At 46.6% G+C, this 1153433-nt stretch overlaps 5 protein-coding genes, 2 long non-coding RNA genes, 12 pseudogenes and 30 gene segments (V, D, J or C); 2 read left to right on the forward strand and 47 right to left on the reverse strand.

Moving 5' to 3' along the window:
* Positions 1-1337, reverse strand: part of LOC129526706 (Ig alpha-1 chain C region-like) — a 1535-nt gene extending 198 nt beyond the window's left edge. Inside the window, 3 exon segments of the C gene segment in view lie at positions 1-246; positions 469-789; positions 1001-1337. The exon segment at positions 1-246 is cut by the window's left edge and continues 198 nt beyond it. Of these exon segments, the coding sequence occupies positions 1-246; positions 469-789; positions 1001-1252 (819 nt within the window).
* A 10207-nt stretch (positions 1338-11544) lies between these two features.
* Positions 11545-18190, reverse strand: LOC129526578 (immunoglobulin heavy constant epsilon-like). The segment is given in 5 exon segments: positions 11545-12001; positions 12085-12408; positions 12495-12815; positions 13023-13331; positions 18113-18190. Coding segments are annotated over 4 exon segments (1170 nt in total).
* Positions 18191-37768: 19578 nt separating this feature from the next.
* LOC115933240 (uncharacterized) lies at positions 37769-54070 on the reverse strand. Its single transcript, XM_063698164.1, has 11 exons — positions 54043-54070; positions 53636-53701; positions 51127-51334; positions 50776-50979; positions 47325-47448; positions 43728-43816; positions 42914-43121; positions 39194-39668; positions 38766-38801; positions 38318-38647; positions 37769-38220 (listed from the first exon to the last, which is right to left on the reverse strand). The coding sequence occupies exons 1-11, from the start codon at positions 54068-54070 to the stop codon at positions 37898-37900; spliced, it is 2091 nt and encodes a 696-aa protein (XP_063554234.1). The 3' UTR covers positions 37769-37897.
* Positions 54071-56436: 2366 nt separating this feature from the next.
* LOC115933128 (immunoglobulin heavy constant gamma 2-like) lies at positions 56437-58790 on the reverse strand. The segment is given in 4 exon segments: positions 56437-56894; positions 56992-57318; positions 57437-57472; positions 57865-58790. Coding segments are annotated over 4 exon segments (1101 nt in total).
* A 19562-nt stretch (positions 58791-78352) lies between these two features.
* On the reverse strand, positions 78353-86423 carry LOC134757160 (immunoglobulin heavy constant gamma 2-like; the record flags this gene model as incomplete). The annotated part of the segment is given in 5 exon segments: positions 78353-79808; positions 83217-83347; positions 84649-84963; positions 85061-85559; positions 85949-86423. Coding segments are annotated over 5 exon segments (1504 nt in total), but the record flags the coding sequence as incomplete, so codon positions are not given.
* A 43493-nt stretch (positions 86424-129916) lies between these two features.
* Positions 129917-341618, reverse strand: LOC134757171 (Ig alpha-1 chain C region-like). The segment is given in 4 exon segments: positions 129917-130360; positions 130583-130942; positions 131154-131459; positions 341570-341618. Coding segments are annotated over 3 exon segments (1007 nt in total).
* LOC115933127 (uncharacterized) lies at positions 143366-171346 on the reverse strand. Its single transcript, XM_063698165.1, has 17 exons — positions 170902-171346; positions 170472-170554; positions 169959-170085; positions 165251-165544; positions 164815-164859; positions 164367-164696; positions 163949-164269; positions 163473-163511; positions 162525-162655; positions 160317-160387; positions 159483-159625; positions 157047-157182; positions 154553-154682; positions 148768-148896; positions 144191-144446; positions 143781-144104; positions 143366-143697 (listed from the first exon to the last, which is right to left on the reverse strand). The coding sequence occupies exons 1-17, from the start codon at positions 171344-171346 to the stop codon at positions 143366-143368; spliced, it is 3336 nt and encodes a 1111-aa protein (XP_063554235.1).
* LOC115930550 (immunoglobulin heavy constant gamma 3-like) lies at positions 219283-341100 on the reverse strand. The segment is given in 6 exon segments: positions 219283-219740; positions 219838-220167; positions 220286-220330; positions 220474-220524; positions 220917-221210; positions 340552-341100. Coding segments are annotated over 6 exon segments (1086 nt in total).
* Positions 247102-658994, reverse strand: LOC101124180 (immunoglobulin gamma-1 heavy chain-like). The segment is given in 10 exon segments: positions 247102-247558; positions 247656-247985; positions 248292-248336; positions 248480-248524; positions 248668-248712; positions 248856-248906; positions 249297-249590; positions 341168-341255; positions 658465-658775; positions 658879-658994. Coding segments are annotated over 10 exon segments (1578 nt in total).
* LOC101138555 (V-type proton ATPase subunit G 1-like) lies at positions 263175-263498 on the reverse strand (annotated as a pseudogene).
* LOC101143562 (immunoglobulin heavy constant mu-like) lies at positions 331520-683900 on the reverse strand. The segment is given in 6 exon segments: positions 331520-332051; positions 332231-332548; positions 332794-333129; positions 333220-333572; positions 683353-683677; positions 683783-683900. Coding segments are annotated over 6 exon segments (1803 nt in total).
* LOC101133506 (uncharacterized) lies at positions 386981-410369 on the forward strand. Of its 2 annotated transcripts, none has more exons than XR_010130867.1 (4): positions 386981-387116; positions 408943-409051; positions 409947-410088; positions 410285-410369. It is a non-coding gene; the product is annotated as an uncharacterized lncRNA (long non-coding RNA). The 2 variants fall into 2 exon arrangements; XR_010130866.1 differs by having other exon boundaries at positions 408943-409041.
* On the reverse strand, positions 457611-460149 carry LOC109023224 (disintegrin and metalloproteinase domain-containing protein 21-like). Its single transcript, XM_055361766.2, has 2 exons — positions 459572-460149; positions 457611-458874 (listed from the first exon to the last, which is right to left on the reverse strand). The coding sequence occupies exons 1-2, from the start codon at positions 460027-460029 to the stop codon at positions 458838-458840; spliced, it is 495 nt and encodes a 164-aa protein (XP_055217741.1). The 5' UTR covers positions 460030-460149; the 3' UTR covers positions 457611-458837.
* On the reverse strand, positions 465788-466495 carry LOC101143927 (small ribosomal subunit protein eS8-like; annotated as a pseudogene).
* Positions 473905-474470, reverse strand: LOC101145290 (immunoglobulin heavy variable 1-2-like). The segment is given in 2 exon segments: positions 473905-474288; positions 474374-474470. Coding segments are annotated over 2 exon segments (363 nt in total).
* LOC101144307 (immunoglobulin heavy variable 1-3-like) lies at positions 491608-492154 on the reverse strand. The segment is given in 2 exon segments: positions 491608-491981; positions 492067-492154. Coding segments are annotated over 2 exon segments (363 nt in total).
* On the reverse strand, positions 579059-579574 carry LOC101146834 (immunoglobulin heavy variable 3-9-like). The segment is given in 2 exon segments: positions 579059-579375; positions 579467-579574. Coding segments are annotated over 2 exon segments (363 nt in total).
* Positions 608793-612329, reverse strand: LOC134757172 (immunoglobulin heavy variable 3-13-like). The segment is given in 3 exon segments: positions 608793-608804; positions 611873-612180; positions 612284-612329. Coding segments are annotated over 3 exon segments (366 nt in total).
* Positions 683901-706042: 22142 nt separating the features above from the next.
* On the reverse strand, positions 706043-706669 carry LOC134757146 (immunoglobulin heavy variable 3-49-like). The segment is given in 2 exon segments: positions 706043-706443; positions 706555-706669. Coding segments are annotated over 2 exon segments (447 nt in total).
* Positions 706670-717142: 10473 nt separating this feature from the next.
* LOC101129516 (immunoglobulin heavy variable 3-23-like) lies at positions 717143-717755 on the reverse strand. The segment is given in 2 exon segments: positions 717143-717543; positions 717647-717755. Coding segments are annotated over 2 exon segments (447 nt in total).
* A 7835-nt stretch (positions 717756-725590) lies between these two features.
* On the reverse strand, positions 725591-735991 carry LOC129523550 (immunoglobulin heavy variable 1-24-like). The segment is given in 3 exon segments: positions 725591-726368; positions 726454-726653; positions 735481-735991. Coding segments are annotated over 2 exon segments (363 nt in total).
* A 140-nt stretch (positions 735992-736131) lies between these two features.
* LOC101125655 (homer protein homolog 2-like) lies at positions 736132-736862 on the reverse strand (annotated as a pseudogene).
* A 1375-nt stretch (positions 736863-738237) lies between these two features.
* On the reverse strand, positions 738238-738680 carry LOC134757206 (immunoglobulin heavy variable 3-23-like). The segment is given in 2 exon segments: positions 738238-738533; positions 738635-738680. Coding segments are annotated over 2 exon segments (342 nt in total).
* Positions 738681-750170: 11490 nt separating this feature from the next.
* Positions 750171-750712, reverse strand: LOC134757147 (immunoglobulin heavy variable 2-26-like). The segment is given in 2 exon segments: positions 750171-750580; positions 750667-750712. Coding segments are annotated over 2 exon segments (456 nt in total).
* Positions 750713-758276: 7564 nt separating this feature from the next.
* On the reverse strand, positions 758277-800988 carry LOC109023154 (Ig heavy chain Mem5-like). Of its 2 annotated transcripts, XM_063698329.1 has the most exons (4): positions 800483-800766; positions 775797-775898; positions 775396-775713; positions 758277-761524 (listed from the first exon to the last, which is right to left on the reverse strand). In XM_063698329.1, the coding sequence occupies exons 1-4, from the start codon at positions 800493-800495 to the stop codon at positions 761121-761123; spliced, it is 837 nt and encodes a 278-aa protein (XP_063554399.1). In that variant the 5' UTR covers positions 800496-800766; the 3' UTR covers positions 758277-761120. The 2 variants fall into 2 exon arrangements, with proteins under 2 accessions (XP_063554399.1, XP_063554400.1); XM_063698330.1 differs by lacking the exon at positions 775797-775898 and having other exon boundaries at positions 758399-761524; positions 800483-800988.
* Positions 778999-779475, reverse strand: LOC134757203 (immunoglobulin heavy variable 7-4-1-like; annotated as a pseudogene).
* An 11036-nt stretch (positions 800989-812024) lies between the features above and the next one.
* Positions 812025-812687, reverse strand: LOC134757148 (immunoglobulin heavy variable 3-66-like; annotated as a pseudogene).
* A 39393-nt stretch (positions 812688-852080) lies between these two features.
* Positions 852081-852558, reverse strand: LOC115930569 (immunoglobulin heavy variable 3-7-like). The segment is given in 2 exon segments: positions 852081-852409; positions 852513-852558. Coding segments are annotated over 2 exon segments (375 nt in total).
* Positions 852559-868953: 16395 nt separating this feature from the next.
* On the reverse strand, positions 868954-870150 carry LOC101125289 (homer protein homolog 2-like; annotated as a pseudogene).
* Positions 870151-876790: 6640 nt separating this feature from the next.
* On the reverse strand, positions 876791-879548 carry LOC101126025 (immunoglobulin heavy variable 3-43D-like). The segment is given in 2 exon segments: positions 876791-879393; positions 879497-879548. Coding segments are annotated over 2 exon segments (363 nt in total).
* Positions 879549-891812: 12264 nt separating this feature from the next.
* On the forward strand, positions 891813-904861 carry LOC101124557 (uncharacterized). Of its 3 annotated transcripts, none has more exons than XR_008671434.2 (3): positions 891813-892015; positions 898124-898313; positions 899729-904700. It is a non-coding gene; the product is annotated as an uncharacterized lncRNA (long non-coding RNA). The 3 variants fall into 3 exon arrangements; XR_002002599.4 differs by having other exon boundaries at positions 891817-892015; positions 903493-904861; XR_010130865.1 differs by having other exon boundaries at positions 891867-892015; positions 902931-903056.
* Positions 904862-908843: 3982 nt separating this feature from the next.
* Positions 908844-916351, reverse strand: LOC101126384 (immunoglobulin heavy variable 1-45-like; the record flags this gene model as incomplete). The annotated part of the segment is given in 3 exon segments: positions 908844-908871; positions 915908-916220; positions 916306-916351. Coding segments are annotated over 3 exon segments (387 nt in total), but the record flags the coding sequence as incomplete, so codon positions are not given.
* Positions 916352-920016: 3665 nt separating this feature from the next.
* Positions 920017-920506, reverse strand: LOC109023225 (immunoglobulin heavy variable 1-46-like). The segment is given in 2 exon segments: positions 920017-920333; positions 920420-920506. Coding segments are annotated over 2 exon segments (363 nt in total).
* A 45746-nt stretch (positions 920507-966252) lies between these two features.
* On the reverse strand, positions 966253-968033 carry LOC101129135 (immunoglobulin heavy variable 3-49-like). The segment is given in 4 exon segments: positions 966253-966347; positions 967501-967636; positions 967721-967827; positions 967931-968033. Coding segments are annotated over 4 exon segments (384 nt in total).
* Positions 968034-984596: 16563 nt separating this feature from the next.
* On the reverse strand, positions 984597-989664 carry LOC101127105 (immunoglobulin heavy variable 5-51-like). The segment is given in 2 exon segments: positions 984597-989486; positions 989570-989664. Coding segments are annotated over 2 exon segments (390 nt in total).
* Positions 989665-1002457: 12793 nt separating this feature from the next.
* LOC115930558 (Ig heavy chain V region 5A-like) lies at positions 1002458-1003626 on the reverse strand. The segment is given in 2 exon segments: positions 1002458-1003412; positions 1003514-1003626. Coding segments are annotated over 2 exon segments (447 nt in total).
* An 11126-nt stretch (positions 1003627-1014752) lies between these two features.
* Positions 1014753-1018337, reverse strand: LOC101129864 (immunoglobulin heavy variable 4-4-like). The segment is given in 4 exon segments: positions 1014753-1014911; positions 1016363-1016417; positions 1017884-1018187; positions 1018271-1018337. Coding segments are annotated over 4 exon segments (585 nt in total).
* Positions 1018338-1033949: 15612 nt separating this feature from the next.
* Positions 1033950-1034397, reverse strand: LOC134757149 (immunoglobulin heavy variable 1-58-like). The segment is given in 2 exon segments: positions 1033950-1034266; positions 1034352-1034397. Coding segments are annotated over 2 exon segments (363 nt in total).
* Positions 1034398-1038061: 3664 nt separating this feature from the next.
* LOC101128566 (immunoglobulin heavy variable 4-59-like) lies at positions 1038062-1039211 on the reverse strand. The segment is given in 3 exon segments: positions 1038062-1038145; positions 1038730-1039047; positions 1039130-1039211. Coding segments are annotated over 3 exon segments (396 nt in total).
* Positions 1039212-1049180: 9969 nt separating this feature from the next.
* LOC115930559 (uncharacterized) lies at positions 1049181-1051045 on the reverse strand. Its single transcript, XM_031001595.3, has 3 exons — positions 1050970-1051045; positions 1050454-1050887; positions 1049181-1049450 (listed from the first exon to the last, which is right to left on the reverse strand). The coding sequence occupies exons 1-3, from the start codon at positions 1051013-1051015 to the stop codon at positions 1049181-1049183; spliced, it is 750 nt and encodes a 249-aa protein (XP_030857455.3). The 5' UTR covers positions 1051016-1051045.
* Positions 1051046-1060544: 9499 nt separating this feature from the next.
* LOC134757150 (immunoglobulin heavy variable 4-61-like) lies at positions 1060545-1062302 on the reverse strand. The segment is given in 3 exon segments: positions 1060545-1060693; positions 1061808-1062131; positions 1062214-1062302. Coding segments are annotated over 3 exon segments (519 nt in total).
* Positions 1062303-1065780: 3478 nt separating this feature from the next.
* On the reverse strand, positions 1065781-1066290 carry LOC109023158 (immunoglobulin heavy variable 3-23-like; annotated as a pseudogene).
* A 14138-nt stretch (positions 1066291-1080428) lies between these two features.
* Positions 1080429-1081043, reverse strand: LOC134757151 (immunoglobulin heavy variable 3-64-like). The segment is given in 2 exon segments: positions 1080429-1080826; positions 1080930-1081043. Coding segments are annotated over 2 exon segments (447 nt in total).
* A 5622-nt stretch (positions 1081044-1086665) lies between these two features.
* On the reverse strand, positions 1086666-1088981 carry LOC134757152 (immunoglobulin heavy variable 3-49-like; annotated as a pseudogene).
* Positions 1088982-1097523: 8542 nt separating this feature from the next.
* On the reverse strand, positions 1097524-1098153 carry LOC134757161 (immunoglobulin heavy variable 3-23-like). The segment is given in 2 exon segments: positions 1097524-1097944; positions 1098046-1098153. Coding segments are annotated over 2 exon segments (447 nt in total).
* Positions 1098154-1105579: 7426 nt separating this feature from the next.
* On the reverse strand, positions 1105580-1112758 carry LOC109023157 (uncharacterized; annotated as a pseudogene).
* A 7416-nt stretch (positions 1112759-1120174) lies between these two features.
* On the reverse strand, positions 1120175-1120717 carry LOC134757153 (immunoglobulin heavy variable 3-49-like; annotated as a pseudogene).
* Positions 1120718-1129321: 8604 nt separating this feature from the next.
* LOC134757154 (immunoglobulin heavy variable 3-23-like) lies at positions 1129322-1129935 on the reverse strand (annotated as a pseudogene).
* A 5196-nt stretch (positions 1129936-1135131) lies between these two features.
* On the reverse strand, positions 1135132-1135577 carry LOC101130954 (putative V-set and immunoglobulin domain-containing-like protein IGHV1OR21-1; annotated as a pseudogene).
* Between the last annotated feature and the right edge of the window lie 17856 nt (positions 1135578-1153433).

Here is a 1153433-nt window from a genome sequence, read left to right on the forward strand (position 1 = left end):
AGTCCTCGGCTGCCACGCGCAGTATGCTGGTCACAGCGAAGGTGGTGGTGCCCTGGCTGGGCTCCTGCCGGGATGCCCAAGTCAGGTACTTCTCACGGGGCAGCTCCTGTGACCCCTGCAGCCAGCGAACCAGCACGTCCTTGGGGCTGAAGCCACGTGCCAGGCACGTCAGCGTCACCAGCTCGTTCAGGGCCAGCTCCTCCGACGGCGGCGGTAGCAGGTGGACCTCGGGCCGGAACATGTTTCCTGGAGGGTAGAGAGCCAGGTCAGGGGGCTGGGCAGGGGATGAGAGAGCCCCTCTGCTCTGGTGGGCACCCCGGGCTGTGTCCTGGCCCCTCAGCCTGCCTCAGTTTCCCTCTGTACTTGGCATGAGCACTGGAGCCCAGGATTGGGAGGGAGGAGGCAGGCTGGGAATATGCTTTGCAAACCAGAGCACTGAGCAGGGCCCCGAGCAGGGTCTGGACCCACCGGATTTTGTGATGTTAGCGGTTAGTGGGGTCTTGGATTCGGGGTGGGCAGCAGTGCAGGTGAAGGTCTTCCCATTCTTCCATGGCTCAGCACAGCCAGGCAGGACACTGGACACGCTGTAGCAGCCACAGAGGTCACGCTCAGGTGGTCCTTGAATAGCGCTCTTCCCACTTGAGGGCGTCCAGGTGAAGGTGGCACCAGAGGCATCTCTTAGGCCAGTCAGTGTGCACGTGAGGTTCGCTTCTGAACCTAGGAGCAGGTCCTCGAGGGCCGGTCGGTGCAGCGACAGTCGGGGGTGGCAGCATGGGGGAGATGGGGGAACTGGAGTGGAGAGATGGCCTGAGCTGGTCAGAACACCCTTCCCCATGCCCCCGCCTCGCCCCTCCTGGCCTGTCCACCACCTCCTGGGGCTCGGCCCGTGGTCCACTCTGGTGTGAGTGACGGGGCGGCTCCCTGTGGGGAACACGGGTGCAGGCGCAGTGTCAGGGCAGGACGGGGTGGCCCCGCCCCACTCCCCAGCCTGCCCTCTGACCTCGGCAGGGCACAGTCACATCCTGGCTGGAATTCGTGTAGTGATTCACGTGGCATGTCACGGACTTGCAGTCTGGGCACTGTGTGGCCGGCAGGGTCAGCTGGCTGCTCATGGTGTACAGGTCCCCGGAGGCATCCTGGCTGGGTGGGAAGTTTCTGACGGTCACGTTCTGTCCGCTTTCGCTCCAGGTCACACTGAGTGGCTCCTGGGGGAAGAAGCCCTGGACCAGGCAGGCGACGACCACGTCCCCATCTGGCTGGGTGCTGTCGAGGCTCAGCGGGAAGACCTTGGGGCTGGTCGGGGATGCTGGAACACAGAATGCGCTGTGAGGACGCGGCCCTCATGCCATGTCCCCAGGAGGACAGTCTGTGCCTGCCTCTCCTCTATACTGGAGGAACCCAGCACAGACAGCCTGGTGACAGCCCCAAGGTCACACAGCTCCTGCACCACGGGCCTGCGGTTGGACCCTGCTGTCTGATCCCAGCGACACGGTTTCTGAACATGCTCCTTAGATAGGGCCTCTGACCCAGGCCATCCCAGACACAAGTTATATTAAACAGGGCTCTGCCATGGAGTGGCTGAGTCCCCTGAGCTCCCTGACCCCAGCTCCTGCTCTGGGTGGGGGACATATCTTGCTCTTTCCCCTGCCCCTAGAGAGGATTCTGGTGGGGGCTCTGAGGAGGGGCCTGGGCTCTGAGTGCTGTGTGCACGGGGTAGGGGTGGAGCGGCTTGGCTGTGACCCCATCCCCCTGTCCCTGGTCAGAGTCTCAGTCCAACACCCACCACTCCATGAGCCCCACCCCAGGCCCAAACAAGCCACAGTGGACCCCTGTGGCCTATGAGGTCTCGGGACCAGAGACCAACAGGCTAAGCCATGTCCCTGCCAGGCCCTCCAGGACAGGGCCTGCTACACAGGGGAGCTCTGGGCCCAGCCCACTCCAAATTTCCTTCAGGCAGTGGGCAAGAGAGAAGACAGAATCATGGTGCAACAGAGCTGCGTGGCCCTCAGAACCCCTAAGAACACAGCTGGGCTCAGGGCCCTGCAGGTGGAGTCACACTCAACCCACGGCCTCCTTCCCACATTAGCAGCCACCTCAGCTCATCCAGCCCAGCCCAGGCCAGTCCAGCTCAGTCCAGCTCAGTCCAGCCCAGCTCAGCCCAGCTCAGCCCAGCCCACCCCAGGCCAACTCAGTACAGCTCATCCCAGCAGCCCAGCCCAGCCCAGGTCAGCCCAGCCCAGCCCAGCCCAGGTCAGCCCAGCTTAGTCCAGCTCAGCCCAGGTCAACCCAGCCCAGGCCAGCTCAGTACAGCTCAGCCCAGCCCAGCCCAGCTCAGCCCAGCTCAGCTAAGCCCGGCCCCAGTCCAGCTCAGCTCTGCCCAGCCCAGCTCAGCCCAGCCCAGCCCAACACAGCCCAGTTCAGCTCAGCACAACCAAGCTCAGCTCAGCCTAGCCTAGCTTAGCCTAGCCCAGCTCAACACAGCTCACTCCATGTCAACCCAACCCAGCTCAGCCCAGCCCAGCCCACCCCAGCCCAGGCCCAGCTCAGCCCAGTCTAGCTCAGCTCAGCCCAGCTAAGCTCAGCCCAGCCCAGCCCAGCCCAGCTCAGCTCAGCCCAGTCTATCTCAGCTCAGCCCAGCTAAGCTCAGCCCAGCCCAGCCCAGCCCAGCTCAGCTCAGCCCAGCCCAGCCCAGCCCAGCTCAGCTCAGCCCAGCCCAGCCCAGCCCAGCTCAGCTCAGCCCAGCCCAGCCCAGCCCAGCCCAGCTCAGCTCAGCCCAGCCCAGCCCAGCCCAGCTCAGCTCAGCCCAGCCCAGCCCAGCTCAGTCCACCTAAGCTCACCCAGCTCAGCTCAGTCCAGCTCAGCCCAGTCTAGCCCAGCCCAGCCCAGCACAGGTTAGCTTAGCTCAGCCTAGCCCAGCCCAGCCCAGCCCAGCCCAGTACAGGTCAGCCCAGCTCAGCTTAGCCCAGGTCAGTCCAGCTCAGTACAGCTCAGCTCAGCCCAGCCCAGTCCAACCCAGCCCAGCCCAGTCCAGCTCAGTACAGCTCAGCTCAGCCCAGCCCAGTCCAACCCAGCCCAGCCCAGTCCAACCCAGCCCAGCTCAGCTCAGCCCAGCCCAGCTCAGCTCAGCCTAGCCCAGCCCAGTTCAACCCAGCCCAGCCAAGCTCAGCTCAGCCCAGCCCAGCTTAGCCTAGCCCAGCCGAACCCAGCTCAGCCCAGGTCAACGCAACCCAGCTCAGCTCAGCATAGCTCAGTCCAGCTCAGCCCAGCTCAGCCCAGACCAGCTCAGTCCACCTAAACTCACCCAGTTCAGCCCAGTCCAGCTCAGATCAGGTCAGCCCAGCCCAGCCCAGCCTAACCCAGCTCAGCTCAGCCCAGCCTGGCCCAGTCCAGCTCAGCTCAGCTCAGCTCAGCTCAGCTCAGCTCAGCTCAGCTCAGCCTAGCCCAGCTCAGCCCAGCCCAGCTCAGCTCAGCCCAGCCCAGCCCAGCCTAGCTCATTCCAGCTCATCTCAGCCCAGCTCAGCCCAGCCCAGCCTAGCCCAGCCTAGTTCACCCCAGCCTAGTCCAGCTCAGCCCAGCTCAGCTCAGCCCAGCTCAGCCCAGCCCAGCTCAGCCCAGTCTAGCTCAGCCCAGCTCAGCCCAGCTCAGCCCGGCCCAGCCGAGCTCAGCCCAGCCCAGCCCAGTCCAGCCCAGCTCAATCTAGCCCAGCCCAGCTCAGCCCAGCCCAGCCCAGCCCAGCCCATTCCAGCCCAGCCCAGTCCAGCCCAGCCCAGCTCAGCCCAGGCCAGCCCAGGCCAGCCCAGCCCAGCCCAGCCCAGCCCAGCCCAGCCCAGCCCAGCTCAGTCCAGCTCAGCTCAGCCCAGCTCAGCCCAGCCCAGCCCAGCCCAGCCCAGCCCAGTCCAGCCCAGTCCACCTCAGCCCCAGCCCCAGCTCAGCTCAGCCCAGCCCAGCCCAGCCCAGTCCAGTCCACCTCAGCCCCAGCCCCAGCTCAGCTCAGCCCTGCCTAGCTCAGCCTGGCTCAGCCCAGCTCAGCTCAGCCCAGCTCAGCTCAGCCCAGCCTAGCCCAGCCCAGCTCAGCCCAGCTCAGCCCAGTTCAGCTCAGCCCAGTTCAGCTCAGCCCAGTCCAGCGTAGCCTAGCTCAGCCCAGCGTAGCCTAGCTCAGCCCAGCCCAGGACAGGGCAGCTCAGGGCAGCCTACCCATGTAGGCGTGTATCAGTTGGCTCCAGGTCATCTTCTCCTCTGCCCTCTGGCTCGGCTCAGCCTAGGCCTCGGCTCAGCTTAGGCCTCAGCTCAGCCATGAAAGCTGTTCACCTTGTATCCCAGGAAGGGCCGGGTCATCCCAGCTTAGGCCTGGCCAGCCTGGCTCAGCCCCCAGTGCCCAGATCCTGCCTGCCTGGTTAGGAAGCCCTGCCCTGTGGTTCCGGAGTCCCTGTGGTGACCTCGTTTGTCCTTCCCTCTTGTCTTGGTGCCTGTTCTCCATCTTTTGCTTCCAGAAGGGGCCAGGACCAGCCTGGCTGGACTCCTCAATGTGCAGAGGAGGAGACGGAGGCCTGGAGACCTCCAAGACCCACCTGGTCAGGCTGCTGGAGGGCCCGCAGTGCTGAGTGGGCGGCCTCTGGCGTGCAGGCCCTCATGGCAGGTCCACCCTCACGGGCGTCTGGCTGCCTGCCAAGAGGGCTGCTGTGGGGACGGAGCCCTGGCCCGGCCCAGGCCCTGCCTTGATGGCCGTCTGTCCTTAGCAGAGCCCTGCTCCGCCACGCTGGCTGTGTCCACAGATGTGGCTGGATGCTGAGGGGCTGGAGGGGAGGGCCTGCGTGCCCGTACGTCTGGCCTACAGATGGGGTCACTCGCCCACTTCCTGCCCCAGCAGACACGGCCGCGCAGCTCCACGTCATGTCTGGCCTGTGGTCTGGCTGTGGTGGGGCCAGGTGTGTGTGGCCAGGGCTCTGTGACCCCACCGGCCGTGGAGCTTCATGGCTCCACGTGGCTCCACAGGGCGGGGTGGGGGCCACGATGCAGGGAAACAGGAACAGACACAGTTAGAGGCTCAGAGACCCTGAGACAGAGATGGCAAAGGGGAGACACAGGGCCAGAGAGGGTCCCCGACCACCCGCAGGGGAAGGGCGCCTGTGAGTGGACTCCCGTTGAGGGGGCCTTGGGGCCACAGGGCGGGCATCAGGCTGGGGAGAGTGAGTCTTGTGCTGCTGGGTTGGAGCCACTCCGGCCTGGCCTCCCTCGGCCTGCCCCACGGGCCGCTGGGGGCCCCAGACTGCAGCCCAGGGTGGGGGCATGGGGGCACCCCGTCTCCTAGCCTGCAGCCCTGTGGGTCAGGGCGGCCAAGGTGCCTGCTCTACCCTGTCCAGCGCTGCCCAGGTGGCACTCGTACTGTGGGTCACCAGAGAGCTGGCCGTCACATTGGAGAGATCCCGCCAGCGATGCTGGCCCTGGAGTCGGGGGAGGCCAGCTCTGTCTGGGGGCTCGGGTGGCACCGGCAATGGGAGGCCAGGGGTGCTTCACAGAGGAGCTGCTGCAGCGGAGTCCTGGAAAGCGTGGGCGTGAATGGAAGATGCCCTGGCCATGCGGCCGGGCCGCCCTGGCAGAGGCTGTCGGGTGAAATCCAGGGAGTGACAGTGAGGCCGGATCAGGGCAGGTGGGGTCAGAGGAGGAGGGAGGTAGCCTGGGGCTGCCCCAGGGTCCTGGGAAGACACACCTGGCGGTTCAGGGAAGCTCTGGAGCTTTTGTTATGAACCTTGGGATGCCCCCGGCCCTCGCCAGGGGGACGTGGCTGCTGCGTCTTAGTCATTTCTGGCTGCAATAACAAAAATACCATAGACTGGTGGGTTCAGCAGCAACATTCATTTCTCATGGTTCTCGAAGCTGGAAGTTCAAGGTCAGGATGGCAGCAGGGTCAAGTTCCAGGAAGGGCCGATTCCTGGTTCACAGACCCCCATCTTTTCGCTGCGTCCTCACGTGGTGGAAAGAGGGCAGGGCTGCTCTCTGGGGTCCCTTTTCTTTAGGGTCTCTAGTGAGATTAGGGACCGAATCACATTTTTGAGGGTTCCCCCTCAGGCCCTAACCACCTCCCCGAGGCCCCAGCTCTGCATGCTCTCACTCTGGGATGATGGCTGTCACACAGGAGTTTCGGGCAGACACAGACGCTCAGTCCATAGCACCACCCCTGTCTGCCTCTGCCTCTCCCCATCCCTGTGTCTCCTCGTCTGTCTCCAGCTAGGACACTTGTTCTCGGACCTAGCCCCCTCGATAATCCAGGGTGTCCTTCACCTTGAAATCCTTGACAATCCAGGGTGCCCTCACCTCAAAATCCTTGACAATCCAGGGTGTCCTCACCTTGAAATCCTTACCTTGATGGGATCTGCAAAGGCCCTTTTGACAAATAACGCCGCACTCAATGGCCCCAGGGGCTAGGATGTGGCTCTGTCTTTTGGGGGCCATGGTTGTACCCACGGGTGGGTTAATAGGGGAATGAAAAGGGGGATGGAGGGGCCCTGAGACGGCATCCTCTTGCACCCGGGAGGCCAGGCCATGTGGAAGGCAGGGGCGCTGTTCCGAGCCTGGGTGTGAATCCGGGCCTCTGCCCCTCCCCACGGGCCCCGTCTGTCTCCTGTACGTGGGTGCTCATCTCGTCTTCCTCTCGGGCCTTTGAGGCGGTGGAATTTTCTGTGCGTGAGGACGCCTGCCACACAGTGGGGCAGTGAGCTGACTCCTTGCCCTTGCTCTGGGGCCATGGGGGTCTCATGATCTAGGGTGCGGGGCAGAGAAAGAAGTCACTGAGCTCTGTCCCCTGGGGGGCTCCTGGTCCGGGGCACCTTGGCTGCGGAGGGCCGGTCTGTTGTAGGAGATGTGGGTTTGCGACACCCTGGGCTGGTGATGGGGTGGATGGAGGGCCTGGCTTCCTGAGACTGTGTGTGTGTTGGTATGAGCATGCCCGAGCGTGTCAGCGTGTGTTTGTGAGTGCATGATTGGTGTGTGTGAGTGCAAATGTGTATGAGAAGTTGAGTCTGTGTGTGTGAACCTGTGTGTTTTTGCATGTGCGAGTGTGTGCCTGCGTGTGTATGTCTGTGAATGAGGGAGTGTGTGAGGAGAGCTGGGCAGCGGCTGTGTCCTTGGCCCTGTCCTGCGACGCCCCCTCCTCTGGTGTTGTTTGGACCCAGTCGGCCTCAGCGCTGCCCGCTTTGGGGTTTTCTACCCCGTAGGGAGCCGTCACTCCTCACCTTCTCCCCCGTGCCCGGCTGCTCTGAGGTCGCAGCAGAGGACAGGGCGAAGGACCCAGGTGCCGCTGTGAGACTGTGGCAGGCTTGCTTCATTCCGCTGTGTGCCAGACTCCGTGTGACGTGGCTCTCCTGGCACAGAGTGAGGCTCTCCCTGTGGGGCCATCATTGTGAGAGGACTCTCCTGCATTGGGGCATTTTGCCAACTGGCCCTAAAAAGTGGTCTTAGCGATTTACGTGCCCTCAGTCAGGGCCAAGAAGCACCTCCACCGCCTTCATCCCCTCCTCCTTCCTTTCACTTTTCTCATTGTTAAAATGGTTTCTTTATATTATCGGCCACTGGGTTTTTCCTTTCCATGAAGAACCTATTGCTCACCTTTCTTCTTATTGATCCCTGAGTGCTCTTTGTATATGAGGGAACCCTGCCCTTTGTCATGCCTATCATGCATTCTCTCCCATTTTTAGGATGTTGTGGAGACCCTTGTAAGCAGGCCTCTCCAGCCAGGGAGGCTGCACGTTTGCCCTGAGGACCGGTGGGGGTCAAGCCCACCTGTGGCCCCGATGGCTCTGGGGCCCTAGCCTGCTCCCGGGTCACCTCTCAGCTCTTCAGGAGGTCCAGGCTGGTGGGCGGCTGTGGGCTGGGGAGTCAGCTTTGTCTGTGCTCAGTGGGTGGTGGATCAGGGTGTGTGGCCAGTGGTCCTGGGGGCCCCCAGCAGCCTCCACCTTGGTGACTGTGCAGCTGCATTCTTGGGGCCTCCTGTGCTGACCACAGCATGGGCCTCTTCTGGTTTTGCCCACAAAGGGGTCGATGTTGATTGTTGCTTTGACTTTACCTGAGAAGGAGGCATGAGTCTGGGCTGGAGACCAGCAGACCAGGTATGACAGGGCCGAGCTGGGGAGTCTCTGGGGTGCTGAGGGGTGACAGATGGGAACCACTGCTTGGGCACTTTGGCTCTCAGGACCCCAGAATGGCCCCTGCCCTTCCTTCCCCTCTGGCTCCTCCTGCACGTCCTCAGGGGTCCTGCCTCCCGCCAGCCACTCCAGGGCCACACACACCTCCCACAGAGCCCTCCGGAGACGTGGGGTTTGTGAAAAGGATCTTTACTAAGAAACGCAGAGAGAAAGAAGTAGGACTGCTGAAGCCAGAGGCTGGACGAGGTCATAGGGACGAGGTCATAGGGACGAGGTCGGCAGCTGCTGTCCCTGCAGGAAACCCCTTCTCTGGCTGTGGGAGCCCCTCTACCCACTCCAGGGGCCCGAAGCCCTCAACCGTCCTGTGGCCTGGCCTCAGAGGGCTTCCCTGTGCCTTCAGGCTGCAGGGATGGGGGCTGCGGGTGGATGGCAGGAGGGGTGGGTGAAGGGATGGGGGCTGCGGATGGATGGCAGGAGGGGTGGGTGAAGGGAAAGAAGGTCTGGGTGAGGCTTGGGGGACGGGGATGCCAGGCACTTGGACCTCAGGGCTAGAAGGGTCAGACCGAGGCTGCGGAGTGAGGCCGTGGGCTGGTGTTGGGCTGGACGCAGACTCAGCTGTGTCCTGGGCTGGGTGCCGGGCCCTCCTTGGCTTTTGGTGATTGTACAGTCAGAATGGGAGTGACCCGGAGACCCAGGGGCCTGGGATGAGCTCAGAACGGCTAGCAGCCACCCCTCCTCGATGACTCTGTTGAAGGGACAGAGACGGTTTTCGGGCAGGGGCCTGGGATGAGCTCAGAACGGCTAGCAGCCACCCCTCCTCGATGACTCTGTTGAAGGGATAGACACGGTTTTCGGGTGGGGGCCTGGGATGAGCTCAGAACGGCTAGCAGCCACCCCTCCTCGATGACTCTGTTGAAGGGACAGACACGGTTTTCGGGTGGGGGCTGCGACTGTTGGTTCTCTTGGCGCCTTTAACCTTGCGGCTGAGCCGGCCCCTCTGGGCTCAGATTCACCGGCCATCAGCCCACAGTAGTGACCTTGTGCCCCCTTTTCTTGTCTGCTTCCCTTTTCCCACCCAGGGCAGGGCGCAGCCCGAGGGAGGCTCAGGCGCTGGCAGAGAAAAAGCTGGGCCTGGTGGAGCGTGAGTGGCCCGCGGCCTAGGCGTGGGGCTGGAGGATGTTGGTGTAGTCGAGGGAGGTCTGGGGCCTCCCCTGCCGCGTGGCTGAGAGGAACCGCTGCACCTGAGGGGAGGGCGTGGGTCAGGGCGCTCTGCTGGCTGTGCCCAGCCCCCTGCCCTGGCCGGGCCCCTGGAGGTGGGTGCCCACCATGAGGAGCGTGATGGCAGCGCTGTAGCTCACGCTGAGCAGGAAGAGTGCGGCGAAGATGCAGAGGCCGGTCCACGTCCACGGCGCCTCGCCCTCGGCCTCCTCCACGCACACGTCCAGCTCTGGGGGACCTGGCCAGTCAGCCCTCCCGGCTCCACAGTGGCAGCGGGGGTGGGGGACAGAGCCCCTTGCTGCTCTTGGCAGTCCCTGCTGCTGTCCGGAGTGGCAGAGCACCCTATCCGGGGCCCTCTGGGACTGCGCAGAGCCGCCAGCCAGCCCTGAGGGTGGGGACCCAGGTCCCGAGTCAGTCAACGGCCCAGGGCCAGGCCGACCACTCCTGACCTCTGGTCCCTGGGCCCCCACTCTGGCCCCATTTTCCCTCTGTTCCTTACGGCTTCTCTCCTGACCTCTGGTTACCTCCACTCCGCCTCTCTAGACCCCACCCCCTCCCCAGAGAAGGACCCAACCCCTCGGCACAGGAGTGGCCGCCTCACTCAGGGCCCTCGGGAGGATGCGTGAGCTCTGCGGCCTGGCTCCCAAGACCTGGGACTCACTGCATGGGTGCTGTGAGGGGCTGTCCTGGTGTGGACTATGAGCCCAGGCCTGTGGGTGTCCAGAGCTGCCTCCTGGCCCTACCCCGGCCCGGCCCCGCCCACCAGCCTGGTCCCTCTGGCTCCTGCCCTGTGTCCCCTGCACTCCCTTCCCCAACACCGTGAGCTGCCTGCTGGTCCCGGGTCATCCGCAGGCGCAGGTCCGGCCTCGGGCCCTCACACCTTTTTCTGCTGCTCCAGGCAGGCCCGGAGCTGGGTGCAGGTGGGCTGGGACGTGAGAGTGAAGCTGAATGTATGGCTGTGACGGTGTGCAGGGACTGTCTTCAGACATGGAGGGGCTTTGTGCTCATGGGGTGCCCGGTGCCCGTGTTTCCGTGTGGATTTGGTGGGTGCTGTGCCCTTGGTGTGCATGACCCGGGGGAGCATTTGGATCTGGGGTGTCAGATGCACATGTGGGTTTGAGGTCTGTGAGGGGCATGTAGCCTGCTCTGGGGTTTCGGTGTGGGTGAGTGGGGGACGGAGCCCACGCATCCATCCTGTGTTTGGCTGTGGGGTGCTGCTGACAGGGTGACAGGGAGGGTTGGACTGGAGGACACCACGTGAGGGCCTCTCCATTTCTCTCTGGGATCCAGCGGCCCAGGTATGGCTCAGAGGAAGGGCTTGGCAGTAGCCTGGCTGGAGGCAGCGTGGGAGGCGGAGTGTGGGCCACGCGTGACCACGTGTGGGGTGTCTGTGGCGCCCTGGTGGTGGTACAGGGTGCAGTGGAGTTGCTATGGGGCCTGGTGTGTGCACAGCTGTGCCTTGAGTGAGGCGTGAGTGGGCGAGACTGGGTGTGTGAGGCTGGCGATCCCCTGGGGGCCAATTCAGGATGGACCGAGGGGCAGTGGGGGGCAGTAGGAGAGGGGGCCTGGCTGCTGACCTGGGCCTGGTGTGCCCACAGGGCAGGGTGGCGGAGGCTGTGGGGTGTGAGTGGGCTCGGCTCCACTGGCCCCAGTGCTGGGGCCAGGACTTGGCAAGGCGGGACAGGACAGAGACGTGAACGCCAGTGGCACAGACTTGGGGGAGGGCTGTCGGGTCGTGTGTGTCTGTGTGGGGGTTTCATTTAGGGCTGTTTTTCCACCTGGAGGGGCCTGTGTGCCCATCTACACCTGGGGGTGCAGGGGCTCCTGTCCAGGGGGGTAGAAGCCAAGCCCCCGAGAGAGGGGTGTGGGGGCTCCCTTGCCCCTTCCCTGAGGACCTCCCCTGGGTCTTTGTACTCCTTGGAGGGGGTGGGCCCAGAGTGGGGGCAGAGAGGTCCTGGGGTAGCTGTGATAAGTCCCTGCAGATACGCTGTTTGACAAATAACCCTGACACGAAGGCAGATGGATGAGTGGCACCTCAGCCCTGCCCACCTCCTCCCACTGCCTCTCCTGGGGGGACTCAGCCCTGCCCACCTCCTCCCACTGCCCCTCCTGGGGGGCCCATTCCTCTGTGCCAAGATGCACCTGCCCACATCCCTGCCCGCTCCCAAGAACGGGTGTACCCGGGGCTCTGAGCAGGCACTGTTTATTGGGGGTAGCTTCCTGGGGTCGTTGCAACAGTGGACAGAAGGTCTGGCCAGCCCTCCCCACTGCACAGCTGGATGGAGCCCTGGGAGGGAGGGAGGCAGGAGTACGTCATTTACCGGGATTTACAGACACCGCTCGCTGGACGGTCTGTGAGGGGCTCGCTGCCTCATGGACTGCACGGCAGATGAACTCATCTTTCTGCTCCCATTCGGCCCTGGTCACCTCCAGGCGGCTGAAGACGAAGAAGCCAGAGCCCTTGGTCTTGCGGGGCTGCGTCGTGCTGTGCCGGGCGTCCGGGAGCTGCACCTTGTTGTGCAGCCACTGCACCGAGATGTCCTCAGGCATGAAGTTCTGGATCAGGCAGGCGAGGGTGCGCTTGTCCCGGCTCCCCGGCCCCTCTGGCGTCGCAAAGGCATAGACTTCCGGGGCAGCACGCGGGCCTGTGGCCAGATGTGGGGTCAGCCCAGGCCCCGCTCACTCGCTCCCTCCCTCCCCCCACGACCCCGGCCTGCCCGTGGCTCACCGCTGGTCTTGGTCGTGGACCGCACGAGGGCCCTGGGCAGGTGGGGGTGGGTCACCCTGCACTGGTAGGTCTCCCCCTCGATCCAGTCTCGGGTGCCCACTGGCAGGGTGGACGTGACGGTTAGCGTGCCATTGCGCTGCTTCTCCTGCTTTCTGGTGGAGTGGTTCACAGGCTTCCCACTGGCCCGGGACCAGGTCAGGTTCACGGTCCCCTTGCTGGGTGCCAGGTCCACCACCAGACAGGTGATCGTGGGCGACTTGCGGATGAACAGGTCGAACGGGCTGGGCCGGCTTAGGTAGGCGCTCACCCCTCTCGGGTTGGAATCTGTGGTACACCGGAGGGCTGTGTGAGGCCCACCCGCCCTTCTTCTCTGGCCTCCGTGGCGGCCACCAGGGCAGGTGGGAACGTACCTGCACACTTCTTGGTGCTGTCCTCAAAGGTGTCACCTTGATAGGTGACCTGGCAGGTGTAGGTGCGGTCCGACAGCCAGTGCTTCTGGCTGAGGGTGAGCTCGCTTTGTGTGGAGGCCAGCTCACCCTCCTGCGTGGTAGAGGCGGTGGACAAGTCCACGTCCATGACCTGCCCGTCCTCCAGCCAGGTGATGTTGATAGTCCCTGGGGTGTACCCAGAGACGAGGCACAGGAGCTGGATGGTCGGGGGGAGGTGCCCGCTGCCGTCGCAGGACGACTGTAAGATCTTCACGGTGGGCGGGGTGAAGTCCCTGGAGCAGACTGGGGGAGAGCTGGTGGTCATGAGGGTTGTTGGCCTCTCTGAGCTCTGTGTGCCCTCCTCTTGCCCCCACGTCCTGGCCCGGGTCCCCAAGCATGCTGGGTGTTCCCACGTTTGAGCCCACCCACCCCCTCAACCCCTGCCCACTCTGCCAGCCCTCAGCCTGGCACTCCTGGGAACTGTGGTCTCTGAGCTTGGCCCTCTCTTACCGCCGAAGGTTTTGTTGTCGACCCAGTCTGCGGACGATGGAGTGTGTGCCACATGGCAGGTGAACATCTGCTTGGCCCACGCACCCGAGACGGTCAGCAAGCTGATGGTGGCATAGTGACCAGAGGGCGTGAGGGTGGTGGCTGGTAAGGTCATAGTTGTCCCATTGAGGGAGCCTGCGTCCCAGGTCACCATCACCGGCTCCGGGAAGTAGCCCGTGGCCAGGCAGCCCAGAGTCACGGAGGTGGCATTGGAGGGAATGTTTTTGCAGCAGCGGGTCAAGGGGAAGACGGATGGGCTCTGTGTGGAGGCTGTGAGGACAGAACCTAGTCAGTGCCAGCCTCAGGCCAGCGCCCATCAGGCCTGGGGGGCCTGGATGGGGGAGCTGGGGACCCCGTGGCAGGGATCCAGATGGCCAGGCTCATTCTGGGCCTTTTTCCCCACAATCCCCAGGCCCAGGGCGCCTCCCAGGGCCCCCATTCCCCCACCAGAAGCTGTTGCTCAGCCACCATCATCAGGCTGGGCTCAGGAAGGGGGTGCGTCCAGGATGACCCCAGCCTCCCCCCGCAAGTGCTGCAGGGTGGGCACTCAGGAGCAGAGGCACTGGGCCATGCCCCTAGGCTGAAACCCGGGGACCCCATGGGGCCTGGGACCCCAGAGCTCTCCCCCTTCAAACTCTCTCTGGGCTCATGGTGGATGGTCTGCCTGCCCTCCAACCCTGACCCCAACCCCCCGAGGCTGTGGTCTCAGCTCCTCAGGCTCTTGAGTGCCAAGCCTGGATCTCCCCATCACAGCAGCCCTCACCTGACCTGCCAGACCCCTATGGTGCTCTGCCCACCCCTGACCTCTAGGGGAGGGCGGGAAGACTTGCCCTGATGCCCCAGGCAGTCAGTCCCTCCCACCACAGAACCCTGGCCCAGATAGTGTGGTGTGCACAGCGTGGCCCTTAGCCCCTGGCCTGGAGCCCCAAGTCCCCAGCCCATCCTGCCCCTGGAGCCCAGTTTAGCTTGAAGTCTGCTCTAGGTACCCCCAAAATCACAGTATCCAGCCCTGCTCTGCCCACCGGGACAGCCAAGTTCAGCTGAGACTAGCCTACCGGGGGAGTCGCCCTCTGAAGTGTACTCTAAGCCAGCCTGGTTCAGCCTGGCCCAGGTCAGCCCAGGACCTCCCCTTGCAGGCAGCAAACTCTTATTTCAGTGCAGCCAGCTCAACCAGCTTGCTTCTGACTCAGCTCCTCTTAGCCAGGTGAGAATGGTCAGTCCAGATCAATTTAGCCCAGTCCAGTTTAGCTCAGCAAAGCTGGACCTAAAGTAGCCACCTCACCCCAGCTTCACCCAGATGAATACAGTCCAGATCAGCTTAGTCAGTTAAGCCTAGCCTAGCTAGTTAAATCCAGTTATGACCAGCTCAACTAATCCTCCTCAGCCCTGCTCAGCCCAGCCCAGCTGAACCCAGTTTAGCCGAGGCCAGGCCAGCCCAGCTGAATACAGTTTAGTCTAGCTCAGCCCAGTCCAGCACAGCCCAGTCCAGCACTGCCCAGTTTAGCTGAGCTCAGCCTGGCCCAGTCCAGCTCATATCAGCCCATCTCAGCTGAACCTAGTTTGACGCAGTCTAACCCAACCCAGCTCAGCTGAACCCAGCCCAGCCCAGCCCAGCCCAGCCAAACCCAGTTTAGCCTAGCTCAGCTCAGCCCATTTCCACCCAACCCACCTCAGCCCAGCTTACCCAGTCCAGCCCAGCAGCCCAGTTCAGCCCACTCAGGCTAGCCCAGTTTAGCCCAGCCCAGCTAGGTTCAGCTCTGCTCAGTTCAGCCCAGCGTAGATCAGCTTATCCCAGCAGAACCCAGTTTAAATCACCCCAACCCAATTCGGTTCAATAATCCAAGCCCAGCTCACTCCAGCTTCTTATAACCCTGTCCATCTCAGGTCACTCACCCAGCCTAGTCCTCCCCAGCTCAACCCTGTTTAGCCTAACCCAGCTTAGTCAGCCCAACCAGCTAAGCTTGGCTCAGGTCTGTCCAGCTCAGCCCAGGTCTTCCAATCACAGCTCAGGCCCAGCCAGGCCAGCTCAGCCCAGCTCCATCCACCTCAGTCCAGTTGGCCCAGCCCAGCCAAACCCAGTTTAGGCCAGGCCAGCCCAGCCCATGTGAACTCAGTTGAGCTCAGCCCAGGTCAGCCAAGTTCAGTTAACCTCAACGTGACCCAGCCCAGCCCATATTAGCATATCTCAGCTGAACCCAGTTTAGCCCAACCCAGCCCAACCTAGGCCAGCTGAACCCAGGTTAGGTTAGGTTAGGTTAGCTTAGCTTAGCCCAGCCTAGCCCAGCCCAGCCCAACCCAGCCCAATGCAGCCCAGCCTGCCCCAGTCCAACCTAGCTCAGCCCAGCCCAGCCAGGTTCAGTTCTGGTCAGTTCAGCCCAGCCCAGCCAGGTTCAGTTCTGGTCAGTTCAGCCCAGCCCAGCCCAGCTGAACCCAGTTTGGCACAGCTCAGCTCAGTTCAGTTCACCTTAGCCTGGCCCAGCCCATATGACCGCAGCTGAACCTAGGTTAGCCCAGCCCAGCCCACTCAGGGCTAGCCTAGTTCAGTCCAGTTCACTTTGGGACAGTTCAGTTCGGCCCAGCCCAGATCAGCTCACCCCAGCTCAACTCAGTTCAGCAATTAAGCCCAGCTCAGTCCAGCTTCTAACCCTGTCCATCTCAGATCCCTCACCCAGCCTAGCCCTCCCCAGGTCAACCCAGTTTAGCTCAACTCAACTTAGCCCAACCAGCTAAGCTTGGCTTAGGTCGGTCCAGCTCAGCCCAGGTCTTCCAATCACAGCTCAGGCCACCCAGCTCAGCTTAGCTCCATCCACCTCAGCCCAGTTGGCCCGGCCCATCCAAACCCAATTTAGGCCAGGCCAGCCCAGCCCATGTGAACTCAGCTGAGCCCAGCTCAGCTCATCCCAGTTCAGTTAACCTCAACCTGACCCAGCCCAGCCCATATTAGCATATCTCAGCTGAACCCAGTTTAGCCCAGCCCAGTCCAACCTAGGCCAGCTGAACCCAGGTTAGGTTAGGTTAGGTTAGCTTAGCCTAGCTCAGCCCAGCCCAGCCCAGCCAGGTTCAGTTCTGGTCAGTTCAGCCCAGCCCAGCCCAGCTGAACCCAGTTTGGCACAGCTCAGCTCAGTTCAGTTCACCTTAGCCTGGCCCAGCCCATATGACCGCAGCTGAACCTAGGTTGGCCCAGCCCAGCCCACTCAGGGCTAGCCTAGTTCAGACCAGTTCACTTTGGCACAGTTCAGTTAGGCCCAGCCCAGATCAGCTCATCCCAGCTAAGCCCAGTCTAGCTCAGCCCAGCTCAACTCAGTTCAGCAATTAAGCCCAGCTCAGTCCAGCTTCTAACCCTGTCCATCTCAGCTCCTTCACCCAGCCTAGCCCTCTCCAGGTCAACCCAATTTAGCTCAGCCCAGCTTAGCTCAACCAGCTAAGCTTGGCTCAGGTCTGTCCAGCTCAGCCCAACTCAGCTCAGCTCAGTCCTGCTTCCAATCACAGCTCAGGCCAGGCCAGGCCACCTTAGTCCAGTTCAGCTTGGCTCAGTCAAGTTGAACCCAGTTTAGTCTAGCCCAGCCCAGCCCAGCCCAGCTGAACCCAGTTTAGTCTAGCCCAGCCCAGCCCAGCTGAACCCAGTTTAGTCTAGCCCAGCCCAGCCCAGCCGAACCCAGTTTAGTCTAGCCCAGCCCAGTTCAGCTGAACCCAGTTTAGTCTAGCCCAGCCCAGCCCAGCTGAACACAGTTTAGTCTAGCCCAGCCCAGTTCAGCTGAACCCAGTTTAGTCTAGCCCAGTCCAGTTCAGCTGAACCCAATTTAGTCTAGCCCAGCCCAGCTCAGCTGAACCCAGTTGAAACCAACCCAGCTGAGTCCACTCAGGCGAGCCTAGTTTAGCCCAGTTCACTTTGGCACAGTTCAGCCCAGACCAGCTCATCCCAGCTAAATTCAGATCACCCCAGCCCAATTTAGTTCAATAATTTAAGCCCTGCTCACTCCAGCTTTTAACCCTGTCCGTCATCAGGTCTCTCACCCAGCCTAGCCCTCCTCAGCTCAATCCCATTTAGCTCAGCCCAACCAGCTAAGCTTGGCTCAGGTCTGTCCAGCTCAGCGCAGCCCTGCTGAACTCAGGCCGGGTCAGGTAAGCTCAGCAGGTAATACCCCAGCTTGGTCTCGTTCAGCCCAGATAGTCCACGAGCACCCATTTTATCCTAAGTAGAGAACTGTAGCTTCTCCCTACTCCTGTGTCGGCCCAGCTTATTTCAACCAAGTCCAGTCAAGTCCAGGTCAGCCTAATTCAGCTTAACTCAATCCTGGACCACCCAGGGCAGGCCACCTCATCTCAGCCTGACTTAGCCCTGCCCCCCAGATAAGTCCAGCTCAGCCCAGCTCAGTCCACCTTAGGGCTTAGGATAACCCAGCTCAAGCCTAGCTCAGCTGAGCCTAGCTCATTTCCCTCTACCCAGTCCACTCACTCAACTCAGCTAAACCTGCCTGGCCCAGGCCAGCCCCGATCGCCCTGGCTCAGGACAGCCCAGCTTGGCCACCTGTCCTCCAAGGGACAGGGTAGCCATCTCAGCCCACCCAGCTCGCCTCAGCTCAGTCTGTTAGGCCCGTCTCAGTCTAGTCCACTCAGCCAAGCCCCCCTCAGTGCACCCAGCTCGGACTTGCCCAGATCAGCCAGTTGCGCAGCAGAGCTCAGGACAGCTCCCTGCTGCCGCCTCCCCACCCTCCCTCCTGGCTCTGGGTTGGCTGTCCCTGTCCTAGGGATGGCAGGCAGTCTGCACCCAGCCTAGCCCTACCCAGCGTGGGGCCTCTGACCTTCTTAGTCTTGGGCCCAGCCAAGATTCCCAGCCCCCTGCCTTCTCCAGGTCGGCGTTAGGCTGTTTCTAGCTTTCCTGTGTCCCCATGCAGGGAAGGGACGTCTGGAGTCCATGCAGTGACCAAGAAGCTTGGTTGATGCTGTGAGGGTGGCCCAGGAGTCCCCTCGCTGTGAGGGACCCAGGCAGCCTCTCCCTCACTGCTGCCTGGGCCGGCCCCTCGACTGGGGCTCCCAGTGGGCTGGGATACCTGAAGCGCCGGGTCGTCCATTTGGTGCCTGTGACTGGTGTGGCCCATCCGGTTCCCTGTCGGGTTCCTGGACAGCTCCCAGATGATCAGTAACCGTGGTTGTTATTTCTGTGCCGGGCAGTGGAGCCTGGGTGGGGGGAGCTCTGCCTCAGTGCTTTCAGCTAAAAATGGGGTGGGAACCCCCGGAGGCCCGGGCCGCCCTGGAAGTTCCCTTTTCTCTCTGTTCTTGGGAAGTTGATTGAGCAACAGCGGGGGCTCAGGTGAGGCTCCTTCACTATGGACGCACACCAAGTGCTGGGGGAGGTTCTCTTCTCTCTCAGGCCCAACCCCAGGGCCCCTGCCTAGGTCCCGGACTCTCACTCTTGATGCATGCGTGGCTTGGTGGTCCCAGTCAGCAAACTTGGGGTCCCGTTGCCTGGGAAAGGGAGAGGGTACTGGGCATCGCCGCCTCTGCTTCCACGAAAGCCTTGTGAAGAAAGGGTGGGGGAGCTTTTGTGCAGGAGAATGAGGCGCACTGAGGTGAACTGGCCCTCGGGGGCCGCGTGTCCCAGACGTGTGTGCAGGGCCTCCTGATGGCCACAGCCCTCGTCCTTGTGACCCGCTTGGAGCTGGCACCCTGAGTGGTGGCCTCACCTTGTACTCACTCCCAGGTCACTGTCCTGCAGCCGGGGGTCCCAAGCTGGGCTGCTCCTCAAGGTGAGCACATGAAGGCTGGGGCCTGGCTGGGGGCTGGCAGGGAGCTGTGCGGAGGTGGCTGGTGGCTCTGCAAGGTCCTTGAAGCTGCTGGAGGCTGGGGATGCTGTGCCCTGTCTATGCCATGGGTGGGCGTGGGCACATGGAGAAGGCCGGGCTCGGGCTCGGTGGCCTTCCTGGAGGCGCCCATGGCATTCGTCCCTGGTTGCACCCAGCGCTCTGCTCTGAGCGAGATAATTTCCTTCACACCGTTGGCCTGCCTATCCCCTGGAGGCCAGCATGCATGGAGTGGCCACTGGGGAGGGGTGGGTTGTATAGAATCTTTGGGGAGGGAGACACTGGGACCTGCCCCTGGGACCCTGGGTGCCCAGGGCTGGTTGTCCTGTGGAGGGAGAGGGGCTGTCGGGCCTGGTGCCCTCAGAGAGATGCTCACCACATGTGGAAGACACCAGAAGGGCTGCGGGCTGCCAGGGCCCTGGAGGGCTATGATGTGAGGCTCAGGGAATGCAGGCTGGGGGTGAGTGTTCCCAGGCTGTACAAGGCCCCCATGCCCTGCTTGTGGCCCTGGAGAAAGGTGCCGTGTGGGAGGCTGAGGGGAAAATGCTGAGTTCCCTGGAAGGACCCATGATTCTGAGAGAAACCACAGCAGGGGTGGTGAGCCTCCTGTTCCCCCACTTCCCGGGCCCCGGTGAGGCTGTGTGCACTGTGTGGGTGTGCCTGGGGCTCCACCTGCCCCTCCCATGTACCTGCTCATTTTCCCCAGGCTGTGGGCATTTGGGGCAGGGGCCTCAGTGCCTGGTCGGCTCTCTCCCTGTTCTATCCAATGCCCCAAGCTGTGCTGGGCTGGAGGGGCCGGGCAGGGTGGGTGCCCAGGAAGGAGGATGGCATCCCAGCTGGGGCTCCATCTCTGGCCTCTGCCAGCCTTGAGATCCCCGGTCGTCTGTGTCTCCCTCCTGGGGCCCAGCAGGCCTGCTCAGCTCTGAGCCCCATGTCCGTTCTCACCCTGCTCTGCTTTTCCTTGGGGTGCTGGCCCTGCCCTGGCCTCCAGAAATGGCCCCTGCCCCCACCCCTTCCTGTCTGAGGGGCCGGGCTGTTCCTCTCCTGCCCGGCGTGTGCCCACCTAGGCCCAATAGGCACAGTGCGCCCAGCCCCTCCTGCCCTCTTCTGGCCTTCACACCCAGCCATGCCGGCAGCCCGCCTCAGTGGCCTGGGCCTTCGCCAGTGCCTGGCTCTGTGTCCAGCTGCCACTCCTGTGGCCCCACGGTGCTGCCCCTTTCCCTCAGTGACGGGAGCTGGACTGCCTGGGAACGGACTGTGTCTCAGCTGTACACACCTGTGTGTGTCAGTGTGCGCATGGGAGTGTGTGTGTGTGCTGGGGGTGTGTGCAGGAATGCTTGAGTCTGGGGGCAGGGGGAGCGTCTGCCTTCCTACCTCAGCCCTGGAATGGCCGTGCCAGGGTGGGTGGGAGCAGCGCGTGCGAGGACAGTGCTGCTTTGACGTCTGCGTGTGGCTGGTGGGGGCGGGAGGACGTGGTGTGGCACGAGTCTCGGGCTCCCCATCTCCATCCAGCTGATCCCGGATGGCTGCGCTCCTGAGGGTTTAGAGCAGCCCAGGGGGTCAGGAGGCTGTTGGGATGCTGGAGGCAAGCACTGGCAGGGATGGGGGTGGGCTGGCCAGGCAGCGTGGCCAGGGGGCTTCGAGCCGGGGCAGTGAACCATCCCCCAACTTTTTAAAATTTTAAAAGTCATATTTACTCAAGTGTAGTTTACATTCAGTATAATCCATCCTGTGACGTGAGTTTCAACAAATGCACACTCATGCGACCACCACCGTAATCCAGATGAACAGTTGCAAGAAGATGTAGAATCTCTCCAAAAATTCCACCAGGTCCCTTTGCAATCAACGCCTCCCTGATGGCTAGGAATCCATTGATCTGCATTCTGTCAGAAGACTCAGAGTTCATCATTAAAATGATCTATTATGGAAAATATTATAAGCATACAAAACACAAAACCAAGTTTTAAAAAGTGAGGTATTTCTTAAAAGTTTAGTATACAAACAAAATGAAGGTACCTTCACATTTTACTACAGATGTGTAGATAGTTTTCTTGGTGCACAGAGATAAGGCAGAATTAAGTCAGAATAAACATGTTCTAAAACTGACCTCCGGAAGAACTTGCCTTAGTCATTTCTTTGCAGAGTATGTGAACCAAGACTCGGGTTTGGTCTTTGGTGTTAGCACTGTGTCAAGGATCAGATAGAAAGTACAAATGGAGGGGCCCCTTTCTGAGGCCAGGCCCCACTGTCGGGGCATGTGGGGTGACCAGGGGCCAATACCAGCTGAGGCTAAGAGGCTGCTCTCAGAAGGGTAGGTTTGCAGGTGTCTCTTGAACCCTTTGTTCAGAACCAGGACATGTGTGGCTGGGCAGCAGCCTTCAGACCCCCCACAGGCTGATGCCCGGTGCCCACAGCCCTCTGTTGGGTTGTCAGGCCCCTGCACCCGTGGTGGGGTGCTGGGCTCCAGAGTTCCCTGGGACCAGCTGATCTCTTGTCCTTGGTTTTGGCCCAAATGCAAGCCCCTGGTCTCCTCCAAGTAACTTCCTTTCCCCAGGGCTGTCCAGGCCCCACCGCTGCCTGTTCCTTCCCAGGGCCTCCCGCAAGTCCCGATGCTGACGCCTCTCTGCCCACCTAGTTTGTGGCCGCCGCCTCCAGCTCTGTGTCTGCCTCCCAGCGAGGGAGCCGTGGTTGATGATCTCGTGAGTGTCTGCCCTTCTGAAGGGTCCAGTGTGAAGTCTCGTCAGTCTCACTTCAATGCGTAAGCACCTCTTCAGAAACCAGGGAGTCATCCGGGTTTCTCCATCCTTAACCATGTTTTCTAAAGGTTTTCTTGGCAATTTCCTGGCAATTTGCAAGACAGGATTTTTTGGTTGCCAACTTCCAATTAGCTTTAAACTTGCCACGATCTCCCAGGTCATCCCGTCCATCGATGATGCTTATTACATTCTTCCTGATTTCCATGTGGCCAAATTCAATAGTTATTTACCCCAGGCTTGTGTTTTGGAGGCTAAAGAACTCTGTTACCAGCTATATCCGTGCTGTGGCTGCCGTAACAAAATAGCACAAATGTGGCTTAAAACAACAAAAATTTTTTCAGAGTTCTGGAAGTCAGGAATCTGAGATTAAGGTGTTGGTGGCTGTCTCTGAGTGCTCCAGGGGAGGACCGTCCACCTCTTCCAGCTTCCTGTGGTGCAGTAGTTTGGATGTGTGTCTCTCCAAATTTCCTGTTGAGATGTGAATCCCAGTGTTGGAGGTGGGGCCTGGTGGGAGGTGATTAGATCATAGGGCTGGACCCCTCATGAATGGCTTAGCACCATCCCCCAGGTGATGAGTGAGTTCTCCTCAGTTAGTCCCTGTGACAGCTGGTTGTTTAAAAGTCTGGGACGTGCCACTTCTCTTGCTCCCTCTTGCCATGTGACATGCCTGCTCCCCCTTCGCCTTCTGCCGTGATTGCAATCTCCCTGAGGCCTCGCCAGAAGCAGATGCCAGGGCCATGTTTCCGGAATGGCTGCAGAACTGTGAGCTAGTCAATCCTCCCTTCCTTCTTTCTCTTCTGCCTTCCCTGCCCTTCCCTTCTGCCCTGCCCTGCCCTTCTGCCCTGCCCTTCTGCTCTCCCCTACCCTTCCCTTCTTCTTGTCTTTTCAAGACAAGTTCTCACTATGTTGCCCAGGCTGGTCTCCAACTTCTGAGCTTAAGTGAACCTCCTGCTTTGGCCTCCCAAATTGCTAGGATTACAGGTATGAGCCACAGTGCCTGCTGCAAACCTCTTTTCTTTATAAATTACCAGATTCATGTTTTTTTTTTCTAGTAACACAAATAGACTAACTCAGAACATTGGTATTGAGGAGTGGAACATTGCTATAAAGATACCTGAAAATGTGGAAGCAGCTTTGGAATTAGGTAACAGGCAGAGAGGTTAGAAGAATTTGGAGGACTCAGAAGAAGACAGGAAGATGAGGGAAAGTTTGGAATTTCTTAGAGACTATTAAATGGTTGTCACCAAAATGCTGATAGACATATGGACTGTGAAAGCCAGGCTGATGAAATCTCAGATGGAAATGAGGAACTTATTGGGAACTGGAGTAAAGGTCACACTTGTTAAATCCTAAGAAACACCTTGGCAGCATTGTGTTCATGCCCTAGGGATCTGTGGAAGTTTGACCTTAAGAGTGATGACTTAGGGCATCTGTGGAAGACATTTCTAAGCAGACGTTTCTAAGGTGTGACCTGGTTGCTTCTAACAGTCTAGGGTAAGATATGGGAGCAAAGAAATGACTTAAAATTGGAAGTGATATTTAAAAGGTATAAACGAGAAAATAAAATGCTAATCCAAGGGGATTCCAAAGAAACCTGGAAAACCAGTTCAGGTCATGACAGGAAGGGGAGGGTGGTTTGGACTCCCTCACTATACCCTCTCCCTGTTGGAGCTTAGGCTCAGCTGACCAGTGTTGAGATTAAAACAGGGAGCTTAAGACAGACAAAGCAGACTCTTTGTAGCAATAAGGTATCAAATCCCAACCTGACTCTGGTATAGCATCACATGACAGGTGGCAAGCATGGAAGGAAATTAAAGTATCTTATCCCAGAATATGTTTCTCTGACACATTTTGGAAGGGCCCTGCAAAGCCATCTCTTGTGGAGGAAATGTATATTCTGTTGAGAATCTTTTTCCCTTTCCAGGTCTCTTCCTGATTCAGGAGAGATTTATCCAAGAGTCTGGCACCTTTTAGGTTCTGATAAGAGACATTGACCATCTCTTCTCTCTGGAACGTGGAGGCTTCGTCTACATAACAAGAACCTTGGCTTCCACAACCCCCTTATCTTAAGCATTGCTTTTTGCTGACTTCAACTTTTTAGATAATTTAACTTTTTCAGCCAATCGCCAATCAGAAAATCTTCAAATCCACCTATGATTTGGAATTGCCCACTTTGAATTGTCCTGCCATTCCAAACCAAACCAATGTATACTTTACATGTATTGATTGATGTCTCATGTCTCCCTAAAACATAAAACCAGGCCGCAACCCAACCACCTTGCACAGGTGTTCTCAGGACCTTTTGAGGCTGTGCCACAGTTCATGGCTCTCATATTTGGCTCAGAATCAATCTCGTCAAGTGTTTTATAGAGTTTGGCTTTTTTCATCAACAAAGGGAAGCAGAGCATAAAAAATTGGGAAAATTCACGGCCTGGCCATGTGGTAGAAAAGAAAAGGGATTTTCAGGAGACAAATATAAGTAGGCTATGGAGCAGCCACTTGCTAGAGAGATTAGCATAACTAAAAGAGAGCTAAGTGCTCATATCCAGAACAAAGGGAAGAAGGCCTTGAAGGCATTTTGGAACTCTCTGAGGTGGCCTTTCCCATCACAGGCCCAGAGGCCAAGAGGGAAAGGATGGTTTTGTGGGCCATGCCCATGGCCACTGCTGCCTGTGCAGCCCTGGGACACTGCTCTCCACATCCTGGTTCCTCTGGCTCCAGCCTTGGCTCAAAGGGCCCCAAGTACAGCTTAGGCTGCTTCTTTGGAGAGTGCAAGCCACTGTAAGCCTTGGGGACTTCCATCTGGTGTTAAGCCTGTAGGCCCCCAGAATGCAAGAGTGAAGGAGGCTTGGCATCTTCCCTCTAGATTTCAGAAATGTATGAGAAAGCCTAGGTGCCCAGACAGAAGCCCCCTGCCAGCATGGAGCCCTCACATAGAACCTCTACTACAGCAGTGCCAAAGAGAATGTGGGGTTGAACCCCCATATAATGTCCCCACTAGGGCACTGCCTAGCGGAGCTGTGGGAAGGGGGCCACTGTCCTCCAGACCCCAGAATGGTGGATCCAGTGGCAGTTTGCACCCTGAATCTGGAAAAGCCACAGGCACTCAACTCTATCATGTGAGAGAAGCCACAGGGGCAACATCCTCCAAAGCCACAGGGGTAGAGTTGTCCAAGGCTTTGGGAGCCCACCCCCTGCACCAGTGTGCCCTGGATATGGGACACACAGTCAAAGGAGATTACCTTGGAGCTTTAAGATTTAATAACTGCCCTGCTGGATTTCTGACGTGTATGGGGCATGTAGATCCTTTCTTTTTTGCCAACTTCTCCCTGGTGGAATGGGAATGTTTACCCAATGTCTGCACTCTCATTGTATTTTGGGAGTCAATAATTTGTCTTTGATTTCCTAGGCTGATAGGTGGAAGGGACTCATCTTCAGATGAGACTTGGGACTTGGGAATTTTGTGTTGATTCTGGAATGAGGTAAGACTTTGGGGGACTGTTGAGAAGGCATGATTGTATTTTGCAACATGAGAAGGACATGAGATTTGGAGGGCCAGGGGTGGAAGGATATGGTTTATATATTTGTCCCCTCCAAATCTCATGTGGCAATATGATTCCCAGTGTTGGAAATGGGGCCTCTAGGAGGTGATTAGATCAAGGGGGCAGATCCCTCATGAATGATTTAGCATCTTCCCCTTGGTGATGAGTGAATTCTCCCCCAGTCAGCTCACACACAGTCTAGTTATTTAAGTCTGGGGCCCCCCTCAGCCTCTTGCTCCCATTCTTGCCATGTGGCATACCTGCTCTCCCTTCACCTTCTGCTATGACTGTAAGTTTCTTGAAGTCACCGCCAGAAGCAGGTGCTGATGCCATGCTTCCTATACAGCCTGCAGAACTGTGAGCCAATTCAACCTCTTTCCTTTATAAGTTACTCAGCCTCAGGTATTTCTTTACAGTAATGCAAATGGACAAACACAGGTGGCTCGTGACACACCCCTCATCTTCTCCTTTGTCATCATATGGCTTATCCCCATGTGTGTCTGTGTCCTCTCCTCTTATGAGGACACCAGTGTTTGGACTTGGGATCCATCCAAAATTTTGTATGATATCATCTCAAGTCCTTAACCTGATTTGTAAAGACCCTATTTCCAAATAAGGTCACATTCTGAGGTTCCAGGTGGGCATACATTTGGCCAGGGAGATGCCATCAGCCCACCACACCAGCCTACGCAGGTACATTTGCATGTAGCTTAGGGTTGACCTTTCCCATGGAAGTATTACATCCCCCTGTGGACTCCAGTTTCACATGTTTTAGAATGCTTTGCCTTGTCCAGCAGGATGAGTCTCTTTTCATTTTTTAGTATTTTTCTCTCTTTCCTTTGGATTGGATTAAAAAGAATTGACATATTCTATTGATGCATCTTTAAGTTTTCAGTTCCTTCTTATGTCTTCTCCAATCTGTTATTAAACTTGGGTAATGTTTTTCTCTTTCTTTTCTTTTTTAATAAAATAGAGATGGGGTTTCACCATGTTGGCCAGGCTGGTCTCAAACTCCTGAGATCAAGTGATCCTTCCTTGTTGGCCTCCCAGAGTGCTAGGATTACAGGTATGAGCCACTGGGCCTCGCCAAATGTTTTTCATTTCAGACTCATACTTTTAGTTCTAGAATTTTCATTCGGTTCTTGTAACTATTTTCAGTTTTTTATAGAGATACCTCATCTAGTCACTCATGATAACCATATTTTCCTTTAAGTCTTTGAACATATTTAAGATAACTTCTTTAAAGTCCTTGTCTGATAACTGTATCTGCATCTAGGTTATCTTGGAGTTGATCTCCATTGATCCCTTTTTATTTTGACTTTGGATCACATTTTCATGTTTCTTTGCATACATGGTAATTTTGGATGTGCACCTGATGTTGTTAACATGTGGTACAGGCTATGGGTTTCGCATTCTTCCTTAGCAGAGCATTAATTGTTGTTTTCAATGTTAGCAAGCAGTTAGCTTGAGTTGACTCAAACTCCCAAGTCTGTCTGCCTGGCAGTTGGCAGTAGCTGGAATCTCAGTTCTCTTGACCTTACAGGTGTTGCTTTCTGCTGGGCCCTTTGGAGTTTTCCCTACCCATGCACACCTAAGGGATCGGCCAGAGGTTTCAGTGGAGTTTACTTGCAGATTGTGGGGTTTCCCTTCGGTGACCTTCTCCTTTATGGACATCTTCTCTTCATTTCCAGCTGCTCTGAAAATGCAGCCCTGCATCCCACTCCTCACCAGGAGGGCTGCAGTTTCCTGCTTGAACTCTAGCTGCACCCATTACATGCCCTGGGGTGTGACTTCAGACGAATATTTAACGGAATAATCCTTACTAGTGTTTGCCTACTTCTGGTCACATTCCAGTGCCTGCAATTGGTGTGTGTGGGTGTTGTGTGTGCTTACAGCATTTCCAGTGTTTATAATTGCCATCTGCCAAAGGGCTAGTCTGATATTAGCTGCTCCAGCATTATTGGAATCAGAACTACTTTCTCTCATGTGGTTTTTCATTTTCATTTCCCTGTTGACTAGTGTGGTTCAACACCTTTTCATATGTTTAGTGGCTATTTGGATATCTTCTGTAAAACATCTGTTCAATTCTCTTGCCTACTCCTCGTTGAATTATTTGATTTTTTTTCTCATTGGTTTACAGGGGTCTTCTTTATATTATGGATCTGTTTCTGTCAGTCAGTTATATATGTTTATAGGAAACATTGAGAAAAACTGAAATGGACCAAAAGATTACTAGGTGCCTTCCATGGAAAGCAAGGCATCGTCTTGTACACTCTTCCAGGTTATTTCATTCTATGGAGCTCTGCATCTTTTATTTCCTTTGAACTATTTTACACCTGTACAAGCCAGGGGTCCCCAACCCCTGGGTCATGCACTGGAACCAGTTCATGGCCTGTTAGGAACTGGGTCACAGAGCAGGAGGTGAGGGGTGTGTGAGCATTCCTGCCCGAGCTCCACCTCCCGTCAGATCAGTGGCAGCATTAGATTCTCATAGGAGCGAACCCTATTGCGAGCCGCAGATTCCCGGGATCTAAGTTGCACACTCCTCGTGACATCCTAATGCCTAATGATCTGAGGTGGAACAGCTTTGTCCCCAAGCCATCCCCCGATCCTGGTCTGTGGAAAAATTGTCTTCCATGGAACTGGTTCCTGGTGCCAAAAATGTTGGGGACCACTGCTCTAAGTTGTACATAATTGATAGCAATGCAAAAACTCTTTAAGTTGGTAGAAATTCAAGTTCTCATCTTTGGAAGGACGATGAATTGCTTCTCATCTCCCAGGGAAAAGGCCAGTTTTGCATCTATCTATGAACTCCTTTTAGCATTCCTGAATCAATTATGTAAGTGTAGTACTTAGAATTCCACTTTGAACTGGTTGCAACACCTTAGTTAATGAGATAAAGAGCATCTCTGAAATGTGTCGTCATATGTTTATGTGAGTCCTGATCATAATAGTTTTAAAAAATGATCTTTTAACTCGTGATTTCTTCTCCCTCATGGCCCCACCCCACCTCAGTATCCAGGGAGCTTAGTTTTCTGTGGCCCGGGAGGGCAGGAGACCCGGTGTTGATGGGGAGATCTGAGGTTGGCCCCAACTTTTCCCCACAGCTCTGCTTCAAGGAGTGCCCTGGGAAGGCCTCCCAACCCCACACCTGTCCTGTTGGCCAAGGCGAGCTCCACGCCATGTGGCATCTCTGCCGCTGGCCACCTGGTGAGTATCTGTTGAATAGAGAAATGTGCAGCATGTCCACAGAGCTTCCAGGGCTTCTGTGCTCTCCAAACATCTCTGGGCTCCTGGCACCCTCTCAGGGTATGATGTGTTGGTGTCTGGGTTGGGCCCCTGTCCCTGAGGGTAGGACTCAGGCAAGGACAAAGCTCTGGACTCAAAGAGCTGGTGTGGGGGTGAGTGAAAGGAACAGGAGCTTTGGGGTCAGAAATGCGGGTTTCAGGCTGCATTGCCCCCATGAGCAGGGGCTGCAGGCTCACCAAGGCCTCAGTTTCTACGATGGTGAGAGAGTGTCAGAGACTGCAGCATGTATTTGAAAAGCGTCCAGGGACGGCAGGGGTCTGGGTTGGACCAGCTCTCCTGAATACTGAGGGTGCGATCTTGACCATTGTGAAAGGAAAATAAAATCTCAGGACCCTAAACTCACTATGCCAAAAAGAACAGTTGAGGTGGGAAGCTGAGTCATGAAAAAAAAAAAAGTCATGCGTTTCCTTTTGTTTCTAAACTGATAGCAGCAGCAGATAGGCCAGGTCTACCCAGGTGGCCCCCCTCACCCTGACAAGATAAATTAACAGCCCGGTCTTCATGACATGAGACAAAATGAGACAAGAAATTGTCCCTCCTACCCCTGAGACGAATGCATATTTGACTTCTTCCTCTACTCTATTTTCTTATAAAGTGCAGATTTACTGAGCACAAGGCGAATGCGTAATTGCTCCCTCCACCCCTCCTTTTCATGCAGAAACGTGGGGGCTCAGTGAGCTCTAATCAAAGCCTCAGAAGAACGTGACCCTCCCCTCTTGCTTTTTTCTCTTTCATCTTTCCCCTCCTCCAGCTTTTCCCCGCTTCAATATTGAAGCAGGACGTAGTGTGACTGCATCTGGGGTCAGGTGTGGGGTGGTCCATGTGGACAGTGAGGAAGGTGGTCCCTGCCCGTGGTGGTCTGGGTTTCCTGGGAGATGGCCAGACGTGGGTGCTGAGGGGAAGAGGCCGGTGCAGTCACTGGACGGGAGAGAGCATGTCCATTGTGCTGAGTGGGCTGGGAGGGATCCACAGAGAAGACGGTGTAGCTCAACAGCTGGCACTGGGGACAGGAACGTGGGTGACGGGCCTGGCACATGGAGTAGCTCAAGGCGTGAGGCTGTGACCCACCTGGAGAGCCTGTGCCTGAGTGCACAGGGTGGGTGCTGGGGTTGCAAGCGCGTGTATCCCTGTGTGAGGACCGTGTGAGTACACATGTGTGTCGCCTGGCCTCCATGTGTGTCAGGCATTGTCGTGTGTCCCCCATGCGTGGCAGGCATTGTCGCGTGTCCCCCGTGCGTGGCAGGCATTTTCGCGTGGCCCCCGTGCGTGGCAGGCATTGTCGCGTGGCCCCCGTGCGTGGTAGGCATTGTCGCGTGGCCCCCGTGTGTGGCAGGCATGTGCAGCCTGAGTACCATGCCAGACGGGGCGTTCTGTCTCCTCCAGGCCCGGCCCTGCCGTGTGAGCAGGGAGCTTCCCCATGGGACTGATGTTCTATCTCCTCCAGGCCTGGCCCTGTCCTGCCATGTTAGCAGGGAGCTTGGCCATGGGAGTGGTGGGCACTGGCGTGGCTGTGCCGGGCCTCACTGGCTGGACTCGGTGGGGACACCATACCCCTTGCTGAGTGTGGGTGTCAGAGGGTTCGAGATGCCCTCTGGGAGGTGTTCAGGCAGAGGCAGGGTTGGGAGCGTGTGGGGAGATGGGTGTTCAGCTAGGCTCCTTCCTTGTGCAGGGGCTCAGCTGAAACCTGGGCTCTCACTCCCCTCACCCCTGCCTCCCCAGCATCCTCCCTCTGCCCCTCTCTTCAGCCTCCCTCGGGCCTTGCTCTGGGACCCCTGCTGAGATGACAGGAGGGGCTTCAGCAGCACCCTGTGCTGGGCGGACGCTGCGGTCACAGCCTCGCTCTGTCTCCTCACAAGGCCACGTGGTGGCAGGTCCTTCCTCCTGTCTAACCAGAGTCCTGCTTGCTGCTCTGCAAGCCCACTTGGATCACGTGGGGCAGGGGCACCTGGCAGGGTGGGCTTCGTGGACTCAAGGGCCACCAGTTCCTCCGGGTCAACATGCTCAGATGGTTCCATTCTCCCTCTTCCCTTGGCCACAGAGACCTCTGTATGCTGGGGTGACCACAGATGTCACAACAGAAGAGTCACACCAGGAATGTCACACCATGTCACACCACATCACACTATGTCACGCCAGGGATGTCACGCCACATCACACCACGAAACTCATCATCACACTAGGGATGTCGTACCCTGCCACACCCCATCCTGCCACATCACACCATGTCACACTGCATCACATCACACCAAGGATGTGGCACCCTGTCACAGCACATCACACGTCACATCATGTCACACCACACCTCATCACACCACAGATGTCACACCCCATCACACCACATCACATTGTTACACACTCCCAACCCTGCCTCTGCCTGAACACCTCCCAGAGGGCACCTCGAACCCTCTGACACCCACACTCAGCAAGGGGTATGGTGTCCCCACTGAGTCCAGCCAGTGAGGCCTGGCACATCACACCCCATCACACCAGGGATGTCACACCCTGTCCCATCATATCACATCATGTCACACCATTCCACATCATTTCATATTATACCTCATCATACCAGGGATGTCATACCCATCACACTCTGTCACACCACCTCACACCAGGGATGTCACACTGTGTCACACCACATCCCACCATGTCCAACACCACATCACACCAGGGACATTACACCATGTCACACCAAATCACACCAGAGATGTCAAACTCTGTCACACCACATCCCACCATGTCCAACACCACATCACACCAGGGACATTACACCATGTCACACCAAATCACACCAGAGATGTCACACTGTCACACCACATCACACCATGTCACACCATATCATACCCCATCATACCCCATCATACCCCATCATACCAGGGATGTCATACTGCATCCCATTATGTCACACTGCATCACACCGTGTCCAACCATGTCACATCACACCAGGGACGTTACACCATGTCACACCACATCACATCACCCCTCGGATATCACACTGTCATACCACGCCATACAACATCACACCATGTCCTGTCACATCATGCCACATGACATCCACGTTACACCATGTCATGTTACATCACAGCACGGACTGCTGGGGTACGTGCCGGGGCTGCCCACAGTGCAGCCTTGCTGGAGAGTTGAGGGAGGGTCCTGGGGCTGGGCATGGTGTTCTTGCAGGAGGGCTGACCCTCTGGAGGATGCTTGGTCCCAGGTGGAAAGGGGGCGGTGGGCCCTGGGTGGCTCAGGGAGGGGCCCAATTTCCCCAGGGGAACCTGGTCCAGGCGCCAGGCCCTGCAGTGGGCAGGAGCTGCAGGAAGCATCTGCTTCTTCCCAACTCAGCCTGCTCAGTGCATGGAATGACCTGGAGCCCAGCACCATCTTGGGTTTCCTTTCCTTATCCTGGCCAGGCCGTCCATTCTCAGACAGTGGACTGGAGCCCACCCCACCAGAGCACCCGGAGGCCCATAGGGCCCCTTGAAGGGCAGAGGGTGGAGACCTCTCCAGCAGGGTCCCTGAGGGCTGGGACCTTCTCTGGACAAAGCTCTCCTGCATCTCTGGGATGCCGTCCGTGGGCTTGGGATAGAGCCGGTGATGCAGCAGCTGCCCGCCCTGCACCCCAGGTACTCTCTCCCTCACTCCCCGCGGGGCTGCAGCAGTGTGTCCTGAGAGTTAAAGGGCTGGGCTTCAGCACCCAGTTCAGGCCAGGCCCCCTGGAGCCCACCCTCCAGTGGCGAGCCCTCCCAAGGCACGGCAGGGCCTGGAGTCTGGGGATTTCATCCCCAACTCTGTGTTTGGTGAAGCTCCAGCTGCTCGATGCCACACAAACGAATCCAACCACTCCTCTTTTCCTGGGTGAGATGGTCTCTCTCCTGCCACAGGCAACTCTGACAGCATTTCCCAGCCCAGCCACTGCAGCCACCACAGCCACTGCAGTAAAAAGACCCTGTCATTGACTGAGTTCCAGCCAGGCTCCTTGGAGCCTCTCCACTCGGCCTCAACCTTGGCTTATAAAGACTTGAGCAGACACTAACAGTTTCTAACAGCTTCTGGCCGTACCCCTAGGCCGACCCCTGACCCGTCAACACCTGCCTGAGAAAGCTCCGTGCACCAGAACTCACCATTTGGACCCACCCCGACCTCCCTTTCTCAGGGTGTCTGCTGAGAGGGCTGCAACCACACGTCCTTCTGTCCGTTCCCGATGTCTGTGCATTTCCTGTGACCCGGGAGGGTCTTTCTCGGGACGTGAGAGCCACTCCCTGAAGTGTCCCCATTGGGAAGGATGGGGCCTGTGTTTCCAGGCTCTGGGAGGACAGAATCCTGACCTCAACAGTGGCCGGCACGGACACAGCGGGCCCCATCCCAGGGACACTGACCAGCGCTGGGCAACTTTTCCCTTCCCCGACGACTGAGCCCCGAGCACCCTCCCTGCTCCCCCTACCACCTCCCTTTACAAGGCTGTGGCCTCTGCACAGATGAAGGTGACATGAGGTCATGCCGGACTCTTTCTTCTGTTGCAATAGTTATTTCTGTTGAAAATCCGTCCTTGCTACATGACCTAGTGCCCAGCTTTATCTTTGAAAATGTCTCTCTCCTCCTTTGCCTCTCCTGCCTGCTCCTCGTTCCTGGCACCCAGCTTGTGTCTTAGGGGCTGAATTTTACCATAGAATGAATCACACACCAGGTTTCACTTGTGCCTGATGAAGGTGACAGTTTGAGATTTTAGGCTTAGAATTGATGCTGAAAGGACTAAGACTTGGGGGATGCTGAGACAGATGAATGTATTTTGCATGTGAGAAGAACATGAATTTTGGGGGGCCATAGCATGGACTGTTATGAGTTAAATTGTGGCCCCTACAAATTCATATATTCAAGTCTTAATCCCTGGCCTCACAATGTGACTGTATTTGGAGATGGGGTCTTTACAGAGGTCATTAAGTTCATATGGGGTCACTAATCTAATCCGATGTGTGTTCTAAGAAGAGAAGCTTAGGACACAGGCACACAGAGGGATGGCCATGTGAGGACCAGGGAGGAGACGGTGTCTGCAAGCCAAGGAGAGAGGGCTTGAGAGAAACCAGCAGTGCCTGCATCCTGATCTCAGATTCCTGGTCTCTAGGCCTGGGAGGATCCATGTCTGCCGTGGGAGCCGCCCCGCTGTGGTCCTGAGCTGACGCACACAGATCTGACACCCACCTCTCGCTTCACACCATGGTTGGTTCTGGAAGGCCCTCTGTGTGGCTCTGCCTGGCCAGCCTGAGCCAGCTCCCAGCCTCGACCCAGCTTTCGCTGGAGGCCCTGTCCCCCGCAGAGTGACCAGGGCAGGCAGCACCGTGCCCAGCAGGAGGAGAAACTGCATCCATGTAGGTAAGAGGAGAAGCCCCGGGTTTCCATGTAGCGACAGGGGCCAGGGAGGGCCGCTCGGGCAATGCATGTGGCTTCAGGAGGCGGGGGGCGTGTGCAGGGAGCCCCCGAGGTGCAGCTTGACCAGCCTCCTCCTGACTGCGCTTCCCACTGGGGGCAGGAGGCGCGTGGACACAGGAAGGCGGCTGCCATCACGAAGTACAAGACTTAAAAAGGATATTTTATTGTCATCACAAAAGAAACATCAAAGACAATTAATGAGCTTTAGAAAATTTAAAAGAAGAAGAAAAGCTACCAAAGCTGAAATGGTGGCACCTCCTTCGAGTGAGCCCGGGAGTCCTCCCTGACGGCCGAGGCAGGTGCTGGCCGCACTCCCGCTCGAGCCTCCCTTGCTGTCTGCGGATTCTGCGTGACAGTCACGGAACGGCGTGATGGGGGCAGCAGAGCGTGGGGGCCTCTGTCCAGCACTCCTGGCCAGCAGCCCCGCTTTCACAAGAACACGGGCACCCTCTTTGTCGTCTTGCTTCTCCACCTGGTGCCCCCAGAGTGGCTGCTTGTTCCTGCTGCACGTGACCTGGGGCTGGACGCCAGCCTGTGTGATGAGTTCTGTCTGTGTCCACGCTCCTGGCTCTCCCGGTGTCCCTCCACCTCTCTCCCCGATGCTCCTGGGCCTCCTCTGTCCTCAGACCCCACCAAGGCTGAGTCTTGCCCACCTGGGACCTGGTCACCAGCCTTCTGTGGGAGGCCTGTCTGGGCAGATGCCCAGCCCTTCCTTGGGCTATCCTCACCCTTGCACTGTGGGGCTCCTGCAGCGGCCACATGGCCCAGGCTCTTCTCCGAGTGATCTCGGTGGACTGGAGTGGGTGGGAGGTGGCAGTGTCCTGGGCCTGGCCCCTTCTCTCCCCAGTGCGGACTCTGGGGGCTGGCTGTCCCTGTGGGTCGAGTTCCACCCGAGAATCCAGCAGTGTGGGCAGGCAGCCAAGGGGTGGTGCTGGCACCGAGACTGTTCCCAGGAGCCAGAGAGCAGCGTTCTTTGCTTGAAATCAGAACAACCTCATTCCTCATGTCAGGAGTTCACGGGAGTGCCCGGAATGGAGGCTGGCTGGCTGCGGGCTGGGAGGAAGGCCATCTGAGTGAGCCTTCGCAGCTCTCGGAAGCCTCCCCAACAGGGCCTGATGGTGCTGTGGCTTCCCTACCTTGGCGGCTGATGCTCCCACTCACCATCTGGAAACCACGCCTGTGTTCAGGAGGCCGGCGTGGACGGGGTTGGCTCCAGGGCCAGCTCCTGCCTGGGTGGGGGCCTGGGATGCCGGTCGCTGCCTCATTTTGTGTGAGCACCTGGTGGTCCGGAGGGCAGGGACGTCCTGCTGAGGGGACACCTGGCCCCCAGTGCCCTGCATGCACCAAGCAGCGGAGGTCTGGGGTAGACCTGCTATGCACAGGGTCTGGAAGGGGGGCGTGTCAGGGTCAGAGGGCGACTGCGAAGCCAGAGAGCCATGGGGTTGAGGGCGGTGAGGTCAGGGGGCAGGTGTGGCCTGGGTGGTGGCTGAGCATGGCCCACGGCTCGTGTGTGGGGTCTGGGTGGCCCTGGACACCCCGCAGAGGGTGGCCCTAGGCCCCCTGCCTAATCATGTTCCTATAGTCGGGGACGATGGTCTGCTTCAGGTCCACCACCGAGGAGAAGATCCACTTCACCTGTAGGCAAGGCACAGCACAGGGGTGAGCGAGGCCACAGCCCTGCCCCCAAGGTCCACCCACCCCTCAGTCGACCCAGGCCACAGCCCTGCTCCCAAGGCCCATCTGCCTTTCAGGCCACCCAGGTACCGGGGCTCTACACTGCCTGCCCCCAGACCTGGACATGGAGAGCAGAGCCAGGGCAGCAACAACATGTGGATAACACAGAAGACAATGTCAGGGACAGGTGGGGACAGCATGGGGGACAGTGTCAGGGACAGGTAGGGACAGCGTGGGGGACAGGGAAAGGTGGGGAGAGTGGGGGACAGCATGGGGGACAGTGTCAGGGACAGGTAGGGACAGCGTGGGGGACAGGGAGAGGTGGGGAGAGTGGGGGACAGGTGCGGACAGCATGGGGGACAGTGTCAGGGACAGGGAGGGACAGCATGGACGGGGACAGGTGCGGACAGCATGGGGGAGTGTCGGGGACAGGTGGGGACGGTGTTGGGGAAGGTGGGGACAGTGTGGGGTACAGTGTTGCAGAAGGTGGGGACAGCATGGGGGACAGTATCAGGGACAGGCGGAGACTGGGGGACAGTGTGGGGGAAGGTGGGACAGCATGGCGGACAGTGTTGCGGACAGGCTGGGGGACAGCATTGGGGACAGGTACAGCGTGGGGGACAGAATCAGGGAGAGGTGGGGAGAGCGTGGGGCACAGCATGAAGGACAGGTGGGGACAGGGTGGGGGACAGTGTCAGGATGGGGGACAGCATGGGGGACAGTGTCGGACATGTGGAGACAGCCTGGGGGACACTATTGGACAGGTGGGTACAGCATGGGGGACAGTGTCAGGGACAGTTTGTGAGAGCGTGGGGGACAGCATCAGGGACAGGTGGGGACAGCCTGGGGACAGTGTCAGGGACAGTGTGTGACAGCATGGGGGACAATGTCAAGGACAGCTGGGGACGTGCGGCCGACCTTGAAGAAGGTGACGGTGGCACTGTAGCACACGCTTAGCAGGAAGAGTGTGATGAAGATGGTGATGGTCGTCCACAGCCCGTCCAGCTCCCCGTCCTGCGCCTCCGCACAGCTCTCCTCCAGTTGCAGCTCTGGACAGGAAGGGGGTGGTCAGTGCTGTGTCCCGCTGGGCTTGGGCCTCTGGGGGTGATTCCCTCTGTGGCAGGGCCCAGGATGTAGGGTCCGGCTGGGATGGCCCAACAGTGTCCTGAGGTCAGCTCCCGGAAGCTGTCCACCCTGGACACCAGTTTTGGCCCCGGGACTCAGCCAGACACCCGGCCCTAAATAGTGACCTGGCCCTCAGGGGGACCCACTCCCCATCTCCCGTGTCCCTCCCTGAGCCCCAGAGGGCAGGAGGATGTGAAGCCCACCCCCATGTGACCCCAGCTGCAGGGAAGGGCGGTATTGGGAAGTGGGCCAGTGCCAGGGACGCGACGTGGCGTGTGATCCCCTGTGTGTGGGGGCCAGTGTGTGTGTGGCGGCTGCAGGGGCACCTTGTGAGAGGAGGGCTGGGTTTGTCTGAGCTGGTCAGCAAGTGGAGAAGCTGCCGAGCGGCTCGTGGGCCGTGAGGTGCCGCGTGGGGCTCGTGGGGGCCTGTGTCCGAGGAGTGTTCACGTGTGGGAAGACCTTGCTCTGGTCTGGGTGCTGTGCAGGTCGCCTGGGTGAGGCTCCGTGTGTGAGGCGTGGACGTGCGTGTGTGGTGGCTGTGTGGCCAGCCAACCTCAGTGCGGGGTTTGTTTAACGGGTCTGGGCTGAGTGTGTGTGTGGGCATCTGCACCAGTCCCTTCATAGGGCCCGAGAGTGCATGTCCCCAGGAGTTGGTTGTGTCCCCATGTGGGTTCGAGGCTGGGCAGGGCTGCCAGGGGTTAGTGCCGTGGGGGCCCTCGAGGGCCTGTCCCTACGCACATGGACTAGGCATGCCCCCGAGTGGGCATGGGGGTCGGAGGACAGGGAGCTCACAGAACAGGACAGTCTCCTACAGAGGCAGGGGCTGTGTGTCTGTCCCCAGGGGCTCCTAGGGCTTCTCGTGGCTCAGCCCAGGGCAGCTGCTGCTGGAGGGAAGGCCACGCTGGCAAAGCCCCCACCCTGCCAAGGGCAGCCCCTGGCTGAGCCCCACCCTAGGCGGCCCAGGCACACCTGCACAGCCTGGGCCAGTGTGGGGACAGTGGGACGCACTCTGCCTCCCTCATGCCACTCAGGCCTCAGACTCGGCCTGACCCGCGGAATGAACCATCACAGTCTTGCAGGGGCCCAGGGCAGCGCTGGGTGCTTTATTTCCATGCTGGGCGCCCGGGAAGTATGTACACGGGGTGCGTGCCAAGCATCCTCGCGTGACCCCGAGAGCCCGGGGAGCGGGGGCTTGCCGGCCGTGGCACTCATTTACCCAGAGACAGGGAGAGGCTCTTCTGCGTGAAGTGGTTGTGCAGAGCCTCATGCATCACGGAGCATGAGAAGACGTTCCCCTGCTGCCACCTGCTCTTGTCCACGGTTAGCCTGCTGTAGAGGAAGAAGGAGCCGTCGGAGTCCAGCACGGGAGGCGTGGTCTTGTAGTTGTTCTCCGGCTGCCCGCTGCTCTCCCACTCCACGGCGATGTCGCTGGGGTAGAAGCCTTTGACCAGGCAGGTCAGGCTGACCTGGTCCTTGGTCATCTCCTCCTGGGATGGGGGCAGGGTGTACACCTGTGGTTCTCGGGGCTGCCCTGTAGGGACAGAGGTTGGCACAGCGGTCACTCTCAGGGCAGAGGGTGGGCCCAGCCGACCTCTGTCCATGTGGCCCTCGCACCCCGTGGGTCCCACCTTTGGCTTTGGAGATGGTTTTCTCGATGGAGGACGGGAGGCCTTTGCTGGAGACCTTGCACTTGTACTCCTTGCCATTCAGCCAGTCCTGGTGCACGACGGTGAGGACGCTGACCACACGGAACGTGCTGTTGAACTGCTCCTCCCGTGGCTTTGTCTTGGCATTATGCACCTCCACGCCGTCCACGTACCAGTTGAACTGGACCTCGGGGTCTTCCTGGCTCACATCCACCACCACACACGTGACCTCAGGGGTCCGGGAGATCATGAGGGTGTCCTTGGGTTTTGGGGGGAAGAGGAAGACTGACGGTCCCCCCAGGAATTCAGGTGCTGAGGAAGAGATGGAGGTGGACGTGTCAGCACCCTGCTGGGGCCTGTCCCTGGATGCAGGCTACTCTAGGGCACCTGTCCCACCTTGAGCTGGAGGGCAAGGCCTGGGCTGGCTTACCTGGGCACCGTGGGCACGGGGGACCATATTTGGACTCTGCAGAGAGAAGATTGTGAATTACTCGGATCTGGGAGGAGAGAAGGTGTCTGAGTTGAGGGAGTGGAGAGTTTGGCCTTTGGGGTGGGCTTAGGTCAGGGGCAGGGTCCTCCCGGATATGGCTGTTGGCAGGTCTGAGTGCAGCACCTGCCCCTGTGTACGCAGGGCCTGGGGTAGGGGCATCCAGCCTGTGGCTGCCCGGAGCCTGGTGGAAAAATCCAGAAGACCCTCTCCCTGAGCATGAGTGGGGTGGTCAGAGGCCTCTGGGTGAGGAGACAGATGGGGACTGCCTTGCTGCCCTGGGCTGGGGCTGCACAGCCGGGGTGCGTCCAGGCAGGAGGGCTGAGCCTGGCTTCCAGCAGACACCCTCCCTCCCTGTGCTGGCCTCTCACCAACTCTCTTGTCCACCTTGGTGTTGCTGGGCTTGTGATCTACGTTGCAGGTGTAGGTCTGGGTGCCCAAGCTGCTGGAGGGCACGGTCACCACGCTGCTGAGGGAGTAGAGTCCTGAGGACTGTAGGACAGCCGGGAAGGTGTGCACGCCGCTGGTCAGGGCGCCTGAGTTCCACGACACGGTCACCGGTTCGGGGAAGTAGTCCTTGACCAGGCAGCCCAGGGCCGCTGTGCTCTCGGAGGTGCTCCTGGAGCAGGGCGCCAGGGGGAAGACCGATGGGCCCTTGGTGGAAGCTGCAAGAGAGGTGGTGCCACGTGACCGCGGTGTGGGACAGAGCTGGGCCCAGGGTGCAGAGGCCCCTCGGTTCTTGTCTGTCCGCGATGGTCCAGGCAGGGTCCAGTGTCTGGGCTCACGGGCATTGGGTGTGCACCTGGCTGGCGCCACCTGCCTCACCTTAGCCCCCTCCCTGCCCCAAAGCCAAGGTCAGGCCCGGCCTGCCCCAGAAAGCTTGCAGGACCGGTGGCCCTGTGGTGCCCTTCTGCAGGCACCCCTGCAGCCTAGGAGGCGGGGCTCGGCAGCCAGGTCAGCGCTCTGTGCCTGCCGGGAGTCAGCACAGTCCAGGGCCTCTAGCTTGGCCTCAGCTCTGGCCATCGGTGCCACCTCAGGGACGGCTCATGCCCATTGGCCCCACTCCAGCCTTTTATGGGTGCCTGGCTTGACCAGTGGGCACTGTTCTCAGATGGCTTCTGGTGGGTCCCCCGAACCTCCTGAAGACCCTTACCCTGCCACCCCAGCGTGGTCCTCCCCTAGTGAGTGGGCCTGACTTGCCCAGGGCCCTGGTCACAGCCTGCCCTCTGCCCTCCAAGGCCCTTTTCTTCTGTGCAGCAGAGGGGCCAGACACTGCATAGGGTCGGCGCCCTTCAGCCCCAGGGCCCTGGAACCCTCTGCCTTGGAATAGCCGCCTGGAGCCTCCTACTCAGCCTCTGCCCTCCTTTTCCGTTAGCCCCAGTGTGCAGCAGCCCAGGTCAGGGCCCTGAGTGCCTGGATGCCCCCTGCCTCCCAGTGTCCTGCATTACTTCTGGAGGCTCAGTCACCACACCCTCACCCTCCCAGCCCTGGCCTGTCCTTCTCGGCCACCAGCCCACCTCCTCCCTCTCTCCAGAGTTTTCCCCGGCAAGGTCCCTGCTGGGTTCAGCCCAGGTCCCCCAGCACAGGTAGGAGCCTTGCACCTGCCCTTGGCCCTCCCCACCCTGCATGGTGCCAGGACCCCCAGGCCACAGGGAGGCCCCATTTCTCTCTGCCGCTGGCCCAGTGGCCCTGGAGTCCCACTGCAGGTGGGGTGTGCCCCTGACGTCTGAGGAGGCTAAGTGCCCTGCCCTCAGCCAGGCCATCCCCACTGCTCAGCCCCAGGGCCCCGCTCACCACCCCTTCCCCTCACCTGCACCACAGGCTCTGGCTGACTCTGCCCAGGGCCTGAATGGGCCCCTCTGGCTGCCCTCTGCTGCTACACTGCCCTGCACCACCTCCACTCAGCTTCATTGTGCTGGTGGCCCTGGCTCCTGGCAGCCCATCTTGCTCCTTCTGGGGCGCCAGCCTCAGAGGCCTTCCTGCCCAGGGTCCGCTGGGGCCAGCCCTGGGACCCTCCTGGTCTCAAGCACACGTTCCCCCTGCAGCCACACCTGCCCCTGCCTGAGAGCTCAGCCCTGAGCCCTGGAACGCCTTCCCTTCTCCATCCCAGCTCACCCTTGCCAACTGCTCAGTGGGATGGACTCACACTCCCTTCCCGGCACCAGGAGGCTGCACTGCACTTTCACCAGCCCTCAGCTGTCTGCTGCCAGCAACTACCCAGCTCCTGCCAAAATCTAGGAGCTGAGTTCTGCCTCCCACCGGCCCTGCTCACCTGTGGCTGCCTTGCCCTGAGCTCTAGTGCCTGTCCCCTGCTCGTCCTGCCTCCCACCGGCCCTGCTGACCTGCGGCAGCTCTGCCCTGGTTCCCTGAGCTCCAGGAGCTGCTGCCCCCCGCTCCTGCCTCCCACCTGCCCCTGCTCACCTGCGGCTGCTCTGTCCTGGTCCCCTGAGCTCCAGGAGCTGTCCCCTGCTCCTCCTGCCTCCCAACTGCCCCTGCTCACCTGCGGCGGCTCTGTCCTGGTCCCCTGAGCTCCAGGAGCTGTCCCCTGCTCCTCCTGCCTCCCAACTGCCCCTGCTCACCTTCTGATGCTCTCCCCGGTTCCCTGAGTTCCAGGAGCCGCTCCCTGCTCATTCTGCCTCCCACCTGCCCCTCCTCACCTGTGGCTGCTCTGCCCTGGTCCTCTGAGCTCCAAGAGCTGCCCCCTGCTCCTCCTGCCCCCTGACCTGCCCCTGCTCACCTGCGGCGTCTCTGCCCTGGTCCCCTGAGCTCCAAGAGCTGCCCCCTGCTCCTCCTGCCCCCCCTCCCCTCTCCCCTCTCCCCTCTCCCCTCTCCTGTTTGCCTGTGGCTGCTCTGCCCTGGTCCCCTGAGTTCCAGGAGCTGCCCCCTGCTCCTTCTATCCCCACCTGCCCTGCTCACCTGTGGCTGCTCGGTCCTGGTCCCCTGAACTCCAATGCCTGCCCCCTGCTCACTCTGTCCTCCCTCAATCCGGGGCAGCAATGTCACTCAGGCCACTGTTGCCCCCCTGCCTGTCCTGGCACCCTCTGTCCAGGTTTGGGCTGTTTTTCTGGCCTCATTTTTGTTTTTGCAGCACTTGGCTTGTTCCCTATGCTGTGGAGCAGCCCCAGGGTCCAGTCAGGTCTCCCCAACAGAGCTCCTTGCCCTTGCCCATGTGCCCCTCCTGGATGAGCTCCCGGATACTCCCGTCCCTGCACTGCTCCTGCTCTGGAAGCTTCTCCAGAACCTCAGCTCCTCAGTGGCCTCTGTTCTGCTGCGTCAGTTCCCTGAATGCACAGAGCCTCAGCCCCTCCCCTCGCCCCAGGCCTGCTGTGCTCTGGGCCTTTCTGGGCCTCCCTGGACTCTTCCCTCCTCCCGCCCATGCACTCAGCACAGCTCTCCCCTCCTCTCTGCTGCTGACCACAGCCCTGCTCCCCGCCAGCAGGTGCCCCAACCCCATCAGCTGGCTCTGAGCCCAGCCCCTGTGCCTCCCTTGTCCCTGCCTCTGCCTCTGGGCTCCTTGGCTTCCACCCTCCTGTCCTGCTGCCACACTCACCCTCCCTGCTCTGCTCCCGGCTCACCTGCTGTCATTGGTCCTGGCTGAGAGAGGGCCCCACGGCCAGCACTGCTGACCCTGCCCTGGGCTCCGGTGATGCTGCCGGCCTGGACAAGCCGCTCCGTTCACCTGGGGCCTCTCCTCCTCCCTCGCTCTACTGTCTCCTCAGCTCAGGTGGGTCCTGCCCATCCTGGCATCACCCCATGGCCGGCTCTGCCGCATCCCGTCATGTTCCTCATGCTCCCAGCCGGGTCGTCCTGGAGGCCTCAGTCAGCCTCTGGTGTATCCTGCCCTGTTGGCTTGGAAGCCTCTGCCCATGGTCCCCGTCATCTCGCACTGAGTGGGCATCGGTGCCTGAAGGCTGCCCACCTCCCCCGTGCTGGCTCTGCTTGGGCCTCCATGTGGGGCCGGCCTCGCCCCCGCGTCTCCCCAGCCTCTTGCAGGCTGTTCAGCAGCTCAGGTCCGGGAGCGCCCACGGCTGCGCCCAGGCTGTCCTTCTCCTCCCGAGCCTGTGCCCCTGCCCTGTGCTGACCCCACTCACCAAGGTGGGGGTCTCAGCCCTTCCTGTTCTGGCGCGGTACATGTAGGCAGCCCCGCCCCCGCCGTCAGCTGCCATTTGTCTTCCTAGGAAATCACAGCTCAGGTCCCAGGTCCCCAGGGGTGTGAACTCCACGCTGCAAAGACTAAGAACAGGATTGAAACCAGTGGCACCACTTACTTCCTGCAGTTCCCTTTTCTTCTGGTGGTTTCTGTGTCAGAGGGCGAGGGGGAGTCCAGACAGAGCCAAGGCTGCCTCATGGGTATGTGGGGATGGGGGTGGTGGCTGCCCCCATACTCCCCCATACTCACGGGAGAAGGTGGGGAGCCCAGACCTTGTGTGCTGCTCTTTTCTCTGTCTCTGAGTCCCTGGGGCTGGACTGAGACTGGCAGCGATTATGACCATTCTGCCCGTGGTCTCAGCCTCTCAATACCTGGGCCTCTCATCTGAAGCTTCTGGCCCCCACTGGGCCCTGGTGGCTGCTCTGGCCTGGGCGTCTCTCCAGCTGACTCTCACTCATGGTGCAGGGAGGGGAGTGTGAGTTCATCCCGCTGAGCAGCTGGCAAAGGCGAGCTGGGATGGAGAAGGGAAGGCGTTCCAAGGCTCAGGGCTGAGCTCACAGGCAGGGGCAGGTCTGGCTGCAGGGAGAACGTGTGTGCTTGAGACCAGGAGGGTCCCAGGGCTGGCCGAGTGGACCCTGCACAGGAAGGCCTCTGAGGCTGGTGCTCCAGAAGGAACAAGATGGGCTGCCAGGAGCCAGGGCCACCAGCTGTGCTCCTGGGGGCCGAGGGGACGTGGGACAGGTGGATGAACACACTGAAGCTGTGTGGAGGTGGTGCAGGGCAGTGTAGCAGCAGAGGGCAGCCAGAGGGGCCCATTCAGGGCCTGGGCAGAGTTGGCCAGAGCCTGTGGTGCAGGTGAGGGGAAGGGGTAGGGGGCAGGGCCCTGGGGCTGAGTAGAGGGGATGGCCTGGCTAGGGACAGGACACTTAACTTCCTCAGAGGTCAGGGGCACACCCGAGTTGCAGTGGGACTCCAGGGCCACTGGGCCAGCAGTAGAGAGAGAAATGGGGCCTCCCTGGGGCCTGGGGATGCTGGCATCATGCAGGGTGGGGAGGTCCAAGGGCAGGTGCAAGGCTCCTACCTGTGCTGGGAGAGCCTGGACTGAGCTCATCAGGGACCTTGCCAGGTGGAAACTCTGGAGAGAGGGAGGAGCTGGGCAAGGACAGATGTGGAGGTGGGAGGTAGCGGGGGACGAGATGCAGCCAGAGGGACTGGGCAGACCAAAAGCCCGAGGAGGTTTCGCACAGGAAGCATCCAGAGTGGAACAGGAAGCATGCAGAGTGGAACAGGAAATGTCCAGCATGGAACAGGAAGCATCCAGAATGGAACAGGGAGCATCCAGAGTGGAACAGGAAATGTCCAGCATGGAACAGGAAGCATCCAGCATGGAACAGGAAGCATCCAGAGTGGAACAGGAAGCATCCAGAGTGGAACAAGAAATGTCCAGCATGGAACAGGAAGCGTCCAGTGTGGAACAGGAAGCGTCCAGCGTGGAACAGGAAGCTTCCAGCGTGGAACAGGAAGCGTCCAGCGTGGAACAGGAAGCGTCCAGCGTGGAACAGGAAGCATCCAGAATGGACACTTTGAAGGGAAATCATGTCACTCCCACTAAATGTGCTCTTCACAAGGACCCGGCCTGCCCTTGTGACCCTGCTGGATCCCTGAGCTGGCACCAGCCCTGCCCTCAGAGACAATGTCCAGGAGACAGGTGGAGGTGCATGTGTGGGTCCCTGGGGAAATCCATCCTCCAGCTGCGGGCTCCCAGTTGGCTCCCAGCCTCTTGCTCCAGCTTCACCCCATGGAGCTCATAATGGGCTCAACCTCCCAGCCTGGGGGAGGATGGAGTGAGGGGCCCCACACTGCCCATGGCACACCCGGGGGGCTGGGGAGTCTGCACTGGGCTGGGCCAGGGAGGCCTCATGCAGCCTGTAGGGCTGGCAGCTCAGGACAACACTCGTATCTGTTAGCTGCAGCCCTGGCAACACAGCACCCTAGACTGCGTGGCTTAAACAACAGACGTTTACTCCGTCCTGGTTCTGGAGGCCGGGCATCTGGGATGGAGGCCTCGGCGGGGCTGGCACCTCTGTGTCATGGGAGACTCTGTCCCAGGCTCTCTCCTTGCTGCTGGGCTTTGCCGGCCGTCTCTGCTGCTCTTGGCTTGTGGAAGCAGCACCATCTTCACAGGGTGTTCTACCCACGTGCTGTCTGTGCCCAGATTCCCCTTTTCATGAGGACAGCAGTCATATTGGATCAGAGGCTTGCCCTACTCCAGGGTGACCTCATCTGAACTTGATTGCAGCTGCAAAGACTGTTTCCAGACAGGGTCACATTCTGCGGTCCTGGGGGTTAGGACTTCAACACATGAATTTACAGGGGACACATTTTAACCCATGACAGTTTGCCCTCCGTTCCCCCATAATCATGTCCTTCTCACAGGCAAAATCCCTACATCCCATAGCAACATCTCCAAGATGGCTAACCCCTTCCAGCACCAACTCTTAGTCCACAATCTCAGAGAAACATCACCTGCATCAAGTGTGGGAGAAACCCAGGGTGAGATTAGGAGAGAAACCACAGCAGGGGTGGCGAGCCTCCTGCCCCCTCTGGCCCAGGTGAGGCTGTGTGCACTGTGTGGGTGTGCCTGGGGCTCCACTTGCCCCTCCCATGTACCTGCTCATTTTCCCCAGGCTGTGGGCATTTGGGGCAGAGGCCTCAGTGCCTGGCTCCTCTCTCCTGGTTCTATCCAATGCCCCAAGCTGTGCTGGGCTGGAGGGGCTGGGCAGGGTGGGCCCCCAGGAAGGAGGATGGGTCACCTGCTGCTCCCATAAGCCCAGGTCCAGTCCCAGCTGGGGATCCATCTCTGGCCTCTGCCAGCCTTGAGATCCCCCAGTCCTCTGTGTCTCCCTCCTGGGGCCCACCAGGCCTGCTCAGCTCTGAGTCCCATGTCCGTTCTCACCCTGCTCTGAAAAATGGTGTTTTTCATTTCAGAATCATACTTTCAGTTCTAGAATTTTCATTTGGTTCTTGTAAATATTTTCCATCTCTTATAGAGATTCCCCATCTAGTCGCTCATTATAATCGTATTTTCCTTTAAGTCTTTGAACATATTTAACATAACTTCTTTAAAGTCCTTGTGTGAAAACTGGGTCTGCATCTAGGTCATCTTGGAGTTGATCTCCATTGATCCCTTTTTCTTCTGACTTTGGATCACATTTTCATATTTCTTTGCATACATGGTAATTTTGGATGTGCACCTGATGTTGTTGATAACATGTGGTACAGACTATGGGTTTTTTGTTCTTCCTTAGCAGGGCATTGATTGTTTTTTTTAATGTTAGGAAACAGCTTGAGTCGACTCAAACTCCCAAGTCTGTCTGCCTGGCAGTGGGCAGTAGCTGGAATCTCAGTTCTCTCGACCTTACAGGTGCTGCTTTCTGCTGGGCCCTTTGGAGTTTTCCCTACCCATGCACACCTAAGGGATCAGCCAGAGGTTTCAGTGGAGTTTACTTGCAGATTGTGGGGTTTCCCTTCGGTGACCTCCTTTATGGACATCTTCCCTTCATTTCCAGCTGCCCTGAAAATGTAGTCCTGCATCCCACTCCTCACCAGGAGGGCTGCAGTTTCCTGCTTGAACTCTAGCTGCACCCATTACATGCCCTGGGGTGTGACTTCAGACGAATATTTAACGGAATAATCCTTACTAGTGTTTGCCTACTTCTGGTCATGTTCCAGTGCCTGCAATTGGTGTGTGTGGGTGTTGTATGTGCTTACAGCTTTTCCAGTGTTTATAATTGCCATCTGCCAAAGGGCTAGTCTGATATTAGCTGCTCCAGCATTACTGGAATCAGAACTACTTTCTCTCATGTGGTTTTTCATTTTCATTTCCCTGTTGACTAGTGTGGTTCAACATGTTTTCATATGTTTAGTGGCTATTTGGATATCTTCTGTAAAACATCTGTTCAGTTCTCTTGCCTATTCCTCGTTGAATTATTTGATTTTTTTCCTCATTGGTTTGTAGGGGTCTGCTTTATATTATGGATCTGTTTGTGTCAGTCAATTATATATGTTTATAGGAAACATTGAGAAAAATTAGTAGGTGCCTTCCATGGAAAGCAAGGCATCGTCTTGTACACTCTTCCAGGTTATTTCATTCTATGGAGCTCTGCATCTTTTATTTCCTTTGAACTATTTTACACCTCTACAAGCCAGGGGTCCCCAACCCCTGGGTCATGCACTGGAACCGGTTCATGGCCTGTTAGGAACTGGGTCACAGAGCAGGAGGTGAGGGGTGTGTGAGCATTCCTGCCCGAGCTCCACCTCCCGTCAGATCAGTGGCAGCATTAGATTCTCACAGGAGCGAACCCTATTGCGAGCCGCAGATTCCCGGGATCTAAGTTGCACACTCCTCGTGACACCCTAATGCCTAATGATCTGAGGTAGAACAGCTTTGTCCCCAAGCCATCCCCCGATCCTGGTCTGTGGAGAAATTGTCTTCCATGGAACTGGTTCCTGGTGCCAAAAATGTTGGAGACCACTGCTCTAAGTTGTACATAATTGATAGCAATGCAAAAACTCTTTGAGTTGGTAGAAAATCAGGTTCTCATCTTTGGAAGGACAATGAATTGCTCCTCCTCTGCCAGGGAAAAGGCCAGTTTTGCATCTGTCTATGAACTCCTTTTAGCATTCCTGAATCAATTATGTAAGTGTAGTACTTAGAATTCCACTTTGAACTGGTTGCAACACCTTAGTTAATGAGATAAAGAGCATCTCTGAAATGTGTCGTCATATGTTTATGTGAGTCATGATCATAATAGTTTTAAAAAATGATCTTTTAACTCATGATTTCTTTTCCCTCATGGCCCCACCCCACCTCAGTATCCAGGGAGCTTAGTTTTCTGTGGCCCGGGAGGGCAGGAGACCCGGTGTTGATGGGGAGATCTGAGGTTGGCCCCAACTTTTCCCCACAGCTCTGCTTCAAGGAGTGCCCTGGGAAGGCCTCCCAACCCCACACCTGTCCTGTTGGCCAAGGCGAGCTCCACGCCATGTGACATCTCTGCCGCTGGCCACCTGGTGAGTATCTGTTGAATAGAGAAATGTGCAGCATGTCCACAGAGCTTCCAGGGCTTCTGTGCTCTCCAAACATCTCTGGGCTCCTGGCACCCTCTCAGGGTATGATGTGTTGGTGTCTGGGTTGGGCCTCTGTCCCTGAGGGTAGGACTCAGGCAAGGACAAAGCTCTGGACTCAAAGAGCTGGTGTGGGGGTGAGTGAAAGGAACAGGAGCTTTGGGGTCAGAAATGCGGGTTTCAGCCTGCATTGTCCCCATGAGCAGGGGCTGCAGGCTCAGCAAGGCCTCAGTTTCTACGATGGTGAGAGAGTGTCAGAGACTGCAGCACGTATTTGAAAAGCGTCCGGGGACGGCAGGGGTCTGGGTTGGACCAGCTCTCCTGAATACTGAGGGTGCGATCTTGACCATTGTGAAAGGAAAATAAAATCTCAGGACCCTAAACTCACTATGCCAAAAAGAACAGTTGAGGTGGGAAGCTGAGTCATGAAAAAAAAAAAAGTCATGCGTTTCCTTTTGTTTCCAAACTGATAGCAGCAGCAGATAGGCCAGGTCTACCCAGGTGGCCTCCCTCACCCTGACAATATAAATTAACAGCCCGGTCTTCATGACATGGGACAAAATGAGACAAGAAATCGTCCCTCCTACCCCTGAGACGAATGCATATTTGACTTCTTCCTCTACTCTATTTTCTTATAAAGTGCAGATTTACTGAGCACAAGGCGAATGCGTAATTGCTCCCTCCACCCCTCCTTTTCGTGCAACGTGGGGGCTCAGTGAGCTCTAATCAAAGCCTCAGAAGAACGTGACCCTCCCCTCTTGCTTTTTTCTCTTTCATCTTTCCCCTCCTCCAGCTTTTCCCCTTTTCGATATTGAAGCAGGACGTAGTGTGACTGCATCTGGGGTCAGGTGTGGGGTGGTCCATGTGGACAGTGAGGAAGGTGGTCCCTGCCCGTGGTGGTCTGGGTTTCCTGGGAGATGGCCAGACGTGGGTGCTGAGGGGAAGAGGCCGGTGCAGTCACTGGACTGGAGAGAGCATGTCCATTGTGCTGTGCAGGCTGGGAGGGATCCACAGAGAAGACGGTGTAGCTCAACAGCTGGCACTGGGGACGGGAATGTGGGTGAAGGGCCTGGCACATGGAGTAGCTCAAGGCGTGACGCTGTGACCCACCTGGAGAGCCTGTGCCTGAGTGTGCTGGGTGGGTGCTGGGGTCGCAAGCATTCGTGTGCCTGTGAGGCCCGTGTGTGTATGTGTGTGTCACGTGTCCCCCATGCGTGGCAGGCATCATCGCGTGGCCCCCATGCGTGGCAGGCATCGTCGCGTGTTCCCCGTGTGTGGCAGGCATTGTCGTGTGGCCCCCATGCGTGGCAGGCATTGTCGCGTGGCCCCCGTGTGTGGCAGGCATGTGCAGCCTGAGTACCATGCCAGATGGGGTGTTCTGTCTCCTCCAGGCCCGGCCCTGCCGTGTGAGCAGGGAGCTTCCCCATGGGACTGATGTTCTGTCTCCTCCAGGCCTGGCCCTGTCCTGCCATGTTAGCAGCGAGCTTGGCCATGGGAGTGGTGGGCACAGGCGTGGCTGTGCCGGGCTTCGCTCGCTGGGCTTGGTGGGGACACCATACCCCTTGCTGAGTGTGGGTGTCAGAGGGTTCGAGATGCCTTCTGGGAGGTGTTCAGGCAGAGGCAGGGTTGGGAGCGTGTGGGGAGATGGGTGTTCAGCTAGGCTCCTTCCCTGTGCAGGGGCTCAGCTGAAACCTGGGCTCTCACTCCCCTCACCCCTGCCTCCCCAGCATCCTCCCTCTGCCCCTCTCTTCAGCCTGCCTCGGGCCTTGCTCTGGGACCCCTGCTGAGATGACAGGAGGGGCTTCAGCAGCACCCTGTGCTGGGCGGACGCTGCGGTCACAGCCTCGCTCTGTCTCCTCACAAGGCCACGTGGTGGCAGGTCCTTCCTCCTGTCTAACCAGAGTCCTGCTTGCTGCTCTGCAAGCCCACTTGGGTCACATGGGGCAGGGGCACCTGACAGGGTGGGCTTCGTGGACTCAAGGGCCACCAGTTCCTCCGGGTCAACATGCTCAGATGGTTCCATTCTCCCCCTTCCCTTGGCCACAGAGACCTCTGTATCCTGGGGTGACCACAAATGTCACAACAGAAGAGTCACACCAGGAATGTCACACCATGTCACAATGTGGGGAAAAGAAAGAAAGATCAGACTTACTGTGTCTATGTAGAAAAGGAAGACATAAGAAACTCCATTTTGATCTGTACAAAGAAAAATTGTTCTGCTTTGAGATGCTGTTAACCTGTAACTTTAGCCCCAACCCTGTGCTCAGAGAAACATGTGCTGTATTAAATCAAGGTTTAATCACACCCCATCACACCCCATCACACCAGGGATGTCGCACACCATCACACCACATCACATCATGTCACACCACCCACATCACACTATGTCACAGCCTGTTACACTTCATCACATCACATTACACCAGGGATGTCACACCCTGTCCCATCACATCACATCATGTCACAGCATTCCACATCATTTCATATTATACCTCATCAAGCCAGGGATGTCATACCCATCACACTACGTCACACCAAATCACACCAGGGATGTTACATCTGTCGCATCACATCACACTATGTCCAACACCACCTCACACCAGGAACATCACACCACGTCACACCAGGGATGTCACACTGTCATAGGACATCACACCATGTCACACGATGTCATGTTACATCACAGCATGGGCTGCTGCGGGATGTGCAGGGGCAGCCTTGCTGGAGAGTTGAGGGAGGGTCCTGGGGCTGGGCATGGTGTTCCTGCAGGAGGGCTGGCCCTCTGGAGGATGCTCGGTCCCAGGTGGAAAGGGGGCGGTGGGCCGCCGGTGGCTCAGGGAGGGGCCCAATTTCCCCAGGGGGACCTGGTCCAGGCGCCAGGCCCTGCAGGGGGCAGCAGCTGCAGGAAGCATCTGCTTCTTCCCAACTCAGCCTGCTCAGTGCACGGAAAGTGCCCTGGGTTTCCTTTCCTTATCCTGGCCAGGCCGTCCATCCTCAGACAGTGGACTGGAGCCCACCCCACCAGGGCACCCGGAGGCCCATAGGGCCCCTTGAAGGGCAGAGGGTGGAGACCTGTCCAGCAGGATCCCTGAGGGCTGGGACCTTCTCTGGACAAAGCTCTCCTGCATCTCTGGGATGCCGTCCTTGGGCTTGGGATAGAGCCGGTGTTGCAGCAGCTGCCCGCCCTGCACCCCAGGTGCTGCCTCCCTCACCCCCCGCGGGGCTGCAGCAGTGTGTCCTGAGAGTTAAAGGGCTGGGCTTCAGCACCCAGTTCAGGCCAGGCCCCCTGGAGCCCACCCTCCAGTGGCGAGCCCTCCCACGGCACGGCAGGGTCCGGGGTCTGGGGATTTCATCCCCAACTCTGTGTTTGGTGAAGCTCCAGCTGCTCGATGCCACACAAACGAATCCAACCACTCCTCTTTTCCTGGGTGAGATTGTCTCTCTCCTGCCACAGGCAACTCCGACGGCATTTCCCAGCCACCGCAGCCACCATGGCAACCGCAGCCACCGCAGTAACAAGACCCTGTCATTGACTGAGTTCCAGCCAGGCTCCTTGGAGCCTCTCCACTCGGCCTCAACCTTGGCTTGTAAAGACTTGAGCAGACACTAACAGTTTCTAACAGCTTCTGGCCGTACCCCTAGGCCGACCCCTGACCCGTCAACACCTGCCTGAGAAAGCGCCGTGCACCAGAACTCACCGTTTGGACCCACCCCGACCTCCCTTTCTCAGGGTGTCTGCTGAGAGGGCTGCAACCACACGTCCTTCTGTCCGTTCCCGATGTCTGTGCATTTCCTGTGACCCGGGAGGGTCTTTCTCGGGACGTGAGAGCCACTCCCTGAAGTGTCCCCATTGGGAAGGATGGGGCCTGTGTTTCCAGGCTCTGGGAGGACAGAATCCTGACCTCAACAGTGGCCGGCACAGACACAGCGGGCCCCATCCCAGGGACGCTGACCAGCGCTGGGCAACTTTTCCCTTCCCCGACGACTGAGCCCCGAGCACCCTCCCTACTCCCCCTACCACCTCCCTTTACAAGGCTGTGGCCTCTGCACAGATGAAGGTGAGTCCAGGTCATGCCGGACTCTTTCTTCTGTTGCAATAGTTATTTCTGTTGAAAATCCGTCCTTGCTACATGACCTAGTGCCCAGGGGGAGGCTGAGACAGGATGAATGTATTTTGCATGTGAGAAGAACATGAATTTTGGGGGCCAGAGTCTGGACTGTGATAGGTTAAATTGTGGCCCCTACAAATTCATATATTCAAGTCTTAATCCCTGGCCTCACAATGTGACTGTATTTGGAGATGGGGTCTTTACAGAGGTCATTAAGTTCATATGGGGTCACTAATCTATTCCGATGTGTGTTCTAAGAAGAGAACCTTAGGACACAGGCACACAGAGGGATGGCCATGTGAGGACCAGGGAGGAGACGGTGTCTACAAGGCAAGGAGAGAGGGCTTGAGAGAAACCAGCCCTGCCTGCATCCTGATCTCAGATTCCTGGTCTCTAGGCCTGGGAGGATCCATGTCTGCCGTGGGAGCCGCCCCGCTGTGGTCCTGAGCTGACACACACAGATCTGACACCCACCTCTCGCTTCACACCATGGTTGGTTCTGGAAGCCCCTCCGTGTGGCTCTGCCTGGCCAGCCTGAGCCAGCTCCCAGCCTCGACCCAGCTTTCCCTGGCGGCCCTGTCCCCCGCAGAGTGACCAGGGCAGGCAGCACCATGCCCAGCAGGAGGAGAAACTGCATCCATGTAGAAAAGAGGAGAAGCCCCGGGGGTCCACGTAGCGACAGGGGCCAGGGAGGGCTGCTCGGGCAATGCGTGTGGCTGCAGGAGGCGGGGGGCGTGTGCAGGGAGCCCCCGAGGTGCAGCTGGACCAGCCTCCTCCTGACTGCGCTTCCCACCGGGGGCAGGAGGCGCGTGGACACAGGAAGGCAGCTCTCATCACGAAGTACAAGACTTAAAAAGGATATTTTATTGTCATCACAAAAGAAACATCAAAGACAATTAATGAGCTTTAGAAAATTTAAAAGAAGAAGAAAAGCTACCAAAGCTGAAATGGTGGCACCTCCTTCGAGTGAGCCCGGGAGTCCTCCCTGACGGCCGAGGCAGGGGCTGGCCGCACTCCCGCTCGAGCCTCCCTTGCTGTCTGCGGATTCTGCGTGACAGTCACGGAACGGCGTGATGGGGGCAGCAGAGCGTGGGGGCCTCTGTCCAGCACTCGTGGCCAGCAGCCCCGCTTTCGCAAGAACACGGGCACCCTCTTTGTCATCTTGCCTCTCCACCTGGTGCCCCCAGAGTGGCTGCTTGTTCCTGCTGCACGTGACCTGGGGCTGGACGCCAGCCTGTGTGATGAGTTCTGTCTGTGTCCACGCTCCTGGCTCTCCCGGTGTCCCTCCACCTCTCTCCCCGATGCTCCTGGGCCTCCTCTGTCCTCAGGCCCCACCAAGGCTGAGTCTTGCCCGCCTGGGACCTGGTCACCAGCCTTCTGTGGGAGGCCTGTCTGGGCAGATGCCCAGCCCTTCCTTGGGCTATCCTCACCCTTGCACTGTGGGGCTCCTGCAGCGGCCACATGGCCCAGGCTCTTCTCCGAGTGATCTCGGTGGACTGGAGTGGGTGGGAGGTGGCAGTGTCCTGGGCCTGGCCCCTTCTCTCCCCAGTGCGGACTCTGGGGCTGGCTGTCCCTGCCAGTTGAGTTCCACCCGAGAATCCAGCAGTGTGGGCAGGCAGCCAAGGGGTGGTGCTGGCACCGAGACTGTTCCCAGGAGCCAGAGAGCAGCGTTCTTTGCTTGAAATCAGAACAACGTCATTCCTCATGTCAGGAGTTCACGGGAGTGCCCAGAATGGAGGCTGGCTGGCTGCGGGCTGGGAGGAAGGCCGTCTGAGTGAGCCTTCGCAGCTCTCGGAAGCCTCCCCAACAGGGCCTGATGGTGCTGTGGCTTCCCTACCTTGGCGGCTGATGCTCCCACTCACCATCTGGAAACCATGCCTGTGTTCAGGAGGCTGGCGTGGATGGGGTTGGCTCCAGGGCCAGCTCCTGCCTGGGTGGGGGCCTGGGATGCCCGTCACTGCCTCCTCTTGTGTGAGCACCTGGCGGGCCGGAGGGCAGGGACGTCCTGCTAAGGGGACACCTGGCCCCCAGCGCCCTGCATGCACCAAGCAGCGGAGGTCTGGGGTAGACCTGCTATGCACAGGGTCTGGAAGTGGGGCGTGTCAGGGTCAGAAGGTGACTGCAAAGCCAGAGAGCCATGGGGTTGAGGGCGGTGAGGTCGGGGGCAGGTGTGGCCTGGGTGGTGGCTGAGCATGGCCCACGGCTCGTGTGTGGGGTCTGGGCGGCCCTGGACACCCCGCAGAGGGTGGCCCTAGGCCCCCTGCCTAATCATGTTCCTGTAGTCGGGGACGATGGTCTGCTTCAGGTCCACCACCGAGGAGAAGATCCACTTCACCTGTAGGCAAGGCACAGCACAGGGGTGAGCGAGGCCACAGCCCTGCCCCCGAGGCCCGCCCACCCCTCAGGCCACCCAGGTGCCACGGCCTCACCACTGCCTGCTCTGAGGCTTGAACATGGAGAGCAGAGCCAGGTCACCAACAGTATGTGGACAGCACAGAAGACAGCGTCAGGGACAGGTGGGGACAGTGTGGCGGACAGCGTCAGGGACAGGTGGAGACAGTGTGGGGCACAGTGTCCATGGGGGACAGTGTCAGGGACAGGTGGAGGCTGTGGGGGAGAGTGTTGGGGACAGGTGAGGACAGCATGGAGGAAAGTGTGAGGGACAGGGGACAGCATGGGGACAGTGACAGAGGTGGGGACAGTGTGGAGGACAGTGTCGGGGATAGGAGGGGACAGGAGGAAACAGTGTGGGGGACATTGTTGGGGACGGAGGGATAGCGTGGGGGACAGTGTTGGGCACAGGTCGAGAGGGTGGAGGAGAATGTCGGGGACAGGTGGGGACAGCATGGGGGACAGTGTCAGGGACATGGGACAGCATGGGGACAGTGTGTGACAGCATGGGGGACAATGTCAAGGACAGCTGGGGACAACGTGCGGCTGACCTTGAAGAAGGTGATGGTGGCACTGTAGCACACGCTTAGCAGGAAGAGTGTGATGAAGATGGTGATGGTCGTCCACAGCCCGTCCAGCTCCCCGTCCTGCGCCTCCGCACAGCTCTCCTCCAGTTGCAGCTCTGGACAGGAAGGGGGTGGTCAGTGCTGTGTCCCGCTGGGCTCGGGCATCTGGGGGTGATTCCCTCTGTGGCGGGACCCAGGATGTAGGGCCCGGCCGGGATGGCCCAACAGTGTCCTGAGGTCAGCTCCCCACAGCTGCCTGCCCTGGGCACCAGCTTTGGCCCCGGGACTCAGCCAGACACCCGGCCCTAGATAGCGACCTGGCCCTCAGCAGGACCCGCTCCCCATCTCCCGTGTCCCTCCCTGAGGCCCAGAAGGCAGGAGGATGGTGAAGCCCACCCCTCATGTGACCCCAGCTGCAGGGAAGGGCGGTATTGGGAAGTGGGCCAGAGCCAGGGACGCGACGTGGCGTGTGATCCCCTGTGTGTGGGGGCCTGTGTGTGTGTGGCGGCTGCAGGGGCACCTTGTGAGAGGAGGGCTGGGTTTGTCTGAGCTGGTCAGCAAGTGGAGAAGCTGCCGAGCGGCTCGTGGGCCTTGAGGTGCCGCGTGCGGCTCGTGGGGACCTATGTCCGAGGAGTGTTCACGTGTGGGAGGACCTTGCTCTGGTCTGGGTGCTGTGCAGGTCGCCCGGGTGAGACTCCGTGTATGAGGTGTGCACGTGTGTGTGTGGTGGCCGTGTGGCCGGCCAACCTCAGTGTGGGGTTTGTTTAACGGGTCTGGGCTGAGTGTGTGTGTGGGCATCTGGACCAGTCCCTCCATAGGGCCTGAGAGTGCATGTCCCCGGAGTCGGTTGTGTCCCCATGCGGGTTCGAGGCTGGGCAGGGCTGCCAGGGTTTAGTGCCGTGGGGGTAGATGGGTGAGGGAGGGCCTGTCCCTACGCACATGGACTAGGCATGCCCCCGAGTGGGCACGGGGGTCTGAGGACAGGGCGCTCACAGAACAGGACAGTCTCCTACAGAGGCAGGGGCTGTGTGTCTGTCCCCAGGGGCTCCTAGGGCTTCTCGTGGCTCAGCCCAGGGCAGCTGCTGCTGGAGGGAGGGCGACGCTGGCAAAGCCCCCACCCTGCCGAGGGCAGCCCCTGGCTGAGCCTCATCCTAGGTGGCCCAGGTACATCTGCACAGCCTGAGCCAGTGTGGGGACAGTGCGACCCGCTCTGCATCCCTCATGCCACTCAGGCCTCAGACTCGGCCTGACCCGTGGAAAGAACCATCACAGTCTCGCAGGGGCCCAGGGCAGCGCTGGGTGCTTTATTTCCATGCTGGGTGCCCGGGAAGTATGTACACGGGGTACGTGCCAAGCATCCTCGCGCCACCCCGAGAGCCCGGGGAGCGGGGGCTTGCCGGCCGTGGCACTCATTTACCCAGAGACAGGGAGAGGCTCTTCTGCGTGTAGTGGTTGTGCAGAGCCTCATGCATCACGGAGCATGAGAAGACGTTCCCCTGCTGCCACCTGCTCTTGTCCACGGTGAGCTTGCTGTAGAGGAAGAAGGAGCCGTCGGAGTCCAGCATGGGAGGCGTGGTCTTGTAGTTGTTCTCCGGCTGCCCGCCGCTCTCCCACTCCACGGCGATGTCGCTGGGGTAGAAGCCTTTGACCAGGCAGGTCAGGCTGACCTGGTTCTTGGTCATCTCCTCCCGGGATGGGGGCAGGGTGTACACCTGTGGTTCTCGGGGCTGCCCTGTAGGGACAGAGGTTGGCACAGTGGTCACTCCCAGGGCAGAGGGTGGGCCGAGCTGACCTCTGTCCATGTGGCCCTCATACCCCGTGGGTCCCACCTTTGGTTTTGGAGATGGTTTTCTCGATGGGGGCCGGGAGGCCTTTGTTGGAGACCTTGCACTTGTACTCCTTGCCGTTCAGCCAGTCCTGGTGCACGACGGTGAGGACGCTGACCACACGGTACGTGCTGTTGAACTGCTCCTCCCGTGGCTTTGTCTTGGCATTATGCACCTCCACGCCGTCCACGTACCAGTTGAACTGGACCTCAGGGTCTTCGTGGCTCACGTCCACTACCACACATGTGACCTCAGGGGTCCGGGAGATCATGAGGGTGTCCTTGGGTTTTGGGGGGAAGAGGAAGACTGACGGTCCTGCCACAGGTGGTGCTGAGGAAGAGATGGAGGTGGACGTGTCAGCACCCAGCTGGGGCCTGTCCCTGGGTGCAGGCTACTCTAGGGCACTTGTCCCACCTTGAGCTGGAGGGCGGGGCCTGGGCTGGCTTACCTGGGCATGGTGGGCACTCGACACAACATTTGGGCTCTGCAGAGAGAAGATTGGGAGTTACTCAGATCTGAGAGGAGAGAAGGTGTCTGAGCTGAGGGAGTGGAGAGTTTGGCCTTTAGGGTGGGCTTAGGTCAGTGGCAGGGTCCTCCCGGATATGGCTGTTGGCAGGTCTGAGTGCAGCACCTGCCCCTGTGTGCGCAGGGCCTGGGGTAGGGGCATCCAGCCTGTGCCTGCCTGGAGCCTGGTGGAAAAAGCCAAAAGACCCTCTCCCTGAGCATGAGTGGGGCGGGCAGAGGCCTTCCGGTGAGGAGACAGACGGGGCCTGCCTTGCTGCCCTGGGCTGGGGCTGCACAGCCGGGGTGCGTCCAGGCAGGAGGGCTGAGCCTGGCTTCCAGCAGACACCCTCCCTCCCTGTGCTGGCCTCTCACCAACTCTCTTGTCCACCTTGGTGTTGCTGGGCTTGTGATCTACGTTGCAGGTGTAGGTCTGGGTGCCCAAGCTGCTGGAGGGCACGGTCACCACGCTGCTGAGGGAGTAGAGTCCTGAGGACTGTAGGACAGCCGGGAAGGTGTGCACGCCGCTGGTCAGGGCGCCTGAGTTCCACGACACGGTCACCGGTTCGGGGAAGTAGTCCTTGACCAGGCAGCCCAGGGCTGCTGTGCCCCCAGAGGTGCTCTTGGAGGAGGGCGCCAGGGGGAAGACCGATGGGCCCTTGGTGGAGGCTGCAAGAGAGGTGGTGCCATGTGACCGTGGTGTGGGACAGAGCTGGGCCCAGGGCGCAGAGGCCCCTGGGTTCTTAACTGTCCGTGAGGTTAAGCGTCCAGTGTCTGGGCTCATGGGCATTGGGTGTGCACCTGGCTGGCGCCACCTGCGTCACCTTAGCCCGCTCCCTGCCCCAAAGCCAAGGTCAGGCCCAGCCTGCCCCAGAAAGCTTGCAGGACTGGTGGCCCTGTGGTACCCTTCTGCAGGCACCCCTGTAGCCTAGGAGGCGGGGCTAGGCAGCCAGGTCAGCGCTCTCTGCCTGCCGGGAGTCAGCACAGTCCAGGGCCTCTAGCTTGGCCTCAGCTCTGGACATCGGTGCCACCTCAGGGACGACTCATGCCCATTGGCCCCACTCCAGCCTTTCATGGGTGCCTGGCTTGACCAGTGGACACTGTTCTCAGATGGCTTCTCGTGGGTCCACTGAGTCCCCTGAAGCCCCTGACCCTGCCGCCCCAGCGTGGCCCTCCCCTAGTGAGTGGGCCTGACTTGCCCAGGGCCCTGGTCACAGCCTGCCCTCTGCCCTCTGCCCTCCAAGGCCCTTTTCTTCTGTGCAGCAGAGGGGCCAGACACTGCATAGGGTCGGTGCTCTTCAGCCCCAGGGCCCCGGAACCCCCTGCCTTGGAATAGCCTCCTGGAGCCGCCTCCTCAGCCTCTCCCCTCCTTTCCCCTTAGCCCCAGTGTGCAGCAGCCCAGGTCAGGGCCCTGAGTGCCTGGATGCCCCCTGCCTCCCAGTGTCCTGCATTACTTCTGGAGGCTCAGTCACCACACCCTTACCCTCCCAGCCCTGGCCTGTCCTTCTCGGCCACCAGCCCACCTCCTCCCTCTCTCCAGAGCTTCCCCCGGCAAGGTCCCTGCTGGGCTCAGCCCAGGCCCCCCAGCACAGGTAGGAGCCTTGCACCTGCCCTTGGCCCTCCCCACCCTGCATGGTGCCAGGACCCCCAGGCCACAGGGAGGCCCCATTTCTCTCTGCCACTGGCCCAGTGGCCCTGGAGTCCCACTGCAGGTGGGGTGTGCCCCTGACCTCTGAGGAAGCTAAGTGCCCTGCCCTCAGCCAGGCCATCCCCTCTGCTCAGCCCCAGGGCCCCGCTCACCACCCCTTCCCCTCACCTGCACCACAGGCTCTGGCTGACTCTGCCCAGGCCCTGAATGGGCCCCTCTGGCTGCCCTCTGCTGCTACACTGCCCTGCACCACCTCCACTCAGCTTCATTGTGCTGGTGGCCCTGGCTCCTGGCAGCCCATCTTGCTCCTTCTGGGGCACCAGCCTCAGAGGCCTTCCTGCCCAGGGTCCACTGGGGCCAGCCCTGGGACCCTCCTGGTCTCAAGCACACGTTCCCCCTGCAGCCACACCTGCCCCTGCCTGAGAGCTCAGCCCTGAGCCCTGGAACGCCTTCCCTTCTCCATCCCAGCTCACCCTTGCCAACTGCTCAGTGGGATGGACTCACACTCCCTTCCCGGCACCAGGAGGCTGCACTGCACTTTCACCAGCCCTCAGCTGTCTGTTGCGAGCAACTACCCAGCTCCTGCCAAAGTCTAGGAGCTGAGTGATGCCTCCCACCATCCCTGCTCACCTGTGGCTGCCTTGCCCTGAGCTCTAGTGCCTGTCCCCTGCTCGTCCTGCCTCCCACCAGCTCTGCTGACCTGCGGCGGCTCTGCCCTGTTTGCCTGAGTTCCAGGAGCTGCCCCCTGCTCGTCCTGCCTCCCACCGGCCCTGCTCACCTGTGGCTGCTCTGCCCAGGTCGCCTGAGCTCCAGGAGCTGCCCCTGCTCGTCCTGCCCCCCACCGGCCCTGCTCACCTGCGGCTGCTCTGCCCAGGTCACCTGAGCTCCAGGAGCTGCCCCCTGCTCCTCCTGCCCCCCACCGGCCCTGCTCACCTGCGGCTGCTCTGCCCAGGTCCCCTGAGCTCCAGGAGCTGCCCCCTGCTCCTCCTGCCCCCCACCGGCCCTGCTCACCTGTGGCTGCTCTGCCCAGGTCCCCTGAGCTCCAGGAGCTGCCCCCTGCTCCTCCTGCCCCCCACCAGCCCTGCTCACCTGTGGCTGCCTTGCCCTGAGCTCTAGTGCCTGTCCCCTGCTCGTCCTGCCTCCCACCGGCCCTGCTCACCTGTGGCTGCCTTGCCCTGAGCTCTAGTGCCTGTCCCCTGCTCGTCCTGCCTCCCACCGGCCCTGCTCACCTGTGGCTGCCTTACCCTGAGCTCTAGTGCCTGTCCCCTGCTCGTCCTGCCTCCCACCGGCCCTGCTCACCTGTGGCTGCCTTACCCTGAGCTCTAGTGCCTGTCCCCTGCTCGTCCTGCCTCCCACTGGCCCTGCTCACCTGTGGCTGCTCTGCTCTGATTCCCTGAGGCAAAGCCTCAGTCCTGCTCACCTTCTGATGCTCTCCTCTGTCCCCTGAGCTCCAGGGGCTGTCCCCTGCTCCTCCTGCTTCCTACCAGCCCCTGCTCACCTGTGGCTGCTCTGCCCTGGTCCCCTGAGCTCCAGGGGCTTCCCCCTGCTCTTCCTGCCCCCACCAGCCCCTGTTCACCTTCAGATGCCCTCCCCTGGTCCCCTGAAGTCCCGGAGCTGCCCCCTGTTCCTCCTGCCTCCCACCAGCCCATGCTCACCTGCGGCTGCTCTGCCCTGGTCCCGAATTCCAGGGGCTGCACCCTGCTCGCCCACCTCCCACTAGCCGTGCTCAGCTCTTGATGCTCTGTCCTGGTCCCCTGAGCTCCAGGAGCTGTCCCCTACTCGTCCTGCTACCCACCAGCCCCTGCTCACCTGCGGCTGCTCTGCCCTGGTCCCCTGAGCTCCAGGGTCTTCCCCCTGCTCATCCTGCCTCCCACCTGCCCTTGTTCACCTTCAGTTGCTATGCCCTGGTCTGCTGAGCTCCAGGAGGTGCCACCTGCTCCTTCTGCCCCCACCTGCCCTGCTCACCTGTGGCTGCTCGGTCCTGGTACCCTGAACTCCAATGCCTGCCCCCTGCTCACTCTGCCCTCCCTCAACCCAGGGCAGCAACGTCACTCAGGCCACTGTTGCTCCCCTGCCTGTCCTGGCACCCTCTGTCCAGGTTTGGGCTGTTTTTCTGGCCTCATTTTTGTTTTTGCAGCACTTGGCTTGTTCCCTATGCTGTGGAGCAGCCCCAGGGTCCAGTCAGGTCTCCCCAACAGAGCCACTTGCTCTTGCCCATGTGCCCCTCCTGGGTGAGCTCCCAGATCCTCCCGTCCCTGCACTGCTCCTGCTCTGGAAGCCTATCCAGAACCTCAGCTCCTCAGTGGCCTCTGCTCTGCTGAGTCAGCTCCCTGAACGCAAGGAGCCTCAGCCCCTCCCCTCGCCCCAGGCCTGCTGTGCTCTGGGCCTTTCTGGGCCTGCCTGGACTCTTCCCTTCTCCCGTCTGTGCACTCAGCACAGCTCTCCCCTCCACTCCGCTGCTGACCACAGCCCTGCTCCCCGCCAGCAGGTGCCCCAGCGCCATCAGCTGGCTCTGAGCCCAGCCCCTGTCCCTCCCCTGTCCCTGCCTCTGCCTCTGGGCTCCTTGGCTTCCACCCTCCTATCCTGCTGCCACACTCACCCTCGCTGCTCTGCTCCCGGCTCACCTGCTGTCATTGGTCCTGGCTGAGAGAGGGCCCCATGGCCAGCACTGCTGACCCTGCCCTGGGCTCCGGTGATGCTGCCAGCCTGGACAAGCCCCTCCGTTCACCTCGGGCCTCTCCTCCTGCCTCGCTCTACTGCCTCCTCAGCTCAGGTGGGTCCTGCCCATCCTGGCATCACCCCACGGCCGGCTCTGCCGCATCCCATCATGTTCCTCGTGCTCCCAGCCTGGTCGTCCTGGAGGCCTCAGTCAGCCTCTGGTGTGTCCTGCCCTGTTGGCTTGGAAGCCCCTGCCCATGGTCCCCATCATCTCGCACTGGGTGGGCATCGGTGCCTGAAGGCTGCCCACCTCCCCCGTGCTGGCTCCGCTTGGGCCTCCATGTGGGGCTGGCCTCGGCCCCGCGTCTCCCCAGCCTCTTGCAGCCTGTTCAGCAGCTGAGGTCCGGGAGCGCCCACGGCTGCACCCAGGCTCTGTCCTTCTTCTCCCGAGCCTGTGCCCCTGCCCTGTGCTGACCCCACTCACCAAGGTGGGGGTCTCAGCCCGTCCTGTTCTGGCGCGGTACATGTGGGCAGCCCTGCCCACGCCGTCAGCTGCTATTTGTCTTCCTAGGAAATCACAGCTTGGCCCTCAGGTCCCCAGGGGTGTGAACTCCACACTGCAAAGACTAAGAACAGGATTGAAACCGGCGGCACCGCTTACTTCCTGAAGTTCCCTTTTCTTCTGGTGGTTTCTGTGTCAGAGGGCGAGGGGGAGTCCAGACACAGCCGAGGCTGCCTCATGGGTGTGTGGGGATGGGGGTGGTGGCTGCCCCATACTCCCCCATACTCACGGGACAAGGTGGGGAGCCCGGACCTTGTGTGCTGCTCTTTTCTCTGTCTCTGAGTCCCTGGGGCTGGACTGAGACTGGCAGCGATTATGACCATTCTGCCCGTGATCTCAGCCTCTCAATACCTGGGCCTCTCATCTGAAGCTTCTGGCCCCCACTGGGCCCTGGTGGCTGCTTTGGCCTGGGCGTCTCTCCAGCTGAGTCTCACTCATGGTGCAGGGAGGGGAGTGTGAGTTCATCCCGCTGAGCAGCTGGCAAAGGCCAGCTGGGATGGAGAAGGGAAGGCGTTCCAAGGCTCAGGGCTGAGCTCACAGGCAGGGGCAGGTCTGGCTGCAGGGAGAATGTGTGTGCTTGAGACCAGGAGGGTCCCAGGGCTGCCGAGTGGACCCTGCACAGGAAGGCCTCTGAGGCTGGTGCTCCAGAAGGAACAAGATGGGCTGCCAGGAGCCAGGGCCACCAGCTGTGCTCCTGGGGGCCGAGGGGACGTGGGACAGGTGGATGAACACACTGAAGCTGAGTGGAGGTGGTGCAGGGCAGTGTAGCAGCAGAGGGCAGCCAGAGGGGCCCATTCAGGGCCTGGGCAGAGTTGGCCAGTGCCTGTGGTGCAGGTGAGGGGAAGGGGTAGGGGGCAGGGCCCTGGGGCTGAGCAGAGGGGATGGCCTCTGCTTAGCTTAGGGCACTTAGCTTCTTCAGAGGCGAGGGGCACACCCGAGTTGCAGTGGGACTCCAGGGCCACTGGACTACAAGCAGAGAGAGAAATGGGGCCTCCCTTGGGCCTGGGGGATGCTGGCATCATGCAGGGTGGGGAGGGCCAAGGGCAGGTGCAAGGCTCCTACCTGTGCCGGGGGAGCCTGGACTGAGATCAGGAGGGACCTTGCCAGGCCGAAGCTCTAGAGAGAGGGAGGAGCTGGGGAAGGACGAACGTGGAAGTGGGAGGTAAGGGGGGATGGGATGAGGCCAGAGGGACTGGGCAGACCAAAAGCCCGAGAAGGTGTCGCACAGGAAGTGTCCAGAATGGAATAGGAAGTGTCCGGAATGGAAAACAAAGCATCCAGCATGGAACAGGAAGCATCCAGAATAGAACAGGTAGCATCCAGAGTGGAAGAAGAAACGTCCAGCATGGAACAGGAAGCATCCAGAATGTAATAGGAAGCATCCAGAGTGGAACAAGAAACGTCCAGCATGGAACAGGAAGCATCCAGAGTGGAACAGGAAACGTCCAGCGTGGAACAGGAAGCATCCAGAGTGGAACAAGGAACGTCCAGCATGGAACAGGCAGCATCCAGAGTGAAACGGGAAGCGTCCAGCGTGGAATGGGAAGCATCCAGAGTGGAACAGGAAGCATCCAGAATGTAACAGGAAGCATCCAGCATGGAACAGGAAGCATCCAGAGTGGAACAAGAAACGTCCAGCATGGAACAGGAAGCATCCAGAGTGGAACAGGAAACGTCTAGCGTGGAACAGGAAGCATCCAGAGTGGAACAAGAAACGTCCAGCATGGAACAGGAAGCATCCAGAGTGAAACGGGAAGCGTCCAGCGTGGAACAGGAAGCATCCAGAGTGGAACAGGAAACATCCAGAATGTAACAAACAGGAAGCATCCAGAGTGGAACAGGAAATGTCCAGCATGGAACAGGAAGCATCCAGAATGTAACAGGAAACATCCAGCATGGAACAGGAAGCATCCATAGTGGAACAGGAAACGTCTAGCGTGGAACAGGAAGCATCCAGAGTGGAACAAGAAACGTCCAGCATGGAACAGGAAGCATCCAGAGTGAAACGGGAAGCGTCCAGCGTGGAACAGGAAGCATCCAGAGTGGAACAGGAAACATCCAGAATGTAACAAACAGGAAGCATCCAGAGTGGAACAGGAAATGTCCAGCATGGAACAGGAAGCATCCAGAATGTAACAGGAAACATCCAGCATGGAACAGGAAGCATCCATAGTGGAACAGGAAACGTCTAGCGTGGAACAGGAAGCATCCAGAGTGGAACAAGAAACGTCCAGCATGGAACAGGAAGCATCCAGAGTGAAACGGGAAGCGTCCAGCGTGGAACAGGAAGCATCCAGAGTGGAACAGGAAACATCCAGAATGTAACAAACAGGAAGCATCCAGAGTGGAACAGGAAATGTCCAGCATGGAACAGGAAGCATCCAGAATGTAACAGGAAACATCCAGCATGGAACAGGAAGCATCCATAGTGGAACAGGAAACGTCTAGCGTGGAACAGGAAGCATCCAGAGTGGAACAAGAAACGTCCAGCATGGAACAGGAAGCATCCAGAGTGAAACGGGAAGCGTCCAGCGTGGAACAGGAAGCATCCAGAGTGGAACAGGAAACATCCAGAATGTAACAAACAGGAAGCATCCAGAGTGGAACAAGAAACGTCCAGCATGGAACAGGAAGCATCCAGAGTGGAACAAGAAACGTCCAGTGTGGAACAGGAAGCATCCAGAGTGGAACAGGAAACGTCCAGCATGGAACAGGAAGCATCCAGAGTGGAACAAGAAACATCCAGCATGGAACAGGAAGCATCCATAGTGGAACAAGAAACGTCCAGCGTGGAACAGGAAGCGTCCAGCGTGGAATGGGAAGCATCCAGAATGTAACAGGAAGCATCCAGCATGGAACAGGAAGCATCCAGCTTGGAACAGGAAACGTCCAGCGTGGAACAGGAAGCATCCAGAGTGGAACAGGAAACATCCAGCATGGAACAGGAAGCATCCAGAGTGGAACAAGAAACGTCCAGCATGGAACAGGAAGCATCCAGAGTGGAACAAGAAACGTCCAGTGTGGAACAGGAAGCATCCAGAGTGGAACAGGAAACGTCCAGCATGGAACAGGAAGCATCCAGAATGTAACAGGAAGCATCCAGAGTGGAACAAGAAACATCCAGCATGGAACAGGAAGCATCCATAGTGGAATAAGAAACGTCCAGCGTGGAACAGGAAGCGTCCAGCGTGGAACGGGAAGCATCCAGAATGTAACAGGAAGCATCCAGCATGGAACAGGAAGCATCCAGCGTGGAACAGGAAACGTCCAGCATGGAACAGGAAGCATCCAGAGTGGAACAGGAAACATCCAGCGTGGAACAGGAAGCATCCAGAGTGGAACAAGAAACATCCAACATGGAACAGGAAGCATCCAGAATGGAAAAGGAAGCATCCAGAGTGGAACAGGAAGCATCCAGAGTGGAACAGGAAATGTCCAGCATGGAACAGGAAGCATCCAGCATGGAACAGGAAGCATCCAGCATGGAACAGGGAGCATCCAGCATGGAACAGGGAGCATCCAGAGTGGAACAGGAAATGTGCAGCATGGAACAGGAAGCATCCAGCATGGAACAGGAAGCATCCAGCAAGGAAAAGGAAGCGTCCAGAACGGACACTTGCGAGGGGAAATCATGTCCCTCCCAGTAAATGTGCTCTCCACAAGGACCTGGCCTGCCCTTGTGACCCTGCTGGATCCCTGAGCTGGCACCAGTGCGGCCCACAGAGAGAATGTCCAGGAGACAGGTGGAGGTGCACGTGTGGGTCCCTGGGGAAATCCATCCTCCAGCCCCGGGCTCCCAATTGGCTCCCAGCCTCTCGTTCCAGCTTCACCCCATGGAGCTCATAATGGGCTCAACCTCCCAGGCTGGGGGAGGACGGAGTGAGGGGTCCCCGCACTGCCCAGGGCACACCCAGGAGGCTGGGGAGTCTGCACTGGGCTGGGGCAGGGAGGCCTCATGCAGCCTGTAGGGCTGGCAGCTCAGGACAACACTCGTATCTGTTAGCTGCAGCCCTGGCAACACAGCACCCCAGACTGCGTGGCTTAAACAACAGACGTTTACTCCGTCCTGGTTCTGGAGGCCGGGCATCTGGGATGGAGGCCTCGGCGGGGCTGGCACCTCTGTGTCATGGGAGACTCTGTCCCAGGCTCTCTCCTTGCTGCTGGGCTTTGCCGGCCGTCTCTGCTGCTCTTGGCTTGTGGAAGCAGCACCATCTTCACAGGGTGTTCTACCCACGTGCTGTCTGTGCCCAGATTCCCCTTTTCATGAGGACAGCAGTCATATTGGATCAGAGGCTTGCCCTACTCCAGGGTGACCTCATCTGAACTTGATTGCAGCTGCAAAGACTGTTTCCAGACAAGGTCACATTCTGTGGTCCTGGGGGTTAGGACTTCAACACATGAATTTATAGGGGACACATTTTAACCCACGACAGTTTGCCCTCCGTTCCCCCATAATCATGTCCTTCTCACAGGCAAAATCCCTACATCCCATAGCAACATCTCCACGATGGATAACCCCTTCCAGCACCAACTCTTAGTCCACAATCTCAGAGAAATATCACCTGCATCAAGTGTGGGAGAAACCCAGGGTGAGATTAGGAGAGAAACCACAGCAGGGGTGGCGAGCCTCCTGCCCCCTCCGGCCCAGGTGAGGCTGTGTGCACTGTGTGGGTGTGCCTGGGGCTCCACTTGCCCCTCCCATGTACCTGCTCATTTTCCCCAGGCTGTGGGCATTTGGGGCAGGGGCCTCAGTGCCTGGTCGGCTCTCTCCCGGTTCTATCCAATGCCCCAAGCTGTGCTGGGCTGCAGAGGCCGGGCAGGGTGGGCGCCCAGGAAGGAGGATGGCATCCCAGCTGGGGCTCCATCTCTGGCCTCTGCCAGCCTTGAGATCCCCGGTCGTCTGTGTCTCCCTCCGGGGGCCCAGCAGGCCTGCTCAGCTCTGAGCCCCATGTCCGTTCTCACCCTGCTCTGCTTTTCCTTGGGGTGCTGGCCCTGCCCTGGCCTCCAGAAATGGCCCCTGCCCCCACCCCTTCCTGTCTGAGGGGCCGGGCTGTTCCTCTCCTGCCTGGCGTTTGCCCACCTAGGCCCAATAGGCACAGTGCCCCCAGCCCCTCCTGCCCTCTTCTGGCCTTCACGCCCAGCCATGCCGGCAGCCTGCCTCAGTGGCCTGGGCCTTCGCCAGCGCCTGGCTCTGTGTCCAGCTGCCACTCCTGTGGCCCCACAGTGCTGCCCCTTTCCCTCAGTGACGGGGGCTGGACTGCCTGGGAACGGGCAGTGTCTCAGCTGTACACACCTGTGTGTGTCAGTGTGCGCATGGGAGTGTGTGTGTGTGCTGGGGGTGTGTGCAGGAATGCTTGTGTCTGGGGGGCAGGGGGAGCGTCTGCCTTCCTGCCCCAGGCCTGGAATGGCGGTGCCAGGGTGGGTGGGAGCAGCGCGTGCGAGGACAGTGCTGCTTTGACGTCTGCGTGTGGCTGGTGGGGGCGGGAGGACGTGGTGTGGCACGAGTCTCGGGCTCCCCATCTCCATCCAGCTGATCCCGGATGGCTGCGCTCCTGAGGGTTTAGAGCAGCCCAGGGGGTCAGGAGGCTGTTGGGACGCTGGAGGCAAGCGCTGGCAGGGATGGGGGTGGGCTGGCCAGGCAGCGTGGCCAGGGGGCTTCGAGCCGGGGCAGTGAACCATCTCCCAACTTTTTAAAGTTTTAAAGTTTAAAAGTCATATTTACTCAAGTGTAGTTTACATTCAGTATAATCCATCCTGTGACATGTGAGTTTCAACAAATGCACACTCATGCGACCACCACCGTAATCCAGATGAACAGTTGCAAGAAGATGTAGAATCTCTCCAAAAATTCCACCAGGCCCCTTTGCAATCAACGCCTCCCTGATGGCTAGGAATCCATTGATCTGCATTCTGTCAGAAGACTCAGAGTTCATCATTAAAATGATCTATTATGGAAAATATTATAAGCATACAAAACACAAAACCAAGTTTTAAAAAGTGAGGTATTTCTTAAAAGGTTTGTATACAAACAAAATGAAGGTACCTTCACATTTTACTACAGATATGTAGATAGTTTTCTTGGTGCACAGAGATAAGGCAGAATTAAGTCAGAATAAACATGTTCTAAAACTGACCTCCAGAAGAACTTGCCTTAGTCATTTCTTTGCAGAGTATGTGAACCAAGATTCGGGTTTGGTCTTTGGTGTTAGCACTGTGTCAAGGATCAGATAGAAAGTACAAATGGAGGGGCCCCTTTCTGAGGCCAGGCCCCACTGTCGGGGCATGTGGGGTGACCAGGGGCCAATACCAGCTGAGGCTAAGAGGCTGCTCTCAGAAGGGTAGGTTTGCAGGTGTCTCTTGAACCCTTTGTTCAGAACCAGGACATGTGTGGCTGGGCAGCAGCCTTCAGACCCCCCACAGGCTGATGCCCGGTGCCCACAGCCCTCTGTTGGGTTGTCAGGCCCCTGCACCCGTGGTGGGGTGCTGGGCTCCAGAGTTCCCTGGGACCAGCTGATCTCTTGTCCTTGGTTTTGGCCCAAATGCAAGCCCCTGGTCTCCTCCAAGTAACTTCCTTTCCCCAGGGCTGTCCAGGCCCCACCGCTGCCTGTTCCTTCCCAGGGCCTCCCGCAAGTCCCGATGCTGACGCCTCTCTGCCCACCTAGTTTGTGGCCGCCTCCTCTAGCTCTGTGTCTGCCTCCCAGCGAGGGAGCCGTGGTTGATGATCTCGTGAGTGTCTGCCCTTCTGAAGGGTCCAGTGTGAAGTCTCGTCAGTCTCACTTCAATGCGTAAGCACCTCTTCAGAAACCAGGGAGTCATCCGGGTTTCTCCATCCTTAACCATGTTTTCTAAAGGTTTTCTTGGCAATTTCCTGGCAATTTGCAAGACAGGATTTTTTGGTTGCCAACTTCCAATTAGCTTTAAACTTGCCACGATCTCCCAGGTCATCCCGTCCATCGATGATGCTTATTACATTCTTCCTGATTTCCATGTGGCCAAATTCAATAGTTATTTACCCCAGGCTTGTATTTTGGAGGCTAAAGAACTCTGTTACCAGCTATATCCGTGCTGTGGCTGCCATAACAAAATATCACAAATGTGGCTTAAAACAACAAAAATTTTTTCAGAGTTCTGGAGTCAGGAATCTGAGATCAAGGTGTTGGTGGCTGTCTCTGAGTGCTCCAGGGGAGGACCGTCCACCTCTTCCAGCTTCCTGTGGTGCAATAGTTTGGATGTGTGTCTCTCCAAATTTCATGTTGAGATGTGATTCCCAGTGTTGGAGGTGGGGCCTGGTGGGAGGTGATTAGATCATAGGGCTGGACCCCTCATGAATGGCTTAGCACCATCCCACAGCTGATGAGTGAGTTCTCCTCAGTTAGTCCCTGTGACAGCTGGTTGTTTAAAAGTCTGGGAAGTGCCACTTCTCTTATCTTGCTCCCTCTTGCCATGTGACATGCCTGCTCCCCCTTCACCTTCTGCCATGATTGCAATCTCCCTGAGGCCTCGCCAGAAGCAGATGCCAGGGCCATGTTTCCAGAATGGCCTGCAGAAATATGAGCTAATTAAACCTCCATTCCTTATTTCTCTTCTGCCTTCCCTGCACTTCCCTTCTGCCCTGCCCTGCCCTTCTGCCCTGCCGTTCTGCCCTCCCCTTCCCTGCCCTTCCCTTCTTGTCTTTTCAAGACAAGTTCTGACTATGTTGCCCAGGCTGGTCTCCAACTTCTGAGCTCAAGCGATCCTCCTGCCTCTGCCTCCCAAAATGCTAGGATGACAGGTATGAGCCACTGTGCCTGGTGCAAACCTCTTTTCTTTATAAATTACCAGATTCATGTATTTTTTTTTTTTCTAGTAACACAAATAGACTAACTCAGAACATTGGTATTGAGGAGTGGAACATTGCTAGAAAGATACCTGAAAATGTGGAAGCAGCTTTGGAATTAGGTAACAGGCAGAGAGGTTAGAAGAATTTGGAGGACTCAGAAGAAGACAGGAAGATGAGGGAAAGTTTGGAATTTCTTAGAGACTGATTAAATGGTTGTCACCAAAATGCTGATAGACATATGGACTGTGAAAGCCAGGCTGATGAAATCTCAGATGGAAATGAGGAACTTATTGGGAACTGGAGTAAAGGTCACGCTTGTTAAATCCTAAGAAACACCTTGGCAGCATTGTGTTCATGCCCTAGGGATCTGTGGAAGTTTGACCTTAAGAGTGATGACTTAGGGCATCTGGGGAAGACATTTCTAAGCAGACGTTTCTAAGGTGTGACCTGGTTGCTTCTAACAGTCTATGGTAAGATATGAGAGCAAAGAAATGACTTAAAGTTGGAAGTGATATTTAAAAGGTGTAAACGAGAAAATAAAATGCTAATCCAAGGGGATTCCAAAGAAACCTGGAAAACCAGTTCAGGTCATGACAGGAAGGGGAGGGTGGTTTGGACTCCCTCACTATACCCTCTCCCTGTTGGAGCTTAGGCTCAGCTGACCAGTGTTAACATTAAAACAGGGAGCTTAAGACTGACAAAGCAGACTCTTTGTAGCAATAAGGTATCAAATCCCAACCTGACTCTGGTATAGCATCACATGACAGGTGGCAGGCATGGAAGGAAATTAAAGTATTTTATGCCAGAATATATTTCTCTGGCACATTTTGGAAGGGCCCTGCAAAGCCATCTCTTGTGGAGGAAATGTATATTCTGTTGAGAATCTGTTTCCCTTTCCAGGTCTCTTCCTGATTCAGGAGAGATTTATCCAAGAGTCTGGCACCTTTTAGGTTCTGATAAGAGACATTGACCATCTCTTCTCTCTGGAACGTGGAGGCTTCATCTACATAACAAGAACCTTGGCTTCCACAACCTGCTTTATCTTAAGCGTCGCTTTTTGCTGACTTCAACTTTTTGGATAATTTAACTTTTCCAGCCAATTGCCAATCAGAAAATCTTCAAATCCACCTAGGATTTGGAATTCCCCACTTTGAATTGTCCTGCTTTTCCAAACCAAACCAAAACCAATGTATACTTTACATGTATTGATTGATGTCTCATGTCTCCCTAAAACATAAAACCAGGCCGCAACCCAACCACCTTGCACACATGTTCTCAGGACCTTTTGAGGCTGTGCCACAGTTCATGGCTCTCACATTTGGCTCAGAGTCAATCTTGTCAAGTGTTTTATAGAGTTTGGCTTTTTTCATCAACAAAGGGAAGCAGAGCATAAAAAATTTGGAAAATTCACAGCCTGGCCATATGGTAGAAAAGAAAAGGGATTTTCAGGAGACAAATATAAGTAGGCTATGGAGCAGCCACTTGCTAGAGAGATTAGCATAACTAAAAGGGAGCTAAGTGCTCATATCCAGAACAAAGGGAAGAAGGCCTTGAAGGCATTTCGGAAATCTCTGAGGTGGTCTTTCCCATCACAGGCCCAGAGGCCAAGAGGGAAAGGATGGTTTTGTGGGCCATGCCCATGGCCACTGCTGCCTGTGCAGCCCTGGGACACTGCTCTCCACATCCTGGTTCCTCTGGCTCCAGCCTTGGCTCAAAGGGCCCCAAGTACAGCTTAGGCTGCTTCTTTGGAGAGTGCAAGCCACTGTAAGCCTTGGGGACTTCCATCTGGTGTTAAGCCTGTAGGCCCCCAGAATGTAAGAGTGAAGGAAGCTTGGCATCTTCCCTCTAGATTTCAGAAATGTATGAGAAAGCCTAGGTGCCCAGACAGAAGCCTCCTGCCAGCATGGAGCCCTCACAGAGAACCTCTACTAGAGCAGTGCCAAAGAGAATGTGGGGTTGAACCCCCATATAATGTCCCCACCAGGGCACTGCCTAGCGGAGCTGTGGGAAGGGGGCCACTGTCCTCCAGGCCCCAGAATGGTGGATCCACTGGCAGCTTGCACCCTGAATCTGGAAAAGCCACAGGCACTCAACTCTATCATGTGAGAGAAGCCACAGGGGCAACATCCTCCAAAGCCACAGGGGTAGAGTTGTCCAAGGCTTTGGGAGCCCACCCCCTGCACCAGTGTGCCCTGGATATGGGACACACAGTCAAAGGAGATTACCTTGGAGCTTTAAGATTTAATGACTGCCCTGCTGGATTTCTGACGTGTATGGGGCATGTAGATCCTTTCTTTTTGCCAACTTCTCCCTGGTGGAATGGGAATGTTTACCCAATGTCTGCACTCTCATTGTATTTTGGGAGTCAATAATTTGTCTTTGATTTCATAGGCTGATAGGTGGAAGGGACTCATCTTCAGATGAGACTTGGGACTTGGGAATTTTGTGTTGATTCTGGAATGAGGTAAGACTTTGGGGGACTGTTGAGAAGGCATGATTGTATTTTGCAGTGTGAGAACGACATGAGATTTGGGGGGCCAGTGATGGAATGATATGGTTTATATATTTGTCCCCTCCAAATCTCATGTTGTAATATGACTCCCAGTGTTGGAAGTCGGGCCTGGTAGGAGGTGATTAGATCAAGGGGGCAGATCCCTCATGAATGATTTAGAATCATCCCCTTGGTGATGAGTGAGTTCTCTCCCAGTCAGCTCACACACAGTCTAGTTGTTTTAGTCTGGGCCCCCCCCTCAGCCTCTTGCTCCCATTCTTGCCATGTGGCATACCTGCTCTCCCTTCACCTTCTGCTATGATTGTAAGTTTCCTGAGGTCCTTGCCAGAAGCAGACGCTGATGCCATGCTTCCTATACAGCCTGCAGAACTGTGAGCTAATTCAATCTCTTTCCTTTATAAGTTACCCAGCCTCATGTATTTCTTTACAGTAATGCAAAGGGACAAACAGAGGTGGCTCCTGACACCCCTCATCTTCTCCTTTGTCATCATCTGGCTACTTCCATGAGTGTCTGTGTCCTCTCCTCTCATGAGGACACCAGTCTTTGGATTTGGGACCCATCGAAAATTTAGTGTGATATCATCTCAAGTCCTTAACCTAATTTGTAAAGACCCTATTTCCAAATAAGGTCACATTCTGAGGTTCCAGGTGGGCATACATTTGGCCAGGGAGTTGCCATCAACCCAGCACACCAGCCTACGCAGGTACATTTGCATATAGCTTAGGGTTGACCTTTCCCATGGAAGTATTACATCCCCCTCTGGACTCCAGTTTCGCATGTTTTAGAATCCTTCGCCTTGTCCAGCAGGATGAGTCTCTTTTCATTTTTAGTATTTTTCTCTCTCTTCTTTGGATTGGATTAAAAATAATTGACATAGTCTATTGATGCATCTTTAAGTTTTCAGTTCCTTCTCATGTCTGCTCCATTCTGTTATTAAACTTGGGTAATGTTTTTCTATTTCTTTTCTTTTTTAATAAAATAGAGATGGGATTTCACCATGTTGCCCAGGCTGGTCTCAAACTCCTGGGATCAAGTGATCCTTCCTTCTTGGCCTCCCAAAGTCCTAGGATAACAGGCATGGGCCACTGTGCCTGGCCAAATGATGTTTTTCATTTCAGAATCATACTTTTAGTTCTAGAATTTTCATTTGGTTCTTGTAAATATTTTCCCTTTCTTACAGATTCCCCATCTAGTCACTCATTATAACCATATTGTCCTTTAAGTCTTTGAACATATTTAAGATAACTTCTTTAAAGTCCTTGTGTGAAAACTGGGTCTGCATCTAGGTCATCTTGGAGTTGATCTCCATTGATCCGTTTTTCTTCTGACTATGGATCACATTTTCATGTTTCTTTGCATACATGGTAATTTTGGATGTGCACCTGATGCTGTTGATAACATGTGGTACAGGCTATGGGTTTTGCGTTCTTCCTTAGCAGGGCATTGATTGTTTTTTTCAATGTTAGGAAACAGCTTGAGTTGACTCAAACTCCCAAGTCTGTCTGCCTGGCAGTTGGCAGTAGCTGGAATCTCAGTTCTCTCGACCTTACAGGTGCTGCTTTCTGCTGGGCCCTTTGGAGTTTTCCCTACCCATGCACACCTAAGGGATCGGCCAGAGGTTTCAGTGGAGTTTACTTGCAGATTGTGGGGTTTCCCTTCGGTGACCTTCTCCTTTATGGACATCTTCTCTTCATTTCCAGCTGCTCTGAAAATGCAGCCCTGCATCCCACTCCTCACCAGGAGGGCTGCAGTTTCCTGCTTGAACTCTAGCTGCACCCATTACATGCCCTGGGGTGTGACTTCAGATGAATATTTCACAGAATAATCCTTACTAGTGTTTGCCTACTTGTGGTCACGTTCCAGTGCCTGCAATTGGTGTGTGTGGGTGTTGTGTGTGCTTACAGTGTTTCCAGTGTTTATAATTGCCATCTGCCAAAGGGCTAGTCTGATGTTAGCTGCTCCAGCATTACTGGAATCAGAACTACTTTCTCTCACGTGGTTTTTCATTTTCATTTCCCTGTTGACTAGTGTGGTTCAACACCTTTTCATATGTTTAGTGGCTATTTGGATATCTTCTGTAAAACATCTGTTCAATTCTCTTGCCTATTCCTCGTTGAATTATTTGATTTTTTTCTCGTTGGTTTACAGGGGTCTTCTTTATATTATGGATCTGTTTGTGTCAGTCAGTTATATATGTTTATAGGAAACATTGAGAAAAACAAAAGATTAGTAGGTGCCTTCCATGGAAAGCAAGGCATCATCTTGTACACTCTTCCAGGTTATTTCATTCTATGGAGCTCTGCATCTTTTATTTCCTTTGACCTATTTTACACCTCTATAAGCCAGGGGTTCCCTTCATCACACCATATCACGCTATGTCACACCAGGGATGTCACACCACATCACACTATGTAACTCCTCATCACACTGGGGATGTCGTACCAGGTCACACCCCATCATGTCACATCACACTGTGTCACACCGCATCACATCACACCAAGGATGTGACACCCTGACACAGCACATCAGACATCACATCATGTCACACCACACTTCATCACACCCCACCCCACCAGAGTTGTCACACCCCATCACACCACATCACATTACGTCACGCCATGTCAAACTACATCATACCCCATTACCCCAGGGATGTTATGCCACATCACCTTATGTCATGCTACATCACACCACATCACACCCCATCACACCGTGGATGTCACCCGTCATCACACCACTTCACATAATGCCACACAACATCACACCCCATCACACCAGGGGTGTCACGCCCCATCAGAACACATCACATTATGCCAAACCACATCACATCATGTCACACCACACCACATCACACTATGTCACAGCCTGTTACACTTCATCACACCACATCACACTAGGGATGTCACACCTTGTCCCATTACATCACATCATGTCACACCATTCCACATCAAACCATATTATGCCCCATCATACCAGGGATGTCATACCATATAATACTATGTCACACTGCATCACACCAGGGATGTAACACCACATCACACCATGTCCAACCTTGTAGTCCAACACCACATCACAGAAGGGACATTACACCATGTCATACCACATCACACCATGCAACTCCTCATCACATGAGGGAGGTCGAACCCTGTCACACCCCATCATGCCCCATCACACCACGTCACACTGCATGACATCACACCAACGATGTGACACTCTGTCACACCACATCACACGTGTCACACCAGAGATGTCACACTCCATCCCATCACATCACATCACACCCATTAAATGACATCATACCCCATCACACCAGGGATGTCACACCACATCACATCAGGTCATACCACATCACACCACGTCACACCACATCACACCAGGGGTGTCACACTCTGTCACAGGCTGTCCCACCATGTCACACCATACCACATCACACCACATCATATCCTATCATACTAGGGATGTCATGCCCCATCCCACTATGTAACACCACATCACACCATGTCCAACCATGTCACATCACATCACACCACATCACACCATGTCATACCAGGGATGTCAGACTCTGTCATACCACATCACACCATGTCCTGTCACATCACACATTACACCCTGGCACACCATGGATATCACACCACATCACAACATGTCATGTTACATCACAGCATGGACTGCTAGGGGGTGCACGGAGTCAGCCTTGCTGGAGAGTTGAGGGAGGGTCCTGGGGCTGGGCGTGGTGTTCCTGCAGGAGGACTGGCCCTCTGGAGGATGCTCGGTCCCAGGTGGAAAGGGGGAGGTGGGGCCTGGGTGCTTCAGGGAGGGGCCATCCTTGGGCTTGGGATAGAGCCGGTGATGTAGCAGCTGCCCGCCCTGCACCCCAGGTACTCTCTCCCTCACCCCCCGCGGGGCTGCAGCAGCGTGTCCTGAGAGTTAAAGGGCTGGGCTTCAGCACCCAGTTCAGGCCAGGCCCCCTGAAGCCCACCCTCCAGCAGCGAGCCCTCCCGGCACAGCAGGGTCTGGGGTCTGGGGATTTCACCCCCAACTCTGGTGCAGCTCCAGCTGCTCGATGCCACAAAAACGAATCCAACCACTCCTCTTTCCTGGGTGAGATTGTCTCTCTCCTGCCACAGGCAACTCCGATGGCATTTCCCAGCCACCGCAGCCACCACAGCCACCACAGCCACTGCAGTAAAAAGACCCTGTCATTGACTGAGTTCCAGCCAGGCTCCTTGGAGCCTCTCCACTCGGCCTCAACCTTGGCTTGTAAAGACTTGAGCAGACACTAACAGTTTCTAACAGCTTCTGGCCGTACCCCTAGGCCGACCCCTGACCCGTCAACACCTGCCTGAGAAAGTTCCGTGCACCAGAACTCACCGTTTGGACCCACCCCGACCTCCCTTTCTCAGGGTGTCTGCTGAGAGGGCCGCAACCACACGTCCTTCTGTCCGTTCCCGATGTCTGTGCATTTCCTGTGACCCAGGAGGGTCTTTCTCAAGACTTGAGAGCTGCTCCCTGAAGTGTCCCCATTGGGAAGGATGGGGCCTGTGTTTCCAGGCTCTGGGAGGACAGAATCCTGACCTCAACAGTGGCCGGCACAGACACAGCGGGCCCCATCCCAGGGACACTGACCAGCGCTGGGCAACTTTTCCCTTCCCCGACGACTGAGCCCCGAGCACCCTCCCTGCTCCCCCTACCACCTCCCTTTACAAGGCTGTGCCCTCTGCACAGATGAAGGTGAGTCCAGGTCATGCCGGACTCTTTCTTCTGTTGCAATAGTTATTTCTGTTGAAAATCCGTCCTTGCTACATGACCTAGTGCCCAGGGGGATGCTGAGACAGGATGAATGTATTCTGCATGTGAGAAGAACATGAATTTTGGGGGCCCAGAGTCTGGACTGTGATAGGTTAAATTGTGGCCCCTACAAATTCATATATTCAAGTCTTAATCCCTGGCCTCACAATGTGACTGTATTTGGAGATGGGGTGTTTACAGAGGTCATTAAGTTCACATGAGGTCACTAATCTAATCCGATGTGTGTTCTAAGAAGAGAAGCTTAGGACACGGGCACACAGAGGGATGGCCATGTGAGGACCAGGGAGGAGACGGTGTCTGCAAGCCAAGGAGAGAGGGCTTGAGAGAAACCAGCAGTGCCTGCATCCTGATCTCAGATTCCTGGTCTCTAGGCCTGGGAGGATCCATGTCTGCCGTGGGAGCCGCCCCGCTGTGGTCCTGAGCTGACGCACACAGATCTGACACCCACCTCTCGCTTCGGACCATGGTTGGTTCTGGAAGGCCCTCCGTGTGGCTCTGCCTGGCCAGCCTGAGCCAGCTCCCAGCCTCGACCCAGCTTTCCCTGGAGGCCCTGTCCCCCGCAGAGAGACCAGGGCAGGCAGCACTGTGCCCAGCAGGAGGAGAAACTGCATCCATGTAGAAAAGAGGAGAAGCCCCGGGTTTCCATGTAGCGACAGGGGCCAGGGAGGGCCGCTCGGGCAATGCGTGTGGCTGCAGGAGGCGGGGGGCGTGTGCAGGGAGCCCCCGAGGTGCAGCTGGACCAGCCTCCTCCTGACTGAGCTTCCCACCGGGGGCAGGAGGCGCGTGGACACAGGAAGGCAGCTCCCATCACGAAGTACAAGACTTAAAAAGGATATTTTATTGTCATCACAAAAGAAACATCAAAGACAATTAATGAGCTTTAGAAAATTTAAAAGAAGAAGAAAAGCTACCAAAGCTGAAATGGTGGCACCTCCTTCGAGTGAGCCCGGGAGTCCTCCCTGACGGCCGAGGCAGGCGCTGGCCGCACTCCCGCTCGAGCCTCCCTTCCTGTCTGCGGATTCTGCGTGACAGTCACGGAACGGCGTGATGGGGGCAGCAGAGCGTGGGGGCCTCTGTCCAGCACTCGTGGCCAGCAGCCCCGCTTTCGCAAGAACACGGGCACCCTCTTTGTCGTCTTGCCTCTCCACCTGGTGCCCCCAGAGTGGCTGCTTGTTCCTGCTGCACGTGACCTGGGGCTGGACGCCAGCCTGTGTGATGAGTTCTGTCTGTGTCCACGCTCCTGGCTCTCCCGGTGTCCCTCCACCTCTCTCCCCGATGCTCCTGGGCCTCCTCTGTCCTCAGGCCCCACCAAGGCTGAGTCTTGCCCGCCTGGGACCTGGTCACCAGCCTTCTGTGGGAGGCCTGTCTGGGCAGATGCCCAGCCCTTCCTTGGGCTATCCTCACCCTTGCACTGTGGGGCTCCTGCAGCGGCCACATGGGTCAGGCTCTTCTCCGAGTGATCTCGGTGGACTGGAGTGGGTGGGAGGTGGCAGTGTCCTGGGCCTGGCCCCTTCTCTCCCCAGTGCGGACTCTGGGGCTGGCTGTCCCTGCCGGTTGAGTTCCACCCGAGAATCCAGCAGTGTGGGCAGGCAGCCAAGGGGTGGTGCTGGCACCGAGACTGTTCCCAGGAACCAGAGAGCAGCGTTCTTTGCTTGAAATCAGAACAACCTCATTCCACATGTCAGGAGTTCACGGGAGTGCCCGGAATGGAGGCTGGCTGGCTGCGGGCTGGGAGGAAGGCCGTCTGAGTGAGCCTTCGCAGCTCTCGGAAGCCTCCCCAACAGGGCCTGATGGTGCTGTGGCTTCCCTACCTTGGCGGCTGATGCTCCCACTCACCATCTGGAAACCACGCCTGTGTTCAGGAGGCTGGCGTGGACGGGGTTGGCTCCCGGGCGAGGTCCTGCCTGGGTGGGGGCCTGGGATGCCGGTCACTGCCTCCTTTTGTGTGAGCACCTGGCAGTCTGGAGGGCAGGGACGTCCTGCTAAGGGGACACCTGGCCCCCAGTGCCCTGCATGCATCAAGCAGCGGAGGTCTGGGGTAGACCTGCTATGCACAGGGTCTGGAAGGGGGGCGTGTCAGGGGTCAGAAGGTGACTGCGAAGCCAGAGAGCCATGGGGTTGAGGGCGGTGAGGTCGGGGGCAGGTGTGGCCTGGGTGGTGGCTGAGCATGGCCCACGGCTCGTGTGTGGGGTCTGGGTGGCCCTGGACACCCTACAAAGGGTGGCCCTAGGCCCCCTGCCCGATCATGTTCCTGTAGTCGGGGACGATGATCTGCTTCAGGTCCACCACCGAGGAGAAGATCCACTTCACCTGTAGGCAAGGCACAGCACAGGGGTGAGCGAGGCCACAGCCCTGCCCCCGAGCCCCACCCACCCCTCAGGGCACTGAGGGCCACATCTCTTCCCCCAAGGTCCACCCACCCCTCATGCCACCCAGGCCACAGCCCTGCCCCTGAGGCCCATCTGCCCTTCAGTCCACCCAGGTGCCAGGGCGTCACCACTGCCTGCTCTGAGGCCTGGACATGGAGAGCAGAGCCAGGGCACCAACAGCATGTGGGCAGTACAGAAGACAGCATCAGGGACAGGTGGGGACAGCATGGGGGACAGTGTCAGACAGGTGAGGACAGCATGGGGGACAGTATCAGGGACAGGTGCGCACAGCGTGGGTGACAGTGTTATGGACAGGTGGAGACAGTGTGGGGGAGAGTGTCAGGGACAGGTGAGGACAGCATGGAGGAGAGTATTGGGGACAGGTGGGGACAGCGTGGGTGACAGTGTCAGGGAGAGTTGGGGACAGCATGGGGTACAGCGTCAGGGACAGTTGGGGACGGTGTGGGGTACAGTGTCAGAGATGGTTGAGGACAGCATGGGGGAGAGTGTCAGGGACAGGTGGAGACCATGTGGGGGATGATTGTGGGATCTGGCCAGCAGCCTGCAATGCAGTGGGGCTCTCTCTTCGTTCCCAGGTGGATCAGCAGGTTGAGAAATAATAGACACACACAAGATAGTGAAAGCTGGGTCCGGGAGTTTCACTGCCTTCTGGTCCCGCGGTGCCAACAATGCACTGGATGTACCAGCATTTATTATTAAGTTTAGTGAGGGTGGGGGTAGGTTATGAGGGATTTAGGGTCATTTGATTATGAGGTGAGATGGTCACATGGGGATGAAGTAATTCTTTAACATAACATCTGTATGCAGAAGTACAGTACATTTGTATGTAGAGGTTACAGAGATAAGAATTTACAATATAGTGTGTGCATCCATAATTTCTAACAGAGCCTTAAAACAGAAACACAGTCTTTCCATAACCTGTGATTAGCAAGATATTAATCAGCAGTAACAATTGCAGCAAAAGCTGGTTACAAACAATCCATGAAACAGGACGTGAAGCTAGACAACCGGTTAGACCGGAATTTCTCAGAAGGGAGTATGCCTTAACCCTAAAGAGGCCTAGAAGAGCCGTGGCAAGATGAGGGCGTTTATAGCCCTATCTTATCCATATGGACAGGCGCCCCCCATGCGTCCGTTTATAGGCTCTCCACAAGGGTCGCATTCCATTCCCAGAGCTATGAACATCTGCTTTTCTGGGATAGGAATTTTGGTGATGTGAAACCTCCCTGACTGCACATCCGTTCATAGGCTCTCTGCAGGGGGAGGTACATCACACGCTGTTGGCTCGTTCTGGCAGTCCAACCTGGCATTGTCTTTACACAATCCTGCATGCAATTTTGTATTTACAATAATCAGGAGCATTTCATCTTTTATTCTGCAGCAGTAGTTTCAGGCGGTCTCCCTACAGGGGACAGTATTGGGGACAGGTGGGAACAGCCTGGGGGACAGTGTTGGGGACAGGTGGGAACAGCCTGGGGGACAGTGTTGGGGACAGGTGGGGACAGCATGGGGACACTGTCAGGGATGGGGACAGTGTGGGGGACAGCATCAGGGACAGGTGGAGACAGTGTGGGGGATAGTGTTGGGGACAGGTGGGGACAGAGTGGGGGACAGTGTCAGGGACAGGAGGAGACAGAGTGGTGGGCAGTGTTGGGGACAGGAGGAAACAGTGTGGGGGACATTTTTGGGGACAGGAGGGGACAGTGTGGGGGACAGTGTTGGGGACAGGTGGGGAAAGCATGGTGTACAGTGTTGGGGACTGGTGGGGACAGCGTGGGGGAAAGTGTTGGGGACAGGAGGGGACAGCGTGGGGGACAGTGTTAGGGAGAGGTGGGAACAGTGTGGGGGACAGTGTCAGGGGGAGGTGGGGACAGCGTGGGGGACAGTGTCAGGGAAAGGTGGGGACAGTGTGTGGGACAGTGTCAGGGAGAGGGGACAGTGTGGGGGACAGCGTCAGGGAGAGGTGGGGACAGTGTCAGGGAGAGGTGCGGACAGCATGGACAGTGTCGGGACAGGTGGGGACAGTGTGGGGGACAGTGTCAGGGACAGGTGGGAACAGCGTGGGGGACAGTGTCAGGGACAGGTGGGGACAGCATGGGGGAGAGTGTCAGGGACAGATGGGGACAGCGTGGGGGACAGCATCAGGGACAGGGGACAGCATGGGGGACAGTGTCAAGGACAGGTGGGGACAGCATGGGGTACAGTGTCAGAGATGGGTGGGGACAGCATGAGAGACAGTGTCGGGGACAGTGTCAGGGACAGGTGGGGACAGCATGTGGGACAGTGGGACAGGTGGGGACAGCATGGGGGACAGTGTCAGGGACAGGAGGAGACAGCATGGGGGACAGTGTTGCATACAGGAGGGGAAAGCATGGGGACAGTGTCAGGGACTGTAGGGGACAGAGTGGGGGACAGTGTCAGAGACAGGAGGAGACAGCGTGGGGACAGTGTTGGGGACAGGAGGGGACAGCGTGGGGGACAGTGTCGGGGACAGGTGGGGACAGTATGGGGGACAGTGTCGGGGACAGGTGGTGACAGCGTGGGGGACAGTGTCAGGGACAGGAGGAGACAGGAGAAGACAGCATGGGGGACAGTGTCAGGTACAGGAGGAAACTGTGGGAGACATTGTTGGGGACAGGAGGGGACAGCATGGGGGACAGTGTCAGGGATAGGAGGAGACAAGAGAAGACAGTGTAGGGGACAGTGTCGGGACAGGAGGGGACAGGAGGAAACAGCATGGGGGACATTCAGGGACAGGAGGGGACAGTGTGGGGGACAGTGTTGGGGACAGATGGGGATAGCATGGGGTACAGTGTTGGGGACTGGTGGGGACAGTGTGGGGAATAGTGGCTGGGACAGGTGGGGATAGTGTGGGGGACTGCGTCAGGGACAGATGGGGATAGCACGGGGGACACTGTCAGTGACAGTTTGTGACAGCATAGGGGACAGTGTCAGGGACAGGGAACATGTGGGGGACAGTGTCAGGGACAGTTTGTGACAGTGTGGGGGACAGTGTCAGGGACAGGTGGGGGCAGCATTGGGGATAGTGTCAGGCACATATGGAGACAGTCTGGGGGACACTGTTGGACAGGTGGGTACAGCGTTGGGGAGTGTCAGGGACAGGTGGCGACAGCGTTGGGGATAGTGTCAGGGACATGTGGGGACAGTCGGGGACACTGTTGGACAGGTGGGTACAGAGGGACAGTTTGTGAGAGCGTGGAGGACAGCGTCAGGGACAGGTGGGGACAGCCTGGGGATAGTGTCAGGGACAGTGTGTGACAGCACGGGGGACAATGTCAAGGACAGCTGGGGACAACGTGCGGCCGACCTTGAAGAAGGTGACGGTGGCACTGTAGCACATGCTTAGCAGGAAGAGTGTGATGAAGATGGTGATGGTCGTCCACAGCCCGTCCAGCTCCCCGTCCTGCGCCTCCGCACAGCTGTCCTCCAGTTGCAGCTCTGGACAGGAAGAGGGTGGTCAGTGCTGTGTCCCGCTGGGCATGGGCCTCTCGGGGTGATTCCCTCTGTGGCGGGGCCCAGGATGTAGGGCCCGGCCGGGATGGCCCAACAGTGTCCTGAGGTCAGCTCCCGGAAGCTGTCCATCCTGGGCACCGGCTTTGGCCCTGGGGCTCAGCCAGATACCCAGCCCTAGATAGCGACCTGGCCCTCAGCAGGACCGGCTCCCCGTCTCCCGTGTCCCTCCCTGAGCCCCAGAAGGCAGGAGGATATGAAGCCCACCCCTCATGTGACCCCAGCTGCAGGGAAGGGTGGTATTGGGAAGTAGGCCAGAGCCAGGGACGCGACGTGGCGTGTGATCCCCTGTGTGTGGGGGCCTGTGTGTGTGTGGCGGCTGCAGGGGCACCTTGTGAGAGGAGGGCTGGGTTTGTCTGAGCTGGTCAGCAAGTGGAGAAGCTGCCGAGCGGCTCGTGGGCCTTGAGGTGCCGCGTGGGGCTCGTGGGGGCCTGTGTCCGAGGAGTGTTCACGTGTGGGAGGACCTTGCTCTGGTCTGGGTGCTGTGCAGGTCGCCCGGGTGAGGCTCCGTGTGTGAGACGTGCACGTGTGTGTGTGGTGGCCGTGTGGCCGGCCAACCTCAGTGCGGGGTTTGTTTAACGGGTCTGGGCTGAGTGTGTGTGTGGGCATCTGGACCAGTCCCTCCATAGGGCTCGAGAGTGCATGTCCCCAGGAGCCGGTTGTGTCCCCATGCGGGTTCGAGGCTGGGCAGGGCTGCCAGGGGTTAGTGCCGTGGGGGTAGATGGGTGAGGGAGGGCCTGTCCCTACGCACATGGACTAGGCATGCCCCCGAGTGGGCACGGGGGTCTGAGGACAGGGCGTTCACAGAACAGGACAGTCTCCTACAGAGGCAGGGGCTGTGTGTCTGTCCCCAGGGGCTCCTAGGGCTTCTCGTGGCTCAGCCCAGGGCAGCTGCTGCTGGAGGGAGGGCGACGCTGGCAAAGCCCCCACCCTGCCGAGGGCAGCCCCTGGCTGAGCCCCACCCTAGGCGGCCCAGGCACACCTGCACAGCCTGAGCCAGTGTGGGGACAGTGGGACCCGCTCTGCATCCCTCATGCCACTCAGGCCTCAGACTCGGCCTGACCCGTGGAAAGAACCATCACAGTCTCGCAGGGGCCCAGGGCAGCGCTGGGTGTTTTATTTCCATGCTGGGCGCCCGGGAAGTATGTACACGGGGTACGTGCCAAGCATCATCGCGCCACCCCAAGAGCCCGGGGAGCGGGGGCTTGCCGGCCGTCGCACTCATTTACCCGGAGACAGGGAGAGGCTCTTCTGCGTGTAGTGGTTGTGCAGAGCCTCATGCATCACGGAGCATGAGAAGACGTTCCCCTGCTGCCACCTGCTCTTGTCCACGGTGAGCTTGCTGTAGAGGAAGAAGGAGTCGTCGGAGTCCAGCATGGGAGTCGTGGTGTTGTAGTTGTTCTCCGGCTGCCCGCTGCTCTCCCACTCCACGGCGATGTCGCTGGGGTAGAAGCCTTTGACCAGGCAGGTCAGGCTGACCTGGTTCTTGGTCATCTTCTCCCGGGATGGGGGCAGGGCGTACACCTGTGGTTCTCGGGGCTGTCCTGTAGGGACAGAGGTTGGCACAGTGGTCACTCTCAGGGCAGAGGGTGGGCCGAGCCAGCCTCTGTCCATGTGGCCCTCATACCCCGTGGGTCCCACCTTTGGTTTTGGAGATGATTTTCTCGATGGGGGCTGGGAGGGCTCCGTTGGAGACCTTGCACTTGTACTCCTTGCCATTCAGCCAGTCCTGGTGCACGACGGTGAGGACGCTGACCACACGGTACGTGCTGTTGTACTGCTCCTCCCGCGGCTTTGTCTTGGCATTATGCACCTCCACGCCGTCCACGTACCAGTTGAACTTGACTTCAGGGTCTTCGTGGCTCATGTCCACCACCACGCACGTGACCTCAGGGGTCCGGGAGATCATGAGGGTATCCTTGGGTTTTGGGGGGAAGACGAAGACTGACGGTCCTCCCAGGGGTTCAGTTGCTGAGGAAGAGATGGAGGCAGACGTGTCAGCACCCGGTTGGGGCCTGTCCCTGGACGCAGGCTACTCTAGGGCACCTGTCCCACCTTGAGCTGGAGGGCGAGGCCTGGGCTGGCTTACCTGGGCACGGTGGCCATGTGTGAGTTGTGTCACAACATGGGGTTTTGGGCTCTGCAGAGAGAAGATTGGGAGTTACTCGGATCTGGGAGTAGAGGTGTCTGAGCTGAGGGAGTGGAGAGTTTGACCTTTGGGGTGGGCTTAGGTCAGGGGCAGGGTCTTCCCGGATATGGCTCTTGGCAGGTCTGAGTGCAGCACCTGCCCCTTTGTGCGCAGGGCCTGGGGTAGGGGCTTCCAGCCTGTGCCTGCCTGGAGCCTGGTGGAAAAAGCCAGAAGACCCTCTCCCTGAGCATGAGTGGGGCGGGCAGAGGCCTTCCGGTGAGGAGACAGACGGGGCCTGCCTTGCTGCCCTGGGCTGGGGCTGCACAGCCGGGGTGCGTCCAGGCAGGAGGGCTGAGCCTGGCTTCCAGCAGACACCCTCCCTCCCTGTGCTGGCCTCTCACCAACTCTCTTGTCCACCTTGGTGTTGCTGGGCTTGTGATCTACGTTGCAGGTGTAGGTCTGGGTGCCCAAGCTGCTGGAGGGCACGGTCACCACGCTGCTGAGGGAGTAGAGTCCTGAGGACTGTAGGACAGCCGGGAAGGTGGGCGCGCTTCTGGTCAGGGCACCTGAGTTCCACGACACGCTCACCGGTTCGGGGAAGTAGTCCTTGACCAGGCAGCCCAGGGCCGCTGTGCCCTCAGAGGTGCTCCTGGAGCAGGGCGCCAGGGGGAAGACCGATGGGCCCTTGGTGGAGGCTGCAAGAGAGGTGGTGCTATGTGACCGCGGTGTGGGACAGAGCTGGGCCCAGGGTGCAGAGGCCCCTCGGTTCTTGTCTCTCAGCGTGGGTCCAGGCAGGGTCCAGTGTCTGGGCTCACGGGCATTGGGTGTGCACCTGGCTGGCGCCACCTGCGTCACCTTAGCCCCCTCCCTGCCCCAAAGCCAAGGTCAGGCCCGGCCTGCCCCAGAAAGCTTGCAGGACCGGCGGCCCTGTGGTGCCCTTCTGCAGGCACCCCTGCAGCCTAGGAGGTGGGGCTCGGCAGCTAGGTCAGCGCTTTGTCTCAAAAAAGAAAAACAAAAACAAAAAACAAAACAAAACAAAAAACAAACAAATAAAAAGTTGTAAAAGGATTGTGGAAAAGGGATCTTATGTGGTCAAAGGCGGCTGTGATTGGATTTATTTATTTTTTTTTTTGAGACAGAGTTTCACTCTTGTTGCCTAAGCTGGAGTGCAATGGTGTGATCTCGGTTCACTGCAACCTCTGCCTCTTGGGTTCAAGCAATTCTCCTGCCTCAGCCTCCAGAGTAGCTGGGATTACAGGTGCCCACCACCACGCCCAGCTAATTTTTATAGTTTTATTTTATTTTATTTTATTTATTTTTTTATTTTTTATTTTTTATTTTTTGTTGATCATTCTTGGGTGTTTCTCGCAGAGGGGGATTTGGCAGGGTCACAGGACAATAGTGGAGGGAAGGTCAGCAGATAAACAAGTGAACAAAGTTCTCTGGTTTTCCTAGGCAGAGGACCCTGCGGCCTTCTGCAGTGTTTGTGTCCCTGGGTACTTGAGATTAGGGAGCGGTGATGACTCTTTTTTTTTTTTTTTTTTTTTTTGAGACGGAGTCTGGCTCTGTCGCCCAGGCTGGAGTGCAGTGGCGCAATCTCAGCTCACTGCAAGCTCCGCCTCCCGGATTCACGCCATTCTCCTGCCTCAGCCTCCCGAGTAGCTGGGACTACAGGCGCCCGCCACCACGCCCGGCTAATTTTTTGTATTTTTAGTAGAGACGGGGTTTCACCATGTTAGCCAGGATGGTCTCGATCTCCTGACCTCGTGATCCGCCCGCCTCGGCCTCCCAAAGTGCTGGGATTACAGGCGTGAGCCACCGCGCCCGCGGTGATGACTCTTAACGAGCATGCTGCCTTCAAGCATCTGTTTAACAAAGCACATCTTGCACCGCCCTTAATCCATTCAACCCTGAGTGGATACAGCACATGTTTCAGAGAGCACAGGGTTGGGGGTAAGGTCACAGATCAACAGGATCCCAAGGCAGAAGAATTTTTCTTAGTACAGAACAAAATGAAAAGTCTCCCATGTCTACCTCTTTCTACACAGACACGGCAACCATCCGATTTCTCAATCTTTTCCCCACCTTTCCCCCCTTTCCATTCCACAAAACCGCCATTGTCATCATGGCCCGTTCTCAATGAGCTGTTGGGTACACCTCCCAGACGGGGTGGTGGCCGGGCAGAGGGGCTCCTCACTTCCCAGTAGGGGCGGCCGGGCAGAGGTGCCCCTCACCTCCTGGACGGGGCGGCTGGCCGGGCGGGGGGCTGACCCCCCCCACCTCCCTCCTGGACGGGGTGGCTGGCCGGGCAGAGGGGCTCCTCACTTCCCAGTAGGGGCGGCCGGGCAGAGGCGCCCCTCACCTCCTGGACGGGGCGGCTGTCCGGGTGGGGGGCTGACGCCCCCACTTCCCTCCCGGACGGGGCGGCTGGCCGGGTGGGGGGGCTGACCCCCCCACCTCCCTCCCAGACGGGGTGGCTGGCCGGGCGGGGGGCTGACCCCCCCGACTCCCTCCCGGACGGGGCGGCTGGCCGGGCAGAGGGGCTCCTCACTTCCCAGTAGGGGCGGCCAGGCAGAGGCGCCCCTCACTTCCCCGACAGGGTGGCTGGCCGGGCGGGGGCTGACCCCCCCACCTCCCTCCCGGACGGGGTGGTGGCCGGGCAAAGGGGTTCCTCACTACCCAGTAGGGGCGGCCGGGCAGAGGCGCCCCTCACCTCCCGGACGGGGCGGCTGGCCGGGCGGGGGGCTGACCCCCCCACCTCCCTCCCGGACAGGGCGGCTGGCCGGGCAGAGGGGCTCCTCACTTCCCAGTAGGGGCGGCCGGGCAGAGGCGCCCCTCACCTCCCGGACGGGGCGGCTGGCCAGGTGGGGGCCTAACCCCCCCACCTCCCTCCTGGACGGGGTGGCTGGCCGGGCGGGGGGCTGACCCCCCCACCTCCCTCCCGGACGGGGCGGCTGGCCGGGCGGGGGGCTGACCCCCCCACCTCCCTCACGGACGAGGTGGCTGCCGGGCGGAGACGCTCCTCACTTCCCAGACGGGGTGGCTGCTGGGCAGAGGGGCTCCTCACTTCTCAGAAGGGGTGGCTGCCGGGCGGAGGGGCTCCTCACTTCTCAGACGGGGCGGTTGCCAGGCAGAGGGTCTCCTCACTTCTCAGACGGGGAGGCCGGGCAGAGACGCTCCTCACATCCCGGACGGGGCGGCAGGGCAGAGGTGCGCCCCACATCTCAGACGATGGGCGGCCGGGCAGAGACGCTCCTCACTTCCCAGATGTGATGGCAGCCGGGCAGAGATGCTCCTCACTTTCCAGACTGGGCGGCCAGGCAGAGGGGCTCCTCACATCCCAGACGATGGGCGGCCAGGCGGAGACGCTCCTCACTTCCCAGACGGGGTGGCAGCCAGGCAGAGGCTGCAATCTCGGCACTTTGGGAGGCCAAGGCAGGCGGCTGGGAGGTGGTTGTAGCGAGCCGAGATCACGCCACTGCACTCCAGCCTGGGCGCCATTGAGCACTGAGTTAACGAGACTCCGTCTGCATTCCCGGCACCTCGGGAGGCCGAGGCTGGCAGATCACTCGCAGTTAGGAGCTGGAGACCAACCCGGCCGACACAGCGAAACCCCGTCTCCACCAAAAAAATACGAAAACCAGTCAGGCGTGGCGGCGCGTGCCTGCAATCGCAGGCACTCGGCAGGCTGAGGCAGGAGAATCAGGCAGGGAGGTTGCAGTGAGCTGAGATGGCAGCAGTACCGTCCAGCTTCGGCTCGGCATCAGAGGGAGACTGTGGAAAGAGAGGGAGAGGGAGACCGTGGGGAGAGGGAGAGGGAGAGGGAGAGGGAGAGGGAGAGGGCCTCTGTTTTCTTATCTGTCTTATAGTTTTAGTAGAGACAGGGGTTTCACCACGTTGGCCAGGCTGGTCTCGAACTCCTGACCTCATGATCCACCCGCCTAGGCCTCCCAAAGTGTTGGGATTACAGGCATGAGCCACTGCACCTGGCCAGATTTATTTATTTATTTATTTATTTATTTATTTATTTATTTTTGAGACAGGGTCCCACTGTGTTGCCTAGGCAGCAGTCCAGTGGCACTCAGCACTGAGGCTGAGGGAGGTTGAGGTGGGAGGGCTCAAGCAATCCTCCCACCTCAGCCTCCCAAGTAGCTGGGACTACGGGCACGTGCCACCATGCCTGGCCAATTTTTTTTTTGTATTTTTTGTAGAGACAGGGCTTCCCCATGTTGCCCAGGCTGATCTCAAACTCCTGGGCTTAAGTGATCCACCCTCCTGGAATGCTGGGACTATAGGTGTAAGCCACCTTGCCCAGCCTGGATGGAATTATTTATAAGGTTTAATTGAAATTAGCTTTAATATTAACAGTTCATGTGAAACTAGAATTTGGTCTTCTCTGTTAAAAAGTGACAGTTTTCTGGAATATTGGTCTGCTCTTCATTATGGCAGGTTTTTCTTTTTTTTTTTTTCACCTTGAAAAATATATATTTACAGGAACAATTCCCCATTCTCTGGGACTCTTTAGAAAAAAAAAAGGTCAATTTTGGGGAAGGAAAACAGTGGAGACGAGTGTAGCACCGTCCCCCAAATCACCAAACCCCAGGTCCCAAGGCCTGGGCTGGGCCAGGGCTGACAGGGGAGCCCAGGAGTCTTTTGAACCCACTCTTCCTGCCTAGAATAGAGACAGGACAAGCTTTATGTCCCCCATTCCTCCCTCCCAACTCCAGGGACATTGAAAGGGTCCTTTGTACCTACCTGCAGGAAATTGGGGGGCTGGGAGGGAGGGAACTGAAAATACACATTTGTTATCAAAAATAAGCACCTGGTGGGGGAGGCGGCAGGAAGATTCCCTCCCAAATCCCTTTCTTCACACCCACCCCACCAAATATAGGAAGAGATGACTCCCTCTGCCCTATTGAAAAGCCCCATTTAAAAATAGATTATACTATCAAAATGGCAGCAGGGGAGAGACAGGGAGACCTGGAGTACTGGCTGGAGGGGCCCCCCAGACAGGAACCACCCCCAAAAAACCCCTCCATGGGAGGAAACAGGCAGGACCCCAGGGAGTTTGGCAGACAAAGGAATGGCTTCTCAGGGGGAAGAAGAACAAAGGGACATTCCTCCCTGGCCAAAAAGTTGGTTAAAAAAGGATAAGCTGTCTGAGAGAAAGGTTGGGGAGGTGGAAATTTCTATTCCAAGGGTGTGATTCTGCCTTGGCCAAGACTCCCAACCCATTAAATGGTACAAATTCTTCCTGGACCCCGAGTATGGCCAGGAATAATAAAACGAAACAAACTAACTTCTACTCACATCCGAAAATGGACACAGGGCTCCCTCATCTCCCCAAGGGCAGGCCGAGGAATGAAGAAAGAAAGGTCGTTCTCAAGCCAGACCCCGAATGTCTTGTCTTGGGGGAAAAAGCGGGGAGGTGGGGGAGACGTCCTGACCACCCTAATAGGTTAGGTCAGGCGCTTCCCAGTGGCCTTCAAAAAATAAATAAATAAACCGCCCCTACCATTGAAGTAGGAGACGTGTAAGGGCAGCCACTGGGGGACTGACAGAAAGGAGAGAAGCTGTGGAAGCTGAGTGTTTTCTGTGGAGGAGTTAATGAGAGTCACTCCTGGGAGAAATTCTTCCCAAGGATCCCCACCCCACCACAATCACAGCATGAGTCTTTCAGCTGAACTGTGTTTCTCCTTGAGAGAGCACGGATGGAGGGACCCCAGAAGGGGTGGTGGTGGTGGTGGTGGTGGTGGTCATGGCTTCTGGGGCCCTGGCGAGAGCACCGCGGGGGTCGAGAGGCCATCCACGCCGATGGAAGGGATGTGCACCTGCGCGCCGCCACTGGACGGAAGCTGGCAGGAGAGCTTGGCCGGGCTGCGGGGCGCAGTGGGACTCGGTGCTCCGGAAGTGAATGCTGGGAGGCAGCGAGCTGGGTGTCAGCAGCGCCGGGGTCAACGTATGCGTAGGAAGCAGGGACAGGGTCAGCGCCGGCCTCGGCGCCTGGAGGCCGGAGCCAGTTCCCGATCCTGGGGTCCGTTCGGGTCCCGGCGCACCTAGCAGGCTCGGGCTGAGTGGAAGCTCTAGGTCCCGGGGCTTCCGGCCCTTCTGCGGCTGGGAGATCTGAGGGCTGGAAGCCGCGTGGCCGCCCGCCTGCCCTGCGGTGTCCGTAAGGACCTCGGCAGCGGGGCTGGCACGCCCTCCTGTGGAGGGACTTCAGGCTCGGCCTTGGCGGTTTCTGGCACGAACCCTCTCCCCCGCGAATTCCAGCTCTTCCTTGGGCCCTTCCACTTCCACTTCCGGGGGCAAAGGGCGGCGCAAGCCCGGCTCCACATTCGGCTCTTCCAGTTTCAGGTTTGGGGCCTCGGGCGGGGTCAGGATGACCTGCAGAGGGAAGCCGGCTTCCTCAGCCTCCGGGCAGGCCTCCCAGGGGCTTGGACTGCAGGAGCTGCGTTGGGGAGCACCGCAGCAGGCCGAGGCTGAGGGGGTGGCTGCGGCTGCAGAGACTGGATGGTGAAGGTGGAACAGAGGCCCGAGCGCATGTACTTGTTCCGGCTGTTGCGCGCCAAACCGCCAGGGCCTGCCATTCCTGCACCCTTGGGTGTGCCTGGCTTTCCTGAGGCAGTGCCCCCTGGGGCGGCATGTACAGCAGCAGGGGCCACAACTGCCACGGCGGAGTAACCGACACCTCTGGTTGGGGCGGGCAGTCCTCACTCAGTGGAGCACCCTGCGACCTCAGGATAGGACACAAACTTGTAGACTTTATGCCATGTCAAATTTGTTCTCTATCTTGAGCGGGGATCCAGAATCGAATAGTAAAAGAACATTAACTCCAGAGGCCACAAAAGAAATTGAAATTAGTTGAAGAAAAAATTCAGCCAGCACAAGTAAATAGAATAGACCACTTAGCCCCACTCCAACTTTTGATTTTTGCTACTGCACATTCTCCAACAGGCATCATTGTTCAAAACACAGATCTTGTGGAGTGGTCCTTCGTTCCTCACAGTACAATTAAGACTTTTACATTGCACTTGGATCAAATGGCTACATTAATTAGTCAGGCAAAATTACGAATAATAAAATTGTGTGGAACTGACCCAGATAAAATCATTGTTCCTTTAAACAAGGAACAGGTTAGACAAACCTTTATAAATTCTGGTGCATGGCAGATGGGTCTTGCTGATTTTGTGGGAATTATTGATAATCATTACCCCAAAACGAAAATCTTCCAGTTTTTAAAATTGACTACTTGCATTTTACCTAAAATTACCAGAAAGAAACCTTTAAAAAAATGCTCTGATGGTGTTTACTGATGGTTCTAGCAATGGAAAAGTGGCTTACACTGGGCCAAAAGAACAAGTCACTGAAACTCAATATCACTCAGCTCAAAGAGCAGAGTTGATTGCTGTCATTTCAGTGTTATAAGATTTTAATCAGCCTATTAACATTGTATCAGATTCTGCATATGTAGTACAGGGTACAAAGGATGTTGAGACAGCCCTAATTAAATATAGCATGGATGATCAGTTAAACCAGCTGTTTAATTTGTTACAACAAACTGTGAGAAAAAGAAATTTCCCATTTTATATTACTCAATTCGAGCGCATACTAATTTACCAGGGCCTTTAACTAAGGAAAATGAACAAGCTGACTTGCTAGTGTCATCTGCATTCATAGAAGCACAAGAACTTCGTGCCTTGACTCATGTAAATGCAGCAGGACTAAAAAATAAATTTGATATCACATGGAAACAGGCAAAAAATATTGTACAGCATTGCACCTAGTGTCAAGTCCTACACCTGCCCACTCAGGAGGCAGAAGTTAATCCCAGAGGTCTATGTCCTAATGCATTATGGCAAATGGATGTCACACCTGTACCTTCATTTGGAAAATTATCATTTGTCCATGTGACAGTTGATACTTATTCACATTTTGTATGGGCAACCTGCCAGACAGGAGAAAGTAATTCCCATGTTAAAAGACATTTATTATCTTGTGTTGCTGTCATGGGAGTTCCAGAAAAAATTAAAATAATGGTCCAGGATACTGTAGCAAAACATTTCAAAAATTCTTAAATCAGTGGAAAATTACACATAAAACAGGAATCCTGTATAATTCCCAAGGACAGACCATAATTGAAAGAACTAATAGAACACTCAAAAGCTCAACTGGTGAAACAAAAAGAAGAAAAAGACAGTAAGGAGTATAACGCTCCCCAGATGCAACTTAACCTAGCAATCTATACTTTAAATTCTTTAAACATTTATAGAAATGAGACCACTACTTCTGCAGAACAACATTTTACTGGTAAAAAGAGCAGCCCACATGAAGGAAAACTGATTTGGTGGAAAGACAACAAAAACAAGACATGGGAAATAGGGAAGGTGATAACATGGGGGAGAAGTTTTGCTTGTACTTCCCCAGGAAAAAACCAGCTTCCAATTTAGTATCTACAACTTACAGAAGAAGTTGCCATCCACCAAGGAAGCAAAGCTGCTGACCTGGGACCAAATACAGGAGCTGACACAGTTAGCTAAGAAAAGCCTGAAAAAAGCAAGGTCTACAGGTATATCCCGCAACTCTGAAGAGACAGCGACCAGTGAGAATGGGCCATAACGACGATGGCGGTTTTGTCAAAAGGAAAGGGGGATATGTAGGAAAAAGAAAGAGAGATCAAACTGTTACTGTGTCTATGTAGAAAAGGAACACATAAGAGATTCCATTTTGACCTGTACCCTGAACAATTGCTTTGCCCTGAGTTGCTGTTAATCTGTAACTTTAGCCCCAACCTTGTGCTCACAGAAACCTGTGCTGTATGGAATCAAGTTTTAAGGGATCTAGGGCTGTGCAGGATGTGCCTTGTTAACAAAGTGTTCACAGGCAGTATGCTTGGTAAAAGTCATCACCATTCTCCAGTCTCGATAAACCAGGGGCACAATACACTGCGGAAAGCCACAGGGACCTCTGCCCTGGAAAGCCGGGTATTGTCCACGGTTTCTCCCCATGTGACAGTCTGAAATATGGCCTCGTGGGATGAGAAAGACCTGACTGTCCCCCAGCCCGACACCCGTAAAGGGTCTGTGCTGAGGTGGATTGGTAAAAGAGGAAGGCCTCTGTCTCCTGCCTGCCCCTGGGAACGGAATGTCTCGGTATAAAACCCGATTGTACATTTATTCTATCCTGAGATAGGAGAAAAACCACCCTGTGGTGGGAGATGAGACATGTTGGTAGCAATGCTGCCTTGTTATTCTTTACTCCACTGAAATGTTTGGGTGGAGAGAAACATAAATCTGTCCTACGTGCATATCCAGGCATAGTACCTTCCCTTGAACTTATTTGTGACACAGATTCCTTTGCTCACGTTTTCTTGCTGACTTCCTCTCCACTGTCATCCTGTTCTCCTACCACATTCCTCTTGCTGAGATAGTGAAAATAGTAATCAATAAATACTGAGGGAACTCAGAGGCCGGTGCCGGTGCGGGTCCTCTGTATGCTGAGCACTGGTTTCCTGGGCCCACTGTGCTTTCTCTATACTTTGTCTCTGTATCTTATTTCTTTTCTCAGTCTCTCGTCCTACCTGATGAGAAATACCCACAGGTGTGGAGGGGCTGGCCCCTTCAGAATTCTTCTAGTTTTCTCTAATATCAGGCAACAACTCTGCAAAGTAATTTTTCCCTCACCGTCTGACTTGGAATCAGTCAAATTTAAAACTGCTCTTTTCCTGAAGCCCTGTGAGCTGAAATGGGACAAGTTGATGTAAACTTTAGAGAAATCATCACCACAGATCCTGTGGGGGCAGCTTCTGCAACACCTGACCTGCAAATCAGGAAGGCCCTTCAGCTGCCTACCTGGCTGCAGCTGAAGATGCTTCAGGCCCAGCATCTAGAAATCTTCCAGCCTGGTGCCCACTGGGCTCGGAAACTGCATTTCTAAGTGTTAACCTTTGTGTTTCATTTATTTTCAGAGTCTCTCCTCTTCGAATGTCCAACTGCTAGCACCATGCGGCAAAATGTCCTCTTCTACCCAGTCCCAACAGAAAATCCAGCTGGTTCTTAATGAACAAAAGGCCACCCAACAGGAAAATGGACTTATATTGTTGGAGGGAAACCAGAATGTCTCCTCTTTCCTTAAACAGGGTGGACTGACAAAGATTCTCTGCTTGGGTAAACTGCAGTCGGGCTCTGGAACCTTCTCCTAGGCCAGCCTGCACTTCCTTGTAAGAAAAAGGCTTTAAAAAGTACCCGGTGGGGCCTGGAGCAGTGGCTCATGCCTGTAATCCCAGCACTCTGGGAGGCTGAGGTGGGTGGATCATCTGAGGTCAGGAGTTCAAGACCAGCCTGGCCAACATGGTGAAACCCTGTCTACTAAAAATACAAAAATTAGCTGGGTGTGGTGGAGGGCGCCTGTAATCCCAGCTACTCAGGAGGCTGAGGCAGGAGAATCGCTTGAACCCGGGAGGCAGAGGTTGCAGTGAGCCAAGATCATGCCACTGCACTCCAGCCTGGTGACAGAGGGAGATTCCATCTCAAAATAAAAAAGAACCCCCCTAAGTCAGGTTAAAGACCCACTCTTGACATCTGATCACCCTTGATCCTGAGTTCCTCATCTTCCACCATCTCCCAGGTCTGATCACCCTGGTCTGTCTGCAGCAAAAATCTTCCCGGGCTAATTTAGCCAGAACCCTCCTTCCCCCCAATATTTCCTCTTGGGAATGTCCGTCCTCCGAGTTTACCCAGCTCCCTGGCTGTCAATCCCTGCCAGCCCATGCTGTGTTAAGAACTGAGCCCCATCTCTCTCCCCCATGGCCGTGGTCCCTGCTCCTGCCGCGGTGGTCCTGAATCACGCCTGCCTCTCTGCATTGAACAACTATCATGGAATAATTTTTTCTTTAACATTTCTAAACACACTCTTAGGAGGCGCCAGCAGCCAGCGTGCGGAGTTAAGTGCCTGTGCCCTTGGTATGAAAGTGTCACCGTTGTCCTGGTCTTGAGGGGTGGCTTTCGGGTGTAAACGGCCGGCAGAGGTGAGTAGATGCTGGGAGGCTGCTCCAGGCGTCTTGTTTGCTCCAGGGTTCTTGAGACTCTCCTGTCTATGAGAACGTGCAGTGGCACGGGATGGCCGTCGGGGGGCTCCCGAGTCCGGCTCTGGCCGGACTGGCCAGAGTGGCCGCGCGAGTGCACCTGCCTGGGCCGGCCCTGATGGATTTTTTTTTTGGTTTTTTTTTTGATAGAGTCTCACTCTGTCTCCCAGGCTGGAGGGTAGTGGCGTGATGGCAGCTCACTGCAACCTCCACCTCCCGGGCTCAAGTGATTCTCCTGCCTCAGCCTCCCGAGTAGCTGGGACTACAGACACCCGCCACCACGTCCAGCTAATTTTCGTGTTTTTAATAGAGACCGGGTTTCACCATGTTGGCCTGGCTGGTCTCTCGAACTCCTGACCTCAGGTGACCCACCCACCTCTGCCTCGAAAAGTGCTGGGATTACAGATGTGAGCCACCACGCCCGGCCTCCTTCTGGATGCTTCTAAAGTCTCTTTGCCTCTGGTGTTGGCGGCTCCATCGGCAAGCGTCAAGGTGTGGATGTGGTTTGCTTTTATTTATCCTGCTTGGGACTTGGCCTTGATCCTGACACGTCCTGTTATTCAGCGATTTTGGAAAATTCCGAGCCACTGCCTCCCCGACTCTGTTTCTCCTTTGGGCAGAAGAAGCCCTTGAGGGAGCCTCCGTCCAGCCTCCGCGGGGCTGCGCTTGGGCTGGGTGGCGTCTCCTGCTCTTTCTTCGAAGTTACCAGCTCCCGCTCCTGCGTGTCCTCTGCGCTGCCTGTCCCATCCATTCTTATTTTAGCCTCATCTATTACGGTTTTCAATTCTAGTAGTTCTTCGTAAAACTCTCAGGTCATTTCAAAATGCAATGTGCAGTAATTTCCCATTTTGCAGTAATATTTGAATAGCTTCCGTAAGTTTAAAAAACCTCTTGGCCGAGCGTGGTGGCCACGCTGTAATCCCAGCACTTTGGGAGGCCGAGGCAGGAGGATCATGAGGTCAGGAGATCGAGACCATCCTGGCTAACACGGTGAAACCCTGTGTCTACTAAAAATCCAAAAAAATTAGCCGGGCGTGGTGGCGGGCACCTGTAGTCCCAGCTATTCGGGAGGCTGAGGCAGGAGAATCGCTTGAACTCGGGAGGCGGAGGTTGCAGTGAGCCGAGATCGCACCACTGTACTCCAGCCTAGGTGACAGAGCGAGACTCCATCTCAAAACAAAACAAACAGAAAAACCCTCTTAAGCACACATTGCATATTCTATGTCTGATAACGCCGACATTTTGCTTTTGTTTGGGTTCTTATTCTATAGTTTCTTGTTTCACTGATTGTTTCTGCTTCTTTAGGGCTTTTCTGATTTGTATGTGAGCTGGGTTCCTGGGATCCTGATCTGGGCGCGTCTTTGAGGCTTGCCTCTGAGGTCCGCTGGCCCCGCATGAGCGGAAGGCAGAGTGCACCTGCCTGGGAGCCCAGGAGGCTGCCGGGCCAGGGACCCCGGGAACCCCGGGAACCTCTCAGCAGCAGAACTGCAGTGGCACAAGACGGCCACCAGGGGGTCCCGAGCCGGTCTCTGGGGTCCCTGCTGGGGTTGAGGGGCTGTGGCTGCAGACGCGGACCTGGCAGGGGGACCCGAACCCCAACAGGGCCCTGACCGGCCCCAAGGCTGAGCCTGCCCTGTCCCACCAGCGCCCAGACCCCGATGTTGGGCCGGGGCCTTCCTTTCCTTGTCCCGGCCCTCTGAGGTTCCTGCCCGGGGTGTGAGCTGATTCTGAGCACTCGGAGACCTTCCTCCTCTCTGGGGCTCTGGAGCCCCTGGGGGCCTGCAGTGCCTGGGCCTGGGCCTGGCTGCTGTCCTCTGTGCTCAGGAAGCTTCTCCCACCCACCCACTTCCGGGCACAGCCCCCAGCCCCACACCCAGCCGCCGGGAGGGCATCCCCAGGGGAGGACCCTCTGCTCCGGAGTCGCGTCCCTTGTCCTCCAGGGACAGTGGCCAGAGGCTGGTGCCTCAAGCTCGTGCGCCTCATGCAGCATCCCGTGGGTCCATTCGTGACCACAGTGAAGACGCGCAGGCCCCAGGCCCCAGCCGGCTCCCGGGCAGGCCGCGTTCTGGGGCTTCCGCGGGGACACTGGGCCACTCCAGGAGGAAGGGTCCTGACCAGGGTCAGGGAGCATTGGATGCTGCCTGCAGAAGTGGGGGGCACGGGGCCCCACCGAGGAGCCCAGGCCAGCTTCCCCAGCCGCCCCAGCTGCAGCCCTGCGAGGTCCCCAGGCCACAGCGTCCCCACACCCAGGGAATGCAGGACTTCGGCAGAGGCTGGGATCCCAGACCTCAGAGTCCCACAAGCTGACACCTGTTCGCGGATGCCACAGCCACCTCCGCGGCAGGGGCTGGGGAGGGGAGGGGATCACAGTGCTGGACACGGACCGGGCCCCAGCCCTGAGCCCAAGGCAGAGCCGGGATCCGGCCCAAGAGCACGCCTGGCCCTGCCCCCTGCTCCCTGCCCCCTGCCCCCTGCCCCACCCCCTACCAGGAGCCGGGTCCGGGAAGCGCCCCGTGGTCGGCGGCGTGCGATGCTGCTGTCGGCCACACGGGGGCAGCAGAGCCTCAGCGGCTGCCGCAGCGGGTCGTTTCCGGCCGCCGGGGTTGGGCTGGCGGTGCCTGGGGGTCCTCCCCAGAGGCCCGCGTGTGAAACGTCCGAGTGTTCTGGGCCCTGGACACTGAGATGGGTGCTTGGGACACGGGCCTGGGGGACCCCATACGGCCGGCTAGGCAGGCCCAGACAGCCCAGGGTGGGGGTTCCATGGGGGCAGGAGGGGAGAAGCCTGGGCTGTGGAGCAGCTGGGACGTCCAGGGAAGGGCCTGGGGGGCAGAGGGGCGGCTTCCGGGACAGGGACGCACGTGGAGGGGCGGGGTTTGTGGCAGCCCCGGAGCTGCCTCTGAAGCTTCCATCTGCAGCCTCCTGTGGGGCCGCGTCTGCTTCTCTTGCTGGGCACCCACATCCACCCCCGAGGGGTGTGCGACAACCCCCATTCCAGCCCACTCAGATTGTTCCTAGCCCCTCCCGTCACAGTTAACCCCGGTGTTGGTGCGAGACGCCTCCGTGTATTCCCGGACGTCCCTCTGCAGGCCCATCCCCACCTCACAGACAGTCACACCCTTCCAGGCCTTGCCCCATCCCCAGCCCCTGGCCTCACCATCGCATTGCAGGGCGTCAATCATATGCAACCTCCATGAAATAAAACTCTAACGGAAGAGGCCAGAGTGGGAAAACCAGTAAAAATACTGGATTTAAATCCCTTCGAATTCTCCTTTCTACAGGCAAGCTGTTTAGTGAGAAAGAAAGGGCCCTGCAAAGATCCTCCCCAGGTGGACGGGCAGCCCCCAAGCCTGTCTTGAGCTCCCGGACGCTGCTCCTGGGGAAGGGCCTGCCCGGGACGGGGGCCAGTGGGAGCCCCTGCCTGACCACAGGCTGTTCTGCAGCCCAGGTCAGGAGTGCTGGTGCCTGCCGTGTGGAGTGGCCCTGGTCCTGACCGCCTGGGGTCCCAGGTGGTGCCAGGTTTAAGAGTCTGTGGTGCTTGTGAAAAGCTTGCACATCCTTCCAGGGTAGACTCCCACGTGGGGCAAGGGCAGGAGCAGGAGCTCATAATTACACAGGAAAACAGGAAGCCCTGAACCCCGGGCTCGGGAAGCGGCGGGGGGTCAGGTTTGGAGGGGCTTCGTCTCCCACCACCTCCCCATTTGCACCCCCAGTCCCTGACCCGCATCTTTCCTCACCTGGTCACTGTCCCCCACCCTGTCCCCTCTCTGCCATCTCCCTCCCAGGAGGGGGCTGCTCCTGCCTGGCACGCGGTGCCCTTCCTCCCACGTCGCTTAATTATATTTGAAAATACAACATTTGAAACGTGCAAAGAATGGAGGGGCTTTTCTGTGAGTGCAGGGTGCCCCTCCCGTGTCCCCCCACCAGGGGGCTTCCCTGTCCAGCCCTGGCTTGTCCCTTTCATTTTAACAAAACGTCCTCACCACAGTGCATGTGTGTTTTATAAAAGCAGTATTGGAAGTTAATGCTTTTAATACAGAAAAAAAAAAAAAAACCGAAACAATATAACTGTCCTAAGTGATGTTGAGTGGGGAGTGCCGGGTGGGAGTTGAATTGCGGGACCACTATCCCTCCACTTCCAGCCGGTCCTGGGGGTGTCATGTGGCCTCTTCTGACCAGCCCTGGGCAACCTCTGGATGGACGGGTGGGGAGGGGCCATGGAGGGGATCTGGGACCAGGAGAGAGAGACCGTGGCCAGGCAGCCCCAGGAGGGCCCTCCAGAGCCTGAGTGGGCCTGTGTCTGTGGTCCCCAGGTGCGGTCCCTCGAGGTGGCGTGTGGGCCCCCCAGGCCCGCGCCCTGCGGTTCCAGCGCCTCCCCAAGCCTCTGCCTGCAGCCCCCCCTTCCCCCCGCCCTTTCCTCTCCTTTGTCTGTGCTGGTGGTCCCTCTCTCACTGTCCCACACAACACCGCACCGCCCTCCCCCTCCCAGGAAAGCCTCCACCTTTTCTCTTAGTGAAATAAAAGCCCTTTCAAGGTGACATGTCACCTACTCACAGAACAGTGCCCCAACCCAGGACGCAGCCTGAGGCCCCTCAGGAGCACCGTGTGCCCCCAGGCCTGTCCCCGGTGGTCCCCACCGTGGGCCCACCACAGCTGCTGCTGTCAAGGGCAGCCTGGGTCTGAGCCCCGTCCGCCCGTGCAGGGCATGGGTCTGGGGGCTGGCTTGTCCCCTGCTGGGCGGTGGGCAGCCTGGGGTGTCTCCCAGACACGCTGCCTGCGGCCGGCTGGTGTGGACTGGGCCTGGTGGGCCAGGAGCTGCCATCACTATGGCGATGGGATTAGGCTGCCAGGCTCCTGTGGGGGCTCAGCAGGAGGGGATGGGAGACGGCAATGCTCAAGCCTGACCTGCTGCCCTTGAGTGGGGAGCCGTGGTGCCACCTGGCCGGCCTGCCTGAGAGACCCCCACGGCTGGTGTGGGAGCCTGGGGGAGCCCTGGGCTGGTGGTGGGGCAGTGGGCAGAGGTGGCTGCAGAGGGCCAGGGCCTGGCCAGGACGTCACCCTGAGGCCACTGGAGAGGTCAGCAGGGGCCCAAGGAGATGCAGGGATTGGCAGCTGGGGAGCACAGGGGTACCACTGAGCCGTGGTACCCAAAGGTCATGAGCTGAGAGGGGAAAGGCCCAGAGCCGCTGGATGGTGGATTCTGGGCACCTGATCCGCAGGGCGTGGTGGCCCTCTGAGGGACCCCTCTGACGGACTGCAGGCAAGCTGTCAAGGGTGTGTGTGTGTGAGGGTGTGTGAGAGTGTGTGGGTGCATGAGGGTGTGTGTGTGCGAGTGTGTGTGTGGGTGTGGGTGTGGAGTGTGTGACAGTGTATGAGGGTGTGTGGGTGTGAGGGTATGTGAGGGTGTGTGAGGGTGTGTGGGTGTGTGTGAGTGTGAGGGTGAGTGGGTGTGTCAGGGTGTGAGGGTGTGTGAGGGTGTGTGGGTGTGTGAGAGTGAGGGTGTAAGGGTGTGTGTGAGAGAGTGTGTGAGGGTATGTGTGTGGAGTGTGTGACGGTGTGTGAGGGTGTGTGTGAGGGTGTGTGAGAGGGTGTATGGGTGTGTGTGAGTGTGAGAGTGAGTGGGTGTGTGTGAGAGTGTGAGAGTGAGGTGTAAGGGTGTGTGCGTGAGTGTGTGAGGGTATGTGAGGGTGTGAGGGTGTGAGAGAGGGTGTGTGGGTGTGTGTGGGGTGTGTGAGGATGTGTGTGGATGTGTGAAGTTGTCAGACTGTGAGGGTGTGAGGGTGTGTGTATGAGGGTGTGAGGGTGTGTGAGAGTGTGTGAGTGAGGGTGTGAGAGTGTGGGGGGTGTGAGTGTGGGGGTGTGAGGGAGTGTGAGGGTGAGGGTGTGTGTGGATGTGTGGGATGTGAGGGTGTGTGTGGATGTGTGGGGTGTGTGGGGTGTGTGTGGATGTGTGGGGTGTGTGGGGTGTGTGTGGATGTGTGGGAGTGTGAGGGTGTGTGGGGATGTGAGGGTGTGTGTGGATGTGTGTGGATGTGTGGGAGTGTGTGGATGTGTGGGGTGTGTGTGGATGTGTGGGAGTGTGTGGATGTGTGGGGTGTGTGTGGATGTGTGAGGGTGTGTGGGAGTGTGAGGATGTGTGTGGATGTGTGGGAGTGTGTGGATGTGGGGTGTGTGTGGATGTGTGAGGGTGTGTGTGGATGTGTGGGAGTGTGAGGGTGTGTGTGGATGTGTGGGAGTGTGAGGATGTGTGAGGGTGTGTGTGGATGTGTGAGGGTATGTGTGGATGTGTGGGGTGTGGGGTGTGTGGATGTGTGGGGATGTGTGGGAGTGTGAGGATGTGTGAGGGTGTGTGTCGATGTGTGGGGTGTGGGGTGTGTGTGGATGTGTGAGGGTGTGTGTGGATGTGTGAGGGTGTGTGTGGATGTGTGAGGGTGTGTGTGGATGTGTGAGGGTGTGTGTGGATGTGTGGGGTGTGGGGTGTGTGTGGATGTGTGAGGGTGTGTGGGGATGTGTGGGGTGTGTGTGGGAGTGTGAGGATGTGTGAGGGTGTGTGTGGATGTGTGGGGTGTGGGGTGGGTGTGGATGTGTGGGAGTGTGAGGATGTGTGAGGGTGTGTGTGGATGTGTGGGGTGTGTGTGGATGTGTGAGGGTGTGTGTGGATGTGTGGGGTGTGTGTGGATGTGTGAGGGTGTGTGTGGATGTGTGGGGTGTGTGTGGATGTGTGAGGGTGTGTGTGGATGTGTGGGAGTGTGAGGGTGTGTGGGGATGTGTGGGAGTGTGAGGATGTGTGAGGGTGTGTGTGGATGTGTGGGGTGTGTGTGGATGTGTGAGGGTGTATGTGGATGTGTGGGAGTGTGAGGGTGTGTGGGGATGTGAGGGTGTGTGTGGATGTGTGTGGATGTGTGTGGATGTGTGGGAGTGTGAGGATGTGTGTGGATGTGTGGGAGTGTGTGGATGTGTGAGGGTGTGTGTGGATGTGTCGGGTGTGTGTGGATGTGTGAGGGTGTGTGTGGATGTGTGGGGTGTGGGGTGTGTGTGGATGTGTGGGAGTGTGTGGATGTGTGGGGTGTGTGTGGATGTGTGAAGGTGTGTGTGGATGTGTGGGAGTGTGAGGGTGTGTGGGGATGTGAGGGTGTGTGTGGATGTGTGGGAGTGTGAGGGTGTGTGGGGATGTGAGGGTGTGTGTGGATGTGTGTGGATGTGTGGGAGTGTGTGGATGTGTGAGGGTGTGTGTGGATGTGTGGGGTGTGTGGGGTGTGTGTGGATGTGTGGGAGTGTGAGGATGTGTGGGGTGTGTGTGGATGTGTGGGAGTGTGTGGATGTGTGGGGTGTGTGTGGATGTGTGAGGGTGTGTGGGAGTGTGAGGATGTGTGTGGATGTGTGGGAGTGTGTGGATGTGGGGTGTGTGTGGATGTGTGAGGGTGTGTGTGGATGTGTGGGAGTGTGAGGGTGTGTGGGGATGTGTGGGAGTGTGTGGATGTGTGGGGTGTGTGTGGATGTGTGAGGGTGTGTGGGGATGTGTGGGAGTGTGAGGATGTGTGAGGGTGTGTGTGGATGTGTGGGGTGTGTGTGGATGTGTGGGGTGTGGGGTGTGTGTGGATGTGTGGGAGTGTGTGGATGTGTGGGGTGTGTGTGGATGTGTGAGGGTGTGTGGGAGTGTGAGGATGTGTGTGGATGTGTGGGAGTGTGTGGATGTGTGGGTGTGTGTGGATGTGTGGGAGTGTGAGGGTGTGTGGGGATGTGTGGGAGTGTGTGGATGTGTGAGGGTGTGTGTGGATGTGTGGGGTGTGTGAGGGTGTGTGTGGATGTGTGGGAGTGTGAGGATGTGTGAGGGTGTGTGTGGATGTGTGGGAGTGTGAGGATGTGTGAGGGAGTGTGTGGATGTGTGGGGTGTGGGGTGTGTGTGGATGTGTGGGAGTGTGTTGATGTGTGGGGTGTGTGTGGATGTGTGGGAGTGTGTGGATGTGTGGGGTGTGTGTGGATGTGTGAGGGTGTGTGGGGATGTGTGGGAGTGTGAGGATGTGTGAGGGTGTGTGTGGATGTGTGGGGTGTGTGTGGATGTGTGGGGTGTGGGGTGTGTGTGGATGTGTGGGAGTGTGTGGGAGTGTGTGGATGTGTGTGGATGTGTGTGGATGTGTGGGGTGTGTGTGGATGTGTGGGAGTGTGAGGGTGTGTGTGGATGTGTGTGGATGTGTGGGGTGTGTGTGGATGTGTGGGAGTGTGAGGGTGTGTGTGGATGTGTGTGGATGTGTGGGGTGTGTGTGGATGTGTGGGAGTGTGAGGGTGTGTGTGGATGTGTGAGGGTGTGTGGATGTGTGGGGTGTGTGTGGATGTGTGGGAGTGTGAGGGTGTGTGTGGATGTGTGGGGTGTGGGGTGTGTGGGGTGTGTGTGGATGTGTGGGAGTGTGTGGGAGTGTGAGGATGTGTGAGGGTGTGTGGGGATGTGAGGGTGTGAGGGCTTGTGGGGATGTGTGGTGTGTGTGAGTGGCTGTGTGCACTGGCCGAGTTGCCTGCTGCTGTCCTGGCCTGGGGCCAGGCGTGTGCCAGCTCTTGTGTTTGTTGTGTGCCCGGCGTGTGCTGGGTGCCCGAGTCGGGCTGGATGTGTCTGGGTGTGGCCCTGGGGTGTCCCTTTCTGGACGTGTGTCTCCGTGCAGAACGGAGGTCCTCGTGTTCCCAGAAGGAAGCCCCCAGCCCCAGGCGGGTGCCTGAGAATAGACCTGGGGCCTGTGGGCGTGGCAGGGCTGCCCCTCGGCTCCTCATGGACCCCCCGGACACCAGTCCCACCCCGTGTCTGTGATGCTCACTCTCTGAGCCTTCCCTGACCCCATGTGCCAAAGCCTGGCCCAGCAATGCCACGTGTGCATGTGTGAGCGTGAGCTTGGCAGCGGGTGGGAGAATGCATCAGTGTGTGAGCGTGAGCACGGCCTGTGCTTGTCTGGCTGTGGGACTGGGGGCCTCTGTGACGCTGTGAGCCCTTGTGGACCTGAGTGTGGGCCGTGTGAGCTGTGTGCACGTGGCTGTGGCTGACTGCGAGCCTCTGAGTGTGTGTGTCTGTGCCGTGTATCTCTGTGTGTCTATATGTGTCCGTGTGTGCCTCTGACTTTATGTGTGTCTGTATCTATCTGTGTGTGTGTCTCTGCGTGTGGTAGCGTGTCTGTGCTTGTGTATCTGTGTCTGCGTGTGTCTCTGTCTCTGTGTGTGCCTATGCGTGTCTGTGTGTGGTAGTGTGTCTGTGCTTGTGTTTCTGTGTCGGTGTGTCTCTGACTCTGTGTGTGCCTATGTGTGTCTGTGTGTCTCTCTGTGTGTGGTAGTGTGTGTGTGTCTCTGACTCTGTGTGTGCCTATGTGTGTCTGTGTGTCTCTGTGTGTGTGGTAGTGTGTCTGTGCTTGTGTTTCTGTGTCTGTGTGTGTCTCTGTCTCTGTATATGTGTCTATGTGTCTGTGTGTCTGTATGTGTGTGGTAGTGTGTCTGTGCTTGTGTGTCTGTGTGTTTGTGTGTGTCTCTGTCTTTGTATGTGTGTCCGTGTGTGTGTGTGTGAGGTATATCTGTGTTTGTGTGTCTCTGTGTCTGTGTGTGTCTCTGTCTCTGTGTGTGTCTATGTGTATCTGTGTGTCTTGTGTGTGTGTGTGGTATGTGTGCTTGTGTTTCTGTGTGTTTGTGTGTGTCTGTCTGTGTATGTGTGTCTAGGTGTCTGTGTGTGTGTTAGTATGTCTGTGTGTATTGTGTGTCTTTATGTCTCTGTATGTCTGTCTATGTGTCTGTGTGTCTCTGTGTGTTTGTGTGTTCTGTGTGTCTCTGTGGGGTGTGCATGACTATATTTGTGGGAGGCTGTATGTGCAGGAAGGGCCCCCTGAGCTCTGTCACCCGGGCTGCACCCTGGGGGGCTTCCTAGGGATCCTTTCTTCAAACTTGAGTCCTCCCTGGAGGGCTTAGGTTCCACTGAGGGGGTGAGCGCGGGCACAGACCCCTCCTCTAGGAGGCTGGCATGGGGCTGTCCCGCTTGGCTGGGACACGGGTCAGAATGTCCCCCCATGTGGTCCACCCTGTTCTAGGCACAGGGTGTCGTCTCCCAGGGTCTCAGGTGCTGGGGTGATGGACCCTGGACAGCCCCTGGGTGTGGGGTGGGGTCCTATGGAGGCCTCTGTGGCCCACTGAAGATGCAGGGCTGGGGTTGGGCAGGTCTGTTCTGGGGTGGTCTCGTGGGGCAACCCCAGAGGGTCCCGAGGCCGGGGTAGGGTTGGGCGACCCCACCCAGGGTCTACAGGCTGAAGGCGCCTGGGTTGGCCAGGCCTGGGCACAGGGGAGGACAGAGGTTTGGTGACAGGTGGGCTGTGAGGGGCCCCGCAGGTGCACGGAGGAGGCTCTGTCCCCAGGTGACCCACAAAATCCTCTTCCGAGGGTGCTGGGGGTCCTGTTCCTGGGGGCCATGCCTGGGACCTCCATGCAGGGGCCTCCTCCCTGGCCCAGCTCCCCTGGGGCAAGGCCCGACTTGTTACCCCCTCCACCAGGCAGTCCTCTGGGAAGTGCCCTGGGGCCTGGTCACTCTGGGCCTGGCCACAGCGTTGGCCTGGACATGGGGTGTGGCCGGGGAGTGTGAATAGTCAGGAATCCTGCAAAGCAGCCGCCTGGGTGCCAGCCTTCCCCCCACCTCCCCCAATGCAAATCGCCATCTCGGAGGTGGGTGGGGGTTTCCACACCACTGTCCCACCTGCCCTGTGGTTCCCATTTTCAGCATTTTTAGAAATATTTGCAAGAATGTGTTTGTGCCTGTGTGGTGGGGTGGAGGTGGGAGCTGCGGCCCGGTGCCCATGAGGTCTTGTTTTTCAGACTGGATGGGGGTGGGGGAGGGGGAGCTGCGGCCCCCCCACCTGCTAGTGTGTCCAGCCTCCTGCGTGGGGCAGCGAGGGTCCTGGCTGGGCCCCAGGGCATGACCCCCGATGAGTGTGAGGCGCTGAGGCCGAGTCTGGTTCTTGGCGAGGAGGCCCAGAAGGCCCAGGTGCCCGTCCTGAGCGTTATCCAGGGCCCTGCCTCAGGCCTCATGCCAGGGCCAAGCCCAGGGCTGGCTGGTGACCACGCAGAGCTGAGAGGGGCGGGGAAGTGAGGCTGGGTTGGAGGAAAGCTGAGGGGCCCAGGCCTCCCACTCCAGCCCTCGAGGCAGACCCTGGCCCACCCAGGGACCCCCTCCCATGCACACAAGCACCACACAACACATATATGGGCATGCGTGTGCACACACACTCGCTGCAGCCCCCAGCACTGGCTGGCCCAGGTGTCCTCGGGACGTGGTCCACGCGGTGCTGACACGAGCTGGCCCTGAGCGCGGGCTCTGCGGGGTGCCATTCCCAGGCCCTGCAGGGGCACATGCGGTGTCGTGGGGCAGCAACTGTGACCTCTGCCCCGCAGACCCGGACATGCCGCCAGAGAGGCCAAGGCGTGCGCTCTCCGAGCCTTCCCTGACCCCATGTGCCAAAGCCTGGCCCAGCAACGCCATGAGTGCACGTGTGAGTGTGAGCTTGGCAACAGGTGGGAGAATGTGTGTGTTACTGCATGAGTGTGAGCATGAGCGTGTGAGATGCAAGCGTGTGTGCAGTGAGTGGTGGATGAGCTGGAGGTGTGCGGTTGTGCGTGATACGGACAGGTTTGTAGTGTGGACAGGTGTGTGGGGTGGACAGGGGTGTAGTGTGGACAGGTGTGTGGGGTGTACAGGGGTGTAGTGTGGACAGGTGTGTGGGGTGGACAGGTGTGTGGTGTGGACAAGTGTGCAGTGGGCCTGGCTCATTGTCACCGCCAGGACAAGGCCTTTGTCTGCACTGACAGGGCTGAGCAGGTGGTCCAGGCTGTGGTCAGGCAGCAATGGCCTGGCGTGGAGCAACAGGGGAGGCAGGTTCATGATATGGGGCAGGACAGTGGCCAGGGGCTGCAAGCGTGACTTGCGGGAAGGGGTGCCTGTGTGCGGGCATGTCTGTGTGTGTCTTTATGTGTCTGTGTGTGTGTATGTGTTTGCCTGTGTGTGTCTCTGTGTGTCTGTGCATCCATGTGGATGTGTTTCTATATGTGTGTCTCTGTGCACATGTGTGTGTGTCTGTGCGTGTCTGTGCCCTTCTGTGTGTGTCTCTGTGCATGTCTGTGTCTGTGCACTTCTGTGTGTGTGTCTCTGTGCATGTCCATGTGTGTCTGTGCATTTCTGTGTGTGTGTGTCTCTGTGCATGTCCGTGTGTGTCTGTGCGTTTCTGTGTGTCTCTGTGCATGTCTGTGCATGTCTGTGTGTGTGTCTCTGTGCATGTCTGTGTGTGTCTCTGTGTGTGTGTGTCTCTGTGCATGTCTGTGTGTGTGTCTCTGTGCATGTCTGTGTGTGTCTGTGTGTGTGTGTCTCTGTGCATGTCTGTGCATGTCTGTGTGTGTGTGTCTCTGTGCATGTCTGTGTCTGTGCGTTTCTGTGTGTGCATGTCTGTGTGTGTCTGTGTGTATGTGTGTGTGTCTGTGCATGTCTCTGCGTGTCTGAGTGTCAGGGGATGGCCTGTGCGGGGCTCGCAGTGCAGGCGGGTTTGCTCACACCTCCCCCGCAGGGCTGAGCCTCCAGACTCCCAGCCCCATAGAGGCCCCAGCCCAGCGGGGAGCCGGGCGGCGCTTGGGGCCTGGAGCCCTGACCCGGGGAGTCTGGGCAGGACTAGCGTGGAGGCTCTGGTGACTCAGCCTCCTCGTATGTGTGCACTGCAGTTTGTCCTCCGTGCATCCCTTGGTGGACACTTGTGGGGCTTCCTGGGAGGCGGCCCCAGACTTGGACAGATTCTAGGACCCAGAGGGATGGAGCAGAGGCAGGGATGACAGAGACAGACACAAAGCAGAGAGACGGAGGCAGAGGGAGACATGCAGAGTCGCGGAGACATCCGGGCTCAGGCCCCGACTCTCAGGGGCCACCCCCAGGGAGGACACGCAGTGCGCCCCCACACCCACAACCACACCTCACACACACACTCACACCCACGTACCTCCTATCCACACACACCCAGAGACACACAGACACCCACAGCCACACACTCACACTCACGAACTTATCCAGTCACGTCCCACACACTCCCACCCAACCCATACACCACACACTCACACAACCCATACACCACACACTCACACTCACAAACTATATACCACACACTCACACATAACCCATACACCTATACACACACCCATATACCACACACACAAACCCGTGCACCTATACATTCACACACCCATATACCACATACAACCCATACACCACACACAACCCATACACCTATACACACACACCCATACACCACACACAGCCCATAGATTATACACACCACAAACTATATAGCACACACTCACACATAACCCATACACCTATACACACACACCCATATACCACACACACAACCCGTGTACCTACATACACACCCATACACCACACACTCACACACAACCCCTACACCTATACACATACACACCCACCACCCATACACACACAGCCCATACACTTACACACACTCATATAGCACACACACACAACCCATATACCACACACTCACACAACCCATATACCTATACACACTCACACGCCCATACACCACACACTCACACAACTCCTACACCACATACACCCACAAAATATATGCTACACACTCACACACAGACCATACACCTATATACACTCTCACAGCCATATACCACACACAACCCATATATCACACTCTCACAAACTATATGCCACACACTCACACTCACAAACTATATACCACACACTCACACACAAACCATACACCTATACACAATCACACAACCCATACACCACACACACAACCCATACACCACAGACACACTCACAATCTATATACCACACACACAACCCATACATTTATACACACTCACACACCCATATACCACACACTCACACACAACCCATATACCACACACTCACACACAAACGATACACCTATACACACACCCATATGCCACACACACAACCCATACACCACACACACAAACTCATACACCACACACACACAACCCATAGACCACAAACACACACAAGCCATAACCACACACACACAGCCCATATACCTATACACATTCACACACACAACCCATACACGACACACACAACACATACACCTATACACACTCACACTCACAATTCATACACCACACACTCACACACAACCCATACATCTATACACAAACTCACACACAATCCATATACCACAAACTCACACACAACCAAACACCTATACACACACACACAACTCATACAGCACACACAACCCACAGACCATAAACACACACAAGCCATAACCACACACACACAACCCATACACCTATACACACACTCATAAACAAGCCATACACCCCCCCACACAACCCATACACCACACACTCACACACAACCCATACACGTATATACACATACAACCCATATAGCACAAACTCACACTCAACCCATATACCTATATACACACACAACTTATACACCACACACTCATACACAACCCACAGACCACATACACAAGCCATACCCACACACTCACAACCCATACACCTGTATACACACTCATAAACAAGCCACACACCTACACACACTCATACACAACCCATACACCACATTCACACACAACCCATACGCCTGTACACACACTCACACACACAACCCATATACCACAAACTCATACACAACCTATACACCTATACACACATACAACCCATACACCATACACTCACACATACACCACACCACACACACAACACATACACGAAACACTCATACACACACGCATACACCACCCACACACACAACCCATACACCACACACACAACCCATACACCTATACACACACTTACACACACAACTCATGTACCACAAACACACACAACACATATACCTATACACACACACAACCCATACACCACACATTCACACAGAACCCATACACCACCCACTCATACACAACCCATACACCACACACACAACCGGTAGACCTATACACACACAACACATGCAACTATCACACACTCACAACACATACACCTCCTATACACACACACAACACGCACACTTCGTATACAAACAACCCACACGCCTATACACACACCCTCACTCACACTCACCCTCACATTCATATACTCACTAACACACTTCCACACTCACACCCTCACCCACACTCACACCCCCACCCACACTCAAACCCCGACGCTAAGTCACTGTCACACTTATACCCATGCTCACACGCTCACACCCTCACACACTCACCCCCCACCAGCTCCAGGGCTCACTGGTGTGTGCCCACCAAACCCCGCCTCGGGGGTCCCCTCTGTAAGCCGACAGCGCTCTGCTCATGGGTGGCCTGGGGAAACAGGGCCCACCCAAAGCCTGGCTCAGGAGAGGCTCCAAACACACATGGCCCAGGAGCAAATGGGCAGAGCTCAGCCTGCAGCTGGGAGCGGCCGAGCGGGTGCTGGGCCAGAGTCGGGGCCTGTCTGTGGGTGAGGGGCACGGCAGCACAGGCCCACCTGCAACCCCCAGGCCTGGCCCCTGAGGTCACTGGGCCACCACCCAGCCCTCGCCCTGTTCCCCGTCTGTGCTGGACGGGGCAGGACTCTGAGCCTCGGGGAAACCCACAGATACACATGGGACCCCGAACATCGGGCTGGGGAGGCTGAGGTGGGTAACAGCATGCCAGAGGCAGGAGCAGGGGGTCCCAGGACGCTGCGCACTGTGACCCCAGCCCTGGGGACTGAGGCCTGGGATGGCCTTGGGTCTCCCAGGAGGGACTGGATAGTGGGGGATGGTCAGAGAACAGGACAGCCAGCAGGGTGCAGCCCGAGGACAGGGATGGACGCTGGGGGGTCAACAGGACAGGGGCAGGGGCCGTGGAGTGGGCAGAGGGCCTGGAGAACCTGCGGGTCAGTGTCTGTGGGAAGGAGGCCAGGAGCAGCCCAGAGTGGCCAGGCTGGCAGGGGTGAGGAGGTGGGGGCAGTGAGGTGAGGGCGACCGAGCCAGTGAGGCCTCTGGCCAGGGAGGGGACCTTAGCTGGGCTCTGACTGAACCCAGGGCTCCTGGAGAAGGGGCCCCAGGCGGGGATGAGCATGTGGGCATCTGACTCCATCAACAATGGGGCTTCCAACACGCACAGCCTGGGCCTCGGAGACCTGGGCCCTGACCCGCCTCCCCCTGGCACTGGGCCGGGTGCCGTGTGTGGTCCCCAGTCCCCGCAGCACCTCTCCCACACTGGTCACGTTCCAGGGCCCCTCTGAAGCACCTGCTGTGAGGGGATGTGGGGAGGGGACAGGGACTTGGGCCTGAGCTGCCGGGTGCGGGGGGAGTCGGGGACCCAGGCTCAGCGTGTGGCTGGGGACCAGACAGATGGGGATGGAGGAGGACACACCGTGTACCCACTGCCTGCCAAGGGGCTGGACCCGCGCCCAGCCTAGGCCATGTCCCCCGAGGCCTGTGAACCTTCACTCTGAGCCACTAAAACATTCAGGAGCTTTGAAAGCAGCCCCCGTCCTTGTCACTATGCGATGACTCTGAGCATCACGCTGTCGCTGGTGGATCCACCCTCCAGCCCCAGCGAGGGAGGCTGGGCCCCGGGCAGCAGGTAGTGAGGGCAGGGGGCACAGCCACCCTACAGCACACACAGGGTCACAGGGACACGTCCACTACAGCCCGTGCACAGGCTCCTCACGGCACTGAGTTCACCCAGGGCGCTGGCCGTTTGTCCTCAGGAGTCCCACTGTGCCCCCCGCCCCCAGTCCTGTCCTGCTGAGGCTGCAGCTGGGTCCTGGGGCACAGGGCGGCCCTGAGCACCTTGTCATCTTGGTCCCTGTCGGGTGAGCTGCTGGCTGTCTGTGGAGCTGGCAGAGCCGCGGTTCAGCCTTGGAGGCCGGTCCTGTGGCCCAGCAGCCATGGGGAGCACTGCCCAGTCCCATGCCCACAGGGAATCACCTGGGCTGAGGAAGGGCCCACATGCTGACGGGATCGGGGTCAGGCAGCGCACACCTGGCACTGAGATCCCACGTCCCGAAGTGGGGACACGGCCCAGGGGCACTGTTCCGGGAGGGTCTCAAGATGGGGTCTCCTATTTCAGTCTTCACTCCTTCTGCACCTGTTAGCTGGGAAACTTCTAGAAGGAGGGGTGTCCTCAATCATGGGGTGGTTGTGAGCTGAGCACAGATCATGCAGGAAGGTACATGGCTTCTCCTTCACCAGGAAAACAGTGCAGAGAGACAGAGACACAGAGACAGTGACAGAGTAACAGAGAAAGACAGAGAGACAGAGAGAGAGACACAGAGACAGAGACAGAGTAACAGAGAAAGACAGAGAGACAGAGAGACAGAGACACAGAGACAGAGACAGAGTAACAGAGATAGAGAGACACAGAGACAGAGACAGAGTAACAGAGCTAGACAGAGAGACACAGAGACAGAGACAGAGACAGAGACAGAGTAACAGAGCTAGACAGAGAGACACAGAGACAGAGACAGAGACAGAGTAACAGAGCTAGACAGAGAGACACAGAGACAGAGACAGAGTAACAGAGATACAGAGACAGAGAGAGACACAGAGACAGAGACAGAGTAACAGAGAAAGACAGAGAGACCGAGAGAGTAACAGAGATAGAGACAGAGTCACAGAGAGACAGAAAGAGACAGAGACAGAGTAACAGAGATAGACAGAGAGAGAGATAGAAACAGAGACAGGCACAGAGATAAGAAAGATACACAGAAACAGAGAGAGACAGAGACAGAGATAGATAGTCACTGTCACATTCATACCCACGCTCACCTGCTCACACACACACACACACAGTCACACACAGTCACACACACTCACACACACACTCACATACACACACTCACACACACACACACTGAGGTTCCCTCCGGCCCTGTCACTTCCGACGGGGCCTACAGCCTGTCTAAGCCTCTGGGCCACCGGCCCCTGGCTCACCGGTGTGTGCCCACCATACCCCGCCTTGGGGGTCCCCTCTATGAGCTGGGCACATGCCCTCCGCTCTGTTCATGGCTGGCCTGGGGGAAACAGGGCCCACCCAAGGCCTGGCTCAGGAAAGGCATCAAACACACATGGCCCAGGAGCAAACGGGCAGAGCTCAGCCTGCAGCTGGGAGCAGGCAGGGGTAGTGGAGTGGGCGGAGGGCCTGGAGGGCCTGGAGAACCTGCAGGGCTCCGATGTCTCTGGGAAGGGGTCCCAGGAGCAGCTCAGCGTGGCTGGGCTGGCAGGGGCGAGGAGGTGGGGGCAGTGAGGGAGGGGTGACTAGGCCGTGTGGGGTGCCGGGGGACACTGGGTTTGCTCCGGCTGAGCCCAGGCAGTGGCCGAATCCCTGAGCTGCCAGGAGGAGAGCAGGGCCGGGGTCAGGCAGAGGTGGGCCGCGGGGCCGAGGGCTGGGGCCGGTAGGGAGCAGTTGATTGGTTGAGGGCACCATTACATGGAGGGCTGTGAGACGGGAGACCCCATTCCCTTCATTCCTTGTTCACGTGTTAGTGAGGAAACTTCTAGAAGGAGGGCATTGCTCGTAGTGGGTGAGTGTGAGCACAGATCATGTAGGCTGGCGTGCTGCCGTGAAGTGCCTCTCTTTACTTTCCAGATCTCAGCATGGCAAGCCCGTCCTGTGCCCCAGGGTCTTTCTGGAGTACAAGCTGCGCGGCCCTGGTGGGCACCATACCTGGCACCCACGCTTTGGCCGGGCCCGAACCTTGCGCCCTCCCAGCCCCCATGTGGCTCTCCCTTGGCCATACTGGCCTTTTGCCAGGCCTCCTACCTCACCCTAGGGTCTGCCTGGCCCTGCCCTCCCTTCCTAGCCCCCCAAGGAAGCTGGAGGGCACCCCTGCGTCCACCAGCAGCAGCTCCTCATGGGCGAGTCTCCTTTGGGCCAGTGACACATAGTGTGCCCCGATGGTGCCACGGCAGCCTGGGTCCTCCGCCTTCCTGCTTGGCAGGCACCCCCGCTCCCTGCACCCTCACGGGGGCACCTGTGAGCCCTGAGGGCCAGTGGGGGTCTCACTGCTGCTCCCTCCCACAGCCTAGCCTCGGGCCCCAGGGGTCTGCATCCAAGCGGCCAAGGGCGCTCTGCGGTCTCAGCCTGAGTGGGCCTTTGAGCCTTCGCGTTCTCTGCAGGGTGGGACCTGCCCAAGGGCTGCTGAGGGCTTCCCAGGGGTCCCGTGGGTCCCACCTAGGGGCAAGCTGGTGAGGAAAGTGGGTCCTGCCATGGCGGCCGGGTGGGCTGAGTTTTCGGCATCTCTGGGCCCAACAGCAGGTCCCTGGAGCGGTGCCCACCCCTCCCCCAGGCAGGTGTGAGGGCTCTGATGTGTTTCTCCTTGAGTGACTCATTCTGGGCAAACTTGGCCCTCAGGGCACATGCAAATGGTTGTTTGTTCCACACCGAAAACATGTTTCTTGCCCTCTGAGGCTGTTTCCAGAAATAGCTTGCACGATTCTCCCGCCCCCTCCCCCAGCATGGCCAGGCTGGCCCGGGCCTCCAGATTCGGGGACACCCCCCCTCCCCCAGGACAGGCCCACTTGGGTTGCTGACACTGGGACCACCCTGCAAACGTCAACTTTATTGAATTCAGTGGTTCTGAACTTGTCGCCATCTTTGGGACCAGGACCCGGGGGCAGCCCCCAGGTTGGCAGGAAGGGCAGGGGAGCCAACGCTGGCTGGGCTGGAGAAGGGAGTATGCTTGGGCCCCCAGGGCCCCCAGCCAACCCCCACCCCAGAAGCCCCAAGGAGACTGAGCGGAGATGGCCCTGGTGGCCTGGGCACAGGCAGCCCGTTGGTACAGGGCCTGTCTGGTGCAGGCCCGCACCTCCCCCACCCTCACGGCCTGGTGGTCCCCACTGTACAGAGAGAACACTGAGGCTCAGCAGGGCCAGAGACATGGCCTGAGGTTACATGGTGATGGGGGCTGGGTCTCCGGGCCTGGGGGCCGTGCTGGGCGCAGCACCCGGAGTGTGTGGGCTGTGGCCTCCCTGCTCCCAGCTCTGTCACACCCGTCTCCATCTGAGCCTCCAGCTCCATCTTTCCCGCTGTCCCTGTCTCTGGCCACCCTTCTGTCTCCCTGTCTCTCTGCCTCTCTGAAGGTATCTCCCTGCCCGAATCTCTGTCTCTGTCCCATTGTCGGTGTCTCTGACTCATCTCTGTCAAGCCCGTCTGCTGGGCTTTGTCCCGCTGTCTTGACTGTCTTGGCCTCTCTCTCTTTCTGTGTGTCTCCGTCTGTGCCTCCTTTCTCCATCCATCTCTCCCCCGTGTCTGTCTCTATCCCTCTGTCTCTCTTCCCGTCTATCCCTCCCTCTGTGCCTGTCCCTTTGCTGTGTCTCTTTCTTTGCCTCTGTCTCTCTGTCTGTCTCTTCGTGTCCCTGTGTGTGTCTCCCTCTGTCTCTCTGCTTCTGTCTCTTTCTGTATCTCTGTCTATATCTCAGCCTCTTTGTGTCCCTGTGTGTGTGTCTCTCTCTTCTCTGTCTTTCCATGCCTCTGTCTATATCTCTGTCTCTCTGCCTCTGTATCTTTGTCTGTATCTCTGTCTGTCTGTTCGTGTCCCTGTGTATGTCTCTCTCTGTCTCTTTCTGTATCTCTGTCTATATCTCTGTCTCTCTCATCTGTCTCTTCCTGTGTGTGTCTCTCTGTCTCTCTGCCTCTGTCTCTGTCTCTCTGTCTCTTCATCTCTGTCTGTCTCTGCCTCTGTGTCATTTTGTGTGTCTGTTTCTCTATGTCTCTCTGTCTGTGTCTCTTCCTCTCTGTAGCTCTCCCTCTCTCTGTCTCTCCTTATACCTCTCTTTCTCTCTCTCTGTTTCTCTGTCTCTTTTTGTCTTTCTCTGTCTCTCTGTCTCTGTCTCTTCCCCTCTGTATATCTCTCTCTGTCTTTCTGTTGCTGTCTGTCTCTGTTTCTCTTCACCCCTCTCTGTCTCTCTTTGTCTCTGTCTTTCTCTGCCTTTCTAACTCTCTTTCTGTCTCTCTGTCTCTATCTCAGTCTCTCTTCTTATCTCTCTGTCTCTATCTCTCTCTGTCTCTCTCACTCTCTGTATCTGTCTTTCTCTTATCTCTATCACTCTGTCTCTCTCATCTCTATCTCTGTCTTTATCTCTCTTTCTGTCTCTCTGTATCTCTCTTGTATCTCTGTCTCTGTAACTCTATCTCTTACTGCCTCTGTTTCTCTCTGTCTCTGTCTTTCTTTATCTCTGTCTTGGTCTCTCTGTCTCTCTGTAACTTTGTCTCTCTGTTTCTATCTTTGTTTTTCTCTGTCTGTCTCTGCCTATATCTCTGTCTCTATCTGTCTCTCTGTCTCTGTGTATCTCTGTCTCTCTGTAACTTTATCTCTGTCTTTTTCTGTCTCTGTGTCTGTGTGTCTGTCTCTGTGTCTGTGTGTCTGTCTCTGTGTCTCTGTTTTTCTCTCTCTGTCTCTCTCTGTCTCTGCCTGTTTTTCTCTCTCTGTCTCTGTCAATGTCTCTTTCTGTATCTGTTTCTTTCTCTCTGTCTCTGTCTATCTCTGTCTCCCTGTAACTCCTCATCTCTGTCTCTATTTGCGTCTGCATGTCTCTTTCTGTGTCTCTGTTTCTCTCTCTGTTTCTGTCTCTGTTTCTCTGTCTCTGTGTCTTTCTCTCTGTCTCTGTCTGTATCTCTGTGTCTCTATTTCTCTGTCTCTCTCTCTGTCTCTGTCTCTCTGTCTTTCTCTGTTACTCTGTTTCTGTCTCTGTGTCTCTCTGTCTCTCTGTAACTCCTCATCTCTGTCTCTATTTGTGTCTGCATGTCTCTTTCTGTGTCTCTGTTTCTCTCTCTGTCTCTGTCTGTTTCTCTGTCTCTGTCTCTGTGTCTTTCTCTCTGTCTCTGTCTGTATCTCTGTGTCTCTATTTCTCTGTCTCTCTTTCTCTCTCTGTCTCTGTCTCTCTGTCTTTCTCTGTTACTCTGTTTCTGTCTCTGTGTCTCTCTCTCTCTTTCTCTGTCACTCTGTCTCTCTCTGTCTCTCTGTGACTCTCTCTCTCTGTTATTCTGTCTCTGTCTCTCTCTCTCTGTCTCTCTTTCTCTGTTACTCTGTCTCTGTCTCTCTCTGTCTCTCTCTGTTACTCTGTCTCTGTGTCTCTCTCTGTCTATCTCTGTTACTCTGTCTCTGTCTCTGTGTGTTTCTCTCTGCCTCTCTGTCTTTCTCTGTTACTCTGTCTCTGTCTCTCTTTCTCTCTCTCTGCCTCTCTGTCTTTCTCTGTTACTCTGTCTCTGTCTCTGTGTCTCTCTCTGTCTCTCTGTCTTTCTCTGTTACTCTGTCTCTGTCTCTGTGTCTCTGTCTCTCTGCACTGTTTTCCTGGTGAAGGAGAAGCCATGTACCTTCCTGCATGATCTGTGCTCAGCTCACAACCACCCCATGATTGAGGACACACCTCCTTCTAGAAGTTTCCCAGCTAACAGGTGCAGAAGGAGTGAAGATTGAAATAGGAGACCCCATCTTGAGACCCTCCCAGAACAGTGCCCCTGTGCAGTGTCACCACTTCGGGACGTGGGATCTCGGTGTCAGGTGTGCGCTGCCTGACCCCAATCCCGTCGGCGTGTGGGCCCTTCCTCAGCCCAGGTGATTCCCTGTGGGCACGGGACTGGGCAGTGCTCCCCATGGCTGCTGGGCCCCAGGACCGGCCTCCAAGGCTGAACCGCGGCTCTGCCAGCTCCACAGACAGCCAACAGCCCACCCGACAGGGACCAAGATGACAAGGTGCTCAGGGCCGCCCTGTGCCCCAGGACCCAGCTGCAGCCTCAGCAGGACAGGGCTGGGGGCGGGGGGCACAGTGGGACTCCTGAGGACAAACGGCCAGCGTCCTGGGTGAACTCAGTGCCGTGAGGAGCCTGTGCACGGGCTGTGGTGGACGTGTCCCTGTGACCCTGTGTGTGCTGTAGGGTGGCTGTGCCCGCTGCCCTCACCACCTGCTGCCCGGGGCCCAGCCTCCCTCGCTGGGGCTGGAGGGTGGATCCACCAGGGACGGCGTGATGCTCAGAGTCATCGCATAGTAACAAGGACGGGGGCTGCTTTCAAAGCTCCTGAATGTTTTAGTGGCTCAGAGTGAAGGTTCACAGGCCTCGGGGGACATGGCCTAGGCTGGGCGCGGGTCCAGCCCCTTGGCAGGCAGTGGGTACACGGTGTGTCCTCCTCCATCCCCATCTGTCTGGTCCCCAGCCACACGCTGAGCCTGGGTCCCCGACTCCCCCCCCACCCGGCAGCTCAGGCCCAAGTCCCTGTCCCCTCCCCACATCCCCTCACAGCAGGTGCTTCAGAGGGGCCCTGGAACGTGACCAGTGTGGGGGAGGTGCTGCGGGGACTGGGGACCACACACGGCACCCGGCCCAGTGCCAGGGGGAGGCGGGTCAGGGCCCAGGTCTCCGAGGCCCAGGCTGTGCATGTTGGAAGCCCCATTGTTGATGGAGTCAGATGCCCACATGCTCATCCCCGCCTGGGGCCCCTTCTCCAGGAGCCCTGGGTTCAGTCAGAGCCCAGCCAAGGTCCCCTCCCTGGCCAGAGGCCTCACTGGCTCGGTCGCCCTCACCTCACTGCCCCCACCTCCTCACCCCTGCCAGCCTGGCCACTCTGGGCTGCTCCTGGCCTCCTTCCCACAGACACTGACCTGCAGGTTCCCCAGGCCCTCCAGGACCTTCTCACACTCCACGGCCCCTGCCCCTGTCCTGTTGACCCCCCAGCGTCCATCCCTGTCCTCGGGCTGCACCCTGCTGGCTGTCCTGTTCTCTGACCATCCCCCGCTGTCTAGTCCCTCCTGGGAGACCTGAGGCTGTCCTGGGCTTCAGCCCCCAGGGCTGGGGTCGCAGTGCGCAGGGTCCTGGGACCTCCTGCTCTGGGCTCTCCCATGTTGTTACCCACCCCAGCCCGATGTTCGGGGTCCTGTGTGGATCTGTAGGTTTCCCCAAGGCTCAGAGTCCTGCCCCGGCCAGCACAGATGGGGAACAGGGCGGGGGCTGGGTGGTGGCCCAGTGACCTCGGGGGCCAGGCCTTGGAGGTGCAGGTGGGCCCGTGCTGCCATGCCCCCCACCCACAGACAGGCCCCGACTCTGGCCCAGCACCCTCTCGGCCGCTCCCAGCTGCAGGCTGAGCTCTGCCCATTTGCTCCTGGGCCATGTGTGTTTGGGTGTGAGTGTGGGTATGGGTGTGACAGTGACTTAGTGTGTGGCTGTGAGCGTGGGTATGTTTCTGTGTGTTTGTGTGTGAATGTTGTATAATAGTCGTGGTGTGTGTTTGTGAGTGTGACTGTGTGAGAGGGGCTTGCACCTGAGTTCCTGGGCCCATCTTGCTGCCTCTTTCTCTCCCTGTGTGTTCTCTGCCTCTGTTGTGTTCTCTCTGTATTTCTGTGTCCATGTCTCTTTTTCCCTGTTCCCATCTCCTCTCTTTTTCTTCCATCTCTGTCTCTGTTTCTTCTTATCTCTCTCATCTCATCTCTCTCTCTTTCTGTCTCTTGTGTCTCTGTCTCTGTCACTGTCCTCGCCTCTGTCCCTCCCCGTCCCTGTCTCTTATCTCTCTCCATCCCCATCTCTCTCTCTGTGTCTGTCTTTGTCTTTTCTTTCCTGTCTCTCTTTTCTCTCCCCATCCCTGTCTCTCTCTCTCTATGTCTCTGTGTCTCTTGTCTCTCCCCTCAGATAGACCATGGTTGACCCTGGCTGACCTCTGCCTAACCTGGACCTGGAAAGCCCTAGCTGACCCTGGGCTGGTTGGGGCTGGGCCTCCCTGTGGCTGCAGCCCCTCGCTCAGGCCCCAGGCACACCTGGTCAGGTCTCGGTTTTGGGGCATGTTTCTCAGAACAGCAGTTCTCTGGCTGGAACACCTGACTTGGGCTGTGTTCACAATGACTCAGCCACCCCACAGGGCTATTTTGGGTATTTCTGCAGGTCTATTCAAGAGGCTTCAGGAGAGAGAGAAAAGCAAGAGAATACAAACGGCATGGCCTCCTCTCACCTTCCTGTCCCCACTCCTGTACTATACCCCCTCCCCAGTGCTAAGCCCAGACCTGGCAACCCCTTAGGGGTTGGGGCTGGGTGTAGCTCACAGGGCCTGGGCTGGTCTTCTCCCCACCAAGTCCTCCTGGGGCCTACACACCCCTCTGAGCCTGGAAAAGTGGAGCAAGTCATTGGGGTCATTTCTTCATCTACCAGTGAGTGCATGCATTGAGAGGGTCTCGGCTTCCCTGGAGGCCTCCCTCCACCACTGCAGGTCACTTACTAATGAGGGCCAAGGCTCAGAAATCAGACAGGACTCAGTGTCTAGACAGACTGATACATGCTCAGAAAAGGAATCAGACTTCAAAATGAATATGTGTAAGAAAAGAACCGGGGATCAGTGATCAGGAACAGGGATCCGTGCTCTGGTCCAGGGCTCAGTGGTCAGGAACAGGGCCCAGCGATCAGGACCAGGGCTCAGTAATCAGGACCAGGGCCCAGTGATCAAGACCAGGGCCCAGTGATCTGGTCCAGGGCTCAGTGATCAGGTCCGGGGCTCAGTGATCAGGACCAGGGGTCATTGACTGGGTCCAGGGCTCATTAATCAGGACCAGGGCTCAGTGATCAGGAACAGGGCTCAGTGATCAGGTCCAGGGCTCAGTGATCAGGAACAGGGGCCAGTGATCAGGACCAGGGCTCAGTAATCAGGACCAGGGGTCAGTAATCAGGACCAGCACTCAGTGATCAGGTCCAGGGCTCAGTGATCAGGAACAGGGGCCAGTGATCAGGAACAGGGGCCAGTGATCAGGAACAGGGGTCAGTGACTGGGTCCAGGGCTCAGTAATCAGGACCAGGGCTCAGTGATCAGATCCAGGGCTCAGTGATCAGGAACAGGGGCCAGTGATCAGGAACAGGGCTCAGTGATCAGGTCCAGCGCTCAGTGATCAGGACCAGGGCTCAGTGATCAGGAACAGGGGCCAGTGATCAGGAACAGGGGTCAGTGACTGGGTCCAGGGCTCAGTAATCAGGACCAGGGCTCAGTGATCAGGTCCAGGGCTCAGTGATCAGGAACAGGGGCCAGTGATCAGGAACAGGGGTTAGTGATCAGGAACAGGGCTCAGTGATCAGGTCCAGGGCTCAGTGATCAGGAACAGGGGTTAGTGATCAGGAACAGGGGTCAGTGACTGGGTCCAGGGCTCAGTAATCAGGACCAGGGCTCAGTGATCAGGTCCAGGGCTCAGTGATCAGGAACAGGGGCCAGTGATCAGGAACAGGGGTTAGTGATCAGGAACAGGGCTCAGTGATCAGGACCAGGGCTCAGTGATCAGGACCAGGGCTCAGTGATCAGGTCCAGGGCTCAGTGATCAGGAACAGGGGTCATTGACTGGGTCCAGGGCTCAGTAATCAGGAACAGGGGCCAGTGATCAGGACCAGGGCTCAGTGATCAGGTCCAGGGCTCAGTGATCAGGTCCAGGGCTCAGTGATCAGGTCCAGGGCCCAGTGATCAGGAACAGGGGTTAGTCATCAGGAACAGGGCTCAGTGATCAGGAACAGGGCTCAGTGATCAGGACCAGGGCTCAGTGATCAGGTCCAGGGCTCAGTGATCAGGAACAGGGGTCATTGACTGGGTCCAGGGCTCAGTAATCAGGACCAGGGCCCAGTGATCAGGACCAGGGCCCAGTGATCAGGAACAGGGGTCAGTGATCAGGAACAGGGGTCATTGACTGGGTCCAGGGCTCAGTAATCAGGACCAGGGCCCAGTGATCAGGAACAGGGGTCAGTGATCAGGAACAGGGGTCAGTGATCAGGTCCAGCACTCAGTGATCAGGACCAGGGCTCAGTGATCAGGAACAGGGGTCATTGACTGGATCCAGGGCTCAGTGATCAGGACCAGGGCCCAGCGATTGGGACCAGGGCTCAGTGATCAGGAACAGGGGTCAGTGACTGGGTCCAGCACTCAGTGATCAGGACCAGGGCTCAGTGATCAGGAACAGGGGTCAGTGACTGGGTCCAGGGCTCAGTAATCAGGACCAGGGCTCAGTGATCAGGAACAGGGCTCAGTGATCAGGACCAGCACTCAGTGATCAGGACCAGGGCTCAGTGATCAGGAACAGGGCTCAGTGATCAGGTCCGGGGCTCAGTGATCAGGACCAGGTCTCAGTGATCAGGAACAGGGCTCAGTGATCAGGTCCGGGGCTCAGCAATCGGGAACAAGGGTCAGTGATCAGGTCCAGGGGCCAGTGATCAGGACCAGGGGCCAGTGATCTGGTCCAGGGCTCAGTGATTAGGAACAGAGGTCAGTGGTCAGGATCAGAGCTCAGTTACTAGAAATAGGGCCCAATGATCAGGATCAGGGCTCAGTGATAAATACTAGGGTTCAGTGATCAAAAGGAGGTCTGAGTGATTAGAATCAGGGCCCAGTGATCAGGACCAGGACTGGATGATCAGCACCAGGACTCAGAAGTCAAGAGCAGAGCCCATTGATCAGGACCAGGATTCAGGGACCAGAACCAGGGGCCATTGGTCAGAACCAGAGCCCAGTGATTAGGAACAAGACCCAGTGATGAGGGCCAGGGCTCAGTGATCAGGACCAAGATTCAGGGATAAGAACAGGACCCAGTGATCAGGGCCAGAGCTCAATGATCAGGACCAGGACCCAGTGATAAGGACTAGGGCTCAGTGATCATAACTAGGGCTCAGTGATCAAGACTGGGACTGAGTGACCAGGACCAGGGCCCAGTGATCATAACTAGGGCTCAGTGATCAAGACTGGGACTGAGTGACCAGGACCAGGGCCCAGTGATCAGGACCAGGGCTCAGTGATGAGGGCCAGAGCTCAATGATCACAACCAGGACCCAGTGATCAGGACCAGGGCTTAGTGATTGACTGTTGACTAGGATCAGAGCTCAGTTATTGACTGTTGACTGGGACAAGGGCTCAGTGGTCAGGACCAGAGCATAGTTAGCAGGACCAGGGCCCAGTGATCAGGGCCAGGGCTCATTGATCCAGAACATGGCCCAGTGATCAGGATCAAGACTCAGCGATCCAGACCGGGACTGATTTATTAGGACCAGAGCCTAGTGATCCAGATCAGGGCTCAGTGATCACGACCAGGGCCCACTGATCAGGACCGGAATTGAGTGATCAAGTCTAGGACTCAGGGATCAGGACCAAGACTGAGTGATCAGGACCAGAGCTCAGGGGTAAGGACCAGAACACAGTTAGCATGACCAGGGCCCAGTGATCAGGAGCAAAGCCCTTTGATCAGGGCCAGGGTTCATTGATCAGGAGCAGGGTTCAGTGATTAGGATCAGGACACAGTGCCCAGTGCCCAGTGACCAGCATCAGGATCTAATAATCAGGACCAGAACTGAGTGATCAGGACCAGGGCTGAGTGATCAGGTCCAGGGCTGAGTGATGAGGACTAGGATGGAGTGATCAGGACCAGGGCTGTGTGATCTGGATCAGGACTGAGTGATCAGGACCAGGGCTGGGTGATCAGGACCAGGGCTAGGTGATCAGGACCAGGGCTGGGTGATCAGGACCAGGGCTGGGTGATCAGGACCAGGACTGAGTGATCAGGACCAGGGCTGGGTGATCAGGACCAGGGCTGGGTGATCAGGACCAGGGCTGGGTGACCAGGACCAGGGCTGGGTGACGAGGACCGGGGCTGGGTGACGAGGACCGGGGCTGAGTGACGAGGACCGGGGCTGAGTGACCAGGTCCAGGGCTGAGTGACCAGGACCGGGGCTGAGTGACCAGGACCGGGGCTGAGTGACCAGGACCGGGGCTGAGTGACGAGGACCGGGACTGAGTGACGAGGACCGGGGCTGAGTGACCAGGACCGGGGCTGAGTGACGAGGACCGGGGCTGAGTGACGAGGACCGGGGCTGAGTGACGAGGACCGGGACTGAGTGACGAGGACCGGGGCTGAGTGACGAGGACCGGGGCTGAGTGACGAGGACCGGGGCTGAGTGACGAGGACCGGGGCTGAGTGACCAGGACCGGGGCTGAGTGACCAGGTCCGGGGCTGAGTGACGAGGACCGGGACTGAGTGACGAGGATTGGGGCTGAGTGACCAGGACCGGGGCTGAGTGACGAGGACCGGGGCTGAGTGACGAGGACCGGGACTGAGTGACCAGGACCGGGGCTGAGTGACCAGGTCCGGGGCTGAGTGACGAGGACCGGGGCTGAGTGACGAGGACCGGGGCTGAGTGACGAGGACCGGGGCTGAGTGACCAGGACCGGGGCTGAGTGACCAGGTCCGGGGCTGAGTGACGAGGTCCAGGGCTGAGTGACCAGGACCGGGGCTGAGTGACGAGGACCGGGGCTGAGTGACGAGGACCGGGGCTGAGTGATGAGGACCGGGGCTGAGTGATGAGGACCGGGGCTGAGTGATGAGGTCCAGGGCTGAGTGATGAGGACCAGGGCTGAGTGATGAGGACCAGGGCTGAGTGATGAGGACCAGGGCTGAGTGACGAGGTCCAGGGCTGAGTGATGAGGACCAGGGCTGAGTGATGAGGTCCAGGGCCAAAAACAGGAGTAGGACTCAGTGATCAGGACTAAGGCTCAGTGATCAAGGCTAGAATTAAGTGATCAGGAACAGGGACCAAGTAGTAGGACCAGAGCTCAGTGATTGGTAAACGGGCCCACTGGTCAGGACCAGGGCCCTGTGATCAGGATGAGGACCCAGTGAGGAGGACTAGGGCTGTCTAGGTTATGAGGAACAGGGATCCCATATAGTTCTTGGGAGCAGGCTTCTTTGCCATGGTCTCTGGTGAATCCAGCATTCATCCTTGGGCCTCAGCCTCATGCAAGATCAGGTCATTTCTTGATTTTGGGACCAGGGGTACCCTCTGTCCATGCCCACCATGACCACCATGACACCCAGGGGGACTTTGAAGCAGGCGTTCTCCAGTCTAAAGCCACCACCCTTTCCCTGACCCCCGTCTCCTCATTCAGAGTCTGTGAACATTTTCCTTGGGGCCACTTTATTGCACCTGGAAGGCATGTGAGTAAGGGCGGGTCGGTGATGTCTGAAAGGGCTGAGTTCTGGCAAGCATAGCTGGCTTCTCCAAGAGGTTCCTCCACACTTCCTCCCTGCAAAGACAGAGGGGTCACAGCCTGAAGGAGCAGCATCCTTGCCGACGCCCTCTGTCCCAGCCCTGGCCTGGCTCATGGGAGCCTGGACGGAATCCTCGTTACTGCACTGGAGGGAAGCTCAGCCCTGACCCTGGGCCTGCCCGTGTCCTCAGTGTCTGTGAAGGCCCCCCAGGAGAGCACGTCCCCCCACAGTGGGAGCAGGTGGTGCTCTCCTCTTAGCCAAGCACTGCAGCCCACCTCATCCACTGTGGGCTCATCACCCTCCTGGGCTCCCACCTGTGCCTTGCCGGCTCCCGCTCAGTACTGGGGGCCCTCCCTGTTGCCAGATGGGCCCCGGACGCTGGTCACGGTCAGTGCAGTGCTATAGAACAGGCTCAGCAGGAAGAGGGTGAGGAAGGTGATGGTGGTGGGCCACAGGTTGGCGCCGGGGGTCTCCTCCTCCAGGGTCTCCTGCGGCAAGTCCAGCACCACATAGGGAGGCAGCATCTGCCAATCTGCAACATAGCAAGAGCCTGCCAGGCCCAGACTCATCTGAACAGCGGCTATGCTTCCTTGGGGTCTGGGGACAGTGGGGTCTGGGTCCCCATCTAAGGCCTGAGACTCCCCCAGGGAGGATGAGGAGGCAGGGTCCCAGGTGAGGGGCTGGGACCTTCTGTCTTTGAGATTCTTAGGGCACTTCAGGGAGAGACTTGGCTGGGCAGAAATGTGGACACCATCTGCTTCTCCAAGGGAAGCTTGAGCCCAAGGTACCCTCCCGCCCCTCCCACCCCACCCCGTCTCAGTCCCAGCCACATATTCAGTGACTGGGTCCCGGGGCCAAAGAGGACCAGACACACCCACCCTCAAGGAGATCTGGGTCCAAGACAGAGACCTGGGTCTGACACTCAGTGTGCCAAAGGTTGAATGGGCAAGACCAGAGGCCTCTGTTGCCTTCCCAGGGAATGTGACTGAGGGGTTACAAGGGAGGGCCAGGTGAGGGCCACCAGCACAGGCATCCTCATTTTCCTCAGGGTCTCAGGGCATAGACCTCCCATGTACAGCTGTACCTGCTTGTCATATGCTGATACATCCAGTCATTCACCTGTCTTTCTATCCTTCCGTCCTTCTATCCATCCTTCCATCTATAAAGCTATTATCCGTATATCCACCCCTCCATCAGTAACGCTCCTACCCACTCACCCATCCATTCATTCTCCATTCATCTATTAATGTAAGGCTATCACTTAAATATCCACCCATATATCTATAAAGCTATTTTCCATCCATTCATCCTTCTTCCATCTATCCATCCATCCATCCATTCACCCATCCATCTATAAAGCTATTTTCCATCCATTCATCCTTCTTCCATCTATCCATCCATCCATCCATTCACCCATCCATCTATAAAGCTATTTTCCATCTCTTCATTCATCCATTCATAAAGCAATTCTCCATCCAATTATCTTCCATACACCTATCCTCCATAGATCTACCCACCCACCCACCCCAGTATCCTCAATCCTCCGTCAGTCCACCCATCCTCCATTCACCCCTCCATCTATCTTCCATCCTCCATCCACCCTTCCATCCGCCTACCCATCCATCCATCATCCGTCCATCCATCCATCATCCATCAGTCCATCCACCCATCCATCCATCCATCTTCCATCCTTCATTCATCCACTCATCCATCCTCCATCCACCCATCCTTCATCCATCCATCTTCCATCCTTCATTCCTCCACTCATCCATCCTCCATCCACCCATCCTTCATCCATCCATCATATATCCATCTGTCCATCCATCCATTCATCCATCTTCCATCCTTCATTCATCCACTCATCCATCCTCCATCCACCCATCCATCCTCCATCCACCCATCCTTCATCCATCCATCCATCACATATCCATCCGTCCATCCTCCATCCAGCCAGTTACCCACCCAGCCATTTACCCACCCATCCATCCTCCGTCTACCAATCCTCCATCCACCCATCCATTCATTATATGTCCTAGGATCTACCCATGTGTCTGCCTGATCTCTGTCTGCTGGTTCAGCCCCTCATCTGTTGATTCTCCCTCTTTCCCCCTCTCTTTAAAAGCCCCTCCCCTGGGCCAGGTCCTGGGTCCCATGGGCTGGAGGGCTTCTCTGTGGCAGGGCTTCCCTGAGTGACCTGTTGCTCTCAATTACCCTCTGGTGACTGGACCCTCAGGGGTGACAGTGGCCTCCACCTCACCTTGGCCCTGAGAGCAGAGGGAGGCAGCCAGAAGGCGGGGGCCCCTGGGGAGGCCCGGAAGATGTCTAAGGCACGAGCAGGGGCCCCACTGCCCCCTTGTGGGAGTCTGGGTGCCAGGTGTCCCCACAGTGGTTGTGGGACTGTTCTTTCACTCCTGGGAGCCCCAGGCAGAAGCCAGAGGCATGCAGAGGGCCCTGGGCAGGCCCTCTCTCACTGGCCTGCTTCTGATGCCACCCCACGTGGCCCCTCCCTGTCTATGCTTTGGGTCCTAGTTGGGCTTAGGAAGGGATGGGAGACTTGGCCAGGCAGGGAGCAGGGGCTGCCTGGGAGGGGTCTGTGGAGTTGGTCCCTGAGCTGTGCACAGTGGAAACACAGGGAAGCCAGAGGGGCCTGGGGGAGCAGGCTGAGCTTGGGGTCTTGGGAGGGGACTCCCCTGGCTTTTCTGGAACTGGGTCTGGGCTGTGAACATTCTGCTCCTGCAGGGCTCAGGCGTATACGTGAGTGTGAGTGTGGGAGGTGCCCCTTCCTGCATGCGTCAGTGGGACGTCCTGAGGCCCACCCACTAGGGTGGTGGGGCCCTCCTGGAGCTTGTCCTCCCAGTGGGGCCCTGGAATCCAGCCCCTCACTCCCTCGCCGCTCCTCCCACTACCTGCGCCTTTCTTGGCTAGCCTGCTCCTTTTACCCTCCCTATTCCCTCCCAGCTGCAGCCAGAGGCGGCTCTCTCAGGGACAAACGGCCGTGCCACTGCTCACTCAGAACTCTCCGGGGCATGTGCGTCTCTCAGAACCCACCCTGGGCTGTGCCTGCCTCGGCAGACCTAAGATCTCACACCAGCGAGGCCTCCTGCACCACACACTCTCACACTCACAACTCACACTCACATCAGGGTGGAAAGGCTCATGGGGGTGCCAGGGGCCCCCCGAGGCTCAGGGCAGGGGGTATTCTTCCCTGTCCATGCTCTGGCCCTTTCCCAAGTGCTGAGACCCTGAGGATGGACAGACAGGCGCCGGATGGAAGCGTGGGGCTGCTTGGGGGAGCATGGAGTTTATTCAGGGGTGGGGACAGGCGGGCGGCTCAGTAGCAGGTGCCGTCCACCTCCGCCATGACAACAGACACATTGACGTGGGTGGGTTTACCCGCCAGGCGGTCGATGGTCTTCTGTGTGAAGGCCAGCGGCAGGGCCTCATGGCCCACCATGCAGGAGAAGGTGTCCCCCTTCTTCCAGTCCTCGGCTGCCACGCGCAGTATGCTGGTCACAGCGAAGGTGGTGGTGCCCTGGCTGGGCTCCTGCCGGGATGCCCAAGTCAGGTACTTCTCACGGGGCAGCTCCTGTGACCCCTGCAGCCAGCGAACCAGCACGTCCTTGGGGCTGAAGCCACGTGCCAGGCACGTCAGCGTCACCAGCTCGTTCAGGGCCAGCTCCTCCGACGGCGGCGGTAGCAGGTGGACCTCGGGCCGGAACATGTTTCCTGGAGGGTAGAGAGCCAGGTCAGGGGGCTGGGCAGGGGATGAGAGAGCCCCTCTGCTCTGGTGGGCACCCCGGGCTGTGTCCTGGCCCCTCAGCCTGCCTCAGTTTCCCTCTGTACTTGGCATGAGCACTGGAGCCCAGGATTGGGAGGGAGGAGGCAGGCTGGGAATATGCTTTGCAAACCAGAGCACTGAGCAGGGCCCCGAGCAGGGTCTGGACCCACCGGATTTTGAGAGGGTGGCGGTTAGTGGGGTCTTGGACTCGGGGTAGGCAGCAGTGCAGGTGAAGGTCTTCCCATGGTTCCATGGCTCAGCACAGCCAGGCAGGACACTGGACACGCTGTAGCAGCCACAGAGGTCACGCTCAGGTGGTCCTTCAACAGCGCTCTTCCCACTTGAGGGCGTCCAGGTGAAGGTGACACCTGAGGCATCTCTCAGGCCGGTCAGTGTGCACGTGAGGTTCGCTTCTGAACCTAAGAGCAGGTCCTCGAGGGCCGGTCGGTGCAGCGACAGTCGGGGGTGGCAGCATGGGGGAGATGGGGTAGGTGGAGTTGAGGGAGATGGGGTAGGTGGAGTTGAGGGAACTGGAGTAGAGAGATGGCCTGAGCTGGTCAGAACACCCTTCCCCATGCCCCCGCCTCGCCCCTCCTGGCCTGTCCACCACCTCCTGGGGCTCGGCCCATGGTCCACTCTGGTGTGAGTGACGGGGCGGCTCCCTGTGGGGAACACGGGTGCAGGCGCAGTGTCAGGGCAGGACGGGGTGGCCCCGCCCCACTCCCCAGCCTGCCCTCTGACCTCGGCAGGGCACAGTCACATCCTGGCTGGGATTCGTGTAGTGATTCACGTGGCATGTCACGGACTTGCCGTCTGGGCACTGTGTGGCCGGCAGGGTCAGCTGGCTGCTCGTGGTGTACAGGTCCCCGGAGGCATCCTGGCTGGGTGGGAAGTTTCTGGCAGTCACACCCTGTCCGCTTTCGCTCCAGGTCACACTGAGTGGCTCCTGGGGGAAGAAGCCCTGGACCAGGCAGGCGACGACCACGTCCCCATCTGGCTGGGTGCTGCAGAGGCTCAGCGGGAAGACCTTGGGGCTGGTCGGGGATGCTGGAACACAGAATGCGCTGTGAGGACGCGGCCCTCATGCCATGTCCCCAGGAGGGCAGTCTGTGCCTGCCTCTCCTCTATACTGGAGGAACCCAGCACAGACAGCCTGGTGACAGCCCCAAGGTCACACAGCTCCTGCACCACGGGCCTGCGGTTGGACCCAGCTGTCTCATCCCAGCGACACGGTTTCTGAACATGCTCCCTAGATAGGGCCTCTGACCCAGGCCATCCCAGACACAAGTTATATTAAACAGGGCTCTGCCATGGAGTGGCTGAGTCCCCTGAGCTCCCTGACCCCAGCTCCTGCTCTGGGTGGGGGACATATCTTGCTCTTTCCCCTGCCCCTAGAGAGGATTCTGGTGGGGGCTCTGAGGAGGGGCCTGGGCTCTGAGTGCTGTGTGCACGGGGTAGGGGTGGAGCGGCTTGGCTGTGACCCCATCCCCCTGTCCCTGGTCAGAGTCTCAGTCCAACACCCACCACTCCATGAGCCCCACCCCAGGCCCAAACAAGCCACAGTGGACCCCTGTGGCCCATGAGGTCTCGGGACCAGAGGCCAACAGGCTAAGCCATGTCCCTGTCAGGCCCTCCAGGACAGGGCCTGCTACACAAGGGAGCTCCAGGCCCAGCCCACTCCAAATTTCCTTCAGGCAGTGGGCAAGAGAGAAGACAGAATCATGGTGCAACAGAGCTGTGTGGCCCTCAGAACCCCTAAGAACACAGCTGGGCTCAGGGCCCTGCAGGTGGAATCACATTCAACCCACGGCCTCCTTCCCACATTAGCAGCCACCTCAGCCCATCCCGCCCAGCCCAGCCCAGCCCAGGCCAGTCCAGCTCAGTCCAGCTCAGTCCAGCCCAGCCCAGCTCAGCCCAGGCCAGTCCAGCTCAGTCCAGCCCAGTCCAGCCCAGTCCAGCCCAAGTCAGCCTAGCCCAGCCCAGCCCAGGTCAGCCCAGCTTAGTCCAGCTCAGCCCAGGTCAACCCAGCCCAGGCCAGCTCAGTACAGCTCAGCCCAGCCCAGACCAGCCCAGCTTAGTCCAATTCAGTCCAGGTCAACCCAGCCCAGGCCAGCTCAGTACGGCTCAGCCCAGCCCAGCCCAGCCCAGCTTAGTCCAGCTCAGCCCAGGTCAACCCAGCCCAGGCCAGCTCAGTACGGCTCAGCCCAGCCCAGCCCAGCCCAGCTTAGTCCAGCTCAGCCCAGGTCAACCCAGCCCAGGCCAGCTCAGTACGGCTCAGCCCAGCCCAGGCCAGCTCAGTACGGCTCAGCCCAGCCCAGGCCAGCTCAGTACAGCTCAGCCCAGCCCAGCTCAGCCCAGCCCAGGCCAGCTCAGTACAGGTCAGCTCAGCCCAGCCCAGCTCAGCCCAGCTCAGCCTAGCCCAGGACAGCCTAGCTCAGAACAGCTCAGCTCAGCCCAGCCCAGCCCAGTCCAGCCCAGTCCAGCCCAGTCCAGCCCAACACAGCCCAGCTCAGCTCAGCCCAACCTGGCCCAGTTCAGCTCAGCCCAACCCAGCTCAGCTCCGTCCAGCCTAGCTTAGCCTAGCCCAGCTCAACACAGCTCAGTCCATGTCAGCCAAACCCAGCTCATCTCAGCCTAGCTCAGCCCAGCCCAGCCCACCCCAGCTCAGCCCAGCTCAGCCCACCCCAGCTCAGCCCAGCTCAGCTTAGCCTAGCCCAGCTCAACACAGCTCAGTCCATGTCAGCCAAACCCAGCTCATCTCAGCCTAGCTCAGCCCAGCCCAGCCCACCCCAGCTCAGCCCAGCCCAGCCCACCCCAGCTCAGCCCAGCCCAGCCCACCCCAGCTCAGCCCAGCTCAGCCCACCCCAGCTCAGCCCAGCTCAGCCCAGTCTAGCTCAGTTCGGCCCAGCCCAGTCCAGCTCAGCTCAGCCCAGCCCAGCTCAGTCCACCTAAGCTCATCCAGCTAAGCTCAGTCTAGCTCAGCTCAGCCCAGCTAAGCGCAGCCCAGCCCAGTCCAGCTCAGCTCAGCTCAGCGCAGCCCAGCTCAGCCCACTCTAGCTCAGCCCAGCTCAGCCCAGTCTAGCTCAGTTTGGCCCAGCCCAGTCCAGCTCAGCTCAGGCCAGCCCAGCTCAGTCCACCTAAGCTCACCCAGCTCAGCTCAGTCCAGCTCAGCCCAGCCCAGCACAGGTCAGCCCAGCTCAGCCCACCCCAGCCCAGCCCAGCTCAGCCCAGCCCAGCCCAGCTCAGCTCAGCTCAGCTCAATCCAGGCCAGTCCAGCTCATCCAAGCCAAGCCCAGCCCAGTCTAGCTCAGCCCAATCCAACCCAGCCCAGCCCAGCCCAGCCCAGCCCAGCCCAGCCCAGCTCAGCTCAGCTCAACCCAGGCCAGCCCAGCTCATCCCAGCCCAGCCCAGCTCAGCCCAGCCCAACTCAGCTCAGCCCAGCTCAGCCCAGTTCAGCCCAACCCAGCCCAGCTCAGCCCAGCCCAGCTCAGCCCAGCCCAGCTCAGCCCAGCCCAGCTCAGCTCAGCTCAGCCCAGCTCGGCTCAGCCCAGCTCAGCCCAGCCCAGTCCAGCTTAGCCCAGCTCAGCCCAGCCCAGCTCAGCCCAGCTCAGCCCAGCCCAGCTCAGCTCAGCTCAGCCCAGCCCAGCTCAGCTCAGCCCAGCCCAGCTCAGCCCAGCTCAGCCCAGCCCAGCTCAGCTCAGCTCAGCCCAGCCCAGCTCAGCTCAGCTCAGCCCAGCTCAGCTCAATCTAGGCCAGCCCAGCTCAGCCCAGCCCAGCCCAGCTCAGCCCAGCCCAGCTCGTCCAAGCCCAGCCCAGCCCAGCTCGTCCAAGCCCAGCCCAGCCCAGCTCGTCCAAGCCCAGCCCAGCCCAGCTCGTCCAAGCCCAGCCCAGCCCAGCCCAGACCGGCCTAGCTCACCCCAGCCTGGTCTAGTTCAGCCCAGCTCAGCTCAGCCCAGCCTAGCTCAGCACAGCCCAGTCCAGCCCAGCTCGTCCCAGCCCAGCTCAGCCCAGTCCGGCCTAGCTCACCCCAGCCTGGTCTAGCTCAGCCCAGCTCAGCTCAGTCCAGCCCAGCTCAGCCCAGTCCAGCTCAGCACAGCTCAGCTCAGCCCGGCTCGGCTCAGCCCAGCCCGGCCCGGCTCAGCCCAGCCCGGCCCGGCTCAGCCCAGCCCGGCCCGGCTCAGCCCAGCCCGGCTCAGCCCAGCCCAGCTCAGCACAGTCCAGCTCAGCACAGCTCAGCACAGCTCAGCACAGCTCAGCCCAGCCCAGCCCAGCCCAGCCCAGCTCAGCCCAGCTCAGCTCAGCCCAGCCCAGCTCAGCCCAGCTCAGCTCAGCCCAGCCCAGCTCAGCACAGCTCAGCTCAGCCTGGCTAAGCTCAGCCCGGCTAAGCTCAGCTCAGCCCAGTCCGGCTCAGCCCAGTCCAACTTAGCCCAGCTCAGCCCAGTCCAGCTTAGCCCAGCTCAGCCCAGCCCAGCCCAGCCCAGCCCAGCTCAGCCAAGTCTAGCTCAGCCCAGCCCAGTCTAGCTCAGCCCAGCCCAGTCCAGCTCAGCCCACCTCAGCCCAGCACAGCCCAGCCCAGCCCAGCCCAGCTCAGCGCAGCCAAGTCTAGCTCAGCCCAGCCCAGTCTAGCTCAGCCCAGCCCAGTCCAGCTCAGCCCAGCTCAGCCCAGCCCAGCCCAGCTCAGCCCAGCCCAGCCCAGCCCAGCCCAGCCCAGCTCAGCGCAGCCCAGCCCAGCCCAGCCCAGCTCAGCCCAGCCCAGTCCAGCTCAGCCCAGCTCAGCCCAGCTCAGCCCAGCCCAGCCCAGCCCAGCCCAGCCCAGCTCAGCGCAGCCCAGCCAAGCCCAGCCCAGCCCAGCTCAGCCCAGCCCAGTCCAGCTCAGCCCAGCCCAGCCCAGCTCAGCCCAGCCCAGCCCAGCCCAGTCCAGCCCAGCCCAATCTAGCCCAGTCCAGCCCAGCCCAATCTAGCCTAGCCCAGCCCAGCTCAGCCCAGCCCAGCCCAGTCCAGTCCAGTCCAGCCCAGCCCAGTCTAGCCCAGCCCAGCTCAGCCCAGCCCAATCTAGCCTAGCCCAGCCCAGCTCAGCCCAGCCCAGCCCAGTCCAGTCCAGTCCAGCCCAGCCCAGTCTAGCCCAGCCCAGCCCAATCTAGCCTAGCCCAGCCCAGCTCAGCCCAGCCCAGCCCAGTCCAGTCCAGTCCAGCCCAGCCCAGTCTAGCCCAGCCCAGCTCAGCCCAGCCCAGCCCAATCTAGCCTAGCCCAGCCCAGCCCAGCCCAGCCCAGCCCAGTCCAGCCCAGTCTAGCCCAGCCCAGCCCAGCCCAGCCCAGCTCAGCCCAGCCCAGCCCAGCCCAGCTCAGCCCAGCTAAGCTCAGCCCAGCTCAGCTCAGCCCAGCCCAGCCCATTCCACCTCAGCCCCAGCCCCAGCCCCAGCTCAGCTCAGCCCAGCCCAGCCCAGCCCAGTCCACCTCAGCCCCAGCCCCAGTTCAGCTCAGCCCAGTCCAGCGTAGCCTAGCTCAGCCCAGCCCAGGCCAGGGCAGCTCAGGGCAGCCCACCCATGTAGGCGTGTATCAGTTGGCTCCAGGTCATCTTCTCCTCTGCCCTCTGGCTCGGCTCAGCCTAGGCCTCGGCTCAGCTTAGGCCTCGGCTCAGCCATGAAAGCTGTTCACCTTGTATCTCAGGAAGGGCCAGGTCATCCCAGCTTAGGCCTGGCCAGCCTGGCTCAGCCCCCAGTGCCCAGATCCTGCCTGCCTGGTTAGGAAGCCCTGCCCTGTGGTTCCGGAGTCCCTGTGGTGACCTCATTTGTCCTTCCCTCTTGTCTTGGTGCCTGTTCTCCATCTTTTGCTTCCAGAAGGGGCCAGGACCAGCCTGGCTGGACTCCTCAATGTGCAGAGGAGGAGACAGAGGCCTGGAGACCTCCAAGACCCACCTGGTCAGGCTGCTGGAGGGCCCGCAGTGCTGAGTGGGCGGCCTCTGGCGTGCAGGCCCTCATGGCAGGTCCACCCTCACGGGCGTCTGGCTGCCTGCCAAGAGGGCTGCTGTGGGGACGGAGCCCTGGCCCGGCCCAGGCCCTGCCTTGATGGCCGTCTGTCCTTAGCAGAGCCCTGCTCCGCCACGCTGGCTGTGTCCACAGATGTGGCTGGATGCTGAGGGGCTGGAGGGGAGGGCCTGCATGCCCGTACGTCTGGCCTACAGACGGGGTCACTCACCCACTTCCTGCCCCAGCAGACACGGCCGCGCAGCTCCACGTCATGTCTGGCCTGTGGTCTGGCTGTGGTGGGGCCAGGTGTGTGTGGCCAGGGCTCTGTGACCCCACCGGCCGTGGAGCTTCACAGCTCCACATGGCTCCACAGGGCGGGGTGGGGGCCATGATGCAGGGAAACAGGAACAGACACAGTTAGAGGCTCAGAGACCCTGAGACAGAGATGGCAAAGGGGAGACACACGGCCAGAGACGGTCCCCGACCACCCACAGGGGAAGGGCGCCTGTGAGTGGACTCCCGTTGAGGGGGCCTTGGGGCCACAGGGCGGGCATCAGGCTGGGGAGAGTGAGTCTTGTGCTGCTGGGTTGGAGCCACTCCGGCCTGGCCTCCCTCGGCCTGCCCCACGGGCCGCTGGGGGCCCCAGACTGCAGCCCAGGGTGGGGGCATGGGGGCACCCTGTCTCCTAGCCTGCAGCCCTGCGGGTCAGGGCGGCCAAGGTGCCTGCTCTATCCTGTCCAGCGCTGCCCAGGTGGCACTCCTACTATGGGTCACCAGAGAGCTGGCCGTTGCGTTGGAGAGATCCCGCCAGCGATGCTGGCCCTGGAGTCGGGGGAGGCCAGCTCTGTCTGGGGGCACGGGTGGCACCGGCAATGGGAGGCCAGGGGCGCTTCACAGAGGAGCTGCTGCAGCGGAGTCCTGGAAAGCGTGGGCGTGAATGGAAGATGCCCTGGCCATGCGGCCGGGCCGCCCTGGCAGAGGCTGTCGGGTGAAATCCAGGGAGTGACAGTGAGGCCGGATCAGGGCAGGTGGGGTCAGAGGAGGAGGGAGGTAGCCTGGGGCTGCCCCAGGGTCCTGGGAAGACACACCTGGCGGTTCAGGGAAGCTCTGGAGCTTTTGTTATGAACCTTGGGATGCCCCCGGCCCTCGCCAGGGGGATGTGGCTGCTGCGTCTTAGTCATTTCTGGCTGCAATAACAAAAATACCATAGACTGGTGGGTTCAGCAGCAGCATTCATTTCTCACGGTTCTCGAAGCTGGAAGTTCAAGGTCAGGATGGCAGCAGGGTCAAGTTCCAGGAAGGGCCGATTCCTGGTTCACAGACCCCCATCTTTTCGCTGCGTCCTCATGTGGTGGAAAGAGGGCAGGGCTGCTCTCTGGGGTCCCTTTTCTTTAGGGTCTCTAGTGAGATTAGGGACCGAATCACATTTTTGAGGGTTCCCCCTCAGGCCCTAACCACCTCCCCGAGGCCCCAGCTCTGCATGCTCTCACTCTGGGATGACGGCTGTCACACAGGAGTTTCGGGCAGACACAGACGCTCAGTCCATAGCACCACCCCTGTCTGCCTCTGCCTCTCCCCATCTCTGTGTCTCCTCGTCTGTCTCCAGCTAGGACACTTGTTCTCGGACCTAGCCCCCTCGATAATCCAGGGTTCCTTCACCTCAAAATCCTTGACAATCCAGGGTGCCCTCACCTCAAAATCCTTGACAATCCAGGGTGTCCTTCACCTCAAAATCCTTGACAATCCAGGGCGCCCTCACCTTGAAATCCTTACCTTGATGGGATCTGCAAAGGCCCTTTTGACAAATAACGCCGCACTCAATGGCCCCAGGGGCTAGGATGTGACTCTATCTTTTGGGGACCATGGTTGTACCCATGGGTGGGTTAATAGGGGAATGAAGAGGGGGATGGAGGGGCCCTGAGATGGCATCCTCTTGCTCCCGGGAGGCCAGGCCATGTGGAAGGCAGGGGTGCTGTTCCGAGCCTGGGTGTGAATCTGGGCCTCTGCCCCTCCCCACGGGCCCCGTCTGTCTCCTCTACGTGGGTGCTCATCTCATCTTCCTCTTGGGCCTTTGAGGCGGTGGAATTTTCTGTGCGTGAGGATGCCTGCCACACAGTGGGGCAGTGAGCTGACTCCTTGCCCTTGCTCTGGGGCCATGGGGGTCTCATGATCTAGGGTGCGGGGCAGAGAAAGAAGTCACTGAGCTCTGTCCCCTGGGGGGCTCCCGGTCCGGGGCACCTTGGCTGCGGAGGGCCGGTCTGTTGTAGGAGATGTGGGTTTGCGAGACCCTGGGCTGGTGATGGGGTGGATGGAGGGCCTGGCTTCCTGAGACTGTGTGTGTGTTGGTATGAGCATGCCCGAGCGTGTCAGCGTGTGTTTGTGAGTGCATGATTGGTGTGTGTGAGTGCAAATGTGTATGAGAAGTTGAGTCTGTGTGTGTGAACCTGTGTGTTTTTGCATGTGCGAGTGTGTGCCTGCGTGTGTGTGTCTGTGAATGAGGGAGTGTGTGAGGAGAGCTGGGCAGCGCCTGTGGCCTTGGCCCTGTCCTGCGACGCCCCCTCCTCTGGTGTTGTTTGGACCCAGTCGGCCTCAGCGCTGCCCGCTTTGGGGTTTTCTACCCCGTAGGGAGCCGTCACTCCTCACCTTCTCCCCCGTGCCCGGCTGCTCTGAGGTCGCAGCAGAGGACAGGGCGAAGGACCCAGGTGCCGCTGTGAGACTGTGGCAGGCTTGCTTCATTCCGCTGTGTGCCAGACTCCGTGTGACGTGGCTCTCCTGGCACTGAGCGAGGCTCTCCCTGTGGGGCCATCACTGTAAGAGGACTCTCCTGCATTGGGGCATTTTGCCAACTGGCCCTAAAAAGTGGTCTTAGCGATTTACGTGCCCTCAGTCAGGGCCAAGAAGCACCTCCACCGCCTTCATCCCCTCCTCCTTCCTTTCACTTTTCTCATTGTTAAAATGGTTTCTTTATATTATCGGCCACTGGGTTTTTCCTTTCCATGAAGAACCTATTGCTCACCTTTCTTCTTATTGATCCCTGAGTGCTCTTTGTATATGAGGGAACCCTGCCCTTTGTCATGCCTATCATGCATTCTCTCCCATTTTTAGGATGTTGTGGAGACCCTTGTAAGCAGGCCTCTCCAGCCAGGGAGGCTGCACGTTTGCCCTGAGGACCGGTGGGGGTCAAGCCCACCTGTGGCCCCGATGGCTCTGGGGCCCCAGCCTGCTCCCGGGTCACCTCTCAGCTCTTCAGGAGGTCCAGGCTGGTGGGCGGCTGTGGGCTGGGGAGTCAGCTTTGTCTGTGCTCAGTGGGTGGTGGATCAGGGTGTGTGGCCAGTGGTCCTGGGGGCCCCCACCAGCCTCCACCTTGGTGACTGTGCAGCTGCATTCTTGGGGCCTCCTGTGCTGACCACAGCATGGGCCTCTTCTGGTTTTGCCCACAAAGGGGTCGATGTTGATTGTTGCTTTGACTTTACCTGAGAAGGAGGCATGAGTCTGGGCTGGAGACCAGCAGACCAGGTATGACAGGGCCGAGCTGGGGAGTCTCTGGGGTGCTGAGGGGTGATTGATGGGAACCACTGCTTGGGCACTTTGGCTCTCAGGACCCCAGAATGGCCCCTGCCCTTCCTTCCCCTCTGGCTCCTCCTGCACGTCCTCAGGGGTCCTGCCTCCCGCCAGCCACTCCAGGGCCACACACACCTCCCACAGAGCCCTCCGGAGACGTGGGGTTTGTGAAAAGGATCTTTACTAAGAAACGCAGAGAGAAAGAAGTAGGACTGCTGAAGCCAGAGGCTGGACGAGGTCATAGGGACGAGGTCGGCAGCTGCTGTCCCTGCAGGAAACCCCTTCTCTGGCTGTGGGAGCCCCTCTACCCACTCCAGGGGCCCGAAGCCCTCAACCGTCCTGTGGCCTGGCCTCAGAGGGCTTCCCTGTGCCTTCAGGCTGCAGGGATGGGGGCTGCGGATGGATGGCAGGAGGGGTGGGTGAAGGGATGGGGGCTGCGGATGGATGGCAGGAGGGGTGGGTGAAGGGAAAGAAGGTCTGGGTGAGGTTTGGGGGACGGGGATGCCAGGCACTTGGACCTCAGGGCTAGAAGGGTCAGACCGAGGCTGCGGAGTGAGGCCGTGGGCTGGTGTTGGGCTGGACGCAGACTCAGCTGTGTCCTGGGCTGGGTGCCGGGCCCTCCTTGGCTTTTGGTGATTGTACAGTCAGAATGGGAGTGACCCTGAGACCCAGGGGCCTGGGATGAGCTCAGAACGGCTAGCAGCCACCCCTCCTCGATGACTCTGTTGAAGGGACAGAGATGGTTTTCGGGCGGGGGCCTGGGATGAGCTCAGAACGGCTAGCAGCCACCCCTCCTCGATGACTCTGTTGAAGGGACAGACACGGTTTTCGGGTGGGGGCTGCGACTGTTGGTTCTCTTGGCGCCTTTAACCTTGCGGCTGAGCCGGCCCCTCTGGGCTCAGATTCACCGGCCATCAGCCCACAGTAGTGACCTTGTGCCCCCTTTTCTTGTCTGCTTCCCTTTTCCCACCCAGGGCAGGGCGCAGCCCGAGGGAGGCTCAGGCGCTGGCAGAGAAAAAGCTGGGCCTGGTGGAGCGTGAGTGGCCCGCGGCCTAGGCGTGGGGCTGGAGGATGTTGGTGTAGTCGAGGGAGGTCTGGGGCCTCCCCTGCCGCGTGGCTGAGAGGGACCGCTGCACCTGAGGGGAGGGCGTGGGTCAGGGCGCTCTGCTGGCTGTGCCCAGCCCCCTGCCCTGGCCGGGCCCCTGGAGGTGGGTGCCCACCATGAGGAGCGTGATGGCAGCGCTGTAGCTCACGCTGAGCAGGAAGAGTGCGGCGAAGATGCAGAGGCCGGTCCACGTCCACGGCGCCTCGCCCTCGGCCTCCTCCACGCACACGTCCAGCTCTGGGGGACCTGGCCAGTCAGTCCTCCCGGCTCCACAGTGGCAGCGGGGGTGGGGGACAGAGCCCCTTGCTGCTCTCGGCAGTCACTGCTGCTGTCCGGAGTGGCAGAGCACCCTATCCGGGGCCCTCTGGGACTGCGCAGAGCCGCCAGCCAGCCCTGAGGGTGGGGACCCAGGTCCCGAGTCAGTCAACGGCCCAGGGCCAGGCCGACCACTCCTGACCTCTGGTCCCTGGGCCCCCACTCTGGCCCCATTTTCCCTCTGTTCCTTACGGCTTCTCTCCTGACCTCTGGTTACCTCCACTCCGCCTCTCTAGACCCCACCCCCTCCCCAGAGAAGGACCCAACCCCTCGGCACAGGAGTGGCCGCCTCACTCAGGGCCCTCGGAAGGATGCGTGAGCTCTGCGGCCTGGCTCCCAAGACCTGGGACTCACTGCATGGGTGCTGTGAGGGGCTGTCCTGGTGTGGACTATGAGCCCAGGCCTGTGGGTGTCCAGAGCTGCCTCCTGGCCCTACCCCGGCCCGGCCCCGCCCACCAGCCTGGTCCCTCTGGCTCCTGCCCTGTGTCCCCTGCACTCCCTTCCCCAACACCGTGAGCTGCCTGCTGGTCCCGGGTCATCCGCAGGCGCAGGTCCGGCCTCGGGCCCTCACACCTTTTTCTGCTGCTCCAGGCAGGCCCGGAGCTGGGTGCAGGTGGGCTGGGACGTGAGAGTGAAGCTGAATGTATGGCTGTGACGGTGTGCAGGGACTGTCTTCAGACATGGAGGGGCTTTGTGCTCATGGGGTGCCCGGTGCCCGTGTTTCCGTGTGGATTTGGTGGGTGCTGTGCCCTTGGTGTGCATGACCCGGGGAAGCATTTGGATCTGGGGTGTCAGATGCACATGTGGGTTTGAGGTCTGTGAGGGGCATGTAGCCTGCTCTGGGGTTTCGGTGTGGGTGAGTGGGGGACGGAGCCCACGCATCCATCCTGTGTTTGGCTGTGGGGTGCTGCTGACAGGGTGACAGGGAGGGTTGGACTGGAGGACACCACGTGAGGGCCTCTCCATTTCTCTCTGGGATCCAGCGGCCCAGGTATGGCTCAGAGGAAGGGCTTGGCAGTAGCCTGGCTGGAGGCAGCGTGGGAGGCGGAGTGTGGGCCACACGTGACCACGTGTGGGGTGTCTGTGGCGCCCTGGTGGTGGTACAGGGTGCAGTGGAGTTGCTATGGGGCCTGGTGTGTGCACAGCTGTGCCTTGAGTGAGGCGTGAGTGGGCGAGACTGGGTGTGTGAGGCTGGCGATCCCCTGGGGGCCAATTCAGGATGGACCGAGGGGCAGTGGGGGGCAGTAGGAGAGGGGGCCTGGCTGCTGACCTGGGCCTGGTGTGCCCACAGGGCAGGGTGGCGGAGGCTGTGGGGTGTGAGTGGGCTCGGCTCCACTGGCCCCAGTGCTGGGGCCAGGACTTGGCAAGGCGGGACAGGGCAGAGACGTGAACGCCAGTGGCACAGACTTGGGGGAGGGCTGTCGGGTCGTGTGTGTCTGTGTGGGGGTTTCATTTAGGGCTGTTTTTCCACCTGGAGGGGCCTGTGTGCCCATCTACACCTGGGGGTGCAGGGGCTCCTGTCCAGGGGGGTAGAAGCCAAGCCCCCGAGAGAGGGGTGTGGGGGCTCCCTTGCCCCTTCCCTGAGGACCTCCCCTGGGTCTTTGTACTCCTTGGAGGGGGTGGGCCCAGAGTGGGGGCAGAGAGGTCCTGGGGTAGCTGTGATAAGTCCCTGCAGATACGCTGTTTGACAAATAACCCTGACACGAAGGCAGATGGATGAGTGGCACCTCAGCCCTGCCCACCTCCTCCCACTGCCTCTCCTGGGGGGACTCAGCCCTGCCCACCTCCTCCCACTGCCCCTCCTGGGGGGCCCATTCCTCTGTGCCAAGATGCACCTGCCCACATCCCTGCCCGCTCCCAAGAACGGGTGTACCCGGGGCTCTGAGCAGGCACTGTTTATTGGGGGTAGCTTCCTGGGGTCGTTGCAACAGTGGACAGAAGGTCTGGCCAGCCCTCCCCACTGCACAGCTGGATGGAGCCCTGGGAGGGAGGGAGGCAGGAGTACGTCATTTACCGGGATTTACAGACACCGCTCGCTGGATGGTCTGTGAGGGGCTCGCTGCCTCATGGACTGCACGGCAGATGAACTCATCTTTCTGCTCCCATTCGGCCCTGGTCACCTCCAGGCGGCTGAAGACGAAGAAGCCAGAGCCCTTGGTCTTGCGGGGCTGCGTCGTGCTGTGCCGGGCGTCCGGGAGCTGCACCTCGTTGTGCAGCCACTGCACTGAGATGTCCTCAGGCATGAAGTTCTGGATCAGGCAGGCGAGGGTGCGCTTGTCCCGGCTCCCCGGCCCCTCCGGCGTCGCAAAGGCATAGACTTCCGGGGCAGCACGCGGGCCTGTGGCCAGACGTGGGGTCAGCCCAGGCCCCGCTCACTCGCTCCCTCCTTCCCCCCACGACCCCGGCCTGCCCGTGGCTCACCGCTGGTCTTGGTCGTGGACCGCACGAGGGCCCTGGGCAGGTGGGGGTGGGTCACCCTGCACTGGTAGGTCTCCCCCTCGATCCAGTCTCGGGTGCCCACTGGCAGGGTGGACGTGACGGTTAGCGTGCCATTGCGCTGCTTCTCCTGCTTTCTGGTGGAGTGGTTCACAGGCTTCCCACTGGCCCGGGACCAGGTCAGGTTCACGGTCCCCTTGCTGGGTGCCAGGTCCACCACCAGACAGGTGATCGTGGGCGACTTGCGGATGAACAGGTCGAACGGGCTGGGCCGGCTTAGGTAGGCGCTCACCCCTCTCGGGTTGGAATCTGTGGTACACCAGAGGGCTGTGTGAGGCCCACCCGCCCTTCTTCTCTGGCCTCCGTGGCGGCCACCAGGGCAGGTGGGAACGTACCTGCACACTTCTTGGTGCTGTCCTCAAAGGTGTCACCTTGATAGGTGACCTGGCAGGTGTAGGTGCGGTCCGACAGCCAGTGCTTCTGGCTGAGGGTGAGCTCGCTTTGTGTGGAGGCCAGCTCACCCTCCTGCGTGGTAGAGGCGGTGGACAAGTCCACGTCCATGACCTGCCCGTCCTCCAGCCAGGTGATGTTGATAGTCCCTGGGGTGTACCCAGAGACGAGGCACAGGAGCTGGATGGTCGGGGGGAGGTGCTGAATCCAGTTTATTCCAGCCCAGCCCAGCCCAGCTGAACCCAGTTTAGTCCAGCCCAGCCCAGCCCAGCTGAACCCAGTTTAGTCCAGCCCAGCCCAGCTGAACCCAGTTTAGTCTAGCCCAGCCCAGCCCAGTTCAGCTGAACCCAATTTAGTCTAGCCCAGCCCAGTTCAGCTGAACCCAGTTGAGACCAACCCAGCTGAGTCCACTCAGGCGAGCCTAGTTTAGCCCAGTTCACTTTGGCACAGTTCAGCCCAGACCAGCTCATCCCAGCTAAATTCAGATCACCCCAGCCCAATTTAGCTCAATAATTTAAGCCCTGCTCACTCCAGCTTTTAACCCTGTCCGTCATCAGGTCTCTCACCCAGCCTAGCCCTCCTCAGCTCAATCCCATTTAGCTCAGCCCAACCAGCTAAGCTTGGCTCAGGTCTGTCCAGCTCAGCGCAGCCCTGCTGAACTCAGGCCGGGTCAGGTAAGCTCAGCAGGTAATACCCCAGCTTGGTCTCGTTCAGCCCAGATAGTCCACGAGCACCCATTTTATCCTAAGTAGAGAACTGTAGCTTCTCCCTACTCCTGTGTCGGCCCAGCTTATTTCAACCAAGTCCAGTCAAGTCCAGGTCAGCCTAATTCAGCTTAACTCAATCCTGGACCACCCAGGGCAGGCCACCTCAGCTCAGCCTGACTTAGCCCTGCCCCCCAGATAAGTCCAGCTCAGCCCAGCTCAGTCCACCTTAGGGCTTAGGATAACCCAGCTCAAGCCTAGCTCAGCTGAGCCTAGCTCATTTCCCTCTACCCAGTCCACTCACTCAACTCAGTTAAACCCGCCTGGCCCAGGCCAGCCCCGATCGCCCTGGCTCAGGACAGCCCAGCTTGGCCACCTGTCCTCCAAGGGACAGGGTAGCCATCTCAGCCCACCCAGCTCACCTCAGCTCAGTCTGTTAGGCCCGTCTCAGTCTAGTCCACTCAGCCAAGCCCCCCTCAGTGCACCCAGCTCGGACTTGCCCAGATCAGCCAGTTGCGCAGCAGAGCTCAGGACAGCTCCCTGCTGCCGCCTCCCCACCCTCCCTCCCGGCTCTGGGTTGGCTGTCCCTGTCCTAGGGGTGGCAGGCAGTCTGCACCCAGCCTAGCCGTGCCCAGCGTGGGGCCTCTGACCTTCTTAGTCTTGGGCCCAGCCAAGATTCCCAGCCCCCTGCCTTCTCCAGGTCGGCGTTAGGCTGTTTCTAGCTTTCCTGTGTCCCCATGCAGGGAAGGGACGTCTGGAGTCCATGCAGTGACCAAGAAGCTTGGTTGATGCTGTGAGGGTGGCCCAGCAGTCCCCTCCCTGTCAGGGGCCCAGGCAGCCTCTCCCTCACTGCTGCCTGGGCCGGCCCCTCGACTGGGGCTCCCAGTGGGCTGGGATACCTGAAGCGCCGGGTCGTCCATTTGGTGCCTGTGGCTGGTGTGGCCCATTCGGCTCCCTGTCGGGTTCCTGGACAGCTCCCAGATGATCAGTAACCGTAGTTGTTATTTCTGTGCCGGGCAGTGGAGCCTGGATGGGGGGAGCTCTGCCTCAGTGCTTTCAGCTAAAAATGGCGTGGGAACCCCTGGAGGCCCGGGCTGCCCTGGAAGTTCCCTTTTCTCTCTGTTCTTGGGAAGTCGATTGAGCAACAGTGGGGGCTCAGGTGAGGCTCCTTCACTATGGATGCACACCGAGTGCTGGGGGAGGTTCTCTTCTCTCTCAGGCCCCAGTGTTGGAGGTGGGGCCTGGTGGGAGGTGATTAGATCATAGGGCTGGACTCCTCATGAATGGCTTAGCACCATCCCCCAGGTGATGAGTGAGTTCTCCTCAGTTAGTCCCTGTGACAGCTGGTTGTTTACAATTCTGGGACGTGCCACTTCTCTTCTCTTGCTCCCTCTTGCCATGTGACATGCCTGCTCCCCCTTCGCCTTCTGCCGTGATTGCAATCTCCCTGAGGCCTCGCCAGAAGCAGATGTCAGGGCCATGTTTCCAGAATGGCCTGCAGAAATATGAGCTAATTAAACCTCCATTCCTTCCTTCTCTTCTGCCTCCCCTGCCCTTCCCTTCTGCCCTGCCCTGCCCTGTCCTTCTGGTCTCCCCCACCCTTCCCTTCTTGTCTTTTCAAGACAAGTTCTCACTATGTTGCCCAGGCTGGTCTCAAACTTCTGAGCTCAAGTGATCCTCCTGTCTCTGCCTCCCAAAATGCTAGGATGACAGGTATGAGCCACAGTGCCCGGCCTAAACCTCTTTTCTTTATAAATTACTAGCCTCATGTATTTTTTTTTTCTAGTAACACAAACTAACACAGAACATTGGTATTGAGGAGTGGAACATTGCTATAAAGATACCTGAAAATGTGGAAGCAGCTTTGGAATTAGGTAACAGGCAGAGAGGTTAGAAGAATTTGGAGGACTCAGAAGAAGACAGGAAGATGAGGGAAAGTTTGGAATTTCTTAAAGACTGATTAAATGGTTGTCACCAAAATGCTGATAGACATATGGACTGTGAAAGCCAGGCTGATGAAATCTCAGATGGAAATGAGGAACTTATTGGGAACTGGAGTAAAGGTCACCCTTGTTAAATCCTAAGAAACACCTTGGCAGCATTGTGTTCATGCCCTAGGGATCTGTGGAAGTTTGACCTTAAGAGTGATGACTTAGGGCATCTGGGGAAGACATTTCTAAGCAGACGTTTGTAAGGGGTGACCTGGTTGCTTCTAACAGTCTATGGTAAGATATGAGAGCAAAGAAATGACTTAAAGTTGGAAGTGATATTTAAAAGGTGTAAACGAGAAAATAAAATGCTAATCCAAGGGGATTCCAAAGAAACCTGGAAAACCAGTTCAGGCCATGACAGGAAGGGGAGGGTGGTTTGGACTCCCTCACTATACCCTCTCCCTGTTGGAGCTTAGGCTCAGCTGACCAGTGTTAACATTAAAACAGGGAGCTTAAGACTGACAAAGCAGACTCTTTGTAGCAATAAGGTATCAAATCCCAACCTGACTCTGGTATAGCATCACATGACAGGTGGCAGGCATGGAAGGAAATTAAAGTATCTTATCCCAGAATATGTTTCTCTGACAAATTTTGGAAGGGCCCTGCAAAACCGTCTCTTGTGGAGGAAATGTATATTCTGTCGAGAATCTTTTTCCCTTTCCAGGTCTCTTCCTGATTCAGGAGAGATTTATCCAAGAGTCTGGCACCTTTTAGGTTCTGATAAGAGACATTGACTATCTCTTCTCTCTGGAACGTGGAGGCTTCATCTACATAACAAGAACCTTGCCTTCCACTACCTGCTTTATCTTAAGCATTGCTTTTTGCTGACTTCAACTTTTTAGATAATTTAACTTTTTCAGCCAATTGCCAATCAGAAAATCTTCAAATCCACCTAGGATTTGGAATTCACCACTTTGAATTGTCCTGCTTTTCCAAACCAAACCAAAACTAATGTATAGTTTACATGTATTGATTGATGTCTGATGTCTCCCTAAAACATAAAACCAGGCCGCAACCCAACCACCTTGCACAGGTGTTCTCAGGACCTTTTGAGGCTGTGCCACAGTTCATGGCTCTCATATTTGGCTCAGAATCAATCTTATCAAGTGTTTTATAGAGTTTGGCTTTTTTCATCAACAAAGGGAAGCAGAGCATAAAAAACTTGGAAAATTCACGGCCTGGCCATATGGTAGAAAAGAAAAGGGATTTTCAGGAGACAAATATAAGTAGGCTATGGAGCAGCCACTTGCTAGAGAGATTAGCATAACTAAAAGGGAGCTAAGTGCTCATATCCAGAACAAAGGGAAGAAGGCCTTGAAGGCATTTTGGAACTCTCTGAGGTGGCCTTTCCCATCACAGGCCCAGAGGCCAAGAGGGAAAGGATGGTGCTGTGGGCCATGCCCATGGCCACTGCTGCCTGTGCAGCCCTGGGACACTGCTCTCCACATCCTGGTTCCTCTGGCTCCAGCCTTGGCTCAAAGGGCCCCAAGTACAGCTTAGGCTGCTTCTTTGGAGAGTGCAAGCCACTGTAAGCCTTGGTGACTTCCATCTGGTGTTAAGCCTGTAGGCCCCCAGAATGCAAGAGTGAAGGAAGCTTGGCATCTTCCCTCTAGATTTCAGAAATATATGAGAAAGCCTAGGTGCCCAGACAGAAGCCCCCTGCCAGCATGGAGCCCTCACAGAGAACCTCTACTAGAGCAGTGCCAAAGAGAATGTGGGGTTGAACCCCCATATAATGTCCCCACCAGGGCACTGCCTAGTGGAGCTGTGTGAAGGGGGCCACTGTCCTCCAGACCCCAGAATGGTGGATCCACTGGCAGTTTGCACCCTGAATCTGGAAAAGCCACAGGCACTCAACTCTATCATGTGAGAGAAGCCACTGGGGCTACGTTCTCCAAAGCCACAGGGGTAGAGTTGTCCAAGGCCTTGGGAGCCCACCCCCTGCACCAGCGTGCCCTGGATATGGGACACGCAGTCAAAGGAGATTACCTTGGAGCTTTAAGATTTAATAACTGCCCTGCTGGATTTCTGACGTGTATGGGGCATGTAGATCCTTTCTTTTTGCCAACTTCTCCCTTGTGGAATGGGAATGTTTACCCCAATGTCTGCACTCTCATTGTATTTTGGGAGTCAATTTGTCTTTGATTTCCTAGGCTGATAGGTGGAAGGGACTCATCTTCAGATGAGACTTGGGACTTCGGAAATTTGTGTTGATTCTGGAATGAGGTAAGACTTTGGGGGACTGTTGAGAAGGCATGATTGTATTTTGCAACATGAGAAGGACATGAGATTTGGGGGGCCAGGGGTGGAAGGATATGGTTTATATATTTGTCCCCTCCAAATCTCATGTTGTAATATGATTCCCAGTGTTGTAGGTGGGGCCTTTAGGAGGTGATTAGATCAAGGGGGCAGATCCCTCATGAATGATTTAGCATCATCCCCTTGGTGATGAGTGAATTCTCCCCCAGTCAACTCACACACAGTCTAGTTGTTTCAGTCTGGGCCCCCCCTCAGCGTCTTGCTCCTGTTCTTGCCATGTGGCATACCTGCTCTCCCTTCACCTTCTGCTATGACTGTAAGTTTCCTGAGGTCCTCGCCAGAAGCAGATGCTGGCACCATGCTTCCTATACAGCCTGCAGAACTGTGAGCCAATTCAACCTCTTTCCTTTATAAGTTACTCAGCCTCAGGTATTTCTTTACAGTAATGCAAATGGACAAACACAGGTGGCTCCTGACACACCCCTCATCTTCTCCTTTGTCATCATATGGCTTATCTCCATGTGTGTCTGTGTCCTCTCCTCTTATGAGGACACCAGTGTTTGGACTTGGGATCCATCTAAAATTTAGTATGATATCATCTCAAGTCCTTAACCTAATTTGTAAAGACCCTATTTCCAAATAAGGTCACATTCTGAGGTTCCAGGTGGGCATACATTTGGCCAGGGAGATGCCATCAGCCCACCACACCAGCCTATGCAGGTACATTTGCATATAGCTTAGGGTTGACCTTTCTCATGGAAGTATTACATCCCCCTCTGGACTCCAGTTTCACATGTTTTAGAATGCTTTGCCTTGTCCAGCAGGATGAGTCTCTTTTCATTTTTTAGTATTTTTCTCTTTCTTCTTTGGATTGGATTAAAAAGAATTGATATACTCTATTGATGCATCTTTAAGTTTTCTGTTCCTTCTTATGTCTTCTCCAATCTGTTATTAAACTTGGGTAATGTTTTTCTCTTTCTTTTCTTTTTTAATAAAATAGAGATCGGGTTTCACCATGTTGCCCAGGCTGGTCTCCAACTCCTGAGATCAAGTGATCCTTCCTTCTTGGCCTTCCAAAGTGCTAGGATTACAGGTATGAGCCACTGGGCCTGGTCAAATGATGTTTTTCATTTCCGAATCATACTTTTAGTTCTAGAATTTTCATTCACTTCTTGTAACTATTTTCAGCTTTTATAGAGATACCTCATCTAGTCACTCATGATAACCATATTTTCCTTTAAGTCTTTGAACATATTTAACATAACTTCTTTAAAGTCCTTGTCTGATAACTGTATCTGCATCTAGGTCATCTTGGAGTTGATCTCCATTGATCCCTTTTTCTTTTGACTTTGGATCACATTTTCATGTTTCTTTGCATCCATGGTAATTTTGGATGTGCACCTGATGTTGCTGATAACATGCGGTATAGGCTATGGGTTTTGCGTTCTTCCTTAGCAGAGCATTAATTGTTGTTTTCAATGTTAGCAAGCAGTTAGCTTGAGTTGACTCAAACTCCCAAGTCTGTCTGCCTGGCAGTTGGCAGTAGCTGGAATCTCAGTTCTCTTTACCTTACAGGTGTTGCTTTCTGCTGGGCCCTTTGGAGTTTTCCCTACCCATGCACACCTAAGGGATGGGCCAGAGGTTTCACTGGAGTTTACTTGCAGATTGTGGGGTTTCCCTTTGGTGACCTTCTCCTTTATGGACATCTTCTCTTCATTTCCAGCTGCTCTGAAAATGCAGCCCTGCATCCCACTCCTCACCAGGAGGGCTGCAGTTTCCTGCTTGAACTCTAGCTGCACCCATTACATGCCCTGGGGTGTGACTTCAGACCAATATTTCAGGGAACAATCCTTACTAGTGTTTGCCTACTTGTGGTCATGTTCCAGTGCCTGCAATTGGTGTGTGTGGGTGTTGTGTGTGCTTACAGCTTTTCCAGTGTTTATAATTGCCTTCTGCCAAAGGGCTAGTCTGATATTAGCTGCTCCAGCATTATTGGAATCAGAACTACTTTCTCTCATGTGGTTTTTCATTTTCATTTCCCTGTTGACTAGTGTGGTTCAACATGTTTTCATATGTTTAGTGGCTATTTGGATATCTTCTGTAAAACATCTGTTCAATTCTCTTGCCTATTCCTCGTTGGATTATTTGATTTTTTTTTCTCATTGGTTTATAGGGGTCTTCTTTATATTATGGATCTGTTTCTGTCAGTCAGTTATATATGTTTATAGGAAGCATTGAGAAAAACTGAAATGGAGCAAATGATTACTAGGTGCCTTCCATGGAAAGCAAGGCATCGTGTTGTACACTCTTCCAAGTTATTTCATTCTATGGAGCTCTGCATCTTTTATTTCCTTTGAACTATTTTACACCTCTACAAGCCAGGGGTCCCCAACCCCTGGGTCATGCACTGGAACCGGTTCATGGCCTGTTAGGAACTGGGCCACAGAGCAGGAGGTGAGGGGTGTGTGAGCATTCCTGCCCGAGCTCCACCTCCCATCAGGTCAGTGGCAGCATTAGATTCTCATAGGAGCGAACCGTATTGCGAGCTGCACATTCCCGGGATCTAAGTTGCATGCTCCTTATGACACCCTAATGCCTAATGATCTGAGGTGGAACAGCTTTGTCCCCAAGCCATCCCCCGATCCTGGTCTGTGGAAAAATTGTCTTCCATGGAACTGGTTCCTGGTGCCAAAAATGTTGGGGACCACTGCTCTAAGTTGTACATAATTGATAGCAATGCAAAAACTCTTTAAGTTGGTAGAAATTCAAGTTCTCATCTTTGGAAGGACGATGAATTGCTTCTCATCTCCCAGGGAAAAGGCCAGTTTTGCATCTATCTATGAACTCCTTTTAGCATTCCTGAATCAATTATGTAAGTGTAGTACTTAGAATTCCACTTTGAACTGCTTACAACACCTTAATTAATGAGATAAAGAGCATCTCTGAAATGTGTCATCATATGTTTATGTGAGTCATGATCATAATCTTTTTAAAAAATGATCTTTTAACTCGTTGTGATTTCTTCTCCCCCACAGCCCCACCCAGCCTCAGTATCCAGGGAGCTTAGTTTTCTGTGGCCCGGGGGGGCAGGGGACCCGGTGTTGATGGGGAGATCTGAGGTTGGCCCCAACTTTTCCCCACAGCTCTGCTTCAAGGAGTGCCCTGAGAAGGCCTCCCAACCCCACACCTGTCCTGTTGGCCAAGGCGAGCTCCACGCCATGTGGCATCTCTGCCGCTGGCCACCTGGTGAGTATCTGTTGAATAGAGAAATGTGCAGCATGTCCACAGAGCTTCCAGGGCTTCTGTGCTCTCCAAACATCTCTGGGCTCCTGGCACCCTCTCAGGGTATGATGTGTTGGTGTCTGGGTTGGGCCCCTGTCCCTGAGGGTAGGACTCAGGCAAGGACAAAGCTCTGGACTCAAAGAGCTGGTGTGGGGGTGAGTGAAAGGAACAGGAGCTTTGGGGTCAGAAATGCGGGTTTCAGCCTGCATTGTCCCCATGAGCAGGGGCTGCAGTCTCAGCAAGGCCTCAGTTTCTACGATGGTGAGAGAGTGTCAGAGACTGCAGCACGTATTTGAAAAGCGTCCAGGCACGGCAGGGGTCTGGGTTGGACCAGCTCTCCTGAATACTGAGGGTACGATCTTGACCATTGTGAAAGGAAAATAAAATCTCAGGACCCTAAACTCACTATGCCAAAAAGAACAGTTGAGGTGGGAAGCTGAGTCATGAAAAAAAAAAAAAGTCATGCATTTCCTTTTGTTTCTAAACTGAGAGCAGCAGCAGATAGGCCAGGTCTACCCAGGTGGCCCCCCTCACCCTGAGAATATAAATTAACAGCCCGGTCTTCATGACATGAGACAAAATGAGACAAGAAATCGTCCCTCCTACCCCTGAGACGAATACATATTTGACTTCTTCCTCTACTCTGTTTATTTTCTTATAAAGTGCAGATTTACTGAGCACAAGGCGAATGCGTAATTGCTCCCTCCACCCCTCCTTTTCATGCAGAAACGTGGGGGCTCAGTGAGCTCTAATCAAAGCCTCAGAAGAACGTGACCCTCCCCTCTTGCTTTTTTCTCTTTCATCTTTCCCCTCCTCCAGCTTTTCCCCGCTTCAATATTGAAGCAGGACGTAGTGTGACTGCATCTGGGGTCAGGTGTGGGGTGGTCCATGTGGACAGTGAGGAAGGTGGTCCCTGCCCGTGGTGGTCCGGGTTTCCTGGGAGATGGCCAGACGTGGGTGCTGAGGGGAAGAGGCCGGTGCAGTCACTGGACGGGAGAGAGCATGTCCATTGTGCTGAGTGGGCTGGGAGGGATCCACAGAGAAGGTGGTGTGGCTCAATAGCTAGCACCGGGGACGGGAACGTGGGTGACGGGCCTGGCACATGGAGTAGCTCAAGGCGTGAGGTTGTGACCCACCCGGGGAGCCTGTGCCTGAGTGTGCTGGGTGGGTGCTGGGGTTGCAAACATTCGTGTGCCTGTGAGGCCCGTGTGTGTATGTGTGTGTCATATGTCCCCCATGCGTGGCAGGCATTGTCTCGTGGCCCCCATGCGTGGCAGGCATTGTCCTGTGGCCCCCATGCGTGGCAGGCATTGTCGTGTGGCCACTATTCGTGGCAGGCATTGTCGTGTGTCCCCCATTCATGGCAGGCATTGTCGTGTGTCCCTCGTGCATGGCAGGCATTGTCGCATGGCCCCCGTGCATGGCAGGCATTGTCGCGTGGCCCCCGTACGTGGCAGGCATTGTCACGTGGCCCCCGTGCGTGGCAGGCATTGTCACGTGGCCCCCGTGCGTGGCAGGCATTGTCGCGTGGCCCCCGTGTGTGGCAGGCATGTGCAGCCTGAGTACTATGCCAGACAGGGTGTTCTGTCTCCTCCAGGCCCGGCCCTGCCGTGTGAGCAGGGAGCTTCCCCATGGGACTGATGTTCTGTGCCCTCCAGGCCTGGCCCTGTCCTGCCATGTTAGCAGCGAGCTTGGCCATGGGAGTGGTGGGCACAGGCGTGGCTGTGCCGAGCCTCACTGGCTGGACTCGGTGGGGACACCATACCCCTTGCTGAGTGTGGGTGTCAGAGGGTTCGACGTGCCCTGTGGGAGGTGGTCGGGCAGAGGCAGGGTTGGGAGCGTGTGGGGAGATGGGTGTTCAGCTAGGCTCCTTCCCTGTGCAGGGGCTCAGCTGAAACCTGGGCTCTCACTCCCCTCACCCCTGCCTCCCCAGCATCCTCCCTATGCCCGTCTCTTCAGCCTGCCTCGGATGCCGAGGTCACAGCCTCGCTCTGTCTCCTCACAAGGCCACGTGGTGTCAGGTCCTTCCTCCTGTCTAACCAGAGTCCTGCTTGCTGCTCTGCAAGCCCACTTGGGTCACGTGGGGCAGGGGCACCTGGCAGGGTGGGCTTCGTGGACTCAAGGGCCACCAGTTCCTCCGGGTCAACATGCTCAGATGGTTCCATTCTCCCCCTTCCCTTGGCCACAGGGGCCTGTGTATCCTGGGGTGACCACAAATGTCACAACACAAGAATCACACCAGGAATGTCACACCATGTCACACTGTGGGGAAAAGAAAGATCAGACTGTTACTGTGTCTATGTAGAAAAGGAAGACATAAGAAACTCCATTTTGATCTGTACAAAGAAAAATTGTTCTGCTTTGAGACGCTGTTAACCTGTAACTTTAGCCCCAACCCTGTGCTCACAGAAACACGGGCTGCATGGAATGAAGGTTTAAGGGGATTTAGGGCTGCGCAGGACGTGCCTGGTTCACAATACGTTTGCAGGCAGTGTGCTTGGTGGAAGTCATCACCATTCTCCATTCTCTGTTAACTAGGCACCCAATATGCTGCGGAAAGCCGCAGGGACCTCTGCCGGAGAAAGCCTGGGTATTGTCCAAGTTTCTCCTCACTGAGACAGCCTGAGATATGGCCTCATGGGAAGGGAAAGACCTGACTGTCCCCCAGCCTGACACCTGTAAAGGGTCTGTGCTGAGAAGGATTGGTAAAAGAGGAAGGCCTCTTTACGGTTGAGATAAGAAGAAGGCCTCTGTTTCCCGCATGCCCCTGGGAATGGAATGTCTCGGCTTTACACCGACCATTCATTCTATTCTGACATAGGAGAAAACCGCCCTAAGGCTGGAGACAAGATATGCTAGCGGTGATACGGCTCTGTTACTCTTCACTACACTGAGATGTTTGGGTAAAGAGAAACATAAATCTAGTCTATGTGTACATCCCAGCACAGTACCTTCCCTGGAAGTTATTTATGACGCAGATTCCTTTACTCACATGTTTTCCTGCTGACCTTCTCCCCATCATCACCCTGTTCACGCTGTTCTCCTGCCGCACTCCCCGTATGGAGATAGTGAAAATAGTCATCAATAAATACTGAGGGAACCCGGAGACTGGTGCCGGTGCAGGTCCTCGCGTGCTGAGTGTGCCGGTCCCCTGGGCCCACTGTTCTTTCTCTGCACTTTGTCTCTGTGTCTTATTTCTTTTCTCAGTCTCGTGTTTCCACCTGATGAGAAATGCCCACAGCTGTGGAGGGCGAGGCCCCTTCATCACACCACATCACACTATGTCACACTAGGGATGTCACACGTCACACCATTAACTCCTCATCACACTGGGGATGTCGTACCGGGTCACACCCCATCATGCTACATCACACCGTGTCACACCGCATCACATCACATCAAGGATGTGGCACCCTGACACAGCACATCACAGGTCACATCATGTCACACCACACCTCATCACACCCCACCACCTCATCACATTACACCACACCTGTCAAACGACATCATACCCCATTACCCCAGGGATGTTACGCCACATCACATCATGTCACACCATGCCACATAATCTCATACCCCATCATACCAGGGATGTCATACCCATCACACTCTGTCACAACACCTCACATCATGTCCAACACCACCTCACACCAGGGACATTACACCATGTCACAACACCTCACACCAGGGACATTACACCATGTCACAACACCTCACACCATGTCACACCACCTCACACCAGGGACATTACACCATGTCACAACACACCACCTCACACCAGGGACATTATACCATGTCACACCACCTCACACCAGGGACATTACACCATGTCACAACACCTCACACCAGGGACATTACACCATGTCACACCACCTCACACCAGGGACATTACACCATGTCACACCACCTCACACCAGGGACATTACACCATGTCACAACACCTCACACCATGTCACACCACATCTCACCAGGGATGTCACACTCTGTCACACCACATCACACTATGTCCAACCATGTAGTCCAACACCACATCACACAAAGGACATCATGCCACATCACACCACATCACGCCAGGGATGTCACACTGTCATAGGACATCACACCACATCACATGACGTCATGCTACATCACAGCATGGGCTGCTGGGGGGTGTGCAGGGGCAGCCTTGCTGGAGAGTTGAGGGAGGGTCCTGGGGCTGGGCATGGTGTTCCTGCAGGAGGGCTGGCCCTCTGGAAGATGCTCGGTCCCAGGTGGAAAGGGGGCGGTGGAACCCGGGTGGCTCAGGGAAGGGCCCAATTTCCCCAGGGGAACCTGGTCCAGGCGCCAGGCCCTGCAGGGGGCAGCAGCTGCAGGAAGCATCTGCTTCTTCCCAACTCAGCCTGCTCAGTGCACAGAATGACCCGGAGCCCAGCACTGCCCTGGGTTTCCTTTCCTTATCCTGGCCAGGCCGTCCATCCTCAGACAGTGGACTGGAGCCCACCCCACCAGAGCACCTGGAGGCCCATAGGGCCCCTTGAAGGGCAGAGGGTGGAGACCTGTCCAGCAGGGTCCCTGAAGGCTGGCACCTTCTCTGGACAAAGCTCTCCTGCATCTCTGGGATGCCATCCTTGGGCTTGGGATAGAGCTGGTGTTGCAGCAGCTGCCCGCCCTGCACCCCAGGTGCTGTCTCCCTCACTCCCCACGGGGCTGCAGCAGTGTGTCCTGAGAGTTAAAGGGCTGGGCTTCAGCACCCAGTTCAGGCCAGGCCCCCTGGAGCCCACCCTCCAGTGGCGAGCCCTCCCACGGCACGGCAGGGTCTGGGGTCTGGGGATTTCATCCCCAACTCTGTTTGGTGAAGCTCCAGCTGCTCGATGCCACAAAAACGAATCCAACCACTCCTCTTTCCTGGGTGAGATTGTCTCTCTCCTGCCACAGGCAACTCCGACGGCATTTCCCAGCCACCGCAGCCACCATGGCAACCGCAGCCACCGCAGTAACAAGACCCTGTCATTGACTGAGTTCCAGCCAGGCTCCTTGGAGCCTCTCCACTCGGCCTCAACCTTGGCTTGTAAAGACTTGAGCAGACACTAACAGTTTCTAACAGCTTCTGGCCGTACCCCTAGGCCGACCCCTGACCCGTCAACACCTGCCTGAGAAAGCTCCGTGCACCAGAACTCACCGTTTCGACCCACCCCGACCTCCCTTTCTCAGGGTGTCTGCTGAGAGGGCTGCAACCATATGTCCTTCTGTCCGTTCCCGATGTCTGTGCATTTCCTGTGACCCAGGAGGGTCTTTCTCAAGACTTGAGAGCTGCTCCCTGAAGTGTCCCCATTGGGAAGGATGGGGCCTGTGTTTCCAGGCTCTGGGAGGACAGAATCCTGACCTCAACAGTGGCCGGCACAGACACAGCGGGCCCCATCCCAGGGACACTGACCAGCGCTGGGCAACTTTTCCCTTCTCCGACGACTGAGCCCCGAGCACCCTCCCTGCTCCCCCTACCACCTCCCTTTACAAGGCTGTGCCCTCTGCACAGATGAAGGTGAGTCCAGGTCATGCCGGACTCTTTCTTCTGTTGCAATAGTTATTTCTGTTGAAAATCCGTCCTTGCTACATGACCTAGTGCCCAGGGGGATGCTGAGATGGGATGAATGTATTCTGCATGTGAGAAGAACATGAATTTTGGGGGCCCAGAGTCTGGACGGTGATGGGTTAAATTGTGGCCCCTACAAATTCATATATTCAAGTCTTAATCCCTGGCCTCACAATGTGACTATTTGGAGATGGAGTGTTTACAGAGGTCATTAAGTTCATATGAGGTCACTAATCTAATCCGATGTGTGTTCTTGTAAGAAGAGAAGCTTAGGACACGGGCATACAGAGGGATGGCCATGTGAGGACCAGGGAGGAGACGGTGTCTGCAAGCCAAGGAGAGAGGGCTTGAGAGAAACCAGCAGTGCCAGCATCCTGATATCAGATTCCTGGTCTCTAGGCCTGGGAGGATCCATGTCTGCCGTGGGAGCCGCCCCGCTGTGGTCCTGAGCTGACGCACACAGATCTGACACCCACCTCTCGCTTCATACCATGGTTGGTTCTGGAAGGCCCTCCGTGTGGCTCTGCCTGGCCAGCCTGAGTCAGCTCCCAGCCTCGACCCAGCTTTCCCTGGCGGCCCTGTCCCCCGCAGAGAGACCAGGGCAGGCAGCACCGTGCCCAGCAGGAGGAGAAACTGCAACCATGTAGAAAAGAGGAGAAGCCCCGGGGGTCCATGTAGCGACAGGGGCCAGGGAGGGCCGCTCGGGCAATGCGTGTGGCTGCAGGAGGCGGGGGGCGTGTGCAGGGAGCCCCCGAGGTGCAGCTCGACCAGCCTCCTCTTGACTGTGCTTCCCACCGGGGGCAGGAGGCGCGTGGACACAGGAAGGCAGCTCTCATCACGAAGTACAAGACTTAAAAAGGATATTTTATTGTCATCACAAAAGAAACATCAAAGACAATTAATGAGCTTTAGAAAATTTAAAAGAAGAAGAAAAGCTACCAAAGCTGAAATGGTGGCACCTCCTTCGAGTGAGCCCGGGAGTCCTCCCTGACGGCTGAGGCAGGGGCTGGCCGCACTCCCGCTCGAGCCTCCCTTGCTGTCTGCGGATTCTGCGTGACAGTCACGGAACGGCGTGATGGGGGCAGCAGAGCGTGGGGGCCTCTGTCCAGCACTCATGGCCAGCAGCCCCGCTTTCGCAAGAACACGGGCACCCTCTTTGTCGTCTTGCCTCTCCACCTGGTGCCCCCAGAGTGGCTGCTTGTTCCTGCTGCACGTGACCTGGGGCTGGACGCCAGCCTGTGTGATGAGTTCTGTCTGTGTCCACGCTCCTGGCTCTCCCGGTGTCCCTCCACCTCTCTCCCCGATGCTCCTGGGCCTCCTCTGTCCTCAGGCCCCACCAAGGCTGAGTCTTGCCCGCCTGGGACCTGGTCACCAGCCTTCTGTGGGAGGCCTGTCTGGGCAGATGCCCAGCCCTTCCTTGGGCTATCCTCACCCTTGCACTGTGGGGCTCCTGCAGCGGCCACATGGCCCAGGCTCTTCTCCGAGTGATCTCGGTGGACTGGAGTGGGTGGGAGGTGGCAGTGTCCTGGGCCTGGCCCCTTCTCTCCCCAGTGCGGACTCTGGGGCTGGCTGTCCCTGCGGGTCGAGTTCCACCCGAGAATCCAGCAGTGTGGGCAGGCAGCCAAGGGGTGGTGCTGGCACCGAGACTGTTCCCAGGAGCCAGAGAGCAGCGTTCTTTGCTTGAAATCAGAACAACCTCATTCCTCATGTCAGGAGTTCACGGGAGTGCCTGGAATGGAGGCTGCCTGGCTGCGGGCTGGGAGGAAGGCCATCTGAGTGAGCCTTCGCAGCTCTCGGAAGCCTCCCCAACAGGGCCTGATGGTGCTGTGGCTTCCCTACCTTGGCGGCTGATGCTCCCACTCACCATCTGGAAACCATGCCTGTGTTCAGGAGGCCGGCGTGGACGGGGTTGGCTCCAGGGCCAGCTCCTGCCTGGGTGGGGGCCTGGGATGCCGGTCACTGTCTCCTTTTGTGTGAGCACCTGGTGGTCCGGAGGGCAGGGACGTCCTGCTGAGGGGACACCTGGCCCCCAGTGCCCTGCATGCACCAAGCAGTGGAGGTCTGGGGTACACCTGCTATGCACAGGGTCTGGAAGGGGGGCGTGTCAGGGTCAGAGGGCAACTGCGAGGCCAGAGAGCCATGGGGTTGAGGGCGGTGAGGTCGGGGGCAGGTGTGGCCTGGGTGGTGGCTGAGCATGACCCACGGCTCATGTGTGGGGTCTGGGCGGCCCTGGACACCCCGCAGAGGGTGGCCCTAGGCCCCCTGCCCAATCATGTTCCTGTAGTCGGGGATAATGGTCTGCTTCAGGTCCACCACCGAGGAGAAGATCCACTTCACCTGTAGGCAAGGCACAGCACAGGGGTGAGTGAGGCCACAGCCCTGCCCCCAAGGCCCACCCACCCCTCAGTCCACCCAGGCCACAGCCCTGCCCCTGAGGCCCATCCAGCCCCTCATGCCACCCAGGTGCCACAGCCTCACCACTGCCTGCTCTGAGGCTTGGTCATAGAGAGCAGAGCCAGGGCACCAACAGCATGTGGACAGCACAGAAGACAGTGTCAGGGACAGGTGGGGACAGCGTGGGGGACAGTGTCAGACACAGGTGAGGACAGTGTGGGGGACAGTGTCAGGGACAGGTGGAGACAGAGTGTGGAAGAGTGTTGGGGACAGTTGAGGACAGCATGGAGGAGAGTGTTGGGGAGAGATGGGGACAGTGTCAGGGAGAGGTGGGGACAGTGTGGAGGACAGCATCAGGGACAGGTGGGGACAGCATGGGGGACAGTGGTGCATAGAGGAGGGGACGGTGTGGGGGACAGTGTCAGGGATTATAGGGGACAGAGTGGGAGACAGTGTCAGGGACCGGTGGAGACCATGTGGGGGACAGGTGCGGACAGCATGGGGGACAGTGTCAGGGATAGGAGGGGACAGGAGGAAACAGTGGGGACATTGTCAGGGACAGGGAAGATAGCATGGGGGACAGTGTTGGGGACATGGACAGCATGGAGGACAGTGTTGGGGACTGGTGGGGACAGCATGGGGGACAGTGTAGGGGACAGGAGGGGACAGGATGGAGGATAGTGTTGGGGACAGTGTGGGGGATAGTGTCGGGGACAGGAGGGGAGAGCGTGGAGAAAAGTGTCAGGGACAGGTGGGGACAGTGTGGGGGACAGTGTCGGGGACAGTAGGGGAGAGCGTGGAGAACAGTGTTAGGGACAGGTGGGGACAGCATCAGGGACAGGTGGGGACAGTGTGGGGGACAGTGTTGGACTGGTAGGTACAGCCCGGGGGACAGCATCGGGGACAGGTGGGGACTGCATGGGGGACAATATCAGGGACAGGTGGGGACATGGAGGAGAGTGTTGGGGACAGGTGGGGACAGCATGGGGGACTGTGTTGAGGACAGGTGGGGACAGCTTGGGGGACAGTGGTGCATACAGGAGGGGACGGCGTGGGGGACAGTGTCAGGGATTATAGGGGACAGAGTGGGAGACAGTGTCAGGGACAGGTGGGGACAGCATGGGGGACAGTGTCAGGGATAGGAGGGAACAGGAGGAAACAGTGGGGACATTGTCGGGGACGGGGGATAGCGTGGGGGACAGTGTTGGGGACAGGTGGGGACAGCATGGAGGAAAGTTTTGGGGACTGGTGGGGACAGCATGGGGGACAGTGTAGGGGACAGGTGGGGACAGGAGAGGACAGCATGGAGGATAGTGTTGGGGACAGTGTGGGGGATAGTGTCGGGGACAGGAGGGGACAGCGTGGGGGACAGTGTCAGGGACAGGTGGGGACAGCATGGGGGAGAGTGTTGTACTGGTAGGTACAGCCTGGGGGACAGCATTGGGGACAGGTGGAGACTGCATGGGAGACAATATCAGGGACAGGTGGGGACAGCATGGAGGAGAGTGTTGGGGACAGGTGGGGACAGCATGGGGGACAGTGTTGAGGACAGGTGGGGACAACGTGGGGTACAGTGTCGGAGATGGGTGGGGACAGCATGGAGGAAAGTGTCAGGTTCAGGTAAGAACAACATGGAGGAGAGTGTCGGGGACAGGTGGGGACAGTGTGGGGGATATTGTCACGGACAGGTGGGGACAGCATGTGGGACAGGGTTTCATACAGGAGGGGACAGCATGGGGGACAGTGCCAGGGACTGTAGGGGACAGAGTGGGGGACGGTGTCAGGGACAGGTGGGGAAAGCATGGGGGACAGTGTCAGGGACAGGTAGAAACTGTGGAGGACAGTGTTGGGGACAGATGGGGACAGCATGGGGGACAGTGTCGGGGACATGTGGAGACAGCCTGGGGGACACTGTTGGACAGGTGGGGGCAGCATTGGGGACAATGTCAGGGACAGTTTGTGACAGCATGGGGGACAGCGTCAGGGACAGGTGGGGACAGCCTGTGGGACAGTGTCAGAGACAGTCTGTGACAGCATGGGGGAGAATGTCAAGGACAGCTGGGGACAACGTGCGGCCGACCTTGAAGAAGGTGACGGTGGCACTGTAGCACACGCTTAGCAGGAAGAGTGTGATGAAGATGGTGATGGTCGTCCACAGCCCGTCCAGCTCCCCGTCCTGCGCCTCCGCACAGCTGTCCTCCAGTTGCAGCTCTGGACAGGAAGAGGGTGGTCAGTGCTGTGTCCCGCTGGGCTCGGGCCTCTGGGGGTGATTCCCTCTGTGGCAGGACCCAGGATGTAGGGCCCGGCCGGGATGGCCCAACAGTGTCCTGAGGTCAGCTCCCCACAGCTGCCTGCCCTGGGCACCAGCTTTGGCCCCGGGACTCAGCCAGACACCCGGCCCTAGATAGCGACCTGGCCCTCAGCAGGACCCACTCCCCATCTCCCATGTCCCTCCCTGAGCCCCAGAAGGCAGGAGGATATGAAGCCCACCCCTCATGTGACCCCAGGAGCAGGGAAGGGCGGTATTGGGAAGTGGGCCAGAGCCAGGGACGCGACGTGGCGTGTGATCCCCTGTGTGTGGGGGCCAGTGTGTGTGTGGCGGCTGCAGGGGCACCTTGTGAGTGGAGGGCTGGGTTTGTCTGAGCTGGTCAGCATGTGGAGAAGCTGCCGAGCGCCTCGTGGGCCTTGAGGTGCCGCGTGGGGCTCGTGGGGGCCTGTGTCCGAGGAGTGTTCACGTGTGGGAGGACCTTGCTCTGGTCTGGGTGCTGTGCAGGTCGCCCGGGTGAGACTCCGTGTGTGAGGCGTGCACGTGTGTGTGGTGGCCGTGTGGCCGGCCAACCTCAGTGTGGGGTTTGTTTAACGGGTCTGGGCTGAGTGTGTGTGTGGGCATCTGGACCAGTCCCTCCATAGGGCCCGAGAGTGCATGTCCCCAGGAGTTGGTTGTGTCCCCATGCGGGTACGAGGCTGGGCAGGGCTGCCAGGGGTTAGTGCCGTGGGGGTAGATGGGTGAGGGAGGGCCTGTCCCTACGCACATGGACTAGGCATGCCCCCGAGTGGACACGGGGGTCTGAGGACAGGGAGCTCACAGAACAGGACAGTCTCCTACAGAGGCAGGGGCTGTGTGTCTGTCCCCAGGGGCTCCTAGGGCTTCTCGTGGCCCAGCCCAGGGCAGCTGCTGCTAGAGGGAGGGCCACGCTGGCAAAGCCCCCACCCTGCCGAGGGCAGCCCCTGGCTGAGCCTCACCCTAGGCGGCCCAGGCACATCTGCACAGCCTGGGCCAGTGTGGGGACAGTGGGACCCGCTCTGCGTCCCTTATGCCACTCAGGCCTCAGACTCGGCCTGACCCGTGGAAAGAACCATCACAGTCTCGCAGGGGCCCAGGGCAGCGCTGGGTGCTTTATTTCCATGCTGGGTGCCCGGGAAGTATGTACACGGGGTACGTGCCAAGCATCCTCGCGCGACCCCGAGAGCCCGGGGAGCGGGGGCTTGCCGGCCGTCGCACTCATTTACCCGGAGACAGGGAGAGGCTCTTCTGCGTGTAGTGGTTGTGCAGAGCCTCATGCATCACGGAGCATGAGAAGACGTTCCCCTGCTGCCACCTGCTCTTGTCCACGGTGAGCTTGCTGTAGAGGAAGAAGGAGCCGTCGGAGTCCAGCACGGGAGGCGTGGTCTTGTAGTTGTTCTCCGGCTGCCCATTGCTCTCCCACTCCACGGCGATGTCGCTGGGGTAGAACCCTTTGACCAGGCAGGTCAGGCTGACCTGGTTCTTGGTCAGCTCATCCCGGGATGGGGGCAGGGTGTACACCTGTGGTTCTCGGGGCTGCCCTGTAGGGACAGAGGTTGGCACAGCGGTCACTCTCAGGGCAGAGGGTGGGCCGAGCCGGCCTCTGTCCATGTGGCCCTCGCACCCCACGGGTCCCACCTTTGGCTTTGGAGATGGTTTTCTCGATGGGGGCTGGGAGGGCTTTGTTGGAGACCTTGCACTTGTACTCCTTGCCATTCAGCCAGTCCTGGTGCAGGACGGTGAGGACGCTGACCACACGGTACGTGCTGTTGTACTGCTCCTCCCGAGGCTTTGTCTTGGCATTATGCACCTCCACGCCGTCCACGTACCAGTTGAACTGGACCTCGGGGTCTTCGTGGCTCACGTCCACCACCACGCACGTGACCTCGGGGGTCCGGGAGATCATGAGGGTGTCCTTGGGTTTTGGGGGGAAGAGGAAGACTGACGGTCCCCCCAGGAGTTCAGGTGCTGAGGAAGAGATGGAGGTGGACGTGTCAGCACCCGGCTGGGGCCTGTCCCTGGATGCAGGCTACTCTAGGGCACCTGTCCCGCCTTGAGCTGGAGGGCGAGGCCTGGGCTGGCTTACCTGCGCACGGTGGGCATGTGTGAGTTGTGTCACAAGATTTGGGCTCTGCAGAGAGAAGATTGGGAGTTACTGGAATCTGGGAGGAGAGAAGGTGTCTGAGCTGAGTGAGTGGAGAGTTTGGCCTTTGGGGTGGGCTTAGGTCAGGGGCAGGGTCCTCCCAGATATGGCTCTTGGCAGGTCTGAGCCCAGCACCTGCCCCTGTGTGCGCAGGGCCTGGGTTAGGGGCACCTAGCCTGTGCCTGCCCAGAGCCTGGGGAAAAGGCCAGAAGACCCTCTCCCTGAGCATGAGTGGGGCGGGCAGAGGCCTCCGGGTGAAGAGGCAGACGGGGCCTGCCTTGCTGCCCTGGACTGGGGCTGCATAGCCGGGATGCGTCCAGGCAGGAGCGCTGAGCCTGGCTTCCAGCAGACACCCTCCCTCCCTGTGCTGGCCTCTCACCAACTTTCTTGTCCACCTTCGTGTTGCTGGGCTTGTGATTTACGTTGCAGATGTAGGTCTGGGTGCCCAAGCTGCTGGAGGGCACGGTCACCACGCTGCTGAGGGAGTAGAGTCCTGAGGACTGTAGGACAGCCGGGAAGGTGTGCACGCCGCTGGTCAGGGCGCCTGAGTTCCACGACACGGTCACCGGTTCGGGGAAGTAGTCCTTGACCAGGCAGCCCAGGGCTGCTGTGCCCCCAGAGGTGCTCCTGGAGGAGGGCGCCAGGGGGAAGACCGATGGGCCCTTGGTGGAGGCTGCAAGAGAGGTGGTGCCATGTGACCGTGGTGTGGGACAGAGCTGGGCCCAGGGCGCAGAGGCCCCTGGGTTCTTAACTTTCCGTGAGGTTAAGCATCCAGTGTCTGGGCTCATGGGCATTGGGTGTGCACCTGGCTGGCGCCACCTGCCTCACCTTAGCCCCCTCCCTGCCCCCAGCCAAAGTCAGGCCCAGCCTGCCCCAGAAAGCTTGCAGGACCGGTGGCCCTGTGGTGCCCTTCTGCAGGCACCCCTGCAGCCTAGGAGGCGGGGCTAGGCAGCCAGGTCAGCCCTCTTTGTCTGCCAGGAGTCAGCACAGTCCAGGGCCTCTAGCTTGGCCTCAGCTCTGGCCATCGGTGCCACCTCAGGGACGGCTCATGCCCATTGGCCCCACTCCAGCCTTTTATGGGTGCCTGGCTTGACCAGTGGACACTGTTCTCAGATGGCTTCTGGTTGGTTCCCCGAATCCCCTGAAGCCCCTGACCCTGCCGCCCCAGCATGGCCCTCCCCTAGTGAGTGGGCCTGACTTGCCCAGGGCCCTGGTCATAGCCTGCCCTCTGCCCTCCAAGGCCCTTTTCTTCTGTGCAGCAGAGGGGCCAGACACTGCATAGGGTCGGTGCCCTTCAGCCCCAGGGCCCCGGAACCCCCTGCCTTGGAATAGCCTCCTGGAGCCTCCTCCTCAGCCTCTCCCCTCCTTTCCCCTTAGCCCCAGTGTGCAGCAGCCCAGGTCAGGGCCCTGAGTGCCTGGATGCCCCCTGCCTCCCCAGTGTCCTGCATTACTTCTGGAGGCTCAGTCACCACACCCTCACCCTCCCAGCCCTGGCCTGGCCTTCTCGGCCACCAGCCCACCTCCTCCCTCTCTCCAGAGTTTTCCCCGGCAAGGTCCCTGCTGGGCTCAGCCCAGGCCCCCCAGCACAGGTAGGAGCCTTGCACCTGCCCTTGGCCCTCCCCACCCTGCATGGTGCCAGGACCCCCAGGCCACAGGGAGGCCCCATTTCTCTCTGCCACTGGCCCAGTGGCCCTGGAGTCCCACTGCAGGTGGGGTGTGCCCCTGACCTCTGAGGAAGCTAAGTGCCCTACCCTCAGCCAGGCCATCCCCTCTGCTCAGCCCCAGGGCCCCACTCACCACCCCTTCCCCTCACCTGCACCACAGGCTCTGGCTGACTCTGCCCAGGGCGTGAATGGGCCCCTCTGGCTGCCCTCTGCTGCTACACTGCCCTGCACCACCTCCACTCAGCTTCATTGTGCTGGTGGCCCTGGCTCCTGGCAGCCCATCTTGCTCCTTCTGGGGCGCCAGCCTCAGAGGCCTTCCTGCCCAGGGTCCACTGGGGCCAGCCCTGGGACCCTCCTGGTCTCAAGCACACGTTCCCCCTGCAGCCACACCTGCCCCTGCCTGAGAGCTCAGCCCTGAGCCCTGGAACGCCTTCCCTTCTCCATCCCAGCTCACCCTTGCCAACTGCTCAGTGGGATGGACTCACACTCCCTTCCCGGCACCAGGAGGCTGCACTGCACTTTCACCAGCCCCCAGCTGTCTGTTGCCAGCAACTACCCAGCTCCTGCCAAAGTCTAGGAGCTGAGTGATGCCTCCCACCGGCCCTGCTCGCCTGTGGCTGCCTTGCCCTGAGCTCTAGTGCCTGTCCCCTGCTCATCCTGCCTCCCACCGGCCCTGCTTACCTGCGGCTGCTCTGCCCTGGTCCCCTGAGCTCCAGGAGCTGCCCCCTGCTCCTCCTGCCCCCCACCTGCCCCTGCTCACCTGCGGCTACTCTGCCCTGGTCCCCTGAGCTCCAGTGCCTGCCCCCTGCTCCTCCTGCCCCCCACCTGCCCCTGCTCACCTGCGGCTGCTCTGCCCTGGTCCCCTGAGCTCCAGTGCCTGCCCCCTGCTCCTCCTGCCCCCCACCTGCCCCTCCTCACCTGCGGCTGCTCTGCCCTGGTCCCCTGAGCTCCAGTGCCTGCCCCCTGCTCCTCCTGCCCCCCACCTGCCCCTGCTCACCTGCGGCTGCTCTGCCCTGGTCCCCTGAGCTCCAGTGCCTGCCCCCTGCTCCTCTTGCCCCCCACCTGCCCCTGCTCACCTGCGGCTGCTCTGCCCTGGTCCCCTGAGCTCCAGGAGCTGCCCCCTGCTCCTCCTGCCCCCCACCTGCCCCTGTTCACCTGCGACTGCTCTGCCCTGGTCCCCTGAGCTCCAGGAGCTGCCCCTTGCTCCTCCTGCCCCCCACCTGCCCCTGTTCACCTGCGACTGCTCTGCCCTGGTCCCCTGAGCTCCAGGAGCTGCCCCTTGCTCCTCCTGCCCCCCACCTGCCCCTGTTCACCTGTGACTGCTCTGCCCTGGTCCCCTGAGCTCCAGGAGCTGCCCCTTGCTCCTCCTGCCCCCCACCTGCCCCTGTTCACCTGGGACTGCTCTGCCCTGGTCCCCTGAGCTCCAGGAGCTGCCCCTTGCTCCTCCTGCCCCCCACCTGCCCCTGTTCACCTGCGACTGCTCTGCCCTGGTCCCCTGAGCTCCAGGGGCTGCCCCTTGCTCCTCCTCCTTCCCACCAGCCCCTGCTCACCTGCGGATGTTCTTCCCTGGGTCTCTGAGCTCCAGGGGCTGCCCACCTGCTCCTCCTGCTTCCCACTGGCCCTGCTCACCTGCAGCTGCTCTGCCCTGGCTCCCTGAGGCTGAGCCTCAGTCCTGCTCACCTTCTGATGCTCTCCCCTTGTCCCCTGAGCTCCAGGGGCTGACCCCTGATCTTTCTGCTTCCTACCTGCCCCTGCTCACCTGTGGCTGCTCTGCCCTGATCCCCTGAGCTCCAGGAGCTGCCTCCTGCTCTTCCTGCCTCCCACCTGCCCCTACTCGCCTGCAGATCTGCCCTGGCTCTCTGAGGTCCAGGGGCTGCCCCCTGCTCGCCCACCTCCCACCAGCCATGCTGACGTTGTGATGCTCTGCCCTGGTCTCCTGAGGTCCAGGGGCTGTCCCCTGCTTATTCTGCCTCCCACCTGCCCCTTCTCACCTGAGGCTCTTCTGCCCTGGTGCTCTGAGCTCCAAAAGCTGCCCACCTGCTCCTCCTGCTTCCTACCAGCCCCTGCTCTCCTGTGGATGATCTGCCCTGGCTCTCTGAGCTCCAGGGGCTGCCCACCTGCTCCCCATGCTTCCCACCTGCCCCTGCTGACCTGCGGCTGCTCTGCCTTGGCTCCCTGAGCTCCAGGAGCTTCCCCCTGCTATCCTGCCCCCCACCGGCCCCTGTTCACCTTCAGATGCCCTCCCCTGGTCCCCTGAAGTCCAGGAGCTGCCCCCTGTTCCTCCTGCCTCCCACCAGCCCATGCTTACCTGCGGCTGCTCTGCCCTGGCTCCAGGAGCTGCCCCCTGCTCTTGCTGCTTATCACCAGCCCCTGCTCACCTGTGGTTGCTCTGCCCTGGTCCCCTGAGCTCCAGGGGCTTCCCCCTGCTCATCCTGCCCCCACCGGCCCCTATTCACCTTCAGATGCCCTCCCTGGTCCCCTGAAGTCCAAGAGCTGCCCCCTGTTCCTCCCGCCTCCCACCAGCCCGTGCTCACCTGCGGCTGCTCTGCCCTGGTCCCCTGAGTTCCAGGGGCTGCCCCCTGCTTGCCCACCTCCCACTAGCCATGCTCACCTTCTGATGCTCTGCCCTGGTCCCCTGAGCTCCAGAGGCTTCCCCCTACTCGTCCTGCTGCCCACCAGCCCCTGCTCACCTGAGGCTGCTCTGCCCTGGTCCCCTGAGCTCCAGGAGGTGCCCCCTGCTCCTTCTGCCCCACCTGCCCTGCTCACCTGTGGCTGCTCGGTCCTGGTCCCTGAGCTCCAATGCCTGCCCCCTGCTCACTCTGCCCTCCCTCAACCCGGGCAGCAATGTCACTCAGGTCACTGTTGCCCCCCTGCCTGTCCTGGCACCCTCTGTCCAGGATTGGGCTGTTTTTCTGGCCTCATTTTTGATTTTGCAGCACTTGGCTTGTTCCCTATGCTGTGGAGCAGCCCCAGTGTCCAGTCAGGTCTCCCCAACAGAGCCCCTTGCCCTTGCCCATGTGCCCCTCCTGGGTGAGCTCCCAGATCCTCCCGTCCCTGCACTGCTCCTGCTCTGGAAGCCTCTCCGGAACCTCAGCTCCTCAGTGGCCTCTGCTCTGCTGGGTCAGTTCCCTGAATGCATGGAGCCTCAGCCCCTCCCCTCGCTCCAGGCCTGCTGTGCTCTGGGCCTTTCTGGGCCTCCCTGGACTCTTCCCTTCTCCCGCCCGTGCACTCAGCACAGCTCTCCCCTCCTCTCCGCTGCTGACCACAGCCCTGCTCCCCGCCAGCAGGTGCCCCAGCCCCATCAGCTGGCTCTGAGCCCAGCCCCTGTGCCTCCCCTGTCCCTGCCTCTGCCTATGGGCTCCTTGGCTTCCACCCTCCTGTCCTGCTGCCACACTCACCCTCCCTGCTCTGCTCCCGGCTCACCTGCTGTCGGTCCTGGCTGAGAGGAGGGCCCCACGGCCAGCTCTGCTGACCCTGCCCTGGGCTCCGGTGATGCTGCCAGCCTGGACAAGCCCCTCCGTTCACCTGGGGCCTCTCCTCCTCCCTTGCTCTACTGTCTCCTCAGCTCAGGTCGGTCGTGCCCATCCTGGCATCACCCCATGGCCGGCTCTGCCGCATCCCATCATGTTCCTCATGCTCCCAGCCGGGTCGTCCTGGAGGCCTCAGTCAGCCTCTGGTGTGTCCTGCCCTGTTGGCTTGGAAGCCCCTGCCCATGGTCCCCGTCATCTCGCACTGGGTGGGCATCGGTGCCTGAAGGCTGCCCACCTCCCCCGTGCTGGCTCCGCTTGGGCCTCCATGTGGGGCCGGCCTCGCCCCCGCGTCTCCCCAGCCTCTTGGAACCTGTTCAGCATCTCAGGTCCAGGAGCGCCCACGGCTGCCCCCAGGCTCTGTCCTTCTCCCGAGCCTGTACCCCTGCCCTGTGCTGACCCCACTCACCAAGGTGGGGGTCTCAGCCCTTCCTGTTCTGGCGCGGTACTTGTGGGCAGCCCCGCCCCCGCCGTCAGCCGCTATTTGTCTTCCTAGGAAATCACAGCTCGGCCCCCAGGTCCCCAGGTGTGTGAACTCCACACTGCAAAGACTAAGAACAGGATTGAAACCGGCGGCACCGCTTACTTCCTGAAGTTCCCTTTTCTTCTGGTGGTTTCTGTGTCAGAGGGTGAGGGGGAGTCCAGACACAGCCGAGGCTGCCTCATGGGTGTGTGGGGATGGGGGTGGTGGCTGCCCCCATACTCCCCCATACTCACGGGAGAAGGTGGGGAGCCCAGACCTTGTGTGCTGCTCTTTTCTCTGTCTCTGAGTCCCTGGGGCTGGACTGATACTGGCAGCGATTATGACCATTCTGCCCGTGGTCTCAGCCTCTCAATACCTGGGCCTCTCATCTGAAGCTTCTGGCCCCCACTGGGCCCTGGTGGCTGCTTTGGCCTGGGCGTCTCTCCAGCTGGCTCTGACTTATGGTGCAGGGAGGGGAGTGTGAGTTCATCCCGCTGAGCAGCTGGCAAAGGCGAGCTGGGATGGAGAAGGGAAGGTGTTCCAGGGCTCAGGTCTGAGCTCACAGGCAGGGGCAGGTCTGGCTGCAGGGAGAACGTGTGTGCTTGAGACCAGGAGGGTCCCAGGGCTGGCCGAGTGGACCCTGCACAGGAAGGCCTCTGAGGCTGGTGCTCCAGAAGGAACAAGATGGGCTGCCAGGAGCCAGGGCCACCAGCTGTGCTCCTGGGGGCCGAGGGGACGTGGGACAGGTGGATGAACACACTGAAGCTGAGTGGAGGTGGTGCAGGGCAGTGTAGCAGCAGAGGGGAGCCAGAGGGGCCCATTCAGGGCCTGGGCAGAGTTGGCCAGAGCCTGTGGTGCAGGTGAGGGGAAGGGGTAGGGGGCAGGGCCCTGGGGCTGAGCAGACGGGATGGCCTGGCTAGGGACAGGATGCTTAACTTCCTCAGAGGTCAGGGGCACACCCGAGTTGCAGTGGGACTCCAGGGCCACTGGACTACAAGCAGAGAGAGAAATGGGGCCTCCCTGGGGACCGGGGGATGCTGGCACCATGCAGGGTGGGGAGGTCCAAGGGCAGGTGCAAGGCTCCTACCTGTGCTGGGGGAGCCTGGATTGAGATCAGGAGGGACCTTTGCAGGCGGAAGCTCTAGAGAGAGGGAGGAGCTGGGCAAGGACGATTGTGGAGGTGGGAGGTAGCAGGGAACGGGATGAGGATAGAGGGACTGGGCAGACAGAAAACCCGAGGAGGTGTCGCACAGAAAGTGTCCAGAATGGAATAGGAATTGTGCGGAATGGAAAAAGAAGCATCCAGCATGGAACAGGAAGCATCCAGCATGGAACAGGAAGCATCCAGAATGGAACTGGAAGCATCCAGAGTCAAACAGAAAACATCCAGCATGGAACAGGAAGCATCCAGGATGGAACAGGAAGCATCCAGCATGGAACAGGAAATGTCCAGCATGGAACAGGAAGCATCCAGAATGGAATAGGAAGCATCCAGAGTGGAACAAGAAACATCCAACATGGAACAGGAAGCATCCGGAATGGAAAAGGAAGCATCCAGAGTGGAACAGGAAGCATGCAGAGTGGAACAGGAAATGTCCAGCATGGAACAGGAAGCATCCAGCATGGAACAGGGAGCATCCAGAGTGGAACAGGAAATGTCCAGCATGGAACAGGAAGCATCCAGCATGGAACAGGGAGCACCCAGAGTGGAACAGGAAATGTCCAGCATGGAACAGGAAGCATCCAGCATGGAACAGGAAACGTCCAGCGTGGAACAGGAAGCATCCAGCATGGAACAGGAAACATCCAGCGTGGAACAGGAAGCATCTAGCATGGAACAGGAAGCATCTAGCATGGAACAGGAAGCATCCAGCGTGGAAGAGGAAGCGTCCAGCATGGAACGGGAAGCGTCCAGAATGGACACTTTGAAGGGAAATCATGTCCCTCCCACTAAATGTGCTCTCCACAAGGACCCGGCCTGCCCTTGTGACCCTGCTGGATCCCTGAGCTGGCACCAGCCCTGCCCTCAGAGACAATGTCCAGGAGACAGGTGGAGGTGCATGTGTGGGTCCCTGGGGAAATCCATCCTCCAGCCGCGGGCTCCCAGTCGGCTCCCAGCCTCTCGTTCCAACTTCACCCCATGGAGCTCATAATGGGCTCAACCTCCCAGGCTGGGGGAGGACGGAGTGAGGGGTCCCCGCACTGCCCAGGGCACACCCAGGAGGCTGGGGAGACTGTGCTGGGCTGGGGCAGGGAGGCCTCGTGCAGCCTGTGGGGCTGGCAGCTCAGGACAACACTCGTATCCGTTAAGTGCGGCCCTGGCAACACACCCCAGAGTGCGTGGCTTAAACAACAGACGTTTATTCCTTCCTGGTTCTGGAGGCCGGGCATCTGGGATGGAGGCCTCGGTGGGGCTGGCACCTCTGTGTCATGGGAGACTCTGTCCCAGGCTCTCTCCTTGCTGCTGGGCTTTGCCGGCCGTCTCTGCTGCTCTTGGCTTGTGGAAGCAGCACCATCTTCACAGGGCGTTCTACCCACGTGCTGTCTGTGCCCAGATTCCCCTTTTCATGAGGACAGCAGTCATATTGGATCAGAGGCTTGCCCTACTCCAGGGTGACCTCATCTGAACTTGATTGCAGCTGCAAAGACTGTTTCCAGACAAGGTCACATTCTGCGGTCCTGGGGGTTAGGACTTCAACACATGAATTTACAGGGGACACATTTTAACCCATGACAGTTTGCCCTCTGTTCCCCCCATAATCATGTCCTTCTCACAGGCAAAATCCCTACATCCCATAGCAACATCTCCACGATGGATAACCCCTTCCAGCACCAACTCTTAGTCCACAATCTCAGAGAAATATCACCTGCATCAAGTGTGGGAGAAACCCAGGGGGAGATTAGGAGAGAAACCACAGCAGGGGTGGCGAGCCTCCTGCCCCCTCCGGCCCAGGTGAGGCTGTGTGCACTGTGTGGGTGTGCCTGGGGCTCCACTTGCCCCTCCCATGTACCTGCTCATTTTCCCCAGGCTGTGGGCATTTGGGGCAGGGGCCTCAGTGCCTGGTCGGCTCTCTCCCAGTTCTATCCAATGCCTCAAGCTGTGCTGGGCTGGAGGGGCTGGGCAGGGTGGGCCCCCAGGAAGGAGGATGGCATCCCAGCTGGGGCTCCATCTCTGGCCTCTGCCAGCTTTGAGATCCCCGGTCTTCTGTGTCTCCCTCCTGGGGCCCACCAGGCCTGCTCAGCTCTGAGCCCCATGTCCGTTCTCACCCTGCTCTGCTTTTCCTTGGGGTGCTGGCCCTGCCCTGGCCTCCAGAAATGGCCCCTGCCCCCACCCCTTCCTCAGGGGCTGGGCTGTTCCTCTCCTGCCCGGCGTGTGCCCACCTAGGCCCAATAGGCACAGTGCCTACGGCCCCTCCTGCCCTCTTCTGGCCTTCACGCCCAGCCATGCCGGCAGCCCGCCTCAGTGGCCTGGGCCTTCGCCAGTGCCTGGCTCTGTGTCCAGCTGCCACTCCTGTGGCCCCACGGTGCTGCCCCTTTCCCGCAGTGACGGGGGCTGGACTGCCTGGGAACGGGCAGTGTCTCAGCTGTACACACCTGTGTGTGTCAGTGTGCGCATGGGAGTGTGTGTGTGTGCTGGGGGTGTGTGCAGGAATGCTTGAGTCTGGGGGCAGGGGGAGCGTCTGCCTTCCTGCCCCAGGCCTGGAATGGCTGTGCCAGGGTGGGTGGGAGCAGCGCGTGCGAGGACAGTGCTGCTTTGACGTCTGCGTGTGGCTGGTGGGGGTGGGAGGACGTGGTGTGGCACGAGTCTCGGGCTCCCCATCTCCATCCAGCTGATCCCGGATGGCTGCGCTCCTGAGGGTTTAGAGCAGCTCAGGGGGTCAGGAGGCTGTTGGGATGCTGGAGGCAAGCACTGGCAGGGATGGGGGTGGGCTGGCCAGGCAGGGTGGCCAGGGGGCTTCGAGCCGGGGCAGTGAACCATCCCCCAACTTTTTAAAGTTTTAAAAGTCATATTTACTCAAGTGTAGTTTACATTCAGTATAATCCATCCTGTGACATGTGAGTTTCAACAAATGCACACTCATGCAACCACCACCGTAATCCAGATGAACAGTTGCAAGAAGATGTAGAATCTCTCCAAATATTCCACCAGGCCCCTTTGCAATCAACGCCTCCCTGATGGCTAGGAATCCATTGATCTGCATTCTGTCAGAAGATTCAGAGTTTATCATTAAAATGATCTTTATGGAAAATATTATAAGCATACAAAACACAAAACCAAGTTTTAAAAAGTGAGGTATTTCTTAAAAGTTTAGTATACAAACAAAATGAAAGTACCTTCACATTTTATTACAGATGTGCAAATAGTTTTCTTGGTGCACAGAGATAAGACAGAATTAAGTCAGAATAAACATGTTCTAAAACTGACCTCCGGAAGAACTAGTCTTAGTCATTTCTTTGCAGAGTATGTGAACCAAGATTCGGGTTTGGTCTTTGGTGTTAGCACTGTGTCAAGGATCAGATAGAAAGTACAAATGGAGGGGCCCTTTCTGAGGCCAGGCCCTACTGTCGGGGCATGTGGGGTGACCAGGGGCCAATACCAGCTGAGGCTAAGAGGCTGCTCTCAGAAGGGTAGGTTTGCAGGTGTCTCTTGAACCCTTTGTTCAGAACCAGGACATGTGTGGCTGGGCAGCAGCCTTCAGACCCCCCACAGGCTGGTGCCCGGTGCCCACAGCCCTCTGTTGGGTTGTCAGGCCCCTGCACCCGTGGTGGGGTGCTGGGCTCCAGAGTTCCCTGGGACCAGCTGATCTCTTGTCCTTGGTTTTGGCCCAAATGCAAGCCCCTGGTCTCCTCCAAGTAACTTCCTTTCCCCAGGGCTGTCCAGGCCCTAGTGCCGCCTGTTCCTTCCCAGGGCCTCCCGCAAGTCCCGATGCTGATGCCTCTCTGCCCACCTAGTTTGTGGCCGCCGCCTCCAGCTCTGTGTCTGCCTCCCAGCGAGGGAGCCGTGGTTGATGATCTCGTGAGTGTCTGCCCTTCTGAAGGGTCCAGTGTGAAGTCTCGTCAGTCTCACTTCAATGCGTAAGCACCTCTTCAGAAACCAGGGAGTCATCCGGGTTTCTCCATCCTTAACCATGTTTTCTAAAGGTTTTCTTGGCAATTTCCTGGCAATTTGCAAGACAGGATTTTTTGGTTGCCAACTTCCAATTAGCTTTAAACTTGCCACGATCTCCCAGGTCATCCCGTCCATCGATGATGCTTATTACATTCTTCCTGATTTCCATGTGGCCAAATTCAATAGTTATTTACCCCAGGCTTGTGTTTTGGAGGCTAAAGAACTCTGTTACCAGCTATATCCGTGCTGTGGCTGCCATAACAAAATATCACAAATGTGGCTTAAAACAACAAAAATTTTTTCAGAGTTCTGGAGTCAGGAATCTGAGATCAAGGTGTTGGTGGCTGTCTCTGAGTGCTCCAGGGGAGGACCGTCCACCTCTTCCAGCTTCCTGTGGTGCAATAGTTTGGATGTGTGTCTCTCCAAATTTCCTGTTGAGATGTGAATCCCAGTGTTGGAGGTGGGGCCTGGTGGGAGGTGATTAGATCATAGGGCTGGACCCCTCATGAATGGCTTAGCACCATCCCGCAGGTGATGAGTGAGTTCTCCTCAGTTAGTCCCTGTGACAGCTGGTTGTTTAAAAGTCTGGGACGTGCCACTTCTCTTCTCTTGCTCCCTCTTGCCATGTGACATGCCTGCTCCCCCTTCGCCTTCTGCCGTGATTGCAATCTCCCTGAGGCCTCGCCAGAAGCAGATGCCAGGGCCATGTTTCCAGAATGGCCTGCAGAAATATGAGCTAATTAAACCTCCATTCCTTATTTCTCTTCTGCCTTCCCTGCACTTCCCTTCTGCCCTGCCCTGCCCTTCTGCCCTTCTGGTCTCCCCCACCCTTCCCTTCTTCTTGTCTTTTCAAGACAAGTTCTCACTATGTTGCCCAGGTTGGTCTCAAACTTCTGAGCTCAAGTGATCCTCCTGCCTCTGCCTCCCAAAATGCTAGGATGACAGGTATGAGCCACAGTGCCCGACCTAAACCTCTTTTCTTTATAAATTACTAGCCTCATGTATTTTTTTTTCTAGTAACACAAACTAACACAGAACATTGGTATTGAGGAGTGGAACATTGGTATAAAGATACCTGAAAATGTGGAAGCAGCTTTGGAATTAGGTAACAGTCAGAGAGGTTAGAAGAATTTGGAGGACTCAGAAGAAGATAGGAAGATGAGGGAAAGTTTGGAATTTCTTAGAGACTGATTAAATGGTTGTCACCAAAATGCCGATAGACATATGGACTGTGAAAGCCAGGCTGATGAAATCTCAGATGGAAATGAGGAACTTATTGGGAACTGGAGTAAAGGTCACCCTTGTTAAATCCTAAGAAACAACTTGGCTGCATTGTATTCATGCCCTAGGGATCTGTGGAAGTTTGACCTTAAGAGTGATGACTTAGGGCATCTGGGGAAGACATTTCTAAGCAGACGTTTGTAAGGGGTGACCTGGTTGCTTCTAACAGTCTATGGTAAGATATGGGAGCAAAGAAATGACTTGAAGTTGGAACTTATATTTAAAAGGTGTAAACGAAAAAATAAAATGCTAATCCAAGGGGATTCCAAAGAAACCTGGAAAACCAGTTCAGGCCATGACAGGAAGGGGAGGGTGGTTTGGACTCCCTCACTATACCCTCTCCCTGTTGGAGCTTAGGCTCAGCTGACCAGTGTTAACGTTAAAACAGGGAGCTTAAGACAGACAAAGCAGACTCTTTGTAGCAATAAGGTATCAAATCCCAACCTGACTCTGTTATAGCATCACATGACAGGTGGCAGGCATGGAAGGAAATTAAAGTATCTTATCCCAGAATATGTTTCTCTGACAAATTTTGGAAGGGCCCTGCAAAACCGTCTCTTGTGGAGGAAATGTATATTCTGTCAAGAATCTTTTTCCCTTTCCAGGTCTCTTCCTGATTCAGGAGAGATTTATCCAAGAGTCTGGCACCTTTTAGGTTCTGATAAGAGACATTGACTATCTCTTCTCTCTGGAACGTGGAGGCTTCATCTACATAACAAGAACCTTGGCTTCCACAACCTGCTTTATCTTAAGCATTGCTTTTCGCTGACTTCAACTTTTTAGATAATTTAACTTTTTCAGCCAATTGCCAATCAGAAAATCTTCAAATCCACCTAGGATTTGGAATTCACCACTTTGAATTGTCCTGCTTTTCCAAACCAAACCAAAACTAATGTATAGTTTACATGTATGGATTGATGTCTGATGTCTCCCTAAAACATAAAACCAGGCCGCAACCCAACCACCTTGCACACATGTTCTCAGGACCTTTTGAGCCTGTGCCACAGTTCATGGCTCTCATATTTGGCTCAGAATCAATCTTATCAAGTGTTTTATAGAGTTTGGCTTTTTTCATCAACAAAGGGAAGCAGAGCATAAAAAATTTGGAAAATTCACGGCCTGGCCATATGGTAGAAAAGAAAAGGGATTTTCAGGAGACAAATATAAGTAGGCTATGGAGCAGCCACTTGCTAGAGAGATTAGCATAACTAAAAGGGAGCTAAGTGCTCATATCCAGAACAAAGGGAAGAAGGCCTTGAAGGCATTTCGGAACTCTCTGAGGTGGCCTTTCCCATCACAGGCCCAGAGGTCAAGAGGGAAAGGATGGTGCTGTGGGCCATGCCCATGGCCACTGCTGCCTGTGCAGCCCTGGGACACTGCTCTCCACATCCTGGTTCCTCTGGCTCCAGCCTTGGCTCAAAGGGCCCCAAGTACAGCTTAGGCTGCTTCTTTGGAGAGTGCAAGCCACTGTAAGCCTTGGTGACTTCCATCTGGTGTTAAGCCTGTAGGCCCCCAGAATGCAAGAGTGAAGGAAGCTTGGCATCTTCCCTCTAGATTTCAGAAATGTATGAGAAAGCCTAGGTGCCCAGACAGAAGCCCCCTGCCAGCATGGAGCCCTCACAGAGAACCTCTACTAGAGCAGTGCCAAAGAGAATGTGGGGTTGAACCCCCATATAATGTCCCCACCAGGGCACTGCCTAGTGGAGCTGTGGGAAGGGGGCCACTGTCCTCCAGACCCCAGAATGGTGGATCCACTGGCAGCTTGCACCCTGAATCTGGAAAAGCCACAGGCACTCAACTCTATCATGTGAGAGAAGCCACAGGGGCTACATCCTCCAAAGCCACAAGGGTAGAGTTGTCCGAGGCCTTGGGAGCCCACCCCCTGCACCAGTGTGCCCTGGATATGGGACATGCAGTCAAAGGAGATTACCTTGGAGCTTTAAGATGTAATGACTGCCCTGCTGGATTTCTGACGTGTATGGGGCATGTAGATCCTTTCTTTTTGCCAACTTCTCCCTTGTGGAATGGGAATGTTTACCCAATGTCTGCACTCTCATTGTATTTTGGGAGTCAATTTGTCTTTGATTTCATAGGCTGATAGGTGGAAGGGACTCATCTTCAGATGAGACTTGGGACTTGCGAAATTTGGGTTGATGCTGGAATCAGGTAAGACTTTGGGGGACTGTTGAGAAGGCATGATTGTATTTTGCAACATGAGAAGGACATGAGATTTGGGGCACCAGGGGTGGAAGGATATGGTTTATATATTTGTCCACTCCAAATCTCATGTTGTAATATGATTCCCAGTGTTGGAAGTGGGGCCTCTAGGAGGTGATTAGATCAAGGGGGCAAATCCCTCATGAATGATTTAGCATCTTCCCCTTGGTGATGAGTGAATTCTCCCCCAGTCAGCTCACACACAGTCTAGTTGTTTCAGTCTGGGCCCCCCCTCAGCGTCTTGCTCCTGTTCTTGCCATGTGGCATACCTGCTCTCCCTTCACCTTCTGCTATGATTGTAAGTTTCCTGAGGTCCTCGCCAGAAGCGGATGTTGGTGCCATGCTTCCTATACAGCCTGCAGAACTGTGAGCCAATTCAACCTCTTTCTTTTATAAGTTGCTCAGCCTCAGGTATTTCTTTACAGTAATGCAAATGGACAAACACAGGTGGCTCGTGACACACCCCTCATCTTCTCCTTTGTCATCATATGGCTTATCTGCATGTGTGTCTGTGTCCTCTCCTTTTATGAGGACACCAGTCTTTGGACTTGGGATCCATCCAAAATTTAGTATGACATCATCTCAAGTCCTTAACCTAATTTGTAAAGACCCTATTTCCAAATAAGGTCACATTCTGAGGTTCCAGGTGGGCATACATTTGGCCAGGGAGATGCCATCACCACATCACCACACCAGCCTACGCAGGTACATTTGCATATAGCTTAGGGTTGACCTTTCCCATGGAAGTATTACATCCCCCTCTGGACTCCAGTTTCACATGTTTTAGAATGCTTTGCCTTGTCCAGCAGGATGAGTCTCTTTTCATTTTTTAGTATTTTTCTCTCTTTCCTTTGGATTGGATTAAAAAGAATTGACATATTCTATTGATGCATCTTTAAGTTTTCAGTTCCTTCTTATGTCTTCTCCAATCTGTTATTAAACTTGGGTAATGTTTTTCTCTTTCTTTTCTTTTTTAATAAAATAGAGATGGGGTTTCACCATGTTGGCCAGGCTGGTCTCAAACTCCTGAGATCAAGTGATCCTTCCTTGTTGGCCTCCCAGAGTGCTAGGATTACAGGTATGAGCCACTGGGCCTGGCCAAATGTTTTTCATTTCAGACTCATACTTTTAGTTCTAGAATTTTCATTCGGTTCTTGTAACTATTTTCAGTTTTTTATAGAGACACCTCATCTAGTCATTCATGATAACCACATTTTCCATTAAGTCTTTGAACATATTTAACATAACTTCTTTAAAGTCCTTGTCTAATAACTGTATCTGCATCTAGGTCATGTTGGAGTTGATCTCCATTGATCCCTTTTTCTTCTGACTTTGGATCACATTTTTATATTTCTTTGCATCCATGGTAATTTTGGATGTGCACCTGATGTTGTTGATAACATGCGGTACAGGCTATGGGTTTTGCGTTCTTCCTTAGCAGAGCATTAATTGTTGTTTTCAATGTTAGCAAGCAGTTAGCTTGAGTTGATTCAAACTCCCAAGTCTGTCTGCCTGGCAGTGGGCAGTAGCTGGAATCTCAGTTCTCTCGACCTTACAGGTGTTGCTTTCTGCTGGGCCCTTTGGAGTTTTCCCTACCCATGCACGCCTAAGGGATCGGCCAGAGGTTTCAGTGGAGTTTACTTGCAGATTGTGGGGTTTCCCTTCGGTGACCTTCTCCTTTATGGACATCTTCTCTTCATTTCCAGCTGCTCTGAAAATGCAGCCCTGCATCCCACTCCTCACCAGGAGGGCTGCAGTTTCCTGCTTGAACTCTAGCTGCACCCATTACATGCCCTGGGGTGTGACTTCAGACCAATATTTAACGGAATAATCCTTACTAGTGTTTGCCTACTTGTGGTCATGTTCTAGTGCCTGCAATTGGTGTGTGTGGGTATTGTGTGTGCTTACAGCATTTCCAGTGTTTATAATTGCCATCTGCCAAAGGGCTAGTCTGATATTAGCTGCTCCAGCATTACTGGAATCAGAACTACTTTCTCTCATGTGGTTTTTCATTTTCATTTCCCTGTTGACTAGTGTGGTTCAACATCTTTTCATATGTTTAGTGGCTATTTGGATATCTTCTGTAAAACATCTGTTCAATTCTCTTGCCTATTCCTCGTTGAATTATTTGATATTTTTTCTCATTGGTTTACAGGGGTCTTCTTTATATTACGGATCTGTTTCTGTCAGTCAGTGATATATGTTTATAGGAAACATTGAGAAAAACTGAAATGGAGCAAATGATTACTAGGTGCCTTCCATGGAAAGCAAGGCATCGTCTTGTACACTCTTCCAAGTTATTTCATTCTATGGAGCTCTGCATCTTTTATTTCCTTTGAACTATTTTACACCTCTATAAGCCAGGGGTCCCCATCCCCTGGGTCATGCACTGGAATCTGCTCATGGCCTGTTAGGAACTGGGCCACAGAGCAGGAGGTGAGGGGTGTGTGAGCATTCCTGCCCGAGCTCCACCTCCCGTCAGATCAGTGGCAGCATTAGATTCTCATAGGAGCGAACCGTATTGCGAGCTGCACATTCCCGGGATCTAAGTTGCATGCTCCTTATGACACCCTAATACCTAATGATCTGAGGTGGAACAGCTTTGTCTCCAAGCCATCCCCCGATCCTGGTTTGTGGAAAAATTGTCTTCCATGGAACTGGTTCCTGGTGCCAAAAATGTTGGGGACCACTGCTCTAAGTTGTACATAGTTGATAGCAATGCAAAAACTCTTTGAGTTGGTAGAAATTCAAGTTCTCATCTTTGGAAGGACAATGAATTGCTCCTCCTCTGCCAGGGAAAAGGCCAGTTTTGCATCTATCTATGAACTCCTTTTAGCATTCCTGAATCAATTATGTAAGTGTAGTACTTAGAATTCCACTTTGAACTGGTTGCAACACCTTAGTTAATGAGATAAAGAGCATCTCTGAAATGTGTCATCATATGTTTATGTGAGTCATGATCATAATAATTTAAAAAAATGATCTTTTAACTCGTTGAGATTTCTTCTACCCCATGGCCCCACCCAGCCGCAGTATCCAGGGAGCTTAGTTTTCTGTGGCCCGGGAGGGCAGGAGACCCGGTGTTGACGAGGAAATCTGAGGTTGGCCCCAACTTTTCCCCATAGCTCTGCTTCAAGGAGTGCCCTGGGAAGGCCTCCCAACCCCACATCTGTCCTGTTGGCCAAGGCGAGCTCCATGCCATGTGGCATCTCTGCCGCTGGCCACCTCGTGAGTATCTGTTGAATAGAGAAATGTGCAGCATCTCCACAGAGCTTCCAGGGCTTCTGTGCTCTCCAAACATCTCTGGGCTCCTGGCACCCTCTCAGGGTATGATGTGTTGGTGTCTGGGTTGGGCCTCTGTCCCTGAGGGTAGGACTCAGGCAAGGACAAAGCTCTGGACTCAAAGAGCTGGTGTGGGGGTGAGTGAAAGGAACAGGAGCTTTGGGGTCAGAAATGCGGGTTTCAGCCTGCATTGTCCCCATGAGCAGGGGCTGCAGACTCACCAAGGCCTCAGTTTCTACCATGGTGAGAGAGTGTCAGAGACTGCTGCACGTATTTGAAAAGTGTCCAGGGATGGCAGGGGTCTGGGTTGGACCAGCTCTCCTGAATCCTGAGGGTGCGATCTTGACCATTGTGAAAGGAAAATAAAATCTCAGGACCCTAAAGTCACTATGCCAAAAAGAACAGTTGAGGTGGGAAGCTGAGTCATGAAAAAAAAAAAAAGTCATGCGTTTCCTTTTGTTTCTAAACTGAGAGCAGCAGCAGATAGGCCAGGTCTACCCAGGTGGCCCCCCTCACCCTGAGAATATAAATTAACAGCCCGGTCTTCATGACATGGGACAAAATGAGACAAGAAATCGTCCCTCCTACCCCTGAGACGAATGCATATTTGACTTCTTCCTCTACTCTGTTTATTTTCTTATAAAGTGCAGATTTACTGAGCACAAGGCGAATGCGTAATTGCTCCCTCCACCCCTCCTTTTCATGCAGAAACGTGGGGGCTCAGTGAGCTCTAATCAAAGCCTCAGAAGAACGTGACCCTCCCCTCTTGCTTTTTTCTCTTTCATCTTTCCCCTCCTCCAGCTTTTCCCCGCTTCAATATTGAAGCAGGACGTAGTGTGACTGCATCTGGGGTCAGGTGTGGGGTGGTCCATGTGGACAGTGAGGAAGGTGGTCCCTGCCCGTGGTGGTCTGGGTTTCCTGGGAGATGGCCAGATGTGGGTGCTGAGGGGAAGAGGCCAGTGCAGTTTCTGGACAGGACAGAGCATGTCCATTGTGCTGAGTGGGCTGGGAGGGATCCACAGAGAAAACGGTGTGGCTCAACAGCTGGCACCGGGGACGGCAACGTGGGTGAAGGGCCTGGCACATGGAGTAGCTCAAGGTGTGACGCTGTGACCCACCTGGGGAGCCCATGCATGAGTGCACTGGGTGGGTGCTGGGGTGGCAAGTGCGTGTGTCCCTGTGTGGGGACCGTGTGAGTACACGTGTGTGCCCTGTGGCCCCCACGCGTGGCAGGCATTGTCACGTGGCCCCCATGCATGGCAGGCATTGTCGCGTGGCCCCCGTGTGTGGCAGGCATGTGCAGCCTGAGTACCATGCCAGATGGGGTGTTCTGTCTCCTCCAGGCCCGGCCCTGCCGTGTGAGCAGGGAGCTTCCCCATGGGACTGATGTTCTGTCTCCTCCAGGCCTGGCCCTGTCCTGCCATGTTAGCAGCGAGCTTGGCCATGGGAGTGGTGGGCACAGGCGTGGCTGTGCCGGGCTTCGCTCGCTGGGCTTGGTGGGGACACCATACCCCTTGCTGAGTGTGGGTGTCAGAGGGTTCGAGATGCCTTCTGGGAGGTGTTCAGGCAGAGGCAGGGTTGGGAGCGTGTGGGGAGATGGGTGTTCAGCTAGGCTCCTTCCCTGTGCAGGGGCTCAGCTGAAACCTGGGCTCTCACTCCCCTCACCCCTGCCTCCCAGCATCCTCCCTCTGCCCCTCTCTTCAGCCTGCCTCGGGCCTTGCTCTGGGACCCCTGCTGAGAGGACAGGAGGAGCTTCAGCGGCACTCTGTGCTGGGCGGACGCTGCGGTCACAGCCTTGCTCTGTCTCCTCACAAGGCCACGTGGTGGCAGGTCCTTCCTGCAGTCTAACCAGAGTCCTGCTTGCTGCTCTGCAAGCCCACTTGGGTCACGTGGGGCAGGGGCACCTGGCAGGGTGGGCTTCGTGGACTCAAGGGCCACCAGTTCCTCCAGGTCAACATGCTCAGATGGTTCCATTCTCCCCCTTCCCTTGGCCACAGGGACCTTTGTATGCTGGGCTGACCACAAATGTCAGAACATAGGAGTCACACCAGGAATGTCACACCATGTCACACCACATCACACTATGTCATGCCAGGGATGTCACACCACATCTCACTATGTCACGCCAGGGATGTCACGCCACATCACACCATGAAACTCATCATCACAGTAGGGATGTCGTACCCTGCCACACCCCATCCTGCCACATCACGCCATGTCACACTGCATCACATCACACCAAAGATGTGGCACCCTGTCACAGCACGTCACATGTCACATCATGTCACACCACAGATGTCACACCCCATCACACCACATCACATGCCACACCATATCACACTATGTCACAGCCTGTTACACTTCATCACACCACATCACACCACGGATGTCACACCTTGTCCCATCATATCACATCATGTCACACCATTCCACATCATTTCATATTATACCTCATCACACCAGGGATGTCATACCCATCACACTCTGTCACACCACCTCACACCAGGGACATTACACCATGTCACACCACATCACACCAGAGATGTCACACTCTGTCACACCACATCACACCATGTCACACCATATCATACCACACCATACTCCATCATACCCCATCATACCAGGGATGTCATACCGCATCCCACTACGTCACACTGCATCACACCGTGTCCAGCCACGTCACATCACACCAGCAATGTTGCACCATGTCACACCACATCACATCACCCCTCGGATATCACACTGTCATACCACGTCATACAACATCACACCATGTCCTGTCACATCACGCCACATGACATCCACGTCACATCATGTCATGTTACATCACAGCACGGACTGCTGGGGTATGTGCAGGGGCCGCCCACAGTGCAGCCTTGCTGGAGAGTTGAGGGAGGGTCCTGGGGCTGAGCATGGTGTTCCCGCAGGAGGGCTGACCCTCTGGAGGATGCTTGGTCCCAGGTGGAAAGGGGGCGGTGGGCCCCGGGTGGCTCAGGGAGGGGCCCAATTTCCCCAGGGGAACCTGGTCCAGGTGCCAGGCCCTGCAGGGGGCAGCAGCTGCAGGAAGCATCTGCTTCTTCCCAACTCAGCCTGCTCAGTGCACGGAATGACCCGGAGCCCGGCACTGTCCTGGGTTTCCTTTCCTTATCCCGGCCAGGCCGTCCATCCTCAGTCGACTGGAGCCCACCCCACCAGAGCACCCGGAGGCCCATAGGGCCCCTTGAAGGGCAGAGGGTGGAGACCTGTCCAGCAGGGTCCCTGAAGGCTGGCACCTTCTCTGGACAAAGCTCTCCTGCATCTCTGGGATGCCATCCTTGGGCTTGGGATAGAGCTGGTGTTGCAGCAGCTGCCCGCCCTGCACCCCAGGTGCTGTCTCCCTCACTCCCCACGGGGCTGCAGCAGCGTGTCCTGAGAGTTAAAGGGCTGGGCTTCAGCACCCAGTTCAGGCCAGGCCCCCTGGAGCCCACCCTCCAGTGGCGAGCCCTACCACGGCACGGCAGGGTCTGGGGTCTGGGGATTTCATCCCCAATTCTGTTTGGTGAAGCTCCAGCTGCTCGATGCCACACAAACGAATCCAACCACTCCTCTTTCCTGGGTGAGATTGTCTCTCTCCTGCCACAGGCAACTCCAATGGCATTTCCCAGCCACCGCAGCCACCATGGCAACCGCAGTAACAAGACTCTGTCCTTGACTGAGTTCCAGCCAGGCTCCTTGGAGCCTCTCCACTCGGCCTCAACCTTGGCTTGTAAAGACTTGAGCAGACACTAACAGTTTCTAACAGCTTCTGGCCGTACCCCTGGGCCGACCCCTGACCCGTCAACACCTGCCTGAGAAAGCTCCGTGCACCAGAACTGACCGTTTGGACCCACCCCGACCTCCTTTTCTCAGGGTGTCTGCTGAGAGGGCCGCAACCACACGTCCTTCTGTCCGTTCTCGATGTCTGTGCATTTCCTGTGACCCAGGAGGGTCTTTCTCGGGACGTGAGAGCCGCTCCCTGAAGTGTCCCCATTGGGAAGGATGGGGCCTGTGTTTCCAGGCTCTGGGAGGACAGAATCCTGACCTCAACAGTGGCCAGCACGGACACAGCAGGCCCCATCCCAGGGACGCTGACCAGCGCTGGGCAACTTTTCCCTTCCCCGACGACTGAGCCCCGAGCACCCTCCCTGCTCCCCCTACCACCTCCCTTTACAAGGCTGTGCCCTCTGCACAGATGAAGGTGAGTCCAGGTCATGCCGGACTCTTTCTTCTGTTGCAATAGTTATTTCTGTTGAAAATCCGTCCTTGCTACATGACCTAGTGCCCAGGGGGATGCTGAGACAGGATGAATGTATTCTGCATGTGAGAAGAACATGAATTTTGGGGGCCAGAGTCTGGACTGTGATAGGTTAAATTGTGGCCCCTACAAATTCATATATTCAAGTCTTAATCCCTGGCCTCACAATGTGACTGTATTTGGAGATGGGGTCTTTACAGAGGTCATTAAGTTCATATGAGGTCACTAATCTAATCCGATGTGTGTTCTTGTAAGAAGAGAAGCTTAGGACACGGGCACACAGAGGGATGGCCATGTGAGGACCAGGGAGGAGACGGTGTCTACAAGCCAAGGAGAGAGGGCTTGAGAGAAACCAGCAGTGCCTGCATCCTGATATCAGATTCCTGGTCTCTAGGCCTGGGAGGATCCATGTCTGCCGTGGGAGCCGCCCCGCTGTGGTCCTGAGCTGACGCACACAGATCTGACACCCACCTCTCGCTTCACACCATGGTTGGTTCTGGAAGGCCCTCCGTGTGGCTCTGCCTGGCCAGCCTGAGTCAGCTCCCAGCCTTGACCCAGCTTTCCCTGGAGGCCCTGTCCCCCGCAGAGAGACCAGGGCAGGCAGCACCGTGCCCAGCAGGAGGAGAAACTGCATCCATGTAGAAAAGAGGAGAAGCCCCGGGGGTCCATGTAGTGACAGGGGCCAGGGAGGGCCACTCGGGCAATGCGTGTGGCTGCAGGAGGCGGGGGGCGTGTGCAGGGAGCCCCTGAGGTGCAGCTCGACCAGCCTCCTCTTGACTGCGCTTCCCACCGGGGGCAGGAGGCACGTGGACACAGGAAGGCGGCTCCCATCACGAAGTACAAGACTTGAGAAGGATATTTTATTGTCATCACAAAAGAAACATCAAAGACAATTAATGAGCTTTAGAAAATTTAAAAGAAGAAGAAAAGCTACCAAAGCTGAAATGGTGGCACCTCCTTCGAGTGAGCCCGGGAGTCCTCCCTGACGGCTGAGGCAGGCGCTGGCCGCACTCCCACTCGAGCCTCCCTTGCTGTCTGCGGATTCTGCATGACAGTCACGGAACGGCGTGATGGGGGCAGCAGAGCGTGGGGGCCTCTGTCCAGCACTCATGGCCAGCAGCCCCGCTTTCGCAAGAACACGGGCACCCTCTTTGTCGTCTTGCCTCTCCACCTGGTGCCCCCAGAGTGGCTGCTTGTTCCTGCTGCACGTGACCTGGGGCTGGACGCCAGCCTGTGTGATGAGTTCTGTCTGTGTCCACGCTCCTGGCTCTCCCGGTGTCCCTCCACCTCTCTCCCCGATGCTCCTGGGCCTCCTCTGTCCTCAGGCCCCACTAAGGCTGAGTCTTGTCCACCTGGGACCTGGTCACCAGCCTTCTGTGGGAGGCCTGTCTGGGCAGATGCCCAGCCCTTCCTTGGGCTATCCTCACCCTTGCACTGTGGGGCTCCTGCAGCGGCCACATGGCCCAGGCTCTTCTCTGAGTGATCTCGGTGGACTGGAGTGGGTGGGAGGTGGCAGTGTCCTGGGCCTGGCCCCTTCTCTCCCCAGTGCGGACTCTGGGGCTGGCTGTCCCTGCGGGTCGAGTTCCACCCGAGAATCCAGCAGTGTGGGCAGGCAGCCAAGGGGTGGTGCTGGCACCGAGACTGTTCCCAGGAACCAGAGAGCAGCGTTCTTTGCTCGAAATCAGAACAACCTCATTCCTCATGTCAGGAGTTCACGGGAGTGCCCGGAATGGAGGCTGGCTGGCTGCGGGCTGGGAGGAAGGCCGTCTGAGTGAGCCTTCGCAGCTCTCGGAAGCCTCCCCAACAGGGCCTGATGGTGCTGTGGCTTCCCTACCTTGGCGGCTGATGCTCCCACTCACCATCTGGAAACCATGCCTGTGTTCAGGAGGCCGGCGTGGACGGGGTTGGCTCCAGGGCCAGCTCCTGCCTGAGTGGGGGCCTGGGATGCCGGTCACTGCCTCCTTTTGTGTGAGCACCTGGCGGTCCGGAGGGCAGGGACGTCCTGCTGAGGGGACACCTGGCCCCCAGTGCCCTGCATGCACCAAGGAGCGGAGGTCTGGGGTAGACCTGCTATGCACAGGGTCTGGAAGTGGGGCGTGTCAGGGTCAGAGGGCGACTGCGAAGCCAGAGAGCCATGGGGTTGAGGGCGGTGAGGTCAGGGGGCAGATGTGGCCTGGGTGGTGGCTGAGCATGGCCCACGGCTCGTGTGTGGGGTCTGGGCGGCCCTGGACACCCCGCAGAGGGTGGCCCTAGGCCCCCTGCCCAATCATGTTCCTGTAGTCGGGGATAATGGTCTGCTTCAGGTCCACCACCGAGGAGAAGATCCACTTCACCTGTAGGCAAGGCACAGCACAGGGGTGAGCGAGGCCACAGCCCTGCCCCCAAGGTCCACCCACCCCTCAGGCCACCCAGGCCACAGCCCTGCTCCTGAGGCCCATCCACCCATCATGTCCCCCATGTGCCAGGGCCTCACCACTGCGTGCTCTGAGGCCTGGACATGGAGAGCAGAGCCAGGGCAGCAACAGCATGTGGACAGCACAGAAGACAGTGTCAGGTGGGGACAGCACGGGGGACAGTGTCAGAGACAGGTGAGGACAGCACGGGGGACAGTGTCAGGGACAGGTGGAGACAGTGTGGGGGAGAGTGTTGGGGACAGGTGAGGACAGCATGGAGGAGAGTGTTGGGTACAGGTGAGGACAGCATGGGGACAGTGTCAGGGACAGGTGGGGACAGTGTGGGGGAGAGTGTTGGGGACAGATGGGGACAGTGTGGGGGACAGCATCAGGGACAGGTGGGGACAGCGTGGGGGACATTGTTGAGGACAGGTGGGGACAGCATGGGGTACAGTGTCGGAGATGGGTGGGGACAGCATGAGAGACGGTGTCAGAGACAGTGTCAGGGACAGGTGGAGAGAGCATGCGGGACAGTGTCAGGGACAGGAGGAGACAGTGTGGGGGACAGTGTTGCATACAGGAGGGGTGAGCGTGGGGAACAGTATCAGGGAATGTAGGGGACAGAGTCGGGGACAGTGTCAGAAACAGAAGGAGAGAGCATGGGGGACAGTGTCAGGGACAGGAGGTGACAGCATGGGGGACAGTGTTGTGTCAGGGACAGGTGGTGACAGCATGGGGGACAGTGCCGGGAACAGGTGGGGACAGTGCTGGGAACAGCTGGTGACAGCATAGGGGACAGTGTCAGGGATGGGGGACAGCATCAGGGGCATGTGGAGACAGCATGGGGGACACTGCTGAACGGGTGGGTACTGTGTGGGAGACAGTGTCACAGACAGTTTATGACCGTGTGGGGGACAGTGTCAAGGACAGCTGGGGACAGCATGGGGGAAAGCTTCAGGGACAGGTGGGGACAGCGTAGGGGACAGTGGCAGGGACAGTTTGTGACAGTGTGGGGGACAGCGTGAGGGACAGCTGGGGACAGCATGGGGGACAGTGTCAGTGACAGTTTGTGACAGCATGGGGGACAGTTTCAGGGAGAGTTTGTGAGAGCGTGGGGGACAGCGTGAGGGACAGGTGGGGACAGCGTGGGGGACAGCATCAGGGACAGGTGGGGGACAGTGTCGGGGACATGTGGAGACAGCCTGGGGGACACTGTTGGACAGGTGGGGGCAGCATTGGGGACAGTGTCAGGGACAGTTTGTGAGATCGTGGGGGACAGCATCAGGGACAGGTGGGGACAGCCTGGGGACAGTGTCAGGGACAGTGTGTGACAGCATGGGGGACAATGTCAAGGACAGCTGGGGACAACGTGCGGCCGACCTTGAAGAAGGTGACGGTGGCACTGTAGCACACGCTTAGCAGGAAGAGTGTGATGAAGATGGTGATGGTCGTCCACAGCCCATCCAGCTCCCCGTCCTGCGCCTCCGCACAGCTGTCCTCCAGTTGCAGCTCTGGACAGGAAGAGGGTGGTCAGTGCTGTGTCCCGCTGGGCTCGGGCCTCTCGGGGTGATTCCCTCTGTGGCGGGGCCCAGGATGTAGGGCCCGGCCGGGATGGCCCAACAGTGTCCTGAGGTCAGCTCCCCACAGCCGCCTGCCCTGGGCACCAGCTTTGGCCCCGGGGCTCAGCCAGACACCCGGCCCTAGATAGCGACCTGGCCCTCAGCAGGACCCACTCCCCATCTCCCGTGTCCCTCCCTGAGCCCCAGAGGGCAGGAGGATGTGAAGCCCACCCCCCATGTGACCCCAGCTGCAGGGAAAGGCAGTATTGGGAAGTGGGCCAGTGCCAGGGACGCGACGTGGCGTGTGATCCCCTGTGTGTGGGGGCCAGTGTGTGTGGCGACTGCAGGGGCACCTTGTGAGAGGAGGGCTGGGTTTGTCTGAGCCGGTCAGCATGTGGAGAAGCTGCTGAGCGGCTCATGGGCCTTGAGGTGCCGCGTGCGGCTCGTGGGGGCCTGTGTCCGAGGAGTGTTCACGTGTGGGAGGACCTTGCTCTGGTCTGGGTGCTGTGCAGGTCGCCCGGGTGAGGCTCCGTGTGTGAGGCGTGCACTTGTGTGTGTGGTGGCCGTGTGGCCGGCCAACCTCAGTGTGGGGTTTGTTTAACGGGTCTGGGCTGAGTGTGTGTGTGGGCATCTGCACCAGTCCCTCCATAGGGCCCGAGAGTGCATGTCCCCAGGAGTTGGTTGTGTCCCCATGCGGGTTCGAGGCTGGGCAGGGCTGCCAGAGGTTAGTGCCATGGGGGTAGATGGGTGAGGGAGGGCCTGTCCCTACGCACATGGACTAGGCATGCCCCTGAGTGGGCACGGGGGTCTGAGGACAGGGCGCTCACAGAACAGGACGGTCTCCTACAGAGGCAGGGGCTGTGTGTCTGTCCCCAGGGGCTCCTAGGGCTTCTCGTGGCTCAGCCCAGGGCAGCTGCTGCTGGAGGGAGGGCCACGCTGGCAAAGCCCCCACCCTGCTGAGGGCAGCCCCTGGCTGAGCCTCACCCTAGGCAGCCCAGGCACACCTGCACAGCCTGGGCCAGTGTGGGGACAGTGGGACCCGCTCTGCGTCCCTTATGCCACTCAGGCCTCAGACTCGGCCTGACCCGTGGAAAGAACCATCACAGTCTCGCAGGGGCCCAGGGCAGCGCTGGGTGCTTTATTTCCATGCTGGGTGCCCGGGAAGTATGTACACGGGGTACGTGCCAAGCATCCTCGCGCGACCCCGAGAGCCCGGGGAGCGGGGGCTTGCCGGCCGTCGCACTCATTTACCCGGAGACAGGGAGAGGCTCTTCTGCATGAAGTGGTTGTGCAGAGCCTCATGCATCACGGAGCATGAGAAGATGTTCCCCTGCTGCCACCTGCTCTTGTCCACGGTGAGCTTGCTGTAGAGGAAGAAGGAGTCGTCGGAGTCCAGCATGGGAGTCGTGGTGTTGTAGCTGTTCTCCGGCTGCCCGCTGCTCTCCCACTCCACGGCGATGTCGCTGGGGTAGAAGCCTTTGACCAGGCAGGTCAGGCTGACCTGGTTCTTGGTCATCTCCTCCCGGGATGGGGGCAGGGTGTACACCTGTGGTTCTCGGGGCTGCCCTGTAGGGACAGAGGTTGGCACAGTGGTCACTCCCAGGGCAGAGGGTGGGCCGAGCCGGCCTCTATCCATGTGGCCCTCATACCCCGCGGGTCCCACCTTTGGTTTTGGAGATGGTTTTCTCGATGGGGGCTGGGAGGGCTCCGTTGGAGACCTTGCACTTGTACTCCTTGCCATTCAGCCAGTCCTGGTGCACGACGGTGAGGACGCTGACCACACGGTACGTGCTGTTGTACTGCTCCTCCCGCGGCTTTGTCTTGGCATTATGCACCTCCACGCCGTCCACGTACCACTTGAACTGGACCTCGGGGTCTTCGTGGCTCACGTCCACCACCACGCACGTGACCTCAGGGGTCCGGGAAATCATGAGGGTATCCTTGGGTTTTGGGGGGAAGAGGAAGACTGACGGTCCTCCCAGGAGTTCAGGTGCTGAGGAAGAGATGGAGGCGGATTTGTCAGCACCCAGCTGGGGCCTGTCCCTGGATGCAGGCCACTCTAGGGCACCTGTCCTGCCTTGAGCTGGAGGGCGAGGCCTGGGCTGGCTTACCTGGGCACCGTGGGCACGGGGGAGGTGTGTCACAAGATTTGGGCTCTGCAGAGAGAAGATTGGGAGTTACGGGGATCTGGGATGGAGGTGGACGCGTCAGCACCCTGCTGGGGCCTGTCCCTGGACTCAGGCCACTGTAGGGCTCTTGTCCCGCCTTGGACTGGAGGGCGAGGCCTGGGCTGGCTTACCTGGGCACCGTGGGCACGGGGGAGGTGTGTCACAAGATTTGGGCTCTGCAGAGAGAAGATTGGGAGTTACGGGGATCTGGGATGGAGGTGGACGTGTCAGCACCCTGCTGGGGCCTGTCCCTGGATGCAGGCCACTGTAGGGCTCTTGTCCCACCTTGGACTGGAGGGCAAGGCCTGGGCTGGCTTACCTGGGCACCGTGGGCACGGGGGAGGTGTGTCACAAGATTTGGGCTCTGCAGAGAGAAGATTGGGAGTTACGGGGATCTGGGATGGAGGTGGATGTGTCAGCACCCTGCTGGGGCCTGTCCCTGTACTCAGGCCACTCTGGGGCTCTTGTCCCACCTTGAGCTGGAGGGCGAGGCCTGGGCTGGCTTACCTGGGCACTGTGGGCATGTGTGAGTTGTGTCACCACGTGGGGTTTTGAGCTCTGCAGAGAGAAGATTGGGAGTTACTCAGATCTGGGAGGAGAGAAGGTGTCTGAGCTGAGTGAGTGGAGAGTTTGGCCTTTGGGGTGGGCTTAGGTCAGGGGCAGGGTCCTCCTGGATATGGCTCTTGGCAGCTCTGAGCGCAGCACCTGCCCCTGTGTGTGAAGGGCCTGGGGTAGGGGCATCCAGCCTGTACCTGCCCGGAGCCTGGTGGAAAAAGCCAGAAGACCCTCTCCCTGAGCATGAGTGGGGCGGGCAGAGGCCTCCGGGTGAGGAGTCAGACGGGGACTGCCTTGCTGCCCTGGGCTGGGACTGCACAGCCAGGATGCGTCCAGGCAGGAGGGCTGAGCCTGGCTTCCAGCAGACACCCTCCCTCCCTGTGCTGGCCTCTCACCAACTCTCTTGTCCACCTTGGTGTTGCTGGGCTTGTGATTTACGTTGCAGGTGTAGGTCTGGGTGCCCAAGCTGCTGGAGGGCACGGTCACCACGCTGCTGAGGGAGTAGAGTCCTGAGGACTGTAGGACAGCCGGGAAGGTGTGCACGCCGCTGGTCAGGGCGCCTGAGTTCCACGACACGGTCACCGGTTCGGGGAAGTAGTCCTTGACCAGGCAGCCCAGGGCCGCTGTGCCCCCAGAGGTGCTCCTGGAGCAGGGCGCCAGGGGGAAGACCGATGGGCCCTTGGTGGAGGCTGCAAGAGAGGTGGTGCCATGTGACCGTGGTGTGGGACAGAGCTGGGCCCAGGGTGCAGAGGCCCCTCGGTTCTTGTCTATCCGCGAGGGTCCAGGCAGGGTCCAGTGTCTGGGCTCATGGGCATTGGGTGTGCACCTGGCTGGCGCCACCTGCCTCACCTTAGCCCCCTCCCTGCCCGCAGCCAAAGTCAGGCCCGGCCTGCCCTAGAAAGCTTGCAGGACCGGTGGCCCTGTGTTGCCCTTCTGCAGGCACCCCTGCGGCCTAGGAGGCGGGGCTCGGCAGCCAGGTCAGTGCTCTGTGCCTGCCGGGAGTCAGCACAGTCCAGGGCCTCTAGCTTGGCCTCAGCTCTGGCCATCGGTGCCACCTCAGGGACAGCTCATGCCCATTGGCCCCACTCCAGCCTTTTATGGGTGCCTGGCTTGACCAGTGGACACTGTTCTCAGATGGCTTCTCATGGGTCCCCTGAGTCCCCTGAAGCCCCTGACCCTGCCACCCCAGCGTGGCCCTCTGCTAGTGAGTGGGCCTGACTTGCCCAGGGCTCTGGTCATAGCCTGCCCTCTGCCCTCCAAGGCCCTTTTCTTCTGTGCAGCAGAGGGGCCAGACACTGCATAGGGTCGGTGCCCTTCAGCCCCAGGGCCCCAGAACCCCCTGCCTTGGAATAGCCCCCTGGAGCCTCCTCCTCAGCCTCTCCCCTCCTTTCCCCTTAGCCCCAGTGTGCAGCAGCCCAGGTCAGGGCCCTGAGTGCCTGGATGCCCCCTGCCTCCCAGTGTCCTGCATTACTTCTGGAGGCTCAGTCACCACACCCTAACCCTCCCAGCCCTGGCCTGGCCTTCTCGGCCACCAGCCCACCTCCTCCCTCTCTCCAGAGTTTTCCCCGCCAAGGTCCCTCCTGGGCTCAGCCCAGGCCCCCCAGCACAGGTAGGAGCCTTGCATCTGCCCTTGGCCCTCCCCACCCTGCATGGTGCCAGGACCCCCAGGCCACAGGGAGGCCCCATTTCTCTCTGCCGCTGGCCCAGTGGCCCTGGAGTCCCACTGCAGGTGGGGTGTGCCCCTGACCTCTGAGGAAGCTAAGTGCCCTGCCCTCAGCCAGGCCATCCCCTCTGCTCAGCCCCAGGGCCCCGCTCACCACCCCTTCCCCTCACCTGCACCACAGGCTCTGGCTGACTCTGCCCAGGGCCTGAATGGGCCCCTCTGGCTGCCCTCTGCTGCTACACTGCCCTGCACCACCTCCACTCAGCTTCATTGTGCTGGTGGCCCTGGCTCCTGGCAGCCCATCTTGCTCCTTCTGGGGCACCAGCCTCAGAGGCCTTCCTGCCCAGGGTCCACTGGGGCCAGCCCTGGGACCCTCCTGGTCTCAAGCACATGTTCCCCCTGCAGCCACACCTGCCCCTGCCTGAGAGCTCAGCCCTGAGCCCTGGAACGCCTTCCCTTCTCCATCCCAGCTCGCCCTTGCCAACTGCTCAGTGGGATGGACTCACACTCCCTTCCCGGCACCAGGAGGCTGCACTGCACTTTCACCAGCCCTCAGGTGTCTGCTGCCAGCAACTACCCAGCTCCTGCCAAAGTCTAGGAGCTGCGTGCTGCCTCCCACCGTCCCTGCTCACCTGCGGCTGCTCTGCCCTGGTGCTCTGAGCTCCAGGAGATACCCTCTGCTCCTCCTGCCCCCCACCTGCCCCTGCTCACCTGTGGCGGCTCTGCCCTGGTCCCCTGAGCTCCAAGAGCTGCCCCCTGCTCCTCCTGTCCCCTGACCCCACTCCTGTTTGCCTGTGGCTGCTCTGCCCTTGTCCCCTGAGCTCCAGGAGCTGCCCCTGCTCATTCTGCCACCCACCTGCCCCTGTTCACCTGTGGCTGCTCTTCCCTGGCCCTCTGAGCTCCAGGAGCTGCCCCTTGCTCCTCCTGCTTTTCACCAGCCCCTGCTCACCTACCGATGATCTTCCCCGGCTCTCTGAGCTCCAGGGGCTGCCCACCTGCTCCCCCTGCTTCCCACCGGCCCTGCTCACCTGCAGCTGCTCTGCCCTGGCTGGCAGAGCTGCAGAAGCTGCCCCCTGCTCCGCAACCTCCCACCGGCCCTGCTCACCTTCTGATGCTCTCCCCTGTTCCCTGAGCTCCAAGAGCTGCCCCTACTCGTTCTACCTCCCACCAACCCCTGCTCACCTGCGACTGCTCTGCCCTGGTCCCCTGAGCTCCAGGGGCTGCCCCCTGCTCGCCCACCTCCCACCAGCTATGCTCACCTTCTGATGCTCTGCCCTGATCCCCTGAGCTCCAGGAGCTGCCCCTGCTCGTCCTGCCCCTCACCTGCCCCTGCTCACCTGAGGCTGCTCTGTCCTGGTCCCCTGAGCTAAAGGGGCTGCCCCTTACTCATCCTGCCTCCCACCAGCCCCTGCTCACCTTCTGATGCCCTCCCCTGGTCCCCTGAGCTCCAGGGGCTGCCCCCTGCTCGTCCTGCCTCCCACCTGCCCTGCGCACCTGTGGCTGCCTCCTCACCTGTGGCTGCTCTGCCCTGGTCCCCTGAGCTCCAGGTCTTCCCTCTGCTCATCCCGCCCCTCCACTGGCTCCTGTTCACCTTCAGATGCTCTCCCGTGGTCCCCTGAGCTCCAGGAGCTGCCCCCTGTTCCTTCTGCCTCCCACCTGCCCTGCACACCTGTGGCTGCTCGGTCCTGGTCCCCTGAACTCCAATGCCTGCCCCCTGCTCACTCTGCCCTCCCTCAACCCGGGGCAGCAACGTCATTCTGTCCACTGTTGCCCCCCCTGCCTGTCCTGGCACCCTCTGTCCAGGTTTAGGCTGTTTTTTTTGCCTCATTTTTGTTTTTGCAGCACTTGGCTTGTTCCCTATGCTGTGGAGCTGCCCCAGTGTCCATTCAGGTCTCCCCAACAGAGCCCCTTGCCCTTGCCCATGTGCCCCTCCTGGATGAGCTCCCGGATCCTCCCGTCCCTGCACTGCTCCTGCTCTGGAAGCTTCTCCAGAACCTCAGCTCCTCAGTGGCCTCTGCTCTGCTGGGTCAGCTCCCTGAACGCAAGGAGCCTCAGCCCCTCCCCTCGCCCCAGGCCTGCTGTGCTCTAGGCCTTTCTGGGCCTCCCTGGACTCTTCCCTCCTCCCGCCCGTGCACTCAGCACAGCTCTCCCCTCCTCTCCGCTGCTGACCACAGCCCTGCTCCCCGCCAGCAGGTGCCCCAACCCCATCAGCTGGCTCTGAGCCCAGCCCCTGTGCCTCCCCTGTCCCTACCTCTGCCTCTGGGCTCCTTGGCTTCCACCCTCCTGTCCTGCTGCCACATTCACCCTCCCTGCTCTGCTCCCGGCTCACCTGCTGTCGGTCCTGGCTGAGAGGAGGGCCCCACAGCCAGCACTGCTGACCCTGTCCTGGGCTCCGGTGATGCTGCCGGCCTGGACAAGCCCCTCCGTTCACCTGGGGCCTCTCCTCCTCCCTTGCTCTACTGTCTCCTCAGCTCAGGTCGGTCGTGCCCATCCTGGCATCACCCCACGGCCGGCTCTGCCACATCCCGTCATGTTCCTCATGCTCCCAGCCCGGTCGTCCTGGAGGCCTCAGTCAGCCTCTGGTGTGTCCTGCCCTGTTGGCTTGGAAGCCCCTGCCCACGGGCCCCGTCATCTCGCACCGGGTGGGCATCGGTGCCTGAAGGCTGCCCACCTCCCCCGTGCTGGCTCCGCTTGGGCCTCCATGTGGGGCCGGCCTCGCCCCCGCGTCTCCCCAGCCTCTTGCAGCCTGTTCAGCAGCTGAGGTCCGGGAGCGCCCACGGCTGCGCCCAGGCTGTCCTTCTTCTCCCGAGCCTGTGCCCCTGCCCTGTGCTGACCCCACTCACCTAGGTGGGGGTCTCAGCCCTTCCTGTTCTGGTGCAGTACATGTGGGCAGCCCTGCCCACGCCGTCAGCTGCTATTTGTCTTCCTAGGAAATCACAGCTCGGCCCCCAGGTCCCTGGGGGTGTGAACTCCACGCTGCAAACACTAAGAACAGGATTGAAACTGGCGGCACCGCTTACTTCCTGAAGTTCCCTTTTCTTCTGGTGGTTTCTGTGTCAGAGGGCGAGGGGGAGTCCAGACACAGCTGAGGCTGCCTCATGGGTGTGTGGGGATGGGGTGGTGGCTGCCCCCATACTCCCCCATACTCACGGGAGAAGGTGGGGAGCCCGGACCTTGTGTGCTGCTCTTTTCTCTGTCTCTGAGTCCCTGGGGCTGGACTGAGACTGGCAGCGATTGTGACCATTCTGCCCGTGGTCTCAGCCTCTCAATACCTGGGCCTCTCATCTGAAGCTTCTGGCCCCCACTGGGCCCTGGTGGCTGCTTTGGCCTGGGCGTCTCTCCAGCTGACTCTCATTCATGGTGCAGGGAGGGGAGTGTGAGTTCATCCCGCTGAGCAGCTGGCAAAGGCGAGCTGGGATGGAGAAGGGAAGGCGTTCCAAGGCTCAGGTCTGAGCTCACAGGCAGGGGCAGGTCTGGCTGCAGGGAGAACGTGTGTGCTTGAGACCAGGAGGGTCCCAGGGCTGGCCGAGTGGACCCTGCAGAGGAAGGCCTCTGAGGCTGGTGCTCCAGAAGGAACAAGATGGGCTGCCAGGAGCCAGGGCCACCAGCTGTGCTCCTGGGGGCCGAGGGGACGTGGGACAGGTGGGTGAACACACTGAAGCTGAGTGGAGGTGGTGCAGGGCAGTGTAGCAGCAGAGGGCAGCCAGAGGGGCCCATTCAGGGCCTGGGCAGAGTTGGCCAGAGCCTGTGGTGCAGGTGAGGGGAAGGGGCAGGGGGCAGGGCCCTGGGGCTGAGCAGGGGGGATAGCCTGTCTGAGGGCAGGGTACTTAGCTTCCTCAGAGTTCAGGGGCACACCCCACCTGCAGTGAGACTCCAGGGCCACTGGACTACCAGCAGAGAGAGAAATGGGGCCTCCCTGGGGCCTGGGGATGCTGGCATCATGCAGGGTGGGGAGGTCCAAGGGCAGGTGCAAGGCTCCTACCTGTGCTGGGGGAGCCTGGACTGATCTCAGCAGGGACCTTGCCAGGCAGAAGCTCTGGATAGAGGGAAGAGCTGGGCAAGGACGATTGTGGAGGTGGGAGGTAGCAGGGAACGGAATGAGGCCAGAGGGACTGGGAAGACTGAAAGCCCGAGGAGGTGTCGCACAGGAAGTGTCCAGAATGGAAGAGGAAGCATCCAGCAAGGAACAGGAAGAATGGACACTTGCAAGGGGAAATCACATCCATCCCACTAAATGTGCTCTCCACACGGACCCGGCCCGCCCTTCTGTCCCTGCTGGATCCCTGAGCTGGCACCAGCCCTGCCCTCAGAGAGAACGTCCAGGAGACAGGTGGAGGTGCATGTGTGGGTCCCTGGGGAAATCCATCCTCCAGCCGCGGGCTCCCAGTCGGCTCCCAGCCTCTCGCTCCAGCTTCACCTCATGGAGCTCATAATGGGCTCAACCTCCCAGCCTGGGGGAGGATGGAGTGAGGGGCCCCACACTGCCCATGGCACACCCGGGGGGCTGGGGAGTCTGCACTGGGCTGGGGCAGGGAGGCCTCATGCAGCCTGTACGGCTGGCAGCTCAGGACAACACTCGTATCTGTTAGCTGCAGCCCTGGCAACACAGCACCCCAGACTGCGTGGCTTAAACAACAGACGTTTACTCCGTCCTGGTTCTGGAGGCCGGGCATCTGGGATGGAGGCCTCGGTGGGGCTGGCACCTCTGTGTCATGGGAGACTCTGTCCCAGGCTCTCTCCTTGCTGCTGGGCTTTGCCGGCCGTCTCTGCTGCTCTTGGCTTGTGGAAGCAGCACCATCTTCACAGGGTGTTCTACCCACGTGCTGTCTGTGCCCAGATTCCCCTTTTCATGAGGACAGCAGTCATATTGGATCAGAGGCTTGCCCTACTCCAGGGTGACCTCATCTGAACTTGATTGCAGCTGCAAAGACTGTTTCCAGACAAGGTCACATTCTGCGGTCCTGGGGGTTAGGACTTCAACACATGAATTTACAGGGGACACATTTTAACCCATGACAGTTTGCCCTCTGTTCCCCCCATAATCATGTCCTTCTCACAGGCAAAATCCCTACATCCCATAGCAACATCTCCACGATGGATAACCCCTTCCAGCACCAACTCTTAGTCCACAATCTCAGAGAAATATCACCTGCATCAAGTGTGGGAGAAACCACAGCAGGGGTGGCGAGCCTCCTGCCCCCTCCGGCCCAGGTGAGGCTGTGTGCACTGTGTGGGTGTGCCTGGGGCTCCACTTGCCCCTCCCATGTACCTGCTCATTTTCCCCAGGCTGTGGGCATTTGGGGCAGGGGCCTCAGTGCCTGGTCGGCTCTCTCCCAGTTCTATCCAATGCCCCAAGCTGTGCTGGGCTGTAGGGGCCGGGCAGGGTGGGCCCCGAGGAAAGAAGATGGCTTCCCAGCTGGGGCTCCATCTCTGGCCTCTGCCAGCCTTGAGATCCCCGGTCTTCTGTGTCTCCCTCCTGGGGCCCAGCAGGCCTGCTCAGCTCTGAGCCCCATGTCCGTTCTCACCCTGCTCTGCTTTTCCTTGGGGTGCTCGCCCTGCCCTGGACTCCAGAAATGGCCCCTGCCCTCCAGAAATGGCCCCTGCCCCCACCCCTTCCTGTCTGAGGGGCCGGGCTGTTCCTCTCCTGCCCAGCGTGTGCCCACCTAGGCCCAATAGGTACAGTGCCTACGGCCCCTCCTGCCCTCTTCTGGCCTTCACGCCCAGCCATGCCGGCAGCCCGCCTCAGTGGCCTGGGCCTTCGCCAGTGCCTGGCTCTGTGTCCAGCTGCCACTCCTGTGGCCCCACGGTGCTGCCCCTTTCCCGCAGTGACGGGGGCTGGACTGCCTGGGAACGGGCAGTGTCTCAGCTGTACACACCTGTGTGTGTCAGTGTGCGCATGGGAGTGTGTGTGTGTGCTGGGGATGTGTGCAGGAATGCTTGAGTCTGGGGGCAGGGGGAGCGTCTGCCTTCCTGCCCCAGGCCTGGAATGGCCGTGCCAGGGTGGGTGGGAGCAGCGTGTGCGAGGACAGTGCTGCTTTGACGTCTGCGTGTGGCTGGTGGGGGCGGGAGGACGTGGTGTGGCACGAGTCTCGGGCTCCCCATCTCCATCCAGCTGATCCCGGATGGCTGCGCTCCTGAGGGTTTAGAGCAGCCCAGGGGGTCAGGAGGCTGTTGGGACGCTGGAGGCAAGCGCTGGCAGGGATGGGGGTGGGCTGGCCAGGCAGGGTGGCCAGGGGTCTTCGAGCCGGGGCAGTGAACCATCCCCCAACTTTTTAAAGTTTTAAAAGTCATATTTACTCAAGTGTAGTTTACATTCAGTATAATCCATCCTGTGACATGTGAGTTTCAACAAATGCACTGTCATGCAACCACCACCGTAATCCAGACGAACAGTTGCAAGAAGATGTAGAATCTCTCCAAAAATTCCACCAGGCCCCTTTGCAATCAACGCCTCCCTGATGGCTAGGAATCCATTGATCTGCATTCTGTCAGAAGTCTCAGAGTTCATCATTAAAATGATCTATTATGGAAAATATTATAAGCATACAAAACACAAACCCAAGTTTTAAAAAGTGAGGTATTTCTTAAAAGTTTAGTATACAAACAAAATGAAGGTACCTTCACATTTTACTATGGATGTGCAGATAGTTTTCTTGGTGCATGGAGTTAAGGCAGAATTAAGTCAGAATAAACATGTTCTAAAACTGACCTCCGGAAGAACTTGCCTTAGTCATTTCTTTGCAGAGTATGTGAACCAAGATTCGGGTTTGGTCTTTGGTGTTAGCACTGTGTCAAGGATCAGATAGAAAGTACAAATGGAGGGGCCCCTTTCTGAGGCCAGGCCCTACTGTCGGGGCATGTGGGGTGACCAGGGGCCAATACCAGCTGAGGCTAAGAGGCTGCTCTCAGAAGGGTAGGTTTGCAGGTGTCTCTTGAACCCTTTGTTCAGAACCAGGACATGTGTGGCTGGGCAGCAGCCTTCAGACCCCCCACAGGCTGGTGCCCGGTGCCCACAGCCCTCTGTTGGGTTGTCAGGCCCCTGCACCCGTGGTGGGGTGCTGGGCTCCAGAGTTCCCTGGGACCAGCTGATCTCTTGTCCTTGGTTTTGGCCCAAATGCAAGCCCCTGGTCTCCTCCAAGTAACTTCCTTTCCCCAGGGCTGTCCAGGCCCCACCGCTGCCTGTTCCTTCCCAGGGCCTCCCGCAAGTCCCGATGCTGACGCCTCTCTGCCCACCTAGTTTGTGGCCGCCGCCTCCAGCTCTGTGTCTGCCTCCCAGCGAGGGAGCCGTGGTTGATGATCTCGTGAGTGTCTGCCCTTCTGAAGGGTCCAGTGTGAAGTCTCGTCAGTCTCACTTCAATGCGTAAGCACCTCTTCAGAAACCAGGGAGTCATCCGGGTTTCTCCATCCTTAACCATGTTTTCTAAAGGTTTTCTTGGCAATTTCCTGGCAATTTGCAAGACAGGATTTTTTGGTTGCCAACTTCCAATTAGCTTTAAACTTGCCACGATCTCCCAGGTCATCCCGTCCATCGATGATGCTTATTACATTCTTCCTGATTTCCATGTGGCCAAATTCAATAGTTATTTACCCCAGGCTTGTGTTTTGGAGGCTAAAGAACTCTGTTACCAGCTATATCCGTGCTGTGGCTGCCGTAACAAAATAGCACAAATGTGGCTTAAAACAACAAAAATTTTTTCAGAGTTCTGGAGTCAGGAATCTGAGATCAAGGTGTTGGTGGCTGTCTCTGAGTGCTCCAGGGGAGGACCGTCCACCTCTTCCAGCTTCCTGTGGTGCAATAGTTTGGATGTGTGTCTCTCCAAATTTCCTGTTGAGATGTGAATCCCAGTGTTGGAGGTGGGGCCTGGTGGGAGGTGATTAGATCATAGGGCTGGACCCCTCATGAATGGCTTAGCACCATCCCCCAGGTGATGAGTGAGTTCTCCTCAGTTAGTCCCTGTGACAGCTGGTTGTTTAAAATTCTGGGAAGTGCCACTTCTCTTCTCTTGCTCCCTCTTGCCATGTGACATGCCTGCTCGCCTGCTCCCCCTTCACCTTCTGCCGTGATTGCAATCTCCCTGAGGCCTCGCCAGAAGCAGATGCCAGGGCCATGTTTCCAGAATGGCTGCAGAACTGTGAGCTAGTCAATCCTCCCTTCCTTCTTTCTCTTCTGCCCTGCCCTGCCCTGCCCTGCCCTTCTGCCCTTCTGGTCTCCCCCACCTTTCCCTTCTTCTTGTCTTTTCAAGACAAGTTCTGACTATGTTGCCCAGGCTGGTCTCAGACTTCTGAGCTCAAGTGATCCTCCTGTCTCTGCCTCCCAAATTGCTAGGATGACAGGTATGAGCCACAGTGCCCGGCCTAAACCTCTTTTCTTTATAAATTACTAGCCTCATGTATTTTTTTTTCTAGTAACACAAACTAACACAGAACATTGGTATTGAGGAGTGTAACGTTGCTATAAAGATACCTGAAAATGTGGAAGCAGCTTTGGAATTAGGTAACAGTCAGAGAGGTTAGAAGAATTTGGAGGACTCAGAAGATAGGAAGATGAGGGAAAGTTTGGAATTTCTTAGAGACTGATTAAATGGTTGTCACCAAAATGCCGATAGACATATGGACTGTGAAAGCCAGGCTGATGAAATCTCAGATGGAAATGAGGAACTTATTGGGAACTGGAGTAAAGGTCACCCTTGTTAAATCCTAAGAAACACCTTGGCTGCATTGTGTTCATGCCCTAGGGATCTGTGGAAGTTTGACCTTAAGAGTGATGACTTAGGGCATCTGGGGAAGACATTTCTAAGCAGACGTTTGTAAGGGGTGACCTGGTTGCTTCTAATAGTCTATGGTAAGATATGAGAGCAAAGAAATGACTTAAAGTTGGAAGTGATATTTAAAAGGTGTAAACGAGAAAATAAAATGCGAATCCAAGGGGATTCCAAAGAAACCTGGAAAACCAGTTCAGGCCATGACAGGAAGGGGAGGGTGGTTTGGACTCCCTCACTATACCCTCTCCCTGTTGGAGCTTAGGCTCAGCTGACCAGTGTTAACATTAAAACAGGGAGCTTAAGACTGACAAAGCAGACTCTTTGTAGCAATAAGGTATCAAATCCCAACCTGACTCTGGTATAGCATCACATGACAGGTGGCAGGCATGGAAGGAAATTAAAGTATCTTATCCCAGAATATGTTTCTCTGACACATTTTGGAAGGGCCCTGCAAAGCCGTTTCTTGTGGAGGAAATGTATATTCTGTTGAGAATCTTTTTCCCTTTCCAGGTCTCTTCCTGATTCAGGAGAGATTTATCCAAGAGTCTGGCACCTTTTGGGTTCTGATAAGAGACATTGACCATCTCTTCTCTCTGGAACGTGGAGGCTTCATCTACATAACAAGAACCTTGGCTTCCACAACCTGCTTTATCTTAAGCATTGCTTTTCGCTGACTTCAACTTTTTAGATAATTTAACTTTTTCAGCCAATTGCCAATCAGAAAATCTTCAAATCCACCTAGGATTTGGAATTCACCACTTTGAATTGTCCTGCTTTTCCAAACCAAACCAAACTAATGTATAGTTTACATGTATTGATTGATGTCTGATGTCTCCCTAAAACATAAAACCAGGCCGCAACCCAACCACCTTGCACAGGTGTTCTCAGGACCTTTTGAGGCTGTGCCACAGTTCATGGCTCTCATATTTGGCTCAGAATCAATCTTATCAAGTGTTTTATAGAGTTTGGCTTTTTTCATCAACAAAGGGAAGCAGAGCATAAAAAATTTGGAAAATTCACGGCCTGGCCATATGGTAGAAAAGAAAAGGGATTTTTCAGGAGACAAACATAAGTAGGCTATGGAGCAGCCACTTGCTAGAGAGATTAGCATAACTAAAAGGGAGCTAAGTGCTCATATCCAGAACAAAGGGAAGAAGGCCTTGAAGGCATTTTGGAACTCTCTGAGGTGGCCTTTCCCATCACAGGCCCAGAGGCCAAGAGGGAAAGGATGGTGCTGTGGGCCATGCCCATGGCCACTGCTGCCTGTGCAGCCCTGGGACACTGCTCTCCACATCCTGGTTCCTCTGGCTCCAGCCTTGGCTCAAAGGGCCCCAAGTACAGCTTAGGCTGCTTCTTTGGAGAGTGCAAGCCACTGTAAGCCTTGGGGACTTCCATCTGGTGTTAAGCCTGTAGGTCCCCAGAATGCAAGAGTGAAGGAAGCTTGGCATCTTCCCTCTAGATTTCAGAAATGTATGAGAAAGCCTAGGTGCCCAGACAGAAGCCCCCTGCCAGCATGGAGCCCTCACAGAGAACCTCTACTAGAGCAGTGCCAAAGAGAATGTGGGGTTGAACCCCCATATAATGTCCCCACCAGGGCACTGCCTAGTGGAGCTGTGTGAAGGGGGCCACTGTCCTCCAGACCCCAGAATGGTGGATCCACTGGCAGCTTGCACCCTGAATCTGGAAAAGCCACAGGCACTCAACTCTATCATGTGAGAGAAGCCACAGGGGCTACATTCTCCAAAGCCACAGGGGTAGAGTTGTCCAAGGCCTTGGGAGCCCACCCCCTGCACCAGTGTGCCCTGGAGATGGGACACGCAGTCAAAGGAGATTACCTTGGAGCTTTAAGATTTAATGACTGCCCTGCTGGATTTCTGATGTGTATGGGGCATGTAGATCCTTTCTTTTTGCCAGCTTCTCCCTTGTGGAATGGGAATGTTTACCCAATGTCTGCACTCTCATTGTATTTTGGGAGTCAATTTGTCTTTGATTTCATAGGCTGATAGGTGGAAGGGACTCATCTTCAGATGAGACTTGGGACTTCGGAAATTTGGGTTGATGCTGGAATCAGGTAAGACTTTAGGGGACTGTTGAGGATGCATGATTGTATTTTGCAACATGAGAAGGACATGAGATTTGGGGCACCAGGGGTGGAAGGATATGGTTTATATATTTGTTCCCTCCAAATCTCATGTTGTAATATGATTCCCAGTGTTGGAAGTGGGGCCTCTAGGAGGTGATTAGATCAAGGGGGCAGATCCCTCATGAATGATTTAGCGTCATCCCCTTGGTGATGAGTGAATTCTCCCCCAGTCAGCTCACACACAGTCTAGTTGTTTCAGTCTGGGCCCCCCCTCAGCCTCTTGCTCCCATTCTTGCCATGTGGCATACCTGCTCTCCCTTCACCTTCTGCTATGATTGTAAGTTTCCTGAGGTCCTCGCCAGAAGCAGATGTTGGTGCCATGCTTCCTATACAGCCTGCAGAACTGTGAGCCAATTCAACCTCTTTCTTTTATAAGTTACTCAGCCTCAAGTATTTCTTTACAGTAATGCAAATGGACAAACACAGGTGGCTCCTGACACACCCCTCATCTTCTCCTTTGTCATCATATGGCTTATCTCCATGTGTGTCTGTGTCCTCTCCTCTTGTGAAGACACCAGTGTTTGGACTTGGGATCCATCCAAAATTTAGTATGATATCATCTCAAGTCCTTAACCTAATTTGTAAAGACCCTATTTCCAAATAAGGTCACATTCTGAGGTTCCAGGTGGGCATACATTTGGCCAGGGAGTTGCCATCAGCCCACCACACCAGCCTACGCAGGTACATTTGCATATAGCTTAGGGTTGACCTTTCCCATGGAAGTATTACATCCCCCTCTGGACTCCAGTTTCACATGTTTTAGAATGCTTTGCCTTGTCCAGCAGGATGAGTCTCTTTTAATTTTTTAGTATTTTTCTCTCTCTTCTTTGGATTGGATTAAAAAGAAATGACATATTCTATTGATGCATCTTTAAGTTTTCAGTTCCTTCTTAGGTCTTCTCCAATCTGTTATTAAACTTGGGTAATGTTTTTCTCTTTCTTTTCTTTTTTAATAAAATAGAGATGGGGTTTCACCACGTTGCCCATGCTGGTCTCAAACTCCTGAGATCAAGTGATCCTTCCTTGTTGGCCTCCCAGAGTGCTAGGATTACAGGTATGAGCCACTGGGCCTCGCCAAATGTTTTTCATTTCAGACTCATACTTTTAGTTCTAGAATTTTCATTCGGTTCTTGTAACTATTTTCAGTTTTTTATAGAGACACCTCATCTAGTCATTCATGATAACCACATTTTCCATTAAGTCTTTGAACATATTTAACATAACTTCTTTAAAGTCCTTGTCTAATAACTGTATCTGCATCTAGGTCATGTTGGAGTTGATCTCCATTGATCCCTTTTTCTTCTGACTTTGGATCACATTTTTATATTTCTTTGCATCCATGGTAATTTTGGATGTGCACCTGATGTTGTTGATAACATGCGGTACAGGCTATGGGTTTTGCGTTCTTCCTTAGCAGAGCATTAATTGTTGTTTTCAATGTTAGCAAGCAGTTAGCTTGAGTTGATTCAAACTCCCAAGTCTGTCTGCCTGGCAGTGGGCAGTAGCTGGAATCTCAGTTCTCTCGACCTTACAGGTGTTGCTTTCTGCTGGGCCCTTTGGAGTTTTCCCTACCCATGCACGCCTAAGGGATCGGCCAGAGGTTTCAGTGGAGTTTACTTGCAGATTGTGGGGTTTCCCTTCGGTGACCTTCTCCTTTATGGACATCTTCTCTTCATTTCCAGCTGCTCTGAAAATGCAGCCCTGCATCCCACTCCTCACCAGGAGGGCTGCAGTTTCCTGCTTGAACTCTAGCTGCACCCATTACATGCCCTGGGGTGTGACTTCAGACCAATATTTAACGGAATAATCCTTACTAGTGTTTGCCTACTTGTGGTCATGTTCTAGTGCCTGCAATTGGTGTGTGTGGGTATTGTGTGTGCTTACAGCATTTCCAGTGTTTATAATTGCCATCTGCCAAAGGGCTAGTCTGATATTAGCTGCTCCAGCATTACTGGAATCAGAACTACTTTCTCTCATGTGGTTTTTCATTTTCATTTCCCTGTTGACTAGTGTGGTTCAACATCTTTTCATATGTTTAGTGGCTATTTGGATATCTTCTGTAAAACATCTGTTCAATTCTCTTGCCTATTCCTCGTTGAATTATTTGATATTTTTTCTCATTGGTTTACAGGGGTCTTCTTTATATTACGGATCTGTTTCTGTCAGTCAGTGATATATGTTTATAGGAAACATTGAGAAAAACTGAAATGGAGCAAATGATTACTAGGTGCCTTCCATGGAAAGCAAGGCATCGTCTTGTACACTCTTCCAAGTTATTTCATTCTATGGAGCTCTGCATCTTTTATTTCCTTTGAACTATTTTACACCTCTATAAGCCAGGGGTCCCCATCCCCTGGGTCATGCACTGGAATCTGCTCATGGCCTGTTAGGAACTGGGCCACAGAGCAGGAGGTGAGGGGTGTGTGAGCATTCCTGCCCGAGCTCCACCTCCCGTCAGATCAGTGGCAGCATTAGATTCTCATAGGAGCGAACCCTATTGTGAGCTGCACATTCCCGGGATCTAAGTTGCACACTCCTCGTGATGCCCTAATACCTAATGATCTGAGGTGGAACAGCTTTGTCTCCAAGCCATCCCCCGATCCTGGTTTGTGGAAAAATTGTCTTCCATGGAACTGGTTCCTGGTGCCAAAAATGTTGGGGACCACTGCTCTAAGTTGTACATAGTTGATAGCAATGCAAAAACTCTTTGAGTTGGTAGAAATTCAAGTTCTCATCTTTGGAAGGACAATGAATTGCTCCTCCTCTGCCAGGGAAAAGGCCAGTTTTGCATCTATCTATGAACTCCTTTTAGCATTCCTGAATCAATTATGTAAGTGTAGTACTTAGAATTCCACTTTGAACTGGTTGCAACACCTTAGTTAATGAGATAAAGAGCATCTCTGAAATGTGTCATCATATGTTTATGTGAGTCATGATCATAATAATTTAAAAAAATGATCTTTTAACTCGTTGAGATTTCTTCTACCCCATGGCCCCACCCAGCCGCAGTATCCAGGGAGCTTAGTTTTCTGTGGCCCGGGAGGGCAGGAGACCCGGTGTTGACGAGGAAATCTGAGGTTGGCCCCAACTTTTCCCCATAGCTCTGCTTCAAGGAGTGCCCTGGGAAGGCCTCCCAACCCCACATCTGTCCTGTTGGCCAAGGCGAGCTCCATGCCATGTGGCATCTCTGCCGCTGGCCACCTCGTGAGTATCTGTTGAATAGAGAAATGTGCAGCATCTCCACAGAGCTTCCAGGGCTTCTGTGCTCTCCAAACATCTCTGGGCTCCTGGCACCCTCTCAGGGTATGATGTGTTGGTGTCTGGGTTGGGCCTCTGTCCCTGAGGGTAGGACTCAGGCAAGGACAAAGCTCTGGACTCAAAGAGCTGGTGTGGGGGTGAGTGAAAGGAACAGGAGCTTTGGGGTCAGAAATGCGGGTTTCAGCCTGCATTGTCCCCATGAGCAGGGGCTGCAGACTCACCAAGGCCTCAGTTTCTACCATGGTGAGAGAGTGTCAGAGACTGCTGCACGTATTTGAAAAGTGTCCAGGGATGGCAGGGGTCTGGGTTGGACCAGCTCTCCTGAATCCTGAGGGTGCGATCTTGACCATTGTGAAAGGAAAATAAAATCTCAGGACCCTAAAGTCACTATGCCAAAAAGAACAGTTGAGGTGGGAAGCTGAGTCATGAAAAAAAAAAAAAGTCATGCGTTTCCTTTTGTTTCTAAACTGAGAGCAGCAGCAGATAGGCCAGGTCTACCCAGGTGGCCCCCCTCACCCTGAGAATATAAATTAACAGCCCGGTCTTCATGACATGGGACAAAATGAGACAAGAAATCGTCCCTCCTACCCCTGAGACGAATACATATTTGACTTCTTCCTCTACTCTGTTTATTTTCTTATAAAGTGCAGATTTACTGAGCACAAGGCGAATGCGTAATTGCTCCCTCCACCCCTCCTTTTCATGCAGAAACGTGGGGGCTCAGTGAGCTCTAATCAAAGCCTCAGAAGAACGTGACCCTCCCCTCTTGCTTTTTTCTCTTTCATCTTTCCCCTCCTCCAGCTTTTCCCCGCTTCAATATTGAAGCAGGACGTAGTGTGACTGCATCTGGGGTCAGGTGTGGGGTGGTCCATGTGGACAGTGAGGAAGGTGGTCCCTGCCCGTGGTGGTCTGGGTTTCCTGGGAGATGGCCAGATGTGGGTGCTGAGGGGAAGAGGCCAGTGCAGTTTCTGGACAGGACAGAGCATGTCCATTGTGCTGAGTGGGCTGGGAGGGATCCACAGAGAAAACGGTGTGGCTCAACAGCTGGCACCGGGGACGGCAACGTGGGTGAAGGGCCTGGCACATGGAGTAGCTCAAGGTGTGACGCTGTGACCCACCTGGGGAGCCCATGCATGAGTGCACTGGGTGGGTGCTGGGGTGGCAAGTGCGTGTGTCCCTGTGTGGGGACCGTGTGAGTACACGTGTGTGCCCTGTGGCCCCCACGCGTGGCAGGCATTGTCACGTGGCCCCCATGCATGGCAGGCATTGTCGCGTGGCCCCCGTGTGTGGCAGGCATGTGCAGCCTGAGTACCATGCCAGATGGGGTGTTCTGTCTCCTCCAGGCCCGGCCCTGCCGTGTGAGCAGGGAGCTTCCCCATGGGACTGATGTTCTGTCTCCTCCAGGCCTGGCCCTGTCCTGCCATGTTAGCAGCGAGCTTGGCCATGGGAGTGGTGGGCACAGGCGTGGCTGTGCCGGGCTTCGCTCGCTGGGCTTGGTGGGGACACCATACCCCTTGCTGAGTGTGGGTGTCAGAGGGTTCGAGATGCCTTCTGGGAGGTGTTCAGGCAGAGGCAGGGTTGGGAGCGTGTGGGGAGATGGGTGTTCAGCTAGGCTCCTTCCCTGTGCAGGGGCTCAGCTGAAACCTGGGCTCTCACTCCCCTCACCCCTGCCTCCCAGCATCCTCCCTCTGCCCCTCTCTTCAGCCTGCCTCGGGCCTTGCTCTGGGACCCCTGCTGAGAGGACAGGAGGAGCTTCAGCGGCACTCTGTGCTGGGCGGACGCTGCGGTCACAGCCTTGCTCTGTCTCCTCACAAGGCCACGTGGTGGCAGGTCCTTCCTGCAGTCTAACCAGAGTCCTGCTTGCTGCTCTGCAAGCCCACTTGGGTCACGTGGGGCAGGGGCACCTGGCAGGGTGGGCTTCGTGGACTCAAGGGCCACCAGTTCCTCCAGGTCAACATGCTCAGATGGTTCCATTCTCCCCCTTCCCTTGGCCACAGGGACCTTTGTATGCTGGGCTGACCACAAATGTCAGAACATAGGAGTCACACCAGGAATGTCACACCATGTCACACCACATCACACTATGTCATGCCAGGGATGTCACACCACATCTCACTATGTCACGCCAGGGATGTCACGCCACATCACACCATGAAACTCATCATCACAGTAGGGATGTCGTACCCTGCCACACCCCATCCTGCCACATCACGCCATGTCACACTGCATCACATCACACCAAAGATGTGGCACCCTGTCACAGCACGTCACATGTCACATCATGTCACACCACAGATGTCACACCCCATCACACCACATCACATGCCACACCATATCACACTATGTCACAGCCTGTTACACTTCATCACACCACATCACACCACGGATGTCACACCTTGTCCCATCATATCACATCATGTCACACCATTCCACATCATTTCATATTATACCTCATCACACCAGGGATGTCATACCCATCACACTCTGTCACACCACCTCACACCAGGGACATTACACCATGTCACACCACATCACACCAGAGATGTCACACTCTGTCACACCACATCACACCATGTCACACCATATCATACCACACCATACTCCATCATACCCCATCATACCAGGGATGTCATACCGCATCCCACTACGTCACACTGCATCACACCGTGTCCAGCCACGTCACATCACACCAGCAATGTTGCACCATGTCACACCACATCACATCACCCCTCGGATATCACACTGTCATACCACGTCATACAACATCACACCATGTCCTGTCACATCACGCCACATGACATCCACGTCACATCATGTCATGTTACATCACAGCACGGACTGCTGGGGTATGTGCAGGGGCCGCCCACAGTGCAGCCTTGCTGGAGAGTTGAGGGAGGGTCCTGGGGCTGAGCATGGTGTTCCCGCAGGAGGGCTGACCCTCTGGAGGATGCTTGGTCCCAGGTGGAAAGGGGGCGGTGGGCCCCGGGTGGCTCAGGGAGGGGCCCAATTTCCCCAGGGGAACCTGGTCCAGGTGCCAGGCCCTGCAGGGGGCAGCAGCTGCAGGAAGCATCTGCTTCTTCCCAACTCAGCCTGCTCAGTGCACGGAATGACCCGGAGCCCGGCACTGTCCTGGGTTTCCTTTCCTTATCCTGGCCAGGCCGTCCATCCTCAGTCGACTGGAGCCCACCCCACCAGAGCACCCGGAGGCCCATAGGGCCCCTTGAAGGGCAGAGGGTGGAGACCTGTCCAGCAGGGTCCCTGAAGGCTGGCACCTTCTCTGGACAAAGCTCTCCTGCATCTCTGGGATGCCATCCTTGGGCTTGGGATAGAGCTGGTGTTGCAGCAGCTGCCCGCCCTGCACCCCAGGTGCTGTCTCCCTCACTCCCCACGGGGCTGCAGCAGCGTGTCCTGAGAGTTAAAGGGCTGGGCTTCAGCACCCAGTTCAGGCCAGGCCCCCTGGAGCCCACCCTCCAGTGGCGAGCCCTACCACGGCACGGCAGGGTCTGGGGTCTGGGGATTTCATCCCCAATTCTGTTTGGTGAAGCTCCAGCTGCTCGATGCCACACAAACGAATCCAACCACTCCTCTTTCCTGGGTGAGATTGTCTCTCTCCTGCCACAGGCAACTCCAATGGCATTTCCCAGCCACCGCAGCCACCATGGCAACCGCAGTAACAAGACTCTGTCCTTGACTGAGTTCCAGCCAGGCTCCTTGGAGCCTCTCCACTCGGCCTCAACCTTGGCTTGTAAAGACTTGAGCAGACACTAACAGTTTCTAACAGCTTCTGGCCGTACCCCTGGGCCGACCCCTGACCCGTCAACACCTGCCTGAGAAAGCTCCGTGCACCAGAACTGACCGTTTGGACCCACCCCGACCTCCTTTTCTCAGGGTGTCTGCTGAGAGGGCCGCAACCACACGTCCTTCTGTCCGTTCTCGATGTCTGTGCATTTCCTGTGACCCAGGAGGGTCTTTCTCGGGACGTGAGAGCCGCTCCCTGAAGTGTCCCCATTGGGAAGGATGGGGCCTGTGTTTCCAGGCTCTGGGAGGACAGAATCCTGACCTCAACAGTGGCCAGCACGGACACAGCAGGCCCCATCCCAGGGACGCTGACCAGCGCTGGGCAACTTTTCCCTTCCCCGACGACTGAGCCCCGAGCACCCTCCCTGCTCCCCCTACCACCTCCCTTTACAAGGCTGTGCCCTCTGCACAGATGAAGGTGAGTCCAGGTCATGCCGGACTCTTTCTTCTGTTGCAATAGTTATTTCTGTTGAAAATCCGTCCTTGCTACATGACCTAGTGCCCAGGGGGATGCTGAGACAGGATGAATGTATTCTGCATGTGAGAAGAACATGAATTTTGGGGGCCCAGAGTCTGGACTGTGATGGGTTAAATTGTGGCCCCTACAAATTCATATATTCAAGTCTTAATCCCTGGCCTCACAATGTGACTATTTGGAGATGGGGTGTTTACAGAGGTCATTAAGTTCATATGAGGTCACTAATCTAATCCGATGTGTGTTCTAAGAAGAGAAGCTTAGGACACGGGCGCACAGAGGGATGGCCATGTGAGGACCAGGGAGGAGACGGTGTCTACAAGCCAAGGAGAGAGGGCTTGAGAGAAACCAGCCCTGTCTGCATCCTGATCTCAGATTCCTGGTCTCTAGGCCTGGGAGGATCCATGTCTGCTGTGGGAGCTGCCCCGCTGTGGTCCTGAGCTGACGCACACAGATCTGACACCCACCTCTCGCTTCACACCATGGTTGGTTCTGGAAGGCCCTCCGTGTGGCTCTGCCTGGCCAGCCTGAGCCAGCTCCCAGCCTCGACCCAGCTTTCCCTGGAGGCCCTGTCCCCCGCAGAGAGACCAGGGCAGGCAGCACCGTGCCCAGCAGGAGGAGAAACTGCATCCATGTAGAAAAGAGGAGAAGCCCCGGGGGTCCATGTAGCGACAGGGGCCAGGGAGGGCCTCTCGGGCAATGCGTGTGGCTGCAGGAGGCGGGGGGCGTGTGCAGGGAGCCCCCGAGGTGCAGCTCGACCAGCCTCCTCTTGACTGCGCTTCCCACCGGGGGCAGGAGGCGCGTGGACATAGGAAGGCGGCTCCCATCACGAAGTACAAGAATTGAAAAGGATATTTTATTGTCATCACAAAAGAAACATCAAAGAGAATTAATGAGCTTTAGAAAATTTAAAAGAAGAAGAAAAGCTACCAAAGCTGAAATGGTGGCACCTCCTTCGAGTGAGCCCGGGAGTCCTCCCTGACGGGCGAGGCAGGGGCTGGCCGCACTCCCGCTCGAGCCTCCCTTGCTGTCTGCGGATTCTGCGTGACAGTCACGGAACGGCGTGATGGGGGCAGCAGAGCGTGGGGGCCTCTGTCCAGCACTGGTGGCCAGCAGCCCCGCTTTCGCAAGAACACGGGCACCCTCTTTGTCGTCTTGCCTCTCCACCTGGTGCCCCCAGAGTGGCTGCTTGTTCCTGCTGCACGTGACCTGGGGCTGGACGCCAGCCTGTGTGATGAGTTCTGTCTGTGTCCACGCTCCTGGCTCTCCCGGTGTCCCTCCACCTCTCTCCCCGATGCTCCTGGGCCTCCTCTGTCCTCAGGCCCCACCAAGGCTGAGTCTTGCCCGCCTGGGACCTGGTCACCAGCCTTCTGTGGGAGGCCTGTCTGGGCAGATGCCCAGCCCTTCCTTGGGCTATCCTCACCCTTACACCGTGGGGCTCCTGCAGCGGCCACATGGCCCAGGCTCTTCTCTGAGTGATCTCGGTGGACTGGAGTGGGTGGGAGGTGGCAGTGTCCTGGGCCTGGCCCCTTCTCTCCCCAGTATGGACTCTGGGGCTGGCTGTCCCTGCGGGTCGAGTTCCACCCGAGAATCCAGCAGTGTGAGCAGGCAGCCAAGGGGTGGTGCTGGCACCGAGACTGTTCCCAGGAACCAGAGAGCAGCGTTCTTTGCTGGAAATCAGAACAACCTCATTCCTCATGTCAGGAGTTCACGGGAGTGCCCGGAATGGAGGCTGCCTGGCTGCGGGCTGGGAGGAAGGCCGTCTGAGTGAGCCTTCGCAGCTCTCAGAAGCCTCCCCAACAGGGCCTGATGGTGCTGTGGCTTCCCTACCTTGGCGGCTGATGCTCCCACTCACCATCTGGAAACCATGCCTGTGTTCAGGAGGCTGGCGTGGACGGGGTTGGCTCCAGGGCCAGCTCCTGCCTGAGTGGGGGCCTGGGATGCCGGTCACTGCCTCCTTTTGTGTGAGCACCTGGCGGGCCGGAGGGCAGGGATGTCCTGCTGAGGGGACACCTGGCCCCCAGTGCCCTGCATGCATCAAGCAGCGGAGGTCTGGGGTAGACCTGCTATGCACAGGGTCTGGAAGGGGGGCGTGTCAGGGGTCAGAAGGTGACCGCGAGGCCAGAGAGCCATGGGGTTGAGGGCGGTGAGGTCGGGGGCAGGTGTGGCCTGGGTGGTGGCTGAGCATGGCCCACGGCTCGTGTGTGGGGTCTGGGCGGCCCTGGACACCCCGCAGAGGGTGGCCCTAGGCCCCCTGCCCGATCATGTTCCTGTAGTCGGGGATAATGGTCTGCTTCAGGTCCACTACCGAGGAGAAGATCCACTTCACCTGTAGGCAAGGCACAGCACAGGGGTGAGCGAGGCCACAGCCCTGCCCCCGAGGCCTGCTCACCCCTCAGGCCACCCAAGCCACAGCCCTGCCCCTGGATCCGGCCCCTCATGCCACTCATGTGCCAGGGCCTCACCACTGCCTGCTCTGAGGCCTGGACATGGAGAGCAGAGCCAGGGCAGCAACAGCATGTGGACAGCACAGAAGATAGTGTCAGGTGGGGACAGCATGGGGGACAGTGTCAGAGACAGGTGAGGACAGCATGGGGGACAGTGTCAGGGACAGGTGGAGACAGTGTGGGAGACAGTGTCAGGGACAGGTTGAGACAGTGTGGGGGGAGAGTGTTGGGGACAGGTGAGAACAGCGTGGAGGAGAGTGTCGGACAGGTGGGGACAGCATGGGTGACAGTGTCAGGGAGTGGTGGGGACATCGTGGAGGATAGCATCAGGGACAGGTGGGGACAGTATGTGTCCAGTGTCAGAGATGGGTGAGGACAGCATGGTGGACAGTGTCAGGAACAGGTGGAGACTGTGTGGGGGACAGTGTTGGGGACACGTGGGAACAGCGTGGGGGAAAGTGTCGGGGGCAGGTAGGGACAGTGTGGGGGACAGTGTTAGGAACAGGTGGGGACAGCATAGGGGACAGTGTCAGGGAGGGGTGGGGACAGTGTGGGGGACAGCATCAGGGACAGGTGGAGACAGGATGGGGGATAGTGTTGGGTACAGGTGGGGACAGAGTGGGGGACAATGTCAGGGAAAGGAGGAGACAGCGTGGCGGCCAGTGTTGGGGACAGGAGGAAACAGCATGGGGGACATTGTTGGGGGCAGGAGGGGACAGCATGGGGGACAGTGTTGGGGAAAGGTGGGAAAAGCATGGCATACAGTGTTGGGGACTGGTGGGGACAGCGTGGGGGAAATTGTTGGGGACTAGAGGGGACAGTGTGGGGGACAGTGTCAGGGGGAGGTGGGGACAGCATAGGGGACAGTGTTAGGGAGAGGTGGGGACAGTGTGGGGGACAGCATCAGGGGGAGGTGAGGACAGCATAGGGGACAGTGTTAGGGAGAGGTGGGGACAGTGTGGGAGACAGTGTCAGGGACAGCTGGGGACACCATGGGGACATTGTCAGGACAGATGGAGATGGCGTGGGGGACAGTGTCAGGGACAGGTGGGGACAGTTTGGGGGACAGCATCAGGGACAGGTGGGGACAGCGTGGGGGACAGCGTCAGGGAGAGGTGGGGACAGTGTGGGGGACAGCATCAGGGACAGCTGGGGACACCCTGGGGACATTGGGACAGATGGGGATGGCATGGGGGACAGTGTGAGGGACAGGTGGGGACAGCGTGGGGGAGAGTGTTGGGGACAGATGGGGACAGTGTGGGGGACAGCATCAGGGACAGGTGAGGACAGCATGGGGGACATTGTTGAGGACAGGTGGGGACAGCGTGGGGTACAGTGTCAGAGACGGGTGGGGATAGCATGAGAGACAGTGTCAGGGACAGTGTCAGGAACAGGAGGAGACAGTGGGGGACAGTGTTGCATACAGGAGGGGAGAGCATGGGGGACAGTGTCAGGGACTGTCGGGGACAGAGTGGGGGACAGTGTCAGAGACAGGAGGAGACAGCATGGGGGACAGAGTCGGGGACAGGAGGGAACAGCATGGGGGACAGTGCTGGGAACAGGTGGTGACAGCATGGGGGACAGTGCCAGGAACAGGTGGTGACAGCATAGGGGACAGTGTCAGGAATGGGGGACAGCATCAGGGGCATGTGGAGACAGCATGGGGGACACTGCTGAACAGGTGGGTACTGTGTGGGAGACAGTGTCACAGACAGTTTATGACAGTGTGGGGGACAGTGTCAAGGACAGCTGGGGACAGCTTCAGGGACAGGTGGGGACAGCATAGGGGATAGTGTCAGGGACAGTTTGTGACAGTGTGGGGGACAGCATCAGGGACAGGTGGGGACAGCATAGGGGACAGTGTCAGGGACAGTTTGTGAGAGCGTGGGGGACAGTGTGAGGGACAGGTGGGGACAGCGTGAGGGACAGCATCAGGGACAGGTGGGGGACAGTGTCAGGGACATGTGGAGACAGCCTGGGGGACACTGTTGGACAGGTGGGGGCAGCCTGTGGGACAGTGTCAGAGACAGTTTGTGACAGCATGGGGGACAATGTCAAGGACAGCTGGGGACAACGTGCGGCCGACCTTGAAGAAGGTGACGGTGGCACTGTAGCACACGCTTAGCAGGAAGAGTGTGATGAAGATGGTGATGGTCGTCCACAGCCCGTCCAGCTCCCCGTCCTGCGCCTCCGCACAGCTCTCCTCCAGTTGCAGCTCTGGACAGGAAGAGGGTGGTCAGTGCTGTGTCCCGCTGGGCTCGGGCCTCTGGGGGTGATTCCCTCTGTGGCAGGACCCAGGATGTAGGGCCCAGCCGGGATGGGCCAACAGTGTCCTGAGGTCAGCTCCCCACAGCTGCCTGCCCTGGGCACCAGCTTTGGCCCCGGGGCTCAGCCAGACACCCGGCCCTAGATAGCGACCTGGCCCTCAGCAGGACCCACTCCCCGTCTCCCGTGTCCCTCCCTGAGCCCCAGAAGGCAGGAGGATGTGAAGCCCACACCTCATGTGACCCCAGCTGCAGGGAAGGGCGGTATTGGGAAGTGGGCCAGTGCCAGGGACGCGACGTGGCACGTGATCCTCTGTGTGTGGGGGCCAGTGTGTGTGTGGCGGCTGCAGGGGCACCTTGTGAGAGGAGGGCTGGGTTTGTCTGAGCTGGTCAGCATGTGGAGAAGCTGCCGAGCGGCTCGTGGGCCTTGAGGTGCCGCGTGCGGCTCGTGGGGGCCTGTGTCCGAGGAATGTTCACGTGTGGGAGGACCTTGCTCTGGTCTGGGTGCTGTGCAGGTCGCCCGGGTGAGGCTCCGTGTGTGAGGCGTGCACGTGTGTGTGGTGGCCGTGTGGCCGGCCAACCTCAGTGTGGGGTTTGTTTCATGGGTCTGGGCTGAGTGTGTGTGTGGGCATCTGGACCAGTCCCTCCATAGGGCCTGAGAGTGCATGTCCCCAGGAGTTGGTAGTGTCCCCATGTGGGTGCGAGGCTGGGCAGGGCTGCCAGGGGTTAGTGCCGTGGGGGTAGATGGGTGAGGGAGGGCCTGTCCCTACGCACATGGACTAGGCATGCCCCTGAGTGGGCACGGGGGTCTGAGGACAGGGCGTTCACAGAACAGGACGGTCTCCTACAGAGGCAGGGGCTGTGTGTCTGTCCCCAGGAGCTCCTAGGGCTTCTCGTGGCCCGGCCCAGGGCAGCTGCTGCTGGAGAAAGGGCCATGCTGGCAAATCTCCCACCCTGCCGAGGGCAGCCCCTGGCTGAGCCCCACCCTAGGCGGCCCAGGCACACCTGCACAGCCTGGGCCAGTGTGGGGACAGTGGGACCCACTCTGCGTCCCTTATGCCACTCAGGCCTCAGACTCGGCCTGACCCGTGGAAAGAACCATCACAGTCTCGCAGGGGCCCAGGGCAGCGCTGGGTGCTTTATTTCCATGCTGGGTGCCCGGGAAGTATGTACACGGGGTACGTGCCAAGCATCCTCGCGCCACCCCAAGAGCCCGGGGAGCGGGGGCTTGCCGGCCGTTGCACTCATTTACCCGGAGACAGGGAGAGGCTCTTCTGCGTGTAGTGGTTGTGCAGAGCCTCATGCATCACGGAGCATGAGAAGATGTTCCCCTGCTGCCACCTGCTCTTGTCCACGGTGAGCTTGCTGTAGAGGAAGAAGGAGTCGTCGGAGTCCAGCATGGGAGTCGTGGTGTTGTAGCTGTTCTCCGGCTGCCCATTGCTCTCCCACTCCACGGCGATGTCGCTGGGGTAGAAGCCTTTGACCAGGCAGGTCAGGCTGACCTGGTTCTTGGTCATCTCCTCCCGGGATGGGGGCAGGGTGTACACCTGTGGTTCTCGGGGCTGCCCTGTAGGGACAGAGGTTGGCACAGCGGTCACTCCCAGGGCAGAGGGTGGGCCGAGCTGGCCTCTGTCCATGTGGCCCTCATACCCCGCGGGTCCCACCTTTGGTTTTGGAGATGGTTTTCTCGATGGGGGCTGGAAGGGCTTTGTTGGAGACCTTGCACTTGTACTCCTTGCCATTCAGCCAGTCCTGGTGCACGACGGTGAGGACGCTGACCACACGGTACGTGCTGTTGTACTGCTCCACCCGCGGCTTTGTCTTGGCATTGTGCACCTGCGTGCCGTTCACGTACCACTTGAACTGGACCTCGGGGTCTTCGTGGCTCACGTCCACCACCACGCACGTGACCTCAGGGGTCCGGGAAATCATGAGGGTATCCTTGGGTTTTGGGGGGAAGAGGAAGACTGACGGTCCTCCCAGGAGTTCAGGTGCTGAGGAAGAGATGGAGGTGGACGTGTCAGCACCCAGCTGGGGCCTGTCCCTGGATGCAGGCTACTCTAGGGCACCTGTCCCATCTTGAGCTGGAGAGCGAGGCCTGGGCTGGCTTACCTGGGCACCGTGGGCACGGGGGAGATGTGTCACAAGATTTGGGCTCTGCAGAGAGAAGATTGGGAGTTACGGGGATCTGGGATGGAGGTGGACGCGTCAGCACCCTGCCGGGGCCTGTCCCTGGACTCAGGCCACTCTGGGGCTCTTGTCCCACCTTGAGCTGGAAGGCGAGGCCTGGGCTGGCTTACCTGGGCACTGTGGGCATGTGTGAGTTGTGTCACCAAGTGGGGTTTTGAGCTCTGCAGAGAGAAGATTGGGAGTTACTTGGATCTGGGAGGAGAGAAGGTGTCTGAGGTGAGTGAGTGGAGAGTTTGGCCTTTGGGGTGGGCTTAGGTCAGGGGCAGGGTCCTCCTGGATATGGCTCTTGGCAGCTCTGAGCGCAGCACCTGCCCCTGTGTGTGAAGGGCCTGGGGTAAGGGCATCCAGCCTGTGCCTGCCCGGAGCCTGGTGGAAAAAGGCAGAAGACCCTCTCCCTGAGCATGAGTGGGGCGGGCAGAGGCCTCCGGGTGAGGAGATAGACGGGGCCTGCCTTGCTGCCCTGGACTGGGGCTGCATAGCCGGGATGCGTCCAGGCAGGAGGGCTGAGCCTGGCTTCCAGCAGACACCCTCCCTCCCTGCGCTGGCCTCTCACCAACTCTCTTGTCCACCTTGGTGTTGCTGGGCTTGTGATTTACGTTGCAGGTGTAGGTCTGGGTGCCCAAGCTGCTGGAGGGCACGGTCACCACGCTGCTGAGGGAGTAGAGTCCTGAGGACTGTAGGACAGCCGGGAAGGTGTGCACGCCGCTGGTCAGGGCGCCTGAGTTCCACGACACGGTCACCGGTTCGGGGAAGTAGTCCTTGACCAGGCAGCCCAGGGCCGCTGTGCCCTCAGAGGTGCTCCTGGAGCAGGGCGCCAGGGGGAAGACCGATGGGCCCTTGGTGGAAGCTGCAAGAGAGGTGGTGCCATGCGACCGCGGTGTGGGACAGAGCTGGGCCCAGGGTGCAGAGGCCCCTCGGTTCTTGTCTATCCGTGAGGGTCCAGGCAGGGTCCAGTGTCTGGGCTCACGGGCATTGGGTGTGCACCTGGCTGGCGCCACCTGCGTCACCTTAGCCCCCTCCCTGCCCCAAAGCCAAGGTCAGGCCCGGCCTGCCCCAGAAAGCTTGCAGGACCGGCGGCCCTGTGGTGCCCTTCTGCAGGCACCCCTGCAGCCTAGGAGGCAGGGCTCAGCAGCCAGGTCAGCGCTCTCTGCCTGCCGGGAGTCAGCACAGTCCAGGGCCTCTAGCTTGGCCTCAGCTCTGGTCATCGGTGCCACCTCAGGGACGGCTCATGCCCATTGGCCCCACTCCAGCCTTTCATGGGTGCCTGGCTTGACCAGTGGACACTGTTCTCAGATGGCTTCTCGTGGGTCCCCTGAGTCCCCTGAAGCCCCTGACCCTGCCGCCCCAGCGTGGCCCTCCCCTAGTGAGTGGGCCTGACTTGCCCAGGGCTCTGGTCATAGCCTGCCCTCTGCCCTCCAAGGCCCTTTTCTTCTGTGCAGCAGAGGGGCCAGACACTGCATAGGGTCGACGCCCTTCAGCCCCAGGGCCCCGGAACCCCCTGCCTTGGAATAGCCTCCTGGAGCCTCCTCCTCAGCCTCTCCCCTCCTTTCCCCTTAGCCCCAGTGTGCAGCAGCCCAGGTCAGGGCCCTGAGTGCCTGGATGCCCCCTGCCTCCCAGTGTCCTGCATTACTTCTGGAGGCTCAGTCACCACACCCTCACCCTCCCAGCCCTGGCCTGGCCTCCTCGGCCACCAGCCCACCTCCTCCCTCTCTCCAGAGTTTTCCCCGGCAAGGTCCCTGCTGGGCTCAGCCTAGGCCCCCCAGCACAGGTAGGAGCCTTGCACCTGCCCTTGGCTCTCCCCACCCTGCATGGTGCCAGGACCCCCAGGCCACAGGGAGGCCCCATTTCTCTCTGCCACTGACCAGTGGCCCTGGAGTCCCACTGCAGGTGGGGTGTGCCCCTGACCTCTGAGGAAGCTGAGTGCCCTGCCCTCAGCCAGGCCATCCCCTCTGCTCAGCCCCAGGGCCCCACTCACCACCCCTTCCCCTCACCTGCACCACAAGCTCTGGCCAACTCTGCCCAGGCCCTGAATGGGCCCCTCTGGCTGCCCTCTGCTGCTACACTGCCCTGCACCACCTCCACTCAGCTTCATTGTGCTGGTGGCCCTGGCTCCTGGCAGCCCATCTTGCTCCTTCTGGGGCGCCAGCCTCAGAGGCCTTCCTGCCCAGGGTCCGCTGGGACCTGCCCTGGGACCCTCCTGGTCTCAAGCACACGTTCCCCCTGCAGCCAGACCTGCCCCTGCCTGTGAGCTCAGCCCTGAGCCCTGGAACGCCTTCCCTTCTCCGTCCCAGCTCGCCCTTGCCAACTGCTCAGTGGGATGGGCTCACATTCCCTTCCCGGCACCAGGAGGCTGCACTGCACTTTCACCAGCCATCAGCTGTCTGCTGCCAGCAACTACCCAGCTCCTGCCAAAGTCTAGGAGCTGAGTGCTGCCTCCCACCATCCCTGCTCACCTGTGGCTGCCTTGCCCTGAGCTCTAGTGCCTGTCCCCTGCTCATCCTGCCTCCCACCAGCCCTGCTCACCTGGCGGCTCTGCCCTGGTCCCCTGAGCTCTAGTGCCTGTCCCCTGCTCATCCTGCCTCCCACCTGCCCCTGCTCACCTGCGGCTGCTCTGCCCTGGTCCCCTGAGCTCCAGGAGCTGCCCCCTGCTCCTCCTGCCCCCCACCTGCCCCTGCTCACCTGCGACTGCTCTGCCCTGGTCCCCTGAGCTCCAGGAGCTGCCCCTTGCTCCTCCTGCCCCCCACCTGCCCCTGTTCACCTGCGACTGCTCTGCCCTGGTCCCCTGAGCTCCAGGAGCTGCCCCCTGCTCCTCCTGCCCCCCACCTGCGGCTGCTCTGCCCTGGTCCCCTGAGCTCCAGTGCCTGCCCCCTGCTCCTCCTGTCCCCCACCTGTGCCTGCTCATCTGCGGCTGCTCTGCCCTGGTCCCCTGAACTCCAGGAGCTGCCCCCTGCTCCTCCTGCCCCCCCCACCTGCCCCTGCTCACCTGTGGCAGCTCTGCCCTGGTCCCCTGAGCTCCAAGAGCTGCCCCCTGCTCCTCCTGTCCCCCCACCCCGCTCCTGTTTGCCTGTGGCTGCTCTTCCCTGGCCCTCTGAGCTCCAGGAGCTGCCCCTTGCTCCTCCTGCTTTCCACCAGCCCCTGCTCACCTACCGATGATCTTCCCCGGCTCTCTGAGCTCCAGGGGCTGCCCACCTGCTCCCCCTGCTTCCCACCGGCCCTGCTCACCTGCAGCCTCTCCTCCCTGGCTGGCAGAGCTGCAGAAGCTGCCCCCTGCTCTGCAACCTCCCACCGGCCCTGCTCATCTTCTGATGCTCTCCCCTGTTCCCTGAGCTCCAGGAGCTGCCCCCTACTCGTTCTACCTCCCACCAACCCCTGCTTACCTTCTGATGCCCTCCCCTGGTCCCCTGAGCTCCAGGAGCTGCTGCCTGCTCATCCTGCCTCCCACCAGCCCCTGCTTACCTGCGGCTACACTGCCCTGGTCCCCTGAGCTCCAGGGGCTGCTGCCTGCTTGCCCACCTCCCACCAGCCATGCTCACCTTCTGATGCTCTGCCCTGATCCCCTGAGCTCCAGGAGCTGCCCCCTGCTCGTCCTGCCCCTCACCTGCCCCTGCTCACCTGAGGCTGCTCTGCCCTGGTCCCCTGAGCTCCAGGGGTGCCCCCTACTCGTCCTGCCTCCCGCCAGCCCCTGCTCACCTTCTGATGCCCTCCCCTGGTCCCCTGAGCTCCAGGAGCTGCCGCCTGCTCATCCTGCCTCCCACCAGCCCCTGCTCACCTGTGGCTACACTGCCCTGGTCCCCTGAGCTCCAGGAGCTGCCCCCTGCTTGCCCATCTTCCACTGAGCCCTGCTCACCTGCGGCTGCTCTGCCCTGGTCCCCTGAGCTCCAGGAGCTGCCCCCTGCTCGTCCTGTCTCCCACCAGCCCCTGCTCACCTGCAGCTACACTGCCCTGGTCCCCTGAACTCCAGGAGCTGCCGCCTGCTTGTCCTGCCTCCCACCAGCCCCTGCTCACCTGTGGCTACACTGCCCTGGTCCCCTGAGCTCCAGGAGCTGCCCCCTGTTTGCCCATCTTCCACTGAGCCCTGCTCACCTGCGACTGCTCTGCCCTGGCTCTATGAGCTCCAGGGGCTGCCCCCTGCTGGTCCTGCCTCCCACCTGCCCTGCGCACCTGTGGCTGCCTCCTGACCTGTGGCTGCTCTGCCCTGGTCCCCTGAGCTCCAGGAGCTGCCCCCTGCTTGCCCATCTTCCACTGAGCCCTGCTCACCTGCGACTGCTCTGCCCTGGCTCTATGAGCTCCAGGGGCTGCCCCCTGCTGGTCCTGCCTCCCACCTGCCCTGCGCACCTGTGGCTGCCTCCTCACCTGTGGCTGCTCTGCCCTGGTCCCCTGAGCTCCAGGGTCTTCCCCCTGCTCATCCTGCCCCCCAACCGGCTCCTTTTGACCTTCAGATGCTCTCCCGTGGTCCCCTGAGCTCCAGGAGCTGCCCCCTGTTCCTCCTGCCTCCCACCTGCCCTGCACACCTGTGGCTGCTCGGTCCTGGTCCCCTGAACTGCAATGCCTACCCCCTGCTCACTCTGCCCTCCCTCAACCCGGGGCAGCAACGTCACTCAGGCCACTGTTGCCCCCCTGCCTGTCCTGGCACCCTCTGTCCAGGTTTAGGCTGTTTTTCTGGCCTCATTTTTGTTTTTGCAGCACTTGGCTTGTTCCCTATGCTGTGGAGCAGCCCCAGGGTCCAGTCAGGTCTCCCCAACAGAGCCCCTTGCCCTTGCCCATGTGCCCCTCCTGGATGAGCTCCCGGATCCTCCCGTCCCTGCACTGCTCCTGCTCTGGAAGCCTCTCCGGAACCTCAGCTCCTCAGTGGCCTCTGCTCTGCTGGGTCAGTTCCCTGAATGCATGGAGCCTCAGCCCCTCCCCTCGCCCCAGGCCTGCTGCACTCTGGGCCTTTCTGGGCCTCCCTGGACTCTTCCCTGCTCTCGCCCGTGCACTCAGCACAGCTCTCCCCTCCTCTCCGCTGCTGACCACAGCCCTGCTCCCCGCCAGCAGGTGCCCCAGCCCCATCAGCTGGCTCTGAGCCCAGCCCCTGTGCCTCCCCTGTCCCTGCCTCTGCCTCTGGGCTCCTTGGCTTCCACCCTCCTGTCCTGCTGCCACACTCACCCTCCCTGCTCTGCTCCCGGCTCACCTGCTGTGGGTCCTGGCTGAGAGGAGGGCCCCACGGCCAGCTCTGCTGACCCTGCCCTGGGCTCCGGTGATGCTGCCGGCCTGGACAAGCCCCTCCGTTCACGTGGGGCCTCTCCTCCTCCCTGGCTCTACTGTCTCCTCAGCTCAGGTCGGTCGTGCCCATCCTGGCATCACCCCATGGCCGGCTCTGCCGCATCCCGTCATGTTCCTCATGCTCCCAGCCCGGTCGTCCTGGAGGCCTCAGTCAGCCTCTGGTGTGTCCTGCCCTGTTGGCTTGGAAGCCCCTGCCCACGGTCCCCGTCATGTCGCACTGGGTGGGCATCGGTGCCTGAAGGCTGCCCACCTCCCCCATGCTGGCTCCGCTTGGGCCTCCATGTGGGGCCGGCCTCGCCCCCGCGTCTCCCCAGCCTCTTGCAGCCTGTTCAGCAGCTGAGGTCCGGGAGCGCCCACGGCTGCGCCCAGGCTGTCCTTCTCCTCCCGAGCCTGTGCCCCTGCCCTGTGCTGACCCCACTCACCAAGGTGGGGGTCTCAGCCCTTCCTGTTCTGGCGCGGTACATGTGGGCAGCCCCGCCCCCGCCATCAGCTGCCATTTGTCTTCCTAGGAAATCACAGCTCGGCCCCCAGGTCCCTGGGGGTGTGAACTCCATGCTGCAAAGACTAAGAACAAGATTGAAACCGGCAGCACCGCTTACTTCCTGCAGTTCCCTTTTCTTCTGGTGGTTTCTGTGTCAGAGGGCGAGGGGGAGTCCAGACACAGCTGAGGCTGCCTCATGGGTGTGTGGGGATGGGGGTGGTGGCTGCCCCCATACTCCCCCATACTCACGGGAGAAGGTGGGGAGCCCAGACCTTGTGTGCTGCTCTTTTCTCTGTCTCTGAGTCCCTGGGGCTGGACTGATACTGGCAGCGATTATGACCATTCTGCCCGGGGTCTCAGCCTCTCAATACCTGGGCCTCTCATCTGAAGCTTCTGGCCCCCACTGGGCCCTGGTGGCTGCTTTGGCCTGGGCGTCTCTCCAGCTGACTCTCACTCATGGTGCAGGGAGGGGAGTGTGAGTTCATCCCGCTGAGCAGCTGGCAAAGGCGAGCTGGGATGGAGAAGGGAAGGCATTCCAAGGCTCAGGTCTGAGCTCACAGGCAGGGGCAGGTCTGGCTGCAGGGAGAACGTGTGTGCTTGAGACCAGGAGGGTCCCAGGGCTGGCCCGAGTGGACCCTGCACAGGAAGGCCTCTGAGGCTGGTGCTCCAGAAGGAACAAGATGGGCTGCCAGGAGCCAGGGCCACCAGCTGTGCTCCTGGGGGCCGAGGGGACGTGGGACAGGTGGATGAACACACTGAAGCTGAGTGGAGGTGGTGCAGGGCAGTGTAGCAGCAGAGGGCAGCCAGAGGGGCCCATTCAGGGCCTGGGCAGAGTTGGCCAGAGCCTGTGGTGCAGGTGAGGGGAAGGGGTAGGGGGCAGGGCCCTGGGGCTGAGCAGGGGGGATAGCCTGTCTGAGGGCAGGGTACTTAGCTTCCTCAGAGCTCAGGGGCACACCCCACCTGCAGTGGGACTCCAGGGCCACTGGACTTCCAGCAGAGAGAGAAATGGGGCCTCCCTGGGGCCTGGGGATGCTGGCATCATGCAGGGTGGGGAGGTCCAAGGGCAGGTGCAAGGCTCCTACCTGCGCTGGGGGAGCCTGGACTGATCTCAGCAGGGACCTTGCCAGGCAGAAGCTCTGGATAGAGGGAAGAGCTGGGCAAGGACGTACCTGGAGGTGGGAGGTAGCAGGGAATGGAATGAGGCCAGAGGGACTGGGAAGACTGAAAGCCCGAGGAGGTGTCGCACAGGAAGTGTCCAGAATGGAAGAGGAAGCATCCAGCAAGGAACAGGAAGAATGGACACTTGCGAGGGGAAATCACGTCCATCCCACTAAATGTGCTCTCCACATGGACCCGGCCCGCCCTTCTGTCCCTGCTGGATCCCTGAGCTGGCACCAGCCCTGCCCTCAGAGAGAACATCCAGGAGACAGGTGGAGGTGCATGTGTGGGTCCCTGGGGAAATCCATCCTCCAGCCGCGGGCTCCCAATTGGCTCCCAGCCTCTCGCTCCAGCTTCACCCCGTGGAGCTCATAATGGGCTCAACCTCCCAGCCTGGGGGAGGATGGAGTGAGGGGCCCCACACTGCCCATGGCACACCCAGGGGGCTGGGGAGTCTGCACTGGGCTGGGGCAGGGAGGCCTCGTGCAGCCTGTAGGGCTGGCAGCTCAGGACAACACTCATATCTGTTAGCTGCAGCCCTGGCAACACAGCACCCCAGACTGCGTGGCTTAAACAACAGACGTTTATTCCTTCCTGGTTCTGGAGGCCGGGCATCTGGGAGGGAGGCCTCGGCAGGGCTGTCACCTCTGTGTCATGGGAGACTCTGTCCCAGGCTCTCTCCTTGCTGCTGGGCTTTGCCGGCCGTCTCTGCTGCTCTTGGCTTGTGGAAGCAGCACCATCTTCACAGGGCGTTCTACCCACGTGCTGTCTGTGCCCAGATTCCCCTTTTCATGAGGACAGCAGTCATATTGGATCAGAGGCTTGCCCTACTCCAGGGTGACCTCATCTGAACTTGATTGCAGCTGCAAAGACTGTTTCCAGACAGGGTCACATTCTGCGGTCCTGGGGGTTAGGACTTCAACACATGAATTTATAGGGGACACATTTTAACCCACGACAGTTTGCCCTCCGTTCCCCCATAATCATGTCCTTCTCACAGGCAAAATCCCTACATCCCATAGCAACATCTCCAAGATGGCTAACCCCTTCCAGCACCAACTCTTAGTCCACAATCTCAGAGAAACATCACCTGCATCAAGTGTGGGAGAAACCCAGGGTGAGATTAGGAGAGAAACCACAGCAGGGGTGGCGAGCCTCCTGCCCCCTCCGGCCCAGGTGAGGCTGTGTGCACTGTGTGGGTGTGCCTGGGGCTCCACTTGCCCCTCCCATGTACCTGCTCATTTTCCCCAGGCTGTGGGCATTTGGGGCAGGGGCCTCAGTGCCTGGTCGGCTCTCTCCCGGTTCTATCCAATGCCCGAAGCTGTGCTGGGCTGGAGGGGCCGGGCAGGGTGGGCCCCCAGGAAGGAGGATGGCATCCCAGCTGGGGCTCCATCTCTGGCCTCTGCCAGCCTTGAGATCCCCGGTCATCTGTGTCTCCCTCCTGGGGCCCAGCAGGCCTGCTCAGCTCTGAGCCCCATGTCCGTTCTCACCCTGCTCTGCTTTTCCTTGGGGCGCTGGCCCTGCCCTGGCCTCCAGAAATGGCCCCTGCCCCCACCCCTTCCTGTCTGAGGGGCCGGGCTGCTCCTCTCTTGCCCGGCGTGTGCCCACCTAGGCCCAATAGGCATAGTGCCCCCAGCCCCTCCTGCCCTCTTCTGGCCTTCACGCCCAGCCATGCCGGCAGCCCGCCTCAGTGGCCTGGGCCTTCGCCAGCGCCTGGCTCTGTGTCCAGCTGCCACTCCTGTGGCCCCACGGTGCTGCCCCTTTCCCTCAGTGACGGGGGCTGGGCTGCCTGGGAATGGGCTGTGTCTCAGTTGCACACACCTGTGTGTGTCAGTGTGCGCATGGGAGTGTGTGTGTGTGCTGGGGGTGTGTGCAGGAATGCTTGTGTCTGGGGGGCAGGGGGAGCGTCTGCCTTCCTACCTCAGCCCTGGAATGGCCGTGCCAGGGTGGGTGGGAGCAGCGCGTGCGAGGACAGTGCTGCTTTGACGTCTGCGTGTGGCTGGTGGGGGCGGGAGGACGTGGTGTGGCACGAGTCTCGGGCTCCCCATCTCCATCCAGCTGATCCCGGATGGCTGCGCTCCTGAGGGTTTAGAGCAGCCCAGGGGGTCAGAAGGCTGTTGGGACGCTGGAGGCAAGCGCTGGCAGGGATGGGGGTGGGCTGGCCAGGCAGGGTGGCCAGGGGGCTTCGAGCCGGGGCAGTGAACCATCCCCCAACTTTTTAAAGTTTTAAAAGTCATATTTACTCAAGTGTAGTTTACATTCAGTATAATCCATCCTGTGACATGTGAGTTTCAACAAATGCACTGTCATGCAACCACCACCGTAATCCAGACGAACAGTTGCAAGAAGATGTAGAATCTCTCCAAAAATTCCACCAGGCCCCTTTGCAATCAACGCCTCCCTGATGGCTAGGAATCCATTGATCTGCATTCTGTCAGAAGACTCAGAGTTCATCATTAAAATGATCTATTATGGAAAATATTATAAGCATACAAAACACAAACCCAAGTTTTAAAAAGTGAGGTATTTCTTAAAAGTTTAGTATACAAACAAAATGAAGGTACCTTCACATTTTACTACAGATGTGCAGATAGTTTTCTTGGTGCACAGAGTTAAGGCAGAATTAAGTCAGAATAAACATGTTCTAAAACTGACCTCCGGAAGAACTTGCCTTAGTCATTTCTTTGCAGAGTATGTGAACCAAGATTCGGGTTTGGTCTTTGGTGTTAGCACTGTGTCAAGGATCAGATAGAAAGTACAAATGGAGGGGCCCCTTTCTGAGGCCAGGCCCTACTGTCGGAGCATGTGGGGTGACCAGGGGCCAATACCAGCTGAGGCTAAGAGGCTGCTCTCAGAAGGGTAGGTTTGCAGGTGTCTCTTGAACCCTTTGTTCAGAACTAGGACATGTGTGGCTGGGCAGCAGCTTTCAGACCCCCCACAGGCTGGTGCCCGGTGCCCACAGCCCTCTGTTGGGTTGTCAGGCCCCTGCACCCGTGGTGGGGTGCTGGGCTCCAGAGTTCCCTGGGACCAGCTGATCTCTTGTCCTTGGTTTTGGCCCAAATGCAAGCCCCTGGTCTCCTCCAAGTAACTTCCTTTCCCCAGGGCTGTCCAGGCCCCACCGCTGCCTGTTCCTTCCCAGGGCCTCCCACAAGTCCCGATGCTGACGCCTCTCTGCCCACCTAGTTTGTGGCCGCCGCCTCCAGCTCTGTGTCTGCCTCCCAGCGAGGGAGCCGTGGTTGATGATCTCGTGAGTGTCTGCCCTTCTGAAGGGTCCAGTGTGAAGTCTCGTCAGTCTCACTTCAATGCGTAAGCACCTCTTCAGAAACCAGGGAGTCATCCGGGTTTCTCCATCCTTAACCATGTTTTCTAAAGGTTTTCTTGGCAATTTCCTGGCAATTTGCAAGACAGGATTTTTTGGTTGCCAACTTCCAATTAGCTTTAAACTTGCCACGATCTCCCAGGTCATCCCGTCCATCGATGATGCTTATTACATTCTTCCTGATTTCCATGTGGCCAAATTCAATAGTTATTTACCCCAGGCTTGTGTTTTGGAGGCTAAAGAACTCTGTTACCAGCTATATCCGTGCTGTGGCTGCCGTAACAAAATAGCACAAATGTGGCTTAAAACAACAAAAATTTTTTCAGAGTTCTGGAGTCAGGAATCTGAGATCAAGGTGTTGGTGGCTGTCTCTGAGTGCTCCAGGGGAGGACCGTCCACCTCTTCCAGCTTCCTGTGGTGCAATAGTTTGGATGTGTGTCTCTCCAAATTTCCTGTTGAGATGTGAATCCCAGTGTTGGAGGTGGGGCCTGGTGGGAGGTGATTAGATCATAGGGCTGGACCCCTCATGAATGGCTTAGCACCATCCCGCAGCTGATGAGTGAGTTCTCCTCAGTTAGTCCCTGTGACAGCTGGTTGTTTAAAATTCTGGGAAGTGCCACTTCTCTTCTCTTGCTCCCTCTTGCCATGTGACATGCCTGCTCCCCCTTCGCCTTCTGCCGTGATTGCAATCTCCCTGAGGCCTCGCCAGAAGCAGATGCCAGGGCCATGTTTCCAGAATGGCTGCAGAACTGTGAGCTAGTCAATCCTCCCTTCCTTCTTTCTCTTCTGCCTTCCCTGCCCTTCCCTTCTGCCCTGCCCTGCCCTTCTGCCCTTCTGGTCTCCCCCACCCTTCCCTTCTTCTTGTCTTTTCAAGACAAGTTCTCACTATGTTGCCCAGGCTGGTCTCAAACTTCTGAGCTCAAGTGATCCTCCTGCCTCTGCCTCCCAAAATGCTAGGATGACAGGTATGAGCCACAGTGCCCGGCCTAAACCTCTTTTCTTTATAAATTACTAGCCTCATGTATTTTTTTTTCTAGTAACACAAACTAACACAGAACATTGGTATTGAGGAGTGGAACATTGCTATAAAGATACCTGAAAATGTGGAAGCAGCTTTGGAATTAGGTAACAGGCAGAGAGGTTAGAAGAATTTGGAGGACTCAGAAGATAGGAAGATGAGGGAAAGTTTGGAATTTCTTAGAGACTGATTAAATGGTTGTCACCAAAATGCCGATAGACATATGGACTGTGAAAGCCAGGCTGATGAAATCTCAGATGGAAATGAGGAACTTATTGGGAACTGGAGTAAAGGTCACGCTTGTTAAATCCTAAGAAACAACTTGGCTGCATTGTATTCATGCCCTAGGGATCTGTGGAAGTTTGACCTTAAGAGTGATGACTTAGGGCATCTGGGGAAGACATTTCTAAGCAGACGTTTGTAAGGGGTGACCTGGTTGCTTCTAACAGTCTATGGTAAGATATGAGAGCAAGGAAATGACTTAAAGTTGGAAGTGATATTTAAAAGGTGTAAACGAGAAAATAAAATGCTAATCCAAGGGGATTCCAAAGAAACCTGGAAAACCAGTTCAGGCCATGACAGGAAGGGGAGGGTGGTTTGGACTCCCTCACTATACCCTCTCCCTGTTGGAGCTTAGGCTCAGCTGACCAGTGTTAACATTAAAACAGGGAGCTTAAGACTGACAAAGCAGACTCTTTGTAGCAATAAGATATCAAATCCCAACCTGACTCTGGTATAGCATCACATGACAGGTGGCAGGCATGGAAGGAAATTAAAGTATTTTATGCCAGAATATGTTTCTCTGACAAATTTTGGAAGGGCCCTGCAAAACCGTCTCTTGTGGAGGAAATGTATATTCTGTCGAGAATCTTTTCCCCTTTCCAGGTCTCTTCCTGATTCAGGAGAGATTTATCCAAGAGTCTGGCACCTTTTAGGTTCTGATAAGAGACATTGACCATCTCTTCTCTCTGGAACGTGGAGGCTTCATCTACATAACAAGAACCTTGGCTTCCACAACCTGCTTTATCTTAAGTGTTGCTTTTTGCTGACTTCAACTTTTTAGATAATTTAACTTTTTCAGCCAATTGCCAATCAGAAAATCTTCAAATCCACCTAGGATTTGGAATTCACCACTTTGAATTGTCCTGCTTTTCCAAACCAAACCAAAACTAATGTATAGTTTACATGTATTGATTGATGTCTGATGTCTCCCTAAAACATAAAACCAGGCCGCAACCCAACCACCTTGCACAGGTGTTCTCAGGACCTTTTGAGGCTGTGCCACAGTTCATGGCTCTCACATTTGGCTCAGAATCAATCTCATCAAGTGTTTTATAGAGTTTGGCTTTTTTCATCAACAAAGGGAAGCAGAGCATAAAAAATTTGGAAAATTCACGGCCTGGCCATATGGTAGAAAAGAAAAGGGATTTTCAGGAGACAAATATAAGTAGGCTATAGAGCAGCCACTTGCTAGAGAGATTAGCATAACTAAAAGGGAGCTAAGTGCTCATATCCAGAACAAAGGGAAGAAGGCCTTGAAGGCATTTTGGAACTCTCTGAGGTGGCCTTTCCCATCACAGGCCCAGAGGCCAAGAGGGAAAGGATGGTGCTGTGGGCCATGCCCATGGCCACTGCTGCCTGTGCAGCCCTGGGACACTGCTCTCCACATCCTGGTTCCTCTGGCTCCAGCCTTGGCTCAAAGGGCCCCAAGTACAGCTTAGGCTGCTTCTTTGGAGAGTGCAAGCCACTGTAAGCCTTGGTGACTTCCATCTGGTGTTAAGCCTGTAGGCCCCCAGAATGCAAGAGTGAAGGAAGCTTGGCATCTTCCCTCTAGATTTCAAAAATGTATGAGAAAGCCTAGGTGCCCAGACAGAAGCCTCCTGCCAGCATGGAGCCCTCACAGAGAACCTCTACTAGAGCAGTGCCAAAGAGAATGTGGGGTTGAACCCCCATATAATGTCCCCACGAGGGCACTGCCTAGCAGAGCTGTGTGAAGGGGGCCACTGTCCTCCAGACCCCAGAATGGTAGATCCACTGGCAGTTTGCACCCTGAATCTGGAAAAGCCACAGGCACTCAACTCTATCATGTGAGAGAAGCCACAGGGGCAACATCCTCCAAAGCCACAGGGGTAGAGTTGTCCAAGGCCTTGGGAGCCCACCCCCTGCACCAGTGTGCCCTGGATATGGGACATGCAGTCAAAGGAGATTACCTTGGAGCTTTAAGATTTAATAACTGCCCTGCTGGATTTCTGACGTGTATGGGGCATGTAGATCCTTTCTTTTTGCCAACTTCTCCCTTGTGGAATGAGAATGTTTACCCAATGTCTGCACTCTCATTGTATTTTGGGAGTCAATAATTTGTCTTTGATTTCCTAGGCTGATAGGTGGAAGGGACTCATCTTCAGATGAGACTTGGGACTTCGGAAATTTGTGTTGATTCTGGAATGAAGTAAGACTTTGGGGGACTGTTGAGAAGGCATGATTGTATTTTGCAACATGAGAAGGACATGAGATTTGGGGGGCCAGGGGTGGAAGGATATGGTTTATAGATTTGTCCCCTCCAAATCTCATGTTGTAATATGATTCGCAGTGTTGTAGGTGGGGCCTTTAGGAGGTGATTAGATCAAGGGGGCAGATCCCTCATGAATGATTTAGCGTCATCCCCTTGGTGATGAGTGAATTCTCCCCCAGTCAGCTCACACACAGTCTAGTTGTTTAAGTCTGGGGCCCCCCTCAGCGTCTTGCTCCTGTTCTTGCCATGTGGCATACCTGCTCTCCCTTCACCTTCTGCTATGACTGTAAGTTTCCTGAGGTCCTCGCCAGAAGCAGATGCTGGTGCCATGCTTCCTATACAGCCTGCAGAACTGTGAGCCAATTGAACCTCTTTCCTTCATAAGTTATTCAGCCTCAGGTATTTCTTTACAGTAATGCAAATGGACAAACACAAGTGGCTCCTGACACACCCCTCATCTTCTCCTTTGTCATCATATGGCTTATCTCCATGTGTGTCTGTGTCCTCTCCTCTTATAAGGACACCAGTGTTTGGACTTGGGATCCATCCAAAATTTAGTATGATATCATCTCAAGTCCTTAACCTAATTTGTAAAGACCCTATTTCCAAATAAGGTCACATTCTGAGGTTCCAGGTGGGCATACATTTGGCCAGGGAGTTGCCATCAGCCCACCACACCAGCCTACGCAGGTACATTTGCATATAGCTTAGGGTTGAACTTTCCCATGGAAGTATTACATCCCCCTCTGGACTCCAGTTTCACATGTTTTAGAATCCTTCGCCTTGTCCAGCAGCATGAGTCTCTTTTCATTTTTAGTATTTTTCTCTCTCTTCTTTGGATTGGATTAAAAAGAATTGACATATTCTATTGATGCATCTTTAAGTTTTCAGTTCCTTCTTATGTCTTCTCCAATCTGTTATTAAACTTGGGTAATGTTTTTCTCTTTCTTTTCTTTTTTAATAAAATAGAGATGGGGTTTCACCATGTTGGCCAGGCTGGTCTCAAACTCCTGAGATCAAGTGATCCTTCCTTGTTGGCCTCCCAGAGTGCTAGGATTACAGGTATGAGCCACTGGGCCTGGCCAAATGTTTTTCATTTCAGACTCATACTTTTAGTTCTAGAATTTTCATTCGGTTCTTGTAACTATTTTCAGTTTTTTATAGAGATACCTCATCTAGTCACTCATGATAAGCACATTTTCCATTAAGTCTTTGAACATATTTAACATAACTTCTTTAAAGTCCTTGTCTGATAACTGTATCTGCATCTAGGTCATGTTGGAGTTGATCTCCATTGATCCCTTTTTCTTTTGACTTTGGATCACATTTTTATATTTCTTTGCATACCTGGTAATTTTGGATGTGCACCTGATGTTGTTGATAACATGTGTACAGGCTATGGGTTTCGCATTCTTCCTTAGCAGAGCATTAATTGTTGTTTTCAATGTTAGCAAGCAGTTAGCTTGAGTTGACTCAAACTCCCAAGTCTGTCTGCCTGGCAGTGGGCAGTAGCTGGAATCTCAGTTCTCTCGATCTTACAGGTGTTGCTTTCTGCTGGGCCCTTTGGAGTTTTCCCTACCCATGCACACCTAAGGGATGGGCCAGAGGTTTCAGTGGAGTTTACTTGCAGATTGTGGGGTTTCCCTTTGGTGACCTTCTCCTTTATGGACATCTTCTCTTCATTTCCAGCTGCTCTGAAAATGCAGCCCTGCATCCCACTCCTCACCAGGAGGGCTGCAGTTTCCTGCTTGAACTCTAGCTGCACCCATTACATGCCCTGGGGTGTGACTTCAGACCAATATTTCAGGGAATAATCCTTACTAGTGTTTGCCTACTTGTGGTCATGTTCCAGTGCCTGCAATTGGTGTGTGTGGGTGTTGTGTGTGCTTACAGCATTTCCAGTGTTTATAATTGCCATCTGCCAAAGGGCTAGTCTGGTATTAGCTGCTCCAGCATTACTGGAATCAGAACTACTTTCTCTCATGTGGTTTTTCATTTTCATTTCCCTGTTGACTAGTGTGGTTCAACATCTTTTCATATGTTTAGTGGCTATTTGGATATCTTCTGTAAAACATCTGTTCAATTCTCTTGCCTATTCCTCGTTGAATTATTTGATTGTTTTTCTCATTGGTTTACAGGGGTCTTCTTTATATTATGGATCTGTTTCTGTCAGTCAGTTATATATGTTTATAGGAAACATTGAGAAAAACTGAAATGGACCAAATGATTACTAGGTGCCTTCCATGGAAAGCAAGGCATCGTCTTGTACACTCTTCCAAGTTATTTCATGCTATGGAGCTCTGCATCTTTTATTTCCTTTGAACTGTTTTACACCTCTATAAGCCAGGGGTCCCCAACCCCTGGGTCATGCACTGGAATCTGCTCATGGCCTGTTAGGAACTGGGCCACAGAGCAGGAGGTGAGGGGTGTGTGAGCATTCCTGCCCGAGCTCCACCTCCCATCAGGTCAGTGGCAGCATTAGATTCTCATAGGAGCGAACCCTATTGCGAGCTGCACATTCCCGGGATCTAAGTTGCACACTCCTCATGACACCCTAATGCCTAATGATCTGAGGTGGAACAGCTTTGTCCCCAAGCCATCCCCCGATCCTGGTCTGTGGAAAAATTGTCTTCCATGGAAGTGGTTCCTGGTGCCAAAAATGTTGGGGACCACTGCTCTAAGTTGTACATAATTGATAGCAATGCAAAAACTCTTTGAATTGGTAGAAATTCAAGTTCTCATCTTTGGAAGGACAATGAATTGCTCCTCATCTCCCAAGGAAAAGGCCAGTTTTGCATCTATCTATGAACTCCTTTTAGCATTCCTGAATCAATTATGTAAGTGTAGTACTTAGAATTCCACTTTGAACTGGTTGCAACACCTTAGTTAATGAGATAAAGAGCATCTCTGAAATGTGTCGTCATATGTTTATGTGAGTCCTGATCATAATAGTTTTAAAAAATGATCTTTTAACTCGTTGAGATTTCTTCTACCCCATGGCCCCACCCAGCCTCAGTGTCCAGGGAGCTTAGTTTTCTGTGGCCCGGGAGGGCAGGAGACCCGGTGTTGACGAGGAGATCTGAGGTTGGCCCCAACTTTTCCCCACAGCTCTGCTTCAAGGAGTGCCCTGGGAAGGCTTCCCAACCCCACACCTGTCCTGTTGGCCAAGGCGACCTCCACGCCATGTGGCATCTCTGCCGCTGGCCACCTGGTGAGTATCTGTTGAATAGAGAAATGTGCAGCATCTCCACAGAGCTTCCAGGCCTTCTGTGCTCTCCAAACATCTCTGGGCTCCTGGCACCCTCTCAGGGTATGATGTGTTGGTGTCTGGGTTGGGCCCCTGTCCCTGAGGGTAGGACTCAGGCAAGGACAAAGCTCTGGACTCAAAGAGCTGGTGTGGGGGTGAGTGAAAGGAACAGGAGCTTTGGGGTCTGAAATGCGGGTTTCAGCCTGCATTGCCCCTATGAGCAGGGGCTGCAGACTCACCAAGGCCTCAGTTTCTACCATGGTGAGAGAGTGTCAGAGACTGCTGCACGTATTTGAAAAGTGTCCAGGGATGGCAGGGGTCTGGGTTGGACCAGCTCTCCTGAATCCTGAGGGTGCGATCTTGACCATTGTGAAAGGAAAATAAAATCTCAGGACCCTAAAGTCACTATGCCAAAAAGAACAGTTGAGGTGGGAAGCTGAGTCATGAAAAAAAAAAAAGTCATGCGTTTCCTTTTGTTTCTAAACTGAGAGCAGCAGCAGATAGGCCAGGTCTACCCAGGTGGCCCCCCTCACCCTGAGAATATAAATTAACAGCCCGGTCTTCATGACATGGGACAAAATGAGACAAGAAATCGTCCCTCCTACCCCTGAGACGAATGCATATTTGACTTCTTCCTCTACTCTGTTTATTTTCTTATAAAGTGCAGATTTACTGAGCACAAGGCGAATGCGTAATTGCTCCCTCCACCCCTCCTTTTCATGCAGAAACGTGGGGGCTCAGTGAGCTCTAATCAAAGCCTCAGAAGAACGTGACCCTCCCCTCTTGCTTTTTTCTCTTTCATCTTTCCCCTCCTCCAGCTTTTCCCCGCTTCAATATTGAAGCAGGACGTAGTGTGACTGCATCTGGGGTCAGGTGTGGGGTGGTCCATGTGGACAGTGAGGAAGGTGGTCCCTGCCCGTGGTGGTCCGGGTTTCCTGGGAGATGGCCAGACGTGGGTGCTGAGGGGAAGAGGCCGGTGCAGTCACTGGACTGGAGAGAGCATGTCCATTGTGCTGTGCAGGCTGGGAGGGATCCACAGAGAAGACGGTGTGGCTCAACAGCTGGCACTGGGGATGGGAACGTGGGTGAAGGGCCTGGCACGTGGAGTAGCTCAAGGCGTGAGGCTGTGACCCACCTGGGGAGCCCATGCATGAGTGCGCTGGGTGGGTGCTGGGGTCGCAAGTGCGTGTGTCCCTGTGTGAGGACCGTGTGAGTACATGTGTGTGCCACGTGGCCCCCATGTGTGTCAGGCATTGTCGTGTGGCCCCCATGTGTGGCAGGCATTGTCACGTGGCCCCCGTGCGTGGCGGCACTGTCGCGTGGCCCCCATGCGTGGCAGGCATTGTCGCGTGGCCCCCGTGCCTGACAGGCATTGTCGTGTGGCCCCCGTGTGGGGCGGCATTGTCGCATGGCCCCCGTGTGTGGCGGCATTGTCGCGTGGCCCCCGTGCATGGCAGGCATTGTTGCATGGCCCCCGTGCATGGCAGGCATTGTCACGTGGCCCCCATGCGTGGCAGGCATGTGCAGCCTGAGTACCATGCCAGACAGGGTGTTCTGTCTCCCCCAGGCCCGGCCCTGCCATGTGAGCAGGGAGCTTCCCCATGGGACTGATGTTCTGTCTCCTCCAGGCCTGGCCCTGTCCTGCCATGTTAGCCGGGAGCTTGGCCATGGGAGTGGTGGGCAAAGGCATGGCTGTGACGGGCCTCACTGGCTGGACTCTGTGGGGACACCATACCCCTTGCTGAGTGTGGGTGTCAGAGGGTTTGAGGTGCCTTCTGGGAGGTGTTCAGGCAGAGGCAGGGTTGGGAGCGTGTGGGGAGATGGGTGTTCAGCTAGGCTCCTTCCCTGTGCAGGGGCTCAGCTGAAACCTGGGCTCTCACTCCCCTCACCCCTGCCTTCCCAGCATCCTCCCTCTGCCCCTCTCTTCAGCATGCCTCGGGCCTTGCTCTGGGACCCCTGCCGAGAGGACAGGAGGAGCTTCAGCGGCACCCTGTGCTGGGCGGACGCTGCGGTCACAGCCTCGCTCTGTGTCTCCTCACAAGGCCACGTGGTGGCAGGTCCTTCCTCCTGTCTAACCAGAGTCCTGCTTGCTGCTCTGCAAGCCCACTTGGGTCACGTGGGTCAGGGGCACCTGGCAGGGTGGGCTTCGTGGACTCAAGGGCCACCAATTCCTCCAGGTCAACATGCTCAGATGGTTCCATTCTCTCTCTTCCCTTGGCCACAGGGACCTGTGTATCCTGGGGTGACCACAAATGTCAGAACACAAGAGTCACACCAGGAATGTCACACCATGTCACACGACATCTCACTATGTGACGCCAGGGATGTCACGCCACATCACACCATGAAACTCATCATCACAGTAGGGATGTCGTACCCTGCCACACCCCATCCTGCCACATCACGCCATGTCATACCACATCACACCACCTCACACCAGGGACATTATACCATGTCACACCACGTTGCACCATGTCACACCACCTCACAGCATATCAGATTATGTCACACCACGTCACATGCCATACCACACCACGTCACACTATGTCACAGCCTGTTACGCTTCATCACTCCGCATCACACCAGGGATGTCACACTGTGTCACACCACATCCCACCATGTCCAACACCACCTCACACCAGGGACATTACACCATGTCACACCACATCACATCACCCCTCGGATATCACACTGTCATACCACCTCATACAGCATCACACCATGTCCTGTCACATCATGCCACATTACATCCACGTCACACCAGAGACATCACACCACGTCACACCATGTCATGTTACATCACAGCACAGACTGCTGGGGTATGTGCAGGGGCCGCCCACAGTGCAGCCTTGCTGGAGAGTTGAGGGAGGGTCCTGGGGCTGGGCATGGTGTTCCCGCAGGAGGGCTGGCCCTCTGGAAGATGCTCGGTCCCAGGTGGAAAGGGGGCAGTGGGCCCCGAGTGGCTCAGGGAGGGGCCCAATTTCCCCAGGGGAACCTGGTCCAGGCGCCAGGCCCTGTAGGGGGCAGGAGCTGCAGGAAGCATCTGCTTCTTCCCAACTCAGCCTGCTCAGTGCACGGAATGACCCGGAGCCCAGCACTGCCCTGGGTTTCCTTTCCTTATCCTGGCCAGGCCGTCCATCCTCAGACAGTGGACTGGAGCCCACCCCACCAGAGCACCCGGAGGCCCATAGGGCCCCTTGAAGGGCAGAGGGTGGAGACCTGTCCAGCAGGGTCCCTGAAGGCTGGCACCTTCTCTGGACAAAGCTCTCCTGCATCTCTGGGATGCCATCCTTGGGCTTGGGATAGAGCTGGTGTTGCAGCAGCTGCCCGCCCTGCACCCCAGGTGCTGTCTCCCTCACTCCCCACGGGGCTGCAGCAGTGTGTCCTGAGAGTTAAAGGGCTGGGCTTCAGCACCCAGTTCAGGCCAGGCCCCCTGGAGCCCACCCTCCAGTGGCGAGCCCTACCACGGCACGGCAGGGTCTGGGGTCTGGGGATTTCATCCCCAACTCTGTTTGGTGAAGCTCCAGCTGCTCGATGCCACACAGACGAATCCAACCACTCCTCTTTCCTGGGTGAGATTGTCTCTCTCCTGCCACAGGCAACTCCGACGGCATTTCCCAGCCACCGCAGCCACCATGGCAACCGCAGCCACCGCAGTAACAAGACCCTGTCATTGACTGAGTTCCAGCCAGGCTCCTTGGAGCCTCTCCACTCGGCCTCAACCTTGGCTTGTAAAGACTTGAGCAGACACTAACAGTTTCTAACAGTTTCTGGCCGTACCCCTGGGCCGACCCCTGACCCGTCAACACCTGCCTGAGAAAGCTCCGTGCACCAGAACTGACCGTTTGGACCCACCCCGACCTCCCTTTCTCAGGGTATCTGCTGAGAGGGCCGCAACCACACGTCCTTCTGTCCGTTCCCGATGTCTGTGCATTTCCTGTGACCCAGGAGGGTCTTTCTCGGGACGTGAGAGCCACTCCCTGAAGTGTCCCCATTGGGAAGGATGGGGCCTGTGTTTCCAGGCTCTGGGAGGACAGAATCCTGACCTCAACAGTGGCCGGCACAGACACAGCAGGCCCCATCCCAGGGACACTGACCAGCGCTGGGCAACTTTTCCCTTCCCCGACGACTGAGCCCCGAGCACCCTCCCTGCTCCCCCTACCACCTCCCTTTACAAGGCTGTGGCCTCTGCACAGATGAAGGTGAGTCCAGGTCATGCCGGACTCTTTCTTCTGTTGCAATAGTTATTTCTGTTGAAAATCCGTCCTTGCTACATGACCTAGTGCCCAGGGGGTTGCTGAGACAGGATGAATGTATTTTGCATGTGAGAAGAACATGAATTTTGGGGGCCAGAGTCTGGACGGTGATGGGTTAAATTGTGGCCCCTACAAATTCATATATTCAAGTCTTAATCCCTGGCCTCACAATGTGACTGTATTTGGAGATGGGGTCTTTACAGAGGTCATTAAGTTCATATGGGGTCACTAATCTAATCGGATGTGTGTTCTAAGAAGAGAAACTTAGGACACGGGCACACAGAGGGATGGCCATGTGAGGACCAGGGAGGAGACGCTGTCTACAAGCCAAGGAGAGAGGGCTTGAGAGAAACCAGCAGTGCCTGCATCCTGATCTCAGATTCCTGGTCTCTAGGCCTGGGAGGATCCATGTCTGCCGTGGGAGCCGCCCCGCTGTGGTCCTGAGCTGACGCACACAGATCTGACACCCACCTCTCGCTTCACACCATGGTTGGTTCTGGAAGGCCCTCCGTGTGGCTCTGCCTGGCCAGCCTGAGCCAGCTCCCAGCCTCGACCCAGCTTTCCCTGGAGGCCCTGTCCCCCGCAGAGTGACCAGGGCAGGCAGCACTGTGCCCAGCAGGAGGAGAAACTGCATCCATGTAGGCAAGAGAAGAAGCCCCGGGTTTCCATGTAGCGACAGGGGCCAGGGAGGGCCGCTCGGGCAATGCGTGTGGCTGCAGGAGGCAGGGGGCGTGTGCAGGGAGCCCCCGAGGTGCAGCTTGACCAGCCTCCTCCTGACTGCGCTTCCCACTGGGGGCAGGAGGCGCGTGGACACAGGAAGGCGGCTGCCATCACGAAGTACAAGACTTAAAAAGGATATTTTATTGTCATCACAAAAGAAACATCAAAGACAATTAATGAGCTTTAGAAAATTTAAAAGAAGAAGAAAAGCTACCAAAGCTGAAATGGTGGCACCTCCTTCGAGTGAGCCCGGGAGTCCTCCCTGACGGCCGAGGCAGGCGCTGGCCGCACTCCCGCTCGAGCCTCCCTTCCTGTCTGCGGATTCTGCGTGACAGTCACGGAACGGCGTGATGGGGGCAGCAGAGCGTGGGGGCCTCTGTCCAGCACTCGTGGCCAGCAGCCCCGCTTTCGCAAGAACACGAGCACCCTCTTTGTCGTCTTGCCTCTCCACCTGGTGCCCCCAGAGTGGCTGCTTGTTCCTGCTGCACGTGACCTGGGGCTGGACGCCAGCCTGTGTGATGAGTTCTGTCTGTGTCCACGCTCCTGGCTCTCCCGGTGTCCCTCCACCTCTCTCCCCGATGCTCCTGGGCCTCCTCTGTCCTCAGGCCCCACCAAGGCTGAGTCTTGCCCGCCTGGGACCTGGTCACCAGCCTTCTGTGGGAGGCCTGTCTGGGCAGATGCCCAGCCCTTCCTTGGGCTATCCTCACCCTTGCACTGTGGGGCTCCTGCAGCGGCCACATGGCCCAGGCTCTTCTCCGAGTGATCTCGGTGGACTGGAGTGGGTGGGAGGTGGCAGTGTCCTGGGCCTGGCCCCTTCTCTCCCCAGTGCGGACTCTGGGGCTGACTGTCCCTGCGGGTCGAGTTCCACCCGAGAATCCAGCAGTGTGGGCAGGCAGCCAAGGGGTGGTGCTGGCACCGAGACTGTTCCCAGGAACCAGAGAGCAGCGTTCTTTGCTTGAAATCAGAACAACCTCATTCCTCATGTCAGGAGTTCACGGGAGTGCCCGGAATGGAGGCTGGGTGGCTGCGGGCTGGGAGGAAGGCCATCTGAGTGAGCCTTCGCAGCTCTTGGAAGCCTCCCTAACAGGGCCTGATGGTGCTGTGGCTTCCCTACCTTGGCGGCTGATGCTCCCACTCACCATCTGGAAACCATGCCTGTGTTCAGGAGGCCGGCGTGGACGGGGTTGGCTCCAGGGCCAGCTCCTGCCTGAGTGGGGGCCGGGGATGCTGGTCACTGCCTGCTTTTGTGTGAGCACCTGGCGGTCTGGAGGGCAGGGACGTCCTGCTGAGGGAACGCCTGGTTCCCAGTGCCCTGCATACACCAAGCAGTGGAGGTCTGGGGTAGACCTGCTATGCACAGGGTCTGGAAGTGGGGCATGTCAGGGTCAGAGGGCGACTGTGAGGCCAGAGAGCCATGAGGTTGAGGGCGGTGAGGTCAGGGGGCAGGTGTGGCCTGGGTGGTGGCTGAGCATGGCCCACGGCTCGTGTGTGGGTTCTGGGCGGCCCTGGACACCCCGCAGAGGGTGGCCCTAGGCCCCCTGCCCGATCATGTTCCTGTCGTCGGGGACGATTGTCTGCTTCAGGTCCCACTGAGGAGAAGATCCCCTTCACCTGTAGGCAAGGCACAGCACAGGGGTGAGCGAGGCCACAGCCCTGCCCCCAAGGTCCACCCACCCCTCAGGCCACCCAGGCCACAGCCCTGCCCCTGAGGCCCGTTCACCCCTCAGGCCACCCAGGCCACAGCCCTGCTCCTGAGGCCCATCCACCCATCATGTCCCCCATGTGCCAGGGCCTCACCACTGCCTGCTCTGAGGCCTGGACATGGAGAGCAGAGCCAGGGCAGCAATAGCATGTGGACAGCACAGAAGACAGTGTCAGGTGGGGACAGCACAGGGGACAGTGTCAGAGACAGGTGAGGACAGCATGGGGGACAGTGTCAGGGACAGGTGGAGACAGTGTGGGGGAGAGTGTTGGGGACAGGTGAGGACAGCATGGAGGAGAGTGTTGGGTACAGGTGAGGACAGCATGGGGACAGTGTCAGGGGGAGGTGGGGACAGTGTGGGGGACAGTGTCAGGGAGAGGTGGGGACAGTGTGGGGGACAGGTGGGGACAGTGTGGGGAACAGCGTCATGGACAGCTGGGGACACCGTGGGGACATTGTCGGGACAGATGGGGATGGCATGGGGGACAGTGTCAGGGACAGGTGGGGACAGTGTGGGGGACAGTGTCAGGGAGAGGTGGGGGCAGCATGGGGGACAGTGTCAGGGACAGTTTGTGAGAGCATGGGGGACAGTGTCAGGGACAGGTGGGGACAGCGTGGGGGACAGTGTCAGGGAGAGGTGGGGACAGTGTGGGGGACAGCATCAGGGACAGCTGGGGACACCCTGGGGACATTGTCAGGACAGATGGGGATGGCGTGGGGGACAGTGTGAGGGACAGGTGGGGACAGCGTGGGGGAGAGTGTTGGGGACAGATGGGGACAGTGTGGGGGACAGCATCAGGGACAGGTGGGGACAGCATGGGGGACATTGTTGAGGACAGGTGGGGACAGCATGGGGTACAGTGTCGGAGATGGGTGGGGACAGCATGAGAGACGGTGTCAGAGACAGTGTCAGGGACAGGTGGAGAGAGCATGCGGGACAGTGTCAGGGACAGGAGGAGACAGTGTGGGGGACAGTGTTGCATACAGGAGGGGAAAGCGTGGGGGACAGTGTCAGGGACTGTAGGGGACAGAGTGGGGGACAGTGTCAGAGACAAGAGGAGACAGCATGGGGGACAGTGGCGGGGACAGGAGGGGACAGCATGGGGGACACTGCTGAACGGGTGGGTACTGTGTGGGAGACAGTGTCACAGACAGTTTATGACAGTGTGGGGGACAGTATCAAGGACAGCTGGGGACAGCATGGGGGACAGCTTCAGGGACAGGTGGGGACAGCATAGGGGACAGTGTCAGGGACAGTTTGTGACAGCATGGGGGACAGCGTCAGGGACAGTTTGTGAGAGCGTGGGGGACATTGTGAGGGACAGGTGGGGACAGCGTGGGGGACAGCGTCAGGGACGGGGGGACAGTGTCAGGGACATGTGGAGACAGCCTGGGGGACACTGTTGGACAGGTGGGGGCAGCATGGGGGACAGTGTCAGGGACAGTTTGTGAGAGCGTGGGGGACAGCATCAGGGACAGGTGGGGACAGCGTGGGGGACAGCATCAGGGAGAGTTGGGGACAGTGTGGGGGACAGCATCAGGGACAGCTGGGGACACCCTGGGGACATTGTCGGGACAGATGGGGATGGCGTGGGGGACAGTGTGAGGGACAGGTGGGGACAGCGTGGGGGAGAGTGTTGGGGACAGATGGGGACAGTGTGGGGGAAAGCATCAGGGACAGGTGGGGACAGCACAGGGGACAGTGTCAGGGACAGTTTGTGACAGCATGGGGGACAATGTCAAGGACAGCTGGGGACAACGTGCGGCCGACCTTGAAGAAGGTGACGGTGGCACTGTAGCACACGCTTAGCAGGAAGAGTGTGATGAAGATGGTGATGGTCGTCCACAGCCCGTCCAGCTCCCCGTCCTGCGCCTCCGCACAGCTCTCCTCCAGTTGCAGCTCTGGACAGGAAGGGGGTGGTCAGTGCTGTGTCCCGCTGGGCTCGGGCGTCTGGGGGTGATTCCCTCTGTGGCGGGACCCAGGATGTAGGGCCCGGCCGGGATGGCCCAACAGTGTCCTGAGGTCAGCTCCCAGAAGCTGTCCACCCTGGACACCAGTTTTGGCCCCGGGACACAGCCAGACACCCGGCCCTAGATAGCGACCTGGCCCTCAGGGGGACCCGCTCCCCGTCTCCCGTGTCCCTCCCTGAGCCCCAGAAGGCAGGAGGATATGAAGCCCACCCTCCATGTGACCCCAGGAGCAGGGAAGCGCGGTATTGGGAAGTGGGCCAGAGCCAGGGACGTGACGTGGCCTGTGATCCCCTGTGTGTGGGGGCCAGTGTGTGTGTGGCGGCTGCAGGGGCACCTTGTGAGAGGAGGGCTGGGTTTGTCTGAGCTGGTCAGCATGTGGAGAAGCTGCCGAGCAGCTCGTGGGCCTTGAGGTGCTGCGTGGGGCTCGTGGGGGCCTGTGTCCGAGGAGTGTTCACGTGTGGGAGGACCTTGCTCTGGTCTGGGTGCTGTGCAGGTCGCCCGGGTGAGGCTCCGTGTGTGAGGCGTGCACGTGTGTGTGTGGTGGCCGTGTGGCCGGCCAACCTCAGTGTGGGGTTTGTTTCACGGGTCTGGGCTGAGTGTGTGTGGGCATCTGCACCAGTCCCTCAGGACATAGGGCATGAGAGTGCATGTCCCCAGGAGTCGGTTGTGTCGCCACGTGGGTGCGAGGCTCTGCAGGGCTGCCAGGGGTTAGTGCCATGGGGGTAGATGGGTGAGGGAGGGCCTGTCCCTACGCACATGGACTAGGCATGCCCCCGAGTGGGCACGGGGGTCTGAGGACAGGGCGCTCACAGAACAGGACGGTCTCCTACAGAGGCAGGGGCTGTGTGTCTGTCCCCAGGGGCTCCTAGGGCTTCTCGTGGCCCGGCCCAGGGCAGCTGCTGCTAGAGGGAGGGCCACGCTGGCAAAGCCCCCACCCTGCTGAGGGCAGCCCCTGGCTGAGCCTCACCCTAGGCGGCCCAGGCACACCTGCACAGCCTGGGCCAGTGTGGGGACAGTGCGACCCGCTCTGCATCCCTCATGCCACTCAGGCCTCAGACTCGGCCTGACCCGTGGAAAGAACCATCACAGTCTCGCAGGGGCCCAGGGCAGCGCTGGGTGCTTTATTTCCATGCTGGGCGCCCGGGAAGTATGTACACGGGGTACGTGCCAAGCATCCTCGCGCGACCCTGAGAGCCCGGGGAGCGGGGGCTTGCCGGCCGTCGCACTCATTTACCCGGAGACAGGGAGAGGCTCTTCTGCGTGAAGTGGTTGTGCAGAGCCTCATGCATCACGGAGCATGAGAAGACGTTCCCCTGCTGCCACCTGCTCTTGTCCACGGTGAGCTTGCTGTAGAGGAAGAAGGAGCCGTCGGAGTCCAGCATGGGAGGCGTGGTCTTGTAGTTGTTCTCCGGCTGCCCGCTGCTCTCCCACTCCACGGCGATGTCGCTGGGGTAGAAGCCTTTGACCAGGCAGGTCAGGCTGACCTGGTTCTTGGTGATCTCCTCCCGGTATGGGGGCAGGGTGTACACCTGTGGTTCTCGGGGCTGCCCTGTAGGGACAGAGGTTGGCACAGCGGTCACTCCCAGGGCAGAGGGTGGGCCCAGCTGACCTCTGTCCATGTGGCCCTCCCACCCCACGGGTCTCACCTTTGGTTTTGGAGATGGTTTTCTCGATGGGGGCTGGAAGGGCTTTGTTGGAGACCTTGCACTTGTACTCCTTGCCATTCAGCCAGTCCTGGTGCACGACAGTGAGGACGCTGACCACACGGTACGTGCTGTTGTACTGCTCCACCCGCGGCTTTGTCTTGGCATTATGCACCTCCACGCCATCCACATACCAGTTGAACTGGACCTCGGGGTCTTCGTGGCTCACGTCCACCACCACGCACGTGACCTCAGGGGTCCGGGAAATCATGAGGGTGTCCTTGGGTTTTGGGGGGAAGAGGAAGACTGACGGTCCTCCCAGGAGTTCAGGTGCTGAGGAAGAGATGGAGGTGGACGTGTCAGCACCCAGTTGGGGCCTGTCCCTGGACGCAGGCTACTCTAGGGCACCTGTCCCATCTTGAGCTGGAGGGCAAGGCCTGGGCTGGCTTACCTGGGCACCGTGGGCACGGGGGAGGTGTGTCACAAGGTTTGGGCTCTGCAGAGAGAAGATTGGGAGTTACGGGGATCTGGGATGGAGGTGGACGCGTCAGCACCCTGCTGGGGCCTGTCCCTGGACTCAGGCCACTCTAGGGCTCTTGTCCCACCTTGAGCTGGAGGGCGAGGCCTGGGCTGGCTTACCTGGGCACCGTGGGCACGGGGGAGGTGTGTCACAAGGTTTGGGCTCTGCAGAGAGAAGATTGGGAGTTACGGGGATCTGGGATGGAGGTGGACGCGTCAGCACCCTGCTGGGGCCTGTCCTTGGATGCAGGCCACTCTGGGGCTCTTGTCCCACCTTGAGCTGGAGGGCAAGGCCTGGGCTGGCTTACCTGGGCACCGTGGGCACGGGGGAGGTGTGTCACAAGATTTGGGCTCTGCAGAGAGAAGATTGGGAGTTACGGGGATCTGGGATGGAGGTGGACGTGTCAGCACCCTGCTGGGGCCTGTCCCTGGATGCAGGCCACTCTGGGGCTCTTGTCCCACCTTGAGCTGGAGGGCAAGGCCTGGGCTGGCTTACCTGGGCACCGTGGGCACGGGGGAGGTGTGTCACAAGATTTGGGCTCTGCAGAGAGAAGATTGGGAGTTACGGGGATCTGGGATGGAGGTGGATGTGTCAGCACCCTGCTGGGGCCTGTCCCTGTACTGAGGCCACTCTAGGGCTCTTGTCCCACCTTGAGCTGGAGGGGGAGGCCTGGGCTGGCTTACCTGGGCACCGTGGGCATGTGTGAGTTGTGTCACCAAGTGGGGTTTTGAGCTCTGCAGAGAGAAGATTGGGAGTTACTTGGATCTGGGAGGAGAGAAGGTGTCTGAGCTGAGTGAGTGGAGAGTTTGGCCTCTGGGGTGGGCTTAGGTCAGGGGCAGGGTCCTCCTGGATATGGCTCTTGGCAGCTCTGAGCGCAGCACCTGCCCCTGTGTGAAGGGCCTGGGGTAGGGGCATCCAGCCTGTGCCTGCCCGGAGCCTGGTGGAAAAAGGCAGAAGACCCTCTCCCTGAGCATGAGTGGGGCGGGCAGAGGCCTCCGGGTGAGGAGACAGACGGGGCCTGCCTTGCTGCCCTGGGCTGGGACTGCACAGCCGGGATGCGTCCAGGCAGGAGGGCTGAGCCTGGCTTCCAGCAGACACCCTCCCTCCCTGTGCTGGCCTCTCACCAACTCTCTTGTCCACCTTGGTGGTGCTGGGCTTGTGATTCACATTGCAGGTGTAAGTCTGGGTGCCCAACCTGCTGGAGGGCACGGTCACCACGCTGCTGAGGGAGTAGAGTCCTGAGGACTGTAGGACAGCCGGGAAGGTGTGCACGCCACTGGTCAGGGCGCTTGAGTTCCACGACACCGTCACCGGTTTGGGGAAGTAGTCCTTGACCAGGCAGCCCAGGGCCTCTGTGCCCCCGGAGGTGCTCCTGGAGCAGGGCGCCAGGGGGAAGACCGATGGGCCCTTGGTGGAGGCTGCAAGAGAGGTGGTGCCATGTGACCGTGGTGTGGGACAGAGCTGGGCCCAGGGTGCAGAGGCCCCTCGGTTCTTGTCTATCCGTGAGGGTCCAGGCAGGGTCCAGTGTCTGGGCTCACGGGCACTGGGTTTGCACCTGGCTGGTGCCACCTGCCTCACCTTAGCCCCCTCCCTGCCCCAAAGCCAAGGTCAGGCCCGGCCTGCCCCAGAAAGCTTGCAGGACCGGCGGCCCTGTGTTGCCCTTCTGCAGGCACCCCTGCAGCCTAGGAGGCGGGGCTCGGCAGCCAGGTCAGCGCTCTGTGTCTGCCGGGAGTCAGCACAGTCCAGGGCCTCTAGCTTGGCCTCAGCTCTGGTCATTGGTGCCAACTCAGGGACGGCTCATGCCCATCGATCCCACTCCAGCCTTTTATGGGTGCCTGGCTTGACCAGTGGACACTGTTCTCAGATGGCTTCTCGTGGGTCCCCTGAGTCCCCTGAAGCCCCTGACCCTGCCGCCCCAGCGTGGCCCTCCGCTAGTGAGTGGGCCTGACTTGCCCAGGGCCCTGGTCATAGCCTGCCCTCTGCCCTCCAAGGCCCTTTTCTTCTGTGCAGCAGAGGGGCCAGACACTGCATAGGGTCGGTGCCCTTCAGCCCCAGGGCCCCGGAAACCCCTGCCTTGGAATAGCCCCCTGGAGCCTCCTACTCAGCCTCTCCCCTCCTTTCCCCTTAGCCCCAGTGTGCAGCAGCCCAGGTCAGGGCCCTGAGTGCCTGGATGCCCCCTGCCTCCCAGTGTCCTGCATTACTTCTGGAGGCTCAGTCACCACACCCTCACCCTCCCAGCCCTGGCCTGGCCTTCTCGGCCACCAGCCCACCTCCTCCCTCTCTCCAGAGCTTCCCCCGGCAAGGTCCCTGCTGGGCTCAGCCCAGGCCCCCCAGCACAGGTAGGAGCCTTGCACCTGCCCTTGGCCCTCCCCACCCTGCATGGTGCCAGGACCCCCAGGCCACAGGGAGGCCCCATTTCTCTCTGCCGCTGGCCCAGTGGCCCTGGAGTCCCACTGCAGGTGCGGTGTGCCCCTGACCTCTGAGGAAGCTAAGTGCCCTGCCCTCAGCCAGGCCATCCCCTCTGCTCAGCCCCAGGGCCCCGCTCACCACCCCTTCCCCTCACCTGCACCACAGGCTCTGGCCAACTCTGCCCAGGCCCTGAATGGGCCCCTCTGGCTGCCCTCTGCTGCTACACTGCCCTGCATCACCTCCACTCAGCTTCATTGTGCTGGTGGCCCTGGCTCCTGGCAGCCCATCTTGCTCCTTCTGGGGCGCCAGCCTCAGAGGCCTTCCTGCCCAGGATCCGCTGGGGCCAGCCCTGGGACCCTCCTGGTTTCAAGCACAGGTTTCCCCTGCAGCCACACCTGCCCCTGCCTGAGAGCTGAGCCCTGAGCCCTGGAACGCCTTCCCTTCTCCATCCCAGCTCGCCCTTGCCAACTGCTCAGTGGGATGGACTCACACTCCCTTCCCGGCACCAGGAGGCTGCACTGCACTTTCACCAGCCCTCAGCTGTCTGTTACCCAGCTCCTGCCAAAGTCTAGGAGCTGAGTGATGCCTGCCACCGGCCCTGCTCACCTGTGGCTCACTTGCCCTGAGCTCTAGTGCCCGTCCCCTGCTCCCCCTGCGCCCCACCGGCCCTGCTCACCTGTGGCTGCTCTGCCCAGGTCACCTGAGCTCCAGGAGCTGCCCCCTGCTCCTCCTGCCCCTGCTCACCTGCGGCGGCTCTGCCCTGGTCCCCTGAGCTCCAGGAGCTGCCCCTGCTCCTCCTGTCCCCCCACCCCACTCCTGTTTGCCTGTGGCTGCTCTGCCCTTGTCCCCTGAGCTCCAAGAGCTGCCCCTGCTCATTCTACCTCCTACCAACCCGTGCTCACCTGCGACTGCTCTGCCCTGGTCCCCTGAGCTCCAGGGGCTGCCGCCTGCTCGCCCACCTCCCACCAGCCATGCTCACCTTCTGATGCTCTGCCCTGATCCCCTGAGCTCCAGGAGCTGCCCCTGCTCGTCCTGCCCCTCACCTGCCCCTGCTCACCTGAGGCTGCTCTGCCCTGGTCCCCTGAGCTCCAGGGGTGTCCCCTACTTGTCCTGCCTCCCACCAGCCCCTGCTTACCTGCGGCTACACTGCCCTGGTCCCCTGAGCTCCAGGAGCTGCCCCCTGCTTGCCCATCTTCCACTGAGCCCTGCTCACCTGCGACTGCTCTGCCCTGGCTCTATGAGCTCCAGGGGCTGCCCCCTGCTACTCCTGCCTCCCACCTGCGTGCACACCTGTGGCTGCCTCCTCACCTGTGGCTGCTCTGCCCTGGTCTCCTGAGCTCCAGGGTCTTCCCCCTGCTCATCCTGCCCCCCCACCAGCTCCTGTTCACCTTCAGATGCTCTCCCGTGGTCCCCTGAGCTCCAGGAGCTGCCCCCTGTTCCTTCTGCCTCCCATCTGCCCTGCGCACCTGTGGCTGCTTGGTCCTGGTCCCCTGAACTCCAATGCCTGCCCCCTGCTCACTCTGCCCTCCCTCAACCCGGGGCAGCAACGTCACTCGGTCCACTGTTGCCCCCCTGCCTGTCCTGGCACCCTCTGTCCAGGTTTAGGCTGTTTTTCTGGCCTCATTTTTGTTTTTGCAGCACTTGGCGTGTTTCCTATGCTGTGGAGCTGCCCCAGTGTCCAGTCAGGTCTCCCCAACAAAGCCCCTTCCCCTTGCCCATGTGCCCCTCCTGGATGAGCTCCCGGATCCTCCTGTCCCTGCACTGCTCCTGCTCTGGAAGCCTCTCTGGAACCTCAGCTCCTCAGTGGCCTCTGCTCTGCTGGGTCAGTTCCCTGAACGCACAGAGCCTCAGCCCCTCCCCTTGCCCCAGGCCTGCTGTGCTCTGGGCCTTTCTGGGCCTCCCTGGACTCTTCCCTCCTCCCGCCCGTGCACTCAGCACAGCTCTCCCCTCCTCTCCGCTGCTGACCACAGCCCTGCTCCCCGCCAGCAGGCGCCCCAACCCCATCAGCTGGCTCTGAGCCCAGCCCCCGTGCCTCCCCTGTCCCTGCCTCTGCCTCTGGGCTCCTTGGCTTCCACCCTCCTGTCCTGCTGCCACACTCACCCTCCCTGCTCTGCTCCTGGCTCACCTGCTGTGGGTCCTGGCTGAGAGGAGGGCCCCACGGCCAGCACTGCTGACCCTGCCCTGGGCTCTGGTGATGCTGCCGGCCTGGACAAGCCCCTCCGTTCACCTGGGGCCTCTCCTCCTCCCTCGCTCTGCTGCCTCCTCAGCTCAGGTCGGTCGTGCCCATCCTGGCATCACCCCACGGCCGGTTCTGCCGCATCCCGTCATGTTCCTCGTGCTCCCAGCCCGGTTGTCCTGGAGGCCTCAGTCAGCCTATGGTGTGTCCTGCCCTGTTGGCTTGGAAGCCCCGGCCCACGGGCCCCATCGTCTTGCACTGGGTGGGCATCGGTGCCTGAAGGCTGCCCACCTCCCCCGTGCTGGCTCCGCTTTGGCCTCCATGTGGGGCCGGCGTCGCCCCCGCGTCTCCCCAGCCTCTTGCAGCCTGTTCAGCAGCTCAGGTCCAGGAGCGCCCACGGCTGCACCCAGGCTCTGTCCTTCTCCCGAGCCTGTACCCTTGCCCTGTGCTGACCCCACTCACCGAGGTGGGGGTCTCAGCCCTTCCTGTTCTGGTGCAGTACATGTGGGCAGCCCCGCCCCCGCCGTCAGCTGCCATTTGTCTTCCTAGGAAATCACAGCTCGGCCCCCAGGTCCCGAGGGGTGTGAACTCCACACTGCAAACACTAAGAACAGGATTGAAACCGGCGGCACCGCTTACTTCCTGCAGTTCCCTTTTCTTCTGGTGGTTTCTGTGTCAGAGGGCGAGGAGGAGTCCAGACACAGCCGAGGCTGCCTCATGGGTGTGTGGGGATGGGGGTGGTGGCTGCCCCTATACTCCCCACGGGAGAAGGTGGGGAGCCCGGACCTTGTGTGCTGCTCTTTTCTCTGTCTCTGAGTCCCTGGGGCTGGACTGATACTGGCAGCGATTATGACCATTCTGCCCGGGGTCTCAGCCTCTCAATACCTGGGCCTCTCATCTGAAGCTTCTGGCCCCCACTGGGCCCTGGTGGCTGCTTTGGCCTGGGCGTCTCTCCAGCTAACTCTCACTCATGGTGCAGGGAGGGGAGTGTGAGTTCATCCCGCTGAGCAGCTGGCAAAGGCGAGCTGGGATGGAGAAGGGAAGGCGTTCCAAGGCTCAGGGCTGAGCTCACAGGCAGGGGCAGGTCTGGCTGCAGGGAGAACGTGTGTGCTTGAGACCAGGAGGGTCCCAGGGCTGGCCGAGTGGACCCTGCACAGGAAGACCTCTGAGGCTGGTGCTCCAGAAGGAACAAGATGGGCTGCCAGGAGCCAGGGCCACCAGCTGTGCTCCTGGGGGCCGAAGGGACGTGGGACAGGTGGATGAACACACTGAAGCTGAGTGGAGGTGGTGCAGGGCAGTGTAGCAGCAGAGGGCAGCCAGAGGGGCCCATTCAGGGCCTGGGCAGAGTTGGCCAGAGCCTGTGGTGCAGGTGAGGGGAAGGGGTAGGGGGCAGGGCCCTGGGGCTGAGCAGAGGGGATGGCCTCTGCTTAGCTTAGGGCACTTAGCTTCCTCAGAGGCGAGGGGTACACCCCACTTGCAGTGAGACTCCAGGGCCACTGGACTTCCAGCAGAGAGAGAAATGGTGTCTCCCTGGGGCCTGGGGATGCTGGCATCATGCAGGGTGGGGAGGGCCAAGGGCAGGTGCAAGGCTCCTACCTGTGCTGGGGGAGCCTGGACTGATCTCAGCAGGGACCTTGCCAGGCAGAAGCTCTGGATAGAGGGAAGAGCTGGGCAAGGACGTACCTGGAGGTGGGAGGTAGCAGGGAATGGAATGAGGCCAGAGGGCCTGGGAAGACTGAAAGCCCGAGGAGGTGTCGCACAGGAAGTGTCCAGAATGGAAGAGGAAGCATCCAGCAAGGAACAGGAAGAATGGACACTTGCGAGGGGAAATCATGTCCATCCCACTAAATGTGCTCTCCACAAGGACCTAGCCTGCCCTTGTGACCCTGCTGGATCCCTGAGCTGGCACCAGCCCTGCCCTCAGAGAGAACATCCAGGAGACAGGTGGAGGTGTACGTGTGGGTCCCCGGGGAAATCCATCCTCCAGCCACGGGCTCCCAGTCGGCTCCCAGCCTCTCACTCCGGCTTCACCTTGGTTACATGGAGCTCATAATGGGCTCAACCTCCCAGGCTGGGGGTGGATGGAGTGAGGGGCCCCACACTGCCCATGGCACACCCAGGGGGCTGGGGAGACTGTACTGGGCTGGGGCAGGGAGGCCTCGTGCAGTTTGTGGGGCTGGCAGCTCAGGACAACACTCGTATCCGTTAAGTGCGGCCCTGGCAACACTGCACCCCAGACTGCGTGGCTTAAACAACAGACGTTTATTCCGTCCTGGTTCTGGAGGCCGGGCATCTGGGATGGAGGCCTCGGTGGGGCTGGCACCTCTGTGTCATGGGAGACTCTGTCCCAGGCTCTCTCCTTGCTGCTAGGCTTTGCCGGCCGTCTCTGCTGCTCTTGGCTTGTGGAAGCAGCACCATCTTCACAGGGCATTCTCCGCACGTGCTGTCTGTGCCCAGATTCCCCTTTTCATGAGGACAGCAGTCATATTGGATCAGAGGCTTGCCCTACTCCAGGGTGACCTCATCTGAACTTGATTGCAGCTGCAAAGACTGTTTCCAGACAAGGTCACATTCTGCGGTCCTGGGGGTTAGGACTTCAACACATGAATTTATAGGGGACACATTTTAATCCATGACAGTTTGCCCTCCGTTCCCCCCATAATCATGTCCTTCTCACAGGCAAAATCCCTACATCCCATAGCAACATCTCCACGATGGCTAACCCCTTCCAGCACCAACTCTTAGTCCACAATCTCAGCGACATATCACCTGCATCATGTGTGGGAGAAACGCAGGGTGATTCATTCTGGGGTGAAATTCCTCTCCATCTGTGGACCTTTGTAACTTGACAAGAAGTTATCTGCTTCCAAAGTACAATGATGGGGCAGGCATAGGATGGACATTCCTATTCCAAAACGGATACATTGGAATGGAGAGAGGAGCCATGGGTCCTAAGCAAGCCGAAAACCTAGTAGGGAAAAGTGCATTAGATTTTTTTTGAAGAAAACAATATACTTTTATTTTAGCTGTTTAAAAATTTTTATGATTGTTTTTAATTGACACATAATAATTGTATATATTTTGAGGTACATTGTGATATTTGGATACATATATACAGTGGGTGATGATCAAATCAGGATAATTAGTATTGGGGGAACCTGCCCCCAATATTTCAATGTAGGTTCTTTCTGTTTTCCATAAGTGTTGGCCAGCTGAGAAATAAAGAGAGACAGTATAAAGAGAGGATTTTACAGCTGGGCAGCCGGGGGTGACATCACATATCAGTAGGACTGTGATGTCCGCCTGAGCCTCAAACCAGCAGGTTTTTTGTTAAGGGTTTCAAAAAGGGAGGGGGTGTAAGCACAGGGAGTGGGTACAAAGATCACATGCTTCAAAGGCAAAAAGCAGAACTACTAATAAGGGTCTAACAAAGATCACATGCTTCTGAGGGAACAGGACAAAGGGCAAAAGCAGAACCACTGATAAGGGTCCAACAAAGATCACAAGGCAAAGGGCAAAAACAGAACTACTGATAAGGGTCTATGTTCAGCGGTGCATATATTGTCTTGATAAACATCTTAAACAACAGAAAACAGATTTTGAGAGTAGAGAACCAGTGTGACCACAAATTTACCAGGGTGGAGTTTTTCACCCCCCTAATAAGCTGAGGGTACTGCAGGAGACCAGGGCATATCTCAGTCCTTATCTCAACCACATAAGACAGACATTCCCAGAGCGGCCGTTTATGGACCTCCCCCAGGGATGCATTCCTTTCCCAGGGTATTAATATTAATATTCCTTGCTAGGAAAATAATTTAGCGATATCTTCCCTACTTGCACGTTCATTTATAGGCTTTCTGCAAGAAGAAAAATATGGCTCTTTTTGCCCAACCCCTCAGGCAGTCAGACCTTATGGTTGTCTTCCCTTATTCCCTAAAAATCGCTGTTATTCTGTCTTTTTCAAGGTGCACTGATTTCATATTGTTCAAACACATATGTTTTACAGTCAATTTGTACAGTTAACACAATTATCCCAGTGGTCCTGAGGTGACGTACATCCTCAGCTTATGAAGATAACAGGATTATGAGATTAAAGTAAAGACAGGCATAAGAAATTATAAAAGTATTATTTGGGAACTGATAAATGTCCATGAAATCTTCACAATTTATGTTCCTCTGCCATGGCTCCAGCTGGTCCCTCCATTCGGGGTTCCTGACTTCCTGCAACAATTAACATATCCATCACCTCAAACATTTATCACTTCTTTGTGCTGGGAACAATCAAAATTTGCTCTTCTAGCCGTATGAAAATATACAATAAATTGTTGTTAGTTATAGTCACCCTATGGTGTTAGAGAACACCGGGGCCTATTCCTCCTACCTGACTGTAATTTTGTATTTATTAATTGACTTCTAGCTATCCCATCCCCTCCCATTCCCAGCCTCTGGTTACCACTATTCTACTCCCTATTTCTATGAGATCAACTTATTTGGCTTCCACATATGAGTGAGAACATGTGATATTTGGCTGTCTGTGTCTAGCTTTATTTCACTTAACATGTCCTCCAAGCTCATCCATGTTACCTCAGATGACAAGATTTCATTCTTTTTCATGGCAGAATACAATTCCTCTCTCTCTCTCTCTCTCTCTGTGTTTGTGTATAAACACTACATTTTCTTTATGCATTCATCTGTTGATGGACACGTAGGTTGATTCCAACACTGGCATTGTGAATAGTGCTGCAATGAACATGGAGTGTAGATATCTCTTTGACATAGATTTCCTTTGGATAAATACCCAGTAGAGGATGGCGGGATCATGGGGCAGTACTCATTTCCATATTTTGAGGAAGCTCTTTATTGTTTTTCAATGGCTGTGCTAATTCCAAAGACAAGATTTCAACCAATAATGCATTAAAGCTCCCCTTTCTCTGAATCTTTGACAGCAATTGTTTTTTGCCTTTTTTAATAATAGCCATTTTAACTGGGGTGAGATTATATCTTATTGTGGTTTCAATTTGCATTTTCCTTATGATTAGTAATGTTGAGCATTTTCTCATATGTCTGTTGGCCATTCGTATATCTTCCTTTTAGAGACGTCTATTCAGTTCCTTTTTTGGTTTTAAAAACTTTTAAATATTTTTTCATTTGCCTATTTTTAATAAAAAAATTTTTTTTCTTTTCTGTTTAGTTGTTTGAGTTTCCAATGTATTCTAAATATTAGTCCCTTGTTGGATGGAGAGTTTGCAAATATTTTCTAACATTCTGTAGATTGTCTTTTCACTCTGTTGATTGTTTCCTTTGTTGGGCTCAAGTGATCCTCCTGCCCTGGCCTCCCAAAGTGCTAGAATTAGAGGCATGAGCCACTACATCTGGCCTGATATCATTGGCTTGTTCCAGATTTTAGAGAAAAGTTTTCGACTCTTGCATATTCAGTATGATGTTGGCTGTGGGTTTGTCACATATAGCTCTTATTGTGTTGAGGTATATTCCTTTCATACCTAATTTGCTGAGAATTTTTATGAAGGGATGTTGGATTTTATCAAATACTTTTTCTGTGTCTGTTATGATGATAATACGGTTTTTGTCCTTCATTCTGTTGATGTGATTTGCATATGTTGAACCATCCTTGCATTCCTGGGATAAATCTCACTTGATCATGATAATGTTTTTAATATGCTGCTGGATTCAATTTGCTAGTATTTGGTTGAAGGTTTTCATCTATTATCTTCATCAGAGTATTTAGCCTATAGTTTGCTTTTTTTGTTGTGTCCTTGTCTGGTTTTGGAATCATAATAATAATCACATAATCATAATCATAATCATAATTACCATAATAGTGGCCTCATACAAGGAATTTAGAAGAATTCCCTCCTCTTCAATTTTCTGGAAGATTTTCAGAAGAATAGGTATTAGTTTTTTTAGCGTTTGGTAGAATTCTCCAGTGAAGCCATTGGGTTACTGTAGAATTGGCATTTTGATAGGAATGTCATTGGTATCTCAATAGGAATTTCTTTGGGCTTTCCTTTGATGGGAGACTTTTTGTTACAGATTCAATCTCAATGCTCATGACTGGCTTGTGCAGGCTTTCTATTTCTTCTTGGTTCAGTCTTGGTAGGTTGTATTGTCCAGAAATATACCTGTTTCTGCTAGGTTTTCTAATCTGTTGGTGTATGGTCTCTAATTATCCTTTGTGTTTCTGTGATATGAGTTGTAATGTTTCTGTTTTCATTTCTGATTTCATTCATTTGGGTCTTTTTTGTTTAGTCTAGCTAATTATTTGTCATTTTTGTTTATCTTTTGAAAAATTCAATTTTTCATTTTGTTGATCTTTTTTTTTTTAGTCTGAATTTCATTTATTTCTGCTCTGATCTTTATTATTTCTTTCTTTGTACTAATTTTGGGTTTGGTTTATTCTTGATTTTCTAGTTCCTTGACATGCATTTTCAAGGATGAGATTTATTTGAAATCTCTCTGCTTTTTTGATGTAGGTATTTATTGCCATAAACTTCCATCTTAATGCTGCTTTTTGCTATATCTTATAAATTCTAGTACGTTGCATTTCTATTTTCATTTTCTTTGTTGACATTCTAAAATTCCCTTCTTAATTCCTATTGGTCACTCAGGAGTACATTATTTAATTTCCCATGTCTTTGTACAGTCTTAAAAGTTCCTCTTATTGATTTCAAGTTTTATTGTGGTCATAAATGATATTTGATATAATTTTAATTCTTTCAAATTTGTTGAGACTTGTTTTGTGACTTACTGTATGGTTTATCCTGGAGAATATTCCATGTGCTGATGAAAAGAATGTGTATTTCACAGCTGTTGGATGAAATGTTGTGTAAATATCTGTTAGATGCATTTGGTCTAAAGTGCTTTTTAAATTGAATGCTTCTTTGTTGACTTTCTGTCTGGATTGTCTGTCCAGTGCTGAGAGTGGTGTTGAAGTTATCAACTATTATTGTATTGGGATCTATCTCTTCCTTTCTTCTGCTTCATGATATCTGCTGTTGAAGCTCATTACTGTATTTTTTAATTTTATTCATTGAATTCTTCACCTGCAGAATTTTAGTTTGCTTCTTTTTTATTTCTATCTCTGTTGAAATTTTCATTCATACTGTAAATTACTTTCCTGAATTCATTGAATTGTTTATCTGTTTTCTTGTATCTTATTGAGTTATCTTAAGATCATTATTTTGAATTCCTTTTCCAGCAATACATTGATTTCTTTTTCCATTGAGGTCTATTAATGAGAGTTATGTTCCTTTGGTGGTGTCATATTTCCTTGCTTTCTCATGTTTATTGTGTTCCTGCATTGATGTCTGTGCATCTGGCGAAATCGTCACCTCTTCCAAACTTTCAAGAGTGGGTTTTTTAGAGAAACAATTTCATCTGCAGTTGGGTTTAGTGTTTTGGTTGGGAAAGTGTGATGACTCTGTTTCTGAATAGGTGCGGTGGCATAGCCTCCATGCATCTTCTTCAACTGCATTCAACCTCAGCAATAACTGTGGGCACCTCAGTGGACTAGGCTGTAGAAGTTTGTGGATGTAGTGGTGGCACAGGTTAATGTACTCAGTGTCAAGGGCTTTTGTAGTCCTCCTCTTCTTGTTTCCCCACAATGAGGAGATTTAGTCAAGGGGCTCTCTCTTGGTAGCAGGTCTAATGTGGCCAACGTGCAGCTGCAATGGTGCTGAATTCCAGGTGCAGAAAATTAGAGTAGCTGTGCAACTGGAGTCCTAGTCTCCTGGTTTCAAGAATCTACTGTGGCACCTGGGTCTTGGGGTGTAGGTTCAGTTTCTGTGGCAGGTTTGGATTAGGTGGCTCACAGTGCTAGGATCTGTGACTCTGAGGCACCCTTTAACAGTTTTTGCTCAAGGGGCCAGGTTGTAGCTGTGAGTCTTTTCCTGGGGGGTGCAGCATTTGTCCAACTCTGGGGAAGAAGGGTTGTTCTGGAGGTGTGGACCTGGGGAGTATGGTATGGCTGCAATTTGGGAAGCTGAGCCAATAGGGCACAATGGAAACTTTGGTCCCAGGGGATGAGGCACTGTGTGGTATTGACTCTAGACCCTAGGATGGTAGGGCTTAGCAGGATCCCAGACTCTGTGAGACCAGGTACAGTGTTAGCAAGTATCCCAAGATGACAGAGCATAGCTGTAATTTGGGCCTTGGTGGGGAGCAAGCAGGGAACAGCACAGTGCTGATTCTACTTCCCAGGGAGAGGGTGCCTCAGCAGCTCAGACTCTAGGGGCCTAGGCAAGCTCCAGGGAAGCAGGGCACTACAGTTGTTTGGCCTGTAGGCTGAGATGTCTCAGCTTAGCCACTGCTCTGTTTTCCTGGGGCATAGGGTACTATATCAGCTCAGCCTTGGGATGTGCTGCTGCTCAGCTTAAGCCAGGGCACTGATTCCCTAGAAGGTGATGTGTTGCTTCAGCTCAGGCCTTCTCCGCTGTAAGGAAAGGCCTGCATTTATGTATCAGAGGGTGTGATTGTTCTGAGTGGCCCAGGCACCATTTCTGTAGGACACAGGTTGCTGCTTCAGCCTAAGCACTGCAGTGTGTGACCTTCTGGGTGGCCAAGGCATTAGTTCCTGGGATGCAGGGTGCTGCTTCAACGTAGACACTAGAAAGGCATGGCCAAAGTCCTGTTTTGCTAGGAGGCAAGAAACTGCTTTAGCTTGGACTCAAAGGGTCAGGGGGAGGAGTGGGTGGAGCTGATCCACTTGGCTCTGTGGGGAAGGGTTTAATAGATGCCCATAGCTTGACTTGGGGATGTGGGACCACTAGTCTGGGTTGTTCGGTGGCAGCTTAGCCTCAGGGATGAAGGGGAGCTGTGACTACTCACTCCTTGGGTAAGACACACTCCAGCCATAGTTCCTATTGCAGTGTGGTGAAGCACTAGCCATGTGGGAGTGGGGTACAGTGTCAGCACCTTTTTTGGGGAGCACAGCTATGTGGGCTCCAGGCAACTCCCTCCAGTGCAAACTGCAGGGGACCCCAGTGGCGAGGTCTGCAGGTGTCCGAGGTGTTAGTGGGTGCCACTAGGATCCTCTTGCTTACCTCCTCATGTCAGAAATTCCTCCTGATTCCCAGATAATCCTGGTTGGGGGATGGAGTGGTGGAGGCTGTGTGTTTCCTTCTGTTGTCTATGTGGCCAGCCCACATTTCTGTGCTTATCAGGGTTTCTGTTACTCCTCTGATGCACTCAGTGCTCTCCCTCAGTTATTTTCGTTAAAATATAGTTGTCTATTGACTTTTCTGGCTGTCTTTATGAGGATGATGAGCACTAGGGACTTCTAGTTGGCCCTTTATTAGATTTAAGGCTCAAGATTCATCCTCCTCGGTTAATGCTCCATCTTCCAGGCCCACTGGGGTGGCCCCACACTCTGGGCCCACGGTGGCAACAGCAGCCCCAACAGCCTCCTCACCTGTGGCTCTGATCTCAAAGTCACTCTTCCTTCATTTTATCTGGTCTCATGTATTTATTTATTTATTTATTTTTTTGCATGATAGGCTTTACTTTTAAATGATTAGTAGTACACTGAGTAATAACATGTAACAAGTTCTTGAATTCTATCATCTAGTTATTTTGATTAAGAAGCTGAAACAATTATACTAGTAATATTCACTGTTCTAATTATTAGCAGCAGTGGACTACTTTAAGGCTGGCTGATGCTTCACACAGGTTACAGAAACTACTACTTTTTCATAGATAAAGCCCCTGACCTTCAAAAAAGCATTAAGGAAAAAATGATTTAATTCCTTCCTTTCTTCAAAGGATTGTTTTGCTTTTTCTTTTAAACTTGATATAAGAAAGAAAACATCAACAGTGATATATATATATATGTATATATATTGCTTGAGCCAAAAGGCATAATAAAATAGACAATATTTACCCATTATATTCCTAACAAACATGAGGTAAAAAGATGAAATCTTTAAGTTTTTTTTTTTTTGAGACAGGGTCTCACTCTAGCACCCAGGCTGGAGTGCAGTGGCACGATCTTGGCTCACTATAACCTCTGCCTTCTGGGCCCAAGTGATCCTCCTGCCTCACTCTTCCAAGTAGCTAGGACTATAAGCATGTACCACAATATCTGGCTAATTTTTATATTTCCTTGTAGAGACATAGTCTCACTGTATTGTTCAGGCTGGTCTCAAACTCCTGAGCTCAAGCCATCTGCCTGCCTTGGCCCCCAAAAATGCTGGGATTACAGGCATGAACCACCATGCCCAGCCTAGATAAATTCTAAGTCTGTACAAAGAAACTGGATTTGCTTCTCTCCGAAAAGTGAATGGGCCTACTCTATAATATACAGAGATAAGTTAATGTCTTCTTATAAGAATATAACTAGAGCTTCTTATTCCATGAGGGCATCTAAAGTGCCAGTCCATTTAACAGGTGCTTCTCTCTTTTCCTATCCACTTATGCGATAGTTTTCAGGGATTTCTGGCTGGATGCTGCAGACAAAGGCCCAAAGGTTATCTAAGACTTCTTCCCTGTTCTGCTGGAAGTAGGTCTGGAGGATGGTTATCCTGGGTCTGCGAGATCCTAGTGCTGCAGCTTCCTTGGCCTTGAACTCTTTCTCCTTCTGCAGGCAGTGCTGTTCAATTTCAGCCTAAGCTGCTCCTTTGGGCTGCTTCAGCCTCTGGTTCTTTTGCTTGTGGGCCCTGGACACCTTCTTGGCATCCTGCTTCTCGGCCTGCAGCAGCTGCTGGATCACCTGTGACTGACTGGCCATGGCCGTGGTGATTCTGAGACCAAGGTGAGCAGCCTAAATCAGCTCGAAGGGCCCTTGGGTCAGCTGACCCAGCCACCTCAGCACTTCCCTCTTCAGCTGATCTCTCTTTTCTCATATTTTACTGTAAGCAGCAAGGAGAAATCAAGAATGCCTTCAACAATTTTCTTAGGAACTTCGTCAGCTAAATATCCAAGTTCATCATGTATAATTTCTACTTTCCACAAAACGGAACACAGTTCAGCCAAGTGCTTTGCCACTTTATGACAAGTGTCACCTTCGTTTTCAATAACATCTTCCTCATTTCTGTCTGGAGCCTCAGCAGAGGCATCTTTAACATTCACATTTCTAGCAACATTCTGTTTGTGACAATTTATGTATTCTCCAAGATGACAGGAGTTTTCTCTATAGCTCTCCTCTTTCTTTCTGAGCCCCCACCACGATCACCTTTAATGTCCAAATTTCTAACATAGTCTTCAAGGAAACCTAGGCTTTTTCTAACACACACCTCAAAACTCTTCCAGCCTCTACCCCTTACTGAATTCCACATTTTTGCTACTTATGACCCCTGGGTTCACTGAAAACTTACTGCCCACTTCTGATCCTTCAGTTTCTCTTTTGGCAACATGCACAAAGTGGCCTGATCTTGTTCAACCCAGTTCTAGGTCTGCTGTCTTCTAACACCAGGGCAGACTCAGCCAAGTCCTGGGCTGAGCTGGTGTGATTGGGCCTCCCAGTCCTGTACCCTGAGGGTGCTTGGGCTTCATTGGGAGAACCTGACCAAGTATCTTTCAGTACCATGCATGTCACTCAGTGTGACTCATGTCACCCCTAGAGATTTGGGGGTTAGCAGTAACATGGAGTTCCTGATATGATTTAGATGTTTGTCCCCTCCAAATTTCACATTGAAATATGATCCCCAGTGTTGGAGGTGAGGCCTGGTGGGAGGTATTGGGGTCATAGGGGCAGATCTCTCATGAATGGTTTGGTGCCATCCCCTTGGTGATGGGTGATTTCTCACTCTATTAGTTCACACAAGAGCTGGTTGTTTAAAAAACCTGACACTTCCTTCTTATCTCTCTTTCTTCCTCTCACCATTCTCACCATGTGACATGCTGGCTCCTTTTTTTTTTTTTTTTTTTTTTTGAGATGGAGTTTCACTCTTGTTGCCCAGGCTGGAGTGCAATGGTGTGATCTTGGCTCACTCACTGCAACCTCTGTCTCCTGGGTTCAAGCAATTCTCCTGCCTCAGCCTCCCTAGTAGCTGGGACTACAGGTGTGCACCGCCATACCCGGATAATTTTGTATTTTTAGTAGCGATGGGGTTTCACCATGTTGGTCAGGCTGGTCTCGAACTCCTGACCTCAAGTGATCCACCTGCCTTGGCCTCCCAAAGTGCTGGGATTACAGGCATGAGCCACCATGCCTGGCCTATGCTGGCTCCTTTTTTGCCTTCTGCCTTGATTGTAAACTTCCAGAGGCCTCACCAGAAGCAGATACTGGCATTATGCTTCTTGTACAGCTTGTAGTGAGCCAAATAAACTTCTTTTTCTTTATAAATTATCCAGCCTCAGGTATTCTTTTATAGCAATGCAAAATGGATGAAAACAGAAAATTGGTAGCAAGGAGTGTGGTGTTGCTATAAAGATACCTGAAAATGTGGAAGTGGCTTTGGAACTGGGTAATGGGCAGAGGTTGGAAGAGTTTGGAGGGCCCAGGAAGAAGACAGGAAGATGAGGGGAAATTTGGAACTTTTTAGAGACTGGTTAAATAGTTGTGACCAAAGTGCTGATAGAAATATGGACAGTAAAGGCCAGGCCGATGAGGTCTCAGGTAGAAATGAGGAATTTATTAGGAACTGGAGTAAAGGTGATGCTTGTTATGCCCCCAGCAAGGAGCTTGGCTGTATTGTGTCCATGTTCCAGGGCTTTGTGAAAGGCTGAGATTGACAGTGATGACCTAAGGTATCTGGTGGAAGAAATTTCGAAGCAGCAGAGCATCCAGGAAGTAACCTGGCTGCTTTGAATGGCCTAAATCAAATATGGGAGCAAAAAAATGACTTAAAGTTAGAATTTATAATTAAAAGGTAAGCAGAACATAAACATTTGGAAAATTTGCAGGCTGGCCATGAGGTTGAGAAGAAAAGAGCCTTTTCAGGCAAGGAACCCAAATGCCTTATGGAGCAACCACTTGCTAGAGAGATTAGCATAACTAAAAGGCAACTAAATGCTAATAGCAAAGACAATGAGAAAAAGGTCTTAAAGGCATTTCAGAAGTCTTTGGGACAGTCTCTCCCATCACAGGCCCAGAGGCCTAGGAGGATGAAATGGTTATGGGGGCCAGGGCTGGGGCCTTGCTTCCATGTGGTATCTTGGGAGGTTGCTGCTCCAGGTTCAGCCAAGGCTCAAAGAGTCCCAGGTGCAGCTCAGGCTGCCACTCCAGAAGGTGCAAGCTGGAAGTCTTGGTAGCTTCCACATGGTGCTAAGCCCACAGGTGGGCAGAATACAAGAGTGAAGGAGGCATGGCAGCTCCTACCTGCATTTCAGAGGATGTATAGGAAAGTCTGGGTGCCCATCCAAATCAGTAAAAAGGAAGTCAGACTGTTGCTGTTCACTGATGATATGATCACATGCCTAGAAAACGCTAAACCTCATCCAAAAAGTTCTAGATCTGTTAAATTAATTCAGTAAAATTTCAGGATACAAAATCAATGTACATAAATTAGCAGCACTGCTATACACCAACAATGACCAAGCTGAGAAACAAATCAAGAACTCAATCCCTTTTACAACACCTGCAAAAAATAAAATACTTAGGAACATACCTAACCAAGGAGGTAAAAGATCTGTACAAGAAAAACTACAAAACACTGCTGAAAGCAATCATCAATGACACAAACAAATGGAGACACATCCCATGCTCTTGGATGGGTAGAATCAATATTGTGAAAATGACCATACTGCCAAAAACAATCTACAGATTTAATGCAATTCTCATCAAAGTGCCACCATCATTCTTCACAGAAATATAAAAAACAATTCTAAAATTCATTTGGAACCAAAAAAGACCCCACATAGCCAAAGCAAGACTAAGCAAGGTGAACAAATCTGGAGGCATTACATTACCCAAATTCATACTATACTACAAGGCTATAGTTACCAAAATAGCATGGTACTTGTATAAAAATAGGCATTAGACCAATGGAACAGAACAGAGAATCCAGAAATGAAGTCAAATACTTATATCCAACTGATCTTTGACAAAGCAAACAAAAATGTAAAGTGGGGAAAAGATGCCCTATTCAACAAATGGTGCTGGGATAATTGGCAAGCCACATGTAGAAGAATGAAGCTGGATCCTCATCTCTCACTTTATACAAAAATCAACTCAAGATGGATGAAAGGCTTAAATCTAAGACCTGAAACCATGAAAATTCTAGAAGATAACATTGGTAAAACTCTTCTAGACATTGGCTTAGGCAAAGAGTTCATGATCAAGAACCCAAAAGCAAGTGCAACAAAACCAAAAATAAATAAACAAATAAATAAGTGTGACCTAATTAGACAAAAAAGCTTCTGCACAGCAAAAGAAATAATCAGAGAGTAAACAGACAGCCCACAGAATAAGAGAAAATATTTGCAAACTATGCATCTGATAAAGGACTAATATCCAGAATCTACAAGGAATTCAAACAAATCAACAATAAAAAAAATAATACCATCAAAAAGTGGGCAAACGACATGAATAGACAATTCTCAAAAGAAGATATACAAATGGCCAACAAACATATAAAGAAATGCTCAATGTCACTAATTTTCAGGGAAATGCAAATTAAAACTGCAATGAGATACCACCTCACTTCTGTAAGAATGACCATAATTAAAAATTAAAAACTAATAGATGTTGTCATGCATATGGTGAAAAGGGAACACTTTTACACTCCTGGTTGGGAATGTAAACTAGTACAACCACTTTGGAAAACAGTATGGAGATTCCTTAAATAACTAAAAGTAGAATCGCCATTTGATCCAGCAGTCCCACTATTCGGTATCCAGAAAAAAATAAGTCATATGAAGAAGACACTTGCACACACATATTTAGAGCAGTGCAATTGCAACTCCTTGTAATTGCAAAAATATGGAGCCAGCCTAAATGCCCATTGACCAATGAGTGGATAAAAAATGTGGTATATATACACCATGGGATACTACTCAGCCATAAAAAGGAATAAAATAGCAGCATTTGCAGCAACCTGGATGGAGTTGGAGGCCATTATTCTAAGTGAAATAACTCAGGAATGGAAAAACAAACGTCATATGTTCTCACTTATAAGTGGGAGCTAAACTATAAGGATGCAAAGGCATTAGAATGATATAATGGACTTTGGATACTTGAGGGCAAGTGGGGGATGGAGGTGAGGGATAAAAGATTACATATTGGGTACAGCGTACACTGCTTGGGTGATGAGTGTGCCAAGATCTCAGAAATTACCATGAAAGAACTTATCTATGTAACCAAAAACCTAAAACTATTGAAATAAAAATAAAAAAAGAGAGAGACAAAAAAGAAAGCCTGGGAGCCCAGACAGAAACCTGCCGCAGGGGCGGAGTTCTCCCACAGAGCCTCCAGTAGGGCAGTGTGGAGGGAAAATGTAGGGTTGGAGCCCCTTCACAGAGTCCCCAGTGGGGCACTGCCTAGTGGAGCTCTGGGAATGGGGCTGCTGCCCTCCATACCCAAGAATGTTAGAGCCACCAGCAGCTTGCACCCAGAGCCTGGAAAAGATTCAGGCACTCAACTCCAACCCATGAGAGCAGCCATGTGGGCTGCACTCTGCAAAGCCATGGGGGCAGACCTGCCCAAGGCCTTGGGAACCCGCTCCTCACACCAGTGTGCCCTGGATGCAAGACATGGAGTCAAGGATTATTTTGGAGCTTTAAAGTTTAATGTCTTTCTCTCAGAATTGTGTGGGGCCTGTTGCTTCTTCCCCTCCTTCTTTTGGCCAATTTATTCCTTTTGGAAGGGAAACGTTTACCCAATGCCTGTACCATCACTGTATCTTGGAAGTAGCAACTTGTTTTGGATCTTACAGCCTCATAGGTGGAAGGGGCATGCCTTGAGTCTCAGATGAAACTTCGGAGTTTTGATTGAGTAGATGCTAGAACAAGTTGAGATTTTTTGGGCACTATTGGGAAGGGATGATTATATTTTGCAATGTGAGAGGGGCATGAGATTTGGGGGGACAGTGTGGAGTGACATGGTTTGGATATTTGTCCCCTCCAAATCTCCTGTTGAAATGTGATCCCCAATGTTGGAGGTGGGGCCTAGTGGAAATGTTTGGGTCATGCCATGGATCCCTCATGAATGGCTTGCTGCCATCCCCTTGGTGATGAGTGAGTTTTGCTCTACTGGTTCACACAAGAGCTGGTTGTTTAAAAGAGCTTGGCACCTCCTCCTTCCCTCTCTTGCTCTCTCTCTCACCATGTTACATGCTCTCTCCCCCTTCAACTTCTGCCATGGTTGTAAGCTCCTTGATGCCCTCACCAGAAGCAGATGCTGGCACCAGGGTTCTTTTATGGCCTGCAAAACCCTGAGCCAAATAAACCTCTTTTCTTTATAAGTTACTGAGCCTCAGGTATTCCTCTACAGCAATGCAAAATGAACTAACAAAGCCAGTTGTACTTTACCATCCAACCATCATGGAAGCTACAAGAGGAATTGTTTCTATCTGATTCTACACTCCTCTTCAGCATCAGAATGTTCTGGGAGCACCAAAAGAGTTCAGGTGGAGATGAGAATGGCCTCTCCTCTGGGTGCCCATGCCTGATAGCTGGGGTGAGCTGTCTTGTGGATGGGAAGACTTGGTAGTCTGCTCAGGTTGACAGCCTGACAGCCTACAGTGTCTGACAATGAGCCCTGTCATCACAACTCATCTGTTATCAGCTCTGACAAGCCTGGCCCTCAGGGTCTCTCTCAAGCTGAAGCCCCCAGGCTGCGGGTGCCATGACCCACCTGGCTCTGCTAACATCCTCCAGGCTGGCTCCCCACCTGCCCCACAGCCTCTGCCCTTGGAGTGGACTCTGGCCTGCGTCACTCCTTGGGTGCTGGATGGGTCAGCTCTTTGGGTGGGCTGGCTGCCTGCAGGAGATCAGAGGGAGGGCATGCTGATGCTAAGTGGTGACCCTGGCTCTCTCCTTGCAGGGTTGCCTGGACCTTATTGCCTTCCTCAACAGACAGCCCAAGGAGCCTCCGTTCCTGCAGATCTCGGAGCAGCTCTCTCTCCTCCTCCAGTGTGTGTGGGGGAGGTGCTTGCTCTTGTAGGGGAAGAAACATTTTTCCCCCTTCTACCCATCTTAGGTTCATTAGCTGGGGTCTTGTCAATTAGATTAACAAGATATTAACATGAGAAAAACAAACAGAAGTTTACTAACATGTGCATTATGCCTCCATGCGGGAGCCGTCAGAGATGAGGAATTCAAAGGGGCGGTTGGAACGTGAGCTTACGGAGCATCTTAGCAAATGGGCAATCATTTTTACAGAATTGGCAAGACAAAGGAAAGGGGCTTTCAACCTGTAGGGCAGCAAATTCTGGGAAGTAAATATATAGGGGAAGCTAACAGAAGATATCTTGCTAGTTTGTTGTGTAGATTCCTCTAGTGCCTTCTCTGGGCTGATAAGCATCTAGAGTTGTCTCCAAGGACTAAGAATCCTCTGCTTTTCCTGGTAGAAAGGGAGTGGGCAGGGATTTTTTTCTTGGGTATGCTTCTTTTTAATTGTCTTGGGCTCAAAATTATTCTTGTTTGAAAGTGGCATATTCTGCTACTCTTCACTCTGCCGGAGCCAGCTCTGGAGTCCTCAGTGTCCCAGGGGCTCTTGCACTGAGCCCAGATCTGTGTCAGCAAGGTGTCCTTCCATTAAATCCTTCCTAAATGACTTAGTTGGAGGTGCAAACCCACAGAGCATTGCTGGAGGCATGTGGGAGAGTGGCTGTCAGGTGTTGTCTTTGTCCATTAAGTTGCTATAAGGGAATTCCTGAAGCTGGGTAATTTATAAAGAAAAGAGGTTTATTTGGCTTATGGTTCTGCAGGCTGTACAAGAACCATGGTATGTGCAGAGATCACATGGGGAGAGAGGAAGCAAGAGAGAGGGGAGATGCCAGGATCCTTTCACCAGCCAGCTCTAGCAGGAATAAAAGTGAGAACTCACCCTCAAAGGAGAGCATTTTGGGATCTGCACCCAAAATCCAAACACCTTCTACCAGGCTCCACCTCCAACACTGGGGGTCGAATTTCAACATGAAGTCTTGGGGGACAAACATCCAACTATAGCAAGGGTCCTGCAGGGACTCTCTCCCTCCCACTTAACTTCAAGCTTGAGTGGGTGATAGAATTTGGTGTTTGGTCCTGACAGGATTTGCACTGCCCAAGTCTGCAGCTACAGCTTTAGAATTGGAAGGCCCCCTTCACCTCTAGGGTGTCTTGTGACCAGGGCACCACCGGTGCCCACTAAGGCCTGCCCCTGCAGCCTGGTCGCATGGGGTGGAGGTAGAGTCAGGATCTTGATTGGCAGGCAGCTCCACCCAGAGGAGCAACCTCCTGACTCCCACTGCCTCCCTCCTCCCACGATGGCATACCAGCACCCATGGCAGAGGCCACGAAGACACCTAGGGACACTTCTGGGTCAGAAGGGGTGCCACTGACGGGGTGAGCTCCGTGTCTGTAGCAGGCAGAGGTGCTGAGATTTATAACAGAATGAACTGAGTTTTTGGCAAGTGCGGGAAGACTGTCCACATAAGTCCTTGAGAACTTGGGAAGCAGAATGAGCAGATAAAAAGAGGAAGCTCAGGTGTTTATGCTCTTGGTCCGCTGAATTAAATAAGCTATGATGAAGCTGCTGCTGCTTCCAGGGCTGAAGTACATGCCACGGGCAGTGACCCCATAGCAGGGCCGCTGTGCACTTCACATGCCCTCAGGACAGGCTCTCCCATCACACTGCTACTGTTACTGGGTGGGGCAAAGGATCATCCCATCCTGCCCACCACAGCCAGCACCTATGTGAGCCACTGGAGCCTGGGGAAATTCATCACCACTATATTGGCCTTACAAGAAATGCTTAAGGGAGTTCTATACTTGGAAGCAAAAGGATGATCTCTACCATCTTGAAAACACATAAATGTATAAAACTTACAGCCGCACGGCAAATACAAAAAAAGAGGAAGAGAAAAGACACAAATGTTACCACTACAGGAACCACCAAGCCACAATGATAAACAATAAGAGAGAAAGAAAGGAACACAGGATAGACAAAACAACAAGAAAACAACCAACAAAATGGCAGAAATAAGTCCCCATGTATCAATAATAACCTTGAATGTAAACAGATAGAATTTTCCACTTAAAAGATATATACTGGCCGAAAGGAAAAAACCCAAAGACTCCACCAAAAACTCTTTGATCTGATAAATAAATTTAGTAAAGTTGCAAGATACAAATCAATATATGAAAGTCAGTAGTATTTCTATACCCTGATAATGAACTAGCTGAAAAACGAACCAAGAAGGCAATCCCATGTATAATAGCTACAAAAATCCATATAAATAAATTTCACCAAGGAGGTGAAAGACTTCTGCAAGGAAAACTACAAGGCACTGATGAAAGAAATTGAAGAGGACACAAACAAATGGAAAGACCTTCCATGCTCATGAATTGGGAGAATTAATATTGTTAAAATGACCATACTATCCAAAGCAATCTACAGATTCAATGTAATCGCTATTAAAATATCAATGTCATTTTTTCAAAGAAATGGAAAAACAATCCTAAAATTATTATGAAACCAAAAAAGAGCTTGAATAGCCAAAGCAGCCCTTAGGAAAAAGAATAAAGCTGGAAGCATCATACTACCTGACTTCAAAATATATCATGAGGATATAGGAAACAAAACAGCATGATATTGGTATAAAAACAGACACAGACCAATGGAACAGAATTGAGAACCTAGAAACAAAACAACCACATATTTATAGCCTACTGATTTTCAATGTAAGTGCTGGGAAAGGACAGCCTCTTCAATAAATGAAGCTAGGAAAACTGGATATTCATATGCAGAAGAATAAAACTAGGTCCCAATCTCTCACTGAATTAAAAAAACAACTAAAATGTATTAAAGACTTAAACATAAGACTAAAAATTATAAAACTACTAGAAGAAAACATAGGGAAAACACTACAGGACATTGTCATAAGCAAATATTTTATGGCTAACACCTCAAAAGGACTGGCAACAGAAACAAAAATAGACAAATGGGACTATATTAAACTAAAAAGCTTCTGCACAGCAAGGAAACAGTCAACAGAGTGAAGAGTCAACTTTTTGATGGGATAAAATTCATCCAACAAGGGACTAATATTCAGAATATACAAGGAACTCAACTCAACAACAACAAAAATCCCATTAAAATGGACAAAAGACATGAATATGCATATCTCAAAAGAAGACATGCAAGTGTGACCAACATGTACATGAAAAAATGCTCAACATTACTAATGATCTAGGAAATGCAAATCAAAATCACAATGAGATATTATCTTACCCCATTTAGAATAGTTATTACCAAAGACAAAAAGGAACAGATGCTGGTGAGGATGTGGAGAAAGGAGAATGCTCATTCACTGCTAGTTGGAATGTAAATTAGTACAGCCATTATTGAAAACAGTGTAGAAGTCCTTCAAAAAATTAAAAATAGAACTACCATATAATTCAGCAATTTCACTGATGCATATATATCCAAAAGAAAGGAAATCAATATTTTGGAGATATATCTACACTCCCATATTTATTGCAGCACTGTTCACAATAGCTAAGATAGGGTATCAACCTAAGTGTCCATCAGTGGATAAATGGATAAAGAAAATGTGGTATATATACATAATGGAATACTATTCAGCCATAAAAAAGAATGAAATCCTATCATTTCCAGCAACATGGATGGAAAGGGAGGTCATTATGTTAAAGAGAAATAAGCCAGGCACAGAAAGTCAAATATCATGTGTCCTCTTTCATATGTGGGAGCTAAAAATGTGGATCTCATAGAGGTAGGGAGGAGAATGGTGGTTACCAGAGGCTGGGAAGGATCACTGCTGTGGGGAGGAGATAAGAGAGGTTGGTATAATGGATACAAAAAATACAATTGGGTAGGTTGGGTGTTGTGGCTCACGCCTGTAATCCCAGCACTTTGAGGCTGAAGTGGGTGGATCACCTGAGGTCAGGAGTTCGAGACCAATCTGGACAACATGGTGAAAGCCTGTTTCTAGTAAAAGTACAAAAAATAGCAGGGCATAGTGGCATGTGCCTGTAATCCCACCTACTTGGGAGGCTGAGGCCGGAGAATCGCTTGAACCCGGGAGACGGAGGCTGCAGTGAGTCGAGATTGCACCATTGCACTTCAGCCTGGATGATAGAGCAAGACTCCGTCTCAAAAAAAAAAAAAAAAAAACACAAAAAACAGTTGGTTAGAAGGAATAAGTTCTAGTGTTTAATAGCACAGTGTGGTGACTATAGTTAACAATAATTTATTGTATATTTCAAAATAGCTAGAAGAGAAGATTTGAAATGTTTCCAACACAAAGAAATGATACATTTTGAGGTGATAGATATTTTAACTACCCCGATTTGATCATTACACATTCTAGGCATGTATCAAAATATCATATGTACCCCATAAATACATTAATATGTAATTATTATGTATCCACAAAAATAATAAATTAAAAATTAGATTATCTGTGAAAGAGGCCATGGATGGGAAGGCCACACTGCAAATCACACCTTGGCCATCCTCGTCATCTAAAACCTTTCTTGGTGTCCTGTCTTGTTTGGGTTCTAGAAGAAGCCAGCTTTTCCACTCCCTCCTTGTAAGTTTTGGATTTTCTCTATTCTTTTAAAATTTTTGCTTGCAAAGCCACCAATTCTCTGACCTAACCTCTTTTCTCTAGTTAATTAATGAAGGGAGCTAATAGTAGTCAACAAACTCTTAATACTTGATTTTGCAATCTCTTACCCTAGAGCTGCAGGCTGAATAGGCAGGGACTCTGCCTTCCAAATGTTAACAACTGATTTATTAAGGCATGACAAGGATCTGCAGTCCTCCAGCCTGACACCAGGTTCCTTGCTAACTGCTTCTCATATTCTAAAGCAAGTTTTTTATTTTATTTTTTTGAGATAGTCTCACTTTGTCACCTATGCTGGGGTGCAGTGGTATGATCTCAGCTCACTGCAGCCTCTGCTTCTGCAGGCTCAGGTGATCCTTCCACCTCAGCCTCCCCGGTGGCTGGGACTACAGGCATGTGCCTCCATGCTTGGCTAATTTTTAATTTTTTTTCTAAAGATGGAGTTTTGCTATGTAGCCCAGGCTGATCTTGAATTACTCAGTTCAAATCATCCTCTTGCCTCAGCTTCCCGAAGTGCTGGGATTACAGGCATGAGCCACATAATATTATTTTTTGTTACAGCATCACAACTCTTCAAAGTACTGTCTGACTTATTCACATTACTCATTGAACAGAACTGGTAACAGGTCTCCATCCACATGTGATGGCACTGGGAAACACAGTCTAGCAGGAGTCAAAGGAAGGAGAAAAACAGGTATGGGTGAGTTCTAGTAGTCTTTTTCAAAGATTGCTTACCTTCAATATCGACAGTGTAAAATTTAATGCTAATGAAATACTAGCAAATGAAATCCAACCATGTATAAAAAATAATATACCCATTGAGATTTATCCCAGGTATGCAAATGTGATGGCTGATTTTACTTGTCAACTTGGCTAGGTCTTGGAACCCAATATTTGGTCAAACATCAGTCTGGATGTTGTGAAGGTATTTTTTTAGACAGGATTAACATTTAAGTTGTTAGACTTTAAGTAAAGCAGATCATTCTCCAAAATGTGGGTGGGCCTCATCCAATCAGTTGAAGACTATTAAAAAAGACAGATTGAGGTCCCCTGAGGACGATGGAATTTTGCCTCCAGATTATCTTTGGACTCAAGCTGGAACATCATCTCTTCCCTAGGTCAGGTTCCACACTACAGATTTGATTTTGGACTTGCAGGCCTCCACACCCATGTGAGCCAATTCCTTAAAATTCTCTCTCTCTCTCTCTCTCTCTCTCTCTCTCTCTCTCTCTCTCTCTCTCTCTCTCACACACACACACACACCCTATTCTATTGGTTCTGTTAATCTGGAGAACTCTCAGTAATAGAAACAAGGCTGATTGGACATTCAAAATCAATTAATATAAGCTTTCCACTTAAAAGTCAATTAATATAATCCATCTCTTCAAAAGATTAAGAAAACTCATGTGGTCATATCAATAGATAACAAAAAAGTGTTTGACAAAATACAACTCAATTTATCCTAAAAACTCTCAGCAAACTTTGAATAAAGGGGAATACCCTCAAATTTATAAAGGACATCTACAAAAAACCTACTGCTAACATTGTACTTCATGGTGAGAAGCAACAGGTGAGTAGGTCCCTTACCAGTCCCAATTAACACCATGCTGGAAGTCCTAGCTAATGCGTTAAAACATGAAAAGCAAGTATAAGATATACAGATTGGAGGAGAAGAAATGAAGCTGCGTTTGTCATCAGATGACATGATATCTCTGCAGAAAATCCCAAATAATCGACAAAAAGCCTCCTGGAACTAATAAGTGATTATAGCAATGATATAGTTTGGGTATTTGTTCCTACCCAAATCTCATGTTGAAATGTAATCCCCAATGCTGGAGGTGGGGCCTGCTGGGAGGTGTTTAAATCCTGGGGGCGGATCCTCATGAATGGTTTGTGCCAGCCCTTTGGTGATGAGTGAGCTCTCGCTCAGAGTTCAGATGAGATCTAGTCGTTAGAAGTGTGTGGCACCTCCCCCTCCACAGAGTCTCTTTCTTGCTTCTGCTTCGGCCATGTGATACGGCTTCTCTCCCTTTGCTGTTTGCCTTGATTGGAAGCTTCCTGAGGCCTCCCCATAAGCAGAGGCTGCCATGCTTTCTGTACAGCCTGTAGAACCGTGAGCCAATTAAACCTCTTTTTTTTTAAAAAAATTACCCAACCTCAAGTATTTCTTTATAGCAATGCAAGAATGGCCTAAAAGCAAATTTGAAGGATGTTAAGTTTAATGGGCAAAAGCCATTTTTTCCCTGTATACCAGCAATGAACAATTGGGATTTAAAGTGGAAAACCGAATACCATTTAAATTAGCACCAGAAACTGAAATACTTGGGTATAAATCTAATAAAACATATACAAGATATATACTAGGAAAACTATAAAACTGTGATAAAAGAAATGAAAGAAGATCTAAATCAGTTGAGAGATATTCCACGTTCATGAAAAAAAAACCAATATTCTTAAGATGTCAGTTCTTCCCAACTTTATATATAGATTTAACACAATCCTAATCAGATTCCCACCACATTATTTTGTGGATGTTGGCAAACTGATTCTACAGTTTATATGGAAAGGGAAAGTACTCAGAAGAGACAACACAATATTGAAGAAGAACAAAGTTAGAGGACTGACTCTTCCCAACTTTTATGCAAGACTTACTGTGAAGCCACAATAATCAGGAGTGTGGAATTGGTGAAAGGATAGACAAATAAATCCATAGAACAAAACTGTCTGAAAATAGATGCCCATAAACATAGTCAACTGATCTTCAACAAAGGAGCAAAGGCAGTTCAATGGAGAAAGCGTCATCTTTTCACTACATGGCACCAAAGCAAAAAAAAAAAAAAAAAAAAAAAAAAAGAATCTAGAAACAGGCCTTATGCTTTTCACAAAAATCAACTCAAAGTGGATCATAGGCCCAAATGTAAAGCCTAAAACTATGAAACTTTTAGAAGATAACAGGAGAAAATCCAGATGATCTTGGGCTTGGCAATGAGTTTTTAGATATAACACAAAAATCACAATTTGTATAAAAAGAAAAATTAGTTAACTGAGCTTTATTAAAATGAAAAAATGTCTACATGTGAAAGACATTGTCAAGAGAATGAAAAAGGCAGGCCACAGAGTGGGAGGAGAAAATATATATCTGATAAAAGACTTGTATCTAAAACACTTAAAGAACCATTATTAAATTTAAACAATAAGAAAACAAGCAACCCAATTAAAACATGGGCAAAAGATCTGAACAGACACCTCACCAAAGAAGGCTTGCAGATGGCAAATAAGCACATGAAAATATGCTCCACGTGGTGTGCCATTGGGATGGCAAATGAAAACATCAATGAGCTACCACAACCAGCTACTAGAATGGAGAAAATCCCAAAGAAAACAAATGAAACAAAAAGCTCTCAACGCCAAATGCTGTGGAGGATGCGAGGCATAAAGAACTCTCTTTCATTGCTGGTGGGAATACAAATGGTGCAGCCACTTTGGAAGACAGTTTGACAGTTTTTAAAAGCTAAATCTTATCTTACCATACAATCACACTCCTAGGTATTTATTCAAATGAGTTGAAAACTTACGTCTACACAAAAATCTGCATGTGAGCTTTTATAGCAGCTTTGCTCGCAATTGCCAAACTTGGAAGTAACTAAGATACCATTCACAGGTGAATGGATCAGTTAACCGTGGTACATCTGGACAGTGGAATATTATTCAGCAATAAAAATTGAGCTATCAAGGGCAGGCATGGTGGCTCACACCTGTGATCCCAGCACTTTGGGAGGTTGAGACAGGAGGATCACTTGAGCCCAAGAGTTCTAGATCAGCCTGGGCAATATAGCCAGATACCATCTCTATGAAAAATTAAAAAATGGGCATGATGGTGGTGCCTGTAATCCCAGCTGTGTTGGAGGCTAAGGCAAGAGGATCGCTTGAGCCTGGGAGGCTGAAGCTATAGTGAAATATGATTGCACCACTGCACTCCAGCCTGGGTGACAGAGGAAGACCCTATCAAAAACAAAAAACAAAAACAAAAACAAAAAACTATTAAACCACAGAACGCATGGAGGAATCTTAAATACATATTGCTAAGTGAAAGCAGCCAGTTGGAGAAGGCTAAATAATGTACATTTCCAAACTATATATTTGGAAAGGCAAAACTACAGAGAGAGTAGAAAGATCAGCAGTTGCCAGGGTTTGGGGTGAAGGGTGAGGAATGAATAGTGAAATATGGGGGATACTATTCTGCATAACACTGCCATGGTGGATACGTGACATTGCGCATTTGTCAAAACTCATGAACTATACAACACAAGTAGTGAACCCTAAGGTAAACTACGGATTTCAGTTAATGATAATGTATCAATATCGACTCATCATTTGTAACAAATGTGCCATACAGATGCACAACGACAATAGGTGACACTGTGTATGTATAGAGAGGCGCTGGGTATGTAAAAAGTCTATGGACTTTTTGTTCAATTTGTTTGCAAACCTAGCGCTGTTCTAAAAAGAGAAAATCAATTAATTAAACAAAGAAATAAACAAAAAAATCATTATGCTACACAGAAAAATGAAAGCAGAACCATGGACAGCAGCTTGGACACCACGTGTCTGACCAAGGCAGCACCATGGACAGCAGCCAACATTCCTGCGGCGTTCCTAAAAGACAAATGTGGAACAGTGGTTGACTTATGTTGTCAAGGTGGCATCAGGGACAGGAAAATAGCCCTACTTAGGGGAGTTTGGTTTTTGTTTTTGTTTTGAGACGGAGTCTCGCTCTGTCACCCAGGCTGGAGTGCAGTGGTGTGATCTCGGCTCACTGCAACCTCTGCCTCCTGGGTTCAAGCAGTTCTCCTGCCTCAGCCTCCTGAGTAGCTGGGAATACAGGCACGTGCCACCATGCCCAGCTAATTTTTGTATTTTTAGTAGAGACGGGGTTTCACCATGTTTGCCAGGTTGGTCTCCATCTCTTGACCTCGTAATCCACCCGCCTTGGCCTCCCAAAGTGCTGGGATTACAGGCGTGAGCCACTGCGCCTGGCCACTTAGGGGAGTTTTTAGATTAAGAAAGCATTCTGGGCCCGGTGGGGTGGCTTACGCCTGTAATCCCAGCACTTTGGGAGGCCAAGATGGGCGGATTGCTTGAGCCCAGGAATTCGAGACCAGCCTGGGCAACATGGCGAAACCCAGTCTCTACAAAGAAATGAAAAAAACAAAAAAGAAAAAAAATTAGCTGGGCATGTTGGCATGCACCTGTAGTCCCAGTTACTTGGGGGGCTGAGGTCAGAGGATCGTTCGTACTTGGAGGCTGTGAATCTGTGTCTTAATGATTATGGTTCAACTTCTTAATTTTTGCCAACATCATTTTGCTAACATGATTTCTTGAATATTCTTCTCTTGATTTGGCTTTTTTTCTGATTGCTAGTGAAGCTGACACCTTCTAAACTGTTTATTGGCCTTATGTATTTTTTTTTATTCTCTGAAATACCTGTTCGTGTCTTTTGGTCTTTATTTTACTTGATTGATTGGTTGATTGATTGAGACAGGGTCTGACTCTGTCACCCAGGCTGGAGTGCAGTGGCGCAATCATGGCTGACTGCAGCCTCGACCTCCTGGGGTCAAGTGATCCTCCCACCTCAGCCTCCCAAGTAGCTAGGACTATAGGTGTGTGCCACCATGCCCAGCTAATTTTTGTATTTTTTGTAGAGATGGGGTTTTGCCATGTTGCCTAAGCTGTTGGCCTTTATTTTCTATTGGGGTATTCATCCTTTTCTTCTTGATTTGTAGGAGTTTACACATTTTTGATAATATTCCTTTGTTAAGTTTAGGTGTTGCATATGTATTTTCCCGGGTTGTGACTTGTCTTTCACTTTCTTTATCTTTTGATGGACATGACTTTTTAATTTTTATATAGTTAAATTTACCAATAAGTCTTTTACAGTTTGTGTCTTGTCTAAAACATCTTGAGATTTGGTTTTATGGGCAGCAACAGCCCTCCTGTTACCTAACCTAGCTTACTGCACTATCCCTAGTGGTTCTCTTACATCTCACTTGCACTTTTATAAATAACCCTTTGTAAATAACTTCTCCTGGCATTAAGATAATGGGACATAGATAGAAAGTGTTACAGTGTTGGGGGATGTGCTCCTTATGTAATTTGTCTGGCCTTTGAGAAAGACAGGATCATAAGAATGGTGGAATAGTTTGGTTGTTGTTTAGTGAAATTGAATCACTGAAGAAATATAACAACAGGCTCAGTTGAACCCCTTTCAACTCAGGAAATGGTGCAAATTTCAGAAAACATTCATCACAGCATTAGAAAAAACTCCATCTCCTGCAGCTGGAGAACAAACTACTGAAAATTGGGCCCAGAACCTGATTGTAAGAGTAGTGGGATTACAAAGAAGGCTGAATCCAGGAGCTCAAAGTTCTCTTCCACTAAGGAAAGTGCCCTAATAATGAAGGAGTGGGACCTCAAGACCTGGAATAAGGACATTTTTGTTGGGGTCTGTAATTCTGCAGAAAATGGAGGTTTGGGTCATCCCACCAGGCATAGAGCATAGCCCAGCAGAAGTTCTTGCCACGGTCAAGGGAAACCCTTAGAAACCTATCTCCAAAAGGGAGATGACAAAGGCCAATGAAGGCCTCGGGATCAGTTGCAACAGCAGAATCTGTAGTTGTTCCATGAACCCAGATAATGAATCGAGGGACCAGAATACCATAGAAGCCTCCCTATTCTCTTCACTCCTCACCTGTTAGAGTGAGTGTTTACAGGGATCAGTGGGTAAGGGTAATTCTGGCCCAAGCCCATCTCAAAATGGGTTCATTTTCAGAGGAAATAATAGGAAGTGGTGACATCACTGTGGGGTGCAAGTGCACCTTAGACATGCGAGGGGTGACTGTAGTGGATGCTGTTGGTGCCTTCTGTGTTCCTTTTTTTTTCTTTTTTTCTTTTTTCTTTTTTTTTCTTTTACAGAGTCTCACTCCGTTGCCCAGGCTGGAGTGTGGTGGCATGATCTTGGCTCACTGCAACCTCCACCTTCTGGGTTCAATGATTCCCCTATGCCAGCCTCCCGAATAGCTGGGACTACAGGCATGCGCCACCATGCCTGGCTGATTTTTGTATTTTTAGTAGAAGTGGGGTTTCACCACGTTGGCCAAGCTGGTCTTGAACTCCTGACCTCAGGGGATCTGCCCGCCTTGGCCTCCCAAAGTGCTGGGATTATTAGGCATGAGCCACTGCAGCCAGCCTTTTATATATATATATATATATATATATATATATATATATATATATATATATATATATATATATAGAGAGAGAGAGAGAGAGAGAGAGAGAGAGAGAGAGAGAGAGAGTCTTGCTCTGTCACCTAGGCTGGAATGCACACAGTGGTGAGACCACGGCTCACTGTAACCTCAACTTCCTGGGCTCAGGCGATCCTTCTGCCTCAGCCTACTGAATAACAGGGACTATAGGCATGCATCACCACACTCAGCTAATTTTTAAATTTTTTGTAGAAATGTGGTCTCACTATATTGCCCAGGCTGGTTCTGAACTCCTGGGCTGAAGTGATCCTCCTGCCTCAGCCTCCCAAAGTGCTGGTATTACAAGCATAAGCCACTATGCCCAGCCACGACACCTGAAACTTTTTGTCTGATTGCTTCCTGTGGCTTCCAGAGCCTAAATGAATACAGACCAGAAGTGCCAGGAATTGGTACCCATTGGAGCAGCTCTTAACCCATGGCTGATGGGAGCTTGTGTGTGTAAATGCCTGAGGTCACTTGTCCCTGGGGAAAATTCTAAGGCATATATTCTACAACAATAATCAACATTCCCCAGAGGTGTTAGACTCTAGTTAATTGTCATGGTAACATGCTTGATAAAACACTTTCCAGAAAACTAAATAGGGATAACATTCTATACCTCAGTACTTCCACTCCTGTGCATATTTCATAGAGAAACTCTCCCGCTTGTATCCATCTTAGTGTGGGCTGTCCTGACAAAAATACCATAGACTGGCTGGCTTAAACAACAAAAATTTAGTTTTCATTGCTCTGGAGGTTGGAAGTCCAGAATCTGGGTGCCAGCGTAGCTGGGTTCTGATGAGGGCTGTCTTCCTGGCTTGCAGATGGCCACCTTCTCATGGTGCATTCACATGACAGAGAGAGTGAGGCTCTTCCGTTTCTTCCTCTTCCTATGAGGACCACCCTCATGACCACCACCACCGTGGGGGCCCACCCTCCTGACTTCATCAAACACTAATCACTTCCCAAAGGCCCCATCTCCAAATCCATCACATTGAGGATTAGGGCTTCCATATATGAATTTGGGGAGAGGTGAGGACATATTCAGCCTATAACAGGATCTCAACAGACAGGAACAAGAATGCAATAGTAAGGCAGCTAATCATAGAAAAATGTTGAAACAATTATCCAAGGAAAATAAATTCTGGAAACCTATACAGCAGTAAAAGTGAATAAATTACAACACCCCACAACAACATAGATGAATCTTGGAAACAAGATGTATAAAAATTGGTAAAAAATGCCAATGCAGACAACTGCATATAGTATGATATAATTTTACATAGCTCAAGGGCAAACAGAATCAGACAAGTTCAGATATACATACATATTTGATAATTTTTTTTTGAGACAGTCTGCCTCTGTCATCCAGGCTGGAGTGCAGTGGTGCCATCTTGGCTTACTGCAACCTCCACATCCAAGGTTCAAGAGATTGTCCTGCATCAGCCTCCTGAGTAGCTGGGACTACAGGTGTGTGCCATGACACCCAGCTAATTTTTGTATTTTTAGTAGAGACGGGGTTTCTCCATGTTGGCCAGGCTGGTCTTGAAGTCCTGACCTCTGGTGATCTGCCTGCCTCGGCCTCCCAACGTGCTGGGATTACAGATGGGAGCCACTGCACCCGGCCATATTTGATAAATTTTTTGTATGGAAAGGGAGGGAATGATGCATACAAAATAAAGAGCATGGCTAACTCTGATCAAGAGACAAAAGGATACATAAAAGAAGGAAACACAGATGCAAATAATTGATGTTCTAGTTTCAGGTCAGGATACTGGTATTGGATAAGGTCTCAGATTTGCTGATGGGAATGTGAATTGGTGCCATGACTTTGGAGGATGACATGGCATTTTCTTGTTAATTTGAACATTTGTACACCTGTGGCAGTAGTTTTTGGTGCGCTCCAGGTGCCCTGGGCCTTTACACTTTAGTGTATACTGGTGTAACCTCAAACTGCTAGCATCTGCATCTTCTTGCCTGAGGGTTTTCTCTGGTAGTCAGGGTTTCTGTGCACGACAGGCCTGAAGTTGCACAGGATTTTGCTCTGCACAAACTGCCATCAACCAATGACTAATAAGTTAGCATATAAATACCCCAAACTCCCTTGCTGCTGGGTGTGTTGGGGGGACGTACTGAGAAGGTGTTTGTTTGACACTGGCTTCCTGAGGGCCCTGGTGAGTTTCAGTTACAGTTATTTCCATGGTAACATGCTTATTAGTGCACTTTTTATTGGCTTCCTTTCATCCCCAACTCTTCCACCAGTGTTTCCTGGCATCACCTCTCAAACAAACTGTCCACTTAAAATATTCTCTCAAGATCAGCTTCTGGGGATCCCGGACACCAACAAAAGTAGTCCCAGGAGACAGATTCTTGGAACACTATTCTGAAATTGGATACATGTCCAACAAGATTGCAGTTAGAGCCTCCTGTTTAGTGTCATGTGGGATGATGATAAACCTTTGCATGTTGTAGCCCCACAATTTCTAAGACTTTCATCTGTAGTGAATTGGTTGGGTCTCAGCTCTATCTGACCCATGACCAGGAGGTAAGGGACTCCTTCAAGCGTCCATGGCTCTCTGTATATGTTCTTTTTGCTATGTTCATAGCTTTCACTGTTTCTTTTCCCCTGTGTACACTCTCTATGGTCATGAGAAAAAGTTGGTGACTCCATAATCTTTAGCAGCCCTCTTGTTGCCATGACAACGAAGTGCTACTGCATCTTGACCTGCCCATGCCTTTTTCTCTCCTTGTACTTTGGATGCACTCCTGTCAGTGACAGTCTGAGACATCATGGTGCCACCACATGTCATGTATGGCTGCCCCATTTCCTGCGGGCAATGAATTATGCCTGTGGTCCTCAAATATGTGAGACAACTTCCCAGAAGCCCGTTCTGAAGGCCAGTTTCCTGAGGTCATTTCTGTGATGAATTACTTTATCGGTTGCAGTCCCAACGGAACTCAGATTACACTGGCTTCATACAGTAGCTTACAGGGCATGGACTCTTCTTCATATCCCTGGAAGAGTTTGTCTAAGAGTGTTGATATTTCCCTAAATATTGATCAGAAATCCCCTATGAAATCATGTCTGGTTCACAGTTTTCTCTGGGGTAAGGTTATAAATTGTAGATTAAACTTTTTTAATACTTACATTTACCCAGTTAGGTTTCATCCAGTTGTTCACACTTGGTAGCTTAAAGCTTTCGCAAATATTCTTTTTTACATTTTAAACATCTGCAGGATGTGTGTGATGTCCCTTTTTATTTCTGACATTAGTTATTTGCATTTTCTCTTTTCTTCCCCAACAAGTGTTATCAGGGATTTATCAATTTTGTTAATTCACTTGGTTGATCATTTCTTTGCTTTATTATCCTCAGTTCAATCATTTTCTTATATTATTTTAATGATCTCTTTCCTTCTATTTTCAGTTGGTTTTACATTCTTTTTTAACTTCTTCAGGTGAATTTTTAGTTCATCAACTTTCAGGCTTTTATCTTTCATAATACATGCTTCTAAGGCTATAAGTTTTCCTCTAAGCACTGTTTAGGCTGCATCTCACCATGTTTTGATATGTAGTATTTCCCTTATTATTCAGTTAAAAATATTTTAAACTTTTTAAAATTTTAATGTTTCCATTATGATTTCTCCTTTAGCTTCAGGGTTATTTAGTAGTTTTTATCTTATTTTCCAAGCATATGTGTATTTTAACTTACCTCTTTGTTATTTATTTCTGACTTAGCACTGTGATCACATCATAACTAAATACTTTTAGCCTTTCAAAATGTGTTAAATCTTCCTTTGTGGTCATAAATGGTATAATATGTGAATATTCCACCTGGCTCGAAATGAAGGTGCATTCTGTAGCTGCTCTTTCTAAGGTCTGCATATGCCTAGTAGATCAAATTTATTGATCATATTGTTCAAATTAAGCTCATTTTCCTTATATTTTTTCTGCTGTTTAGTTGGGAGAATTTTAATTGGCCTACCTCCAAGTTCACTGATTCTTCTACCTGCTCAAGTTTCCTCATGAACCTGTAGTGAATTTTTCACTTTAGTTACAGTACTTTGCATTTCAATAATTCTATTTGGCTCTATTTTATAATTTCTATCTCTTTACTGATAATCACTAGTTCTGAGGCATTGTTCTCCTGGTTTCCTTTAGCTCTTTGAGAATATTTAAGACAGTTGATTTAAGGTCTTTGTCTAGTAAGTTCACACCCTAGGCTTCCTCAGGGAAAGTTTCCGTTAATTTACCTTTTCCTGTGAAAGGGTCATATTTCTTGTTTTTCTGCATGTCTCGTACTTCTTTGTTAAAAACTGGAAAATTTGAATAAATATTATAACATGGGAAACTAGATTCTTTCTTTGCCCTAGGGTTTGTTGTTGCTGTTTGTTTTGTGTTATAGTTGTTTAGTGACTTGTCTAAACTACTTTTGTGAAGACTTTTGTCATATGTGGCCACTGAAATCTTTGTTATGTTAGTTTAGTGGTCAGCTAGTGTTTTCACAGATTTTCTTAAATTTCTTAAGCCAAAAGAAGAAAGAAAGAAAGAAAGAGGAAGAAGACCCTCCTGTTCTTTGCAGGCTGGCTCTGGGTTAGAGCACTGCTGCAACACTTAACCAGGTCATTTACAACTCTGCCTTAGCCTTTACTTCCTGCTCATGTGAAGCCTAATGACCACCCAGAGGTAAAAGCTTAGGGTCTTCTCAGGTCTTATCTGAGCATACATCTAGAAATACATGTGGCTGTTTGAATTCCTTAGTATAGGTGGGAGTTTTTTAAAGTTCTCATTTCCCCATGTTTCCTTCCTTAGCCTTCTTCTTCCTAGGCATTTTAGCCTGTCTACTGTTTTCCCTTTCTATTATCTGTTGATCTAGATGGCTGTGACAAGTATATACCTTTAAATACTTTCCATGTATGCTGCCCAGGAGGCTGTTCCATCCTGTAGAGAATTCTGTGTGTGTTTGTTGGGGGTAGGACACAGGGGAGGAAGGGCAGGGGCAGGGTGAGCAAAACAAAGGCAAGATCCTGAGCTGATCCCTCAGAGAGCTGTCAGATAGGTTGAGATTCGCAAGCACAATTCTTTGATGACAACGGCTTTTTTACTCCCTCTGGCACCAGCAAACCACACTGGGAAGAGGGGCTGCTGTTGCCCTGGCTACTTCTGAGCTGGGAAATGAGGGGTTTATAGGCAGGTAAGAAAATTCCACAATTTTCTCTTACCCAAATTTAGCAGTTTCTTTCTTCATTAAGCACCCTTTGTTTTAAGTTTTTGGTTATATTCTAGAGTTATGAAAAAATGAATTCTGTCAGTTTTTTGCCAGCTTAATTGTTGCTTTCGTGAAGGGACACATTTTTGGAGCTGCCATTTTCAGTGACATTACTCCCAGCCCATTTACATTTAATGTAAATACTGATATATTTGAGCCTAAATCTCCTATCTAGCAATGTGGTTTTAAAATTAATATAACTTCTAATTGACAAATCATAATTAGATACATTTATGGAGTTCAATGCAATGTTTTTTGTTTGTTTGTTTGTTTCTTCGAGACAGAGTCTGGCTCTGTCACCCAAGTGGAGTGCAGTGGCATGATCTCAGCTCACTACAACCTCTGTCTCCTGGGTTCAAGTGATTCTCATGCCTCAGCCTCCCAAGTAGCTAGGATTACAGGCATGTGCCACCACACCCAGCTGATTTTTGTATTTTTAGTGGAGACTAGGTTTCACCATGTTGGCCAGGCTAGTCTCAAATTCCTGACCTCAAGTGATCCACCCGCCTTGGCCTCCCAAAGTGCTGGGATTACAGGCGTGAGCCACCGTGCCCCACCACAATATTTTGATACATGTAAACAATGTGGAATGATTGAATCAAGCTAATTAATATATCTGTTACCTCATTTACTTATTTTTTTGTGGAGAGACCCTTTCAATTTACTCTCTTAGTTATCTCAAAATATACATTATTATTGAATATAGTCACTCTGTCATGCAATAGATCTCAGAACTTATTCCTCCTGTCTACCTGAGACTTTGTACCCTTTGACCAACCACGCTCCATTCTCTCCCTCTCTGCCTCTAGCCTCTGGTAACCACCATTCTAATCTCTACTTTTATGAGCTCAACTCTTTTAAGATTCCACAAATAAATGAGATAATGCTGTCCTTGTTGGTCTTCTTTTATCCCTTTTTCCTTGCTTCCCTTTGGATGGACTTTCTTACAGTTGCACTTTTTTTCTATTAGTTAAATTTATCAAGAAATTTGTCACTAATTCTTCGATCTTCTTTTCAGATACGATGATGCAGTGTTATTAGCCCTTCATTACTTATATGTTATTGCTATGCATCTGAGTTGTTTTAATTTTCTATCCTCACTAGCCATCACATCATCATTGTTATTAGTTAATAACTCTTAAAATGTACTCACCTGTGTACCTTACACTCTTAAATTCTTTTTTTCATCTCTGAGGCTTCCTCTGGGATCATTTTCCTTCTTTCTTAAACCTATCTTTAAGTAGTTCCTTTAGTGTGTGTCTTCTGGCAACAAGTATTCTGTTTTGTCTGAAAATATTTCTTTAGCTTCAGCCAAAAATTGGAAGTTGCAAGAAAAGTACAAACAATTTTTATCTGAATCATTCAAGAGAGTATTTTTTTGACCTGACACCTCCTCCTTCATGAATATTTTAGTGTGTTTTCTACAAATCAGGACAGCTCCTATATAATGGCTATTTATGTTAGAAACCATGAATTCAAACTTATGGATCAAATTCCAATCCAGTACCATAGGATTCATTCCAGTTTCTCCCTGTAGTCTGTTCTTGAACCACTGTAAAGAAATACCTGAGGCTGTGTAATTTATAAGGAAAAGAGGTTTAATTGACTCACGGTTCTGCAGGCTGTCCAGGAAGCATAGTGGCTTCTGCTTGGCTTCTGGGGAGGCCTCAGGAACTTAAAATCATGGTGGAAGGTGAAGGTGAAGGGAAGCAGGCACGTCTTACATGCCTGGAGCAGGAGAAAAGGAGACCAGGGAGGTGCCATGTGCTTTTAAACAGCCAGATCTTGGGAGGACTCTATAAGGAAAACAGCACTAGGGTGATGGTGCTAAACCATTCATGAGAACCCACCCCCATGATCCAACCACCTCCCACCAGGCCCCGCCTCCAACACCGGGGATTAAAATTCGACATGAGATTTGGGTGGGGACACAGATCCAAACCCAATTCGACATGAGATTTGGGTGGGGACACAGATCCAAACCATATCACTCCCTTTTGGTATTTGGAACTGTCTTCTCTCTTTTCTATTCTTTTCAGTGTATTTACTTACTTGACCAATCCCCTTGTGTGACCAACCTGCCCTTTCTGCCAGTACTCCCTTCCCCTCTGCCATTCTGGCTCCCCCTCCATTCTAGTGTGCACTCCTCCCCATCTGGAACCCTTCTCACCCCACTTAAGATCTGACTTTCTACATCAGGCTGCCCACCTCTGCTCCTGTAGGTGCTCTGAGCCTGGACTCCACACTGGCTTCCCGCTCTGGGCCCCTGCATCTCTCCTTCTACCCCCACCATGCAGACACCCCCCCACCCTTGATCTGCCCACCGAACAGCTTTGAGTCCAAACTGCTCTTCTCAGGAAGAGAAAGTATACTGGGTTGAATAGAGTCACCACCAAATTTATGTCCACCAAGAACTTGAGAATGTGGCCTTATTTGGAAATTTGGAAAGAGGGACTTGGCAGATGTAATCACGATAACATGAGGCCACTCTACAGTACAGTGGGCCCTAGATCCACTATGGCCAGTGCCATTATAAGAAGAGAAACATTTAGACACAGATACAGGGAGAACACTGCATGAAGACAGAGGCAGAGGCTGGAGCGATGCGTCTGCAGGCCCGGGAGCGCCCAGGGCAGTCGGCAACCACAGGAGCTGGAAGAGTCACATCTGGTGCTGCACTAAGTCCTTTGCATATGTTATCTCATATAATTTCCAGAAAAACATGGTGAGCTAGTTATTATCAAGATTCTAATGATAAAAACATTGATGATCACGGGACACAAAAGGGAGCAATTAGTAGAATTGGGATTAGAATCCAGATATGCTTGACCACAAAATAAATACTATTTTTCTGTAATACGCTGATATCTATGAGTGTATATTGGGTACTGGCTTTAAAGTTGATGGAGCCTTTTATACACACCATTTAAAGCGATCTTCCTAATGGTGTTGGCATAAACACAGTATTATTATTATTGTTTACTGATGAAAAAACTGATGCTGGAGAAAAACAAGTTTGTCTAAGCTCAAAACTCAAATCATGTGTTTCAGAGACGAGACTGTCCACCACGTATCTCAGCGTCCAGTCATCCAGTGGTCTTTCCGCCACATCAGGTATGAAGAAGCCTCTGTCTCTTTGAATATTACCTGTAACGCTGCTCTTGTGTTTATTTATTGAGTATGAGCACCTTAAGTTTCCCTTGAGAATATGCACATATCTTACCTGAACTGTGTAATGTTCCCAAAGACAACGGATTTTCCTCTCTTAGGTCACATGGAGCCAAACTACTCCACAGTGCCTTGTTTGGCACGTTCCAGAGCTTCTCGAAGCCGGTCGTTTGTGAATCACAGATGACCTAAAACTTTGTACAGGGCGCGGTGGCTCACGCCTGTCATCCCAGCACTTTGGGAGGCCGAGGCGGGTGGATCACCTGAGATTGGGAGTTGGAGACCAGCCTGACCATCACGGTGAAACCCCATCTCTACTGAAAATACAAAATTAGCTGGGCGTGGTGGTGCATGCCTGTAATCCCAGCTACTCAGGAGGCTGAGGCAGGAGAATCGCTTGAATCCAGGAGACGGAGGTTGCAGTGAACCGAGATCGAACCATTGCACTCCAGCCTAGGCAACAAGAGCAAAATTCCATCTCAAAAAAAAAAAAAAAAGATCCTCTATGTCTCTCCACCTGCACGCATTGCCGGTTGTATGTCCAGACCCCACTGTCAGAAGGAGGAATTAACTGCTGAGTGTATCAGCATGCCTATGTCCTATTTGTAAATTATTAGATCCACCAAGGTGGATACAAAACAAGCAACATTGTGCTTTTAAATCTGTAAGCTACGCATAAGAGGCAAATAAGAAAAATGCATATAGGATTATTTAGCCATTTTTAGAAGCACAAAGAACATTTCTTTAAAAACCTTTTATTTTGAGTTCAGGGGTACACGTGCAGGTTTGTTACGCAGGTAAACGTGTGCCACGGAGATCTGTCGTACAGATGATTTCATCACCCAGGTATTAAGCCTAGTGCCCCTTAGTTATTTTTCCCGACCCTCTCCCTCCTCCTGGCCTCCACCCTCCAATAGGCCCCAGTGTGTGTCATTCCCCTCTATGTGTCCATGTGTTCTCAAAAGGAACATATTTTATATCAGTAACTGAAAAATCTATTTTAAGTAATAATCATGGTTCTTAGCAATAAAGTTGTTTTAGAAATAAAAAAAAAAAGAAGCTGGAAGGGGCAAGAAGCATCCTACCCTACAGGCTTTAGAGAGAGCCCAGCCCTTCTGACACCTTGAGTTTAGACTTCCAGCTTCCAGAGCTGTGCAAGAATACACTTCTGTTCTTTACGGTCCTTGTTAGGATAGCCCTAGGGAATGAAAATTGAAAAGAAGAGAAAAAGAAAAGTCATCTTTATTTTCCAAAGATAGTTTCCCTGGCTTAGCAGGTATTTCTTTTAGCACTGTAAAGACAGCATCTCATTCGGTTCTTGTTTCTGTTACGACATTAGCTGCCAGCCTCACTGGTCCTCCTTTAAATGTAGGGTGAGCTTCCCCGACCTTGGCTACTTTTAAGATAGCCCCCCTTTTTTTTTAGTCTTCAGGAGTTTTATAATGTTATGGATAGATGTGGTTTTATTTTATTTTATTTTCTTCAGAGTCTTGCTCTGTCACCCAGGCTGGAGTGCAGTGGTGCGATCTTGGCTCACTGCAACCTCCACCTCCCGGGTTCAAGAGATTCTCCTGCCTCAGCTTCCCAAGCAGCTGGAATTACAGATGAGTACTACCACACCTGGCTAATTTTTGTATTTTTACTAGAGACAGGGTTTCACCATGTTGGCCAGGTTGGTCTGAAGCTCCTGGCCTCAAGTGATCTGCCTGCCTCAGCCTCCCAAAGTTGCTGAGATTGCAGGCATGAGCCACCATGCCTGGCCTAGATGAGATTTTCTACGTATTTTACTCCATATGAATGATGGCGTAGGATATTTCCTTAAGTTTGGGAAGATTTCTGCAATTGCCTCTTTAAAAATGTTTCTTCTCTTCCTTCTCACTTCTCCTTCTGGGACTCTAACTACCTATATGTTAGACCTTATCGGTGGATACTCTCTTCTTTTAACCCTCCAGTTCCATGCCATGTTTTTGTCTATCCTTCATTCTAGATATTTTCTTCTGATCCAACTTCTGATTCACTAATTCTTTCTTCAGCTGTGTTAAGTCTGCTCTTAAACCCATCATTTGAGCTCTTCATTGTATACTTCTGTTCTAAAATTCTGAATTAAAAAAGATCTGCTATGTGTGTTTTATAGTTTTCAATTTATGATGAAATTTTCAGATTGTGTTTTAAACTCTTCAAACCTAGTAGCACTGTTATTTTATTAGTTTTAAAATTTTACTTTTTTAAATTTTTTTTCAGAGATGGGGCCTCACTCTGTCACTCAGGCTGGAGTGCAGTGATTTAATCACAGCTCCCTGTAGCCCCAAACTTCTGGCTCAAGCGATTATCCCACTTAACCTCTCAGATAGTGGGGGCTACAGACAAGTACCACTATGCCCAGGTAATTATTAAACATTTTTTGTAGAGATAGGGTCTTGCCATGTTGCCCAGGCTGGTCCCAAACCTCCTGGCCTCCCAAAGCACTGGGATTACAAGTGGGTGGGGGAGGTGAGGGATAAAAAACTACATATTGGGTACAGTGTACACTACTTGGATGATGGGTGCCCTAAAATCTCAGAATTAACCACTATAGAATTCATCCATGTAACCAAAAACTACTTGTATCCCAAAAGCTATTGAAATAAAAAATATTAAGAAAGTCTTCATATGCTAATTCCTGTAGCTGAGGTATGGAGTCCCTGTTGATCTTCCATTTTTGCTGTTCTTACTCATGTTGCTTCGTCTCCTTCTATGTGTGGTTCTTTGTGATTGTGTGCTGGATACTGTATTCAGAAGTATTGGGTTGAGCAACTGAACCTAAAATGACATTATAATTTTGCACAGACGGTTTTCATATGCTTCTGGCTGGTTCCTGGTGGAATTCAAAATCTGAAGCCAACTTAACCCAGTGGTAGAGGTTGAGCTTTTCTAAGGACCTGAATAAAGTGCATCTGGTTGCAGTTCCTGTGAGGGATGATTTCCTTCACCTTTGCTCCTATAAGGAAAGTCCATGGGTTTCTAATCCAAAGTGCATGTACTTCCCAAGCGCCTTTCTCCTTGTGAGTCCTGGCCTCTGAGTTTTTCTCTCTAGCTCTAAGATTGTCAGGATTTCTGCTCAGCTTCTCACTGACTATCCCAGAATCAGCAAATGCTTTTGGGGAGGGGCTCAGGGGGAAGTGGCTGCAAATGGCAGCTACTTTGGTGGCTATTATTCACCACTCTGGTATCTCTCCATTACCTTCAAACAGATTTTTAAAATACTTCTTTCAGATTTGCTAACTGGTCTGAGTTCCCCGTATGCCCTTAATAGAAGCAGACATCTGGCATCTTTATAAGAATCACATTTTCCGTTTGTTGCTGGTCTATAGAAATAAAACGGATTTCTGTACATTGGTATTAAAGCCAGTGATCTATTATTTTTGATAATATATTTTTATTATTTATAATACTATTTTAAGTAATAACATTTAAATTATTGAATATTTTGGATTTTCGCTATTTTGAATTACTTTTGAATACTTTTGTATCTTCTTCTGGATTTTTTCTGCTCTTCCACTGGGACTCCTGTGCAGACACTGGTGGGTCCTGTGACTTCCTTCCTCAGCCCAGTGTCACTCACTTTTCTGTGGCTCCCAGGAAAACACACAACCCCTCCCCAAGTCCCTCTGAGGGTCTCCTATCACCACAGAGTGAAGTCCAAGGCTGGAATCAGGGCCGGTCTGGCCCCGTGCAGTCTGGCCTCTGGCCTGTCCTTTCAGCCCACTCCTTCCCAAGCCCACTGGCCTTCCCACTGCTCTTGAACTTGGCAAGCATGTTTCTGGCCCGGACCCTTCCCCTCCTGCTCCTTCTGCCTGGGATGCACCTCCCAGTGGTCCATGTCCCCAAGGACATATTCTGGATGCCTGGCATCGATGGCCACACCCTCAGCTGGCGCTGTTGTCCTTTATGGAGCATTTATTTGTTTTTAATTGCTTTTTTTCCTCTTCTGGTTTCTTTGTGATTTGTTTTTAACTGTATTATCCATTCCCCGCCAGGACCTTAGTGCTGCAGTGCAGACACACTGCATGTGTCCACCTTAGCACTTGGCCTGGCACACAGTAGGTGTTCAATGAACATCACATTGTAAGTTGCTTTCCATTGACGATTTGTGACTCTTAACACTCTGCATGTGTTCTATTGGCTATTTGTGTCTGCAGCTGGCTAAAGAGAACTCCTCTTCCCCACGTTCCACTGAAAACTTCTTCAAGGTCGAGTTTGTCTCATTCATCATGTTTTTTTTTAACATTCACTTACTTGGACTCTGATAGTTAATTTTAGGTGTTAACTTGGGCAGGCCATACTACCCAGATATTTGGCCAAACACCAGTCTAGATAGTGCAGGTGATTTTTAGATGTTATTAACATTTCAACCTGTGGACTTTGGGTAAGGAAGATCATCATCCATAATGTGGGTGGGCCTCATCCAGGCAGCTGGAGGCCTTAAGAGAAAACAGACGGCAGTCCCCAAGGAGGACAGAATTCTGCCAGCAGGCTGAACTTTGGACGGGAGCAGCAGCCTCAGCTCTTCTCTGGGTCTCCAGCCTGCTGGTTTGCCCTGCAGATTTTGGACATTCGTCTCCACAACTGTGTGAGCCAATTCCTTAAAATCTCTCTCTCGCATCTCCCTCTATCCATACCCGTGGCCACAGCCTGTGTCTATGTCAACACTTATTTCTGTCGATATCCACATCCACATCTATGGGTTCTGTCTCTCGGGAGCCCGTGCGAATACACGCTCTCTTTCATGTTAGATACTTTGGTCACTTTCTTTCCTGGGGTGCTTACTTTGTTTATGGCGGCTTTGTCCTTATAGACACTTAATTTTTTTCCTTGTGGGCAAATTTATCAGTCTTACTTTTCAGTGTTCCTGGCCTTAGCCTCATTCTGAGAAAACACTTATTCACCTTAAGAGAGTATAGATATTTTGCCATATTTTTTTCTGGTCTGATTATTGATCTGTATCAGTGCTGGTCCTCAATTTGCTTTTTGTCTTTACAATGAGAGCAGAAATACTTTCTCTTTTCTCTTTCATTTCCCCAATTCTGTTTTGAGGTCTTGTCCAAACCAATGTTTTCTAGAATAAACTTGGCAGGTATAGGGCCGGCTGTGGCCACAGCCGCAGACATCAGGGCCTCGGCTGGAGAGGAGAGGTGCAGGCCTCTGGATGGCTCTTTGGAGCTGGAGACTATGGCCTGATTTCTGTCCAGGTCTTGGGGGGCCTCTGTCCACAAGTCTAGGGGGGTATAAAGGGCTCAGACCCTTCCCTCAAAATACCAAGGGAGAGGAGGTCGGCTGGGCCCAGGCAGGTGGCTGGTGGTGAGCGCCCCGAGATCAGGCCAGGCTTGTCAAGCATTGATTTAGGTGTGGGAGGCAGACATGTCCTGTTTGTTACCAGCTGGAAACAGATGTTTCTGCCCCGAGTGCCACCTCAGAGGGTGGCGTCCAGGCCCAGCAGGCTGTGGCGACACGGGTGAGCTGCAGAGCATGCGGGGGCGAGGGCCCTGGCCCATGTCACAAGGCTGAGTTACGACTGTGGCTTCAGTGCTGGGAAAGCTGTAAACACATTCCTGTGCGGGGCCCTGGGCCACCTGGGGCATCACATGCCCCCAGAAGACAGATTTCTGTAGTCAGTCAGGACTCAACGGACATTTATGTAACATGAAAAGGGGAAGTGGTGCTGGAGGGCAGCCCCCTGAATCACTCTGTTGGAGCAATTCTGTTGGGTGAAGGTGCATGAAAACAACACAGTGAGGCTGAGGGCCAGGGCTGTAGACATTCGGGCAAGTGCACAGGCTGTGCTGGACCAGCCCCGGCACTAGAAACAGGCGCAGGGTGGGGAGTTTGCTGGCGTCAATGTGCATTGCGTCGTGCATTTTAGGGTATTTCCTGGGTATAATTGCTAGAGAGAAACAAAGCTCAAATACAGATCATCTGCCGCACACCAGGTTCCCACCGTCCTCAGGGGAATCACAGGTTACTGGCTTTGGAGACCGAGATGTCTTCCCGCCTCCCAGGGGCCTGTGGATGGGGCTCCCTGCAAATTCGAGGCCCAGGGGAAAAGCCAAGAGCTGCCTCCTTGGGACAGCTGGGCGGCAGCTGTGATCGCACATGGCTCAGGCAGAGGCCTGAGCGGCTGCCTCCGTTGGCCAGCAGGCTCTGAGAGCACTCGCCCGGCCTGACTGTTCATCCATCCTTTCACCCGGAGGCCAGCTGTGGCTGTCTGTGTTCTCAGAGGGGAGGCGATGGCAAGGCGCCTGCCATGCAGATGGGTGGTGGGAGCGAGCCTGTTACACTCTGAGGCCAGGACCAGGTCTGGGGGCACTGGGGCTCCAGGGTGGCCGAGGGCAGTGGGTCAGGCCTGAGAGTTCTGACTTTGTTCTTGGTGCAGCGGGAACCTCTCTGCGGGTTTGAATGGGCCGCCCTGATAGATTCATGTTTTAAAAAGACCACATGGTCTGTGGGGTGGGGGTGGGGCCGGAGGATCAGCAGGAGCCTCTGGCTTCGGAGTCATGGCACTTTCTCCTTCTCACGTCTCCCTCTGCCTCCCTCCTGTGACACCTGTGCTCACATTCGGAGCCACCCAAGTAGTCCAGGCCCCTCTCCTCATCTCAGGATCGTTGGCTTAATCTCATCTGCAAAGTCCCTTTTGCCATGTAAGATCTCAGAGTCACAGTTCTGGGAATCTGGATGAAGACACTTTTGGGGCCCAACTTAGCCGACTACCCACCTGCAGTTTCAGATGTCTTGAGCAGGACGCACATAGCTGACTGCCAGTGCCAACGCATGGAATAAAAGTCCACACTTAGGGACAGATAGGAGTTGAAACTATGAACAGATGCTATTGGAAACCACAATATTGATAAGCTCGCCAAGAGCATGAACAGGGGTTGAGGGGAGACTGAGCGGGACAGCTGCAAGAAGATGACCTACAGGACGCATCCTAGGAGCAAATGAGGCACCGGGGTTGGGGGCACATGGCTGACACTGGGGATTACCCTCGTCCTGTCTCTGGTCTGTGGGTGGGGAGGGCAAATGGCCGGAGAAGCTGTTTGGGGACCAAGCTCCCGCCACACCTCACTATTTGTTCCTCATCTGGTGGAGTGAGAGAAGCCCGTGTCCAACTGACCAGGGTCAAATCCAGGCCCCCAGTCTACTGCTGGAAGATTCCAGGCAATGTCTTGGCCTGTTTTGCTGCTGTACCAAATACCTGTCGAGCTAAATAATGAACAGAGAGAGGCTCTAACAGAAAATATTTATTTGGGAACAGTGAGGTGTGGAGAGAGCTTGGTCCCCAAGCACTGCAGTGGGAGCACACGTACCATCATAAACTATGTGCATATTCAGGGAGGTAAAAGACGACAAAGGTTTTTAAAGGAAAAATGAGGACGATTACATGATCGTTTTGAAATAATCTTTGGCTACAAGGATCAATAACAAGGGTGATGCCAGTATGAGGCGCACAGGCAGTTGCTGGGCAGATGTCCTCGCAGAAGTATTTTTTTGTGTAAGGTTGCAATGGCCTTTGTGTGAGGCTGTGTTTTTTATAGTCTTTTGTGATAGTTTTTGCTAGTAGGTGTTTATGCATGAGAACGCTTCTCAGCCTTCTCTGGCTTTATATGTCAGAGTTTCGTTTGTTTGTTTTTTAACACAAGGGACTCCATTTTGATTCTGACGACTTTCATCATATTTTCTCCCTTTGGTCAAGGTCTTTCTCTGGAAGCCTCACTGATGGACCATGCTGTGGTAGGTTCTGATGTCCCTCAGTACTTGGATGGGCCTGTCCCAGGTTTCTGGTCTGGTCACATGTTTGAAGGAGTGATTGATGTCTAGGAGTCAGTGTCAAAATCCTTTTAGCCACATTTGAGTAACAAAGGAGGTTTGAAGAGAGTGGCTTTCAGGCTAAGTCTACCTGGAGTAAATGATTAAGTTCAATTTTGTCTGTGCTGTGGTCTTTTGCTATCATCTCAAAGTGCTGGGCTAGCATTATTCTGTTAGAAGTTGTACTTCTGAAAAAATTCAGCAAGTAACAGATACAAAGTTTAAAAAGGGAAAATAAAAAGTAAAATTAGTAATAACATGACAATCCTAGTTTGCATAATAGGATTATGCAGTGTCTAGGATTAAAGGCAATTAATTGAATAAATAATGAATCCAGGATTAAAGGCAATTAATTGAATAAATAAAATAGGAAGCCAAGTAAAAACTGTAGGCCCTAGAACAGGTAAGAGTCCCATTATGATACGGAGTCTTGTTCCCATGACTTGGGAGAAGCTGTCTACAGAGTGAAAATGTGAAATTCCTCATCTTGCTTTGCAGTTTGAATGTCTCTAGTCGTGGCATTGGGCAGTCTGGTGAACTTTCTGTCTGGCTCGGACATCAAGCATGAGACTTGTTTCTTAGCATTTATCTAGCTTCAGCTTATAGGGCTTCAGGAACAGAGCAGTTCTCATTTTTCTCCATGGAAGAAAGTTGGATTGGAAGAATCTAGAAGAATTCAGGATCTAGTCTGTAGGTAGAAAACAAGAACTTGAAAATAATGCACAGAGCTACAATCTGAAAGCAGGTGTGTTACAGCTTTTCTTTAGAAGCAGAAGTTTTCCTCTGTACATTGATCACATAGGAATCTCGTACTTCAATACCTCTTTATGCTGGTGAGCCAAACCAAGACAGGCTTTAGCTTTTACTTACAGTTTTAAGGTTTCTGGGCTTGCCAGGAAGTAATGACTTTTACTCATTATAAGGAACCCTGGAAACCAGGCATTCTTTTTTCTTTTTTTCAGATGGAGTCTCACTTTGTTGCCGAGGCTGGAGTGCAGTGGCGTGATCTTGGCACACTGCAACCTCTGCCTTCCATGTTCAAAAGAGTCTCCTGCCTGAGTCTCCTGAGCAGCTGGGATTATAGGTGCCCGCCACCACACCTGGCTAATTTTTGTATTTTTAGTAGAGACGGGATTGAGGTGGAGTTTTGCCATGTTGGCCAGGCTGGTCTCGAACTCCTGACCTCGGGTGATCTGCCTGGCTTGGCCTTCCAAAGTGCTGCGATTACAGGGGTGAGCCACCCCGCCCGGCCAAAACTAGGCATTCTATGTATATTTTTCAAATATGGTATTTCAGCCAAAGCCTTAGTAATATACCTGATGTTTCCAATTATACACTGCAGTGAGGAGACAACTAGTTTTTATTTGGACTTACACAAATAGCCACATCGTCAGAAGAACACTCATGAATACTTTCTAAATTTTGGTCACATAGGGGAAAATAATTGCTTTCATCTTTGTTCACAAAAAGTATACTGTATTAAATTACTGTAAACTATAGATAACTTACAAGAGAAAATTTCCCTAAATCTGGCAAACAAAACATTTAAGTAAAGAACGAACGATGCTTCAAATAAAATTCATAAAAATATTCCCCTCATCACTTCTTCAATATCATGAAGTCAGCTTTTCTGATTGAGCTCGATTGGAGGTTTTTGAATTTCTCAGTTTCTTTATTAGAGTTCTGAAAATTTTTTATTGATTCCATTGATCTTTTATCAGGAAACCGTATTTAAGAGTTCCTGTTTGAGTCTCTTCCATGAAAAGCAATTTTGGACAATAGCTGATTACAAATGCTTTTGGAGAAAAATCAAAACAATAACTCTGGGTCACAAAAACAAAATGGCCATGGTTAAACATCTGATAAAAATTCATTATAATCAGCAATTGATAAGGAAATTGACTTTTTAAAAATTATTATAGCGTTTTAAGGTAACAAACAGAATCATGACTGTGACTGATAGCATCACATCAGAACCATCAGGGTTTTATAAATTTCACATAATCTTTAGAATATACTCACATCGTAACATCTCCATACAAATATAGCTTTAAAGAAGATGTAGCATAACCAAAATTATGGCTGATAACGTTATAGACTGATACGAATTTATATAATCTTTGAAACATCATATCAATAGCATACCCACAAATGTAACTGAAAGAAGATCTAATATCACTTATTATTTGACAATGTTTCCCATATAATTTACCAAATAAGCCTAATCATTTATTTTCTCTATAGGATGAGAGATAAATCCTTTGAGGCTTTCCAGGGGTCTAACTGTAAAATCCCTAAGTCAATTCTAGATAAAAAAGACTGATTTTAGAATTTTGATCCTGAGGAAGCCTGCCAAAGATGTCAAAGGTTCAACATGGCTAATCAAAGCAGAATCTCAGGTCACTATTAAATATAGCCATGTATTTAACCAGTGAACATCAAAAGACTTTAAGAGTAATACGGAAAGTTACATGGATTAAAAGGACCTAACTTCTTCAAAGCTCAAGTTATCTAAGTAACCAAAAACCTCATAAAGACAACACAAAAAATTATCCTAATAAAATACAAAATCTTTTTTTTTTTTAGGCTACTTACCCAAAAGTTAAAGAAATGCCTCCTGCAGTGTGATTGTGTCTCCTCATGGGAAGCCCATGTAGATAAACTGGAAGTCAAATCTGATGAAAAAGACACTGAGTTTAATTAGGCAGAGAAAGAGTATGTCCAAGGCTGTAAGTGTAAACCATTACTAGAGAAATGTAAACAAGATAACTAGTACCTGAGCGGGGGAACACATAGAAAAAACAACAGCATGAGATATTTCCTGGTTACAAGGGAAAATTCAATTATACTGGAATTATACTGGAGAGAACATTTGTTTTCTAGACTTTCGGGATAAACATTTCAGCATCGAGCCGTAACAACAGAGTTATAATGGGAGAAAAAATGTTATAGGAGTTGATAAAAAAAAGTTGAAAGGGAGAGCTATCACCCCAGGCCGTCTCATGGGGAGGAAGAGCTGAAGGCGCTGATGGGTAAGTCTGTATTTATATACATGATCTATAAATCCATATTTATACACATGATCTAGAAATCATGTGCTGTGAAATACAACAGAAGTTGAAGTTCTGAAATCTAAAACTGAGAAGCTTTAGGGGGAAAAGACTATGTCAAGAACTGAAATTCTCGTTGTACATGAAGAGGACTTCCAACCTGAAACTAGGGAAAGTAAATGGATCCCAGGAAGCAATAGAAATGGTCTGTTGAAGAAACAGATTTTAGAATTAAAAATAAAAACTTCTTGTAGTTTTAAGAACAGATCAATACTTCAAGGTAACTTTGTTGTTCTAACACAGGAAACTAAATCTTTAGTTTTATATTAGCGTATTTTTAATAGCAAAGCTCAGTCTTCAGAAAGACTTATAAATAATTCCCTTCTAAGTATAGCCATCTTGATCACACACAAAATTCCTTTCGTAAATTCATCATTTGCAAACCTTATTATGACTTAGATGTTTTGTGACATGTTGAGGCGTTCTGCTTTGTTTGATACCTCTTTTTTTATTTTATCCTCATCTTGTCTCTGTTTATCTCTCTCATATAGTTTTATAGTTTTCTCATATAGTTTTATAATGAATTTAGACAATGATTTGATTATTTTTCTAGTGTTTATCATTCTCTTATTTGCTGATGACTTACTATGCTTAAGACTGATGAATTATCTTGTTCAGGGATCTGAAATCCTTTCCAGTTAAAAAGGGACTTGGCCACATTTGTTCCCATGACCCCTAGGGATGCAACCCTCTTGGGATGTTATGTCATCCTCTTCAACCCAAACCTTTTAATTCTACCCCTGGTCAAATATGGATGGGTACATTCTTGTACCTCATGTTTGGTATATTTTGAAAGCAAAGAACCAAGCATTATTTGTAGTCTTTGAAAAAGAGACCCAGCATACATAGCAGTGTTTAGTGTTGTAATGAAATAATTCCCAAACAAAAGGAATCTGATACATGTTATTCATATGCACAGTTGTAATCATGCCATATTAACCTAGCAAAAAGCAATCTGCCTGAGTGTTTTCTAGTTAGTGTAGTTGGTAGAGCTTGACTGAAAATTAAAAAAAATTTTTTTTTGAATCTTCAACGTCATAATTGACCCATACTCCCTCTCATTGCAGGCTAACGATCCCCTGTCTGAAATGCTTGGGACCAGAAGTGTTTCAGATTTTATATTTTTTGGATTTTGGGATATTTGCATATATATAATGAGATATCTTGGATAGAGACCCAAGTCTAAACACAAAATTCATTTGTATTTCATATACATCTTATACAGACAGCCTGAAGGTAATTTTGTACAATATTTTAAATAACTTTGTGCATGAAACAAAGTTTTAACTGTGTTTTGTCTGTAGCCTGTCACATGGCTTCAGGTGTGGAATTTTATTTATATATATATATTTATTATACTCTAAGTTCTAGGGTACATGTGCACAACGTGCAGGTTTGTTACATATGTATACATCTGCCATGTTGGTGTGCTGCACCCATTAACTCGTCATTTACATTAGGTATATCTCCTAATGCTATCCCTCCCGCCTCTCCCCACCCCACAACAGGCCCTGGTGTGTGTGATACCTCCTTTTTTAAAGTAAGCAGTCATTTTACTTTATGACAAAAATTTATCACACAAGATTCTTCCTTTTTTAAAAAAATTCTCTTTTCTTTTTAACCTTCCGTACCAAAAATACATCTTCATACCCATAACTTCCTTCACATACCTCTCTTCTACTTACTGTTTTTTAAATTTTTTAATCCTTTTAGTCTTCTTAATTTTTTTAATGTTTATTTTTCCATAGGTTATTGGAATACAGGTGGTGTTTGGTTACATGAATAAGTTCTTTAGTGGTGATTTGTGAGATTTTGGTGCACCCATCACCCGAGCAGCATATGCTGCACCATATTTGTGGTCTTTTATCCCTCTTTCCTCTCTCACCCTTACCCCCAAGTTCCCAAAGTCTATTGTATCATTCTTATGCCTTTGCATCCTCATATCTTAGCTCTCACATGTCAGTAAGAACATACGATGTTTGGTTTTCCATTCCTGAGTTACTTCACTTAGAATAATATTCTCCAGCCTCATCCAGGTCGCTGTGAATGCCATGAATTCATTCCTTTTTGTGGCTGAGTAGTATTCCATCACATATACATACTACAGTTCCTTTATCCACTTGTTGATTGATGGGCATTTGGGTTGGTTCCACAAGTTTGCAGTTGAAAATTGTACTGCTACAAACATGAGTGTGCAAGTATCTTTTTCGTATAATGACTTCTTTTCCTCTGGGTAGATACCCAGTAGTGGGATCGCAGGATCAAATAGTAGTTCTACTTTTAGTTCTTTAAGGAATCTCTGCACTGTTTTCCATAGCGGCTGTACTAGTTTACATCCCCACCAGCAGTGTAGAAGTGTCCCCTGATCACTGCATCCACACCAACATCTAATGTTTTTTGATTTTTTGATTATGGCCATTCTTGCAGGGGTAAGGTGGTATCGCATTGTGGTTTTGATTTGCATTTCCCTAATCATTAGTGATGTTGAGCATTTTTTCATATATTTGTTGGCCATTTGCATATCTTCTTTTGAGAATTGTCTATTCATGTCCTTACCCCACTTTTTGATGGGATTGTCTGTTTTTTTCTTGCTGATTTGTTTGAGTTTGTTGTAGATTCTGGATATTAGTCCTTTGTCAGATGTACAGATTGTGAAGATTTTCTCTCCCTCTGTGGGTTGTCTGTTTACTCTGCTGACTGTTCCTTTTGCCGTGCAGAAGCTCTTTAGCTTAATTATGTCCCAGCTATTTATCTTTGTTTTTATTGCATTTGCTTTTGGGTTCTGGTCATGAAGTCCTTGCCGAAGCCAATGCCTGGAAGGGTTTTTCCAATGTTATTGGAAATTTTTATAGTTTCTAGAATTTTTACAGTTTCAGATCTTAGATTTAAGTCTTTGATCCATCTTGAGTTGATTTTTGTGTAAGATGAGAGATGAAGATCCAGTTTCATTCTTCTACACGTGGCTTGCCAGTTATCCCAGCACCATTTGTTGAATAGGGTGTCCTTTCCCCACTTTACGTTTTTGTTTGCTTTGTCAAAGATCAGTTGGCTGTAAGTACTTGGGTTTATTTCTGGGTTCTCTATTCTGTTCCATTGGTCTATGTGCCTATTTTTATACCAGTACCATGCTGTTTTGGTGACTATGGCCTTATAGTAGAGTTTGGAATCAGGCCGTGTGATGCCTCCAGATTTGTTCTTTTCGCTTAGTCTTGCCTTGGCTATGTAAGCTCTTTTTTGGTTTCATTTGAATTTTTTTTGTGACAGATTCTCATTCTTTTGCCCAGGCTGGGGTACAATGGCACAATCTGGGCTCACTGCAAACCTTCCAGGTTCAAGTGATTCTCCTGCCTCAGCCTCCTGAGTAGCTGGAATTACACGCACATGCCACCACACCCGGCTAGTTTTTGTATTTTTAGTAGAGATGGGGTTTCACCATGTTGGCCAGGCTGGTCTTGAACTCCTGACCTCAAGTGATCCTACTGCCTTGGCCTCCCAAAGTGCTAGGATTACAGGAATGAGCCACAGTGCCTGGCCTCCATATGAATTTTAGAATTGTTTTTTCTAATTCTGTGAAGAATGATGGTGGTATTTTGATGGGGATTGCATTGAATTTGTAGATTGCTTTTGGCAGTGTGGTAATTTTCACAATATTGATTCTACCCATCCATGAGCGTGGTATGTGTTTCCATTTGTTTGTGTCATCTATGATTTCTTTCAGCAGCGTTTTGTAGTTTTCCTTGTAGAGGTCTTTCCCTTCCTTGGTAAGGTATATTTCTAAGTATTTTATTTTATTTTTTGCAGCTATTGTAAAAGGGGTTGAGTTCTTGATTTGATTCTCTGCTTAATTACTGTTGATGTATAGAGTAGCTACTGATTTGTGTACATTAATCTTCTATCTGGAAACTTTGCTGAATTTTTTTTTTTTCAGTCCTAGGAGCTTTCTGGAGGAGTCTTTAGGGTTTTCCAGGTAAACAATCATATCATCAGTAGTGACAGTTTGACTTTCTCTTTATCGATATGGATGCCCTTTATTTCTTTCCCTTGTCTGATTGCTCTGGCTAGGACTTCCAATACTGTGTTGAAGAGGAGTGGTGACAGTGGGCATCCTTGTCTTGTTTCAGTTCTCAGAGGGAATGCTTTCAACTTTTCCCCATTCAGAATTATGTTGTCATGGATGGCTTTTTTTACACTGAGGTATGTCCCTTGGTATGCTGATTTGCTGAGAGTTTTAATCATAAAGCGATGCTGGATTTTGTCAAATGCTGTTTCTGCATCTATTGAGATGATCATGTGATTTTTGTTTTTAATTCTGTTTATGTGGTGTATCACATTAACTGACTTGCGTATGTTAAACCATCCCTGCATCTCTGGTATGAAACCCACTTGATCGGGGTGGATTATCTTTTTGATATGTTGTTGGACTTGGTTAGCTAGCATTTTGTTAAGGATTTTTAGCATCTATCTTCATCAGGGATATCGGTCTGTAGTTTTCTTTTTTGGTTATGTCCTTTCCTGGTTTTGGTATTAGGGTGATGCTGGCTTCACAGAATGAATTAGGGAGGCTTCCCACTTTCTCTGTCTTGTGGAATAGTACCAATAGGACTAATTGTTCTTTGAATGTCTGGTAGAATTCTACTGTGAATCTGGTCCTGGACTTTTTTTTTGTTGTTGGTAATTTTAAAATTACCATTTCAATCTCGCTGCTTGTTATTGGTCTCTTCAGGGTATATAATTCTTCCTGATTCAAGCTAGGAGGGTTGTATTTTCCTGAGAATTTATCCATCTCTTCTAGATTTTCTAGTTAATGTGTGTAAAGGCGTTCATAGTAGCCTTGAATGATCTTTGGTATTTCTGTGGTGTCAGTTGTAATATTTCCCATTTCGTTTCCTATTGAGGTTATTGGGACTTTCTTCTTTTCTTGGTTAATCTTGCTAATGGTCTATCAATTTTATTTATCTTTTCAAAGAACCAGCTTTTTGTTTCATTTATCTTTTGTATTTTTTTGTCTCAATTTCCTTTAGTTTTGCTCTGATCTTGATTAATTCCTTTCTTCTGCTGGGTTTGGATTTGGTTTGTTCTTGTTTCTCTGGTTCCCTGAGGGGTGACCTTAGAATGTCAGTTTGTGCTTCTTCAGTCTTTTTGATGTAGGCGCTTAGGGGTGTGAACTTTCCTCTTAGCACCGCCTTTGCTGTATCCCAGAGGTTTCGACAGGTTGTGTCACTGTTGTCGTTCGGCTTCTTTTGGAGTTTATTTCCTATCATATGGTCACATTCTATTTAACAGCGTATGGAACATTCTCCAAGACAGACTGTATGATAGGCCACAAAACAAGCCTCAATAAATTTAAGAAAATTGAAATTATATCAAGCACTCTCTCAGACCACAGTGGAATAAAACTCGAAATCAACTCCAAAAGGAACCTTCAAAACCATGCAAATACATGGAAATTAAATAAACTGCTCTTGAATGATTATTGGGTCAAAAACGAAATCAAGATGGAAATTTAAAAAATTTTCAAACTGAAAGCACCAGGTAACCTATAAACGAAAACCTATCAGATTAACAGCAGATTTCTCAGCAGAAACACTACAAGCTAGAAGAGATTGGGGCCCTATCTTCATCCTCCTCCAACAGAACAATTATCAGCCGAGAATTTTGTATCCAGTGAAACTAAGCATGTGGTGCTTTGGTCTCACAGCTCTTAAGATTCTTTCCTTCGTCTTAACTTTAGATAACCAGATGACAATGTGCCTAGGTTTTGTAGATTGCTTGTTTTAGTTTTAGTTTTAAAGATCTTTTTGTGATGAATTTCCCAGGTGTTCTTTGTGCCTCTTGTATTTAGATGTCTAGGTCTCTGGCAAGGCTGGGGAAGCTTTCCTCAATTATTCCCCCTAACATGTTTTCCAAACTTTTAGATTTCTCTCCTTCCTCAGGGACACCAATTATCTTAGGTTTGTTCATTTAACATAATCCTAGACTTCTTGGAGGCTTTGCTCATATTTTCTTATTCTTTTTTCTTTGTCTTTGTTGGATTGGGTTAATTCAAAGACCTTGTCTTCGAGCTCTGAATTTCTTTCTTCTACTTATTCAGTTCTATTGCTGAGACTTTCCAGAGCATTTTGCATTTCTATAAGTGTGTCCAATGTTTCCTGAAGTTTTTATTGTTTTTTCTTTATGCTATCTATTTCCTTGAACATTTCTCCCTTCACTTCTTGTATCTTTTTTTGGATTTCCTTGCATCGGGCTTTGCCTTTCTCTGGTGCCTCCATGATTAGCTTAATAACCAACCTCCTGAATTCTTTTTCAGGTAAATCAGGGATTTCTTCTTGGTTTGGATCCATTGCTGGTGAGCTAGTGCGATTTTTTGGGGGCATTAAAGAGCTTTGTTTTGTCATATTACCAGAGCTGGTTTTCTGGTTCCTTCTCATTTGAGTAGGCTCTGTCTGAGGGAAGGTCTGGGGCTGAAGGCTGTTGCTCAGATTCCTTTGTCCCACGGGGTGTTCCCTTGATGTAGCACTCTCCCCCTTTTCCTTTGGATGTGGCTTCCTGAGAGCCGAGCTGTGAGATTGTTATTTCTCTTCTGGATCTAGCCACCCAGCAAGTCTACCAGGCTCCAGGCTTGTACTGGGGGTTGTCTGCACAGAGTCCTGTGATGTGAACTGTCTGTGGGTTTCTCCACCGTGCATACCAGCAACTGTCCCAGTGGAGGTGGCGGGGCGGTGAAATGGACTCCATGAGGGTTCTTAGCTTTGGTGGTTTAATGCTCTGTTTTTGTGCTGGTTGGCCTTCTGCCGGGAGATGGTGTTTTCCAGAGAGCATCAGTGGTGGTAGTATGGAGAGGAACCAGCAGTGGGTGGGGCCCTAGAACTCCCAAGAGTATATGCCCTCTGTCTTCAACTACAAGGGTGGGTAGGGAAGGACCATCAGATGCGGGCAGGGCTAGGTGTGTCTGAGCTCACAGAGTCTCCTTGGACAGTTCTTGCTGCAGCTGCTATGGGGGATGGCTGTGAGGTTCCCAGGTCAATGGAGTTGTGAACCTAGGAGGATTATGACTGCCTCTGCTGAGTCATGCAGGTTGTCAGGGAAGTGGGGAAAGCCGGCAGTCACAGGCGTTACCCAGCTCCCATGCAATCTGAAGGTGGGTCTCACTCACACCATGCCCCTCGCCAACAGCACTGAGTCTGTTTCCAGGCATTGGGCAAGCAGAGAACTTGCCCCAGGCTACCTACTTCCCAGCTATGAAGAAGGGCTTTGGTTGTTCCTCTACCAGTGGGGTCTGCAGGATTCGTGCCCTCCCCTGCGTTCAGCTGGAGACTTCCTTCTCCCTGTGACGTTTTCCCTGTGCCTCTGGCCACGCTCCCAAAGTATTCATATGGTGCCATGCAGGAATGGCCTGCTTGGGGACCCAGGAAGCTCCCAGGGCCTTTCCCGCTGCTCCCTGTACCCCTGTATTTTGCTCAGCTTTCTAAATTGACTCAGCTGCAGGTAAGGTTGGAACCTTTTCCCACAAACTAGACCTTCGGTTTCTCTAGTGAGGGTGTGTGTGCAGGACGGACGATCTCCCATTCCCACTTCCACAGTTTGGGCACTCACAGTACTTGGGGTGTCTCTGGGTCCTGCAGGAGCAGCCTGCTTCCTTCACACGGTCTGTGGGTCCTCTTGGGATTCCTGATTTATTCCTGCAGTTGTTCTGGAGCTAAAATTCACGGTGCCAGCCTCCACATGTGCTCTGTCCATCGCAGTGGGAGCTGCAATCTAGTCCTGCCTCCTGTCCACCATGACGATCTCCCCCCCTTCATTCTTTTGAATGGCTGTGGAGTTTTCCACGGAATGTTCTGTGGTTTATTGAAACAATTTCCCACTGATGGGCATTTAGTTTGTTTTCAGGTCTTTATGCTGCAAAGCATATTATTGTCCATATACCTTAAAGTTACTTGATCAACTCTATTTGTAGATTAAATTCAGTTCCACATGGCTGGAGAGGCCTTGGGAAACACAGTCGTGGTGGAAGGGGAGCAGGTACGTCTTACGTGGCGGCAGATGAGAGTGGTTCTTTTCCATCTTGTTTTTACTTTTTTCCTAAATCTGTGCTTTGAAACAACCTTTAAACAAACTCCAAATTAGATAAAATTTTTTTTGCAATAAAATATATTATAAATGCCTGTCTTATAGTTTTTAAAAATGAAAAACACATCTTATTTTTTGTGGTATACTTTGTAGACAGAATTATATATATTAATTAGAATTTCAACTCTTAGTAAACTTAATTTCTAGCAACAAATTTTAACCATTTGTCACATATCACTATTTTATAGATGAGAAAAATTTTATAATTTTTGAAAACATATTTCTACGACATAATTTTTACATATATTAATAGACCCAAATAAATTTAGTCTTTCTACAAAATTTCTATAAAATTTAAGAAGCCAAGAACAAACATTTATGTTCAGTAATTTGTGTTAGTTTTAAAAATCTTATTTGGAAATGACCCATTTAATGAGTATCTATTATTTAACTGAAGATAACATAATTTTAAGATCTTAAATTACATAAGAAGCTTATTTATAAACATTTATTTTCTTGACATTTATCTTATTTATTTATTTATTTTAGTGATGGGGGTCTTGTTGCATTGCTTAGGGTGGTCTGAACTTCCGGGCTCAAGCAATCCTCCCACCCCAGCCTCCTGAGCAGCTAGGACTATAGGCGTGTGCCATGACACCAGGCTTAATTTATTTTTAATAATTTACCTAGATTGCTTATGAAAATTGAGATATTAGACAAAGCTAGCCATTACTTAAAGTTATTTCTCTTTTAACCATTTTTATAGCCTGTGATTATTAGATGTTCACTTAAGTAAGAAACTTAGTTAAGTGTATGGGTATTTTGTTGATAACTCATAAGATACAGCTGTTTTTATTAAGCCAGCAATATTAAATTAGCCTTTTTTTTTTTTTTTTTTGAGATGGAGTCTCGCTGTTGCCTAGGCTGGAGTGCAGTGGCGCTCTCTTGGCTCACTGCAACCTCTGCCTCCCGGGTTCAAGTGATTTTCCTTCCTCAGGCTCCCAAGTAGCTGGGATTATGCACACCACCACACCTGGCTAATTTTGTATTTTTAGTAGGGATGGGGTTTTGCTGTGTTGGCCAGGCTGGTCTCAAAGTCCTGACCTCTAGTGATCTGCCCACCTTGGCCTCCCAAAGTGCTGGAATTACAGGCATGAGCCACCGCACCCAGCCAAATTAGTCTTATTTATCAAAGATCATACAAAGATTATTCTGTTTTAGGATGGGTTTATAGTTTTATCATCTTTGTGTCAAACCCTGACATCTTAAACCATCTATCAGAGACAAATATAAAACTGCCTGACCAGTAAACTCAGGGAAAAATATATGCTGACAATTCTGAGAACATTTGTATTTTTATTTTACCAACAATTTTAAAACTGATTTGTTTATTAAAGATATACTTAAGTCACATGAACTAAAAGGCATTTGGGTTAATTAGTACATATTTTTTATGAATGCTTATTTATCTAAGCCAATCTAAATAGGGAAATCCCTTAATAGATTTTTTGTTGATGATGCCAGATTTTACCATGTAGATACAACATACAACATAATACACATACATATGCATAAACACACTTAACCACATAACGCACACAAATAAAGACACTGTAGCTTTCATTTTAGAATTTTGGTCATGAGATAATAACACAAATGCATCAGTTTCTAAAAGACACTTCAATCCAAATTATATTTTTGACAAAACTGGGACTTGTTCACAAGCTAAACTTTATTTGTCCTGATAGGTCGTCTAATGAGGGCCATGGATCAGAATTTTGGGTAAAGCAGTTTCTGCATTAGTTTGATTTCAAAAGACCTTTTTCAGTTTTAAATGAACTTAAGGTTAAATTTCCAGTGATTGCGTTTTAGCTAGGACTGGCTGAATTGTATACGAAAAACAAAATCTTCAACTCGTCTATACTAGTAACAAATCTATTTTTTGGTTGCTGGTCTGATTTTCTGGACTAGACAATGCATGCAGGGAAGCATTTAGCAGTGTTTTTCCGTTTTCTGGCACCTGTGGCAAAGCAAAATTTTTATGGCAGACAGAGATACCTTATATTACTGCTCTAAGCTCAAGATTTTGGCCTGTTCGATCTGACAGCCCAATTTCTGTAAATATTTACCTAGTTCTGTTCTTTGAGACCATCAGTCCTTCAGTTAGCTATTCCATCAGCCTAAGCAGTTGTTAGCCAGGCAAAGCTAATCTACATTTTCAAAAGAAATGACTCTTACATCTAGGTCATTGGTTACCATAGAGCTGTTGTAATTTGTAAAGCCACTAATTTAAAACCTTTAGGAAACTTTAAAAAATCTTGGGCCAGGCACGGTGGCACACGCCTATAGTTTTAGCACTTTGGGAGGCCAAGGCAGGTGGATCACTTGAGGTCAGGAGTTCAAGACGAGCTTGGCCAACACAGTGAAAGCCTGTCTCTACTAAAATACAAAAATTAGCTGGGCATGGTGGCGGGCACCTGTAATCAGCTACTCAGGAGACTGAGGCAGGAGAATCACTTGAACCCGAGAGGCAGAGGTTGCAGTGACCCAAGATAGCGCCACTGCATTCCAGCCTGGGTGACAGAGCAAGACTCCATCTAAAAAAACAAAAAACAAAAAACAAACAAACAAACAAACAAAAAACCAAAAAAATCTTGGCTGGAATGCTGTAAAAAAGTCAGCAGATTTAAAGTAGGCAGAAAAACAAAATAGAGAGATAGAGGACTTAGGAGGCACTGCATGATGCCTACGGTTGCAGGGTTTTTGTTAGAGTTCGAAAAATAACCATTGGAACTCTAAATTTTCCTTGACATAATTTGCCCATTAGTTTAAAAATGTGCACAAGGACGTAGCCAGCGGGAGTTCCAGAAAACTTAGTGTGCCTTAATATTTAAAAACCATTCCCCTTCTTATTAATCTTTTTATAGTAAAGAACATTCTACAGATACTATGAGGCCACGCCGGCAGTTTGGACTGGTGCTTTAGACGGTGGTGACTGCTGTAGCAGCTTCTAATGAGACAGCCTGTGCCCACCATTTAGAATGTTTATTTTGCTCTCCAAAGATTTTTAGAAACAAGCAGAGGAAAATAGCCAGGTCATTTACAGATACACATAACCACAGCAAAAGAAGGCAAGATAAGGGTGCTCACAAATATGTTAACCCAGGCATGCATATCCAACAAAGTATTAAAGGAGGCACCTCACCAGAGAAGACATCCCTCAGAGACAGAATGCAAACTCTGTGGAAACCAGAGTACTCAGACTGGAATGTCTTTACGCTAAACAGGACTTGCCAGAAAGCACAAAAAGTCTTTTATCATCCCAGGAGGGACATAAGGTCCTTTACTAAGGCAGTCTAATAAACAAACCCCACATAATATTAAAAAAGCATCTTCCAAAAAGAGGGACGGTTGGCCTGAGAGAAGACGGAGTAGCTCAGAAAAAGCTGAGAGCTCAAAGGGCTCAAGTGAATACTGCACACCGGCCCAAGAATTGCTGACTCCTTCCAGCAGTGATCCTTCTCCACATCCCACTTCTGACTCCATTTATCTCAATCTAAATAACAGAGAAATGCCGTCTAAAAGAAAAAGATATCTATTTGGAGGCAGAGCATTGCAATGGGATACACCTGCCATGATCAGCTATGTGCGTATTCAGGGAGGCAAAGGGAGACCAAGGCTTTCAAAGGAAAAATGAGGAGGATTAAACGATCGTTTTGAGATAATTATCCTCGCTACAAGGACCAATAACAAAGGCAATGCCAGTCTGAGGTTGGACAGCCCGTTGCAGGGAAGATGTCCTCACAGAAGTACTTTCTGTGTAAGGTTGTGATGGCCTTTGTGCCAGCTGCAGTTTTTATAGAGTCCTTTGTGATAGTTTTTGTTATCAAGTGTTTATGGATGAGAACCCTCTTCTCTTCTTGGCCTTCCTAGGCTCTATTTGTCAGGGATTTAGAAAAAAAAAAAACCACAGGTGACTCAATTTTGATTCTGCTGACTTCCACATACTACAGACGTGGTGGCTCAGAAACAACAGAAACTTATTTCCCACCATTCTGGAGGCTGAATGTCCCAGACCAAGGCTCCAGCAGACGGGTGTCTGGTGAGGCCTGCATCCTAGCTCATAGACGGCATCTCCTCACAGGGGAGAAAGGGTGAGGGAGCTCTCTGGGGCCTCTCTCATAAGGGCGCTAATCCTCTTCATGAGGGCCCCCCTTTTATGACCTCAGCACCCCCCAAAAGCCCCATCTTCTAATACCACTACATTGGAGGTTAGGATTTCAGGGGGAAAGGTATGAATATACGAATGTATGAATTTCAGGAGGACACAAATGTTCAGCACACAGCAGATGATAACAGGAGGTCCGACCAATACCTGGGTCCTTGCTGAGCCCCTTTCAGATAGGATTTTACTCACTTCTCACCCCACTCTACTTGACAGGTGTATTTTCACCCCTATTCTGATGAGGAAATGGAGGTACGGAGTTCAGGCTCTTGCCCACAGTCATGCAGACAGTAAGAGGTGCAGGCTCTCGATACACACAGAACAGGCTCCGTATGCAAGGTTGTTCCCGTGCCATCTTGTCATGGTGTGTGCATGCGTAAGTGTGCATGTCTGCGTGTATGCACGTGCACGAGCATGTGTGTCTTTGATGCCTATGTGCACTTGTGTGTGCAGGTGCACATCCGTGTATGCGCATGCAGATGTGTGTGTCTGCAGACCTGCACATGCATGCCTTGTGCATGTGTGCCCATGCCTGTGCATCTGCCTGTTTGCATGCATGTGAGTGTACTGCATGTGTGTGCATATATGTTTATTCGTGAGCTGTGCACATGTGCATGTGTGCATAGATGCTTGTGTGCATGTGTGTGCATGTACGAGTGAGCGTGAAATGTTTGTGTTTGGTGTGGGGAGGGGCGTTTCTTAACCCATTAACTTCAGAGCAGGGTCTCCGCTCAGTTCTTGCTGTGACAGCTTTGGCTATTGCGTTCCCTGTTGCTGCTGACACCCCAAACTCCCTTCCCATTGCCGTTAGCTCCCTATGTCCTTTAACTTGAGGTGAATCCAGACCACTGGGACAAAGAACAGGAGGCAGGTGAAATGAACCGAAGCGTGTTTATGGGGAGGCCAGGGGGCTGCAGGTGGGACTAGCTGGCTCTGGGGGAAGCACGGGAAGGAGGCACAGGGGTTAGGGCCGGGGCAGGGGGGCTCTGATTCGCCTGCGGAGTGATGGGTGCCCGTCCCCCTGCTCTAGAAGACTGGGTTCTGTGGCGGACAGAGGGGAGCCGGGGGCAGGGGCTGGCGCATCTTCCTGCACACAGCAGAGTCCAGGGTGGGTCCTTTCTGCTCTCTGGCAGCCACGGATGAGGCACAGAGGCTGCTTGCCTTCTCTGCAGGTACAGGGCGTCCTGCTCTTCTGGGGCTACTTCACCTGAAAGACAGCCCCTGGGGTCAGACAGGGGGCTAGAAGCCTGAGGGGTGGAGGGGCAGGGGAGACAGAGGAGCAGGGGAGGGGGTGTTGTCCTTTATCCACAGGGTCAAGAGGGCCTTCGACAGAGTCCACAGGCCACAGAGGGCCTGCATGTCCTCCAGGCTCCCTCAGCCCTGCCTCTGCCTGGTCCAGGATCCCTGGACCAGCTCTGGCATGTCCCCTGGAAGGGCACCTTGCCCCATACCCACCCCGAGGGTCACTGAGAGCCTGGCCGCTCCCCTGACCTTGATGAAAGTGACAATGCCGCTGTAGAGGAGGGTGAGGATGAAGAGGGCCACGAACGTGGACAGGGTGGTCCACAGGCTGCCCACGTCATCAAAGGTCGTGTAGTCATCGCTGTTCTCATCCTTGCTCTGAGGGATCAAGGGGGTCATGGCCAGGTCTGGGGAGGAACGGGGGCTAAGTGAGAAGCTCCCTGGTCATGAGGGCCAGGCTACCCCTCCACCCACCCCCGCACAGCGTGGAGCTGAAATGACGGCGAGTCTTCCCAGGAGGCGTGGTTATCTCCAGGGAGCTCCCAGCCTCACCCTCTTGCTCATATGTCCCCTCGACAAGCCTCTGCCTACTGTGTCCTCCCCGCCTGGACCTGTCGCTACCCTGAGTGGGGCAAACAGACAGAACCATAGACTCTCATGGATTGGGCTCCTGTGACAAGGGTGACGGGAGGCTGGGGCACTTCTGCACACCTGCACACAGGGAGGCCTTCCTTAGGAAGTGGCCACTGTGACAAGGTGTGGAAGGCAAGACACAGCCGGACAGCAAGGAGAGTGGCTTCTCCGCAGTGGGGAAAGCAGGTGCCCTGAACTGGGGGTGCTGACTAAGGAGGGTGGAAAGGGGCCCAGGAGGGGATATCCAGGCAAGGTGATTTTATCCCAGCAGCAGGAGGGAGCCATGGAAGGGGGCTAAGCAAGGGTCTGTCATGAACAAATGTGTGTATAGAAGGTCATCTCCAGCTGGAGATGGCAGTGAGGCCCAAGGCAAGCCTAGGCCGGGAAAAATGCTTCCGTGGCAAGCACAGCCCCATCCACGAGGAAGAGCCTGTGGGCAGGCAGGAAGCATTGACAAGAACCAGCCACGTCCCAGACTTCCTAGAGTTCATTCAACAAGCGTTTATTGTGGTTGTACTGTGAGCTTGGCCAGAGCTGCTGAGTGGCGGGTGTGGACGGATCTGGTCCGGGATCATTTCACAGGGCCACGGTCTGTTAAATCTAATAACAAAAAATCGGCGTGTCTTTCTGTTCATATCATTTTTCTAGTATTTCTTATTGCATTTTACAAAGGCATTGCTTTGTGAAGAACTGGAAATTTAGAAAGAAGCCGGATCCTCTGCCACAGATAATGTGAGACACGTGGAGCACAGCGTGTGTAGTCTGGGTGGGTCAGGGAGCTCCTGCCCTGCTCTCTCAAGTGGAGACCGGGGTGCTCAGATACCTGCACCCCTCCCGCCCATGCACACACAGGAGCCCCTCCTAGCACCAACTCGCTTCCTCCTCACAGCAGCCCAGGACGTGGCCCCTGCTGGCTCAGCAGACAAGAGGGGAAATCGAGGCAAGAAAGGCATAGGGGCTTCCTTGACCAAGGCGCCAGGGTTCTCTGTGGGATAAGCCTCAGCTCTAACCACTGCACCATCTGGGCCTCACTGCCTGGGAGGGAGACTTGTGCTTGGGGGCACAAGGGTACACTCGGATATCCTAGGTACACACGGGTGCACACACACACCCTCACCCCATAGTACCGCAACCTGGGGCCCTGGGGCATGGTGGCAGGGCAGCTTCCAGCCTCTCCCAGGTCTGGCCAGGTGGATGGTCCAGGCTAACCTGTGAGATCCCAGACTGTCTGTGCCTGGGGATGGCCGGCCAGCTGGGCGTGGGAGCCTGGGGGAGGGTCAGCATGGAGCCGGTGGTGGGGGGTGGATAGGCAAGGTCAGGAGGCCATGGCAATGATGGGAATCTGTAGGCTGAACCTGGGCCCCAGCACGGATGGGGCCCCGAAGGGGAGGGGGCAGTGGACAGGGAGTCCCGGCTCCAGGTGGGCAGCCATGGGTTGGGGCTGCAGCTTCAGGGAAGACCCTCTGGCGGGGACAGGGAGGTTGGGGGACTGAGAAGCAGCTGCTGCTGCAGGGGGCAGTCCCTGCAGGGTCAGGTTGGGCTGCTGCCCCCCAGGTTGCCCACTGCTGTGGGGCCCATCTGTGTGAGGCAGGCAGGGTCAGACACTGTCCTCGGAGGGGGTTCTCTGTGAGGCCACCTCACAGGGTCGCTTTTGGGGAAGGCCCATGCCAGGTCAGGGCTGCTGGCAGCCCCTGGGGCCAAAAGAGCCTGGGACATCCCTCAGCCCTGCCCCTTGTTGACTTGGGTGTCTTCCTTTCCTTGGCTCTGCAGGGTGGCCGGGGGCCTGTGCGCCTGGCTCCAGCTCACACCAGGGGCCCTTCCACGCCTCCCTTGGCTGGACAGCTGGGGCATGGGCAGCAGGCCCGGAGCAGGGCGGATAGCCTCCTGCTGTGTGTACAGCCCCTCGTGGCCACCACATCCCACTGGGGCCATGCTTGGGCAGTGGGGGCACTGGCACTGGTCTGTGTGCCATGCCTCAAGGGGGCGGAAAAGGGTGGGCCTGGCAGGAGGCTGGGGGCTGTCACTCTGGGTGGGCGCCCATTGTGGGCATGAGTGGGGCTGACCTTTCGCTGGGCACTGAGCCCAAGCCTGACATCTGGGGATCTCTGGAGACCCCTCTGGCTCCCAGAGGTGCTGACTGTGGTCTTGGACAGTCAGATGTCCCCAGGGAGGGCAGCTGTTCAGGGTGACCACATTCACGGTCACACCAGGGAAGGCCTGTGCCCAGCACCCAGCCGTGGGGAATGTCTTGGGAGGAAACCGCCATTCCTCAGGGCACGGCGAGGGGTTGTATCCACCTCTTACACTGTGCCAGCCAGCCTGGGCCAGCACGTGGTGTGGACAGCAAGGATGGACGCTGGGACATCCATGGCCCAGGAGTACTGGGAAGCCTGTGCTCCTGCAGGACACTGAGAAGGGGCCTGTGTGCCCAGGACAGCCTAGCCCCGCCCCTGCCCAGTGCCCACCCCTGCCTAGTATGGATTCCAGCTCCTTATGGCCCCCCTCAGAGTCCCCGTCCCAACCCTGGGCCTGGGGGTGACTCACAGCTGACGTCTAGGCTCCGGCTGGCGTTGAGCAGAGTCCGGGAGTCCTCGTGGCTGACCACACACGTGTAGGTGGCTGGCTGAGGGCTGGGCGGGGCTGGGACACGCAGCACACTCCAGGCCCAGAACGTGGTGCTCCCGGGCTGTGGAGGGGGGCGTGCGGGGGCAAACCCAGAAGTGTTCACCTCGCGCTGGTCCTCCAGCCACATCAGGAGGATGTTGGGGGGCGAGAAGCCAAACACCTCACACAGGAGCCACGAGGCCGCCTCGGGAGGGTCAGACGAGGCCAGCAGGTTCAGGGAAAGCTTGACGGGTGCCTGCGCAGCTGCGGGGAGGTGGGGGAGGCTGTCAGGCTCTGGCCACGGGGGCACTGGGAGAGAAGTGGGGCCGGCCAGGGTGCTGGTGCCTCCCTTCTCCTTTCCTGTGGAGGATGACCGGTGCTGCTGGGGCCCAGCTGGGGTCGTGGCCCTGGGGCAGGCGTGGGGGTCAGCAGGCTGTGGGCACCCTCGTCTCCCCACCTGGGAGCCAGGCTCACCGGGTTCTCTCAGCGCCATCAACCTCTGGGGTGGGAGGCTGGGATGGTTCAGTGTGCAGGTGACGGAGGTCCCCGCGTTCCACAAGGACCTGGGCAGGGTCAGACGGCTGTGCTGGCTCTGGGAGCCGTTGCTGTGCCGCTCCAGCAGCCCTTCCTCCACGCCCCCTGTGGGGACCTTCCCGGCCACCTCCCAGGACAGGTGAGCATCCTTCAGGTCACTGCCCACCACGAAGCAGGTGAAGGTGGCTTTGTCCCGGAGCCACAGGTCCTGCACTGCAGGGGGCAGCAGGTAGACGCCAAGAGGCTGGGTGTGGCTTGGACACTCTGCAGGGGAGAGCAGACGAGAGCAGCTGTGGCCGGACCTTCGGAAGCAGCAGGCTCCCGTCCGGGGCGCTGCACAGAGCTCCACATTGGCCTCCCCCCCGCTGAGTGTGGGGCCTGCCTGCATGGCCAGGCGCACAGACCCTGTCTCCAGGGGCTGAGGGATCTGTGGGCAAAGACCTGTTGAGCCATGGGCGGTGCCACTCTTGGTCACTGTCCGGCCCTGGGGCTGCTGCCCGCTCTTCCCTGAGCAGACTCAGGCCTTCGTTGCTTCCAGAGCTCTCTGCTCTGTGGCTGCCAGGCCGGGACTCATCCACAGGCCAGGTTTTTCTGGTGCCGTCTCCCTGCAGGGACTGACTTAACCACTGTGCTCTCCTCTCCCCAGCTTCTGGCCAGGTGTGGCCAGTGGAGGGCACTGGGGAGGAGGCAGTGTGGGGGACACCCTGGTCAGAGGCACAGAGGCTGCGCATGGAGCCCGGGACCCCCTCAGCCTGCCCCTGACCCATGTGGCAGAGCCCTCTGAGGGGCCTGAGAGGCCCCATGCCTCTAAGAGCTCCTTCCTCAGTGCTCCCTGAGTTCGGGGGGACCCTGACTGTCCTCGTGGGGGTCCTCAGGGGTCAGGAGTTTCTAAGTGTCCAGGGCCCATCCACATAACAGCAATCGCTTCAACAGTTTAGGGTGCCAATGGTCAACTAGTTATTGGGCAATAGGTGTTTTGACAGCCCAGGGGTCAGAAAAAACCTGGTGTCTTTGTCTCTCTCTCTTCTTGTTCCTCTTTCTCCTTCTCCTTCTTCTTCTCTTCTCCTCCTCTTCCTAAAAATTTTTAATTGACAAAAATTATACATGTTTATCATATACAACACAATGTTTGAAATATGTGTACATTGTGGAATGGCTAAATCCAGCTAATGACCATGCATTATCTCACACACGTGTCACTTTTTGTGTCAAGAACACTTAAAAACTATTTTCTTAGCGGTTTTCAAGGATACAATCCATTGTTACTAACCACTGTCCCCATGTACAAGGGATGTCCTGAACTAATTCCTCCCAACTGCAGTTTTGTGCCCTTTGACCAGCATCTCCCCAGCCACCAGTGCCCGCTCCCTGGCACCACCTCTCTACTGTCTGCCTCTAAGAGTTTGCCTTTTTAACCTTCCGGATGTAAGTGCAATCATGCAGTATTGCTCCTTCTGTGCCTGGCTTATTTCACTTAGCATAAGTGTCCTTCAGGTTCATCTACATTGTTGCCAATGACAGAATTTCGCTGTTTTTAAAGGCTGAATCGTATTCCATTGTGCCCCATACGTACCACATTTTCTTTACCCATGCATTTGCTGAGGGGTGCTTAGGTTGGTTCTGTATCTTGGCTTTTGTGACTAGTGCTGCCTGAGCTTTTGGGATCATATCCCAAAATCATTGCTCAGACTAATGTCATGGAGTTTTCCGCCTATGTTTTCTTCTAGCAGCTTTATCTGTTCAGTTAAACCTTTAGGCTGTTTTCTTTTCTTTTCTTTCTTTTTTTTTTTTTTTTTTGAGACAGTCTCGCTCCATTGCCCAGGCTGGAATGCAGTGGCGCAATCTCGGCTCCCTGCAACCTTCACCTCCTGGATTCAAGCGATTCTCCTGCCTCAGCCTCCTGAAAAGCTGGGATAACAGGCGTGGGCCACCATGTGCTAATTTTTGTATTTTTAGTGGAGACCGGGTTTTGCCATGTTGGCCAAGCTGGTCTCGAACTCCTGACCTCAGGTGATCCGCCTGTCGCTCGGCCTCCCAAAGTGCTGGGATTACAGGCGTGAGCCACCGTGCCTGGCCTAGACTGTTTTCAATTGATTTTTGTGTAGTTTCATTAGTCTGCACATGGATATCCAGTTTCCCCAGCACTATTTATTGAGGAAACTGTCCTCTCCCCATTGTGTTTTCCTGGTGCCTTTGTTGAAAATCAATGGACTGCAAGCATGTAGATTTATTTCTGGGCTCGCGTTTCTGTTCCATGGGTCTGTGTGTCTGTTTTTATGATCCTGTTTTGATTACAACTGCTCTATAGTATGTTTTGAAGTCAGGTACTGGGATGTCTCCAGCCTTGTTCTTTCTGCTCAAAACTGTTCTGGCTTTTGGGGTTGCATTGAACTCCTCTTTTTCCTCTTCCCTGCTTTTCTCTCCCCCTCCCCTCTTCCTCTTCCTCCTCCATCCCACTACAACTGTAAAGACATTTCTAGGCCACACAAAACAGCCCCTGGCTGCATCTGGCCTGTGGGTCACTGTCCACGGGGTCATGCCATAACCCTGGCCTGTGGGTCACCGTCCACGGGGTCATGCCATAACCCTGGCCTGTGGGTCACCGTACACGTGGTCATGCCATAACCCTGGCCTGTGGGTCACCGTCCACGGGGTCATGCCATAACCCTGGCCTGTGGGTCACCGTCCACGGGGTCATGCCATAACCCTGGCTGTGTCTGGGTCAGTTGGGGTCCTCCAGGTGGGGCAGTGCAGACCAGACCTGAGGGCTCAGCTGCTGAGGTCAGCACACCTCAGGCACCGCCCGTGAAGGGTCATCTTTAACTGGATGCCATCCAGGCCCCAGGGCAGGAGGCCCTAGCCTGTCTGCACCCCATGTTGTTGTGGGAAATCGAGGTGCCAGGAAGCAGCGCCGTGGTCTGAGTAAGAGCACTTGGCTGTCTTCTTGGAGGCTGCCCAGGGGAAGGCCCTTCCACCAGCAGCCAAGGCCATGGGGTGAGTGACTTGGCTCAATGCACTCAGCTTGTTTTGTTGCTGAGTCTCCACTGCCCATGAGGAGGGTGGAGAGGGACAAGTGCAGATGCCTGGATCAGGGAGCAGCTGCCCTCACCTTTCTCATGGGAAGCTCTGGCCCCTGTGCTGTGTCCATCTCCCTGCATCTGATAGGCCCACCCCAAGCCTGGGAGCTAGGTGTGTTTAGAGACGGGAATGTCGTGTTTCTGCACCCGCAGAGTGGAAGCAGATTCTGGCCCAGGGTGAGGGCACCGTGGCCACTCATCCAAGCAGGGGCCACCATGGCTGTGCCATGCCTTTGTCAGAGCTTGACCCACATCCCAGAGGGTGGCTGAGGGACAGTCATTCTGCCTGTTGGTCCAGCCCACCTCACTGCTGCTTCTCCTAACAGCTTCCTGCCCTACTCAGAGAAGGTCAGGCACGTACCTGAGTTCTCCCAAACACTGAACCCGTCCCCCCGGCCACATGGACATCTCAGGCAGGTCAGAGTCACAAGCCTCAGACTTCTCAGATAAAGTTCCTGGTGAGGACCCTCTTTCCCCTGCCATTCTGAGGTGGCAGGCAGGGTGAGGGTGAGAAGCAGGCTGGCCACCAAGATCCAACACTTGGAGAGAGCCAGGCTGGGGCGGGCGGGAGGTGAGGGTCACAGGGAGGGGCTGCTGCAGCCCAAGTGACCTGTGAGTCTGCAAGCCGGACTGCCTCGGCAGGGTGGCTCTATGTGAGGCTGCGCTGAGAGCCCATGCCTCAGCTCAGCGAGGCAGAGCTGGGTCTATGGGCCAGGGAGCTGGCCCAGGTCTGCTCTGGGAGTCTGCTGGCTGTTTGGCATCTGCTGGCCCCCAGACTGGGGCTGGCTGGCAGTAGGTGTTTGTTAGAGGTCAGTTCAATGTCCCTCTCCTTACCAAAGTTTGACTTGGAGACTCAGACAAGGAGTTATGAAGGGCTGCCTGGAGGAGGCGGCTGAGGAATGAGCAGGTGGGTGGGGATGGAGTGTGCAGGGAAGGGGCTTCTCACCTGTGTTACTGGTGGTGGCTGGGGCTCTGGTTGCCTTGGCGAGGCTGCCCTCTGCTTGGGGTTGTGCAGTGGGCGCTGAGGAGGCCTGTGCCTTTGGAGACTCTGAAATCCAAGGAAAAGTGCAGGTGAGGCTGAGGGCAGAGGGCATGGATGTACCACAGGCTGGGTTGTGGACAGGCAGGTGGGGGGCACAGGCAGCCAAGCAGGCAGAAGGGAGGGGCCACAGCACGGGGTGAGAGCTTGGCTGTGGGAAGCCCACTAGACAGCCACCTTTGCTGAGCAAGCTGCCTCCGTGCACACTAGGGGAAGGGTCTGGAAGAAAAGTGATCTGAGTATTGGGAGATGGGCCTCAGAGAGAGGGAGCGGAGGGGCTGAGGGAGAGGGACTGAGATGGGGAGGGTCCGGAGGGGTGGATACAAGGTGAAGGGGGAGGAACGTGCTCTGAGGGGAGAGGTGGGGGTTGCCTCACAGCCCAGCCCTTGCTTCTGTCTTTGTGGTCAGGCCCTGAGTGGAAGGTGCTGGGGGTCCTGGGGGGCCCTTCTGGGTGATCTCCGGTGCTACCTACCTGGCCAGCGGGCGATCTCCTTCCTACTGTTGCTGGCGGTGTGCTGGACCACGCATTTGTACTCGCCTTGGCGCCACTGCTGGAGGGGGGTGGAGAGCTGGCTGCTTGTCATGTAGTAGCTGTCCCGTCTTTGTATCTCAGGGAAGGTTCTCTGGGGCTGGCTCTGTGTCCCCATGTACCAGGTGACAGTCACGGACATTGGGTGGTACCCAGTTATCAAGCATGCCAGGACCACAGGGCTGTTATCCTTTGGGTGTCTGCACCCTGATATGATGGGGAACACATCCGGAGGCTTGGTGGGTGCTGGAAGACAGACACAGTGGGAGTCTGAGGCTGGAGGCTCTGAGGACAAGGGGCAGGGCAGGGCAGAGGACCCTGGCAGCAGGGTGACAGGGAAGGCAGGGAGAAGGGGCCCAGGAGGAGTGCCCAGGGTGAGCGGGGCTGACCAAGTGGCCCGTGAACACGAATGCCCCTGCTGCCGCTCCTGTGCCGTGAGTCAGAATAACTGAGTGGGACCTGTGGCTTTGTGGACCCTGGGCTCTTGTTGCCGAGAGCTCCTGGAAGGGAGGGGTCTTCCCTCCAGAGGCTTTGGTGCCCCTCTGGGCATTCCTGGGACCTCCACCTTCCCTGCTGTGCCCAACCTCTCTGGGAACCACTTCCCTTGGGCCCCTGAGGGGAGGAGGGGCACTCAAGCCTGGGAGCAACGGGCCTAGGGCTGTATGACCCCCCTGCCCAGGCTCCCAGCCACGGGTCCTCAGCTGCCCTGCAGGGGCCATGGGGTCCCTGTGGAGGGCCATGCGTCTGGCCCCCTGAGTGGCTCCGGAGGAGCTGGTAGGATTGGATGCTCCTCTCCCTGATTCCTGGCCCCAGGGGCTCTGCTGCCTGGGATAAACCCATGAGCTGGCCTGGCCCCTTGTAAGGGGTGTTACTCATGGATAGCAGGCTGTAGGGTGGCAGGTCCCAGAATGTGTGGCTGCCTGCTGGGCTTGGCTCTCAGCCTCAGTTTCCTGGAGACCTGGGTACCCAGGGCAGCTGAGCAAGTGCAGGGTTCTTGCCTGGGTCCCTGGAGGCCCCAGGTGCTCCGTCTTAGTCTAACCTTCTACTCACCCCCTGCCTCCACCCATGTCTTCCCACCACCACACTGACTGTTGCTGCTCAGGTGGGGCCAGGTGTTCCCGTTCTTTGGCCTGGTACGCAAGGTCATCTGGTGTGGCGGTGGCCCCATCCTCCTTCCCTTCTCCCTTGGGGCAGAAACTGTCGCCCTGCTTTCCCAAACTCTGGATGACCCTCCTCTTCTCCCCATTTACATCCTTTATCCTGGGATTTTCTGAGCAGGATTGTCAACCCATTGTCAACCCTCCACATCCTAGGCAGTATTCATGGCCCATCTCAGAATCTTCCACCTGAACAGTGTGTTCCTAATTCCCTTCCTCGAGCCACCTCTTGGACCCCTCTGGGCTGTTTTCATTTTTCCCTGAGGTTCTGGGATGTCAGCCCTGCCAGGCCTCCCTCTATAGCACCACTGGTGAGACACTAGGGATGGGTCTTGTTATGGGTTGAGTTGTGTCTCCAAATAAATGGACATGTTGAAGCTCTGACCCATAGGGCCTCAGAATGTGCCCTTCTTTGGAAGCAGAGTCTTGCAGATGCAATCAAGTTAAGATGAGGTCACGCTGGAGGCGGGTGAGCCTCTGACCCAATATGGCTGGTGTCCTTATGCAAAACGGAAATTTAGACACAGACATGCACGCAGGCAGAATGCCATGTGAAGGTAAAGATGGAGATGGAGGAGCTGTTTCCAAAAGCCAAGGAACACCAAAGCTTTCCAGCAAACCAACAAAAGCCAGGACAGATGCCTGGAACAGATTCTCCTTGCCAACCCAGGGGAGCCAACCCTGCCCACAGCTTGATCTCAGACACCTGGCCTCCAGAAATGAGAGAGAATACACTTCTGTTGTTTCAGCCATGCAGTTGTGGTACTTTGTTACAATAGCTCATAAGAAACTAAAACAGATTTTGGCTTTAGAAGTGATGGCTTAAGAGAAGCAATTAAGACCAATTCCCCTTCCAGTGGAAATAAGACGTCAAATACAAAGCTCTAAGAGAAGCGAATGCAGCAGCGGCGGCTGCCTGTCTCTTACCATGTCGGGTGCCTGGTCACTGCGAGCCTTGCAAAGCTTTGGCATGGAATCGTTCCTCCAAGTCCATTAACAAGGGCTGGGGCCTGAGCAGCCAGTCGGCCCGGCGGCAGAAGCCACGCATCCCAGCTCTGGGTAGTCCGGGGAGACCCAAAGCCCAGGCCGGGCCTGGCAGCTACCCTCCCAGAGCCTCCGCTAGGCCAGTCCTGCTGACGCCGAATCGGTGATTCCGAACAGAATCTGTCCTTCTAAGGTGTCTCCACAGTCCTGTCTTCAGCACTATCTGACTGAGTTTTCTCTTATGCCACCAACTATGCTTAACTGAAATAATTCAAGATAATGATTTATTTATCTGATTTAATTGATACCTAAAACTGTGGAAATGAATTTGGGATAGGGTAATGTGTAGAGGTGAGAAGAGTTTTCAGGAGCATGTTAGAAAAAGCCTAGGTTTCCTTGAAGACTGTGGTGGAAATTTGGACATTGAAGGTGATCGTGGTGGGGGCTCAGAAAGAAAGAGGAGAGCTATAGAGAAAACTCCTGTCATCTTAGAGAATACATAAATTGTCACGAACAGAATGTTGCTAGAAATGTGAATGTTAAAGATGCCTCTGCTGAGGCTCCAGACAGAAATGAGGAACATATTATTGAAAATTGGAGGAAAGGTGACCTTTGTTAGAAAGTGGCAAAGCACTTGGCTGAATTGCATTCTATTTATGGTAAGTAGGACTTACAAGTGATGAACCTGGATTTTAGCTGAGGATATTTCTAAGAAAAGTGTTGAAGGCACAACCTGATTTCTCCTGACTGCTTATAGTAAAAAGTGAGAGGAAGTGTTCGGTAAACAGGACCCACAACTTGAACAGCTGGAAAATTCTCAGCCTGTCCAATAGCATGCTCTGGAAACAAGGCCAAGGATGTGTCTGGGCAACCATTTGTTAAAGAGATTGGAATCATGACTTATGGATCCAATCAACCATCTCAGCAGAAACCAGGAGTAGAGATAAGGTTATTGAGGATATAACTGTGCAGGGCTCTCTTGTCTGATGACTCAAACCCCCATGAATTTCATGGGAAGCTGACAAGGATTTCGTGAATTGTAAAACAGAAGAAACAATGCCAATTGGATGGAAGGGAAAGAAGACCAGAAAAAATGAAGGAAAGGTGACCTTGAGATCAGAGCCAAAGATGAGGAGGCTGTGGGGGCTCTGGCCACCATGGGCGAAGAGCATGGGGTCACCCCAGTGGGCCTGGAAGATGGAGCATTGACCCAGGAGGATGAACCTTGAGCCTTAAATCTAATGCAGCTTTCCCTGCTGGGTTTGGGCTTGCTTGGGACCCATGGCTCCTCTCTTCCTTTCTATGTATCCCTTTTAGAATAGGAATGTCCATCCTATGCCTGCCCCATCATTGTACTTTGGAAGCAGATAACTTCTTGTCAAGTTACAAAGGTCCACAGATGGAGAGGAATTTCACCCCAGAATGAATCGCCCTGCGTTTCTCCCACACATGATGCAGGTGATATGTCGCTGAGATTGTGGACTAAGAGTTGGTGCTGGAAGGGGTTAGCCATCGTGGAGATGTTGCTATGGGATGTAGGGATTTTGCCTGTGAGAAGGACATGATTATGGGGGGAACGGAGGGCAAACTGTCATGGGTTAAAATGTGTCCCCTGTAAATTCATGTGTTGAAGTCCTAACCCCCAGGACCACAGAATGTGACCTTGTCTGGAAACAGTCTTTGCAGCTGCAATCAAGTTCAGATGAGGTCACCCTGGAGTAGGGCAAGCCTCTGATCCAATATGACTGCTGTCCTCATGAAAAGGGGGAATCTGGGCACAGACAGCACGTGCGGAGAACGCCCTGTGAAGATGGTGCTGCTTCCGCAAGCCAAGAGCAGCAGAGACGGCCGCAAAGCCCAGCAGCAAGGAGAGAGCCTGGGACAGAGTCTCCCATGACACAGAGGTGCCAGTCCCGCCGAGGCCTCCATCCCAGATGCCCGGCCTCCAGAACCAGGACGGAATAAATGTCTGTTGTTTAAGCCACGCAGTCTGGGGTGCTGTTTTGCCAGGGCCGCAGCTAACAGATACGAGTGTTGTCCTGAGCTGCCAGCCCCACAGGCTGCACGAGGCCTCCCTGCCCCAGCCCAGCACAGTCTCCCCAGCCTCCTGGGTGTGCCCTGGGCAGTGTGGGGCTCCTCACTCCATCCTCCCCCAGCCTGGGAGGTTGAGCCTGTGATGAGCTCCATGGGGTGAAGCTGGAGCGAGAGGCTGGGAGGCGACTCGGAGCCTGCGGTTGGAGGATAGATTTCCCCTGGGACTCACACGTGCACCTCCACCTGTCTCCTGGACATTGTCTCTGAGAGCAGGGCTGGTGCCAGCTCAGGGATCCAGCAGGGACAGAAGGGCAGGCCGGGTCCATGTGGAGAGCACATTTACTGGGAGGGACACAACTTGTACCCAGCAGCCCCCAGATACCCATGACAGCTGGCTCAGAGCAAGTGCCAGGCTGCTCCTCAGAACCTGAAATGGCCTCCTGCTGGGCCCCCAGCTTATGAGCCTTCCCAAGACGCCATCCTGGATGCTTCCTCTAGGGCACTTCTATAGCCTTGGGGTCTGCCCAGTCCTTCCAGCCTAGTCCTCTCCCCCCAGCCACCTGCCTCCACCCTGGTCTCACAGCCACTGCTGTCCTTGACTTTGCCATGGACTGTGGGTCACCCCTGGCTGACTGCACCATGGCCAAGTGAGCCTCCTGGCATGAGCCCCCAACTTTGGCTTGGCTGCCATCTCTGAAAAAATCCCCTGCTCTTTGATCCTGCTCCCACCTACCTGGGGAGTCATTTTACGGCACTGCCCCAAGCCTGGCCACCACCTGCCCATCTTCAGGGTGATGGCGGAGACTTGTCCTCCCCACTATGCATTCCCTAATGGCTTCTAAGGACGACACGGTCACGCCCCCCAGTCCTCATCCACAAGGGGATGGCACTGGGAGCCCAAGCATCTGGGAGATGATGAGGCCATCGTGACGGGCTTCGTGCCTGTATGAGAGAGGCCATCGTGACGGGCTTAGTGCCTGTATGACAGAGACCCTGAGAGCTCCTTCACCATCTTCGGCTGCGCGAGGATGCAGTGAGGAGGCGCGTCTCAGAGCTGGGAATTGGCCCTCGCCAGACGTTGAAGTTGCCGGCGCCTTGATCTTAGACTTTCAGCCTCCAGAGCTCTGGGAGGCAAATGTCTGTTGCTCAAGCTTTGCAGCCGATAGTGTTTTGTGATAGCTGCCCAATTAGACTAAGACACTCGTTCACCTGAAACTTTTGCTCCAACTTCCACTCCCCTGCCACGGCGCGACTGCGACCCCACCCCTGTGCTCCTGTGGAGTGCAAGGCCCCCACACTGTGCAGACAGGCCCACATGCTCTCGAGGGCTCAGCCTGCACCTCCTGGATCCCGGTGGCGTGCACCACACATCACGAAGGTTTGGGGCAAGGCCAAGAACTGTCTGGGCTTGCTGGGCAGGGTGGCAAGGTGACCCGGGCAGTTGTAGGCATGTGGAGCACACACAGAGGCCCCCGAGGCCTGAGCCCCAGTCTCCCAATTCAGGTTGTGCTTGGAGGACCGGGCCTGGAACCCTCTCCTGCTCAGTCCCCTTCCTTCCATCAGGCTGGGCATGCCCCGAGTCTGAGTCTGGCCCACCTGCTTCTGTGGCCCCTTTCCTGGGCACGTGGCTTCCTCGAAACCCCCTGCGCTGATCCAGCGCTCTTTTCCACAGCTCCCTTTGGAACTGGGGTCCCCCTTGAGATGCCCATGTAGCATGAAAGTTTTGAAAAAGAAACGAAAACCCTCACCAGAAAGCAGTTTCATGGATCAAATGTGCATATTTATTTCAGGGCAACAAGCGTATACACAGCAAAGCGGTGTGGGGTAGAGCCCACCTCGTGGCCTGCAAGCCAGCCAGCCCCTGCCGGTCGAGAAGGAAGCCTGTGTGAGAGCACACAACTGGAGGCCGGGCGGGGAAGAGAAACACGTGCCAACAGGCCGCGCAGGCCAGGACCCCAGACCCGGAGGCAGCGCCCCTTTGAGTTCCTCTCTCTGGTCTCTGATGTTCTTCTGTTGGGATCATTTCACCTGCGGGCAACAGAGACAGTGTGAAATGCTTTCCCCGTGGTCGGGAAGGGAGCCGGGGCAGAGGTGACCCAGTGGGGTGGTGTGGGGGCCTCCGGGCTAGACGTCCAGCCCAGGCTGCTCCCTGGGCCCCACACTCGCCCTGCGCCCTCCTCCCTGTGCCACAGCCGTGCTACCTTGAACAAGGTGACGGTGGTACTGTAGAAGAGGCTCAGGAGGAAGAGGACGATGAAGGTGGAGGCGGTGGCCCACAGGTTCTCAAAGCCCTCCTCGTCGGCGCTCACCTCCCCCTCTGCAGGAGACACAGCATGGGGGACTAGGGTCAGGCTGGGGTGACACCCAGCAAAGCCCCCCCGGGGCCCATCCTCTAAGCCCACCCTTGGCCCCTAGGCTGTGCTGCACCCAGGGGTGGGGAGAGCAAGTGCAGGGGGTCTCGGGCACTGTCCAGGGCATGGGCTGGGTCCCTGAAAGCCTGATGCAGCGGGGGCACAGGCCGAGGCTGGGCAGGGCTGGGACTCTGAGGTCTTTTCCTCAGAGTCCTGGGGTGGCAGAGAGAGCGTGGGGGATGCAGCACACAGACCAAGGTGGGGGCTGGAGGTCGGGGCCCCAGCGGAGCAGCGGCCAGCATGTCCTGACTCTCCTGGAGGGGGAAGCAGGGGGTGTGGCCCTGCCCTGTGCTGTGGGGGCTGGCAGGTGGGAGGACTGAGCTGGGGGGAACCCGATCCTCACTCCCTCACCAAGGCCCTGACTCTCCAGCTCCCTCTTGGAGCAGAGTCTGCATGGGGACATCCTGGCGGACTTGTCCTACCCTGCCAAGACCCAGGGAGCAGACGGAGACCTGAGCTCCACAGTGGGATGAGGACATTCGGGGGGTTGCATCCCCTGCACAGATGGGCCCTTGGGAGACACCTGGAGCCCAGGACTCCAAAGGGCCAAGAGTGTGGTGGGGACTCGGAGGTGGCCCCAGTTAGAGACAGCACTGTGCATTGGGTGTGGAGACCTCACTTGGGCCCTGCCTTCCCTGCTGGGGCTCAGTCCTTCCCGGGCTGCTGCTGTCTGACCTCGCCTGCTCCCTGCTGTGGGTTGGGGAGCAGGTGGTATTTGCAGGGGCAGACTTGCTCTAGCTCATCTCCTGAGGCCTCCTGCTAAGAGGAGCAGCTGCCCAGGGCAGCCACTCTGCCCTCTGGGCCCATATGCTTAGTCACTGCCTACTCTCAGCACATGGCACAGGCTCTGGTTCTGCTCACCGGTGGGTGTGGGGGCTATCTGCTGCCTTCATCAAGAGCCTGGCCTCAGCAGGGGTCACATGCTATCCCTGGGGCCTCCGCTCCCCAGGCAGAGCCCAAGCTGGGTGCCATGGCAGCACCTCCAAGCAGAGACAGAAGGACAAGCAGAGCCTGGGCCCAAAGCCCCGGGGCCAGCACAGCGCAGGGAGCAAACTGCTGCAGGGACAGAGTATCCGGCAGGGCACTGGGAGAACGTGGGCGGGGGCCGGTCGGCATGCGCATGTGTTGTGCCTGTGGGTGTGTGCATGTCTGTGTATGAGTGTCCATCTGTTGTGTGCCTGTGGGTAGACGTGTGTGTCCACGTGTTAGTGTATGCACATGCTCCTGTGTGTCTGTGTCAGTGTGTCTCTGGGTGTGCATGTGTCCATGTACTTGTGTCTGTACATGTGTGCGTGTTTGCATGCACATGTGTGTTTGTGAATGTGTGTGTCTGTGTGTGTATGCCTCTGTGCTAGTGTGTCTGTGTGTGTGCCTGTCCTGCACATGTGTGTATGTGTCCATGTGTGCACACATCCATGTGTGTGCCTGTGTGTGTGTGTGTGCCCGTAGTCAGTGTTCTCTTTGTGTGCCTGTGCATGTTTGTACATGTGTGTCCACGTATGTTTGTGTGTGTGTCCATGTCTGTGTATGTGTGTGCCCATGGGTTAGCAGGTCTCTGTGTGTCCATGTGTTTGCGTGTGTCCGTGTCTGTCCATGTGTATCCACACATGCCTGTGTGCTGCCTGTATACGTGTGGCCTTGCTTTCAGCTTTCTTTCTGGAAGCAGTAGGAGGAATGGCAAGTCTGAGGTCAGCCTGCTGTGAGCAGCCGCAGGGAATTCGGGGGTTTCTAGAAGCCACTGAGGCACGCAGGTGGGTGAGGCAGGGGTGGGGGCTGTGGAGGAAGGTGTTCTACAGGGGAGGCGCAGGGTGGGTGCAGCACAGCCGCCGCCCCAGTAGGCCAGAGCATCGTGCACTCAGGACCAGTATCTTTTGAATGGATCTTTTTATTTCTAATTTTATAAGATGCAACATCTCACCCCATTGACACGGTTAGTTTGCATGCACACACAGAGCGGCCAGCCGCCCCGAGCCTGTGGGCAGGCCAGCAGGGTCAGTAGCAGGTGCCAGCTGTGTCGGACATGACCAGGGACACGTTGTACAGGGTGGGTTTACCGGTGGACTTGTCCACGGTCCTCTCGGTGACCCTGTTGGGCAGGGCCTCATGGGCCACCACGCAGGTGTAGGTCTCCCCCGTGTTCCATTCCTCTTCGGACACGGTCAGGATGCTGTGGGCGAAGTACCGGCCTGGGGCCCGGGGCTCAGGCATTGGGGCGCTGGTCACATACTTCTCCGGGGACAAGGGCTGCCCCCTCTGCATCCACTGCACGAAGACGTCCGCGGGAGAGAAGCCTGTCACCAGGCACGTGATGGTGGCCAACTCCCGCAGGTTCAGCTGCTCCCGGGCTGGTGGCAGCAAGTAGACATCGGGCCTGTGCAGGGCCACCCCTGTGAACAGAGATGGTGGTGAGGGTGGGGCAGTGGGGGGACCAGCCTGTGGGCTGGGGTTGAGTCCCCTTTTCCCCAGTTGCCCAGACAACGGGGGAGTGAGGGGTGCTCTCCACCATGCCCCAGAGGCCAAGGGAGGTCCCAGGGAGTGCAGGAAGAGGGGCAAGAGTGGGGCCTACCCTTGGGCCGGGAGATGGTCTGCTTCAGTGGCGAGGGCAGGTCTGTGTGGGTCACGGTGCACGTGAACCTCTCCCCGGAATTCCAGTCATCCTCGCAGATGCTGGCCTCACCCACGGCGCTGAAGGTGGTATTGGGGTGGCTCTCGGAGATGTTGGTGTGGGTTTTCACAGCTTCGCCATTCTGGCGGGTCCAGGAGATGGTCACGCTGTCATAGGTGGTCAGGTCTGTGACCAGGCAGGTCAACTTGGTGGACTTGGTGAGGAAGATGCTGGCAAAGGATGGGGGGATGGCGAAGACCCGGATGGCTGTGTCTTGATCTGGAGTCAAGAGAAGGGAGTCAGAGGTGGGGCAGGTGTGGATGTGGGCGGAGGCATGGTTCCCACCCAAAGAGTAGCAACTGCCTCTGCCGAGCCCAGGGGTCCTGCCGCCCGAGCCCCTGCCCTTGGCCGCTCTGGGAAGCCAAGGCTCAGGGAGTAGATGGCTGCATCCGGGGTGGCGAATGCCAGACCCGAGTGGGCCCCTGTGTGTCGGTGGGTGCTGCCCTTGGGGACAGGTCACTCACCGGGGCTACACATGGAGGACGCATTCTGCTGGAAGGTCAGGCCCCTGTGATCCACGCGGCAGGTGAACATGCTCTGGCTGAGCCAGTCGCTCTCTTTGATGGTCAGTGTGCTAGTCACCTTGTAGGTCGTGGGCCCAGACTCTTTGGCCTCAGCCTGCACCTGGTCCGTGGTGACACCAGACCCCACCTGCTTCCCCTCGCGCAGCCAGGACACCTGAATCTGCCGGGGACTGAAACCCGTGGCCTGGCAGATGAGCTTGGACTTGCGGGGGTTGCCGAAGAAGCCGTCGCGGGGTGGGACGAAGACGCTCACTTTGGGAGGCAGCTCAGCAATCACTGCAGTGAGGGACACGTGTCAGCCCGGTGCCCGCCACTCCCGCCCCCTTCGGCTCCCTCTCTGTCCCAGTGGCTGGGCCCGGCCCTCACCTGGAAGAGGCACGTTCTTTTCTTTGTTGCCGTTGGGGTGCTGGACTTTGCACACCACGTGTTCGTCTGTGCCCTGCATGACCTCCTTGGAAGGCAGCAGCACCTGTGAGGTGGCTGCGTACTTGCCCCCTCTCAGGACTGATGGGAAGCCCTGGGTGCTGCTGATGTCAGAGTTGTTCTTGTATTTCCAGGAGAAAGTGATGGAGTCAGGAAGGAAGTCCTGTGCGAGGCAGCCAACGGCCACGCTGCTCGTATCCGACGGGGAATTCTCACAGGAGACGAGGGGAAAAAGGGTTGGGGCGGATGCACTCCCTGAGGACCCGCAGGACAAAAGAGAAAGGGAGGGTGAGGAGCTGCCTCCTCGTGCCCTGCCTGTCGGGGCTGAGTGGTGTTCTGAGTGCCCTCACTACTTGCGTCCCGCTGTGGCTGCCCCACCAAGGCCGAGCCCACCTGCAGGCTTCCAAAGCCCAGACTGTCATGGCTATCAGGGGTGGCGGGGCCGTGGTGAGGCCTCAGGTCTTTGTCCAAGGCTGCCGGGGCTGCAGGCCTCAGCCCGTCCTGCTGCAGGGCCCAGCACTGAATGCCTGGACAGACCTGGGGTCTCCTGGAGCAGGCTGAGCCATCCCTGCCACCATTCAGCTGGCTGCCCTGCTGCACTCTGAGGCCTGACTGCCCCTGGCTCCCTGCTCAGAATGGCTGAGGGCTCAGGTTTGGGTGGACCAGGCCTGCTTTCCCCTGAGGCATCAGCACGTAGGTGCTGCACACGCTCAGCTCCCAGCGGAGGGCCCAGGTTGCATACCTGAATGTGAAGCCTGGAGCCACACACCCTGCAGGCAGCCAATAGAGTCCCTCCAGCCCAGCTTCTGCTGCCCCCAGCTCAGTCACACTCCAGCTACCCTGAAGTCTCCCCAGGCAGACAACCCAGGCCTGGGAGTGAGTATAGGGAGGGTGGGTGTGATGGGGAACACAGTGTAGACTCAGCTGAGGCTATCCATCTATGTCCAACAAGATCATGAAGACTGGCCCAGTGCCATGTCCTCCAGTTCATCCCAGCCCAGGCCAGCTCAATCCAGCCCAGCCCAGCCCAGGCCAGCTCAATCCAGCCCAGCCCAGCCCAGGCCAGCTCAATCCAGCCCAGCCCACCCCACTCCAGCTCAGCAAAGCCAAGCCCAGCCCAGGCCAGCTCAATCCAGCCCAGCCCAGCCCAGTCCAGGCCAGCTCAATCCAGCCCAGCCCAGCCTAGGCCAGCTCAATCCAGCCCAGCCCACCCCACTCCAGCTCAGCAAAGCCAAGCCCAGCCCAGGCCAGCTCAATCCAGCCCAGCCCACCCCACTCCAGCTCAGCAAAGCCAAGCCCAGCCCAGGCCAGCTCAATCCAGCCCAGCCCACCCCACCCCAGCTCAGCAAAGCCAAGCTCAGCTCAGCCCAACTCAGATGAGCTCAGACCAGCTCAGCCCAGCCTAGCTGAGCTCAGACCACCTAAGACCATCTCAGCCCAGCCCAACTAAGCCCAGTATAGCCCAGCCCAGCTAAGCCCAGTTTAGCCCAGCCCAGCTAAGCCCAGTATAGCCCAGCCCAGCTAAGCATAGTTCAGCACAGCCCAGCTCAGCTCAGCACAGTTCAACCCAGCTCAGCCCAGCTCAGTGCAGCACAGCCCAACTCAGCTCAGCCCAACCCAGCCCAGCTCACTCAACCTTGCTCGGCTCAGCTTAGCCCAGCCCAGCCCAGCTCAATCCAGCCTGGCTCAGCCCAGCCCAGCCCAGCTTGGCTCAACCCAGCTTGGCTCAGCCCAGGTCAGCCTGGCTCAACCCAGCTTGGCTCAGCCCAGGTCAGCCTGGCTCAACTCAGCCCAGGTCAGCCTGGCTCAACTCAGCCCAGCCCAGCCCAGCTCTGCTCAACCCAGCTCTGCTCAACTCAGCCCGGCTCAGCCCAGCTCAGCCCAGTTCAGCCCAGCTCATCCCAGCTCAGCCCAGCCCAGCCTAGCTTAGCTCAACCCAGCTCAGCTCAGCCCAACTCAGCTCAGTTCAGCTCAGCCCTGCTCAGCACAGCACAGCAGAGCCCAGCCCAGCCCAGCCCAGCTCAACCTAGCCTGGCTCAGCCCAGCCCAGCCCAGCCCAGATCGGCTCAACCCAGCTTAGCTCAGCCCAGGTCAGCCCAGCCCAGATCGGCTCAACCCAGCTTAGCTCAGCCCAGGTCAGCCCAGCTTAACTCAGCCCAGCCCAGCCCAGCTCAGCCCCCAGCTCTGCTCAACCCAGCCCACCTCAGCTCAGCTCCACTCAGCCCAGTTCAGCCCAGCTCAGCCCAGCCCATCCTAGCTTGGCTCAACACAACTCAGCTCAGCCAGCCCGGACCAGCTCAGCTCAGCCCAGCTCAGTTCAGCTCAGCCCAGCCCAACCCAGCCTGGCTCAGCCCAGCCTAACCCAGCCCAGCCCAGCTCGGCTTAACCCAGCTCGGCTCAGCCCAGGTCAGCCTGGCTCAACTCAGCCCAGCCCAGCTCAACCCAGCCCAGTTCAGCCCAGCTCATCCCAGCTCAGCTCAGCCCAGCCCAGTTCAGCCCAGCCCAGTTCAGCTCAGCTCAGCTGAGCCCAGCCCAGTCTGGCTCAGCTCAGCCCCGCCCCACTCAGCCCAGCTCAGCTCAGCTCAGCTCAGCCCAGCTCAGCTTAGCCCAGCTCAGTTCAGCCAGGCACAACCTGGCTCAGCCCAGCCCAGCCCGGCTCAGCCCAGCCCAGCCCGGCTCAGCCCAGCCCAGCCCAGCTCAGCACAGCCCAGTTCAGCTCAGCTCAGCTCAGCCCAGCCCAGCCCAGGTCAGCTCAGCCCAGCCTAGCCCAGCCCAGATCATCCCAGCTCAGCTCAGCTCAGCTCAGCTTGGCTTAGCCCAGCTCAACCTGGCCCAGCCTGGTCCAGGTCAGCCCAGCCTGGACCACCCAGCCCAGCTCAGCTCAGCCCAGCTCATCCTGGTTCAGCTCAGCTCAACCCGGCTCAGCCCAGGTCTGCTCAACCCAGCCCAAATCAGCTCAGCCCAGCCCAGCTCATCCCAGCTCAGCCCAGCACAGCCTACTTCAGCTCAGCTCAGCTCAGCCTAGGTCAGCTCAGTTGAGGTCAGCTCAACTCAGCCCAATCCAGCTTGGCTCAGCCCAGCTCACCCTAGCTCAGCTTAGCTCAGCCCAACTCAACCCAGCCCAGCCTTGCCCAACCCAGCTCAGCTCAGCCCAGCCCAGGTTAGCCCAGCCCAGCCTTGGCTTAGCTCTGCTCAGCTTGGCCCTGCTCGCCTCAGCCCGTTCAGCCCAGTTCAGCTCAGCTCAGCTCAGCCCAGCTCAGCCCAGCCCAGCCCAGCTCAGCCCAGCCCTGGTTAGCTCAGCCCAGCTAAGCTCAGCTCGGCTCGGCTCTGCTGATCTTGGCCCAGCTTGGCTTAGCCTGATACAACCTGCTCAGCCCAGTTCAGCTCGGCTCAGCCCAGCCCAGCCCAGCCCAGCGTAGCTCAGCTCAGCTGAGCCCAGCCCAGGTTAGCTCAGCCCCAGTCCAGGTCAGCTCAACTCAGCCCAAACCAGCCTGGCTCAGCCCAGCTCACCCTAGTTCAGCTTAGCTCAGCCCAGCCCAGCCCTGCCCAACCCAGCTCAGCTCAGCCCAGCCCAGCTCAGCCCAGCCCTGGTTAGCTCAGCCCAGCTAAGCTCAGCTCGGCTCAGCTCTGCTGAGCTCGGCCCAGCTTGGCTCAGCCCGACACAGCCTGCTCAGCCCAGTTCAGCTCGGCTCAGCCCAGCCCAGCCCAGCGTAGCTCAGCTCAGCTGAGCCCAGCCCAGGTTAGCTCAGCCCCAGCCCAGGTTAGCTCAGCCCAGCTCAGCTCTGCCCAGGTTAGCTCAGCCCCAGTCCAGGTTAGCTCAGCCCAGCTCAGCCCTGCCCAGGTTAGCTCAGCCCAGCTAAGCTCAACTTGGCTCAGCTCAGCCTAGCTTGGCTCAGCCCAGCACAGCACGCTCAACCCGGTTCAGCTTGGCTCAGCCCAGCCCAGCCCAGCCTAGCTCAGCTCAGCCCCACTCAGCCCAGCCTAGCTCAGCTCAGCCCCGCTCAGCCCCGCTCAGCCCAGCCCAACTCAGCCCAGCCTAGCCCAGCTCAGCCCAGCCCAGCTCAGCGCAGCCCAGCTCAGCTCAGCCTAGCCTTGCTCAGCCCAGCTCAGCTCAGCTCAGCCCAGCCCAGCCCAGCCCAGCCCAGCCCCGCTCAGACCCGCTCAGCCCAGCCCAGCCCAGCCCAGCCCAGCCCAGCCCAGCCCAACCCAGCCTAGCTCAGCTCAGCCCCGCTCAGACCCGCTCAGCCCAGCCCAGCCCAGCCCAGCCCAGCCCAGCTCAGCCCAGCCCAGCTCAGCCCAGCTCAGCATAGCCCAGCCCTGCCCAGCTCAGCCCAGCTTAGTGCAGCCAAGCCCAGCTCAGCTCAGCTCACCTGGTGCAACTTAGCCCAGCTCAGCTCAGCTCAACCCAGTTCAACTCAGCCCAGTTCAGTTCAGCTCAGCCCAGTTCAGCTCAGCTCAGCCCAGTTCAGCCTTGTTTAGTCTAGGTCAGCTTAGGTCAGTTTTGCCCATCTGAGTCCATTTCTGAAAGCTGGATGGAGTTGTCATGGCCAGAAATGGTCAGCCCACCAGACCTGCTTGTCTCAGCTAAAGCCATTTCATTGCCAGGTTCCTGCACAGCCAGGCTGGCTTCCATCTTTTGTCTCCCTCTACTTGATACCCCAGTTTCCTGCAGTCCTGCCCCAGTGCCACCTGGGTTTTGGTTCCAAAGCATTACCAATCATTACCACCCTCCACTACCTGGGTGGAATATTTCTTTGCTGCTTTAAAGTCATTAAAACATCTTGAGAATGAGACCAAGAATTTAGGAGCCTGTGCTGTGATAAAAATGAGCAGGTCCCCTTGCTCTAGAAGTGGCAGCATAGCTTCTGCACCCAGAGGAGGGTATTGAGATCCTCAGAGCCCCCACCTTCCCGGAGCATCCCCTCCCTTCTGAGTCTGCAGTAAACCCCTGCCTTTAAATTCCCTCTAGATAACAGTCATCATTGGAAACAACCAAGAAATGCATTTTATCTGAATTTGCCACTTAAAATTCTGCCATTTACCATAAATCGCTTTGGAAGGCATGGGCTACTTTCAAGGGTGCGATGATGACCTACAGTCAATGACTTAGACAAGGGCGATGCCAGTGGGGCTTGGTATGTTCTCAAGCATCATTACCCATGCCATCCCCATTCAGAGGCTGTGGAGCAGCTCGTGCAACCTCTCCTTCAAATGGGCTTTAGGGAAAGTTAAATGGGAGTCACCCAGACAATGGTCACTCAAAAGACTCACATAAATGAGTCTCCTGCTCTTCATCAAGCAATTAAGACCAATTCCCCTTCTAGTGGAAATAAGACGTCAAATACAAAGTTTTAAGAGAAGCGAATGCAGCAGCGGCGGCTGCCTGTCTCTTACCATGTCGGGTGCCTGGTCACTGTGAGCCTTGCAAAGCTTTGGCATGGAATCATTCCTCCAAGTCCATTAACAAGGGCTGGGGCCTGAGCAGCCAGTCGGCCCGGCGGCAGAAGCCACGCATCCCAGCTCTGGGTAGTCCGGGGAGACCCAAAGCCCAGGCCGGGCCTGGCAGCCACCCTCCCAGAGCCTCCGCTAGGCCAGTCCTGCTGACGCCGCATCGGTGATTCTGAACAGAATTTGTCCTTCTAAGGTGTCTCCACAGTCCTGTCTTCAGCACTATCTGACTGAGTTTTCTCTTATGCCACCAACTAACATGCTTAACTGAAATAATTCAGGATAATGATGCACATTTTACCTAAAACTTATCCTAAAGTGAGTAGTTGAAAAGTGTTCTTGAAAAATACTAAAATGAAGGCCACTCTATCAGAATATCAAAGTGTTTCTCCTTAATCACAAAGAGAAAACGAGTTAACCTAAAAAGATTGTGAACACAGTCATGAAAATAATGCTCTGAGGTATTGAAAAAATATTTGAGATTAATTATCACATGAAGGGATAACAAGCTAATTTAAAAAACTTTTTGAATACAGTCATAAACTCTCCCTAAGACTGTTTAATTTCTTAAACATCTTACTTTAAAAATGAATGCAGTTTAGAAGTTGATATGCTGTTTGCACAAACTAGCAGTTGATAAGCTAAGATTGGAAATGAAATTCAGATAGTTAAAAAAAGCCTTTTCAGTTTCGGTCAGCCTCGCCTTATTTTAGAAACGCAAATCGTCCAGGTGTTGTTTTGCTCAGTAGAGCACTTTCAGATCTGGGCCTGGGCAAAACCACCTCTTCACAACCAGAAGTGATAAATTTACCAATTGTGTTTTTTTGCTTCCTAAAATAGACTCTTGCGGTGACCTGCTTCCTGCCACCTGCTGTGGGTGCTGGAGACCCCCATGCAGCCATCTTGACTCTAATTCATCATCTGCTTCCAGCTTCGCTCAATTAATTAAAAAAATAAACTTGATTTATGATGGTCAAAACGCAGTCCCGCATCGGGGCCGACAGCACTGTGCTAGTATTTCTTAGCTGAGCTTGCTTTGGCCTCAATTCCAGACGCATATCACTTATGGGTGTTAATCAAATGATAAGAATTTCAAATACTTGGACAGTTAAAAAAATTAATATACTTGAAAATCTCTCACATTTTTAAGTCATAATTTTCTTAACCATTTTTCTCAGAAGCCACTTCAAACATATCCTGTCTTTTAACAGTAAGCATGCCTCCTAAGATAAACAATCCTTTTCTCTTGGAAACCAGCTTCAAGGCACTGAGGTCCTGGAGTCTCCCTAAGCCCCTGTCAGGACGGCAGCCACCGTTTCTGGGCTACCCCTGCCCCCAACCCTGCTCTCATCAAGACCGGGGCTGCGTGTCCCTCCTGGCTGGATTCACCCACTCTGACAGTTCTGTTTTCAGCCAATAAAGAATTTAAGATGCAGGTTGACACACAGCGCACCTCATAATTCTAAAGAAAATATTTCACGATTCGCTGCTGTGCAGCGATCTTGCAGTCCTACACACACCGCTCCTGAGACACATTCCTCAGCCATCACTAAGACCCCTGGTTTGTTCTGGCATCTCGTCCAAATGTGGCTCCCCAAGCCCCCAGGCTCAGTTACTCCATCAGACGCACCCAACCTGAGTCCCATTTTCCAAAGGCATCGGAAAATCCACAGAGGCTCCCAGATCCTCAAGGCACCCCAGTGCCCGTCCCCTCCTGGCCAGTCCGCCCAGGTCCCCTCGGAACATGCCCCGAGGACCAACCTGCAATGCCCAGAAAACCCCACAGTCAATAGCAGAAAACAAAGGCCCTAGAGTGGCCGTTCTTACCTGAGGAGACGGTGACCGTGGTCCCTTTGCCCCAGACGTCCATACCGTAGTAGTAGTAGTAATCACAATGGCAGAATGTCCATCCTCACCCCACAAAAACCCAGCCACCCAGAGACCTTCTGTCTCCGGGCGTCACATGGAAGCTGACTGTCTGTGGCCCTGTCCTGCCCTTCTCATGGAACCCTCTGCTGGCCTCCCACGTACCCCACATTCTGGCCTGACCCCTCAGAAGCCAGACCACTGTTGGCCTGGGAAGTCCAACTGCAAGCAGACGGCTGCTAAGTCACCCCCAGGAGTCCAAAAACCCCGGGGGGCACCCGTCCCAGAGAGCGGGTGCCTTGGAGCGGGACAGAGTCCCACCACGCAATCATCACGACAGCCCCTGAGAATGCTCCAGGTGAAGCGGAGAGAGGTCACCCCAGACCAGCCAAAGGAGCCCCCCAGCTGCCGACATCTGTGGCCGGACTTGGGGAGGACAGGCCGGGTTCCCATTTGAAGGGTCCCTCTCCCCGGCTTTCTTTCCTGACCTCCAAAATGCCACCAAGACTCTGACCCTGAGGCCCCGGCAAGCCGAGTCTCCCTAAATGGACTCAGAGAGGGGGTGGTGAGGACTCACCTGAGGAGACGGTGACCAGGGTTCCCTGGCCCCAGGGGTCGAACCAGTTGTCACATTGTGACAACAATGCCAGGACCCCAGGCAAGAACTGGCACCCCGCTAAGTCCCTGGGACCCTCTCAGACTGAGCCCGGGGAGGGCCCGGGGGTTGTTGGGCATTGGACCCCAGAGGCCCAGGGTGGCCCTGACCACAGAGAGACCCGGGCTGCCGGGCTCAGGAGGAGGGAGCATCTGGAGCCCTTGCCCCTCGTCTGTGTGGCCGCTGTTGCCTCAGGGCGTCCTCCTGAGCCCCCCAGGCTGCTCCGGGGCTCTCTTGGCAGGAGACCCAGGCACCCTTATTTCCCCCCAAAAATGCAGCAAAACCCTTCAGAGTTAAAGCAGGAGAGAGGTTGTGAGGACTCACCTGAGGAGACGGTGACCAGGGTTCCCTGGCCCCAGTACTCAAAGTAGTCACATTGTGGGAGGCCCCGTTAAGGGGTGCACAAAAACCTGACTCTCCGACTGCCCTGGGCCGCCCCGTGTCCCAAGGTCTTTCTGTCCCCAGCACAAGCATGACTCTGCCCACCCTTTGCCCCAGCAGCAGAGTCCCAGTTCCCAAAGAAAGGCCTTCTGCTGAATGTGGTCCCAAACAGCCGGAGAAGGAGCCCCGGAGGGCCCCACATGGCCCAGCGCAGACCAAGGAGCCCCCGGACATTATCTCCCAGCTCCAGGACAGAGGACGCTGGGCCCAGAGAAAGGAGGCAGAAGGAAAGCCATCTTACCTGAAGAGACGGTGACCGTTGTCCCTTGGCCCCAGATATCAAAAGCATCACACAGGGACACAGTCCCTGTTCCTGCCCAGACACAAACCCGTGCCCGTGCAGGACACTCGAATGGGGCACATGGCCCAAGCACAGAGCAGAGGCAGCCGGCGTCCCTGTCCCCAGCCACACAGACCCCCGGGCTGAGACCCAAACAGGGTGGGGTGAAGTTCCCAGGGAGACGGTAGCCGGGCTGCCCTGGCCCCAGTGCTCCAAGTATTTGTAGCCACACTAAAGCCCAGGCCTGGTCCCTGGCACATGAACAGCCAGCGCCCAGCCCCGGCCCCGGCTCTGCCCACAACTTCTCCTTCCCGTCCCTGCCCTTGGCCTGCTTGCTACCTGTGGAAGGTCCCTGACGGGGCTGAAGCCCAGCGGGGTCCCTGCCTGTCCTTGGGGGCTCCAGCTGGCCCCAGGGCTAAGTGACAGCAGGGCTCTGGCGTGCAGCCCATGGCGGAGACCCCAGGGATGGCAGCTGGTGTGGCCTCAGGCCAGACCCAGGGCGGCTGCAGACCCCAGATACCTGGCCTGGTGCCTGGACAGAGAAGACTGGGAGAGGGCTGCAGTGGGACTCACCTGAGGAGACGGTGACCAGGGTGCCACGGCCCCAGAGATCGAAGTACCAGTAGCACAGCCTCTGCCCTCCTGCTTCTCCCATACAAAAACACACCCTCCGCCCTCCTGCCGACCTCCTTTGCTGAGCACCTGTCCCCAAGTCTGAGGCCAAAGCCCTTGCCTGGCCCAGTACACCTGGCTCCCCACTATCCCCAGACAGCAGACTCACCTGAGGAGACGGTGACCAGGGTGCCCTGGCCCCAGTGCTGGAAGTATTCAGCCACGGTGAGTCAGCCCTGAGCCAGGGGCTACAGAAACCCACAGCCGGGGTCCCGGGGGAGCATGGTTTTTGCAGAGCTGCCAATCACTGTGTCCCCAGTTAGCACAGTGGTTCTCAGCTCAGCCAAAACCCTGCGGCTGGTAGGGGGCCTGTGGGGCTGGGGGCTGATGTGGCTGCGGTCTCCAGGGCGGGTCGGGTCCAGGGGCCCCCAGCACCTTTGCCAGTGCTCTCCCTTCCGCCGTTAGCCCCAAAACACGCGGGAGACCCCAGCCCTCAACCCTGCCAGTCACTCTGGAGTCTCGTGCCAATAATTTGCTGCTGTTAAGAATCATTAGAGTGCTGAAGGCTGCCAAGTGTGTTTTTCCTTTTCTTTTGTAAATTAGAGCAGATCTGAAGCTGGGTCTGTCACGCCACCTCTCATCCACTTGCTTTCTGACTTGTTTTCCCAGCAGCAGAGAGGCCCGGTTGGCGGTGGCCGGGGGACCCTCCTCGCCTGGAGGCCCACGGCCCCCGCCAGGGCTCCTCGCTGGCCTGCAGGGGCAGGAAGCCTTTCCTGCTCTGATCCCGTCTGTGGGGCCCGGCGGGGGTTGCCTGGTTGGTTCCACCTGTTCACCGTCATCCCACTGAATGGGAGGCCCCAGTGGGTGGCACTGGGCTTCACTCACCACGGCGCCCTGGCGTGGGCTCCCTGCGTGTCCACCAGTGCTGGGTCCCTTCTCTGAGCCTCAGCTGGTCCTCAGTGAGTCTCAGCTCTTCCCATGGCGGGTGCCAGGGAAGGTGCAAGGTGGTCTAAGGAGAGCCCCTCCCCAGGCCTGCACTGGCTGCCTTCCGCCGAGTCTGGGTGAGGGGCTTTGCACGCACCACTGGCCAGACGCGGGCTGGGTGGGGCCCTCAGGGAGGCTGAGGCCTGCGGCCAGGTGTGAGCATGGGGGTGTGCCTGGTGAGGGCCTCTGCTGGGGGTGAACTGACGGGCACAGGGTGTCTGGGGGCAGGGGAGGTGCCCCTGCAGGCTTGCTGGGGAGGGTCTGTGTCGGGGCAGAGTTCCGGGAGAGGAACAGGCAAGGCAAAGGCTGGGAGGCTGGGACCTGTCGTTGGAGGACACAGGTGGTTTCCTGAGGCTGGGTGGAAAGGGGGCCTGTGTGCCTTGAAGGGGCTGAAGGGTGCTGGGGGCTTGCTTAGGTGCTGCCCAAGAAGGCCCCCTCAGGCACCGTGCGGGCAGAGATGAGGGGTCTGGGAGGGAAGCCTGGATGTGGGGAGAGGGTTGGGGCTCCTGTAGGGGTGTGGACAGAATGGCGGCAGTTTGTGGAGTTTCCTACAGGGTTCCAGGCAGGACGGGGGACCCTGAGGTGCTGTCTGGGACAGTGGATCTCTCTAGACATGGTTGAACAGTTGCCAGCGTGGGGATGGAGTCTTAGGCTGGGAATGGTGAGAGAACCCACCTCCAGGCTTGAGGGGCCGAGAACCCATTTGTTTAGGGGTGGTTGGGCCCTGAAGGCCTGGGAGGCACCTGTGAGGGGGTGAGGTGGGGGAGTGAGGAAGAGGGTGGTCTGGTGCTGGGGGAGTGGCTCTCTGGCCTGAGGACCCTCTGCCCCCACCTGCCACAAGCACACACCAAGGAAAGCACACGAGTGTCACAGGCGTGGCGGCTGGATCCTGCAATGGGTGGCCAGGGGAGGGCCCACAGGCCAGGTCGAGTTGGTCCCCCAGCCTCTCCCCACAGCTGGCATCTCTTGGGGAACCTGTCCCCCCTCAGGGTCACTTAGCCTGGATGGTACCTCCTGTCCTGGCTGCCCTGAGCAGGGCTGGGAGCTGAGCTGGGAGCTGCAGCCCGGAGGGCAGTGGAGAGGGCACTCCGCTCATATGGCCCACGCACTGTTTAGGACGCGGCCTTTAGAGCCTGCTCAGCTCACGTGGCCCACGCACTGTTTAGGACACAGCCTTTAGAGCCTGCTCAGCTCACGTGGCCCACGCACTGTTTAGGACGCGGCCTTTAGAGCCTGCTCAGCTCACGTGGCCCACGCACTGTTTAGGACGCGGCCTTTAGAGCCTGCTCAGCTCACGTGGCCCACGCACTGTTTAGGACGCGGCCTTTAGAGCCTGCTCAGCTCACGTGGCCCACGCACTGTTTAGGACACGGCCTTTAGAGCCTGCTCAGCTCACGTGGCCCACGCACTGTTTAGGACACGGCCTTTAGAGCCTGCTCTGCTCACGTGGCCCACGCACTGTTTAGGACGCGGCCTTTAGATCCTGCTCAGCTCACGTGGCCCACGCACTGTTTAGGACATGGCCTTTAGAGCCTGCTCAGCTCACGTGGCCCATGCATTGTTCAGGACACGGCCTTTCGATACAGCTGAAGACAGTCCTTGAGCAGGAGCAGCTCCCCAGCTGAGACAGGGCCCTGGATGTCCAAGCCAGAGGGAAAGGCCTGGGGTCAGCAACAAGGGAGGGTCTGGGCCTGGAAGCAGGGCGGCAACATCTACTCCAGGCACTGAGCCTCTGGACTGTGCCGTCCTGGAGAAGGAGAAGCCAGAGGCGACCCTTGGCAGGGATGGCAGGCCTCACTGGAGGACAGGGCACTGCAGCAGGTCTCCACGCCTTCCAGGCCTATGGTGCAGCTTGGCGAGCTGGCCAGGCTCCAGGTTGGTGAGGGGCTGTCTCTGGGCTGGCTCTGGGCTGGCTTTGTCATGGGCCAGATGGCTAGAACACAGGGGTATCACTGTGAGGAATGACGCTGTCTGTCACTCCCAGGTTAGGGAGAATGCGTTGTTTCCCTTATACCCGAGGCTCTGCTTCTGATGGTCTCTGCTGTAGGAGACGTGGTTTCCACGCTTCCACTGCTGCTCCTGCCAGCCTGGGTATTCTGCTCTGGGGGGATGGCCCTTCTGGGCAAAGACACAGCAGAAAGAGTCTTGCTGCTTCATTTCCCAGGTCAGAAGCAACGCAGGAGCACACCACTGCTTCAGCTGATAATCGACAGAGTCTCCCTCCTCTAACACCCAATTCCTTCCCTAAGAGGACTGGGAGAGTGAGGAGAAGGTCTGAGGAGAATCATCTTCCCTGGCATGGAGCTTGGCATTTTGTCCCAAAGGAAACAGTGGAATTTGCTTGGGCTGAATTTTGCCCAAGTTTTTTCAGCTTTTCTCATTTTATGTGTAATACTCATATGCTATATAGAGTTGGGTTTTATCTTGGGGTCCAATTTGAAAGTCTCTTCCTTTTAATAGGCAAGTTAAGGCCATTGATTTTTGTTGTTTTCATAGATCTGTTTGGCTTCAATCTTATGTTAGTAGTTTATATTTTCTATTTTTATGCTTCCAAAAAGTTTTCCATCTTAAGTTTTCTTGTTCTTTGCTATCTTCTATGTGTAGTGGCTACCTTTATAACTTTCCAAAATATTCTTTGTTCTTCTTTGGACAATGTACTTTAGTTCTTTACTATATACGAGTATGAAATTACCTGGTTTCCTCTTCCCTTTTCCCTCCATCTCTAGCATCATGTGATTGTAATCAGTAATATTATTTTCTTAGAATTTGTTTGTACTGTCTAATATGCCCAATTTGGTTTTACTGAAGTCCTTTGGCTGAGAGTTATTTGGAGTGAGGCAGTAATTCAGAAGTGCTCTCTATCTCATATTATGTGTTTTGATCATTGTAAAATGTCCACTTTGTCAGGCAGACACCATTTCACCTCTGTTGAGGCCACATGGTCCCCCACAGTCATTTCTGTCTTAGTCTCGCAGTTAAGGACACTTAATATTTACTTTTGGTTCTTGGCCCTGGGTTCTCCAAGCACCTTCTGGTGGCTGGTGGTCTTCCTCTAGTAGTTTCATCATGAGATTATGGATTATAGAATATTTGGAACTCCTTTTCAGCAGCCTTTGTTCTTCAAGAACAGTTGGCTGTATATAGACTCTGGACTATCCACCACTTCTTTCCCCCTTAAGGACCCTACAGGTGTTGTCCTACCATTTACTGATCTTGAATGTGGCTGGTGAGAAATCTAGGACTGGTCATCATCCCCCTTATAGATGATTGTGTGTGTGTTTTTTTCTTTTTTTTTTTGGATTTAGAATTTTTTTGAATTTGTGCCCAAATTAGTTCTTTCTAAAATTAATTACCAAAAGTAATAGAACAGAAAGCATACTTAAATCTATAATTTCAAAAACTCTATCCTGAAATAAAACAAGATTGCCCACGTATTGGTAGGGTGACTGAGAACCAGAGAAAATTGGCTTAGAATGGTGGCTCCTGAGATGTCTACTAGCAAATGCACTGGACTCCATTCCTTCTTAGGGACTCGGATTATGTGGATGTCATCTCTTCTTTGCCTGTCTTCCATATCTGTCACCTCTTTTTATATATTTTATTTTACAGAATTTTTATGGGTACATAGAAGATGTATATATTTATGGGGTACATTGGATGTTTTTTTTTTTTTTTTGAGGCGGAGTCTCGCTCTGTCGCCCAGGCTGGAGTGCAGTGGCGCGATCTCGGCTCACTGCAAGCTCCGCCTCCTGGGTTCACGCCATTCACATTGGATGTTTTGATCTAGGCGTGCAATGTGAAATAATCACATCATGGAAAATGGGGTATCCATCCTCTTAAGCATTATCCTTTGTGTTACAAACAATCCAATTATACACCTTTCATTATTAAAAATATACAACTAAATTATTGACTATAGCCACCTTGGTGTGCTATCAAGTAGTAAGTCTTATTCATTCTTTCTATTTTTTTTGTACCCATTAACCATTCCCACCTTTCCCTATCCCCCCACTACCATTCTCAGCATCTGGTAACCATCCTTTTACTCTTTATGAACATGGGTGCAATTGTTTTGATTTTTAGATCTCATTAATAAGTAAGAAGATTGTAATGTTTGTCTTTCTGTGCCTGGCTTATTTCACTTCACATAATGATCTCCAGTTCCATCCATGTTGTTGCAAATGACTCAATCTCATTCCTTTTTATTATTGAATAATACTCCATTGTGTATATGCACCACATTTTCTTTATACATTCAACTGCTGATGGACGCTTAGGTTGCTTCCAAATCTTGGCTGTTGTGAACAGGGCTGCAACAAACATGGGAGTGCAGATACCTCTTCATATACTGACTTCCTTTCTTTTGTGGTATATACACAGCAGTGGGATTGCTGGATCCTATGGTAGCTTTCTTTCAGTTTTTTGAGGAACTTTCATGCTTCTCTCCACAGTGGTTGTACTAATTTACAATCCCACCAACAGTGTATTGGAAAAGTGTGGGGAAAAGTGGGCTCCCTTTTCCCCGCATCCTTGCCAGCATTTGTTATTGCCTGTCTTCTGGATATCAGCCATTTTAACTGAGGTGAGATGATAGCACATTTTAGTTTTAGTTTCGATTGTTTAGTTTTGATTGTGTTTCTCTGATAATCCATGATGTTGAGCACCTTTCCATGTCGGTTTCCCATCTGTATGTCTTATTTTAAGAAATGTCTATTCTAACATTTTTCCCATTTTTAAATCAGATTATTAGATTTTTTTTCTATAGCACTGTTTGAGCTCCTTATATATTCTGGTTTTTAATCCCTTGCCAGATGGGTATTTTTCAAATATTTTCTCCCATTCTGTGGGTAGTCTCTTCATTTTGTTGGTTGTTTCCTTTACTGTGCAGAAGCTTTTTAACTTGATGTGATCCCATTTGTCCATTTTTGCTTTGGTTGTCTGTGCTTGTGGGATATTACTCAAGAAATCTTTGCCTGGACTGATGTCTTGGAGAGTTTCCGCCAAGGTTGTCTTGCAGTGGTTTCATAGTATGAGGTCTTAGATTTAAGTCCTTAAACCATTTTGATTTGATTTTTGTATATAGTGAGAGAGAGAGAGGGGTCTAGTTTCACTGTTATGTGTATGGATATCCAGTTTTCCCCACACTATTTATTGAAGAGATATCATTATCTATTCCCCAGAGTATGTTCTTGGCAACTTTGTCAAAAATGAATTTGCTGTAGGTCTGTGGATTTATTTCTGGGTTTTAAAATTTTGTTCTGTTTGTCTCTGTGTCTGTTTTTATGCCAGTACCACGCTGTTTTGGTTACTATCTATAGCTCTGTAGTACAATTTGAAGACAGGCAATGTCGTTCCTACAGTTTTGTTCTTTTTGCTTAGGAGAGCTTTGGCTCTTCTGGGTCTTTGTGGTTCCATGTAAATTTTAGGATTTTTTTAATCTATTTCTGTGAATGATGTCATTTGTATTTTGATAAGGATTGCATTGAATCTGTAGATTGCTTTGGATAGTATGGACATTATAACAACACTGATTCTTCTAATCCATGAACGTGCAATAGTTTTCCATTTTTTGGTGTACTCTTCAATTTCTTTCATCAGTGTTTTATAGTTTTCATTATAGAAATCTTTTACCTCTTTGGTTAATTCCTAGGTGTTTATTTGTGGTTATTGTAAATAGGGTTACTTTTTAATTTCTTTTTCACATTGGTCATTGTTGGCATATAGAAATGCTACTGATTTTTGTACGTTGATTTTGTATCCTGCAGCTTTACTGAATTTGTTCATCAGTTCTAATAACTTTTTTTGGTGGAGTCTTTAGTTAGCTCTAAATAGAAGATCATACCATATGCAAATGAGGATAATTTGACTTATTCCTTTCCAATTTGGATGCCTTTTATATCTTTCTCTTGTCTGATCACTCCAGCTAGGACTTCCAGTACTATGTTGAATAACAGTGATGAAAGTGGGCATCTTTGTCATGTTCCAGATCGTAGAGGAAAGGCTCTCAGTTTTTCCTCATTTAGTATCATACTGTGGGACTGTCATATATGGCTTTATTATGTTGAGGTAAGTTTCTTTTGTACCTAGTATAGAAGAGAATTTTTATTATGAAGGAATGTTGAATTTTATCAAATGCTTTTTCAGTATCAATTAAATGATCAAATGGTTTTTGTTGTTCATTCTGTTGATATGATGTATCACATTGATTAATTTGCATATGTTGAACCATCTTTGCATCCCAAGTTAGATAAATTCCACTTGGTCATGATGAGTGAACTTTCTAATGTGTAGTTGAATTTGGTTTGCTAGTATTTTGTTGAGGATTTTTGTGTCAATATTCATCAGACATATTGGCCTGTAGTTTTCTTTTTTTGATGTGTCTTTGTCTAGTTTTGGTGTCAGGTTAATACTGGCCTCGTATAATGGGTTGTGAAGTATTCCTTCCACCTCTATTTTTTGGAATAGTTTGAGTAGGATTGGTATTAGTTCTACTTTAAATGTTTGGTAGAATTCAGCAGTGAAGCCATCGGGTCCTGGGCTTCTCTTTACTGGGAGACTTTTTATTACAGCTTTGATCTCATTACTTGTTATCAGTCTGTTCAGGTTTTGAATTTCTTCTTGGTTCAATCTTGGGAGGTTGTATGTGTCTAGGAATTTCTGCATTTCTTCTAGATTTTCCAATTTATTGGCATATAGTTGCTTATAGTAGCCACTAATGATCCTTTGAATTTCTGTGGCGTAAGTTATAATGTCACCTTTTTCGTTTCTGATTTTATTTATTTGGATCTTCTGTCTTTTTTTCTTAGTCTGGCTAAAGGTTTGTCAATTTTGTTTAACTTTTCAAGAAAACAACCTGTTGTTTTATTGATCTTTTGTATTGTTTTCTTCATTTCAATTTTACTTATTTCTGCTCTGACCTTTACTGTTTTCTTCTACTAATTTTGGGTTTGATTTCCTCTTGCTTTTCTAGTTCTTTAAGATGCATTGTTAGGTTTTTTTATTGAAGTTTTTCTTCTTTTTTAATGTAAGCATTTGTAGCTGTAAACTTCCCTCTTAGGACTGCTTTTGCTGTATCCCATAGGTTTTGGTATTTTCTGTTTCCATGATCATTCGTTCCAAGAAAAATTTCAGTTTCCTTCTTAATTGCTTCATTGACCCACTCAGCATTCATTGTTTAATTTCCATATATTTATATACTTTCCAAAATTCCTCTTGTTATTGATTTCTAGTTTTAGTCCATTGTGGTCAGAGAAGATGCTTGATATTATTTCAATGTATTTGAATATTTTAAAACTTGTTTTGTGACCCAACATATGGTCTATCCTTGAGAATGATCTATGTGCTGAGGAAAAGAATGTGTGTTCTGCAGCTGTTGGATGAAATGTTCTGTAAATATCTGTTAGATCCATTTGGTCGATAGTGCAGATTAAGTCCAATGTTTCTTTGTTGTTTTTCTGTCTGGAGGATCTGTTCAATGTTGAAAGTGGGATGTTGAAATCTCCAGCTATTAATCCATTGGAATCTATTTCTCTCTTTAGCTCTAGTAAATACTTGCTTTATATATCTGGGTGCTCCAGCATTGGGTGCATATATATTTACAATTGTTATATCCTCTTGCTGAATTGACCTGTTTATCATTAGTGACCTTGTCTCTTCTTGTAGTTTTTTTCTTGAAATCTATTTTGTCTGATATAAGTGTAGCTACTCCTGCTCTTTCTTTGGTTTCCATTGGCATGCAGTATCTTTTTCCATCCCTTTGTTTTCAGTCTATGTGTGTCTTTATAGATAAAGTGTGTTTCTTGTAGACAACAGATCAATGGGTCTTGTTTTTTCTTTAATTGATTCAGCCACTCTATGTCTTTTGATTGGAGAGTTTAGTCCATTTACATTCAATGGTATTATTGATAAGTAAGGACTTACTCCTGCCATTTTGCTATTTGCTTTTGGTCTTCTCTCTCTTCTTTCTTTTCTCCGTCTTCTTTTTAGTGAAGGTGATTTTCTCTGATGACATAATTTAGCTTCTTGCTTTTTGTTTTTTGTGTATCTGTTGTATTGCTTTTGGTTTGATGTTACCATGAGGCTTGCAAATAGTATCTTATGACTCATTATTTTAAACTGATGACAACTTAACACTGTTTGCATAAACAAACAAGTAAAAAGAAAACTAATAAAGACTCTATGCCTTAACTTCATCCCTCCACCTTTTAACTTTTTGTTATGATTTATATCTTATTGTACTATGTCTTGAAAAGTTGTAGTTATTATTTTTCATTGCTTCATCATTTAGTTTTTCTACTCAAGATAAGGCTAGCCTGACCAACATGGTGAAACACCATCTCTATTAAAATACAAAATTAGCTGGACATGGTAGCACATGCCTGTAATCCCAGCTACTTGGGAGGCTGAGGCAGGAGAATTGCTTGAACCCGGGAGGCGGAAGTTGCAGTGAGCTGAGATTGTGCCATTGCACTCCAGCCTGGGCTGGAGCAAAACTCCATCTAAAAACAAAAACAAACAAACAAACAAGCAAACAAAAGGAGTTTACACACCACAGTTACAGTGTTATAATATTCTGTGTTTTTCTGTGTACTTACTGTTACCAGTGAGTTTTGTGCCTTCAGATGATTTCTTATTGTTCACTAACATGTGTTTCTTTCTGATTGAAGTACTCCCTTTAGCATTTCTTAAAAGACAGGTCTGGTGTTCATGAAATCCCTCAACATTTGTCTGGAAACAAATTATTTCTCCTTCATGTTTGAAGGATAATTTCACCAGCTATACTGTTCGAGGATAAAAGTTTTTTCCTTCAGCACTTTAAATCCATTATGCCACTCTCTCCTGGCATATAAAGTCTTCACTGAAAAGTCTGCTGCCAGACATATTGGAGCTCCATAGTATTTTATTCATTTCTTTTCTTTTGCTGCTTTTAGGATCTTTTTAAAGTCCTTGTCATATGGGAGTCTGAGTATTGAATGCCTTGAGGTAGTCTTCTTTACATTAAATCTCCTTGGTGTACTACATCCTTCTTGCATTTGGATATTGATATCTTTTTCTAGGTTTGGGAAGTTTTCTGTTATTATCCCTTTGAATAAACTCTCCATCCCTCTTTCTCTACCTCCTCTTTAAGGCTAATAATTCTTAGATTTGGCCTTTTGAGGCTATTTTCTAGATCCTGTAGATATGCTTCATTGTTATTTATTCTTTTCTCTTTTGTCTCCTTTTATCGTGCTTTTCGAAATAGCCTGTTTTCAAGCTCACTAATTCTTTCTTCTACTTGACATATGAGACTATGAAAATACTCTGATGCATTTTTCAGTATGCCAATTGCATTTTTCAGCTCCATAATTTCTGCTTAATTCTTTTTAATTGCTTCAATCTCTGTTAAATTTATCGGATAGGATTCTGAATTCCTTCACTGTGTTATCTTGAATTTCTTTGAGTTTCCTCAACAAAGCTACTTTGAATTCTCTGAAAGGTAACATAACTCTATTTCTCCGAGACTGGTCCCTGGTGCCTTATTTAGTTCACTGGTTGAAGCCATGTTTTCCTGGATGGTGTTGCTGCTAGGAGATGTTCTTCAGTGCCTGGGCATTGAAGAGTGAGGTGTTTATTGCAGTCTGGGCTTGTTTTTTTGCAGTCTGGGCTTGTTTGTTTGCTCCTGTCCTTTGGAAGTCTTCCCACATATTCAAAAGGACTTGGGTGTTGTGATCTTAGCTATATCTGCTTTAGGGGGACTCCAAGCCCAAAAGACTCATAGAGGTACTGCTTTGATAATCTTGGCCAAGATCTAGAATAATTCTCTGCATTACCAGGCAGAGACTCTTGTTCTCGTCCCTTACTTTCTCCCAAACAAATGGAGTCTCTCTCTCTGTCTGTTCTGAGCCTCCTGGAGATGGGGGTGGAGTGACACAAGCACCCCCACTACCACTATGGACACCACCACTATGACAGTGCTGGGTCAGACCTGAAGTTAGCACAACACTGGGTCTTGCTCAAGGCCTGCTGTAACCACTCCCTGGCTACCGCCTATGTTTGTTCCAAGCTGTGGGGCTCTGCAATGAGCAGGTGGCAAAGCCAGGCAGGCATGTTCTTTCCCTTCAGGGTGGCGAGGTCCCCCAGGCCCCAGGCAGGTTCAGATCACTTGTCTTTAGTTCTGTAAAATTTTATTTCTGCTCTGTTTCGTCTCATTTATTTTTCTCCCCATGTCCTATTTGTGTCTTCCACGGGATCTGTTTTTCCTCTTGCTCTTTCTACTTGCCATGATGAAGGGTTTTAAAAAAATTTATTTTGTAACTTTGGCCAAACCATATTTTATCTCCTCCTGTTCATTTTTGATTCTCTTCTCTTGTATTTGAGCTCCATGATTTTCCTTCATAAATCCAATCCCTTCATTATTTTCTATCCATGGAGGATTACTTGGCTGAAATTCTCATCTCATCGTTTGGAAATATTGTTCTGGTGAATATTTTTTATACACTTTGCTGCCGTTTCTAAAAAGTCGATACTGTTCCAGTTCAAGTTTATTACTCATTTTCATGAATTAAGCTCTACTGGGCCTGCTCTTTGTAGCTGTTTCCATGGAGTCGGGAGAAGAGGAGCCTGTGAAGCTTTGCAGCCCAAAGGCTTTCTCGTTTTCTGCTGTGGCACAAATGCATGCAGCAGATCGACTTAGGGTGTGACTGGCTGGCCAGCGCCGTCCGCATCTCGAACTCACCTGGACACATGGACACCGGGCGTCCGCTGGCAACTCTCTTTATTCTGGCTCCTGTGCTGGTCATTGCATGTGCAGGATAAAGCTTCTGCCCTCTCAGAAGAGGTCCTCATGTTTAGAAAGTGTATTTTAGCTGTGCTGGTCATTGCATGTGCAGGATAAAACTTCTGCACTCTCAGAAGAGGTCCTCGTGTTTAGAAAGTGTATTTTAGCTGTGCTGGTCATTGCATGTGCAGGATAAAGCTTCTGCACTCTCAGAAGAGGTCCTCGTGTTTAGAAAGTGTATTTTAGCTGTGCTGGTGATTGCATGTGCAGGATAAAGCTTCTGCCCTCTCAGAAGAGGTCCTCGTGTTTAGAAAGTGTATTTTAGCTGTGCTGGTCATTGCATGTGCAGGATAAAGCTTCTGCCCTCTCAGAAGAGGTCCTTGTGTTTAGAAAGTGTATTTTAGCTGTGCTGGTCATTGCATGTGCAGGATAAAGCTTCTGCCCTCTCAGAAGAGGTCCTTGTGTTTAGAAAGCGTATTTCAGCTGCCTCTGGGCCCTCACACCCCGTCATGTATTCACTTCCTTCCATGTGACCTCTGCCCAATGTCAACTGTTTTTGGCATCTTCACATATATTTTGGATTCTGTGGGTTTTATCTGCTTTCCTAGTTTCACCAAAAAATGAAAGTTTCCATTAAAATAAAAACTGTACATTGTGATGCAGCGATCCCACTACTGGGTATTTATCCAAAGGCCGTGATGTCAGTATGTTGAAGAGACATCTGCAGCCCCATGTTTACTGCAGCACCATCCACAACAGCTAAGAAATGGAATCAACCTAAATGTCCATAGTTGATGCATGGATAAAGCAAATGAGGTCCATTGACACAATGGAATACTCTTTAGACTTTAAAAAGAATGAAACCCTGTCATTTGCAACAACATGGATGGATCTGGAGGACAGTGTGTTAACTAGAATAAGCCAGGCATAGAAAGCAAATACTGTATGATCTCATTCATCTGTGGAATCTTAAAAAGCTGAACTCATACGTAGAGGATAGAGTGGTGGTTACCAGGGCCAGGGGCCGGGGTGGGGGATGTGGTGAAAGGATGCACAGCCTGAGCTGGCAGGAGGGTGAGCTCGGGAGCTTGGCTATGCATGACGGTGACCACGGTTGACAACAATGTATTGCATTCTTAAAAAATACTACGAGAGTGGATTTTAAGCATTCTCGCCACAAAAGATGACAAGCATGTGAAGTAATGCGTGTTAAATTAGCTCGACGTTGCTGTTCCATGATGTATACATATTTTAAAGCATCATGTTGTACACAATAAATATATACGGCTTCATTTGTCAATTAAAACATGAATTAAAAAAGAAAAAATGTCTACATTTTGCTTTTTCGCAACCATGGGGAAGGCAGGGGGACCTGTTTTGTGAGGGAGGAAGGGTCAGATGTGCATGAATGCGCGTGTCTCCCGTGCCCGGGGTTGTTGTGGCTCCATCCGCTGCCTCACCCTCTCCGACCTGGTTTGTCCCCTGGAGGCAACCTGCTCGGCGCCTCTCTCTGGGCCAGCTGCATCAGTGGCTGCTGATGTAAGGACCCCAAGTCCTGGGCAGCCTTGCAGCCGACCTGGGCCTTGGCCCACTCTGCTACCTCGCTCCCTTGAGGGGTGGCTCCAGGGACCGCGCCTCAGCCACCCCCAGAGCTGCCTGCAGCAAACCTTGGTCAGCAGGCTGGGGTGACTGCCCTGCGCAGGGCCCTAGCCTCCCGGACCCCCTGAGCTCTGTGCACGCCATTGTAAAGAGTCCCTCAGCAAGCTCCCTTTGCCGTGTGCTCTCTCTCTATCTTTTCTTGCCATGTTGGGAGGCAGCAAACACTTTCTCCAGCTTTCTTTTCATCAGCTCCACGGGCCTCTGGGCTCTGCTCCTCAGCCTCACTTCCAGTGGTTGACCTAGAGCTTGGAACACGCTCCTAGCATTGCACAGCCATCCTCGTGAGAACACAGGCTGGAGTGGCCACGGTAGGCACCGAGAGACGCTGGCACCCCCGCCATGCCCCTGGTCCCCCAGCGCCCGCTCCGGGCTTCACTGTGCTGGCCGTGCCTTCCTGTCTGGCGCTTTACATCTTTATCTTCGTGTGATGAAATTTGTCTTTATTCAAAAAAACAAATTTCTTTGTCTTTTTTTTTTTTTTTTTTGAGATGGAATCTTGCTCTGTCGCCAGGCTGGAGTGCAGTGGTGTGATCTCGGCTCACTGCAACCTCCGCCTTCCGGGTTCACGCGTTTCTCCTGTCTCAGCCTCCTGAGTGGCTGGGATTACAGGCATGCACCACCATGCCTGGCTAATCTTTGTATTTTTAGTAGAGATGGGTTTTCATCATGTTGGCCAGGCTGGTCTCGAACTCCAGACCTCAGGTGATCTGCCCGCCTCGGCCTCCCAAAGGGCTGGGATTACAGGTGGGAGCCACCATGTCCGGCCTATTTGTCAATATTCTTTATTGTACATATTGAATAAATAAAATAAAAATGAACCATCTTACACATAAAAATAGACATACACATTTATGAATATGCTCAAACACCACGTAGGATTTACGCAGTGAGAGAAGCACTCAAGGGACCACATTCCCTGAGTGTGTCCGGGTGGAAAATATGCCAGCTTTGTTGGGCATAACATTCTTGAATCATATTTTCTTTCCAACAGACTTTTACAGGCATTGATAAGTTTTTGTGTTTTTCGAGAAATCCGAGGCGACACTGACTTCCCCTTCATGAGGGATTGTTGTGCATGGGGCTCATGTTACTTACACTGAGGTCTGGTAACTTTAATGAAATCCATTTGCTATGGAATGGTCTGGATTTCTGGCTGCCTCTCACTTCCTTAGTCTCGGCTAGTGGAGCGGTTGGAGCTGGAAGCCTCACCCCCACCCTGCCTGCCCCCGGGCACCCTGAGGCTGCCTTCAGTGAGGAGGTGACCCCAAGCTCAGGGCTGACCTGCACCCGGCACTCTGCGGCATGAACCCAATGCAGGAAGAAAGGAAGGAGGGAGGAGGGAGGGAACACAGGGGCGCTGGGAGCGAATGCAGACGGAAATGGCAGCGACCCGAGTGCTAGGCCGCCCTCCCTGGTTTGGGGTTGAACTGTGTGGAAACAGCTCCCTGGCTGGTGTGTAAGTGGATGGGGGAGGGCATGGAGGTCTGGGGCAGGAAGGGGTGGCAGGAAGGCAGCTCCCGGCCCTGAGGGTCTGGAGCTTATCTTCTTCCTGTGAGCTGGCAGTGGGCGGCTCCCTGGGGCTGTGCCCTGGACTGGTGGTCTGGTGGTACCCAGGCCTCCCAGGGAGAGCAGGGCAGCTGGGGCTGGAGGAGCCCTGGGGCCCAGTACCCACACCTGTGCCCAGCGCCGTCAGGGGGGACCGGGGCACGAGGCTCCTTTGCCCAGGAAGGGAAGCGAGTGAGTGAGACCTGGAGCCCCCACCCTATGGGCGGCTCCAACCCTCCTGGAGGGGGACTGGGCAGGGGGTGGGTGTGTGTGTGCAGGTGTGGGGGGATGAGGAGGGGTGGGCTCCAGCCTCTGGGAATCCTGCCAAGGGCTTGGGCACTGCAGGGTTGCTGGACCCGGGCTGCCTGGTGTGGCCAAGGTGGCTGCATCCCCAGAGCCGGGATGGAGGCGCAGTGGGGAGTGGCGCCAGGGAGATGCCCAGTGGTGGCTGCATGGAGGACCTGCCCTGCATGATGCCCCTATCTTGGGGGGCATGGGGTCCACATGAGAGGAAGGGGCACAAGCCCCCTCCTGGGGGTCTTCCTGAGACCACCTCAGTCAGGGCTCTGTGCTTGGTGACTTTCCAGAAGGTCCTCCCTGCCCAGACCCCAAAGTCTGTGTTGCCCCAGGGCAGGAAAGAAAAATCTGTGTCCTGGTCGAGGTTGGGCCCCACAGTGGTGCCCCCTAAACCTGAGTCCACTCCAAAGCACCCGCCCCTCAGCAGGCCCTGAGTGAGGGACAGAGACAGCGGTGGGGTCTTTGATCCAGGTGGACACGGGGGTGGATCCCAGTGGGAAGTCACCAGGGCCAGGGTCCTCCAGGGTATTGGGGTGTCTGTGTTCCTGGTGTCGGCTCTGGATTTGGGGTTTGTGCCTGTGCTGCCTGGGGGTGATGTTGGGAGGTGCAGATGGCCCCAGCCCCCATCCTCACCATCCAATGGGGACACCGTGGAGCTCCAGGTGCTGGGGGTCACGAGGGCGGGGAAGGTTGTATGCTCGGGCGGCTGGTACCCCCTCTGGCTGGGCCTCCAGCAGCGGCCGGGAGACAGTTTTGGACACACTTTTCTCACAGTGGTAGTAGCTCCCACTATACCCACCATGACTCGGGGCTGTTCAGAATCCACCCAGGCACCCACCATGACTCGGGGCTGCTCAGAATCCACCCAGGCGCCCTGAGCTCTGGGGCCTCCTGGGTGGGGGCTGGGCTGCTGCGCGGGGTCTCCTGTGGAGGCTCTGGCGGCTGTGGCTCACCTTAGGTGTGGGGTGAGGACTGGCAGCCCCAGCTAGCGGCACCCACAGAGCCTGAGGCCTGCACACATTCTGCCTGGGTGTGTGGGGTGGGTCCGGGCCCCTCTGGGCAGGACGGCCTCAATGGGGAGGGGGCTGGGGTTCCCGCCTGGCTCCTCCTCGGGGTAGAGGGGACCCATCTCCTGGCCCTGGCCGCTCAGGCTGCCCCTGTTTTCTCAGGAACACTGAACAGGGCAGGGCGCCCTGGAGGGGGGACATCTGTTGGCTTGAGTGTCAGGTGTGGCCTCAGATCCTAAACGTGTCCTGCCTGCTCTCTCTGCCTTCGGCTGACTTGGGATGGGGTTTCTGTCCTGGCCAGTGTCATTGTGGTAGCCGCTGCTATACCCCACTGTGACACAGACAGCTTCAGAAACCTCCTGGTTTGTTTGGGGGCCTTCCCTTGCTGGGCTCAGCGCGCCTCTTGGACTTGGCTGCCCTGGACGGGGGCGTCCCTCAACACTGGCTCTGGGGGGCCTGTCCCTCTGTCTGGTGTCTGGAATGGGGGTCCGAGACAGAGGCCAGCTGCCGCCTAGCCAGCAGGGGCCGGAGACAGGTGTTCCTCCCACGGTGGGTCCTGGTGGGCCTGGATGGAGCTGAGGTCTGTGCCTGTATTGGGGGCCCCATATCTTGCTCCTTCATGGCTCTGAGCTCCCCCTGGCAGGACTTCTTCGGGGTGCTGGGTCTGTCCTGTGTGGGAGGGGCTGCCCCCAGGCCCAGAACTGCAGTGGAGGGCTCACTGAGGGGCTTTTGGGTCTGGCCTGAGCCGCTGTGGGGATATTCCACTGTGAGAGGGTCCCCCACAGATTCTCCCACCCTGCTTCTCCTCCCAGAGCCTGGAGGGGATGGGATCCGGGGGTCCCAAAGGTGGATCCTAGACCCAGGGGAGGGGGGCCTCTTCACTGACCTCCCCTTCCTCCATTCCTCCCTCCCCGAAGCTGCCCAGTCGGCCCTCCTGCACCCCAGCCTCTGTCTGCACTGGCTCTGCCGGCTCTGGTGTAGGTGGGACTCAGGATGGTGTGGACGATGTGTGGCCAGGGTGGAGAGGAGGTGGGCGGGTCGGTGGGTGAGAGGGATGGGCTCATCCAAGATGGAGCACCCGCGGGGCCCTGAGCCCTCCCCCACACCGTCCCTGGTCCTTCCCTGCAGCCTGCCACGGTGGGAGCCCCAGGCAGGGTGGACCATACCCTCTAGGAGGCTGGCACTTCCCTGGGTTCACGAAGACGGAGCCTCCTGCCCGGTGGTGCAGCGGCCCCGCTTCCTCCCTCAGCCCTTCCTGATGGCTTCCTGGGGATTCTGGATTCCCATGGGGTGATGAGAGGAGAGCAGAGGGGAGGAGGGACAGGGCTGGGTCCTGGGTAAGGGGGTGCTGGGGTTGGGGTCCCTGGAGAGAAATTCTGGGTTCCTGGGGGCCAATCAGGCAGGCGTCCTTTCTGTCCACACCCCGAGGGTCCTGGCAGGAGCCAGGTGGGGGAACCATAAGGAGAAGGCCTGTGTCCTGTCCCCCCAAGTCCTCTAGACAGGGTGGGGGCTGAGGGGTCCTCCCCAGGGCAGGGCCAGGCAGTGACTCTGGTGTTGGGTTGTTGGTCGTCATGGGCTGACCTGGGGAGTGGGGGGTGCAGAGTAGAAAGAGGCGGACTTAGGTAGGGCATGGCACGGTCATCCCTGTGATCAGGCCATTTCCTGTCCTGGGTGCCTGCACTGAACCTCGGCAAGGACAGGGGTGGCCTCCCAGCCTACAGCCTGCCTGGGATCTGCTCTGGCACTCGAACTGGGGACAGAAGCCATCCTGGAGGTCAGCAGCCTCCTAGGACAGCAGGAGGAAACCAGGCCAGCCCCTAGCAGGGGAGGCAGTGGGGATTTTGGTAGGGTCTGCGTTGAGAGCCAGTACCCAGTAGTCACAGAGCCAGATGCCCCAGCAATATGTCCTGTCTGCAGCCGTCTGCCCACCCTGTCTTAGCCAGGGCAAGGGAGGGTACTGTGCCCCTGGCAGGCCCAGCCTTTGGCCTTCCTTGGAGGGATGAGGGCCTGGGAAGCTGAGCTGTTGGTGGCGCTGGGGAGAGGTCCCCAGGACAGGGGGATGGAGCTTAATCAAGCGGCCTGGTTGAGGTTGGGTCCTCCTGCAGGCTGGCCACTCAGTGATGGGGATCTCCGGGTGGTCCCTGCACCTAGTGCCAGGATACACACAGTGCTCTGGTCCCACTGTCTGTGCTCCCCGCCTTGTTTCCAGGGGGCTGGGTGGTTCTCCAAGCCTCAGTTTCCCCACTGTGGAGGGGATGCTGCTGGAGGGATGAGGATCATAGAGCACAGCCTGGCAGCTTCTGTGCCCGCTGCCCCTGGGGACCCGGGCTGTGGGATGGGGCAGGCTTCCCCATCAGGGCTGGGCCTGCCGGGGGCACAGCACCCTCACACACCCACACTGGGGGCTCCGTGGCTCTGTGACTCCGTGGCTCCGTGGTGCTGCCTGCACCTCTCAGGGCGGGAAGCTGCCTTTCCCTGCCAGCCTTTGATTTCTATCTCAGTCATCCCTGCCCTGGAGCACAGACCTCCCACTGAGGGAACCCTCCCCACAGAGGGCCAGAGGACAGACAGCAGCCTTGAGAGCCCCAGGAGAAGCAGGTGAGCTGGAGGCCTGGGGCTGCATGGCAGGGGCCTGTCTAGTTGGCCTGGTTGCTGCTATGGGCGGCACCACTGTGGTAATTGTAGCCATCTCCACCACGGCCTGGCACCCCCTGACAATAACCACACCTGGAACTGGAGGCAGGGCTGTCAGGAGGAGCTTCCCAGGGAACAGGGAGGGTCCAGACAGCTGTGCCAGGGGCCCCCAGGGCTAGAGAGCCTGGGGGCTGCTCAGGGACCAGACATGCACAGTGTCCCCCTGGAGAGGCCTCTGCAGACTCCTTGGCTCTGGGACAGGCCTCTGGTCAGCAGGAGGCTGGGTGCTCCCCTGGCATGTGCTCTCCTGTCCTCACTGGTGAGGTCCTGTGTGGCCCAGTGTGGGCCCAGCTCCAGCGTCCACTCCTGTCAGCCTGGCCGAGGGTCCAGGCAGAACTGGGCATGGGCTCCTTCTTAGGGGCCTCGAGGACTCTCTCTACAGCTGTACCTGGGGCTGGGGGCTCCATGAGTGATCTTTGCCAGGTGGGGACGTCAAAGACAGGCGTTTCTACATGGACAGGTGAAGGGGACTGTCTGGGCCTGGCCCTACGGAACACAGTGGCCTCTCAGAGGAGGGTGTGTGGGAGTCCTGCCTGTTGGGAGCCTGGCGGATGCTGCCCTCTTGATTCCAGCCAGGATGGGAATCCAGGCAATTGGCAGGAGGTGCTGGAATGAGGCTGGTGTCTACAGTAATTCCCGGCCCCAGGAATTGGCTTTTGGAACTGGGGCATCTGTCGGGACAGGGTCTGGTGCAGCTGGCAGTGAAGGGACCAGGGCACCTGTGGTCATGAGTGAGGTCACCTCAGAGCCCTCTGAAGCCCCTGTTTGGTGGCACACAGTGTGCAGGGCACCAGCCCATGGGCTAAGATGGCCTGGGTGTCCCTAGAGGCCGAGGGTCTGGGCACAAACCCTTGGGCCTGGCTCTTGTGCTCCTGGAGAGCTCCGAGCCGAGAAGTGTGCATAAACCCTGGGAGTCCGGTCAGTTTTTGCCACTGGTTTCATCACTGTGGGAGTTACCACCGTAGTCACACAGCAGGAGGGCCCTTCACAAAAAGCCCCTGAGTGTGGCCAGAGGCCTTTCCCACGCAGGCCCTGGTCCAGGCGTCTGGGGCCCCCATTGACAGTGGTGCTGCGTCCTGGAGATCTCAGGCCTTTCTGAATCTTCCCCGCCTGCCATCGAGGGCAGGTGGGTCTGACTCACCCTCCTGGGCTCCTGTCCCCTCCAGGAGGGGGCTGAGGTGATGTCTGGCAGGAGGGTGTGCAGGAGTCAGGCCTCCTGGAGTTTGAGCCCTGGGGCAGGTGCAAGGTTGGGATGCCTTTTAGGGGTCTGGGAAGGGCTGGGCTGTCCCCATGGGCCATTTCGTGTTCTGGGGGCCGTCCTGATCCAGACCTGGGTTCCCGCTGTGATGCTACTGAGGACTGTCCTGGAAGAGGGTGGGAGAGAAGAGAAACCCTGGAAGAGGGTTTCTCTCACTGGGGAGAGAAACAGGGATTTCTGGAAGGTTCTTTGTCTCTGACTGTGGGAGGTGAGTCCTCTGTTGGCTTCCCTGGTGAGGTCTGGAAATGAGCAGGACTCAGGACAGCCGGGCAGGATGAGCGACGCCCAGCTCCGGCTGTCCCTGGGAATGTCTTCTATCTTGGAAATGACCCAGGAGAGGCTCAGATGTCAGGGCCAGGCAGGCCAGGGACCACAGGGGCAGGGACAGTGCACAGGGCCAGCCCCGCCCTCCTGCTGCCCGTACTCTGACATGGGGGGCTCGTAGGGTTCACACATGTGGCCCAGCGTTCAGGGAGGGGCTTCCGGGACTGCTGGGTGGACAGCAGCAGATGGTGCTATGGGGCCGGCCCTGTCTCCATCTGGTTTGGCGTTGGGAGGGCAGCAGCGATGCAGACCCCTCAGAGCCAGATCTGGATGACCTGTAGGGTGACCTTGGCCATCTGTTTCATGGTCTCTGGGGCTGGTGGGCTGGAGCCCATCATGGTCACTTGTGGGCCTGTCCATTGTTCCTGCTGCCCCGTGTGTTTGGGTCATGGGCTGCACTGCTGTGGTAGCCACCATAACCATGGCGCCGTGTCCTCGATCAAAATCCTAACACAGCATGCAGCGGTCCCCCGCGGGGAGGGCTGTGGTGGGAGGCTCCCAGGCATGAGTTTTTGTTGGACTCTGTGACACTGTGGTAGTAATAACTACTATCAGCATAGTAATACCACAGTGACACAGACCTCACTTCAAACCTACTGCCAGGCCTGGGGAAACCTGGGATGTCCAGGGCTGACCTGAGGAGGCAGCAGGGCCCCTAGGGGAGGCTGTGGGCCCAGCGCTCTCAGGACTGTTGGGGAGACACTCAGGTCTGTCCCTCGCTTATGTGGACAGTGTCCGTGCCCACCTGTGTCCTGAGGCTCCACCTCAGGCTGACATCTGTCCCTACTGTCCCTACCCACCCCATGGCCATGTTCTTTCGGGTTCATAAATTGCCCCCAAATCATACAGGCATCATTCTGGGGCTTTTTATATTCCCTGGGCCACCAGGTGCCTCCACCTAGAAAGGTCAGATGTGGGAGAGTTTCCAGAGTGATTCCCCAACCCTGGATGAGCTTCTGCAGCCTCAGTGCTACTCAGGTTCCAGCAAGACGTGGAGCAGGTGCAGGTGAGGCCCGAGGCCAGGTGAGGCCCAGGTCAGGTGAAGCCCAGGCCAGGTGAGGCCTGAGGCCAGGTGAAGCCCAGGCCAGATGAGGTCCAGGTCAGGTGAGGTCCAAGTCAGGTGAGGTCCAGGCCAGATGAGGTCCAGGTCAGGTGAGGCCCAGGCCAGGTGAGGTCGAGGTCAGGGGAGGCTGAGGTGGATGTGTGAGGCTTCTGCAGTTTTCTCTGGGTGCTCACCCTGCCTGGTGTCCCTGCCCCTCCTCTCAGCACCCACTCTGTGCCTGCAAGGTGGTGGCCCGTGTGCAGGTGGTGGTGGCTGCGGAGGAGCTGGGCTCTGCCTCCCTGTGCATGGGTGTGCATCTTGGGTTCTGGCCAGGGAGTGTGGCTGAGTTGCTTCTCTCTGGAATGCACTGACTGTACCTTCCTTGGGGATATACAGCCCTGCGCTTGCTCCAAATCAGGCCCCAGGAGCTGCCAGCAGGTACCAGCCTGCCCTGCCACACAGTGTGCCTGCAACCTGTCCGGGGATGCCCAGGGAGGTGAGTGCTACCACACATCAGGCTTTTCTCTTTAAAGTCGTTTCTCTGGGGATACATCATCGATGTCTCATGTACTAAATGTATGTCTGTATCATTATGCAATTGCCTGTGTCATCGCTTATTTATCCAACCTGGGTTAATGTCTTTGCTATTATGAACAGTGCCATACTGAGAATTTTCTAAACACAGCTGTGTGCATTTTCCTCTTCTTGCGATTTAGAAGTTTAACTGCTGTTTTCAAGGTACTGTAGTGTATTCGTTCTGTGCTTGTTAGGAGACTTGCTGACCCTGTGTGTCTCAGTTCATACCCTCTTCCTTCCCCAGTAGAAGTAACCACCACTGTGTTTATGTGATCATCGTTTTCTTAATTTTCCTTGCAGTTTTTCCGGGGGAAAGTTTACCACTACTGTGTTTATGTGATCATCGTTTTCTTAATTTTCCTTGCAGTTTTTCCAGGGGAAAGTTTATCCCTTAAGAAGATAGTTCATTTTGCCTGGTGTAAATTTTATTTAGAAGAAATCACATTGAAAGTATTTTTTGGACTTTCCTCTGTTACTCCAATTACTCAGCATTGTCATGAATTCAACCGCAGAGTCGCCTGTAACCCTGAACTCTTGTCCTCGTGGCTGTCCTAGTTTGCATTGCATGAACCTGCCATCATTTATTTGCCTGTTCTCCTTCAGATGGACGTTTGCTTTGTCCAGCCCCATAGTTTGGGGCTATGACAAACAGCTGTTCTGCATATCTTTGCCCATGAGGCTCTCAGGGAGGGCTCTAGGGCTGGCATTGCCTGAGGGTTCTGCTTTGTCACAGGCAGTTCCTGCCAGTGCTTTTCAGAGTGTCTGTGCCCAGCAGCAGTGCCTGAAGGTGCCCACTGAACTTTGCCCTTGCATCAGGCACTTTCTGTGTGCTTGCTTCTGTGCTGCTCCACACTCAGGAGAATTTATTCAGATCTGTGCTGCAAATCCATCTCACTGATTCTCTCTTTAGCTGTGTCTACATCAGCTGTTAAACATCCCATGATGCAGCAGTGTGGGCACAGGGCAAAGTTTCAAATGATGACAGTGTAGGATGGGGGCTGCTCCTCCTTCCCTGTGCTCTTCCCACACTGTCCTCCTGGGCTCGCTCCCAGGCATTGATCTCGAACACCAGTTTATGGAACTCTCTGCACAGGAAAGCAGAAACAGCAAAAGGGCCTGCTCAGGCTCTGCCTGCATCCCCTCTTGCACACCTGCCAAAGCTCTTTCCTTGGGGCCTGTGCAAGCTTCCCAGCTGCTTCTCATTTTCTGTTTATTCTGCCCACTGTCTGGTGGGGTGATGTCTTGGGGAGAGTCTGGTGCATTTTGGGCATTGATGGCCACTCCTAGGCCCTACTTCCCTGACACTCCCCCAGCCCCTCAGCCCCAGGAGTGGGTGCGTTTGCAGTAGGGCTTTGGGAATGGGGCTATGTCACTGTGGGCGTAGCAGTCACCACTACAATATGCTCACAGTGACACGAGCCCCCACAAAATCCTCCTGTCCCTACTGGTGTCACCGAGTGCCTTCTTGCTGGCTCTGGCCTGGCTCTCCTGCTGAGACTGTGCATTCCAGCGGGTTGTTGTCTGAAACTGAGCCTGTCTCGGAGAGGACTCTGAGCCCAGTGCTGTACAGGGGGCTCCTCCTTTGTCTTGGGGGAGTTGCGTGGACCCTGTTTTTGGTCAAGGGAAGCACTTGCTGGTGAAGAGGAGCTCCCCTCCTCTCTTTCTCAGGAGCCCCCTCTGATGCTGTTGCCTGGTGTTTCTTGGGGCTGGTGCTGGGGGCTCAGCAGTCTCTGCCCTGTTCCAGGTGGGGCTGCGGGGCTGTACTATTTCCACAGGGTGTTGTGGGGCCGCCAGTGAGGGGCTCGGGATGTCAGCGGCTGGTCCCTGTCCCTATGGTATGGGCTCCGGCTCACTGCTCCCCTGCCCTCCAGGTCGGTCACTGACTCGGTTACTATCCAGCGACCTCCGTGGCTGTTCAGTGGTGGCTGCAGGTCTCTTCCCAGGAGAGGCCTGTGAGAGGGCTGGGATGTCTGGGAGCCCTGCATTCTCCCGTGATGCTGCCGCCTGGATCCCTCGTCTTTAGAGGGAGTGCGGAGCCTCCCCGCAGGTGCGGGCAGTGAGAGACACAGGCAGACGTGCATCAAGGCGCTGGAGGCCGATTTCTTTCAGTGCCTTCTGCCTGTGGAAGGGCTGAGCTCCCTGCTTCTGTGCACAGGAGGCTGCCGTGTAACCGGGCAGTGAGGGCAAGGGCCTGCATGGGAAAGACTTGGGTGAGCCTTTGTCCTGGAAATACGAGGGCCGGGTCTGAGAGGGAGGGGAGCGGGGTCAGAGTGTCCAGGAGGAAGGTGAGGGCATGGGCAGTGTGTGGGTGGGAGTGTAGGGTCAGTGCCATGGCTCAGGGGCTCCAGGAGAGGAAGAACTCAAGTTGTGGGCAGGAGAGGTTACGGGGTGGGCACAGGTAGGAAAACCTGAGGCTCTTGTGGCAGAAGAGCGGAGGGCCTGCAGGTGCAGAGTTGGCCTGGGAGGGGTGTTTAGAGGGAGGGACAGGGGTCTGGTTTCAGATCAGGGTGAGGACTGCAGGGTCACGTACCCAGGGTTGTCTGGGTGGGCGACAAGTGCAGCAGGTAGAAAAGGCCTGAGGAATGGTCGGGTCTCCCCAGTGTGTGGACTGCGGTTACGAGACCCCAGGGTTGTCTGGGTGGGTGGCAAGTGCAGCAGGTAGAAAAGGCCTGAGGCAGGGTCAGGTCTCCCCAGGGTGTGGGCTGCAGGGAGGGGCTGCACAGGGTGTTCCCCAGAAGGACGGAGCACAGAGGCACTGGGAGGGAATGGAGAGGGAAATGGCAGTGACCCTAGTGCCAGGCAGTCCCGGTTTGGGGTTGATCTGTGTGGGAACAGCTTCCTGGCTTGTGTGTAAGTGGTGGCAGGAAGGCAGGTCCCGCCCTGGGGTCTGGAGCTTATCTTCTTCCTGTGAGCTGTGTGTGGGTGGCTCCTGTGGGCTGTGCCCTGGACCTGTGGTCTGGTGGAGCCCAGGCTTCCCAGGAATGGCAGTGCTGTCTGGGCTGGAGCAGCCTTAGGTACCAGGTCAGGGTGGCCCTGGGGCCACTGCCTCCAGCTGTGTCTAGTGCTGCAGGGATCTGGGCATGAGGCCCCTTCTCCCAGGAGGGGAGGCGCGTGAGTGAGACACTAAGTCCATACCCCATGGGGGCTTGGCCCTCCTGCAGAGGGGCTGGGCAGTGGTAGGTGGCTGTGTGCAGATGGGGGGTGGGGGATGGGGAGGTTAGCCCCTCCCAGACACACCCTGCTCTGCTCCAGAGTGTGGGCTTGCCCACTGCAGGGTGGCTGGGCCTGGGCTGCCTGGTGTGCTTGCAGTGGCTGCATTCCCAGAGCCAGGACTGAGGCCCAGTGGGGTCCCGGGAGGAGTCTGAAGGGGGCTCCATGGAGGACCTGCCTTGGATGGCACCCCTATCTTGGGGAGGACCTGGGGTCCAGCTGGGAGGAGGTGGAGTGGCCACCTCCTGGGGGCCTTCTTGGGGCCACCTCGGCCTGGGGGCTCTGTGATTGGCCATCAGCCAGTAGTTCTTCCCTGCCCAGACCCCAAAGTCTGTGCTGCCCCAGGAAAGGAAGGAAGGGTCAGTGGCCTCATCAAAGTTGGGGCCCACAGTGGTGTCCCCTAAGATCGAGTCTGCTCCCAAGAGCTCGCCCTGCAGGAGGCCCTGAGTGAGGGACAGAGACGGGGCAGGGCCTTTGGTCCTGGTGGACTCTGGGGCAGATTCCAGTGGGGAGTTATCACGGTCGGGGTCCCCCAGAGTGTTGGGGTGTCTCTGCTCCTGGAGTTGGCTCTGGATGTGGTGTTTGTGCCTGTGCTGCCTGGAGTTGATATTGGGAGGCGCCGGTGATCCCTGTCTTTCAGAGGACACTTGTCAGAAGGGTCAACTCCAGCCAGAGGCAATGGGGCCACAGCAGAAGGATGTGATCAAGTCCCTGCCGCAAACCACCGGAGCCCTCAGCCCTTGTCCTCATTATCCAATGGGGACACCGTGGGGCTCTGGGTGCTGGGGGTCATGGGAACCGGCAGGACATGGGTTCAGGGCGGCTGCTCCCCTCTCTGGCGGGGCCTCCGTCTGCTGCCAGGAGTCAGTTTTGGACACAGTTTTTCTCACAGTGGTAGTTCCAGTTATACCCACTGTGACTCGGGGCTGTTCAGAATCTGCCCAGGCGCCCTGAGCTCTGGGGCCTCCTGGGTGGGGGCGGGGGCTGGGCTGCTGGGCGGGGAATGCTTCGGGGGCTCTGGAGGCTGTGGCTCATTTTAGGTGTGGGGTGAGCACTGGGGGCCCCAGCTAGCGGAACACCCACAGAGACTGGGGCCTGCACACATTCCGCCCTGGTGTGTGGGGTGGCCCAGGCCCCTCTGGGCAGGTCAGCCTCAATGGGGACGGTGCTCGGGTCCTGCCTGGCTCCTCCTTGGGGTAGAGGGGACCTATCGCCTAGCCCTGGACCCCCTCAGGCCGCCCCTATTCTTGCAGAAACGCAGGACGGTGGAGGGTGCCCTGGAGGGGAGACGTCTGCTGCCCTGGGTGTCAGGTGCGGCCTCAGATCCTAAACGTGTCCTCCCAGCTCTCTCTGCTTCCGCTGACTTGGGACGGGGTTTCTGGCCTGGCAAGTGTCACTGTGGGACCAGCCACTGCTATACCCCACTGTGATACAGACAGCTTCAGAAACCTCCTCATCTGTTTGGGAGCCTTCCCTTGCTGGGGTCAGCGCCCCTTGGTCTTGTCTGCCTTGACGGAGCATCCCTCAACCCTGGTTTTGGGGGGCCTGCCCCTCTGTCTGCTGTCTGGAGTGGGGTCCCAGACAGAGGCCAGCTGCTGCCCAGCCAGCAGGGGCCAGAGACAGGTGTTCCTCCCATGGTGGGTCCCGGTGGGCCTGGATGGAGCTGAGGTCTGTGCCTGTACTGGGGACCCCATATCCTGCTCTTTCATGGCTCTGAGCTCCCCCTGGCAGGACTTCTTCGGGGTGCTGGGTCTGTCCTGTGTGGGAGGGGCGGCTACCCAGGCCCAGGACTGCAGTGGAGGGCTCACTGAGGGGCTTTTGGGTCTGGCCTGAGCCGCTGTGGGGGTATTCCACTGTGAGAGGGTCCCCCACAGAATTTCCCATCCTGCTTCTCCTCCCAGAGCCTGGAGGGGATGGGATCCGGGGGTCCCAGAGGAGGATCCTGGACCCAGGGGAGGGGGGCTTCTTCACTGATCTCCCTTCCCTCCATCCTTCCCTCCCCGAAGCTGCCCTGGCGGCCCCCCTGCACCCCAGCCTTTGTCTGCACTGGCTCTGCCGGCTCTGGTGTAGGTAGGACTCAGGATGGTGTGGACGACGTGCGGCCAGGGTGGAGAGGAGGTGGGCAGGTCAGTGGGTGAAGGGGGAGGATCACCGAGGATGGAGGAGCGCCCGCGGGGCCCTGAGCCCTCCCCCACACCGTCCCTGGTCCTTCCCTGCAGCCTGCCACGGTGGGAGCCCCAGGCAGGGTGGACCATACCGTCTAGGAGGCTGGCACTTCCCTGGGTTCACGAAGACAGAGTCTCCTGCCTGGTGGTGCAGCGGCCCCGCTTCCTCCCTCAGCCCTTCCTGATGGCTTCCTGGGGATACCGGATTCCCATGGGGTGATGAGAGGAGAGCAGAGGGGAGGAGGGGCAGGGCTGGGTCCTGGGTAAGGGGGTGCTCGGGCTGGGGTCCCTGGAGAGAAATTCTGGGTTCCTGGGGGCCAATTAGGCAGGTGTCCTTTCTGTCCACACCCCAAGGGTCCCGGCCAGAGGCAGGTGGGGGAACCATAAGGAGAGGGCGTGTGTCCTGTCCCCCCAAGTCCTCTAGACAGGGTGGGGGCTGAGGGGTCCGCCCCAGGGCCGGGCCAGGCAGTGACTCTGATGTGGGGCCCTGGTTTTCGTGGACTGGCCTGGGGGGTGCGGGGTGCAGAGCAGGAGGGGGCGGACTCTGTTGGGGGATGGCACAGTCATCCCTGTGTTCAGGCCATTTCCTAGCCTGGTCACCTGCAGTGAACCCTGGCAAGGAGGAGGGGGTGGCCTCCCAGTCTGCAGCCGGCCTGGGATCTGCTCTCGCCCTGGAACTGGGGACGGAGCCATTCTGGAGGTCAGCGGCCTCCTAGGACTGCAGGAGATCAGGCCAGCCCCTAGCAGGGGAGGAAGTGGGGATTTTGGCAAGGACTGAATTGTTTGGGAGCCAGTGCCCCACTAGGCACAGTGACAGACACACCAGCAGTATGTACTGTCCCCCGCCAGGCTGCCCACCCTATCTTAGCCACTGCATGTGAGGGTACTGTGCCCCTGGCAGGCCCAGTCCTTGACCTTCCGTGCAGGCATGAGGCCCTGGGAAGCTGAGAACAGACCTCCCACTGAGGGAACCCTCCCCACAGAGGGCAGAGTGCAGACAACAGTGACCTTGAGAGCCCCAGGAGAAGCAGGTGAGCTGGAGGCCTGGGGCTGCGCAGCAGGGGCCCGTCTACCTGGCCTGGTTGCTGCTATGGGCAGCACCACTGTGGTAATCGTAGCCACTATATCCACCACAGTCTGACATCCCCTGACAATAACCACACCTGGAACTGGAGGCGGGGCTGTCAGGAGGAGCTTCCCAGGGAGGAGGGAGGGTCCAGACAGCTGTGCCAGGGGCCCCAGGACTGGGAACGTGGGTGGCTGCTGAGGCACCAGACATGCACAGTTTCCCCCTGGAGAGGCCTCTGCAGCCTCCTGGGCTCTGGGACAGGCCTCTGGTCAGCAGGAGGCTGGGTGCTCCCCAGCATGTGCTCTCCTGCCCTCACTGGTGAGCTCCTATGTGGCCTAGTGTGGGCCCAGCTCCAGCGTCCACTCCTGTCGGCCTGGCCAAGGGTCCAGGCAGAACTGGGCATGGCTCCTTCTTAGATCCCTCAGGGACTCTCTCTACAGCTGTACCCAGGTACAGCTGGGGGCTCCATGAGTGGTCTTTGCCAGGTAGGAACGACAATGGCAGGTGTTTCTCTAGTGGCAGGTGAGGGGGACTGTCTGGGGCCTGGCCCTACGGAACACAACGGCCTCTCAGAGGAGGGTGTGCGGGAGTCCTGCCTGTTGGGAGCCTGGCGGATGCTGCCTTCTTGATTCCAGCCAGGATGGGAATCCAGGCAATTGGCAGGAGGTGCTGGAACGAGGCTGGTGTCTACAGCAATTCTCGGCCCCAGGAATTGGCTGTTGGAACTGGGGCAGCTGTTGGGACAGGGTTTGGTGCAGCTGGCGGGGAAGGGGCCAGGGCACCTGTGGTCATGAGTGAGGTCACCTCAGAGCCCTCTGAAGCCCCTGTTTGGAGGAAGACGGCATGTGGGGCAACAGCCCATCGGCTGTGATGGCCAGGGTGTCCCTAGAGGCCGAGGGTCTGGCTACAAACCCTCAGACCTGACTCTTCTGGTCCTGGAGAGCTCCAAGCTGAGAAGTGTGCATGGTCCCTGGGTGTCCGGCCAGTTTTTGCTGCTAGTTTCATCACTGTGGTAGTTACCGTAGTCACACAGTAGGAGGGGCCTTCACAAAAAGCCCCTGAGTGTGCCCAGCGGCCTTTCCCATGCAGGCCCTGGCCCAGGCGTCTGGGGCCCCCATTGACAGTGGTGCTGCGTCCTGGGGATCTCAGGCCTTTCTGAATCTTCCCCACCTGCCATCGAGGGCAGGTGGGTCTGACTCACCCTCCCGGGCCCCTGTCCCCTCCAGGAGGGGGCTGAGGTGATGTCAGGCAGGAGGGTATGCGGGAGTCAAGCCTCCTGGATTTTTAGCCCTGGGGCAGGTGCAGGGGGTGGGATGCCTTTTAGGGGTCTGGGAAGGGCTGGGCTGTGGGGCTGTCCTTATGGGCCATCTTGTGTTCTGGGGGCCGTCCTGATCCAGATGTGGGTTCCTGCTGTGATGCGACTGAGGAATGTCCTGGAAGAAGGTGCCCACTGGGGAGTGAGACAGGGATTTCTGGAAGGTTCTTTGTCTCTGACTGTAGGAGGTGAGTCCTCTGTTGGCTTCCCGGGTGAGGTCTGAAAACGAGCAGGACTCAGGACGGCTGGGCAGGATGAGTGACACCCAGCTTCGGCTGTCCCCGGGAATGTCTTCTATCTTAGAAATGACCCAGAAGAGTCTCAGGTGTCAGGGCCAGGCAGGCCAGGGACCACGGGTGCAGGGACAGTGCACAGGGCCAGCCCCGCCCTTCTGCTGCCCCTACTCTGACATGGGGTGCTCTCAGGGTTCACACATGTGGCTCAGCCTTGAGGGAGGGGCTTCTGAGACCACTGGGTGGACAGCAGGAGATGGTAATGTGGGGCTGGCCTTGTCCCCATCTGGGCTGGTGTTAGAGGGCAGCAGCGATGCAGACCCCACGGAGCCATGTCTGGCTGAACTGTGGGGTGACCTTGGCCATCTGTTTCATGGTCTCCGGGGCTGGCGGGCTGGAGCCCAGCATGGTCACTCACAGGCCTGTCCATTGTGCCTGCTGCCCTGTGTGTTTGGGTCATGGGCTGCACTGCTGCGGTAGCCACCATACCCATGGCGCTGTGTCCTCGATCAAAATCCTAACATGGCACGCGGCGGTCCCATGCGGGGAGGGCTGTGGCATGGGTTTTTGATGGACTGTGTGATGCTGTGGGTATAATGATAACTCCCCCAAACGTAATCATAATACCACAGTGACACAGACCTCACTTCAAACCTACCGCCAGGCCTGGGGAAACCCGGGATGTCCAGGGCTGACCTGAGGAGGCAGCAGGGCCCCGAGGGGAGGCTGTGGGCCCAGCGCTCTCAGGACTGTTGGGGGGACACTCGAGTCTGTCCCTCGCTTAGGTAGATAGTGTCCATGCCCACCTGTGTCCTGAGGCTACACCTCAGGCTGGCATCTGTCCCTATGTCCCTACCCACCCCATGGCCATGTCCTTTCGGGTTCATAAATTGCCCCCAAATCATGCAGGCATCATTCTGGGGCTTTTTATGTTCCCAGGTGTCTAGGTGCCTCCACCCAGAAAGGTCGGATCTGGGAGAGTTCTAGAGTCATTTCCCAACCCTGGATGAGCCCCTACAGCCTCAGTGCTACTCAGGCTCCAGCAAGACCTGGAGCAGGTGCAGGTGAGGCCCGAGGCCAGGTGAGGTCCAGGTCAGGTGAGGCCCAGGCCAGGTGAGGTCCAGGTCAGGTGAGGTCCAGGCCAGGTGAGGTCCAGACCAGGTGAGGTCCAGGTCAGGTGAGGCCCAGGCCAGGTGAGGTCCAGGTCAGGTGAGGTCCAGGCCAGGTGAGGTCCAGACCAGGTGAGGTCCAGGTCAGGGGAGGCTGAGGTGGATGTGTGAGGTTTCTGCAGTTTTCTCTGGGTGCTCACCCTGCCTGGTGTCCCTGCCCTTCCTCTCAGCACCCACTCTGTGCCTGCAAGGTGGTGGCCCGTGCGCAGGTGGTGGTGGCTGTGGAGGGGCTGGGCTCTGCCTCCCTGTGTGTGGGCATCCCTCTCGGGCTCTGCCTGGGCAGTGTGGCTGAGCTGCTTCTCTCTGGAATTCACTGACTGTGCCGTCCTTGGGGGTATACAGCCCTGCGCTTGCTCCACATCAGGCCCCAGGAGCTGCCAGCAGGTACCAGCCTGCCCTGCCACACAGTGTGCCTGCAACCTGTCCGGGGATCCCAGGGAGGTGAGTGCTACCACACATCAGGCCTTTTCTCTTTAAAGTCATTTCTTTGGGGATACATCATCGATGTCTCATGTACTAAATGTATGTCTGTATCATTGTGCAATTGCCTGTGTCATCATTTATTTATCCAACTTGGGTTAATGTCTTTGCTATTATGAACAGTGCTGGACTGAGAATTTTCTAAACACAGCTGTGTGCATTTTCCTCTTCTTGCGATTTAGAAGTTTAACTGCTGTTTTCAAGGTACTGTAGTGTATTCGTTCTGTGCTTGCTTGGAGACTTGCCAACCCTGTGTGTCTCAGTTCATACCGTCTTCCTTCCCCAGGAGAAGTAACCACCACTGTGTTTATGTGATCATCGTTTTCTTAATTTTCCTTGTAGTTTTTCCAGGGGAAAGTTTATCCCTTAAGAAGACAGTTCATTTTGCCTGGTGTAAATTTTATTTAGAAGAAATCACATTGAAAGTATTTTTTGGACTTTCCTCTGTTACTCCAGTTACTCAGCATTGTCATGAACTCAACCACAGAGCCGCCTGTAGCCCTCTACTGTTGTCCCCTGGCTGTCTGGGTTTGCATTGCATGAACCTACCATTGTTTATTTGCCTGTTCTTCAGATGGACGTTTGCTCTGTTCTCAGTTTGAGTCTATGATAATCAGCTGTTCTGCACATCTTTGCCCATGAGGCTCTCAGGGAGGGCTCTGGGGCTGGCATTGCCTGCAGGGTTCTGCTTTGTCACAGGGATATCCCGCCAGGGCTTTTCAGAGTGTCTGTGCCCAGCAGCAATGCCTGAAGGTGCCCACTGAACTTTGTCCTTGCCTCAGGCACTTTCTGTGTGTTTGCTTCTGTACTGCTCCACATTCTGGAGAATTTATTCAGATCTATGCTGCAAATCCATCTCACTGATTCTCTCTTTAGCTGTGTCTACGTCAGCTGTTAAGCATCCCATGGTGCAATAGTGTGGTCACAAGGCAAACTTTTGAAAGATGACAGTGTAGGATAGCGGCTGCTCCTCCTTCCCTGCGCTCTTCCCACAGACTGCCCTCCTGGGCTCACTCCCAGCCACTGATCTTGAACACCAGTTTATGGAACTCTCTGCACAGGAAAGCAGAAACAGCAAAAGGCCCTGCTCAGGTTCTGCCTGCATCCCCTCTTGCACACCCACCAAAGCTCTTTCCTTGGGGCCTGTGCAAGCTTCCCAGAGCCTCTCATTTTCTGTTTACCCTGCTCGCTGGCTGGTGGGGTGGTGTTTGGCGGGGAGTCTGGTGCATTTTGGACATTGATAGACACCCCTGGACCCTACTTCCTAGACGCTCCCCGAGCCCCTCAGCCCCAGGAGTGGGTGCGTTTGCAGTAGGGCTTTGGGAATGGGGCTGTGTCACTGTGGGAGTAGCAGCTACCACCACTACAATATCCTCACAGTGACACGAGCCCCCACAAAATCCTCCTGTCCCTACTGGTGTCACCGAGGTCCCTTTTGCTGGCTTTGGCCTGTTCTCCTGCTGAGACTGTGCATTCCAGGGGGTTGTTGTCTGAAACCCAGGGTGTCTCAGAGAGGACTCTGAGCCCAGTGCTGTACAGGGGGCTCCTCCTTTGTCCTGGGGGAGTTGCATGGACCCTGTTTTTGGTCAAGGGAAGCATTTGATGGTGAAGGAGACCTCCCCTCCTCTCTTTCTCGGGAGCCCCCTCTGATACTGTTGCCTGGTGTTTCTTGGGGCTGGTGCTGGGGGCTCAGCAGTCTCTGCCCTGTTCCAGGTGGGGCTGTGGGTGTGTTATGTTTCCCAGGTGTGTTATGGGGCCACCATTGAGGAGCTCGGGATGTCAGCATCTGGTCTCTGTCCCTGTGGTATGAGCTCCGGCTCACTGCTCCCCTCCCCTCCAGGTCGGTCATTGACTCGGTTACTATCCAGCAGCCTCTGTGGCTGTTTGGTGGTGGCTGCAGGTCTCTTCCCAGGAGAGGCCTGTGAGAGGGTTGGGATGTCTGGGAGCCCTGCATTCTCCCGTGATGCTGCTGCCTGGATCCCTTGTCTTTAGAGGGAGTGCGGAGCCTCCCCGCAGGCGCGGGCAGTGACAGACACAGGCAGACGTGCATCAAGGCGCTGGAGGCCGATTTCTTTCAGTGCCTTCTGCCGGTGGAAGGGCTGAGCTCCCTGCTTCTGTGCACAGGAGGCTGCTGTGTAACCAGGCAGTGAGGGCAAGAGCCCAGGACTGCGTGGGAAAGACTTGGGTGAGCCTTTGTCCTGGAAATACCAGGGCTTGGCCTGAGAGGGGAGCGGGGTCGGAGTGGCCAGGAGGAAGGTGAGGGCATGGGCTGTGGGTGGTGGGAGGGCAGGGTCAGTGCCATGGCTCAGGGGCTCCAGGAGGAAGGTGAGGGCATGGGCTGTGGGTGGTGGGAGGGCAGGGTCAATGCCATGGCTCAGGGGCTCCAGGAGAAGAAGAGTTAGAGTTGTGGGCAGGAGGAGGCAGGGTGTGGGCACAGGGGGGAGAAACTGAGGCTCTAGCGATAGAAGAGGACAGGGCCTGCAGGTGCAGGGTTGGCCTGGGAGGGATGTCTGGAGTGATACACAGGGGTCTGGGTGGAGACCAGGGTAGGGACTGCAGGGACAGGACCCCAGGGTTTTCTGGGTGGGCAGTAAGAGCAGCAGGGTTGGAAGGGCCCCAGGCAGGGTTGGGTCTCCCCAGGGTGTGGGCTGCAGGGACTGGCTGCACAGGCTGTTCCCCCGAAGGAGGAACGAGGGAGGGCAGAGGCGCTGGGAGCAAATGGAGAAGGAAACGGCAGCCACCTGAGTGCCAGGCGGTCCTGGTTTGGGGTTGATCTGTGTGGAAACAGCTTCCTGGCCTGTGTATAAGTGGATGGGGGAGGGCGCCGAGGTCTGGGGCAGGAAGCAGTAGCAGGAAGGCAGGTTCTGGCCCTGGGGGTCTGGAGCTTATCTTCTTCCTGTGAGCTGTGTGTGGGTGGCTCCTGCACCCGGTGCCCTGGACCTGTGGTCTGGTGGAGCCCAGGCCTCCCAGGGACAGCAGGGCAGCCTGGGCTGCAGGAACCTCAGGGACCAGGTCAGGGTGGCCCTCGGGCCTCTGCCTCCACTTGCGACAGGTGATGCTGTGGGAACCTGGGCTTGAGGCCCCTTCACTCAGGATGGGAGCCACGTGAGTGAGACCCTAAGTCCATACCCCATGGGGGGCTCTGACCCTCCTGCAGAGCCGCTGGGCAGGGGTGGGTGGGGTGTGCAGGTGGGGGTGGGGTGGGGAGCTCAGCACCTCCCAGACGCACCCTGCTCTGCTCCAGAGTGTGTGCTTGGGCACTGCAGGGTGGCTGGGCCTGGGCTGCCTGGTGTGCTTGTGGTGGCTGCATCCCCAGAGCTGGGACTGAGGCCCAGTGGGGTCCAGGGAGGAGTCTGAATGGGGCTCCAAGGAGCACCTGCCTTGGATGGCACCCTTATCTTGGGGAGGACATGGGGTCCAGCTGGGAGGAAGGAGAGTGGCCACCTCCTGGAGATCTTTCCAGGGCCACCTCAGCCTGTGGCCTCTGTGCTTGGCGACCTGCCAGAAGTTCCTCCTGGCCCAGACCCCAAAGTCTGTGCTGCCCCAGGAAAGGAAGGAAAGGACTGCGTCCTGGTCAAGGTCGGGGCCACACTGGTGTCCCCTAAGCCCGAGTCTGCTCCCAAGGCCTCGCCTGGCAGCAGGTCCTGAGTGAGGGACAGAGGCAGAGGCAGGGTCTTTGGTCCTGGTGGACTCTACGGCGAATTCCAGTGGGAAGTCATCAGGGTTGGGGTCCCCCATGGTATTGGGGTGTCTCTGCTCCTGGAGCTGGCTCTGGCTGTGGGGTTTGTGCCTGTGCTGCCTGGGGTTGATGTTGGGAGGCGCCGGTGATCCCTGTCTCTCTGAGGACACTTGTCAGAAGGGTCAACTCCAGCCAGGGGCACTGGGGCCACGGCAGAAGGATGCGATCAAGTCCCTGCCCTGACCCGCCGGAATCCCCAGCTCTTGTCCTCCCATCCAGTGGGGACACTGTGGGGCTCCGCGTGCTGGGGGTCATGGGAGCCGGCAGGACATGGGATCAGAGTGGCTGCTGCCCTCTCTGGCTGGGCCTCCGGCAGTGGCCACTGGACAGTTTTTGACGTAGCTATTCTGACAGTGGTGGTTCCAGTTATACCCGCTGTGACTCGGGGCTGTTCAGAATCCGACCAGGAGCCCTGAACTCTGGGGCCTCCTGGGTGGGGGCTGGGCTTGTGGGCGGGGTCTCCTGTGGGGGCTCCGGAGGCTGTGGCTCATTTTAGGTGTGGGGTGAGCACTGGGAGCCCCAGCTAGCAGAACATCCGCAGAGACTGGGGCCTGCACACATTCCGCCCCGGTGTGTGGGGTGGGCCCAGTCCCCTCTGGGCAGGTCAGCCTCAATGGGGAGAGTGCTCGGGACCTGCCTAACTCCTCCTTGGTGTACGGGGGACCCATCTCCTCACCCTAGACCCCCCTCAGGCCGCCCCGATCTTGCAGAAATGCAGGACAGGGTGGGGTGCCCTGGAGGGGAGACGTCTGCTGGCCTGGGTGTCAGGTGCAGTCTCAGATCCTAAACGCGTCCTCCCTGCTCTCTCTGCTTCCGCTGACTTGGAATGGGGTTTCTGGCTGGGTGAGTGTCACTGTGGTACCAGCTGCTGCTATACCCCACTGTGACACAGACACCTTCAGAAACCTCCTGGTCTGTTTGGGGGCCTTCCCTTGCTGGGCTCAACATCCCTTGGTTTTGTCTGGTCTTGACAGGTCGTCCCTCAACCCTGGTTCTGGGGGGCCTGCGCCTCTGTCTGGTGTCTGGAATAGGGGTCCAAGTCAGGGGTCAGCTGCCTCCCGACCTGCAGAGGCTGGAGACAGACGTTCCTCTCAGGGCATGGGCTGGGTGGTCCTAGATGGAGCTGACATCTGTGCCTGTATCGGGGGCCCCATATCTTGCTCCTTCATGGCTCTTAGCTCCCCCTGGCAGGACCTCCTCAGGGTGCTGGGTCTGTCCTGTCTGGGAGGGGCTGCCACCCAGGCCCAGTTGTTGGACGTCGTGGGCTGGCCTGGGGGGTGCAGGGTGCAGAGCAGGAAGGGGCGCGCTCTGGTGGGGCATGGCCCGGTCATCCCTGTGCTCATGCCATTTCCTGCCTTGGGCACCTGCACTCAACCCCGGCAAGGGCAGGGGTGGCCTCCCAGCCTACAGCCTGCCTGGGATCTGCTCTCGCCCTGGAACTGGGGATGGAGCCATCCTGGAGGTCAGCAGCCTCCTAGGACAGCAGGATTCCAGGCCAGCCCCTAGCGGGAGGCAGTGGGGATTTTGGCAGGGTCTGCGTTTTTGTCAGAGCTACCACCCAGAAGTGACAGTGAGAGATGCCCCAGCAATATGTCCCATCCACAGCCGTCTGCCCACCCTGTCTTAGCCAGGGCTAGGGAGGGTGCTGTGTTTCCGGCAGGCCCAGCCCTTTACCTTCCTTGCAGGGATGAGGCCCTGAGAAGCTGAGCTGCTGGTGGTACTGGAAGAGGTCTCCTGGGCAGGGGGATGAGCGTTAATCAAGTGGCCTGGGTGGGGCCGGGTCCTCCTGCAGGCTGGCCACTCAGGGTTTGGCATCTCTGGCTGATCCCTGCAACCAGGTACTGCCGGGGTACTCACAGTGCTCTGGTCCCACTGTCTGGGCTCACAGCCTCGTTTCCAGGGGGCCGGGTGGTGCTCCAAGCCTCAGTTTCCCCACTGTGGAGGGGATGCTGCTGGAGGGATGAGGATCGTAGAGCACAGCCTGGCAGCTTCTGTGCCCGCTGCCCCTGGGGACCCAGGCTGTGGGATGGGGCAGGCTTCCCCATCAGGGCTGGGCCTGCTGGGGGCACAGCACTCTCAAATGCCCACACTGGGGGCTCCGTGGCTTTGTGACTCCGTGTCTCCATGGTGCTGCCTGCACCTCTCAGGGCGGGAAGCTGCCTTTCCCTGCCAGCCTTTGATTTCTATCTCAGTCATCCCTGCCCTGGAGCACAGACCTCCCACTGAGGGAACCCTCCCCACAGAGGGCCAGAGGACAGACAGCAGCCTTGAGAGCCCCAGGAGAAGCAGGTGAGCTGGAGGCCTGGGGCTGCGCAGCAGGGGCCTGTCTACTTGACCTGGTTGCTGCTATGGGCGGCACCACTGTGGTAATCGTAGCCACTATATCCACCACAGTCTGACACACCCTGACAATAACCCACACCTGGAACTGGAGGCGGGGCTGTCAGGAGGAGCTTCCCAGGGAGCAGGGAGGGTCCAGACAGCGTTGCCAGGGGCCCCAGGACTGGGAACGTGGGTGGCTGCTCAGGGACCAGACATGCACAGTGTCCCCCTGGAGAGGCCTCTCCAGGCTCCTGGGCTCTGGGACGGGTCTCCGGTCAGCAGGAGGCTGGGTGCTCCCCTAACATGTGCTCTCCTGCCCTCACTGGTGAGCTCCTATGTGGCCTAGTGTGGGCCCAGCTCCAGCGTCCACTCCTGTCAGCCTGGCCGAGGGTCCAGGCAGAACTGGGCATGGCTCCTTCTTAGATCCTTCAGGGACTCTCTCTACAACTGTATCAGGGGCTGGGGGCTCCATAAGTGGTCTTTGCCAGGTGGGGACGTCAACAGCAGGCATTTCTCTACTGGCAGGTGAGGGGGACTGTCCGGGGCCTGGCCCTACAGAACACAGTGGCCTCCCAGAGGAGGGTGTGTGGGAGTCCTGCCTGTTGGGAGCCTGGGGGATGCTGCCCTCTTGATTCCAGCCAGGATGGGAATCCAGGCAATTGGCAGGAGGTGCTGGAACAAGGCTGGTGTCTACAGCAATTTGAGGCCCCAGGAATTGGCTGTTGGAACCGGGCGGGATGTCAGGACAGGGTCTGGTGCAGCTAGCGGGGAAGGGACCAGGGCACCTGTGGTCATCAGTGAGGTCACCTCAGAGCCCTCTGAAGCCCCTGTTTGGAGGCACAAGGGGTGTGGGACACCAGCCCATGGGCTGAGATGGCCAGGGTGTCCCTAGAGGCCAAGGGTCTGGCCACAGCCCTCAGACCTGGCTCTTCTGGAGAGCTCAGAGCCAAGAGGTGTGCATAAACCGTGGGAGTCCGGTCAGTTTTTGCTGCTGGGTTCATCACTGTGGTAGTTACTGTAGTCACACTGCAGGAGGACCCTTCACAAAAAGCCCCTCAGTGTGCCCAGAGGCCTTTCCCACGCAGGCCCTGGTCCAGGCGTCTGGGGCCCCATTGACAGTGATGCTGTGTTCTGGGGATCTCAGGCCTTTCTGATTCTTCCCCGCCTGCCATCGAGGGCAGGTGGGTCTGACTCACCCTCCCGCGCTCCTGTCCCCTCCAGGAGGGGCGAAGGTGACGTCCGGCCAGAGCATGTGCAGGAGTCAGGCCTCCTGGATATTTAGTTCTGGGGCAGGTGCAGGGGGTGGGACGCCTTTTAGGGGTCTGGGAAGGGCTGGGCTGTGGGGCTGTCCCCATGGGCCATCGCATGTTCTGGGGGCTGTCCCGATCCAGATGTGGGTTCCTGCTGTGATATCACTGAGGACTATCCTGGAAGAGGGTGCCCACTGGGGAGAGAGACAGGGATTTCTGGAAGGTCTTGGTCTCTGACTGTAGGAGGTGAGTCCTCTGTTGGCTTCCCGGGTGAGGTCTGGAAAGGAGCAGGACTCAGGACGGCCGGGCAGGATGAGCGACGCCCAGCTCCGGCTGTCCCGGGAATGTCTTCTATCTTGGAAATGACCCAGGAGAGGCTCAGGCATCAGGGCCAGGCAGGCCAGGGACCACGGGGGCAGGGACAGTGCACAGGGCCAGCCCCGCCCTCCTGGTGCCCCTACACAGACATGGGGGGCTTGCAGGGTCCACACGTGTGGCCCAGCCTTGAGGGAGGGGCTTCCGGGACTGCTGGGTGGACAGCAGCAGATGGTGCTGTGGGGCCGGCCCTGTCCCATCTGGACTAGTGTTGTGAGGGCAGCAGTGATGCAGACCCCTTGAAGCCAGATCTGGATGACCTGTAGGGTGACCTTGACCATCTGTTTCATGGTCTCCGGGGCTGGCAGGCTGGAGCCCAGCATGGTCACTCACAGGCCTGTCGAACATGCCTGCTGCCCTGTGTGTTTGGGTCACGGGCTGCACTGCTGCGGTAGCCACCATAACCATGGTGCTGTGTCCTCAGTCAAAATCCTAACATGGCATGTGGCGGTCCCCCGCAGGGAGGGCTGTGGTGGGAGGCTCCCAGGGATGGGTTTTTGATGGACTCTTTGACACTGTGGTTATAATAATCATCCCAAGTATAGTAATACCACAGTGACACAGACCTCACTTCAAACCTACCGCCAGGCCTGGGGAAACCTGGGATGTCCAGGGCTGACCTGAGGAGGCAGCAGGGCCCCGAGGGAAGACTGTGGGCCCAGCGCTCTCAGGACTGTTGGGGGGACACTCGGGTCTGTCCCTCGCTTATGTGGACAGTGTCCGTGCCCACCTGTGTCCTGAGGCTCTACCTCAGGCTGGCATCTGTCCCTACTGTCCCTACCCACCCCATGGCAATGTCCTTTCGGGTTCATAAATTGCCCCCAAATCACACAGGCATCATTCTGGGGCTTTTTGTATTCCCAGGGAACTAGGTGCCTCCACCCAGAAAGATCAGATGTGGGAGAGTTCCAGAGTCATTCCCCAACCCTGGATGAGCTTCTGCAGCCTCACTGCTACTCAGGTTCCAGCAAGACCTGGAGCAGGTGCAGGTGAGGCCCGAGGCCAGGTGACACCCAGGCCAGGTGAGGTCCAGGTCAGGCGAGGCCCGAGGCCAGGTGAAGCCCAGGCCAGGTGAGGTCCAGGTCAGGCGAGGCCCAAGGCCAGGTGAAGCCCAGGCCAGGTGAGGTCCAGGTCAGGCGAGGCCCGAGGCCAGGTGAAGCCCAGGCCAGGTGAGGTCCCGGTCAGGCGAGGCCCGAGGCCAGGTGAAGCCCAGGCCAGGTGAGGTCCAGGTCAGGTGAGGCCCGAGGTCAGGTGAAGCCCAGGCCAGGTGAGGTCCAGGTCAGGTGAGGCCCGAGGCCAGGTGAAGCCCAGGCCAGGTGAGGTCCAGGTCAGGCGAGGCCTGAGGCCAGGTGAGTTCCAGTTCAGTGAGGCCCATGCCAGGTGCTTTCCAGGACAGGTTAAACCCAGGTCAGGAGAGGTCCAGGTGAGTTGAGGCCCAGGTCAGGTGAAGCTTGGGACAGGCCAGGTCCAGGCCAGGTGAGGCCAAGGTCAGGTGAAGCCCAGGTGAAGTGAGATCCAGGTCGGGGAGGCCCAGGTGGACGTGTGAGGTTTCCGTAGTTTTCTCTAGCTGCCTATCCTGCCTGGTGTCCCTGCTCCTCTTTCCAGCCCCTGCTCTGTGCCTGCCAGATAGTGGCCCCCGCACAGGTGCTGCTGGCTGTGGAGGAGCTGGGCTCTGCCTCCTTGTGCATGGGCGTCCCTCTCGGGCTCTGCCTGGGGAGTGTGGCTGAGCTGCTTCTCTCTGGAATTCACTGACTGTGCCGTCCTCAGGGATATATGGCCCTGTGCTTGCTCCACATCAGGCCCCAGGAGCTGCCGGCAGGTACCGGCCTGCCCTGCTGCACAGTGAGCCTGCAGCCTGTCCAGGGATGCCCAGGGAGGTGGGTGCCACTACATATTAGGGCTTTTCTCTTTAAAGTCGTTTCTCTGGGGATACATCATTGATGTCTCATATACTAAATGTATGTCTGTATCATTGTGCAATTGCCTGTGTCATCATTTATTTATCCAACCTGGGTTAATGTCTTTGCTATTATGGACAGTGCCATACTGAGAATTTTCTAAACACAGCTGTGTGCATTTTCCTCTTCTCGCGATTTAGAAGTTTAACTGCTGTTTTCACGGTACTGTAATGTATTTGTTCTGTTCTTGTTAGGAGACTTGCCCACCCTGTGTGTCTCAGTTCATATCCTCTTCCTTCCCCAGTAGAAGTAACCACTACTTTGATTATGTGATTATTATTTTATTGGTTTTCTTTATGGTTTTCTAACTGGGAAATGTATCCCTTAAGAAGATGGTTCATTTTGCCGGGTGTAAATTGCATTTAGAGGAAATCACATTGGAAGTATTTTTTGGAGTTTCCGTTGACTCCAATTACTCAGCATTGTCATGAACTCAACTGCAGAGTCACTTATAACCCTCTACTGTTGTCCTTGTGGCTGTCTGGGTTTGCATTGCATGAACCTGCCATCGTTTATTTGCCTGTTCTCCTTCAGATGGATATTTGCTTTGCTCTCGGTTTGGGGCTATGACAAACAGATGTTGTGCACATCTTTGCCCATGAGGCTCTCAGGGAGGGCTCTTGGGCTGGCATTGCCTGCAGGGTTCTGCTTTGTCGCAGGGAGATCCTGCCAAGGCTTTTCAGAGTGTCTGTGCCCAGCAGCAGTGCCTGAAGGTGCCCACTGAACTTTGCCCTTGCATCAGGCACTTTCTGTGTGCTTGCTTCTGTGCTGCTCCACACTCAGGAGAATTTATTCAGATCTGTGCTGCAAATCCATCTCACTGATTCTCTCTTTAGCTGTGTCTACATCAGCTGTTAAGCATCCCATGATGCAGCAGTGTGGGCACAGGGCAAAGTTTCGAAAGATGACAGTGTAGGATAGCGGCTGCTCCTCCTTCCCTGTGCTCTTCCCACACTGTCCTCCTGGGCTCACTCCCAGCCACTGATCCCAAACACCAGTTTATGGAACTCTCTGCACAGGAAAGCAGAAACAGCAAAAGACCCTGCTCAGGCTCTGCCTGCATCCCCTCTTGCACACCCGCCAAAGCTCTTTCCTTGGGGCCTGTGCAAGCTTCCCAGCTGCTTCTCATTTTCTGTTTATTCTGCTCGCTGGCTGGTGGGTGTGACGTATGGAGGGGAGTCTGGTGCATTTTGGGCATTGATGGACACCCCTGAGCCCTATTTCCCAGACGCTCCCCCAGCCCCTCAGCCCCAGAAGTGGAATGCGTTTGCAGTAGGGCTTTGGGAATGGGGCTGTGTCACTGTGGGTATAGCATACACCACCAGTACAATATCCTCACAGTGACACGAACCCCCACAAAATCCTCCTGTCCCTGCAGGTGTCACTGAGTCCCATCTTGCTGGCTCTGGCTGGCTCTCCTGCTGAGACTGTGCATTCCAGGGGGTTTTTGTCTGAAATTCAGGGTGTCTTGGAGAGGACTCTGAGCCCAATGCTGAACAGGGGGCTCCTCCTTTGTCCTGGGGGAGTTGCATGGACCCTGTCTTCGGTCAAGGGAAGTGCTTGCTGGTGAAGGAGACCTCCCCTCCTCTGTTCTGCAAGAGCCCCCTCTGATGCTGTTGCCTGGTGTTTCTTGGTTGGTTCTGGTGCTGGGGTCTCAGCAGTCTCTGCCCTGGTCCAGGTGGGACTGTGGGTCTGTCCTCTTTCCACGGGGTGTTGTGGGACCACCAGTGAGTGGCTTGGGATGTCAGTGGCTGTCCTCTGGCCCTACAGTGTGGGCTTGGGCTCACTGCTCCCCTGCCTCCAGGTCTGGCAATGACTCCGTTACTACCCATCGGCCTCCAGGGATGTTTGGTGTTAGACTCCGTTGACTGGGCGGCTTCAGGTCTCTTCCCAGGAGAGGCCTGTGAGAGGACTGGGATGTCTGGGAGCGCTGCATTCTCCCGTGATGCTGCTGCCTGGATCCCTCGTCTTTAGAGGGAGTGCTGAGCCTCCCTGTAGGTGCGGGCAGTGAGAGACACAGGCGGACGTGTGTCAAGGCGCTGGAGGCTGATTTCTTTCAGTGCCTTCTGCCTGTGGAAGAGCTGAGCTCCCTGCTTCTGTGCACAGGAGGCTGCCCTGTAACCGGGCAGTGAGGGCAAGGGCCCAGGCCTGCATGGGAAAGACTTGGGTAAGGCTTTGTCCCAGAAATACCAGAGCCGGGCCTGAGAGGGGAGTGGGGCTGGAGTGGCCAGGAGGAATGTGAGGGCATGGGGAGTGTGTGGGTGTGAGTGCACGTTCAGTGCCATCCCTCAGGGGCCCCAGGAGAGGAATAGCTCGAGCTGTGGGCAGGAGGAGCACAGGGGTGGGCACAGGCAGGAGAAACTGAGGGTCTTTGGCAGAGGAGGGGAGGGCCTGCAGGTGCAGGGTTGGCCTGGGAGAGGTGTTTAGAGGGAGGAAGACGGGTCTAGGTAGAGACCTGGGTGGGGGCTGTAGGGACAGGACCCCAGGGCTGTCTTGGTGGGTGGCAAGAGCAGCGGGGGAGAAAGGGCTGGAGGAGGGTCGGGTCTCCCCAGGGTGTGGGCTGCAGGGTCGGGTCTCCCCAGGGTGTGGGCTGCAGGGTCGGGTCTCCCCAGGGTGTGGGCTGCAGGGTCTGGTCTCCCCAGGGTGTGGACTGCAGGGAGGAGCTGCACAGGGTGCTCCCCGAGGAGGGAGGAGGGAGGAAGCACAGAGTCATTGGAAGTGAATGGAGAAGGAAATGGCAGTGACCTGAGTGCCAAGTGGTCCCCGTTTGGGGTTGGTCTGTGTGGGAACAGCTTCCTGGCCTGTGTGTAAGTGGACGGGGGAGGGCAACGAGGTCTGGAGCAGGAAGTCGTAGCAGCAAGGCAGGTCCCCGGCCTGGGGGTCTGGAGCTTGTCTTCTTCCTGTGAGCTGTGTGTGGGTGGCCCCAGTGTGGGCGGTGCCCTGGACCTGTGGTCTGGTGGATCCCAGGCCTCCCTGGGACAGCAGGGCAGCCAGGGCTAGAGGAGCCTGAGGGGCCAGGTCAGGGTGGCCCTGGGGACACTGCCTCTACCTGTGACCAGCGCTGCTGCGGGGATCTGGGCATGAGACCCCTTCTCCCAGGAGGGGAGGCGCGTGAGTGAGACCCTAAGTCCATACCCCATGGGGGCTCTGACCCTCCTGCAGGGGGCCCGGGCAGGGGTGGGTGGGGTGTGCAGGTGGGGGTGGGGGTGGGGAGCCCAGCCCCTCCCAGACGCACCCTGCTGTCCTCCAGGGTGTGGGCTTGGGCACTGCAGGGTGGCTGGGCCTGGGCTGCCTGGTGTGCCTGTGGTGGCTACATTCCTAGAGTGGGGACTGAGGCCCAGTGGGGTCTGGAGAGGAGCCTGAAGGGGGCTTCATGGAGGACCTGCCTTGGATGGCACCCCTATCTTGGGGAAGACATGGGGTCCAGCTGGGAGGAAGGGGAGTGGGCCACCTCCTGGGGTTCCCCCTGGGGCCACCTCAGCCTGGGGGCTCTGTGCTTGGTGACCTGCCAGAAGTTCCTCCCTGCCCAGACCCCAAAGTCTGTGCTGCACCAGGGCAGGAGGGAAGGGTCTGTGGCCTGCTCGAGGTCAGGCCCACAGTGGTGTCCCCTAAGCCTGAGTCTGCTCCCAAGTGCTCGCCCTGCAGCAGGCCCCAAGTGAGGGACAGAGATGGGATGGGAGTCATCAGGGTCGAGGTCCCCCAGGATATCGGGGTGTCTCTGTTCCTGGAGTTGGCCCTGGATGTGGGGTTTGTGCCTGGGCTGCCTGGGGTTGATGTTGGGAGGTGCCGCTGATCCCTGACTCTTTGAGGACACTTGTCAGAAGGGTCAACTCCAGCCAGGGGCACTGGGGCCACGGCAGAAGGATGCGGTCAAGCCCTGCCCCGACGCGCCGGAGCCCCCGGCCCTTGTCCTCCGATCCAATGGGGACACCGTGGGGCTCCGGGTACTGGGGGTCATGGGAGCCGGCAGAACATGGGTTCGGGGCGGCTGCTCCCCTCTCTGGCGGGGCCTCCGACTGCGGCCAGGAGACAGTTTTGGACGAAGCTTTTCTCACAGTGGTAGTTCCAGTTATACCCACTGTGACTCGGGGCTGTTCAGAATCCGACCAGGCACCCTGTGCTCTGGGGCCTCCTGGGTGGTGGCTGGGCTTGTGGGCGGGGTCTCCTTCAGGGGCTCTGAGGCTGTGGCTCGTTTTAGGTGTGGGGTGAGCACTGGGAGCCCCAGCTAGCGGAACACCCACAGAGACCGAGGCCTGCACACATTCTGCCCTGGTGTGTGGGGTGGGCCCAGGCCCCTCTGGGCAGGTCAGCCTCAATGGGGAGGGGGCTTGTGTCCTGTCTGGCTCCTTCTCTGGGTAGAGGGGACCCATCTCCTGGTCCTGGACCCCCTTCAGCCTGCCCTTGTTCTTCCAGAAATGCAGGACATGGCAGGGTGCCGTGGACAGGAGGCGTCTGCTGGCCTGGGTGTCAGCTGCAGCCTCAGATCCTAAACGTGTCCTCCCTGCTCTCTCTGCTTCCGCTGACTTGGGATGGGGTTTCTGGCCTGGCAAGTGTCTCTGTGGGACCAGCTGCTATACTCCACTGTGACACAGACACCTTCAGAAACTTCCTGGTTTGTTTGGGGACCTTCCCTTGCTGGGCTCAGCGCACCTTGGTCTTTTCTGGCCTTGACGGGGCGTCCTCAACCCTGGTTCTGGGGGGCCTGCCCCTCTGTCTGGTGTCTGGAATAGGGGTCCAAGTCAGGGGTCAGCTGCCTCCTGGCCTGCAGGGACTAGAGAAAGGGGTTCCTCCCAGGGCAGGACGTGGCAGGCCTGGATGGAGCTGAGGTCTGTGCCTGTATCGGGGGTCCCATATCCTGCTCCTTCATGGCTCTGAGCTCCCCGCGGCAGGACCTCCTCAGGGTGTTGGGTTCATCCTGTTTGGGAGGGGCTGCCCCCAGGCCCAGCACTGTAGTGGAGGGCTCACTGAGGGGCTTTTGGGTCTGGCCTGAGCCGCTGTGGGGATATTCCACTGTGAGAGGGTCCCCCACAGATTCTCCCATCCTGCTTCTCCTCCCAGAGCCTGGAGGGGATGGAATCCGGGGGTCCCAGAGGAGGATCCTGGACCCAGGGGAGGGGGCCTCTTCACTGACCTCCCCTTCCTCCATTCCTCCCTCCCCAAAGCTGCCCAGTCGGCCCCCCTGCACCACAGCCTCTGTCTGCACTGGCTCTGCCGGCTCTGGTGTAGGTGGGACTCAGGATGGTGTGGACGACGTGTGGCCAGGGTGGAGAGGAGGTGGGCGGGTCGGTGGGTGAGAGGGATGGGCTCATCCAAGATGGAGCACCCGCGGGGCTCTGAGCCCTCCCCCACACCGTCCCTGGTCCTTCCCTGCAGCCTGCCACGGTGGGAGCCCCAGGCAGGGTGGACCATACCCTCTAGGAGGCTGGCACTTCCCTGGGTTCACGAAGACAGAGCCTCCTGCCCGGTGGTGCAGCGGCCCCGCTTCCTCCCTCAGCCCTTCCTGATGGCTTCCTGGGGATTCTGGATTCCCATGGGGTGATGAGAGGAGAGCAGAGGGGAGGAGGGGCAGGGTTGGGTCCTGGATAAGGGGGTGCTGGGGTTGGGGTCCCTGGAGAGAAGTTCTGGGTTCCTGGGGGCCAATCAGGCAGGCGTCCTTTCTGTCCACACCCCAAGGGTCCTGCCAGAGCCAGGTGGGGGAACCATAAGGAGAGGGCGTGTGTCCTGTCCTCCCCAGTCCTCTAGACAGGGTGGGGGCTGAGGGGTCCTCCCTAGGGCAGCACCGAGTAGTGACTCTGGTGTGGGGTTGTCGGATGTCATGGGCTGGCCTGGGGGGTGCGGGGTGCAGAGCAGGAGGGGGCAGACTCAGGTGGGGGATGGCCCGGTTATCCCTGTGTTCATGCCATTTCCTGTTCTGGTCACCTGCAGTGAACCCTGGCAAGGAGGGGGTGGCCTCCCAGTCTGCAGCCTGCCTGGGATCTGCTCTTGCCCTGGAACTGGGGACAGAGCCATTCTGGAGGTCAGCAGCCTCCTAGGACAGCAGGAGATCAGGCCAGCCCCTAGCAGGGGAGGCAGTGGGGATTTTGGCAAGGACTGCGTTGTTTGGGAGCCAGTGCCCCACTAGGCACAGTGACAGACACCCCAGCAGGATGTCCTGTCCCCGCCAGGCTGCCCACCCTATCTTAGCCGCGGCACATGAGGTTGCCCATCCATTGGCCTTCCTTGCAGGAATGAGGCCCTGGGAAGCTGAGAACAGACCTCCCACTGAGGGAACCCTCCCCACAGAGGGGAGAGTGCAGAAAACAGCAGCCTTGAGAGCCCCAGGAGAGGCAGGTGAGCTGGAGGCCTGGGGCTGCACAGCAGGGGCCCATCTACTTGGCCTGGTTGCTGCTATGGGCGGCACCACTGTGGTAACCGTAGCTGTATTCACCACAGTCTGACACCCCCTGACAATAACCACATCTGGAACTGGAGGCGGGGCTGTCAGGAGGAGCTTCCCAGGGAACAGAGAGGGTCCAGACAGCTGTGCCAGGGGCCCCCAGGACTGGGGACGTGGGGGGCTGCTCAGGCACCAGACATGCACAGTGTCCCCCTGGAGAGGCCTCTCCAGGCTCCTGGGCTCTGGGACAGGCCTCTGGTCAGCAGGAGGCTGGGTGCTCCCCGGCATGTGCTCTCCTGCCCTCACTGGTGAGCTCCTATGTGGCCTAGTGTGGGCCCAGCTCCAGCGTCCACTCCTGTCAGCCTGGCCGTGGGTCCAGGCAGAACTGGGCATGGCTCCTTCTTAGATCCCTCGGGGACTCTCTCTACAGCTGTACCTGGGGCTGGGGGCTCCATGAGTGGTCTTTGCCAGGTGGGGACATCAAAGACAGGCGTTTCTACATGGGTAGGTGAAGGGGACTGTCCGGGGCCTGGCCCTACGGAACACAGTGGCCTCTCAGAGGAGGGTGTGTGGGAGTCCTGCCTGTTGGGAGCCTGGTGGATGCTGCCCTCTTCATTCCAGCCAGGATGGGAATCCAGGCAATTGGCAGGAGGTACTGGAACGAGGCTGGTGTCTACAGCAATTCTGGGCCCCAGGAATTGGCTGTTGGAACTGGGGCAGCTGTTGGGACAGGGTTCGGTGTAGCTGGCAGAGAAGGGACCAGAGCACCTGTGGTCATGAGTGAGGTCACCTCAGAGCCCTCTGAAGCCCCTGTTTGGGGGTACATGGTGTGCAGGGCACCAACCCATGGGCTAAGATGGCCCGGGTGTCCCTAGAGGCTGAGAGTCTGGGCAGAAACCCTCGGGCCTGGTTCTTCTGGTCCTGGAGAGCTCCGAGCCGAGGAGTGTGTATAAACCCTGCATTTCTGGCTAGTTTCTGCCACTGGGTTCATCACTGTGGTAGTTACTGTAGTCACACAGCAGGAGGGCCCTTCACAAAAAGCCCCTGAGTGTGGCCAGAGGCCTTTCCCATGCAGGCCTTTTTCCAGGCATCTGGGGCCCCCATTGACAGTGGTGCTGCGTCCTGGGGATCTCAGGCCTTTCCGAATCTTCCCCGCCTGCCATCGAGGGCAGGTGGGTCTGACTCACCCTCCCGGGCTCCTGTCCCATCTAGGAGGGGCTGAGGTGACATCCGGCCAGAGGGTGTGCAGGAGTCAGGCCTCCTGGAGTTTGAGCCCTGGGGCAGGTGCAGGGGGTGGGATGCCTTTTAGGGGTCTGGGAAGGGCTGGGCTGTGGGGGTGTCCCCATGGGTCATCTTGTGTTCTGGGGGCGGTCCTGATCCAGATGTGGGTTCCCACTATGATGCCACTGAGGACTGTTCTAGAAGAGGGTGCCCACTGGGGAGTGAGACAGGGATTTCTGGAAGGTTCTTTGTCTCTGACTGTGGGAGGTGAGTCCTCTGTTGGCTTCCCCGGTGAGGTCTGGAAATGAGCAGGACTCAGGACGGCCAGGCAGGATGAGCGACGCCCAGCTCTGGCTGTCTTGGGAATGTCTTCTGTCTTGGAAACGACCCAGGAGAGGCTCAGGTGTCAGGGCCAGGCAGGCCAGGGACCACAGGGGCAGGGACAGTGCACAGTGCACTGCCCTCCTGGTGCCCCTACTCAGACATGGGGGGTCTCAGGGTCCACACATGTGGCTCAGCCTTGAGGGAGGGGCTTCCGGGACTGCTGGGTGGATGGCAGCAGATGGTGCTCTGGGGCTGTGGGGCCGGCCCTGTCCCATCTGGGCTGGTGTTGGGAGGGCAGCAGCGATGCAGACCCCTTGAAGCCAGATCTGGATGACCTGTAGGGTGACCTTGGCCATCTGTTTCATGGTCTCTGGGGCGGGCAGGCTGGAGCCCAGCATGGTCACTCACAGGCCTGTCGAACATGCCTGCTGCCCTGTGTGTTTGGGTCACGGGCTGCACTGCTGCGGTAGCCACCATACCCATGGTGCTGTGTCCTCAATCAAAATCCTAACATGGCATGTGGTGGTCCCCCGTGGGGAGGGCTGGGGCGGGAGGCTCCCAGGGATGGGTTTTTGATGGACTCTGTGACACTGTGGTTATAATAAGTACTCCAACCATAGTAATACCACAGTGACACAGACCTCACCCCAAACCTACCATCAGGCCTGGGGAAACCCGGGATGTCCAGGGCTGACCTGAGGAGGCAGCAGGGCCCCGAGGGAAGGCTGTGGGCCCAGCGCTCTCAGGTCTGCTGCAAGAACACTCGGGTCTGTCCCTCGCTTATGTGGATAGTGTCCGTGTCCACCTGTGTCCTGAGGATCCATCTCAGGCTGGCATCTGTCCCTATGTCCCTACCCACCCCATGGCAATGTCCTTTCGGGTTCATAAATTGCCCCCAAATCACACAGGCATCATTCTGGGGCTTTTTGTATTCCCAGGGCCACCAGGTGCATCCACCCAGAAAGGTCAGATGTGGGAGAGTTTCCAGAGTGATTCCCCAACCCTGGATGAGCTTCTGCAGCCTCACTGCTACTCAGGTTCCAGCAAGACCTGGAGCAGGTGCAGGTGAGGCCCAAGGCCAGGTGAGGCCCAGGCCAGGTGAGGCCCAGGTCAGGGGAGGCCCAGGTCAGGAAAAGCTAAGGTTGATGCGTGAGACTTCTATAGTTTTCTCTTGGTGCGGATCCTCCCTGGTACCCCTGCTCCTCCTCCCAGCCCCCGCTCTGTGCCTGCCAGATGGCGGCCCCTGCACAGGTGGTGGTGGCTGTGGAGGAGCTGGGCTCTGCCTCTCTATGCACGGGCATCCCTCTCAGGCTCTGGCCGGGGAGTTTGGCTGAGCTGCTTCTCTCTGGAATTCACTGACTGTGCCGTCCTCCGGGATATATGGCTCTGTGCCTGCTCCACATCAGGCCCCAGGAGCTGCCAGCAGGTACCAGCCTGCCCTGCCACACAGTGAGCCTGCAGCCTGTCCGGGGATCCCAGGGAGGTGAGTGCCACCACACATCAGGCCTTTACTCTTTAAGTCTTTTCTTTGGGGATACATCATCGATGTCTCATATACTAAATGTATGTCTGTATCATTGTACAATTGCCTGTGTCATCGCTTATTTATCCAACCTGGGTTAATGTCTTTGCTATTATGAACAGTGCTGGAGTGAGAAATTTCTAAACACAGCTGTGTGCATTTTCCTCTTCTCGCGATTTAGAACTTTAACTGCTGTTTTCAAGGTACTGTAACGTATTCGTTCTGTTCTTGTTAGGAGACTTGCCAACTCTGTGTGTCTCTGTTCATACCCTCTTCCTTCCCCAGTAGAAGTAACCACTACTTTGATTATGTGATTATCATTTTCTTGGTTTTCTTTATGGTTTTCTAACTGGGAAATGTATCCCTTAAGAAGACAGTCCATTTTGCCTGGTGTAAATTTTATTTAGAAGAAATCACATTGAAAGTATTTTTTGGACTTTCCGTTGTTACTCCAATTACTCAGCATTGTCATGAACTCAACCGCAGAGTCACTCATAACCCTCTACCGTTGTCCTTGTGGCTGTCTGGGTTTGCATTGCATGAACCTGCCATCATTTATTTGCCTGTTTTATTTCAGATGGACATTTGCTTTGCTCTCAGTTTGAGGCTATGACAAACAGATGCTCTGCACATCTTTGCCCATGAGGCTCTCAGGGAGGGCTCTGGGGCTGGCATTGCCTGCAGGGTTCTGCTTTGTCGCAGGGAGTTCCCGCCAGGGCTTTTCAGAGTGTCTGTGCCCAGCAGCAATGCCTGAAGGTGCCCACTGAACTTTGCCCTTGCATCAGGCACTTTCTGTGTGCTTGCTTCTGTACTGCTCCACATTCAGGAGAATTTATTCAGATCTGTGCTGCAAATCCATCTCACTGATTCTCTCTTTACCTGTGTCTACATCAGCTGTTAAACATCCCATGATGCAATAGTGTGGGCACAGGGCAAAGTTTTGAAAGATGACAGTGTAGGATAGCGGCTGCTCCTCCTTCCCTGTGCTCTTCCCACACTGTCCTCCTGGGCTCACTCCCAGCCACTGATCCCAAACACCAGTTTATGGAACTCTGCACAGGAAAGCAGAAACAGCAAAAGGCCCTGCTCAGGCTCTGCCTGCATCCCCTCTTGCACACCCACCAAAGCTCTTTCCTTGGGGCCTGTGCAAGCTTCCCAGCTGCTTCTCATTTTCTGTTTACCCTGCTCGCTGGCTGGTGGGTGTGATGTATGTATGGGGAGAGTCTTGTGGGTTTTGGACATTGATGGACACCCCTAAGCCCTACTTCCCAGACCCTGCCCCAGCCCCCCAGCCCCAGGAGTGGGTGCGTTTGCAGTAGGGCTTTGGGAATGGGGCTGTGTCACTGTGGGCGTAGCAGCTAGTACTACTACAATATCCTCACAGTGACACGAGCCCCCACAAAATCCTCCTATCCCTGCAGGTGTCACCGAGCCCCCTCTTGCTGGCTCTTGCATGGCTCTCCTGCTGAGACTGTGCATTCCAGCGGGTTGTTGTCTGAAACTCAGGGTGTCTTGGAGAGGACTCTGAGCCCAGTGCTGTACAGGGGGCTCCTCCTTTGTCCTGGGGGAGTTGCGTCGACCCTGTTTTTGGTCAAGGGAAGCACTTGCTGGTGAAGGAGACCTCCCCTCCTCTCTTTCTCGGGAGCCCCCTCTGATGCTGTTGCCTGGTGTTTCTCAGGGCTGGTGCTGGGGTCTCAGCAGTCTCTGCCCTGTTCCAGGTGGGGCTGTGGGGCTGTACTATTTCCACAGGGTGTTGTGGGGCCGCCAGTGAGGGGCTCAGGGTGTCAGCGGCTGGTCTCTGTCCCTATGGTGTGGGCTTCGGCTCACTGCTCCCCTGCCCTCCACGTTGGTCATTGACTCAGTTACTATCCAGCGGCCTCTGTGGCTGTTTGGTGGTGGCTGCAGGTCTCTTCCCAGGACAGGCCTGCGAGAGGGCTGGGCTGTCTGGGAGCCCTGCATTCTCCCGTGATGTTGCTGCCTGGATCCCTCATCTTTAGAGGGAGTGCCGAGCCTCCCTGCAGGTGCCGGCAGTGAGAGACACAGGCGGACGTGTATCAGGGCGCTGGAGGCAGATTTCTTTCAGTGCCTTCTGCCGGTGGAAGGGCTGAGCTCCCTGCTTCTGTGCACAGGAGGCTGCCGTGTAACCGGGCAGTGAGGGCAAGGGCCCAGGCCTGTGTGGGAAAGACTTGGGTGAGCCTTCGCCCTTGAAATAAAACAACGGTGCCTGAGAGGGGAGCGGGGTTGGAGTGTCCGGGAGGAAGGTGAGGTCATGGGCAGTGTGTGGGTGGGAGTGCACAGTCAATACCATGGCTCAGGGGCCCCAGGAGAGGAAGAGCTTGAGTTGTGCGCAGGTTGGGGCAGGGTGTGGGCACAGGCGGGAGAAACTGAGTCTCTGGCAGCAGAAGAGCCGAGGGCCTGCAGGTGCAGGGTTGGCCTGGGAGGGGTGTCTGGAGGGAGGGACAGGGGTCTTTCTAGAGACCAGGGTAGAGACTGTAGGGACAGGACCTCAGGGTTTTCTGGGTGGGCAGTAAGAGCAGCAGGGTTGGAAGGGCCCCAGGGAGGGTCTCCCCAGGGTGTGGGCCGCAGGGTCTCCCCAGGTTGTGGGCTGCAGGGAGGAGCTGCACAGGGTGCTCCCCTGAAGGAGGGAGGAGGGAGGGAGCACAGATGTCCTGGGAGCAAATGGAGAAGGAAATGGCAGCCACCTGAGTGCCAGGCAGTCCTGGTTTGGGGTTGATCTGTGTGGAAACAGCTTCCTGGCCTGTGTGTAAGTGGACAGGGGAGGGCGCTGAGGTCTGGGGCAGGAAGCAGTAGCAGGAAGGCAGGTCCCGGCCCTGGGGGTCTGGAGCTTATCTTCTTCCTGTGAGCTGTGTGTGGGTGGCTCCTGCACCCGGTGCCCTGGACCTGTGGTCTGGTGGAGCCCAGGCCTCCCAGGGACAGCAGGGCAGCCTGGGCTGCAGGAACCTCAGGGACCAGGTCAGGGTGACCCCTGGGCCTCTGCCTCCACTTGTGACAGGCGATGCTGTGGGAACCTGGGCTTGAGGCCCCTTCACCCAGGAAGGGAGCCACGTGAGTGAGACCCTAAGTCCATACCCCATGGGGGGCTCTGACCCTCCTGCAGAGCCGCTGGGCAGGGGTGGGTGGGGTGTGCAGGTGGGGGTGGGAGTGGGAAGCCCAGCCCCTCCCAGACGCACGCTGCTCTGCTCCAGGATGTGGGCTTGGGCACTGCAGGGTGGCTGGGCCTGGCTGCCTGGTGTGCTCGTGGTGGCTGCATCCCCAGAGCCGGGACTGAGGCCCAGTGGGGTCCGGGGAGGAGTCTGAATGGGGCTCCATGGAGGACCTGCCTTGGATGACACCCCTACCTTGGGGAGGACATGGGGTCCAGCTGGGAGGAAGGGGAGTGGCCACCTCCCAGGGGTCTTCCTGGGGCCACCTTAGCCTTTGGGGTCTGTGCTTGGCAACTTCTGTGCCAGAAGTTCCTCCCTGCCCAGACCCCAGTCTGTGCTGCCCCAGGAAAGGAAGGAAAGGTCTGTGTCCTGCTCGAGGTCGGGGCCACACTGGTGTCCCCTAAGCCCGAGTCTCCTCCCAAGAGCTCGCTCGGCAGCAGGTCCTGAGTGAGGGACAGAGACAGGTGCGGGGTCTTTGGTCCTGGTGGACTCTGGGGTGGATTCCAGTGGGAAGTCGTCAGGGTCGGGGTCCCCCAGGGCATTGGGGTGTCTCTGTTCCTGGAGTTGGCCCTGGATGTGGGATTTGTGCCTGGGCTGCCTGGGGTTGACGTTGGGAGGTGCTGGTGATCCCTGTCTCTCTGAGGACACTTGTCAGAAGGGTCAACTCCAGCCAGGGGCACTGGGGCCACAGCAGAAGGATGAGATCAAGTCCCTGCCCCGACCCGCTGGAGCCCCTGGCCCTTGTTCTCCCATCCAGTGGGGACACCGTGGGGCTCCGGGTGCTGGGGGTCATGGGAGCCGGCAGGACATGGGATTGGGGTGGCTGCTCCCCTCTCTGGCTGGGCCTCTGACTGTGGCCAGGAGACAGTTTCGGACCCAGCTATTCTCATGGAGATCGATCCAGTTATACCCACCGTGACTTGGGGCTGTTCGGAATCCGACGGGGCTCCCTGAGCTCTGGGGCCTCCTGGGTGGGGCCTGGGCTGCTGGGCGGGGTCTCCTGTGGGGGCTCTGGAGGCTGTGGCTCATTTTAGTTGTGGGGTGAGCACTGGGGGCCCCAGTGGTACCAGTTGCTGCTATATCCCACTGTGACACAGACACTTTCAGAAACCTCCTGGTCTGTTTGGGGGCCTTCCCTTGCTGGGCTCAGCACCCCTTGGTCTTGTCTGGCCTTGACAGGGGCGTCCCTCAACCCTGGCTCTGGGAGGCCTGCTCCTCTGTCTGATGTCTGCGGGGGTCGGAGGCAGAGGCCAGCTGCCTCCCGCCCTACAGAGGCTGGAGACAGGCGTTCATCTCAGGGCGTGGGCTGGGTGGTCCTGGATGGAGCTGATGTCTGTGCCTGTATCAGAGGCCCCACATCCTTCTCCTCCATGGCTCTGAGCTCCCCCTGGCAGGACCTCCTCGGCGTGCTGGGTCTGTCCTTTGTGGGAGGGGCTGCTACCCAGGCCCAGGACTGCAGTGGAGGGCTCACTGAGGGGCTTTTGTTTCTGGCCTGAGCCGCTGTGGGGGTATTCCACTGTGAGAGGGTCCCCCACAGAATCTCCCATCCTGCTTGTCCTCCCAGAGCCTGGAAGGAGTGGAATCTGGGGGTCCCAGGGGAAAATCCTGGACCCAGGGGAGGAGGCCGTGTTCACTGACCTCCCCTCCCTCCATCCTTTCCTCCCTGAAGCTGCCCTGTGGCCCCCCTGCACCCCAGGCTCTGTCTGCACTGGCTCTGCCGGCTCTGGTGAAGGTGGGACTTGAGAAGGTGTAGACGACCTGTGGTCAGGGTGGAGAGGAGGTGGGTGGGTCAGTGGGTCACCAGCCTGGGGGGCCTCACTGAGGACGGAAGAGCACCCGTGGGGCCCTGAGCCCTCCCCCACACTGTCCCTGGTCCTTCCTCGCAGCCTGCCATGGTGGGAGCCCCAGGTAGGGTGGACCATACTCTCTAGGAGGCTTGCACTTCCATTGGTTCACAAAGACAGAGCCTCCTGCCCGGTGGTGCAGCGGCCCCGCTTCCTCCCTCAGCCCTTCCTGATGGCTTCCTGAGGATTCCAGATTCCCATGGGGTGATGAGAGGAGAGCAGAGGGGAGGAGGGACAGGGCTGGGTCCTGGAGAAGGGGGTGCTCAGGCTGGGGTCCCTGGAGAGAAGTTCCTGGCTCCTGGGGGCCAATCAGGCAGGTGTCCTTTCTGTTGACACCCCGAGGGTCCCGGCAGGAGCCAGGTGGGGAACCATAAGGAGAGGGCCTGTGTCCTGTCCCCCAAGTCCTCTAGACAGGGTGGGGGCTGAGGGGTCCGCCCCAGGGCAGGGCCAGGCAGTGACTCTGGTGTTGGGTTGTCGGACATCGTGGACTGGCCTGGGGGGTGCGGGGTGCGGAGCAGGAGGGGGCGGACTCAGGTGGGGGATGGCCCGGTCATCCCTGTGCTCATGCCATTTCCTGCCCTGGGTACCTGCATTGAACCCTGGCAAGGACAGGGGTGGCCTCCCAGCCTACAGCCTGCCTGGGATCTGCTCTGGCACTAGAACTGGGGACAGAAGCCATCCTGGAGGTCAACAGCCTCCTAGGACAGCAGGAGGAGACCAGGCCAGCCCCTAGCAGGGGAGGCAGTGGGGATTTTGGTAGGGTCTGCGTTGAGAGCCAGTACCCAGTAGTCACAGAGCCAGATGCCCCAGCAATATGTCCTGTCCGCAGCCGTCTGCCCACCCTGTCTTAGCCGGGGCAAGGGAGGGTACTGTGCCCCTGGCAGGCCCAGCCTTTGGCTTTCCTTGGAGGGATGAGGGCCTGGGAAGCCGAGCTGTTGGTGGCGCCAGGGAGAGGTCACCAGGACAGGGGGATGGGGCTTAATCGAGTGGCATGGGTGGGGCCGGATCCTCCTGTAGGCTGGTCACTCAGGGTTTGGCATCTCTGGCTGATCCCTGTACCCAGGTACTGCCGGGGTACTCACAGTGCTCTAGGCCCACTGCCTGGGCTCACAGCCTCATTTCCAGGGGGCCGGGTGGTGCTCCAAGCCTCAGTTTCCCCACTGTGGAGGGGATGCTGCTGGAGGGATGAGGATCATAGAGCACAGCCTGGCAGCTTCTATGCCCGCTGCCCCTGGGGACCCGGGCTGTGGGATGGAGCAGGCTTCCCCATCAGGGCTCGGCCTGCTGGGGCACAGCACCCTCACATGCCGACACTGGGGGCTCCGTGGCTGCGTGACTCCGTGGCTTCGTGGTGCTGCCTGCACCTCTCAGGGCGGGAAGCTGCCTTTCCCTGCCAGCCTTTGATTTCTATCTCAGTCATCCCTGCCCTGGAGCACAGACCTCCCACTGAGGGAACCCTCCCCACAGAGGGCCAGAGGACAGACAGCAGCCTTGAGAGCCCCAGGAGAAGCAGGTGAGCTGGAGGCCTGGGGCTGCGTGGCAGGGGCCTGTCTAGTTGGCCTGGTTGCTGCTATGGGCGGCACCACTGTGGTAATTGTAGCCACTATATTCACCACAGTCTGACACCCCCTGATGATAACCACACCTGGAACTGGAGGCGGGGCTGTCAGGAGGAGCTTCCCAGGGAACAGAGAGGGTCCAGACAGCTGTGCCAGGGGCCCCCATGGCTGGGGACGTGGGGGGCTGCTTAGGTACCAGACATGCACAGTGTCCCCCTGGAGAGGCCTCTCCAGGCTCCTGGGCTCTGGGACAGGCCTCTGGTCAGCAGGAGGCTGGGTGCTCCCCTGACATGTGCTCTCCTCTCCTCACTGGTGAGCTCCTATGTGGCCTAGTGTGGGCCCAGCTCCAGCGTCCACTCCTGTCAGCCTGGCTGAGGGTCCAGGCAGAACTGGGCATGGCTCCTCCTTAGATCCCTCAGGGACTCTCTCTACAGCTGTACTTGGGGCTGGGGGCTCCATAGGTGGTCTTTTCCAGGTGGGGACGTCAACAGCAGGCATTTCTCTAGTGGCAGGTGAGGGGGACTGTCCGGGGCCTGGCCCTGAGGAACACAGCGGCCTCTCAGAGGAGGGTGTGTGGGAGTCCTGCCTGTTGGGAGCCTGGCGGATGCTGTCCTCTTGATTCCAACCGGGATGGGAATCCAGGCAATTGGCAGGAGGTGTTGGAAGGAGGCTGGTGTCTATAGCGATTCCGAGCCCCAGGAATTGGCTGTTGGAATCGGGGCATCTATCAGGACAGGGTCTGCTGCAGCTGGTGGGGAAGGGGCCAGGGCACCTGTGGTCATCAGTGAGGTCACCTCAGAGCCCTCTGAAGCCCTTGTTTGAAGGCAGACGATGTGTGGGGCACCAGCCCATGGGCTGTCATGGCCAAGATGTCCCTAGAGGCCGAGGGTCTGCGCAGAAACCCTTGGGCCTGGCTCTTCTGAGCCTGGAGAGCTCTGAGCCAAGAAGTGTGCATAAACCCTGGGTGTCCGGTCAGTTTCTGCTGCTGGGTTCATCACTGTGGTAGTTACCGTAGTCACACAGTAGGTGGGCCTTTCACAAAAAGCCCTTGAGTGTGCCCAGAGGCCTTTCCCACACAGGCCCTGGTCCAGGCGTCTGGGGCCCCATTGACAGTGGTGCTGCGTCCTGGGGATCTCAGGCCTTTCTGAATCTTCCCCGCCTGCCATCGAAGGCAGGTGGATCTGACTCACCCTCCTGCGCTCCTGTCCCCTCCAGGAGGTGCTGAGGTGACGTCTGGCCAGAGCATGTGCAGCAGTCAGGCCTCCTGGAGTTTGAGCCCTGGGGCAGGTGCAGGGGGTGGGATGCCTTTTAGGGGTCTGGGAAGGGCTGGACTGTGGGGCTGTCCCCATGGGCCATCTTGTGTTCTGGGGGCCGTCCTGATCCAGACGTGGCTTCCCGCTGTGATATCACTGAGGACTGTCCTGGAAGAGGGTGCCCACTGGGGAGTGAGACAGGGATTTCTGGAAGGTTCTTTGTCTCTGACTGTGGGAGCCAATCTCTGTTGGCTTCCCCGGTGAGGTCTGGAAATGAGCAGGACTCAGGACAGCCGGGCAGGATGAGCGATGCCCAGCTCCGGCTGTCCCGGGAATGTCTTCTATCTTGGAAATGACCCAGGAGAGGCTCAGGTGTCAGGGCCAGGCAGGCCAGGGACCACAGGGGCAGGGACAGTGCACAGGGCCAGCCCTGCCCTCCTGGTGCCGCTACTCTGACTTGGGGGCTCTCAGGGTCCACACATGTGGCTCAGCCTTGAGGGAGGGGCTTCCGGGACCGCTGGTCAGATAGCAGCAGATGGTGCTGTGGGGTGTCACTGTCCCATCTGGACTGGTATTGGAGGACAGCAGCGATGCAGACCCGTTGGACGGAGGTCTGGCTGACCTATGGGATAATCCTGGCCATCTGTTTCATGGTCTCCGGGGTTGGCGGGCAGGAGCTCAGGGTGGTCACTCGTGGGCTTGTCCATTGTGCCAGCTGCCCTGTGTGTTTGGGACATGGGCTGCACTGCTGTGGTAGCCACTACACCCATGGTGCTGTGGCCTCAATCAAAATCCTAACGCAGCATGTGGCGGTCCACCGTGGGGAGGGCTGTGGCAGAAGGCTCCCAGGGATGGGTTTTTGATGGACTCTGTGACACTGTGGGTATAATAACCAGTCCAATAATTATAATACCACAGTGACACAGACCTCACCCCAAACCTACCGCCCGGCCTGAGGAAACCCGGGATGTCCAGGGCTGACCTGAGGAGGCAGCAGGGCACCAAGGGGAGGCTGTGGGCCCAGCGCTCTCAGGTCTACTGCGGGGACACTCAGGTCTGCCCCTCGCTTAGGTGGATAGTGTCCGTGCCCACCTGTGTCCTGAGGCTCCATTTCAGGCTGATATCTGTCTGTATTGTCCCTACCCGCTCCACGGCCATGTCCTTTTGGGTTTATAAATTGCCCCCAAATCACGCAGGCATCACTCAGGCTTTTTATATTCCCTGGGCCACCAGGTGCCTCCACCCAGAAAGGTGAGATGTGGGAGAGTTCTAGAGTCATTCTGCAACCCTGGATGAGCCCCTGCAGCCTCAGTGCTACTCAGCCTCCAGCAAGACCTGGAGCAGGTGCAGGTGAGGTCTGAGGCCAGGTTAAGCCCAGGCCAGGTGAGGTCCAGGCCAGTGAGGCCCAGATCAGATGAGGCCCAGGTCAGGTGAAGCCCAGGTCAGGTGAAACCCAGGTCAGGTGAGGCCCAGTTCATGTGAGCTCAGGGCAGGCAAGGTCCAAGTCAGGTGAGGCCAAGGTCAGGTGAAGCCCAGAGGTGAGGTCCAGGCCAAGTGAGGTCTAGGTCAGGTGAGGCCAAGGTCAGGCAAGGCTGAGGTAGAGGTGTGAGACTTCCGTAATTTTCAGTCGGTGCCAACCCTGCCTGGTGTCCCTGCCCCTCCTCCCAGCCCATGCTCTGTGCCTGCCGGATGGCGGCCCCTGCGCAGGTGCTGCTGGCTGTGGAGGAGCTGGGCTCTGCCTCCCTGTGCATGGGCGTCCCTCTTGGGCTCTGGCCTGGGAGTGTGGCTGAGTTGCTTGTCTCCGGAATGCACTGACTGTGCCGTCCTTGGGGGTATACGTCCTCAGGAGGATACGGCTCTGTGATTTCTCCACATCAGGCCCCAGGAGCTGCCAGCAGGTACCAGCATGCCCTGCCGCACAGTGAGCCTGAAGCCTGTCCGGGGATCCCAGGGAGGCGAGTGCTACCACACATCAGGCCTTTTCTCTTTAAAGTCATTTCTTTGGGGATACATCATCGATGTCTCATATACTAAATGTATGTCTGTATCATTGTACAATTGCCTGTGTCCTCGCTTATTTATCCAACCTGGGTTAATGTCTTTGCTATTATGAACAGTGCTGGACTGAGAATTTTCTAAACACAACTATGTGCATTTTCCTCTTCTTGCGATTTAGAATTTTAACTGCTGTTTTCAAGGTACTGTAATGTATTTGTTCTGTTGTTGTTAGGAGACTTGCCAACCCTGTGTGTCTCAGTTCATACCCTCTTCCTTCCCCAGTAGAAGTAACCACAACTGTGTTTATGTGATCATCGTTTTCTTGATTTTCCTTATAGTTTTTCTAGTGGAAAGTTTATCCCTTAAGAAGATGGTACATTTTGCCAGGTGTAAATTTTATTTAGAAGAAATCATATTGAAAGTATTTTTTGGAGTTTCCTTTGTTACTCCAATAACTCAGCATTGTCATGAACTCAACCACAGAGTCGCTTATAACCCTGTACTTTTGTCCTCGTGGCTGTCTGGGTTTGCATTGCATGAACCTGCCATCGTTTATTTGCCGGTTTTCCTTCAGATGGATGTTTGCTTCATTCTCAGTTTGGGGCTATGACAAACAGATGCTCTGCACATCTTTGCCCATGAGGCTCTCAGGGAGGGCTCTGGGGCTGGCATTGCCTGAGGGTTCTGCTTTTTCACAGGGAGTTCCTGCCAGGGCTTTTCAGAGTGTCTGTGCCCAGCAGCAATGCCTGAAGGTACACACTGAACTTTACCCTTGCATCAGGCACTTTCTGTGTGCTTGCTTCTGTGCTGCTCTACATTCTGGAGAATTTATTCAGATCTGTGCTGCAAATCCATCTCACTGATTCTCTCTTCAGCTGTGTCTACATCAGCTGTTAAACATCCCATGATGCAATAGTGTGGGCACAGGGCAAAGTTTTGAAAGATGACAGTGTAGGATAGTGGCTGCTCCTCCTTCCCTGTGCTCTTCCCACACTGTCCTCCTGGGCTCACTCCCAGCCACTGATCCCAAACACCAGTTTATGGAACTCTCTGCACAGGAAAGCAGAAACAGCAAAAGGCCCTGCTCAGGCTCTGCCTGCATCCCCTCTTGCACACCCGCCAAAGCTCTTTCCTTGGGGCCTGTGCAAGCTTCCCAGCGCCTCTCATTTTCTGTTTACCCTGCTCGCTGGCTGGTGGGGTGGTGTTTGGCGGGGAGTCTGGTGCATTTTGGGCATTGATGGACACCCCTGGGCCCTACTTCCCATATGCTCCCCCGAGCCCCTCAGCCCCAGGAGTGGGTGCGTTTGCAGTAGGGCTTTGGGAATGGGGCTGTGTCACTGTGGGCGTAGCAGCTAGTACTACTACAATATCCTCACAGTGACATGAGCCCCCACAAAATCCTCCTGTCCTCGCAGGAGTCACTGAGTCCCCCCTTGCTGTCTCTGGCCAGTTCTACTGCTGATACTGTGATTTCCAGGGGGTTTTTGTCTGAAATTCAGGGTGTCTTGGAGAGGACTCTGAGCCCAGTGCTGTACAGGGGGCTCCTCCTTTGTCCTGGGGGAGTTGCGTGGACCCTGTTTTTGGTTAAGGGAAGCATTTGATGGTGAAGGAGACCTCCCCTCCTTTCTTTCTCAGGAGCCTCCTCTGATGATTTTGCCTGGTGTTTCTTGGGGCTGGTGCTCGGGGCTCAGCAGTCTCCGCCCTGGTCCAGCTGGGAATGTGGGACTGTTCTGTTTCAATGGGGTGTTCTGGGGCCACCAGTGAGGGGCTCGGGATGTCAGCGACTGGTCTCTGTCCCTATGGTCTGGGCTCCAGCTCACTGCTCCTCTGCCCTCCAGGTCAGTCACTGACTCAGTTACTATCCAGCGGGCTCCATGGCTGTTTGGTGGTGGCTGCAGGTCTCTTCCCAGGAGAGGCCTGTGAGAGGGCTGGGATGTCTGGGAGCCCTGCATTCTCCTGTGATGTTGCTGCCTGGATCCCTCGTCTTTAAAGGGAGTGCCGAGCCTCCCTGCCGGTGTGGGCAGTGAGAGACACAGGCGGACATGTGTCAAGGCGCTGGAAGCCGATTTCTTTCAGTGCCTTCTGCCTGTGGAAGAGCTGAGCTCCCTGCTTCTGTGCATAGGAGGCTGCCGTGTAACCGGGCAGTGAGGGCAAGGGCCTGCATGGGAAAGACTTGGGTGAGCCTTTGTCCTGGAAATACCAGGGCTGGGTCCAAGAGGGGAGCGGGCCAAAGTGTCCAGGAGGAAGGTGAGGGCATGGGCAGTGTGGGGGTGGGAGTGCACGGTCAGTGCCATGGCTCAGGGGCCCCAGGAGAGGAAGAGCTTGAGTTGTGCGCAGGTTGGGGCAGGGTGTGGGCACAGGCGGGAGAAACTGAGGCTCTGGCAGCAGAAGAGGGGAGGGCCTGCATGTGCAGGGTTGGCCTGGGAGGGGTGTCTGGAGGGAGGGACAGGGGTCTGGGTGGAGACCAGGGTGTGGGCTGCAGGGATGGGACCCCAGGGTTGTCTGGATGGGCAGGAAAAGCAGCGGGGTAGAAAGGGCTGGAGGCGGGGTTGGGCCTCCCCAGGGTGTGGGGTGCAGGGAGGGGCTGCACAGGCTGTTCCCCTGAAGGAGGGAGGAGGGAAGGAGCACAGAGGTGCTGGGAGCAAATGGAGACGGAAGTGGCAGCGGCCCGAGTGCCAGGTGGTCCCGGTTTGGGGTTGATCTATGTGGAACAGCTCCCTGGCCCGTGTGTAAGTGGTCGGGGGAGGCATGGAGGTCTGGAGCTACAAGCGGTGGCAGGAAGGCAGGTCCCAGTCTTGGGGGTCTGGAGCTTATCTTCTTCCTGTGAACTGAGTGTGGTCAGCACCTATGGGTGGTGCCCTGGACGTGTGATCTGGTGGAGCCCAGGCCTCCCAGGGACAGCAGGGCAGCCAGGGCTAGAGGAGCCTGAGGGGCCAGGTCAGGGCAGCCCTGGGGACACTGCCTCCACCTTTGACCAGCTCTGCTGTGGGGATCTGGGCATGAGACCCCTTCACCCAGGAGGGGAAGCGCGTGAGTGAGACCCTAAGTCCATACCCCATGGGGGGCTCTGACCCTCCTGCATAGGGGCCTGGACAGGGGTGGGTGGGGTGTGCAGGTGGGGGGTGGGGAGCCCAGACTCTCCCAGACACAGCCTGCTCTGCTCCAGAACGTGGGCTTGGGGACTGCAGGCTGGCTGGGTCTGGGCTGCCTGGTGTGCCTGTGGTGGCTGCATTCCCACAGCCGGGACTGAGGCTTAGTGAGGACCGGGGAGGAGCCTGAAGGGGGCTCCATGGAGGACCTGCCTTGGATGACACTCCTATCTTAGGAAGGACATGGTGGGGTCCAGCTGGGAGGAAGGGAAGTGGGCCACCTCCTGGGGGTCTTCCACCCCCACCACCTCAGCCTGGGGCCTCTGTGCTTGGCGACCTGCCAGAAGTTCCTCCCTGCCCAGACCCCAAAGTCTGTGCTGCCGCAGGACAGGAAGGAAGGGCCTGTGGCCTGGTCGAGGTTGGGGCCACAGTGGTGTTCCCTAAGCCAGAGTCTGGTCTCAGGGCCCACCCCGCAGCAGGCCCTGAGTGAGGGACAGAGACAGGCGCGGGGTCTTTGGTCCTGGTGGACTCTGGGGTGGATTCCAGTGGGGAATCATCAGGGTCGGTGTCCCCCAGGGTATTGGGGTGTCTCTGCTCCTGGAGTTGGCTCTGAATGTGGGGTTTATGCCTGTGCTGCCTGGGGTTGATGTTGGGAGGTGCCAGTGACCCCTGTTTCCCTGAGGGACTCTTGTCGGTGGTAGGGTCAGTTCTGGCGAGGGGCACTGGGGCCATAGCAGTAGGATGGGATCCAGCCCCTTCCATGACCCCCTGGAGCCCTGGTCCCTGTCCTCCCCATTCAATGGGGACTCCGTTGTGCTCTGGGTGCTGGGGGTCATGTGAGCTGAGTAGGACCTAGGTGCGGGGCGGCTGCTCCCCTCTCTGGCGTGGCCTCCGGCAGTGGCCAGGAGAGAGTTTTGGATACAGTTTTTCTCACAGTGGTCGTTCCAGTTATACCCACTGTGACTCAGGGCTGTTCAGAATCTGCCCAGGCACCCTGAGCTCTGGGGCCTCCTGGGTGGGGGCTGGGCTTGTGGGCAAGATCTCCTTCGGGGGCTCTGGAGGCTGGGGCTCGCTTTAGTTGTGGGGTGAGCACTGGGGGCCCCAGCTAGCGGAACACCCACAGAGACTGGGGCCTGTACACATTCCGCCCCAGTGTGTGGGGTGGGCCTAGGCCCCTCTGGGCAGGTCAGCTTCAATGGGGAGGGTGCTTGGGTCCTGCTTGTTTTCCTCTGGGTTAATGGGATTCTTCTCCTGGCCCCAGATCCTCACAGGCTGCCCCTGTCCCTCCAGCAATGCAGGACATGGTAGGTCACCCTGGAGGGAGGCACGTTCTGGCCTGGGTGTCAGGAGTGGCACCTCAGATCCTCCATGCGTGCTGTGGGCTGAGCAGGACAGCAGACGACCCCAGGCCCCCACCCTGTCTATGGACATTTTTTGCTGCGGCAGCTGTGGGAGCTGACAATGTTCACAGCCACGCCACGGTCATCATTGTAGTCAAGGCTTTCTAAAAGTTTCATTGTGATGAAGCCTCCTATTAAACGGCGCCTCGGCCCTGCTTCCTGAGGGTTACTGCTGAGTCCCGGATTTCCCGCAGAGGCAATGAGAGGAGAGCAGAGGGAGGAGGAGGGGGATGAGCTGGGCCCTGCAGAAGCGGGTGCTTGTGTTGGGGTCTGTGGAGTGAAGATCTGGGCTCCTAGGGGCCACCCAGACAACCGTCCTCCCTATTCACACCTTGAGGGTCCCAGCAGGAGCCAGGTGGGGAGACTGTGAGGAGAGGGCCTGTGTCTTGTCTTCCTTGGGCCGTGGGACAGGGTGGAGGTTGAGGGTGTCTTTCCCAGGGGATCACAGAACAGCACCTCTGCTGTGGGGGGGCATCCAGCATGGGGGGCTGGGCTGTGGGGTGCAGGGCAGGAGGGGGCGTGCACGGGAGGGGTGTGGCCCAGTCATTCCTGCATTCACAATCTTTCTTGTCCTGGGCACCTGCACTAGACCCTGGCCTGGAGGGGGCGGCTTCCTAGCCTGCAGCGTCCCTGGAGTCTGCTCTGACTCTGGACCTGGAGACAGGAGCCAGGCAGGAGGTCAGCAGCCTCCTAGGACAGCAGGAGGGCCCAGGCCAGTGCCTAGCAGACTTCTGCTGGAGTGGGGTCCCCGGGGCAGGGAGATAATGATTTCTAGAAGTGTCTGTGTCTCTGAGTGTGCAAGTTTGTCCAAACTGTCCACCAGGTGTGATCAGGTAAACACAGGCAGACTTGAGTTCAGGTGGAGGAAACTGAGTTTTGTCCTTAACTCCCTACCAACTCTAGGGGAATGAGCCAGGCTCCATTATCATCTGTGCAGAGGCCACAGCCTTGTAAAGGGAGGTGGTAGGGGGAGCAGGGAGGGTGCTCAGGGCTCAGTCGTCGGGGAAGGGAAAAGTTGTCCAGTGCTGGTCAATGTCCCTGGGATGGGGCCCGCTGTGTCCGTGCTGGCCACTGTTGAGGTCAGGATTCTGTCTTCCCAGAGCCTGGAGACACAGGCCCCATCCTTCCCAATGGAGACACTTCAGGGAGCGGCTCTCAGGTCCCAAGAAAGACCTTCCTGGCCACAGGAGACACACGGACATCGGGAACGGACAGAGCAAGGACATGCAGTTGCAGCCTTTTCAGCAGATGCCCTAAGAATGGAAGGTCAAGAGTTGGAGCAAACGGTCAGTTCTGGTGCGTGGAGCTTTCTCAGGCAGGTGTTAATGGGGCTGGGGTCAGCCTAGGGGGTGTGACCTGAAGCCACTGGAAGCCTTGCTGGGGTCTGGCTCTCTCTTGGTGCAGGGGGGTGGAGGGAGCCCTGACAATAGAGCACTGGGGGGCCTCCAGGAGACCATCCCTGCAGCAGCCGGGCCATGCTCTGAGGACCAGGAGACCATCCCTGCAGCAGCCGGGCCATACTCTGAGGATGTGGGACGAGGACCCCCACTGTCTCTGAGTGTAGAGTGGTGACTTCTTTGCACAGACTGGCCAGGGGTCCCCCAGGGGCACAGTACAGGTATCCCTGGGCTGCAGGGCTGGGGGACATCAGAGCGGCTCTCTGGGCTTGGCAGCCACCTCAGGTGGGATCAGAAGGGGAGGCAGTGCCTGGTGCTTCCCCTCCAGGCCTCTCTCCATGGTGTCCAGGGTAGTTTCTGGGGCTTTGGTGCCAATTCCTCAGGCCAGGGTCCTACCCTTCCTGGTGCCGTGATGCTTGGGGGCTCTGGAGGAAGCCCCAGCTTTGGCCACTCCTGCACTGCCTGGGGCTCCAGTCCTGCTGCGCCTTGAGGGGAACCCAGGGCCCCAGCCTTGGCCCTGTAAGATGGGGGCTGGGCTCCAGCATCCTGCCACTTGGTTTAGTTCCTAAATGACAGGGAGGCAGACTCTGGCTGAGCTCAAGACCTGTCCCCAGGCTCTGCACCAGAGCAGGGTCCCCCAGCAGAGGCTGTGTGGAGCTGAGCAGGGTTCCCACTTTGTGGGGAGTTCCCTGGACCTGGAGACTCAACCCTCAGCCTCCTTGATGATAAATGATGCGTCCTGTGACTGTCTTGGCCCAGACCATCAGGTGGCCTCCTCACCTACCCCTCTTCAGACAGGGCCTCAGACCTAAGGCAGGAGCACCCCCTATGCCAGACCTCCTGGGTCACAGGATATGCACAGACATCGGGAAGGGATGGAGGATGGATGAAGGACGTGCAGTTGCAGCTCTTTCTGCAGATGCCCTGAGAGAGGAGGTAGGAGCACCCTTGCTGTGGTTTGAATGCTTCTCTCCTCCAAAACTCATGTTGAAATTTCATTGCCATTGTAACAGTATGAAGAGTGATTAGGTCATAAGGTCCCCACCTCATGGGTGGGATTGGTGCTGTTATAAAAGGGTGAGTTCGGCCCCCTCTTGCTCTCTTTCTTGCCTTCTGCCATGTGATGACACAGCAAGAAGGTCCTCGCCAGATGCTCCTGGACTTGTTTTGGACTTTCCCTTGCTCTTGGACTTGCTCTGGCACCTGTGCTCTTGGACTTCACAGCCTCTAGAACTGTGAGAAATAAATTTCCATTCGGTATAAATTTCCCAGTCTTGGGTATTCTATTATAACAGCACAAAACAGTCTAAGACAACCCCATATTCAGACCTAAGGTGAGATAACCCCTACCCATATCTAAGGATCCCCTGCTCCAGACCTTGGTGGTGAGGTCAATACAGGACTCCCTCTGAGGGAAGCCCTGACAGCGATGCCTGGGAAGGCATCTCTAGGGACCAGTGGGCCAGGGGAGGCCCAGGACACACCTGCATCATCTCTCATAATCCCTCTGTTCTCTTATAACAGGAGCATATGCTTATAGCATACTTTAAAAATTAGCCCAAAACTGAAGGTAAGCATCAATTAATTGATGGACTCCTTTTCACGGTTTGGTCTTTGTATTTACACCAGTCATCTCACAATGTGTGTTGAGCTTTGCACCCTTTTACCAAATGAGGTCACCCCATGAATGCTGGCTGTCATGTTATCACAGATATGTGACAAGTATAATTGGGAATGTTTGCAGAATAGTCCCACTAATGTATGCACCATAATTTCTTCAGGCACTATCTTGCTTTCAACTATTTTATAATTATAAATAATGTTCTGAAGAATGTCTGTTCACAAAGTGTTTTCCTCATGTGTGCTAGCCATTTGTTTTCTTTTGGAAATTGTGTTATATCCTTTGCCGATTTCTTAAGGGATTTGTTCTTTTTCTTATTAGCTTATGTATGTTGTTTGCATAATAATGGTACAAGACCTTTACATATTAGGTTAATATTATTTGAGTTTATTATTTACTCTTAAGTTTTGATGATTTTTAAATGTAAAGAATCTGTAAAGGTGTTACCTAGCTTCATGATTTGGGTTTGCAGTGAAGCCTGCCCAACTTTGGGCAGCTGTCTGGGCCTGTGTTTCCAGAGCTTGAAGGAGTCTCTGCTTCCCTCTGGAGGGCTGGTGTGATATCAGTGTTCTCTGTCCAGGCCTGGGTGCCCTCCTGAGTCTGGGCTTGGGCTGGGCTCTTAGATGTCTCAGAGAAATTGAGACTCTATTAATCATCTGAGACTTTCCATTTCTGGTGAGATGATCATGGGTCATCATTGGCCTGAGTGGTGGGATGAGCTATAAATAGTTCTAAATTCCTGGTGTAAGTCCTTGTTCAACGAGGTGGACAGAATTTGGCCTTCTAGGATGTCATTTATAACATTTGGCTCTTTGCCAAAATGCAAGTTAGCCCATGTTTTACTCTGGGGACTGTGGATTGTGATCCCTTTAATAGACTTTCCCATGTTCCTCCAAATCCTGGAGCAGTTCTTATGGGAACTGATTAGTTTTGTGAAAGTCTAAACTTCACCCATAAAGCCATCTTGGCCTGACGTCATCTGTGAGGGCAATTATTTAATAATCTTAATGCTTTCTTGAGGATTATTGTTCCAATTATGATTTCCATTTCTCCTTGAGTCAGCTTTAAGTTTTATTGCTAGAAAAGAAAAATGCCAACTTGCCATCATCTCTGCTGTCACTATTTTGTGTTCAACAATTGCCTTCTCTGTCTGCTGTATCTTTCTCAGCACAGAAGCTGTAATGTTATTAAACAAAGCAATGTATCCAGATCACTCAGAATCTATGCCTGTCATGGGGAGCAGGAGAAGAGGGTGAATGAAGAGCCACAGCATGGCAGGGGAGCCACTGCAAGGATGCTGAAACTCATGTGAACAGAGTTGCTGTAGGCAGTCCGCCATGGAACCTTTTGGGGAAGCACTGCCTCTTAGGGATGGCAGTGAAAATGGGAGAAGAGGGTGGCATTGCCTCCAGATAGAAGATGTAGTGCTTTGCCTTGCTCCTTGGTGCATGGAGAGGGAAAGGGATGCTGCTGTAAAGTTCCTGGCTGGACTTTGGCTTGATAAAGCATGGGCACCTTTGGGAGTATGAGGGTGGGTGGGTGTGCACATCTTCCATGAGGAGCTGTTAGTATTGGGGCAGACGTTTCAAGTATGGCAGACAAAGGATGTTCTGCGTGGGGAAATGTGGTGACACCCATTTCACAAGGACAGCTCACATAGATTGAGTGCTCAGGAAGGACCAGCACCATACCCAGTGTCTGATGTGTATCATCTCAATTAGTCCTTGCCTCAGATGCAAAAGGAAACCATCGCCATCATCATCACCACCATCATCATCTTCCTCCTGTGCAGATGGAAAGGCTGAGGCATAGAGAGGTGATGGAGTCTGCCCAGGACTGCAAGCCTGCTGGTGGCAGAGCCAGGTTCCAATGGAATGAAGGTTGTCATCCTCGGATGGCAGGGTAGGCAGGTGGCTAGAGCTCACTTGGGAGAAGGGGAAAGGACATTGACTTTGGCTAGGGATGGAGCAGGGCTTGGGCTGGCTTTCCATGCACGGGCAGCGGGCGTGGCTCATGGCTATGCTCCAGCCCCGGGTGTGGACATTGAATCTTCCAGGTCTACCCTAGGCTATGGGTCTGGACAGCACTGTGATGGAAAGAAGACACTCTATGTCCTGCATTCTGTGACCAATGATGTGACTGTGGGAATGGCGCTGGCATCTGGCTGCCACTCTGGGATGGGTGGCCAGCTGCCATCAGGCCCCAGGATGGGACCACCATGCGACTTCTTCCCTTGCTCCTCCTGGTCATGTCCAGAGCCCCAGGAGGACCAGCAAAGCCTCTCGAGCCGATGGCAGCTCACGTTCTGCCTTGTCAGCTACTCCTCTCCTGGGCAACACTGGCTGCTTGCTGTGGCTCTCCCTGGGGTATGTGACTGCATCTGTGCTGGACACCTGGCCTGGGCTTTCCTTCTGGGCCTGGGCAGTTGGGCTCAGCTTGGACCCAGGCAGCAGCCACAAGGGGCCCATGGAGGCGACAGAGTTGCTTCTATGATGGTTAACGGGCAGCTGTGACACGGGGGAGGCGACCACTCCTTAGTTTCCAAGTGCTGCGGTCAGGGCCGGGGCCAGCAAAGTCCCTCCCATATTTAAAGAGCGGGTTTGGGTTTGTCCCAGGAGGACATAGTCAGGAGCCCATACTGGGACATGCTTCCTCCAAAGTTCAGCCTGGACCCCAGCCTCTGCCAACGACCCCGCTCCTTAGCTAACCCAGCTTGCTCCTGGGTTCCACGGTGGAGTCAGATGTTTCTGGGCACTTTCACCTTTGTGCCTTAAATGCATATTGAGGACTTTAAAGAATTGTGGAGAAATAGGGCTGTGGCAAAGGCAAGTGACAACCAGGAACAATGATCCCGCAGAGGCTGCTGAGGCCTGGGCCCCAGGGGCGTGGGTTCATCCTTCTGCCTAGGCTTTGGTGGGAGGGGCAGACTCTGTGGTCTCAGACACAAAAAAACCCAAAACATACGTGTGTACAGACACACAGCAGAGCCACACACACACTTGTGCCCATGCACACATTCACAGGAGGTCCGTGGACTCCGCACAGGGAAGAAACTCCTCCGGTCGACAGTGGACGGCGCTGCAGCAGGGACCCACCCCCAAGCCCTGCCTGCCTCCCGTTGCCCACCTGGCCCTGGCTTGATGGGCTCACCTCATGCTGTGGCCGGGGCCTCTTGCTTCCTGCAACCCCTTGCTGGACTGGGGCCTGGGCCTCTCCTGGGCTGTGCCTAGGGTTTGTAACCCAGGGCCTGTGCCGGCGTGCACAGAACATCTCTCCCTGGGAGGCTCAGGGCTGCCTCCTCGAGCTCTGTGGGCCTGCACTGGCCAGTGAGCCTGTGGTGTGGGTTTTCAGGCTGTATCCTTCTACTTCCTGAGCCCAGGGGTCCCAGGCGCCCTGCAGCTGTCTCCTCGGCCATCCTGTGGGGCCCCAAGGCCTTGCCCTCACTTCAGTGCCTGGGTGCTCAGGCTCTGCCCAGGTGCCAGGCGAAGGTGTGAGCATGAGCCTATCGGACACACCTGGTGACGTATACCAGGTGTCCCACCCCTGCCACCACGGGGCCTCCCGATATGGCAACCACCACGGACCTGTGGGGACCAATGAGGAAAGAGAGAGGCAGGTCTGGGCCAGGGTCATAGGGACTCCGGCATAGCAGACCCTGCCCCAGCAGGCCCCCTTGTCCTTCCTGGGTCCTGGTCCTTCATGAGGAACTAGCCCATCCCTGGTGGGGCTCCCACCCCGCTTCTCGGTGGGCTCCATGCTTGCCTCGTCGGAGTCACCCCTCAGGCAGTGCCGGGATCCTCTCCTTTACACCCGCTGTGCCTTCCTGGCCTCCCGGGCTTCTGCTGGGGGCAGAAGAAATGCCTCCCCAGGTCTGTCTCTGGAGGCTCTGAGGGAGATGGGCTTGGGGGCTCTAGGAGGAGGCAGGGATTCCAGGGTGTCAGGAAGGCAGGGGTGCCGGGTCCCACCTAGTGAAGTAATAAACCATGGGTGGTGACAGTGACCCAGTGCCCTCACTGCCCAGCTCCGCCTGTCCTCAGCCAGCACTGCAGGGATCCCAGGCCCAGACTCTGCAGGCCTTCACTGATCCCAGCCACCCCAGAAAAGCTGCAGCCTGCAGGCGCCAGCCGGGCCATATGCCCAGTGCCAGCTAGGGCCCACCGCCCATCCTGCACACGGGGCCGCTGGGCAGGTGCCCCTCACACCCCCAGGATGTCAGTGCTCACCTCGAGCAAAGCACCCCAGCTCGGCCTTGGGAGGTGGTCATGTCCAGGGGGATGATGGAGAGCTGTCCAACCAAGAGAGAGGGAGTGAGGGAAGGAGGGACGGAGAGAGAGAGAGAGAGAGAGAGAGAGGAGGTGTGGGCCCTAAGGCTGCCTTAGTGGAGGTGCGCGTGGCCTGCACCTCACCAAGCCTAGCCACTCTCACGGCTCCGAGTGGCTCACAGGCTTGTGAGGGCCCCATCTCTGCCTGCTGGGTCCCCACCAGGGCTCCCTCTAGGAATGCGCCATGGCAGCTATGACAATTTGCACAGCCCAGTGGCTTAAACACCACACATTTATACCACAGGTCCAGATGAATCCTACAGGGCCAAGGTCTGGGTGTGCTGGAGGCCATGCTCCCTCCAGGCTTGCGGGGAGAACTTCCCTGCCTCCTCCAGTCTCTCCATCCCTGAGCTCTCGGCTCCTCCTCCGTCTTCAGGGCCAGGGCGTAGCGTCTGCTCTCTCGGCCTCTGCCTCTGCTTCCCACCTCACCTGGCTTCTGTCTATGTCAGTATCCCTCTGCCATCCTCCTAGAAGGACACTTGTGATTACATTAGGGCTCACCCCTTTAATCCAGGGGAGCCTCTCCACTTCATGATTTTCAGCTAACTTGCTTCTGCAAAGATCCCCTTTCCCTATAAGGGCACACATTCACTGGTCCCGGGGCTAAGGACCTTGCTCCAAGTCCCTCCACCCATGATGCTGTGCCTTCCAGAAACCTGTCCTCTGCAGCTCGGTCTTGACCCCAAGCCTGCTGGTGACCTGAAATTCACAGGGTTATCCCCTCGGACTGTGTGCAGCATGATGCAATTTCTGGGCCTGAATGTCATGCTCCCTGGGGCAGGACCTTGAGCCTGCAGCACACAGTAGGCCACCTGCAGCCTCGCAGGCCATGCCCTGGGTAGACAGAGAGGTGCTCAACCCCAGTTCGGGTCCTCTAGTCTGCCTGGCTACCATGCTTCTCATTCTCCTGCATCTGCAGACCCTGGGTTGCCATGTGAGGCAGGGGTGGGGTGGGGCTGAGGGCGTGGCTTTGGTCCCTGGCTGTCCGGATGAAGTACCGGAGTGACGCCACAGCCCATCCCGGTGACATGCTCACCCCCAACCCCCGTGTCCGAGACCCCGGTCTTGTGTGGTCCCTGATGTGGAGTCCTCAGTCCTTAAGATACATCTAGAAAGTCCTGGCCATGAATTGGAGGTGCAGAGTCCTGCAGAGCCTCTGGGCTGGGCTGGTGCCCCCAGGAGATGGAGGGCCTGGTGGATGCCCTCCTCCCTCAGAGCTGGGGCAGCTGCCTCCCAGGCGTGGGACCCTGGGCTCAGAGAGAGGCCCTTAAGCTGTAGCTCAGGGGGATGCGAGGCTTCATGGACTGTGTCCTGGTCCATGTGGTGCACGTGTCTCCACCTCCAAGGAGAGGCTCCTCAGTGTGCACCTCCCCCACATCCGTCCTCTCTGCCGGCCCCGGGCGTCTGAGCAGTCATTCCATGCCAGCACCTCTGCAGCCTGCTGGGCCTCAGGTTCTCTGTGAGGGACCTCCCTGGCCTTCCGCGGAGGTGGAGTAAGCTCCGTCAAGGCAGGTGGCTTCGTTCCTTCCTGTGAGTGACACCAGTGATGAAGCGGACCCCTCCACACAGGCATCCTCAGGGCACAGGGCCCTGGGGGCACCTTCCTCCTTTCGTATTTGTTGAGAAAAAAAGTGGCATTGCGCTCACACCAGGATGCTGGAGCAGAGCTGACATGCTTGGGAAAGGGCAGAGGTCACTGGGGGTGGGAAGGTCATCCAGTCCAGACTCAGCACCTCGTGGGCTGGTAAACTGAGGCTCAAAGTGCTGGTGCCAGGCCTGAGGCCTCGCGGTGACCCCTCTCTCTGGTTCCCAGCACCTGCCTGAGACCTGCCCCAGGCCCCCATAACCTGGAATTCCCTGTTTCCTTGTCCAGGGCCTGAGGAAATGGCTCCCCAGGTCTGTCTCTGGAGGCTCTGAGGCAGATGGGCTTGGGGGCTCTAGGAGGAGGCAGGGATTCCAGGGTGTCAGGAAGGCAGGAGTGCCGGGTCCCACCCAGTGAAGTAACAAACCATGGGTGGTGTTTGGGCCTCCCCGCCTTCCCCACTGGGTGTGCTGGTGCTGGCACTGCTGGGTCAGGGCTGCCCGTGACCCCAGACACCACTGTCCGTCCTGTGAGGCTCCCGTCTGGGCATGTCCTGGGTGGATTCCTCCTTTCTGTTAAGTAGCTACATGAGGCAGGGGCTCCTGGATCCAAAGCAAATGACAGGAATTCCAGAGCCAGGTGCATCCACTCAGGGCAGCCAGTGTTGGTGGAGCTGCCTCTAGCACATGGGAGAGAGTGAAAGTCAGCCCGCCCCTCTCATGAGAAAAGAACCTGCGGATACCTCTCAGCCTCCAGCGTTGCAAGTGCAAGGCCAGTGGAGTTCATCTGCAACATGCACGAGGGTGTGTGTCAGTGGCTGTGTGCAGGAGTGTGAGTGAGCAAGAGCGAGAGCGCATGGTTCCTGCTGTACCTCAAGGTGTGGGCTCCTGGTGGCTGCTCAGCATTCCCAGGAGTGAGAGGCCTCATGTATCCTAGGCTACCTGAGATTTCTGTGTGCTGATCGCATCCTCAGTTTCTTGTCCACTGCTTCACTGGCAAGAGTCCCAGGCTCCAAGGACACCCTCCCTGCACATGATTGGGTGTTCATGGTGGCCTGGGTTGTGTCTTCCCCTGGGGATGAGGGTTGGGTGTCCATGGTGCCCTGGGCTGTGTCCTCCCCTAGGGATGAGGGTCGGGCCTCCACGATGCCCTGGGCTGTGTGCTCTTATGGGAATGAGGGTTGGGTGTCCAAGATGCCCTGGGCTGTGTGCTCTTATGGGAATGAGGGTTGGGTGTCCAAGATGCCCTGGGCTGTGTGCTCTTATGGGAATGAGGGTTGGGTGTCCAAGATGCCCTGGGCTGTGTGCTCTTATGGGGATGAGGGTCGGGTGTCCAAGATGCCCTGGGCTGTGTCCTTCCCTGGGGATGAGAGTCAGGTGTCCAAGATGCCCTGGGCTGTGTCCTTCCCTGGGGATGAGGGTTGGATGTCCAAGATGCCCTGGGCTATGTCCTCCCCTAGGAATGAGGGCTGGGTGTCCAAGATACCCTGGGCTGTGTCCTCCCCTGGAGATGACGGTTGGGTGTCCATGGTGCCCTGGGCTGTGTCCTCCCCTAGGGATGAGGGTCGGGCCTCCACGATGCCCTGGGCTGTGTGCTCTTATGGGAATGAGGGTTGGGTGTCCAAGATGCCCTGGGCTGTGTGCTCTTATGGGAATGAGGGTTGGGTGTCCGAGATGCCCTGGGCTGTGTGCTCTTATGGGGATGAGGGTCGGGTGTCCAAGATGCCCTGGGCTGTGTCCTTCCCTGGGGATGAGGGTTGGATGTCCAAGATGCCCTGGGCTGTGTCCTCCCCTAGGAATGAGGGCTGGGTGTCCATGGTGCCCTGGGCTGTGTCCTCCCCTGGGGATGAGGGTTGGGTGCTATGCCATCCTGGGCAGGTGCTTCCTTTCTGCACAAGGGTTGGGTGGCCATGATGTCCTGGCAATGGCTTCCCTGGGCTGCCTCTTTTCTGCCATGTGGGAAGAGCAGGGGAAGTTTAGTTGGTCTCGGCACATCATTCTCTCAGGATAAGTACAAGAGTGTCTGAGCTGTGAGGCCAGTGCTCCAGCTTTGGAATTGTCTTCCCCACCCTCTCCTCCATCCCATCAAAGCCCGACACGTCATGTGGCAGCAGTGAGGTGGGTGTTGGCTGTTCTCTTGGGCTGGGGGTTAGTGGTGGACGGGGAAAGGAGAGATGTTGGTCAAAGGGCAAGAAGTTTCTGCTGATGGGAGGAGTCAGTTCTTTTGATCTGTTGCACAGCATGGTGACTATAGTTAACAATAATGACTTTCAAAATTGCTAAAAGATGAGATTTTAAATGTTCTCACCACAAAATGATAAGTGTGTGAGGTGATGGATATGCCACTTACCTTGTTTTAATCATCCCACAATATAGACAGGCATTGTCACTTTGCATTGTACCCCAGGAATCTTCACATTTTCTTTTTTGTCAATTAAAAATAGAGACACAAAAGGAGAGAGGGGAGAGCAATAGACACTTCACGGAACCGTGGGCTTCTGCCTCCGGGTAAAATAAACCGCAAAAAGGATTCCCAGGAAACCGTTCCCTCTTTCAAAGCCCTGGGTTACAGGAAGCCGGATTTGGGAAATCTGCCTGGATCACATTCACATGAACGGGCGCATACAGGAAAACACGGTAATGTAATTAGAATAGTCAGAGAAAAGCAGCCAGAAATGACATTCACATGAACGGGCACATACAGGAGAAAACACAGTAACGTAATTAGAATAGTCAGAGAAAAGCAGCCAGAAATGACATTCACATGAACAGGCACATACAGGAAAACACGGTAACGTAATTAGAATAGTCAGAGAAAAGTAGCCAGAAATGACATTCACATGAACGGGCACATGTAGGGACTAGCCCCACAGGGTCGGTGAGTCTCTCCCCATGTGCGGCGATGAGAGAGTGTAGAAATAAAGACACAAGACAAAGAGATAAAAGAAAAGGCACCTGGGCCCAGGGGACCACTACCACCAATGCATGGAGACCGGTAGTGGCCCCGAATGTCTGGCTGCACTGATATTTATTGGATACAAGGCAAAAGGGGCAGGGTAAAGAGTGTGAGCCATCTCCAATGATAGGTAAGGTCATGTGGGTCATGTGTCCACTGGACAGGGGGCCCTTCCCTGCCTGGCAGCCGAGGTAGAGAGGGAGAGGAGACAGAAAGACAGCTTACGCCATTATTTTGGCATATCAGAGACTTTTAGTACTTTCACTAATTTGCTACTGCTATCTAAAAGGCAGAGCCAGGTGTACAGGATGGAACATGAAGGCGGACTAGGAGTGTGGCCACTGAAGCACAGCATCACAGGGAGACGGTTAGGCCTCCGGATAACTGCGGGCGGGTCTGACTGATGTCAGGCCCTCCACAGGAGGTGGAGGAGCAGAGTCTTCTCTAAACTCCCCGGGGGAAAGGGAGACTCCCTTTCCCGGTCTGCGGAGTAGCGGGTGTTTTTCCTTGACACTTTTTGCTACCAGTAGACCACGGTCCTCCTGGCAATGGGCGTCTTCCCAGATGCTGGTGTCACCACTAGACCAATGAGCCCTCTAGTGGCCCTGTCTGGGCATAAGAGAAGGCTCACACTCTTGTCTTCTGGTCACACCTCACTATGTCCCCTCAGCTCCTATCTCTGTATGGCCTGGCTTTTCCTAGGTTATGATTATAGAGCGAGGATTATTATAATATTGGAATAAAAAGTAATTGCTACAAACTAATGATTAATGATATTCATATATAATCATATCTAAGATCTATATCTGGTATAACAATTCTTGTTTTATATTTTATTATACTTGAACAGCTCGTGTCCTCTGTCTCTTGCCTCGGCGCCTGGGTGGCTTGCCACCCACAGGCACATACAGGAAAACCACGGTAATGTAATTAGAATAGTCAGAGAAAAGTAGCCAGAAGAATTTGCAACGTGCCCTTGTAACACCAAATTTGATCAGTTTTTAAAAAATGATCGTTATGTAGGCGATTGAGAAGTAAATGTATTCTTTTTTAAGGTAAAAATTTGGAACTTTATCATGCATACCCCCCTCTGTGCTCTTCAAATCAACATCATTATTAATATCTATACATTTTTGCTCACCGGAGCCAGCACAGGCTGAGGCTGTCAGAATGGACACCTTCTGGTTGTTGGGTTTCTGTGAGTTTCTGGGGTGAAGCTGCGTGATTGAGAACGTAGCTCCTGGCTGCCATCTCGGGGATTATTAAGGACTGTGAACTCTATCCACAAGCCATGACAATATCTGTCCCACCGAATGCTCCCTCCAACACACTCTTAATCCCGTGATGTGTGTTAAGGGCTCCGACGATGCTGAAAACAGCACAGGATGTGAAAAGGCAGGAACAGTTCTGAAGTCAAAGGCTGATGTCCTGTTTCTCTTTCCCTCTGTGACCGACTCCCTTCCCAGTGGTAACAAGTACCCACAGCTTGGTCTGAATTTCTGCACGCTGTTGTCTGTGCACTCGCTCACACTCACACACGCAGCATGCATGTGGGCGATGCTGCACACATCTACATCCATATCATGCCCACGCATCTGTAACTTGCTTTTCCCATGTAAGAACACTTCTTAGAGTTTGTTCAATGCATGTGTCTGTGCGAATGACTGAAGGCATTTCTAACCCATTTTAAAGATGGCTATGTAGGACCATATGGATATTGTACTGATGTCATTTGACCACGTCCATTGTTTCCATCTTTTGGGCTGTTCTTGTGTATTTTACTTTCTGTATAACACTGTGACATTGAGAATTGGTACCTACAACAGTCTATTTGCTTTACATTAAATTTGTAGGCTAATTTGTGTACTTTCAGAATGTGAAAGTTTTCTACTGAGGAAAATGGGGTAGTTCATTTTTATTCAGGTTTTCTTCTTGTCTTTGCATGTGCTTTCTAGTTTACTTTATAAATAATAATAATGTACTCTTATGATCTCTCAGTATATGTAAAGCACAACTCAAAGAATATGGTGTGGGTTCTTTATTTAAATCTTCACAACACTAATCAGTGGCAGAGTGTGGATCCTTGTCCCCAGCATGGGACTAACCAGTGGCAGAGTGTGGATCCTCACCCCCCAGCACGGGACTAGCCAGTGGCAGAGTGTGAATCAGACTTCTGGGACCAGTGCCCATTTTCCCAATCACTGCACAATATAGCCTTGGATGGCATGAGCTACCTTGGTGTCTAGGTCGTTTGTTGTTCCCATGAATGGGTTTTCTCTTTAAATTACAGTGCTATGAATAAAGCCGTTTCACACAAATAACATAAGCGCAGTCTCACTATTAAAATGCAAATACAAAATAGGAAAATTGGAACTTACTTCCAACAGCTCACCTGCAGCCGATTGTACCTTCCTATATCCTGCTGGCCACGTAGTCACATATTCTGCTAAGTAACCAGCCCAACTGCAGGGTCTTTCGGGGATCTCACCGAGGCCAGGTGCAAATCATGTCTTGCAGTCATCAACAATGCTGATGACAAAACCACACAGAAAATATCTTGAAATCCACAGCTACACAGCAACATTGCTCATTAGTACATCCGATTCGTTGACCAGGGGTGAGGGCCAGGCAGGTACATCATTTATCACTTACATGATAGGTACAGCTGTTTAAGTAGAATTTCTCAGGCCAACTCCAAGCCCACTGTAACTAAAACTCACAGCATGGTGTTGGAGGGAAATGTTTAGCAGCAAATATCTGCATCCAGACAGAGGAAAGGCCTCAAGTCAATAAACTTAGCTTCCACCTTAGGAAACTAAGAAAATAGCAAATTAAACTTACTATAGGCAGTAGAAAGGAAATAATAAATATCGGAGCAGAAGTCAATGAAATGTAACACAAAAAAGCTAGGAAAAAAATCAATAAAACCAAAACCAGTTTTTTAAGAAAATCAACTAAATTAAACTTTAGGCATACTGATTAGAAAAAGAGAGAAGACACAGATGAGCAAGATCAGGGATTTAAGAGGTGCCATCACTACAGATTCTACAGATGTTCAAACTCTAAGAGAGGAATATTGTTTAAAAAATTTTTGACAAAAATTTTGACAATAAATTCAACAACTTAGATAAAATAGATACATTAATTGAAAGACACTGGAAAGCTCACTGGAAAAGGAAGAGAAAATTGAATTTTTAGTTAAAAACTTTCCCACAGTCTGTGTGCAGTGGCTCATGCCTGTAATTCCAGCACTGTGGGAGGCTGAGGCATGAGGATTACTTGAGGCCAGGAGTTCAAGACCAGCCTGGGCAACATAATAAGACCTCAAAAACAAGACAAAGCAATTAAAAAAAAAAAACCCAGCTGGGTATGGTGGTACATGCCCGTAGTCCCAGCTACTCTGAAGGCTGAGGTAGGAGGATTGCTTGAGCCCAGGAGGTTGAGGCTGCTGTGAGCTATGATCACACCACTGCATTCCAGCCTGGGCAACAGAGTGAGACTGTGTCTCTTAAAAAAAAACCCAAACCACAAAACAAACAAACAAAAACTTTCCCACAAAGAAAACTCTAGGCCAATGACTTCATTATGAAATCTTGCAAACCTTTAAGGAAGATATAATTCCAATTTTATACAAATTGTTTCAGAAAAATGAAGAGGAGGAAATAGCTTCCCAACTCACTCTGTGAGTCCAGCATTACCCTAATTGCAAAACTAGGCAAAGTTATTATAAGAAAAAATACCCTACAGACTAATCTTCCTTGTAAACGTAGATGTAACAATTCTTAACAAATTTTGAGGAAATTGAATCCAACAATATGTAACAATAACAACACATGATGACTAAATGGGGTTTGTCTCAGGAATGCAAAATTGCCTTGATATTAAAGAATAAATAAATGTAATTATTCATGTTAATATAAGAACTGCGTAATCATCTTAGTAGACAGAAAGCATTTAATAAATTCTGGCATGAGTGTCACATTTAAAAACTCTCAGAAAATTAGGCATAGGAGCAAACTTCCTCAATGTGATAAAGGGCATTTATAAAAACCCTACAGCTAACATCTGACACCATAGTAAAAGACCAAACTCCAATGTTAGGAAAAAGGCAAGAATGTCTGTTTTCACCACTTCTGTTTAACATTGTACTGGAGGTCCTACCCGGTGTAATACAGAAAGAAAAAGACATAAATTTATCCCCACTGGAAAAGAAGAAAATCTGTCTCTATATATAGACCACATGACTGTTTGTATGGAAAATCCTGTGGAATCTAAAAAGTGCTGCTAAAATTGAGAGGAAATTTAGCAAGTCTGCGGGACATAAGATCAATTCAATTCCCTTTCTGTTTGAAGAACTTCCTCTAGCCAGTCTTTAAGAGTACATCTCGTAGCAAAAATTCTTTTAGTTTTTGTTTATTTGAGAACGTATCCATTTTCTGCTCATTTCTGAAGGATAGTTTCATTGGGTATAGAATTCACAATCAACAATTCTTGAACATTGAAAAGTATCTGAGAAAGACTCCAGCATTTGAATTGGCATCGTTGATAGCTAATGCATCATTTTTGTCTTGCTGCTCAGTGCGGTCACCGGGGCAGTGCATGGAATAGATGGTGTTCAGTCCATGTGTGTGACCACTCAACATGTATTCGAGCAGGTAGGCCAGGTGGGCGCTGAAGGGGAGGCTGAGTAGGGTGGTCTGGCGAGTGCTTGTCTAAGCAGGGACTTGCCAGAGCATAGCCAAATGCAGGGACAGTGGGGTCGCAGAGTGGGAGGATGGTTTGGAGGGAGGGGCTCAAAATGACATAGGGGAGGGAAAATGTACTTATATTTGTTTCTATGTATAAAGGTGATAAGTTTATTGTAGGAAGTTTGTAAATTATAATAATAAAATGATATCCATTCAACTCTACATTATCCAATAGCATGTGCCACTTACAACATTGAGCAGAACGAACAGACTCCCCCGCATGGCTGGGTTCTCATCTCACGGCTGGAGATCCAGATAGGGCATGGCCATAGCATAGGTGTCTGGCAGGAATCTCCTTAAATCATCCCTGGTCATTTATAAATTCCAACCTGATGAGCTATTATCCACTCAGACCCTACTTAAATCACTCTGCCCTTCCTGACCACCACCCAAACCAATGCCTCCCAACCTGGTCCCTCTTCACTAACAGAATGGAGTGTAAGGAACCACCAAGTTCAAAGCAAAGGCCTTAAACACCCCAAAAATAAGAATTCATAAAAACATGAATGAAACTGCCAATTTAAAATATTACCTAAAAAATAAATGTCAAAGGGATGTTTTATTGCCAAGCCGACAAATTTTAAATTATTAATTCGAAGGCATAGTGTTTTAGTCCGTTTTCACACCGCTATAAAGATACTACCTGAGACTGGGTAATTTATAAAGAGAGGAGGTTTAATTGACTCACAGTTCTGCATGGCTGGGGAGGCCTCAGGAGACTTACAATCATGGCAGAAGGTGAAGGGAAAGCAAGGCACGTCTTACGTGGCAGCAGGCGAGAGAGAGAGAGCAGGGGAACCTGCCACTTTTAAACAATCATATCTCACGATAACTCCCTCACTATCATGAAAACAGCCTGGGAAAAACCACCCTTGATCTGATCACTCCCACCTGGACCCTCCCTGGACAGATGGGAATTACAGTTCCAGATGAGATTGGGGTGGGGACACAGAGCCAAACCATATCACATAGGAACCTAATAGGAGAATAAGGTAGGAAAACTTCCACATCAGTAACCCTTTATCAGTCGGTAATCCCAATCTGCACAATAAAACTATGTAATTTTACCAAGATAATGGAATCTTCTCTACAGAAGGACTTTCCAGTGCAAAAGCTCCCCACCACCACCATGAAATGCAGGTGACCATTTCCAATTTGTGTAAAGTCCTCAGTTAGTACTGAGACTTTTGAAGGTCAAAAATCCCTTTGCTCATGCTGCATGATCTGGACGAGACGTAAGAATTTTTAGCTAATAGACATGCAACAGCTTTTGTGTGAAAGATGTTATAAGACATTTAAGGTATTTGCTTATGATTAGTAAGTATTCGTTGTATCATTGGAGCACATGTGCTTATATACCCTGGAAAAATTTTCATCTTGGAAAAGTATTATTTTGGGGAAAAATATCAGAAAACATATTGTTAGTCTTTGTTTATAGAGTCTCAGCCTTCTAAATTTGAAATTATTGGCAGTTTTCCTCCAATTGTAATGACAATCAGCCAATTTAAGGAGGTTTTCCAGTTGCAGAATTTCTATAGAGGTGTCCTCTGCTGAAATTTCAGTATTCACTACTTCTTAAAAACCCATGCCTGGATGGAGAATGACATCAGCAAGATGGATGAAGAACTTAGAGAAGCCTGGTGTTCACCCACACCCTCCCCATGAGGAAGGAATAAGGCAAAGAAGAAACAGCTAAGGTTTGACTGGAGTGTTGAAGGGAGACTGACGGAGTGCAGTGGAGGTGTGGAAACGCACCTGTGGTGATTGGAGGGCAGCATGGAGGCACCTGGCCTTTGCAGCCTTGTCTTCCCCACCCAGATTGGATTGGTCTGGACACAGGAGGGACTTCCCATGTAGGGAAAAGGTAAGCAGATTTCCCGCCAGCACCCACTGCCACTGCAAACATCTACAGCCCTTGCAACAGGAGAATTCCACAGTTTTTGCAAGCCCTCAGCCAAGTTTGGGAGCTGCCAGGAATGATCCCAGATTAGGAGCACAAGGTGCGTACTCCCTGCCCCCATTCATCCACTGTGAGCCAAGCTGCTGCAGCCCAGCGCCACCTTGAGACCGGAGCCGCCACTGGAGTGCATCCTGCCCTGAGGCTGGTATCCACTGCCCCTTTCTAGCATTGGGGCTCCATCTTCAGGATGCCCATATCTGGGTGGCTGAATGCCACAACCCTGGCTGTGCAGAGCCTAGGCTGAGGATTGGCCATGACTCTGGCCCTGCACAGCAAAAAACCCAACCCCTGCTGCTGCACATCCAGCTGGAGGGAGAGCCTGCCAGTCCTGCCCAGGGTGAATCCACCATTTATTTGGCCAAGCTTCTGAGTGCCCTCCCCTGAGCAGGAGAGGCCCCTGAGCCACTGAGCACCTGATACTAACTCCAGGCTGGCAGAGTGGATATGTGCCCACACTTGGGCACCTGAGAAATAGCCCTGTGGCATCCACTCCAATTTCCACAGGTATGCCGTTGACCGGCCCAAAGGCTCTGCACCTGAAATTAGGCCTGAGAAACAGCATCATGGGCCACCCCTGGCAGGCACTCCTATAAGCCAGCAAGCAGCTGTGCGCCCATGACCCCGGCCTGAGAAATAACCCTGTGCCCCTGCAGCCCTCCAGCAGACACACACCCAGGCCAGCTGAGGAAGCCATGTGGCCACGTCCTGGGTCTGAGAAAGAGCCCATGGGGTGGCCCCAGGAGACACATGCCCAGGCCAGTTGAGCAGCCATGCACTTGTGTCCTGAACCTGAGAAACAGCCCTGTGGATTGCCCTCAGAAGCCACACCCCCAGGCCAGCCAAAGAGACTTGTGTTTGCATCCTGGGACTGAGAGACAGCCCCATGTCCCCACCCTAGTGAGCCTGGCACCAAGTTGGTCAATCCACCATGTGCAGGCCTGAGAGACAGCCCCATGTCCCCACCCTAGTGAGCCTGGCACCAAGTTGGCCAATCCACCATGTGCAGGCCCGAGAAACAGCCCCATGTCCCCACCCTAGTGAGCCTGGCACCAAGTTGGTTAATCCACCATGTGCATGCCTGAGAGACAGCCCCATGTCCCCACCCTAGTGAGCCTGGTACCAAGTTGGTTAATCCACCATGTGCATGCCTGAGAGACAGCCCCATGTCCCCAACCCTAGTGAGCCTGGCACCAAGTTGGCCAATCCACCATGTGCAGGCCTGAGAGACACCCCATGTCCCGACCCTAGTGAGCCTGGCACCAAGTTGGTCAATCCACCATGTGCAGGCCTGAGAGACAGCCCCATGTCCCCAACCCTAGTGAGCCTGGCACCAAGTTGGTCAATCCACCATGTGCATGCCTGAGAGACAGCCCCATGTCCCCACCCTAGTGAGCCTGGCACCAAGTTGGTCAATCCACCATGTGCAGGCCTGAGAGACAGCCCCATGTCCCCACCCTAGTGAGCCTGGCACCAAGTTGGCCAATCCACCATGTGCAGGCCTGAGAGACAGCCCCATGTCCCCAACCCTAGTGAGCCTGGCACCAAGTTGGCCAATCCACCATGTGCAGGCCTGAGAGACAGCCCCATGTCCCCACCCTAGTGAGCCTGGTACCAAGTTGGCCAATCCACCATGTGCATGCCTGAGAGACAGCCCCATGTCCCCACCCTAGTGAGCCTGGCACCAAGTTGGTCGATCCACCATGTGCATGCCTGAGAGACAGCCCCATGTCCCCACCCTAGTGAGCCTGGCACCAAGTTGGTCGATCCACCATGTGCATGCCTGAGAGACAGCCCCATGTCCCCACCCTAGTGAGCCTGGCACCAAGTTGGTCGATCCACCATGTGCATGCCTGAGAGACAGCCCCATGTCCCCACCCTAGTGAGCCTGGCACCAAGTTGGTTAATCCACCATGTGCATGCATGTGCCCCGACCTCAGAAACAGCCTGGTGAGGTCACCTCTAGCAACGTTGCACTTCCACTGCCACAAACCTCTCAGCCCAGGCCACCGAGACACTCGCAAATGTCACTAATGTGGACGGCAGCTAAAGAAACGACATGGAGACTACGCTATTGCATCAACCTAGAACTAAAGCCAGCACGCCCCGCCAAACTGACACCCTGAGACCCGTCTGTACTAGGAAGTCTTTTCCTGCAAAACCTACTCCATTAAATTGCAAGGGATGACTGGTCCGCCAGATGTGTGGAAATCAACATAGGAACATATAAAACATGAAAAGGCCGGGAAACACGACACCTGAAAAAGACAACAGTCATTCTCCAGTAGCAGACCCCAATCATAAGGAAATATACAGAATGTCAGAAAAATAATTCAAAAGGATAATCTCAAAGAAACTCACAGAGATACAACAGTGTACAGATAGAAAATTCAGTGAAATCAGGAAAACAATTTATGATTTGAATGAGGAATTCAACAAAGAGATAAGTATCATAAAAAAGAACCAACAGAAATTCCAGAGTTGAAGAATTCAATGAATGAAATCAAAAGTACAATTGAGACCTTCAAGATTAGACTAGGCCAAGCAAAAGAGTTTCTGAAGTTGAAGACAGATCTTTTGAAATAATTCAGGCAGATGAATAAAAATAAAAAAACAGTAAAAAGGAGTGAAGAAAATCCCCAGCATTTATGGGACACAATTAAGTGAACAAATATTTGCATTATGGGTATTCCAAAAGAGTAGGGAAATGGTGTAGAAAACACGTTTAATGAAATCATAGCTGAAAACTTCCCAGATCCAGGAGGTTCAAAGAACCCAAAATAGAACTTCTTTGAGGCACACTGTCAAAAGTCAAGTTGTCAAAAGTCAAAGACAAAGAATTCCAAAAACAGCAAGAGAAAAGCATTAAGTCACATATTAGAGAATCTCCCTTAGACTAAGAACGGATTTCAAAAATATGAAAAAGGGTTTTCTATGATCTCTGTTGCTGAGCCAAAAAAAAAAAAAAAACAGTTTAAGACACAGCAAGAAGTTCCATTTTTGCTTAACTCCACACCTGCTCCTGGTCTGGGCCCTGCGCTGGTAGTGCTGGGTGCCTTCTGGGGTCCTGAGCATCCCTGCAGGGAGGTTTGTGTCTGGGCTCACACTGATTTCCCCTCACTGTGTCTCTTGCACAGTAATACACAGCCGTGTCCTCGGGAGTCACAGAGTTCAGCTGCAGGGAGAACTGGTTCTTGGATGTGTCTGGGTTGATGGTTATTCGACTTTGCACAGATACTGCATAATCATTATACCACTTGGACCTGTAGTATGTCCTTCCCAGCCACTCAAGGCCTCTCGATGGGGACTGCCTGATCCAGTTCCAAGCAGCACTGCTGCTAGAGACACTGTCCCCAGAGATGGCACAGGTGAGTGAGAGGGTCTGCGAGGGCTTCACCAGTCCTGGACCTGACTGCTGCAGCTGTACCTGTGACAGGACACCTGGAGACAAAAGGAAACAGCAAAGTGAAACACCCGTCAGTCTGTGAATGCTGCTGTGAATACGGCATCTCCCTGACACTGACCCCATGGGAGGCCCAGCACGGGGAGGAAGATGAGGAAGGAGACAGACATTGTCTGGAGCTCTGGTGACTGCCCTGGTCAGCCAGAATTCAGCAGGCTCTGCAGTTCTGCAGGGGGGGAGGCTACATTTAAGCACGAAACCACACCCTGGCATTTGCCTGTGTGCGTCACTTGCTGATATAAGGCCCCGGGATGGAGATGGCTCATTGAAGAGCGGAGGCCCTCAGGTCTACAACTGGGTTTCCCTAAAGCCATTTTCTTCAGCAGATTGGACCCAAAGAGCAGCTCAGAGGCAGGGCCCCTGGGTGTGATGACTCTGAAATTCCAGCATTTGGCATCCTACATCAACCAAAGTCTATATACCCTTATTCATAGATCAGATCCCCTTCATTTATTCACCCATTCACTCATTCATGCAACAAATCCTGAGGGCCGATGATACTAAGCCCCACCCCCAGGCGTGAGGAGGCATCCCTAGGCAGATGCACCATCCCTGTGCCCCCGGGGCCAGGTGCCAGGTTCCTAGAGTAAGAAGGCTCAACACCCACACCACCCCAGGCAGTCCCACCACTTCGGGAGTGAAGGGCAGCAGGTCAGCATCCTGGTCCTGGAAAAGCCTTCAGTGGAAAGGAGAGGTTTTGCTTCTGTGTGGTGGGGCAGGATGGAGCCGAGTGCAGGGAGCTGTGAGCTTCTAAAGGGAGGTCCACAGAGCACAGTGGACAAAGGCAGCTCATCCCAAACCCCAAGGGTGGTGGAAACACCCCAGGATGGGGTTGGATGGGTGAGTAGGAGCTTTTTTTCTTTTAACCACCTCAATCATGAATCTGCAAGAGTGAGAGCTAATGACAGGTGACTATGGCGCACACAGTGTCTAGGAGGGGCCTGTTTCTGTCCAGTGACACTTTCTCCTTACATGGCCCCAGAGTGTAACACCCGAGTTTCTGTGGTTCTCGGGGCCTACAGTTCTACCCTCTACTCCTCAGTACTCACATGCGTCACCCACAGGCATTGCATCTGTGGGGTGGGAACGGGGGTGTCACCACTCCTCACCACATCCAAGGCCCACTGCAGGCTGGCTGATCTGTGGGGGTTTGTGGTTCCAGGGCATGGCAGGTCAGCTGCTTTCTGGAGGACCATGGGTGGATATCTCCTGGGCATGGAGCTCACCGCACAGCCAAGGGAGGGCTCGGAGTGCACTGGGGAAAGGCCGCCCCCAGGGCATTCCTGGTGACTGGCTGGGGCTGTGAACGTGGAAACTGCACTGTGTGAGGAGAGGGCGAGGCAGTGAGTGTGGCTGCCTCCCAGCGATGTGGGGCTGTGCCTCTGCAAGGGGTGGAACCGGTGTCCTCCTGTTGATGGTGGACCCATTGTCCTCATCCACACCTCCACAGGCCTTTTCCTGACTCACTGTAGAACCTGACTATGGCCCCGATAGACAAAGACTTTCCTGCCTGCATTCTCCATCTACAGCCCATCCCGAGCCCAGGGCGAGGTCCAGGCTTGCACAGGAAGGAGGCACTGATGGGCACGGAGTGGACTGTAGCCACGGGGGGCTGCACAGGGCTGCCAGGCGAATTAGCAGACTCCTAGCTCCCAAATGCAGGGCCAGTTTCCTCTCAGGAACCTGCCCTCATTTCCTTGGTAGCCCATTTCATGCACTGGGCTCTGAAGAGTTTTGGTGCAGGATGAGGAGGTGGGACTGAGGTCTGGACAGACAAAGGTGTGCATCCCATGGAGCCCACATCGTGGGGCTTGGGAATGATGATGTGTCCAGGAGAGGGCATAGCCTCCACGCCTCGTTCTTGAGAGGGCCTGTGGTGTGGCTTTGGAAATTGGATAAGAATGGTGGCCGCAGTTGCTGGTGCTATAAGAACGGTCACAGCTGAGCAGCGGCCACAGTCCCCCGAGAGTGTCCTCTCCAAGGCATCGTGCAGCTGCTCACACCACGCACCCAGTGCCTGCACGTCCTGAACTACCCAGAAAACCTACCTCAAGTTGAAAGGAAAAAGCAAAACTGTCTCTGTTCAGAGATTACATGGTTATAGACATAGAAAATCTTAAAGAATCTGAAAAAAAAAAATCCCCAAAACAGAAACGGACTGTTCAAACTAAGAAAATCAAGGACATTTGAGCATATTAGCACCAAACAATTGGAAAATTAATTTTGAAAGGAAAAAACTTGTGAAGACATAAAAAGCAATCAGGATATACCTTAGAAGAAACATAAAACGATGTGGAGATCTTTACACAGAAAATTGTAAAACATTGCTCAGAGGCTATGAACATATGAAGAGATACACCACGTATTGGATGCATGGATTGGAAAACTCAGTGTAATTGAGAGACAGGACTAGCTGGATTTCCTAGGCCGACTAAGAATCCCTAAGCCCAGCTGGGAAGGTGACCACTTCCACCTTTAAACACGGGGCTTGCAACTCAGCTCACACCCGACCAATCAGATAGTAAAGAGAGCTCACTAAAATGCTAATTAGGCAAAAACAGGAGGTAAAGAAATAGCCAATCATCTATCACCTGAGAGCACAGCGGGAGGGACAATGATCGGGATATAAATCCAGGCATTCGAGCGGGTAACAGCTACCCTCTTTGGGTCCCCTCCCTTTGTATGGGAGCTCTGTCTTCACTCTACTAAATCTTGCAACTGCACTCTTCTGGTCCATGTTTGTTACGGCTCGAGCTTCGCTTTTGCTCACCGTCCACCACTGCTGTCTGCCCCCGTGGGACACCCACCGCTGGCGTCCACCCTTCTGGATCCATCGGGGTGTCCGCTGTGCTCCTGATCCAGCGAGGCACCCATTGCCGCTCTCGATCAGGCCAAATGCTCGCCATTGTTCCTGCACGGCTAAGTGCCTGGGTTCCTCCTAATCGAGCTGAACACTAGTCACTGGGTTCCACTGTTCTCTTCCGTGACCCACAGCTTCTAATAGAGCTATAACACTCCCCGCATGGCCCAAGCTTCCATTCCTTGGAATCCGTGAGGCCAAGAACCCCAGGTCAGAGAACACGAGGCTTGCAGCCATCTTGGAAGTGGCCTGCGGTCATTTTGGAAGTGGCCCGCCACCATCTTGGGAGCTCTGGGAGCAAAGGCCCCCCAATAACATAATTAAGATGCCAGTTTTCCCTAAATAAAATCTATAGTTTAAATTTAATCCAAATCAAAATCCCATTCAACCCAGCAATTCAATTACTGGAATTTCTCCAGGGTATAAAAGCACATGTGCTCCAATGATACAATGAATGCTTAGTAATCACAAGCAAATACCTTAAATGTCTCATAACATCTTTCACACAAAAGCTTTTGCATGTCTATTAGCTAATGATTCTTACATCTCATCCGGACCATGCAGCATGAGCAAAGGGATTTCTGACCTTCAGAAGTCTCAGTACTAACTGAGGACTTTACACAAATTGGAAATGGTCACGTGCATTTCACAGTGAGGGTGGGGAGCTTTTGCACTGGAAAGTCATTCTGTAGAGAAGATTCCATTATCTTAGTAAAATCACACAGTTTTACTTTGCAGATTGGGATTACTATCGGATAAAGGGTTACTGATGTGGGAAGTTTTCCTACTTTATTATCCTTTTAGGTTCCTATGTGATATGGTTTGGCTCTGTGTCCCCACCCCAATCTCATCTCTGGTTTTAATTCCAATGTATCAAGGAAGGGTCCAGGTGGGAGGTGATTACAGGCATCAGCCACCACGCCCAGCTAATTTTTGTATTTTTAGTAGAGACAGGTTTTGCCATGTTGGCCAGGCTGGTTTCAAAGTCCTGACCTCAAGTGATCCGCCTGCCTCGGCCTCCCACAGTGCTGGGATTACAGGTGTGAGCCACTGCACCCGGGCTCCAGGCTACACTTTAAGCATTTATTAGGTTCAGTTCAGAGCAGCCTGTAGTCCTGAATTAATGTGGCACCACTACTCACGAGATTACTTCGGAAGATTGCTTGAAGCTTTACATATCTCAAGGTCTTTCCACCCTGGCTGGGAGAACACAAACAATGCTTTCCTCGTGTAGGCTCTGTGTAGTTTTGGGTCCACAGGTTTCTGGTGATTTCCCCCTGATATTGAGTAGTTTCTTTTCATGCAGGCATAAGTCAGGCATAAGTCAGTTCTCAGCCCCAAACTTGAGGGATCTCCCTCCCTGCTGCAAGTCTCCAGCTGTTCTCCCCCCGCCTCCCCTGGCCCATCCTGGCTGCACAGCAGCCTGCTCCGCGGTACTCCTCCCCTCGGGCCGCTGCTGCCTTGAACTCTGCTCTCTGTCCGCTCAGCTCACTAAGCCTTTCCCTGTGTCCTGGCAGCTGCTTTCAGGCAATAGCAGGATTCGTTCATTTGTTTTTCTTTTCTCAGGGGTTATGATCCTGTGACGCTTGTTTCCAAATGTCTGAAAACTACTTTTTCAAAAAATTTCCACCTCAGTGTTCTATTTGTTTAAGGAATGTGGGTAAGTGCATTTTACCCACATATAGCTTGAACCAACATTCAAAATTTTATGTTAGAACCTGTTAAAGACAAAGGGCAAAACTGATCACAAACTCAAATGCAGGACAGTTGCACTGAGATTCTTTTTTCGTTAGGTTACAGCCCTTATGTGTTGTACTCCGCGGGCGCAGGCTGAGAGCCGTCTGGACCTTTGTTACTGCGGCCCGACGCCCTCTTGCCAGGGCCACAGCAGCATCCCCCGGGTCACTGAGCCGGGGCTTTCCCACGTGCCTCGTTTACAATTGCTATGTTTCTGCAAGCAGAGGCCCAAGGAAGTATGAAGCACTCCTCAATATCTAAATTAGCTAGCAAAACTCTACAGAGTGATTAAAAAAAAAAACAACTGTGAAGGTGAGAGGTGCAGTGAGTCCTTGGCAGAGGCCGTTTGCTCAGGGAAAATAAAACCAATGACCTGACTCAACGCGGACATATCTGCCCCGCCCCCTGAAACCTGCTTCTGGGGCCGCTGTGTGGTCTGGAGCGCCGCCTGGTGGCCTTGTGCTTCCCTGCAGGGAGGTTTGTGTCTGGGCTCACGCTGAGGTCCCCATTCTGTCTCCCCCGGGAATGTGCGGCCCTGCCCTTGGCCATCACGGAGCTCAGCTGCAGGGATAACTGGGCCTTGGATGTGTCTCTGCAGATGGAGAGTTGGCCCAGAAAGGCTGGGCTGAAGTGTGTGCTGCCCCTGGAGCTGAGGTGCCCCAGCGCCTTCCCAGAGGGCTGCTGGGTCCAGGCCCAGAGGTCTGTGAGGACCTCACCAGCCCTGGGCATGACTCCAGTAGCTGCACCTGATGCAGGACACTCAGGGACAAGAAGCAAAGAGATGAGTCACAAACGGACACCACAGCCCACAGCCCCCGTTCTGAAATCTCTGAGACACTCGCATGGAGGTACAGCCATCAGGCAGAGGACGACTCACAGAGATCTCATGTTCTCCTCAACAAGGGGCACGACTTTCCCAGTGGCCTCTCCAGGACAGAACAAGAAAAAATAACTGGCTCTCTCTAGCCTGAGGTTGCATTTCGCTGGGTCTCTGGGATGGAAATGTGTCTTGTGTCTTCAGGAGTCTGCAGGGCAGCCGCTGCTGTGACTCAGGTAGAAACTTCTCTCTCCTGATGTCCTGGCCCCTCGTTATCCCTGCCACAGTGGAATCAGACTGGGCACCGCTTTAGGGAGAAACGGAGGACATGGAGTGAGGGCTGGGTAGTGGAGACTATTGAAGGGAGTCAAAACTCTCCAGGGGTAGAGACGCCTCCAGGACCCCTTGGCATTGTTTTCTTCACTTTGCAGGAGTAGGAAGGAGCTGAGAGTCTAGAGAGAGCCTCAGATGCACAACCCTGATTTGGCATATCGGGGAGCAATCTCATCAGCCCAGGAGAAAGCCCAGGAGAAGGGGCAGCTCTTTGCGCCTCTGCAGAGAAGAGGCAGGGACTGGGAGGGCATTTTCCCTGCCCAGCAGGTGGTGCTGCCTCCTTGTTCCCTGCCTGGCACAGCCTCGGGGTGCAGCTGCTGGCTTTCCCAGGGCCTGTGGAGAGCGTCTTCTTGGTACTTCCTTAACGTCAAATAAAGTGAACGCCTTCTCAATGCACATCTTAATTCATCATTGGAAAGACCAAGACACACACACACACACACATCTATATTTTTTTCTGACAAGAGCTAGAGACAATTGATAAGTATGTTATCTGACCATAGTTCACCTTAAGGAGGAAAAAACTATTAAGAAATTTCTTAAGTGTAAATTATGCCTAATTATGAGTAAATTAGTAACAGAAGTAAAAAATAATAACTGCAGTCAACTTATACACTTTAAAAGAATACTCTGTGAAACAATGACATGTTATCAAAAAAGGGACACTTAATTTGTTATGTGTGGTGACGGTCAATGAGCAGACTCGTGTTCTTGCTTGAGAAGTCACAGCATCCCCACAGGTGGACTTCCTGCAGCAATCTTGCGTGTCTCACACTTCTGTCCAAAGCATGTAAGGGAGGAGCTCAGTGCGCACAGGAACCTGACGCCTGCCACCCAAGGGATGCGTGAGCTTCCGTATAAGCAGAAGAAGATGGAAACTTCAGCACCTGCAACAGAAGAGGCTTTCTGCTTTGGGGACCCAAACAGTTCCATCTATGGTGAAGATGTAGGCTCATTCCTACATCAACGTCAACAAGCCATTGGACACAGCAACATTTAGGAGTAGTCGACCCCACCTTCTCCAATGTGGCCTGCACAGCCCAGGCTGCAGGGTGGGAGAGGTTGATTCTGGAGAAAAGTCATTCCTGCTCCCCTGCTACACTCTCCTCCCCCACTGTTTCATACAGGGACCAATGTGATGACGCCATCATGATGTTGAAGCACACACTGAGCCCTGTAATCAATTAGAGGGTTTTCCCATCCATCCATCCACACACACATCCACCCATCCACTCACCCGTCCATCCATCCACCACTTATCCATGCATCCATCCGCCCACCCAGCCATGCATTCATCCAGCCATCCCACAATCCACCCACCCACCCACACATCCAAACGTCCATCCACGAATTCATGCATCTGTCCACCCACCCAGCCATGCATTCATCCAGCCATCCCACAATCCACCCACCCACACACACATCCAAACGTCCATCCACTAATTCATGCATCTGTCCACCCATCCAGCCATCTGTTAGCAGGAGCGAATCCATACAGGTCTGCAACAACTTGATTCTCGCCTCCTTGGAGGAAAGAATTTGGCCAAGGGGCATACAGAAGAGTGAGAGACCCAAGCAAGTTTTAGAGCAGGAGTAAATGTTTATTAAAGTTTTAGAGTGGGAACTAAAGGAAGTAAAGTACACTTGGAAGAGGGCTAAGTGGGCGACTTGAGAGATCTAAGTGCTCTGTCCGGCCCTTGACTTGGGGTTTTATACACTGGCATGGTTCTGGGATTTGTATTTCTTCTCCCTTGATTCTTCCCTTGGAGTGGGCTGCCCACATGTACAGTGGCCTGCCAGCGCTTGGGAGGGGCTGCATACACAGTGGGTTTAATGAAATGTGCACATGCTCATTTGAGGTGTTCTTCTCTTACTATTAGAGTGTTCCTAGAGGAAGATTATGTGCCAGTTAAACTCTGCCACTTTGCCTCTTAGTGAATATGCTTGAGCCCACTCATCCAACACCTGGGATCTTATCAGGAAGCTGCTGATGACCAGTTTCGGGTGTTTTCTATCTATTGGGAGACTGCCTTTCCTTGGTGCTGACTGAGATCAATTATTATTTATTTATTTATTATTATTATTATTATTTGAGACAGAGCTTTGCTCTGTCACCAGGCTGGAGTGCAGTGGCGCAATCTCAGCTCACTGCAGCCTCTTCCTCCCAGGTTCAAGCAATTCTCCTGCCTCAGCCTCCCGAGTAGCTGGAACTATAGATGCACGCCACCATGCCCAGCTAATTTTTGTATTTTTAGTAAAGACAGGGTTTCACCATGTTGGCCAGGATGGTCTCGATCTCTTGACCTTGTGATCCACCCACCTCAGCCTCCCAAAGTGTTGGGATTACAGACATGAGCCACCGCGTCCAGCCGAGACCAATTATTATTTTAGAGAGGCAGTTTAACAATCACTTGACTATCAGCTCATGCCTGCGTAACTACCAACTCTAATACATCCATCCTTTCACATACCCATTCATCCATCCATCTATCCATCCATCCATCCATCCATCCATCCACTCACTTATCTATCCAAGTACTCATCCATGCATGTAGACACCCACCTACCCACCCATTCATCCACTCACCCATCCATCCACCTATCCATGCATCCATCAACCTACCCATCCACCCATACATGCATCCATCTATCTTTTCACTCTTCCATCCACACACCTACTCAGCCATCCATCCATCCATCCATCCATCCATCCATCCATCTATCCATCCATCCATCCATCCATCCATCCATCTATCCATCCATCCATCCACTAATCCATGGTTGGGTCCATCTGTCTGTGCCGCAAACATGCAAAGATAAGTTCCATGTGACAAGTCTGAACTCAGTGTTGGAATCATGGGAGGGGCAAGGTGGAACAGGCTGGCTTCCTCACCACTGTTAACACTGTGGGGAGAAGGCCGATGGCAAACTCACTTCCATGTTAAGTTTCCTAAAAGAGGAAGGGGAGTGTCATGCTAGAGAGTAATGGAAGCTCCCACTGTTGACACAGAGGTAATAAATGCCTGTCTGATGAGCTAAGACCTGCAGGAACAGAAACAGTCAGCCACATGAAAACAAGGCAGGAAAGTGGCAGAAGAGCAGCTGCTGAAAGTTCCCTTAGGTTGGGCAAAGCTGTTACGTTTTGAGGAACTAAGAACAGTCCAAGGGCAAGCCACCGCCCTGTGTTTCTCCTCTTCCCCTGTGTCTGTCTGTGTTCCACAGTGATTGTGCAAACTCTAAATACATCGATGACTCACCACTGCCTTTATGTTAGAATAAACAAAACAGAAAACAAATCTCTGATGACCCCACAGGTTGCCCTCTTTCACTTTGTATCTCTCATTTCTGTCTTTCTCTCTTTCTGTCTCCCTTCATCTGGCCCATCTCTCTGTATATCTTTTGGTCTTATTATTTCAACAAGGGCTCTTGGGGTCCATCTACTGTGCTGGAAACTTTCTTCTCACCAACCACTGTAAGTTGGAGAATGTTTTATCCACCTTATTACAAAATGTTATAGCTAATTCTCTTACTGCAGAATAATCTTTAATATGGGTGCCCTGTTTTTAGAATTTAAAATTAGTATCAATTGCCATTTTTTCACAATTACAATTAGTATTTTACAAATGAGTTTTGTAACAGGGCAGGGCATTAATGAATTAAATTACTCTGTAATAGGAATGAGAAATTTTATTTTAATATTTTTGAGACAGAGTCTTACTTTGTCTGTCAGGCTGGAGTGTGGTGGTATGATCTTAGCTCACTGCAACCTACACCTCTTGGGTTCAAACTATTATCCTGCCTCAGTCCCCCAAGTAGCTCGGATTACAGGTGCATGCCACCATGCCCAGCTAATTTTTGTATTTTTGGTAGAGACAGGGTTTCACCATGTTGGCCAGGCTGGTTTTGAACTTCTGACCTCAGGTGAGCCACCTGTCTCAGCCTTCCAAACTGCTGGGATGGCCGAGCAGTTTGAGCCACCGTGCCCAGCCAAGAAATTTTATTTTTAATGGACCCTCTTAGATAGTTCTTAATAATGGCAGTATCAAAATACATGCAATTATCCATATGGAAGTAGCTTTTTTCCTACAAACTTAAGAATATTTCAAATCATCTTCTCTCTATTCTTTTGAATTACATGTTTGAGAAACAGATTATAAGTATTTCATGTTATTTTCCCAGACATCACTATAAGCATCAAGCGGCTATTCACATGTGTGCCAGCGATTTATCATCATACTCATGAGGGTTTTCTATTTCTAGAAGTTGCCCATTTTTTGATCTCTTTTTGCTTTTTCCTTCTTGTAAATATTGGACTTCTTAATTCTTTTCTAATTCTGTAGATCCTCCTAGGGAAGGATTCTCTACAGTACTACATGTGTTAGAATGTGGGTGAAAAATTATACATGCTTTAAATAATGAATGATCCCGAAAAAAAGAGCTGGAAGTTGCCAGGTGCTAGGAACAGACAAAATTAAAAAGGGCATTTGAATTGAGAATGAAACCTGAATGCCCCTTGCATTTCTGAGGTAGGTTTAACATACACAGGATGGGAGCAGCCTTGTGTGACTTGTGGGACTGGAGCTGAGGTTTCTGCTTGAGTAGAGAGGTTTTTTTCTTTTTTTAAATAATTAGTTTCTCTTTTGATTGACACATAAAAATGACCTATATTTATTTTGTACAGCATAATGTTTTGTAACATGTCTACGTAGGGGAGTGGCTCCAGTGAGCTAATTAACATCTGCCTCACTCACATACTCCCCATACGGCTAGAGAGGTTCTAAGTTGGCTTCAGCCATGATGCCAGGTGAGAAACATTCCCTCATGAAGAGCAGCCCTGGACATGGTAGAAAAGCAAACCCCAAGCCCCCGCTGTCCACAAAACGGTCCTAGTGTCTCACCCACCATCTGGAGCTGCAACACTGAGCTAGGAATTCACCGTCGTGGAGTGCCGCTGGCAGCACACAGGTCCCAGCAGCCAGGAGCAAGGCACCATCCACAGATGCCTGCTCCCGGGGGACCACAGCTCCTGTGATGAGGTCTCATACATAGAAACCATGTGATGAGCAAGGGAAAAGCCTGTCATGACATTCTGAAGGCCACAAACAGGGAGGTAAACCTGTAGAGATGACAGATACTTCAAGTTACTTTCTGATTTTTCTAAAACTATGAAATAGATAAACAAAAAGCTAGAGAAGAATGAATAATTCAAGAACAGATTTTAAGAAAGAAGAACTTTCTGATGTGTGGAAGTACCCAATATGCATTATCATAATTGTAGGCATTGAGCTCTCAATGAAAGAATGACCTCACACTTGACACTCAGAAGGGGATCAATAATGTTGGACAGATTGCCAAATTGCTCTAGGAAGAAAATAATCCATCTTTAATTTTACAATACCACTCTTTCTACAATGACAGCGAAAAAAAATCCAGATACAAATGGCAGGAAAGTGGAGCATATAGTTTCTTGCTGAAGCTGCTGTTGATGAATGTGCTTCTCTTGCACGATCTCGGCTGTGCATAGTGTGTGGCCAGTGGGGAGCAGTGCTTGTGGGTGGCTGAATAATGCATCCCCCAAATGTTTACATTCAAACCCCCAGAACATGTGGATTTGTGACCTCATATGGCACGAGGAACTTTGTAGATGTGATTAAATTAATCTCGAGAGGGGAGAATATGGCCCTGCATTGTCTGGGTGGGTATGATGTAATCACAAGGGTGCTTATAAGTGGAAGCAGGAGAGCCAGAGTCAGGGGAAGGGTGATGTGATGATGGACACAGAGATGAGAGGATGGCCTTTGAAGATGGGAGAAGGGGACACAGAGCAAGGAATATGGGTTCTAGAATCTGGAAAAGGCATGAAAACAGAATCTCCCTCCCAGGGTTCAGAAGGAACCAGCTCTGCCAACACTTTGCCTTTAGACTAATAAAACCGCAGGACCACCAAGAAACTGCTCTTTCTTACATAGAACACAGTCAGTATGCTCACACGACATGGGTGGGTTTGAGAGTTAAAGCAGACTGCAAGGTCTCTGGCTGAAACAGGGCAGGAATCAGGTGGAGCAAGAGGGTGGGTAGGCAGGACCTGATTTTCAGGAGTGTAAATGTGAGGCACTGATGAGATTTCCAGGTGGAGACAGAGGGAGGAGTTATGTGTTCAGGTCTAGAGTGGAGCTGGTAGCTTGGTCTGAGCCTGAGAAAGGAGGGCATTCTCTAGGGATTGAGAGTAGGAAAAGGGAAGAGTGGATTAGTGCTAAGAACTAAGTGGGAGATTTCTGGAGGTGTCAGCTCACAGAGGCAGCAATGGCTTATGGTTGGGGTTTGTAACCCCAGTCACTGAAAGAGTCCTCCCAGCCTCTCTCTGCATATGCCCCTGGGGCTGAGTGCCTGCGTTGGGTGGTCACTTACCATTCCCTAAGAGGCCCTAAGCACCTCCTGCAGCCCAGCCCCTCCTGGACCCTCTGGAGGGGAAGTTTGTGTTTGTGTTTGGTCACGGAGCCCAGCTGCAGAGAAAACAAGTTTTTTTTTTTTTTCGAAAGGCTCTCACTCTGCCACCCACACTGGAGTGAGGTGGTGCCATCATAGCTCACTGCAACCTCAACCTCCTGGCCTCAAGCCACCCTCCCACCTTGGCCTCCCAAAGTGTTGTGTTTACAGGTGTGTGCCAAGGTGCCCAGTCAAAAACGGGTTCTTGGCTGGGCACTGTGGCTCAAGCCTGTAATCCCAGCACCTTGGGGGTCAAGGTGGGTGGATCACTTGAGCCCAGGAGTTTGAGACCAGCCTGGGCAACAGACTGTTACATGACCATTTAGCTTATGCAAATGTGGGGCTGGTTAAACGGTCTATGTGGGGCTGTCGCCTTGTCTTTGCATCTGTCACTGAGGCCAGAAGTCAGCAGGGCAGACAGTTGGGAAGGAAAGACAGTGGGCAAGCTGAGGTGGACAGAGGCAGCCACAGGGATGGGCTGGGACACATGAAGGCAGGCGAAACCATGTTGTCTCTCGCACCCTTTCAAGGGTCTAGAGGGAGCCCTTTAACTGATTTTCTTCCAATATATGTAATTATCAGGCTGGAGATGGTGATACTGGAGTTCATAGCCTGGCTGGAAGCTGTAAAAAGCTTGTACAACCTTATGGTGATTAGTTTTTATAGCCTTAATAAGCCCCAGAAATAAGACTAAGTCAGAGACTTGATTTAGGATTTTGATTTTTGAGAACATTTGTTATAGATGCTAAAAGGCTCAAAATATTTGATCAAAACAGAACCACAGGCCATTGTGAAATGATAGTTACTAATTTAACCGAACTGGTAATTAAAAAGACTTTGGAGGTGAGTCAAGATGGCTGACTAGATGCAGCCAGGAGGAACATCTGCCATGGAGGGAGTGAGACATCAGGAAGACGGGTGCTTTCCAAGCAGATCTTTGAAGGGGAGGCATTGAGAGTGGATTGAGAGTAGACGGGGGAGGACACAGATGCTGAGCTGAAGGTGGAGGAAGATGGGAACCCTGCATGGGGATGCCGAGCACCAGGACTCATTCCTGGCTCCCAGCAACTCCTGGGGAAAGGTTGAGTTGAACAGGTGAGGAGTGGCCTGCTGTTGCCATGGGCCTCCAGAATCCTAGCAGCAGGAGACCCCATGAACCCCATGGACACTTGTGCTGGCAGGGACAGCTGCTTAGAGAGATGCCAGGGGCAGGACTCCGGTCTGTGTAAAGCCCAGAGTGTTTGACATGAGAATGGCTGTAGTGGAGCACAGCCAGGGGACACCCATCCCCCAAGGCTCACCAACCTCCTCTAGGAGATTTTAACCTTAGAGTGACTATGGGACCTGAATAAAGCAGGGTGGTCTTGTCCATGGGACAGGGCCCATCTGAAATGAGCATTTCCTTGCCTTCTGGCCTCTCCTGGGGCCCCAGGCTGGCTGTGCCTGCTTGCAGTACAGCCTTGGAAGCCCAACCAGGGTGTTTCCTGGGGGCCCTCATCATAGCTCCCTTGCCAGCAGACCATGCCTAACCATTGGAGACCTCCAGCAAGCCAGCCTCTGCTGATGTGCACCAGTCCACCCGTAGCACCTCCCAGCTGCTTTGCTGGCATGAGTGCACAGCGGATCACAACTCTCTCTACCACCAGCAAGCATGTGCATGTGCACCCCACCACCCTGTCCCTGCCAACACACGGGCACCTCACTGCGCTGTGACTGCCAGCAGGAACCTATGTAGGGATGCTGCCACTTTGCTCCTGCCAGTACCCCCACCCCAGCAGATGCATGTGCACCCTGCCATGACACCACAACTGCTGGCACCCATGAGTGAGAATGGATCCCACTGCCACCACTCTAACGAAGTGCTTTGGCCGGCACCCCCTACTATAGTGTTGTGGCCAGTGGACTGGGAACACCTCAGCCCCTCCAATGCAGCAAGTTTCTAAACTCAAGGGGCCAGAGAATAAAGCCAGGGGCCCAGTCCCAGAGCAGAGAACACACCTCAAGAGTGCTGAGGTGAGCCTGGACCCCCTAAGATTTTCAAGAAACACAGCTAACTGAATCCACTTTATACCACAATCAAACCTGCAAGAGTATCAAAGAAGATAAGAGCAAAAAACAAACAAATGAACAAACAAACAAAAACACACACTAAAAAACAACAAAAAAGACAAAAACATCCAAAGGACAGCCACTTCAAAGATTAAAGAAACAGCCCACAAAGATGAGAAATAATTAATGCAAGAAACTCTGCAACTCTAAAATCCAGAGTGTCTTCTCACCTCCAAACGATCACACTGGTTTCCCAGCAATGGTTCTTAACCTGACTGAAATGGCTGAAATGACAGACATAGAATTCAGAATATGCATAGGAAAGAAGATCACTGAGATTCAGGAGAATGTTGAAACCCAATCCAAGGGAGCTAAGAAATAAAGTAAAATGACACAGAAGCTGAAAGATGAAATGGCCATTTTAAGAAAGAACCAAACTGATTTGATAGAGCTAAAAAACTCACTTCAAGAATTTCAGAATACAATTACAAGTATTAACAGCAGAATAGACCAAGCTGAGGAAAGAATCACAGAGCTTAAAAACTGATTCTCTGAATTAACTCAGTCAGACAAAAATAAAGAAAAAAGAATAAAAAAGAAGGCATAAAACCTCAGAGAAATGTGCAATTATGTAAAAAGACCAGATCTATGACACATTGGTATCCCTTAAAAAGAGAAAGAGAAACAAAGCAACTTGAAAAACATTTCAGGCTATCCTCCATGAAAATTTCTCCAACCTCACCAGAGAGGCCAACATTCAAATTCAAGAAATGCAAGGAACCTCTGCAAGATATTATACATGACAACCATCCCTAAGACATATAGCCATCAGACTCTTAAAGGTTGAAAGGAAAAAAAATTAGAGGCAGCTAGAAAGAAGGTTCAGGTCACATACAAAGGGAACCCAATGAGGCTAACAGTGGATGTTTCAGCAGAAACTGTACAGTCCAGAAGAGATTGGGGCCTATATTCAGCATTCTTAAAGAAAAGAAATTCCAAGCAAGAATTTCATATCTAGCCAAACTAAGCTTCATAAGTGAAGGAGAAATAAGATCCTTTTCAGACAAGCAAATGCTAAGGGTATTCATCACCACTAGATTGCCTTACAAGAGGTCCTTAAGGGATTGCTAAATATGATAATGGAAGAATGTTACTGGCCACCACAAAAACACACTTAAGTACATAACGATTGCCACTATAAATCAACTATACAATCAAATCTGCATATTGAGCAGCTAACAACATGATAACAGGATGAAATATGCACATATCAATATTAACCTTGAATGTAAATGGACTAAATGCCCCAATTAAAGGGCACAGAATTGCCAAGTTGGATAAAGAAGCAAGACCCAAATGTATGCTGTCTTCAAGAGATCCATCTCACATGCAGTAACATCCACAGGCTCAAAGTAAAAGGATGGAGAAAAATCTACTAAGCAAATGGAAAACAGAAAAAACCAGGTGTTTTTTTTTTTTAATTTTTTTATTATACTTTAAGTTTTAGGGTACATGTGCACAACGTGCAGGTTTGTTACATACGTATATATGTGCCATGTTGGTGTGCTGCACCCATAAACTCATCATTTAACATTAGGTATATCTCCTAATGCTATCCCTCCCCGCTCCCCCTACCCCACAACAGGCCCCGGTGTGTGATGTTCCCCTTCCTGTGTCCAAGTGCTCTCATTGTTCAATTCCCACCTATGAATGAGAACATGCAGTGTTTGTTTTTTTGTCCTTGTGATAGTTTGCTGAGAATGATGGTTTCCAGCTGCATCCATGTCCCTACAAAGGACATGAACTCATCCTTTTTTATGGCTGCATAGTATTCCATGGTGTATATGTGCCACATTTTCTTAATCCAGTCTATCATTGTTGGACATATGGGTTGGTTCCAAGTCTTTACTATTGTGAATAGTGCCGCAATAAACATACGTGTGCATGTGTCTTTATAGCAGCATGTTTTATAATCCTCTGGGTATATACCCAGTAATGGGATGGCTGGGTCAAATGGTATTTCTAGTTCTAGTTCCCTGAGGAATCGCCACACTGACTTCCACAATGATTGAACTAGTTTACAGTCCCACCAACAGTGTAAAAGTGTTCCTATTTTTCCACATCCTCTCCAGCACCTGTTGTTTCCTGACTTTTTAATGATCACCATTCTAACTGGTGTGAGATGGTATCTCATTGTGGTTTTGATTTGCATTTCTCTGATGGCTAGTGATGATGAGCATTTTTTCATGTGTCTTTTGGCTCCATAAATGTCTTCTTTTGAGAAGTGTCTATTCATATCCTTTGCCCACTTTTTGATGGAGTTGTTTGTTTTTCTTGTAAATTTGTTTGAGTTCATTGTAGATTCTGGATATTAGCCCTTTGTCAGATGAGTAGATTGCAAAAATTTTCTCCCATTCTGTAGGTTGCCTGTTTACTCTGATGGTAGTTTCTTTTGCTTTGCAGAAGCTCTTTAGTTTAATTAGATCCTATTTGTCAATTTTGGCTTTTGTTGTCTTTGCTTTTGGTGTTTTAGACATGAAGTCCTTGCCCATGCCTATGTCCTGAATGGTATTGCCTAGGTTTTCTTCTAGGGTTTTTATGGTTTTAGGTCTAACATTTAAGTCTTTAATCCACCTTGAATTAATTTTTGTATAAGGTGTAAGGAAGGGATCCAGTTTCAGCTTTCTACATATGGCTAGCCAGTTTTTCCAGCACCATTTATTAAATAGGGAATCGTTTCCCCATTTCTTGTTTTTGTCAAGTTTGCCAAAAATCAGATAGTTGTAGATATGCAGCATTATTTCTGAGGGCTCTGTTCTGTTCCATTGGTCTATATCTCTGTTTTGATACCAGTACCATGCTGTTTTGGTTACTGTAGCCTTGTAGTGTAGTTTGAAGTCAGGTAGCTTGATGCCTCCAGCTTTGTTCTTTTGGCTTAGGATTGACTTGGCAATGCGGGCTCTTTTTGGGTTCCATATGAACTTTAAAATAATTTTTTCCAATTCTGTGAAGAAAGTCATTGGTAGCTTGATGGGGATGGCAATGAATCTATAAATTACATTGGGCAGTATGGCCATTTTCAGGATATTGATCCTTCCTACCCATGAGCATGGAATGTTTTTCCATTTGTTTGTATCCTCTTTTATTTCATTGAGCAGTGGTTTGTAGTTCTCCTTGAAGAGGTCCTTCACATCCCTTGTAAGTTGGATTCCAAGGTATTTTATTGTCTTTGAAGCAATTGTGAATGGGAGTTCACTCATGATTTGGCTCTCTGTTTGTCTATTATTGGGTTATAGAAATGCTTGTGATTTTTGCACATTGATTTTTTATCTTGAGACTTTGCTGAAGTTGCTTATCAGCTTAAGGAGATTTTGGGCTGAGACGATGGAGTTTTCTAGATATACAATCATGTCATCTGCAAACAGCGACAATTTGACTTCCTCTTTTCCTAATTGAATACCCTTTATTTCCTTCTCCTGCCTGATTGCCCTGGCCAGAACTTCCAACACTATGTTGAATAGGAGTGGTGAGAGAGGGTGTCTCTGTCTTGTGCCAGCTTTAAAAGGGAATGCTTGTAGTTTTTGCCCATTCAGTATGATATTGGCTGTGGGTTTGTCATAGATAGCTCTTATTATTTTGAGATACATCCCATCAATACCTAATTTATTGAGAGTTTTTAGCATGAATTGTTGTTGAATTTTGTCAAAGGCCTTTTCTGCATCTATTGAGATAATCATGTGTTTTTTGTCATTGGTTCTGTTTATATGCTGGATTAAGTTTATTGATTTGTGTATGTTGAACCAGTCTTGCATCCCAGGGATGAAGCCCACTTGATCATGGTGGATAAGCTTTTTGATGTGCTGCTGGATTCGGTTTGCCAGTATTTTATTGAGGATTTTTGCATTGATGTTCATCAGGGTTATTGGCCTAAAATTCTCTTCTTTTTGTTGTGTCTCTGCCAGGCTTTGGTATCAGGATGATGCTGGCCTCATAAAATGAGTTAGGGAGGATTCCCTCTTTTTCTATAGATTGGAATAGTTTCAGAAGGAATGGAACCAGCTCCTCCTTGTACCTCTGGTAGAATTCGGCTGTGAATCCATCTGGTCCTGGACTTTTTTTGGTTGTTAAGCTATTAATTATTGCCTCAATTTCAGAGCCTGTTATTGGTCTATTCAGAGATTCAACTTCTTCCTGGTTTAGTCTTGGGATGGTGTATGTGTCGAGGAATTTATCCATTTCTTCTAGATTTTCTAGTTTATTTGCATAGAGGTGTTTACAGTATTCTCTGATGGTAGTTTGTATTTCTGTGGGATCGGTGGTGATATCCCCTTTATCATTTTTTATTGTGTCTATTTGATTCTTCTCTCTTTTCTTCTTTATTAGTCTTGCTAGTGGTCTATCAATTTTGTTGATCTTTTCAAAAAACCAGCTCCTGGATTCATTGATTTTTTGAAGGGTTTTTTGTGTCTCTGTTTCCTTCAGTTCTGCTCTGATCTTAGTTATTTCTTGCCTTCTGCTGGCTTTTGAATGTGTTTGCACTTGCTTCTCTAGCTCTTTTAATTGTGATGTTAGGGTGTCAATTTTAGATCTTTCCTGCTTTCTCTTATGGGCATTTAGTGCTATAAATTTCCCTCTACACTCTGCTTTGAATGTGTCCCAGAGATTCTGGTATGTTGTGTCTTTGTTCTCGTTGGTTTCAAAGAACATCTTTATTTCTGCCTTCATTTTGTTATGTACCCAGTAGTCATTCAGGAGCAGGTTGTTCAGTTTCCATGTAGTTGAGTGGTTTTGAGTGAGTTTTTTAATCCTGAGTTCTAGTTTGATTGCACTGTGCTCTGAGAGACAGTTTGTTATAATTTCTGTTCTTTTACATTTGCTGAGGAGTGCTTTACTTCCATCTATGTGGTCAATTTTGGAATAGGTGTGGTGTGGTGCTGAAAAGAATGTATATTCTGTTGATTTGGGGTGGAGAGTTCTGTAGATGTCTATTAGGTCTGCTTGGTGCAGAGCCGAGTTCAGTTCCTGGATATCCTTGTTAACTTTCTGTCTCGTTGATCTGTCTAATGTTGACAGTGGGGTGTTAAAGTCTCCCATTATTATTGTGTGGGAGTCTAAGTCTCTTTGTAGGTCTCTAAGGACTTGCTTTATGAATCTGGGTGCTCCTGTATTGGGTGCATATATATTTAGGATAGTCAGCTCTTCTTGTTGAATTGATCCCTTTACCATTATGTAATGGTCTTCTTCGTCTCTTTTGATCTTTGTTGGTTTAAAGTCTGTTTTATCAGAGACTAGGATTGCAACTCCTGCTTTTTTTGTTTTCCATTTGCTTGGTAGATCTTCCTCCATCCCTTTATTTTGAGCCTATGTGTGTCTGCATGTGAGATGGGTTTGCTGAATACAGCATACTGATGGGTCTTGACTCTTTATCCAATTTGCCAGTCTGTGTCTTTTAATTGGAGCATTTAGCCCATTTACATTAAAAGTTAATATTGTTATGTGTGAATTTGATCCTCTCATTATGATGTTAGCTGGTTATTTGGCTCGTTAGTTGATGCAGTTTCTTCCTAGCTTTGGTGGTCTTTACAATTTGGCATGTTTTTGCAGTGGCTGATACCGGTTGTTCCTTTCCATGTTTAGTGCTTCCTTCAGGCGCTCCTGTAGGGCAGGCCTGGTGGTGACAAAATCTATCAGCATTTGTTTGTCTGTAAAGGATTTTATTTCTCCTTCACTTATGAAGCTTAGTTTGGCTGGATATGAAATTCTGGGTTGAAATTTCTTTTCTTTAAGAATGTTGAATGTTGGCCCCCACTCTCTTCTGGCTTGTAGAGTTTCTGCTGAGAGATCAGCTGTTAGTCTGATGGGCTTCCCTTTGTGGGTAACCCGACCTTTCTCTCTGGCTGCCCTTAATATTTTTTCCTTCATTTCAACTTTGGTGAATCTAACAATTATGTGTCTTGGAGTTGCTCTTCTTGAGGAGAATCTTTGTGGGGTTCTCTGTATTTCCTGAATTTGAATGTTGGCCTGTCTTGCTAGGTTGGGGAAGTTCTGCTGGATAATATCCTGCAGAGTGTTTTCCAACTTGGTTCCATTCTCCCTGTCACTTTCAGGTACACCAATCAGACATAGATTTGGTCTTTTCACATAGTCCAATATTTCTTGGAGGGTTTGTTTATTTCTTTTTACTTTTTTTCTCTAAACTTCTCTTCTCCCTTCATTTCTTTCATTTGATCTTCAATCACTGATACCCTTTCTTCCAGTTGATCGAATCGGCTACTGAAGCTCGTGCATTCATCACGTAGTTCTCGTGTCATGGTTTTCAGCTCCATCAGGTCATTTAAGGACTTCTCTACACTGGTTATTCTAGTTAGCTATTCTTCTGATCTTTTTTCTAGGTTTTTAGCTTCTTTGCAATGGGTTCCAACTTCCTCCTTTAGCTCGGAGAAGTTTGATCATCTGAAACCTTCTCTCAACTGGTCAAAGTCATTCTCCATCCAGCTTTGTTCCATTGCTGGCAAGGAGCTGCGTTCCTTTGGAGGGGGAGAGGCACTTTGATTTTTAGAATTTTCAGCTTTTCTGCTCTGTTTTTGCCCCATCTTTGTGGTTTTATCTACCTTTTGTCTTTGATAATGGTGATGTACAGATGGGGTTTTCATGTGGATGTCCTTTCTGTTTGTTAGTTTTCCTTCTAACAGTCAGGACCCTCAGCTGCAGGTCTGTTGGAGTTTGCTGGAGGTCTACTGCAGACCCTATTTTCCTGGGTATCAGCAGCAGAGGCTGCAGAACAGTGAATATTGCTGAACAGCAAATGTTGCTGCCTGATAATTCCTCTGGAAGCTTCATCTCAGAGGGGCACCCAGCCGTGTGAGGTGTCAGTCTGCCCCTACCGGAGGATGCCTCCCAGTTAGGCTACTCGGGGGTCAGGGACCCACTTGAGGAGGCAGTCTGTCCATTCTCAGATCTCAAAGTCCATGTGGGAGAACCACTACTCTCTTCAAAGCTGTCAGACAGGGACATTTAAGTCTGCAGAGGTTTCTGCTGCTGTTTGTTCAGCTATGCCCTGCCCCCAGAGGTGGAGTCTACAGAGGCAGAGAGGCCTCCTTGAGCTGCAGTGGACTCCACCCAGTTTGAGCTTCCCAGCCACTTTGTTGTGGTGAGACAAGATCATGCCATTATACTCTAGCCTGGGCAACAACAGCAAAACTCCATCTAAAAAGAAAGAAAGAAAGAAAGAAAGAAAGAAAGAAAGAAAGAAAGAAAGAAAGAAAGAAAGAAAAAAGAAAGAAAGAAAGAAAGAAAGAAAGAAAGGGCCCTGCAAAGCTGTTCTTTGTGGGGGAAAATTTGCATCTGTAAAGAATCTCTATTAACATAGCTAGATCTTTTTCTTCTAGAACCTCCCAATCCTAAAGAGTTGAACTAAGATCTGAATAGGAAACATTTGTCACCTATTATCTCTAACAGCAGCCACTATAAGACTTCAAAAGAACTTTGGACTCTAAAATCTTTATCTTAACCTGAACATTACCTTTCTATCTATCCCAGGTCTTTAGACAAACTCAACCAATTGTCAACCAGAAAATATTTAAATTCACCTACAGCCTGGAAGCCCTAGCTTTGAGTTGTTCCACCTTTCTGGACCAAACCAATGTGTCTCTTAAATGTATTTGATTAATGTCTCATGCTTCTCTAAAATGTATAAAACCAAGCTTGATGGAATTTTGTCCCTGCCCTAGAAATCTGTGGAACTTTGCCCTTGAGAGAGATGATCTGAAATAGGAACTTATGATTAAAAGGGAAACAGAGCATAAAAGTTTGGAAAATTTGCAGCCTGGCCATGTGGTAGTAAAGAAAAACACATTCGCTAGGGAGAAATTCAAGTTGGCTGCAGAAATTTGCATAAGTAATGAAGAGATGAATATTAATAACCAAGACAATGGGGAAAATGTTTCCAGGGCATGTCGGAGATCTTTGCAGCAGCCCTTCCAATCACAGGCCTGGAGGCCTATCAGGGAAAAATGGTTTCATGGGCTGGGTCCAGGGCCCAGCTTCTCTTTGGAGCCTTGGGACTTGGTGCCCTGTGTCCCAGCTACTCCAGGTCTAGCTGTGGCTAAAAAAGTCCAATGTACAGCTCAGGCCATTGCTTCAGAAAGCCCCAATCATTGGTGGCTTCTACATGATGTTGGGCCTAGGGGTGTGCAGAAGAGAAGAGTTCAGCTTTGTGATCCTCCACCTAGATCTCAGAGGATTTATAGAAATGACTGGATGTCCAGCCAGAAGTCTGCGCCAGGGGCAAAGCCCTCATGCAGAGCCTCTGCTAGGGCAGTGCAGAAGGGAAATGTGGGGTTGGAGCCCCCACACAGAGTCCCCACTGGAGACAGTGACTAATGGGGCTGTGAGAAGAGGGTCACCATCCTTCAGACCCCAGAATGGTAGATCCATTAACAGCTTGCACTGTACACCTGGAAAACTGCAGGCACTCAATGAGAGCAGCTAGGACGGCTGAACTCTGCAAAGCCCATGAGAGCAGCCATGGGGTCAGAGCTGCAAAGCCTGCAAAGCCACAGGGTGAGAGCTTCCCAAGGTTGTAGGAGGCCCCACTTTGCATAAGCATGCCCTGAATGTGATGAATGGAGTCAAAGGAGATTATTTTGAAGCTTTAAGATTTAATTACTGCCCCACTGGAGTTTGGGCTTGCATGTGACCTGAAGCCCCTTTATTCTGGCTCATTTCTCCCAACTGAAATGGGAGCATGTATCTAATGCCTGTACCCCCATTTTGTCTTGGAAGTAACTGACTTGTTTTTCATTTTACAGGTTCATAGATGAAAGGGACATGCCTTGTCTCCAGTGTGACTTTGGATTTGGACTTTTGAGTTAATGCTGAAATGAGTTAAGATGTTGGGGGACTGTTGGGAAGGCATGATTGGTTTTGAAATGCAAAGAGGACATGAGATTTGGGAGGGGTTGGGGTGGCGTGATCTGGTTTGGCTCTGGGTCTCTACACAAATGACACCATTCTTCAGGGTTATCAGTGAGCTACCTGATGGCAGGTTGGATTACATTGGACCTCTTCCATCCTGGAAAGGGCAGAGGTTTGTCCTCACTGAAATAGACACTTACTGCAGATATGCATGCAATGCTTCTGCCAAGACTACCATCTGTGGAGTCATGGAATGCCTTATCCACTGTCACAGTATTCCACACAGCATTGCCTCTGACCAAGGCACTCCCTTTACGGCTAAAGAAGTGTGGCAGTGGGCTCATGCTCATGGGATTCACTTGTCTTACCATGTTCCCTATCATCCTGAAGCAGCTGGATTGATAGAAGAATGGAATGGCCTTTCAAAGTCACAATTACAATGCCAACTAGGCTCCAATACTTTGCAGAACTGGGGCAAAGCTCTGCAAAAGGCCATGTATGCTCCAAATCAGCATCCAATATATGGTACTCTTTCTCCCATAGCCATAATTCCTGGATCCAGGAATCAAGGGGTGGAAGTGGAAATGGCACCATTCACCATCACCCCTAGTGATCCACTAGCAAAATTTTTGCTTCCTGGTCCCATGACATTACATTCTGTTGGCCTAGAGGGTTTAGTTCCAGTGGGAATAATGCTGCCATCAGGAGAAACAACAATTCCATTAAACTGGAAGTTAAGATTTCCACCTGGCCACTTTGGGCCCCTCCTACCTTTAAGTCCACAGGCTAAGAAGGGAGTTACAGTGTTGGCTGGGCTGATTGACCTGGACTATCAAGATGCAGTCAGTCTATTACTCCACAATGGAGGTAAAGAAGAATATGTATGGAATACAGGAGATCCATTAGGGCGTCTCTTAACATTACCATGCCCTGTCATTAAGGTCAACGGGAAACTACAACAGCCCAATCCAGGCAGGACTACAAATGGCTCAGACCCTTCAGGAATGAAGGTTTGCGTCACTCCACTAGGAGAAAAAACTCGAACTGCTGTGATGCTTGCTGAAGGCAAAGGGAATACAGAATGGGTAGTAGAAGAAGGTAGTCATCAATACCAGCTACAACCACGTGATCAGTTGCTGAAATGAGGACTGTAATTGTCATCAGTATTTCCTTCTTCTTTTGTTAAAAACATGTTTGTGCATGTACACACTTGTACTAAGAAAATTCCTTCATTTCTTTTTTCCTTTATCATGTGACATAAAATTTATTGACTTCATATCAGCATTTAAGTGTTCTTAACTTTACATAATAGCATTTGGGTTGGGGATTGGTGCATTTCTGGTTGTACAAAAGATAGTTGTATTACATTAGGTGTAATTATGACCTTATTATTGTCTTTATTTGAAGATTATGTATGATCTCAGGAGATTTGTATGGGTTCAAGTTGACAAGGGGTGGACTTGTGATGGTTGATACTGAGTGTCAACTTGATTGGATTGAAGCATGCAAAGTATTGATCCTGGGTGTGTCTGTGAGGGTGTTGCCAAAGGAGACTAACATTTGAGCCAGTAAGCTGGGAAAGGCAGACCCACCCTTAATCTAGGTGGGCACCATCTAATCAGCTGCCAGTGTGGCCAGGATATAAAGCAGGCAGAAAACGTGAAAAGACTAGACTGGCTTAGCCTCCCAGCCTACATCTTTCTCCTGTGCTGGATGCTTCCTGCCCTCGAACATCAGACTTCAAATTCTTCAGCTTTGGGACTCGGACTGGCTTCCTTGCTCCTCAGCTTGCAGATGGCCTACTGTGGGACCTTGTGATTGTGAGTTTAATACTCCTCAATAAACTCTAATATATATATAATATATAATACATATTATATATTACATATATACATATTACGTTTCTCTAGAGGGACCGAACTATATATATATAGTTTCCATAGTCTGTGGTGTAGACTAGGTGAAATGGAGTTTACAGCCTCCTGAAGGGTAACACCCAGACTCTCACCTGAACTCCCTGAAATCCTGTGCCCTGGGGATTGGAGAAACCTGTTAAATTAGCTCAGTCTTTGAGCATGGCCGTCTGCCTATACTTGGCTTCCAGGGCTGGGTGAAGGAGAATTCCTGCCTGGAACAAGCTCACATTACAAAGAATCTTCACAATGCTCATGAGACATCTCAGACCTTCCATCAGAAGCATTCAGGATGGCAGGAGACTGGACATGATGAGCAATATGGGGATAGGAGGAAGGAAACGGAGAATGGAAGGAGGTGACAGCTGACAAGGCCTTGTGTTCTCAGATGCTGAGCATGAAATGAAGCATTTATGATGAAGGAAACGGAACAGATGTACGGTACAATATTAAATATAAAACAGTAAATTACAGCAGGTGGTTTCACAGCAGCTTAGACACAGCAGAAGAGAAGAGGATGGAATTGGAAGATCGATGCTCAGGACGGATGCAGAGTGAAGCCGAGGACCCGACAAAGAGGATTTGGGAGATGCAGGCTTTGGGAGAGGACCCACCCCAGAAAGAGAGAAGGAGGGGGATTGGAGGAAGAAAGAATGTTTGAAAGTACTCCATAGAGAACCAGGACAGCCCCTGGGGCCAAGCAGCCCATGACCTTGCAGCTTCAGAGGTCTAGACTCCAGCCTAGCCTCACATGCTGGTTGGTCTTATCCCTGCCAGGCCAGAACCCCCTTCAGAGCCCACTTCAGAACCCAGAGCCCCCACAGCTCTCCCTCACCCTATGCCCAGGACATGTCTCCTGTGCACTCTTCCCTGGCCCACAGGTGGGAGTTTACACCTGCCTGGGTGGCCTCGGCATCCACACCAACAACCTGTTAGCAGTTGTCCTGCTCCCTCCACCTGGCACAGCTCGAATCTCCCACATGCGGGCCCCGTGTTTAGGAGTGATTAGGACACACAGGAGGGCAGGTCAGGACAACAGGTGCTGAGGCAGGCAGATTTCGAGGATTTAAGTGCTGATGCTCTTGGAAGACCATTTCCATGGAGTTAATTGTGGTTTTTCTTGGTGAACTGTTGGCTTGTGTTTTTGATATTGTTGTTGCTCTAAATAGTGTTTCCCTGGCTTCAATACAAACTCTATTGGTCATGTTCTTTGTTAAAATACATATCATTCTAAAAGTTCACATGGCATTAGATTTTTTGCTCAAACTGCCCATAATATTTCTCCAACAGAGTGCACATTTGCCTTCCTTTCACACATACCTCCACCCCCTGCCCTGAGCAGAGTCCCAGTGGGTCCCATCTGTTTAGGGGGTGGGGCAGGGGACACAGGCCCTGACACGAGGTGGGGCCGTGCCAAGCGTGGTGGTCTCGCACGGGCACTGAGTGGGTGGGCCCTGGAGACAGGAGAGGTCATTCCCACCGGGGAACCCCCCAGGCCACAGGGGACAGGTCAGCTGGAGCGTGAGGTGGGGGGCGGAGATGCATAAAGGGTGGGACGGGGCCTGCTTCTCTATCAGCAAAACCCCTCACACCCGAAGGACACACAAGGGGAGGGCACTGTATTCACTGACCTCACACTTAACTGTCCATTAGCGTTCACCCACAAAATAATAGAACACACTGACAGAGGTACAGGAATGGATTGCTCGCATCTTTATGACAGCTGAATGGAGGAAATTTCTAACAGGTTCAGGGAAAGGATATCAAGCTGTGTTTGGAGAAAGGGGTGGGAATTCTAAGCAATGTCTATGGAAGCAGGACATCTAGAACCACAGACGTATTCAGAAAAATGCTAGATCTCAGTACTACTATAGAATACCAGCAGTTTTCTGTGGATGGTATGGGAAGGGTGATTTCTTCCGTTGGTGGGCTTTGCCTTTGAAATTCTCTCTGACATATCTACACTGCATTTTAAAAGTCAATATTAGTGTGAATTTTAAGTTAAAATAAAATGTTATCTCATTCACTTATTTATACATTTAACTTCCATTTTCCTTTACAATAACTCGACGACACACCTAGCCCTGTTTTCCACCCGGACCAGCCTATGCTGCTACAAGCCTGGTTTCTCTTCCTCATCCCGACTTACTCAGCTTCCCTTCCTGTTTCAGTTCAAGGAAATGTGGGGGCAGGAAGAAAGGGGGCAGCTGCCACTCACAGAGCTCACACTAAATGACAGACAGCTTGCCCCTCACGTCTACCTATTTTTCTAGTTGAATTTCATTGCATGCAGCAATCAACCTCAGGGATTCATTTTCCCACATACGGGAAGCTCGGCCCCAGGTAGGGGGATTTGGTTGGTGGGGGATTTGAACCCAAGTCCCTCTCACTGCAAGGCCTACAGCACCCCCGTGAGGAACAGACAGGGAACAGGGAGTAGCCCTGGATCACCCTAAACTGACTTTGGGTTTAGAGAAGGACAGATTGCCTGGGGAATGAGGAAGCTCATTGCTCTGGAGCTCTCTTCTGGAGAAATGTCATGAATGCTTCCTGTAAGGAGCTGGTGGCAACTTCCGTTAATTCCGGGACCAGCGACTTCAGGTCAAGAGCCAGATGCTCACTCATGTCTCTCCAGGCAAGAGGTTCTGGCCAAGTTTGGGCTCCCAGAGGAGTCTAAGAAAATGTGGAAGGCACCAATATGTGTTTTTGAAGATTTATTTCAGAGTGAACATCAGCGACCTACAAGAACCTGGGACAGAAGCCAATGCCTCCCGTTTCCCTGTGACGTGAGACAGGACCATGTGCCTCCTGTGGACTTCAAGAAATGTGGACTTGAGCTTTGCCATCCCTTCCCCTGATCCTGTTTCATAGATTTTGCTGTTATATTCTCTGTATCTTTACAGGGATTGGGAGGCTGAATTAGTGTTATTCAGGGTTAGTAACTGTCCCTTCCTTAACGGTGGTGGTCCTGAGAGTTCGCACATTTTTGGCTGTCCCAAAGAGCAGTGCAATTATGAAGGTGTAAATACGACCAAAGACCACTCTCAGATACATCACTGATTGCTGGCTTTGTTTGACGGAACATGTTCTTTTTGGAGGTGGCCCGCTGTCGACACTCCCACCAGCACCTCTTCTTAGGCACAGTGGAGGATCCCAGCCTATATGGCAATGGCAGTTCCTTCTGTTGCTGCAGACCCCTCTATGACTGCACTTCTGAGGGTGACAGTCATAGCCCAGCGAAGTGATAGTCGCATTGCACGGGGTGTTATTACAGAAGTTTCCATGAACACAAGGAGTGCCATCTATCACACGCCCAACATCAGTTGTGTCTGTTGCACGGTGTTCATCCAGTCCAAAACACTGAAACCCTCCTCTCACTGAGTGAGGGAATGAAACATGTTCCTGCAGCCGGGGAAGATGGGTCACATTGGTACACTGCAGTCTTACACAAAACTTATCTATTCCTTCACAAGCCTGGTAGCTGAGATATGTTTGTTGTCTAATACAATGTCCAAATCGGTAGCTTTCAAGATTTGTGTCATAGCAGACCTCAGGAGCATCCTCAGCACTGACACCAAAGATCGCCTTGCAGAGCACATTGCGATCAGTGCAGTTCCCACGATAGCAGTGGCCTTCTTCAGTGCACGGGGTTCCATCTTGCATATAAACGTTTGCGGGACATGTCACGGTGGTCCCGTGACAGTACTCTGGAAGGTCACATATATTTTGGATAGGTCTGCAGAGTCCCTGGTGGGGAGAAGCTGCAGTTTGTACAGCACTCTCCTATATGGCAGATGCTCCTCGGTGTTAAGTGACAGTCACTTCGGCAGCAATAACTGGCATAACACTGCTTGAAGGAGCCACAGTCACATTCCTCCCTCCCCTCCGCTATGAGGTTTCCACAGCGAACCGTTGTCATGGTTTCGTTATACACAGGAGCAAGTGTTTCGAAAACACACCGGCCTGAATGTATAAAACAATTTTGTGCATGTCCATAAGAACAGTTACTGAATGCATCTGTCATCCCAGGAAATCGCTGCATAATGCAGGAGGCCCTTCTCTAACATGTGCAGTAGTTATCATCATACTCCAGACCAATACTTCTCATCTGTGTCTGGGTTATTATGATGGCTACCAATAAATAATGTCTGCCTAGAGTACCAATGTGTAATAGGGCTATATGGGAACAGAAGCCATACCTTTCAGGTTCATAGTTAGATTCATGTGGCACGTCTTTAATAAGTAGTGAGGATGAATGAACATGAAAAGTATCAAAAAAGGTTGTTTTAAAATAGGTAAACATTGCACTCTGAATTCGATGTTCATTCACAGGGGCTGGGTCTCGATTATTATATATGGTCAAAAGATAAATATAGTACCGCAGATCAATATTTTGAGCAATGCTGTCAATGAGACTGAACATCTGGACCACCTCTTTGGAACAAGTTGTAATATTGCCATATATATGATAATATGAATTGGAACATTGAACGTGGCCTTTATATTGCCTCTATGAGAACTATAAAGTGAATTAGATATCCTGGGATTCATGCTGTCATTTGCTTCAGACAACAGGGGGTCTGTCTCATTGTCATCGTCTCTAAATGTGGGCCCCGTTTCGTTGGGCTCGGCCACTATCTGAGAAACAACATGTTCAAGCCTGCGGGAATCCTGGAGGGGTTTGATTTCGTAGGCAAGGTCGTCCAGCTTCACGATGCCTCTGAGGCCCCCATAGCACGTGTCGACGGTGACCATGGACAGAGGCACCTCCTCCAGGTAGCCGAGGTAGTAGCAGTCTGGAGGGATGTAGGGGTCATCCATCTGCAAGGCTCCTTGGTCATCCTGAGTTGTCACCAGCAGATGTCTGGGCCAAAGAAGGTGTTTCCTCCGCATGTGAATGACATGTCTTTGACCCCCAAAATGCAGGCTGTAGGACAGCCAGCCGGGAAACTGAAGGCCTTTGCCGTGGTGCGTCTCCTTCCTGGGAATCACCACCTCAGAGGAGGCGTAGTGCCACAAGGGACAGCCTTGAGAACACCGGACCGGAGCCAGGAGCGCCCAGAGCCCCAGCAGCAAGAGGGGGGCCCTAAGGGTGACCCGCGCCTCTGCCCGCCTCATGTCCCAGCCCAGCGATAGTCACCCAAAGACAATGGGAAAGGAAAGGACTGTCCTCGGCGAAGCCAGGCCCCAACCAGCTGTGATGGCTGTGTCCCTCCCAGGGAGACCCTGACAGAGAACAAAGGGCCTCCCCAGGCTCCTGCACCATACCCCGGGGGGCACCTGGACTCCGGGAGGGAATGAGGTAACAGTCCCAGGGCAGGGCAGGGGGTGGGCCTGGACAGGACGGCAGCTGCTGCACTGCGGGATGAGGCTGAGGGTCATGGCTGTGAGGCCTCATCAGGAAGGGAAAAGGGAGAGGGAAGCAGGGCTGTCTCTTTTACCACCGTCAGTCTTTTCCGTTGCTTTCTGAATCTACAAAATGCAATGATGTGCGTCCAATGCCTTCGCATCACCCATGTTATTCTCGGTTGCTCTGTGGGTTAATAGTGTTCCTTTCTGTGGCTCACACTGCTTACTCCTTTGTCATGTGGAGGTAGACACTGCCAATATTTTCCTTAGGGACTGAATGTTTTTCTACTCTTAATAAGTACCCATGTCTTATTCTTTTTGTTGTTGTGTTGTTTGGTTGTGGCTTTGAAGTTTTGTTTGAAGTTACCAGATTGTGAAAGGAAAATATCTTGGGCCCCGTCAAGCTGGAAACCACTCAGGACAAATCTGCCTCCCAGTCTATTTAAAGTTGTCCCTCTGCTCACAGAGACAGATGCATATCCTCATGGCCTCCTTTGCAAACACTTATTAGAAACTCAAAAGAATGCAACCATCTGTCTCTCACCTACCTGTGACCTGGAAGCCCTAAGTGGGGAGGACTTGCTTTGAGTTGTCTCAGCCTTTCTGGATGGAACTAATGTCCTTCTTACTTATATTGACTGATGTCTCATGTGTCCCTGAAATGCGTAAATCAAGATGTGCCCGACCACCTTGAATCCAGAGTTCCTGGATTCACAAGATCAACAGTTGATATAGGGTAACTTTTTCTTCTGTGCTATATAAAACCCTTGTGAATTATGATACTTTTTACTTTGTCCATCTATTGGGAACAGATGCTATTCCTGACCCCATGAGAGCCCCAGGTGCTGTCCCTCCGATGCTTCTGTGTGGTTCTCTCCTGGTCTTTGGTCATTTCTTCAGATGCAGGAGCTTATCAGCTCTCAGGGAAGGGCACAGGGGGCCCTCTGTGGGTGTCTCATGTCTGAGAACTAATGTTTCACATATTTCTGCCAATTCTGTCATTGCTTATGAGGGGAGGGAAAATCCAAGGCCAGATCATAATCAGAAACACAAATTACTGTTTCTTCAAAAGTGTAAATATTTCCCTTTCCTGGCGAATGTGGTCACTCCATTTAAACTTAACGTGACCGTGGTGTGTTTCAAAGGCTGCGCTGTGTGGCACTTTGTCTTCCAACGCCCCGTACTCCCATCTTCCATCGCTTCAAATCCTGCCTTTTTACCACAGATGAACGATTACTAATGAAGCTGGTTTCCCCTCTACGAGTGTGCAGGTTGGACGCCCTTTCCCTACCCCTTTAGGGCTTTCACAGGGAGCAGAAGGAAAATATTTGACATCCCTGAAGGAGGCTGCTAGGGAAGACTGTGTCCCTCCTAAATTCTTGTGCTGAAGTCCCAACCCTTGGTCCTGTCCCCACGTGGCCCCTTCCCTGAGATGAGCTCATCTATCCTCTTCCCCAAGGCGAGCACACCTGTCCCCACGTGGACCTTTCCCTGAGACAAGCACACCTGTCCCCACATGGACCCTTCCCTCAGAGGAGCATAACTGTCCCCATGTGGACCCTTCCTTCAGATGAACTCACCTGTCCCCACGTGGACCCTTCCCTCCAGAGGAGCACACCTGTCCCCACGTGGACCCTTCCCTCAGAGGAGCACACCAGTCCCCAAGTGGACCCTTACCTCAGACAAGCATGCCTGTTCCCAGGTCAACCCTTCCCTCGAAAGAGCTCACCTGTCCACATGAGGACCCTTCCTTGAGACAAGCACTTCTGTCCCCTCAGACAAGCTCACCTGTCCCCATGTGGACCCTTCCCTGAGACAAGCACACCTGTCTCCATGTGGAACCTTCCTTCAGACAAGCACACCTGTCCCCACATGGACCCTTCCCTGAGACAAGCACGCCTGTCCCCATGTAGACCCTTCCTTCGGAGGAGCTCACCTGTGCTCAGACACCACCAGGGGGGCTCAGACACTAATAGGGTGGCTCAGACACTAACTGGGGACTCAGACACCGTCAGAGGTCCTCAGACACTAATAGGGTGGCTCAGACACTAAGAGGGGGACTCAGACACCACCAGGGGGCTCAGACACTAGCAGGGGCACTCAGACACCACCAGGGAGGATCAGACATAAGGCGGGGGGCTCAGAAACCACCAGAGGGGCTCAGACACCACCAGAGGGCGCCCAGCAACCACGGGATGCTCAGAACCTACGGAGGGGCACTCAGGACCTACAGGGGTCGCTCAGGACCTGGCTCAGGAGCAGATGCAAAGTGAAGCTGAGGTTTCCGTTTTCTCTTTGGGGATTCCTTGTCCTGCCCTGCAAAAGCCTTGCTCAGCAGCTATTATTGTTTCTTCCCTGGAATTCCCTAGTTCCTCTCATCTGAAAAGGACATAGAGCAGAAATGCCATTTAACTTTTCACACTTCATTTTCAGTCTCCTTCTAGCGATATTTCAGTAAAATATTAATAAGAAATAATGAAGCCACAGTCCAAATGTTAGCATCATGCAAAGATTTGTGTGTCTTCTCCACTCTGCCAGTTACGCCTTAGGAAACTCTTCTCTCAATCCACTGCTCAGTGTACACTATGATGTTGTGTTTTGTTCTTTGCTTTCATCTGCTTTGCAGGGAAATGAAGCACCATTTATTGGGACGTGTCCTCCATTTCTGATGGACTCCCCGTGGTCTCCACCTCAGACGGTTTTGCCACCATCTTTAATCCGTTAATGCCTTCAATCGACCTCACCATCCATGTAATGAAGCAATGAATGCCTTTACCTCATCTACTTGTGTCTCCATGAGTCAGTTCACTTCTCTCCATTCTCACAAAGGACAGCCAACCTCAGGACACTGCTTCAGAGCCTCCTGCAGCCTTGGGTGGTAAACCTATTAGAAAGCCCCTGCTGTTTAGAAAGGGTGTGTATTGGAAACTTAATCCGAAATTCCACAGTGTCCAGAGGTGGGAATGTTAAGAAATGATGAGGTCATGAGGGCTCTGCCCTCATGAAGCAATGAATGCCATTATCGTCATAGTAGGTTACTCATTGTGGTAGCAGATTAGTTACTACAGGCCTGGGTTCCTCATTAAAAAATGAGTTTAGCCCCCTTTCCATCCTTCGCACCTGCTCTCCTGCCTTCCACATGGGTATCACAGCAAGAAGGCTCTTGCCAGATGCTAACACCTTGATATTGACTTCCCAGCCTCTAGAGCTGCGAGAAAATAAATTTCTTTTCCTTATACATTAGCCAGTGTGTGGTATTCACTCATTGCACCACAAAGTGGACTAAGATGAAAAATCAGTATCAAGAGGTGGAGCCGTTGCGATAACAAATACCCCAAAATGTAGAAGTGGATGTAGTAATGCACAAAGACTGGAATAATTTGGAGGATCAGACTATAAAAAGTCTAGATTGCCCTGAATAGAACACTAGAGGTGATTCTTTTGAGGACTCAGAAGAAGAGAGCTGTGAGGAAATTCTGAAACTTCTTAGAGATTATTTAGGTGATGACCATTAGAATGTCGGTAGAACCGTGGACAATAAAGGCCGTTCTGATGAGGTCTTGGGAGAAAAAGAAGAATAGCTCCTCAGAAAATGGAGCAAAGGCCATCCTTGCCATAAAGTGGCAAAGAACGTGGCTGAATTGTGCTCATCCCTAGGTCCTTCTGTAAGGTGGAAGTTCAGAGCCATGAACAAGGTTATATGGTGGGAGAAATTGGAAGGAAATCTATGGCCTCACTTCTAGCAGGCACTTTAGGACTCTGTTCCCTGTGTCCAGGCACAGCACTCCTTGGCTGCCCATGCTGTGGCTCAGGAGGACCTAGGTGTGGCTCAAGCCATCACTTTAATGGTACAAGTCATCAACATCCATGGCATCCATGTGTTGTTAATTCTGCATGTGTGCAGAACACAAGAACCACGAGGGCATGGCTTTCTCCACCTAGATTTCAAAGAATGCCGTGGACAGCCTAAGGTCTCGGGCAGCCTAAGGACAGCCTAAGGTCTCGGGCAGTGACTTGTTGCAGAGACAGAGTCACCACACTGGGCCCTTAGCACAATGCCAAGCAGAAATGTGGGTTTGGAGGTACCACAAAGAGTTTCCAGTCAGCCTAGGAGAGCTAGAGGCCTGAGAGTCCCACCTGTGAGAGCGGCTGAGTGGACTGAACCCAGAAAATATATAGAGGCAAGACTGCCGGAGGCCTTGGGGGCCCATCCCCCTCCCCAGTGTGCACAAGATGCGGTCAAAGAGGATGATTTTCCAGCTATAAGACTTAATGTTTTTTTCCCTGTTGGGTTTTGAACTAGGCACCGCTTTCTGCTTGCCTATCTCTGAGCTTTGGAATGGGAATTTCTATCCCATACCTGCCCCATTGTTCACTGTATTTGAAAGTAGATAACTTGTTTTGACTTTATAGGCTCGCAGATGGAAACAATTTATATCAGGCTAAATTGTGCCTCGAGTCACACTCATATCTGATTTAGGTGAGACTTTGGACTTCAGACTTTTGCACTGATGCTGGATAAGACTTTGGAGACAATTGGGATGGAATGAATGTAGTTTGCATTGTGATAAGGACATAAATTTTGATATTAGGAATGGAATGCTATGGTTTAAATGTGTCTCCCAAAGTTTAGGATCTGGAAAAAATCTTCAATGCAACAGTGTTGAGAGGTGGGACCTTTATTATGTGATCAGGTTATGAAGGCTCTGTCCTTATGAATGGATTACTGTCACTATCATTGGAGTGGGTTAGTTATTATAGGAGTGAATTTCTAATAAAAGATGGTCTCCTTTCTCTCATGGACAAATGATCTCTTGCTCACCCACCTCTGCTGTGAGATGAGGCAGTGAGAAGGCCCTTGTGAGATGCCAGTGCCTTGATATTAGACTTCTCTGACTCAAGCACCATAAAGTATAAATTCCTTTTCTTTAGAAATTGCCCAGTCTCTGGTATTTGGTTATAGTAACACAAAGACAGACTGAGACTAAGCCATTGTAACATGTGTGAGGTGATATCTCATCGTGGTTTTAATTTGCATTTCCCTGATGATTAGTGATGTTGAGCGTTTGAATGTCTTTATGTTGAGTGAAATAAGCCAGGTATAAAAAAATTACTCCATGATCTCACTTACACATGCAATCTAAAAATGTTGAACACAGAGAAGTAGAGAGTAGAATGGTGCCTACCAGGGGCTGGCGTCAGGGGCATGTGAAAGCTGAGACGTTGGTGAAAGGGTACAGAGTTTTTGTTAGACAGAAGGAATTCGTTTGAAGATCTATTGCACAGCATGGTGACTTCCTTGATACTAATGTACTATATACTTGAAAACTGATAAGAGAGTAGATTTTACACGTTTACACCATAAAAAATAAGTATGTGAGGTGATGGACATGTTTATTTACTTGATTTAATAATTTCACAATGCCCGCATATGTCAAAACATCACGTCTTATCCCCATAATATATGAAATAGAATATGTTTTTCTAGTAAGTGTGATGCCTCTGTTTCTTTTTCTTTTTCTTTTTGGAACAAAACAATAAACACCTTTATTACATGGGTGAAGACAAAACAAGGATTTATTTGCCTTTCTGGGCCTTGATTTTCCTAAGATAGAACTCCAACTCTGCCCTCTAGCACATAGCCATCTGCTCGGCCACACTGTCCTGGCCTTGAAGCGATGCATGCAAGAAGCTTGCCCTGCTGGAACTGCTCCCCCAGGAGACTGCTGATTTTGGCATTCTTTTTCCTTTCATCATATTTCTTCTGAATTTTTTTAGATCATTTTTTGTTTAAAATCTCTTCTTCCTCAGGAGTCAGCTTGGCTCCCTTCTTGCGGCCCAGGGGCAGTGCACAGTGGGACTCGTACCACTGTCGGTGCGGCCTGCTGTCAATGAGCACGATGCAATTGTTCACCAGGGTCTTGGGACGAACCAGCTCGTTATTAGATGCATTGTAGACAACATCGATGACCCTTGTTTCACCAGCACAGCATTCTGAGCCCCAGGAGAAATTCCCCACGTCCAGCCTCGGGGCACAGTATTTCTCGTTACCTCCCCGCACACGGACTGTGTGGATGCGGCGGGGGCCAGTCTTGGTGTTGGCAGCTGGGCGCCCCAACTCATACTCCCGCTTCTTGTGGCAGGGCTTTCTCTTGCCCCCGGTTTTGCGGCGCTTGTGCCAGTTGTCCCGAGAGGTGCCCATCGCTCGGCGCTGGCTGGAAAGAGGGCCTCTGTTTCTTTAACAACACTTTCTGGAGATTGTTTTTCCCTTGAGCAATGTTTCCTCTCTGCTGTCTTTACACAGTTTTCCTTTCCCATGGGTTGATTTAAGACAGTGACAATTTATCTATTCTGTATCTGGTAGTTTCATGGAGAAATTTAAGGAATAGCCACTTGAAACCATCTGGTGCCACCGAGAAACCATCTGAAGGACACAGATTTTCTGAGTGCAAGCCACAACCATATTTTAACACTTTTTAAATTCAAAATCGGGGTTTAAATTTGGATATTTTACAATGGCTTCTTTGATTCCCTCCCAAGATCCAACCGTTGAGCGTGTGAAAAGGGCTGGGACCCAGGTTACGGCTGTGCTTGGCATGATGACGTCCTGCAGAAATTCCTCTGGCTTTCTACATGGAGCTCAGCCTCCGTATCATCCAGCTCGCCAGGAGGTCAGAGTACTTCTCAAAGATCCTCAGGTGTTGTTTCATTGTGAGAGGTTTCCAGCCCTCGGGAGACACCCCTTGGTTTTACAATCATCACGAAGTTGTTTACGATTCTGAAAACAGACCTGCCGTCCGTCCGTGTGTTTGTTCTGCGGCTTCTGATTTGCTAAAATGCTGTAGTAACTGCAATAAGTTCTACCATCTGGATTAATTTTCACCTCAGATGGAAGAGTGTATTTTAAGATAAAGATAAAATAGTAATAGTATATCCTCATTGGTAATATCCAGTTCTATACTTTGAGCTATGGTCCGTCAATAAATAATGTTATGTCAGGGTCCTCAGTGGAGTGTGTGAACATCTAACGAAGGTACAGAAGGTTCCCTAATTAAGGTACAAACCATGGTGAGCACAAGCTTGCTAGGCACCCATGTCTCCGGTCTGTGCACCTGACACTCATTTCAACCTCACCAGGAAGTCAGTTAACTCTCAATCAGTTTATTGTAATGCTTCTAGGTAATTATATGTGGCAATTTCAGCAGAAATGAAGAAACAACTTCACCAGAGAATCTAATACAGAAGAATGCAAGAGGCCCTGGGCTTGTTTTCATAAAAGCAGCATGCACCAGGCAGTTGATTCTCTCGGCTGTCAGCACTGGACACCCAGCATGCCGGCTTCGTCCCCTAAATAAGCTTCATCCTGCATGGATAGGCTAGCAGCAAGCCCGAGGCCATATGCAGATACACAGCCAACTGGGAAATGGGACACAATTCTTCTCCACTCCTCATCTGAAGAATGGTCTGACAATGCCCTCTTCAGTTCCTTCCCTCTGCCACTCTGACCAGGACTATGCCACATGTGCACAGAGACACAAAATCCCTGACGGGAAGAATGAGGCTGGATCAACCAGACTAGTGGTTTCTCAGTAAGGAAATATGAGGTCAACTTCTAGGGTGGACAATTCAGGAAATCATCCAGCAGTTTTGTAATTGATGGCTATGGGAAAATGAACCGCTGAGATGAGTAACTACTTATATTCCATTATTCCATGTGAGAAACGGACATCACAGTTCACCATAACTAAATTTTCATAACCTAAATTGATTACTTTACATTTCTTCCTACATCTTCACTTAAGAATTTTCAACCATGAATGTGTCTTACCTATATTCCCAATATTTAAAATTGGGCTGTCAAGAGAGTCTAGAGAATTTGAGAACTAAGAACAGTGAAACTTCTGTATGTTCAGCAGCTCCCAAAGCAACACAATATTCCCCAGGAACACTGTTCTGTGCTTCAGCATAATTCATGCTTGTGTATTTCCTAATGGCTCCAATAGTGACCCTCCATTCCCACCAAACATTTGGCCTCCCCTTTCTCCATGTCCCCTCCATTCATACATTATACTCTCAGCTCTGTCTAGGTATCGTAAAAGCCAGCGGACGGACCCTCCTGATCTCCTGAACATGAAAGCCAGCACTATCATGTGATCGGCTCCTCTTGGCATGGTGACCTTCAAAGGCACCTCATTTAAATAATCACCATTTTTTTTCCTTCTGTAACAAAGCGTTTCTTTCCATTGTGCCTTCCCATAAGCATTTTAACATAATTTACTGTCCGACCGCAGTTATTAATACACACAAATGCCACAACCTCTTTCTAGCCCAAGAGACCTGATTAATTCTTCTTTGGGGATGAGCACAGCCTAGAAACACATCCCATTCACATAAACACGGGCACACCGATGACGTGTTCTTGAGTCTACACCATTCTCCGTCCAACTCCATGAGCCCCTGAAGACCAAGTCAGGCTCTTTCACACCTGTGCAAGCTCCGGCCTAGGGACAGCCTGCTGAGGAATGGGTTCAGCTGGGTCTGTGTGCTGGGTTCATCTCTTGCCCTCTCCTGTCCCAAAGCAGGTCCATCACCCTGCTCAGGTCTGAACAGGAGTGTCTAGGTTTGTCTGGCCATCCGACTTTTTCAATGTATGGAAGCTCTCCTATTACCTACTGTATTCATTTTATAGGGCTTTTATAACGAAATACCACAGATCGGATGGCTTACAATACAAAACCAATTTCCTCACACTCATGGAGGATGAAAGCCTAAGATCAAGCTGCCAGCTGGGTGGGTTTCCTCTGAGGTCTCGCTCCCTGGCGTGCAGATGGCGCCTTCTCACTGTTCTGTGGAAACATGGCCGTCCCTCGGGGCGTGTGCACCCTTCCTCCTGCTTCCCCTTCTTATAACAACAGTCAGATTGCATTAGGGCCCCACTCCAGGAATCTCACTTTAACTTATTCACCTCTTTAAAAGACACTAATCCAAGTATGATTTCATTCTGAAGGACCAAGGGTTGGGGCTTCAGCACATGAATTTAGGAGGGACCCAGTCTCCCCTAGCAGCCTCCTTCAGGGATGTCAAATAAAAGGAATAAAAGGACACTGATGCTCCAGAAGGCCTTGAGAGCTTGCAGCTGCTTTGTTATGGTGGGACGTGGGTAGGCCTGCACCTTATCTATGACGGCAGATGGAGTGACTTTAGTTTTACCCAACCAGATGACACCACCTATTTGACTGATAAGCCTGGACCCTGGATTTTGTCTGTATTAACCTCCCAGCCTCTGTTCAGCAAGTGAGACAGCAAGACAGGGGCTGCAATTTATAAGCTGAAAAAAGACTTAGACGTTATCATGATAACACCAGTGTAGTGGAAAACATGTATCCCCTTTGGGTCAGCCCATCGACTGAGGTTGGAGGTCACTAGGCTGTGAGATTTGGGCTGTGTAAATATCCCTGGAACAAGACAGTAAAAGTGCATTGTTCTTTTTAGGTTAATGCAAATTGATCTCGACTCTAGGGCAACAGAAATGCTGAAGAAGGTATTGACTAAACTGATAACGAAATGCTATGTGGCTAACACCTCTCCTATTCTCGTCAGACTGGAGGAGATATTAGGAACAGCTGCATTCACCCGGGAGACCATCTTATTTAACTCCCAGTAATCTACTGTCATTCTCCATGTCCCAACTGGCCTCTGCATGGGCCATGCAGGTCTGTTGTAGGAACTGTGCAGTGGCCTCCTAATGCCTACCTGGGCTAGCTCCTTAACAATCTTCATGATTGGATCATCTTCCCCTCCCAGGGCGGGTGGTGTTGCTCCAGCTGTGGGACTCCCCATGGGTTGGCAGCTCTACCGGCATCCAGTTTGCCTTCTGCTTGGTCACATGTGTCACCACTTTAACTCTCAGTTGGAATTCCCTGGCAGTTGTCTGGAGGGTCACGCCTAAGAAGATATCCATTCTCATGTGTTCTAGGATGGAAGCTGTGTATACTACACAGGGTCTGGGTGGCAGTCCCCCAGGTCGTATCACTAGTTCAACCTGTCTGACTTCCGTGGCCCTTCCATAACCACCTGTTGCTGCTATGGGCCCAGAGAACTGGTAGGTGTTGCCAGTTAGAGCACATTTGTTGTCTGGCCACCCTGACTGGCTCGTTGGCTGTCTCTTCCTTTGGTGCCATTGTTCTTCATCACAGTAGGGTGCTTCCCTTGCTTACTCAGTTTCTTCTTTTCTCCTAAGTCAGCAACTACCTGGGGCACATGAAATGTTGGCTGCCCTCCCAGGGGGCTTAACATGGAAATCAGTGCACCATGCCATTCGGTAGGCACTGAATACATAATTGTAGCTTTTATTTTGCAGTAAACGACTCATTGTTGGGACTTCAATAATTCTCAGCATAATTAGCATGCCTCATCTCGACTCCCGGAAGATATCCTGCAACTCTTCTATAGTCTTCCATTGAGAACGAGCTGTGGGGGCATCTTCCTCACTGGACCCGTCCCCCTTGGAGCCTGCAACCACTTACCATAAAGGTGCCATCATAGGGCTGGATGGTTTGTGATGGGTGTCATTTTACTCATCTTGAGTCCAGAGAGTATAATACTCTCCACCCCCTGTCCCATAGAGAAGCCACCCTGTGATCCACTCTCTCCCCTTGTGTCTGAATCCAAGTCTAAGCTCCCCCAATTCCACAGTGGTGGAATTCCGCATTGTGGTGCACTGCCTTCTCTTAGGTGGGGGAAAGTTCTGTGGGGCTAACTTCTGCTGGCACGGTTGGCCCACTTTTATGTTGGTGGTGACCACCACAAGTACCACTTGGCTACAGACTGTGTCCTGGCATTCCAAGGCTTTTGTGTCTGGAAGGCATCCTTTAGCCAGCCTGCTAAAGGTTGTTCTGGATGTGGAGTGGCCCTCTTTGTCACATCCTCCACTTGACATGTAGTGCATGACATGTAGTGCAGTTGTTACTCCTAAACAGTATATCTCACTTCAGCTTCCTTCTGTCTTTGAGACCAGGGTCTTAGGGACACACACTTATGTCCTTGCCTTTAACACAGTCCTCACCTAAACCCCTCAGGGTAACTGACTACATCCAATTCACAGGGCTGTCCCTGCACTAGAACTCCCAAGGTTTGTATTCATTTCGCTGTGACTTTAGCTTCTTCAAAGCCCTCATCCTCCCTTTTGGAACAGTCGCAGTGGGGCACCTTCTTGACTAAGTGCCATGGGGGCCTAAGGGGCTTGCCGAAATGGGGAATAAAGGATCGCCAATGTCCCAGGAGGCCTTGGAAGGTTTCCAACTGCTTTGGTGTGGTGGGACATGAGTAGACCTGCATCTTATCTTATCTATGATGAAATATGGAATAACTATAGTCTTATGTAACCAGATGACACCAAGTATTTGACTGATAAGCCTGGACCCTGGACTTTGTCCGCATTGACCCCCCATCCTCTGTTCACCAAGTGAGACAGCCAAGCAGGGGCTGCAGGGCAAGAACCTTTATGGACTCATCCTAACCTTCATCTCCTTCCCACTGGAGCTCCACATTGGATGCCAGGACTTAGGCTCCCAGGATGACGTAGTCACAGTAGTCCTAACGCATTGGTGTGGCAGTCAGCAACACTTTAAATGGCCTACCAAATAAACGATGGTCTCCAATTTGCTATCCTATCCCTACAGGCGGCATCTCATTATAGTTACAGCTGTTCTTGTGGCTGACACACCCTAGCCTGTGCAGTGAGCTCTGCCTCAGTGGTTGCTCAGAGTGCAGTCAGGAGTGGCCAACAGCTGCGACAGCTCAGGCATCTGACTGTCACTTTGTCACATTGTCACATCCACCTCAGACAACAGGTCCTCCAGAACTTTTGGCATTTTGGAGGCATCCCTGTACACTTGCAGCGGGCTCCGTCCATCAAGGATTGCAGCTGTTGGGCCCACAGAGATGTGCATGGCCTGCCTGGGATTTCCCCACAGGTCTCCCCTTCCTTGACGCTGTTGTCTAAGAGCTTGCGGGATTTTCTTTGACCTTGTACTGGGCCTACCAGTTGTCATGCTAGACCCCTATTGACTGTAATAGGCGTGGCACCATGTCCAAAAGGCTGAAGAGGAGACCTGGAGGCCATGAACGAGACCTAGGGTGTATTGAGGACTTGCATACAATGTGGCCCAGGAAGAGTGTGTTGGACAGGAAAACCACTACCATTTGTAAAACACGTGTAGTTTAAATTATGATTTTCACTTAGCACCCTCTACCTAGCAACCTCCAGATTTAACAAAGAGCCTCAATCACCTGGACATCCTGTGTTCCAAGGGATAGGCCAGGGATTCAGACATCCTTCACAGACAAGGAATAAACTTCTGGGTTGACAGCTCCTGGATTTCTTAGCTCAGAGCTCTGAACATACATTCTTCATAAACTATAGGGTCATTCTCACAGTGTGCTTAAATTAACGCTGCCAGGCATTTCTGGCATACATAGATCTGAACACACACCTCATAAAACAATGTATAAAAAAGTGTTCATCAAGACTTTGTATTAGGAATATGTATATTTAAACAACCATGAAATACTGCTACTCATTTACTATAATATTACAACGGCTGCACAGCAAAGCATTGGTGAATACTAACAAGGCTCCAGAAAAGAAAGTCTTATTTACTGTTGGTAGGAACGTAAATTGGCACTTCCTTTTTGGAAAATATTTTCAGTATTTCTTTGGAGTTAAACATGTTAATTGAACAGACGACTCTAAGGTACTTTATTCAACTGATTTTTTTTGTTTTGTTTTGTTTTGTTTTGTTTGAGATGGAGTTTCGCTCTGTCGCCCAGGCTGGAGTGCAGTGGCGTGATCTCGGCTCACTGCAAGCTTTGCCTCCTGGGTTCAAGCAATTCTCTGCCTCAGCCTCCCGAGTAGCTGCGATTACAGGCACCCACCACCACGCCCAGCTAATTCTTTGTATTTTTAGTAGAGAAGGGGTTTCACCATCTTGGCCAGGCTGATCTTGAACTCCTTACCTTGTGATCCACCTGCCTTGGTCTCCCACAGTGCTGGGATTATAGGCATGAGCCAGCATGCCTCGCCTATTCAACTGATTTTAATACTTACTTCTACACAGATACTTTCATGGGAATGCCGGTATCAGCTTTCTTCAGTAGAGCTTTTCCTCCTCCATGAATTTTGCTTATAGGGTGATAATTATATAAACAATTCCTATATAATTGGGCCAGGCGCAGTGGCTCACGCCTGTAATCCCAGGACTTTGGGAGGCTGAGGAGGGTAGATCACCTGAGGTCAGGAGTTCGAGACCAGCCTGGCCAACATGGTGAAACCCCGTCTCTACTAAAAATACAAAAATTCTCCGGGCGTGGTGGTGGGTGCCTGTAATTCCAACTACTCTGGAGGCCGAGGCAGGAGAATTGCTTGAATCTGGGAGGTGGAGGTTGCAGTGAGCTGAGATTGTGCCGTTACACTCCAGCCTGGGTGGCAGAGTGAGACTTTGTCACAAACAAACCAAAAAAAAAAAAAAAACGAAAAAACTGAAAAAACAAAGTTCCCATATAATTAGAGTATATACTTCTATTTTTACTTTTTTTCAATTTATTAATGACATACTGTAAACAACATTAAAAATAATAATCCCTTTCATTTCTCAGCCCCAGCACAGCTGCCTCCTCCCTGGGGTTTCTGACACTCTCAGGATGTGGGTTTTCACACTGTGTCTCTCGTACAGTAATACGTGGCCGTGTCCTCAGATCTCAGCCTGCTCAGCTCCATGTAGGCTGTGCTGATGGACGTGTCCCTGGTCATGGTGACCCTGCCCTGAAACTTCTGTGCGTAGTTTGTGCCACCACTGTTAGGGTTGATCCATCCCATCCACTCAAGCCCTTGTCCAGGGGCCTGTCGCACCCAGTGCATATAGTAGCCGGTGAAGGTGTATCCAGACGCCTTGCAGGAGACCTTCACTGAGGCCCCAGGCTTCTTCACCTCAGCCCCAGACTGCACCAGCTGCACCTGGGAGTGGGCACCTGTGGAGAGGACACAGGACTGGATGAGATCTCCCTGGACTGGACTCAATCTCTTTCTCATCACTGGGACTAAGGAGCCTCCTACCTGTAGCTGCTGCCACCAAGAAGAGGATCCTCCAGGTCCAGTCCATGGTGAGGAGCTGAGCTCTCAGGAGATTCTCTAGAGGACAGATGTGGTTGCTGGGTGATGCTCTCAGGGCAAGGACAGATCTGTATTTACTTTAGTAAATCTCAGGTTATTTGCATATTCATGAGGGATACTATTTCATAGCTTCATAGCTGTAGACTTGATCCAAGATGAGAAAGAGAACACACATTATTTATGGGCCATGCAACAGTGGGACGCTGAAGCCCTGTCCTAATCCTTGTTTAATGATGTGTGTCCCCTTGTATGCCCAGAACTCTGCTAAAATAGATTGTCTGTGCTGAAAACAAGTTCCCACAGAACATGGTCCTCCAAGTGAACCCATACTTAAATGGCACTTTGACACCTTCATACTTTTCTGGGCTTTGCTTTCTGCATGTCTTACTACTGTCTCTGCTAAGATTGGCAAGCACTGAATTAATAAAACCATCCCTTTTCTCCATCTCCTAACTATTAAGATATCTGAAAATCCTAGAAATTTCTCCTTTTACATGTGATTCTCATTGACTTGTTAGGTTAGATAAATCCTACAAACAGAACTGTATACTGAAAGACACAAAGACACATCAATAGTCTTTACTAAAGTCTTGTTTAACTTATTAAAGCATGTTTGTCCGAGAAAAGGAAGACATCAGCCCCTGGGATGAACCCCTCCCCAGCCTCCCTTGCACCTGCTCCAGGGCTGCAGCCTGTGCTGGGCGAGGCCCGAGCGCTCCCTGCCACCCAGACCTTGCACTGCAGGGAGCTTCCCGTTGGGTCTCACAGAGCATTTTTCTCTCAGCCTCTGTATCTCACTAGGAAGTGACTGTGCCCTGGCTCAGAATGCTCCTTCAGTGACAACATGAGCTGATGACACCACCTCTTGAAATAGTGAATGGGCCTTTGGAAACCCAATGTCCTCTTCAGGGTGGCTCCAAGAGAAGAATCGCTAAAATCACCAGGGAGTCCCTTTCCTGGAGGTCTAGATGCACTGGATCACTGGAAACAAAGGGAGGCTAAAACTCTGGGGGGGTTGGAGGTGGCTCTTTTCTCGTTTCGGCTCTTGCAGACGAATACTGCATCTGAGAATACCTGAAGCTGCAGATGGGTGTGGATTAAAGCTCACTCCACGTCCACTGTTCCCATAACTCCTACTCAGACACACAGAAACACAAACACAAACATATTCACACACACTGTGGCTGATTTTCACAGTTATGGGCCCCTAATTTTTCCTTCTTCGTAGTATCTTACTCACGGGAAGTGCCGCCGACCCTGACCCTAGGCCTCAGTATGTGACTTTCTTTCTCAAACAGATCTAAAGCAATCACACTGCCCTCTTTAATCCACATTAATGATGCTGTTGAGGAGGTAATGTGTGGGGCAGGGGAGCATGGTATATTCTCACAGTTGACTCTCCCTGGTTTGGTTGCCCTCTTCTCCTGAGCAGTGACCTTTACAAGGAATCTCCAGTGATACAGCTGATTTTCTCTCTTTCCTCCCTTCCGCAGACGCTGCACCCAGGGCTACCGCCTTGAATCTACCGTCAGATTCCTTATCATTTGCGTGATAGAGGAAGGCTGAGGAGGAGGGGTCTGTAATTTGGAAGTATTTCCTTCCCCCACATAAACCAAGATTTTGGAGAATACCTTCCCTTGGATGAGCCTTCTAGAAAAGTCTTTTTGTGCATTTTTTCTCAGTGATTACTCCTCCCCAGTTCGCGGCTATAGGGAATCTATTTTAATCGCTTCCACGAGAACCTGAAGGCCCTGGAGGGCAAGTCCACACAAGTGTGGGGTGTACAGCCTCTAGGAGCGCTCAGCCTCCCCCTAGTCCACACTTGTCATCCAGACATTCAGCATAATCACCAGGTAAATGTTCTCACCAGTGTGTTTCCAGGAGCTTCTCTTCCAAGTCAGCAAGTCTCTGCTGTGATTGTGGATGTGCCTGTCTCTACAGCTTTTGGAGGGAGTAGTTTTTTCAGCAATTTCAGCTCTTAGATGGATTAAAAAATACTTGATATTTAGATGGTTTGGAGATATATATATAAAAATATGTATGTATAATATATAAAAATATACATATTATATATTATATATAAAATATATATAATATATAATATATGTATTTATTTTATATATATATATATATATATAAATTTTTTTTTTTTAGATGGAGCCTCACTCTGTCGCCCAGGCTGGAGTGAAGTGGTGCGATCTCAGCTCACTTCAATCTCCACCTCCTGGGTTCAAGTAATTCTCCTGCCTCAGCCTTTCAAGTAGCTGGGATTACAGGCTAGCGCCACCACGCCTGGCTAATTTTTGTGTATATTTTTTAGTAGAGACGGGGTTTCACCATGTTCACCAGGCTGGTCTCAAATTCCTGACCTCAAGTGATTCCTCTGCCTTGGCTTCCCAAAGTGCTGGGATTACAGGCCTGAGCCTATGTGCCCCTCTGGTTCAGATGTTTTTTGATGTAGAAATGGAGCTAATGACTTTTAAGATCATCACATATGTCAGCAAAACCCTGAAGTCCCCTAAGAGGTCATGTGTGTTCTGGTACTGGAAGCAGAACCCTAATCTCCCTACACAAAAGTGGCATCTGGACAGACACAACTGAACATGTGGGGACAAAGAGAATGGCACAGCAGGACACTTATGAGGAAGTTTCAACAGTTTCCTTTTTATTCAGAGGAAGCTGCAGCAGGTGAGAGCTGGTTATACCTCAGGCGATGTCATTTTCTGGAAGGCTGTTCTTGCTCTTGTGCTGGATCAAGTGGATGCACCTGGGCCCTCATACCTGGAACAGGAACTCTCATTCCTTAACACAAGGTGCTCGGTGAGACAGTTGCTTCCAGTTGAAGTGCAGAGAAAGGGGAGAGAAGGAGTTGTCTCTGGTGTCCCAGGATGTGTGTCAACTCTAGGATAAGGTCACCTTTGAGGGGCAGTGGTCTACCTGAGGGGATTACATCAGTTCTGCCTTCAATAACCTGTTGCTGTGGTCAGGAGTGTGACTCATCCCCTTCTGCTCCTCCTACCTGCCTTTCATTAAATGTGCAATGAATGAGTGATCCCTCACCAGAGAGTGTCATGGTCTAAACATCATGATCTCACACAATAACGTCCCCACGCCCAATCTCAAATACATTATAGACCCCACTCAATCAGCAATTGGCAAATAATTTGCTCTTGTAGATTTGGTGAATACATTTGCTCAGCGTTCATTTCAACAGCCTCTCAGCCACATTTAGCAAAGTGATTGACAAAAATGAACATGACTCTGTCAGCAAATAGAAAATATAAAATAACCGAGTTGGTTGAAATGTACACTATTAACTCTGAACAAATATAATAAGAAATTAGGCATACCACAATGGCACACAGTTTGTTTTACCCTAAAAATATCCCCTGAGCTTTGCCAAGTCAGTCTCTTGTCTTTCCCCAGGAGCCCTGCCTATCACAAACCTGTTTTTTTAATCCTTTTAATTTTACTGTATTTAGCAGGTCTCATGAATGGAATTGTACAATACTTAGTCTCTTTTGTCCATCTTCCTTCACTTAGAAAAAATGTTAAAATGTTATTTTCTGAATTAATAATCCATAGTTTTTATGACTGAATAGTATTCCACTGTGTGAGTATACAAATATTTGAGAATCAATTCTGTTGAAATACATCATGTTTACTTTTGTATTTGGTAAATATGAGTATCAGTTTATGACAATTGATACTGAACAATTTTCTATATTCTTATTTTCAGATAACATTTTTTCTTGGTGAGGTGTTTGTTCAGATTTTCACTCATTTTAGAATTCTGTTTATATTATGCTTTCTGTTGAGTTTTACAAATTCTTTTTATAGCCTAGAGACAAGACCTTACAAATAGTAAAAAGAAATAGTTTCTGATTTTGAATAGATTCAATATACATACATAATTTTTAATTGTTATAAGCACATAATAGTATATATATTTCTATTTGTTGGGTATATGTGATGTTTTGGTACAGGCATAGAATGTGTAATGAACAAAGTAAAAAAAAACTACAATAAATCTATAAAACGTTGATGAAAGAAATTAAAGAGGACACAAGATGGATCAATATTCCATGTTTATGAATTCAAAGAGTCAATATTGTTAAAATGTCCATAATACTTAAAGCAATCTACAGACTCAGTACAATCCCTATGAAAACAACAATGATATTATTCACAGAAATTTTTAAAAAATCCTAAAATATATGTGGAAAAACAAAAGATGCAGAACAGCCCAAGCCATTCTGAGCGAAGAGAACACAACTAGAGAAATCACATTACCTGACTTCAAAATTTATATTTTTATTATTGTTAATTATTTGATCTAAAAGTTATGTTTCAAACAATGAGAATAACAATACGTTAAATGAGTCTGATGTATGTATACTTGAAATTAATGTCATCAATTTTATGAATGATGGAGGTAATTGAGAATGTTCTGTGTAAGGCACCTGCACTAGATTTGATGTGGAATAATGTCATTTTGAAGATGGAGACAGATTAGTTACACACGCATATTGTAGGCCATGGTGCAAAGCAGGCTCACCATGCAAAAGTGACCAAAACAAGGCCACCTGGGTTGTACACCTCAGCAGCTGTGTTACCCACTGGGACAAAGCTCTGAAGGACATCCTGCCTCCAGGGGAGAGAAGAACAAAGCCCAGGGTGTCCCTGGCTGTTTTTCCCTAACTCAAGATTTTATATCTTCTAGGAGAAACAGGAACAAACCTGAGCTGTTCCAGACAGACAGGATGTCCTTGGCTCTGTGCACGTTCAGGAACAAGATCAACTCGTTCTGAGTCTCTATTTAGTGATTTAGGTTTGGGGAAATAAGAATGCAGATCTGAAATTATGGAGCTTTCAGAAGGTTTTCATGTGTCTCAATGCAATTTCTTCATGTGTTATTTTGGCTTATGGTATTGATAGGCTCACAAAAACTAGATTTAATTCAATAATTCAAGTGATAGAGCAAAATTGAAACAGCTCAGGGGTTTTCTAGCAGGATTTAGAAAGTTTAAAATACTTCATCTTAGAAAATGTATTTGCTGGACATTGATGGGACTGGAGTAGAGACGGATGTGGGGGAGCCCAAGGATTGTGCTTTCACACACACCACAATGACTTCTGCTGTCCCTTCCTTCCCTCCTTCCCTCTCTCTCTCTTTCTTTTTCTTTCTTTCTTTTCTTTCCTTCCTTCTTCCTTCTTCTTTCTTTCTTTCTCTTTCTTTCTTTCTTTGTTTCTTTCTTTCTTCTTTCTTCTTTCTTTCTTTCTCTCTTTCTTTCTTTTCTTCTTTTCTTTTGGCTGAGTGAGCACAGAAGTACACACAGGTATAAAACTCACTGAATCACCATTAGCTGTTCTTCCTTTTGCCTCCCACCCAGGTCAGGAGGAATTGCAGGTCCTACGGAATTCTAGTTCTAAGAGACTGAGAATCTTTATATGGCTGATTATTCCAGAATTTTCTATAATGATGCAGCTGTTGTTTCTTTTAGCCAGTTTTTATTGAATTCTATTCTTTTCCATTGAGTCGTAAAACTTATTTCTATATTCTGTTGCAAGTTTGTTTTAAGATATATATATAATATTCTTGAAATCTGAAAGTTTCTGTTCATTTTCTTAATGTAATTATTTAAATATGAAACTTATTTTATTATAAATTACAAATAATTTTTGCATATATTTATGACATATGTTGTTTAGTTATGATACATGTATACATTATGAACTGGGTAACTCAAGCCGCTTATATTCATCACCTCACAAATTTATCATTTCTTAGTGGGGAAATTCTAATGTTTATTTTTTTAGTAATTTTGAAATATATACTACCTTATCAGCTATAGTTGACATGCTGTGCATTAGAAAGGCATAACTTATACCTCCTGTCTAACTGGAACGTTGTGCACTTTAACCCACGTCTCCCTTTCCCAGTCCACCCCTCTAGCCCCTGGTAACGAACATTCTACTCTACCTCTGCAAGTCTACTGCTTTAATATACTACAGTGAAATCATGAATGACTCTTCCTCTGTTCCTGGCTTGTTTCACTTGGCATAAGGTCCTCTAGATTCATGCATGCTGTCACAGAGGCAGGGTTTCCTTCTTATTTAAGGATGAACATTACTCTGTTGTGTCTGTATGCATTTTCTTTCTTCATTCATCCATTCATGGGAATTTAGGACGTTTCCATATCTTTACTATTTTAAATAATGCTGCAATGAACATGAACATGGAGTGCAGATATCTCTTTGACATGTTGATTTCATTTCCTTTGGATACATAGCCAGCAGTGAGACTGCTGGATTCTACAGTAGATTTTGTTTCTTTATTTTTTGAGGAACATTTATAGTATTCTCCATAAATAGCTGTATTCATCTACATTTTCACTCTCCATATTCTGAGTTCTGTTTCTGTCATTTCAGCCATCTCAGCCCCATTCAGAACCCCTGTTGAAGAGGTGCTGCGGTTGTTTGGAGGAAAGAGGGCGCCCTTTTTGTTTTCAGGACTTTTGCACTGGTTCTTTCTCATCTTTGTGGGCTTATCCACCTTCAATCTTTGAGGTTGCTGACCTTTGGATACATTTTTATTTTCTTTTACCCTATTGGATGACCTTGAGGGTTTGATTGTGGTATAAGGTGGATTCAGCCAACTGGCTTCATTTCTGGAAAAATTTAGGTGGCCAGTGCTCAGCTCCCAACACCTAGACTGTGTGCTCTAACTCTGGGGGAAGTTATACTAGTCCCTGACTTGGTTCTCCGGCTCCTTAAGGTTAGGAATCCACTGTCCTGGGCTGTTGGAGGTGTGGCAGCTGTGGCAGAGTGCTACTGGGTGTCTGGGTGCCTGCCTCCCTGCAGGTGTTCGCCACAGTGGCAGAGGCATTGCGTCTGTGGGTGTGTGGGCCCTGCTGGTGACTGTGTTCAAGGTCACACTGGAGGAGGTGTTGGCTCAGGGGTGGGACACTTGTGGGCACAGGTCCGGGTGCCGTATTCATGCCCCACAAGCAGGAGTGATTTCTGAATGTGTGAGATGATCTGCTGTTCTCTGTGCAGAATTAGCGCAAGTGCGGGACGCTGACAGGAGCGGGCCTGGCTTTTTCCCCACCAAAGCTCCCTCTGCCATGGTGGTTGGGGTGGGGGGAGGGGACTGCACTCCACGCAATGGTGGGACAAGAAAAGCAAAACCCACCTATACAGACATGTGCCTGCAAAGTGATGTGGGAGGTTACGTGGGCCTGGGTGAACCTACAGTATTCGGAGGAAGTGTGTAAGCTGGTGTGTGCACATGAGGGCTGCCTGATTGGAGCTCTCCACCAGTCAGGCATGTTCTGCCAGGGCAGAAATTTTGGTGCGGGATCCCAGGGCGTCCGAGACTGCCCTGCAAGAAGGTGTGGCCAGGCTAGGGCCCCAGGAGAGGCCAGTAGATGGAGGGGAACTCAGGTCCCTACATTATTTGAGAATGTGGCCGTGTTTTATGTGAATGAGTGATGACTTGATTGTAATGCAGCATTTTATTCCAGTACACAAACATATCTCAAATTGTTTAACATTCACCTGTAATGGATATTCAATGTGTTCTCTCAGTTTCTGGCTTTTATACAGAAAGCAACTATTCAGTGTGGGAATGTGAAAAAAAATGAGAAAACTGTGATTTTATTCTGACCTCATTAACAACAAAGCTGAACAGCTACAAATAAAAGAGAGAAAAAACATTCAACATATCTGAGTTGATTTCACCGAGCAAACAAGAAAACTGAAATCTGACAAGATAGGAGCCTGCAGAGAGAACCAGGACCTACCTGCTAGTGTACGTAGGGCAGGTGCCACTGGATGGCATTTGAGATAGAAACAGACTAACCTAGAAATACTTAATGACTTTTTTTTTTAGTATGCATGTGCTAATGGTGTTAGATTGGCCTAGTGCTTGCAAGCTTTTCCTAGAGAACTTGAAAAATCCACGGACAACTTCCTCATCTGGTGTCTTGTGGTGTTGACTGGGGAAAAGAACAGCAGCTCCTGTGGAATGCCTGGATGCACCTCCACTACCTCCAGGGGAAATCCACCAAAGCATGTGTCATATGAGCTGTGGTTAAGTCAACAGAAACAAAAGGAAACAGAGGACACCAAGGAAACTTGATCCAGAAACACCTCCCATCTCTTTCCTCAGGAAAGAAATCCTTACTCTTTAGGGTAAGGATAGTGGGTAAAAAGCTGGGGACACTGGTGAAAAACAGTTGTGTCTGGGAAAAGACATTCCAGCCCTGGGGAAAGAGTTAAGGACAGGACAATGTGGAAGGCCACTCCCCAGAACTATGCTTACTACTCCTGCAGAAGAAGGAGACTCAGTCAGAAGGTTGGAGGAAGTCCCGCTTTGTTCAAGCTCCTTCACCACACAGTCATCAATTTAAACTGTCAGTAGGGTGCACTTTCCACAGCTGAAACAGACAGACTCCCTGGGGAAAACTAAATATAAAGACCCAGGATCAAACAGGGACACAAAAGCAAGTATCATGGGAGGAACTTGAAATCTCTGTGGACAGCAGAAGCTGACTTCAACTCTGATAATTGTGGCATCCATAAATTGCAAATATAGCCCTGAATAGATACACACAAATATCTATAATGAAGGCCCAGCAGAATGGAATGTGTGACCATCTTCAGGAAGAAAATAATGAATACATGAGTACAAGAAAATAAATTACAAATTAAAGTCAAACTGGAATTCTATATATATTAAAAATTTCATTTAAAGCAAAAGTCAAATGAATACCCTGTAAGACAAATCGATTCTGAGAAAATTTATTGCCAGTGCATTCATCCTTCAGTAGGTGCTTTGGCAAATTTTCCGCCAGGGTGAGTAGCCATATGATATACATCCGAAACATGAATCTATCCAAATAAAAAAGGTGGTCAAGAATGAAAAAATGAAGTTGAAATGTAGTTTTTATATTTTTAATTGTTCTAATATATGTCTCTGTAATGATAAAAATGCACATATTATAGTTTATAGCACATATAAGTGCAGACTGAGAATAAACTAAGACAACGGATGAGAAAGAGGGTTTAGAAGAATAAGTTATAATAGCTCTACAACCTATGAAGAGGTTTTACATTATTTGAATTAGAATCTGATTATACACGATTCTTATTGTATATCTTAGGGCCAATACAATATTCATAAAAGATGAACTAAACAATAAGTTAATAGAGAAATAAACATGATCATAAAATGCCAAATTAAAACAGAAATTAACAGAAAAATTGTAATACCAGTTTTAAAATAGAATTTATTATAGTTGATTTAAAAAGCAAGACCCAACTACTAGCTCTGTACAGAAATTTGCTCTACATAGAAAAGTTAAATACAGGAAAACATGGACCATGAAAATATGAACGAAAAGAAAGCATGCTTAGCTATGTTAAATTCAGACAAGGTAGACATAAGACTTTCAGGAATCAAGGGGCATATTACATAGGGTAAAGGGATCAGTTTTCTAAAAGGCATCACCAAAGATTTAACCAATGGATCTGGGATAGAAAATAGGCTAACATCTATAACAGATAGCGAATTCGACACTTACTGTGATTGACAAAACAAACGTGATAAAATAGGTAAATATATAAGTGACCAGAATCAACTTGTTTGACTAGTTTCATTTATAGAATATTCAATGGGAAGACAGCAGGAACCCAAACTGTGATTAACCAGAAGATATGAGAGGAACATGGTGATTGAATTTGACGTGGTTACCTGGGTTGAACAAAGAAACAAACAAAAAGCAATAGGAAAGTGAGACCTTATCTCAAAAAGAAAAGAAAAAGGAAAAAAGGAAACTGTTAAAAATTGGCAAAATTCAAATAAATCTCAGAGCTGAATAAACAGAAACTCATCAATGTAAATATATTAGTCCCATGTCCCATGTTTTTTTGACATATTAACTTTAGTGAAAACTTGGAGATGGATGTGAACACACTGTATTTTCCTTACAATTGTTCTGATAATCTATAATTATTCCAAATAAAAAGTGTGTAAAATATAAAGTAACAATCATAAAAGTAATAGTTCAAAGACCTTATAAAATAGGCTTCTGAAAATAATACTGTTACTAACATTATTATGGATAATTATTTCAGAGGATAATCCTGAAATGATCATCAAAGTGGTGGACAGATGTTTATTTATTTCAGTAAAAGATGTGAGGCCTCTCATATTAAACGCTAGTGATGGAAGCGTTTATAGAGTTATTTTATCATCTATAATATGATGGATGAAAAGCATTATCATAAGCATTTGGTGGATGGAAAGCATTACTATCATAAGCATTTATGTAGCCAATATCATGAACGTATTACAATTTCCTCAATTGTGCACCATTTTTGTGTTAATACCATGTGAACGTTTTCTACTGCATGTGTCATATCTAAACATTTGAACTAGTTTGTTTGTTATTAATGTGACTCTTGTAAATGCTGTAGGCATTGCTAATGTTCTCTGTAATTTCTCTACTGGTGTTTTTTTCCTAATATTTTAACATGATAAATTTGGATTAATATAACTACATAATTTAATAACATATTTTAAACTTCATAGTTGTACATACACACACACACACGCACACATACACAACAGCCCAGCAATGACACGTATACCCGTCCATGCAAAAATGAATGTATATTAAACACCAAAACAGCACGCCCATTTTTTTCTATATTATTTTAATTATTTAATTGAATGTAACTCGTATTTGCAGTTTCATTTTTGAATGAATGTAAATGTCATTCTTGCCAAATATATTACTTAAGTGTACAATGGTATTTACTTTTTTTTTTTTTTTGAGACAGAGTTTTGCTCTTGTCGCCCAGGCTGGAGTGCAATGGCGTGTTCTCGGCTCACCGCAACCTCCGCCTCCCAGGTTCAAGCGATTCTCCTGCCTCAGCTTCCCCACCACGCCCAGCTAATTTTGTATTTTTAGTAGAGAGGGGGTTTCTCCATGTTGGTCAGGCTGGTCTCGAATTCCCGACCTCAGGTGATCCACCCACCTCACCCTCCCAAAGTGCTGAGATTACAGGTGTGAGCCACTGCACCCAGCCAGTATTTACTTTTTAAATATCAGTCAGTTATTAATAAATTGAATAACTAATAAGACAAACATCACTTAAATTTTTATTAAATCATTGTTTAAAGTAACATTGTATTTTTTTAAACTAGGCAGGATAGAACTTTTCTATTTGAAAAATTTTTTTAAAAACTTTTTGGCGTTAATTTTCAATACAAACTCTAGTCGTTATTTGCCAATATGCCTTTATAATAAAGAACATCCTGCAACAGGAAACTGAAAGCAGCCCATGCTTTGCAGGATTCAATCACAATGGCAGCTTGCTGGAGGGTGGTCTGAGAGTGGGCAAACACATTAGGGATTTGGATTTCATGAAAGCACTAGTGAGCCCCTGGGCTGAGCACACAGAGGGTAGCATAAGTTGCAGAGCCTAGTCTGTGGTACTTAGGGAAAAAGAGGAATGGGTGGGGGTTATGTCTGCAGGACCCTAGAAAAGTGTGATGAGGGCAGAGGGTCTGCAGGTAGAGCGTATTCTAAGGAGAACTGTTACTCTCCTAAACTTGGTTGGCTTCAGTGATCATGAAAAGAAGTGAACTGATTTACCAGACATGGAGGACAGGAAGTAAAAGGACTTCCTGTTTCCTGCATGGAGACTGAGGAAGATAAAATATTTTGACAGAAAAAGAGAAGATGGAGAAAGTTTGAGAAGCAGAACACCAGGGGCCAAAGTGGAGGACAGGAGCCCTTAAAGCAGTGTTTCATCTGCACAAACAGCTGATGAAAGGAAAAGAAACTGGACCCCACGCATATGCTGAGTTGTTAGAAAAGCATTTACAATAATGTGTCTGACAGCACAGAAAACAAAAAAATTGTGCATACAGCCAGACTTTGGATTGAATATACACAATTAAAAAAAATTATACTGAGATATATCATTGCTAGTATAACTCTGAAAATAGGCAGAGTTAAAAGTTGAATTGAACCCCTGTTCTAAGTTAATGTTTTATAGGTGAAAGAAACCATGAGTTACAAGGAAGACATCATAAGAGATCCTGGGGAAGACTTTTGCTTGACCAGGTCAGGAATCACCAAGGTGGAAAAGTAAACCTCATCCTCCCCAGGTACCTGATATGGAGCTGCCTCCAAAGAGCCCCTTGGAGGTCCTGAGTGCCCCCTGGTGTCCTGAGCCATCCTTGCTGTCCTGAACACCCACTGGTGGTTCTGAGCGCCCTCTGGTGGATCTGAGCGACCCTTGGAGGTTCTGAGTGGGCCCTGGTGGATCTGAATGCCCCCTGGTTGTTCTGAGCATCCTCTCATGTCCTGAATCCCCTTGGTGTTCTGAGTGCCCCCTGATGTCCTGAGCACCCCCTGGTGGTTCCTGAGCGTCCCCTGGTGTCCTGAGCACCCCCTGGTTTTCTGAGCGACCTCTGGTGTCCTGAGCGCCCCCTGGTGGTTCCTCAGTGCCTACTAGTGTCCTGAGTGTCCCCTTGTGGTTCCTGAACCTCCCCTGGTTTCCTGGGCACCCTCTGGTTTCCTGAGCGACCCCTGGTGGTTCCTGAGCGCCCCTAGTGTCCTGAGAATACCCTGGTGTCCTGAGCGCCCCCTGGTGGTTCTGAACATGCCCCGGTGGTTCTGACTGCCCGCTGGTGTTGTGAGCGCCCCCTGGTGGTTCCTGAGCATCCCCTGGTTTTCTGAGTGTCCTCCGGTGGTTCTGAGCACCCGCTAGTTTCCTGAGCATCCCCTGGTGGTTCTGAGAATCCTCTGGTGTCCTGAGCACCCCCTGGTGGTTCCGAGTGCCCCCTGGTGTCCTGAGCTATCCCTGGTGGTTCTGAGTGCTCCCTTGTGTCCTGAGCGCCCCCTAGTGATTCATAGCACCTCCTAGTGTTCTGAGCACCTGCTGGTGTCCTGAGGGCCCCCTTGTAGTCCTGAGCGCCCCGTGGTGTCCTCAGCACCAGCTAGTGGTTCTGAGCGCCCCCTGGTGGTTCATAGCACTCCCAATTGTCCTGAGTGCCCCTGGTGGTTCTGAGCACCCCCTGGTGTCCTGAGCTCCTCCTGGTGGTTCTGTGCACCCTCCCTGATGGTCCTGAGCGCCCCCTGGCGGTTCCGAGTGCCCCCTGGTGTCCTGAGCTATCCCTGGTGGTTCTGAGTGCTCCCTTGAGTCCTGAGCGCCCCCTAGTGATTCATAGCACCTCCTAGTGTTCTGAGCACCTGCTGGTGTCCTGAGCCCCTCCTGGTGGTTCTGTGCACCCTCCCTGATGGTCCTGAGCGCCCCCTGGCGGTTCCGAGTGCCCCCTGGTGTCCTGAGCTATCCCTGGTGGTTCTGAGTGCTCCCTTGAGTCCTGAGCGCCCCCTAGTGATTCATAGCACCTCCTAGTGTTCTGAGCACCTGCTGGTGTCCTGAGCCCCTCCTGGTGGTTCTGTGCACCCTCCCTGATGGTCCTGAATGCCCACTGGTGGTTCTGAGCGCCCCCTGGTGTCCTGAGCCCCTCCTGGTGGTTCTGTGCACCCTCCCTGATGGTTCTGAGTGCCCCCTGGTGGTTCTGAGCAGCATCTACCACATAGTCCCCTCCTGTCTCCCTGCGGTGAGCTTTGTGTCTGGGCTCACACAGGGTTTCCCTCACTGTGTCACTCACAGTAATACATGACCTTGTCCTTGGCTTTCAGATTGGTCATTGTAAGGCAGACTGCACTTAAAAGGGTGTTGCTTGAGATTGTTAATTTATTTGTACTCAAGGAGAGTAACCCTGAGAATTCATACTTGATCACTCACTGTTGGCGCCCACACCTATCCCTGTTGTGAAGCGTGCTGGACCAAGCTCATGCTGTAACCAGTAAAGGTGAAACCAGAGGCTTTGCAGGAGAGTCTCAACTGCTGGGCAGTAAAATTTTTCCCCCTCTGACTCCATCAGTAAACTTCACACAGGACTTCTGTGAACACAGAAAACAGACTGAGAACAGCCCCATGAGGAGAAGCCACAGCTGGACCTGATTTACAAAGGACACTAATATTGACGGGGATGAGAAGGGAATCCGGATCAATGCAGACCCCACGGTGTGGACGCTGAGGAAGGGCACAGACATGGGGTGGCTCCTCGCCAGGGCCTGAGGGAACAGGGGATGAGCTGCCTTTCATGAGAAGTAGAGGGGACACATTTCCATGTCTTTCTTTTTGTGGTCATGGGTGCACCGCTCAGCATGGCTCATCCATCCTCTGTGTCTACATTTCAGGGAAGTCAAGGTCAAAGGATTTCTGGGTCTGGATGCACAGAGTTAATCTGCCCATTACTCTTTTTTATTCTCTAATGTGGACACTGTTCGGGTATCTTCATAATAGCAAACATTATCAACAAATATGTCCAGTAAGAACATAAAAATATGTTTCCAGAGAAAATGGACACCTGTCTCTAATTGGTATATTTAGAGCTGCAAACTACTGTTCTTGACAATAAGGCAAAGTTAGGTTACAATGAAAAAAATACAGATCTACGCCTTGTCAGGGAGGGGGTTTATAATTATCATGATCTTGAGATCATTTTGCCACAGAACAATTCAAAATTGGATATATGTGTTTCTGTAAGGAAACAGTCAATGTGGACATATGTGTACTTATCTGAATTGAGTTCACATGGAGACATGTTTGCTTGTCTGAGACAAGAGTCCACATGAGGAAATGTCTGTTTTCTGAGGAAAGAGTAAATGTAAGAACATATGTGGTAGTCTGAGGAAAGAGTCCACGTGGGGACATGTGTGTTTGTCTGAGGGAAGAATCCACGTGAGTAAAGGTGCATTTGTCTGACAGAAGAGTCCACATGTTGACAGGTGTGTGTACCCATCTGAGGGTAAATGCCCATTCAGGGACAGTGTATGCCTGAACTGAGCTGAAGTTTGGGGAAATATTTCTCAACCAAGGAAAGAAAATAATCCTGTGAGTTATTTGCTTGTCAAGAGGAAAAAACCTGGGTCACGTAGAAAATTGATTTTTAAAAAAAACAATTTAAAAAATTAAAGGTCTTTAGTGAATGGCAGCATCTTATATGCAAATCAGGAAAATTACCTCATTCTTTGTTGCGTACATCTCATGAAATCTCCACCCTCACAAAATAAGTAATGAGATAATTTTATACAATCTGCATTTGATCGTTGGGTTAGTGAACTGCTAAATTTTTTTAAATTGTATATATTTAGGTTTTATATTTTCCATCACAAAATTATGTGCTTAGACAAATTAATTGTCATATCTGAACCATTGCATATCACTAAAAATAGTTTTAATCTTCTTAAACGTGTCATTTTAACTTATTTTATACACAGTCTCTAAACTCCTGGAATATCCTCTATATGTTGTTGTTTACTTGACTACAGTTTTGGCTTTTATAGAATTTCAAATAAATCGAATTATACAGTGTCATCGAAATGACTTCACTGAAGGAAGTGGAAAATGAAGTTGCTGACCTAAGGAACTTTGAAAATGAGGAAACTCTGTAAGTTTAAAGTGTAAAGAAACTGCACATAAGCACTCTATTCTAGTAGATAAACATGTTTCCAACAAGGGTACAGCTTTACATTTCTGATACTGCTATGCACGTGTCCTGAAATTGTGCAGCTAAGTAATACAATGGCATATGGTGGGATGGGGTTCCTCATTTTGCAGTGAGTGGTTATAGACAGTCAAGGAAGGAAGGCTAGAAAGGTCCATGTGGTAGCATAATTGGGTAGAGAGACCAGTGTGTTCTCATTTTTAATGTAATCACATTACAGAAGGTTAGATACATAGTTTACTAGGCCAGTTGGTTGAGAGGTCCTGCAAGTACTTATACCACATTAACAATGCACATACCCAGTATTACAATTTTTAAAATACTATTCTTTAACATCAGAAGCAAGCAATCTTTAGAAAAATGGCTGATTCTATGTATGAAAAAGATAATATAGAAAATGAATTTAGAATTTATTATAATAGCAGGAAACAGGGAAGTGTTCAAAAACAAAAGCATGAGGTAAGCTGTAAGGATGCAGGATCCAAACTCAATGAGCTCCCAGCACATAATAAAGCCGTGGTGGTTTGAAAAATAAAGTGAATAATGTAGCATGGATCTTCTTCAGAGTATGAAATAGACATCCATAAACCAATACACATATTAATAAGTGATCAAATAAAGAAATAATAGGAAGAGGAACACATCTTTTTACAGAAGTATTCCAAATATGTTAGGTTGATAGTCCTCCAATCAAGTAGGTGAAGCTTAAACACTCATAAGTTGATTGTAGCCTGAGATTAGAGACATGGAAAAAGTAGTTAATATTAGTGTATTTTATAATGAGATTTCAGATATAATACCAAAGACATGATCTGTGGATGAATAACATTTTACATTTTTTAAATCTAAATTTGTATAAACACACACACACACACACTTTTCTGCAATACATACTGATTAGGGAGTAAAAGACAGCCACAGACTTGGAGAAAATACTTCCAAGTCACATATTTGTTAAATGAATTCTTTTAATTTGTTAAATGATTTTATAATCAATATGCAAGTAAACTTACAACTAATCAAAAGAAAACAATGCAGTTAAAAATGAACCAAATGTGAGAAGAGGCATCTCGGCAAAAATTATATGAAAATTGTTAAATGTGAATTTTTATTAGGGAAATGTGCATTTAACTAAAAATTAGATACCATTACTCACCTATTAGAATGGTTAAAACACACAATTCTCATAATGATAAATGGCAATATGAATGTGGAAAACCAAGAACTATCATGCATTGATGGTGGGAATTCAAAATGCTACATGCACAAAATGAGTTTTTTTGGCATTTTTAAAAATAGAGATAAAAGTAGAGATAAAATGTGATGTGTGTGTGTGTTCCAAAATATTTACAACACTGATTCAGAAATTGATGTTTACACAGATACCTACAGAGGAAGTTCTGTATCAGTTTTATTAATTCAATCCCTGAAATTTGCTTGCAGAATAAATATTGTATGAAAAATCTCTCAAATAATTAAAATTTCTCAAATACACGTTTATATTGTTCCTTTTCCTTAATGACTTAATATCACTTTCTGAGAAAGTCTTCAATCTAATAATCTTTGTCATTTCCTCCATGCCAGCACAGCTGCTTCCCCCCTGGGGTTTCTGACACTCTCAGGATGTGGGTTTTCACACTGTGTCTCTCGCACAGTAATATACAGCCGTGTCCTCAGATCTCAGGCTGCTCAGCTCCATGTAGGCTGTGCTCGCGGATGTGTCCCTGGTAATGGAGACTCTGCCCTGGAACTTCTGTGAATATTTTGTGTTACCATTGCCAGTGTTGATCCATCCCATCCACTCAAGCCTTTGTCCAGGGGCCTGGCGCACCCAATGCATAGCATAGCCAGTGAAGATGTATCCAGAAGCCTTGCAGGAAACCTTCACTGAGGCCCCAGGCTTCTTCACCTCAGCCCCAGACTGCACCAGCTGGACCTGGGAGTGGGCACCTGTAGAGAAGACACAGGAGTGGATGGAAGCCCCCTTGACTGGCCTCAATCCCTTCCTCCTCACTGGGATTTGGCAGCCCCTTACCTGTGGCTGCTGCCACCAAAAAGAGGATCGTCCAGGTCCAGTCCATGGTGAGGAGCTGTGCTCTGGGGGCTTCTGAGGAGGGATGTAGTTGTTGGGTGATGCTCTCAGGGCACTAAGATATCTATAGTCATCTCAGTTATTTGCATATTCATGAGCGATGCTATTTCATACCTAACACAGCATGAGAAAGAGTGGAGAGATGACACATGGATTACCCAACAGGAGGATGCTAAGGGTTCAAGCTATAATCCCCTTAGAGGCCATGTGTGCCCTGCCATATCCCTAAGCTGTATGTTGACAGAGCTTCTCCCACTGGAGAACAATTTTCCCTAGAACAGGACTTCACTGGGAACCCACACTTGAATAGCTCAGAGGTAATTTAAAGTATTTCTAGGCTTTAATACATGAATGTCTTATTCAGGGGATGAGTGTGTTTCTCCAAAAGTTGCACTTATTTATATAAAATAAAAGCTTAATTGACCTCCAGATGCTTACTATTAAGATATGTAGCAGGTTTAGAAATCTCCAGTGTAAATTGATAAATTCTTGCAATTGAATAGGATATTTATGGACTCTTCAGCAGTTTTTGTCAAATACTTATTTTAGATTTTTTTAGAAGAATGACACAGATCTTGAGAGGAATCCCTCCCCAGCCTCTTGTGCACCTGCTCTGGGGGTGGAGCCTGTGATGGGTGGGCCTTGAGCGCCCCCTGCAGCCCAGCCCTTGCACTGCAGAGAGGCTCCTGTCTGGGCTCCCAGAGCATTTTCCCCCCAGTATGAAGTGGCTGTGTCCTGGCTCAGAATGCTCCTTTAGTGACACGTGACACCATGTGCTGCTGACGCCATCGCTTGCAATAGTAAATTGGTCGTAGGAAAGCCAGTGAACTCTGCAGAAACACCCCAAGCAAGGATTCTATGAAGCCACCAGGGAGCCCCTTCTCTGGAGCTCCAGCAGCACTGGATCAGTCCACACTCACAGTGAGTCCAGGAGCTCCCAGGGGCTTTGGGAGAACACCTAATCTCTTGTAGGTTCCTTTGGATGAACATCTCATCAGATAATTTCTAAACCTACAAAATCATGGGTCTCAGAGCCCACTGCAAAACTCCTAATACACACACACACACACACACACACACACACACACACACACACACACAGTGGTTAGAGTCCCCACAGTAATGGACACACACACACACACACACACACACACACACACACACACACTGTGTCTAGTGTCCTCACAGTAATGAGAGGGAAATATACCTTACTCCCTGTGTCTCGCGCATTGGTTGTGCACCCACAGTGCCCCTAGGCCTGGGGATATGCCCTCGTCAACAAAGTGACAGCAAACACTTTACACCTGGAGATGGGGCCCTGCACACACTGTGGCTTCCCTGTTCTCCCAGAACCTGGGATCCTGCAGATACCCCTAAGAAGAGTCCAGGTTCCCCCTGGGAGGGTCAGCCACAGCCCAGCCCCACCGAGTTGGTGCAGCCTGCACTGAGCTGCTGACCTGCGGGGAAAGTCACAGCAGACCCACAGCCCAGACAGCCCCACTCCCAGAGGCACATCAAGGAAGGGGAAAGAACCCTGAAGACTGTTGATGGGAATCTTTTCAGGAGCAGACACAGGAACTGTTCCAGGAACAGGGGATGTGGGAAGGTCAGTAGCTGGTCAGAGTTTCTGAGGACCAGCGTCAGTGATGGGACCTGCCTGTCCCTTCTCATATGGGATGTCTCTCCTGGGGATCCTGTACTGTCTTATTTGTGCAGGTCCACTCTGTGGGACTTGTCTTTATAAATCTCAAATCTCAGGAAGAGGAGAGCTGTGCTTCAAAAGCCCCCATAGAGAAGACACATTTCCATCCTGCTGTGATTGAAACAGCTCCATCCTGGGCATGGGGAGGGCTCATGTGTCCCACCTGGGATGAGCAGCAGCAGCCACACGTGAGCTGAGGAGGACTCAAGGCTGCTTCTCAGCACTTCCCCACAGAGTGAAATTTGTGTGATTACCCCATATCCCGGCTGGCCCTGTGACTTGCTTCTTTCAAACTTCTTGGCCTGGAAGGTGCAGGCACCAGCTGTCACTGTCACCACTATTGTGATGCTGTACACAGCACCAGGGAAGGATCCCAGGGATGGGGCTGAGGACAGACACTAGCTAAGTGGACCCATTGAAAACGTGCGGATCTGCTGAGGTTCACACTCCTAGAAGGACAGATCTTGGAGGGTTTGGAGGAGGAAGCAGCCACCACTGTCGGTGACTCAGGAGCTGCTGCTGCTCTGTGGGTCACCTCGTTGGCAGCTAGCAGTGGGCAGGTGAGTGTGGTTCATCCCTACAGGGACACCAGGCTTCCACATGCCCCTCTTCACCAGGAAAGAAAGTGGCTTTGTTCATACTGGTTTCTGCAGCTGTCTGGTCATCCTCTCTTCCTGAACTTCTTCCTGTGTCCCTCAGGGCCGTGACACATGGAAAAAGACAGTTTCTACTCCAACCATTGATTCCCCAAGCCAGCTCCGTCTAGAAAAGTCAAGATGTCTTCCTGGTTCTGTGTCCCTGGCTGAACCAGAATGGACAGACGTGGACATACCAAAGCGTCAAAGTGGAGGAGAGGAATCTTGGCAAAGATCACTCAGGAAAGAGAAAGGAATTCGTTTGTGCGCAATGAGAGGGTGTGGGGCATGTCTGGAGGCTGCAGGAGCCAGAAGCTTCATGTTTTTTTAGTGACCTCGGTTTTGTCTCCCCTGTTGTTGTGAGGCTTCCCTGAGTTCTCCTCCTCAGATAGACTCTGTGCCTTTTCACACAATGACCTACAGGAGATGTTTACACCAAACAAGAAGCCTCAAACCTGGCTTATATTCTGATCTAAATTTTCAAAAGATAAACTCAAGAGAGATTCAAAGAAGTGATTATAAAATATCAGGATGTAGCACTTGGCTGAGAAAACCTTAAACTCATATTATTTTTATGAACCATACGCATAACAAAACTTCGCCCAATTCCTCCACTTTATCAGAGACTGCCTACAGGATGAATTTCAATGCCACCTAATTTAGAGTAGGAGCAAAACTTAAAATCCTCTATAGGTCTGAGTGCCACTAATAACAACAACAACAACAAATTTCAACCATTATGAAGTTTTAAGAGATGCCACAATGACAGCCTGGGTTGATAGGTGATGGCATTTTCCCTGAGCATATTCTGTGAAGAGTGATTATGGTAGCTTTTCCTTCTAATGAGGAGAAAGCAACAGAGAAAGTAAATAATAATAATAATAATAATCACAAAACAGAAGAAAGTGGTCCAAATTATTTAACAAAAAAAGCACTAGAAACTGACACAAATTAAAAGGAGATACATTGATTACCTAGCAGAAAATTCAAAGTAAACCTTATAAATATGTTCACTGAGCTAGGAGAAGAATACATGAATAACATGAAAATATTAACAGGGACAAAAAAGGGAGAGAGATGAGATACAATGATTTGTGGCTTAACAGTAGGGATACATTGGCCAGGTGCAGTGGATCACGCTTGTAATCCCAGCACTTTGGGAGGGCAAAGTGGGTGGATCACCTAGGTCATGAGTTCAAGACCAGCCAGGGCAACATGGTGAAACCCCATCTCTACTAAAAAATAGAAAAAAAGAATTAGCTGGGCGTGGTGGTACATGCCTGTAATTCCAGCTACTCGGAAGGCTGAGGCAGGAGAATCGCTTGAGCCTGGGAGGCGGAGGTTGCAGTGAGCCAAGATTGTGCCACTGCACTCCAGCCTGGGTGACAGAGTGAGACTCCATCTAAAAAAAAAAATGAAAAACAGTAGGGATACATCTGAGCAATGTGTCCTTAGGCAATTTGCCATTGTGCAAGGATCATAGAGTGTGTTTACACAAACCTACATGAAATACCCTGCTACACCCAGGCTGTGTGGGATAGCATAGTGCTCCTAGGTAACAAATCTGTATGTCATGTAAGTGTACTAAATACTGTGGGCAGCTGAATCACCATAGTAGATGTTTATACAGATGAACATATCCAAGCATGGAAAAATGCGGTGAAAATACAGTATTACAATCTAGTGAGACCTTTGTCCTGTAGGTGGCCTGTTGTTCACTGAAATATCATGATGTGCACGATTCTATTCAAGTTGCTGAAAATAAAAACAAAGCCAAGAAACTTCCAAATAAATATGTTACATGGATTAAAGCTTTTCTTCAGTAATGCAGGAGGTTTGAGAAGTTTCCCAAAAAAGTAAAAAGTGGACAAGTTCATCACCACTAGGCCGGCCTTACAGGAATGCTAAGTGTCTCTGGCAGGTTTCCAGAACAAGGAAGTAGCTGCACCAGCTCCACTCTGTTATCTGCCAATTGATAGATTTGCATAGTTTTTAATTTTAATTTCTCTTCTGTTTTTTCCCTCCATAAACTCCTTCTCCCTTCCCTTCATAATTCTGTCTGTTAAGGCAACTCATATTTAGCTGAAAATGCTGGGGTCTTTGGAATAAATTTCTATTTTTCCTCCACCAAATCTAATAAGCTCTCTCCAGGGGTGTCCATCTCCATTTTCTTTTCTGCCATTCGCATGGGATAATTTCCTTGTTCCTATGTGAGTCCAGCCCTCATCACCGTGGGCCATCCAACTATCACGCACCCAGGAACAGCTTCAGGAAATGTACCCTGCCAGCTGCCTATCATCCTCCACCTGCACAGTGATCATTCCTTCAGCTTTCACTCATGCTGGAGGGCTTTCCACCCAAAAGGGCCTTTCACACCCACTCCCAGCACAGTTCTGGGACCCTGTATACCTCCCAGATACAGGTACATATCCTTCCCCTTTGTTGTTAATTTTGTTTAATTTATTTAAAATTCACTGGGAAATCACTGATGATGGGAGTGACCAGCCTGTCCATTCCATCTGATGGCGCCACCTGTGAGGTTGGCCACCCTAGTGTGCTGTGCTCATGGGGCCATCTGGACACACACAAACACCAGGTGTGTGAGTTATTAGAGGAGACCCGGGGTCAGCAGGTGTCTGTGCCCCACAGGACACAGGTCTGTCCTGCAGTAGAGCCCGCATGACCTGGAATCATAAGTGTGCATGACCCGTGGTCTCAGCACATCAGCTGAGGCCAGATTCAGGAAATTCCTGTGTAACCTGCCCTGGGCGCCCACAGAGGACAGATGCATGACAAGGATGTAAGGGAATGGTGTGGGTTAGGGGAACTGAAGTTCAATCTTTACTGAGGCTTTACTCAGCACCTGGACCTTATGGAAGACTAAGAAAAAGAGAACAAGAGCCCAGCCCCAAATAGCTCCTGGTTTAAGGCCAGCTTTAGCGGGATTTTAGAGAGTAGAAGACACGGGGGTGATGCTGGAGTGGTTTTCTTTGGGATACTTGGGGAGCAGCAGAAGGTGGGCCGGGATCAGGACTCCATCTGGCTGGTTCTCATTATCTACATGGATTCTCATAGTGGAAAGTGAGAGACATGACCTAGAACACAGCCCCCAGGGCTGATCTCAGAGAAGCCTGCTAAGTGAATGACTCAGCAGAAATGTGGTGGGGTTTTCAACTTGGATCTATTTTTCTTTATAAAAATAATCTGAGAGATGTGTCAGCTTTGGTGGGCTGCTTCTCCCTCCAGGAGACGGAGCTAACACAATTGTATCTGTGAATCCGCTTGGCTTTCCATCAGAAGATACCACAGACCAGGTTGTTTCAAATAACAAATATTAATTTTCTTATTGTTCTGGAGTCTTGACGTCCAAGATCTGGGTGCAGAAAGGGTTAGTTTTTTGAGAGGCCTCTTCCAGGCTTGCAAAGGGCCACCTTCTCATGCAGTGCGTCCCCACATGGCCTCTCCTCTGTGTGCATGTGGAGAGAGAGGCCTCTGTCTTCCACTTCTCATAAGGACAAGAGTCCTACTGGATTAGGGTCCCACATTTATGGCCACAGTTAACTTATTTGCCCTCTTAAAATCCCTCTGTCCAATACAGAGCCACTGGGATTGGGGTTTCAGCATATGAATTTAAGAGAAGGACACGATGCAGCCGATGACGCCAATCAAGGGATGGTGAGAAGCCTTAGAATATTTTATTTGTCAAGAAGGTAAAATGGGCCTTGTGGGAATTTGTTGAAAAAAAGGTGCCAGTGACTGTTAAAAGCTCAATGGTAAACAGAGAAATTTCTCCCTTCTTTCTTGTCTGCAGCGAGGATGTGAGGAAGCAGAACCACAGATAATAAAGAAAGAGGAGCCCTGGGGACAGCTGAGGTGCTGGCGAGAAGGGAGACCACTGAGCAGATGAGGAAGCCCCGCCCTCCCTGCACCTGCTCCTGACCCGGCCTCCTGCTGTGTGGGCCCCGCGCGCCCCCTGCTGGCCCTGAGCAGCACCTGCGCCCGCCCCCTCCGCCTCCCTGCAGGGAGGTTTGTGTCTGGGCTCACACTCACCTCCCCTCACTGTGTATCTCGCACAGTAATACACGGCCGTGTCCGCGGCGGTCACAGAGCTCAGCTTCAGGGAGAACTGGTTCTTGGACGTGTCTACTGACATGGTGACTCGACTCTTGAGGGACGGGTTGTAGTAGGTGCTCCCACTATAATAGATGTACCCAATCCACTCCAGTCCGTTCCCTGGGGGCTGGCGGACCCAGATCCACCAGTTACTACTGCTGATGGAGCCACCAGAGACAGCGCAGATGAGGGACAGGGTCTCCGAAGGCTTCACCAGTCCTGGGCCCGACTCCTGCAGCTGCACCTGGGACAGGACCCCTGTGAACAGAGAGACCCACAGTGAGCCCTGGGATCAGAGGCAGCATCTCATATCTTCATATCCGCATTCCTGAGACACTCACATCTGGGAGCTGCCACCAGCAGGAGGAAGAACCACAGGTGTTTCATGTTCTTGCACAGGAGGTCCAGGACTCTCAGAAAGTATTTCCCATGTGAGCTGGACCCTGAATTTAAGGAAATGTGTGATGGTTTCCTGTGGGTGCCTAAGTGAGGATTTGCATGTAGGTGATGTCTTTGTATAAAGAGGTGAAAAGGGATGAGGGGGGCCCCAGTCTTTTAGGCTCACCCTGGGATGAGGATGCTTGCTTTGCCCTTTGAGAACTCAGTTCTCTTCCTGGGGCCTCAACTAGCCATGCCCTGGCTCCTCTTTTCCCAGGTGAGGAAGTAGATTGGAACAGCAGCTTAACGTAATAATCCATGTGAGTTCAGACACACCAGGATTCACTTAATGTAATTTATAGTTCAGGACATCCATCATGTTTAGAGGGAATCTCTCTGTTCTAGGGAGTGGGCCATTTTTAAAAAAATTTTAAATTAAAATAATTTTTTAGATGAACTTTTGCTCCTTTGCCCAGGCTAGAGTGCAGTGGCCTGATCTCGGCTCACCACAACCTCCGCCTCCTGGGTTCAAGTGATTCTCCTGCCTCAGCCTCCCGAGTAGCTGGGAGTACAGGCACGCACAACCACCCCCGTCTAATTTTTATATTTTTAGTAGAGATAAAGTTTCACCATGTTGGCCAAGCTAGTCTCAACATCCTGACCTCAGGTGATCCACCCTCCTTGGCCTCCCAAAATGCTGGGATTACAGGCCTGAGCCACCATTTTAACTAAGGCACTGGGAGCTGCCCTCTGAGACCTTTTGAGTCCTGGAATTCTTTCTGAGACCTTAGGAAAAACTCGTGGGACATATCTTCATCATTCTCAATGTGTGACCCTGAGGATGTGGCCTGACTTCTGTACACTTCTGTGTGAAAAAGTAGATTGTGAATTGCAGTGAAAATTTCATATGTAAACTCTATAATAGATCAGCACTGGAGGATATTCTCATCACCAAGATTACTGCAGTTACCTTTCCTGGAAACCAGAGAGGAACTCTGTGAGCCCTCACCTGTGAGTGCACAAGGAACCCTGGTCCTGACTGACAGGTCTCACATGTGACATGAGGGAAAACAGATACATTCAAATCCAGTGTTTTCACCTCATATATTGACCAATCTAGCCTGATCTATCTACCTCTGAAAAGCCTTTTCCTTCATTGAATTGCATGAACATACCCTTGGGTATGGGGTATTGCAATGTGGGTATTTGGTATTTGTTTAGTGAATTATGTAATTAATAGGCTACCTCCATGAATGTGTGTAACAGTAGAGTTATCAGAAGTTGGATGAGTCATATTATCAGGACAAACCTGGACTCTCTTCTTGGGACCTGGATGAGTGGCCAGTCTTCTGTGGTAAAGTAAAGGGGAAGAGACAGATCCAACATCCAGAAGCAGGGTAGCTCCTCACTTACCAGCTGGTGTCTGAGCCTTTTGTTAGAACAGATGCAAAACGACCTACCTTCACCTTCAGGGAAATGATGAACTTCGTATGAAATTGAGATTAATTTTCACTTACAGAGAAGAAAATGTCATAGGCATGTACATATCTATGTGGGTGTGTACGGGTTTCCAGGATGTGCTCATACACAGAAAGGAAGCAACTATATTTGCTGGGAAGAGAACCGAAGAGCTTCTGAATTTGTAGGTGTTGTTAACCACAAATGTGTCATGTTACTACATCATGTCATAGTGCTGGCGGTAAAACCTCCCAAAATTGTCATGGAGACAAATGCAAAGAAATAAAGATTCAAATCAGATGCCTTTGATCTGTAATGAACAGACCAAGAGAAATCAGCCATTACGGAAAGAGTGATAGTTAAATGTAGCAGTAAATTCCATGCTGAGGTGAGAGGGAAGTTCCATCTGACAGCTCACTTTCACCTCTGCGAAGACTTCAGAGCACAGACTAAGAGCAGAGAGTGAACTTAGGGCAAGTGGGGGCCAGATGTTTGAGGAGAATGGAGAGTGAGCTGGAATCCTTGTGAGCCATTCAGAGAAGCAGCAGTGTGCCAGGGTGTATGGAGTCCTCCTGAGTTAACAGATGCTGGATAGATACCAGTTTCACTGCCCTCATTTTGATTTATCCTCAAGACTCTATTGGATTTCTAGATTTGAACACTGGAAAGTTGATGAAACTCAACATGACTAGGAATATTTCTGGGAAGATTTATGTAATGATGTGAGTGTATTTAAAATTAGGTTATGAAAATTTCATTATCTAAAATGTTGGTATCAGTATCTATTGATTTGTTCTTTTTTTCTTAGAGACAGGGTCTTGCTCTGTCTCTCAGGCTGGAATGCAGTGGCATCTATGAATTTTATAGTATTAAAAATGATCACCCTGATTAATGTTACCGTATTATCCCCTTGAGGGATTTTGCTCCATGTGTGCCTGTGACAAAGTTCTAGTCACAGATGCAGGAGAAGTGGTCTGTTGAGGCAATTCTTCCTCCTCAGAGGAGAATATAAACTATCATCTCCTCACCTTGCTTATTCCGTTTTCAGAATTGCACACGATCTTTGGGAATGCTGTCGCCATGTCCTACACAGTGGGAGTCGACTGTGGCATGAAGCTGGAATGGAGATGTGTAATTTTGGGAAAATACAGAACCTGGGCACATGAAGTTTTGAATTAATTGGGCCTGGAGCCACTCACATCCTGGCATCTTGTTGAATTGTTTGTCATTTTAAATTCTGGTTATTTAGTTCAAGTTTCCTTGATTCTCTTTCTGCTAAAATAGTCATTCATAATCATCTAAATAAATTAAATTGGAAAAAAATTACTAATTTGAAAATTAACCCCGTTTCTGCTGAGGTCAAAATTAGTTTGCGGTGCACAGAGTGATGGGCATGGACATAGCAGATTACCAAGATTGCACTCACAGCCTGGGTAATCACTACGTTTTATTTCTGTACATTCCTTATATTTATTAAACTCCTGTTGAGAAACTTCAACTGTTATATGTTGATGGATCCTCCCAATAATAAAACTAAATGTTTTTAAACACGAATTCCTATTACAATGTTAGCTTTACTTTAGGACACATTTCTTCACCTCATTTCAAATTGGCCCAGATGCACTGATTAGAGCATGTCAGTTAAGAAACGACCAGGAAATGAGATCACGTTTCTGGAGCAGGACATGGCTTTGGGATGCTTTGCAAACAAAGTGGTTTCTCATGTCTTCTTGAAAATCCATTGAAATGGGCAAGTTAAGGACCTCTTAGAAGCACTCTTCCATCCCATATACTTGACTAATAAAAAGGTGGAAGTCAGTGCGGAAAAATAGATAACATGAAAGCTAAAGTAAGATTTGTACCAGTTCATTGCGCCAAACATGTAATCTTAATCTAGAGTAGGATCTCATCTGAACCCTCAGGAGGTAAATTTCCTGAGAGATTCAAAGATGTCTTTATAAAATAACAACACTTAGCCCCCGATTTTATGTTAAAATAATGGAAAACTCCTGGTAATCTACTTCACTCAGTGTAAATCAGTTAAAAACAAAATTCTGGAAAACCTGTGAAGGTGGGACTTGCTGAGGAACTGAGCCTTGGGGGCCTTTGGACACTTTTAGTAGGATTTTCTTCAGCTTTGACTCTCCATGGAATTTGAACAAGTTTCGTTTACTGTCTGCTGTTTTTCTGAATGACCTGAAGTAATTACTTGACAAAAGCCTACAACCTTCTCAGTTGATAGACATATTTTATGTTTTCAACCTGTGACATGCCGATGTTTTCATCAGGTAACTGAAGCAACCCACTACAGGAAGCAACTGTTATAAAGTGATTCTGTAAGGTGTTTCCATTACTCAAATGCTAAACTGCTATTACCAGCAACAATATTCTGTAAATGTTGAAAAAAATGGCATTGCTACGTAGAATTAATCACAAATTTTAAAACTTTTTCATATATTTATTGTTTAAATTCATAAGCATGGAATGTTTATTTTTCCATTTATTTGTTTTATCTCTGATTTTTTTCACATGTGTTTTGCTGTTTTTCTAGTAGAGATATTTCATCTCATTGGCTTAGCTCTATTCCTAGGTATTCCACTGTCTTGACGGCTATTGGGAGAGCATGTTCTTGATTCCACTCTCAGCCAGAACGTTATTGGTGACTAGAAATATTACTGTGATTTTCTTACACTGATTTTATATCCTGAAACATTCCTAAACGAATGTATCAATACTAGGAGACTTTTGGCAGAGCCTTCAATATTTTCTACATATAGAATCATATTATCAGTGAAAACAGAGGGTTTGCATTCTTCTTTTTCTTTTATTTTGATGCCTTTTATTTCTTTCTCTTGCCTGATCTGGTGAATACTTCCAGTACTAGGCTGAATAGAAGTGGTGAGAGCGGGCATCCTTGTCTTGTTTCTGTTCTTAAGGAAAATGCTTCCAGTGTTTGCCCATTCAGTATGATGTTGGCCGTGGGTTTGTCAGAGACGGCTCATCAGATTGAGGTGTGCTCCTTCAATGTCTATAATTTTGAGGGTTTTTATCATGAAGGGTTGTTAGATTCTGTTGAAAGCTTTTTTCCTGCATCTGCTGGAATACTCACATGGTTTTTGGTTTTGATTCTGTTTATTAGAGCATCACATTTATTGCTTTGCATAGGTTAAAGCACTTGTACAGTGCTGGATGGAATGTGAATTAGTCCAAGCACTGTGGAAAGCAGTTAAAGCAGCCTTGCATTTGCAGAATGAAGCCTACTTGATTGCAGTGTGTTAACTTTTTGATAAACTACTGGATTTGATTTCCTACGTTGAGAATTTTTAAGCCTATGATCATGAGAAGTATTTGTCTTGAGTTTTCATCTCTTCTCAGGAGCAGACACAGGCACTGATCAGGAACAGGGGACCTGTGAAGGTGAGTAGCTGGTCAGGGTTTCTGAGGACGAGCGTCTGTGATGGGACCTGCCTGTCCCTTCTCTTATGGGATGTCTCTCCTGGGGATCCTGTACTGTCTTATTTGTGCAGGTCCACTCTGTGGGACTTGTCTTTATAAATCTCAAATCTCGGGAACAGGAGAGCTGTGCTTCAAAAGCCCCCATAGAGAAGACACATTCCCATCCTGCTGTGACTGAAACAGCTCCATCCTGGGCATGGGGAGGGCTCATGTGTCCCCCCACTGGGATGAGCAGCAGCAGCTGCATGTGAGCTGAGGAGGACTCAAGGATGTTTCCCAGCACTTCCCCCAAGAAGGAAATTTGTGTGATTACCCCATATCCCGGCTGACCCTGTGACTTGCTTCTTTCAAACTTCTTGGCCTGGAAAGTGCAGGCACCAGCTGTTACTGTCACCACTGTTGTGACACTGTTCACACCACCAGGGCAGGAGCCTGGGGATGGGACTGAGGACAGACACTAGCTAGGTGAGCCCATTGAAAACTTGGGGACCTGCTGGGGTTTCCACTCCTGGAAGCACAGATCCTACAGGGTTTGGAGGAGGAGGAAGTCACCATCAGTGACTCAGGAGCTGCTGCTCTGCAGGTCACCTGATTGGCAGGTAGCAGTGGCAGGTGAGTGTGGTTCATCCCTACAGGGACACGAGGCTTCGACATGCCCCTCCTCACCAGGAAGGAAACTGGCTTTGTTCATCCTGGTTTCCCCAGCTGTCTGGTCATCCTCTCTTCCTGACCTCCTGCCCAGGGCCCTCAGGCCTGTGATGCATGGACAAAGTACCTGGAGGTACCAAAGGACCTGGAGGTTCCAGGAGGAAATAAAAACGAGTTTGGGGTCTATGAGATCTCTCACCCTCACACTAGTTCAGACATGCCATTTCTGTTTATTTAGTTCAGATTTACATATAACAAACCACACAGTCAGGCTCGTCTAAATTGCCACATGCTTGTTTAAACACATTGGAGCAGCATTAATCCTCACATTGATCTCAGAGAATCTTGGTTCCAGTTCACTGTTTACATTAGCTGAGAACAGCATCAGGGACACACTGGAGTGGACATTTCTTCCCTAAAAAAGCCTCACTCCCAAGTATACTAAAGAGCTGCCATGGAGCCATTGTGTGGTTGGATTTCTTCTTATCAGCCTGTCATGGAGGATATTTTGAATGATGTAGACTTTACACTTAAATGATAATGACTCCCACTGTTGTTGAAATGGCTGGCAGCCCACAATCCTGTTTCTCCTCTCAACTCCAAGAACCCCATGAACCTCAGGACTCTCCTTCATGGATGACTCTGAGGATTGTTAGTCTGCTGAGTGCTACACACAGAGGTAGCTAATAGAGGATTTTCAGTCCACTGACATGTTGGGCTCATAACATAGGACACATATCCAAGAGTGGCCAATTCATGTTAATGCCAATGGAAATTTAATTGAAGAGGCATTATTTTTAGTGCATCGGAGTGTAAAAGCTTCATGATTCATGGCAATAGAGCCGCAGACTGAATGCTTTGCAGAAGAAGTGAGCTCATCGTTAGAAGAAAGAGGCCTGCCGTCAAGAAGTCAGTCTCTTTAACTAAAGCACCTGAAATGTGGTGTCCTGAGACCTTGTGAAAATTCATTTCCTGGAGTAAAGAAAGGGGAAAGCTATTCTTAAATCATTGGAAGAAACCATATCAGAAATTTTATCAACACAGCAGTCAAATTCCAGTAAGTCAATGCTTGGGTTTATGTTTCACAACTCAGGAAGCAATAAAGAAATCTACATAACCGGAAGGCTACTCCAACAGAGGGAATTTTGACCTATTTAATTAATAGGCCAGTATTCACTCAAAGACACACTCCTGTGAGATCTCCAACTTAAACAGATCTCTGTAACCTGAAGAAGTTTTCTCAACAGATTCTTTTTTCTCTAGACACTCGCAAATGCAAAAATACATTTTGTATATTTGTGTATGAGTGATCTAGAGAAGTCCTTGCCTTGTTAATGAAAGTTCATGGAAATATGATAACTGCATCACTTACTGTGAACTCACACTTCACTTGTCTCACAAATTTCTCACCCATGTGATGGAGCAATGGGTGCCTCTAAGAATATGCTGATTTTTGGACTCAACATGTTCTCTTTGCTTGACTTATAGATGCATGTCTGACATCTGAGACACACCCTGGGGAACTGTCTCCAGACACAATAATGTAATCTTCTTCATGAACACAACTCTGCATTCTCCACATACCTCAGCCACACCTGAGGGGAGAGCTGTTAGTTTCACCGTCCAAAAGCGTTTTATACCCTGGAGTCTGAAAAATAATCTGGATGTGATACCACCTTGTACTTGTAATATAGAGGGCAGAGGTCAGCCTCCCCCTGGATTTGAATGTGTTTTATTGCTGTATTTTCTTGCAGACATGAATTACTTGCTTGACAAAAACTACAGCCATGCCAGTTCATAAAATTTTCCTTATTCTGATTTTCCCATCTGTGGCATTTGAATTTCAATATTGAGTGAGCGATGTGCATACCTCACAGGAGCAATTACAAAATAACTCTTTTTAGCTCCTTAGTGTTACTCAAATGCTGCACTGTCCTTACTGCCAAAAATCTTCTGGAAAGTTTTAAGTAAAACTGAATCATATGTTGCATCGTTAAGTTAAAAGTCGCATAACATTCAGAAACACATGAGCTTTTTTGCCGAAGGTAAATCTGCTAAAACTTACAACACAGGGTCTGCTTTCTCAAGGACACAAACATTATCACCATGACTTGATTCATCAAAAGCCCACGTATTTTCAATTACATCTTCAATATTAGACTCTGATTCATTAAATGCAGATACAGCAAAGTATTTTAGGGGACTCATGTGCTATGCAGAAGCATTCAACAGGATGTTAAAGATGCCTTCCCACCAAATCTTCCTAATTATCTTTTTATTGTCATCAACTTGGAAATTCTTTATTTTAGAAGAGACATCAGAGAAAAGCAGCTTCAAACATTGTCAAAAGGCCTTATTATTTAACGTTATCAACAAACGCAGCAGTAATCCAGGATATCAGTTCATAGGTTTATGAAGTGAAAATGGGATGTGTTACAAAAGTTGTTTTGAGAGAACGATCCTGTAGTTGTAGAATCAATATCAAGGGTGGCATCAGTGTAAGGTTGAACTGGCAGTGTCTGGGATGATGTCCTTGCAAAAGTAATTCTTTATAAGATTGTGGTGTCTTCTTCCCAAGATTGTGGTTAAGCAGAGTCTATTTATGATAGTTCTTGTTATCAGGAATATGGGCTTAAGAACCCTCCTTCATGGTCATTCCTAGTTTCATCTGTCAGGGTGTTAACACAAGTGGCTCCATTTTGATTCTGACAACTTTCCCACTCTCTTTCTAACACTACAGGTGAGGAAGGTGAACCTGTGTTAGTTTGCACAACACAGGATAAATTCCACATCCACATCCCATTTTGACCACACAAGCTCATCCCCTTCACAACTATTGGCCACTTGCATTCCCAGGTGAGTCTCCACACAACACACTGGAGGGTTCTGAGCAACGGGAGAGAAGATAGTCCTGTCAGCCTCTCCCACGTGGCTGCAGGAGCCACAGTCTGAGCCCCACCTGAGCTGCAGGGAAAGGGCTTGAGCCCTGGAATTTTTACAGCAAGAACCACATCTCCACTTTACAGGGATCAGGAACAGCGAAAGGAAAATCAACAACAAACACAACTAACAAGAAATAGAATGGGCTAGGAGCAAAAGGGGCCCCAGATCAGTGCTGATACTGATTTGCATGCTTTAGTGTCAGGAGAAGGGTCAGACGTAAATCCTGTGAGGTTCTACCTGACACTGACCCTGGCCCAGCCTCTCTCTTGGCTGAGGTTAGAATTCCTAAATACTGCTTTCTTCAGGGAACCTCACTAAGGTCCCTGTCCTGAGTGTGACTGGAGAAGACTCACCGGGTTCCCCTCAGCTTCCACAGGGCTGTGACCCTGGTGACCACCGGCAGAGGGATTGTTCTGCATTTAGTGCCTGTGAGAAGGTTTCCTCCTGGTACAACAAAACTGTGGTATTTCAGAGACGTAGAGCTAGGCACAGCATCATGAAATAAGGGAGGGTCCCTGGAGGAAACATGTAGATGTAGAGGCAGCCCCACACCCTGGCAGTAAACCAGCTTCTCATCTCCACCCACACCTGCTCTGGGGCTGGCCCTGTGCTTCCTGCAACCTGCTCTTCCCCTGGTGGTCTTGAGTCCCCCTCATGGTCCTGAGTCTTGCTGGCGGTCCTCAGTGCCCTGACAGCAAGTTTTGTGTCAGGGCTCACAAGGACACCTCCTCACTGAGTCTTTCACAGTAATACTCAGCCATGTCCTAGGCAGCCATGGAGCTGAGCCTCACAGAGAACTGGCTCTTGGTTGAGTCATTGTTGATGGAGATGCAGACCTGGGTAGAGGGTGCATGATGTGTATTCCTTGGTGATCTTGATGATGATCTTGGTGATCTTGGTGATCATGATGTGTATTCCTGGTAACTGTGCCCCAGCCATTCTAATCTGTTGCCCAGGGGATGGTGGATTCAGCTCAAATAATATCCACCGGTAAAAAAAAAAAGAATCCAGACACAGCACAGGTGGAGGGCAGTGTCTGAGGGCCTCATGGGTCCTGGACCTGACTCCTGTAGCTGCACCTGGGACAGTACACCTGGAATAAGAGGGAACATCCTGGTGAGTCACACACAGAGCTCACTGTCCCCATCACCCCATTTCTTATTTCTAGAATTTCACACTGAAAAGCTGTCATCCATCAAAGACATGTAAAACGTTGATCTAATTGAGAGAAAGATTAACACCTTTCATGGGGAAATTGTGCTCAGGCTGATGACAGAGCAGTATCTAGGGAGGAGAGAGGCTGACAACACTCAGCATTGTTCTCCTAAACAGAGTTTGAGGAGAAGTGTGCATGTGCCAGGAGCCCCACACATATAAGGGGCAGGAACCATGGCGACCCTCTGTCTCGGAGCCTCTTCTCAGGGGTGATTTTCCTGCTCAGGCATCAGATGACACGAAGTCATTCCTCCTCTGAAAGAGCATCCCTCTGCTGAGTGTTCAAGGCATCCATTCTCACCCCAAGGGCAGGAAGGCAGGTGACAGAAACAAGCAGGTTTGCTGGACAGAGAGGGAAGAATAGGAGTAGGAACTGGGGAAATACATGGTCCCCAGGACCTGTGGTCTACAGTCCTCCTGCTTCTTTCGGGTTCCCAGCTGGAGATGATACATTGTGAACTTTCCTGGCAGTCACGCTTCTGGAGGGAGGATTGGGGGAAATGCTGAGTAAGTTCTCCTCTTTGCTGAGCACAGCGTTTTCACTCTCTGTGGTATGTGGTTTAATCCCTTCCCGGTTGAGTCACCCCTGCTCATCCCTCCCTGTTGCTCCCCAGGTTTTGCTTCTTTGCTCACAGTCTTATCCTTTTCTAGATTTCTTTTCCTGGAGCCCCCATAGTAGCCTTGAGTGACAACATCACTCCAGTCCACAACATCTTATAAACTGTGATTAATTTCCTTTTGATTACCTATGAACACTTTATAAGAAAATAGATGGTATGGAGAAACATTGCTTTCCTGTTATACTAGGGCCCTGCTGCATTCTCAACAGGCCTGAGGAAACACACACACACACACACATAGATTCCCACATCCCCTTTCAATTTCCAACAGGAAAAGTCACAACTGTTTTGGAAGAATTGTTTGCATGGGGCATGGGAGCCACATGAGTCATCACCCCTCTCTGAGCATACAGGATCTCCATGTTCAAAGAGGAGAGAGACTCCAGGTGTGCAGAAGCCCAGTGTTTCAGGACCTGGGGACAGAATCATGGGAGACCAAGTACAGCAGGACTGACCAAGAGGACTAAAGCACTGATGGTAGACTTGGAGTGAGGAGAACAAGGTAAGGCCTGATCTTATGTCTTCTGCCCTTCATTCTGTTGACATGATGTGTCACATTGATTGATTTGCATAGGTTGAACCATCCTTGCATCCCTGGGATAAACTGCACTTGGTCATGATGAATGGTTCTTTTGTTATGTTATTGAATTTGGTTTGCTAAGATTTCCTTGAGGAGTTTTGCGTCCATATTCATCAGTGATATTGACCTATAGTTCTCTTTTTTTTTAGGTGTGTCTTTGTCTGGTTTTTGTATAAGGGTAATGCTGACCTCATACAGGAGATTTGGAAGAATTCCTCCCCTCTTTATCTGTTTTTGGAATATTTTGAGTGGGGTTAGGTATTATCTCTTCTTTAAATATTTGTCATAATTGAGCGATGAAGTCATCAAGTCCCGAGATTTTATTTGCTGGGAGACCTTTTATTACGGCTTCATTCTCACTACTTGTTACTGATCTGTTCAGGTTTTCAATTTCTTCCTCGTTCAATCAAAGTTGTATGTGTCTCTAAATCTATCCATTTCTTCCAGATATTTCGATTTATTGGCATTTAGTTGCTCCTGCTAGCCTCTAATGATTCTTTGATTTTCTGCACCATTGGTTGTAATATTTCCATTTTTCTCTCTGATTTTATTTACTTTGGTCTTATTTCTTTTTTTCTTAGTCTGGTTAAAGGTTTGTAGATGTCTTTTATCTTTTTAAAAAACAACTTTTCATTTGATCCATCTTTTGTATTGTTTTCTTTATTTCAATTTTATGTATTAACGTTTTGATTTTTCCTTTTTTTTTACTGTGTTTGGGTTTGATTTGCTCTTGCTTTTCTATTTTTTAAAAGACATTCCTAGGATGTTTATTTTATGGTTGTCTACTTTTTTAAAGTAAGCGCTTATAGCTATAAACTTTCCTCTTAATACTGCTTTCACTGTATTTCATAGGTTTTCATATGCTTTGTTTTCTTTATCATTTCTTTCAATAAATTTTAAAATTTTTTATGTCTTTATTAACCCATTTTGGAGCATGTGGTTCAATTTGGGAGCACATTGTTTAATTAGGGAGCATATTGTTTAATTTCCATGTGTTTGCATAGTTTTCCAAGATTCCTCTCATTAATTTAGTTTTCTTCCATTGTGATCAGAGAAGGTACTTAATATCTTTTCCATTAAAAAATGACTAATTTTCTGGTCTACTATATGGTCTATCCTTGAGACTGATCCATATGTTTAGGAAAAGACTGTGCACTCTACAGCCGTTGGATGAAGTGTTCTGTCAGTATCCATTATGTCCATTTGGTCTGTCATGTACATTTAGTCTAAGATTTCATTGTTAATTTTCTGTCTGGAAGATCTGTCCAATGCTGAGGGTGGGGTGTTAAAGTCTCCAGCTTTTACTGTATTGAGTCTATCTCTCTGTTTAGCTCTAATAATGTTTGCTTGATATATCTGGGTACTCCACTGTTGGGTGCATATATATGTATGTTTATAACCCTACAAAGGGTGCAGCCACGTTGTCCCTGTCACTGCCTCAGCTCAGCACAGCTGCCTCCTCCCTCAGGGTTTTTGACACTCTCAGGATGTGGGTTTCCACACTGTGTCTCTCGCACAGTAATACACGGCCGTGTCCTCAGCCTTTAGGCTGCTGATCTGCAGATATGCCGTGCTGACAGAGGTGTCCAAGGAGAAGACAAACCGTCCTGTGAAGCCCTGGGCATACGTTGGGTTCCCAGTGTTGGTGTTGATCCATCCCATCCACTCAAGCCCTTGTCCAGGGGCCTGTCGCACCCAATTCATACCATAGCTAGTGAAGGTGTATCCAGAAGCCTTGCAGGAGACCTTCACTGAGGCCCCAGGCTTCTTCACCTCAGACCCAGATTGCACCAGCTGCACCTGGGAGTGGGCACCTGTGGAGAGGAGATGGGAGTGCATGAAGTCTCACTTGACTGTGCTGGTTTCTCCCTCAGCCCAGTGACTGGGGAGTCCCTTACCTGTTGCTGCTGCCACCAAGAAGAGGATCCTCCAGGTCCAGTCCATGGTGTGGAGCTGTGGTCTACGGGCTTCTTCTGAGGAGGGGTGTCGTTGTTGGGTGATGCTCTCAGGGCCCAAAGATAGCTATATTTACCTCAGTTATTTGCATATTCATGAGTGATCCTATTTCACACCTGATATTGCATGAGAAAGAGCAGAGAGATGACACACGGAGGATGCTCAAGGTTCAAGCTGTAATCCCCTTAGAGGCCATGTGAGCCCTGCCATATCCCTAAGCTCTGTGTTGACAGAGCTTCTCCCATTGGCTAACAATTTTCCCTAGAACAGGACTTCACCGGGAACCCACACTCGAATGGCTCAGAGGTAATATAAGCATTTCTAGGCTTTAATACATGAATGTATTATTTGGGGGATGAGTGTGTTTCTCCAAAAGTTTCACTTATTTATAGAAAAGAAAAGTTTCCTTAACCTCCAGCTGCATACTATTAAGATATCTAGAAGGGTTAGAAATCTCCAGTGTAAAAGTGGTTCTCATTACAACATCAAGTTTGAGAAATGCTCGCAATTGAATAGGATATTTATAGAATGTTCAGTTGTCAAATATGTATTTTAGATTTTTTAAAGAATGACACAGATCTTGAGAGAAATCCCTCCCCAGCCTCCTGTGCACCTGCTCTGGGGCTGAAACTTGTACTGGGTGGGCTTTGAGCGTCCCCTGCAGCCCAGCCCTTGCACTGCAGAGAGGCTCTTGTCTGGGCTCCCAGAGCATTTTCCCCCCAGTATGAAGTGGCTGTGTCCTGGCTCGGAATGCCCTTTAGTGACACATGACACCATGTACTGCTGACACCATCTCTTACAAAAGTAAATTGGCCGTAGGAAAGCCAGTGAACTCTGCAGAAACACCCCAAGCAAGGATTCTATGAAACCACCAGGGAGCCCCTTCTCTGGAGCTCCGGAAGCACTGGATCAGTTCACACTCACAGTGAGTCCAGGAGCTCCCAGGGGCTTTGGGAAAACACCTAATCTCTTGTCAGTTCCTTTGGATGAACATCTCATCAGATACTTTCTAAACCTGCTCACTCCGCAACTCCTAATCTACACACACACACACACACACACACACACACACACAGAGTGCCTAGATTCCCCACAGTAATGGGAGGGAACTGTGCCTTACTCCCTGTGTCTAGCACATTGGTTGTGCACCCAAAGTGCCCCAGGCCTGGGGATATGCCCTTGTCAAGTAGAGCAACAGCAAACACCTTACACCTGGAGATGGGGCCCTGCACACACTGTTGCTTCCCTGTTCTCCCAGGACCTGGGATCCTGCAGATACCCCTAAGAAGAGTCCAGGTTCCCCCTGGGAGGGTCAGCCACAGCCCAGCCCCACCGAGTCGGTGCAGCCTGCACTGAGCCGCTGACCTGTGGGGAAAGTTACAGCAGACCCACAGCCCAGCCAGCCCCACTCCCAGAGGCACATCAAGGAAGGGGCAGAACCCTGGGGACTGTTGATGGGAATCTTTTCAGGAGCAGACACAGGAACTGTTCCAGGAACAGGGGATGTGGGAAGGTCAGTAGCTGGTCAGAGTTTCTGAGGACCAGCATCAGTGATGGGACCTGCCTGTCCCTTCTCATATGGGATGCCTCTCCTGGGGATCCTGTACTGTCTTATTTGTGCAGGTCCACTCTGTGGGACTTGTCTTTATAAATCTCAAATCTCGGGAACAGGAGAGCTGTGCTTCAAAAGCCCCCATAGAGAAGACACATTCCCATCCTGCTGTGACTGAAACAGCTCCATCCTGGGCATGGGGAGGGCTCATGTGTCCCCCAACTGGGATGAGCAGCAGCAGCCACACGTGAGCTGAGGAGGACTCAAGACTGCTTCCCAGCACTTCCCCCAAGAAGGAAATTTGTGTGATTACCTCATATCCCGGCTGGCCCTGTGACTTGCTTCTTTCAAACTTCTTGGCCTGGAAAGTGCAGGCACCAGCTGTTACTGTCACCACTGTTGTGACACTGTTCACACCACCAGGGCAGCAGCCTGCGGATGGGGCTGAGGACTGACACTAGCTAGGTGAGCCCATTGAAAACTTGGGGACCTGCTGGGGTTCCCACTCCTGGAAGCACAGATCCTACAGGGTTTGGAGCAGGAGAAAGTCACCATCAGTGACTCAGGAGCTGCTGCTCTGCAGGTCACCTGATTGGCAGGTAGCAGTGGCAGGTGAGTGTGGTTCATCCCTACAGGGACACGAGGCTTCGACCTGCCCCTTCTCACCAGGAAGGAAACTGGCTTTGTTCATCCTGGTTTCCCCAGCTGTCTGGTCATCCTCTTTTCCTGACCTCCTGCCCAGGGCCCTCAGGCCCGTGATGCATGGACAAAGGCACTTTCTACTCCAGTCGTTGATTCCCCAAGCCAGCTCCCTCTAGAAAATGCATGATGTCTTCCTGGTTCTCTGTCCCTGGCTGAACCAGAATGGACACACATGGATATACCAAAGTGTCAAAGTGGAGGAGAGGAATCTTGGCAAAGATCAGTCAGGAAAGAGAAATAAATTAGTTTGTGTACAATGAGAGGGTGTGGAGCATGTCTGGAGGCTGCAGGAGCCAGAGGCTTCAAGTGTTTTTAGTGACCTCGGTGGATCACCTGAGGTCAGGAGTTCAAGACCAGCCGGGGCAACATGGTGAAACCATGTCTCTACTAAAAATAGGAAAAAAAAATAGCTGGGCACGGTTGCACATGCCTGTAATCCCAGCTACTCAGGAGGCTGAGGCAGGAGAATCACTTGAGCCTGGGAGGCAGAGGTTGCAGTGAGCCGAGATTGTGCCACTGCACTCCAGCGTGGGTGACAGAGTGAGATTCCATCTCAAACAACAGCAACAGCAGCAACAACAAAAACAACAAAAAGACAGTAGGGATACATCTGAGCAATGTGTCCTTAGGCAATTTGTCATTGTGCGAGGATCATAGAGTGTGTTTACACAAACTTACATGAAATATCCTCTACATCCAGGCTGTGTGGGATAGCATAGTGCCCCTAGGTAACAAATCTGTACAAATGTTACTGTACTGAATATTGTGAGCAGCCAAATCACCATGGTAGGTATTTATACATACGAACATATCTATACATGGAAAAAAATGCAGTGAAAATACAGTATTATAATCTAATGAGACCTTTGTCCTTTATGTGGCCTGTTGTTCACCCAAATATCATGATGTGCACGATTCTATTCAAGTTGCTGCAAATAAAAACAAAGCCAAAATCTTCCAAATAAAAATGTTACACAGATTAAAGCTTTTCTTCAGTAATGCAGGATGTTTGAGAAGTTTCCCAAAAAGCAAAAAGTGGACAAGTGCATCACCACTAGACCAGCCTTACAGGAATGCCAAGTGTCTCTGGCAGGTTCCTGGAATAATGAAGTAGCTGCGTCTGCTCCACTCTGACATCTGTCTTTTGATAGATTTGTGTAGATTTATTTTCATTTCTCCTATGTTATTTCCTTCTATAAATTCCTTCACCCTTCCCTTCATAATTCTGTCTATTAATGCAACTCATATTTAGCTGAACATGCTGGGGTCATTGGAATAAGTTTCTATCTTTCTTCCACCAAATCTAATGCGCTGTCTCCAGGGTTGTCCATCTCTGGTTTTTTTCTTCCATTCCCATGGGATAATTTCCTTGTTCCTACATAAGTCCAGCCCTCATTTTCATGTACGTGGACCATCCAACCTTCACGCACCCAGGAACAGCTTCAGGAAATGTAAGCTGCCAGCTTCCCCATCAGCCTCCACCGGCACACTGATCATTCCTTCAGGTTTCACACATACTAGAGGGCTTTCCACCCAGAAGGGCCTTTCACACCCACTCCCAATACAGTTCTGGGACCCTGTATACCTCCCAGATACAGGTACATATTCTTACCCTTTGTTGTCAATTTTGTTTCATTTATTTAAAATTCACTTCGACATCACCAATGATAGAAGTGACCAGCCTGCCCATCCCATTTTCTGTCCACTGGCTGAAAAAGCCACGTGTGAGGGTAATCACCCTAGTGTGCTGTGCTGAGGGGCCATCTGAACATATACTAACACCAGGTGTGTGAGTTATTAGAGGAGACCCGGGGTCAGCAGGTGTCTGTGCCCCACAGGACACAGGTCTGTCCTGCAGTAGAGCCCGCATGACCTGGAATGATACGTGTGCATGACCCGTGGTCTCAGCAGATCAGCTGAGGCCAGATTCAGGAAATTCCTGTGTAACCTGCCCTGGGTGCCCACAGAGGATAGATGCATGACAAGGATGTAAGAGAATGATGTGGGTTAGGGGAATTGATGCTCCGTCTTTATTGAGGCTCTACTCTGCACCTGGACCTTATGGAAGACTACGAAGAAGAGAACAAGAGTCCAGCCCCAAATAGCTCCTGGTTTAGGGTCAGCTTTAGTGGCATTTTAGAGAGTAGAAGACACGGGGGTGATGCTGGAGTGGTTTTCTGTGGGATACTTGGGGGCAGCAGAAGGTGGGCAGAGATCAGGACTCCATCTGGCTGGTTCTCATTATCTACATGGATTCTCATAGTGGAAAGTGAGAGACATGACCTAGAACACAGCCCCCAGGGCTGATCTCAGAGAAGCCTGCTAAGTAAATGACTCAGCAGAAATGTGGTGGGGTTTTCAACTTGGATCTGTTTTTCTTTATAAAAATAATCTGAGAGATGTGTCAGCCTTGGTGGGCTGCTTCTCCCTCCAGGAGACGGAGCTAACACAATTGTATCTGTGAATCCGCTTGGCTTTCCATCAGAAGATACCACAGACCAGGTTGTTTCAAATAACAAATATTAATTTTCTTATTGTTCTGGAGTCTTGACGTCCAAGATCTGGGTGCAGAAAGGGTTAGTTTTTTGAGAGGCCTCTTCCAGGCTTGCAAAGGGCCACCTTCTCATGCAGTGCGTCCCCACATGGCCTCTCCTCTGTGTGCATGTGGAGAGAGAGGCCTCTGTCTTCCACTTCTCATAAGGACAGGAGTCCTACTGGATTAGGGTCCCACATTTATGGCCACAGTTAACTTATTTGCCCTCCTAAAATCCCTCAGTCCAATACAGAGCCACTGGGATTGGGGTTTCAGCATATGAATTTAAGAGAAGGACACGATGCAGCCGATGACGCCAATCAAGGGATGGTGAGAAGCCTTGAAATATTTTGCTTGCCAAGAAGGTAAAATGGGCCTTGTGGGAATTTGTTGAAAAAAAGGTGCCAGTGACTGTTAAAAGCTCAATGGTAAACAGAGAAATTTCTCCTTCGTTTCTTGCCTGCAGCGAGGATGTGAGGAAGTAGAACCACAGATAATAAAGAAAGAGGAGCCCTGAGGACAGCTGAGGTGCTGGCGAGGAGGGAGACCACTGAGCTGATGAGGAAGCCCCGCCCTCCCTGCACCTGCTCTTGACCTGGCCTCGTGCTCTGTGGGCCCCGCGCGCCCCCTGCTGGCCCTGAGCAGCACCTGCGCCCGCCCCCTCCGCCTCCCTGCAGGGAGGTTTGTGTCTGGGCTCACACTCACCTCCCCTCACTGTGTCTCTCGCACAGTAATACACGGCCGTGTCCGCGGCGGTCACAGAGCTCAGCTTCAGGGAGAACTGGTTCTTGGACTTGTCTACTGATATGGTGACTCGACTCTTGAGGGACGGATTGTAGTTGGTGCTCCCATAGATGTACCCATCTATAAGCAAAGGGTAAGAGACAGATCCAATACCCAGAAGCAGGCAAGCTCCTCACCAGCTGGTGTCTGGGCCTTTTGATTGAACAGATGCAAAAGGACCTGCCCTGACCTTCAGGGAACTGATGAACTTGGTATGAAATTGAGACCAATTTTCACATACAGAGAAGAAAATATTACAAACATATATATCTATGTGAGTGTGTACGAGTTTCTAGGATGTGTTCATTCACAGAAGGGAAGAAATTATATTTGCTGGAGAGAGAACGGAAGAGCTTCTAAATTTGTAGGTGTTGTTAACCACACATGTGTCAGGTCACTGGATCATGTTACAATGCTGGTGTTAAAACCTCCCGACATTTTCATGGAGAGAAAATGCAAAGAAATAAAGTTTCAAATGAGATCCCTTTGAAAATCATCCATAATGAACAGTCAAGAGAAATCAACCATCATGGAAAGAGTGATAGTTATGTGTAGCTGTAAATTCCATGCTGAGGTGAGAGGGAAGTTCCATCTGACAGTCACTTTCACCTCTGCGAAGACTTCCGAGCACAGACTAAGAGCAGAGTGAACTCAGGGCAAGCGGGGGCCAGATGTTTGAGGAGGATGGAGAGAGAGCTGGAATCCTTGTGAGCCATTTAGAGAAGCAGCAGTGTGCAAGGGTGTATTGAGTCCTCCTGAGTTAACAGGTGCTGACTAGATACCAGTTTCACTGCCCTCATTTTGTTTAATCCTCAAGATTTCCTTGGATTTCCAGATTTGAACACTGGAAATGTTGATGAACTCAACATGACTAGGAATATTTCCTGGAAGACTTATGTAATGATGTGAGTGTATTTAAAATTAGGTTATGAAAATTTCATTATCTAAAATGTTGGTGTCAGTATCTATTAATTTGTTCTTCTTTTTTCTTAGAAACAGGATCTTGCTCTGTCTCCCAGGCTGGAATGCAGTGGCATCTATGAATTTTATAGTATAAAAATGATCACCCTGATTAATGTTGCCCTATTATCCCCTTGAGGGATTTAGCTTCATGTGTGCTTGTGACATAGTTCTAATCACAGATACAGGCAAGATGGTCTGTTGAGACAATTCTTCCTCCTCAGAGGAGAATATAAACGATCATCTCCTCACCTTGCTTATTCCATTTTCAGAATTGCACACGACCTCTGGGAATGCTGTCGCCATGTCTTACATGGTGGGAGTAAACTGTGGCATGAAGGCGGAATGAAGATGTGTAATTTTGGGAAAATACAGAACCTGGGCACATAAACTGTTGAATTAACTGGCCTGGAGCCACTCACATCCTGGCATCTGGTTCAATTGTTGGTCATTTTAAATTTTTTCTATTTAGTTTAAGTTGTCTTGATTCTCTTTCTGCTAAAATAGTCATTCATAATCATCTAAATAAACTAAATTGGAGAAAAAACTAATTCAAAAATTAACCCCACTTCTGCTGAGGTCAAAATTAGTTTGCATTGCACAGAATGATGGGCATGGACATAGCAGATTACCGAGATTGCACTCACAACCTAGGTAATTGTTACGTTTTATTTTAATTAGGAAACACTTCTATACATTCCTTATATTTATTAAACTCCTGTTTAAATAATGCTATATGTTGATTGATCCTACCCAATAATAAAACTAAAGGTTTTCAAACAGGAATTCCTATTACAATGTAAGCTTTACTTTAGGACAAATTTCTTCACCTCATTTGAATTCCTATTACAATGTTAGCTTTACTTTAGGACAAATTTCTCCACCTCATTTGAAATTGGCCCAGATGCTATTATTCACAATAGCAAAGACTTGGAACCAACCCAAATGTCCATCAATGATAGACTGGATGAAGAAAATGTGGCACATATACACCATGGAATACTATGCAGCCATAAAAAATGATGACTTCATGTCCTTTGTAGGGACATGGATGAAGCTAGAAACCATCATTCTTAGCAAACTATCGCATGGACAAAAAAACAAACAAGGCATGTTCTCACTCATAGGTGGGAATTGAACAATGAGAACACTTGGACACAGGAAGGGGAACATCACACACTGGGGCCTGTCATGGGGTGGGGGGAGGGAGGAGGCATACCATTAAGAGATACACCTAATGTAAATGACGAGTTAACGGGTGCAGCACACCAACCTGGCACATGTATACCTATGTAACAAACCTGCATGTTGTGCACATGTACCCTAAAACTTAAAGCATAACTAAAAAAAAAAAAAGAAATTGGCCCAGATGCACTGATTAGAGCGTGTCAGTTAAGAAACGACCAGGAAATGAGAGCACATGTTTCTGGAGCAGGACATGCCTTTGGGATGCTTTGCAAACAAAGTGGTTTCTCATGTCTTCTTGAAAATCCATTGAAATGGGCAAGTTAAGGACCTCTTAGAAGCACTCTTCCATCCCATATACTTGACTAATAAGAAGGTGGAAGTCAGTGCAGAAAAATAGATAACATGAAAGCTAAAGTAAGATTTGTATCAGTTCATTGCGCCAAACATGTAATCTTAACCCAGAGTAGGATCTTATCTGAACCCTCATTAGGTAAATTTCCTGAGAGATTCAAATATGTCTTTATAAAATAACAACACTTAGCCCCCAATTTTAAGTTAAAATAATGGAAAACTCTTGGTAATCTAGTTCACTCAGGTAATCTGTGTCAGATAATTTCAAATAAATACTAATTCAATTTCTCTATTAAACCATTCTACATGATATAGCTGAATTGAATACAGTCTTAAATCAACACGTGTGGGAAATTTTAAGACACCTGAGGTTATGTCCTGCTCATGTGTATATCAGTTAAAAACAAAATCCTGGAAAATCTGTGAAGGTTGGACTTGCTGAGGAACCCAGGCTCGGGAGCCTTTGGATAATTTTAGGTGGGTTTTCTTCAGCTTCCACTCTCCTGGAATTTGAACAAGTTTCGTTTACTGTCTGCTGTTTTTCTGAATGACTTGAAGTAATTCCTCGACAAAAGCCTACAGCCCTTTCAATTGATAAACAGATTTTATGTTTTCAACCTGTGACATGCTGATGTTTTCATCAGGTAACTGAAGCACACCCACTACAGGAAGCAATTGTTATAAAGCGATTCTGTAAGGTGTTTCCATTACTCAAATGCTGAACTGCTATTACCAGCAACAATATTCTGCAAATGTTGAAAAAAATGGCATTGTTATGTAGAATTAATCACTAGTTTAAAAACTTTTTCTTATAGTTATTGTTTAAATTCATAAACATGGAATGTTTATTTTTCCATTTATTTGTTTTATCTCTGTTTTTTTCACATGTGTTTTGCTGTTTTTCTAATAGAGATACTTCATCTCATTGGCTTAGCTCTATTCCTAGGTATTCCACTGTCTTGGTGGCTATTGGGAGAGCATGTTCTTGATTCCATTCTCAGCCAGAACGTTGTTGGTGACTAGAAATATTACTGTGATTTTCTTACATTGATTTTATATCCTGAAACATTCCTAAACGAATGTATCAATACTAGGAGACTTTTGGCAGAGCATTCAGTATTTTCTAGGTACAGAATCATATTATCAGTGAAAACAGAGGGTTTGCATTCTTCTTTTTCTTTTATTTGGATGCCTTTTATTTCTTTCTCTTGCCTGATCTGGTGAATACTTCCAGTACTAGGCTGAATAGAAGTGGTGAGAGCGGGCATCCTTGTCTTGTTTCTGTTCTTAAGGAAAATGCTTCCAGTGTTTGCCCATTCAGTATGATGTTGGCTGTGGGTTTGTCACAGACGGCTCATTAGATTGAGGTGTGCTCCTTCAATGTCTATAATTTTGAGGGTTTTTATCATGAAGGGTTGTTAGATTTTATCGAAAGCTTTTTTCCTGCATCTGCTGGGATACTCACATGGTTTTTGCTTTTGATTCTGTTTATTAGAGCATCACATTTATTGCTTTGCATAGGTTAAAGCAGCCTTGCATCTGCAGAATGAAGCCTACTTGATTGCAGTGTGTTAACTTTTTGATAAACTACTGGATTTGATTTCCAGTTGAGAATTTTTAAGCCTATGATCATGAGAAGTATTTGTCTTGAGTTTTCATTGCTTATTGCGTCTCTGCCAAATTTTGGTATAAGGCTGATGCTGGCTTCACAGATTTAGTTGAGAAGGAGCCTCTGTGCCTTGATTTTCCTTGAGTAGGTTCAGTAGAATTGGCATCAGTTCTTTTTTGTATGTCGGGTAGAATTCAGCTGCGAATTCTTCCTGTCCAGGTTTCTTTTTCTTGGTAGGTTCTTTATTACTGACTCAGTTTTAGAAGTTGGTATCACTCTATTTAGGGTTTCAATCTCTCCCTGATTCAATATTGGGAGATTCTGTGCTTCCCAAAATTTATTCATTTCCTCTGGATTCTCTAATGTATGTGTGCATAAAGTTTATAGTAGTCTGAGAATTTGGGTATTCTTCTGGGATCGGTTGTAATATCCCCTTTGTCACTTTTGATTGTACTTATTTGGATCTTGTTTTTATTTATTTATTTATTTATTTATTATTATACTTTAAGTTTTAGGGTACATGTGCACAATGTGCAGGTTAGTTACATATGTATACATGTGCCATGCTGGTGCGCTGCACCCACTAACCCTTCATCTAGCATTAGGTATATCTCCCTTTATCTTTCTAAATCCAGACTGGTGTCTATCAGTCAATCTTCTTTATTTTACAAAGAAGAAACTCTTGGGCTTATTGATATTTTGTATGCATTTTTGTATCTGAATTTCATTCAGTTCTTCTCTAATTTTCTTTTACTCTGCTAGCTTTGAGATTATTTTAGTTCCCTTAGGTGCAAGGTTAAGATTACTAATTTGAGAACTTTCTAACTCCTTGATGAAGTCATTTATGGCTATCAACTTTTATGGTGCCCAAATAAATGACCAGATTCAATGCTATTACCATCAAACTACCACTATTATTTTTAAAGCATTAGAAAAAACTATTTTAAAATTTATATGGAATCAAAAAAAGACTTTTAAAAACAAAAGCAATCTTAAGTAACAAGAATACAGTCAAAGGTATCCCACTAGAAGACATCAAATTATACTACAAAGCCACAGGAACCAAAATAGCTTGGTACCTATACAAAAACAGACACATAGATGAGTGAAAGAGAATAGAGAATTCTGAAATAAAGCTGCACACCTACAACCATCAGATCTTACACCAAGACACTAAAAACACGCAATGAGGAAATGTATCGCTATTCAATAAATCGTGCTGGGATAACTGGCTAGTCATATGCAGAAGATGGAAGCTAGATGTCTACCTTTCACCATTAACAAAAATCAACAATAAATGGAGTAAAGATTTAAGTATAAGACCTCAAACTATAAAAATCTTGGAATACAACCTAAGAAATACTCATCTAAAAATTGTTTTGGGCAAGAAAATTTTGGCAAAGTCCCCAAGAAGAATTGCAACAAATCAAAATTCTGTCTGTGGCACCTTATAAAACTAAGGAGCCTCTACAGAGCAAAAGAAACTATCAAGAGAGTAAACAGAGATCCTACAGAATGGGTATTCACAAACTGTGCATCTGACGAAGGTCCAATATCCAGATTCTATAAGAAATGTAAATCAACAAGCAAAAAATAATAACCACATTTTAAAAATAGGCAAATGACATGAGCATAAACCTCTCAAAAATACATAAAGTGGCCAGAACATATGAAAAAACGTTTAGCATCACTAATCATCAGAGAAATGCCAATCAATCAAAACCGCAGTGCGATGCTATCTCACACCAGTCAAAATCAGTATTACTAAAAATTAAAAAAAAAAAAAAACAGATGCTGGCGAGGCTGTGGAGAACAGGAAACACTTGTACAGTGCTGGATGGAATGTAAATTCGTCCAAGCACTGTGGAAGGCAGTCTGGAGAGAGGCTGAGGAGAACAGGAAACACTTGCACACTGTTGGGTGGAATGTGAATTAGTCCAAGCACTGTGGAAAGCAGTCTGGAGCGAGGCTGCAGAGAACAGGAGACACTTGTACATTGTTGGGTGGAATGTGTATTAGTCCAAGCACTGTGGAAAGCAGTCTGGAGCGAGGCTGCGGAGAACAGGAGACAATTGCACACTGTTGGGTGGAATGTGTATTAGTCCAAGCACTGTGGAAAGCAGTCTGGAGCGAGGCTGCGGAGAACAGGAGACAACTGCACACTGTTGGGTGGAATGTGTATTAGTCCAAGCACTGTGGAAAGCAGTCTGGAGCGAGGCTGCGGAGAACAGGAGACAATTGCACACTGTTGGGTGGAATGTGAATTAGTCCAAGCACTGTGGAAAGCAGTCTGGAGCGAGGCTGCGGAGAGCAGGAGACACTTATACATTGTTGGGTGGAATGTGAATTAGTCCAAGCACTGTGGAAAGCAGTCTGGAGCGAGGCTGCGGAGAACAGGAAACACTTGTACAGTGTTGGCTGGAATGTGAATTAGTCCAAGCACTGTGGAAAGCAGTCTGGAGATTTGAAAAGTATTTGAAGCAGAGCTGCCACTTGGCCCGGCCATCTCATATGTGGGTATATACACAAAAGAAAATAAATCAGTCTACCAAGTATACACCCACTTATATGTTCATTGCTATGCTATTCTTAATACCTAAGACATAAATCCAACCTATGTGTCCATTCATGGTGAATTTGATCAAGAAAATATGGTACATGTATACCATGGAACACTATGCATTCACAGAAAAAGAATAAAATCATGTCTTTTGTGGCAACATGGATGCAGCTGGAAGTCAACATTCTAAGCAAGCTGATGAAGAACGAGATGATGAGAGTCAATGGGAGATGAAGCTGACGTTTTTGGTGTGCCTGTGTGTAAAACGGAGAAAAGAAATCACCTGGGCACATAGACTCTTAAAATAGCCAAGTCTGGAGCCACTCATATCCCAGTTTCCATTTCATTAGGTTTTAATCTTCCTGATTTTTAGTGAGTTAAATTTGCTTTTCTTTACTCTTGGCTAAAATAACCACACGTCCTGAATTAGAGGCATTGCAATCAAAACGTCATATTTGAAGCTTCCAAGTCCCAAGTCAGGTCAAAGTTAGTGTGGGATTCAGTGTGATAGACAGGAGACATGGCTGGATACTAAGAATGGGCTCAGGGTTATTTTACCTCAATTAGGAAAATTTGTTCACATCCGTTATGTTAGATTTCATTGGAAACCTTTGTTCTAATATCATCTCTGATAGATTATACCTCAAATTAAGCTGGAGGTTATGAATTAGTAATTTAAATTAATAGTGGAAGCCTCCATCTAGAATATATTTCTCTACCAAGTGTAAAGTTAGCTCAGACGGCAGAAATAACTGCACTCAGCAGAGCTTGTCAGTAAGGCAAAGACATACACAAACACATTTATTGCAAGGGTAGTGCATGACTTGGAAGTGATCCGCACACAAAAGGATTCTCACATCGTCTAGAACACGTCAAAATGGACAAGGGAAGGGATTGTAAATGCACTCCTAAGTCTTGGAGACCTGACTAACATAGCATAGGAAGTAAAGGCAAAGAAAAAAGTAGCATAATAACTAAAATACATCTGTAACTCTATCTATCTATGTATTTATGTGTCCAACTATATCTCTATTGAGGTACGTATGTATGTATGTATGTAGCCATCTATCATCTATCTATTTAAAGCAAGCAGCCCTAAAATTGTTTGTAATACTATCTAAAAATGGAAGGAACTACAATCACTCATATAACACAGAATAATACTGTCTACAGCTTTCTGGAAATGCTGAAAAAATTGTAACCCTTAAATTAAAATTTTCAAAACTTTAAGAAAATCTCGGCTGGGTGTGTTGGCTCACGCTGTAATACCAGCACTTCGGGAGGCCAAGGCAGGAGGACCACTTGAGGTCAGGAGCGCGAGATCATCCTGGCCAGCATGGCAAAACCCCATCTCTACTAAAAATACGAAAAACTTAGCTGGGTGTGGTGGCACATGCCTGTAATATCAGCTTTTGGGAGGCCGAGGCAGGAATTGCTTGAATCAGGGAGACGGAGGTCACAGTGAGTCGAGATCGCACCGCCGCACTCTAGCCTGGGCAACAGAGTGAGACTCTGTCTCAAACAACAACAACAAAAAAAAAAAAAAAAAGGAAAAGAAAAAGAAAATCTTGGACTTCCTTGGCGAAAGTTTCTCCCCGTGATGTTACGGTATTATAGTCAGCTCCTCCAGAGTATGTCCGTTATTACACTATTATTTGGTGGCTGAAAGATTGTACCTTTACAGACTTTACACTCAGTGCTCACTGCTGTCTTATTGCATGCACGCATGTGTTACAAGATATTGAAAGTGATTTCTGTGTTATACCAACTCCATTCACCAACAGATTAAGGTTGCTTTGCTACTACATCTTTTCAACAGTCTCTCATGTGTCTATTGCAAATAAAGTCATGAGAAAATACTGCTCCTGAACCTCATTTCAAAGACTCTTGCCAGGTATTTTTAGTCAAAACAAAGGAGTGACTTTCAGAATGTCAATACTTAGGTCCATATTTATAAACTTTAAACTAAAAGTAAAATTGCAGTCACCCCATGAGATTGAGTGGTTCCCCCTCTTGGCCAAGGAGGCACCAAAAACACCTAAAAACTGGGTTCCCAGCTGGGCAGAACAAGAGATCAGACACACCTCATTATACCCACTCCCTTTTGTGGTTCAGAGGCAACATGGACCAACACTAATGTTAAAATGGAGATCATAAGACTGACGGAACAGATGCTCTGGGGCAATAAGATGCCACATTATAAACAAGACCTAAGGCCATGACAGGCAGGGGTTACATCCCTCACCCCAACTCTTAAAGAATGAACTGTGCTCTAACTGCCAATGCATTATTTTCTTCTCTAGAAGCAAAATAAGCACTGACCCCGAGACAAGCACAATTTAATCAATTGCGGCTCATTCCCTGACTAACTGACCCCCTATTCCACAGCCATAACCCCAGCTTGGATTGGACACCAGACTGATTTCAGGAATTTTCTCCTGATCAGAGACCACTGATCATGGCCTGGTTCTGGCCATTTATGGAGGCTGCGCTCTGAGGGCCTTTGTGCCCCTGCTCCAGCTTTTGGCACATAGGACCTAATTGTAACACATTTAAATGCTAAGTCCCCACTTCTAAGTGAACAGGGGTCACACGTGACATGTATGTTTGCTCCCATATTCATGTGTCATGACCACCTTTATGAACACGCATAGCCCCTCCTGTAATCTGTTGATTATGTCTGTTTAGCCAACACGTTCAGCATAAAGTTTCTGCCCCACGGCTCCTCCTTGGGAGTGCCTGTCTCTCGTCTTCACCAATGGCTGTGCTTCCCAGCCTGTGAAATGGCTGCAATCTTTTATAAAAAGTAAAGACTTATTTTTTCAAATTTGTAGATTGTGTTATTTTTCATGTAATGCAACTGAGGAATAAATTCATAAACCCACCAAGTTGTAAGGCTACTCGAGCAAAGGACACCAAGCTGAGCATCCCCATATATCCTGTAAGGCCTGAGATATATTGAAGAAGGACCTGACCCGAGACCCTCAGAGCAAGCTGATGATCTCACAGAGTGAAGAGCTTCCACCCAGGACATTGGTCCAAGATCCCTGTTCAATTTGTTCTTCTCTTTCTTTTTGTTATGTGCTTACACTTAAAAAAAACTCTATTTTCTGCAGACCTATTTGCTGTCCACCCAGAGTGAACACTTACCTCATTTTTCACTCATTTTCTTAAGTTGCTAAGTAGAATAAGTCATCAGACTCTATTTTGATGCCTCATTACTGATGACAGGATTTATCCTCTTCCTTCACTTTTGTCCCCCACACATGAGAAATTTAGTAGAAAATCATGGAAGTGTCCTCACTGGATGCCAGTATTAGGTTCAAATTATACAAGCTCCTTCCCCTTAGTAGGAAGCCCCACCATTCCTTCAACACCAAACCATCATAAAAACCCTGAGGCAGCTTCTTTCCTGCTCTATTGAGCCAGTTTGGACTTTATTGAGAGGCCTGTGCAGCCCTCAGCAGACGCCTCAATAATGGAGTTGGTAAATCTTTCCATATTAACGTGGTGTGTGAATGTGGCACCATCAGACTCGACATCCACACTAAACATTGGTGAGGGTATCTCTTCCTTTGTATGGGGTCACCTGCAATTGGAGCTGTGAGCTTGGGTCCTGACAGTGACCACCACGGGCACTTTCTTCTCTTGCACTGGATGCTAACTTCTTCCTCCCCAATGTCCAGCATGCACCGTATCCTGCCTGCTGCTTGCTGGCCCTTTCAGTGCTATCGTGTTGGGCTGCAGTGTTGAGTTAAACAAAGTGTCTTTTATAGATTTAGCTGATTTACTTCAGAAGCATTGATAATTGACATTTAAAGACAAGATTAAGTGACTGTAGGAAACTGTCTTTTACACATGTGAGAAAGTTTTTCTTATATTAAAACAAACATTTTCATTTCAGAGACTTTGGAGATAAGCAAAAAATCATGAATTCAGATAAATTCCTCAAGGGAAGATGTTTTATGGAGAAGAAGCCACAGTGCTGACAGGAAAGCAGACCTCAGCCTCCATCTGCACCTGCCCCTGAGGCTGGCTCTTGGGATCAGCGTGTCCTGAGCACCCCTGGGGTTAGAATCCTGTGCCCACTTCAGTGAGGTTTGTGTCTGGACTCAAACTCACTTTCCCTCTATTTTTTCCTCAAAATTAGAGAAATTGTAAGTCATGGATCAGTGCAGGTCAGATAACACCAAATAGCAGGATAAGCCCTTAACACACACACACACACGACACACACATACACGCACACACACAAACACTCAGGTGAATCATATTCAAATTACTAAAACATACAGACAAGTGGAAATACATGCCAGCAATTGGAGACAAGTAGAGGGGGCATACCTTGCAATAGAATAGAAATCAATAATATCAGCATTGCTTTGGTTATAACCATATAAGCAATAGGACAATTGATGGTATCTGTAAAGTGTTGGGAAAAAAGTCAACCCATTATTTTATAACCAGTGAAGGAAACAGTTCCACATCTCACATGACAGTATAAGGAGCTCGACATATCCATGCCTCCATGAAACTGGTGAGATTAATTTTGAAAAATTAATGGGTCTGGAAAGGCCCTGTCAGCATACAGAAAGTGAAGGAACACTTATTTGAGATAATCTACAAAACCTCAGTAAGGTCAGACATGATATTGATATTTGATAAAAGATTCTCTTCCTTCCTTCTATGCCCGAGCTCAGCATGATGTAAATTCCACCACAGATGGCTGCAGCCAAGTAGACAGGACTCCTTCTGCCCAGCTCCCAGCAGAGCACACTCTTCCCCAGGGGCCAAGACATTGGCCCTCTGACCTTGCCCACAGGTCATGCTGATGAGGCTCAGTTCTAGACAAGACTTACTGAGAACCAGAGACTCACTTCTTCCACGCAGCCCCACTCATGGATGCAGGCTCTGCCCTGGGTGCAGTACCGCAGAGGACATTGGCTGCCTGGTTCCCAGCCCTGCTCCTATGGCAGAGGGTCCACCCCAGCAGGATCTGCATGCTGGTAAAGTGGAAAGCTCCTCCCCATCCCTCCACTGAGCACTCATCTCCTACGTTGAAGAAGAAAAACGCTCTTAATCTCCACCTGCAGAATCTTATTTAGGAGCTGTGTCTCAGGAGGGGGTGAGGCTGAAATTTGGTCATAAAATAGAGTCCCGAATCTGGTCTTGAAGGACCTGACTTCATTTACAATAGAGTGTGGAGAATTACAAAAACAGTGGAGGCTGTGGTAAAATGCACTTGGGAGGAGATGGGTGGATGCATGGGAGGTCCAGGCTAAACTGCAGGGCTGCTGGCCTGCAGGAGAGAACCAAGAAGAAAGAGAGCGGGAAGAGTTCTCCTGGGGTTGGTACAAATGTCAGGCACTGTTTGCTCAAAGGCACCCATGTTTGTTTGCTTCAGTCTGTAGAGCAACTTAGACCTCAGTGCATTGTTGAAAATATAAACTTCCAACTGCAAGTAGTGGAGCTCAACATCTGGTCCTGGTCAGGGAAGAGCCAAAGAGAGCCCAGCCCAAGCCAGTGACATGTGAAGGTGACAGTGAAATCCATGACTGTGTCTCTGGGGATCTTTGAGGCAGGCCTTCTGTCACTCAGAAGAAAGTCTGGAGTTCACCTGTAATGGTTGGTGTCAAATTTTCAAAGATGTTCATGTTGTTTTTAGTTTCTAACACACACACACACACACACACACACCACACACACACACAATGTTAAACACCTGAATACATGTGTGTGAACATATGATTTTAATCCTTTGTAGGACATATTCAGGGGTGAGAGTTCTAGGTCATGGATTAAGGACATGTTTAATTTTATAAGAAACTGTAAACCGTTCTCCCAGAAACTCTTTCATTTTGCACTAGCAATATTTTAGTCTCTCGGGGCCTGGCATGCTCACTGACACTGGTACTGTCAGTATTTCTTCTTTATTTTTCATCATTCTAAAGGCTAGAGTCGTGTCTCGTTTTGGTCTTGATTTGCATTTCTCTACTGGAAAATTACATTCATATGCTGATGTGTCATCTGTACATCTTCTTTGATAGAAAGTTTGCACAAAACTTTGCCTATTTTATAAACAGATTGCTTCTCTTTACTGTTGGGTTTTGCGGGTTCTTATTATAATTACATTGTTAGATGTATGATTTGTAAATACTTTCTCCCCTGAAGCTTGTCCTTCAGTTTCTTGATAGTCGGTTGAATAGAAAATGTTTTAAAATTTGATGAAGTTCAACTAAAATTATTTTCATTTATTGATCACGCATTTTAATTTTCAGGATTGTTGATCAACTGTTAACAATTTCACATTTTAATTGTATTTGTTTTTATTTTATACATATAAATTTACGGGGAGTGACTGCAATTTTGTTACATATATATTGCGTAGTCGTCTTGGCTTTAATGTATCCATGATCCAAATAACGTACATCGTACCCATTAAGTAATTTCTCACCATTCTCCCACCTTCTGCTCTCCCATCTTTCTGAGTCTCCAATGTCCATCATTCCTTTCTCTATGGCCTTGTGCACGTATTACTTAGCTCCCATTTATAAGTGAAAAAATGTGGTGTGTGCTGTTCTACTTCTCAGTTATTAGACTTAAAATAATGACCTTGAGTTCCATCCATGTAGCTGCAAAATACATAATTCCATTCCTTAATATGGCTGGATAGTATTTAATTGTATATACATGCGACTTTTTAAATAAAATTATCTGTTGTAAGACACAGGTTAGTTCCTTAGGTTGATATCTCTGCTACTGTGAATAGTTCTGCAGGAAAACAAAAGTCTGGTTATCATTCTGATATGATGATTTATTTTTCCTTTGGGTAGTTACCCAATGATGGGGTTATTGAAGCAAAGGTAGTTCTGCTTTTATTTCTTTGAAAAATCTCCACATTGTCTTCCATAGAGGCTGTGCTCATCTACATCCTCACCAACAGTGACTGAGACTTCCCTTTGCCTTTGATCGCCACTGATGTCTGCTATTTTTGCTTCTTTTATAGTAGCCATTCTGACTGGTGTAAGATACCTCTTTGCAGTTTTAATTTGCATCTCTCTGATAATCAGTGATGTTTAGCACTTGTCCAGTTATATGTGTTCTTTAAAAAAATTCCTACTCGTGTCCTTTGCCAATTTTTAATGAGGTTATTTGTTTTTTCATAGCTGTTGTTGTGGTGGGGTTGTTTCGGTTCCGTGTAAATTCTGCCTATCAGTCCCCTGCCAGATGCAATGTGTGCAAATATTTTTTAGCATTCTGCAATTTGTCTGTTCACTCTGTTGCTGTGTGGAAACTCTTTAGTTTAACTAAATTCCATTCAATTATTTTTGATGTTATTGCTTGTGCTTTTGAGGTTTTTGTGGTAAATTATTTACTAAGCCCAATGTCCAGAGGAGTTCTCCTGGTGTTTTCTTCGAGTACGTTTATATTTTGAAGTCCTATAATCAAGCCTTCAGTCCATTTTCTTTTGGTTATGTATATGTCGACAGGTTGGTGTCCAGTTTCATTCTTCTGCATATGGCAGTCCAATTGTCCCAGCAACATGGCATGAAGAGCGTGGCCTCTTCCCAGTGCATATTTTTGTTGACTTTGTCAAAGATCACTTGACCATAGATTGTGTGGCTCAGTTGTGGGTTTTGTACAATGTACCTGAGACCTTGATTCTCCGGGGATTTCAGCACTGACCTGCTCACTGCCGGAACTCTGTTAGCTCAGTACCTTTTGAGTGTAGTGACTTGTTGCCATGGGATGGTTTTCCTAAAATTGTAGACAGTTATGTTTCATGTTGAAACGTGAGCTAGGATTTTCATAAGAAAGGTATTGTTGAATTTTCCATTTCTTTTCCACATTGCTCCTCAGACTCACTGAGGTGGGTTTCTGATGCCAAGTTGAGGCACTTCCCTTTCTAAGAGCTGGATTTTTAATTACATGGGTATTTATGGGCTCCCTGTGTGGAAATATGCCTTGTCTATCACACCTACCCCATGACATTTTTAGAAATTTATTTCTGCACTGTCACTGTGAGACACTCCATGATGGGGACACATTCCATCAGTTTTATTATTTTATAAAATTATTTTATTAACGCACCTTTCTCTCTACGAGAAAAGCTATTATCTGAATTTTCACAATTCCTCCTGCTCCCTTATCCCCACATTTTTCTCCAGTGTCATTTCCTGCAGTTTAATAAAGGCACATGTTCTGCTGTTTTGTATTCGGCCCTTTGGAGTAGTATGAGCCCATTAAACTGGCGGCCACATACCAGTGATGCATCTGGCCCAGGTAACATGAACATTTCATGCTGAATCTTTGACAAACAGGACTCAGCTTCTGCTTCTATGAACCATTAACAGGAGTCATGCCATTTATTATTAAAGAAGAAGGAGGAAGACAGGGCTCTGAGTCTAATGGGGATGGGAAACGCAGGCCGTGGCAGGAAAACATATCTCAGCTGCACTTTCCTGTTCTGCAGAGGTGGGGAGGGAGCACCAATGAGAAGCAGCCTGGGTTTTTGTACAGGAGGTGCCCTGGGCTGTGTCTTTGTGGTCTGTGTGCACAGTAATATGTGGCTGTGTCCACAGGGTCCATGTTGGTCATTGTAAGGACCACCTGGTTTTTGGAGGTGTCCTTGGTGATGGTGAGCCTGCTCTTCAGAGATGGGCTGTAGCGCTTATCATCATCCGAATAAATGGCTGCAAGCCACTCCAGGGCCTTTCCTGGGGGCTGACGGATCCAGCTCACACTCGTTCCACTAGTGCTGAGTGAGAACCCAGAGAAGGTGCAGGTCAGCGTGAGGGTCTGTGTGGGTTTCACCAGCGTAGGACCAGACTCCTTCAAGGTGATCTGGGACAAGACCCCTGTGGAGAAAGCATAAGAAGATGAAGCTCACAAACAAGAAAACTGATGTTTCACCCGTGAAGGAGTCCCTGACCACAGCACTCACATGAAGGGATGGTCAGCAGCAGGAGCGTGGAGCAAAGTGTGTCCATGGTGGGGCACAGGAGTCACTGAGCCGGGACCTGTGCTCGGCTTTTTCAACCCAGAGGAGGGTGGAGCTGGTGGAGATTTGCATTCCCCTCATCTGTGCCCTACTGTATGGGATGGAGTCAGGTTTCAGGACTCAGGAGGGTATTGCATCTGTGGTGAGGAGCAGTGATAGTAACATGATCTGTGTAATTCAGATGGCATTAATCTAAGGCTGGGCAAGTAGATTCTGAGTAGAAGTCTTTGCAGAAGTCATGATTATGAGGTCATGTTGGTCTTTTTGCAAGAACTATTTTATGATAGTTCTTGTTGTCAGGGATATGTGTGTAAGAATTCTCCCTACACTTCCTGAATCCATTTGTCAGGGTTTTAACATATGTGACTCCATTTTGATTCTTACAAATTTCACAATCTCATCCTAAAAGCACTGGTGGAGAAGGACAGTTTATGTAGCAGCCAATTAACTCTACATCCACCTCCCATTTTAACCAGACAAACATATTTCTTTCACTACAAATGGCCACTTGCATTTCCAGAGAAGCCTATACACAATACAGTGGATGGTCCTGAGCAAGGAGAGTGAAGAAAGTCCCTTCAGCCTCTTCCACATGGCTGCAGTAGCCACAGCCTGAGCCCCAGCTGAGCTACAGGGAAGGGGCTTCAGCCCTTGAATTGAGGTCATGGAGACCACATTTACCTTTTCCAGGGAGCAGGAAAATCCAAAGGAAAAGTGAGAACGACAACTAAAAATAAAATAAATTAGAATCAAAAGAAGCACCAGATCAGTGTTATTAATTTGCATAATTTAGTGTCAGGAGAAGGGTCAGACAAAAAACTTGTGAGGGTCCCCATATTCTATATGACACTGACCATGGTCTTATCACCATCCTTAATGACTACTCTAAGGGAGACCCACTAAGGTCTCTGTTCTGAGTGTGATTGGAGAAGACTCAACAGGTCCCAGTGAGCTTCTACATGTCTCCAATTTTGGTGACTATGGTTGAGGGCTTTTCATCTCTGTGTCAATTTGTGTTTTGTCCATGTGAGAGTATGTCCTCAAAACACAATATTTAAAAAAAATATTTGGAGATGTCATTGGTAGGCACAGAATTCTAAAATTACAGAAGTTCCTTGGAGAAACTGTCAGACGGAGATTTTTTCTGTTCTCTTCTTCTTTTTTTAATGCTTGCAGGAAAGCAGTCCTAACCTTTATGTGCACTCCCCTCTGTGGTTGACTGATCATTGGGTCCTGAGCACCCCCTGCAGCTCATTAGCCCAGGTGTCCCTGGAGGTTTGTGTCTCACACTGGCCTTTCCTCATGTGCTTCTCTTGCACAGTAATGTAGTGACGTGTCCTTGGTTTGCAGATTGCCCATTTGCAGAAACAGCATCTTCTTGACATTGTCTCTTGAGATGATAAATCAAAGACAAATAAATATTCTGTCGGACAAACAAATCCTGAGAAAATCTATTCCCAGCATATTAATCTTGCCATAGACGTTTTAGCAGAGTTTCTAGATGAGCAGCCATATGATATACATCCAATACCTGAATGTATCCAAAAAATAAAAATTGTCAACAATGAAAAAATGAGGTTTAAATTTAGTTTTTGCATTTGTATTTTCTTTATTACATAAATGTGTAAAGCAATTATAAGAATGTCAATATTACATTTTTATAGCATACGTAATTACAAACTGAGAAAATAAAAAAGGGATAGAAAAGAGGAATTAGACATATATAGTTATAATATCTCTGTTCTATATATAAAGGGGTAGGCCGGGCACGGTGGCTCATGCCTGTAATCCCAGTACTTTGGGAGGCCAGGTCAGGCAGATCACAAGGTCAGGAGATAGAGACCATCCTGGCTAACACGGTGAAACCCTGTCTCTACTAAAGATACAAAAAATTATCCGGGCATGGTGGCAGGCGCCTGTAGTCCCAGCTACTTGGGAGGCTGAGGCAGGAGAATGGCGAGAACCCAGGAGGCAGAGCTTACAGTGATCTGAGATTGTGCCACTGCACTCCAGCCTGGGCGACAGAGTGAGACTCCATCTCAAAAAAATAAAAAAGAAAAAAGAAAAAAAGAAAAAGAAGTACTACATTTTTGAATTAGAATTCAATTATAGAAATGTCTTATTGTTATCCTTATGGTAACCAATAAGATATTCATCAATAATAATTAAATAATAAATTAATAGAAACAATACATATTATTGTAAAAAGACAAAACAACCATTATTGGACAAAAGGGTAATATCATTAAAAAATAATTCCTCATAGTTGACTAAAAAAAAAAAAAAGACCCAGCAATTATCTTTCTCCAAGAAAACTTCTTAACATATTCACAAAGAGAAGAAATGATGGAAAAATACATACCATGAAAATATAAACCAAAGAAAACTTGAATAGCTATGTTAATTTCAGACAAAATAATCATAAAAAGAACACCTTTGCAACTCAAGTGAAATATTGCATAAAATAATAGGATCAACTTTTCCAAAATCCATTTTAAAAGACCTAATAAATGGATTTGGAACAGAAAATAGACTAACATGTATAGAACATGGAGAAATCAACACTCATTGTGATTGAGAAAACAAGCGATGATTAAATAGGTAAAGATATAAGAATCCCAAATGGCACTATCAACCTACTTGATAAATTTTTATCTATAAAATATTCAACTAGAAAACTTCAGAAATACAAACTGTCATTTACCAGAAGAGAATAAAGGAACAAGACAACTGAATTCAAACTGATGGCCTTGATGGAATCTGGAAACAAACAAATATACGAAAGCAACAGCAAAGAGAGATTCTGTCTCAAAAAAAAGAAAAGAAGATATCCACTAAAAGGGACAAACTATGAAATATTTAAAATGGCTCATTCTGAGATATATATGAGTTACCAAGGCCCATGACACGACCCCAGGAATTCCTGAGAACACATGTCCAAAATGGCTTGATTACAGCTTGATTTTATATATTTTAGTAGGTCAGAAGTTACAGGCAGATATTAATCAACACATGTGAGCTATACCATTTATGCAGTCTAGAAAGGCAGGAAAGTTTATGCACAGGGTTCCAGGACACAGGTGAATTCAAAGATTTTCTGATTGGCAATTGGTTGAAATGTAAGGTAATACAATCATTACAATTGAGTGTCTGGATTAAGATAAGGGGTCCTGGAGATCATAGTTCTTATTATGTAGATGAAGCCTCCAGGTAGCAGATTTCATAGAGAATAAATCATTAGGTTTTGCTATTTGTCATGTGATGCTATACTAGAATCAAGTTGTAATTTGGTGTCTTTTTGCTATAGAGAGTGTTTACAGCAAAAATATAGTTTTGTCCGTCTTAAGATCTTTGTTTTAGTGTTAATGCTGGCCACACGTGCCTTAATTCCAAACAGAGGAGCATATAATGAGGCATGTCTGACCTCTCACGTTCCCATCATTGCTGGAACAAGTTTTAGAATTTACTTTGAAATCTCCTTGGCTGAGGGTTGGGTTCATTCCGTTGCTTGAGGAAGCTTAGAATTTTATTTTTCATTTACAATAGAAATTTTTGGAAAAATGGTAAATAAAATAAGGTCTGGTATTGAATATATTTACACTTATCAATGTAAATGTGTTAACACCATGTCTTATGATGATGGAGGATATTCATCTTAGGAGATACTTGGAGATGGGAACACACTGTATTAACTTGATAATTTTTTTATCTATAATTATTCTGAATCAAAAGTATATAAATGTAAAAAGACTATCATAAAAATACAAGTCACAGCTGATAAAATAAGTTTCTGGAAATTATATAATTTCAATTACATTTATGAACATGTATTCTGGAAGAAAATATTGAAATTACCATCAAAAAATGACCAATGTTTATTTGTATCAAAAAACATTTGAAGCACCAAATACTAAAATCAAGCAAAGAGAGTGCTATTTATATAGTTATTTTATTTTCTATAATATGATTTAAAAAGTGTTATTATAGGCATTTTATAAACCAGTAGTGAGCATAATTATGTTAATTTTTTCTCAATTTTGTGTCAATATCTTCTTAATTTCATATAGACATTTGTTACTGCATGTGTCATTTCCAAAATATTCAGCTATTATTTTTCATGTTAATATGACTCCTTTGTTGGCCCTAGGTATTGCATTTTAATATGGACATTTATCAGTTCCCAAAATCAATACTTTTATAATTTCTTTAATCTCATAATCCTGTTATCTTTGTAAGCTGAGGATGTAAGTCACCTCAGGACCCTGTGATGATTGCATTAACTGTATAAATTGATTGTAAAACATGTGTGTTTGAACAATATGAAATCTGATTGTAAAACATGTGTGTTTGAACAATACGAAATCAGTGCACCTTGAAAAAGAACAGAATAACAGCGATTTTAGGGAACAAGGGAAGATAACCATAAGGTCTGACTGCCTGCGCGGTCAGGCAGAATAGAGCCATATTTTTCTTCTTGCAGAGAGCTTATAAACTGATGTGCAAGTAGGGAAGATATCACTAAATTCTTTCCCAGCAAGGAATATTAGTAATTAATACCCTGGGGAAGGAATACGTGATCTTTGCCCTGCTTTTTGCCCCTTAAAACATGTGATCTTTGTGACCTACTCCCTGTTCGTACACCCCCTCTCCTTTTAAAATCCCTAATAAAAACTTGCTGGTGTTGCGGCTCAGGGGGCATCACGGACCTATCAATATGTGATGTCACCCCCGGTGGCCCAGCTGTAACATTCCTTTCTTTGTACTCTTTCTCTTTATTTCTCAGACCAGCCGACACTTACAGAAAATAGAAAGACCCTACATTGAAATATTGGGTGTGGGTTCCCCCGATAAATCACCTGAGGTCAGGAAGTCGAGACCAGCCTGTCCAACATGGTGAAACCCCATCTCTACAAAAGATACAAAAAAAGAAAATACAAAAATGAACACATATCCAAATACCAAACCAAAACATGAATTTATTTAATGTTATTTTAATTATATAATTGAATTGAATGTACTATTTTATAGTATAATGTAATATTCCAAAATGTTGTTGCTCTGTGTGATTGTTTCACTATCCTAATGCCAATTAACAAACATATTTAAAGGCAAGGTTTGGTAGAAATGAAAATAAATGCCATTCTTGCCAAATTAATTAGTGTACAATGGTATTTATGTATAATCGCTGTGTTGGTTTATTTGTCATTTATGCTGTTAGTATACTTTAAAATACCAATTATTAATAAATCTAATAACATAAGATAAACATCACTTTAAACACATTTTATTACATTATTGGTTAAATTCACATTGTGTTTTTATAAAGTCAGGATAAAATGTTCTTATTTAGAAATTAGGATTGTTTTCTACCATTGATTTTCCACAAATTTTCAATACAAATTCTAGATGTTTATTTGCCAACACACCTGGATGCTAGAGAACATCCAGCAATATGGACCTGAAATCAGCCCAGAATCCCCAGAATGCACTCACAATGGCAGCTTGCTAGAGGGTTGTCTGAGAATTGCAAACACATTAGGGATTTGAACTTCATCATCAAAGCACTGGTGAGCCTCAGCGCTGAGCACACAGAGAGCAGCAGGAGCTGCAGAGCCCACTCTGTGGTACTTAGGAAAAGGCCTGGATGTTGTGGGGTGATGTCTGCAGGACCCTAGAAAAGGGTGACGATGTCAGAGAGTCTGCAGATAGATGAACATATGCTTTTTTTTGAGATGGAGTTTCTCTCTGTCGCCCAGGCTGGAGTTAAGTGGCATGATCTCAGCTCACTGCAACCTCTCACCCTGGGTTCAAGTGATTCTCCTGCCTCAGCCTCCCGAGTAGCTGGGATTACAGGTGCCTGACACCATGCCTGGCTAATTTTCCTATTTTTAGTAGAGACAGGGTTTTGCCATGTTGGCCACGCTGATCTCAAACTCGACCTCAGATGATCCACCCGTCTTGGCCTCCCAAAGTGCTGGGATTACAGGAGTGAGCCACTGCGCCTGACCTACATGAGCATATTGTAAGGTGAACTGTTATCCTTCTAAACATGGTTGGGTTCGATGATCATGAAGAGAAGTGAACAGATTCACCAGACGTGGAGGAGACAAAATAAATAGATTTGTTGCTTCTTTGCCAGGAGACTGAGGAAGACAAAAGGATTTGACAGAAGGGAAGGTGGAGAAATAGTGTGAAGAGCAGAAGACCAGAACCCAACCAAAGTGGAGGAACTGACCCGTGAAAGTGGTGTTTCATCTCCACAAATGGCAGACAAAATGAAAGGAAACTTAACACCGTGACGTTGTTGAGTTATTATTAGAAAAGCATTGACTGTAGTGTGACTGGCACAGCACAAGAAACAAAAACCCATGCATGGAACCAGAGTTTGAATTAGGCATACACAATTTCTTATTATCAAAACACATTGAATTACTATTGCTATTATTATTCTAAAAATATGCAAGGTTAAAAGTTGAATTGAACTCCTATCCTAAGTTAATGATTTGTATGTGAAAGAAACCATGGGTTACAAGGAAGAAATAGTGAGAGATCCTGGGAAGACTTTTGCTTGACCAGCTCAGGAATCAGCTAGGTCTGAAAGCAAACGTCACCTTCCCCAGGCACCTGATGTGGATCTGCCTCCTAAGAAAACCGTGGTGTCCTGAGTGATTGATTCCCTTGTGGTTACTGAAAGCCCCATGGTGGCCCGAGCACTCCCTGTTGGTCCTGAACCCCTGGTGTCCTCAGTGTTCTTCAGTGGTCATGAGTGTCTCCTGGTTGTCTCGTGGGCCTTTAGGTGGTCCTGTTACACCTGGTGGTTTCTGAGAATCTCTTGTTGGTCCTGAGTGTTTCCTGGTGGTCTGGAATGCACCCTTGTCATTCTGTGGCCCCTGCTTGTGCTGAGCGCCCCCTGGTGTCCTGAGTGACCCCTGATGTCCTAAGTGTCTCCTGGTGTCCTGAGTGCCCCCTGCTGGTCTTGAGCACCCCTAGTGTTTTGAGCACCCTATGGCATCCTGAGCACCCTCTGCTATCCTGAGTGCCTCCTAGTGGTTCTGAGCGTCCCCTAGTGGTTCTGAGCACCATTTACCACAAAGTCCCCTCTTGTCTTCCTGCAGGGAAGTTTGCGTCTAGACTCACCCATATGTCTCTCACTGTGTCTCTCACAGTGATACACTGCCTACTCCTCAGCTTTCCAGTAGATAATTTTAAGGGAGATTGTGATGTTAAGTGTTGTCCCCAGGAACTGTGAATCTTCTTTGTGCTGGAGCAGAGCACCACTGAGAATTTCCACTTGGGTCACTCATGGCTACCACCCACTCCAGCCCCTCTCCTCCAGCCATCAGGGCCCAATAAATGCTGCAGTCAGTGAAGGTGAATCTTGATGTTTTGCAGAAGAAGCTAAGAAAATAGCCAGGCTATTTTGCCAAAGACAAAAATATAGATCCAGTAAATCTTTGTGGCTTTCCAGGAATCTGGGGAAAAGGTGTGTGGATTAGGTGAAACACACACTTTTTAATCACAATGAAACTATTTTCATGGTGTTCAATGATAAACACATGGCATAAATAATTTGTGAAAACTCATAATTTTTTGAGACAAAGTGTTAACCCAAATGCATAGAACTTCAAAAGTATTTAGCTGGTCATGAAACACAGAATAAAATGAAAGCTGTGTAAAAATATCTAACAACGATAAACAGGTTTGAACTAATTTCACTGCAGAAAGGGGGGCATGAATATCAGAAACAAGTATCTTTGGAAATAATTTGATGTTGTGATTGTAAAACATAAATAAGCTGCATATAAGCACGGTATTCTAGTCGATAAACATATTTTCAACAAGGGTCAGTTTAAGAATTCTAACACAATTTGTGTATTTTGAAATTGTGCACTAAGTAAATTAATGTCATATGATAGGAAAGGTTTCCTCATTTTTGAATGTCAGATTATGGACAGGCAAAGAAAGAAGGCTACGGATGTCTATGTGGATCTCGGTAGTGTGAAGAAACCAGTATCTTCTTAGGTTTAATGTAATATAGATACAGAAGATTAGATACATAAATACTTTAATTTTGCATTTTTGTGGGTAAATGGTATATGTGTATATTTATAAATATTCATAAACTTCTGAGATTTGAATCGGAGTCTAAAACATAACATTTTCTATAACCGAATTTACAAATGAATAAGATGAGAAAATGGGGTCAGAAAAATCAAGATTGAGTTATTACCGCAGTCTAATGGCGGGAAGTTACATAATGAAGCTGCGACGAGATAGGCTTCTGAGTGCTCTAATTGTTAAACTCTCAATTACAGCTGACTAGTAATCTCTGGCCATGGGTAAGCTAGAGGTTCCCCACATGGGAAAGCTCTCTGACTCCATAAAACTTCACTGGGCTTCTCTGCAGGCTGTGAGCTGAGCAGACTCCTACCCCAGATTCTGCAGTCAGGCAAATCTCTGCTCTTTCCCGGGGACACAAGAGATAGTGTGGATAAGGGCCAGACAGGCTGTACTCAAGGTCTCTGCACACGGAGAAAAACCAGTGAAAGTGGAAAATGCATGTTCTTGATTCATTGAACAATATCTACAAAAAATGCAACTCTGTGTCAGCATATCATGCAGAATTACAAATGAATGCGATTAAAATAACTGTGAAAATTACAATTGTTTGCAGGCTCACATTTGTTCATGTATTTTCCAATAAAACACAGTAAAAGCAGGTGTTCTTTATAGAAATCCAAAACAGTGTGTTGTCCCTGAGGATGCACCTCCCTGCCTTTTCCTACAGGCAGCAAAATGCAGGTGGGTCAGGTTCCCAGCAGCTGCTTTCTGACATCTGTGGCATGGCGGGTGCTGAGGCCCATGTCCTGTGGTCTACTCTAATGAAAGGACTGACTCCACAGTGATTCCTAAGAAGAGCCCTTTCTTGGAGTCACAGGGATCCCCTGAGAGGTAGCACTGACTTACACAAGACTCAGTTATCTTTTGCAGCTTCCTTGCATAGCACAAAAACCTTCCTCCCAATCCTCCCTCCCTCTCTCCTCCAGTCAGGGACAAGCTTCCATCATACGCCATGAGCTTCCCAGCCTCATTCCACTCCCTGTGCATTTTCACTCAAAGGGGTGAATGTACTTCTTATAAAAATGCAGGGAAACTTCATTCCACCTTGGGGTTTTCTGCTTAGAACACGAATAATAGCACAAATATTAGGAGAAAGGGGTCCCAATTTGGGGAAAATCCGCAGATTAAAATGAAAACAAGTTTCTTATGCAAGTAAAATAATGAGACTGGCTACACCAGAGGCAGAGCAGCAGTATGGGCTGCTGGTTGTTCATTTTGTGGTTATTTCTTGATTATACGTTAAACAATGGATGGATTATTCATGAGTCCTCCAGGCAATTCCTGAAGTTGAGTGTTCCTCCCCTCCTTTTAAAACCACACAGGGAAACTTCATGATGCTGCCTTGACATCTGTAAACTGTCTTGGCGCTGGAGGGAGTGTTTTTTAGCATGTTAATGCATTATAATTAGAGTGTAATGAACAGTGAGGACGAACTGAGGTCACTTTAGCCACTGTCTTGGTTTTGGAGGGCTTTGCCCAGCTTCTTTACTGTAAGATTTATCTGCCAGGCCTTTACGACCTGGACCTGTGCAGACCTCCTGTCTCATCCTGTGACTAACTTACTGCATCAACTTACTAGGAATCCAGCCCAGCAGGTCTCGGTCTTATTTTTCCTAGCCCCTATTCAAGATGAAGTTGTTCCAGTTCCAAAGCCTCTGACACACATAAAAAAATGTAGCAAAAGTATTTATAATATGAGCATGATTATATTGCCAAATATAAAATATCATAATGACAACAATCAATTTTACCTGTCGTCTTGACTAGACCACAGTCTCGTCTACTCAATCACACACTAGCTTAGGTGTTGCTCCCATGGCATGATACAGGTGTTAGAAGAGCTTGCCATTATGTTTTCCTAAGTCATGAAGAGTGTTCTAGATAAACTAGGTGGGGCTGATTCAATCACAGCATAACAGAAGATGACGGGACTCCACGGTGGATGGCAGATGCAGGTCTTCCCAGGAATTCCAGCCTGTCTTTCCTGAGGTCCAGAAGTATTGACCTTAGGCTGCCTAGCCAGACCCTACAATTACTGTTACCCAGAGCTCACCCACAATGGACTATCCATCATCAACTCTCCTCAAAGTTATAGGTGAGGGTCCAAACTCTGTGACAGTGTGAGAAGCACAAGATCAGCTCTACATCAATATCCTATTGGAGAAAACCAGTATTATTCCCTTAATGACTAATGTCCACTTCATTTCCCAAATGCCTCCATGCACAGAAGACAACAGGAGTGTCCAGACAACGGTGAGTGAGAAAGTCCCCGTAGCCTACCCAGGACCTGCAGACCTGAGCCCTGGGATTTTGACTACAGAAAACACATCGTCTGTTTTCAGGGAAGAGAAGAAGAAAGAGAACTGTGAGAATCAAACCTACAGAGAAGCAAAATGGATTAGCAGAAAGAGGGTCAACTGAATCAGTCTGAGTTTACAAGACGAGGGGGGATAACTGTGAAAACCATCAGGCTTTAAGGACCCCGACCCTGGGTGAGCCTGTCTCTTGGCTCCCATCAGAGCTCAAAGCCCGTTCTAATCAGAGATTCCCATGGAGGTCTCTGCCCTGAGTCTAATTGGAAAACACTCTCCAGGTTTCCCTGGGATTCCTCAGGACTCTCATCCTGTTGACCACGAAAGGATTATTTCTGCTCCCAAAGTGACACCCTGGCTTCTGTGGAGTTGAGGATATGTAGTCCTGTTGCAAAAAACAAAGAAACAGAAAGGACAAAAAAAGTATTGCATTTAGAGACATCAAATGTTAGTACAGAATTGTAAATCTGGAGAAGTTCCCTGGGGAAATTTGACAATGAGGCAGCCCCAGACCGCAACAGGAAGCCAGCCCTCAGCAGCACCTGCACCTGCCCTGGAGACAGCCCCGTGCTCAGTGTCCTGTCGCCCCCTGGTGGTCTCCGGGACCCCTGCAGGGAGGTTTGTGTCTGGGCTCACACTGACTTCCCCTCACTGTGTCTCTCGCACAGTAATACACGGCCGTGTCCTCGGCTCTCAGGCTGTTCATTTGCAGATACAGTGAGTTCTTGGCGTTGTCTCTGGAGATGGTGAATCGGCCCTTCACAGAGTCCACATAGTATTTCCCACTTCCATCTTTCTTTATGTTGGCCACCCACTCCAGCCCCTTCCCTGGAGCCTGGCGGACCCAGTGCATCCAGTAGCTACTAAAGGTGAATCCAGAGGCTGCACAGGAGAGTCTCAGGGACCCCCCAGGCTGGACCAAGCCTCCCCCAGACTGCACCAGCTGCACGTCACACTGGACACCTGCAAACAAAGAGACATCCTGGTCAGAAACTGCCACACAAATCCACTGTTTCTCACACTCATATCCACACACACTCAATCTTCCTAGTTTTCCATGAATCACCTTCTAAAATAGCAACAAGGAAAACCCAGCTCAGCCCTAACTCCATGGTGAGTCCTCTGTGCTCAGTGCTGATCACCAAGTGGAAATGCCTTGGAGTCCAGGGCTAAGGCTCCTCTCTGAGATCTGCAGGGTCAGGGTTGGGTTGGTTTTCATCAGTAGAGGGAGGGCCCTATTTGCATGTCTTCTACTATATAAGAAGCTCTAGTGGGACGCTGGAGGAATAGGCTCTACCCAGATAAGAAGACGATGCTCTGCAGAAGTTTGCTGACGATGGTATTTGGAAAATATGCTGTCTTATGAAATTGTGCTGTGATAAACACTTTGCCCTGATCACCCTATTTCATTTTTTAAAAAATGTGTAAATTATGCTCTGTAGGAATCAGTATTTTCTCCTTTTACAGAAGTGGAAGTAAACCCACAAGTGGAGGGGGCTCTGTATGCATCCAGGAGCTCCTGTCTGGGATGAGTGAACGCTGGTAGCTGGCCCTGTGCTCCTCGTCACTGGCTCTGACATCCCCCTAAACCAACTCCAGGACAAAGCTGGATGTGCCCGGTGTGGTTTTCAGAAGCCACTTTCTGTAATAAGAGCATGTGTGGTTTTGCTGCTGTTCTGTGTGTCAGGCATTTATTTATTATAAATCATGGGTAGTATTCCAGTGAACACATTTACCATAATTTGTTTTTCTATTAAGCAGCTTAACAATATTTGCATTCTGTGTGACTCTGGGTCTTACCAAAAAACCTGCAACTCAGCTTCAAAATGTACATAGATGAGGAGTATATTTTATTTATTGTTTTACAACATCAACAATAACAGATAAACACAGGAGATGGAATTTTGCCAATTTTAAAAAATACTTTAAATACTCGAGGTTTTAAGATAATCATCAAATCCAAAATTTAGGGAGAGACAAGTTCTTGCAGTGAGTAAAAAGGCAAGGGTATGAGTTGAACTGAGGCAGAGTCTGGCATATAAAAATGTAGGCTATTATAAGAGAAAAAAATACATAGATACTGAATTGGTGAAGTCAAGTGTGGTAAATGTATTGTAGCGTGAATTTCTCAGGGACCACATACTGAAGAGCTTTCCTATCCCTTGAAACCCTTTTCCCAAAAATGGGGACAGTCACAAAAATCTTTTGTCCCAATGTGTCTGTCTGGGAGAGAAAAAGAGCCCACACTCTGAAATGCATTCAGACCCACCTCCTTAATCCCCATTGCAGAACTAAGAAATTACTCTGCAGGAGCAAGCCACCAAAGCCAGGATCTTAGGGGCACTAGGGCAATCCCTTAGGAACTGAGATGGAAAAAGAGGTCTTCACCTAAGTTCCATTGAGAAGTACCTCCCCCCTTCATACTGAATCAGAGCCTTAATCTATGGGTCAGGTCAGCAACTCTGGAAGGTGATAACACCAAAAGAGAACATTGGAGCTGTGAGAGGGAACAACTGGGGAAAACAAGAGGACTCCACAGCAGGGAAAACAGCAAGAACACACAGACCAACAGCTCATCTGGCAGAAGTTCAGAAACACTGGAAAGGTCACACCCAGACTCGGGGTCCCAATGCCTTCGTAGAAATATGGACCCATGAAAGGTCAGAAAATCTCCATTTATTCTATTGCCTTCCACCAATTTCACAATTGCCAGTTGAATATAACATCTTAACCCCCCTGAAGGAACTGAAGGAGATTCTCTGGAGGAGGGAACAGGTGAAGAGACAAAGACAAGCAGGAAAGAAAAACAAGGTATCACTGGAGGATCTGAAGTCTCTGGTGGACACAGAAGAACAGACTTCAACTATGACGTCCACAGCAAAAGTAAATGTCAAATGTAGCTCTGAGAAGGTTCAAACATTTCCACGTTAAAGGCCTGGCAAAAATAAACCATGGTCAAATACAAGCAGAAAATGCATAAAATGAAATAATAAGCCAATATCAACTGTCCAACCTAAAATATCCGGCTATCAACAACGATTACATATATTAATGAGAAATACCAAAGTCATAATAAACAAATGATCAGAATGAGACTTGTATATGATATGGATCTTAGAACTATCTAATTAAACAAGATATATAAAGTAACTATAATTCATATGTAAAAATCTATTAAGGAAACTGTATACATAATGCAGGACTAGATAGGGAACTGAGAGTTGAAAACACTAAGAAAAAATCAAATGGTAATGCATAAGAAATCAAAAGCAATGCAGTATAAAAATTGAGTAAGCTTTGGGCACACCCCTCAGTAGAGCTGGCTCACCTTTTAAATGAAACCACTCACTTAAAATATCACTAGAAATTTTACAAAGTAAAGTGCAAAGGAAAAGAGAGTGAAGAAAGTAAACATTAATATTAAAAAGTATTGTATACGTACATTTTAAATCTGAAAGGAGAAATTATAGATACAGAGACAGTATTTGAAAGAAATAATGGCTAAGAATGTTCCAAGTTTTGTGAAAGACACTGAACTACAGATCCTAGAATCACAGAGAACCTCAAGCAGAGTAAACAAAAATAGACACAGACACCCACACCACACATCCACCATGGACAGAGTGGTGCACAAGAAAAAAGTCACACATCACACACCACGTACACATTTCCTCAACTTTATAGTTTTTACTTAGTTGTTTTAAAATTATTTGAATTTATGGTATTAAGTAGAAGTCTAAAATTAAAATATATTATTCTTTTTTATTTTATTATTATTATTATTACTATACTTTTAAGTTTTAGGGTACATGTGCACAATGTGCAGGTTAGTTACATATGTATACATGTGCCATGCTGGTGTACTGCACCCATTAACTCGTCATTTAGCGTTAGGTATATCTCCTAATGCTATCCCTCCCCCTCCCCCCACCCCACAACAGTCCCCAGAGTGTGATGTTCCCCTTCCTGTGTCCATGTGTTCTCGTTGTTCAATTCCCACCTATGAGTGAGAATATGCGTTGTTTGGTTTTTTGTCCTTGTGATAGTTTGCTGAGAATGATGGTTTCCAGTTTCATCCATGTCCCTACAAAGGACATGAACTCATCCTTTTTTATGGCTGCATAGTAAGTCTGTCTATTCTTACCATGATCAAATACACTGTTTGGTTCAAATGAATGTAACTACGTTGTTAGGAAATTCACATTTCAAAGAAAAATGGTATTTATTTCTGGCTCTGTGTTGAAGCATTTGTAATGTACCAAATAAAATCTGTTTTAATTAAAGGATTTTTAAAAATTAGCACATAATAACTGTGTGGGGTACGGTGTGATATTTCTATGCATGTGTGCCATGTGGTATGATCAAATCAGAACAATGAACAAATTCATCAGCTTAGACACTAACATTTCTTTTTGTTGGTAACATACAAATTTCTCTCTTCTGGCTACTTGTAAACATAAAATGTGCACTATATTGTTAGCTGCAGTCACCCTACTGCGCTGTAGATCACTGGAGCACATCCCTCCTGTCTGCCTGTAATTATACCTTTGTTAACAAACCTGTTCTTATCTCTCAGTCTCCTCTCATAACCACTACTATATTATTTACTTCTAGAAGATCAACTTTTTAAAATTTCCACATAACACTGAGAAAATGTGGTATTTATTTTTCTGTGTCTGTCTTGTTTCACTCAACATGATGGTGTCCAGTTCCATCCATGTTGCTTCTAACGGCAGAATTTCATTTTTAAGGCTGAACAATATTCCATTGTGTAAATATAACACATTTTATTTATCCATTCATCTGTTGATGGACACATATGTTGATTTCATATGTTAGCTACGGTGGATAGTGTTGCAATAAACATGGGTGTACATGTATCTCTTCAATATTAGTTTTTTACTTTAATGATTTAAATAGATACATACTCAGCAGTTGGATTGTGAATTATATGGTAGTTCTATTTTTTCCCACGATGGCTTCACTAATTTCCATTTCCACCAATGGTCTATAAGAGTTTCTGTTTCTATGAATCCTGGCCAGCTCCTGTTTTATTTATTTATTTATTTATTTAGATTTTCTGACTCTCAAGCAAAGATGAAGGATGAAAAGACATCTCATTGTGAATGTGCATTTTCCTGAATATTAGTGTTTTCCAGCATTATATGTACGTATGTATATGAATCTATCTATCTATCTATCTATCTATCTATCTATCTATCTATCTATCATCAATCTATCTGCCCTTTTTCTTTTCTTCTTTTGAGAAATATGTATTAAGGTTATTCATCCATTATTAATCACATTATTATTTGCAGTTGAGTTAAGTTTATTTTATATGCTTGATAGTAATCCCTTGTCATATGAATGGTTTTCAATATTGTCTGTCTTCTGCAGGTTGCCTCTTAACTCAATTGTTTCCTTCACTGTGAAGGAGCTAAACTCTCTTGATAGAACCTGGACAGGTGGGCTGAGGTCCCAATGCTGTGGGACATTGGAGGGGAGGAGCTGGACCCAATATCCAGAACCAAGAGAGCTTTTACTCACCATGTGGTTTCTGAGTTTATGGTTTGAAGAGATGCAGAAGAGTTTGTCATGGCATCCTTGGGGATAAAGAATTTGAAGAGAGAATGATATAACTTATTAGTCAAGTAAACAAAAATGTCAATTTTCCATATGTTCTTGTGAGTGGGGGTAGCTCAGCAGTGTGTGTTCATCCCCAGAAAAGAGAAAATTACGTCTGCTGTGAAAAGAATGCATAGCTTGTGACATATGTGGTTGTTATGTAACAACTGAGCCTGAATATTAGGTCATGTTATAATGCTAGTGGGAAGACTCAGTAGAAGAAAAAGTGTCATAGCAACAAAAAATGAAGCATCAAAGATTTAAATAAGAAGGGTTTTTGAATATCACTAGTAATGAATATGCAGAGAAAAATCAATTACCATAATCAGAATAATAATTTGTGACTGCCCATAGGATTCATGCTGAGATGATATAAAATTTCCATTAAATGGCTCATCACCACCCTCATAAAATGGTTCAGACAAGAAACTCAGAACAGTGTGACCTTACAGCCAGTGGAGGCCAAACCTTTGAGGAGAAGGAGAGCCTGTGTTGGAATTGTGAGAAGTAGAAACCTGAACTCTGCAGAGAAGCAGCAGTGATCAAAGGCAGTGCCGAGTCCACTTAAGTTTAATGGTGAACACAGTAAAGATGGGTTTCTCTGCCCTCATTCAGTTTTTGTTCTCAACACTCTCTTGGAAGCTCAGTTGTGAACATTGGGAATCTTCCTAAAACTCAATCATGGCAAGCAATTTTTCACTGAAGAAAGAGGTAACAACATGGGGGTAAATAAAGTTAGATTGTAAAAATTAGTTATTGAAACCTCAATGTAAGTCTCTAGTAATTTATATCATAAAATGTTCAGCCTCATCAATGGAGTCCTCTTATCTTGTCAGAGATGAGTGTTCATATGGGCACGTTGTACAGTCGTGGAGGCTGGGGAGATGGTCTGTCCAGGCTTTCCTGGTCCTTCAGAGGAGAAGTGCAGAGTCATCTCCTCCCCTGCTCACACCAGTTTTCGTATCTGTGTGTGACCCTTGAGCATGTCATTTCCATGTGCTTGCATAATAGGAGTCAAATGGGGCATGAAGCTGACATGCTCGTTCTATCAGTGTATAATTGGGCAAAGAAACTGCCTGCATACATGAACTCTTGCATTATCCAGGCCTGGAGCCTCTCACATCTATGCTTTGCATTTTATTAATGATTTCCTGTGTTGTTTAGTCAGTTAAAATGTTCTTTTTAACTTTATTGTGAAATAGCTTTACATAATAATCTAGAGGCATAATAATCTAGAGGCATAAAGATTAAAGAATAACTTAAAACTTTTTAAAGAATAACTCACCAAGTTCCAGTTGAAGTCATAGTTAGTTTGTGGTGATACTGAGACAGGGAGAAGCATGGCTGGAAACTATGACTGTGCTCGTAAATGCTTCATGTTAACGGGGAAGACACTGCACACCCAAGAGATTCAGCCACTCCCACTGAGAACCTCTACCTAATATTATTTGTTATGAATCACACCTCAATAATAAAACTCTAGGTTGATGACAAAATTGCTCTTACTAATGTAAGATTTCCTTTAGAACACAGTCCTCTATCTGATGTAAAATCAGCCCAGATGGCAGAAGTGATTGTATTTATTAGAACTGTCAATTTCTCAAATTAGGAAATAAACGTTTTAGGGCAGTGCATGGCTTTGGGATGCTTTGCTAAAAAAAAAAAAAAGCATCTCATATATTCTGGAAAATCCAGCAAAATGGGCAAGTTAGGGAACTTTTGGAAGCACTCCTTTTCCCCAGATTCCTGGCAAATATAAAGGTGGAAGTCAATGCAAAAAGAGGTAACACTGAAGCTAAGAAAACTACTATACCAGATCATATCCTCAAAAGATAAAGCTACTGAGAGAGTCACAGTTGTTATCAAAAATATCAATGCTTAGCTGCTGATCTTAAATAAACATGAATTAAAATACATAGTTACCGTATTTGCTTAGATAATTTGTGCCAGATCATTTCAGATATGTATTTGTTGCATTTCCACTCTACAATTTATAGAAAAATTGGTTACCAGATTAAATAAGCACTTTGCCATTTGGACACTTTTAGGTAAACTTTCCTCAATTTCCACCCTTAAGGGGATATGAATGTCTTTTATTTATCATCTATCTGTGTTCTCCGTGTCTTCCAATAATTCCTTGACAAAAGGCTACAGCCCTTTCAGTTGATTAAAAGCTTCTGTATTTTGTGTTTTTAGCCTGAGACTTGCCAGGTTTTGCATGAACTGAGTGAAGCACACCCATGAAAGGAACTATTATAAAATGATTCTGTGAGGCAGGGCTGATACTAAAGTACAACACTGTTATAACCTCCCACAATCTTCCACATAATCTTGAAGAATGTTATTCTTACATTAAAATTATTACAATTTTAAGAAACCCTTGAACTCCCTTGTCTACATGTACTCCTACCAGCATTGTGGCATTATGGTCCTCTGTCTCAAGGATGTATCTGTTATTTTCCTATGACTTGGTAGCTGGAAAAAAACACATTTGGAAATCTTACCTCCAGTACTAGCCTTTGACCTATTGTATTTGGATGAGGCAGAGCACTCAAAGAGATTCATGTATTATGCTCACTCGTATCACCAAAAGATTAAATCTGCCATTCCAGTTGTGTTTTTAACAGCCTTTTATTATCTTTAGCCAGGAAAATTTATACATTGGAAAAAATTTAGAGAAAAACTTCCCTTGAAACACTGGAAGGAAGCTTGTTAGATATTTTTGTCAACACAGCAGTAAAACTCCATGGAGTCAGTCCTAGGGATTATGTTTTACAACTGAATAAGGAATTAAAAATTCCACACAATTGGAACGCTACTCCATAGAGGGGATTTTGACCTATTTAATTTATGCACCAACTTTCACTAGAGGCAGTCTTCTATGGGATCTCAAACTTAAGCAAATCTCTGTAACCTGCTGAAGTCTCCTCAATGCACTTTGTCTCTAGATAGCCACACATGAAAAAGCAAATTTTGTGTATTTGTGCATGAGTGATCTGATCACACCCTTGGTATTTTAACTGAATTTCATGGAAACATGATAGTGACTGTGAACTCATATTTAATGGCATTCAAAAATGCATCACCCTTGTGATGTGGTGGAAATTGGTGCCTGTGAGAAATATGCTGATGCTTCACTTGAACAAGTTCTAGACCCCTCCCTTGACTTCATGGTTTCTCACTCAGTACAGATGTGTCTATGAGCAAAACCCAACACTGATACAGATATCCAGCACTTTCTCCTGTTGAGAAAATTATTTTTTCTCTTTCTAGGCCTGACTCTCTCTCTCTCTCTCCCTCTCTCTCTGTCTTGCCTTTTCATTATGATTTTTGCCATATCATTCTGAAACCTCCCAACAGTATGCATCATGAATCATGCCAATTTCAAGCCTCAAAAAGAAAAAGGTGCAAACTCATAATTTCCTGAACAAGGTTAGAAAACTTCCCGCATTTCCACCAGATCCATTAGAGACTCCCAATGAGAATCATGGTCAAACGTTATTTGTTTCTGGATTATACATCAAAACCGAAACTGCTTTTTTAATGTTTACTCCATTTGTGTTTCCACTATGTGTAAAGTAGTATGAAGATTCCAAAATAAATTAAAAACAGAAATACCTTATGACTTGGCAAATCCTCTTCTGGGTATGTTCTAAAGAAGATAAAACCACCACCACCTCATGAAGGCATGTCCCCTCCCATGTTCTTTGCAGCTCTTTCACAATAGCCCAGATGTGAAAGCACCTCAGTGGCTGTAGGTGGACAAATGGATAGAGTAAATGTAATCTATGTATGCGATAGGATATTATTCAGCCATGAAACCCAATATTCTGTCATTTCCTATAATATGAATGGAACTGGAAGTCATTATGTTAAGATAAATAAGCCAAGAAAAGAGAGACAAATGTTGCATCTTCTTATTTTACGTCAAAACTAAAATACTGGATCGCCTGAAGATAGAATAGACTGTTGCTTACCAGAATCCTTGAGGGATAGAAGAGAGAAGGAGAAAAGGTGAGGTTCATTATTGTATACAAATACACATTTATAGAGGAGAAATAAGACCTAAATGTTTGATAGATCAGTAAGGTCACTATAGTTAATAATAGTCTAATGCACAACATTAAAATAGCGAGAAGAGAGTCATTCAAATGTGCTCAGCACAAGGAAAGGGTACATTTTTAACGTGACAGATATGTAAATCTTACACTAATCTTTACACATTTATAAATGTATCAATATATTACATGTTCCCATAAAATAGGTATATCTACTATATGCCAATAAAATAAATAAATAATCTCCACGGCATGATTTTACAAAAATGTTTTTAAAAAGCTCCAATTTATATAAAACTATAAAAGAATTCAAATAGCCAAAGTAATTTTGGGCATAAATAACAAAGCTGAATATATCATAATCTATAATTTCAAAATCAAATCTATATAAATCAAAATGGTATAATGCTGGCATTTAAACAGACATATAATCCAATGGAACATTAAACACAACCTGGAAACCAACCCATTTCTTCCCAATAAACTGATCTTTGTCAAGTTCCCAAGACACACAGTAGAGAAAGGACAGTCTCTTCAACGAGTGGTGTGAAAAACGGGCATCCATATGCAGAAGAAATAGATAGAACTCACCTCACACAATACACAGAAATCAGCTAAAAATGGATTCAAGAGTTACACAAAGACCTGAATATGTGGTACAAAGGTATCCACGTATGGTTTGGAACAAAATGTGAATTATTACAGCCAGTATGAAAAACAACATGAAGATTACTCAGTGAACTGGACATAGAGCATCCCCACTTCTGAGCATACATCTAGAGAAAATAAAGTGAGTGTGACAAATCTATGTCCATTGTGAGATTATTCGTAATAGTCTAGATAAGGAAAACGAGTCAATGTCCATCCACGAATGAACAGATAAAATGTGGCTTATACCTACATAAAATTGAGTATTATTCAGCCTTTAAAAACAAAGAAATTCTTATATTTGCAACAAATAGAGAACATTATGCTAAGTGGAATAAGCCAGACAAAGAAAGACAAAAGCTGCATGATCTCATTTATATATAGAATCTAAAGTATAAAATATTCCAGCTCTTGGTAGCAGAGTAGAATAGTAGGTCGCAGGGGCTGGGAGGAGGAAAAAATTGGGTATTGTTGGTGAAAGGGTAAAAACTTCCCGTTATGAAGGTTAATATGGTTTGGCTCCGTGTTCCGACTCAAATCTCATGCCAGATTGTAGACCCTGCATGTTGAAGGAAGGGCCTAAGATAAAGTGATGTGGTCTTGGGATTGTCTTCCTCTTCGCTGTTCTCGTGATAAAGTTCTCAAGAGATCCGATGGTTTAAAAGTGTGGCACTTCCCCGCTCACTTGCTCTCTCTCTCCTGCCACCGTGTGAAGAAGGTTCTTGCTTCCCGTTCACCTTCCACCATCATTGTTCGTCCTGATGCCTCCCAATAATGCTTCCCGTTTAGCCTGCAGAGCTGAGAGTTAACTAAAACTCTTCTCTTCATAAATTACCCAGTCTGAGGTAGTCTTTATAGCAATGTGAAAATGGACTAATACAGAAAACTTGCACCAGGAGTGGGATACTGCTATTAAGATACCTGAAAATGTGGAAGTGACTTTGTAACTGGGTAATGGGCAGAGGTTGGAAAAGCTTGGGGTGCTCACGAGAAGACAGGAAGATGTGGAAAAGTTTGAAACTGCCTAGAGGCTCGTTGAATGGGTTTTACCAAAACGCTGATAGTGATATGGGCAATGAAGTCCAGTCTGAGGTGGTGTCAGATGAAGGTGAAGAACTTATTGCAAACTGGAGTGACGGTCACACTTGATATGATTTAGCAAAAAGACTAGTGGCATTTTCCCCCTACCCTAGAGATCGGTGAAATGTTGAGCTACAGAGACATAATTTAAGGTATATCTGGCAGAAGAAATTTCTAAGCACCAAAGCATTGAAGAGTTGACCTGGCTGTTTCTGAAAACAGAAGCCATGTGCATTCATAAAGAGATGGTCTGAAATTGGAACTTATGTTTAAAAGGGAAGCAGAGCATAAAAGTTTGATAAAACATTGCAGCCTGACCATGTGGTAGACAAGAAAAACTCATTTTCTGGGGAGAAAATCAAGCTGGCTGCAGAAATTTGCATAAGTAACGAGGAGCCCAGTGGGAAAAAAATGTCTCCAGGGCATTTCAGAGATCTTTGTGGCAGCCCCTCCCATCACAGGTCCAGAAGCCCAGGAGAGAAAAATGGTTTCATTGTCCAAGCCCAGGACACCACTGCTCTGTGCAGTCTCGGGACATGGCGCCTTGCATCCCTGTCTGTCCTGTGCCAGCCATGGCTAAAAGGGGTCAAGGTCCAGCTCAGGCCATTGCTCCAGAGGGTGCAAGCCCTAAGCTTTGGTTGCTTCCACGTGGTGTTGAGCCTGCTGGTGCACATGAGGCAAGAGTTCAGGTTTGGGAACCTCCTCCTAGATTTCAGATGATGTATGATAATGCCTGGATATCCAGGCAGAAGTCTCATGCAGGGGCTGAGCTCTAATGGAGTTACCTCTACTAGGCCAGTGTAGAAGGAAAATATGGTGTTGGATTCCACACACAGAGTCCCCACTTGGGCACTAGTGGATCTGTGGCACAGATCTAGTGGATCTGTGAGAAGAGGATCACTGTCCTTCAGACCCCAGAATGGTAGAACCACCAACAGCTTGTATGGTGTGCCTGGAAAAGACATAGCAACTCAATGCCAGCCTATGAAAGCAGCTATGGGGAGTCTAACATGCAGAGCCACAAGGGTGGAGCTTCCCAAGGCCTTGGGAGATCACCTCTTACCTCAGTGTGTCCTGGATGTGAGACATGGAGTAAAAGGAAATTCTTTTGGAGCTTTAAGATTTAATGACTGCCCTGCTAGTGTCTGGACTTGCATGGGGCCTGCAGCCCATTTGTAGTGGCCAATTTCTCCCATTTAGAAAGGGAACATTTACCCAGTGCATTCATCTCATAGTATCTTGGAAGTAACTAACTTGCTTTTTATTTTACAGGGTTATACGTCCAAGAAACTTACCTTGTCTCAGATGAGACTTTGGACTGTAGAAGTCTGTGTTAATGCTGAATTGAGTGAAGACTGGGAGACTGTTGAGAAGGGATAATTACATTTTGCAATGTGAGAGGGATATGAGATTTGTGAGTGGCCGGGTATAATGATACTGTTTGGCTCAGCGTTTCCACCCAAATCTCATGTCAAATTTTCATCCTCAAGTGTTGTAGGAGGGGTCTGATGGGGAGTGACTGAATCATGGAGGCGGCTTTCCCCTTTGCTCTTCTTGTGTTAGAGTTCTCACAAGATCTCGAGGTTTAAAAGTGTGGCGCATCTCGCCTTGCTCTTTCTCTCTCTCCCCTGCCAGCATGTGAAGAAGGTCCTTGCTTCCCCTTCACTTTCCACAATCATCGTAATTTTCCTGATGCCTGCCTATAAGGCTTCCTGCTAAGCCTGCAGAACTGTGAGTCAACTAATTCACTTCTCTTCATATATTTCCCAGTCTCAGGCAGTTCTCTAAAGTAGTTTGAGAATGGACTGATACACAGGTTGAAGGAGTTCTGGAGATGAAATGTACAGTGTTGTGACTATACTAATGAATATTATATTATAAACTTATCTGTTTCCAGAAGGGTAGATCTTGGGTGTTCTTATCACAGACACACAATAAATTAAAGGCACAGAATGATAACTCTCTGAGATGATAGGCATGCCAATTACCTTGATCACGATGAATATTTCCTCATGTATATCAATATCTCAAGTGGTGTACCTTAAATTCATACAATTTTATTTGTCAGTTATAGCTCCATAAAGCTGAAAAGTTATAATGCATACTTATATTTATACATATTTTACCAATAAAAATGGGAGATATAAGCAGAAGAACTTGTACAAAGATATTTATAACAGATTTGTTTACAATATTTATTTTGGAAACTAAATTCCATCAACAGGAAAATAGATATATTTTTTGTCACTTATTCACTTAATGAGTGGATTTACTTAATAAACAGTCATTTATTAACGTAATGGACTGATTGAGATATGAAATACCTATATGTGCATTAGTACATACATATGTGTGTATATATATATATATATATATATATATATATATATATATATACATATGATGACAAAACCTTGGTAGATGCAAATACATGAATGAACCTCACAAATAGCAAAAGTAGCACCTTACAAAAAATGAACTATAACATTTGATTCCATTTATGTGATGCCCAAAACAGGAAAAAATTGAACTATAGTGACAGAAACCAGAACATTTTTCTATTTGCATTTCTCTGATGATTAGTGAAAATGAAAACTTGAAATTAAATAAAAATCCTTATGTGAGAGCTGACTGGAAGCACTGAAGAGGACACTTGTTAGGGAGATGGACCTGCTCCTCATCCTAACTTAGGTGCTGGAGACAAATGTGTGCACATATGTCAGAAACCCTGAAACTGTACATTGAAGATGTATGCAATTGTGCATATGTTAATTTTATCTCATAAAAATAGAAAAGAGACAATTGTAAGAAAATATTTTATATCAAAATCGAAATCTTAACAAAATGTATATGCAAATCCAAATATAAAATGTGAGATGATTACAGTAATTGTTAAAATGCATTCAGCTATATCTACTAGAATAAAATCCCAGAAACAAGAAAGATAAAAGTGACACCTTAAAATGAAAAATTAATAAACACACCTTTCACAAATAAGTAAAACATTGCTAAAAATATGAGGAACATTTTACATTATTAGTCATACAAAGTTAATCAACTGTTGCGGGAAGTCAGGGACCCCAAACGGAGGGACTGGCTGAAGCCATGGCAAAAGAACATAAATTGTGAAGATTTCATGGACATTTATTAGTTTCCCAAATTAATACTTTTATAATTTCTTATGCCTGTCTTTACTGCAATCTCTGAACATAAATTGTGAAGATTTCATGGACATTTATCACTTCCCCAATCAATGCCCTTGTGATTTCCTATGCCTGTCTTTACTTTAGTCTCTTAATCCCATCACCTTTGTAAGCTGAGGAGGATGTATGACCTCCTGTCATCACATGACCCTGTGATGATTGCGTTAACTGCGCAAATTGTTTGTAGAGCATGTAGGTTTGAACAATATGAAATCTGGGCACTTTGAAAAAAGAACAGAATAACAGCAACGTTCAGGGAACAAGGGAGATAACCTTAAAGTCTGACTGCCAGTGAGCTGGGCGGAACAGAGCCATATTTCTGTTCTTTCAAAAGCAAATGGGAGAAATATCGCTGAATTCTTTTTCTCAGCAAGGAACATCCCTGAGAAAGAGAATGCATCCCTGAGGGGAGGCCTCTGAAATGGCCGCTTTCGGGATGGCTGTCTTTTACGGTCGTAGCTGAGGGATGAAATAAGCCCTGGTCTCCTGTAACGCTCCTGGGCTTACTAGGACAAGGAAATTCCCGCCTAAAAAAGTCCAGGACCGGACAGATTCACAGCCAAATTCTACCAGAGGTTCAAGGAGGAGTTGGTAGCATTCCTTCTGAAACATTTCCAATCAATAGAAAAAGAGGGAATCCTCCCCAACTCATTTTATGAGGCCAGCATCATCCTGATACCAAAGCCTGGCAGAGACACAACAAAAAAAGAGAATTTTAAACCAATATCCCTGATGAACATCGATGCAAAAATCCTCAATAAAATATTGGCAAACCAAATCCAGCAGCACATCAAAAAGCTTATCCACCATGATCAAGTGGGCTTCATCCCTGGGATGCAAGGCTGGTTCAACATATGCAAATCAATAAACATAACCCAGCATATAAACAGAACCACCCAGCATATAAACAGAACCAATGACAAAAACCATATGATTATCTCGATAGATGCAGAAAAGGCCTTTGACAAAATTCAGCAACCCTTCATGCTAAAAACTCTCAACAAATTAGGTATTGATGGGACATATCTCAAAATAATAAGAGCTATCTATGACAAACCCACAGCCAATAACATATTGAATGGGCAAAAACTGGAAGAATTCCCTTTGAAAACTGGCACAAGACAGGGATGCCCTCTCTCACCACTCCTACTCAACATAGTGTTGGAAGTTCTGGCCAGGGCAATCAGGCAGGAGAAGGAAATAAAGGGTATTCAGTTAGGAAAAGAGGAAGTCAAATTGTCCCTGTTTGCAGATGACATGATTGTGTATCTAGAAAACCCCATCGTCTCAGCCCAAAATCTCCTTAAGCTGATAAGCAACTTCAGCAAAGTCTCAGGATAAAAAATCAATGTGCAAAAATCACAAGCATTCTTGTACACCAATAACAGACAAACAGAGAGCCAAATCATGAGTGAACTCCCACTCACAATTGCTTCAAAGAGAATAAAATACCTAGGAATCCAACTTACAAGGGATGTGAAGGACCTCTTCAAGGAGAACTACAAACCACTGCTCAATGAAATAAAAGATGATACAAACAAATGGAAGAACATTCCATGCTCATGGGTAGGAAGAATCAACATTGTGAAAATGGCCATACTGCCCAAGGTAATTTATAGATTCAATGACATCCCCATCAAGCTACCAACGACTTTCTTCACAGAATTGGAAAAAACTACTTTAAAGTTCATATGGAACCAAAAAAGAGCCCACATTGTCAAGTCAATCCTAAGCCAAAAGAACAAAGCTGGAGGCATCACGCTACCTCACTTCAAACTATACTACGAGGTTACAGTAACCAAAACAGCACAGTACTGGTATCAAAACAGAGATATAGACCAATGGAACAGAACAGAGCCCTCAGAAATAATGCCGCATATCTACAAGCATCTGATCTTTGACAAACCTGACAAAAACAAGAAATGGGGAAACGATTCCCTATTTAATAAATGGTGCTGGAAAAACTGGCTAGCCATATGAGGAAAGCTGAAACTGGATCCCTTCCTTACACCTTATACGAAAATTAATTCAAGATGGATTAAAGACTTAAATGTTAGACCTAAAACCATAAAAACCCTAGAAGAAAACCTAGGCAATACCATTCAGGACATAGGCATGAGCAAGGACTTCATGTCTATAACAGCAAAAGCAATGGCAACAAAAGCCGGAATTGACAAATGGGATCTAATTAAACGAAAGAGCTTTTGCACAGCAAAAGAATCTATCATCAGAGTGACCAGGCAACCAACAGAATGGGAGAAAATTTTTGCAATCTACTCATCTGACAAAGGGCTGATATCCAGAATCTACAATGAACTCAAACAAATTTACAAGAAAAAAACAAACAACCCCATCAAAAAGTGGGTGAAGGATATGAACAGACACTTCTCAAAAGAAGACATTTATGGAGCCAACAGACACATGAAAAAATGCTCATCATCACTGGCCATCAGAGAAATGCAAATCAAAACCACAATGAGATACCACCTCACACCAGTTAGAATGGCGATCATTAAAAAGTCAGGAAACAACAGGTGCTGGAGAGGATGTGGAGAAATAGGAACACTTTTACACTGTTGGTGGGACTGTAAATTAGTTCAACCATTGTGGAAGTCAGTGTGGCGATTCCTCAGGGATCTAGAACTAGAAATACCATTTGACCCAGCCATCCCATTACTGGGTATATACCCAAAGGATTATAAACCATGCTGCTATAAAGGCACATGCACATGTATGTTTATTGTGGCACTATTCACAATAGCAAAGACTTGGAACCAAGCCAAATGTCCATCAATGATAGACTGGATTAAGAAAATGTGGCACATATACACCATGGAATACTATGCAGCCATAAAAGAGGATGAGTTCATTTCCTTTACAGGGACATGGATGAAGCTGGAAACCATCATTCTCAGCAAACTATCGCAAGGACAAAAAACCAAACACCACATGTTCTCACTCATAGGTGGGAATTGAACAATGAGATCACTTGAACACAGGGCGAGGAACATCACACACTGGGGCCTGTTGGGGGTTGGGGGGCTGGGGGAGGGATAGCATTAGGAGATATACCTAATGTTAAATGACGAGTTAATGGGCGCAGCACACCAACATGGCACATGTATACATATGTAACTAACCTGCACATTGTGCACATGTACTCTAAAACTTAAAGTATAATAATAAAAAAAAATTAAAAGAGGACTAAAAAAATATTGGTATTGAAGCATACAATAAGTCAGCCAACAATTTTAACAGAGCACACTGTTGGAGAGGCTCAGGCTTTCCTTTCCCCCAGAGCAGGTAACCCTGAAATTTCCCTAGACATGAATCACTGTTTCCTCCTGCCCAGCTTCCACATTCTCCCCAGAGATGCCCCGGACTCCAGAGTTCAGGTTCTCACATGTTGTGGGACTTTAGGTTAAAACACACCTAAAACACTGCGTGGCTGTTGTCCTTGATCACTTCATCATCGTCCCCATTTTAGTTGATGTGATTTTTTTTTTTACTTCAGTTTGAAGGAAAGAAAGCAAATCCATAGACTCTACCTAAGCCAGTTTTACTTCTCTCTCCTTCCATTGGTAGCTGCGAATGTAGCCCCAAATATGATAGGAATCAGTAGACACTGCAGCTCTTACAACACTTTCTCGGTCAGCTGGTCCAACAGTGTGGGCACCACAGTGTGAGCACAATTATTTTATGGGACTAATTGTGTTCCTACTGGAGACACATTTCTTCTTATGTACTGGGACCTCCAGTCCATTGCAGCCTATGATTACGAAGAAGGAAAGAAACATTCTTCAAATTTCCAACATACATGTGGTAAGAGAAACTGATATTTCTGTCCACTGGTTCCCAGACCCGTGCCGGGTAGCTCCTGGACATTGGGCACTGTAGCGCTCTCTGTTTTCAGGCATTTAAGTATCCTGGAGAATAGTATTATCCTGAAAATGACCTTCTTTAGAGATTAAATTTCCTACTATAAAACAATGGCATGAAATACCTGACGTATATCTCACATCAGACTTTGGAGACTGAAGTCAACCCTTCCATTTTTCTGCCGGGGTCTTTGTTTCTGGGCAAATGTGAGGGAGAAAGAACTGCTGGATCGCAGACTCGTGTTCCCGTGATCACATCTATCCCTTAACTATAGCTACATTCCCTCGTGTCAGAACACATTGTGCCATGTCTCATTCTAGGAATAAGATATTCCGTAACTTGGACAGTGACTCTAGTAGCTTCTCTATGATTAAGAAAAATACATGTGAAGATAAGAGTTAATTCTTCTAAGTATAAATGACTACCTATAAGGTTTGGGCTTTGACTAAGTTTTTCAAATTATCTCCATATGACTGGTGGGTATCCTTACAGCCTGTAATTATTTTGTTAGACAAATGTGATGTCTATCTCTATCAGCTGAGGCACTCAGGGAGAGGTACTGGTCAGTCTGGTTGGAGGTATCTGCTCACTCTTTATTGTACATGTTAGGGAAAGCTCTGATATAAAGAGAGAGGATGCTATCACTTGTGAGCAGTATCGATTAAACTGCAGAAGTTCATTGTACTATGAGGTCACCATACCCTCTTAGGTGGCAGAATAGATTTCCCTTCCTTTCAGCTGCTGGTTTTCTTATGTTAAATTTTATTGCATTTACTTTTCCTTTACATTGTTGTTTCTAAATTCTAAGCTATTGCCTGCCTATTTAATTAAACTAAACACCAGTAAATTTAAAACTAACAATTAGCTGTACAAGCATCTTAACATGGGTGTGTTGAAGATGCCGAGTAGAGATACCAGAAAACAAAACTAATAAAGAAACATATTGTGTAAGTTTAGAGTAGTCAGTGAGCACCGAAACCATGAGGAGCTTGTGTTGACTTTTATATGAAAAAAGTTAATTATATTTGACATCCAGAAGGCTGGTCACACCAGTGAGAAAAATCTGGAGAGTGGTCCACACAGATCAGAAATTAGAAAGTGATAGTCACAAACTTGCAGAACCGGCAGACATACAGTGTATTCAGCATTCAGCTCTTTCTATTTCTTCAGGAAAATAGAGGGGTTATATCTGTATGGAAAATGGGACAAGTAGTTTTAAGCCGATTCTCCTGGGAAGTTGCTAGTGAAATCACTGAAGTGATGCTCTGACACAGGATTGTGAAGAGGACGTTGACCGCTGGTGGTCGCTGTCAGCAACACGGGTGCTCAACCCTGGTGGGTGCCTTTGTTACTGTTTTGTCCACAAGAGATTTTAGCTGGTCATGTGCTGCATGCAGGTGAGTTTTTAACCCTCAGATGAGGAAAATAACATGACCACATAGAAGATGAGGAAATTGAAGACCTCACTTCATCAACCACCTTCCACTGATGAGAACCGTTTACACAGAGAGCCAGGGATGAGCTGGGAAGAGGAAGGGGCTGGGGAAGATCATCCATAGCAGGACACATCCAGCCTGCTTGAACTCCCTGTGGAAGGAGGGTTTAAATGTTTGTCCTCAGCTAATCAGGGGTATTTCAAGACCTTCACAAGCTTTCAGAAAAACGGTTTTCATGAACAAATGCCCATACGTTACTCAGAGTTGTATTTTTCATCATTTATTCTTCCTCTCTAGGCAGCTCCACAGTAGGGTGTTCTCAGAATTCTCCCTGATCCCCCTTGAGTTCCTGGTGAAGCTCCTGGAGAAAAGCCTGCATGGGGGAGGGAGCCCTCCTCAAGTACAGCCCTGAGGCTGTCCCATCAACTCACTCGCCACTGCCCTTCAGTCACTTGGTAAACATTTCTGAGCTAATCTTCCTGAAAGTGTGGTTTTGGGCACTATATTCAGCAGGTAAGAAAATCCTTAAGCTCTGTTTATTTCTACAGGCATGTATTTCTTTCTGGAGCGCAGGTTGGTTCTGACTGTGTGGTAGACGATAATTCATGAGAGGAGGTTTCTATGCATCTCGTCAACTCCCAGAGTGCATCCTCCACAGGGTTGACATGCACATGCCAGCAGATGGAATTTCTCAGCTGGAGGATGACATTTTCATAACCTATGACCTCAGTGGTGCTCTTTCCTTGTAAGACCAATCATGATCATGCCCCTGGCTAATGTGGAGTCATTAAGGGTGAGACGTGCCCTTGTGAAGGTTCCTTCCAGGTGCCCACACACTTTGTAAAGGGAAGCTTTTGCTCCTTCTTGTGTCCCGTGCATGTGTTTGCATTTACTGCACAGACCAGCTTTTCCAGAACCACCACCCAAGAGCTCACAGTGCATCTAATCCAACTCTAGGGCATTGTACATGGAGTCTCTCATTGCCAGGGTCTCCAATTCTCATGAAAGGATGTTCATTATGGGATTCCCCAGAACTTGCTGGCCTTTTAGAGACATGAACTTGCCTCTAAAATCTTAAAAAATCTTACTCTCTGGGAAGGATCTTTGTAAACCAGAAGTAAGATAAGCTCTAAATTAATATATGTTTTGTGGATTTTGGAAGAATGAGTTCAAATAGTAAGAGCCTCACCAACTTTCCCTCTAACTAATATGATTCCTAGAAAGCCACTGAACAAAACTTGTGGTATTCCGAGATAAATTAGGCTTGTTATATTAGGGCATCACCAAAAAAGAAAGAATCAAATGTCCTTGTAGATTCATCCATTGTAACTGATTTGTGACTGTGGTGCTGGATGGTCATAGTGGAGGAGGCTCTGCCTGTGTAGGGCAGGGAGTCATGGGAATTCTCATGCCTTCTGTGCAATTTCATTGTAATCCTAAAACTGCTCTAAAATTAATTTTATGATAAAGAGTGGCAGAAACATTGGAAAGAATTTTTTCCACTTTTTAAGAATCATACTGTCTCACCACATGATCAAATAACGTTGCTCCAAATTATTTATTCATCTAATTTGAAAACTTGTTCACAGTAGCACCTGCCTGGAATGTTTGTATCAACTTTATTGAGTGTGGCCTTTCCCACTGTGAATTCGGCTTCTACAATTCTTGAATTGAATATATCTCTTAAAATTAGAGTGTGTACTTGTTTCTATTGTTATTTTTTTCTCCAATATATAACCCATTTTCAAAAAAGCCCTAAACCTGATAACCTCTGTCATCTCCTCAGCCCAGCACAGCTGCCTTCTCCCTCAGGGTTTCTGACACTCTCAGGATGTGGGTTTCACACTGTGCCTCTCGCACAGTAATACACGGCCGTGTCCTCAGATCTCAGGCTGCTCAGCTCCATGTAGGCTGTGCTCGTGGACGTGTTCCTGGTCATGGTGACTCTGCCCTGGAACTTCTGTGCATAGCCTGTGTTACCACTGTTAGGGTTCATCCATCCCATCCACTCAAGCCCTTGTCCAGGGGCCTGTCGCACCCAGTTGATATCATAGCTGGTGAAGGTGTATCCAGAAGCCTTGCAGGAGACCTTCACTGAGGACCCAGGCTTCCTCACCTCAGCCCCAGACTGCACCAGCTGCACCTGGGAGTGGACACCTGTGCAGAGGACACAGGAGAGAATAAAATCCTCTTTGACTGAACCAGGATCCGTTCCTCAGCTTTGAGACTAGGAAGCCCCTTACCTGTAGCTGCTGCCACCAAGAAGAGGATCCTCCAGGTCCAGTCCATGGTGAGGAGCTGTGCTCACAGGGTTTTCTCTAGAGGAGAGATGTGGTTGTTGAGTGATGCTCTCAGGGCACCAATATACCTATATTTACCTCAGAAGAGCTCAGGTTATTTGCATATTCATGAGGCAGGGTATTTCACAGCTCAAAGCCTGATCTAGCATGAGAAAGAAAACACAGATGCCACATCAGCCACACAAGAGTGGGACGCTGAGGGACGAAGCCCTAATCCTGCCTGAGGAAACGCACCCCCTTCCCCATTTCTAAGCTTTCTGTGCACAGCACTCTTCCCGCTGAAGAACAAGCTCCAACCCCAGGATGTACTCCTCACTGTGAATCCACATTTTATTGGCCTAGAGATTACCTGGATTGTTTCTGAGACCATCGCTGTCTCTGACATTGAGCAGGCACCTTGACTCCACCCTGGTCCCATTCGGAACAGTCAAAGCTCACTGGTAACTCTGAATAAGTGGCGACTAGTTATCCCACATGAGTGTCCAGCAGGTCCCATGTAGGGTTCTGAGATCTGCTGGGCAGTCCCAAGACAGGGTCCCCAGCACCTGCCTGAGAGTCCTGAACACCCAGGACCTTCAGAGGAATGACTCTTCGTTTACAGATTTGCCCTGTGATGTGTGATTGGCTGTGAGTTTTCCCTCCCACTGAGAGTAGAAATCGGGAGTTTAAATAGAAATAGGAATTGAATTTCTTGATAAACTCATAGATCCCAAAATAAATACCAAGTAATTAGTGTTTTGAATAAGTTTGAGTTTTATTTCAAACTCCATTAAATAGAATTACTTGAAGTATTTACATACTTGTAGTTCACATCCATAGATTGTCATCTTTACATGTGGATTTCTGATCCACATGGTGTGTGCACGTGCTACACTCTCAAATCCAACGCAACCAAGTCACACACACAACGTAGGAAACAATACTTAGCTCTGAAATCGGAATATCTTATTCATAGGAATATAGTGTATACCACAGTTATGTACCCATTAAATTAGTAAAACCATCCATATCCTTCCTATTCTTACTGTTAAGTTATTTATTATCATAGAATCCCACTTTTAAATATAGTTCTCATGGCTTTATTGAGTGATATAAGGGGTCCAGATGAAATAGGATATGTAAAGGCATGTCGGCAACTTGTTGAACACTTATTTTAGAATTTTTTTTTGAATATGGAAGACTCAGGCCCTGAGAGAATATTTCTCATTATTTATCTCCAACAAATAGTGAGAATATATAGTATCTGGTTTTCTGTTCCTGAATTAGTTTGCTAAGAGTAATGACTACCAGTTCCATCATATTCCTACAAAGAACATGATTTCATTCTTTTCTTAGCTGCATAGTATTCCATGGTTATATGTACCACATTTTTCTCTATCCATTATGCCAGTGACAGGCATTTAGGTAAATTCCATGTCTATGCTATTGTGAATAGTGCTGGAATGAACCTATACGTTTATACTCCTTTAGGTATATGTCCGCTTGTGGAATTGTTGGGTCAAATGAAACTTCTGTTTTAGGTTATTGGAGGGATCATGACACTGCTTTCCACAATGGTTGAACTAATTTATACTTGCAGTAGAAGTGTATAAATGTTCCCTTTTTCCTGCAACCTTAGCAGCATCTGTTATTATTTTTTTAAGATTAGCCATTCTGACTGATGTGAGACGGTACCTCATTGTGGTTTTAATATGCATTTCTCTAATGATAGTGATAGTCAGCATTTTTTCCTATGCTTGTTGGCCACATGTAGGTCTTTTTATAAGCATCTTTTCATGTCCTTTGGGCACTTTTTTTCTTGTATGCTTGTTTAATTGCATGTATACTATAAATATTAGACCTTGTCAGATGTATAGGCTGCAAATATTTTATTTTCCATTCTCTGCCTGTTTGCTCTGTTGATAGTATCTTTTGCTATGCAGAAGCTCTTTAGTTTACTTAGGTCTCATTTGCCATTTTTTGATTTTGTTAAAATTGCATTTTCTTCATAATGTCTTTGCCAGTTCTAATGTCCTAAATTGTATTTCCTAGGTTATTATCCAGAGTTTTTATAGTTTTAGGTTTTACATTTAGATCTTTAATCGACATATAATTTTTTTCAATTGATGCTGAAAAATCATTTGATGAAACTCAACATCCTTTCAGGAAAAAAAATGTAAAAAATGGGTATAGAAAGAACACATCTCGACATAATAAAAAGTTATGTTCGAGAGACTTTCAGGCAGCATTATAATGAATGAGAAATAACTAAAAGTCTTTTCTCTAAGATCTGGAACATGACAAATTTCCCACTTTAACCACTGGTAAAGCATAAACCCTTCTGCTGCCACCATAGTCGGCTCTTACCTGCAAGCGCCACCTACTGGCCTGACGTTCAAACTGCATGACCTAATAAAGAGTCAATACCACCAGTGTACAGCAGTTGAAAATGAGATTAGCTTCTCATTATTTCTGTGATTCCAGCCCCGCAAAAGACCACGGGCCTGCTCACATGCCCAGTATATTACGGCTACAACGGGAATTTGAAAAAGCCACAACACTAAAGCTCTTAATAACAAAATAAACCACACTGAGTAGATGCCCCTCAGCTCGCCATTTCCATCAAGGCTGGCGCTTTTGCTTGCCAGGCTCGGTGGCTCATGTGTGTCCAGCTTGGTCCAACTCTCAGGGGCTGAGCAGAGAACTCAAGTCACTGTGCACTTCATAGACCAGTCCATCGCCTGAGGCAACAGAGAGCTTCTCCCTGTGTACAGATATCAAGCATATACTCATCTGCTTCTACCACAGTCAGCTCAAATCTGTAAGGACACATACTAATGTGCAGGTGAAATTAACATCCCAATATAAAATGTGCTGAAACAAGTGCATTGCAAATAAGAAATGGTTTCTGAGGCCTCCACTATTTAGGGCCTGCAGGAGGCAGTGAGCCTGCTCACAGGCCCAGTAGATTATTACTACAACCATAGTTTCAGAAAGCCACTAAATAATGACTATCTATATACAAGAAACTCTTACAGAGCCTTTGCCAATGAGTAAACCAAGAACCAAATCAAAAGACCCACATAATATACGTTATATTCACATTCTAAAGGGAATGAAATTTTCATGAAAATCAAAATGAATTCAAAAACAGTAAGAGATAGTTTAGCCAATGAAAAGCAAACAGGTAAGCAATTGTGGAAGTATGAAAAAACACAATTACAAGACGCCGGATATCACCTTAACTCTCCAGAAATAGAATTTACACAACATGATATATTTGAAATGTCAGATAAATAATTCAAAATGTTGACCTCAAGGAATCTCAATTAAATCCAAAAGAAATTTGAGAACCAACACAAATAAATCAGAATAACTCAGGCCGGGCATGGTGGCTTATGCCTGTAATCCCAGCACTTCGGGAGGCCAAGGAGCGGGGATCACGAGGTCAGGAGTTGGAGACCAGTCTGGCCAACATAGTGAAACCCTGTCTCTACTCAATATACAAAAAATTAGCTGGGTGTGATGGTGTGTGCCTGTAGTCCCAGCTACTCGGGACGCTAAGGAAGGAGAATTGCATGAACCTGGGAGGCAGAGGTTGCAGTGAGCCAAGATCGCGCCACTGCACTCCAGCCTGGGTGACAGTATGAGACTCCGTGTCAAAAAAAAAAAAAAAAAAAAATCAGAACAATTCAAGATTTACTTAAGACTTTAATATTTTAAAAATAAAGCTTCAGGGAGTAAAGACTTCATTGAATTTTAATTACAAAAAATAGTTTAAAACTTTCACAATGGGCTACACTAAAAAGAAGAAAGAACATCAAACCTAAGAGACAGATATTTCACATTAACCCAGTCAGATGAAAATAACAAAAAAATGAACAAAATCATTGGGAAGTATAGGATTATGTAAAACAACTTAGCCAATAATCACGGATATTCCTGAGGGAGAAAATTAGTAAAAAGTTTTGGAGGACCAATTTGATGAAGTAATTGAGGAAAACATCACTAGTCTTGCTAGATATTTGCATATGCAGATAAAAGTGGTTCAGAAAACTACATGAGAAGACATTGGAAGACAGACATTACCAAGATCTATAGTCCTCAGACTATCTAAAGTAAATAGGAAGAAAAAAAATCCTAAAATTCACAATAGAAAAGTGTCTAATAATTTATCTGAAATTCTATCATGCTGACAGTGTACTTCTCAGCATAAACTTATAAGATAGAAGAGATTGGACTCCCAATTTCAGACTACTTAAAGAAAAAAAAAGAAAAAATTCTATCTCAGAAATTAATTTTGTATCCTTCTAAACTAAGCTTCATAAATGAAGGAGAAATAAAGTATTTCTAAGGTAAGAAAATGCCAAGGACATTTATTTACACCAGACCGCACCTACAAGAAATGCTCAAGGGAGACCTAAACATGGAAGCAATAGGTCAGTACTCACCATCATAAACAACACAAAATTATAAAATTCACTCATAAAACTATTACACAATTAAGACTACAAAGCCACTAGTTAATAATTAACATGACAACAGAAGCCAGACCTCACATATCTGTATTAAGTTTGAATATAAATGAGTTAAATTCTTCACCTAAAATATATAGATTAGTGGAAAGAATAAAAAAGAGTTTTGAAATTTATGCTGCTGACAGGAAACTCACTTAATTGGTAAAAATATGTAGATTCAAGATCAAGAGGGTGAAAAAATATATTTCATGCAATTGGAAACCAAAAGCAAGCAAGACTATCTATATCATATAAAAAAACTTTAAATAAACACCAGTAAGTAAAGACAAAGAAAGTCATTATATAATGATAAAATGATTGATTAAAAATGACAATTCTAAATATATATGCACTCTGCACCAGAAAACCCATGTTCGCAAAACAAATACTATTAGACCTAAGGAAGAACACAGGTAACAATACAATTGTGATGGATTTCAATGCCCAAATGATAATACTAGGCAAAACATTAAGACAGAAAATCAACAGAGAAACACTAGACTTAAATTGGACTCTAGACCAAATGAACCTAACAGACATTAACAGAACATTTAACGTAATGACTGCAGAATATACATTATTCCCATTAGCAAGGAATATTTTCAAAGATGGATTATATACTATGCCAGAAATAAAAGACTCAATAACTTTTTAAAAATGAAATATCTTCTCAGACCACAGTAATATAAAGCTAGAAATCAAACCCTAGAAGAATATTCAAGACTACACACACAATGAAAATTAAACAACCTGCAACTGAATGAACTTTGATAAAATCAATGATAAAATTTAAAAAGATATTGTAACATGTTTTGAAATGAATAAAAATAGAGAAACAGCATACCAAAACCTCTGGTTTACAGCAAAAGCTGTGCTAAGGGATAAAATTATAATGTTAAATGACCACATCAAAAAGAAAGATCACAAATTAACAACCTAACATTACATATCAAATCACTAGAAAAACAACATCAAACCAAACACACAGCAGAAGAAAACAAATAACAAAGACCAGAGCAGAACTAGATAAAGTTAAGAACCAAGAAATACAAAGAACCAATACAATAAAACATTGGGTTTTTGAGATGATAAACAAAACTTACAGACCACTAGCTAGATTAGGCAAGTAAAGTAGACAGACAATTTAAATTAGCAGAATGAGAAACAAAAAAGAAAAGATTACAACTGATGCCATAGAAATATAATGATCAACATAGTCTACTATGAACATCTCCAGGCTCATAAACTAGAAAATTTAGGGTGAATAGATAAATGTCTGGAAATATACAATCTCCCAAGATTGAAATAGGAAGAAATAAAAATCCTGAAATGATCAACAAAAATTAGCGACATCGAAGCAGTAATTTAAAAAAATCTCAACATCAAAGCCATAAAGCATATTATTTTAAAAGGTGAATTCTGTCCAATATACAAAAAGATCTGCTAGTAATTCTACTGAAACTTTTTCCGAATAAACGAGGAGAGGGTTTTTCTCCCTAACTCATTCTACAAAGCCACTAATAGCCTGATACCACATCCATGCAAGGACCCAAAAATGAATACTACAGATCAATATCACTGATGACTATAGATGGAAAAATCCTCAACAAGACACAAGAAAATCAAGTCCAACTACATATCAAAAAGATAATATGCTACAATCTGCTAAGTTTCATTTCAGGGATGCAAGGATAGTTCAACATTCATGTCTCAATAACTGTGATCCACCACATAAACAAAAAACATATAATCATGTCAATAGGTCCAGAAAAAAAACATTTGATAACATTTAGGATTTCTTTATGATAAAAAACCCTCAACAAAATTAGAATAGAAGGAAAACATAAATTAATAAAAATCGTATATGACAAACTCACATACAACATTATACTGAGTAGCAATATGTCGAAAGTATTCCTCCTAAGACTCAGAACACGTGAAGGATGCCCACTTTCACCACTCTTAATCAATAGAGAACTTGAAATCCTAGCCAGAGAAATCACGCACCAGAAAGAAATAAAGGCACCCAAATTGGAAAAGAAGAAGTCAGTTTTTTGTGTGTGTTTGCTGATAATATGATTTTGTACTTAAAAACTAATATTCTTTAGAAGTACTCCTAGAATTGATGAATTAATTCAGTGAAGTTTTAGAATAAAGGATAAAAAAGCATACAAAAGCCAGTAGGATTTTTATACACAAGTAACAATCAAGCAGAGAACCATAGATACTTGGAACAGAATAGACATTCCAGAAATACAGTCATGTGCCTGCAGCCAACTGACTGTGACCAACTAGACAAAAAGCATACCCTGGGAAAATGTCACCTTGTTCAATAAATTGTGCAGGAAAAACTGAACAGCTATTTGCAGAAGAATAAAACTGGACCCATATCTCTCACTACATACAAACATTACACCAATATGGATAAAAGACTTGGCTGGGAGGCCTGAGAGTCTGAAAGTCATAAATGAAATCCTAGGAAGTGTTTTTCTGAACATTGTGCTAGGCAAAGAATTCATGACTACGACCTTAAAAGTAAACAGAACTAAACCAAAATAGGCTATTTGGACTTAATACAAGTAAGAAGCAAAACATCTGATCAGCAAAATAAATAATCAACAAAGTTAACAGAAAACCTACAGAATGACGAAAAATATTTTTAAACACTACATCTGACAAAGAGCTAATATTTGGAATCTACAAGAAACTAAAGCAACACAAAAAGCACAAATAGCCACATTAAAAAGTGAGCAAATATCAGACATTTATTTTTCAAAAGAGGCCATAAAAATCACCAACCAGGATATGAAAAAACAATGTCATTAATCATCACAGAAATGCAATTTGAAGTCAAAATGAGAAGCTATATTAAACCAGTCAGATTAACTATTATTTAAAAAGTCAATAATAAAAACTAAACTAAACAAAAAAACAGATGTCGGTAAGTTCTCTTATTAAATAGAACTAATATTTGATTCGGCAAATCCACTACTTGGCATCAACTCAAAGAAAAATAAATTTTATATTAGATAGATGCCTGCATTTATGTTTGTTGTTGCCTTATTCACAACAGCACATGTGGTACCAAACTAAGTGTCTTTTAATGAATGATTGGATAAAGAAAACATGTTGTATATGTATATATGCACATATATACACACACACACCCCCTCACAAATACATTATATATATTTGTGAATATATATACACACATTTAATTACTACTCAATAATAAAAAATGAAATTATGTATTTTACTGTATCATGGATGAAACTGTAGGCTGCTATCTTAAGTTAAATAACTGAGAAGAATAAAGTTGAATGCCACATGTCATATATAAGTAAGAACTAAATAATGTGCACACATGAATATGGAGTGTGGCATAATAAATATTGGAAACTTGGAAGGTTTGGACGGTGGGAGTGGTGTGTGGGATGAGAAATTACTTACTGGGTACAATATACACCATCCAGATGATGACTCTCCTCAAAGCCCAGACTTCATCACTGAACAGTATATCCATGTAACAAAATTGCACTTTCACCCATGAATTTCTACAGATAAAAAGATAAGTGGATGCATATCCCAGTTATCATAAACCCACATTAGAATGTCTTACACATAGAGCATTACAACTCCTCCTTTATTTGGAGTTTTCCGATTTTTTCACTTACAAGAGAAAGGCAATCTCAATGCTCGGGTAAACACACTTTGGAGAAGCTGTTGTGCAGTAGACGAGGGCAGCTGTCCCATCAGCAACAAGAGGCTTTGTGTTTGGGGCATGTTCAACCACCTGCTATTGTTCTATAGTAATCTCTGGGCACAATATTGACCACTGCATTCTCCTCCGTTCTAAGGGACTCAAAACACGGTCCACTTTTACATTAGTCTTTGTCCAATTATTTTGTTAATAATTAACAAAAATTATTAAGCTAAAGAAAAAGCTCCAAAGCTTTTCACTTTCTCACTTTCCTCCCTCATTTCAGTGTTTTGTGGCTCACCAGCCCCCGCACTTCACCACCTGAACCACCTTCTGGGTGGAGAGAGCTTGCGAAGCTTCTGTCTGTCATTGCAGCATAATTGCTCCCTTAGGTAGTGCCCTGGAGCCCATCAGCCAGAAATGAGATTGGCCAAAATCTGAGGTCGGCGCAGTGCCACTTTCCCTGCAATCACTCTCCCGGATGTTCACTTAGTTCTCACAAATAGTAATTGCATATTTAGGCTATTTCTTATCATTTTATTTTTCCTTATGTATCGATTGAGCCAGCTCTTTGGGAGTATGAGTTATCGTTTCTAAATTGCATTTATCTCCAGACATCTACTTCAGTTCAGCTGTTGTCTCAGACCGGGTAATTCTGTTGCCACCCAAGTATCAGATTTTGCCATCCCACACCTGAATACTTATGTTTTCCGAACAATACTTCAGCCATGTGTCACTGAGTCAGGATCTCTCTAGGAAATCCTTCTTCTGATACAACTGCATTGAGAGGTTGCACCTGCCACCCTCAGGCTCAAAACTCAGTAAAAACACAGGACTCATGAAAACTCGTATTCACAGGAACAGTTTATTACAGCAAAATGATACAATTGAAAATACATGGAAAAAAAAGGCACAAAGAGTGAAGCTCAGGAGAATCCAGGCACAAGCTCTCAGGGGTCCTCCCACTGTGGAGCCTTCTGCACATGTGTAATGCTCCAGCTATGAGGTAAGATGACATGTGTGAAGTGTCGGCGCCCAGGGGAGTGCCCCTGAGTTTTCTTGTCCAGGGCTGTGTTTGGGGAATGAATCATGGACTATGGCACACCTGGGGAACTGACCACAATACTCAGACCACAGCCCTCCCCAGCAAAACAAAAGTAGACATTCACTATAAATCACTGTGATTAAACTCGTACAGCATGTCCCAAGGCTGCAGACATCCGCAGACACTTTTATCAGGTGTAAGATTTTATGGACTCGGAGATCTCATCCCAGGAGGTAACAGACAGCCATAAATGAACAAAGGTTTACTTATGTTTTTATTTTTTAGTTATTTACTTTTTTAGGAACGTGCAGGGTTTGAACTATTCATGCCTGCTGAGTTAACCCACTGCTATACACATATCCAGATGGGATGGATTGTGGATGGCCAGGCTCAGCAGAGAGGATAGAGATGGCCAAGTTAGGACCCCAGGAGGAGCTGAGGGACTGTAGGAGGGAAGTTGAGAGCCTCTGAAAGGACCCGTGAGTGTGCCTGAGCTGTGAGTTAAACCAAAGCTGTTGTGTTTCCCAGGAGCCCAAGAAAATGGTGCTACAGTGAAGGGTGTGGGGACGTGGCTGTAAATAGGCAGTGGATGGGTGCAGGAGGGGAAGGGAGTTAAACGGGTTAAGAACTAGGAAGGAGAGCAAGGGATCTGGGCATTCCTTAAAGAAGTAGGCTCAGAAATAAGCTGTCAAATGCCTCTTGCCTGGGCTTCCATCCATATGTCAAAGATAAATTCTAGGCATGTTTCCCATCTGACAAATACCACAGAGTGAGGAGGGAAATGGAGGCGTTGCTAGGAGAGAAAACCCTGGACGTGGCAGCAGCCCCTCCTTGTCCTCACACGGCCCTGCCTGTCCTCCATCCTCACAGCTCAGAGGTTCTCATCCTCGTCTTGTTGTGGGAAAAATGTCCTGTTCTTGGAATCTTAAGAAGACCTCCAGACACAGGTGGGTGGTAAAGTCTACCATAAATCTGGCATTTCCAAACAAGTCCTCTCTCTACTTTTCATCACTGTGTTCATGAAGCTTCAGTGTAAGTGAAATAAGTCAGTCACTAAACAGTAAAAAAGAAGACAAAAAAAATCACCTATTTACCCTATGTTGGGATGACTCGCAGCTTTCAGAATCAAATAATTGGACAGAGGAGCACAACTGTTGGTGCTCAGGACTTCTGGACACCACACATTGAAATTGAAATTCACACATACGCATATGTTAGTAAAATGGAAAACCTCACTTTCATTCAATGTTTGAGGTTCCTTGATCAATTAGGAAATACTAAAGGTCGATTTGTTAAAGAAAAAATGTATATACGAAGACACTTGTTCCAGCACAGTAAGGAAGACTTCATCCGGGGCCCTCATGATAGGTGTAGGGACCAGGGCAGTGGGATTTTGCAGTGGGGGAGAGATTCAGTAGAACTCCAAATACAGAGTGAGAACGTGAGGATTTATAGGCATGCAGCAGGGTTGGGGCACAGGATGGAAAATCACCAAGAAGAAACATCAGGAGTGAGGCAAATCCTGCTTAAGGCAACCTGCCAGGATTTTTGTTGAAGTTAGCCCAGGGTGATCAGATGTCACCCAGGTTATGGTGAAGGACAAGGAAACTGATCAGATATCCAGGAAAATCAGACATGCAGTATGGGGAAAACTGGCTAAATCAACACACCAGAATTCCAGGTCAAACCGAATTTCACATGAAGTGGAGAGAGAGGGGCTTAGGATAAAATTCAGGAGCTACCAACATCTGGTGAAGCCAGTTAGCTTCATCAGGTTGGGACACATAAATGGTAGCACTTTTGCTGACCAAACTCACAACTAAATGAAATGAGAACAATGTATCACAAACATGTAAATTGAACCGTTTCCTGAATTTCTGGAGATTCTGAGTGGCAGAATGAGCTGAGGTGTGATAGATCAATGGGTGTCCTAATTCTGAACCCACAATTAGTTCTAAAGAGTGTTCACTGACAACAGCACAGCTCGAGATTCCCACATGTACAAACACCTGACTCCATGAATCTGCAGCCGGGGGTCTCTGCAGGCTCTGAGGTGCACAGGACAGATCCCACCTCAGATTCAGCCTCAAGTGATTATCTGCTCTTCCTGTGGGGAGGAGAGGAACAGTGTGGAAGGAGGGTCAGCTGTACTCTACTCAGCATCTCTGTTCATGGAGCAAAACACTGAAAGTGGGGAACACATGTCCTAAACACATGTCGCAGTTCCACAGAGAAAGACAATTCTGCGTCAGGACATTCTGCGGAATCAAGGAATAAAGCAATTGGGGCAAATGTAGGAGTCACCGCTGTTAACAGACTGCATGTTTGTTTCTATGTCATCCACAGAAATGAAGTAAAAGTGTATGTTCTGTATAGAACCCACAGCGTGTGGGCCCTGAGTCAGCACCTCCCTCCGTCCACCTGCAGGGAGCACAATGCACCTGACTCAGGTGCCTGGGGCTGTTCTCTGAGGTCCATGCCACGGCTGGTGCTGGAGCCACGTCCTCTGCTCCACTCTCAGGAGAAGAACGAGCTCTGTGCTGATCTGAGCAGAGCCACTGCTGGGAGTCACGGGGGTCTCCGATGGGAAACTTTGACACGAATCCGACTCAGTGACCTTGCTGGACCTTCCTAGACCAGCACAGAAGTTTAGGAAAGTTCTACCCAGTTCTCCTCCCTCTCTCCTTCACTCAGGGACCAACTTCCCTCATATGCCTTCAGCTTCCCCAGCCGCCTTCCACCCCCTCTGCATTTCCTCTCAAAAGCATGAACAGGTTCCTTAGGAAACTGTACATAAACCTATTGCAGTCATAGAACGTGCTTCTCCAAAGACCAACAGTAACACACGTGTTGGCAAAGCTGTTTATAATCAGCCAGATTCTACTGATAAACATGAAATATGAACGAAGCATGGCAATCATCAGTTTTACGTGTCTCCTTGGCTAGAACATAGTCTCAATTATCAAATCAGACACTAATGTAGCTGTTTCTCTGAAGGTTTAATATAGGTGTTATTGAAACCTGCCGTCAATTTTCTTAAGCTAGGAAGATAGTGCTAGTTAAGCTTGGTGTGCCTGATTTAATTTTAGCAGAACAGAAGACAACAAAGTTCCCTGATGGATGGCAGGTGCAGGTATTTCCGAGAATTCCAGTCTGTCCTTCCTGTCGTTCCTGATGACCGGCCCTAGACATGCTTAGACAGAACACACAATTGCTGTCACCAGGAAATCTCCACACACTGGAGTGTCCACGATCAGCTCCACTAAAGTCACAGTAAGAAAAATGACACAGACAGTTTAAGCAGATCAAGATCGCAAATCTAGACAGGGTTCCTGGGGAAACTGTTAGATATAGAAAAATACCATTTGACCCAGCCATCCCATTACTGGGTATATAACCAGATGACTATAAATCATGCTGCTATAAAGACACATGCACGCGTATGTTTATTGCGGCATTATTCACAATAGCAAAGACTTGGAACCAACCCAAATGTCCAACGATGATAGACTGGATTAAGAAAATGTGGCACATATACACCATGGAATACTATGCAGCCATAAAAAATGATGAGTTCATGTCCTTTGTAGGGACATGGGTGAAATTGGAAATCATCATTCTCAGTAAACTATCGCAAGAACAAAAAACCAAACACCACATATTCTCACTCATAGGTGGGAATTGAACAATGAGATCACATGGACACAGGAAGGGAAATATCGCACTCTGGGTACTGTTGTGGGGTGGGGGGAGGGGGGAGGGATAGCATCGGGAGATATACCTAATGCTAGATGATGAGTTAGTGGGTGCAGCGCACCAGCATGGCACATGTATACATATGTAACTAACCTGCACAATGTGCACATGTACCCTAAAACTTAAAGTATAATAAAAAAATAAAATAAAATAAAATAAAATTAAAAAAAAAAAGAAACAGCAAAGACTCTCAAAGGAAACCAGCCCTTAACCTTCCTGAGCAACTTGTCCCTAGCGTTAACCGTGTTTTCAGTGTGTCTTGAGTGCCCTCTGCAGCCCAGACCCCTCCTGTCTTCCTGCGAGGTTTTTGTCTGGGCTCTCGCTGACTTCCCCTCACTGTGTATCTTTTGCACAGTAATACAAGGCTGTGTCCTCAGCTCTCAGACTGTTCATTTGCAGATACAGGGAGTTCTTGGCGTTGTCTCTGGAGATGGTGAATCGGCCCTTCACGGAGTCTGCATAACCTGTGCTACCACTATTCCAACTAATACCAGAGACCCACTCCAGGCCCTTCCCTGGAGCTTGCCGGACCCAGTGCATGGCATAATCATCAAAGGTGAATCCAGAGGCTACACAGGAGAGTCTCAGGGACCTGCCAGGCTGTACCAAGCCTCCCCCAGACTCCACCAGCTGCACCTCACACTGGACACCTGCAAACACAGAGACATCCTGGTCAGACACTGCCACACATATCCACTCATGTCCACTCACACTCAATCTCTCTATTTCTCCATGAATCACCTTTTAAAATAGCAAAAAGGAAAATCCAGCTCAGTCCCAACTCCATGGTGAGTCCTCTGTGTTCAGTGCTGATCACCGAATGGAAACACCTGGGAATCTCAGGGCTGGGGCTCCTCTCCCAGAGCTGCAGGGTCAGGGCTGGGCTGGTTTTCATCAGCAGAGGGCGGGCCCTATTTGCATGTCTCCTACTATATAGCGGGTTCTGGAAGGGATGCCTCTGAGTGGGCTGTGTCCCAGAGTGATTACACTTCATAAACAATTAATTCTTATTAGCATTTCTACTGTATAGACGCACATGAAGTATGTTCTGTGGCAGTCAATGTTTCCTTCATTTACAGATGTGAAGGTAAACCCCCAAGCATGGAGAGGCCATGTGACGTGTCTAAGAGCTCACATCTGGTAAGATGTGGTAAGTCTCAGTGTCTGGCCTGTGTTGCTCAGGACTGGATCCGACTGCTCCCTAAATTAACTCTAGGACAGAGCTAGAAATTCCCAGTGAGGTTTACCAAACACTCTTCTTATAAGGATATCATGATATTATTTGGCTGGATCTTAGTGTTTTTATAAATAATATAGAAAAACTGAGTGCTAATTCACATGTGGATTCAGGAGTCTGTGACTTTTCCTGTATTATTTTTATCTTTCTTTTAATCCTTTTCTACCAAATTATACACTTCCATTTTTAATAGTTTTAATGAGGTAATATTGACAAATAACAATCTTCAAACAATACATTCAAAATTTGACAAATATTGACATAATTATCACCATTCACAGAGAAAACAATTCAGTCAGTCTAGAGATTTCTCAAAGAACTTAAAACAGAGCTACTATTCCCCTCAGCAATCTCATTACTGGGTATATGCCCAAGAGAAAACCAATCATTGTAACAAAAAGACACATCCACTCATGTGTTTATCTCTGTGCAATTCACGTAACCTAATACAGGGAATCAACCTAAACGCCCATCAGTTATAGACTGCATAAAGAAAACGTGGTACTTATACACAGTGCAATACTCTGCAGCTATAAAAAAGAATGAAATCATGTTTTTGCAGCACATTGGTTGGAGCTGGAGGCCAAAATTCTAAGCAAACTGACATAGAAACTGATGATAGAGTCCATGGGAGAGGAAACAAACATTTTGGAAGTTTCTCTGTGTAAAATTGAGGAAAGAAATCTGCCTGCGTACGTGAATTTTTGAAATAGACAAGGCTGGAGACACTCATGTCCTGACTTCCATTTCATTAGGTTGTGGTTTTTCTCATTTTCAGTCAGTTAAAATTGCTTTCCTTCACTTTGGGTAAAATAGCTACACATAGTAATCTGAATACATTAAAATAAAAATAACAGATTGGAACATGAGAACAGGTGCTAGCTTTTAGGTCAAAGTTAGTGTGGATTCAGTGTGATAGACAGGAGACATGGCTGAATACTAGCAGTGTGCTCACAGTAATTTTACCTAAATTAGGAAAGTTTGTTTACATCTTTTAGATTAGATTCTCATTGAAATCCTTGATCTGATATCATCTCTGATGAATCATACATCAGTAATGAAACTGTAGGTTATGCACTCAATTGAGTAGTGCAAACTTTCATTCAGAATTTGTTCCTCTACATGATGTAAAGTCAGCCCGGATGGCAGAAGTTATTGCTGCCAACAGAACTCATCAATAAGCCAAAGACAAGGATTAAACACGCGTTCTAGAGGAGTGCCTGACTTTGGGATGCTCTTCACACAAAGAAATTTCTCCCACCTTCTGGAACACGTAAAAATGCACAACAAAATAATAAATTTTAGATATGCACTCCTGCGTTTTAGAGACCTGACTAATGTGTTGAGGGTGGGGATCTAGTTTTGTTCTTCTGCATGTTTCTATCCATTTTCCCAAGTACCATTTATTGAATGTGACGTCCTTTCCCTGGTGTATATTTTGTTAAGTTTGTCAGTATCACTTGGCTATACATGGTGTGGCTCAATTCTGGGTTCTGTACAATGTACCTTCAGAAACATTGATAGTTTATTAACATTGAGAAGCAGGACTAATTGACTGTAGGTGACTCTGCCTTTGGTGCATGGGAGAAAATTTTTCTCTTGTTATGACAAATGTTTATTCTTCAGAGACTTCACAGTAAGAACAAGATAAGGAATCCAGAGACGTGCCCCCGAGGAAACTGTTTTATGGAGAGGAAGCCACAGGGCTGACAGAAAACCAGATCTTAGCCCCCATCTGCACCTGCCCTGAGGCTGGCTCTTGTGCTCACTGGGCCCTGAGTGCCCCCAGGTGGTCCTCTGCCCACTCCAGGAAGGCTTGCTTCCGGGCTTACGCTGACTTTTTTTCTAACTGTGTTCCCAAAAATGAGACACAGTAAACTGAGAATCAGTGGATCTCAAGTAACACAGAACAGCAGGATAACACCCCCTTCCTCCCAACACACACATTTAGCTAAATCTTATTAAAACTGCTGAAAACCAAAGAAAAATAGAAATACATGCAGGCAATTTGAGGTGAGTAGAAGGGGCATTCCTTCCAAAAAAGCAGAAAAAATGATGACAGCATTCTTCTGGATAAAACCTTACAAGCAAGAGGAAAATTGACGGTATCTGTAAAGTTTTGGAAGAGAAGTCAACCCATTGTTTTATAACCCATGGATGTTCTCTAAAAAGTGAACAAAAAAAGTTCTATTTCTCTTTGATAGCATGACGGGCTCAATGAATCCATGCCCTCATGAGACCAGTGAAAATTATTTTGAAAAAATACAGGGTTTGGAAAGGCTCTCACAGCATACAGCAAGTGAAGAAACATTTATTCAAGAAAATCTACAAAATTCAGTAAGTCTAGCCATCATAATTGATCTAAGATGCTCCTCCTTCCTTCCACATCCCAACTCAGCATGATGTAAACTCCACTGCAAACAGATGTAGCCAAGAAGACAGGATACCTTCTACCCAGCTCCCTTCAGAGGAAACTGTTCCCCAGGAGCCAGGACATTGGCCCTCTGACTCTGCCCACAGTACATGATCCTAAGGCTCAGTTCTGGACAAAAGCTACTGAGAGCCAGAGACTCGCTTCTTCCATGGAGCCCCACTCGTGGATGGAGGCTCTACCCTGGGTCCAGTGTCACTGGGAACATTCGGTCCCTGGTTTCTAGCTCTGCTCCTATGGCAGAGGTTCTCCCCACCAGAACTGGAGTGCTGAGAAGGTGGGAAGCTTCTATCCAACCCTCCACTGAGCGCTCATCTCCTAGGCTGAGGAAGAAAAAAGCTCATCTTTGTCTCCACGTGCAGAATGTTGGTTACGTGCTCTGTCCCAGGAGAGAGGGGGCACTGGAATTCAGTCATAAAATATGATCCTTAATATGGTTCTAAACATCCTAACTTCAATAACAACAGAATGTGGAAAAGTTCAAAGCCAGTCAGTGCGCTCAAAATAAGTGGAGGTTGTGGAGTAAGGCCCTTGGAAGGAGATGGGTGCATGCATGGGAGATGCAGGCTAAACTGCAGGGCTGCTGGCTTGCAGGGAAAACTGAGAACGGGCAGAGCTGGGAGACATTCTCTTGTGGTTGGAACAAATGCTGCACACTGTTCAAAGGAGCCCGTGTTTGTTTCGTTCAGTCTGTGAAGCAGTTCAAACCTCAGTGCATTGTTGAAAATAGTAGAATTTTCCATCTGCAAGTGGCGGAGCTCAACATCTGGGTCTGGTCAGGAAAGAGACAGAGAGAGCCCAGCCCAAACCACTGACACCTGAGGATGACCGTGGTGCTTACAGATGTGTCTCTTTGATCTATGAGACTGGCTTCTCTCACTTAGCTTCATGTCTGGAGTTCACCTGTAATGGTTTGTGTATCAGTCATTTTGTTATTTTTTATTGCTGATGGTATTCAATTAATAGACACTTCCTACTTTTTTACCTATTCAAATTTTGAGACATTCATGTTACTTTTTGTTTCTATCGTGCACACACACACGTGAGCACAATATATTGAACATTTACATGGAAGTTTGCTGTGAATCTAAGATTGTATTTCTCTGACACAAATATTCAGGAGTGGGATATTTAGGTCATATATTAAGAAAATGTTTGATTTTAGAAAAAACTATAAATTATTTTCCTGAGTAGCAGTTTCATTTTGCATTTCTGTTTGCAACGTTTTAGAGTCTTGGACCCTGATATGCTCACCAGCATTGGTATTATCTGTATTTCTTCTTAATTTCTAGAAATTGTATAGTAGTGTCTCATTGTCGGCTTGATTTGAATTTTTCGAATGGAAAATCCTGTTGAGAGCCCATTTATATGCCTATGTGTCATCTGTACATCTTATTTGATGAAATGTCTGCACAAACCTTTGCCTATTCTATCCATGGGTTGTTTCCTTTTTTCACAGTTGAGTTCTGAGGGTTCTTATTATACTTATGTTGGTGGCTAATGATTTGCAAACAGTTTCTCATCTGAAACTTGACATTCATTTTCTTATAGTCATTTGAGTATAAAACGTTTTCAAATTTAATGAGGTTCAGCTGATATTCATTTCATTTATTGATTATATTTTAAATCAATTTTTAAGATCATTGGCCAACTGTTAATTATTTTATATTTTTAATTTTATTTGTTTGTACATTTACTTGTATAAATTTAAGGACTACGAATGCCACTTTTGCACATGGCTATATTCCATAGTGGTCTTGGCTTTTAGTGTACTATCACCCAAATAATGTACATTGTACCCACTAGGTAATGTTTCCTCATGCTCCCACCTTCCACCTCCCATCCTTCTAAGTCTCCAGTGTCCATCATTTCTCTCTCCATATCCTTGTGGACACATTGTTACCTCCCACTTATAAATAATAACATGTGACATGTGACTCTCTGTTTGTGAGTTAGGTCACTAATTATGTTGTCTTCCAGTTCTAGGCATCTTGCTGCAAAAGACAGTTTCATTCCTTATTGTGGCTGACTAGTATTGAATTGTGCATACATGCTATATTCTTTTATAAAATCATCTGTTGGTGGACACTCAGGTTGACATATGTGCTGTTGATAATAGTTTTGTGATAAACATAGAAGTGTGGATATCTTTTGGAAATAAAAAATTATTTTCCTTTGGGTAGCAAACCCAGTAGTGGGATTGCTGGATCAAAGGGGAGTTCTATTTCTAGTTTTTTGGGAAATCTCCATACCATTTTCCATAGAAGTTGTCCTCATCCACATCCTCATCAACAGTGTCTAAGAGTTCCCTTTCCTTTCCATCTTCACCAACATCTGATATTTTTGAGTTTTTAGTAATAGTCATTGTGACTGGTGGAAGATGATATCTTATTGTGGTTTTAATTTGCATTTCCCTGATGATGAGTGATGTTGAGCGTTGTTTATATATTTATTATCCATTTTTATGTGTTCTCTTGAAAATGTCTACTCATGTCCTTTGCTCATTTTAACGGAGTTATTTGGTTCTTGTTGCTGTTGTTGTTGTAGAGTTGTTTGAGTTCCTTGCAAATTCTTCATATTAGTTCCCTGTCACAGGTGTGGTGTGGAAAAATTTTCTTTCATTCTGCAACTTATCTGTTCACTCCGTTGCTGTGAAAAATGCTTTAGGTTAATTAAGTCCCATTTGTCTATTGTTTTCTTGGATGTGCTTTTGGGGTCTTAGTCATAAATTCTTTACCTAGGCCAAAGCCCAGAAGAGTTGTCCTGGTGTTTTGTTTGAGTAGATTTATAGTTTGAGGTCTTATATGTAAGTCTTTAATTCATTTTGTGTTGAGTATATATGTGTTGAGGGTGGGGTCTAGTTTTGTTCTTCTGCACGTGGCTAACCAATTTCCCCAGCACCACATATTGAATGGGTATATTGAATTTCATATATTGAATTTCTCTGGTGTAAGTTTTTGTTAATTTTTGTAAAGTTTGTCAAAGAAGACTTGGTTATAGATTGTGTGGCTCAATTCTGGGTTCTGTACAATGTACGTGAGAGCCTTGATTCACCTGGGGCCTCACTGACCTGCTCACAGACTGAAGTCTGTTGACTCAGTGGTGTTTCTGAGTGTAGTGATTCATTGTCATGGGTTGGCTTTTCTAAAATCGTGGACAATTCTGTTTTTATGTTCAAACATGAGCTAGACATTTCATAAGAAATGTGTTTTTGAAGTTTCCGTTTCTTTTCCACATTGCCCCTCGGACATATTGAAATGGGTTTCTGATGTCAAGATGAGGCAATTTTCTTTCCAAGTGTCAGATTTTTTACTTCTCTGGATATTTGTGGGCTCCCTGTGTGGAAATAAGCCTCATCCATCACCTCTACCTTATGGAATTTTTAGAAATTTATTTGTGCACTGCCCATGTGAGACACTCCATGATGAGGACATATTGCATCTGTCTGATTGTTTCATTAAATTACTTTACTAGCATACCTTCCACCCTAGAAGAGAAGATGCTATCCGGATTTTCATAATTCCTCCTGCTCTCTTATCTCCACATTCTTCTTTGACATCATTTCTGCAGTTTAAGAATGGCATATGCTATGGACATTTGTATTTGGTCCCTTAAAGTGGTGTGAGTCTAAGAAACTGGTGGCCACATATCAGTGATGCATCTGGCTCAAGTAACAGGAACCTTTCATGCTGAATCTTTGTCAAACAGGATACAGCCTCTGCTTGCATGAACCACTAACAGGGGACATGCCATTTATTAGTAAAGAAGAGGGAGGAAGACAAGGCTCTGAGTCAGATGGGATAAGACACCCAGACCCTGACAGGAAATGGCATCTCAGCCACACTTTCCTGTTCTGCAGAGGTGGGGAGGGAGCACCACTGAGAAGCAGCCTGGGTTCTGCTTGTACAGGAGGCACCCTGGGCTGTGTCTCTGTGGTCCCTTGCACAGTAATGTGTGGCTGTGTCCACAAGGTCCATGTTGGTCACTGTTAGAACCACTTCATTCTTGGAGGTGTCCTTGGAGATAATGAGCCTACTCTTCAGAGATGGGCTGTAGTATTTATTATCATTCTAATAAATGTGTGCAAGCCACTCCAGGGCCTTTGCTGAGGGCTGACACATCTAACCCACACCCATTCCAGAAGTGCTGAGTGAGAACCCAGAGAAGGTGCAGGTCAGCGTGAGGGTCTGTGTGGGTTTCACCAGTGCAGGACCAGACTCCTTCAAGGTGACCTGGGATAAGATCCCTGTGGAGAAAGCGTAAGAAGATGAATCCCACAAAGAAAAGAACAGGTGTTTCACCCCTGAAGGATTCCCTGACCACTGCACTCACAGGAAGGGACAGTCAGCAGGAGAAGCGTGGAGTAAAGCTCCACGTGGTGGGGCATGGGAGTCACTGAACTAGGTCCCCATGCTCGGCTTTTCAACACAGAGAAGGGTGGAGCTGGTGGAGATTTGCATCCCCTCTTCTGAGCCCTACCCTATGGGGTGCACTCAGGTCTCAGGACTCAGTAAGGGAGTGCATCTGTGGTGAAGAGCAGTGAGCCCTCAGGTATGGGCGTCCACGTGTGCTCTCCATGGGGGACACTGTCTCATTTCAGGACCACAGCTCTCAGTCAAGGCTTGAGGCTCCTGCTGCTACAGACAGGGTCTTCTTGGATGTTCACCCAGGGGGCATGGAACCTTCTGGTTTTAGTCCTAGAGGATGAGAGTAGGAATCAAGAGAGCTGCCGTTCTTCACTTCAAGAGAAATAAGGGTGGGCATCTGGGAGAGCAGGGGGCTCCCACCAAGCATTCTGGTCAAAATCCTCTTTGATTAGGAGAAAAGGTGATGATTTTTTTAAAATTGGAGAGGATAAATAAAAAAAACATTTAAAAATGTATTATGTGTGTGTGCACACAGCTGCATTCCTATGGGAAAATTCCATGAATAATCGATGTTGTCCGTGTCCCCTGTCAGCTCTGTAGAGAGAGTAGACTGCATGCATGACTTCCCTTTTCTCAGCCCATGAATGAGCAGATGCTTTGGGCAAGGGAATTGGAAGACTCTTCAGAGAGCAACTTACTGACTGTTGCAGCCTTGCTCTGCACCTGCACTGGATGTGGTCTCTGTGCTTATAAGGCCATGGATACTCCCTTCAGCTCACGTTGTCCTCATTACTACATAAAATAATGGACAGAAACGGAACATTTCTAGAACAGTGCGTGGATACATACACACCTCCATGCTAGCCATTCAGAGATTCATAAGTTAGTGGAAGTTCATCATTTTCACTGCTGCCATAAAGTAGTATCATTTTGTAACTCATAATGTTGTTGGGAAACCATATTTCTACAATAATTGAAGTCTGGTGATTTACGCTGGGCTTATTGTTGAGAGATTTGTTTGTCAACTGGAGAAAGCAAGACTAAGCGGCAGTGAGATAAAATAATTAAACATGCTCAATGCTCTCAGATTCACAGAATATCCTGGATGTAGCTCATGGAAGGGAAGAAAGTGACATTCAAGGTCGTAGACAATAGTCCTTGGGTATTTACATAACTGACCTCAGAGAATCTCATCTATAACTGCCTTTCTCTTGCCTTTGGCTGTAGCAGTGTTTCGGAGTATGGGTAATTATTAAGATATGAATTTACACTTGTCATCCGTAATAGGAAATGAATTTTTCTGAGTTAATTATTAGAATGAAACAACCCTTAATTTTCTAAGACATATACTATAACCTGTGAGGCAGTATACTGAGAAAATAGGACTGTACTAGTACTAAAAATTGACTCTAGAAGTTGAGATGATATGAAGTGAAATGTTTCTCAGTGCCCCTTCGTCTCGATTTCTGTAGTTGACAACCAAATCTCTCAATCGAGCCCAGTGTAAATCACTAGTCTTTAATTATTGCAGAATTATAGTTTCCCATCAACACCATGAGTTGTGTAATGATCCTACTCTATGGCAGCAGTGCAAATAACTAGCTTTCACTAATTTATGGATCTTGTATTGACCTGCTTATTATTGTTTTATGATTAATTGCTTTAAGAAAGTCATAGAAAAAAATTCAACCTCCATTCCTTATAGAAATTCTCAACAAACTTGGTATACAAGAAACATATCTCAAAATAATAAAGTCCAGATATGTGAAACCCACAGCTTGCATTATAACAAGGTTGGAAAAACTGAAAGCCTTTTCTCTAAGATGTGGAACAAGACAAAAATGCTCTTTTCCACCACTTCTACATGGTACTGTAATTCTAGCCAGAACAATTTGACAAGAAAAAAGAAGAAATGTCCTGAAATTTGGAATAGGGGAAATCAAATTGTCTGTTTGCAGAAAATACAATATTACTTAAAGACTCCTTAAAAACTATTTTTTTCATAACTTTGTCAACAATTGGGTCTCTTTTTTCTTTTTTTTATTATACTTTAAGTTTTAGGGTACAAGTGCACAATGTGCAGGTTAGTTACATATGTATACGTGTGCCATGTTGGTGTGCTGCACCTATTAACTCGTCATTTAACATTAGATATATCTCCTAATGCTATCCCTCCCCACTCCCACGACCCCATGACGGGCCCCAGTGTGTGATGTTCCCCACCTTGAGTCCAAATGTTCTCATTGTTCAGTTCCCACCTATGAATGAGAACATGCGGTGTTTGGTTTTCTGTCCTTGTGATAGTTTGCACAGAATGATGGTTTCCATTTTCATCCATGTCCCTACAAAGGACATGAACTCATCCTTTTTTATGGCTGCATAGTATTCCATGGTGTATATGTGCCACATTTTCTTAATCCAATCTATCACTGATGGACATTTGGGTTGGCTCCAAGTCTTTGCTATTGTCAATAGTGACACAATAAACATAAGTGTGCATGTGTCTTTATAGCAGCATGATTTATAATCCTTTGGGTATATAGCAAGTAATGGGATTGCTGGGTCAAATGGTATTTCTAGTTCTAGATTCCTGAGGATCGCCACACTGTCTTCCACAATGGTTGAATGGTGAACAGTCCCACCAACAGTGTAAAAGTCTTCCTATTTCTCCACATCCTCTCCAGCGCCTGTTGTTCCCTGACTTTTTAATGATCGCCATTCCAACTGGTGTGAGATGGTATCTCATTGTGGTTTTGATTTGCATTTCTCTGATGGCCAGTGATGATGAGCATTTTTTCATGTGTCTGTTGGCTCCATAAATGTCTTCTTTTGGGAAGTGTCTATTCATATCCTGTGCCCACTTTTTGATGGGGTTGTTTGTTTTTCTTGTAAATTTGTTTGAGTTCATTGTAGATTCTGGATATTAGCCCTTTGTCAGATGAGTCATGTGTCATGTACGATTTATTTATTTATTTCTGCTGTGTTTTGTAGTTCTCCTTGTAGAGATCCTTCACCTTGTTTGTTACCTGTATTTCCAGGCATTTCATATTTTGTGTGTGTGAATATTGTAAGTGGGATAGGATTGTGTTCTTGATTTCAGTCTCAGCTTGGATGTAGTTGGGGTATAGAAATGCTAGTGATTTTTGTACATTGATTTTGTACCCCAACACTTTACCAAAGTTGTTTATCTATTCTAGAATTATTTTGGCAGGGTCCTTAGAGTTTTCTAGGTATAGAATTATATCATCAGTTTGGAGAGATACATTGAGTTCTTCTTTTCCTATTTGGATTCTGTATTAGTCCATTCGCAAACTATAAAGAAACACCTGAGACTAATTTATAAAGATTTTTAATTGTTTCATGGTTCTTCAGGCTACACAGGAAGCATGGCTGGGGAGGCCTCAGGATCCTGACAATCAGTACAGAAAGGGAAGCATCATGTCCTACATGGCTGGAGCAGGAGGAAGAAAGACGAGGGAGGTGCCACGTACTTTGAAACCAGATCTCCTGAGGGCTCTATCATGGGATCAGCACAAGAGAGAGAGACTCATCCCCATGATCTAATCACCTTTCACCAGGCCCCACCCTCAACACTGCGTATTACAATTTGACATTTAATTTGAGTGGGGACACAAGTACAAGCCATATCAGCTGCCTTTTATTTTGATATTGCTTGGTAGCTCTGACTAGGGTTTCTAGTACTATGTTCAATAGCAGTGGTGAGAGGGCATCTTGGTCTTCTTCCACTTCTAAAGGGTTTGAGCTTTTGCTCACTCAGTCTAATGTTGACTGTGGATTGGTCATAGATGGCTCTTATTATTTCGAGGTATGTTTTTTTGATGCCTAGTCTGTTGAGGGCTTTTATTATGAGTGGATGTTGGATCCTATCAAAAGCTTTCTCAGCATCTATTGAGATAATCATATGGTTTTTGCTTTTATTCTGCTTACATGGTGAATCAGTTACTGATTTTTGGATGTTGAATGAACCTTGCCTTCCAGGGGTAAAGCCTACTTGATCATGAGGTATTACATTTTAAAGTGCTTCTGGATTCTATTTGCTAGTATTTTGTTGAGAACTTTTAGGTCTATGTTCACCAGGAATATTCATCTGATGTTTTCTTTTTAAATTATGCATCTTCCTGATTTTGTATCCCAAGAACACACAGTGAAGGATGGACAGTCTCCTCAATATATGATGTAAAAACTGAACATCCATATGCAAAAGAAATAAAATTAGACCTTCTCTAACACCGTATTCAAAAATAAACTAAAAATGAACATAACCTGAAGCCACAAACTCATAGAACACATGGAAAAAACTTCCTGTCATTGATTCAGAAATGATTTCTTTGAATTTAGTAGAAAAAAGCACAGGAAAAAAACTGTGTGCAATTATATACCTGACATAAGTTCTATCCAAAAGTATAAATAACTCATGCAACTCAATAGCAAATAACAAATGATCTGATAAAAAGGGCAAAAACTGGATAAGTTTTTCTTCAGAAAACACACACATGAAAAACAGAGCCTCAAAGGGTTCTCAGCTTTACTAATTATCAGAGGAATTCAAATCAAAATCATGATGAGTTATCACCTCCCTCTGCTTAAAATGGCTATCATCAGCAAGACATATAACACATATTGGCAAGAATGTGGTGAAAAGAGAATCCTTTTAGGGTGTGGTAGGATTGGTTACTCAATAAATTGAAAAATAAAGCTATCATATCATCTGGTGATCCCACTTCTTGTTATGTATTCAAATAAGTAAAATTATTATGTTAAACACATGCTGATTGCAAGGTTATTTATAATAGTGTAGATTTGTAAAAGAATTTAATGACCATAGATTGATGAATGTATAAAGAAAGTGTGTATACATAAAACTGAATTTTATTCAGCTTTGAAAAGAAGGAAATTCTGGCATTTGCAACAACATGGATGGGCCTGGAGGACATGATGCTAAGTGGAATAAGCCAGATGCAGAAAGACAAATGCTGCATTATCTCATTTACATGTGGTATCTAAAACACCCAAGCTCTTGAAAGCAGAGAGCAAAATAATGGGTCCCAGGATGTGGGAGGAGAGGGAAATTGGGTGATGTTTAAAGGGTACAGAATTTCAGGTGTGCAGGTTGAATGAGTTCTGGAGATCTAATCTACAGCAATGTTCCTGTATTTAATACTGTGTTGTAAAAGTGATTTTTGCTGAAAGGGTAGATCTTAGATATTCTCAACACACACACACACACACACACACACACACACACACACACACTCCATTTTTTAAAAAAAAGTATGTGGGATGATAGGTACACAAATTACCTTGATCATGATGAGCACTTTACAATGTGTATCTGATACGGTTTGCAACTTGTCCTGGCCTGAATCTCGTGTTGTATTATAATCCTCAATCCTGAAGCTGGGACCCAGTGGGAGATGCTTGGGTCATGGGGTGGGTCTTTCATGAATGGTTTAGCACTGACTCTTGGTGCTGTTCTCATAATATTGTGTGAGTTATCATAAGATCTGGTTGTCTAACTGTGTAGACCTCCCTCTCTTCCTGTGGCCCCTGCTCTGGCCATGTGATGTGTCTACTACTATTTGTCTTCTGCTATGATTCTAACTTTCCTGAGTCTCACCAGAAGGAGAAGCTACTACACTTCCTGTACAGTCTGCAGAAAAATGAGCCAATTAAACATCTATTTTTTTGTTTCACATTACTCAGTCTCAGGCATTTCTTTATAGCAGTGTGAGAATGGACTAACACAATATCAAAACATGAAGTGGTGTACCTTAAACATATACATTTAAAAATATTTCAATTGTACCTCATTAAAACTGAAAAAATTAAAGTTACTTTTATAATAAATAAATACCATGCTCATGGATAGGAAGAATCAATATTGTGAAAATGGCCATACTGCCCAAAGTAATTTATACAATCAATGCTATTCCCATCAAGCTACCATTGACTTTCTTCACAGAGCCAGAAAAAACTACCTTAAACTTCATATGGAACTAAAAACAGCCTGTATAGCCAAGATAGTCCTAAGCAAAAAGAACAAAGCTGAAGGCATCATGCTACCTGACTTCAAATTATACTATAAGGCTACAGTAACAAAAACAGCATGGTAGTGGTGCCAAAACAGTTATATAGACCAATGGAACAGAGCAGAGGCCTCAGAAATAACACCACACATCTACAACCATCTGATCTTCAACAAACCTGACAAAAACAAGCGATGGGGAAATGATCGCTATTTAATAAATGGTGCTGGGAAGACTGGGTAGCCATATGGTGAAAACTGAAACTGGATCCCTTCCTTATACCTTATACAAAAATTAACTCTAGATGCATTAAAGACTTAAATGTAAAATCTAAAACCACAAAAACCCTAGAAGAAAACATAGGCAGTATCATTCAGGACATAGGCATGGGCAAAGGCTTCATGACTAAAACACCAAAAGCAATTACGACAAAAGCCAAAATTGACAAATGGGATCTAATTAAACCAAAGAGCTTCTGCTCAGCAAAAGAAACTATCATCAGAATGAACAGGCAACCTACAGAATGGGAGAAAATTTTTGCAATCTATCCATCTGACAAAGGTCTAATATCCAGAATCTACAAGGAACTTAAACAAATTTACAAAAAAAAAAAAAAACAACCCCTCAAAAAGTGAGCGAAGGACATGAACAGACACTTCTCAAAAGAGGACATTTATGCAGCTAACAAACATATGAAAAAAAAAGCTCATTATCAGTGGTCATTAGAGAAATGCAAATGAAAATCACAGTGAGACACCATCTCATGCCAGTTAGAGTGTTGATCATTAAAAAGTCTGGAAACAACAGATGCTGGTGAGAATGTGGAGAAATAGGAACACTTTTACACTGTTGAGGGGGAGTGTAAATCAGTTCAACCATTGTGGAAGACAGTGTGGAAATTCCTCAAGGATCTAGAACGAGAAACACCATTCGACCCAGCAGTCCTGTTACCGGCTATATACCCAAAGGATTATAAATCATCCTACTATAAAGACATATGCACATGTATGTTTACTGCAGCACTATTTACAATAGCAAAGACATGGAACCAACTCAAATGTCCTTCAATGATAGACTGTATGAAAAAATGTGGCATATGTACACCATGAACTACTATGCAGCCATAAAAAAGAATGATTTCATGTCCTTTGCAGGGACATGGATGAAGTTGGAAATCATCATCCTCGGCAAACTAACACAGGAGCAGAAAACCAAACACCACATGTTCTCACTCATAAGTGGGAGTTGAACAATGAGAACACATGGACACAAGGAGGGGAACATCACACACTGGGATGTGTCAGGGGAGGAAAAGCATTAGGAAAGGGGAGGGAGAGCATTAGGACAATACCTAATGCATGAGGTGCTTCAAACCTAGATGACAGGTTGATAGGTGCAGCAAACCACCACGGCACATGCATACTTACGTAAGAAGCCTGCATGTTCAGCACATGTATCCCAGAACTTAAAGTAAAATTTAAAATATAAATAAATAGTAATCAAAAATAAAAAAAGAAATACATACTTCATATTTTCTCAACAAAAATGAGACAATATAGGAAAACCTACACTAATATATTTGTAACAGCTTTGCCTATAATATTCATAAAATGGAAACAAATTTAAAGTACATCAACAGGAAAATAAATCAAAATATTCTCATTTATTTACTTAATGGACTGACTCAGATATAAAATCTTTCTCCTTCCCCTCTCTGTCTCCATATATACATGAAAACTTTGAGGTTTCATATCAGAGTCAGTCAATGAATTGAATAAATGACAATATGTTGATCTAATTTTATACATTAAATAGCATGAATTAATCTCAAAAATATCGAAGCCCCTTTCGAAAAAAAGCTCTATAATGTTTGATTCCATTTATATAAAGTTCAAAACAGAAAAAAATGGATCTGTAGTGTGAGAAATCAAAACATTTCCCCATGCAGGAGTTGACCGCAGGCACAGGGAAAGACCCGCGATGTGGGGATGGACTTGCTCTTCAGCTACCTTAGGTGCTGGGGACAACAAGGGTATTCACATTTGCCAGAAACTCTCTAGTGATACATTTCAGATCTATGCATATTTTCTTATATGTAAATTTTATCTCATAAACCAAAAAAAAGTGTAGAATAGTTTAAAATTCAGTAATAATAAAATTAATATTAAAACCCTATCCAAAATATGAACATTATTATATGAATTAATACAATGCATTCAAGTATATGTACTAAAATTAAATCCCAGAAATCAAAAAGACAAGGGTAACATCTTAAACTTAATAATTAATAAGCATGCATTTCATAGAGAAGAAAAAAAGTCAAGATATGAGGAACATATATTCCTTTTTTCAATCAAATGTAATTTAATTATTTATACAATATTTTAACCTGTGTCATTAGTATAAATTACTAATATTTTGTGTGATATTACAACTGATAACAACTTTTAAAGAAAAAAAGATACTTGAGAGCACGTAAACTAAATTGAATGTATTCTCAAAGTTGGTCCAACTATTACACTTCAAAGTTCTAATAATACCCTGGTTTGAGTGGGACTTTGAAAAAGTTAATTTTAAGAGATAAATTTGAAAAATAAACTGATAATCTGTAATAAAGAGAAATCAGCATTCCATATCAGAAAAAAATGAAAATTTGCAATACATATAAAGTCCTGAGAAGAAACCTTGAAGCACAGAAAGGGTCTCATGTATAGTAGGTTGGAATACGTCTATTGGTAAAATTATCACCTTTATGTTGTTTTGAAAAATTAAAGCTAAGCATAATGAAATTAATGTTTTTGTGCTCATCTGGTATAACAGCATGTTGAGAAAAATGGAAGAGCCCTGTAAGCCTGAGGAGGTGGCTTAATCCAAGGAGAGGCATCAGATTTAAAAATATATAATTAAAATTTCATTGAAAATTGAGAAATTTTTGTTGTATATATTTATGGGGCACAAAGGTATGTTATGGTTTGTGAATGCAATACGGAATAATTGAATCGAGTTAATTGACATATATATTACCTCAAATCATCAAATCCTTATCTTTTTTTGTGACAAGAACACTTGTAATTTTTTCTTGACTGTTTTAAAATGACGAATACACTATGTTAAGGCTTAGAAATAGACATCCATTTATGCAAACTATAGAGAATGATCGAAATGAATTATAGATTACTCTAATTTATATTTAGCTCATCATTAAGTTTAATTCTTTAGAAAATATTTTAGAATTATTTTATTATAATGTTAAATATAAATGGCTACACATGTATATATAGGCTTGTGTATTTACACATATGTCTGCAGATGTAAATTAATGTCCCCATAGGTATGTAGTTGCTGGTATGGACAGACATTAATAAAACTAGGCCAGGCGTGGTGGCTCATGCCTGTAATCCCAGCACTTTGGGAGGCCGAGGTGTGCAGATCACGAGGTCAGGAAATCGAGACCACACTGGCCCACATTGTGAAACCCTGTCGATACTAAAAATACAAAAATTAGCCAGGCATGGTGGCGTGCACCTGTAATCCCAGTTTCTCGGGAGGCTGAGGCAGGAGAATTGCTTGAACCTGGGAGGTGGAAGAGGTTGCAGTGAGCCGAGATCGTGCTGCTGCACTCTCCAGCCTGGCAACAGAGCAAGACTCCGTCTCAAAAAATATTTATAATAGGAGCATGACTATATTGCCAAATATAAAATAAAATATCATAATGGCAACAATCAATTTTACCTGTCACCTTGACTAGACCACAGTCTCGTCTACTCATTCACACACTAGCTTAGGTGTTGCTCACATGGCATAACACAGGTGTTAGTGGAGCCTGCCATTATTTTTCCTAAGTCAGGAAGAGTGTTCTAGATAATCTAGGTGGGACTGATTCAATCACAGCATAACAGAAGACGATGGGACTCCATGGTGGACGGCAGATGCAGATCTTCCCAGGAATTCCAGCTGTCTTTCCTGATGACCAGTAGTATTGACCTTAGACTGCCTAGGCAGATTCTACAATTATCGTTACCCGGAGCTCACAGCACAATGGAGTGCCCATCCCCAGCTCTTCTCAAAGTCACAGGTGAGAGTCCAAACTCTGTGACAGTGTGAGAAGCACAAGATCAGCTCTACATCAATATCCTATTGGAGAAAACTAGTATTATTCCCTTCATGGCTAATGTCCACTTCATTTTCCAAATGCCTCCATGCACAGAAGACAACAAGAGTGTCCAGACAATGGTGAGTGAGAAAGTCCCCGTAGCCTACCCAGGTCCTGCAGACCTGAGCCCTGGGATTTTGACTACAGAAAACACATCGTCTGTTTTCAGGGAAGAGAAGAAGAAAGAGAACTGTGAGAATCAAACCTACAGAGAAGGAAAATGGATTAGCAGAAAGAGGGTCAACTGAATCAGTCTGAGTTTACAAGACGAGGGGGGGATAGCTGTGAAAACCATCAGGTTTTAAGGACTCTGACCCTGGGCGAGCCTCTCTCTTGGCTCCCATCAGAGCTCAAAGCCCGTTCTAATCAGAGATTCCCATGGAGGTCTCTGCCCTGAGTCTAACTGGAAAACACTCTCCAGGTTTCCCTGGGATTCCTCAGGACTCTTATCCTGGTGACCATGAAAGGATTATTTCTGCCCCCAAAGTGACACCCTGGCTTCTGTGGAGGTGAGGATGTTTCCTCTTGTTACAAAAACAAAGAAACAAAAAGGAAAAAACGTTTTCCATTTAGAGACATGAAATGTTAGTATAGAATTGTAAATCTGGAGAAGTTCCTGGGGAAATTTGACGATGAGGTCGCCCCAGACCGCGACAGGAAGCCAGCCCTCAGCAGCACCTGCACCTGCCCTGGAGACAGCCCCGTGCTCAGTGTCCTGTCGCCCCCTGGTGGTCGCGGGGACCCCTGCAGGGAGGTTTGTGTCTGGGCTCACACTGACCTCCCCTCACTGTGTCTCTCGCACAGTAATACACAGCCGTGTCCTCGGCTCTCAGGCTGTTCATTTGCAGATACAATGAGTTCTTGGCGTTGTCTCTGGAGATGGTGAATCGGCCCTTCACTGAGTCCGCGTAGTATATGGTACTACTACTACTACTAATGTATGAAACCCACTCCAGCCCCTTCCCTGGAGCCTGGCGGACCCAGCTCATGCCATAGCTACTGAAGGTGAATCCAGAGGCTGCACAGGAGAGTCTCAGGGACCCTCCAGGCTTGACCAAGCCTCCCCCAGACTCCACCAGCTGCACCTCACACTGGACACCTGCAAACACAGAGACATCCTGGTCAGAAACTGCCACATATATTCACTGCTTATCTCACTCACGTCCACTCAATGTCTCTAGTTCTCCATAAATCACCTTTTATAATAGCAACGAGGAAAACCCAGCTCAGCCCAAACTCCATGGTGAGTCCTCTGTGTTCAGTGCTGATCACCGAATGGAAACTCCTGGGAATTCTGGGGCTGGGGCTCTTCTCCCAGAGCTGCAGGGTCTGGGCTCGGCTGGTTTTTATCAGCAGAGGGAGGGCCCTATTTGCATGTCTCCTACTATATAGCAAGCTCTGTGGTGGGACAGCTGAGGAGAGGGCAGTGCCCAGAACAGATGAGAGGGTCCCGGAAAACATTGGAGGTAATCCTATCTCTCAGGAAAATATAACTTCAGATTATGTGATTGTGACTTGATGATCAATTAGCAGTCATCATCTTATTTAATGTTTACATATTTGCAGAATATATTCAGTGCAAGTGTCAATGTTACATTTTTAGAGAAGATGAATTACATACATAACAGAGCAGTTGTGCAATGTGTCCAATATCACACATCTGGACAGCGTCAGCCCTATTATCTGTGTCTGTGCCTCTAAACACTGGAGGAGACTGCTCCCCTGAGACAGCTCCACGGCGGTGTGGGACATGCCTAGTGTGATTTGCAGGGTATCCCACCTGTCATAACAACTGTATGTGACTTTGCTTTTTCTAGTATTTACCTGAAATATGCAATCAGTGTTCACATGTGTGTATTTTCAGGAGTCTGTGATTATTCAAGTGTCAATATTCATCTCTTTCTTGCTCTTCCTCAGCCAATACACTCACTTTTTGTTACTGCTTTATTCAAAAATTCGATCCATAGTGAATTCAAATTTATAGTGTACGATATGGAAAATGTTGGTATATGTGTGCAGCCTTTGAATCAGCACTTCAATCATGCTATTAGCAATTAAATTAGCCTCTAAATTTTTTCTGTCACTTCTCTGTAATTTTATTTCACCATCTTGTTACCTCACCACACTTTTCTCAGAAAAATTCAGATCTTCTCCATGTTAATTTAGAATAGTTGCATTTTCTACAATTTATACAAATGAAATCACAGGAGATTTACTGTGAATTCTTTAGCTTCCTTCACTCAGCACAATTATTTGATAATGTCCTCACATTCTTATGTGACTGAGGCATGCCTTGATTTCAATTGTTCATTGTATTTCAGTACATGAATATTTCTCAAATAGTTTAACAATGCACCAAATAGTGGATATTTGATATTTTGTCTTAGTTTCCGAATTTTATTTAGAAATCAGATACTAAGCACGGGAATGTAAAAAAAATGAGAAAATGATCTTCTTCTGACCTCATTAACAAGAAACTTGGACAACTACAAAAAATGAACCCTTCAACATATCTGAGTTGATGTTGCAGAGAAAAAAACCCTGAAACCTGAGAAAACAGGGGCCCGCAGAGAGAACTCGGGTCCATTTATTAGAGTACCTGGGGCAGGTGCCACTCATTGTACGGTATTGAAGATAGGAAAAAGCTAACCTGGAAATGTTTCATGAGTTGTTGAAGAAGTGTGTGCTAATAGTGTGAGAGTGTGAAACTCCTGGCACTTGCAGGCTTTTCCTACAGAATTGGGGAAATCCCCAGACAACTCACCCACCTGCTGTCCTGTGGTGTTGACTGGGGAGTAAGAACAGCAGCTCCGTTCAATGCTGAATCCCCCTTCATGATACGTGGGAGACATTTATTAAGTCTTGTGTCCTTCAGGCACTGGTAGAATCAACTAGAACAGAAGGAAACAGAGGACACCAAGGAAACTCTACCCAGAAACACCTCCCGTCTCTTTCCTGAGGAATGAAATCCTGAGTCTGTGGAGTAAGGACAGTGGGTCAGAAGCTGAGGACACTGATGGAAGACCACTGTGGCTAGGAAGAGACACTCTGACTTGGAGAAGGGAAGGAACAGAAATGCTTGAAGACCATGCTTCAGAGCCACTCTCACCACCCAGAGCTAAGAAGGAGGCTCAGTCGGAAGGTTGGAGAACATCCCCCTGTGTCCAAGCCCCTTCACCCCACAAACAATCACCAAGTAAAAGTGTCAGTAGGATGCACCTGCCACAGATGAAAGAGACAGGCTTTCTCTGGGGAGAAAGAAATGGGAAGAGCCAAACCGGGACACAAAAGTGGTTATCACTGGAGGAACCTGAACTTTTTGTGAACAGGAGAAGCTGACTTCAACTCTGATAGCTGCGGCAACCATACACTTGAAATCCAACCCTGACTAGATTCATAGAAATGTGGTTAATAAAGGCCCAGCAGAACGTAATGTGTGATCGTCTCCATGAATAAAATAATAAACACAAGAAAATAAATTACAAGTGAAATGCAAACTGGAATTCTACATGCATTACATTTTCATTAAAAGTGAAAGGCAAATAAAATTCTGTCATTACAAAAGGATCTTGAGACAATTTATTGTCAGCACATTCATACTTCAGTGCACATTTTAACAAACTTTCTCTGCTAGTAGCCGTGTGATATACATTCAAAACATAAATCTATACAAAGAAATTAAGACTGTACAAAATGGGAAAATCAAGATGAAGTGCAGTTTTTATCTTTGTAATTGCTATATTATATAACTATGAAAGGAATAAAAAATTTACATATTATATTTTATAGCATATGTAAGTGCAAACTGGGAATAAACAAGAAAGAGTGGTGAGAAGGAGGAATTCAAAGCACACAGTTACACTGTCTCTGTTCTTCATATCAAGGCCATCACAGTATCTGCATTAGAATCCAATTATATACAATTCTTATAGAATCTAATTATATACACTTCTTATAGAATCTAATTATATACAATTCTTATTGTAAAACTTATGGTAACCAATATAATATTTATAAAAGTGAATTAGATTATATGTTAATGGAGAAATAAACATCATTGTGAAATGCTAATTTAAACAAGATAAAAGAAAAATAATATTAGTTTAAAAATAGAGCTTATTATAGTTGATTTAAAAAAGCAAGCCCCAACTAGAAGCTATGCATTAGAAAACTACTGTACATATTCAGAAATGTAAAAACTAAAGATGAGAAAACATGGATTATGAAAATATGAACCAAAATAAATCTATAGTAGCTGTGTAAAGTTAAGAAAAAATAGACATCAAAAAAGACTTTTAGGACTTAACAGGGATATTACATAGGATAAAGTTACCAGTTTTTTAAAAGTTGCCAAAAAAGACTAAACAAGTGTATAATAGATGAAGAATGCACCATTCGTTGTGATTTACAGAACAAACGTGATAAAAGAAGTAAAGATGTCAGTGAGACCGTGCACGTAAGGGTGCATGTAAGAACTTCCTCTTGAATTTCTCCCTGTTGCTGCCCAAGCCAACCCTGGTCCTGGAGCCTGTTGGACCAAGCTCATGCTGCAATCAGTGAAGGTGAATCCAGAGTCTTTGCAGGAGTGGCTCAGTGAACCGCTGGGCTGTACAATCTTTCCCCCTCTGACTCCATCAGTAAACTTCACACAGGACTTCTGCAAACACAGAGAGAGCAGACTGAGAGCAGCCCCATGAGCAGCAGCCACAGCTGGACCTGATTCACAAGGGCCACTAATATGAGGGTGATGAGAAGGGAAGCCCAGATCAGTGCAGACCCCACAGTGTGGACACTGAGGAAGGGAAGAGACATGGGGTGGCTCCTCGCCAGGGCCTGAGGGAACAGGGGATGAGCTGCCTTTCATGAAGAGGGGAGGGGACATATTTCCATGTTTTTCTTTTTGTGGTCATGGGTGCACTGCTCAGCATTGCTCACCCATCCTCTGTGTCTCTGTTTCAGGGAGGGCAGGATCAAAGGATTCCTGGGTCTGGAGGCACAGGGTTAATCTGCCCATTACTCTTTCTTACTCTCTAGTGTGGACACTGTTCAGGTATCTTCATAGTAGAAAACATTATCAACAAATACATCCAGTAAGAACTTAAAAATACATTTCCAGGGAAAACGGACATCTTGCTGTAATCAGTACATTTAGAGCTGGAAACCACTGTTCCTGACCATGATGCAAAGTTGAATTACAATGAAAATAATGCAGATCTACACCTTGTTAGGGAGGGGGTTGATAATTACCATTATCTTGAGATCACTTTTCACAACATAGTTCAACATTGGATATATGGGCTTGTGTCAGGAAACAGTCAATGTGGACATATGTGTAGTTATCTGAGTGAAGAGTTCACATGGGGACTTGTTTGCTTGTCTGAGACAAGAGTCCACATGAGGAAATGTCTGTTTTCTGAGGAAAGAGTAAATGTAAGGACACATGTGGTAGTCTGGGGAAAGAGTCCACGTGGGGACATGTGTGTTTGTCTGAGGGAAGAATCCACATGAGTAAAGGTGTGTTTGTCTGACAGTAGAGTCCGCATGTTGACAGGCGTGTGTACCCGTCTGAGGGTAAATGAGCATTCAGGGACAGGGTATGCCTGAACTGAGCTGATGTTTGGGAAAAATCTTTCTCAATCTAGGAAAGAAAAGGAATCCTCTGGGTTACTTGCTTGTCAGGAAGAGAAAACCTGGGTCACGTAGAAAATTGATTTTTTTCAAAAAAGTGTCTTTAGTAAATGGAAACATCTAGTATGTAAATGAGGAAAATTACTTCCTTCTTTGTTGCATGCATCTCATAATATCCCCACACTCCCAAGTATGTTATTAGATAATTTTGTACAGTCTGCATTTTATCCAGGGGTTAATGAACTCCTAAATATATTTTTAATTGTGTATATTTAGGTTTATATTGTCCATCACAAAATTATGAGCTGGGAGAAATTAATTGTGTCTTGTCTCAACTGTGGCATATCACTAAAATAGTCTTCACTCTTCTTAAACAGGGCCTGTTTTACTTATTTTACACCTGCTCTCTAAATTCCTGGAATATCCTGTCTGTTTACCTGAGTATAGTTTTGACTTTTACAGGATTTCAAATAAATGAAACTATGCAGCGTAATTGAAATGACTTCACGGAAGAAAGTGGAAAATGAAGTTGCTGACGTAAGTAACTTTGAAAATGAGGTGGTTCTCTAAGTTTAAATTGTAAAGAAATCACACGTAAACACTCTGTCTAGTAGATAAACATGTTTCCTACAAGGGTACAGCTTTACGTTTCTGAAACGGCTATGCATGTGTCCCGAAATTGTGCAGCTAAGTAATCAAATGGCTTATGGTGGGATGGGGTTCCTCTCTTTGCAGTGGATGGTTATGGACAGTCAAGGAAGGAAGGTTAGAAAGGTCCATGTGGCAGCATAGTTGGGTGGAGAGACCAGTGTGTGCTCATTTTTAATGTAATCAAGTTACAGAAGATTAGATACATAGTTTCAATGTGTCCATAAACATGATTCATATAAACATGCACATTTGCTAGAACAGAAGGTTGAGAGGTCCCAGAAGTACTTATACCACATTAACAACACACATACCCATTATCACAATATTTTATTTTAACACTATTCTTTAAAATCAGAAACAAGCAATCTTTATATAAATGGCTAATTCTATGTATGAAAAAGGTGATAAAGAAACAAGCTTAGAATCTATTGTAATATCAGGAAAGAGGGAAGTGTTCAAAAACAAAAGGATGAGCTTTGCTGTAAGGATGCAGGATCCAAACTAAATGAGCTCCCAGCACCTAATAAAGCTGTGGAGATTTGAACAAGAAAATGAATAATGTAGCATGGATCTTCTTCAGAGTATGAAATAGATGTCCATAAACCAATACGGATGTTAATAGATGATTAAATGAAGAAATGATGGGAAGAAGAACACATCTCCTTATGGAAGTATTCCAAATATCTCAGGTGGATAGTCCTCCAATCAATAGGTGAAGGCTAAGCACTCATGAGTTGACTGTGGCCTAAGATTAGCAACATGGAATAAATAATCACTATTAGTGTATTTTATAATGAGACTTCAGATATAATGCCAAATACATGATCTATGAATGAATAATTTTTTATGTTTTTTATCTAAATCTGTGCACACACACACACAGACACACAGACACACATATATTTTTTGAAATACCCACTGATAAGAGAGAAAAAGACAACCACAGACTGGGAGAAAATACTTCCAAGTCATCCATTTGTTAAATCAATTCTTTGGATTTGTTAAGTGACTTTTATAATCAATATGCAAGTAAACTTACAACTAATAAAAAGAAAACAATGCAGATAAAAATGAACCACATATCAGGAAAGGCATCTCAGCAAAAATTATATAAAAATTGTTTAATATGAATTTTTTATTTGGGACATGTGCATTGAAATAAAAATCAGATGCCATTACTCACCTATCAGCATGGCTAAAACTCACAGTTCTCATGATGATAAATGGTAACATGAATGTGGAAAAACAAGAAATGTCATGCATTGATGGTGGGCATTCAAAACGTTACATGCACAAAATGAGATTTTTTGACATTTTTAAAATAGAGATAAAAGTAGAGTTAAAATGTGAACTTGTGCTTGTGTTCTGAAATATTTACAACATTGATTCAGAAACTGATGTTTACAAAGATTGATTCAGAGGAAGTTCTGTGTCAGATTTGTTAATATGATTCATTCTACAATCCCTGAAATTTGCTTACAGAATAAATGTTGTATGAAAAATCTCTCAAATAACTAAAATCCTGTCCACTCGAGCCCTTGTCCAGGGACCTGTTGCACCCAGTGCAAGTAGCAGTAGGTGAAGGTGTATCCGGAAGCCTTGCAGGAGACCTTCACTGAGGCCCCAGGCTTCTTCACCTCAGCCCCAGACTGCACCAGCTGCACCTGGGAGTGGGCACCTGTGGGGAGGACACAGGAGTGGATGAAAGCCCCCTTGACTGGACTCAATCCCCTCCTCATTACTTGGACCTGGGAACTGCTTACCTGTGGCTGCTGCCACCAAGAAGAGGATCTTGCAGGTCCAGCCCATGAGGAGATGTGCTCTCAGGGGATTCTCTCAGGTGATTCTCTCAGGGCACAGAACATATTTACCTCAGTGGATATCAGTATATTTGCATATTCATAAGACAAAGCCTTTCTTAGCTCAAAGCCCAATCCATGATAAGAAAGGGAAGATAAATGACACATCAGCCTAACAAGAGTGAGATGCAGACGGTCGAAGCCCTAATCCTGCTTGAGGAAATGCATGCCCTGCTCCATTTACAAACATTTGTGGACAGACGTCCTTTCACTGAAGAATAAGCCCATATAGAACAGGCTCCTCACTGTGAGCCTACATTTGATTAGCATAGAGACCCCCTGGATCATTTTTGGAACCATCACTCTCCATCACACTGAGCAGGTGCCTTGGTCTTTTCCTGGACCCATCAGGCACCAGCACAGCTCATTGGTGACTCTGAGAGAGTGATGCTTATGTCCCACATGAGTGTCCAGGAGGGACCTCTGAGATCTACTGGGCGCTCCTGAGACACTGTCTCCAGCACCTGCCTCATGTCCTGATCCTCCAGGGTCCTCAATTCTATTGAACACTCTTGGTTTACAGATTTGCCCTGTGATGCATAATTAGAGCTGATTTTCTCATCTCACAGACAATGGGAATCAGAAGATAAAGCAGGAGTTTGGAGTCCATTATGAACTCTCTACTCCCAAAGTAATTGTCAAGGAATTTGTGTTTAGAACAATTTTGGGTGATTTTGAACTCCATTTATTAGTATTATGTCAAGCATTTACATACTTTCAGTTCATACCCACAGACCCTCACCTTTCCATACTGCTTTCTGACTCACTTGGTCTGTGCACCCGCCACACTCTCAGATCCACCACTGCCCTGTCACTCACACAATGTAAGCAACATTACTTAACACTGAAATCTGAATTTCTTATTCATAGGAATGTAGTTTCTTCAACTAATCTGTACCCATAGAATTAGTAAAAACATGCCTATCCTTCATATTCTCACTATTAAGATATTATAGTTCTAGAAACCCACTTTAAAAAATAGTTCCCAGTGCCTTAAGTTATATGAATGGTTTTGATGTGATAGAATATTTAAAGCATGTCAGCGACTTTTTGAACAGTTATTTTAGATTGTTTTTTCCTGACAAAGGAAAACCCAGGCCCTGAGAGGAAACCTCCTCCGCAGCTGTGCACTTGCTCCAGGGCTGGAACCTGCGCTTGGTGGCTCCCAAGTGCCCCCTTCCACAGAAGCTCTTGCCTTGCAATGAGGTTTCTGTCGGGGCTCACAAATATTTTCCTTCAGAGTCTCTAGCCCAGCACGAAGTGGCTGTGTCCTGGTTTAGAATTCTCCGTCAGTAACACCACATGCTGCTGACACCATGTCTTTTAACAATTGATTAGCCTTACTAAACCTACTGAGGGAGACCCACAGACAAGATTCTGTGACACAGAAGGGACCCCCTTTTCTGAAGCTTCACATTTCCTGAGTCAGTGGACACATAATGAATACAAAAACTTGCAGGATTTGGGGAGTGCCTAGTTTCTTCGCTGGGCTCTTGCAGTTCAATGTTGCACCTGAGAATATCTGCAGGTACAGATAAATTCAGAATAAAGACACCTTTGTATATGCTATTCCAATAACACATATTCTCCTTTCTTACTATTTTCTAGCCTATAAAAAGTGCCTCCTACACACACACTAGGCCTAGGTTTATGGCTTTTTTTCACTTAGCGATCTGAGGCAAACAGAATACAAGTGGAGACTTGGGAAGTGCATGCATTTTTTTTCTCAGCTAGGAACCCTGCAAATGCCCCATGATAAAAGAATCTGAGGTCAATGGATTTGCCAAGACCTTGTCTTCAAAAAATTTATGTCAGAGGCTTCAGATTTTCCTACTGTCCTTGTCTTATTCTCTGCCATTGTCTTTCAGTTTCCCTATGTTCTCCTTCTCACATACAGTCTGTGCATTGCCACACTTTCATCTTTAACCCAGATTATACTGGTGACAAAACAAAGTGTGCATCCTGGAAGTATTATATGTTCTTACAATTGATTCTTAATAATTCAGTCATCCTTTCTTTCTCTGGGCTGTGACCTATATGCAGAGTCTCCAGAAATGAAACTGTTGCTTTCCCTTTTCTGGCTATAACATTATAGGATTATTTCTCTATTGGCTAATTTTATCCACTTTCATGATAAAGGAAGGCTGCTGGGAGGGTCTGTAATGGAGATGGACTACCTTACCCAACACAGATAAGGTTCTAGATATGTCTTTCCCCTGGATGGTCTATCCGGAGAAATGTGCGTGTGTATTTCTCAGAGATTAGATATTTGGATGATTTATCCAGGAAAGGATCTATGTTGCTTTTCACTCGAAGAACCTGGAGGTTCCTGGAGCAAATAAGCACAAGAGTGTGAGGTGTGGGGCCTCTGAGATCTCTCACCCTCACACTAGGTCAGACATGCCCTTTATGTTTACATAGTTCAGATTTACATATAATAAACCCCACAGCCAGGCTCATCTGAATTGCTACATGCTCATTTAAACTCACTGGAGCAGCAGCTGAGTGTAATCATCACATTGAACTCAGAGAAACCTGGGTCCAATACCCTGTTTCTTATAGCTCAGAGAAGCATCACTGACTCCCTTGAGTGGACGTTTCTTCCCTGAAACAGCTTCACTACCAAGTATACTAAAGAGTTGCTGTGGAGCCGCTGTGGGGTTGGATTTCTTCCTGTCAGCCTGTCATGGAGGGTGTTTGGAATGATGTAGACCTTTAAACTTAGATGCTAATCTTTCCCAGTCTTGTTGAAATGGCTGGCCACCCCCAGTCCTGTTTCTCCCCTCCACTCACCTGAATGTCTCCAAAAACTCCATGAACCTAAAGACTCTCTTTTTCATGGATGACTCTGAGGATTCTCAATCTGGTCAGTGCCACAGTCAGAGGCAGCTAATGGAGGATTCTCAGTCCACTGATATGTTGAGCCCATAACATAGGACACATATCCAAAAGTGACCAATTCATGTCAGTGCCAATCAACATTTAATTCAAGGGGCATGATTTTCAGTGCATTGAAGTTTAAAAGCTTCATAATTCTTAACAGAGGCACAAACTGAATGGTTTGAAGAAGTGAGCTCATGGTTAGAAGAAAGCTGACTGCCCCCAGGAAGAGTCTCTTTAAGTAAAACACCTGAAATGTGATGTCCTGAAACCTTGTGAAAATTCATTTCCTTGAGTAAAAAAACAGGAAAGCTATTCTCAAATCATTGGAAGAAAACTTATCAGAAATTTTATCAACACAGCAGTCGAATTCCAGTAAGTCAATCCTTGGGTTTATGTTTCACAACTCAAGAAGCAATAAAGAAATCTACATAATTGGAAGGCTGCTCCAACAGAGGGAATTTTGTCCTATTTAATTAATAGAACAGTATTCATTCAAAGACACTCTCCTGTGGAATCTGTAACTTAAACAGATCTCTGCAACCTGGAAAAATTTTCTCACTTATTTTTCTCTAGACACCCATAAATGCAAAAACACATTTTGTGTGTATGTGCATGAGTGATCTATAGAAATACTTTGCATATCAATGAAAGTTTGGAAAAATGATAACTTCATCACTTATTGTGAACTCGCACTTCACTGGTTTCCGAAATTCTCCGCCTGTGTGAATGGGGCAATGGGTGCCCCTGAGAATATGCTGATTTTCAGACTGAACTTGTTCTCCACTCCTCACTTGACTCCATGGTTTCTCACTCACACTGAAGTCTCTGTGAATGAAAACCCAACACTGATATCCAGCAGATTTTCCTCTTACGAGATTCATATTCTCTCTATCTCTTTCTTTCTCTGCATGTCTCTAACTCCCTATTTTTCTGTGCCATTACTATTTATTACTGAATCATCCTGAATCCTGCCAACAGACTCCATCTCACATTCTGCAAATGTTCTGCCTCAAAGACAATTAGGGGCAAACTCATCCTTGCCCAAGGTGGGAAAACTTTCTGGACTTCCACTAGATTTATTAGAGCCTCATATGAGAACCATGATCAAACATTATTTGCTTTTGGATTATACCTCAAATCTAAAACTGTTCTTCATAGCGGCTATGACATTCTACATTCCCATCATTACCATTATGCAAAACAGTGTGGTGGCTTCTAAATAAATTAAAACAGAAATACCATATGACCAGCGATCCAGCTTATGGAAATATACCTAAGTGGGATGAAATTACCACCCTGTGAAGATACCTGCTCTCCTGTGCTTACTGCAGCATTATTCACAACAGCCAAGATATGGAAACTAAGTGTCTGTCGATGGACAAATGGATAAAGACAATGTGGTATGTGTACACAGTATAACATTATTCTGCCTTATAAAATAAAGAGATGCTGCCATTTTCCACAAGACAAATGGATTCCCACCACCACTAGCAATGCATTGTGTCCATTGCAGCCCCTCCCTGAGAGCCGGCAGATCCAGGTCCAGTAGTAAGGACTGGTTGTGATGGAGCGGCCAGAAACAGTGTAGGTGAGGCAGAGGGTAAGTGTGTGCTATTCAGGTCCAGGGCTGACTCCTGCAGCTGCTCCTGGGACAGGGCATGTGAATACATGGGGAATCAGTCCCCGTCAGTCACATGTACCTACACTCACCCCATAGACCCACATCTGACATCTGAGACACTCACCCTGGGGGAGCCATCACCAGGCACAGGAGAAGACACAGTAATACCGTCTTCTTCATGAACACAACTCTGCATTCCCCAGATGCCTTAGCCCTGTCTGAGGGGAGAGCTGTTAGCTTCACAGTCCAAAAGCATTTTATACCCTGGAGCCTAAAGGATATTTTGGATGTGGCAAAGCCTTGTACTTATAAGAGAGAGGGACATAGGTCTGACTCCCTTTGGATTTGAATATGTTTTATTGTTGTCTGTCTATTTTCAGGTTGACATGAAGCACTTCCTTGCCAAAAACTATAGTCATGACATTTAATAAAATTTGCTTTATTCCTATTTTCCCACCTGTGACATTTGAACTTCTGTATCAAGTGAACAATGTGCATACCTTACAGGAGAAATTACAAAATAACTCTCTAAGTCATCGGTATCACACGAATGCTACCCTGTCCTTACTGCCAAATATCTTCTGGAAAGATTTAAGTAAAAATAAATGATGAGTTGCATTCTTAAATTAAAAGTAGCATAACGTTCAGAAACTCATGAAATCCCTTTGCCAAAGGTACTCCCACTAGAACTTACAACCCATGGTCTGCTTCCTCAAGGACAAAGACAATATCACCCTATGACTAGATTCATCAAAAGCCCATGTATTTTCCATTTTACCTTCAGCATTAGACTCTGATTTATCACATGCCAATACAGCGAAGTATTTTAGGGGACCGATGTGCTATGCAGAAATATTCAACAGGATGTTAAAAATGTCCTAAATAGTTTCTTTACTGCCATCAACTTGTAAATTATTTATTTTCCAAGAGACATCGGAGAAAAACAGTCACAAATATTGTAAAAGGGGCTAATTACCATTAACAACAAATGCAGCAGTGACTCCAGGATGTCAATCCATAGGTTTATGAGTGAAAATGAGGTGGGTTGCATAAATTGTTTTGAGAGGATTTTCCTTGCTTGTAGAGTCAATACCAAGGTTGGCATCAGTATAGGGTTAAACAGTGATTTGCTGGGAAGACTTCCTTGTAGAAGTGGTTTTTATAAGGTCATGGTGGCTTCTATCAAAGGTTGTGGTTAAGCAGAATCCATTTATGGTAGTTCTTGTTATCAGGAGTATGTGCATGGGAAACCTCCTTCATGGTCATTCCTAGTTCCATTTGTCAGGGTTTTAACGCAAGTGGATCTATTTTGATTCTGACAACTTTCACACCCTCTTTCTAACACTGCTGGTGAGGAAGGTGACTCACTCTGTGGCACTTTGCACAGCACAGGATAAATTTCACATCCACATCCCATTTTGTCCACACAAGTTCATCCCCTTCACTACTGTTGGCCGCTTCCATTCCCAGGTGAGTCTCCACATGGCACACTGGAGGGTGCTGAGCAATGGAAGAGAGGAAAGTCCCATCAGCCTCTTCCACGTGGCTGCAGGAGCCACAGACTGAGCCCCGCCTGAGCTGCAGGGAATGGGCTTGAGACCTGGAGCTTTGGCAGCAAGAGCCACATCCCCACTTTACCGGGAGCAGGAACACTACAAGGAAAAGCAAGAACAACAACGACAAATAAAAAGAAATAGAATGGGCTAAGAGCAAAAGGGGCCCCAGATCAGTGATGATACTAAGTTGTATACTTTAGTGTCAGGAGAAGGGTCAGAAGTGAAACCTGTGAAGTTCTACATGACACTGACCCTGGCCCAGACTCTCTATTGGCTGCGATCGCAATTCCTAAAGACTGTCCTAGTCAGGGAATCTCACTGAGGTTTCTGTCCTGAGTCTGACTGGAGAAGACCCCCCAGGCACCCCTGAGTTTCCTCAATACTCTGATCCTGGTGACAATGGTTGAGGGCTTTTCATCTCTGTAAGCATCAGTCTGTGTTTCGTGCATAAGAGAATAGGTTTTCATATTAAAATAATCATTTTAAAAATATGTAGAGATGACGTTGGTAAGCACAGAATTCTGAACTTAGAGAGGTTCCCTAGAGAAACTCTAAAAAGATGAAGTCCCACATCCTGACAGGAAACCAGCCTCCATCTGCACCTGCCTCTGGGGATGACTCTGATCAGTGGGTCCTGTGCACCCCCCGCAGCTGATTTCCCCCAAGCATTCTGCAGGGAGGTTTGTGTCTGGGCTCATACTGACTTCCCCTCACTGTGTCTCTTGCACAGTAATACACAGCCGTGTCCTCGGCTCTTAGGCTGTTCATTTGAAGATACAAGGAGTTCTTGGCATTTTCTCTGGAGATGGTGAATCGGCCCTTCACGGAGCCTGGATAGTATGTGTCACCACCAGTACCAATAGCTGAGACCCACTCCAGACCTTTCCCTGGAGCCTGGCGGACCCAGTGCATGTTGTAGCTACTGAAGGTGAATCCAGAGGCTGCACAGGAGAGTCTCAGGGACCCCCCAGGCTGTACCAAGCCTCCCTCAGACTCCACCAGCTGCACCTCACACTGGACACCTGCAAACACAGAGACACAAAAGTCAGAAATTGCCACACATACCCACTGTTTCTCTCATTCATGCCCATTCACACTCAATATCTCTAGTTCTCCATGAATCACCTTTTAATATAGCAACAAGGAAAACCCAGCTCAGCCCCAACTCCATGGTGAGTCCTGTGTGTTCAGTCCTGATCACTGAATACAAACACTTGGGAATCCCAAGGCTGGGGCTCCACTCCCAGAGCTGCAGGGTCAGGGCTGGGCTGGTTTTCATCAGGAGAGGGAGAGAACTTTTTGCATGTCTGTTACTATATAGCAAGCTCTGGGGTGGGACATCTGAGGAGAGGGCAGGGCCCAGGGCAGATGAGAGCGTCCTTGGGGATTCTGATGACAATGATTGTATTTGGGAAAATGCTGCCTTATTTTGAAATTGTTCTGCGATAAACATTTAACAACTATCATATTTTTAATTTTTTTACCTATGTGTATAGATGATGTTATTTAGGAGTCAGTGGTTTCTTCATGTACAGATGTAAAAGTGAACCCACACATGGAGGGGCTATGTATGTGTCTAAGGGCTTATATCTGGCATGAGTGAGTCCTAGTACCTGGGCCTATGCTCCTCACAGCTGGCCTCAGTTGCTCTGAACCAACTACAGGACAGAGATAAATGGGCCTAGTGTGGTTTGCAGAATCCACTTCCTGCCATGAGAACCTGTGTGATTTTGCTGCATTTACCTAAAAATACAGAGACAACTAGGCGTCAGGCAGATACATTTTTGGTGTATCTGACATTTAACATATTTATTTGTTCCTTCTTATCATCCCTTTTTTGTCTAAAATTTCACTTGTTTACTTGTAATAAATTTTATGAGTTTTAATTGACAGATGATAAAATTCACATATTTAACCTGTACAATAGTAAACTTTGATAAAGAAAATCTCTATTTTCAAGAAGGTGACAAGTCAACTCGCCTCAGAATTCCTCTTGCTGTTTTACAGATATATGTTTGTTTTTCTCCTTCTTTTCTTCTACCATTTCTTTATAAAAGTACTGATGTTTTCATATTTCTTTAGACTAGTTTTTATTCTCTAGAATTTATAAGAATGACATAATATAGTATGTAGTCTTATCTATTTGGCTTCTTTTTCTCAGTAGAAATACTGAGAATTAAACCTTTTATGTTGTATTGTTTATTTTTTATAAATAATAGGTAGCATTTCAGCAAACAAATGTAGCATAATTTGTTTTTCTAAGTTGCTAATTTGTATCTGAACTTTTCATTACTTTGGGTCTTACTAATAAATCTGCTACTCAATTTGGTAATGTACATAGATGATAAATTATAAAATATATTATTTTTGCAACAACAATAACACATAAACAAGAGAATGTGCTATTTGACAAATTTTCTTTAGCATGTCAAATAATTGAAGTTATGAAATAAAAACAAACCTGTAAACCAAAGAGTATCTGAGACTAATCTCAATAGATTTAGGAAGTTCATTTTCCAAGATTAAGGACATGCCTGTGACACAGCCTCAGGGAGTGCTGACGACATGTGCCCAAGCTTGTGGGCACAGCTTGGTTTTATACAATTTAGGGAGACATGAGACATTAATCTATATATATATATAAGATGTACATTGATTTAGTTCAGAAAGGCAGGACAACTTGAAGTGGGGAGAGGGCTTCTAGATCATAGGTAGGTTTGAGAGAAATGGTTGCATTATTTGAGTTTCTGATTAGCCTTTAACTGAATGCACAATTTACAGGAATAGTCACGTAGGCCTTAGTCTGGCTTAGTGAAACAATAGAGTGAAGGGAGCAATCAGGTATGCGTTTGACTTACATGAGCAGAGAAATGACTCTCTCTGTCCTGGGTCCACAAGGATTTTACTTGTGGTCAAATTTTGAAGGAGGTCTGTAGCTTTTAAAAACCTTAGTAGCTATCATTTTAGGGAAAGAATGGAGGTGGGTTTGCCCCAAACAGTTTTCAGCTTGACTTCCCTTTGGCTTAGTGATTTGATGGTCCCAGGGGTTTATTTTCCTTTCAGGAACATGGAAATCTTGGAAGAAATGAGTTCTTGTAGAGAGAAATGAAGCCATAGTGTTAGCTAAACTGAGGCCGAGGCTGCCACATGAAATATAGCCCATTACAAGACAAAGCTACAAACGTGTTGGATTGCTTAAATTCCAGTGTGATAAATGTGTTGTCGTGTGAAATTCTCAGGAACCACATACTGAAGGGCACTGATAAAGTGAATTAAATATGGCCTGAAAAGGACTCCTTACTTCTGTGTTAGAGTCCTTGTGGACAAACTGTAACCTACCTGAATAGGTGGACGAGATTGAAAAGCCAACTTCGGAGCATGCGCCTGTAACAATAGCGGAGTCTTGGCCAATTCCAGCAGCCATACCTCAACCACTCATACACTCTTGAGTGTGCACACTTTGTTTAAATAAGACAAAAGCAACCTGTAACCAATCCAGCTGTTTCTGTACCTCACTTCTGATTTCTGTACATCATTTTTCTAATCTATAAATCTTCTTCCACCACATGACTGCACTGAAGTCTCTTTGAATCTGCTGTGATTCTGGGGGCTGCCCAATTCATGAATCATCCATTGTTCAATTAATCTCATTAACCTTAATTTGGCTGAAGGTTTTCTATTATCAGCATTCCTATACAATTGAATCCCTTTGTTCTAGAATGAGGACACTCAGAAAAATCTTCCTTTCCCAAAGTGTCTGCCTGAGACATAAGGAGAGCCCATACTACTGAAATGCATTCAGACCCACCTCCCTCATCAGCACTACAGAATAAAGGGATTACCTACCATGCAGGGGCAAGCCACTGAAACCGTGATTCCAGAGGCGCTGGTGGATCCCCAGAGGAAATGAGATAAAAACCAAGGTTCGCACCAAAGTTCCATCGAAATGCACCTCTTCTCTGTCATGGAATCAAATCCTTGATCTCCAGGGCATCGCAGAAGATCTAGAAGATGATGATAATAGTGGAGACTATTGGAGCTGTGGGAGGGAACACCTCGGAAAAACAGGAGAAAATATACGTATTTAACTCAGTAGACTTCAAGCTATTTACATGTTAATTAGCTGGAATATTTCATAGCTAAATACCTGATCTAGCATGAGAAATAATAGAGATGACACATGGCGAATGCAACAGTGGGAAGCTGAGGCTCAAGTTCTGATGCTTGTTTACTGATATTTGTCCGCTGGCTGAGGTTCAAGTTCTGATGTTTGTTTACTGATATTTGTCTCCTGGCATGTCCAGAACTTCATGAGTACAGAACTCCTCTAATAGGGAAACAAACACTCACAGGACATGCATTTTTGTTTGAAATAAGTGTAATTCAGGTGCTGGTAAAATTTTCTCCTCAGACTCCTCTGCAGCAGCTCCAGGGCTGACATCTGTGTGGAGTGGGCTCTGGGCCTGCCCTGCAGCTCTGCCCTCACCCTGCAGGGGAGGATGCTGTTTGGGCTCACAGAGCATATTCTCCCAATGTCGCTCTCCCAGAATGAAGGGGCTGTCCCCTGGTTCACAATCCTCTTTCAGCAGCATCTGATGCTTTTGAAATTGTCTCTTGAAACAGTGATTTGTCATTACTATACCCAGTAAACTGCAGAGAGAGCCCAAGCACAGATTCATGAAACCACCAGAGAGTCACTTCCCTGGGACTGTCAGATGCAATGACACAGTCAAGATCCATGGTGAGTCCAGAAACTTTCGGATAATTCATAGGAGCCTCTTATTTCTCTTACAATTCTCTATTCAAAGGTCATGCCAAATAGTATCTTCGCAGAGAGAACTACATGGCTTAAAGCCCACAGAAATGAAAACATGCATGTACATACACATATACACCCCCCGCCACACACACACACACACTCGCAGAGTGGTATGGCTGATTTTTACAGTAATTGGTTCCTAATTTGAGATCTTTCCTAGTGTAAACCGAAGGTTTCTGAGACAGATCTCAACCAAATGAAAATTAATTTTCCCAAAGGAAATTATGTCTTTCCAGGACATGCCTGGAAGAAAAATAAAAGTAATCACAGAAACTGTGTGTGGTTAGTGCCATTCTCCAAAGACGATTTTTAGGGCTTTCAATATATAAAGAGGAAAAGCTGGCTAGAGGGGAAATTTGGATGGTATGAAAATTTACATGTGTAATGAAAAACAAGCACATAGGGAAATATAAAATTATGTAGTTCTCCTGCAGTAAGTCAGCACTTTCCCATGGTGTTCTCATGATCATGAATGAGTCCCATTAGATCTGATGGTTTTATCAAGGGGAGTTCCCCTGGGCAAGCTCTCTCTTGTCTGCCACCATGTAAGATGTCCCTTGCTTTCCTGACATGATTTTGAAGCATCCCCAGCCATGTGGAACTATAAGTCCATTAAACCTCATTCCTTTATAAATTACCCAGGCTTGATTATGTTTTTATTAGTAGCATGAGAACAGACTAATACATTTATTTTGCCAAAGTTAAGAACCCACCCATGACCAGCCTCAGGAAGTCCTGAGACATGTGCCCAAGGCGATTGAAGTACAGCTTGATTTTATACATTTTAGAGAGACATGAGACATCAATCAATATATGTAAAATGTACATTTTTTTTTCCTTCAAGACAGGACAAATTGAAAGGGAGTTTTGCAGTTTAGAAGTAGATAAGACACAGTAGGTTGCATTATTTTAAGTCCTTTATCAGCCTACCACTGATTACACAATTTAGTCAGACTTAGTGAATCTTAATTTTTTCATAAATGATACTGAAGAGGAAGCAATCAGATATGTATCTGTCTCACGTGGGCCTCAGAGGAATGACTTTGAACAGAATGGGAGGCAGGTTTTCCCAGTAAAGCACCCTTGTTGTCTGGAATATCACCGAAGGTTCTTTGTGTCGTGGCTATGAAAATCAAGGACACAGACACACAAAGGGTGAGGTTAGAGCAGAAATGTAATGTGTAAAACGGAAAAAAAGCTCTCTGTCACAGAGAGGGGTCCCAAATGGATTGCTGTGCTGCAGTAAAATGTAAGGATTTTTATAAATGTGCTCGTGGGGAGACGGCATCTTATCAACCTAAAGATTTTTATAAATGTGCTCGTGGGGAGATGGCATCTTATCAACCTAAGGATTTTTATAAATGTGCTCATGGGGAGACGGCATCTTATCAACACAGGGTGCAAAAGCAGGACCAGGTGTGCCATCTGCATAGAGCAGTCTCTGGCAGCCCCATCTCATGCTTTTATTATGCAGGTGGGGACTTAGCTTGGTCTGTTCCACGTTCCTTATCTCCTTCCACCATGCATGTGCTGAAAAAGGGGGGAGGAGTTTCCATGCCAGGTCCCAGGTACCTCCTTGCAGCTGGGGGCATCCCAAACCCCGTGCAAGCTAACAGCTTTCCTATCTCAGTGTGACCCCAGAAAAGGAAAGGAATGTGCTCATTAAGGCCCAGTGTTTTTATTGGGACCCATCCTATGTATGTGCACTTTGGTGATTACACACAGAAATACCCTCTCTGCCGGAGTTGTTTATCTATGTTTTACAGCCCGATCTTTCAGGCTGCTCTTTGTTAGAAGTGATATCTTTGAACTGTGTCTGATTAGAAAAGAAGTTATTTCTGAGCTAATTCTTGTTAGAAGAAAAGTTTTTGCCAGAGACTCTTTCATCCTAACTATCTACCTAAATAATTTCTTTCTATCTCCTATTACACCAGCTGGACTCTTCTCTTTAGCTTAGTGATTTTGGGGTCTCAAGATTTATTTTCTCTTCACAATAGGCAGGTACAAAAGGAGACTTTGTATGTAATTAAGTTGCTTGTATTAGTCCATTTTCAGGTTGCTATAAGGACATACATGAGGCTGGGTAATTTTTAAAGAAAAATAGGTTTAATTGACTTACAGTTCTGCATGGCTGGGGAGGCCGCAAAAAACTTATAATCATGATGCAAGGGGTAGCAAACACATGCTATTTCACATGACTGTAGGAGAGAGAAGTGTTAAGTGAAGAGGGAAGCCCCTCATAAAATTATCACATCTTGTGAGAACTCACTCACTAACAGGAGAAAAGCATGAAGAAAACAGCCCCTATGATTCAATTATCTCCACCTCATTCCACCCTTGCAATGTGTGAATTATTACAATACAAGGTGAGATTTGGGTAGGGACACTGAGCCAAACCACGTCGTTGATTTTATTTTCTTTTAGAATTTACATTGTCTAGCTGTAAGAAAGCACAGTTTAACTTCTGCTGACTTCAAGTCAGGAAAAATATTTAAAAAGGGAAATAACTGAAAACGTTATTTTGGAGACTCGTGCAAAGATACACTTTAAAATTCAGTCCAAATTGTAGAAAATAATATAAATTAAAAAGCAAGTGGACAAGGTTAAAATCTATTAACTGATGCACTATAGTTTATTTTGAAATAATATTTCTCTCTATAATTCCCCAAATTTATTAGAGACAAAATCATAGTAGGAGCAATTTATTTGTAAAATCAGTTTTAGGCTTATGAGACTTGGCCTGGTTTTTTTGTATAAGATGCAGCAAAATAATCATTTAACATATTAGCTCTCTTTTTTTGTTTTCTATTTTTTGTTTGTACATAGGCAATTTTATTCATAAATTGACTTTGCTGGAAATTTTTTATAAGAAATCAAAGGGTAGAATCTTTAAAATCTTCAAGCCCAGCCAATATTTTATCTGTGCCACCAGATAGCTATATGAATTGGGTTGCTTTCTCTTTTTTCAAGTTTCCAAGAAAACTTGGGAGTCCTGGGTCCGTCAGAAATTAAATTGTTTACTTACTACAGTTCAGGGCCCAGTAAAAAAAAAAGAAAAAAAAAAAGGTACATGCCAGTTTTCCCAAGGGGCTTTATCAGCTCTCCAGGTTAGATTCATTTTATAAAGTAAATTTGAAAATATATAATTCAAGTTAAAGCCTTAGTAAAATGACCATTGTCTCCAATTGTGCCCTGTTATGGAAGAAAGCAGATTTTTATTGAACCTGTGCAAATAACTATTTTGATATAAGAATACTCACAGTTTCCAAATTTTGGAGAAATTATGTATATAAGAAGATATTACGTTTTTATTTTTTTCTCAATAAAGTATACCATACTCAATTGTTAACAACTGTGAATAGCTTAAAAGACAAACTTTTCCTGATTCTGAAAAAACAGAACATAAGTAATTAGCAAATGCATTAAAGAATAAGCCATAAAAATAATTTCAGTCTTCTGTCAATTCAGTTCATGCAATTAAGTCCTGTCCTGCTTAATATTAGATTAACAATCATCATAAATGAATCAGGTATCAATGAGAGTCATGGAAGTTTTAATCTCTATACCAATGGCACAATTTATAAAATTGTCACAATCGTATATGTGAGTACTTCTCAAAATTCTATAGATTACTATAAGCCACCTGATAAAGAATCAAAGTAAAACACCAACTGTGGATGACTGAAGTTTTAGAATAGCCATGGTTAAAGACAGAATTGAGGGGAAAATTTGGTTATTTCTGCAATAAACAGAAATTTTACATAATAATCATAAATACTACTGATAAAATATACTAAGACATATCAAATCACTTGAATCTCATACAATTTTGGAAAATATACTCTTTAATTTATATAAATATAGTCCAATTATATTGTCCACATTTATTTAAATATAGTCCAAAGTTAAACGCTTTTGCAAATTTGACGTTGCTTCCTGCATATTTTAATTATACCAAATAAGCTGAATATGTTTAATTTTGGCTTTGGGGACCTAATATCAGAAAAGAATAATGAGGTGAAATGACTGAATTTAGAATTTTATTTTGTGAAGTTTGTCAAATATCAAAAGTTTACAATGCTTGATATTACAAAATAGGATTACAGATTGCTGTAATGTGAGTTATTTATTTAGTCCAGTGAGAACTCGGTGATTTTGAAAGAAAGCAAAAACTTTTATTTTTCAAAGAGAAGAATTAATTTTCTAAACAATAACCCCTTATAAGAACAGCATGAGAGAAGTTAAAACTCTCAATTCTGAAAAATAAATCTATTACATTATAATTACTTTTACCATAAAATTTAATTTCAAATGATCTCTTATAAACTTTTGTAAGTTTTTCAAATTAAAAAGTGGATTAATTCTTCAAGAAACCCTTGTCAATCTGACACATGGCCCAGCTACTAGCCTGGCATTAGTGTGCCTTTAATATTAATGTTTACTGTATAAAGAAACTCTCAAGTAATTTCATCTTTCAAAATTAGCTTTTACAATCTTACAAACCACTTCTTCTGTAACAGTCCCTGGGCCTGGAGTGGTTGAGTAGATTCAATTTTCCAGCCTTGTGTCTTAAGTGTGTGATTAATTTTTATTGTCATTTTCTTCCACATCTCTAGATGGGGCTTCAATTGCTGTCAGAATTTAAAATTTAGCAAGACTCGGTGTCTTTTTTATTTTTATTGTATTTATTTGTTTTTCCTGAGACAGAGTCTCACCCAGGCTGGAGTGCAGTGGTGTAATCTCGGTTTACTGTAACCTCTGCCTCCCAGGTTCAAGCAATTCTCCCTGCCTCAGGCTCCCAAGTAGTTGGGATTACCTGCGCCCACCACCACGCCCAGCTAATTTTTGTATTTTTTATTAAAATGAGATTGTGCCGTTTTGGCCAGGTTCGTCTCTAACTCCTGCCTTCAGGAGATCCACCCTCTGAAGCCTCCCAAAGTGTGGTGTATCCTTTTTAGACCTAGGAATCAAAGATCAGTAATGTAGCAGCACAAGTCCTTTAAAAGTTATGCAGATAGTTACATTAACGTAATAACATTAATTTATATTTTCTCAAAATCTCAGTATTCCTAAGTAGTTGAAAAACTTAAAAACAGCTACAGAGGAAGTATTTCAAGAAAATATAAAATTTGTTTTATGCCAGTTACCAAATGGGAAAAAACACCTTCAGCAGTGTGACTGTGTTTCCCTGTGGGGAAATCCATGCAGATAACCTGCAAGTCAACTCTAATGAAACAAAGTATTTTATTAATTAGACATAGGAAAAATGTGTCTTGGATTACAAGTGAAGATTTTGGTTTCATAGACAAATATAGACATTTAAAAAAACCCAAGAGTGCAGAATACTATATTGAAATAAAACATTTTATTAAGAACTTTAATATAAAAGATTTTTAGCATCAGGCAATAATAGCAGTTAGAAGCTAACAACAGTTAGAAGTTAACACTGTCAGAGGCTAACTGCTGTAAGAAAAAAAAGTTAGATGAGCTGATGAAAAATTTGAGATCCTCTCAAGCCTTCTCAAAAGAGAATAAAATAAAACTGGCAAGACGCAGTAAGAGTTAAACTTTTGGGTTAAAAAATTAAAATATCTTATAATTTTATTGAGTAAATCAATACTTTAAGACAATTTTTCATTCTAACCAATCTTTAGTATATTTATATATTTTTATATGAAAGCCAGATCTCTACAAATCTATAAAGACTATTATAAATACTTCCCTTTTAATTATAGTCAACTTCATAATATGAAGTTATTTTAATAAATTAACTTTTTACAAACCTTAGTTTGACTTACACAAAACGCTTATGGCATACTTGAGCATATAGTTTCATTCCAAACATCACTCTTTCTTAAATAAAGTCATTTTTATTTTAGGATAAAAAGTTACAAGATTCTTTCTCATATAAAATTATTTTTTTTTTATTTTAACCTTTCATACCAAAAGTACTCCTCTATGTCTAAAAATTTCTTTTCTTTTCTTTTCTTTTCTTTTTTGAGGCAGAATCTTGCTCTGTCACCCAGGCTGGAGTGCAGTGGCATCTCTCTTATTTACTGGTTATGTTTAGGATGTTTTATAAGTAACCTCTGAATTAAATAAAATCTTTTTGTAAGAACAAATTTTTTACAGAAATATTTTCTTATAGTATACATTTTTTAAAACAATTAGTAATGACCTAAACATTTAGTCAATATCTATTATTTAATTAAACTTTAGATTTTTAAATTGTAGAACAAGTTTATTTAAAAGGTTTATTTTGTTACATTAACCTAATTTATTTTTTAAATAGCTTACCTAGATCATTTATGAGAACAGTAATACTCATCCTTTAAAGTTTTTTCCCTGTTACCCATATTATAACCCATGAATTTCAGGTGTTTACCTAAGTAAAATTCTTATTAAATAAATGATTGTATTTCCAATAACTATTTACCTGTTTTTTATTAAAACAACAGTATTAAACATCTTATTTGTCAAATTACAAAGATCATTCTGGTTTTAACTAGGTTAATAATTTTATAATCTTCATAGAAATGTTTCACACCATATAATATCTAGCTGTGATTTTAAATATAAAATCACTTGATCAATTGATATAAACTATGAGGTATTCTGATAATTGTTAAAATATTTCTAATTTTATTTTACCAATAATTTTGAAGCCAGCTTATTTATTACATATTTATTTAAGTTACATGTACTTCAGATGCATTAGGGCTCATTGACTTAATTTAAAATAGTTATTTATTTTAAAGTCAATTTTGTACCTTGTAGCCATAACACACAACAAAATATATATATATGTACATAATACATACAAGCACACATTCACACTAATACAAAGATACTAGAGCTTTTACTTTAAAACTCTAGCTGTGGAATATCAATAGAAACTCAACAGATGTTCAACAAAAAAAGGTTAGATGTAAACAGTGATTGTCATCTTAAAACCAGTAGAAAGGCCCTGTAAACTGGAAAACAAAATATTTTTAAGCAAAAAACGTATCCTCATCTTTCTTTATAAACTTCACCATAAATTGATTATACTCTCTTACTATTCTAATTTTTAGTAACCCTAATTCACAGTGAGAAGCCTAGGATTACTTAATTTAACATGACATGACTTTAAGATTTTAAATTACTGAAGATAATTATGAGACTAAATTTACCAAATTAATATTTGTAAAGCAATGTAAAATGTAAAGGTGACTCTAAAAATAGATGTACATTTTCTTTACAAAGCATTTCATTAAACAGACTTAACTTGATTGCAGGTCTTTGAAACACAGCTTGATTACATTGCTGCCCTTAAAGTGGGACCATTTAAGAAAAAGGACCAAGAAAACAGGCAGTTTTTAATTCATAAACTACAATTGCTTATGCAAATGTGCGAAGAAATGAGTAGCCTTCTATAGTGATGACCATTTCCTGTAAACTGCCCTCAGCCACACCTAACATCGCTTTCAAAGCCACCCCTAAAATTACCGCTTTCATTCACTATTGCACACACCCTGAATGAACCCTCTCAAAGTACAATGTAATTCTGGTAGCATCCAAAGCCAAAAACATTACATAATACAAGAAAGCAGAGCTTTATACTTGCTCTGCTTTATACCAAAGAATCGGCCAATGATTGAAACCACAAAGGAAGCAGAAAAACTCCCAACATGTTAGTGGCAAGATACAAGGGGAACCCTCCTCCCTGCCCCCACTCAGGGACCTGATTTGGAGCTGCCTTCTAAGGGAGCAGTGGTGTCCTCAGTACCCCTTGGTGTCCTCAGTGCTCCCTGGTTTCCTGGGCACCCCCTGGTGTCCTGAGTACCCCCTGGTGTCCTGAGTACCCCCTGGTGGTTGTGAGTGTCCCCCGGTTTACTAAGCACATCGTTGTGTCCTGTGAGCCCCTTGTTGTCCTCAACGCACCCTGGTGTTCTGATCGCCCCCTGTAGGTCTTGAGCTATCCTTTGTGTCCCGTGCACCCCTGGAGGTCCTGAGCACCCCCCAGTGTCCTGAGCACACACTGGTGATTCTGAGATCCCCCTGGTGTCCTGAGCGCCCACTGGTGGTTCTGATCACTCCTTATTGTCCTGAGCGCCCCCCTGGGGTTCTGAGCACCCCTGGTGGTTCTGAGCCACCTGGTGTCCCTATCGCCCCCTGGTGGTTCTGAGCGCCCCCTGGTGTCCTGAGCGCCCCCTGGTGTCCTGAAAACCCCCTAGTGGTTCTGAGCCCCCTGGGGTCCTAAGCTCCTGGTAGTGGTTCAGAGACCCCTGGTGTCCTGAGCACCTCCTGGTGGTTCTGAGATCCCCCTGGTGTCTTGATTGCCCTTTGGTGTTTCTGAGCTCCCCCTAGTGTCCTGAGGGCTCCCTGGTGTCTCGAGTGCCCCCTGGTGGTTCTGAGTGACCCCCACCCCCCCCACCAGTGTCCTGAGTGCCCTCTGGTGGTTCTGAGCTCCCCGTTTTCCTGAGCCTTCGCACCCCCAGGTGGTTCTGAACATCCCTTGTTGTTCTCAGTGCCCCATGGTGGTTCTGAGCACCCTCTGGTGGTTTTGAGTGCCCCGTTGTGTTCTGAGCGCTCCCTGGTGGTTCTGAGAAGCATCTACCAGGCAGTCCCCTCCTGTCTCCCTGCAGGGAGGTTGGTGTCTGAGCTCACACAGATGTCCCCTCACTGTGTCCCTCAGAGTAATACACGGACTTTTCCTGAGCTCTCAGGTTAATCATCTTAAAAGAGAATCTCCTGAACTGAGAGTATTTGAGGATTGTTAATCATCTTTTTACTCAAGGAGAGTCCCACTGAGAACTTCTATTTGAATTATTGTTATTACCCACACCCACCCCTGTCATGAAGCCTGCTGGATCAAGCTTATGCTGTTTTCAGTGAAAGTGAATCCAGAGGCTTTGCAGAAAAGGCAGAATTCCTGGTCTGTAGTATTTCTCTGTCTGACTCCTTTAGTTAACTTCACAGGGGACTTCTGCAAACACAGAGGCAACAGCCACAGCAGGGCCTGATCCACGGGGAACCTGAACATAGAGAGTGATGACAAGAGCAGCCCAGATCCGCACAGACCCCATGGTGTGGACACTGAGGAAGGGCACAGATGTGGGGTGGCTCCTTACCAGGATCTACAGGAACAGGGGATGAGCTACTTTTCATTTGCAGAGGAGGGGCCTCATTTCCATGTCTTTCTCCCTGGGGACATGAGTGCACTGCTCAGCAGGCCTCTTCCCATCTCTGTCTCTGGATTCCAGGGAGGGCAGGGTCAAAGGATTCCTGGGACTGGATGTGCAGGGTTGATGTGTCCATTGCTCTTTCTTTTTCTTTCATGTGGACCCCTATAGGGTATCTTTGTAGTATCATTATTTATCAACAAATAAGTACAGTAAACAAATAAAAATAAACCTTGCCCAGAGGAAACGGACTCCTGCCTGTAGGCTGTGCAATTAGAGCTGTAAAGGACTGTCTTCTACAATAAAGGAAAGTCTTCAGTCAGAATTTTAAAAATGACAATTTCTACAAACTATCAGAGCTGGAGTCCATAATTACCACTATCCTGAGCTCATTTTGCCACCTAACTGTTCGTTGTCAGCTATATGTGCTTGTCTGAGGAAAAAGTCAATGTGGGGACATGTGTGCTTATCTGAGGGAAGAGTTCACATGACGACAGGGGTGCTTGTCCGAGGGAAGAGTCAACCTGAGGATGTGTTTGTTTGTCTGAGGAAGAGGTCCACGTGGGGACAGGTGTGGGCACTGTCTGATGGTAAATGCCCATTCAGAGATGGTGTGTGCCTGGACTGAGCTGAAGTTTGAGGGAAATCTTTCTCAGTCAAAGGAAGATGCGAATCATCTGGATTAATTGCTTGTCAGCAGGGAAACTTGGTTGCACATGAACCTGATAAAAGAAAGGTCTCTTGTGAATGGAAACATCTTATGTGCAAATGGGGAAGGTTATTTCATTCTTTGTTGCCTGCATCTCATGCAATTCCCTGCCCACGCGGTGTAAATGTATCTGATATTTTATTTTTGTACACTTTGCATTTTCATGATGTGCTACATAATTTTGTAAGTTGTATATATTTAGATTCACAGTTTACATCATAAAATTGTGAGAATTAACAAGTTGTGTCATGTGTTCACTACTGCAGATCATAAAAAAGTTTCACTGTTTGCAAACAGTACCTGTTTCTCCTAATGCATACCCTCTCTCTAAATTTCTAGAAAATCCTCATATATTTATGACATCTACAGTTTTGTCTTTTACAGAACGTCAAATAAAATGTATACAACATATTTCAAATAACCTCACCGAAGAAGGTGGCACATAAAGTTTCTCACCTATATAACTTAGAAGTCAGGGTGTTCTGTAAATCTAAAGTATAAAGAAACTGCACTTAAACACTTTATTCTAGTCAATAAACATACTTCCAACAGGGGTACAAGTTAACAATTCTAATACCACGATGCATATATTCTAAAATTGTACAACAAATTGAATGAATGGCAAATGATGGGAGGGGTTCCTCACTTTGCAGTAGGTGGTTATGGACAGGCAAGGAAGGAAGGCTTGAAACATTCATGTATCATCATAGTAGATTGTAGATACCGGTGTTCTAAAGTTTGATGCAATAAACATACAGAAGATTGGATACATAAATAGATTAGATGGATCCATTAACATGGGTTAATATACACATACACATTTTCTAGGCCTGTTAGCTTAGAGATTCTAGAAACACTGACAGTAGATTAACAACACACACACCCAACATTATAATTTTGTGTTTTAATATAATTCGTTAATATCAGGGACCAGCAATCCTCGGAGAAATAACTGATTCTATGTGTGGAAAAGATAATAGAGATAATGAGCTTAGTATTTCTTGTAATACCAGGAAATAGGGAAGTGATCAAAAACAAAAGGATGGGGCATGCTGTAAAAATACAGAATCCAAACTAAATGAGTTCACAGAACCTACAAAAAAGCTGTGGTGATTTGAGCGATAAAATAAATAATGTAGCACCAGATCTTCTCCATAGTAAAAAAATAAACATTCATGAGCCAATACTGATATTAACAGATTATTGAATAAAGAAAATTAGAAAAAAGGTACCTTCCATTCAGAAGAATTCTAAACATCTTAAGTTAATAATCTTCTCATCAACTAGGAGAAATTTAAAGACTTATGCTGTGATTGTGGCCTGAGATTAGAGACAAGAGAAAAATCCTGTTAGTGGAATTCATAATTAGTTTTTAGTTATCATGCCAAAAGTATGATCTATGAAATAATTATTTTATCTAAGTTTACACACACACATACACACACACACACACTATATATATATATATATATATATGCACACACACACATATATGTATGTAAATATTTTTATCCCACAGACACTGATATGGGAGTAAAACTACAACAACAATTTGGAGAATACACTTGTGAAACACATATTTGTTAATCAATTTTTTGTTAACTTCGTGAGTGACTTACATAATGGGTATATAAGGAAACTTACAACTGATCAAAAAGAAACAATGCAATAAAAAATAATCCAAATACCACACGAGACACTTCATCACAATTATATAAAATAATTAAATACAAAATTTTAATTAGAAATATGTGCATTTAAACAACAATGAGCTATCAGCACTAATCTAGTAGAATAGTTAAAATACACAATACTCATAGTGCCAAATGGCAATGAGGATGCGGAAGAACAAGATCTATCATGCATTGCTGGCATGAACACAAAATTATAATTGCACAAAATGGAAAACATTAAAACATTTTGATATTTTATACAATGGAGATAAGTGTAGAGTTAAAATGTGATCTAGCAGCTGTGTTCCAAAATATTTACAACACCCATTCAAAAACTTATGCTCACACTAAATTTTCAGAGGAATTCTTTTATCAGGTTTATTAATTTGATTTGTTTTCCACTCCTTGAATTTTGCTTAGAGAACAAAAGTTGTATGGAAAATTTCCCACATAATTAGAGTCTATACACATTTCTATTTTCCTTTTTTCTGCAATGAATTAACCTCGCGTTCTAAAAAAAAGTCTTTAAAGCAAATAAAATCCCTGTCATCTCTCAAGCCCAGCACTGCTGCCACCTCCCTCAGGCTTTCTGACACTCTCAGGATGTGGGTTTTCACACTGTGTGTCTCACACAGTAATACACATCTATGTCCTCAGATCTCTGACTGCTCAGCTCCATGTAGGCTGTGCTCGTGGACATGTCCCTGGTCATGGTGACTCTGCCCTGAAAGTTCTGTGCATAGCCTGTGTTACCATTGCCAGAGTAGATCCCTACCATCGATTCAAACCTTTATGCAGGGGCCTGTCGCACACAGTGAATATCGTGGCTGGCGAAGGTGTGTCCAGAGCTTTGCGGGACACCTTCACTGAGGCCATGGATGCTAGCAACAGGAGAGTCATCAGAAGCTGGGTGAGTCATATAATCAGGACAAACCTGTGCTCTCTTCTTTGGACCTGGAAAGAGTGGGCTGACCTTGTGTGGGGCAACAGAGGGGAGGAGACAGACCAAACATCCAGAACCAGGTGAGCACCTCACTTACCAGGTAGTCTCTGGGCCTTTTGTTTGAACACATGCAGAAGGACCTGTGCTCACCTTCAGGGAAATGGTGAACTTGGAGAAAAGATCACAGTGATCAATAATTTTTTACTTATCGAGAAAAAAGTGTCATAGGTCTGTATGCATCAATATGCGTGTGTACAGGTTGCTACACAAAAAAGAGGAAATTATATTAGCTGGAAAGAAAGCCAAAGAGCTTCTGAATGTGTAGGTGTTGTTATTCTCAAATATGCTAGCTCCCATTTTAGGATGCTGCTCCCTAGGGGCCAGGACACTGGGGCCGACAGAACATGCTGCTGAGGCTCAGTTCTGGACAAGAGCTACTGAGAACCAGAGACTCAATTCTTCCACAGCCCCACTGATGGATGAAGGCTCTGCCCTGGGTGCAGCAGCACTGAGGACATTGGCCCCCTGGTTCCCAACCCTGCTTCTGTGGAAGGTCTACCCCAGCAGGAGCTGCATGCTGATAAAGTGGAAAGTTTCTCCCCAACCCTGCACTGAGCGCTCAGCTCCTACATTGAAGAAGAAAAACACTCCTAATCTCCACCTGCAGAATCTTATCTAGGAGCTCTGTCTCAGGAGCAGGGGTGAGGCTGAAATTTGGTCATAAAATAGAGTCCCGAATCTGGTCTTGAAGGACCTGACTTCCTTTACAACAGAGTGTGGAGAATTACAAAGCCCAATAGTGCTTCAAAAACAGTGGAGGCTGTGGTAAAATGCACTTGGAAGGAGATGGGTGGATGCATGGGAGATCCAGGCTAAACTTCAGGGCTGCTGGCCTGCAGGAGAGAACCAAGAAGAATGAGAGCTGGGAAGAGTTCTCCTGGGGTCAGTACAAATGTCAGGCACTGTTTGCTCAAAGGCGCCCATGTTTGTTTGATTCCATCTGCAGAGCAACTTAGACCTCAGTGCATTGTTGAAAATATAAACTTCCAACTGCAGGTAGTGGAGCTCAACATCTGGTCCTGGTCAGGGAAGAGTCAGAGAGAGCCCAGCCCAAGCCAGTGACATGCGAGGGTGACAGTGAAATCCACGACTGTGTCTCTGGGGATCTTTCAGGCAGGCCTTCTGTCACTCAGAAGAAAGTCTAGAGTTCACCTGTAATGCTTTATGTCAAATTTTCAAAGACGTCCATGTTGTTTTTAGTTTCTAACACACACACACACACACCACACACACACACACACAATGTTAAACATCTGAATAAGTGTGTGAACATATGATTTTAATCCTTTGTAGGACATACTTAGGAGTGAGAGTTCTAGGTCATGGATTAAGGACATATTTAATTTTATAGGAAACTGTAAATGATTTTCCCAGAAACTGTTTCATTTTGCTTTCCCACTAGCAATATATTAGTCTCTAGGGTGCCTGACTTCCTCACCGACGCTGATATTGTCAGTATTTCTTCTTTATTTTTTGTCTTTCTAGAAAGTCTATAGTAGTGTCTCCTTTTGGTCTTGATTTGCATTTCTCTAGTGGAAAATCACATTCCTATGCTGATGTGTCATCTGTACATCTTTGAGGTTTGCCGGTTCTTGTTATAATTACATTGGTAGATATATGACTTGCAAATATTTTTTCATTTGCAGCTTGTCCTTAATTTTCTTGATAGTCACTTGAGTAGAAAATGTTTTAAAATTTGAAGTTCAACTAATATTATTTTCATTTATTGATCACAAATTTTAATTTTCAGTATTGTTTATCAACTGTTAATAATCATATTTTAATTGTATTTGTTTTTATTTTGTATGTATAAATTTGTGGGGAGTGACTGCAATTTTGTTACATATATATATTGCATAGTAGTCTTGGCTTTAACATATCCATGATCCAAATAATGTACATCATACCCATTAAGTAATTTCTCACCATTCTCCCACCTTTTGCTCTCCCATCTTTCTCAGTCTCCAGTGTCCATCATTCCTTTCTCTATGTCCCTGTGCACATATGAGCTCACTCTCATTTATAAGTGAGAACATGTGGTGTGTGATGTTCTGTTTCTCAATTATTATACCTAAAATAATGATGAATTCCATCCATGTAGCTGCAAAAGATATGATTGCATTCCTTAAGATGGCTGAATAGTATTTAAATGTATATATATGTAACATTTTCTTTATAAAATTATCTGTTGTTAGGCATAGGTTAATTCCTAAGTTTGATGACTGTGCTATTATGAATAGTTCTGCAGGAAAACAAAAGTCTGCTTATCATTCTGATATAATGATTTATTTTTCCTTTAGGTAGTTATTTGTGGTTATCAAATCAAAGTAGTTCTACTTTTACTTCTTTGAAAAATCTCCATACTGTTTTCCATAGAGGCTGTGCTAATCTACATCCTCACCACAAGTGTCCGAGCGTTCCTTTTGCCTTCAATCCTCACCAATACCTGTTATTTTTGGCTCTTTAATAGTAGCCATTCTGACTGGTTTAAGAAATATCACTGCAGTTTTAATTTGCATCTCCCTGATAATTAGTGCTGTTTAGCATTGTTTACTTATCTATCATCCAGCATTTTCCCATGTATATCAATACGTCAAGTGCTGTACCTTAAATATATACAATTTTATTTGTCAACTTTAGCTCCATAAAGCTGAAAATGTAAGTCTTATAATAAAAAAATGCATACTTATATTTCTACATATTTTATCAATATGTGAGAATATAAACAGAAAAACTTGCACAAAAATAGTTATAACAGTTTGTTTATAATATTTATGTTGGAAACAAATTTAAATTTCATCAACAGGAAAACAAATATACATATTGTCATTATTTCACATAATAAACTGATTTATTTACTTAAACTGTCATTTACTGATGTTATGGATTGATTCAGATATGAAATAATCATATGTGTATTAGTACATACATATGTATATATACGATGACAAAACCTTGAGACATGAAATTACATAAATAAACCTAAAAAATAGCAAAAATAAGTTCAAAACAAAAACTCAATCTATAGTGACAAAAATTAGAACATTTTTCTTTTTGCATTTTTCTGATGGTTAGTGATGATGAGAATCTTTTAAAATATTGCTGGCCACCTGTAAGTCTTCTTTTCAGAAGTGTCTGTTCTTGTTATTTGCCCATTTATTAATGGGGTTATTTGTCTTTTGATTCTTGATTTGTTTAAGTTTCCTATACATTCTTGCTATGGCTTGATTGTGTCCCCACACAAATCTTATCATGAATTGTTGCTCCCATAATTACCATGTGTTGTGGGAGGGGCCCCGTGGGAGATAACTGAATCATGGTGGGGGGGGGGGTCTTTCCCATGCTGTTCTCATGATAGTGAATTAGTCTCATGAGATCTGATGATTTGATATAGGGGAGTTTCCCTGCATGAGTTCTCCTGTCTTGCTGATGATTTTATAAAGGGGAGTTTCCCTGCATGTCCTCTCTTCTCTTGTATGCCACCATGTGATATGTGCCTTTCACATTCTGCCATGATTTCGAGGCCTCCCCAGCAACGTGGAAGTGTGTCTATTCAACCTCTTTCTCTTGTAAATGCCCAGTCTCAGGTATGTCTTTATCAGCAGCATGAAAAGCAACTAATGCAGTAAATTGGTATCAGTTGAGTGAAGTGCTACTGATAAGATACCCAAAAACATAAAAGCGAATTTGGAACTGGAAAACACGCTGAGGATGAAACAGTTTGGAGGGCTCAGAAGAAGACAGAAAAAATGTGTGAAAGTTTGAAACTCTCTAGAGATTTGTTGAGTGGCTTTGGCCAAAATGCCGACAATGATGTGAACAATAAAATCCAGGCTGAGGTGGCCTCAGATAGAGACGAGGAACTTGTTGGGAACTGGAGCAAAGGTGACTCTAGTTAGGCTTTAGCAAAGAGACTGGTGGCATTTTGCCTCTGCCTTAGAGATTTGTGGAACTTTGAGCTTGAGAGAGATGATACCAGGTATCTGGTAGTAAAAAATTCTAAGCAACAAAGTATTCAAGGTGTGACTTGGGTGCTGTTAAACACATTCAATTTTAAAAAGGAGATAGAACATAAAAGTTCAGAAAATTTGCAGCCTGACAATGCGATAGAAAATAAAATCCCATTTTGTTAGGATAAATTGAAGCCAGCTGCATAAATTTACATAAGTAACGAGGACCCAAATGTTGGTCACCAAGACAATGCAGAAAATGTTCCAGGGCATGTCAGAGACCTTTGTGGAAGGTTCTCCCATCATAAGCCAGAGACCTAGGAGGAACAAATGGTTTCATGGGCTGGGCTCAGGGTCCCTCTGCTGTGTGCAGTCTAGGGACTTGGTTCCTTGCATCAGAGCTGCTCCAGCCATGATTAAAAGGGGCCAAGGTACATATAACTCAGGCTGTGGCTTCAGGCGGTGAAAGCCCTAAGCCTTAGCATCTTCTATTTTGTGTTGCGCCTGCAAGTGCACAGAAGTCAAGAATTGAGGTTTAATAACCTCTGCCCAGATTTCGGAGGATGTATGTAAATGCCTGGATGTCCAGGAAGAAGGTGGCTGCAGGGAGGGGCCCACATGGGAACCTCTGTTAGGGGCAGCGAGGAAAGAAAATGTGGGGTGGGTGCTTTTACACAGAGTCCCCACTGGTGCATTGCCTAGTGAAGCTATGATTAGAAGGCGGCAGTTATTCAGACCCCAGAATAGTAGATCCACCAACAGCTTGCACCATGCACCTAGAAAAGCCGTGGACACTCAGAGTAAGCCAGTGAAAACAGCTGGGTGAAAGACTGTACCCTGCAAAGCCAGAGGCACATAGCTGCCCAAGACCATGGGAACCCAACACTTACATCAGCATGACCTAGATGTGAGACATGGAGTCAAAATAGATCTTTTTTGAGCTTTAAGATTTGACTGTCCTACTGGATTTTGGACTTGTACAGGGCCTTTAGCCTCTGTGTTTTGGCCAACTTCTCCCATTTGGAATTGCTCTATTTACCCAATACCTGTACTCCCATTGTGTCTAGGAAGTAATTAACTTACTTTTGATTTTACAGGCTCATAGGCAGAAGGGACTTGCCTTGTCTCAGATGAGGCCTTGGAATGTGGACATTTCAGTTAATGCTGAAATAAGAATTTGGGACTGTTGGGAAGGCATGATCCATTTTGAAATGTGAGTACATGAGATTTAGGAGGAGCCAGGGGCAGAATGATACGATTTGACTCTGTCCCCACCCAATTCTCATCTTAATTGGAGCTTCAATAATTTCCTAATGTTGTGGAATAAACCCCCTGTGAGATAATTAAATCATGGGGGCGGGTCTTTCCCATGCCATTCTCTTGAGAGTGAATGTCTCATAATATCTGATAGTTTTATAAAGGGGGATTTTCCTGCACAAGTTCTCTTTTCTTGTCTGCTGCCATATGAGACGTGGCTTTCACATTCCACCATGACTGCGAGGCCTCTCCAGCCTTGTGGAACTGTGGATCAAACCTGTTCTTCTTCTTTCTTCTTCTTCTTTTTTGATAAATTTCCTAATATCGGGTATGTCTTTATTAGCAGCATGAAAACCAGCTAATACAATTCTGGATATTAGGGCGTTGTTGGATGCAACGTTTGTGAATAACTTCCCACATTCTGTAGGTTGTCTGCTTACTATGCTGATAGTTTTGTTTGTTTATTTGTTTGTTTGTTTGCTTAGCTGGTTGGTTTGCTGTGTAGTAACTCTTTAGCAAATTAGTCTCTCCTTATCTATTTTTGTTTTTGTTGCAATTGCTTTTGCATACTTAGCCAAAAAGTATTTGTCAAAGCTGGTGTCGAGAAGAGTATTTTCATGTTGTCTTCAAGGATTGTTATAGTTTGATGTCTTACATTTAAATCTTTTATCAATTTTGAGTTAATTTTTATATATGTTGAAAGCAGACATCCAGTTTCAATCATTGTCGTGTGGCTAGCTAGTTGTCCCAGCACCATTTATGGAACAGGGAATTCCTTTCTCATTTCTTGTTTTTTTGTCAGCCTTATCAAAGATCATATGGTTGTAGGTGTGCAGCCTCACACCACTCAAATTTTTATCACTAAAAAGTCAAAAACCAATGGATACTGACGGGGCTGTGGTGGAAAGAAAACACTTACACACTGTTAATGGGAATATAAATTAGTACACCCACTTTGGAAAGCAGACTGGAGATTTCTCAAAGAACTTAAAATGGAGATATTATATGAACCAGCTATCCTACTGCAGGGTATACACTACAAGGTAAACAAATAATTCTACCAAAGAGACACATGCATGTGTATGTTTATTGCTGTGTTATTCACAGTGGCAAAGACAAAGATCAGCCCAGATGCACATCAATGGTAGAGTGGATATATAAAATGTGGTATATGTAAAATGTATAATACTACACAGCCATAAAAAAGAATGAAATCATGTCCTTTGCAGCAAAACAAATGGAGCTGGAGTTCTTAATCCTAAACAAATTAATTCAGGAAAAGAAAACTGAACACCACATATTCTTCTAAGTGGGACCTCATCATTGAGCACACATGGACATAAATATGGGAGCAACAGACACTGTGGACTGCTAGACAGTGGAGGGAGGGGGTGAAGAAATCTGTATTCCAAACCTCAGCATCACTCAATAATCCCATGTAACAAATCCACACATGAACCCTCTGTATCTAAATTATAAAGTTGAAATAAAAAAAATCCTTATGTGAGAACTAACTGGAAGCACTGAAGAGGACACTGTGGGGAGATGGACCCGTTCCTCACCCTCACTTAGCTGCTGTAGATAAATATGTGCACATTTGCCTGAAACCCTCTAACTGTACCTGGAAAATCTGTGCATTTTGTATATGCTAATTTTATCTCACAAAAAAGGAAAATAGACAATTGTAGAAAAATATTTTATATTAAAATTAAAATCTTAGTAAAATAAATATGAAAATCCAAATACAAAATGAGAATGTGATTGTTACAATAATTATTAATGTGCATTCAGCTATATCTATTTGAATAAAATCACAGAAATAAGAAAGATAAATGTAACATCTGAAAATAAAACAAACACACATTTTACAGAGAAGTAAAATGTGGCTAAGAAATATATGGAACATTTTATATTATTAGTTATCAAAGGTTAATAAACTATTGATATAATACTTAAACCCATTTTCTGAAGATACATTACCAATATTTTGAGTAAAATCATAATTGGGGACAGCCAACAGAAAAATAATAATACTTGCATGTGCATGATCTAGAGGTTAATGTATTCTCGATGTTGTCCCAGGTATTACATCTGAAATTTTTAAGTATATCCTGAATTTGTGTGGGTCCTTGGAGAAATTAATTGTAAGAGCTGACTTAGAGGGATAATCTCCAATATGGAGATATTACTATCTCACCTATAAAGAGACTGAAACTTCATTAGACATGTAAAGTCCTAATTAGAAACCCTGTCCCATGGAAAAGGGCTCCCCCTATTTGGTTGTGATACATTTACTGTTAAAATTGCAAGAAGAAAACACACAACCCCATCAAAAGGTGGACAGAGGATATGAACAGACAATTCTCTAAAGAAGACATGTGTGCGGCCAACAAACATATGAAAAAAAGCTCATCATCACTGGTCATCAGAGAAATGCAAATCAAAACCACAATGAGATGACATCTCACGCCAGTTAGAATGGCGATCATTAACAAAACAGGAAATAGCAGATGCTGGAGAGGATGTGGAGAAATAGGAACGCTTTTACAGAGCCCTGTGATCCTGAGCAGAGGCCTAATCCAAGGAGAGGGAGGCTCCAGGTCGTGGTGACTCAAACAGGGTACCTGCTTTTGCCCATCCTGCAGCCACTCCCAAAAGCCTTCAGGGGTCAGCGGTGTGGATGGGGCCCTTGAGACAATCCAGTGAGATCTGGAAGTGAAGAAAAAGATAATCTGGGATAAATATAAAAAATTACAATAAAATTTTATTGCAAATTTACAAATTATGGTTGTTTATATTTACAAGGTAAAGGGCAATGTTATGATTTGTGAATACAATATGAAATAACTAAGATAATTAAGAAATAACTGATATAATTATCATTCATGGCTTCAAATTTTTATCTTTTATTGTGACAACATTTAACATTTACTCTTAGCTCTTTAAAATGACCAATGTACTATTTTAAATGAACCAATAGAAACCAATTTGTGTAAACAATTGAAAATCCGGGAAATCAATTATGAGTTACTGTAATAATTTAATAATTAAAATTTAATAATGTAGTTAATTAAGTTTGATTTTTTCAAACTTTTTTTATCATTTCATTGTAATGTATAATATGAATGCCTACATATATATGCATTGGTCTGTGTATTTATACATCTTTCTATGGGTATAAATTTATGTCCCTATAGCTATGTAGTTGCTGATGTCAACAAATGTTAATAAAACTCTGGAAGAATCAGTGCAAACAATTAGGAATGTTTATTACTTGAAAGTATATACTTAAAAATATAATAATCTGTAGAATGTTAATAATTACTAAAATTTAAGCATTAATGATAAAATTCATAATAAATATAAGTAACAAAATATCACAGCCTAGAAGACTCCAGAGTCCTGCGAAGACAAATCTGACTTTTCCAGCTGAGGAGAAAGGAAACCTCTCCCGGCACCTGCTCCTGGGACCTGTCCCGCCCTCAGTGGGTCCCGAGCGCCCCCTGGTGGCCCCGCGCGCCCCTGCAGGGAGGTTTGTGTCTGGGCTCACACTGACCTCCCATCACTGTGTCTGCGGTACAGTAATACACGGCCGTGTCCTCGGTTTTCAGGCTGTTCATTTGCAGATACAGCGTGTTTTTTGAATCATCTCTTGAGATGGTGAATCTGCCTTTCACGGGTGCAGCGTAGTCTGTTGTCCCACCATCAGCTTTGCTTTTAATACGGCCAACCCACTCCAGCCCCTTCCCTGGAGCCTGGCGGACCCAGTTCATCCAGGCGTTACTGAAAGTGAATCCAGAGGCTGCACAGGAGAGTCTCAGGGACCCCCCGGGCTTTACCAAGCCTCCCCCAGACTCCACCAGCTGCACCTCACACTGGACACCTGCAAACACAGAGACACTAAGGTCAGAAACTGCCACACATAACCACTGTTTCTCTTACTCATGTCCCCTCACACTCAATCTCTCTAGTTCTCCATAAATCACCTTTTAAAATAGCAGCAAGGAAAATCCAGCTCAGCCCAAACTCCATGGTGAGTCCTCTGTGTTCAGTCCTGATCACTGAATGAAAACACTTGGGAATCCCAAGGCTGGGGCTCCTCTCCCAGAGCTGCAGGGTCAGGGCTGGGCTGGTTTTCATCAGGACAGGGAGGGCCCTATTTGCATGTCACCTACTATATAGCAAGCTCTGGGGTGGGACGCCTGAGCAGAGGGCAGTGCCCAGATAAGGTAATGATGCCCTGCAAGAATCTGATGACAATGATGCTGTTTGGAAAACTTGCTGTCTTGTTATGAAATTGTGCTGTGATAAACACTTTGCACTAATCACTCTCTTTCATTTTTACATATTTGTGTAAATCATATTTTTAGGGGTCAATGGTTTCTCGATTTACAGATGGCGAAGTAAACCCATACGTGGAGGGGCTTTGTATGTATCTAAGAGCTCATACCTGAGGTTAGTGAGCCCCAGTATCTGGGCCTGTGCTCCTCATCCACTGGCCCTATATTACTCCCTAACCCAACTCCAGGACAGAGCTGGGCATGCCTAGTGTGGTTTGTGAAACCCACTTTCTGTATTGAGAGCATGTGTAATTTTGCTGCATTCTAGCATTCACCTAAAAATATGGTGAGAACTAGGGTTCACGAAGATAAATTATTAGGTGTTTCTGAAATTTAATATTTTTTCTATCTTTATATCACTTATTTCTTGTGCAAGTTTTCATTTGTTTGCTGGTAATAAAGTTTATAAATTTCAGTTTACTGATAATAAACTTCACGTATTTAAAGTGTACAATTGATAAACCTGATGTAACCATCCTAGTTATCAAGGTGAACCAGAAAATTCACAAAATTTCCCTCTCATTTTTCTATATTCCTCCTTTCCTCTTCCCTTCTTCTACCATTTCCCCAAATGGTAAATTCTGATCTTCTTTATATTGCTGTAGATTCAATTTAATTTATCAGAATTTATTAAAATGGAACAACATAGTACATATTCTTATTCGTTTGCTTTATTTTCCTGAACATCAATACTTAGATATTTTACCTTGTTGTTATATTACTTAAGTAAGTTCAGTTTTTATTTTCCAGAATTTATATAAATGAAATTATATGGTAAATCTTCTCATTTGTCTGGTTTATTTTACTCAGCAAAAATACTTAGATATTTTACCTTCTTGTTGCATGTATCAGACAATTATTTATTATAAATGTTGTGTAGTATTCCATCGAACAAATTTACCATAATTTGATTTTCTGTTAAGCAGCTTAACAATGTTCAAATTATTTTATTACTCTGGCAGTACTAAAAATCTACTACTCGACTTGAAAATGTACATAAATGAGGGATATATTTTCTTTATTTCTTACAACTACATCAACAATAACAGATAAACAGTCAAGATGAAATTTTGCAAATTTCTGAATGCTTAGGATAATTGAAGTTAAAAAAATCTTAAATTTAACAAGAAGCAAGTTCTTGTAGAGAGTAACAAAGCCAGCATATGAGATTACCTAACGCAGGGTCTGGCATATGAAATATAGGCTGTTAAAGATAAAAATACAAATATATACTGGATTGCTTGAAACTGAATATGGTAAGCTTGTTGTAGTTTGAAATTCTAAGGGACCACATACTGAAGAGCTTTTCTATCCTCTTGAATCCCTTTCCCCAAAATAGGGGCAGTCGCAAAATCTTCCTTTCCCAAAGTGTCTGTCTGGGAGAGAACAAGAGCCCCCATTTTTGAAAGGCATTCAGACTCGACTCTCTTATATCCACTGCAGAACTAAAAATTACTTTGCAGGGGAACCACCAAAACCAGTACCCTAGGGGCACTAGTGCAACCCCTCAGGAATTGAGATGGGAACAGAGGTCACTGCCACGAAGTTCTGTTGAGACATAACTCTCCTTCTTATGGAATCAGAGCTTTAGTCTGCAGGGCAGGGCAGCAGATCTGGGAGGTGATGACACTGATGGGGAACACTGGAGCTGTGGGAGGGAACACCTGGGGGAAACAGGGTGGTTCTACCCCAGTGGAAGGGACAAGAACACACAGATGAGCATCTCATCTGGAGGAGGGTCAGGAACACTCAGAAGGTCACACCCAGACTTACGGGCACAATGCCTTTCTAGGAATATGGACCAAGATGAGGTCAGAGACTCTTCCTTTAGTGTAAGGGCTTCCACTAATTTATCAATTGTCAACTACATATAACAGAGGAATGCACCTGTGGGAGCTGAAAGAGATTCTCTGGAGGATGGAACAAGGAGAAGAGACACAGTCACGCAGCAAAGAAAAACAAGATATCGCTGGAGCATCTGTAGTCTCTGGTGGACATAGAAGAACAGACTTCAGTTAGTTGTTGAAACCTTTATATCAGTCTTTACTAATTTATATGCTAAAATAGTCGGCCTCATCAATGGAGTCTTATTATCCCCATCAGGGATGAGTGTCCATGTGGGCACGTGGTGCAGTTCTAGTCATGGGGGCAGGGGAGGTGGTCTGCTGAGGTGTTCCTGGTCCTTCAGAGGAGAATTGCAGAACTGTCTCTGCCCCTTTTCCAGCCAATATATAAAATACGTATGTGATCGTGGGAATATTGTCACCATGTCACTGCATGATGGGAGTCACCTGGGGGGTGAAGCTGACTTTCTGGATGTATCAGTGTGGAAAATTGAGAAAAGAAACTTCCTGGGCACGTGAGTTGTCAAATTATTCAATCCTGGAGCCACTCACATCCAGAGGCTTCCTGTTTCATCAGGTCGTGATTTTCCTCATTGTTTAGTCGGCCTAGGCTGTCTTTCTTCGCTCTCTGCTAAAATAGTCACACATCATATCTAGAAGCATTAAAATTAATAAGTAACTAATTTGAAAATTAGAACAAGTCCCAAGTGAAGTCAAAGTTACTGCGTGGTTGTTAGGAAAGATGACTGGATATTAAGAGTGTGTTCACATCTGTTTTATGTAGATTAGCAACATATTTTGTATGTCCCTTAGGTAATACTTTCATTGAGACTCCTGATTTAACACTATTTCTTGATGAATAACACGTAAATCATAAAGGTGGAGGTTATTACCTAATAATTCATACTACTGGTACAAACTTTCACCTAGGATATATTCCTATACCTGATGTAAAATCAGCCCAGAATGGAGAAGTTACTTCACTTATTAGAGCTTGTCAATTAACTAAAAACCAGGATTAAATACAGATGTTCTACATTAGTGTGTAATTTTAAAATGTGTTGCAAGCAGAGGAGGTTCTTACGTCTCCTGGAAGCCCCATCAAAATGGACAAAAAAAGACACTTTTAAATAAATTCCTACATTATAGAGACCTGACATATGAATTCGAAACCAAATGCCAACAAAGGAGAAAACAAACAAATAAAACAACTAGTATGGAAGCTAGAATAACGTGATGCACCATGACACCAAATATTCAGTCTTAACGTGGTTTTTAATATTATGTAAACATGGAAGGTATTGCCATTGTTCATATGATACAGAATCAATGGCACTCACAATCATCTGAGGATGTTGAAAAATGGCATCTTTAAATAAAAATTATGAAAACTTCAATAAAATATTGAACTCTCTTCACCAAGGGTTATACCATTAGCACTATGGCGTGATGGTTTCCTCCCTCAGCACACATCGGTTATTACCCTACGACTTGGTAGCTGGAAGATGCACACTTTCGAGATTTTACCCTCATCACACACCTTTGTCCTATTGCACGCATGCGTTACAAAATATGGAAAATGATTTTTGTGTTATACGCACTCCAATGACTAAAAATTTAAAGTTCCCTTTTTACCACATCTTTTAACAGCATTTTATGATATCTGACCATGAAGTTATGTCTATTGTGTGTCTTTTATCACACAATGTGAATCTAGTTAGGAATTGCAGGGGCTTCCTCATTTGACACCAGTGGGTGTTTCGCACTGTACAATCCCCTTCCTGTGAGTGGGAAGCCTCACTCTGACCCACCATGAAACCATCACAAAAACCCTGAGCCAGTCTGCTTTCTGGCTCTATCGAGCCATTTTGGGTGTTCCTGAGAGACCAGCACTAATCTCGGCAGACAGTTCAAGAGGTAATTACCCTTTCCATATTCACATCAGGGGAGTATGCAGCACCCACAGATGTGACATCCACATGACATTTTAGTTGAGATCCCTTTGCCTTTTTGAGGTGTCAGCTAGAACTGACGCTGTGAGCTTGTTGTCATGGCTGCTAAACACAGGGCCCACCTGATCCCTGAACCAACTCCAGGACAGAGCTGGACGTGCCTGATGTGGTTTGATAAACCCCCCTTTTTAATAAAATCATGACATTATTTTGCTGTATTCTAGTGTTTCCCTAAAAATATAGGTAGACCCAGTGTGTATTCATGTGTATATTCAGGAGTCTCTGATTTCTCATATATATTTAATGGAATATGTAATCCTTCCTTTAAATTATACTTTACGTTCTGGGGTACGTGTGCAGAATGTGCAGTTTTGTTACATAGGTATACACACGCCATGGTGGTTTGCTGCACCCATCAACCTGACGTCTACCTTAGGTATTTCTCCTAATGCTATCCCTCCCCTAGCCCTTTACCTCCCAACAGGCCTCAGTGTGTGATATTCCCCTCCCTGTGTCCACCTGGTCTCATGGTTCAACTCCCACTTACAAGTGAGAACAGCGGTGTCTGGTTTTCTGTTCTTCTGTTAGTTAGCTGAGAATGATGGTTTCCAGCTTCATCCATGTCCCTGCAAAGGACACGAACTCATCCTTTTTTATGGCTGCATAGTATTCCATGGTGTATATGTGCCACATTTTCTTTATCCAGTCTATTATTGATGGACATTTGGGTTGATTTCAAGTCTTTGCTATTGGGAATGGTGCCGCAATGTGTCTTTGTAGTAGAATGATTTATAATCCTTGGGGTACATACCAAGTAATGGGATTGCTGGGTCAAATGGTATTTCTAGTTCTAGATCCTTGAGGAATTGCCACACTGTCTTCCACAATGGATGAACTTAATTACACTCCCACCAACAGTGTAAAAATGTTACTATTTCTCCACATCCTCTCCAGCATCTGTTGTTTCCTGACTTTTTAATGGTCACCATTCTAACTGGTGTGAGATGGTATCTCATTGTGGTTTTGATTTGCATTTCTCTAATGACCAGTGATGAGGAGGGTTTTTTCATGTTTGTTGGCTGCATAAATGTCTTCTTTTGAGAAATGTCTGTTCATATCCTTCACCTACTTTTTGATGGGTTTTTTTTTCTTGTAAATTTGTTGTAGATTCTGGATATTAGCCCTTTGTCAGATGGATAGATTGCAAAAATCTTCTCCCATTCTGTAGGTTGCCTGTTCATTCTGATGATAGTTTCTTTTGCTGTGCAGAAGCACTTTTCTTTAATTATATCTCATTTGTCAGTATTAGCTTTTGTTGCCATTGCTTTTGGTGTTTTAGACTTGAAGTCTTTGCCCATGCCTATGTCCTGGATGGTATTGCCTAGATTTTCTTCTAGGATTTTTATGGTTTCAGGTCTTGATAAGTCTTTCATCCATCTTGAGTTAGTTTTTGTATAAGGTGTAAGGAACGGGTCCAGTTTCAGTTTTCTGTATATGGCTCGCCAGTTTTCCCAACACCACTTATTAAATAGTTCCGGAATTCTTTCCCCATTGTTTGTTAGTGTCAAGATTGTCAAAGATCAGATGGTTGTAGATGTGTGGTGTTATTTGTGAGGCCTCCGCTCTGTTCCATTGGTCTATATGTCTGTTTTGGTACCAGTACCATGCTGTTTTGGTTACTGTAGCCTTGTAGTATAGTTTGAAGTCAGGTAGCTTGATGCCTCCAGCTTTTTTCTTTTTTTTTGCTCAGGATTGTCATGGCTATGCAGGATGTATTTTTGGTTCCATATGAACTTTAAAATAGTTTTTTCCAATTCTGTGAAGAAAGTCATTGGTAGTTTGATGGGGATAGCATTCAATCTATAAATTGCTTTGGGCAGTATGGCCATTTTCATGATGCTTATTCTTCCTATTCATGAGCATGGAATGTTTTTCCATTTGTTTGGGTCCTCTCTTATTTCTTTGAGCAGTGGTTTGCAGTTCTCCTTGAAGAGATCCTTCACATCCCTTGTAAGTTCTATTCCTAGGTATTTTATTTTCTTTGTAGCAATTTTGAGTGGGAGTTCACTCATGATTTGGCTCTGTTTTTCTTTTATTGGGTTATAGAAATGCTTGTGATTTTTGCACATTGATTTTGTATCCCGAGAGTTGCTGAATTTGCTTATCAGCTTAAGGAGATTTTGGGCTGAGACGATGGGGTTTTCTAAATATACAATCATGTCATCTGCACACAGAGACAATCTGACTTCCTCTTTTACTATTTTTATACAATTTATTTCTTTCTCTTGCCTGATTACCCTGGCCAGATCTCTCAATACTGTGTTGAATTGGAGTGGTGAGAGAGGCATTGTTATCTTCTGCTGGTTTTCAAAGTAAATGCTTCCAGTTTTTGCCCATTCCCTATGATATTGGCTGTGGGTTTGCCATAAATAGCTTTTATTATTTTGAGATGCATTCCATTGATACCTAGAGGATTGAGTTTTTAGCATGAAAGGGTGTTGAATTTTGTTGAAGCCCTTTTCTGCATCTATTGAGATAATTATGTGGTTTCTGTCATTGCTTCTGTTTAGGTGATGGATTACATTTATTGATTTGCATATGTTGAACCAGCCTTGCATCCCAGGGATGAAGCCCACTTGATCGTGGTGGATAAGCTTTTTGATGTGCTGCTGGATTTGGTTTGCCAGTATTTTATTGAGAATTGGTGCATTGATGTTCATCAGGGATATTGGCCTAAGCTTTTCTTTTTTTTGTTGTGTCTCTGCCAGGTTTTGGTATCAGGATGATGCTGGCTTCATAAAAAGAGTTAGGGAGGAGTCCCTCTTTTTCTATTGTTTGAAATAGTTTCAGAAGGAATGGTACCAGTTCCTCTTTGTACCTCTGGTAGAATTCAGCTGTGAATCCATCTGGTCGTGGACTTTTTTTTTGGTTGGTACGCTATTAATTACTGCCTCAATTTCAGAATTTGTTATTGCTCTATTCAGGGATTCAACTTCTTCCTGATTTAGACTTGGGACGGTGTATGTGTCCAGGCAGTTATGCATTTCTTCTAGATTTTCTCGTGTATTTGCATAGAGGCTTTTATAGTATTCTCTGATGGTAGTTTGTATTTCAGTGGGATCAGTAGTGATATCCCCTATATTACTTTTTATTGCATTTATTTGATTCTTCTCTCTTTTCTTCTTTATTAATCTGGCTAGCTGTCTATTTATTTTGTTGATGTGCTGTATTCAGGAGACCCATCTCATGTGCAAAGACACACATAGGCTCAAAATAAAGGGATGGAGGAATATTTGCTAAGCAAATGGAAAGCAAAAAAAAAAAAAGCAGGAGTTGCAATCCTAATCTCTGATAAAACATTTTAAACCAAAAAAGATCAAAAGAGACAAAGAAAGGCATTGCATAATGGTAAAGGGATCAATGCAACAAGAAGAGCTAAATATCCTAAATATACATGCACCAAATAAAGGAGCACCCCGATTCATAAAGGAAGTCCTTAGAGACCTACAAAGAGACTTAGACTCCCACACAACAAGAGTGGGAGACTTTAACACCCCGCTGTCAATATTAGACAGATCAACGAGACAGAAAATTAACAAGGATATTCAGGACTTGAAGTCAGCTCTGGACCAAGCAGACCTAATAGGTATCTACAGAACTCTCCACCCCAGGTCAACAGAATATACATTCTTCTCAGCACCTCATCGCACATATTCTAAAACTGACCACATAATTGGAAGTAATACACTCCTCGCCAAATGCAAAATAACAGAAATCATAACAAACAGTCTGTCAGACCACAGTGCAATAATCAAATTAGAACTCAGGATGAAGAAATTCACTCAAAACTGCACAACTACATGGAAACTGAAAAACCTGTTCCTGAATGTCTACTGGGTAAATAAAGAAATGAAGGCAGAAATAAAGATGATCTTTGAAACCAATGAGAAAAAAGACACAACATATGAGAATCTTCGGGACACATTTAAAGCAGTGTGTAGAGGGAAATTTATAGCACTAGACGTCTACAAGAGAAAGCAGGAAAGATCTAAAACTGACACCCTAACATCACAATTTGAAGAACTAAAGAAGCAGGAGCAAATTCAAAAGCTAGCAGAAGAGAAGAAATAACTAAGATCAGAGCAGAACTGAAGGAGATAAAGACATGAAAATCAATTCCAAAAAATCAATGAATCCAGGAGCTGGTTTTATGAATCTTTAATTCTGTGTTGAGAAATTTAAAATTTCTTTAGTTTGATGGTGGAATCCTTATGCCATCGTTCTGAGATTTTCTTTTTTATTTCTCGTATATTTTATCCATCTCTAAATTCTTTTCTACCAAATTATATATGTTTAAATTTGTAGTATTTTAATAAGTTGAAATTAGAAAGTAATAACCTTCACTTAATGTGTACAATTTAACAAATAATGACATAACCATAACCTTTCTCAATACAGAAAAAATTATCCTCAAAATTTCCTCTCGTTGTCCTGTAATTTCCACTTCCTACACCTTCCCTTCTCATACCATGTCCACAGCCAACTACTGGTTTTCATTACATAACTTTAGATTAGTTTTCATTTTATAGAATTTATAAAAGTGGAACTGTATGTATGTACTTGTATTTTTTGGTTTATGTTACTCGTCATAAGTACTGGTGAATTTACCCTTGTTGAGCATTTCCAGCCGTACTTGTTTGAACAGTGGGTATTATTCAAGTGAACGAATTTAGAACAAAGTGTTTACTGCTTAACCTACTGATCAATATTTGGATTGCTTTCAGTATCTGGGTATTATAAATAAAGGTGCTACTCAGCTTAGAGAACTACACAGTTGAGAAAGACAATGTTCTTGTTCCTACATCAACATGAACAGCAGTTAAACTGAAAAAGCTGCACTTCAATAAATTTTCTTCAACACATCAGGTAATTAAAGTTGTAGAACTCTTTGTGGGTGTCAGTTTGTGTGTGAGAGAGGAGGGAGGAAGGGACACAGAAAAAGTGAGAGATCCTACATAATTAACCATAACTTATGAGGTGCTCAAATACATACAGGGACTTCGTCCTAATGGACAAGGTCCACATAAGATGGAAAGGACAACTTGGTGCACCTACGTATGGCTATATATTTATATAAATATCATTGCCTAATAATACAATAATATACATTAGAATAAATATAGTGGAGAGTAAAATATGACAGTGATGAAAAACCCCACCTCCAGCACCTTTTTTCCCCTCTTGCACCTGCCTTGATGTGTCCTGAGAGCCAAGTGTCTCTCAGGTGTCAGACACCAAGTGTCTGAGCACCCCCTGGTGTCCTGAGCTTCCCTGCAGGGAGGTTTGTGTCTGGCCTCACAATGACCTCCCCCTCTGTGTCTTTTGTATAAAAATCCATGGTGGTTTACTCGTTGTGCGGGTAGCTCAGCTGTAGGAAAAACTGTTTTCTGAATGTGGATCTGGAGGTGGTGACTGGACTCTTGAGAAGTGGGTTGTACTGTGTGTTTCCTCGTGACCTACACACCTGACCCACTTCAGCTCCTTCCCTGCGGGCTGGCAGATACAGCTCCAGGAGGAAGTACTGGTTATGATCGGAAATCCAGAGACAGCACAGGTGAAGGAGAGGGTCTCTGAGGGCTTTACTAGAACATGAGTGCACTGAAAAACACAATTTTTGTCATATGCAGGATCTGAATGACATTTTGATGAGAATGATCCCGGGCTAGAAGCATCAATAACAAGGTTGACATCAGTGTAAGGTTGGATAGGCAGTTGCTGTGCAGATATTTTCACAGAAGTAATTCTTTCATTGTTGTGGTTGCCTTGTGCAAGATTGTGGCCTTTCCGAGTGTTAAAAAGCTAGCTCTTGTTGTTAGGGATATAAGTAATTATTTTGTTGTTGTGGTTATTCTGAGTGTTATAAAGCTAGCTCTTGTTCTCAGGGATATAAGTAATTCTTTTATTGTTGTGGTTGCCTTTGTTCAATTTGTGGTTTTTTGGAGTGTTATAAAGCTAGGTCTTGTTCTCAGGGGTACGTGCATGAGAAGCTTCCATCCATGGCCTTCCCCAGCTCCATTTGTCAGGGTTTGAACACAGGGGACTCCAGTTGGATTCCGACAACTTTTACAAGCTCTTCTAACACTACTGGTGAAGAAGGTGACTCTGTGACAGTTTACACTGCACAGGATCAATTCCACATCCTCACCCCATTTTGACCAAAGAAGCTTGTGCCCTCATTACTAATGGCCACACGCATTCTCAGATGCGTCTCCAGAAAACAGAGTGGAGTATCCTGAACAATGAGAGAGAAGAAAGTCTCAGCAGCCTCTCCCAATGGCTGCAGGAGTCACAGCCTGAGCCCCACCTAAGCTCCAGGGAAAGGGCTTGAGCCCCAGGATTTAGACCACAGGGACAACATCCTTTTATCCAGAAAGCAGGAAAATCAAATGGAAAAGTGAGAACCACTAAAAATGAAAGTCAGGAAGCACCAGATCAGTGCTGATACTCATTTGCATACTTTATTGTCAGGAGAAATGTCATACATGAAACCTGTGAGGTCGTACATGACGCTGAACCTGGTCCAGCCTCTCTCTTGGCTGTAATTGAAATCCCTAAAAGCCATTCTAGTCAGGGAATCCCATTGAGGTTACTGTCCTGAGTCTGACTGGAGAAGACTCAGCAGGCATCCCTGAGCTTCCTCACGACTCTGATGCTGGTGACCATGGTTGAGGACCTTTCATTCCCGTAGGTGGCAATATACATATTGTGCATGTGAGAATGAGTCCTCATATTACAATGATTTAAAAAAATGTAGAGATGACATTGGTGGGCACAGACATCTAAAATTAAAGAGTTTCCCTAGAGATACTGTCAGAAGCAGAGGAAGTCCCAAATCCTGACAGGAAACAAACCCCAGCCTCCATGTGCACCTGCTCTGGGGTTGACTCTGATGAGTGGGTCCTGAGCGCCCCCTGCAGCTGATTTCCCCCAACATTCCTGCAGGAGGTTTGTGTCTGGGCTCACACTTCTGTCCTCTCACAGGGTTTCTCACACAGTAATACACAGCCATGTCCTCGGCCCTCAGGCTATTCGTTTGCTGATACAGGGAGTTCCTGGAATTGTCTCTGGAGATGATGAATCGGCCCTTCACAGAGTCTGCATAGTGCGTCCTACCGCCATTCCAACTAACACCCGATACCCACTCCAGCCCCTTTCCTGGAGCCTGGTGGACCCAGTTCATGTCACTGTTACTGAAGGTGAATCCAGAGGCTGCACAGGAGAGTCTCAGGGACCCCCCCCCCAGGCTGTACCAAGCCTCCCCCAGACTCCACCAGCTGCACTGTTGTACCCAGGTGAGTTAAGAAAACGCCACACTTTGAGACGAATTAAGAGTCCTTTATTAAGCCGGCGGCCAAAGAGACAACTAATGCTCAAAATTCTCTCTGCCACGAGGAAGGGGCTCGAGTAAATTTTGTACCTAGGTTTAGGAAGGGGAGGGGGACTCAAATGTAATAATTCTACAGAAGTAAAAACACGCAAGAATCAAAATAATCAAAATGGTTACAGAGTGATAAACAACTTAAAAGACAAATGGTTACAAGAAGAGCAATGGTACCAAGTGCAAGGTTCTAAATCTTTTATTATAATTAGATATAGGGTCTATGCCGCACACAAACTCAAGGTTTCATGTTGTTATCTCCTGGAGAAAATTCCTGGGAACTTCATACATTGTTGGTGCTAGTACCTTATCAGCTAATTGGGCTCCTTTGAAATGCTGAGGATCTGTTTACCCAGGCCAACTCCTCACGAAAGGGGGTTGGGTGAGGAGCCCTTAGTGTCTTGTAAATTAAGGGGTCAATTGGAGTTTGTCTGGCTTTCCTAGCTAGAGAGAGTCTTATTTATATGAGAAGCAAGGTTAGGTGATTAAAGAGACAAGCAGGATAAAATTCAAAGTAAGGAGTTAAAGTAAAAACACAAAAACACCGTTAGGCATTTCATTTCCCCACTTGTGTTTTAGGGGAATCAAATAGTTGATTCTTCAGTTACAACAAGGGGGTTATATTGAGTTCTTAGATACATAAGTTTGACAGAGGCTATGCGTTGTTTTACAAAATCAAGGAACCAATTTAATATACAAGGGCCAAAAATTAAACTCAATAATATGATGATGATGGGTCCAGCTAAACCAGTGATTAAAGTAGTCAGCCAGGGGTTCCAATTGAACATGCTTTGGTGAGTAGAGTATAGGGATTAGGAATGGTTGGGTGGACAGCAACAGTCCATTTATTAACTTTCCTTAAGTCTTGTACTGGCCAGTAATCATTTGTTTCAGGTTTCTGGACCGGCAAAAATGGCGTGTTCCAGGCAGACTGGCATGGGGTAAGTATGCCAGCTTGTAACAGTCGTTGAATGTGGGGATTAATCCCCTCTCTAGCCCGCTGACTTGTGGGGTATTGCTTTACCTGGACCGGTATGGCAGTGGCCAAGAGTTCTATAACTACTGGCGGATGGTGTTTAGCCAGTCCGGGAGGGTTTGACTCGGCCAAAACTCGGCCAAAACTTGGGGGAAAAGTGTCTGTAGGTCTAACAAAAGAGTATTAGTATTCTCCTCCGGTGATTATGACGGTGAAACCAGAAGGTATTCTTCTGACAGAGGGGTAGTTAGCAAGAGTTGGGCAGTGGGGGAAGTTGCATTTCCTAGTGTGAGATGAGCCTGCTGAGCTGAAAAGGAGATTGAGGCCTGTAACTTATGGAGTAGGTCACGTCCAAGGAGAGGAATATGACACTCTGGAACTACTAGAAAAGAGTGTGTCACTCTTTTCTGTCCCAAGTTTACTTCTCGGGAGTGTGTGACAGGATATTCTTGAATAGCTCCAGTTGCCCCTTGTACAGCAATTTTTTTATTTGAGACACTGCCCAAGGGAGTCTGCAGTACCGAGTGCTCTGCCCCGGTGTCTGCTAGGAAACGTACAGGCTGGCCCCCCACTGTAGCAGTTACCATGGGCTCCTGGGGGCCGAGAGCAAGGGAGCCCTGGCCCCATCAATCATCAGGCTCTTCTGTTGCGGCCAGGGTGAGAACCTTTTTGTTTTCAGATTTTTCTTTTGGCAGTAACGGGCACTCCTTTTTCCAATGCCCAATCTGCTAGCAATAGGCACATTGGTGTTTTCCTAGAGGGGCCTGTTCACCTCTTTCACTTTTCTGGTGGGAACCCGAGGTTCCTTGGCCATTTTTCTGGAATGCGGGCCTTTCCTTTCTGCCCTCTTGGATAGCTGTTACCAAGATTTTTCCTTGTCTTTTATATGCTTTATCGGTAGCTTTTTCAGCTGCCTGTGTCGCTTGTTTTTGTTTTTCAAATTCTCGGTTTTCAAAAACCTTCTGGGCTATTCTAAAAGCTGACTGATATTCATCCCAGCAAATCCTTCCAGTTTTTGGAGTTTTCTCCTAATATCTGGGGCTGCCTGAGCCACAAATGCCAAATTAAGAGCACGGCTATTCTCGGAAGCCGCCAGGTCAAAAGGGGTATAAATTCGATAATCCTCCTGGAGAGGTTCTAAAAACACCCCTGGTGACTCATCAGGGCCCCCGGACAACTTCAGTTGTCTCAGACAAGTTTATGGGCTTCCAAGCGGCTCCTTTAATACCCGCGAGGAGATACTGGTGGAAATCGTCCGAAGCTCTCCTTCCACCTGAGGAATCTGGGTCCCAATTAGGCCAGGTGGAGGGAAAGACCTCCTCCAGGAGGTGTCTAGCTTCCCCCTCCGGCCTACGGGCTGAGGCAAGGAAGTGCTTTCTGGCCTCTCTTCGGATACGCTCCCCGTCCTCAGAGGTAAACAGAGTTAAAAGGAGCGGTTGGCAGTCATCCCAGGTGGGTCGATGGGTCCGGAGCACGGACTCCATCAGTGAGGTCAAAGCCTGAGGCTTTTCAGAGAAGTGAGGATTATGGGTTTTCCAATTGTACAAGTCACAATTATGGGTTTTCCAATTGTACAAGTCACAATTATGGGTTTTCCAATTGTACAAGTCACAAGTAGAAAAAGGGACATAAAGCAGGAAGGGGGCTGAGCGCTCATCACCCGCGGGACTTGCGCCTCTCTCAGTGGGACTGGAGGGGCTGCTTCCTCCCCCTGCGGTCGCAGCCGCAAGGCAATGGGCGGTGAGCCCACAGGGGACGCAGTCCAAGAGACACGGGATGACGCCAAGGGAGCAGGCTGGCTGTAAGGCGGTGGAACTGGGTGAGGAAGACTCTCCTCTTCTTCAGAGGGAGGCCAAACAGGCGGAGCCCCACTGGCGGAGGGTTGAGGCAAAAACGCGGCCTGGCTCAGGAGGACTTTGGAGGTGGAATTGCGAATGGCACATGAGCAGAGCCATGCAGGAGGATTCCTAATCAAACTTAGCCACTGATCGACATAGGGAAACTGATCAGGGTGGCCGGGAGTGCCGGTAACAACCCATCACACGGCTTGAACAATTGTAGGATTTAATGACCCTGCACGGGGCCATCCAACTGCAAACTTTGGCCATTCTAGTTCACAGAGTGTCCAGACCTTGCCTTTTCTAAGGCGGACTCCATAGTCCTCTGAGAAACCAAGAGAAAAATTTTCCAGCATACACTGGAGAGGGCTCCAACCCTTACAGGGCCGGGAGGAAGTGTTTCCCATTTATTATTATTATTATTATTTAAAGGCAATTTAGCAAAGTCTTGAGCAGAGATATCAGATCCAACACCAGCAGAGAAACTCTTTCCCTGGGGGGCTGGAGTGTCGGAAAAACAGAATTAACATGATCAGAAAGAACAGAAAAACCACAACAGCTAACACCACTTGCCACATTGCTGTAGCTTTAAGATTGAGGGAGGGGGATTGGAGGCCAGCCCAAGGTCTCCTGGGCCGGTTCGATCTAGGCATTCTCCCTCTTCATCTTCCTCTAGACCTATATCCTAAATATTTTTTATGTCTCCACGATTCAAAGGCAAACATTTCAAATTCAGCTTTTTCCTTTAAGGGTTCAAGGAGTGAGAGCAGAGCGAAGTCTTGGAGACGCTGAACTTGCTGTTGCACTGGAAAACGAGATGTGCGGGGTAGGGGGCAGGGACGAGGGGGAAAAGGACCACTCGGATCGTCCTTAAGATGAGAAAGTAGCCACAGGGGAACAGAATGGGAGTCTAAACGAAGTAAAGCATGACGGGCGTAGGTTTCCTTACACAAGGTCCTATTTAAGGGCACAGGAAAAGTTACAGAATGACAGAAGAGGTGGGCAAGAAGGTCTTCAGGGTGGCTGTTTTGAACCCACCGCCAGTTCAGTTTAGACAATCTAAATACCCGCAACCTTCATGGTGCCAGAAATTCCGATCAGGTGAATGTTCTCCACACTCTTTTCCGTAACAACACCTTACTTGTTTATGACAGAAAAGACAAGACTGTGGTGGCCAGTCTAAACGATTGATGAGAAATTTAACCTCTTGTGACAAAAAATCAGCACTAAGGACCTTGAAGAAATTTTTACCCAGACGTCGTGGACAATATCGATGTCCTGACATGTAACACCTTGACAACTATTAAACAAGACAATAGACACCGAGCAAAACAATAAACATAAAACAAACAATTGACCCTAGGGCATGTAAACAATGATGACAGTTTTCCTGTTTTACCTTCTCTATTAGACAGACAAGGGAAGGGGGTCCCGTGATGGGATCATTTAGATGCCTGCCTGGCCACTCCCCGTGAGGGGACTTGGGTTCCTCTTAGCATTGGCAGGCCAGTATAAACCCCCAGCTCGGATCGAGCTATGCCCGATGCTGCCTTAAGCCTTATGAGGTCACCACGGAACCGCAGGTGAGGGCCCACTCAAACTCCGTAGCTTTCGCCGTGGAGCTACAAACTGGAAGACAAACGCAAGCCTTTGTCCTACCACATTCACACACCATTTACACAGAGTTTGTAACAGTTGTTTTTTTTTTTTTTTTTTTTTCCTTTCCCGGAGATTCTCCAAGAAACCTGAACAAAAGAAGGATGGAAGATAGAAAAGAGAGAGAGAGAGAGAGGCAGAGAGAGAGAGAGAGAGAGAGAGAGAGAGAGAGAGAGAGAGAGGTCTGCCAGAAACCGAGGCTTAGCTCTCCAGCGTCCTGGGCCTTGAGCTAAGTCAAGGGAGGGTCCTCGTCAGGACCACTTCCCACCCAAACCAAGATACAAAGGCGCCTACCAGAAAACGAAGGCTCAACCCACTAGCATCCTAGAGTAATGGGCTGAGTCAAAAGAGGGATGCCCTCATCAGGGCCGCTCCCCTCTTACCAGAAACGAAGTCAAATCTGACCTACCTGACCCCGGGGTCAGAAGCTGAGGACTCAGATGTTGAATTTTAGGGCGCTGACACAGTGGTCGATCCGCTCTCCTCTGGAAGGCGGTCACTCTTTGGGGACCTGAATATTCTTTCCTCAGGTGGTGCCCCCCCTCCGAGCTGGCCATCCTTCCGGGGGAGCCCGGAGCGAGAGTGGCTCTCGCCCAGTGGTGTTAATATCTCGCTGGGGCCTCCAAAAATGTTGTACCCAGGCGAGGTAGAGAAAACGCCACACTTTGAGATGAATTAAGAGTCCTTTATTAAGCCAGCAGCCAAAGAGATGGCTAATGCTCAAAATTCTCTCGGCCCTGAGGAAGGGGCTTGATTAACTTTTATACCTAGGTTTAGGAAGCGGAGGGGAACTCAAGTGCAATAATTCTACAGAAGTAAAAACATGCAAGAATCAAAAGAAGCAAAATGGTTACAGAGAGATAAACAATTTAAAAGACAAATGGTTACAAAAAGAGCAACAGTACCAGGTGCAGGGCTCTAAATCTTTCATTATAATTAGATATAGGGGTTATGCCGGGCATGAACTCAAGGCTTTATGTTGTTATCTCCTTGAGAAAAATCCTGGGAACTTCATACATTGTTGGTGCTAGTACCTTATCAGTTAACTGGGCTCCTTTGAAATGCTGAGAATCTGTTTACACAGGCCAACTCCTTACGGAAGGGGGTTGGGTGAGGAGCCCTTAGTGTCTTGTAAATTAAGGGGTCAATTGGAGTTTGTCCAGCTTTCCCAGCTAGAGAGAGTCTTATTTACATGAGAAGCAAGGCTAGGTGATTAAAGAGACAAACAGGGAAGATTCAAAGTAGAGAGTTAGAGTGAAAACAAGGTTAGGCATTTCAACTGACCACAATACTCAGACAATAGCCCCCTCCCAGGAAAAAAAAATAGCTGGCATTCACTACAAAGCACTGTGATTAAATGTGTACTACAGGTCCCAAGGCTGCAGACAACCACAGACACTGTTATCTGGCATATAGCATTTTAAGCGCTCAGAGTTCTCATCAGGAGGTAACGGAGAGCCATAAATGAGCAATGTTTTTCAGGAATGTGCAGGGTTTAAACAATCCAGGTCTGCTGAGTTAACCTTCTACTGTACACAAATCCAGATTAGAGGGCAGCAGGGACGTTCAATGGATGGCCAGACTCAGCAGAGAGGGTAGAGATGGCCAGGTTAGGACCCCAAGGAGCAGCCGGGGAGACTGTAGGAGTGAAACTGAGAGCCTCCCGAGGGGCCTATGGGTGTACCATAGCTGTAAGTTTAGCTAAAGCTGTTGGGTTTCCCAGGAGCCCAAGAAAATGGTACTACAGTGAAGGGTGTGGGGAAGTCGCCATAAACGTCAGTGGGTGTGTGCAGGAGGGGAAGGGAGCCAATGGAGTTAAGAAAGAGGAAAGAGACCAAGGGATATGGGCATTCCTTACAGAAGCAGGTTCAGAAATAAGCTTTCAGATGCCTCTTGCCTGGACTTCCATCAATATGTCAAATATAAATTTGAGGTATGTTTCCCATCTGACAAATACCACAGAGTGAGGAAAGAGCTGGAGGCATTGCTCGAGAGAACACGCTGGACGTGACCACAGCCCCTTTTGTCCTCACACTGCCCTGCCTGTCCTCTATCCTCACAGCGTGGAGATTCTCATCTTTGTCCTGTGGTGGGAAAAACATCTGGTTCTTGGAACACTAAGAAAACCTCCAGAATCATATAGGTGGTTACGTCTACTATAAATCTTGCATTTCCAAACAAGTTCTCTATCTACTTTTCATCAATGTGTTCGTGAAGCTTCAGGGTAAATGAAATAAGGCAGTCACTAAATAGTGAAAAAAATCACCTATTTACTCATGTTCAGATGACTCCCGGGTTTCAGAATCAAAGAATTGGACAGAGAAGCACAATCGTTGGTGCCCAGGACTTCTGGACACCACACATGGAAACTGAAATTCACAAAACACCCATTATAGTAAAATGGAGATCCTCGCTTTCATGCAATGTTTGAGGTTCCTTGATCAATTAGGAAATACTAAAGGTTGATTTGTTAAAGAAAAAATGTATATACGAAGACACTTGTTCCAGCACAGTAAGGAAGACTTCATCCGGGGCCCTCATGATAGGTGTAGGGACCAGGGCAGTGGGATTTTGCAGTGAGGGAGAGATTCAGCAGAACTCCAAATACAGAGTGAGAACGTGAGGATTTATAGGCATGCAGCAGGGTTGGGGCACAGGATGGAAAATCACCAAGAAGAAACATCAGGAGTGAGGTAAATCCTGCTTAAGGCAGCCTGCCAGGATTTTTGTTGAAGTTAGCCCAGGGTGATCAGATGTCACCCAGGTTATGGTGAAGGACAAGGAAACTGATCAGATATCCAGGAAAATCAGACACTCAGTATGGGGAAAACTGGCTAAATCAACACAACAGAATTCCAGGTAAAACTGAATTTTAAAGGAAAGTGCAGAGAGACAGGCTTAGGATAAGATTCAGGAGCCTCCTAACTTCTCGTGAAGCAAATTAGCTTCATCAGGTTGGGACACATAAATGGTAGCACTTTCTGCTAACCAAACTCACAACTAAATGAAATGAGAACAGTACATCACAAAAATGTAAACTGAACCACATTCAGAATTTCTGAAGATGATGAGTGGCAGAATGAGCTGAGGTGTGATAGATCCGGGGGTGTCCTAATTCTGAACCCACAATTAGTTCTAAGCAGCATTCACTGACAACAGCACAGCTCGAGATTCCCACATGCACAAACACCTGACTCCATGAATCTGCAGCCGGGGGTCTCTGCAGGCTCTGAGGTGCACAGGACAGATCCCACCTCAGATTCAGCCTCAGGTAATTATCTGCTGTTCCCGTGGGGAGGAGAGGAACAGTGTGGAAGGAGGGTCAGCTGTACTCCACTCAGGATCTCTGTACATGGAGGAAAACACTGAAAGTGGGGAACACATGTCCTCAACCTATGTTACACTTCCACATGAGAAAGGCAACACCATGCCAGGACATTCTGCAGAATCAAAGAATAAAGCACTCAAGGTAAATGTAGGAATCACCATTGTTTACAGACTGTATGTTTATTTCTATGTCATCCACAGAAATTAAGTAAAAGTGTGTGTTCTGTATAGAACCCACAGCGTGTGGGCCCTGAGTCAGCACCTCCCTCCGTCCACCTGCAGGGGACACAATGCACCTGACTCAGGTGCCTGGGGCTGTTCTCTGAGGTCCATGCCACGGCTGGTGCTGGAGCCACGTCCTCTGCTCCACTCTCAGGAGAAGAACGAGCTCTGTGCTGATCTGAGCAGAGCCACTGCTGGGAGTCACGGGGGTCTCCGATGGGAAACTTTGACACGAATCCGACTCAGTGACCTTGCTGGACCTTCCTAGACCAGCACAGAAGTTTAAGGAAGTTCCACTGAGTTATCCTCCCTCTCTCCTTCACTCAGGGACCAACTTCCCTCATATGCCTTCAGCTTCCCCAGCCTCCACCCCCTCTGCATTTCCTCTCAAAAGCGTGGACCGGTTCCTTAGGAAACTGTACACAAACCTAATCCAGTCATAGAACGTGCTTCTCCAAAGACCAGTACTAACACACGTGTTGGCAAAGCTGTTTATAATCAGCCAGATTCTACTGACAAATATACGATGTGAACTGACCACGGCAATCACCAGTTTTATGTGTCTCCTTGGCTAGAACATAGTCTCAATTATTAAATGAGACTCGAATCTAGGTGTTGCTCTGATGATTTCATATAGGTGTTATTCAAGCCCACCATTAATTTTCTCAAGCTAGGAAGATAGTACTAGTTAACCTGGGTGTGCCTGATTTAATTCTAGGAGAACAGAAGACAACAAAATTTCCTGATGGATGGCAGGTGTGCCTCTTTCCAAGAATTCCAGCCTGTCGTTCCTGATGGCTAGCCATAGACACGCCTAGACAGAACACACAATTGCTGTCACCAAGATCTCTCCACCCACTGGAGTGTCCACACTAAGCTTCCTCAAAGTCACAGGTGAGGAAGGTGACACAGATAGTTTGAGCAGATACAGATCACAAATCTAGGCAGGGTTCTGGGGAAACTGTTAGATGAAGAAACAGCTAAGTCTCTGAAAGGAAACCAGCCCTTAACCTCCCTGGGCACCTGGTCCCTGAGTTTACTGTGTTCTTAATGTGTCCTGAGCGCCCTCTGCAGCCCAGGCCCCTCCTGTCTTCCTGCAGGGATGTTTGTGTCTGGGCTCTCACTGACTTCCCCTCACTGTGTCTCTCGCACAGTAATACAAGGCTGTGTCCTCAGCTCTCAGACTGTTCATTTGCAGATACAGGGAGTTCTTGGCGTTGTTTCTGGAGATGGTGAATCGGCCCTTCACGGAGTCTGCATAACCTGTGCTACCACCATTCCAATTAATACCAGAGACCCACTCCAGACCCTTCCCTGGAGCTTGGCGGACCCAGCTCATGTAGTAGTCACTGAAGGTGAATCCAGAGGCTGCACAGGAGAGTCTCAGGGACCCCCCAGGCTGTACCAAGCCTCCTCCAGACTCCACCAGCTGCACTTCACACTGGACACCTGCAAACACAGAGACACTCTTGTCAGAAACTGCCACTCAAATCCACTGTTTCTCTCACTCATGTCCATTCACACTCAATCTATCTAGTTCTCCATGAATCACCTTTTAAAATAGCAACAAGGAAAACCCAGCTCAGCCCAAACTCCATGGCAAGTCCTCTGTGTTCGGTGCTGATCACTGAATGTAAACAACTGGGAATCTCAGGGCTGGGGCTCCTCTCCCAGAGCTGCAGGGTCAGGGCTGGGCTGGTTTTCATAGGCAGAGGGAGGGCCCTATTTGCATGTCTCCTACTATATAGTGAGTTCTGGAAGGGATGCCTCAGTGTAGGCTGTGTCCCAGAGTTGATGTGAGTGATTATACTTCATAAATAATTAATTCTCATTAGCATTTCTACTTATAGATGCACATGAAGTATGTTCTGTGGGAGTCAAAGTTTCCTTCATTTACAGATGTGAAGGTAAACCCCCAAGCACGGAAGGGCCATGTGACATGTCTAAGAGCTCACATCTGGTAAAAGCCAGTCTCACTGTCTGGCCGGTGTTTCTCACAGCTGGATCTGACTGCTCCCTAAATTAACTCTAGGACAGAGCTAGAAATTCCGAGTGAGGGTTACAAAACCCTCTTCTTATAAAGATATCATGATATTATTTGGCTGTATCTTAGTGTTTTTCTAAGTAACATAGAAAACCTGAGGGTTAACTCACGTGTGGATTCAGGAGTTCATGACTTTTCTTGTATTATTTTTATTTCTCTCTTCATTTTTTTTTTTTACCAAATTATACACTTTTATTTGTAACAGTTTTAATGAGATAATATTGACAAATAATCTTCACACAATATGTTCACCGTTTGAAAAATATTGACCTAATCACCATTCATAGAGAAAACGAATTAATCCGTTTCACAATTTTCTTTTTCTCCTGCAATTTCACCTTCCAACGCCTTCCCTCTTCTTACCAGGTAGAAGTCAGTTAGGGATCTTTTTTACATAACAGTGTGAACAACAGCTAAACTGGTTAAGTTCCAAATGAATCAATTTTTGTAACACATCAGGTAATTAAAGTTATAGCACCCAGCGTGTTTGTCAGTGTGTGTGAGAGAGAGAAAGAGGGAGGAAATGAGACTGAAAAAGAAAGTGATTCTACATAATTATTAGTTTATAAGGTCCTCAAATGCAGGGACTTATTCCTGATGAACAGGGTCCACATAGGTTGAAGAGGGTAACTTGATGCACCCACATATGGCTATAGATTTATAATATCAATGTTATTTTCTAAACTCATAAGTACTCATACACATTAGAATAGATGTAGTAGAGGGTGTCCAGTCGCGCAGTGAGAAGGTGACACTAAACCCCGTCTCCAGGGCCTTTCCCTGCCTGCTGCACCTGCCCTGATGCTGAGCCTTGAGCCTGCCTGACCACTGAGCCCACAATGGTCCTGAGCCCCCATGAAGTGCCAAGTGCCCCCTGGGTTTCCCTGCTGGTTCCTGAGTGCCCGCCTCTGTCCTCAGCACCCCCTGCTGTCCTGTGAACCCGCATAGGGAGGTTTGTGTCTGGGCTCACACTGATGTCCCCTCACTGTGTCTTTTGCTTAAAAATACATGGTTGTGGCTGAGTGCGGTGACTCACGCCTGTAATCCCAGCACTTTGGTAGGCCGAGGCGGGTGGATCACGAAGTCAGGAGTTCAAGAACAGCCTGGCCAACATAGTGAAACCCCGTCTCTACTAAAAATACAAATATTAGCTGGGCATGGTGGTGAGTGCCTGTAGTCTCAGCTACTTGGGAGGCTGAGGCAGGAGAATCACTTGAAATCAGGAGGCAGAGATTGCAGTGAGCTGAGATTGCACCACTGCACTCCAGCCTGGGTGACACAGCAAGACTCTGTCTAAAAACAAAACAAAACAAAACAACAACAACAAAAAACATGGTTATGTGCTTGTTGCTCACGTAGGTCAGCCACAGGAAGAGCTGTTTTTTGGACATAGATCTGGAGGTGGTGACTGGACTCTTGAGGAGTGGGTTGGAATTTTTGCTGCCTTCATGACCTGTGCACCCAATCCACTCCAGTCCCTCCCCTGAATCCAGCTCCATCAGGAAACACTGGTTGTGATGAGGAATCCAGCATTTACCTGAACTGTTATTGTCGTTGATATGCTAAACAAAATGTGGCACTCATTTTTATTGTGTTGAGATACACGTAACATAAAACTTACCATTTCAGCCCTTGGTAAGTGTATGGGTCAGTGATACTTTACACATTCACAGTGCTGTGCAACCATTTCCACTATTTGGTTTGGGAACATTTTCATCACAGAAAAGGAAACCTCACCTCCATTAAGTGCTCACTCTCTGTTTCCCTTCCCCTGACCTCCTGTGATCTGGGATTTTCCTGCTCTGCGTGCTTCATGTCAATGGGACAATTAGGGATGTGGATTTCCGCGTCTCCCTCAGTTCACTCACCCAATGTTTTCAAGGCTCATCCAAGTTGCAGCCTATGTCAGTGCTTCACTCCTCTTTAAAGCTGCATTACAGACACACAGACACACCGCGGCGTCTTCGTCCCTGTGGGTTAGAGACACACAGACACACCGCGGCATCTTCGTCCATGTGGGTTAGAGACACACAGACACACCGCGGCGTCTTCATCCCTGTGGGTTACGGACACACAGACACACCGCGGCGTCTTCATCCCTATGGCAGTCGATGGGCACTTGAGTTGTATTCTCCATTCGACTACTGTAAGTGGTGACACTAGGTACACTTGTGTATGAGGTTTTCTGTGAAGACCATTTTCCAAAGTTGCTGTCCCATTTCAATACCAACATGCAAGCCATGACCATTCCAAATTCAGTATGTCTATACCTATAAGTGATTATGTTTTTCTATTTGGTTTTCAATACTGGCTTTCTCCATGTGTGCAAGGCAGTAATCTATATGGAACTTAAATCAGCAGCATAAATCAAATAACCCCATTAAAAATGGGGAAGAGACGTGCACAGAAACTTCTCAAATACAGACATAGAAGTGGCCAACTAACATACAAAAATGCTCAGCATCCTCAATCATCAGATAAGTGTAAATCAAAACCCAATCACATACTATCTAACACATGTCAGAATTGCTATCACTAGAAGATCAGAAATTAACAGATGCAGGCAAGGCTACAGAGAAAAGCGCCACTTACATACGTTTGGTGAAAATGTAACTTGGCCAAAGCACTGTGGAAATCAATCTAGAGATTTCTCAAATAACTTAAAACAGAGCTACCATTCCCCTCAGCAATCTCATTACTGGGTATATGCTCAAAAGAAAACAAATTATTGTAACAAAAAAACACATCCACTCACGTGTGTATCACTGTGCAATTCACAGTACCATAGACATGGAATCAACCTAAATGTCCATCCGTTATAGACTGGATAAAGAAAACATGGTTCTTATACACAGTGGAATACTATGTAGCTATAAAAAACAATGAAATCATGCTTATTTGCAGCTACTTGAATGCAGCAGGGGTCAAAAATTCGAAGCTAACTGACATAAAAACAGATGATAAGAGTGGATGGGAGAGGAAATGAACATTTTGGGTGTTGCTCTGAGTACAATTGAGAAAAGAAATCCCCGGGTGCAGGAACACTTGAAACACAAAAGCCTGGAGACACTCATGTCCTGACTTCCATTACATTAGGTTGTGTGCTTTCTCTCATTTTCATTCAGTTAAAATAGCTTTCCTTTACTGATGGCCAACATAGCCACATGTAATCATCTAGAGACATTACGATAAAAATAACAATTCTGAACATGAGAACAAATGCTAACTTTTAGGTCAAAGTTAGTGTGGATTCAGTGTGATAGACAGGAGACATGGCTGAATAGCAGCAGTGTGCTCACAGCAATTTTATCTAAATTATGAAAATTTGTTTACATCTTTTAGATTAGATTCCCATTGAAATCCTTTATCTATTGTCATCTCTGATGCATTATACATCAGTAACCAAACTGGAGGTTATGCACTCAATTGAGTAGAGCAAACTTTCATTCAGAATTTGTTCCTCTATGTGATGTAAAGTCGGCCTGGATGGCAGAAGTTATTGCAGTCAACAGAGCTCATCAATAAGCCAAAGACAAGGATTAAACACCTGTTCTAGAGGAGGGCTTGACTTTGGGATGCTCTTCACACAAAGAAATTTCTCACATCTTCTGGAACACATAAAAATGCACAACAAAATAACAAATTTTATATGCACTCCTACATTTTAGAGACCTGACTAATATAACTTGGAAAGTAAAAACCTGAAGGAAAATGACATAGCATAACAACTGAAAGTATACATATAGTAGTGGGTCATCACATCAAGCAAGCAGTCTTATACTTGTTTATAATATTATCTAAATATGGAAGGCATTAGCATTATGTATATAACACAGCATCCGTCCCATCCACAATCTTCTGAAAATGTTGAAGAAAACTGTCATCCTTAAACTAAAATTGTCCAAACCTTACGAAAATCTTGAACTTCCTTGGCCAAAGATTCTCTCCCTAGCAAGAGAGTCTTATAGTTAACACCCTCAGGGAGACATCAGTTATTAGCCTATTATTTGGTAGCTGGAAGGCCCATACATTTAGAGATTTACCCCCAGTGCTCACCTCTGTCCTATTACATGCATGCATGACAAAGTATTGAAAGTGATGACTGCATTTTACCCACACTATTCATCAACAGATTAAACCATCATTTCCCTACATCTTTTCAATAGCCTCTAATAACATTAAAGCAAGGAATTATATCTATTGTAAGAAACATCAGGGTAGAATATTGCTCTTGAACCACTTTGGAAGGAATTTTACCAGGTACTTTCAATCACAACACAGCAGTGAAATTGCAGAAAGTCAATAGTTGGGTTCATATTTATAAACTGTAACCTAAAAATAAATCCCTAAAACCCACGACTGCTTAAATAGTCCATCTCTTGGCCTAGGGAACCCCCTAAAAATCCAAAAACTGTTTCCAACCATGACTAAACAAGAGATCAGACACACCTCGTTATACCTACTCCCCTTTGTGGTTTAGACGCAGCAATGGCCAACACTCATGCTAAAATAGAGATCATAAGACTGACAGAACAGTGGCAGTAAGATGTCAAATTATAAACAAGACCTAAGGCCTTGCTAGACAAGGATTTTGCCACTCACTTCTACACTTAAAAGATAAACTATGTTTTAACTGCCAATAGGTTATTCCTTTTCTCTAGTGGCTCAGTAAGCACTGGCACTGAGACAAGCACTATGAAGAAATTGCAGCCCATCCTCTGATGAACTGACCCCCTGTTCCACAAGCCATAACCCCAGCTTTGATTGAACATTTGATATCAGGACCTTTCTCCTGATCAGAGACTGCTGACCACGGCCTGGCTCTGGCTGTTTACAGAGGCTGCACCCTGAGTGCCTTTGTGTCTCTGCTTCTGCTATTTGCACATAGGGCCTGACTGTAATGAATTTAAATGCTAAGTCACCACTGGCAATTGAACAGGGGTCACATGTTAAATGCATGTGTGTTCAGTATGCCTGTGTCAGCACCACCTCCATGAACATCAGTAGCCCCTCTTGTAACCTGTTGATTAAGTCTGTTTAGCCAAACAGTTCAGCATAAAGCTTCTGCCCAACCCGTTCTTCGTGGGAGTGCCTTTCTCTCTCATCTTTACCAAAACTATGCTTTCCAGCATATGGGATGGCTGTAACCCTTGATAAAAATATAGTCTCGGTTTCCTAATTTGTAGATTGTGGTATTTTTTAATATTTATTACAACTGAATATTAAATTCAGAACTTCATCTAATTATTAGACTACTCTAGTAAAGTATGACAAACTGTGGATATCCTATAAGGATTTTTATATACCCTATAAGGGCCTGTGATAGTTTGAAGCAGGAAGCTGACCTGAGACCTTCAGAATAAACTGATGACTGTGGATAATGAAAAGGCCCCACCCAGGACATTGATTCAGCACCCCTGCCTGTCTCATTCCTTCTTCCCTTTCTTTTTATTATGTGCTTACCATAATAAAAATTTTTATTGTCTTTCGATCTGTTTGCTTTTCACGCACAGTGGACCCTCATCTCTCTTTTTCACTCATTTTCTTAAGCTGCTAGGGAGAATAAAGTGTCAGGTCCTATTTTGGTGCTCACTGCTGATGAATTAAGGTTTATTCTTCTTCTCCCTTGTCCCCCACATATGGGAAATCTAGTCAGAAATCATAGAAGCTCCCTCATCTAATTGACAGTGTGAGGTTTAAATCACACAAGCTCCTTCTCCTGAGTAGAAATGACCCCCCGACCCCACCACCAAATCATTATAAAGCCCTGAGCCAGCCTCCTTTCCTGTTCCATTGAGGAAATTCCAGTTTGGAATTTCTTGAGAGGCCTGTGCTGCTCTCAGCAGACAATAGTAGAGTTGGTAAATGTTTTCATAATCACCTGAGGTGTGAGTGTGGCACTATCAGACTTGACATCCACACTAATCATTGGTGAGGTCTCTCTTCTTTCGAATGTGGTCACCTACAATTGGAACTATGGGCTTGAAGTCTTGACAGTGACCACCACGGGGCCTTTCTTCTCTTGCACTGGATGCTAACACCCTCTGCCCCAGTGCCCGGCATGCACTTTATCCTGCCTGCTGCTCACTGACCCCTGGAGTTCTGTTGAGCTGGCGGCAGTGTTGACTTAAACACTGCACCTTTTATAGATTTAGCTGATTGAATTCAGAAGCATTGATAATTTATTCACATTGAGAAACAGGAATAAGTGACTGTAGGTGACTGCCTTTGGTGCATGTGAGAAAATTTTTCTCTTGTTACGACAAATGTTTCTTCTTCAGGAAGAACAGGAAGAACAGGATAAGGAACCCAGAGAAGTGCCCCAGAGGAAACTGTTTTATGGAGAGGAAGCCACAGGGCTGACAGGAAACCAGACCTTAACCCCCATCTGCACCTGCCCTGGGGCTGGCTCTTGTGCTCAGTGGGTCCTGAGCGCCCCCAGGTGGTCCTGTTCCCCCTTCAGGGAAGCTTGTTTCTGGGCTCATACTGACATTTTTTCTAACTGTGTTCCCCAAAATGGAGACAGAGTAAACCGTGAATCCATGCATCTCAGAGAACACAGAACAACAGAATAACATCCCCTGCTTCCCCCACACACATTTAGGTAAATCTTATTAAAACTGCTGAAAAGCAAAGACAAATAGAAATATATGCAGGCAAGTGGAGGTGAGTAGAGGGGGCATTCCTTCCAAAAGAACAGAAAAGATGATGACAGCATTCTTCTGGTTAAAACCTCACAAGCAAGAGGAAAGTTGATGGTATCTGTAAAGTGTTGGAAGAAATGTCAACTAATTATTTTATAACCCATGGATGTTCTTGAAAAAGTGAAAAAAATGTTCTATTTCTCTTTGACAGCATGAGGGGCTCAATGAATCCATGCCCTCATGAGACCAGTGAAAATTATTTTGAAAAATTACAGGGTTTGGAAAGGATCTAACAGCATAAAGCAAGTGAAGAAACATTTATTTAAGAAAATCTAGAAAACTCAGTAAGACCAGTCATCATATTTTATCTAAGATGCTCTTCCTTCCTTCCACATCTCAGCTCAGCATGATGTAAACTCCACTGCGGACAGATGCAGCCAAGAAGACAGGACACCTTCTGCCAACTCCCACCAGAGGAAACTCTTCCCCAGGGGCCAGTACGTTGGCCCTCTGACCCTGCCCACAGCACATGATGCTGAGGTTCAGTGCTGGACGAGAGCTACTGAGAGCCAGAGACTCACTTCTTCCATAGAGCCCCACTCATGGATGGAGGCTCTGCCCTGGGTCCAGCGCCACTGGGAACATTGGGTCTCTGGTTCCTAGCTCTGTCCTATGGCGGAGGTTCCATCCCACCATAACCGAAGTGCTGAGAAGGTGGGAAGCTCCTGCCCGACCCTCCACTGAGCGCTCAGCTCCTAGGCTGAGGAATAAAACAGCTCAACTTTGTCTACACCTGCAGAACCTTGTTTAGGAGCTCTGTCCCAGGAGAGAGGGGGCAATGGAATGCAGTCATAAAATATGATCTTAATAAGTCCTAAACATCCTAGCTTCAGTAAAAACAGAATGTGGAAAAATTGAAAGCCTGCCAGTGCTCTCAAAAACAGCGGAGGGAGATGAACTCATCATTTTTTATGGCTGCATAGTATTCCATGGTGTATATGTGCCACACTTTCTTAATCCAGTCTATCATTGTTGGACATTTGGGTTGGTTCCAAGTCTTTGCTATTGTGAATAATGCCGCAATAAACATACATGTGCTTGTGTCTTTATAGCAGCATGATTTATAGTCCTTTGGGTACATACCCAGTAATGGGATGGCTGGGTCAAATGGTATTTCTAGTTCTAGATCCCTGAGGAATCGCCACACTGACTTCCACAATGGTTGAACTAGTTTACAGTCCCACCAACAGTGTAAAAGTGTTCCTATTTCTCCACATCCTCTCCAGCGCCTGTTGTTTCCTGACTTTTTAATGATTGCCATTCTAACTGGTGTGAGATGGTATCTCATTGTGGTTTTGATTTGCATTTCTCTGATGGCCAGTGATGATGAGCATTTTTTCATGTGTTTTTTGGCTGCATAAATGTCTTCTTTTGAGAAGTGTCTGTTCATGTCCTTTGCCTGCTTTTTGATGGGGTTGTTTGTTTTTTTCTTGTAAATTTGTTTGAGACATGGATGAAATTGGAAATCATCATTCTCAGTAAACTATCGCAGGAACAAAAAACCAAACACCACATGTTCCCACTCATAGTTGGGAATTGAACAATGAGATCACATGGACACAGGAAGAGGAATATCACACTCTGGGGACTGTGGTGGGGTGGGGGGAGGGGGGAAGGATAGCATTGGGAGATATACCTAAAGCTAGATGACGAGTTAGTGGGTGCAGCGCACCAGCATGGCACATGTATACATATGTAACTAACCTGCACATTGTGCACATGTACCCTAAAACTTAAAGTATAATAAAAAATAAAAAAAAATTCTTGATCTGTACACCTAAAAAAGGAGAATTTTACTATATGTGACTTATATCTAAATAAAACAATTAGAATATCTTTAAATGTCAAAAAAAAAAAAACAGCAGAGGGTGTGGTGGAAGGCCCTTGGAAGGAGATGGGTGGATGCATGGGAGATGCAGGCTACACTGCAGGGCTGCTGGCTTGCAGGAGAGAACCAAGGACATGGGAGAGCTGGGGAAAGTTCTCTTGTGGTTGAAACAAATGCCAGACACTCTTCAGTGGAGCCCATGTTTGTTTGGTCAGTCTGTGAAGTAATTCAAACCTGAGTGCATGGTTGAAAATAGGATTTTCCATCTGCAAGTGGCAGAGCTCAACATCTGGGTCTGGTCAGCAAAGAGACAGAGAAAGCCCAGCCCAAACCACTGACACCTGAGGATGACCGTGGTGCTTTCAACTGTGTCCCTTTGATCTTTCAGACTGGCTTCTCTCACTTAGCATAAAGCCTGGAGTTCAACTGTAATGGTTTGTGAATTGATCATTTGATATTTTTTATTGCTGATGGTATTCAATTTATAGTTGCTTCCTAGTTTTTTCACCCATTCAGATTTTGAGACATTTATGTTATTTTTAGTTTCTAACACACACACACACAATATCTTGAATATCTGAATAGAGGTTTTGTGTGAATATAAGATTGTATTTCTCTGAAGCAAAATTCAAGAGTGGGATATTTAGGTCATGTGTTAAGGGCATGTTTGATTGTAGAAAAAACTAAAAATTATTTTCCAGAGTAGCTGTTTCATTTTGCATTCCCATTAACAATGTCGTAGACACTAGGAACTTGGTATGCTCATCAGCATTGGTATTACCTGTATTTCTTCTTAATTTCAGCCATTCTAAAAAGTGTATAGTGGTGTCTCATTGTGGGCTTGATTTGAATTCCTTTAATGGAAAATCTTGTTAAGAGCCTGTTTATATGCTTATGTGTGATCTGCACATCTTATTTGATGAAATGTCTGCACAAACCTTTGCCTATTTTATCCATGGGTTGTTTCTTTCTTTTTTCACAGTTGAGTCCTGAGAGTTCTTATTACAATTTAATTTTTGGTTATCTGATTTGAAAATAGTTTCCCGTCTGAAACTTGGCATTCATGTTCTTATAGTTACTTGAGTAGAAAACGTCTTTAAATTTAATGAGTTTCAACTGATAGTAATTTCATTTATTGATCATTTTTTACATTTTATTTTATTTTATTTGAGACGCAGTCTTGCTCTGTCACCCAGGCTAGAGTGCAGTGGCGTGATCTCGGCTCATTGCAACCTCCGCCTCCTGGGTTCAAGCAATTCTCCTGCCTCAGCCTCCCGAGTAGCTGGGCTTACAGGTGCCTGCCACTGCGTCTGGTTAATTTTTGTATTTTTAGTAGATGGGGTTTCACCATGTTGGCCAGGCTGGTCTCAAACTCCTGACCTCATGATCCACCTGCTTTGACCTCCCAAAGTGCTGGGATTACAAGCGTGAGCCGCCATGCCAGGTCTAAATTTTAATTTTAAGATCATTGGTCAACTGTTAATTATTTTATATTTTTAATTTTTTTGTTTGTACATTTATTTGTATAAATTTAAGGGCTATGAGTGCAACTTTTGCACATGGATATATTCCATTGTGGTCTTGGCTTTTAGGGTACTATCACCCAAATAATGTACATTGTACCCACTAGGTAATGTCTCCTCATGCTCCCACCTTCCACCTCCCACCTCCCATCCTTCTAAGTCTCCAGTGTCCATCATTTCTCTCTCCATATCCTTGTGGACACGTTGTTACCTCCCACTTATAAATAATAATGTGTGACATGTGACTTTCTGTTTATGAGTTAGTTCACTAATTATATTGTCCCCAGTTCTAGGCGTCTTGCTGCAAAAGACACAGTTTCATTTATTATTGTGGTTGACTAGTAATGAATTGTGCATACGTGCTATGTTCTTTTATAAAATCATCTGTTGGTGGACACTCAGGTTGACATGCGTGTTATTAAGAATAGTTTTGTGGTAAACATAGAAGCATGGATATCTTTTTGAAGTAATGATTTACTTTCCTTTGGGTAGTTACCCCGTAGTGGGATTGCTGGATCAAATGGCAGTTCTATTTCCAGTTTTTTAGGAAGACTCCATACCATTTTCCATAGAGGTTGTCCTCATCCACATCCTCATCTAGAGTGTCGATGAGTTCCTGTTACTTTCCATCCTCACCAACATCTGATACTTTAGAGTTTTTAATAACAGTCACTGTGGCTTTTGTAAGATAATATCTTATTGTAGTTTTAATTTGCATTTCCCTAATGGTTAGTGATGTTGAGCATTGTTTATGTATTTATTATCCATTTGTATGTGTTCTTTGGAAATGTCTACTTATGTCCTTTGCTCATTTTAATAGGGTTATTTGGTTCTTCTTCCTGTTGTTGTTGTTGTATAGTTTAATTCCTTGTAAATTCTTCATATTAGTTCCTTGTCACAGGCAAGGTGTGCAAAAATTTTCTGTCATTTTGCAACTTGCCTGTTCACTCTGTTGCTGTGAAATATCTCTTTAGGTTAATTAAGTCTCATTTGCCTATTTTTCTCTTGGGTGTGCTTTTGGGGTGTTAGTCATAAATTCTTTACCTCGGCCAATGCCCAGAAGAGTTGTCCTGGTATTTTATTTGAGTACTTTTATATTTTGAGGTCTTATATCTAAGTCTTTAATTCATTTTGTGTTGAGTAAGTATGTATGTGTTGAGGGTAGGGGTCTAGTTTTGTTCTTCTACATGTTCATTTCCAATTTCCCCGGCACCATTTATTGAATGGGGTGTCCTTTTTCTGGTGTATATTTTTGTTAATTTTTGTTAAGTTTGTCAAAGATCGTTTGGCTATAGATTGTGTGGCTCGATTCTGGGTTCTGTAAAATGTACCCAAGAGCCTTGATTCTCCTGAGGCCTCAGTACTGACCTGCTGACAGTTAGAACTCTGTTGACTCAGTGGTGTTTCTATGAATGTAGTGACTCATTGTCATGGTGTGGTTTTCCTAAAATTGTGGACAATTCTGTTTTAATGTTCAAACGTGTGCTAAAAATTTCACAATAAATGTGTTTGTGAATTTTCCGTTTCATTTCCACATTACTCCTCGGACTTACTGAGATGGGTTTGTGATGTCAAGATGAGGCATTTTTTGTTCCAGGTGTTGGATTTCTTACTTATCTGGGTATTTATGGGCTCCCTGTGTGGAAATAAGCCTCATCCATCACACCTACCTTATGGAATTTTTAGAAATTTATTTGTGCACTGCCACTGTGAGACATTCCATGATGATGACACATTTCATCTATTTTATTGTTTCATAAAATTACTAGTGTACCTTCCACTCTAGAAGAGAAGATGCTATCTGGATTTTCATAATTCCTCCTGCTCTCTTATCTCCACATTCTTCTTCGACACCATTTCTGCAGTTTAAGAATGACATATGCTATTGACATTTGTATTTGGTCCCTTAAAGTGATATGAACCTAAGGAACTGGTGGCCACATATCAGTGATGCATCTGGCACAGGTGATAGGAACCTTTCATGCTGAATCTTGTCAAACTGGATACGGCCTCGGCTGTGTCCTGTTGAATTAGGCATAGAATAGAAAGCTTCATTGCCAAAGAAAAAAGTAGGGGGTAAAATGGGTGGTACGTCTCCAGCAAATACAATGCATAGGAAAACAAATTGCCATATGCTTTAAGCCTCCACTGTAATCTTCTCTGAAACATTCTTTTTCCTTCTCAGCTTATTCGAGCAGCAGAATCAGCTCCAAGGCTGCAGGCAGAGGCACCGCTCCTGAGGCACGGCTAGGCCCAGCTCCCATCTCAAAGGGCTCATGCAGCCCTACACACAGGGCTTGCTGGTTGCTCCCAAGCCCAAGCCTCTGTTGGGTGGTTTCTTCCTCAAGATTTTAGAAACAGGCTTTCTGATCTGTTGAAATAAAGGCAGTGGTCTGATGGTTTCTAAATAAATTTAAAGCTTATTTTTCTCCCTTCCAGAAGAATCGTGGACATTTGCAGCCAAGTAACTCTATTATTCCAGGCCATTAAATCTGAAAAATCTAACAGTTTTCATCAAATTTGTCTCAGGTCAATTCTCATTCATTAAAACCTGACATGTTTCTTTTCATAGAGTATCTTAAGCTTCTTACTGAGTGATATTTGAGCCGTATACTCAGTGTTCTTTGTAGAACACAGTTTCTGATTTTTGCAATATGGATAGGTTGAGAATTTTCTAAGCCCTCAGCTTTTGTATTCTTTTTCTTTTATTTTTTTTTCTGATTTTAATTTATCTACCTCACTTATTTTAAGCACTCAGGAGGAACCAAGCAAAATATCTTCAACACTTTACTTAGAACTATTCTCAGCTACTCACAATTTCTCACTACTCACAGCTTCTCTTTCACTAAATATTGTATCACTGCCCAGCCAAGTTTTTTTTAAAAAACTTTATGATAAGGATGACTATTGCTCCATTTTCCAAACCACTCATTTCTGTCTATCAGCATGACCCTCAATATGCAAATTTCTTCATATATGTCAAAGGTACCCATCCTTTTACACATAACCCAATTCCAAGCTACTTTCACAATGTTCAAATAATTGTAACATCAGATTTACTCTTCTTAACCCCAAATTTTCTTTCGTCAGTTTAAGCTGCCTTTACAAACTGTCATACTTGGTGACTCATGAAACACTAATTTTATTTCATTTGTCAGTGCTGTGAACTCCAAGATCAAGATGCTGACAAGATAGGTTTAGTTTGAGGCTTCTACTTTTGGCTCAGAGCAGCCATCATGTTGTTACTTGTTCACAGGATCTTTTCATTTAGGGCATGTGTGTGTGTGAGAGAGAAAGAAAGAGAGAGAAATAGAGAGAGAGAAGTAGAGAGAGAGAGACTGTCTGGTGTCTTTACTTATGAGGTCAGTAATTTCATTCTGATGTTTCACCCTCATCATCTCCTTTAAAATTCAGTACTTTCTTTCTTATAGAAATTCCTTACTTGCTATAAAGGTATTCCTGGGGATGAGAAATTTATAAAAAATAAATTCTAATTTGGCTGACGGTTTTGAAGGCTGTACAGGAAGTGTGGTTCTGCTATCTGCTTCTGGTGAGGGCTTCAGAAACCTAATATTTATGGTAAAAGGCACAGGGGAAGCAGGAGTATCACATGGTGAGCAGGGGCAAGAAGGAAAGGGGGAGATCCAAGTCTCTCTTAAACATCAGATCCTGAGTGATCTAACTATGTGAGAACTCACTCATCACCAAGTGGATGGCGCTAAGCCACTCATGAGGAATCCGCCCCCGTAACGCAAAACCCCAACCAACATTGGGGATAACAGTCAAACATGAGATTTTGAATGGACATATGTAGAAGCCACATAACTCTTATCACCCAAAATCTTATATCTTTCTCAACTGCAAAATGGAATCATTTTCTTCCCAATACCTACCCCTCGAAATCTACCCCTTAAATCGGAACTTGTTTCACCATTAACTTAAAGTCCAAAGTCTTGTCTGAGATTCATGCCCACATTTCTTCCATCTGTGAGCCTGTAAAATTAGAAAGAACTTATTTACGTCAAAGGTACGATGTTGGTGCAGATATTGGGTAAACATCTCCATTTTAAAAGAGAGAAATTTGCCAAATGAATGAGTAACAGGCTCTATGCAAGCCTAAAACCTAGCAGGACAGGCGTTCGATCTTAAGCCTCCAAAGTGACCAATGACTCCACATCTTGCAGCCGGTGCAAGTTATGGGCTTGCAAGGCTGAGAGCAAAACCGCTTATGTGGCTTTTCTCGGTGCAGCCAACACGGCTGCTGTCACAGTTTAGAGTTGAGTGCCTACAGCGTTTCTAGGCTTGGGGCACATGCTGCTATTGGACCTTCCATTCTGGGTTCTAGAGGCCAGTGGCCTTCTTTCCACAGCTCCACTACACAGTGTTCTTGTGGGGATCTCTTTTGGGGGATTTAACTCTTCATTTCACCTCAGCATTGCCCTGGAAAAATTACTCTGTGTGTACTCTGACCCTGAGGTAGGCTCATTTCTGGCACCTAGCCTTTCTCACACATCCTCTGAAATCTAGAGGCCAGCCACCAAGCCATGTTGACTCTTGCATACTGTGCAAACCCAGGCTTTATGCCACATGGAAGCCACCAAGGATTACAGCTTGCACCGTCAGACGTGGTGAACCGAGCTGTACCTTTGAGCCCTGGCTGGTCTCACCCCAAAAACATTCTCTGCTCCTATACCTAAGCCTGTAATGAGAGAATTGGCCTCAAAGATTTCTGAATTGACTTCAAGACTATTTTCCTATTGTTTCGGATTACCACAATCAGCTCCTTTTTAGTCAAGCTAATCTTTCTAGCAAGCGGTTGCTTCACAGTGTAACTGGATTATTTCTTTACCAGAGAACCAGGCTGTACATTTCCTAAACTTCCATGTTCCACTTCTCTTTTAAATAGAAGTTCCAACTTTAAGTCATTTATTTCCTTCTGCACCTGATTTTAGACTGTTAGAAGCAGGCAGACTCCATCTTGAATGCTTTGCTACTGACAATTTTTTTTTCTGTCAGATACCCTAAGTCGTCACTCATAAGTTCAAACTTGCTCAGATCCCCAGGACATGAACATAATGCAGTCAAGTGATTTGCTTGACAGGCGATCTTCACTTCACTTCCCTATAACTCTCTCATTTACATTTGAGGCATTCTCTGCCTTGACTTCACTGTCCATATTTATTTCATCATTTTGGTCAAACCATTTACCCAGTCTCTAAAACGTTCCCAACTGTTCTTTATCTTCCTGCCTTTTTCTGAGCTCTCCAAACCCTCCAAATCCCTGCCGGTTATCCTGTTCCAAAGCTGCCTCCATATTTTCATGTATTTTTTATAGCGATGGTCCACTTCTTGATACCAATTTTCTGTGTTACTGTGTCCTTGCATTGCTAGGAAAGAGTACCTGAGGCTGGATAATTTATAAATAAAACAGGTTTCATTTTGGCTCTCCATTTGCTAGGCTTTACAATAAGCGTGGTGCCAGCATCGGCTTTGTGAGGGCCTCAGAAAGTTTATAACCATTGCGGAAGGCAAAGAGGCAGCAGGCACACAGGTGCATTACATGACAAGAGCAGGGGCAAGAGAAGAGGTGGAGGAGGCTCCAGACTTTTCTAAACAACCAGATTTCATGTGAACTAACAGAAAATTCACTCATCACCACATGGATTGCATAGGCCATTCTTGAGGGATCTGTCTCTATTATCCAATACCTCCCACCAGGCCCCACCTCCAGCATTGGTGATTACATTTCAACATGACCTTGGGAGAGGACAAATATTCAAACTCTATCACTTTCAAAAGTCTCGTTTCCAAATACTGTAACATTGCAGGTTGGGAATTATACTTATGACTTTGGGGAGGGCACCATTAGGTCCATAGCCGGGCTCCTTGAGAGAAGAACACTAGGGCTGTGATTTTCTTGTAAGACTGGTCTACTTTGCATGCAGGTGGCCTTTGAGGATAAAATGGGATACAAAGGGAAAAATGTGTCATCCTGCTGCCTTTTAGCATTAGCTGTTATTGATGAGAAATCAGCTGTTGATAGAATTATCTTGTATATGAGAAGTTGTTTTTCTCTCACTGCCTTCAAGATTTTCTCAGTAGTTTTTCTGTAAAATATTTTATTATAATGTGTTTTGTTGAGGATCTCTTATAACTTATTTTACCTTGAGTTTGTTGAGCTAGTCATACTTCAATGTGTATGTTAGTATTTATCATAAAAATCATGGAATTATCTGTCATTATATTATGGCATATTTTTGTGACATATTTCTTTCTCTCTTCTCATGCTAGTATTCACACTAAGCATATGTTGATTCATCTAGCAGGGTCACCTTTTATGTTAAGCTTATTTCATTTTATTGCAATTTTCACTATTCTTTGAATATAGCATATCTACTAATATATATCTAAGTGTGCTTTTTCTTTCTTTTTAGGTTCAAATATACTGCTTATCACCTCTGACATATAGTTTTGAATTACTGTATTTTTAATTTTAGAGTGTCTATAACTTTCTTTCAAAAACCCTCTCTCATTGTTGATATTAGCTTTTTGGTGAGATACTGTCATCATACCTTCCTTAACTTTTCTAGGCATAATATTCCTTTGTGATTTGTGTGTTTTTATAATAATTGTTTTGAAGTCTCTGTTTGTTAAGTCCAAAATCTGTACCATCTCAAAGACAGTTTGTGTTTTCTGGAAATTTTCCTGTACATTCGTGACGTTATTTTTTTCTTTGTGTGTCTCATAATTATTTTCTGAATGACAGTTAGGTAACATAATTCAGAAACTCTGAATAGTGATCACCCAAAATGCTCTGGTGTATTGGTAAAAACAATGGCTCTATTTATTTCTTAAGTCCCTTAGTTTGTCTATTTCAGTGACGTCTCTTTCCCCGACACTATTGAAGGGTTGATGTCTTCATTCCCAGGTGCAGTTCCAGATGTACACACGGTTTCCATAAAAAGCCTGACGCTCGGCAGTGCAGCCTTTGCCAGCTTCACTGTCTGATGTCTCTGTTTGGGTGTCTGTATCTCTTCATATGTCATCCAAGTGTTACACTGCGCTCACAGCAGGCATGGTGACACTGTTGTGTCATCCATTAATCCACAGTGTTACACAATTAAATTTGGGCTTCATTTCAGGGGCAGTTTTTGAACTTTGTCCTGACCCCAAAATGTTATTTATTTTACTAAACGGGGTCTAGCTACGTTTTCAGGTTGGCCTTGAAATCCTGGGCTCAAGTGTTATTCTCACATCAGACTCCCAAGTGGATGGAACCACAGGCAGTGCCACAGTGCCCGGCTCATTATTCCTAAATTATGATTTTTCTCCTCCTGTCTGCTGAAATGAGTGGATTCCTGTTTAACGTGTTGCTCTCATGAAGCCACCAGCTTTCTATTAATAACTTACCATAAATATTTATAATATTTTAGAAAAAACCTAGGGTTGAAATTATTCTCCTTTTACTGCAAATAAAGTCACATCCATTAGAGATAGCTATGTATCTCTGTTTCTTTGCCCTCTCTCTGCCACTGTAAAAATTTTACAGCCTCTGCCTTGGTGCAGAAGAAAGGGTTCATCTGTGTCAGAGGGACACTCCTGCTTTAAGTACAGGAAACTGCATGGGAGGGGTGGACTCTTACAGTCTCTTTGTGCCTCACCCAGAAAGCTCTCCAGATCCTCTGCCCTACAGGTGAGCTGGGTGGGAATAATTGGGGTTCTTCTATTCTTGGCCTATAACACATAGCATGGAATCTCTGTCTCATAAGTGGAACTAGATGAAGAAAGGCATCCATGAAATCACAGACTGGAATTCACTCTCAACCACAGAGATCTGACACCACGGCCTCAACTGCGATCTGGGGGAGAGGAAGGACTCTCTGCTTGTCAGTTCAGCCAGAGATCAAGCTTCTGTCATCCTGAGCTGGAAAGGAGAGGGTGATGCTCGTCTCTCAAGTATTGTGGGCCCTCACTGCCCTAGCTGAGACTTGATGTTTTAGCTGCTGTAAGAGAATAGTCTGGGTGGTTCAGATCAAACATAAATGTATTTGTCACAATTCTGAAGGTCAGCAAGTGCAAGGCCAACATGCTTTGAAACTGGTATCTGGTGAGAACCTACTTTCTCCTTCACAGGTGACCATCTTTCTACTTTTCCCTCACCTGGTGGAAGAGGAGAGGGAGCTTTCTGGAGTCTCTAACAGGGGCACTGATTCCATTCATGAGGGTGGATGGGGCCTAGTCATCTTCCAAAGGTGACCCATTCACTTACCAACGGCCCCACCTCGTAACACCATCACATTGGGGTTAGAATTCCAACATATGCCTGAGGGGGAAATAAACATTCAGTCTATAGCAGCACACTTTATCAATCAATGATTTTTATTTACTGTGCATCCTTAGAATAATTTGAATTGATTTTATATGTTTGGGTTATTACAATTTTTATCAGACATTGTTGTTTCATCGGAAAGCTGAGGACTCTGGTAATAACACTTAGCTTAGGGCTCTAGTAATATCAGTTTCATAATAATAATAAGCTTTCATAATAATATTATAATAATTATATAATATTATAATTAATAATAATTAGTATTAATAATAATAAGCTTACAATAATAATTAGCTTTCATAATAATAATCAGTTTTCATCAGAAAGCTGAGGGCTTTGGTACTACCACTCTGGTAATAACTCTATTCATATACTTTTTTGAAGCTTCCTCATTAGGGCCATAAGCATTTCAAATGTTGTTCTCTGAAATCATTTGCCATGGTGGAATAAAATGTTCCCCTCATAAGTATTATTATTTGCTCAGAAATACACTTTTTATATTTTAATGTAGCCAACCCACCTTTCCTTTATTTGACTTTGTTATGGTGTCTTTCTGTATGTTTTAAAGTTTGTAAGTGTATATTCATATATTTACCATGGCTTTGGATTTTAGGGAGAGCTTCCTGTAGCAGGGTGTGTTCTCACGTACAACTTTCGCTGCTTCCCACACACTGATCTGCACTCTGTCAAGTCTGGGTGTTCCTCCTGCCATCTATGGGGTTCACTCTCTGACAGTTTTCTGCAATCCACTTGCTATCCTGTGGTATCCACACTTCTTGGCCTACGTGGGTTTCCAGCTCCATTTTATTAATGCTAAATCCACATGGTTTCCACTCCAGCACTGTAGCCTGGCAACACCTTTAAGGAAGTATCTGAGCCTGCATTCACCAGAGGGCTCCTTATGCTTATTTCCTCTCTCTCTTAGTAATCACTGTCTTTGTTGAGTGGTGTCAAGCATCTTAAAATCGTGATTAAGAAATTTCACTGTGCTTTCCAGTAATTTCTGGTAGAAGATACATCTGGTTTCTGTAGCTAAACCTTGTTTGAAAGTGATCATCTTGCACATAAAAATTAGAATATATTTTATGATGTCCACCAACATTTATCCTGGAATACATGTAGATATTAAAAAATTCAACACTAAATCCCAGGAGACATTATAAAATATATATATATATATATCCTGATATTTCATATATATATCATACCTAATATTATATATATATGCACATACATATGTGAAGTATTTGGTAGAATTAATGTCATATATATATATACCATGTATCACTTACTATATATTATATACATAGTTATATATAATATAGTTATATATATTGTATTTGGTAGATTGATCTATGTATCTATCTATCTATCTATCTATCTATCTATCTACCTATCTATCTATCTCACACTTTTCCTACACCTCTCATAAAATGGATATTGACTTGATTTATAAATTAACTGGATAATAACAACACCGGTGCTATTTATTTTTCTGATACTTCACTAATAACTTATGAATTGACCAATTCTCACCTAGAAATTCTGACATGGTTTGGCTCTGTGTTCTCACCCAAAGCTAATATTGAATTGTAAACCCCAAGTGTCAGGCGAGGGGTCTGGTGAGAGGTGATTAGATTGTGGGAGTGGTTTCCTCCATGCTGTTCTCCTGATAGAGTTCTCAGGAGATTGGGTTGTCTGATAAGTTTCCGGCTCTTTATCCTGCTTCTCCTTCTCTCTCTCTCTCTCTCCATCCTGCTGCCTTGTGAAGAAGGGACTTGCTTCCCCTTCACCTTCCACCATAATTGTAAGTTTCCTGAGGCTCCCCAGCCATGCAGAACTGTGAGTCCATTAAACCTCTTTCCTTTATGAATTACCCGGTCTCAGGTGATGTCTTTACAGCAGTGTGAGAAAGAAATAATACAGACCCTTTTGTATGAAATGTAATTTTTTAATTAAATAAACATTTTTACCATGAGATAAAACAGTCTTCGTGGTGACTGACTATGCATGTTGATTTTGACAGGAGAACCATCAGGTTGTAGATGACGGCATTCTCAGAAAAAATGACCCAGGTTCAAGGAGTTAATGGCAGAGTCATATTTACCTCGTTTTGCTCTGGAACAAGAAAGTTAGGAGTTACAGATTTTATATACATACATTTATATATATATATATATATATATATATATATATATAAAACCTGTAACTCCTTTCTTATATATACAGATTATATATATATAATCTGTATATATAATGTATACAGATAGATATAATCTGTATATATATACAGATTATATCTATCTCTCTATATATATAGTGGATAGTCTACTTATATATATACATATAGTGGGTGATATACTTAGGCTTGGATGCTCTTAAGCAAAAGAAAACAACCCAAGATTCTAGTCAGAGGTTCTCTGGCTGTTTCCTCGCTGCACCTGCTCCTAAATGGTGCTCTGCCTTGAGTGAGTTCTGAGCATCTCCTGCTGGTCCTCATGATGCCCATGCAGTCCAAATAAAGGGATGGGGTTGGGGAATCTGCTTTTGAGACACCCAGTGCTATGTCTGGCTCCTGGCCAGGAATTCTGCCAAGCCTGGGGGCTGCTCCTTGGATGTCTCCTGTGTGACCTCGCCTGTGCACTGAGCATCCTCACAACAAGGTGACAGGTTCATCATCACAGACATTACTGAAGGCAATTTTCAGCAAATCTAATTGTAGTTTGATGATATAATTCAGAAATCATGTTCATTTGGGTGTGACTGACATATCCCCACACAACAAACACACACACTACATGGACATTCATTTACATTTCCCCAAAACTAGACACATTTTGTATTATTCCTGATGAGTTCATAAACTTCTGAGATTTGAATCAGAGTCTAAAACATAACATTTTCTATAACCGAATTTACAAATGAATAAGATGAGAAAATGGGGTCAGAAAAATCAAGATTGAGTTATTACCGCAGTCTAATGGTGGTAAGTTACATAATGAAGCTGCGATGAGATAGGCTTCTGAGTGCTCTAATTGTTAAACTCTCAATTACAGCTGACCAGTAATCTCTGGCCATGGGTAAGCTAGAGGTTCCCCACGTGGGAAAGCTCTCTGACTCCATAAAACTTCACTGGGCTTCTCTGCAGGCTGTGAGCTGAGCAGACTCCTACCCCAGATTCTGCAGTCAGGCAAATCTCTGCTTTTTCCCGGGGACACAAGAGATAGTGTGGATAAGGGCCAGACAGGCTCTACTCAAGCTCTCTGCACACGGAGAAAAACCAATGAAAGTGGAAAATGCATGTTCTTGATTCATTGAACAATATCTATGAAAAATGCAACTCTGTGTCAGCATATCATGCAGAATTACAAATGAATGCAATTAAAATAACTGTGAAAATTATAATTGTTTGCAGGCTCACATTTGTTCATGTATTTTCCAATAAAACACAGTAAATGCAGGTGTTCTTTATAGAAATCCAAAACAGTGTGTTGTCCCTGAGGATGCACCTCCCTGCCTTTTCCTACAGGCAGCAAAATGCAGGTGGGTCAGGTTCCCAGCAGCTGCTTTCTGACATCTGTGGCATGGCGGGTGCTGAGGCCCATGTCCTGTGGTCTACTCTAATGAAAGGACTGACTCCGCAGGGATTCCTAAGCAGAGTCATTATTTCTGGGAGTCATGGGGATCCCCTGAGAGGCAGCACTGACTTGCACAAGACTCAATTATATTTTGCCCCTCCCTTGCACAGCACAGAAATATAGGGACCTTCCACCCAATCCAGCTTCCCTCTCTCCTTCACTCAGGGACAGGCTTCCACCATGTGCCATCAGCTTCCCAGCCTCATTCCACCCCCTGTGCATTTTCTCTCAAAGGGATGAATGTATTTCTCACAACGGATGGATTATTCATGAGTACTCTAGGCAATTCCTGAAGATAAGGGTTCCTCCCCTCCTTTTTAGACCATGCAGGGAAACTTCCTGATGTTACCATGACATGTGTAAACCGTCATGGCACTAGGGGGAGTGTCTTTTAGCATGTTAAGGCAATACAATAAGCATATAATGAGCAGTGAGGATGAACAGTGGTCACTTTCGTGACTGTCTTGGTTTTGGTGGGCTGTGGCCAGCTTCTTTACTGTAACCTTCATCAGCAAGGTCTTTATGACCCGGATCTTGTGCAGACCTGCTATCTCATCCTGTGACTAAGAACGCCTTAGCTTACTGGGAACGTAGCCCAGCAGGTCTCAGTCTTATTTTCCCTAGCCCCTATTCAAGATGAAGCTGTTCTTATTCAAAAGCTTCTGACATAACAACAATGTAGCAAAAGTATTTATAATATGAGCACGACTATATTGCCAAATATATAAAATATTATAATGGCAACAATTAATTTTATGTGTCACCTTGACTAGACCACAGTCTCATCTACTCAATCACACACTAGCTTAGGTGTTGCTCCCATGGCATAACACAGGTGTTAGTGGAGCCTCCCATTATTTTTCCTAAGTCACGAAGAGTGTTCTAGATAACCTAGGTGGGGCTGATTCAATCAGGGCATAATAGAAGACGATGGGACTCCATGGTGGACGGCAGATGCAGGTCTTCCCAGGAATTCCAGCCTGTCTTTCCTGAAGGCCAGCAGTATTGACCTTAGGCTGCCTAGCCAGACCCTACTATTGTTACCCAGAGCTCACAGCACAATGGAGTGTCCATCCTCAGCTCTCCTCAAAGTCACAGGTGAGAGTCCAAACTCTGTGACAGTGTGAGAAGCACAAGATCAGCTCTACATCAGTATCCCATTGGAGAAAACTAGTATTATTCCCTTCATGACTAATGTCCACTTCATCTTCCAAACGTCCCCGTTCACAGACGACAACAGGAGAGTCCAGGCAATGGTGAGTGAGAAAGTCCCCGTAGCCTACCCAGTTCCTGCAGACCCGAGCCCTGGAATTTAGACTACAGAAAACACATCCTCTGTTTTCAGGGAAGAGAAGAAAGGGAATTGTGAGAATCAAGTATGCAGAGAAGGAAAATGGATTAGCAGAAAGGGGGTCAAGTGAATCAGTCTGAGTCAGATGTACACAGTTTTACAAGATGAGGGGGGACTGCTGTGAAAACCATCAGGCTTTAAGGACCCTGACCCTGGGTGAGCCTGTCTCTTGGCTCCCATCAGAGCTCAAAGCCCGTTCTAATCAGAGATTCCCGTGGAGGTCGCTGCCCTGAGTCTAACTGGCAAACACTCTTCGGGTTCCCCTGAGATTCCTCGGAACTTTCATCCTGCTGACCACAGAAGGATCATCTGCCCCCAAAGTGACACTGTGGCTTCTGTGGAGGTGAGGGTGTGTCCTCCTATTACAAAAACAAAGAAACAAAAAGGACAAAAAAGTTTTCCATTTAGAGACATGAAATGTTAGTATAGAATTGTAAATCTGGAGAAGTTCCTGGGGAAATTTGACGATGAGGTCGCCCCAGACCGCGACAGGAAGCCAGCCCTCAGCAGCACCTGCACCTGCCCTGGAGACAGCCCCGTGCACAGTGTCCTGTCACCCCCTGGTGGTCGCGGGGACCCCTGCAGGGAGGTTTGTGTCTGGGCTCACACTGACTTCCCCTCACTGTGTCTCTCGCACAGTAATACACGGCCGTGTCCTCGGCTCTCAGGCTGTTCATTTGCAGATACAGTGAGTTCTTGGCGTTGTCTCTGGAGATGGTGAATCGGCCCTTCACTGAGTCCGCGTAGTATATGTAACTACTACTACTACTAATGTATGAAACCCACTCCAGCCCCTTCCCTGGAGCCTGGCGGACCCAGCTCATCCAATAGCTACTAAAGGTGAATCCAGAGGCTGCACAGGAGAGTCTCAGGGACCCCCCAGGCTGGACCAAGCCTCCCCCAGACTCCACCAGCTGCACGTCACACTGGACACCTGCAAACACAGAGACATCCTGGTCAGAAACTGTCACACATATCCACCGTTTCTCTCACTCATGTCCACACACACACTCAATCTCTCTACTTTTCCGTGATTCACCTTCTAAAATAGCAACAAGGAAAACCCAGCGGAGCCCCAATTCCATGGTGAGTCCTCGGTGCTCAGTGCTGATCATCAAGTGGAAAGGCCTTGGAATCCCAGGGCTAAGGCTCCTCTCTCAGCTGCAGGGTCAGGGTTCGGTTGGTTTTCATCAGTAGAGGGAGGGCCCTATTTGCATGTTTCCTACCATATAACAAGCTCTAGGGTGGGACGCTTGAGGAGTAGGCTGTACCCAGATAATAAGACGGTGCCCTGCAGATGCTTGCTGATAATGATGGTATTTGGAAAATATGCTGTCTTATGAAATTGTGCTGTGATAAACATTTTGCCCTGATCACCCTATTTCATCGGTAAATATTTGTGTAAATTATGCTCTGTAGGAATCAGTATTTTCTCCTTTTACAGAAGTGGAAGTAAACCCACAAGTGGAGGGGGCTCTGTATGCATCCAGGAGCTCCTGTCTGGGATGAGTGAACGCTGGTATCTGGCCCTTTGCTCCTCGTCACTGGCTCTGACATCCCCCTCAACCAACTCCAGAACAAACCTGGATGTGCCCGGTGTGGTTTTCAGAAGCCACTTTCTGTAATAAGAGCATGGGTGATGTTGCTACCCTCCAGCACTCACCTGAAAATATGGAGAGAACTAGGGTCCAGACACACTAATTTTCAGATACTTCTGACATTTAACATATGTTTGTATCTTTCTATTACTCCGTGCTTGTCTAAATTTCCATTTGCCTGTAATACATTTTATGTGGCTTAATTGAAAGATAATAAACTTCACATATTTAAAATGTACAATTAATAAACGTGATGTAACTGTCATCATTATCAAGAAAGGGGACAAATGAATTCTTCTCAACACTTCCTCTTATTCTGCTGTATTCCTCCTCCTCTCCCCTTCCCTTCTACCATTTCCCCCAGCAACTACTGATCCTCATTATTTTACTTCAGATGCATTTTTTATTCATCAGCATTTATAAAAATGAAATGACATAGTATATATTCTTATTTGTTTGGCATATTTTACTCAATATAAATACTTAGATATTTTATGCTGTTCTGTGTGTCAGGCATTTATTTATTATACTTCATGGGTAGTATTCCATTGAACACATTTACCAGCATTTGTTTTTCTGTTAAGCAGCTTAACAGTATTTGCACTCTTTTATGACACTGGGTCTTACCAAAAACATCTGCAACTCAGTTTTGAAACGTACATAGATGAGGAATATATTCTACTTACTTTTACAATAACAACATCAGCAATATCAGGTAAACAGAGAAAATGGGATTTTGCAAATTTTAAACAATACTTTAAATACTTGAAGTTTTAAGAAAAACATCAAATCTGAAATGCAGGGAGAGGCAAGTTCTTGTAGGCAGTAACAAGTCCAGGATATGAGCTGAACTGGGAAGAGTCTGGCATGTAAAATGTAGGCTACTACAAGAGAAAAACACACATATATATATTGGATTGCTTGAAGTCAAGTGTGGTAAAGGTGTTGTATGAATTTCTCAGGGACCACATACTGAAGAGCTTTCCTATCCTCTTGAATCACTTTTCCCAATAATGTGGGGAGTCACAAAAATCTTTCCGTGCCAATGTGTCTGTCTGTGAGAGAAAAAGAACCCACACTCTGAAATGCATTCAGACTCACCTCCTTTATCCCCATTGCAGAACTAAGAAATTACTCTGCAGGGGCAAGCCACCAAAACCAGGATCTTAGGGGCACTGGGACAATCCCTTAGAAACTGAGATGGAAAAAGAGGTCTTTACTTAAGTTCCATTGAGAAGTACCTCCCCCCTTCATACTGAATCAGAGCCTTAATCTATGGGTCAGGTCAGCAAATCTGGAAGATGATAACACCAAAAGAGAACGTTGGAGCTGTGGGAGGGAACAACTGGGGAAAACAAGAGGACTCCACAGCAGGGAAAACAGCAAGAACACACAGACCAACAGCTCATCTGGAGGAAGTTCAGAAACAATGGAAAGCTCACACCCAGACTCAGGATCACAATACGGACCCATGAAAGGTCAGAAAATATCCATTTATTCTATTATCCCTTTATTCTAAATATCCCTTTATTCTAAATATTCCTTTATTCTATGACAATTTTACAATTGTCAGTTGAATATAACATCTTAACCCCCCTGAAGGAACTGAAGGAGATTCTCTGGAGGAGGGAACAGGTGAAGAGACAAAGACAAGCAGGAAAGAAAAACAAGGTATCACTGGAGGATCTGAAGCCTCTGGTGGACACAGAAGAACAGACTTCAACTCTGACGTCCACTGCAAAAGTAAACGTCAAATGTAGCTCTGAGAAGGTTCAGACATTCCCACAATAAAGGCCTGGCAGTGATAAAGTGTGGTCAAATACAGGCAGAAAATGCATAAAATGAAATAATAAGCCAATATCAACTGTCTGACCCAACATGTCTGGTTATCAACAACAATTATTACCTATATTAATGAGAAATACTAAAGTCACGATAAACAAATGTTCAGAATGAGATTTGTAAATGATACAGATATTAGAAATATCTGATTAAACAAGATATGTAAAGTAACTATAATTCATATGTAAAAATCTCTTAAAGGAACTGTGGACCTAATACAGGACTATGTAGGGAACTGAGAGATATAAATATTAAGAAAGAATCAAATGGAAGTGCATAAGGAACCAAAAGCAATGCAGTATAAACATTGAGCAAACTTTGGGCACACCCCTCAGTAGAGCTGGCTCAGCTTTTAAATGAAACCATGCACTTAAATTGTCTCTAGAAAATTCACAATGTAAATTGCAAAGGAATGGAGAGTGAAGAAACTAAACATTAATATCAAAAAGTGTAGTATATGTATATTTTAATTCTGAAAAGGAGAAATTGCAGATACAGAGAAAGTATTTGAAAAAGTAATGGCTAAGAATGTTCCCAATTTTTTGAACCACACTGAACTACAGATCCTAGAATCAGAGAACCCCTAGCAGAGGAAACACAAACAGACACAGACACACACACTACACATCCACCATGGACAGCGTGGTTACAAGAAAAAGCTCACACATCACACACCACACACACATTTCCTCAACTTTATTCCTTTTACTTAGCTGTTTTAAAGTTATTTTTATTTATAGTATTAAGTAGAAGTCTAAATTTAAAATATATTATTCTTTGCATAAGTCTGTCTATACTTAACCATGATCAAATACACAGTTTGGTGCAAAAGAATGTAACTATTTTGTTAGGAATTTCACTATTTCAAATAAAAATGTTATATTTTCCTGGCTCTGTGTTGACTCATTTGTAATGTATGCAAATAAAATCTTTTTTAATTAAAGGATTTTTTAAGCTGGCAGATAATGATTGTTTATATTTATGGGGTACATTGTGATATTTCAATACATCTGTGCAACGTGGTTTGACCAAATCAGAACAACGAGCTAATTCATCAGCTCAGACATTAACATTTCTTTGCTTGGTAGCATACAAAATTCTCTCTTCTGGCTACTTGTAAACATAAAGTGTATAATATATTGTTAACTGTAGTCACCCTTCTGTACTGTAGGGCACTAGAGCGTATCCCACCTCTCTACCTGTAATTGTGCATTTGTTAACAACCACTTCTTATCTCTCGGTGTCCACCCATTTCCGATATTTCATAACCACTACTCTACTACTTCCTTCTAGAAGATGAACTTTCTTAAACTTGCACATAACATTGAGAAAATGAGGTATTTTTTTTTTCTGTGTCTGGCTTGTTTCACTCAACACAACGGAGCCCAGTTCCATCCATGTTGTTTCAAACAGCAGAATTTCATTTTTAAGGCTGAATAATATTCCATTGTGTAAATATACCCCGTTTTATTTACCCATTCATGTGTTGATGGACACATACATTAATTTCGTATCGTAATTGTGTTTAGGGCTGCAATAAACATGGGTCGACAGGTATCTCTTCAATATTAGTTTTTCCTTTTAATTACATATATATATATATACACACACATACACTCAGCAGTTGCATTGCTGATTTATATGGTAGTTGTCTTTTTTTTCCCATGATGGCTGTACTAATTTACATTTCCACAAGTGGTCTATAAAAGTGTTCATTTCTATGCAACCTGGCCAGCTTTTGTTTTCCTTATGTTATCTTTCTGCTAACAGACTTTCCAGCAAAGATTAAGGAAAAGATAGCTCATTGTGTATTTGCATTTTCCTGATATTAGTTATTTCTAGCAGTATATGTATGTATATATCCCTATCGATCTATCTATCCTTTGCACGTCTTCCTCTGAGAGATGTTTATCCATGTTATTCGCCCATTATTAATCATATTGTTATTTGCAGTTCAGTTGAGTTTATGTGCTTGATAGTAATCCCTTGTCATATGAGTAGTTTTCAATATTGTCTATCATCTGCAGGTTCTCTCCTCCTTCAACTGTTTTCTTTACTGTGCTGGAGGTAAACTTCCTTGATAGAACCAGGACAGGTGGTCTGAGGTGCTGCAGGACATTGGAGGGGAAGAGATGGACCCCATATCCAGAACCATGTGAGCTTTTACTCACCATGTGGTTTGTTCTCTGAGTTTATGGTATGAACAGATGCAGAAGAGTTCGTCAAGGGCTTCTGGGGGTTGAAGAATTTTAAGGGAGAATGATACATCTTATTAGTCAAATAAATAAAAATCTCATAATTGTGTATATGTACTTGTGAGTGGGGGTCACTCAGCAGTGTGTGTTCATCCCCTGAAAAGAGAAAAATATGTCTCCTGTGGAAAGAAGACATAGCTTTTGACATATGTGGTTATTATTGATGACAACTGAGCCTGGATACTAGATCATGTTATAATGCTAGTGGGAAGATTCAATAGAAGAAAGAATGTCATAGCAACAAAAAATGAAGCATCAAAGATTTAAATGAAATGACTTTGAATATTACTGGTAATGAACACACCAAGAAAAATCAATTACTATAACCAGAAGAATAATTCATGATCGCCCATGGGATTCATGCTGAGATGATATAAAATTTCCATTAAATGGCTCATCACCACCCTCACAAAATGGTTCAGAAAAGAAATTAAGAACAGTGTGACCTTACAGACAGTGGAGGCCAAACATTTGGGAGAGAGAGAGTCTGTGTTGGAATTGTGAGAAGTAGAAACCTGAACTCTGCAGAGAAGCAGCAGTCATCAAAGGCAGTGCTGAGTCCACTTGAATTTAGTGGTGAATACAGTGATGATGGGTTTCTCTGCCCTCATTCAGTTTTTGCTCCCAATATGCTCTTGGAAGCTCAGTTGTGAACATTTGGAATCTACCTAAATCTCAATCACACCAAGCAATTTTTCACTGAAGAAAGAGGTAACAATTTGGGGGAAATTAAATTTAGGATATAAATATTAGTTTTTGAAACCTCAATGTCACTCTCCAGTAACTTATATCATAAAATACTCAGCCTCATCAATGGAGTCCTCTTATCCTGTCAGGGATGAGTGTCCATGTGGGCAGGAGGTGCAGTCATGGAGGCCGGGGAGATGGTCTGTCCAGGCTTTCCTGGTCCTTCAGAGGAGAAGTGCAGACTCGTCTCCTCCCCTAGTCCTACCAATTTTCATATGTGTGTGTGGACCTTGAGAATGTCATTGCCATATCTCTACATAATAGGAGTCAAATGGGGCATGAAGTTGATATGCTGGGTGTATCATTGTTGAATTGGGAAAAGAAATTACCTGCATACATGAACTGTTCCATTATCCAGGCCTGGAGCCTCTCACATCTAGGCTTTGCATTTTATTAGTGATTTTCTGTGTTGTTTAGTCCATTCAAATGTTCTTTTTAAGTTTCTACTGAAATTGACTCACATAATAATCTAGAGGCACAAAGATTAAAGAATGACTTATTTGGAAATTAACCTAGGTTCCAGGTGGGGTCATAGTTAGTTTGTGGTGATAGTGAGACAGGGAGAAGCATGGCTGGAAACTGACTGTGCTAAAAAATGCTTCATGTTAATAGAGGAGACCCTGTACACACAAGAGATTTAGACACTCCCACTGAGAACCTCGACCTAATATTATTTCTTATGACTTGTACCTCAATAGTACAACTCTAGGTTAATGACTAAAATTGCTCTTACTAATGTAAGATTTCCTTTACAACACAGTCCTCTATCTGATATAAAATCAGCCCAGATGGCAGAAGTGATTGTATTTATTAGAACTTTGTAATTTGTCAAATTAGGAAATAAACACCTTTTGGCACAGTACATGGCTTTGGGGTGCTTTGTAAACAAAAGAGCATCTCATAGGTTCCAGAACACTCACCAAAATGGGCAAGTTAGGGGACTCTTAGAGGCACTCCTATATCCCAGATTCTGGGCAAATATAAAGGTGGAAGTCAACACAAAAAGAGGTAACACTGAAGCTACGAGAACTGCCATGCCAGATCATATCCTCAGAAGACAAAACTGCTGAGAGAGACATGGGTGTTATCAAAAATATCAGTGCTTAGCTGACGATCTTAAATACAAATGAATGAAAAAACATCATTATCAACTTTGCTTAGATAATTTGTGCCAGATTATTTCAAATGAAATTTGTTGCATTTCAACTCTATAATTTATAGACAAACTGGTTATCAGATTAAATAAACACTTTGAGGAAACAGCAGAGATTAATTCTTGATGAGGAGTGACGAGTTAGCCACAAAATCCTGGAAGTACCCTAACACTGGGACTTAGACAGAAACCAAGTCACAGGGCCCTTTGGACACCTTTGGGTAAATTTTCCTCAATTTCTACCCTTAAGGGGATGTGAATGTATTTTATTTATCATCCATCTGTGCTCTCCGTGTCTTGAAATAATTCCTTGAGAAAAGGCTACAGCTCTTTCAGTTGATTAAAAGCTTCTGTATTTTGTGTTTTTAGCCTGTAACCTGCCAGGGTTTGCATGAACTGAGTGAAGCACACCCATGAAAGTATTATAAAGTGATTAGGTGAGGCATGGCTGATAGTAAAGGACAACATTGTGAAAACCTCCTACAATCTTCCACATAAGTTTAAAAGAATGGTCTTCTTACATTAAAATTATCATAATTTTAATAAACCCTGGAACTCCCTTGGACAAATGTACTGATACTGACCCTGTGGCATTATGGTCCTCTACCTCAAGGATGTATCTGTTATTGTCCTATGACTTGGTAGCTGGAAAAAATTCATTAGAGGTTTTACCTCCAATACTAGCCTTTGCCATACTGCATTTGGATGAGGCAGAACACTCAAAGAGATTCATGGATTATGCTCACTCGTATCATGAACAGATGAAAGCTGCCATTCTAGTATGTCTTTTTAGCAACAGCCTCTTATAATATTCAGCCAGAAAAATTTATACACTGGAAAAAATTTTGGAGAAAAAGTTTTCTTGAAACACTGGAAGGAAGGAATTGTATTAAATAATCTTTTTGTTATACTTTTAAGTTCTAGGGTACATGTGCACAACATGCAGGATTTTTACATATGCATACATGTGCCATGTTGGTGTGCTGCACCCATTAACTCCTCATTTACATTAGGCATATATCCTAATGGTATCCCTCCCCACTACCCCCACCCCATGACAGGACCCCGTGTGTGATGTTCCCTATCCTGTGTCCAAGTGTTTTCATTGTTCAGTTCCCACTTATGGGTGAGAACATGCAGTGTTTGGTTTTCTGTCCTTGTGATAGTTTGCTCAGAATGATGGTTCCCAGCTTCATCCATGTCCCTACAAAGGACATGAACCCATCCTTTTTTACGGCTGCATAGTATTCCATGGTGTATATGTGCCACATTTTCTTAATCCAGTCTATCATTGATGGACATTTGGGTTGGTTCCAAGTCTTTGCTATTGTGAACAGTGCCACAATAAACATATGTGTGCATGTGTCTTTATAGCAGCATGATTTATAATCCTTTGGGTATATACCCAGTAGTGAGATGGCTGGGTCAAACGTTATTTCTTCTTCTAGATCCTTGAGGAATCCCCATACTGTCTTCCACAATGGATGAACTAGTTTACAGTCCCACCAACAGTGTAAAAGTGTTCCTATTTCTCCACATCCTCTCCAGCACCTGTTGTTTCCTGACTTTTTAATGATCACCATTCTAACTGGTGTGAGATGGTATCTCATTGTGGTTTTGATTTGCATTTCTCTGATGGTCAGTGATGATGAGCATTTTTACATGTGTCTGTTGGCTGCATAAATGTCTTCTTTTGAGAAGTATGTGTTCATGTCTTTCACCCACTTTTTGATGGGGTTGTTTGATTTTTTTCTTGTAAATTTGTTTAAGTTTTTTGTAGATTCTGGATATTAACCATTTGTCAGATGGGTAGATTGTAAAAATTTTCTCCCATTCTGTAGGCTGCCTGTTCACTCTGATGGTAGTTTCTTTTGCTGTGCAGAAGCTCTTTAGTTTAATTAGATCCCATTTCTCCATTTTGGCTTTTGTTGCCATTGCTTTTGGTGTTTTAGTCATGAAGTCCTTGCCCATGCCTATGTCCTGAATGGTATTGCCTAGGTTTTCTTCTAGGGTTTTTATGGTTTTAGATCTAACATGTAAGTCTTTAATCCATCTTGAATTAATTTTTGTATAAGGTGTAAGGAAGGGATCCAGTTTAAGCTTTCTACATATGGCTAGCCAGTTTTCCCAGTACCATTTATTAAATAGGGAATCCTTTCCCCATTTCTTGTTTTGTTAGGTTTGTCAAAGATCAGATGGTTGTAGATGTGTGGTATTATTTCTGAGTGCTCTGTTCTGCTCCATTGATCTATATCTCTGTTGTGGTACCAGTACCATGCTGTTTTGATTACTGTAGCTTTGTAGTATAGTTTGAAGTGAGGTAGCGTGATGCCTCCAGCTTTGTTCTTTTGGCTTAGCATTGTCTTGGCAATGTGGTCTCTTTTTTGGTTCCATATGAACTTTAAAGTAGTTTTTTACAATTCTGTGAAGAAAAGTCATTGGTAGCTTGATGGGGATGGCATTGAATCTATAAATTACCTTGGGCAGTATGGCCATTTTCATGATATTGATTTTTCCTATCCATGAGCATGGAATGTTCTTCCATTTGTTTGTATCCTCTTTTATTTCATTAAGCAGTGGTTTGTAGTTCTCCTTGAAGAGGTCCTTCACATCCCTTGTAAGTTGGATTCCTAGGTATTTTATTCCCTTTGAAGCAATTGTGAATGGGAGTTCACTCATGATTTGACTCTCTGTCTGTTATTGGTGTATAGGAATGTCTGTGATTTTTGCATACTGATTTTGTATCCTGAGACTTTGCTAAAGTTGCTTATCTGCTTAAGGAGATTTTGGGCTGACACTATGGGGTTTTCTAAATATACAACCTTGTCATCTGCAAACACGGACAATTTGCCTTCCTCTTTTCCTAATTGAATACCCTTTATTTCTTTCTCCTGCCTGATTTCCCTGGCCATACTTCCAACACTACGTTGAATAGGAGTGGTGAGAGAGAGCTTGCCTGTCTTGTGCCAGTTTTCAAAGGGAATGTTTCCAGTTTTTGCCCATTCAGTATGATATTGGCTGTGGGTTTGTCATAAAAAGCTCTAATTATTTTGAGATAAGTCCCATCAATACCCAGTTTATTGAGAGTGTTTAGCATGAAGGGCTGTTGAATTTTGTCGAAGGCCTTTTCTGCATCTATTGAGATAATCATGTGATTGTGATCTTTGGTTCTGTTTATATGATGGATTACTATTATTGATTTGCATATGTTGAATCAGCCTTGCATCCCAGGGATGAAACAAACTTGATTGTGGTGGATAAGCTTTTTGATGTGCTGCTGGATTTGGTTTGCCAGTATTTTATTGAGGATTTTTGCATCGATGTTCATCAAGGATATTGGTCTAAAAATCTCTTTTTTTGTTGTTGTGTCTCTGCCAGGCTTTGGTATCAGGATGAGGCTGGCCTCATGAAATGAGTTAGGGAGGATTCCCTCTTTTTCTGTTGATTGGAATGCTTTCAAAAGGAATGGTACCAGCTCCTCTTTGTACCTCTGGTAGACTTTGGCTGTGAATCCGTCTGGTCCTGGACTTTTTTTGGTTGGTAGGCTATTAATTATTGTCTCAATTTCAGAGCCTGTTATTGGTCTATTCAGGGATTCAACTTCTTCCTGATTTGGTCTTAGGAGGGTGTATGTGTCCAGGAACTTATCCATTTCTTCTAGATTTTCTAGTTTATTTGCGTAGAGGTGTTTATAGTATTCTGTGATGGTAGTTTGTATTTCTGTGGGATCGGTGGTGATATCCCCTTTATCATTTTTTATTGCATCTATTTGATTCTTCTCTCTTTCTTCTTTATTAGTCTTGCTAGTGGTCTATCAATTTTGTTGATCTTTTCCAAAGACCAGCTCCTGGATTCATTGATTTTTTTGAAGGGTTTTTTGTGTCTCTATCTCCTTCAGTTCTGCTCTGATCTTAGTAATTCCTTGCGTTCTGCTAGCTTTTGAATGTGTTTGCACTTGCTTCTCTAGCTCTTTTAATTGTGATGTTAGTGTCAATTTTAGATATTTCCTGCTTTCTCTTGTGGGCATTTAGTCCTATACATTTCCCTTTACACATTGCTTTAAATATGTCCCAGAGATTCTGGTATGTTGTGTCTTTGTTCTCATTGGTTTCAAAGAACATCTTTATTTCTGCCTTCATTTCATTATGTACCCAGTAGTCGTTCAGGAGCAGATTGTTCAGTTTCCATGTAGTTGAGCAGTTTTGAGTGAATTTCTTAATCCTGAGTTCTAGTTTGATTGCACTGTGGTCTGAGAGACAGTTTGTTATAATTTGTGTTCTTTTACATTTGCTGAGGAGTGTTTTACTTCCAACTACGTGGTCAATTTTGGAATAAGTGCAATGTGGTGTTTGGAAGAATGTACATTCTGTTGATTTGGGGTGGAGAGTTCTGTAGATGTCTATTAGGTCCTCTTGGTGCAGAGCTGAGTTCAATTCCTGGATATCCTTTTTAACTTTCTGTCTCGTTGATCTGTCTAATGTTGACAGTGGGGTGTTAAAGTCTCCCATTATTATTGTGTGGGAGTCTAAGTCTCTTTGTAGGTCTCTAAGGACTTGTTTTATGAATCTGGGTGCTCCTGTATTGGGTGCATATATATTTAAAATAGTTAGCTCTTCTTGTTGAATTGATCCCTTTACCATTATGTAATGGCCTTCTTTGTCTCTTCTGATATTTGTTGGTTTAAAGTCTGTTTTATCAGAGACTGGGATTGCAACCCCTGCTTTTTTTGTTTGTTTGTTTTCCATTTGCTTGGTAGATCTTCCTCCATCCCTTTATTTTGAGCCTATGTGTGTCTCTGCATGTGAAATGGGTCTCCTGAATACAGCACACAGATGGGTCTTGACTCTTTATCCAATTTGCCAGTCTGTGTCTTTTAATTGGAGCATTTAGCCCATTTACATTTAAGGTTAATATTGTTATGTGTGAATTTGACCCTATCATTATGATGTTAGTTGGTTATTTTGCTCGTTAGTTGATGCAGTTTCTTCCTAGCATTGATGGTCTTTACAATTTGGCATGTTTTTGCAGTGGCTGGTACTGGCTGTTCCTTTCCATGTTTAGTGCTTCCTTCAGGAGCTCTTGTAAGGCAGGCCTGGTGGTGACAAAATCTATCAGCATTTGTTTGTCTGTAAAGGATTTTATTTCTCCTTCACTTATGAAGCTTAGTTTGGCTGGATATGAAATTCTGGTTTGAAAACTCTTTTCCTTAAGAACGTTGAATATTGACCCCCACTCTCTTCTGGTTTTCAGAGTTTCTGCTCAGAGATCCACTTTTAGTCTGATGGGCTTCCCTTTGTGGGTAACCCGACCTTTCTGTCTGGCTGCACTTAACATTTTTTCCTTCATTTCAACTTTGGTGAATCTGACAATTATGCGTCTTGGAGTCGCTCTTCTCGAGGAGTATCTTTGTGGCATTCTCTGTATTTCCTGAATTTGAATGTTGGCCTGCCTTGCTAGGTTGGGGAAGTTCTCCTGGATAATATGCTGCAGAGTGTTTTCCAACTTGGTTCCATTCTCCGCGTCACTTTCAGGTGCACAAATCAGACATAGATTTGGTCTTTTCACATAGTCCCATATTTCTTGGAGGCTTTGTTCATTTGTTTTTACTCTTTTTTCTCTAAACTTCTCTTCTCACTTCATTTCATTCATTTGATCTTCAATCACTGATAACCTTTCTTCCAGTCGATCGAATCATCTACTGAAGCTTGTTCATGCGTCATGTATTTCTCGTGCCATGGTTTTCAGCTCCATCAGGTCATTTAAGGTCTTCTCTATGCTGTTTCTTTTCGTTAACTATTTGTCTAATCTTTTTTCAAGGTTGTTAGCTTCTTTGCAATGGGTTTGAACATCCTCCTTTAGCTCAGAGTAGTTTGTTATTACCAGTTGTCTGAAGCCTTCTTCTCTCAATTTGTCAAAGTCATTCTCTGTTCAACTTTGTTCTGTTGCTGGCGAGGAGCTGCATTCCTTTGGAGGAGAAGAGGTGCTCTGATTTTTAGAATTTTCAGCTTTTCTGCTCTGGTTTCTCCCCATCTTTGTGGTTTTATCTGCCTTTGGTCTTTGATGGTAATTTTTATCAATACAGCAGTAAAACTCCATGGAGTCAGTCCCTGAGATATTTTTTAAAATCTCAATAAGGAATTGAAATTTCCACACAATTGGAAGCTACTCCCACAGAGAGAATTTTTACTTACTGAATTAATAGACCAGCCTTCACTAAGAGGCACTCTCCCATGGGATCCCAAACTTAAACAGATCTCTGTAACCTGCTGACATCTCAATGCACTTTTTCTCTAGATAGCTATAAATGCAAAGGCAAATTTTGTGTATTTGTGCATGAGTGATCTGAACACACCATTGGCATTTTAACTGAATTTCATGGAAACATGATTACTTACTGTGAACTCATATTTCATGGCATTCAAAAATTCATCACCCTTATGATGGCGTGACAATATGTGCCTCAGAGAATATGCTGATGCTTCACTTGAACAAGTTCTAGATTCCTCCCTTGACTTCATAGTTTCTCACTCAGTACAGATGTGTCTATGACCAAAACCCAACACTGATATCCAGCGCTTTCTCCTCTTGTGAAATTTATTTTTTCTCATTTTTGGCCTGACTCTCTCTCTCTCTCCCTCTCTCTCTCTCTCTCTCTATCATTGTTTTTCTTGCCTTCTCATAATGATTTTCTGTATCATTCTGAAACCCGCCAACAGTATGCATCTGGAATCACACCAGTTACCAGCCTTAAAAAGAAAAATGTGCAAAGTCATAATTTTCTTAACAAGGTTAGAAAACTTCCTGCATTTCCATCAGGCTCATTAGAGACTCCCAGTGAGAATCATGGTCAAACATTATTTGTTTTTGGATCATACCTCAAAACTGAAACTGCTTTTTATAATGGTTATTCCATTGCATTTCCACTATTGTACAAAGTAATATGAAGACTCCAAAATAAGTTAAAAATAGAAATACCTGATGACGTGGCAAATCCTCTTCTGGGTATGTTCTGAAGAAGATAAAATCACCGCCTCGTAAAGGCATGTGCACTCCATGTTCTTTGCAGCTCTATTCACAATAGCCCAGATATGAAAGCACCTCAGTGTCTGCAGGTGGACAAATGGATAGAGAAAATGTAATCTATGTATGCAATAGAATATTATTCAGCCATAAAATACGATATCTTGTCATTTGCAACAATATGAATGGAACTAGAAGCCGTTATGTTAAGTTAAATAAGCCAAGTAAAGAAAGACAAATATGGCATCTTCTTACTTTTATGTCAAAACTAAAAAATTGGATTTCCTGAAGACGAAGAGTAGATTGTTGGTTACCAGAAGCCTGGGTTGATACAAGAGAGAAGGGGATAAAGAGAGGTTGATTACTGAATTCAGATACATAGTTATATAGGAGAAATAAAACCTAAATGTCTGATAGATCAGTAAGGTGACTATAGTTAAAAACAATCTAATGTACACGTTAAAATAACTAGAAGAGAGTCATTCCAATGTGCCTAGCATAAAGAAAATATACCTGTTTAACGTTATAGATATACCAATCCTGATCTGATCTTCACATATTTGTAAATGTATCAATATATTGCATGCTCCCATAAATTAGGTATATCTATTATTTGCCAATAAAGTAAATAAATAATCTCCATGGCATGTTTTTACAAAAATATTTTTAAAATGCTCCAATTTATATACAAATACAAAAGCCTTCCAATAGCCAAAGTAATTTTGGGGAAAGTATAACAAAGCTGAGTATGTCATATTCTATAATTTCAAAATCAAATCTATATAAATCAAAACAGTATAATGCTGACATTTAAACAGACATATACTCTAATGGAACATTATAGACACCTGGTAATCAACCCACTTCTTCTCAATAAACTGATCTTTGACAAGTTGCCAAGAACACACAATAGACAAAGGACAGTCTCTTCAACAAGTGGTGTGAAAACTGGGTATCCATATGTAGAAGAAATTAAATGGACTGGTTGGGCGTGATGGCTCACACCTGTAATCCCAACACTTTGGGAGTCTGAGGCAGGTGGATCACGAGGTCAAGAGTTTGAGACCAGCTGGCTAATATGGTGAAACCCTGTCTCTACTAAAAATACAAAAATTAGCCAGGCGTGCTGATGCACACCTGTAGTCCCAGCTACTCGGGAGCCTGAGGCAGAAGAATCGCTTGAACCCGGGAGGCAGAGGTTGCAGTGCCCCGAGATCATGCCATTGCACTCCTGCCTGGGTGACAGAACGAGATTCTAACTCTAAGGAAAAAACAAAAAAAGAGGACCTTCCCTCACAAAATACACAGAAATCAATGAAAAACGGATTTAAGACTTAAACGTAGGCCTGAAAATTTGGTACGAAGGTATCCATGTATGGTTTGGAACAAAATGTAAATTAGTACAGCCATTATAAAAACAACATTAAGATTACTGAATGAATTGAACATAGGGTATACCCACTTCTAAGTGTACATCTAGAGAAAATGAAGTGAGTGTATCAAATATGTTCATTGTGAGGTTATTCATAATAGCCTAGATATGGAAAATAAGTCAATGTCCATTTGTGAATGAACAGATAAAATGTGGCATATACATACATAAAATTGAATATTATTCAGCCTTTAAAAGAAGGAAATTCTTACATTTTCAGCATCATAGAGAACATTATGCTAGTTAGAATAAGCCAGACACAGAAAGACAAATGCTGCATGATCTCATTTCTATGTAGAATGTAAAATATTTCAGCTCTTGGAAGCAGAGTAGAATAGTAGCTCCCAGGGCCTGGGAGGAGGAAAATATTGGGCGATGTGGGTGAAAGGGTAAACATTTCGGTTATGCAGGTTGATGTGTTTTGGCCCTGTGTTCCCACTCAAATCTCATGTCAAATTGTAATCCCTACATGTTGAAGGAAGGGCCTAATATAAAGTGATTGAATCATGAGGTGATCTTCCTCTTTACTGTTCTCATGATAAAATTCTCAAGAGATCTGATGGTTAAAAGTGTGGCACCTCCCCGCTCCCTTGCTGTCTTTCTCCTGTCACCATGTGAAGAATGTTCTTGCTTCCCCTTCACCTTCTGCCATCATTGTGTGTCCTGATGCCTCCCAGTAACACTTCCTGTTTAGCCTGCAGAACTGTAAGCCAACTAACCGTCTTTTCTTCATAAATTACCCAGTCTCAAGTAGTTCTTTATAGCAGTGGGAAAATGGACTAATATAGAAAATTTGCACCAGGAGTGCGGTACTGCTATTACGATACCTGAAAATGGGGAAGTGACTTTATAATGGACAGATGTTGGGAAAGCCTAGAGGGCTCACAAGAAGACAGGAAGTCGTGGAAAAGTTTGAAATTTTCTAGAGGCTTACTGAATGGTTTTGACCAAAGTGCTGATAGTGATATGGACAATAAAGTCCAGGCTGAGGTGGTCTCAGATGAAGATGAAGAACTTCTTGCGAACTGGAGTGAAGCTCACACTTGCTATGCTTTAGCAAAAAGACTAGCGGCATTTTGCCCCTGCCCTAGAGATCTGTGCTATGTTGAACTAGGGAGAGATGATTTAAGGTATCTGGCAGAGTAAATTTCTAACCGGCAAAGCATTCAAGATTTTCCCTGGCTGTTTCTGAAAACATAAGTCATATGCATTCATGAAAAGATGGTCTGAAATTGAAACTCATATTTAAAAGGGAAGCAGAGCATAAAAAGTTGGAAAAAAATTGCAGCCTGACCATCTGGTAGACAAGAAGAACCCATGTCCTGGGGAGAAACTCAAGCTGGCTGCAGAAATTTGAATAAGTAATGAGGAGCCCAATGGGAAAAATGTTCCCAGGGCATTTCAGAGATCTTTGTGGCAGCCCCTCCCATCACAGGCCCAGAAGCCCAGGAGAGAAAGATGATTTCATGGTCCAGGCCCAGTACCTGACTGCTCTGTACAGCCTTGAGACACGGCACCTTACACCCCTGTCTGTCTCGTGCCAGCCATAGCTAGAAGGGACCAAGGTCCAGCTTAGACCATTGCTTCAGAGGGTGCAAGCCCTAAGCTTTGGTTGCTTTCACATGGTGTTGAGTCTGTTGGTGCACATAAGGCAAGAACTGAGGTTTGGGAACCTCCTCCTAGATTTCAGATGATATACGAAAATGCCTGGATATTCAGGCAGAAGTCTGATGAATGGGCTGAGCCCTAATGGAGTACCTCTACTAGGCCAGTGTAGAAGGAAAATGTGATGTTGGATCCCCCACACAGAGTCCCCATTGAGGCACTGTCTAGTGGATCTGTGAGAAGAGGGCTGCCATCCTCTAGACCCCAGAATGGTAGAACCACCAACAGCTTGCACGGTGTGCCTAGAAAAGCCACAGGAACTCAATGCCAGCTTATGAAAGCAGCCATGGGCGCTGGACCCTACAGAGCCGCAAGGGTGGAGCTTCCCAAGGCCTTGGGAGACCATCTCTTGTATCAGTGTGTCCTGCATGTGAGACGTGGGGTAAAAGAAAAATTGCTTTGGAGCTTTAACATTTAATGACTGCCCTGCTGGCGTTTGGACTTGCATGGGACCTGTAATCCATTTTCTGTGGCCAATTTCTCCTATTTGGATTGGGAGCATTTACCCAGTACGTGCATCCCCATTGTATCCTGGAAATAACTTACTTGTTTTTAATTTTACAGATTTATAGGGGGAAGAAACTGACCTTGTCAGAGGAGACTTTAGACTATAGATTTTTATGATTATGCTGAAATGAGTTAAGATTGGGAGACCGTTGAGAAGGGATAAATATATTTTGCAATGTGAGAAGGACATGAGATTTGTCATGGACCAGGGGTGGAATGATATGGTTTGTCTCTGCATTATCACCCAAATCTCATGTTAAATTTTAATCCCCAAGTGTTGTAGGAGGGGTCTGATGGGGAGAGATTGAATAATGGGGGCGACCTTCCCCTTTGTGATTCTTGCAAGATCTCACAAGATCTCATGGTTTAAAAGTGTGGCTCATCTTGCCTTGCTCTTTCTCTCTCTCTCCCCTGCCAGCATGTGAAGAAGGTCCTTGCTTCCCCATTCACTTTCCATGATGTCTGTAAGTTTCCTGATGCCTCCCAATAATGCTTCCTGTTAAGCCTGCAGAACCGCGAGTCAACTAAACCACTTTTCTTCGTAAATTTCCCAGTCTCAGGTAGTTCCTTACATTAGGGTGAGAATGGACTAAAACACAGGTTGAAATAGTTCTGGAGATCAAACGTAAAGCAATGTGACTATACTAATGAATATTGTATTATAAAGGTATCTTTTGCCAGAAGAGTAGATATTAGGTGTTTTTATCACACACACACAGTAAATTAAAGACATAAAATGATAACTCTCTGAGAAGACAGGCATGCCGATTACCTTGATCATGATGAGCATCTCCCCAGGTACATCAATACATCAAGTGGTGTACCCTAAATATATACAATTTTATTTGTCAGTGATAGCTCCATAAAGCTGAAAAGTTATAATGCATACTTATATATCTACATATTTTATCAATAAAATGTGTGAATATAAACAGAGGAACTTGTACAAAGATACTTATAATAGTTTTGTTTATGATGTTTATTTTGGAAACAAATTTAAATCCCATCAACAGGAAAATAGATATACATATTGTCACTTATTTACTTAATAAACAGATTTATTTATTTAATAATCTGTTATTTATTAATGTAATTGATTTAGATATGAAATATCTATATGTGTATGAGTACATACATATTTATACATATGATGACAAAACCTTGATAAATGCTATTACATGAATGAACCTCACAAATAGTAAAAGTTGCCCCTTACAAAAATGATCTATAATATTTTATTCCATGTATATGAAGTTCTAAACAAGAAAAAGGGACCTCCTATAGTGACAGAAATCAGAACATTTTTCTACTTGCATTTCTCTGATGATTAGTGATGTTAAACATTTTTACAATATATTTGCTGGGCACTTGCATGTATTCTTTTGAGAAGTGTCTGTGTCGTTTGCCTATGTATTAGTACGTTTTGAAACTGCTGATAGAGACATATCCAAAACTGGGAAGAAAAAGAAGTTTAATTGGACTTACATTCCACAAGGCTTGGGAGGCCTCAGAAACATGGCGGGAGGAAAAAGGCACTCCTTACCTGGCGGGTGGCAAGAGAAAATGAGGAAGAAGCAAAAGCGGAAATCCCTGATAAGCCCATGAGATCTCGTGAGACTTATTCACTATCAAGAGAATAGCATGGGAAATACCAGCCCCCATGATTCAATTACCTCACCCTGGGTCCCTCTCACAACACATGGGAATTCTGGGAGGTACAATTCAAGTTGAAATTTGGGTGGGGACACAGCAAACCATATCAGCCAATTTTTAAAGGGTTTTTTTTTTTTTTGGTTCTTTTTGATTTGTTTGAGTTATCTACAGACTCTGGATACTAGGGCTTTGTGGGATGCAATGCTTGTGAATATCTTCTCACATTCTGTAGATTGTCTGCTTACACTGCTGATAGTTTTGTTTGTTGTTTGTTTGTTTGTTTGTTTGTTTGTCTTACTGTGCAGAAACTCCTTAACTAATTAGGTCCCACTTGTCTATTTTTCTTTTTGTTGCAACTGGCCTTGGATACTTAGCCAAAAATTTTTGGTCAAAACTGGTGTCGATAAGAGTGTTTTCAAGGGTGTCTTCAAGGAGTTTTATGGTTTGAGGTCCTACATTTAAGGCTTTAATCAATTTTGAGTTAATTTTATATATGTTGAAAGTACAGGGTCAGCTTCAATCTTCATCATATGGCTAGCCAGTTGTCCCAGTATCATTTATTGAACAGGGAGTCCTTTCCTCATTGCTTCTTTTCATCAGCCTTATCAAATATGAGATGATTGTAGGTGAGCAGCAACACACCACTCAGAATGGTATCACAAAAAAGTCGAAAAACAAAGGATGCTTGTGGGACTTTGGAGAAAAGAGAACACTTATACACTGTTGATGAGAATATAAATTAGTCTTGCCACTTTGGAAAGCAGACTGGAAATTTCTCAAAGAACTTAAAACAGAGATATCATTTTACCCAGCAATTCCACTACAGGGTATACACTAAAAAGTAAATAAATAATTCTACCAAAGAGACACCTACACATGCGTATTCATGGCTGTGCTAGTCACAGTGGCAAAGACGTAGTTTAACCCAGATGCACATCACTGGTAGACTGAATATACAGAATGTGGTACATCTACACTATATAATACTACACAGCCATGAAAAAGAATGAAATCATGTCCCTTGCCGCAAAATTAATGGAGCTGTTGGTCTTGATCATAAACAAATAAATGCAGGAACAGAAAACCGAATACCACATATTCTCCTATATGGGAGCTCAGCATTGAGCACACATGGACATAAATAGAAGAACAATAGACACCGTGGACTGCTGGAGAGTGGAGGGAGGGGGTGATGGGATCTGGATTCCAAACCTCAGCATCACTCAATAATACCGTGTGACAAGTCCACACACGTCCCCTCTGTATCTAAATTAAAAGTTGAAATTAAAAAAAAATCCTTATGTGAGAGCTGACTGCAAACACTGAGAGGACACTTGTGGAGATGGACCTGCTCCTCACCCTAACTCAGGTGCTGGAGACAAATGTGCACATTTGCCAGAAACCCTCAAACTGTACATTGAAGAGCTATGCATTTTTGTATATGTTATCTCATAAAAACAGAAAATAGACAATTGGAGGAAAATATTTTTATTGAAATTAAAATCTTAATAACATGCATATGAAAATTCAAATAGAAAATATAAATGTGATTATTACAATAATTATTTAAAGACATTTAGTTATATCTACTAGAATAAAATCCCAGAAATAAAAAAGATAAAGGTGACATCTTAAAACGAAAAGTTAATAAACACACAATTCACAAATAAGTAAAATATGGCTAAAATATGTTGAACATTTTATATTATTAGTTATACAAAGTTAATAAACTATTGATATAATATTGTAAACTGTTTTATTAGGATAAATTACTAACATTTTGTATCAAACCATAACTGGGGACAGCCGACAGAAAAATAACAATATTTGCAAGCACATGTTATAAATGTTAATATAGTCTCAATGTTGGCCCAGCTCTTACACCTGAAATTTTCAACTATATCATGGATTTGTTTGGAGTCCTAGGAAAAATTAATTTTAAGAAATGACTTAAAGGAATTGTCTCCAATATGGAGATATTAGTATCTCATCTATAAAGAAATGGAAAATACATAATACATGTCAAGTCCTTGTAAGAAACCCTGTCCCATGGAAAAGGGCTTATCCTATTTGGTTGTGATACATTTACTGTTAACATTATCACCTTCACGATGATTTAGAAAATTAAAGCAAAGCGTGATGAATTGAAGTGTGATGTTGCTTGTTTGGTACAACAGCGGGGTGAGGATAATGAAGAGCCCTGTGATCCCGAGGAGATGGCCTAATCCAAGGAGAGGGAGGCTCCAGGTCGTGTGGACTCACATGGGCTCCTGCTTCTGCCTGTCCCACAGCCACTCCCAGAAGCCTTCAGGAGACCGGGGTGCAGATGGGCCCTTGAGACCATCAGATGAGAGCTGGAACTGAAGAAAAAGATAATGATCTCGGATAAATTTTAAAAAATTAAAATAAAAAATTTTATTTTAAATTCACAAATTATGGTTGTTTATATTTACAAGGTAAGAAGCAATGTTATGATTTGCGAATACCATATGGGATAACTAAGATAATTAAGAAATGATTAAGATAATTATCATTTATCAATTCAAATTCTTATTATTTATTGTGACAACCACATTTGAAATAGCCATTATTTAACAGTAGTTAAATGAACAAATATAAATCAATTGATGTAAACAATTACAAATAACCAAAATCAATTGTGAAATACTCAAATAATTTACATTTAGCTCATCATTAAGTTTGATTCTTTAGGACATATTTTTAGAATTACTTTATTGTAATGTTTATTATGAATTCCTACACATATATGCATATGTCTTTGTATTTATATATTTTTTCTTTCTTTGTTTTGTTTTTGTTTTTGTTTTTTGTTGTTTTTTTTGAGATCGAATCTTGCTCTGTCACCCAGGCTGGAGTGCAGTGGCGCCATTTAGCTCACTGCAATCTCTGCCTTCCGTTTTCAAGTGATTCTCCTGCTTCAGCCTACCGAGTAGCTGGGATTAAAGGCACACGCCAATACGCGCAGCTGATTTTTGCATTTTTAGTAGAGATGGAGTTTCACTATTTTGCCCAGGCTGGTCTCGAACTCCTGGCCTCAAGTGATCAGCCCACCTAGGGCTTCCAAGGTGCTGGGATTACATGCGTGAGCCACCGCGCCTGGCCTATACCTCTTTCTATGGTTATAAATTTATGTCCCTATAGCTTCGTAGCTGCTGACGTCAACAAATGTTAATAAAACTCTGGAAGAATCGGTGCAAATAGGAATGTTTATTTCATTAAAGTGTAAACATATATATATATAGTTTTTAAATTACTAAAATTTAAATACTAACGATAATAAATTCATAATAAACACATGTAATAAAACGTCACAGCCTAGAAAGCTCCAGAGTCCGGTAAACACAAACCTGACTTTTCCAGCTGAGGAGAAAAGAAACCGCTCCCGGCACCTGCTCCTGTCCCGCCCTCAGTGGGTCACGAGCGCCCCCTGGTGGCCCCGCGCGCCCCTGCAGGGAGGTTTGTGTCTGGGCTCACACTGGCCTCCCCTCACTGTGTCTCTGGTACAGTAATACACGGCCGTGTCCTCGGTTTTCAGGCTGTTCATTTGCAGATAGGCGATGCTTTTGGAATCATCTCTTGAGATGGTGAATCTGCCTTTCACAGACGCGGCGTATTCTGTTGTCCCACCTTTAGCTTTGGTTCTAATGAAACCTACCCACTCCAGCCCCTTCCCTGGAGCCTGGCGAACCCACTCCATGTAGTAGTTACTGAAGGTGAATCCAGAGGCTGCACAGGAGAGTCTCAGGGATCCCCCAGGCTTTACCAAGCCTCCCCCAGACTCCACCAGCTGCACCTCACACTGGGCACCTGCAAACAAAAAGAAACCCTGGTCAGAAACTGCCACACAAATCCACTGTTTCTCTCACTCTTATCCGCTCACACGCAATTTCAATATTTCTCAATGTCTTAACGTATTACCTTTGAAAATAACAGCAAGAAACACCCAGCTCAGCCATGGCTCCATGGTGAGTCCTCTGTGTTCAGTCCTGATCACCAAATGAAAACTCCTGAAAATCCCAGGGCTGGGGCTCCTCTCCCAGAGCTGCAGGGTCAGGGCTGGGCTGGTTTTCATCAGCAGAGGGAGGGCTCTATTTGCATATCTCCTACTATATAGTAAGCTCTGGGGTGAGAGGCCTTTGGAGAGTGTGGGGCTCAGAGCATGTGAGAGTGTCCTGGGAGAGATTTGTGATATTGATAGCATTTGGGAATTGTGGTTACTTATTGTAAGTTTGTTCTATGGTAAACCCTTAAAACCTATACATCTTATAATTTTATAATTTTTATTTTAAAAGTTTTATTGAGGTACAATAGATCTACATAAACTGCATATTTTTGAAGTTCGCACCAATAATCTTTTATTTTTACACATGCAGAGAAACCATGGTATGTAGTATCAATGTTATTTCCATGTTACAAATGAGAAATTACCAGCAGAAGCACAGATGGGTTGTACAGTGTCCCCAGAGCTCACATTTGGTCAGAGTGACCTGGGCATCTGGGCCAGTGCTTCTCACCACTGGACCTGACTTCTCCCTGAACCAAGCCCAGCACACAGGGGTTGCACCTAGTGAGGTTTACAGAACCTTTTCTCTGTAATGGGAACATGGTGTGACGTGTATGCTCTTTTGTGATTACCTAACAATTGTAAAGAACAGCACGTTTCCTACAGCTTTATTTTCTGAAGTGTCATACATCTCTCATGTTTGTGTCTATATTTCCATCAGTCTTTATCTAACAAATTATATATTCACTTATTTGCAATATCCTTATTGAGGCATTACTGCTATATAATAAATATTGCATAATTAAAGTGTGCAGTTGAATACACACTGAAGCCGAGCATGGTGGTGCACAACTGTAGTCCCAGCTACATAGGGCAGAGGGAGGAGGATTGGAGATCCAAGGTCTGAGGCAGCAGAGAGCTGTGATCTCACCACTGAGCTCCAGCCTGGATGACAAAGCAAGACCATGTCTCCAAAGGAAAAAAAAAATGTAATTTCACATGTGCTCTACTGTGTATCCAAAATAACAATCAAGATAATGATGATTACAGTTAAAAGCTTCCCTGCTTCCCTGTGTTCCTCTCATTCCTGCCTCCCGTCATTTCTCTCTCACTATACTCAGTCAACCTCTCATCTTTGTTAATTCAGATCTATTTTTCAAGATTTTGTTAAAGTGAAATATTTTAGTTTCTATTTCATTTGTGTGGCTTCTTCCTCAGAATAATTACTTGTGAGTCAGTAATTTGATTGTGTATAAAGGTGTTGATTCTAATGAGGAACAGTATTCTAGTTAATGAGTACACCCCTATCATTTATTTATAAATCTCCTTAACATTTGTGTTATTTCCAGTTTCTGAGTATTACAAATGTATCTTCTACTCCACCTGGAGATGTAGTCATCCAATAAAAAAGTATTATTTTTACAACAACTAGCCTTACTGAGCTACAAATTAGCACATTTTATTTAATACATGAGTTTATTGATGTATAGGGCAAATGAGAGACCTTAGCTCTTGTGAAAATCAAATCAGTGACTTGTAAGGATAAACAGGAAGAGAATATAATCTTATCTGAGGCAGAGGCCAGCAAATGTCATATAAGTTAATGCAAGATTAAATTAGATATATTTACCTGATTGCTTAAAATTGAGTATAATAAAGAAGTTATTTTTTAAATTCTCACAAGACTCACAACTGAGAGACTCCTATCGCTATTGAAACCTTTTCTGCCAGGATTGAGGACACATCACAAAAATCTCCACCCTCTTCCTCCCGAGACGGTTCTGTGTGGGAAACGGAACAGCAGCTGTGGCTGAAATGCATCCAGACCCACCTCCCTCACCACCACTACATGACCAAACAATTAACACGCAGGGGCAAAGCCACTGACAGCTCTGTGTTACAGGCACTGGAGGAACTCATAGAAACTGGGAGAGAAGAAAGAAAAGCTCCAAAGCTCTGTCCATTCTCTCAGGAATAACAGCCTCAACTCCCACCTCCTCTCTCTTCCCTCAGGAACAACAGCCTCATCCTGCTGGGAAGAGCAGAAAAGAGGAAGCTGAAGACATCAGTGGGAAGACATAGTGGCTGCTGGAAGAAGATCTGGGAAAAAACTAGGAGACCCTCTACCCAGGAATGGGAGGAAGATGCATGGATCAGCATCACACCTGCAGGAGGGGCAGGGATACTTGGAAGGACACGTCCTGAGCCAGGACTGCCATGTCTGCCTGGAGTGTGGCTCCCTCAGAAGGACAGAGAGTGCCCGTTCAGTGCAACCCTTCCCACCACATTGACAATCATCAGGTCCATGTGGCTCTGGGATGACCTGGGGGAGATGAAAGACAGAGTCTCTCTGGAACGCACAATTTAAGGCCCAGTGCCAAGCAGGAAACAAAAGTAAGGTGTCACTGGAGGAATCTGGGTGCCTGGTGGCTGCAGAGGAAACCCACTGCAATTCAGGCAGCCACTGTGACAACGAATTTCAAATGTAGCCCTGACTGGTTTCACACAATTTTCTACAATAAAGGCCTAGAAAAGATACGGCATGATCATCTACAAAAAAAATCATAAAACAAATAATTATCTAATATAAAGGATCTGATAGAAGTATCTGTGGAACATAAATTTTGAAATAACTGCATAAATACTTTGAAAATTTACACTTGATCCCATAGTTAGTCTATGCGTAACTTCGTAAGAAATTGCCAACATGTGCTTATTTTTAATAACTAATACTTTATTACTATCATGCTTTTGAATGTCACAGAGACCACAGAGTAGGTTCTATCGATAAAAAGCCAACTTTGGAAAATACTTAGAGAGATTTGTTCTGAGCCAAATGTGGGGTCCATGCCCTGTGACGCAGCCCCAGAGGATCCTGATAACATGTGCCCAAAGTGGTTTGATTGCAGGTTAAATTTAATAACATCAACTGATACATGTGAGATATATGTTGATTTGTTTCATAAAGACAAAATCGCTAGAAGTGAGGCAGTGTGGGGAGATAATTACCGCTTACAGGTGAATTAAATGATTTTGCAATTGGCAATTCATTGAAAGACTTAAGTTTTTATCTAAAGACCAGAAATCAGTAGAAAAAAGTGTCTGGGTTAAGATAACAGGTTTTGGAGAACAATTCATATTATGCAGATGAAGTCTCTTATGTGGCCACACTTAGAGGCAATAGATGGCAAATGTTTTTCTACTAAGACCTTTAAGGATGCTAGACTCCCAGCTAATCTCCTCAGTATAACGAAAGACCTGGAAAGGGAAGGAGATTCTCTACAGAATGTAAATCTCTCTCACAAAGGATAACTGTGCAGGACGATTTTAAAATATGTCAAAGAAATATATTTTAGGGTAAAAGCCTTTGATTCCTTTCAAGGCCTGCTCTGTGTCACATGATGCTATTCTCGAGTCAGGTTAGAATTTGGTATCTTACTGCTACACGGAATCTGTTTTCTGAGCCTTGAGTCCTCTGTTTTCATGAAAATGCTGGTCAGTTGTGCTTGAATTCCAAAGTGAGGAGGGTATAATGAGGCATTTCTGATCTGTTTCTAACGTGGCCTGAACTAGGTTTTCAAGTCTCTGGAACACCTTGGTGAAGAGGAAGGTTCCTTTCAGTCAGCTTGGGCGCTTAAAATTCTACTTTTAGTTTCTAGGACATATATGAGACTTACCCTGCTCAGGGGTATCAGAAAATATTTACTGAGATAATCACATTGAAGTTGAGATTTGAAAGATGGTCCCAGATTCCTCCCTGCAAACCTTTTCTCCTGAGACTAGAAGAAGAAAACTTAACCAGAAACAAATATTAACATTTCTTCAATGTTCAAAATCGCCACCCATTAGGAAAATAATTAAACTTGCAAGACTTATCTTTAGAAACTAGTATAATGATTCCTAATGTCCTTTACAAAAACACAGATTCTGATTAGTTTACAGATTATACAGAACGTCCCATCCAATGGCAATCTGCAATTAGCTGGATTCCCCTCCACTGGTGTTTTTTAACGTGTAATTTAAATAGATGCATAATAGTTCAAAACCTTTATGTGGTACATGTGATATTTTGAAAAAAAGACTATTATGTGCATATCTGGATAACTGGGACAACCTTCATCTCAATCATTGACTATTTATTTGTGGTAAGAACATTCTAAATGTTATCTTCTAGCTAATTTGAAATATACAATAAATTATTAACTATAGTTGTCTATGTGCCAATTCAGCATTCTCAGGAGCAATGGGTGAAAATTCCTGTTTTTCAACTTCCTCCTCAACATTTGGTATTGTCTACATTGTGTATTTTACCCATTCTATTAGGTTAGTAGGATTTTTTCAATATTAAACATACATTTACCTAATGAAAATCCAGTTGGTCACTTTTTATATTTATTGTTAGATGCACTTTCTATTCAGGTCTTTGCCCATTTTAAAATTAAATTGTGTGGTTTTGTTATTGTTCAATTGTAAGGTAATTTGTATATTTGTAATAAAAGTCCTTTTCCAAATATTTGATTTGCAAGCAAACTCTCCAAATCTATGGCTTATCTTTTCACTCTCAGATAAGGGTTTATTTTCAAAGGCCTAGGTTAGTTTATCCATCTATGAAAAGAGGATAATTGGCCAGGTGCAGTGGCTCCTGCCTGTAATTCCAGCACTTTGGGAGGCTGAGGCGGTTGGATCACCTGAGGTCAGGAGTTTGAGACCAGCCAGGCCAACATGGTGAAACCCCATCTCTATTAAAAATACAGAAAGTAGCCGGGCATCGTGGCAGGCGCCTGTAATCTCAACTACTTGGGGGGTTGAGGCAGGAAAATTGCTGCAACCTGGGATGCAGAGGTTGCAGCGAGCCGAGATTGCACCATTGAACTCCAGCCCAGGCAACAACAGTGAGACTCAGTATCAAAAAAAAAAAAAAAAAAGGAAAAAAAAAAGACAATTATCATTCTAACTTCTAACTTAGAATTCTTAGCATAATAACGTAGGTTGTAAATATTTCAGTATCTGAAATATATACCAGTTTTGGTATAACACTAAGGAGGAAAATTTATAGAGTGTTCTGAGCGCATAATGGCTTCCCCTCGCTGTGTCTTTTGTATAAAAATCATGGTTGTGTACTCGTTGTTCAGGTAGCTCAGCTGTAGAAGAAACTGTTTTTTGGATGTGGATCTCGAGATGGTGACCGGACTCTTGAGGAATGGGTTGGATTGTGCACTCCCTCATGACCTGTGCACCTGATTCGCTCCAGTCCCTTCCCTGGGGGGCTGATGGATCCAGCTCCAGCAGGAAGCACTGGTTGTAATGGAGAAGCAGAGATGGCACAGGCCAGGGGGAGGATCTGTGAGGGCTTCACCAGGCCAGGAGTGCACCGAGAATCACAGTTGTCGGCATGCACAGGTTCTGAACAACATGTTGAAATTCACAAATATGCACATTTTGATGAAAATGAAGAACTCGCTGTTTTGCAATTTGTAGGTCCCCGAGAGCAAAGAGCAGATTCAGAGGTTAGAACTAGACGAATATATGGTCACATTTTTTCTTCAAACTTTCAACCAAATAAGAAAGACAAACTGCTGACAGAAGAATGGGTACTGGATTATTACCTCTGTCTATGATAAGGGTGATTTTCAGAATAAGATTGACCTGTGATAGCCCAAAGGGTGTCCTAATCCTGAATCCACAATTAGACCTGAGCAGCAATCACGGGCAGTGGAGGTCGCCTCACATGAGGAAAGATCTGACTCTGCAAAGCTGCCCACGGGGGTCTCTGCAGGCCCTGAGTTGTACAGGACCTTCTCCTCGCTCAGACTCAGAGTAAGGACAATGTGCTCTATCTGGGGGAGGTGAGGGTTAGTGTGTGGAAAGAACCAAACTCACTCTAATCAATATCTCTGTACTTGGACAGAAATCAAAGTTTACAAGAAATCACGAACTTGGGGTAAAGCAGGAAATTACAATTGTTTGCAGGGTGCATGCTTGCTTTTCCATGTCATCTAAGAGAACCAAGGAAAATCGTGATTTATTATGTACATTTCCATAAAAAGTGTTCCCACCCTGAGAACGCACCTCCTATACCTCCAATGTCAGGGAGCACCTGGACCAGGCACCCGGCACAGCTCTCTGACACCATCACCCAGTTTTTGACAAAGAGACACATCCTGGAGCTCCTCCCAAACAATGACTGTGCACAGTGAAGATGCTAACGCGTGGCTGCTGCTGGGCACATGGGGGATTCCCGATGGACAGCTATGTTCCAGGAGGAACCAATGGCCTTGATGGAATTAGCTTGGACCACAGGGTTGTTAGTAAGCTCCATCAGACTTCCACCTTCTCCAGTACTCGTGGTGGGATTGGCATAGTGGGCTGACAGTGTCTACAGCCTCACCCAGCCTCCTGCACACTTTTCTGCCTCTTGTCTCTCCCCAAGACCCCACCACCTGCATATCACACTGGACACCTACAAACATAGGGACATTTTGGTCCGAACCTGCCACACATAATCACTGTATTTTCACTCACATCCACTCATGCTTAATATCTCTAGTTCTCCATTATTTGCCTTTTAAAATAGCAACAAGAAAACCCAGCTCAGCCCTAACTCTATGGTGAGCCATGTGTGTTCAGAGCTGATCGTCAAATCAAAACTCCTGGTAATTCTGGACTGGGGCTCTTCTCCCAGAGCTGTAGGCTCAGGGCTGCGATGGTTTCCATCAGGAAAGGGAGGGCCCTATTTTCACGTCCCCTCCTCTGCAGCAAATGCTGAGGTGGGATGCCTGAGGAGAGAGCAGAGCCCAGGGCAGATGTGAGAGTCCTGGAGGAGTTTAGTGTTGATGGCAGCATTTGGAAAATATAATTTCTTGTTATGTGATTTTCTCATTAAAATTACTAAGCAAATATTTTTTATTTCTCTTTTACATATTTGAAAAACTAGAAATATAACTACATTTATGAAACTTTAAGATGTATAAAAGGAGAAATAGAAAACAATAAAAAAATGAGGAGACTTCAAAACCCCGCCCTCAATAATGTATAGAGCATCAACAGAAAAATTCTTAGGAAGCCCGTGGACTTCAGCACTCTCGAACAAACTGCCCTAACAGACATCTACAGAACATTCCAACCAACAGCAGCATAATATGCATGCTTCCCAAGCACACTAGAAATATTCCTCGTGATGGGTTATATATTAGATAACAAATGACTCTCAGCGTTTAAAAAAGTGATGACGACCGTTCTCTAACTTTTTAAAAAATCCGTGAGGTCCCCACCTTCTAAACTCTTTCTAAGAGGCTCCAATCACTGTATTACCAGTAATAGACAAGGCAAAAGAAGAAAATCAAACTTCTGACAAATGTTCTTAGTATATATAAACAAGGTACTCCCAATTCATAGTCAACTAAGTTCTATAAGACTTTAAAAGGATTGTACACCATGACAAGCTCCAAATTATTTTTGAGATGCACTGATGAATCAATATCTTCAAATCAATAAATCTGATGTGGTAAATTAAGATAATAAAGGAAAAGCATCAGTTAACTTCTCACCAGACACAGAAAATAACATTTAAAAAATTCAAGATCTCATAATAAAACCTCTAAAAATTAGGAATACAAGAATGTAACCTGTATATAATAAAAGCCATTATTTAAAGCCATACTTTTATCATATGGAAGAGTGAAAGGTTAAAATATTTTGCTATAGTATCTGTAAAAAGGCAAAAATAAACTTACATTTTACTTCCAGATTTCAAAAGTAATAACAAAAGTAGAATAATAAAAACAGGATGGAGTTGGCATAAACATGTAGAAAGAGCTCAGAAATAAACTGATGTATCAATGGCAAACTGATTTTCAGCATGAGAACCCACAATATAAAACAGATAAACCAAGTCTCTCCCTAAGAATGTGTTAGAAAAACTGGATGTACACATGCAAAGAGTTAAGAATTTTAGGTTAGAATAAACACAAAAATCACTCTGAATGGGCTAAATATTTAAACATATGGCCTGCAATTGTAAAATTTCCCCCACCCAGAAAATAATATATTAACAATGATTTCCTATATTTTACATTAAAGGCACAGACAACAAAAGCAGAATTAAACAGGTGGAACTACATCACAACAAAAAGATTCTACAAAGTGTGAAAAGAATTCCAACCTACAGAATGGGAAAATATAATTGCAAGCCATGCATCTGAAAAAGGGTTGACATCCAAAAATACATGCAACATCTACCACTCATTAGCAAAATCATATTTGCCTGATTGGATAGTGATCACTTTTTCACCTTAAAAAAATTATGAACATAGATCTCATGGTAAAGATTCTTCACTCTGGGTAATGGTAAATTTGATGCTGCACTTGGTTAGGATAGACTTTGTAGTTATTCACTGCAACACTAATGTATGTGGTGCTGTGAATTTACTTAAGACAAGCAAAACTGGTGGGCCTGATTCCATCAGAGCAGAACTGGAGAAAATGAAATTCCACGATGATTCAGCAGCTTCGCCTCTCTCTGGGACCTCCAGCCTGCACTTATTGATGGATGATCTTCTGGACACTGGGTATTCCCAGACATCTCCAAAAACTGTCATCCTCCACATCTCACAGAAAAGTGGCATGTCTTTTGTCCTTGCGATAGTTTGCTAAGAATGATAGAATGATGGTTTGCAGTTTCATCCGTGTCCCTACAAAGGACATGAACTCATCATTTTTTCCCTCACTCATAGGTGGGAATTGAACAATGAGAACACATGAACACAGGAAGAGGAACATCACACTCCAGGGACTGTTGTGGGGTGGGGGTAGTGGGGAGGGAGAGCATTAGGAGGTATACCTAATGCTAAATGACGAGTTAATGGGTGGAGCACAACAACATGGCACATGTATACATATGTAACAAACCTGCACATTGTTCACAGGTACCCTAAAACTTAAAGTATAAGAATAATAAAATTTTTAAAAAAGTCATAAAAAAGAAAGTGGCATGTCCATCTGTAGCTTGTCAACCCTGAATAACAGAGAGAGAGAGACTCTAAAATGTAATAATATTTATTCTAGGATGTGTATTGCAATGGAAATGTATGGGTGCATTCAGGTAGGTATAGGAAGATAGAGAATAAAGGAAAAATGAGGAGGGTCACATCAGCTGTTTAAGACAATTGTCCTGGGCTAGAAGGATCAATAACAGGCGGGACATCGGTGTAAAGTTGAACAGGCAGTTGCTGGGCAGATACACTGGGAGAAATAATTCTTTTAAGGCTGTGGTGGCCTCTGTGTAAAAGGTTGTGGCTGTGCAGAGTCTATTTATGGTAGTTCTTATTATCAGGAATATGTGTTAGAACCCTCCTTCATGGCCTTCCCCAGCTTCATTCATCAGGGTTTAACACGAGGGGCTCCATCTTGATTGGGATCAATTTCACCAGCTCTTTCTAACACTACTTCTGAAGCAGACGACTCTGACACTGTGCACGGAACAGGGTTAACTCCACATCCACATCCCATTTTGATCAAATAAGTTTGTCCCCTTCAGTATTAATGGTCAACTTCACTCCCAGAAGAGCCTACACACAACACAGTGGAGGGTCTTGAGAAAATGGGGAGAGAAGGAAATCCCATCAGCCTTTCCCACGTGGCTGCAGGAGCCACAGCCTGAGCCCCACCTGAGCTCCAAGAAAATGCCTTGAGCCCTGGAATGTGGACCAAGGGGACCATCTGTTTCTTTTTCAGGAAACAGGAAAAGCAAATAAAAAGAGAGAAGAAACACTCCAAAGAAAGAACATGGATTGGGAGCAAAAGGAGCACCAGGTCAGTGCTGATGCTGATTGGCTTTAGTGTCAGGAGAAGGGTCAGATGTGGAATCTGTGAGCTTCTACATGACACTGAACCTGGCCCAGCCTCTCTGTTGGCTTTAGTGTCAGGAGAAGGGTCAGACGTGGAATCTGTGAGCTTCTACATGACACTGAACCTGGCCCAGCCTCTCTGTTGGCTTTAGTGTCAGGAGAAGGGTCAGACGTGGAATCTGTGAGCTTCTACATGACACTGAACCTGGCCCAGCCTCTCTGTTGGCTTTAGTGTCAGGAGAAGGGTCAGACGTGAAACCTGTGAGTTTCTACATGACACTGACCCTGGCCCAGCCTCTCTGTTGGTTGCGATAAAAATTCCTAAAGACTGTTCTAGTCAGGGAATCTCCCTGAGGTTTCTGTCCCAGGACTGATTGCAGAAGAGTCACCAGGCACCCCTGAGTTTCTTCAGGACTCTCATCCTGGTGACCATGGTTGAGAACTTTTCATCTCCATAAGCGTCAATCTGCATTTGGTGCATGTGACAATAGGTGCTCATATTAAAATGATCTTTTAAAAAATACGTAGAGATGACATTAGTAAGCACAGAATTCTGAGGTTAGAGAGGTTCACTACAGAAACTGTCAGAAGAAGATGAAGTCCCACATCCTGACAGGAAACAGCCTCCATCTGCACCTGCCTCTGGGGCTGACTCTGATCAGCGGGTCCTGAGCGCCCCCTGCAGCTGATTTCCCCCAGCGTTCCTGCAGGGAGGTTTGTGTCTGGGCGCACAATGACTTCCCCTCACTGTGTCTTTCGCACAGTAATATACGGCCGTGTCCTCGGCTCTCAGGCTGTTCATTTGCAGATACAGCGTGTTCTTGGAATTGTCTCTGGAGATGGTGAATCGGCCCTTGACAGAGCCTGGGTACCACGTGCTACCACCAGTACTACTAATAGTTGAGACCCACTCCAGCCCCTTGCCTGGAGCCTGGCGGACCCAGCTCATGGCATAGCTGCTAAAGGTGAATCCAGAGGCTACACAGGAGAGTCTCAGGGACCCCCCAGGCTGTACCAAGCCTCCCCCAGACTCCACCAGCTGCACCTCACACTGGACACCTGCAAACAAAAAGAAACCCTGATCAGAAACTTCCACACGTATCCACTGTTTCTCTCACTCTTATCCACTCACACTCAATTTTTCTATTTCTCCATGAATTACCTTTTAAAATAGCCACAAGAAAAAGCCAGCTCAGCCCAAACTCCATGGTAAGTCCTCTCTGTTCAGTCCTGATCACCAAATGAAAACACCTGAAAATCCCAGGGCTGGGCTCCTGTCTCAGAGCTGCAGGGTCAGGGCTGGGCTGGTTTTCATCCGCAGACGGAGGGCTCTATTTGCATATCTCCTACTATATAGTAAGCTCTGGGGTGAGAGGCCTTTGGAGATAGTGGGGCTCAGAGCATGTCAGAATGTCCTCGGGGAGATTTGTGATATTGAAAGCATTGGGAAATTGTGCTTTCCTATTGTCAGTTTGTTTTGTGATAAACTTAAACCTTAAAACCTAAAAATCTTATAATTTTGTAATTTTTATTTTAAAACAGTTTTATTGAGGTACCATAGATCTACATAAACTGCATATTTTTAAAGTTAGCACCAATCATCTTTTATTTTTACATACGCAGAGAAACCATGGTATATAGTATCAATATTATTTCCATGTTAAAGATGAAAAATTATCAGCAAAAGCACAGGTGGGTTTTACAATGTCCCCAGTGCTCACATTTGGTCAGAGTGAGCCTGGGCATCTGGGCCTGTGCTTCTCACCACTGGACCTGACTTCTCCCTGAACCAAGCCCAGCACACAGGGGTCGCAGCTCGTGAGGTTTGCAGAACCTTTTCTCTGTAATGGGAACATGGTGTGATGTGTACACACTGTGGTGATTACCTAACAAATATAAAGAAAAGCAAGTTTCTTACAGTTTTATTTTCTTGAGTGTCATACATTTCTCATGTTGGTATCTATCTTTCCATCAATCTTTAACAAATTATCTATCCACTTATTTGTAATACGCTTATTGAGGCATTATTGCTATATAATAAATACTGCATAATTAAAGTGTGCAGTTTAATACGCACTGACGCCATGCATGATGGTGCACAGCTGTAGTCCCAGCTACATAGGGCAGAGGGAGGAGGATTGCTGGACACCCAGGGTCTGAGGCTGCAGAGAGCTGTGATCTCACCACGGAGCTCCAGCCTGGACGACAAAGCAAAACCATGTCTCCAAAGGAAAAAAAACGTAATTGCACGTGTGCTCACCTGTGCATCCAAAATAACAATCGAGATAACGATGAATTACACTTAAAAGCTTCCCTGTGTTCCTCTCATTCCTGCCTCCCATCATTTCTGTCTCACCATACTGAGTCAACCTCTCATCTTTGTTAATTCAGATCTATTTTTCAAGATTTTGTTAAAGTGAAATCTTATATTTTCAATTTCATTTGTGTGCCTTCTTGCTCAGTATAATTACTTGTGAGTCAGCAATTTGGTTGTGTATAAAGAATGTGTTGATTCTAATGAGGAACAGTATTCCAGTTAAAGAATTCACCCATAGTATTTATTTAGAAAGCTCCTTAATATGTGTGTTACTTGCAGTTTCTGAGTATTACAAATAAAGCTTCTACTCAGCCTGGCGATGTAGGCATGCTATAACAAATATATCATTTTTACTAAAACAACTAATTTTAGTAAGCTGCAAATTAGCACATTTTCTTTAGTACACCAGATTATTGATGTTATAGTATAATCAAGAGACCTTACATCTTGTGAAATTCAGTGACTTGCAAGAACAAACAGGAAGAGAATATGACCTTATCTGGGTCAGAGGCCTGCAAATGTCACATAAGCTAGTGCAAAATTAAATTAGACATATTCTTTGGATTGTTTAAAATTGAGTATAATAAAGAAGTTATTGTTTAAATTCTCACAAGACTCACAACTGAGAGATTCCTATTGCTATTGAAAACTTTTCTCCCAGGATTGAGGACACATCAGAAAAATCTCCACCCTCTTACTCCCGAGACGGTTCTGTGTGGGGAAGTGGAACAGCAGCTGTGGCTGAAATGCATCCAGACCCAGCTCCCTCACCACCACTACATGACCAAAGAACTAACATGCAGGGGCAAAGCCACTGACAGCTCTGTGTTACAGGCACTGGAGGAACTCATAGAAACTGGGGTAGAAGAAAGAAAAGCTCCAAAGCTCTGTCCATTCTTTCAGGAATAACAGCCTCATCTCCCACCTCCTCTCTCTTCCCTCAGGAATAACAGACTCATCTGCTGGGAAGGGCAGAAAAGAGGAAGCTGAAGACATCAGTGGGAAGACATAGTGGCTACTGGGAGAAGATTGGGGAAAGAACAAGGAGACCCTCTACCCAGGAATGGGAGGAAGATGCATGGATCAGCATCAAACCTGCAGGAAGGGCAGGGATACTTGGAAGGACACACCCTGAGCCAGGACTGCCATGTCTGCCTGCAGTATGGCCCCCTCAGAAGGACAGAGAGTGCCCGTTCAGTGCGACCCTTCCCACCACATTGACAATCATCAGGTCCATGTGGCTCTGGCCTGACCTGGGGGAGATGAAAGACAGAGTCTGTCTGGAGAGCACAAGACTAAGGCCCAAAGCCAAGCAGGAAACAAAATTAAGGTGTCATTGGAGTAATCTGAGTGACTGGTGGCTGCAGAGGAAACACACTTTGATTCTGGCAGCCACTGCGACAATTACTTGCAAATGTAGCCCTGACTAGTTTCACACAATTTTCTACGATAAAGGCCAAGAAAATATAGGGTGTGATCATCTACAATAAAATGCAAAAATCATAAAGCAAGTAATTAGCTGATATAATGAATCTGATAGAAGTATCTGCAGAAGATAAATTTTGAAATAACTTGCTTAAATACTTTGAAACATTTACACTTGATCCCATTGTTAGTCTATGCATAACTTCATAAGAATTTTCCAACATGTTATAACTAATACTAATATTACTAATACTATATTAATATAATGCTTTTAACAAAAACCAGAGTAGGTTCTGTTAGAACTACTGATGAAAAAGCAACCTTGCAAAATATTTAGAGAGATTTATTCTGAGGCGAATGTGAGGACCATGAACTGTGAACAGCCCCAGAAGATCTTGAGAACATGTGCCCAAAGCGGCTTGATGGCAGCTTAAATTTAATGTACTAGAGAGACAGTCACCAACCAACACATGTGAGATATATGTTGATTTGGTCCATAAAGACAAAACAGCTAGAAGTGAGGCAGTGTGGGGCGGGGATTACAATTTACAGGGAGTTCGAATATTTTCTGATTGACAATTGATTGAAAGATTTAAGCTTTTTTCTAAAGACCTGAAACCGGTAGAAAAATGTTTCTAGGTTAAGATAGCGGGTTTTGGAGAACAAGATTCTTACTGTGTAGATGAAGTCTCTTATGTGGCCACCTTTAGAGCCAGTAGATGGGAAATGTTTTCTCCTAAGACCTTTACAAGATGCTAGACTCTCAGCTAATCTCTTCGGTATAAGAGAAAGACCTGGAAAGGGAAGGAGATTCTCTACAGAATGTAAATTTCTCTCACAAAAGATAACTGTGCCTGGCTATTTTAAAATATGTCAAAGGAATACATTTTAGGGTAAAAGCCTTTGATTCCTTTCAATGCCTGCTCTCTGTCATGTGATGATATTCTCGAGTAAGGTTAGAATTTGGTATCTTACTGCTACAAATAATCTGTTTTCTGAGGCTTAAGCTCTGTTTTCACAAAAATGCTGGTTAGTTGTGCTTGAATTCCAAAGGGAGGAGGGTATAATGAGGCATTTCTGATCCTCTGTTTCTAACACGGCCTGAGCTAGGTTTAAAAGTGTCTCTGGAACTCCTTGGTGAAGAGGAAGGGTCCATGTGGTCAGGTAGATGCTTAGAATTCTACTTTTAGTTTCTAGGACAGATACGAGACTTATCTTAGTCAGGGGTATCAGAAAATATTTACTGAGGTAATCACAGTGAAGTTGAGACTTGAAAGATGGTCCCAGATTCCTCCCTGCAAACTTTTCTCGTGACACGAGAAGAAGAAAACTTACCAGACACAAATATTACCATTTCTTCTATGTTCAAAATTGCCACCCATTAGGAAAATATTTAAACTTGGGAGACTTATCTTTAGAAACAAGCAGCCTAGTTGATTTCTAATGTCCTTTACAAACCCACAGATTCTGATTAGTTTACAGATTATGTAGAACTTCCCATCTAATGGGTATCTGCAATTAGCTGGATTCCACCGCATTGGTGTTTTTTAATGTTTGATTTATATAGATACACAATATTTCAAAATATTTAGGTGGTACAACTGATAATTTTGATAAAGGCATTTTATGTGCAGTGATCAAATCTGGATAACTAGGATATCCTTCATCTCTATCACTGATTATTTCTTAGTGTTATGAACATTCCAAATCTTATCTTGTAGCTATTCTGAAATATACAATAAATTATTAACTGTAGTTTTCTATGTGCCATTTCGGCATTCCCACCAGCAAGGGATGAAAGTTCCTGTTTTTCAACTTCCTCATCACCATCTGATATTATCTACCTTGTAATTTTTACCCATTCTCATAGTTTAGTAGAAGTTTTTAAATATTAAACATAAGTACACCTAATGAAAATCAAGTTGATCACTTTTTATGTTTGTTTTTTGGATATGGTTTCTATTCAGGTCTCTGCCCATTTTAAAATTAAATTCTGTGGTTTTGTTGTTCAATTGTAAGTTAATTTGTATATTTGTGATAAAATCCCTTTTCCAAATATTGGATTTGCAAGGAAATTCTCCAAATCTATTGCTTTTCACTCTCATGTAAGGGCTTATTTTCAAAGGCATAGGTTAGTTTATCCATATACGAAAAGAGGATAATTGTAATTCTAAATTCTAAGAACTATTAGAATAATAATGTTGGTTAAATTAATCCCAGTATCTGGCGCTTCACAACTTTTGGTATAACACCAGTGAGAAAAATTTATAGAGTGTTCTGCAAAGGCCAGAAATCAGAAGGTGATAAAGTGACAATTATATTTGAATAATCCGGAGATATGAAGTGTATTGGGTATTCATCTCCTTCTATTTGTCTATGAAGAGAAAATGGATAGATGACATCTCCATGTGAAATGGGACACAAAGTTTTTAAGATGATTCCGAAGGAAAGTTGCTAATACAATCTCTCAGGTGTTGTTCTGACACAGGCTGTGGAAGGGATGGTGGCCGCCGGCGGTTGCTGGCAGCCACAGGGTTGGTTGGTGTGGCCACTATTTTGTCCATGAGAGACATTAGACTGTGATGTACTACATGCAGGCGAGTTTCCTAATCTCAGATGAAGGGAGAACATGAGAACACAGAAAACGGGAAAATTGAAGATCTCACTACATCAACCACATTCCACTGAGGAGAACTTGTCACTGAGAGACCCGGGGATACGCAGGGAATGGAGAGGAGTTTGGGGGATATTATCCATGAAAGAAGCGATCCAACTTCGTTGACTTCCCCATGGAAGGAGGGTTTATATGTTTGTTCACAGAGAATGGTGGCTTATGTCAGGGTTCCCACAGGTTCCAGAAATAGTTTCTAAAAACAAATGTCATAGTTTATTTAGAATTGATTTATTTTTTATAATTTATTTCCCCCTCTAGGCAGCACCACAGAAGAATGTTCTCAGAATCCTTCCTGATCCTCTACGAGTTCCTGGTGCAGCTCCTGGAGGAAAGGGCTGTGTGGGGAGGGAGCCCTCCTCATGTGCAGCCCTGAGGCTGTCCCGTCACCTCACCCACCACTGCCCTTCAGTCACTTCCTGAACACTTATGAGTTAACCTTCCTGAAACATGTGGCATTTGGCAGTGTCTTTCCCAGTTAAGAAAATACGTCCATTCTGTTTATCCCTGCAGGCCCCTGTCCCTTTCTGGAGCACGGGTTGCCGTTGAGTGTGTGGTAGTGGATAATCAGTGGGAGGAGGTTTGTGTGCATCTTGTCATCTTCCAGAGTGCACCCCTCATGGGGTTGACCCTGACAAGCACACAGATGGGCTTGCTCAGCTGGAAGATGACAGGCATTTTTGTAACCTTTGACCCCAGAAAGGCTCTCCCACTGCAAGACCAATCAGGGTCAGGCCTCTGGCTAAAGTGCAGCCAGCAAAGGGTACGGTGCCCAACCCTGAGAGCTCCTTCCAGGTGCCAAACCACTTCGTAAAGGAAGCTTTTTTCCTGCATGGATCCCATGGATGTGTCTGCATTTTCTGCACAAAGGGCTTTATCCAGAAACACCCCCCAAGAGCTTATAATGTTCTGAATCCAACTGTAGGGCATTATTCACGAAGGCCCTCATGACCAAAGTCTCCACTTGTCATTAAAGGACATTAATTAGGGGATTCACTAGAAGCTGCTGGCTTTCCGAGGAACAGACCTGCCTCTACACCAGTGTCCCCAACCTTTCTGTCACCAGGGAACAGTTTGGTGGAAGAGAATTTTTCCATGGATGATGCCAGCAGGTGGTTTTGGGATGAACCTGTTCCCCCTGCAATCATTAGGCATTAGATTCTCATAGGGAGCGCTCAACCTAGGTTCCTTGCATGCACAGTTCACAATAGAATTCGATGAGTGCAGCAAACCAGCATGGTACATGTATACCTATGTAACAAACCTGTACGTTATGCACATGTACCCTAGAATTAAAGTATATACATATAAAATGAATGCGGCTCATAGGAGAATCTAATGCACAGCTTATCCGACAGGAGATGGAGCTCAGGCAGCGATGCCGGCTCTCCCCCACTCATCTTCAGCTGTGTGGCCCGGTTCCTAACACACTGCACACCCTAACGGACGCCGGCTCACCCCCACTCACCTCCAGCTGTGTGGCCCTGTTCCTAGCACACTGCACACCTTAACGGATGCCGGCTCACCCCCACTCACCTCCAGCTGTGTGGCCCTGTTCCTAGCACACTGCACACCTTAACGGATGCCGGCTCTCCCCCACTCATCTTCAGCTGTGTGGCCCTGTTCCTAGCACACTGCACACCTTAACGGATGCCGGCTCTCCCCCACTCATCTTCAGCTGTGTGGCCCTGTTCCTAGCACACTGCACACCCTAACGGACGCCGGCTCTCCCCCACTCATCTTCAGCTGTGTGGCCCGGTTCCTAACACACTGCACACCCTAACGGACGCCGGCTCACCCCCACTCACCTCCAGCTGTGTGGCCCTGTTCCTAGCACACTGCACACCTTAACGGATGCCGGCTCACCCCCACTCACCTCCAGCTGTGTGGCCCGGTTCCTAACACACTGCACACCCTAACGGACGCCGGCTCACCCCCACTCACCTCCAGCTGTGTGGCCCGGTTCCTAACACACTGCACACCCTAACGGACGCCGGCTCACCCCCACTCACCTCCAGCTGTGTGGCCCGGTTCCTAACGCACTGCACACCCTAACGGATGCCGGCTCACCCCCACTCACCTCCAGCTGTGTGGCCCGGTTCCTAACGCACTGCACACCCTAACGGATGCTGGCTCGTCCCCACTCACCTCCAGCTGTGTGGCCCGGTTCCTAACACACTGCACACCTTAACGGATGCCGGCTCACCCCCACTCACCTCCAGCTGTGTGGCCCTGTTCCTAGCACACTGCACACCCTAACGGATGCTGGCTCGCCCCCACTCACCTCCAGCTGTGTGGCCCGGTTCCTAACACACTGCACACCCTAACGGATCCACAGCATGGGGACTGGGAACCCCCGCTGTAAACACTGGGAAACCTTACCCTTGGGGAAGGGGCATATAAAACCAGGAGAAAGAGGAGCTCCATGTAAATGTACATTTTATGGATCCTTGAGGAAAGAGTGCAAAGAGGAATGGCCCCACCCACTTTCCCTCTACCTGGCATCATTCCCAGTAACCCACTTGAAGAATCCACTTGAACCTGGGGTGCTTCAAGAGAGTTGAGGCTTGTTATACTAGGGACCACCAGAAAAGGAAACAACCAATGTGTCTGTGGAGATTCATCCTCTGTAACCGATTTATGACACGGGTACAGGGTGTTGATAGCAGAGAAGGCTGAGCGTGGGGGGGCAGGAGTGCATGGGAACTCTGTTTCTTCTACTCAAACTTGCTGCGATCCTAAAACTCCTTTAAAATAAATTCAATGTAAAAGGAAGGGCAAAGACATTTTGGAAGAAATTTCGGCCACTTCTTGGAAATTATATTTAGTCTTACCATGAGATCAAGCAATCCTGTTTCTAATGATTTATACATCCAATTTTAAAATGTATGTCCCCACAAAGCCTCCATGGGAATGTTTGCATCAGCTTGATTGATGGCTGCCTTTCCCACTCTGTGAGTGTTACTTACAGGGTGACAGTTGAAAATACTATTTCCTACATAATGATAGTATACACATCTTTCCATTGCTGTTTTACTCAATTACTCAACCCATTTTCTAAACAGATTTAAACTTCATAAATCCTGTCATCTCCTCAGCCCCAGCACAGCTGCCTCCTTCCTCAGGGTTTCTGACACTGTCAGGATGTGGGTTTTCACACTGTGTCTGTTGCACAGTAATACACGGCCGTGTCCTCAGGTCTCAGGCTGCTCAGCTCCATGTAGGCTGTGTCTGTAGATGTGTCCTCGGTCATGGTGACTCTGCCCTGGAACTTCTGTGCGTATATTGTTTCACCATCTTCAGGATCAAAACCTCCCATCCACTCAAGCCCTTTTCCAGGAGCCTGTCGCACCCAGTGCATGGATAATTCGGTGAGGGTGTATCCGGAAACCTTGCAGGAGACCTTCACTGAGGCCCCAGGCTTCTTCACCTCAGCCCCGGACTGTACCAGCTGGACCTCGGCGCGGGCGCCTGTGGAGAAGACAGAGGAGTGGATGAGACCCCACTTAACTGGACCCAGTCCCCTCATCAGCCCTGGGACTGAGGATTCTCTTGCCTGTAGCTGCTGCCACCAAGAGGAGGATCCTCCAGGTGCAGTCCATGGTGAGGTGCTGCGCTCTGGGGGCTTCTGTAGGGGAGGGAGGTGGCTGTTGTGTGATGCTCTCTGGGCAAGGACAGATCTGTATTTACCTCGGTAGACACCAGTGCATTTGCATATTCATGAGGCAGGTTTTTCATAGCTCAGGCCACGCCACCCTGAGGAAGAAGATAGGTGACACGTGGACCACACCACGGTGGGATGCTGAGCTCCCTGCCCTGAACTTTGTTTAATGATATTTGTCCTCTGACATGCCCAGAAGTCCACGAAGACAGAACTCCTCTCACAGAAACCCAGAATCTCATAGGACATGGTCCTCAACATGATTCCCCGTTCCTATGGCTCACTGTCTACCTGAACTTTTCCTGAGCCTTGCCCTCTGCACATCTAACTTCTGGGATGAGTGTGTCTCCGGACAGTAACACCCATTGAATTAATAAAACCACCCCTCAATTCCTAACTAGAAATACATTTGAAAAACCTAGACATTTCTCCTTTTAAATCTGGTTTGCATTAAATTATTGGGTTAGGTATAGGCCGCATATACAATAAAATACTTACAGGCACATCCGTACTTGCTAAATTCTTATTTAAATGTTAGGTCATTATTGCTTTGAAATAAGGAACATTCAATTCCTGAGAGAGAACCCTGCCCCAGCCTCCTGTGCACCTGCCCCAGGGCTGGTGCTGTGCTGGGTGCTCCCTGAGCGCCCCCTGCCGCTCAGCTCCCGCCCTGCAGGGAAGTTCCTGTCTGGGAACTTTTTCCTCCTGTCAGAGAACTTTTTCCTCCCAGAATCTCAAGCCCAGTAGGAAGGGGCTGTGCCCTGGCTCAGAACGCTCTTTCAGTGACGGAAATTGCTTCTCCCACCACCTTTTACAATAGAAAATAGGCCTTAGAAAACCCAACATAATCTACAGGGAGACCTCAGCACGGCAAGCAAGGAATCACAAAAGCCATCGGGGAGCCCCTTCCCTGGAGCTCCGGATCCACTGATACGGTCCAGACACATGGCGAGTCCAGGAACTGATGGGACTTTGGGGAAGGCTCTTTTTTTAGGATTCTGTGGTTGAAGATTATATCGATTATAACTTTACGCACAGACCCTATGTCTCAAAGCTTACCACCACACACACTCACAGTGGCATATTTGCATAGTAACTGGCCTCGTATTTGCCCTCCTTCCTAGTGTCTTGCCAATGAAAGGCGCTTCCAACACTGATGCTAGTCCTGGTTGTGTTTGTTGTTGTTTTGCTTTTTCCAAACAGAGCTAAAGCAAGCTCGGTACTAATGGAGATTTGGAAAGTGCCTTCATGTTCTCTTTGCCAGTTCTCACCTGCGCACCCTGCAGATGCCCCATGAGAGGTAAATCTAATGTCATTGAGGGAGGGGATGTGACCTTGTTCCTGAAGCTGTTGGTCTCAGAGGTTTTAAGTCCCTTCACTGTCCTTGACTTGTTCTCTCCCACTGCCTTTGGTTTCCCTAAATTCTAGTCCTTAGATGGAGTCTGTGCCTTTCCACACTTTTCTCTTTAATCCAGATGAATCATATTGGTGGTGAGGTGATGTGGTGGGGAGGGGAGCAGTATATGTTCTGGAAATTGAATTCCAATGATTTCTTGCCATTCTTTCTCTAGGCTGCACCATTTACAAGGAGTCTCCAGTGGTACAGCTGATTTTCCTCTGTCCTCTACTCCCCTTAGGCTGCAGCATCCACAGATTATTTTCTTGAATCTGACAACAGATGTTTTATTAATTATACCCCTTTTCATGACTCAGGAAGGCTAAGATGAAGCTGTCTGGGTTGGAAAAGAATCCCTTCCCCTCACATGGAATAGAAATCTTCAAAAGTATTTTTTCCCTGTAGGGTCTGTCTGGAGGAAGTTCTGGGCATATTTATCAGAGCATAGTTCTCCTGATGACAGAGCCATGAGGGAATCTGTTTGGATTCTCATCTTGAGAACCCAGAAGTGTCTGCAGGGAAATTCCGTCAGAGTGGGGTGTGTGGCCCCCAGGAGTTCTTACCCTACCCTATCCACACTTGTCTTCCAGGCATTTATGGAATCGCCATATAACTCTTCCCAACAGCTTGTACTTTCAACGGAAGAATCACCCAGTTTATAAATTTAGAAAGGAGACTTTATTTCTCAGAAAGGGTTGAAGCTGCAGGACGGCCATCTTAACAGGCTGGGAAGAACGCCTCCCACAGGGACTGTGAGCAAGCACTTTAAGAGAGGGAAAGACGAGAAATGAATTTGTGCAAATGGATTGGTCAAGTGTACACACTCAGCAGGCTATAAAAGGAGCTATGGATATTCACATGGAGTGGAGGCTGTCATGTCTAATAAGCAAACACACATGATACATGCATTTCAGGTTTGCTTTGGGGTGAGGACTTAAGTACATGAATTACAGTTGGGTCCTGCATATCAAAAGGGTTTTGTGCAGGGGCAGAAAGACACACAGTGCACAGCCTCTAGAAATTGGCCAGGACAAGTCCATGGTCAGTGGTCTCTTCACAGGAGAAAGTTACTGAAATCAGTCTCTTGGCCAATGAAAGCTCTCTTTATGGCTGTGGGTCATTCTTGCCAACATTTGTTATCTTTTGTCTTGCTGATAATAGCCATTTTAAGTGGTGTGAGGTGATATGTCATTGTGCTTTTGATTCGAATTCCTCTGACAATTAGTCATCTTGAGGACATTTTTATGCTGTTTTTCATGCATGTGTCTTCTGAAAAAAATCTATTCAGGTTTTTGCTCTTTTTATGAGGCCATTTGACATTTGCTATTGAGTTGTATGGATTATTTATACATTTTGATAGGACTTCTTGTCAGATATATAATTGCACATAGTTTTTTGCTGGGCTTACTTTTGGGATTAACTTCAAATAAATCATTTCTGAATAAATGACATGAATTATTTTTCCATGTTCCCTATGAGTTTATGGTTTCGTGTTATGTTTATTTTTTGTTGATTTTTTATATGGTGTTAGAGAAGGTCTAATTTTATTTATTTTGCATATGGATGTCCAGTTTTTACATCATTTGTTGAGGAGACTGTCCATCCTTCACTGTGTGTTCTTGGGATACAAAATCAGGAAGATACATAATTAAAAAAGAAAACATCAGATGAATATTCCTGGTGAACATAGACCTAAAAGTTCTCAACAAAATACTAACAAATAGAATCCAGAAGCACTTTAAAATGTGATACGTCATGATCAAGTAGGCTTTACCCCTGGAAGGCAAGGTTCATTCAACATCCACAATTCAGTAACTGTGATTCACCATGTAAGCAGAATAAAAGCAAAAACCATATGATTTTCTCAATAGATGCTGAGAAAGCTTTGATAGGATCCAACATTCATTCATAATAAAAACCCTCAAAAGACTAGGCATCAAAAAATACCTCAAAATAATAACAGCCATCTATGACAAAACCACAGTCAACATTATACTGAGTCAGCAAAAGCTCAAACCCCTTCAGAACAGAAATAAGACAAGGATCCCCTCTCTCACACTCCTATTGAGCATACTGCTGGAAATCCTAGTCAAAGCAACCAGGCAACAGAAAAAATAAAACGGAGCTGATATGGTTTGTGTTTGTGTCCCCACCCAAATTTCATGTCAAATTGTTATTCCCAGTGTTGGAGGTGGGGACTGGTGAGAGATGATTAGATCTTGGGGATGCTTCACCCTCTGTTGTGCTGTTCCCATGATAGAGTCCTCAGGAGATCTGCTTTCAAAGTATGTGTCAACTCCCTCCTCTCTCTTCCTGCTCCAGCCACATAAGACATGATGCTTCCCTTTCTGTCATGATTGTTGGGTTCCTGAGGCCTCCCCAGCCATGCTTCCTATACAGCCTGCAGAACCATGAGACAATTAAAAATCTTTATAAATTATGCAGTCTCGGGTGTTTCTTTATAGTTTGCAAATGGACTAATACAACATCCAAATGGGAAAAGAAGGGGATGTATCTGTCCAAACTGATGATATAATTCTATACCTAGAAAATTCTAAAGACTCTGCCAAAATAATTCTAAAATAGATAAACAACTTTGGTAAAGTCTCAGGATACAAACTGAATGTACAAGAATCACTAATATTTCTATACCCAACTATGTCCAAGCTGAGAGTGAAAGCAAGAACACAATCCTAACCCACTTAAAATATTCACACACACAGAAATGAAATGCCTGGAAATACAGGTAACAAACAAGGTGAAAGATCTCTACAAGGATAATAAAAACACAGCAGAAATAAATCATACATGACACAAATAAATGGGAAAACATTTCATGTTCATGGATTAGAAGAACCAATATTGTAAAAGTTATCATACTGTCTAAAGCAATTTACATAGTCAATACTATTTATATAAAACTATCAGCATCATTCGTCACAGAATTAGAAAAAATAATCTATTCTAAAATTTATATGGAACCAAAAAAGACCCTGAATAGCCAAAGCAATGCTAAGCAAAAGAACGATGCCAGAGGCATCATGACACCCAACTTTAAGCTACACCATAATGACATGGTAACAAAACAGCTGGTACTGGTACAAGAGCAGATATGCAGAACAAATGGAACAAAATAGAAACAGAAATAAAGCTGCACAACTAAACCATCTGATACTTGATAAGGCTGACAAAAACAAACAATGTGGAAAAAAACTCTGCATTCAGTAAATGGTGCCGGGATAACTGGATTCTGGCAGATATGCAGAATGCAAGAGTGAAGGAGGCTGGGCAGTTTCTACCTAGATTTCAGAAGATGTGTAGAAAACCCTATGTGCCCAGGAGGAAGCCTGCTACAGGACTGGATCCACCACAAACAACCTCTACTAAGGCAGTGCCAAAGATGGGGAAAGATGGGGTTGGAGCCCCGTTCAGAGTCCCCACTAGGGCACTTCATAGCGGAGCTACGGAAATGCAGCCACAACCCTCAAGATCCCAGAATGGTAGATCCAAAGGCGGCTTGTACTCCCAACCTGGAAATTCTTCTTGCACTTGACTCTGGCCTGTGATATTAGCCCCATGGAATGTGCTCAGCCATAAGGATGAGGTGCCTGAGGATTTGGGGACCCACTTTGTCCCGGTGTACCCTGACTAAGAACATAAAGTCAAGATAGATTATTTTGTAGCTTTAAGATTTAATATCTGTCCTGCTAGGCTTTAGGTGTGTGTGGGGCCTTTGGCCAATTTATTCCTTTTGTATTGACAATATTTACCCAATGCCTGTGGCAATATTGCACCTTGGAAGTACATAACTCTTTAAAACATTTTGCCAGCACGCAGCTGGAGGGAAATTGCCTTAAGACCCCAACGAGACTTTGTAATTTTCAGTTGGAGGTTAATCAAGTTAACACTTTTGGGAACTATTAAAAAAAAAAGATGATTTTGCAGTCTTAGAAGGATTTGAGACCAGGGGACACAAGAGTGAAATGATATAGTTTAGGTGATTGTCCCTTCCAAATCTCATGGTGAAATGTGATCCAAAATATTTGAGGTGGGTCCTACTAGGAGTTTTTGGCATGGGGAAAGATCCTTCAGGTGCAGCTTGGTATCAACCCCATGGTAATTAGTGAATTATTTCTTTATTAGCTAATTTGAAATCTGATTGTTAAAAAGAGTCTAGCAACCCTCCTCCCCTCTCCTGTGCCCCCCTCTCACCACAGGACACCGCCTGCTTCCCCTTTGCCTTCCACCATGACTGTAAGCTTCCTGAGGCCCTCACAAGAAGCAGATGCTGGTGCCATGCTTCTCACACAGCCTGCAAAACTGTAAGCCAAATAAGCCTCTTTTCTTTGTAAATCACTTGGCCTCAGGCATTAATTTATAGCAATGCAAAGTAGACTAATACACTGTCCGAAGCAAGATACATATTCAATGCAATTTTTATCAAGTAACCAATATAATTGATTACATGTTTTTAAAAAAATCCTTAAATATATATGGAATCAAAAAACAGCCTGAATAGCAAAAGCAATCCCAAGGAAAAAGACTAAAGCTGAAGGCACCACATTCCCTGATTTCAAATTATACTACACAGATACAGTAAGAAAGACAGCATTGTACTGCTACTAAATAATAATAATAATAATAATGTAACAGAATAGACAGCCAAGAAATAAAGACAAGTTTCTACAACCACCTGTTCTTTGACAAAACTGACAAAAATATGCAATGGAGAAAAAACCCTCTATTCAGTAAGTGGTGCTGAAAAACTTGGACAGCCACACATAGAAGAATAAAACTAGATTTCTAGTTTTTCACCATAGACAAAAATTAATTGAATATGGATTCAATATTTAAATGTACAAACTGAAGAAAATGTAGGAGAAATTTTTCGGGCCATTGGCCTAGGCAAATAAAATATGACTAAGACTTCAAAAGCATGGTGTGGTAGGTTTGGTTATTCATTATATTGAAAAATAAAGCTATCATATGCTCTGGTGATCCCACTTCTTGTCATATATTCAAAAGAAATAAAATTATTATGTCAAACACATGTTCACTGCAAGATTATTTATAATAGTGTAGATTTGTAAAATAATTTAATGACCGCAGATTGATGAATGTATAAAGAAAATGTGTATACATAAAACTGAATTTTATTAAGCTTTGAAAAGAAGGAAATTCTGACATTTGCAACAACAGGGATGGGGCTAGAGGACATGATGCTTAGTGGAATAAGCCAGATGCAGAAAGACTTAATGATCTCATTTACATGTGGGATCTAAAACATTCAAGCTCTTGAAAGCAGAGAATAGAATAGTGGGTCCCAGGCCTGTGAGGAGAGGGAAATCAAATGATGTTGGTCAAAGGGTACAGAGTTTCAGTTGTACAGGGTGAATGGGTTCTGCAGATCTAATGTACTGCAATGTTCTTGTATTTAATACTGTATTGTAAATGTGATTTTTGCTAAACGGGTAGATCGTAGGTTTCTCATCAGACACACACATATACACACACATGTAGTACATTAAGAAAAATAAAATGGTAGCTCCATGAGAAAATGGATACACAAATTACCTTGGCCATGATGAACGTTTCACCATGTGTATCTGATGTGGTTTGGATCTGTGTCCTGGCCCAAATCTCATGTTGTATTATAATCCTCAATTGTGAAGGGGTGACCTGGTGGGAGGTGACTGGGACATGGGGTGGGTCTTTCATGAATGGTTTAGAACAAACTCCTGGTGCTGTTCTCATGACAGTGTGTGAGTTCTCATAAGACCTAGTTGCCTAACAGTGTGTAGACCTTCCCCGCTTCCTGTGGCTCCTGCTCTGGCCATGTGACGCACCTGCTCCCCTTTGTATTCTGCCATGATCCTAACTTTCCTGAGTCTCCCCAGAAGAAGCCACTACACTTCCTGTACAGCCTGCAGAACTGTGAGCCAATTAAACACACTTTTTTTCTCAAATCCCTCAGTCTCAGGCATTTTTTATAGCACTGTGAGAATGGACTAATACAACATCAAAACGTCAAGTGGGGCACCGTAAACCTATACATTATTAAAATATTTCAATTATACCTCAATAAAACTGAAAAAATTTAAACTTATAATAAAGAAATGCATACTTCATATTTTCTCAATAAAAAGAAGACAACATAGGAAAACTTACACTAAGACATTTGTAACAGCTTTGTTTATAATATTCATAAACTGGAAACAAATTTAAAGTTCATTTACAGGAAAATAAATCAAAATATTGTCATTTACTTATTTAACAGACTGACTCAGATATAAAACCTCTCTCCCTCATCTCTCTCTCTCTCTCTCTCTCCATATGTATGTGAAAACTTTGAGGTTTCATATCAGAGTCAGTCCATTACTTGAATAAATGATAATATGTTGATCTAATTTAATACCTTAAATAGCATGAAATAACCTCAAAAAATAGCAATGTAGCCCATTACCAAATTAAGGTCTACAATGTTTGACTGGATTTATATAAAGTTCAAAACAGAAAAAAAAATGGATCTATAGTGTCAGAAATCAAAACCTTTCCCCATGCAGGAGTTGACGGCAAGCACAGAGGAAGACACATGTTGCGGGGAAGGAGTTGCTCTTCAGGCTACCTTAGGTGTTGGGAACAAAGGTATTCACATTTGACAGAAACTCTCTAGTGATATATTTCAGGTCTACACATTTTTTCTCATGTGTGATTTTTTTCTTATATAAATAAAACATGTAGAATAGTTTAAAATTCAGTAAATAGTAAAATTAATCTTAAAATCCTATATTAAATATCAACATCATTATAGGAATTAACAAAATGCATTCAAGTATACCTAAAATTAAATCCCAGAAATCAAAAAGATAACTGTAACATCCGAAACTTATTAATGAGTATATATTTCATAGAGAAGGAAAAAATTGTCAAGACATGTGGAACATGTATTTTTTCCAATCAAATGTCATTAAATTATTTATACAATATTTTAACCTGTGTTATTGGTATAAATTACCAATATTTTTTGTAATATTACAACTGAGAACAATTTTTAAAGAAAAAGGATATTTGCATGCACATGAATTAAATGGAATGTATTTTCAATGTTGGTCCAACTATTACACCTCTAAAAATACCATGGTTTTGAGTGGGGCTTGGAAAAAATATTTTTTGTTTTATTTATTTTATTTTATTATTATTATTATTATTTTGAAACTGAGTCTTGCTCTGTTGCCAGGCTGGAGTGAAGTGGCGCCATCTCGGCTCACCACAACCTCCGCCTCCCAGGTTCAAGCGATTCTCCTGCCTCAGCCTCCCTCTTTTTTTTAATTGAACAAATATTTATTAAGCACGTACTTTGCGCCAGGCATTGTGCTAGGCACCCTCACTGTGTGCTGTTCCTACACCACAGTCAACTGCTCAGAAATTAAAACCAAGAAATGGAACATTGTCGCAACCATACAAACTGGGGGGCAGGGGGCAGGATCGGGGATGCAGGTGATTCCCAAACCAGAAAATGTACCCACCAGAAACCTGTTTTACATCTCTGGGTAAGTCTCCACTAAACAGTTATTTTAAAGCTTCCCGATGTTTTCGGAGAGGAATGTTGTTCTCCCTGTGCCCCCAAGGCTGGCACCTGGAGGACCTTCAAATACTCTGAATGCTATCGGATAAAAGGAGCCCGATGGCCTGGTGTAAAGAATATCAATATTTGGATGAGAAAGTGCTTTTTTTCAGTTCATATGGTTTCAACAGCCCTTATGAAAGATATAAACATCCCTGGCCTGACTGCGTAAATGTTGAAGGTAGACCTGGTTCTGGATTCCTGAGTCAGAATCTTCCAGTTGTCCCACCCTCACAAGGCCAGAGAAGCGAGAAGAGATTTCTATTCTGGAAAGGAGTGAGTGGACGGCACAACTGGTTTGGAAACACGACACACGGCGCCTGCATTTACAGAAGCAACGCACACAGGGAACGTCCTAGCGCCATCTGGTCTCGCACACACGCTTGGGACTCACGGTGGGGGTCCCGGGCCTCGGCCAGCACTAGTTGTTGGTGCCCCCAGCTTGGGAGGCCTGGGCGGAAGTCATGCCGGCCTGGATCTTCCGGTCCAGCGCCTCCAGGAAGCTCTTCACCTCCACCTCCAGGTGGCGCTGTCGGGATTTGCTCTCCTCAGGGCCTGTCTTTAGGGAACGCACTTTATCTTCCAGGTTTTGATCCTCTCTCTGCCGCCTCCATCTTCTCAGAGACACCGTCGCACTCTGACTCACGGCCTCTTCCTCCGCTCGGCACTGGCCGTCGACTCCTGCAGCGCCGTGGGCAGCCAGAAGTCGCTCTCCCGCCGGGTCTGCAGCTCCATCTCCCACCTCTTCCGGTGGGCAACGCTCTGCGTCGAGGCCGCCTTCAGCTTGTGGTTCCCAGACTGCAGGTGCGTGTCGGCTGCAGCGGCCTGCGAGGCCTTTCATCATCCGTCCCATTGACACTGGATGCCGGAGTAGAAGATGGGGCTCCATGCCCGGATTCTCGGGATTATTACTCGAGGGCTCCATGTTCTCCTGGGTCTTGTCTTTGGCTGTCTTGGCCGCTTCTTCCACCTCCTGGAATTTCTCTGCAAACATTGTCAGCTGCTGCTCAGAGGAAGACCCCAAACCAAACACCGTGTTGGCTCTGCTGTCGGCCCACTGCCCAGACGTCTGTGACACATTGGTGAAGGTCATATTCGGTGTGACTGTGCTGTTTATGGTCACCTTGGCGCTGTCCACACTGATGATCCCATAGCTGTTCCTTGTGACATCATAGAAGCAGGAAACGGTGACCGCCTGTTGCTCGCAGGCATCCAGTTCTTCTTGGTGTTGGGGTCAATCTGGAAGACCCGCGCTCGGGGGCTGAAGACGGGCTGTTCTCCCATCTCTGACGCTGCTCCGGCGGCCGCTCCGACCCGGCCTCTGGCGCTGGCTCTCCGCCCGCTGAGCATCCGCTCCCCGCGCGGCATGTGCGGCGGCCCCTGCGCGCCTGGCTCAGCCCTGGCGCCGCTCCATTCCGCCAGGCGCGGGCAGGCGGGGGCTCTCAAAAAAACATTCTAAGAGATAAATTAAAAGAATAATCTGTAATAAGGAGACGTCAATATTCCATCTCAGAAAAAAACTGAAAACATGTAATACCTAGAAAGTCCTGAGAAGAAACCTCGAAGAACAGGAAGGGTCTCATGTATAGTAGGTTGTAATATATTTATTGTTAAAATTATTACCTTTGTGTTGTTTTGAAAAATTGAAGCAAAGTATAATGAAATTAAGTGTTTTGTGTTTCTCTGGTATAACAGCATGTTGAGAAAACTGAAGAGCCCTGTAATCCTGAGGAGGGGGCCTAATCCAAGGAGAGAGAGGCTCCGGGTCCTGTGGACACACACGGGTTGCCTGCTTCACCCCATCTAGGGGCTGCTTCCTGAAGCCTTCAGGAGGCAGGAGGCTGAATTTGTCTCTCAGGACAATCTAATCACATCTGGACAGGGAGAAAAACATTCATGACCTAGGACAGATAAAATATGTATAATTAAAATTTCATTGAAAATTGAGAAATTTTGGTTGTATGTATTTGTAGTGAATAAAGCTATGTTATGATTTATGAATGCAATATGGAATAATTGAATCGAGCTGATTGACATATATATCACCTCAAATCCTCAAATTTTTATTTTTGTGTGTGTGACAAGGACATTTGAAATTTGTTCTTGGATGTTTGAAAATGACCAATACACTATGTTTAAGGTTACAAATAGACATCAATTTATGTAAACTATAGGCAATGATTGAAAGGAATATGGATTACTATATATGTTTCATTCTTTAGGATGTATTTTATAATTGTTATAATAATTTTATTATAACATTAAATATAAAAGACCACATATGTGTATAAGTTTGTGTATTTACACATATGTCTATAGATGTAAATTAATGTCCCTATAGCTATGTAGTAGCTGATATCAACAGATGTTAACAAAACTCTAAAAAGAACAAGTGCAAATTATTAGGAAGAATTATTTCTTGAAGGTATGTATTTTAAAAAAAACCTTACATATAAAATAAAAATTAATAAAACACAATTCCCAATAAAAAAGTTCATGATAAATAATCATAGTAAAATATCACAACCTAATAAGTCTCCAGAGTCCTGCAACAATGAGCCCGCCTCCTGCAGCTGAGAAAGGAAACCACCCGCATGGCCCTGCAGGGAGGTTTGTGTCTGGGCTCACACTGACCTCCCCTCACTGTGTCTCTGGTACACTAATACAGGGCCGTGTCCTCGGTTTTCAGGCTGTTCATTTGCAGATGAAGTGTGTTCTTGGCGTTATCTCTGGAGGTATTGAATCGGTCCTTACCGGAGTCTGTGAGGTATGTGCTACCCCCATTAGGATTAACTTGTCCAACCAACTCCAGCCCATTCGCTGGAGCCTGGCGGACACAGTTCATGTAGTAGCTACTGAAGGTGAATTGAGAGGCTGCACAGGAGAGTCTCGGGGACCGCGCAGGCTTTGCCAAGCCTCCCCCAGACTCCACCAGCTGCATCTCACGCTGGATACCTGCAAACACAGAGACACCCCGGTCAGAAACTGCCACACATATCCACTGTTTCTCACTCATATCCATTCATACTCAATATCTCTAGTTCTCTATAGATCACCTTTTAAAATAGCAACAAGGAAAACCCAGCTCAGCACAAACTCCATGGTGAGTCCTCTGTGTTCGGTGCTGATCACCAGATGAAAACACCTGGGAATTCGGGGGCTGGGCTCCTCTCCCAGAGTTGCAGGGTCGGCGCTGGGCTGGTTTTTATCAGCAGAGAGTGGGCCCTATTTCCATGTCTCCTACTATATAGCAAGCTCAGGGGTGGGACAGCTGAGGAGAAGGCAGTGCCCGGAGCAGATGAGAGTGTCGTGGAAAACTCTGGAGGTAATCCTATCTCTCAGGAAAATATAACTTCAGATTATGTGATTGTGCCTTGGTAATCATTTAGCAGACATCAGCTTATTTAACTTTTACATATTTGCAGAATATATTTAATGCAACCGTCAATGTTACATTTGTAGAGAAGATAAATTACATACAGAACAGAGCAGTTGTGCAATGTGTCCAATATCACACATCTGGCCAGAGTTAGCCCTATTATGCGTGCCTGTGCCTCTAAACACTGGAGGAGACTGCTCCCCTGAGACAGCTCCAGGGCGGTGTGGGACATGTCTAGAGAGGTTTTCAGGATGTCCCTCCTGTCATAACAACTTTGTGTAATTTTGCCTTTTCTAGTGTTTACCTGAAATCTACAATCTGTTCACATGTGTGTATTTTCAGGAGTCCTTGATTATTCAAGTGTCAGTATTTATCCATTTCTTGCTCTTTCTCAGCCAATATATTCATTTTTGTTACTGCTTTATTAAAAAAAGTCAATCAATAATGAAATCAAATTGATAGTGCAGCATTTGGAAAATGTTGATATATGTGTGCAGCCATTGAATCAGCAATTCAATCATGTTTTAGCAATTAAGTTAACCTCTAATTTTTTTATCTAACTTGTCTATAATTTTATTTCACCACGTTGTTACTCTCCCCACCCTATTTTCAGATAAATTCAGATCTTCTCTATGTTAATTTAGAATATTGCATCTTTTGTGATTTATGCAAATGAAATCACATGAAATTGACAGTGAATTCTTTAGCTTCCTCCACTCAGCAAAATTATTTGATAATGTCCTCATGTTCTTATGTGAATGAGGCATGCCTTGATTTCAGTGGTTCATTCTATTTCAGTACATGAATATTTCTCAAATTGTTTAACAATGCACCAAATAATGGATACTTCATTTGTTGTCTTAGTTTCTGAATTTTATTTAGAAATCAGATACTAAGCGTTAGAATGTAAAAATTGAGAAAATGATATTATTCTGACCTCGTTAACAAAAAACATGAAGAATTACAAAAAATAAACCCCTCACCATATCTGAGTTGATGTCACAGAGAAAAAAAATCCCTGAAACCTGAGAAAATAGGGGCCCGCAGAGAGAACTAGGGTGCATTTATTAGGGTACCTGGGGCAGGTGCCACTCATTGTATGGTATTGAAGATAGGAAAAAGCTAACCTGGAAATGTTTCATGAGTTGTTGAAGAAGTGTGTGCTAATGGTGTGAGAGTGTGAAACTCCTGGCACTTGCAGGCTTTTCCTACAGAATTGGGGAAATCCCCAGACAACTCACCCACCTGCTGTCCTGTAGTGTTGACTGGGGAGGAAGAACAGTAGCTCCGTTCAATGCTGAATCCCCCTTCATTATATGCAGGAGACATTTATTAAATCTTGTGTCCTGTGGGCACTGGTAGAATCAACTAGAACACAAGGAAACAGAGGACATCAGGGAAACTCTACCCAGAATCACCTCCCGTCTGTTTCCTGAGGAATGAAATCCAGAATCTGTGGGGTAAGGACAGTGGGTCAGAAGCTGAGGACACTGACGAAAAAACAGCATGACTGCGAAGAGACACTGTGACACTGAGGAAGGGAAGGAACAGGAACACTTGGAAGATCATGCATCAGAGCCAGTCTCACCACCCATAGCTAAGAAGGAGGCTCAGCCAGAAGGTTGGAAAACGTGCCCCTGTGTCCAAGCCCCTTCATCCCACAAACAGTCACCAAGTAAATGTGTCAGCAGGATGCACCTGCCACAGCTGAAAGAGACAGCCTTTCTCTGGGGAGAATGAAATGTGAAGATCCAAAGCCAAACAGGGACACAAACGCAGGTATCACCAGAGGAACCTGAAGTTTTTGTGAACAGGAGAAGCTGATTTCAACTCTGATAGCCACGGCAACCATACACTTGAAACCCAAGCCTGACTAGGTTCGCAGAAACATGGTTAATAAAGGCCCAGCAGAATGTAATGTGTGATCATCTCCAGGAAAAACTAATAATAATTACAAGAAAATAAATTACAGGTGAAATGCAAACTGAAATTCTACATGCATTAAAATTTCATTAAAGGTGAATGGCAAATAAAATTCTGTCAGAAAAAAAGATCTGGAGAATATGTGTTGTCAGCACATTCATGTTTCAGGGCACATTTTACAAAGATTCTCTGCGAGTAGCCATGTGATATGCACTCAAAATAGAAATCTCTACAAAGAAATAAAGATTGTAAAAATGGAAAAATCTAGATGAATTGTAGTCTTTAACATTTGTAATTGCTATAAGATATAACTGTATAAAGTAATAAAAAATTACATATTCTATTTTACAGCATATGTAAGTGCAAACAGAATAAACAAGAAAGAGTGGCGAGAAGGAGGAATTCAAAGCACACAGTTACACTATCTGTGTTCTTCATATCAAGGCCATCACAGGATTTACATTAGAATCTAATTACATACAATTTTTATTGTAAATCTTATGGTAACTATACAATATTTATAAAAAGGTAATTAAATACCATGTTAATAGAGAAATAAGCATCATTATAAAATGTTAATTTAAACAAAAATTAACGGAAAAAAATAGTGTTGGTTTAAAAATAGAATTTATTGCTCATGCCTGTAATCCCAGCACTTTGGGAGGCTGAGGCAGGTGGATCACAAGGTCAGGAGATTGAGAGCATCCTCGCTAACATGGTGAAACCCCATCTCTACTAAAAATACAAAAAATTAGCCAGGCGTGGTGGTGGGTGCCTGCAGTCCCAGCTACTTGGGAGGCTGAGGCAGCAGAATGGCATAAACCCAGGAGGCAGAGCTTGCAGTGAGCCCTGATCGCAGCACTGCACTCCAGCCTGGGCGACAGAGTGAGACTCCTTCTCAAAAAAAAAAATAGAATTTATTATAGTTGATTTAAAAAAGCAATAGATAGTTTCATCCATGTCCCTACAAAGGACAGGAACTCATCATTTTTTATAGCTGCATAGTATTCCATGGTGTATATGTGCCAAATTTTCTTAATCCAGTCTATCGTTGCTGGACATTTAGGTTGGTTCCAAGTCTTTGCTACTGTGAATAGTGCTGCTATAAACATACATGTGCATGTGTCTTTATAGCAGCATGATTTATAATCCTTTGGGTATATACCCAGTAATGGGATGGCTGGGTCAAATGGTATTTCTAGTTCTAGATACCTGAGGAATCGCCACACTGACTTCCGCAATGGTTGAACTAGTTTACAGTCCCACCAACAGTGTAAAAGTGTTCTTATTTCTCCACATCCTCTCCAGCACCTGTTGTTTCCTGACTTTTTAATGATCGTCATTCTAACTGGTGTGAGATGATATCTCATTGTGGTTTTGATTTGCATTTCTCTGATGGCCAATGATGATGAGCATTTTTTCATGTGTTTTTTGGCTGCATAAATGTCTTCTTTTGAGAAGTATCTGTTCATATCCTTTGCCCACTTTTTGATGGGGTTGTTTAAACCTGCATGTTGTGCACATGTACCCTAAAACTTAAAGTATCATAAAAAATTAGAATATTTAAGAACTGCCAAAATAAAAAAGCAATACACAACTATTAGCTATGTACAAGAAAGTTTCTCTACATATTCACAAATAGAAAAGATAAATATGAGAAAACATGGATGATAAAAACATGAACCAAGAAAAGCTATAGTAGCTGTATAAATTTAAGACAAGGTAAACATCAAAAAACACTTTCAGGACTTAACAAGGATATTACATATTATAAAGTTATCAGTTTTTTTAAAGACACCAAAAAAGACTTAACAAATGTATAATAGATGAGGAATGCACTATTCATTGTGATTTACATAACAAAAGTGATAAAGGAAGTAAAGATATCAGTGAGACCATGCACGTAAGGGTGTCCTGGGGACTGTGAAGATTCTTTGTATTCATGGAGGGCACCACTGAGAGCTTCCTCTTCAATTTCTCCCTGTTGCTGCCCACATCAACCCTGGTCCTGGAGCTTGCTGGACCAAGCTTATGCTGCAATCAGTGAAGGTGAATCCAGAGTCTTTGCAGGAGAGACTCAGATAGCCCCCGGCTGCACCGTTATTTCCTCTGTCTCCCCCAGTGAACTTCACACAGGACTTCTGCAAACACAGAGGGAACAGACTGAGAACAGCCTCTTCTGGAGCAGCCACAGCTGAGCCTGATCTGCAAGGACACTAATATTGAGAGTGATGAGAAGGGAAGCCCAGATCAGCAAAGACCCCATGGTGTGGATACTGAGGAAGGCACAGGTGTGGGGTGGCTCCTCACCAGGACCACTATGGACAGGGGATGAGCTGCTCCTCTTGAGTGTGGGAGTGACCACATTTCCATGTCTCCCTTCCTGTGGACATGTGTTTGCTATTTATCAGCGATCATCCCCCCTCTGCCTGTGGATTTCAGGGAGGGCAGATCAAAGGGTTCCTGGGATTGGATGCTCAGAGTTAATCTGCAAACTACACTTTCTTTTTCTCTGATGAGGGCACTTTTCAGGTGTCTTTATAGATGAATGTTTATCAACAAAATAACCCAGTAAATACATGAAAATAAACTTTTCCCAGAGGAAACATATATCTGCCTGTAGTCTCTACATGTAGAGCTGTAAACCACTGTTCTTAACAAGAAGGCAAAATGTTCATTTAGAATTTAAAATAAAATGCAGATCTACACATTGTTATGGCTAGAGTCCATAAGTGCTTGTATTCTGAGCTAATTTTGCTACACAGCAGTTCAGCATCAGGCATATATGCTTATGTGAAGAAGGAGTCATTGTGGGGCATGTGTGGTTTTCTGAGGGGAGAGTCCACATTGCAATGTGTGTGCTTGTCTGAGGGAGGAGTCCACGTTGGGACAGATATGTGTACATGTCTGAAAGTAATTGCCCATTTAGAGACAGCGTGAGCTAGACTCAGCAGGAGTTTGAGGAAAACTTTTCTCACTTAAGAGATTATGAGAATCCTCTGGGTGATTTCCTTGTCAGGAAGGAAACTGGCTCACATGGGAACCTGCTGAAAGAAAACTCTCTAGTGAATGGACACATCTTATATCCAAATGGAGAAAGTTACTTTATTCTTTATTCCCCATATCTCATGCCATCCCTGCCCACACTGAGTAACATTGCTAGAGATTTCTATACAGTCTACATCTCATCCTGGGGTTCATGACCAGCTAAGTACTTTTTTAAGTGACTTATATAATGGGTATGTAAAGAAACTTACAACTGATCAAAAATAAACAATGCTATCAAAAATGAGCCAAATACCATAACAGACACTTCATCACAATTATATAAAATAATTAAATATAAAATTTTAGAGACATGTGCATTTAAACAACAATGAGCTATCACTACCAATAGATTAGAATGGTTAAAATACACAATGCTTATAGTGCCAAATGGCAACGAGGATGTGGAAGAACGGAATCTATCGTGCATTGCTGGCATGAAACCAAAATTATAACTGCACAAAACGGAGACATTAAAAAAGTTCGACATTTTATATAATTTACATAAATGTAGAATTAAAATGTGACCTAAGAGCTGTGTTCCAAAATATTTACAACGTCCATTCAAAAGTGTGTGTTAGTGCTCACACTAATGTCTTCAGAGGAATTCTTATATCAGTTTTATTAATTTGATTTGTTTTCCACTCCCTGAATTTTGTTTGCAGAATACAAGTTGTATGGAAAATTTCCCAAATAATTAGAGTGCATACACATTTATATTTTCCTATTTTTCAATGACTTAACCTCGCTTTCTTTTTGTTGTTGTTGTTGTTTTTTTGAGACGGAGTCTTGCACTGTCACCCAAGCTGGGGTGCAGTGGGTCGATTTCGGCTCACTGCAACCTCAGCCTCCCTGATTCATGAGATTCTCCTGTCTCAGCGCCCAGAGTAGCTGGGATTACAGGGGTACAACGCCACACCCGGCTAATTTTTTGCACTTTTAGTAGAGATGGAGTTTAACCATGTTGGCCAGACTGGTCTCAAATTCCTGACTTCGTGATCCGCCCACCTCCGCCTCCCAAAGTGATGGGATTACAGGTGTGAACCACCACGCCCGGCTGACTTAACCTCACTTTCTAAAAAAGTCTTTAATCAAATAATCCCTGTAATCTCCTCAGCCACAGCATAGCTGCCTTCTCCCTCAGGGTTTCAAGATGTGGGTTTTCACACTATGCCTCTTTCACAGTAATACACAGCCATGTATTACTGTATTACAGGAGAGGGATTTTTAGGTAATGTGTTAAGGGCATATATAATTTTACAAGAAACTAAGAATTATTTTCCTGTGTAGCTGTTTCATTTTGCATTCCCATTAGCAATGTTTTAGACTCTAGAAACCTGGTATGCTCACCAGCATCGGTATGATCCATCTTTCTTCTTAATTTCAGCCATTCTAAAAAGGGTGTTTGGGTATCTTATTGTAGTCTTGATTTGAATTTCTGTGATGAAAAATCCTGTTGAGATCCTGTTTATATGCCTATGTGTAATCTGTACATCTTCTTTAATGAAATGCCTGCACAAACCTTTGCCTATTTTATCCTTTGCCTCTTCTTTTATTCACTGTTGAGTTTTGAGGGTTCTTACTATAATTACATAGGTGGTGATATGATTTGCAAATCTCCTCATCTAAAACTTGACATTCATTTTCTTAAAATCACTTGAGTACAAAAGGATTTTAAGTTAAATGAAGTTCAACTGATATTAATTTCATTTATTGATCATGATTTAAATTTTAATTTTCAAGATCTTTGGTCAACTATTAATAATTTTATATTTTAAATAGTAATTGTTTTTATCTTTATTTGTATAAATTTAAGGGCTATGGGTGCAACTTTGTTACAGGGAAATATTACACAGTGGTGTTGGCTTTAGTGTACCCAACACCCAAGTAATGTACATTGTACCCATTAGGTGATTTTTCATCATGCTCCCAACTCCTACCCTCCCATTCTGCTAAGTCTCCAATGTCCATAATCCCTCTCTCCATATCCTTGTGTACACACTGTTTTCCTCCCACTTATAAGTAATAATGTGTGATATGTGGCTTTCTGTTTGTGAGTTAGTTCACTAATTATAATGTCCCCCAGTTCTAGGCGTCTTGCTGCAAAAGACACAGTTTCATTCCTTATTGTGGGTGACTCGTATTGAATTGTGCGTACATGCTATATTCTTTTATAAAATCATCTGTTGGTGGACACTCAGGTTGTCATATGTGCTATTGGGAATAGATTTGTGGTACACATAGAAGTGTGGGTATCTTTTTGAAATATGATTTCTTTCTCTTTGGGTAGCTACCCAGTAGTGGGATTGGTAGAATAAAGGCCAGTACTGTTTCTCATTTTTTGGAAAGTCTCCATACTGTTTCCTTTCTCTCTCTCTCTTTTTTTTTTTTTTTAACTATACTTTAAGTTCTGGGATACATGTGCAGAATGTGCAGGTTTGTCACATAGGTATACATAGGCCATAGTGGTTTGCTGCACCCACCAACCCATCATCTACAATAGGTATTTCTCCTAATGCTATCCTCTCCAGCCCCCCACTCCCCGACAGGCTCTGTTGTGTGAAGTTTGTTCCCCTCCCTGTGTCCTTGTGTTCTCATTGTTCAACTCCCACTTATGAGTGAGAACATGCGGTGTTTGGTTTTATGTTCTTGTGATAGTTTGCTGAGAATGATGGTTTCCAGCTTCACCCATGTCCATGCAAAGCACATGAACTCATCCTTTTTATGGCTGCATAGTATTCCATGGTGTATATGTGCCACATTTTCTTTATCCAGTCTATCTTTGATGGGCATTTGGGTTGGTTCCAAGTCTTTGTTATTGTCAACAGTGCTGCAATAAGAATATGTGTGCGTGTGTCTTTATAGCAGAATGATTTATAATCCTTTGGGTATATACCAAATAATGGGATTGCTGGGACAAATGGCATTTCCAGTTCTAGATCCTTGAAGAATCACCACACTGTCTTCCACAATGGTTGAAGTAATTTACACTACCAACCACAGTGTAAAAACGTTCCTATTTCTCTACATCCTCTCCAGCAGCTTTTGTTTCCTGACTTTTTAATCATCGCCATTCTAACTGGTGTGAGGTGGTATCTCTTTGTGGTTTTGATTTGCATTTCTCGAACGACCAATGCTGATGAACTTTATTTTATGTTTGTTGGCTGAATAAATATCTTCTTTTGAGAAGTGTATGTTCATAACCTTCCCCCAATTTTTGATGGGGTTGTTTTTTTTTATTGTAAGCTTGTTTAAGTTCCTTGCAGATTCTAGATATTGGCCCTTTGTCAGATGGATAGATTGCAAACAATTTCTCCCATTCTGTAGGCTGCCCATTCACTCTGATGATAGTTTCTTTTGCTGTGCAGAAGCTCTTTAGTTTACTTAGATCCCATTTGTCAATTTTGACTTTTGTTGCCATTGCTTTCGGTGTTTTAGTCATTAAGTCCTTGCCCATGCCTATGTACTGAATGGTATTGCCTAGGTTTTCTTCTTGGGTTTTTATGGTTTTAGGTCTCATGTTTAAGCCTTTAATCCATCATGAGTTAATTTTTGTATAAGGTGTAAGGAAGGGATCCAGTTTCAGTTTTCTGAACATGGCTAGCTAGTTTTCCCAACACCGTTTATGAAATAGGGGATCATTTTCCACATTGCTTGTTTCTGTCAGGTTTTTCAAAGATCAGATGGGTGTAGATGTGTGGCATTATTTCTGGGACCTCTGTTGTGTTCCATTGGTCTGTATCTCTGTTTTGGTACCAGTACCATGCTGTTTTGGTTACTGTAGCCTTGTAGTATAGTTTGAAGTCAAGTAGCGTGATGCCTCCAGCTTTGTTCTTTTTCCTTAGGATTGTCTAGGCTATACGGGCTCTTTTTTGGTTCCATATGAAATTTAAAGTAGTTTTTTTCTACCTCTGTGAAGAAAGTCAATGGTAGCTTGATGTGGATAGCATTGAATCTATAAATTACTTTGGGCAGTATGGCCATTTTCACGATATTGATTCTTCCTATCCATGAACATGGAATGTTTTTCCATTTGTTTGTGCCCTCTCTTATTTCCTTGGGCAGTGGTTTGCAGTTCTCTTGAAGAGGTCCTTCACATCCTTTGTAAGTTGTATTCCTAGGTATTTTATTCTCTTTGTAGCAATTGTGAATGAGAGTTCACTCATGATTTGGCTCTCTGTTTTTCTATTATTGGTATATAGGAATGTTTGTGATTTTTCCGCATTGATTTTGTATCCTTAGACTTTGCTGAAGTTGCTTATCAGCTTAAGGAGATTTGGGGCTGAGATGATGGGGTTTTCTAAATATATAATCATGTCATCTGCAAACAGAGACAGTTTGACTTCCTCTTTTTCTATTTGAATACCCTTTATTTATTTCTCTTGCCTGATTTCCCTGGCCAGAACTTCCAATACTATGTTGAATGGGAGTGGTGAGACAGGACATCCTTGTCTTGTGCCGGTTTTCAAATCCACCATGATCAAGTTGACTTCATACCTGGGATGCAAGGCTGGTTCAACATATGCAAATCAATAAACATAATCCATCACATAAACAGAACCAATGGAAAAAAAACACATGATTATCTCAATAGATGCAGCAAAGGCCTTCAATAAAATTCAACACCCCTTAATACTAAAAACTCTCATTAAACTATGTATTGATGGAATGTATCTCAAAATAATAAGAGCTGTTTATGACAAATGCACAGTCAATATCATACTGAATCCATACTGTTCTCTATAGAGGTCGTACTCGTCCACATTTTCATCAACAGTGTCTAAGAGTTCCCTTTACATTTCATCCTCTCCAACATCTGTTATTTTTGACTTTTTAATAACAGCCATTCTGAATGGTATATCTCACTACAGTTTTAATTTGCATTTCCCTGATTATTAGTAATGCTGAGCATTTTTATATATCTATTGTCCATTTTTATGTGTTATTTGCAAAAATGTCTACTCATGTTCTTTGCTCATTTTAACGGGGTTATTTGGTTCTTGTTTTCTTTTGTTGTTGTGGTTTGAGTTTCTTGTTAATTCTGCATATTAGTACTCTGTCAGATGCACAGTGTGCAAATATTTTCTATCATTCTGCACTTTGTCTGTTCACTCTGTTGCTGTGAAGAAACTTGTTAGATTCATTAAGTCCTATTTTTCTATTGTTTGCTTTTTGTCCAGAAGAGTTGTCCTGGTGTTTTATTTGAATACATTTACAGTTTGAGGACTTACATTTAAACCTTTAATCTATTTTGTGTTAATTATTTACATGTTGAGGGTGGGGGTCCAGTTTCATTCGCGTGCATATAGCTATCCAATATCCCCAGCACCCTTTATTGAATGGGGTGTCCTTTCCCTGGTGTATACGTTGGTTAATTTTTGTTAACTTTGTCAAAGATCACTTGGCCATAGATTATGTGGCTCGGTTCTGGGTTCTGTAAAATGTACCAAAGAGCCTTGGTTCTCCTGGGGCCTCAGTACTGATCTGCTCACTGCTTGAACTCCGTTGACTCAGTGATGCTCCTATCATTGTAGTGGTTTGTTGTCATGCGATGGCTTTCCTAAAATTGTGGACAATTCTGTTTTCGTGTTCAAATATGAGCTAGGGATTTCATAAGAAAAGTGTTGTCGAATTTTTCATTTCTTTTCCGCATTGCTCCTCAGACTTACTGAACTGGGTTTCTGATGTCAAGCTGAGGCATTTTCCTTTCCAAGTGTTGGATTTTATACTTACCTGGGTATTTAATCACTCCCTGTGTGGAAATCAGCCTCATCTATCACACCTTCCCTATAAAATTTTTAGAAATTTATTTGTGCACTGTGAGACACTCCATGATGAGGACACATTCCATCTTTCTTGTTGTTTCATAAAATTACTTTATTAGTGTAAATTTTTCTCTGCAAAAAAAGATGGTATCTGGATTTTAATTAACCATCCTGCTCTTTTATCTCCACATTCTTCTCCAACATTATTTCCTGCAGTTTAAGATGCCCTATGTTATAGATATTTGTATTCAGCCCCTTGGAAGGATATGAGCTCAAGAAATAAGTGGCCATGTATCAGTGATGCATGTGGTCCAGGTAATGGGAATCTTTCATGCTCAATCTTTGTCAAACAGGATACAGCCTCTGCTTGCGTGAATCACTAACAGGGAACACGCCATTTAATAGTACAGAATAGGAAAACAGACAGGGCTCTGTGTCTGGTTGGTATAGGAAACACAAGCCCTGGCAGGAAATGGCATCTCAGTCACACTTTCCTGTTCTGCAGAGGTAGGGAGGGAGCACCACTGAGATGCAGCCTAGGTTCTTGTACAGGAGGCATCCTGGGCTGTGTCTCTGTGGTATCCATGCACAGTAATATGTGGCTGTGTCCACAGGGTCCATGTTGGTCATGGTAAGGACCACCTGGCTTTTGGAGGTGTCCTTGGAGATGGTGAGCCTGCTCTTCAGAGATGTGCTGTAGGATTTTTCGTCATTCGAAAAAATGTGTGCAAGCCACTCCAGGGCCTTCCCTGGGGGCTGACGGATCCAGCTCACACCCATTCTAGCATTGCTGAGTGAGAACCCAGAGACGGTGCAGGTCAGCGTGAGGGTCTCTGTGGGTTTCACCAGCACAGGACCAGACTCCTTCAAGGTGACCTGGGACAAGACCCCTGTGGAGAAGACATAAGAAGATGAAGCCCACAAAGGAGACAACTGATGTTTCACTTCTGAGGAAGTCCCTGACCACAGCACTCACAGGAAGGGGTGGTCAGCAGCAGGAGTGTGTAGCAAAGCGTGTCCATGGTGGGGCACAGGAGTCACTGAGCGAGGCCCCATGCTCGGCTTTTGAACCCAGAGGAGGGTGGAGCTGGTGGAGATTTGCATTCCCTCATCTGAGTCCTACTCTATGGGGTGCACTCAGGTCTCAGGACTCAGTAGGGGAGTGCATCTGTGGTGAGGAGCAGTGAGCCCTCAGGTGTGGGCGTCCACGTGGGATCTCCATGGGGGACTCCATCTCATTTCAGGACCATGCCTCTCAGCCAAGGCTCTGAGATTCCTGCTCCTACAGACAGGGTCTTCTCTAAGGCTCACCCAGGGAGCATGCAGCTTTCTGGTTTTAGTCCTAGAGGATGAGAGTGGAAATCAATAGAGATGGTTTTCTTTCTTCCTTCAGGAGAAATGAGGGTGGGAATCTGGGAGAGCAAGGGGCTTCCCATAAGTGTTCTGATAAAAATCCTCTTTGTTTAGGGGGAAAGTGATGATTTTTTTGAATGATAGAGAATACATCAACAAAACATTTAAAAATGTATTGTGTAAAGAAGTGTAAATGGCATCTCAGCCATTTACACACTGCAAGACACACAGCTTATTAGTGTGTCTGCACATAGGTGCATTCCTATAGGAATGTTCCATGGATAATCAATCTTGTCTTTATGCCCTGTCAGCCCTTTAGGAAGAGTAGACTGCATCTCTGACATCCCTCTTCCAGCGCATGAGTGAGCAGAGGCTTTAAACAGGGTAATTGGAGGAATCCCAGGGGAGCAGCTGGCAGACTGTTCCCAGCCTTGATTTCCACCTGCCGTGGAGGTGGTCTCTGTGCTTATAAGGCCATGGAGACTTTTGTCAGTTCAGATTGACCTAATTACTGCAAACAATAATGTACAGTAATTGGAAATTTCTAGAACAATGCACATATACATATACACCTCCGTGCTAGCCATTCTGAGCTCTGTGATTTAGTGGAAGTTAAGCATTTGCACCGCGGCCATAAAGTAGGATCATTATGTAACTCACAATGTTGTTGTAAAATCATAGTTCTGCAATAATTAAAGGCTGGTGATTTACACTGGGCTCTATCGCTGACAGTTTTGGTTGTCAGCTGCAGGAAACAAGACTAAGAAGCAGTGAGATAAAATTAGTTTTCTTAGATTTAGAAAATGGCCTGGATGTGGCTCATGGAAAAGAAGACAGTAACATTCAAAGTCGTAGCCAATAAGCCCTGGGTTTTTACCTCACTTACCTCTTAGAAGCTCAACTAAAGCTGACTTTCCCCTCTCATTGTCTTCAATAATGTTTCAAAGTCTGGGAAAGATTAAGATTGGGCTAAATTTTGCCGATGTTACCTTTCAATTCATAATAAAAATGATTTTTTGAGTTATTTCTTAGAGTAAAATAATGACAAATTAGCTAAAATATGTACCAATACCTGTGAGCAAATATAATATGGAAACAGGCATGTTCTAATACTAAAAAATAAATATTAGAAGTTGGGATGATATTAAGTGAAATTCAGTTGAGATGTATTGACCTGCATATTACTGTGTTATTGAGTAGTCAAGATATTTTAGAAAATCATAGAATAAAATTCAACATTCATTTCTGATAGAAATTATCAAAAACTAGGTATACAAGAAGGATATCTCAAAAAATAAAGCGCATATATGAGAAAAACACAGCTTTCATCACACGAAGCATGGAAAAACCGGGAAATTTTCCTCTAAGAAGTGGAAGAAGACAAAAATACCCATTTTTATCACTTTTATTCAGAATAGTACTGAAATGCTAGCCAGAGTATTTAGTTAACAGTAAAAGGAAATGACCTCAAATTTGGAATTGTGGAAGTCAGATTTCCTGTGTGCAGACAAAAAGATCTTATATTAAAAAAAGAAAACTAAAGCCTTCTCACAAATTATTAGAATTCATAAGCAAATTAAGTAAAGTTGTAAGATTCATCATCTACATACAATAATTGGTGGCATTTCTATATGTTGACAGCAAAACATCTCAGAATGAAATCCATGAAGCCTTTCCTTTTACAATAGCTGCAAAATATACCTAGGAATAAATGTTACCAAATAAGAGAAAGATTTCTAGAGGATAACTATAAATTATTGGTAATAGAAAATGAAATGGACACACATAAATAGGACATATATCCCAGATACTCCACATTTGTGGATTGGAAGAATTAATAGTATTGAAATTTTCATACTACCCAAAGTTATTTACAGATTAGATAAATTATCTATCAAAATAATAACGGCCTTCTTCACAGAAATAAGAAAAGCAATCCTACAATTCACACGTAGGCATGAAAGACCCAGAATAGAAAAGACCATCCCCCAAATGCATGGCATTTACACATTCGCAGTTCATTCGATTATAACAGTCCCCAAACTCTTAACTCATTTCATCATCAACTCTAAACAAGTTTAAAACATAATTTAAATATTAACTAAACCATACATGAGTAAGATTTGAGGTAGAATTATTTCTGAAACAAATTTTTCTCCAACTCTGAGCCAGTAAAACCAGATATCTTATTTTATTGGGGCTGCTTTAACAAAGTGTCATAAAGTGCATGACTTTAACAAGACATATTTATTCCGTGCAGTGCCGAATGCTGGGAAGCCCAAGACAGCCAATCATGTGTATGTAAAGGTTTCCTTCCTGATTTGCAGATGGCCGTAATTTTATCGTATCATCTCATGACAGGGAAGCAAGAGAGAAAAGCTCTCCCACGACTTTTTATTAGAGCACTAATCTCATTTATGATGGCTTCACCCTTTTCACCTTTACAATAAGTCATCAGACCCTATGTTTAGGCCTGACTGCTGAGAACTTCAGGCTCTTTCCTCCATCATCTCTTTTTTTAAGCAGACAAGGTAAATCTAGTTAGAAATCACAGGAGCTCCCTCATTTGATGCCAATTTGACCTTGAAACCCCACAAAACCCTTCCTGCAAGTAGGATGCTCTGCTCCGCTCCCCACCAAACCATGATAACAACCCTGAGCCAGTCTCCTTCCCTGCCCTATCAAGCCACTTTGGACCTTAATGAGAGACCTGCCCTGCTCTCAGCAGACACCTTAAGGATTCAGGTAACTATCCTTTCCATACTCACTTGGTGTGAATGTGTGGCATAATCAGACTCAACATCCACAGAAAATTTTAGTCGAGATCTCTTGGCATTGGCATGGTGTCAGCTACAATGGATGCTGGGAGCTTGGTGTCATGGCTCCTTCCAAAGGACATGCCTGCTCCCTGAGTTAACTCCAAGACGCAGTTGGACATGCCTCCTGGGGTTTGAGAAGCTCCTTTCATGTACTGAAATCCTGTCATTATGTTTTTGTATTCTAGTGTCTCCCTCAAAGTACAGTGAGGCCCAGGGTCCATTCATGTGTGTATTCAGGACTCTCTGATTTTTATGTATTTTATTCATCTCTCTGTACTACCTTTTCTATCAAATTAGACATTTATTCTCTCTACTACCTTTTCTACCAAATTAGACACTTTAAAATTTGCAATATTTTAATGAGGTGAAATTAGCAAATAAGAACCTTTACATAAAGTGTACAATTTTACAAATATTGACATAATCCTCACTTTTACTAACAGAGAAAAAATCAATTATCCTAGAAATTTCCTTTTGCTCTCCTGTTGTTTCTCCTTTCCATACCTTCTCTTCTTGTACCATGTCCCCAGTCAACTACAGATCTTTTTATGTAACTTTAAGTTCATTTTTACTTTATAGAAATTATAGAAGTGGAATCGTATGTATGCAGTTTTGTTTGTTTGACTTATTTTACTTATTCAGGTACTTGTTATTTTAAGCATGGTGTTGAGTGCATCCAGCAGTACTTGATTCTAACAGTGGGTATTATTCCACTAAATGAATTTTCCACAATTTGTTTACCAGTTAAGCTGCTGAATAACAGTTGGATCGTTTTTGGTCTCTGGGTATAATAAACGAAGGTGCTACTTAGCTTAGAGAAGTAACAAGCTGAGAAACACACGGTTCTTATTTTTACATAACATGAATAGCAGACAAAGCAGAAAAGCTGCACACTAATCAATTTGCTTCAATACATCAGATAATTAAAGCTGGGAAGCTCTGTGTGTGTGTCAGTTCATCTGTTTTTGTACGACAGAGAGAGAAGGGAGGAGGAGAGACCATGATAAAGAGACCCTACCTGTTTTGACCATAATGTATGAGGTACTCAAGTAAATACAGGGACTTAGTGCTTGATGGACAAGGTCCACATAAGATGGAGAAGACAACTGGATGCACCTCCATATGGGTATACATTACTATTTACATAAATGCCATTTTCTAATCATATCAACACTCAGACACACTAGAAGAGATGTACTGGAGGGTGTCTGGTGGTGAAATATGATGGTGAGAACAACCCACATCTACAGCCCCTTTTCTACCCTGTTGCACTTGCCCTGATGCTAAGTCTTGATCCTGCTCATCTTGACCCCCAACAATCACCCTAAGCCCCCATACTGCCCCGAATGCCCCCTGCTGCTCCTATTCACCCCTGCAGGGAGAGTTGTGTCTAGGCTCACAATGAAGGCCCTTCATTGCATCTTTTGCATAAAAATGCGTAGTTGTGTGTTCACTGGGCACAGAGCTCAGCTGTAAGAACTGTTTCTTGGATCTGGATATGGACTCTTGAGAAGTGGGTTGTAATTTGTGCTCCCTTCACAACCCATGCACCTGATCCACTCCTGTCCATCTTCCAGGGGCAAGCAGATACAATTCTAGTAGGAAACACTGGTTATGATGGGGAATCCAGAGACAGTGCAGGTGAGGGAGAGGGTCTGTGAGGATGTCGCAAGCCAGAAGTGCACTGCAAAACACAGTTGTCGATGTTAACAGGTTCTGGACAACACGGTGAAATTCCCAAATACATGCATTTTTTATGAGCATAAAGATCTCACTCGTGTCCAATTTGTGAGTCTCCTAGAACAATTCAGCAGATTTTGAGGTTAGGTTAAAAAGTATTATCACATGCTCCTTTCCTCAAACTTGCAGCCAAATAAAAAAGAGAAACTGCTGTTAGTTCAACCATTGTGGAAGTCAGTGTGGCGATTCCTCAGGGATCTAGAACTAGAAATACCATTTGACCCAGCCATCCCATTACTGGGTATATACCCAAAGGACTATAAATCATGCTGCTATAAAGACACATGCACACGTATGTTTATTGCGGCATTATTCACAATAGCAAAGACTTGGAACCAACCCAAATGTCCAACAATGATAGACTGGATTAAGAAAATGTGGCACATATACACCATGGAATACTATGCAGCCATAAAAAATGATGAGTTCATGTCCTTTGTAGGGACATGGATGAAATTGGAAATCATCATTCTCAGTAAACTATCGCAAGAACAAAAAACCAAACACCGCATATTCTCACTCATAGGTGGGAATTGAACAATGAGATCACATGGACACAGGAAGGGGAATATCACACTCTGGGGACTGTGGTGGGGTGGGGGGAGGGGGGATAGCACTGGGAGATATACCTAATGCTAGATGATGAGTTAGTGGGTGCAGCACACCAGCATGGCACATGTATACATATGTAACTAACCTGCACAATGTGCACATGTACCCTAAAACTTAAAGTATAATAAAAAAATAAAAAAATTAAAAAAAGAAAAATCAACATTGAATTGTTACCACGGTGTGTGATAACGAGGATTTTTACAATAGGACTGACCTGTGATAACCTGAAGACTGTCCTAATTCCGAGCCACAATTAGACCTGAGCAGCAATCACAGGGAGTGAAACACCTGACTCAGTGAAGCTGCACCTGGGGGTCTCTGCAGGCCCTGAGTGGTACAGGAACAGCTCCTCCCTCACACTCAGTCTAAGGAGAACTTCTGCTCTTTATCTGGGGAGGTGAGGGTGAGTGTGTGGAAAGTACCAAACTTGTTCTAATCAAGATCTCTGCACATGGGGAGAACCAAAGTATACGAGAAACAACTGGTTTCAGTTTAGATCGAACAGTTTCTCATGAGAAGGGCAGTACCATGTCTGGATGCTGCACAGAATTCAGAAACAACGAATTTGGGGTAAAGTTGAAAATTAAAATTGTTTGCAGATTGTGATATTAATTATCTATGTCATCTGAAAAAATGAATTAAATCACATGGTTTTTATACAAAAATTAACAAACAGCGTGCTGGTCCTGAGAATGCACCTCCAAACACTCCAGTATCCAGGAGCCCAATAGACCAGGCAGCCAGCTGCTGCACTGCACTCTAACACCCATCACCTGTGTGTGCCAAAGACACTCATCCTGGGAGCTCCTCCCAGACAATGGCTGTGCACAGTGGAGAGATTGAGGCATGGCTGCTGCTGGGACACATGGGAGATCCCTGATGGACAACTGTGCTCAGCGAGGCACCAACGGCCTTGCTGGACTTAGCTTGGACCACAGGGTCATCAGGGAAGCTCCATCAAACTCCCACCCTTCTCCAGCACTAGTTGTGGGTCTGGCATTGTGGGGTGGCGGTGTCTACAGACTCAGCCGGCTCCTATGCATTTTTATGCCTCCAAAACTGACATCTGTTTTTGGGACATATGAGAATATTTCCTCTTTTAAATTAGTTTTCTAATCCAGGGACCTCATGGTGGGCACAAAACATAAATGTACAGAGGCTCAGAGGGGAAATATTAGAAGCAGAGGAAACCACAGATCCTGAAGGAAAGCAGCCCTTACCCTCCCTCCATCTGCAACTGCCTTGGGGCTGCACCTGTTTTGTGAGTGCTGAGTGTCCCCTTCGGCCCAGACTCCTTTCTTGTTTTTGCAGGAAGTGTTGTGTCTGGACTCACACCGATGTTTCCTCACTTGGGACCTTATGTACAGCCATACACAGCCATGTCCTCAGTTCTCTGACTGTTCATTTGCAGATACAGAGAGTTCTTAGCATTGTCTTTGGAGATGGAGAATCTGCCCTTCACAGAGTCTGCATGGTGTATCTGACTTCCATCATCTTTTATATCTATTACTCACTCCAGCCCCTTGCCTGGAGACTGGTGAACTCGGCTCATTCAGAAGCTACTGAAGGCGAATCTAGAGGCTACACAGGAGAGTCTCAGGAACTTCCCAGGTTGTCTCAGGTCCTCTATGGACTCTGTCAGCTCCACCTCACACTGAACACCTGAAAATACACACACATCCTGGTCAGAAACTGCCAAGCATATCCACTGTTTCTCTCACTCATATCCACTCACTCTCACTCACTCTACTTCCCTATGAGTCACCTTTTAAAATACCAACAAGAAAAATTCAGCTTAATTCACACCCCATAGTGAGTTCTCTGTGTTCAGTCCTGATGACCAAATGGAAACCACTGGGAATCCCAGGGCTGTGGCTCTTCTTCCAGAGCTGCAGGGTCAGGTCTGGGCTTGTTTTCACCAGGAGAGGGGCCCTCCCTCCTCCTCTATAGCAAGCTCCAGTGTGGGATGCCTGAGAAGAAGGCAGTACCCAGAGCAGATGTCAGACTCCAGGAGGAGTTTAGTGGCAATGGTAGCATTTGGAAAAATATTACTTATAATGTGACTGTGCCATAAAACTCATTTAGCAATTATGATTTTTGTTTTTACACATGCGTACAAATACAAATATAACTGCATTAAGCAAACTGTAACAGATATAAAGAAATAGAAAACAACACAAAAATAAGAGAAGACCTTAATACCTCATGACCATAATGTTTAGCAAATCCAGAAAGAAAATTCTTAATGTGCCTCTGAACTTGAACAACACTATTGAACAAATTTATCTGAATGATATTTACAGAACCTTCCAACCAAGAGTCACGTAATACACATCCTTCTCAAGCACACATTGAACATTCTCCATGATAGGTTATCTGTTACATCATAAAATGAACCTTAACATTTAAAGAAGTAATACCAGCCCTTCTGTAACTCTTTCAAAAATTGGTGAGGAGTCAACCTTCCAAACTCTTTATATATATATATATATAGTAAATAAACTTTATGTTTCTCAGAGATGACACTGTAAACAGTCACAGATTTGCATACAATACAATTATGTCTTGGCTATTTACAATTTACAGTAGTGGTTCTTCCTCTGAAAAATATAAGTACAAAAGCTAAGTAAACAATGAGGTACTGCCATTTGGGATTTATTACATGTCATAGCTTAAAGAACTGGCCTTTAGCAAATATTAAACAAGTCAACCTGAATAAAATAGTCAATTAAATGATTTATTTTTTCTAATTTATTAGAAAAAATTCCACCAAGTTTCACCTCAAAATCTATTGCATAAGTCTAAAAACAAACTTAAAAATAAATAGGAAAGGTAAGCAGTTCTTCAAAAAGAATGGAAGAAAGGAATAGAATGAAAGCTCATAAACCAGGTTAAGTCATTCTGAATATCTTTTAAACAACATAAAATTCTTCCCAACAGAAAAGTGAAGAAAAAACTATCACCATTTCTCCACTGATAAAATCTATTTTAAAGGTAGTCTGCCATATACCTTCTAAACTCCTTCTACGAGGCTACCATTATAGTATTACCAGTAATAGACAAAGGCACCACAATAAAAGAAAACTACAGACCAATATCATTAGTAGACATGAATTAATCCCCAACAATAGTAAACTAAGCTCCAAAGTGTTTTAGAAGACCGTACACCATGACCAGCGCAAACTTCTTCCTGAGATGCACACTTGATTCAACATTCTCAAATCAATCAATTTGGTACACCACATTACAAAACTAAAGAAAAAATATCTCAGTAACATTGCATCAGACACAGAAAAAGAATTTGAAAAAAATCAGTTTCATTATAAAAACTATGAACAAAGTAGGAAGACAAGAAAACAACTTGAACATAATAAAAGCCATTAAGAAAGGCCACAGCTATTATTGCACTCAATAGTAAAAGGTTAGAATATTTTGGTCTAATACCTGTAACAAGGCAAGAAGAAAGCTTTAGGCATTTCACTTCCAGGCCTCAACATTTGTTAAAAACATAGAAAGTTTTGGCATAAATACCTACACAGAGCTTAGATATAAACCCGCATATTGATGACGAGCTGATTTTTAGCATGAGAACCATCAATATAACACGGCTAAATTGTAGTGTCTTCCAAAGAGGGTGGTATGAAAACTGGATTTTCCCATGAAAAGAATTAAGAATTTTAGGTTAGAATAAACACAAAAATTCACTCCAAATGCCTTAAATATCTAACTGTAATAACTGTAATTGCAAAATTCTCAACCCTCAAAAAATTAGCAATCTTTTTCTGGATTTTACATTCAAATCACCTACAAAAAAAGCAGAATTGAACAAGTGGGAATAGATTATGAAAAAGATTCTGCAAAGCAACAAAATAACTACAACTTACAGAATTGGATAATATGTCATATATCTGAAAAAGTTTTAATGTCCAAATGTAAAAGAAACTTCTACAACTCAACAGCAAAAAGAAAAATAGCCTCATTTCTAAATAATCAGTTTTACACCTTTTACACTGTAAGAACCTAGAACTCAGGTTAATGTTTTTCTCCATGGGTAACGGTCCGTCTTTGGGTCTACTTGGCTGGACAATACCGTGTATTGATTTGACAAAACACTAATCCAGGTGGTGGTGTGAATTTTTAACAGACGTTATTAAAACTGGAATCGGTTGACTCTATGTTAGGTAGATTATCATTGATAACCTGCTTGGCCCTGATTCCATCAGAGCAGAACTGGAGAAGGTAAAACTCCATGGTGATTAAGCAGCTTCAGCTCTTTCTGAGACTTCCAGCCTGCACTTACTGATGGTCGGCCCTGAGGATACTGGATGTTCCAGCCATCCCCCAAAATTGTCATCCCCTATATCTCACAGGGAAAACATCTTCCTTGTGCAAAAAGCAGGAAAAACAAATGGAAAAAGGAGAAAAACGACGAAAAAAGAAAGTAAATGGATTAGGAACAAAAGAAGCACCAGATCGGTGCTGATACTGATTTGCATACTTTCGTGTCAGGAGAAGGATCCGACGTGAAATCTGTGAGGTTCTACATGACGCTGACCCTGGTTCAGCCTCTCTATTGTCTGTGACCAGGATCCCTAAAGACTGTTCCAGTCAGGGAATCTCACGGAGGTCCCTGTCCTGGGTCTGATTTGAGAAGAATCACCAGGAAGCCCTGAGGTTACTCAGGACTCTGATCCTTCTGACCATGGTTGAGGAATTTTCATCCGTGTAAGCGTCAATCTGCATTTTGTGCCAGGGAGAAAAGGTCCTCATATGCATAGAGAAGACATTGTTAGGCACAGTTTTCTAAATTTAAGAGGTTCCCTGGGGAACTGTCTGAAGAAGACAAAGTCCCACATCCTGACAGGAAACAGCCTCCAGCTGCACCTGCCTCCGGGGCTGACTCTGATCAGTGGCTCCTGAGCGCCCCCTGCAGCTGATTTCCCCCCGCAGCGTTCCTGCAGGGAGGTTTGTGTCTGGGCGCACAATGACTTCCCCTCACTGTGTCTTTCGCACAGTAATACACGGCCGTGTCCTCAGCTCTCAGGCTGTTCATTTGCAGATACAGCGTGTTCTTGGAATTGTCTCTGGAGATGGTGAATCGGCCCTTCACGGAGTCTGCATAGTATTTATTACTTGCATCATACGATATAACTGCCACCCACTCCAGCCCCTTGCCTGGAGCCTGGCGCACCCAGTGCATGCCATAGCTACTGAAGGTGAATCCAGAGGCTGTACAGGAGAGTGTCAGGGACCTCCCAGGCTGTACCACGCCTCCCGCAGATTCCACCAGCTGCACCTGACACTGGACACCTGCAAACAGAAGGACACCGTTATCAGAAACCGCCACACAAATCCAGTTTTTCTCACTCATGTTCACTCACACTCAATCTCTCTATTTCTCCATGAATCACCTCTTAAAAGAGCAACAACGAAAACCCAGCTCAGCCCAAACTCCATGGTGAGTCCTCTGTGTTCAGTGCTGATCACCGAATGGAAACACCGCCGACTTCCAGTGCTGGGCTCCTCTCCCAGAGCTGCAGGGTCAGGGCTGGGCTGGTTTTCATCAGTAGAGGGAGGGCCCTATTTGCATGTCCCCCACTATATAGCAAGCTCTGGGGTGGGACATCTGAGGAGAGGCTGGGCTCAGGGCAGATGAAGTGTCCTGGGGGAGATTGGTAGTAATTCCATCATTCAGGAAAATATATATTATATGATTGTGCCTTGATTAACACTTAGCTCTCATAACTTTATTTTATTCTTACATATTTACACAACATATTTAATGCAGGCTTCAATGTTATATTTTACAGGAGATAATTTACATAGAGAACACAGCAGTTGTGCAGAGTGTCTAAGACAACACATCTAAAACGAATTAGTCCTATTATCTGGGCCTGCGCTCTAACCACTGGAGGAGGCAGCTCCCCTGAGACAACTGCAGGGCAGCATGGCCCATGCCTAGTGAAGTCTGCAGGATTCCCCATCTGTTATGACAACTTTCTGTAATTTACCTAAATATGCAGAGTGAACCACGGCTCATGTGTCTGTTTTTGGAAGTCAGTTATATTCCTTGTGTTAATATCGATCTATTTATTGAGGCAATTCAGTCAAATATTATCTCATCAGTTTCTTTGTTATTGCTTTGAGTGTAATTAATAAATAATTCAAATTTATGGTGAATGATTTGAAAAATGTAGACCTATATTTGCAACCATTTACTCAGCACTTCAATCAAGGTTTGAAGAAATTAATCCCTAAATCTTTCTCTTATTCTTCTGAAATTTAACTCACATCCCCATTACAGCCAATAGCATATTCTCAGAAACATTTAAATCTTCTCCATGTTAATTTATAATAGTGGCATCTTCTAAAATTTCTACAAATGTATCATGTAAAATTTACTCTTCATTCCTTAGTTTCTTTCACTCAGCACAATTCTTTGAGAATTTAGGATGTTTTTTTCAATGAGTGAGGCATGACTTGATTTCAAGCTGCATTAGATTCCAGTATATAAATAGATGCCAAACTAATTGTTCACCTGTAACAAAACGTAATTTGTTCTCTCAGTTAATGGATTTGATAGAGAAAAGCAGCTACTCGGCATGGGAATGTAAAAATGTGTAAAGTATGAGCTTATTCTGACCTCAGTAACAACAAACCTGAACTACTACAAATAAAAAAAAGAAAACCTTCAACACATCTGAGTTTACATCAGAGAGAAAACAAACAATAAACAAAACCTGAAATCTGAGGAGAGAGGAGGCTGCAGAGAGAAGCAGGACCCACGTATTAGTGTACCTGGGCAGATACCACTGGATGGCATTTAAGATCGGAACAGGCTGGCTTGGCAATATTCAGTGAGTTGCGTGAGGATGCATGTGCTCATAGTGTTAGACTGTGAAACTCCTGCTGCTTGCAGACTTTTCCTACAGAATTATTATTAATATTCTTGCCGCACTTTATGCAAATAATCAGGTCAAGTTTAAGACTAAAGTTTATTTTGCAAACAACTCAGTCTTATTATTTGCTGCTGACAAAAACCAAAACTGGAACGAGAAACATTATATTTCAAAACATATCATACACTTGTCTTTAAATTCTAATCTCCTCAGTTGTTTAAGTATTTGCCTGCATTTTAGACTAACTCTGCTTATTCCTGAGCGCTAATCAATGATCTCTGGCTACAGCCCAGAAGAAACAAAAAGCGATGGGGAATATAAAAAATCTGGATCAATATTTTAATTCTAAGCAATTATCCTGTAAATCATGCCAGGTGATGGCAATGAATAGGGTGCCCCTAACCTGGAGGTTTCTTTGGGAAAATAAATCCCAGGGAGCTAACAAAAAGCCAAGCCCCATGCGCCCAAACTTTAGCAAGCATAACTACAGCTGCAGTTATCTAGGTGTGTCAGCAGCCTTGGAATTTTCTTTCAAGCTGTCCTTGCCACCTTGTTTGGTTTTCATACATGTCTTCTAATAACCAGATTTGCCTCTTCTCATTTTCAGACCATCAAACTCCAAATGGTCATGCAACTGAAGCCTGGGATAATGGCTCCCTTTTCCTGGGGTACCTTAGACCTCCAAGAGAGATCTTCCCCAAACAGCATCGCCCGTTAGCTGGAAGCAGTTAAGACTTGTCTTTGTCTCTATATTCTAATGACAGTTAGATGTACTTATTCAAAGAGGAAAATGATAGAGGTAGAAGGCAGAGAACTCTCCTAGGCAGGTAGGGAAGAGTCCCCATAGAATCTCCAACGCCCCAGGGTCATTGTGCACAGGGAGTTGCCTAGACATGCCTGCAGTGAAAATTGTTAATGTTGTCTTTATCACTCTCGGAATAAATAGCCACACATAATAATCTAGCTGCATGAAGATAAAAATTAACTAGTTTGAAATTAGAACAATTCCCTATTCACAACAGCAAAGACTTGGAACCAACCCAAATGTCCAACAATGATAGACTGGATTAAGAAAACGTGGCACATATACACCATGGAATACTATGCAGCCATAAAAAATGATGAGTTCATGTCCTTTGTAGGGACATGGATGAAGCTGGAAACCATCATCCTCAGCAAACTATCACAAGGACAGAAAACCAAACACTGCATGTTCTCACTCCTAGGTGGGAATTGAACAATGAGAACACATGGACACAGAAAGGGGAACACCACACACTGGGGCCTGTTGTGGCGTGGGGGTAGGGGGGAGGGATAGCATTAGGAGATATACCTAATGTTAAATGATGAGTTAATGGGTGCAGCACACCAACATGGCACATGTATACATACATAACAAACCTGCACGTTGTGCACATGTACCCTAAAACTTAAAGTTAAAAAAAAAAACCAGAGAAGTGGGGAAAAAAAAAAGAAATTAGAACAATTCCCAATAAAATCAAAGTTAGAATGTGGTTTATAATATAATAGACAAGAGACATGGCTGAATGCTAAGAATGTGTTCACATCTATTTTATGTCATGATCAGGAAAATATTTTATATATTCTTTAGGTAAGAGTCCCATTGAGAGGATTGATTAACATTGATGGACAATACCTCAATAATAAAAGTAAAGGTTATTAACCAGTAATTTGTATTAAGAACACAAACTTTCATTTAGGATATATTCTTCTATGTGTTATGAAATCAACTGAGAAGGCAGGAAACGTTGAACTTATTAGAGCTGTTTAATAAATTAAAAATGAGAATTAAATATGCTTTCAGAGGGTGCACAACTTTGGAATTTTTGGTTTTGTTTTGTTTGAGACGGAGTCTCGCTGTGTCGCCCAGGCTGAAGTGCAGTGGCACAATCTCGGCTCACTGAAACCCCCGCCTCCCGGGTTCAAGCAATCCTCTCACCTCAGCCTCTCAGGCAGCTGGGATTACGAGTGCACACCACCATGCCCGGCGAATTTTTGTACTTTTAGTAGAGATGAGGTTTCACCATACTGACCAGGCTGGTCTCAAACTCCCAACCTCAAGGGGTCCGCCCACCTCGGCCTCCCAAAGTGCTGACTTTACAGGCATGAGCCACAGCGCCCAGCCTGGAATATTTTTAGAAACAGAGAGGGTTCTTACGTCTTCTGGAAATCCTGTTGAGATGGACAACAAGGCAAGAAACTCTCAGATGAATTTCTACCTACTAGAGGGCTGATTAATATCATTTTAAAGCAAATGCTAACACACAAAAAGCTAACATGAAACTAAAAAAATATAGTGATTCAATGCAGCAACCACTCTAGCTCAATCTAGTTTAAAATATTATCTAACCATGGAGGGCATTGTCGTTGTTTATAGAAGACAAGAGTCAATCCCACTCACAATCTTCTGGGAATGTTTAAAAAATGGCATCGCTACATAAAAATTATCAATTTTAATAAAATGTAAACTCCCTTGGCCAAGGGTTCTCCCACTAGCACTATGGAATCATGGTTCACTGCTCAGGGTCCATCAGTTATTACCCTATGACTTGGTAGCTAAAAGGCCCATATGTTTACAGATTTTACACCAAGGGATCATCTTTGTCCTATTGCATGCATGTGTTACAAAATACTGAAAGTGATTCCTATGTGATATCCACTCCAATCATGAAGAGTGAAAACTGCCTTTTTACTACATCTTTTCCACAGTGTCTTCTGATCTTCAACAAGGAAACTGAAAGGAACATCAGCAGAAAATACTGCTCTTCAATCATATCGGAAGGAATCTTATCAGAAACTTTTAACTAACTCACTGCACAAAACAGTCAGGCAGTTAATTATTGGCTTCATGTTTTACAACTAAAGAATCAATTCAGGACAGATGCAGTGGATCTTCCCTATAATCACACCACTTTCAGAAGCAAAGTGAGGGAAATCACATGAGACCAGGAGATTGAAGCCAACCTGGGCAACATAAAGAGATGCTATTTCTATGAAAAAATATTTTAAAGAATAAGCAGGTGAGGGGTGGCGTTCCCCTCTAATTCTAGATACTCAGGAGGCTAATACAGGAAGATTACGTGTGTCCGCAGCTCAAAATTACAGTGAGCTATGATCACACAACTGTACTTTAAGCTGTGGAACAGTGTGAGAGCCTGCCTCTAAAAACAAACAAAAAAGAATCAATTAAGAATTCCACACAACTGTAAATCTACTCAAATAGGAGATGTTAAACTGAGCATCCTCATTGATTGCCTGGCATTTCTGATGTTTTTAAGCAGACGTCTGACCTAAGACCTGCAGAATAAGCTGATAGTCCTTGATTGTGAGAAGCTTCTACCCAAGACATTAGGCCAGGACCCTAATTCCCCATCCCCTCCTTCTTTTTCTCATTATTATTTCCTTATATTTCTAAGGTCATCTCATTTCTGTAGATCTGGGTCTTGTCCACCCATACTGAACCCTTATTTCTTTTTCATTATTTTTATTCTTGCTACCTAGAATAAGTTGTCACTCTATCTTTTGGTGCATGCCTGTTGATTACTTAAGGCTCACTCCTCCATCATCTCCTTTTTTGCCACACAAGGTGAGTCTAGTTTGGACTCACAGGAGCTTCTTCATTCAATGGCAGTGGGAGTTTCAAACCCTATAAACCCCGATCTGTGAGTGGGAAGCCTCACTCTGCCGCCACCACTAAACCATTATAAAAACCCTGAGCCAGTCTCCTTTCATCTTCTTCCAAGCCATTTTACATTTTTCTGCGAGACCTGCCCTGCACTCAGCAGACACCTATACTGTGCAGATAATACACTTTTCCATATTCACTTGCTCTGAGCTTATGACTTCATCAGACATGACACACACACTAAATCTCAGTTGAGATCTCTTGGCTTTGCATGTTGTCAACTACAACGGATGGTGTGAGCTTGGTGTCACTGTTTCTTTTTTTTTTCACAGACGCTTCTCAAAAGAAGACATTTATGCAGCCAAAAGACACATGAAAAAATTCACATCATCACTGGCCATCAGAGAAATGCAAATCTAAACCACAAGGAGATACCATCTCACACCAGTTAGAATGATGATCACTGTTTCTATCAACAGGACACACTGGATCCCTGAAACAACTCCAGGACACAGCTGGACATGTGCTATAGATTTGTTTTGTGTCCCCACCTAAATATCATCTCAAATTCTAATCCCCACATGTCAAGGGAGGGACCAGGTGAGAGGTTACTGGATCATGAGGGCAGTTTTCCCATGTTGTTCTCATCATAGTGAGTGAGTTCTCACAAGAGCTGATAGTTTAAAAGTATGTGTCACTTCCCCCTCTCTCTCCTGCTGTGCTGTGTGATGTGCCTTGCTTCGCCTTCACCTTCCACCATGATTGTAAGTTTCCTGTGGCCTCCCTAGCCACACAGAACTGTGAGTCAACTAAACCTCTTTCCTTTGTAAACTCCTCATCTCAGGTAGTTCTTTATACCACTGTGAAAAGGAACTAATATCACATGACTGGTGGAGTTTGATAAACTTTCTTAATGACAGTTTGTAGGGGGGTTGATAGGGTTTGAAACTCCCACTGGCATTGAATGAAGAAGCTCCTGTGAGTCCAAACTAGATGCAGCTTGTGTGGCAAAAAAGGAGATGATGGAGGAGTGAGACTTATAATCAGTGTAAAGGCAGTACTAATTCTACTAGGTAAAATTTGGTGTCAAAGCAATTAGACAGAGATAAATAAAATACATGAAAAGTCAGAGACTCCTGAATATACACATGAATGAGCGCTGAACATTTCTGTATTTTAGAGAAATGCTAGAATACGGCAAAATAATGGCATGGGGTTAAATTAAAAAATAATAATCTCCACATGAAGTGTTCAATTTTACAAATATGGTCATAGACATTATCATTATCCACATAGATAACAAGTCAATCACCCTCAAAATATCCTCTTGTTCTGTAATTCCTCCTTCCTAGACCTTCCCTTCTCCTACAATATTGACAGTCAACTACTGATTTTTATGTAACTTTAGATTACTTTTCAATACATCAGGTAATAAAAGTTATAGATTTATGTGTGTTGTGGGGTGGCTGTATATAAGTTTCTGTGTGAGAGAGAAGGAGGGAGGAAGGAAGGCAGAAAAAGAGAGGAATCCTACATAATTGACCACAATTTACGAGGTTCTCAAGTAATTATGGGGAATTAGTCCTTACAGACAAGGCTGATATAAGATGGAGAGGACAACTTGACACACCTAGCTATGGTTATATATTTATATCAATATCATTTACTAATCATACAAACACATGCATTAGAATAGATGTAGTGGAGGGTGTCTGCTGGTGAAACATGATGGTGACACAAAACACCTCATCCACGCCTTTTCACACCAGCTGCACATGCCCTGAGGTTGAGCCTTGAACCTGCTCTTTCTGAATCCCCACAATAATACTGAGTCCCCTGCTGTACCAAGCACCCTTTGCTGTCCTGATTTTCCCCCATGGTTCCTGAGATCCCCAAGCTACCTGCGTGCCTCTACAATGGTCTTGAATGCCCCTTGGTGTCCTGAGGGAGCCTGGTGTCCTGAGTAACCCTGGCTGTCCTATGCACCCCCACAGGGAGGCTTGGATATGAGTTCACACTGTGGTCTCCTCACTGTGTCTTTTGCTCTAAAATACATGGCTATGTGTTTGTTGCTCACATAGTTCAGTTGTAAGAAGAATTACTTTTTGGACGTGGATCTGGAGATGGTGACTGGACTCTTGAGAAGAGGGGAGTAATTTGTGCTCCCTCCATGACCTATGCACCTGATCCACTCCAGTACCTCCCATGGGGGCGCTGATGGATGCAGCTCCAGCAGGAAACACTGGTTGTGATGGAGAATGCAGAGATGGCACAGGTGAGGGAGAGGGTCTGTGAGGGCTTCACCAGGCCAAGAGTGCACTGAGAAACACAGTTCATGGCAGGCACAGGTTCTGGAGAACACGCTGAAATTTCCAAATACTTAGATTTCTATGAGAATAACGAGCTCGCTTGTGCTCAATTAGTGAGTCTCCTAGCGTAATGCTGTGGATTCTGATGTTGGATTCAGACAAATATAGGCTCACATTTTTCTCCATACTTGGAACCAAGTAATAAAGAGAAACTTATGTCAGGAGAATGGCCATTGAACTATCTCTGTTCATGGTGATTTTCAGAATGGGCTTGAGATGTGATCACCTAAAGGGTGTCGTAATGCTTAACCAACAATTAGGCCTGAGCAGCAGTCACAGGCACTGGAGGTCGCCCACATGGAGAAATGTCTGAATCACTGAAGCTGCACCTGGGGATCTCTGCAGGCTCTGAGTTGTGCAGAAACAGCTTCTCCCTTAGTCTCAGAGTGAGGACAATCTCTGCTCATTCTCTGGGGAAGGTGAGGGTTAGTGTGTGGAAAGAACCCAACTTACTTTGCTCAAGATCTCTGTACTTGAACAGAAACAAAGAATAGGAGAAAAAATGATTTCGGTTTTAAATAGAATAAATTCTAATGAGGAAGGCAATCATATGTCTGGATCTTGCACAGAATTAAGAAACAATGAATTTGGGGTAAAGTTGAAAATTACAATTTCTTTGCAGATTCTGTTTTTAGTTATCTATGTCCTCCAAGAAAATGAAGTAAAATCAGGGTTTTTACATAAAAATTCACAAACAGCGTGCTGGCCCTGAGAATGCACCTCCCATCTCTCCAGCATCAGGGAAACCAATAGACCAGGCAGCCAGCTGCCGCACTGCACTCTTAACACCCGCCACCTGGTGTGTGCCAAAGACACCCATCCTGGGAGCTCCTCCCAGACAGTGGCTGTGCACAGTGGAGACACTGAGGCATGGCTGCCACTGGGAAGCACTGGACATCCCTGATGGACAACTGTGCTCTGGGAGGCACCAATGGTCTTGCTGGACTTATCTTGGACCACAGACTTGTTAGGGAAGCTCCATCAAACTCCCATGCCTCTCCAGCACTAGTGGTGAGATTGACATTCTGGGGTGACAGTATCTATAGCCCCACCTGGCCTCCTGTGCATTTTCTGCTTCCATTACTTACATCTGCTTGGGGACAAATGAGAATGTTTCCTCTTCTTATAATCAACTTTTCTAATCCAGAGACCTCAGGGGTGGCCACAGAAACATAAATGTCGAGAGGCTCCAAGGGAAACTGTTGGATGCAGAGGAAGCCACAGACCCTGAAGGAAAGCAGCCCATGACAACCATCTGCACCTGCCCTAGAGCTGCCCGTTTTCTGTGGGTCCTGAGTGCCCCTTTATCCCGGCCTCCTCCCTTATCATTGCAGGAAACTCCGTGTCTGTGTTCACACCGATGTCTTCTTACCTGGTGCCTCACATACAGTAATACACGGCCGTGCCCTCTGCTCTCAGACTGTTCATTTGCAAATACAGTGAGTTCTTCGTATTTTCTTTGGAGATGGTGAATTTGCTCTTCACAGATTGGGCATAACATATCTGACTTCCATCACACTGTATATCTACTACTCACTCCAGCCCCTTCCCTGGAGCCTGGGAAAAAGAGCTCATTCAGTAGCTAGTGAAGGTTAATCCAGAGGCTGCACAGGAGAGTCTCAGGGATCCCCCAGGTTGTCTTGCATCCTCTCCAGACTCCACGAGCTGTACCTCTCACTGGACATCTGCAAACTCGTAGACATCCTGGTCGGAAACTCCCAGACATAATCCACCATTTCTCTCAAGGGTATCCACTCACGCTCAACCTCTCTAGTTCACCTTTTAAAACAGAAACAGTGAAAACCCAGCTCAGCCCAAACTGCATGGTGGGTCCTCTGTCTTTAGTCCTGATCACCAAATAGAAACCCCTGGGAATCTCAGGGCTGGCGCTTCTCTCCCAGAGCTGTGGGGTCAGGACTGGGCTGGTTTTCATCAGCAGAGGGAGAAACCTATTTGCATGTCTCCTCCTGTATAGCAAGCTCTGGGATGGGAATCCTGAGGAGGGGCAGGGCTCAGAGCAGACAAAGTGCCCTGGGGGAGATTGGTAGTCATCTTATCACTCAGGAAAATATCATTATATTATATGATTGTGCCTTGATAATCATTTAGCAGTCATCATCTTCTTTTTGACATATTTGTAGAATACATTTAATGCAAGTGTCAATGTTACATTTTAAGGAAGATAAATTACATACGGAACAGTGTTTATACAATGTGTTCAAGGTCACACAGCTGGACAGAGCCCCATTATCCATGCCTGTGTCTCTGACCACTAGAGGAGACTGCTCCCCTGAGACAACTCCAGGGCAGTGTGGGACACGCCTAGTGAGGTTTGCAGGATTCCACCCGCCAATACATCTCTGTTTTCTTTTAATGTATTCTGCTCTTTACCTAAAGTATACAGAGAAAATCAGTGTTCAAGCATGTGTACTTTCAGGAGTCTGAGATGTTTCCAGTGTTCATACCCATCTATTTTTTATTCCTCCTCAACCAACATATTCATTTGTTTCTTTGTTACTGCTTTATTTAAGTACAATTAATAATTAATTCAAATCTACACTGCACCATTTGGAAAATGGTAACGTATGTGTGCAAACTTTAATCAGGTTGTGTACAATTAAGTTAACCCCTAAATCTTTCTGTCACTTCTCTGTAATTTCATCTCACCACCCAATTGCTTTCAACACCCATTTCTCCCAAATTTCAAATCTGCTGTTACTTTAGAATAGTTGTACCTTCTGCAGTTTATACAATTGGAATTTTATGAAGTACACTCTTAATTCTTCAGCTTTCACTCAGCAGAGTTATTTGAGAATGTAGACATGCTTTTATGAGAATGAGGATGCCTTGATTCTAATTCTGCATTGTACTTTAGTCCATAATCATATGTCAAATTGTTTAACGTTCACCTGTAGTGGATATGGATATTTGATTTGTTCCCTTAGTTTCTGGCTTTTATATAGAAAGCGGCTACTCAGTGTGGGAATGTGAAAAATGAGAAAACTATGGTCTTATTCTGACCTCAACAATAAACCTGAAAAACTGAATAAATGAAGAAGAAAACCTTTTAACATATCTGAGTTGCTTTCACAGAGCTAACGAGAAGACTGAAATGTGAGGAGACAGATGCCAGCAGAGAGGACTGGGGCCCACATGTTGGTGAACCCAGGGCAGGTGCCACTGGATGGCATTGAGAGAGGAACAGGCTAACCTGGAAATATTTAGTGAGGTTTCTTTTTGGATACATGTGCTAATGGTATTACAGTGTGAATCTACTAGTCCTTGCAGGCTTTTCCCAGGAATTTGAAAAATCCACAGTCAACTCCCTTATCTGCTGTCCTGTGGTGCTGACAGGAAGGGAAGAACAGCGAGGACTGCTGAACGCCTGGATCCACCTCCACTATTTCCAGGGGAAATCCAATAAAACCTGTATCCTATAGGGGTGTGGTGGAGTCAACAGAAACTAAAGAAAACAGAAAATTCCCAAAGAACTCCATCTAGAAGAAATTCTTAATCTGCAGGGTAAGTACAATGGAGGAGAAGCTGAGAACACTGGTGAGAAACCATTGTGGTTGGGAAGACACTCTACCCCTGGAGGAAGAGGTACGGACAGGAAAATTGGGAAGGTCACCCCCAGAACTACGATTTCTACTCATGCACAAGGAGGAGGCTGATTCAGAAGGTTGGAGAACGTCCCCATTTGTTCAAGCCCCTTCTCCACATGGTCAACAAGTCTTCAGAATAGTGAAGTAGCTACATCAGCTCCATTCTGACTTCTGTCATGTGACAGTTTTTGTGGATTTGCTTTCTGCTCTCTCATGATTTGTTTCTTCTCTCAAGTCCTAGCTCCATTCTCCTGTTAATTCTCAGTTTATTGAAGAGATTCATATTTAGCTTAGAACATTACAATTTTTGGGAGAAATTTTCATCTTAAACACACCAAATCTAATGAGCTCTCTCCAGGGATGCCCATCTGTTTTTTTTTGTCTTCCTTTCCTATGGGATATGGCCCTTTTTTCTCCCTGAGTCCAGCTCTTATATTCATATGCATGAGGAGTCTAACCATCACACACCCAGGGACATCTTGCAGGAACGGACTCTACCATCCGTCTCCTCAGCCCTCATGTGCACAGTGGCCACTCTGTCAGCTGCTGTATGTGCTTTAGGGATTTCCATTTAGAAGTGTCTTTCACTTTCCCCCCAAATAAAGTTCCTTGTCCTTAAATACCTTGATGAGCCAGTCTTCTTTTCTGTCTCTTTGTAGTTAATATTGTTTTATTCCATTAAAATTCATTGGGAACATCAGTGAAAATGGAAGTGACTAGCCATCCCTTCCATTGTCTGACTTCTGCCTGACAGACCCACCCATGAGCTTTACTCCACTGCTCTGCAACTGATGGGGCCATCTGGACCCTTATTAATAAGAGGTGTGTGATTTATTAGAGAATGACTGAGATCAGCAGGTGCCTGAGCTCCTCAGAACACAGGTGTGGTCCTGAAGTAGAGTGTGTGTGACTGAAATCACACGTGTGTATAACTCGTGGCCTCAGCCCATAAGCTGATACCAGCTTCTGGCCATTCCTGGGTAGCCTGATGAGGGGTGTCCAGAGAAGGATGGATGCAGGATGTGGATTTTAGAAAGTGATGTGGTGTTTATAGCAGCATGATTTATAGTCCTTTGGGTATATACCCAGTAATGGGATGGCTGGGTCAAATGGTATTTCTAGTTCTAGATCCCTGAGGAATCGCCACACTGACTTCCACAATGGTTGAGCTAGTTTACAGTCCCATCAACAGTGTAAAAGTGTTCCTATTTCTCCACATCCTCTCCAGCACCTGTTGTTTCCTGACTTTTTAATGATTGCCATTCTAACTGGTGTGAGCGCACCAGCATGGCACATGTATACATATGTAACTAACCTGCACAATGTGCACATGTACCCTAAAACTTAAAGTATAATAAAAAAATAAATAAATAAATAAAAAGAAAGTGATGTGGTGTTTGGGGGCATTGATGGCCAAATTTTATTTTAAGTCTATTCTGTCCTTGGTACTTGGGGAAGACTGGGAAGAAAGGAACAAAACTCAGGCCCCATGTAGCTCCCCATTTAGGAAGAGATTCAGTGCAAATTTAGAAAGCTGAAGAAATAGATTATACTGCAGGGATCATTTCTATAGTCCGTTTGAGGTGGTAGAAGAAAAACAGTGATGCTGGTGATGTTGGTGTGGTTTTCTGTGACATACTAAGGAGACAACAGAAGATGATCAGTGGCCAATCTCCATCCAGCTGGTACCTATCGTCTATTTGTTATGTCCAAATAAAAGGGACACTTGTTACACACACACACCAGGGCTGGTTTCAGAGACCATGCTCAAAAATGGCCAACAGAGCCATGACACATTTTTATGTGAGAGCTACCATTTTTAACTACTTCACGTGGAAATCTGAGAGATGCAGTGCCCAGCCTCAGGGGGCTGCTTCTCCCTCCAGGAGACAGAGCTAACAGAGTTAGGTGGTATTAGTCAGTTTGGGTCTTCGTAAGAAGACAACAGGATTGTGTGGCTTAAACAACAAATATTGATTTTCTTACAATTCTGCAGTCTGAATGTCGAAGATCAAGGAGCTGGCAAAATTGGTTCTTAGTATGGCTTCTTCCTGGCTTGCACAGGGCCACCTTCTAGTGCACTACGTCTCCACACGGCCTCTTCTCTGTGTGCACGTGAAAAGTGAGAGGTCTCTGGTGTCTCTTCCTCTTCTTATAAAGATAACAGTTTATTGCATTAGGGTCTCACACTTTGACCACATTTAACCTTAATCATTAAAATTCCAGTATAGATCCATTGGATTTAAGGTTTCAGTAAGTTAATTTCAAATAGGGCACAATTCGATTGATGACACAAATCGAGAGATGGTGAGAATCCATATATGGCAAAATGAGTCATGCATGAACTTGTAGGAAAGTTTCTAGTAATTGGTGAAACCTCAAAAGTAAACAGAAAAATTGTCTTCCTCCTTTCTTCCCTGCCACAAGGATGTGAGGAAGCAGAACCACAGATAATAAAGAAAGAGGAGTCCTGGGGACAGCTGAGGTGCTGGCGAGGAGGGAGACCACTGAGCAGATGAGGAAGCCCCGCCCTCCTCGCACCTGCTCCGGACCCGGCCTCGTGCTCTGTGGGCGCCGCGCGCCACCTGCTGGTCTTGAGCAGCACCTGCGCCCGCCCCCTCCGCCTCCCTGTAGGGAGGTTTGTGTCTGGGCTCACACTCACCTCCCCTCACTGTGCCTCTCGCACAGTAATACACGGCCGTGTCCGCGGCGGTCACAGAGCTCAGCTTCAGGGAGAACTGGTTCTTGGACGTGTCTACTGACATGGTGACTCGACTCTTGAGGGATGGGTGGTAGTTGGTGCTCCCACCATAATTGATATGCCCAATCCACTCCAGGCCCTTCCCTGGGGGCTGGCGGATCCAGCCCCAGTAGTAACCACTGAAGGACCCACTATAGACAGCGCAGGTGAGAGACAGGGTCTCCGAAGGCTTCACCACTCCTGCGCCCCACTGCTGTAGCTGCACCTGGGACAGGACCCCTGTGAAGAGAGAGACCCACAGTGAGCCCTGGGATCAGAGGCAGCATCTCATATCTTCATATCTGCATTCCTGAGACACTCACATCTGGGAGCTGCCACCAGGAGGAGGAAGAACCACAGGTGTTTCATGTTCTTGTGCAGGAGGTCCATGACTCTCAGAAAGCACTTCCCATGTGAGCAGGACCCTGAATTTAAGGAAATGTGTAGTCATTTCCTGTAGGTGCCTAAGTGAGGATTTGCATGTGGGTGGTGCCTTTGTATGGAGAGGTAAAAAGGGATGAGGGAGGCCCCAGTCTTTTGGGCTCACCCTGGGAGGAGTATGCAGGCTGTGCCCTCTGAGAACTCAGTTCTCTTCCTGTGGCCTCCCCTCTCCAAACCCAGAGTCCTCTTCTTCCAGGTAGGAAATGTGCTGAAGGAGCTGGTCTGGGAGACGAGTGTGATCATGGATCAAGCACAGATTTTGGAATAGGTTCAATGCTGTTCTACCTTTAAAGATTCATATAACACCAACCATACACCCAGGTCATCTAAATTGTCATTTACCCCTTCAGACACATTGAAACAGCTGCTGAGTGTAATAATCACAGTGAATTGAGACAAACCTGGATCCACGCAATGTGTACTGTAGTTCACAACATCCATCATGGTTAGAAGGATGCTACCTGTCCCAGGAAGTGGGTTATTTTTAAATAGCACCTGAGAGCTGTCCTTCTGAGACCTTTTGAAATTTGAGATTGTGTGTGAGATCTCAGGAGAAGGTAGTGGAATATATCTCCATCCTTCTCAATGCGTGACCCTGAGAATATGGCCTGACCTCTAAACACTTCTGTGTGAAAAGATGTACATTGGGGATAGCAGTGACAGCTTCAGATGAAAACTCTATAGTACATCAGCACTGGAGGATAGTCTCATCACCAAGATTAGTGAAATTACCTTTCCTGGGAACCAGAGAGGACCTCTGTGAGCTCTACCCTCTGAGAGAAGAAGGAACTCTGGTTCTTCCCTGACAGGTCACACCTGTGAAACATGGCTGGACAATGACACTCAAGCCCAGAATTCATACCCACGTATTTACCAATTCAGATCCATCTGTCTCTGAAAGAATTATCCGCTGAATTGCATGAACATACCCTAGGGTGTGCAGTATTGCAACTTGGGCATTTCACATTAGTTTGGTGAATTATATAATATACAAAATATCTCCATGGATGTTGTAACAGGAGAGTCATCAGAAGCTGGTTGTGTTGTATAATCTGGATAAACCTGGGCTCTCTTCTTAGGAGCTGAACAAGTGGGCTGACCTTCTGTGAGACGACACAGGGAAAGAGACAGACTCAATATCCAGAGCGAGGTGAGCTCCTTACCTACGTACCAGGTGGTCTCTGGGCCATTTGTTTGAGCAGATCCAGAAATACCTTCCTCACCCTCAGGAGAATTATGAACATTGAGAGAAATTGAGATACTTTTTTTATTTACAGGGAATATTTCATAGGCTTGTAGACAGCTACGTGGGTGTGTACAGGGATGCTAGGATGTGCTCATACACAGAAGAGCAAGAATTATATTTCGTGGAAAGAAAACCAAGGAGCTTCTGAATTTGTAGGTATTGTTTGCTGCAAATGTGTCAGGTCACTAGATCATGTTATGCTGCTAGAGGAAAAACTTCCCAACATTGTCATGGAGACAAAATGCAAAACAGTAAAGATTCAACTGAGATTCCCTTGAAAATCACCAGTAATGAACAGGCCAAAAGAAATCAACCATTATGGAAAGAGTGGTCATTAAGTGAAATAGCAAATTCCACGTTGCAGTGAGAAGGAAGATCCATCTGACAGCTCATTTTCACCTCTACAAAGACTTCAGAATATAGACTAAGAGCAGACAGTGAACTTAGGGCAAACAGAGGCCAGATGTTTGAGGAGGTTGGAGAGTGAGCCGGAGTCATTGTGAGCCATTCAGAAAAGCAGAGTGTTGCAGGGTGTATTGAGTCCTCCTGAGTTAAGAGGTGCTGAATATACACAAGTTTCACTGCCCTCATTGCGTTTTATTCTCTAGACTCTCTTGGATGTCCAGATTTGAACACGTGGAGTGTTGATGGAACTGAACATAACTAGGAACTTTTCAGTGAAGATGTAGGTAACAATGTGGGTATAATTAAATTCGGTTTATGAAAATATTATTATCCGAAATGTCAAAGTCAGTATCAATTTATCCTTCTTTTGTATTTTACAGACAAGATTATTCTGTTGCCCAGGCTGGAGTGCAGACTCACCTATTAATTTAATAGCATAAAAACGATCAGTCCAATTTACGTAGTCCTGTAATCTCCATCAAGGATTTAGGTCCATGTGGCCTGCGACATAGCTCTAGTCACAGAGGGAAGAGAGTGGTTTGTTGGGTTGATGCTGCTTCTTCAGAGGGGAATTTAAACAATCAACTCCTCACTTCATCAAGTCTATTTTTAGAACTGTGCAAGACCCTTGGGAATGCACTCACCATTTCTTACATAATGGGAGTTGACTGTGCCGCGAAGGTAACAGGAAGATGTGCAAATTTAAAGCCTGGTTACATAACCTGTTGAATTTAAAATGCCTGCAGCCAATCACATTCTGGCATCTTGTTTAATTAGTTCTGAATGTATTTTCAGTTGGTTAGTTCAAGTTCCCATAATTCACTTTCTGCTAAAATAGTCACATACAATAATCTTGAGATATTAAAATAAAAAAAACTAATTTGAAAATGAACCCAACTTCCAGGAGAGATAAAGTTCCTTTGTGGTGAAGGGTTGAAATATGGTTGAACACTGAGGTTGTCTTCACAATTGTTTTAATTAGGGGAACTTGTATACATCCCTTATATTTATTAGAAACTCCCACTGAGAACCTTGAACTAACGTAATTAGTTGATGGAGCACACAACGATGCTGAAGGTTATTAAGCAGGAATTGCTATTACAACGTTAGCCTTGCTTTAAAGCACATATTTCTACCTGATGTGAAATTAGCCCAGGTGCGCTGATGAGAGTTTGTCAGTTAACCAAAGACCAGGAAATGGGTACACGTGTTTCTGGAGCAGGGCATGGCTTTGGGATGCTTTGCGAAAAAAGTGGCTTCTCACGTCTTTGGGAAAACCCATCAAAATGGGCAAGTTAAGGATCTCTTAGGAGCACCCGTCTATCCCATATTCTTGGCTAATATTAAAGCGGAACTCAATGCAAAATGAGATACTATGGAAGTTAAGAAAACTGCTGTACCACTGCCTCAGCTCAGCACAGCTGCCTCCTTCCTCAGGCTCTCTGAAACTCTCGGGATGTGGGTTTCCACACTGTGTACTTCGCACAGTAATACTCGGCCGTGTCCTCAGCCTTTAGGCTGCTGATCTGAAGATACGCCGTGCTGACAGACGTGTCCATGGAGAAGACAAACCATCCTGTGAAGCCGTGGGTATACGTTGGGTTCCCAGTGTAGGTGATGATCCATCCCATCCACTCAAGGCCCTGTCCAGGGGTCTATCATACCCAATTCATACCATAGGTGGTGAAGGTGTAACCAGAAGACTTATAGGAGACCTTCACTGAAGCCCCAGGCTTCTTCACCTCAGGCCCAGACTGCACCAGCTGCAGGGAGTGGGCACCTGTGGAGAGGACACAGGAGTGGGTGAAGTCTCACATGACTGGCCTGGTTTCTTCCTCAGCCCTGAGACTGGGGAGCCCCTTACCTGTTGCTGCTGCCACCAAGAAGAGGATCCTTCAGGTCCAGTCCATGGTGAGGAGCTGTGATCTAGGGGCTTCTCCAGAGGAGGGGTGTGGTTGTTGGGTGAGGCTCTCAGGGAACGGAGATACTACATTCACCTCAGTTATTTGCATATTCATGAAGGATGCTATTTAATAGCCCAATTCCTGACCCAGTATGAGAAACAGACACATGGATGACACAATTGTAGAAGCTGAGGGTTCAAGCCGTAATCCTGTTAGACGCCATGTGTCCCCTACACATCCCTGAACTCTGTGTTGACAGAGCTTCCCCCACTGGAGAACAAGCTCCTCAAGGACAGCACCTCACTTTGAAACCACATTTGACTGTCTCAGGGTCAACTTGCATCATTTCTAGACCATAATATGTGAATGCGTTATTTAGGGAATGACTGTGTTTATCCAAAAATTGCATTTATTTATAAGAAAGGATCTCTTCCTGACCTCCAGCAGAGTTTGAAATCCCCATTGCAAAAGTGGTTCTCATTACAACATCCAGTTTGATAAATGCTCACAATTGAATAGATATTTATACAAACTTCAACAGTCTTTGTGAAATACTTATTTTAGATATTTTTAAAGGAAGTCCCAGGCCCTGGGAGGAACCTCTGCCCTGCCTCCTGTGCACCTGCTCTGGGGCGGGAGCCTGTGCTGGGTGTATCCGGAGCGCCCCCTGCAGCCCAGCCCCAACCATGCAGGGAGGTTTCTATCTGAGCTGACAGAGTATATTCCTACCAGTGTATCCAGCTCAGTATAAAGTGGCTGTGCCCTGGCTCAGAATTCTCCTTTACGGACACCACATGCTCCTCACACCATCTTTTGAAATAGTGAATTGCCTTTAGGAAACCCAGTGAACTCTGCAGAGAGACTCCAAGAAAAGATCTCATGCATCACCAGGGAGCCCTTTCCTGGAGCTCAAGAGGCACAGAATCATTGGACACACGGCGAACCCAAACACTCTTCAGGGGTTGAGGGGAGACTCTTATTTCCTTTAGGGTCCTACAGTTGATTATGGCACCTGAGAATACCTGCAGGTGCAGGTACATGTGGATAGAAACCCACTCCAACTCTGCTATTCAACTCACACATGCACGCGTGTGTGTACACACACACACACACACACACACACATACATATATATACATAGTGGCTAATTTTTATATTAACGGATCCCATGTTTGCATTTTTTTCTGGTATCCATCTCATGGAAAGCGCTCCCTACACTGGTACTAAGACTGAATATGTGTCTACTTTCTGTAAACAGAAGAAAACAATACAAGTGGACACTTGGGAAGTGCATGCACATTGAATTCACCTGGTCTCACTCTGGAACCCTGCAGATGCCCCATGAAAACTAAATTTGAGGCCAATGAGGGTTAAATCATTTCATTAGTGGTGAAGTTGCTGAAGTCAGAGGTTTCAAATTGCTCTATTTTTCATAACATTTTTTATCCGATTTTCCTCCTCAGATAGAGTCTGCGAATTGCCACACTCTCATATTTAATCCATATTGACTAAACTGGTGAGACGTAATGTGTGGAACATGGAAGCATTACATGTTCTTACAGTTGCATTTTAATGCTGTGGTGATCTTCTTTCTCTGGGCTGTGACCGATGCAAGAAGTCTCCAGGTGTGAAGCTGATTTTTGCTGTTTTCTGGCTGGAACATCACAGGAAAATTTTCTTAAATGTACTCCTATTGGCTAATTTTACCCATTTTCATGACAAAGGAAGGTTGCTGGTAAGGCTTGTAATGGGGATAGATTGCCTTTCGCCACATAGATAAGGATCTAAAAATGTCCTTCGCCTGTTTGTCTGTATGAACAAGGCCAGAGATTTTGGTCTCCTGGTAATAGAGCCATGAATGGATCTTGTGGATTCTCACCCTGAGAACCTAGAGGTTCCTGGAGGAAGGGAGATAGAGTATGGGGGGGCTGGGGCTCCCAGGATCCCTCACCCTCACGCTAGTCCAGACATGCCCTTTATGTTTATTTAGTTCAGATATACAACAAACCACATAGCCAGGCTCATTTAAATTATCCATCCTCTGTCTATATTGGGGCAGCAGCTGAGTATAATAATTACACTGAACTCAGACAAATCGGGCCCAATCCAATGTTTACTGTAGCTCAGAGCAGCTTTACTGACTCACTTAACTTGGAGATTATTTCTTCCCTGAAAGAACTGTAAGGGTTGCTGTGGAGCCTCTGTAGGGTTGGATTTTTTGCATCAGCCTGTCATGCAGGGTGTTCTGAATGATGCAGACCTTTATACTTAGATGGTAATTATTCCTAGTGATGTGGAAATGGCTGGCAGCCCTCAATTCTGTTTCTTTCTTTTGTTCCTCTGAGTGTCTACAAGAATCCCATGAACCTCAGGACTCTCCTTCAATGGATGACTCTGAAGATTGACAATCAACTCAGTGCTACAAACAGAGGGAGCTAAGTGAGGATTCTCAGTTAACTGATATGTTGAGCCAGCAACACAGGACGCATCCAAGAATGAACCATTTTGTCAATGCCTATCAACATTAAATTCGAGATTTATGATTTTCAGTACATTGGAGTTAAAGTTTTTATGATTCTTGACAATGAGGTCTCAAACTTGATGGTTTGCAGATGAAATGAACTTGTCATGGTTAGACAGAAGCTTCTTTTTGTAGGAAGCTCGTCTTTTAAACTAAAGCACCTGAGAGGTGGTTTCCTGAGATCTTGTGAACACGTATCTATTGGAGAAAAAAATCAGGAAATCTGATCTCAAATAACTGACAGAAAGCTTATGAAAAATTTTTATCAACGCAGCCATGAAACTCCGGTTAGTCATTTTTTTGGTTCTTTTGTTACAACTCAAGAAGCAATTAAGAAATCAACACAATCGCAAGCCTACTCCGAAAGAGATCAGCTTTGCATACTTCAAAAACAGACCAGTATTCATAAAGAGACACTTCTCCATTAGATCTACAACTTACACAGATTTCTGTAACCTGAAGAAGTTTCTCTAAGAAGATTATTCTCTAGACATCTATGTATGCTAAAATACATTGTGTTTATTTATGATTAATCTGTGCAAGCCCTTGGCACATTAAACAAACTTCATGTAAATGTGATAACTTTATCACTTACTGTGCTCTCACACTTTACTGGTTTCAAAAGTTCATCACCCTTGTGATGGAGGAATAGGTGCCTTTGAGAATATGCTGTTGCTTCAACCGAACACATTCTAGATCCTCACTTGATTTCATCATTTCATATTGAGTGTAGGTGTGTCTATGACTGAAAACCCAACAGTTTTATCCAACAGATTCTCCTCTTATGAGATCATCCTGAAACCTGCCAACCACCTCCATCATGCATGCTTCCAATCTTTTGCTTTTAGGAAATAAGAGGCATAATCCATCCCTGCTTTAAGGTGAGAGACCTTCCTGACCTTCCATCATATTTAGTAGAAACTCTCATTGAGAGCCATAACAAACATTATTTGTTTACGGATCATACCTCAAAACTGAAACTGTTTTTCATAATGGCTATACCATTCTACATTTTCACAATTATGGAAAGCAGTATAAAGCCTCCTAAATGAATTAAAGCCAGAAATATTGTATGACCAGGAATCCTGTTTCTGGGAGTATATCCAAAGGAGATGAAATTACCACCTTGTAAAGATATCTGCATCCTATGTTTATTGAAACACTATTAATAACAGCAAAGATATGGAAACAAACTGTCAGTAGATAGACAAATGAATAAAGACAATGTGGTATATATGCACAATAGAATATAATTTAATGTTATCAAAGAAAGATGCTGCCATTTGCCACGATGGATCGATTTCCATAACCACTAACAGTGCACCCCATCCATTATAGCTTCTCCCTAGAGGATGGCAGTTCCTTATTCAGTAGTAACCACTGGCTGTGGTGGGAAGGCAACTTTTACGTACTGTTGAATTTTTCAGCATATCAATGTCTTAAAATATTCTGCTACGTCTGCATTGATAAAGTGGAGTCTAACACTGGAGGTAAAATTAAAAGTGCTTAAGCCATCTAGACACCAAGTCATCAGATGATCCTGGCTGTGTCCTTGAGGGAGTGGAGCATATGTAGTACCATTTGGATTGGGGATTGGTGTGTTTCCAGTTGTACGAAGAATAATTGTATTGTTAGGCAAAATTATGACTTGATTCTTGTCTTTATTTGAAGATTATGTATAATCTCAGGAGATGTGTATGGGTTCAAGTTGACAAAGGGTGGACTTGTAATGCTAAATACTGAGTGCCAACTTGGTCTCACTGAAGGGTGCAGAGTACTGATCCTGGGTGTGTCTGTGTCGGTGCCGCCAAAGGAGATTAACCTTTGAGCCAGTGGGCTGAAAAAGGCAGACACACCCTTAATCTGGGTGGCACAATCTAATCAGCTGCCAAGTGTGGCCAGAATAAAAAGTAAACACAAGAACATGAAAAGATTAGACTGGCTTCGCCTTCCAGCCTACATCTTTCTCCTCTGCTGGATGCTTCCTCGTCTCAAACATCGGATTCCAAGTTCTTCAGCTTTGGGACTTGGACTGGCTTGTTTGCTTCTCAGCTTGCAAATGGCTTATTGTGGACCTTCTGATAGTGTGAGTTAATACTCCTTAATAAACTCCGTGTGTGTGTGTGTGTGTGTGTGTGTGTGTTTATGTGTATCCTACTTGTTCTGTCCCTCTAGGGGACACTGACTAATACAATCTTAATTCACAAGAAATTTAAAAAAAATAGGTGATTAGGAATTCCAGGATGGAATGCAGACTATATAGAAAATATCTTATGCCATTATACAAATGTATGAAATCAAAAGAGGTACTAAGTAGGTTCAGAAATAATGTAGTCCATAAGATTAAAGAAAAAAGAAACTGCACGTCAGCACTGGACTCCACTTGATGATGTTCCACAAAAGAGCACAACTTACACAATCGGGTTCCACTCTACAGGAATCCTGGAAATGGACTACAAAGGGAATGGATGGTGTGTGGTGGGAGGGGGTTCCCCACGGTTGGAGTGCTAGGTTAGGGAAAGGCATAGAAGGAAGGTGAAAATCATTCATGTGGTATTAACTTAGGGTATCTCAGTGGATTTGCAAGTTTAGCATAATATAGGAACATAAAAACCGTTTAGATGTGGGTATACATATATATGGGTTAATACACAACACATACTTCCTGTATTTATTACTTGAGATGTTCTACAAGAAATTACTGCACATTAACAAAAAATACATCAAGAATCAAGATATGAGTTTTTAATACTATTCTTCTGTAAAAGGAACCAGCGGCTGGGTGCAGTGGCTCACACCCATAATTCCAACACTTAAGGAGACTGAGGTGGGCAGATCATTTGAGGTCAGGAGTTCAAGACCAGCCTGGCCAACATAGCAAAACCTCATCTCTACTAAAAATACAAAAATTAGCAGGTGTGGTGTTGCACCTCTGTAATCCCAGCTACTTGGGAGGCTGAGACAGGAGAATCGCTTGAACTTGGGAGGTGGACGTTGCAGACTCTGTCTAAAAAAATTATAAGAAAAAAGAAGAAAAAAGGAACCAGAATTTCTTTGAGAAATGGCTAACGGTAGCACTTCAGAAAAGAATATAGGACGATAGTCTACAATTTCTTATAGTACCAGAAAATGAGAAAGGGTTACAAAACAAAGAATTGCTACTTTTGCATTTTTCTTGTTTGTTGGTCAATCTAGCTAGCAGTCTAACAATTCTGTTCATGTTTTATTTCTGTTTTTATTTTCATAGAATCAGGGTGTACATGTGCAGAGTTGTAACATGAATATATTTCATAAAGGTGAGGTTTGTGCTTCTAATGTAACTGTTACCCCATAGTGAACATTGGAGCCAATAGCTGATTTTTTAACCCTCACTTTCCCCTCACCTTGCCTTCTTTTGCAGTACCCAGTGTCTATTGTTTTTCTCTATGTACATGTGTACCCATTGTTTACTTTCCAATTATAAAAGAGAATTTAAGTGATTTTATTTAGGATAATGTCCTTCAACTCTATTCATGTTGCTGTGAAAGACACAATTTCATTTTTTATGGCTGCATAGTATTCCATGATTTACATCTATCATATTTTATCTAATCATCCACTGATTGACACTTAGAGAGATTACTTAACTTTTCTATTGAAAATAGTGTTGCAATAAAAATAGGAATGCAGGTGACTTTTTCTTATATAAAAGTTTCCTTTTGGGAGAAACATACCCACCAGGAGGGATTACTGGGTCAAATGGTAAGTCTAATTTTAGTTCTTTGAGAAATTTCTGTATTGTTTTTCATAGAGGTTGTACCAATTTGTATTCTCATCAAGCATATAAAAAGCATTATGCTTCTCTGCAAACATGTTTTATTTTTAATAGCCATTCTGACTGGTGGAAGATGCTATATCATGTTGTCTGTAATTTACATTTATCAGAAGATTTGTGATGCTGAGCATGTTTTCTTATTTCTGTTGAACACTTCTATGTCTTCTTTTGAGAAATATCTTGTTTTTGCTCACTCTTTAATGAAGTTATTTCTAGTTGACTTATTTGAGTTACTTGTAGATTCTATATATTTGATGAATAGACTGCACATTTTTTTTTACCATTCACAGGTTGTCTGTTCACCATATTGGTTATTTCTTTTGATGTGTAGATGATCTTTGGTTCAGTTAATCCTGTTTGTCTAATTTTGTTTTCATTGCATTTGCTTTTGAAGTCTTAGTCATATTTTATTTGCTTAGGCCAATGTCCAGAGGATTTTTTTTAGATTTTTTCAAGTATTTTTATGAGTTTATAAATTTAAACATTGAATCCATATTCACAGTTAATTTGTGTCTATGATGATATAGAAGTCTCATTTTATTCTTCTACATAAGGCTATCTAATTCTCCCAGCACTACTTATTGAAGAGAGGGTTGTTTCTCCAGTGTATATTTTTGTCAGTTTTGTCAAAGAACTGTTGGTTGTAGATATTTGGCTATATGTCTGGGCTCTTGATTTTTTTTCTACCACTACCATGCTGCCTTTCTTATTATATTTGTGTTGTGTAATTTGAAGTCAGGGAATGTGGTACTTCCAGCTTTGTTCTTTTTGGTTAGGACTGCTTTTGCTATTCAGACTGTTTTTCGGTTCTATATAAATTTTAGGATTTTTAAAAATACATAATTAATTAGTTACTTGATAGAAATTGCATGGACTCTGTATATTGCTTTGGGCAGTGTATTAGTCTATTTTACACTGCTATAAATTAATACCTGAGGCCAAGTGATTTACAAAGACAAGAGGCTTATTTGGCTTACAGATCTGCAGGTTGTGTGAGAAGCATGGCACCAGCATCTGCTTCTTGTGAGGGCCTTAGGAAGCTTACAGTCATGGTGGAAGGCAAAGGGGGAGAAGGCTGTGTCATATTGTGAGGAGGGGTTACATGAGAGGGTAGCAGGATTGCAAGACCCTTTTGAACAATCAGATCTCACAGTAGCTAATACAGCAAGAATTCACTAATTACCATGGGGTGGATGCCAAGCCAGTCCTGAAAAATCTTTCCCCATGACCCAAAACCACCCAGTTGGCCCCACCTCCAACATTGTGGGTCGCATTTCACCATGATATTTGGAGGGGAAAACCCCTAAATTATATCATTGCACTCTCGGACCCAAAGTTCTCATATTCTTCTTACATTGCAAAATATAATCGCCTTTTTTCAATAGTTCCCAAAATCTTAACTTCATCAACCTCCAACTCAAATTTTCAAAGTCTCATCTGAGTCTTAAGGCCATGTCCCTCCACCTGTGAGCTTGCAAATTTAAAAAATAAAAGTTGTTTACTTGCCAGGTGCAATGATGATGCAGGCATTGGGTAAATAATTCCAATCCTAAAGGGATAAATTGGCCAAAGGAACAACCAACAGGCCCCACACACATATAAAACCCAGCACTGCAGATATTAAATCCTAACGCTACAAAATAATCTCTCTTGACTTTATGTACTTCAACCAGGGCACACTGGAACAAGGATTGGGTCCCCAAAACCTCCGGCAGCCAACCCCTATAGCTTTGCCAGGCACAGACCACGGGGCTGCCTTCACAAGTGAGAGTCAAGTGCTGGAAGCTTTTCTAGGCTGAGGGTGCAAGCTGCCCATAGCTCTACCATTCTGGGGTCTTGAGGGTTGTGGCCACATTCCCACAACTTTACTATGAAGTGCCCTAGTGGGGACTCTGAATGGGGGCTCCAACTCCATCTCTCCCCATCTTTGGCACTGCTCTAGTAGAGGCTTTCTGTGGTGGATCCACTCCTGCAGCAGGCTTCTTCCTGGGCATGCAGGGCTCTCTACACATCTGAAATCTAGGTAGAAGCTGCACAAGCTCCTTCACTCTTGCATTCTGCATACCTGCCAGAATCCAGTTATCCCAGAACCATTTACTGAATACAGAGGTTTTTTTTTCCATTGCTTGTTTTTGTCAGCTTTGTCAAAGATCAAAGGGTTGCAGGTGTGCAACCTTATTTCTCTCTTCTATTTTGATCTATTTTTTTTTCTGCAGCCTCGTACCAGTACAGGCTGTTTTTGTTAGCAAGACGTTATGGTGTAGTTTAAGGTCAGTATCACGATGCCTCTGGCATTATTCTTTTTCCTTAGGATTGCTTTGGCTATTCAGGGTCTTTTTTGGTTCCATATAAATTTTAGAATAGATTTTTTTCTAATTCTGTGAAGAATGATGATGATAGTTTTATGTAAATAGCATTGAATCTGTGAATTCCTTTGGGCATTATGACAATGTTTACAATATTGATTCTTCCAATCCATGAGCATGAAATGTTTCCCATTTATTTGTATCATTTATGATTTATTTCTGCTGTGTTTTATAGTTCTTCTTGTAGGGATCTTTCACCTTGTTATCTGTATTCCCGGGCATTTCATTTTCTTTGTGGATACTGTAAGTTGGATAGGATTGTGTTCTTGATTATACTCTCAGCTCGGATGTGGTTGGCTTATAGAAATGCTGGTAATTTTTGTCCATTGATTTTGTATACTGACACTTTACTAAAGTTGTTTATTCTAGAATTATTTTGGCAGAGTTTTTAGGATTTTCTAGATATAGAATTATATCATCAGTGAAGACGGACGGATTGACTTCCTTTCCTATTTGGATGCTGTCTTAGTCCATTCTCGCACTGTAAAGAAACACCTGAGACTGGGTAATTTATAAAGACAAGTGTTTTAATTGGCTCATTTAGTATGATGTTAACTGTGGGTTTGTTGTAGATGGCTCTTATTCTGAAGTATGTTTCTCTGATGTCTAGTCTGTTGAGGGTTTTTATCATGAGTAGATGTTAGATCCTATCGGAAGCTTTCTCAGCATCTACTGACATAATCATACGCTTTTTGCTTTTATTCTGTTTACATTGTGAATCAGAGTTACTGTGGATATTGAACGAGCCTTGCATCCCAGGGGTAAAGCCCACTTGACATGATGTATCACATTTTAAAGTGTTTCTGGATTCAATTTGATGGTATTTTGTTGAGGACTTTCAGGTCTATGTTCATCAGGAATATTCATCTGATATTTTTTTCTGTCATTATGTCTCTCCTGATTTTGTGTGCCAAGAGCACACAGTAGAGAAAGGACAGTCTTTTCAATAATGGTGTAAAATTGGCATTCATATGCAAAAGAAATAAAATTAGGCCTTCTCTAACTCCATATAAAAAATCAACTAATAGGCCGCGCGCGGTGGCCACGCCTGTAATCCCAGCACTTTGGGAGGCCGAGGCGGTAGGATCACGAGGTCAGCAGATGGAGACCACAGTGAAACCCCGTCTCTACTAAAAATACAAAAAAAAATTAACTAGGCGCGGTGGCCGGCACCTGTAGTCCCAGCTACTCGGGAGGCTGAGGCAGGAGAATGGCGTGAACTCGGGAGGCGGAGCTTGCAGTGAGCCGAGATCGCGCCACTGCACTCCAGCCTGGGCTACAGAGCAAGACTCCGTCTCCAAAAAAAAAAAAAAAATCAACTAAAAATGGACATAATACCTGAGCCATAAACTCATAAATGACATGGAGCAAAAAAAATTCCTGTCATTAATTCGGAACTGATTTCGTTGAATTTAATAACAAAGCACAGGAAAAACTATGTGCAATTATGGATCTGACAAGAAGTTCTATCCAAATGTATAAATAACCCATACACCTCAATAGCAAATAACAAATGAACTGATAAAAAAGGGCAAAAACCTGGATAATTTTTTTCAGAAGATACATGCATGGCAAACAGAAAACGAAAAAGTTCTCAACATTCCTAATTATCAGAGGAATTCAAATGAGAAGCACAATGCGATATCAACTCACACTAGTTAATATGGCTATTATCAGAAATGTAACAGATGACAAATGTTGGCAAGAATGTGGGGGAAAGGGAAATATCCTGTGGTAGGATTGGTTACTCGATAAGTTGAAAATAAAGCTATCATATAATCTGGTGATCCCACTTCTTGTTATATATGCAAAGGAAATAAAATTACTTTGCCAAAGACATGTTCATTGCAAGATTATTAATAATAGTGTAGATTTGTAAAATAATTTAATGACTGTAAATGGATGAATGTATAAAGAAAATGTGTATACATACATCTGTATTTTATTTGGCTTTGTAAAGAGGGAAATTCTGACATTTGCAACAACACGGATGGACCTGGAGGACATGATGCTGAGTGGAATAAGCCAGATGCAGAAAGACAAATGCTGCAGGATCTCATTTACATGTGGGATCTAAAATATTCAAGCTCTTGAAAGCAGAGAGTAGAATAGTGGGTCTCAGGACCCGGGAGGAGAGGGAAATCGGGTGATGTGTGTTAAATTGTACAGACTTTCAGTTGTGCAGGTTGGATGAGTTCTGGAGATCTAACGTACAGCAATGGTCCTATAGTTAATACTGTATTGTAAAAATGATTGTTGCTGAAAGGGTAGATCTTAGGTGTTCTCATCAAACACTCACTCATGCAGTAAATTAAAAAAAATAATAAAATGGTAGCGCTGTGAGGTGACAGAAATACAAATTACCCTGACCATCATGAGCATTTCACAATGTGTATCTGATATGGTTTGGATCTGTGTCCTGCCCCAAATCTCATGTTGTATTATAATCCTCAATTGTGAAGGGGTGACCTGGTGGGAGGTGACTGGGTCATGGAGTGGGTCTTTCATGAATGGTTTAGAACCAACTCCTGGTGCTGTTCTCATGAAAGTGTGTGAGTTCTCACAAGGGAATCCCATTGAGGTTACTGTCCTGAGTCTGACTGGAGAAGACTCACCAGGCATCCCTGAGCTTCCTCACGACTCTGATGCTGGTGACCATGGTTGAGGAGTTTTCATTCCCGTAGGTGACAATATACATATTGTGCATGTGAGAATGAGTCCTCATATTACAATGATTTAAAAAATGTAGAGATGACATTGGTGGGCACAGAAATCTAAAATTAAAGAGTTTCCCTAGAGATACTGTCAGAAGCAGAGGAAGTCCCAAATCCTGACAGGAAACAAACCCCAGCCTCCATGTGCACCTGCTCTGGGGTTGACTCTGATGAGTGGGTCCTGAGCGCCCCCTGCAGCTGATTTCCCCCAACATTCCTGCAGGAGGTTTGTGTCTGGGCTCACACTTCTGTCCTCTCACAGGGTTTCTCACACAGTAATACACAGCCATGTCCTCGGCCCTCAGGCTATTCGTTTGCTGATACAGGGAGTTCCTGGAATTGTCTCTGGAGATGATGAATCGGCCCTTCACAGAGTCTGCATAGTGCGTCCTACTGCCATTCCAACTAACACCCGATACCCACTCCAGCCCCTTTCCTGGAGCCTGGTGGACCCAGTTCATGTCACTGTTACTGAAGGTGAATCCAGAGGCTGCACAGGAGAGTCTCAGGGACCCCCCCCCAGGCTGTACCAAGCCTCCCCCAGACTCCACCAGCTGCACCTCACACTGGACACCTGCAAACACAGAGACACCCTGGTCAGAAACTGCCACACATACCCACTGTTTCTCTCACTCATGTCCACTCACACTCAATATCCTTAGTTCTTCATGAATCACCTTTTAAAATAGCAGCAAGAAAAACCCAGCTCAGCCCAAATTCCATGGTAATTTGTTTGTTGCTGATGACAAAGTGGAAACACCTGAGAATCCCAGGGCTGGTGCTTCTCTCCCAGGGCTGCAGGGTCAGGACTGGGCTGCTTTTTATCAGGAAAGGGGGGGCCCTATTTGCATGTCTCCTATTTCATAGCAAGCTCTGAAGTGGGACACCCAAGGAGAGGACTGAGCCCAGAGTAATGAGAGTGAAACAGCAAACCTGAACAACTACAAATAAAGAAAAAAAAACACTTGAACATATCAGAGTTGATGTCACAGAGCAAACATAAACTGAAAATTTGAGGAGATATAGCTTGGCAGGGAGACCCAGGATGCATATATGAGTGTGCCTGGGGCAGGTGTCGCTCCATGGCATTTAAGCTAACCTCAAAACATTTAGGGTTCCTTGAGGATGTACGCATTAACGGTGCTAGAGTGTGAAGCTTCTAATGCCATATATTGTTGCAGGCTTTCCTTACGAAGTTGGGAAATATCCCAGATGACCACACACTCACCCAAGGTGACCTCACACATCCCCAAGGTCACCTCACATATGCCCTGAATCACCTCACGCATCCCCAATTTCACCTCACATGTGCCCTGAGTCACCTCACACATCCCCAGTGTCACCTCAAACATTTCCCAGGTCACCGCACACATACCCCACATCACCTCAGACACACCCTGGTCACCTCATACATACGTCAGGTCACCTCACGCTCACCCAAGGTCACCTCACACATCCCGCAGGTCACCTCGTAAATCCCCCAGGTCACCACATACATGCACCAGTTCACCTCACACATTCCTCAGGCACTTCACACCTGCCCCTGTTCACCTCACACATCCCCCAGGTAACCTAACACATGCACCAGGTCACCTCACATGCACCCAGGTCACTGCACACATGCCCCATGTCACCTCACACATGCCCCATGTCACCTCAAACGGTCCCAGGTCACCATACACATTCCACAGGTCACCTCACACGTGCCTTAGGTGACTTCACATGTACCCACCTCACACATTTCCAGGTCCCCACAGATGCCCCAGGTGACCTCATACCTCCTTAGGTCACCTCACACACACCCACGTCACCACCAACCCCCGATGTCACCTGACATGTGCCCAAGTCACCTCACACACACCCAGGTCACCTCACATCCATCCTGGATCACCTCATACTCACCCGAGGTCAGCTCACACATATCCCCCACGTCACCTCACATGTGCCCCAAATCACCTTACATGCATCCAGGTCACCTCACACTTGCTCTGTGTCACCTCATAAATCCCCCTGGCTTACCCGACATATCTCCCATGTCCCCTCACATGTGTCTCTGGTCACCTCATATGTGCCGTGTTCACCTCACACATACCCCCCAGGTAATCTTACACAGCCCCCAGGTCACCTCACCTTCATACAGGTCACCTCACACATGCTATGATACATGTATATATTATGGAACTTTTAATCAAGCTATTTGACATATCCATCACCTCACACATCTATCATTTCATTCATTTTTTTTTTTTTGAGTTGGAGTCTCACTGTCGCCCAGGCTGGAGTGCAGTGGCATGATCTCAGCTCACTGCAACTTCTGTCTCCCGGGTTCAAGCAATTCTCCTGCATCAGCCTCCTGAGTAGCTGGGATTACAGCCGCGTGCCACCACACCTGGCTACTTTTTGAGTTTTTAGTGGAGACAGGGTTTTGCCATCTGGCCAGGCTGGTCTTGAACTCCAAACCTTGTGATTCACCCACCTCAGCCTCCCAAAGTGCTGGGATTACAGGCGTGAGCCACCGCGCCCAGCCTGTATCATTTCTTAGTGAGAAAATTTTTAACATTTGCATTTTTAGCCATTTTGAAATATATAATGCATTATTAGCCATGTTTTCCATCTTGTGCATTAGAACACTGTAACTTTCTCCTTCTGTCTAACTGGAACATTTCACCCTTTGACCAAAATCTCGCCTTTTCCAGTCTACCCCTCCAGCCCCTGGTAACCAACACTCTACTTCTGTGAGTCTACCATTTAAACAAACTACAGTGAAATCGCGAATTACTTGTCTTCTGCGCCTGCCTGTGGAACTTCACATATGGTCCTCTAGAGTCATGCCTGCTGTTGCAAATGCAGGATTCCCTTCTTATTTTAGGATGAACATTACTCCATTGGGTACATACTGCATTTTCTTCAGTAATTCATCCATTTATGGTAATTTAGGATGTTCCCACATCATTGCTATCATAAATATTCCTGCAATGAACGTGGGGGCGCAGATGTCTCTTTGACATACTGATTGCACTTCCTGTGGATACATAGCCGGTAGTGGGGTTGTTGGAAACTATGGTAGTTCTATTTTTATTTTTTGAGGAACCTCCATAGTATTCTCCATAATGTCTGTACTAATTGACATTTTCCATAACAATATATATAGGCTCCCTTTACTCCACTTCAACCCCAATACTGGTTATCTTTCATCTTCTTTAAAAATAGCTATTCTAACAGGTATGGGGTGATAATTTATTGTAGATTACATTTGAATTTTTAAAATTATTACTCATATTTAACATTTTATATATCTATATGTCATTTGTATGTATTTTTTGAAAAATGTGTATTCAAGTCATTTGCCTATTTATTAATAGGATCGTTTTGTAGGTTGTTCTTGTTCTCACAAGATATGGCATCAGCTGCATGTATCCTGGACTCACTGCCACTGCACACCCCAGACCCAATGCCACCATGAACGTACTGGACTCAAGGATACTGCAAACTCCAAAATTGGTGTCCCCAAAACAGGAGCCCCTGAACACACCAAAGCAGCATCTCTGCATGTACCTAAACAAGGGATGCACACAATGCCACCACAGTAATACACAGACCTATCCTCGGCTCCGACGCTGTTCATTTGCAGATACAGTGATTTCTTGGCATCATCTCTGGAGAGGGTGAATCGACCCTTCACAGAGTCTGCATAGCTTGTGCTACCTACACAACAACTCATAAATGAGACCTACTCCAGCCCTCTCCCGGGAGACTGATGGACCCAGCTCATCCAGTACCTAATAAAGGTACTAAAGGTGAATCCAGAGGCGCAAAAGAAAGTCTCAGGGACTCCCAGGCTATAACAAGCCTCCCAAAGACTCCACCAGAAGCACCTCACACTGGACACCTGCAAACACACAGACACCCTGGCCAGAACCTGCCACACATATCCACTGTTTCTCTCACTTGTGTCCACTCACACTCAATATCTCTAGTTCTCCATGAGTCACCTTTTACATTAGCAACAAGGAAAACCCAGCTCAGCCCAAACTCCATAGTGAGTCCTCTGTGTTCAGATACCTGACCACCAGATGGAAACTCCTGGTACTTCTGGACTGGGGCTCTTCTCCCGTAGACGCAGGCAAGGCTGGTTTTCATCAGGACAGTGAGGGCCCTATTTGCATGTCTCCTCCTCTATAGCAAGCTCTGGGGTGGGACACCAGGAGAGCCGTGTCCAGAGCAGACGTGAGATTCCTGGAGGAGCTTAGTGTCAATGACAGCATTTGGGAAAATATAATTTCTTATTATATGATTTTGCCATTAAAATTACTTAGCAATTATTTCATTTATTTTTTACATATTTGTACAAAAATAACTGCATTAAGCAAACTTTAAGAGATATGGAGAGATAAATAGAAAATAATAAAAATTAGGAGAAGACTTTAGCACCTCACTTTCAATAATGGATAGAACATCATTAAGAGAATTCTTAAGAAGACAGTGGACTTGAACAACACTATTGAACAAATTGACCTAATAGACATCTACAGAACCTTCCAACCAAGAGCAGTGTAATATGTATGCTTCCGAAGCAAAGACTAAATATTCTCCATGATAGGTCACATGTTAAGTAAAAAAAGGACTCTCAACATTTAAAGAAGTAATGCCAACCATTCTCTAACTTTTTCAAAAATTGGTGAGATGCCAACCTTCCAGTCTTTCTATAAGGCCCAAATTACCGTATTTTCAGTAATAGACAAGGTCACAAAAAAGTAAACTACAGACCAATATTCCTAGTAGACATAATTGAGCCCCCTCCACACACCAAATAATAGTCAACTAAGTTCTACAGGACTTTAGAAGGATCATACACCATGACCAACTCAAATTTATTTTTGAGATGCACAGATGATTCAAAATCCTCAAATCAATACATTTGGTATGCCAAATTAAATACGAAGAAGAAGGTCCCATTAACTTCTCAGACAGAAAATAACATTAAAAAATTCAAGGTTTCACCATAAAAACTCTACCCAAAATAGAAATACAAGAAAATAACCTAAACACAATAAAATTCATTATGAAAAGGCATAGCTGTTATCATACTTCATGGCGAAATGTTAAAAATATTTTGTCTAATATCTGCAAAAGGGCAAGAATAAACTTGGAGGCATTTTACTCTCAGACTTCAAAATTAATTACAAACATAATCAAAACAGGATGGTATTGGCATAAATACATATAGAGAGCTCAGAAATAAACCCACGTATTGATGGCAAACTCATTTTCAAGTTGAGAACCAATATGAAGGCAAAGTGATTTATAACATTTTCTACACAATGGCTAAATCATACTCTCCCCCAAAGAGGGTGTTAAACAAACTGGGTTTTCACTTGCAAAGAGTTAAGAATATTAGGTTAGAATAAACACAAAAAATCAACTCTAGATGGGTTAAACAGTTAAATGTATAGCCTGCAATTGTAAAATTCTCTCTCACCAAAAGGTTAGCAATGATTTCCTAAATTTAAGATTAAAAGCACAGACAACAAAAGCAGAACTGAAGGACTGGAACTACATCAAAATATAAAGATTTTGCAAAGCATGGAAAAAATTCCAAATCTACAGAATGGAAGAATATAGTTGCAAACAAGGCATCTGAAAAAACTGTTAATACTTAAAACATACATGTAACTTCTACAACTCATTAGCAAAATCATGACAGCCTGATTGTAAAACCATCAGTTTTATACGTAAAAAAAATTAAGAATTGTAGATGTCATGTTAAAGATTCTCCATGTATAATAGTCTGCTTTACGATATACTTGGCTCGGCTATACTTTGTAGTTATTCAAATACTAATCTAAGTGGTGTTGCAAATTTACTGTCTAGATATTTAACCTGTCATCAGTTGACTCTAGGTTAGGTAGAGTGTCATTCATTACACAGGTGGGCCTGATTCCATCAGAGCAGAACTAAAGATGAAATTCTATGGTGATTCAGCAGCTTCAGCTCTGAGACTTACAGCCTGCACTTATTGAGGGTCAATCTTATGGACATTGTACTTCCCCAGCCATGCCTCAAATCTGTCATCCCCTAAGTCTTACAGAAACGTGATGTGTCCATCTGCAGCTTGTCAAATCTGAATAACAGACAAAAAGAGACTCTAAAGTAAAATGATAATTATTTGAAGATGGACATTGCAATGGGAACATGCATGGGTTCACTCAGGCAGGTAAAGAAAGATAAAGGTTTAAAGAAAAATGAGGAGGGTTGCATAAGCTGTTTTGAGACAACTTCTCCGGGATAGAAGAATCAATAACAAGGGTGGCATCAGTCCAGTCTTACACAGAGAGTTGCTGGGAAGATTACTCAGAGAAGTAATTCTTTTAAGGTTGTGGGCACCTTTGTGCAAGATTGTGGTTTTAAGAGTCTATTTACGATAGTTCAGGGATATGCGCATGAGAACATTCCGTCACGGCCTTTCCCAGCTTCATTCAGCAGAGTTTTAACACAAGTGACCCAATTTTGATTCTGACAACTTTCTCAAGTTCTTTCTAACACTATTGTTTAAGAAAGTGACTCTGTGACAGTTTGTACAGCACAGGGTGAATTCCATATTTGTATCTCATTTTGACCAAACAAGCTTGTCCCCTTCAGCTCCCACTGGCCACATCTATTCTGAGATGAGTCTCCACACAATATAGTGGAGGGCCCTGAGCAATGGGAGAGAAGAAAGTCCCATCAGCCTCCCCAGCGTGGCTGCAGGAGCCACAACCTGAGACCCACCTGAGCTCCAAGAAAAGGGCTTGAGCCCTGGAATTTAGACCACAGAGACAACATCTTTCTTTTTTCAGGGAGCAGGAAAAGCAAATGAAAAAGGAACAACTCAAGAAAGAACATAGATTGGGAGCAAAAGAAGCACCAGATCAGTGTTGATGCTGATTTGCACACTTTAGTGTCAGGAGAAGGGTCAGATGTGAAACCTGTGAGGTTCTTACATGACACTGACCCTGGCTCAGTCTATTTTTTTAAAATCCATAAAGCCTGTTCTAGTCATGGAATCTCACTGAGGTGTCTGTCCTGGGTCTGACTGGAGAAGACTCACCAGGAACGCCTGAGATTCCTCAGGACTCTGATCCTAGTGACCACAGTTGAGGACTTTTCATCTCTGTGAGTGTGAATCTGCATTTTGTGCATGTGAGAATAGTTAGTTCCTCACATTAAAATGATCTTTTTTAAATACGTAGAGATGACATTGGTAAGCACGGAATTCTAAACTTAGAGCGGTTCCCTGGGGAAACTGTCAGAAGTTGAAGTCCCACATCCTGGAAGGAATCCAGCCCCTAATCTCCATGTGCACCTCCCTCTGGGGTTGATTCTGATCAGTGGGTCCTGAGTGCCCCCTGCAGCTGATTTCCCCCCACCCCAGGGTTCCTGCAGGGAGGTTTCTGGCTGGGCTCATACTGATTTCCCCTCATCATGTCTCTCACACAGCCGAGTCCTCATCTCTCAGACAGTTCATTTGCAAGTACAGCATGTTCTTGCCATTGTCTCTAGAGATGGTGAATCTACCCTTCAGTGTCTGCATAGTATAGGCTACCACCACTAGCACTAATGTATGAGACCCATTCCAGCCCCTTTCTTGAAGCCCGGTGGACCCAGTTCACGTCACTGCTTCTCAAGATGAATCCGCAGGCTGCACAAGAGAGTCTCAGGACACCCCCAACCCGCCACAGCTGTACCAAGTCTCCCCCAGACTCTACCAGCTGCACCTCATACTGCACACCTGTAAACACAGAGACATCCTGGTCAGAAACTGCCACACATATCCACTGTTTCTCTAATATCCACTCACGAACAATATCTGTAGTTCTTCACGTATCACCTCTTAAAATAGTAACAAGGAAAGCCCAGCTCAGCCCAAACAACATGGTGAATCCTCCGTGTTAAGTTCTGATCACCAAGTGAAAACACTTGGTAATCCTGGCACTTGAGCTCGTCTCCCAGAGCTGCAGGGTCAAGGCTGGGCTGGTTTTCATCATCAGCAGAGGGAGGGAACTATTTGCCTATCTCCTACTATATAAAAGTCTCTTGGGCTGGATGTCTGAGGACAGGGCAGGGCACAGAGCAGATGAAGTTTTCTGGTGGGTGGTGGGGCTTGAAGACAATGATAGTATTTGGAAAAAAATGTAATTTCTTATTAAAAGATTGTGCTATAGTAAACACTTAGCATACATTATCTTAACACATGAAAATACATTGTTAGAGGCAGATGCCCATTGGTCCTCCATTTACAGATGAGAATGTAATCCCAGAATCATCAGGGAGCTATGAGATGTGTCCTGGAGCTCACATGTGACAAGAATGGGCTCCAGGATCGAGGCCTGTGCTCCTCTCCACCGGATCCCACTGCTCCCTTAACCAACTTTAGCCCAGAGTTACACACACCTGGTGTGGTTTGAAGAAACCCTTCTTGTAATAAAAACATTTTAAAAACCTGCTGCATTTTAGAATTACCAAAAAATAGAGATAGAGCTAAGGGTTATTCATTGTACATTCAGAAATATCTGACTTTTTATGTGATTTATCCATCTCCCTTACACCGTCCCTAAGAAATTTATACAGGTATTTATTTGTAATAGCTTGAATAATATAAAATTATAATTAACACACAAAATGTACAATTTGGAAATTATTGATCTAACCATCACCATTAAGATAGAAAACAGATCAATTACCCTCAATATTTTCTCTTGTTCTCTTGCAACTCCTTCTTCCTCCCTCTTTTCTCTCACCTTTTCTCCATTCAACTCCCAACCTTCATGTCACTTTAGTTTCTATTCTGTAGAATGTATAAAAGTGTCATCATACAGGATGGAGTTTTTTTTTTTTGCTTATTTTACTTATATGTACTTGTGAATTTAGTTCGTTTATGCGTGTATCAAACGTTCATTAATTGTAATGAACAACAGTATTCCAATGATTGATTTTTTTTTTGTTTTTTTGAGACGAAGTCTCGCTCTGTCGCCCAGGCTGAGTGCAGTGGCGCAATCTCGGCGATTCTCCTGCCTCAGCCTCCTGAGTAGCTGGGATTACAGGCGCGCACAACCCCGCCCGGCTAATTTTTGTATTTTTAGTAGAGACGGAGTTTCACTATGTTGGTCAGGCTGTTCTCAAACTCCTGACCTCATGATCCACCCGCCTCGGCCTCTCAAAGTGCTGGGATTACAGGCGTGAGCCACCGTGCCCGGCTGAATTTGTTAAATTCGGTGTTTAATCTGACATCCTTCTGGATTTGCTCACACTGGAACGTAAAATAATTTCCAAGACTTAAGTGTAGCCAAAACAAAACCAAAAATTTCCCGTCTCTAAGCTACACCTACCACTGGATTTTTAACTGACGAAGATGAGCCTGAGAGAAATCACAAAAGCAGCTAATTCAAGGAAAAGCCATTTTTCGTACTCAGCTGAACTTAAGACCACAGTTACCACGAAGGCAGCTTCTCCACCTCCGGAGCTCAAGCGATCCGCCCGCCTCGGCCTCCCAAAGCGCTGGGATTCCAGGCCTGAGCCCCGCGCCCGGCCAGCGAAGGCAACGTCTAAAAAAACTTCTCACCTCCTGTCACCATGTCAGTGACAAATTCCCGAGTTTTCAGACGACATGCCGAATCCAGTACAAAACACTGACTCTGAGGAGCTCCCGACGCCGCTGGCGCCTCAGCTGGCAGCAGCCGCTCCAAGTTTGAACCCGCGGGCGGTGACGGAAGGGCCTTCCCGCGGGCGTCGGGCAGCAGCTGCAGCCCTGGGCTCGGCCGCGGCGGCTCCGCGTCCTTCCCGGAGGCGCCGGCGCGAGGTCCTCACACCCAGGCGGCTCAGTGGAGGCGCAGCAGCCCAAGGAGCGCGGCCCCCAGCGCCTGCGCCCATCCTGGAGAACTGCATCTGCGCAGGCCCAGAGCGTCCTCCCGGAGCAGGCGAGCCAGGATGGCGCCTCCTCGCTCCCAGCAGGCGCCCCCACGCGGCCCGCGCCCCTCCTGGAGAACTGCATCTGCGCAGGCCCAGAGCGTCCTCCCGGAGCAGGCGAGCCAGGATGGCGCCTCCTCGCTCCCAGCAGGCGCCCCCAGCGCCCGCGCCCATCCTCCAGAACTGCATCTGCGCAGGCCCAGAGCGTCCTCCTGGAGCCGGCCAGCCAGGATGGCGCCTACTCGCTCCCAGCAGGCGCCCCCAGCGCCCGCGCCCATCCTCCAGAACTGCATCTGCGCAGGCCCAGAGCGTCCTCCTGGAGCCGGCCAGCCAGGATGGCGCCTACTCGCTCCCAGCAGGCGCCCCCATGCGGCCCGCGCCGCGCCCAGCGACCAGAGCCGCGCGAGCCTGTGGGGAGCCTGTGGGGAGCCTGCGGCGCGCCTGCGGAGGCCTGGGCTCCCCCGCCTTCCCCACAGCCACCAGTAGCTCATGCCGCCGGTCTTCCCCTGGCCAGGTCTTCCTGCAGCTGGCGCCGGAGGCTGCGGAGGGAGGGCCCAAGGGTCCTTTTCAGAAGACAGGCTTTTTATGAATTTTAACACAATGTGAACAAGCTGCGTTCCTTTAATAACGCTACTTCCATCATACACTGGCAACTCAACACCTGAAAAGGTTAGATGTTATAAATAGGACTTGCTCATCCTTTATACACAGGATATCCATAGATAAATAAACACACAGACAGACGAGATGATCATTAATCTCGCCTCCCGGTGCGCACAGAGGCCTTGAAGTCTGCACTTTCTCCTCCTCTCTCCTCCCCTGAACCAGAGCACAAACGCAATGTGTGTTGATCAAGCAGGGATTTGGCCATTCCTCCCCACCCCCCACCAACATCGAAATAAAATAAAACACTGCATATGAATTTTAACAAAAAGATATTTACAAAATTTATTATTTTACCACCTGTAATTTTAACATACATCAGGCACTTCAGAACATCTAGAAAGACTAGATATTTCAAAAGAACACTTAGAATTTCCAATGATGTATATACAATAGCGAGGAATTAAATGCACACAAGAAAACAATGACAACGATATGAAAATGTCTTTTAAATATGAGCAGCCTGGCATGGAACCCTCTTCCCTTCCTGCCCAGGTCTCCCCTCCATGTCCTCTCACCCACTGAACGAACGTGGACGTGTGGTTACTGTGTCCCTTCCAGGGGTGGTCTAATAACTCCATTTCAAAATGTCATTTCCAGAAGACACCCCTTTGCTATGATTTTTTTAAAAAGGACATGGTAACTTACGGCCAGGCACGGTGGCTCACACCTGTAATCCCAGCATTTTGAGAGGCCAAGGTGGGTGGCTCACCTGAGGTCAGGAGTTCAAGACCAGCCTGGCCAATGTGGCAAAACCCCATCTCTACTAAAAACTACAAAAATTAGCCAGGCATGGTGGTGCACACTTGCAATCCCAGCTATTCGGGAGGTTGAGGCAGTAGAATTGTTGCAACCCAGGAAGCAGAGGTTGCAGTGAGCCAAGATCCTGCCACTGCACTCCAGCCTGGGCGACAGAGTGAGACTCCGTCTCAAAAACAAAAAACAAAACAACAACAACAACAAAAAACCGGAAAACAAAAGACAAGCACATGGTAACTTACAAGACGTGTAATTTTCTGACTCTGTCATATATTTGGGAACCTCCTTACATCTAGGCGGGTTAGATGCAGCAAATGTTTTCTGTTGAAAGGTCAGGGGAAGGTCGAGAGCGGCTTTTTCATGTGTTATGCACAGGCCTCCTAGAAAGGGCTGGTAAAGTGTGGTGTGCATGTCCAGTGGGACAAACTTGGAAGGTTCTTCTCTGTTTCTCCCCATCCATGTCAAGGTCTTGTAGAAGAACAATCACCATCCGGTGGCCGCTACCCGTTCCCCACATCGTCTTCCAGGACTCTACTAACATTTCTTGCCCTAAGGCCTTTGAACCTTGCCAGGACTGGGAGGGTCCCTTCCAACATGGACAGCAGTCATCCCAAGATTCGGAGCTTCGGGGCTGCATGGCCTGAAGAGAAGGCGGATCTAAGTCCTAGACCCCGCTTCCTGGCGACCCCACGCGTCCCCAGAACGCCCACGTCCCAGCTGCCCCCTCGCATCCCCGGACCGCCCACAACCCGCCAGCCCCCGCGCGTTCCGGACCACCTGCATCTCAGCTGCCCCCGCGCCTCTCCAGACCGCCCACGTCCCAGCTGCCCCCTGGCATCTCCGGATCGCCGACGTCCCGCCATCCCCCGCGCGTCCCCGGACCGCCCACTTCCCGACAGCCCCGCGCCTCCCGGACCGCCCACTTCCCGACAGCCTCCGCGCATCTCTGTGGCAGCTGCCGGGTGCTTCCCGCCCCTCCGCGCCCGCCCACCCAACGGCGCTGTGTCCCGCCGGTAGCTCAGCGCGGACTTCCTTTATGTTGTACAGGGTTGGGCCTGGAGACCCGGAGGCCGGCGAGGTCCTGGCTGGGAGAGGCCGCCGCTGCCTTCAGGTTCCCGAGGTGAGTAGAGAGGTTCCCGCTGCTTTGAGGTCAAGGCTCCTCGGTGGCGGCCACAGCAAAGGCTCCAGTGTCCGCAGGGCAGAGGCCGGGCCTGTATGGGGATCCCCGGCTCATCTGAGGCTCAGGGCGGAGGGTCCAGTGAACTGACCTTGCCCCGCTTCTCCACGCGCCCAGTGTCACTGTATTCAGCCACCACTGCACAAAGGCGGCACAGCTCTGTGCCCTGAGAAGCCCCTCATTCCCTCAGTGACTCCACAGGGAACACCGGGTGGGCCCCTGGATTCACAGCCCTGTAGCACGCTGCCCAAGGGGCCCCCTTGCTCTCCCACCACCCAGAACACCGAGCCCGTTGTCAAGGCTGAACCATCCGCGGGCAGCTGGGACCAGGGAACATGGTGAGGGGCTCACGGCACCTGGCGTGCAGATCCCAGTAGCTGGATGCGGTTCTGCTAATCACTAACAGGCTTGCAGGCTTCCCCAGGAATCCACCCATAAACTTCACAGAACACCGTGTCTGTGAACCACCCAGTATGTGCATTCAGTTTCTCACCTCACTCTGGTCCGGAATCTGCCACCTGCAGGATCCAATTAACAAGAGCGAGATCTGGTGCACAGATTATTGTATTAACCATAATGGTAAAGGGGAAGTGACCGCATTCCCATCCAAAGCAACCACTTCAATTTTGAAGGAAAGGCAGGGGTTTAAAAAAGGAAAAGTTGATAAGAAAGGCATGCAAGATTTGGGCTGAGAACCAGGTCTGTGCGTCTTGTTCTGGCGGCTCTCTGGCATCCCAGTCCACCTGGATCTTGGGCTGGCATCATCTCGGCAATGCCTGGGTTGTTAACTAGCAACCTTGAAGTCACCTCTGGAATTCTGCATCAGGGTCTCCCGACTTTGTCTATCTGTCTCAAATTAGCTTCCGGAACTTCCAAAAAGGCACATAGTTCGATGCAAACATAAAGTTAGATTAATGTGAAGGGAATATTTATGGTGAAAGGGAGAAAGGTGGAGTCTATTTCAAGGCGTAAGAAAATTGATTCTGCTGTTTGCCTCAAGATTATATCTTTACACCCAAGAGAGACTGACAAGTTTAACCTCTCTCTTCCGTGACCATATGTGACTGCCTTGCTTCCCCTTTTTCTTCTGCCATGATTATAAGTTTCCTGAGGCATCCCAAGCCATGCAGAACTGTTTGGTGTGGAGATTACTGAAGAAGGGTTTTACTTACTACTTGACAGAATTCCCCTTGGTGAAGAGGAAATGTCAGAGATCTTTAATTCATGACGATGTTGGATTATTGGCAGTTGGCTCACTAAGGATCCCATGTCCAAGAGCAGGATTCTCCTTCCAAAGTGTGGGCGTGGACTTGAGGAGCAGCCTTTGAAAGATGGGGCCCCTAGACTTTATAGAACCTCCTTTGATTCCTTGGAGGTTTGCAATCTCCAGGTTGTCCGTCATCCAGGACTTTGACTGTTTGTGAGAAAGAGTGCTTCCTTTTGGGTGAAGAACTCTGTATGAATTTCCTAGGGCTGCCAAAATGAAATACTACAAACTGGGTGGCTTAAAAATGACAGGACTGTATTCTCTCACAGTTCTAGAGACTAGACGTCCAAAATCAAGTGTGAGCTGGGCTGCATTCCCTCTGAGACTCAGGAGAATTCTTCCTTGCCCTTTCCTCACTTGTGGAGGTGACTGGTAATCCCGGACATGCATTGGTTTACTGCTGCACCACTCTGATCTTTGCCTCTGCTGTCATATGGCACACTGTATGTCTGTGTCTCTGTGTCCAAATTTCCTTGTACTTAGAAAGACACCCATCTTCCCACATTGAGGGCCTGCCCTGCTCAAGTAAGACCTCATCTTCACTAATAACATCTCCAGCTACCATATTTCCAAATAAGGACATGTTCTGAGGTGCTGGTTGTCAGGACTTTGACATATCAATTGGGTACACAATTTAATACATGACAAATCCTGTTACAGAGCTACCATGTCTAGTGTCTTACACATTTTGTTTGGAGGGGGAGGGTAAAAATAACAACGGACTCCTGTGTGTTCTCTGATGATAGCAATACCAATAGCTACCATGTAATGCCTACTAGTTGTTAGGTACTAAATATTAACTAATTTCATTCTTACAACAACCCTACTTTACATATGAGAAAACTGGGGTACAGGAAGTAACTGGCCCATTGTCCTCCAGTTAGCAGTGGCAGAGACAGTATACAAAGCCAGACTTCCCAGCTCCAGAGGCCGCATACTTAATACCACCCTGCCTTCTGGACGGTCAGGACAAGCAATTATGCCTATGGTAAACATACTGTGCTGACAAGTAAGGTTACACTTGAAATGTGGCTTACAGTACAAGGTATAGAGATTACAGGCAATTCATGTGTTCTGGTTATTTGTTGCTATTAAGTCTGAATTAAAATGTAAGTGTGAAATTTCAGGTTTCAAGGAGTATAAAAATAATATTAAAACCTCAAAAAGTAAGTTTAAAATGCATTTTGAAATTAAGCTGCCTGTATATCATTCCCCACTGTCAAATTCCATTTCGTTTCTATGGAAAACGTGTGTCATAGTCAATCTGGCTACTTCTTAGAAAGGGCATAGCTTGTATGTATTGGAAGGGAATCCATTAAACTGGAGTTGGAAATATTCTGGAGTCTCCGGAATTACAGTAGGTGTTTGTTGGAGCATTATGGTGCAAGGACCTGGGAGTTTTTGAGAAGGTCAGTATTACATTCTCACTTAAAGTGCAAGGTACCAATAAAATCCACAGCAACTGAAGATAGCAATGAACAGTATACCAGCTCTACTATATATGAAACTCTTCCATGTGTTAGGAAGTCAACTAAACCATGCTGTCACGCGGTCCTGAGAGAGGGCATCCATCTCGCAGAAATATGGGTACCTAATGCTTGCATAGCTTGAGTTATATTGTGGGAGTAATCTTGTATATATATGCAACATTCAGTGTTCATTAATACACAAGTGTTACCTTTGGCTGTAGTTGCAATACCTAGGGTCATATAGCTTCATAGTGTCACTTGTCAAATCTGTGAGGTTTCTTCAGTAAGAATGATGATGGCATGGTAGGTGTTGTTAAAGGGACTGGTGGTTTGCTTAGCCAGGGCCTCTACTTGCAATTCTAAATCTATGACTGCCACCTGGGGGGAAGAGCTGGCTAGTGGGTGGAACAACTAGGATGTCCGTTTATGAGAACAGTGTCTGTCTTTCACACTTTTTCAGTTGACATAAAGAGAAGGCACTTTGGACAGTTACATCCTGGGATATAAGGTCATATCCAGTTGGTTCGTTTCGTCCAGTTGTAAGGAAAGTAGGGCCAGCCATGAGTGCCACAGGCCTTTAGTTAATCCCAGAAGGAAGAACAGGTTCCACTCTGCAGGCTGGCATTGGCTTGTCATCCCAGCCACATATTAAGGGCTCAGTTACATTGCTGAGGAGGCAACAATTCCATATCATGAGTGACAGTGTAGAGTATGCTGTGGTGTTTCTTCACACATAGCAGTGCTTGACCAATTACTTGGACTCGCACCACTGTCAGCCATCCTACCTCACTGGATATGGCATAGCCTATAGTGGGAGTGATATTAATGAAGTGTCTTCTGTTTTTATAATAGATGGAAAAGATGGCTTCTCAAATGGATGGAAAATCATAAGTTCTTAAGTTGGGAGCCTGTATTATGCCAGGGCAGGCCTATAGTGGAAGAAATGGGTGAACTCTTTGCAGAACCAACTATGTTTTCTTTTGGAGGGAAGCCACCATCTTCCACCCATTCAGCAAAAAAGATTAGTTTTAATAAGGAGAAATAATGTACTTATAACTATAGTACTCATTAAGAATTTCATATTAGATCCCATTTGTCAATTTGGGCTTTTGTTGCCCTTGATTTTGGTGTTTTAGACATGAAGTCCTTGCCCATGCCCATGTCCTGAATGGTATTGCCTAGGTTTTCTTCTAGGGTTTTTATGGTTTTAGGTCTAACATGTAAGTCTTTAATCCATCTTGAATTAATTTTTGTATAAGGTGTAAGGAAGGGATCCAGTTTCAGCTTTCTACATATGGCTAGCCAGTTTTCCCAGCACCATTTATTAAATAGGGAATCCTTTCCCCATTTCTTGTTTTTGTCAGGTTTGTCAAACATCATATGGTTGTAGATATGTGGCATTATTTCTGAGGGCTCTGTTTTGTTCCATTGGTCTATATCTCTGTTTTGGTACCAGTACCATGCTGTTTTGGTTACTGTAGCGTCGTTGTATAGTTTGAAATCAGGTAGCATGATGCGTCCAGCTTTGTTCTTTTGGCTTAGGATTGACTTGACAATACAGGCTCTTTTTTGGTTCCATATGAACTTTAAAGTAGTTTTTTCCAATTCTGTGAAGAAAGTCATTGGTAGCTTGATGGGGATGGCATTGAATCTATAAATTACCTTGGGCAGTATGGCCATTTTCATGATATTGATTCTTCCTACCCATGAGCATGGAATGTTATTCCATTTGTTTGTATCCTCTTTTATTTCATTGAGCAGTGGTTTGTAGTTCTCCTTGAAGAGGTCCTTCACATCCCTTGTAAGTTGGATTCCTAGGTATTTTATTCTCTTTGAAGCACTTGTGAATGGGAGTTCACTCATGATTTGGCTGTTTGTCTGTGATTGGTGTATAAGAATGCTTGTGATTTTTGCACATTGATTTTGTATCCTGAGACTTTGCTGAAGTTGCCTATCAGCTTAAGGAGATTTTGGGCTGAGACAATGGGGTTTTCTAGATAAAAAATCATGTCATCTGCAAACAGGGACAATATGACTTCCTCTTTTCCTAATTAAATACCCTTTATTTCCTTCTCCTGACTGATTGCCCTGGCCAGAACTTCCAACACTATGTTGAATAGGAGTGGTGAGAGAGGGCATCCCTGTCTTGTGCCGGTTTTCAAAGGGAATGCTTCCAGTTTTTGTCCATTCGGTATGATATTGGCTGTGCGTTTGTCATAGATAGCTCTTATTATTTTGAGATACGTCCCATCAATACCTAATTTATTGAGAGTTTTTAGCATGAAGGTTGTTGAATTTTGTCAAAGGGCTTTTCTGCATCTATTGAGATAATCATATGGTTTTTGTCATTGGTTCTGTTTATATGCTGGATTATGTTTATTCATTTGAGTATGTTGAACCAAAGAGCTTCTGCACAGCAAAAGAAACTACCATCAGAGTGAACAGGCAACCTACAGAATGGGACAAAATTTTTGCAATCTACTCATCTGACTAAGGGCTAATGTCCAGAATCTACAATGAACTCAAACAAATTTACAAGAAAAAAGCAAACAACCCCATCAAAAAGTGGGCAAAGTATATGAACAGACACTTCTCAAAGGAAGACATTTATGCAGCCAAAAGACACATGAAAAAATGCTCATCATCACTGGTCATCAGAGAAATGCAAATCAAAACCACAATGAGATACCATCTCACACCAGTTAGAATGGCGATCATTAAAAAGTCAGGAAACAACAGGTGCTGGAGAGGATGTGGAGAAATAGGAACACTTTTACACTGTTGGTGGGACTGTAAACTAGTTCAACCATTGTGGAAGGCAGTGTGGCGATTCCTCAGGGATCTAGAACTAGAAATACCTTTTGACCCAGCCATCCCATTACTGGGTATATACCCAAAGGATTATAAATCATGCTGCTATAAAGACACATGCACACGTATGTTTATTGTGGTACTATTCACAATAGCAAAGACTTGGAACCAACCCAAATGTCCAATAATGATAGACTGGATTAAGAAAATGTGGCACATATACACCATGGAATACTATGCCGCCATGAAAAATGATGAGACCATGCCCTTTGTAGGGACATGGATGAAGCTGGAAACCATCATTCTCAGCAGTCTATCGCAAGGACAAAAAACCAAACACCGCATGTTCTCACTCATAGGTGGGAATTGAACAATGAGAACACATGGACACAGTAAGGGGAACATCATACACTGGGGCCTGTTTTGGGTTGTGGGGAGGGGAGAGGGATAGCATTAGGAGATATACCTAATGTTAAATGACGAGTTAATGGGTGCAGCACACCAACATGGCACATGTATACATATGTAACAAACCTGCACGTTGTGCACAGGTACTCTAAAATTTAAAATATAAAAAAAAGGATGATTTCCTATATTTCAAATTAAAGGCACAGACAATAAAAGCAGAATTGAACAAGCAGAACTACATCACAACAAAAAGATGCTGCAAAGTGTGGAAAAAATTCCAACCTACAGAATAAGAGAATATAATTACAAGCTGTGCATCTGAAAAAATGTTAATATCCAAAATATACATGCAACTTCTACAACTCATTAGCAAAATCATAATTGGATGATTGTATAGTGGTCAGTTTTACACCTTAAAACGTTTAAGAATATAGATCTCATGTTAAAGATTCTTCCCTCTGGGTAATGGTAAGTTTGATGGTACACTTGGTTAGGGTAGACTTTGTAGTTATTCAATCCAACATTAATATAGGTGATGTTGGCCGGGCAAAGTAGCTCACATCTTTAATCCCAGCACTTTGGGAGGCTGAGATCAGGAGTTTGAGACTAGCCAGACCAATACTGTAAAACCCAGTCTCTACTAAAAATACAAAAATTAGCTGGACTTGGTGGCCTGCCCCTGTAATCCCAGCACTCTGGGAGGCTGAGGTGGGTGGATCATCTGAGGTCAGTAGTTTGAGACCAGCCTGACCAATGTGGTGAAACACCATCTCTACTAAAAATACAAAAATTAGCCGGACATGGTGGTGTGTGCCTGTATTCCCAGATACTGGGAGGAGGCTGAGACAGGAGAAATGCTTGAACTCAGGAGACAGAGGTTGCAGTGAGCCAAGATCACAACATTGCACTCCACCCTGGGTGACAGAGTGAGACTCCGTCTCTCTCTCTCTCCCTCTCTCACTATATATATATTTATGAATTTACTTAATAGATGATATTAATGCTGTCATCAGTTGACTCTAGGTTAGGTAGATTGTCATTGATAAAACGGGTGTGCCTGATTCCATCAGAGCAGAACTGGAGAAAATGAAATTCCACGATGATTCAGCAGCTTCGCCTCTCTCTGGGAGCTCCAGTCTGCACTTATTGATGGCTGATCTTATGGACATTGGATATTCCTAGACATCTCCAAAAACTGTCCTCCTCTACGTCTCACAGAAATGTGGCATGTCCGTCTGCAGCTTGTCAACCTGAATAACAGACAGAAAGAGACTCTAAAGTATAATAATATCTTTTCTAGGATGTGCATTTCAATTAAAATATGTATGGGTACATTCAGGTAGGAAAAGGAAGATAGAGAATTAAGAAGAACATGTGGACACAGGGTGGGAAACATCACACACCAGGGCCTGTAGTGGGGTTGGGGAAAGGGGGAGGGACAGCATTAGGAGAAATACCTAATGTAAATGATGAGTTAATGGGTGCAGCAAACCAACATGGCAAATGTATACATATGTAACAAACCTGCACTTTGTGCACGTGTACCCTAGAACTTAAAGTATAATTTAAAAAATAATAAAAAAGAGAATTAAGGAAACATGAGGAGGGTGGCAGCAGCTATTTTGAGACAGTGGTGTAAGGTTGAACAGGCAGTTGCGGGGCAGATTTACTTGGAGAAATAAGTCTTTTAAGGCTGTGGTGGCCTCCGTGTAAAAGGCTGTGGCTGTGCAGAGTCTATTTATGACAGTTCATCTTATCAGGAATATGTGTTAGAACCCTCCTTCATGGCCTTCCCCAGCTTCATTCATCAGGAATATGTGTTAGAACCCTCCTTCATGGCCTTCCCCAGCTTCATTCATCAGGGTTTTAACACAAGGGGATCCATTTTGATGCCGATAAATTTCACAAGCTCTTTCTAACACTACTTCTGAAGAAGATGACTCTGACAGTGTGCATAGAACAGGGTTAATCCCACATCCACATCCCATTTTGATCAAATGAGTTTATCCCCTTCACTATTAATGGCCAATTGCATTCCCAGATGTGTCTACACACAACACAGAGGAGGGTCCTGAGAATATGGGGAGAGAAGGAAATCCCATCAGCCTCTCCCATGTGACTGGAGTAGCCAAGCCTGAGCCTTGCCTGAGTTCTAAGAAAATGCCTTGAGCCATGGAGTGTAGACCACAGAGACCAAGTGTTTCTTTTTCAGGAAGAAAGAAAAGCAAATAAAAAAGGGAGAACAAACACTCCAAAGAAAGAACATGTATTGGGAGCAAAAGGAGCACCAGATCAGTGCTGACGCGGATTGGCTTTAGGGTCAGGAGAAGGGTCAGACTTGAACCCTGTGAGCTTCTACAGGACACTGACCCTGGCTGGCCCAGCCTCTCTATTGGCTGTGATCAGAATCCCTGCCATTCTAGTCCGGGAATCTCTCTGAGGTTTCTGTACTGGGGCTGAATGGAGGAGACTCATCAGATACCCGTGAGCTTCCTCAGGACTGCGATCCTGGTGACAATGGTTGAGAACTTTTCATCTTTGTAAGCATCAATGTGCATTTGGTCCATGAGAGGTTATGTCCTCACATTAAAATGATCTTTTGAAAATATGTAGAGATGACATGAGGAACCACAGAATTCTAAAATTAGAGAGGTTCATTAGAGAAACTGTTGGAAGAAAACGAAGTCCCACATCCTGACAGGAAATCAGCCTCCATCTGCACCTGCCTCTGGGGCTGACTCTGATCAGTGGATCCTGGGCACCCCCTGCAGCTGGTTCCCCCCCAGCGTTCCTGCAGGGAGGTTTGTGTCTGGGCGCACAATGACTTCCCCTCACTGCGTCTTTCGCACAGTAATACACGGCCGTGTCCTCAGCTCTCAGGCTGTTCATTTGAAGATACAGCGTGTTCTTGGAATTGTCTCTGGAGATGGTGAATCTGCCCTTCCCGGAGTCTGCGTAGTATGTGCTACCACCACTATAAATAACTGAGACCCACTCCAGACCCTTCCCTGGAGCCTGGCGGACCCAGCTTATCTCATTGCTACTGACGGTGAATCCAGAGGCTGCACAGGAGAGTCTCAGGGACCCCCCAGGCTGTACCAAGCCTCCCCCAGACTCCACCAGCTGCACCTCACACTGGACACCTGCAAACACAGAGACACCAAGGTCAGAAACTGCCACACATACCCACTGTTTTGCTCACTCATGTCCACTCACACTCAACATCTGTAGTTCTCCATGAATCACCTTTTAAAATAGCAACAAGGAAAACCCAGCTCAGCACAAACTGCATGATGAGTTCTGTGTGTTCAGTCCTGATCACTGAATGAAAACACCTGGGAATCCCAAGGCTGGGGCTCCACTCCCAGAGCTGCAGGGTCAGGGCTGGGCTGGTTTTCATCAGGAGAGGGAGGGCCCTATTTGCATGTCTCCTACTACATAGCAAGCTCAGGGGTGGGACGCCTGAGGAGAGGGCAGGGCCAAGAGCAGATGAGAGCGTCCTGGGGGATTTTGATGACAATGATTGTATTTGGGAAAATGCTGCCTTATTTTGAAATTGTTCTGTGATAAACATTTAACAACTATCACATTTTTAATTATTTTTACCTATGTGTATAAATTATGTTATTTAGGAGTCAGTGGTTTCTTCATTTACAGATATAAAAGTGAACCTACACATGGAAGGGCTATGTATGTGTTCATGGGTTTATATCTGGCATGAGTGAGTCCCAGTATCTGGGCCTATGCTCCTCACAACTGGCCTCAATTGCTCTCTGAACCAACTCTAGGACAGAGCTAAATGGGCCTAGTGTGGTTTGCAGAATCCACTTCCTGTCATGAGAACCTGTGTAATTTTCCTGCATTTACCTAAAAATACAGAGACAACTAGGCATCAGGCAGATAAATATTTGGTGTATATATTTAACATATTTATTTGTTCCTTCCTATCATCCCTTTTTTGTCTAAGTTTTTAGTTGTTTACTTGCAATAAATTTTATGAGTTTTAATTGACAGATAATAAATTCACATATTTACCCTGTACAATAGTAAACTTTGAAAAAAATCTCTGTTTTAAAGAAGGTGACAAGTCAACTCTCCTCAGCATTTCTCTTGGTCTATTATTTGTTTTTTTTTGGTTTTTCTCCTTCCTTCTTCTACCATTTCCTTATAAAACTACTGATGTTTTCATATTTCTTTATACTAGCTTTTATTTTCTAGAATTTATAAGAATGAATAATATGATATGTACTCTTATCTATTTGGCTTATTTTTCTCAATAGAAATAGTGGAAATTAAACCTTTTATGTTGTATGTGTTTCTCATAAATACTGGGTAGCATTTCAGCAAACAAATGTAGCATAATTTGTTTTTCTATTAAGTTGCTAATTGGTATTTGAATTATTCATTACTCTGGGTCTTAATAATAAATATGCTACTCAGTTTGGTAATGTACATAGATTATAAATTATATATAAATTTTATAAATATATTTCTTTTTGCAACAAAAAAACAAGAGATGTGCTATTTGGCAAATTTTCTTTAATATTTCAGATAATGGAAGTTATGCGATAGAAAACAAACCTGTAAACCAAAGAGTATCTGAGACTAATCTCAACAGATTTAGGAAGTTCATTTTCCAAGATTAAGGACATGCCAGTGACACAGCCTCAGGAAGTCCTGACGACATGTGCCCAAGGTGGCAGAACACAGCTTGGTTTTATACAATTTAGGGAGACACAAGACATTAATTAATATATGTAAGAAGTATATTGATTTAATTCAGAAAGGCAGGACAACTTGAAGTTGGGAGAGAGCTTCCAGATCATAGGTAGGTATGAGACAAATGCATTCTTTTGAGTTTCTCATTAGCCTTTAACTAAATGTGCAATTAAAGGAATATTCAGATAGGCCTTAGTCTGGCTTAGCAAAACAATAGAGTAAAGGTAGCAATCAGATATGCATTTGACTTATGTGAGCAGAGAAATGACTCTGTCTGTCCTTGGTCCACAAGGGTTCTCCTTTGGGTCAAATTTTGAAGGAGGTGTGTAGCTTTTTAAAACCTTAGTAGCTATCATTTTAGGGAAAAAAATGGAGGTGGGTTTGCCCCAAACAGTTTTCAGCTTGACTTTTCCCTTTGGCTTAGTGATTTGGGGGTCCCAAAGATTTCTTTTCCTTTCACAAACATGGAAATCTTGGGAGAAACAAGTTCTTGTAGAGAGAAACAAAGCCACGGTGTTAGCTAAACTGAGGCAAGAAGCTGCCACATGACATATAGGAAGATGAAGCTACAAGATAAAGCTACAAACATGTGTTGGATTGCTTAAATTCCAGTGTGGTAAACGTGTTGTCGTGTGAAATTCTCAGGAACCACATACTGAAGGGCACTGGTAAAGTGAATTAAATATGGCCTGAGAAGGACTCCGTACTTCTTTGTTTGAGTCCTTGTGGACAAACTGTAACCTACCCGAATAGGTGGACAAGGTTGAAAACCTAACTTAGGAGTATGCACCTGTAACAATAGCTGAGCCTTGGCCAATTCCAGCAGCCATACCTTAACCACTCATACACTCTTGAGTGTTCAAATTGTGTTTAAATAGACAAACACCCACCTGTAACCAATCCACCTTTTTCTGTACCTCACTTCTGATTTCTGGACATCGTTTTTAAAAAAATATATTAATCTTCTTCCACAATGTGGCTGCACTGAAGTCTCTTTGAATCTGCTGTGATTCTGGGGGCTGCCTGATTCATGAATCATCCATTGCTCAATTAAACTCCTTTAAATTTAATTTGGCCAAAGGTTTTATTTTATCAGCATTCCTATCCAGTTGAATCCCTTTGCTCTAGAATGGGGACAATCAGAAAAATCTTCCTTTCCCAAAGTGTCTGTCTGAGAGAGAAGGAGAACCCATACTTCTGAAATGCAGTCAGACCGAATCCCTCATTAGCACTACAGAACCAAGGAATTATCTACCCTGCAGGGGCCAGCCACTGAAACCATGCTTCCACAGGCACTTGTGGAGCCCCACAGGAAATGAAATAAAAACAGAGGTTCTCACCAAAGTTCCATGGAGCTGTACCTCTCTCGGTCATGGAATCAAATCCTTAACCTGCAGGGCATGGCAATACAGAAGGTGATGATAACAGTGGAGAATATTGGAGCTGTGGGAGGGAAGAACTGAGAAAAATGGGAGAAAATATACATATTTAACTCTGTAGACTTCAAGCTATTTACATTAATTAGGAGGAATATTTCATAGCTAAAGACCTGATCTAGCATGAGAAATACTAGAGAGATGACACATGGAGAATGCCACAGTGGGAAGCTGAAATTCAAGTTCTGATGTTTGTTTACTGATATTTGTCTCCTGGCATGTCCAGCACTTCATGAGCACAGAAGTCCTCTAATACAGAAACAGACTCTCACAGGACATGGTCCTCAAAACGATCTCACCTTCAAATGGCACATTAACAACCTCAACCTTTTTTTGGGTTTTGCCCTCTGCAGGTTGAATTCTTGGCATGAGTGTGTCTCTCAGTATTTGCACACATTGAATTGATACAATTATTTTTGTTCTACATCTTCCAACTATTAAGATATATGAAAACTCTAAAATTTTCTTTTTTCAAGTTTGGTTCTCATTGACTCATTGGGTTAATTTTTTTTTTCAGAAATAAAAATGAAGCCTCACTATTTTTCACAGGCTGATCTCAAACTCCTGGGTTCATGTAATCTTCCAACCTCAGCCTCAAATTTCTCAGATTATAGGTGTAAGCCACTGTGTCTTAATTACTTGTTTTAACTTTTTAATTGCATTTTTGTTTTGAAATAAGTGTAATTCAGGTGCTGGAAAATTTTTCTCCTCAGACTCCTCTGCAGCAGCTCCAGGGCTGACATCTGTGTTGAGTGGGCTCTGGGCCTGCCCTGCAGCTCTGCCCTCACCCTGCAGGGGAGGATGCTGTTTGGGCTCACAGAGCATATTCTCCCAATGTCGCTCTCTCAGAATGAAGGGGCTGTGCCCTGGTTCAAAATGCACTTTCAGCAGCATCTTATGTTTTGAAATTGTCTCTTAAACAGTGATTTAGCATCACTATACCCAGTAAACTGCAGGGGGAACCCAAGCACAGATTTTATGAAACCACCAGAGAGTCTCTTCCCTGGGACTGTCAGATGCAATGACACAGTCAAGATCATTGGTGAGTCCAGAAATTTTCACAGAATTCATAGGAGACTCTTATTTATTTTAGAATTCTCTATTCAAAGGTCACACCAAATCATATCTTCACAGAGAGAACGACATGGCTTAAAGCCCACAAAAATTAAAGCACACATGTACACACACACACACACACGCATGCACAGTGGTATGGCTCAGTTTTACAGTAATTGGCTCCTAATTTGGCGTCTTTCCTAGTGCAAATCAAAGATTTCTGAGACAGATGTCAATCAAATTAAAATTAATTTTGCCAAAGTTAGGACATGCCTGGAAGAAAAGTAAAAGGAATCACAGAAACAGTGTGTGGTCAGTGCCGTTCTCCCAAGGACGGTTTTTAGAGCTTTCAATATATAAAAGGGAAAAGCTGGCTAGAGGGGAAAGAAGGACCATATGAGAATTTACATGTTGTAATGAAAAGGAAGCACATAGGGAAATAGAAAATTATGTAGTTCTCCTGCACTGTTTCAAAAATGAAGAAATAGTAGCTATCTGTGAAGCTATTTAACCTTTTATCTGTAGCTATTTTCTTAGGAATGAAAGGAAAATCAGTTTCTTGCATGACTCATCTTTTAGTTTTTTTTTTCCTTCATGACATAATGAATTGAAATCACAAGTTTTTATTTTCCTTTCACACTTTCCCCACCTTTTCTTTTTCAAAATCTTTCAGAGAATGTATTTTACTAAAAAAATTTGTCTCTGGTCTCCCGTGTTGTTTTATCTTTCATGGGTGGGATGGATTATTCCTTGATAAATAGGTCCCAGTTTCTTAGGATAGCTCATTGTTACCTATATTTCAAATGTTGTGAAGTCTTGCATCCCATTAATTAAAAAAATAGGGGGAAAGAGAAGTAAAACATATAAAATAAAGGTGGAAATAACCAACAACAAAAAGGGGAAACAATCCTGGAAAACTGATATAGCCTTGTAACTCTGAAGGCTGTATATTGGTAGGGTAAACAACAAATATCTGAGGCAGGTCTCAGTCAACTTAGGAAGTTTATTAATATGGTTTGTCTGTGTCCCCATCCAAATCTCATCTTGCATTGTATTCCCACAATTCCCGTGTGTCATTGGAAGGACCCAGTGAGTTAATTGAATCATAGGGGCAGGTCTTTCCCATGCTGTTCTGATGATAGTGAGTAAGTCCTGGTTTTATGAAGGGGAGTTCCCCTGCACAAGCTCTCTCTTCTCTGCTACCATGTAAGATGTCCCTTGCTTTTCTGACATGATTGTGAAGCCTCCCCAGCCATGTGGAACTGTGAGTCAATTAAAGCACTTTTCTTTATAAATTACCCACTCTTGGTTATGTTTTTATTAGCAGCATGAGAACAGACTAATACACTTATTTTGCCAAAGTTAAGAACCCCACCCTGCCCAGCCTCAGGAGGTCCTGAGACATCTGCCCAAGGTGATTGAAGTACAGCTTGCTTTTATGAGACATCAATCAATATATGTAAAATGTACATTGGTTTTAAATGTAATATGAGACATCAATCAATATATGTAAAATGTACATTTTTTTTTTCCTGTAAGGCAGGACAAATCAAAATGGGGGCTTGCAGGTTAGAAGTACATAAGAGACATTAGGTTACATTCTTTTGATTCCTTTATCAGCCTTCCACTGAATACACAATTTAGTCTGGCTCAGTGAGTCTTCATTTTCACATAAATGATAGTGCAGAGAAGGCAATCAGATATGTATTTGTCTCAGGTGAGCATCAGAGGAATGACTTTGAATAGAATGGCAGGCAGATTTGCCAAAAGCACTTTCCAGTAAAGCAGCCTTGTTGTCTGGAATATCACCAGAAGTCCTTTGTCTCATGGCCCTGAAAATCAAGGATGCAGACACACAAAGGGTGAAGTTACAGCAGAACTTTAGTAGGTAAAAGAAAAAAAAAAAGCTCTTGGTCACAAAGAGAGGTTCCAAATGGGTTGCCGTGCTGAAGTAAAATGTAAGGATTTTTATAAATGTGCTCATGGAAAGAGGGTATCTTATCAACACAGGATGCAAAAACAGTTAGGACAAGGTGTGCCATCTGCATAGAGCGAAGTCTCTGGCAGCCTCACCTCACAGTTACATTACGCAGATGGGCTCTTAGCTTGTTCTACTCCATGCTGCTTATCTCCTTCCACCATGCATGTGCTAAAAAGGGGAAGAGGATTTTCCATGCTAGGTCCCAGGTACCTCCTTGCAAGTGCAGGCATCCTAAACCTTGTGCAAGTTTCCAGCTTTCCGATGTTATAGTGCCCCCAGAAAAGGAAAGGAATGTGCTCATTAAGGCCCACTGTTTTTACTAGGACCCAGTGTATGTATGTCAAGTTTGGTGATTACACCCAGAAACACCCTCTCTGTGGCAGAGTTGCTTATATATGTTTTACAGCCTGATCTTTCAGGCTGCTTTTTGTTAGAAGTGATTTCTTTGAACTCTGTGTGAATAGAAAATAAGTAATTGCCAAGCTGATTTTTGTTAGAAGAAATGTTTTTGCCAGAAATTCTTTCATCCTAACTATCTACCAAAATAATTTCTTTCTATATCCTGTAACACCAGTTTGACTCTTCCATTTAGCTTGGTGATTTTGCGGTCTCAAGACTTATTTTCCTTTCACAGTAGGCAGGTATAAAAGAGTTTTTGTATATAATTAAGTTGCTTACATTAGTCCGTTTTCATGCTGCTATAAGGACATACCTGAGGCTGGGTAAATTATAAAGAAAAAAGGTTTAATTGTCTTACAGTTCTGCGTGGCTGAGAAAGCCACAAGAAATTTACAATCATGATGGAAGGGGTAGCAAACACGTGCTTCTTCACATGGCTGCAAGAGAGAAGTGCCAAGGGAAGAGGGAGGCCCCTTATACAACCATCAGATCTTGTGAGAATAACAGGAGAACAGCATGGAGAAAACAGCCTCCATGATTCAATTATTCCCACCTTTTTCCACTTGACGTGTGGGAATTATTACAATCCAAGATGAGATTGGGGTGGGGACACAGAGCCAAATCATGTCATTGATTTTATTTTCTTTAGAGTATAAGATGTCTAGCTGTAAGAAAGCACAGTTTAACTTCTGGTAATTTTAAATCAGGAAAAATATTTTGGAGGCTTCTGCAAATATAAATTTTTGTAGAAACTAACATAAATTGTAGAAACTAATATAAATTGTAGAAAATAATATAAATTGAAAAACAAGTGGACAAGGTTAGAATCTAATAACAGATGCACTGTTGTTTATTTTGAAACAATATTTCTCTCTATAATTCCCCAAAGTTAGTAGAGACACAATCATAGTAGGGCAAATTTATTTGTAATATAAGTGTTAGGCTTAATTTTTTTGTATAAGATGCGGCAAAAATAGTAATTTAACATATTAGCTCTCTTTTTTCTATTTTTTGTACATAGGCTATTTAATTCATAAATTGACCTTGCTGGAAATTTTTTATAAGAAATCTAAGGGTAGAATCTTTAAAAGCATCAAGCCCAGACAGTGTTTCATCTGTGCCTTCAGACAGCTGTATGAATTGGGTTACTTCTTTTTTCAATTTTCCAAGACAACTTGGGATTCCTGGGTCTGTCAGAAAGTAAAATTATTGACTTACTACAGCTCAGGGCCCCGAACAAAACAGGTTACATGCCAGTTTTCCCGAGGGGCTTTTATCAGCTATCCAGCTTAAATTCATTTTATAAAGTAAATATGAAAATATGTCATTCAAGTTAAAGTCTTGGTAAAATGACCATTGTCTCCAATTGTGCCCTGTTATGGAAGAAAGCAGATTTATATTGAACCTATGTGAATTAATATTTTGATATAACAATACTCACAGTTGCCAAATTTTGGAGAAATTATGTAGAGAAGAAGAAATTATGTTTTTGAATTTTCTCACTAGAATATACTATACTCAATTGTTAAAAACAATGAATAGCTTAAGAGAATTTTTTTTTGATTCTGAAAAACAAAATGTAAGTAATTAGCAAATGCTTTAAAGAATAAGCCATAAAATGTATGGCTCCTGTTAGTTCAGTTCATGCAATTAAGTCCTGTCCTGTTTGACATTTTATTAACAACCATCATAAATGCATCAGGTCTCCATGAGAGTCTTGGAAGTTTTTCTCTGTATATAAATGGCACAATTTATAAAATTGTCACAATTGTATATTTAAGAGTACCCCTCAAAATTCTATAGATTATTATAAGCCACCTGATAAAGAATCAAAGGAAAACAATTGTGGATGGCTGAAGTTTTAGAATAGCCACGGTTAAAGACAGAATTGAGGAGAAAATTTGGTTATTTCTGTGATGAACAAAAATTTTATATAATAATCATAAGTACTACTGATAAAATATACTGACATATCAAAGTCAATTGAACCTCATACCATTTTAGAACATATACTCTTTAATTTATGTGAATATACTGCAATTATATAGTCCACATTTATATAAATATAGTCCAAAGTTAAACACCATTTCAAACTTGACATTGCTTCCAGTATAATTTAATTGTACCAAAGAAGCTAAATATATTTCTTTTTGGCTTCAGGAGATCAAATATCAAAAAGGGATAATGAGGTCAAATGACTGAATTTAGAGTTTTATTTTGTGAAGGAGGTCAAATATCAAAAGTTTATTTAGAACACTTGATATTACAAAATGGAATTACAGATTATTGTAAAGTAAGTTATTTATTTAGCCAAGTGAAAACTCAGTGATTTCTTAAAAAAGCAAAAACTTTTATTTTTGAAAGAAGAATTAATTTTCTAAACAATAACCCCTTATAAGAACATCATGAGAAAAATTAAAACTATCTCTCAATTCTGAGAAATAAATCTATTAAATTATAACTACTTTTACCATAAAATATAATTTTCATAGGTCTTTTATAAATTTTAATAATTTTTTAAGCTAAAGAGTGGATTACTTCTTCAAGAAAACCTTGTCAATCTGTCACAGGGGCCCAGATGCTAGACTTCCATTAGTGTGCATTTAATATTAATGCTTAACTTATAAAGAAACTCTCAAGTAATATTATATCTCAAAATTAACTTTTACAATCTTACAAATCCACTTCTGTAATAGTCCCTGGGCCTGGAGTTGTTGAGTAGTTTCAATTTCTGGCCTTATGTCTTAAGGGTATGATGAATTTTTATTGTCATTTTCTTCCAGGTCTGTAGATGGGGCTTTAATTGCTGTCAGTGTTTAAGATTTAGCAGGACTTGGTGTCCTTTTTCTTTTATTTATATATTTTTTCTGAGATGGAATATTGCTCTATCACCCAGGCTGGAGTTCAGTGGCACAATCTTGGCTCACTGCAACCTGTCTCCCAGGTTCAAGCAATTCTCCCTGCCTCAGGCTTCCAAGTAGCTGGGATTACAGGCATCCACCACCATGCCTGGGTAATTTTTGTATTTCTTATAAAGACAGGGTTTCGCCATGTTGGCCAGGCTGGTCTCAAACTCCTGAGCTCAGGTGATCTGCCTGCCTCAGCCTCCCAAAATGCTGTGTGTCCTTTTTAGACCTAGGAGTCAAAGGTCAGTAATGTGGCAGCACAAGGCCTTTAAAAGTAATGCAGATAGATACATGAATGTAATAACATTAATTTATATTTTCTTAAAATCTCAGTAAGTTGGAAACCTTAATAACAGTAACATAGGAATTATTTCAATAAAATATAAAATTTGTTTTATGCCAGTTACCAAATAGCAAAGCAAAACCTTTTACAGTGTGATTGTTTTTCCCTATTGGGAAATGCATGTAGATAACCTACAGGTCAACTCTAATGAAAAAAGTATTTGAATTAATTAGACATACCAAGAATGTGACTCAGATTACAAGTGAAGACTTTGGTTTCATAGAAAAATGTAGACATTTAAAGATAAGCCAAGAGTGTAGAATGTTATATTGAAAGAAAACATTTTATTTAGAACTTAAACATAAAATGTTTTTAGCATCAGACAATAATAGCAGTTAAAAGCTAACAACAGTTAGAAGTTAAGTCAGTAAGAAGCTAATCGCTGTAAGAAAAAAAATGTTAAAGGACCTGATGAAAGAATGGAGAGCCTCTCAAGTCTTCTCAAAGGGAAAAAAATCAAAATGGCAAGATGCAATAAAAGTTAAATTTGGGGGTTAAAAAATTAAAATATCTTCTAATTTTATTTAGTAAATCAACACTTTAAGACAATTTTGTCATTCTAACCAGTCTTCAGTGTATTACTATATTTTTATATAAAAGCCAGATCTCTATAAAGACTATCATAAATACTTCCCTTTTAATTATAGTCAACTTGATAATATGAAGTTTTTTTAAATAAATTAACTTTTTATAAATCTTATTTTCACTTACACAAACCATTTATGGCATAGTTGAACATCTTGTTTTATTCTAAACGTCATTGTTTCTTAAATAGTCATTTTATTTTAGGATAAAAAATTACCATGCAAGATTATTTCTCATATACAATTTTTTTTATTTTAACCTTTCTTACCAAAAGTACTTCTCTATGTCAATAAATTTCTTTAAAACTCTCTTACTTTTTATGATGTTATATAAATAACTTTGAATTACATTATTTTTGTAAGAATAAATTTTTAAGAAAAATATTTTCTTATAGTATATATTTTTAAAACAATTAGTAATGACCTAAACATTTAGTCAATATCTATTATTTAATTAAACTTTAGATTTTTAAATTGTAGAACAAGTTTATTTAAAAGGTTTATTTTATTACATTTCCCTATTTTATTTAAGTAGCTTATCTAGATTACTTATGAAAATTGTAATTCATCCTTTAAAGTTTTTTCTCTGTTAACCATGTTATAACCCATGAATTTCAGGTGTTTGCCTGAGTAAAAACCTTATAATTAAGCAAATAATTGTTTTTCTAATAACTATTTACCTGTTTTTCATTAAAACAACAATATTAAACATCTTATTTGTCAAAAAATTACAAAGATCATTCTGGTTTTAATGAGGTTTATATATATATATTTTTGAGACGGAGTCTCGCTCTGTTGTCCAGGCTGCAGTACAGTGGTGCGATCTCAGCTCACTGCAAGCTCCGCCTCTGGGGTTCAAGCATTCTCCTGCCTCAGCCTCCAGAGTAGCTGGGATTACAGGCGCCTGCCAGCATGCCCAGCTAATTTTTTTTTTCCTTTTGTATTTTTAGTAGAGACAGGGTTTCACCATGTTAGCCAGGATGGTCTCAATCTCCTCACCTCGTGATCCACCCACCTCAGCCTTCCAAAGAGCTGGGATTACAGGTGTGAGCCACCGCATACGGACAACGAGGTTCATAATTTTATAATCGTCATAAAAAATTTTGACACCATATAATATCTAGCTGTGATTTTAAATATAAAATCACTTGATGAATTAATATAAACTATAAGGTATGCTGATAATTGTTAAAATATCTCTAATTTGTTTTTACCAATAATTTTAAAGCCAACTTATTTATTAAATATTTATTTAAGTCACATATACTTCAAACGCATTGGGCTCATTTACTTAATTTGAAAACATTTATTTCAAAGACAATTTTGTACCTAGTAGCCACAACACACACACACACGTATATATATAAACACACATATTAACACATCCACGCATACACACACTAATACAAAGATACTAGAGCTTTTACTTTGAAACTCTAGCTATGGAATATGTATAGAAACTCAGCAGTCATTTACAAAAAAAAGTTTAGATGTAAACAGTGCTCATCTTAAAACCAGTTGAAAAGCCCTGTAAACTGGAAAACAGAATATTTTTAAGCAAAAAAAAAAAAAAAAAATCCTCATCTTTCTTTATAAACCTCACCAAAAACTAATTATACTCTCTTACTATTCTAATTCTTAGTAACCCTAATTCAAGTGAGAAACCTAGGATTACTTAATTTAACATGACATGACTAAGATTTTAAATTACTGAAGATAATTATGAGACTAAATTTGACAAATCAATATTTGTAAAGTAATGTAAAATTTAAAGCTGACTCTAAAAAACAGATGTACATTTTCTTTACAAAGTGTTGCATTAAACAGAATTAACTTGATTGGTGGTCTTTCAAACACAGCTTAATTAGATTACTGGACTTACAGTGGAGCCATTTAAGAAAAAGGGCCAAGAAAACAGGCAGTTTTTAGGGCATAAACTACAATTGTTTATGCAAATGTGCAAAGAAATGAGTAGCCTTCTATAGTGATGATCATTTCCTGCTAACTGCCCTTAGCCACCCCTAACGTAGCTTTCAAAGCCACCCCTAACATTGCAGCTTTCATTCACTATTGCACACACCAGGAATGAATCCTCTCACAGTACAATGTAATTCTGGTAGCATCCAAAGCCAAAAACATTACATAATACAAGAAAGCAGAGCTTTATACATGAGAAGAATCTGCAAATGATTCTTGAAACCACAAAGGAAGCAGGAAAACTCCCAAAAGGTTAGTGGCAAGATCCAAAAGGAACCGCCCTCCCTGCCCGGATCCGGGGACCTGATGTGGATCTGCCTCCTAAGGGAGCAGTGGTGTCCTCAGTGCCCCTTGGTGTCCTCAGTGCTCCCTGGTGGTTCTGAGCGAACACTGGTTTACTGAGCTCACCTTGGTGTCCTGAGAGCTCCCTGTTGATCTGAGTGCCCCCTGGAGGATCTGAGTGCCCCCTGGTGTTTTGATCGCTCTGGTGTCCTGAGTGCTCCCTGGTGTTCTGAACATCCCCTGGTGGTTTTGATTGCCCATTATGTCCTGAGCACCCCCTGGTGGTTCTGAGCGCCCCCTGGTGGTTCTGAAGTCCCTCTGGTGTCCTGATTGCCCCGATTGTTCTGAGCGCCCCCTAGTGTTCTGAGTGCACCCTCGTGTCTTGAAAGCCCTGGTAGTCCTGGGCGCCCCCTAGTGGTTCTGAGCCCCCTAGTGTCCTGAGTGCCTCCTGGTGGTTATGAGCTCCCGCTGGGATCTTGAGCGCCCCCTGGTGGTTCTGAATTCCCCCTGGTGTCCTGATTGCCCCTGGTGGTTCTGAGCGCCCCCTACTGTCATGAGTGCACCCTGGTGTCTTGAGAACCCTGGTGGTCGTGAGCGCTCCCTAGTGGTCGTGAGTGCTCCCTAGTGGTTCTGAGCCCCCTGGTGTCCTGAGCGCCCCTTGGTGATTCTGAGCACCTGCCAGTTTCCTGAGCGCCCCTTGGTGATTCTGAGCTCTCCCTGGTGGTTCTGAGTGCCTACTGGTGTCCTGAATGCCCCCTGGTGGTTCTGAGCAGCATCTACCATGCAGTCCCCTCCTGTCTCCCTGCAGGGAGTTTTGTGTCTGTCCCCACACTGTGTCCCTCACAGTAATACACAGACTTGTCTTGGGCTCTCGGTTTAATTATCTTAAAAGAGAATCTTCTGAACAGTGTCTCTGAGGACTGTTAATCTTCTTTGTACTGAAGGCGAGTCCCATTGAGAACTTCCACTTGAATTACTGTTATCTCCCACACCAACCCTTGTCATGAATCCTGCTGGACCAAACTTGTTCTTTTTTCAGTGAATCCAGGGGCTTTGCAGAACAGTCTGAGAATTCTTGGTCTGTAGTATTTTCCTGTCTGACTCCACTAGTTAACTTCACAGAGGACTTCTGCACACACAGAGGCAACAGACTGAGAACAGCCCCACGTGGAGCAGCCACAGCTGAGCCTGATCCACGGGGAACCTGAATATTGAGAGTGATGACAAGAGAAGCCCAGATCAGCACAGACCCCATGGTGTGGACACTGAGGAAGGGCACAGATGTGGGATGGCTCCTCACCAGGACCTGCAGGAGAACAGGGGAAGAGCTGTTTTTCATTAGCAGGGGAGGGGCCTCAATTCCATGCCTTTCTCCCTGGGGACATTTGTGTGCTGCTAAGCAGGGCTCATCCCATCTATATCTCTGGATTCCAGGGAGGGCAGGGTCAAAGGATTCCTGGGACTGGATGTTCAGGGTTGATCTGCCCATTATTCTTTCTTTTTCTCTTATGTGGACCCTGTTAGTGTATCTTTGCAGTATCAATGCTTATCAACAAATAAGTACAGTAAACAAAAACCTTGCCCAGAGGAAATGGACATCTGCCTGTAGGCTGTGCAATTAGAGCTGTAAACCACTGTCCTTTACAATAAAACAAAGTCTTCTGTTAGAATTTTCAAAAGGCAGATGTACTAATTGTCAGAACTGGAGTCCATAATTACCTCGATCGTGAGCCCATTTTGCCACACAACAGTTCAGTTTCAGATACATGTGCTTGTCTGAGGAAAATGTAAATGCAGGGACATGTGTGCTTATCTGAGGGAAGAGTTCACATAAGAACAGGCCTGCTTGTCTGAGGGAAGAGTCCACATGAGGATGCATTTGATTTTCTGAGGGAAAGGTCCATGTAGAGACAGGTGTGTGCACTGTCTGATGGTAAATGCCCATTCACAGACAGTGTGTGCCTGGACTGAGCTGGAGTTTGAGGGAAATTTTTCTCAGTCAAGAGAAGATGCGAATCCTCCAGATTACTTCCTTGTCAGGAGGGAAACTTGGTTGCACATGAACCTGATTAAGGAAAGTTCTCGGCCAGGCACGGTGGCTCACGCCTGTAATCCCAGCACTTTGGAAAGCCTAGTTGGGCAGATCACGAGGTCAGGAGATCTAGACCAACCTGGCCAACATGGTGAAACCATATCTCTACTAATAATACAAAAATTAGCTGGGCATGGTGGCACGTGCCTGTATTCCCAGCTACTCTGGAGGCTGAGGCAGGAGAATCGCTTGAACCAGGGAGTTGGAGACTGCAGTGAGCCAAGATTATGCCACTGCACTCCAGCCTGGCGATGGAGCGAGTCTCCATCTAGAAAGAAAAGAAAGAGAGAGAGAGAGAGAAAGAAAGAAAGAAAGAAAGAAAGAAAGAAAGAAAGATCTCTTGTGAATGGAAACATCTTATATGCAAATGGGGAAAGTTACCTCATTCTTTGTTGCTTTGTTGCCTGCATCTCATGCAGTTCCTTCTCCACACTGCTGTTATTTGATACTTTACTTGTATACACTCCACATTTTATCCCGGGGTTCATGATGTGCTAAATAATTTTGTAAATTGTATATATTTAGATTCACACTTTACATCATAAAATTGTGAGACTTAACGAATTGTGTCATGTGTTCACTACTCCAGATTATAAAAAATTTCACTGTTGTAAACAGGGCCTGTTTCTCCTAATGCATACCCTCTCTCTAAATTTCTAGAAAATCCTCATATATTTATGTGATTTCAGTTTTGTCTTTTACAGAATGCCAAATAAAATGTATACAGAATATTTGAAATAATGTCACTGAAGAAGGTGGCACATAAAGTTTCTCACCTAGATAACTTTGGAAGTGAGGGTGTTCTGTAAACCTAAAGTATAAAGAAAATGCACTTAAACACTGTAGTCTAGTTGGTAAACATATTTCCAACAGGGGTACACGTTAACAATTCTAATACCACTATGCAGATATTCTGAAATTGTAAATGAATGGCATATGGTGGGAGGGGGTTTCTCACTTTGCAGTTGGTGGTTATGCACAGGCAAGGGAGGAAGGCTAGAAACATCCATGTGGTATCATAATAAATTGTAGATACCACTGTTTTCTAAAGTTTGGTGTAATAAAGGTACAGAAGATAAGGTACATACATAGTTTAGATGTGCCTGTGAACGTGGGTTAATATACACACGCACACTTTGTAGGCCTGTTGGCTTAGAGATCCTAGAAACACCGACACCGCAGTAACAACATACATACTCAGGATCACAATTTTGTATTTTAATGTAATTCTTTAATACCAGGAACCAGAAATCCTTGGAGAAATAACTGATTCTATGTATAGAACAGATAATAAAGAAAATGAGCTTGAACTTTCTTTTAATACCAGGAAATCAGAACGTGTTCAAAAACAAAAGGATGGGATGTGTTGTAAGGATGCAGGATCCAAACTAAATGAGCTCCCAGCACCTAATAAAGCTGTGGTTGAGCAATAAAATTAATAATGTAGCATCAGATTTTCTACATAGTGAAAAATAAGCTTTGATGAACCAACACTGATATTAACAGATAATTAATGGTGGCTCATGCCTGTAATCCCAGCACTTTGGGATGCTGAGGCAGTCAGGTCACCTGAGGTCGCGAGTTTGACACCGGACTGACCAACATTGAGAAACCCTGTCTCTACTAAAAATACAAAATTAGCTGGGTGTGGTGACACATGCCTGTAATCCCAGCTAATCGGGAGGCTGAGGCAGAAGAATCACTTGAATCTGGGAGGTGGAGTTTGCGGTGAGCCAAGATTGCACCATTGCACTCCAGCCTGGGCAAAAAGAGAGAAACTCCATCTCAAAAAATAAATAAAATAAAATTTTTTGAAAAAAAGGATATTTTTATTCAGAAGAATACCAAACATCTTAAATTAATAATCCTCCCATAAAGTAGTTGTAATGTAAACACTTATGCTGTAATTGTGGCCTGAGATTAGAGACAAGAGAAGAGTTTTGTGTTAGGGTTGGTTTCATAATTAGTTTTAGATATAATGCGAAAAGTATAATCTCTGAAAAAATAAAATCCAAGTTTACACACACGCGTGCACACACACATGAATGTGTATATATATGTATATATGTATATGTGTGTATATATGTATGTATGCGTATATATATGCGAATATATATATATATGTATATGAGTATTTTTCTGCCACAGACACTGATAAACCAGGGAAAAGACAACTATGGACTTGGAGAATACGCTTGCAAATCACATATTTGTTAAATGACTTTATGTTGGGCCAGGCGCAGTGGCTCATGTCTGTAATCGCAGCACTTTGGGAGGCTGAGGTGGGCAGATCACGAGGTCAGGAGATCGAGGCCATCCTGGCTAAAACGGTGAAACCCTGTCTCTACTAAAAAAAAATACAAAAAAATTAGCCGGGCATAGTGGTGGGCGCCTGTTGTCCCAGCTACTCCAGAGGCTGAGCCAGGAGAATGGCGTGAACCCGGGAGGCGGACCTTGCAGTGGGCCGAGATCGTGCCACTGCACTCCAGCCTGGGCGACTGAGAGAGACTCCGTCTCAAAAAAAATTTAAAAAAATGACTTTATGTTAAGTTGGTAATTGACTTTTTTTATGGGTATATAAGGAAATTTACAAATGATTAAAAGAAAACAATGAAATTAAAAATGAGCCAAATATCAAAATAGACACTTCATCACAATTACATAAAAATAATTAAATATGGAATTTTAATTAGAGACACATGCATTTAAACAACGATATACCACTACTGATCTATTAGAATGTTTAAAATACACAATACTCATAGTGCCAAATGGCAAAGAGGATGTGGAAGAATGAGATCTATCATGCATTGCTGGTATGAAACCAAAATCATAACTGCACACTATGGAAAACATTAAAACATCTTGATATTTTATATAATGGAGGTAAATGTTAAGTTAGAATGTGATCTAGCAGCTGTGTTCCAAAATATTTACACCGATTCAAAAACTCATGCTCACACTAATATCTTCAGAGAAATTCCTGTATCAGTTTTATAAATCTGATTGTTTTTCACTCCTTGAATTTTGCTTACAGAATAAACATTGGAAAATTTCTCAAATAATTAGAGTGTATTCACGTTTCTCTTGTTCCGTTTCTTCAATGACTTAACCTCGTTTTCTAAGAAAGTCTTCAATCAAGTAATCCCTGTCATCTCCTCAGCCCCAGCACAGCTGCCTCCTTCCTCAGGCTTTCTGACACTCTCAGGATGTGGGTTTTCACACTGTGTGTCTTGCATAGTAATACACAGCCATGTCCTCAGATCTCAGGCTGCTCAGCTCCGTGTAGGCTGTGGTTGTGGACATGTCCCTGGTCATGGTGAATCTGCCCTGAAACTTCTTGGCATAGCTTGGGCTACCATTGCCAGGGTTGATCCATCACATCCACTCAAGCCCTTGTCCAGGGGACTGTTGCACCCAATGTATACTGTAGCTGGTGATGGTAAACCCAGAAAAACTACAGGAGACTTTCACTGAGGCCCCAGACTTCCTCACCTCAGCCCAAGACTGCACCAGCTGGACCTGGGAGTGGGCACCTGTGGAGAGGACAGGAGTGGATGAAATTCTTTTTGACTGAAAAGAGTCCTCTCCTCATCCCTGGGACTAGGTGGTCATTTTCCTGTAGCTGCCACCACCAAAAAAAGGATCCTCCAGTTCCAGTCCATGGTGAGGAGCTGTGTTCTCAGCTGCTTCTCTAGAGGAGGGATGTGGTTGTTGGGTGATGCTCTCAGGGCACAGACAAGTCCATATTTACTTCAGTGGATCTCAGGTTATTTGCATATTCATGGGACAGGGCATTTCATAACTCAGGACCTAATCCAGGATAAGAAAGGGAAGATATACACATCAGCCATACAAGAGTGAGATGCTGATGGTCCAAGTCATAATCCTGCTTGAGGAAATGCATGTCCTGCTCCATTTCCAAACTCCTTGCGAACAGAGGTACTTTTAATGAAAAACAAGCCTCCACAGGACATGTTTTTCACTGTGAACAGACATTTGATTAGCATGGAGACCACCTCTATTATTTCTGGGACCATCACTGTCCATGACACTGAGCAGGGGCTTTGGACTCCTGCTGGTCTTAGGCACCAGCACAGTTCACTGGTGACTCTGAGAAACGGACTGCTGGTTGTCCCACGTGAGTGTCCAGCAGGTCCCTCTGAGATCTGGGGTGCTCCTAAGACAGTGTCTCCAGTGCTTGGTGTCCTGAGATCCCAGTCTCTTCAATAGAAATACTCTTAGTTTACAGATTTGCCCTGTGATGTGTGATTAGAACTGATTTTCTCATCTCACAGACAACAGGAATCAGAATATGAAACAGGAGTTTGGAGTTCTTTATGAATTAATCATCTGAAAATAATTACCAAGTAATTTGTGTTCTGAATAAGTTTGGGTTTTCTTTCCTACTGCATTTATTAGAATTTCATGAAGTGTTTGCGTACTTTCAGTTCATATCCATAGATTCTCACCTTTCCATATTGCTTTCTGACTCACATGGTCTGTGCACCTGCCACACTCTCAGATCCACCACTGCCCTGTCACTCACACAATGTAGGCAACATTACTTAACACTGAAATCTGGGTTCCTTATTCATAGAAATATGGCGTCTCCAACAATTCTGTACATAGAATTAGTAAAATCATTCCCATCTTTCATGTTCTCACTATTAAGATATTTATAATCCTAGAAACCCACTTTAAAAAACAGTTCTTATTCCATGTCTTTGGTATTGAATGAGAACTATTTTTTAAAATGGGTTTCTAGTTATAAATATCTTTGTGAGGTTGCGAGAGGGAGGGCCTTAGGAAAAATAGCTAATTCATGCCGGGCTTAATACCTAAGTTATTGGTTGATAGGTGCAGCAAACCGCCATGGCACACAATTACCTATTCAACAAACCTGCACATCCAGCAGATGCATCCTGGACCTTAAAATAAAAATTAAAAAAGTTCTCATTGCCTTAAGTTGTCTGAATGGTTATGATGTAAAGGGATATATAAAGGCAAATCAGCAAGTTGTTGAACAGTTTTGTTTTGTTTTATTTTTGTTTGTTTCTTTTTCTGATAAAGGAAGACCTAGACTCTGAGAGGAAACCTCCTCCCAAGCCTCCGGTGCACCTGATCCGGGTCTGGAACCTATGCCGTGTGACTCCTGAGTGCCCCCTCCAGCTCGGCCCTTGACTTGCAAGAAGATTCCTGCTGGGACTCACAAAGCATTTACCCCCAGCATCTCTAGACTGGCATGAAGTGGCTGTGTCCTGGTTTAGAATACTCCTTCAGTGACACCATATGCTTTTGATAGCATCTCTTGAAACAATCGATTAGCCTTACTAAACCTATTGAACTCTGCAGGGAGACCCAAAGCAAGGATTCTATGACACAGGAGGGAGCCTCTTCTCTGAAGCTCCAGCTGCACTAAATCAGTGAACCCACAATGAATCCAAAAACTTGCAGGAATTTTTGGGGTGCTTTGTTTCTTCCTTGGGCTGTTGCAGTCGAATGTTGCATCTGAGAATACCTGCAGGTGCAGCTAATTTCAGACTAAAGCCAATCTCTATCTACTATTCTAATAACACAGATTTTCTCTTCTTATTAGTGCCTGGCCTAATACAAAGTGCCTGCTGCACTGACACTAGGCCCAGGTCTCCGACTTTTTTTCCTAGAAATCTAAAGCCAACAGGATACAAGTGGAGACTGGGGAAGCACATGCAGGTTGTAATTTTCCTTTTCTCAGCTAGGAACCCTGCAAAGGCCCCATGATAAAAGAAGCTGAGGTCAATGAAGGCGTTTTCAAGACCTTGGTCTTAAAAATGGTGATGGCAGAAGCTTCAGATTGCTCCACTGTCCTTGTCTAACTCTCTGCCATTGTCTTTCAGTTTCCCTGTGTTCTCCTCAGAGTCTGTGCATTGCTACACTTTCATCTTTCATCCAGAGCCATCATCCTGGTTAGAAAGGATTGTGTGGGGCAGATAAAATACCTGTGTGACCCTTCATCTTGGACCTCAGATGATCACCTTACAGAGGGCACTCCTGCTTTGTTTCCATCACAAATATGGTATTAGAACTGGAAAGTATGTGTAGCTTGTTATAGAATTTATCTTAATTATGTTATATTGGATGAAATTAGAATTAGTAAGTGACACTTAGAAATTTAGTTGAGGACATATCTAAGCAAACTGTTGATGGTGTGTCTTCATTTCTCCCTGCTTATTATAGATAAAGTGAGAGGAGAGAGGTAAATTAAAGAGGAAACTATTGACCAATGTGGAATCAGGTATTTTAAAAATAAAGGAGGTTTTCACATCTTCTGGAAACCACATTAAATTAAGCAAATTAAGGAACTTTAAGACATTTTTCTGCAATCTAGAGACAGAAAATGAAAATTCTGCAGCAGATCATTTTGCCAAATAGGCAGCTTTAAACTAGTTTGTAATTTGACATAAATATTCAAAGAAAAAATCCCAGGTGCAAATAAGAAATTATAAAATTTCAATGTTTAGTGACTGGTTAAGAGAAGCTTGAACTAACCTTACTTTGATGAATCATACCTCAAAAATAAAACTGTGTCCAGTGGTCCAACTTTTCAAGGGGCTACATGAGTGCATAGTTTCTACCTCCCTTACCTGTGAGTCCTGGCACAATCTCTCATCCTCTGAAACCTAGGAGCCACTAAGAACAGACAGAAGTTTGAATCCTGTGAAGTTTTGAGAGACCCACGATTACTGTCTGGGCTGATTGGTGAGGGTGATCTCTATGAGCCTAGTCTTTGAAGAAGTGTGGCGTTTGTTATAAAGAACAGAAAACAACAAAGACAGTCAAGGAAAATGAAGAAGCAGGGGAACATGGTCCAAACAGAAGAACAACCAAAAGGTCCATAAACTGACATCAATGAAAAGGAAGAACATGGATTACCTGATAGAAACTTTAAAGTAAATGTTAGAAACATGTTCAATGAGCTAGTGGCAGCATGCAACAACAATCAGAGAATTTTAACAAAGATAAAACATTTAAAAGATGACTAAACAAAAATATTGATCCTGAAGAATACAGCCAAAAATTTTAACAAGATTTTAGACCAAACTAGATCAAGTAATAGAAGAAACAGTAAACTCAAAGAAAGATCATTTGAAATAGTAGAGACAGAGAAGAAAAATTTAAGTGAAAGAAATAAAAAAGTTCAAGACTTATGGGCCAGGAAGGACACTGAACACTAAATTACGCATTTGAGGAGTTATACAAAGACAAGACAAAAGGGGTAGTGAAGGAAGAGAGCGAGAGAGAGAGAGAGAGAAGAGATAAATTATTCAAAATAATAGCAAAAAATATTTTCAAATTTGGAGAAGGGAAGCAAATATTCATCCACAATGAAGAAGCTCTATAAATTTTACATAAAATAAACCCAATGACAAAAAATGTGACACAGTTTAAAACCACATTGCTGGAAATAAAAGAGGTTTTAGCAAACAGAAAGAAAAGGAACAGATTTCTCAGCAGAAGGTTTTCAGTTCAGAAGGCACAGGGATTATATTCAATGGTGTGTGGTTTAATGACAGAGTTTCTTTTTGAGAAATGTGTCCCTGGGCAATTTCATCATTGTGCAAGCCTCAAGGGTGAATTTTCACAAACCTACAAGGAATACCCTACTACACACAGGGTATGTGGATTAGCGCAGTGTTCCCAGACAACTAACCTGTACAGCGTGTTACTGCACTGAACACTGCAGGAAACGGAAACACCATGGTAAGCATCTCTCTATCTAAACACATCAAAACACGGAAAAAGTTTAGTGAAAATGTGGTATTACAACGTTATGTGGCCACAAACATATATGTGGTCTATTGTTGACTGCAGCATTGTTACGTGACACATGACTTTACTCAAATTGACGGGGGTTGGGGGAACTAAAAATAAATAAAACCTGCCAAGACGAATCTTTACCATGTGCATCCTTTTCAGAAATGAAGATTAGATTAGAACTTTGCCAGACAAAAAATAAAGGAGTTCTTCACTGCTGGGCCTGCCTTAAACACCAAAGGGTCTCAACTAGGTCTGCACAATAATGATGTAGCTGCATCAGCTCCATTCTGGCCTCTGCCATGTGACAGTTTTGTGTGGATTTGTTTTCTACACTCTCATGACTTTTTTCTCTCTAAACTTCTAAATTCATTCTCCTTTTAATTCACAGTTTATTGAAAATATTCATATGTAGCTTAGAACATTAAAAAACTTTGGAAAAAAATTCATCTTAAACCCACCAAGTCTAATTAACTCTCTTCAGGGATGCCCGTTTTTTTCTTGTTTTCCTATAGGATATGGCCCTTGTTTCTATCTCAGTCCAGTCCTTGTTTTCATATGCATGAGGTATCCAACCATCTCACGCCCAGGAATACCTTGGAGGAACATACCCTATTGTCCATCCCTTCAGCCTTCATGTGCACAGGGGCCATTCTTTCAGCTGTTGTATGCTTTAGGATTTTCCATTTAAAAGTGTTTTTCAATAACCCCCCAAAGAAAGTCCTTGGACCTTAAAACATGATGTGGTATTGGGGGCATTGACAGCTAAATTTCACTGAAAGTATCTTCTGCCCTTGGTAATTGGGGAAGACTGGGAAGAAGGTAACAAAACTCCGACCCCATGTAGCTCCTCATTTAGCAATAGATTCAGTGCAAATTTAGAAAGTTGAAGACATACAGTAATGTTGCTCTGCTTTTCTGTGATATAATAAGGAGACAGCAGAAGATGGCCAGTGGTCAGTCTCCATCCAACTGGTACTCATTGTCAATCAGTTAAGTCCTAATAAAGGATAAAATGCAACATTTGTGACAAAGCCCTAGGGCTTGTTTAAAAGACCTTGTCCCCACAGGGACGTGACAGTTTTTATATGAGAGCTACTGTTTTTGCCTAATTCATGTGAAAATCTGAGAGATATGCCCAGCCTCAGGGGGCGGCTTCTCCCTCCAGGAGACAGAGATAACAGAGTTGTGTGGTATTAGCCTGTCTGGGTCTTCACAAGAAGACAACAGGATTGTGTGGCTTAAACAACAAATACTGACTTTCTTACAATTCTGCAGTCTGAATGTGGAAGATCAAGGTGCTGGCAGGGTTGGTTCTTGGCGCAGCTTCTTCCTGGCTTGCAGAGGCCCACCTTCTAGTGCACTATGTCTCCACATGGCCTCTTCTCTGTGTGCACGTGAGAAGTGAGAGGTCTCTGGTGTCTCTTCCTCTTCTTATAAAGACAACAGGTCTGTTGCATTAGGGTCTCACTTATGACCACATTTAACGTTAACTATACCATTAAAATTCCAATATAGATCTATTGGATTTAAAGTTTCAGCATATGAATTTCAAAAAGGGCACAATTAAATTGATGACACAAATCAAGAGATGGTGAGAAGCCTTAGAATATATATATATATATATATATATATATATATATGGTATAATGGGCTGTGCAGGTACTTGCAGGAAAGTTCTTAGTAATTGGTGAAACTTCAATTGTAACAGGAAAATTTGCCTTACTCCTTTCTTTCCTGGCACAAGGATGTGAGGAAGTAGAACCACAGCCAATAAAGAAAGAGGACCTCTACGGAAAGCTGAAGTGCTGGCGAGGAAGGAGACGACTGAGCTGATGAGGAAGCCCCGCTCACCCTGCACCTGCTCCTGACCCGGTCTTGTATTCCGTGAGCTCCGCACGCCCCCTGCTGGCCCTGAGCAGCACCTGCGCCCGCCCCCTCCGCCTCCCTGCAGGGAGGTTTTTGTCTGGGCTCACACTCACCTCCCCTCACTGTGTCTCTCGCACAGTAATACACGGCCGTGTCTGCGGCGGTCACAGAGCTCAGCTTCAGGGAGAACTGGTTCTTGGACGTGTCTACTGATATGGTGACTCGACTCTTGAGGGACGGGTTGTAGTAGGTGCCCCCACTATAATAGATACTCCCAATCCACTCCAGCCCCTTCCCTGGGGGCTGGCGGATCCAGCTCCAGTAGTAACTACCACTGCTGATGGAGCCACCAGAGACAGTGCAGGTGAGGGACAGGGTCTCCGAAGGCTTCACCAGTCCTGGGCCCGACTCCTGCAGCTGCAGCTGGGACAGGACCCCTGTGAACAGAGAGACCCACAGTGAGCCCTGGGATCAGAGGCAGCCTCCCATATCTCCATGTCTGCATCCCAGAAACACTCACATCTGGGAGCCGCCACCAGCAGGAGGAAGAACCACAGGTGCTTCATTTTCTTGCACATGAGATCCATGACTCTCAGAAAGTATTTCCCTTATGAGTTGGACCTGAATTTAAGGAAATGTGTGGTGGCTTCCTGTGGGCGCCTAAGTGAGGATTTGCATGTGGGTGGTGCGTTTGTACGGAGCAGTGAAAAGGGATGAGAGAGGCGCCGGTCTTTTGAGCTCACCCTGGGAGGAGAATGCTGGCTGTGCCCTTTGAGAACTCAGTTCTCTTCTTGGGGCCTCCCCTCTCCAAGCCCAGAGTCCTCTTCTTCCAGGTAAAGAGATGTGCTGAAGGAGCTGGTCTGAGAGATGAGTGTGATCATGGATCAAGGACAGATTTTGGAATAGGGTCAATACTGTTCAACCCTTGAAGATTCATATAAAACCAACCACACACCCAGGCCATCTAAATAGTCATTTACCCTTTCAGACACATTGAAACAGCAGCTGAATGTAATAATGACAGTGACTTCAAACAATACTGGATCCATCCAATGTTTATTGTAGTTCAGAACATCCACCATGGTTATAGGGAAGCTCCCTGTCCCTGGAAGTGGGTCATTTTTTAAAAGCACCTGAGAGCTCTCCTTCTGTGTCCTTTTGAAATTTGGGATTCTGTCTGAGATCATAGGAGAAGGTAGTGGGACATATCTCCATCCTTCTCAATGTGTGACCTTGAAGATGTGTCCTGGCCTCTAAACACTTCTGATTGAAAATATGTAGATTGGGGATTGCAGTGACAACTTCAGACAAAAACTCTATAACAGGTCAGCACTGGAGGATAGTCTCATGAAGATCATGAAGATTAGTGCAATTACCTTTCCTGGGAACCAGAGAGGACCTCTGTGACCCCTTCCCTCCAACAGCACAAGGAACTCTGATCCTTCCGTGACAGGACACACTTGTGAAACATGGCTGGACAATGATACTCAAGCCCAGAGTCCTTACCCACATATTTATCATTTCAGATCCATCTGTCTCTGAAAGACTTTATCCTCCATTGAATTGCATGAACATACCCTAGGATGTGCGGTATTGCAAGTTGGGCATTTGACATTAGTTTGGTGAATTATATAATAAATAATCTATCTCCATGGATGTGGGTAACAGGAGAGTCATCAGAAGTTTGATGCATTTTAAAATCAGGACAAACCTGGGCTTTCTTGTTAGGACATGAACAACTGGGCTAACCTGTGGGAAAACAGAGGGAAAGAGACAGACCCCACACCAGAGCCAGGTGAACTCCTTACCTACCGGATGGTCTCTGGGCATTTTGTTTGAACAGATTGAGAAGGACCTTCCTCACTCTCATAATTATGAACACTGAAGGAATTTGAGATAAATTTGTATTTACAGAGAACAATTCATAGGCTTGTAGACATCTATGTGGGTGTGTACAGGGTTGCTAGGACATGCTCATACACAGAACAGAAAGAATTATATTTTGTGGAAAGAAAAACAAAGAGGTTCTGAATTTGTAGGTATTGTTTGCACAATGTGTCAGATCACTAGATCATGTTATGATGCTGGAGGTAAAACTTCCCAACATTGTCAAGGAGACAAAATGCAAAAGAGTAAAGATTCAAGTGAGATTACTCTGAAAAATATCAGTAATGAACAGGCCAAAAGAAATGAACCATTACGGAAAGAGAGGTAATGAAATGAAACAATAAATTCCATGTTGAGGTGACAGGGAAGTTCCATCTGAAAGCTCATTTTCACCTCTGCGGGTACTGAGTGCCCCCTGCCACCCAGCTCCCACCCTGAAGGGAGGTTTCTGTCTGAGCTCTGTGAGTGAGCTGGAGTCATTGTGAGCCATTTAGAAAAGCAGCTGTGTGCCAGGGTGTATGGAGTCCTCCTGAGTTAAGAGGTATTGAATATACACCAGTTTCACTGCCGTCATTGTGTTTTATTCTCTGGACTCTCTTGATGTCCAGATTTGAACACATGGAGCATTGAAGGAACTCATCGTGACTGGGAACTTTTCAGTGAAGATGTAGGTAACATGTGGGTGTAATTAAATTTGGGTGGTGAAAATATTATTATCAAAAATTTCCAAGTCAGTACCTATTAATTTTTCTTTTTTAGATTTTACAGATGAAGACTTGCTTGGTTGTGCAGGCTGGAGTGCAGTGTTATCTATTAATTTTATAGCATAAAAATGATCAGCCCAATTTATGTAGTCATGTTATCTCCATCAAGGATTTAGGTCCTGTGACCTGCGACATAGCTCTAGTCACAGAGGGAAGAGCGGTGGTTTGTTGAGTTGATGCTACTTCTTCAGAGGAAAATTTAAACAATCAACTCCTCACCTTACCCAGTCTATTTTCATATCTATGCATAACCCTTGGGAATGCAGTCACCATTTCTTACATAATGGGAGTTGACTGTGCCGTGAAGGTAACAAGAAGACATGTAAATTTCCAGTCTGGGTACATGAACTGCTGAATTACAAAGCCTGGAGCCAGTCACATTCTGGCACCTTGTTTAATTAGTTGTGAATTTGTTTTCAGTTGTTTAGTTCAAGTTCCCATAATTCACTTTCTGCTAAAATAGTCATATACGATAATCTTGAGATATTACATTGAAAAAAATAACTAATTTGAAAATGAACCCAGCTTCCAGGAGAGGTGAAAATTCCTTTGTGGCGAAGGGTGTGAAGGGTGGAGACGTGGCTGAATACCGAGGTTGTGTTCACAATTGTTTCATTTTAATTAGGGGAACTTCTATACATCCTTTCTATTTATTAGAAACTCCCATTGAGAACCTTGAACTAACATAATTTGCTGATGGATTACACAAAAACAATGAAGCTGAAGGTTATTAAGCAGGAATTGCTATTACAACATTAGCTTTCCTTTAGAACGCGTTCCTCTACCTGATGTGAAATTAGCCCAGGTGCACTGATGAGAGCTTGTCAGTCAAGCAAAGACCAGGAAATGGGCTCACATGTGTCTACAACAGGGCATGGATTTGGGATGCTTTGCTAACAAAGTGGCTTCTCACGTCTTCTGGAAAACCCATCAAAATGGGCAAGTTAAGGATCTCTTAGGAGCACCTGTCTACCCCAAGTTCTTAGCTAATATAAAAGTAGAAGATGATGCAAAATGAGATCATATGGAAGTTAAAGAAACTGCTGCACCACTGCCTCAGCTCAGCACAGCTTCCTCCTCCCTCAGGGTTTCTGACTCCCTCGGGATGTGGGTTTCCACACTGTGTCTCTCATACAGTCATACACGGCCGTGTCCTCAGCCTTTAGGCTGCTGATCTGCAGATACGCCATGCTGACAGAGGTGTCCATGGAGAAGACAAACCGTTCCATGAAGCCGTGGGTATACGTTGGGTTCCCAGTGTAGGTGATGATCCATCGCATCCACTCAAGCCCTTGTCCAGGGGCCGGTCACACTGAATTCATACCATACTGGCTGCATAGTATTCCATGATTTACATATATCATATTTTATCTAATCATCCACTGATTGACACTTAGATTATTTGACTTTTCTATTGAAAATGGTGTTGAAATAAACATAGGAGTGCAGGCAACATTCTCTGATATAAAAGTTTGGGAGGAACATGCCCACTGGGACAGCTTACTGGAAGAAATGGTAATTCTAATTTTAGCTCTTTGAGAAATTTCTATGTTGTTTTTCATGGAGGTTGTACTAATTTACATTCTCACCAAGCATATATAAATCATTATTTTTCCTATGTTTGTCTGCAAACACCTGCTGTTTTTTATTTGTAATAACAGCCATTCTGACTGGTGGAAGATGCCGTATCATGTTGTTTCTAATTTACATTTATCAGATGATTGGTGATGCTGAGTATATTTTCTTATCTGTGTTGGCCACTTCTGTGTATTCTTTTGATAAATGTCTGTTTTTGTCTATTCTTTAATGAAGTTATTTGTAATTTTTAGTTGACTTATTTGAGTTACTTGTAGATTCTATATATTAGCCCTTTGCAAGATGAATAGATTCCAAATATTTTTTCCATTTGCAGATTGTCTGGTCACCATGTTGGTTATTTCTTTTGCTGTGCAGAAACCTTTAGTTCAACTAAATCCTGTTTGTCTACTTCTGTTTTTATTGCATTTGCTTTTGAAGTCTTAGTCATATTTTGTTTGCTTAGACCAATGTCCAGAGGACTCTTTTTAGATTTTATTCAAGTATTTTTATAGTTTTAGCTTATAAATTTAAACACTGAATCCACATTCAGTTAATTTGTGTCTATGGTGATATGGAAGTCTCGTTTTATTCTTCCACATAAGGCCACCTAATTCTCCCGGCACCACTTATTGAATAGAGGGTTGTTTCTCCAGTGTATATTTTTGTCAGTTTTTTCAAACAACAGTTGGTTTTAGATATTTGGCTTTCTTTCTGGGCTATTTTTTTCTACTAGTAGCATGCTGTCTTTCTTATTATATTCATGTAGTATAATTTGAGGTCAGAGAATGTGGTGCTTCCAGCTTAGGATTGCTTTTGGTATTCAGACTCTTTTTTGATTCTGTAGGAATTTTAGTATTTTTTCTAAATATGTAATCAATTATATTGGTCATTTGATAAAAATAGTGTTGAATCTGTGTAATGCTTTGGACGGTGTGTTAGTCTCTTTTGCATTCCTATAAATTAATACCTGAGGCCAAGTGATTTACAAAGAAAAGAGGCATATTTGGCTTACAGTTCTGAAGGCTGTGTGAGAAGCATGGCACCAGGATCTGCTTTACAATCATGATGGAAGGCAAAGGGGGAACAGGCTATGTCACATGGTGAGAGCTGGGACATGAGTGGCAAGAAGGGTTGCCAGACTCTTTTTAACAATCAGATCTCACAGTAGCTAACACAGCAAGAATTCACTAAGTGCCATGGGGTGGTTCCCAAGCCATTCCTGAAGGATCTTTCCCCATGACCCAAAACCTCCCAGTCGGTCCCACCTCCAACATTGAGAATCACATTTCACCATGACATTTGGAAGGGAAAACATCTAAACTATATCATTGCACTCTCGAGCCCAAAATTCTCATGTCCTTGCATTGCAAAATATGATCATCTTTTTTCAGTAGAGAAGCAAGAGCAAACACATTCAAAAGCTAGCAGAAGGCAAGAAATAACTAAGATCAGAGCAGAACTGAAGGAAATAGAGACACAAAAAACCCTTCAAAAAATCAATGAATCCAGGAGCTGGTTTTTTGAAAAGATCAACAAAATTGATAGACCGCTAGCAAGACTAATAAAGAAGAAAAGAGAGAAGAATCAAATAGATGCAATAAAAAATGATAAAGGGGGTATCACCACCGATCCCAGAGAAATACAAACTACCATCAGAGAATACTATAAACACCTCTATGCAAATAAACTAGAAAATCTAGAAGAAATGGATAAATTCCTGGACACATACACTCTCCCAAGACTAAACCAGGAAGAAGCTGAATCTCTGAATAGACCAATAACATGCTCTGAAATTGAGGCAATAATTAATAGCTTACCAAACAAAAAAAGTCCAGGACCAGATGGATTCACAGCTGAATTCTACCAGAGGTACAAGGAGGAGTTGGTACCATTCCTTCTGAAACTATTCCAATCTATAGAAAAAGAGGGAATCCTCCCTAACTCATTTTATGAGGCCAGCATCATCCTGATACCAAAGCCTGGCAGAGACAAAACAAAAAAAGAGAATTTTAGACCAATATCCTTGATGAACATCGATGCAAAAATCCTGAATAAAATACTGGCAAACCGAATCCAGCAGCACATCAAAAAGCTTATCCACCACGATCAAGTGGGCTTCATCCCTGGGATGCAAGGCTGGTTCAACATACGAAAATCAATAAATGTAATCCAGCATATAAACAGAACCAAAGACAAAAACCACGTGATTATCTCAATAGATGCAGAAAAGGCCTTTGACAAAATTCAACAACACTTCATGCTAAAAACTCTCAATAAATTAGGTATTGATGGGATGTATCTCAATATAATAAGATCTGTCTATGACAAACCCACAGCCAATATCATACTGAATGGACAAAAACTGGAAGTATTCCCTTTGAAAACTGGCACAAGACAGGGATGCCCTCTCTCACCACTCATATTCAACATAGTGTTGGAAGTTCTGGCCAGGGCAATCAGGCAGGAGAAGGAAATAAAGGATATTTAATTAGGAAAAGAGGAAGTCAAATTGTTCCTGTTTGGAGATGACATGATTGTATATCTAGAAAACCCCATTGTCTCAGCCCAAAATCTCCTTAAGCTGATAAGCAACTTCAGCAAAGTCTCGGGATACAAAATCAATGTGCAAAAATCCAAGCATTCTTATACACCAATCACAGACAAACAGAGAGCCAAATCATGAGTGAACTCCCATTCACAATTGCTTCAAAGAGAATAAAATACCTAGGAATCCAATTTACAAGGGATGTGAAGGACCTCTTCAAGGAGAACTACAAACCACTGCTCAATGAAATAAAAGAGGATACAAACAAATGGAAGAACATTGCATGCTCGTGGGTAGGAAGAATCAATATTGTGAAAATGGCCATACTGCCCAAGGTAATTTATAGATTCAATGCCATCCCCATCAAGCTACCAATGACTTTCTTCACAGAATTGGAAAAAACTACTTTAAAGTTCATATGGAACCAAAAAAGAGCCTGCATTGCCAAGTCAATCCTAAGCCAAAAGAACAAAGCTGGAGGCATCACGCTACCTGACTTCAAACTATACTACAAGGCTACAGTAACCAAAACAGCATGGTACTGGTACCAAAACAGAGATATAGAGCAATGGAACAGAACAGAACCCTCAGAAATAATGCCGCATATCTACAACTATCTGATCTTTGACAAACCTGAGAAAAACAAGCAATGGGGAAAGGATTCCCTATTTAATAAATGGTGCTGGGAAAACTGGCTAGCCATATGTAGAAAGCTGAAACTGGATCCCTTCCTTACACCTTATACAAAAATTAATTCAAGATGGATTAAAGACTTAAATGTCAGACCTAAAACCATAAAAACCCTAGAAGAAAACCTAGGCAATACCATTCAGGACATAGGCATGGGCAAGGACTTCATGCCTAAAACACCAAAAGCAATGGCAACAAAAGCGAAAATTGACAAATGGGATCTAATTAAACTAAAGAGCTTCTGCAGAGCAAAAGAAATTACCATCAGAGTGAACAGGCAACCTACAGAATGGGACAAAATTTTTGCAACCTACTCATCTGACAAATGGCTAATATCCAGAATCTACAATGAACTCAAACAAATTTACAAGAAAAAAACAAATAACCCCATCAAAAAGTGGGCAAAGGACATGAACAGACACTTCTCAAAAGAAGACATTTATGCAGCCAAAAGACACATGAAAAAATGCTCATCATCACTGGCCATCAGAGAAATGCAAATCAAAACAGCAATGAGATACCATCTCACACCAGTTAGAATGGCGATCATTAAAAAGTCAGGAAACAACAGGTGCTGGAGAGGATGTGGAGAAATAGGAACACTTTTACACTGTTGGTGGGACTGTAAACTAGTTCAACCATTGTGGAAGTCAGTGTGGCGATTCCTCAGGGATCTAGAACTAGAAATACCATTTGACCCAGCCATCCCATTACTGGGTATATACCCAAAGGATTATAAATCATGCTGCTATAAAGACACATGCACACATATGTTTATTGTGGCACTATTCACAATAGCAAAGACTTGGAACCAACCCAAATGTCCAACAATGATAGACTGGATTGAGAAAATGTGGCACATATACGCCATGGAATACTATGCAGCCATAAAAAATGATGAGTTCATGTCCTTTGTAGGGTCATGGATGAAGCTGGAAACCATCATTCTCAGCAAACTATCGCAAGGACAAAAAAACCAAACACCGCGTGTTCTCACTCATAGGTGGGAATTGAACAATGAGAACACATGGACACAGGAATGGGAACTTCACACACCAGGGACTGTTGTGGGGTGGGGGGATGGGGGAGGGATAGCATTAGGAGATATACCTAATGCTAAATGATGAGTTAATGGGTGCAGCACACCAACATGGCACATGTATAAATATGTTACAAACCTGCACATTGTGCACATGTACCCTAAAACTTAAAGTATAATAATACTAAAATTAAAAAAAAGTCTTAACTTGGTCAGCCTCCCACTCAAATGTCTAAAGTCTCATCTGAGTCTTAAGGCAATTTCCCTCCATCTGTGAGCTTGCAAAATTAAAAAAAAAAACATTGCAAATGTTGTGTATTCCAAGGTACAATTATGGTACAGGCATTGGGTAAATTATTCCAATCCAAAATAGATAAATTGGCCAAAGGAATGGCCAACAGCCCCCCCCCCCCCACACACATATAACCCAGTAGAGCAGATATTAAATCTTAAAGTTACAGAATAACCTCTCTCAAATTCATGTAATTCAACCAGGGCACAGTGGGACAAGGGTTGGCTCCCCAAAACCTCAGGCAGCCCATCACTGTAGTTTTGCTGGGCGCAGTCCTTGGGGCTCCATTCATGAGTCAGAGTCAAGTGCTGTAAGCTTTTCTAGGCTGAGGGTGCAAGTTACCCATGGATCTACCATTCTGGGGTCTTGAGATTTGTGGCCACATTCCCACAGTTCCACTATGCAGTGCCCCAGTGTGGACTTTGAATGGGGGCTCCAACCCCATCTTTCCACATCTTTGGCACTGCCCTAGTAGAGGCTCTCTGTGGTGGCTCCCCTCCTGCAGCAAGCTTTTTCCTGGGCGCATAGGGCTCTCTGCACATCTGAAATCAAGGTAGAAACTGCCCAGCCTCCTTCACTGTTGCATTCTGCATATCTGCCCGAATCCAGGTCTCCCAGCACTATTTACTGAATACGGAGTTTTTTTTACCTATGGCTTGATTCTTGTCAACCTTATCAAATATCAAATGGTTTAGGTGTGTAGCTCTATTTCTGTTTTCTGTTTTGTTCTTTTTTTTTTCTGTGTGTCTGCTCTTGCACCAGTACCAAGCTGTTTTTCTTACTTTGTAATGTTAAATCTAGTAGCATGATGCCTCTGGCATTGCTCTTTTTGCTTAGGATTGCTTTGGCTATTCAGGGTCTTTCTTGGTTCCATATATATTTTAGAATATGTATGTTTTTTTTAATTCTGTGAAGAATGATGGTAATAATTTGATGGAAATAACATCGAATCTGTAAATTACTTTGGGCAGTATGACCATTTTGGCAATATTGATTCCTCCAATCCAGGAGCATGAAATGTTTTTTTCCATTTATTTGTGTCATTTATGATTTATTTCTGCAGTGTTTTGTTGTTCTCCTTGTAGAGATCTTTCATCTTGCTTGTTACCTGCATTCCTAAGCATGTCATTTTCTTTGAAGATAGGGTTGTGTTCTTGATTTTATTCTCAGCATGGATGTGGTTGGGATATAGAAATGCTGGTGATTTTTGTACATTGATTTTGCATCCTTACACTTTACTAAAGTTATTTATCTGTTCTAGAATTACTTTGGGGGATTTTCTAGGCATAGAATTGTATCATCAATGAAGACAGATGGATTGACTTATTTTCCTGTTTGGATGCTGTGTTAGTCCATTCTCAGACTATAAACACCTGAGACTAGGTAATTTATAAAGAAAAGAGTTTTAATTGCTCATGGTTCTGCGAGTTGTACAGGAAGGATGGCTGGGGAGGCATCAGGATCCTGACAATCATGACAGAAAGGGAAGCATCATGTCTTACATGGCAGGAGCAGGAGGAAGAGACAAGGGGGAGGTGCCACACACTTTGAAACCAGATCTCCTGAGAGCTCTGTCACCAGAACAGCGTGAGAGAGGAAAACACAACCCCATGATCGAATCACCTTTCACCAGGCCCCACCTCCAACACTGGGGATTACAGTTTGACGTGAGATTTGGGTGGGGACACAAATCGAAACCACATCAGCTGCCTTTCATTTTTGCTCCTGCCTGATTGTTCTAACTAGGATTTATAGTATTATATTGAATAGGAGTAGTGAGAGACAGTATCCTTCTCTTGTTGCAGTTCTCAAGGTGTTTGAGCTTTTGCTCATTTAGCATGATGTTTACTGAGTTTGTCACAGATGGCTCTTATTATTTTGAGGTATGTTTTGATGCCTAGTCTGTTGAAGGTTTTTATGATGAGTGGATGTTGGATCCCATCAAATGCTTTCTCAGGATCTATTGAGATAATCCTATGTTTTTTGCTTTTATTCTGCTTACATGGCGAATCACAGTTACTGATCTGTGGATGTTGAATGAACCTTGCATCCCAGGGTAAATCCCATTTGATCATGATGTATTACATTTTAAAGTGCTTCTGGATTCTATTTGCTAGTATTTTGTTGAGGACTTTTAGATCTATGTTCATCAGGAATATTCATCTTATATACTTTTTTCATTATGTCTCTTCCTGATGGAGTGTGCCAAGAACACACAGTAGAGAAAGGACAGTCTTTTCAATAATGGTGTAAAAACTGGGCATCCATATAAAAAGAAATAAAATTAGGCCTCCTTTAACATGATATAAAAATCAACTAAAAATGAACATAATACCTGAAACCATAAACTCATAGACAACATGGAAAAAGAAAAAACTTCCTGTCATTGACTTAGAACTGATTTATTTGAATTTAATACCAAAACACAGGAAAAACTATGCGTAATTATATATCTGACAAGAAGTTCAAACAAAATATATAAATAAGCCATACAACTCAATAACAAATAACAAGTGACTCGACTAAAAAAGGCAAAATTCTGGATAGATTTTTTTTCAGAAGACACACACATGGCAAACGGAAAATGAAAAGTTTCTCAATATTCCTAATTATCAGGGGAATTCAAATAAAAAGCACAATGATATATCCTTCAAAGCAGTTAAAATGGCTATTATCAGCAAGACAAAACTTTAAAAATGTTGGCAACAATGTGGAGAAAAAGGAATCCTTATATGATGTGGTAGGATTGGTTACTCAACAAATTGAAAATAAAACTATCTTATGATCTAGTGATTCCACTTCTTGTTATATATTAAAAGGAAATAAAATTATTATGCAAAATACATGTTCATTGCAAGATTATTAATAATAGTGTAGATTTGTAAAATAATTTAAGGGCCATACATTGATAAATGTATAAATAAAATGTGTATACATAAAACTAAATTTATGACGCTTTGAAAAGAAGGAAATTCTGACATTTGCAATAACATGGATGGACCTGGAGGACATGATGCTAAGTGGAATAAGCCAGATGCAGAAAGACAAATGCTTCATGATCTCATTTACGTGTGGGATCTAAAATATCCAAGGTCTTAAAAGCAGAGAGTAGACTAGAGGGTGTCAGGACCTGGGAGGAGAGGGAATTTGGGTGATGTTGATCAAAGGGTACAGAGTTTCAGTTGTGCAGGGTGAATGAGTTCTGGAAATCTAATGTACAGCAATGTTCCTATAGTTAATACTTTACTGTAAAAACGATTTTTGCTAAAAGGGTAGATTTTAGATGTTCTCATCAGACACACACACATATGCAGTAAATTTAAAAAAATAAAATTGTAGCTCTGTGAGATGATATACACACAAATTACCTTGACTATGATGATCATTTTACAATGTGTATCTGATATGATTTGGATCCGTATCTTGACCCAAATCTCATGTTATATTATAATCCTCATTCCTGAAAGTAGGACCTGTTGGGAGATGACTGGGTCATGGGGTAGGTCTTTCATGAATGGTTTAGCAACAACTCCTGCTGCTGTTCTCATGACAGTGCGTGAGTTCTCACAAGATCTGGTGTCTAACGGTGTGTAGACCCGCCCCGCACCCCCCTGCACGCTTCCTGTGGCTCCTGCTCTGGCCATGTGATTGGCCTGCTCCTCTTTGTCTTCTGCCATGATTCTAACTTTCCTGAGTCTCCCCAGAAGAATAAACAACTACATTTCCTATACAGCCTGTAGAATCATAAGCCAATTAAACATCTTTTTCTTTTTTTCAAATTAGTCTCAGGCATTTCTTTATAGCAATGTGAGAATGGTCTAAGACAAAGCATCAAGTGGTGCATTGTTCCTCAACCATATACTTTTAAAATTTTTTCAAATATACCTCAATGAAACTGAAAAAAGTTAAAATTACTCTTACAAGAAAGAAATGCATATGTCATGTTTTCGCAATAAAAATGAGATGACATAGGAAAACTTACACTAAGGTATTTGTAACAGCTTTGCTTATAATATTCATAAAGTAGAAACAAATTTAAAGTCCATCCACAAAAAATAGATCAATATGTTGTTATGTATGGGATGTCAATGTCACTTTATTACATTCTTTATTCTTTTAAGTTATCTCTAAAATCTCTAAAAATTAATTTTTCCAAAGCACCACTCAAAACCAGGGTATTATTAGAACTTGTGGGTGTGATCGTTGGACTAATATTAACCAATATTCATCCTCCACTCATCACATATGCACCTGACCCACTCCTGTGCTTTCCATCCAGTGCCTACAGGAAGCACTGATTGTGACAGAGAATCCAGAGGCAGCACAGGTGAGTGAGGGGGTTTGCAAGGGCTTCACCAGGCTGATAATTGACTGAGAAAAACAGTTGTTAGCATGCACAAGTTCTGGACGATACATTGGAAACCCTACCTACACACATTTTGGTAAAAATAATAAAATCCACTTCTGTTCAATTTGTGAGATTTCTAGACCAATTCAGTTGATTCTGAAGTTAGATTCAGGCAAATATGTAATAAACTTGCACCAAATTAAAAACAAGGATGAAATACGGTCAGGGAAATGGATATTGAATTATTTCCATTTTCTATGATGAGGCTGATTTTTAGAATAGAAATGGTTTGAGAGCCTAATGGTGTCCTAAATCTGAAATCACAGTTAGATCTGAGCAGCAATCACAGGAAGTGGATGTCTCACCCCCCCATGAGAAAACACCTGTGTCTATAAAACTGCACTGGGAGGTCTCTGCAGGCTCTGAGTTGTGTAGGACTAACTCCTACCCCAGACTCAGGAAACATGAAAATCTCTACTCTTTTTGTCGAGAAGGTCAGAGTTAGTGTGCAGAAAGAAGCAGATTACTCTACTTAAGATCTCTGCACATGGACAGGAATCAAATAATATGAGAAACAAGTGATCTCACTCTAAATTTAACAGTCCCTCAAGAGAAAGGCTACTATGTGCCTGGACCCTGCACAGAAATAAGCAATAATTCATTTGGGGTAAATGTGAAAATTACAGTTGTTTGTAGACTGCATGCTTGCTTCTCTATGTCATATGAAAGAACCGAATAAAATTAGGTATTCCATGAGATCCAGTCATTTGCAACAACATGGATGGAACTGGAGGTCACTATGTTAAGTGAAAAAGACCAGGCACTAAAAAAAAAGCATTGCAGGTTCTTACTTATGTGTGTGCTCTAAAAATCAACAGAATTAAACTCAGGAACATGGATGGTAGAAGGATGGTAACTGGAGTCTGGGAGGCTAGTGGGGGCCAGAGAACAGGTGGATATGGTTAATGGGTACAAAATACAGAATTAGAAAGAATGAATAACACCTACTATTTAGTAGCAAAATAGTGTGACTATAATCAATCATGACTTAATTGCACATAATAAAATTACTTCCAAAGTGAAACTGGAATGTTTTTGTAAATCAACGGACAAATGATTGAAGGGATGAATACCCCATTAACCATAAACCAACAAATAAAATTATGTGTTCTGAAGTAAATATCCCTAGAGTATATGTTGGCCCAGAGAATGCACCTCTCAACCCTCCAACATCAGGGAGCCTATGGACCAGACACCCAGCTGCCCCTCTCTGACATCCATGACCTGGTTTGTGCCAAAGCCCCACATCCTGGGAGCTTGTCCTAGACAATGACTGCACAGTGGAGATACTAAGGTGTGGCTGCTGTTGAGCACATGGATTATCCCTGAAGGGCAACTGTGGTTAGGGAGGCACTGAGGGTCTTGCTGGGCTCAGCTTAAACCATACGTTAGTTAGGATGATCCATCAACCCCCTGCCCTTTCTCCTGCACTTGTGGTGAGATTTGCATCCTGGGTTGACACTGTCTACAGCCTCACCTGACTTCCTGGGCATTTTTTCTGCCTCCATCAGTGACACCTGCAGATGAGAATTTTTCCTCCTATAATAATGAAGTCTTTTTTGGCTAGGCACAGTGGCTCATGCCTGTAATCCCAGCACTTTGGGAGGCCAAGGTGGGAGGATCTCCTGAGGTCAGGAGTTCGAGACTAGCCTGGCCAACGTGGTGAAACCCTGTCTCTACTAAAAATACAAAAATTAGCCGGGTGTGGTGGCAGTTGTCTGTAATCCCAGCTACTTGGGAGGCTGAGGCAGGAAAATCGCTTGAATTCGTGAGGCGGATGTTGCAGTGAGCCCAGATCATGCCATTGCACTCCAGCCTGGGGCACAAGCACGAGACTTCATCTCAAAAAAAAAAAGTGTTTAAACTTAGCAACCTCATTAGTGGGCACAGAAAAATAAATATACAGAGGCTCACCAGGAAACAGTTAGATGTAGAGGAAGCCACAGACCCTCTTGACATCCATCTGCACCTGCCTTTGGGCTGTCCCTGTCTTCAGGGGATCCTGGGCACCCTCTGGTGGCCCTGCGTGCCCCTGCAGGGAGGTTTGTGTCTGGGCTCACACTGACTTCCTCTCACTGTGTCTGGTACAGTAATACATGGCCGTGTCCTCAGCTTTCAGACTGTCCATTTGCAGATAGAGCATGCTCTTAGAATTGTCTCTGGAGATTGTGAATCGGCCCTTCACAGAGTCTGCATAGTATTTCTGACTTCCATCATTCCATATATGTGCCACCCACTCCAGCCCCTTGCCTGGAGCCTGGCGGACCCAGTCCATGGCATAGCTACTAAAGGTGAATCCTGAGGCTGCACAAGAGAGTTTTAGAGAACCCTCAGGCTGTACCAAGCCTCCCCCAGACTCCACCAGCTGCACCTCACACTGGACACCTGCAAACAAAAAGGAACCCTGGTCAGAAACTTCCACACATATCCACTGTTTATCTCACTCTTATCCACTCACACTCAATTTTTCTAGTTCTCCATTAATTACCTTTTAAAATAGCAACAAGAAAAACCCAGCTCAGCCATGACTCCATGGTGAGTCCTCTGTGTTCAGTCCTGATCACAAAATGAAAGCACCTGAAAGTCCCAGAGCTGGGTCTCCTCTCCCACAGCTGCAGGGTCAGGGCTGGGCTGGTTTTCATAAGCAGAGGGAGGGCTCTATTTGCATGTCTCCTACTACATGGTAAGCTCTGGGGTGAGAGGCCTGAGGAGAGAGTGGGGCTCAGAGCATGTGAGAGTGTCCTGGGGGAGATTTGTGATATTGATAGCATTTGGAAATTGTGGTTTCTTATTGTAAGTTTGTTCTATGATAAACCCTTAAAACCTATAAAACTTATAGTTTTGTAATTTTTATTTTAAAACAGTTTTATTGAGGTACAATTGATCTACATAAACTGTGTGTATTTAAAGTTTGCACCAATCATCTTTTATTTTTACATATGCACAGAAACCATGGTATGTAGTATCAATGTTATTTCCATGTTACAGATGAAAAAATATCAGCAAAACACAGATGGATTGTACAATGTCCCCAGCACTCACATTTGGTCAGAGTGAGTCTGGTTATCTGGGCCTGTGCTTCTCACCACTGGTCCTGACTTCTCCCTGAACCAAGCCCAGCATACAGGAGGTCACACCAAGTGAGGTTTGCAGAATCTTTTCTCTGTAATGAGAACATGGTGTGATGTGTATGCAGTGTCGCGATTACCTAAAAAAAAGTAAAGTATGTTTCCTACAGTTTTATTTTCTTGTCACACATTTGTCATGTAAGTGTCTATATTTCCATCAATCTTAATTGAACAAATTATCCATCCACTTATTTGCAATACCCTTATTGAGGCATTATTGCCACGTAATAAATACTGCATAATTAAAGTGTCTAGTTGAATAAGCACTGAAGCCGAGCATGATGGTGCACACCTGTAGTCCCAGCTACATAGGGCAGAGGGAGGAGGATTGCTGGACACCCAGGGTCTGAGGCTGCAGAGAGCTATGATCTCACCACGGAGCTCCAGCCTGGATGACAAAGCAAAACCATGTCTCCAAAGGAAAAAAATGTAATTACACATGTGCTCACCTGTGCATCCCAAATAACAATCAAGATACCGATGAATTACACTTAAAAGCTTCCCTGTGTTCCTCTCATTCCTGCCTCCCAGTCATTTTCCTCTCACCATATTGAGTCAGTCATCTTTGTTACTTTAGATCTATTTTTCAAGATTTTGTTCAAGTGAAATCTTATAGTTTCAATTTCATTTGTGTGGTTTTTTGCACAGTATAATTACTTCTGAGCCAGTAATTTGGTTCTATATAAATAATGTGTTTTTAAAATTATACGTTAAGTTCTGAGATACATGTGGAGAACGTGCAGGTTTGTTACATAGATAAACATGTGCCATGCTGGTGTGCTGCACTCATCAACCGGTCATCTACATTAGGTATTTCTCCTAATGCTGTCCCTCCCCTTGCTCCCCACCCCAACAGGCCCTGGTGTGTGACATTCCCCTCCCTGTGTCCATGTGTTCTCACTGTTCAGATCCCGCTTATGAGTGAGAACATGCGGTGTTTGGTTTCCTGTCCCTGTGATAGTTTTCTGACTATGATGGTTTCCAGCTTCATCCATGTCCCTGCAAAGGACATGAACTAAAGAATGTGTTGATTCTAATGAGGAACAGTATTCCAGTTAATGAGTGCACCCTTACTATTTATTTATAATGCTCCTTAATAGTTGTGTTAATTCCAGTTACTGAGTACTACAAATAAAGCTCCTGCTCAGCCTGGAGATGTATGCACCCCTTAAAAATATATTATTTTTGGCTGGGTGCGATGGCTTATGCCAGAAATCCCAGCACTTTTGGAGGCCGACTCCTGTAGTCCCAGCTACTATGGAGGCTGATGCAGGAGAATCGCTTGAACCAAGGGGGCGGAGGTTGCAGTGAGCCAAGTTCGCGGGACTGCACTTCAGCATGGTGACAGAGCAAGACTCCATCTCAAAAAAACATGTATATTTTCACAGAAACAACTAACCTTACTGATCTGCAAATTAGCACATATTCTTTAATATTTCAGATTATTGATGTTATAGGACAAACAAGAAACCTTACGTCTTGCAAAAGTCAGTCACTTGCAGGGATAAACAGGAAGAGAAAATGGCCTTATCTGGGGCAATGGCCAGCAAATGTCACATAAGCTAATGCAAGATTAAATTAGACATATTTATTAGATTGTTTAAAACTGAGTATAATAAATAATTTATTGTTTAAATTCTCAGAGAACATACAACTGAGAGATTCCTATTGCTATTGAAAACTTTTCTCCCAGGATTGAGGACACATCACAAAAAGCTCTTCCCTGTAGCTCCCAAGTTGGTTCTGTGCTGGAAAGAAAAACAGCAACTGCAGCTGAAATGCATCCAGACCCACCTCCACTGTCACCACTACATTGCTAAAGAATTAACATGCAGGGGCAAAGTCACTAACACCTTTGTGTTACTGGTACTGGAGGAACTCATAGAAACTGGGATAGAAGAAAGAAAAGCTCCAAAGCCCTGTTCATTCTCTCAGGAATAACAGCCTCATCTCCCACCTCCTCTCTCTTTCTTCAGGAATAAAAGCCTCATCCTGCTGGGAAGGGCAGAAAAGAGGAAGCTGAAGACATCAGTGGGAAGATATAGTGGCTGCTGGAAGAAGATCTGGGAAAAAACAAGGAGACCCTCTACCCAGGAATGGGAGGAAGATGCATGGATCAGCATCACACCTGCAGGAGGGCAGGGATACTTGGAAGGACACAACCTGAGCCAGGACTGCCATGTCTGCCTGCAGTATGGCTCTCTCAGAAGGACAGAGAGTGCCCGTTCAGTGCGACCCTTCCCACCACATTGACAATTGTCTGGTCCATGTGGCTTTAGAATGACCTGGGGGATTTGAAAGACAGAGTCTCTCTGGATAGCAGAAGACTAAAGCCCAAAGCCAAGCAGGAAACAAAATTAAGGTGTTACTGGAGGAATCTGGGTGTCTGGTGGCTGCAGAGGAAATGCACTTCAATTCTGGCAGCCACTGCAATAAGGACTTTTAAATGTAGTCCTGAGTAGTTTCACACAATTTTCTACAATAAAGGCCTAGAAAAGATATGGTGTTACCATCTACAAAAAATGCAAAAAATCATAAAACAAATAATTAGCTGATATAATAAATCTGATAGAAGTATCTGCAGAACATAAATATCGAAATAACTTGCATAAATACATTGAAACACTTACACTTGATCCCATTGTTAGTCTATGCCTAACTTCATAAGAAATTGCCAATATGTGGTATACCCAATACTATTATAACTAATACTATATTGATTTTATGCTTGTAACAAAGACCACAGAGTAGGTTCTGTAAGAACTATTAATGAAAAAGTCAACTTTGCAAAATATTTAGAGATTTATTTGAGCCAAATGTGAGTACCATGCCCTGTGACACAGCCCCAAAAGATCTTGAGAACGTGTCCCCAAAGTGGCTTGATGGCAGCTTAAATTTAATGTCTTAGAGAGACAGACATCAATCAATACATATGAGACGTGTTGATTTGTTTCATAAAGATAAAAGAGCTACAAGTGAGGCAGTGTGGGGAGGGGATTACAGCTTACAGGTGAATTCAAAGATTTTCTGATTGAAAGACTTAACTTTTTATTTAAAGAGCTGAAATCAGTAGAAAAACATTTCTGTGCTTGAAGGGGGCCAGCCCCTCCACAACTGTGGGTATTTCTCATCAGGTGGGATGAGAGACTGAGAAAAGAAATAAGACACAGAGACAAAGTATAGAGAAAGAACAGTAGGCACAGGGGACCGGTGCTCAGCATACGGAGGACCCACACCGGCACCGGTCTCTGAGTTCCCTCAGTATTTATTGATTATTATTTTCACTATCTCAGCGAGGGGAATGTGGCAGGAGAACAGGGTGATAGTGGGGAGAAGGGCAGCAAGAAAACGTGTGAGCAAAGGAATCTGTGTCACAAATAAGTTCAAGGGAAGGTACTATCGCTGGATGTGCACATAGGCCAGATTTATGCTTCTCTCCACCCTAACATCTCAGTGTAGTAAAGAGTAACAGAGGAGCATTGCTGCCAACATGTCTCACCTCCAGCCACAGGGCGGTTTTCTCCTATCTCAGAATAGAACAAATGTACAATTGGGTTTTATACCGAGACATTCCGTTCCCAGGGACATGCAGGAGACAGAGGCCTTCCTCTTTTACTAATCCTCCTCAGCATAGACCCTTCACGGTTGTCAGGCTGGGGGACGGTCAGGTCTTTTCCATCCCACGAGGGCATATCTCAGGCTGTCTCAGTGGGGAGAAATGTTGGACAATACCCGGCTTCCCTGGGCAGAGGTCCCTGTGGCTTTCTGCACTGCATTGTTACCCTTGGTTAATCAAGAATGGAGAATGGTGATGACTTTTACCAAGCATACTGCCTGTAAACATATTGTTAACAAGGCACATCCTGCACAGCCCTAGATCCCTTAAACTTTGATTCCATACAACATATGTTTCTGTGAGCACAAGGTTGGGGCAAAAGTTACAGATTAACAGCATCTCAAGGCAAAACAATTCTTCAGGGTACAGATCAAAATGGAGTTTCTTATGTCTTCCTTTTCTACATAGAGTAATAGTCTGATCTCTCTTTTCCCTACATAGGTTAGGATAATGGGTTTTGGAGAACAAGATTCTTATTATGTAGATGAAGTCTCTTATGTGGCCACCGTTAGAGGCAGTAGATAGCAAATGTTTTCTACTATGACATTTAAAAGATGCTAGACTCTCAGCTAATCTCAGTATAACAACTAGACCTGGAAAAGGAAGGAGATTCGCTACAGAACATACATTTCTCTCTCAAAAGATAACTGTGCAGGGTGATTTTAAAATATGTCAAATAAATATATTTTAGGGTAAAAGTCTTTGATTCTTTTCAAGGCCTGCTCTCTGTCATGTGATCCTATTCTTGAGTCAGGTTAGAATTTGGTATCTTACTGCTGCAAAGAATCTGTTTTCTGAGTCTTAAGATCTGTTTTAATGAAAAATACTGGTTAGTTGTGCTTGAATTCCAAAGGGAGGAGGGTATAATGAGGCATTTCTGAACCTCTATTTCTCACATGAACTGCACTACGTTTTCAAGAGTCTCTGGAACTCCTTTTTGACAAGAAAGGGTACATTCAGGGAATGTGCAATTAGCTGGATTCCCCTGCATTGCTGTTTTTTAATACCTAATTTATATAGATACATGAGTTCAAAATCTTTATGGGGTATATATTTTGATAAAAGATTATTATATGCAGTGATTAAATCTGGATAACTGGTATATCTTTCATCTCCATCATTGATTATTTCTTTGTGTTAACAATTCTAAATCTTCTCTTCTAGCTGTTTTGTAATATACACTAAATTATTAACTGTACATGTCTATGTGCCATTTCAGCATTACCACCAGCAAAGAGTGAATGTTCCTGTTTTTCAACTTCCTCATCACCATTTGGTATTATCTATATTGTGTATTTTACCCATCCTCATAAGATAGTAGTATTTTTTGAATATTAAACATGCATATACCTAATGAATATGAAGTTGATCTCTTTATATATATTTTTAGACGCGATTTCTATTCAGATCTTTGCCCATTTTAAAATTAATTTGTGTGGTTTTGTTGTTGTTCAATTGTAAGGTAATTTGTACATTTGTGATAAAAGTCATTTTCCAAATATTTGATTTGCAAGCAAATTCTCCAAATCTAAGACTTATGTTTTCACTTTCATGTAAGGGTTTATTTTCAAAGGCCTAAGCTTGCTAGAGTAAGCCATGGCCGTAGGATTATGGAACACATTTGTCTCCACACCTTACAATGACATCGCTAAAGGCCTCTTTACAGCAGTTTCTTTTACCTGATACATAATTTCTGGCTAAAAAAATCACGAGACATACTAAAAGAAAAATATCACAGTGTGATGAGACAGAACAAGCATTAGAATGAGACTCAGCTACGTCATGTAAGTTGGAATTACCAAACAAGGAATTTAAGACCCCGCTATAACTCATATGCTAAGGGCTGTGATGAGTTAAGCAGAGGGCATCCAGGAACAGTTGTGTTATGCAAGTAGAAAGATGCAAACTCTTAAAAAGGAAAAAAAATGTAGATATCAAGAATATTGTAACAGAATTAAGCAATGCTTTCAATGGACTTACATGTAGACGCAGCATGGCTGAGGAAAAAAATCTGAAATTAAAAATATCTCAATAGCAATGTCCCAAACTGAAAAGAAAATGGAGAAATATTTTTTTAAAAGGTAAACACACAAATACACACACAAACACACAAGTACACAAATACACACCCATAAGAAACCAGAACAGCTTATCCAAGAATTGTGAGACAATTATAAAGGTATAACATGGGAAAGAGAAGGAACAGAGAAAGGTTAAGAAGAAATATTTACAGCAATGATGACTATTTTTCCAAATTAATGTCAATCACCAAACTACAGACTCGGGATTATGATCATTTCATCTACAGAGATGGTTTGACATCCTCTCTTCCTGTTCTGATGCTTTTCTTTCTCTTGCCTGCATGCTCTGGCTGGGACCTCCATGACTATGATGAACAGGAGTGGTTAGAGTGGGAATGCTTTTCTTGTTCCAGTTTTCAGGGAAAACCGCTTCCAGCTTTTGCCCATTCAGTATGATTTTGGCTGTGGGTTCATGATAGATGGTTATTATTTTGAGGTATGTTTCTTCATGCCTAGTTGAGGGTTTTGGATATGAAACAATGTTAAATTTCATTGAACACCTTTTCTATGTCCATTGATAGCATGGTTTTGTTTTTAGTTCTGTTTATGAGATGAATCCCATTTACTGATTTGCATATATGAACCAACCTTGCATCCTAGGAACAAAGTCTACTTGATCATGGTGAATTAGCTTTTTGATGTGCTGCTGTGGTCAGTTTGCTAGTATTTCATTGAGCGTTTTTGCATCATGAATATTGGCCCAAAGTTATCTTTTTCTTTAGTCTCTGCCAGGTTTTGTTATCAGAATAATGCTGGTCTCACAGAATAATTTAGGGAGGAGTCCCTTATCCTAATTTTTGGGGAATAGTTTCACTAGGATTGGTAGCAACTCTTCTTTATACATCTGAATAAATTCAGCTGTGAATCTTTCCGGTCCACGGCTTTTTCTGGTTGGTACCACCTATCCATCTTGATTTCTGACCCCTGCCTGAGCCAGTAATAATCACATTTAATTCAGACAAAGCTGAATCCAATCCAATGTTTTTATAGTTCTTAACAGCTTTACTGGCTCACTTAACTTCAGTGAACATTTCCTCACCCAAAACAGTTTCACTACCAATAATATTTAAGGATTTCCACTGGATTTGTTTTTCATGTCATCCAGTGATGCAACTACTTAAAACAATGTTGACTTCTCTACATGCACAATAATCATTCTACTATTGTTGAATGGGCCAGCAACCCTCTACTCCTGCTTCTTCCATCTGCACAGCTGCCTGCAAGACCTCCCTGGAACTCAGGTCTCTATTGTAGGGCAAACTTTGAGAAATGTCACATCTACTCAGTGCTACAAATAGAAAAAGCTAATGGAAGCTCCTCTGCCCACTGACATGTTAGGCCTGTAATGTATCCCAGAGCCTCCCTTTATCCCCACACCTATCCCAGAGCCTCCATTTATGTCACTGCCAATGAATTTTGTGTTATTTTAAAATATAATTTTAATAGACAATAATTGTAACTATTCATGAGGTACATAGTGATGTTTTGATACATATAATGCATAGGGGTCAGATTAGGGTAATTAGCATATCCATCATCTCAAACCATTTCTTTTTGTTAGGAACACTCAGTATCCTTCTTCTAACTATTTAAAACTACATATTATTGTTAACCGTATCCATCCTACAGTGGTAAAGATCATTATAATCTATTCCTCCTCCCTAGCTCTAATTTTGTATTATTTAACAAATCTCTGCCTATCTCGTCCTTTACCCTATCCTTCCCAGCGTCTGGTATCCTCTGTTCTATTCTTTACTTCTAGGAGAACATTTTTTTTAAGTATCCGCCTATGAGTGAGAAAACAATGTATTACTTTCTGTCCCTGGCTTAGTTCATTTAACATAATGTCCTCCAGTTCCATCCTCATTGCTACAAATAACATGATTTCATTTCTTATGGCCGATGAGTACTTCATCACGTATATGCACCACATCATCTTTAACCATTATTCTCTTGTGTCCAACACCTGTGTTGATTCCATATCTTGGCTATTGTGAAAGATCCTGCCATATACACCGGGGTGCAGAATTCTCTGATACAATGATTTTCATTCCTTTGGATAAATTTGCAGTAGTGGAATTGCTGGATCATATGGTAGTTCTATTTGTAGTTTTTTGAGGTACCTCCACACTGCTCTCCATAGTGACTGTACTAGTTTACATTCTCCTCAACAATGCATAAGAGTTTTCTTTTCTCTGTATCCTTACGAGCATTGGTTAGTGTTTTGTTTGTTTTTGTGTGTGTGTGTGTGTGTTTTCAATATGAGCCATCTTAACTGAGGTGAGATGATACCTTCTACCATCCTGCAGGTTGTTTACTCACCATGTTGATTATTTCTTTTTCTGTGCAGAAGATTTTTACTTCAGTTAAGTCCTGTTTGTCTGTGTTTTCATTGCATTTGCTTTTGAAATCTTATTCATGTTTTATTTGCCTAGGCCAATGTCCCGAGAACTTTTTTTTTGCGTTTTCTTCAAACATTTTTGTAGATTCAGTTTATATTTTTAAGTATTGAATCCATATTCACTTAATTTTTGTCTATTGTGAGATAGAAGTCTGGTTTTATTCTTCTTTGTGTGGCTGCCCAATTTTCCCAGCACCACTTATTGAATAAAGGTTTGTTTCTCCAGTGTATACTTTTTGTCAGTTTTGTCAAATAACAGGTGGTCGTAGATATTTGGCTTTATTTCCGGGCTGTCTATTGTGTTACATCAATCTTTATTTTTTTGTCACTACCATGATGTCATTCTTACTATATCTGTGTAGTATAATTTGAAGTCCGGCAATGCGGTGCTTCCAGCTTTGTTACTTTTCCTTAGGGTTGCTTTTGATGTTCAAGCTCTTTTTTGATTCCATATAAATTTTATGGTTTAAAATATGTAATCAATTATATTGGTTACTTAATAGAAATTGCATTGAATCTGTATATTGCTTTGGACAGTGTATTAGTCTATTTGGCTTATTTGGCTGACAGTTCTGCAGGCTATGTGAGAAGCATGGCATCAGCATCTGCATCATGTGAGGGCCTCAGGAAGCTTACAGTCATGGTGGAAGGCAAAGGGGAAACAGGCTGTGTTACATGGTGAGAGGGAGGACATGAAAGGGGAGGATGGTTGCTAGATTATTTGGAAAATCAGATCTCACAGTAGATAATACAGAAATAATTCACTAATTACCATGGGGTGGATACCAAGCCATTCCTGAAGGATCTTTCCCCATGTCCCAAAACCTCCCAGTCGGCCCCACCGCAAATGCTGTGAATCACATTTCACCTTGAGATTTAGCAGGGACCATCATCTAAACTATATCATTTTACTCTTGTGTCCTGATCTCATGTCCTTCTTAGATTGCAAAGTCATCTTTTTTTTAATAGTTCCCAAAACTCTTCACTTGGTCAACTTCCAACTGAAAATACCAAAGTCTCCTCTGAGTCTTAAGGCAATTTCTCTGCAGCTATGAGCTTGCAAAATGTTTTAAACAGGCTGGGCGTGGCAGCTCACACCTGTATTCCCAGCACTTTGGGAGGCCGAGGTGGGTGGATCACGAAGTCAGGAGATCAAGACCATCCTGGCTAATACAGTGAAACCCTGTCTCTACTAAAAATACAAAAAATTAGTCGGGCGTGGTGGTGGGCGCCTGTAATCCCAGCTACTAGGGAGGCTGAGGCAGTGAAGCCAGGAGACGGGTTGCGGTGAGCCGAGATCGTGCCACTGCACTCCAGCCTGGGTGACAGAGCAAGACTCCGTCTCAAAAAAAAAAAAAAATGTTTTAAACAGTTGTTTACTTCCAAGGTGCAATAGTGCCACAGGAATTGGGTAAATATTGTCAATACAAAAGGAATAAATTGGCCAAAGGAACTGCCAACAGGCTCTAGACACACCTAAAGCCTAGCAAGGCAGATATTAAATCTTAAAGCTACAAAATAGTCTCTCTTGACTTTATGTACTTCCACCAGGGCACACTAGGACAAAAGGGGTCCCAAAAACCTCAGGAATATCATCCCTGCAGCTGGGCACAGCCCATGGTGCTGCTTTCACAGGTTAGAGTCAAGTGCCAGAAGGTTTTCCAGGCTGAGAGGACAAGCTGCCTTTGACTCTACCATTCTGGGATCTTGAGGGTTGTGGCCACATTCCCACAGCTTTACTATGAAGTGCGCTAGTGGGGACTCTGAATGGGGGTTCTGACCCCGTCTTTCCTCATCTTTGGTATTGTCCTAATAGACACTTGTCTGTGGTGGCTCCACTCCTGCAGCAGGCTTCTTCCTTGGCATATAGGGTTCTCTATGCACATCTTCTGAAATCTAGGTAGAAGCTGCCCAACCTCCTTCACTCTTGCAGTCTGCATATCTGCCAGAATCCATTTATTGAATAGAGTTTTTTCCCCATTGCTTGTTTTGTCAGCCTTATCAAATATCAGATGGTTGCAGGCGTGAAGCTTTATTTCTGCTTTCTCTTTTGTTCCACTTTTTCTGCATGTCTGCCCTTTTACCAGTACCAAGCTGTTTTTGTTACCATGACTTTATGGTGTAGTTTAAGTTCAGTACCATGATGCCTCTGGCATTGTTCTTTTTGCTTAGGATTGCTGTGGCTATTCAGGGTCTTTTTTTAATTCCATATAAATTTTAGAATTTTTTTTCTAATTATCTGAAGAATGGTGGTGAGAGTTTTATGTAAATAGCATTGAATCTGTAAATTGCTTTGGGCAGTATGACAATTTTTACAATATCAATTCTTCCAATCCATGAGTATGAAATGTTTTCACATTTATTTGTGTCATTTGTGATTTCTTTCTGCTGTGTTTGGTAGTTCTCCTTATACAGTTCTTTCACCTTGTTTTTTACCTGTATTTTCAGGCACTTCATTTTTCGTGAGCATTGTAAGTGGGATAGGATTGTGTTCTTGATTTCACTCTCAGCTTGGATGTGGTTAGGATATAGAAATGCTGGAGACTTTTGTACATTGATTTTTGTATCCTGAGACTTTACCAAAGTTGTTTATCTACTCTTGAATTATTTTGTCAGAATCTTTAGAATTTTATAGGTATAGAATTTTATCATCAGTTTGAACAGATACATTGCATTCTTTTCCCATTTGGATGCTGCATTAGTCCATTCTCACACTACAAAGAAACACACAGGACTGAGTAATTTATAAAGATATTTAATTCTTTAATTTAATTTAATTCATGGTTCTGCAGGCTGTACAGGAAGCATGGCTGGGGAGGCCTGGGGAACCTGACAATCATGACAGAATGGGAAACATCATGTCTTACATGGCTGCAGCAGGAGGAAGAGATAAGGGAGAGGTACCACACACTTTGAAACCAGATCTCCTGAGAGCTCTGTCAGGAGAACAGCGTGAGAGAGGAAAACACATCCCCATGATCTAATCATCTTTCACCAGACGCCACCTCCAACATTGGTGGTTAAATTCGACATGCTATTTGGGTGGGGACACAAATCCAAACCATATCAGCTGCCTTTTATTTTTGTTATTGCCTGGTTCCTCAGACTAGGATTTCTAATACTATGTTCAATAGGAGTGGTGAGACGGCATCCTTGTCTTTTTTCAATTCTCAAGGGGTTTGAACTTTTGCTTATTCAGTATGATGTTGACTGTGGTTTGTCATAGATAGCTCTTAGAATTTTGAGGTATATTTTTCTGATGCCTAGTCTGTTGAGGGCTTTTATTATGAGTGGATGTTGGATGCTATCAAAAGCTTTCTCAGCATCTATTGAGATAATCATATGTTTTTCGCTTTTATTCTGCTTACATGGAGAATCACAGTTACTGAATTGTGGATGTTGAATGAACCTTGCCTTCCAGGGGTAAAGCCTACTTGATCATGATGTATCACATTTTAAAGTGCTTCTGGATTCTATTTGCTAGTATTTTGCTCAGAACTTTTAGGTCTATGTTCACCAGGAATATTCATCTGATGGTTTCTTTTTTAATTATGTGTCTTCCTAATTTTGTATGCCAAGAACACACAGTGAAGAAAGGACAGTCTCCTCAATCAATGGTGTAGAAAATGGTCATGCATGTGCAAAAAAAAAAAAAAAATGAAATGAAATTAGACCTTCTCTAACACCATATACAAAAATCAACTAAAAATGAACATAACCTGAAACCATAAATCATAGACAACATGGAAAAATATTCGTCATTGATTCAGAAATTATTTGAATTTAATACCAAAAGCAAGCACAGTAAAAAAAAACTATGTGCAATTATATATCTAACAATAAGTTCCATCCAAATATATAAATTAACCATACAACTCAACAGCAAATATCAACTGACCTAATACAGAAGGCAAAAACCTGGTTAGATTTTTTTTCAGAAGACCCACAGATGAAAAACAGACCCTAAAAAGGTTCTCAACATTCCTAATTATCAGGGGAATTCAAATAAAAAGCCCAATGAGATATCACCTCACACCACTTAAAATGGTTATTATCAGCAAGACAAAAGATAACAAATGTTGGCAAGAATGTGGTGAAGAGGGTATTCTTATATCGTATGGTAAGATTGGTTAGTCAATAAATTGAAAAATAAAGCTATCATATGACCTGGTGATCCCACTTCTTGTTATATCTTCAAAGGAAATAAAATTATGATGTCAAATACATGTTAATTGCAAGATTATTTATAATAGTGTAGATTTGTGGAAGAATTTAATGACCATAGATTGATGACTGTATAAAGAAAATGTATATATATGAAACTGAACTTCATTTGGCTTTCAAAAAAAAAAGGAAATTCTGACATTTGCAACAACACGGATGGAGCTAGAGGACATGATGCTAAGTGGAATAAGCCAGATGCCGAAAGACAAATGCTTCATGATCTCATCTGCATGTAGGATCTAAAATATCCAAGTTCTTGATAGCAGCGAGTAGAATACTGGGTCCCACGACCTGGGAGGAGAGGGAAATTGGGTGATATTGGTCAAAGGGCACAGAGTTTCAGTTGTGCAAGTTGAATCATTTCTGGAGATCTAATGCACAGCAATGTTCCTGTATTTAATACTATATTGTAAAAGTGATTTTTGCTAAGAGTAGGTCTTAGGTGTTATCAGACACACATACACACACAAGCTCTACATTTAAAAAAAATTAAACGGTAGCTCTGTGAGAAGATGGATATGCAAATTACCTTGACTATGATGAGCATTTTACAATGTATATCTGATATGCTTTGGATCTGTGTCCTACCCCAAATCTCATGTCGTATTATAATCCTCAATTGTGAAAGTGTGACCTGGTTGGAGGTGACTGGGTCATGGCGTGGGTCCTTCATGAATGGTTTAGAACTGACTCCTGGTGCTGTTTTCATGACAATGCATGAGTTCTCACAAGTCAATTAAACATCTTACATCTTTTTTTTTTTTCCAAATTACTCAGTCTCAAGCTTTTTTTTTTTTTTTTTTTTTTTTTTTTTTTTTTTTTTGACAGAGTTTCGCTCTGTCGCCCAGGCTGGAGTGGAGTGCAGTGGTGCAATCTCAGCTCACTGCAAGCTCCACCTCCCAGGTTCACGCCATTCTCCTGCCTCAGCCTCCGGAGTACTGGGACTACAGGCACCTGCCACCACGCCCAGCTAACTTTTTGTATTTTTAGTAGAGACGGGGTTTCACCGTGTTAGCCAGGATGGTCTCGATCTCCTGACCTCGTGATCTGCCCACCTCAGCCTCAGGCATTTCTTTATAGCAGTGTTAGAATGGACTAATACAATATCAAAACATCAATTGGTGCACCTTAAACATATATATTATAAAAATATTTCAATTATGCCTCAATACCACTGAAAAAAATTAAACTTACTCTTAGAATAAAGAAATACATACTTCATACTTTCTCAATAAAAATAGAACATCAGAAAACTTACACTAAGATATTTGTAACAGCTCTGCATATAATATTCATAAACTGGACACAAATTTAAAGTCCACTGACAGAAAAATAAATGAAAATATTGTCATTTATTTACTTAATGGACTGACTCAGATATAAAATATCTCTGCTTCCTCTCTCTCTCTCTCTTTCCATGTACATGAAAATTTTGGTGGTTCATATCACAGTCTATGAATTGAATAAATGACAATATGTTGATCTAATTTTATACATTAGCTAGCATGAATTAACCTCAAAAATAGAAAAGTAGCCCCTTACCAAAAAAAGTCTATAATGTTTGATTCCATTTATATAAAGTTCAAAGCAGAATAAAATACATCTATAGTGTCAGAAATCGAAACCTTTCCCCATGCAGGATTTGACCGCAGGCACAGAAAAAGACGCATGTTTTGGGGATGGACTTGCTCTTCAGGCTACCTTAGGTGCTGGGGACAAAGGTATTCACATTTGCCAGAAACTCTCTAGTGACACATTCCAGATCTATGCATTTTTTCTTATGTGTGAATTTTATCTCATAAAAACAAAAAAAGTAGAAAAGTTTGAAATTCAGTAAATAGTAAAATTAATATTAAAATCCTATCCAAAATATGAACATTATTATATGAATTAATAAAAGGCATTCCAGTATACCTACTAAAATTAAATCCCAGATATCAAAAAGATAATGCTAGCATCTGAAACTTAAATAATTATAAGCATACATTTTATAGAGAAGGAAAAAATACTCAAGACATGGGGAACATGTATTTTTTCCAATCAAATGTCACTAAATTATGTATACAATATTATAACCTGTCATTAGTATAAATTACTAATATTTTGAGTAATATTACAACTGAGAACAACTTTAAAAGGAAAAAGGATATTTGAGAGCATATGAACTGAATTGAATGTATTTTCAATTGTGGTCCAACTATTACACTGCTAATAATACCCTGGTTTTGAGTGGGGCTTTAGAAAAAAAATTTTTTTGAGACGGAATTTCACTTTTGTTGCCCAGGCTGGAGTGCAATGGCACGATCTCCACTCACCGCAACCTCTGCCTCCCGGTATCAAGTGATTCTCCTGCCTCAGCCTCCCGAGTAGCTGAGATTAAAGGCATCCACCACTCCCGGCTATTTTTTTTTTTTCGTATTTTTAGTAGAGATGAGGTTTCTCCATGTTGGTCAGGCTGGTCTCGAACTCCCGACCCCAGGTGATCCGCCTGCTTCAGCCTCCCAAATTGCTGGGATTACAGGTGTGAGCCGCACAAACGTTTATTAAAAACCTACTTTGCGCCAGGCATTGTGCTAGGCACCCTCACTGTGTGCTGTTCCCGCACCACAATCATCCGCTCAGAAATTAAAACCAAGAAAAGGAACATTGTCGCAACCATACAAACTGGGGGGCAGAGGGCAATATCGTGGATGCAGGTGATCCCCAGGCCAGAAAATGTACCCACCAGAAACCTGTTTGCCATCTCTCGATAAGTCTCCACTAAACAGTTGTTTTAAAGCCTCTCGTTATTGACGGAGAGGAATGTTGTTCTCCCTGTGCCCCCTGGGCCTGGCGCCTGATGGACATTCAAATACCCTGAATGCTATTCGATAAAAGGAGCCCGATGGCCTGGTGTAAAGAATATCAATATTTGGATTAGAAAGTGCTTTTTTTCAGTTCATATGGTTTCAACAGCCCTTATGAAAGATATAAACATCCCTGGCCTGACTGTGTAAATGTTGAAGGTAGACCTAGTTCTGGATTCCTGAGTCAAAATCTTCCAGTTGTCCACAACCTCACAAGGCCAGAGAAGCGAGAGGAAATTTTTTTTTTTTTTTTTTTTTTTTTTTTTTTTTTTTTGAGACGGAGTCTCGCTCTGTCGCCCAGGCTGGAGGACAGTGGTGCGATCTCGGCTCACTGCAACCTCTCTCTCCTGGTTCAAGCGATTCCCCTGCACCAGCCTCCCAAGTAGGTGGGACTACAGGTGCTTGCCACCAAGCCTGGCTAATTTTTTGTATTTTAGTACAGACAGGGAGGGTTTCACCATGTTGGCCAAGACGCTCTCGGTCTCCTGACCTCGTGATCCTCCCGCGCTTCGACCTCCCAAAGTGCTGGGATTACAGGCGTGAGACACTGTGCCTGGACAAGAGATTTCTATTCTGGGAAGGGGTGAGTGGACGGCACAGTTGGTTTGGAAATACAAGAAACTGCGCCTGCATTTACAGAAGCAACGCACACAGTGAACGTCCTAGCGCCATCTGGTCTCGCACACACGCTTGGGACTCACAGGAGGGGCCTGGGCCTCGGCCAGCCCTAGTTATTGGTGCCCAGTATGCGAGGCCTGGGCGGAAGTCATGCAGGTTGTGGATCTTCCGGTCCAGCACCTCCGGGAAACTCTTCACCTCCACCTCCAGGTGGCGCTGTCTGGATTTGCTCTCCTCAGTGTCTCTCTTCAGGGAACGCACTTTGCCTTCCAGGTTTTGATCCTCTCTCTGCCGCCTCCATCTTCTCAGAGACACAGTTGCACTCACCTGAGCTGAGGTGTAGTTTTACTTTGCTTTTGGGGACTTCCACTCTTTCTCGTTTTCTCGGAGCTCCGCCTCCAGCTCCTCGATCCTCCTCTTCAGCTGCGTGTTCTTCTCCTCTGTGGATCTCACGGCCTCTTCCTCTGCTCCACGCTGGCCACCGACTCCTGCAGCGCCGTGGGCAGCCGGAAGTCACTCTCCCGCCGGGTCTGCAGCTCCATCTCCCACCTCTTCCCGTGGGCAGCTCTGCGTCGAGGCCGCCTTCGGCTTGTGGTTCCCAGACTGCAGGTGCATGTCGGCTGCAGCGGCCTGAGAGGCCTTTCCATCGTCCATTCTGTTGACACTGGATGCCGGAGTAGAAGATGGGGCTCCACGCCCTGATTCTCAGGATGATTACTCGAGGGCTCCATGTTCTCCTGGGTCTTGTCTTTGGCTGTCTTGGCCGCTTCTTCCACCTCCTGGAATTTCTCTGCAAACTTTGTCAGCTGCTGCTCAGAGGAAAACCCCAAACCAAACACCGTGTTGGCTCTGCTGTCGGCCCACTGCCCAGACGTCTGTGACACATTGGAGAAGGTCATATTCGGTGTGACTGTGCTGTTTATGGTCACCTTGGCGCTGTCCACACTGATGATCCCATAGCTGTTCCTTGTGACATCACAGAAGCAGGAAATGGTGACCGCCTATTGCTTGCAGGCATCCAGTTCTTTTTGGTGTTGGGGTCAATCTGGAAGACCTGTGCTCCGGTGGTAAAGATGGGCTGTTCTTCCATCCCCGGCACTGCTCCGGCGGCCACTCCGACCCGGCCTCTCACGCTCACTGTCCGCTCACATGGCGTCTGCTCCCCGCGCGGCACGTGCGGAGGCCCCTGCGCGCCTGGCTCAGCCCAGGCGCCGCTCCATTCCACCAGGCGCGGGCAGGCGGGGGCTCTCAAAAAAATATCCTAAGAGATAAATTAAAAGAGTAATCTGTAATAAGGGGAATAATCTGTAATAAGCATTCCAACTCAGAAAAAAACTGAATATATGTAATACATACAAACTCCTGAGAAGAAAGGTCGAAGCACAAGAAGGGTCTCATGTATAGCAGGCTGTAATATGTTTATTGTTAAAATTATTACCTTCATGTTTTTTTAAAAAAATTAAAGCAAAGCATAATGAAATTAAGTTTTTGTGCTTATCTGGTACAACAGCCTGTTGAGAAAAATGAAGAGCCCTGTAATCCTGAGGAGGTGGCTTAATCCAAAGAGAGATGCTCCAGGTCCTGTGCACATGAAAGATTTGCCTGCTTCTGCCCATCTAGGAGCTTACTTCCTGAAGCCTTCAGGAGGCAGGAGGCTGAATGAGTTTCTCAGGACAATCTAATCATATCCTGATAGGGAGAAAAAAATCATGACCTAGGACGCATTAAAAAATGTATAATGAAAATTTCATTGAAAATTGAGAAATTTTGACTATATATTTATAGAGTGCAAAGCTATGTTATGATTTATGAATGCAATATGGAATAATTGAATCTAGCTAATTGACACATATATCAACTCAAATCCTCAAATCCTTATTGTGTGTGTTTGTGTGACAAGGACATTTGAAATTTGTTCTTGGCCATTTTAAAATGACCAATACACTACGTTTAAGCTTACAAATAGATATTTATGTAAACTATAGAGAATCATTGCAATGAATAATGGATTACTATAATTTATATTTAGTTAATCATTAAGTTTCATTCATTAGGACATATTTTATAATTATTTTATATTAAATACAAAAGACTACACATGTATGCGTAAGTTTGTGTATTTACACATATGTCTATAGATGTAAATTAATGTCCCCATAGCTATGTAGTTGGTGATATCAACAGATGTTAATACAACCTAGAAGAATAAGTGCATATTATTAGGAAGAATTATTTTTGAAGGTTTTTTTTTATTCTTTAAGATTTAGGGTACACAGAAATGCAAATCAAAACCACAATGAGATACCATCTCACACCAGTTAGAATGGCGATCATTAAAAAGTCAGGAAACAACAGGTGCTGGAGAGAATGTGGAGAAATAGGAACACTTTTACACTGTTGGTGGGACTGTAAACTAGTTCAACCACTGTGGAAGTCAGTGTGGCGATTCCTCAGGGATCTTGAACTAGAAATACCATTTGACCTAGCCATCCCATTACTGGGTATATACCCAAAGGATTATAAATCATGCTGCTATAAAGACACATGGACACGTATGTTTATTGTGGCACTATTCACAATAGCAAAAACTTGGAACCAACCCAAATGTCCAACAATGATAGACTGGATTAAGAAAATGTGGCACATATACACCATGGAATACTATGCAGCCATAAAAAATGATAAGTTCATGTTCTTTGTAGGGACATGGATGAAGCTGGAAACCATCATTCACAGCAAACTATCACAAGGACCAAAAACTAAACACCGCATGTTCTCACTCATAGGTGGGAATTGAACAATGAGAACACATGGACACAGGAAGGGGAACATCACACACTGGGGCCTGTTGTGGGGTGGGGGGAGGGGAGAGGGATCGCATTAGGAGATATACCTAATGTTAAGTGACGAGTTAATGGGTGCAGCATACCAACATGGCACATGTATACATATGTAACTAACCTGCACGTTGTGCACATGTACCCTAAAACTTAATTTTTAAAAATACCCCTACATATAAATTTAAAAATTACTAAAACAAAAATCCCAATTTTAAAAAATCATGATAAATAACCATAGTAAAATATCAAAACCTCATAAGGCTCCAGATTCCTGCAAAAACAAACCCGCCTCCTGCAGCTGAGAAAGGAAACCTCCCCCTGCACCCGCCCACCTGTCCCCTCCTCAGTGGGTCCCAAGCGCCCCCAGTTGGCCCTGCGCGCCCCTGCAGGGAGATTTGTGTATGGGCCCAGGTTAACCTCCCCTCGCTGTGTCTCTAGTACAGTAATAGATGGCCGTGTCCTCGGTTTTCAGGGTATTCATTTGCAGATACAGTGTGTTCTTTGAATCATCTCTTGAGATGGTGAACCTGCCTTTCACAGATGCAGTGCATTCTGTTGTGTAACTGTTACGTTTGGTTCTAATACGGCCAACCCACTCCTGCCCTTTCCCAGAAGCCTGGCGGATCCAGTGCATCCAGAAGTCACTGAAGGTGAATCCAGAAGCTGCAAATGAGAGTCTCAGGGACCCACCCAGGCTGTACCAAGCCTCCCCCAGACTCCACCAGCTGCGCCTCACGCTGGACGCCTGCAAACACAGAGACATCCTGGTCAGAAACGGCCGCACATATCCACTGTTTCTCTCACTCATGTCCACTCGCACTCAACATCTCTCATTCTCCATAAATCACCTTCAAACTTTGAAACAACATTATACTGAATAGGAATATGTCGAAAGTATTCCTCCTAAGACTCAGAACATGTCAAGGATGCCCACTTTCACCACTCTTAATCAATAGAGAACTTGAAATCCTAGCCAGAGAAATCAGGCAAGAGAAAGAAATAAAGGCACTCGAATTGGAAAAGAGGAAGTCAAACTCTTTGTGTTTGCTGATAATATGATTTTGTACTTAAAAAAACTAATATTCTTTCAAAATACTCCTAGAATTGATGAGTTAATTCAGTAAAGTTTTAGAATAAAGGAAAAAAGCATACAAAATCCAGTAGTATTATTATACACAAGTAACAATCAAGTAATCTAGCAGAAAGCCATAGATGAGTGGAACAGAATAGACATTTCATAAATAAAGTCAAATGCCTGCAGCCAAACTGACTGTGAAAAACTAGACAAAAAGCATACACTGGGAACAGGTCACCTTGTTAAATAAATTGTGCAGGAAAAACTGAACCAGCCATTTGCAGCAGAATAAAACTGGACCCATATCTCTCACTATATCCAAAATTAAGCCAATATGGATAAAAGACTTAACTGGGAGACCTGAGAGTCTGAAAGTTGCAGATGCTATTCTAGGAAATATTGTTCTGGAGATTGTCCTAGGCAAAGAATTCATGACTACAACCTTAAAAGTAAACAGAATAAAAAAATAGATCATTTGGACTTAATATGAATAAGAAGCAAAGCATCTGAACAGCAAAACAAATAATCAACAAACTTAACAGAAAGCGTACAGGATGGGATAAACTATTTTTAAACTCTGCATCTGACAAAGAGCTAATATTTAGAAACTACAAGAAACAAAAGCAACACAAAACCCCACAAATAACCACATTAAAAATAAGCAAATTACTACAACATTTATTTTTCAAAAGAAGACAAAAAAATCATCAACCAGCATATGAAAAAATAATCCATGACATTAATCATCAGAAAAATGCAATTTAAAGACACAGTGAGATACCATCTTATACCAGTCAGAACAGCTACTATTAAAAAGTCAAAAAGAAAAATGGAACAAAACAAAAAACAGATGCTAGTAAGGATGCAGAGAAGCAGGAGTGCTTATACACTGCTAGTGGAAATGTAAATTACTATAAGCTCTATGGAAAACAGTATGGAGATTTTGCAAATAATTAATATTGGAACTAATATTTCATTCAGCAGTCCCACTACTGGGTATCTACCCAAGGGAAGATAAATTATTATATCAGATAGATGCCTGCATTTATATGTTTATTGCTGCTCTATTCACAATAGGAAATACATGGTACCAAACTAAGTTTCTATTAGTAAATGATTAAAGGAAACAGTTGTATATGTTCATACATATACATATATGTACACACACATCCCCACACATACACACACTATACATGTGTATGTACATATACACATTTAATTACTACTCAATAATAGACAAGGAATGAAATTATGTATTTTGCAGTAGCATGGATGAAACTGTAGGCCACTATCTTAAGTTAAATAACTCAGAAGAATAAAGTTGAATACCACATGTCATATATAAGTGAGAGCTAAATAATATGTACACATGGATATCGAGTGTGGAATAAGAAATATTGGAGACTTGGAAGGTTGGGAGGGTGGAAGTGGCATGTGGGATGAGAAGTTACTTAATGGGTACAATATACACCATCCAGATGATGACTATACTCAAAGCCCAGATTTTATCCCTCAACAATATATCCATGTAACAAAATGGCACTTTCACCCCATAAATGTATACAAATAAAAGGATAAGCAATACATATCCCAATTATCACAAACCCAATCCAGAATGTCTTATACATACACACACAGCATTACCACTACTTTATTGTAGTGTTCCATTTTTTTCACTTAAAAGAGAAAGGCAATCTCCATTGTCAGGGTAAATACACTTTGGAGAAGCTGTTATCCGGTAGCCCAGGGCAGTGCAGCTCTCCCATCAGCAACCACAAAGCTTCGTGTTTGGGTCATGTACATTCATTTACTATTGTTCTGTAGTAGTCTCTGGGCACAACATTGGCCCACACATTCTCCTGCATTCTGAGGGACTCAAAACAGAATCCACTTTTACACTAGTCATTCTCCAAATCCAGATTAACAAAAATTATTAAAGAAGCAAAAGATAAAACTCAAAAAGAGAGAACCCATCTCACTATCCTCCCATATTTCAGTCGTTTCATGCCTTACCCTCCCCATTTCACCACCTGAGCCACCTTCTGGGTGGGCAGAGTTTGTGAAGCTTTTATCTTTTATCACAGTGTAATTGCTAACTCTAGTGGTCATGAGCCCATCAGCCCTAAATGAAAATGGTCAAAATCTGAGGTTGGTGCAGTATCCCTCTCCCTGCCAACTCTCTCCTGGATTTTCACTTAGTTCTCACAGATGGAAATTGCATATTTAGGCTATTTCTAATCATTTCACATTTCATTATGTATCGATTGAGCCAGCTCCTTGGGAGTTGGATTTATAATTTCTAAATCCCATTTACCTCCAGAAACCGATTTCAGCTCAGCTGCTGTAATAGACTGTAGTATTCTGTCACTCCCCAGGTATCAAATTTTGCCATTCCATACCTGAACACTTATGTTTTCCATGCAATGCTTCAGCCATGTATCATCGAGTCAGGGTCTCTCTAGGAAATCCTTCTTCTAACACAACTGTGTTGAGAGTTCTCATCTGCCACCTGTAGGCTGAAAAATCAGTAAAAACATAGGACTCATAACTGTTCTATTCACAGGAACAGTTTATTACAGCAAAATGATAAGATTTAAAATAAGTAAAGACAAAAGGCACAAGGAGTGAAGCCCTGGAGAATCCAGGCACAAGCTCTCAGGGGTCCTCTCACAGTGGAGCCTTCTACACATCTGTAATTGTTCAGCTGTGAGGTAAGATTGCTTGTGTGAAGTGTTGACAACAAGGGGAGTGCCGCTGAGCTTTCTTGTCCAGGGCTGTGTCTGGGGAATGAATCATAGACTATGGAACACCTGGGGAACTGACCACAATACTCAGACGACAGCCCTCTCCAGCAAAACAAAAGTAGACATTCACTATAAATCACTGTGATTAAACCTGTACCGCATGTCCCAAGGCTACAGACATCCACAAGACACTGTTATCAGGTGCAATATTTTATGGACTCGGAGATCTCATCACAGAAGGTAACAGCAATAAATGAATAAAAGTTTTTTTTTTAGTTATTTATTTTTTAGGAATGTGCAGGGTTTGAACAATTCATACCTGCTGAGTTAACCCACTGCTATACACAAGTCCAGATGGGATGGATTGTGGATGGCCAGGCTCAGAAGAGAGGATAGAGATGGCCAAGTTAGGACCCCAAGGAGGAGGCTGAGGGAGGGAAATCGAGAGCCTCTGGAGGAGCCCATGAGTGTGCCTGATCTGTGAGTTAAACCAAAGCTGTGATTTTTCCAAGGAGCCCAAGAAAATGGTGCTACAGTGAAGGGTGTGGGGAAGTGGCCGTAAAGAGACAGTGGATGGGCGCAGGAGCGGAAGGGAGCTAAAGCGGTTAAGAACCAGGAAGCAGAGCAAGGGATCTGGGCATTCCTTAAAGTAGGTTCAGAAATAAGCTGTCAAATGCCTCTAGCCTGGGCTTCCATGCATATGTCAAAGATAAATTCTAGGCATGTTTCCCATCTGACAAATACCACAGTGTGAGGAAGGAGATGGCGGCGTTGCTAGGAGAGAACACTCTGGATGTGGCAGCAGCCCGTCCTTGTCCACACATGGCCCTGCCTGTCCTTTATCATCACAGCTTGGAGGTTCTCATCCTTGTCCTGTGGTGGAAAAAAAACACCCTGTTCTTGGAATCCTAAGGAGATCTCCAGACACATGTGGGTGGTAAAGTCTACCATAAATCTGGCATTTCCAAACAAGTCCTCTATCTACCTTTCATCAATGTGCTCATGAAGCTTCAGGTTAAGTGAAATATGTCAGTCACTAAATAGTAAAAACAAATCGCCAATTTACCAATGTTGGGATGATTCCTGGGTTTCAGAAGCAAAGAACTGGACAGAGAAGCAAAACTGTTTGTGCTCAGGACTTCTGGACACCACACATGGAAACTGAAATTCACACATACACACACAGTAAAATGGATAATCGCACTTATTTTATTTTTTGAGGTTCCTTGAGCAATTAGGGAAGCACTAAAGGTAGATTTATTAAAGAAAAAATATCAAGTAAAGACACTTGTTCCAGCACAGTAAGGAAGACTTTATCCAGGGTCCTCATAGTAGGTGTTGGGATCAGGGCAATGGTGTTTTGCAGTGAGGAGAGAGATTCAGCTGAACTCCAAATGCAGAATGGAAACATGGGGATTTAAAGCCAAGCAGCAGGGTGGGGTCCGGAAGATGGAAAATTACTGAGAGGAAACATCAGGGGCGCAGCCAATCCTGCTTAAACCAACCTGTCAGAATTCTTGATGTTGGGCCAGGGTGATTAGACGTCACCGAGGTATGGTGAAGGGCAAGGAAACTGATCAGATACCCAGGAAAATCAGACATGGAGGATGGGGAAATCTGGCTAAACCAACACACCAGAATTCCAGGTAAAACTGAATTTCACATGAAGTGCAGAGAGAGGGGCTGATGAGAAGTTTTAGGAGCCTCCTAACTTCTGTTGAAGCAAATGAGCTTCATCAGTTTGGGATCCATAAATGGTAGCACTTTCTGCTAACCAAACTCACAACTAAGTGAAATGAGAAAAATTTGTCACAAAAATGTACATTCAACCATTTCCTGAATTTCTGGAGATTCTGAGTGGCAGAATGAGCTGAGGTGTGATAGATCAATGGGTGTCCTAATTCTGAACCCACAATTAGTTCTAAGGAGTGTTCACTGACAAAAGAACAGCTCAAGGTTCCCACATGTACAAACACCTGACTCCATGAATCTGCAGCTGGGGGTCTCTGCAGGCTCTGAGGTTCAGAGGACAGATCCCACCTCAGATTCAGCCTCAGGTAATTATCTGCTCTTCCTGTGGGGAGGAGAGGAACAGTGTAGAAGGAGGGTCAGCTGTACTCTATTTAGGAGCTCTGTACATGGAGGAAAACAATGAAAGTAGGGATCACACATCCTCAACACACATCACAATTCCACATGAGAAAGGCAATTCTGTGCCAGGACATTCTGCAGAATCAAGGAATAAAGCAATTGGGGCAAATGTAGGAATCACCATTGTTTACAGACTGCATGTTTGTTTCTATGTCATCCACAGAAATGAAGTAAAAGTGTATGTTCTGTATAGAACCCACAGTCTCTGGGCCCTGAGTCAGCACCTCCCTCCGTCCACCTGCAGGGAGCACAATGCACCTGACCCAGGCACCCAGGGCTGCTCTCTATGTTCCATGCCATGGCTGGTGCTGGAGCCACGTCCTGTGCTCCACTCTCAGGAGACAAACAAGTTCTGCGCTGATCTGAGCAGAGCCACTGCTGGGAGTCACTGGGTCCCCGATGGGAAACCGTGACACGACTCTGATTCAGTGACCTTGCTGGACCTTCATAGAACAACACAGAAGTTTAGGAAAGTTCCACCCAGTCCTCCTCCCTTTCTCCTTCACTCAGGGACCGACTTCCCTCACATGCATTCAGCTACCCCAGACCCCTTCCACCACCTCTGCATTTCCTCTCAGAAGAGTGGACAGGGAAACTGTACACGAAGGAAACTGTACACGAAGCTAATCCAGTCACAGTTTGCTTCTCCGAAGACCAACACTAACACACATATTTTGGCAAAGCTGTTTATAATACCAGCCAGATTCTATTGATAAATATAAAATATGAACCAACCATGGAAATCATGTTTTATGTGTCTCCTTGGCTAGACCATAGTCTCAACTATTAAATCAGACACTATTCTAGGTGTTGCTCTGATGGTTTCATACAAGTGTTATTCAAGCCTGCTATCAAGTTTCTCGAGCTAGGAAGATAGTGCTAGTTAACCTTGGTGTGTCTGATTTAATTCTAGCAGAACAAAAGACAACAAAAATTTCCTGGTGGATGGCAGGTGCGCCTCTTTCCAAAAATTCCAGCCTGCCCTTCCTGATGGCCAGCCCTAGACATGCCTAGACAGAAGACACAATTGCTGTCACCAAGAAATCCCACACACTGGAGTGTCCACAATCAGCTCCCCCAAAGTCACAGGTGAGGAAGGTGACACAGGCAGTTTCAGCAGATCCCGATCACAGATCTAGACAGGGTTCCTGGGGAAACTGTTAGATGGAGAAATTGCGAAGACTCTGAAAGGAAACCAGCTCTTAACCTTCCTGAACAACCTGTCCCAGAGTTAACCCTATGCTCAGTGTGTCTTGAGCGGCCTCTGCAGCAGGCCCCTCCTGTCTTCCTGCAGGGAGGTTTTTGTCTGGGCTCTCACTGACTTCCCCTCACTGTGTATCTTTTGCACAGTAATACAAGGCGGTGTCCTCAGCTCTCAGACTGTTCATTTGCAGATACAGGGAGATTTTGCTGTTGTCTCTGGAGATGGTGAATCGGCCCTTCACAGAATCTGCATAGTATGTGCTACCACCACCCCAACTAATACGAGAGACCCACTCCAGACCCTTCCCTGGAGCTTGACAGACCCAGTGCATGGCATAATCATCAAAGGTGAATCCAGACGCTGCACAGGAGAGTCTCAGGGACCTCCCAGGCTGTACCACGCCTCCCCCAGACTCCACCAGCTGCACTTCACACTGGACACCTGCAAACACAGAGACACCCTGGTCAGAAAGTGCCACACAAATCCACTGTTTCTCTCACTCATGTTCACTCACACTCAACATCTCTATTTATCCATGAATCACCTTTTAAAATAGCAACAAGGAAAACCCAGCTCAGTCCAAACTCCATGGTGAGTTCTCTGTGTTCAGTGCTGATCACCGAATGGAAACACCTGGGAATGTCAGGGCTGGGGCTCCTCTCCCAGAGCTGCAGGGTCAGGGCTGGGCTGGTTTTCATCAGCAGAGGGAGGACCCTATTTGCATGTCTCCTACTACATAATGAGTTCTGTAAGGGATGCCTCAGAGTGGGCTGTGTCCAAGAGTGGATGTGGGTGATTATACTTCATAAGTAATTAATTCTCATTAGCATTCATACTTTTACATGCACATGAGATATGTTCTTTGAGAGTCAATGTTTCCTTCATTTACAGATGTGAATGTAAACCCCCAAGTATGGAGGGACCATGTGACATGTCTAAGAGCTCACATCTCATAAGAGCCATTCTCAGTGTCCGGCCTGCGTTTCTCACAATTGGATCCAACTGTTCCCAAAATTAACTCCAGGAAAGAGCTAGAAATTCCCAGTGAGGTTTACAAAACACTCTTCTTATAATGATATCGTGATATTATTTGGCTGTATCTTGGTGTTTTTATAAGTAATAGAGAAAAACTAAGGGTTAATTCATTCAGGAGTTCATGACTTTTCTTGTATTATTTTTATTTCTCTCTTCATCTTTTTCTACCACATTAGACTTTTATTTATAATAGCTTTAATGAGGTAATACTGACATATAATCTTCACACAATATGTTCACCATTTGACAAACATTGACCTAATGACCATTCACAGAGAAAACAAATCAATTCGCCTCTCAATTTTCTCTTTGTCTCTCGCAATTTCTCCCTCCTATACCTTCGCTTCTCTTACTACGGAGAAGTCAGTTGGTGATCTTTGTTATGTAATTTCCAATGAGTATTCACTTTGTATAGTTTATAAAATGGAATCATATGTATGTGCTTTGGCTCACTATACTCATCATATGTACTTGTGAATTGAACCATGCTGTTGATCGTATCCAACATTTACTGATTGTAGTAATGGGTACTATCCCAATAAATGACTTTTCCACAATTTGTTTACTTATGAAGGTGCTGATTAATATTTGGATTGTTTTCAGTTTCTGTGTATTTCAAATAAAGCTGCTGCTCAGCTTAGAGGAGTACACAGCTGAGAAACATGTTCCTGATCTTACAACAACACGAACAACAGCTAAACTGGTCAAGTTGCAAATGAATCAATATTCTTTAATACATCAGGTAATTAATGTTATGGCACCCCATGTGTTTGTCAGTGTGTGAGAAAGAAAGAAAGAGGGAGGAAAGGAGACTGAAAAAGAAAGTGATTCTACATAATTATTAATTTGTGAGGTCCTCAAATACAGGGACTTATTCCTAATGAACAGGGTCCACATAGGTTGAAGAGGTTAACTTGATGCACCCACAGATGGCTATAGATTCATAACATAAATAATATTCTCTAAACACATGAACACCCATACACATTAGAATACATGTGCTGGAGGGTGTTTAGTGGTGGAATGAGAAGGTGACACTAAACTCCGTCTTCAGAGCCTTTCCCCGCCTGCTACACCTGCTCTGAGGCTGAACCTTGAGCCTGCCTGACCACTGAGCCCCACAATGGTCCTGAGCCTTCAGGCGGTGCCAAATGCCCCCTGGGTTTCCCTGCTGGTTCCTGGGTGCTGGCTTCTGTCCTCAGCACCCACTGCTGTTCTGTAAACTCCCACAGGAAGGTTTGTGTGTGGGCTCATACTGATGTCTCCTCACTGTGTCTTTTGCTTAAAAATACTTGTTTGTGGCTAGGCACAGTGGCTTACACCTGTAATCCCAGCACTTTTGGAGGCCGAGTCGAGCGGATCACAAGGTCAGGAGTTCAAGACCAGCCTGGCCAACATAGTGAAACCCTGTCTCTACTAAAAATACAAAAATTAGCCAGGTGTGGTGGTGAGTGCCTGCAGTCCAAGCTACTTGGAGGCTGAGGCTGGAGAATCACTTGAACCCAGGAGGTGGAGCTTGTAGTGAGCCAAGATTGCCCTACTGCACTCCAGCCTGGGTGACACAAGACTCTATCAAAAAAAACACACACGCACACACACACACACACACCAAAACAAAACAAAAAACAAACATGGTTGTGTGCTTGTTGCTCATGTCACTCAGCCACACGAAGAGCTGTTTTTTGGACGTAGATCTGGAGGTGGTGACTGGACTCTTGAGGAGTGGGTTGGAATTTGTGCTCCCTTCATGACCTGCGCACCTGACCCACTCCAGTCCCTTCCCTGGGGGCTGATGGATCCAGCTCCAGCAGGAAGCACTGGTTCTGTTGGGGAATCCAGAATTTAAACCTAAATGTTATTGTTGTTGATTCACTAAACAAAATGTGGTGCTCATTTCTATTGTGTTGAGATACACATGACATAAAATTTACAATTTTAGCCACAATTAAGTGTACGGGTCAGTGATACTTTACACATTTGCAATGTTGTGCAAATATCACCAGTATTTGGTTTGGGAACATTTTCATCACAGAAAAGGAAACATCAGCTCCATTAAGCGTCACTCTCCGTTTCCCCTCCACTCACCTCCTGTGATCTGTCTCTAGGGATTTTCCTCCTCTGCACACTTCATGTCAATAGGACAATTCAAGATGTAGACTTCCGTGTCTCCCTCAGTTCACTCACCCAATGTTTTCAAGGCTCATCCAAGTTGCAGCCTATGTCAGTGCTTCACTCCTTTTTAAAGCACCACAGCGTCTTCATCCCTGTGGGTTACAGACGCACCGCGGCGTCTTCATCCCTGTGGGTTACAGACGCACAGACGCACCGCGGCCTCTTCATCCCTGTGGGTTACAGACCCACAGATGCACCACGGCGTCTTCATCCCTCTGGCAGTCGATGGACGTTTGAGTTGTATTCTCCATCTACTTCTGTGAGTGGTGACACTAGCTACATTTATGAGGTTTTCTGTGAAGACCATTTTCCAAAGTTGCTGTCCCATTTCAATACCAACATGCAAGCCATGACCATTCCAAATTCAGTATGTCTATACCTACAAGTGATTGTTTTTCTATTCATTTTTCTTTTTTGAATGCTGATTATCTTAGTGTGTGTAAGGTGGTAATTCATAGGGAACTTAATCACCAGCATAAACCAAATAACCCCATTAAAAATGGAGAAAGGACATGCACAGAAACTTCTCAAATACAAACACAGAAGTGGCCAACTAACCTATAAAAATGCTCAGCATATTCAGTCATCAGATAAGTGCGAATCAAAACCAAATGAGATACTTTCTCACATATGTCAGAATTGCTATCACTGAAAGATCAGAAATTAACAGATGCAGGCAAGGCTATAAAGATAAGGGATCACTTACACACTTTTGGTGAAAATGTAATTTGGCCCAAGCACTGTTGAAATCAATCTGGAGATTTCTCAAAGAATTTAAAACAGAGCTACCATTCCCCTCAGCAATCTCATTACTGGGTATATGTCCAAGAGAAAACCAATCATTGGAACAAAAAGACACATCAACTCACGTGTGCATCACTGTGCTATTCACAGTACCAAAGACATATAATAAAACTAAATGCCGATCAGTTATAGACTGAAAAAAGAAAACATGGTACTTATACACAGTGGAATACCATGCAGCTGTAAAAATGAATGAAATCATGTTTTTGCAGCAACTTGGATTCAGCTGGAGGCCAAAATTCTAAGCAAACTGACAGAGACAGATGATAAGAGTCAATGGAAGATGAAACGGACAATTTGGGTGTTTCTTTGTGTAAAAATGAGAAAAGAAATCCCCTGGTTGCATGAACTCTAGAAATAGACAAGCCTGGAGACAATGATGTCCTGACTTCCATTACATTAGGTTGTGCTTTTTCTCATTTTTAGTCAGTTAATCTTGCTTTCCTTCACTCTTGGCTAAAATAGCCACACATAATAATCTAGAGACATTAAAATAAAGATAACATTTGAACATTAGAACAAGTGTTAACTTTTAGGTCAAAGTTAGCGTGAATTCAGTGTGACAGACAGGAGACATGGCTGAATACTAGCATTGTGCTCACAGTAATACTATCTAAATTAGGAAAGTTTATTTACATCTTTTAGATTAGATTCCGATTGAAATCCTTAATCTAGTATCATCTCTGATGAATCATACATCAGTAACGAAACTGGAGGTTATGCACTCAATTGAGTAGTGCATTCAGAATCTGTTCCTCTACCTGATGGCAAGTCAGCCTGCATGACAGAAGTTACTGTGGTCAACAGAGCTCATCAATAAGCCAAAGACAAGGATTAAGTACATGTTTTACAGGAATGCCTGACTTTGGGATGCTCTTCATGCAAAGAAGTTTCTCACATCTTCTGGAACATGTAAAAATTCTCAACAAAAGAATAAATTTTAGATCCACGCCTATATTTTAGGGACCTGACTCATGTAACTTAGAAAGTAAAATCCTAAAGGAAAATGAAATGGCATAACAACTAAAAGTAAACATATTGTAGTGGGTCATTATACCAAACAGTCTTGTTTATAATATTATCTAAACACAGAAGGCATTAGCATTATATAACTCAGCATCATTCCCATCCACAATCTTCTGAAAATGTTGAAGAAAATTGTCATACTTGAACTAAACGTGTCAAAACCTTACGAAAATCTTGAACTTCCTTGGCCAAAGTTTTGCTCCCTAGCACTAGAGCATTATAGTCAAGTCCCTCAGTGAGACATCAGTTATCACCTTATGATTTGGTGGCTGGAAGGCCCATACATTTAGAGATTTACCGCCAGTGCTCACCTCTTCCTATTACATGCACGCATGACAAAGCATTGAAAGTGATGACTGTATTTTACCCACTCCAGTCATCAACAGATTAAGCTACCATTTTCCTACATCTTTTCAATAGCCTCTAATGACATTAAAACAGGGAATGGTATTTACTGGAAGAAACATCAGGGTAGAATATTGCTCTTGAACTGCTTTGAAGGGAATCTTACCAGGTAATTTTAACCACAACACAGCAGTGAATATGCACAATGTCAATACTAGGGTTCATATTTATGAACTGTAAACTAAAAATAAAATCCTAAGTGCCCCAACTGACTAAATAGTCCATTTGTTCATCTAAGGGACTCCAGAAAAGCCTAAAAACTGAGATCCCAGCCATGACAAGATCAGACGCGCCTCTTACACTCACTCCCCTTTGCGGTTTAGACACAACAATGACCAACACTAATGTTAAAATAGAGATCAAAAGAATGACAGAACAGAATCTCTGTGGCAATAAGATGTCAAATTATAAACAAGACCTAAAGCCATGTCAGGCAAGGGTTCTGCCACTCACTCCCACACTTAAAAGGTAAACTGTCTTCTAACTGCCAATAGGTTATTCGTTTTCTCTAGTGGCTCAGTAAGCACCGGCACTGAGACAAGCACTATGAAGACAATTGCAGCCCATCCCCTGATGAACTGACCCCTGTTCCACAAGCCATAACCCCAGCTTTGATTGAACACTAGAGTGATATCAGGACCTTTCTCCTGATCAGAGACCACTGACCATGGCCTGGCTCTGGCCGTTTACAGAGGCTGCACACTGAGTGCCTTTGTGTTTCTGCTTCTGCTATTGGCACATAGGGCCTGACTGTAATGAATTTAAATGCTAAGGCTCCACTGGTAAGTGAACAGGGGTCATATGTTACAGACATGTTTGTTCAGTATGCATGTGTCAGGACCACCTCCATGAACATCAGTAGCCCCTCCTGTAACCTGCTGATTATGTCTGTTTAGCCAAACCCTTCAGCATAAAGCTTCTGCCCAACCCCTTCTTCGTGGGAGTGCCTTTCTCTCGTCTTTACCAAAAGCTATGCTTTCCAGCATATGGGATGGCTGTAACCCTTGATAAAAATAAACTCTCACTTTCCTAAATTGTAGATTGTGTTATTTTTTTTAACACAACTGAAGATTAAATTCATAAGTACATCTAATTATAAGGCTACTTTAGTGAAGAACGACAAACCGAGGATTTTCACATATACTGTAAGGGCCTGTGATATTTTGAAGCAGGAAGCTGACCTGAGACCTTCAGAATGAACTGATAACTGTGGATAATGAAAAGGCCCCACCCAGGACATTGATTCAGCACCGCTGCCTGTCTCATTCATTCTTCTCTTTCTTTTTATGATGTGCTTATGGTAATAAAATTGTTATTTTCTTTAGACCTGCTTGCTTTTCACACATAGTGGACTCTTATCTCTCTTTTTCACTCATTTTCTTAAGCTGCTAGGGAGAATAAAGCGTCAGGTCCTATTTTTGGTGCCTCGTTGCTGACGAATTAAGGTTTATTCTTCCTCCTCCTTATCCCCTGCATGTGGTAAATCTAGTAAGAAATCACGGAAGCTCCCTTATCTGATGCCAGTGTGAGGTTTAAATCACACAATCTCCTTCTCCTGAGTAGAAACGCCCCCCCAACCCCACCACCAAATCATTATAAAGCCCTGAGCCAGCCTCCTTTCCTGCTCTGAGGAAATTCCAGTTTGAAATTTCTTGAGAGGCCTGTGCTGCTCTCAGCAGACACCTCAAAAATAGAGTTAATAAATGTTTTCATATTCACCTGGAGTGTGAGTGTGGAACCATCAGACTCGACATCCACACTAACCATTGGTGGGGTCTCTCTTCCTTTGCCCAGTATCACCTACAATTGGAACTGTGGGCTTGGAGTCCTAACAATGACCACCACGGGGGCTTTCTTCTCTTGCACTGGATGCTAACTCCCTCTGCCCCAATGCCCAGCATGCACTTTATCCTGGCTGCTGCTCACTGGCCCTTGGAGTTCTGTTAAGCTGGGCTGCCATGCTGAGTTAAACACCGCACCTTTTATAGATTTAGGTGATTAACTTCAGAAGCATTGACACCTTATTGACATTCAGAAACAGGAGTAAATGACTGTAGGTGACTCTGCCTTTGGTGCATATGAGAGTTTTTCTCTTGTTACGACAAATGTTTCTTCTTCAGAGACTTCACAGGAAAACCAGGATAAGGAATCCAGAGATGTGCCACAAAGGAAACTGTTTCATGGAGAGGAAGCCACAGGGCTGACAGGAAACCAGAACTTAACCCCCATCTGCACCTGCCCTGGGGCTGGCTCTTGTGCTCAGTGGGTCCTGAGCGCCCCCAGGTGGTCCAGTGCCCACTTCAGGGAGGCTTGTTTCTGGGCTCACACTGACATTTTCTCTAATTGTTTTCACAAAAATGGAGACAGAGTAAACGGTGAATCCATGCATCTCAGAGAACACAGAACAGCAGAATAACACCCCGTGCTCTCCCCACACACATTTAGATAAATCTTATTAAAACTGCTGAAAAGCAAAGACAAATAGAAATACATGCAGACAAGTGGAGATGAGTTGAGGGGGCATTCCCTCTAAAAGAACAGGAAAGATGATGACAGCATTCTTCTGGTTAAAACCTTATAAGCAAGAGGAAAATTGATGGTGTCTGTAAAGTGTTGGAAGAAAAGCCAACCCATTATTTTATAACCCATGGATGTTCGCTAAAAAGTGAAAAAAAAAAAGACTCTACCAGCTGCACCTCATACTGCACACCTGCAAACACAGAGACATCCTGGTCAGCAACTGCCACACATATCCACTGTTTCTCTAATATCCACTCACAAACAATATCTGTAGTTCTTCACGTATCACCTCTTAAAATAGTAACAAGGAAAGCCCAGCTCAGCCCAAACAACATGGTGAGTCCTCTGTGTTAAGTTCTGATCACCAAGTGAAAACACCTGGGAATCCTGGCACTTGAGCTCGTCTCCCAGAGCTGCAGGGTCAAGGCTGGGCTGTTTTTCATCATCAGCAGAGGGAGGGAACTATTTGCATGTCTCCTACTATATAGAAGTCTCTTGGGCAGGATGTCTGAGGACAGGGCAGGGCACAGAGCAGATGAAGTTTTCTGGTGGGTGGTGGGGCTTGAAGACAATGATAGTATTTGGAAAAAAATGTAATTTCTTATTAAAAGATTGTGCTATAGTAAACACTTAGCATACATTATCTTAACACATGAAAATACATTGTTAGAGGCAGATGCCCATTGGTCCTCCATTTACAGATGAGAATGTAATCCCAGAATCATAAGGGAGCTATGAGATGTGTCCTGGAGCTCACATGTGACAAGAATGGGCTCCAGGATCGAGGCCTGTGCTCCTCTCCACCGGATCCCACTGCTCCCTTAACCAACTTTAGCCCAGAGTTACACACACCTGGTGTGGTTTGAAGAAACCCTTCTTGTAATAAAAACATTTAAAAAACCTGCTGCATTTTAGAATTACTAAAAAATAGAGATAGAGCTAAGGGTTATTCATTGTACATTCAGAAATATCTGACTTTTTATGTGATTTATCCATCTCCCTTACACCGTCCCTAAGAAATTTATACAGGTATTTATTTGTAATAGCTTGAATAATATAAAATTATAATTAACACACAAAATGTACAATTTGGAAATTATTGATCTAACCATCACCATTAAGATAGAAAACAGATCAATTACCCTCAATATTTTCTCTTGTTCTCTTACAACTCCTCCTTCCTCCCTCTTTTCTCTCACCTTCTCTCCATTCAACTCCCAACCTTCATGTCACTTTAGTTTCTATTCTGTAGAATGTATAAAAGTGTCATCATACAGGATGGAGTTTTTTTTTGACTTATTTTACTTATATGTACTTGTGAATTTAGTTCGTTTATGCGTGTATCAAACGTTCATTAATTGTAATGATGAGCAGTATTCCAATGAATGCTTTCGTTTTTTGTTTTTTTGAGACGAAGTCTCGCTCTGTCGCCCAGGCTGAGTGCAGTGGCGCAATCTCGGCGATTCTCCTGCCTCAGCCTCCTGAGTAGCTGGGATTACAGGCGCGCACAACCCCGCCCGGCTAATTTTTGTATTTTTAGTAGAGACGGAGTTTCACTATGTTGGTCAGGCTGTTCTCAAACTCCTGACCTCATGATCCACCCGCCTCGGCCTCTCAAAGTGCTGGGATTACAGGCGTGAGCCACCGTGCCCGGCTGAATTTGTTAAATTCGGTGTTTAATCTGACATCCTTCTGGATTTGCTCACACTGGAACGTAAAATAATTTCCAAGACTTAAGTGTAGCCAAAACAAAACCAAAAATTTCCCGTCTCTAAGCTACACCTACCACTGGATTTTTAACTGACGAAGATGAGCCTGAGAGAAATCACAAAAGCAGCTAATTCAAGGAAAAGCCATTTTTCGTACTCAGCTGAACTTAAGACCACAGTTACCACGAAGGCAGCTTCTCCACCTCCGGAGCTCAAGCGATCCGCCCGCCTCGGCCTCCCAAAGCGCTGGGATTCCAGGCCTGAGCCCCGCGCCCGGCCAGCGAAGGCAACGTCTAAAAAAACTTCTCACCTCCTGTCACCATGTCAGTGACAAATTCCCGAGTTTTCAGACGACATGCCGAATCCAGTACAAAACACTGACTCTGAGGAGCTCCCGACGCCGCTGGCGCCTCAGCTGGCAGCAGCCGCTCCAAGTTCGAACCCGCGGGCGGTGACGGAAGGGCCTTCCCGCGGGCGTCGGGCAGCAGCTGCAGCCCTGGGCTCGGCCGCGGCGGCTCCGCGTCCTTCCCGGAGGCGCCGGCGCGAGGTCCTCACACCCAGGCGGCTCAGTGGAGGCGCAGCAGCCCAAGGAGCGCGGCCCCCAGCGCCTGCGCCCATCCTGGAGAACTGCATCTGCGCAGGCCCAGAGCGTCCTCCCGGAGCAGGCGAGCCAGAATGGCGCCTCCTCGCTCCCAGCAGGCGCCCCCACGCGGCCCGCGCCCCTCCTGGAGAACTGCATCTGCGCAGGCCCAGAGCGTCCTCCCGGAGCAGGCGAGCCAGGATGGCGCCTCCTCGCTCCCAGCAGGCGCCCCCAGCGCCCGCGCCCATCCTCCAGAACTGCATCTGCGCAGGCCCAGAGCGTCCTCCTGGAGCAGGCCAGCCAGGATGGCGCCTCCTCGCTCCCAGCAGGCGCCCCCATGCGGCCCGCGCCGCGCCCAGCGACCAGAGCCGCGCGAGCCTGTGGGGAGCCTGTGGGGAGCCTGCGGCGCGCCTGCGGAGGCCTGGGCTCCCCCGCCTTCCCCACAGCCACCAGTAGCTCATGCCGCCGGTCTTCCCCTGGCCAGGTCTTCCTGCAGCTGGCGCCGGAGGCTGCGGAGGGAGGGCCCAAGGGTCCTTTTCAGAAGACAGGCTTTTTATGAATTTTAACACAATGTGAACAAGCTGCGTTCCTTTAATAACGCTACTTCCATCATACACTGGCAACTCAACACCTGAAAAGGTTAGATGTTATAAATAGGACTTGCTCATCCTTTATACACAGGATATCCATAGATAAATAAACACACAGACAGAAGAGATGATCATTAATCTCGCCTCCCGGTGCGCACAGAGGCCTTGAAGTCTGCACTTTCTCCTCCTCTCTCCTCCCCTGAACCAGAGCACAAACGCAATGTGTGTTGATCAAGCAGGGATTTGGCCATCCTCCCCACCCCCCACCAACATCAAAATAAAATAAAACACTGCATATGAATTTTAACAAAAAGATATTTACAAAATTTATTATTTTACCACCTGTAATTTTAACATACATCAGGCACTTCAGAACATCTAGAAAGACTAGATATTTCAAAAGAATACTTAGAATGGCCGGGCGCGGTGGCTCACGCCTGTAATCCCAGCACTTTGGGAGGCCGAGGCGGGCGGATCACGAGGTCAGGAGATCCAGACCAAGGTGAAACCCCGTCTCTACTAAAAATACAAAAAGTTAGCCGGGCGTAGTGGCGGGCGCCTGTAGTCCCAGCTACTCGGGAGGCTGAGGCAGGAGAATGGCGTGAACCCGGGAGGCGGAGCTTGCAGTGAGCCGAGATCGCGCCACTGCAGTCCAGCCTGGGTGACAGAGCGAGACTCCGTCTCAAAAAAAAAAAAAAAAAAAGAATACTTAGAATTTCCAATGATGTATATACAATAGCGAGGAATAAAATGCACACAAGAAAACAATGACAACGATATGAAAATGTCTTTTAAATATGAGCAGCCTGGCATGGAACCCTCTTCCCTTCCTGCCCAGGTCTCCCCTCCATGTCCTCTCACCCACTGAACGAACGTGGACGTGTGGTTACTGTGTCCCTTCCAGGGGTGGTCTAATAACTCCATTTCAAAATGTCATTTCCAGAAGACACCCCTTTGCTATGATTTTTTTAAAAAGGACATGGTAACTTACGGCCAGGCACGGTGGCTCACACCTGTAATCCCAGCATTTTGAGAGGCCAAGGTGGGTGGCTCACCTGAGGTCAGGAGTTCAAGACCAGCCTGGCCAATGTGGCAAAACCCCATCTCTACTAAAAACTACAAAAATTAGCCAGGCATGGTGGTGCACACTTGCAATCCCAGCTATTCGGGAGGTTGAGGCAGTAGAATTGTTGCAACCCAGGAAGCAGAGGTTGCAGTGAGCCAAGATCCTGCCACTGCACTCCAGCCTGGGCGACAGAGTGAGACTCCGTCTCAAAAACAAAAAACAAAACAACAACAACAACAAAAAACCGGAAAACAAAAGACAAGCACATGGTAACTTACAAGACGTGTAATTTTCTGACTCTGTCATATATTTGGGAACCTCCTTACATCTAGGCGGGTTAGATGCAGCAAATGTTTTCTGTTGAAAGGTCAGGGGAAGGTCGAGAGCGGCTTTTTCATGTGTTATGCACAGGCCTCCTAGAAAGGGCTGGTAAAGTGTGGTGTGCATGTCCAGTGGGACAAACTTGGAAGGTTCTTCTCTGTTTCTCCCCATCCATGTCAAGGTCTTGTAGAAGAACAATCACCATCCGGTGGCCGCTACCCGTTCCCCACATCGTCTTCCAGGACTCTACTAACATTTCTTGCCCTAAGGCCTTTGAACCTTGCCAGGACTGGGAGGGTCCCTTCCAACATGGACAGCAGTCATCCCAAGATTCGGAGCTTCGGGGCTGCATGGCCTGAAGAGAAGGCGGATCTAAGTCCTAGACCCCGCTTCCTGGCGACCCCACGCGTCCCCAGAACGCCCACGTCCCAGCTGCCCCCTCGCATCCCCGGACCGCCCACAACCCGCCAGCCCCCGCGCGTTCCGGACCACCTGCATCTCAGCTGCCCCCGCGCCTCTCCAGACCGCCCACGTCCCAGCTGCCCCCTGGCATCTCCGGATCGCCGACGTCCCGCCATCCCCCGCGCGTCCCCGGACCGCCCACTTCCCGACAGCCCCGCGCCTCCCGGACCGCCCACTTCCCGACAGCCTCCGCGCATCTCTGTGGCAGCTGCCGGGTGCTTCCCGCCCCTCCGCGCCCGCCCACCCAACGGCGCTGTGTCCCGCCGGTAGCTCAGCGCGGACTTCCTTTATGTTGTACAGGGTTGGGCCTGGAGACCCGGAGGCCGGCGAGGTCCTGGCTGGGAGAGGCCGCCGCTGCCTTCAGGTTCCCGAGGTGAGTAGAGAGGTTCCCGCTGCTTTGAGGTCAAGGCTCCTCGGTGGCGGCCACAGCAAAGGCTCCAGTGTCCGCAGGGCAGAGGCCGGGCCTGTATGGGGATCCCCGGCTCATCTGAGGCTCAGGGCGGAGGGTCCAGTGAACTGACCTTGCCCCGCTTCTCCACGCGCCCAGTGTCACTGTATTCAGCCACCACTGCACAAAGGCGGCACAGCTCTGTGCCCTGAGAAGCCCCTCATTCCCTCAGTGACTCCACAGGGAACACCGGGTGGGCCCCTGGATTCACAGCCCTGTAGCACGCTGCCCAAGGGGCCCCCTTGCTCTCCCACCACCCAGAACACCGAGCCCGTTGTCAAGGCTGAACCATCCGCGGGCAGCTGGGACCAGGGAACATGGTGAGGGGCTCACGGCACCTGGCGTGCAGATCCCAGTAGCTGGATGCGGTTCTGCTAATCACTAACAGGCTTGCAGGCTTCCCCAGGAATCCACCCATAAACTTCACAGAACACCGTGTCTGTGAACCACCCAGTATGTGCATTCAGTTTCTCACCTCACTCTGGTCCGGAATCTGCCACCTGCAGGATCCAATTAACAAGAGCGAGATCTGGTGCACAGATTATTGTATTAACCATAATGGTAAAGGGGAAGTGACCGCATTCCCATCCAAAGCAACCACTTCAATTTTGAAGGAAAGGCAGGGGTTTAAAAAAGGAAAAGTTGATAAGAAAGGCATGCAAGATTTGGGCTGAGAACCAGGTCTGTGCGTCTTGTTCTGGCGGCTCTCTGGCATCCCAGTCCACCTGGATCTTGGGCTGGCATCATCTCGGCAATGCCTGGGTTGTTAACTAGCAACCTTGAAGTCACCTCTGGAATTCTGCATCAGGGTCTCCCGACTTTGTCTGTCTGTCTCAAATTAGCTTCCGGAACTTCCAAAAAGGCACAGAGTTCGATGCAAACATAAAGTTAGATTAATGTGAAGGGAATATTTATGGTGAAAGGGAGAAAGGTGGAGTCTATTTCAAGGCGTAAGAAAATTGATTCTGCTGTTTGCCTCAAGATTATATCTTTACACCCAAGAGAGACAGAAAAGTTTAACCTCTCTTCTGCCACCATGTATGACTGCCTTGCTTCCCCTTTTTCTTCTGCTATGATTATAAGTTTCCTGAGGCGTCCCAAGCCGTGCAGTACTGTTTGGTGTGGAGATTACTGAAGAAGGGTTTTACTTAACTACTTGACAGAATTCCCCTTGGTGAAGAGGAAATGTCAGAGATCTTTAATTCATGACGATGTTGGATTATTGGCAGTTGGCTCACTAAGGATCCCATGTCCAAGAGCAGGATTCTCCTTCCAAAGTGTGGGTGTGGACTTGAGGAGCAGCCTTTGAAAGATGGGGCCCCTAGACTTTATAGAACCTCCTTTGATTCCTTGGAGGTTTGCAGTCTCCAGGTTGTCCGTCATCCAGGACTTTGACTGTTTGTGAGAAAGAGTGCTTCCTTTTGGGTGAAGAACTCTGTATTAATTTCCTAGGGCTGCCAAAATGAAATACTACAAACTGGGTGGCTTAAAAATGACAGGACTGTATTCTCTCACAGTTCTAGAGACTAGACGTCCAAAATCAAGTGTGAGCTGGGCTGCATTCCCTCTGAGACTCAGGAGAATTCTTCCTTGCCCTTTCCTCACTTGTGGAGGTGACTGGTAATCCCGGACATACATTGGTTTAGTGCTGCACCACTCTGATCTTTGCCTCTGCTGTCATATGGCACACTGTATGTCTGTGTCTCTGTGTCCAAATATCCTTGTACTTAGAAAGACACCCATCTTCCCACATTGAGGGCCTGCCCTGCTCAAGTAAGACCTCATCTTCACTAATAACATCTCCAGCTACCATATTTCCAAATAAGGACATGTTCTGAAGTGCTGGTTGTCAGGACTTTGCCATATCATTTGGGTACATAGTTTAATACATGACAAACCCTGTTACAGAGCTACCATGTCTAGTGTCTTACACATTTTGTTTGTAGGGGCGGGTAAAAATAACAACGGACTCCTGTGTGTTCTCTGACGATAGCAATACCAATAGCTACCATGTAATGCCTACTAGTTGTTAGGTACTAAATATTAACTAATTTCATTCTTACAACAACCCTACTTTACATATGAGAAAACTGGGGTACAGGAAGTAACTGGCCCATTGTCCTCCAGTTAGCAGTGGCAGAGACAGTATACAAAGCCAGACTTCCCAGCTTCAGAGGCCGCATACTTAATACCACCCTGCCTTCTGGACGGTCAGGACAAGCAATTATGCCTATGGTAAACATACTGTGCTGACAAGTAAGGTTACACTTGAAATGTGGCTTACAGTACAAGGTATAGAGATTACAGGCAATTCATGTGTTCTGGTTATTTGTTGCTATTAAGTCTGAATTAAAATGTAAGTGTGAAATTTCAGGTTTCAGGGAGTATAAAAATAATATTAAAACCTCAAAAAATAAGTTTAAAATGCATTTTGAAATTAAGCTGCCTGTATATCATTCCCCACTGTCAAATTCCATTTCGTTTCTATGGAAAACATGTGTCATAGTCATTCTGGCTACTTCTTTAGAAAGGGCGTAGCTTGTATGTATTGGAAGGGAATCCATTAAACTGGAGTTGGAAATATTGTGGAGTCTCCGGAATTACAGTAGGTGTTTGTTGGAGCATTATGGTGCAAGGACCTAGGAGTTTTTGAGAAGGTCAGTATTACATTCTCACTTAAAGTGCAAGATAGCAATAAAATCCATAGCAACTGAAGATAGCAATGAACAGTATACCAGCTCTACTATGTATGAAACTCTTCCATGTGTTAGGAAGTCAACTAAACCATGCTGTCACGGGGTCCTGAGAGAGGGCATCCATCTCGCAGAAATATGGGTATCTAATGCTTGCATAGCTTGAGTTATATTGTGGGAGTAATCTTGTATATATATGCGACATTCAGTGTTCGTTAATACACAAGTGTTACCTTTGGCTGTAGTTGCAATACCTAGGGTCATATAGCTTCATAGTGTCACTTGTCAAATCTGTGAAGTTTCTTCAGTAAGAATGATGATGGCATGGTAGGTGTTGTTAAAGGGACTGGTGGTTTGCTTAGCCAGGGCCTCTACTTGCAATTCTAAATCTATGACTGCCACCTGGGGGGAAGAGCTGGCTAGTGGGCAGAACAACTAGGATGTCTGTTTATGTCAGTAGTGTCTGTCTTTCACACTTTTCCAGTTGACATAAAGAGAATGCACTTTGGACAGTTACATCCTGGGATATAAGGTCATATCCAGTTGCTTCTTTTAGTCCAGTTGTAAGGAAAGTAGGGCCAGCCATGAGTGCCACAGGCGATAGCTAACCCCAGAGGGAAGAACAGGTTCCACTCTGCAGGCTGGCATTGCCTTGTCATCCCAGCCACATATTAAGGGCTCAGTTACATTGCTAAGGAGGCAACAATTCCATATCATGAGTGACAGTGTAGAGTATGCTGTGGTGTTTCTTCACACATAGCAGTGCTTGACCAATTACTTGGATTCGCACCACTGTCAGCCATCCTACCTCACTGGATATGGCATAGCCTATAGTGGGAGTGCTATTAATGAAGTGTCTTCTGTTTTTATAATAGATGGAAAAGATGGCTTCTCCAATGGATGGAAAATCATAAATTCTTAAGATGGGAGCTTGTATTATGCCAGGGCAGGCCTATAGTGGAAGAAATGGGCGAACTCTTTACAGAACCAACTATGTTTTCTTTTGCAGGGAAGCCACCATCTTCCACCCATTCAGCAAAAAAGATTAGTTTTAATAAGGAGAAATAATGTATTTACAACTATAGAACTCATTAAGAATTTCATATTAACAGAAGGGTATTACCTATCTGTCTTCTTGTCTCCTCTTTATCAGCAACTTCAGGTTTTCCTTAGGCTTATGTGACCAGGTAGTCTGTTCTGTGGGGTCAAATTGAGGTGGGGCAGGTTTTTTCCAACAGCAATGCACCCATGGCTTTACATTGGATAACTTAACTGAACAAAGGTTAATCAGTAGCACATCGTGGGGTCCGTTCCACCTTTCAGTCAGCTGCTGATCTTGTTTTTGACTTTTCCAAGACTGTAGTGGCATCTTGTCTCTTGGATGGAAGGGGTGAAGAGGCTCACTGTGGAATAAACAGGCCTGGAAATAGCAAGCTGATGTGCAGTTAGCAAGGTCTGCACCAATCTGCACATATGGTTTAACTCTGGGCTCATTTACCAGCTCCAAAGGTGCTGTTAAGGCCTCCTATATATAATTTCAAAGAGACTTTTCCCAAGCCCACTTCAGGGCACCATTCTGCCCCAGAACAAGGCAATAAGAAAAAATCTATCCCAACGCAGGTCAATTTCCTGCCTGAGTTTGGCTATTGTCTTCTTCAAGGTGTTGTTTATCTTTTATTTCTTTACTGCTGACTGTGGTCTCCATGATGACTGTGGTTTCCATTCGATTTGCAGTGCTTGACTTACCTTTTGAGTAAACTCTGAAATAAAAGAAAGATCATTGTCACTATGTATAGTGCATGGGAGTCCAAACCTGGCAACGATTTCCTTGAATTATGCTTTAGCCAGTCATGTGGCTCTTTGGGACTTGGTGAGATATGCTTCTACCCATCTTGAAACAATGTCTACAACAATCAGGAGGAATTTATAGTTGCCACTGGCCACAGGCATGCGAGTGAATCCACTTGCCAGTCTTCCAAGAGTCACAGTTCTCTGTGTTGTACCTCTCCATTGCAAAGATTTTGTTCAGTCTCAAAGATATTTTTGGCACACAAAACACACTCCTATGTGACTTTCTGGACAGTTTTCTGACCATTCTGACACATGGTCATACAAAGTCTGCAAGGGAATCTCATTTGGAGTGTGTGCCCTCATGTAAATGTTTTAAAACTGTAGACCAGGGCCTCGGAGAGTAAGAATAATCCATAAGCATTAGTTTTTCAGAATAAATCTGGATCTGTTTTACCAAATCCCCAGTCGCAGGCATGCTTCTTGTCTATTTAGTATAATGGTGTTTGAACTATGGAAACTCCAGATGCGGAATCAAAGCTTATAGCAGGTGTGCATCCTGCACTGCTCACTTCTCAGCCTTTTCTGCAGTCTGATTTCCTTTAGGTGCCAATGAGTCATCTTTTGGGTGCTCAGGGCAATGCATAATGGAGGATGAAAAGGATGAGAACACACCTCTAGTAGTTTAACACCATTTCTATTGGGTGTTTAATGTCCTTATTTCCTGATGAGACAAGGCCTCTTTCTTTCCAGATGGCCCCATGAGCATGCACCACCATGAAGGTGTACTTAGTATAGGTGTCAATGTTTACTCAACTTGGTGAGGGTGATTAGCTCAGGTTTTGGACCAGAGGTACTGGCAGAAAGGGCACAGGCTTCTATTATCCAGTCAATAGTTATGATCGCACAACTGGCTCAGCATTTTTCCTCCTCCATGAAACAGCTCCCATCAGTTTAAATTTCCCAATCTGGAGCACTTATTGGCTGGGCTTCCAGGTCTGGGCTGCTGAAGTTGACTGCATCAAAAAATTTCAAACAGTCATGCACTAAATCAAAATCAAGTGCTGTAGCTGGGAGCAGAAATTGAAAATTACCTTTATTTTTCCTCTATCACCTCCCCAACATGAATCCATCAGAAGATACATCATTCATTATTTCAAAATATATTCTACATTTATATATCCAAAGAAATGTTACTGTGGAAATATTTAATCAGATCTTCATCATGAGACTCTGTGAGGGCAGAGACTTGGCCTCACCTCCCATTAGCTCCACTCCCACACTGGAGAGCTTGCAGTCCTGAGCCTGCAGAAGCTGAGCTGCATGGCCAGCTTGGCTTGAGTGAAGGAGTGGATGTGTGTTCCCCTCCACATGAGGTATGTGAGCCTGAGGGTCTGGGAATTAATATATTCCTAAAAAAATACATCCTATCTTGTATATGGTGGGTTCAGGCTTTCTATTTGTTGATCTTGATTCCCCTGAGTGATCCCCATCTTTCCAACTTTGTGGAAGACAAAAGTGAAATAACTATTGGGACAATTCTTCTCTACAGACAATGGAGACTCTGAGAACATCCAGAAATATCCACAGGACTGGAGAGGCTGTGGGCTTTCAACCACCACGAGGGGCTGTTTGCATATGATTCTTCTAAAATTGACATCAGTGAAATGCCTTGAAGATAATAAAGTGTTGAAGAAATAAACAAAATCAGAATATATGGGATCAGTTAGCTCTTATTTAAGGTGAGTTTATGAAATGAGGATGATTGCACTTGTAAATTCTCAGAATTCTTAGAGTGATTATGTAGATTACAGTTATTCCAGTACCTGGCCCTTGGTAAGTTTCGCTTTCACACTTATGATCTTTTTCCTTCAAAATGAAAGGTACATCTGTTTCCATAGTTTAAAAATATGTCTGTGTCTGCCTGGCTTGTCAGAGGTTTACAAGGCATGGAGATTAAAAGCCCTTCCCTGGGGAGGAGCCCTGACCCCCACCTCCTGTGCCTGACCCGGTTCAGTGGTTTCTAAGTACACCCTGGTAACCTGATCCTTCCCCTTGTGGTCCCAAGAACCCCTGCAGGGCAGGTTTGTGTCTGAGTTCACTCTGGATTCGAGTCACAGTGCCTTGAGCACAGTAATACACGCCTGCATCCCCAGCCATCACACTTCTCAGCTGTAAGTTTTCTTGTTTTTTACTATGTGTTTCTGGAGATGCTAGCTCTGCCCTGAAGGTTGGGGCTTAGTGTTTCCCTTAACCCATATCACACCAACACACTGAAGACCTTTTGATGGGAGATGGTGGATCCAGGAAACAAATTGTTCAGAAATTGAATGTGCATAGGCGGCACGGGTGAGGCTGAGCATGACCAAGGGGACCACTACTTCTTCCTCCCATTGCACAAGGTGGTCCTCACTGTGAACCCCTGAGAATAGAGAACATCTGTGAGTCACAGACACATTTGTCTCATCCCGTGTCTCCCCACTTATGAAACCATGAGTAACTCACCACAGAGGGCAGCCAGCAGGCAGAGAAGGAGTAGCGGAGGGGCCATGTATCTATGGATGTGGAGAGTGCTGCTAGAGACCCCAGCTCAGAGCCAGCACACAGCATAACACTCACAGCCCTGCCTCTATTCGTTCTTGAACCCGGGACTTATTTGCATGGACAGAGCCCCAGGGGCATAGGGTGAAGGGGTAATGTGAGGGGGAGCTCACTGCCCCTGAGCTCTCCTCAGACAGGGTCATAGAATGGGGTCTTGTCTTGTAGAACAGTGGGGAATCTCTGGGTTCCAGGAAAATGAAAACTTAAATATATCTCAGGACTCTGGAGCTCCCTTTAGGAGTCTCTGTTTCTGTCTTCTTGCTAAATATTCTCAGCAAGATCAGCTGAAATTCGTCATTAGGAGAGGGAGTTCTTAGTATTCTTTGGCTGGAAAGAAGGCTCTTCTCCCATGACCAACTAAATAAGCAACCAATATAATCTAATATAAATTATCAATGTCACGAGTCAACGTAGACTGCTTTATTTTTTTCCTTTTAAGCATATTGTTCAACATTTGTTCTATTTTAAAATCTTCAAGAGACGTTCATATGAAAATATAGCTTAAATATGGCCTCATTAGTGCAGATGATAAAGCATGGAAACTTTGCTTTTTCAGAAACATGGAGGAAATGAGAGCAAGCAATGAAGTAATGTTACAAAATAACATATTTGAGTAGTTCATACTGGTGGAATTTTCCTGGCACTCTCATGAATTGAAACATAATCATTAAAGACTCTGGCACTTGAAACCGTGATGACAGCTGCATTTCTTGCAGTCGAGGGAACTCGGAGTGTTTTAGCTTATGGGTTCTGTGGAAGCCAGGCCACTTGTCTTCCTCGCTTCAGCCCCCTTCGCACAGGAGGTGACGAATCTCTTCCCTCGCTGGAGTTCCTGGAGCCACAGTATACAAAGAAGCCACACACAAAGCTCCTAAAGAGAGCTCCACAGGCCTGAGACATATTAAATTGTCATCTTCCTGGAACCAAGAGATTCCCTCCATTATGAAAATGTTGCACAGCCTTATTATGCAACACACTCTGTTTTGCTCTGTGTGAGTTCCACTCCCACTGTCACAGCTCTGTCAGCAGACCCTGAGGCCTGGGCATCAATTTCAGATCTTCATGGAGAGCCAATGCTGTGGGAAGGGTGTCCTTTAGTCTGTGATATTCATGAGTGAGGGACAGAGCTGGACATTTTAGTGAATCTCAGAGCTGCAGGGAAAGTACTGTCTTCAGCTACTCTTCTCTGGCTAGACTTGGGACTATTCTATAATTTCCTTACTGGATTAATAATCAGTACCTCTTGAATCCTGTGTCCACTGTTCAATATAACCTGGTAGGGTGGAACAATCAGAAAATCATCTGCTTTATGCCTGCATCCTCTCCTGGCTAAGATTGCAATAGGTCCAGTTGTGCACATTAGGTAGAATTGTCATGTCTGAAGAAGGTAGTATCATTTTTGTTTTGTAGTTTATTCTGTAAGGGTTTCTAATTACAGTACCATAATCAAGAAGAAGACATTCAGCATGAGACTCCACAGAAGGTGCTAGTCTCATAGAGAAGTAGACCTCCATTGAGAAGCTCAGATGTAGGGACGAGCCCCACAGGGTCGGTGGGTTTTTCTCCCTGTGTGCGGAGACGAGAGATTGTAGAAATAAAGACACAAGACAAAGAGATAAAAGAAAAGACAGCTGGGCCCAGGGGACCACTACCACCAAGACATGGAGACTGGTAGTGGCCCCGAATGTCTGGCCACACTGATATTTATTGGACACAAAGCAAAAGGGGCAGGGTAAAGAGTGTGAGTCATCTCCAGTGATAGGTAAGGTCAAGTGGTCATGTGTCCACTGGACAGGGGTCCCTTCCCTGCCTGACAGCTGAGGCAGAGAGAGAGAGAGGGAGAGAGACAGACAGCTTATGCCATCATTTCTGCATATCAGAGACTTTTAGTACTGTCACTAATTTTGCTACTGTTATCTAAAAGGCAGAGCCAGGTATACAGGATAGAACATGATAGCAGACTAGGAGAGTGACCACTGAAGCACAGCATCAGAGGGAGATGATTAGGCCTCCAGATAACTCGGGCGGGCCTGACTGATGCCCTACACAAGAGGTGGAGGAGGAGAGTCTTCTCTAAACTCCCCTGGGGAAAGGGAGACTCCCATTCCTGGTCTGCTAAGTAGCGGGTGTTTTTCCTTGACACTGATGCTACCGCTAGACCATGGTCTGCTTGGCAACGGGCATCTTCCCAGAAGCTGGCATTACCGCTAGACCAAGGAGCCCTCTGGTGGCCCTGTCCGGGCATAACAGAAGGCTCGCAGTCTTGTCTTCTGGTCAATTCTCACCGTGTCCCTTCCACTCCTATCTCTGTATGGCTTGGTTTTTCCTAGGTTATGATTATAGAGCGAGGATTATTAATAACATTGGGATAAAGAGTAATTGCTATAAACTAATGATTAATGATATTCATATATAATCATATCTATGATCTATATCTAGTATAACTTCTTATTTTATATATTTTATTATACTGGAACAGCTTGTGCCCTCGGTCTCTTACCTCGGCACCTAGGTGGCTTGCCACCCACACTCAGAGACCTTTCTCCCTGGGTAAGGTGTGCAGTCCACCAGGGTGCAGACATGCTCTAAATCCATAGGCACCTGATGTGTCCTAGAAGTAAGGAGCATAGGTATGAGCAACCCTACCCCATCCTCTGTAGCTGACATCATTCCCAGTGATCACTTGACAAGTTTGTGGTGCTGCCCAGTTCATTGATGCTTCTCATGTAGGAGACTAGCAGGCCAGGGAAGAGCCACCATCTTGGCAAAAACAGCTGAACCTGTCATTAGGTAAGGGATGTTTTTCCATAATAGAAGACATAAATTTAACTATCATTAAGTCCTCTAGGTTGTCATTTGAAACTGCCCAATATTGATAGCATATGGACAAATGAAAACCTCAATAAATAGTTAGCTGAAGGATGTTTAATGTATTGTAGTGTGACCTACTGATGCTGAGCTACACGGTAGTTGTGCTGAAATGAGGGTGGGTAGAGGTCCTCCTCCACATGGTGTAGGTGAGCCTGAGGGTCTAGCGACCAACATGTACCTGGAGAAGATGCCCATGGGCAGCAGAACTTGTTATAGTGGGTTTGCTGAAAGTGTCTATTTTGGTCCCCTCTATTATGTCCCCACAAAGCATGTGCTGGCTTTCTGATCTTCAAGAGGGCAAAAAGCAGTGAAGGGCTGAGAGAATTCTATCTGTCTCTTGAACCTGAACATACTGAGAAGCCTAGAGAGAGCTCGGAGCTCCTGGAGACGCTTATGGGATTTTCCCACCCAGGAAGACTCTTTGCACATTATCTCTCTAGATAAACACTCATGTAACACTTTAGTAAAGATAAAATGATAGAAGAAATTGTCAAATAACTTCAATTCAGAATATTTAAGTTTATTTAGAAAGTCAGCAGCATGCAGTTTTATTATTGTAGTTTCATAGCATATTTGCAGTTCAGGTACTAGGAAACCTCCCCCCAGCTTTGATGTTTGTATTCAATGTTACTTTGGACATCTGGGGTCTTTTGTGATTCAATTTTATCATTTAAAAAATAGTTTGTCGAAAATGTCATTTCTATAGAAATTGCTTTGGATCTGTAGATTGCTTTGGGTAGTATAGACATGTTAACAGTATTATTATCTTCAATCTGTGAATATGGAATAGTTTCCCATATATTTGCATATAGATTTATTTATTTCATCAATGTCATATAGTCTTCAATGCACAGATTTTCACTTATTTGACCAACATTTTTTCTAAGTGATTTTTAGAAATAGATATTGGTCTTGCTGTGTTGCCCAGGCGGGTCTCAAACTCCTAGCTTCAAGTGATTCTCCCCTGCCTCCCAAAGTACAAGAATTACAGGTGTAAACTACTGTGCATGGCCACTAAGTAAGTTATTTAATATTATTGTAAATGCAACTGACATTGTCTTATGATTTTTAAATAGTTAATTGCTAGTTTTTAGTAACACTACTGAGTCTTCCATATAAATTTTGTATACTGCAATGTTACTAAATTTGTTTGTTAGTTTTCAGTGGCTGTTTTTTCAGAATTTTTAATTTTTTTTGGAATTTATAAAGTTATATTGTCTGTAAACAGAAACAGTTTAACTTATTCCCCTCAATTTCTATGCCGTTTACTATTTTTTTCTTTCTCAAATTTCTATGGTTAAAACTATCATCAATATGCTGATTAGAAGTATTAAGACTGGGCATTCTTTTCTTATTCCTTATCTTAGAAGAAAAGCTTTCCATTGTTCTCAGCAGGAAGGTTTATGTCTGGACTCACACTGACTTCCTCTCACTGTTTGTCTTGCACAGTAATACAAACCATGTCCTCAGATGTCACAGAGCTCAGGTATAGTCAGAATTGTTTCTTGGATGAATCTCTGGAGAAGGAGAGTTGGCTCTGCAGAGATGGATCATTGTGTGTGTCACCCTTGCAATGTGCTCCTGACAGCCCATGGAAGCGGGCTAGTGGATGCAGCTCCAGCAGTAACTGTTGGTTGGGATGGACAACCCAGAAATGGGGCATGTGAGGAAGAGAAAATGAAAGTGGATAGCCTGTTACTGAAAACTGCTGGACTAAGACACTTGTAAGCCTGTCAATCTCAGTGGCCAACAGACATGAAAAAAATTTCCAACATCATTAATTATCAGAGAAATGCAAATAAAAACAACAATGAAATACCATCTCAGACCAGTCATAATAGCTAATATGAAAAAAGTTAAACAAAAAACAGCTGCTGGGTGGGAAGTGAAGAAAAGGGAACACATACATGGGTGGTGGAAATGTAAATTAGTTTAGCACTGTGCAAAGCAGTTTAGAGAATTCTCAAAGAACTTAAAACAGAGCTACTGTTTGACCCAGCAATCCCATCATTAGGTATATAGCCAAAGTAAAATAAATCATTCTACCAAAAAATGCACATGCACTCATGCCTCTTGCCACACTATTCACAACAGCAAAGATACGGAATCAATCTAGGTGCCAATCAATGATGTATTAGATGAATAAAATGGTATGTATGCAATATAAAATCATAAAATACCACACATTCATAAAAAAAAAAGTGTGGTGCCTCACACCTATAATCCCAGCACTTTGGGAGGCTGAGGCAGATGGATCATGAGGTCAGGAGATCAAGATCATCCTGGCCAATATAGTGAAACCCCGTCTCTGCTAAAAATACAAAATTTAGCTGGGCATAGTGGCACATGCCTGTAATCCCAGCTACCCGGGACGCTGAGGCGGGAGAATCACTTGAACCAGGGAGTTAGAGGTTGCAGTAAGCTGAGATCGCGTCACTGCACTCCTGCCTGGTGAGAGAGCGAGACTCTGTCACAAAAGAAACAAAATCATGTCCTTTGCAGCAACATGGATGCAGCTGGAGGTCATAGTCGTAAACAAGTTAACACAGAAAAAGGAAACAAAATACCACATGTTCTCACTTGAAAGTGAGTGCTAAAGGTTGAGCACATGTGGACATGACCATGGAAACAATAGGCACTGTGAACTGCTGGAGTGGGGAGGGAGAGAGAGGTGCATGGGTTGAAAGACTGACTATTGGGTACTATGCTAACTCCCTGGGTGAGGGGATCCATACCCCAAACCTCAGCATCACACAATATGCCCATGTAAAAAAACTTGCATATGTACCCCCTGTACCTGAAATAAAAGTTGAAATTTTAAAAATAATATTAAAATTATAATTAAATAATTTTTCTTCAATTTTTTGAATAGTTTAACAATAATCTGTTTTCGTGATTTTTTTTAAGTAGAACACAACTGTGAAACCATCAGGTCCTGAACATTTCTGTGATGGGAGACTTTTCATTATTATTATCTCCTGTTATTCATTGTTCTGTTTAGGCTCTCTACTTCTTCTTGGTTCAGTCTTGGTAGTTTGCATGTGTTCATGAATTTATCCATTTCCTCTAGGTTCTTGAATTTTCTGTAGCATATAGTTGTTCATAATACCGTCTAATGATCTTTTGTATTTTTGTGGTATCATTGTGATGTCTCTTTTTTCATTTCTGATTGTATGTGTGTGGGCATTTTCTCTTTTCATTTGTAGTTAATCTAGATAATGCCTTCTTGCTTTTTTACGTTTTCAAGAAAACAACTGTTTTGCTGATCCCTTTTGTTATTATTTATTTATTTTTGGAGATGGAGTCTTGTTCTGTTGCCAGGCTGGAGTACAGTGGCGCGATCTCAGCTCACTGCAACCTCGGCCTCCCAGATTCGAGGGATTCCCCTGCCTCAGCCTCCCAAGTAGCTGGGAATATAGGTGTGTGCCACCACGCCTGGCTAATTTTTTGTATTTTAGTAGAGACGGGGTTTCACCATGTTGGCCAAGATGGTCTCAATCACCTGACCTCGTGATCCGCCCCCCTCGGCCTCCCAAAAAGCTGGGATTACAGTCATGAGTCACCGTGCCCGGCCTTGCTGATCCTCTATAGAATTTTTTTTCTGTATTTTAAAATTCTGCTCTGATATTTACTGTCTATTTTTTCTACAATTATGAATTCTGTTTATTCTTGCTTCTCTAGTTCTTAAGACACATAGGTGGGTGGTTTTTGAGACATCTTTCTACTTTTTTGATTTAGGTGTTTATTGCTAGAAACTTTTCTCTTAATATTGCTTTAGCTGTAACCAGTAGCTTTTGCTATATTGTATTTCTATTTTTATTTATTTCAATAAATTTTTAAAGTTTCATTTTAAGTTATTCCTTTATCCAGTGGTCACACAGAAGCATGCTGTTTAATTTTCATATATTTGCATTGTTTCAAATATTCCATCCTCTAGGGTTTCTAGTTTATTTCATTGTGTTTGGAAATGATACTTGATATGGCTTTGATATTTTTACAATTTCGAGACTTTTTTGTGTCCAAATATATATTAAATTCTGGAGGATGTTCATTGTGCTGTTAAAAAGAATGTGCAATCTGCTGCTGTTTGGCGAAGTGTTCTGTAAGTATCTGTTGAGTCCGTTCAGTCTGTGGTGCAATTATTGTTTTTGAGATACAGTCTCGCTCTGTTGCCCAGGAGGGCGTGCATGGGTGCCATCAGGGCTCTATGGAGCCTCTGTCTCCCTGGGTTCTGGTGATTTTCCCACCTCAGCCTCCTGGGTAGCTGGATCTTTAGGCACATGCTACCACACTGGCTGTTTTTTATTTTTTATTTATTTATTTTTTTGTAGAGACAGGGTTTTGCCATGCTACCCAGGCTAGTCTCAAACTCCTGAGCTCTCTACCAATCCACCTGCCTTAGCCTCCCAAAGTGCTGGAATTACAGATGTGAGTTATTGTGCCTGGCCTCTGGTGCAATTTTAATCTGAAATTTTCTGTTCATTTTCTCTTTGGATAAACTGTGCAATGCTTTCAGTGAGGGATTGAAGTTGCCAGCAATTATTGTATTGGTGTCTATCTCCCCTTTTAGATCTGATAACATTTGCTCTGCATACCAGGGTACTGTATCGTTGGGTATATATCTTTAAAATTCTTATGCCTTCTTCCTGGGTTGAACTCTTTATTTATACATAGTGTCCTTCTTTGTCTGTCTTTGCAGCTTTTAACTTAAAGTCTGGTTTATCCACTACAAGTATAGCTACTCCAGGTGAAGTTAGTTTTTATTTGCATTACATAACTTTTTCCATACCTTCATATTCAACATAAGTGCATCATTACAATTGGAGTGAGTTTTTTGTAGGTAACTGATATAGTTTGGATGCTTGTTCACTTCAGATCTCATGTTGCAATGTTATCTCAGGTGTTGGAGGTAGGACCTAGAGGGAGGTTTTTGGGTCATGAGCACGGATCTCTCATAAAAGCCTTGATGCCCTTCCTGTGGTAATGAGTGTGTTCTCATTCTATTCGTTCACATGATACCTGGCTGTTTAAGGAGCATGGCACCCACCCAACAACCTTAATTTTCTGCCTTTTCTTCTCTCCTCTCGCCATTGACATACGTGCTCCTTTTTCACCTTCTGCCACAATTGAAAACTTCCTGAGGCCATCGACAGAAGCAGATGCCAGCACTATGCTTCTTGTACAGCCTGCAGAACTGTCAGCCAAATATACCTTTATTTTATTTTACTTTACATAATTTTATTTTTATTTCCATAGGTTTTGGGGGAAGAGGTAGGGGTTGGTTACATGAGTAATTTCTTTGGTGATGATTTATGAGATTTTGGCGCACCCATCACCCGAACGGTATACACTGTACCCAATTTGTAGTCTTTTATCCCTCAGCCCCCCTCATCTATTCCAAGTCCCCAAAGTCTATTGTATCATTCTTATGCCTTTGCATCCTCATAGCTTATTTCCCACGTATGAGTGAGAACATACAATGTTTAGTTTCCCACTTCTGAGTTACTTCACTTAGAATAATGGTCTCCAGTTCCATCCAGGTTGCTGTGACTGTCATTATTTTGTTCCTTTTTACGGCTTAATAATATTCCATGGTAAATATATATATATATATATATATACACACATATATATGTATATATATATATATACACACATATATATGTGTATATATATACATATATACATCTATACATATATACACATATACACATGTATATATGTACATATATAAAATATGTATATATATAAAATTACATATATATATATAAAATGGTGTGTGTGTGTGTGTATCACAATTTCTTTATCCACCCATTGACTGATGGGCATTTGGACCGGTGCCATATTATTGCAATTGCGAATTGTGCTGCTGTGAACATGCATGTGCATGCGCAAGTATCTTTTTTGTATGGTGACTTCCTCTGGGTAGATCCCAGTAATGGGACTGCTGGATGAAATATTTGTTCTACTTTTTTTCTTTAAGGAATCTCCACACTGTTTTCCATGGTGGTTGTACTAGTTTACATTCCCGCCAGTGTTCCCTTTTCGCTGCATCATCACCAACATCTATTTTTTTATTTTTTGATTATGACTATTCTTGCAGGAGTAATGTGGTATTGATTTGCATTTGCATTGTGGTTTTGATTTGCATTTCCCTGATCATTAGTGATGTTGAGCATTTTTTTCATGTTTATTGGCCATTTGTATATCTTATTTTGAGGATGGTCTGTTTATGTCGTTAGCTTATTGTTTTATGGAATTGTTTTTTGCTGTTGTTTTTGTTGTTGTGGCTAATTTGTTTGAGTTCCTTGTAGATTCTAGATATTAGTCCTTTGTCGGATGTATAGATTGTGAAGATTTTCTCCCACTCTATAGATTGTCTGTTTACACTGCTGATTGTTTATTTTGCTGTGCAGAAACTTTTTAGTTTAATCAAGTCCTACCTATTTATCATTGTTTTTGTTGCATTTGCTTTTGGTTCTTGGTTATGAAGACTTTGCTTAAGCCAATATTGAGAAGTTTTTCAGATGTTATCTTCTAGAATTTTTATGTTTTCATCTCTTAGATTTAAGTCCTTAATCCATCTCGAGTTGAGTTTTGTATGAGGTGAGAGATGAGGATATAGTTTCGTTCTTCTACATATGGCTTGCCAATTATCCCAGCACCATTTGTTGAATATGGTCTCCATACCCCACCTTATGTTTTTGTTTGCATTGTTAAAGACTCATTGGTATAATATTTAGCATTATTTCTGGGTTCTCTATTCTTTTCCACTGATCTATGTGCTTATTTTTATACCAGTACCATGCTGTTTTGGTGACTGTGGCCCTATAGTATAGTTTGAATTCAGGTAATGTGATGCCTCCGGATTTGTTCTTTTTGCTTAGTCTTACTTTGGCTATCCAAGTCTTTTTTGGTTCCATATGAATTCTAGTTCTGTGAAGAATGATGGTGATATTTTGATGGGAATTGCATTGAATTTGTAGACTGTTTTTGTTTTTAAAGTAAATTGTCCAGACTCAGCTACTTCTTTATAACAATGCAAAATGGGCTTAACATAGCAGCCTATAGTTGGCGCTTTTGTTTGTTTCTTTTTTTCTTTTCTTTTCTCTTCAACTCAGTCTATGTATTTTAAATGTAAAATTTAATCCACTTTCAAGCTAATAATAGATAGAAGAGGTCTTACTTCTTTCACTTTCATTGATTCTTTTCTCATTGTTTTGTGTATCTCTTGTTTCTTATTCTTAACCTATTGGTTATTTTTGTAGTTTTGTAATTTTTGTAGTGATAAGATTTGATTCATTTATTTTCTTTTTTGTGTATTGGCTTTACTAGTGGGTTTTATGGTTTTTTAAAATTTTTTTCATAATTGTGGCTATTATGTTTTCTCTTCCAGATGTTAAGAATCTTGAGCATTTCTTGTAAGGCCAGCCTGGAGGTGATGGATTTCCTGTTCATGTTAGTCCGATAAACATTATATATTTGTTAGTTTGTGAATAATAATGTTTCTAGGTATTATTGGCTGGATACTTTTTTATTTCAATATTTTGAATATACTATCCTACTCTATCATGCTCTGTCTTTATCTTTTGATAATTTGAGGAAAGCATTCTTCATAGAGGATCTGTTTAGTTTCAATCTGTTTGGAATATTTGAGTTTCCTAGATCTGAATAACCATCTATCTCCCATGATATGGGACGTTTTCTGCTCTTGTTTTATTAAATATGTTTCCTACATCATTTTCATTTTTTTTCCCTCTGGAATTTTCTCCTGGATTTTCCATAACTTAAAAACTTGTTTTCAAATTGTGTTTTGAAAACTATAGGGTTTCTATGTTTTTAAAATTGTATCTTCCTTCCTTCCTTCCTTCTCTCTTTCATTCTCTTTTTTTTTCTTTTTGGTCTGCTGGAATTATTTTGAAAGACTTGTCTTCAAGCTCAGAAATTCTTATTTTTGCTTGTTATTTTCTGTTATTGAATCTGTAAATTGCATTTTTATTTTATTCATTAAATTCTTCAGCTGTAAGCTTTTTGCTTTATTATTTTGTATGATATCTAACTCTTTGTTGAATTTCTCTAGTCTCAGCTGTTTATTCATTTCTGTGGTTATTTCATGTGGGGTTGAAGAGTGTCAGGCACATTTAGTCAGCTGTCCTGCTAATTTTTTTTTTTTTACTTAAGTTTTTATAGCTAACCTGGATATTACAATTGGTAATTCAGATTTATAACAGAGTAGTTTAAATTATGATTGCCCTAGTTCAATAGTGCATACAACTCTGCTTCTCTACAGCTCTATCCATTTTCACTTATTGTGTTGTTACATATTCATACTTTATAAATTATATGCACATTATTCAAATTTATAATGAATTTTATAACCATAAATTATAGGCACATTATTCAAATTTGTCATTACTATTATATCCATTTTTTTTTTTAAAAAAGGAATAGAACATGAGACTCAAGGCAAAAATAAAACAATATTGGTTTTCATTACACAAATGTGATTACTGGGATACTTTTCTTGTTGTTGTTGTTCTTTTAGGTGTAAGATTTTTAAATATTCTCCACTCTCTTTTCATTTCAGCCTGCAGGACTCTATTTAGTATTTCTCATTAGGAATTTGTGGTTTTGATGGACTCCATAGCTTTTGTTTATTTCTATTATCTTGATTTTTCCTTCATTTTTGAAGGCGTTCTTGCTAGTATGGAATTTTTGATTGATAGTGTATTTTTGCACTTTTGATATGCCACTCCAGTGAGCTTTGGCCTTCCTGATTTTTGATGAGAAATCAGTTGTTAATCTTATGGAGGATTTATCCTAAACAACGAACTATTCCTTAGATTCTAAGGGCTCAAACATACCTGGTATTTTCAGACAAATGATATTGAGGTCAAGAGACAAGTCTCTCAAAGCGTACATAACAACACTCCACATGCACATAAACATGCTGACAGACTCACACACACCCTCAGCACCTTCATATGTAAAGTCATAGGTAATGACTCACCCAAACAAACTCACATAGGGGCACACACTCACTAAGTAATACAAGTAACACATTCACACTCAAATAGCTCTGCGCACACTAGCATTCAAACAATTACATTTACAAAAGTTTTATACTTACACACCCTCAAAAAATTCATGTTCATGTAAATTAATAGGCTCAAATACTGAAGGACCCAGACACACACATTCAATATAACATACCCTTTTACAAACTAACTCACAGACACAGACATGCACATTCTCCCACACACTCCCTCAAAGACACAGTCTAACGATCAGAAACTAAATTACTCATTTTAAAATAAAACAAAGACACACAAACTCACACACAGAAACATAGACACTCACAAACACACAGACACAGTTATAGGAATCCTCCCACTTACACACAATGATCCACATACACACAAAATCATATTAAGTCTATTCCGTGATCCCAAGATTGAGACAGTAGCCATCCCCAGTCTCCATGGACATCACACTGTGGTAGAGGCTCAGTCTACCTTCTAGATTCTTCTCAGAGATGGCCAGGGCTCCAGAGTTCAGGTTCTCACATATTGTATAACTTTTGGGATAAACCACACCTAAAACACTGAGTGGATGTTGTCTTTCATCACTTGATTATCATCGGCATTTCAACTGATACAATTTTTTACCTCATTTTGAAGGAAATAAAATAAATTCATAGAGTCTCCCTAGGCTAGATTGATGGATCTCTGTTTCTCCTGGTAGCTTCAAATATGGTACCTTCCAAAATATGACAGTATTCACTAAATACTGCACCTCTTACAACACTTTCTTGGTCAGCTGGTCCAACAGCAAGGGAACCCCAGTAGAACAATCATTTTATGGGTCTAATTCTGTGCCCACTGTGAACACATACCTTCTTATGTACCAGGACCTCCACTCCATCACAACATATTGTTATGGAGATGGAAAGAAACATTCTCCAAATTTTCATCATAGATTTGGCAAGAAAACCTGATATTTCTGTCCATTGGTTTCCAGACCCAGGTGTTGTAGCTCCTGGCCACAAGGCACTATAATACTCTCTGTTATGGGCATTTGCAGCTTCCTGGAGGATGGTATTGTCTCTAAAAATGGAATTTCTTTAGAGATTATATTTTCTACTATAAAACAGTGGCAGAAAACGTCTGGTATAAATCTCACATTAGACTGTGCAGACTAAAGTCAATCATTTCATTGTTTTAGTGGTGTCTCTGTTTTGGGGCAAATGTGAAAGAGGAATGTCTGCTGGATCCCTGCTCGTATTCCATAATCACATCTCCTCTCCCTTAACAACAGCTGCATTCTTTCCTGTTGAACACATTCTGTAGTAACTCATGCTAGGAAATAAAATATTCAGCAACTTGGACTGTGGCATTAGTAGCTTGTCTGTGATAAAAAACACATGTAGAGACAGCAGTCAATCCTTCTAAGGATAAATGACTACCTATCAAGTTTAGGCTTTATTTATGTTATTCAAATTGTCTCCATATTGCTGGTAGGTAACTTTACAGGGTGTCATTATTTTCTTAGACAAATGTGATATCTATGACTGTCAGCTCAGGCTCAGTGAGAGATGCTAGGTCAGTCTCGAGGGAAGAATCTGTGTTCAGTCTTCATTGCACATGTTAGGGAAAGCTCCGATATAAAGAGAGAGGACCCTGTAACTGGAGTAGAAGTAATGATTAACGTGCAGAAGATATTGTACTATGAGTTCTCCATACTCTCTGACCCACCATAATAGATTTTCCTTGCTTTCAGCTGCTGGCTTCTTTATTTTAAATATTAATTTATTTACTTTTATTTTACATTCATTTTATTCTGTTGTTTCCTGAATATTTAATTAAGTACCTATAAATTTTAACAATTAATCATTTGTAGAAATAACATATAATGGGTATGATGAAGACGCCAAGTAGAGATGCCAGAAAATAAAACAAATAAATAAACAACTTGTGTAAGTTTAGAGTGGTGCATGAGGACAGAAACTCTGAGGTATTTGTGCTGAATTATATATGAGGGAGTTCAATTATATTCAACATCCAGAATGAGGGTCATTTCAGTGAAAAAAGAATTGTAGAGTGGGCTGCATTGATCAGAAATTAGAAAGGAATAAAGTCACAAAGTTGCAAGACCAGGAGACATTCCGTGTATTCATCCTTTTCCATTTTGCTAGGAAGAGAAAATGGATGGGCTATACCTTCGTGGGAAATGAGACAAGCCGTTTTTAAGATGAATCTCGAGGGACGTTGGCAATACAATCACTGAGGCGACGCCCTGACACAGGATGGTAGAGGGACTTGGTCCTGTGGTGGTTGCTGTCAGCGACACAGGATGCTTAACCCTAGTGGGTGCCTTTGCCACTATTTTGTCCATGAGAGATATTAAGCTACGATGTGCTACATGCTGGTGAGTTCCTTAACCTCAGATGAAGAGAGGAACATGACAACACAGAAGATGAGTGTGATGTTTAATACTGAGTGTCAGCTTGATTGCACTGAAAGATGCAAAGAATTGTTCCTGAGTGTGTCTGTGAGGGTGTTGCCAAAGAAGATTAACATTTGAGTCAGTAGACTGGGTGAGGCAGACCCAACCTCAACCTCCCTGGGCACCATCTAATCAGCTGCCAGCATGGCTAGAATGAAGCAGGTAGGAGAAATTGGAAAGACTAGACTTGCTGAGTCTTCCAACCTCCATCTTTCTCCCATGCTGGATGCTTCCTGCCCTCGAACATCAGACTCCAAGTTCTTCAGCTTTTTCACTCTTGGACTTAAGCCAGCGGTTTGCCAGGGGCTCTCCGGCCTTTGGCGACAGACCAAAGGCTGCACCGTCGTCTTCCTGACTTTCGAGGTTTTGGGACTTGGACTGGCTTCCTTGCTCCTCAGCTTGCAGACGGCCTATCATGAGACTTCATCTTGTGATCGTGTGAGTCAGTCCTCCTTAAAAAACCCCCGTCAAATACAGACGTCTATCCTGTTAGTTCTCCCTCTAGATAATCCTGACTAATACAATGAGAAAAGTGAAGACCTCACTACATCAACCACATTTCACTGATGAGAACTCGTCCCATGGAGAGCAGCAGGTGTGCAGGAAATAAAGAGGGGTTGGGGGATACTGTCCATAAAAGAAGAGATGCAACCTAACTGAACTCCCCAGGAAAGGAGGGTGTAGATATTTGTTCACAGCTAATGATGGCTTATGTCAGGACCTCCACAAGGCTTCAGAAATAGTTTGTATTAACACATCTAATAATTTATGTAGTTTTTTTTTCCCATATCTTATTTTTCCTCCCTGGGCAGCACCACAGAATGATGTTTTCAGAATCTCCCTCATCTTCTGTGAGTTCCTGGTAGAGTTCCTGGAAGAAAAGCCTGCATGGGGAAGTGAGCCCTCCTCATGTGCAGCCCCTGAGGCTGTCATGTCACCTCACGTTTCTGAGTTATGTCATCAACATTTCTGAGTTAAACTTCCTGAAACATATGGCATTTGGCAGTGTCTTCCCTATTCAAAAAATACTTAAATTCTGTTTATCCCTGCAGACACCTGTCTCTTTCTGGAATACAGTTTGGTTTTGAGTGTGTAGTAATTGATACTTTATAGAAGGTTTGTGTGCATCTTGTCATCTTCCAGAGTGCACCTGCCATGCAGTTGACTCCAACAAGCAAGCAGGTTGACTCGCTCAGCTGGAAGAGGACAGGCATTTCTATAGTCAGCGACCCCAGTGGGGCTGTCACCCTCCAAGACTAACTGGGCTCATGCCTCTGGCTAATGTGCAGCCAGCAAGGGAGGGGGACCAGTGCCCACACAAGAGAGGGTTTCTTCTATTCCCTCCCACTTTGGAAGGAAGTTGGTTGGTTGTGCCTGGAACTCATGCATGAGTTTTCATTTTCTGTACAAAGGGCCTCATCCAGAAACACCCTCAAAAGCTTACAGTGAATCTAAAGGAATTATAGAAAATCCTACATGATGTGCCTCATGACCAAGGTCTCCACTTCTCATTAAAGGACATTCCTTATGGGATTCACTAGAACTTGCTTTCTTTCCATAGATATGGATCTGCCTCTAACAATTTAGGAAGCTTACCCTCTGGGAAGGGATAGTAAATCAGGAGTCACAGAATCTATAAGAAAATATGCATTTTATGAATCCTCTAAAAAAGAGTCCTAATAGGAATAGCCCCACCCACTTTTCCTCTAACTGGCTTCATTCCCAGGAACCCACTCGAAGAACCTGTGGTGCTTGAAGATAGTTTAGACTTAGTATGCCAAGGGACTGCCGGAAGAGGAAAGAACCAATCCATCCATGTAGGTTCATCCATTGTAACTTGTTGATTACTCTGGGGCAGGATGGTGACAGTGAGGAAGGCTGTGCATGTGTGAAGCAGGGGCACATAGGAAATCTCTGCACCTTCTGTTCAATTTTGCTTTGGTCTTAAAACTACTTTTTAATACATTTTATGTAAGAGAGGTGGCAGAGACAAATTGGAATATATTTTGGCCAGTTTTTAGGAATCATATTCAGCGTTAGCCATGTTATCAAGCAATCTTGCTCCAAATTATTTATCTATCTGATTTTAGAACTTACGTCTGCACAAAGCCTACGTGGGGAACTTTGCATCAGCTTGACTGATTTCTGCTTTTACCTCTCTGCGAATTTTGCATATGGGGTGACAGTTATTAGAAATATTTCCTGTATAGAGTGCATACATGTTTCTATTACTCATATTCCTCAATTGCTTAGCCTATTTTCTAAACAACTTTAAACATTGTAAGCTCTGTAATCTCCTCATTCAGTGCAGCTGCCTCCTCCCTGGGGTTTCTGATGGTCTCAGGATGTGGGTTTTCACACTGTGTATCTTGCACAGTAATACACGGCTGTGTCCTCAGATCTCAGGCTGCTCAGCTCCATGTAGGCTGTGCTCATAGACCTGTCCCTGGTAATGGTGACTCTGTCCTGGAACTTCTGTGCATAGTTGGTGTTACCATTGTAAGGTGTGATCCATCCCATCCACTCAAGCGCTTGTCCAGGGGCCTGTCGCACCCAGTGCAGGTAGCGGTAGGTGAAGGTGTATCCGGAAGCCTTGCAGGAAACCTTCACTGAGGCCCCAGTCTTCTTCACCTCAGCCCCAGACTGCACCAGCTGCATCTGGGAGTGGGCACCTGTGGAGGAGACACAGGAGTGGATAACAGCCACCTTGACTGGACTCAATCCCCTCCTCATCACTGGGACTTGGGAGCCCCTTACCTGTGGCTGCTGCCACCAAGAAGAGGATTCTCCAGGTCCAGTCCATGGTGAGGAGCTGTGCTCTCAGGGGATTCTCTAGAGGAGGGATGTGGTTGTTGGGTGATGTTCTCAGGACACAGACATATCCATATTTACCTCAGTGGATCTCAGGTTATTTGCATATTGATGAGACAGGGCATTTCATAGCTCAAAGCCTGGTCGATGATAAGAAAGGGAAGACAAACGACACATCAGCCTTACAAGAGTGAGATGCTGATGGTTCAAGCCCTGATCCTGCTTGAGGAAATGAATGTCCTGCTCCATTTATGAACATCTGTGGGCAGAGTTCCTTTCACTGAAGAATAAGCCCTCTCAGAACAGACTTCTCACTGTGAACATAGATTTTATAAGCATAGAGACCACCTCTATGATTTCTGGAACAATCACTCTCCACAACACAGAGCAGGTGCTTTGGCCCTATCCTGAAAGCAGCACAGTTCACTGGTGACTCTGAGAAAGTGATTGCTGATGTCTCACGTGAGTATCCAGTAGGTCCCTCTGAGAGCCACTGGGCACTCTTTAGACAGTGTCTGCATCACCTGCCTGGTGTCTTGATCCCCCAGGCTCTTCAACAGGAACACTCTTGGACTCTTGGTCTACAGGTTATGAACTCATTATCCCAAAATAACTTCCAAGGAATTTGTGTTATGGATAATTGTGTGTTTTATTTCCAGCTCCATTCAGTGAGCACTGAAACCATGAGGAGCTTGTGTTGACTTTTATATGAAGAAGCTCAGTTATATTTGACATCCAGAAAGCTGGTCACACCAGAGAGAAAAGTCTGTAGAGTGGTCTGCACAGGTCAGAAATTAGAAAGTGATATAGTCACAAACTTGCAAAACCAGCAGACATTCAGTGTATTCAGCATTCAGCTCTTTCTATTTCTTCAGGAAAATAGAGGGGTTATATCTGTATGGAAAATGGGGCAAGTAGTTTTCAGCTGATTCTCCTGGGAAGTTGCTATTGAAATCACCCAAGTGATGCTCTGACACAGGATTTTGGAGAGGACGTTGACCCCTGGTGGTCGCTGTCAGCAACACGGGTGCTCAACCCTGGTGGGTGCCTTTGTTACTGTTTTGTCTACAAGAGATTTTAGCCTGTCATGTGCTGCATGCAGGTGAGTTTTTAAACCTCAGATGAGGAAAATAACATGACCACATAGAAGATGAGGAAATTGAAGACCTCACTTCATCAACCACATTCCACTGATGAGAACCGTTTACACAGAGAGCCAGGGATGAGCTAGGAAGAGGAAGGGGCTGGGGAAGATCGTACATAGAAGGACATATCCAGCCTGCTTGAACACCCTGTGGAAGAAGGGTTTAAATGTTTGTCCCCAGCTAATCAGGGGTATTTCAAGACCTTCACAAGCTTTCAGAGAGAGAGTTTTCATGAACAAATATCCATGCATTACTCAGAGTTGTATTTTTTCATATTTACTCTTCTTCTCTAGGCAGCTCCACAGCAGGGTGTTCTCAGAATTCTCCCTGATCCTCCTTGAGTTCCTGGTGCAGCTCCTGGAGGAAAAGCCTGCATGGGGGAGGGAGCCCTCCTCATGTGCAGCCCTGAGGCTGTCCCATCACCTCACCCACCACTGCCCTTCAGTCACTTGATAAACATTTCTGAGCTAATCTTCCTGAAACGTGTGGTTTTGCACAGTATGTTCACCAGGTTACAAAATACTTAAGCTCTGTCTATTTCCACAGGCACGTATTCCTTTCTGGAGCAAAGGTTGGTCTTGAGTGTGTGGTAGTGGATAATTAGTGAGAGGAGGTTTGTGTGCATCTTGTTATCTCCCAGAGTGTATCCACCATGGAGTTGACACCCACAAGCAAGCAGATGGACTTGCTCACTGGAGGATGACAAACATTTTCATAACCTATGACCTCAGTGGTGCTCTTTCCCTGCAAGACCAATCATGGTCACGCCTCTGGCTAATGTGCAGTCAGCAAGGATGACCACTGCCCACCTCTGAGGGCTCCCTCCAGGTGCCTACCCACTTTGTAAAGGGAAGCTTTTGTTCCTGCCTGGATCCCATGCATGTGTTTGCATTTGCTGCACAAACCGCCTTATTCAGAACCACCACCCAAGAGCTTACAGTGTGTCTAATCCAACTCTAGGGCATTATACAGGAGTCTCTTATTGTCAGGTTTGCCGTGTCTCATTGAAGGATTTTCATTATGGGATTGACCAGAACTTGCTGGCCTTTTAGAGATGTGAACCTGCCTGAAATGTTGCAGAATCCGGAGGACCAGAGAGAGATCTTGGGGTGTATACAGGAGGATATTTTTATTATTGAGTACACCCAGACCCAGCAGACTCAATGACCAAAGACTGGGCACAGAACAAAGAGAGCGCTTGACTTTTATACACACTTCCCAAAATGGGGTGGGCTAGCTTGAAGCAAGCTTAGAGTGGCACAAAAGCAGGGATACAGAGGCAGGACAAAGACAGTTAATCAAATTGTAACAGGTTCATAACTCAGGATTGCACATGACCATTGCTATGCAACCCAGATGTCTGTTATCTAGGTTTTGTTCTAAAGAGCCTTGCACTGGTTGATCTCATAACACTCACTCCGGTACCTAGACAGCTGTAGTTCTGGCCTGCTCAGGCTTCTCATGACCTTCGTTGTGCTTCTTAGATAAAACAGAATACTTGAAGTTACTAGTTACAGAGAACAAGAATCTATAAACTCATATCATAAAACAAAGGAAAATTTGTTTTTCTTCTCCCTATGTTGAGGGAGTGCTGGAAGAGTCTCCAGAGCACATTAGATAATATTATTAAGACTTTTCCTGGGTCTGGGCTGTGCTTGTTGCTGCCTCTGGGATAAGTCAGCCTAATACAGGAAAGCTTATTTCTCTTTAAAAAAAATTTTTTTTTTAATTTCCAGCCTCACTAAAAGCTTAAAAATCTTACTCTCTGGGAAGGGACATTGTAAACCAGAAGTAAGAAAAACTCCAAATTAATATATATTTTGTGGATTTTGGAAGAAAGTGCTCAAATAGTAATAGCCTCACTTACTTTCCCTCTGACTAATATCACTTCTAGAAAGCCATTGAAAATACCTGGGTGTTCCAAGATAATTTAGGCTTGTTATATTAGGGGATCACCAGAAAAAGAAAGAACCAAGCGTTCTTGTAGATTCATCCATTGTGACTTATCTGTGACTGTGGTGCAGGATGGCTGTAGTGGAGGAGGCGGTGTCCGTGTGGGGCAGGGATTCATGGGAATTCTCACACCTTCTGTGCAATTTCACTGTAATCCTAGAACCTCTAAAATGAACTTTATGATAAGAAGTGACAGAAACATTTGAAAGACAATTTTCCCACTTTGTAAGAATCATGCTTACTCTTAACATATGACCAAATAACCTTGCTCCAAATTATTTATTCATCTAATTCAAAAACTTGTTCATAGTAGCACCTTCATGGTATGTTTGTATCAACTTTACTGAGTGTGGCCTTTCCCACTCTGTCAGTTGGCTTATGTGGTGGCTCTTGAATGGAATATTTCTCTTACAATTAGATTGTGTTTCTATTGTTCTTTGTTCTCAAATATATAACCCGTTTTCTAAACAGTCTTAAACTGAATAACGCCTGTCATTTCCTCAGCTCAGCACAGCTGACTCCTCCCTCAGGGTTTCTGACACTCTGAGGATGTGGTTTCTCACACTGTGTCTCTTGCACAGTAATACACGGCCGTGTCCTCAGATCTCAGGCTGCTCAGCTCCATGTAGACTGTGCTCGTGGACGTGTCCCTGGTCATGGTGACTCTGCCCTGGAACTTCTGTGCGTAGCTTGTGCTACCACCACTAGGGTTGATTATTCCCATCCACTCAAGCCCTTGTCCAGGGGCCTGTCGCACCCAGTGCATATAGTAGCTGGTGAAGGTGTATCCAGACGCCTTGCAGGAAACCTTCACTGAGGCCCCAGGCTTCTTCACCTCAGCCCCAGACTGCACCAGCTGCACCTGGGAGTGAGCACCTGTGGAGAGGACACAGTAGAGAATGACAGTCCTCTAAACTGGAAAAAAATCCCTTCCTCAGCCCTGGAACCAGTTGGCCCTTTACCTGGAGCTACAGCCAGCAAGCAGAAGACCCTCCAGGTCCAGTCCATGGTGAAGAACTTTCCTCTCAGAGGCTTCTGTAGAGAAGGGATGTGGTTGTTGGATGATGCTTTCAGGGCCCAGATGTATCCATATTTACCTCAGTAGATCTAAGGTTATTTGCATATTCATGAGACAGATTATTTCATACCTCAGAGCCGGATCGAGGTTGAGAAAGAAGATAGATGTCCCATCTGCCACACAGGAGTGGGATGCTGATGGTCCAAGCCCTAATCCCGCTTGAGGAAATGCATGTCCTGCTCCATTTCTGTTTGCGGACAGGATCCTTTCACTGAAGAACAAGTCCCCACAGATTATGCTCCTCACTCTGAACCCATATTTCATTAGCGTCAAGACCATCTAGATCATTTCTGGACCATCACTGTCCACGACACTGAGCACGTGCCTTGGCCCCATCATGGTCCCCTCAGGCACCAACACAGCTCACTGTTGACTCTGAGAAACTGACTGTAGATGTTCCACGTGACTCTCCAGCAGGTTCCTCTGAGATTCGTTGGGCGCACCTGAGACAGTGTCTCCATCACCTGCCCGGTGTCTTGATTCCCCAGGATCTTCAGCAGAAACGCTCTGGGTTTACAGAATTGCCCTGAGATGCATAATTGGAAATGGTTTTCTTATATCACAGAAACAAGGAGTCAGAAGTTGAAACAAGAGTTTGGAGTTCTTTATGAAATCATGTTCCCAAAATAACTTCCAAGAAATTTGTGTTTTGGATAATTATGGGTTTTATATTCAACTCCATTTATTAGTATTTTGTGAAGTATTTACATACTTTCAGTTCATATCCATAGATCCTCATCTTTCCATATTGCTTTCTGAATCATTATGTCCGTGCACCCACCACACTCTCAGATCCACCACTGCCCTGTCACTCACACAATGTAGGCAACATTACTTAACACTGAAATCTGAATTTTTTGTTCGTAGGAATATAGTGACTCCCACAATTCTGTATCCACTGAAATAGTAAAATCATACCTATTCTTCACATTTTCACTATTAAGATACTTATAATCCTAGAAGCCCAATTTAAAAAATAGTTCTCATTGCCTGAAGTTATATGAATTGTTCCATTGTAGCAGGATATTTGAAGGCATATCAGCAACTTGTTGAACGGTTATTTTAGATTTTTTTTTTTTTTTCTGACGAAGGAAAACCAAGGCCCTGAGAGGAAACCTCCTCCCCAGCCTCCTGTTCTGGGGCTGGACCGTGTGGTGCGTGGCTCCTGAGTGCCCCCTCCTGCCCAGCACTTACCTTTCAAGGAGGTTTCTGTCAGGGCTCACAAAACATTTTCTCCAGAGTCTTTAGTCCGGCATAAAGTGCCTGTGTCCTGGCTTAGAATACTCTTCCAGCGACAATATATGCTGCCAACACCATCTCTTGAAACAATTGATTAGCCTAACTAATCCTATTGAATTCTGCAGAAAGACCCAAAGAAAAGATTCTAGGACACAGGAGGGAGCCAGTGCTCTGAAGCTCCAGGTGCACTAAATCAGTGGAGACACAGTGAATACAAGAGCTTGCAGGGGTTTGGGGAGGGTCGTGTTTCTTCATTAGGCTCTTGTAGTTGAATGTTGCATTCGAGAATACCTGTGGGTGTAGATCTATTCAGATGAAAGCCATCTCTGTGTCTCCTAGTCCGATAACACACATTTTCCCTTCTTCCCAGTGTCGTGCCTCCTACACTGACACTAGGTCTAGGTTTATGCCATTTTTTTTTGTCCTAGAGATCTAAGAAAAACAGGATACAAGTGGAGACTTGGGAAGTGCATGCAGTTTTTTTTTTCTTTTTCCTTAGCTAGGAACCCTGCAAATGGCCCATGGTAACAGAATCTGTGGTCAATGCGGGAGTTGCCAAGACCTTGTCCTTACAGAGTTGATGTCAGAGGCTTCAGATTGCTCTTCTGTCCTTGTCTTACTCTCTGCCATTCTCTTTCAGTTTCCCTATGTTCTCCTTCTCTGACAGAGCCTGTGCATTGTCACACTTTCATCTTTAATTTGTGCATCCCAGAAGTATCATATGTAGTTACAATTGAATCTTAATGATTTAGTGCTCTTCTTTCTATGGAATGTGACCTATATACAGAGTCTCCAGAAGTCAAATTGATGCTTTCCCTTTTCTGGCTGGAACATTATAGGATTCTTACCCTATTGGCTAATTTGACCCATTTTCCTTATAAAGGAAGGCTGCTGTGCGGGGTCTGTAATGGAGATGGACTGCCTTCCCCTACATAGATAAGGTGCTAGAAATGTTCTTCCCCTGGATCTTCTATCTGGAGAATTTTCTGCATGTATTTCTCAGAGTTTATGTCTCTTGATGACTTAGCCATGAGATAATCTATTACAATTCTCATACAAAAAAACCTGGAGGTTGCTGGAGAAAAAAAAGCACAAGAGTGTGGGGTGTGGGGTCTCCAGGATTTTGTACCCTCATACGATCAGACATGCCCTCTTTGTTTATGTAGTTCAGATTTACATATAATAAACCCCACAGCCAGGCTCATCTGAATTGCCACATGCTCATTTAAACTCACTGGAGAAGCAGCTGAATGTAATCATCACAATGAACTCAGAGAAACCTGGGTCCAATACCCTGTTTCTTGTAGCTCAGAGAAGCATCACTGATTCCCTTGAGTGGACATTTCTTCTCTGAAACAGCTTTACTACCAAGTATAATAAAGAGTTGATGTGGAGCCGCTGTGGGGTTGGATTTCTTCCCGTCAGCCTGTCGTGGAGGGTGTTTGGAATGATGTAGACCTTTAAACTTAGATGCTAATTGTTCCCAGTCTTGTTGAAATGGCTGGCAGCCCCCAATCCTGTTTCTCTCCTCCACTTACCTGAATGTCTCCAAGAACCTCATGAACCTAAGGACTCTCTTTTTCATGGATGACTCTGAGGATTCTCAATCTGGTCAGTGCCACAATCAGAGGCAGCTAATGGACGATTCTCAGTCCACTGTTATGTTGAGCCCATAACACAGGACACATATACAAGAGTGGCCAATTCATGTCAGTGCCAATCAACATTTAATTCAAGGGGCATGCTTTTCAGTGCATTGAAGTATAAAAGCTTCATAATTCTTAATAGAGGCACAAAGCGAATGGTTTGCTGAAGAAGTGAGCTCATGGTTGGAAGAAAGCTGACTGCCCCCAAGAAGAGTCTCTTTAACTAAAGCAACTGAAACGTAATGTCCTGAGACCTTGTGAAAATTCATTTCCTTGAGTAAAAAAACAGGAAAGCTATTCTCAAATCATTGGAAGAAACCTTATCAGAAATTTAATCAACACAGCAGTCAAATTCCAGTAAGTCAATCCTTGGGTTTATGTTTCACAACTCAAGAAGCTATAAAGAAATCTATATAATTGGAAGGCTGCTCCAACAGAGGGAATTTGGACCTATTTAATTAATAGAACAGTATTCATTCAAAGACACTCTCCTGTGGAATCTGTAACTTAAACAGATCTCTGCATCCTGGAAAAATTTTCTCACTTATTTTTCTCTAGACATCCATAAACGCAAAAAGGCATCTCGTATATTTGTGCATCAGTTATCTATGGAAGTACTTTGCATGTTAATGAAAGTTTATTGAAACATGGTAACTTAATCACCTAATGTGAACTCGCACTTCACTGGTTTCCAAAATTCTCCACCTGTGTGATGGGGCAATGGGTGCCTCTGAGAATATGCTGATTTTTGGACTGAACATATTCTCCACTCCTCACTTGACTCCATGGTTCCTGGCTCATACAAATGTGTCTATGACTGAAAACCCAACGCTGATATTTAGCAAGTTTTCCTCTTATGAGATTCATATTCTCTCTCTCTCTTTCTCTGTATGTCTCTATCTCTCTATTTTTCTGTGCCATTACTAGTTATTACTGAATCATCCTGAATCCTGCCAACAGACTCCATCTCACATTCTGCCAATCTTCTTCCTCAAAGACAATTAGGGGCAAACTCATCCTTGCCCAAGGTGGGAAAACTTTCTGGACTTATTTATTAGAGCCTCATATGAGAACCCTGATCAAACATTATTTGCTTTTGGATTATACCTCAAATCTAAAACTGTTCTTCATAGCGGCTATGACATTCTATATTCCCATCATTACCATTAGGCAAAACAGTGTGGTGGCTCCTAAATGAATTAAAACAGAAATACCATATGACCAGTGATGCAGCTTATGGAAATATACCCAAGGAGATGAAATTACCACCTTGTGAAGATACCTGCGCTCCTGTGATTATTGCAGCTGTATTCACAACAGCCAAGATATGGAAACTAAGTGTCTGTCAATGGGCAAATGGATAAAGACAATGTGGTATGTGTACACAACATAGCATTATTATGCCTTATAAAATAAGGAAATGCTGCCATTTTCCACAAGACAAATGGATTCCCACCACCACTAGCAATGCATTTTATCCATTGCAGCCCCTCCCTAAGAGCCGGTAGATCCAGATCCACTAGTAAGGACTGGTTGTGATGGGGTGGCCAGTAACAGTGTAGGTGAGGCAGAGGGTAAGTGTGTGCTATTCAGGTCCAGGGCTGACTCCTGCAGCTGCTCCTGGGACAGGGCATGTGATTACATGAAGAATCAGTCCCTGTCAGTCACATGTACCTATCCTAACCCGATAGACCCATGTCTGACATCTGAGACGCTCACCTTCGGGACCTGTTACCAGGCACAGGAGAAGACACGATAATGACATCTTTCTTATGAACACAACTCTGCATTCCCCAGATACCTTACCCCTGCCTGAGGGGAGAGCTGTTACCTTCCACAGTCCAAAAGCATTTTATACCCTGGAGCCTGAATAATATTTTGGATGTGGCAAAGCCTTGTGCTTGTAAGACAGAGGGACATAGGTCAGACTCCCCATGGATTTGATATGTTTTATTGTTGTCTGTTTATTTACAGGTTGACATGATAATGTCCTTGCCAAAAACTACAGTCATGACAGTTCATAAAATTTGCTTTATTCCTGTTTTCTTTTTTTTTTTTTGAGATGGAGTCTCCCTCTGTTGCCCAGGCTGAAGTTCAGTGGCGCGATCTCGGCTCACTGCAAGCTCTGCCTCCCGGGTTCACGCTATTCTCCCGCCTCAGCCTCCTGAGTAGCTGGGACTACAGGTGCCCGCCACCATGCCTGGCTAATTTTTTGTATTTTTTAGTAGCGATGGGGTTTCACCGTGTTAGCCAGGATGGTCTCGATCTCCTTACCTTGTGATCTGCCCACCTTTATTCCTGTTTTTCCACCTGTGACATTTGAACTTCTGTATCAAGTGAGCAATGTGCATACCTTACAGGAGCAATTACAAAATAACTCTCTAAGTCATCACTATTACACAAATGCTACCCTGTCCTTACTGACAAATGTCTCTGGAAAGATTTAAGTAAACATACATCATAAATTGCATCCTTAAATTAAAAGTAGCATAAGGTTCAGAAACTCATGAACTCCCTTTGCCAAATGTACCTCCACTAGAACTTACAACCCATGGTCTCCTTCCTCAAGGACACAGACATTCTCACCCTATGACTTGATTCATCAAAAGCCCATGTATTTCCCATTTTACCTTCAATATTATACTCTGATTCATCACATGCTGATACAGCAAAGTATTTTAGGGGATTGAAGTGCTATGTGGAAACATTCAACAGAATGTTAAAGATGCCTTCCCATTACATCTTCCTAAATAGCTTCTTTACTGCTGTCCACTTGGAAATTCTTTATTTTAGAAGAGACATCAGAGAAAAACAGCCTCAAATGTTGTGAAAGGGGCTAATGACCATTAAGAACAAATGCAGCAGTGACCTCAGGATGTGAATCCATAGGTTTACGAAGTGAAAATGAGGTGGGTTGCATAAGTCGCTTTGAGAGGATTATCCTGTGCTCGTAGAATCAGGACTAAGGGTGGCATCACTGTAGGGTTCAACAGGGAGTTGCTGGGAAGATATCCTCGTAGAAGTGATTTTTGTAAGGTTGTGGTTTCTTCTATCCAAGGCTGTGGTTAAGCAGAATCCATTTACATAGTTCTTGTTTTCTGGAGTATAGGCATGAGAAACTTCTTCATGGTCATTCCTAGTTCCATTTGTCAGGGTGTTAACACAAGTGTTTCCATTTTTATTCTGACAACTTTCACACCCTCTTTCTAATACTACTGGTGAGTAAGTTGAATCTGTGGTTGTTTGTACAGCACAGGATAAATTTCACATCCACATCCCATTTTGTCCACACAAGCTCATCCCCTTCACTCCTGTTGTCCACTTTCGTTCCCAGGTAGTCTCCACACAACGCACTGGAGGGTTCAGAGCAATGGCAGAAGAGAAAGTCCCAACAGCCACTCCCATGTGGCTGCAGGAGCCACAGCCTGAGCCCCGCCTGAGCTGCAGGGAATGGGCTTGAGGCTTGGGGCTTTTGCAGCAAGAAACACCTCCCCATTTTACAGGGAGCAAGAGAAGTACGAGGAAAAGCAAGAACAACAACAAATAAAAAGAAATAGAATGGTTTAAGAGCAAAAGGGGACCCAGATCAGTGCTGATACTGATTTGCTTACTTTAGTGTCAGGAGAAGGAGAAGGGTCAGACGTGAAACCTGTGAGGTTCTACATGACACTGACCCTGGCCCAGCCTCTCTATTGGCTGGTATCAAAATTCCTGAAGACTGATCTAGTCAGGGAATCTCACAGAGGTTTCTGTCCTGAGTCTGACTGGAGAAGACTCACCAGGCACCCCTGAGTTTCCTCAAGGCTGATCCTGGTGACCATGGTTGAGGACTTTTCATCTCTGTAAGCATCCATCTGCATTTTGTGCATGTAAGAATAGGTTCTCATATTAAAATAATCATTTAAAAACATGTAGAGATGACATTGGTAAGCACAGAATTCTGAACTTAGAGAGGTTCCCTAGAGAAATGGTAAAAAGACAAAGTCCCACACCCTGACAGGAAATCAACCTCTGTGTGCACCTGCCTCTTGGGCTGACTCTGATCAGTGGCTCCTGAGCGCCCCCTGCAGCTGATTTCCTCCAGCGTTCCTGCAGGGAAGTTTGTATCTGGGCTCACATTGACTTCCCCTCGCTGTGTCTCTTGCACAATAATACACAGCCATGTCCTCAGCTATCAGGCTGTTCATTTGAAGATACAAGGACTTCTTGGCATTGTCTCTGGAGATGGTGAATCGGCCCATCACGGAGTCTGCATAGTATGTATCACCACCAGTACCAATAGCTGATACCCACTCCAGACCCTTTCCTGGAGCCCGGCGAACCCAGTGCAGAACATAGCTACTGAAGGCGAATCCAGAGGCTGCACAGGAGGGTCTCAGGGACCCCCCAGGCTGTACCAAGCCTCCCCCAGACTCCACCAGCTGCACCTCACACTGGGCACCTGCAAACACAGAGACACCAAGGTCAGAAATTGCCAAACATATCCACTGTTTCTCTCACTCATGTAACTCACACTCAATCTCTCTAGTTCTCCATGAATCACATTTTAATATAGCAACAAGGAAAACCCAGCTTAACACAAACTCCCTGGTGAGTCCTGTGTGTTCAGTCCTGATCACTGAATGCAAACACGTGGGAATCCCAAGGCTGGGGCTCCTCTCCCAGAGCAGCAGGGTCAGGGGTGGGCTGGTTTTCATCCAAAAATTACGGAGACAACTAGGGGTCAGGAAGATAAGTTTTTGGTGTATCTGACATTTAACGTATTTGTTTCTTCCTATCATTCCTTTTTTGTATAAAATGTCAGCTGTTTACTTGTAATAAATTTTATAAGTTTTAATTGACAGATGATAAAATTCACGTATTTAACCTGTACAATAGTAAACTTTGAAAAAATAATCTCTATTTTCAATGAGGTAACAAGTCAACTCCCCTCAGCATTCCTCTTGATCTTTTATATTTTTTTTCTTTTTTCCCCTTCCCTTTTTCTACCATTTCTTTATAAAACTACTGATGTTTTCATATTTCTTTAGACTAGTATTTATTTGGTAGAATTTGTAAGAATGAAATAATATAGTATATTCGCTTATGTATTTGGCTTATTTTTCTCAATAGAAATACTGAGAAACCATTTATGTTATATGTGTTTATTTTTTTATAAAAATTGGTAGCATTTCGGCAAACAAATGTAGCGTAATTTGTTTTTCTATTAAGTTGCTAATTGTATTTGAATTTTTTATTACATTGGGTCTTACTAACAAATCTGCTACTCAGTTTGGTAATGTACAAAGATGATCAATTATACATAAATTATATAAATATATTTATTTTTGCAACAACAATAACAGATAAACAAGAGAATGTGTTATTTGGCAGATTTCCTTTAGTATTTCAGATAATTGAAGTTATGAGATAGAAAACATACTTATAAACCAAAGAGTATCTGAGACTAATCTCAATAGATTTAGGAAGTTCATTTTTCCAGGACTAAGGACATGCCTGTGACACAGCCTCAGGGAGTCCTGATGATACGTGCCCACTGTGTTGGGACACAGCTTGGTTTTATACAATTTAGGGAGACATGAGACATTAATTAATATATGTAAGGTATATTTATTTAGTTCAAAAAGGCAGGACAAATTGAAGTTGGGGGGAGAGCTACCAGATCATAGGTAGGTATGAGAGAAATGGTTGCATTATTTGAGTTTCCAATTAGCCTTTAACTGAATGCACAGTTTACAGGAATAGTCACGTAGGCCTTAGTCTGGCTTAGTGAAACAATAGAGCAAAGGGAGAAATCAGATATGCATTTGACTTACGTGAGCAGAGAAATGACTCTCTGCTTGGTCTACAATGTCCTTGGTCTACAAGGATTTTCCGTGTGGTCAAATTTGGAAGGAGATATGTAGCTTTTAAACACCTTAACAGCTATCATTGTAGGGAAAGAATGGAAGGTGGGTTTGCCCCAAACAGTTTTCAGCTTGGCTTTTCCCTTTGGCTTAGTGATATGGGGGTCCCAAAGATTTATTTTCCTTTCAGGAAAATGGAAATCTTGGGAGAAATGAGTTCTTGTAGAAGAGAAACCAAGCCATAGTGTTAGCTAAACTGAGGCAGAAGTTGCCATGTGAAATACAGCCTATTACATGTATTGGATTGCTTAAATTCTAGGGTGGTAAACGTGTTGTCGTGTGAAATTCTCAGGAACCATATACTGAAGGGCACTGATAAAGTGAATTAAATATGGCCTGAGGAAGACTCCATACTTCTATGTTTGAGTCCTTGTGGACAAACTGTAACCTACCTGAACAGGTGGACGAGATTGAAAACCTAATTCAGGAGTATGAACCTGAGCACCTCACCAACAGCTGAGCGTTGGCCAATTTCAGCAGCCATACCTCAACCACTCGTACACTCTTGAGTGTGCAAACTGTGTTTAAATAAGACAAACATCAGCCTGTAACCAATCCAGCTGTTTCTGTACCTCACTTCTGATTTCTGTACATCATTTAAAAAAATGTATAAATCTTCTTCAACCACATGGCTGCACTGAAGTCTCTTTCAATCTGCTGTGATTCCGGGGGCTGCCCAATTCATGAATCATCCATTGCTCAATTAAACTCCTTTAAATTTAATTTGGTTTGAGGTTTTCTTTTATCAGCATTCTTATCCAGTTGAATTCCTTTGTTCTAGAATGGGTGCAGTCAGAAAAATCTTATTTTCCCAAAGTGTCTGTCTGAGAGAGGAGAGCCCATACTACTGAAATGCATTCAGACCCACCTCCCTCATCTTCACTACAGAACTAAGGAATCACCCTGCAGGGGCAAGCCACTGAACCCATTATTCCAGATGCACTGGTGGAGCCCCAGAGGAAATGGGATAAAAACCGAGGTTCTCACCAAAGTTCCATTGAAATGCACCTCCTCTCTGTTGTGGAATCAAATCCTTAATCTGCAGGGCTTGGCAGCAGATCTAGAAGGTGATGGTAACAGTGGAGAATATTGGAGCTGTGGGAGGGAACAACTGGGAAAAACAGGAGAAAATATACATATTTAACTCTGTGGACTTCAATCTATTTACATGTTAATTAGGTGGAATATTTCATAGCTAAAGACCTGATCTAGAATGAGAAATAGTAGAGAGATGACACATGGAGAATGCCACAGTGGGAAGCTGAAGTTCAAGTTCTGATGTTTGTTTACTGATATTTGTCTCCTGGCATGTCCAGCACTTCATGAGCACAGAACTCCTCTAATACAGAAACAGACTCTCACAGGACATGGTCCTCAAAACGATCTCACCTTCAAATGGCACGTTAACAATCTCAACCTTTTTTGGTTTTACCCTTTGCAAGTTGAACTCCTGGTATGGTGTGTCTGTCAATATTTGCACACATTTAATTGATATAAATATATTTCTTCTACATCTTCCAACTATTAAGATATATGAAAAGTCTAAAATTTTCTCCTTTCAAATTGGGTCCTCATCACCTCATTGGGTTAGGTAAATGCTTCAAGTATGATGGGGTATGTAAAGACGCATCGTAGTTTTTGCTAAATTTTTTATGTTTTATTTTATTTTTATTTTCAAAAATAAAGATGAAGCCTCACTATTTTTCACAGACTGATCTCAAACTCCTGGGTTCAATAAATCTTCCCACCTCAGCCTCTCAAATTTCTGGGATTATAGGTGTAAGCCACTGTGCCTGGACATTAATTACTTGTTTTAACTTTTTAATTGCATTTTTGTTTTGAAATAAGTGTAATTCAGGTGCTGGAAAAATTTTCTCCTCAGACTCCTCTGCAGCAGCTCCAGGGCTGACATCTGTGTGGAGTGGGTTCTGGGCTTGCCCTGCAGCTCTGCCCTCACCCTGCAGGGGAGGATGCTGTTTGGGCTCACAGAGCATATTCTCCCAATGTCGCTCTCCAAGAAGAAAGGGGCAGTCCCCTGGTTCACAATCCTCTCTCAGCAGCATCTAATGCTTTTGAAATTGTCTCTTGAAACAGTGATTTGTCATTACTATACCCAGTAAACTGCAGGGAGAGCCCAAGCATAGATTCTATGAAACCACCAGAGAGTCTGTTCCCTGGGACTGTCTGATGCAATGACACAGTCAAGATCCATGGTGAGTCCAGAAACTTTCAGAGAACTCATAGGAGCTTCTTATTTCTTTTAGAATTCTCTATTCAAAGTCACGCCAAATAGTATCTCCACAGAGAGAACTACATGGCTCAAAGCTCACAAAAATTAAAACACACATGTACACACACACACACACAGACACACAGTGTACTATGGCTGATTTTTACAATAATTGGCTCCTGATTTTGGATTTTGCCTAGTGTAACCAAAGGTTTCTGAGAGAGCTCTCAATCAAATTAAAATTAATTTTTCCAAAGTTATGGCATGCTTGGAAGAAAAGTAATCACAGAAACAATGCATGGTTAGTGCCATTCCCAAAAGACATTTTTTAGGGCTTTCAATATATAAAGGGGAAAAGCTGGCTAGAGGGGAAAGAGGAATTGCATGAAAACTTACATGTAGTAATGAAAAAGAAGCACATAGGGAAATAGAATATCAAGTGGTTCTCCTGCACTAAGTATTTCAAAGATGAACAAATTGTAGCTATCTGTGAAGATATCTAACATTTTATCTGTCTGTGGCTATTTTCTTAGGAATGAAAGGAAAATCAGTTTCTTGCGTGGATCATCCTTTAGTTTTTTCCCCCCTCATGACGTAATGAATTGACATCGTAAGTTTTTATTTTCATTTCATATCTTCCCAACTTTTTCCTTTCCAAAATATTTCAGAGGAAGCATTTTACCACAAAATAAGTTTCTGGGCTTCTGTTTTTGTTTTTGTTTTTTTCTTTCATGGGTAGGACGGATTATTTCTAGATAAACAGGTCCCATGTTGTTAATATAGTTCATCGTTACCTATATTTCAAATGTTGTGAAGTCTCACATCCATTAATAAGAAAATAGTGGGAGAAAAAAGAGAAGTAAAACATAGAAATAAAGGAGGAAATAGCAAACAACAAAAAGGGGAAACAATCCTGGAAAACTGATATAGGCCTTGGAACTCTGAAGGCTGTACATGAGTAGGATAAACAACAAATATCTGAGACAGGTCTCAGTCAATTTAAGAAGTTTACTAATGTGGTTTGTCTGTGTCGCCATCCAAATCTAACCTTGAATTGTAGTCCTGCAGTTCCCATGTGTCATGGGCAGGACCCAGTAAGAGATAATTGAATCGCAGGGGCAGGTCTTTCCCATGCTGTTCTCACGATAGTAAATAAATCTCATTAGATCTGATGGTTCTGTAAAGAGGAGTTGCCCTGAGCAAGCTCTCTCTAGTCTGCCACCGTGTAAGATGTCGCTTGCTTTTCTGACAAGATTGTGAAGTGTCCCCAGCCATGTGAAACTGTGAGTCAATTAAACCTCTTTCCTTTATCAATTACCCGGTCTTTGTTATGTTTTTATTAGCAGCAGGAGAACAGACTAATACATTTATCTTGCCAAAGTTAGGAACTCACCCATGACCATCCTCAGGAAGTCCTGAGACATGTGGCCAAGGCGATTGAAGTACAGGTTGCTTTTATACATTTTAGAGAGACATGAGACATCAATCAATATATGTAAAGTGTACATTGGATTTTTCCTGTAAGGCAGGACAAATCGAAAGCACGGACTGCAGTTTAGAAGTAGATAAGAGACAATAGGTTGCATTCTTTTGAGTACTTTATTAGCCTACCACTGAATGCACAATTTAGTCTGACTCAGTGGATCTTCATTTTTACATAAATGATAGTGAAGAGGAAGCAATCAGCTATGTATTGGTCTCAGGTTAGCCTCAGAGGAATCACTTTGAACAGAAGGGGAGGCAGATTTGCCCAAAGCACTTTCCAGTATGGCAGCCTCATTGTCTGGAATATCACCCGAACTTCTTTGTCTCATGGCCATGAATATCAAGGTCGCAGACATGCAAAGTGTGAGGTTAGAGCACAAGTTTAATAGGTAAAAGGAAAAAAAAAGCTCTCTGTCACAGAGAGGCATCCCAAGTGGGTTGTCGTGCTGCAGTAAAATGTAAGGATTTTTATAAATGTGCTCGTGGGGAGACGGCATCTTATCAACGTAAGGATTTTATAAATGTGCTCATGGGGAGAAGGTGTCTTATCAGCATAGGGTGCAAAAACAGTTAGGACAATGTGTGCCATCTGCATAGAGCAAAGTCTCTGGCAACCCCACCTCATGCTTTCATTGTGCAGGTGGGCACTTTGCTTGATCTCCTCCACACTGCTTATCTTCTTCCACTGTGCATGTGCTAAGAAAGGCCAGAAGGGTTTTCTTGCCTGGTCCCAGGTACCTCCTCACAGGTGCCGGCATCCCAAACCCCATGCAAGCTTCCAGCTTTTCTATCTTAGTGTACTCCCAGAAAAGAAAAGGAATGTGCTTATTAAGGCTCACTGTTTTTACTGGGACCCATCCTATATGTGTGAGGTTTGGTGATTACACCCAGAAACACCCTCTCTGTGGCAGAGTTGCTTATCTATATTTCACAGCCTGATTATTTAGTCTGCTTTTTGTTAGAAGTGATTTCTTTGAACTGTGTGTAATTAGAGAAGAAGTTATTTCTGAGCTGATTTTTGTTAGAAGAAAAGTTTTTTTGCCAGAGACTCTCTCATCCCAACTATCTACCTAAATAATTTCTTTCTATCTCCTGTAACACCACATTGACTCTTCTCTTTAGCTTAGTAATTTTGGGGTCTCAAGGTTTATTTTCCCTTCACAGTAGGAGGGTATAAAAGGAATTTTTGTATATAATTAAGTTGCTGGTATTAGACAATTTTCGTGCTGCTATAAGAACATACCTGATGCCGGATAATTTATTTAAAAAAAGGTTTAATTGTCTCACAGATCTACATGGCTGGGGAGGCCACAAGAAACTTACAGTCATGATGGAAGGGGCAGCAAACACGTACCTCTTCACATGGCTGCAGGAGAGAGAAGTGCCATGTGAAGAGGGAGGCCCTTTATATAACCATCAGGTCTTGTGAGAACTCACTCACTAATAGGATAAAAGCATGGAGAAAACATGTCCCGTGATTTAATTATCTTCACCTCCTTCCACCCTTGACATGTGGAAATTAGTACTATACAAGCTGAGATTTTGGTGGGAACACAGAGACAAACCATATCATTGATTTTATTTTATTTTAGAGTTTAAGTTGACTAGCTGTAAGAAAGCACAGTTTACCTTCTGGAGATTTCAAATAGGGAAAAATATTTAAAAAGAAAATCACTGAAAATGTTATTTTGGAGACTTGTGGAAAGAAATATTTTTAAATTGAGTCCAAATTGTAGAAAATAATGTAAATTGAAAAACAAGTGGACAAGGTTAGAACCTAATAACAGATGCACTATAGTTTATTTTGAAAGAATATTTCTCCCTATAATTCCCCAATTTTACTGGAGACAAAATCATAATAGGACTAATTTATTTGTAAAATAAATTTTAGGCTTATTATACTTGGCCTGATTTTTTTGTATAAGATGCAGCAAAAATAATCATTTAACATATTAGCTCTCTTTTTATTGTTTTTGTTGTTGTTGTTTGTTGTACATAGGCTGTTTTATTCATACATTGCTTTTGCTATTTTTTATAAGGAATCTAAGGGTAAGATCTTTAAAAGCCTCAAGCCCAGCCAATATTTTATCTGTGCCATCAGATAGCTATATGGATCGGTTTACTTTTTATTTTTTCAAGTATCCAAGAAAACAGGGGTTTCCTGGGCCTGTCAGAAAGCAAAATTATTTACTTACTACAGCTCAGGGCCCTGTTAAAAAAAAAAAGGTAAAATGCTAGTTTTCCAAAGGGGCTTATATCAGCTGTACAGCTCTTCATTTTATAAAGTAAATCTGAAAACATGTCATTCAAGTTAAAGCCTTGGTAAAGTGACCACTGTTTCTAATTGTGCTCTGTTATGGAAGAAAGCAGATTTTTATCGAACCTGTGCAAATAACTATTTTGATATAAGAATACCTACAGTTTCCAAATTTTGGAGAAATTATGTAGAGAAGAAGAAACTATATTTTTAATTTTTCTCAATAGAGTATAGTTAAAATTGTTAAAAACTGTGAATAGCTTAAAAGACAAAGTTTTCTTGATTCTGAACAATAAAACATAAGTAAATAGCAAATGCTTTAAAGAATAAGTCATAAAAATTATTTCGGTCTCCTTTTCATTCAGTTCATGCAATTACATCCTGTCCTGCTTGATATTAGATTAACAGTCATCATAAATGCTTCAGGTCTCATGAGACTCATGGAAGTTTTTCTCTCTATACCAATGGCACAATTTATAAAATTGTCAAAATTGTATATTGTATATTTAAGAGTACTACTCAAATTCTATAGATTATTATAAGCCACCTGATAAAGAATCAAAGTAAAACAACAATTGTGAATGACCAACCTTTTAGAATACCCCTGGTTAAAGACAGAATTGAGGAGAAAATTTGGTTATTTCTGTGATAAACAAAAATTTTAAATTATAATCATAAGTACTACTGATAAAATATACTGACATATAAAAATCACTTGAATCTAATAGAATTTTGGAACATATACTCTTTACATAAGTATATTCAAATTATATAGTCCACATTTATATAAATATAGTCCAAAGTTCATAACCATTGCAAATTTGACATTACTTCCTGTATAATTTAACTGTACCAAATAAGCTAAATGTGTTTCTTTTCAGGGTGTTGAAATGACTGAATTTAGAATTTTATTTTGTGAACTTTGTCAAATATCAAAAGTTTACAACACTCGATATTACAAAATAGGATTACAGATTATTGTAAAATAAGTTATTTAGCCACGTGAAAACTCAGTGATTTCTAAAAAAAAGAAAAAAAATTTTTTGAAAGAGTAGAATTGATTTTCTAAAATATAACCCCTTAGAAGAACAGCATGAGAAAAGTTAAAACTATCAATTCTGAAAAATAAATCTATTAAATTATAATTACTTTTACCATAAAAATAATTTGCATAGATCTTTTATACAATTTTACCTGTTTTTTAAATTTAAATGTGGATTAATTCTTCAAGAAACCCCGGTCAGTCTGGCACAGGGCCCAGACGCTGGCCTTGCATTAGTGTTTAATTTATGAAGAAACTCTGAACTGATTTGATCTCTCAAAATTAGCTTTTACAATCTTACAAAGCCACTTCTTCTGTAATAGGCCCTGGGGCTGGGGTGGTTAAGTAGTTTCAATTTCTGGGCTTGTGTCTTGAGAGTGTGATCAATTTTTCTTGTCATTTTCTTCCAGGTCTGTAGATGGGGCTTTAATTGCTGTCGGTGTTTAAGATTTAGCTGGACTTGGTGTCCTTTTTATTTTTTATTTTTTTTATTTATTTTTTCTGAGATGGAGTCTCACTCTGTCACCCAGGCTGGAGTGCAGTAGTGCAATATCTGCTCACTGCAACGTCCACCTCCCCGAGTTCAAGCAATTCTCTCTGCCTCAGGCTCCCAAGTAGCTGGGATTACAGGCACCTGCCACCATGCCCAGCTAATTTTTGTATTTTTTAGTAAAGACGGGGTTTTGTCATGGTGGCCAGGCTGGTCTCTAACTTCTGACCTCAGGTGATTTGCCTACCTTAGCCTCCCAAAGTGTTGTGTGTCGTTTTTAGACCTAGGATTCAAAGCTCAGTAAAGTAGCAGCACAAGGACTTTAAAAGTTATACAGATAGTTATATGAATGTCATAACATTAATTTCTATTGTCTTAAACTCTCAGTATTACTAAGTAGTTGAAAAACTTAATAACACTTACATAGGAATTATTTCAATGAAATTTAAAATTTGTCTCATGCCAGTTACCAAATAGCAAAAATAAAGCCTTCTGCACTGTGACTGTTTTTCCCTATGGGGAACTCCATGTACATAACCTGCAAGTCAACGCTAATGAAAAAAGTATTTGAATTAATCAGACCTAGGAAGAATGTGTCTTGGATTACAAGGGAAGATTTTGGTTTCATAGAAAAATTTAGACAGTTAAAGAAAAGCCAAGAGCACTGAATATTATATTGAAAGAAAACATTTTATTTAGAACTTTAAGATAGAGGATTTTAACATCAGGAAATAATAGCAGTCAGAAACTAACAACAGTTAGAAGTTAACTCAGAGGCTAACTGCTGTAAGAAAGACAATGTTAAAGGAGCTGATGAAAAAGTTGAGATCCTCTCAAGCCTTCTCAAATGGAAAAAAATAAAAATGGCAAGATGCAACAAAAGTTAAACTTTTGGGTTAAAAAATTATAATACCTTATAATTTTATTGAATAAATCAATACTTTAAAACAATTTTGTCGTTCTAACCAATCTTCAGTGTGTTAGTGTATTTTCATATGAAAGCTAGATCCCTATAAAGACTATAATAAATTCTTCCCTTTCAATTATAGTCAACTTGATAACATGAAGTTTTTTTTAATAAGTTAGCTTTCTATAAACCTTATTTTGACTTACACGAACCATTTATGGCATACTTGAACATCTTGTTTTATTCTAAACATTATTCTTTCATAAATTGTCACTTTTATATATAAAAAGTTATCCTACAAAATTCCTTCTCATATAATTTTTTTTTATTTTAACCTTTCTTACCAAAAGTACTTCTCTATGTCTAGAACTTTCTTTAAACCTCTCTTATTAACTGGGTATGTTTATGACATTTTATAATTAACCTTTGAATTAAATACATTATTTTTCTAAAAACAAATGTTTTCAAAAAATATTTTCTTATAGTATGTATTTTTAAAAAGTTTTCCTTATAGTATATATATTTTAAACAATTAGTAATGTTATAAACATTTATATATATTATTTAATTAAACTTTAGATTTTTAAATTGTAGAACAAGTTTATTTGAATGGTTTATTTCATTTACCTAATTTATTTTTTAAATAGCTTACCTAGAATATTTATGAAAACTGTAATACTTGTCCATTAAAGTTTTTCACCTATTAACCATGTTTATAACCCATGAAATTTAGGTGTTTACCTAAGTAAAACCTTATGATTAAATAGAACGTTATTTCTCTAGTAGCTAAGTATTTACCTATTTTTTATTAAAACAACAATACTAAACATCTTGTTAAATTACAAAGATCAATCTGGTTTTAACTAGGTTTTTAATTTTATAATTTTATAATCCTAATTTTAAACAGCAGGTGTTTAAAAAAAGGGTTAGATGTAAACAGTGATTGTTATCTTAAAACCAGTAGAAAGGTCCTGTAAACTGGAGAACAAAATATTTTAAAGCAAAAAACATATCTTCATCTTTCTTTATAAACTTCACCAAAAGCTTATTACATGCTCTTACTATTCTAATTCTTAGTAACTCTAATTCATAGTGAGAAAGCTAAGATTACTTAATTTAACATAGCATGACTTTAAGATTTTAAATTACTGACGATAATTATGAGACTAAATTTACAAAATTAATATTTGTAAAGCAATATAAAATTTAAAGCTGACTATACAAACACAGATGTACTTTTTTGTTTAGAAAGTGTTTCATTAAACAGACTTAACTTGATTGGTGGTCTTTGACATACAGCTTTATTAGATGACTGGTCTTGGATTGGAGGCATTTAAGAAAAAGGGCCAAGAAAGCATGCAGTTTTTAGGGCATAAACTACAATTATTTATGGAAATGTGCAAAGAAATGAGTAGCTTTCTATAGTGATGATCATTTCCTGCTAACTGCCCTTAGCCACCCCTAACATTGGAGCTTTCATTCACTATTGCACACACCAGGAATGAATCCTCTCACAGTGCAGTGTAATTCTGGTAACATCCGAAACCAAAAACATTACATAATACAAGAAAGCAGAGCTTTATACCTGAGAAGAATCTACCAATGTTTCTTGAAACCACAAAGGAAGGAGAAAAACTCCCAACAGGTTAGTGGCAAGATCCAAAAGGAAAACACCCTTCCTGCTCCAACCCAGGGGCCTGATGTGGAGCTGCCTGCTAAGGGAGCAGTGGTGTCCTCAGTGGCCCCTGGTGTCCTGAGCATCCCCTGGTGTCCTGAGTGCCCCCTGGTGGTTGTGAGGGACCCCTGGTTTACTGAGCACACCCTAGTGTCCTGAGAGCCCCTTGCTGTCCTGAGCACCTCCTGGTGTTCTGAGCGCCCTCTGGTGTTCTGATCACTCTCTGAAGGTCCTGAGCGCCCCCGGAGGTCCTCAGCATGCCCTGATGTCCTGAGGGCCCCCTGGTGGTCCTGAGCGCTTCCTGGTGGTTCTGAGTGTTCCCTAGTGTCCTGAGCGCCCCCTGCAGTCCTGAGGTTCCGCTGGTGCTTCAGAGCACACCCTAGTGTTTGAGTCCCCTGGTTTCCTCAGTGCCCCCGGATGGTTCTGAGAGCTCCCTGGTGTCCTGAGCACTGCCTGGTGGTTCTGAATGCCCCCTGGTGTCTTGAGCACCCCCTGGTGGTTCTGAGTACCCCCTAGTTTCCTGAGTCCCCCTGGTGTCCTGAGCACCCCCACAGGTTTCCTGAGCCACCCCTGGTGGCTCTGAATGTCCCCTGGTGTCCTGAGTGCCCCATGGTGGTTCTGAGCGCCCCTGGTGTCTTGAGTGAGTCATGGTAGTTCTGAGCACCCCCTGGTGTCCTGAGCACCTTCTGGTTTCCTGTGCACCCCCTGGTGGTTCTGAGGAGCATCTACCATGCAGGGAGGTTTGTGACTGAGCTCACACAGATGTCCCCTCACCGTGTCCCTCACAGTAATAAATGGAATTTTCCTGAGCTCTCAGGTTAATCATCTTAAAAGAGAATCATCTGAAAAGAGTGTCTCTGAGGACTGTTAATCTTCTTTGTACTCAAGGAGAGTCCCACTGAGAATTTCCACTTGAATTACTGATGTTATCACCCACACCCACCCCTGTCATGAAGCCTGCTGGACCAAGCTTATGCTGTTTTCAGTGAAAGTGAATCCACAGGCTTTCCAGAAAAGTCTGAGAATTCTTGGTCTGTAGTATTTCTCTGAGAGACTCCACTAATTAACTTCACAGGGGACCTCTGCAAGCACAGAAGCAACAGACTGAGAACAGCCTCCACGTGGAGCAGCCACAGCTCACTCAGCCTGTTCAACGGGGAACCTCAATATTGAGAGTGATGACAAGTGAAGCCGAGATCATCATAGACCCGATGGTGTGGACACTGAGGAAGGGCACAGATATTGGGTGGCTCCTCACCAGGACCTGCAGGAAAAGAGGGGAAGAGCTGCTTTTCATTAGCAGGGAGGGGCCTCATTTCCATGTCTTTCTCCCTGGGGACATGTGTGTTCTGCTCAGCAGGGCTCATCCAATCTATGTCTCTGGGTTGCAAGGAGGGCAGGGTCAAAGGATTCCTGGGACTGGATGTTCAGGGTTGATGTGTCCATTGCTCTTTCTTTTTCTTTCATGTGGACCCTGTTAGGGTATCTTTATAGTATCAATGTTTATCAACAAATAAGTACAGTAAACAAATAAAAATAAACCTTGCCCAGAGGAAATGGACATCTGCCTGTAGGCTGTGCAATTCGAGCTGTAAACCACTGTCCTCTACAATAAAGCAAAGTCTTCAGTTAGAATTTTAAAAATGCAGATCTACAAATTGTCAGAGCTGGAGTCCACAATTACTTCTATTCTGAGCTTATTTTGCCACATAGCTGTTCAGTTTCAGATGTATCTGCTTGTCTGAGGAAAAAGTTAATGCAGGGACATGTGGGCTTATCTGAAATGAATACAGAATCTTACAGGAGATTTGGGAGTGCCTTGTTTCTTCAATGGGCTCTTGCAGTTGAATGTTGCATCTGAGAATACCAGCAGGTGCATATACTTTCAGAAGAAAGCCCACTCCATATCCACTATTCCAATAACACCCATCTTCCCTTCTTCCTAGTTTGTAGCTTTTAGGATGTGCCTCCTACGCTGACACTAGGCCCAGGTATCTGACTTTTTCCCCTAGAGACCTAAAGCAAACAGGATACAAGCAGAGACTTGGGAAGTGCATGCAGGAGGTTATTTTCTTTTTCTCAGCTAGAGTCCCTGCAAAGGCTTCATGATGAAAGAAGGTGAGGTCAATGAAGGAGTGTTTAAGACATTGGTCTTAAAAGTCGTGATGTCAGAGGCTTCAGATTGCTCTACTGTTCTTGTCTCACCCTCTGCCATTGTCCTTTAGTATTCCTGTGTTCTCCTCAGAGAGAGTCTGTGCATTGCCACACTTTCACCTTTAATCCAGAGCCATCATCCTGGTTAGAATGGATTGTGCAGTGCAGGTAAGCACTGCCTGTTCTGACAATGGAAACCTAGAGACACAGTCAGCTTCCTCTTCTGGCCTATGATCTTGACCAGGCGTCTCCAGGGGAAAAGCTCATTTTGGGCGATTACTCCCTTTTGTGTTTTCAGCATCCCTGGATTATTTACTTATATCTTACCTCTATTGGCTAACTTTACTCATTTCTACAATTATGGAAGAATGGGAGAGAAATCTGCAGTGGGAGATTTGTCTTCCTTCACATAGGATAAGGTTCTGGAAAAGTCCTTTCCTGTAGAAGCTTTTGAAGAAGGCTCGTGGTATGTTTCTCAGTAATTAATATCTGCAATTTTGATCTATAGGAAATGTCTTTGGAATGTACATTTTAGAATCTTGAGGTTTCTCGAAAGAAATTCCAGAAAACTTAGAAGTATAAGACCCTCTGGAACTGTCACATTTACCGACTCCACATCTGTCTTCAGACGTCTGTAGTGCTTACCATGTAAGTGCCCTCAACAGCTTGTGGCTTCTGCAGCTTCTGCTCCAGTTAAGCAGGTGTCAACTGCCATTCTGCACATGCCCGTCTCTCCAGGTTTGGAGTGGGTAATATTTCTTGCAATTTCTGTTATTTCATAGATTCCAAAAAGTATTGACATCCAGATTATGCAGATTACTTTTGACATAAAAATGAGGGTGATGAATTTTATAATCTACGTTTTGGAGCATAAAACAAAAGTACAATCAAACCTCACGTCTGATGTATTACTGGAGGCAGAATTCTGATCCTATTACATAGAAGTGACACCTGGCATGACATCAATGAACAGGCAAGAAAACAGAGAAAGGGCATGGCACAACACTTATGAACAAGTCTCAACAATTTTAATTTTCTTCTGAAGAAGCTGAAATTGTGAAAGTGAAACAGTGGGACTGGTCGTGTCTCAGGTGATGTTGTCTTCTGAAAAGTATCTCCAATCCTGGGCTGGATCTGGTAGGTGCACCTGGGCTCCCTAACCTCAAACAGCAACTTTTATTTCTTAAACACAAGACATTCCAGTGAGAAAGCTGTTCTCAGGTGAGCTGCCGAGCAGGGAGGAGTAGATGGAGGTGTCTTTGGCTTCCCAGAAATTGCTGAAACTTGAAGACCAAGGCCTCCCCTGAGGGGCAGAGATCCACCTATGAGTACATCACATCAGCTCTGTCTTCAGGAATCTTTGGCTGTGTGGGAGGATAAGGAATGTGATATATTCGTTTCTGCTAATGCAGTGTGCTTCAGAGAAAATAGAATTGAAAATTTAATAAATAAGTTTTTTTGCCATATTAGGGAAGAGAACCTGTAAAAATCACGAGAATACAAGTGCTGACTTCAGAGCTTGCAGAAGGAGCAAGTCTGCAATTGAGAGAAGGTAGCGCCCTGCCCGAGGAAGCAGGTGCCCTGAGATCATCCCCTGAGAACTGTGCTCTAGGTGCCGTGCGTCAGTGGAACCTGGGCTCGTGCCTGGGATGTGAAAAGTAGTGTGGAGAGCAGAGCACAGCTCCATTCCTCCTCCTTCTGAGACCTAGGATGTGGCCTCTTCCTCTGAGCTTTATTCTAATAAGATGTTAATATAAAATAACAGCAGTAACTTTACCTGTAACCTTTCAAGTATGACCAGTCTTGTTCAGACTTGTTATCACTGTTGTTGACCAAACCCTTAAATATCATAAAAATACCTGTGTGACCCATCACCTCAGGGCTCAGATGACCACATTACAGAGAGAAGCCCTGTTTTATTTCTGTCAGAAACATGGTGTTAGAACTGGAACATATGTGTACCTTGTTATATAATTTATCTTAATTATGTTAAATTGGATAAAATTAGAATTAGTAAATTATACCTTAGAAATTTAGCTGAGAAGATATCTAAGTAAACTGTTGATGGTGTGTCTTCATTTCTTTTTGCTTATCATAGTATAATGTGACAGGAGAGAGATAAATTAAAGAGGAAATTATTGAGCAACGTGCAATCAGCTATTTTATAAATAAAGGAGGTTCTCACATCTTCTGGAAACCCCATAAATTTTTTAAAAAGGTAAGTAACTTTAAGACATATTTCTACATTCTAGATACATGACTAATGTAAACTTAGATTTAAGTGCAAAAAGAGATAACACGGAAGATGAAAGTTCTGCAGCAGGTCATTTTGCCAAACAGGCAGCTTTAAACTGGTTTGTAATTTTACCTAAATATTCAAAATATAAACTCCAGAGAGATTCAAATATAAAATTATTACATTTCAATATTTAATGACTGGTGCAGAGAAGCTTGAACTAACATTATTTCATTGAGTCATAACTCAATAACAGAAGTGTGTCCAACGGTCGACCTATTCATGGGGCTGCTTGGGTAAATACTTTCTACTTACTCTGCTTGGGAGTACTGGAACAACGCCACTTCCTCTAAAACCTGGGGGCCACTAAGAACAGAGACTAAAGTTTGAATATTATGAAGTTTTGAGAGACCCATAATTACTCACTAGTCTGATTGTTGAGAGTGATCTCTATGAGCCTAGTCTTGAAGAGTGTATTGTGGTTGTTTGTTATTATGAAGATATAGTAACAAAGAGACTCAAGGAAAATGAAAAAAACAAACAAACAAACAAACAAAAAAAAAACAGGGGAAGGTAGTCCAGAGGAACAACATAAAGGTTCAGAAACTGACACAATGAAGCATATGGATTACCTGGCAGAGAATTTAAAGTAAATATTAGAAACATGTTCAATGAGTTAATGGCAACATGCAAGAACAATGTGAAAATTTTAACAGAGATAAAAAATTTAAAAGAGGACTAAACAAAAATATTGGTGTTGAAGAATACAATAACTCAGCCAGAAATTTTAACAGGGAATTTTAGAGCAGACTAGATCAAGTAATACAAAGAAACTGTAAACTCAAAGAAAGGCCACTTGAAATAATAGAGACAGAGAAGAGAAATAAAATGGAAGAAGTGAAAAAGAATAAGGGACTTGTGGGTAAGGAACCACATAGAAAATTAAATTATGCACTTGAGGAGTTATACAAAGGTAAGACAAAGTGGGTAATGAAGGGAGAGAGAGAGACAGAGACAGAGATTATTCAAAATAATAGCAAAGAATCTTTCCAAATTTGGAGAAGAGAAGCAAATATTCATCCACAAACCAGAAGCTCTATAAATTTTAAATAAGATAAAATCTGACACAGTTTAAAACCACATTGCTAAAAATGAAAGAGCTTTTAGAAAACAGAAAGAAAAAAAGCAGATTGCTTAGCACAAGGTTTTCAGTTCAGAAGGCACAGGGATTATATTCAGTGGTGTGTAGTTTAATGACAGAGGTTCTTTTTGAGAAATGTGTCCCTCGGCAGTTTCATCATTGTGCAAGCCTCAAGGGTGAATTTGCACAAACCTACAAGGAATACCCTACTACACATAGGCTATGTGGAACAGCACAGTGTTCCCAGACAACTAACTTGTACAGCGTGTTACTGCACTGAACACTGCAGGAAACTGAAGCACCATGGTAATGTAATGCCAAAGGTTCTTGCCTTAGTCACGCCAAAGATTTGGTGTGGCAGCAGCCTGCAGTGAGAGAGAGACACGGATTGGACTGAGAGAAAAAAAGCTGCAGGCTTTATTAAGCAGAGTGACAGTACAAAGCTTCCACAGAGTGGAAGGGGTACCGAGCGGGTAGCCAGTGTTAGATTTTTCCATCATCTTTTAAACTCTTTAAGGTGGGAAATATGTGCGGCGGGAAGATGTTACCAGAGCAAGAAACAAAGACAATTAACATGTCTCAGATCTTGAGGAAAATCAGAATTGTAACTTAAGTTTGATCTACTTTATGACCTTGCAGCGGCATGGCCAAGGAGACAGGATCTCGCAGGATTTTACAAATTGTGTTTACAAGGAATTTGAATTGGGAGCATAGATAAGGTCTGCTGGTCACAGAAATACAGACTTAAAAGCCCGTAATGTTAAAACATTCCTTTTAGTTTCAGGGGAGGGGGAATGGAGAGAGGGAGAGAGGACACAGGGAAGCTTACAGCAAAATTTTCACTTCTTAGGGAAGAAAACACATGCACAAATTCTGATGTTAGGAATATTTTAAGCATATATCTTCAATATTATTCATCCAGGACCAAAGTAAGTCCTGATGCAGGAAATGAGTGAGTTTCACTGCTTTCTGAGACTCTACTCAACCCAGGAAGCCCAGCTGACACCTCCTCTCAGAGTTTTCTGCTTAGGAAACCAATAATAACACAATGTTACTGGAAAGGGATCCCAATTGTGGCAAATCCACAGAATAAAAGGAAAGCAAGTTTATTAGGAAAGTAAGAGAATAAAGGATGGCTACTATATAGGCAGAGAAGTGGTATGGGCTGCTGGTTGTCCATTTTTATGGTTATTTCTTGATTATACGTTAAACAAAAGAAGGATTATTCATGAGTCCCCCGGGCAATTCCCGAAGCTGAGGTTTCCTCCACTCTTTAGTTTCTAGGGAAACTTCCTGATGTTGCTATGACATTTGTAAACTGTCATGGCTCTGTGGGGAGTGTCTTTTAGAATATGTTAAAGCATAATACTTAGCATATAATGAGCAATGAGGACAAACAGAGGTCACTTTTGTCGCCATCTTGGTTTTGGTGGGCTTCGGCCAGTTTCTTTACTGTAAACTTTATTAGCAAGGTCTTTATGACCTGGATCTTGTGCAGACCTCCTATCTCATCCTGTGACTAAGAACGCCTTAGCTTACTGGGAATGTAGCCCAGCAGGTCTCAGTCTTATTTTTCCTAGCCCTTATTCAAGATGAAGTTGTTCTGGTTCCAAAGCCTCTGACACAAATAATGTAACAGAAATATTTATAATATGAGCATGATTATATTGTCAAATATAAAATAAAATATCATAATGGCAACAATCAATTTTGTGTGTCACCTTGACGAGACCACAGTCTCAACTACTCAATCACACACTAGCCTAGGTGTTGCTCCCATGGCTTAACACAGGTGTTAGTAGAGACTGCCATTATTTTTTCCCAGTCATGAAGTCACAAAGAGTGTTTTAGATAATCTAGGTGGTGCTGATTCAAAGAGAGCGTAACAGAAGACCATAGGACTCCGTGGTAGGTGGTAGATGCAGGTCTTCCCAGGAATTCCAGCCTGTCTTTCCCGACGGCCAGCAGTATTGACCTTAGGCTGCCCAGGGAGACCCTACAATTACTGTCACCCAGAGCTTACCACACAATGGAGTGTCCATCCTCAGCTTGTTGTAACCGAGCGAGTTAGAGAGAAATGCTGCACTTTGAGATGAATTCAGGAGTCCTTTATTAGTCGGCAACCAAGAGATGGCTAACGCTGGAAATTCTCTCAGCCCTGAAGAAGGTGCTAGATTTTCTTTTATACTTTGGTTTAGAGAGGGGAGGGGGAGCCTAACTGTAGCATTCTAACAGAAGTAAAACAGGCAAAAAAAGTTGAAAGGACAAATGGTTACAGGAAAACAAACAGTTCCAGGTGCAGGGGCTTTAAATTCATCACAAGGTGATAGCTGTGGGGGCGCTGGGTGTTATCTGCCAGACACAAATGCAGGGGCTTTAGGGTACCATCACCTGGCCAAATCCCTGGGAACTGCGGACACAGCTTGCCACAGTACCTTATCAGTTAATTGCACTCTTTGAGATGCTGGGAGTCAGCTTAAACAAGTTAAGTCCTTGAGGAAGGGGGTGGGTGAGGAGCCCTTGATGTCTTACAAATGAAGGAGCCAAATGGAGTCTGTTCCAGCTTCCTGAGCTAAGGGAGAGTCTATTCATATTAAAACAAGATAAGGTATCACAAGCTCTCCTCAAAGTCACAGGTGAGAGTCCAAACTTTGTGACAGTGTGAGAAGCATAAGATCACTTCTACATGAACCTCTCATTGGAGAAAACTAGTATTATTCCCTTCATGACTAATGCCTGCTTCATTTTCCAAATGCCTCCATGCACAGAAGACAGCAGGATTTTCCAGGCAATAGTGAGTGAGGAAGACCCCTCAGCCTACCCAGCTCCTGCAGACCTGAGCCTTGGAATTTAGACTACAGAAAACACATCCTCTGTTTTCAGGAAAGAGAAGAAGAAAGGGATCTGTGAGAATCAAGTCTACTGGGAAGGAAAATGGATTAGCAGAAAGAGGGTCAACTGAATCAGTCTGAGTCAGATGTGCCCAGTTTCACAAGATGAAGGGGGATAGCTGTGAAAACCATCAGGTTTTAAGGACCCTGACCCTGGGTGAGCCTGTCTCTTGGCTCCCATCAGAACTCAAAGCCTGTTCTAATCAGAGATTCCCATGGAGGTCTCTGCCCTGAGTCTAATTGGAAAACATTCCCCAGGTTTCCCTGGGATTCCTCAAAACTCTCACCCTGTTGACCACGAAAGGATTATTTCTGCCCCCAAAGTGACACTGTGGCTTCTGTGGAGGTGAGGATGTGTCCTCCTGTTAAAAAACAAAAACAGACACAAAAAGGAAAAAAAAAAAAGGTTGCATTTAGAGACATCAAATATTAGTACAGGATTGTAAATCTGGAGAAGTTCCCTGGGGAAATTTGACAATGAGGCCGCCCCAGGCCATGACAGGAAGCCAGCCCTCAGCAGCACCTGCACCTGCCCTGGAGACAGCCCCGTGCTCAGTGTCCTGTCGCCCCCTGGTGGTCTCGGGGACCCCTGCAGGGAGGTTTGTGTCTGGGCTCACACTGACTTCCCCTCACTGTGTCTCTCACACAGTAATACACAGCCGTGTCCTCGGCTCTCAGGCTGTTCATTTGCAGATACAGTGAGTTCTTGGCGTTGTCTCTGGAGATGGTGAATCGGCCCTTCACAGAGTCTGCATAGTATGTGGTTCTACCACTACTACTAATAACTGAGACCCACTCCAGTCCCTTCCCTGGAGCCTGGCGGACCCAGCTCATGCCATAGCTACTGAAGGTGAATCCAGAGGCTGCACAGGAGAGTCTCAGGGACCCCCCAGGCTTGACCAAGCCTCCCCCAGACTCCACCAGCTGCACCTCACACTGGACACCTGCAAACAAAGAGACACCAAGGTCAGAAACTGCCACACAAATCCACTGTTTCTCACGCTCATATCCACACACACTAAATCTCTCTAGTTTTCTATGAGTCACCTTCTAAAATAGCAACAAGGAAAACCCAGCACAGCCCCAACTCCATGGTGAGTCCTCTGTGTTCAGTGCTGATCACCAAGTGGAAATGCCTTGGAATCCAGGGCTAAGGCTCCTCTCTGAGAGCTGCAGGGTCAGGGTTGGGTTGGTTTTCATCAGTAGAGGGAGGGCCCTATTTGCATATCTCCTACTATATAGCAAGCTCTAGGGTGGGACCCTTGAGGAGTAGGCTGTACCCAGATAAGACGACGGTGCCCTGTAGAAGTTTGCTGGCAATGATTGCATTTGGAAAATATGCTGTCTTATTATGAAATTGTGCTGTGATAAACACTTTGCACTAATCACCCTATTTCATTTTAAATATTCATGTAAGCTATGTTCTGTAGAAGTCAATATTTTCTCCATTTACGGGTGTGGAAGTAAACCCACACATGGGGGGGCTCTGTATGCATCTCGGAGCTCATGTCTGGGATGAGTGAACGCTGGTATCTGGCCCTGTGCTCCTCATCACTGGCTCTGACTTCTCCCTAAACCAACTCCAGGACAAAGATGGATGTGCCTCCTATGGTTTTCAGAACCCACTTTCCGTAATAAGAGCATGTGTGGTTTTGCTACCCTCCAGCACTCTTCTGAAAATATGGAGAGAACTAGGATCCAGGCACATTAATTTTCAGGTACTTCTGACATTGAACTTATTTTTTCTATCTTTCTATTACTCCTTCCTTGTCTAAGTTTCCATTTGTTTGCTTATAAGACATTTTATGAGGCTTAATTGAAAGATATTAAACTTCACATATTTAAAATGTACAACTAATAAAAATGATGTAACTGCTATCATTATCAAGAAAGTGGACAAGTGAATTCTTCTTAACATTTCACCTTGTTCTGCTGTATTCCTCCTCCTCTCCCCCTCCCTTCTTCTACCATTTCCCCAGGCAACTACTTATCTTCATTATTTTACTTCAGATGCATTTTTATTTATCAGAATTTATAAAAATGAAATTACATAGTATATATTCTTATTTGTTTAGCTTATTTTATTTAACATAAATACTTAGATATTTTACCTTGTTGCTCTGTGTATCAGGCATTAATTTTTTATAAATGACAGGTAGTATTCCAGTGAACACATTTACCGTAATTTGTTTTTCTATTAAGAAGCTTAACAATATTTGTGTGGGCGGCAAGCCACCCAGGTGCTGAGGCAAGACACTGAGGGCACAAGCTGTTCCAGTGTAATGAAGAAAATATGTAAAATAAGAATAGTTGTACTAGAAAGAGATTATAGATATGATTATATATGAATATCATTAATCATCAGTTTGTAGCATTACTCTTTATTCCAATATTATAATAATCCTTGCTCTACAATTATAACCTAGGAAAAACCAGGCCGTACAGTGGTAGGAGCTGAAGGGGCACGATGAGAAGTGACCAGAAGACAAGTGTGAGCCGCTGTCACGCCCGGACAGGGCCACTAGAGGGCTCCTCGGTCTAGCGGTAGCGCCAGTGCCTGGGAAGGCATCTGTTACTTATAAGACCTGGAAAGGGAGTCTCCCTTTCCCCAGGGGAGTTAGAGAAGACTCTGCTCCACCACCTCCTGTGGAAGGCCTGACATCAGTCAAACCCGCCAGCAGCCCTCCAGAGGCCTGACAGTCTCCCTGTGATGCTGTGCTTCAGCGGTCACACTCCTGTTTCACTTTCATGTTCCACTCTGTACACCTGGCTCCGCCCTCTAGATAGCAGTAGCAGAATTAGTGAAAGTATTAAAGTCTTTGATCTTTCTGAGAAGAGCATAGAAGAAATAATGACGTAAGCTGTCCTCTCTCTCTCTCTGCCTCGGCTGCCAAACAGGGAAGTGCCCCCTGTCTGGTGGACACGTGAGCCTCATGACCTTATCAATCATTGCAGATGACTCACACTCCTTCTCCTTCCCCTTTTGCCTTGTATCCAATAAATAACAGTGAAGCCAGGCATTCGGGGCCACTTCTAGTCTCTGTGTCTTGGTGGTAGTGGTCCCCCGGGCCCGGCTGTTTTTTCTTCTATCTCTTTGTGTTGTGCCTTTATTTCTACGATCTCTCATCTCTGCACATGGGGAGAAAGATCCACAGACCCTGTAGGGCTGGCCCCTACATATTTGCATTCTTTTTTTACTCTGGGTCTTATTAAAAATTCTTCTACACAGCTTGGAAACGTACATAGATGAATAATATATTTTACTTATGTTTTACAACAACAGTATCAACAAAAATAGAAAAACAGAGGAGCTGGAATTTTGGAATTTTTTGTTTTGAGACAGAGTCTCACTCTGTCACCCAGGCTGGAGTGCAATGGTACGACTTGCAAACTCTGCCTCCTGGGTTCAAGCTATTCTCCAGTATCAGCCTCCCGAGTAGCTGGGATTACAGGTGCCTGCCACCATGCCAAGCTATTTTTTTTTTTTGTATTTTTAGTAGAGACAGGTTTTACCATGTTGGCCAGGGTGGTCTCAAACTCCTGACCTCAGGTGATCCACATACCTCGGCCTCCCAAAGCGTTGGGATTACAGGCGTGAGCCACCGCAACTGGCCATTTTTTAAAAATAATACTTTAGATACTTGAAGTTTTAAGATAAACAGCAAATGTGAAATCTAGGGAGAGGCAAGTTCTTGTAGAGAGTAACAAAGCTGGGGTATGAGCTGAACTGAGGCAGAGTATGGCATGTAAAATGTAGGCTATTACAAGATGAAAACACACATATATATTGGATTGCTTGAAGTCAAGTGTGGTAAATGTGTTGTAGGGTGAATTTCTAAGGGACCACAGACTGAAGAGTTTTCCTATCCTATTGAATCCTTTTTCCCCAAAATGGGGACAGTCACCAAAATTGTTCTGTCCCATTGTGTCTGTGTAAGAGAGAAAAAGTGCCCACCCTTCTGAAAAGCGTTCAGACCCACCTTCCATATCCCCACTGGAGAACAAAGAAATTATTCTGGAGGGGCAAGCCACCAAAACCAGGATCTTAGGGGCACTGGGGCAATCCCTTAGGAACTGAGATGGGAAAAGAGGTCTTCACCTAAGTTCCATTGAGAAGTATCTCCCCTCCTTCTTATTGAATCAGAGCCTTAATCTGCAGTTCTAGTCAGCAAATCTGTAAGGTGATAACACCAAAAGAGAACATTGGAGCTTTGGGAGGGAACAACTGGGGAAAACAAGAGGACTCCACAGCAGGGAAAAGAGCAAGAACACACAGACCAACATCTCATCTGGAGGAAGTTCTGAAACACTGGAAAGGTCACACCCAGACTCAGGATCACAATACGGACCCATGAAAGGTCAGAAAATATCCCTTTATTCTATTGCTTTCCACCAATTTCACAATTGTCAGTTAAATAACATTTTAATCCACCTGAGGGAGCTGAACATGATTCTCTGGAGGAGGGAACAGGTGAAGAGACAAAGCCAAGCAGGAAAGAAAAACAAGGTATCACTGGAGGATCTGAAGTCTCTGGTGGACACAGAAGAACAGACTTCAACTTTGATGTCCACTGCAAAAGTGAATGTCAAATATAGTTCCAAGAAGATTCACAGATACTTCCACAGTAAAGGCCTGGCAAAGTAAAGTGTGGTCAAATACAGGCAGAAATGCATAAAATGAAATAATAAGCCAGTATCCACTGTCCATCCCAGTATCTGTGGCTACCAACAATTATTACATACATTAATGAGAAGTGCCAAAGTCGTAATAAACAAATGATCAGCATGAGATTTGTAGATGAAACAGATATTATAAATATCTAATTAAACAAGATATGTAAAGTAACTATAATTCATATGCAAGAATCTCTTAAAGAAACCGTGGACATAGATAGGGAACTGAAATATGAAAATACTAAGAATAAATCAAATGGAAATGCATAAGAAATCAAAAGCAATGCTGTATAAACATCGAGCAATCTTTTGGCACACACCTCAGTAGAGCTGGCTCAGCTTTTCAATAAAACCATGTGCTTAGTATGTCACTAGAAATTTCACAAAGTAAATTGCAAACGAAAAGAGAGTGAAGAAAGAAACTAAACATTAATATCAAAATTATAGTATGTGTATATTTTAAATCTGAGAAGGAGAAATTATAAATACACAGAAACTATTTGAAAAAGATAATAGCGAAGAATGTTCCCAATTTTGTGAAAGAAACTGAACTACAGATCCTAGAAGCAAAGAGAACCCCAAACAGAGTAAATAAAAACAAACACATGAACCACACATCCACCAAGGACACAGTGGTGCACAAGAAAAAGCTCACACATCACACACCACACACACATTTTCTCAACTTTATTCTTTTTACTTAGTTGTTTTAAAATTATTTATATTTATAGTATTAAGTAGTAGTCTAAAATTAAAAGATATTATCCTATGCATAAGTCTGTCTATGCATACCATGATCAAATACACGATTTGGTGCAAATGAATGTAACTACATTGTTAGTTAATTAACTATTTCAAAGAAAAATGGTATTTATTCCTGTCTCTGTGTTGAATCATTTGTAATGTACGCCAATATAATTCTTTTTAATTAAAGGATTTTTCAAAGTTGGCGCATAATAACTGCTTATGTTTATGGGATACAGTGTGATATTTGAATACATGTGTGCCACTTGGTATGACCAAAATCAGAACAATGAGCAAATTCGTCAGTTCAGACACTAACATTTATTTGTGTTGGTAGCATACAAAATTCTCTCTTCTGGCTTCTTGTAAACAGAAAACGTACAATATATTGTTAACTGTAGTCACCCTACTGTGCTGTAGAACACTAGAGCACATCCCTCCTGTCTACCTGTAATTGTGTGTTTGTTAACAAACCTCTTCTTATCTCTCAGCCTTCTCTCATTCCTGGCATCTCATCACCACTACTCTACTATTTACTTCTAGAAGTAACGCTGAGAAATGCGGTATTTATTTTTCTGTGTCTGACTCATTTCACTCAACATAGTGGTGTCCCATTCCATCCATGTTGCTTCAAACGGCAGAATTTCACTGTTAAGGCTGAATAATATTCCATTGTGTAAATATATCACATTTTATGTATCCATTCATCTGTTGATGGACACATATGTTGATTTCATATCTTAGAAATTGTGATTAGTGCTGCAATAAACATGGGTGTACAGGTATCTCTTCAATATTAATTTTTTCTTTTAAATATTTAAATAGATATATACTTAGCAGTTGGATTGCTGGAATATATGGTAGTTCTATTTTTTTCCCTTGATGGCTGCACTAATTTACATTTCCACCAGTGGTCTATGAGTTTTACTTTCTAGGCATCCTGGCCAGCTTTTAATATGTATGTATGTATGTATTTGTTTTTCAGATAACAAACTTTCTAGCAGAGATGAAGGGTGAAAAGACATCTCATTATGAATTTGCATTTTCCTGAATATTAGTGTATATATATATGTATGTATATATACCTGAATATATGTATGTATGTATACTAATAGGTCTATCTATCTATCTGTCTGTCTATGATCTATTTGCCCTTTGCAAGTCTCCTTTTTTTTTTTTTTTTGAGATGGAGTTTCACTCTTGTTGCCCAGGATGGAGTGCAATGGCGCAATCTCAGCTCACTGCAACCTTCACCTCCTGGGCTCAAGTGATTCTCCTGCCTCAGTCTCCCTAGCAGCTGGGTATACAGGCACCCACCACCACGCTCAGCTAATTTTTTGTAATTTTTTTTTTGAGATGGAGTTTCCCTCTTGTTGCCCAGGCTGGAGTGCAATGGTGCCATCTCGGCTCACCGCAACCTCCACCTCCCAGGTTCAAGCGACGCTCCTGCCTCAGCCTCCCAAGTAGCTGGGATTACAGGCGCATGCCACCATGCCCGGCTAATTTTGTACTTTTAGTAGAGACAGGGTGTTCTTTATGTTGGTCAGGCTGGTGTCGAGCTCCCAACCTCAGGTGATCTGCGCAACTTGGCCTCCCAAATTGCTGGTACTACAGACATGAACCACCGCACCCGTTGAGCTTATATCACATGCTTGGTAGTAATCCTTTGTCATATTAATAGTTTTCAATATTGTCTATCATCTGCAGGTCCTCTCTTAACTCAATTGTTTCCTTCAGTGTGCAGGAGCTACTCTTTCTTGATAGAACCTGGACAGGTGTGCTGAGGTGCTCTGGGACATTGGACGGGAAGAGATGGACCCAATGTCCAGAACCAGGTGACTTTTACTCACCATGTAGTTCTGAGTTTATGGTTTGAGCAGATGCAGAAATTTGTCCAGGACTTCTGGGGGGTAAAGAATTTGAAGGGAGAATGATATAGCTTATTAGTCAAATAAATGAAGATATCATAATTGTGCATATATTCTTGTGAGTGGGGGTAGCTCAGCAGTGTGTCTTCATCTGCAGAAAAGAGGAAATTATGTCTGCTGTGAAAAGAATGCATGATTTTTGACATATGTGGTTATTATTAATGACAACTGAGCCTGGATACTAGGTCATGTTATAATACTAGTGGAAAGACTCAATAGAAGAAAAAATGTCATAGCAACAAAAACGAAGCACCGAAGATTTGAATGAAATGGCTTCAAATATTACTAGTCATGAACATGCCAAGAAAAATCAACTGCCATAACCAGAAGTATAATTCATGACCATCCATCGGATTCATGTTGAGAAAATATAAAATATCCGTTTAATGGCTCATGACCACCCTCATAAAATGACTCAGAGAAGAAGTTAAGAACAGAGGGTGACCTTACAGGAAGCAGAGGCCAAACATTTGAGGAGAGGGAGAGTGTGTGTCAGAATTGTGAGAAGTAGAAACCTGAACTCTGCAGAGAAGCAGCAGTGATCAAAGGCAGTGCCGAGTCCACTTGAGTTTAGTGGTGAATACAGAAAAGATAGATTTCTCTGCCCTCATTCAGTTTTTGTTCTCAAGACTCTCTTGGAAGCTCAGTTGTGAACCTTGGAAATCTACTTAAAACTTAATCATGGCAAGCAATTTTTCACTGAAGAAAGAGGTAATAATGTGGGTAATTAAATTTTGGTTGTAAATATTAGTTGTTGAAACGTCCATGTCAGTCTCTAGTAATTTCTATCATAAAATGCTCAGCCCCATCAATGGAGTCCTCTTACCCTATCAGGGATGAGTGTCTATGTGGGCACGTGGTGCAGTCATGGAGGCCGGGGAGATGGTCTGTCCAGGCTTTCCTGGTCCTTCAGAGGAGAAGTGCAGAGTCGTCTCCTCCCCTGCTCACATCAGTTTTCATTATCATTTCATGTGACCCTTGAGAATGTCATTGCCATGTCTCTACATAATAGGAGTCAAATCTGGCATGAAGCTGACATTCTGGGTGTATCAGTGTAGAACTGGGCAAAGAAACTGCCTGCCTACATGAACTATTGCATTATCCAGGCCTGGAGCCTCTCACATCTAGGCTTTGAATTTTATTCTTGATTTTCTGTGTTGTTTAGTCAGTTCAAATGTTCTTTTTAACTTTCTACTGAATGTTAACTTTCTCACATAATAATCTAGAGGCATAAAGACTAAAAAATTACTTATTTGGAAATTAACCCAAGTTCCAGGTGAGGCCATGGTTTGTGGTGATAGTGAGACAGGAGAAGCATGGCTGGAAACTATGACTGTGCTCGTAAATGCTTCATGTTAATAGGGAAGACCCTGTACACCTAAGATATTTAGACACTGCCACTGAGAACCTCGAACTAATATTATTTGTTATGAATTGCACCTCAGTGATAAAACTCTAGGTTTTTGACTAAAATTGCTATTACTAATGTAAGCTTTTCTTTAGAATACAGCCCTCTATCTGATGCAAAATCAGCCCAGATGGCAGAAGTGATTGTATTTATTAGAACTTCCAATTTGTCAAACCAGGAAACAAACATGTTTTAGGGCAGTGCATGGTTTTGGGATGCTTTGTTAACAACAGAGCATCTCATATGTTCTGGAACACCCACCAAAATGGGCAAGTTAGGGAACTCTTAGAAGCACTCCTTTATCCCAGATTCCTGGCAAATATAAAGATGGAAGTCATTGCAAAAAGAGGTAACATTGAAGCTAAGAAAACTGCCACAGCAGATCATATCCTCAGAAGAGAAAACTGCTGAGAGGGTCACAGATGTTATTAAAACATATCAGTGCTTAGATCCTGATTTTAAATAAAAATAAATGAAAAAACATCTAGTTATTGACTTTGCTTAGATAATTTGTGCCGGATTATTACAAATTAATATTTGATGTATTTCAACTCCTCAATTTATAGACAAATTCGTTATCCAATTAAACACTTTCAGGAAACAGCAGAGGTTAATTCTTGATGAAATGTAACAAGACAGCCACAAAATCCTGGGAGAACCCTATCATTGGGACCTAGACAGAAACCAAGCCACAGGGCCCTTTGGACACATTTAGGTAAAATTTCCTCAGTTTCCGCCCTTAAGGGGATGTGAATGTATTTTATTTATAATCTATATGTGTTCTCCGTGTCTTGAAATAATTCATTGACAAAAGGCTACAGCCCTTTCAGTTGATTAAACGCTTCAGTATTTTGTGTTTTTAGCCTGTGACCTGCCAGGTTTTGCATGAACTGAGTGAAGCACACCCATGAAAGGAACTATTATAAAATGATTCTGTGAGGTATGGCTGATACTAAAGTACAACACTGTTATAACTTCCCACAATCTTCCACATAAGTTTATGGGTATCCATGTGCAGAAGAAAATAAATGGACTGGCTAGACACAGTGAGTCACTCCTGTAATATCAGCAGTTTGGGAGGCCAAGGCAGGCAGATCAAGAGGTCAAGAGTTCGAGACCAAGCCTGGTCAACATGCTGAAACCCTGTCTCTAATAAGGTATTCTTACATTAAAATTATCACAATTTTAAGGAACCCTTGAACTCCCTTGGCGACATGTACTCCTACTAGCACTGTGGCGTTATGGTCCTCTGCCTCAAGGACGTATCTGTTATTGCCCCATGACTTGATGGCTGGAACAAATACATTTAGAGATTTTACCTCCAATACTAGCCTTTGCCACACGGTATTTGGATGAGGCAGAACACTCAAAGAGATTCATGTATTATGCTCACTCCTATCACCAACAGATTAAAGCTGCCATTCCAGTATGTCTTTTTAACAACAGCCTGTTTCAATTTTAGGCAGGAAAATTTATGTATTAGAAAAAATTTTAGAGAAAAACTTTCCTTGAAACACTGGAAGGAATCTTATTAAATATTTTTATGAACACTATGGTAAAACTCCATGGAGTCAGTCCTTGGGATTTGTTTTGCAACTCAATAAGTAACTAAAAATTCCACACAAATGGAACACTACTCCCATAGAGGGAATTTGTACATACTTAATTAATAGTCCAGCCTTCACTAAGAGGCACTCTCCTACGGGAATCCAAAACTTAACAGATCTCTGTAACCTGCTGAAGTCTCAATGGACTTTACCTCTATGCAGCCATAAATGCAAAGGCAAATTTTGTATTTTTCTGCATGAGTGATCTGGACACACCCTTGGCATTTTAACTGAATTTCACGGAAACATGATTACTTACTAGGAACTCATATTTAATGGTATTCAAAAACTCATCACCCTTGTGATGGGGTGACAATAGGTGCCTTGGAGAAATATGCTGATGCTTCACTTGAACAAGTTCTAGACTCTTCCCTTGGCTTCATGGTTTCTCACTCAGTACAGATATGTCTAGGAACAAAACCCAACACTGACATCCAGCAGTTTCTTCTCTTGTGAAATTTATTTGTTTCTTTGTTTTCCTGTCTTTCTCTTATTCTCTCTCTTGCCTTCTCATTATGATTTTCGCTGTATCATTCTGAAACCTGCTAACATTACGCATCTTGAATCATGCCAATTTCCAGCCTCAAAAAGAAAAAGGTGCAAACTCATAATTTTCTTAACAAGGTAGAAAACTTCCTGCCTTTCCACCAGATTCATTAGAGACTCCCAATGAGAATCATGATGAAATGTTGTGTGTTTTTGGATCATACCTCAAAACTGAAACTGCTTTTTATAATGGTTTTTCCGTTTGTATTTCCACTATTGTGCAAAGTTGTATGAAGACTCCAAAATAAAAGAAAAATAGAAATACCTGATGACTCAGCAAATCCTATTCTGAGTATGTTCTAAAGAAGATAAAATCACTGCCTCATAAAGGCATGTGCACTCCATGTTCTCACAGCTCTATTCACAATAGCCCAGATATGAAAGCAACCTCAGTGTCTGTAGGTGGAGAAATGGATATAAAAATATAATCGATGTAGGCAATAGAATATTATTCAGCCATAAATGTTGATATCTTGTCATTTGCAACAATATGAATGGAAGTGGAAGCCATAATGTTAAGTTAAATAAACCAAACACAGAAAGACAAATATTGCATCTTCTTACTTTTATGTCACAACTAAAACATTGGATTTCCTGAAGACAGAGAGTAGATTGTTGTTTACCAGAAGCCTGGTTGGATACAAGAGAGAAGAGGATAAAGAGAGGATGATTACTGAAGACAGATATACAGTTATATAGGAGAAATACAACCTAAATGTTTGATAGATGAGTAAGGTGACTATAGCTAACGATAATCTAATATATACGTTAAAATAGCCAGAAGAGAGTCGTTCAAATGTGCCTAGCATAAAGAAAATATACACGTTTAATGTGATAGATATACCAATCCTGATCTGATCTTTACACGTTTATAAATGCATCAATATATTACATGTTCCCATAAATTAGGTATATCTATTATATGCCTATAAAATAAATATATAATCTCCATGGCATGGTTTTACAAAAATATTAAAAAGTTCTCCAATTTATGTAAAAATACAAAAGCTTTAAACAGCCAAAATAATTTTGGGTAAAATATAATTGAATATATCATATTCTATAATTTCAAAATCAAATCTATGTAAACCAAAACAGTATAATGCTGACATTTAAACAGACATATAATCCAACAGAACATTACAGACAATCTGGAAGTCCACCAATTTCTTCCCAATAAACTGATCTTTGATGAACTGCCAAGAACACAGAATAGAGAAAAAACAGTCTCTTCAACAAGTGCTGTGAAAATTGGGCATCCATATGCAGAAGAAAAAAATGGACCTTATCTCACACAATACATATAAATCAGCTAAAAATGGATTTAAGACTTAAAGACCTGAATATGTGGTACAAAGTTATCCATGTATGGTTTGGAACAAAATGCAAATTAGCACAGCCATTATGAAAAAACAACATGAAGATTACTCAATGAATTGAACATAGAATATACCCACTTCTGAGTATACATCTAGAGAAAATAAAGGGAGTGTGACAAATATATGTTTATTGTGAGATTATTCATAATAGCCTAGATATAGAAAATAGGTCAATGTCCATCTATGAATCAACAGATAAAATGTGGCTTATTCCTACCTAAAAGTGAATATTATTCTGCCTTTAAAAATGAGGAAATTCTAACATTTACAACACATAGAGGACACTTTGCTAAGTGGAGTAAGATAGACACAGAGAGACAAATGTTGCATGGACTCATTTATATGTAGAATCTAAAATATTCATGCTCTTGGGAACAGAGAAGAATAGTAGTTCCCAGAGGCTGGGAAGAGGAAAAAATTGGGTGATGTTGGTCAAAGGTTATAACTTTCAGTTATGCAGGTTGATACAGTTTGGCTCTGTGTTCCCACTCAAATCTCATGCCAAATTGTAATCCCTACATGTTGAAGGAAGGGCCCAATATAAAGTGATTGGGTAATGGGGTGGCCTTCCTCTTTGCTGTTCTCCTGATAAAGTTCTCAAGAGATCTGTTGGTTTAAAAGTGTGGCACCTCCCCTCTCCCTTGCTGTCTCTCTCCTGCCATCTTGCAAAGATTTTTGAATCCCCTTTACCTTCGGCCATCATTGTGTGTCCTGATGCCTCCCAGTAATGCTTCCTGTTTAGCCTGAAGAACTGTGAGTCTACTAAATTCTTTTCTTCATAAATTACCCAGTCTCAGGTAGTTCTTTATAGCAGTGTAAGAATCAACTCATACAGAAAATTTGCACTAGGAGTGGGCACTGCTATTAAGATACCCAAAACTGTGGAAGTGACTTTGTAACTGGGTAATGGACAGAGGCTGGTAAAGCTTGGAGGTCTCACAAGAAGACAGGAAGTTGTGGAAAAGTTTGAAACTTTCTAGAGGCTTACTGAATGGTTTTGAACAAAATGCAGATAGTTATACAATAAAGTCCAGGCTGAGATGGTCTCAGATGCTAAGATGAAGAACTTCTTGTGAACTGGAGTAAAGCTCACACTTGCTATGCTTTAGCAAAAAGACTAGTGGCATTTTGCCCCTGCCCTAGAGATCTGTGCAATGTTGAACTAGGGAGAGATGATTTAAGGTATCTAGCAGAAAAAATTTCTAAGTAGCAAAGCATTCAATATTTGCCCTGGCTGTTTCTGAAAATGTAAGTCATATGCATTCATTAAGAGATGGTCTGAAATTTGAACTTATGTTTAAAAGGGAAGCAGATCATAAAAGGTTGAAAAAAATTGCAGCCTGACCATGTGGTAGACAAGAAGAATCCATTTCCTGGGAAGAAATTCAAGCGGGCTGCAGAAATTTGCATAAGTAATGAGGAGCCCGATGGGAAAAACATCTCGAGAGCATTTCAGAGATCTTTGCTGCGGTCCCTCCCATCACAGGCCCAGAAGCCCAGTAGAGAAAAATGGTTTCATGGTCCGGGCCCAGGACCTGACTGCTCTGTGCAGCCTTGGGACATCCCTGTCCCTCTCCTGCCAGCCATGGCTAAAGGGGCCAAGGTCCAGCTCGGGCCATTGCTCCAGAGGGTGCAAGCCCTAAGCCTTGGTTGCTTCCACGTGGTGTTGAGTCTGCGGGTGCACATAAGGCAAGAGTTCAGGTTTGGGAACCTCCTCCTAGATTTCAGATGACATATGAAAATGTCTGGGTATTCAGGCAGAAGTCTTATGCAGGGTTGAGCCCTAATGGAGTACCTCTACTAGGCCAGTGTGGAAGGAAAATGTGGTGTTGGATCTCCCACAGAGAGTACCCACTGGGCACTAGGCACTAGATGCCTCGTGGATCTGTGAGAAGAGGGGCACCTTCCTCCAGACTCCTGAATGGTAGATCCACCAACAGCTTGCATGCTGTGCCTGTAAAGCCATAGAAACTCAATGCCAGCCTATCAAAGCAGTCATGGGGACTGTACCACGTCGAGCCACAGGGTGGAGCTTCCTAAGGCCTTGGGAGCCCAGCCCTTGTATCAATGTGTCCTGGATGTGAGACGTGGGGTAAAAGGAAATTATGTTGTAGCTTTAACACTTAATGGCTGCCCTACTGGTGTTTGGACTTGCATGGGGCCTGTAGCCCCTTTTCTGTGGCCAATGACACCCATTTGGAATGGGAGCATTTACCCAGTACATGCACCTCCATTGTGTCTTGGAAATAACTAACTTGTTTTTAATTTTACAGGTTTATAGGGGGAAGAAATTTACCTTGTCTCAGAGGTGACTTTAGACTATAGATTTTTGTGATAATTCTGAAATGAGTTAAGCCTGGAAGACTGTCGAGAAGGCATAATGATATTTTGCAATGTGAGAAGGACATGAGATTTCTGATAGACCATGGGTGGAACGATATGGTTTGGCTCTGTGTTTTCACCCACATCTCATGTCAAATTTTAATCCCCAAGTGTTGTAGCAGGTGTCTGATGGGGAGTGATTGGATCACGCGGGCGGTCTTCCCTTTTGCTGTTCTTGTGACAGAGTTCTCACAAGATCTCAAGGTTTAAAAGGGTGGCGCATCTCCCCTTGCTCTTTCTCTCTCTCCTGCCAGCATGTGAAGACGGTCCTTGCTTCCCCTTCACTTTCCGTGATGACTGTAAATTTCCTGATACCTCCTAGTAATACTTGCTGTTAAGCCTGCAGAACTGTGAGTCAACTAAACCACTTTTCTTCATAAATTTCCCAGTCTCAGGTAGTTCCTTACGTTAGGGTGAGAATGGACTAATACACAGGTTGAAATAGTTCTGGAGATCAAACCTACAGCAATGTGACTATACTAACGAATGTTGCGTTATAAATATATCTTTTGCCAGACAAGTAGATATTAGGTGATTTCATCACACATACACAATAAATTAAAGGCATAAAATGTTAACTCTCTGAGATGATAGGCATGCCAATTACCTTGATCATTATGAGCATTTCCCTGAGAATATCAATACATCAATTGGTGTACCTTAAATACAGAAAATTTTATTTGTCAGTGATAGCTCCATAAAGCTGAAAAGGTATAATGCATACTTATATTTCAACATATTTTATCAATAAAAATGTGTGAATATAAACAGAAGAACTTGTACAAAGATATGTATGACAGTTTAGTTTATGATATTTATATTGGAAACAAATTTAAATTCCATCAACAGGAAAATAGATATACATATTGTCACTTATTCACTTAATGAACTGATTTATTTATTTAATAATCTGTCATTTATTAATGCAATGGACTGATTCAGATATGAAATATCTATATGTGTATGAGTACATACATATTTATACATATGTTGACAAAACCTTGATAGATGCTATCACATGAATGAACCTCACAGATAGTAAAAGCTTCTTACAAAAATGAGCTATAATATTTTATTCCATGTATATGAAGTTCAAAACAAGAAAATGGACCTATAGTGACAGAAATCAGAACATTTTTCTATTTGCATTTCTCTGATGATTAGTGATGTTAAACATTTAAAAAATATATTTGCTGGTCACTTGTATGTGTTCCTTTGAGAAGTGTCTGTGTCATTTGCCCACGCATTAGTCCATTTTCAAACTGCTAACAAAGACACACCCAAAACTGGGAACAAAAAGAGGTTTAATTGGAATTACAGTTCCACATGGCTGTGGAGGCCTCCAAAACACGGTGGCAGGTAAAAGGCACTCCTTACCTGGTGATGGCAAGAGAAAAAGAGGAAGAAGCAAAAGCGGAAACCCCTGATAAACCCATCAGATAAACCCCTGATAAGTCTCATCAGATCTGGTGAGACTTATTCACTACCAAGAGAATAGCACGGGAAAGACAGGCCCCCATGGTTCAATTACCTCCCCCTGGGTCCGTCTCACAACACATGGGAATTCTGGGAGATACAATTCAAGTTGATATTTGGGTGGGGACACAGCAAACCATATCAGCCCATTTTTAATGGGGTTATTATTATTTTTTGCTTCTTGATTTGTTTAATTTCCCTATAGATTCTGTACGGCTTTGTTGGATGGAATGTTTGTGAATATCTTTCCACATTCTGTAGGTTGTCTGAGTACTGTGCTGTTAGTTTTGTTTGCTTCTTTGTTTGTTTTGCTGAGCAGGAACTCCTCAGTTAATTAGGCCCCACTTGTCTATTTTTCTTTTTGTTGCAATTGGTTTTGGATACTCAGCCAACATTTTTTTGTCAAACCTGATGTCAAGAAGAATATTTCCTAGGTTGTCTTCAAGGATTTTTATGGTTTGAGGTCTTACATTTAAAACTTTAATGAATTTTGTGTTAATTTTATACATGTTGAAAGTAGACATCCAGCTTCAATCTTCATCATATGCCTAGCCAGTTGTCCCAGCACCATTTATTGAACAGGGAGTCCCTTCCTCATTGCTTGTTTTCATCAGCCTTATCAAAGATGAGATGACTGTAGGTGTGCAGCCACGCACCACTCAGAATGGCTATCACTAAAAAGTCAAAAAACAATGGATGCTGGTGGGACTGTGGAGAAAAGAGAACACATACACTGATGAGGGGAATATAAATTGGTGTTTCCACTTTGGAAGTCAGACTGGAGATTTCTCAAAGAACTTAAAACAGAGATATCATTTTACGCAGCAATCCCACCACGGGGTATACACTGAAAAGTAAGCAAATAATTCTACCAAAAAGACACATCCACATCTATGTTCATTGCTGTGCTATTCACAGTGGCAACGACATAGATCAAACCAGATGCACATCATTGGTAGACTGAATATACAAAATGCGGTACATCTACAATGTATAATACTACACAGCCATGAAAAAGAATGAAATCATGTCCTTTGCAGTAAAATGAAAGAAGCTGGGGCCCTTAATCCTAAACAAATTAATGTAGGAGCAGAAAACTGAATACCACATATTCTCCTAAGTAAGACCTCAGCATTGAGCACACACGGACATAATTATGAGAATGATAGACACTGTGGACTGCTGGAGAGTGGAGGGAGAGGATGGTGGAATCTGTACTCCAAACCTCAGCATCACTCAATAATCCCCTGTGACAAATCCAAACATTTACCCTCTGTATCTATATTAAATTTGAAAAAAAATTCCTTATGTGAGAGCTGACTGGAAGCACAGAAGAGGACACTTGTTGTGGAGATGGACCTGCTCCTCATCATAACTTAGATGCTGGAGACAAATGTGTGCACATTTGCCAGAAACCCTCAAACTGTACATTGAAAATATATGTATTTTGTATAGGTTAATTTTATCTCATAAAAATCAAAAATTGACATTTGTAGGAAAATATTTATATTGAAATTAAAATATTAATAATATGTATATGAAAATTAAAATGCAAAATGTAAATGTGATTATTATGATAATTATTAAAATGCATTCAGCTCTATCTACTAGAATAAAATCCCAGAAATAAGAAAGATAAAGGTGGCATCTTAAAATGAAAAATTAATAAACACACATGTCACGGATAAGTAAAACATGGCTAAAAAATATGTGGAACATTTTATATTATTAGTTATAAAAGTTAATAAACTAGTGATATAATATTTTAACCTGATTTATCAGGATAAATTTCTAATATTCTGTATAAAATCACAATTGGGGACAGCCGACAGGAAAATAACAATATTTGCAAATTCATGTTCTAAATGTTAATATAATCTCAATGTTGGCTCAGCTATTACACCTGAAATTTGTAATTATATCATTTATTTGTTTGAGTCTTTGGAAAAATTAATTTTAAGAGATGACTTAGCAGAATCATCTACAATATGGAGATATTAGCATCTCATCTACAAATAAATTGAGAATCCATAATACATGTATATCCTGATAAGAAACCCTGTTCCATGGAAAAGGGCTTATCCTATTTGGTTGTGATACATTACTGTTAAAATTATCACCTTCACGATGATTTAGAAAATTAAAGCAAAGCGTGATGAATTGAAGCGTGATGTTGCTTGTTTGGTACAACAGCGGGGTGAGGATAATGAAGAGCCCTGTGATCCCGAGGAGATGGCCTAATCCAAGGAGAGGGAGGCTCCAGGTCGTGTGGACTCACACGGGCTCCTGCTTCTGCCCGTCCCGCAGCCTCTCCAGGAGTCTTCGGGAGACAGGGGTGCAGATGGGCCCTCGAGATGATCCAGTGAGATCTGGAAGCGAAGAAAAAGATAATGACCTGGGATAAATTAAAATATTAAAATAAAGAAAATTATTGTAATTTCACAAATTATGGTTGTTTATATTTATAAGGTAAGAAGCAATGTTATGATTTGTGAGTACAATATGGAATAATTAAGATAATTGAGAAATAAGATAATTATCATTCACCACCTCAAATTCTTATCGTATATCGTAACAACATCTGAAATTTACTGTTAGCTCTGTTGAAATGACCAATATACTACTTTTAAATGAACAAATAGAAATAAATTCATGTAAACAATTAAAAATAACAAATCAATTATAAATTACTCTAACATTTATATTTACTTCATCATTATGTGTGATTCCTTAGGACACATTTTTAGAATTATTTTATTGTAATGTTTAATATAAATCCCCATGCTTATATGCATAGGTCTGCATGTTTATACATCTTTTTTCTTTCTTTCCTTCTTTTCTTCCTTCCTTCCGTTCTTCCTTCCTTCCTGTCTCTCTCTTGCTTTCTCTCTTTTCCTTCCTTCCTTCCTTTCTTTCTTTCTTCCTTTTTACTTTCTTTCTTTCATACAAAGTCTCGCTCTGTCGCCAGGCTGGAGTGTAGTGACACTCCACTCCACTCACTGTGACTTCCGCTTCCCGGATTCAAGCAATTTTCCTTGCTCAGCCTCCCAAGTAGCTGGGATTACAGGCGCCCCTCACCACGCCAGGCTAATTTTTGTAAATTTTTAGTGTAAACGGGGTTTCAGGCCTAAACAACTGTCTATCGTTAAAAGTGTTTGTCCCTATAGCTATGTAGTTGCTGATGTCAACAAACGTTAATAAAACTCTGGAAGAATCAGTGCAAATAATTAGGAATGTTTATTTCTTGAAAGTATACACTTAAAAATATCTCCATAGAGTTGTAAAAATTACCAAAATTTAAAAACTCATGATAATAAATGAACAGTAAATACAAGTAATAAAATATCACAGCCTAGAAGGGTCGAGTCCTGGGAAGATAAACGTGACTTTTCCAGCCAAGGAAAAAGGAAACCTCCCCGTGCACCTGCTCCTGGGACCTGTCCCGCCCTCAGTGGGTCCCGAGCGCTCCCTGGTGGCCCCGCGTGCCCCTGCAGGGAGGTTTGTGTCTGGGCTCACACTGACCTCCCGTCACTGTGTCTGTGGTACAGTAATACACGGCCGTGTCCTCGGTTTTCAGGCTGTTCATTTGCAGATAGGCGATGCTTTTGGAATCATCTCTTGAGATGGTGAATCTGCTTTTCACAGACGCGGCGTATTCTGTTGTCCCACCATAAGCTTTGCTTCTAATGAAACCTACCCACTCCAGCCCCTTCCCTGGAGCCTGGCGGACCCAGCTCATGGTATAATCACCAAAGGTGAATCCAGAAGCTGTACAGGAGAGCCTCAGGGACCCCCCAGGCTTGACCAAGCCTCCCCCAGACTCCACCAGCTGCACCTCACATTGGACACCTGCAAACACAGAGACACCAAGGTCAGAAACTGCCACACATATCCACTATTTCTACCACTCATGTCCCCTCACACTCAGTATCTCTAGTACACCATGAATTACCTTTTAAAAAAGCAACAAGGAAAACCCAGCTCAGCCCAAACTCCATGGTTGGTGGTCTGTGTTCAGTGCTGATCACCAAGTGGAAACTCCTGGGAATCTCACGACTGGGGCTCCCCTCCCAGAGCTGCAGGGTCAGGGCTGGGCTCATTTTCATCAGCAGAGGGAGGGCCTTATTTGCATGTCTCCTACTATATAGCAAGCACTGGGTGGGACACCTGAGGAGAGGACGGGGCCCAGATAAGATCACTGCGTCTTGCAGGAGTTTGGTGACAATGATGGTATTTGGAAAATATGCTGTCTTATTATAAAATTATGCTGTGATAAACACCTTGAACTGATCACCCTATTTAATTTTCCATATTTGTATAAATTACATTTTGTCAGTCAGTGGTCTCTCCATGTACAGATGTGGAAGTAAACCACACACGGAAAAGGAACTAAGTATGTATGTTAGAGCTCATGTTTGGGGTGAGTAATCCCTGGTATCTTGGCCTGGGCTCCTCATCACTGGCCCCAATAACTCTCTGAACCAACTCCAGGACAAAGCTAAGTGTGCCGAGTGTGGTCTGTGAAACCCACTTTCTGTAGTGAGAACGTGCGTGATTTTGCTGCATTTTAGCATTCACCTAAAGATATCGTGAGAACTAGGGTTCAGGCAGATACATTCTTAAGTATTTCTGAAATTTAATGTACATTTTTCTCTTTCTATCACTCCTTCTTGTCTAACTTTCAATTTTTGCTTGTAATAAAGTTTATAACGTTTAGTTTACAGATAATAAACTTTCACATATTTAAAGATTACAGTTGATAAATAACTGTAACCATCATCCTTATCAAGTTGGACAAGAGAATTCTCAACATTTCCTTTTGTTCTTCTGTGTTCTTTCTTCTTTTCCTTTCTTTCTTCTACCATTTCCCTGGCGACTACTGATCTTTACATTGCTGCAAATTCATTTTAATTTTTCAGAATTTATAAAAATGAAATAACATAGTATATATTCTCATTTGTTTGGCTTATTTTAGTTAGCATAAATAGATATTTTACTTTGTAGTTGGGTATATCAGATGTTTACTTATTATAAATGCTGGGTAGCATTCTAGCAAACAAATTTACTATAATTTGTTTTTCTATTAAGCAGCTAAACAATATATGAATTTTTTATTATTCTGGATGTTACTAAAAATTTGCTACTAAGCTTGGAAATGTACAGAAAAAAGGAATATATTTTTCTTATTTTTTACAACTGCATCAACAATAACAGATAAACATGGAGGATGGAATTTTGCCAATTTTCTTTAATATTTCTGATAAAATTTCAAAACACACAACAAATCTGAAGCTTAGGGAGAAGCAATTTCTTGTAGAGAGTAACAAAGCCAGGGTTTGAAATTACCTAAGGCAGAGTCTGGAATATAAAATATTGTCTGTTCCAAGAAAAAATACAAATATATATTGGACTGCTTGAAATTGCTGAGTGTGGGAAATGTTTTTTAGTGTGAAATTTTAAGGGACCACATGCCCAAAAGCAACCTATCCTCTTGAATCCCTTTCCCCAAGAAAGGGGACAGTTACCAAAATCTTACTTTCCCAAAGTGTCTTTCTGGGAGAGAACAAGATCCTCGACATCTGAAATGTATTCAGACCCAACTCCATTAATCCCCCTACAGAACTAAGAATTTACTCTGCAGGGACAAGCTACTGAAACCAGAATCCTAGGAGCACTGGTTCAACCCTACAGGAATTGAGATGGGAACAGAGGTCCTCACCAAAGATCTATTGAGGAGCAGCTCCCCTATCTTGCTTATGGAATCAGAGCCTTAGTCTGCAGGGCAAGGCAGAAGATCTGGAAGGTGATGACACTGATTGAGAACACTGGAGCTGTGGGAGGGAGCACCTGGGTAAAACAGGAGGACTCTACCCCAGGGAAAGGGGCAAGAACATCCAGACCAGCATCTCATATGGAGGAGGGTCAGGAATACTCACAGGGTCATGCCCAGACTCTGGGTCACAATGCCTTCCTAGGAATATGGAAAAAGGAATATGGACCTAGGAATATAGAAAAAGGAATATAGACCTAGGAATATGGAGTCTTTAGCCTAATGTCTTTAACCGATTTAGAAACTGTCAGTTAAATAAAACAATTGAATGCACCTGAGGGAGCTGAAAGAGATTCTCTGGGGTACAGAACAGGTTGAAGAGACAAAGTCAAGCAGACAAAAAACAAAGAAGGTATCATTGGAAGATTTGTAATCTCTGGTGGACGTAGAACAACAGAGTTCAATTAGTTTTTGAAACCCTTAAATCAGTCTTTAGTAATTTTATATGATAAAATAATCAGCCTCATCAATGGAGTCTTATCCCCATCAGGGATGAATATCCGTGTGGGCACGTGGTGCATTTCTGGTCATGGAGGCAGGGGAGATGGTTGGTTGAGGCATTCATGGTCCTTCTGAACAGAATTGCAGAAATGTCTCTGCCCCTTTTCCAGCCAATATTTAACATATGTGTGTGAGCCTTGGGAATGTTGTCACCATGTCACAGCATGATGGGAGTCCCCTGGGGGGTGAAGCTGCCTTTCTGGATGCATCAGTGTGGAAAATTGAGAAAAGAAACTGCCTGGGCACATGAGCTGTCAAATTATTCAATCCTGGAGCCACTCACTTCCAGACTTCCTGTTTCATCAGGTCGTGATTTTCCTCATTGTTTGGTCAGCCTGGGTTGTCTTTCTTCACTCTCTGCTAAAATAGTCACACATAATAATCCGGAGGCTTTGAGATAAGTAAGTGACTAATTAGATAGTTAGAACAAGTCCCAAGTGAATTTACTGTGTGGTTAACAATGTGACAGACAGGAGACATGGCTGGATACTAAGCGTGTTCACATCTATTTTATCTAGATTAGCAAAATATCTTGTGTATCCGTTAGGTAATATTGCCATTGAGACCCTTGATTTAACATTAATTCTTGATTAATAACATTTAAATAATAAAAGTGGTGGTTACTAATTAATAATATATATTACTAGTGCAAATTTTCACTTAGGATATATTCCTCTACCTGATGTAAAATCAGCCCAGAAGGCAGAAGTTATTGCACGTATTAGAGCTTGTCAATTAACCAAAGACCAGGATTAAATACAGATGTTCTACTGTAATGCAGAATTTTAAACTGTGCTGCAGGCAGAGGAGGTTTTTAAATCTTCTGGAAGCCCCATCAAAATGGCCAACAAGAAAAGACACTTTCAAATAAACTCCTACATTCTAGAGACCTTACATATAAATTTGAAACTAACGCAAACAAAGAGAAAAAAAAAATCTAGTATGGAAGCTGGAATAATGTTCTGGCGCATCATTACACCAAACACTCAGTCTTAACCTGGTTTGTAATATTATCCAAACAGAAGGCATTGCCATTGCTCGTATCATACAGAATCAATCCCGCTCACAATATTCTGGATATGTTGAAAAAATGGCATCTTTAAATTTAAAAATTATAACCACTTTAATAAAATATGGAAACTCTCTTGGCCAAGAGTTATCCCACAAGCACTACGGCATTACATTCCCTCTCTCAGGACTCATCAGTTACTGCCCTATGACTTGGGAGCTGGAAGATTCACACATTTAGAAATTTTACCCTCATTGCTCACCTTCCTCCTACTGCAGGCGTGTGTTACACAATATTGAAAGTAATTTTTTATTATACTCACTCCATCACCAAAAGTTTAAGGTTGCCTTTTTATGTCATCTTTTAATAGTAGTTTGTGATCTTCAACCATGAAATTATCACTATTGGAAGAAACATCAGGAGAACACTCTGCTGTTGAAACTATTGAAATAAATCTTATCAGACACTATTAACCAAAACGCTGCAGAGAAAATTCAGGGCATCAATTCTTGGATTAATATTTTGCAACCAAATAATCAATTCTGAGCAGACACGGTGGCTCATGCCTTTAATTCCACCACTTTGAGAAACAAAACCAGGGGAATCACGTGAGACCAGGAGCTCAAGGCCAGCCTGGGCAACATAGAGAGACCCCATTTCTATGAAACAATTTTTTTTAAATCAGCTGTGTGTGGTGGGGCACCTCGCTAGTCCATGCTACTCAGGAGGCTGAGACAGAAGGATTATGTGAGCCAGAAGTTCAAGGTAACAGTGAGCTATGATTATGCCACTGCACTCTAACCTGTGTGACACAGTGAGGCCCTATCTCTAATTATACTAATAATAACTAAGAATTTTACACAATTGTAAGGCACCTCAAATATAAGATATTAAACTGAGTATCCTCAAAAACCCTCTGGTGGTTCTGATGTTTTGGAGCAGACAGTTCACCTAAGACATTCAGAATAGGTGGATGATTTTAGATAGTGAAAAGTCTCCACACAAGACATTGGAACAGGACCCTTGTCTAATCCCCTGCCCCATGCCTTTCACCTCACTCTCCTTGTTTTCCTCCTAATTTTCATTATGATTTGCTTATTCTTATAAGCAGTCTTCTCCTTTTTTGTAGGCCTGGTTGTTGTCCACCCATATTGGGCTGATATTTTTTTACTCTTTTTTTTTTTTTTTTTGAGATGGAGTCTTGCTCTGTCACCCAGGCTGCAGTGCAGTGGTGTGATCTCAGCTCACTACAACCTACGCCCCCTGGGATCAAGCTATTCTCCTGCCTCAGCCTCCTGAGTAGCTGGGATTACAGGCGCCCACCACCACAACCCAACTATTTTTTTAAAAAATATTTTTAGTAGAGACGGGGTTTTACCATATTGGCCAGGCTGGTCTTGAACTCCTGACCTCATGATCCACCCACCTCAGCCTCCCAAAATGCTGGGATGACAGGCTTGGGCCACCGCGACCGGGACGATTTTTATAGGTGCTACATAGAATAAGTCATCAGACTATTGTTTTGATGTCTGACTGCTGATAACTTAAGGCTCATTCCTCCATCATCTCCTTTCTTTCCCACATGAGGTGAATCTAGTTAGGAATCACAGGAGTTACCCGATTTGAAGACATGTAGATGTTCAAACGCCACAAAATCCTTTCTTGAGTGAGAACCCTCACTCTGCCCACACCACCAAGCCACTATAGGAACCCTGAGCCAGTCTCCTTTCTTGCTCTATCGAGCCATTTTGGACATTCCTGAGACACCAGCTGTACTCTCAGCAGACACCTGAAGAGTGTAATTAACCTTTCCGTATTCACATGGGGGAGTGTGCCGCACCCACAGATGTGACATCCACATGACATTTTAATTGTGATCTCTTGGCCTTTTTATGGTATCAACTAGAACTGATGCTGTGAGCCTGTTGCCACGTCTCCTAACCACAGGACACACCTGTTCCCTGAACCAACCCCAGGACACAGCTGGACATGCCTGATGTGGTTTCATTAACCCCCATTATGTAATGAAATCATGACATCATTTTCTTGTATTCTAGCGTTTCCCTAAAAATACAGGTGGACTTAGGGTTTATTCGTGTGTATATCCAGGAGTCTTTGGTTTCTTATGTATATCTAATTAAATCTTTAATTCTGTGTTGAGAAATTTAAAATTTCTTCAGTTTGATGAGTGAAGTCCTTATGCTATTGTTCTGTGATTTTCTTTTTTTATTTATCATACATTTTATTCATCTATGTCTAATTTTCTACAAAATTATACTTGTTTTAACTTGTAATATTTTAATAGGGTGAAATTCACAAATAATAGGCATCCCATAATGTGTACGATTTGATTAATAGTGACATAACTATTACCTTCATCAACATAGAAAAAACTCCACTACCCTCAGCATTTCTTCTTCATTTCCTACAATTTCTGGTTCCTAACCCTTCCCTCCTCACACCAGGTCCAGAGTCAACTACTGGTTTTCTTTATGTAACTTTAGATTAGCATTCATTTTATAGAATTTGTAAAAGTGGAACAGTATGTATGTACTTGTATTTGTTTGTCTTATTTTAATCATCATATATACTTGTGAATTTACACTTGCTGTTGAGAGTATCCAGCCTTACCTGATTGTAACAATCGGTGTTCTTCCAGTGAGCGAATTTACCACCATGTGTTTACTGATTAAGCTGCTGATTGATATTCAGATTGCTTTCAGCCTCTGGGTATTATGAAAAAAAGCTGCTACTCATCTTAGAGAAGCACGCAGCTGAGAAACACAACGTTCTTATTCTTACAACAATATGAACGGTGGCTAAACTGGAAAAGCTGCGCTTTAATCAATTGTCTTCAACACATCAGGTAATTGAAGTTAGAAAATTCTCTGTGTGTTTCAGTTTGTGAGCTAGAGAGGAGTGAAGAAGGGAGAAAGAGGAGAAAGAGACACAATTGACCATGATTTATGAGGTTCTCAAATAAATCCAGGGACTCAGAGTCTTAATGGAAAAGTTCCGCATAAGATGGAGGGGACGGGCCGGGCGCGGTGGCTCACACCTGTAATCCCAGCACTTTGGGAGGCCAAGGCGGGCGAATCAACTGAGATCATGAGTTTGAGGCCAGCCTGGCCAATATGGCGAAATCCAGTCTCTACTAAAAATACAAAACTTAGCCGGGCGCGGTGCTGCACACCTGTAATTCCGGCTACTCGGGAGGCTGAGTCAGGAGAATCGCTTGAACTCGGGAGGCGGAGGTTGCAGTGAGCCGAGATCGCGCCACTGCACTCCAGCCTGGGTGACAGAGCAGGACTCCAAAAAAAAAAAAAAAAAAAAAAAAAGGGAGAGGACGACTTGATGCACCTACTATGGTTATTTATTTACATAAATGCCATTTTCTAATAATACAAAGAATCACGTACAAGAGAATAAACATAGTGGCGGGTGTCCAGCGGTGAAATACGATGATGATGCCAAACCCCATCTCCAGCACCTTTTCCCCCATTGCACCTGCCTTGATGTGTGTCCTGAGCGCCCCCTGGTGTCCCGAGGGCCTCCCGCAGTTCCTGAGCTTCCCTGCAGTGAGGTTTGTTTCTGGGCTCACAATGACTTCCCCTTGCTGTATCTTTTGTGTAAAAATTCATGGTTGTGTACTCGTTGCTCAGGTAGCTCAGCTGTAGAAGAAACTGTGTTTTGGATGTGGATCTGGAGATGGTGACTGGACTTTTGAGGAGTGGGTTGCGTTGTGCTCTCCCTCATGACCTGTGCACCTGATTCACTCCAGTCCCTTCCCTGGGGAGCTGAGGGATCCAGCTCCAGCAGGAAGCACTGGTTGTGATGGAGAAGCAGAGAGACAGCACAGATGAGGGAGAGGGTCTGTGAGTTCCTCGCCAGGCCAAGAACTCACGAGAAATACAGATGTCGGCATGCACAGGTTCTGAACAACACGTTGAAATTCACAAATATGCATATTTTCATGAGAATGAAAAGCTCAGCCTTTTGAAATTTGTGAATCCCCTAGAACAAATAGTGGATACTAAAGTTAGAATAAGAATAATAAATGGTCACTTATTTTCTTCAAACTTTCAACCAAATAAGAAAGAGAATCTGCTGTCAGGGGAACGGGTATTGAATTATTACCTCTGTCTATGATAACAGTGATTTTTCAGAATCTGGTTGACCTGTGATAGCCTAAAGGATGTCCTAATCCTGAATCCACAATTAGACCTGAGCAGCAATCATGGGCCATGGAGGTCGCCTCACATGAGGGAAGATCTGACTCTGCAAAGCTGCACACGGGAGTCTCTGCAGGCCCTGAGTTGTACAGTACCTTCTCCCTCAGACTCAGAGTAAGGACAATGTGCTCTTTATCTGGGGAAGGTGAGGGTTAGTGTGTGGAAAGAACCAAACTCACTCTAATCAATATCTCTGTACTTGGACAGAAAGCAAGGTTTACAAGAATCAATGAACTTGGGATAAAGTAGGACGTTACAATTGTTTGCAGGCTGCACGCTTGCTTCTCCATGTCATCTGAGAGAACCAAGGAAAATCATGTTTTCTTATGTACATTTCCATAAAAGGTGTTTCCACCCTGAGAACGCACCCCCTATACTTCCAGCATCAGGGAGCACCTGGACCAGGCACCCGGCACAGCTCTCTGACATCATCACCCAGTTTTTGACAAAGAGACACATCCTGGAGCTCCTCCCAAACAATGACTGTGCACAGTGAAGATGCTAACGCCTGGCTGCTGCTGGGCACATGGGGGATTCCCGATGGACAGCTATGTTCCAGGAGGAACCAGCAGCCTTGATGGACTTAGCTTAGACCACAGGGTTGTTGGGAAGCTCCATCAGACTCCCACCTTCTCCAGCACTGTTGTGAGATCGGCATAGTGGGCTGACAGTGTCTACAGCCTCACCCGGCCTCCTGCGCACTTTTCTGCCTCTTGCCTCTCCCCTACACTCCACCACCTGCACCTTACACTAGACACTTACAAACACAAAGACATTTTGGTCAGAACCTGCCACACATAATTACTGTTTTTTCACTCATATCCACTCACAGTCAATATCTTTAGTTCTCCATTATTCGCCTTTGTGACAAATGACAATGTTTCCTCCTATAGTAGCAAACTTTACTAACCCAGAGACATCAGTGGTAGGAGCAGATCCATAAAGACAGAGGCCCAGGCGAACTGTTGGATGCAGAGGAATCCACAGATCTGGAAGGAAAGTAGACCTTTGCCTTCACCTGCACCTGTACCTGCCCCTGGAACTGTCCCTGCCTTTTGTGTGTTCTGAGTGCCCACTGCAGCCCAGCCTCCTCCCTCCTCCCTGCAGGAAATTTTGTGTCTGGGCTCACACTGATGTCCCTTCATTTGGTACCTTTGACTCAATAATACAGAGCCATATTCTCAGCTCTCAGACTGTTCATTTGCAGATACAACCTGTGCTTGGCATTGTCTTTGGAGATGGTGAATCTGACCTTCACAGAGTCTGCATATTATGTCTGACTTCCATCATACATTATATCTACTACTCACTGCAGCCCCTTTCCTGGAGCCTGGCAGATTCAGCTGATCTAGTAGCTACAGAAGGTGGATTCAGAGGATGCACAGCAGAGTCTCAGGCACATCCAGCTTGTGCCAACTCTCCCCAAGACTCCACCACCTGCACCCCACACTAGACACCTACAAACACAGAGACATCTGAGTCAGAACCTGCCACACAGAACCACTGTTTTTTCACTCATATCCACTCACACTTCATATCTCAAGTTCTCCATTATTTGCCTTTTAAAATAATGACGAGAGAAACCCAGCTCAGCCCTAACTCTATGGTGAGCCATGCTTGTACAGAGCTGATCATCAAATCCAAACTCCTGGTAATTCTGGACTAGAGATCTTCTCCCAGAGTTGCAGGGTCAGGGCTGGGCTGGTTTTCATCAGGAGAGGGAGGGCCCTATTTTCTTGTCTCCTCCTCTGTAGCAAACTCTGATGTGGGACCCCTTAGAAGAGAGCAGAGCCCAGAGCAGAAGTGAGACTCCTGGAGGAGTTTAGTGGTGATGGCAGCATTTGGGAAAATATAATTTCTTATTACGTGATTTTCCCATTAAAATTACTAAGCAATTATTATTTTATTTCTATTTTACATAGTTGTAAAAATAGAAATATAACCACATTAACAAGAGTTTAAGAGATATGAAATGAGAAATAGAAAACAATAAGAAAGGAGGAGACTTCAACACCTCACCCTCAATAATGTATAGAACATCCATAAAAAAAATTCTTAGGAAACCCGTGGACTTAAACAACACTATTGAACAAACTGACCTAACAGACATCTACAGAACATTCCAACCAAGCACAGTGTAATATGCATGCTTCCCAAGCACACTATAGATATTCTTCATGATAGGTTATATGTTAGATAAAAAATGGCTCTCAGAATTTAAAAAAGTCATGCCAACCATTCCCTAACTTCTTCAGAAAATGATGAGGCACCAACCTTCTAAGCTATTTCTAAAAGGCTACAATTACTGTATTGCCAGTGACAGACAAATGCAAAGGAAGAAAATTAAACTTCAAAGAAATATTTATACAAATGAACTACACCAAAATAATAGTCAACTAAGTTCTGTAAGACTTTAAAAGGATCATGCAACATGACAAACTCAAATTTCCAGTCCATTGACTCAAATGTCAGCCTCCTCTGGCAAAACCCCCAGAGACACACCAAGAAACAATAATTTCCCAGCCATGTAGGCATCCTTTAATCCAATCAAATTGACACCTAGTATCAACCATCAAAAGCCCACCTCTTGTGAACTTAGCACCCCTACACATCTAGCTGCAATCATGCTTGATCTCCAAATAAAGACAATAATAAGGTCATAATTATGCCTAACATAACACAGCTATCCTTCATACAACTGAAAGTGCACTAATCCTTAACCTACATACATACCACTACATACGGTTAACAACATTTAAATGCTGATAGGAAGTCAATAAATCTTGTGACACATGATAAAAAGAAAACAAATTCAATGAAAACAATTAATATATTTTTGTTTGTTTGTTTGTTTTTTAGGTGGAGTCTCAGTCTGTCACCCAGGCTGGAGTGCAGTGGTGCAATCTTGGCTCACTGCAACCTCTGCCTCCCGGGTTCAGGGTTCAAGCTATTCTCCTGTCTCAGCCTTCTGAGAAGCCTGGGATTACAGGCGCCTGCCACCACGCCAGGCTAATTTTTGTATTTTTGGTAGAGACGGGGTTTCACCATACTGGTCAAGCTGGTCTCGACCTCTAGACCTCAGGTGATCCGCCCACCTTGGCCTCCTAAAGTGCTGGGATTACAGGTGTGACCCACCATGTCCAGCACAATGAAGATATTTTCTTAGTACAGTTACACACATGCAGAAATATATTCTTAACAAGATATGGAGAAAAGACTCACGACAATTACGGTCCCCACTTCTGGTCGTATGGTCATTCCTGGTATTGACAACTACCTTCTTCCACTACCCATTCTGTATTTGTTTTGCCTTCAGCAAGTACCTTGGCTGGTCAGGTTTTTTAATCTGGGTGAAGACCCAAACTTTTATTTCTGAAGTATCTGGGCCATTTGTATTCCTGCCTGAATGAGGTTGTTTTAGTTTCCCATTGACCTTAATCCCTTGGCAAAGTAATACTAAGAGATGCCCTAAGAAATCTCCTGTATTCCAGACATACTCTGTCTCACCTCCATTGTGGAGTAGTAGTCTGATTTCAAATTAATAGTCTGGGTCAATCATCCCAGCCATTCAAATTAGAGAGTTTTTTTTCAATTTATGTAAATGCATGTCTTTGAAATTTTGAATGGGATTGCATTGAATCTGTAAATGCTTAGGTTAGGGTGGACATATTAACAATGTATGTTCCAGTAACACAAGAACACAAGATAGCCTTCCATTTATTTGTGTTTTCTTCCATTTTAATCAATATATTATAATTTTCAATGTGCAGATGTTTTGTATCCTTGTTAAATTTATTTTGGTAAAATTTATTTTATGAATTTTAAGCTGTTGTATTTAGATTTATTTTCTTGGTTTTAATTTTGAATAATCATTTTTTAGTGTATATGGAAGATACTTATTTTTGTAGGTTGATTTTTGTTTAATTTCAATAGCTTTGGGGGTAAATATTTTTTTGTTAGATGGAGGAATTATATAGTACTAAATTCTGAGATTTTAGTGCATTCATCACCTGAATAGTGTACACTCTACCTAAAGTGTAGTTATTTTCTCTCTAGTATCCATCCTATTCTTTCCCTCTGAGTCTCCGAAGTCCCTTATATCACTCTGTATGCCTTTGCAAGTTCATAGCCCATCTCCCACTTATAAGTGTGCAAACACAGTTTTTGCTTTTCCACTCCCGTGTAACTTCACTTACACTAATTACCTCCAGCTTCATCCAAGTTGCTGCAAAGGACATTCATTATGCCATTCCCTTTAATGGCTTGGTAGTATTCCATGATGCATATATGTCCAATTTTCTTTTACTTTTCTTTTCTTTTTTTTTTTTTTTGAGGCAGAGTCTTGCTCTGTCACCCAGGCTGGAGTGCAGTGGTGCAATCTCGGTTCACTGCAGCCTCTGCCTCCCGGGTTCAAGCAATTCTCCTGCCTCAGCCTCCCGAGTAGCTAGGACTCCAGGTGCACGCCAACAGGTCCGGCAAATTTTTTGTATTTTTAGTAGAGATGGGGTTTCACCATGTTGGCCAGGATGGTGTCGATCTCTTGACCTCGTGATCCCCCCTCTTTGGCCTCCCAAAGGGCTGGGATTACAGGTGATGTCATATTTTCTTTATGAACTCATTGGTCAATGGGCATTTAAATTGGTTTCGCATATTTTCAATTTTGAATTCTGCTGCTATAAACATACATATACACGTCTTTTTCATATAATGACTTTATTTCCTTTGGTTAGCTCTCCAGTAATGAGATTGCTGGATCAAACCGTAGATCTGGCCAGGCGTGGTGCTGCACGCCTGTAATTTCAGCAATTTGGGCGGCCGAGTGGGGAGGATCAGCTGAGGTCAGGAGTTGGAGACCAGCCTGGCCAACATGGGGAAACCCCTTCTCTAAAAAAATTCAAAAAACAATTAGCCAGGCATGATGGCGGGTGCCTGTAATCCCAGATACTCCGGAGGCTGAGGCGGGAGAATCACTTGACACGAGAGGCGGAGGTTGCAATGAGATGAGATTGCACCACTGCACTCCAGCCTGGGTGACTGAGAGAGACTCCATCTCAAAAAAGAAAAAAAAAATAGTAGATCTACCTTTCTGCTTTTCAAGAAATCTCAATAGTGTTTTCCATAGTGGTTTTACAAAATTACATTTTCATCAACAGTGTATAAGCATTCCCTTTTGTTTTTTGACTTTTTATAGTGGCCATTCTTGCAGGATTAGATGTTATTAGATTGTGGTTTTAATTTGTATTTTCCTGATCATTAGTGATGTTACACAGTTTTTCATATGTTTGTTGGCCATTTGTATATCTTCTTCTGAGAACTATCTATTTATGTCCCTTGTCCACTTTTAAATGGGATCATTTGTTTTTTTCTTGGCGACTTGTTTTAGTATTTTGTAGATTCTGAATACTAATTTTTTGTCAGATGTGAAGTTTGCACATATTTTCTCCCATTCTGTGAGTTGTCTTTTTACCCTATTGACTCTTAGTTGTGCTGTGAAGAAACACTTTAGTTTAAATAGGTTCCATAAATTTAGTTTTGTTTTTGCTGCATTTGCTTTTGGGGTCTTAGTTATAAATTCTTTGCCTACCCTGATGTCTAAAAGTGTTTTTCCAATATTGTTTTCTAGAATTTTTGAGTTTAATGTCTTATATTTAAGTACCTGATTCATCTTGAGTTGGTCTTTTATATGGTGACAGATAGAAATCCAGTTTTATTCTTTTACATGTATCTTGCTAGTTTTTCTTGTATCATTTATTAAATGTGGTGTCTATTTTTCAATTTAAAATTTGGTACATTTTGCAAAGCATCAGTTGGATTTACATATGTGGCTTTATTTCTGGGTTCTCTATTTTGTTCCGGTGGTCTATGAGCCTACTTTTATGTCAGTACCATGTTGTTTTGGTAACTGCAGGCTTGTGGTGTAATATGAAGTTCAGTAATATGATGGCTCCAATTTCCTTTATCTTATTAGGATTTCTTTGGGTATTTTGGCTTTTTTTTTTGGTTTCATATAAATTTTAGCGTTATTATTTTTGAATTCTGTAGAAAATAATGTTGGTATTTTCATAAGAATTTCATCGATGCTGTAGATTGCTTTAGGCATTATGGTCATTTTCACAATAGTGATTCTTCCAATTCATGATCAGGGGATGCATTTGCATTTGTTTGTATCATCTATGATTTCTTTCAGCAGTATTGTGTAGTTCTCCTTGTAGAGATCTTTTACCCTTTTGGTTAAGTATATTGGTAAATATACTATCTTTTCGCAGCTTTTTGTAAGAGTGATGGAGTTCTTTATTTAACTTTTTAGGGTTTTAATATATATAATCCCTTGATCTGTAAACAGTGATAGTCTGACGTTCTCTTTTTAAATTTGGATACCCTTATTTTTTTTTTCTCCTGACTAATTGCACTGGCTAGAACTTCCAGAACTATGTTGAATAGAATTGGTGAACTTGGGCATCCTTGTATCGTTTGTGTTCTCAGGGGAAATGCTTTTAACTTTTTTGCATTCAGCATGATATTAGCTATGGATTTTTCATATGTAACTTGTATTAGTTTGAGGCAGGTTTCTTCTATGCCTCATTTATTTACAGTTTTTATCATTAAAAATGCTGAATTTTGTTGAATGCTTTTTCTGCATCTATTGAGACAATTGTAAGGTTTTTGTTTGTAATTCTGTTTATGTGATGTATTACGTTTATTGACTTGTGTATGTTCAAATAATCCCTGCAATTCTGAGATGAAACCCGCTTGATCATGAGGAATTATCTTTTTGTTGTGCTGTTGAACTCAGTTAGCTTTTTTTTTTTTTTTGGTATTTTTGCATCTATATTTATCAGGGAAATTCATCTGTAGAGCGTGTGTGTGTCTGTGTGTGTGTATGTGTGTTTTCCTAGTTTTGGTATCTTGGTTATACTAGCTTCATGGAATAATTTAGGGAGGATTCTTTTTTATCTAAATTTAAAAAATAGTTGCAGCAAAATTGGTAGCAATTCTTCTTTAAATTTTTTGATAGAATTCAGCTGTGAATTCACCTCGCCCTATTTCATTGTTGTTATTGTTGGCAATTCTTGAATTACTGATTCAATCTCACTGTTTGTTATTTGTCTATTCAAAGTAACTGTTTCTTTCTTATTTAATCTAGGAGTGTTATATGTTTCTAGAAATTTTTCCATTTCCTCTAAGTCTTCTACATTGTGCACGTGAAGGTGAACTTAGTAGTCTCAAATTATTTTTTATATTAGTGGTGTAGATTGTAATGTCTCGTTTCATTTCTGAGCTTATTTGGATCTTTGATATTCTTTTCTTTGTTAATCTAGCTAATGACCCATGAATTTGTTTATTTTTTCAAATAACCAACTGTTTGTTTCATTGCTTTTTTTTGTTTGGATTGCATTTAGTTCTGCTCTGATCTTTGTTATTTCTTTTCTTCTTCTGGCTCTAGGTTTAGTTTGTTCTTGTTTCTCCAATTTCTTGAGGTGTGACATTAGGTTGTGAATTTGTGCTCTTTCAGACTTTTTGATGCAGGCAGCTGGCACTATAAACTTTCCTCTCATCACTGCTTTTCCTTTATTTTTGAGGTTTCAATAACTTGTCTCATTATTATAATTTAATTAAGATAATTTTTAAATTTTCATCTTGATGTAACTGTTAACCCAGATATTATTCAGAAGCAGATTTCTTAATTTCTATGTATTTGTTCATTTTCGACAGTTCTTTAGCGAGATGATTTTTAGTTTTATTCTGCTGTGGTCTGAGAAGATACTTGATATGATTTCATTGTTTTAAAACTTTATTGAGACTTGTTTTGTGGCCTAGTATATGCTCTACCTTGGAGAATGTTGCATGTGCTGATTAGAAGAATGTATATTCTGCAGATCTTGGATAGAATGTTCTGTAAATATCTGCTGCATCCATTTGTTCCAGTGAGTCATTTAAGTGCATTGTTTATCCGTTGACTTTCTGTCTCGAAGATCTGTTTAGTACTGTCATGATTGTACTAAAGTCTCCTATTATGATTGTTTTGCTAACTCTCTCAGTTTTTTAGGTCTAGCAGTACTTGTTTAATGAATCTAGTTCCTCCAGTGTTTGGTGCATATAAATATATAATTGTAATTTTTTGTTGAATTGATCCTTTTATCATTGTATAGTGATCATCTATGTCTTTTTAAATTGTTTTTGCTTTGAAGTCTGTTTTTTCTGAGATCAAAAATAGCTAGTCCTGCTCACTCCTGGTTTCTATTTTTGTGAAATTCCTTCTTCCATGCTTTTTACCATTTACATTCAATGTGAATATTTAGATATGAGTTACTATTCTCTTTGTCATGTTGTTACCTAGTTTTGTTTATTCTTTGATATTGTGTTATTGTTTTATAGGCCCTGTGAGTTTTTAATGTTTAAGAGGTTCCATTTTTGTGCATATTGGCCTTTTGTTTCAAGGTTTAGAACTTATTTTAGCATTTCTTGTAGTGCTGGTTTGGTAGTGATGAATTCCCTCAGCATTTGTTTTTCTGAAAATGACTTTATTTCTTTTTTTATTTATAAAACAGTTTGGCAGGATAAAAAAATTCTTGGTTTAAAGTTTTTCTGTTTAAGGAGTTTGAAAATAGAACCCTAATCTGTCTTGTTGTCAAGTTTCTGCTGAGAAGTCTGCCGTTATTCCGATGGGTTTCTTCGTTTTACTGCTCTTAGAGTTACCTCCTTCATGTAGACTTCAGGTAGCCTGATGACTGTATGCTTGGTGAAGGTATTTTTGCAATGAATTCCCCAGGAGTTCCTTGAACTTTTTGGATTTGGATATCTAGGTCTTTAGTCAGGCCAGAGAAGTAGTTCTCAATTATTCCTTCAGAGAAGTTTTCCAAACTTATTATTTTTTCTTCTTCAGGAGCACCAATTATTCTTAAATTTGTTTTACATAATCCCATATTTCCTGGAGACTTTTTTCACTTCTTTTGGCTCTTTTTAAATTTATTTTTGTCTGATTTGGTTATTTCAATAATAGTCTGGTCTTTCTACTTTTTTCTTTAACTGTTTCCTTTTTCTTTTTCCTCGAATATTTTACTTCTACTTTTATTTTGTACTGTTTCTAGTCTATTGTTATTTCTGCTACTTTTTTCTAGTCTATTTTTCAAACTTTCCATGGCATTTTGTAATTCCCTTTCCAATTCCCTGCGTTTTTTTAAATTTTCAGGAGTTCCGATTGGTTTCTCTTTAGGATGTCTATCTCTCTGTAAAAATTTGTATTTATATTCTGAACAGTTTTATAAATTTATTTATTATGATTTTTGCCTTTTTCTGATATCTTCTTGAGTAGCTTATCAATCAACATTCTGATTTTCTTTTCTGATATTTCAAAGACTCCATTTTTGTTATGGTTTATTGCTGGAGAGGTAGTGTGACCTTGTGACCTTTCGGCACTGGCACAGCACCCTGTGTTCTCATTTTCCCCAATTATTTTTCTCATTTCCTCTCATTTTGGTAGATTTTCTAATTATTATTGAATTTATGTTTGATTTGACTGTTTCTTGTGTTTGTTTTTAAATGGATTTTTTTCCCTTAAGAATGAGACTTTAATGCTTATAATTAATTACAACCTGATTTGGTTTTTGGTCCTTAGAGTGGTGAAGACTCTGTAAGAGTTCCGTGGTTATGGAGACTCTTTGTATGATGGCTTTCCTATGTGTTGATTGCAGTAGAAATCTGCTCAGTCTGTGAGCAAGTTCACTATCTTCTATGGGGTTAGAATGGTAGAGGTCTCTTAAACCTTATGTCATTCCTCTGTGGCATGCATGTATTTATTTTATTTGTCCCCAGTGATTTATTTACTTGTTTGATGGCTCAAGCTTCAGATCAGTGGAGGACTTTTCCTTGGGTAGAAACTAGTTGTGGCTAAAGCAGGTGGGTAAATTAAGTCCCAGCCTTGACAGAGTTGGCTGAAAGAGTTTTTAGTGAGTCACACTGAGGTCTTATCGGTGGGAAGGGTTGGAACCACCTCAGCTCTCTTGTCAAGTCAGTAGGAAATTTATCCACCTCTCAGACCTACTGCTGTCCCAGTATTCTGGCTATTCAGATAAGACAGGCATGTTTTTTCATCTGTACAAATGTTGATGTGCCAAATAGAGAGGAACTGTGACTCTCTGTCTCATGCAAGCCTGAATCCAGAAAGTGCTCTTTCTGGGGGATGCAGTCACAATGATGTGTTCCAGAAAGGCTGTCTATAGTTGCACCCATGCTGAGGTCTTGTGGGAGAGACCCCAAGTGTGCCTGCAGTGGGGTACAAGGGGGAAAGGCGTCCTCTTCTTCAAGATTCTTCACAAGCAACAGGGCTGTCTGTTGAGAAAGAGCTGAAGACTTTCCCAGCTGAGCCCAGTGCTGCAACAGTACTTCTGCAAGAAGAAGTTTCCCACCAGTGGAGGGATCTGGTGTTCAAGGCCTGCCATCCAGATTCTCTTGTCCCATGGGGTGTTCCCTCAATGTGGTGGACTCCCTTCCCCTAAGAGGAGGAGAACCTGGGAGCCATGGTACTGTGAGTTATGTTTCTTCTCTAGGTCTAGCTGCCCAGTGACGTTGACACACTTCAGGCTGGTGTGGGCAAATGTCTCTAAGTGATCCAGTGATGTGAACTGTCCTCATATTTTTCAACAGTGAGCAGCAGAACCGGGTCTGATGGGAGTGGCAGGCAGGAGAGTGATGGAGACTCTGTGAAATTCCATGGATATTGATAGCCTTTGTGTACTGGCATTCTTGAATGCTGGTTATAGTAGTAATGAACTGGTCACATGGAGAGACTCAGGATCTCCTGGTCATCCAAAGTGGTGCAGGCCATGGTGATAACTGAGATCGCACCGTCATTTTCTCCTTCCAGGATGCAGTGTTAGTCTACCAGGAGATACTGTAATAGACTGTTGGTTGGCCTCCAGCTAAGAGGTGGTGCTTGCAAAAGAGCACCAGCTGCATTATTAGCAGTGGGATTTTTGCAAGCCTTGTGTTGCCCAGGTATGGGGGCTACTATGGATTCTTAGGCAGTGTGTGTGGCTATGTAGCTCCCAAAAGATGCTGTCCTTTGTGTTAAGCTGCCAGGGCAAGTGGCTGCACAAAGCAAGGTGAGGGTAGGGCCAGGTGGGTTTCTGCTCTGAGTCTCTGTATGCAGGGCAAGCAGCAGGCCCTGTGGGTGTGGGGGACAGGGGTGGTTCTCAGGCCACTGGGATGATGTTCCAGATGGGACCATGGCTGCCTCTGCTGCACAGAAGTTTGGGCAGGGGGTGGGGAGTGGCAGGTGGTGGCAGGCCCCACACAGTTCCCACACACTTGGTGAGGCTGATCCACTCCCATGGTGTTCCACTGGCAGCAGTTAGATGAGTTTCAGTCAACCTGTGATCAATACCTGCAAATGCCAGGAGTCATAGGCTGTCCCCATGGAGACTGCAGCCATGGGTTTCATGCCATGCCCCTTCCTGTCTGCTGCAAAGCAGGGCACCAGCTCCTGCACCCATGGCTCCTAAACTTGCAGAGCCCACTTTTAACACTTCCCTACCCAGGCTCTGGCCAAGGGGATTCGTCCCAACCCTAGGTTATATTACACACCCCTGTTGAGAGCTACTTTCAACCTGGGACCACTGGCTGAAATTTTTGGCTGTTCTCCCTCAAATGCTGGGGACTCCCAGCCCTTCACCTGGCTCACAGTGTAGGCTGCAGCTTCCTGCTTTTTCAGAAAGTTTGTAGATTATTTCAGTGTTTCTGTTCAGTTCCTGCATTGCTTCTTGAAAATAAGCCCACAATGTTCATCTCTCCACATCAGTTTGTCCTTCCAAGTGGAAGAGGTATACTAGCAATGCCTCTAACCTGCCATCTTGAAACGTAAGTTTGATTTTGGATTCTGCAACTTTATTGAATTTCTTCATTAGTTTCAATCTTTTTTGGTGGAGTATTTAGGGCTTTGTATACAGAAGAGCATATAATATGTAAAACATATATTTAAAATTTATTCATTACTATATGGATGACTTCTATTTTTTCTTCTTGCCTGTTTTGTCTAGACCGCCCAGTGCTGTGTTTAGTAATATTGGTGATAGTGAAGCATCTTGTCTAGTTTCTAGTCTTAGAGGAAAATAAAATTTTCGTCACTGTGTATAATGTTAGTTGTGGGCTTGTGATATGCAGTCTTTATTATGTTGAGGTGTATACCTTTTATGCATAATTTGTTCAGATTTTTAAAAATTAGAGTGTAGTGGATTTTGACAGAGGCTTTTTCTGCATCTATTGACATGGACATATGGTGCATATGGTTTTAGTCCTTCAATATTTTAATTTGATATATCACATTTATTTCTGCAGGTTGAAACTTCATTGCATCTTAGAGATAAACCGCACCTGATCATGGTGAATTCTATTGTTAATGTGCTGTTGAATTTGGTTTCTCATCACCCTTGAGAGTTTTTGAAACTAGATAATCAGGGATATTAGCCTGTAATTTTATTTATTTGGAGTGTCTTTTCCTTGCTTTGGAAATAGGACCTTCCATAATAAGCTTGCATGTATTTTTTCCTCTTTATTTTGTTGGAAATTTGTATAGAGATTCTAGTTTTTTTAAAATTTTTCATAAAATTCAGTAGTGAAGCCATGAAGTTCTTGACTTTTCTTTGATTTGAGATGTTTGAAAAATCACTGACTCAATCTCTTTACTCATGGGTCTGTTCAGATTTTTTTTTTTGAGATGGAGTCTCACTCTGTTGCCCAGTCTGGAATGCAGTGGCTAGATTTTGGCTTACTGCAACCTCTGCCTCCCGGGTTCAATCTCTTCTCTGGTCTTAGGCTCCCAAGTATCCGGGACTATAGGCGAGCACCACCATGTCCAGCTAATTTTTGTATTTTTAGTGGAGACAGGGTTTCTCCACGTTTGCCAGACCGATATCGAACTCCTGACCTCAGGTGATCCACCGGCCACGGCCTCCCAAAGTGCTGGGATTACAGGAATGAGCAAACACACCCAACCCAGATTTTTTATTTCTTAATGGTTCAGTTTTGATAGATCGTATGTTTTTAAAAATTTATCTTTATTTGAATTTATCCAATTTTTATGAAAGAAGTCTTCATTACACCAGAATACTTACGAATTGGCACAAAGATTAATTATCCAGTACATATTATTGAAAGGAAAACAATCACCAAACAAAGATAACCTATTAATAGTTCAAAAAGGGATTAAATGATTTTGTAAAATTAAGTAGAAAATAAGGAGTGAGTGAGAGTGGATAGGAGGGAGGAAAGCAAGCAAGCAATGATGAACTGTGTAAAATTTTCACTAATTAAAATACTGTCATATTGGAGAGGTGCCTGTTAGGCAGCCTTTTGATGTTAACCATGTAATATACACCATGAACAACCTTGTAGAACACACAAGAGCCCCGTCAGAGAATCCACCTCCCATGGTCAGGTCCCCTATACAGTTGCCTTAGGGGCTGGGAACCCTCCCACATTGTTCTCTGGTTCTTGCTCCTGAGGACACAAACAGCCAGTGTTTCCTCCCCGGATGAATAGAGAGGTCCTTGGGGAGTGAGTCTCTAGCAGCTCACTCTGCACCTGCGGTGTGGAGGGTTTTAGACGGGCTCGGGGCTGGTTTCTCTCACTGTGTGTCTCGCACAGTAATACATGGCGGTGTCTGAGGCCTTCAGGCTGCTCCACTGCAGGTAGGCGGTGCTGATGGACTTGTCGGCTGAGATGGTGACCTGGCCTTGGAAGGACGGGCTGTATCTGGTATCAGAGTCACCAGGATAGATGATCCCCATCCACTCCAGGCCTTTCCCGGGCATCTGGCGCACCCAGCCGATCCAGTAGCTGGTAAAGCTGTATCCAGAACCCTTGCAGGAGATCCTGAGAGACTCCCCGGGCCTTTTCACCTCTGCTGCAGACTGCACCAGCTGCACCTCGGCACAGACTCCTGTGGGGGAGACACAAAATTTGAATCAGGAGTTGCTTTCCGCCCATTCTCCTCTGTGACCTCAAGCCCTCGGCAGGACTGACCTTGGAGAACAGCCAGGAGGAGGGCGAGGATGGCGGTTGACCCCATCATGGTGGAGGACAGAAAATGAAGCCCTGAGATCCCAGCTGGGCAGTGAGGGAGACTCACTGTGGAGGGGAGCCCTGGGTTTAAGTGGGGAGGCCCCCACTTGCATTTGCATAGTTGTCACCCTGCCCTGAAGGGAGGAGTCTACAGCGTTTATAACCCAGAACCTCAAATGCAGAAAAAGGCTGGCCTGAGCCTCCTGGGAGGGGCAGAGTAAGGTCTCAATAATTCCTTACACCCTGCTATTGTCCCTCTCCACTCTTTTCCATGTTTCTTCGAGACCCATACCAGGGCCTCCCTTCTTCCACCCTTCTCTGTGACCCTGTGAAGGTGATAAATCTAGTTGAAACTATGTGTGTTTAAAAAAATGAGAAATAGTGCCAGGAAAGGCCATGAAGAGAAAATTCAAATGCACTTATGCCTGATAACAAGAACTACCAAAACACTACTGTCTATTCCCTGGCAATTTCGTGTGAGTTGGACTACGGCCTGGGCATCAAGCAAGGGCAGGACCACCTCAGGACCTCAACAGTCCTCAAGGTGATTAACTTGCCAGACCTTCACCCATGCAAAATTGCACATTTTTCCTGGCCATTTTGTCTTCTAGATTTTTACACTCTGCCAATTCAACATGAATAGGGAATATTTGTTTAGGTCTCTGACTTGCTGATGGACCTGAAGGGATGCCCATTGCTGCACCCAACTCCTGGTAGTGCTGTTTTAAGTCCTTTGTGTCAACCCCAGCACCTTCTTGTTTAGTTCTTTCATTTTTTAACATTTATTTTATGATATCCGCATTGCTTGGAGGAGGCCCTTAACTATCCCCTGTGTCTGCCCCATTTTCTTGTGAACCACTCTCATTTCATTAGCACCTAAAAGATCCAGAGAAAAAGCCAAGGCAACACAAACTACACAGGTTCTGAAACTATACAGGATCTGATATCCAGTGCACCAGGGAAGCTGTCTCGTCAAGAACATCCTACTTGAGGTTGGGATCAGCTACGTCTGTCATATGTCTGTTGTGAGCTGTGAGTCCAGGATCCTCCCAAACATTCTCCTCTCATCTGCCTCATCTGCAGCACACGAAGCCAGAGAAGCTGCTACGTCAGTCACTCTCATAGTCCATTGGCTAACTTTGTTCACAATCTGATGATATCAATTAATGATATCAATCATATCACAAAATGATGCCACTTTCCACGCTGTCCTCCTTGTTATAGTTGTCTAGTGGATTCCTCTCCCCAGCCCAAACCCTGGGCTACCTTCTGTGTCACTCTTATGTGTTGTGTGTTGTTTCTGGACAACTGTACCCTTTGGTGGTGAATGGGAGTCTAGCAGCCTCGGCTCACAGGGCACACTGCAGGGCTGGATGTGCATCTTTTTACTATTATTTTAGCTATCACAGATGTGAGTTGCATATTCGGGTTGTTCCTCATTATTTTTACTTTTCCTTTTTCAGGGAACAACTCCTAGGAAGCTGTGTCTGTTGTTTCTAAATTCCATGGATTACTTTCACTTCCTGCTCCTTATTGGAGTGCACACGTCATCTCATGCCATGTGATTCTGTAGCCATCCAGGCACTGAATGTCTTTTATCCTACACTTTCTCATCCTTTGATGTTATAAATGCTGTAGACACGTGTCAGTAGTCAGGGTCTTTCTAGCAATTTACACCTCTGATGTAATTGTGTTGAGTGTCCCAAGACCATCCTCAGGCCCCTTAATCAGTACAAATAAAGGACGCAAGAAAAGCTGTTATTCTCTTGGGTGCAGCTTTATTATAGCGAATGAATATGAATTAAAATGAGCAAAGGCACCAGGGAGAAGGCCCTGAGAATCCAGGCATGAGCTCCCAGGTGTTCTTTCCCTGAGGAGTCTCTTGTCCCCAGTTCTCCCAGCAGTGATGCATGACAACATGTGTGAAGCATTGTCCACCAGGGAAGCTCACCTGAGTGCGTGGGCCCAGGGCTGTTTATTGGGCCCATCACAGATGTGTGTGACACCTGCACAATTGACCTCCAGTGCTCAGACGCCGGCCCCTTGAGCATTAATAGGCATTCCCCATAAGTCATTATGAAAACAGCTAGTATAGTGCGCACCCAGGCTACACACACAGAGACACAGACAAACACAAACAAAAATACATTTTAACTAATAAAATAATCACAATATTAAGAGAGATAAGAGGAATGTTTTGGAAGTGATTGCTATGGTTATGACCTTGATGATGGGGATAACTTTGCAGATGTATACTTACTCCAAACTCAATGAGTTAAGTATGTTAAATAATGTGTAGTTTTACAGATGTAAACCTTATTGTTAATCAAGTGGTTTAATAATACTACCAGGAGGAGTATGCCAAAAAAGCAGATATCATCTCCCAGGAGCTGAATATGGGCCTAGCTTGAGAAAGCACTTTTTCAGGAATGTTCAGGGTTTGCACAACCCAAGCCTGCTTGGTAAATCCTTTCCTGTACACAAGTCCAGGTGAGATGGAAACAGGCTGTTGGAATAAAAGGCAAAGCTCAGAAGAAAAGAGAGAGGAAGTGGTGGACAAGGTGTGACCCCATGTAGGGTTAGTGTGGATGGGAGGTGCTGCTGAGAGCCTGTGGATGGAGAAGAATGTGGACCAGGGGCAGGAGGAAAAAAGGCAGAGGAGGGGTTCTTCCTGAGCCAAAGCAGATGTTTCATGGAGAGTGTGGGCAGGCGCATGCACAGGCACAGGCAGGTGCCATGGAGTAGGGGAACCATTGGGGTATAGACCCAGGACAGAGCATAAAAAATACAGACATTCCCAAGGGAGAAGGCACAGAAACAATGACTGACAAGCCTCTATCTTGGGCCTCCATCCATATATCAAAGACAAAGTTAACTGGTTTTCCCACTCGATAGAAATGACTGAATCTCACAGTCATTTCTGAAACACACAGTTATTGGTACTCACATGTCCTGGACAAAATGTTGACATCCCAAAATACGCTAGTATAGAAAAAAATAAGAATCTGCTTCTAACCAGTTTGTAAGTGTTCAAGAGCAATTCAAGAGATTCTGACATTAGATTTATGCAAATATATGGTAACAATTTGTCTCTTCAAACTTATACTCCAATAATAATAAGAAACAAGTGACAACAATTGGCATTGTACTATTATTTCTATCTACAATGATGGTAATTTTTGAGGCGTGATAACCTAAGTGTCCTAATTCTGGACCCACATTTAGAACTGAGCAGAGATCACTAGCAGCAGAAGTCCCCCACATGGAGACACACCTGACTCAATGAAGCTGCACTTAGGGGTCTCTGCAAGCTCCAAGGTGTGGAGAAGCAGCTCCCACCTCAGACAAAGTTGGATCAATCTCAGCTCTTTCTCTGAGGAAGGTGAGGCTTACTGTGTGGGAAGGACCAAATTTGCTCTACTGAAGACCTCTGCACCTGAACAAAACCAAATAATATGATTCCCATGTGGTTTCAGCCTGGATTGAACAGTTGCTTAGGAGAAGGGCATGGTCTGCCAAATCCCCACTCAGAATTAAGAAATAATGCATTTATTCAGAAGAAATGGGGACATTACAATTGTTTACAGACTGTTTTCTTGATCCTCTATGTCATCTGAGAGAAGCAAGAAAAATCATGGTTTCTATATAAAAATGCATAAACAGTGTATTGGCCCTGAGACTGCACCTCCTATTTCTTCAGCATCAGGGAACCCATAGACCAGGCATCCAGCTGCTGTTCTCTGACACCCATCACCTGGTTAATGCAAAGACACATGCCCGGGGAGCTCCTCCCAGACAGTGATTACATACAGTGGAGATTCTAAGGCATGTCTGCTGCTGGGACACAGGAGTGATCCCTGATGGGTGGGTTTGGCCCAGGAAGGCATCAATGGCTTTACTAGGCTTAGAGAGGACCATGGCATAATTAGGAGGTTTTATCAGTGTTCCCTGATTTTTCATGTCTTTGTCATCAGATCTGCATCCACGTCCCACAGTTTCCACAGCCTCCCTGGCCTCCTGTGACATCTTCTGCCTCAGTGATGCATTCCTTAGGGGTATATGAGAATTTTTTTTTCTAGTAGTAATCTTTTCCAATCCAGAGGCCTCAGTGGTAGGCAGAGAACCATAAATATAGAGAGGCTCCCAGGAGAACGCATTTGATGCAGAAGCCACAGAGCCTGACAGGAAAGCAGCCCTTGAACTCCACCTGCCCCTGCCCTGGGCTGCTCCTGTCTTCTGTGGGTGCTGAGTGCCCCCTTCAGCCAAGCCACCCCCTGTGTCCTGCAGAGCGGTCTGTCTCTGAGCCCACGTGGACTTCCCATCACGATGTTTCCTGCACAGTTAAATGCTGCCGTGTTCTGGGTTCTCAGGCTGTTCATTTGCATGTACAGCATGTACTTGGTGTTGTCTCTGGAAGTGGTGAGTCTGCCTCTAACATAGTCTGCATTGTATTGATGACTTTCACCATGCCATATAACTGCAACCCATTCCAGCCCCTTCCCTGAGGCCTGGCAAACCCAGTGAATCTCATAGATACTGAAGGTGAACCAAGAGGCTGCACAGGAGAGCCTCAGGGGCCCCTCTAAGTGTACCAAGTCTTCCCCAGACTCTGTAAGCTGGGCCTCACCCTGGACACCTGAAAACACAGAGATATTCTGGTTAGAAACTGTCACATAGCCACTATTTCTTTCACAAACATCCGCTTGGCCTCCCAAGATGTGCTGGAACTCAAGGTCACCTTTGAGGGCCTTGGTCTACTGTGAGGTCATCACACCTGCTCTGCCTTCAGGAATCTGCAGCTGTAGGGAAGGATCAGGAGAGTGACTTCTAACTTTTTGCTCACCAGTCCTGAGTCGCAGAAATTCAAGTGGAGAGCTTCACATGTTTAATTCTGTGAAGGCACCAGATAATCTGAAAGAATACAAAAGCACACATACAAGGATTGATGAAAACAAAAATTAACAGTTTAAATTTTAAAAGTCACATAAAAAATCACTGGCATTTTGATTTAATTTTCTTTGAAAAATTAAAGGCAAATATTTGTAAAACTGTTATTTTTAAATCATATGGGAATATATTCTTAATTAGCCTATATACTGTCAACGATTGCATGTGTGTGTGTTTGTGTGTGAGAGACAGAGAGAGAGAGACAGAGAGAGAGAGAGAGAGAATATAGACAGAAGGAGAAACACAAAAAAAGGAGATAAATCTTACGTAAAAGTATTATACTTTATAAGGTCCTTGAATAAGGTGAGAGATGTTGTCTTTAATGGTCACATAAGGTGGAAACTACAAATTCTTACACTAGATACGATTATACACATATATAAATACCATTTTCTAATTATACTACACACACACCTCAGCACAGGCATAGTGTAGAGTATCTAATGGTGAAACGTGAGGGTGACAGGAAACCCGTTCTCCAGCTTGGACCCTGTTTTCATGGAGCCTGAGTGCCCTTTGGTGGTCCTGGGCCCCTCTCCAGGGAAGTTTGTGTCTGGGATCACACTGACGTCTTCTCTATTCCTCTCACAGTAATACAAGGTGGTGGCATTGTTAGTCACAGAACTAAGCTAAAAGAAAATTTGGTTCTTGGACGTGGATCTGGAGATGGTGACTGGGCTCGTGAGGAGTGGGTTAGAATTTGTGCTCCCTCGTGACCTATGCCCTGATCCACTCCCTTGACTGAGAACTGGCGGATCCAGCTCCAGCAGGAAAGTGCTGGTTGTGATGGAGAATCCAGAGACAGCACAGGTGAGGGAGGGGGTCTGGGAGGGCCTCACCAGGCCAATAAATGACCATGAAACACAGTGGTTGGTGTGCGCGGCTTCTGGAAAACACACTGAAATTCCTACATACACACATTTTAGTAAGAACGAAGAATTCACTTTTGTTCAATTTGTGAGATTATAAACAATTCAGTAGATTCTGAGAATAAATTCAGGCACATATATGGTAAACTTGCAAGCGAATTAAAAAGAAACGACTTTCAGGGGCATGGACATTGAATTGTTTTCTTTTACTATAAAGAGGGTGATTTTCAGAATAGAAGTGAGGCATGATAGCCTAATAGTGTCCTAATTCTGCAGTCACAGTTATATCTTAGCAGAAATCGGAGGCTGTGGAGGTCACCCCTCCTGAATGATGAAACACCCAATCTATAACACTGCATGTGGCAGTCTCTGCAGGCTGTGAGGTGTGCAGGGCCAGCCCCTACCCCACACTCAGGAATAGTCAGTCTCTGCTCTTTCTGTGAGGGAGGTGAGGCTTAGTGTGTGGAAAGGTCCAAACTTATTCTACTATAAATCTCTGAACATGGACAGAAGCCAAAAATATGAAAATCATGTGGACTCATTCTAGATTCAACCATTCCTCATGAGAAAGGTGACTCTATGGTGGGACCCTACACAGAATTAAGGATTAACCATTTGGGGTAATTGTGGAAATTATAATTATTTGCTGACTGCATGCTTGCTTCTTCTATGTCCCCTGACAGAAGCAAGTAAAATCGTGGTTTCTATGTAAAAATCCATCAACAGTGTCTTGTCCCTGAGAATGCACCTCCCATTCCTCCAGCATTGGGGAGCCCATGATCCGGGCACCAGCTGCTGCTCTCTGACGTCCATCACCTGGTTTGTGCCAGACACGCACATCCTGGAAGCTCATCACAGACAGTGATTGGGCGCAGAGGAGACGAAAAGGCACGCGGCTGCTGGACACATGGCAGATCCCTGATGGGCACCTAGAGCTCAGGGACTTAGTTGGACTTAGTTTAGACCACATGGTAGTTAGGGAGCTCCATCAAACACCCCATTTCTCCCTCACTGCTTGTGAGACTTGAATCATAGGCAGACAGTGTCCACAGCCTCACCCGGCCTCCTGTGCCCTTTTCTTTCTCCATCAGTGACACCTGCCTTAAGGGCGTTTGATAGTGGTTCGCCCTATAGTAACAAACTTCACAAACTTAGAAACCTCAGTAGCACATCACTGTAAACTCATGAGGCTCCCTGGGGAACTGCTAGATGAGAGGAAGCCACAGACCCTGGAGGAGAGCAGCCCTTGACCTCCACCTGCACCTGCCCTGGGGCTGCCCCTGTCCTCTGTGTATCCTGAGAACCCCCTTGTGGTTCCAGATGCCCCTGCAGGGAGGTTTGTGTCTGGGCTCACACTGACCTCCCCTCACTGTGCCTCTCACACAGTAATACACAGCTGTGTCCTCAGCTCTCAGGCTGTTCATTTGTAGATACAAGGAGTTCTTGGCGTTGTCTCTGGAGATGGTCAATCAGCCCTTCACAGAGTCTGCATAGTATTTCTCACTTCCAACACACTTTATGTCGGCCACCCACTCCAGCCCCTTCTCCGGAGCCTGGCAGACCCAGTGCATCCAGGAGCTACTGAAGGTGAATCCAGAGGCTACAAAGGAGAGTCTCAGGGACCCTCCAGGCTGTACCAAGCCTCACCCAGACTCCACCAGCTGCACCTCACACTGGACACCTGCAAACACAGAGACATCCTGGTCAGAAACTGCCACACATATTCCCAGTTTCTCTCACTCATATTCGCTTACATTCAACTCATTCCCCATGGATCACCTTTCAAAATAGCAACAAGGAAAACCCAGCTCAGCCCAGACTCCATGGTGAGTCGTCTGTGTTCAGCCCTGAAGACTAAATGGAAAGACCTGGGAATCCTGGAGCCGGGGCTCCTCTCCCAGAGCTGCAGGGTCAGGGCTGGGCTGCTTTTCATCAGCAGAGGTTTGGCTCTGTTTGCATGTCTCCTACTACATAGCAAGGTCTGGGGTGGGAATCCTGAGGAGTGTGGAGGGCCCAGAGCAGGTGAGTGTGTCCTGGGGGAGTTTAGAGATATTGATACGATTTTCAAAAATATAGTTTCTTATTATAAATTTGTTCTGTGATAAACTCTTTAAACCTACAACTGTATTTGTAATTTTTATTTTAAAGTAATTTTATTGAGGTACAATGGACCTATGAAAACTGCGTTTATTTAAACTTAGCTGCATTCATCTTATTTTATTTTTACATATGTGGAGAAATCACGGTATGTAGTATCGATGTTATTTCCATGTTACAGATGGAAAATTACCAGCAGAAGCACAGATGGGTGGTACAATGTTCCCAGAGCTCACATTTGCAGAGTGAGCCTGGGTATCTGGGCCTGTGCTTCTCACCACTGGGCCTGACTGCCCCCGAACCAAGCCCAGCACAGTGTGGGTCACCCCCAGTGACATTTTCAGAACTTCCTTCCTGTAATGAAAGCATTGTCTGATGTGTATGCACTATTGTGTTTACCTAATGAATGTAAGAGAACACATTTTATGCAGTTGTATTTTCATAAATGTCAGACATTCCTCACGTTAGTGTCTATTTTCCATCAATCTGTACTGAACAAATTATCCATTCATTTATTTGTAATACTCTCAATGAGACATTACTGCCATACATTAAATATTGCATAAAGTGTTTGATTTAATAAGTACTCAAGCTGAGCCTGGTGGCACACAACTGTAGTTTCAGCTACTTAGATGGCAGATGCAGGAGGATCGTTGGTGACCAGAAGTTGGAAGCTACATTGAACTATGATCCCACCACTACACTCCAGCCTGGGTCACAGAGAAGGACCACATCTCTTCAGAAAAAAACAAACACAACAAAATGTAATTCCACTCGTGCTCACCTGTGCATCCTCAAAAACCATCCAGATAATGAACAAATAAATTACACTTAAAAGTTTCCTCGTGTTCCTCTGCAATTCCTCCTTCTGAATTATTTTCTTCCCTCACCATGTTCTGAGTCAGTCCTTCATATATAATGCTTTCGTTTTGAGCTTCAAGAATTTATGATACAGGAATTATATAGTATGTGTTTTATGTGTGTGGCTTCTCACTCATTATAACTACTTGTGATTCAATCATGTTGAGCATCAACATTGTATTGATTGTAATGTTGGCTATGATTACAGTAATTAGCATGCCATTACTCTTTATCTATATATCTTCTTGATATTTGCATTGTTTCTAGTTTCTGAGTATTAGAAATAAAGGTGATACTCAGCTTGGAGATGTAAGCATCCCATAAAAATTTGTTATTATTCTTACAACAACTACTAACCTTACTGATCTGCAAATTAGCACATTTTCTTAAATTCATCAAATTTTTGATGTTATAAGACAAACAAGATATCTCAACTCTGAAGAGAGATAAGGACTTGCAGGGAAATAAACAGCAGCGGATGATAATCTTTTCTGGGACAGAGGCTGCCAAATGCCATTTAAGTTAGCACACGATTAAAGTAGACATATTCATTGGATGGTTTCAATTTCAGCGTGATAGAGAAGTTATTGTTTAAATTCTCAGAGTGTATACAGTTGAGGAATTCCTCCTGCTATTGAAGCCTTTTTCTTCAGTACTGGGGATACATCACAAAATGCTCCAGCCTCTACCCCTTGGGACAGTTCTGTCAGGGAAAGCAAAACAGCAACTACAGCTGAAATGCAACCAGATGGACCTTCCCATCACCACTATATTGCAAGAGAAATTATCTGCAGAGGTAAAGCCATCAAAACTGCTGTTCTACAGACTCTGGAGAAACCAATAAGAACTGGGAGGGGAGAGAGGAATGCACAAAATCCCTGTCCAGACCCACCTCCCATCTTTCCTTAGGAGTAACAACTTTACTAAAAAGAAAAAGATAGTAAAGAGGAAACCAAAGAAATCAATGGGAAGACATAGTGGCTGCTGAACGAACATATGAATAAAAAAAAAATGAAGAGGCTGGGTGCAGTGGCTCATGCCTGTAATCCCAGCACTTTGGGATGCCGAGGCGGGAGGATCACCTGAGGTCTGGAGTTCGCGACCAGCCTGACCAACATGGAGAAACCCCATCTCTACTGAAAATACAAAATTAGCCGGGCGTGGTGGTGCATGCCTGTAATCCCAGCTACTCGGGAGGCCGAGGCAGGAGAATCACTTGAACCCGGGAGGCAGAGGTTGCGGTGAGCTGAGATCACACCACTGCACTCCAGCCTACACAACAAGAGTGAAACTCTGAATCAAAAAAAAAAAGTGACAGCTACTATTATACTCACTAGTAGAAGGTTAGAATATTTTGGTCTAATATCTGTAACAAGGCAAGAATAAAACTTGAGGCATTTCACTTCCAGTCCTCAACATTTGTTACAAACACAGAGTAATAAATCCGAGTGGTATCAGCATAAATGCATATAGAGAGCTTAGATATAAACCCACATATTGATGGCGAACTGATTTTCGGCATGAGAACCATCAACATACAATGGCTAAATTATGGTGTCTTCCACAGGGCATGTTATGAAAACTGGATTTTCACATGTGAAGAATTAAGAATTTTAGGTTAGAATAAACACAAAAATTAACTTTAAATGCATTAAATATTTCAGAGAAATTCCTGCAACTGCAAAACTCCCAACCCTCAAAAATTAGCAATCTTTTTCTGGATTTTACATTCAAAGCACATTAAAAAAAAAAAGCAGAATTGAACAAGTTGGACTAGATTAAAAAAATATTCTGCAAAGCAATGAAATAATTCCAACTCACAGAACTGGATAATATATCATGTATCTGAAAAAAAGCGTTAATATCCAAAACATAAATGAAACTTCTACAACTCAATAGCAAAAATAAAAAGCATAATTTAAAAATAATCAGTTTTACACCTTTAACAATGTAAGAACCTAGAACTCATGTTAAATGTTTTTCTCCATGGGTAATGGTCTGTTTTATGGTATACTTGGCTGGAAAATACTTTGTAGTTATTTGATCAGACACTAATCCAAGTGGTGGTGTGAATTTTTAATAGAGGTTATTAAAACTGTGATCAGTTGACTCAATGTTAGGTAGATTATCATTGATAACCAGTTTGGCCCTGATTCCATCAAAGCAGATCTGGAGAAGGTAAAATTCCGTGGTTAAGCAGCTTCAACTCATTCTGAGACTTCCAGCCTGTGCTTACTGATGGCCGACCCTGAGGATATTGGATGTTTCCAGCCATCCCCCCAAATTGTCATCCTCTACATCTCACAGGAAAGTGGCGTGACCCTCTGCAGCTTGTCACACCTGAATATCAGAGAGAAAGAGATTCTCCAAAATCAAATAATATTTATTTGAAAATGAGCATTCCAATGGGATTATCCCTGGGCATATTTAGGTAGGTAAAGGAAGACAGGTTAGTAAGGGTTGGTAAAGGTTGTTTTAAAGGATAAATGAGAGGACTTACATGAGCTGTTCTGAGGCAATTATCCTGGGGGTAGAAGAATTAATAACAAGGTTGGAATCAGTTTAAGATTGGACAGGGAGTTGCAGGGCAGATATCCTCACAATATTAATTCTCTTATTGTTGTGGTAGCCTTTGCTGAAGGTTGTGGTTGTGCAGAGTAATTTTATGGTAGTTCTTGTTATCAGGGGTGTGTGCATGAGAAGCCTCTATTCATGACCTTCTCCAGCTTCACCTGTAAAGATTATAACACAAGTTGTTCTATTTTTATTCTGACAACGTTCACACCCTCTTCCTCACACGACTAGTGCAGAAAGTTGCTCTGTGAAAGTTTATCAGAACAGAATTAGAAACACATTCACATCCCACGTTAACCAAACACGGTTGTCTCCTTCAGTTCTTAGTTGCAACTTGCATTTCCAGATAAGTCTCCGTGCAACACAGTGGAGGGCCCTGAGTGACGAGGAGTGAAGAAAGTCCTACCAGCCTCTCCCGCGTGACTGCAGCAGCCACAGCCTGAGACCCACCTGAGTGCCAGGAAAGGGCTTGAGGTCCAGAATTTTGACCACAGGGAAAAATCTTCCTTTTCCAGAAAGCAGGAAAAGCAAACGGAAAAATGAAAACAATGACTGAAAAAGGAAGTGAATGGATTAGGAACAAAAGAATCACCAGATGAGTGCTGATGCTGATTTGCATATTTAGTGTCAGGAAAAGGGTCAGAGGTGGAACCCGTGAGGTTCTACATGACACTGACCCTGGCCTACCCTCTATTGTCTGTGATCAGTGTAGGGACCAGCCCCACGGGGTCGGTGGGTTTCTCCCCATGTGCGGAGATGAGAGAGCATAGAAATAAAGACACAAGACAAAGAGATAAAAGAAAAGACAGCTGGGCCCGGGGGACCACTACCACCAAGATGTGGAGACTGGTAGTGGCCCCGAATGCCAGGCTGCGCTGATATTTATTGGATATAAGACAAAGGGACAGGGTAAGGAGTGTGAGCCATCTCCAATGATAGGTAAGGTCACATGGGCCACGTGTCCACTGGACAGGGGGGCCCTTTCCTGCCTGGCAGCTGAGGCAGAGAGAGAGAGGAGAAGGAGAGAAACAGCTTACAATATTATTTCTGCTTATCAGAGACTTTTAGTACTTTCGCTAATTTGCTACTGCTATCTAAAAGGCAGAGCCAGGTGTACAGGATGGAACGTGAAGGCGGACTAGGAGTGTGGCCACTGAAGCACAGCATCACAGGGAGACGGTTAGGCCTCCGGATAACTGCGGGCGAGTCTGACTGACGTCAGGCCCTGCACATGAGGTGGTGGAGCAGAGTCGTCTCTAAACTCCCCTGGGGAAAGGGAGACTCCCTTTCCCGGTCTGCTAAGTAGCAGGTGTTTTTCCTTGACATTGAGTCTACCACTAGACCATGGTCCGCTCGGCAACCGGCGTCTTCCCAGACGCTGGCGTCACCGCTAGACCAAGGAGCCCTCTGGTGGCCCTGTCTGGGCATAAGAGAAGACTCGAACTCTTGTCTTCTGGTCACACCTCACTATGTCCCCTCAGCTCCTATCTCTGTATGGCCTGGCTTTTCCTAGGTTATGATTGTAGAGCGAGGATTATTATAATATTGGAATAAAGAGTAATTGCTACCAACTAATGATTAATGATATTCATATATAATCATATCTAAGATCTATATCTGGTATAACTATTCTTGTTTTATATTTTATTATACTGGAACAGCTCGTGTCCTCGGTCTCTTGCGTCGGCACCTGGGTGGCTTGCCGCCCACAATCAGTATCCATAAAGACTGTTCTAGTCGGGGAACCTCACTGTGGTCCCTGTCCTTGGTCTGATAGGAGAAGACTCACCAGGAAGCCCTGAGCTTACTCAGACTCTGATCGTGGTGACCATGTTTGAGGACTTTTCATCCCAGTAAGCATCAATCCACATTTTGTGCGAGTGAGAATTGCTCTTCATATTAAAATAATCTCTTTCAAATACTTAGAGAAGACGTTCATAGGCACAGTTTTCTAAACTTAGAGAGGTTCCCTGGGGAACCGTCAGAAGAAGACAAAGTCCCACATCCTGACAGGAAACAGCCTCCAGCTGCACCTGCCTCTGGGGCTGACTCTGATCAGTGGCTCCTGAGCGCCCCCTGCAGCTGATTTCCCCCCCCAGCGTTCCTGCAGGGAGGTTTGTGTCTGGGCGCACAATGACCTCCCCTCACTGTGTCTCTCGCACAGAAATACACGGCCGTGTCCTCAGCTCTCAGGCTGTTCATTTGCAGATACAGCGTGTTCTTGGAATTGTCTCTGGAGATGGTGAATCTGCCCTTCACGGAGTCTGCGTAGTATGTGCTACCACCACTATAAATAACTGAGACCCACTCCAGACCCTTCCCTGGAGGCTGGCGGACCCAGTGCATCCAGTAGCTACTGAAGGTGAATCCAGAGGCTGCACAGGAGAGTCTCAGGGACCTCCCAGGCTGGACCACGCCTCCCCCAGACTCCACCAGCTGCACCTCACACTGGACACCTGCAAACACAGAGACATTGGTTAGAAACTGCCACACATATCCAATGTTTCTCTCACTCGTGTTCACTCACACTCAATATCTCTATTTCTCCATGAATCACCTTTTAAAATAGCAACAAGGAAAACCCAGCTCAGCCAAAACTCCATGGCGAGTCCTCTGTGTTCAGTGCTGATCACCGAATGGAAACACCTCCGACTTCCAGTGCTGGGCTCCTCTCCCAGAGCTGCAGGGTCAGGGATGGGCTGGTTTTCATCAGCAGAGGGAGGGCCCTATTTGCATGTCCCCCACTATATAGCAAGCTCTGGGGTGGGACATCTGAGGAGAGGCTGGGCTCAGTGCAGACGACGTGTCCTGGCGGAGATTGGTATTAATTCCATCATTCAGGAAAATATAATTGTATATTACGTGATTGCGCCTTGATTAGCATTTAGCTCTCACAATCTGATTTTATTTTTACATATTTACACAATATATTTAAGGCAGGTTTCAATGTTATATTTTACAGGAAATAATTTACATAGAGAACACAGCAGTTGTGCAGAGTGTCTAAGATAACACATCTAAAAAAATTAGTCCTATTACCTGGGCCTGCGCTCTAACCACCGGAGGAGGCAGCTCCCCTGAGACAACTCCAGGGCAGTGTGGACTATGCCTAGTGAAGTCTGCAGGATTCCCCATCTGTTATGACAACTTTCTGTAATTTATCTAAATATGTAGAGAGAACCACGGCTCATGTGTGTGTATTTTCAGAAGTCAGTCATATTTCTTCTGTCAATATCAGTCTTTTTATTGCTCCATTTTAGCAAAAATATTCATTTATTTCTTCGTTATTGCTTTATTCAAGTATAATAAACAAATAATTAATTCAAATTTATAGGGAAGGATTTGAAAAATGTAGAGCTATGTTTGCAGCCATTCACTCAGCACTTCAATCAAGTTTTGAATAATTAAATTAATCCCTAAATCTTTTTTCTTATTCCTCTGAAACTTAAATCACATCCCCATCATTCCCAACCACATTTTCTCAGAAAAATTTAAATCTTCTTCATTTTAATTTATGGTAGTGGCTTCTTCTAATATTTCTACAATGAATTATATAAAATTTACTCTTAATTCCTTAGCTTCTTTCACTGAGCACAATTCTTTGAGAATTTAGCCATGTTTTTTATGATTGAGGCACACCTTGATTTCAAGCTGCATTATATACCAGTACATAAATATGTGTCAAACTATTTAATTGTTCACCCATAAGAAAATGTTATTTTTTCTCTCAGCTAGTGGATTCTATAGAGAAAAGTAGCTACTCAGCACGGGAATGTAAAAAAAATGAGTAAACAATGATCTTATTCTGACCTCATTAACAACAAACCTGAAAAACCACTAATAAGGAAAAAACATTCAACATATCTGAGTTGATATTACAGAGAAAAAAAAACGTTAAATCTGTGGAGAGAGGGGCCTGCAGAGAGAACCATATATTAGTGTACCTGGGACAGATACCAACTGGATGTTATTTAAGCTAAGAACCGGCTGACTTGAAAATATTCAGTGAGTTGCTGGAAGATGCACGTGCTCATAGTGTTAGACTGTGAAGCTCCTGGTGCTTGCAGGCTTTTCCTACAGAATTATTATTAATTATTATGGTTTCACTTTATGCAAATGATCCAACCAACCACAAGACTAAAGTTCATTTTGCAAACAACTCAGTCCTATAATGATTAGTTTCTGACAAAAATCAGAACTGGAGAGAGAAAAATTATGTTTCAAAACATATCATACACTGGTCTTTAAATTACAGTCTCTTCAATTGGTTTTTCAGGTTTGTTGTTAATGAGTTCAGAATAAGATCATAGTTTACTCATTTTTTTACATTCCCATGCCGAGTAGCTACTTTTCTCTATAGAATCCATTAACTGAGAGAAGAAATCAGTTTTAAGTATTTGCCTCCATTTTAGAGTAACTCTGCTTATCGCTGTGAACCAACCAATGATCTCTGGCTGCAGCTCAGAAGAAACAAAGGCATGGGTTATATAAAAATCTGGACAAATATTTTAATTCTGAGCAATTATCCGGCAAGTCATGCCAGGTGACTGGAATAAATAGGGTCCCCCTAACCCGGAGGTTTCTTTGTTTCAGAAAAGAAGTCCAAGGGAGCTAACAAAAGCCAAGCCCCATGCACCCAAATCTTAGCAGGCATAACTACAGCCGCCAGTTATCTGGGCATGTCAGCAGCCTCGGATTTGTTTTCAAACTGTCCTTACCACCTTGTTTGGTTTTGATACATGTCTTCTAATAACCCGGTTTGTCTCTTCTCACCTTCAGGCATCAACTCCAAATGGTCATCCAAGTGAAGCCTGGGATAATGGCTCCCTTTTACTGGGTCCCTTAGACAGGCCTCCAAGGGAGATCTTCCCCAAACAACATCCCGCATCAGCTGGAAGCAGTTAAGGTTGGCCTTTGTCTGTATTCTAACGGCAGTTAGATGCACTTATTAAAAGAGGAAAATGATAGAGGGAGGAGGCAGATAACTCTCCTAGGAAGACAGAGGAGAGTCCCCATAGAATGTCCAACCCACCAAGGTCATTGTGCCCAGAGGGCTTGCCTAGACATGCCTGCAGTGAAAATAGTTAGTATTGTATCTTATCACTCTCTGGTAAAATAGCCACACATAACTATCTAGCTGCGTGAAGATAAAAAATAACTACTTTGAAATTAGAACAAGTCTCAAGTAAATCAAAGTTAGCATGTGGTTCATAATGTAATAGACAGGAGACATGACTGAATATGAAGAATGTGTTCACATCTATTTTATGTTAAGATCAGGAAAATATTTTGTGTATTACTTAGGTAAGATTCCCATTGCGATCATTGATTTAAGATTATATATTGATGGAAAATACCTCAATAATAAAAGTAGAGGTTATTAACCAGTAATTTTTATTACTAGTACAAACTTCCATTTAGTATATATTATTCTGTGTGTTGTGAAATCAACTCAGAAGGCAGAAAACTGCACTTATCACAACTTTTTAATAAATTAAAAATTAGAATTAAGTAACTATGTTTCTAGATGGTGCACAACTTTGGAATATTTTTGCAAACAGAGAGGCTTCTTACATCTTCTGGAAATCCTATCAAAATGGACAACAATGGAAGAAACTTTCAGATGAATTTCTACCAACTAGAGATCTGATTAATAGAATTTTAAAGCAAATACTAACACACAAACAAAAAACTAACATAGAAGCTAAAAAATAGTGATTTAATACACCAAATGCTCTACCTCATTCTAGTTTATAACATAATCTAACCGTGGAGGGCACTGTCATTGTTCATATGAGACAGAATCAATCCCACTCACAATCTTCTGGGAATGTTTAAAAAATGGCATCTTTACATTAAAATGATCAAATCTTTAATAAAATGTAAAACTCGCTTGGCCAAGGGTTCTCCCGCTAGCACTATGGAACCATGGTCCAGTCCTCAGGATGCATCAGTTATTACCCTATTGAAGGGGTGCTCTGTCCCTCCACACCTGTGGGTATTTCTAGTCAGGTGGGATGAGAGACTGAGAAAAGAAATAAGACACAGAGACAAAATATAGAGAAACAACAGTGGACCCAGGGGACCGGCACTCAGCACACCAGGGACCTGCACCGGCACCGGCCTCTGAGTTCCCTCAGTTTTTATTGATTATTATTTTCATTATTTCAGCAAAAAGGAATGTAGTAGGAGAGCAGGGTGATAATAAGGAGAAGGTCAGCAAAAAACATGTGAGCAAAAGAATCTATGTCATAATTAAGTTCAAGTTCAAGGGAATGTACTATGCCTGGACGTGCATGTAGGCCAGATTTATGTTTCTCTCCACCCAAACATCTCAGTGGAGTAAAGAATAACAAGGCAGCATTACTGCAAACATGTCTCGCCTCCCACCATAAGGTGGTTTTTCTCCTATCTCAGAGTTGAGCAAATGTACAATCGGGTTTTATACCGAGACATTAAGTTCCCAGGGGCAGGCAGGAGACAGTGGCGTTCCTCTATCTCAACTGCAAGAGGCTTTCCTCTTTTACTAATCCACCTCAGCACAGACCCTTTACGGGTGTCGGGCTGGGGGACGGTCAGGTCTTTCTCATCCCACGAGGCCATATTTCAGACTATCACATGGGGAGAAACTGTGGACAATACCCGGCTTTCCAGGGCAGAGGTCCCTGTGGCTTTCCGCAGTGTATTGTGCCCCTGGTTTATCGAGACTGGAGAATGGCGATGTCTTTTACCAAGCATACTGCCTGTGAACACTTTGTTAACAAGGCACGTCCTGCACAGCCCTGGATCCCTTAAACCTTGATTTTATACAACACAAGTTTTTGTGAGCTCCAAGTTGGGTCAAAGTGGCTGGGTCAAAATGGCTGGGGCAAAGCTACAAATTAACAACATCTCAGCAAAGCAATTGTTTAAAGTACAGGTCTTTTTCAAAATGGAGTCTCTTATGTCTTCCCTTTCTACATAGACACAGTGACAGTCTGATCTCTCTTTCTTTTCCCTACACCTATGACTTGACAGCTAAAAGGCCTGTATGTTTATAGACTTTACCCCCAGAGATCATCCTTGTCCTACTGCTTGCATGTGTGATACCCACTCCAACCACGAGGAGTTTGAGGCTGCCTTTTTACTACCTCTTTTCCACAGACTCTTGTGATCTTCAATAAGGAAACTGGAAGGAACATCAGTGGACAATACTGCTCTTGAATCATATTGGAGGGAATCTTGTCAGATCCTTTTAACTAACTCACTGCAGAAAACACTCAGGCAGTTAATTATTGGGTTCATATTTTACAATTAAAGAATCAATTCAGGCCAGATGCACTGGATCATCTGTATAATCACACCGCTTTCAGAAGCGAAGTGAGGGAAATCCCATGAGACCAGGCAATCAAAACCAGCCTGGGCAACACAAAGAGACCTTATTTATATGAAAAAATAAAATAAAAAATAAGGAGGGGATGAGTGGCATGCCTCTCTAGTTCTAGATATTCAAGAGGCTAAGATGGGAAGAATATGTGAGTCAGGAGTTCAAAATTACAGCGAGCTATGATCACACCACTGCACTTTAAACTGTGTGACAGGGTGAGAGCCTGTATCTAAAAGAAAAAACAAGAACCAGTTAAGAATTCCACACAACTGTAAAGCTACTCAAATAGGAAACGTTAAGCTGAGCATGTTCGTAGATTCTCTGGCGTTTCTGATGTTTTTAAGCAGATGGCTGACCTAAGACCTGCAGAATGAGCTGGTAGTCCTTGATTGTGAGAAGCTCCTACCCTAACCCTAACCCTAACCCTAACCCTAACAAGACATCAGACCAGGACCCTGTTTAATTCCCCCTCCCCTCCTTCTTTTTCTCATTACCCTTTGCTTATATTTCTAAAGTCATCTCATTTCTGTAGACCTGCGTGTTGTCCACCCACACTGAACCCTTATCTTCTTTCTTATTAATTATTTTTATTCCTGCTGCATAGAATAAGTTGTCACACTATTTTTGGGTGCATGACTGCTGATGATTTAAAGCATATTCCTCCATCATCTCCTTTTTTGCCACACAAGGTGGCTCTAGTTTGAAGTCACAGGAGCTTCTTCATTCGATGCCAGGGGGAGTTTCAAACCCTGCAAACCCCTTTTGTGAGTGGGAACCCTCACTCTGCCCCCAGGACCAAACCATTATAAAAATGCTGAGCCGGTCTCCTTTCCTCTTCTTTCAAGCTGTTTTAGATTTTCCTGGGAGACCTGCCCTGCACTCACCAGACACCTATAGAGTGCAAATAATAAACTTTTCCATATTCACTTTCTCTGAGTGTGTGACTTCATCAGACACAACATTCAAACTAAATCTTAGTTGTGATCTCTTGGCTTTGCATGGTGTCAACTACAACTGAGGGTGTGAGCTTGGTGTCACTGGTTCTATCAACCGGACACCCTGGATCCCTGAAACAACTCCAGGACAGAGCTGGACATGTGATATAGATTGATTTCGTATCCCCATCAAAGTATCATCTCAAATTGTAATCCCCACAGGTCAGGGGAGGGACCAGGTGAGAGGTGATTGGATCATGGGTCCAGTTTCCCCATGTTGTTCTCATGGTAGTGAGTGAGTTCTGACAACCACTGATTGTTTAAAAGTATGTGTCACTTCCCCCCGCCCCCTGCTTCCCTGGGAGATGTGCCTTGTTTCCCCTTCACCTTCCACCATGATTGTAAGTTTCCTGTGGCCTCCCCAGCCATGAAGAACGGTGAGCCAACTAAACCTCTTTTCCTTGTAAACTACCCAGTCTCAGGTAGTTCTTTATACCAGTGTGAAAATGAACTAATACCACATGACTGGTGGAGTTCGATAAACTTTTTTAGTGACATAAAATTATGCCATTATTTTTCTATATTCTAGCATTTCTCTAAAAACACAGAGATGCCCAGGGCTCATTTATGTGTATATTCAAGAGTTTCTGACTTTTCATGTATTTTATTTATCTCTGTCTAATTCTTTTGATACCAGATTATACCTGCTATAATTAGTACTATCATTAATGGAGTTAAATTAAAAATAATAATCTCCATATGAAGTGTTCAATTTTACAAATGGGTCATAGACATTATCACTAGCAACATAGATAACGAGTCAATTCCCTCAAAATTTTCTCTTGTACTATAATTCCTCCTTCCTAGTCCTTCCCTTCTCCTACAATATTCACAATGAACTACTGATTTTTATGTAACTTTGGATTACTTTTTGTTCTATAGGATTTATGAAAGTTGTATCTTATGTACGCACTTTTGTTACTTTGGCTCATTTTACTCATCACAAGTACTTGTGAATTTAACCATGCTGTTGAGTGTACCCAACATCAGTTGATGGTAGTAGTGGGTAGTATGTCAATGAATGACTTTTCCTCAATTTGTTTACCTATTAAGCTGATGATTGACATTTGGCTTCTTTTTCATTCTAGGTATTATAAACAAAGATGCTACTCAGCTTAGAGCAGTACACAGCTAGGAAACACATTGTTCTTATTGTTACAACAGCATAAATAACGAAGCTGGAAAAGCTGCACATTAATCAGGTTTATTGAATATATCAGGTAATAAAAGTTATAGATTTTGGTGTGTTGTGGGGTGGGTGTATGTAAGTTTCTGTGTGAGAGAGAGAGAAGAAGGGAGAAAGGAAGGCAGAAAAAGAGAGGAATCTGACATAATTGACCACAATTTATGAGATTCTCAAGTAATTTTGGGGAATTAGTCCTTATGGACAAGGCTGATGCACCTAGCTATGGACACCTACAAGAGGACAACTTGACACAGCTAGCTATGGTTATGTATTTATATAAATATCATTTTCTAATCATACACTCACATGCGTTAGAATAGACAAAGTGGAGTGTGTCTAGTGGTGAAATATGATGGTGTCACAAAACCCCTCATCCAGCCCCTTTCAACCCCAGCTGCACCTGCCCTGAAGCTGAGCTTTGAGCCTGCTCTGAGTCCCCACAATTGTCCTGAGTCCCCTGCTGTACTGAGCACCTTTTGGGGTCCTGGTTTTCCTCCATGTTTCCTGAGAACCCTCGGCTACCTGAGGGCATCTACTATGGTCTTGAGTGCCCCTTGGTGTCCTGAGGAATCCTGGGGTCCTGAGTAACTGTGGCTGTCGTGTACACTCCCACAGGGAGGTTTGGGTGTGAGTTCCCACTGTGGTTACCTCACTGTGTCTTTTGTTAAAAATACATGGCTGTGTGCTTGTGGCTCACTTAGCTCAGCTGTAGGAAGAACTGCTTTTTGGACATGGATCTGGAGATGGTGACTGGACTCTTGAGGAGTGGGTTGGAATGTGCACTCCCTCATGACCTGTGCACTGGATTCACTCCAGTCCCTTCCTGGGGGGTTTATGAATGCAGCTACAGCAGGAAGCACTGGTTGTGATGGGGAATCCAGAGATGGCACAGGTAAGGGAGAGGGTCTGTGAGGGCTTCACCAGGCCAAGTGGGCACTGAGAAACACAGTTGTTGGTATGCACAGTTTCTGGAGAACACATTGAAATTCCCAAATACGTACATTTTTATGAGACTAAAGAGCTCATTTGTGTTCAATTTGTGAGTCTCCTAGAGTAATGCAGTGGATTCTGAGGTTATATTCTGACAAATTTATTGTCACATTTTTCTCCATACTTGGAACCAAATAATAAAGAGAAACTTATGTCAGGAGAATAGGCATTGAACTATCTCTGTTCATGGTGATTTTCAGAATAAGACTGAGATGTGATCACCTGAAGGGTGTCCTAATGCTTAACCCACAATTAGACCTGAGCAGCAATCACTGGCGGTGGAAGTCACACACCTGGAGAAATACCTGATTCACTGAAGCTGCACCTGGCGGGGGTCTCTGAAGGCTCTGAGTCGTGCAGGAACAGCTCCTCCTACAGACTCAGAGTGAGGAAAATCTCTGCTCTTTCTCTGGGGGAGGTGAGGGTTAGTGTGTGGAAAGAACCCACCTTACTTTAATCAAGATCTCTGTACTTGAACAGAAACAAAGAATAGGAGAAAAAACTAATTTCATTTTAAATAGAACAATTTCTCATGAGGAAGGCAATAATATGTCTGGATCTTACACAGAATTAAGAAACAATAAATTTGGGGTAAAGTTGAAAATTACAATTTCTTTGCAGGTTCTGTTCCTAATTATCTACGTCATCTGAGAAAATGAAGTAAAATCATGGTTTTTATATAAAAATTCACAAAGAGGGTGCTGGGCCTGAGAATGCACCTCTAATCCCTCCAACATCAGGGAGCCCAATAGACCAGGCAGCCAGCTGCTGCACCGCACTCTAACACCCGCCACCTGGTGTGTGCCAAAGACACCCATCCTGGGAGCTCCTCCCAGACAGTGGCTGTGCACAGTGGAGACACTGAGGCATGGCTGCTGCTGGGACACATGGGACATCCCTGATGGACAACTGTGCTCAGGGAGGCACAAATGGCCTCGTTGGACTTAGCTTAGACCACAGGATACTTAGGGCAGGTTCATCAAACTCCCACCCTCCTCCAGCACTAGTGGTGAGATTGACCTTCTGGGGTAACAATGTCTACAGCCTCCCTGGCCTCCTGTGCATTTTTATGCCTCCAATACTTACATCTGCCTTTGCAACAAATGAGAATGTCCAGAGACCTCAGGGGTGGCCACAGAAGCATAAATGTAGAGAGGCTCCCAGGGAAACTGTTAGATGCAGAGGAAGCCTCAGACCCTGAAGGAAAGCAGCCCATGATGACCATCTGCACCTGCCCTACAGCTGCCCCTGTTTTCTGTGGGTCCTGAGTGCCCCTTTTAGCCCAGACTCCTCCCTTATTTCAGGAAATTCTGTGTCTGTGTTCACACTGATGTCTTCTTACCTGGTGCCTCACATACAGTAACACACAGCTGTGCCCTCTGCTCTCAGACTGTTCATTTGCAAACGGAGTGAGTTCTTGGCACTTTCTTTGGAGATGGTGAATCTGCTCTTCACAGATTGTGCATAACATATCTGACTTCTATCGTACTATATATCTACGACTCACTCCAGCCACTTCCCTGGAGCCTGGGAAACCGAGCTCATTCAGTAGCTACTGAAGGTTAATCCAGAGTCTGCACAGGAGAGTCTCAGGGATCCCCCAGGTTGTCTTGGGTCCTCTCCAGACTCCACCAGCTGTACCTCACACTGGACACCTGCAAACATGTAGACATCCCGGTCCAAAACTGCCTGACATATCCACTGTTTCTCTTAAGTGTATCCATTCACGCTCAATCTCTCTAGTTCACCTTTTAAAACGGCAACAGTGAAAACCCAGCTCAGCCCAAACTCCATGGTGGGTCCTCTGTCTTTAGTCCTGATCACCAAATGGAAACCCCTGGGAATCCCAAGGCTGGTGCTTCTCTCCCAGAGCTGTGGGGTCAGGACTGGGCTGGTTTTCATCAGCAGAGGGAGAAACCTATTTGCATGTCTCCTACTGTATAGCAAGCTCTGGGTTGGGAATCCTGAGGAGGGGCAGGGCTCAGAGCAGACAAAGTGCCCTGGGGGAGATTGGTAGTCATCTTATCACTCAGGAAAATATCACTATATTATATAATTGTGCCTTGATAATCATTTAGCAGTCATCATCTTCTTTTTGACATATTTGTAGAATACATTTAATGTAAGTGTCAATGTTGCATTTTAAGGAAGATAAATTACATACAGAACAGAGTGTTTATACAATGCATTCAAAGTCACACAGCTGGACAGAGTTAACCCCATTATCTCGGCCTGTGCCTCTGACCACTAGAGAAGACTGCTCCCCTGAGACAACTCCAGGGCAGTGTGGGACACGCCTAGTGAGGTTCGCAGGATTCCACCCCTGCCAGGACATCTCTGTTTTCTTTTAGTGTATTCAGCTGTTCACCGGAAGTATACAGAGAGAACCAGTGTTCAAGCCTGTGTACTTTCAAGAGTCTGAGATGTTTCCAGTGTTCATACCCATCTATTTTTTTGTTCCTCCTCAATAAACATATTCATGTGTTTATTTGTTACTGCTTTTTTAAGTACAATTAATAATTAATTCAAATCTACACTGAACAATTTGGAAAATGGTAACATATGTGTGCAAACTTTAATCAGGTTGTGTACAATTAAGTTAACCCCTAAATCTTTCTGTCACTTCTCTGTAATTTCATCTCACCACCCAATTACTTTCAACACCCGTTTCTCACATTTTCAAATCTGCTTTGTTACTTTAGAATAGTTGTACCTTTTGCAGTTTATACAATTAGAAGTTTATGAAGGGCCCTCTTAATTCTTCAGCTACTTTCACTCAACAGAGTTATTTGAGAATGTAGACATGCTTTTATGAGAATGAGGATGACTTGATTCTAATTCTGCATTGTACTTTAGTCCATAATCATATGTCAAATTGTTTAACGTTCACCTGTAGTGGACATGGATATTTGATTTGTTCCCTTAGTTTCTGGCTTTTATATAGAAAGTGGCTACTCAGTGTGGGAATGTGAAAAATGAGAAAACTATGGTCTTATTCTGACCTCATTAACAACAAACCTGAAAAACTGAATAAATGAAGAAGAAAACCTTTTAACATATCTGAGTTGCTTTCACAGAGCTAACAAGAAGACTGAAATGTGAGGAGACAGATGCCTGCAGAGAGGACTGGGGCCCACATGTTAGTGAACCCAGGGCAGGTGCCACTGGATGGCATTGAGAGAGGAACAGGCTAACCTGGAAATATTTAGTGAGGTTTCTCTTTGGATACATGTGCTAATGGTATTGGAGTGTGAATCTACTAGTCCTTGCAGGCTTTTCCCAGGAATTTGAAAAATCTACAGTCAACTCCCTTATCTGCTGTCCTGTGGTGCTGACAGGAAGCGAAGAACAGCGAGGACTGTTGAACGCCTGGATCCACCTCCACTGTCTCCAGGGGAAATCCACTAAAACCTGCATCCTATGGGGTGTGGTGGAGTCAACAGAAACTAAAGAAAACAGAAAATTCCCAAAGAACTCCATCTAGAAGAAATTCTTAATCTACAGGGTAAGTTCAATGGAGGAGAAGCTAAGGACACTGATGAGAAACCACTGTGGTTGGGAAGACACTCTACCCCTGGGGGAAGAGGTACGGACAGGAAAATTGGGAAGGTCACCCCCAGAACTATGATTTTTACTCATGCATAAGAAGGAGGCTGATTCAGAAGGTTGGAGAACGTCCACATTTGTTCAAGCACCTTCTCCACATGGTCAACAAGTCTTCAGAATAATGAAGTAGCTGCCCCAGCTCCATTCTGACTTCTGTCATGTGACAGTTTTTTGTGGATTTGCTTTCTGCTCTCTCATGATTTGTTTCTTCTCTCAACTCATAGCTCCATTCTCCTGTTAATTCTCAGTTTATTGAAGAGATTCATATTTAGCTTAGAACATTACAATTTTTGGAAGAAATTTTTGTCTTAAACACACCAAATCTAATGAGCTCTCTCCAGGGATGCCCATCTGCTTTTTTGTCTTCCTTACCTATGGGATATGGCCCTTTTTTCTCCAGCTCTTATATTCATATGCATGAGGAGTCCAACCATCACACACCCAGGGACATCTTGGAGGAACGGACCCTACCATCCGTCTCCTCAGCCTTCATGTGCACAGTGGCCACTCTGTCAGCTGTTGTATGTGCTTTAGGGCTTTCCATTTAAAAGTGTATTTCACTTTCCCCCCAAATAAAGTTTCTGGTCCTTAAATACCTTGACGAGCCAGTCTTCTTTTCTGTCTCTTTGTAGTTAATATTGTTTTATTCCATTAAAATTCACTGGGAACATCAGTGAAAAGGGAAGTGACCAGCCATCCCATCCCATTGTCTGACTTCTGCCTGACGGACCCACCCATGAGCTTTACTCCACTGCTCTGCATCTGATGGGGCCATCCGGACCCTTATTAATAAGAGGTGTGTGATTTATTAGAGAATGACTGAGATCAGCAGGTGCCTGAGCTCCTCAGAACACAGGTGTGGTCCTGCAGTAGAGTGTGTGTGACTGAAATCACACGTGTGTATAACTCGTGGCCTCAGCCCATAAGCTGATACCAGCTTCTGGCCATTCCTAGGTTGCCCGATGAGGGGTGTCCAGAGAAGGATGGATGCAGGATGTGGATTTTAGAAAGTGATGTGGTGTCGGGGGCACCGACGGCCAAATTTTATTTTAAGTCTATTCTGTCCTTGGCACTTGGGGAAGACTGGGAAGAAAGGAACAAAACTCAGACCCCATGTAGCTCCCCTTTTAGGAAGAGATTCAGTGCAAATTTAGAAAGTTGAAGAAATAGACTATACTGCAGGGATCATTTCTATAGTCGGTTTGAGGTGGTAGAAGAGAAACAGTGATGCTGGTGATGTTGGTGTGGTTTTCTGTGACATACTAAGGAGACAGCAGAAGATGGGCAGTGACCAGTCTCCATCCAGCTGGTACCCCTTGTCTATTTGTTATGTCCAAATAAAAGATAAAAGAAAACATTTGTGACACACACACAAGGGCTGGTTTCAGAGACCTTGCTCAAAAATGGCCAACAGGGCCATGACACATTTTTATATGAGAACTACTATTTTTGCCTACTTCATGTGGAAATCTGAGAGATGCAGTGTCCAGCCTCAGGGGGCTGATCCTCCCTCCACAAAACAGAGCTAACAGGGTTAAGTGGTATCAGTCTGTCTGGGTCTTCATAAGAAGACAACAGGATTGCGTGGCTTAAACAACAAATACTGATTTTCTTACAATTCTGCAGTCTGAATGTGGAAGGTCAAGGAGCTGGCAAAATTGGTTCTTAGTATGGCTTCTTCCTGGCTTGCACAGGGCCACCTTCTAGTGCACTACGTCTCCACATGGCCTCTTCTCTGTGTGCACGCAAAAAGTGAAAAGTCTCTGGTGTCTCTTCCTCTTCTTATAAAGACAACTGGTTTATTGAATTAGGGTCTCACACTTTGACCACATTTAACCTTAATTACATCATTAAAATTCCAGTACAGATCCATTGGATTTAAGGTTTCGGTAAATGAATTTAAAATAGGGCACAATTCCATTGATGACACAAATCAAGAGATGGTGAGAACCATATATATATATGGTGTGTATATATATAATATACATATGGTGTGTATCTATATAATATATATGGTATATATATATGGTGTGTGTGTGTATGTGTATATGTATATATACACACACACACATATATGGTAAAATGAGTCACTCAGGAACTTGTAGGAAAGTTCCTAGTAATTGGTGAAACCTCAACAGTAAACAGAAAAATTGTCTTCCTCCTTTCTTGTCTGCCACAAGGATGTGAGGAAGCAGAACCACGGACAATAAAGAAAGAGTTCATGTCCTTTGTAGGGACATGGGTGAAATTGGAAACTATCATTCTCAGTAAACTATCGCAAGAACAAAAAACCAAACACCGCATATTCTCACTCATAGGTGGGAATTGAACAATGAGATCACATGGACACAGGAAGGGGAATATCACACTCTGGGGACTGTTGTGGGGTGGGGGGAGGGGGGAGGGATAGCATTGGGAAATATACCTAATGCTAGATGACGAGTTAGTGGGTGCAGCGCATCAGCATGGCACATGTATACATATGTAAGTAACCTGCACAATGTGCACATGTACCCTAAAACTTAAAGTATAATAAAAAAAAGAAAAGAAAAAAAAAAAAAAAAAGAAAGAGGAGCCCTGGGGACATCTGAGTGCTGGCGAGGAGGGAGATCACTGAGCTGATGAGGAAGCCCCGCCCTCCCTGCACCTGCTCCTGACCCGGCCTCGGGCTCTGTGGCCTCGCGCGCCCCCTGCTGGTCCTGAGCAGCACCTGCTCCCGCCCCCTCTGCCTCCCTGCAGGGAGGTTTGTGTCTGGGCTCACACTCACCTCCCCTCACTGTGTATCTCGCACAGTAATACACGGCCGTGTCCGCGGCGGTCACAGAGCTCAGCTTCAGGGAGAACTGGTTCTTGGACGTGTCTACTGACATGGTGATTCGACTCTTGAGGGACGGGTTGTAGTAGGTGCTCCCACTATGATTGATTTCCCCAATCCACTCCAGCCCCTTCCCTGGGGGCTGGCGGACCCAGATCCACCAGTTACCACTGCTGATGGAGTCACCAGAGACAGCGCAGGTGAGGGACAGGGTCTCCGAAGGCTTCACCAGTCCTGGGCCCGACTCCTGCAGCTGCACCTGGGACAGGATCCCTGTGAACAGAGAGAACCACGGTGAGCCCTGAGATCAGAGGCAGCATCTCATATCTTCAGGTCTGGATCCCTGAGGCACTCACATCTGGGAGCTGCCACCAGGAGGAGGAAGAACCACAGGTGTTTCATGTTCTTGTGCAGGAGGTCCATGAGTCTCAGAAAGTATTTCCCATGTGAGCTGGATCCCAAATTTAAGGAAATGTGTAGTCATTTCCTGTAGGTGCCTAAGTGAGGATTTGCATGTGGGTGGTGCCTTTGTATGGACAGGTGAAAAGGGAGGAGGGAGGCCCCAGTCTTTTGGGCTCGCCCTGGGAGTAGGATGCTGGCTGTGCCCTCTGAGAACTCAGTTCTCTTCCTGTGGCCTCCCCTTACCAAGCCCATAGTCCTCTTCTTCCAGGTAGGGAAATGTGCTGAAGACGCTGATCTGGGAGATCAGTGTGATCTTGGATCAAGGACAGATTTTGGAATAGGTTCAATGCTGTTCTATCCTTGAAGATTTATATAAAACAAACCACACACCCAGGTCATCTAAATTGTCATTTACCCCTTCAGACACATTGAAACAGCAGCGGAGTGTAATAATCACAGTGAATTCAGACCCTGGATCCATGCAATGTTTATTGTAGTTCAGAACATCCATCATGGTTAGAAGGACGCTCCCTGTCCCACGAAGTGGGTTATTTTTAAATAGCTCCTGGGAGCTGCCCTTCTGAGACCTTTTGAAATTTGGGTTTCTGCCTGAGATCTCAGGAGACGGTAGTGTAATATATCTCTGTCCTTCTCAATGTGAGATCCTGAAGATGTGGCCTGACCTCTAAACACATCTGTGTGAAAAGATGTAGATTGCGGATGGCAGTGTCAACTTCAAACATAAACTCTATAGTACATCGTCACTGGATGATAGTTTCATCACCAAGATTAATGCAATTACCTTTCCTGGGAACCAGAGAGGACTTCTGGGACCCCTCCCCTCTGAGAACACAAGGAACTCTGGTTCTTCCCTGACAGGTCACACCTGTGAAACATGGCTGGACAATGACACTTAAGCCCAGAGTCCTTACATGCATATTTACCAGTTCAGATCCATCTGTCTCTGAAAGACTTTCTCCTCCATTCAATTGCATGAACATACCCTAGGATGTGCAATATTGCACATTGGGCCTTTGACATTACTTTGGTTAATTGTATAATAGATAATGTATCTTCATGGATGTGGGTAACAGGAGAGTCAGCAGAAATTGGGAGTGTTGTAAAATCAAGATAAAACTGAGCTCTCTTCTTAGGACCTGAACAAGTGGGCTGACCTTATGTGAGACAACAGGGGGAACCAGGTGAGCCAGGTGAGCTCCTTACATACCAGGTGGTCTCTGGGCCTTTTGTCTGAACAGATCCAGAAAGATCTTCCTCACCCTCAGAAGAATTATGAGCATTGAAGGAAACTGAGATAAATTTTTATTTACAGAGATTAATTCATAGGCTTGTAGACATCTACCTGTGTGGAGTACAAGGTTGCTAGGATATGCTGATACACAGAGCAGAAATAATTATATTTTGTGGAAAGTAACCAAAGAGCTTCTGAATTTGTAGGTATTGCTTGCCACAAATGTATCAGGTCACTAGATCATGTTATGATGCTAGAGGTAAAAACTTCTCAACATTGTCATGGAGACAAAAATGCAAAAATGTAAAAATTCAATGGAGGTTCCCTTAAAAATCACCAGTAATGAACAGGCTGAAAGAAATCAACCGTTATGGAAAGAGTGGTCATTAAGTGAAATAGCAAATTCCATGTTGCAGTGAGAAGGAAGATCCATCTGACAGCTCATTTTCACCTCTACAAAGACTTTAGAACATAGACTAAGAGCAGAGGGTGAACTTAGGGCAAACAGGGGCCAGATGTTTGAGGAGGTTGGAGAGTGAGCCGGAGTCATTGTGAGCCATTCAGAAAAGCAGAGTGTTGCAGGGTGTATTGAGTCCTCCTGAGTTAAGAGGTGCTGAATATACTCAAGTTTCACTGCCCTCATTGCGTTTTATTCTCTAGACTCTCTTGGATGTCCAGATTTGAACACGTGGAGTGTTGATGGAACTCAGCATAACTTGGAACTTTTCAGTGAAGATGTAGGTAACAATGTGGGTATAATTAAATTCGGTTTATGAAAATATTATTATCCGAAATGTCAAAGTCAGTATCTATTAATTTATCTTCTGTATTTTACAGACAAGATTATTCTGTTGCCCAGGCTGGAGTGCAGACTCACCTATTAATTTTACAGCATAAAAATGATCAGCCCAATTTACGTAGTCCTGTAATCTCCATCAAGGATTTAGGTCCATGTGGCCTGCGACATAGCTCTAGTCACAGAGGGAAGAGAGGTGGTTTGTTGAGTTGATGCTGCTTCTTCAGAGCGGAATTTAAACAATCAACTCCTCACCTCCCCCAGTCTATTTTTATAATTTTGGATGACGTTTGGGAATGCAGTTGCCATTTCTTACATAATGGGAGTTGACTGTGCCGTGAGGGTAACAGGAAGATGTGCAAATTTAAAGCCTGGTTACATAACCTGCTGAATTTTAAAAGACTAGAGCCAATCACATTCTGGCATCTTGTTTAATTAGTTCTGAATTTATCTTTCGTTGGTTACTTCAAGTTCTCGTAATTCACTTTCTGCTACAGTAGTCACATACAATAATCTTGATACAGTAAAATAAAAAATAACTAATTTGAAAATGAACCCGACTTCCAGGAGAGGTGAACATTTCTTTGGGGTGAATGGTGGGAAGGGTGGAGACATGGTTGAACACTGAGGTTGTGCTCACAATTGTTTTATTTTAATTAGGGGAACTTCTATATATCCCTTAAATTTATAAGAAACTCCCGATGAGCACCTTGAAGTCACGTGATTAGTTGATAGAACACAACAACAATGATGCTGAAGGTTATTGAGCAGGAATTGCTATCACAACGTTAGCCTTGCTTTACAACATATTTTTCTACCTGATGAGAAATTAGCCCAGGTGCACTGATGAGAGCTTGTCAGTTAACCAAAGACCAGGAAATGGGTACACGTGTTTCTGGAGCAGGGCATGGCTTTGGGATGCTTTGCTAACAAAGTGGCTTCTCACGTCTTCTGGAAAACCCATCAAAATGGGCAAGTTAAGGATCTCTTAGGAGCACCCGTCTATCCCACATCCCTGGCTAATATTAAAGCGGAACTCATTGCAAACTTAGATAAGATGGAAGTTTAGAGACATGCTGCACCACTGCCTCAGCTCATCACAGCTGCCTCCTTCCTCAGGGTTTCTAAAACTCTCGGGATGTGGGTTTCCACATGGTGTACCTCACACAGTAATAAAAGGCTGCATCCTCAGTCTTTAGGCAGCTAGTCTGCAGATCCGCCGTGCTGACAGAGGTGTCCATGGAGAAGACAAACCGTGTGTGAAGCTGTGGGCATATGTTGGGTTCACCAGGGTAGGATGATCCATCCCATCCACTGAAGCCCCTGTCCTAGGGTCTGTCGTATCCAATTCATACCATAGGTGATGACAGTTTAACCAGACGCCCTGCAGGAGACCTTCACCGAGGCCCCAGGCTGCTTCACCTCAGGCCCAGACTGCACCAGCTGCACTTGGGAGTGGGTACCTGTGGAGAGGAGACAGCAGTGGGTGAAGTTTCACATGACTGGCCTGGTTTCTCCCTCAGCCCTGGGACTGGGGAGTCCCTTACCTGTTGCTGCTGCCACCAAGAAGAGGATCCTTCAGGTCCAGTCCATGGTGAGGAGCTGTGATCTAGGGGATTCTCCCAAGGAGGGGTGTGGTTGTTGGGTGATGCTCTCACAGCACAGAGACATCTGTATTAACCTTAGTGATTTGCATATTCATGAAGGATGCTATTGAATAGCCCATTTCCTGAGCCAGGATGAGAAAGAGCAAATACATGACACATGGACGACACAATTGTAGAAGCTGAGGGTTCAAGCCGTAATCCTGTTAGAGGCGATGCGACCCCTACACATCCCTGAACTCTGTGTTGACAGAGCTTCCCCCACTGGAGAACAAGCTCCTCCAGGACAGCACCTCACTTATAACCCACATTTGACTGTCTCAGGGGCTACTTGAATCATTTCTAGACCTTAATATGTGAATGTGCTATTCTGGGAATGAGTGTGTTTCTCCAAAAATTGCACTTATTTATAAGAAAGGAGCTCCTCCTGACCTCCGCTGCTTACTATTAAGATGTCTAGGAGAGTTTGAAATCCCCATTGTAAAAGTGGTTCTCATTACAACATCCAGTTTCATAAATGCTCACAATTGAATAGGGTATTTATACAAAAAACAGCAGCCCTTGTGAAATACTTACTTTAGATATTTTCAAAGGAAGTCCCAGGCCCTGAGAGGAACCCCTCCCCAGCCTCCTGTGCACCTGCTCAGGGGCGGGAGACTGTGCTGGGTTTATCCTGAGCACCCCCTGCAGCCCAGCCCCTACCATGCACGAGGGTTTCTGTCTAAACTTACAGAGTATATTCATACCAGTGTCTGTAGCCCAGTATAAAGTGGCTGTGCCCTGGCTCAGAATTCTCCTTTAGTGACAGCATGTGCTTCTCACACCACCTTTTGAAATAGTGAATTGCCCTTAGGAAACCCAGAGAACTCTGCAGGGAGACCTGAAGAAAAGATCTCAGGCATCACCGGGGAGCCCCTTCCTGGAGCTCTAGAGGCACTGAATCACTGGACACACGGTAAACCCAAACACTCTTCAGGGGTTTGAGGAGATTCTTATTTCCTTTAGGGTCAGGCAGTTGATTATTGTACCTGAGAATACCTGCAGGTGCAGGTGCATGTGGATAGAAACCCACTCCAACTCTACTATTCAAATCACACATTCACACACACACACACACACACACACACACACACACACACACAGTGGCTAATTTTTACATTTATTGGCCCCATGTTTTTCCTTTTTTTCTGGTATTCATGTCATGGAAAGCACTCCCTACACTGACACTAAGGCTGAGTATGTGTTTACTTTCTGCAAACAGAAGTAAAGTAAACAGAATACAAGTGGACACCTGGGAAGTGCATGCACATTGAATTCACCTGGTCTCACTTTGGAACCCTGAAGATGCTCCATGAAAAGTAAATTTGAGGCCAATGAGGGTGAAATCATTTCCTTGGTGCTGAAGTTTCTGGTGTCAGAGGCTTCAAATTGCCATATTTTCTCTAACGTTTTTTCTCTGACTTTCCTCCTCAGTTAGAGTTTGTGCATTGCCACGCTCTCATATTTAATCCATATTGACTAAACTGGTGAGACGTAATGTGTGGAACACAGAAGCATTGCATGTTCTTACAGTTGCATTTTAATTCTGTGGTGATCTTCTTTCTCTGGGCTGTGCCCGATACAGGAAGTCTCCAGGTGTGAAGCTGATTTTTGCTCTTTTCTGGATGGAACATCACAGGAAAATTTTCTTAAATGTACCTCTATTGGTTAATTTTACCCATTTTCATGATAAAGTTAGGCTGCTGGCAGGGGCTTCTAATGGGTATGGATTACCTTTCCCCACATACATAAGGGTATAAAAATGCCCTTTCCCTGGGTTGTCTGTCTGAAGAAGGTCTGAGTGATTTTATCAGAGATTTGGTCTCCTGGTAACAGAGCCATGAAGGGATCTGTGTGTATTCTCACCCTGAGGACCTGAAGGTTCCTGGAGGAAACGGCAATAAGAGTAAGGGAGGTGGAGCTCCCAGAATCTCTCACCCTCATGCTAGTCCAGACATGCCCTTTATGTATATTTAGTTCAGGTTTTCATATAACAAACCATGCAGCCAGGCTCATTTAAATTATCCATACTCAGTCCATATAGGATCAGCAGCTGAGTATAATAATCACATTGAACTCAGACAAAACTGGGCCCAATCCAATGTTCACTGTAGCTCAGAACAACTTTACTGACTCACTGAACTTGGAGATTATTTCTTCCCTGAAAGAACTGTAAGGGTTGCTGTGGAGCCTCTGCAGGGTTGGATTTTTTTGCATCAGCCTGTCATGCAGGGTATTCTGAATGATGTGGACCTTTACACTTAGATGATAGTTATTCCTAGTGTTGTGGAAATGGCTGGAAGTCCTCAATTCTGTTAATTCCTTTGGTTCACCTGAGTGTCTACAAGAATCTGATGAACCTCAGGACTCTCCTTCATAGATGACTGCAAAGATTGTCAATAGACTCAGTGCTATGGACGGAGGGAGCTAATGGAAGATTCTCAGTCCACTGATATGTTGGGCAAGCAACTTAGGACACATCCAAGAATGAACCATTTTTGTCAATGCCAATCAATATTAAATTCAAGAGTCAAGATTTTCAGTAAACTGGAGTGTAAAATTTTCATGATTCTGGACAATGGGGTCTCAAACTTCATGGTATGCAGAAGAAATGAGGTCATCATGGTTAGACAGAAGCTTCTTTACCTAGGAAGTTAGTCTTTCAAACTAAAGCACCAGAGACATGGTTTCCTGAGATCTTGTGAAAATTTATCTACTGGAGAAAAAAATCAGAAAAACTGATCTCAAATAATTGAAAGAAACCTTATAAGAAATTTTTAACAACACAGCCATGAAACTCCAGCCATGAAACTCCAAAAAACTCCAGTCAATTTTTTGGTTCATGTCTTACAACTCAAGAAGCAATGAAGAAATCTGCAAAATTGGAAGCCTTCTCCAACAGAGATCATTTTCCCTAATTGAGCAACAGACCAGTATTTATAAAGAGATACTTTTTCATGGGACCTCCAACTTACACAGATTTTTGTGACCTGAAGAATTTTCCCTAAGAGAATCATCCTCTAGACATCTGTGTATGCAAAAATACATTGTGTATATTTGTGTATGATTAATCTGTACAAGCCTTTGGCATATTGAACAAACTTCATGTAAAGGTGATAACGTTATCACTTACTGTGCACTCACACTTTACTTGTTTCAAAAGCATCGTCCTTGTGATGCAGCAATAGGTGCCTTTGAGAATGTGCTGTTGCTTCAAGAGAACACATTCTAGATCCTCATTTGTCTTCGTGGTTTCATATTGAGTATCGACATATCTATGACTGAAAGCCCAACATTTTTATCCAACTGAGTTTCCTTTTATGATATCATTCTGAACCCTGCTAACAGCCTCCATCATGCATGCTTCAAATCTTTTGCTTTTGAGGGAGTAACGGATAAAATTAATCCTTGCTTTAATGTGAGAAGCTTTCTTGACTTCTATCATACTTATCAGAAATTCTCATGGAGAGCCATAATCAAACATTATTTGTTTATGGATCATACCTCAAAACTGGAACTGTTTTTCATAACGGCTATACCATTCTATATTTTCACAATTATGGAAAGCAATATAAAGGCACCAAATGAATTAAAACTGGAAATGTTGTATGACCAGAAATTCTGCTTTTAGAAATATACCCAAAGCAGATGAAATTACCACCTTGTTAAGATAGCTGAATCCTATGTTTATTGAAACACTATTAATAATAGCCAATAAATGGAAACAATCTGAGTGTCAGTAGATAGACAAATGGATAAAGACAATGTTGTATTTATACACCATAGAAAACTATTTAATCTTGTAAAAGAAGATGCTGCCATTTGCCACAAGATGGATTCATTCCCATAACGACTAACAGGGCACACCATCCATTATAGTTCCTCCCTAGGGGATGGCAGATCCTTACTCAGTAGTAAACACTGGCAGTGACGGGAAGTAGACTTCTGTGAACTATTGAATTTTTCAGCATAACATATCAAAGTCTTAAAATATTCTGCTGTGTCTGCATGTGATAAAGTGGAGTCTAATATTAGAGGTAAAATTAAAAGTGCAGGGGTCTTTTAGACACCAAGCCATAGTATGATCATGTCTGTGTACTTGAGGGTGTGGACCATAGGTCATGAATACTAGTTGGAGTGGTTTTGACAAAAGATGTTCCAGGGGTAAAACTTTCTTCAACTGGCCAGAGGCTGCACAGGTGAGGCAGAGGGTCAGTGAGGGCACTTCCAGTCTAAGGCTGACTCCTGTAGCTGCTCCTAGGACAGGACACTTAGAGATATAGAGTCTCAGTCCCTGTCAGTCACATGCAGTCACAACCATCCCTATAGGTCAGGTATGACATCTGAAACACTCAACTTGAGAGCAGTCACTGGGCAAAGGAGAAGAAATAACAATGTCGTCATCTTCATGAACACAACTCTGCATTCCTCTCAGACCTTCGCCTTTTCTAAGGACAGAGTGATTAGCTTTTCCATTCCCAGTGTTGACTCTATCTGAGGGCTTGAAGAAAAATCTTGATGTGGCACAGCTTTGCCTTTATAAGAGAGAGAGACTGAGGTCAGACTCCCCTGTATTTGAAAGTTTTATTGTTGTGTTTCTTTCTGGCTGAATTGAAGTACTGCCTTGCCAAAAACCACAGCCATTAAGGGTGATGAAAGCTTCTTGATTCTGATATTTCAACTTGGGACATATGAACTTCTATATCAATTGATTCCTGCAAATCTCAGGAGAATAATTACAAAATAACTCTCTAATTCAAGAGTATTACTCCAATACTAGGCTGTTCTTACTGCCAAAAATCTTCTGGAAAGGTTGATGAAGAAATACATAGTAAATTCAATTTTAAAGTTAAAATTATCAAAACTTTCAGAAACCCCTGAATACCCTTTGCCAAAGTTAGTGCCACTTGTGTGTATAACCTTTAGTTCACTCCCTCACAGACACAGGAAAAATTACCCTATGACTTATATCTGAAAGTCCATGGATGATTTATTTTGCCTCCCATATTAGACTCTGCTATATTACATGCAGAACAACAAAATATTTTAAGAGATTGATATTTGCTGTATTAGTCTGTTTTCACACTGCTAATAAAGACATACATGAGACTGAGTAATTTATAGAGGAAAAAGTTTAATGGACTTACAGTTACACATGGCTTGGGAGGCCTCAACATCATGGTGGAAGGCAAGGAGGAGCAAGTTATATCTTACATGGAGATGGCAGCAGACAAAGAGAGGGCAGGGAAACTCCCGTTTTTTAAAACCATCAGATCTCATGAGAGTCATTCACTATCACAATAACAGCACAAAGAAGAACTCCCTCCATGATTTAATCACCTCCCACTGGGTTTCTCCCACGACATGTGGGAATTGTGGGAGATACAATTCAAGATGAGATTTGTGCAGGGACACAGCCAAACCATATGATTCCACCACTGGCCCCTCTTAAATCTAATGTCCTTACATTTCAAAACCATTCATGACTTTCCAACAGCCCCCTGAAGTCTTAACTCATTTGAGCCCCAACTCAAAAGTCCACAGCCCATGGTCTTTTCTGAGACAAGGCAAGTCCCTTCCATCTATGAGCCTGTAAAATAAAAAACAAGCAAGTTACTTCCTAGATACAATGGGGTTTCAGGCATTGTGTAAATACAGCCATTGCAAATGGGAGAAATTGGTCCAAACTGCAGGCCACATGCAAGTCTGAAATCCAGCTGGGCAGTCAAATCTTAACGTTCCAAAATAATCTTCTTTGACTCCGTGTCTCAAATCCAGGTTACCGAATGCAACTGGTGGGTTCCCATGGTCTTGGACAGTTCTGCCCTTGTGGCTTTGCAGGGCACAGTCTCCCTCCTGGCTACATTCGTGGGCTGGCACTGAGTGTTTCTGGCTCTTCCAGGCACACTGTGTGAGCTGTCAGTGGATTTACCATTCTGGGTTCTGGAGGATGGTGGCTTTCTTCCTACAGCTCCACTAGGTGGTAACCAAGTAGAGACTTTGTGTGGGATTTCTGACCCCGCATTTCCCTGTCGCACTGGGACTAAAGGCACGTGCCACAACACCTGGCTAATTTTTGTATTTTTAGTAGAGATGGGGTTTTGCCATGTTGACAAGGCTGATCTTGAACTCTTAACCCCAAGTCATCTGCTTGCCTAAGCCTCCCAAAGTGCTGGGATTACAGGCCTGAGCCTCCGTGCCTGGCCAAGATTAATGTAACTATGAAATTTAATGATGTATTTGAAAACTTGATGGTCATACAAGCACACATACGTGCACAACAGCCCAGCAAAGACACATGCATGTCCCCATGCAAAAGTGAATGTATATCTAAACACCAAAACAACGCACCTATTTGTTTCATATTATTCTAATTATTTAACTGAATTTAAATTGTGTTTACAGTTTGAGGTTGTAGTACAAAATGATGCTTTTCTACGTGTATGTCTGCCTCTACCAATATTAAAAAGACATATATTTAAATACGTGTTTTGGTAAAAATGTATGTAAATGCCATTCTTGTCAAATACGTCACTTAAATGTCCAATCGAATTTATTTTAAATATCTTCTGTTTTTAATAAATTGAATAACCAATAAGACAAACTTCACCTTTAAAATTGTATTACATTATCTGTTGAATTTACATTGTAGTTTTCAAACTAGGCAGGAAAAACTGTTTTATTTGAAAAGTTTTGAAAGAAAACTTTTTTGGCATGAATATTCAATACAAACTCTAATCTTAATTGCCAGTATTCCTTTAAAATGGAGAAGATCCAGCAATATGAAACTGAACACAGCCCATGATTTCCAGGACTCACTCACAATGGCGTCTTCCTAGAGGGTGGTCTGAGAGAGTCTAAGCACATGGGGATTTGAACTTCATCATCAAAGCACTAGTGAGCCCCAGGGCTGAGCACACACAAGGCAGCAGGAACTGCAGAGCCCACTCTGTGGTACTTAGGGAAGGGAGGGGATGGGATGAGTGTGATGTGTGCAGCACCCTAGAAAAGGGTGAGGAGGGCAGAGAGTCTGCAGGTAGATAAGCATATTCTAAGGAGAACTGTTATCCTCCTAAACTTGGTTGGCTTCAGTGATTATGAAGAGAAGGGAACTGATTCACCAGACTTGGAGGACAGAAAGTAAAGGGACTTTCTTTATCCTGCGTGGAAACTGAGAAAGAAAAAGACTTTCAAAGAAAAAGGGAAGATGCAGAAATAGTCTGAAAAACAGGACACCCGAAGCGAACCAAAGGGGAGAACAAGAGCGTTTAAAGAGGTGTTTAATTTCCAAAAACAGCAAATGAAAGAAAAAGAAACAAAACACCATGCATATGCTGAATTACAGTTAGAAAATATATACAACTGATTATTACAGCACAAAGACACAAAGCTCTACTTATTGAAACAGTTTGTATTTTTAAGAAAGGGTCTCACTCTGTCAACCAGGCTGGAGTGTAGTGGCACAATCACAGTTCACTGCAGCATCAACTTCCCAGGCTTAAGGATCCTCCCACCTCAGACTTTCAAATAGCTGGTACCAGAGGTAGCACCACACCTAGCTATTTTCTTTTTCTTTTTGTATGGAAAAGATCTAAATGTGTTGCCAGGCTGTTCTAAAACTCCTGAACGCAAGTGATCTGCCTGCCCGAACCTCCTAAAGTCCTGGGATGAGAGGTATGATTTTTAAAAATTTACTATTTTCAAGATAGTATCATTTTACATAAATAAAATATATAAATAACCAATTTTAAAAATTGTCCTGAGGGAACATTGCTACTATTACTCGGAAAATCTGCAGCATTAAAAGTTGAATTAAATCCCTGTTCTAACTTAATGTTTTGTAGGTAAAAAAATCATGGATTTACAAAGAAGAAATGGTGAGAGATCCTGGGGAAGACTTTTGCTTGACCAGGTCGGGAATCACCAAGGTTTAAAAGAAAACCACAGCCTCTCAGGCTCCTGATGTGGAGCTGCTTCCTAAGAGAACCCCCGTGTACTGAGCAGCCCCTCGTGGTTTTGAGTGTCCCCTCGCGGTCCTGAGCGCCCCCTGATGTACTGAGCAGCCCCCTCGTGGTCCTGAGCGCCCCCCGGTGTCATGAGCACCCCTGGTGGTTCTGAGCGCCCCCAGGTGTCCTGAGCGCCCCCTTGTGGTCCTGAGCGCCCCCTGGTGTCATGAGCGCCCCCTTGTGGTCCTCAGCACAAGGACCCTGTGGGCCCCCTGGTGGTTCTGAGCGCTCCCTGGTGTGTCCTGAGCTCCCTCTCGTGGTCCTGAGTGTCCCCTGATGTCCTGAGCACCCCTCATGGTTCTGAGAGCCCCTGATGTCCTGAGCACCCCTGGTGGTTCTGAGCACCCCCAGGTGTCCTGAGCTCCTCCTGATGGTCCTGACTGCCCGCCTATGAGGAGCATCTACCATGCAGTTCCCTCCTGTCTCTCTGCAGAGATTTTTGTGTCTGGGCTCACACAGATCTTCCCTCTCCTGTGTCCCTCACAGTAATACACAGCCTTGTCCTTGGCTTTCAGGTTGGTCATTGTAAGGTAGACTGCACATGAAAAGGTGTCGCTTGGGACTGTTAATTTATTTGTACTCATGGAGAGTAACCCTGAGAACTCCCACTTGATCACTCACTGTTTCCACCCACACCAATCCCTGTCATGAAGCCTGCTGGACCAAGCCCATGCTGTAGCCAGTAAAGGAGAAATCAGAGGCTTTGCAGGAGAGTCTCAGTGAACCACTGCACTGTACAATTTTCCCCCTCTGACTCCATCAATAAACTTCACACAGGACTTCTGCAAACACAGAGGAAATGGAATAACGGCCCCATGTGGAGCAGCCGCAGCTGGACCTGATTCACAAGGGACACTAATATTGAGGGTGATGAGAAGGGAAGCCCAGATCAGTGCAGACCCCATGGTGTGGACACTGAGCAAGGGAATATACATGGGGTGGCTCCTCACCAGGGCCTGAAGGAAAAGGGGATGAGCTGCCTTTCATGAGGAGGGGAGGGGACACATTGACATGTCTTTCCTTTTGTGGTCATGGGTGCGCTGCTCAGCATTGCTCATCCTTCCTCTGTGTCTCCATTTCGGAAGGGCAGGATCAAAGGACTCCTGGGTCTGGATGCACAGGGTTAATCTGCTTATTACTCTTTCTTATTCTCTCGTATGGACAGTGTTCGGGTAACTTCATAGTAGCAAACATTATTAAAATATATGTCCAGTAAGAACATAAAAATACATTTCCAGAGAAAAGGGATAAATTTCTCACAAAACAGTTAAATATTGGATATATGTGCTTGTGTAAGGAAACAGTCAATGTGGAAATCCACTTACTTATCTGACTGAAGAGTTCACGTGGAGACATGTTCGCTTGTCTGAGACAAGAGACCGCATGATGCAATGTCTGTTTTCTGAGGAAATAGTAAATGTAAGGACAAATGTTGTAATCTGAGGAAAGAGTCCATGTGGGGACATGTGTGTTTGTCTGAGGGAAGAATCCATGTGAGTAAAGGTGTGTTTGTCTGACAGAAGAGTCCTCATGTTGACAGGTGTGTGTACCCATCTGATGGTAAATGCCCATTCAGGGACAGTGTGTGCCTGACATGTGCTGAAGCTTGTAGAAAATCTTTCTCAACCAAGGAAATAAAAGAATCCTATGAGTTATTTGCTTGACAGAAGGAAAAAAAAAAACTGGATCACGTAGAAATTTTTTTTTTTTATTAAAGGTCTTTAGTGAATGGTAACATCTTATATGCAAATGAGGAAAATGCCTTCATTCTTTGTTGCATATGTCTCATGATATCCCCACCCTCATCAAATAAGTTATTAGATAATTTTACACAGTCTTGTTTAACGCTGGGGTTAATGAACTGCTAATTTTTTTTTACAAAAATTGTATATATTTAGGTTTATATTTTCTGTCACAAAAGTATGAGCTTAGCCAAATTAATTGTGTTGTGTCTCAACCATTGTATATCACTAAAAATAATTTTACTCTTCTTAAACCGTGCCATTTTTACTTATTTTATACCCACTCTCTAAATTCCTTGAATATCCTCTATATGTTTACCTGACTATAGTTTTGGCTTTGAAAGAATTTCAAATAAATGACATTATACATTGTCATTGAAATGACTTCACTGAGGAGAGTGGAAAATGAAGTTGCCGACCTAAGCAACTTTGAAAATGAAGAAATTCTATAAGTTTACAGTGTAAAGAAACTGCACATAAGCAGTCTGTTCTAGTAGATAAACATGTTTCCAATGAGCTTTTTGTTTCTGATACTGCTATGCATGTGTCCTGAAATTGTGCAGCTAAGTAATAAAATGGCATATGGTGGGATGGGGTTCCTCACTTTGCAGTGGGTGGTTACGGACAGTGAGGGAAGGAAGGCTGGAAACATCCATGTGGTAGCATAGTTGGGTGGAGACACCAGTGTGTTCTCATTTTTAACGTAATCATGTTACAGAAGATTAGATACATAAATAGTTTTGATGTGTCCATAAACTTGGGTTCCTATAAACATGCCCATTTACTAGGCCAATTGGTGGAGATATCCTAGAAGAAGCACTGATACCACATTAACACCACACATACCCAGGATCACATTTTTAAATTTCGATACTATTCTTTAACATGAAAAACAAGCAGTCTTTAGAAAAATGGCTGATTCTATGTACAAAAAAGGTAACGTAGAGAACAAGCTTAGAATTTATTGTAATACTTGGAAACGGGGAAATGTCCAAAAACAAAAAGATGAGGTGAGCTGTAAGGATGCAGGATCCAAATTAAATGAGCTCCCAGCACCTAATAAAGCTGTGGTGTTTTGAACAATAAAACAAGTAATGTAACAACGATCTTCTTCGGAGTATGAAATAGACATCCATAAACCAATATGGACATCAATAAATGACTAAATAAAGAAATAATGGGAAGGACACATCTCCTTACAGAAGTATTCCAAATATCTCAGGTGGATAGTCCTCCAATCAGGTAGGGAAGGTTAAACACTCATGAGTTGATTGTGTCCTAAGATTAGAGACATGGAAAAAATAATGACTATTGTGTCTTTTACAATGAGATTTCAGATATACTGCCAAAGACATGATCTTTAAATGAATAAAAATGTACATTTTTAAAATCTAAATTTGTACGTACACATGCACACACACACACAAATATTTTTCTGCAATACACAAGGATAAGGGAGTAAAAGACAATTGCAGACTTGGAGAAAAAATTCCAAGATGCATATTTGTTAAATGAATTATTTTAATTTGGTAAATGACTTTTATAATCAATATGCAAGCATACTTACAACTGATAAAAAATGCAGTTTAAAAATGAACCAAATATCATGAGAGGCATCTCACCAAAAATTATATAAAAATTGTTAAATATGAATTTTTTTAGGGACAGGTGCATTTAAATAAAAATTAGATACCATTATTCACCTATTAGAATGATTAAAACACACAATACTCTTAATGACAAATGACAACTTGAATGAGGAAAACCAAGAACTATCATGCATTGACGGTGGGAATTCAAAATGGGACATGAACAAAATAAGATGCTTTTCGGCATTTTTTAAAAATACAGATAAAAGTAGAGTAAAAATGTGATCTTGTGTCTGTGTTCCAAAATATTTACAACACTGATTCAGAAATTGATGTTTATGAAGATACCTTCAGAGGATGTCTATATCAGCTTTATTAATTTGATTCATATTCCAATCCCTGAAATAGCTTACAGAATAAATGTTGTATGAAAAATCTCTCAAATAATTAAAATTTCTCAAATATACATTTATGTTGTTCCTTTTCTTTAATGACTTAATGTCATTTTCTAAGAAAATCTTCAATCTAATAATCTTTGTCATGTCCTCCATGCCAGTACAGCTGCCTCCTTCCTGGCGTTTCTGACACTCTCAGGATGTGGGTTCTCACACTGTGTCTGCCGCACAGTAATACACAGCCATGTCCTCGGATCTCAGGCTGCTCAGCTCCATGTAGGCTGTGCTCGTGGACGTGTCCCTGGTAATGGTGACTCTGCCCTGGAACTTCTGTGCGTAGTTGGTGTTACCACTGCCAACGATGATCCATCCTATCCACTCAAGGCCTTGTCCAGGGGCCTGTCGCACCCACTGCATAGCAGAGCTAGTAAAGGTGTATCCAGAAGCCTTGCAGGAGACCTTCACTGAGGCCCCAGGCTTCTTCACCTCAGGCCCAGACTGCACCAGCTGCACTTGGGAGTGGGCACCTGTGGAGAGAACACAGGAGTGGGTGAAAGCCACCTTGGCTGGACTCAATCCCTTCCTCATCACTGAGACTTGGCAGCCCCTTACCTGTCACTGCTCCCACCAAGAGGAGGATCCTCCAAATCCAGTCCATGGTGAGGAGCTGTGCTGTCTGGGGCTTCTCTAGCTGAGGGTTGTGGTCTCTGGGTGATGCTCTCAGGACTGACAAATATCCATATTTACCTCAGTGGAGCTCAGGTTATTTGCATATTCATGAGTCAGAGCATTTCATAGGTGAGGACCCTGATTCAGGATAAGAAAGGGAAGGTAAATGACACATCAGCCTTACAAGAGTGGGATGCTGATGCTCCAAGCCCTAATCCTCCTTGAGGAAATGCATGCCCTGCTCCATTTACAAACTTTTGGTGGCCAGACGTCCTTTCACTGAAGACCAAGCACCCAGAGCACATGTTCCTCCCTGTGAACCCATATTTCATTAGCGTAGAGACCACCTGGATGATTTCTGGAACAATCACTCTCCATGACACTGAGAAGGTGCCTTGACCCCAACCTAGTCCCATCAGGCACCAGCACAGCTCACTGGTTACTCTGAGAAAGTGACTGCTGATGTCCCACGTGAGTGTCCAGCAGGTCCCCCTGAGATCATCTGGGCACTCCTGAGACAGTGTCTCCAGCACCTGCCTGGAATCCTGATCCACCGCGATCCTCAATAGAAACACTCCTGGTTTACAGATTTGCCCTGTGATGCACAATTAGAGCTGAATTTCTCATCTCATGGACAACAGGAATCAGAAGACGTAAGAGAAGTTTGGGGTTCCTGATGAACTCACTGCTCCCAAAATAATCGTCAAGGAATTTGTGTTTTGGATAAGTTTGGGTTTTATTTCCTACTCCATTTAATAGAATTTCAGGAACTGTTTACTTACTTTCAGTTCATATCCATAGATCCTCATCTTTCCATACTGATTTCTGACTGACTAGGTCTGTGCACCTGCCACACTCTGAGATCCACCACTGCCCTGTCACTCACACAATGTAGGCAACATTACTTAACACTGAAATCTGAATTTCTTATTCATAGAAATATGGTGTCTCCAACAATTCTGTATCCTTTCAATTAGTAAAACCATTCCTATCCTTTATATCCTCACTATTAAGATACTTGCAGTCCTCGGAACCCACTTTAAAACAGTTCTGGTTGCCTTCAGTTATAGGAAAGGCTCTGACGGAACAGGATACTTAAAGACACATCAGCAACTTCTTGAACACTTAGGATTTTTTTTGTTGCCAAAGGAAGACACAGGCGCTGAGAGGGAACCTCGTCCCCAGCCTCCTGTGCACCGCTCCGGGGATGGAACCTGTGCTGGGCGGCTCCTGCGCACCCCCTCCAGCCCAGCCCTTGCCTTGCGAGGAAGTTCCTGTGGGGCTCACAAAGCATTTTCCCCCAGCTTCCCTAGCCTAACATGAAATGGCTTTGTCCTGGTTTAGAATACTCCTTCAGTGACAGCATACGCTGCTGACACCATCTCTTCAAACAATTGATTAGCCTTACTAAATCTAATGAACTCAAAGCAAGGATGCTATGACACAGGAGGGAGCCCCTTCTCTGAAGCTCCAGTTGCACTGAATCAGTGGATAATGAATCCAAAATCTTACAGGAGATTTGGGTGTGCCTTTGTTCTTGCAGTTGAATGTTGCATCTGAGATTTCCAGCAGGTGCAGATGCTTTCAGATGAGAGCACACTTCATATCCACTATTCCAATAACACACGTTTTCCCTTCCTTCTTGTGCCTCGCCTGTAGAAAGTGCCTCCCACATTGACACTAGGCCCAGGTGTCTGACATTTTTCTCCTAGAGATCTAAAGCAAACAGGATACAAGCGGAGACTTCGGAAGTGCATGCAGGTTGTTATTATCTTTGTCTCAGTTAAGAATCTTGGAAAGTCTTCATGATAAAAGAAGCTGAGGTGAATGAGGGAGTTTCCAAGATCTTGTTTTTAAAAATGTCACGTCAGAGGCTTCGTATTGCTCTACTGTCCTTGTCTAACTCTCTGCCATTGCTTTTTTAGTGTCCCTATGTTCTCCTCAGAGACTGTGCATTGGCATACTCTCATATTTAATCCAGAGCCATCATCCTGGTTAGAAAGGATTGTGCAGTGCAGGTCAGCACTGCTTGTTCTGACCATGGAAACCTAGAGACTCAATCAGATTCCTTTTCTGGGCTGTGACCTTGACCAGGCGTCTCCAGGAGAAAAGCTGAATTTTCATCTTTACTCCTTTCTGTGGTTTCAGTTTCCCTGGACTATTTGCTCACATCTTACCCTATTGGCTAACCTTACTCATTTGTATAATAATGGAGGAAGTGGGGAGGGATCTGGAATGGGCAGATTTTTCTTCCCTTTACATAGTATGAGGTTCTGGAAAAGTTCTTCCCTGTAGGATCTTTTGGAGAAGGCTCCTGGTATATTTTTCAGTAATTAAACTTCCCCAATTATGACCCATAGGAAACATATTTGGATTGTATTTTTTAGGTTCTGGAGATTTCTGGAGGGAAATTCCAGAAGACTGAGGAGAGTGCGGCCCTCTGGGACTGTCATTTCACCCTAGTCCACATCTGTCTTGCAGACGTCTATAGTGCTAACCATGTAAGTGCCTTCAACAGCTTGTGGCTTCTGAAACTTCTCTTCCAGTTAAGCAACCAACAACTGCTATTCTGGACATGCCCATCTCTCTAGTTTTTGGGGTGGTAATTTAAAAAATGGAATTTCATTCATTTGATGGATTCTAAAATGTATTGAAGATCAGATTGTGCAGATGAATCTTGGCGTAAGAATGAGGGTGATGACTTTTGTAATCTTTACACTTTGGAGCAAAGACCAAAAGTACAACCATAGGTCCTTTTCATGTGTTACTGGAGGCAGGATTCTAACCTGATTACATAGATGTGGCACCTGGTCTGACATAAATGAACAGGCAAGAAAACAAGAAAGGACATGGCACAACGCTTATGAAAAAGTCTCTGCAATTTTTATTTTCTCGTGAGGAAGTGGAAATTGTGAAAGTGTAACAGTGTGACTGGTCATTTCTCAGGTGATGTGTTCTGGAAAGTTTCTCCACTCCTGGGCTGGATCCAGTAGGTGCACTCAGGCACCCAAGCCTGAAACAGGGACTCTTATTCCTTAAACAGAAGACATTCCAATGAGAAAGCTGTTCTCAGGTGAGTTGCAGAGCATGGAGGAGGAGATAGAGGCGTCCTTGGCTTCCCAGAATTGCTGAAACTTGAAGACCAAGGCCAGGATAGATAAGACCTTTCCCAGAGAAGCAAAAACTAAAGGAGTTCTTCAATGCTGGGCCTGCCTTAAATACCAATCAGTGCAAATTTAGAAAGTTGAAGACATAGAGTAATGTTGGTGTGGTTTTCTGTGGCATACTTAGGAGACAGCAGAAGATGGTCAGTGGTCAGTCTCCATCCAACTGGTACTCATTGTTCATCAGTTACGTCCTAATAAATGATAAAAGGCAACTTTTGTGACAAAGCCCCCAGGGCTTCTTTAAAAGACCTTGCTCAGAAATTGGCCAACAGGGACATGACAAATTTTTATATCAGAACTACTATTTTTTACCTGCTTTATGTGGAAATCTGAGAGATGTGCCCAGCCTCAGGGGGCGGCTTCTCCCTCCAGGAGCTAACAGGGTTATGTGGTATTAGTCTGTCTGGGTCTTCCTAAGAAGACAACAGGGGTGGGTGGCTTAAACCACAAACATTGATTTTCTCACCATTCTGAAGTCTGAATGTCCAAGGTCCAGGTGCTGGCAGGGTTGGTTCTTGGTGCGGCTTCTTCTTGGCTTCTAGTCCACTATGTCTCCACATGGCCTCTTCTCTGCGTGCACAGGAAAAGTGAGAGGTCTCTGGTGACTCTTCCACTTCTTATAAAGACGACACATCTGTTGAATTAGAGTCTTACACTTATGACCACATTTAACCTTAATTATTTCATTAAAATTCCAATATACATCCATTGAATTTAAGGTTTCGGCATATGAATTTCAAAGAGGGCACAATTCAGTTGATGACACAAATCAAGAGATGCTGAGAAGCGTTAGAATATATATTTTTTAATCAGTAAGCTATAATGGGCCATGCAGGAACTTATAGGAAAGTTCCTAGTAATTGGTGAAACTTCAACTACAGACGAAAATTTGTCTTCCTCATTTCTTTCCTGGCACAAGAATGTGAGGAAGCAGAACCACAGATAATAAAGAAAGAGGACCCCTGGGGACAGCTGAGGTGCTGGGGAGGAGGGAGACCACAGAACAGATGAGGAAGCCCCGCCCTCCCTGCACCTGCTCCTGACCGGGCCTCGGGATCTGTGAGCTCCGCACGCCCCCTGCTGGTCCTGAGCAGCACCTGCGCCCGCCCCCTCCGCCTCCCTGCAGGGAGGTTTTTGTCTGGGCTCACACTCACCTCCCCTCACCGTGCCTCTCGCACAGTAATACACGGCCGTGTCCGCGGCGGTCACAGAGCTCAGCTTCAGGGAGAACTGGTTCTTGGACGTGTCTACTGATATGGTGACTCGACTCTTGAGGGAGGGGTTGTAGTTGGTGCTCCCACTATAATAGATATACCCAATCCACTCCAGCCCCTTCCCTGGGGGCTGGCGGATCCAGCTCCAGTAGTAACTACTGAAGGAGCCACCAGAGACAGTGCAGGTGAGGGACAGGGTCTGTGAAGGCTTCACCAGTCCTGGGCCCGACTCCTGCAGCTGCACCTGGGACAGGACCCCTGTGAACAGAGAGACCCACAGTGAGCCCTGGGATCAGAGGCACCTCCCATATCCCCATGTCTGGATCCCTGAGACACTCACATCTGGGAGCTGCCACCAGGAGAAGGAAGAACCAAAGATGTTTCATGTTCTTGCACAGGAGGTCCAGGACTCTCAGAAAGTATTTCCCATGTGAGCTGGACCCTGAATTTAAGGAAATGTGTGGTGGTTTCCTGTGGGTGCTTAAGTAAGGATTTGCATGTGGGTGGTGCCTTTGTATGGAGAGGTGAAAAAGGAGGAGGGAGGCCCCAGTCTTTTGGGCTCGCCCTGGGAGTAGGATGCTGGCTGTGCCCTTTGAGAACTCAGTTGTCTTCTTGGGGTCTCCCCTCTCCAAGCACAGAGTCCTCTTCTTTCAGGTAAAGAGATGTGCTGAAGGACCTGGTCTGGGAGATGAGTGTGATCATGGATCAAGGACAGATTTTGGAACAGGGTCGATACTGTCCTACCCTTGAAGATTCATATAAAACCAACCACACACCCAGGTCATCTAAATGATCATTTACTAGTTCAGACACATTGAAACAGCAGCTGAATGTAATAATGACAGTGACTTCAAACAATCCTGGATCCATCCAATGTTTATTGTAGTTCAGAACATCCACCATGGTTACAGGGAAGCTCCCTGTCCCTGGAAGTGGGTCATTTTTTAGAAGCACCTGAGAGCTGTCCTTCTGTGTCCTTTTGAAATTTGGGATTCTGTCTGAGATCTCAGGAGAAGGTAGTGGGACATATCTACATCCTTCTCAATGTGTGACCATGAAGATATGTCCTGGCCTCTAAACACTTCTGATTGAAAATATGTAGATTGGGGATTGCAGTGAGAACTTCAGACAAAAACTCTATAACGGGTCAGCACTGGAGGATAGTCTCATGAAGATCATGAAGATTAGTGCGATTACCTTTCCTGGGAACCAGAGAGGAACTCTGTGACCCCTTCCCTCTGAGAGCACAAGGAACTCTGATCCTTCCCTGACAGGACACACTTGTGAAACATGGCTGGACAATGACACTCAAGTCCAGAGTCCTTACCCACATATTTATCATTTCAGATCCATCTGTCTCTGAAAGACTTTCTCCTCCATTGAATTGCATGAACATGCCCTAGGATGTGCGGTATTGCAACTTGGGCATTTGACATTAGTTTGGTGAATTATATAATAAATAATCTATCTCCATGGATGTGGGTAACAGGAGAGTCATCAGAAGTTTGATGTGTTTTAAAATCAGGACAAACCTGGGCTTTCTTGTTAGGACGTGAACAACTGGGCTGACCTGTGGGACAACAGAGGGAAAGAGACAGACCCCACACCAGAGCCAGGTGAACTCCTTACCTACCAGATGGTCTCTGGGCATTTTGTTTGAACAGATCGAGAAGGAGCTTCCTCACCCTCAGGAGAATTATGAACACTGAGGGAAATTGATATAAGTTTTTATTTACAGAGAATAATTCATAGGCTTGTGGACATCTATGTGGGTGTGTGCAGGGTTGCTAAGATACGCTTATACACAGAACAGAAAGAATTATATTTCATGGAAAGAAAAGCAAAGAGCTTCTGAATTTGTAGGTATTGTTTCCCACAAATGTGTGAGATCACTAGATCATGTTATGATGGTGGAGGTAAAACTTCCCAACATTGTCATGGAGACAAAATGCAAAAGAGTAAAGATTCAAGTGAGATTCCTTTGAAAAATACCAGTAATGAACAGGCCAAAAAAATGAACCATTATGGAAAGAGTGCTAAGAATTGGGGTTTGAGAACCTCTGCCTAGATTTCAGAAGGTGTATGAAAACACCTGGATGTCCAGTCACAAGTTGGCTGCAGTGGTGGCTCATTCATGGGGAACCTCTGCTACGGCAGTGAGGAAGGGAAATATAGGGCCAGAGCTCCCACACAGAGTCCCTACTGGGGCACTGCCTAGTGGAGCTGTGAGAAGAGGGCTGCTATCCTCCAGACCCTGGAATGGTAGATCCACTGACAGTTTGTGCTTTGTGCCTGGAAAATCCGCAGACACTGAACACCAGCCTGTGAAAGCAGCCAGGAGGCAGGCTGTACCCTGCAAAGCCACAGGGGTGGAGCTGCCCAAGACCATGGGAACTCACCTGGTGCATCAACATGTCCCGGATGTGAGAAGGGGAGTTACAGGTGATCATTGTGGAGCTTTATGATTTGACTGCCCTGCTGGATTTTGGACTTGCATGGGGCCTTTTTGTTATGGGCAATTTCTGTCATTTCCAATGGGTGTGTTTACCCAATGCCTGTAACTTGCTTTCGAATTTACAGGCTTATAAGTGGAAAGGACTTGCCTTGTCTCAGATGAAATGTTGCACTGTGGACTTCTGAGTTAATGATGAAATGAGTTTAGCCTTTGGGGAGCTGTTGGGAAGGCATGATTGATTTTGAAATGTGAGGACATGAGATTTGGGAGGGAACCTGGGGTGGAATGATATGGGTCGGATGTGTCCCCACTCAAATCTCAGTTTGATGCGTAGCTCCCATAATTCTCAATGTTGTGGGAGGGACCAGTGGGAGGTGACTGAGTTATGGGGGTTGCGTCTCTCCTGCACTGTTCTCTTAATAGTGAATGAGTCTCATGAGATCTGATGGTTTTAAAAAGGGGAGACCCCAGCACAAGCTCTCTTCTCTTGTCTGCTGCCATGTGAGATGTGCCTTTCACCTTCCACCATGATTGTGAGGCCTTTCCAGCCACGTGGAACTGTAAGTCCAATAAAACTCTTTCTATTGTAAGTTTCCTCGTCTCTGGTATGTCTTCATCAGCCACGTGAAAACAGACAAACACAGTCAGACGTGCTCTACTCAAGGTCTCTTTATCAGCAGCGTGAAAACAAACACAGTCAGACGTGCTCTACTCAAGGCCTCTGCACATGGAGAAAAACCACGGAAAGTGGAAAATGCATTTTCTTGGTTTGATGAAAAATACCTGTAGAAAACACAGCCCTGTGCCAGGACATCATGCAGAATTCAGAAATATTGGGATTGGAATAAATGTGAAAATTGCAATCATTTGCAGCTGCACATTTGTTCATTTATCTTCAAATGAAATAAAGTAAAAGCAGGTGTTCTCTGTAAAAATCCACAAACAGTGTGTTGACCTTGAGAATACACCCCTCTCTCAGCCTCTAAAGGTGAGAAAATGCACCTGGATCGGGTGTCAAGCTGCTGCTTTGTGACGTCTGTGGTATGGGTTGTGCTGAAGCCCAGGTGCTGTGGTCAGCTCTAATGGAAGGAAGGACTCTTCAATGGTTTTGAGGCAGAGCCATTGCTGGAGTCATCGAGGTCCCCTGTGGGGTATTTTCCTCAGGACAGTGATCAATGTGATCAAGGCAGGTCATTTCTGCCCCCAAAGTGACACTCAGGCTTCTGTAGGGTGAGGATGTGTCCTCCTGTTACAAAAAAAAAAAGATACAAAGTTGGGGGGACATTTTGCAGCCAGAGACGACATCAAATGTTATTACAGAATTGGAAATCTAGAGAAGGTCCCTGGGGTAATTTGCTAACAAGGCAACCCTAGACCATGACAGGAAACCCAGGCTTATACCACCTGGACTTGCTCCTGGGGACAGCCCAGTACACAGTGTCCCAGGCTTCCCCTGATTGTCCCAGGTACCCTGCAGGAGGTTTGTGTCTGGGCTCACACTGACTTCTCACTGCGTCTTTCTCACAGTAATACACAGCTGTGTCCTCGGCTCTCAGGCTGTTCATTTGCAGAGACAGTGAATTCTGGGCATTGTCTCTGGAGATGGTGAATCAGCCCTTCACAGAGTCTGTGTAGAGTACGGTACCACCACTTGTACTAATAACTGAGACCCACTCCAAACCCTTTCCTGGAGCCTGGCGGACCCAATGCATCACAGAGCTACTGAAGGTGAATCCAGAGGCTGCACAGGAGAGTCTCAGAGACCCCTCCAGTCTTTACTAAGCCTCCGCCAGACTCCACCAGCTGCACCTTACACTGGACACCTGCAAACACGGAGACACCCTGGTCAGAAACTGCCACACAAATCCACTGTTTCTCTCACTCATGTCCAGTCACACTCCGTGTCTCTCATTCTCCATAAATCACCTTTTAAAACTGCAACAAGGAAAACCCAGCTCAGCCCAGACTCCATGGTGTGTCTTCTGTGTTCAGTGTTCATGACCAAGTGGAGGCAGCGGGAATCCCTGGGCAGGGGCTCCTCTCCCAGAGCTGCAGGGTCAGGATTTGGCTGATTTTCAGCAGCAGAGGGAGGGCCCTATTTGCTTGTCTCCTACTACATAGAGAGCTCTGGGGTGGGAAACCTGAGGAGATGGCAGACCCCAGATAAAACGACATGGCCCCACAGGAGTTGGGTGACAATTATGGTATTTGGAAAATACAGTGTCTTATTAGGAAATTTTGTTGTGATAAATATTTGCGCTATTTTATCTTTTGTATATTTCTGTGAATTATGTTCTGTAGGAGTCAATGGTTTCTCCATTTACATATGTGGAAGTCAACCCACACATGGAGGAGGGGCTAAGTGTGTGTCCACGAGCTCATGTCTGGGATGAGTGAGCCCCGGTATCTGGGCCTGTGATTCCTCATCACTGTTACTCCCTGAACCAAATCTTGGTAAGAATCGGACATACCTCGTGTGCTTTGTGGAACCCACTTCCTGTACTGAGAATGTGTGTGATTTTGGTGCACGCTACCATTCACCTAAAAATAAGGAGGGAACTAGGGTCAGGAGTTAAATTCTCAGACATTTCTGACATTTAATATATATTTTCTATCTTTATACCACGCTTTCTTTGTCTAATTTTTCATTTGTCTGCTTGCAATAAATTTTGCGAGTGTTAATTGGCAGATAATAGACTTCACATATTTAAAGTGTGCAATTGATCAACATGATGTAACCCATCATTTCCAAGCTGGACAAGTGAACTCCCCTCAACATTTTCTCTTGTTCTTCTGTATGTTTCCTCCTTTCCCCTTCCTTTGGTCTACCCTTTTTCCAGGTCACTACTGATCTTCTGGATATTACTTTAGATTCCTTTTCATTTAAAAGAAATTACGTAAATGGAGTAATATGGTACATATTCTTATTTGTCTCGCTTATTTTACTCAGCATAAACACTTAGATATTTTTCTTTGTTGTTCTGTGCACCAGAAATAGATTTATTATAAGTGATGAGTAGTGTTCCAGTGAACACATTTACCAGAATTTGGTTTTTTTTGGGCAGATGAAAAATGTTTGGATTGTTTTATTATTCTAGGTTTTACTTAAAAATATGCTGCTCAGCTTAAAAATGTACATGAATGAGAAATATATATTTATTTTTAAAACAATAACATCAGCAATAACAGATAAACAGAAAGGAATGAAGTTCGCAAATTTTATTAAATGCTTCAGATAACTGAAGGTTTAAAACAAAAAAGAATTGAAATCTAGGGAGAGGCAAGTTCTTGTACAGAGTAATAAAGCCAAGATATGAAATGACCTGAGGCACAGTCTGTCGTGTTCATCGTAGGCCATTACAAGATGGAGCACAAATACACATTGCATTGCTTGAAGTCGAGTGTGTTAAGCGTGTTGTAGTGAGAAATTCTAAGGGACAACATACTGAAGAGTTGTGCTATTCTCTTGAAGAACCTTTACAGTCACAAGAATCTATCCTTCCCAAAGTGACTGTCTGGTAGAGAATGAGAGCCCACACTTCTGAAATGCATCCAGACCCAACTCTCTGATTCCCACTATGAAACTCAGATATTACCCTGCAGGAGCAAGCCATGAAAATCAGCATCCTAGGGCACTGGAGCAGCTCCTCATGAACTGATATGGGAACAGAGGTCCCCATCAAAGATCTATTGAGAAGCAGCTCCCCTCAGTTTCTTATGGAATCAGAGCCTTAACCTGCGGGTCATGGCAGCAGATCTGGAAGATGGGGACACCAACAGAGATTATGAGAGCTGTGGGAGGGAACAACTGGGGAAAACAGGAGGACTCTACCCCAGGAGAAGAGGCAAGAACACACAGACCAGTATCTCACTTGCAGGAGGGTCGGGAAAACTTGGAAGGTCACACTCAGACTCAGGATCACAACGGCTTTCTAGAATTATGGCCCAACGAGAGGTCAGTTTCTTCCTTTAGTCTAATGCCTTCCGCCAATTTCACAATTGGCAGTTAAATATAACACTTTAATCCACCCTAGGAATGTGAAGGAGATTCTCTGTAGAATGGAATGAGGTGAATAGACAAAGCCAAGCAGGCGTGAAAACAAGGTATCACTAGAGTATCTGAAGTCTCCAGTGGACATAGAAGAACACACTTCAACTGCTACAGCCATTGCAAAAGTAAATGTCAAATGTAGCTCTGAAGAGATGCACAGACATCTCCACAATCAAGGCCCAGCACAGATAGGGTGTGGTCAAATACAGGCAGAAATGCACAAAATAAAATAATACATCAATATCAAGGGTCCAAACATGGCTGGTTATCAACAAACATTATAACATTCATCAAAGTCATATAAGTTATAAAAAACACCAAAGTCATAATGGAAAAATCATCAGAATTGATATTTGTAAATGACACAATACTAGAACTATCTTATTAAGTAGGATATTTAAAGTAATTAAATTGAATTTGTTAAAAGTATCTGAAAGAAAATGTGGACACAGTGCAAGACTAGATAGGTGACTGACAGAGAGAAATACTAAGAAAGAATCAAATGGAAATTCATAAAATTATCAAAAGTGATGCAGTATAAAGTTGAATATACCTTGGGCACGCTCAGCAGTAGAATTCGCTCAGCTCTTAAATGAAACCAGGGACTTCAACTCCGTTACTGGAAATTACACAAAGCGAATTTCAAAGGGAAAAAGAGTGAAGAAATTTAAGAACTAATATCAAAAAGTATAGTGTAGATATATTTCAAATTTCAAAAACAGAAATTAGAAACACAGAGAAAATATCTTAAGAATTAACGATATCTTAAGATATATTTATATCTTAAGATATATTTCTTAAGAAAAATATCCTAAGAATGTGAAACACCTAACTACAGATCCAAAAATTAGAGGACCCCAAGCCGGGTAAACACACACAGACACACCTGCACGATACATAGGAACATCCTCTGTGAGCCAAGACTTCAAATTTACAGTGAGCTGTTATCACACCACTCCACTTTCAACGCGCAACAGAGAGAGACTCTGTCTCTAAAAACAAACAAAAAAGAATGAATAAGATTTTCGGCCCGGAGCAGTGGCTCACACCTGTAATCCCAGCACTTCGAGAGGCCAAGGTGGGCGGGTCACCGGAGGTTGAGAGTTTGAGACCAGCCTGACCAATGTGGAGAAACCCCGTCTCTACTAAAAATACAAAATTAGCTGGGCGTGGTGGTGCATGCCTGTAATATCAGCTGCTGGGAGGCTGAGGCAGGAGAATCGCTTGAATCTGGGAGGTGGAAGAGGCGGTGAGTCAAGATCGTGCCATTTCACTCCCGCCTGGGCAACAAGAGCGAAACTCCATCTCAACAAATAAATAAATAAATAATAAAATGAAATAAGATAAAAAAGATTTTCACACAACTGCAAGGCTACTAAAATAACAGATGTTAATCTGAGCATCCTCAAAGATTCTCTGGTGTTTCTGATGTCTTTAAACAGATAGCTGACCTAAGACCTTCAGACTAAGCTGATAATCCTTAATAGTAAAAGGTTTCCACCCAAGTCACTGGACCTGGACCCCTGTCTAATTCCCCACACCCTCCTCCTGCTTCTCATTATTACTTGCTTTGACTTATAAACACTCATCTCATTATCTGTAGACCTGAGTGTTGCCCATCATATTGAACCCTTATCTCGTTTTTTATTCATTATTTTTATAGTTGCTACATAGAATAACTTGTCACACTGTATTTTGGTGTGTGACTGCTGATAGCTTAAGGCTCATTCCTCCATTACCTCCTTATTTACACACAAGGTGAATATCGGTCCAGACTCACAGGAGCTTCCTTATTTGAAGCCAGTGGGAGTTTCCCACCCTATAAACCCCTTTCTGTGAGTGGAAAGACTCAATCTGCCCCCACCACAAAACCCTGAGGCCCTCTCCTTCCCTGCTCTATCAAGCCATTTTGCACTTTCCTGAGAGAACTGCCCTGCTCTCAGCAGACACGTCTAGAATAGAGATAATTATCCCTTCCATATCCACTTGGTCTGAGGGTGTGTCACCATCCGACATCACATCCACACTAAATCTTAGTTGAGATATCTTGGCCTTTGCATGACGTCAACTATAAGTGGTGCTGGGAGCTTGGTGTCACAGCTCCTGTTAACAGGACACATCTGATTCCTGAACCAACTCTGGGACAGAACTGGACATGTGATATGGTTTGGTTCTGTGTCCCCACCCAAATCTGATCTCGAATTGGAATCGCCACACGTCCAGGGACGGACCTGGTGAGAGGGGATGGGCTCATGGGGGTGGTTCCTCCATGCTGTTTTCATGATTGAGGTCTCAGATTGAGGTCTCAGGAGGTCTGATAATTTAAAGTGTATGGTGGTTCTCCCCACCTCTCCTGCTGCCATGTGAGATGTCTCTTGCTTCCCCTTCACACTCTGCCTTGATTGCAAGTTTCCTGAGGCCTTTCCAGCCATGTAGAACTATGAGTCAGTAACCTATTTTCTTTATAAGTTACCCAAACTCAGGTAGTTCTTTGTAGCAGTGGGAAAACAAACTAATACAACGTGCCTGGAGTGGTTTAATAAACCCCCTTCACGTCATAAAATGATGTCATTATTTTGCTGTATTGTAGTGTTTTCATAAAAACTTAGAGAAGTGCAGGCTCACTCATGTGAATATTCAGGCGTCTCTGACTTTTTATGTATTTTATCTCTGTCTGACTCCGTTTCTACCAAATTACACACGTTACAGTTAGTACTATCTTTAATGATGTTAAACTAAAAAAAAAGATCTTCACATGAAGTGTTCAACTGTACAAATATTGTCATAGACATCATTATTGTCAATACAGATAACAAGTCAATTATGCTCAAAATTTTCTCTTTTCTGTAATTCCTCCTGTCTACACTTTCCCTTCTATAATATTCACAGTGAACTACTGATTCTTTATGTAACTTTAGTTTTTATTCTATAGAATGTATAAAAGTGGTATCATATGTGTGTACTTTTATTTGTTTGGCTCGTTTTACTCACCATATGAGAATTTAACCACGCTGTTGAGCGTATCCAACATTAGTATATTGTGGTCACAGTCAGTAGTATGCCAATGAATGACTTTTCCACAATTTGTTTACCAGTTAAGCTGATGATTGACATTTGGATTGTTGGCCATCTCAGTATGATAAGCAAAGCTGCCACTCAGCTTGGAGAAGTACACAGCTGAGAATCTCATGGTTCTTATACTTACAGCAGCATGAACAACAACAAAGGTGGGAAAGCTGCACATTAATCAATTTTATTCAATACATCAGGTAATGAAAGTTATAGATTTCTTTGCGTGTGGAGTGGGGGTTATGTCCATTTGTGTGAGAGAGAATAAGGGGGAAAGGGAGACAAGGAAAGAGAGGAAACCTACAAAACTGACCACAATTTATGAGGTCCTCAAGTAATTACAGGAAATTAGTCCTTACGGACAAGGCCGATAGAAGTTGAAGAGGAAAACTTGACACACCTACGTATGGTTATATATTTATAGAAGTATGATTTTCTAATCACACACTCATATGCAGTAGAACACATGTAGTGGAAGGTGTCTAGTGGTGAAATATGATGGTGATGCAAAACCCCTCATCCAGCCCCTTTTCACCCCATCTGCACCTGCCCTGAGGCTGAGCCTAGAACCTGCTGTTTCTGAGTCCCCACAATGGTCCTGAGCCCCCTGCTGTACCGAGTCACTTCTGGTGTCCTGATTTTCCTCGGTGGTTCCTGAGAGCCCCCGGCTGACCTGAGTGCCTCCACAATGGTCTTGCGTGTGCCCTGGAATCCAGACCACCCCCTTCCATCATCGGCACTCCTGCTGTCCTGTGCACCCCTCCAGGAAGGTTTGGGTGTGAGCTCGCACCGTGGTCCCCTCACTCTGTCTCTTCTTTAAAACATGGCTGTGAGCTTGTTGCTCACATAGCTCCACTGTAAAAACAAGTGTTTTTTGGACCCGAATTTGGAGATGGTGACTGGATTCATAAGGAGTGGGTGGGAATTTTTGCTCCCTTCATGACGTGTGCGCCTGATCCACTGCAGTCCTTCCCATGTGGACTCGTGGATCCAGCTCCAGCAGGAAGCACTGGTTGTGATGGAAAATCCGGAGACAGCACAGGTGAGGGAGAGGGTCTGCGAGGGCTCCACCAGGCCAACAGTGCACTAAGAAACACAGTTGTTTGTGAGCACAGATTCTGGACAGAATGTTAACATTTCCAAAGACACACATTTTAATGAGAATAAAGAGCTCACTGGTGTTCAATTTTTGATTCTGCTAGAGCAATGCAGTAGATTCCAAGGTTAGAGTCCCACAAATATATGGTCGCCATTTCCCCGCAAACTTGGCTTATTTAAAAGACCTTGCCCAGAAATTCGCCAACAGGGACACGACAGGTTTTTATATCAGAACTACTATTTTTTACCTGTTTTATGTGGAAATCTGAGAGATGTGCCCAGCCTCAGGGGGCGGCTTCTCCCTCCAGGAGCTAACAGGGTTAAGTGGTATCAGTCTGTCTGGGTCTTCCTAAGAAGACAACAGGGGTGGGTGGCTTAAACAACAAATATTGACTTTCTTACAATTCTGCAGTCTGAATGTGGAAGATTAGTGTGCTGGCAGGGCTGGTTCTTGGCGCGGCTTCTTCCTGGCTTGCACTGGGCCACCTTCTAGTGCACTATGTCTCCACATGGCCTCCTTTCTATGTGCACGTGAAAAGTGAGAGGTCTCTGGTGTCTCTTCTTCTTATAAAGACGACACGTCTATTGCATTAGGGTCTTACAATTATGACCACATTTAACCTTAATTATTTCATTAAAATTCCAACATACATCCATTGAATTTAAGGTTTCATCATATGAATATCAAAGAGGGTACAATTCAGTTGATGATACAAATCAAGAGATGCTGAGAAGCATTAGAATATGTATTTTTTAATCAATAAGTTATAATGGGTCATGCAGGAACTTGTAGGCAAATTCCTAGTAATTGGTGAAGCTTCAACTATAGACGAAAATTTGTCTTCCTCGTTTCTTTCCTGGCACAAGAATGTGGGGAAGCAGAACCACAGATAATAAAGAAAGAGGAGCCCTGGTGACAGCGAGGTGCTGGCGAGGAGGGAGACCACAGAACAGATGAGGAAGCCCCGCCCTCCCTGCACCTGCTCCTGACCCGGCCTCCTGCTCTGTGGGCCCCGCGCGCCCCCTGCTGGCCCTGAGCAGCACCTGCGCCCGCCCCCTCCGCCTCCCTGCAGGGAGGTTTGTGTCTGGGCTCACACTCACCTCCCCTCACCGTGCCTCTCGCACAGTAATACACGGCCGTGTCCGCGGCGGTCACAGAGCTCAGCTTCAGGGAGAACTGGTTCTTGGACGTGTCTACTGATATGGTGACTCGACTCTTGAGGGAGGGGTTGTAGTAGGTGCTCCCACTATAATAGATATACCCAATCCACTCCAGTCCCTTCCCGGAGGGCTGCCGGATCCAGCTCCAGTAGTAATCACTACTGCTGATGGAGCCACCAGAGACAGTGCAGGTGAGGGACAGGGTCTGTGAAGGCTTCACCAGTCCTGGGCCCGACTCCTGCAGCTGCACCTGAGACAGCACCCCTGTGAACAGAGAGACCCACAGTGAGCCCTGGGATCAGAGGCGCCTCCCATATCCCCATGTCTGGATCCCTGAGACACTCACATCTGGGAGCTGCCACCAGGAGAAGGAAGAACCACAGGTGTTTCATGTTCTTGCACAGGAGGTCCAGGACTCTCAGAAAGTATTTCCCATGTGAGCTGGACCCTGAATTTAAGGAAATGTGTGGTGGTTTCCTGTGGGTGCTTAAGTAAGGATTTGCATGTGGGTGGTGCCTTTGTATGGAGAGGTGAAAAAGGAGGAGGGAGGCCCCAGTCTTTTGGGCTCGCCCTGGGAGTAGGATGCTGGCTGTGCCCTTTGAGAACTCAGTTGTCTTCTTGGGGTCTCCCCTCTCCAAGCACAGAGTCCTCTTCTTTCAGGTAAAGAGATGTGCTGAAGGACCTGGTCTGGGAGATGAGTGTGATCATGGATCAAGGACAGATTTTGGAATATGGTCAATATTGTTCTACCCTTGAAGATTCATATAAATTGTCTTCTAAATTGTCATTTACTAGTTCAGACACATTGAAACAGCAGCTGAATGTAATAATGACAGTGACTTCAAACAATCCTGGATCCATCCAATGTTTATTGTAGTTCAGAACATCCACCATGGTTATAGGGAAGCTCCCTGTCCCTGGAAGTGGGTCATTTTTTAGAAGCACCTGAGAGCTGTCCTTCTGTGTCCTTTTGAAATTTGGGATTCTGTCTGAGATCTCAGGAGAAGGTAGTGGGACATATCTACATCCTTCTCAATGTGTGACCATGAAGATATGTCCTGGCCTCTAAACACTTTTAATTGAAAATATGTAGATTGGGGATTGCAGTGAGAACTTCAGACAAAAACTCTATAACAGGTCAGCACTGGAGGATAGTCTCATGAAGATCATGAAGATTAGTGCGATTACCTTTCCTGGGAACCAGAGAGGAACTCTGTGACCCCTTCCCTCTGAGAGCACAAGGAACTCTGATCCTTCCCTGACAGGACACACTTGTGAAACATGGCTGGACAATGACACTCAAGTCCAGAGTCCTTACCCACATATTTATCATTTCAGATCCATCTGTCTCTGAAAGACTTTCTCCTCCATTGAATTGCATGAACATACCCTAGGATGTGCGGTATTGCAACTTGGGCATTTGACATTAGTTTGGTGAATTATATAATAAGTAATCTATCTCCATGGATGTGGGTAACAGGAGAGTCATCAGAAGTTTGATGTGTTTTAAAATCAGGACAAACCTGGGCTTTCTTGTTAGGACGTGAACAACTGGGCTGACCTGTGGGACAACAGAGGGAAAGAGACAGACCCCACACCAGAGCCAGGTGAACTCCTTACCTACCGGATGGTCTCTGGGCATTTTGTTTGAACAGATCGAGAAGGAGCTTCCTCACCCTCAGGAGAATTATGAACATTGAGGGAAATTGATATAAGTTTTTATTTACAGAGAATAATTCATAGGCTTGTGGACATCTATGTGGGTGTGTGCAGGGTTGCTAAGATACGCTTATACACAGAACAGAAAGAATTATATTTCATGGAAAGAAAAGCAAAGAGCTTCTGAATTTGTAGGTATTGTTTCCCACAAATGTGTGAGATCACTAGATCATGTTATGATGGTGGAGGTAAAACTTCCCAACATTGTCATGGAGACAAAATGCAAAAGAGTAAAGATTCAAGTGAGATTCCTTTGAAAAATACCAGTAATGAACAGGCCAAAAAAATGAACCATTATGGAAAGAGTGCTAAGAATTGGGGTTTGAGAACCTCTGCCTAGATTTCAGAAGGTGTATGAAAACACCTGGATGTCCAGTCACAAGTTGGCTGCAGTGGTGGCTCATTCATGGGGAACCTCTGCTACGGCAGTGAGGAAGGGAAATATAGGGCCAGAGCTCCCACACAGAGTCCCTACTGGGGCACTGCCTAATGGAGCTGTGAGAAGAGGGCTGCTATCTTCCAGACCCTGGAATGGTAGATCCACTGACAGTTTGTGCTTTGTGCCTGGAAAATCCGCAGATACTGAACACCAGCCTGTGAAAGCAGCCAGGGGGGAGGCTGTACCCTGCAAAGCCACAGGGGTGGAGCTGCCCAAGACCATGGGAACTCACCTGGTGCATCAACATGTCCCGGATGTGAGAAGGGGAGTTACAGGTGATCATTGTGGAGCTTTATGATTTGACTGCCCTGCTGGATTTTGGACTTGCATGGGGCCTTTTTGTTATGGGCAATTTCTGTCATTTCCAATGGGTGTGTTTACCCAATGCCTGTAACTTGCTTTTGAATTTACAGACTCATAAGGGGAAGGGACTTGCCTTGTCTCAGATGAAACGTTGTACTGTGGACTTCTGAGTTAATGATGAAATGCGTTTAGCCTTTGGGGAGCTGTTGGGAAGGCATGATTGGTTTTGAAATGTGAGGACATGAGATTTGGGAGGGAACCTGGGGTGGAATGATATGGGTCGGATGTGTCCCCACTCAAATCTCAGTTTGATGCGTAGCTCCCATAATTCTCAATGTTGTGGGAGGGACCAGTGGGAGGTGACTGAGTTATGGGGGTTGCGTCTCTCCTGCACTGTTCTCTTAATAGTGAATGAGTCTCATGAGATCTGATGGTTTTAAAAAGGGGAGACCCAGCACAAGCTCTCTTCTCTTGTCTGCTGCCATGTGAGATGTGCCTTTCACCTTCCACCACGATTGTGAGGCCTTTCCAGCCACGTGGAACTGTAAGTCCAATAAAACTCTTTCTATTGTAAGTTTCCTCGTCTCTGGTATGTCTTTATCAGCCACGTGAAAACAGACAAACACAGTCAGACGTGCTCTACTCAAGGTCTCTTTATCAGCAGCGTGAAAACAAACACAGTCAGACGTGCTCTACTCAAGGCCTCTGCACATGGAGAAAAACCACGGAAAGTGGAAAATGCATTTTCTTGGTTTGATGAAAAATACCTGTAGAAAACACAGCCCTGTGCCAGGACATCATGCAGAATTCAGAAATATTGGGATTGGAATAAATGTGAAAATTGCAATCATTTGCAGCTGCACATTTGTTCATTTATCTTCAAATGAAATAAAGTAAAAGCAGGTGTTCTCTGTAAAAATCCCCAAAGAGTGTGTTGAGCTTGAGAATACACCCCTCTCTCAGCCTCTAAAGGTGAGAAAATGCACCTGGATCGGGTGTCAAGCTGCTGCTTTGTGACGTCTGTGGTATGGGTTGTGCTGAAGCCCAGGTGCTGTGGTCAGCTCTAATGGAAGGACGGACTCTTCAATGGTTTTGAGGCAGAGACATAACTGGAGTCATCGGGGTCCCCTGTGGGGTATTTTCCTCAGGACAGTGATCAATGTGATCAAGGCAGGTCATTTCTGCCCCCAAAGTGACACTCAGGCTTCTGCAGGGTGAGGATGTGTCCTCCTGTTACAAAAAAAAAAAAAAAAGATACAAAGTTGGGGGGACATTTTGCAGCCAGAGACGACATCAAATGTTATTACAGAATTGGAAATCTAGAGAAGGTCCCTGGGGTAATTTGCTAACAAGGCAACCCTAGACCATGACAGGAAACCCAGGCTTATACCACCTGGACTTGCTCCTGGGGACAGCCCAGTACACAGTGTCCCAGGCTTCCCCTGATTGTCCCAGGTACCCTGCAGGAGGTTTGTGTCTGGGCTCACACTGACTTCTCACTGCGTCTTTCTCACAGTAATACACAGCTGTGTCCTCGGCTCTCAGGCTGTTCATTTGCAGAGACAGTGAATTCTGGGCATTGTCTCTGGAGATGGTGAATCAGCCCTTCACAGAGTCTGTGTAGAGTACGGTACCACCACTTGTACTAATAACTGAGACCCACTCCAAACCCTTTCCTGGAGCCTGGCGGACCCAATGCATCACAGAGCTACTGAAGGTGAATCCAGAGGCTGCAAAGGAGAGTCTCAGAGACCCCTCCAGTCTTTACTAAGCCTCCGCCAGACTCCACCAGCTGCACCTTACACTGGACACCTGCAAACACGGAGACACCCTGGTCAGAAACTGCCACACAAATCCACTGTTTCTCTCACTCATGTCCAGTCACACCCAGTGTCTCTGATTCTCCATAAATCACCTTTTAAAACTGCAACAAGGAAAACCCAGCTCAGCCCAGACTCCATGGTGTGTCTTCTGTGTTCAGTGTTCATGACCAAGTGGAGACAGCGGGAATCCCTGGGCGGGGGCTCCTCTCCCAGAGCTGCAGGGTCAGGATTTGGCTGATTTTCAGCAGCAGAGGGAGGGCCCTATTTGCTTGTCTCCTACTACATAGAGAGCTCTGGGGTGGGAAACCTGAGAAGATGGCAGACCCCAGATAAAATGACATAGCCCCACAGGAGTTGGGTGACAATTATGGTATTTGGAAAATACAGTGTCTTATTAGGAAATTTTGTTGTGATAAATATTTGCGCTATTTTATCTTTTGTATATTTCAGTAAATTATGTTCTGTAGGAGTCAATGGTTTCTCCATTTACATATGTGGAAGTCAACCCACACATGGAGGAGGGGCTAAGTGTGTGTCCACGAGCTCATGTCTGGGATGAGTGAGCCCCGGTATCTGGGCCTGTGATTCCTCATCACTGTTACTCCCTGAACCAAATCTTGGTAAGAATCGGACATACCTCGTGTGCTTTGTGGAACCCACTTCCTGTACTGAGAATGTGTGTGATTTTGGTGCACGCTACCATTCACCTAAAAATAAGGAGGGAACTAGGGTCAGGAGTTAAATTCTCAGACATTTCTGACATTTAATATATATTTTCTATCTTTATACCACGCTTTCTTTGTCTAATTTTTCATTTGTCTGCTTGCAATAAATTTTGCGAGTGTTAATTGGCAGATAATAGACTTCACATATTTAAAGTGTGCAATTGATCAACATGATGTAACCCATCATTTCCAAGCTGGACAAGTGAACTCCCCTTAACATTTTCTCTTGTTCTTCTGTATGTTTCCTCCTTTCCCCTTCCTTTGGTCTACCCTTTTTCCAGGTCACTACTGATCTTCTGGATATTACTTTAGATTCTTTTTCATTTAAAAGAAATTACATAAATGGAGTAATATGGTACATATTCTTATTTGTCTCGCTTATTTTACTCAGCATAAACACTTAGATATTTTTCTTTGTTGTTCTGTGCACCAGAAATAGATTTATTATAAGTGATGAGTAGTGTTCCAGTGAACACATTTACCAGAATTTGGTTCTTTTTGGGCAGCTGAAAAATGTTTGGATTCTTTTATTATTCTAGGTTTTACTTAAAAATATGCTGCTCAGCTTAAAAATGTACATGAATGAGAAATATATTTATTTTTAAAACAATAACTTCAGCAATAAGAGATAAACAGAAAAGATGGAAGTTCGCAAATTTTATTAAATGCTTCAGATAACTGAAGGTTTAAAACAAAAAAGAATTGAAATCTAGGGAGAGGCAAGTTCTTGTACAGAGTAATAAAGCCAAGATATGAAATGACCTGAGGCACAGTCTGTCATATTCAACGTAGGCCATTACAAGATGGAACACAAATACACGTTGCATTGCTTGAAGTCTAATGCCTTCTGCCAATTTCACAACTGGCAGTTAAATATAACACTTTAATCCACCCTAGGAATGTGAAGGAGATTCTCTGTAGAATGGAATGAGGTGAATAGACAAAGCCAAGCAGGCGTGAAAACAAGGTATCACTAGAGTATCTGAAGTCTCCAGTGGACATAGAAGAACACACTTCAACTGCTACAGCCATTGCAAAAGTAAATGTCAAATGTAGCTCTGAAGAGATGCACAGACATCTCCACAATCAAGGCCCAGCAGAGGTAGAGTGTGGTCAAATACAGGCAGAAATGCACAAAATAAAATAATACATCAATATCAAGGGTCCAAACATGGCTGGTTATCAACAAACATTATAACATTCATCAAAGTCATATAAGTTATAAAAAACACCAAAGTCATAATGGAAAAATCATCAGAATTGATATTTGTAAATGACACAATACTAGAACTATCTTATTAAGTAGGATATTTAAAGTAATTAAATTGAATTTGTTAAAAGTATCTGAAAGAAAATGTGGACACAGTGCAAGACTAGATAGGTGACTGACAGAAATACTAAGAAAGGATCAAATGGAAATTCATAAAATTATCAAAAGTGATGCAGTATAAAGTTGAATATACCTTGGGCACGCTCAGCAGTAGAATTCGCTCAGCTCTTAAATGAAACCAGGGACTTCAACTCCGTTACTGGAAATTACACAAAGCGAATTTCAAAGGGAAAAAGAGTGAAGAAATTTAAGAACTAATATCAAAAAGTATAGTGTAGATATATTTCAAATTTCAAAAATAGAAATTAGAAACAGAGAAAATATCTTAAGAATTAATGATATCTTAAGATATGCTTATATCTTAAGATATATTTCTTAAGAAAAATATCCTAAGAATGTGAAAAACCTAACTACAGATCCAAAAATTAGAGGACCCAAGCCAGGTAAACACACACAGACACACCTGCACGATACATAGGAACATACTTTGTGAGCCAAGACTTCAAATTTACAGTGAGCTGTTATCACACCACTCCACTTTCAACGCGCAACAGAGAGAGACTCTGTCTCTAAAAACAAACAAAAAAGAATGAATAAGATTTTCGGCCCGGAGCAGTGGCTCACACCTGTAATCCCAGCACTTCGGGAGGCCAAGGTGGGCGGGTCACCGGAGGTTGAGAGTTTGAGACCAGCCTGACCAATGTGGAGAAACCCCGTCTCTACTAAAACTACAAAATTAGCTGGGCGTGGTGGTGCATGCCTGTAATATCAGCTACTGGGAGGCTGAGGCAGGAGAATCGCTTGAATCTGGGAGGTGGAAGAGGCGGTGAGTCAAGATCGTGCCATTTCACTCCCGCCTGGGCAACAAGAGCGAAACTCCATCTCAACAAATAAATAAATAAATAATAAAATGAAATAAGATAAAAAAGATTTTCACACAACTGCAAGGCTACTAAAATAACAGATGTTAATCTGAGCATCCTCAAAGATTCTCTGGTGTTTCTGATGTCTTTAAACAGATAGCTGACCTAAGACCTTCAGACTAAGCTGATAATCCTTAATAGTAAAAGGTTTCCACCCAAGTCACTGGACCTGGACCCCTGTCTAATTCCCCACACCCTCCTCCTGCTTCTCATTATTATTTGCTTTGACTTATAAACACTCATCTCATTATCTGTAGACCTGAGTGTTGCCCATCATATTGAACCCTTATCTCGTTTTTTATTCATTATTTTTATAGTTGCTACATAGAATAACTTGTCACACTGTATTTTGGTGTGTGACTGCTGATAGCTTAAGGCTCATTCCTCCATTACCTCCTTATTTACACACAAGGTGAATATCGGTCCAGACTCACAGGAGCTTCCTTATTTGAAGCCAGTGGGAGTTTCCCACCCTATAAACCCCTTTCTGTGAGTGGAAAGACTCAATCTGCCCCCACCACAAAACCTTGAGGCCCTCTCCTTCCCTGCTCTATCAAACCATTTTGCACTTTCCTGAGAGAACTGCCCTGCTCTCAGCAGACACGTCTAGAATAGAGATAATTATCCCTTCCATATCCACTTGGTCTGAGGGTGTGTCACCATCCGACATCACATCCACACTAAATCTTAGTTGAGATATCTTGGCCTTTGCGTGACGTCAACTACAAGTGGTGCTGGGAGCTTGGTGTCACAGCTCCTGTTAACAGGACACATCTGATTCCTGAACCAACTCTGGGACAGAACTGGACATGTGATATGGTTTGGTTCTGTGTCCCCACCCAAATCTGATCTCGAATTGGAATCGCCACACGTCCAGGGACGGACCTGGTGAGAGGGGATGGGCTCATGGGGGTGGTTCCTCCATGCTGTTTTCATGATTGAGGTCTCAGATTGAGGTCTCAGGAGGTCTGATAATTTAAAGTGTATGGTGGTTCTCCCCACCTCTCCTGCTGCCATGTGAGATGTCTCTTGCTTCCCCTTCACACTCTGCCTTGATTGCAAGTTTCCTGAGGCCTTTCCAGCCATGTAGAACTATGAGTCAGTAACCTATTTTCTTTATAAGTTACCCAAACTCAGGTAGTTCTTTGTAGCAGTGGGAAAACAAACTAATACAACGTGCCTGGAGTGGTTTAATAAACCCCCTTCACGTCATAAAATGATGTCATTATTTTGCTGTATTGTAGTGTTTTCATAAAAACTTAGAGAAGTGCAGGCTCACTCATGTGAATATTCAGGCGTCTCTGACTTTTTATGTATTTTATCTCTGTCTGACTCCGTTTCTACCAAATTACACACGTTACAGTTAGTACTATCTTTAATGATGTTAAACTAAACAAAAGATCTTCACATGAAGTGTTCAATTGTACAAATATTGTCATAGACATCATTATTGTCAATATAGATAACAAGTCAATTATGCTCAAAATTTTCTCTTTTCTGTAATTCCTCCTGTCTACACTTTCCCTTCTATAATATTCACAGTGAACTACTGATTCTTTATGTAACTTTAGTTTTTATTCTATAGAATGTATAAAAGTGGTATCATATGTGTGTACTTTTATTTGTTTGGCTCGTTTTACTCACCATATGAGAATTTAACCACGCTGTTGAGCGTATCCAACATTAGTATATTGTGGTCACAGTCAGTAGTATGCCAATGAATGACTTTTCCACAATTTGTTTACCAGTTAAGCTGATGATTGACATTTGGATTGTTGGCCATCTCAGTATGATAAGCAAAGCTGCCACTCAGCTTGGAGAAGTACACAGCTGAGAATCTCATGGTTCTTATACTTACAGCAGCATGAACAACAACAAAGGTGGGAAAGCTGCACATTAATCAATTTTATTCAATACATCAGGTAATGAAAGTTATAGATTTCTTTGCGTGTGGAGTGGGGGTTATGTCCATTTGTGTGAGAGAGAATAAGGGGGAAAGGGAGACAAGGAAAGAGAGGAAACCTACAAAACTGACCACAATTTATGAGGTCCTCAAGTAATTACAGGGAATTAGTCCTTACGGACAAGGCCGATAGAAGTTGAAGAGGAAAACTTGACACACCTACGTATGGTTATATATTTATAGAAGTATAATTTTCTAATCACACACTCATATGCAGTAGAACACATGTAGTGGAAGGTGTCTAGTGGTGAAATATGATGGTGATGCAAAACCCCTCATCCAGCCCCTTTTCACCCCATCTGCACCTGCCCTGAGGCTGAGCCTAGAACCTGCTGTTTCTGAGTCCCCACAATGGTCCTGAGCCCCCTGCTGTACCGAGTCACTTCTGGTGTCCTGATTTTCCTCGGTGGTTCCTGAGAGCCCCCGGCTGACCTGAGTGCCTCCACAATGGTCTTGCGTGTGCCCTGGAATCCAGACCACCCCCTTCCATCATCGGCACTCCTGCTGTCCTGTGCACCCCTCCAGGAAGGTTTGGGTGTGAGCTCGCACCGTGGTCCCCTCACTCTGTCTCTTCTTTAAAACATGGCTGTGAGCTTGTTGCTCACATAGCTCCACTGTAAAAACAAGTGTTTTTTGGACCCGAATTTGGAGATGGTGACTGGATTCATAAGGAGTGGGTGGGAATTTTTGCTCCCTTCATGACGTGTGCGCCTGATCCACTGCAGTCCTTCCCATGTGGACTCGTGGATCCAGCTCCAGCAGGAAGCACTGGTTGTGATGGAAAATCCGGAGACAGCACAGGTGAGGGAGAGGGTCTGCGAGGGCTCCACCAGGCCAACAGTGCACTAAGAAACACAGTTGTTTGTGAGCACAGATTCTGGACAGAATGTTAACATTTCCAAAGACACACATTTTAATGAGAATGAAGAGCTCACTGGTGTTCAATTTTTGATTCTGCTAGAGCAATGCAGTAGATTCCAAGGTTAGAGTCCCACAAATATATGGTCGCCATTTCCCCGCAAACTTGGCTTATTTAAAAGACCTTGCCCAGAAATTCGCCAACAGGGACACGACAGGTTTTTATATCAGAACTACTATTTTTTACCTGTTTTATGTGGAAATCTGAGAGATGTGCCCAGCCTCAGGGGGCGGCTTCTCCCTCCAGGAGCTAACAGGGTTAAGTGGTATCAGTCTGTCTGGGTCTTCCTAAGAAGACAACAGGGGTGGGTGGCTTAAACAACAAATATTGACTTTCTTACAATTCTGCAGTCTGAATGTGGAAGATTAGTGTGCTGGCAGGGCTGGTTCTTGGCGCGGCTTCTTCCTGGCTTGCACTGGGCCACCTTCTAGTGCACTATGTCTCCACATGGCCTCCTTTCTATGTGCACGTGAAAAGTGAGAGGTCTCTGGTGTCTCTTCTTCTTATAAAGACGACACGTCTATTGCATTAGGGTCTTACAATTATGACCACATTTAACCTTAATTATTTCATTAAAATTCCAACATACATCCATTGAATTTAAGGTTTCATCATATGAATTTCAAAGAGGGTACAATTCAGTTGATGATACAAATCAAGAGATGCTGAGAAGCGTTAGAATATATATTTTTTAATCAGTAAGCTATAATGGGCCATGCAGGAACTTGTAGGCAAGTTCCTAGTAATTGGTGAAGCTTCAACTATAGACGAAAATTTGTCTTCCTCGTTTCTTTCCTGGCACAAGAATGTGGGGAAGCAGAACCACAGATAATAAAGAAAGAGGAACCCTGGGGACAGCTGAGGTGCTGGCGAGGAGGGAGAGCTCTGAGCAGATGAGGAAGCCCCGCCCTCCCTGCACCTGCTCCTGACCCGGCCTCGTGCTCTGTGGGCCCCGCGCGCCGCCTGCTGGCCCTGAGCAGCACCTGCGCCCTCCCGCTCCGCCTCCCTGCAGGGAGGTTTGTGTCTGGGCTCACACTCACCTCCCCTCACTGTGTCTCTCGCACAGTAATACACGGCCGTGTCCGAGGCGGTCACAGAGCTCAGCTTCAGGGAGAACTGGTTCTTGGACGTGTCTACTGATATGGTGACTCGACTCTTGAGGGAGGGGTTGTAGTTGGTGCTCCCACTGGTATAGATACGCCCAATCCACTCCAGTCCCTTCCCGGCGGGCTGCCGGATCCAGCTCCAGTAGTAATCACTACTGCTGATGGAGCCACCAGAGACAGTGCAGGTGAGGGACAGGGTCTGTGAAGGCTTCACCAGTCCTGGGCCCGACTCCTGCAGCTGCACCTGAGACAGCACCCCTGTGAACAGAGAGACCCACAGTGAGCCCTGGGATCAGAGGCACCTCCCATATCCCCATGTCTGGATCCCTGAGACACTCACATCTGGGAGCTGCCACCAGGAGGAGGAAGAACCACAGATGTTTCATGTTCTTGCACAGGAGGTCCAGGACTCTCAGAAAGTATTTCCCATGTGAGCTGGACCCTGAATTTAAGGAAATGTGTGGTGGTTTCCTGTGGGTGCTTAAGTAAGGATTTGCATGTGGGTGGTGCCTTTGTATGGAGAGGTGAAAAAGGAGGAGGGAGGCCCCAGTCTTTTGGGCTCGCCCTGGGAGTAGGATGCTGGCTGTGCCCTTTGAGAACTCAGTTGTCTTCTTGGGGTCTCCCCTCTCCAAGCACAGAGTCCTCTTCTTTCAGGTAAAGAGATGTGCTGAAGGACCTGGTCTGGGAGATGAGTGTGATCATGGATCAAGGACAGATTTTGGAATATGGTCAATATTGTTCTACTCTGGAAGATTCATATAAATTGTCTTCTAAATTGTCATTTACTAGTTCAGACACATTGAAACAGCAGCTGAATGTAATAATGACAGTGACTTCAAACAATCCTGGATCCATCCAATGTTTATTGTAGTTCAGAACATCCACCATGGTTATAGGGAAGCTCCCTGTCCCTGGAAGTGGGTCATTTTTTAGAAGCACCTGAGAGCTGTCCTTCTGTGTCCTTTTGAAATTTGGGATTCTGTCTGAGATCTCAGGAGAAGGTAGTGGGACATATCTACATCCTTCTCAATGTGTGACCGTGAAGATATGTCCTGGCCTCTAAACACTTCTGATTGAAAATATGTAGATTGGGGATTGCAGTGAGAACTTCAGACAAAAACTCTATAACGGGTCAGCACTTGAGGATAGTCTCATGAAGATCATGAAGATTAGTGCGATTACCTTTCCTGGGAACCAGAGAGGAACTCTGTGACCCCTTCCCTCTGAGAGCACAAAGAACTCTGATCCTTCCCTGACAGGACACACTTGTGAAACATGGCTGGACAATGACACTCAAGTCCAGAGTCCTTACCCACATATTTATCATTTCACATCCATCTGTCTCTGAAAGACTTTCTCCTCCATTGAATTGCATGAACATACCCTAGGATGTGCGGTATTGCAACTTGGGCATTTGACATTAGTTAGCTGAATTATATAATAAGTAATCTATCTCCATGGATGTGGGTAACAGGAGAGCCATCAGAAGTTTGATGTGTTTTAAAATCAGGACAAACCTGGGCTTTCTTGTTAGGACGTGAACAACTGGGCTGACCTGTGGGACAACAGAGGGAAAGAGACAGACCCCACACCAGAGCCAGGTGAACTCCTTACCTACCGGATGGTCTCTGGGCATTTTGTTTGAACAGATCGAGAAGGAGCTTCCTCACCCTCAGGAGAATTATGAACATTGAGGGAAATTGATATAAGTTTTTATTTACAGAGAATAATTCATAGGCTTGTGGACATCTATGTGGGTGTGTGCAGGGTTGCTAAGATACGCTTATACACAGAACAGAAAGAATTATATTTCATGGAAAGAAAAGCAAAGAGCTTCTGAATTTGTAGGTATTGTTTCCCACAAATGTGTGAGATCACTAGATCATGTTATGATGGTGGAGGTAAAACTTCCCAACATTGTCATGGAGACAAAATGCAAAAGAGTAAAGATTCAAGTGAGATTCCTTTGAAAAATACCAGTAATGAACAGGCCAAAAAAATGAACCATTATGGAAAGAGTGCTAAGAATTGGGGTTTGAGAACCTCTGCCTAGATTTCAGAAGATGTATGAAAACACCTGGATGTCCAGTCACAAGTTGGCTGCAGTGGTGGCTCATTCATGGGGAACCTCTGCTACGGCAGTGAGGAAGGGAAATATAGGGCCAGAGCTCCCACACAGAGTCCCTACTGGGGCACTGCCTAGTGGAGCTGTGAGAAGAGGGCTGCTATCCTCCAGACCCTGGAATGGTAGATCCACTGACAGTTTGTGCTTTGTGCCTGGAAAATCCGCAGACACTGAACACCAGCCTGTGAAAGCAGCCAGGGGGGAGGCTGTACCCTGCAAAGCCACAGGGGTGGAGCTGCGCAAGACCATGGGAACTCACCTGGTGCGTCAACATGTCCCGGATGTGAGAAGGGGAGTTACAGGTGATCATTGTGGAGCTTTATGATTTGACTGCCCTGCTGGATTTTGGACTTGCATGGGGCCTTTTTGTTATGGGCAATTTCTGTCATTTCCAATGGGTGTGTTTACCCAATGCCTGTAACTTGCTTTTGAATTTACAGACTCATAAGGGGAAGGGACTTGCCTTGTCTCAGATGAAACGTTGTACTGTGGACTTCTGAGTTAATGATGAAATGAGTTTAGCCTTTGGGGAGCTGTTGGGAAGGCATGATTGGTTTTGAAATGTGAGGACATGAGATTTGGGAGGGAACCTGGGGTGGAATGATATGGGTCGGATGTGTCCCCACTCAAATCTCAGTTTGATGCGTAGCTCCCATAATTCTCAATGTTGTGGGAGGGACCAGTGGGAGGTGACTGAGTTATGGGGGTTGCATCTCTCCTGCACTGTTCTCTTAATAGTGAATGAGTCTCATGAGATCTGATGGTTTTAAAAAGGGGAGACCCAGCACAAGCTCTCTTCTCTTGTCTGCTGCCATGTGAGATGTGCCTTTCACCTTCCACCATGATTGTGAGGCCTTTCCAGCCACGTGGAACTGTAAGTCCAATAAAACTCTTTCTATTGTAAGTTTCCTCGTCTCTGGTATGTCTTTATCAGCCACGTGAAAACAGACAAACACAGTCAGACGTGCTCTACTCAAGGCCTCTGCACATGGAGAAAAACCACGGAAAGTGGAAAATGCATTTTCTTGGTTTGATGAAAAATACCTGTAGAAAACACAGCTCTGTGCCAGGACATCATACAGAATTCAGAAATATTGGGATTGGAATAAATGTGAAAATTACAATCATTTGCAGCTGCACATTTGTTCATTTATCTTCAAATGAAATAAAGTAAAAGCAGGTGTTCTCTGTAAAAATCCCCAAAGAGTGTGTTGACCTTGAGAATACACCCCTCTCTCAGCCTCTAAAGGTGAGAAAATGCACCTGGATCAGGTGTCAAGCTGCTGCTTTGTGATGTCTGTGGTATGGCTTGTGCTGAAGCCCAGGTGCTGTGGTCAACTCTAATGGAAGGAAGGACTCTTCAATGGTTTTGAGGCAGAGACATAACTGGAGTCATCGGGGTCCCCTGTGGGGTATGTTCCTCGGGACAGTGATCAGTGACATCAGGGCAGATCATTTCTCCCCCAAAGTGACACTCAGGCTTCTGCAGGGTGAGGATGTGTCCTCCTGTTACCAAAAAAAAAAAAAGATACAAAGTTGGGGGGACATTTTGCAGCCAGAGACGACATCAAATGTTATTACAGAATTGGAAATCTAGAGAAGTTCTCTGGGGTAAGTTGCTAAAAAGGCAACCCTAGACCATGACAGGAAACCCAGGCTTATACCACCTGCACTTGCCCCTGGGGACAGCCCAGTACACAGTGTCCCAGGCTTTCCCTGGTTGTCCCAGGTACCCTGCAGGGAGGTTTGTGTCTGGGCTCACACTGACTTCTCACTGCGTCTTTAACACAGTAATACACAGCCGTGTCCTCGGCTCTCAGGCTGTTCATTTGCAGATACAGTGAATTCTGGGCATTGTCTCTGGACATGGTGAATCGGCCCTTCACAGAGTCTGTGTAGAGTATGGTACCACCACTTGTACTAATAACTGAGACCCACTCCAAACCCTTTCCTGGAGCCTGGCGGACCCAGTGCATAGCAGAGCTACTGAAGGTGAATCCAGAGGCTGCACAGGAGAGTCTCAGGGACCCCCCAGGCTGGACCAAGCCTCCTCCAGACTCCACCAGCTGCACCTCACACTGGACACCTGCAAACACAGAGACACCCTGGTCAGAAACTGCCACACAAATCCACTGTTTTGCTCACTCATGTCCACTCCCACTCAATCCCTCTATTTATCTATGAATCACCTCTTAAAATAGCAACAAGGAAAACCCAGCTCAGCCCAAACTGCATGGTGAGTCCTCTGTGTTCAGTGCTGATCACCGAATGGAAACACCGCCGACTTCCAGTGCTGGGCTCCTCTCCCAGAGCTGCAGGGTCAGCTGGGCTGGTTTTCATCAGCAGAGGGAGGGCCCTATTTGCATGTCCCCCACTATATAGCAAGCTCTGGGGTGGGACATCTGAGGAGAGGCCGGGCTCAGTGCAGACGAGGTGTCCTGGGACAGAATGGAATAATTATATCATTCAGGAAAATATAATTTTATATTATGTGCTTGTGCCTTGATTAATATTTAGCTCTCATAATCTTACTTTATTCTTACATATTTATACAATATATTTAATGCAGGTTTCAGTGTTACATTTTACAGGAGATAATTTACACAGAGAACAGAGCAGTTGTGCAGTGTGTCTAAAATTACACATCTAAAAAAATTAGTCCTATTACCTGGGCCTGCGCTCTAATCACCAGAGGAGGCAGCTCCCCTGAGACAACTCCAGGGCAGCATGAACCATGCCTAGCGAAGTCTGCAGGATTCCCCATCTGTTATGACAACTTTCTGTAATTTACCAAAATACGTACAGTGAACCATGGTTCATGTGCATGTTTTCATAAGTCAGTCATATTCCTTGTGTTAACATTGATCTGTTTATTGCTCCATTTTAGTCAAATATTATTTTATTGGTTTCTTTGTTATTGCTTTATTCAAGTGTAATTAATAAATAATTAATTCAAATTTATAGTGAAGGATTTGAAAAATGTTGACCTATGTTTGCAACCATTTGCTCAGCACTTCAAGCAAGTTTTGAATAATTAAATTAATCCCTAAATCTTTCTTTTATTTCTCTGAAATTCAACTCACATCCCCATTACTCCCAACAACGTATCGTCAGACAAACTCAAATCTTCTCCGTGTTAATTTACAATAATGACATCTTCTAAAATTCCTACAAATGTATCATATAAAATTTACTCTTAATTCCTTAGTTTCTTCCACTAAGCAGAATTACTTGAGAATTAACCATGTTGTTTATATGAGTGAGGCATGCCTTGATTTTAAGCTGCATTAGATTCCAGTACATAAATAGATGCCAAGCTACTTAATTGTTCATCTGTAACTAAATGTGATTTGTTCTCTCAGTTAATGGATTTGATAGAGAAAAGCAGCTACTAAAGCATGGGAATATAAAAAGGAGCAAAGTATGGGCCGGGCGCGGTGGCTCACGCCTGTAATCCCAGCACTTTGGGAGGCCGAGGTGGGTGGATCACGAGGTCAGGAGATCGAGACCATCCTGGCTAACACGGTGAAACCCCGTCTCTACTAAAAATACAAAAAATTAGCCGGGCGTGGTGGCGGACGCCTGTAGTCCCAGCTACTCGGGAGGCTGAGGCAGGAGAATGGCGTGAACCCGGGAGGCAGAGGTTGCAGTGAGCCGAGATCAGGCCACTGCACTCCAGCCTGGGTGACAGAGCGAGACTCCGTCTCAAAAAAATAAATAAATAAAAAAAATAAAAAGAGTAAAGTATGATCTTATTCTGACCTCATTAACAACAAACCTGAACAACCACACACAAAAAAACCTTCAACATATCTGAGTTTACATCAGAGAGAAAACAAACAATAAACAAAACCCGAAATCTGAGGAGAGAGGAGCCTGCAAAGAGAAGCAGGACCCATGTATTAGTGTACCTGGGGCAGATACCACTGGATGGCATTTAAGATCGGAACAGGCTGGCTTGGAAATATTCAGTGAGTTGGTTGAGGATGCATGTGCTCATAGTGTTAGACTGTGAAGCTCCTGGTGCTTGCAGGCTTTTCCTACAGAATTATTATTAATATTCTTGCTGCACTTTATGCAAATAATCAGGCCAAGTTTAAGACTGAAGTTTATTTTGCAAACAACTCAGTCTTACAATTACTTGATTCTGACAAAAACCGGAACTGGAAAGAGAAAAAGTGTGTTTCAAAACATATCATACGATCATCTTTAAATTCTAATCTCCTCAGTTGTTTAAGTATTTGCCTGCGTTTTAGACTAACTCTGCTTATTCCTGAGCGCCAATCAATGATCTCTGGCTACAGCCCAGAAGAAACAAAAAGCGATGGGGAATATAAAAAAAATCTGTATCAATATTTTAATTCTAAGCAATTATCCTTTAAATCCTGCCGGGTGATGGGAATGAATAGGGTGCCCCTAACCTGGAGGTTTCTTTGTTTGGGAAAATAAATCCCAGGGATCTAACAAAAGCCAAGCCCCATGCACCCAAATCTTAGCAGGCATAACTACAGCCGCAGTTATCTGGGCATGTCAGCAGCCTTGGAATTTTCTTTCAAACTGTCCTTACCACCTTGACCACCTTGTTAGGTTTGGATACATGTCTTCTAATAATCTGATTTTCCTTTTCTCATTTTCAGACCATCAAACTCCAAATGCTCATGCAACTGAAGCCTGGGGTAATGGCTCCCTTTTCCTGGGGTCCCTTAGACAGGCCTCCAAGAGAGATCTTCCCAAACAGCATCCCCCGTCAGCTGGAAGCAGTTAAGATTTGTCTTTGTCTCTATTCTAACAACAGTTAGATGTACTTATTCAAAGAGGAAAATGATAGAGGTAGAAGGCAGAGAACTCTCCTAGGCAGGTAGGGAAGAGTCCCCATAGAATCTCCAAAGCACCAAGGTCATTGTGCACAGGGGGTTGCCTAGACATGCCTGCAGTGAAAATTGTTAATGTTGTGTTTATCACTCTCTGAATAAATAGCCACACATAATAATCCAGCTGCATGAAGATAAAAAATAACTAGTTTGAAATTAGAACAAGTCCCAATAAAGTCAAAGTTAGCATGTGGTTTATAACATGATAGACAGGAGACATGGCTGAATGCTAAGAATGTGTTCACATCTGTTTTATGTCATGATCAGGAAAATACTTTGTATATTCTCTATGTAAGAGTCCCATTGAGAGCATTGATGAACACTGATGGATAATACCTGAATAATAAAGTAAGGGTTATTAACTAGTAATTTGTATTAAGAGAACAAACTTTTATTTAGGATATATTATTATACGTGTTGTGAAATCAACTGAGAAGGCAGAAAACATTGAACTTATTAGAGCTTTTTAATAAATTAAAAATGAGAAATAAGTACGTAAGTTTCTAGATGGTGCATAACTTTGGAATGTTTTGTTTTCTTTTATTTTGAGATGGACTCTCGCTGTGTCTCTCAGGCTGGAGTGCAGTGGCACAATTTCGGCTCACTGCAACATCAGCCTCCAGGGTTCAAGCAATCCTCAAGCACCACCATGCCCGGCTAATTTTTGTATTTTTAGTAGAAAGGAGGTTTCACCATGTTGGCCAGGCTGGTCTCAAACTCCTGACCTGAAATGATCCCCCTCACCTCAGCCTCCCAAAGTGCTGGGTTTACAGGTATGAGCCACTGGCATGGCCTGGAATATTTTTACAAACAGAGAGGGTTCTTATGTCTTCTGGAAATCCTATCAAACTGGAAAACAAGGAAAGAAACTCTCAGATGAATTTCTACTTACTACAGAGCTGATTAATATCATTTTAAAGCCAACGCTAACACGCAGACAAAAAACTAACATGGAGCTAAAAAATAAAATATACAGTGATTCAATACAGCAAACACTGTAGCTCAATCTAGTTTATAATATTATCTAATCATGGAGGGCATTGTCTTTGTTCATACAAGACAGAGTCAATCCCACTCACAACCTTCTGGGAATGTTTAAAAAGTGGCATCTCTACATATTTTAATAAAATGTAAAACTCCCTTGGTCAAGGGTTCTTCCACTAGCACTATGGAATCACGGTCCAGTCCTCAGGGTACATCAGTTATTACCCTATGACTTGGTAGCTAAAAGGCCCATACGTTTATAGACTTTACCCCCAGAGATCATGTTTGCTCTATTGCATGCATGTGTTACAAAATACGGAAAGTGATTCCTGTGTGATATCCACTCTAACAATGAAGAGTTTGAGGCTGCCTTTTTACTACATATTTTCCACAATTCCCTGTGATCTTCAGCAAGGAAACTGGAAGGAACATCAGCGGAAAATACTGCTCGTGAATCACATAGGAAGGAACCTTATCAGATGCTTTTAACTAACTCACTGCAGAAAACATTCAGGCAGTTAATTATTGGGTTCATATTTTACAACTAAAGAATAAATTCAGGTCAGATGCAGTGGATCATCCCTATAATCACACCACTTCCAGAAGCAAAGTGAGGGAAATCCCATGAGACCAGGCAATCGAAGCCAACCTGAGCAACATAAAGAGATGCTATTTCTATGAAAAAAATGTTTAAAAAATAAGGAGGGTAGGGGTGGTGTGCCCATCTAGTTGTAGATACTCAGAAAGCTAAGATGGAAAGGTTGTGTGAGTCAGGAGCTCAAATGTACAGTGAGCTATGATCACACAACTGTACTTTAAGCTGTGGAACAGTGTGAGAGCCTGTCCCTAAAAACAAACAAAAAAGAATCAATTAAGAATTCCACACAACTGTAAAGCTACTCAAATAGGAGATGTTAAACTGAGCATCCTCACAGACCCTCTGGCGTTTCTGATGTTTTTAAGCAGATGGCTGACCTAAGACCTGCAGAATAAGCTGATAATCCTTGATTGTGAAAAGCTTCTACCCAAGACATTAGACCAGGCCCCTGTTTAATTTTCCATCCGCTTCTTCTTTTTCTCATTATTCTTTGCTTACATTTCTAAAGTCATCTCATTTCTGCAGATCTGGGTGTTGTCCACCCATACTGAACCCTTGTCTTCTTTCTTATTCATTATTTTTATTCCTGCTGCATGGAATAAGTTGTCACACTAGTTTTTGGTGCATGACTGCTGATTACTTAAGGCTCACTCCTCCATCGTCTCCTTTTTTGCCACACAAGGTGAATCTAGTTCAGAGTCACAGGAGCTTCTTCATTTGATGCCAGTGGGAGTTTCAAACCCTATAAACCCCCATCTGTGAGTGGGAAGCTTCACTTTGTCCCCACCACTAAACCATTATAAAAACCCTGAGCCAGTCTCCTTTGGTTTTCTTTCAAGCCATTTTGGATTTTCCTGGGAGACCTGCCCTGCACTCAGCAGACACCTCTACAGTGTAGATAATGAACTTTTCCCTATTCACTTTCTCTGAGTGTGTGACTTCATTAGACACAACATACACACTAAATCTCACTTGAGATCTCTTGGCTTTGCATGGTGTCAACTACAACTGATAGTATGAACTTGGTGTCACTGTTTCTATCAGCAGGACACACTGGATCCCTGAAACAACTCCAGGACAGAGCTGGACATGTGCTATAGATTGGTTTTGTGCCCCACCTAAATATCATCTCAAATGCTAATCCCCACATGTCAAGGGAGGGACCAGGTGAGAGGTGATTGGATCATGGGGGCAGTTTCCCCATGTTGTTCTCATGATAGTGAGTGAGTTCTAACAACCGCTGATGGTTTAAAAGTATGTGCCACTTCCCCTCCTCTGTCTCTCTCCTGCTGGGCTGTGAGACGTGCCTTGCTTCCTCTTCACCTTCCACCATGATTGTAAGTTTCCTGTGGCCTCCCCAGCCATGCAGAACTGTGAGCCAACTATACCTCTTTTCCTTGTAAACTACCCAGTCTCAAGTAGTTTTTTATACCAGTGTGAAAATGAACTAATACAACATGCCTGGTGGGTTTGATAAACTTTCTTAGTGATGTAAAATTATGCCATTATTTTGCTGTATTCTAGTGCTTCTCTAAAAATACAGAGATGTCCAGCACTCATTCATGTGTATATTCAGGATTCTCTGACTTTTCATGTATTTTATTTATCTTTAATTCCTTTGATACCAATTTATACCTGTTCTAATTAATACTATCTTTAATGGGGTTAAACTAAAAACAATAATCTCCACATGAAGTGTTCAATTTTGCAAATATTGTCATAGACATTATCACTATCAACATAGACAACAAGTCAATTCCCTCAACATTTTATCTTGTTCCATAATTCCTCCTTCCTAGACCATCCCTTCTCCTACAATATTCACAGTGAACTACTGATTTTTTTTTGCAACTTTAGATTACTTTTTGTTCTATAGAACTTATGAAAGTTGTATCCTATGTACGCACTTTTATCACTTTGGCTCATTTTACTCATCTGAAGTACTTGTGAATTTAACCATGCTTTTGAGCGTAGCCAACATTAGCTGATGGTAGCAGTGGGTAGTATGTCAATGAATGACTTTTCCACAATGTGTTTACCAATTAAGCTGATGATTGACATTTGGGTTGTTTTTCATTCTGGGTATTATGAACAAAGATGCTACTCTGCTTAGAGAAGTACACAGCTGGGAAACAGATGGTTTTTATTGCTACAACACCATAAACAATGAAGCTGCAAAACACATTAATCAGGTTTATGGAATACATCAGGTAATAAAAGTTATAGATTTATGTGTGTTGTGGGGTGGGTGTATGTAAATTTCTGTGTGAGAGAGAGAGAAGAAGGGAAGAAGGAAGGCAGAAAAAGAGAGGAATCCTACATAATTGACCACAATTTATGAGGTTCTCAAGTAATTATGGGGAATTAGTCCTTACAGACAAGGCTGATATAAGATGGAGAGGACAACTTGACACACCTAGCTATGGTTATATATTTATATCAATATCATTTTCTAATCATACAAACACATGCATTAGAACAGATGTAGTGGAGGGTGTCTGCTGGTGAAACATGATGGTCACACAAAACACCTCATCCAGCCCCTTTTCACACCAGCTGCACCTGCCCTGAAGCTGAGCCTTGAACCTGTTCTTTCTGAATCCCCACAATTGTCCTGAGCCCCCCGCTGTACCGAACACCCTTTGGTATCCTGATTTTCCTCCATGGTTCCTGAGAGCCCCCGGCTACCTGCATGCCTCTACAATGGTCTTGAGTGCCCCTTGGTGTCCTGAGAGCCCCCTGGGCTCCTGAGTAACCCCTTCTGTCCTATGCACCCCCACAGGGAGGTTTTGGTGTAAGCTCACACAGTGATTCCCTCACTGTGTCTTTTGCTTAAAAATACATGGCTATGTGATTGTTGCTCATGTAGCTCAGCTGTAGGAAGAACTGTTTTTGGACATGGATCTGGGGATGGTGACTGGACTCTTGAGGAAAGGGGAGTAATGTGTGCTCCCTTCATGACCTATGCACCCGATCCACTCCATTCCCTCCCAGAGAGGGGCTGATGGATGCAGCTCCAGGAGGAAGCACTGGTTGTGATGGAGAATGCAGAGATGACACACATGAGGGAGAGGGTCTGTGAGGGCTTCACCAGGCCAAGAGTGCACCAAGAAACACAGTTGTTGGCAGGCACAGGTTCTGGACAATATGTTGAAATTCCCAAATACATACATTTCTATGAGAATAAAGAGCTCACCTGTGTTCGATCTGTGAGTCTCCCAGAGTAATGCAGTGGATTCTGATGTTGGATTCAGACAAATATAGGGTCACATATTTCTCCGTACTTGGAACCAAGTAATAAAGAGAAACTTATGTCAGGAGAATAGCCATTGAACTATCTCTCTTTATGGTGATTTTCAGAATAGGATTCAGATGTGATAACTTAAAGGGTGTCCTAAATCTTAACCCACAATTAGGCTTGAGAAGCAGTCACAGGCACTGGAGGTCGCCCACATGGAGAAATGTCTGACTCACTGAAGCTGCACCTGGGGGTCTCTGCAGGCTCTGAATTGTACAGGAACAGCTCCTCCCGTAGACTCAGAGTGAGGACAATCTCTGCTCATTCTCTAGGGGAGGTGAGGGTTAGTGTGTGGAAAGAACCCAACTTATTTTCAACAAGATCTCTGTACTTGGGCAAAAAGAAAGAATATGAGAAAAAATGATTTCAGTTTAAACAGAACAATTTCTCATGTGGAAGGCAATAATATGTTTGGATCTTGCACAGAATTAAGAAACAATGAATTTGGGGTAAAGTTGAAAATTACAATTTCTTTGCAGATTCTGTTTTTAGTTATCTATGTCATCTGAGAAAATGAAGTAAAATCAGGGTTTTTATATAAAAATTCACAAAGAGGGTGCTGGGCCTGAGAATGCACCTCTAATCCCTCCAACATCAGGGAGCCCAATAGACCAGGCAGCCAGCTGCTGCACTGCACTCTAACACCCGCCACCTGGTGTGTGCCAAAGACACTCATCCTGGGAGCTCCTCCCAGACACTGGCTGTGCACAGTGTGGATACTGAGGCATGGCTGCTGCTGGGACACATGGGAGATCCTGATGGACAACTGAGCTCTGGAAGGCACCAATGGCCTCGCTGGACTTAGCTTGGACCACAGGATAGGTAGGAAGCTCCACTGAACTCCCACTACTCTCCAGTGCTAGTTGTGAGACTGGCATTGTGGGGTGGCAGTGTCTACAGCCTCACCTGGCCGCCTGTGCACTTTTGTGCCTCTAATACTTACTTCTGTTTTTGGGACATATAAGAATGTTTCCTCTTTTAAATTAAAGTTTTGTAATCCAGGGACCTCATGGTGGGCACAGAAACATAAAAGTGCAGAGGATTCGAGGGGAACTGCTACATGCAGAGGAAAGCACAGATCCTGAAGGACAGCAGCCCTTGACTGCTTTTCTGTACCTGCCCTGGGGCTCCACCTGTTTTGTGCGTGCTGAGTGTCCCCTGCGGCCCAGAATCCTTTCTTCTTTCTGCAGGAAATTTTGTGTCTGGACTCACACCGATGTTTCCTCACTTGGAACCTTATGTACAGCCATGCATGGTCATGTCCTCAGCTCTCAGACTGTTCGTTTGCAGATATGGCGAGTTCTTAGCATTGTCTTTGGAGATGGTGAATCTGCCCTTCACAGAGTCTGCATGGTATATCTGACTTCCATCATATTTTACATCTATTACTCCCTCCAGCCCCTTCCCTAGAGTCTCATTGACCCAGCTCATTCAGTATCTACTGAAGGTGAATCCAGAGGCTACACAGGAGAGTCTCAGGAACTTCCCAGGTTGTCTCAGGCCCTCTATGGACTCTATCAGCTGCACCTCACACTGAACACCTGAAAATACACAAACGTCCTGGTCAGAAACTGCCAAACACATCTACTGTTTCTCTCACTCATATCCACTCACTCTCACTCACTCTATTTCTCTGTGAGTCACCTTTTAAAATGGCAACAAGAAAAATTTTGCTTAGCTCAAACCCCATAGTGAGTTCTGTGTTCAGCCCTGATTACCAAATGGAAACCCCTGGGAATCCCAGGGCTGTGGCTCTTCTCCCAGAGCTGCAGGGCCAGGTCTGGGCTTGTTTTCACCAGTAGAGGGAGGGCCCTGTTTTCATGCCTCCTCCTCTATAGCAAGCTCCAGTGTGGGATGACTGAGAAGAAGGCAGTGCCCAGAGCAGATGTGAGACTCCCAGAGGAGCATAATTGAACAAATGGAACTAGATTAACAAAAAAAGATTCTGCAAAGCAACGAAATAATTCCAACTCACAGAATTGGATAATATACCATGTATCTGGAGGAGTTAGTGGCAATGGCAGCATTTGGGAAAATATGATTATTCATAACGTGATTGTGCCATGAAACTCACTAAGCAATTATTATTTTATTTTATTTTTTACACAGTACAAATACAAATATAAATGCATTAAGCAAACTTTAAGATATATGTAGAGAAATAGAAAACAATATAAAAATAAGGGAAAACCTTAATACCTCACTTAGAATAATGTATAGCAAATCCAGAAAGAAAATTCTTAATAAGCCTCTGAACTTGAACAACACTATTGAACAAATTTACCTGAAAGACATTTACAGAACCTTCCAACCAAGAGCCACGTAATACACATCCTTCTCAAGCACCCATTGAACATTCTCCGTGATAGGTTATATGTTACATCATAAAATTAGTCTTAACATTTAAAGAATTAATGCTAATGCTTCTCTAACTCTTTCAAAAATTGGTGAGGAGTCCACCTTCCAAACTGTTTTTTTATATATAGTAAATAAACTTTATCTGTTTCTCAGAGATGACACTGCCAACAGTCACAGATTTGCATACAATACTGTTAGGTATTGGGTATTTACAATTTACAGTATTGTTTTTTCCTCTGAAAAATATAAGTACAAAAGCTAAGTAAACAATGACGTACTGCCATTTGGAATTTATTACATGCCATAGTGTAAAGAACTGGTCTCTAGCAAATATTCAGCAAATCAACCTGAATAAAATAGTCGGTTAGGGATTTAGTACATGGCACAGCTTAAAGAACTGGCCGTTAGCAAATATTCAACAAATCAACCTTAATACAATAGTCAATTAAGTGATTTATTATTTCTAATTCATTAGAAAAAAATCCACTAAGTCTCACCTCAAAATGTATTGCACAATCTTTACGAAAAAAAAAAATCACCCAAAAAATAATTAGGAAAGGTAAGCAGTTCTTTAAAAAGAATGGAAGAAAGGAATATTATGTAAGCCTATTAAGCAGGTTAAGTTATTCAAAATATCTTTTAAACAACATAAAACTCTTCCCTTGGGAGGCCGAGGCGGGCAGATCACGAGGTCAGGAGATCAAGACCATTCTGGCTAACACGGTGAAACCCCATCTCTACTAAAAATACAAAAAGTTAGCCAGGCGTGGTGGCAGGCGCCTGTAGTCCCAGCTACTTGGGGGCTGAGGCAGGAGAACGGCATGAACCCAGGAGGCGGAGCTTGCAGTGAGCCGAGATTGTGCCACTGCACTCCAGCCTGGGCAACAGAGCGAGATTCTGTCTCAAAAAACAAAACAAAACAAAACAAAAAAACAAAAAACAAACAAACAAAAAAAAACTCTTCCCAACAGAAAACTGAAGAAAAAAGCTATCACCGTTTCTCCACTGATAAAATCTATTTTAAAGGCAGTCTGCAACATACCTTCCAAACTCTTTCTATGAGGCTACCGTTAGAGTACTACCAGTAATAGACAAAGGCACCACAATAAAAGAAAATCATAGACCAATATCATTAGTAGACATAAATTAACCCCCCAACAATAGTAAAATAAATTCTAAAGATTTTATAGAAGACCACACACCATGATCAACTCAAATTTATTCTGAGATGCACAGATGATTTGACATTCTCAAATCAATCAATTCGGTTGATTAATTAAAAAACTAAAGAAAAAATATCTCAGTAACATTTCCTCAGACACAGAAAACACTTGAAAAAAATTCAGGATTTCATTATAAAAACTCTGAACAAAGTAGGAAGACAAGAAAACAACTTGTACATAATAAAAGCCATTAAGAAAAGTCTCAGCTATTGTTATACTCAAAAGTAAAATTTTAGAATATTTTGGTCTAATATCTGTAACAAGGCAAGAATAAAGCTTGAGGTATTACACTTGCAGGCCTCAACATTTATTAGAAACATACAGTAATAAATCAGAATGGCATTTGCATAAATTCATACAGAGAGCTTAGATATAAACCCACATATTGATGGCCAGCTGACTCTCAGCATGAGAACCATCGATATATAATTGCTAAATTATAGTGTCTTCCAAAGAGCGTGTTATGAAAATTGGATTTTTACATGCAAAGAATTAAGAATTTTAGGTTAGAATAAACAAAAAAATTAACTCTAAATGCACTAAATACTTAAATGAAACACCTGCAATTGTGAAACTCCCAACCCTCAAAAAATTAGCAATCTTTTTCTGGGTTTTACATTCAAACAAATAAAAAAACACAGAATTGGACAAGTGGGACTAGATTTAAAAAAAAGATTCTGCAAAGTAACAAAATAATAACTCCAACTCACAGAACTGGATAATATGCCATAATAACTCCAACTCACAGAACTGGATAATATGCCATGTATCTGAAAAAGCGTTAATATCCAAAATGTAAATGAAACTTCTACAACTCAATAACAAAAATAAAGATAGCATAATTTAAACATAATCGGTTTTACACCTTTAACGATTGAGAACCTCAAACTCATGTTCAATGTTTTTCTCTGTGGGTAACAGTCTGCCTGATGGTATGTTTGGTTGGGCAATACTTTGTAGTTATTTGATCAAACACTAATCCAGGTGTGAATTTTTTAATAGATGTTATTAAAACTGTGATCAGTTGACTCAATATTAGGTAGATTATCATCAATAACAAACTTGGCCCTGATTCCATCAGAACAGATCTGGAGAAGGTAAAACTCCGTGGTGATTAAGCAGCTTGAGATCTTTCTAAGATTTCCAGCCTGCATTTACTGATGCCGACCCTAAGGATACTGCACGTTTCCAGCCATCCCCCAAAATTGTCATCCCCTACATCTCACAGGAAAGTGGTGTGTCCCTCTGCAGCTTGTCAAACCTAAACATCAGAGAGAAGGAGGTTCTCCAAAATCAAATCGTATTTATTTGAAAATGAGCATTGCAATGGGATTATCCACGGTCACATTTAGGTTGGTAAAGGAAGACAAGTGTCTGAAGGATAAATGAGAAGATTACATGAGCTATTTTGAGACAATTATCCTGGAGTAGAAGAATCAATAACAAGGGTGGAATCAGTTTAAGGCTGAACAGGGAGTTGCAGGGCAGATATCCCCTCAGTATTAATTCTCTTATTGTTGTGGTAGGCTTTGTTCAAGGTTGTGGCTGTGCAGAGTATTTTTAGGGTAGTTCTTGTTATCAGGGATGTGTGCATGAGAACCCTCTATTCATGACCTCCTCCAGCTTCACCTGTAAAGATTATAACACACGTGGCTCCATTTTTATTCTGACAACGTTCACACCCACTTCCTCCTCCACTAGTGAAGAACGTTACTGTGTGACGGTTTTTCAGAACAGGATTAGAAACACATCCACATCCCACGTTAACCAAACAAGCTTGTCCCCTGTGTTCTCACTGGCAACTTGTATTTCGACATGAGTCTCCATGCAACACAGTGGAGGGTCCTGAGTGACGAGGAGTGAAGAAAGTCCCACCAGCCTCTCCCGCCTGACAGCAGCAGCCACAGCCTGAGACCCACCTGAGCTCCAGGAAAAGGGCTTGAGGCCTGGAATTTTGACCACAGCAAAAACATCTTCCTTTCTCGGAAAGCAGGAAAAGCAAATGGAAAAATGAGAACAACATCTAAAAAAGACAGTAAATGAATTAGGAAAAGAAGCTCCAGATCAGTATTGATTCTGATTTGCATTCTTCAGTGTCAGGAGAAGGGTCCAATGAGAAACCTGTGAGGTTCTACATGACACTGACCCTGGCCCAGCCTCTCTTTTTTCTGTAATCAGAATCCCCAAAGACTGTTCTTGCTGGGATTCACTCAGGATGGTGGCGGAAATATTAAAGGGGAATATTAAGGAAAGTTATAGGGAATAGTCATAAACCTTTTTAGAAGGCCGAAAGGTTACATAGCTTGTAATAACTGAACAGGCTGAAGGCGGCCAGTTCTTACCTTAGAGCATCAGGCATAGGGTAAATACTAGGGACAATAGAGGACTCCCCAGTTAAGTCTGGTTACCCTACCCCCATTAACTAACCAGGGTATTGCCCCCTAATGGTATTTACTTTAGACCGCAGTCCCTGAGCTTTAATCATTCGTAGAACTACTCTCTTAACCATGTTAATTATCCACAAGTGTGTTGACTCAGCTTCTGTTGTTAATTCTACACTAAATACACGCCTGGAGTGCGAGCTGCTCAGGGCCACTGCTGCCATTCTTTACAGGATTCTTCTTGGAGTCTGTAAGTGGCCTCGGACCCTCAGCTGAACTGGAAAACAGAACATCTGTGTGTCAGTGTACGTTTTATTCATGCACCACCGAATCAGGGGTCTGCAGGAACAGATCCCCCGGAGCTACAGCTCTCTTGTGAGGAGCAATACCTCAGTTCTAGTCAGGAATCTTTCTGGAGTTCCTGTCCTCAGTCTGACTGGAGAAGACTCACCAGGAAGCCGTGAGCTTCCTCAGGACTCTGACAGTGGTGACCATGGTTGAGAACTTTTCATCTCCTCTGTGAGGATCAATCTGCATTTTCTGCATATGAGAATAGGTTTTCATATTAAAACAATCATTTTAAAAATATGTAGAAATGACACTAGTAATCACAGAATTCCGAACTTAGGTTCAGTAGAGAAACTTTAAGAAGATGAAGTCCCACATCCTGACAGGAAATCAGCCTTCATCTGCACCTGCCGCTGGGGTTGACTCTGATCAGTGGCTCCTGAGCGCCCCCTGCAGCTGATTTCCCCCAGCGTTCCTGCAGGGAGGTTTGTGTCTGGGCGCAAAATGACCTCCCCTCACTGTGTCTCTCGCACAGTAATACACGGCCGTGTCCTCAGCTCTCAGGCTGCCCATTTGAAGATACAGCGTGTTCTTGGAATTGTCTCTGGAGATGGTGAATCTGCCCTTCACGGAGTCTGCGTAGTATGTGCTACCACCACTATAAATAGCTGAGACCCACTCCAGACCCTTCCCTGGAGCCTGGCGGACCCAGTGCATAGCATAGCTACTGAAGGTGAATCCAGAGGCTGCACAGGAGAGTCTTAGGGACCCCCCAGGCTGTACCAAGCCTCCCCCAGACTCCACCAGCTGCACCTCACACTGGACACCTGCAAACAAAAAGACACCAAGGTCAGAAACTGCCACACATATCCACTGTTTCTCTCACTCATGTCCACTCACACTCAATATCTCTATTTCCTCATGAATCACCTTTAAAAATAGCAACAAGGAAAACCCAGCTCAGCCCAAACTCCATCATGACTCTTCTGTGTTCAGTGCTGATCACCAAATGAAAACACCTGGGAATCCCAGGACAGGGGCTCCTCTCCCAGAGCTGCAGAGTCAGGGCTGGGCTGGTTTTCATCAGGAGAGGGAGGGACCTATTTGCATGTCTCCTACTATATAGCAAGCTCTGGGGTGAGATGCCTGAGGAGAGGGCAGGGCCCAGGGCAGATGAGAGTGTCCTTGGGGATTTCGATGACAATGATTATATTTGGGAAAATGCTGTTTTATTGTGAAATTGTTCTGTGATAAACACTTAATAACTATCACATTTTTAATTATTTTTACCTATGTGTATAAATTATGTTATTTAGGAATCAGTGGTTTCTTCATGTACAGATGTAAAAGTGAACCCACACATGGAGGGGCTATGTATGTGTCTAAGAGCTTATATCTGGCATGAGTGAGTCCTAGTACCTGGGCTTATGCTCCTCACAGCTGGCCTCAGTTGCTCTGAACCAACTACAGGACAGAGATAAATGGGCCTAGTGTGGTTTGCAGAATCCACTTCCTGCCACGACAACCTGTGTGATTTTGATGCATTTACCTAAAAATACAGAGAAAACTAGGGGTCAGACAAATACATTTTTAGGTGTATCTGACATTTAACATATTTATTTGTTCCTTCCTATCACCCTCTTTTTGTCTAAAATTTCAGTTTTTTTGTAATAAATTTTATGAGGTTTAATTGACAGATAAGAAAATTCACATATTTATTCTGTACAATAGTAAACTTTGAAAAATAAAATCTCTATTTTTAAGAAGGTGACAAGTCAACTCCCCTCAGCATTCCTCTTGCTCGTTTATATTTTTTTGGTTTTTCTCCTTCCCTTCTTCTACCATTTCTTTATAAATCTACTGATGTTTTCACATGTCTTTTGACTAGCGTTTATATTCTAGAATTTATAAGAATGAAAAAATATAGTATATGCTCTTATGTATTTGGATTATTTTTCTCAATAGAAATACTGAGAATTAAATCTTTTATGTTGCATGTGTTTATTTCTTACAAATAATGGGTAGCATTTCAGCAAACAAATGTAGCATAATTTGTTTTTCTATTAAGTTACTAACTGGCATTTGAATTTTTCATTACTCTCTCTAAGTCTTACTAATAAATCTGCTACTCAGCTTGGTAACATACATAGATGATAAATTATATATAAGTTACATAAATATATTTTTTGCAACAACAATAACAAGAGAATGTACAATTTGGCAAATTTTGTTTAGTATTTCAGATAATTGAAGTTATGAAATAAAAAACAAACCTGTAATCCGAAGAGTACCTGAGACTAATCTCAATAGATTTAGGAAGTTCATATTCCAAGATTAAGGACATGGCAGTAACACCGCCTCAGGGAGTCCTGACGATATATGCCCAAGGTGGTGGGACACAGCTTGATTTTATGCAATTTAGGGAGATATGGGACAGTAATCAGTATATGTAAGATGTACATTGGTTTGGTTCAGAAAGGCAGGACTTTCTGAAGTGGGGAGAGAGCGTCCAGATCACAGGTAGGTTTGAGACAAATGCTTGCATTCTCTTGAGTTTCTGATTAGCCTTTAACTGAATGCACAATTTACAGGAATAGTCACGTAGGCCTTAGTCTGGCTTAGCAAAACAATAGAGAAATGGTGGCAATCAGATAGGCATTTGACTTATGTGAGCAGAGAAATGACTCTGTCTGTTGTTGGTCCACAAGGTTTTTCCTTGTGGTCAAATTTTGAAGGAGGTATGTAGTTTTTTAAAACCTTAGTTTCACTCGTGTCTGTGTGAAGGGACCACCAAACAGGCTTTGTGTGAGCAATAAAGCTGTTTATTTCACCTGGGGGCAGGCGGGCTGAGTCTGGAAAGAGAGTCAGCAAAGGGAGATAGGGGTGGGGCCGTTTTGTAGGATTTGGGTAGGTAAAAGAAAAAGGGGGGTTGTTCTCTGGCGGGCAGGAGAGGGGGTCACAAGGTGCTCAGTAGGGGAGCTTTTGAGCCAGGATGAGCCAGGAGAAGGAATTTCACAAGATAGTATCATCAGTTAAGGCAGGAACAGGCCATTTTCACTTCTTTTGTGGTGGAATGTCTTCCATTTAGGCAGGAACCGGCCATCTGGATGTGTATGTGCAGGTCACAGGGGATATGACGGCTTAGCTTGGGCTCAGAGGCCTGACAGTTAGTAGCTATCATTTTAGGGAAAGAATGGAGGTGGGTTTGCCCCAAGCAGTTTTCAGCTTGACTTTTCCCTTTGGCTTAGTGATTTGGGGGTCCCAAAGCTTTCTTTTCCTTTCACAAACATGGAAATCTTGGGAGAAACAAGTTCTTGTAGAGAGAAACAAAGCCATAGTGTTAGCTAAACTGAGGCAGAGGCTGCCATATGAAATACAGCCTATTACAAGATAAAGCTACAAACATGTGTTGGATTGCTTAAATTCCAGTGTGGTAAACGTGTTGTCATGTGAAATTCTCAGGAACCACATACTGAAGGGCACTGATAAACTGAATTAAATATGGCCCGAAAAGGACTCTGCACTTCTGTGATTGAGTCCTTGTGGACAAACTTGTGGACAAACCTTGTCCTTGTGGACAAACTGTAACTGTAACATATATAAAAATATGTATTAAACTCAGTAGACTTCAAGCTATTGACATGTAAATTAGGTGGAATATTTCATAGCTAAAGACCTGATCTAGCATGAGAAATAACAGAGAGATGACACACAGAGAATGCAGCAGGGGGAGCTGACATTCAAGTTCTGATGTTTGTTTACTGATACTTGTCCCCTGGCATGTCCAGCACTTCATGAGCACAGAACTCCTCTAATACAGAAACAGACTCTCACAGGACATGGTCCTCAAAACGATCTCACCTACAAATGGATCACTAACAACTGCAAACTTTTTTGGTTTTTGCCCTTTGCAAGTTGAACTACTGGCATGACTGTGTCTCTCAATGTTTGCACACATTGAGTTGATAAAATTAGTTTTGTTCTACATCTTCCAACTCTTAAGATATCTGAAAACTCTAAAATTTTCTCCTTTCAAATTTGGTTCTCATTGACTCATTGGGTTACATCAATGCTCCAAGTACGATGGGATATGGAAGACACATCGGTAGTTTTTGCTAAATTATTTATGTTTTATTTTATTTTATTTTCAAAAATAAAGATGAAGCCTCACTATGTTTCACAGACTGATCTCAAACTCCTGGATTCAATAAATCTTCCCACCTCAGCCTCTCAAATTTCTGGGATTATAGGTGTAAGCCACTGTGCCTGGACATTAATTACTTATTTTAACTTTTTAATTGCATTTTTGTTTTGAAATAAGTGTAATTCAGGTGCTGGAAAAATTTTCGCCTCAGACTCCTCTGCAGCAGCTCCAGGGCTGACATCTGTGTGGAGTGGGCTCTGGGCCTGCCCTGCAGCTCTGCCCTCACCCTGCAGGGGAGGATGCTGTTTGGGCTCACAGAGCATATTCTCCCAATGTTGCTCCACCAGAATGAAGGGGCTGTCCCCTGGTTCACAATCCTCTCTCAGCAGCATCTAATGCTTTCGAAATTGTCTCTCGAAACAGTGATTTAACATTACTCTACCCAGTAAACTGCAGGGGGAGCCCAAGCACAGATTCTTTGAAACCACCAGAGAGTCTGTTCCCTGGGACTGTCAGATGCAATGACACAGTCAAGATCCATGGTGAGTCCAGAAACTTTCAGAGAACTCGTAGGAGCCTCTTATTTCTTTCAGAATTCTCTATTCAAAGATCATGCCAAATAGTATGTCCACAGAGAGAACTACATGGCTCAAAGCCCACAAAAATTAAAACACACATGTACACACACACACACATGCACACACACATGCACAGTGGGATGGCTGAGCTTTATAGTAATTGGCTCCTAATTTGGGATCTTTCCTAGTGTAAACCAAAGGTTTCCGAGACAGATCTCAATCAAATTAAAATTAATTTTGCCAAGGTTAGGGCATGCCTGGAATGAAAATACAAGTAATCACAGAAAAATTTGTGGTCAGTGCCGTTCCCCAAAGATGATTTTCAGGGCTTTCAATAAAAAAAGGGGGAAAAGCTGGATAGAGGGGAAAGAGGGACAGTATGAAAATTTACATGTTGTAATGAGAGAGAAGCACATAGGGAAACAGAAAAATTATGTAGTTCTCCTGAACTAAGTTAGCACTTTATATAAGGTAAAATGAACAAAGAGTAGCTATCTGTGAAGATATTTAACTTTTTATTTGTAGCTATTCTCTTAGGAATGAAAGGAAAATCAGTTTCTTGCATGGATCATCCTTTAGGATTTTTTCCCCCTCATGACATAATGAATTGACATCACAAGTTTTTATTTTCCTTTTCTATTTTCCCCACCTGTTCCTTTTCAAAATCATTCAGAGGAAGCATTTTACAACCAAATGAGTTTCTGGTCTCCTGTTTTGTTTTATCTTTCATTGATAGAATGGATTATTCTTAGATAAACAGGTCCCATGTTGTTAAGATGGCTCACTGTTACCTACCTTTCAAATGCTGTGAAGTCTCACATCCCACTGATGAGAAAATAGTGGGAGGAAAAGGGAACTAAACATAGAAAATAAAGGAGGAAATAACCAACAAAAAGGGGAAACAATCCTGGAAAACTGATATAGGCCTTGGAACTCTGAAGGCTGTACATGAGTAGGATAAACAACAAATATCTGAGACAGGTCTCAGTCAATTTAGGAAGTTTATTAATATGGTTTGTCTGTGTCCCCATCCAAAACTCATTTTGAATTGTAGTCCCACATTTCCCGTGTGTCATTGGAAGAACCCAGTGAGAAGTAATTGAATCATAGGGGCAGGTCTTTCCCATGATGATCTCATGATAGTGAATAAGTTTCATTAGATCTGATGGTTTTCTATAGGGGAGTTCCTCTGCACAAGCTCTCTCTAGTCTGCCACCGTGTAAGATGTCCCTTGCTTTTCTGACATGATTGCGAAGTGTCCCCAGCCACGTGGAAATGTGAGTCAATTAAAACTCTTTCCTTTATACGTTACCCAGTCTTGATTATGTTTTTATCAGCAGCAGGAGAACAGACCAACACATTTGTTTTGCCAAAGTTAAGAACCCAACCATAACCAGCCTCAGGAAGTCCTGAGACATGTGCACAAGGTGATTGAAGTACAGCTTGCTTTTATACATTTTACAGAGACATGAGACATCAGTCAATACATGTGAAATGTACATTGTTTTTTTTTTTCCTGTAAGCCAGGACAAATGAAAATGGGGGCTTGCAGGTTAGAAGAAGTTAAGAGACAATAGGTTGCATTCTTTTGTGTCATTTATTATCCTTCCACTGAATACACAATTTAGTCTGACTCAGTGAATCTTCATTTTTACATAAATTATGGTGGGGAGGAAGAAATCATATATGTATTTGTCTCAGGGGAGACTTAGAGGAATGCCTGCTTTCCTGCCTTTCTGAATCAACTGTTCTAAGTTTAAGTTTTTGTAGGTGACCAAAAACAAAAAACAAAAACAAAAACAAAAACAAAACAAGACAAGACATGAGTTACAAGGAAGAAATACTAAGAGATCCTGGGGAAGATCTTTGCTTTACAAGGTCAAAAAATAGCAAGTTCAAAAAGGAAACCCCACCCTGCCCAGGGACCTAATGTGGAGGGGCCTCCTAAGGGAGCCCTGGTGTCTGAGCGACCCCTGCTGTCCTGAGCGCCCCCTGGTGTCCTGAGCACACTCTGCTGTTCTGAGCGCCCCCTGGTTTAACTGAGTTCTCTCTGGTGTCCTGAGCATCTCCTGGCAGGTTTGCTGTGCAGAAACTCCTTAGTTAATTAGGTCCCACTCATCTATTTGTGTTTTGGATGAAATTGCTTTTGGATACTCAGCCAAAAATTATTCGTCAAAGTTGGGGTCGAGAAGAGTATTTCCTAGGTTGTCTTCAAGGATTTTTATGGTTTGAGGTCTTACATTTACGTCTTTCATCAATTTTGAGTTAATTTTGTGTATGTTGAAAGTAGACATCCAGCTTCAATCTTCATCACATGGCTAGCCAGTTGTCCCAGCACCATTTATTGAACAGGGAGTCCCTTCCTCATTGCTTGTTTTCATCAGCCTTATCAAATATGAGATGATTGTGGGTGTGCAGCAACACACCACTCAGAATGGCTATCACGAAAAAGTCAAAAAACAATGAATGCTGGTGGGACTGTGGAGAAAAGAGAACACTTATACCCTGATGAGAAAAATATAAGTTAATCTTGCCCCTTTGGAAAGCAGACTGGAGATTTCTCAAAGAACTTAAAACAGAGATATCATTTTACCCAGCAATCCCACTCCTCGGTATACACTAAAAAGTAAGCAAATAATTCTTTATTTGTGCGCACATTTGTCAGAAGCCCTCAAGCTGTACATTGAAAATCTAAGCATTTTTATGTTAATTTTATATCATAAAAATAGAAAATAGACAATGGTAGGAAAATATTTATGTTGATATTAAAATCCTAATAAAATATATATGAAAATTCAAATAAAAAATGTAAATGTGATTACAATAATTATTAAAATGCATTCAGCTGTAGTGGAATTAAATCCAGGAAATTAGAAAGATAAAGGTGACATATTAAAATGAAAAATTAATAAACACACATTTCACAGATAAGTAAAACATGGCTAAAAATATGTGGAACATTTTATGTTATTAGTAATACAAAGTAAATAAACTCTTGATATAACATTTTGACCTGTTTTATCAGGATATATGACTAATATTTTGTGTAAAATCACAACATGTAAACAATTAAAAATAACCGAAATCAATTATGAATTACTCCAATAATTTATATTTAGTTCATCATTAATTTTGATTCTTCAGGACATGTTTTTAGAATTATTTTATCTTAATGTTTAATATGAATGCCTACACATATATGCATAGGTCTGTGTATTTGTACATCTTTTTTTCTTTCTTTCTTTTTATTTATTTAGTTTTTTGAGATGGAGTCTCAGTTGCCCGGCTGGAGTGCAGTGGCGCGATCACGGCTCATTGCAACCTCCGCCTTCTGGGTTCAAGCAGTACTTCTGCCCCAGCTTCCCAAGCTGGGGTTACAGGCACAGGCCACCATGCCTTGCCGATACATCTTTCTATGTTTATAAATTTATGTCCCTATAGCTATGTAGTTGCTGATGTCAACAAATGTTAATAAACTCTGGAAGAATCAGTGCAAATAATTAGCAATGTTTATATCTTCAAAGTACATATTTAAAATGTACTTATATATAATTTTAATAATTACTAAAATTTAAATACTAACGATAATAAAGTCATAATAAATACAAGTGATAAAATGTCACAGCCTAGAATGCTGCAGAGTCCTGCAAATACAAACCTGACTTCTCCAGCTGAGGAGAAAGGAAACCTCTCCCGGCACCTGCTCCTGTCCCGCCCTCAGTGGGTTTCGACCGCCCCCTGGTGGCCCCGCGCACCACTGCAGGGAGGTTCGTGTCTGGGCTCACACTGACCTCCCCTCACTGTGTCTCTGGTACAGTAATACACGGCCGTGTCCTCGGTTTTCAGGCTGTTCATTTGCAGATAGGCGATGCTTTTGGAATCATCTCTTGAGATGGTGAATCTGCCTTTCACAGACGCGGCGTATTCTGTTGTTCCACCATTAGTTTTGTTTTTAGTGAAACCTACCCACTCCAGCCCCTTCCCTGGAGCCCAGCGGATCCACTCCATGTAGTAGTTAACGGAAGGTGAATCCAGAGGCTGCACAGGAGAGTTTCAGGGCCCCCCAGGCTGTACCAAGCCTCCCCCAGACTCCACCAGCTGCACCTCACACTGGACACCTGCAGAGACATCGTGATCAGAAACTGCCACACTATCCACTGTTTCTCTCACTCATGTCCCCTCACACTAAGTATCTCTAGTTCACTATTAATTATCTTTTAAAATAGCAACAAGGAAAAACCGGCTCAGCCCAGACTCCATGGTTGGTGGTCGGTGTTCAGTGCTGATCACCAAGTGGAAACACCTGGGCATCCCAGGGCTGGGGCCCCTCTCCCAGAGCTGCAGAGTCAGGGCTGGGCTGGTTTTCTTCAGCAGAGAGATGGCCCTATTTGCATGTCTCCTACTATATAGCAAGCTCTGGGGTGGGAAGCCTGACGAGAAGGCAGTACCCAGATAAAATGACTGTGCCCTGCAAGAATTTGGTGACAACGATGGTACTCAGAAAATATGCTGTCTTATTATAAAATTATGCTGTGATAAACTTTTTGAATTGATCATCCTATTTTATTTTTACATATTTGTGCAAATTATGTTTTGTCAGAGTCAATTGTTTCTCCATGTACAGATGTGGAAGTCAACCACACATGGAGAAAGGGCTAAGTATGTGTCTAAGAGCTCACGTCTGGATGAGTAAGCCCCAGTACCTGAGCCTGTGCTCCTCATCACTGGCCCCAATTACTCCCTGAACCAACTCCAGGACAGAGCTGGGCGTGCCTAGTGTGGTTGTGGAACCCACTTTCTGTAGTGAGAACATGTGTGATTTTGCTGCATTCTAGCATTCACCTAAAAATATGGTGAGAACTAGGGTTCAGGCAGATAAGTTCTTAGGTATTTCTGAAATTTAATATACATTTTTTCTATCTTTCTATCACTCCTTCTTTGTCTAAGTTTCCATTTGTTTGCTTGTAATAAATTTTGAGAGTTTTAGTTTACAGATAATAAACTTTCACATATTTAAATTGTACAATTGATAAATATGATGTAACCATCATTGTTATCAAGGTGGACAAGAGAATTCTCAACATTTCCTTTTGTTCTTCTACATTCTTCCTCCTTTTCCCTTTCATTCTTCTACCATTTCTCTGGCAACTCCTGAGCTATACATTGCTGCTGAGTCATTTAGTTTATTAAAATTTATACAGATCAATGCAGTATATATTCTTATTTGTTTGGCTTATTTTACTTAACATATGTAATTCGATATTTTACCTTATAGTTGGGTATAGCAGACATTTATTTATTCTAAATACTGGATAGCATTCTAGCAAACAAATTTACCATAATTTGTTTTTCTATTAAGCAGCTGAACAATATTTGAATTTTTTATTATTCTTGGTCTTACTAAAAATCTGCTATTAAGTTTGGAAACGCACGTAGAAAAGGAATACATTTTCCTTATTTTTTTACAATTGCATCAACAATAACATAAACATAGAAGATGTAGCTTTGCAAATTTTCTTTAATATTTTTGATAATTAATGTTTCAAAACACGCAACAAGTCTGAAGTTCAGGGAGAAGCAAGTTCTTATAGAGAGTGACAAGAAGTTTGTCAGCCTAGGTTGTTTGTCAGTCTAGCTTGTCTTTCTTCACTCTCTGCTAGAATAGTCTAGAGACATTAAGCTTAATATGTAACGAATCTGAAAATTAGAACGAGTCCGAAGTGAAGTCAAAGTTACCGTGTGGTTAATAATGTGACAGACAGGAGACAGGGCTGGATACTAAGAGAGTGTTCACATCTGTTTTATCTAGATTAGTAAAACATTTTGTATACCACTTGGGTAATATTCCCATTGAGAGCCTTGATTTAACATTGTTTCTTGATGAATAACACCTAAATAATAAAGGTGGTGGTTATTAACTCATAATTTATATTACTAGTACAAACTTTCATTTAGGATAAATTCCTCTATCTGATGTAAAATCAGCTCAGAAGGCAGAAGTTATTGCACTTACTAGAGCTTGTCAATAAACCGAAGACCATGATTAAATACAGATGTTTTACCGTAGTGCAGAATTTTAAAATGTCCTGCAGGCAGAAGAGGTTTTCAAATCTTCTGGAAGCCCCATCAAAATGGACCACAAGAAAAGACATTATTAAATAAATTATTACATTCTAGAGATCTGACATATAAATTTGAAATGAAATGGAAGCAAAGAGAAAATGCCTAGTATGGAAACTAGACTAATGTTATGGTGCATCATTTCTACAAACTTTCAATCTCAACCTGGTCCGTAATATTATCTAAACATAGAAGGCGTTCCCATTGTTCATATCATCCAGAATCAATCCCATTCACAATATTCTGAATATGTTGAAAAAATGGCATCATTAAATTGAAAAAATATAAAAACTTTAATAAAATATTGAAACTCTCTTGGCCAAGAGTTATCCCACTAGCACTGTGTCACTCTGGTACCTCCCTCAGGCCACATCAGTTACTATCCTATGACTTGGGAGCTGGAAGATTCATACATTTAGAAAGTTTACCCTCATTGCTCACCTTCGTCTTTTTGCATGTGTGTGTTACACAATATTGGACGTAATTTTTGTATTATACTAACTCCAATCACCAAAAGTTTAAGGTTGCCTTTTTATGTCATCTTTTAACAGTATTTTGTGATCTTCAACCATGAAAATACATATATTGGAAAAAACGTCAGGAAGAATTCTGCTGTTGAAACAAATTAGAATAAATTTTATCAGGCAATATTAACCAAAACACTGCAGAAAAAATATCAATTCTTGGGTTGATATTTTGCAACTAAAGAATCAGTTCAGACCGAATATCGTGGCTCATGTCTATAATTCTACCACTTTGAGAAGCAAAACCGGGGGAATCACATAAGACTAGTAGTCGAGATCAGCCTGGATAACATAGAGAGACCCCACTTCTATCAAAGAATTAAAAAAATCAGCTTGGTCTCATGGTGCACCCCTCTAGTCCTCACTACTCAGGAGGCTTATAAAGAAGGATTGTGTGAGCCAGAGGTTCAAGGTTACAGTGAGCTATGGTTGTGCCACTGCACTCCAACCTGTGTGACACAGTGAGACCCTATCTCTTATTATAATAATAATAATTAAGAATTTTACACTATTGTAAGGCACCTTAAATAGAAGATATTAAACTGAATGTCCTCATGAATCCTCTGGCGCTTCTGATGTTTTGGAGCAGACAACTCACCTAAGACATTCAGAACAAGCGGATGATTTTAGGTAATGAAAAGTCTCCACACAAGACATTGGAACAGGACCCTTGTGTAATCCCCTGCCCCGTGCCTTTCACCTCATTTTCCTCATTTTCCTCCTTTTCATTACGATTTGCTTATTCTTATAAGCAGTCTTCTTGTTTTGTGTAGACCTGGTTTTTGTCCACCCATATTGGACACTGATCTATTTTTATTCATAGTTTTATTCATTTATTATGAATAATTCATTTATTATGATATATTTTTATTCATTTATTTATAGTTGCCACATAGAATAAGTCATCAGACTTGTTTTGATGTCTGACTGCTGGTAACTTAAGGCTCATTCCTCCATCATCTCCTTTCTTTCCGACACGTGGTGGATCTAGTTAGGAATCACAAGAACTCCCTCATTTGATGCCATTTGGAGGTTCAAACCCCACAAACTCATTTCTGTGAGTGAGAACCCTCACTCTGCCTCCACCACCAAACTGGTATAGCAACCCTGAGCCAGTCTCCTTTCTTGCTCAATCAAGCCATTTTGGACATTCCTGAGAGACCAGCTCTACTCTCAGCAGACACCTCAAGAGGTAATTAAACTTTCCATATTCACGTGGGGGAGTGTGCGGCACTCACAGATGTGACATCCACACTACATTTTGGTTGTGATCTCTTGGCCTTTTTATGGTGTCAACTAGAACAGATGCTGTGAGCTTGTTGCCACGTCTCCTAATCACAGGACACACCTGTTACCTGAACCAACCCCAGGACACAGCTGGACATGCCTGGTGGGGTTTGATTAACGCCCATTATGTAATGAATTCATGACATTATTTTGTTGTATTCTAGTGTTTCCCTAAAAATATAGGTAGGCTTAGGGTTTATTCATGTATATATCCAGGAGTCTTTGATTTCTCATATATCTTTAATCAAATCTTTAATTCTGTGTTGAGAAATTTAAAATTTCTTCAGTTTGATGAGTGAAGTCCTTATGCCAACGTTCTGTGATTTTCTTTTTTTATTTCTCATGTATTTTATTCATCTCTGTCTAACTTATTTTCTACCAAATTATATGTGTTTAAATTTGGAATATTTTAATAAGGTGAAATTAGCAAATAATAGCCATCCCATAATGTGCACAATTTGACAAATAGTGACATAACCATTACCTTTCTCAACACAGAAAAAACTCAAGTGCCCTCAAAATTTCCTCTTGTTTTCCTGTAATTTCTTGTTCCTACATCTTTCCTTCTCACACCACACCCAGAGTCAACTACTGGTTTTCTTTATGTAACTTTAGATTGGTATTAATTTTATAGAATTTATAAAAGAGGAATTGTATGTATGTACTTGTATTTATCTGTCTTATTTGACTCATCGTATGTACTTGTGACTTTACCCTTGCTGTTGAACATATCCAGCGGTACCAGAATGTAACAGTGGGTGATTTTCCGGGGAATGAATTTACCACAATTTGTTTATGATTAAGCTGCTGATTGATATTTGGATTGCTTTCTGTATCTGGGTATTTTAAAAAATGCATTAGGAGATATACCTAATGCTAAATGACGAGTTAATGGGTGCAGCACACCAACATGGCACATGTATACATATGTAACAAACCTGCACTTTGTGCACATGTACCCTAAAACTTAAAGTATAATAATAATAAAATTTTTTAAAAAGGTCAAATTAAAAAAAAAAGTTGCTGCTATCTTAGAGAAATACACAGCTGAGAAACACAATGTTCCTATTCTCACAGCAATATGAACATCAGCTAAACTGGAAAAGCTGCGCATTATAAACTGTCTTCAACACATCAGGTAACTGAAGTTGTAGAATTTTGCGTGTGTGTGAGTTTGTGAGTGAGAGAGAAGGAGGGAAGAAGGGAGAAAGAAAAGATAGAGATCCCACATACTTGGCCATAATTTATGAGGTGCTCATATAAATACAGGGACTCAGAGTCTTAGTAGAAAGGTCCACATACGATGGAGAGGACAACTTGATGCACCTACATATGGCTATATATTTATATAAATGCCATTTTCTAATAATACACAGAATCAGGTACATAAGAATAAACACGGTGGTGGGTGTCCAGTGGTGAAACACAATGGTGATGCCAAACCCCATCTCCAGCCCCGTGTCCCCCCATTGCACCTGCCTTGATGTGTCCAGAGTGTTCCCTGGTGTCCTGAGTGCCTCCTGCTGTTTCTGAGCTCCCCCTGCAGGGAGGTTTGTATCTGGGCTCACAATGACTTCCCCTCGCTGTGTCTTTTGTATTAAAATTCATGGTTGTGTACTTGTTGCTCAGGTAGCTCAGCTATAGGAAACACTGTTTTTTGGATGTGGATCTGGAGATGGTGACTGGACTCTTGAGGAGTGGGTTGGAATGTGCACTCCCTCATGACCTGTGCACCTGATTCGCTCCAGTCCCTTCCTTGGGGGGGTGATGGATGCAGTTCCAGCAGGAAGCACTGGTTGTGATGGAGAATGCAGAGATGGCACAGGTGAGAGAGAGGGTCTGTGAGAGCTTCACTAGCCCAAGAGTGCAGGAGAAACACAGTTGTTGGCATGTACGAGTTCTGAACAACATTTTGAAATTCACAAATATGCACATTTTGATCCATAAATAATAACAGGATGGTATTGGCATTAATATATAGAGAGAGCTCAGAAATAAACTAATATATCTACAGCAAACTGATTTTCAGCATGAGAACTAACAATATACAATGGATGAATCAAAGTCTCTCCCTAAGAGGGTGTTAGAAAAACTGAATCTACACATGCAAAGAATTATGAATTTTAGTTTAGATTAAATACCAAAATTTACTCTAAATGGGCGAAATACTTAAACGTATGGCTTGCAATTGTAAAATTTCCCCCACCCAGAAAATAATATTAAGAATGATTTTGTATATTTCAAATTAAAGGCACAGACAATAAAAGCAGAATTGAACAAGCAGAACTACATCACAGCAAAAAGATGCTGCAAAGCGTGGAAAAAATTTCCAACCCACAGAAAGAGAGAATATAATTATAAGCCGTGCATCTGAAAAAGTGTTAATATCCAAAATGTGCATGCAACTTCTACAACTCATTAGCAAAATCATAATTGGGTGATTGTACAGTGGTCAGTTTTACACCTTAAAACACTTAAGAAATCAATCTCATGTTAAAGATTCTTCCCTCTGGGTAATGGTAAGTTTGATGGTACACTTGGTTAGGGTAGTCTTTGTAGTTATTCAATCCAACATTAATATAGGTGATGTTGGCCGGGCACAGTAGCTCACATCTTTAATCCCAGCACTTTGGGAGGCTGAGATCAGGAGTTTGAGACTAGCCAGACCAATATTGTAAAACCCAGTCTCTACTAAAAATACAAAAATTAGCTGGACTTGGTGGCCTGCGCCTGTAATCCCAGCAGTTTGGGAGGCTGAGGTGGGTGGATCATCTGAGGTCAGTAGTTTGAGACCAGCCTGACCAATGTGGTGAAACACCATCTCTACTAAAAATACAAAAATTAGCCAGACATGGTGGCCTGCGCCTGTATTTCCAGATACTGGGAGGCAGCTGAGACAGGAGAACTGCTTGAACTCCGGAGACAGAGGTTGCAGTGAGCCAAGATCATGACATTGCACTCCACCCTGGGTAACAGAGCAAGACTCCGTCTCTCTCTCTCCCTCTCTTACTATATATATAGTTATGAATTTACTTAATAGATGATATTAATACTGTTATCAATTGACTCTAAGTTAGGTAGATTGTCATTGATAAAACGGGTGTGCCTGATTCCATCAGAGCAGAACTGGAGAAAATGAAATTCCACGATGATTCAGCAGCTTCGCCTCTCTCTGGGACCTCCAGTCTGCACTTATTGATGGCTGATCTTATGGACATTGGAGATTCCTAGATATCTCCAAAAACTGTCCTCCTCTACGTCTCACAGAAATGTGGCATGTCCGTCTGCAGCTTGTCAACCTGAATAACAGACAGAAAGAGACCCTAAAGTATAATAATATTTTTTCTAGGATGTGCATTTCAATTAAAATATGCATGGGTACATTCAGGTAGGAAAAGGAAGATAGAGAATTAAGAAGAACATGTGGACACAGGGTGGGAAACATCACAACACCGGGGCCTGTCATGGGGTGGCGGGAAGGGGGAGGGATAGCATTAGGAGAAATACCTAATGTAAATGATGAGTTAATGGGTGCAGCAAACCAACATGGCACATGTATACATATGTAACAAACCTGCAGTTTGAGCACATGTACCCTAGAACTTAAAGCATAATTTAAAAAATAATAAAAAAGAGAATTAAGGAAAAATGAGGAGGGTGGCAGCAGCTATTTTGAGACAGCGGTGTAAGGTTGAACAGGCAGTTGCGGGGCAGATTTACTTGGAGAAATAAATCTTTTAAGATTGTGGTGGCCTCCGTGTAAAAGGCTGTGGCTGTGCAGAGTCTATTTATGACAGTTCATCTTATCAGGAATATGTGTTAGAACCCTCCTTCATGGCCTTCCCCAGCTTCATTCATCAGGAATATGTGTTAGAACCCTCCTTCATGGCCTTCCCCAGCTTCATTCATCAGGAATATGTGTTAGAACCCTCCTTCATGGCCTTCCCCAGCTTCATTCATCAGGAATATGTGTTAGAACCCTCCTTCATGGCCTTCCCCAGCTTCATTCATCAGGGTTTTAACACAAGGGGATCCATTTTGATGCCGATAAATTTCACAAGCTCTTTCTAACACTACTTCTGAAGAAGATGACTCTGACAGTGTGCATAGAACAGGGTTAATTCCACATCCACATCCCATTTTGATCAAATGAGTTTATCCCCTTCACTATTAACAGCCAATTGCATTCCCAGATGTGTCTACACACAACACAGAGGAGGGTCCTGAGAATATGGGGAGAGAAGGAAATCCCATCAGCCTCTCCCACGTGGCTGGAGTAGCCACAGCCTGAGCCCCACCTGAGCTCCAAGAAAATGCCTTGAGCCCTGGAGTGTAGACCACAGAGACCATGTGTTTCTTTTTCAGGAAGCAGGAAAAGCAAATAAAAAAGGGAGAACAAACACTCCAAAGAAAGAACATGTATTGGGAGCAAAAGGAGCACCAGATCAGTGCTGACGCGGATTGGCTTTAGGGTCAGGAGAAGGGTCAGACTTGAACCCTGTGAGCTTCTACAGGACACTGACCGTGGCCCAGCCTCTCTATTGGCTGTGATCAGAATCCCTGCTGTTCTAGTCCGGGAATCCCTCTGAGGTTTCTGTCCTGGGCCTGAATGGAGGAGACTCATCAGGCACCCATGAGCTTCCTCAGGACTGCGATCCTGGTGACAATGGTTGAGAACTTTTCATCTTTGTAAGCATCAGTGTGCATTTGGTGCATGAGAGGTTATGCCCTCACATTAAAATGATCTTTTGAAAATATGTAGAGATGACATTAGGAACCACAGAATTCTAAACTTAGAGAGGTTCCCTGGGGAACCGTCAGAAGAAGACAAAGTCCCACATCCTGACAGGAAACAGCCTCCAGCTGCACCTGCCTCTGGGGCTGACTCTGATCAGTGGATCCTGAGCGCCCCCTGCAGCTGATTTCCCCCAGCGTTCCTGCAGGGAGGTTTGTGTCTGGGCGCACAATGACTTCCCCTCACTGTGTCTTTCGCACAGTAATACACGGCCGTGTCCTCAGCTCTCAGGCTGTTCATTTGAAGATACAGCGTGTTCTTGGAATTGTCTCTGGAGATGGTGAATCTGCCCTTCACGGAGGCTGCGTAGTATGTGCTACTGCCATCACTATAAATAACTGAGACCCACTCCAGACCCTTCCCTGGAGCCTGGCGGACCCAGCTCATGTGGTAGCTACTGAAGGTGAATCCAGAGGCTGCACAGGAGAGTCTCAGGGACCCCCCAGGCTGGACCAAGCCTCCTCCAGACTCCACCAGCTGCACCTCACACTGGACACCTGCAAACACAGAGACACTGGTCAGAAACTGCCACACAAATCCACTGTTTCTCTTACTCATGTTCACTCACACTCGATATCTCTAGTTCTCCAAGAATCACCTTTTAAAATAGCAACAAGGAAAACCCAGCTCAGTCCAAACTCCATGGCGAGTCCTCTGTGTTCAGTGCTGATCACCGAATGGAAACACCTCGGAATCCCAGGCCTGGGGCTCCTCTCCCAGAGCTGCAGGGTCAGGGCTGGGCTGGTTTTCATCAGTAGAGGGAGGGCCCTATTTGCATGTCCCCCACTATATACTAAGCTCTGGGGTGGGACATCTGAGGAGAGGCCGGGCTTAGTGCAGATGAAGTGTCCTGGGGGAGATTGGTAGTAATTCCATCATTTAGGAAAATATAATTTTATATTATGTGATTGTGCCTTGATTAACATTTAGCTCTCATAATCTGATTTTATTTTTACATATTTACACAATATATTTAATGCAGCTTTCAGTGTTGTATTTTACAGGAGATAATTTACATAGAGAATACAGCAGTTGTGCAGTGCGTCTAAGTTTACACATCTAAAAAAATGTAATCCTATTATCTGGGCCTGTGCTCTAATCACCAGAGGAGGCAGCTCCCCTGAGACAACTCCAGGGCAGCGTGGACCATGCCTAGTGAAGTCTGCAGGATTCCCCGTCTGTTATGACAACTTTCTGTAATTCACCTAAATATGCAGAGTGAACCATGGTTCATGCGTGTTTTCAGAAGTCAGTCATATTTCTTCTGTCAATATCAGTCTTTTTATTGCTCCATTTTAGCAAAAATATTCATTTATTTCTTTGTTATTGTTTTATTCAAGTATAATAAATAAATAATTAATTCAAATTTATAGGGAAGGATTTGAAAAATGTAGAGCTATGTTTGCAGCCATTCACTCAGCACTTCAATCAAGTTTTGAATAATTAAATTAATCCCTAAATCTTTTTCCTTATTCCTCTGAAACTTAAATCACATCCCCATCATTCCCAACCCCATTTTCTCAGAAAAATTTAAATCTTCTTCATTTTAATTTATGGTAGTGGCTTCTTCTAAAATTTATACAAATGAATCACATAAAATTTACTCTTAATTCCTTAGCTTCTTTCACTCAGCACAATTGTTTGAGAATTTAGCCATGTTTTTTACTATTGAGGCACACCTTGATTTGAAGCTGCATTATATACCAGTACATAAATATGTGTCAAACTATTTAATTGTTCACTGTTAGGAAAATGTTATTTTTTCTCTCAGCTAATGGATTTTATAGAGAAAAGTAGCTACTTAGCATGGGAACATAAAAAAATGAGTAAACTATGATCTTATTCTGACCTCATTAACAACAAACCTGAAAAACCACAAATATGGGAAAAACCTTCAACATATCTGAGTTGATATCACAGAGGAAAAAAAAACCTTAAATCTGTGGAGAGAGGGGCCTGCAGAGAGAACCATATATTAGTGTACCTGGGACAGATACCAACTGGATGTTATTTAAGCTAAGAACCGGCTGACTTGAAAATATTCAGTGAGTTGCTGGAGGATGCACGTGTTCATAGTGTTAGACTGTGAAGCTCCTGGTGCTTGCAGGCTTTTCCTACAGAATTATTATTAATTATTATGGTTTCACTTTGTGCAAATGATCCGACCAACCACAAGACTAAAGTTCATTTTGCAAACAACTCAGTCCTATAATGATTAGTTTCTGACAAAAATCAGAACTGGAGAGAGAAAAATTATGTTTCAAAACATATCATACACTGGTCTTTAAATTACAGTCTCTTCAATTGTTTTAAGTATTTGCCTCCATTTTAGACTAACTCTGCTTATCGCTGTGAACCAACCAATGATCTCTGGCTGCAGCTCAGAAGAAACAAAGGCATGGGTTATATAAAAATCTGGACAAATATTTTAATTCTGAGCAATTATCCTGCAAATCATGCCAGGTGACTGGAATAAATAGGGTCCCCCTAACCCGGAGGTTTCTTTGTTTCAGAAAATAAGTCCAAGGGAGCTAATGAAAGCCAAGCCCCATGCACCCAAAACATATCATACGATCATCTTTAAATTCTAATCTCCTCAGTTGTTTAAGTATTTGCCTGCGTTTTAGACTAACTCTGCTTATTCCTGAGCGCCAATCAATGATCTCTGGCTACAGCCCAGAAGAAACAAAAAGCGATGGGGAATATAAAAAAAATCTGTATCAATATTTTAATTCTAAGCAATTATCCTTTAAATCCTGCCGGGTGATGGGAATGAATAGGGTGCCCCTAACCTGGAGGTTTCTTTGTTTGGGAAAATAAATCCCAGGGATCTAACAAAAGCCAAGCCCCATGCACCCAAATCTTAGCAGGCATAACTACAGCCGCAGTTATCTGGGCATGTCAGCAGCCTTGGAATTTTCTTTCAAACTGTCCTTACCACCTTGACCACCTTGTTAGGTTTGGATACATGTCTTCTAATAATCTGATTTTCCTTTTCTCATTTTCAGACCATCAAACTCCAAATGCTCATGCAACTGAAGCCTGGGGTAATGGCTCCCTTTTCCTGGGGTCCCTTAGACAGGCCTCCAAGAGAGATCTTCCCAAACAGCATCCCCCGTCAGCTGGAAGCAGTTAAGATTTGTCTTTGTCTCTATTCTAACAACAGTTAGATGTACTTATTCAAAGAGGAAAATGATAGAGGTAGAAGGCAGAGAACTCTCCTAGGCAGGTAGGGAAGGGTCCCCATAGAATCTCCAAAGCACCAAGGTCATTGTGCACAGGGGGTTGCCTAGACATGCCTGCAGTGAAAATTGTTAATGTTGTGTTTATCACTCTCTGAATAAATAGCCACACATAATAATCCAGCTGCATGAAGATAAAAAATAACTAGTTTGAAATTAGAACAAGTCCCAATAAAGTCAAAGTTAGCATGTGGTTTATAACATGATAGACAGGAGACATGGCTGAATGCTAAGAATGTGTTCACATCTGTTTTATGTCATGATCAGGAAAATATTTTGTATATTCTCTATGTAAGAGTCCCATTGAGAGCATTGATGAACACTGATGGATAATACCTCAATAATAAAGTAAGGGTTATTAACTAGTAATTTGTATTAAGAGAACAAACTTTTATTTAGGATATATTATTATACGTGTTGTGAAATCAACTGAGAAGGCAGAAAACATTGAACTTATTAGAGCTTTTTAATAAATTAAAAATGAGAAATAAGTACGTAAGTTTCTAGATGGTGCATAACTTTGGAATGTTTTGTTTTCTTTTATTTTGAGATGGACTCTCGCTGTGTCTCTCAGGCTGGAGTGCAGTGGCACAATTTCGGCTCACTGCAACATCAGCCTCCAGGGTTCAAGCAATCCTCAAGCACCACCATGCCCGGCTAATTTTTGTATTTTTAGTAGAAAGGAGGTTTCACCATGTTGGCCAGGCTGGTCTCAAACTCCTGACCTGAAATGATCCCCCTCACCTCAGCCTCCCAAAGTGCTGGGTTTACAGGCATGAGCCACTGGCCTGGCCTGGAATATTTTTACAAACAGAGAGGGTTCTTATGTCTTCTGGAAATCCTATCAAACTGGAAAACAAGGAAAGAAACTCTCAGATGAATTTCTACTTACTACAGAGCTGATTAATATCATTTTAAAGCCAACGCTAACACGCAGACAAAAAACTAACATGGAGCTAAAAAATAAAATATACAGTGATTCAATACAGCAAACACTGTAGCTCAATCTAGTTTATAATATTATCTAATCATGGAGGGCATTGTCTTTGTTCATACAAGACAGAGTCAATCCCACTCACAACCTTCTGGGAATGTTTAAAAAGTGGCATCTCTACATATTTTAATAAAATGTAAAACTCCCTTGGTCAAGGGTTCTTCCACTAGCACTATGGAATCACGGTCCAGTCCTCAGGGTACATCAGTTATTACCCTATGACTTGGTAGCTAAAAGGCCCATACGTTTATAGACTTTACCCCCAGAGATCATGTTTGCTCTATTGCATGCATGTGTTACAAAATACGGAAAGTGATTCCTGTGTGATATCCACTCTAACAATGAAGAGTTTGAGGCTGCCTTTTTACTACATATTTTCCACAATTCCCTGTGATCTTCAGCAAGGAAACTGGAAGGAACATCAGCGGAAAATACTGCTCGTGAATCACATAGGAAGGAACCTTATCAGATGCTTTTAACTAACTCACTGCAGAAAACATCCAGGCAGTTAATTATTGGGTTCATATTTTACAACTAAAGAATAAATTCAGGTCAGATGCAGTGGATCATCCCTTTAATCACACCACTTCCAGAAGCAAAGTGAGGGAAATCCCATGAGACCAGGCAATCGAAGCCAACCTGAGCAACATAAAGAGATGCTATTTCTATGAAAAAAATGTTTAAAAAATAAGGAGGGTAGGGGTGGTGTGCCCATCTAGTTGTAGATACTCAGAAAGCTAAGATGGAAAGGTTGTGTGAGTCAGGAGCTCAAATGTACAGTGAGCTATGATCACACAACTGTACTTTAAGCTGTGGAACAGTGTGAGAGCCTGTCCCTAAAAACAAACAAAAAAGAATCAATTAAGAATTCCACACAACTGTAAAGCTACTCAAATAGGAGATGTTAAACTGAGCATCCTCACAGACCCTCTGGCGTTTCTGATGTTTTTAAGCAGATGGCTGACCTAAGACCTGCAGAATAAGCTGATAATCCTTGATTGTGAAAAGCTTCTACCCAAGACATTAGACCAGGCCCCTGTTTAATTTTCCATCCGCTTCTTCTTTTTCTCATTATTCTTTGCTTACATTTCTAAAGTCATCTCATTTCTGCAGATCTGGGTGTTGTCCACCCATACTGAACCCTTGTCTTCTTTCTTATTCATTATTTTTATTCCTGCTGCATGGAATAAGTTGTCACACTAGTTTTTGGTGCATGACTGCTGATTACTTAAGGCTCACTCCTCCATCGTCTCCTTTTTTGCCACACAAGGTGAATCTAGTTCAGACTCACAGGAGCTTCTTCATTTGATGCCAGTGGGAGTTTCAAACCCTATAAACCCCCATCTGTGAGTGGGAAGCTTCACTTTGCCCCCACCACTAAACCATTATAAAAGCCCTGAGCCAGTCTCCTTTGGTTTTCTTTCAAGCCATTTTGGATTTTCCTGGGAGACCCGCCCTGCACTCAGCAGACACCTCTACAGTGTAGATAATGAACTTTTCCCTATTCACTTGCTCTGAGTGTGTGACTTCATTAGACACAACATACACACTAAATCTCACTTGAGATCTCTTGGCTTTGCACGGTGTCAACTACAACTGATAGTATGAACTTGGTGTCACTGTTTCTATCAACAGGACACACTGGATCCCTGAAACAACTCCAGGACAGAACTGGACATGTGCTATAGATTGGTTTTGTGCCCCACCTAAATATCATCTCAAATTCTAATCCCCACATGTCAAGGGAGGGACCAGGTGAGAGGTGATTGGATCATGGGGGCAGTTTCCCCATGTTGTTCTCATGATAGTGAGTGAGTTCTAACAACCGCTGATGGTTTAAAAGTATGTGCCACTTCCCCTCCTCTGTCTCTCTCCTGCTGGGCTGTGAGATGTGCCTTGCTTCCTCTTCACCTTCCCCCATGATTGTAAGTTTCCTGTGGCCTCCCCAGCCATGCAGAACTGTGAGCCAACTATACCTCTTTTCCTTGTAAACTACCCAGTCTCAAGTAGTTTTTTATACCAGTGTGAAAATGAACTAATACAACATGCCTGGTGGGTTTGATAAACTTTCTTAGTGATGTAAAATTATGCCATTGTTTTGCTGTATTCTAGTGCTTCTCTAAAAATACAGAGATGTCCAGCACTCATTCATGTGTATATTCAGGATTCTCTGAATTTTCATGTATTTTATTTATCTTTAATTCCTTTGATACCAATTTATACCTGTTGTAATTAATACTATCTTTAATGGGGTTAAACTAAAAACAATAATCTCCACATGAAGTGTTCAATTTTGCAAATATTGTCATAGACATTATCACTATCAACATAGACAACAAGTCAATTCCCTCAACATTTTATCTTGTTCCATAATTCCTCCTTCCTAGTCCTTCCCTTCTCCTACAATATTCACAGTGAACTACTGATTTTTTTTGCAACTTTAGATTACTTTTTGTTCTATAGAACTTATGAAAGTTGTATCCTATGTACGCACTTTTATCACTTTGGCTCATTTTACTCATCTGAAGTACTTGTGAATTTAACCATGCTTTTGAGCGTAGCCAACATTAGCTGATGGTAGCAGTGGGTAGTATGTCAATGAATGACTTTTCCACAATGTGTTTACCAATTAAGCTGATGATTGACATTTGGGTTGTTTTTCATTCTGGGTATTATGAACAAAGATGCTACTCAGCTTAGAGAAGTACACAGCTGGGAAACAGATGGTTTTTATTGCTACAACACCATAAACAATGAAGCTGCAAAACACATTAATCAGGTTTATTGAATACATCAGGTAATAAAAGTTATAGATTTATGTGTGTTGTGGGGTGGGTGTATGTAAATTTCTGTGTGAGAGAGAGAGAAGAAGGGAGGAAGGAAGGCAGAAAAAGACACACCTAGCTATGGTTATATATTTATATCAATATCATTTTCTAATCATACAAACACATGCATTAGAATAGATGTAGTGGAGGGTGTCTGCTGGTGAAACATGATGGTCACACAAAACACCTCATCCAGCCCCTTTTCACACCAGCTGCATCTGCCCTGAAGCTGAGCCTTGAACCTGTTCTTTCTGAATTCCCACAATTGTCCTGAGCCCCCCGCTGTACCGAACACCCTTTGGTGTCCTGATTTTCCTCCATGGTTCCTGAGAGCCCCCGGCTACCTGCATGCCTCTACAATGGTCTTGAGTGCCCCTCGGTGTCCTGAGAGCCCCCTGGGCTCCTGAGTAACCCCTTCTGTCCTATGCACCCCCACAGGGAGGTTTTGGTGTAAGCTCACACAGTGATTCCCTCACTGTGTCTTTTGCTTAAAAATACATGGCTATGTGATTGTTGCTCATGTAGCTCAGCTGTAGGAAGAACTGTTTTTGGACATGGATCTGGGGATGGTGACTGGACTCTTGAGGAAAGGGGAGTAATGTGTGCTCCCTTCATGACCTATGCACCCGATCCACTCCATTCCCTCCCAGAGAGGGGCTGATGGATGCAGCTCCAGGAGGAAGCACTGGTTGTGATGGAGAATGCAGAGATGACACACATGAGGGATAGGGTCTGTGAGGGCTTCACCAGGCCAAGAGTGCACCAAGAAACACAGTTGTTGGCAGGCACAGGTTCTGGACAATATGTTGAAATTCCCAAATACATACATTTCTATGAGAATAAAGAGCTCACCTGTGTTCGATCTGTGAGTCTCCCAGAGTAATGCAGTGGATTCTGATGTTGGATTCAGACAAATATAGGGTCACATATTTCTCCATACTTGGAACCAAGTAATAAAGAGAAACTTATGTCAGGAGAATAGCCATTGAACTATCTCTCTTTATGGTGATTTTCAGAATAGGATTCAGATGTGATAACTTAAAGGGTGTCCTAAATCTTAACCCACAATTAGGCCTGAGCAGCAGTCACAGGCACAGGAGGTCGCCCACATGGAGAAATGTCTGACTCACTGAAGCTGCACATGGGGGTCTCTGCAGGCTCTGAATTGTACAGGAACAGCTCCTCCCGTAGACTCAGAGTGAGGACAATCTCTGCTCTTTCTCTAGGGGAGGTGAGGGTTAGTGTGTGGAAAGAACCCAACTTATTTTCAACAAGATCTCTGTAACTGGGCAAAAAGAAAGAATATGAGAAAAAATGATTTCAGTTTAAACAGAACAATTTCTCATGTGGAAGGCAATAATATGTTTGGATCTTGCACAGAATTAAGAAACAATGAATTTGGGGTAAAGTTGAAAATTACAATTTCTTTGCAGATTCTGTTTTTAGTTATCTATGTCATCTGAGAAAATGAAGTAAAATCAGGGTTTTTATATAAAAATTCACAAAGAGGGTGCTGGGCCTGAGAATGCACCTCTAATCCCTCCAACATCAGGGAGCCCAATAGACCAGGCAGCCAGCTGCTGCACTGCACTCTAACACCCGCCACCTGGTGTGTGCCAAAGACACTCATCCTGGGAGCTCCTCCCAGACACTGGCTGTGCACAGTGTGGATACTGAGGCATGGCTGCTGCTGGGACACATGGGAGATCCTGATGGACAACTGAGCTCTGGAAGGCACCAATGGCCTCGCTGGACTTAGCTTGGACCACAGGATAGGTAGGAAGCTCCACTGAACTCCCACTACTCTCCAGTGCTAGTTGTGAGACTGGCATTGTGGGGTGGCAGTGTCTACAGCCTCACCTGGCCGCCTGTGCACTTTTGTGCCTCTAATACTTACTTCTGTTTTTGGGACATATAAGAATGTTTCCTCTTTTAAATTAAAGTTTTGTAATCCAGGGACCTCATGGTGGGCACAGAAACATAAAAGTGCAGAGGATTCGAGGGGAACTGCTACATGCAGAGGAAAGCACAGATCCTGAAGGACAGCAGCCCTTGACTGCTTTTCTGTACCTGCCCTGGGGCTCCACCTGTTTTGTGCGTGCTGAGTGTCCCCTGCGGCCCAGAATCCTTTCTTCTTTCTGCAGGAAATTTTGTGTCTGGACTCACACCGATGTTTCCTCACTTGGAACCTTATGTACAGCCATGCATGGTCATGTCCTCAGCTCTCAGACTGTTCGTTTGCAGATACGGCGAGTTCTTAGCATTGTCTTTGGAGATGGTGAATCTGCCCTTCACAGAGTCTGCATGGTATATCTGACTTCCATCATATTTTACATCTATTACTCCCTCCAGCCCCTTCCCTAGAGTCTCATTGACCCAGCTCATTCAGTAGCTACTGAAGGTGAATCCAGAGGCTACACAGGAGAGTCTCAGGAACTTCCCAGGTTGTCTCAGGCCCTCTATGGACTCTATCAGCTGCACCTCACACTGAACACCTGAAAATACACAAACGTCCTGGTCAGAAACTGCCAAACACATCTACTGTTTCTCTCACTCATATCCACTCACTCTCATTCACTCTATTTCTCTATGAGTCACCTTTTAAAATGGCAACAAGAAAAATTTTGCTTAGCTCAAACCCCATAGTGAGTTCTGTGTTCAGCCCTGATTACCAAATGGAAACCCCTGGGAATCCCAGGGCTGTGGCTCTTCTCCCAGAGCTGCAGGGCCAGGTCTGGGCTTGTTTTCACCAGTAGAGGGAGGGCCCTGTTTTCATGCCTCCTCCTCTATAGCAAGCTCCAGTGTGGGATGCCTGAGAAGAAGGCAGTGCCCAGAGCAGATGTGAGACTCCCAGAGGAGCATAATTGAACAAATGGAACTAGATTAACAAAAAAAGATTCTGCAAAGCAACGAAATAATTCCAACTCACAGAATTGGATAATACACCATGTATCTGGAGGAGTTAGTGGCAATGGCAGCATTTGGGAAAATATGATTATTCATAATGTGATTGTGCCATGAAATTCACTAAGCAATTATTATTTTATTTTATTTTTTACACAGTACAAATACAAATATAAATGCATTAAGCAAACTTTAAGATATATGTAGAGAAATAGAAAACAATATAAAAATAAGGGAAAACCTTAACACCTCACTTAGAATAATGTATAGCAAATCCAGAAAGAAAATTCTTAATAAGCCTCTGAACTTGAACAACACTATTGAACAAATTTACCTGAAAGACATTTACAGAACCTTCCAACCAAGAGCCACGTAATACACATCCTTCTCAAGCACCCGTTGAACATTCTCCGTGATAGGTTATATGTTACATCATAAAATTAGTCTTAACATTTAAAGAATTAATGCTAATGCTTCTCTAACTCTTTCAAAAATTGGTGAGGAGTCCACCTTCCAAACTGTTTTTTTATATATAGTAAATAAACTTTATCTGTTTCTCAGAGATGACACTGCCAACAGTCACAGATTTGCATACAATACTGTTAGGTATTGGGTATTTACAATTTACAGTATTGTTTTTTCCTCTGAAAAATATAAGTACAAAAGCTAAGTAAACAATGACGTACTGCCATTTGGAATTTATTACATGCCATAGTGTAAAGAACTGGTCTCTAGCAAATATTCAGCAAATCAACCTGAATAAAATAGTCGGTTAGGGATTTAGTACATGGCACAGCTTAAAGAACTGGCCGTTAGCAAATATTCAACAAATCAACCTTAATACAATAGTCAATTAAGTGATTTATTATTTCTAATTCATTAGAAAAAATCCACTAAGTCTCACCTCAAAATGTATTGCACAATCTTTATGAAAAAAAAATCACCCAAAAAATAATTAGGAAAGGTAAGCAGTTCTTTAAAAAGAATGGAAGAAAGGAATATTATGTAAGCCTATTAAGCAGGTTAAGTTATTCAAAATATCTTTTAAACAACATAAAACTCTTCCCTTGGGAGGCCGAGGCGGGCAGATCACGAGGTCAGGAGATCAAGACCATTCTGGCTAACACGGTGAAACCCCATCTCTACTAAAAATACAAAAAGTTAGCCAGGCGTGGTGGCAGGCGCCTGTAGTCCCAGCTACTTGGGGGCTGAGGCAGGAGAATGGCATGAACCCAGGAGGCGGAGCTTGCAGTGAGCCGAGATTGTGCCACAGCACTCCAGCCTGGGCAACAGAGCGAGATTCTGTCTCAAAAAACAAAACAAAACAAAACAAAAAAACAAAAAACAAACAAACAAAAAAAACTCTTCCCAACAGAAAACTGAAGAAAAAAGCTATCACCGTTTCTCCACTGATAAAATCTATTTTAAAGGCAGTCTGCAACATACCTTCCAAACTCTTTCTATGAGGCTACCGTTAGAGTACTACCAGTAATAGACAAAGGCACCACAATAAAAGAAAATCATAGACCAATATCATTAGTAGACATAAATTAACCCCCCAACAATAGTAAAATAAATTCTAAAGATTTTATAGAAGACCACACACCATGATCAACTCAAATTTATTCTGAGATGCACAGATGATTTGACATTCTCAAATCAATCAATTCGGTTGATTAATTAAAAAACTAAAGAAAAAATATCTCAGTAACATTTCCTCAGACACAGAAAACACTTGAAAAAAATTCAGGATTTCATTATAAAAACTCTGAACAAAGTAGGAAGACAAGAAAACAACTTGTACATAATAAAAGCCATTAAGAAAAGTCTCAGCTATTGTTATACTCAAAAGTAAAATTTTAGAATATTTTGGTCTAATATCTGTAACAAGGCAAGAATAAAGCTTGAGGTATTACACTTGCAGGCCTCAACATTTATTAGAAACATACAGTAATAAATCAGAATGGCATTTGCATAAATTCATACAGAGAGCTTAGATATAAACCCACATATTGATGGCCAGCTGACTCTCAGCATGAGAACCATCGATATATAATTGCTAAATTATAGTGTCTTCCAAAGAGCGTGTTATGAAAATTGGATTTTTACATGCAAAGAATTAAGAATTTTAGGTTAGAATAAACAAAAAAATTAACTCTAAATGCACTAAATACTTAAATGAAACACCTGCAATTGTGAAACTCCCAACCCTCAAAAAATTAGCAATCTTTTTCTGGGTTTTACATTCAAACAAATAAAAAAACACAGAATTGGACAAGTGGGACTAGATTTAAAAAAAAGATTCTGCAAAGTAACAAAATAATAACTCCAACTCACAGAACTGGATAATATGCCATAATAACTCCAACTCACAGAACTGGATAATATGCCATGTATCTGAAAAAGCGTTAATATCCAAAATGTAAATGAAACTTCTACAACTCAATAACAAAAATAAAGATAGCATAATTTAAACATAATCGGTTTTACACCTTTAACGATTGAGAACCTCAAACTCATGTTCAATGTTTTTCTCTGTGGGTAACAGTCTGCCTGATGGTATGTTTGGTTGGGCAATACTTTGTAGTTATTTGATCAAACACTAATCCAGGTGTGAATTTTTTAATAGATGTTATTAAAACTGTGATCAGTTGACTCAATATTAGGTAGATTATCATCAATAACAAACTTGGCCCTGATTCCATCAGAACAGATCTGGAGAAGGTAAAACTCCGTGGTGATTAAGCAGCTTGAGATCTTTCTAAGATTTCCAGCCTGCATTTACTGATGCCGACCCTAAGGATACTGCACGTTTCCAGCCATCCCCCAAAATTGTCATCCCCTACATCTCACAGGAAAGTGGTGTGTCCCTCTGCAGCTTGTCAAACCTAAACATCAGAGAGAAGGAGGTTCTCCAAAATCAAATCGTATTTATTTGAAAATGAGCATTGCAATGGGATTATCCACGGTCACATTTAGGTTGGTAAAGGAAGACAAGTGTCTGAAGGATAAATGAGAAGATTACATGAGCTATTTTGAGACAATTATCCTGGAGTAGAAGAATCAATAACAAGGGTGGAATCAGTTTAAGGCTGAACAGGGAGTTGCAGGGCAGATATCCCCTCAGTATTAATTCTCTTATTGTTGTGGTAGGCTTTGTTCAAGGTTGTGGCTGTGCAGAGTATTTTTAGGGTAGTTCTTGTTATCAGGGATGTGTGCATGAGAACCCTCTATTCATGACCTCCTCCAGCTTCACCTGTAAAGATTATAACACACGTGGCTCCATTTTTATTCTGACAACGTTCACACCCACTTCCTCCTCCACTAGTGAAGAACGTTACTGTGTGACGGTTTTTCAGAACAGGATTAGAAACACATCCACATCCCATGTTAACCAGACAAGCTTGTCCCTTCAGTTTCCACTGGCAACTTGTATTTCGACATGAGTCTCCATGCAACACAGTGGAGGGTCCTGAGTGACGAGGAGTGAAGAAAGTCCCACCAGCCTCTCCCGCCTGACAGCAGCAGCCACAGCCTGAGACCCACCTGAGCTCCAGGAAAAGGGCTTGAGGCCTGGAATTTTGACCACAGCAAAAACATCTCCCTTTCTCGGAAAGCAGGAAAAGCAAATGGAAAAATGAGAACAACATCTAAAAAAGACAGTAAATGAATTAGGAAAAGAAGCTCCAGATCAGTATTGATTCTGATTTGCATTCTTCAGTGTCAGGAGAAGGGTCCAATGAGAAACCTGTGAGGTTCTACATGACACTGACCCTGGCCCAGCCTCTCTTTTTTCTGTAATCAGAATCCCCAAAGACTGTTCTTGCTGGGATTCACTCAGGATGGTGGCGGAAATATTAAAGGGGAATATTAAGGAAAGTTATAGGGAATAGTCATAAACCTTTTTAGAAGGCCGAAAGGTTACATAGCTTGTAATAACTGAACAGGCTGAAGGCGGCCAGTTCTTACCTTAGAGCATCAGGCATAGGGTAAATACTAGGGACAATAGAGGCCTCCCCAGTTAAGTCTGGTTACCCTACCCCCATTAACTAACCAGGGTATTGCCCCCTAATGGTATTTACTTTAGACCGCAGTCCCTGAGCTTTGATCATTCGTAGAACTACTCTCTTAACCATGTTAATTATCCACAAGTGTGTTGACTCAGCTTCTGTTGTTAATTCTACACTAAATACACGCCTGGAGTGCGAGCTGCTCAGGGCCACTGCTGCCATTCTTTACAGGATTCTTCTTGGAGTCTGTAAGTGGCCTCGGACCCTCAGCTGAACTGGAAAACAGAACATCTGTGTGTCAGTGTACGTTTTATTCATGCACCACCGAATCAGGGGTCTGCAGGAACAGATCCCCCGGAGCTACAGCTCTCTTGTGAGGAGCAATACCTCAGTTCTAGTCAGGAATCTTTCTGGAGTTCCTGTCCTCAGTCTGACTGGAGAAGACTCACCAGGAAGCCGTGAGCTTCCTCAGGACTCTGACAGTGGTGACCATGGTTGAGAACTTTTCATCTCCTCTGTGAGGATCAATCTGCATTTTCTGCATATGAGAATAGGTTTTCATATTAAAACAATCATTTTAAAAATATGTAGAAATGACACTAGTAATCACAGAATTCCGAACTTAGGTTCAGTAGAGAAACTTTAAGAAGATGAAGTCCCACATCCTGACAGGAAATCAGCCTTCATCTGCACCTGCCGCTGGGGCTGACTCTGATCAGTGGGTCCTGAGCGCCCCCTGCAGCTGATTTCCCCCCGCAGCGTTCCTGCAGGGAGGTTTGTGTCTGGGCGCACAATGACTTCCCCTCACTGTGTCTTTCGCACAGTAATACACGGCCGTGTCCTCAGCTCTCAGGCTGCTCATTTGAAGATACAGCGTGTTCTTGGAATTGTCTCTGGAGATGGTGAATCTGCCCTTCACGGAGTCTGCGTAGTATGTGCTACCACCACTATAAATAACTGAGACCCACTCCAGACCCTTCCCTGGAGCCTGGCGGACCCAGCTCATGGCATAGCTACTGAAGGTGAATCCAGAGGCTGCACAGGAGAGTCTTAGGGACCCCCCAGGCTGTACCAAGCCTCCCCCAGACTCCACCAGCTGCACCTCACACTGGACACCTGCAAACAAAAAGACACCAAGGTCAGAAACTGCCACACATATCCACTGTTTCTCTCACTCATGTCCACTCACACTCAATATCTCTATTTCCTCATGAATCACCTTTAAAAATAGCAACAAGGAAAACCCAGCTCAGCCCAAACTCCATCATGACTCTTCTGTGTTCAGTGCTGATCACCAAATGAAAACACCTGGGAATCCCAGGACAGGGGCTCCTCTCCCAGAGCTGCAGAGTCAGGGCTGGGCTGGTTTTCATCAGGAGAGGGAGGGACCTATTTGCATGTCTCCTACTATATAGCAAGCTCTGGGGTGAGATGCCTGAGGAGAGGGCAGGGCCCAGGGCAGATGAGAGTGTCCTTGGGGATTTCGATGACAATGATTATATTTGGGAAAATGCTGTTTTATTGTGAAATTGTTCTGTGATAAACACTTAATAACTATCACATTTTTAATTATTTTTACCTATGTGTATAAATTATGTTATTTAGGAATCAGTGGTTTCTTCATGTACAGATGTAAAAGTGAACCCACACATGGAGGGGCTATGTATGTGTCTAAGGGCTTATATCTGGCATGAGTGAGTCCTAGTACCTGGGCCTATGCTCCTCACAGCTGGCCTCAGTTGCTCTGAACCAACTACAGGACAGAGATAAATGGGCCTAGTGTGGTTTGCAGAATCCACTTCCTGCCACGACAACCTGTGTGATTTTGATGCATTTACCTAAAAATACAGAGAAAACTAGGGGTCAGACAAATACATTTTTAGGTGTATCTGACATTTAACATATTTATTTGTTCCTATCACCCTCTTTTTGTCTAAAATTTCAGTTTTTTTGTAATAAATTTTATGAGGTTTAATTGACAGATAAGAAAATTCACATATTTATTCTGTACAATAGTAAACTTTGAAAAATAAAATCTCTATTTTTAAGAAGGTGACAAGTCAACTCCCCTCAGCATTCCTCTTGCTCGTTTATATTTTTTTGGTTTTTCTCCTTCCCTTCTTCTGCCATTTCTTTATAAATCTACTGATGTTTTCACATGTCTTTTGACTAGCTTTTATATTCTAGAATTTATAAGAATGAAAAAATATAGTATATGCTCTTATGTATTTGGATTATTTTTCTCAATAGAAATACTGAGAATTAAATCTTTTATGTTGCATGTGTTTATTTCTTACAAATAATGGGTAGCATTTCAGCAAACAAATGTAGCATAATTTGTTTTTCTATTAAGTTACTAACTGGCATTTGAATTTTTCATCACTCTCTTTAAGTCTTACTAATAAATCTGCTACTCAGCTTGGTAACATACATAGATGATAAATTATATATAAGTTACATAAATATATTTTTTGCAACAACAATAACAAGAGAATGTACAATTTGGCAAATTTTGTTTAGTATTTCAGATAATTGAAGTTATGAAATAAAAAACAAACCTGTAATCCGAAGAGTACCTGAGACTAATCTCAAGAGATTTAGGAAGTTCATATTCCAAGATTAAGGACATGGCAGTAACACCGCCTCAGGGAGTCCTGACGATATATGCCCAAGGTGGTGGGACACAGCTTGATTTTATGCAATTTAGGGAGATATGGGACAGTAATCAGTATATGTAAGATGTACATTGGTTTGGTTCAGAAAGGCAGGACTTTCTGAAGTGGGGAGAGAGCGTCCAGATCACAGGTAGGTTTGAGACAAATGCTTGCATTCTCTTGAGTTTCTGATTAGCCTTTAACTGAATGCACAATTTACAGGAATAGTCACGTAGGCCTTAGTCTGGCTTAGCAAAACAATAGAGAAATGGTGGCAATCAGATAGGCATTTGACTTATGTGAGCAGAGAAATGACTCTGTCTGTTGTTGGTCCACAAGGTTTTTCCTTGTGGTCAAATTTTGAAGGAGGTATGTAGTTTTTTAAAACCTTAGTTTCACTCGTGTCTGTGTGAAGGGACCACCAAACAGGCTTTGTGTGAGCAATAAAGCTGTTTATTTCACCTGGGGGCAGGCGGGCTGAGTCTGGAAAGAGAGTCAGCAAAGGGAGATAGGGGTGGGGCCGTTTTGTAGGATTTGGGTAGGTAAAAGAAAAAGGGGGGTTGTTCTCTGGCGGGCAGGAGAGGGGGTCACAAGGTGCTCAGTAGGGGAGCTTTTGAGCCAGGATGAGCCAGGAGAAGGAATTTCACAAGATAGTATCATCAGTTAAGGCAGGAACAGGCCATTTTCACTTCTTTTGTGGTGGAATGTCTTCCATTTAGGCAGGAACCGGCCATCTGGATGTGTATGTGCAGGTCACAGGGGATATGACGGCTTAGCTTGGGCTCAGAGGCCTGACAGTTAGTAGCTATCATTTTAGGGAAAGAATGGAGGTGGGTTTGCCCCAAGCAGTTTTCAGCTTGACTTTTCCCTTTGGCTTAGTGATATGGGGGTCCCAAAGCTTTCTTTTCCTTTCACAAACATGGAAATCTTGGGAGAAACAAGTTCTTGTAGAGAGAAACAAAGCCATAGTGTTAGCTAAACTGAGGCAGAGGCTGCCATATGAAATACAGCCTATTACAAGATAAAGCTACAAACATGTGTTGGATTGCTTAAATTCCAGTGTGGTAAACGTGTTGTCATGTGAAATTCTCAGGAACCACATACTGAAGGGCACTGATAAACTGAATTAAATATGGCCCGAAAAGGACTCTGCACTTCTGTGATTGAGTCCTTGTGGACAAACTGTAACCTTGTGGACAAACTTGTGGACAAACCTTGTCCTTGTGGACAAACTGTAACTGTAACATATATAAAAATATGTATTAAACTCAGTAGACTTCAAGCTATTGACATGTAAATTAGGTGGAATATTTCATAGCTAAAGACCTGATCTAGCATGAGAAATAACAGAGAGATGACACACAGAGAATGCAGCAGGGGGAGCTGACATTCAAGTTCTGATGTTTGTTTACTGATACTTGTCCCCTGGCATGTCCAGCACTTCATGAGCACAGAACTCCTCTAATACAGAAACAGACTCTCACAGGACATGGTCCTCAAAACGATCTCACCTACAAATGGATCACTAACAACTGCAAACTTTTTCGGTTTTTGCCCTTTGCAAGTTGAACTACTGGCATGACTGTGTCTCTCAATGTTTGCACACATTGAGTTGATAAAATTAGTTTTGTTCTACATCTTCCAACTCTTAAGATATCTGAAAACTCTAAAATTTTCTCCTTTCAAATTTGGTTCTTATTGACTCATTGGGTTACATCAATGCTCCAAGTACGATGGGATATGGAAGACACATCGGTAGTTTTTGCTAAATTATTTATGTTTTATTTTATTTTATTTTCAAAAATAAAGATGAAGCCTCACTATGTTTCACAGACTGATCTCAAACTCCTGGATTCAATAAATCTTCCCACCTCAGCCTCTCAAATTTCTGGGATTATAGGTGTAAGCCACTGTGCCTGGACATTAATTACTTATTTTAACTTTTTAATTGCATTTTTGTTTTGAAATAAGTGTAATTCAGGTGCTGGAAAAATTTTCGCCTCAGACTCCTCTGCAGCAGCTCCAGGGCTGACATCTGTGTGGAGTGGGCTCTGGGCCTGCCCTGCAGCTCTGCCCTCACCCTGCAGGGGAGGATGCTGTTTGGGCTCACAGAGCATATTCTCCCAATGTTGCTCCACCAGAATGAAGGGGCTGTCCCCTGGTTCACAATCCTCTCTCAGCAGCATCTAATGCTTTCGAAATTGTCTCTCGAAACAGTGATTTAACATTACTATACCCAGTAAACTGCAGGGGGAGCCCAAGCACAGATTCTTTGAAACCACCAGAGAGTCTGTTCCCTGGGACTGTCAGATGCAATGACACAGTCAAGATCCATGGTGAGTCCAGAAACTTTCAGAGAACTCGTAGGAGCCTCTTATTTCTTTCAGAATTCTCTATTCAAAGATCATGCCAAATAGTATGTCCACAGAGAGAACTACATGGCTCAAAGCCCACAAAAATTAAAACACACATGTACACACACACACACATGCACACACACATGCACAGTGGGATGGCTGAGCTTTATAGTAATTGGCTCCTAATTTGGGATCTTTCCTAGTGTAAACCAAAGGTTTCCGAGACAGATCTCAATCAAATTAAAATTAATTTTGCCAAGGTTAGGGCATGCCTGGAATGAAAATACAAGTAATCACAGAAAAATTTGTGGTCAGTGCCGTTCCCCAAAGATGATTTTCAGGGCTTTCAATACAAAAAAGGGGGAAAAGCTGGATAGAGGGGAAAGAGGGACAGTATGAAAATTTACATGCTGTAATGAGAGAGAAGCACATAGGGAAACAGAAAAATTATGTAGTTCTCCTGAACTAAGTTAGCACTTTATATGAAGTAAAATGAACAAAGAGTAGCTGTCTGTGAAGATATTTAACTTTTTATTTGTAGCTATTCTCTTAGGAATGAAAGGAAAATCAGTTTCTTGCATGGATCATCCTTTAGGATTTTTTCCCCCTCATGACATAATGAATTGACATCACAAGTTTTTATTTTCCTTTTCTATTTTCCCCACCTGTTCCTTTTCAAAATCATTCAGAGGAAGCATTTTACAACCAAATGAGTTTCTGGTCTCCTGTTTTGTTTTATCTTTCATTGATAGAATGGATTATTCTTAGATAAACAGGTCCCATGTTGTTAAGATGGCTCACTGTTACCTACCTTTCAAATGCTGTGAAGTCTCACATCCCACTGATGAGAAAATAGTGGGAGGAAAAGGGAACTAAACATAGAAAATAAAGGAGGAAATAACCAACAAAAAGGGGAAACAATCCTGGAAAACTGATATAGGCCTTGGAACTCTGAAGGCTGTACATGAGTAGGATAAACAACAAATATCTGAGACAGGTCTCAGTCAATTTAGGAAGTTTATTAATATGGTTTGTCTGTGTCCCCATCCAAAACTCATTTTGAATTGTAGTCCCACATTTCCCGTGTGTCATTGGAAGAACCCAGTGAGAAGTAATTGAATCATAGGGGCAGGTCTTTCCCATGATGATCTCATGATAGTGAATAAGTTTCATTAGATCTGATGGTTTTCTATAGGGGAGTTCCTCTGCACAAGCTCTCTCTAGTCTGCCACCGTGTAAGATGTCCCTTGCTTTTCTGACATGATTGCGAAGTGTCCCCAGCCACGTGGAAATGTGAGTCAATTAAAACTCTTTCCTTTATACGTTACCCAGTCTTGATTATGTTTTTATCAGCAGCAGGAGAACAGACCAACACATTTGTTTTGCCAAAGTTAAGAACCCAACCATAACCAGCCTCAGGAAGTCCTGAGACATGTGCACAAGGTGATTGAAGTACAGCTTGCTTTTATACATTTTACAGAGACATGAGACATCAGTCAATACATGTGAAATGTACATTGTTTTTTTTTTTCCTGTAAGCCAGGACAAATGAAAATGGGGGCTTGCAGGTTAGAAGAAGTTAAGAGACAATAGGTTGCATTCTTTTGTGTCATTTATTATCCTTCCACTGAATACACAATTTAGTCTGACTCAGTGAATCTTCATTTTTACATAAATTATGGTGGGGAGGAAGAAATCATATATGTATTTGTCTCAGGGGAGACTTAGAGGAATGCCTGCTTTCCTGCCTTTCTGAATCAACTGTTCTAAGTTTAAGTTTTTGTAGGTGACCAAAAACAAAAAACAAAAACAAAAACAAAAACAAAAACAAAACAAGACATGAGTTACAAGGAAGAAATACTAAGAGATCCTGGGGAAGATCTTTGCTTTACAAGGTCAAAAAATAGCAAGTTCAAAAAGGAAACCCCACCCTGCCCAGGGACCTAATGTGGAGGGGCCTCCTAAGGGAGCTCTGGTGTCTCCTGAGCGCCCGCTGGTGGTTCTGAGCGCCCCCTGGTGTCCTGAGCACACTCTGCTGTTCTGAGCGCCCCCTGGTTTAACTGAGTTCTCTCTGGTGTCCTGAGCATCTCCTGGCAGGTTTGCTGTGCAGAAACTCCTTAGTTAATTAGGTCCCACTCATCTATTTGTGTTTTGGATGAAATTGCTTTTGGATACTCAGCCAAAAATTATTCGTCAAAGTTGGGGTCGAGAAGAGTATTTCCTAGGTTGTCTTCAAGGATTTTTATGGTTTGAGGTCTTACATTTACGTCTTTCATCAATTTTGAGTTAATTTTGTGTATGTTGAAAGTAGACATCCAGCTTCAATCTTCATCACATGGCTAGCCAGTTGTCCCAGCACCATTTATTGAACAGGGAGTCCCTTCCTCATTGCTTGTTTTCATCAGCCTTATCAAATATGAGATGATTGTGGGTGTGCAGCAACACACCACTCAGAATGGCTATCACGAAAAAGTCAAAAAACAATGAATGCTGGTGGGACTGTGGAGAAAAGAGAACACTTATACCCTGATGAGAAAAATATAAGTTAATCTTGCCCCTTTGGAAAGCAGACTGGAGATTTCTCAAAGAACTTAAAACAGAGATATCATTTTACCCAGCAATCCCACTCCTCGGTATACACTAAAAAGTAAGCAAATAATTCTTTATTTGTGCGCACATTTGTCAGAAGCCCTCAAGCTGTACATTGAAAATCTAAGCATTTTTATGTTAATTTTATATCATAAAAATAGAAAATAGACAATGGTAGGAAAATATTTATGTTGATATTAAAATCCTAATAAAATATATATGAAAATTCAAATAAAAAATGTAAATGTGATTACAATAATTATTAAAATGCATTCAGCTGTAGTGGAATTAAATCCAGGAAATTAGAAAGATAAAGGTGACATATTAAAATGAAAAATTAATAAACACACATTTCACAGATAAGTAAAACATGGCTAAAAATATGTGGAACATTTTATGTTATTAGTAATACAAAGTAAATAAACTCTTGATATAACATTTTGACCTGTTTTATCAGGATATATGACTAATATTTTGTGTAAAATCACAAAATGTAAACAATTAAAAATAACCGAAATCAATTATGAATTACTCCAATAATTTATATTTAGTTCATCATTAATTTTGATTCTTCAGGACATGTTTTTAGAATTATTTTATCTTAATGTTTAATATGAATGCCTACACATATATGCATAGGTCTGTGTATTTGTACATCTTTTTTTCTTTCTTTCTTTTTATTTATTTAGTTTTTTGAGATGGAGTCTCAGTTGCCCGGCTGGAGTGCAGTGGCGCGATCACGGCTCATTGCAACCTCCGCCTTCTGGGTTCAAGCAGTACTTCTGCCCCAGCTTCCCAAGCTGGGGTTACAGGCACAGGCCACCATGCCTTGCCGATACATCTTTCTATGTTTATAAATTTATGTCCCTATAGCTATGTAGTTGCTGATGTCAACAAATGTTAATAAACTCTGGAAGAATCAGTGCAAATAATTAGCAATGTTTATATCTTCAAAGTACATATTTAAAATGTACTTATATATAATTTTAATAATTACTAAAATTTAAATACTAACGATAATAAAGTCATAATAAATACAAGTGATAAAATGTCACAGCCTAGAATGCTGCAGAGTCCTGCAAATACAAACCTGACTTCTCCAGCTGAGGAGAAAGGAAACCTCTCCCGGCACCTGCTCCTGTCCCGCCCTCAGTGGGTTTCGACCGCCCCCTGGTGGCCCCGCGCACCCCTGCAGGGAGGTTTGTGTCTGGGCTCACACTGACCTCCCCTCACTGTGTCTCCGGTACAGTAATACACGGCCGTGTCCTCGGTTTTCAGGCTGTTCATTTGCAGATAGGCGATGCTTTTGGAATCATCTCTTGAGATGGTGAATCTGCCTTTCACAGACGCGGCGTATTCTGTTGTTCCACCATTAGTTTTGTTTTTAGTGAAACCTACCCACTCCAGCCCCTTCCCTGGAGCCCAGCGGATCCACTCCATGTAGTAGTTAACGGAAGGTGAATCCAGAGGCTGCACAGGAGAGTTTCAGGGCCCCCCAGGCTGTACCAAGCCTCCCCCAGACTCCACCAGCTGCACCTCACACTGGACACCTGCAGAGACATCGTGATCAGAAACTGCCACACTATCCACTGTTTCTCTCACTCATGTCCCCTCACACTAAGTATCTCTAGTTCACTATTAATTATCTTTTAAAATAGCAACAAGGAAAAACCGGCTCAGCCCAGACTCCATGGTTGGTGGTCGGTGTTCAGTGCTGATCACCAAGTGGAAACACCTGGGCATCCCAGGGCTGGGGCCCCTCTCCCAGAGCTGCAGAGTCAGGGCTGGGCTGGTTTTCTTCAGCAGAGAGATGGCCCTATTTGCATGTCTCCTACTATATAGCAAGCTCTGGGGTGGGAAGCCTGACAAGAAGGCAGTACCCAGATAAAATGACTGTGCCCTGCAAGAATTTGGTGACAACGATGGTACTCAGAAAATATGCTGTCTTATTATAAAATTATGCTGTGATAAACTTTTTGAATTGATCATCCTATTTTATTTTTACATATTTGTGCAAATTATGTTTTGTCAGAGTCAATTGTTTCTCCATGTACAGATGTGGAAGTCAACCACACATGGAGAAAGGGCTAAGTATGTGTCTAAGAGCTCACGTCTGGATGAGTAAGCCCCAGTACCTGAGCCTGTGCTCCTCATCACTGGCCCCAATTACTCCCTGAGCCAACTCCAGGACAGAGCTGGGCGTGCCTAGTGTGGTTGTGGAACCCACTTTCTGTAGTGAGAACATGTGTGATTTTGCTGCATTCTAGCATTCACCTAAAAATATGGTGAGAACTAGGGTTCAGGCAGATAAGTTCTTAGGTATTTCTGAAATTTAATATACATTTTTTCTATCTTTCTATCACTCCTTCTTTGTCTAAGTTTCCATTTGTTTGCTTGTAATAAATTTTGAGAGTTTTAGTTTACAGATAATAAACTTTCACATATTTAAATTGTACAATTGATAAATATGATGTAACCATCATTGTTATCAAGGTGGACAAGAGAATTCTCAACATTTCCTTTTGTTCTTCTACATTCTTCCTCCTTTTCCCTTTCATTCTTCTACCATTTCTCTGGCAACTCCTGAGCTATACATTGCTGCTGAGTCATTTAGTTTATTAAAATTTATACAAATCAATGCAGTATATATTCTTATTTGTTTGGCTTATTTTACTTAACATATGTAATTCGATATTTTACCTTATAGTTGGGTATAGCAGACATTTATTTATTCTAAATACTGGATAGCATTCTAGCAAACAAATTTACCATAATTTGTTTTTCTATTAAGCAGCTGAACAATATTTGAATTTTTTATTATTCTTGGTCTTACTAAAAATCTGCTATTAAGTTTGGAAACGCACGTAGAAAAGGAATACATTTTCCTTATTTTTTACAATTGCATCAACAATAACATAAACATAGAAGATGTAGCTTTGCAAATTTTCTTTAATACTTTTGATAATTAATGTTTCAAAACACGCAACAAGTCTGAAGTTCAGGGAGAAGCAAGTTCTTATAGAGAGTGACAAGAAGTTTGTCAGCCTAGGTTGTTTGTCAGTCTAGCTTGTCTTTCTTCACTCTCTGCTAGAATAGTCTAGAGACATTAAGCTTAATATGTAACGAATCTGAAAATTAGAACGAGTCCGAAGTGAAGTCAAAGTTACCGTGTGGTTAATAATGTGACAGACAGGAGACAGGGCTGGATACTAAGAGAGTGTTCACATCTGTTTTATCTAGATTAGTAAAACATTTTGTATACCACTTGGGTAATATTCCCATTGAGAGCCTTGATTTAACATTGTTTCTTGATGAATAACACCTAAATAATAAAGGTGGTGGTTATTAACTCATAATTTATATTACTAGTACAAACTTTCATTTAGGATAAATTCCTCTATCTGATGTAAAATCAGCTCAGAAGGCAGAAGTTATTGCACTTACTAGAGCTTGTCAATAAACCGAAGACCATGATTAAATACAGATGTTTTACCGTAGTGCAGAATTTTAAAATGTCCTGCAGGCAGAAGAGGTTTTCAAATCTTCTGGAAGCCCCATCAAAATGGACCACAAGAAAAGACATTATTAAATAAATTATTACATTCTAGAGATCTGACATATAAATTTGAAATGAAATGGAAGCAAAGAGAAAATGCCTAGTATGGAAACTAGACTAATGTTATGGTGCATCATTTCTACAAACTTTCAATCTCAACCTGGTCCGTAATATTATCTAAACATAGAAGGCGTTCCCATTGTTCATATCATCCAGAATCAATCCCATTCACAATATTCTGAATATGTTGAAAAAATGGCATCATTAAATTGAAAAAATATAAAAACTTTAATAAAATATTGAAACTCTCTTGGCCAAGAGTTATCCCACTAGCACTGTGTCACTCTGGTACCTCCCTCAGGCCACATCAGTTACTATCCTATGACTTGGGAGCTGGAAGATTCATACATTTAGAAAGTTTACCCTCATTGCTCACCTTCGTCTTTTTGCATGTGTGTGTTACACAATATTGGACGTAATTTTTGTATTATACTAACTCCAATCACCAAAAGTTTAAGGTTGCCTTTTTATGTCATCTTTTAACAGTATTTTGTGATCTTCAACCATGAAAATACATATATTGGAAAAAAAGTCAGGAAGAATTCTGCTGTTGAAACAAATTAGAATAAATTTTATCAGGCAATATTAACCAAAACACTGCAGAAAAAAATATCAATTCTTGGGTTGATATTTTGCAACTAAAGAATCAGTTCAGACCGAATATCGTGGCTCATGTCTATAATTCTACCACTTTGAGAAGCAAAACCGGGGGAATCACATAAGACTAGTAGTCGAGACCAGCCTGGATAACATAGAGAGACCCCACTTCTATGAAAGAATTAAAAAAATCAGCTTGGTCTCATGGTGCACCCCTCTAGTCCTCACTACTCAGGAGGCTTATAAAGAAGGATTGTGTGAGCCAGAGGTTCAAGGTTACAGTGAGCTATGGTTGTGCCACTGCACTCCAACCTGTGTGACACAGTGAGACCCTATCTCTTATTATAATAATAATAATTAAGAATTTTACACTATTGTAAGGCACCTTAAATAGAAGATATTAAACTGAATATCCTCATGAATCCTCTGGCGCTTCTGATGTTTTGGAGCAGACAACTCACCTAAGACATTCAGAACAAGCGGATGATTTTAGGTAATGAAAAGTCTCCACACAAGACATTGGAACAGGACCCTTGTGTAATCCCCTGCCCCGTGCCTTTCACCTCATTTTCCTCCTTTTCATTATGATTTGCTTATTCTTATAAGCAGTCTTCTTGTTTTGTGTAGACCTGGTTTTTGTCCACCCATATTGGACACTGATCTATTTTTATTCATATTTTTATTCATTTATTATGAATAATTCATTTATTATGATCTATTTTTATTCATTTATTTATAGTTGCCACATAGAATAAGTCATCAGACTTGTTTTGATGTCTGACTGCTGATAACTTAAGGCTCATTCCTCCATCATCTCCTTTCGTTCCGACACGAGGTGGATCTAGTTAGGAATCACAAGAACTCCCTCATTTGATGCCATTTGGAGGCTCAAACCCCACAAACTCATTTCTGTGAGTGAGAACCCTCACTCTGCCTCCACCACCAAACTGGTATAGCAACCCTGAGCCAGTCTCCTTTCTTGCTCAATCAAGCCATTTTGGACATTCCTGAGAGACCAGCTCTACTCTCAGCAGACACCTCAAGAGGTAATTAACCTTTCCATATTCACATGGGGGAGTGTGCGGCACCCACAGATGTGACATCCACACTACATTTTGGTTGTGATCTCTTGGCCTTTTTATGGTGTCAACTAGAACTGATGCTGTGAGCTTGTTGCCACGTCTCCTAACCACAGGACACACCTGTTCCCTGAACCAACCCCAGGACACAGCTGGACATGCCTGGTGGGGTTTGATTAACGCCCATTATGTAATGAATTCATGATATTATTTTGTTGTATTCTAGTGTTTCCCTAAAAATATAGGTAGGCTTAGGGTTTATTCATGTATATATCCAGGAGTCTTTGATTTCTCATATATCTTTAATTAAATCTTTAATTCTGTGTTGAGAAATTTAAAATTTCTTCAGTTTGATGAGTGAAGTCCTTATGCCAACGTTCTGTGATTTTCTTTTTTTATTTCTCATGTATTTTATTCATCTCTGTCTAACTTATTTTCTACCAAATTATATGTGTTTAAATTTGGAATATTTTAATAAGGTGAAATTAGCAAATAATAGCCATCCCATAATGTGCACAATTTGACGAATAGTGACATAACCATTACCTTTCTCAACACAGAAAAAACTCAAGTGCCCTCAAAATTTCCTCCTGTTTTCCTGTAATTTCTTGTTCCTACATCTTTCCTTCTCACACCACACCCAGAGTCAACTACTGGTTTTCTTTATGTAACTTTAGATTGGTATTAATTTTATAGAATTTATAAAAGAGGAATTGTATGTATGTACTTGTATTTATCTGTCTTATTTGACTCATCGTATGTACTTGTGACTTTACCCTTGCTGTTGAACGTATCCAGCGGTACCAGAATGTAACAGTGGGTGATTTTCCAGGGAATGAATTTACCACAATTTGTTTATGATTAAGCTGCTGATTGATATTTGGATTGCTTTCTGTATCTGGGTATTTAAAAAAATGCATTAGGAGATATACCTAATGCTAAATGACGAGTTAATGGGTGCAGCACACCAACATGGCACATGTATACATATATAACAAACCTGCACTTTGTGCACATGTACCCTAAAACTTAAAGTATAATAATAATAAAATTTTTAAAAAAGGTCAAATTAAAAAAAAAAGTTGCTGTTATCTTAGAGAAATACACAGCTGAGAAACACAATGTTCCTATTCTCACAGCAATATGAACATCAGCTAAACTGGAAAAGCTGCACTTTATAAACTGTCTTCAACACATCAGGTAACTGAAGTTGTAGAATTTTGCGTGTGTGTGAGTTTGTGAGTGAGAGAGAAGGAGGGAAGAAGGGAGAAAGAAAAGATAGAGATCCCACATACTTGGCCATAATTTATGAGGTGCTCATATAAATACAGGGACTCAGAGTCTTAGTGGAAAGGTGCACATACGATGGAGAGGACAACTTGATGCACCTACATATGGCTATATATTTATATAAATGCCATTTTCTAATAATACACAGAATCAGGTACATAAGAATAAACACGGTGGTGGGTGTCCAGTGGTGAAATACAATGGTGATGCCAAACCCCATCTCCAGCCCCTTGTCCCCCCATTGCACCTGCCTTGATGTGTCCAGAGTGTTCCCTGGTGTCCTGAGTGCCTCCTGCTGTTTCTGAGCTCCCCCTGCAGGGAGGTTTGTATCTGGGCTCACAATGACTTCCCCTCGCTGTGTCTTTTGTATTAAAATTCATGGTTGTGTACTTGTTGCTCAGGTAGCTCAGCTATAGGAAACACTGTTTTTTGGATGTGGATCTGGAGATGGTGACTGGACTCTTGAGGAGTGGGTTGGAATGTGCACTCCCTCATGACCTGTGCACCTGATTCGCTCCAGTCCCTTCCTTGTGGGGGTGATGGATGCAGTTCCAGCAGGAAGCACTGGTTGTGATGGAGAATGCAGAGATGGCACAGGTGAGAGAGAGGGTCTGTGAGAGCTTCACTAGCCCAAGAGTGCAGGAGAAACACAGTTGTTGGCATGTACGAGTTCTGAACAACATTTTGAAATTCACAAATATGCACATTTTGATCCATAAATAATAACAGGATGGTATTGGCATTAATATATAGAGAGAGCTCAGAAATAAACTAATATATCTACAGCAAACTGATTTTCAGCATGAGAACTAACAATATACAATGGATGAATCAAAGTCTCTCCCTAAGAGGGTGTTAGAAAAACTGAATCTACACATGCAAAAAATTATGAATTTTAGTTTAGATTAAATACCAAAATTTACTCTAAAAGGGGGAAATACTTAAACGTATGGCTTGCAATTGTAAAATTTCCCCCACCCAGAAAATAATATTAAGAATGATTTCCTATATTTCAAATTAAAGGCACAGACAATAAAAGCAGACTTGAACAAGCAGAACTACATCACAGCAAAAAGATGCTGCAAAGCGTGGAAAAAATTTCCAACCCACAGAAAGAGAGAATATAATTATAAGCCGTGCATCTGAAAAAGTGTTAATATCCAAAATGTGCATGCAACTTCTACAACTCATTAGCAAAATCATAATTGGGTGATTGTACAGTGGTCAGTTTTACACCTTAAAACACTTAAGAAATCAATCTCATGTTAAAGATTCTTCCCTCTGGGTAATGGTAAGTTTGATGGTACACTTGGTTAGGGTAGACTTTGTAGTTATTCAATCCAACATTAATATAGGTGATGTTGGCCGGGCACAGTAGCTCACATCTTTAATCCCAGCACTTTGGGAGGCTGAGATCAGGAGTTTGAGACCAGCCAGACCAATATTGTGAAACCCCGTCTCTACTAAAAATACAAAAATTAGCTGGACTTGGTGGCCTGCACCTGTAATCCCAGCAGTTTGGGAGGCTGAGGTGGGTGGATCACCTGAGGTCAGTAGTTTGAGACCAGCCTGACCAATGTGGTGAAACACCATCTCTACTAAAAATACAAAAATTAGCCAGACATGGTGGCCTGCGCCTGTATTTCCAGATACTGGGAGGCAGCTGAGACAGGAGAACTGCTTGAACTCCGGAGACAGAGGTTGCAGTGAGCCAAGATCATGACATTGCACTCCACCCTGGGTAACAGAGCAAGACTCCGTCTCTCTCTCTCCCTCTCTTACTATATATATAGTTATGAATTTACTTAATAGATGATATTAATACTGTTATCAATTGACTCTAAGTTAGGTAGATTGTCATTGATAAAATAGGTGGGCCTGATTCCATCAGAGCAGAACTGGAGAAAATGAAATTCCATGGCGATTCAGCAGCTTCGCCTCTCTCTGGGAGCTCCAGTCTGCACTTATTGATGGCTGATCTTATGGACATTGGAGATTCTTAGACATCTCCAAAAACTGTCATCCTCTACGTCTCACAGAAATGTGGCATGTCCGTCTGCAGCTTGTCAACCTGAATAACAGACAGAAAGAGACCCTAAAGTATAATAATATTTTTTCTAGGATGTGCATTTCAATTAAAATATGTATGAGTACATTCAGGTAGGAAAAGGAAGATAAAAAATTAAGGAGAACATGTGGACACAGGGTGGGAAACATCACAACACCGGGGCCTGTCATGGGGTGGCGGGAAGGGGGAGGGATAGCATTAGGAGAAATACCTAATGTAAATGATGAGTTAATGGGTGCAGCAAACCAACATGGCACATGTATACATATGTAACAAACCTGCACTTTGAGCACATGTACCCTAGAACTTAAAGTATAATTTAAAAAATAATAAAAAAGAGAATTAAGGAAAAATGAGGAGGGTGACAGCAGCTATTTTGAGACAGCGGTGTAAGGTTGAACAGGCAGTTGCGGGGCAGATTTACTTGGAGAAATAAATCATTTAAGATTGTGGTGGCCTCCGTGTAAAAGGCTGTGGCTGTGCAGAGTCTATTTATGACAGTTCATCTTATCAGGAATATGTGTTAGAACCCTCCTTCATGGCCTTCCCCAGCTTCATTCATCAGGAATATGTGTTAGAACCCTCCTTCATGGCCTTCCCCAGCTTCACTCATCAGGAATATGTGTTAGAACCCTCCTTCATGGCCTTCCCCAGCTTCATTCATCAGGAATATGTGTTAGAACCCTCCTTCATGGCCTTCCCCAGCTTCATTCATCAGGAATATGTGTTAGAACCCTCCTTCATGGCCTTCCCCAGCTTCATTCATCAGGGTTTTAACACAAGGGGATCCATTTTGATGCCGATAAATTTCACCAGCTCTTTCTAACACTACTTCTGAAGAAGATGACTCTGACAGTGTGCATAGAACAGGGTTAATTCCACATCCACATCCCATTTTGATCAAATGAGTTTATCCCCTTCACTATTAACAGCCAATTGCATTCCCAGATGTGTCTACACACAACACAGAGGAGGGTCCTGAGAATATGGGGAGAGAAGGAAATCCCATCAGCCTCTCCCACGTGGCTGGAGTAGCCACAGCCTGAGCCCCACCTGAGCTCCAAGAAAATGCCTTGAGCCCTGGAGTGTAGACCACAGAGACCATGTGTTTCTTTTTCAGGAAGAAAGAAAAGCAAATAAAAAAGGGAGAACAAACACTCCAAAGAAAGAACATGTATTGGGAGCAAAAGGAGCACCAGATCAGTGCTGACGCGGATTGGCTTTAGGGTCAGGAGAAGGGTCAGACTTGAACCCTGTGAGCTTCTACAGGACACTGACCATGGCCCAGCCTCTCTATTGGCTGTGATCAGAATCCCTGCCATTCTAGTCCGGGAATCTCTCTGAGGTTTCTGTACTGGGCCTGAATGGAGGAGACTCATCAGGCACCCATGAGCTTCCTCAGGACTGCGATCCTGGTGACAACGGTTGAGAACTTTTCATCTTTGTAAGCATCAGTGTGCATTTGGTGCATGAGAGGTTATGCCCTCACATTAAAATGATCTTTTGAAAATATGTAGAGATGACATTAGGAACCACAGAATTCTAAACTTAGAGAGGTTCCCTGGGGAACCGTCAGAAGAAGACAAAGTCCCACATCCTGACAGGAAACAGCCTCCAGCTGCACCTGCCTCTGGGGCTGACTCTGATCAGTGGCTCCTGAGCGCCCCCTGCAGCTGATTTCCCCCCCGCAGCGTTCCTGCAGGGAGGTTTGTGTCTGGGCGCACAATGACCTCCCCTCACTGTGTCTCTCGCACAGTAATACACGGCCGTGTCCTCAGCTCTCAGGCTGTTCATTTGAAGATACAGCGTGTTCTTGGAATTGTCTCTGGAGATGGTGAATCTGCCCTTCACGGAGGCTGCGTAGTATGTGCTACTGCCATCACTATAAATAACTGAGACCCACTCCAGACCCTTCCCTGGAGCCTGGCGGACCCAGCTCATGTGGTAGCTACTGAAGGTGAATCCAGAGGCTGCACAGGAGAGTCTCAGGGACCCCCCAGGCTGGACCAAGCCTCCTCCAGACTCCACCAGCTGCACCTCACACTGGACACCTGCAAACACAGAGACACTGGTCAGAAACTGCCACACAAATCCACTGTTTCTCTTACTCATGTTCACTCACACTCGATATCTCTAGTTCTCCAAGAATCACCTTTTAAAATAGCAACAAGGAAAACCCAGCTCAGTCCAAACTCCATGGCGAGTCCTCTGTGTTCAGTGCTGATCACCGAATGGAAACACCTCGGAATCCCAGGCCTGGGGCTCCTCTCCCAGAGCTGCAGGGTCAGGGCTGGGCTGGTTTTCATCAGTAGAGGGAGGGCCCTATTTGCATGTCCCCCACTATATACTAAGCTCTGGGGTGGGACATCTGAGGAGAGGCCGGGCTTGGTGCAGATGAAGTGTCCTGGGGGAGATTGGTAGTAATTCCATCATTTAGGAAAATATAATTTTATATTATGTGATTGTGCCTTGATTAACATTTAGCTCTCATAATCTGATTTTATTTTTACATATTTACACAATATATTTAATGCAGCTTTCAGTGTTGTATTTTACAGGAGATAATTTACATAGAGAATACAGCAGTTGTGCAGTGCGTCTAAGTTTACACATCTAAAAAAATGTAATCCTATTATCTGGGCCTGTGCTCTAATCACCAGAGCAGGCAGCTCCCCTGAGACAACTCCAGGGCAGCGTGGACCATGCCTAGTGAAGTCTGCAGGATTCCCCGTCTGTTATGACAACTTTCTGTAATTCACCTAAATATGCAGAGTGAACCATGGTTCATGCGTGTTTTCAGAAGTCAGTCATATTTCTTCTGTCAATATCAGTGTTTTTATTGCTCCATTTTAGCAAAAATATTCATTTATTTCTTTGTTATTGCTTTATTCAAGTATAATAAATAAATGATTAATTCAAATTTATAGGGAAGGATTTGAAAAATGTAGAGCTATGTTTGCAGCCATTCACTCAGCACTTCAATCAAGTTTTGAATAATTAAATTAATCCCTAAATCTTTTTTCTTATTCCTCTGAAACTTAAATCACATCCCCATCATTCCCAACCCCATTTTTTCAGAAAAATTTAAATCTTCTTCATTTTAATTTATGGTAGTGGCTTCTTCTAAAATTTATACAAATGAATCATATAAAATTTACTCTTAATTCCTTAGCTTCTTTCACTCAGCACAATTCTTTGAGAATTTAGCCATGTTTTTTATTATTGAGGCACACCTTGATTTGAAGCTGCATTATATACCGGTACATAAATATGTGTCAAACTATTTAATTGTTCACTGTTAGGAAAATGTTATTTTTTCTCTCAGCTAATGGGTTTTATAGAGAAAAGTAGCTACTTAGCATGGGAACATAAAAAAATGAGTAAACTATGATCTTATTCTGACCTCATTAACAACAAACCTGAAAAATCACAAATATGGGAAAAACCTTCAACATATCTGAGTTGATATCACAGAGGAAAAAAAAACCTTAAATCTGTGGAGAGAGGGGCCTGCAGAGAGAACCATATATTAGTGTACCTGGGACAGATACCAACTGGATGTTATTTAAGCTAAGAACCGGCTGACTTGAAAATATTCAGTGAGTTGCTGGAGGATGCACGTGCTCATAGTGTTAGACTGTGAAGCTCCTGGTGCTTGCAGGCTTTTCCTACAGAATTATTATTAATTATTATGGTTTCACTTTATGCAAATGATCCGACCAACCACAAGACTAAAGTTCATTTTGCAAACAACTCAGTCCTATAATGATTAGTTTCTGACAAAAATCAGAACTGGAGAGAGAAAAATTATGTTTCAAAACATATCATACATTTGTCTTTAAATTACAGTCTCTTCAATTGGTTTTTCAGGTTTGTTGTTAATGAGTTCAGAATAAGATCATAGTTTACTCATTTTTTTTACATTCCCATGCCGAGTAGCTACTTTTCTCTACAGAATCCATTAACTGAGAGAAGAAATCAGTTTTAAGTATTTGCCTCCATTTTAGAGTAACTCTGCTTATCGCTGTGAACCAACCAATGATCTCTGGCTGCAGCTCAGAAGAAACAAAGGCATGGGTTATATAAAAATCTGGATGAATATTTTAATTCTGAGCAATTATCCTGCAAATCATGCCAGGTGACTGGAATAAATAGGGTCCCCCTAACCCGGAGGTTTCTTTGTTTCAGAAAAGAAGTCCAAGGGAGCTAACGAAAGCCAAGCCCCATGCAACCAAATCTTAGCAGGCATAACTACAGCCGCCAGTTATCTGGGCGTGTCAGCAGCCTCGGATTTTTTTTTCAAACTGTCCTTACCACCTTGTTTGGTTTTGATACATGTCTTCTAATAACCCGCTTTGTCTCTTCTCACCTTCAGGCATCAACTCCAAATGGTCATCCAAGTGAAGCCTGGGATAATGGCTCCCTTTTACTGGGTCCCTTAGACAGGCCTCCAAGGGAGATCTTCCCGAAACAGCATCCCCTGTCAGCTGGGAGCAGTTAAGGTTGGCCTTTGTCTGTATTCTAACGGCAGTTAGATGCACTTATTCAAAGAGGAAAATGATAGAGGGAGGAGGCAGATAACTCTCCTAGGAAGACAGAGGAGAGTCCCCATAGAATGTCCAACCCACCAAGGTCATTGTGCACAGGGGGCTTGCCTAGACATGCCTGCAGTGAAAATTGTTAAAGTTGTCTTTATCATTCTGTGATAAAATAGCCACACATAATAGTCCAGCTGCATGAAGATAAAAAAATAACTAGTTTGAAATTAGAACAAGTCCCAAGTAAATCAAAGTTAGCATGTGGTTCATAATGTGATAGACAGGAGACATGGCTGAATACTAAGAATGTGTTCACATCTATTTTATGTCAAGATCAGGAAAATATTTTGTATATTCTTTAGGTAAGAGTCCCATTGAGAACATCGATTTAAGATTATATATTAATGGATAATACCTCAATAATTAAAATAGGGGTTATTTACCAACAATTTGTATTATTAGCACAAACTTTCATTTAGGATATATTCTCCTATGTGTTGTGAAATTAACTCAAAAGGCAGAAAACAGTGCACTTATTAGAGCTTTTAAATAAATTAAAAATTAGAATTAAGTATATATGTTCCTAGATGGTGTACAACTTTGGAATATTTTTGCAAACAAAAAGGGTTCTTATGTCTTCTGGAAATCTTATCAAAGTGGACAACAAGAGAAGAAACTCTCAAATGAATTTCTACCAACTAGAGAACTGATTAATAGAATTTTAAAGTAAATGCTAACACACAAACAAAAAACTAACAGGGAAGCTAAAAAAATTAGTGACTTAATACACCAAACACTCTAGCTCAATCTAGTTTATAATATAATCTAACCATGGAGGGCATTGTCATTGTTCATATCAGAGATTTTTGGGAAGGCAGGGTCAAAGAATCGCTGGAACTGGATGCTCGGGTTTAATCTACCTGTCACTCTTTCATTTTTCTTTAATATGAACCCTGTTTTGGTATTTAATGGAACCAACCTTCATCAACAAATAAGTCCAAGAAGTACATTAAGAGGAGCCTGGCCCAGAGGAAAGTCGTAGCTGTCTGTAATCCGTGCACTTAGACCTAGACTCCTCTGTTCTTAACAATAAGGCAAAGTGTTCACGTAGAAGGAAAGAAAACGCAGGCTACACATTATCAGGGCTGGAGTTCATACTTTCCTGGATGCTGAGCTCAGGTTTTCACTTTGTCCCCCAACATCCCAGAGACAGGCACCTCAATGTGCCCCTGCACACTCCCTGTGCAGTGTGGTAAGTGGGTGAAGGTTCACTGTGTCTGGAAAGCATCTGGAGCCTCCTGCTGACAATGTTGTTACCTGCTCTTGATTCTCCTGCTTCCGTCTCATCTCCTGCAGGGGCAAGTATTTCCAGAGGAACCTCATGACTCCCTGGGACAGGTCTCCTGGAAAAGTCCCTGTAGAACAATCAACCACTGCTGAGATCTTCTCTGAGGACATACTCAGGTACTCGGCACAACTTTGGCTTCAAACACTGGGCAATGTGTCACAAGGACAAGAAATTGAAGACTTACATGTCTAGTGAAGAGAGATGCAGAGATCCTAAAGAAATTGCAACAGCCAAATGTCATCCTCATAATCATTATTATATAGTTATATAATATATATTATGTTATTATATAATTATAAGTATTAATTTTTAAAGTAGTGTATAGTAGTGAGTAACTAGTGGGAGGAGGTTTGTGTGCAGATTGTCACCTTCCAGAGTGCACTCGTCATGGGGTTGACACTGACAAGCACGCATATGGACTTGCTCAGCTGGAGAGTGACAGGCATTTTTATAACCTGTGACCCCAGTAAGGCTCTCCCACTGCAAGAACGATCAGGCGCAGGCCTCTGGCTAAAGTGCAGCCAGCAAGTGGGACCAGTGCCCAACCACGAGAGGGCTTCCTTCAGGTGCCAAACGATGTCAAAGGAAGTGATTCTTCCTGCCTGGATCCCCTGCATGTATTCTAATTTCCTGCAGAAAGGGCCTCCTCCAGAAATACCCGCAAGAGCTTACACTGTGTTTAATCCGACTCCAACTCCAGGGCATCATACGTGAAATCCCTCATGTCCAAAGTCTCCACTTCTCAATAAAGGTTGTGCACTATGGAATTCACCAGAAGCTTCTGGCCTTTTAGTGAAATGGACCTGCCTCCCACGCTTGGAGAACTTACCCTCTGGGAAGGGGCATAGAAAACCAGGAGTCAGATGAGCTCTAGGTCAATGTGCATTTTATGGATTCCTGAAGAAAGAGAGCAAAAAGGAATGGCCCCACCCACTTTCCGTCTAACTGGCATCATTCCCAGTAACCCACTTGAAGAACCTGTGGCGCTTCAAAATAATTTATGTTTGTTATACCGGGGGACCACCAGGAAAGGAAAGAACTAGTGCGTCCATGTAGGTTCATCCCACATAACGCAGTGAGGACTCTGTTTCAGGGAGCTGATCATGGGGAGGGCTGTGTATGTGTTGGGCAGGGGTACATGGGAGCTCTCTGTTTCTACTTTTTACATCTGCTGTAACCCTAAAACTGCTTTATAATAAATTTAATATAAAAAGATAGGCAATTTCTCAGAAATTACATTTAGTCTTAGTATTTGATCAAGCAATCTTGCCCTAAATGATTTACCCATTCAATTTTAAAACGTGTGCCCCCACAAATCCTCCATGGGAATGTTTGTTTCAGCTTGATTGATTGCTGCTTTTCCCACTCTGTTAATTTTGCTTATAGGGTGAGATTTGAAAAGAATATTTCCTATATAATTAGAATGCATATATCTTTCTATTTCTTCTTTTCCTCAATTATATAACCTATTTTCTAAACAACATTAAACCCCATAAATCCTGTCATATCCTGAAAACTGGGACAGCTGCTTCCTCCCTCAGGGTTACGGACACTCTCAGGATATGAGTTTTCACACTGTGTCTCTCCCACAGTAATGCACGGCCGTGTCTTCAGATCTCAGGCTGCTCAGCTCCATGTAGGCTGTGCTCGTGGATGTGTCCCTGGTCATGGTGACTCTGCCCTGGAACTTCTCTGCGTAGCTTGTGCTGCCATCACTAGGGCACATCCTTCCCATCCACTCAAGCCCTTGTGCATGGGCCTGGCGCACCTAGTGCATACAGTAACTGGTGAAGGTGTATCCACAAGTCTTGCAGGAGGCTTTCACTGATGCCCCAGCCTTCTTCATCTCATCCCCAGACTGCGCCAGCTGCATCTGGGACTGGGCACCTGTGGAGAGGACACGGGAGTGGATAAAACCCCCTTTGACTGGACCCAGTCACCTTAGTCCTGGGGACTGAGAATTATCCTACCTGCAGCTACGACCACCAAAATTAGGATCCTCCAAGTCCACTCCATGGTGAGGAGCTGTGCTCTCAGGGGCTTCTCTAGAGGAGGGATGTGGTTATTGGGTGATGCTCTCAGGGCACAGAGTTATCTGTAGTGTTCACCTCAGGTGATTTGCATATTCATGAGGACTACTACTTCATAGCGTTACACCTGATCCAGCACGAGAAAGAGAAAATAGATCTCACGTGGACCACACAACTGTGGGACGCTGAGGTACAAATCTCCATTCTTATTTAATGTCGTGTTTCCCTTTATATGCCCGGAAATTTGTGAAGGGAGAATTTCTCCGCTAAGAAGCTGACTCACACCGGACATGGTTCTCAGCGTGAGCCCCAGTTCCCATGGCACATGGACAGCCTCCGCCCTTTCTAGGATTTGCTCTCTGCAGTCTTACTCTCGGGACCAGTGTGTCTCTGAAATGTGTACCTTTTTATTTAATGAAACCATTCTTGTTCTTTATCTTTTTACTAGTAAAATATCTCAAAGCAGTAATAATTTTGCCTTTTAAATGTGGTTCTCACTGAATTGTTGATTTATTTATTTCTAAATACATTAGGGTATTTAAATATACATAAATAGTCCTCATAAAATTCTTATTTAGCATGTTATAATTTTTTGGTTTTCAGTAAAGTAACACTCAGTCCTTGTGAGAGACTCCCTCTGCAGCCTCCTGTGCACCAGCTCTGGGGCTGGAGCCTGTTCTGGGTGGGTCCTGGGCACCCCCTGCAGCACTGCCTCTGCCCTGCATGGAGGTTTCCATCTGGGCTCACAGGGCATTTATCTCTCAGTGTCTCTAGGGCTATAGGAAGTGGCCATGCCCTAGTTTAAAATGCTCTTTCAGTGACACCATATGTTACTGACACCATCGTTTGAAAACATTGACCTTAGGAGATCCAGTCAACTCTATGAAAGAATTGGGGAGCCCTTCCCTGGAACTCAGGATGCATTGAATCAGTGGACACATAGTCAGCACCAAAATTTTCAAGAGTTTTGGCGAATCCTTTATTTTATTTAGACTCCTGCAGTTAAATATTACATCTAAGAGTGCCTGTAGGTATCTATGCTTGTGGATCAATGCCCACTCCATGTCTTCTGTTTCAATAACACACACATTCACACACACACACACACACACACACACACACACACACACACTGACACGGAGCTAGTAGATTTTTATAATAATGGGCCTCTAACTTACCATTTTTTTCTAGTATCTCGCAAATAGGGAGCACCCCCTACACTGATACTAGACCTGAGTATACAACTTCCTTCTTCAAACAGAAGTAAGGAAAACAGTACACAATTGGAGATGTAGCAAGTGTACATTCATCATGTTTGCATGTTGTCAACTTAGAATACTGCAGTTTCCCTAAGAGAAGTGACTCTGTGTCCACCAAAGGTTGAGTCATGACCTTGGTCCTCAAGCTATTGGTATCAGAGGCTTCGAATTGCTCTACTGTCCTTGATTTTTTTCTCCCATTGTCTTTGCATTTCCCTATGTTCTCCTCCCTATATAGAGTCTCTGCATTACCACACTCATCTTCAATGTAGATTAATTATACTGATGAGAAGGTAATGTGTGGGACAGGGGAGCACTGTATTGTTTTTTCTTTTCTTACAACTATAGGCTTTTTCATTCAGTTAAAAGGTAAACAGATTAACATTGGAGGCTATTCCATTTAACTAGCCCAAGTTCCTATTCCACTTCATATATCCATCCTACGCTGCCATACATCTTGAAGAAATGACTGCCAAAAGACTGCTTCTAACTTCTTCTTAGCAATAACCTTCAACGAATTGCTTTCAAATAAGTTATTCCTAACTTAAAATTTCATTGTGTTCAAAGAAACTCATCCCTCTAAGAGGTTTCCACATGTGCCAATAGAACATTCCACCACTGACAGGAGGGCAGAGTACCAACGATTCTAATTACAGGAGCTACTCCAAGGAAAGCTTCAGTGATATTTGTGTTGTTAGATTCGGTGCTTGTTAGGGCAGAAGATGGTGAGACTAACAATGCAGCGCACACTCCGTCAAATGGCTGCATGTTTGGTTGTTTTAAAAAATCTTTGTTTATCTTTAGAGACAACATTTTAAACATAATGGAACTGAAGCCTGATACAAAATATATAGAAACTTGCACAGGAATAGACAGCCAAGAAGCAAAGTGGAACTCAGTGGAAACCTGGCTACATTACATAGCTCGTTTTGAACCTAACCATATTTACCACAAAACAACTGCAGCACAGTAACACTTTCCTTCTCTGGCTCCCAAATTTAGTGTCAGCCTTCCCTAATGCTAATCATTCTTTGAGAGAGCCAGAATATGTAAGGTAGTCCCAAACATTGACAAAAATGTTAATGTCAAGCAGCTTCAAACTGTGAGGATGACATACTTGAAGTCAGCCAAGATGGCAGCACTGATAATTCCAGAAATAAAGATTGTGACAAACCAGGCCATACAATGTAATGAAAGAGCCATAAGTCAACAACTTTCTTGGATTAAAGCCAGGTACAAAGAAGACTGTTACAATGTGTTGTACTGATGAGGAGGCCAATATTTGATGCAATCACCAATGAGGGCAGGAGCCAGTCCAGTACTGAAGGCACCAGGCGGTGTGACAGTGTCAGATTCTTCCCCATGGTCTGAATAACTCTCTTTCTGCAAACCCCCAGACTAATGCAGATGCCAACACCACCAGAGAGCAGAAGCCATACTGGTGTCACCACTCTTGGGGAAACATCTCCCATGTTATAAACCAGATACAAAGCCACCAGAGAATTTATTGCATTGCTGATGTCATTACCACCATAGGCGAGTGACCTCAATCGGGCAATAAGAAGCTGCAGCAAATGGAAGAAGATAGAGAGTTCAGGCTTATCTTGGCCATACCATTCTTCTCAAGAATGACTACTTCCTTTTCTTTCACCTAGACCCATCTCCACCTTGATACTCATGAATATCTTAGATGCTGGGAAGGTCAGACACAGCATTGCAGTAACTGGTGTAGCTGTACATTCAAAATCACTTCTTGGAGACTGCATTGGACCATGTAAGATTCTCCATTTACTTGACCTTCTGAAGGACTTCTTTGGAATGAAATGAATATAGAGGCATGCCATGTATTGTCATGATATAGGAAAAATAGCTATTATTGCACCTTAAGTGTTTGCCACCAGATCTCCCATGCCATCTTCCACTTTGTCAATACGCAAACTATAGAGAAACTCCTTGTGTAATCTAGAATCTTTAGCCATGTTGTAATAAACATAATGTCCACTGAAGCTATCTGGTTGCTGATGGCTTGATTGAACTGGACAAAGTTTCTTACAATTTCATCTCATTGATTTTATCCTCTTCCATTTCTTGGCTGTGACCTTTAAAAGCAGTCTCCATTAATAAAGCTGATTTTGGTCTATTACTTCCTTCCCTGTCTGCAGCATCTCCGGTCTATTTTTGTTTAATCTTACCCTACTGGCTAATATTAATTATTTGCATAATAAAGGAAGCCTGGGCAGACGGTTCTGCATGACAGTGAAGGACCTTCCACCATGGAGATAAATTACTAGAAAGGTTCTTCCTCTGGATGGTCTGTCTGGAGAAGGTTCTGGGTATATGTTTTAGAGATTAGGTCTCTTGAAGACTGACCCAATTCACAAGGAATTTATATTAATTCTAAGTTAAAAATGTGGAGGTTCCTGGAGCAAACAAGGGCCCCCCAGAATATCTCTTTCTAATAATAGCACAAACCTGTCCTTTAAGTTCTTTTAGTTCAGATTTATATATAACAAATCAAACAGACAGGGTCATTTAAATAGTAACTTACTCATTCAAATAAGTTAGGGCAGCAGCTGAATATAATAATCAAATTGAATTCAAGCAAATCTGGGTGCAAACAAATGTTTATCATAGTTCAGAACAGCTTCATTAACTCAATTAATCTGTGTAACATTTCATTTCTGAGGTATTTCACCACCAAGTATATTGAAGTGTTGCCAAAATATTGCTGTGTAGTTGGATTTTTTTATGTCAGCCTAACATGTAGGTCAGTTTGAAAAATGTAAATTTTTCTACAAAATGGTCATCATCCCTAGTGTTGCTAAAATATCCAGAAATCCTCAATCTTATTGGTTTTCACTAATACCTGAATTTCTGCAAAAATTATATGAACCAAAAAAAAAATCTCCCCTTCATGGATGACTGAAAAATGTGAACTTTACTCACCACTACAAATAAAGCCAGTTAATGCAGGATTCTCAGTGCACTGGCATGTTGAGCCAGTAATGTAGGGCACATATCCTAGAGGGGTCCCAGTGTGTCTCTGCCAATAAAATTTGAATTGAGGGATCATGATTATGCATTCATGGGAGTATAGAATATTCAGGATCCTTAGCAATAGAGCTTTGCAGTGAAAGGCTTGCAGGTGGAATGAGTCCATGATGATTCAGCATCTCCTTCTCTCTCTTTTTCTCTATTGTCATCTCTCATTACTATTCTTTGCTTCAGAATCCTTAAACGAGCCAACAGCCTCCATTCTACATACTGCCAACTCTGGGCTGAAAGAGAATTACGAGCAAAACAAATGTTTTCTTAACAAGGTGAGAAAACTTTCTGAATTTCCGTTAGGTTTATTAGAGACTCTCATGGAGAACCATAATCAAGCATTATTTGTTTTTCAGTCACTCCCCAACATTGAAACTGTTTTTCCTAATAGCTACACTAATCTGAATCTCCACCATTATGGAAAGCAGTAAGATGATCTTAAATCAATTAGAACTAGAACTACTGTATGACCAGCAACCTCCCTTCTGGGAATATACCCAAGATAGAAAAAATCACCACCTTGTGGAGATATCTGCACTCCTATGTTTACTGCAGCGCTATTCACAAGAGCCAAGATATTGAAATAATCTAAGTGTCAATGAAAAAAAATGCAGAAAAGTGGCTGGATGCTATGGCTCATGCCTACAATCTGAGCACTTTCAAAGACTGAGGTGGGTTGATTTTTTGAGGTCAGTTTGAGACCAGCCTGACAAACATGTTGAAACACCATCTCTACAAAAAATAGAAAAATTAACCGGGAGTGGTGGTGCATGCCTGTAATCCCAGATACTGCGGAGGCTGAGGCAGGAGAATTGTTTGAGCCCAGAAGGCAGGGATTACAGTGACCTGAAATCACGCCACTGCACTCCAGCCTGGGTGACAGAGTGAGTGAATCTCCATCTCAAACAAACAAACAAACAAACAAAAAGGATAATGGCAATGTGGTATGTATACAGAATAGAATATTATTTAGCCTTTTAAAAGAAAGAGATGCTGCCATTTGCCACAGTAGGACTGGGTTTCCAGCAGCACTAGCTATGCATTTTATCCATTCAACCCATTCCCTGGGGACTGGCAGATCCACGTCCAATATTAAGCATTGGTTGTGATGAAGTGGCCAGAGACAGCATGGGTGAGGTCAGTGTGTGATCTTCACACCTAGGCATGACTGCTGTCGCTGCTCCTGAATAGGACATCTGGCGGTATGGAAAATTAGTTACTGTCAGTTACAGTACTATTCCCATAGACCCATGTCTGTCATCTGGACATCTGAGACTCTCATGATTTACCATCTTTAGGCTGTTATCTCGATACCTAAAGGGTATTCTACTCAGGGAGATGCACTAAGGTCTCTGTTCTGAGTGTGATTGGAGAAGACTCAACAGGTAACACTGAGCTGCTACAGGTCTCCAATTCTAGCGACCACGGTTGAGGACTTTTCATTTCTGTAAATGTCAATTTGCGTTTTGTCCATATGAGAATATGTACTCATATTACAATATTTTTTAAAAACCTATTTAGTGATGGCATTGGTAGGCACAGAATGCTAAAATTAGGGAAGTTCTCTGGAGAAACTGTCAGATGGAGGTTTTGTTTTTTTAAAAATATACTGGCAGGAAAGCAGTTCTTAACCTTTCTGTGCACCTCCCTCTGGGGTCGACTCTGATCAGTGGGTCCCAAGCTCCCCCTGCAGCTAATTCGCCCATGTGTCCCTGGAGGTTTATGTCTGGGCACACACTGGCTTTCCCTCATGTGCTCCTCTTGCACAGTGATATACTGATGTGTTCTTGGTTTACAGATCACTCATTTGCAGATATAGCATATTCTTGACATTGTCTCTGGAGACGATAAATCAAAGACAAATAAATATTCTGTCGGACCAATAAAACCTGAGAAAACCTATTTCCAGCACATGAATCTTTCCGTAGACGTTTTAGCAGTCTCTAGATGAATAGCCATGTGACATAGATCCAACACCTGAAAATATGCACAAACAAGATGGTCAACAATGGAAAAATGAGGTTGAAATACAGTTTTTTCATTTGTATTTTGTTCATTATGTAAGTGTGGAAAGCAATTATAAAAATGCCAATATCACATTTTATAGCATGCATAGATACAAACAGAAAATCAAAAACATGGGATAGGAAAGAGGAATTAGATACACAGAGTTATAATATCTCTGTAGTATATATGAATGGGAATTAAATTTTTGAATTAGAATTCAATTATAGAAACTTTTTATTGTTATCCTTATGGTAACCCATAAAATGTTAGTCACAGAATGATTAAATAATAAGTTAATAGAAACAATAATCTTTATTGTAAAAATACAAATTAAAACAAGAATAATTGGACAAAAGAGTAACATCATTAAAAAATAATTCTTCATAGTTGACTAAAAAAAAACCCAACTATTATTTATCTCCAAGAAAATTTCTTTACATATTCAGAAATAGAAAAAATAAAGATGGAAAAATATATATCATGAAAATATAAACCAAAATAAAACTTAAATAGCTATGTTAATTTAAGACAAAATAATCATGAAAAGAAGACCTTTGGGACTCAAGAGAAATATTACATAAAGTAATAGGATCAACTTTCCAAAATACATTTAAAAATAATGAATGGATTTGGAACAGAAAATAGAATAACACGTATAGAAGACGGAGAAATCAACACTCATTGTGATTGACAAGCAGTGTTTAAATAAGTAAAGATATAAGTGTCCTAAATAGGACTATCAATCTACTTGATAAATTTTTATCTATAAAATATTAAACTAGAAAACTTCAGAAACACAAACTGTGATTTGCCAGAAGAGAATAAAGGAACATGACAACTCAATTCAAAGTGATGACCTTGTTGGAATCTGGGAACAAACAAATATACAAAAACAACAGCAAGGAGAGATCCTGTCTCAAAAAAAAAAAAAAGAAAGAAAGAAAGAAAAAAGAAAAAGACAGTATCCACTAAAAGAGACAAACCGTGAATTATTTAAGACTGTTTATTCTGAGATATATATGAGTGGCCAAGGCCCATGACACAACTCCAGGAGTTCCTGAGTACACGTATCCAAAATGGTTTGGTTACAGCTTGATTTTATACATTTTAGTGGTACAGAAGGTATAGACAGATATGAATCAACACATGTGAGCTATACCATTTACACAGTCCAGAAAGGCAGAAGAAGCTTACTCAAGTGCTTCCAGGACATACATGAATTCAAACATTTTCTGATTGGCAGTTGGTTGAAATGTTACACACTCATTACAAATGAGTATCTGGATTAAGATACGAGATTGTGGCGCTCATAGTTGTTATTATGTAGATGAAACCTCCAGGTAGCAGACTTCATAGAGAATAGATTTTTAGGCATTGCTGTTTGTCATGTGATGCTATACTAGAATCATATTGTAATTTGGTATCTTTTCACTATGAAGAGTGTTTATAGAAAAAATATAGTTTTGTCAGTCTAAGGGTCTTTGTTTTAGTGTTAATGCTGGCCACAGGTGCCTTAATTCCAAAGAGAGCAGGACATATCTGACATATCTGACCTCTCATTTTCCCACTATCGCTGGAACAAGTTTTAAAGTTTACTTTAAAATCTCTTTGGCTGAGAGTTGAGTTCATTTAGTTGGATGAGGAAGCTTAGAATTTTATTTTTGGTTTACAAAAGAAATTATTGGAAAAATGGTAAATCTCAAATAAGGCCTGGTATTGAATATATTTAAAGTTATCAATGTAAATGTGTTAACACCATGTTTTATGATTGTGGAGGATGTTCATCTTAGGAGATACTTAGAGATGGGAACACACTGTATTAACTTTATGATTATTTTGTTAATCTACAATTATTCTGAATCAAATGTATATGAATGTAAAAATACTATCATAAAAATACAAGTCACAATTGATAAAATAGGTTTCTGGAAATTATAACATTTCAGTCATAATTATGGACATTAATTTTAGAAGATAATATCGAAATTATCATCAAAAAATGATAAATGTTCATTTCTATCAAAAAACAAGTGAAGTACCTAATACTAAAATCAAGCAATGAGAGTGCTATTTGTATAATTATTTTATTTTCTATGATAAATAAAATGTGTTATTATTATAGGCATGTCATAGACCAATAGTGGGCATAATCATGTTATTTTTTTCTAAATTTAGTGCCAATATCCTGTTAATTTCATATAGACATTTCTTACTGCATGTGTCATTTCCAAAATATTCAGCTATTGTTTTTCATTTTAATATGACTCCTCAGTAGGCCCTAGGTATTCCAAATGCTTTCTATAACTTTTCCCCTTTTGTGGTTTCTACTGTCTCTTAACATGTAAAACTTCAATTTACATAACTATATAGGGGAGTAATGTATTTTAGAAGTTCATAATCATGCATACACATACACTCATATGCCCAGTACTGAAATATACATGTGAAAATAGAAAAATGAACACCTATCCAAATACCAAACCAAAACATGAATTTATTCAATTTATTTTATTTATTTGATTGAATTGAATTTACTCTCTTTTATAGTATAATGTAGTAGTCCCAAATAATGTTTTTCTGTGTGAGTGTTTCTCTATCCTAATGCCAATAAACAAATACATTTAAAGACATGCCTTGGTAGAACTGAATGTAAATGCCATTCTGGCCAAACACATTAATTAAATGGACAATGGTATTTATGTATAGAATCTGTGTTGGTTTATTTGTCAGTTTTGCTATCAGTATACTTTTAAAATACCAGCCAATTATTAATAAATTTAATAACATATAAGATAAACATCATTTTTAAAGTTGTATTATATTATTGGTTAAATTCACATTGTATTTTTATAAAAGTCAGGATAAATGTTCTTACTTAGAAATTAGGATTTTTTTCTACAATTGATTTTGTATAAATTTGCAATACAAATTCTAGATGTTAATTTGCCAGTACTCCTGGATGCTACAGAACATCCAGTAATATGGAACTGAAAACAGCCCAGGATCCCCAAAATTCACTCACAATGGCAGGGTTGTCTGAGAATTGCTAACACATTAGGGATTTGAACTTCATCATCAAAGCACTAGTGAGCCTTAGTGCTGAGCACACAGAGAGCAGCAGGAGCTGCAGAGACTATTCTGTGGTACTTAGGTAAAGGAGTGGATGTGGTGGAGGTGACGTCTGCAGGACCCTAGAAAGGGGTGAGGAAGGCAGAGAGTCTGCAGGTAGATAAGCATATTCTAAGGAGAACTGTTATCCTCCTGAACTTGGTTGACTTCAATGATCATGAAGAGAAGTGAACAGATTCACCAGACATGGAAGAGGCAAAATAAAGGGACTTGTTGCTTCCTTGCTAGGAGACTGAGGAAGACAAAAGGCTTGGACAGAAGAAGGGAAGGTGGAGAAATAGTGTGAGGAGCAGAACACCAGAACCCAACCAAGGTGGGGGAACTGAGCCCTGAAAGTGGTGTTTCATCTCCACAAAAGGCAGATGAAAGAAAAAGAAACTTAACACTATGCCTATGCTGAGTTATTGGTAGAAAAGCATTGACTATAGTGTGACTGACACAGCAAAGAAAACAAAAACCCATGCATGGAACCAGAGCTTGAATTAGGCATACGCAGTTTCTTATTATCAAAACATTCAATTACTGCTAGTGTTATTCTAAAAATATGGAGGGTTAAAAGTTGAATTGAATTCCTGTTCTAAGTTAATGATTTGTACGTGAAAGAAACCATGGGTTACAAGGAAGAAATGGTGAGAGATCCTGGGAAGGTTTTCGCTTGACCAGATCAGGGATCAGCAAGCTCTAAAAGCAAATCTGACCCTCCCCAGGCACCTGATGTGGAGCTGCCTCCTAAGAGAACCCTGTTGTCTGAGTGATACCCTGGTGGTTCCTGAGCCCACCATGGTGGCCTGAGCACCCCCTGTTCGTCCTGAAGCTCTGGTGTCCTCAGCACTCTCAGCAGTCATGAGTGCCTCCTGGTGGTCTTGTGTGTCTTTAGGTGTTTCTGTTACCCCTGGTCCTGAGTATTTCTTGGTTGTCTGGAATGCACCCTAGTGATTCTGTGCCCCCTGCTGTCCTGAGCACCCCCTGGTGTCCTGAGCCCCTTCCCTGGTGTCCTGCATGCCCCTGCTAGTCCTGGTCACCCCCAGGTGTTTCTGAGAGCCCCCTGGTGTCCTGAGCACCCTCCCTGGTGTCCTGAGCGCCCCCTGCTGTCCTGAGTGTCTCTGGGTGTCCTGAGAACCTGCTGGTGGTTCTGAATGCCCCCAGTGTCCTGAGCGCCCCCTGGTGGTTCTGAGTGCCCCCGAGTGGTTCTGATCCTCTTCTGGTGTCCTGAGTGCCTCCTGCTGCCCTGAGTGCCCCCTAGTGGTCCTGAGCGCCCCCTGCTGTCCTGAGCATCCTCTCCTGTCCTAAGCTCCCCATGGTGTCCTGAGCGTCCCCTGCTGGTTCTGACCACCCCATGGTGTCTTGAGTGCTCCCTGCTGCCCTGAGTGCCCCCTGGTGGTCCTGAGTGCCTCTTGCTGGTCCTGAGCATCCCACTGTGTCTTGAGCGCCCCCTGCTGTCCTGAGTGCCACCTGGTGGTTCTGAGTGCCCCCAGGTCATTCTGAGCTTCCCCTGGTGTCCTGAGCGCCCCCTGCAGGTTCTGAGGGCCCCATGATGTCCTGGGTGCCCCCTGCTGTCCTGAGTGCCCCCTGGTGGTTCTGAGCACCCCCAGGTTGTTCTGAGAGCCCCCTGTTACCCTGAGAACAGCCTACTGCTCCTACATGCCCCATGGTGTCCTGAGCACCCCCTGCTGGTCCTGAACGCCCCCTAGTGGTCCTGAGCGCCCCCTGCTGTCCTGAGTGCCCCCTGGTGGTTCCAAGTGCCCCCAGGTCTTTCTGACCTTCCCCTGGTGTTCTGAGCGCCCCCTGCAGGTCCTGAGGGCCCCATGGTGTCCTGAATGCCCGCTGCTGTCCTGAGTGACCCCTAGTGGTTCTGAGCACCCCCAGGTGGTTCTGTGGCCCCCTGTTGCCCTGAGCACGGCCTGCTGCTCCTGCATGCCCCATAGTGTCCCAAGCATGCCCTGCTGGTCATGAGCGCCCCCTGGTGTCCTGAGTACCACCTGGTGGTTCTGAGCTCCCCCTGGTGTCCAGAGCGCCCCCTGGTTTCCTGAGTGACCCTTGGTGGTTCTGAGAGCCCCCTGGTGATCCTGAGCAATGCCCCCCTACAACACACACCATGTCCTGAGCGCACCCTGCTCTCCTGAGCACCCTCTGCTGTCCTGAGTGCCCCCTGGTGTCCTAAGCACCATTTATCACAAAATCCTCTCTTGTCTCCCTGCAGGGAGGTTTCTGTCTGGACTCACAGAAATGTCCCTTGCTGTCTCTCCCACACTAATACACTGCCTACCCCTGTGAGAGCCCCCTCAGCTTCCAAGTAGATTATTTTAAGGGAGACTGTGCTGGTAATTGGTGTCCCTGGGAATTGTGAATCTTCATTACGCTGATGCAGAATATCACTGAGAACTTCCACTTGAATCAATCACTGTTACCACCCACTCCAGCCTCTGTCCCCCAGCCATCTGGGCTCAATTCATGCTGTAGTCAGTGAAGGTGAATCTTGATGCTTTGCAGAAGAGGCTAAGAGAACAGCCAGGCTGTTTTGCCAAAGATAAAAATATAGATCCAGTAAACATTTGAGGTTTCCCAGGAAGGTGGGGAGAAGGTGTGTGGATTAGGCGAAACACACAGTTTTGAATCACAATGAAACTATTTTTTTTTTTTTTGAGAGGGAGCCTTGTTCTGTCACCCAGGCTGGAGTGCAGTGGCGCGATCTCTGCTCATAGCAAGCTCTGCCTCCCGGGTTCGCGCCATTCTCCTGCCTCAGCCTCCCGAGTAGTTGGGACTACAGGTGCCCACCACCACGCCCGGCTAATTTTTGTATTTTTAGTAGAGATGGGGTTTCATTGTGTTAGCCAGGATGGTCTCGATCTCCTGACCTCATGATCCGCCCACCTCGGCCTCCCAAAGTGCTGGGATTACAGGCGTGAGCCAACACGCCAGGCCAATGAAACTATTTTTATGATATTCAATGATGGACACATGGCATAAAGAATTTCTGAAAACTCATATTTTTTGAGACAAAGTGTTAACCTAAATGCATACAACTTCGAAAGTATTTAGCAGGTCATGAAACACAAAAAAAGACAGCTGTATAAAAATATCTAGCAACAATCAGAAGGTTTGAACTAATTACCCTGAAGAAGGTGGGGCATAAATATTGGACACAAGAGACTTGGAAAGAATTTGATGTTGCGATTGTAAAACATAAATAAGCTCCACATAAGCACTGTATTCTAGTTGATAAACATATTTTCAACAAGGCTCAGTTTAACAATCCTAAAGACGATTTGTGTATTTTGAAATTGTGCACTAAGTAAATTAATGTCATATGGTAGGAGAGGTTTTCTCATTTTGGAGTGTGGGATTATGGACAAGCAGAGAAAGAAGGCTATGAATGTCTATGTGGATGACAGTAGTGTGTAAAAGCCAGTGTGTTCTTAGGTTTAATGTAATATAGTTACAGAATATTAGACACATAAACACTTTAATTTTGAATCTTTGTGGGTAAATAGTACACGTATATATATATGGGGTACAGGACTCTGAATCAGCATGAACTGCATAATAATCACATTATGAAGAATAGTTTATACATCCTCTCAAGCATTAATAGAGTTACCAACATTCCATTCATAGACTTTTATTTTAAAATCTATAATTAAGTTATTGAGGACTATACTTATTCTGTTGTGTTATAAAATATTATGTGTTATTTATTATTTCTAATCACTTTTTCTACCCATTGACCATCCCCAATAATCCCCATCTACCATAGACCTTCCCAGCTTCTGGTGACCATCTTTTCCCTCTCTATCTCCACGAGTTCAATTGTCTTAATTTTTAGCTTTCACAAATAAATGGGAACATGTGAATTTCGTCTTTCTGTTCTAGGCTCATTTCAATTAATATAATGAACTCCAGTTTCATCCATGTTGTTGCAAATGACAAAATCTCATTTTTTATGGTATAATATTAACCCATATCCTATATGTACCACATTTTATATATCCATTCATGTGTTAATCGGCACATAGGTTGCTTTCAAATTTTGACTGTTGTGAAGAGTGCTTTAACAGTGCTGTTACAGACATGGTAGTGCAAAAACATTTCCTTTTTAGGGGTATATACCAGCAGCAGGATTGCCAGATTATATGATAACTCTATCGTCAGGTTTTGAGGAAACTCTAAGCTGTTCTCTATAGCGGTTGTACTAATTTAAATGCTCAACAGTTTATGAGTGTTCCCATTTCTCCACAGCCTCCCAGGATCCTGATGTGGAGCTGCTTTCTAAGAGATTCTTCCTGTTCTGAGTGCCCACTGGTGTTCTGAGCGCCCCCTGGTGTCCCGAGCGTCCCCTCGTGGTCCTGAGTTTCCCCTCGCGGTTCAGAGCGTCCCTTGGTTTCCTCAGCGCCCCCTGGTGGCTCCAGCACGCTGACATGTCCTGAGGTCCTCCTGGTGGCCCTGAGGGCTCCCTAGAGGTACTGAACGCCCCCTGGTGCCCTAAGAGCCCCCTGGTGGTTCCGAGCACCCCCTGCTGTATCCTGAGTGCCCCCTTGTGTTGAGCGCCCCCTGGTGCTTCTGAGCAGCATCTACCATGCAGTTCCCTCCTGTCTCCCTGCAGAGATTTTTGTGTCTGGGCTGGTGCAGACATTCCCTCTCCTGTGAACCTCACAGTATTACACAACCTTGTCCTTGGCTTTCAGGTTAGTCATTGTAAGGTAGAGTGCACGTGAAAGGGTGTCGCCGGACCAGTTAATTTATTTGTACTCATGAAGAGTAACCCTGAGCACTCCCACTTGTTGACTCACTGTTGCCAGCCACCACAATCCCTGTTGTGAAGCCTGCTGGACCAACCTCAGGCTGTTGCCAGCAAAGGTGAATCCAGACGCTTTGCAAGAAAGTCTCAGTGAACCACTGGGCTGTACTACGTTTACCCCTCTGACTCCACCACTGAACTTCATACAGGACTTCTATGAACACAGAGGAAATAGACTGAGAACAACCCTATGAGCAGCCACAGCTGGACCTGATTTACAAGGGACAGTAATATTGAGGGTGATGAGAAGGGAAACCCAGATCAGTGCAGACTCCATAGTGTGAACACTGAAGAAAGACACAGATATGGGGTGGCTCCTCACCAGGGCCTGAAGGAACAGGGGATGAGCTGCCTTTCATGAGGAGGGGAGGGGACATATTTCCATGTCTTTCTCTTTGTGGTCATAGGTGCACCACTCGGCGTTGCTCATCCATCCTCTGTGTCTCCATTTCAGGGAAGGCAGAGTCAAATGATTCCTGCATCTGGATGCACAGGGTTAATCTGCCCATTGCTCTTTCTTATTCTCTAATGTGGACACTGTTCAGGTATCTTCATGTGAGCAAACATTGTCAACAAATTAGTCCAGTAAGAACATAAGAAATACATTTCCAGAGAAAATGGAAATCTGACTGTAATCAGTGCATTTATAGCTGCAAACAACTGTTTCTGACAATGAGAAGAAGTTATGTTACAATGGACAAAATGCAGATCTACAGATTTTCAGGGTTGGAGTTTATAATTATCATTATCTTGAGATCATTTTGTCACAAGACAGTTTAACATTGGACATATGTGCTTGTGTCAGGAAATAGTCAATGTTGAAATATGCGTACTTATCTGAGTGAAGACTTCATTCACATTGAGACATGTTTGCTTGTCTGAGACAATAGTCCACATGAGGAAATGTCTGTTTTCTGAGGAAAGTGTAAATGTAAGGACATATGTGGTAGTCTGAGGAAATAGTCCATGTGGGGACATTTGTGTTTGTCTGAGGGAAGAATCCACGTGAGTAAAGGTGTGTTTATCTGACAGAAGGGTCCACATGTTGATAAGTGTGTGTACCCATCTGAGGGTAAATGCCCATTCAGGTCAGCGTATGCCTGAACTAAGCTGAAGTTAGGGGAAAATCTTTCTCAACCAATGAAAGAAAAGAATCCTTTGGGTTATTTGCCTGTCGGGAATTAAAAACAAGGGTAAGGTAGAAAATTGATTTTTTTTAAATAAAACGTCTTCAGTGAATGGAAACATTGTATATGCAAATGAGGAAAATTACTTCATTCTTTGTTGCATGTATCTCATAACATCCCCACTCTCACCAAATAAGTTATTAGATAATTTTATACAGTCTGCATTTAATCCTGGGGTTAATGAACTGCTGAATTTTTTTTAATTGAATATATTTAAGTTTATATTTTCTATCACAAAATTATTAGCTTAGACAAATTAGTTATGTCATAGCTCAACCATTGCATATCACTAAAAATAGTTTTATTTCTCCTAAACACCACATTTTTTTTTTTTTGCTTATTTTATACCCACTCTCTAAATTCCTGGAACATCCTCTGTCTGTTTACTCGACTATAGTCTAAGCATTTATGGAATTTGAAATAAATGAAATTATACAATGTAATTGAAATGACTTCATTGAAGAATGTGGAAAATGAAGTTGCTGACCTAAGCAACTCAGAAAACGAGGAAATTCTATAAGTTTAATGTGTAAAAAATCTGCACATAAGCACTCTATTCTAGTAGATAAACATGGTTCCATCAAGGGCACAGCTTTACACTTTAGATACTGCTATGCGTGTGTCCTGAAACTGTGCAGCTAAGTAATAAAATTGCATATGGTGGAATGGGGTTTCTCACTTTGTAGTGAGTGGTTATGGAAACTCAAAGAAAGAAGATTAGAAAGGTCCATGTGCTAACATAGTTGGGTGGAGAGACCAGTGTGTTCTCATTATTAATGTGATAAGGTTACAGAAGATTAGATACATAAATAGTTTCAATGAGTCCGTAAACTCGGGTTCATTTAAGCATGCACGTTTACTGGGACCGTTGTTTGAGAGGTTCTAGAAGTACTCATACCACATTAACAACACACAGAGCCAGTATCACAATGTTTTATTTTAATACTATTCTTTAACATCAGAAACATGCAATCTTTATAAAAATGGTTGATTCTATGTAAAAAAAGGTAATAAAGAAAACAAGCTTAGAATTTATTGTAATACCAGGAAATACGCAAGTGTTCAAAAACAAAAATATGAGGTGTGCTGTAAGGATGCAGGATTCAAACAAAATGAGCTCCCAGCACCTAATAAAGCTTTGGTGCTTTGAACAATTAAATAAATGATGTAGCATGGATCTTTTTCAAAGTATAAAATGGACATCCATCAACCAATACTGATATTAATAGATGACCAATTAAAAAACAATAGGAAGAAGAACACATCTCCTTACAGAAGTATTCCAAATACCTTAGATTGATAGTCCTCCAATCAAGCAGGTGAAGTTTAAACACTCATGAGTTGATTGTGGCCTGAGATTAGAGATATGGAAAAAATAATGACTATTAGTTTATTTTATAATGAAACGTCAGATATAATGCCAAAGACATGATCTATGAATGAATAAAATTATATATGTTTTCAATCTAAATTTGTACAAACACACACACACAAACACACACATTTTTCTGCGACACCTACTGATGAGGGAGTAAAAGGCAACCACAGACTCGGAGAAAATACTTCCTGTGGGGTTCAGTCAGGCTCCTGGGAAAAATTTTAGTTATAATAGCCACAAATCCTCTTGGAAGGCTTGAGAGATTGCATAACTTCAGTAATAAATCTGGCTGAAGGCAGCCTAGTCCCCTTACCTTTAGTTTAGTAAATTTGAGTAGAAACAAAAGAATGTGGGCAGTTTATCTAACTAGCTTGTTTACTCATGTGGTCCTAAGACTCACCTTTGATCTACCTGGATGGTCAGTCAAGCTGGCAAAGCAGAATATCTGTGTGTCAGTGTACTTTATTCACCCGTTGTTGTGTCAGGGCCTGCAGGACAGACCCCCACAGCTGGTGCCCCATGTGAGGATCGCTGCAAAGGGAGCGCGACAGACCCCATGAAAACGAAGGTTGAGGAAGACCGCGTGGTCAAGTCAGTAAAACAGTAAGTCACTGGTGCCCACTTGGGATCTCCAAGTTCAGGGGAGATTGTTCAGGCTGAGATTTCATCATGGGACAGCAGTTATCAGCTCAACACAAACAGCATATAAAAGTATTGTAACAGTTGCTTAAGGCTAGGGGAGCATCCGTTTCGCAGGCTCAATTAAGGCACCTAATGCAACCTGTTGTCTCACGTAATCTGTGGTCCCAGAAGAAGGAAAGCTAGAAGTAAAGCTCTGGGAACAAGTAGGGAGAAATCTTGAACAACATTACACACAAGGGCAACGGGTCCCAGCACCATCTTTAACACTATGGGCTTTAGTAGGGATGGCTTTGGTCCCATTGTACAAAGAAGAACCCAAAAAGGGGAAGGAGGAAGAAACCTCACTTGCCTTACCACCTGCTCTTCCCAAAATAACAAAGAGGAAACGGAGGTTTTGCCT

This window comes from Gorilla gorilla, chromosome 15 (genome assembly GCF_029281585.2).
Source record: "Gorilla gorilla gorilla isolate KB3781 chromosome 15, NHGRI_mGorGor1-v2.1_pri, whole genome shotgun sequence".
Classification (NCBI taxonomy): Eukaryota; Metazoa; Chordata; class Mammalia; order Primates; family Hominidae; genus Gorilla; species Gorilla gorilla.

What these genes read in the sequence shown, in the direction of transcription:
- LOC109023224 (XM_055361766.2), bottom strand. Translation starts at nt 460,029, where the DNA reads ATGAGGCGGGCAGAGGCGCGGGTCACCCTTAGGGCCCCCCTCTTGCTG. An exon ending in CCCCTCCAGGATTCCCGCAG is followed by an intron (nt 458,875 to 459,571) that starts GCTTGAACATGT and finishes TTATACATTCAG; the next exon opens with GCCGGTGTGTTTTCGAAACA.
- LOC115933127 (XM_063698165.1), bottom strand. Translation starts at nt 171,346, where the DNA reads ATGGGCCCCTCTGGCTCCCCTCTGCTGCTACACTGCCCTGCACCACCT. An exon ending in GCTTCAGATGAGAGGCCCAG is followed by an intron (nt 170,555 to 170,901) that starts GTATTGAGAGGC and finishes GTGATTTCCTAG; the next exon opens with GAAGACAAATAGCGGCTGAC. An exon ending in GAGAGCTTTGTCCAGAGAAG is followed by an intron (nt 154,683 to 157,046) that starts GTGCCAGCCTTC and finishes TGGTCACCCCAG; the next exon opens with GATACACAGGCCCCTGTGGC.
- LOC115933240 (XM_063698164.1), bottom strand. Translation starts at nt 54,070, where the DNA reads ATGGTGAGTGGGAGCATCAGCCGCCAAG. An exon ending in AGGAGCCCCACAGTGCAAGG is followed by an intron (nt 51,335 to 53,635) that starts GTGAGGATAGCC and finishes TTTAACTCTCAG; the next exon opens with GACACACTGCTGCAGCCCCG. An exon ending in AACCATCTCCAAAGCCAAAG is followed by an intron (nt 38,221 to 38,317) that starts GTGGGACCCACG and finishes CTGTCCCTACAG; the next exon opens with GGCAGCCCCGAGAACCACAG.
- LOC109023154 (XM_063698329.1), bottom strand. An exon ending in CCTGGTGGCAGCTCCCAGAT is followed by an intron (nt 775,714 to 775,796) that starts GTGAGTGTCTCA and finishes CTCTCTTCACAG; the next exon opens with GGGTCCTGTCCCAGGTGCAG. An exon ending in GAGAGGCACAGTGAGGGGAG is followed by an intron (nt 761,525 to 775,395) that starts GTGAGTGTGAGC and finishes TTCTGTTTGCAG; the next exon opens with GTGTCCAGTGTCAGGTGCAG.
- LOC115930559 (XM_031001595.3), bottom strand. Translation starts at nt 1,051,015, where the DNA reads ATGAAACACCTGTGGTTCTTCCTTCTCCTGGTGGCAGCTCCCAGAT. An exon ending in CCTGGTGGCAGCTCCCAGAT is followed by an intron (nt 1,050,888 to 1,050,969) that starts GTGAGTGTCTCA and finishes CTCTGTTCACAG; the next exon opens with GGGTGCTGTCTCAGGTGCAG. An exon ending in CCCACAGAGCAGGAGGCCGG is followed by an intron (nt 1,049,451 to 1,050,453) that starts GTCAGGAGCAGG and finishes TGTGTTTCTTAG; the next exon opens with TGCACTGTTGGCCTGGTGGA.